At 43.7% G+C, this 1,128,178-nt stretch overlaps 9 protein-coding genes across 25 annotated transcripts; 4 read left to right on the top strand and 5 right to left on the bottom strand.

Annotated features, from left to right (window-relative positions):
- Nucleotides 1-963: 963 nt before the first annotated feature.
- GEMIN5 (gem nuclear organelle associated protein 5) lies at nt 964-34,025 on the bottom strand. 2 transcript variants are annotated; one of them, XM_050961278.1, is made up of 28 exons: nt 33,831-34,024; nt 32,826-32,980; nt 31,184-31,365; nt 28,855-29,006; nt 28,496-28,612; nt 27,765-27,897; nt 27,231-27,393; nt 26,376-26,588; nt 24,432-24,517; nt 23,609-23,703; nt 22,926-23,062; nt 20,702-20,775; nt 19,947-20,128; nt 18,901-19,040; nt 16,166-16,337; nt 15,676-15,894; nt 15,152-15,265; nt 14,523-14,651; nt 13,580-13,675; nt 13,149-13,286; nt 12,480-12,627; nt 11,478-11,597; nt 9,256-9,466; nt 7,844-8,101; nt 6,669-6,831; nt 5,232-5,784; nt 4,653-4,749; nt 964-1,688 (listed from the first exon to the last, which is right to left on the bottom strand). In XM_050961278.1, the coding sequence occupies exons 1-28, from the start codon at nt 33,973-33,975 to the stop codon at nt 1,521-1,523; spliced, it is 4,560 nt and encodes a 1,519-aa protein (XP_050817235.1). In that variant the 5' UTR covers nt 33,976-34,024; the 3' UTR covers nt 964-1,520. The 2 variants fall into 2 exon arrangements, with proteins under 2 accessions (XP_050817235.1, XP_050817233.1); XM_050961276.1 differs by lacking the exons at nt 964-1,688; nt 4,653-4,749 and having other exon boundaries at nt 5,206-5,784; nt 28,496-28,609; nt 33,831-34,025.
- A 93-nt stretch (nt 34,026-34,118) lies between these two features.
- On the top strand, nt 34,119-44,552 carry MRPL22 (mitochondrial ribosomal protein L22). Its single transcript, XM_050961339.1, has 7 exons — nt 34,119-34,197; nt 34,282-34,327; nt 37,268-37,403; nt 40,772-40,837; nt 41,307-41,384; nt 43,260-43,329; nt 44,268-44,552. Exons 1-7 carry the CDS (start codon nt 34,170-34,172, stop codon nt 44,477-44,479), a joined length of 636 nt encoding a protein of 211 aa, XP_050817296.1. The 5' UTR covers nt 34,119-34,169; the 3' UTR covers nt 44,480-44,552.
- Nucleotides 44,553-186,768: 142,216 nt separating this feature from the next.
- SGCD (sarcoglycan delta) lies at nt 186,769-852,276 on the top strand. Of its 8 annotated transcripts, none has more exons than XM_050961320.1 (10): nt 186,769-186,821; nt 201,938-202,079; nt 554,430-554,598; nt 652,918-653,103; nt 735,494-735,595; nt 765,926-766,013; nt 769,156-769,275; nt 792,433-792,505; nt 840,825-840,948; nt 841,847-852,276. In XM_050961320.1, the coding sequence occupies exons 4-10, from the start codon at nt 652,918-652,920 to the stop codon at nt 842,018-842,020; spliced, it is 867 nt and encodes a 288-aa protein (XP_050817277.1). In that variant the 5' UTR covers nt 186,769-186,821; nt 201,938-202,079; nt 554,430-554,598; the 3' UTR covers nt 842,021-852,276. The 8 variants fall into 8 exon arrangements, with proteins under 8 accessions (XP_050817277.1, XP_050817280.1, XP_050817281.1 ...); XM_050961324.1 differs by lacking the exons at nt 186,769-186,821; nt 201,938-202,079 and adding exons at nt 338,952-339,253; nt 601,791-601,984; XM_050961323.1 differs by lacking the exons at nt 186,769-186,821; nt 201,938-202,079 and adding an exon at nt 330,570-330,586.
- A 66,002-nt stretch (nt 852,277-918,278) lies between these two features.
- Nucleotides 918,279-941,934, bottom strand: LOC127054933 (T-cell immunoglobulin and mucin domain-containing protein 4-like). The gene is made up of 9 exons (XM_050961347.1): nt 941,846-941,934; nt 938,437-938,781; nt 934,314-934,535; nt 932,906-932,989; nt 928,665-928,784; nt 923,586-923,641; nt 921,840-921,930; nt 920,172-920,211; nt 918,279-918,879 (listed from the first exon to the last, which is right to left on the bottom strand). The coding sequence occupies exons 1-9, from the start codon at nt 941,892-941,894 to the stop codon at nt 918,747-918,749; spliced, it is 1,140 nt and encodes a 379-aa protein (XP_050817304.1). The 5' UTR covers nt 941,895-941,934; the 3' UTR covers nt 918,279-918,746.
- Nucleotides 941,935-948,412: 6,478 nt separating this feature from the next.
- On the bottom strand, nt 948,413-974,988 carry LOC127054923 (hepatitis A virus cellular receptor 1 homolog). 8 transcript variants are annotated; one of them, XM_050961329.1, is made up of 7 exons: nt 974,869-974,988; nt 969,226-969,570; nt 952,383-952,433; nt 951,036-951,124; nt 950,288-950,414; nt 949,337-949,376; nt 948,413-948,862 (listed from the first exon to the last, which is right to left on the bottom strand). In XM_050961329.1, the coding sequence occupies exons 1-7, from the start codon at nt 974,915-974,917 to the stop codon at nt 948,769-948,771; spliced, it is 795 nt and encodes a 264-aa protein (XP_050817286.1). In that variant the 5' UTR covers nt 974,918-974,988; the 3' UTR covers nt 948,413-948,768. The 8 variants fall into 8 exon arrangements, with proteins under 8 accessions (XP_050817286.1, XP_050817287.1, XP_050817292.1 ...); XM_050961330.1 differs by lacking the exon at nt 969,226-969,570 and adding an exon at nt 953,874-954,218; XM_050961335.1 differs by having other exon boundaries at nt 974,860-974,916.
- Nucleotides 974,989-979,411: 4,423 nt separating this feature from the next.
- Nucleotides 979,412-983,055, bottom strand: MED7 (mediator complex subunit 7). The gene is made up of 2 exons (XM_050961336.1): nt 983,003-983,055; nt 979,412-980,858 (listed from the first exon to the last, which is right to left on the bottom strand). The coding sequence occupies exon 2, from the start codon at nt 980,838-980,840 to the stop codon at nt 980,151-980,153; it is 690 nt and encodes a 229-aa protein (XP_050817293.1). The 5' UTR covers nt 980,841-980,858; nt 983,003-983,055; the 3' UTR covers nt 979,412-980,150.
- A 14,744-nt stretch (nt 983,056-997,799) lies between these two features.
- On the top strand, nt 997,800-1,042,849 carry ITK (IL2 inducible T cell kinase). The gene is made up of 17 exons (XM_050961294.1): nt 997,800-998,004; nt 1,015,476-1,015,580; nt 1,020,151-1,020,232; nt 1,021,902-1,022,030; nt 1,022,761-1,022,801; nt 1,023,435-1,023,586; nt 1,024,809-1,024,874; nt 1,025,891-1,025,945; nt 1,027,868-1,027,947; nt 1,030,176-1,030,312; nt 1,031,498-1,031,572; nt 1,032,451-1,032,622; nt 1,033,644-1,033,860; nt 1,034,971-1,035,035; nt 1,035,126-1,035,244; nt 1,038,798-1,038,955; nt 1,039,537-1,042,849. Exons 1-17 carry the CDS (start codon nt 997,867-997,869, stop codon nt 1,039,606-1,039,608), a joined length of 1,863 nt encoding a protein of 620 aa, XP_050817251.1. The 5' UTR covers nt 997,800-997,866; the 3' UTR covers nt 1,039,609-1,042,849.
- Nucleotides 1,042,850-1,050,748: 7,899 nt separating this feature from the next.
- Nucleotides 1,050,749-1,126,621, top strand: CYFIP2 (cytoplasmic FMR1 interacting protein 2). Of its 2 annotated transcripts, none has more exons than XM_050961280.1 (31): nt 1,050,749-1,050,870; nt 1,062,382-1,062,534; nt 1,065,237-1,065,326; nt 1,065,544-1,065,621; nt 1,069,662-1,069,763; nt 1,071,130-1,071,311; nt 1,073,590-1,073,686; nt 1,074,748-1,074,876; nt 1,077,631-1,077,735; nt 1,079,561-1,079,649; nt 1,082,841-1,082,958; nt 1,083,885-1,084,004; nt 1,084,518-1,084,643; nt 1,085,007-1,085,173; nt 1,085,577-1,085,724; nt 1,086,053-1,086,206; nt 1,086,764-1,086,920; nt 1,087,964-1,088,060; nt 1,088,988-1,089,064; nt 1,090,524-1,090,632; nt 1,091,648-1,091,767; nt 1,092,469-1,092,668; nt 1,092,977-1,093,064; nt 1,106,188-1,106,331; nt 1,108,697-1,108,787; nt 1,110,031-1,110,161; nt 1,117,335-1,117,407; nt 1,117,929-1,118,023; nt 1,123,209-1,123,447; nt 1,125,390-1,125,537; nt 1,126,144-1,126,621. In XM_050961280.1, exons 2-31 carry the CDS (start codon nt 1,062,418-1,062,420, stop codon nt 1,126,309-1,126,311), a joined length of 3,759 nt encoding a protein of 1,252 aa, XP_050817237.1. In that variant the 5' UTR covers nt 1,050,749-1,050,870; nt 1,062,382-1,062,417; the 3' UTR covers nt 1,126,312-1,126,621. The 2 variants fall into 2 exon arrangements, with proteins under 2 accessions (XP_050817237.1, XP_050817236.1); XM_050961279.1 differs by having other exon boundaries at nt 1,079,558-1,079,649.
- Nucleotides 1,093,516-1,097,161, bottom strand: FNDC9 (fibronectin type III domain containing 9). Its single transcript, XM_050961337.1, has 2 exons — nt 1,096,912-1,097,161; nt 1,093,516-1,095,358 (listed from the first exon to the last, which is right to left on the bottom strand). Exon 2 carries the CDS (start codon nt 1,095,349-1,095,351, stop codon nt 1,094,686-1,094,688), a length of 666 nt encoding a protein of 221 aa, XP_050817294.1. The 5' UTR covers nt 1,095,352-1,095,358; nt 1,096,912-1,097,161; the 3' UTR covers nt 1,093,516-1,094,685.
- Nucleotides 1,126,622-1,128,178: the final 1,557 nt, after the last annotated feature.

The raw sequence follows: 1,128,178 nt of genomic DNA, 5'->3' as shown, positions 1-1,128,178 counted from the left end.
TCCCTTGTATCTTTGTCTTATGGTGACGGCAGCAGCTTCCTCCAGGCACAGCTATGCCTGCCTTGGCAGAGGGTGAAGGGTACTTCCTTATGGAGCAATAGCACCCTCTTCTCGTTTCCAGGCATCTTGCCTTGCACACAACCACCATGATTCAAGGGTTACCTGGTTCTCCATGGACCACCTACAAGGGTTCATCAGACCAATATTTGGGATTTCAGGTCTATAAATCATCTTTTCCTTAGCATAATGAATATACTGCTCCCTATCTCTGCTCTGCCAAAGCAGTTTTAATACTCTATTAAACCTTCCCTTCTATCCCTTTAAGTCAAGTTTACATGCTGGACCAGAACAAGTGCTCCAGCGTTACTCATCCTGAATTTCCTTGCCCTTGTATGTAAATTCATCCTTCTGAACACTTGCTGGTCTCCGTTACAGGGGCTATTGGACCTGCATGCTGCACTCTTACTCAGCAAAACATGCTTAGGTAGCTGCTGCTCAGCTTTTTTGTGACAGCAAAGGTCTGGGCTTCAAGGGAAGAATTGACATTTCAAATTAAAACAAGCAAAGCCTTATGTGAATCCTGAGGCTAGTTGTACATGAAATATTAAGGGTCAATAGTTACTTAGTTCACCTCTAACACTTACTGATTACACATACCAAAGGACTTGATTTTTACATCCCACCTGAACTACTGTTAGAGCCAAATACACCATCAATGTAGCAACAAGAGGAACCTACTTTCCTCTTCAGCAAACATTCATAAAAGGCTGCCACTCCTATCTTCCCCTAAGATGAACATGAAGGGACTTCACTTAGTCAGGAAAATTTCTTGTTTGACAGAACTGAACCTAATGTAGCATATGGTACAATGTGAATAAAACCTGTCAGCTCAATACTAATAACCTTCAAAAATAACCTCAGGTTTCTTTCTCCCCACCCACCTTTCAAAATAAATTCAAAAGCTCAAAATGTAAGACTTTTATTTAGAGAGAGAGCAAAACACCCCCAACCCACTCCCCACCAAAATAAACCAAACCAAACCAAACCAAAATCCTCATGTGCCCAAGACAAACTGGGTTTAGTAGGTTGCTTAATATTAAATCAAGTTGCTGGTCTTTAGTTAGATAGCAACTACTACCTTTTTTACTGCCAAAGTGTGGCTGTAGCTCTCTAATTTGGTTACAAATGTGTATGTAAATTCAAGGGCTCCTCTGGCATAATTTCCCCCCACACACATTTTTAGGAAAAAAGTTAATTTAGACAAGATGTATATATTAAAGGCAAAGGGCCCTAGCTTTCCACTTTTACAAGCATAGTATCAAGTATGCAGCTGTAAGGGGTCATTAGTAACTGACAGTGGGAGTCAGTCTGTATACTTGATTTTTGGTACTCCATTTTCTAGAACAAAGCATTCTCCAAAGTATGGTGACCAGAGACAGTTCTTCACTTCAAAAAGAACAGTACAGCCCTGGCTTGGAGCAGCTGCTGGTAACTCAGGCTGCCCAGGCTTGAATATAACTTCACGTTAAGAACTTCCTGCAGATTTTTTCATAAACTTTAGCTCTGCTGTATTTCCTAACCAGGTCCAAGGCCTGTTGCTGCAGTTCTGGACTCAGCTCTGTGGGGCACTGGGATCCAATGTGAAGTAGCACAAGGCCACACTCCAGCACATCTGGGAAAGGGAAGACCTGCAAAGAGAACCATAGATGTTATCTGCTCTTTAAACAGGGGGGTATTAGCATGTAAAGTAATTCAGGGAGAGGGAAACTATCTGTGGAAATATTGCAGACAGTAGCACAAAGCGAAAGAGCACTTGGGAAAAGCAAATCTTTTGCTGCAGTTTTACGCATTCCCTTTTCTAGTACAGAATATATTTGTGTTTAGCCAAGTTTGTTTCCTCCTTCTTGAGCTTGTATTCAGGAACTACAGCCACCTTCTACTTTTACTGCAGAATCCAGAAGGGTAGAGGATGAGGACAGGCACACATGGGTTTATATTGATTTTTCTAAAAAATATCATGTGTTAATTAATCATCTAATTTCAGCTGTTATCATTGCTGAGCTAGTAAGAAGTATTTATTTACACATGGTGAAATGCCTGCCAGGTGCAAAGCTGCAGCCCTCTCGAGACATCTGTACAGACTTGTGTAGTGCTGGGGAGGAGCCACTGGTCAAGATACATGTAGGAACCAGTGACATCAGGCAAAGTTTGGAGAGAGAGGTCCTCGAGGCCGCTGTTCGGTAAGAGATTGAAGACCAGGATGTCCATGGTAGCATTCTCTGAAATGCTTCCAGTTCCATGTGTGGGGGCCAGTTAGATAGGCAGAACTGCAGGGATTCAGGGCATGGATGAGATGATGGTGTTCGGAAGAGGGATTTAGGTTTATTGGGAACGGAGGAGTCTAGATGGAAAGGATGGGCTCCACCTAAACCAAACAGAATGAGAGTGCTGGCATGTAAAATTAAAAAGGTCAGAGGAGTTTTTAAACTAAAGAGTAGGGAAAAGCTCACAGATGTGGAAGACAGACACATCCCTGAGGGGAGGATTTACTAAGGAGGATACTTTATATCCTACAAAAGCAGAGAGGATAGAAGCCGATAAAAGTACAGGTAGGAACTAAGAGGAACAGTGAAATTGAAAGAGTTCCATTCAATTACATCAGACTATTGACAAATTTTATAAGTGCTTGTCTACAAATGCAAGACCTCTAAGTACAAAGATGGGTGAACTCAAGTTCTTTGTATTAAATGAAGATATTAATATAATAGGCATCACAGAGACATGGTAGAATGATGATGATTAATAGACATGGTAATACCAGGGTACCAAATATATAGGAATGAGAATAGGTTGTGCTTGTGGGGAAGTGGCACTATCTGTGAAAGAGTCAAATATAATAATCTTAAATGAATCAAGCAGTACCATAGAATCTCTATGGGTAGAAATTCCTTGGTTGAATAGTAACAGCATAGCTTAAATCAATTTCTGTGCAAGATGACTGGCAGATAGCTAATGTAGTGCTGATTTTTAAAACAGGCAGTCATAGGCCGGTAAGCCCAACTTCAGTACCAGGCAAACTGGTTGAAACTACAGAAGAGAACAGAATTCTCAGACACCCAGATGAACACAGTATTAGCATGGCTTTTGTAAAGGGAAATCATGCCTCATTAGTCTATTAGAATTCTTTGAGGGTGTCAACAAACATGGACAAATGTGATCCAGTAGATACAGTGTACCTGGACTTTCAAAAAGCCTTTGACAAGATCTGTCACCAAAGGCTCTTAAGCAAAGTAAGCAGTCATGGGATGAGAGGAAGGTCCTCTCAGTGGATCAGAAACTGGTTAAAAAGATAAGAAACAATGGGTAGGAATAAATGATCAGTTCTCACAGTGGAGAGAGATAAACAGTGGGGTCCCTAAAGGATCTGAACTGGGACCAGTGCTGTCCAGCATACTCAGAAATGGTCTGGAAAAAGGGGTAAACAGTGAAGTAGCAGAGTTTGCAGATGAAATAAAATTACTCAAGATAGTCAAGTCCAAAGCTGACTGCAAAGACTTAAAAAGGGATGACAAAACGGCAAATGAAATTCAGTGTTGCTAAATGGAAAGTAATGAACATGGGAAAACATAATCCCAACTATACATACAAAACAATGTGCACATTAGCTGTTACCACTCAAGACAAAGATCTTGGACTTATTAGGGATAGTTCTCTGAAACCATCTGTTCAATGTGCAGTGACAGTCAAAAAAGCTAATGGAATGTTAGGAACCACTAGGAAGGGGATAGATAATAGGACAAAAAACATCATAATGCCTCCACATAAATTCATGGTACATCCACACTGTGAATACTGCACATGGTTCTGATCACCCTGTCTGAAAATAGATACATTAGAATTGGGAAAAGTACAGAGAAGGGCAACAAAAAAGATTAGGGGTATGGAACAGCTTCCATGTGAGGAGAGATTAAAAAGACTAGGACTGTTCGTCTTAGTAAAAGACAAATATGGGGGGATATGATAGAGGTCTTAAAATTATGAATGGTGTGGAGAAAGTAAGTGCTGTTTACTCTTTCACATAACACAAGAACTAGGGGTCACCCAATGAAGTCAATAGGCAGCAGCTTTAAAACAAACAAAAGGAAATACTTTTTCACACAGTGCCCAGTCAACCCATGGAACACATTGCCAGGGGATATTGTGAAGGCCAGAAGTATAACTGGGTTCAAAAAACAAACAAACAAACAAACCCCCCACATTTGTGGAGTATCAGCCCATCAAGAACTATTAGCCAACATGGCCAGGGATACAACCCCCCCATGCTTTGGTTGTCCCTAAAACACTGACTGCCAGAAGCTGGGGCTGGACAACAGGGGATGGATCACTTAATTACCCTGTTCTGTTCATTCCCTCAAGCATCGGGCACCGGCCACTGCCAAAGACAGGATACTGAGATAGTGTAGAATGAAACACTTGAGCAAACCTAAATCTAGACTGCTGCTTCCCTGGTGCACAGAAGTCAGAGGCAGTTAACTTGCAGAACTGGAGAGCGCAATAGTAGCATAGCACTTGAAGTGCCAAGAAACTACCTTATGAGCAAGCACCAAAGATTGTCATCTTATTGACCTGTATTATCCCATTTTAAACCTTACCTTTAAACTCTCTGGAAATTCTGCTAATTTCTGGTTTGCCTCTGTGAGCTGTTTCATCAGCTCAGGCAGGGAAACTGGTTCCTTTGCTGCTTCTTTACTGTCAAGAGAATATAACATATGTTACAATAACTGCTTTACCTAAGTGTACTGTCTCCACCTTCAAAGCAGGGGAGACGGGTGAACTAAACCAAACATGGCCACGTACAACTCTTGAATGACAAAGGCCAAAAAAATCATGCACCAATGGAGAGACAGAAATTCTTCCATCTAGCACGCGCTTTCCATTCTCATGCATTGCTTAAGCTAGGCAGCATTAAGGCATTTTGTATTTTAAGGGCATTTACTCATCTACAGTAAGCTCAGGAGTGTGGCAGTTCAGTTCAGAGCTCTCCGACAATCCTTTGCCATCGGGCATGAATTCTCATTTGTTCAAGTTTTTGAAATGGCCTGTGAACAGCTTCAGTGATTATAGTTTCTCAGGATTGCTACAGTGAGTGAATTAAGCTGGACGCCAGAGCAACTGCAAACTGAGAAAGCAGAATCTGATTTCACTCAGCACCTCGCTGTTTTGAAACCTACCACTGGCTGCTTGGGGGCACCAGCCCATCCGATTCGATCTCGGAGCTCACATGCATCTTGCTTTCCTGCACGCCGTCTTTTATGCTTTCCTGGAGGTTATTCCGCTGGTGCTGGCGGATCATGTCTGCCAATGTCTGCTGGACCTCAGATATATCCTTTTGGGTGCTCTGCAAAGCAGCATGCACTTCGGAAAGGAGCATTTTATAGCTATTCAGTTTCAACTGCCTCTCCCCCAAATCACTTAAGCTAGCTGTTCTGTTTCTTTCTGTCCTGCTGTTATGGTCTGTGCTGGGTAGGTTTTCTTCCATCTCAGTTTGATTAGTAGTTTCTTCAGGGGAAGAGACAGCTGTAAGGTAGCTCTGGTCAACAGCTGTCTGCTCACTAGGACATGGCACAGAATCCAGCACAGCCTGTACTGAGACAAGGGAATCCTTGGGTAGGTTCCACCATAGATCATACAGCTGCCCATAAGCCACAAAGCCCTCTAAACTTCTGTAAGCCGCCATGCTCTGAGTGTTTGTGCTGTCCAGATTGTCTCTCAGGTGATCACAGCCTGAAAGGGGATTGGAAAAGAGCTGTGTTAAAAGGGTTTCTCGAAAACTATACACAGAACTGCCCAATACCCATATTTTGCAGAGCTACACAGGGAGCCCAGATTCACTGTGGAGTTAGCTTTGAAGTGCAGTGAGCAGACAGGGACAGTTTCCTAACATTTACAGAGACCCCCACAATTTCCAATGTTTTGGGAGATAAATTATACAATAGGCATTGCAATAGCAGATCACCCCGGTGTCCATTTAGCCAGTATCCTGACTCCGGCAATACCAGATGCTTCAGAGCAAGATGTAAGTAACCCTGCAGAGGACAATTATGGAATAACCGGGTTATAGAGAAAATTTCTTCCTAACCCCAGGCAGTTAGTGGTTGGTTTACATCAGGGGTAGGCAACCTATGGCACGGATGCCAAAGGTAGCCCACAAGCTAATTTTCAGTGGCACTCTCACTGGCCACTGGTCCGGGGGGCTCTGCATTTTAATTTAATTTTAAATGCATCATCAAACATTTTAAAAACCTTTTTTACTTTACATACAACAATAGTTTAGTTATATATTATAGACGTATAGAAAGAGACCTTCTAAAAATGTTAAAATGTATGACTGGCACGCGAAACCTTAAATTAGAGTGAATAAATGAAGATTCGGAACAGCACTTCCAAAAGGTTGCCGACCCCTGGTTTACATCTTGAAGCTGGAGAGTCGATCACCCTTACACAATGTTCTAGCCTAACTAGTGTGAGTGTGGATGTGCTAATGGGAATGTCTCCTTCTTCTGAGTTCTACTAAGACCTAGCAAAGCCCACTGAGGGGACTGGCGTTTATGGAGATCCCGCACTGAAGAACTGCTCACAATCCCAGCAAACTGAAGGAGCAGCTTTACCTTTGGGAAGGAGGAGATTGCAGATTTCTTGCATAAGAATGAAGTTCCCGGCATCATAGCTGCGGGTCACAGCTCCAAGAATAGCCTTCACTGCCTCATTCCATGCAGCTGTCTCATAGCTCAGCACTGCTAGGGTCAGATCGTGGGAGATATGGAACAGGAGCTAGAGAAAGCAGCAGAGTCCTTGTTAAGAGTTTTGTTGCAAGCCACGAAGGGGTCTTCAGGATAACAGAAGTGCAGCCATAGGCAAGGCTTACAGGTTGTTTTCATTGCAAAAGGAACCCAAAAGAGTCCCTCAAAACATCACTTAACCCCAGCCAACCTTAACATATGCCCCACTTAATTCTGCTACAACGTACAGATCCTCTTTCAACTGAGGAGGTCAAAACACTTCAGAGCAGCACGTAGGACTATGGGCTTTACAATGGCAAGCATGCACCCTTTTCAACAGCTGAGGAAATAGAACTACAGAAAAGTTAAGTAACTCCTCCGAAGTCACACAGGGAGTCTGGAGCAGAGCAGGACGCTGGACTGAGATCTCCTGGGTCCCAGTCTAGTACTTCAACGCTAAGGTCTGGTCTACACTAGGGGGGAGGAAGGGGCAGATCGCTCTAAGTTAGGCAACTTCACCTACAATCCTGCGGGTAATGTAGACAGGCCCGAAGAGCACTCTTCCCCTCCTAGCATCTATTTATACACAGTCTTGAACGATCAACCTGATCGTGGGAGCCAATCCAGCCTGCCACACAGTGAATGGTTAGTGCTGTGGTGACCCCAGTCCTATAGTTAAAGTTGCGTTTGCATTACAGTAGAACCCCTATTCTCCCTACTGGAGATTGAGGAGTTCATAAAAATCAAAAACTTATTCAATGGAACATCTCAAAATCACTGTAGGTCTGTTGCACAAGGTGCAGTACGGGGCACTGCCTCGCTTTCTCCTCGCCCTTCACCCCACTGCAATGCAGGAACCAGAACGGGAAGACTTGTTCTTCACAGACGTCATTTTCATTCTGTGATTCTTCCCTCCATCCCTCCCCACCTTGGGAAAAATGGTTCGTATAACAGCTCGATCGTAAGATCGGCATTTGTCAAATCAAAGTTCTATTCTATTACCTCACCCTGTCCCCACTTTCAGAGGCGCAAGTGCTGGTACACACAGATTCTAGATAAATTACCTGTTTGGGATGTGTGTTGCTGGTGGCAGGAGGATACTCAATACTGTGCAGCTGCTCAAAGACAGTCCTGGCTTGTTGAGTGGTATTCACACCAAACACGCTCCACCACACCTCGCTCACCATCTCCAGGAAAGAGCCCTGGTTCCTCACCACCCAGCTGTGGTAACAGGGCAGGGAGCAGCTTTTCCGCTCAGCTGGGTTCCTTTCGCTAAGGCACTTGCACAGCAATTCGTTAAGGCAGAACACTAGTCTTTGTCCCTGCAAGCAAAATGGAAGAATGTGCTGAACCGTTGCAAAATCTGAGGATAAAGAAAAACCTTCAATGATCTGAGAGCAGATTGAATAAAACCCCCTGGCAAGTAAGTTCAGTGAAATCTTGTTTCACAAGCTCCATGCTCCAGGCATCAATACTGTGGGATGATATTTATAGGCCAGAAGGGGACCCTTATGATCATATAGTCGGCCCTCCTCCAGAACTCAGGCCAGAGAATTTCACCCACTAATTGCAAAATTAAGGCTTGGCTGAGCTAGGGGTACTCATGCTTTCCACTGCTGACCTCTGCTTAGGTAGAGTGACCCCACTGAAGCACCTGATCATAGCTGTATATTAAAAAAAGTCACAGGACAATTCAACAATGGTAACTCATTATTTACTCAAAAAAAAAAAAAATGCTCTCCGAGGGTCCAGTTCTCCCCTTCCACGTGTTTTGGTATCTCTCTCCCTTCCACTCCTCCATGTTAGGATATCCTCACTCATATCTGTCTAGCTTAGATTGCAAACCACCCATGACAGGGACCCTTTGCTTATGTCTGCAAAGTATCACACACACACAGTGCTATAGAAATAAACCTCGGGCAAAACCTTTCAGTCAGGAAGAACCCCAAAGGGAGTTTTCAGCAGGATCACTGCAATATCTGGAGGCTGTTCTAATGCAAGGCGAGTGGTTGCTAAGTGGGTCTGTATCTGGAAGGAGCCTGTTGCTATAGCTCAGGGGTGGCCAACCTGTGGCTCCCAAGCCACATGCAGCTCTTCAGAAGTTAATATGCGGCTTCTTGTATAGAAGCCGGTGCCGGAGCTGCCGGCGCCAACTTTCCAATGTGCCGGGGGGTGCTCACAGCTCAGCCCCTGGCTCTGCCACAGGCCCTGCCCCCACTCCTCCCCTTCCCGTGCCCTCGCTCCCCCCCAGAGCCTCCTGCACACCACGAAACAGCTGATCGGGAGGTGCAGGGAGGGAGGGGGAAGCGCTGATCAGTGGGGTGCCGGTGGGTGAGAGGCACTGGGAGCGGGATAGGGGAGCTGATGGGGGGCTGCTGACATATTACTGTGGCTCTTTGGCAATGTACACTGGTAAATTCTGGCTCCTTCTCCGGCTCAGGTTGGCCTCCCCTGCTATAGGGGGAAGCATACTCACCAATAAGCTTTCCTGCTGCTGAAGGACCTCCTGTGCCCCCACCCAATTCCTGGCCGATAGCAGCTCCTGAGCACACCGAAAAGAAAACATTGTCGCCAGATCCTTCTCTCCAACTATTTGAGCCAGCTCTGCAGCCGTTTTAAGGGATGTCACATCCCCTTTTTTTGCCAGCACTTTAACTGCATCATAGGGAGAGGCAGCCCCCAGGTAACTAAAGAGAGAGATGGAAACTAATTAGCAGCAGGTTAATATTAAAATGTCATTTTCCTACAACATACTGCAGCAGCCCCAACCTGCGCTGTAGGAGTAGTCTCTCTCTCTCTCTCTCTCTCTCTCTCCCACTTCTTCATTCCGAGAGCTGTTCTCATCTTCCTTTTTCAAAAGACATATGGCAAACAGGTGGCAGCTGAACTGGTGCAGGACTCCAAGGGGAAAGCCTGCAGTCACATCACCTGCAGATATCTCTGCATACTTTGAAATGAAACGACTGATGGAATGCACACCAGGCATAGGAAATAAGAGATTCTGGGGGAGGAAAGTTATACCTGCCCATTCCAATTTAAGCTGTAGCATATCTTTTCAAAAGACATTCAGTTTTGATTTAAAAAGACTTCAAGTGATGGAGAATCCAGTCCCTTGGTAAGTTGTTTCAATGGTTATTTACCTTCATAGTTAAATATTTGCACCTTGTTTCTAGTCTGAATTTGTCTAGTTTCAGCTTCTGACCACTGGATCTTGTTATGCCTTTTTCTACTAGAGTAAAGAGCCCTCTAGTATCAGAAATCTCTTCCTCATATAGGTACTTGTAGGCCATATCAAGTCACTTCTTAAGCCTCTCCTGGATAAACTAAATAGATTGAACTTCTGAAGTCTTTTGCTACGAGACTTGTTCTTCCAGCTCTCGTAGCTCTTTTCTGAACCCTTTCCAATTTTCACAACATCCTTTATGAAGCATGGACATCAGAACACCACCTAAACTCAGAAGTCAGCATCGGCACCAAATGAGAAAGTTGGCAGGTTGAGGTACAACTATTCAGACAGATTGATCACAGTTTTCAAAAGTGATCAGTGACTTTGGGAGCCTCAGTTGGGAGTTTCAAGCTGGATACAGTTGAGGTGGATGAAGGATGGCCCAGCAGTTGGGATGCCTGCCTGGGATTTGGGAGCTGAGTTCAGTTCCCTGCTCCACCCCAGACATCCTGCATGAAATTCACTCAAGGCAAGTCTACACTACAAAATTAAGTCGACTTAAGTTAAGTCAACATATAACCACGGCAGTAATAGATTTTTCCTGGCTACCCTATGTTCCTTCTGTCAGAGGCATGCATCCTCACCAGGCACACTTTCACCGATTTAACAGACAGTAGGGGCACTGACTGCCCAGAGCTGCCAGCCCCAAGCCGCAGGGCTCTGGGCAGTCAGCCACCAGGGGCTGCAGGAGCAGTCAAAGCAGTGTCTACACTGACATTGCGCTGACCTAACTATATTGACCTAAGCACTATGCTTCTCACAGAGGTAGAGTTATTAAGTCAGTGTAGTGAGCGACTTCGGGAGTGACATTGTAGTGTTGACGCTTGCAGAGTAAGGTTGATTTACGTTGACCTAACTCAGCAGTGTAGAGTTTACATTGACCTAACTCTGTAGTGTACAGCAGGCCTCAGTCTCCGTGTCTCAGTTCCCCATCTGTAAAATGGAGATAACAGCACTTTCCTATCTCAAAGGGGTGTTGTGAAGATACAGACTGAGGTGCTCAGATACTAAGGTAATCAGGGCTGTGTAATTAGAATCACCAGAAATCATGGCCTCAACAGAGACACTGGATTTATGGCTTGTTACAAGTCTGTATCCCGCTTATGTCCTATGACTGCAGAGGTGTTAAACGCCTACTTCATTTAGAATGATCTCCTTATGCTTAACAATCTCTTCCACCTTGTATTTAGCTGTGACTCTCCCAGTACTTTTCCTTGACCTGAAGAAGAGCTCCGTGGAGCTCGAAAGCCTGTCTTTTTCACCAACAGAAGTTGGTCCAATAAAATATATTACCTCACCCACCTTCTCTCTCATTCCTCTCTCTGAAAATCTTAAGATGGGACCACCAAAACGAACACTCAATTTCTCAAAAATCTCAGCCATTAAGTTTAGAATAGTCTCTCAAGAAGAGTGAGGAACGTGCTCTCTTTTAGCCAGTAAGACAATGTTGTTCCCTTCTTGCTGGCACCTACCATTTGGCTGCTGTGGAATAATGACCATCTTTTTCCAATACTGCTGCCCAGCAGGTGTAGAGATCCTTCAGGACTGGATCTTCTGGACGCAATCTGGCCTTGGCAATTACAATCGCTTCCCTGAGGCAAACAAGAGAAACTCTTATGAGAGAATCCAGTTTAAAATAATACCTGCATACAAGATCACACACTTAGGCCCACTCCTTTCACAGCCACAGTCTCCCTGGGGTTTCAAAAGGAAACTGGCTCAACTATTTTAGGCCGAAGATGTAGGAGAGAATTCTCTCAATGGATCAAGCTATTGGTTCAATTAATTATGGGATTCTGCCTCCAGTAGCTGCAAATACCTGATGCTTCTGTGGAAACCAAAAAATGCGAACACATCTGGCTAGACATGCAATGCGGTATGCCTAGGGGAAAGTTCATTTAAAAATACGTATCTTGTTTACAATAACTAATGGCAATGAGAATGTTTCCATGCATTGTTATTTCACTGCACCCTATTTAATTTCAAAAAGGAACACCAATTTGAAATCCAGTGAGCTAAAGTAATAATGAGTTAACAGTAGTTTCACAGACAAAAAACCTGCCTGGGTCCCCTTGCCCACTAAGTATTATGATTTTGTCTATTTCTCTATTTTGTAAAATGTTTCCTCAGTCAAGAAAACAAAAGAAAAAAACTGACTAGCTATACCAAGGAAAAAGTGGGACTGACTGAAAGCAAAGCACTGCCAAATTCACAGAAGAAATAAATTAATGTATCTTTTCTCTAATCTCTTTCAGTTACAGCGATTTTAGGAGTTACCTGTAGCAGCAGTTAAATAAATTCAGACAAAAGTCTGATTTTTAAGTTGTCTAGTTGCTTTTAAATAGTCCCCTGCAACATCTGTGATTCAGGTATTACAGTACCATACTAGTACATCAAAGCCAAGAAGTGAAATTGACAACAGTCAGACCTCTACATTTGTATTAAAAATAGTCAAAATGGTCCAGTGCAGTGACCTGTAAAAATGGTTCGTTTTCAGTAGCTCCACAGCCTCGTACACTTTGTGAATGGAGAGGAGATGGGAGGCAGCCTTGACATACTGCTCCTGAAAGCACAGCTGTTTCGCGAAAACTTCTACTGTCCACACCCAGGCCTGATAGCCAGCTGCAATACAGAAAGTAGCACAGCTAAAAGACAAGGACTTACACTTAGGAAAGATTCCCTGTAAAACTGACTTCTAAACTCAGCGACTTCTGCACATAGCCCTTTTCTGCTCGTTATGTTTTAAACATTCTAAACTGAGTCACCTAAGCAATGGGACAAGGAAAAGGTTTGGAAGTGACCATGGAGCTAGACGGTACCAGGATCAGTTCTTACAAGTTTATTTAAACAAAAATCAAATGACTGAAAGGATCATCACATGTCAGAGGACAATTTGTTTTTGTGCTTGAAAGTAGATGATTGCCCTGTCTGGGAATCCAAAAGGAATTCATTGGTCAACCTTCCCTCCTCCCCTAGTCCCAGAGATTGTCTAGGGGGATTTTTGTCTGTCTGTTCTGTATGCAGGTATTGTTAGCACAGTATTACAGACAATTGTTAATACAGTATTCTGGTCCTGCACAACTAACACTAGGATACCTTAAGAGCTAAATCCATTTGCTTACATGTTAGAAGAACAAACATACCCATGGGTGACATTGCTACCAGCTGGTCTGTCAACTCTCCCCGCTCAGCAGCTGACTGGAGGATGCCCTTCAGATCTCCTTTCCACAACATGAGCTGCTGAAACAACTCCGAGTGCCCATTCTCCAAGTGGTTTTTTCCTATTTGAAACAAACATGCCTCTTGCACTCATGCTGGTACCGAACCAATAGTGCCCTATAATGCACAGGGGAAAGTGAGTTCACCCAGGGCTAAAACAGAGGCTGCAAGTCTGCATTTAAGAGAAGCAATGTCTTCATACAAGCACCATGCCTGGCTCCAACCAGTGCTCTTGCACCCCTGTTTTAATGGACAGTACATTCACAAATTAAACAAGATTCATATCATTCTCCATATTTGGAGGATAATGGAAACAATCAGACATGATTCAAACCTCATTCTTTACCCCACTTACCTTCCACCTCCATCATCCTGTACAGTGCAGCTCTATCTGTAAACATCCCCAAATGAACGTGATCCCCTGAGTCTGGGGCCAAACCCTCATTCAGGCCTATCAGAGAGGAAATAAAGAGAGAGAGAGAGAGAGAGAGAGAGACAGAGACAGAGAGAGAGAGAGAAAAAAAAAAGACCTTCAAATCCATTGTATAATTACACTCCACTTTACCTTCAAAAATACTTATAGCACATGGCTTCTGCTCCTGTGCTGTATACAAAATATCTAATTGGTTCTCATATGCTCACCACTTCTATATCCGATTTAAAGGACCTTCAGGGTGGAGCAAGAATATTTATCCAAACCCAAGTTCAGTTAGTATTTTGATTTGTGCCCTGTTCATCTAAGTAAATCATTGTGTGAACAGAGACATCTCCCTCACAGCCCAATTTCTTCTGCAATGAAGTCATAATCTTTTGCTTGACACTAATCCATTGCTATGAATCAAATATTTGAGTTTGCTGTAAACAATAAAATCTGTAACACAAACACAGAGTAGGCTACTAATGGGGAAAGCCAAAGTCATGAATTTTCACGCCTACAGGTATAAAGTTTTCTCCCACCTGCACTGTTTAGACCACAGATTAGAATGTGCCCAGTACTGGTATTCCAATCCCCCCGTCTCAAAAAAATGGCCACAATGGCAGAAGAATGAAGCATTATAGGAAGGATAAAACAAGATTTGTTCACCCATTCCTATGTAACAGCCAAGATTTTCACAAGGCGATGCCTAAAGTCCATCTCCGAAAGCCATATTTAGGTGCCTTGATATGGATCCAGAAGCCCTATCTTTGACACTCATTTGTGAAAATCTTGGCCAAAATCCTTTTGGGGTGGGGTGAGGGAATGCCCCAGCTGAGCAGGAAGAGGAGGTGCAGCTCTCAGTGCAGCACGTCTCCTGTACCTTTGGATCTTAGACATGTAGCCAGCATCAAGCAGTCCTGATGCAATTCGTCTTTCGACCTCTGGTCCATAGATGTGCTGATGGGTAGGATAGACCGAGGTTTTCTCTTCTTCACAGAGGCATCAGGGACTGGAATTAAGTTAGTCACATTTTAGTCATTGTTGAATAGTTCAGCACTAGTCATAATCATTTCTCTCCCTCCCACAAAAGAAACCAACTCATGAGAGAGTAAGAAATGGAAACTGAGGGTGCTGTAGAAACTAGGCCTAAGCACCCCGACACCTGTTTTAGGGTCTTTCTGCCTTATGAATACTGATCACTATGCACTAACCAAATGTTTTTCTGCCTCCTGGTTTAAACTGAAGACAGCAGCTGTATGCACTGAGACATTCACATATCACACTAAACTTAGCCCTTTTTCCTGCTTGGCTGGTCAGTTAAATCAAAAGTAGTTTGAACTAACCATGATAAATAGTTCTGAAAGCTCTCGCTCCAGACACTGCTTAGCTGATGTAACATTAATACAGGAAGCTGCTCTTTTACAGGAAACAAGCCTCAAAGTGTGGTGGCTCTGTCTGGTCCCTTAAACCCAATCTGTGTCATGACACTTGTGCATGAAATGTACCAACCTGGTTTCTCTTTAGGGTGATCCTTTTTCACGGGAGTGGTTTTATGGTTCATGAAAGGTTTTGGCAGGTCAGACACAGAACAAACACGTGGACACAAAAGGAGCTCCTTCGAAACTGCGGGATTAAATGAATGAAAGAAACAAGAAGCTATGGACAAGCCCAAGACATTAAAAGATGTAGTGTCAAGGTTTAATGTAGCGTCAGTGATGGGTTGAGCATCTTTGTTTCCAATGTAGGTTTAACTTCTTGTAGTTTGAAGTATTAATTGAAATCAGTAATCTATAGGGAATCTGCAAAAGGTGCTCCAAGTTTGGTCAAGTGACAAACCAGAGCCTGGCTGATTACAGGATCATTTGAGAGGGGCACGAATATGGCACAAAGCCACCCTCTCTTCTTCAGCTGTCCCAGGCATATCCGAGGATCTGGCCCATGGGCATGCTATCTCACGACCATGATCTCAGGTTAGCTCTGCAGGCTACTAAGCCTCTTTCATTAACTAAGACAACGTTGGAACGGGTAATTACCTGCCAGAGAGACCTTGTCAGAGAACTCCTGCACTTCCTTTTCTTCCTCAGGGTCCGATATCCCATTCTCATCTAACAAATTGTCTACAATCTCTTCGCCATTCACTGTGTCGCTCACATCCTGCTTTGCTGGAACCTTCCCCATGGGCTTTTTCTTCTTCTTAGCTTTGGGTTTGGGCTGAGAGCTCCTTTTTTTCTCCAAGTCTGTGCTCTTTTTGCCTGGAAAAGATTGCAATAATTATGTCTATGAGAAAGAGCAATCTGTTTAGATATCAGCACGTCACCTCTGGAGAGCAGAGCTCCCATTTTGGCTTAACTTCCTAGACTATAACGCTGGAGGTCCCATCTACAGCTCCACTTGATCTGGGACACTGAGGGTCTGCCTAAGAACTAAAGGGCAAATTTGAATTTAGAACAAATATTACCACTATTTCATTACTCCTGTCCCCTCACCTGCCCACTACAGAATCTTCTGCTCAGGTATACTGACCTTGAGGGGGCCGGGTATACTCCTGCTTTGAGGTTAGCCATTTATGAACACAAAAGTCATCTGCTCCTGTATAAACAGAATCTGGATCCACTGGTGACCACTGAACACAAAGCAGCCGGCCCCGGTGCCCTCGATAATTGCACAGTGGCTCCTCCTTCAGAACATCCCATATCTAAAAACAAAAGCTCTTTTTCAGAGAAACCAAATATCTAATCAAGTTGGATACTCCTCTAATGTTCCGCATCATTATCTTCACCCATCACCAGCAGCTTTATACTGAGAGGTCTCCAAAGTAGTCTACAATGTTTCAAGAACCAGTAACCCAAACCCAACACCCAGAAGGAGATGCTGAATAGTCCCTTTTGTTGCTACTGATAACAACTGTACATTCATGTAACATCTTTCATCCTGAAGGATCCAAAAGTGCTGATGAAAGACCCTGATGAACTGAAGCTGTGAATCAGTTTACCATTACTGAAATGCAGGGCTTTAAACACAGCAACTATTAAGCACTGTCCAGAAACATGGTACAATAGAATATCCCTTAATACATATGAAAAAGACCCCATAAATAACCCTAGAGCTAAGGAGTTCTCTAAAAGGATTAAGTGATTGAGTCTAATAATTCAAAACACATTCATCTGAAAAGTTTCAGTGTCAAAACTGATGATACCTTCAGAAGACCGGATGGCAAATTAAGAGGCCTTTATTTGTTAGCGATGTCTCATGCTATGCAAAGCATTGCAGACTTGAAACTGGATGTGTTTTGAAATAAAAGATCAAAGCTTCTGTTATCCACAGTGTAAACTCAAGACTTCAACTAGATGATCAGACTACGTTGCACATATATTCTTTGAAAACTCGTTCCCTGGCTCTCAGGCCAGGCCAGGATTCTGCACTTTCCTTCTATTGAGAGATGTGATAACTTGCATCTAAAACAGAGATAGTTGTGTGTGTGTCTGACTCTCTTTCCTCTTTAGGTCCAAAATTTGACAAGTAAGTGAAAGGGAGATGACGTTCAAATATTTGACTCTAAAATAGGAATGTCTGTAAACAACTTCTTTTATTCATCACATGGGCACTTAGATGTCTAGTTAATCTTTAGGGCATCGTGGTGGTGATTTTCTTGCTGTAGAATCAGTGCAGTGTGAATATTTTTCCATAAGCGAGTTGCGCAGTACTGATCGATAAGAAGATAGTGCCAAGTTCTGCATTTCCATTGCAGAATTTCTACAGAGCTGGATGGGAACTGTCCAATGAATATTTTTTTTCTAGTGGAAAATACGGTTCCCATTTAGTTAAAATTTTCCATAAAAAAATTCAGGTTTTGCCAGAAATGTTTAAATTTTCAAACACAATATTCAATTTGGGGTCAGGTTGAACAAATCAAAACATTTTGGTTTAACTTTGTTAGACATTTAACACGCAATCCACAGCAGTCTCCCCTCTGCTCAAACCGCCATCATGCATCATGGGAGATGCAGCTCAGCCAGGGAGTGCAGCCCAGAGGAGCTTGGGTGCATGAGGCACTGGAACCACAATTCCCAAAAAGGTACAACAGCAGCTCATGAGAACTAGATTAATATTGATTCAAGACAAAAATAAATGTTTCAATTCGGTTTAACAAACTGAAATAAAATATTCTGATTCTGGAACGTTGAAATGTCTAGTTTCTACATTTCCCAATAAATATTTCTAGAAATTTTCACTTCATGCAACATTTTGATATTTTGACTGTCCCAACTTGTGAAGAAAACAAATTTTAAAATATCAATTTCTAACCAGTTCTAGATGTCTACTTTCTCCAAAATGTTGAGTGCAGTTCTCTGCATTTTCATTCTACACAATTATTTCAGTGCCAGAGGCACCAGCAGGAAGTCCTTACTACTTTTCCTATTTCATTTTCTCCTCCAACCAAAAACACACATAAGAATAGCCAAATTGAGTCAGACCAATGGTCCATTTAGCCCAGTATCCAGCAGTTGCTGGTGCCAGATGCTTCAGAGGAAATGAACAGAAAAGGGCAATTAGCAAATGATCAATTCCCTGTCACCCAGTCCCAGCTTCTGGAAGTCAGAAGTTTACAGATACCCACAGCACAGGTTTGCAGCCATGACTATATCTTGGCTAACAGTCATTGCTGGACTTATCCTCCATGAATGTATCTAATTCTTTTTGAACCCAGTTATAGTTTTGGCCTTCACAACATCCCCTGGCAATGAGTTCCACAGGTTGACTATGAGTTGTGTTAAGAAGTACTTCCTGATGTTTGTTTTAAAATTGCTGCCTATTAAAACTTTTTCATTGGGTGACCATGGTCCTTGTGTTATTTATCCCTTCATATAAGATTTCCTTATCCACTTTCTCCACACCATTCATCTCTGGTGCTGCTAAAGAAGCCAAGAAATCTATCACTTTACAATTTTATCCTGCAGACTCCTGCATTCCCAGTTGCTAGACTTACAGTGATCCCCAGTAATGGTTTCATCTCTCACTCTGCAAAAACAGAAGGTGATTACTGTTTGGAAACAGGCACTAACAGAAAGGTAGGAAAAAATCATGCTGTCCTTTTTGGCAGATTTCTATCACAGAGAAGTTTTCAGCAATACCACAGTTTATCTGGCAAAGGAACCATCCCCAAATATTCTGCTGTCAACTCGGCATTAAAAAACTTGCAGAGGAAGGCAGATTTGAAAGCAAAAGAAATGTAATAATAAGCAGTCCCACAACCATACCTGTGCTGTGCCATCATAGCAAGCAGATACTAATCTCCCCTCGTGATGCGGGCTCCATGACAGACTGGTGATTTTAGCCGTGTGCCCCACCAAAGTTCGAAAAGGCTCTGTTATCGTCACAGGGGTTTTTGAAGAGCTCTCTGAAAGCAAACAATGGAGGTTAGGTAAGGTTGAGAGGACAAGTCACTCCAGTGGAATGGAAATTGTCACATCAGGCCACATATGCAGCTGGCAAGGAGCCCTGGGGCATGGCTTTCTTTGTCTGAGCAAAGCAGTGGACAAAACTGCACGTGCAAATGCAGGTGAACCACTGCACATGCACCTGAACCCTGTGTACTGAAAGCTTGGCTTACAATGTTCAACAATGCAGCCTCGGTCAAGAGTTTTGGGAGAGGGTGCGCACAAAGGACCAAGCAAAAGAAAGTTGCCTTCTATTGGCTGCATTCATACCATAATCACACTAATTCAATTCTCCTCATCATTGCAACTGAAATTTTTCTCGCATCACGTGCACGTTGCAAATTAACAGCACTGTGAAATATGCAAGCTCTTTTTAAGCTGAGATTTCTCACAGTTCAATATGTCACAGATTTCGCTACCTTTTCCTCCCCTTGGATTTCAAGACACAAGCAATAGGCAACTTTTTCAGAGAACCAAAACAAGTGAGCCCCCCCCTACACTCAGAAGGGTGTACTGCACCCCATCAGAGCCTTGCTGCCAGCTCCCTATCAGTTCTGCTCCTTACACAGGCCTGGGAGGGATCCTTGATGAGATACAAGGTGCCTCTCCCCATTCAGGGGTTATGCATACAGTCCTTGCCAACAGTCCCAAGCCCTGCTGCCTGGGGAAGTGAACATGAGAATGGGACCCCAAAACAAATAATTATTGCTAAAAAGGTAAGGAAAAGGACAAAATCAACTCCCTTCAGAGTCAAGTAGTGAAACACAGTCGCAGAGCCCCCCAGGGAGTGTAAGGAAAGGAAAATACTGAATAGAGAAAAAAATCACATTCCTGCAACATCTGAAAGTATAAGCCCAGGCAGTTACCTATGACACTCTTTAGGTTATGCACATAAATGATGGCATTAATTGAGCCTGATGCTACCACGTAGCTCAGCTCTGGCTGGGTCCCATGCTCATGATGCCAGCGAATAGCATTAATCAGTTTATGATGTTGCTGGATGGTGCAGAGCAATCTCAAGTTAGGAGCCTGAAATATTTCAATTGATCTGTAATTAAAACAAAAAATACAACATGAGAAACTCACAGGTTAGTGAAAACTGGGATGTGCTAAAGGATCTATGTTTCAACCCTAATGTGAATATTCTGTTGTTACTGCACATTAACAGGGTATGTGGCAGAATGTGGGTTGCAGTGATTCAAGAAATTAATGAGATTTTCACCTCCATAAACCTGGCTCAAGTCACAGGTGAAAACAAGCATCCTGAACCTTATCAGTCATTTGTAAAAATCAACATACACTGTGGCACGATGGGTCGTGTGTGCTCATGAGAGACCCAGCTCTGGGATGGTAGAGAATATTACCGATCAAGACTGAGATGCATGGGCAGTGCCATGCTGGAAGCACCTGCCTCCAGCATAACTGGTTCTGGGTAGAACTAACTGTTTCACTGACATGAAAACAAGAAACTCCTCCTCCCTCAGATACACTGACAGGGCTGATGGTCAGAGATAAATCAAAGAGGTGGGTTGGACTAGATGACTTCCTGTGGTCTCTTCCAACCCTGATATTCCATGATTCTATGACATTAGCATTAACCTAGGCCTTAAAGAAAACATACCCATCTTCGTTACCAAGAGCCAAGATTTTTCCATCTGGTTTCCAGCTGATTTCAGTGCGTGCAGGCAATTTGTACTAAAGAAAGAAAACATACCCAAGAAAAAACAGAGAACTATTAGCAGTAATTGCTGTAAACCCTAAACTATTTCCTTCCATGAATTCAAGAGAATTAAACCAGTACTCAGATTGGGTGTTTGCAATTAGAAAAAGTCCATAAAGAGAGAATCCCCAATGTCGGATTTCCAGAGCACATTATGTAACAGAGATGAATGCTTGAGTGATGATAAAACAGGTCTTATTTATAGCAGGACTAATTACTGCAGGAAATGGTGACTCAGGGTTATGAATTTAGACTCTAAAAATCTCAGAGGAAGTTTCTCTGGGATCCAGTGGGATCTGGGCATCTAACCCAGGGGGAGTGGTTTGAGCATTGGCCTGCTAAACTCAGGGTTGTGAGTTCAATCCTTGAGGGGGCCATTTAGGGATCTGAGGAAAAAATTTGGGGATTTGGTCCTGCTTTGAGCAGGAGGTTAGACTAGATGACATCCTGAGGTCCCTTCCAACCCTGATATTCTATGAACCCACAGAAAATCCAAGCCTCTGTGAAAGCAGCAAAGAGTCCTGTGGCACCTTATAGACTAACATACGTTTTGGAGCATGAGCTTTCGTGGGTGAATACCCACTTCGTCAGATGCATGTAGTGGAAATCTCCAGGGGCAGGTATATATATGCAGGCAAGCTAGAGATAATGAGGTAGTTCAATCAGGAAGGATGAGGCCCTGTTCTAGCAGTTGAGGTGTGAAAACCAAGGGAGGAGAAACTGGTTCTGTAATTGGCAAGCCATTAACAGTCTGACTACCTCATTATCTCTAGCTTGCCTGCATATATATACCTGCCCCTGGAGATTTCCACTACATGCATCTGACGAAGTGGGTATTCACCCATGAAAGCTCATGCTCCAAAACGTTTGTTAGTCTATAAGGTGCCACAGGACTCTTTGCTGCTTTTACAGATCCAGACTAACACGGCTACCCCTCTGATACTTGAAGCCTCTGTGAACAAACTCCTAACTTCTATTTCAAGTTTATAAAGACTTTAATTATTGTTGTAAATTCCCTCCATCCAGACCTACATTCTCAATTTAAGATGCTTGTTTCCTATTAAGCATGGATTTCCACCCTTTTATCGCTAGTGATGCTTTTGGTCAGAAAGACTAAACCAGAGCCTCAGCTGGCGTATGTCAGCAAAGCTCCAAGTCAGCAATGGAGCTTTGCTGATTTATTCTAAGTGAGGGACTAGCCCGCTATGTTTACTTCTTTGTTTTGCCAAGGCATGATTAACCACCCCTCTTCCTCGATCTGATCACTTACAATAGCCTACTCTGCTCCTGCTGCGGTATGGTTTGAGATGGACTTCTCTGCAGTGCTTAGTAACCTTATTGCAACAGCGCTTCATTTAAAAAAAATTTAGTAAACTGCACTCAGAGAGGTAGTGATCTAATAGGTCCAATGTTCAAAGCAAAGGACTAGGAGCATTTTGAGTTCTCAGGTGGCTGACCCACATTCATTCACTATGTGATCTCAGCCAAGATATTTGGGGGAGATTTTCAGATGTTAGAGTCCTAACTGCCATTTGTACCTCTGCAAATCTCTCCCACTGTGCACAAGGAAGTTGAATGCAAAAATGAGACCGAGGTGTGCTCTGAGTACAGGACCTAGAACTAAAAGCTTCACATTTTAATCGCAGAGCTGTGCTTCAAGTGCTTTGCCTTGGTTTCTTGATCTGTTGAATGGTGTTAAGGACACTTGTTTGCTAGCTTCAGAGGGGCATTATGGATTTTAATTAATGTCTCGAACGCTTTGAAGATGAAAAGCGCTATAAGAACCATGTATTAATTTTAGAAAGGCAAGTATTTCTCTGAAACAAGATAGAAAACTCAGCTGAGTTTTCTTGGGTAAATAAATTACAAAAACAGAAAACAATTGGCGATAGTGAGAAGATCTGCTGTCTTGCCTTAATGAAAGAGAAAGAACTCCTTCAGTGACAAAAGTGGATGTATTTAGATGCTTTACATGTCTCTGAAGTGCATCTAGAAAGACTAAGGATTTCAGATGCTTTATTTTATTTGCTATAGACTCATCAGCAGGACAGAAAAGAAAAAACAGAGATGGAACATTAACATGCAAGTAATTTCTACTCCATGACCCATAAAGAATTATACTCACTTTGACTGAATTAGTGTCTCTGATGACTTTATTGATGTCATTTGCCTCTCCACTAAGCTTCAAAGGATTGTGCTGTAAGACAATACCTTCCCCTGCACAGCTGTATAGTGTTACAGAGGGCCTGTCACCATCGCCTCCTATACGACAGAGATAAAAGCTAAATACAGCCTTTTCCTACACAGGCCTAAGTAGGGCTAATGGCTCCCAGCAAAAATATACCCTCTGATTTATAGAGTCGTATGTGATTTGGCAGTAAGAGATTCTCCTGCTATAACCCATTAAAAGGGCCACTTTCAATATCAGAAGTACACACATCTCTTAACACACTGGTTGTGAATGGGGTTTACCTCCCTCTAGTGGCTGGCCATCAGCAACATTAAGAGCTTGTTATTTAACAAGGGTCAATTCAGTTGCTCATCTAGCTCCAGTGGTATGGGCTGGTGGGTTTGGTGCTAAAGGTCCCAGGTTTGCTCCTCAGTGATGACTGCAGGGTCTATGCATATATGTCACTACTTGCTCATTCCTTCTTGAGAAGGAATCCACTAAAAAATCTGCAAGGGCATAGGCATCATAGCCAATGCACACTGACTCAGCAGGAGGGCTGAGATGCCATCTCCACAGTATCCACATCCTCTACAAGTGAAAGGACTTCCCATTTGCTATAGTATGGTTCCAAGACTCACCAAAAGAGAGAGGGGGAATTGGAGGTCCCCAGGCTAATGTGTACACAGTCTTCTTGTGATAGGTGCTGGAGATCTGAGGAGGCCTATTTTTGATGCTGGATATGGAGAGGAGCAGGGAAGAGCAAAATAAGTCAGATTTCAGAGAGGTGCAGTGAGCATCCCCAGACAAATCTCACATACAGAGAACGCTCAAAGCACAATGGCCATGAGTGGCAGAGGACAAGCAGCAGTTCAACAGGCCAAAAAGCAGAAATGCAGCCAGCAGCATACCTCACAATTGCATCCTCAGGTACACTGCTGGCTACAGTTAAGATTACAGCCGGACTTTTCTTGTATGCCACATTTGCACATGCTCCTAGTTCCCCGGAAAGTTCTTCTGGCTGAAATTTTTGATGCTTGGTCTCCACCCATAGGTGATATTTTGTTGGGCAACTGGAGCAAACTTACATTAGGAGCCACTAGGCACAGCAGGGAAACACTGGCAAGATGGACACACCCCAAATACAACCAACTATGTTCTATGGCTACTTGTAATTTAATCCTACTCTCTGAGCAGTAGCTTGCCTAAGATAAGGACACCACAACAGAGAAAGAGGGATAATGCACATTGAGTTTCAGCCTTGGCAGTGACACTGATTATCTTCATCTAATGCTATTGAATGCATGCAATGGAAAATCATCACTAGAAGCATAACAATAAGCGAGAAGTTGAAGTGTCACTTCAAACTGTCCATGCACTTAAGAAGGTTCCATTATTCCCATTACTGTAGCGACTATAATTTGCTCATCAAAACACCGATCAACTTGAAAACTAGTTTCTTACTTGCTGGAGTAGGTGTCGTACATGCCAACCTTGCCATCGTCTGTTCCAAAGGCTAAGCAGCCTTCCTTAGTCGGATGCCAGGATAGCTGCAAACAAAATAATAATAAAAGGTCAAACAACCATACAGGCATATGGCTAATTCCTATTCCCTAGCGCAATTTTTCCAGGAATTAACTAGAAAATGTGAGGAAAATCTTGAAATTGAGGAGGTACACCATCTTTAATCAGGGGTTGCTCCAGGCACTAGCACGCCAAGCGCATGCTTGGGGCGGCAAGCCACTGGGGGCATTCTGCTGGTCGCCGTGAGGGCGGCAGGCAGGCTGCCTTTGGCGGCTTGCCTACAGAGGGTCCGCTGGTCCCGCAGCTTCGGCAGACCTTGTAGTGCAGCTTCAAAGGACTCTCCCACGTGCGGGAGGTCCGCCGAAGCCGCGGGACCAGCGGACCCTCCGCAGGCAAACTGCCGAAGGCAGCCTGCCTGCCATGCTTGGGGCGGAAAAATGCCTAAAGCCGCCCCGTCCTTAATAGATCAACCCCTTGCTACCAGGCCCTCCAGCTAGGCACTTACACTGATCTCTTGTTGAGAATATCCACAGCTCCCTCTCCATTTATTGTGGGTTGAGAGAAACTGAGCTGGGGGAATTAGAATGCTCAGAGTAGCAAAAGCCATTTCTACTGAAGACAGATACTGTTGTCTTGCCAGCAGTGACCCTAACACTCGCCACAGAGCAGGAACCTTTCGCTAAGCTGTGGTTGAACTATACCTGCAGTCAACTATGCCTTCACAGCAGGGTGCCAAAGGAAAGCCTAGAGACAGAGCTGGAAGATGAGAATGGGGAAAAACAGGCCAGAAATACAACGCTATATAAATGGATCTTTGTCCGTTTTCCCTACGGGTCACACAGGCACCTGTAGCTGCATCAGTGTCTAGAATTCTGTCTCTAGATATGAAGAAATATGCTGCTTGCAAATAAATCCACACATGGGAGAACCTGGGCAATATACTGGCTTTATGTATCTATTAGGTGGATAAGATATTTTCCAGAAGGGAAGGATAAATGAGTAAGTGTGACAGATATGGGCAATTTCCGGCAATAGACTTGAAAGACAGCATTATATTAAATGTATGTATTACTGTGGGCCAGGATTGTATGCAAACTCTCGGCATGGGGGGAGATGTGACAGATATAAACAGACAAGTATGGACTTTTGGGACAGTAAGTGCGAAGTGGATTTCATGGGGAATCCCAGGGAGATGTTAATTCAAATTCCTCAACTCTGGTTATGCAAAACCCCAGCCTTTTGAAGCTATACCCACAGGAGAGGGTAGTTATCTGCTGATTAGCTGTTACAGAAGGCCAAGATCAAAGGCTCCGAGCTGTATAAAGAAAGGGTTGATTTGCCCAGTTTCTCTTCAGGTTCTGGATCTAAAACAGATGAACTTATAACCACAGGGAAAACCCAGTTATGGGTTTTGATGAACTAAAACCTACCAGAGCCCGAGGTTGGAGCTGGGGATGATCTCTGATAAGCTTTCTAGCCAGTGTGTAGGTCCTTTTCCTGTTGTAATATGTTTTCTCTGGAACAGCTTTTACTTACCAATACATGTGCTTGATTAGAAGGAGCTGTAGGGTAAATTATACCTGCAGGCAACACACTAGTCACAGCCCTTGGAAAGAAAGCAAACCACAGACGCTATTCCTTTTATGCTGTCTAGTTTACTGGGGCTATCCCGGTGTAGGCAGGGAGCTATGCAGCCTTAAAATCTCTAATCAGGAGGGAGTGAGATGTGGGTCTCACCTCAAGAGAGGTGATGGCTAGGAGCCGGAAGCTTAAAGTGGTGTCCTTGCTGAACCACAAAGGGCGAATATACGTGCAATTGCCCTGAACTGTGACGAACAACAGGAAACAAAATGCAAGAGAAAAGAGAACTAGAAGTGCACTCACAGCTGTGACCTTGGATTTGATGCCCTGCCAGAATGTTTTCACATCGTAAGTATTGCTCAGAGACAAGGTGTTCCACACCCGGATCATGCTGTCCCCAACACCTATGGCAAGGCAGCCTGTGTCCACGGGGGAGAAGGCCAGGCTGTAGACAAAGCCCCCGAGAGAAGGCAGAGTCCAGCAGCAATCTAAAGTTGTCAGGTCCCAACACTTTACCTGGAGAAAGTTGGGAAACAAGAAACAGCAAGGCTATGAGTTAGTAATGTAATGGCAATAAAAAGAACATGAGAGCAAGACAGATACCGAAAGGGTCAAATTCAAGACTATACCAAGGATGCCTGGTCCCCCGTTCTGAGGAATACACAACATAGGGACGTCTCTGCATCATGTGCGAATGTACCCATTCATTAAAGGTGAGCAGTCCATATGGATAAGTTAACTCAACCTCACGGCCCTTCTCGAAAAATTGCAGATGTCTTAGCTACTTTAAGAAAGGCACTCATCAAGACAGCACTTCAAAATGATCTGGGCTCTACAAGCCACATATTACAGTGCTACTATATGTGATTTTAACAGGGAAATTGGGTCCTGTTAAAACGAAGAGAGAAATGCATATATAAAAAGAAGAAATGGACATGTCCCACTGTTAAACACTTCGCCTTCAAGCCCAGAGGAAGAGCGAGATTCATCAATCTCATTGTAATAAAAGTCTGAGCTCATAAGTCAACAACATAAACACATATAACCTGGCCCAGCTCGACCCAATTCTTAGAAGCAAAATTTGGGATAGTCAGATTTAGCTGAAGTAAACGGTCTCAGATATTGCTATGCTATTGCAAGATGACAAGTGGTCCTTACATCCCTGTCCATTGAAATGGAAAGAAGTAGCTCTCTCCCGTGTGCCTGCACTGAACATAAATTGAACACAATCCTTGTGTGATTTTGCCCTTCTGAAGAAGATCCCAGAAGCGTCCACTTGCGTTTCCCAGATTGGGTCAAATCCCATAGCAGCAGCTCACCTCTGTGAAAGGAAAGTGCACACTTTACTTTCCTCTGCACAAGAAATAGCTCTATGCATATATGTACATCTGTGTCATACCAAAGTGAGAGTGAGTGTCACAGCTTTCTCCCTCAGGGATCTCATGGACAAACATGTATCATTAGCAGTGATATATAGTTAGATCTTTGGACAAGTCCCAGGAAACACAGAAGTTACAGTCTTATAAAAGTTAACCCACATGATAAGGCCAAAATCCTGTCCCCACACTACTTCCAATATCAGAAGTGCCTTCTTCCCCAGCACACAGGAGGTTTCCTACTCAATGCTTTCTTGGCTAGCAACTAAAATGTCCAAAGCTGTAGAACGTGTCCAAGCTGGTAAAACCTGCTCACCCAAAGCAGCTGGATACAATTTCTGTGGGATGGCCACAGGGCCAGTGAACAGTCAGCCAAATGCGCTCTTTAATAGCGGGGTCAACACCTCCACTTCTTCTCTTCAGAGTGGGCAACTTCAGGGTCATCACCCCTATGGAATCAAGAGATTAATTAGAATCTGGCTACTGAGCACAAGACAGTCCTCTGAGAGGCTGCCAGACCTTGCTAACATGAAGCCTCATACTAAAGCCCCAAGTGCATCCCCATGCGTCCTTTCAACTGATTTTTAACAATTTCCCAGTATGCCAGTATCTATCTCTCCGTTTTTAAAATCTACAATGTACTGTGAGGGTTCCCCAGCGTGGAGTCCTCTGCACTCTAGATTCAATTCTTGGAATCCCTTGAATGATGGTCAGAGCCACCACTCCCCAGAATTGGTCAGGATTTCTTTATTTCCAGTAAGACATGTTCTGTGACGTGGAGGAGGGTGCCCCTTCCGACACTTACTCCAGCCCTGGGTGGCCCAGAAAGCTAAGTATCTAGGCTGACAATAAAACGTGGCATTTGGTACACTAGGAGTAGAGCATACTACAGCACAATGGGGCCCTGATCACATTTGAGCATCTAGACACTACTAACATACAAATGAACCATCACATTGCTGAGCTAGCAGGCTAGTAGACAGAGAGTGGACTTATCATTCTACACGCACTGGCATTATTTGCTCTAGAAAGGTTCACTGGACTTACCTCTGCCTCTAGCGCAGCTCCAGATTCGAATGGTCTGATCTTTGCTTCCTGATGCCAGGTAACAGCCTTTCGTTACAGCTGCCTCCTGCATTAGCTCTCCATTTGGAACCTCGCCTTCTTCCAAAGGGAATATTCAGTGGTGTTGAAATGACAGCATAGCATTTGAAAACGTACAGCACTGTACATATTAACAACTGCAATTACACTGTCCCATGTCAGCTAAAGTTTATTTTCAACTCTTTGGCTGCCTTAGATCAGCTAGTGCATTTTTATTAATGAAATAAGGAACTTATCTGGTTACTAGCTGGATAGCCATATGAACTACAAGATACTTTGAAAGCATCTAACCATTTATTTACCTTGAAGCTCTTCTTGCCGACTGTATAACACTTCTTCGCCAGCCACAGGGCACCACGCCAGAGAGTGAATTTCATCATCATGGCCTCTCAGTCTATGAACAACTTCTCTTTTCCTGCTGATGTCGATTATAACCACCATGCCATCTTTATAGCTAAACACAAACATTTAAATTCATGGAGAAATACTTGGATTCTCAAATAAGCACACAGGGCCAGACTCTCAGCTGGTGTAAACCAGCACAGCTCCACTAACTTCAAAGGAGCTACACCAAATGAAGATTTGGCCTCCGGGGCTGATGGTGTTGAGACACTGGCAGACCAGGTGCCAGCTCATGCCAAGGCCCAGGGCATTACTGAACACTGACAAATGCACAGCTGGAAACCAGTCTGGCTCACCTGTGCGTTAGTAGAGTTAAAACAGATATTAGTGTTATAAGAATGTGTTTAGACTTTATGGAACGTTTGTAGTCTGCTACATGTATTAATCCTACTGATAATATCAGTATCCCATGGTATAAAGTTACATTGAATGTTTGCATTGTAAACCTCTGTAATTGTGTCATTCACCAAAGACGAAAACCAGTATTAATGTAAATTGCTCATCATGTACACAAGATGCCCCACTGAAGACAAATGAGGCATTGTGTAGCATCAGAAGACTGAGATCTTGTTGATTGCATGCCTTATTCCCTCCAGGAAGGTGAGGCCTATGCAGGTGTCATAAACAGATAGTTAAGGGTTAATGTCTCTTTTACCTGTAAAGGGTTAACAAACAGTGAACCTGGAACACCTGACCAGAGGACCAATCAGGAGACAAGATACTTTCAAATCTCAGTGGAGGGAAGTCTTTGTTTGTGTGTTTTCTTTGTCTGTTGTTCTCTCTGGGTTCTGAGAGTAACCAGACGTACCTACAGGCTCTTTAATTTTCTGTTCAAATAGTGAGTACAAGTAGAAAGGCGGTTTAGGCTTTTTAATTGTTTTTTTTATTTGCAAATGTGTATTTTGCTGGAATGTTTTTAATGTGTATTTGTGCTGGGGGGAAGGCTCCTCTCTAGTGTTTATAAGCTGAAAGACCCTGTAACATTTACCATCTAAATTACAGTGTCAACTTTTACTTTTTTTCTTTCTTTTATTAAAAGTTTTTCTTTTAAAGACCTGACTGATTTTTTCCCCTTGTTGAGGCTCAAGGGAACTGAGTCTGTACTCACCAGGGAATTGGTGGGAGACAGGGAGAGAGAAGGGAGGAGGGGGAGGTGGAATCCCTCTGTTTTAGATTCATGGAGCTTGAATCTGAGGGAGGGGGAAAGAGGAGGAGGCAAGGTGCACTCTTGGGGAGGGGGAAAGAGGAGGAGGCAAGGTGCACTCCTCTCTGTTTTTAGATTCAAGGAGTTTGAATCACAGTGATCTTCCAGGGTAACCCAGGGACGGAAAGCTTGGGAGAGGCAATGGTGGGGGAAAGGGTTTACTTTCCTTGTGTAAGATCCAGGAGGTCTGGGTCTTGGAGTCCTCTAAGGTGATTTTAGGGGGACCAGAGTGTACCAGGCACTGCAAGTCCTTGTTGGTGGCAGCAGTACAAGATCTAAGCTGGTAATTAAGCTTAGGGGGATTCATGCTGGTACCCCATCTTTTGGACGCTAAGGTTCAGAGTGGGGATTTATACCATGACAACATGAACTCATCATCAGTTTGGATTCTAGACTGAATTGGATACAAAATCCCTGACAAGGAGAAACTAGGTCTTTATGCTGTCTGGACACTGAGAGGCAAAGATTCCTAAACAAAAGCAAGAGATCCCCATGCTGCTTGGCATGGGTCAGCCCTAAAGGACATACAGAGCCGCTTATTATAGAAGCTTATATTACCTTTTTGAATCTAACTAACTCGTGTGTGTGTGCATGTGCGTGTGTGTTTCCCATTTCAACCTCGTAAATAACTCATTTCTTTTCTTAGTTAATAATTTTTTCAGTTATCTTATTACAGCCCACCCACCCCACTAGGCTTCAGAGGCCAAGTTCCAGCCCAAGCCCGAACATCCACACAGCTATTTTTTGCCTCATAGCATGAGCCTGAGTCTGTAGACCTGTGCTCTGAGACTCACTGCCGCAGGATCCTACTTGTTGTGTAGACAGAAGCCACTATGTCATACACCAGGTCAATCAAATACTTAAAAAACAACTAGAACAAAAAAAAAAAATCCTTTACGCCATACTGGCCAAATCCCCAAATTACTGAAACGTTTGGAAGAATAAACTTAAAACTGCATTACAGGCAAAACACACAATATCTACCATGCAAAATAAAAGGGAGACACAATGTTACTAGTACTTACCCAATGGCCACCAAGTTCTCATGATGCGGGGAACAAGCTAGACAGAATATAGTTCTGGGCTCTGGGAAGAACTGCTGGCTGTCATTTCTGTTATACCAGTAACAAATGACTGTCCCTTTCTCATCACCGGACACAACCAAATCTTTCACACGAGATGACCAATGCAAGGCTGAGATCGTATTCTGAAAAAATAGAATGCAAACTGATCAAGGGTGCCTACTGAAGCCTTGTCTCCAGGCTTCTTCTGTAGGCCCTTTGTCTAAAGGAATAATTTACCAACATATACTAGCAGGAAGCACATGGATAAGTCTGTATAAGCAGCTAGAAGTTAGCAGAAGCAGTAGACCAGAGTTTTCAACCTCTGGTCCGCAGACCCTTTGGGGTCCACAGACTATGTCTAAGATTTCCAAAAGGGTCCATACTTCCATTTGAAAATTTTTAGGGGCTTACAAATGAAAAAAGATTGAAAACCACTGACATCAACTATTGTAGACAACATTGTGAGAGGACGATCCTTTCATGGGGCCACCTCCCCTATAGCCCCACTGTTTGGTTCGCAAGTGTTTTGTTTGATAGGTGGCCAGGAAAGACTCCATGAATCAAACTGGAAGGATATATTGAGTGGGGTCCTGCAGGGATCAGTTCTGGGTCCAGATCTCTTCAGTATCTTCATCAATGATTTAGATAATGGCATAGAGAGTATACTTATAAAGTTTGCGGACAATACCAAGCTGGGAAGGGTTCCAAATGCTTTGGAGGATAGGATTAAAATTCAAAATGAACTGGACAAGCTGGAGAAATGGTCTGAAGTAAACACAATGAAATCAATAAGGACAAATGCAAAGTACTCCACTTAGGAACAACAATCAGTTGCACACATACAAAATGGGAAATGAATGCCTAGGAAGGAGCACTGCAGAAAGGGATCTGGGGGTCATAGTGGATCACAAGCTAATTATGAGTCAACAGTGTAACACTGTTGCAAAAAAAAAAACAAAACATCATTCTGGGATGTATTGGTAGGAGTGTTGTAAGAAAGACACCACAAGTAATTCTTCCTCTCTACTCCACAACTCCAGGCGTAATTTGTAAAGTCAAAATGGGAAAGAACTTAAATACTGGATAACAGACTGCAAATCCCAGTGATAATTAAACTAGGTGAAATTCTAAACAAAAAGTGCTTTCAAACATGCTTGTGGCTATTTCATTACTTCAACTGACTCAGCAGATATTCTAGGCTTCAGCATAACACACAAAGTGATAATCCTGGAATCTTACTACTGTACATACATTTTTTTGAAAATCTACCTAGAAATCAGAATTAGAGACACCTCTTGATTTTGGTTTCAGGTAATTTCACAGGCTGAAGTACAATTACAGACACACCAAAACATATAGCTCTTCTACTGCTTCCAGTGGGAAAAGCAAATGATGTTATTTAAATGAGTTTCTAAACGAATGCAGCTTTCAAAGTTCTGTTCTACACTTTCAATTTGCAAATTATTCCATGGACCTCTGCTGGTTTCCAGCTGTCTGACAGGCAGTGAGAAATTGATACAACTTTGTCTATGCCTAAGAAAAGAAAAGATTTTGGAACCTTGTTTTAGAGCTTTTCCACAGGCAGGGTGATAGGCTACTATACCTGATGCAGCATATGCTCAGTCACAACAGTCAGCGTCTGCGTATCCCAGATTTTCACAGTTCCATCATCAGAGCTGCTGGCACAGAGGTTGCTCTGACCAGGATAGTGACAAAACGTGAAACCAGAAACCCTTTCTGTATGGCCTACAAGTTCCCCTAGGATTGCAAAAGCAAAAGACATACACAAAACAAATGCCAGCTTCAGAAACACAAATGTTTTTCTAAATCGAGATAACAATATTTTTGATACAGCTTCTAAATGTCACAAAAGGCAAAACATCATTCATTGCAACATCCACTGACTACTGCTGCAAAAGCTGTTTAAAGCAGGATGATTATGAGAACACTGCAACAGGTCCCACATTTGTTGGAGAGCTCAGAAGTGGGCAGGTTTCTCAAGCCCGGGTGACAGCCAAGGTGCTTTAAAACAGTCCAGGTATGCCTGCATGATTTAAAAACCCATCCCTGGCCCATGCCAGCTGGCTTGTGGGGTGCGACTATTTAACTGCAGGATAGACGTCAGGAGCCCTAGCTCCCCACGAGGTGGGACCCTTGCTGAGTAACTCCATGTGTGGACACTCTCATTCCGGAATAAACCTGGATTAAGTTAAACGGGAACAAGTTACTCCGGATTAAGAGTGTCCACAAAAAGAGCTAGTCAGAAATACTGACTGCGCGTTAAACTCACACCCTAATGAAACCCAATTTAAGTTTCAAGTGCAGACGGGACCTTAGGGTGCATGCCTCTGTCTCCCACGTGCCACGGCCCCGGGCTCTCCGGAGAGCGGGACGCAGCGGCTGCGCGGCTAGTGCCGGAGCCTCCGGGGGGGAGTAGGTCCATGACGGGGGTGACTCCGAGCTCACCCGCACCCGGGGTCCCCCGCGCCCCTACGGCCCCGGGCTGAGGTGCCCAACGCGCTCGGTCTCCGACCCGGGGTGGATTTGTGCGCGCCGCCCTGCGGCGGCTGAGGGAGCGGGGACCGGGTCCCGCGCGGGGCAGAGCTACCGTGGAAGGCGGGCGCGGCGCCGATCTCCAGCAGGCAGACGCTGTTCCTGGCCCCGAAGCCGAAGAGGCGGCCGGCCCCGCAGGTGTCGCAGCAGCGGCTGCAGTACCAGTTAGGGGAGGCGGGCAGCACCCGCTCCGCCGCCATCTCCCCAGGCAGCGCCCGCAGTCACGCTCGCCTCATCCCCCACCGGGCAGCCGTTACCGGGCGCTGCCGCAAAGCGCCGCTCGCACGCTGCCGCAACACGACCCCTGACCTCCCGGCGCACGACAGCCTGCTCGGGGCCACTGGCGGCGCTGCGCATGCGTGGAGAGCAGCTGCTGTAAAGCGAGCCGCAGAAGATGGCGGCGCAGGTGGTCACCGGAGCTGGTGAGTCTGAGGGGATGTGAGACGGGGATGGGGGGAGACGTTTGTCCGCCACTTCCTCACTAACTCCCCGCTTCGCCGTTGTAGGGGCCGCCTGGGCGCGGAACCTTCTCAGCTGGGCCCGGCCGGAGAGGTAAGTCTGACGCCCCCCACCCCTTCTCTCTGAAGGCTGGTTCGGAACTCCCGGGCTGAGCTCTGCCCCTGGGGGTGGGGGACGTGTGTGCTGGGGGGCGGGGGGGCGGTCCCGCTGGTGGGGGGAGCGTGCGTGCTGGGTGGGGGGGGGCGGTCCCGCTGGTGGGGGGAGCGTGCGTGCGTGCTGGGTGGGGGGGGGCGGTCCCGCTGGTGGGGGGAGCGTGCGTGCTGGGTGGGGGGGGGCGGTCCCGCTGGTGGGGGGAGCGTGCGTGCTGGGTGGGGGGGGGCGGTCCCGCTGGTGGGGGGAGCGTGCGTGCTGGGTGGGGGGGGGCGGTCCCGCTGGTGGGGGGAGCGTGCGTGCTGGGTGGGGGGGGGCGGTCCCGCTGGTGGGGGGAGCGTGCGTGCTGGGTGGGGGGGGGCGGTCCCGCTGGTGGGGGGAGCGTGCGTGCTGGGTGGGGGGGGGGGCGGTCCCGCTGGTGGGGGGAGCGTGCGTGCTGGGTGGGGGGGGGGGGCGGTCCCGCTGGTGGGGGGAGCGTGCGTGCTGGGTGGGGGGGGGCGGTCCCGCTGGTGGGGGGAGCGTGCGTGCTGGGTGGGGGGGGGACGGTCCCGCTGGTGGGGGGAGCGTGCGTGCTGGGTGGGGGGGGGACGGTCCCGCTGGTGGGGGGAGCGTGCGTGCTGGGTGGGGGGGGGGACGGTCCCGCTGGGGGGCGTTGGAGGCGGTCCCGCTGGGGGGGCGGCCCGGGTTGGGTTTTGTCTTGTGGCTCAGACCTCAGCCCCAATACCTTAGATCCATTCATTCAAATGGAAAAACCTTGTAACCCAACATAGAATAAGTTTCCTGACTGATTTGGTCACGTGTGGTGTTCATACCGTTATTTCCCATCCTCGTTTGTCAGTTGATACATAGCAATTCCTGCAGTATTCATAATGGTACTAGTAGCTGAAAGTCTGTGCTTTCACAACGAAATTTGTAAATTCATGTGTATAAAAGAAAAACAAAAATGGCCAAAAAGTTAAAAAAATGGATGGTAGCAGACTGTGAAACTCAGTGATGATTTAACCTAGTGATGCTCTAAACAAAAAGAGCTCTGAACTATGCTTGTGGCTTGTTAGTCACTTCACACTGACTCAACAGATGTTCTAGGTTTCAGAGACAGACTGACAATCTTGGAATATTATTATATAGATTACGTATCAGCTCAATTTCTGTTACAGTATATTCATGTTTCTCCTCTTACTCCTCCCTTCTCTGCCTGGCTTGCAATATAATCCCCTTTCTCCTTCTCTCCAGAATGGTCTTTGGGGAGTAGCACAAGATCGCGTTGCTTATCTTACATTGTATTAATCCCTCTGCTGATTATGAAGACACTATTTATTTTTCTGAAGGAGTACCTTTATTTCATCTGATATATATCAAAAGATTGAGACTCTGTCTTACTAGTTTATAAAAAGTTTTAAATGCTTTTCCAGTGTTGTACTCTTCAGTGTTACCATGACTCGTGGGTGGTGAGACAAATTAAAAATTTTTGGTTCTCTTCTGACAAAAATATGTAGAAGTAATGTTTTGGAAATGGCTAGAGTCAGAGTAAAAGAAAACAAAATATCTTGGGGAAAATGTCTTTTTAATGTATAACAAAATGTTAAATCTAAGCACTTGGATAAGAGCTTTTGTTGGTGGTGTATTTTCTTACCTCTTCAGTCTTGCTTTCAGTGACTGTACAAACTGTTTTCCTGGTTGTGAACCTTGTTCCTAAATGGTGCTCATAGTGCTTATTCTGCTTGAGTCATACAAATTTCTTCTTCAGATGTAACTGCTTAGGTATTGCTATACTGATGAAGCCTATAATAGTTTCACTTAAGACTCTAGGATAGATTTGAAAAGTAATTCTGCTTAAAGTGTTACATGACAGTAAATCATCCAGAGATTTAAATACTGTTTATCTTAAGGAATAAGCATGTTGATTAAAATCTCCTAAGACAGCGTATTAGGTAGTCATGCAGTCTAAAAAAAATAACAATCTTGTCTGCTTCCCTTTTTATTCTTGCAATTAGCTTCTCGTTTTCCAGTTTCCATACTGTGGGCTCAACTTCAGTCCCAATGTTCAACAGGGATGGCTGTAAAATATCATTCTGTTGTTTGGCCAGCAGGGGACACCTTTTTACTTAAGAATATTTCTGTCTGGTTCTTAGTTTAGGAAATAACTGATAAACCACAGAAATTTCTCTCTGTAAAATACACATTAGTCTCATTTTGCCTTGTGAACCATCTGATAAAATTTGGCTTCACTGTGTTTTGAAAGTAATTTTAGAATAGTAGCTTTCATTTCAAATTCAGTAGGAAGCACACTTTTTGCTATTAAATTTTACTTTACAACTTCTGGTTCTAAATCAGTAGTCAGCTGTTGAAACGGGCAGAACATTATTACTGCTATAAGGTCAATAGCCAAAAAGCCAATAAGTGGGCAAGAATTAATTAAGTTGCAGAAGTTTAGTGTCTCCTTGCCAGATGATACGATTCTTTCAGATGAGTTCATTTTTATATATAGGGACAAATGAATGGATTAAGTCTTTAAATCTGGAATGAGGTGTACTGGCTGTGTTATTGACCAGGACTGAGTTACTTTGGCAGCATTGATGGGCACTTAAGTTTGGAAAAGCTGTAGAGGAGGGTTCACTGCTCATCTCAGTGAGTCCCAGATTTCTCATATGCACAGGAGAAATGCCCTTGACATAAAGGCATATCTCTTATAACTTTCTTTTGCCAGTTGCCCATGTTAAATATGCATGTAAGTTTACCAAACTAACATTTTTCTTTGCTGTTTAAACTCATCTGGTACATTCAGATGTTTCAGTGACTTAGCCTACAGTCGGTTTCAGTTATCTGCTGCTGGACCTGTGCAGTGTGAGCCTATCTAAACGATTACAATATCGTTTCTTGCAGGTTACTAGCATCTTGCAGTATTTCTCTTCTGTCAAATATCCAAACAAGAACATATCTGCAGAATGCTGGGAGATGGGAGAAGAAGAACAGAATAGTTTACCCTCCACAGCTGCCAGGAGAGCCTCGAAGACCAGCAGTAAGAATTCACCTGTGAAATCTCTCTCTGCCTACTTATATGTAGCAAATAGTTGCTTCCAAACAGACTGCTGCCTATCTCTGGCTAATTCCACAAGGCAATTACATATGATAACTAGTTAGCAGACTCAGTCCAAGATTTGGGTATTTTTGGCATCTCTTATTCATAACTGTATGAGCAAAGGAGGTTCATTTAATCTTAGAATTTAGAGATGGGAAAGAGCAACTGAATCTTCAGATCTCAGCTTGGACCTCTGTTATTGTTTAGTTTGATTGGTCAACTAATGTATGTGTTTTGCATAATACAAAGCTACAAATTAAATAAGCCTTATATTATTGGTCACTCTGCCAAACTAATTAAATGCTGAGCCTTGAACTGACTGAGGAAAGCAACATGAGAATCCTTTCTCTAATTATTTCCTTAATATATCCTTCCTCTGCTGCCCAGTTAAGATAGTGTGGGAAAAACTAGCTTAATTATGTGCATGCTGAGTCAAATTCACTTGGTAAAAAAATAGAATGTTTTATGTAATTGAGTTCACGTAATAGGCTTATTTTTCAAGATTGGAAATTTAATTGTGATTATTCTTACCTTGCTTCCTTTGGCCACTGAAGAGCTGGAAATCAGAGTGGATAAAAATAAATGATTTTAAAAAAATATGAACAAAATTGGAAATTTTTTATTTAAATAGGATTTTTTTGATAAAATGCTTTTTTTGAGGGGAAAAAATCCCATCCAAAGGTAGATACATTATAGCTCAAAGAGATCTCATCATGGAATAGGGATTATAAATTCTCATTCTATAGTATGAGACTATATTCATGTCATGTTTAAGAAGAGTTTTGTAAATGAGTTCCAATAGTTGATGGATTAGGGGCCCAATCTTATGGGATTCCAGGGGTTTCTGTATAGATTATTTAGGTTAATCTTTCTATCTACCCAGTGGAACTCAGTGCGGAAGATACCATCAGAGATGCTTAGCTCTGCAGTTCTCAGACTGGATTTGTGTCTCCAGAGATATGCTTGTTAACAGCAAAATTGTTTTAATAAATACATACATAATATAGAGAGGTGAGAAATAACAGACCTCAACCCTATTGTCCCTCTTCGAATTTGTGTACACAGTCAGTCCCTTACCTCTCCCAAAGTGCAAGGTTTCAAAAAATTCAATGAGTAGAAGACTGTTGGGGGCGGAATAGATCTGGACAAGGAGAAGAAGTCTGGAGATAAATGTGAGAAGGGAGGGACAGGCAGCAGAAACAAAAATGAAACTGTTTGAGCTGCATATTCCAGAAGTCCTGAGGTCTTTGAGTGTAGCCTTCATTGATTTGAGATCTACCATACCATTCTCTCACTAGAAGGGAAAACCTATAGTGGTAGCAGGCCGTAAAAGAGACCCATTCAAGAAATCTGTTTGCTGATGGTGTTTTAAAGAAAGTCACACCAGTGAACTGGTGGAAGTCACTTAAGCACTTGGTTTCAATGACTGTTGAAGTGATGATCTCACTTTTAACAGCAGTAGCTTCTGCCGGTGTAGAAAGTCCAAAAGGAAGAAAATATTCTAATTCATTCCAAAATGAGAAATCGTTTGGGACCTGAAAAAGCAGGAAAGCTTGTTTTTCTTTTCTGGATTATGAACAAACAGGAAAATGAAGGTGAAGATGACTGAGTTAAATTTTAATTTTTTAAAAAATATTTCATTTAACCATTTTAGTTAAAAACAATTTTAACAAAAATAAACCTGATTTAAAAAACTTCAATGTTTAATTGTATTCAAAAAATCATATGTTTGCTGTTGAACCAAAAAATCCAGAATACATAATGTTATTTTATTTAAATAAAACAATTTAAATGTCTATCTAGTGAAGTTCTCCTCCTAATAAAGCATGACAAAAAAATCCTCCAAATATTAATGATTAACCCAGGGGTAGGCAACCTATGGCACGCATGCCGAAGGCAGCACGCTAGCTGATTTTCAGTGGCACTCACACTGTCCAGGTCCTGGCCATTGGTCCAGGGGGCTCTGCCTTTTAATTTAATTTTAAGTTAAACTTCTTAAACACCTTTATTTACTTTACATAATAATAATTGGAGATATACCCATCTCCTAGAACTAGAAGGGACCTTGAAAGGTCATTGAGTCCAGCCCCTTGCCTTCACTAGCAGGACCAAGTACTGATTTTTGCCCCAGATCCCTAAGTGACCCCTCAAGGACTGAACTCACAACCCTGAGTTTAGCAGGCCAATGCTCAAACCACTGAGCTATCCCTTCCCTCGCTCCCCCCCCCCACCCTGTTGCAACAATAGTTTAATTTATATTATAGACTTATAGAAAGAGACCTGCTAAAAACATTCAAATGTATTACCAGCACGCAAAACCTTAAATCAGAGTGAATAAATGAAGGCTTGGCACACCACTTCTGAAAGGTTGACAACTCCTGGATTAACCTATTAAATTGGAGATAGTTCACCTCCCAATGACTTCATAAATATCTGCTTCAATTACCTTTGGTAAATGAAATAACCAATCATTCATTTTCTGATATAGCTGTAAAAAGAATCTGAAAAGTTTTCAAAATAAATCACTTTAAAAATGTATTGTGTGTACCTTCTAAAAATGAAACCTGCATCTATCTATGAGCCGTGAAGAATATGTATTAAAGTTAGAACAACCAACAATAATGCACTTTTATGTAGAAATTCATGATTAAATCAAGTCTTCCTGACTAGTGATTTAAATCATGATTTAAATCAATTTGATTAAAATCAAATCCACCATGTTGGAAATGTAGTTAGATATGCTACTGCTAGAGTTTTTTCTGTCAGCTTGTGTTTTATGTGGAACTAGATAAACTAAATATTGAAAGACTGGGCATTGGAGGAAGGAGTAGTGCTACTTTTAAGATCTCAAAAGAATAGTAGATGTACTTTTTTAAAAAAAAAAAACCACTTTATTTTGTGTGGGACATGAGCCTTTGATCTTAAGCCTTAAGAATATGTGCAGTGAGTAATGAAATGAATGAAACTTTAATTAAAGAATGTCCCTTTAAAATTTTGCACTGATGTCTTAAATTCTACTTGCTGTTTCTAGCCTTTGCTGGTACAGCAGCGGTGCCCAAATGGCTCTTCGGAGGCAGCTTTTCTTAACAATCACTGATTGAGAAACCATCCTGCTTCTGAAGAGTTAATTATAGCACCAGCATGTAGAAGCATTAATAACATGCTTTGACCAGATACGAATGACGTTTGGCTTGCCTTGATCTTGTATAATTATTTTTTGTTCTCGAGACATTATGAACATTCCACCTTCTCACTTTTACAGCCAAATCACCAGTATTATAGCTTTAAAAAAAATTCCTTTTTCCTAGGAAATATTCCACTGTCGAAGGGACATAAAATACAGTAAGGATAAGATGTGGTATTTGGCAAAACTGGTAAGAGAAAACTTGAACTTTGTGCAATGTACTTGGTAAGAAAGTGTAAATTTTTTTTAATTCCTATATTTTTAATTTATTGCTTTGGATAAGCAGAAACCTGAATCAGCAAGTTTGTTCAGCTTTTGCATTGTAAAATCTCTGGAAAAACTCTTCTCATGCTTTTGTATAAGTTTGCTCATCGAGTGCAGATTAACATTTTGCATTTCTGTAGAGTCAACTAACCGCTGTTCAGCAGCAAATGGTGGTAGGAATTTTGGTCAAGGACCATTATTCCCTTATGAAAAATTGTATGGCAATTGGCTTCTGCACTAAAGACTTTTTTTGTGTGGTGGCTGGGATTGGAGGGCTAAAATCTTTGAATTACAATATCAGCATTCTTCCTGGCACTGCAATCTTAAATAACATTTTTTTTTCCTCTTTTTGTTCAGAAGGGTTTAATTTTTCTGTAAACTTTTCCTAATTTCAGGTAAAAGGAATGTCAATTGATCAGGCTCTTGCTCAGCTGGAATTCAGTGACAAGAAGGGGGCAAAGGTGATCAAAGAGGTATATCGTGCAATTCTTCAGCAGTTCGGTGTCCAAACAGACTTTTCAAACTCATACCTGTATCAGAGTTTCCAGAGACGTTCCACTGAGCCCATCTGGAATATTTTGATCCAATTTTATTGGTTACAGTAATTAATTTATTCTGCTCTAATTTGTCCAGGCATTAATGACCTCTGCATACAATATTTTAGTAACTAGTGGTAATACAGTGCATATAAGTGTTCTCTGTTCATAATGACGAGCCTTCAAAAACATTTAAACTCATGTCTCTGAGCTTATATCTTAAAACATGTTTTGAATTTATAAATTGTAGGTTACAAGAAGGGAGAACAGCTGAGTCTTGTATGAAAATCTCTGTTGTGTTTGTTACAAATGTCATAGGCCTCTTAAATAGGTGACCCACTTGCTCACTAGGGGAGGCATCAGTTTTCAGTACAAAAATACTGAAGTAAAGCATTTCCCTTTTCACCTTGAAATAGTGAGCTGCAGCAAGTAATCCTGCATAACCTCAGAAATTGCATTTCTAGTCTACAGTGGGACACTTCATGAAGATGAATATAAGAATAGCCATATTGGGTCAAATCAATGGTCTGTCTAGTCCAGTATCCTGTCTTCAGGCAGTGGCCAGTGACAGGTGTTTAGAGGCAATGAACAGAATAGGGCAATTTTCAAGTGATCCAACCCTGTCTGTCACCCACTCCTTCTGGCAGTTAAAGACTTGGGACACCCGGAGCATCGGGTTGCATCTCAGGTCTATCAATGGCTCTTAGCCAGGATGATCAATCTTCCATGAACTTATCAAATTCTTTTTTGAACCCAGTTATAGCTTTGGCCTTCACAACTTCTCCTGGAAGTTGACTATGTGTTGTGTGAAGAAGTACTTTCTTCTGTTTGTTTTAAATCTGCTGTCTATTAATTTCATTAGGTGATCTCTGGTTCTTGTGTTGTGTGAAGGGGTGTTAAAAAAGAGGGGCAGGCAGGATTTAAAGCTGGCACTTGGTGAAAAAAACTAGAATGAGTGCAGAAAATAAATCTTCAAATCCTTATCTCCATTTAGCATAAAAGTTGGTCACCATCAGTTTGTGCCCCAAATTTAACATCCTTCTAAATTGTTACTTCTAGGGAAAGTGCACAATATTGTAAATATTTAAGTGTTTTTGTGAATCTCTGAAGCCCAGTCTTTTTAAACATTGTAGCCCCTTTTGAAAATGAGATCAAGGCTCCTAAAGCAGTTAGGCTTTGCAGCACTGAGTAGTGCAATGCCTAAGTACCTTTAAAAAAAAAAACTGGGCTTAAATCACTAAGAACTCTTAAATGCTTTTGTGGGCCCCGTATGTTACATCATGCTACAGAGAGGGTTGTTGCTAATGTGTGATCATCCTACTAGTAACAGCATTAGAATGGACAGTGAGAAAGTATCCCATGAAGCAATCTTTAACGTTTAAATTAAATTCCAAACTTTATATCTAAATTTCTTACTGATCTTTCCCATTTAGCTAAAATACTTCTGTGTTTAATTTGTCAAAACTGAATCGGCATCCAAATATGTAGAAAAAGAACCCCCTTCTAGAGTACAGGTCAAATTCATCTGCCATAAGCATGGGCAACTCCACTGATGCTAATGGAGATGACCACTTCCACCAGTGATGAGTTTAGCCCTACATCTGCACCTATATCATAGCTACACCATAGACCATCCCTGCCATTTTCAAAGCTTCTCTGAAAGAGAGAAATAGGCCTCCCTGCTTGTAGACTCATCCTTTTAGAATCAATTTCTACTACTAAATTTAAAAATGAAAACAATTACAGGTGTCTTTACGGAGATGAGAAATTGCATTGCTGTAATTCATGTTCAACATTTTTCTTTCACTATAGGTTCTTCTGGAAGCTCAAGAAATGGCAGTGAGAAAACACAATGTAGAATTCAAATCAAATTTACACATAGGTAAAACTTTTCTTATTTCTTAAATTTTTTTAAAATTGCTTCTGCCACCAGGGGGCGGGCAGAGCAACTGCTGCTGGAGCCTAGAGGAGCACTCAGTGACTGCTCTGGCAAGAGGTACTGGCGGCTTCCCCCTCCCGCATCCTGCCTCACTCAACTCTTCTCCCCCCTGTCCTGCCCCACTCACCACCTGCCCCAGCTCCCAGGGGGTGTGGACTGGGTAAGGAGGGGGTGATTGAAAAAATGTGGGAACCGCTCTGCTACAGGGTTGCGGCCTACTCCAGATGCAGTCCTCCTGCCTCAGGCTCCAGTTAGCTACTGACCATGCTCTGCTCTGAGGTTCTTTTTATATGGGCCTGATGGACTCTTTGGAGCCTATATATGGGCCTATCTGCTGTGCAACGAAGGTCACTTTAAGGTAACATGAGGAAGATCCGATGACATTCCCTCTATGAGTGCATGGTTGGGTGTTCAAATAATGAAAATATCAGGTAAATACATTGAGTGCTGTGGGCAGTGGAGATTCGACAAAATGGAATCTAAGTCTCCACTAAGAATGGAGGAGGCAGGAATCTGTTACCTTATGTTAATTGTTACTAATGAGAAGTTGGAGCAGTCATTAAAGGGACACTGTAAAACCTGGTAGGCCCCAAAATTAGCTTCTCTTTTTTTGGTGTTTTCATTCACTTTGTGCAAAGTGAATAAATTACGTGTGCATGCTTTTTATAATCGACATTAGTGGTCTTAAAGAATTCTCTCAGTCATGAGCTACTCTTTATTTCATGCATAATGAATTGTTATAATGGAAAAAAATGTCTGGAGGGAAAGGAATTTGAGGGTGCTTATAAAAAATACACTTCCCCTCCCAATGTCCAGTTAAAGGTTCCAGTAGCTCCCTCACACTCTGAGACTCTCTCATTTCTTTTCTTTTCCTCTTCTAGCTGACTCCTTTTCTGGAAAAGGCCACTATCTGAAGCGGATTCGCTACCATGGCCGAGGCATGTTTGGTATCATGGAGAAAGTCAAATGCCATTACTTTGTGAAGCTGGTAGAAGGCCCACCTCCCCCTCCAGAAGCACCAAAGACTGGATTTGACCAAGCTAAGGAATATGTGCAGCAGCTCCGAAACAGAACCATTATTCATACACTATGACACACTAATCCAGCTATATGTATATTTTCTTCATAGTTTGAAAATGTGTAAATAAAAATAAGATTGTAAGACAGTTGGCATTGTTTGATTCTCAGTTTGCTGTTGGCTTATGGAAGATCCACTGCATGATGCATGGGGGATCCTAAGCTTATTTTTACTATTTGATTATAGCACCAGAGATGTAACACTTGGAAACGCAGCGAGCATCCCTTCTCCTGAGAAGTTTGCAGTCACACAATGATACTTCCTTTAAACTTGTTTTTGGTATCTCTTACTAATTTTTCTCAGTCTTCAAATTGCCAATTCTGTTCTCTGAATTATGCTGAAAATGGAAGAATTAAGTTAGAAAATTCAGTTGTCCTTAAATTATCCAAGGACCTTGTATAGTAGCTGTTTTTGGCTCTCATTCTGCAAGTACATCTGCAGGAGTGCAAGGAACTGCTGGTGCAGATCTGGTTGTGGGCTCAGGGCCTTAATTAGTAAAATGTACATAAAGTCTTTAGCTGGCATAGGTACAACAATGTGACTAAAGTGTAGAGACAGAATCTGATGAGCTCATAATTTCAGTCTCAGATCTTCCATTTTCTTTACATTTAATATTAACCTCTTCATTTAGTGCTGGTCTATCATAGCAGCTTCTGACACACAGGAAAGCTCTGTAGAGGATAGTCTCAACTATGCACCTTAAGTGCTAGGCTGACTTTGTGGATTGTTGGGTGTCCCTTACTCTGACGCATCTTTGACATTTCCTAAGCACATCTTTAAGATCATTGATGGGATCGTTGTCCCTTCAGTTGTACTGGAAGCTTATGGCCCTGTAAATAATGACCTCTGTCATTAAGTCTCCGAAAGAGATCAGAAAAGGGGGAATGTTGAGATACTTAATCCAGGAGTTCTCTGACAGGGAACTGCGGTTTCATTAGTGCCTCATACACATTATAGAAAGAAGGGATATGATTTTTAAAGCCTGTTTCAGATTAGCTGCCACTGAGTAAAAAATTAAGTCAAACTTCAGCTTGGGAGCTTTAAATTAAGTCAGTAGGTGGCACTGTCTAGTTTGTGAGTGGTAGGATGGCGCTGAAAACTTGTACTATGTTAAAGCTCATTCTTTGGCCGTCATGATGATATTAACTGATACATGCACAGAATTCCAGCTGATCTCACTGGAAGCTTTGTATTGGTAGCAAGAGTACAACATGGAACAAAGTTTTTGTGCTTTGTTAGTCACTAGGAGGAAACTAGTTTTTATATACCATGCTTGAGACCAAATAGTGCCTTTGAGAGTTTTTTGTGATACTAAGGCAAATGAAATGCTCTGACTCTAATGGGGAATGATTTATTATATTATGCAATCCAAAGGGTGGTTGTGCTTTATAGATGGATACCTCCTCCCTACCAGGCAATAGAAGTTTCTCCTCACTACCTGATGCTTTGAACATGAGAGACCAAATACAGTGTTAGTTTCTATGGAGCTTAAGGTTCAATACCTTAACATGAGTCCGGGATGGGGAGAATGATCTGTAGCATGTCATCCACAAATGTCTAGATTCCAGACCTTCTTTCGACCTCTGGAAGCTACCCATTGTGAGTGAAATGGAAGAGATTCATTTTCAGTTCTTATACTGCACCCATCATACTAGATTCTTCCCCTGCCTGGCTTAAGTTTCTATAACAATTGGAAGATAAAGATTGCTATGAGGATACAAACAAGCTGCATCTTTTTATACAACTCCTGGGTAAGTTATTTTTTTATAATCTTAAATATCTCAATCTAAAGCATAGCATCCTTCTGTCATGAGGTGTGGTACATAACATCTGTCTTGGGTGCTAAAACTTGGGCAATACATGGTACTAGCTATTCTGAAGGAATGGGAGATGTATTCCCAAACCAGTACCATCAATGAGTGCTTATTTGTCTACTGGCTAATGCTGTCTTGAATTCATGCAATAGGAGCAGCATATCTGTGAAACGGGTCACTCGCCTAGTGAGTGCCTCCTAATGGCTGGGTGTGGTATTGCAGGCCTTTCCTCCTCCTCCTCCCCTCAACCCCGGTAAGCAGTCAACCTCGCTTGATGGCTCTTCTTTAGTTGAGCCACTTAATCAAAAATAGACAAACTCCTTCCTGGGTAGAAAAGAGTCCAATGCTCTGCCTGACCCTTCACCTAGGCTTCCCAACAGAGCCATATCCTCTTCTCAGGGCTTAGGCCACTTTGCTAGTAGGACAGCAGATGGGAGACCTGGGCCCATCACTACTCTGGGTCCCAACTCAGGGGTCTCTGCACACAACAGCCGTGTACTGCTTCCTTCAGTTTGCTGTTGCTATTCCCGTGTAACCCCTTACTCTTCACCCTGACTTCAGGGCTGAAGTTCTCAAGTCCTCTTCCTTGCTGAATGCAAGTATCACTAGAACCCATCTTCTGGTTCTCTTGTGCTCCTGTGACCAGCAACAACCCCCCTTCCATGCTCTGGTCCCAGACAGGAACTGATCTAGTCATGCCATGCAGCTCCTTTTTAGCTGAGTCTGCTGGTCTCTGATTGGCTGCTTCCATGTCTGGAGGGAGGACCCAACTCTGCTGCTCCTTCCTGTGGTGGGGTGTAGAAGGACCACAGGGCCTCCAGTATGGGGCCTCAAGGGGCCAGGTGCATCCCATCACGGTATCATCAGTGTGATTCGGTTTTAGTTTTTCTTGAGCGGTGCAACCCTAACAAAACAGAAAAGGCATCCTCCTCTGCAAATCTGATGCACATTGGAGAAGCCCTTCCTCAAAGTAGCTATACGCTACTAGCAGCAGGTGCAGTTCACCAATCCAGGTGAAGTGATATTTTTTTTAAAACTCCTGCTGCATTGCATCACATTGAATCTTTAATAAGGTAAGTTATCACACTCAGATGACTTAATCTGTTTGGGGTCACTTTTGTTTGGGGAGGGAATACCATTGAACTACAATGTACACACATCCAAATTAAACACCAATTGTCATTTATTAAGCACTGTAATGTCTGCTCCCAGATATCCTTTCAAGTTAGCTGTCTCTCTCGCACACTAAAGATTGTCCTCAACTGCCCTTCAGATGTACATGTGACCTCCATACAAGGTTGTTTCCTTATAGGAATGTCATTGCTTTACTTAAATGCGATCTGCAACCTGAGGGGCAATGTTTATATTCTTTTTGGCTTTTTTACACTGCAGTACAGCCCAAAAGCTTAAAACAAACCCTCCTTTTTTTATTTCCCATTAGACATGCTGTTTGTGCTTGGCCTGGAATGCTTCTTGATAAATGGGGAACTATTGAAATGGTGACATTGCAAAAGGCAATTCTGAGCAACAGAAAGGAATTCAAAGTCATGGTTTAAAACTCTTAGGTAGGGGTGTTAGCATCAGGAACTAACGTTTTGGATGAACATCTTCATTAGAGTCAATGCACCTGTCCTTTTAATTAAGGTGTGGGCTGCTCACAATGCACGTGCTTTGCAAAGTGCAGCAGACCCAGCAAAGAACAGTTTGTCATTCTCATTTTTCTTCTTAGCAAAAGGAGGCCACGAAAGAAATATCAAGCAGGAAAAACTCTATCAGAAAGAAGCACGAGCCCAGTATCCTAAAATTCCTTCACAGGTCACCTTTAATTTCCATAACACCTCTTTCCTTTGTCACGAGGTCATTGTGCTCTCAGCTGATCATTACAATGTCTACTATGCTCTCTTGATGCATCTGTCCACCTTACAAGGTGATAAACAGGATAATTTGGGGGAAAGAATGAGCCTGGGTTAGTGTGGCTGGCTGGCTATCTTTCCACCAATAATAGGACAGAAATGGCTCTGCAGTGAATTGGTTTTGTTAACTTGGTGCATAAGAGCTTTAATGCAGGAGTTAATCTGAATCAACTGTGGAAAATTCACTACAGCTCTAATGCTACAAAGTTTTATGCTGTCAAGTGCTAATTTATATTATATATATATATATATATATATATATATATATATATATATATAAATATTAAAAAAAAAGTTTTTTGGGTGCTGCTTTTTTTAAACTTTCTACTGTGCTTTCCCAGTCAATAATCTGAATTTCAGTTGACTTGTTTTGAGACAAGTCCAGACAGAAAATCCAGTACTAAGTACTGTAACAAGCCTTTGGCAGAAGGTGATCATTGATGGTGACCTCCAATTAAATAATACTCTTGAGTAGAGTACTATCTTGGGATCAATACATGGGCCTCTATTAATTGTATTAGTGAAGCATAGGACAATATAAACTCAGCATTATGTATATCTGTTGATACAGACAGATCAAGCAAGCATGCATGCACGAAGAGGGACCTGGAGAGATTTAGAATTTAGAGCTGGACTCTGGGATGTGATTTAATGGAAGGAAATTTGATGCACAATGAAACTTTGCTCAAATCCTTCTCCAATAAGCAAACCCTTCAAAGCGTCCCCAGGTTTTCTAGTGCACTGAAAAATTGAAGGTTCTCTACCCTTCAGTAAAACTTAACACCCTTCAGTGTAGATTCAATTTCAGCCAAGCATCTGCTCAGGTAGGTGAGCAGCCTTTTGGTTTTAAATAATCACCATCAAGAGAGCTCACTGAAATAACTGTGGGAAGTCATAATCAGTTTAGATGCAAGGTCAAGGGATCAGGTTGCTATTTTGAAAGATGGAAGACTGAGCAATCTGAAGGTGATGAATGATAAACCAGATATGATCTTGCAATATACCACTGTGATAGTGGCCAATGCCATTCTTAGTCTTGGCTGTATATAAGATACATAGCCACAGAGTTACTCTTGGATGAGTTTGGCAAGCCTGGTGGCAATGCAGATGTTCCTATTTGACTCACCAGCTAGAGCTGTTGCTTGTAGATTCACATAGCAGACACAGTTTGGGGATGAGGTGAGTATGAAATAGTTGCCTTTGGCTGCTCTAGGGGCTGGTCGCTGACTGCCATTAGCCAGCGTTCATGGGCATTGTTCTGCTGGAATGCAGTAGTTTTAGTGTAGATCAAGCATTGCCCATAATTCTATCTGTCTAGTCAGGAGAGCAAAGGCAACTAGAACGGACCTGGTTTTTAATCCTTATTGAGTTGCCCAAGTGGTCTAGGGGTTAATTAGGTACTGGGAGTTGCTACTCCTGAGTTCTATTGCAATCTGGGAGTTAGTCCCCTGATCACTTTTGCTGTATCCGGCACTGACTCACTGCATGATCTTAGTCACTCACTAAACTTCTGAATGCTTCAAATTTACCCACCTCTGTGAAGTACATAATCCCATCTACATCACAGGCATGATGAGATATATTTATAAAGCACTTGGAGATCCTTGGATTAAAGGTGCAAGAGAAATGAAGTGGTGTTTAGGTTCTGCCAACCCCTATGAAAAGCAGCCAGCAGGGATGATGAGAAATTCCTATGCAAGCAGAACTGTCTTTTCAATAGAACTAAGGTTAAGCCTAATATCCTTGATGAACAACAAAAAAAAAGTGTGACGTCCTTTGCCATATGTTCTACAGACCTTGCTGAAAATACCCCTATAATTCTGGCTCTCTAGAGAACAGGCCATTGATTGCTAAGCGACATCTAGCCAGCTGTACTTCAGCCATGTAATTTAAAATAATTACTAATTAAACAAAAATAAGAGAGTCTATAATAACAATAATCAACTCTGCATTGGTCATTACCCAAGTTACTGTTTGCTGGAGTGTTACCTAGGGAAAACAACTTGGAAGGGGAAGAGGGAAATCTCTTAAACGGAAGAGGATAGAGTGATTTCTGGAACTGCAGCCAGAGCCTGACTGACTTGAGCATTAAGGCTTTCGTAAGAAACGGAGGGGATCTCCAGGGTGTGCTCGGCAAGCACAGAGCTAATTTTATATTCTATCGCTAACATCAACATTCTGTTCTTGTTTCAAGAAACGTGTCTATTAACACAGAGGGCAGGCTGCAGTTGAAAAGAGCAGGCCAAGGACAGCTTCATAGTTCTGTTCAGTTGGGCTAACATAGCCCATCTTAGAGTATTAGTTGAGAATTTGACTTGGTGAGAATAGTTCTTTGCCCCTTCTCCCCCCGTTCCCTGCTGATTTCAAGAGCAGAGCATTCTTGCAACCAGTGGGAAGATTGTGTGGCCAATATGTGTAGCTGGACAGTATGAATGTTTATGTATGCCTCTATAGACTGCCAGCTATGTGTGTCAGTATGATGCAAGTTGGCATTTTTATCCAGAGGTTTCTAGTTTGGGGGGAAAAAAACACCATAGCATTAGAAAATTAGGAATTAGGAAAGATAGAAAATGTGGCAAAAGACCACCTTGGCTTACCCTTGAGATCTTGCATGACCTACAAAATAAAAAGGCGTCATATAAAAAATGGAAACTAGGGCAGATCACGAAGGATGAATATAGGCAAATAACACAGGAATGCAGAGGCAAGATTAGAAGAGCAAAGGCACAAAATGAACTCAAACTAGCTATGGGAATAAAGGGAAACAAGAAGACTTTTTATCAATACATTAGAAGCAAGAGGAAGACTAAGGACAGGGTAGGCCCACTGCTCAATGAGGAGGGGGTAACAGTAACGGGAGACTTGGAAATGGCAGAGATGCTTAATGACTTCTTTGTTTCGGTCTTCACTGAGAAGTCTGAAGGAATGTCTAGTATAGTGAATGCTTACGGGAAGAGGGTAGATTTAGAAGAGAAAATAAGCAAAGAGCAAGTAAAAAATCACTTAGAAAAGTTAGATGCCTGCAAGTCACCAGGGCCTGATGAAATGCATCCTAGAATACTGAAGGAGTTAATAGAAGAGGTATCTGAGCCTCTAGCTATTATCTTTGGGAAATCATGGGAGACGGGGGAGATTCCAGAAGACTGGAAGGGGGCAAATATAGTGCCCATCTATAAAAAGGGAAATAAAAACAACCCAGGAAACTACAGACCAGTTAGTTTAACTTCTGTGCCAGGGAAGATAATGGAGCAGGTAATCAAAGAAATCATCTGCAAACACTTGGAAGGTGGTAAGGTGATAGGGAATAGCCAGCATGGATTTGTAAAGAACAAATCGTGTCAAACTAATCTGATAACATTCTTTGATAGGATAACGAGCCTTGTGGATAAGGGAGAAGCGGTGGATGTGATATATCTAGACTTCAGTAAGGCATTTGATACAGTCTCGCATGATATTCTTATAGATAAGCTAGGAAAGTACAATTTAGATAGGGCTACTATAAGGTGGGTGCATAACTGGCTGGATAACCGTACTCAGAGAGTAGTTGTTAATGGCTCCCAATCCTGCTGGAAAGGTATAACAAGTGGGGTTCCGCAGGGTTCTGTTTTGGGACCGGTTCTGTTCAATATCTTCATCAACGATTTAGATGTTGGCATAGAAAGTACGCTTATTAAGTTTGCAGATGATACCAAACTGGGAGGGATTGCAACTGCTTTGGAGGACAGGGTCAAAATTCAAAATGATCTGGACAAGTTGGAGAAATGGTCTGAGGTAAACAGGATGAAGTTCAATAAAGATAAATGCAAAGTGCTCCACTTAGGAAGGAACAATCAGTTTCACACATACAGAATGGGAGGAGACTGTCTAGGAAGGAGTATGGCAGAAAGAGATCTAGGGGTCATAGTGGACCACAAGCTTAATATGAGTCAACAGTGCGATACTGTTGCAAAAAAAGCAAACGTGATTCTGGGATGCATTAACAGGTGTGTTGTAAACAAGACACGAGAAGTCATTCTTCCGCTTTACTCTGCGCTGGTTAGGCCTCAACTGGAGTATTGTGTCCAGTTCTGGGCACCACATTTCAAGAAAGATGTGGAGAAATTGGAGAGGGTCCAGAGAAGAGCAACAAGAATGATTAAAGGTCTTGAGAACATGACCTATGAAGGAAGGCTGAAGGAATTGGGTTTGTTTAGTTTGGAAAAGAGAAGACTGAGAGGGGACATGATAGCAGTTTTCAGGTATCTAAAAGGGTGTCATCAGGAGGAGGGAGAAAACTTGTTCACCTTAGCCTCCAATGATAGAACAAGAAGCAATGGGCTTAAACTGCAGCAAGGGAGATTTAGGTTGGACATTAGGAAAAAGTTCCTAACTGTCAGGGTAGTTAAACACTGGAATAGATTGCCTAGGGAAGTTGTGGAATCTCCATCTCTGGAGATATTTAAGAGTAGGTTAGATAAATGTCTATCAGGGATGGTCTAGACAGTATTTGGTCCTGCCATGAGGGCAGGGGACTGGACTCGATGACCTCTCGAGGTCCCTTCCAGTCCTAGAGTCTGAGTCTGAGTCTGAGTCTATGAGTCTAGAATTGATTTTGTGTTGTTCATATATGATGCTAAAATATAGGTGTGAAATAGACACCATCTGGCTGTAATTTGTTACAGCTGAGTATCAACAGGAAAGGCTTAAAAGTTAATTTCAGAAATACAGATATGTGAAGTATAAATGCTTCGCTGCTGGAATGGAACATAAACAGAAAAGCTGAGAAGTCGCTGTCCTGTCAATAATCCAAGAATGTGGCTCATGTAGATTAAAAGAGTGCCACAGTCAAAAGGTTCTGGTGATTATTATTTTTATACACTTGGACGACTTGTTCAATTTCTTTTAAAGTTCAGCTGAATGTAAATGCATTCGGAAAATAATGGTCTGATTCTCCCTTCGCTTATGCCAGTTTAAAGTGAATTCAGCTCCATTGACTTTCATGAAGTTACTCCAGGGTTATACCAGTGTGAGATCAAAATCAGACCCAAAGAATTTCACAAGAGTGGAATTACTAAGGGACTATTATACCCTGGCACACAGCGTACAATAGTAACAAACTATTGTACCCTATTGTAGAGAGGGACCAGGACAGTGAACTTCAGAGCCAGATGCAGATCTTCTGTTCTCCAGAGCTTCCATCACTGACTTTGGATCCTGCACTGATTCCTTTTTTCAGTGCGATAATTGAGGACCCTTCTGTCACCGCTGAAGTATTGGGTGGCTTGGATTAGCTTCTCCTTTCATTCCTTTGAATGGGAGGGTGCAAAACAGTTTTCTGTCTTGAGATATTAATCAAAACCATAGACTGGCCAAGAGTGGAATGAAGGCATTTGTACATGTTATTAAAGAAAAATTGCATCAGCACGAGCAGCTAATAGGCATCAAAATGAATCCACGTATCACCTATTGATTATCACCTGCAGAAGAAGGCAAATGGAAGCCCTTATTGTATGCTGTCCATGTAAATGAAAGCTTTAATTAGATGAAAACAGAATAGACTGCACCCAGCCATTAAAGGGTTGTTATTCGTAATTAGCTATTTTAGATATCTCCAGTTCTTGGGTCTTTTTTTCCTCCACTTTAAACATTCCCAAGTGTATTAAGATGAACACAGTAGTTAGTAAATTTCCCTGTGTGTTTTACAAGCTCAAGGTTATGAGCTAGTACTGTCATGTCATAAATCAGGTATAATGAAACAGCTTGAGACTGAGCACAGACGAGTCCTGCTTCCCTCATGCTGTGCGTATCCTAAAGCTCTTAAGGTGGAGTCGGCAATGAGACTACTTAAATCGCTAAGGATAAAGGGCCAGATTCTACCACCCCTACTGGCCCAGAGTAGAACTTTATTCCACAGGTGGTTGCAGTGGATACAAGGTACAGTTCATGCTGTGTAAGGGTGGCATAATCTATCCAACTACTTAGAGAGCCCCCTATTATTGTAGTATCTGAGAACCTCACGATCTGTAATGTATGTATCCTCACAACACCCCTGTGAGGCAGAGCAGGGCATTTGTCATTGTACAGATTATGCCAATTTTTAAAAGGCATCCAGAGGTGATCCTGGCAATTACAGGCTGGTAAGCCTGACTTCAGTACCGGGCAAACTGGTTGAAACTGTAAAGAACAAAATTGTCAGATACATAGATGAATCCAATTTGTTGGGGAAGAGTCAATATAGTTTTTGTAAGGAAAATCATGCCTCACCAATCTATTAGAATTCTTTGAGGGGGTCAGCAAGCATGCAGAGAAGGGGGATCTAGTGCACTTAGATTTTCAGAAAGCCTTTGACAAGGTCCCTCACCAAAGGCTCTTAAGCAAAGTAAGCTGTCATGGGATAAGAGGGAAGGTGCTCTCATGGATTGGTAACTGGTTAAAAGATAGGAGACAAAGGGTAGAAATAAATGGTCAGTTTTCAGAATGGAGAAAGGTAAACAATGCTGTTCCTCAGAGGTCTGTGCTGGGACCAGTCCTATTCCAGATCATTTATGAATTTGTTGAAAAAGCGGTAAACAGTGAGGTGGCAAAATTTGCAGATGATACAAAACAACGCAAGATAGTTAACTCCCAAGCAGTCTGCGAAGAGCTACAAAAGGATCTCATAAAACTGAGCGACTGGGCAGCAAAATGGCAGATGAAATTCAATGTTGATAAATGCAAAGTAATGCACATTGGAAAACATAATCGCAACTATACATATAAAATGATGGGGTCTAAATTAGCTGTTACCCCTCAAGAAAGAGACCTTGGAGTCATTGTGGATAGTTCTCTGAAAACATCCACTCAGTGTGCAGCAGCAGTCACAAAAGCAAACAGAATGTTGAGCATCATTAGGAAAGGAATAGATGATAAGACAGAAAATATCATATTGGCTCTATATAAATCCACAGTACACCCACATCTTGAACACTGTGTGCAGATGTGGTCGCTCCGTCTCAAAAAAGATATATCGGAATTGGAAAAGGGTCAGAAAAGGGCAACAAAAATGATGAAGGGTATGGAATGGCTGCCCTATGAGGAGAGATTAATAAGGCTGCGACTTTTCAGCTTAGAAAAGAGATGACTAACAGGGGATATGATTAAGGCCTATAAAATCATGACTGGTGTGGAGAAAGTAGATAAGGCAGTGTTATTTACTTCTCATAACACAAGAACTAGGGGTCACCAAATGAAATTAACAGGCAGCAGGTTTAAAACAAATAAAAAGAAGTATTTTTCACACAACACAGTCAACCTGTGGAACTCTTTGCCAGCAGATATTGTGAAGCAAGACTCTAGCAGGGTTCAAAAAAGAACCAGTAAGTCCATGGAGGATAGGTCTATTAATGGCTATTAGCCAGGATGGGCAGGGATAGTGTCCCTAGCCTCTGTTTGCCAGAAGCTGGGAATGGGCGACAGCCTGGGGATGGATCACTTGATGATTCCCTGTTCTGTTTCATTCCCTCTGGGGCTCCTGGCATTGGCCACTGTTGGCAGACAGGATACTAGGCTAGATGGACCTTTGGTCTGACCCAGAATGGCCGTTCCTATGTTCTTATGACTGAGGCACAGGGAGAGGAAGTGACTTGCCCATGGTCACATAAGCGGTATGTGGCAGAGCAGGGATTGTGCTGGGGCATGCCAAGTCCTCATAGACTCATAGACTCATAGACTCTAGGACTGGAAGGGACCTCGAGAGGTCATCGAGTCCAGTCCCCTGCCCTCATGGCAGGACCAAATACTGTCTAGACCATCCCTAATAGACATTTCTCTAACCTACTCTTAAATATCTCCAGAGATGGAGATTCCACAACTTCCCTAGGCAATCTATTCCAGTGTTTAACTACCCTGACAGTTAGGAACTTTTTCCTAATGTCCAACCTAAATCTCCCTTGCTGCAGTTTAAGCCCATTGCTTCTTGTTCTATCATTGGAGGCTAAGGTGAACAAGTTTACTCCCTCCTCCTGATGACACCCTTTTAGATACCTGAAAACTGCTATCATGTCCCCTCTCAGTCTTCTCTTTTCCAAACTAAACAAACCCAATTCCTTCAGCCTTCCTTCATAGGTCATGTTCTCAAGACCTTTAATCATTCTTGTTGCTCTTCTCTGGACCCTCTCCAATTTCTCCACGTCTTTCTTGAATTGTGGTGCCCAGAACTGGACACAATACTCCAGTTGAGGCCTAACCAGCGCAGAGTAAAGCGGAAGAATGACTTCTCGTGTCTTGTTTACAACACACCTGTTAATGCATCCCAGAATCACGTTTGCTTTTTTTGCAACAGTATCACACTGTTGACTCATATTAAGCTTGTGGTCCACTATGACCCCTAGATCTCTTTCTGCCATACTCCTTCCTAGACAGTCTCTTCCCATTCTGTATGCGTGAAACTGATTGTTCCTTCCTAAGTGGAGCACTTTGCATTTATCTTTATTGAACTTCATCCTGTTTACCTCAGACCATTTCTCCAACTTGTCCAGATCATTTTGAATTTTGACCCTGTCCTCCAAAGCAGTTGCAATCCCTCCCAGTTTGGTATCGTCCGCAAACTTAATAAGCGTACTTTCTATGCCAACATCTAAATCGTTGATGAAGATATTGAACAGAACCGGTCCCAAAACAGAACCCTGCGGAACCCCACTTGTTATACCTTTCCAGCAGGATTGGGAGCCATTAACAACTACTCTCTGAGTACGGTTATCCAGCCAGTTATGCACCCACCTTATAGTAGCCCCATCTAAATTGTACTTTCCTAGCTTATCTATAAGAATATCATGCGAGACTGTATCAAATGCCTTACTGAAGTCTAGATATATCACATCCACCGCTTCTCCCTTATCCACAAGGCTCGTTATCCTATCAAAGAATGTTATCAGATTAGTTTGACACGATTTGTTCTTTACAAATCCATGCTGGCTATTCCCTATCAGTATAGTCCTAGCCTTAACCCTTAACCACTGCACAATCCTTCATGCCCTAACTAAGCAACATGCAATTATAGAGGCTGGGCTCTGTCTCCATTTCTCATGGTGAGCAGCACTTTACTCAGAGAGCGGCTCTAGTGAGATGACTCACGTGAGTAGCAAGAGGTTCACAGCCCAGCCCTAGCGCAGGAGCTGTGGTTATGCTGACCAACCCAAATCCTCTCTCATGAATAACTCAGTGCAAATTTTAATTCTCATGATCAGTCCCATGGAACTGTTCACGTGTGTCTGGAAATCAGAGGTGAGGCATTTTGGGGGATGGAGAAAATCTTCTCTTTAAGGAACTTTGTCACTTCTAGTTGGATATTAGTGCCCTACAAGAACAATCTCAGAGTTGAGACTTTCTTTGATGCAGCTGAAAATTGATATATACGTAGAGGGCCAGATCCTCACCTGGTGTAAGTTGACGTTGCACAAACTGACATCAAAGATGTGGACAAATTGGAGAAAGGTCTAGAAAACATGAGCTATGAGGAAAGATTGAAAAAAAATGGATTTCTTTAGTTTGGAGAAGAGAAATTCAGACAGGACGTGATAACAGTTTTCAAGTGCATAAAAGGTTGTTATGGTGAAAAATTGTTTTCATTAACCTCTGAGGGTAAGACATGAAGCTATGGGCTTAAATTGCAGCAAGAACAGTTTAGGTTGGACATTAGGGAAAACGTCCTAACTATCAGAGTAGTTAAGCACTGGAACAAATTGCCTAGGGAGGTTGTGAAATCTCTGTCATTGAAGATTTTTAAGAGCAGGTTAGACAAACACCGGTCAGGAATAGTCTAATTATCACATCGTCCTGCCTGGAGTGCAGGGGACTGGACTAGATGACTGCAACAAAATTCATCCTCTGCCTCGATGGGTCCTGCGCTTTCTGGCGGACTTGCTCGCCTCAGAAGTTCACAGCAGCCCTCAGTTTGGCTGCTTTTGCTAGCAGCTCAAACCTGCTGTTCACTCAGCTAACCTCATCACAGGCCAGCATGGGGGAAACGGAGAACAATCTCTGCAGTCTCTGTTGTCCCACATAGTGGGTTGGGAACAGGCCAGATCCCTTTCCAAACTAAACCTTCCCCAGTGGTGTGTCTCACAGACCAGGTCAACTCCTCCTGTGTCAGATAGAGAGTTTGGTGGAAACCAGGCCCACCCTCAACACTGGGTTCCAGCCCAAGGCCCTGTGGATAGCAGCTGTCTACAACATCTCCTGTATCAGCTGTGTGACTGCTACAACTCCCTGGGCTACTTCCCCATGGCCTCCCCTCAGCACCTTCTTTATCCTCACCGCAGGACCTTCCTCCTGAAGCCTGTTAATGCTTGTACTCCTTAGTCCTCCAGCAGCACGCCTTATTACTGCTTGCACATATCCATAACTGAAGGGAGGTCTTTCTTTTTAACCAGATGCCCCGATTAGCTTACCTGCTGTTATTGGTTCTAGTAGCTTCCTAAATGGCTCCTGGTGTCCAAATTAGCCTGCTTGGCTTAATTGGTTCTAGCAGGTTCCTTATTGTTTTGGAATAGTCCCTGTTATCTTATCCAGGGAAAAGGGACCTGCTTAATCTGGGGCTAATATATCTACCTTCCACTAGTCTCCTGTAGCCATCTGGTCTGACCCTGTCACAATGACTTATTGAGGTCCCTTCCAGTCCTACACTTCTATGATTCCCATGGAAAAGCCAGTAGAACTGAAGTATGAATAGTAGGATTGCTTGAGAACAGACCTAGAATATGCTATGCTATGTGCTAGAACATGGATCTGCCCCTGTTCCTACCATTTTGGACAGCTCCAAAAGTGGGAAAGGGTTTGCTTACCAGTTCTATTGCCGATACAGCTAAAAACTCATGAGAATAGATGATCATATATCCGCAGATTTCAAGCCAGAAGGAACCATTAGATCATCTAATTTGACTTCCTGCATAATACATACAGTTCATAGAATTTCACCCAGTTACCCCTACCCTGAGCCTAAGGACCTACTTTTGACTACAGCAAATCCTTTCAGAAAGGCATCCAGGCTTGATGTGAAGACTTAAAGAGTTGGAGAATCTCTCACTTCCCTTGGTCATTGTTCCAATGATTAATCAACCTCACTGTTTAAAAAAAGTACCTTCTTTCTAGTTTTAATTTCTCTGGCTTTAACTTTAAGCCATTTATTCTTGTTATGCTTTTCTACTCTAGATTAAAGAGCCTGTTTGGGCCTCATATTTTCTCCTTGTGAAAGTACTAATACACAACAGATCTGCTCTAGTTTGAGCAGGCTAACCGTCTGCCCTTCTGTTATAGCTATTATAGAACTATACTATCCATACTGTATTCTACCTGTGGCTAGTCTGCAGCCTGGATAGAAACATTTCTCTGTCTACATGGCTCAGGAAAGCCATGTCAGTACACTGCTAGTAGCAACCATGTTTAAACACAACTGTGCTAACAGATTTCTCCTTAGTATAGACAGGGCCTTAGGCAAATGTGCAGTTTGACTACAGAAATTTGGACAGGAAAAACGTGGCACCTTCTTGAATACTTTTCCTATTTTGACTGAAACTTACTTGCCAAAATAAAGACCATTCTACCCTATGCAAAACATTTGGGATTGCAGCATTCTTAGAGGGGAAGTGTTTGCCAAAGATAATTTCTAAAGGGCAATGAAGTTTGGGAGTAGGACTAGTGAAAATGACCGAGCTCAGCCCAGCTCAGACTTGGGTGAGTGTGCTACGGGAAAGTATCTGGCACAGCTGCCCTCATCTCAGCTGCATCGGAGTTGCTGACTGAGTCAATACCAGGCTGAACTCCTGGTTTACATAGCCGCAGTTGTCTGCTTTTGTCTTCAAAGTGTTACATTTAAAATTGGGGATTCCCTACCTGTGCCCATCAGTTCTTAGATGTCTATGTTATTTGCTAGTATTCTACTTGTTTTGTGGAGGATATCTGTGTTATTTTGGGCCCGTGCTTGCTGCTTTTGCAGGGATGGATGGTTTTGAACCAATTATTTAGCTTGTCTTTTTCCATCTGTTCTTATGCTGGATATTTGTTTCTTTGGGGGCCTTTTGTGTCTTGTTGGGAATGCATTTCTCTTTGCAATGTTAAGTGAGATTTAGATTTTAATGGGTATTTGTTTTATCTATCACATTCTGGATTTGTTCATTTGATAGTCTTAATCTCTCAGCAATGCATGCAATCTTTCTAGGTCCTGATCTAGCATGCAGGGATTTTATTCATTTAGCAGTTGCGCTTTTCAATCAGATAGCGACTAGGACTTGATCCTGAGCGATGCTGACTGTGTTCGACTCCATAAGGAGTTGGAGGCGCTCAGCAATTTGTGGAAGGCACCTAGCACCTTGCAGTTTTGGGCCCTAAAAAGATTTGTCTGCATACAAATCATCTGCATAAGTTAGCATGCAATACACATCTTTCCAAGCTGGGTCAGACCCTTCATCAAATATTACTGAAGGAGATTTCCCTCTGGTAAATTGGATTGATCCATGAGTGAGGGATTGAAACAAAGAAACAAACAAAAATGTCCCCTTGAGCTGGATTAACCCTTTTTGGGGGCTCTGATTTGAGGCTTGTTTGAGCTTTATATCTATCCCCAGCCTTCTGGGGATCTAAGGAAAGACAGCTTGTTTGGCAGAAAGTCCTCAAATGAGAGCTGGTTGGAAATAGGATTTTTTTCCTGTGGAAATTTTTAGACCAGAGCAAAATAAAAGACGTTTTCATGTCAATTTTCAACTTCAGTTCTGACTTTGTCAGGACAAACTGATAGCTGTTGTCCTTGCAATTTACGTCTGCAGCTCATACACATCTCAATTTCTGCTTAGTTTTCTAGCAGTTTAAATCCCTTTGTCTGAGGCAGCACTATAAACATCTGCATTTTTTTTAAAAAGTAGACCTCCATATGAAATCTGGTTCAGATATTACGTCTACACCTTCAAGGTGAAATGCAGAAGCATCCCACAATTGGTAGTTCCTTTGGCATAGCTACTGTTTTGGAGGACTAGCATAATCCGTAGCATTGACAGCATAAACATTTTGAGGCAGCTTTGCAAAGTTTTGCAGGCAGCCATTTATTTACTAATGGTCTCCATCTCAGGCCTCTCCTCCGCCTTCCTCAGCTCTAGACAGGAAAATGTTTCCATTTTATTTGGTCTTCTTGGACAGTGGACTAGATGGATTCTGGCTTCCAATATGCAATAACAGCAATGCCACCACAGGTATTTTTTTTGGTGTTGAGTCACCCCTATGCTAATCACATTCCTCCTTTTAGTTCCCTCATTACCCAGGCTTCACTTGCAGATCCTGTTCATGTTTACAGTGACCTGAACGGGGGATAATTTACAACTCTGATTACATCCAACCAGGGAAAGCACTCCCCTCAGTAGCTCTCTTCTAACAAAGGAAATAGAAGAGCATGTTCTTCCAGAGCATTTCCAACAATTTGCCTCCCCAGACCCAATTTGTCAGGTGCTTGGACCCTATACAAAAATGCAATGTTCTTCCACTGACTCACTCTGACAGCCAGATCAGGTGGATGCTATCAGCTTCAGCTGACGCATAGAAAAAGTCTGTGTGCCTCTGAGATAGGATAAGGAAAGAAAAGTCTTGCAGGGTGCAAGTCTAGAACCAGCTAAATCCAGGAGGAAGCTTAGGACAATGTTATATTTTGGTTAATGAAAAGACACATTCCAGGAAGGGGTAAGTTTAGAGCAGCTGCATAGTGTGTGTAAGGAGCAGAATGGGAATGCACTTGCTTACAGGTATATGTGTATTCTTGATTTAGTGACTAGATATTTAGCTGCAATTTTCTAAATAGGAGCAGCATGGCTAAAACCCCAAGAACTAACCAGAGACTTTCTTTTTTCATCCCATTCCATAGAGGGCATGCATGTATCTATTTGGCGCATCCTGGAGGCTACAGGTAGGTGTGTAGTGCTGCTTAGCTTAGAGGAAAGCACACGGCTTTTGAACAGGAGCCCTTCCAGAAATACTTCCTGGCTTTTTTAGCAGAGTCCTCTGAAATTTTCCTTCTTAAACAGCAAAGAATCCTGTGGCACCTTATAGACTAACAGACGTTTTGGAGCATGAGCTTTCGTGGGTCTGATGAAGTGGGTATTCACCCATGAAAGCTCATGCTCCAAAACGTCTGTTAGTCTATAAGGTGCCACAGGATTCTTTGCTGCTTTTACAGATCCAGACTAACACGACTACCCCTCTGATACCTTCTTAAACAATGACGGCAGCTCTTTATTGAGAGGCCTTTGAAACCATGACACCACACAGGCATAATTCTCTAGCCTCCATGTGACTTGACTCAGATAATCCATTCTCCCTTCGCTTGGTAAGGAAAGGGGTGTATAGCTTCCTAACTGATGACTATCCTGCAGCTCTGCAGTGCTGTCAGCGACGGAATCCGATCTAGTACTTTCACCCGGTGACAGTGATGAAGTGGTTATTAAATGCAATAGAAATCATTCAGGCCCCTTTTCATTAAAAGCTTCATTCTTATCTCTGGCTATCAACATTCCTAGGAACAGAGGTGGCTAGAATTACATAACTAGTGAGAAAATCCTACATTATCAATATTTTCCCTACACACACACATACACTTTAAGCAGTAGATTGACACATCATCTGCTAAATCTTAATCTTGAAAGCCTGCAGCCCCTCTCTCCAGATCGGTCACTGGGCCTTTGAGCGATGATCGGAGTGGACTAAACTGTGTATAATTTTCATCTTTTGGGTATTCATCATGGAGCAAAGCACCAGGGGTTTGAGCAATAATCATTCCATTTCACAGAGCGCATGCCAGAGAAAGAGAGAGTGGGAAAATGTCAGAGCCCCTTCCATTATCCAGTTCTTTTGAATCTGAACATAAAGTATTAATTTAAATCAACTGAAACACATTAAAAACTTGATGTTTCTCTCTTTGCCCCAGAAGTACGCAGCTGATAAGAAATGAATTAAAAATGCAAGGTTTCCAAACAGCGGAAATGCTCTGTATTTCAAATGAAGCTGGTCTTTTTATGTGTGGACTAAAGAAAATTAAATGCACATAAAAATGATTACAGTAAAGGGTGGAAACATCAAAGTTTGTCCTCAAAGTTAATTGAAAGCGCCTGGAATTCTGTTTATTTGATCTGTGTATAAATAAACTTTAAAGAAAGCAGAGACCCCTTTGTACTGTTAATGCTGGGTAACAAGTCCACACACACACCCCCCCCCCCCAGCATCCCCAAGAGAACTCCTAAATTAGGTTGGATCATCCAAATAAAGTCATTAGTTGGCAACTGAAAACAGGGACTTAAAATGGAAATGCTTTGGTAACCTTAGCTATAGTTGTTGCTACTGCTCCAGCTAGATTGCAAATGGATTATTGTTTGGAATAGCTCAGGGGTCGGCAACCTTTCAGAAGTGCTGTGCCGAGTCTTCATTTATTCACTCTAATTTAAGATTTCGTGTGCCAGTGATACATTTTAACATTTTTAGAAAGTCTCTTTCTATAAGTCTATAATATATAACTAAACTATTGTTGTATGTAAAGTAAATAAGGTTTTTAAAATGTTTAAGAAGCTTCATTTAAAACTAAATTAAAATGCAGAGCCCCCCTGACCGGTGGCCAGGACCTGGGCAGTGTGAGTGCCACTGAAAATCAGCCCACGCGCTGCCTTCGGCACCTGTGCCATAGGTTGCCTACCCTGGAATAGCATTTAGGAAGGGAATGCTGTGCTCTTCTGTCTTATTCTCACAGTGCAGAGAGAGTGCTCTTGCTGCTGCTACTCTGTCATGGTCTTTGTTTCACTGCACTGCAGTTAAACATTCTGTCTCTCAGGGGGACGGGGAGCCTAGGAGAAAGCACATCAGAACTATGCAGAGCAAGAAGGCAATGCCTGTGGTGACAGCTACTTCAAGGCTTCTTCTGGGAGTTCTGGATGAGCTCGCCTCAGGGCAATCGTGGGGGAAGAGTTTTTTGAAAATTCAGCCTCAACTTCAGTGTGCGTACTTGGGATTTACACAGGGCTCTGTTTTTTTCGTCTGAGAAAGCAGAAAATGCTACCTGCTCCTGTCCTCTCCTATCAAACAGTTCCTAGGGTCATTATGCCTGGAAAATAGTTAAAAAAACCACACAAAAATTAAGTTATCATCATGCTCCCTCAGCAAAACACTGTGAGGCAGGATATAAAGATACTAGATCACTTCTGGTTTCCCATTTTCTTCCAGTGAATAGGGATGGAGGGAGGCATGCACGTAATCCAAACTGCTGGCCTTTTAGTTAGACAAAGAACAGTAAGGAAAACACTCCCACTGGGAATGGAAACAAGCAGTCTCCTCGGCCAAGCTCCTGGATTTGGCTCTGGGGAATTGCCCCTGTATTCAGATTTTGAACCAAACTCAACCTTTTCCAGGAATTGGAACTGTTTACACAAATGTTTGTATTGTTTCATTTTCTTGCTTCGCTCTTCCAGCCAGAACTGGAACCCTCAACGCCGCAAGGTGGAGCAGCGGCAGAACAGAAAACCTCAGAAAGAAGTTTGTCTTTGGGGGATCACCAGTGCAGGATGGCTGACTCGTGTAGAGTGTGTGGTAACCTCTAGTTAGCATCTGATTAAAAGAGGTAATGTGGGCTAGTGGACTGGGCACTAGATTGGGAGTCTGGAGACCTGACTTCCATTCCTAGCTCTGCCACTAAATGGCTGGTGTCTTTGGGCAAGTCACTTAGTTTCTGGGTGCCTGTGTTCCCCCTCCCTCCCTCCATCTGTCTTGTCCATTTAGATTGTTGGCTCCTGGTGGCCATGTGTTACCCTTACCATGTATTTGTACAGCACCACACAATGGGTCCCTGATCTCAGCTAGGAACTCCAGACACCTGTTGTAATATGGATCATAATCATTATTAATATTCGGGGTTAAAGCTCATGAAACACCCATTGACATCACTGGGAGCTTTGCCTGAGTAAGGACTGTGCAATAAGAGAGGGCCAAATCTGGCTTGGCTTGCAAGGCTGAGCACTGGGCTGTTAGGCCAGATCGCAGGTAGGAGCATTGTAGGGGGAGAAGCACCCAAGCGTCTGCTACATATCCACCTTGTGCAAGTGGGCAAGAACGGGTATTATAAGGCAGGGAGTGGTCTTCACCCTGCCAATATACCAGCTAGCATAGTAATGCTGGGGGTCTGCACTGCACCACACGAGGCCTGCATGATGCTTCCTCCATGGAGTAGGGAAAAACCAGAAGGCAGGTTGTTTTTCCCAGAGCCGCAGGCTGCTTCCTGAGGTGCTTGTGGGGCAGTAGGACAATCGGCTGTGCCTTGCTTGGGGCTCATGGCAAAGCAACAGCTGAGCTCTGAGCAGAGTAAGAAACTCTGGGTTTGGTCCAGGCTGAAGGGCAGTGACATTGCCGAGAGTCTGCTGGGGTATCAGGATGAGATCGCTGGAGTATTTTCCTCTGGAGATTTAAACCAGGATTTAAAAGTGAGCCCTTTGTGGTAGAAAGGTAATGTGCATCTGAACTCCCATATATATATTAAAATGACTGGATTTTTTTTAATTTTTTGTACCAGCTCCCACATTCTCTGCTGTTTCCATCATGACAGACCCAGACCAGTGGGGTACAGGAATCTGGTAGAGGGCAAATATACTGGTCACTGGCTGAGTAGTTTTCTGTTCCCTGAGTGACCAGAGCAGGGGCTGCACTAGAGTAATCAGGAACCTGCTAGAACCAATTAAGGCAGACAGGCTGATTAGAACACCTGCAGCCAATCAAGGCAGGTTAATCAGGGCACCTGACTTTAAAAAGGAGCTCACTCCAGTCAGGTGGGGGCGGGGGGAGCCAGAGGAGAGGAAGTGCATGTGAGGAGCTGGGAGCAAGAGGCACAAGGAGCTGAGAGTGAGAGGGTGTGCTGCTGGAGGACTAAGGAGTACAAGTGTTATTAGACACCAGGAGGAAGGTCCTGTGGTGAGGATAAAGAAGGTGTTTGGAGGAGGCCATGGGGAAGTAGCCCAGGGAGTTGTAGCTGTCATGCAGCTGGTACAGGAGGCACTATAGACAGCTGCAATCCACAGGGCCCTGGGCTGGAACCGGGACTAAAGGGTGGGCCCGGGTTCCCCCCAAACCTCCCAACTCCTGATCAGACACAGGAGGAGTTGATCCAAACTGTGGGGAAGATCACTGAGGTGAAAAAATCTGCCAATAAGCGCAGGACCCACCAAAGTAGAGGAGGAACTTTGTCACAACATGTAGTGCTAAATTGAACTCCATGTGGGATTGCAAAGCATCCTGAGAAATGAAAGGGGCTGTAGAAATGGAAGACATTGTGTCTCCATATTGTAAATAAAATCTATTTCAGGGAGCCTGGCATTCAGTTACAGTCTATCTGCAGATCAAGTCATCTTTCAGGTATGAAATTAACTTGGAAATTCACATGTTTGTGCTTCACGGACAACAGGTGTATGCAGGAGGGCTGGATGTTGTCATCTACATCGCGAACATGTCCTTGGTCATCTGAAAGAGAGAGAGATGCTATAGATGTGCAATCAATCTCTTTTCCCTGTGTATTTAATAGACTTTTGGAACAATCGCATTTCAATGCCCCTTCATTCTGTAATGGAGTCCAGGCTGAGCTGGTTGCTCTGTAAAAGCTTTTTCAACATATGAATTAAGGATTTATCTCAACTGAATATTCAGTCCAATTAAATCCAGTGTCTTCTGCTAAAGCAAGTGCAAAGGGAGCAATGGTGAATGATTTCATGAAAATCAGACAAACAATAAAAGCGATAGGAGAGCACTGTATTATTCATGCATATTCTTAGAGGTAATGATTGTACTTCCCCCTCCTGAAAAGCCTCTGCTTTTAGAGGAAAGGATTCTAAATACTTGTTTATCAGACTTGCCATAACTGGAGTCCAGTGTGAATTATTAAAATAGATTTGAAGTGTAGGGGGTTTGGTTGGTTTATTTTTCTTTTGACAGCTGTCTGTGAGAAATAGAAGTAAAAGGAGACAATTAAGTGAAGATGGTGATGCAGCGACTGGAGGAAAAGAGCTGGACTCTGGATCAAAGGTTGCGAATGGCTGATGAAGATGATGAGCTACATAATTATGAGACCTGTTGCTTGCATGGGTGGGAACTGGGAAGGAAGGTGTGGCGGTGGGAGGGGATAAGAGTAAGGGAGGGTTGTAGGAAGTGACCACAATGGAGGGAGGGTGAGTGATATGGGGTGGGGGCTGTGGTAGTGGTGGGGGAGTTACGTCTTTATTTACATCTATAGCACTCATCATCATATTTCTAAGTGCTAGATAACAACGGCAAATGTGTGCCTGGGATTTCAGGGTGCACTAGGAATGGGCCAGTGGAGAGGGGGAAATCCAGAGCAGTGAAACCAGATTCAGCTCTGTGCACAGATAATAGTCTAACAAAGTAAAAAGATACAGGAAACGAGATGAGGCCCACGTGACACTTCGACGTGTGTTGGCTGCAATGTAATAAAAGTGAGATTCTTTTGATTTGTCTCAGAGTCTTTTCATGATTTCAATCTTTTCTTCCAAGCCAAGAGGGTTTGATAATTACCTTTCACAAAAACAAAACAGCACACTGAGCTTCTCCCGTCATCACCTGACTCTGAGGTCAGGGGTGAAAAAAAAGTCACCAAAATATTTCAAGTCTTGCAATAAAACCAGGTTTCTCCAGCATGAATTTCTCTCAAGGATTGCAGGACAGATGAGCCCAAGAGATACCATGGAGATTCCTTGACTTCAGCCTGACCTTCTCTTTCATTAAGTCCGCGAATTCAGGGGAAGACCCTGAACCAGCAAAAACAAAAAGTCAGCACCTGTGGTGCTGCATATGTACTCCTGAATGCTCATAATATACCTGAGATCACGCAGGCACACGTGCTACCTTGACCCAAGTCCACACGAGTAGCACTGCTTTCATCGAAGTCCCCTGGTAGAAAAATATGTCTGTGTATTACTGTGTTCAGATGAGCAATTAGAAACTTGAAATGGGCTTCTGTTTCCTTCCCCACTCTCACATCCTTGACATTTATAATTTAATCCTTTTCAAAAAGAAGTAAGAATTTGTCTTCTCCAAAGCAAAGGAAAAAATGACTCTTAATTAATTGTTCTTTCTGAATCACTTGCCTTGTAGCCATATAATAGCATGAGGCTTTTAGTGCCATGGGCTAAAAAAAAAAAAACCAAATAAAGAAACCATCATTGTACTGACTGGTACAATTCCCTGACCAAAAAATTGTGAAAAAGGGGAATGTTTCTGTCTATTTTTATCTGCTCTGAAGTCATTTACAGACGCACTGGGAATTCTAAAAAGCAACAGCTCAGAAAACAAACAGAAGTGCTCAGTGCTGAATATGATTCTTACAACATCTATGCTTTTAAAGCGATGTACAGCTGGAATAATTCAGTCTGGGTTTTTCTCTTTCCCCTCTTGGCTCTCATTTTGGAATATGGTCAGGTCCTGAGAGTTTGGTTTTTGCATAATTGAAGCACCAGAACATATTAAATTGAAGGCTAATGGTGATGGGTTTTTTTCTCTTCCAGTCTGAGTTATCAATTATGCATTAGCAGGCAATGAACGATCAAAGGGATTCTGTTTTCTCAATTGAATTTGAGGATTTTGGAATTGGAATGGATGAAATGTATCTAATGAGTCATTTCAGGAGGGAAGAGACAGGATCCTGGTGCCTTCGGCATACAGCACTGGGCTTGACTGCTTTGCAGAATGTTTTAGAATATCTGCATGATGTACACATGTGTCCCCTCCCGCTTTGAGAGGGGCAAATGAGGGTGGGGAATGGGGAAACTTGTCCAAAGAGTCCTCTGCCCAGCAGTCCCAACATCTTGAAATAATAAGTCAAGCAACTGGAGCTGGCCCCTGCTTCTTAGTACTAAGTTAAGAATAATTACAATGATCAGAAAAAACACAAGACTCTGACATGGGATTTTGCTGCTAGGAAGCACTTCATCTGAACGGGACTGAGTCTATGGCATTTTTTGTTGTGCACATATTGTCAGAGGATAGTTGCCTGGCACTGTTTTGTTATGTGATTGACATGGCGAGCTCCAGTTTCAAGCGAGGCAGCCCGCGTTTCGGCACAAAGTCCCACAGGTTAGTGCTCAGATCAGCAATTAGAAACTTGAAAGGGGCATTTGGGCATCTCATTTCCAATCTACAGCCTCCCTCCCCGAGGTACTTCATCAGGTTCCTAACTACAAGCACGTAGGGAGTGCGACTGGCTTCAGTGCGCTGCTCCCAGGCTTCAAGTTAGGCATGGGCTTAAGTATGCTGCTGAGCAGCGCTTAAGTGCCCAAATGCGCAACTGGGCACCCAAATGAAGGCACCCAAATTTGCAGATTGTATCCTTTGGTCCAGATCTCCAACTAGAGTGTGGCGGATGTGGGGTGGATTTGTCATAATTTTATAAATACTATATATGACGTTGTTACTCAGCGAGACAGTGTAACTATATTTAGGTAAGTGGAATATTTGTTATACACCTATCTTGCTTTAATTCAATCCGGGCTGTCTCCAAGAAGAAGACAAGAGCTCCTAGAGAAGAACATCCCAGCATACTCTTGAAAGACATCAGGGAAAGCTATTAGCCTCAAGGATCCTGCATCCTGTCTCCAATGAAATTGCAAGCCTTATTGTGCCAGTGCTGGAATTTTGCCATTCAAAGGTAAATAGCTAAAATGTGACTTGGACTTTATGAATAGGGATGGTCAAAAGACTGAGCAGGAGTTAAAAACACATTCCCTGAAGCAGCAGGAACTGGTCTGTGAGTTAAGGGAGCAGCTTATGCCAGTCAGGCCCTAGAGGCTTTGGGGTGTTAGTCGGAAGTCTGGGCCTAACAGAATCCGCTTATGGAAGATGGATAGACACCCAGTAAGCTAGACATGCGGATAGAGGGTTTATTGATTTCAGACCTTTTCTCGTAAATGTTCAGTTCTAAATAAACAATACTTTGTTTCAGAAGACTGTCTGGTGACTGAGTACTAGTCATAGCTCCCAGAAGGAAGAGAACTCCAGGTGCTGCGGACCTGCTGAGGTAATCACGATTAGTTCTGGGGGACTGCAGCGCAGGGCCAGGTCTGTGGGAGATTTGCGTGATTCCACTCTGAGGAAGTGACAACTTGAGACTTGAGAGGGGTGCACTCGACTGAGACCAGGTGGGGTCAGACATGCAGTTAGCCCCATAACTGTGACATTGAATAATTAAGTTCTCCTTAAAATGCTTTCAGTATTCTGTCCCATCTATTGCTTTGAATGTAGATAGAAATCTGTCTGTCTAGCACATTCACCATGGTGTCTGGGCTTCTGATAGAAGGAATCTTATTTTACAAATACAGAAAACAGGCAATTATGACACAAAATAAAATCAAACTTTTTGCCTTAAAACCCATCATTTTAATGGGATTTTAAGTGAATTCCATGCTTATTGTTTCTTGTTTTATTTGGATCATGTTTCGTAATAAGCTCTGTGAAATTAATGTGAACCTATTACTAAATTATAATGGAACAATTATGGAAATAATGAATTTATTATCATTAGTGCTAGTAGCATGAATATCGAAGCAAGCTCTAATGACCTGACTCTTTGTAGCCTTTATTAGTATATCTATAGCAGAAAAACTGCTTGGGCTTTACACTAAAGATGGGCTGAGCCAAAGCCCCAGACCCAAATATTTTCAAACTTGGGAGATACTTTGATCTCTAGCAGACCTTTGTTCTAATTCTAACCTCTCATGGCTACTTCCTGTCTGTTACAGAACTTCATTGGCCTATCAAAACAAGTTAAATCTGAAGGTAAAAACAATAGAGTTATTAAAAAACGGCAAAGGGCGTTTTCCAAATATTCGGAAACATTTCTAAATATCGTTTCATTCTCCAGGTTTTGAAACAGCGTAATTTTTAATTTATTTTATTTTTAAATTTATAATTCAAAATGGGGGGAGGGAGTGTTAATTCCCCCTCTTTCTCTCCTTTTTGCCTTTTCCCATTTTGCTAGGTGGGGGGAGGAGAAGGGAGGGAAAAACTGAAAACCAAAAGCTTTTCATCTTAGGGTTTCATCAGTGACAAAAACTGAACCTTTTGAAATTAATTAATTTCTTAACGAAAATTTGAGTTTATGATGTCATCATCCTTCCCAAAGAGACTTTGGTATTGGTATTGCAAAGCGACATGGGGTGAAATGCTCCTTTGTGCAGAGGGGCAGAGCAAGGAGTATATGCCACTTGGGCAAGGACAACTTGTGCTGGTCCTTTGCGTAGGGGCAATTGCTACCCAGGAAGCAGAGCCTTCTCTTTGGAGAACAGGCAGAGGCTGGAACCTGTGCAGTTAATTCTCTTCTGGCAAACCTCGAGGAGTGGGGAAGGCCAGGAGGTATGGAAGTGTCTCAGGGAAAGGCAGGAAGGTGCAGGGAATGGACCTTGACTGCTGTGTAGCAGAGGGTCCTTGAGCTGGAACCCAGGTTCTCTGGCCAGCCACTGTGGGAATGGTACCTGGGACAGTGAAGCGGGAGAGTGTCCAGCAGTCTCAGGCAGCAGGAACTTTGATTACCCCAGAAAGGGAAACCATAGGAGTGACCCGCTGGAGGGCTGAGTTGTGAAGAAGACACTCTGGTTCCTGGAGCAAGGGAGGGGAGAGGAGAAACTAATTCCCAGAACTACATCATCCATCAGTGAGTCCCCCTCAAAGACACCAAGTGGGACATGTAACACACACTCCCCCCCAGACAGTAGATTGCAGGGACATGATCAACTCCTCTGTGGTTAAAATCCTCATCTTAATTCTCCCTGTCCTGGCCCTTTCCCTGTGCTGCTGCAGCACTCAGCAGTGCCATTTCCTGCTCCACGCAGCAGCTACGAGAGATGGAGGGGCCATCTCCTCTGTTTGCCTGGGTTTTGTTTGGTGCATCGTTAACCTTTAGTCAGTGCACTTATTTACTTCCGGTTTTAATAGTGTGAGAAGGTCACAACAAATTTAGACTCAGGCACTTAATAAATCACAGTGTGCAGCACCCCAGCACTGGCTGCCCACAACTAGAGAAATCCAATTTGGTCCCTAATACAAAGGCAAGCTCAGTACCATCGTGAGAAGGCTTTGACGTATGGCTCTGAAAGAACCTACCCATTTCTCCTCTATAAATTAACAGCTTTCACAGAGCTGACAGTAACTCAGATCCTTGGCGCTGGTTTTGTTCTCAATCAGCCCCCATTCCAGCCTCTTGATCTTTCTGAAAATTCACAAGGAGGATATACACACCAGCCCCTAGACTGGGTATTGAAACGCTAGTGATGTCAGCAGAGCTCACGGGTTCAATGAATGTGCTGCTTGTGCACTGAATGCCGGAATCTCAGGCACTTGTCTCAGCAGGCCTTTATTCCTATCCCTTAACACACTGAAAATTCCTTCCTTCCTATCCCTGACCCAGGACACCTTTCCCAGGTAAGGCATCAGCGCATCCTGCAGGTCATCTGGTCATCGGAGCCTGGGTGAGCAGAAATGTAACAACTGCAAGCAAACACTCTACTCCAGTACATGGACAAACCACTGGAGAATATGTCCTAGGAAACTGAACTGCATTGGTTGAGACAGGCTAGCTAACATAACATATATGTCCCTCTTTGAATTCTATGGCCCTGGCTGCATTCCCAAGGTCCAGTTAACTTTTTAACTGCAAACCTCTTTTTGGTCTAGCAAAGTTAGAAGGTGGTTTTTAGGGGGTGGGGATGGGAGATGAGAAAATAGAAGGAATGAGCTAGTTTCAGGCTGTTGTCTTGGAGTTGTGAATCCCGGAAAAGAACCAACAGGGGATTGGTTTTGCTGATGCATGACGCATGACAGCTCCCTGGCATCTTCTCCTTCAACGCTTAGCCAGACAGTTGGTTGTAGTGATCGTTTGCCATTTGGTCAGTTCCTGCGCAACTGCAAAGGCTTGACGGCTGGAGACTCCACCCCTTGGTTGGTGGAATTTTATCCCGGATGTTACAAGCTACCCAGAGAGCAGCGTTCACTGGAACGTCCTTGTGACTTGTCCAAAAAGTGTAAGGCGCAGCCTGCGGACAATGGCCCCTATAGTCTGTAGACCTGAGGGACCATAAACATCTGCATTATAGATGAAATCATTCCACTTTATGGTCAATATACAACATTGACATTTTGTGTGGAAAGCCTCCAGCTTTGTCCAGTCTGCACAGCATAGTGTCCATGTTTCACAGCTGTACAACAGTATGGAGAAGATACAGCTCGAATAAATCCTGAACTTGGTTGTCATACTAAGATGATGTTGATTCCATATCCATTGTAAATGGCCCATGGCAGATGCTGCAATGCCAATCCGATGGAGAACCTCTGTGTGAGAACTGGAGGAGCTGGTAAGTATAGAAGCCAGATAGCAAAAGCTGGAAACTGATTTGATGGTTTCGTTGTTCAAAGAGATTGGAGTCGCAGGTGGACCTGGTCCTAGATTTTGCAGTTTTGTCTTTAACCATGAAACATGGGGACCAATCTTAGCTGACTCCACCTCCATATGCTGGAGTGCCTCACGAAGCCTGTTGGGGCTCTGTACTAGAAGAACAACGTCATCAGCGTAGTCAGGGTCTGTGAGTGAGAAATCGCCAATCTCAATGCCTGTGGACCTGACGGAATGCTGCATTATGAAATCCATTGCCCCACAAAGGAATGCAGGGGCCAGAACACAACCCTGCCTAACACCAGATACTGATTTAAAAGGTGCTGATATCCCCAGACAAACACGGGCAGTAGTTCCATTATGCAGCTCTCTAATCAAGTCCAGCAGAGTGGTAGGGACACCTACACCCTTTAAGGCCTTCCATAATGCGACGTGGTTTACTGAATCAAGTGCAGCCTTGAGATCAACATACGCTATGTGCAGGGTCTTCCTTAACTTGCGATGTATCTCCAACAACAAGTGAAGGGCCAAGATGGCATCCAATGTGAGCCTGTTCCTCGTAAATCCTGGCTGTTGGGGATGAAGCTTCTGATATAGCAAAGGTTTCAGGCGTGCCAGGCCTGTAGCTCTTTCATTCACTGAGCGGTCTCTTGCCCTTATAGAGTGAGACCACAATACTGTTTTTCCAGGCAGTTGGCAGGGTTTCAGTTCTCCACAACACATGAAAGATGGCCAGAAGTGATTCTGCTACAGGAACAATAAAACATTTTAGCAGCTCTGAGGAGATGCCATTAGCACTAGCTGCAAGTCCATTTTTCAGTTTAGAGATGGCACACTTCACTTCATCCACTGTTGGTGCATCTGTACAAATATCTGGATCCGGAACTGCAGTGATTGCCAGATCATCCAGCTCTGAACAAGTGGCAGCTGGAGGATGGTTCAGGACACTGTGATAATGTTCCACCCAGCGTGAGAGAAAGTCATTATCCCATTTACATGGATGGCCTTGGCTGTCATTCAGGATGCCATTTGTAGTGACTACCTCTTGACTGCTGAGGTTGTGAATGGCATGGAATACTGGCTTCAAGTCACCCCTGGCTAAGCCAAATTCGACATCATCCACCACTTGGTTATAATATGCCTCGTGATCGCACAGTGCCTGGGTGTTAAATTTTCGCTTCAGCAGATTATGAGTGTGCTTATCATCACACTGGCAGGCTGCAGCCTTCAGTTTAATTATCTGGAAGGCCTCCTCCAATAGCCATGGTCAACATGCTGGATGCCTGTAGCCAATCGTCTGCTCAGCTGATTGGTTGAGGGTAGAAGTGAACAGGGACCAGGCAACTTCCACATCATCTGGCAGATTAGCTGGAGCAAGAATCTGTTGCTGATGTCAATACAAAACCTGTTGGCTAACCCTGGTACATGGAGTGCATTGATGTCAAACTTCTTTATCATCACAGAAGGCTTACCTGCTCATTGGAGCATCCACACCATACAGGCAACCACTAGATGGTGATGTGTGTTCGCCGCACATTCCACACCATGATATACTCTACAGGAGGCAAAGAGATGCCTATTGCGTGTAACGATATGATCCAACTCCTTCTGAGTGACGCCATCATGAGAGATCCATGACATCTGGTGTATGCGTCACCACTTGAACTATGACCCAAGAATGGAAAGAATCTGGGAGGCACAGAATGTAAGCAAGTGGGGAGAGTTACCATTGAGTGTGCTTGAAGCATAATGACCCATGATCTGTTCAAACCCAGTTCACAGGGAGCCAGTAACTGCATTTAGGTCACCCAGGATCACAAGATTATCATGTGGAGGGACTGTGCATACTAGTATTGGAGCATGAACTTTCGTGGATGAATACCCACTTCGTCGGATGCATCCAACGAAGTGGGTATTCACCCATGAAAGCTCGTGCTCCAATATGTTTATTAATCTATAAGGTGCCACAGAAGTCTCTGCAGCTTTTACAGATCCAGACTAACATGGCGACCCCTCTGATACTTGTGCATACTAGATGTTCCAACTGAGCGCTGAAATGATCTTTAACTGAGTCAACAGGTTCCTCTGTTGGTGCATAGATTACTATGACAGTGAGGTAACCATGTCTAAGACGTGCAGTAAGTAAATGAGGAGACAGGGGCATCCATGTTGTCAGGAAGGACTTGGCCTTGCCTCGCAGTTGTGGTGCTACCCGATATAAATGGTTGGGGCTGCCAGAGTACAGAAGGAAAGAATCTTCCACCTTGTGACATCTGTGATCTATCAGCCTTGCTTCTGTTAGTCCTGCGATTGATATACCAAGACGATCCATTTCGCGTGAGACAGCAACCTGATGATCATGCCTGTGACAATTTTGGTGGACTGTCGGAGATCCCAGATACAACTGGTTGCATGGTCACGATGTACTGCAGACGTGCCTGCCGACATCAGAGGACGCGCGTCCCCAGGGGGCTTTGGCACGAACCCGTCAGGTCTGCACCGAGGGGAGATGGCACCAACAAGACATCTACAACTGAAAGTTAGGCAAGGCTTTAACCCTGGTGCTGAGCACTAGGTTATTTATGGTAAAAAAAAAACAAGAGTGAATGATTATCCCAGGAAATACCTTGTCCTACTGGGATGAGACGGAGGCGCAGTAACACTACCCTTTTCCTGGTCTACCAGTATTGGCTTCACACTGTGTGGCCCGAGCCATTGACTCTTTCTCAGCGACTTTGTTCGCCTCGGGTAGCTAAGTGCAGCTGCTTTCCTGCATCTTTGCCACCGGGGTTAGCCATGATTTTCAGAGTTCATGCTGGATCTGTCCACCTTGTATAATGCCCAAGGCGATATTTTGGACAAGCCTTCGTCACTGATGGCATAGCTCCAACGGGCAATCCCCTACTTCAGATGTTACACCCCCTCCACCATGACGAGGTACAGGTTGGACTTGTGGGGAGTAGAGCCCCCTGGGGTAGAGATGAAAATTTAAAATAAAATGGTGGCCACCTTATTATATTAAAGCAGGTCAAATGAAAAATAGTGTTCCTTAAAAAGAATGCAGGCTAGTTTATACACATTGATGGAGGAGGGAATTCCCCATGGTCAGCCACATTGGCTTGATGCCTGCAGAACTTGAGATAGGCTGGGCTGGCTGTGTCAACAGCACATCTGATGGCTGCTCAAAAGGGGACTATGAGTCTGTGGAAGATTCAGGAGACCTAGATTCAATTCTCAACAATGCCACTGGCTTGGTGGATGACCCTGCACAAGTCTCTCTCCATCTCAGTTTCCTCATCTGTAAAATGGGAATATTGACTTTTGAAGAGCACTTTAAGATCTGTACGATAAGAGCTAAGTATTATTATTATTTTATCAACCATAATGAAAGTCTCAGTAGCTTCCTTGGGCATGTGCTGCCAAGTAGAAAATAACAAAAGCTGGTCAAAATTTGAAGTTTTGACCCATTTTTTCATTGACCGTTTGAATGTTAATGGGGAAAAAAGAGAGGAAAGAAAACATTGGGTTTTTTTGTTCCCCCTCCTCTCCCAATTTTTTGCCCAGCTCCAATTTTGTTTTTTGTTGGCAGTGTGCTGGTCCCACCAGAATTCTCTGAAACTGGACCAATGTGGAATTACCTGTGTCCCACTTGCTTATGCGATTACATTTAACTCTTAGAAAAAGCAACAGTTTGCTAAATCACCCCAAGATTTTTAAATATTTATATGCCATGGGTAGCCAGTGTGGAGAATCTGATTCGCTAGCAAAGGCTGCAGCCTATTATGCTGGATACAAGATATGTACCAAACAGGATTTATTTATCCACATCAGGCTCTTCTAATGAGTCTAATCAAGGAAGGATAGAGAGGAAAAACCTCTCACCATCTGACCTCTCCACAAGGGTGAATTTTCCCCATTACTTTTACTCAAATATCCAACGTTGCCAACTTTAATAGAATCATAGGCCTGGAAGGGACCTTGAGAGGTCATCTAGTCCAGTCCCCTGCACTCGTGGCAGGACTACGGATTATCTAGACCATCCCTGACAGGTGTTTGTCTAACCTGCTCTTAACAATCTCCAATGATGGAGATTCCATAACCTTCCTACACTTAACCACCCTAACAGTTAGGAAGTTTTTCCTAATGTCTAACCTAAACTGCCCTTGCTGCAATTTAAGCCCATTGCTTCTTGTCCTAGCCTCAGAGGTTAAGAACAATTCTTCTCCCTTCTCCTTGTAACAACCTTTTAGGTACTTAAAAACTGTTATAATGTCCCCTCTCAGTCTTCTCTTTTCCAGACTAAACAAACCTAGTTTTTTCAATCTTCCCTCATTGGTCATGTTTTCTAGACCCTTAATCATTTTTGTTACTCTTCTTTGGACTTTCTCCAATTTGTCCACTTCTTCCCTGAAATGTGGTGCCCAGAACTGGACACAATACTCCAGTTGAGGCCTAATCAGCGCAGAGTAGAGCGGAAGAATAACTTCTCGTGTCTTGCTTAGAACACTCCTGCTAATACAACCCAGAATGATGTTTGGGGTTTTTTTGCAACAGTGTTACACTGTTGACTCATATTTAGCTTGTGGTCCACAATGACCCCCAGATCCCTTTCTGCAGTACTCCTTCCTAGGCAGTCATGTCCCATTTTGTATGTGTGCAACTGAATGTTCCTTCCTAAGTGGAGCACTTTGCATTTGTCCTTATTGAATTTCATCCTATTTACTTCAGACCATTTCTCTAGTTTGTCCAGATCAATTTGAATTTTAATCCTATCCTCTAAAGCACTTGCAACCCCTCCCAGCTTGGTATTGTCTGCAAATTTTATAAGCTTTGTGATGTTTCACATGTTTCCTAAAGCTCCAGCTCCATGAGAATCTTGCTTTCATTTTAACACAAAAAAAAAGTTTCTAGTCCCCATGCTTGACCTCGGCCCAGGGCTGCATATCACCTCCCAGTGTTTTGTTTTAAATACCAGAAATGTTACATGTACCAATGACTGGGCACCACTGCCCCAGTATATCTTGCCTGGAGATAGTCTCCTTCAGAATTACAGGAATAGCTGTTTTTTACCATCCTCTTTTTGCTCTCTAAATATGCCCATAATTTTTTCTTTCCAGTGAAAATCTGCTTATTGCATAGCTGTAAAGCCAAGCTCCACTTCCAACAAGCCTGTTCCTAAAAGAGGCATTTGTTCAAAAGGGAAATGGGCTTTGATTTGTGAAACAGAAAATACATTCCTTTAACAGAACCAGTCATGTGACAGGCCAATATTTTACCCGTTTGGTGCAGTAGAAGTTTATTCTTGTAATAGGTTTATCCCTTCTCAGCTGTTCACTTCCCAAGGACTCACCTGACTGCCACGGCTGTGAGCTGGTGCACAGAAAATGAATTCTTTTTATAGCAGTCTATTCCTTTCACAAGCCCTCATCTGAAGTGCAGTTCGACTGTATTACACATAACAGTGTGTGCTCCTAGCAGGAGTGTCCAGACTGTAATTTAATTTTGCACTGGGTGCTTATAACGTCAGCACAGCAGAGCCAAACTTCTGTTCGAGCTCTCCTTTACATCCCAATGGGAATTCTACATGGCTCTGTGTAAAGTACAATGATGGTTGCCACCAATTTGTTACCCACTGTCACAGACTGGGGGCTTCTCTTTCCTCGAGTTTCATATTTTCTGGTATGAGCCTTCATTAATGAAAGCAAATGTCCACAATGAACACTTCACTGTCAGTATGAACTGGGAAAGAATTGACAGCAAAAATCATCAGTGACAGCTGGCGTCTTACACTGAGATATTATGTCCTGTAAAGCACAAAGTTTCATGTGAATATCATAAGCTTCTTTTGCTGACATATAACACACTTACCAGTAATTCCGTTTTGTGGGCCAGATTCTCAGCTGATGTAAATGGGTGCAATTCTGTTGACATCCAGGGAACTCCACTCTATTAGACCAACTGAGAAGCTGGCTCTAAGTCTCAGAAAAGGATCAGTTCTTGGTTCTCAAAGCCAAACCAGGATACAACACAGCCTATGGCGTTCCAGTTCCCAACACTTCCCGTATGGAAAAGTCTTGTAGAATGTAATAGGGATGAAACTGATCTGATTTAAGAGCAATATGATAGGTTTCAATGGAAACTACAAACTCTACAGAATTTAATATAAAATAACCATTCTAGAGGTGGTTTTTTAAAATCTATTCAATAGAATTTGAAGGCTGGAACAGAATTCTCAGTGAATTGCATTCGACAGGGAGGTTCAAAAGACGTAGGGGAAGTCTCTTTATTATATTGTAAAGGTCTGTTCCATATGGCTTTCCTAAATTTACGTGTCTGTAATCTTCCCTGGCTAGATCATCCCTCTCCATACGTGAAATGATGCAACCCGGATCTAGTGCCTCTGTCCAGCAGGGAAAGAAGGTTTCTTGCTTTTGTGATGTAGATTCTAGATACTCCCCTTACCAATGTAAACTAGTCATGGTTTAGAACTCAGTGAATTCTCATAATTTCTGGAAGCTATAAGTTGCTTTGACCCTTGAGGATGGACCTGAGATTTTGAGATTCACCTTTACTGCCTTGTTTCATGTCTTGGGAACTCAAGAGTCAACCAGAGCTTTTCTGGGCTGTAAGAATTAGGTGACATTTTTCATCCGGCTTCAAAACACTGAAAAGGCCCCAGGTATTAGGGGATGACAGGCTCAGTTTTCATTAGTGTTACACTTAAGGCTGCCACCTTTCTAATGGAGGGTAACTGGACCCTGAGGCCCCGCCCCCTGCTCAACCTCTTCCCTTGAGGCCACATCTCCTTTTCTGCCTCTTCCCGCCAGATTGAAAAAAACAAAAGACAACAGGGCTCGTCAAACGTCACTTGGACACACACGTCAAAACCCGGCTGTCTGGGTGAAAACCAGGCAGGGGGCAACTCTAGTTACACTAGTGCCTCAAGGCCCCAACCAAAATCGGAGCCCCATTGTTCTAGGAGCTGCAATACACATAGTAAGCAACAGTCTCCGGCCTGCAGAGCTTGCAATGTAACTATACAAGACAGACTGGGGGTGGGAGAGCAGTGTTGCTACCCCCCTCTTAAAGGTGGGAAGCTGAGGCACAGAGGAGTCAAGGGTCAGATTTTCAAAAGAGCTCAGTGTGGTGGGTATTGAACTCTTCTGAAAATCTGGCCCTAAGTGGTTTGCCCAAGGTCACATAAGAAGTCTGGGGCAGAGCAGAACCTGAACCCAGAACTGCTAAGTGCCAGTCCAGTGCCTTAGCAACAAGTCTGCTTTCTCCTTCTCTTTTTGGGTAACTGAATGTACTTGACTCAATGACACAGGAGCTCACCCACCCCTCATGCTGCATTCTCTGCATCACCCACATAGCAGACAGCTACATTCAGATTCCAGACTCTTTATGGTGCTAGTGAGTGGCAGTAAGTAGACAGAGAATCTTTTCAGATGCTTTTGTTGCTCTTGTGTCGCTGGCATTTAGGGGAACTCTGATCTGATTTCTAAACGGAGCAAACTAGATGTAACACTCACTGCGAAATGATAATCATGTAAATGCAGAATAGGATTCTGCAGTCACTTTTCTGTGACTGTCCTTCCACTCTACAGGGACAGTGCAGAACTCTAGCCTCTCTGATTATGTGGTTGCCTTCACGAGTCCTGTTGTAAAGGGAGCTTGTTTGCCATGGCAAAAATGAGGAAACCAGAATTCTTCAAAACTGTAAATCACTCACAGCTTCCAGTGACAAAAAGGACCCCCTCTCCCAAGGTGACTTTATTAATCTGGGCTTTATCATCTCATACATCACAAAGGGAGGTGGAGAGAAATCACTGACTGTGCGTGGCTCTGTCTGTGGGAGGAACAGGCAGTGGCTGTCTGTGAAATTGAGCACTTTCCATCAAAAATTAATTAAATTAGCTCAGATGCCATCAATAATATAGCTGGATCCCCCTGCACCTCCCAAGAGAAGCTAGCTCTAAACTGAGTGCACCAGGAGACTGTTTGTGGAAATTAGGTAATTATTAGTTTAATTCAGTCATCACATTAATTTTACAGCATCAGAAAATGGCAAACATTAGAGGAGGAGCTGACACGTGTGGCATGTGATATGCTTTGGATTCTCTGAGGCCGGAGCCCGGAAGGGACTGGCAAGACGGTCTGCATTTTGCACTGTTCACAACAAATCTTAGTCACCAGCAGCTGAAATATTTATTTCCCCTTTCTGTTTGATTCTCGATGGACTTTTATACCGCCTCAGCACTGTCGTGTCTGAGTGCCTCCCAGGAGAACCCTGAGCCACACGGCTAACATCTGTCATGCGTGGTTAGTTCTTTCACCTCAGTGGAGTGGTTTGTTTCAGTAGGATTATTATTTTTTTAATGCCCACCCAGCTCTGTGTCTAGAGAAGGCAGGTTGAGGGAGTGCACCTGGCACTTGGGGTGGGAGCGAGTGAGGTTTGTGATGGCCCCTTGTTGCTGGGGGAGTTGGTTCTGCTGCCTGGGACCAGCCCCCGAGAAAGCGCTAGCTCCTGCGCCAAGGAGCTTTTGCCTTGTAGTAGAAAGTTCCTTGTACCTAAAGAGTGGAGTTGTACAGCTTATTTGTTCTTCTTTCCCCCTCCATCATTTTAATTCAGCCTGTCTTAGTTGCTGCACGATTACTCCTTCCCAGGGAGGCCTGTTCATCCACAGAGGTAGAAAAACATTTATCTGACTCTAGAGTATGGGTTGGTGTCTTCAGACAGTTTGCAAATGTACCCCACATACCTTCCGCGTGTGGTGTTCTGTCTCATCTAGTGGCACTGAGAACACGAAGAGAGCACGATTGTCTGCTCTACAGCCTTAGCTGAGAGCCATATCACTTTTAAGTACCAGATCCTGACACCACGCAAGGCGCTGCATTTAGCCATATGGAGTGGATATCATTTTTAATTCATGCAATACAGGCTCATGCCTTTAGCTCCAGAGTTCCCAGGTTCGATCCCACCCACTGACAACTGGGGTCTGTCAGTGTTACACAAATATTCAGGTGCAGTTACTGGGCTAAGGCCCTGATCCTCCTGTGACGCTGTGTGCTCCCTACACTGGTTCTGAGAGGCCTGAATTAGGCCAGGTGGGTCCAATCAGTCAATTAAGCAGCAACTGAAGGAGTTAACTAGGAGGATGCTCACCTGTGAAGGAAAAGGAGGGGCCTATATAAAGCCCAGGAACTCAGAGCAGACAGGGGCTGGGAAAGGGAGCAGTTGTTCACTGGGAGGATGGTGAACCCAGTGATGGGGTAAATGGGCTCAGGGAAAGTAAGGTCTAGAAGGAAATGGGCCTTGGCTGCTGTGAAAAGGGTCTCTGAGCTGGAACCTGGAGTAGAGAGTGGGCCTGGTTTCCCTTGAGCCCTGAGGACATGACACCATGGGGCAGTGAGTGGGAAGCCTGGCTAAGACTGAGGATGAGGTCCATGAGGCAGTGTGTGGGAAGACTGCTGAAGATTTGCTGAGGAAAGACTTTGATACCCTGTGAAGGGGAAAACTCATAGAGTGACCTGGCCAGTGGGCTGAGTCATGAAGCGGCAGCAGAAGCTGTTTGTGGAGTGAGAGAGGAGCTGGAGACTGAGAGAGGGGCAGAGAAATGGTGTGCATGGGAAGGGATGTTGGCATTGTGAAGCTAATCTCCAGAATGGGCAGGAGGAGATACCATCCTAGCGGTGAGTAGAGTTGTTCCATTGACATCACTGGGTCTCCTGACATGCTTAAAAGATAAACATGGGCTGAAGTGCTCTGCAGGATTGAGGCCCAAATCTTTTTCTGGTTGCCAAATATCTCCTTGGTGTCATGATCTTCTCTTCTCTAATTCTATGGGAAGAAAGCCACAGTCATTTTTCTCCTTAGAGCAGTGTGAAAGCACATCTGGAGGGAAGTGCATATCAGCATCTAAAATGAAAACTGGCTCAAAATACAATTTTAAAATGTCAAACAGTGGCACTGCAGGGATTTTGGTTGGTGTCACCCACTTGCTGCAAAGTTACTGTGTTTGTGACCTTGGCAGTAAAAAAAGACCATACAAGAACATACTATCATAATATCAATATTTTTTTCACATTTATAAGAACAATAAGGGGAGGCAAAATTATGACTAATTTCAAGCTCACAAATGCTGTGAGATTCAACTCCAGATCCAGTGTAATTGGGTTTGCATAATTACTTATGTAGTCACAGGCAGGCCCATCAAGTGACATTTGAGGGTCTGGTATATCATGTTTCCTGGGATTGCACCTCCTCCCATTTCTGTCTTTACCAGATGTTTACAGATGTTTTGGGGCCCCTGACCTTGTGGCCATGGTACAATTGTTCCCCCTCTTCCCTCTGGTCAGCCCTGGTTACAGGGCATGTGTGACATAAGACCTGCGCAGCTATCCTTTAGGATCTGTCTCTGTTTACTGAGACACATAAAGCTGCCACTTTATTATTATTATTACGATTTGCATTTTTTCCTGATTTGTTCTAAGAGTCATTTATTTTTAGACATCAGAACTGGGGTTTATATACTCTGTTCCCTTTAAAATAAATACAGCTGGTTCATTTTAATCAGTTATGCTTTTTAAATTTATTTACTTACCATAAATTAACTTGCAGGGCAGAAGTATTTGGAAAAAGGGACTCCCCTTGGTTGAAATTCCCTCTGTGCAGAGGGCAAACCCAAAACTTACACACTACTTAAGCCCTCAAAATGGTGCTTATGTAGGACTTAAGTTGTGCCCAGGCCTTGTGCTGTCTCTCTGTATATAGGGGGGAATTTCATCTTTTTGTTACCTCTTTGACCATGATGTGTCAATGAATTGACACTCTCAATTTTCACTCGAGAAAACCCTCTTTTGTAAATTTGAATACTGCAGCCAAAACAGCTTGTGAGTCTTAGTGATTGGCTAAAGAAGCCATTTTTGCTTCACTGGTGTTTTCCCCAGTTGAAACCATAAAACCACAAGCTTTCCTCCACAATTTCATGCACAGGTTAGATCTGGGAATAGGGTTTGTTCCATAGACAGAGAGAGGACACCATGATCTCAGTGAATTTTGAAACTCTGATTAGGTAACCTTAGTTGCCTGTCACCTCCATCCATGCTTGAAGTGAAATGAGACACAAGGGAGCAGTTGGCAAGTAAATATTTAGTGCAAAATGCAGGGGATTGAGCTATCCACATGACTTCTATTACTGCTAATGATAGTTGTGCAGCTAAATCCTCATGCACGATGTTGCAAAATTACCCCTTTGGGGCAACTTGGGATTCCTTGGAGATTCCCTGCTAACTTCTCTGCCATCAGAAAACTTGCTCCCCTGTGGAATCTGCTTCGAGCTCTCCTGTAACCGCCTTTCATTATCAAGTGGCATTCGGTCAGTGTTTATGGTCAGTCTGTAAATAATCAAATCAACCCTAATTAGGTGCCTGAACCTAGAGAAAACACATATGTAAGGTGAGGTGGTGGTCTCAGGAGGGAGGGCAGGGAATAAGGGATAGGTGGGAGGGGGCATTGGGGTGAGAAGATGAGGTAGGGGGAATTTTGGGATGTGCAGGGCTGTGGCAGCCAGAGAAAGAGGCAACTTTCCCCAGCTTAAGGGCTGTAGCTGCCGGGGAGAGACTCCCCCTCCTTCCCAGCTCAAGGCTGCTGCGGTAGGGGAGAGTGGGAGAGACACCCCCACCTCCTTCCCAGCCCCAGCTCGGGGGCTGCCATGGTGGGGGAGAGAGGGCACATCTATCGCCTTAGAAAGGTAAGACTACTGATATTAAAATATGAGCTGTGTGCTTTTATTTGTAGAACAAAACACATTTTATTAATTTTTTTTGTATATAGCACTTTGGATAAAAGCGCTTTAGAATAGTTAGCTAATGATATAAACAACATTTGGAAACAACATTAAGTGGTCTCCTGAAAGCCTCAGCAATTTTCAGGTGGTCCATGGAAATTTTTTTTTTGAGAACCACTGGTTTAACAGGAAAACCTTTCATAGTAGCTACAACTGAAGAGATATTTAACTCTCACCAGTTCAGACTGTTTTGCTGTTTCAATAGCTGTGGTTAAACAGCAAAATCTAGAGCAACTTGACGAACTTGGAAAACCTGAAACTAGCTTAGAATCAGTAAACCAACACCTGAATGTTTAAAAGTGGTTCCCATTAAACCCCTGAGACCAGGAGAGAGAACTCCCAGCCTAAGGGGGACACATTCCAGCCTGCATGCACCAGGTGTGGAAAAAGTCCTATCCCAAGTGTTGATGCATGTCCAGCCAAGGCACACAGTGTAATATATGGACATTTTGTAGCTGTTGGCTGCACAAAAGCAGTCAGGGAGTTGACTTGTATTACACACAGTCAGGGAGTTAGTTTCTTATGATGCCATGAATACTCAGTTTAACTCTCCAGGCAGGTTCTGTGTCAAGACTACTGACTTTAAAATTCACTTAGGAGCGGGTTAGCGAGACAAGGTGGGTGGGGTAATATCTTTTATTTGACCAACTGCTGTTGGTGAGAGAGACAAGCTTTCAAGCTACACAGAGCTCTTCCTTGGGTCCGGGAAAGTGTGGCAAAGTGACGACTCACTGGCGTGGCGCCTCCTGGGAATTAATTCTTCCAGCCTGGAGCACCCTCTGCAGGCTGGTGTCTTGCTTGTTCCTGGCCCCCATGTCCCTCCTTTGGCAATAACCTACAATCTGAGTCTCCCCACCCAGGGGAACCCCCAACCCTCTATCTCCACCTTGCCTCAGTGGCTACTGCCAGTCATCATCTAGCCCCTGCTCCCTGGGGCAGACAGCAGCCCTTAAACCACTCATCAGCAAGAGGGGGTTGAACCAGCTGCCTCTGCCTATCTCTGGGCTGCCCCTCTGCAGCCCCAGTATCTTTTGTGGGCCCTTAACTCGGCCTGCAGCCTAGGGTTTTGAAAGGCTGGAGCTCCTCAGCTCCCTCTGCCCTTCCCCAGCACTGCTCCACCTCAGGTCCCCTGCTCAGCTCCCAGGCAGCCAGGTCCCTCTCCCTCAAAAGGCTAGAGAGAGAGAGTGTCCTTCCCAGTCTCTGGCCCTCAACCCTCTTACAGGGCCAGCTGCAGTCTGATTGGGGTGTGGCCTCACCTGTAGCTACTTCCCCTAATCAGCCTTTCTTTTCCCAGCTGCAGCCCTCTCCAGGGCTGTTTTAACCCCTCTGGGCAGAAGCGGAGAAAACACCCTGCTACAGAAAGGTACTCAGATTGTCACTGCTAAACATAGGCACTGACTCCATGAGTGCTCCGGGGCTGGAGCACCCATGGGGAAAAATTAGTGGGTGCTCTGCACCCACCGGCAGCCAAGCTTCCCACCACCTCCTCCCCCACCCCAGCATGCCACCTTCCCACTCCTCTGCCTACCTCCCAGCATTTCCTGCCCGGTCGCCACCAAACAGCTGTTTGGCAGCATTAGCATGCTCTGGGAAGGAGGAGGAGGAGCAGGAATGTGGTGTGCTCAGGGGAGGAGGCTGGGAAGAGGTGGGGCCAGGGCGGGAATTTGGGGAAGGGATGGGAAGAGGTGGGGCCTTACGGAAGGGGTGGAGTGGGAGGTGGGGGTGGGGGCAGAGGAGGGGTCACGCACCCATGGGAAGGAGGGGAAGTCGGTGCCTATGCCGCTAAATACATGATTGAACAAATAATTTAGCCATAAGCAGTTAGCACATATTGTAAGGGCCCGTTCAAGTGGCCCATTAAGGGTATGTCTACGCTGCAAAGAAAAAACTGCAGCTGCCGGCTCAGGCTGCGGGGCTGTTTCATTGCTGTGTAGACTTCTAGGCTCTGGGTCCTATGCCTCAGGACAATGGGTCATGCATAAAATATTCTAAACTGGACACATTTTCTTTTGCTTTGTTTTCTATGTGCTTTCTCCCTGTCATGTTGCCCTGCACTATCAATTGGACTCCAATATCCTGGAATATGTCCCAGCAACTGAGGGGCTGATTCTTTGTTGCTCTAGATGCTCCCCTATGCTGGGAACTAAGAAGGTTGTTTTGATATAGGAGTCATTATAAATTGGCCTTAATTCTGCTTTGTGCTGCCAAAGGGACACACAGCAGCCATCACGGACCAGAGGATCTTGAAAGATCTTTGAGCCTTTCAGCAAACCTGAGCTGCATCCAGTGTGGACCAGAACCTGAAAGCAGATGAGTTTCAGGTTCTGCTGCAGACACTTCAGAGCGCCTTGCTTTAGAAATGGTAGGGACATTCTTTCTATACCAAGCACCTCATCCTGCTTTCCAGACCCACAAGACTAGCTTAATATGGACCTGCCCCATTGCAAAGCCTGAAGGCTCAATTATCTTTGGTATAACACCACTGAATTCACCACCATTACAGCACAGATGAATTTAATCCTTAATGCCATTTCCTTACCCACTTAAGCATGTTACATCTCTTTGCCAAAAAGATGCTGTGTGAAAATTGCTTTTATTACCAGAAAGAGAAGTTTGCAACGAAACCTGGTTCCTTGGATGCACTAATACCATTTTACGAAGAAAGAACATATTGTTTTAATTAATCATATGAAAGTAAAATTAGCATGATTATGTGAAAGGTGCTGTAAATCATCCTGATCCACATCACTGAACAAAGAGCATTTGGTTAGTCTAGAGTTGTTTAAGATTTTTATCTACCCAAGTGAAAATTCAATTAGCACAATCCAGTCTCTTATAAAACTAAGGATTCTGACTGCAGGAAAAAATGCCTTGTGTGTGAATACTACTTTGTGCCAGTTTGATAAATTACTGTAATTAACTGTATCCCACGCAAGCTAAACAAAATTTACAGAACTGTTATACAAAAGGAATATCTTCTCTCTTGCTCTTATGGAGATTACTCTAATTTCTACATAATATTGCTCCAAGCGTCATTTTTAAATCAGGGTAAAAAATAAATAAACCCAGATGATTTGAATACACATTATTTTATATCTTCCTCTCCATGCAATGGACACAGCCACAGCACTTAACATGTTTCAATTAAACAACTTGAATTTAATTAGTTAACTCAGGAGACATTCCTAGCGATAGGTACCCACACCCACACAAGAGAAGAGCTCTGTTTCATGCCCATAGACCAGCAGAGAGAGATTCTATCACCCTTACTCATGTGACATTGTATATATATCGACCATTGAAAGGAGGGGCTATTATAAGAGGCCAGGATGGTGGGATCAAACCGTATACTATTCTGCCATGCTCTTGCTTCAGAAGACTAACCCAAAATTGCTTTACAGATTTCTGTATATTCAGGGTAAGAGAGTATTATATCATATAGTGAAATGCAGCTGCCTCTGGGGTGGAATACAGACTGTTTATCAGCTCCAAAAACACAGCACAAGACTTTAGAGCAGGTGATGAAGAAAACAGTATAATTTACAGTAGGCAGCTCAGATGGTAAATATAAAACTTTGCCAGGACACTGGAGATAACTGACCTAATTCTTGTCAAAAGGCATATTGTCCACTTGACTAGGTGTTGGTCTGGCCCTTGCTTCATCATCTCCTCTGAGATAGACCCTCTGGCAACACAATTCCTCCTAATTAATGCCATGAAAAATGTCTGTAATGAAATCCAATACCTGGAAAAATTTAGAGGAGGATAGGAGGTAAGAGCTTCCCAAATATTCAGGTATGGAGTAGTTCTTCTCCCTTCTTGCTAGGCTGTACATGGGCACATGGTAGTTTTGTCTGAGTTTCACATTGAAGTTAGTGGATTTGTTAAACTTGGGCCAGGTCCACACTAAAAAGTTGGGTCAACCAAAGTATATGTCTCAGGGGTGTGAAAAATCCACACTCCGGAGTGACGTAGCTAAGCCGATCTAACCCCCAGTGTAGAGAGCTCTAGGTCAAAGACCAAATTCTTCCATCAACCTCTCCGGGAGGTGGATTAACTAGAGATGGGAGCACCTGTCTCACTATAGCGAATGTCTCTGCTGAAACACTGCAGTGGCGCAGCTGTATTGGTTTAAGTGTAGATATAGCCTCGCAACCAGAGAGAAGCCAGAGCCTTGATTCTCACCCTCATCAAATGTCAAGGGGCTTAGATTTGACTACCTAGATTCAAACCCATCCCTAGGGCTTGGGTTCCAGACAAGCTCCAAACCTAGACAAGAGCTGTTTTCCCTCTGATGACTCTCAAGCTTCTGAAATGTTGCAAGAACAGCTAATCTTGTGACTCTTCAGCCGCTTGGGGTTGAAAACTTCTGAGCTCTCAATGTGGCCAAATCTAAATCCAACCTTGGAGTCAGCCTCAAGCAGTCTGTTTTGGGTTTCCTCCACTACCCTTTCCCCTGCACTCAAGCCTCAAGGCAGATTTGGTAGTGTGAATTCATCTATGTGAAATAAGGGAAATGGTTTGTTGGATCAGATCCCTGTGCATGAAACCCATCACGTTTTGCCTATCTCCATCCTTAACACTGTGCCGAGCATTGGCTCATGATTGATTCAGAGGGAAGAATGATAGCTACTGAATCACTAGCACCATTTTTATGCAGCACCCGGGTGTTTCTCGGAGGTATTACAAGAATGTGTTGACGTGACCCAATCAGGTCATCGCAGCCCAAGTTTTATGGCCAAGCACAAAAAGTTCTGGGGCCAGCTCCTCAGCCAGACTAAAATGAGCATTGCTCCAGCTGAAGTCACTGAAGCTGTGCCACTTTATCCCAGCTTATGATTTTGCTCTTGATGTTTAAAGCAAAACGTAGGCGCATTTTAGTGCTAGCTGAAGGGAGAAGAGGGATGCAATTAGCTGTAGAGAGGGAAGATGAGTATGAGCTTGGCATAAGGAGTGAAGGGGAGAGGTTGATAGCAAACATTTTAAGCAGCTGTCACTGTAATTTAGATGATCTAAGTGAAAATGTTTACCCAGAACAGGAGTAAAAGGTCTGGCTGTGCAGCTGAACATTACATTGGGGGACGTTCACTTGGACAGATGGGAGAGGGAATTCTTTTTCCTATATTTTTTTAATGGTTGGCTGGGGTATTGTTTGTTTTAACTGCTGCCTTGGGTAGTAATGTTCCCTCCAGACCTGCAGTAGTTCCTGAGGTTCTGTTCCAGTGGAAGTTCCCTTTTCTGTCTCAAACTTTCTTCCCCTCCTCATCGTTAATTTTGCATGATGCCACTGTGTGAACTCTGCTGCACTTCTGGTATTCAGTGAACTTAAGGATTCAGCCTTCACATTTCCTTTTCCCTCCCCTGTTACAAAATGGTCACTTGCACTCAAGAGCTGTTATGTAGAAAGCACTACATGTTTTACTGGTGACCAGTCCATCCATACTGAACAAATGCACAATGTGGTTACACTTACTGCCAGATTAGCAACATGATTCCCTGCAGGGCGAGTAAACAAGAGTCACTGGTATTTTCACTTGATTTCTTACTCCCCTAAAAGAGACCCTGAAGCCGCGCTGAGGATTGTGTAGCTCCAAAACACACAGAATTTCTTTGTTGTACCAGATTCCATTTGATACCAGGGTGATTGGTTCCTTAGATCTACCTAAAATGGGTAGATTATACCTATGCAGCTTCTCTTCCGGGCCTTACTCAGGTAAAGTGAATGGGAATTTTGCCTGAATAAGATCTGTAGAATTGAGTTGCTAATCTACTGGTTTTATCACTTCATTTCTTAATTAAGGGCCACAGTTGAACCTTATAGAATGGTTGAAGCTCCCAGCCCCAGACTCAGCCTGCCTTTAAATATTACAAACCTGAGGGGAACCAATTCTGGGGTTTTTGAACATTAATTGGGATAAAATTCCCAATGCTGGCCCTTTATTTTTTTGCCTGCAATTTGCAGACTCAGATAATTACAGCTGAAACTTTATTTGGAGTCACTTAGAGGCTGCATGACAATAAAATCAGATGTTCTTAAATAACCTAAATTTCACATCCTGAATTATGGCTGAAAAAAAATTAGGCTCCGCTAAGGCCCCAGGGCTAATCTGGCTTGTTTAAATTCACCGTTGTCACCATGACTCTTATTTTAAGGCACTTCTTTGGGCTGTTATTACTTATAGCCCCCTATTGCATTAGTCCCAGCCTGTGTATCTGTGCGATGTCCTCATTTGAGCAGGGAGGTGTGTTTCCCAGCTTGCATAGCAGAGTACCTCAGGCAAGCCAGCCATCTACCTGCCTAGGGGGGTTGGGGCAGGTTTGTGCTTGGGCGGCTAGCCCAAGCTACCCTGCTGTTTTGAAGTGCGCCCGCTGGAGCAGAGCTTACATGCATAGCTCTGGGCAAGCCAGGAATCACCTGTCCTAGCGCTGATGCAGACGTAGCCATAGCAAGAATCCCCGCCCCCGAGAGCTTGCAGCCTAACTAGATGCAAGGTGGAAGGGGAAAGAGCAGCCTGGATAAGATCATCCTGAGGCCAGCAGAGGAGCGAGGAACAGAGCCCAGATCTTCTAACGCCCAGGCCAGTGCCCTTTCCACTAGGCCACACTGCCTCATGGGCTACTTCTGCCTAAGAGCTTAAATAGCTTGATCTGAAGAGCTGGAGGGACACTAGGTGGCATCTCCATGACTTTGGCTGCTCTAGTTAGGGTCTCTATGGTTAGGAAGTGTCTAGACCCAACCAAGAGGAATCCAACCACAGAGAGGTAGCCTAGCATATCGTCCCCTACTCCCCCACGGCTGTAGGCTGGGAGCTCTGTAACGTTGGCTAATGGGCTAACAAGCAGGGGGCAGCCAGAGCTCCCGAAAGCCAGGGGGGCGAGAAGCCACGATGGCCTTAGCTAGGGGCTAGCAGCCCAGCCACAGCATCCTTCAGCTGATGACCAGAAACAGTTAGACCCTCTCCCTGCACAGGGCAAGTAGCCAGCAACCCAAACACAGCCCTCCATTCAGCCCAGGATGAGGAATAACCATAGACAGTCTCAGAGATCAGACTAGGAAGATGCTAGAGGCAGCCAGCAGGAGAACGCTTCTTGCATTCTAAAGCCCATTCCATGCAGTCAGGTTTAAGTTCCAGTAAGCTGACATTTGCTCTCACTTGTGCAAACAAGGCAATGTGTCTTTGACCAATGTGCAAATTAGCACATGATCACATTTTGCATAGCAGTTCTAGATTTCTTTACCGTGTGGCTTGGAGCACGCTGAGCTGGATCTGCACTGGCTGTTCAGCAAACAGACCCAAGCTATTTGCAGATCAGTGCTGACATCAGGGGTGATGGTGATGCAGAAAGAAAATGGAAACATTTCAAGCAAACAAACTCCTGCCTTGGTTAGAAGCCAAACATTGCAACAGAGTGTCTGAGACCCTCTGTGTGAAATGAAATGGAACCGGTTACAAACAAAAGCAAAATGGATGTCTGTTTACAATCACACTCTGAGAAATGCAAATACAGACAAACTGCATAAAGAGTGAAACATAAATGGGATTTTTAAAAAAGTTCAGTTTGATTAATCAAATGTGGTGTATGTTCTTTTCTTTTTGTATTGCCTTGGCAGCTCTTGACATATTGTTGATGTTTGTTTGTACCTGTTTAAAGTGAGCATAAAACATGACTATACTGATCTGATAGCATTTCACACCTGCTTTGCACAGATGTAAATGACTCCAGAAGGTGTACTACAGGGCAGAATCAGCTCATATAGCAACATAGCACATGGCAAACTTCTACAGCTAACAGCTGAATTGTATAGCTATTCCTTACATTATCCAGGTGTCTTTTGTGAGATCTTAGCACGACTGGGTTTTTTTTTTAAATGCTCTTTCTGTGTTTCCCAAAAGCATGTCAATTAATCTATTAGGTTCTTTCTTGGTTATGTAATTGAGAATATATAATTACACCTAAAGGACATTTGTTTTCCTAAATACGATTTTTAACCTGAAATTACCCCTTTAACAAGTTTTAATTCCAGTAACTCTACTAGTTTCAGAGACCTCTCTGAAATGCTTCTGATCTGTGAATGAGGTGGCATTGCCTCAAGGGCGGTTTAGGTTAGACATTAGGAAAAACTTCCTAATCGTCAGGATGGTTAAGCACTGGAAATAAACTGCCCAAGGAGGTTCTGGAATCTCCACCATTGGAGATTTTTAAGAGTAGGTTAGACCAACACCTGTCAGGGATGGTCTGATAAGCCTCACTCCTGCTATGAGTGCAGGGGGCTGGACTAGATGATCTTTCAAGGTTCCTTCCAGTCCCACAATTCCAGAATGGAGGATAAGATGGGGATATTTGCTTATTTGTGTGAGGGGAAAAAAAGAATAGGAAAGGACACTTTTGTGATGAGAGAATGTGCAGCAAATCGAGTATAAACAAACAACCTTGGTTTTGCCCAGTTCAGTGGTTTCCTGGATCCAATATACATGCAAACCCTGATTTCCACCTGTGTCTACATGTGTGTGCATCACCACTGGCAGGGGGGCTAGCCGAGCATGTGCAAAACAGTGCACACTTTTCACGGGTATAACACTAACAAAGGTACAGTGCATCTGTCTCTAGTGGCTTGTCCACAAGTTGAGGATTGTGTTATCATATCATGCCTGAGATCATTGGTTCAAACCCTCCTCATGGCTGGGAGAGAGGGGGGTGCTACTTCTTTGCCCATCCCCTGCCAAGCAGTGCCCTGGAGGGAAAAGGGAAATTTGTTGGCTCTTTCTACCCACTTTCCTCCTTGTGTTGACACTTCTGGAAATCAATTATTTATGAAATAGTTTTCATTTCCCATACACACACTGTCTGTTTTCCCAGCTAACATTCACTCGTTTAATTTTACGGGCTGACAGGCTGTTGTGGAATTTGTTTGGCAAGTCACTTTCTGTTTTCCAAAATTAATTAGATAGGGATGTATTTAAGAGGCTGTGGAAGCCAACAATAAAACATTATGTTCTCATTAGCTGAAATAACACTGTTGCCTCTCGCCTCATCTAAACTATCTCAAATATGTAAATGAGATGTGAGAGTTGCAAGAGGAAACTTTTACAGTGGCCTTTCGGCTGAAGGAAAGGAGAGGGGGACAGGCGGCTGTTAGCATGCTACCTTCGTGAAACAGGGCCTCTTTCTCAGCCAGAATTACATCGCCCACCAAGAAGAGGGTTCCCTGCAGGGCTCCGTTCAGTGTTTTTTGAGCAGGCCTCTGAAACATTGGGGAGTGTCTTTTGCCCAACTCTGGCACTGCTTCCTTTGCCACCAGTGTTGCCCTGGCAGCCGAGCCGTTGTGTTTCTGCTGTATAAGGAAGGATGAGGGTTGGGACTGCCCCTGGGTTTGCCACGTTCCAGAACTGTGCACCCGCTGCATTCTGTGGAATCTTGCTCTGAGATGGATCCCTGCAAGGCTGTGTCCAGGCAGGGGCAGGCCCAGAAAAGCCACTACTGCTGGCATCCTTTGTTTTGTTGTAGGCTGAAGTAGTCCCTGTGGTGTGGTCCAGAACCATAGGTGCCAACTCCGTGGGTGCTCCAGCGCTGTTTTGCGCAGCTGGGAGGGAGGGGGGAGGAGGGGAATGCGGTGCACTCGAGGAAGAGGTGGGGCCGGGGCAGGGATTTGGGGAAGGGGTTGGAATGGGGGCAGGGGCAGGGAAAGTGTGAAGTCAGGGAGAAGCCAGGGAGGCACAAGCCCCTCTTGGCGCCAGGGAAAGCTGGTGCCTATGCCCAGAGCCACAGTGCAGCCCAAGGGAAGGATTCCTTCATCTACACAGAATCTAGCGCAGCCAGTTGAGCTTTCACCAGCATGGGGCTTTACTCCTTGTAAGCTGTAGGCATTGCCAGCCCAAGATATATACTGCTTTAGAGGCTGAAAACTTGTCCTCAGCGGCGTATGTTCTAGTGATGAAGGCTTCCACATGTGCTGTCAATTTTCCAATCATATATTTGCCACCTGATCTATATAAATATCCCATGTAACCTTCCAAAAGCCTGATAACCAAACTTCATTGTAACTCCCAGGGCCGGCTCTAGGTTTTTTGCTGCCTCAAGCAAAAATTTTTTTGGCCGCCCCCGACCCCAGCCCTGGGCTCTCACCCCACCTCCATCAGTGCCTTCCCACACCCACAGCCCATGCCGCCCCATCCCTGGGCTCTCTTGCCCCCCACCCTACCTGCACTCCCTGCCATCCCAGCCCTGGGCTCCCCTCAACCAGTGCTGACTTCGCCCACTCCCCCCTCACCTCCAGCCAGTCCAGCACTGGCAGGGTCGGGGTAAGTAGCAGGGCTCCTGGGCTGCGCCTCAGCCCAGGGTCCCTCCAGCCTGGGCTCCAGCCTCCAGGACTGGCCAGGCCCCGGGAAGGCAGAGCCGAGGCATTGCCCTGGCAGGGGGCTGAGGAGATGGGGCAGGGTAGCCCCAGAGGGAGCGGAGCCCCTGAGAGCAGGACACGGACCCCGCACAGCTGCGCCCCACCCTCTATGGCCCCACTGCTCCTGCTGCTGGCCACCCTGCTGCAGTCCCTGGGCAGCTCGGGCTACTTCCCCCAGCCCCTGCTGTGGCCCCGTGGGGTGGCCCCCAGCCCGCGTGTCCCCTGCTTGGAGCCTGCCCGGCCTAGTCACAAGGTGCAGGCACTGCTCCCCCATGGCGCAAACTGCAGCGGCCCCAGGGCGGACCCTGTGCATGACCCTCTGCTACTCCCAGGGCCAGCTCTAGGCTTTTGCCATTGGAAGCAAAAAAAAAAAAAAAAAAAAAAAAAAGATGGCCGGAATGCCACCCCTGAAAATGTGGCACCCCAAGCACATGCTTGGTTTGCTGGTGCCTAGACCTAGCCCTGGTAACTCCAATACTTTGTAAGACTTCACAGGCTTGATTCCCACAAAAAAAGGAAAGTCAATGCATTGAGTAGCACCTAGGTTATTTGCTTTTTGTGGGGAGGGAGGAGACAGCAAACCTATGACAAAGGGAGCAAGTTATCTGGGTATAGCGAGGGGTGAATTTGTTTGTGTGTTCAGCACTGAAGGAGAACATCATGGGTTCAAAAGATCAATGCTAATATGTTGTGTTAGGCGAGGACGTGTAAAAGAAGCAAAGAGAAAGTATTGAAAAAATCAGGTGGAAAAACAGCGGAGAGTGGGCAGAGCAGAACCACCAAATGGAAAAAAACAAAATGTACATGCAGTAAATGGGACAATGGCATGTGCCTGACTTTGGGGTCATGATATCTGCAATACCTAGCACTCACAGCTTCTCAACTGTAAGAATAACACATTATTATTTTTTCAAGTTGAGCTCCTATTGGAGGGGGGGAAAAAAAGGCAACAGTTTAAATGACAAGAAGGGAGAGTTGCAATCTCACACTTGACTGGAGAACCTTGCATAGCTTGAGAGGGTCTCAACAGCCCAGGTTTACTGGTGCCCGGAGGAGCCGCCAAGCTTACCTGTTGCCGCCTACCCAGAGGAGCTGCCAGGCCTACCCGCCGCTAGCTACCCGCAGGACTCCATGGTGCTGGAACCCCCTGAGGACACCACCCAGACCCAGGTACCATACAAGGAGGAGTTAGGAAGTAGCCCGAGGGCAGCCGACCATAGTCTGGCTGCAGCACTGCCAGAGCCTATGTCAGTGTGTTGCGGCCCGGATCCCACGGACACAGCAGCGGGTCTTCTGTAGCTGCTAGGGCCCTGGGCTGGGACACAGTGGAGTGGGTGGGCCTGTGTCCGCCCCTGCCACCCACCTCACAGGTGGCAGCCTCCCGCTGTCCCTGGCCACTCAGAGCCAGGAGCCTGGGGTTTGCTATTGAACTACTTGCTCAGTCCCGGCCTGAAGGTCTGAGCCATAGAGTGGATATTAACCCACCCAGCAAAGAGAGTGCAGCGAGGTGGGGTGGTGCCCCACCACCCTGCTGGCTGGGGGTCGAGTCCCCTACAGTGAGGAGTATGGAAAATGGCAGATGGAGAGTTAACAGGCATTGACAGTGGAATGCATTTGTAGGTAGGGCTCGTTTATCTTGGAGTTCAAGTAACAAGTGACAGCTGACCTGATAAAACATAGAGCACTCCTGGAAAACCAGCCTGCTGCATGAACGATGCAAGTGGGATCACTGGGAAAAATACCTTGTAGAGACACAGATTCAAGAGTATTTCTTCTATTTTATTTAGCACAGCACTAGGTTACAGTGTCACTGGTGTCAGGATGTTGCAAACTCACTTTGATTTGTTCCCTGTGATGTTATGTCTTTGTTCCTCCCAGGTGCAGAGTTTCACTGCAGCCTGCACCTTTTTCCAGGGTATAGAGAGCTGTCCACTGTTCTTGTATATACTCATGGACTTAACTGAAAACCAATAAATTACAAAGGGGGGGAAGGGCACATTCTGCTCATTTGCAGGATGATTGTCACAGTTTTAATTAGTCCTTCTAGTATGGAATCAAGGTATAGAAGACGGTATTCCTCTGGTCCTGAACTCAAGAGAATGGGAGCCAACGGGAAAAGGGATCCTTTTGTCTATTCAATGCAACCCCCATTGACCAAACACCAGTTAACACGAGTCCCAGTTAACCAAGTTTCCCTTATCCTCTCTGTGGTCACACTTTCCCTGTTCCGTGCTGCCTGGCTAAGCCCAGTTGGCTTGGTAGCATTCTCCCTGTGCTGTGGGTTTCCTACAAGCTATACACCAAGCTCCACACTCTAACAACCTGCCAGCATCCCTCACTGCGTCTGGATTCCCTTGCCATAAACACCCAGGTGTCTAGTCAAGCTTGGCATTTGACAAGTTGTTTGGGTAATCAAGACACTGTTGTGCCCTTTTCTGTAGGGGTTATGGGCTCCATTTGGCTCTTCCAGGAACAGCGTGAATCTTCTCATAACATCTTCTTGATACTGGTGCCGAAACAGACCATAAAAAGGGAATTTATTAGGATGAATTCCCAGCAGAAGCTTTAGCAACAAAACACCTTTTAAAAAATACACTGCCCTGACCATGCCACATCAATAAATTGTGTGTTATGCTTCTCGATTTTTAGTGCCTTCTATACTTTATTCCCAGTGGATAACCATTTCAGATGAGCCACTATTGTTTATATCCAGAAAAATAAAAATCCTAAACTTGCATACTTGATCTAGACAAAATAAGTATATCTGTCTGGGGATTTTTTGGGGATGCACTTTACTGTATTGTGTGTTTTATTCATGATTTAACAGCTTGTTGAAAGTTGTCCAGTGCACTAATATTTCATATGGGCAAATAATTTATACTGGTTCATTTATTCAGCACAGTTTGCCTCTCCCAGATTGTGAATGGCTCACAAATGGATCACAATTTTCTTGAATTCATTGCTCTAAATTATTTAATTATGACAAATAAATCTTGGTTTGTGGACTAGACATGAACATTTCTGTGTGAATGTTTAATATTAAAAAGACATTTAGGTCACATGGTATATTTCTGTTCCTTGACTAAAGGAGCATAAAGGTTTGATTATCTCATCATTTCTTATCCTTCTGTGGCCAAATTTATCTGTTATCATTTTTTGAGAAGGGGTGTCCAGAACTGAATACAGTATTCAAGAGAAAGGCATTACAATGTTTTCAGGAGACCTTTTTTAAAATGCCAATTAACACTGTTTGTTTTTCTAACCACTTTTCTGCATCCACCCTACATTTTCATTGCAATGTCAAGAACAATGTATAGGTCTTTCCTTTCCATTCCATGTTATAGTATACATGCAAATCTGATATTTCCCTTCTGCCCAAGAAGTATTTGACTAGAACCCAGTAATTAATGGAAAAATTATCAGAAGTCCCCTTGAGACTAGTTCTGGGTAAATATAAATTTGTAACACCTTTATGCTGAACAAAAAGGGGGTAATTAGCTAATTGAATGGGAAATGAGCAATTCGATCAATTAAAGTATCTATTTGTATTTTGGACTGGCTAGGAATTAAATTTTCCCTATTTATGTCGCCCATTGCCTTGTCTCACTGATCTCTACAATGCTGCTTTTCAAATGTTGTCTATTGATAGGGACACTATTCTCTAATGAAGCCGGACCTTGGCTTTTCAGGTGTGAATTATCGTTCACTTCTGAACTAGCACTTTCTGACACAATTGTGCATTTGACAGAATAAATGAGTTCTACCATGGACTTTGTGGGTGTATGTGTGATCTTTGATAAATTTGCTAAAAAATCAACATAGTTCCTCAAAGATAGATCACTTATTTAGATGTGTTGAGGTAGCACCCAAAATCCCTAGTCCTGGACCAGGACCCAATTGTGCTCAGTGCTGTGCAAACAGAAAACAAAAAGTTTACAATCTGAGTATAAGACAAGAGACAACAGGTGGAGGGAGACAGACAGATGGTGAGGGGGAAACAATGAGACATTTTAAATAAATATTTCATTGAGAGTCTATTGTTTATCTGGTTGGTTTGGCCCTGATTCAGGAAAGAACTTGAGCACATATTTAGCTTTGGCCCCAGAAATTAATGGGATTAAAGTTAAACGTGCACATGGGTGCTGTGTTGAATGAGGGTCTCAGTCGTATCCCCTACCTAGATCCAGGAGCGCACTGCAGAAAGTTACTCGCCAACATGTTTTGGTCAAACTCGCAGCCCATCTTAGTCCCTTTCTGTGACCATTTGTACGAAGAAGCTTGTTTGTAGAAATGCCTTTGGAAAGTGTCAGGAACAATCATGGTGTGTGAATATTCATGGTGTCCGCCTGAAAGCCCTGTGATCAGTCAGGAAGCAGCAGGCTTGGATGGGTCTATGCAGCTGGAGGGGAAACTTCCCAAGAGGCCCCCAAGACACCATCAAGCAGTGGCAGATTAAGCACAAATCCCACTGATGGGTGGATATGAGCCCAGCTGGCAGGGGACCAGGACCAAAAGAATTAAATATATAAATCCATGAGGAGAGGGCATGAGCCACTTCTCCCCAGACCATGCTGGGAGACCTCCCATCTCTTCTTTTCCTGGAGGCCTTTGCTTCCCTAGTCTTATGCAGGAAAGCAGAAATACAATGCGATGTAGATGGCCAACTGTGCAGCATAAATAGCAGATCAAGAATAGCAAATGTGTCACTGTCAACTACCTCCCACACACTCCTTTGTGGTTTTGCATCACCCTGCCTCAGTTTCCCCTCTTGGTTCCTCAGTAAACACAAATAGAGGCTTTCACAAGTCCAATAACAGCCCTTCTTGGGGTCTGGTTTTATTAAGACAAAGTTCAAAACACAAAGGGAAAAAAGTTTTCCACCCAACCAAAAGCTGACCATAGCCGAAAGCTTCCTCGTGAAGGCACTGTCTCTTCCTCTGTGCCACTGGAGAAGACACGAGACCTGACCAGCCTTCTTTGCCTTCTCCCAAAAAGGAAACACAATTTCCAGCTGGATCTCTACCCAACCTCACCAACTTTCTTCAAGGATCACTGCAGGAGACTGTCCCCCCCAGCAGCTTCACACTGCAGTTCCCACCTTTTGGCTGTCCACAGACCTCTGATTTTTCTATCCCCATGCAGAGGCCTGGTGAAGTCACAAGACTGCCTATCACATGACTTGCTGCATATTCTCCACCTTAGGAGGCATATCAGCTGTGTCACAGGTGGGCTGAGACCTATCTCCCTTTGGAAGGGGCAGCAACCCTGTGACAGTCACATGCCCTGCAACTCATCAACATTACAGAGAGTTGCAGGGCCCCCTCGGTGCTAAGCTTTTAACTGAGCTTCGGAATCACCGTTGCACCTTCCTACAACAGATACAACTTCTGCAGCCTGTTACAAATCACCCAGGTGTAACAATGCTGCAACACACCCCTGCCTTTAAATGCACTTGAAAAAACACTTTTTTAAAGTGTGGTTACAGCTAAAATGGTTTCTACTAGTTTGTTTATCTGTTTATAACAACTATGTTAGCTGGACTTAAATTGAGCTAAGGATGCACTATACAAAGATTCTTAGCCATGCAGCTCCCATTAAAATCAGAACTGGATAATTATTTCCCATGTACCTCTTTGAATGTGTCTAAACCATTTTCTAGCTCAATTGTCTGTTTAGCCTTGTTTAAACTCAAGCCAAATGTGGTATTTACAACCTTGGGAGGCAACATATGTCATAGAAATGACTAAATTTTTAGGACCCTCTTGAGCAATTCCCAGGCAGTATAACAGAGGGGAATTGTATTGTCTGGCAAATACAAAGGGAGATTCAGAGTGATTCTGAAAGTCTGTTTAGCTATCCCCAGCTGAGACATTTTAAAAATAGCAGTAATCAAAAGTGGGATTATGAAAAGGGTGCCTATTAAAACGTTCCTTTCCCATCATCTTTGCATATTCAGAAAGAGTATGAATGAATTTTACTTCCCAGAAAGCAGTCTGAAGAAACAGCATGAAAGATTCTGCTCTGTTTCTGCTAAGCAGTTGAGAACATTGATGGGAAAGATCGACGGGCATCAAGTAGAACATTTGAAAATGAGTGTGAGACCAGCTTTGTGGGGGATCCATTTTCCATCTTTAGCACGTTCCATATCAGAGGCGGGTTGGGAGTTTTAAAGGGACAAACCAGAATTTTTGTGGCAGCAGTTTTGGGAAAACGCCAATGAACAGCCCTTACGAAATGGACATCTCTGGATTTTTCTTGCACAGTTCGTGGTTACATGTCTATTGCTGCGAGGACCTGGATGTAGCTGACAGCAAAAGGGGGACAATCAAATGAATGAACAAAAAGGAATTTACTCTAGCATGGGGGCAACAAAGTTGTTCCGAGGTCACGTTGTCACATCAGGGACAGGCTGCTACCTTCACCTCATTTTTATGCCCACGCATAGAGACACTCTAACGGTTGAAATTTATGGAGAAGTCCTACAAGCATTTTAATTATGCACAACATACTGATGCCTGCTTCACTGATCATAATTGCAACTTTGACCTGTTTTGTTTTGTGATGTAGATGCCTTCTCTTAAGCGCTGCTCTGGGGGATGTTTTACAGTGATGGGTAGAAAAAGCAAGAAGACAGCAATTTGCAACGCGGCTTCAGTTGTCAGAGGCTAAAATATGCTCTCTGGCTGTAGATGTAGGATGATGATGGGGGTGGCCCAAAGAGACATCAGATATCCAGGAGACAGTATAGCTTTAAGCTGCCTGTTGTGCTGGGGGGGTTAAGAGGCACTAGAGACCAGTGGGAGTCCCTGGAAAAAACTTGACTGCTTCTGCTCTACCAGCCTTACAGTCCACTGGCCACTCTCCCATCAGCTAGCTTGTTTTTGAGAGCAGTTACCCACCCTACCTAGATTGTGGTTGGTTCCTATGCAGGGGGCAGGCCCAAGAGAGATGTGGAAAGTACCTTATATACCCTCAACACAACCTTCTGCACCATATCACTGGTAAAGCAGTGAAGTTGGAGTCTCTTTCTCCTGTCACATTAAAGATTCAAGAACCAGAAAAATCCATTTCTTGTAAAACAAGGAAATCTGCGGCTGTGGCATGTCACGAACAGCGGCGCTGCCTGCCTGTATCTCATAGCAAAAGCACCTCCAGGGAATGTCTGGCATGATTTAATTTTCTTAATGCCTTGTCATGCCATTATGTCACACTTTCATTTACTTGCAGAGGTGTCTAAAGATGAATCCCATGGGTCTTCTGCCAGGTTTGGCACTGTGGCATTTGTCACCTGTTAATTTTAAGTGGTTATCGAGGGGGAAGCCATGGGTGTCTGACAGAGGAGATGACATGTCTGTTTCTTTAAGAATGCTCTTTCCCTGACAGAGCTTTGCACAGCAGGGTTTTCTACAGATGGAATAAGAGCAAAAGACAGCAAATTATACAGAGAGATGCTCTCCCATGGAGCATTGGTCTACAGAGCTTAATTTCTTCCACTTAATTTCCTCCTGGGTTCCCCTACCAGCCACTGGGAAGTGGCACAGGAGCATTGGAGATGCCAGCAGGACAGCTGATCCCAAGAGGCTTTGTTACCATGGAGGAGAAGGATTATATAAGGACCTGGCTGGAAGGTTGAGTCATGAAGAGGAAGCACCCTGAGTTGTGAAGAGAGGGGGAGGGGTCACAGCTTGAATAATGAAGAGAAGAGGGCACCAGAGAGGGCAAGAGCTGATCTCCAGCGCAGCCACAAGGAGGCACCACCTGCGGTGAGTGAACCCTGTCATAGTCTACCATAATCTGCCTTTCATCTTGGCTCTGGTGAACTTATAGAAAAATATTCCTTCTCCAGACATGCACCCACCATTCCCCAGCCTGCTCTTGGGTTCAGGTCACCATGATCTTATCATAGAAGATTAGGTTGGAAGAGACCTCAGGAGGTCATCTAGTCCAACTCCCTGCTCAAAGCAGGACTAACCCCAACTAAATCATCCCCGCCAGGGCTTTGTCAAGCTGGGCCTTAAAAACCTCTAAGAATGGAGATCCCACCACCTCCCTAGGTAACCCATTCCAGTGCTTCACCACTCTCCTGGTGAAAAAGTTTTTTCCTAATATCCAGTCTAGAGCTCCCGCAATGCAACTTGAGACCATTTCTCCTTGTTCTGTCACTTGCCACCACTGAGAACTAATTAGTTTCATCCTCTTTGGAACCCCCCTTCAGGTAGTTGAAAGCAGCTATCAAATCCCCCCTCACTCTTCTCTTCTGCAGACTAAATAAGCCAAGTTCCCTCAGCCTCTTTGTAAGTGATGTGCCTCAGCCCCCTAATCATTTTCATTGCCCTCCACTGGACTCAGTACTCCAGATGTGGCCTCACCAGTGCCAAACAGAGGGGAATAATCACTTCCCTTGATCTGCTGGCAATGATCCTACTAATGCAGCCCAATATGTCATTAGCCTTCTTGGCAACAAGGGCACACTGTTGACTCGTATCCAGCTTTTCGTCCACTGTAACCTCCAGGTCCTTATCTCCAAAACTGCCTCTTAGCCAGTCAGTCCCCAGCCTGTAGCAGTGCATGGGATTCTTCTGTCCTAAGTGCAGGACTCTGCACTTGTCCTTGTTGAACCTCATCAGATTTCTTTTGGCCCAGTCCTCCAATATGTCTAAGTCACTCTGGACCCTATCCTTCCCTCCAGCTTTTCTACCTCTTTCCCCCCCCCAGCTTAGTGTCATTCACAAACTTGCTGAGGGTGCAATCCATCCCATCATCCAGATAATTAATGAAGATGTTGAACAAAACCAGCCCCAGGACCCAACCTTGGGGCTCTCCGCTTGATTCCAGCTGCCAACTATACGTGGAGCCATTGATCACTACCTGTTGAGCCGGACAATCTAGCCAACTTTCTATTCACCTTATAGTCTATTCATCTAATCCATACTTCTTTAACTTGCTGGCAAGAATACTGTGGAAGACTGTATCAAAATGTTTACTAAAGTCAAGATATATCACATCCACTGCTTTCTCCATATCCACAGAGCCAATTATGTCATCATAGAAGGAAATCCTTGCCCTTGGTGAATCCATGTTGACTGTTCCTGATCACTTTCCTCTCCTCCAAGTGCTTTAAAATGGATTCCTTGAGAACCTGGTCCATGATTTTTTCCAGGGACAGAGGTGAGGCTGACCAGTCTGCAGTTCCCCAGATTCTCCTTCTTCCCTTTTTTAAAGATGGGCACTACATTAGCCTTTTTCCAATCATCCAGGACCTCCCCTGATCACCACGAGTTTTCAAAGATAATGGCCAATGGCTCTGCAATCACATCAGCCAACTTCCTCAGCACCCTTGGATGCAGTGCATCTGGCCCCCTGGACTTGTGCACGTCCAGCTTTTCTAAATAGTCCTTAACTTGCTCTTTCACCGCTGAGGGCTGCTCACCTCCTCCCCATACTGTGCTGCCCAGTGCAGCAGGCTGGGAGCTGTCTGGTTTGTACAGCTGCCCTTTGAATTGTAGTTGTGTCACTGTGGCCTGTCCCACTGAAATCTTTATGAGCTGAACATTTCAGCAAAGCAAAATTGTGCATCTGTGATCCACTGGTTGGTGTACACCCACTGGCGCAACAGAGAACCACAGATCTCCAGGTATGTGCTCACTGCTTGCATGTGGCCAGCAAATATAGAATCTAGCTCATTAGCCATGCTGCAGAGACTTTCTAACATGACTCAAACTATACCATAGAATCTCTAGGGTTTTATAATTCAGGCATGGAATTTCTGAGTATAGAAGTAGGACTATACTACTGACCAGGATGCTGATGGTGATAGCGAAATCCTCAGGGAAATTAGAGAGCTACAAAAATAGAAAACTCCGTAATAATAATAAAGGTTCAGCTGCTAGCTGGATATCCAGAAGATACCATCCAGTTGGAAAGAGTCCAATACTTTTGCATATCTATAAATTTTTCACTAAAATAATAACAAATCAACTGTCGCAATATCTGGATGAACAGCAACCTAGAGAGCAGGCCGGCTTTCAAAGGAATTATAGCATGATAGACCACCTCTTCACTCTAAACCAACTACTAGAGCATTCAAGGAAATATAAGTTCCCTTTGTACATTGCCTTCGTGGACTACAAGAAGGCATTCAACAGTGTAGAGACTAATGCCATTCTTGAAGCTCCTTCAGAACAGGGCATCGGTGCAAAATATATCACATTACTAAAGGAAGCGAACTCTGGCTGCAGCATGGACATATCACTGTTTGATACTCCCCTCCAACTCTCCATCGAGAGAGGTGTGAAACAAGGAGATACAGTTTCACCAAAATTATTCACGGCCTGTCTTGAATCAGTTTTTCGATGAGCAGACTTGAAAGGTGGGATTAATATCAACGGCGAGCAGCTAAACCATCTCAGGTTCTCAGATAATATAGCGCTGATAGCTGAAAATACAGCCTAGCTTGAGAGAATGCTTAAAGAACTGAATGTGAAAAGTAGTCAAGTTGGATTAAAAATGAATTGGTTGAAAATGAAATACAGGAGATCAGATGTTCTGCCAAAAGCCCAAATAACTCTTGGAGGAGAGCAGATCCAAGAGATTGATAAATACATTCATTTGGGCCAGGAAGTCAATATGCGCCACGATCAGAAAGGTGAACTCTCATGCAGAAAAAAAGCTGAATGGTGCGCATTCAATGACATCCTCCAAGGAAAGATCAGCAAGACAACTCATGCAAATCTTTTCAACTTGACCGTGCTTCCAGCGAAGTTATATGGCAGCGAAACATGGTCACTGACAAAGATTGAAGAACAATTGTCTGTCACACAGAGGACGATGGAATGAACATTTTTGGGCATCTCACTCTGTGATCACATCCCCAATGAAATAATCAGGCAGCAGTCTGGAGTGCAAGACGTTGTTGAAAGCAGACTCAAGCAAAATGCGGTGGGTGGGACATGTGGCCCGACTCAGCGACAACAAATGGACCGCAGCTATAGCTGAGTGGTATCCGTGAGAACAGAAATGTCCACGCAGTCGGCCTCCAAAGAGGTGGGATGATTTCCTAACAAGGAGATATGGACAAACATGGCGAAGGATGGCCAGAGCGAGAGAAGACTGGAAGATGTGTTGTGATCGGCTCAGTCTCAACTGATGAAGGACCAACAGTCTACACAGAATAATGAGGTATTTCAACTATCTCCATATTGACTGGAACATGTTGCCTCAGGATGGGATGCAAAGATAAAATTTCTAGACCCCATTAGTGATTGCTTCTTGGAGCATCTAGTCCTGGAATCCACAAGGGGAGAGGCAGTTTGTGATTTAGTTCTAAGTGGCATACAGGATCTGGTCCAAGAGGTGAATATAATTGACCCATTCAGCAATAGCGACCATAAAATAACTACATTTAACATCTTCTGGGGGGGCGGGAAATGCTAGAGAAACCCAGCACAGTAGCATTTCACTTCAAAAAGGGTAATTGCATAAAAATGAGGAAGCTAGTTAAATGGAAATTAACAGGAACAGTCGAAAGAGTGAAATACCTGCAAGGTGCATGGAAACTTTTGGGAAAACACCATAACAGAGACTCAAACTGAAAGTATATCCCAAATTAAAAAAAAAGATAAGAAGGCCACCAAAAAAGTGCCACCGTGGCTAAACAGAGTAAAAGAGAAGCTTAAGTCAAATCCTAGTGAGGAAAATAGAAAGGAGCATAAAACTCTAGGAAGTCAAGAGTAAAAGTATAGTTAGGCAGGTAAAAAAAATAAAACTGAAGAGCAGCTAGCAAAAGACACAAAAATGATTAGGGTTTGTAACAGCTTCCGCACGAGGACAGAATAAAAATAGTGGGAATGGTCAACTTAGAAAAGAGAAGACTACATGGGGATATGATAGTCTATAAAACCATGAATGGTGTGGAGAAAATGAATAAAGAAGTGTTATTTACCCCTAGGTGTAATACAAGAACCAGAGGTCATCCAATGATATTAATAGGCAGCAGGTTTAAAGCTAACATAAGGAAGTTCTTCTTCACACAACGCACAGTCAACCTGTGGAACTCATTGCCAGGGGATGTTGTGAAGGTGAAAAGTATAACTGGGTTCAAAAAAGAACGAGAAGTTCATGGAGGACAGGTCCATCAATGGCTATTAGCCAAGAGAGTCAAGAATGCAACCCCATGTGCTGGGTGTCCCTAAATCTCCAACAGCTAGAAGCTGGGACTGGACAACAGGGGATGGATCACTCGATAATTGCCATGTTCTGTTCATTCCCTCTGAAGCATCTGGTACCGGTTGCTGTTGGGGGAGGCTACCTGGCTAGATGGACCATTGGTCTGACCCAGTATGACCATTCTTATAAGTGTCCCCTGTTGATTTGCCAGGATAAACTCTTCAATCACTCACTATGTTTCATTGCTGGACAGAGCTTGGTATCCACAGCTGGTGGTACCATCCTTAGCTTTGCAGCTCACCTCTCTTGTGTTATGCCTGTGGGCACAGGACATTTACCCTTCATAGCAACAAACCATTACTTATTTTCATTCTCAGCTCCTTTCCAATAGCCTGAGCAATCTTTGACCTAATGTTTCCCTCTTCCCTTTGTATGAAGAGTCTCTATTGTAAAACAAGCCCTGACATGGCTTAAATATTTAAAGCAGAACTACAGGAGAAGCAAATGATGCTTAATAACGTAACACTTTAATTGCGGCAGAAATGTTCAATGAAAGGACCTGTTAGCCCATGAGGGGGTAAAAGGATATGGAACTTCTCACCTCTGAGTCACAGGTTTGATTCACAGAGGGCTGCTGTGAAAATGACTGTGTAATGGGGTGGACAGCCCCATTCCCTGAGAGCGTGGGCTGCAGCAGGCCAGTGCGCCTGTGCAAACGGGCAGCCAATTAGAGAAGGGCTTATTGGGAGCCAATCAGGGCCCAGATTGGAGGCAGCCAATCAGGGCCAGGCTCAGCCCTATGAAAAGGCTGCTCAGGAAGGGAGCAGTCAGTCTGTCCCAGGCCTTTGAGAGGAGAAGGTCTGTCTGCAGAGCTGGGAGACCAGCACCAGCACCAGCACCAGCACCAGCACCAGCACCAGCACCATAGTGCTGGGCAGGCCCAGGGGAGCAGAAGGAAACTCCAGCCTGGTGTCTGCCAGGCTGAAGGCCTTGAGGGGAAGAGCCTAGCCAGTATGAGGGGCCGAAGGGGAAGGGGCCCAAGGACATGGACAGATGCAGGGAGAGAAGGAGGGCAAGATGGCTGCTACTAGAGGGTCCCTGGGTTGGGACCCAGAGTAGTGGATGGGCCTGGGTCTCCTGCCTTCCCCCCTTGCAGTACATGCAGCTATTGGCCGTAGGGAGTGGCCATTATAGACTATGCCAGATCCCTGACAAGAGGAATTAGACTTTGGAGTGCGTGGTTGTACATGGTGGCTGGAGTGCAGAGAGACTACTGAGCAACTCTCCCCCCCTGGAAGGGGGAGTGGATGGACTAAGGGGCACTACCAGAGGGCAGTCGTCCAGAAGAGGATGCTGCAAGCTGGAGAGTGATGCGGGCTCAGACGCCAACTGAGGGTGAGACAACGGGTGGGACACCATGAGGAGAGGGCACTCCACTGGACTGAGCTAATTCCCAGAGTCACCAGCTGGAGACGCTGCGGTGGTGAGTCCCAGCCTTGTCACACTGTGAAGCCACATTGATGGTTGTGACCCCACTTTGGGTAATAAGTTGTAGTAGAACGTGAATTTTTAAGGAATCAGGTGCATACAGGGAAGCATCCTTAATGCTAAAGAACGAGAGAACAGAAATGCAGAAAATATGGCCCCGATCATCTGAATCGGCACCACTTTCTTCAAGATGATATTCCTTCTGCATGGGCAGCAGCAGTTAAACAAGATTCTCTTCTGCCCCATCAAGCTTCTGTCACAACCTAGAGGGGGCACCTTGCTCAGTCTTGGTTTCCCTGGCCCAGTGGGTGCTGGGTGTGACTGAGATGTGGATAATAGAAACTGAACTGGGACCCCTAATTCATTTCTTAGGAGGCCACCAAACTGCCATTGGATCATAACTGTTAGTCATCGCGATTGACCTCACCTGAATGCACATACATAAAGTATAAACAGAAAACTCCATGTCCCCTCATTTATTATCCCACTGAAGGTACCTGCAGGCATCTTGCCCAACCATACAGCTGTTTGGAAATTGCAGTTGCTATAAGTACTGTCAAGGACTGCGGGTCTTGAATGCTTGTTTATAGTGCACTGAGGCACTAGTACAGTCCAACCTGCTACCCCATTACCTGCCAATAATTGTCACAATAGAAGTTGAACTCTGACAGAAGACTCCAGTCTTGGGATCTGATTGGCAGGAAGCAGGAGGTCCTGATTGGGTCCCAGATTCCATTTAAACCAAGCACAGGAACAGGAAGTTGTCCGTGCAATTGGGTAATCATCTGCTTTGGACTGCTTTCTTAGCAATATCTGTGCCTACGACCACCTCTCTTGGTAACCTAGCCCTGCTTGTCTCCTGGTTTGCCCTCTGGCCTTAGTCTCTGATCTCCTGGCATTGCACCTGGTCTGACTCCAGCTCTGACCACTAGGTCAGATGGCCCAACCTCCTGGTCGTGACAAATACCTCAAGCAGCAGCCTTGCCTAGTGGCATACTGAGTAGCCAAACTTTTATTGCAAGGGTGAATTCACAAGGGTGAATTCAAGCACATTACATCTTTTCAAACCAGAATAGATTTCCCCAGTGACTAGTAAAATATCAAAAGTTCTGTGGCATCCTGAAGACTGGAACTTCCATCTCCCTGTGGAAGACATGTCCTGCACTAAATACCTGAGACAGCTGCTTCAAGTGGGCTGCAGCTCCAAATTGTATGTATTCAATTATTTCTTCTCAGAAGCGACTGTTCCTTTTTGGGAGATAGCTCGGGGAACAGCTCTTCCTTCTCTTCTTTCTAGCAGAGTGGCTAGAACTGCTGTTAAAAGGCAGCACTGTAAAACTAAGCCAAGTTTCCAGTGGCCAGACTGTGTACTCAGTGTGACATGAGAGCATTTACATCTTTCTCTTTCTATCCCTCTTTCCTTTTGCCAACCGGCCTCCTCGGCCCATGTGGATGCAACAAGTCCACAGCATCTATTCCCGAAAGCAAACGTGTCACTAAGTGCAGCTGAAATCAAATGATAGCACCAATGGTGGCAGCTTCTTAAAGCAAATGTGACAGTTACAATAGGGCACATCACACAGATGGTGCCATCAAACCAAATGTGACAGTTACAATGCATTCCAGGTCCTAGTAATAAGCGTAAGAGCCCCTGAGAACATCTCGGTGCAAACTAGGTTATGAATGATTGATCAGTAGGTGGATGAATGCTGCACTGATCACTACATGCCAGATTTACTAAGTTCAATTATCTCCCACCTAGCCTACCCTGGATCACGGAATGTGCAGAGGGAGAGGTGCTGCCTGGTGGCTGTGGCCAGAGCAAGACTATTATCAGTTTGATATTGGGGGAGCCAGGGCTGGAGCTCTGCCCACCTACCCTCAGGGTCAGGAGCCTATTTCAGAAGCATTTTCTGCAACACCCGGATGCTGTGTCCAGAGTAAAACCGCTGTTCTCACACTACACAGAATATTGTACCAGGTCCAATATTGTAAAAGGGGTGCTAAAGGCAGACAGTAAATGATTATCCTGGAAATTAAAACCCTTCATAATATGGTATCCATCCCCTCCTTACTCTAGCTACCTTGCTCTCAGGGTATTGGCTGGCAACTGGCATTCATCCTCAACACTCAAAACATCCCTTAGTTTAACTTAAAGCAAGAGATCAAACATCTGAGCAATGATCTTCTGACTGTGTATCTACAATATATAATCATCTCCGTAGGATAGGCCAGAAGTCTGGATAGATATCTCTAGTATGAAGCAGAGTAGAAAGAAGGATGAATCTAATGCACCAATGGGCATTTTCCATCTTGTATCGGCAGGCCTCAGAAGAATCTTGATGGTATGTATATCTCCTGCTTTTTATGAATGCTTCTTTTTCACTCTTATCCTTTGAAGTTAGCCAGTCAAATTAGGTTAGCAAAGTACAGGCAGAAGGCAATTCATTAACTGTGGCACTTTATCACAATACAACTAGTACAGGGTTCTCTGCTGCTATCACCTTAACAACAGTTTCCTGATCTTAAATTCCCTAAAACTTTCAGCCACTCATTGCAAGCAATCATGTATTTAGAGATCATGCCTTCCAGCCCCACTGGCAAATCTTCCTTCTCCTTCTCTAGCATTCACTGTGATTCTCTCACATCTTCCAGAGCTGCAAAGCCACACGGATCCTGGATTTGGCAAACACAAATCCTTGGGGGTTTCCCCAGCTCTGATGTCCTGTTTGCAGGCTCTACATTTAAACCAGTTTCTTGGAAAATCACTCTGATAATACAGCAAAAGAGTGGCAGTAAATGCTGACGGAAGAGCATGTGTTTCCATTCGGACGTAGTTACTTTCATTCCAAGATGCACCAATCTGTTGGCAGCAAGGAAAGCAGTGAACAGTGATGTAATCACTTTATAAAGCTGGGGAGGGCCCGGGGTAAGAATTCATCTGTGTTCCATCTGCCCAGAGGGAGAGATCCCCCCAGTTCATAAACATCTAGGGGCTTGTGTTCCCCCTCATTCCCAGCAGTGGATGCACCTGTGAGCTAAAGAACAGGAGATGTTTGTTGATGATTAACATTACCACTGAGCACTAGATGCTGAATTGAAGCATTAGCACCAGAACAGAGAATTCAGCTTTAGCACCCTGAGACTGGTGTTCCACAAAGCAGCATGCAGGGATATAATAGTCAATGAATTAGGCCATTTCTGTTGCACCACATATCACTGCTAGAGCATGTATATGCTAAAGGGGCTTTGGCCCACCAGCACATCCAGCCAGCAGTCCAGATGCATGATGAATAGTGTTTTGAGTCGTCTGGAAGGTAAAACTCATCGGCCACCAAAGCTGAGGTTTGTGGATTCAGAGTGCAGCACCTTGAGACAGTGGGGGAGGAAGGATAGATCAGTGGTGTGAGCAGTGGCCTACTAAACCCAGGGTTGTGAGCTCAACCCTTGAGGGGGCCATTTAGGGATCTGGGGCCAAAAAAAAAAGTTATGGATTGATTCTGCTTTGAGCAGGGGTTGGACTAGATGACCTCCTGAAGTCCCTTCCAACCCTGATATTCTATGATTTTATAAAGGGGTCAGTCATCCCAAAGACCCCAGACAAGGGCATCATTCTGAATTCACAGCCATTAAGATGGATTAACTCTCTGCCCAAAAGCAGGCTTGGGCTGTAATAATTGTATAACTGTCAGCTAGTGAGAAGTAGGGGAATAGCAGCAGGGGAGAGGAACAAGCCCATTATTTTTGCTCAGCGAGATGTGAGCTGTCCACTGATTAGAATAATCCCCTCAGAATTTGTTTCAGAGCCTTGTGCTTCCCCTGTCAGTTCGGGGCTAGATCTACAGAGGGCGTAAATTGACAGTGGAGGTAAATGAAATCAATGGAGCTATGCTGATTTACAGCAGTTGGGGATCTTGTCCCAAGAGCCTCTCTCTGATTTTGTGTTTGGGTCCTCCTCAGCCTGTGTATCTGATGCGTAACTGTTTGGCTGGTTGTTGCAGGCACAATTGCAAACTCTCAGATCCTCCTGAGTCTGTCCTGAGTGCCATAAGAGCTCTTGATTATGGACTCCATCCAGGCTTGTCCAGTGGTGAAGAAGAAATGGGTGGAGTTGGGGAGGGGGGGCAGGCAAGGACACTGAAGCCCTCATCATTCAGTGTATTTAGATTGCTTAGGTGATCTGCAGCTTAGTACAGTGGCTGGACATGTGTCAGGATGAGTTCCAGACTTAATTAATTTTTATTAGACGCTAAATGTTTTCATTGCTCCTCTGTGGACAAAGTTTGGAGAAATCTGATGAGGAAGCAGAAGGGGAATGTTTGTGGAAGCCTAGTTTGCTTGAGGGGAGCCAACCCCATCTCAGCTAAGGAGAAGTTTTCCTCCTGACCATCGTGCTCTTCAAATATATTTGCTCCCAGCACAAACCGTGGAGATGTAATGACATTCCTTATTGCAGTCACTGGTGCAAAAAGCATCCATAGCTCCCCAACTGAAGCTTATCTCTAACCTGCTCTGTCATGAAATAAGTGGCAACTTGATGTTTTCGAATAACAAGAGTACAAAAATAACAGCTTAAGAGGAAATTAAAAACCAGATCTGAATGTCAACTCTTCCAGTTGAAAAGAAGCCTCTGTTGTGGTGGCATCTGTGAAATATGATTTGGTGCAATATATCCATGGGTACAGTGCTCTCTGCTTAAGTTGGGTAAGATATTTGATTTTCTGACTCCTCATCACTTACCTGGATATAAGAACATCAGAGGGGCCATACTGGGTCAGACCAAAGGTCCATCTAGTCCAGTATCCTGTCTTCCGATAGTGCCCAATCCTCTCATGTGGCTACACAAATGTTCCCCAGCTGGCAATAATGGCTGAATGAGTCACAGGTGAGGCTAGACCCCTTACCTTTTAAAGGGCTAGTCACCCTGTTGTAGTAAGATGAGGCCCTGAAACATAAACTCTTGTATCAAAGGCCCAGCTTGAGGCCTGAAGCCTGAGCCAAAGTACTTCCAGGCATTGCTAAGCAAAAGCTGGGCTGTGAGCCAGTGGCAGGCCCCAGTCACAGAAGTTGGCAAGAAGAGGGCTGTTAGAAGCAGGTATATCCACACATAGGTGCTAATCGGAGGGACTTGTGCCAAGATGGCATCAGAACACTCCACAGAGATAACAAGGAACAGGCAGGTGCATCTTAAAGACAGGGTCAAAAGGACAACGTGATGGATAGATCTGTTTGAACCAACATGATCAAAGGGGGAGACAGCCCCCAATGAGTCAAGGGGCTCTACTTCAATACGTCAGTAGGGATGAGTAATCTGTCCTGTAACTGTATAAAAATAGGTCTCAGAGTGTGCATCTTTGTCCAGCTTAAGGGGCAATGGAGTTCCCGCCACTGACTGAGCTGTGTCCGTTGCCAAGGGACACATATTCATAGTATGTCTTGTAGAGTCTACAGGAAACTATTACTGTGCTTCGTTTGACAATAAACCTGGCTTGGGTTCCTTCATACCTTACTAGAGTCTGTGGTCTTTGGGGGCTCTCTCGAGGTTTGCTGTGTCAGTGATCTGCGCAGAACTGGGGCACCACAAAGAGGGAACGCGCACGCAGCCAACTGTTATCATCATCGAACAAGAGCAGAGCACCACACCGGTAGCTACTGACAACACCTGCAATACTGTCTCACTGTGCGCAGGTGAACAGGCAGCTTAGCATTTTATAATATGGTAACGAACTGGCCAAAGTCGGCAGAGGGCAATGTGATGGGTCTGCTAAGGGTAACTGGGAGGTTCTGTGGCAGTTGGGTAGCTCTTCTTGTGGGGACTGAGCGGGAGTGTTCTGGAGCAGGTTGTGTGTGGCTGAGTCTATCTTGATTTTAGAATAGCAGGACTCCCGTACGTAGCGTAGATTTAAAAAAAAATGACACCCTATCTGACTCAGTGACATTTCCGGAGCCTGGAAGCTAGTCAGCTTCCACTGTTGTTAGCCACCGCTCAGCCCCACAGTCACCCTACTGACAAGCAGAGTAAATCACCTGGAGGATAATGAGAAAATAGGAGAGACGTCCATATTTGTTTTCCATTGCAACCATGAATGGCTTGAGTTTATCTAAAATGGAGTCTCATTGTCAAATCAGCGGGTGTGATGCTGTTGTTGAAAAGCCAGACTGAATTTTCCAAATGCCAGTTGAGTTATAGCAGCAGCGTTGACAGTGGGGCGGGGGAGGGAGAGAGCGTGAGAGTACACAGTGGTCACCCAGGGAGAGGTTGGAATTGTCACTTCACTCTTTAACGGAAACAAGAAAGGTAATTAACAGCCAGTATTGTGTACAGATTTGCATTTCATGGGGGAGATGACTCACTTTGGCTTCAAGCAGACATGAGAACGAAATTAAACCAGTGCCTGGTGTCATGTCAGCAAGCAGCTCTGGCCTGTTAAGAATATCTTCCCCATGGGTCCCAGTAGTAAGAGGGTCATATTTTCAAAATCCCTGCAAGCCACACTTCAGGGGATGGGGAACAGAAGTTCTCTAGGTCCTTCTGTGGGTGAAATAGGAATATAAAGGGTATATTCCCACCTGCAGCCAGCTTAATTTGCATACTAATCTTTCTTGCTCCTTCAGCAGGTAAAAGAGGAGAGCTGAGTGCATGTCTATCTGCCGCCAGGTGTAGTTTGCTAGTGCTTCAGCATAGCTTCATGAAGTGCTTGAAGGTGTACTATTTTGAGTTTCTTTATGGGACACTTTTTGTGGTAAGATTAGGGCCACAGAATGCTCAAGCACTCGGCATTCTGGCTCCCTTCTTTGGTCTGCTCCACCTAAGTTAGGCCTAGTCCACACTTGGAAATTCACTAGAATAACTATTCCAGAATAATAATGTCCATGTCTAGACAAGCTCTGAGAACAGCCTCTTCTGGAGTGGAGGCGTAGGTCAAAGAAAAGCTGTGCTCTACCTCTTCCTCCTCAGGTCTTCACTTGCCTCTTTTCCCCCACTTGGCTCTAGCAGCCACAGAGATGAAGAAAGTGAGTTACAGAGGGACTGCCAGGACTCACCCCGTCCCTTTCCATCTCTCTGCTAAGGGGCCAGAGCAGAGGTTTAGTGGTGGCTGGCCTGGGTCACTGACTCACTGGTCCTGTATTGCAATGGTGTCACTTGATAAATTCTGACCAGTTTGGGCCTGGAACAAAGCCTGCTGAGAAATGCACACACTGGCTTCGGGATGAGAGAGGGGAAAGGGAGGTACAAAACATTTGATCTGTGCAGCAATATGACTGGAATAGACACGCTGTGGTTATCTGTATAAAGGGAATCTATTGATTGAGGAAATGGACAAAAACAAACAAAAAATGCTCTAACAATGTCACCCACACAGTCTTGGCCCAGGAAAACAGGGGCCTATGATCTCTTTATCTGGCAGTAACCCTGACTGCCCACTGAGCTACTCCAGTTTTATACTGGAGTAATGCCTCTGAAATTGATGGAGTTCCACTGGCCCCAGTGATTCCAATACATCCAACAAAGTGCGTATTCACCCAGGAAAGCTCATGCTCCAATACATCTGTTAGTGTATAAGGTGCCACAGGACTCTTCGCTGCTTTTAGTGATTACACTGACATACTCTGGGCCTGAGCAATGTTTACTCCTGCTCCCGCAGGGCACGTCTACACCGCAGCTAGAGCGTGCTTCCCAGACATGACAGACATGGGCTAGCATGCTAGAATAGCAGTGTAGCCAAGGTAGCACGGGCAGCAGCTCAGGCTAATCACCGGCATACAAACTCACCTGGATCCCCTGGCTACATACACAGATGGCTAGCGCCAGCTACCGCCCATGATACCCCCAGCAGTTCTGCTATTTTTAGTGTGGTTACTCAAGCAGAATTACTGCTTATCTGTCTACCTGTGCTGGGAAGCACCGACCCAGCTGCAGTGTAGATGTACTCCACGTCATAGAGTTGCACACTAAAATAGGCAAAAATCACTATCTGATTAGGAGGGGATTTGCTTTCCCCCCACCATAGTTGGTACAACTGGGTCAAAACCAGGGGTCCTGCTTATTGAAATGGCCAGTGTAACAAGAAAAAGGTCTATGCCTATTCTGTAAGCAGGGTGATGCTGTGCTTTTCACAGATAGAACAGTCCCCATGCCTTCTGCTTCTATCATGAAGTAGGGTGACCATAAGAAAAAGACCCAAAAATCGGGACTGTCCCTATAAAATCGGGACATCTGGTCACCCTAATCTTGAAGTGACCTGGTTGCATGGAGCAAAATCCATCTCTGTCAGCATGGCCAGTTGTCATCTTTTCCCACCACCAAAGTCAATGCTGGGAATCATGTTTTATTTCATTGGCTCATGTCAAATTACAGCATGCCCCAAAACACACCAGGCATTTGCAAATAAAAGCCTTTCACCTAGGTGGAAACTCTGTGGATGGCTAACTTTAAATAACATCACAGCAGCTCATTTCACTCATGTCACCAGAACGTGTAGGTTCAGTGACCCTGGGTATTTAGATCCCATGGCAAGAGTCGTCAGAGTTGGGAAAGATGAGGAAGAATAATGTCATTTGTTCCTTATACATTGTGCTTCCTACTTGGATCTTATAGCAATGTTGCCAATAAATTGGTGGTAGCTGTTATTTATAACTTCAGTAGTGCCTAGGAGACCCAACCAAGATCAGGGCCAAATTGTTCCAAGGACTGTACTCCCGCACAGCATGAGACAGTCCCTGCCCCAAATCATTTACAATCTAAATAGGCAAGACAGCGAAGGAAGTGTTGTTATTCCTGTTTCACAGACAGGGAAGTGAAGTGGAAAAATTAAGACATCTCCCTGGGATCACACAGAAAACTGATAGCAGATCAGGGACTTAAACTTGGGTTGTCTAATGCCTAGGCCAAGGTACTAACCATCCTTCCTCTCTAAAGGTAATAGGTTGGCCTTCAGTTTCCCCATGGGTCCTTGGTCTCTATTATGATGTAGCCTCCCAGCTTCAGTTTTTCTCTCTCCATCTGCAAACAGGCTGTACCTATACTAGTGAACAGTGAAATGGCTAGGCTTGGAAGGGTGAGATTTTTACTGGTAAATGTTGATTTTACCACACGCAGAAAACAACAAAAACATATTTCCATCAATAGTTGAAATTTACAGACAGGCAAAATAAGATAAATGCTGCCGGAGAACTTATTACAGTTTGTTCTAAGGATATTTACTTATTGTATATTTTGACATATGACATTGACCATTTGCATTTTAAGGATTGAAAAGCTTTAATGTTTTGAACCTCAATGTCAATGGTCATTAAATAACTGTCTGAGCTCCCCTATTGTCTGCCCCCAGAATTTACTGCAACTGTGAAAATGTAAATCAATAAACATAAAAAATGTATAAACCCCTTAATTTTGCACAAATTAGAATTTAAATAGTTAAATTGAAAAAAATGCTTAAAAATAAACATAGGTGTCAATGATAAAAAAATAAAAATAAAATTCTGCCAAGCCTAGAAATAGCCCAGGAGTCAGTATTTCTAGGCTCTGAGTAAGAAGCTCCAATACACAGAGTATATGTTGGATGGAGATGCCATGAGGGAAAAGAGATTATGACAAAATGAAATATTTAGAGCAACATATTCATTCAGTGACATGAATTTACTCCATTTATTATCCTTGATGGGAAATTACAGCTGACAAAGCTCTCCCCTTAAAACTGCCCTATTCTCAGCTCAAAGCCATTTTTCCACGACTCTGCTCACTCTAAATTCTCTTTCCTTCTTTTCGCTGAACAATACATTTATTCTCTAATCTGCTCTTCTTCCTAACTTTAATGTCTGCCAACTGGCAGCCAGACACTGGAGCCAACATCACCAATTAGCAGAGCTGATAACCGGAAACTCAGCTCGCTAAGTATGCATGCTGTATACCACCACAGCCAAGAATTGAGCTGGGACCCTTTAGCTTGCAGGCTGAGGGAGAGCCAAAAGGGAGTGGCCTTCTGGCTGAGCTGTTAGAAACCTTGGTAAGACTGTCTCAGCTGGAACCCTGCAGCTCTTTGCAGTCCTCCTACTAATGTAGTTCCTAAGGTATTTCCATAGACTTTGCTGTGGTGTAGTTAAATGGAAAGCAGATTCTCCATTGACCTGCACCTAATGCGCTCATTTACACAAGTACAAAGTGGGTTTAAAATACTAGCAAAGCAGAATGGCAGTGTTTTTCCACTTATCTTGCACTGATGTAAATGACTACACAAGGTGCGGGTTAGTGGGAAATCAGGCAAGACACAGTTTTTGAAGCATCATAATATAACCCACCATTATAGTTCCATTGTGAATTCCTAGTAGAAGGCAAGTCCTCATAGGTAGGGAGAAAGTAATCTGATAATGGGAGATGACTTCCATAAATAAACCTTATTGACTAAATGAAAAAAAGAGAGACAGTTTTACTGCAGCAGGAATAGAATTAGGATAATGAGGGCAGAAGGGCAGAAGGGAAAGGTTACAGAACAAAGCTAAGGGAGCTAAATATAGAGAAGGAAGCGCTAACAGGTGGCCAGAGACAAAGAGTGGAGGGAGACTTTTGAGAGATAGTGAATAGAAATATGATTGCATTTGTTAGGAGGTTTTTGTAATAGAGAAAAATGTTGGGCGTAAAACAAATCCTATGAAGAACTATTTAAAATGTATTGTTTGCAGAAAACTGTAATCAATCTAACTGACACTCAGAAAGAGCTATTGAAATTACTGGGCTTTTCTCCCTTACACTCATTGCAAAATCAGTTTTAAGAAATTGGGTAGAGGGTGGCAGCAGATACTGGATTTGGCTTCTGATATGTTAAATGACTTTCAAGTCTTAACTGCATTTTGCTTCCAACTATTTCCTTTATTTTACTACATATTCTGACCTTTCTTTGTCTAATGGTTCATCCTGGGATTACAGCACAGGTATCCAAGTACCTTCCAGAATTCTGCTATCTCCCATGTCTCTAGGGCAGGTTGCTTTTTTTTGCAATAAAGCCAACTCTTATCAAAAGAGCTTTAAGAAAAGAACTGGGGTCTGATGCAGAGGCCTAAAAGTACTTTTTTCACTTGGCATGATTGCAATGTAGCTCATGGAACAAGCAAGAGTTCTTGCTCTACCTCCCATGAACGGCATTAACAGAGCATTTAGGGGATTGACTCTGACTGACACGTTGCCAACGGAGGTGGAAAAGATTGTGCCCAGTTTTGTGGTGTTATATACCTGTGTGCAGCTCTCAGTGAAGTCAGTGGGGGAGTATCATCCATATCACTGAAAGCCACATTTGGTTCACTGTGAGTGATTTATCCTGATGACTAACTGACATTCTTGGTTTCATATAGAGTGGTATTGAGGCTCTCTCTGTATTTTTCTGTACAGGAATCCTGAAGAGAATTCCATATCTTATCCAGAAAATCTACCATGACTGGTCATCCGATAGGAAGGATGGTATTGTGCTTAAGGCACAGATTGGGACTCAGGAGATCAGTGTTCAATTTCTAGCTTGTTAGACTCATGGGTGACCTTGAGCGAATCATTTAATCTCTCTCATTTAATGTCATGGTCATCTTTAGAAAAGAGACTGTGCATAAAGCCCTTGATTTTTTTTATCAGGGGAAACACTTGGATTTTGGACATGAATCTGTGAATCCTCTTATTGCAGAGGCTGACCCTGTCTGAGTTTGCCCTTCCTTCTAATGCTGTATTGCCTTTGATTGATGCTATCTATTTATTTTGTGGAGTGACTAATTAAGGCTGTTCTCCTATCTGAAACAAACAAAGCTATCTTAAGTCTGACATGGATCCGGACAGTCCCATTGTACAACTTCTTCAAGTTGTTTTTAATCAGGGCTACAAATAATCCAGATTAAAGCTACTCTTCTATTGTATTTTGGAATATGTCCCTGATTCACTCTACCGTATATTCAAATTTAATCAGACCACTCTGTTTTCAGGTTATTGCCTTGGTAATTATACTATTGCTAACCTCTTTCTTTCATTTGATTCTTATTAAAGACTTGTTAACTACTGGCTAGAAATCCCTCAGTGAGAGTATCCAAAGAATATCCTTGAGATTACAGTCTGGAATCCGTTACCAGGACATCTTACTTTTGAGGTGTTCTTCTGGGTCATCATAGTTTTGTCAGGAGCAGTTTACTTTTCTGCCATCTTTCACTTTTGTTATTGTTGTGAAGTGTCAAGAGCCTAGAGTGAGTTAATTGTGTCCAGTTTGCTCTTGGTGTATTGTCCCTTATCTCCGGAATGAAGGTACATGATAGCCAGAGTGTACAGAAAATTAAGCTTGCAGTAATGAGTAATTCTTGTGACTAAGATTTTACTGAGCATGGAAAAAGGCCTGAAACACTTTTGTGAACTCAGTCAGAATGATACAGGAAGCTGTGTAAAAGGGAACTCACTTGTGCCAGTTGTGACCTCTTCGTCGGCCTGTCACGTTATGGCCAGATTCTCCGTGGCATGCACTTACATGTGCACAGGACAAAGGGTGTTCAAGAAGCTGCCCCCACTTCCTGGTGCTGCTACTCCTGGGCAGACACAATAGCAGCCCCTGCTCTCTGAAGATCACAAGGACAAAACATGCCTGCATGCCTCCCTCCCCCACCCAGGCAGGAAGGTGGCTGAAAGGGGCTAGGAAGAGACAAGATCATAAAATCATAGAAGATTAGGGCTGGAAGAGACCTCAGGAGGTCATGTAGTCCAACCCCCTGCTCAAAGCAGGACCAACCTCAACTAAATCATCCCAGCCAGGGCTTTGTCAAGCCTGACCTTAAAAACCTCTAAGGAAGGAGATTCCACCCCTTAGAGAAACCATTCCAGTGCTTCACCACCCTCCTAGTGAAAAAGTTTTTCCTAATATCCAACCTAAACCTCCCCCACTGCAACTTGAGACCATTGCTCCTTGTTCTGTCATCTGCCACCTCTGAGAACAGCCGAGCTCCATCCTCTTTGTAACCCCCTTTCAGGTAGTTGAAAGCAGCTATCAAATCCCCCCTCATTCTTCTCTTCTGCAGACTAAACAATCCCTGTTCCCTCAGCCTCTCCTCATAAGTCATGTGCCCCTGCCCTCTAATCATTTTCTTTGCCCTCTGCTGGACTCTCCAATTTTTCCACATCCTTCTTGTAATGTGGGGCCCCAAACTGGACACAGTACTCCAGAAGAGGCCTCACCAATGTCGAACAGAGGGGAATGATCATGTCCCTCGATCTGCTGGCAATGCCCCTACTTATACAGTCCAAAATGCCGTTAGCCTTCTTGGCAACAAGGGCACACTGTTGACTCGTATCCAGCTTCTCATCCACAGTAACTCCTAGGTCCTTTTCTGCAGAACTCCTTCCTAGCCATTCGGTCCCTAGTCTGTAACAGTGAAAAGGTCATTAAAAACCTCTAAGGATGGAGGTTCCACCACCTCGCTAGGTAACCTATTCCGGTGCTTCACCACCCTCCTAGTGCAATAATGTTTCCTAATATCCAACCTAGACCTCCCCCACTGCAACTTGAGACCATTGCTCCTTGTTCTGTCATCTGCCACCACTGAGAACTGCCCAGCCCCATCCTCTTTGGAACTCCTCCTTCAGGTAGTTGAAGGCTGCTATCAAATCTTCCCCCACTGTTCTCTTCTGCAGACTAAATAAGCCCAGTTCCCTCAGCCTCTCCTTGTAAGCCATGTGCCCCAGCCCCCTGATCATTTTCATTGCCCTCTGCTGGACTCTCCAATTTATCCACATCCTTTCTGTAGTGGAGGGCCCAAAACTGGACACAATACTCCAGATGTGGCCTCACCAGTGCCTAATAGAGGGGAATGATCATGTCCCTCGATCTGCTGGCACTTGTCCTACTCATGCATCCCAATATGCTGTTAGCCTTCTTGGCAACAAGGGCACACTGTTAACTCATATCCAGCTTCTTGTCCACTGTAATCTCCAGGTCCTACCCTGGCGGTGGGGTGGGGCAGGGGGAGGGAAGCAAGCATTCTGTGCAGTAACCAGCAGCAGATACATCTCACCAGTTCTTCCCTCAGGGAGACTCAGCTCTGAACTGCCTCCAGCCCTGGATCAGGGCTTGTGGCTAACCGTCCATACTCCACCCCTGTATGACTCATAATGGAATTACGATCTGTCAGGTGTGAGACAGTAAAAGTGATGAGCCCACAGCTAGCTGCTATGAGGCACTGCAGAACTTTAAAGGAGCAATGCAAAAAGGAATCCAAAGATTCTACCCAAAGTACTGTACTAGGCTGTTTATTGTAAGTGGTGCTTAAGATAGGCGTAGCTGTACACAATTAACTACTCATGAAGGGCATTAAAATGATATATTGGTTTGATACAGGGCAAGCAGATGCTGTTGCTGCCCTGTTCCCCCAAAGAAAGGCCCTTCGCTCTGTACAGGAGCAAACCTCACCCTTTCTGGGTTTATTATCAAGGCAGTTCAGAATAAATTCAAACTCCAGCCCAAGGCTTCTCCCCAAGTTTGACTACTCTTAGGGTCCTTTCCCCCACTCCCCCTTAGAACTTCTAAACCCCAGACTCCAACCTTCTTTGACCAAGGGATAAAGGAAATTGGACAGATACAATGTTTTATTTGGTTTGTTTGAAGAACAGCTCATGTATACATAGGAAAGTCAGAATATTATTTTAAGCAGAACAAATTTTCTCAAGTTAGTGTGATGGGGTGTGCTCCCCACACTAGCCCTGCAAGAGCTGAATTAGGCCAGGTGGGCCCAATCAGCTAATTAAGCTGCAAATAGGGGAGCTTTAGGCTGGAGGCAGCTAATTAGAGAGACGCTCACCAGTGAGGGACAGACAGGGCTTCTGCAAAAACCAGGAGGTAGGTAACAGAAGGGGTGGCTGGGAAAGGCTGCAGTCACTTCCTGGGAAGAAGGAGGAGTTTTTGGAGGGCTGCAGAGACAAGTTGCCTAAAGTTACCCCTTGGGAGGGCACAGCGAGAGGAGTTAGGAAGGCCAGGAGGTATGGAAGTGATTCAGGGAAAGGCAGCAAGATGCAGAAAACGGACCCTGGCAGCAGTTTAGAGGGTCCCTGAGCCAGAACCCAGAGTAGAGAGTGGGCCTGGGTTCTCCTGCCAGGTACTGCAGGAGTGGCACTGTGGGGCCATGAAGCAGAAGACTGCTAGAGAGAAGGAACCTTGGTACACTCCCCCGGAAGGGGAAACCACAATAATGACCTGGCCGGAGGGCACAGTCGCAAAGAGGATGCTGTGGCTCCTGAGAGCGAGAGAGGGGCTGCAGAGGAGAAACTGCCAGGGTGTAACTGCTGGAAGGGGCATCTTCCTGACTGAGCTAATCCCCAGAATGGCCAAGAGGTGGCATCGTCTAGCGGTGAGTACAGGGACCCGTCACAGTCCGGACAACCCTAAAAGCACAAGCATTGCAATCAAGCCTTAAAATCTGGCTTTTTGCATTCAGCAGCAGGCAGGACCATGTGTTATTACTGTATTTTGACAGCATGTCACTCTGGATAATACTGACCTGCAGACAAGGATGGCTTTAAAAGCAGCCCCTTGTCTCTCAGTATTTCCTCAACGCATTGATTGTTTGGCTAAGCCCCAAGAACTTTCCAAACACAAACAAGCATTTATGGTAATAAGCCTCTTCGTCAGGTTATGCTCCAACTGAGCCTGCATATGGGCAGCCTTTCTAATACAGTGTATGCAGAATTTGTTAATGGCTTTTCCATCAGCCCTTGTGATACAATAGTGAAATATAAATATTAAATACCACAGCGTTGCTAGGTCTAAATCACCTGAGTGTTCCCAGATACGTTCCAAATACCTAATACTTATCCTGCTCTTTTTATTTTAAGTTTTAAGCACAATGAAAAACCTATTCTTCCCCGCCTCCCTCCCGCCCCCATCCTATCGGGCCAATACATGGATTTTGTGTGTGTGTGGAGAAAAAACGAATTTCATCTTTAAATTGAAATGTAAACTGTGTTGCTCATGACCGATACTGCCATATAAAGCGTTTAACCTCAGGATCAGCAGTTCTACTCCAGCTAGCTGCATAGCAAACAAAAGTCCTAATAGTTGTTTGGAGTCTTATGTCAAGTGAGTTGTTGAACTCGGTCTAGTTTCTAGGTAGCAGATATCGACGTCATCACAACTACCATTGCCGGCTGTGCTGGTAGGCAGTGTGAGCTAGTGGTAGGGCACTGATTTATGACTCGGAAGACAGGACTTGTGTTCTTGGGTCTGCCGCTGACCTGTTATGTGACCTTATGCAAGTCATTTCCCCTCCCTGTGACTGTTTCCTCTCCTGCATTTTGTTGGCTTAGGCCTGGTCAGCATTAGGGGGGGAGATAGATCTAAGTTACGCAACTTCATCTACATGAGTAGCTGAAGTCGACGTACTTAGATCTACTCACCGCATTGTCTTCGCAGCGGTGAGTCAACTGCTGCCGCTCCCCTGTTGACTCTGCCTGCGCCTCGCTCAGGGCTGGAGTACGGGAGTCGATGAGAGAGCACTAGGGGATCGATTTATTGCATCTAGACTAGAGGTGATAATCGATCCCTGCTGGATCTATCGCTGCCGGCTGAACCGTGACTTCTAGAGGTCATTGAGATACAACATTGCCACTAAAAACCAAATATTTGAGTTCAACCATGGTTCATTTCCAAACCTGCAAGGTATGTCGGAGGTCCCTGTTCCTTTCCTTTCAGGAATACTTATTTTTCTCACACATGTGTGGTGTCAGCCCCTGTTGGTGAGCAGCTCTTCCCGTGTTTAAAGATGAGAAAACTGTGTGTGTGTAAAAAGGGGATAAAATCTGTCAGCTGGGAATGAAGCCAGCATTGTCTTCCTCACAAACAACCTTCTTCTTGTGAAGTGTAAGTGCTTAGAAAACAGACCAGATGTTGTGTGTATTCTTTACTCCAACCCAAGAAGGCAGTGGAATGATGAGAATGGCTGTCTTTTTTTTTTATTTGTGGGGGTAGGAGATAAGCAGAAACGAAACATTCCTCTTTATTACGCTTCTCCTAGTGCGGCAGAGAGATGTTTCAGCTGGTTGATCTGTGGGACAGAGAAACTGTGGTTTGTAGACCATGGGTCACATAAAACAGTAATTCCCTTACCTATGCTGTGGACAGTCATCCTTGTTGTAAGGTGTGGGGTGTTAGGTGGGAGTGCCCTTTCTACGTCTTATTGCCTAGGAACATTTGCTGCTGCTGCTGCTTGGGCTAGCTTTAGATCTGCTCTGGGCAGTGTGTCTCTCACAGGAGTGCAGATTTCTACATCCACTGCCTATGAAGAGGAAATAATAATGCTCAGCCAGCTCTTCCCACATCCCAGCACTAGGCTGTGTTGGAGACAGGCAGAAGGTGGGCATCCCAGGACTAGAAGATGGGGTGGCTGGGGCAGGCCTGTGCCCTGTGTGTTCTTTAGCAGCCACAAGGCCCACAGGGGCTGTGGGCAGCTGTGCACAAATTGAGGGCAGTGCTCAGGACTGCCCTAACCTACTCTGGGGGATGAAGTTTCCTCTGCCCAGTAGATAAGAAAGTAAGGGGCTGCCAACACCAGCCACCATGAAACAAAGAATAAATCAAAGCTAGTATTGCTACTGGTTTTCCCCATTCAACTCCACAGGCTGGCACAGTTCTGCATATCTGGCACTCTGCAGGAGGCTATACATTCTCTGGACACCACAGCTTGCTCTTCTAACAAGAACTGCTGCCTTCTACATCCAGAATGCTAAGGCCATCCCTCCCCAGAGATAACAGATCCTATGTCTCTCTGCCACTTTGGCAGTATAAGGGCAGAGGAATGGAGGATGCCTATCCTGTAGTTTTCTTGTTTTCCCTCTCTCACGTTATGGCAGCCCTTATGCCTTGCAAGGATCCCGTGAGCTGGGGCGATTCTCCTATGGTCAGCTAGGCTGGCTGAAGGGCATCTTTGCATCAGCAGAGCCCTAATGCAAGGAAAAGAATTGGCACCTACTTTTATAAAATTGATCCAGGTCACACTGGGACAAGCACTAATGCAAGCTGCTGATATTGCTAGTTTTATAACTGTTGCATTTGTTTCTGGACATGCCGTTTTTGGGGGGTGGGGGGGCTGGGAATAGGCAATGGGGAGAAAGTGGGGGAGGAATATGGGAATAGATCCCTGGTGTACCTGATATCTTCTGAGTCCTCTTTCTAACTCTGATTATGTAATCAAGCTGCTAAGGCCAAAGAAAGAGGCCCTATGATCTGGTGATTACAGAAAAGGGCTAAGGGGCCAATGACATCTTCAAAGGCTTAGTTGCTAATACACTGTGTGACTTTAAGCAAACTTTGTCACTTCTTTTGTGTCAGTAAACAGGCAGGGATCTCCCTGAAAACCATTGCATCTTAGCACGAGCTATCCTGTGCGATGTAAACCAGCTATATCAAATGCTGTTTGCCATTGTATGTTTAATGAAATGTTACCAAGCAATAGCTCTGTTGCAGTTTCCATATACAGAAAAGTAGCCTTCAGTACCAAGATGTTTAGCTTTTTGTTGTTGTTGCCAGCTGCCGAAGGATAAAATGGATCCCTCCACAAAAGCCAGAAAAGCCTCTTTCTCCAGCAGAGCTGGCTGTCATCTGTGATGGCTGGGAGCATCACTCATGGAGCATCTCCGTAATTGGACTTTGCTGGGAAAGAAGTAAATAAAGCTTTCCCAGTGAGGATTGCTCCAATCTCATGGATTTTCACAAATTGAAAACATATTAGCTTCTGACAGCTCAGTTCTTCTATAGACAAAACACCTACATTCCCAGGAGTCCTGTGCTTAAAGGTTAAACCTTTCCCTCTACGATGAATTCTTAATGCATTTCAAGAGGACACAGAGCGTGATGTCCACTGTCTTTCACTTTGGGTCATCATTCACACCTGGGCAAAGTGGGTTTAAAATGCTCCCAGTCTGTCTTCGCAGTGTTTCATACTCACTTAGCATGGTATACATGACTCCTCAAGGGGCAAGGCAATGCGGGATCATGCCCCCAGACAAGATTTCTGACAGAGGAACCCTGAAATGGGAATATTCTCTGGAAATCTACAAAAGAGTTGTTGGTTTCTTCTTTCCCTGCTCTCTGCTGTATCCATCATATTGGCTGCTTGCAGTGACTGTCGGTGATGCTATTACATGCACTGGGCAATACCTGCCTTTGGGTATCCTGAGGACTAAAAATCCCCTGATTGACTGACTTCTCAACAGGTTATTTGTCTGAATCTTGGGCTGAAAGTCACTGACAGGTGGTGGGATCTGTGCTTTGGTTTAGGTAAAAGCAGAGTAGGAGAATTACTTGGTGGTCACTGTCTCTTAACATCACTTTCCATATGAGAGGCAAGACTCATTGCTTTGTGCCACTTGGGCACTTTATAGTTATGCTAAGTTAGAAGGTGATTTGTAGCACATGGTGAATTTGGCTTATGGATTTTCCAGTAAATCACTGGAAAACTATTTATAGCTTGGCTTTCTTTGCATGCCTTCTGCTTCCCCTTTTACCTTACTCTGACTTTTGGCGTAACTAGTGGAAAATGTGACAGCAAGGCAAATCTGTGCTCCCTGTCTTGGTATAAATTGGGTTCTTTTTTTTGGTTAGTAAAGGGTCACAGCCAGCCCCTGCCAGCAATAGCAAGACCTAGGAGTAGCTGCAAGGTCATCCCATCAACGAGCAAGGTTATCAAAGCCGATGGAAAGCAAAAGACAATGTTAGATTAGTAGGCAAGAAAGAGAACGCCTACAAGCTGCTGAATGGAGTAAAAGGATTGGGCTGTTAGTTAAAATTCTTTCTGTATGGATGTCACTTGCACTTCCAGAAGTGTTGCCTAAGAGGAGGTGCCACTTGCGAAGTGAGGTGGAATCAGGCATTGTGCTGAGAATGTAGGGGGCTCTGAAAGACTCATCACGTACTGGACAGAGCCACTTCTGAGACTTGGGAATAATCTGAATCCCCCAAACTCCTCATGTTCAGAGCTTTAACCCAAAGCAGTCTAACTTGTCCTCATTCTGGTTGCCGAAGGACTGGTATGGATGGAATTAGGTACCCAGTAAATAGCTGAGTGATACGGTGAAAATATTTATATCCCTCTAACCTTTCCTACTCAGCCTGTCCTGAAGAGAAGTGGATGCATTCTATGGCTTTAAAAGAACTGCAAGAGGTGGGCCTAGCACAGTGATGCTGTGATGTGATGCTAAATCAGGAATCCAAACTCAGATCCCAGTCTCATCCCTCCCGCTGTAGGTTGGCAGCAGTCTCAGCCTCTGCCAGCTCTATGTTGCTTTTGAGTCCCTTCTCTCTGTCTAACCTATGAAGTAGTGTCAACAAGTTTCCATGCCTGCCATGGCTGGAGGGAGTGTGTTGGGTCTGTAGGGACCAGTAAAGTACAAGGGAAAGAATGGAGGATGCTGGCAGAAGGATTTTGCTTGGCATCAGGCACAGAATTAATTTACATGCGGGCACTGAAGATCACCATTTTTAGGGAAGTCCAGGTAATGACTCTAATGATCGTTTTGATGTCTGGGATGGAGATTGCTGCAGTGTGATATGCAGATGAAAGAACAACCAGGGCTTTCCTCCCCCTCTTAAATGATAGCGCTGGATTCTGAAATTAACTTAAATACCTAGATTGCAATCAGGCAGATTTCAGAAGCTATTGCACATGCATGCACAACAGCTTATCTGTAAAGGTTAGGTCTGCTCCATTCTGCAGGATTTACTGTAGCTCCACACTAGGATGATAGCTCTTAAGAGAGGACACCAGAGGTTCATTGCTCGTGTGTTCTTGGAGTTCTTCTCACTGAATGCACGGGGTGTGCATCCCATCTGGCTTGTTTTTGAAGGCCTGGGCAGCAGAACAGAGTTGTAAAATCCCACCCGTGAGTATCTATTCTCTGAAGTAGCACAGCACCCTACAAGGAAGCTGGATTTGAAAAGCAGTGTGCTGCCATTAGCAGTATTCTGACAAGGAGGGTCCCCTGAGCCTGTGATGAGCATCGCGTTTTTGGGAAGCTTGTGTTGCAGAGTGGAATGGCAAGGGACTGGGAAATTACTGATTTTATTTAGCGTTTTAAGACACCAGTAGGTGACTTTGAAAATCTCCACTATAATTAATTTATTTGACAGATGTTTACGTGCTCATAGTTGCATACAATGGGCCACATGACATGACTGTTTTTAATCTCCATTGCAGGTGCAATCTGGCCCAAACACTGGTGTAAGCAGCCCCTGGAGTGTCACCCAGTGCAAGGACTGCTGACATGCAGCTCCTTAGGGATACTCTTCTTCCTGCGGAGGAAGCAGGCAAAAAGGTTTGTGACCAGAGGAAGGGAGTGGGGCTGGGGTAACTAACACTGTGCTAATGCCAGGCTGCATTTTCAGGCTGTTGTGGCCATCTGTGGCCTGACCTAATTTAGAGAGCAGTTCACGGGCTGCGCTGCCTCAACTCAGAGGCACCAGTCCCATGCAACAGCAGCAGGATCGAGCGAGTACAACGACTCTTCTGCCACCTTTTCTGCCACTCCCATCCCTCTGAGTTGCATTGTGTACAGCTCATCTATTGATGAGGATCTGCAATCAGAAGGTGGTGCTAGAGACAGCAGGAAGATTCTGTGCCGGCAAGAAAGCAGTGTTAGAATCGCTTGATTTCTTCCACACAAGAGACTGTCTATGGGCATTATGAAAGTAAGCATCCAGCTTGACCAGCAGCAATACTGAAGATGCAGGCACCCAGGATAACTTGAGGAGAATGCCTGCTCTCTTGTTTTTTTTTAAACAAGTCTTGTGATAATTGGTCATTTTCTTGGTGTGCAGCCCAAGGAGCCCTGCGGTGGTATAAGAATCTCTGCTTTCATTTAAAAAGAGTGTCTAGCCCTCATGTATTCAGGAAAAAAGCTTCCAAGCATGATCCCTAAAGGCTCCAAAACCAGAGGTGCGTGAAAAGAACCCCATGTGTGTATTGTCCTAAACAAGGTTATGATTTTTAAGCCAATCTCCTGACTGATGATTTTTGAACACTTGGGGTTGGCAGTGTTGGATCCTTAGGGAAAAATTGCAGCGACAAACTTTCAGCTCTACTTTGGTTGGCACCTTTTAGTTGTTTCAAAGCAAACGTCTGCAAGGTAAAGGGCTAGATGCTCTTTTATCTGCAGCAGTTCTAGGCCCTGGGGCTTTGTGGGCACCGAGAGCCGTTTCTGGCTACAACCACAAATTGTGTGTTCACCGTCTTGGGGTCAACTATGTTGCAACTGCATCCCCCAAAATAGACCACCTTGTAGTGTAGAGGAAGACCTGAACCTGGGAGGGTGGTGTTAGGTTTTGAATCCTTTCCTTGGTCCTGCTATTCTCTCTCCCAGCAGTTCTGATTGCTTTGCAAGGATGTAATCTTCAGAGTAGCCAAAAATATTGGTCAAACAAGAGAGGCAAATTGAAATATTAAAGATCTAGGAGAATTTATATGAAGTGCGAATATTTCCCCATTTCCTTCATGTTTTGAACATAAATGTAAAAAAAGAAAAGAGCTTCCAAGGACCAAGCACTTTATTTTTTGCATTTTGATCCCTTAAATGTTGTCTTAAGGGAACATGCGTGTAAATTTTTTTCTGAGATTCAGATTTCAGGAATGGTTGCTGCCGTAAATATTTCTCTGAGAACTCTGCAGTGCTGTGATTTCCTCTTGCTGCAGTCTAATTATTTTGTTGGTGTGGTCAGTCCTGTAAGCACCCCCAGTTTGCAACTGCTCTTTGCTTCCCCTGCAGTTAAAAATTATGAATTCAGAGAGCAACAATTCAAAAAGCAAACAAGGCCTACAAATGGGTTTAAAATAAAGACGCTGTCCTTGTGTTGCTGTGTGGGTATTCTGAAACACAACACTACTCTGAATAATTTTGTGTTTCATTTATAGCCACTTTTGCAGGGTTAGATTCAATTAAATTCCCGTCTGATTTCCTTGAAACTCCAAATAGTCTAGTGACTAGGACTGAGAGTCAGGAGATATGGGTTCTGTTCTTGGCTCTGCCAATGACCAGCTAGGTGAACTTGCACAAGTCACCTCCACTCTCTGTGCCTCTGTTTCCCCTCCCACTCTTTGTCCATTTAAATGGTAAGTTCTTGGGAGAAAGGACTGTCTTTCTGTCTATTTGTATGCTAGCTGGCACAACAGAGCACTTCTGCAATACAAATAAGAACAAAGGCTTTTCACTGGCTTTAGTGGGCATTGGCTTGAGCTCAGCGCATTTGGTGATCACTTTACAATCTCTACTGAAATGAAAATACCCATGTGAGTTATTGCATTCATATTACAGGTGGGTAACTAAGGGCACAGGGAAGTTAAGTCATTTTTTCTGCAGAGTGAGTCAGTGGTGGGAGCTAGAGATAAAAACTAGGAGTCCCGCCTGTCTTTTATGCAGACCACAAAAAGCCACCTCTGTATATAAAATGAAGCTTAGGAAGAAAGAGAGATTACCGGTACTGGGGATGAGATCTGTTGACTTTAACGGGAATATTGTGACCCACAGACCTCGAGCCGGGTCCACAGGGTTTACATGAGCAGCCATTCAGCAACCCTCCACCTGGCAGCCTGCTGACAACTGCTGACCTAGGACCCATGAAGCCCAGGCCTAGTTTGAGGCTCTGTGACATTACCCTAGGTGCAATCTGGACTGTTGAACAGCTGCGTTCCCTCAATTTTCCAACTTGGGGTGCCTTTTACACTGCTTCACTGTGAAAGAAACCACTCCTGGTCTGCTCTCACAGCCTCCAGTGTGTAAATTACTCCCAGCTGTACGGCATGAGTGCTATGGCCTGCTACTCTTGAATTACACTGCAGAGCAACACCAGCAAATTCAAGTCCCAGACTTTCCCCCAGAAATGTATGTCTTGTACTGCCCAGCCCCTCCTGCACAACTCATATAAAGTCCATCCTTTCATTAATAGAAAATGATATGCCCAGATGCTGTTATCGCAAATGGAGTTTCCCAAACGCTGCAATCCAAGCACACTGATTTAGATAAAACAATAAAACAAGTTTATTAACTACAGAAAGATAGTTTTTAAGTGATTACAAGTAATGAGGCATAAACATCAGAATTGTTTGCAAGAAAATAAAAGTAAATGCAACTAATATCTAACTTAACAAGCTAATTGAATTCAAAGCAATCTCTCATCACATGCTTCAGCAGTCTTACTGGCTCAATTCCTTTCTGCAAGGATCCCTCCCTCAGTCCAAGGCTGTTTCTTTGTGCCGCAGGAGTTGTGGCTGCTATGCATAGAGAGAAAAGAAGGGAACACTTGGGGTATCTATTCCCCCTTCTTATACTTTTTGCTCTTCTTTGAGAATCCTTTCCTTTTGGGGTTCAGGAGACAAAGTCTATGGGGATGGGAACTACCAGCTGTTTCTTTGCCAGGAAGTAAATTTCTCACTCACACCCTACAGTGCTGTTGCTCACGACTTAATCCCACAAGAAATACACAGATCTACACAAAAATAATAAACCCTACATGCAGTTCATTGCCTCAGTTTCCCTAACATTTCAGTGCATTCATTGGGCTGGGATCAGAGCCCCTTCAGCATCCTATTGCAGTACATCTGTGGTATGGGGAAAGTGGACTCTTGTCCCCTCAGCCCACCTCCTGTCTCCTGGGCTATCCGTCCCTTTTCCCTCTCCTGCCCAAGCTTCCTATGGGTCTTCTCAGCTGTGGAGCCTTATTTAAACCCCGACTGGTGCCCTGGCTTCCTTGATTCTGCTCCTGATAAATTTCAACTCTCCACTTTTACCAACCGTTCTGAGTGGGAAGGGGCATATTTTGTTTTTCCCCCAGGCCTGAGCTCAACTATTGTTCCAAAATGTTTTCACCTCCATGGGTGATCACTGAGTTCTAATGACCCTCCATTGACCCTGACCTAAGAGGACGTGACGTGTAATGTCAGCTCATGGTGGGTACACATATAAAGAGACATGCATGATACAGCAATTTTCATAGCAACAATTTCATAATAACTTTGTAACCATCGGAATCCATAAGTTGTACATGCCTCAAAATCATCCCACCAATTTAGTGACTTGCTTCTTTTACTAGTTTAATAAGGTGGAGGAGAATTCCATTGAATATTAAGCCAAGGCAAGGTTGTGAGCACCTCGAGCGTGTCTTTGGTGCACTTTCTGCAGTATTAGATTTCAGAATACAGTATTGCCAACCCCAATGTTCAAAAGTCAGGAGTCCAGCTCACCAGAAATCATGACATAATGTGAAAACAATAGATTTGTAGTTCTTTTTAATTTGCCTTCTGCTTTTTGAGCCTTTAGGGTGCACTGGGGTTAGATTTTTTGAAGCTTTCTCCACAGCCACAAGGGCTGGAAACTTTTATTTTTTCTTCAAAAATGAAGGCTGAAATCATCACATATCCACCTGACTCCAGGAGCTGGGGCTTCAATGAAACAATAATTATTGTGAGACTTTTGACAAAATCATGAGAGTTGGCAACACTGGAGTTATGAAAACAGGGATTCGTTTGCAATTATATTTTTAACAAAACAGTCTGCAGATTGATAGTCAAATAGATTTCGTGTTCTTGATGCACATTCTTTCTTGCCAATCCTCTTTGCTTTGTCTAGCTCATCACGTCTTTACCACACTACAAATTCTTCTTTATTAGCAAAAGTTGTTCCTTGACCTGCACCTTCCGATCATTTCAGTTCCTGTTAATTGATTGTGCAAGAAAAAGCTAAATGCTGTTAAACTTGCCATTTATAGTGTCACACTTATAATGTCCCTATTAATGCAATGAAATATAAATGAATTGTGTCCTCATTTGTATTTGAAAGTTGCCATAATAAATAACGAACAGGGAAGCTCACGAGGTAATATGCTGTAGACTTAATTAAAAAAATCAGCTGGGAGTGGGGGAAGTAAGTCATTTGATTGGCTTGTGGTCATACAATAATATTTATAACTACACAGCTCAGAACTTATTTTAGACTCATCTCTCAATTTGCATTCATACACCTTGAGCTTTTAAAACTGCATATGTTCCAAAATGCTATTCGGGCTTTCCCTCAAGTTTAATAGTAAAGATAAAAAATGTTTTAAAAATGAATTTCACTTCAGAATTTGCCAGCTGTAGGAAAATGAGAAACTTGCCTTACAAATCTTTTTGTAGAGAATGCAGAAAGAAATGTTCTCAATAGATACAGAATGCAACGATGGCTTTGAAATCAGGAAAGCAGCAAAGGTAGTTTCTTATGCCTACAACAGCATAAATGCTTCATTTAGAGTAGTCAGTTATTATTCTAGGACGCACAGAGATTCATTTTAAAGTTTAGTTTATGTATGAATTATTTTTTAAAAATGGTCAGAAGATCAGATTAAGAACTATAGCCCTGATCATGCAATGAGCTTCTTTCCGATCCCCTTGACAAGGAAATGTAAGGACGCTGGCATTACTATTGATGTACAACGCAACACTTCCTCCCTTTTTTCCCGGGAGGTGGAAGCTATGTTGATGGGCGAGCATCTCCCACTGACATAGCACGGTGTAGACACCGCGTTAGGTCGATGTAAGGTACGTCACTCTGAAGTGATTTTTTTTCACATCCCTGAACAACGTAACTTACATTGACTTAAGCAGCAGTGCAGACCAGGCCTTAGTGGGGACGCAGAGCTAATAACGGATGACATCAATAAGTGTGAAAAGTTTCTTGCTTGTTTTGCTTCAGTCTTCTCTAAAAAAGTTAATTGTGACCAAATGCTTAATACAATTAATATTAAACACAAAAGGGGAAGGAGCATAAGCCAGAATAGAGAAAGAATAGGTTAAAGAATATGTAAATAATTTAGATATATTTAAGTCAGCAAGGCCTGATTAAATTCACCCTAGGCTACTTAATGAACTAGCTGAAGCATTCTTGGAAACATTAGCAATTATCTTTGAGAACTCATGGAGGATGGGTAAGGTCCCAATGGACTAGTGAAGGGCAAACATAGTACCTATCTTTAAGAAGGGGAACAAAGAAGACCTGGTGAATTATATACCAGTCAGTCTAACTTCAGTATCTGGAAAGATACTGGAACAAATTATTAAACAATCAATTTGTAAGCAACTAGAGGATAATAAAACTATAAGGCATAGTCAACATGGATTTGTCAAGAACAAATCACCAAACCAATCTAATCTCCATCTTTGACACAGTTACTGGCCTAGTGGATTGTGGGGAAACAGCAAATGTGTTTTATGTGGACTTTAGTCAAGCTTTTGACATAGTCCCACGTGACATTCTCATAAGCAAACTAGGGAAATGTGGTCTAGGTTAAATCACTATAAGGTGGATGCACAACTAATTGAAAGACTGAACTCAAAGAGTGGTTATCTGTGGTTCGCTGTCAAACTGGGAGGGCATATCTAGTGAGGATGTGCAAGGGTCAGTCCTCAGTCAAGTACTAGTCAGTATTTTCATTAATGACTTGGTTCATGGAGTGGAGGGTATACAGATAAAATTCATGGACGACACTAAACTGGGAGTGTTTGCAAAAACTTTTGGAAGACAGTATTAGAATTCAAGGTGGCCTTCATAAATGGGAGATTTGGTCTGAAATCAACACGATGAAATTCAATAAAGACAAGTGCAAAATTCTACACTGAGTAAGGAAAAGTGGAAAGCAGTTGTGAAAAAGGCTAATATAATTCTGGAATGTATTAACAGGAGTGTTGTATGTAAGGAATGGAAGGTAATTGTCCTGCTCTATTCAGCAGTGGTGAGGTCTCAGCTGTAGTTTTGTGTCCAATTCTGGGAGCCACAGTTTAAGAAAGATGTGGACAAATTGGAGAGAGCCCAGAAGAGGTGGAAAACGAAAAATGATTTAAGATTTAGAAAACTTGACCTGTGCAGAAAGTTTTTAAAAAGGGATATATTTACTCTTTAGAAAAGAAGAGTGAATGCAGGGATGGACTTCAAATATATTAAGAGGACAGTGATCAGTTGTTCTCCATTTCCACTGTAGTAATGTGCTTAATCTGCAGCAAGGGAGATTGACACTGGATATTAGGAAAACTTTCTAACTATAAGGATACTTAAACTCTGAAATAAGCTCCCAAGGGAGGTTGTAGAATGCCTACAATTGGAAGTTTTTTTTAAAAATAGTCTGTAGCAGAATCACTTCTGGCCATCTTTCATGTATTGTGGAGAACTGAAACCCTGCCAACCGCCTGCAAAGACAGTATTGTGGTCTCACTCTAGACAAACACCTGTCAGGGATGGTCTAGGTATACTTGGTCTTACCTCAGTGACCTCTCAAGGTTCCTTCCTGCCTTATTTTTCTATGATTCTAAGATCTCGAATGCTTATTTTCCAATCAGCCTGTGTAGGGGAGAGAACTTTCTGCACTGGCTTTCTATAGCCTGTCAATAAACAGCACCTCATAAGGTCAGGAGTGCTGCAAGCTCCCTAGAAGTGAGCAGGGCACTGGTGCCTCAACCATGGCCCTGCCCCCACTCCTCCTCTTCCCCTGAGGCCCTGCCCCACTGCTCACTCCTCTTTACTCCCCATCACTCACCCTTAAGGCAGGTAAAAAGTGGAAGGGCATAGACCTCCCACTTTTAAAAGTGATGAGGCCATGGCTCCCAGGCCTCCGCGTTCTGGCACCCCTGCATGAGGTATCCTAAATCACTGAGGTGTGCTGAGACCTGGTCAGATTGCTTGGCAGGGGAAGTCATACTTTCTTCCAAAGGTCCCTCCCCTATGAGCTGTTGGCAGATCGGTCTGTGGCATCAGCCATCACATTATCAGTCTACTGGGCTCTCAGACAAACTGAGCTCAAACCACCTACATTCAGATACATTATTCTTTTGTACATGCGAGATAAACGTCAGCAGTGGCTCAGTGACTTGTTTCTGAAGAGAGGGCCTTGCTTTCAAAGGAGCTGCTTATCGTCCACCCCCCAAATTTGAAAATGCATCTCTTTTGCATGTCCACGTGGAAGGATTGTGCAAGAAAATACATTTATGGGTAAGTATTGTGGGCAACGCTTATTATTCATTCTTCATCACCGACCATTATTATTTATTAAACACATTGGTAAGAATAAAGTATTTATATTGCCATGTATTATTTATGTATGGCTGAAATAGTACTAGGTGCCTTAGGAGACTCATTTGAAAGAGAACAGTTTAGGAAGGAAGAGGGAAAAATGCCCTCGTGGGTAGAAGGACTGGGACTGGAGAGCTCTGGGTTTAATTCCTTCCTCTACCATAGACTCTGTGTATGATCTTGGGAAAATTACTTAAAGCCAGATTTTCAGAAGAACTCTGCTCGCATTTACACAGCTAATGAAGTAGTTAGATTTTCAAAAACCACCGGGCACCTGAGAGCACGTTTGGAAAAGAGCCTAAATAGGAGCTGAGCTGTCTTGAAAATCTGACATTAATCTTTCCAAGCCTCAGTTTCCCATCTGTGAAATGGCGATAATTGTACTTTCTTTCTCCCACCCTTTAGTCTGTCTTGGCACATTCTAACCCCTGCCAGGAAGAGACCATCTCTTTTTTCATGTACTTACAGCACCTAGGGGGAGAAGGGCTGATCTGCTGTCATTCTTCTACCACTATTACAAAGTAATGATAACAGAAGTTCCTTTGAATGTGTAGGGCTCTCAGATCATACATTTGACTCTTTTCACCATCAGATGAATTGTTTGAGTGGACTGTGAGCAGGTTGATTGACCAGAGTTCAGATCACTTGAGAGAGTGATTTTCCTTCTATTACTCACATTTGCTGAGAAACTGGGGGAGAAAAGCACCTTTAGATTTAATTGGAGGGAAGGATTTGCGTATGCAGCCCCAAATAGAAGTTGGCCCTTTTCTTCATTAAACTGTGTTTGATTTGACATTAGTTGATATGCTTGATAATTTCTTCTGGGAACTAAGAAACAAGAAAAGTCCATCCAGGTACCAAATCCCAAGATTTCAATTTGAAACGAGTAATTGTGTGGGCATACCAAGGCTCTGAGTAAACGCCTTACCCTGCTGACTTCTGAAAATGAGCTAGGCTTTCTCAAGAGGCACTGGCCTGATAAAATGTTTTGATAATGCATGCTTTCTCTCTCATTGTTTCATCATTAGGAGTTCATGCAGGCTCTGCGGATCATGACCGCAGGCTGCAGTCCTCTGTGTGCTGTGTCATTAGACTGTGGGATAATAAGCGCTTGGATTGAAAACCCTTCTACTGCCAATTTTTCAATGGCCGGATATTCTCTGAAGAAGAGCAGTCGGAGATGTTTTTTTTCTCTCCTCCTTTCCTCTCCAAAATCAGGTTTGTCAGAAGGATGGTAAGTGAAAGAGACGCAGCCTCAGTCAAGGAACGTCTGCTACTGTCAGCATCCCTGATACTTTTTGTGCTTCTTTTCAATATGAGCTCAGGAATCAGAATCTCAATAGTCCAAACTCTTGGCTTTCCTCCCCCATGTGAAGAGCTACAAACTTCGCATCAGCCTAACCACATTGAGACTAGGGCAGGCTTCTAATGAAGACACGCTGGATCAATCTGAAGATGGGGTGATCCATGTAGTTATGTGGTGCAAATTTTGGGAATGAACGTCAGCCCTCTGAGGGGTGTTGATCTAAACTTCACAATCCTCTTTCTAACTAGAGCTTTAAATGCCTCTGTGAATTTAGCGCTTGTGAAAGTGAGGGGCTGGCTATGCGGTATAAGTGTCCCCTACACAACCTCACAATCTAGACCCTGTCCCGCTCAGACAATGCACCCCCACATAGCTGGCTTTAGGTTCCCAAACATTTCTGTCTCTGCCTTTGAATTCTAGCTTTCCCTTTGTTGTCCCATTTCTGAGTAAGTCCTTTTGGAGTGAATCTGCCCCGCATGGTGGTTTTGCAGTGTGGTTTGTTGTAACAGAGACTGGGCATCTTTGTTGAATGTGTTAAAACATGTTTCTAAGATCAGATTCAAGACCATTATCCTGCCAGGAGCTCTGTGCGGGCAGTGCCCTGGTGAAGTGAAAGGGGCTTCATGCTAGGACAAGGATTCTGCATGGAGCTCATTGCAGGGTCGGAGCCCAAGTTTAGAAATGTCTTGGGTTTTGTCTAATACAAAAGAGTGAGACAGAGTGATCTTCCCATCCCTTCAGAAAAGATACCTTTCCCCCAAGCCCATTACTTCTCGATAGTGGATGTGGGCAATAGCTCTGGTATTATGCTTTCCACCTCCCTTTTAGGTTTCAAAGGTTTAAAAGTAATTTTATTTCATATTGAGCAGAAAGCAACAAATCTACTTTATTTGCTAGTCTATAAAAAGCCACTTGTTTTCTTGCTGCTGTTCAGAATCACTTGCCTCTGTATCATGCCAAATTCAGGCCAGAAGGAATTACCAAATTCAACATGAAACAACTGGCTGACCCAGTGCTTTAGCTGTAGCCCTTGTACTCATGGGAGAAACCTGGGTCTGATCCATTGTCCTGGTCTCTTGCTTCAAGAGACTACATCTTGGGGTGACCAGACAGCAAGTGTGAAAAACTGGGGCAGGAAGTGGGGAATAGTAGGAGCCTATATAAAAAAAAGACCACAAAATCAGGACTGTCCCTATAAAATTGGGACATCTGGTCATCCTACTGCATTTCTCCTCTCCCCGTGTTAAGCCTTCTTCCTAGGCAGTGCTCCTTCCTCTTGGGAGAGGTGTAAGCTAAATGTTGAATGGCATAAAAGAGAGAGAGAGTTGTCCTCGAAATTGAATAAACCCTGAAATCAGTGTACAGAGTGAAGTGCCAGATGAAGCACAGTGAAGGTCAAAGTCCTTGATTTACATCCAAAATAGGCAGTCAGTGAGAATACCCCAGTGCCACCCTGTCAGTGTCTCATCCCTAACCAGGAGGGACAACTGACAGGAATGACAGGGCAGTTCAGACTGCATGCTGGTTCACTATTTGTCCTTGGTGCTCAAAATAGGGCCATGTCTACACTTACTGATTCAGCGGGTGTCGATTTAGCGGGTCTAGTGAAAACCCACTCCATTGATGGCAGAGTGTTCTTCAGTTGACTCTGGAACTCCACCAGAACCAATTTTGATGGGAGAGCGTCTCCCATGGACGCAGCGCAGTGTAGACACCACGGTAAGTCGACCTAAGCTATGTCGACTCCAGTGACGTTATTCATGTAACTGGAGTAGCGTAACTTAGGTTGACTTACTGCGGTAGTGTAGACAAGGCCTTAGTGTTGCTATTTAGTGCCAGTTGTGCTGATGGGTGGTGGTTGTTCTTTTAAGTGATGAGGACAACCATCCACTAAGAAACCGGAAATATGGAGACCTCACTTGCTTATTTAACAGGCAGCAGATGTCAACAGCTTTCCAAACACTATGAAGCCAGGCCAGATTTGAATCAGCGAAGAAGAAGGTTCTCATTGCCAATCCATGAATTCTCCTAGATGGATTTTTAATTTCTACTCTGTGAGCTATATCGACATGGACCTCTCCTGTCTGATTCTTATGTGCTTTCAGAGAGTCTTCCCTTTGAAAAGTCAGACCCTCTGGCTGCTGCCTCTGTTTTTAATATTCTATCCATGTCTACTAGTGGTTTTGTGTCAATGTTGGACCAGCAGCATAGTTAAAGCAGCAGTTTATTTTTGTTCAAAATATGGACATGGGTTCTCCCAAGGAACCAGTTCCCCCCCAAGTGAAATAATTTACTGCTCCAGCTAAAAGGTCAGCAACCCAGTAATTCCTTGGGGTTGTGGTTTTTCAGGTTCTTGCTCATATCCAGATGAACTGTAGACCTATCTGACCTTTTCATGTTTCAAGATAGTATCATCAGTCTTTCCCCTTTCCTTTGGATTCATAACCAAGAGCAAATATAAGACATGAGTGAAACTCTTGGAGAGCCAGCCTGCCATGCAGGAAATGGGGAAAATAAATTCTTTCCCTAGGGGTGTCTGCAGAGGTGACAATGGTATCCTCTGAGAAAGATGCCAATGGAAGAGAAACAGGGTGAGGAGAAGCAACACATAGATATACTATGCTAGAAGGTCCTCACTAAGAAACACCCAGTCTACCCTTCTGACCTCTTGTAAGCATGAGGTGTGGATGAGCAGAGGCTCCTGATTAGAGCCATGCACCACGAATCAAGACACCTGGGTTCTGTCTCTGGATCTGCATCTGACTTGCGTCATGACCTTGGGCAAGCCACTTAAGTTCTATGCTTCAGTTTGACCATCTGTAAAACAAGGCTGCTCATGCTTCCCTCCCAGATATATGTGAGGTTTAAAGGTCAATAAAGCACTTTGAGATCCTTGAATGGAAAGTCCGATGTACGTGCTAAACGTTATTGCTTTATGAGCTTGGCTACTCATTTGGATCAAAAGTAGCTGGTTTACTGGAATGTCCATGGTATCGACGGAAGTCATATTTGGGGTTATGGAATGTCTGCTCCACCAAGCCTCAGCTGAGGCTCCAGGTACCACTTCACTTCAAGAGAAACTGCTGAGCTTCAGTTCATCTGCAAATTTGACACCATCAGCTCAGGATTAAACAAAGACTGTGAATGGCTTGCCAACTACAAAACCAGTTTCTCCTCCCTTGGTTTTCACACCTCAACTTATAGAACAGGGCCTCATCCTCCCTGATTGAACTAAACTCGTTATCTCTAGCTTGCTTGCATATATATACCTGCCCCTGGAAATTTCCACTACATGCATCCGACGAAAGCTCATGCTCCAAAACGTCTGTTAGTCTATAAGGTGCCACAGGATTCTTTGCTGCTTTTACAGGTCTAGACTAACACGGCTACTCCTCTGATACTTGACTTCATACTCTGTAATTAAGCTAAAAGAAAAGCTACTGGGAGGCTTTTCACGAAAATTCTGTTCTCAGCAAAGCAACAAACAGAAAGATTTTGGGAATTTAGTACCATGGTGTATCATCCGATGGATAATTTGTTCTGACAATTTTCATGCACGGAAAAAAAATCTCATCAGCTATGTGCCACATGTCCTGAACCCTTCTCTGTGGTTCATTTGCCTTCCTGAAAAGCTAGCTGGTTTGTGCTTTGTTCCATTACTTGAGGAAGGAATTATTACAATGTCATTAAGTTCTGTCTAGATATATGTTACATATAATTATCCTAGGAATCCACCCTAGACCCAATTTGTGATTCAATTTCAATCAAGAATACTATGGGAGACCATATCAAAAGCTTTGCTAAAGTCAAGATATATCATGTCCACTGCTTTCCCCATATCACAGAGCCAGTTATCTCATCATAGAAGGCAATCAGGTTGGTCAGGCATGACTTGCCCTTGGTGAATCCACGTGGACTGTTCCTGATCACCTTCCTCTTCTCCAAGTGCTTCAAAATGGCTTCCTTGAGAACCTGGTCCATGATCTTTCCAGGGACTGAGGTGAGGCTGACTGGTCTGTAGTTCCCCAGATTCTCCCTCTTACTATTTTTAAAGATGGGCACTATATTTGCCTTTTTCCAATCGTCCGGGACCTCCCTCGATCGCCACTAGTTTTCAAAGATAATGGCTAATGGCTCTGTAATCACATCAGCCAACTCCCTCAGCACCCTCAGATGCATTAGATCCGGACCCACGGACTTGTGCGTGTCCAGCTTTTCTAAATAGTCCTTAACCTGTTCTTTTACCACTGAGGGCTGCTCACTTCCTCCCCATACCGTGCTGCCCAATGCAGCAGTCTGGGAGCTGACCTTGTCTGTGAAGACCGAGGCAAAAAAAGCATTGAGTACTTCAGCTTTTTCCACATCATCTGTCACTAGGTTGCTTCCTCCATTCAGTAAGGGTCCCACACTTTCCCTGACCTTCCTCTTGTTGCTAACGTACATGTAGAAACCCTTCTTGTTACCGTTCACATCCTTTGCTAGCTGCAACTCCAGTTGTGGTTTAGCCTTCCTAATTACATCCCTGCATGCTCGAGCAATAACTTTATACTCGTCTCTAGTCATCTGCCCAAGTTTCCGCTACTTGTAAGCTTCCTTTTTGTGTTTAAGCTCACCAAAGATTTCCCTGTTAAGCCAAGCTGGTTGCCTGCCATATTTGTTATTCTTTCTGCACACCAGGATGGTTTGTTCCTGTGCCTTCAGTAAGGCTTCTTTAAAATACAGCCAGCTCTCCTGGACTCCTTTCCCCCTCATATTAGCCTCCCAAGGGATCCTGCCCATCAGTTCCCTGAGGGAGTCAAAGTCTGCTTTTCTGAACTCCAGGGTCCATATTATGCTGCTCTCCTTTCTTCCTTTTGCCAGGATCCTGAACTCGACCATCTCGTGGTCACTGCTGCCCAGGTTGCCACCCACTTCTACTTCTCTTACCAATTCTTTCCTGTTTGTGAGCAGCCAGTCTAGTTCCTCCAGCACTTGCACAGGAAGCTGTCCCCAACACTCTCTAAAAACTTCCTGGATTGTCTGTGCACTGTTGTATTGCTCTCCCAGCAACTTCTGTTAGTTGTCTGAAGAAAGCCTTGTCTACCTCATCCTCCTGGTCTGGTGGTCTGTAGCAGATGCCCAGTACAACATCACCCATGTTGCTCTTGCCTCTAAACTTAACCCAAAGACTCTCAGCAGGATTTTCTCCAGTTTCATACTGGAGCTCTGAGCAATCATACTTCTCCCTTACATGCAGTGCAACTCCTCTACCTTTTCTCCCCCTCCTGTCCTTCCTGAACAGTTTATACTCATTCATGACATGTGAATTTCCATCAAGTCTCTGTTAGTCCAATCATATCATAGTTTCTTGACTGTGCAAGGACTTCCAATTCTTCTTGCTTGTTTCCCAGGCTTCTTGCATTCGTGTACAGGCACCTAAAATAACTACCAACATGGATGGGCTTCAGCCTAGTCTACACTACAGAGTTAGGTTGACATAAAACTCTGTAAGCGTCCACACTAAAACGTAGCTCCCACTGATGTAACATGCCCACTGCACCAACTTAGTAACTCCACCTCTGTGAGAGGCATAGTGCTTAGGTTGATGTACTTGCTTACATTGACTGTTGCTGCCTTTCAGAAGCTGTCCCAGAATGCCCCACACTGACAGTTAAATTGGTACAAGCGCTCCCGCACCACCCACAGCGGACATGCACGGCTGACAGAGGGAGCGTAGTGTGGACATGCCAAAGCAATTTAATTACGGCAGTGACTGTATGTTGATGTAACTTAGGTCGACTTAATTTCATAGTGTAGACTTGCCCTTATTCAGTGCGTAAATCACAACATTAGCAGCACCAGGGATTTGCCGTCACCCACGTTTCAGTTTTGCAGTTCCTCTGTGGCAAAGAGATGAGTGGAAATATACAAGTGTGTGCAACTGGACAGGCAGATTAGTGTATGTGCATCCTTTTTCATGCTCCGAGACCTTTGCCTACCCGGGTTTTAGGCATCATTTATTGCCTCTTGTGTGGTGAAAGGTCACTGGTATCCCGAGTTCCCCTGAACATCACTTATTGCAGATGGTATTTACACTTGGGTAAACGTCAAACATCTCTGACCTTTATTTATAGATTTATTTATTTCTCATTTTTGGAGTTTAAGAATTTTTTTCAACCCTTCATCGCATTATCCTTAAGGGGGGTGGGTTTGTTTTTGTTTTTGTTAAAGGGCGAGTTATCTCCCACAAGAAATAATTTCCTTAGAAACATGATTATTTAAAACTTCATTTTCTTACTTAAAAACCTGGAGCCTTTCTTCTGTGTGAGTGAGAGGGATGCAGATGTTGGCAGGCACATGGGAACTGTTGAACTGTTAGTTTAAAAATATTTAGCTATTTGCACATTCTGTTCTGAGGTATGTAAAATAAATAGAATCATAAATCACCCCGTAAATATTCTACTCCGTGCTGGCTGACTAAAAATAACAGATGGATGCTTACGGGCGGGATTTAATGTTACCATAAGTTAGAAATGGTTTGAAAATTGGAACACCGAATCTGAGCCCCTTAAAGCTGTGGAGCTATTTGCATCTGTCTTAGATGTGCCTGACTCACAACGTTCCCATCTAAGACAGGTACTATGAACTGTAATCCAGGGTCAGCACCTCATGGAACTTCTAGGGAGTTTGAATAGGGAGGCTCATGTCCATTTCTATTTTAAACAAATCGTCGTGACAGTCTGATCTATTCCTGTAGCAAAGTGTGAATGTTATCTCTGTGCCTCATTTGAAAATTCACAGCGAGCATAAACCACTGGAGGGGGGCAGATCCTTGGCTCTGGCCAAACTGCACAGTGTGTAAATCAGGCAGGAATGGATGCAAAGGAGGCATGAAGCACACCTTTGCGCTGCCCTGATCTTCTTGCTGATGCTGTGGGCAGGCTGTCCCTTTGCACGGAGATATAGCAGCTTGAATGTTGAGCTTCTAATGCCTCAGAGGATGGAAATAGCTCCAGACAGCCACATGATGCAGAAGCCCCATTTAGCAGCCATACTGCTGTGCTACCAGAAGGGAGGTCGGGAGTGGCTTAAGATCTTTGTCAGCAGCTCCATGCCACCTGTGGGGTCACTTTTACACTAGGGTGATTCTCATGGGGACAGGATATCTCTGTCTTAGGGTAAAATCCTTTGCACCAAGCCACAGGTGTAGAGAAAGTAGCCCTGAGTAGGTGTAGGTTAAAGTTAACCTGGAACTGGAATTGTATCCAGCATCCAGCTGTTAATTTTAAATAAAGCTTAATCTGCAGGCAACTAATGGGGACCAGTCTCCCAGGAGCATATTTTGAAGTGAGTAATGAGAACACATCATGCAGGAATTTGAACTGCTGTGCAGGCAGTCGTTCTTCAGTTGACCCTCGTGTATCTGTGGGAGTGTGCTGCTGCTGCTATTTGTTTCTCAAATATATAGACAAACAAAGCACTGTTGATTGGGGCACTAAAATCACCTCATTTTCAAATTTGCAACGTCAATATCACAGAATTTTTCCATTGTACTGGGCATATGCTGGATGTCTTGTGTCCCTCCATGTGTACTGCTCTTAGGACACAGTTTGTGGTACTACTGTAAATATGCAAAACCACAATAAATAGATATATAACTGCCATAGATCCTGGAGATAATCAGAAATTGTGGCTTTAAAGAAATCCACCTACAGGATATGCACCAGAATCAGTTCATTAACTTCTAGTGTTGTTACACTAGAATCATAGAATATCAGGGTTGGATGGGACCTCAGGAGGTCATTTAGTCCAACCCTATGCTCAAAGCAGGACTAATCCCCAGACAGATTTTTGCCCCAGATTGCTAAATGGCCCCTTTAAGGATTGAACTCAGAACCCTGGGTTTAGCAGGCAATGCTCAAACCACTGAGCTATCCCTCTCCCCAGGAATGATTTGACCCAACGTTGTTTGTGAATTCATACTTGTATGGCTTTGACGTGTCATTCCCTTTACAGTTAGGATGACCAGATATCCCTATTTTAGAGGGACAGTCCGAATTTTTGGTCTTTTTCTTATATAGGCTCCTATTACCCCGCATCCCTGTCCTGATTTTTCACACTTACTGTCTGATCACCCTATTTACAGTTAGGGTTGGTATGTTCTATTATGAACTTAACCGTGGCTTTTAAAAAGATCCAAGAGTGGTTGGTTGAGATGTAGATTTGTCACTGGGAAGGAAGGGGTAGGACTGTGCATCTTCTGGGATCTGTGTGTGTGGTGGGGGTAGGGCAGATGCAAAACTCCCATCAGCCAATGGGAAAAGTCATTTACATTGGGCACTGTCATTGGTGTTGGAGTTATTTCTTCTGCAGCATCCAGCCAGTGTGTTGTATTTGGGGCATGCCTTTCAGCCTCAGCTGAGCAGGTTTCCACTAATATATCTGATAACAGCATCATCCGCTAACCCTTTCTTATTCAATTCCCTGTTTTGGTTTTATGTTAGTAATGGGTAGGGCCTGAGACAAGTACAGGTTTAAAAAATATCATGATAGTGTCATGGATAAAGTAGCGAATTTAACAGTGTCGATCTTTACCCCAGCCTGATCTTGGAGGACCACAACTAGGGTCAAACTATAATCTATATCTTAGGAAAAACTAAGTTGTTTAAGGACATAATAATAACAGCCATTAAAGTTATAATGCAAATAGGGGACAATAAGATGTAAAAGTATTTGGAACAGACATTACAATGAGCTTGAGGCCTAACAGAGACTAGCAGTTAGCATAAAATTTGAATAATTAGGCTCGGTGCTTATGATTATAAGATTTAGCAATTGGTATCTTGTAATAAACATAGAAACTACAAAATAGCAGTTGGAGATTAAATTAGATTTACTTTAGAGGCTTTTTGGTACATGGAGCCGTGAAGCAGCGACATTTACATATTGAAATGGTTGGGAACAGTATTGCTGCAAATAGTTTTGTTAGTAATCGGAACCCTAATTATGGTCCCCTGGAATGACAAACGGGGCAAGAGGCTGAGACCTAAGCAGATATGGTCCCAGGGATGTGAGAACGTAAGGAAAAGGGTTGTAATAAAAGCTTGTTAGTGTCTGCGACACGCAAGGTTCGAGTGATTTTTTAATAGGGGAAGAACAACGAGACACAATAAAATAGGATTTAAAGCCAAATGGCTGTGTTTATTTTGCAGGGATAGTTACACTTTGGCTAGGGAGAGCAACGTGTTAACTCTTATCTACACTGCTTCACATAAAAGGAAGAAGCAAGGCCAAAAGATAAGCTATAAAAGAGAAAAAAAACTGCTTTTCTTATACAGAGAATGAAGTAAACGCAGGAAACAGAAGATGGGGGTAGAGACAGGGGAAGAGTTAGGCAAGAGCAGAAATATTTGCAGAAATTACAAAATACATACCGCACTTCAGATACAGCTGACCAGCAGCATAAACACCGATTGCATAGCGAATTAGGGGAGGTGGTCTTGTTTAACACGACACGATACAAGCCGGCGAAATCGGGAGGAAATTCCCTGGCTGAAAGGGTGATCAGACCTTTCAGCTGACACATGGGAACTCCTCCCGATTCTGGCGTGAGACATAGTTTTGTCTGGGGGCTTTTACTCGTGTCAGTCTCAGATTGGTTCCCTTTTACGTGTGTTGATACCGGATTGGCTCCCTAGCTCCTTCGCCTTCCAGGTTCCGGGCAGGAGCCCCCTATGTCAGCAGAAGCTGTACTTGGCAAGCATGCTACTTCTCTGTTTGAGACATGCTTACATGTCTGTATACAGCTCACAGGGTGCACCCGGCACGCTAGGGTTATGCACACGACACCTTGGGGCTTTCCTGTCCTTTAAGGAACAAGAATCTGACCCAAAATGGAGACTGCCTTGTCCTTTTACTAAAACAAAATGGCTATGGACTGACAATTGGCCATAAAGAGGCCGTGTTTAAGCGTGCACTTTAGGGTTGCGACAGTTAGATCAACCCCTAGTTGGGACATTGGGATGACAGGAGAGAGGAAACCTAATCATAATTCCCACTTATGGTGCTTCTCCACTTCATATTCTGCATCTTCTCTTCTGATGGTCTCCGTAAGGTTTTGAGTAGGAGCAATGAGGGAGGTCATTTTGCTGTATTTATTTACCTTTTCTATGGTTTCAGTAGGTGAGTCATGTACATAGAGACATAGTGACTTTATTTACTACCAAAATACAGTCTTCATGTGTCTATGTATGTGACTCACCAATTTCACTCATTTCCTATAACAAATCTCAAGGAGCTGCCTGAGGAAAAGAACCTGATATCAGTGACGTGCATTTTTGCAACCTCAATTAATCAAAGGCTACAATGGGATATGCACGGGATGCAGTTAGCGAAAGGTCACCGCTGCATTCCTTGCATAAAACTGGCTGCTGAGTTGTCTCCCAACTGCAGCAATTTTTCCAACAGCGAAGAGGCAGTGCACTAGTCTCTTGCTTTGCGTGGCTCATAACTCATGGCAGAACCATGTTGGAGCAGCAGTTTTTTTGGCCACGGGGGCGCTACTAGCTGCACTGGATTTGTGTACAGAGATGCCTGTTTCTTCCCCCTCACTGTTGGAAAAATCATCGTATTGGATTAATTTTGCAATTTCTGCTCAGTCTATGAAATGGTGATTTCTCCCCCACCCTCCAAGGGCCCTAGTCATGGGAATCCTGGTGATGTTGCTGCTTATGTTGCAAAATCTGTCACTGATTTCATAGCAGAGGTGGTTTCCTCTCTTATCTTCCCTACCACTGTCCCACCACTGTCCCATTTCAGTACAAATTTTTAGTATTTCTTTTAGCTCAAGGTGAAAGAGCTTCTCTAGTAGTAATCTTGCAGATACAGGAGAGAGGGAATGACATTGCTGATGTCAGTTTACGGACCTAGCGCTCTTGGCTTGATCAGTAAACTGGATTTCTAATAGCACTGATGGTTTCACTTGCATTCCCTGGAGAAAGGTTATTGAACATCCTCAAACTCTCCTGGGGATCAGTTATGAAGAATGGTATTTACAAGTGAGTAAACCATAAATCTTTGACTGTCTTGTAGTTAGAGGCATTTAAAGATGCATTATTTGTTTTTCCTGGAGAGAAGGCTTTGATAAAACTATCAACTAACTTAAATAATCCATGGACAACTGATTCCTTCACCAGAGAAGGGCAAAAATGACTTGGTTGATTTTTTTAAGGTGATTTGAAGATAAATGTACTATTCTGTGAGAGACATTTACCTTGACAGGATGCAGAAGGCCCTTTAGGTTACTGTTGTATTCCTTTCTGATCTTCTTGTCAGACTGGTGATGGTAATGGGACTGTGGAGAGTTAAACAAGGGACTCTGTCTTTCGGCTTGTTATAGGTTTGATATTTGCTGCTATATTTTCACCAGTTTTACATCCCACCTGCACTCAGACCCACAATAGATTATCTCATGGTATTTTGCCAGCTAACTTTGATAGCATCCCTGTTAAATTATTTAAAGAGACATTGTCATCTATTTTAGATTTTTGTTTTTACTTTCCTTTAGTTACCTTTTTAAGTAGCTTGAAAATAACTCTTCGTTCTCCTCTTAAAGTGGTCTTAAACACTGTCTACCAGTTCTTGTCATTTGAGTTTCGTTAGTCCATTAATAATTTTTTTAAACAGCTTTGCTTTTATTTAAATAGCTTCCTTTGAAGAGGCAAGAAAGTGTCTTAAGCCAAAACTTTTATATTGGCCTGGTCTACACACACATTTTATACTGGTATAAAAAACTACCTCAGTGAGGGATGTGATTTTTACCAAAATAGTTGTAGTAGGAAAACTCCTAATGTGGATATAGTTATATCAGCATAAAGATGCCTTATAACTGTATAGTTTGTTCCCCTTTCTGTAAGGGAGTAGCCATGCCCAGATGAAGTACAGCTGGGTGGAAATGTTCTGTCCAAAATTTTATTTTATTTTTTTCAACAAAAAATGCAGATTTGGCTTGACCAAAACATTTAGTGAATTTGTGCGAATTTGAAACAAATCCCTCCTCCCGGTGTGTATCCTGGCCTCAAGCCTATTGGCTGCTCTGGGGTGGGTATTAATAATTGAATAGTCAGGGGAGTAGGTACTGGAACCCAGATGTCCCTCCCCTCCCCCCAGGTGAGCACCCTAGCCAGCAGGCAACAGAGTCATACTCTGTCTCTCTGCGTCTCCCAAAGAATCCATAATTATTTATATAAAGTGGCATCGCTCGAGCAGGAGGGATTGAGAGTGACCCATCCAGAAAAGCCAAAAGCTCAGTGGTTCCGGCACTCACCAAGGCTGAGATGGGGCACCACAACCAACCCCACTTCCATTTTGTGGAGTTAGCCCTTCTCTTCTAAAATGTCCTTTGCTTTTATGTAAAATAAAACAGCAGAACCACATTCCTTTGCCTAGGGTGGAGTAACGTTAGCACTGCCAGACAGACGTGCTTCGATAACAATTTCCAATGTCTGTCATTTTGAATTTGTCCTCCATGTATACATCATGTAATAATATAAATGATCAGTGTTATTAGCTTTCTACAGATATCTTACATGATGCCTTTTAGATTCATGTTATGACATTAGTGAGCTGGGGTACACCTGGTCATAAGTTTCAGCTGGCCTGACATCTGTAAAGCAGCAAAGAGTCCTGTGGCACCTTATAGACTAACAAACGTATTGGAGCATGAGCTTTCGTGTGTGAATACCCACTTCATCGGAAGCATTTTTACAGATCCAGACTAACACAGCTACCCCTCTGATATCTGACATCAGAGATTCTCTTGCACTGGGTTGCAGTTATGGTCACTCTACCATTAACTGATTTTTCATTTCACTGGCAGTCATGAAAAATTTCCCCCCAGCAGTTTATTTTGGGCCAAATGAAATGTTTCGTTTTCAGGCATTTTTAACTTTGGTTTTGTTCTGTTTGCTGAACTGGGGCCAAAATAGGCAAGAGGATCAGTCTCTTTATAGACGACCCCCCCCACGCCAAATAAATAGCTTTCAAGTTACTGTATTAGTGCTGTGACATCTTTTCTCAGATCAAGTACTTATCGTCTGCGCTGTTCTAAATTACCGTAATTAAATGTGAGGCAAGTTTCCTTAGCCCTGACTCAGAGCACTCAGGCTGGGAGAACTGGCCGACTGGTAGTGACATCTCTAAATCACTGGTTCAGTGCTGCCCAAGTAGTGTCTGTTTGTGACCATCTGCAGCCGTTATGTGAGCTGTGTACATCGATCTTAGTCTAGTTCTTAAGGGACAGGTTTCCATATTATACAACTACCCATTTTGATGGCATTCTCCTTTTCTTGGCAGAGAAGGATGGTCCAGTGCTTGGAGCACTGGTCTAGGATATGGGAGATCCGGGAACAATTCCTTGCCCAACCATGGAGTTTGTGTGACCCTGGGCAAGTCGTTTACATTCTCTGAGCCTCAGTTCCCCTGTCTGTGCAATGGGGACAATAACCCTGCCCTGCCCCCAGAGGTGATGAAGATAGATACATTAAAGGTTGCAAAGGGCTTTGAGATCTGCTGGTGAAAAGTTCTATATAACAAATAGATGGTGGTATTATTATTATTTATTATTCTCAGCATAGGGGCCAAGAATTTTATCAGCATGGGGACCCCTTCAGCCCTAGATAGTCTCTTCTAGTACAGCTTGTTGGCTGGCTGTGACTGGGTATGAACATCAGATGGCATTGTTTCTGTTCCAAGACTAGGGCTGTTATTATCAGGAGGAGAGCTTGAGGAAGTCATTGGTGCTTTGAATCTCTCAGAGAGAAGGAGCATTTTAGGGAGAGGCAGCAGATTTAGGAAATCTTAGGAACACAGGAAAAGGTTTATATCTGGGCAACATAGGACATTTATTGTTCCTAACCAAATGAAGCTAATGTCAGATTTATTGGCTGGGTGCAGGGTTTCTCCCACCACAATCACAGGAAGTGCATGTGTGTACGCACGATCCTAGTTGTGAAGGTGTGCTCAGATCCCAATCTGACTTGTCTCTGCTAAGCGAGGAGTTCTGGGAACCCTCTCTCTGTGCAATGTCAACCACTCTTCTATCTTGCACAAATCATGCTCAAATATTTGAGCATGAAAGCTTAACGTTTGCTTTCTGAGAAACATTTATGCAAGAGAAACTCAGTTCCTTTAAAAATGGTGGAAAATACATGCAGCGGGAGGGAGGGATGAACACAGCTGAAACAAAGTCATTGAAGTTCTGACAATACAGTGAAATCAGTACAAGAGGCCCCACTTAGCACGAAACAATCTGGTCATAAGATGCCATGCCAAAGTGTCCCCAGACATACTGTGCCAGCTGTCCAGGGCTGGCCTTCATGTGGATGATATTTTGCATCAGCAAAATGTGGATATACTGTGTGTGTGCGTAATATATACACACTTCGTAAAGGTGTATGTGTGTATGTATATAGATATAGATATGTGTGTGTGTGTGTGTGTGTGTATATGTATGTGTATATATATACACACACACACATTTTGTAAAGGAAAATAAAAGCCTGCAGACAAAAGCTCAGGTAACCTTGGAAATTCTCTCTTCACATGTAAATGTGTGTTTCACATCACGAGGCTGAGAAGTTCGGAACAGTAATTATATTGTGTCACACATTTCAGGAGAAATTTTACATCCATAAATAATTTTTTTTGTCTGATTTTTTTTAAACCTACAATTAATTGTGGCAGCAAATAGTAGTTAGATATCTAAGTACCTGTGCAAATCGAATAATAAGGTTTAACTACTACTAGTTGCTCTAATTACAAGTGCAGATATTTAGGGAGACACAAACAGAGACAGGGTAGAGTCACCTCATCTAGCTCTTTTAGTACAATCCTCCTCCACCTTTATTAGGAAACCCATCTCCAATAAGCAGCAGATTTTTATTGCTCTCTTACATGGTTGCTTAAGGCAGGTTTCTCAATCAGTTTGTAGTGGGACAGAGTCAAGCATTTCAGTGTCCCTGGAGCAGAGATAATTGATCTTTTTCAGGGCTTTGATTGGGTGACTCACCTCTTTGTCCATAGAGGTTTGCATTCTCACAGGCTATCTTCTGCAGAATTCTGTGATGCTGTCATGGTGGCATTCCTACCCTTGCCATGCCAAAAGGCTGCAATAGTGAAAACACAGATTATGACTTCACTGCAGAAACAGCTGGGGTTGAAGGAAAAACACTTATGTGAACAAAACTACCCACTCAAAACACGAGAATGACTATGACACTCAGCGATGTGCTCTTTTTAAAATTTTTTTTATCCAAGTATAAAATTAATTTGCAGGTACCTGAACATTTATTTATAGACCGGAGGCTGGTTTGCAATACCCTCCCTTTTAAAACAGGCCCACAACGCTCCTTATAGAGAGAGGCTCGTTTGGTCACACTCTCCATTGTTTTGCTCGTCACTTTAATGGGAATGCATTTCGGTTTTGTTTTTATTGCATATTTGTATACTAGAGAGTCAGTTTTCCAAAGGGCTGAGGCCCAGCTTCTGTTCTCATTTTTGGATCCACAGAGTGATTTGCATACTTGGAGGCAGAAGTGCTACAATTTATGTATCTGACTTGTACTCTCAGTTGGGTAGTCAGAGACACAGGACTTCACCTACCAGTGCACAGATATTGTAAGTGCAGCTTGCACCAACAAAAGGAGGCTAATTGAAAAATTGGTTCAAAATATCAGGGACACATGCATTCTCTGTCAGTGAGGTAGTTCATATAATTTGGTTTTTACTAGATGGGCAAGTGGATAAGGTTGCTTTATATGCCTGTGCCTAGTGAGGTGAATTAGATATTTTAATCTTCCTTGCACGTCTACTATGAAATGTGTCTATATAAATACACTTTGTAAAGAAAAAGGAAAGCCTGGAGAAGAAAGCTCAGGTAACCTTGGAAATTCTCTCTTGCACATGTAATTGTGTGCCTCACATCATGAGACTGAGATATCTGATGAGTAATTATGTTGTGTGTCACACTTCAGGAACCTAACAGGAGAAACTGTGTGCTATCGCTCCAGTTAGTTGAGATTACCAAAGGGAAGATCCTGCCACCTCCTGGCCATGTGGCAGTCCCTGAATGGAGTGCTCCTGTTGCATGTGGGTTGGTATGATCTCCCCATAACCTTTTAGGAGGCAAGACAAGGATAGGCCAGAGGAGGGATATTATCTGTGGACCCACAATTACGTAGCTCCATCAGCGAATCCTGCCATTGAACTCCAATCTCCAACATATCCCCACTGTAGCTGAATTCTCCTCTTCTTTGTGTGTGCGTAACTAGGCACAGAGCCAACCTAAGCTTTTCATCGCAGCTACTGGTCAGTTGTGGGTTTGCAAATAAAGCTTTCTGGGTTTAAGGAGGAAATATTCTATCAAGATGTTTGCTGTGACACCTGGAATAATCACTTGTGATTCTCAGGCATTGTGCAGGAATATATCAAATCAAAATGGCATGGAGCAAACTACTAATGCTGTTGGTTTAATACTAATGGGTAGGCTGTGGATATAGTTGCTAGGATCTCAAAGCTTTCTCTGCCCTTTACTTTAAAATTAAGAAACAGATGGCCCATTGGAGCTGCTTACTTTATTTTTTCCCCAAGTAAAAGCAGCCATAAGTGCTTATATTATGTTCAAAGCAGCCATCTGCTTGGTATTGCTGATCTATACCTGTTTAAAATAAATACAGTATAGTGGAAACCTACTCGGCATGCAACCTTGATGCTGGGAACATCATGCACCTATGTTGTTTTTATTCTCCTTTTGGCACATGTTTCTGCCGTCACATAGAAATGCATATTTAATAGCCTAACCGTGCAACTAAATGGCCTGGACCGGACGCTGCAATATTACTGCATATATTTTGCTGTAATCTAGGGGAAAGTGCCTGTCTCTAATAGGTGTCTCACTGTGTCACTTTGCACAGTACAGCTGTGTTTCTTTTCTTTAGTTCTCAATATACCTAGCAGTACTCTCTTCAGTTGTGTCTGCCTTCTCCAGGAGTGTAACTGATTTTCCTGAAAATAATTAAATATGAATGGAAGCGCAGTCTCTCACATTTTACTGGGCAATTTGGTCATTTAGAGAAATTCCATGTCATAAGGCTTCAGAGGTCTAAAAGTGACATCTTGTTGTTTCACATAGTTTTCCCTGTCCGAGTCCTGAAGATTTCTCTTGGCTTTTTCACCCTCTTGCATGGCTCTGTGTAATGTATGCCAGGCTTTTGACTCAGGAGTTCTAAACGGGATGCTCTCTGGGGACACTCAGTTTGGTACCATCTCTAAAATACACTAGGCCATGTTGTTAGAATCTCCCTGCCATATTGTGGGGAAAATGTGATCCAACCACAGCTGTGCCCAGACAATTTTTCATGCCCAGTTGTCTCTTGGCCCAATCATTCTGATGGTGAGCACTGGCCCTCTTCGTAAACAGATGCAGCATGTGCTTCTAAATTCAGGCTTTCGCGTGGGCGAAAGCCTGACCTACTCTGTGAGCAAAAACATAGGTGGACAAAATAGAACCCTGAGCATTAGAAGTTGACTTGGGGCCTCTTTGAAAATGGCCTGTTGGGCTAAATTTACCCTAGATGTTAAATCATGGAAGTGAGAACTAAAAAGAGAACTGGATAAATTCATGGAGGTTAAGTCCATTAATGGCTATTAGCCAGGATGGGTAAGGAATGGTGTCCCTAGCCTCTGCTTGTCAGAGGGTGGAAATGGATGGCAGGAGAGAGATCACGTAGGTTCACTCCCTCTGGGACACCTGGCATTGGTCACTGTCGGTAGATAGGATACTGGGCTGGATGGACCTTTGGTCTGGCCCAGTGTGGTCGTTTTTATGAGTGATGAATTTAACTGGCTCTGTTTAACATTTCCAGAGAGATTCTTGAGTAGAATAGATGGGCCCACTGAAGCAGTGTATACTGATTCCCTCACAGAAGTTGGTCCCATTTTTCTGGTGGGAGGGAATAATTGATCAGCACTAGCTTTCTCCACTGCAGAAGACTTTAGTGCACTGACAGACAAATCCCTTCCCCGCCTCCACCCACCGATGTGTGCGCTCTCTCTCTCTCTCTCTCACAATGAAGCTTCTCTGAGTAAAGAGTGACTATAAAATAATGAGGACTGCTGTCCATCAATTCTTAGCAGCAGGTCAGGAGAGAGGTGAGCTTGCAGCATTCAGATAAAATCTTTTCAGAGAGAAATCGTAATGGGGTGAAGTGCAATAAATAAAAAATGAAGGCAGGCAACACAGTGGAAAGGGAGCATGACAAAAAGGGAATAAAATCAACGAGGGGAATATAGCCGAGCCACTCAGTAATAGTAATTAAATTTATCATCCTGGTTCAGGGGGGAGCATACAAAAAACAACCACCACCCCTGCAGTAGCATTTAACTTCAAATAAGGAAACCACACAAAAATGAGGAAGCTAGTTAAACAAAAATTAAAAGGAACAGTCACGAGTGAAAGGCCTGCAAGCTGCATGAAAGCTTTACAAAAAAGTAATAGATGGTGTATATAGGTGTGTGTGTGTCTATATATATATAGGCACACACATACCCCCTGCAAAGAAAACCCAAAAAAAACAGTAAAAGGACCAAACAAAAAAAATTTGCCCCAGGGCTAAAAAACAGTAAAAGAGGCAGATAAGACAAAAAGATATCTTTTAAAAATTGGAAGTCAAACTCTGAGGAAAATAGAAAGGAACATAAACTCTGGCAAGTCAAGTGTAAAAGTACAATTAGGCCAGAAATCAGGCATAATGGATCCTTAAGATATTTGCCCATCTCCTGACTTCTCGCATTTGCTAGCTATAGTGTCCTTCATGAGAGAGGGCTAGCAGTGCACTCCAGAGCTAATGTCACAACTCTCATCTATTCCAATCTTTCTGTGCTGGCAGATGAGTGAAGGGTTTGTGATCTGTGTAGCGCAGAGCTCCAATCCTGGCACTGTAACTGACTCCCTCTGTAGGAGCAGGTAAGTCACTTTCCTGCCTCTGTTTAACCCATCTGCAAAATGGATGTGCTGCTGCTTGTCTGTATGACAGGGTGTATTGTGGGGCTGAATTAATGGCTTTGAAGATGGAATGTGCCGAGTGCTTTTACTATTATTTATTTGGGAGTGGCTATCAGAGTCCAGCAAAAGGCCACTGCAGTGACTGCTGTGTTTGTTTCCTTATAGCAATAAAAACCCAAATATATTTTTAGTGGATGAAGGTGACTTTCACTCCTTGGACCTGATGTGCCATAAATGAAAGCAGTGGAAAAAATTGGGTTATTTTCATTCAGGGCTTACGAAACTCAGTGGGGCAAAAGCAGATTTGTGTTTGCCCTTCATAAAGACCTGGCCCTTCTGTACACATCCACCTATTTCTTATTGTTGGAGTCAGAGCGCTAATAAGCCTAAAACTAGCCCCTCCCATGCTGGCCAGGAATGTTCCAGAACTGGAAGGGAGAAGGTGGTGGTGGGGAAAAGACCCCATGCATTTTATAAATAAAACTTTTGCTTTAGCAAACATAACAATAACAAGATGCAAAGAAAACAATAAACAAAAGCTTAATCAACTTATTTCAGCAGGAGACAGCAGTTTTGTAGGTCAAACAATATAGACCAGTCACCCATGCTACATACATGTATGCACTGCCCCTCCTCCCACCATATCCCCCTCTCGCTTTACATATACCCACATCTCTCTTCTATTTCTCCCTTTTCCATCTGTTCAGGAAAGCAAAACCCACCCATTTAGAACCGTCTTACTGCGAGAGCAACAGGCAGCTCTTTCCCTAGCTAATTTCTTGTGGTAGGGTGGATCTCTGGAGATCACACACTCCAGACCAGATTTTTGGCTCCACTTCTGGCCTGGTGTTGGTACCTCCAACAGGTGGCCCCCAAACACCCTTTTCCAGGACCTTCAAAGGGTGTGTCTTCACTAGGAAAGAGGGTGTTTTCTTAATTCAAGTTAGCTAGCGCAGGTAAAGTCCTAGTGTAGACAAGGCAGTTGCTAGTTTTCATGTGAATTAATAGGTCAAGTTAAAGACTATGATGTAAGCGAAGGTTTACCCTGACCTTGTTAACTCATGGAAAACTACAAACTGCCTTGTCTTCACTAGGATTTTACCTCATACTAGCTAACTTGAGTTAAGAAGACACTACTTTTTCTGGTGAAAACCCTGGCAAAGGCCTGTCATAGTGGCTAATGATGCATCACAAAGGGCTGTTGAAATCAGTTTCTAGGGCACCGAGAATAGCTCCACTCTGACAATGGCAGGTTCAAGCCACTACCACCAGGTTCCCCACCATGTTGGAGGCAAAAGGTGGCCTTCAGGTGGTCATGATGATCTCCCTGCAGTCACATGGGATAGCAAAAATTTCAACTATCTGGACTGTCTCACCACAATCATGTGGTCCCATATGTTGCTCTTAATGTCTGAGCTCAAAGAGTAATACGCTTCTGAGCGTGACTGTTTCAGCTGCTAGGAATCACCTGCAGCAGTAGCAGGCTGCATGAGACACCCTCACATTATCCTGGGTCACATAGACTGTACTGGGAAAATCTGCCACTGCCACCTAAACAGAAGGGAAGGGTTAAAAATACCTGTATTTAATATATCCACATACCCCATTAATAAAGAATGCAGAAAACAATATAATACTCCAGAGGTGAATCTGCATCCTAAAAGATGCAAACTAATCTCAACAAATTAATCACTCTGGAAGATTTAATTAGTGACTGATAAACAGATTAAATCTCTCTGGTGCTGCTTGAGAGAGGCACAAAACATCAGCCTGGAATTTACCTGTGACTGTCGGAGGTGAAAAGGGCTTGCTAATGAATTATTTGAAATGAATTAAACAATGTAAATGTTGGACTATGTGCCTCTCCCTGCCTGTCACTAGCATGGGGTTCTTTAATTCTTTCCTTTGTGACAGAGTGAAGTCCAGGACTGGACTTCTATGACCTCATCCCTGCAGTGGTGATATTCCACTCAGAACCTCCTCCCCCTACATAGACTTCTGAAAGCTACGTTCCTCTGGTGACGAGCGCATGCTGTTTGGCAGTCTGTGTCCATTATCTTGCTGTCCTTGGTTGTCCCTATTGTGTCTTTAGACTGTTTGCTCCTTGGGGCAGGTGCTTGCTGGTTTGCTTTGGCACTGTTCAGATACTGTAAAGAGTCGTGAACGCTGGTAGCACTCTACATAGGTGGCCTAAAGGCACTTACAAAGCCAAAGGACACGGAATCATGCTGCTGGCTTGGTGTGGTGGAGAACTAGCCCCCTCACTGGAGTTATAGCTGCACCATTGTTCTCCTGTAGTGACTTGAGAAACCAGTGAGAATATTTTGTCTATAGTAGAATAATTCTACCACCTTTTTATATGGCCCATGAGTGCGGCCTAATCAACTTCACCATGCAACCTGTCTGTTTTACTCACGTTCTGATTGTGCACTCATCACCCTGGTAGCTCAGTGTCTGTGCCTATTCCTTGTGAGGCTGGGTTTTTGATTATTGGTCAGAAGCCTAAATGTACTTCAAAGTTGGCTGTTTGGGGGGTAAATCTGCCCCCCCTGAACATGGAGTGCTGGCAGTCCTGTGTGAGAGCCACTTCTTGTGTTATTCCAGCCAATATTGCAGGCTTCAGAAGGTTTGGAAACGACCCTACTCATGCAAATTGAACTTCTGAACATTTTGAGGTTTGCCCATCCTTGGTTACAAGTGCTGTGGGGAGCGGATAGGGCATTATGATGCTTTGTTTTTGAAAATGGAGTTGTTTGGTGTGACCTTGTGCACACGGCAACACCCTGAATGGAAAAGCTGTATTTCATGACTGAAGTACCTCCGGCTTACACTCATTTCAGCAGTAGACTGTGTGGCTGCTGTTAAATGGCTTCCAGTTTCCCTTTAAGAAAACAGGCTTTATTTACTGCTGATATTCTATGTACAGCATCATTCACTGCATACCAATTCACGTACATTATTTATAAGATCAGTATTTTAAATGGAAAAATAAATGCTCTGTGTAAACTTCCTTACTTGGTGTATCATGCATAGTGAATTATATCACAGATTACTGGAATCCACTGAGCTAAAAATTCTTCTAGAGGGATCTCATTGACTAACAAATTTGTTTTAGTTTTTAGAGGACAGAAATAAGGAGCTCCATTTATGATGCATTTGGCGCTAACATGCAGAATACCAGATTCCCCATTTCACAAGGTCGCATTGGTCATTTTTGCCTCAGTGGCAGAGAAACTCTTGGTTATTTCAGTTATAAGGACAATTGATCAGATTGTCACAGTTGGGTCAACTTCAGTATAAACAGCCTCATGACATGAACGTACTGATCACAGAAGGCTGAAGAACACCAGCTTGACATCTTTGATTCTCATTATCCTTGTCAGCAGCTCCATATTAAGTAGGAGAACAAGATCAGAAATTAGGATATTCAAAGCTAAACCCAGTAACTGTGTCCATCAGTGCTAGTTCAGTTTCGGCAGCTTTCTTGGTATGGACATAATAATAAAATGGAAGACCTATGAATTGTGAAGCATTTGTACCAAGATGTGCTTCTACATGGCCGGTGATCATGCATCCAGGACCCAAAATTTCAGTGGCACAGTAAAACTGCCACTAATGGACAGAAACTGAATATCCAGTCAGATCACCTTTGGGTGGCACTCGATGTGCAAGAATGCGACATCCCTTTGGGATTTACCATGATGATGATGATCTGTGATGCAATGCTCTGCAGCCCTCTCACCTCTCTGCCATAACTCCTACTGTACCAAAACTTGGCCTGTCCATATGTGGAGCTCCTGAGAAAAGGCTTGAACAGTGTCCTTATCTAGGCATGGTCCCTTCTGCAGGATAGACTAGGAATGAATCGAGCTACCATAGTCAGAAAGAAATGGCTGTCCAGACATGAGCCAATCCTAAGGTGTATCCATACAATATCTGGGTACAAATCAGACAACCTTGCATAGTGGTGCAAGATAGTGCCTTCCAGTGAAGAGGAGCTTTGCATCGCTCCCACTTGCTTGGTTACTTCCCAACCTCTTAGAACTGCTGCCTTTCGATCATGTGGGTCATGGTTCAGCTGCTGTAATGTGCAAGAATATCTGCCTGGCAGCTTAATAGGAGACTCTTGTAATATGTTGTTTGCTCTAGGGGGCAGTTAACAGCTGGGGCATCTCACACATTGGCAGTTCTAGGCCAAGGCACGAGTGAAGTAAGAGAGATCCCTCAGTGCTTTTCCTCTGTCTCAAACTGATACTTGGCTTATTACTTCTCAAATGTCAGCTATCTCTGTGGGAAGTTTTTTGGTTTAATTAAAGAATGAGTCAATCAAGTGTCGTAGCTAGTCCTTGCAGCAACTAGTTGTGATGAGTTCCCCCCCGGGGTGCCACCTGGAACTGGGGTACCACTGAGGCCCCTGACCCACCAGCCTGGGCTCTCTCTCACACTCTGCTGCTGTGTCCTGCAAAGTCCTCCAACCTGCACTTTCATCCGCATACCTGTAGATAGGGACACACCCAGCTGCAGTTACACACAGGCTCTCTGACCTGCTCCTCAGGCATGCACCCCCTCTGGAGAATCAACCCCAAATGATACCATTTTACGCTGCACAGAGAACTGTACAGTGTCAGCTCATAAAATTCACCCCTCCCCCAATGTGGAGAGGAATATGCAACAGCCTTTTGCCCCTGAGCTAAGATTCCCATACACTTCATTCCAACTACTGGTTTAGATAAAACAAAAACAAGTTTATTAACTACAAAAGAGAGATTTTTAGTGATTATAAGTGATAGCAAACAGATCAAAGATTACCTAGCAAATAAACAAAAAACACAAACTAAGATTAATATACTCAATAGACTGTATATGAATAGCAGATTCTCACCCTAAGAGATGATACAAGCGGGCTGCAGATTCTTAAGGGGCAAGCTGCACTTGCTTTATAGATTTATAGCCTAGGTATTTCATTCACAGACTAAAAATCCCTTTAGTCTGGATCCAGCACTTCCCCCAGTTCAGCCTTTGTGCCTCAGGTGTTTCCAGGAGTCGTCTTGTGTGGGGAGTGAAGAACCCCAGATGATTTCACTCCCTGCCTTATATAGCTTTTGCAAATGGTGGGAACCCTTTGTTTCCAAAGCTTGGTCCCCAGACCAGTCTGTGGAAAAATACTGACATCCCAAGATGGAGTCTAGAGACATGTGGTATCATCATGTCCTTGTACAGTCATAGCAGCCTTTACTCATAGGCTGTCTGTAGCATTCTCAAGAAGGCTCCCCAGGTGGAAGATAAGCTTTTCCTAAGGCCTACTGTTTTTTCCTAATGGCCCGTTGCCCTGGATAGGCCCTTCCCCACCCACTATCTAGACTGAAAGCATCTTGTCTAGTGGGCATTACCCAGGTGTAACTACATTTGAAATACAGATACATAGTCAATATTCGTAACTGCAGATACCAAAATGATACATGCATACAAATAGGATAATAATATTCAACAAATAATAATTTTTCCAATGACACCTCATATGACTTATCTTGCATAAAATACATCATTATTATGTCATAGTCATATAATCACATCACTGAGGAATATGGGGTCCAGTGTCACACTAGTCACTGAGCTTCGGGACATTAGTTTTAACTTTGGAGGATCAGCAAATGCTTGTGCAGTCATACATTGTACATTAGCCCAAGCTGATTAAGACTTGAATAAACGGAGAGTGGGCATAATTGACTAAAATATAATTCACTGGGTTCTCTTGTGCTTTCTCTGGGTTCACTGTTTCTCTGAGTCAACCAGCGTTTCCACTTGCTTTATTAAAGCTGGTGGGGGACTTTCTTGTCATGAGGAACATAGTGAACACATTGAAGTAGAATTCATCCCCACTCCACATTACAATCAGAATCTTCCTCCAAAGGAAAGTAGGATATATGGAATTGAATTGGTATGTGTACCGGTCCAAGCTATAGTTAATTCAGGAGGCTTAGGCTGGTTTCACAGTTAACCTGAACCAGATATGAATGGCCGATTTAACATAAAATGGCACTACCTGATCATGGTAACATAAATGGGTGATAGATAATAGCAGCAACACCACTGTGCTCCACTTTGAATGTTCTCTCGGCAATGTGTGTCCATACTTTTGGTATCTGCATTTCCCTAGGCATGTATAAATGGGCACTTGACAGAAAGGGGACGGGGCACTGACTATTTAAAGGATTTGGAGATGGGTTGCAGAGGCTTTCAAACCTAGGCCACAAGCTGGACTTCAGTTGTGATGAGAAGTCTTTTCCAGCTGGCTACACTTTGTTGACACAAAACAGTGTTCACAGTCTTACCTTCGATGAGCAGGTCTCTACATTTAAAAAACCTACACTCCCCCTGTGAGTGCTCAATGGGATGCTTGATACCAATGGCAGCTGAGAGACCGAGGGTAGAATGGGGATGGATACTGAAATAACTGCTTACTGCTTCCAGGGTAGCTCCTACCTAGATGGTTTCTTGATGTCATCTTTTGTTTTCTCAGAGGTTAATCCTCTTAGTTACCCTGTGACATCTGGTCTCCCTCAGCTGAGTCTTGAATGGATGACTTTTAACTGCAGGAGGCAAACATACTACCTGTTGATTTGGCAAATAGAATATCCCTTTGTTTAAATGTTAGCTGGAGTTGTTTTATTGCTCCAGGAGACAATAATCCAGAGGGGAATTAATTTTACAAAGAGGTCTTCTGTCTTGTTAAAGGGACATTGGTTGGATGAGTTACCTGCCTAATACCACTCCTGGTAGTTTATTTCATTTGTTCATTCATCTATTTGATTCTCTTATCTATTCCAAGAACGAGAGTTTGATTCTTTCAACTGTGGTTTGGAAATCCTTGTGTACAATGAATGAAGAGGCTGTTCAGCGTAAGTAGTGCTATATTTATATGCCTGGACCTTTAGGGTATAATGCCAATGAACAGAGCCGATATCAGGAGACAAAGGCTGCTTGTTACTCGGTACCTGCTTCTCCTCTGGTTGCTTGCAGTGGCAGTTTTAGAAGCAAGTTTACTCAACATTATGAACATCACACATTATACCTTCTAGTGGTGGATGGAGCTCTTTGGAACTCGTTTAAAAGCAGGAAGGTCATGTTAGGTAGTGAAATGCTATTTCTTTAGGCTAGATCCACTAACACAGGCTTTATTTATCTATTTTAATTAGGACCCACACATTGACACTGACATAAGAGAAATCTTGAGTGCTTTGTTCTGTTTGTAATCACTGAAGGTTGGCGTGTTAATTTCATTTAGAAATGATTGTGGTAACCTAGGCCTGTTGGAGCTGTATTAGAATACCGATGGAAGATGCTGGTACCTCTGAATTATGCGTGTTGTGAATAAAGTTTAACGATAGATAGACATGTTCTGTTCCCTCCTCCCTCAGATCAAAAATTCCCACAGGAAAACTCTATTAGAAGATACTGCCTACCTGAGCACAAACTATTAGACTTCCAGTAGTCATCTACCTGATTTTTTTTTGTCCATTTCAGCTATGACTAGCATGTTCCATCATGCACTTACAACCTCTGGTGTAGCAAAGATTCCATACATGGAGATAAGAAGAGTCTGGTTTTATTCAATAGTTAGTCTTCTCAGGTTTCTTCCTCCCAAAATATTTTTTATTTTGGTACAAGACAAACTACCTCTTCCTACTGTTTGTAAACTCTAGTGGGATATATTCTGTAGCATTGCCTCGGCAAACCTCACTGTGAAGAGAACTTCTTACAAATCTACCTGTTAGAAATGGTGCACTATATGAATTGGACAGATTAGAGGCCTGATTTGCCCTGGAAAATGATTAATTGAAACCCCTGGCGGGACCTTAAACCCTAACCATAAAAGATTACGCCTTGCTCACCTCAGCAAGGGGCAAGACATTAGGGATAGATTCACTTTGTATGGAGAGTTTTCAGTTATTAGAAATTATACTGCTAAATGTTGCAACAGAAAGAAAATGCTCTGGTAAACTCAAAACTTCTCAATAGCCCCAGGGACTCAATTGTTTCCACCTTTAGAGCAAATGCCTCTCACAGGGCTTGTCATAGTATCCATGTTTTCTTTTAAATCCAAGCTATCATGGTCAATTAAGCAATCGCAATACTTGAACTTCTCTTATTAGTGGCAACAGAAGTTAGAGAAGGATCTAGGGTTTTGTGGGAGGGTTTTTACTTTTGTTAAGAAATTGTGTGATGTGTGTGCTGTTGCAATCCTTTTCCCAGCTCAGAAAAAGCTTAGCATAGCTTTTGCAGGCTCAGCTAGAGGGATGCTTACCTTTATCTTAATGGCAAAGCAGCTGTGTCTGTAGACAAGAAAGATGCCAGTTTGAATGTCAGCTGCTGTGTGGTGTGTTAGTAGTTCGGTTTTGCTAAGCAATATTGTCATAGTATGTCCAGCATGATGGATGGAGAACTTCACCGGTTAGTTAATTCAAGTACACATATCAGTCACTGCCTAGCAAATGCAGCAAAGATGATTTAGCCCTTACTAATCTAGGGTTAATACTGGTGCAGCTAGGGCCGGCTCCAGCTTTTTTGCTGCCCCAAGTGGCTAAGTGGAAAAAAAAAAAAGATAAAGCCACGATCGGTGGCACTTTGGCGGCAGCTCTGCTGCACTGCTTCTTTCTTCGGTGGCAATTCGGTGGCAGATCCTTCACTCCGAGAGGCACTGAGGGACCCACTGCTGAATTTCCACCGAAGACCCGGACATGCCGCCCCTTTCCATTCCCTTGCCCCCTAAGCACCTGCTTTCTTCGCTGGTGCCTGGAGCCAGCCTTGGGTGCAGCTCTATACACAAAATCAATGTCATTATCCAGTCTCCCAACACTACTGCATGCAAAAAGCGTGGGAGTGTTTGCTGGTGTCATCCTGCCAGAAACACTAGCCAATTATTTTTGATGCATTTCGTAATTTAAAAGGAGGCTTCCAAGGTTTAAAAAAAATCAAACCAAAAACATTTGCAAATCATTTCTAAAAGTCAGCTTTTGTCTTTAAATCATCTCTTGGAGGATAGACAAGGCTGAAGTATGGTTTGTAATTTGGATGCCACATTATTGGAGGGATATTGAAGAAATAGTACCCCTCCCGCCAGAAGAGGTTGATAACGATGATAAAGACTAAGTTACAGCTGTCTGGAAAAGTTAGAAAAATTAAGCTGCTTTAATTAGAAGAGAGGAGATGCAGAGAGGCCTGAAATTCCCAGAGAAACTAGATGTCACTCAGACTATCTCACAGAGCAACAGGCTCAGAAGCAAAGAAGTGCACATGGTAGCTAAGAAAACACTGGGCATGAAGCGAGTTTAAAAGAAATAAGTCTGCATAAAGGGTAAGGAACGAGTGGAGCAGACTCCCAAGGGCAAGGTCCGAAAGTGATTGATGCTGACATCTGTCTGTTGGCTACATAGGGATTGCAACGCCGCTCCTGGAAAGATGGGGATCATGGGACTAGAAGTAGTAAGAAAATGTAGTGGCTCATGACCATGAGTGCCAAACCCAGGGCAGACTGTCAAGAAGCAGGGCAGGGACCCCAAACCGATCATATGTTCTATAATTAAGTTTCCCCAACCCAGGAGCAAGTGTGAACTCCTAAAGCACTGTACCAGTCTTACCAGGGAGTCACAGAGAGTCCCTTGGGCACTCCAGTTTCTCTTACTACATAGACAAGCTGGACTTAATGATAGATGGTTGCTATACACCAAAGATCACAAAAAAGTCAGGTTACTCCCAGTCCCAAAGGACCAGTCACTGACCCCAGGCCAATTTGTACCTTGGATCTGACACCAAAGAGAACTCTTGTAGCCAGTCCAATGATAAACTATCTAAGGATTTATTAACTAAGAGAAGAAATGAGACTTATTACAAGGTTAAAGCAGGCGCACACGCACACACACACACACATACACACATACGAGTTAGTCTATGGTTTTAAAAGGTGACAGAGTTGTAATAATGTGTCAGCTCTGAATGTCTTTTAGGGCTAACCCAGGTTGACCCTGGGGGGATCTCTGCTTCTGTTTTGTAGCTCTGGCCCTGTGAAAGTCCAAGCAGCAAAAGAGATGAAAAAAATTCTTCTCAGCTATTTTTATTTCCTTCTTCCAGAATTCAAGCTTATGGGACAAGCCCTTTTGCACGTAGCCTGTGTGTGGGCATAAGGGGGAAATTAACAGTCTTTGTATTGTGATGTCCCACAATTTGATAGATTCGATAGGCCTTCTTGATGGGCAGGAGACAATCCCTCCTGACTGGTTCACTGTTTCAGAGGAAAACATTTTTTATAGTTATAGAGGAAAAATGGAAATATTATCTTATAGGAAGTGATAAAGAAATTATCAGTGAGATTAACTCATGCAGCAATTTACAAGCATTTCGTAAAGTCTAAACACTAACCACATTGTTATAAGTCCAATACCCATCTTAGCCCTATTAGCACATGGGTGAAACAGACTGATTTACTGCAATGAATTTGTCAGTGCTCAGCTGAGGCCTAAAGACTTGGCAAGGGCTGGCACCTGGTCTGCCAGCATCGCAGCCATCACCACCATTAGCCCAGTAGCTATAAGTGGATGTACAAGATGGATTCTCATGGCCTGTATCCTTCCCAAATGCTAGTAACACATCCTGGGGAATCAATCATTGTATTTTGGCTAATATATAGGATTGAATCCTGAGATCCTTCCTCAGCTTTTAGTCAGGCAAAGCTCCCATTGAAGTTGATGAGTTTTGCCTGGATAAGGACTGATTTAAAAACTCAGGATTTGACCCATAACCTTCCTCCACCTAATCCTGATCAAGCAATAAAGACTTAATAATTGAGAAGAATGAAAGGTCTCGCCAGATGGGGATAATCTCTGTGACTGAAAGAAGATGAGGGAAATGGTGAAGCCAAAAGACTCTTGGGTATAGTGTCAAATGAGTGACACCCACTAGCGATAGCAAGATTAATGCCAATATCACAGTGTGAAAATGCAACTACACCACAGCTGTTTGGCTTTTCCTCATCCCAAAGGGCTCGTAAAAGTGAGTTACTTGAGCTATAGATACAATTAGAGTTAGCAAAACATGTCTCTTCGATTTTTGCCCTCTTTTGTTTATGCTCTAGACCAGGCCCGCCAACAGCAATTCCGGGTCCAGGGCTGTCTCTATGGGAGTGCAGGGCCTGGGGTGGAAGTGACAAATCTGTCACTTTCAGGACCGACCACACTGGCCAATTGCACCTGCCTCTGGGGCCAAAGCACGGGGCCTGGAACAGTCACCACTCAGCACGCACCTAGGAGCCGGCAGCTGGGGCCTCCTGGACCCTTTTAAATCACCAGTGGCCCTGAGCAATTGCCCCCTTTGCCCCCCAGGTCTCTGTATCAGTGGACCTGATCTAGGTATTAAGCTCTAGGCAGTCACTAAAATAAGACCTAATCCATTAAACAGCCCAGAGGCCTTGACTGACTATGTTATGTTACGAGGGAAAGGGTGAGCTATCAACACTTTATACCAGGGTAGTCAATAGGCAGACCACGGGACAAATGCAGTCCTCCAGATGCTTTTGAACGGACTGCAAAATCCTTTTCTTTATTTACTATCATTATTGCTATTGTGGTGTGTAAAATGTTTCTCTGGAGTCCAGACCTTGACTATACCTTGTCCAAGAAATTTGGATCTTGACCAAAAATAATTGATGACCCCCTATACTGATGCTTGCTTAGCAGGGATGATGTGCTGATGATACTTGTGCTAGACCCAAAACCTCTTCCATATCTAGAATGAAAGTGAGAGGATTAGAGCCCAGTTTGAACTCAGAGAATGATTGCCCAGAATATATAATAGATTGTACCTGGAGTCTTTAGAGGGCCTGATTTTCCAAAACTTCAAAAGCCCAGACTCATGGATAAAAAAAATCTCTGTATATGCCTAATTTGTATGCACAGTTTTGGTGGGTTGTACGTGCATGCATTGTTTATGTAGTCTTGGGCTTGGGCTATCTTTGGATACAAATTAAATTGTAAAAAATTGTGACCATTTCATGGGGCAAACAAACCCTTCTGTTCTTCAATGGCACGTTCTCAGTCTCCCTGATCCTACTGTATTTGTAGCCCATGTTTTAAACATGGACTCCTCATTTTCAAATGTTTGCCTTTGCTGGTTTACGGTCATATGATTCAGGGTATAATCTTCCCAGGCAGTCCAATCTGCAGCTATGTTTTTTAAAGCTATCTGTTTCCATCTATGCCCACTCACTGACTTAGACTGTAAGACATTAGTTACTGGAGCTTCACAAAGACTGATTTTTCTGGAGCTTCTAATCAGAAATAAAATGTTTCCGATAAAATCTTTCGTTTCCCTTCCATCGCCCGGTGGTGAGCCAGAATCTACCACATGTGCTCACAGTAGGGTGACCAGATGTCCCGATTTTATAGGGACAGCCCTGATTTTTGAGGAGTTTCCGGAGGTCAATTAGTGTGTAATAACGTTACTCCCCGTTTACACTGGCTCTGCAGGGCAGCAGCGGGGGCGCAATAAACTTTACTTCTCTCAGGGAGGTGGAGTACCAGTAGCACTGTAGCCGCGGAGACACAGCGCTGTACGTGCCTTGCCACTGTGGACAGGGAGTGAGGTACAGCACTGTGGTCTGCTTTATTACGATGTAACTCTCAAGTGTAGCCAAGGCCTGGGAGTCAAGATTCCTCTCTTCTAGTCCTAGCTCTGCCACTGGCTTTTGTAACCCTGAGCACATCACGTAGATCAACACTTTAGACTTGGTTGTCTAAAGTTAGACTCCTTATATTCACAGTGAGGCACCTCAATCTCAGGGGCCTGGTTATCAGAGATTATTCCATAGTTGTCCACCTAGGGGTTTCTTAAACCTTCCTCTGACATATCTAGTGTTGGCCATTGTCAGAAACAAGATACTAGACTAAATGGTCCATAGTGGCAACGCGTATGTTCCTATATTGTGGCATGAGGCATTGTAGGGAAGGTTCAGTTGGCCTGTTTAAGTAGCAAGAGTGATGGGTGGGGAGTTCTGTGACGCTCAGAGTTCGCCATCCCCTTCCTCCTGGAGCTCCATACCGGAAGTGTCTGGATCAGCTTCCATCTGGCATCATGTCAAATAGGATCCCATAACAGTTTTGTCCTGTAGCACGTAGATGCCAAGGCATCAGAAATGATACAGCCTAATAAAATGAAATGCAAAGTTGTTGTTTATAACTTATCAGCAGTTCTTTCAGGTGCATTCATGTAAAGAATGAGGTGTCTAATTCTTAACCACTTCATTGAACCTATTAAAGTCCTTCACAGTGAAATGTGCAACCCTGAAAATCAATGCTTGGCTGGTGCCAGGTTCCAGCTCACTGGCAATCTGAACGCAGTGTAAATTATTGATCATGTATCTGGGCATGTCTCTATAGTGTGTTCCATAATGGCAAACACGGGGGACAATTACCTGTCAAGCCTAAGGAGAAGTCTTGAAGCTTTGTGTTTCGGGTGTAATTTAGAACAGGCAGAGTGTGCAATGCATAGTCTGGCCCCTAATGTAAGTACTGTCAGTAGTGTCTGTCTGTTTGAGGTGTCCTCTTAGACCCTCAAATGATCAATTCTGGTTGCTGCTGCCACTACTTACCCGCGTTGTCACTTGCTCTCCTCCCATGGTTCCTCTATTATCTCCCTCCTCTGAGTAGGAATGACATCACAAAAGGAGCTGATTTTCTTTGCTTCCTGGGATGCCCTTACACTTTTAAGGGGCATCCCATTTCTATAGAGATGTTCCTGTGTATGAATCCACTACTCAGAAGCCTCTGTTCAAGATAAACACAGATTATCATAACATTGGGGTCAAGCTGCAGGTCAGATATGAGACTTTAACTGCTAATCCATGAGTAAATAGCTTGTGTGGTAGAAGATACTATTTGGTCAGATTTTCAAAAATGTTCCACACCTAGTGCTCTCATGGTGACATTTACTTTGGAGCCTCATTTGCAGCTGAGCTCTTGAAAACTTGCACCCAGCTGTGGGGTATGAGTTTGTTTTGAAAATCCATAGGGCTCATCCTTCAACCGGTGAGGAGCTAGTCGGAATTCCCAGCTGATCATTCATGCACACATTCAGAACCTTCAGCTGCTCAGTATCTTTGTAGATCCGCACTAGAGTGTGATGGTATTTATCCACCGCAGGAATAATGGAGTTTGCTTGGGATCCAGAACCTGGCCAGCTACCTGTCTCCTTTGTGAGCATGTCTCTCGCCTCTGTGGTGCTGTTGATGAAGTGCTTCCTCCTTAGCCGAATGACTGCTTTGTTTTTCAAGCAGCTTCTCAGTTAGGTTGTCAGGAGGGACCCTCTCCTTCACTCCATCACTGATACCTAGTGAGGACTGTTTGCTTTCCAAGATCACCCATAAATGCATGCATTGTCCCTGCTACCAAGCAAATCAGGAATGGTGCAATAAAATGAACTAACCCATTAAACCAACGAGAGACTTGCAAAGTTAGTAGGACAGAGTCCTACAAATTAAGGGAATGTAATTCAAAATAGTTACAATTCTTTGTGTGTCACTTCTTCCGAATAACTTGTGGTCTTTTAACATTAAAAAGAAAGTAAGTGGCAGTCCCCAAACTCTCCTTCCCAACAATCCCACTGTAACTACATAGTGTGGATGGCCCCGCACTCCTGGGAAAACCTACAATAAAACCAGTGGTATGTTTGAAAGAGAGGAAAATCTGGTTCAGTAAGGAAACAGATTTCAATTTTAGGCTTGCAAGAGATTATTGTAAACCACCTTGAGAAAGAATTTATTTTGTTAAAAAACTCCTTTGAATACATGCTTTCAATGTCCCAAATCACCCTGTCTTTCCCAACATTTCTTGCACTTTGGTTCTGGAATGTGAAGTTTAAATTGTCACAAAATTTCCTTGACTGTTACAAGAAACTTCCCCTTTTCCTGCCTTTTGGTAAGCAGCAGAAGTTCATGTCCCATCTACAATACTGATTTACTCCAAAAGCCTGGAAACTTTTAGTGCTGCTTGAAAACTTCTTCTCTTTTCCATGTGGTCCAAGGAGCTATCTATGGGTTCACAGTTGGTTTTTAATCCTTTCCTGAGTGTCACAAATGATGCATGTTTTTTTTATTATAATATAATCCCTGCCACCCTTCCAAACCACAACTCAACTCCCTCCCTTTCCCCAAGAGACAGGGATTTGGTATAACCCACAGCATTGAATTCTTCTGTTCTGTGGCATTTTCACCCGTTGCTTTTTTGTTACCAGATGCATGTCTCTGATTGACAGAATTACTAATCCATTATAATCATATTTTCATAATTAGTCCCTCCGAGCCTCAGATGAGTGCGCTTGTTCATAAGTAAACTACAGCCTGCTACAATATGTTTTTGCTTTCTGACAGCTCAGTGTAAAGGAGGTGTCTGTCTAGCAGCCACAGCGGTTCTGAGTTGCCTTTGTTTTTCTTTCACTCTTCTTTTTCTTCTTTGTTGCCATTGTGAACTCTTTTTTGACTGAAGTTGCTGTTATCAACTCTTGATCCTCAAGAATACCAGGAAATGCCAAAAAAAATTATACCACTGCTATGGGGGATCAGAAGCGTCAAAGACCCATTTGAATAAAGTAACACAAGGAAGTGCATCAATTATTCACCAGGTAATGCTTGAGCAGACACAGGTGCTGATGCCTGTTTCTGACTGATGGAGGCTGGATTGCCAGAGCATTGGGATTTGACTTTCTACATCTTGCACGTCAGCTCTTTTCAGTGACGCTCTGTGTACTATGAGCCCCTGCATCACATTCAGCCTCGCTCTGGCTTGGATGATGATGAGGCTGGATGGTCCCTCTGATATCACAATGAGATTAAAGATTACATGGGAATCAAAAGGAGAACATTAAAGGCAGAGACACTGTGCTGGGCTCCTCACTCCAGGTTAGTTGCCGCCTTGTTTGGCCTCAGGAGCCCTGAAGGTGGGCTCTGTAGCCAGAGTCCCTGGGAAGAGATCTGGCTGAGGCAGACAGAATTCCTCCCAAGGTCTCCCAGGCAGTGAATGTTGACTCACCTGCTGCACCCTATTGCCACCTCCTTGCTCAGCCTTTTCTCTTGATGGGGGCAAAAAGAGGTGGGCCTATGCGTCAGGAACCAAGGTCTGCAGCAAAGTTAATCTCCAGGCATCCTCATCAGTATAGCTGGCCTGCCGCAGGCTGCCTGATTGACTACCCCAACCTGGCTGGCTGCAGAGGCCAGCAGACCGGCACCCAGCTCTCACGCCGGCAGCAGCTCCGTGGCTTCTCAATGCTCATGCTCACCACTGTGCCTGCTCCTGGCTCCCCTTGTTCCTGCTGCTCCTGCCTTGCACCTACCCTTGCACCCTCTGTCCTGCCCCTGCCTTGCACCCCTTCTTGCCTGCTACTTTGCCTGCTCCAGTTCCTGACCTCTGGCTTCTGTCTGTTGTCTCTGGCTCTCACCCAGTCCTTGGTTCCCAATGCCTGCTCTGATCCGGGTCAGCTGACGCTACGGCCTTGCTTCTCTGTGCACCCTGTCAGGGACCTAGTGTGAGGAAGGAGAAGGAACAACGCTTCCCATTGGGATTCTAGCCACTCTCTGGACAAAGGCACAAGAGCTGGAGTTGTTCCCTTCCATGCCCATATATAGACTGGCCAGGATTTGGCCTTCAGTTTTTCCTCCACTTGCTGAATATGGATTAAGTAAAGCCCTCGGCACTTGGCCCAGGATGATTTGCTTCATTTTCTCTGGTAGCCTCTTTCCATTCGAATACCACTAATCACTTTAATCCTAAAATCAGGGGCTTCAGTTAGGTAGTGCGAGATGGCATACCTAGCTGAAGCAGCAAAGAATCCTTATAGACTAACAGACGTTTTGGAGCATGAGCTTTCGTGGGTGAATACCCACTTCCTCAGATGCATGACATGCATCTGAGGAAGTGGGTATTCACCCACGAAAGCTCATGCTCCAAAACATCTGTTAGTCTATAAGGTGCCACAGGACTCTTTGCTGCTTTTACAGATCCAGACTAACACGGCTACCCCTCTGATACTTGATACCTAGGGGAAAGCGGTCAGTGTCCTGCCTGGGATAGAGTGGTTAGCATAACTAGGAGAGTTTGCACTGGGCTCTTACGAGAAGCAGAGGACTATTATAAATTACCTCCTGTGTCTGCCTGCCTGTGTATCATACCACACTCCTCTCCAAAGCATCTGATTATTATGTGCAGAACTGGCTGAATCCCATCCCAATCATAGCCTGGGGCAGGAGGTTTTAATCCCCAAGGTGACTTTGGGGATTAAAACTGAATAGAGGAGAAAATTGGGGTTTCTGTCACTTACCTGGGACTGGAGTTGGCATTTTGAGAGATCGCCTTTCCCTCTGCAGCCAGGAGCTGGCTGTGGGGAGACAGCGGGAGGTCAGGGTCTCTCCTTGGAGGCTGGTAACGAGAGGTACCTGGGACAGGGCAGAGTTTAAGGCAACCCTGCAAGTATGGGGAAGTGGGCACAGTTTGGGAACAGGCCAGACAACCTCTCTGTTATTTAGGTCCCGGGGCTGGAATTCACAAGGAAGGAGGGTGTGAGGCTGTGTCTCTTAGGGATCCCTGGGGACTGTTGCTGTGAGAACCTGGAAGAAAGCAATGGCCTGACAGATCCCCGAGAGAAGGCAGTGGCCCTGAGAGTTTAGTAAAGAATGGCTATTGGGATTGTCATTACCCTGACAGTTTTTGGTTTGGCCAGAGGGTTAAACTACCCAGGGAGCAAGGGAAACTGAGGCAATGGATGCACTTGATGATGGAAACATAAGCCACAAGTACTGTAATAAGTGGGCTGATTATCAGAGATGCTGAGGACCTCCATGGGAGCTGCAGGGACTCAGCATCTATGAAAATCAGCCATCTTCTTTAGGCACCATCTACCGTTAGACATCCGGGTGTTGATGTTGGTCAAACAGTGAATCAGTGGCACAAGAGCAGCAAAGAGTCCTGTGGCACCTTATAAGCCAGGGGTCGGCAACCTTTCAGAAGCGGTGTGCCGAGTCTTCATTTATTCACTCTAATTTAAGGTTTTGCTTGCCAGCAATACATGTTTTTAGAAGGTCTCTTTCTATAAGTCTATAAAAGAAAACTAAACAATTGTTGTATGTAAAGTAAATAAGGTTTTTAAAATGTTTAAGAAGCTTCATTTAAAATTAAATTAAAATGCAGAGCCCCTCGGACCGGTGGCCAGGACCTGGGCAATGCGAGTGCCACTGAAAACCAGCTCGTGTGCTGCCTTCAGCAACCGTGCCATAGGTTGCCTACCCCTATTATAGACTAACAGACGGATTGGAGCAAGAGCTTTCGTGGGTGAATACCCACTTCATCGTGGCACAGGAGGGAGTATTACTCAGGAGGCCTGATATCTGATCCTGTGTCCAGCTAGCAGACACATTGCCTCTTGGTTGCAGACACAGTTTTCTGTATTGTCTTTTTTAACCTTTTGGTTGTGGGGAGGGAAAAATAGTTTCCATTTTAGTAAGTGTCTTCAGCTTCCTTTGGTATTGACAGTGGTGTTAAAGTGTGCTCCATGAATCCTCTCTAGGAGTGAGGAGGGAGCAGGATGCTAAATTCTCAAATATCTAAAACCAGCTAAGAACTCACAAGGGACGTCGCCTACTGCCACCACTGCTTACGCTGTAGCTGAGCTCAGTTTCTGCAGCAGTAAAACATACACAGATCAAACACACTCAGCAAGATTCACCCGTTGGCTTTTTACACAGGGCTAAGGGAGATTCCACTTTCTGCCCTCTGCCACCTTCTGTTCTATTCTGTAGCACCGGGTATGAAGTCTTCCATTACACATGGCCAAATAAGGAACTTTACGAGCTTTAAAGAGACCAAATGCTGCCGTGGGGTGAAAACCAGACTAGTAAGTGCAATCTTCTGTTGAAGTGAGGAAATCTGCGCACAGTGGAATCCTTGTCGACTCTTGAACTCATTTCCAATAAGACGCAGGGGACTTCAAGTGAGACAAATCCCTCCGTCAAAGACACTTCTGCCGCAGAATCTTCCAATACTAATCCACCAGCCATAGACTGGTGTTTTGGTTTTGGTCTGTTTATTTAAACTGCACTGCTTTGAAACTGGCCTTTTGTCTAGTCACCCAGTGCCCTGTGTGTCTAATTGGGACTATAAGCTGCTTTGAGCACTGGCCGCGGCTGACTCTGTATCTTGTAGAGTGACGAACGCTGCTGGCATTTACTGAGAACAAATAATACCACCTCCTATTGAGCAGCATGGCATTTTCAAGATTTCAGAAACTTTCCCGTTCCACACTGGGATAAAACTGAGACCTCTCGAATTTTTTTGTGGAAAACAAGAGCAAAAGAGACACACATCTCAGACTGTCCAGGTAGTTATAGCGCTCACCTGGGATGTGACCCTTTTCCAAGAAAAGTTGCTGTTTCAACAACAAATGGGTATTTTCCATTTAAAAACCGTTAAAAAAAATCCTGACCAGCTCCACTAGTGGGTTTTCCCCATCTCTACTTTCTAGGACTCTGCAACCTGTAGGCCCAGCAACCTGGTCTCATAGAAACTCTCTTGCTCTTGTTGTCACATCTTGTGCGTATGCCCCTCCCCAGGGACCTAGTGCAACTCTGACCTTACAGTCAACTATACCCATGAGCTTTGCTGACTCAGTGTCCCCAGTTATGGGGTTTGCACCAGTTCCCATGGGGAGATGGATCCGCAGCTGAACTGATCTCACTTATCGTTATTATTTAAGTACCACCAATACGCTAGGCACTGTACTACCAGTCAGTCATCGGTGCTCACACAAAAACATAGGAATTCCCAGATTGGATCAGGCCTTTGGTCCACCTGCTCTAGTGTCCCGTCTCTGACAGTGGTTGGCATGAAGTGCTTCAGAGGAAGGTGCAAGAAGCCTTTTTGTCCCTAGTAGTTAGAGCCCTGGAGTATGAGGTTTAATATCTCTTCCAAAACTTAACATTAACTTTTATAGCTCTGGGTATTCTTGAATACTGAGATGGGCTGAAATACATAAGCTCTTTTGCATCCCACTTAACATACAATAGAGCGTGCATCTCGAAGGGAGAAAAGCCAGACTCTCCTGGAAGTCTGCCAAGGACTTTGCTATTGCCAAGCTAATGAATGGGGAAGATCTGTTTGGATGCTATGCCGGGTGCAGCACAAAACTCTAAGACAGAGAGACAGGAAGAAAGGTGGTTAAGAACGGTAAAGTAGCATTTTGACGTTTCCCATGTAAGTCACAGGTGAGTGGTTAATGAAGCCTGTGCTGGTGTTTGATCGAAAACTCAGCCCTTTAAAATGTTGTTTGAATAATTCATTAGCAAACCCTTTAAAAAGTCGAATTCAATTTTCCTTCCCACTGCCCCCAAAATGGACTCTAGCAGTACCCTTGGATAGCACAAAGCCAGTTATAATGAGTAGGGAGGGCAAATTCTTCTGGCCAGAATCCGTCATTTGCTCTGGATGAGACACCAGGCTGCAGATTCAGCTAAGTCTGTGCTGAGGGATGGTTGCTTCTATATCCGAGGCCCAGGAGAGGAGCATCCTTCCTGCATCAATACTCTTTCTTTCCAGCTCACAGGTTGTACACCCTGGTTCTAGGTGAAGGCACAAAGCAACATCAAGATTCAAGGCTTGTCTTTATAGCAGTCCTGCTCTTCTGTGGCTTGTGTCCTCACTGCCCCTTTCCTCATCAAGTGCTCTAATGCTGACAACATTAATGTGGACAGATGCCAATGGAGGCAGAAGGTTCATCTTGAGAGACACTGTCACACTGTTGTAGGGTGCCTCTGGTGCCCAGGGACAGGAATTTTCAGATACGATGGGCTAGCTTATTTTGTGTGGATGCTTATAATCAAACCTCAGTTTTTTACATGTCCATGGCACTGAAAAACCATTAGGGAAGATTACAGCTTGCAAAAAAAATACTGTACAAGACAACAAATCAGTATGTGATTTGATACACAACTCATTTCTGTGGCTGTGTGTGTATATTTAGTGATGGCTACTCCTTCATCCTACCACGGCAGTAAATCTCTCCATCCACTGTGGAAAACCTCATTGGTGTATGGCAGCCTCATGGATAGGCAGAGAGTTCACTTCCAAGGTTCTATCTGCAGATCTGTTAGATGCTCAGTAATGTACCTGGGCAGCAACACCTCAGCCAAGGACATACACGTGACATTTAAGTGCATCATGTCTCTTCTCATCCGCCTGTCATAGATCAGGAAGGCTGAAAATCCATCTAGTGTTTCGGATGGTTGGTCATTGATTAAATGGTGCCTTTTGGAGGTGAAGTGGCTAAGTCAGTCACATCAAATATTCTCAGAGAAACAAACTGATATTGCGCTTGTATGTCACATGAAGCAATAGAAGGGGGCACATTGGGAGAGAACGCAATGTGGCAGGATAGACACTGGTGTATCACAGGGTTTTGACAAACACCTGTCAGTGCAGAGAAGGTTCTATGTGAAATGGACTTGGGTAGCTGCAGATATAATGGGGTCAGAGATGGGATGTCAAATGCAACAGAGAGAATAGTTTCTACGACTAGTCAATTGACACATTGGCTTTGGGTATGGGGCTAGGGTCCAGAATTTTTGGAGAGATTGAGATGAAGACTTTTGTTCTGAAGGTGGAAATCTCACCTAATAGAAGAAAAATAGCAATAGTCGAAATACAGAAATCTCCCTTGTTCCCTTCCACCGGCAATCAGTGCTTATTAGTTCCTTGAATATTTCCTAGTACTTTGCCTAAGTTATTTGTGCTTTCTCAGTTTAATGAGATTTTTGTGAGCTCGTTGATGAGTCCTGCTCTTGATTAAATACATTCAGAGATCTGGATGTTATAAAAAGGGCAATTTGTTGACCAAAACTGAACAAAAATCTTCTAACAGTCCGCAGATGAACTTCAAGGAATGCTGATTTTCACCAACTTACCATGGCATGGAGGAGTCGAAACCTCTGGTCCAGAGTCTGTGCTTAGACCAAGGGACTCATCCTGCTGAGGTTACCTAGTCTTTGGGTGGCTGTCCATCTCAGCAGTGTGTGTGCCAGGCATCACTTTCCCAATATGGGGATAGATTTCTACAAGAAGAGGTGTCACCCAAATTCTTCACATGGAGTTAGGAGAAATGGAAAGGGGAGCTCCTGCCCATGTAATTATAGTAGGTCTGTTCTCAAGGATCCTTAAATTGCAGCACTAAGACACATTCCCAGCTGCCTGCATCAAACTGACCTCCTGAGAACTTTTCTTTTCGAAGTGGGTATTCACTCACAAAAGCTCATGCTCCAAAATGTCTGTTACTCTATAAGGTGCTACAGGACTCTTTGCTGCTGCTTCCTAAAGTTGTTTCTTTAATTCATCCCTTCAGGAGGGTCTCCAGGAGGGATTAAGTACTCCCCCTTGCACAGTTTCCACCACTTTCTGAAGGAGACCATTTCTCAGTCTACTAGATGTCACTCCTAGACAGTTCGTCCATTCCTCCATTCTCAATTTCATCCCATTAGTCTTCATATTTCCAAGCACCTCTCCCCGCTCCCCTTCTCCTCTATGAGTTGCTAGTGCCTGAACTTCCTCCAGATCATTTGGCAGAATCTCTGGTTTGCAATGGTCACCACTGGAAACATTATTAAGTTCCATTGATTCCTGATAATGGATGGATTCGTTGTGATGGTACCCATTCCCTTCACCTACTAGTTACAGCCCTGAATGAGAATCAGTTCAGCCAACCAGCTCCTCTGGCTGATGTTATTGGCCAAATTCTAAACTGGATCTGTCTTTCAGAAAGGATCATGCATGCTGGGACATTCAGCGCAGTTGCTGGGCAAACCCTACAGGAGAATGCTTTACGTGGGCAGCAGGGGAGTTTTCTCAGTTATTGTATAGAGGTGAATAGCACCAGGGTACTTAGTCAGTCGTGATGGCCGATGCAAAATGAACAATCCACATTCCAACAGCATAGAGGTGATTTTTATTTTTTTTTATCAAGTGAACAGCAGTGTAAATAGGCTTCTGGACACTAAAGAAACCAGCCAGCCACAAGCTTTAAACATCTGTCAAGCCATCGCGCACCCTCCATTTGCAGGAATTATCCAAGTAATGGGAACAGCAAAAGGCACCAAATTAGTTGCTTCAATTCACCCAAATTATCCCTTGAGGGAATATTTTTTATTCGTACCTGTCTGCATTGACACAGGGCTGCTGAAGGAATGGAGCAGCACCATTGTCAGCCTGAGGTAACAGTCACAATCCAAGACTGCAAGGGAGAGTAACAAAGGGGGACCAAACACTTTTGTGTGGAAGAGAGACAGGTCATAGAATTCACGGATTTCAGGACCAGAAGGGACCACTGTGATAGTCTAGTCTGACCTTCTGTAGACCACAGGCCCTGAGACTTCCCCAAAATAATTCCTATGGCAGAGCTTTTAGAAAAACATCCAGTGGTCAGTGATGGAGAATCCTCCATGACGGGCCTCTGGATGCTGTTTTTTAATAGGTTTTGATACTGTATCTGTCTGAGAGGGGTCACCTCTTTGGTGCAGGCTGGTTATTCTATGCCAACTATTGCTGCAGGGACACAAACTAAAGCCTTTCTCTCAGACAGCACCTTACTTCAAAGCATCTCAAAGCGGAAACCACTGGTCATGCAGAACTGTGTGCATTTGTGATGTGGACAAAAGGCCTATAGGATGAAATCACCAAGTGTGTTTTCATCTGTGCCTCAAATTTCAGAGGTGAAAGACTAGTGCATTAACCTATGTGCATATCACATACCTTCTTTAAAAAAAACCCCTTTTCTCCCTTAAAAACACAGAGATGCTCCCTAGACAAATGAAAAAAGATGCAGAACACCAAGTTATAACTGGACAACTCTTCAGAGTGGGGGAAAATACTCACAGTAGCAAATTTCAGAAGGTTTTCTGCCATCCAGTAATTTTCCAAATGATTTCAGTTATATGAAATTACTACCAGAAAAATGTCTCCATGCACAAAGAGTGTGAACTTTCTATTACCAGGTATATTTACAATGAGCTTCTCCTGGGTAGCTTTTAAATGCTTGAATGTTGCACTAGCATCTCCACTTTAAACATTGACATTTTATTGCTTTACTCATCAAAAGGAGCAACATAAATTATTCTTTAATTAAATGGACTTAATGGTGTTGGTTATGCAATGTGTTATCTCACCTAACGAGACAAAACTCAGAGGTCTTTCTGGCCTTGGTGAATAATTTATTTTATCTATTCTCTGAGGGCTCTGGATGTTACCTTGTCATCCACTAAAAGCATGGAAAAAATTGTAACTTGGAGACACTAATGCTGTTTGAGTGACAGGGAGTCCAAAAGAAGAGGAGATTGCAGTATGGTGCAGGCAGGTTAGGTCACGGATGGCAGTTTGGGACATCATTACTGAAAGGGGCGAGAACATGGGAATGAAAAGCATGTCATTATCCAAACACAACAGTGCAACATGAGGAGCTGGAGTAAATTTATCTTTAAGTAACAGGCTGACCTTATTCAGAACTGTAATTTAAATGTAAGGCTAGCCTCTGAAAATAGATCCAGTGGTATAAATTATTAGAGAACAGACATTTGTCAGATAGATGGTCTCTTTTAGTAATTTTATGCATGAATGGTTACCTTCTGAGGTAGAGTTGATATCTGCAGAGAAGAAAGCTGAAGACCCAGGTTATCCTTTGCAGACATAAGTCTGTCTTTTAACCCGTATTTTGCCTATCAAATTCAATGCAGAGACTGAATTCAGGTTTACTGTCTCCCTACCCAATATGGTGCCACAGTTGAAATTCCTTCCCAGCACAGAATCGCTTGTGCTGCTGTTGTTGACATGTGTGAAAAATGCTCCAGCCATTTTAGAGCTTGGCGAGATGGATCGTTTATCTTGTAATGTCAGCTGCTGCTCTTTGTGTACATTACTGAACTGTGGAGAACATCCGTTAAAGAACAGCTGACACCTCCTGGGTAAGCTTGGGCAAAGGTCCCTGGCTGAGGGAGAGCGTCATCTCTTTGTTATGCAGGCTCACAGCTTTGGAGTTCTGTTAAGTTCTAGGCTGCCTCTGGCGAGCTGCAAAGCAGCTGCGGCTGGGAGGAGATTTTTCCCCAGAAAGACGTGAGATCAACTGGTCCAACATGAAATTTATAATTTTGATGGACCTTTTTTATTTTTTTATCAATTTTTGCATTTGGAGATGAAAATGTTGTCTTGTATTTTAACCAGTTCACTTACCTCCTTTTGGATGCAAGCTCCGCATCCAGGCCTCTGTAACGTTGAGCTCACACCATCACAACAAACTCCATGTCAGGGGACCTTTGGGAAGCCAATGTCTGCCTAGACTGCAGCTGCCAGCCCATTGGCCCTGATTCTCCATTGCTTGGTTCCTGCGCTTGGCCTGATTTTGGGGGCAGGAGGGAAAAGTGGATTTCAGCTTTGTATTTACAGCTTGGTCACTAGTGTTGGCTGGAGGAGCTTTGGTCCTCTTCTCTGTTCATCTCTGCCCCCTTTAGGGTATTGTACATGTCCAAGCAGGGACACTGCTTTGTAGTTGGCCTTTGTGTGGGATGGGCGGGGGGGGAGGGGATCCTGGAGCCCTTCCACCCTCCCCTGCACCCAGTCTGAGCCTGTAATATGCCTGGAGATGATCCAGGTGCTATTTATATACACCTGGATTGGCTTCCTTCACTGCTGGTGCTAAATCCAATATCTAAGGTAAAGTTTCTAGCATTTTTCTTTTTCCACCATGGCTCTTAGCCATTTCCCACAAGACCATGGGAGCGAAATGTGCGTTGTACGTGTAGCACAGCCATGCAGTAGCTAATCTCTTCTGACACTTCTATTCACTCGAGAGGCAAGAGGGGAATAATCGACAACATTTGGCCTCTGCAAATTCCCTTCAACCCCAGCAGATAACATAACCAATCACATCAGAGTGTGCAAGGATTTCATCTAAGCAATTCCACAAGCGAGAGCTGGCTTAAAACATTGCCTGAGTGTGTGGACTTGACTGTCCCTCTCAACAGGAACTCTCAATTTCTCCCCCTCCAGATGTCATTCCCAGCCACACTCAATAGTAAGCTTCCCTATGGAATTACTAATTGATGGCTCTGTGGAGGAAATACCAGCAGAGAGAAGATATTTATTCTCCTGTACCTTTCTCCTCTCATGCTTTGTGAAGCGACTGTCAGTGCAGCAGTTGGGAATGCCCACATTGCTCCAGCACCTAGGAATGTTACAAACCTCCCTCGTCCTCCTCTCTTCTTGTCTTCATTCTTCACCTGGTTGAGTTCATGCGAGGACAGATGCATGACTTCTTCTTAGGGCTCTAGAAGGCTGAGTTCAATTCCCAGCTCTGTCACAGATTTCCTGTGTGACCTTTGGCAAGTTATTTAATTTCTTGGTGCCTCAATTCCCCATTTTTGTAAACTGTCCATACAGAGCTTGTCCACACTGAAAAATTCCAGTGACTAGTACCATACAAAACAGCGAGGGCCTGATTCTCATTTACACTCAGGCCCGTTTACACTGCTTTAAATTGCCAACATGGTGTAAAGGAGCCTTGGTGTAAATGAGACTCAGGCTCTGGAGTGTCATGCTGGTCATGGTTAACCCTAGATCCACCCTAAAATTAATACAGCAAATTGACATGATGTTCACTATGACCATCCTTGCCAACACCGAGTGCTGAATCATATTTACCATTGTAGTTAATATGTTCTCACATGCTGTAATTTTCCTGTACAGATAGGACCTTAGATTATTTTCAAGGCAGGAACTGTGTCTTAATGTGCTGTGTAAAATGCCTAGCACATAGGGCCCTGAACTCAGCTGGTATGTTCAACTGCTGCTGGAATCCACAAGAGTAAGCAGTCAAAGCTTCTCCATTCAAAGTCCTATCTGGAATTATAAGTTTCCTGCTAATTAGAATTAGATCAAGACTGGAACGTTTTATTCAGCACCCCCATCCCATTTGGCCCTGAGCCAGCCTTGGCTTTGGTTTTGCAAAACCCAAACCTTGGCCTTCTAGACTCATCTCTAATAATTGTGGTAGCCCTTCCAGAACTCTGTGGGACAGACTTCTCCCTTGTTCTAAATGTTGGTCTCTCTTCTCCCTTTGGGCTGTAATACTGCTTCTTGTCACTCTCTCATCCCCATGCATCAGGGGGAGAACAGACCATATTTCTCGCACCCGGTACTCCTATAGGAGGCTTCTCTTACACAAATGAATTGACTTTGCAAGTTTTACTCTGAAATCAAATCCTTACTCTTCAAAGCAATCCCCAGAGTCTTAGATGCTAGAATCCCATTGAACTTATTTGTAGTTACACAGCTTCATAGAAGTGTTCAAGATATTCCTGTGGCCTTGCTGCCTCCTCTGACTTAGTGACATGTAAGACGTTATGAGCCAAACATTTTAAAGGAACCTCAACCCATCCTCCAGTTTCTATAGGTGCACATTTGTGCCTGCAATTAATTGTGGATGCAGATGTTAGCATTTAGACATCAAGCTACCTTATTTGCATGCCTACTCTAGTTGGTAGACATCAGATTGATAGCATATGTGCTGTCAATTAATTGTGGATGCAAAAACAGAGCCGTTTAACAAAAGATAAAAAACCAGGCCCTGCGGTTTTATGCCCCTTCCTATATTGTTTGCAGTCCTAGCATCTTAAATTTCCTGTGCTGCAGGAAGAGGTGGCATTTTTGTTCACTTGTTTGTGCTAACAGGAATACAGTGTTGTTCTGTGCACTACGGACAATTGGAACTTCAAGGTTCCAGGTCTGCTCCCTCCGTTTGTTGTATCCACTTGCTGTCTCTTGTCTTACCCTGGCAAGGTAAGCTCCTTGGGGCAAGGGCCACTTTTTTGTTACATGTTTGTAGCATAACAGGGCTGTGGCCTCTAAGCACTACCTCAACACAGCTTAATATAGCTATGCATGGTGCTTTACAGGCACATAAGAAGATGGGTATCTGCCCAAAAAGCATCTTGTCCTCTCTGGCCATTTACCCAGAGGATTATGGTCTGGTTTTAGACGCTGGCTCAAATTTATATCCCTGGAAGATTATTTTAAAGCATCTCAGCTTCTGAAATTGGCTTATGTGAGCAGGAGTCAGGACTCATGGATTCTCTTCTTCCTTCTGCTGACTGGCTGGGTGACCGTCATTAGATTAACCTCTCTTTGCTGCTCTCTATCTGTTCCCCTTTCAGAAAAGCGGGCATACTAGGATTAAAAGTGCTTGCCACACTGGGGTAACTTGAAGGAAATGCTGACTTTTTAGTGCCAGTCACCGTAACTGTCTTGCAGGGAATTATTAGGCTTCATGTTTCTGAAATACTTTGAGATCCTCCATGTCTACCTAGCAGTTAAACATCCACGGCTGTGTCAGCTGTCTCAGGTTCCAGGGCTATAAAATTGCAGTGTTGACATTTGGGCTCAGGCAAAGTGCTTGGAAAGGGTACTCTTATGTATCGTGGCTTGTTAGTGTTAGGCATTGCCTTTTGTACGGTGCTTTGTGACGTCTCCGGCATGAATAGACTTCAGAAATACTGCTCCATCCTTCAGCCTGAGAAGGAAGACTTCCTTCCTCAACAAGGTGCTGCCTTTGTATCGTCCTGCCTTTCTCATTTAATGTAGTAAATAATATAATTGTCAGTAGCTGTGCTTAAAATCTTCTCAGTTTTGCCTTGGCAAATGCTGGGGTAAAATTTACTAAGTTCCCTCTATATGATATTGGGAACACCCAGGGAACAATGCAAATTCTAACAAAATTATTTAGCTATCTAAGGCAATTGACAACATCTAAGCTCGATCACTGCGTCTATTTCTGGTTGCTTCTGATCTCACTCCTTGCCATCTGTTTAGATTCCCAATTGTTTTGCATAGATAGACCTGCAGTGTTAATATCCTGCTCTGTTGATATTATTTTTAAGGAATATTAATGAACAGCTTCTGGGTGTGACATCTTTAAAAACGTCCATAGTTTTTTTTTTAAATGGCAAAAGAACAGTGTTGAAGTGCCCCTTGGATAAATACAGCTTAAAGTAATTCATGCATTTTAATTAGCAAAGAAATCCACAGATAAGGACGAAACATTTGTCTTCCTCGAGCAAACCAGAGGAACATCAGGCCCACAGGTAGCATAATTTAACTCCAGAGTGATTCCATTTATATCTCCTAGTCTAAATCTTTAAAATGCCTTCCTGATACAGACAGCACATTTCAAGGCAATGTGCGAGCAGCTCCTCTGTGGGAGCTTTCAGGTTCCTTCTTGCTTCACGGCATTATGGTTTCCAATCAAATAAAACACAGTGGGAAATTGCTGTATAATCTGTGTGTGTATTTATGTGTGTCTTTCTCTCTGTATACTGTGTCTGTGTGTTGTAGTGGGGTGGTCACCCGATCCTGCCTTAAAAAGCTTAAAACAGCCCAGGGGGAGGGCTGAGGCAGGGAAGGAAAAGCGGGGCTGACTGGGGAAAGCAGCCTCAGCTGGGGGGGGTCACACCCCAATCAGGCTGAGGCTGGCTTAATGAGGGTCCAGCTGGTCCTTATAAGAGGGCTGGGGCCAGAAGCTAGAGACAGACTGTCTCCAGCTGTAGAGGGAGATGGACCTGGCTGCAGGGACCTGAGCGGAGCAGAACTGGGGAAAGGCAGAGGAGCTGGGGAGGCTTCAACCTGGAAAGCCCCAGGCTGCAGCCTAGCAGAGGGTCCATGGGTATTGGGGGTTGCAGAGGGTAGCCTAGGGATAGGCAAAGGCAGCAGGTCCAGACCCAACCTTGCCTATGATGAGTGGCTGATACTGTAGTCTACCTACCCAGGGTGTGGGGGTGAGATGGTGACTGGCAGTAGCCTATGACTGAGGGAAGGTGGGGGTTCCCCTGGGTGGGGAGACCCTGAGACTGAGGGGTTACTGCCAGGGGGCAGCACCCCAGATAAAGGGGCACTGGGTCTGGGAGAGAGACATGGGGGCCAAGCAGCAGCAGGACACTGACCTGCAGAGGGTGCTCCAGGGGTTGGATGAGCTAATTCCTGGAAGAGACCAGCATGAGGCTTTGCAGCAGTGAGTCCTGCACCGTTACAGTGTGTGTATAAATAAAATAGAATAAATCACTCATATTGAATAGATTGTTCCTAGTTACTGTAAGTTATGTACTGGAAGATAGACAAAATATATTTGCATGTTGTAGTGCTTAAAAATTAGTCCATTTCTATGCTGTTTCAAGTATAAGATACAGTGACTTTTTTTTTAAATGTGCATAAGCAGGTTCAGCTCCTACTGACTTCAGTGAGACCTGCACCCCCTTATGCCAGGGCCAGGTTTGGTTTCTTAAGCCATTTCAAACAATTAAAAACAGGCAGTTTTGTAATATTGTTGTTCCTTGCAGGGTCCCCAGCTTCCCTTCCATTGAGGAGCCAATCCACCCCCCAACCCCATACAAATTTTATCACCCATCCCTAAGCATTGAAGCCCCCATATCATACAGTGGACTCCCTTTGAAGCGTGTTACTGGTCTAGAATCAACCAGAGAGGAAACTGAGCAAAGGATAGACTATATGTTCTCTCCCTGGGGTTGTGGGGAGAGGGATGTGGGACAAGGATAGGAAGATGGGTGCATGTTGTAGTTGCTAAAGCTGGGTCCTGGAGGCAGGACTCCTGGGTTCCTCACCTCTGCTACTGATAATTGCTGTGTAGCGCAGGAAAGTAATTTACCTGCCTTTGTTTCAGCTCCTCTGTAGGTATCAAGATAATACCTAATGGGCATGTTGTGAGGCTTAAATATGTGGAAATCTTGCCACATCTTCCTCCTCTCCCTTCTGTGGGCACAGAGGTCCAAAGACAGCATACTCATGAGATGCTGCTGCATAGGGTGGTGGCTGATTTACAAGGCCTGCTCGGGGCAGGGGATGTGCACTCCCTGTATGTTATGGAGCCTGTGCATTGTTGCATGGTGTGAGAACTGGGATATGGGGCAAAGGTGGAGGACCTAGTCCTACAAAAATCTGTTGTCTATTGTCCAAGCAGAGTGGCGGTGCTGGAGCTCTGGGTTCTCTGAAGTATCACTGGCATGGTAGCAGCTAAGCAATATAGCCTGGAGCAGAGGATTCTTTCCAGTCAGCCCTCGTAGAATGTCCCAGCCCTCAGCCTGGTTATTTGGGCTATGAACTAGGGGGACTATTTGCCCCCCTGTTGGCATGAATTGCTCTGGGACTGGATGACAGTGCAGTACAAAGTTCTGTTCTATAATGCCATCGTCACAAACCCACCTCTTACAAACCTGTAACGAGTTTATGAAAGTGTAGGGGAGGCGGGGGTTGGGGAGAGGGGTGTTGCTGAAAGCACATGTTGAAGTACTCTGTTCAGTCTAGAGTTGTGTGTCTCTGAAAGCAAGAGCATCTGCTTGTTTTAAAGAGACTATCTGCAAGTTTTGCAGTCATAGGAGAGAGACTGAAAATCACTTGGAGTGGCCACAGGGAGACAAGAAGGGAAGACAATTGATAAACCCAAGAAAGCTCATCTCAGCTGTTGCAGCTTGTTTTCAGAAGCATATCCAGTTTTCTAGCTGGGCTGTTGCCTAAGGCATGAGGAGGTCTGGGTGACTTGCCCAAGGTCAACAAGAGAGCGTATGTCCTGACTGGAAGAACCCAAGATCTTCATGGCTAACGGTGAGATGAGTGAATCGTGAATATAACCATTTCCTCTTCCTTCTGTCCTCAGAACTGCCCTAGAGGCTGTGAAATAGCATGAGAACAGAATGACATCAGGGCCATGGTGGCTGTGTTGGGAAATTTGCAAACTTCATGCAGAGACCACAGTCAAAAACACTTAGCAGGTCTCAGATTAGGGTATGGGCAGCACATGAAATAAACTGGATTACCCCCTCACCTTTGTGTTGTAGGATGGGATGCGAAAAGATGTCCGATCCTGCATTATGATAGACAACAGCTCAACTCAGGAGTCCCCTGTGTCGTGCTCCAAGAGGAGACTGAACACAGCACAAAACCTGGACGGGATCCAGTGTGACACAGGACATTAGAGCAGCCTTGTGTAGATGAGCATGGTTTTATATAATTCAGTAAAGCAAAGCATTCCTGAATGGCACCACATCTAAATGCATGCATGATTTATTTGCTTGTCAGACATTCCCAGTTCCTTGAGTCTGGCTGAGCTGTGCTCAGCACAGGACCTGGGGAGAGAGGGAAAGAGAGAGCTGTTTGTATGCCACCTCTGTCCTCCTCCAATCCCTGGGCCTCCTAAGGCTGACTTGAGGCTGCTCTAACTTATGCCAACTGGTAACAGCCCCCAAAGGGCAGTTACATTAGTTGGGGATTGCCAGAGTGCAGCTGCCCTCTGGCATGTCTTTCTCAGCTGTGTCTTCTGTGTCAGTAGGAGGTGGCATAGGTCTAGTGTTGTCATCTGGGGATTCAACAGTCTGGTGGCATCTGCGCCTGTGTGCTTAGAGCAACTTAAAGCTGGTGCTCCATGGGGGCAGATTAGAGCGGAGGATCTGTCTTGTTTAAGGCTTTAAGGAATAGTGCATCTTCAGGCAGCACCCCAACAATCATCATGCAAGATTATGCACTGTTGCAAGTGGGTGCATTAGAGAATGGATCAGGAATATGGATCCTTTCACCTCTCGAGCTCTTCTCTGGAAATCTTTGTCATCTGGAAGCTCTTCGGTGTGGTCTTATGTGAAAGGAGTTGGTGCTGCCTCCAGCCCAATTCCTACTGCAGTAGATGCTTTTCACTTTACCAAAACCACTAGTTACTCTGCCAGCCCTGGGCTGGCCCCTTCGGGTTAAGACTGAGGTTTATCGGTGGCATGGACTTGCACTGATTTTGAACTTTTAAGTCCAAGATTTTAAAAAAATGAAGTCTTAAATTAAGCACCTGTGTCTACCTTTAAAGGCTTGCCTGATTTTCATAAGTGCTGAATGCTCAACTGTTCCCATTTGAAAATCAGGCAGGTGCTTAAATATAGGTTTAGAAGCTGACCTTTTGGGTTCTCTTTGAAAATCTGAGCCTGATGAGAGAAGTTGTAGTTTTTCCAGTGGCCCGAATCTGGCACTTTTCAACAGAACAAAATTCAATCATGAATAAAGGAAACAAAAACAGAGTTATTGCAGTGATGGAGTAATCTTGGCATCCATTAAAAGCCAGAAAGTCTTGTCTTTCCATCTTCTCTACCCACTCACTCCCTACTGTAGAGACTTTACACTCCACTGCCAACCAGCCAACTCCATATTATATTTTTGTAGATCAAATAACCCGCAGCAAGCGGGGATTAGGTACTGACCATATAAAAAAATATCTAGCCTGTTATGAGTACTCCCACTTCGGTATGGGGAATTAAGCTTCTTTAAAGCAAATGACTTATTTCTAGTTCACAGTATTTCTTATGTAATTAGCAAGTTGGTTATATTAACTCAGTTGACAGATATTACTGATGTCAACTTCCACATGTGTATACAGGGCTTTATTAGTTGCTTGCTTATGACTCTCTGTCAACAGTAAAACTGATGAGTAAATGTGGAACATGCATGTCATGGTATTTCATTGTTTGCTTCACTTATCAGTCAGTAACATACTTGTTGCAAATAAATAAAAGCGATAAGGGACCATATGAGTCTTAGGGCTTTCTTTTGCCACTGTCGCATTTTGTCATGTTGCTAAGTTACAGCAGAGTCAGGCTTCTACTTTAGGGAGCAGATGTTTTAAAATGTAAAATGAACAGATTACCAGGGGCTCCCAAAGCCGTTCTGTGTGTGGCTATAAGATTGTGCATGGACTCAGGAGACCCTCAATGCAAAATGCCAGTGTACTATAAAAACAATTCCCATTGCTGCATCTAATTACAAAGACGAGAAAATCACCAAGAAAAAAAAATCAATCAAGGGTAGTGTCTTTAATGTAACAAACAATCAGATATGATGCTACCATTCTGATAGCCTGACAGAGATTAGCACTGAGAATGTTTGTATGTCTGAGACTGCAGGAACTTTAAAGAATTACCAAGTCTGGTTAAAATTTATCATTTTCAAATTTGCATTCCTGAAACAAAACACACATACAAACAAAAGAACAAGAACAACTTCATCACGAGTTTGAGACTTTGTTTTCCCATTTTAAACACGTTCTGACTCCTCTTCTGCATCTTCAGTCCAGAGCCCCCAGTTGTTATATGGCAGCTTCCACTGACAGATCCATTCCAGTGATGGAGATAATGAAACAGCAACAGGTATTTCTTTTCACTGTTGTGAGAGTTAATTCTTTGAACTGCTAACTAGCACCTCATTAGCTGCAAAATTGGTGGAGTTCTTTGAAATCAGTGTGAAGCATCCCTATGTAAGAGTGCCCATAGTAGGTCAGATCAATAGTCCAGCTAGCCCTATATCCTGTCTACTGACAGTAGCCAGTGCTGGATGCTTCAGAAGGACTGAACAGACTAGGGCAATTATTGAGTGATCCAGTCCCAACTTCTAGCAATCAGAGGTTTAGGGACACTTGGAGCATGGGGTTGCTCCCTGATCATCTTGGGTAACAATCATGGATGAACCTATTACTGCTTCCTTTTGGAGATTACAAAAGAACCTGGGAGCCAGATTCTGCTTTCAGGGACCTCAGTACCCTTACAAGAGTTATACTTGTGCAACAGAAAACAGAACTGGCCTCAAATGTGGAGGTGAAAAACAGGAAAGCACAAAGCAATGATGTTTGTGGTTATTTTTAGTTTGTAACAGAAGAACATCATAGCCAGAAGAATGTGCCTAATGCCATCTATCACAGGGTGAGCTGGCTGTTTGAGCAGGCTGGTGCTCAGCTGCACCTGGGCTAAGCTTAACCCATCTCCCCAGGTGAAGGAAATGAGGCTGGGGTCACATGATGGGAGTCTGTGACTCACACCAAGGTCTGGTCTATGCAGAGAGACTCTCCTTAGCTCCCAGGCAGGTGGGTTGGGCAGCAAGAGAGACCTGCAAGGGATCCAGACTGAATCAGGGAAGAAATCCTCCATACAAGCTGGAAAGAAAGGCCTGGCTGGACCTATCTGCAATGAGGGGCTGGAGGAAAAACCTTTAAGAAGGATGTAATGGATTGCTGAGCCGAAGAGGGGTATAATGGACTGGTGAGGCTGCAGGATACAGCTGAAAACTTCAAGCTTTGAGTTGAGCTGTTTTATATTAATAACCCCCTTCCCAGAAGGGGAAAACAATGCCAAAGCACTGGTGGTTGTTTCATTCTGTTTGGCTGTGGAAGTGGGGAAACTGAGGCAGCATCTGGCTCCAATTCACCAGGAGGTGAGATTCTGCTATGCTATCTCTGGCTCATGATTTATTTTTAAGCATTTTCCACCTGTTTCCCTCTCATTTTCTTAATTGCTATTGCATTTAAATGAGTATGTATTTAGTAAAAGTACTTGGGGATTGGTTGAACTCTGCAGTTGGATTGAATGGGAGGCATATTACCTTTAAAGAACCTTTCTGTAGTAAAGGAGGGAATGTTATTTTTACTCCATGTTGGAGACAGTGTGCTACCTTCACATGGTGTTTGATCTTCTCACCTGCTTGGGAGGAACTTTGTTACCTCCAGGTGTATGTCTTTCACAGGCAGGTGCTGGAGCTGGCTTGTTCCAAGCCCCACTAAATTTCCTACAGTTATTAGTGTGAGAAGTATATGTTGTGTGGATCACAAGTAGCCACATGAATTGAGGCCAGCTTTGGAGTTCCAAAGAGTTACACTGTGTATGTGTGAGGGCATCAGACAGCCATCTGGAAAGATTCAGAAACCCAACCTTATTTTGTGGGGAGTTCTTCAGTTCTCCCTCAAAGTTTGCACGGGGGGACTCCTGAATACCAAAGAAGCAGGAGTGTGAAGCCTAAGAGATGGGGCCAAGGAGAAGTGGTGACTCCCAACCCTTCACAAGTGGGCATGTCCATCTGCACACTTTCTTAAACAGCCAGGATAAACGAGTCGTAAGAGTGATACTAAAATTAAATCTCTTTACAGAAGAATCACGGGTTTAGCCTCAGTGTAATCTGGCCTAACTGTCAAGAGCCCTCTGTAGGCTCTGTTCCCTCCCTTGTCCTTTCATCCATCAGAGCAAGTTAGTTGTGGTGGTGACTGATTTGCCTCCCACAGATGGAGTCAGAATCAATGGGCATTTCTTATAAAGGCTTTTGACAAATGCATCACTTTACTGTGCTGAGATAAATAGGAGGATTTTCTCTAGAAGCACTACCCTTCTGAAAACCTTAAGAATTTCACCAAGGATTTTTTCAAACTCATTGGAATCCAGTTGGATTTGGGGTCCCAACTCCCTCAGGTGTCTTTGAAAATCTCACCCTTAATAGATATATGAAGACTCAAGGTCATCTATGGAAATGTGTTTTTTTTTTCCGTATGTGGTTTTTAAACCCCTAGAGAACATAAAAGAGCAGTGGTTTTCAACCTTTTTTCATTTGCAGACCCCTAAAAATATTGAATGAGAGGTGCGGGCCCCTTTGGAAATCTTAGACATAGTCAGAGGACCTGTAAGGGTCCGTAGACTCCAGGTCAAAAACCACTGTAATAGAGCAAATACTTTCTTAGTCAACTTTAAAGCAGTCCTTTAGAATTCAAGATTACTTCCCTGCTTTAGCATTTTTATAGATTGGATTAAAATTTCTACGGAAAGGTTCTCCTTCTGTGCTAAATTCTGCAGGACTCTTCCCATACAAGGGTAACTGAAAACCTGATTGTTAAGGAATTAGATGGGATTTCCTTAACATCAGCTTAGCATTTGCATGGATGTGCCATAGGAAGGATAATCTAGTAGATGGGGCACTGTCTTGGGAATCGAGAGACTGGGATTTAATTCCAGGCTCAGCCTACAGATTTAGGCAAGTCACCCTCTGCTTCCATATCTAAACTACAAAATGGGAGTGGTCATTTATTCCCATCATACTCCTGTGAGGTAAGAAAATCCATTAGCGATTGAGGTGTGCAGATATTATGGTGATGAGGGCCATAATAGGTACTGTAACAGGGTGGTCTATCCTAAAAATGGATGTGGAGGCCTGGGTCCAACCAGTCCTGTTCCAATACCTGTTCTTTAAGGACAGGTGTTTGAGACTGGTACTTTGAGGAGAGACTATCACCAGATCCAGCCATCACAGGAGCCAGGTGACTGAGTCATGTGACTGTCCACTGGGCATACAAAGGAGTGCTTTTACCTCAAGTGGGAAGCCTGGAAGGAGGAGGGGGTTTCCCCTGGGGTACCACCTGGAACTGGGTACCACTAAGCCCCTGACCCACCAGCCTGGGCTCCCTCTCACACTGTACTGCTGTGACAAGCTGCAAAGCCCTCCAGTTTGCACTTTCACACAGGTAAGGATACATCCAGCTGCAGTTGTGTGGAGGCTCTCTAACTCTGAGCCTAGGACCCCAGAGCAGTACCATCCTGCCCTGGTCAAATCTGACCAGCATATGGATTTAACACCTGGTCTGCCTCTCCCTCGACGTGAAGAGGACCATGCACACTTGTAACTAAGATGAGACTTTACCCAGACACCTTTAGTCAAACACACACACTGGCCTGGATTAAAACATAAAATAAGTTTAACTACAGAAGGATCGATTAAGTGATAGCAAACAGATCAAAGCAAATTACCTAGTAAATAAACAAAACTGCAAACTGAGTTTAACATACTAGATAAGTAGGGTATGAATTAGCAAATTCTCATCCGGGGTGATAGGCTGGCAGATTCTTAAGGCACAAGCTGCCTTGGCTCTTCAGCTTGGGTTTTCCAGGTTTTCATACACAGGCTAGAAATCCCTCATCAGTCCTTGTTCCTCAGGTGTTTCTAAGTGTTGTTGTAGGGACAGAGAAGTAACATCATGATGTCATTTCCCCCTTTTATATCTTCTTCCCACTTGTTGGAAAGCTCTTCTGCTGTAACCTGGGTCAAACAGTTCCCACTGTGCAGTGCTATCTCTGAGAGGTTTCTATTGTACACAGTCCCTGGGGTAATCCTTGTGCTTGTGGGCTTTTCCTCAATGAGTCATTAACATTGTTTGGCCTTTTTACTGTTGTGCCATACATACAGGTAGCCAAATTTCACCTACAATCCAAAGAGATATTAATGTCCAGCAGATCGATACTTTTAGAATGACACCAACAGGCAGACTTTGTACAAACACATCCTAATTACAGGACAGTGGTGAATATTGGGATGCCAGGGTGTGTCAGCGGGGTCTACAGGGAGGTTCTGTAGTGGGAAAGCCTGAGTGTTAGTGGACTGGGAGTAGTGCTAGATGACACTTTTCAGTGACATCTGTGTAAGGCAAATCTGCGGAAAAAGTCTGAATGTCTTGTGTTGATACTTTTGAAACCAAAACACTTCAATATTTTTCTTTTTCAAAGTGACTTTGTGGTTTGAAATTTTCTTCAGCTTTATTTTAAAGAAAGCAAACATTAAAAATCTACTCAAAACTTAAATGAAATTTTTATTTTAGGTTAAACAAAACATTTTTCTTTAACCCAAAGCAATTTATTTTTATTGTTCAATTCATAGAAAAAAATTGGGTTTTGGTTCATTCTGAAACACTTTTCTTGGATTTGCCAGAGAATGGAAAAATCCATCATTCACAGAACTCTAGCTGGGAGGCCGAAAGATGGGAGAAACCCACAGGGAGAAGACCCTGGTTTGCGTGTGAGATGTAAACTAAATTATCGTCTCTAGGTGTGACCGTTAATGCACTGTGAAGAAGAGAGACTGAAATACTGCCACTGCTGAATGTTCTATTGATGCACTATTTAGAATTGGCTTAGAGATGCCTAGGTATGGAGAAAAAGCAAATGAACTTCTGACTCAGAAAATATAAAATTCTCCTAGATAAGGTGGAGCAGGTGTGGAAGGTTGGTTTAGCATCACAATGAGGTTTTTTCATTGCTCGCTTTTAACCTTTGGAGGCTTCATATTTAAATCTGAGCAGTTTTAGAAGAAGAAAGTTCTCTTGAACTTCATTTGTTATCTGCTTAAGGCTAACTTGCTTAACCCTTCCTCACACTGATGAACACAGATTGCCCCATTAAGTTCAGTAGTGCTACTGGTGTGAGAGAGCACAGTCACCAAGTAGGGTGAGGGCTGTTGTAATCCTACAGTCACGCTGCCTGGTATAGGTCATAACTAAGAGCACCAATCTCAGGTCAGACTGCCAAAATACAGGGCGTGTACCCCAAACTGGTGGTAGATCTAGCTTAAGATTTCACCAAGCCAGTAACAAAAGTGAGCTCGTATAGCACTACACTAGTTCAGAGTGCCTCACAACAGTCCCCTGGCACTCCAGCCCCGGTTACCACCCAGACAACTGGGCTACGCGATGGAAGATTATTAAAACCAAAATTCACCACACATTAGGTTCTTCCAGTCTCAAAGGATCAGACACTCACCCCAGGTCAACATGTGCTTTCAGGATCTCATCAGATACCACGCTGCAGCCAATCTTTAGTAAACTAACTCAAGATGTATTTAAAAGGAAAAGAAGAGTTATTAAAGGCTTCAGGGAATCAGATACATTACAAATGATTTCAGAGTCTGTAGATCAGGATAATACCAGTGACTGTAATTCTGCTGGCTTGCAATATGTCTCTCTGGGTCACCCAAAAAGATTGGGGCAATGGTCATGAGTCCTTTCTTCAAAGCTTCCTCCTAGTTAGAAAATCAGTCTGGAGAACTGGAGCAGGAATAAAGATGAGACGATGTTGAAGTCTGCAATTGGCACCTCTTAGCCTAGGTGCATGGAAAGTTACTGGCATAAACATGGAATCTTGGTCACATGTGCCTTGCTGAGTCATGCACTGTTCATTGACTACGTGCAGTCTTCAGGAGGGGTCCACTGGAAGAATTGATTCTCCTTAATGGGCCATCAACAAACACTCAGCCGGCCAGTTTAGATGTAAATCTGCCTTGTGGATGTTACCTAAAAACACAACAAGATTGAGATAAATGCATTGCATATATTCTGAACTTCAGATACAATGATAAATGGATTTAAACACAATACAGTGGTGATACATTAGTGTAATCATGGTCACTGTTCTTTTATATAGCGTCAGACTTACATTTTCATTAAATAATTCTATTGATTGTTCTTCCCTTCATTCCTGCTATCTGCCCCACCACCTTTACTGGCCTCCGTTTTCACACATCTGTCACTAGGGGGGAGGGATAGCTCAGTGGTTTGAGCATTGGCCTGCTAAACCCAGGGTTGTGAGCTCAATCCTTGAGGGGGCCATTTAGGGAACTGGGGTAAAAAAATCTGTCTGGGGATTGGTCCTGCTTTGAGCAGGGTTTGGACTAGATGACCTTCTGAGGTCCCTTCCAACCCTAACCTTCTATGATTCTAAGGCACTTTGCTGAATTGCTATACTATTCTAATCTTTCCTGGAGCACGCTCCCTCTGCCTTTTTGCAACTGTTTGTTCTAGCAGCATATACTCTGCACGTCTGTTCTACTCCCTGTAATGCCTTTGGCATTTGTTTTGAAATACTCTCAAGCCCTAGTGTCAGGATACAGATACTGGCTGACTTTGTTGTTCTTGACCTCTTTTGGATGCACAAAAAAATGAAATTGCTTCCTCTGAAGTACAGCAAGCTGTCCTTACCTATGACATCCTCCTGTAACATGCGAAGCCCAAGCCACGGTTTGCCCATCTTGGGAAGGTGTAGAGGGCAGTGTAGATTGAGCCCTGTTGAGAGTTAATTATTGTTTTGCTAACAATGTATTCAGCTACTCTTATGTGTACAAAATTTAAGACTTATATGCATAATTATCATGTTTATTGCTGCACACAGCTGGATGGATATGAGGAGTGTGCAGTTTTTGAGACATGCTGTAAATCAGAACAACTATAAGGGAAAATGATGGTCTTTTACAGCTCATGCACAGCCATCAATCGGCTGTAGTAGGAGAGCTATCTGAGTTTGAAAAACAAAAATCCCAGAACCAGATTTACTGTTTATATTTACATATTTCTGGGACTACATATCTTTTGCTCCCATATGGAAACAACTCTTAGAATTTAATACAGATAAGCAGTCAAGATTTTCAAAGGTAGTGGGTTCTTTCTTGGATGCCCAACTTGAGATGTCTTAAAGGAGACCAATTTTCAGAGTGGGTGAGGAGCTCAGTATTTTGTGAATGTCAGAGGACTTTATGATTGGGAAGTTTTTGACACAACGGTTTTTCTTTGGAAAACATCAGTTCATCAAAACCAAAATTTTTCCCACAAATCTTTCCCAGTGAACATTTTGTCAAAACAGAAACAGTTCTCATGTTCAGAGTACAATTGAGAGGGAGCGTAACTGATTAACTTGAATCTGGATCTCCCACATGCCAGGTGAGTGCCCTAAGTTCTGGGCTACTGACTGCCCTAGGGTTAGTCTCTCTCTCTTTGGCTCTTGCAAAAGATTTTGCAAGGTCTTGGTTTCGTCCTGATGCAAAACAAGTAATTTTTTTGAAATGAGATTTTCACAGGATGGGAAAGCCATTTTCCATCCTGCTCTACCTCCTAAAGTGTCACACATTGGGCATCTAAAATCACTAATCCCAGTGAAAACCTTAGCCATTTCCAGTAGGGTTCTATTAAATAGGACCTTGCTTGTATGAATAGGAGGATACCAGTATGAAGGTTCTGCAGTCTATAGTATTTAGGCTATAGTTTTTAGCAATGTATAAACCAGGGGTTGGCAACCTTTCAGAAGTGCTGTGCCGAGTCTTCATTTATTCACTCTGATTTAAGGTTTCGCATGCCAGTCATACATGTTAACGTTTTTAGAAGGTCTCTTTTTATAAGTCTATTGTATATAACTAAACTATTGTTGTATGTAAAGTAAATAAGGTTTTTAAAATGTTTAAGAAGCTTCATTTAAAATTAAATTAAAATGCAGAGACCCCCGGACCGGTGGCCAGGACCCAGGCAGTGTGAGTGCCACTGAAAATCAGCTCGCGTGACATAGGTTGCCTACCCCAGTATAAACCCTTTAAAAATTGACTATAGCACGCACCTGTGGGATGACTGCTGACATCTGCCATCCGTTACAGTGGGGTGTCTCTGCAGTAACATCTGAAGCCAGTGGGGTATCCCAGCTCCACATCAGTTCCAGTGAGGGCAGGAGATGGCTCCTCTTGTGTCTCGTACTTGCTAAAAAGGCCACACTTTCACAGAAACAAGGAGTGTTTTGGAAAATTTAGATTCTTGGCATCTGTGCTGTTTCTGACACTGATAACGTGCTCAGTTTAAAGTACTGGCCCCTGGGTTATGGAATGAGAATGGGGAAGAATTAGGGAATGTAATGTTTCAGTTATTAATGCCTTAATCATCGAGAGCAGAACTTCTTAATTTAAATTCCTGATTATAGAATGTTGGGAGTAGTCATCAGCCACTTTGCCATTAGCAGGAGTGGTAATGTATAATAATCGCTTCTCTCTTCCATAGTCAGTACTGTTCATTGATTTCATTATGTGAATGAACCTCTTCACCATTGGTAGCATCAGTGTGAATCATAAATGCTGCAGAGGGGCAGGTCTGATGCAAGGCAACAACATGCCAACTGATGGCAGGTTTTAAAGAGGGGCATCCAGAAACCTATTGGCTGCCACTCCGCTAGTATAGAATGGGAGGCATTCTTGTGGCCTAATGGCCACTGCCCCAAGACATTTATGCACTTTAAAAGCTATCCTGTGTGAGCCCAACCCTGCAGCCATTATGCATGTATAATTCCCTTTCCCAATAATGGCAACTTTTGGGCAACAACTGCAGAGTTGGGTCACCATGTGTCAGTACCAGATACAGAAGCTTGGAAGTGAAGTGAAATGCATGGTGTACTACTTGCATTTCAGTACCCAGAATGCTTTTCCAGCTCAAAGCTATTTCATTGGTGAGCAGGTGTTTGAACTGTTGTTCCCATTTGCAGATCTGCAAACTGAAGCAGAAATGATAAATGACTTGCCCAAGGTCACAGAAGTTGAGGTCAGTATCAAGATAAGTTGGAAGCAGGACTGCTAGCTGAAGACTTCACAGACTGATAAACACAACCCTTCGAAGCAAAGTGAAAGGTAGGGAGGTGTGCTTGTGGTGGTGGTCTGGGCCAACATGTGCTCCCACTTATCCTGGTGTAAATCCAGAGTAACTCCATTGGTTTGAACAGATATAATGGAGAGCAGGGCTGGGCCCATTGAGTCTGTATCCTTTGCAAAAAAAAGACAAAACAGAAGCTTACAGTAAAAGTTTCTTAGCTCCATAACAGTTCAGATGCAAAACCTGTCTGAGTTCAGGGTCATACAGTATTATCAAAGGCTGTCATTCAGACACTTTTTAAAACGAATCTGTCTAATCCATTCTATCTAATGTATGTAATCCGACTAGCTACCTCCCCGATGTTGTTTGAGTGTCACGTGCTCAGACCCTTGTTATGTGAATCTCATCTTAAAATGTTCTAGTGCCCCAGGAAGGGGAGCAGGCAAGTAGATTTTCTGTTTTCCTACCACAGAGCAGCCAGCGTACCTGGACTAGCTACACTTTGCATAAGTGGCTTAGCTGAATGTTTGCTGGAAGAGCTGGGAAGCTGGCTCTCTTAATGCATCTATTGTAATGGACTGAAAATCTATTTATTGATCTCTCTAATACAGTCTATATTGTCTAACAACACAATGTCTCCATCTTCTATATTTATCTAGGTCCAGATTCTGCCACAATTATTCATGTTGAGTGAAATTCACTCTTCCGCAGAGGACCAGCATGAAGTCCCTCCACTGCTTAAAACCTCAAGATAGGAATTAAGTAATATTTAAGCCATGAGCTAGGCTTCTGCAGAGTGACAATTTTGACCCCTTGAGTGATACTTTGCTCCTAACGCAGTCCCAGTGAAATGAATGGAACTGCTTAGTGAACGAGGCACTACTTGCCATGAACAAGGATGGCAGACTCTGTCCCTTAATTACTTGGTGCATTGATTGCTGCAGGCTGTGATAGCCAATGGCAAGAAAACAGTGACAACTTTTAGGCCATATCCTGGAAAGGCCTCCTTCTAAGGTACTGCTGTTGAGATCGGCTCAAATTCTACTTGTGACATTCTTGCAGGATCAAACCCTTTGTTAGTAAAGCACGCCTGCTTTTTTTTGAATCTTTGGTAGTGGGAGAAGAAACTTGGGTGAAAGTAGGGAAATATGGTTAGGCTGGGCAGAGATGGGTATGGGAGATGGTCTGTGGAGGCTCTATAGCAGTGGTTCTCAAACTTTTGTACTAGTGACCCCTTTCATGTAGCAATCCTCTGCGAGTGACCCCCTTCCCCCTTATAAATTCAAAACACTTTTGATATATTTTATATATATATTAACACCAGTATAAATGCTGGAGGCAAAGCAGGATTTGGGGTGAAGGCTGACAGCTCGTGACCCCCCTCATGTATTTACAACCCCCGAGGGGTCCCACCCCACAGTTGAGAACCCCTGCTCTGCAGGTTTCAGATGAATTCAGACTCCTAGTAGTTATCCAAAATAAACTTCTGAAACTCTTAAGCCTGCTCTGCACTAGCTGTATCCATTAGTTATCATCCTTGTTCCTTTTCAAATCCTGTACTAAGATGCCTTTGACATGTTGCATCACATTCAGCAGCACCATGCGGTATTATGTCACGTCATGTTCTATCTCGCCAGTTTCCAGTAACATGACCTAACACAAGTGAGATAACGTGCTTAAAATAGCAGAGATTCTGCAGGCTACCACCTGTATTCAAGTCAAACAGCTGAAGAAAATGCTAAGGAAAAATGTATTATGTTCTGCTGCATTCTTAACAGATACTACTAAGTTCACAATGGGATGCAAGATTTAGGATAGAAAGTAGAGCCGGTTGAAGTATTTGTTGTGAATTTAGCCATTTTTCCTGTTAGTGGGTTTATCACAAAACAAACCTGATTGCTCTGGGTTTAGTTTCCCTAAGTATTTGGCTTCTGCAAATGAACTTCAGCCTATGGAAGGCACGTTTTGATTACTTGCTATTTGTGATAATTACTCAGCTAAGTAACATGAGGGTATTTCTGCTCCTGGATTGGATGACTGAATCTTTAAAGCAGGTGAATGACATATAGTGAATAACACACTTTTAAATGTGAATACTTAGAGAAATAATCATGCATGCTAAAATTAGTGAAATATTCACGATTTGTTTCATGAATCCCCACAATCAAAAACAATCACAACCCCACAAAGAACAACCACTTGAACTTGCTTCTGCTATTACCAAAACTATCTGCTGTTACTGATAATCTCTACAAATCACCCTGTACTACTCCAGCAGCTTTCAGGCACAACTGCCCCTTGAAAAGAGGAGGTATTTTATTACATTTGTGTTGCATGTGACATTCAAGTGAGTCCCTGGACTGCCCTCACAGATAAGAGAGTTTTTCATAAATGTCGTCATTTATTAGCAAAAAATTTCAAGTGCAACATTGGCAGGATTTCTGTCTCACAGGTGTGCCGGTCCTCCACTGTCTTGCACTTCGGTCACTTAAAAACACTGCCAGTTCAGAGCACTTACTCCATACAGGTGTAAACACCTCCACGTTCTCCCTGTCAGGCATGGGAGAATCAGGCCCTGACAAGCAGCCTGGCCTGGGAAGGCTGGATAGCAGATGACTACAAAAACAAACCAGCCTTGTCAAAGCACAAAAGTTGCAAAAGTTTAAAATTGGTCCTTAATGAAGCTAAAATGATTATTAATTACTTGGAGCACGTAGGACCCCCAGTCACGGAGCAGGACCCTGTTGTGCTAGGGGCTGTACAGACAGAGAACTAAAAGCTCACAATCTACAAATAAGACAAGACAACAGGTGGGTACAGACATATGGGGAGTACAAGGAAACAATGAGACAACATAGTCAGTGTGATAGGCTGTGGTCTCCACACACCAGCAGCCTAAATGTTGTCAATATTTTCGTAGGCTTCATGGCAAAGGAGAGCTTTAAGGAGGATAATGAGGTAGTTTTGTGGCCGTTTAGAGGGAGCTCCTCCCAAGCACAAGGAGCTGCATGGGAGAAAGCACAAAGGCGCTTATTTGAAAACTTCACAAGTGCAGATAGAGGCTGACATCACAGGTCAATCAGAGGCAGGAGTCAATCTTTTAATACTGAATGAGACGTGATAGGTAGAGTAGGGGTAGGTCATGAAGGGCCTTGAAAGTGAAGGTTTATGTGTCCACACAGGGATTTGAACCAGTTTAACTAAATTGATTGAAAAACCAGTTTGTTAAACCCAGGCAACTTTTTTTGCCACAGGTTGAGAGGCACTGGTCTGTGGGACCGCTGAAGTGACCCTGATTTGTTCTTGGGCGGGCCCATTGGGTGCATCTCATTTACACTATTCTAGCACTGTAAAGGGATTGGAAAACAACTCTCTCTCCACTGAGTGAGTGTGAAGGGAGATTCCTCAGGACAGGTCTGCACGGCTTTTGCCACTGTATTGCTCCACCCTGCAGTCCCTAGCAGGGAAAGGGGTATATTGGCTATAGTTGCTGATTGAGTTTATAGGCTTGAATAGTGGCCAAGATCCCACCTGAAATGTCAATTCAGGATTTGTAGGAGGTGATTTGTGTCCCCTGTTCTCATTTATTTCCATGTACCAAGTCCACGGAGTTGGAACTTGGTGGGAGGGAAACGTTTCAATCTTAGCATGTTTAGGGCCTCTCCTTCATACTTTGGTGTTTGGTTTTTCTTTCCAGTGCAGGATGAGAGAGTCTTCAGTATGGCAGAGAAAAGAGCTTCTTCAATCTTTAGTACTAATCAAAGGCTCTTGTGGAAGAGTTATAGAAAGGGGGAAGCTGGCATATTTCACTGGGATTTTGAGCCATTCTCATCTCTCGTATAACAATTGTCCATCAAAGCCATAGTCGCCTCAATTTACTTCTGGCACAGCTTCCATGTGCCCGCTCTGCTTGCCTGCCCACCTAATCCAGTTGCATGCATAAATATAGCAGTGGCAAGAGAACAAGGAAATGTTAGGGAACGTGTTATAAAATGTAAAGTTCTGTTGATTTATCACTTGCATGGAGAGAAGACTTAACTCAAGGGTAATTTAATTTCTTTTTTTAAATGTAAGAGTTGCATGTGCCTGGACCTAGAACATTCAGCCAGATGAGTTGCTTCTAAACCTTTTCTAGCATGTCTGTTTGTGTTTTCTTAGTGTTATTTCAGGCAGTGTGGAAAAATACGCATGTACTTACCAAACTATGCAAGGAAGAAGGCAGCATTCATATTTCAGGAGTTTCTGACTTATCTCCAGAAACCCATGAACACTATAATACAAAATCAAAGCACCACCTGTAATTATGCCACTCCACATACTCCAGTGGCCGGTCTCATTCTGTGAGTATTTGTGCTTTCGATAACCACCCACTGTTCCATTTTATACATGGATGAGCTTGGGGTGCATAAATCTATTGGTGATCTGGTGAAACAAAGTTCTTCTAGTACCCAAAGAGTACTGAATATAACTTCTCACCCCACAAACAAGAGCAAGAAAGAAGAAAACTATCCACTGCCCTCAAGAAACTGGAGTAACCCACGTAAAACAGTTGACATGCATGTTCTGTAGAAAGATCAGCATTTTGTTAAAGGGGTTGCCTAAGGGCCAGACCTTGCCCAGCTGCTCCATGGGTGCAGTTGTCCTTACGTCTTGGTACAGTGGCTGGGCTCACTGTAGTTCTTGCTCTTTCCTGAACACAGGGATTGCTTACTTTGTCTCACTACCTAATGGGAATAATGATAGTGGGCAAGGAGGAGGCAGGCCCATGCTTGCCTGCACACCAGCCAGGGAGGAGCATACTGCAGCCCCTGCAGGGGGCATAGTAGCAGGCATGCTCCAGCTGCACGCTAAGGCGCTCTCCGCCTCCCTAGCACAAAGCAGTGCCAAAACAGTGCTTTAGCCAAAGGCACGAGCACTGTCTCACCACCCCTCCTCCAGATCACTCTATTGCTGCCTGATTCTCTACCACTCTCCACTACTGATGGATAATACAGCCATAGCCTAGAGATGTTTGAGCAGTAGATAAAGTGGACTAGAATTTACTTCTCTAAAGCAGCAAAAAGAAAAATGCCAGGTACTAGCACTATCTCGATTTCCAACCAAATATCGAGCATTCAGAACTGAAGTCTGGCTGTCCCTGATCCAGCAAAACACAGGATATGAGTTGTGCCCTAGACTGCATTGGAACTGCTCATACACTTAAAGTTAAGCAGATACTTAGGTGCCTTTTTGGACTATTGGTAAAGTAATCCTTTCATGGATTTGCATCAGTTCTCTTTGTGACAAGTTAGTGTCAAACACGTTCCTGCTTGGACCAAGAGCCCCAGCTTGTCAGCTCTGTGGAAATAGCTGGTCTGAGTTCTTGACTGACAGAAATAGAAATAAACTCTAGGGCCAGAGTACCCATTGGCCACAGTTGACAAGCTGCCTCTAGGAATGGAATAAGAACAGGAGTCTGTAGCATCCCAGGTGTTGGCCAGAACTCTTCACCCTCACTGCCTATGTGATTTCCCTCCTCCCTCCCCCCAGGAAAACACTGCTAGATGCAGCATCTGATTTCCAGCAAGGTCCTGTTAATTTACTAATTTTACAGCTGGGTGTCTGACACATGAAGAAGTCAAGGGACTTGCCCAGGGTCAAACTGACTATATATTCTAGGATCATTTTAGCTCTTGGTACTAGCCTCTAAATCAGTCTCTTCCTTTAAGCTGGAGGTCAATAGAAAATATCTTAATGTCTTCAGAATGACACAAACTAGGTGTCTTATGTACTGAGTGGGGTTGAAGCCGTTATCCTGAGTTGTCATCGACCCCACCAGGATTACTGCAGAACTGCCATCGTTTCCAGCTGCATTATTTCCAGTGCAGCACTTCTCTGGCTATATTCCATTGAGTGTCTCATGAGAATTTAGTACATAACTAGGGCGCTACCAAAGTTGCCATCCATTTTGGTCAATTTCACGGTCATGGGATTTTAAAAACTGTAAATTACTTGATTTCAGCTATTTAAATCTGAAATTTCTTGCTGTTTGTTCAGGCTGGTAGCTCTCCAGGGCAGAGTATTCCTGTGTGTTTGTATAGCATCTAGCGGTATGCATGGTACTGTGTTACACATTCAGACCACTGCACAAACATTAGTCTGGCTTCACAATAACCCCAGTACTTAAACAATTTGCAAGTATTTATCCCCTATTTTTCAAGTTAGATGGCTGAGGCATAGAGGGTGTCTGCACTGAGGATTTTCTGAGATTTTATCTCTAGAGGAGCTCCTCTGCAGTTAACACCCGGAACACTGGTGTGGACCAGGAGCAGGCATTTTTAGCACCCCAGTCAGAGCTGCACTGGTGCTAGACAATTGAGGGAAGAACTTGAAAATTCTCAGTGTTGGCAAGGCCAAGTAAGTCATGCAAGAGCTGGAGTTAGAATGCAGAAGCATGCGGGTCCCAGCCCACTGCTATGCCCACTGGGCCAGGCTGCCATTCTTAATAGCCATACATAGCAGCTTCAGGAAAGAGCATCTGAATCAACTTAGCATTTATTTCATTTAATATAAATGCTCTGATTAACCTTTGCATGACCGCACAAGGCTGCTAGCTTGACGAGGTCCCAGTGGGTCACTAAAACTGTCTGCGTGGGAGAATTCATTTTATAAACTGTGTGGACAGTTTGTTGGGAAAGGGCTTCAATTATTTAGAAATAAAAAGGTACTTACAGTCTTGAGTGCTGCAAATTGATAAGTGGACTTCAAAGAGGTCTCCTGCCATGACTTAACTAATTAGTCAAGAGCCACACCAATGATCTGGTAAAATAGCACATGGAGGCAGTAAGTGCTTTTCAGTGAGTACTCCTGATACAGCCAAGGTGACTTACGAGCAGCAATAGGAGTGCCTGGGAGAGACAGGCCTGACAACATCGACAGGAATTCATTTGTGTTGTGCCTAGCTGTATAGGGCTGGACTGATCACATTCTGTTAGTCAGCCACTAGGGGACCCAAAGTCTCTCACACCTCCACCCCTCAAGCCTATCTAGGCTGTGGTTGATTCAGACAAATGAAGTTCTCATGTACCTCCCAACTCCCTACAGGCTGAATCGCTAATGGTAAATGTGTTGGTTGCAATTGCTCAATGGCCAAATAAACAAGTTGACTATTATAGTGGCCTGACTCTATCCAAGAGTCATTGTTTCCATCAGGAAAACTGAATCATGTAATAATTTCTTTTAACAGAAGGAAATGGTAAAGCAAAGTGCCCAGCGGCCTCCACCAGAATGCAGGCACTAATCTACGGGCAGGTTTAAAATGCCACTTCATAGCGATGTCAAATCACTTCCCCTCCTCTTCCACAGAGGACTTTATCTGTTCATAAATGAAGCTCAGAAGAGCCTTTTTCTCCAAAGCTTAGCTGCCTCTCATTCCTTCCTTTGTGTCTGAATTCACATAAGCAAGCTAAGGCACTGTTGTGATAATTAGGCCTACAAAGTTACCCTAGCTGTGAGCTCCCTAACTAAGAAGTGAGTGACCATTCATAAATTGTCACAATGACTGATAACCATAAATGTTGATGGGAAAAGGTGCACAAGGAAGACAGGAAGGATGAACGAACTCAGACGAAAAGGCCTCTTGGTATACCTTGAGGGCAGTGTTAAGGTTGCCTGGTAAACCAGAAAAGTGAGAGACTGGAAATCAGTGAGCCCAAATTGGTGTGTTGAAAATTAGGACCAATTGGCAGACAATATTAAGAGGGGAAGGGATACTGTTCTGCCTATCACTCCTGTTAAGGGTCCTTTCATAAAAAATAAAGACTTTACAGGGGAAAATGGCTTCTGCAACATTGGCCAATTAAAAATGAGGAAGGAGTGAGCTTCACCATTATGGCTACCACCCCCGCAGTCTCCTAGGATCCTATAAGTTCTTCATCCTAATCCTGAGAGATGTCCTGACCAGACCGGTCAAAGGTTGGGAACCAGATGACATTGCCACCTCCAGTGACTTTGTTGAAACCCGAACACAACATGGGATATGAGACTTCCCCCCCCCACACACACACACACTCCCTCCGAGTAATAGTTTCCTTCCTTATCTTATTTCTTCTATTTCCTGTCACACTCCTTTTTCCTTCTGTCTAATGAGAGTCTGGCTTAGCCAGCCAAGACTGTATATTTTGCAAACCCAAGGTTGCACATTAAGTCTGTTGCAGAATTGGGAATAGAACCCAGGCGTCCTGATTACGAGATCATCCTTTCTTAAATTAAAACATTTGACCTCCACTCCCCCCAAAGTTCATATTTTTTTCTTCCCACCAAAAGTAAATATAATTATCCTTCAAAGCAAAAATTCTAGTACCTCTCAACTAGACCTAATTGCATATAATTGATTGTTGGGTTGCTGGCACTTGCAGAAAGGAAAATTGTTTGAGGTTGAACAAAATGTCTCATTTTGAATTGTTTAAAGCAGTTTTTATTGTGTTGAATAAACTTAAAGGAAATTTTGAAATAGTCTTTTGGAACCAAAAAAACTAAATGCATAAAAATGTCAAAATAAAACTTTTTTTTTTAAAGACATTTGACCAAAACAATTTTGGCAACAGCAACATGAATTCATAAAATCTTTCAATGTCAGCAAATCTGCCTTTCTCCCCCTGCTGGAAAAATAGCTTTGTCTGAAACTTCACCTAGCTCTACTCTCTACTGTCCCTGGTTTTGAGGGGCATCACCCAGTTTAGTCCCAAAGTTACCTGCATTCCACACAAAGTTAGTGTCTCCTTACTTTTATTGTTTAAAAATTATTTAAATCAGAACACAAGCTTATGGAAAGAGTTATTTACATTGTAAGAGGGAGTCCCAGGGTGCTTTAGGTCTTCTGCATGAATAATTCTGTTACTTCGTTTTAGTCACATATTGTGTCCCATGTTTGGACTGTGGCAACTTGAAACATGGCGATGGCACATCATAAGCATGGGCTGTGAAACTGTTTTTAGAAAGAGGGAGGTGCTATACATTACCTGAGCTCTTACTTTACATTGTACCTTATGTGAGATGATCACTAAAGCCTAATTGTGCTTTGCGGATGCTGAAGATCCTACAGCACATTTCATAAAACAAGTATTTCTTCGTAGTTCCTAGTCTTAACTCTGTTCAGTCTGGGAATACAATGCAGAGCTGCCTTGGACACTGGTTAAAATGTGAGATATGTTTAGAAGGAGCCTGGTGTGTGTGTAGATATAGATATAAATCCTTCTGTACCTCGAGAAAATTTCTTTGAAGGGCTCTCAAGTTGAGCACCCAAAAGTTGAGGCTCTCCAAGTGTCTGAATTCTGAAAATCTTGGCCATTCTTGTTTGCTGGTAACACAGTAGCAGCCAGAGGCTCATGTTAAGTTCTGAGCCCTGTTGTGTTAGATACTGTGCATTAGGCTACCGGAGAAGGGATAGGAGGTGGTGGGGAGGAGACACGATGACTACAGTAAGATTATGTAGTTACATAGTCTCTCAAAGTGCATAACGGGATTGTTACAAATGCTGTTTTAAAAATAGAGATCAGCCTCTTTCTATTTTTTAACCTCTGCCAATATCTATTTTTGAGGGTTTAAATGTTTTTGTTAAACCTTTTTTCTCTTTTTAAAAGTTGGCTGGGAGCGATCCAGACCTGGCCCACATGGCGTAACTCAGTTGAGTGTGAACTTTGCCCTCTAGTTGTGTGTTCATCTTTCATGCATCGGGGACCATCATATTCCTAGCACTGCCAGGCAGTATGATGCTGCTACTGATCATTCAAACTGATGATCACCATTATAGCTTAGTAGTTTTCCCAGGTCTCCTCTGAGCAGCTGGTTCCACTGCTCCCAGGATATCTTGACACTAGAAAGAAGTGTCCTGCCAGAAAGGGGGCAAATTATTTAAGACTGACTTGTATGCCCGGCCTCCATTTAGTGAGTGTTTCAGCTAATATTGCTCAGATGGATTGTGGATTCATATGGAAAGCTGACACTGCCTTTAGCATGAACTTAGAGTGTGGCCTAAGAAAAACATTGTCTTTATGGAAGACTGTACAAGGTAGGTCAGACAGAAAAGCCTGAAGTTCTGAAACTCTCTTTGCAAAGATGATCCCCACCAAAAATGCAGTAGACAGTAATGGTAGAAAAGCTTTTGCCCTAGGTTTGAAGGGGGAACCTATTAACCTGGATAGGACAAGGCTGAGATCCCATAAAGGCTCTAGATTGGACACAGTAAGAGAGTAGAACATTTAGAAATCTGACAAACAGTGGAAAAAGATAGAAAAGCCATCCATGGGCAGGTGCACTGCAGAGATTGAAGCCAAGTGTACTCTCACTGAACTAATGGACAGGCCTGACTTCAGATGTAGCAAATTGTCTAGTTTATATGTCTAATCTCTGCGCAAAGAGGCGGTAACTGGTGAGAGGCCATCTGGATTGAATACCTCTTAAACAACTGGTTCAACCAGGAAAGACGGAAGGCATCCGTCATGAAACACGGGTGGCGGCCAGGTCTGGAGAGAGAACCTCCTGCATTTTGCTATTCAGGTTGGGCTTCCCAATAATAACTTGTTTACAACCCATTGGTAGACTATCAGGAGAAGAATGTCTTTCCTGATTGACCATGCATGCTGGTCTCTGAAGATCCCACTGTGTTGCTTATCTCTTGGAGAGGAAAAGCTCATAGCAGCACGTTGTTTCTTATACGGAGATTCCACAAGTGGCTCGTTTCTTGGCACAGCTGAGTGGAGCCAAGCCTGCAGATGTTGGAGGTGAAATCTGGCTTGCACGGCCAAGATTGGTGATTTACTCTTCTTTGTAATTAGTGGCCTGAATATCAGAGCTCTTATCATTCACATCGAAGTTGGTATGACTTCATCTCTGAATATCAAGCCATAGATTGTACAATGATAGCTTTAATATTACACCAGATTAAGATCAATTTTAAGAGCACAGGTGAAGAGGTAGCTTCCAATGCTGAAAAGCACTGAAGTGCACAAAGGATTTTGATGTTAGCTAAACCAAGTGTGTCATCCAATTATTTTCAATTACAATTACGATCCTTCCTTTAATGTTTTCTTATGCTGATACCCATGTTGCTAATGTAGCCAACTCTGGCTTTATGATCCCTGTTGTTGCAACGTGCTGTGCTTAATTGCTTTGTGTCTATAACAAACAGACGTTCTGAACAATTAGACAATAATATGAAAGCAAGATAGGAAAATAGCTTGAGATCCCTTTGTTTTAATTATGCTGATAGTGCACCCTGTGGTTTTGAATCTATGCTGGAACAAAATTATTTTGATAGCCTTCAATAACTTTAAATGAGATATAATACACTTGTATTTTTTTATGTAAAGTTTCAGAGGAAACCGCCCCACGCTGCTTTTCTCTCTTTAACTGAAGTTCTCAAGACCTATGATTCGCTCACTCTGGTCCCAGTTCCACAGTCCATCCCTGTTGAACAAATCGCTTAAGCACCTGAACAGGGATAGACTTGAAGCACATGTTTAATTCTTTGCTGAATTGGGGCCTTCCTTTGGCAATCATCATTTTGTATTTTAGGAATTTTTAAAGGTGTCAATAGTGGCCTTAGATTTTTTTTCATGCGAATTACAGTATGCTGCACTTGATTTTTTCAATTAAAAAAGAAATTGCACTCCTCAGAGCAGGGATGGACTGGTGGTCCCAGAGAATGAAACTGGAGTTAAGGAAAAGCAGCAGTCAGGCTGTTTCAGGTTTTCAAATTAAATGAACACAATACTGGAAAGGCTATTAACTGAGCTGTACTGACACTGATGAATAAGTCTGCTGTTCTGTGCAACACAGCCTCAGATGCATACTTGGCTGCATAAATCTTCTTCACAATTGCCATAATAATAGTATCAAGAGTGTCTTTAACATCCAGCTTTCCAGTATGACATGAGACAAACACACCATCACCACGGCAATCCTCGCTCCCATTAGTACAGTTACATAAAATTACCATAAAGCTTTACAATTTTATTTTAAAAGCATTAGTTTTGACAGCCTCCCTAACATAAACAAACACCTGTGGCACATGGAAAATTCCCTTCCATGAGCTACTCAGTGCAATCTTTTTAAAAATAAATACAATTTAGGAAGTCATTTTTAAACTTCAAAAAAGTTTGAGAAATCAGCTTCCACCACTGAAAAATGTACCGGTTAAGTGGACAGCTGATTGTACTTTGTTTTTTAATCAGAACCTCAGGGTTCATGCTGGTATCCTGCTTATCTTGGGCATATTTGACACATCTCACACTCTCACTTTTCAATGGAAGTCTTTGGCATGAAGGATTGGGCTCCATAATTTGAATGAGGCTCCATGAACCATTTTTCTGGTCCAAACTCTGCTCTGTAGAAGTCAGGAGTAAATCTGACTTCCATGCAAGTAACTGAGAGCAAAATTCATCTTTAAAATCCTTTTTAGTTTTGAGGAATTCTCTTTTAAGTTATTGGACTTGGTAACATTTTGGTGCTGGCGGCTAGAACTGCTTCCTGAAGCTCAGATTTTATTTGTATATTGCAATGTAAGGAAAAAATGCCTTTTATAAGTGTCAGCTGCATGAAAGAAAAGCTGCATCATTAGTGAAGGTAGTGACTCCTGAATGGCATTCTGGCCAAGACCTTTGGCTAACCTCTGGTAGATCGCTCTACAGACACGAGCATGGTTCATATGAACAAGGCATGAATTGATTTATTCTAAAATAAGGTCTAGAGAAATTACTATACAAAGACTTTTTTTTCTTTTTTTCCCCTTAAAATGATTATAAATTAGTTCAGAACACAACCAAAGTAGACAATGCAACACGTAGCGGCAACAGGTGATTGTCGTAGAGGATGGAGAAGGGAAGACGTAAAGACAAGGGGAAGAAAATATCGTTTTGGGGGAAAACACAGTATTGGCTTGAGATAAGCAGCTTACACAGGGCCTGCTCAACCTTTCCATATGCAGCACTACCAATTTAGTGTAAACATAACCTGACATCCTCTGACTATCCCAATGGAGTCACCTTTTAAAGCAGTTGGATGACGTGAATGAATGAGAATTTAGGCTGAGATTGCTGTACTCATTTTTACCTAAACTGAGGTTTGAACCCAGATCTCCAGAAGTGACTGTAGTAATAACAACACTTACACTGTAGTTCATCAAAGTGCTTTTCAAATGTTTGCTAATTAAGCCTCCGCCTTGCTCCACTCACCATGCAGCTGGAAATAGAAACCAGGAGTAGGGTGACCACCTGTGTTGGGTGGAAATAAGGGAAAATCACACAAAAAATAAGTGACAATGCTTTAAGGGACATTTTAAGGAAAATGTGTTTCCTTAGCATATCATGTATTTTTTATCTCACGTGTATATGTCTGCTTCCCTCACGTATACATAAGTTTCAATTTAATGTTTAAAATGGTATGTATCGGTTATAATATATTTCGATACATCTTAAAATAAGGGACAGGTGGTCATTCTGCCCTGAAGTCCTGACTACCAGGTCCCTGCTCTAACTGACAGACATACTTCCTCTCAATAACGCTTTCTGCCTCCATAGACTACCTTCAGAAAAGGACCTAAACCAAAGTCTGGCTTGAATTTATGATGCTAAGTTAGACAAGTGCTTCCATTTTCCAGGTTCCAAGCTGTTTGCTGTTAAGCAGGAGATTTAGCTGTCAGTGGGGAAAATTATTCAATAGTGCCTGAGTTTCTCAACCAAAGCATAAGTGGAGTGCTTCCTGTATTAGAAAACATTTATGGGTAATATTCTTGGGTAATTGCCCTGCAATCACTGTTGTAAAGTCAAAGATTTGTCAGCTGTTATGAATCTTCCAGTAGAAATCCTGTGACTGTGGGGAAAAAGTGAACTGAAGAAAAATCTGTGGGAAATTATATAGTCTGTTAGTTTGATCTGACCTGATGTTGTGTTCTGATGTACTGTCTTAGCTGCACTGAGCGAAATCTCTTCAACTCCACGCATGAAAAATGGAGAGCTACTGAGATAAGTTAGTTGAATGAAAATTTAAGCTGACAGAATTTGCAGCACCTAAAAGCATACAGAAGAGCATGGCAGCCTTCAGATGAGTCTATTCATGTGCCACATATCATTGGTAAAAGAACTGGGATAGATGAAGTCCACAGCCAGAGTTCCTCATTTTTGGAGATACCCAGTGCTGATAATTCTCGTCTTTCCATACAGCGAGCCCTTTGCAATTTGTATTTGAGAAGACTAATAGCCAAAATGCCCTGCTATTGTTGTCATATGTTCTCTTTTTAAAAGGGGCAGGGGGAAAAAAACCTTGCCACCTGCTTGAAAAAAATCCACTCCTTTCATTTCTATCTCTGGAAACTGGATCCCACTGGAAAATCCTAAGCATGCTCTTTCTTGCCAATTTTTCTTTATGATGCCTATTATAAGAAGGTGGCACATTTTGTTTGCGGTCAGCTCTGAGAGTTCACTACCTTCTCCTGCCTCAGGGTAAATATTTACTCTCTGCTGTGCCAGAGCACTGACTTTTCATGCAGGCTGGATGTGTGGTGTATATAATGGTTGTCTAACATGAACACTCCCTCTCCCTTGAAAAGGGGACTAGGAGCAAGGATCTGCTAGGTGTCAGAAGATTTTATGCTTCCTTGTTGCCCCTTTAGGCTGATGATCAGCAGCAGTGTATTCCCCCCCCCCCCCCCCCCCCCCCCCCCCCCCGCTTGCAAGCTGTGTACTTTGCCTGGGTATATTTTGCTGAGTCACCACAAGCAGGCTCTTGCCTTGTAACTCTTGCTGTCCACAGTACTACACTGCATGGTGTTCGTTGTGCTATGTTATTCTGACAATATGGTTCATACTGAACTGGTTGTTTCCCACTAAGGTTCTGCTGCAGAAGCTCAGTTGTTTTAAAAATTTGTCACAAGGTGGCTGCAACTTTCCTGACCTTTTTATGTAATTCTTTTGTTTTTTTTCTTCTCCTGAGTGCAGCAAGTTCTTAAAGTCAGTCAAAGGGCAGGGTACTTGTTGGTGGACTGATTTAATCTGAGAAATCTGTACCAGGGAATAAATTAAATAAGTGGGATTTCTCAGATGGTTTTATTCTTATTTCCCTTGGAAGAACAGGCATTTCTGTGGCATTCACACAGGCAAGTATTACAAAAGATGGCCTATGTGGAATGAGTTAAGGTTCCAAGGGGGCAGATGTCCACATCACAAATAACTTCCCGGCCTACCGCCATCACTACTACAGTTAGCACTACTTGGCATCCTCGTCGTCGCTCTGAGCAGAGAAGCCAAGGACTAAATGGCCAAAGACTGAATTCCCTCTTGCCAAAAGAGGCATCCCCTGCAGGTTAGGCTTGAGGCATGTTGATATGACTGCATCTGGGCAGCTCGCACTGCCACTGCCTGTGCTACACCGATTCTGTGGATAAAAAGAGGTGTTTGACTTCCAGGGCCACCAATTCAGCACCAAACAGCAACTCTAAATACACACTTAAAAATACCCTTAAGCCAGCTAATAAACAGGTAATGAGAAGCAAGCGTTTCAAAGCCAGCTACAGTATGTTTTGAATTTTGGTCCCCCTGATCGACAGAGATGCTCTGTCTGAGACTTTGCCATCATATCTCTGTGGGCCTGACAGCTGGGGCTGGCTGCCCCCAGATCCCACAACCCCAAAGGAGTCTTAGCTTGCTCCCAAACATGAACTGTGTTTTCAGTGCTCCATCCACCAACCCGTTAGGCCAGCTGACAGGGTACTCCTGATGAAATTACATTGAATGCCATCAAAATTGCCTTCTCTGTTAGGTCACCTCCCTCATTTTCTCATTCTATGCCTAAGATAGGTCCAAGATCCCACTTTCTAAACAGAGCCATTTTGGGGTCTTATTGCTTTCCAACAGGTGGAAGGACTTCTGTTTGCCTTAGTTATCCATAGCAGATGTTGTCTTAGAAGACTTATAGCCTGATATCTGAGAACTTAGCCTCCTGTGATCCCAAAAGATAACCTATTTTGATATCGTAGAGTTGACAGGCCAGATCGTCATCTGATGTAAACTGGTATTACTCCACTGAAGTCAATGGAGCTATGCTGATCTATACCAGCTGAGGATCTTGCCCATTGGAGACTGGTACCTCTTGTTTTCCCCTCATTTTCTTTTTTCCTTATCAAGATTCATCATGAAACCAATATTTGAGGTGCAGCAATCTTGACTCTGCAGAAATCTCAAACTAGTCCTGCAGTGTGTCTGTTTTGTGCTTCACTGAGTTGTGGAATGGATTTCCGCTTGTAGTGTAACAATGCTTAACGCACAGATCCTCTGACAGGCAGTGGAAATAATCGAATGGCACCAGCACCTCATTAGCTACTTGTCACTGATCACTTAACACTGGGAAAGGAGAGACTATAAATGTTGACAAAATAGGGCCCCCATTTCATCATGCCCACAGGCACTGGTGAGTTGTTTGCGGGGGCGAGGTCAGTTCGTGTGGAAAGCTAGACATTCATATTCAAAGCAGGAAGACATTTTTGCCTGATATGGCTGCAGAATTTAATTAGAGAAGATGTGGTATCTGTAACATGAACTTGTAGAAATCAATTCTGTGGTTGAGGAGGATTCAATGACCCCAAACAGAGCTAAAAATAAGAGGAGAACTCTTTGAAGGGATCGCTTTGCATTGTTGCTCTAAAGCAAGTATAAACACAGGGGGAAACTGATACAGTTTGCGCCACAAAAAGTCAAACCTAACCACCTTTAATACCTGTGCAATGATTCTTAGTTTTAGATAAGATGCAAGGTATTGTAAATAAATGGCTAAAAGTAATCGGCAAAAGTTTCTACAATATCCCACAGCTGAATAGCTTCAGAGCATACAACATTAAAGCCAAGCTTGCTTGTGAGATTTATTGGAAACATATTAGCTTAAATTTATTGAAAAATATTGATTTTTGACATTCAGAGGTTAAGGAGGTTTGCTCCTTCATTCAGCATTTCTGCTCTTGGGAGAATAATGAAATTGCCTGCAGTTATAAATCATTCAATTAAAATAAACAGATGACTCAAACATCATCAGAGTTGATTTCTGATCTTTTTAACATTTTATTTTGGACATTTTAACTTCACAAGCTTTTTGGTGTTTCAAAATTTGAACTGACTTAAGGAGGTGCAAATCAGAAGTTATTCTTAATTTTCATTGAGTACAGAAGCTAGAAAGATACACAACATCTATCAAGACCTATTGTTTTCAATATATTTAAAGCCTTTATGTCTCATTGATACAAATACATTCAGAAGGCAACAAAATCCCATACCGTAGACTGACCGATCTGGATTGATTAGATATCCACTCTAGAGAGACATGATGGATACAGTAGAGGATAAGACAGACAGACAACTGGTAGGAGATGGTAACCATTTATTGCTCTTAAAACCTATGTTAGTTGGTTTTCTAGTATAGTGGACACTGATCAGAACCTGCTTTCCAGATCATCTGGTCTGACTGTGTGTTTCTTATCTGATCACTTTGTGAATATGTGCAAAAAAACTGAAAGTGATTTTTGTTTAAGAAGACCAACCCAGTAATTTCACTTCTAAAAGTTCCCTGCCTTTCCATTCTGTGCTGGATTGAGTCATAGATTCCAAGGCCAGAAGGGACCATTGTGATCCTCCAACCTGACCTCCCAGTATAACAGCTGGAGAACTTCCCCAAAATAATTCCTAGAGCTGAGCTTTTAGAAAAACATCCAACCTTGATTTTAAAATTTGTCTGTGATGGAGAATCTACAACAACCCTTGGTAAATTGTTCCAATGGTTAATTACTCTCACTGTTTGTTTTAAAAAACACACAAAAAAACCCCCTTGTTTCCAGTCTGAATTTCTCTAGCCTCAACATGCAGCCATTGGATCGTGTTTTATCTTTCTCTGCTAGACTGAACAGCCCATTATTAAATATTTGTTCCCCATCTAAATACTTATAGACTGTAATCAAGTCATCTCTTAACCTTCTCTTTGTTTAGCTAAATAGCTAGAACTCTGTCTGTCACTACAAGGAATGTTTTCTAATCCTTTAATCATTCCCATGGCTCTTCTCTGACCCCCTTCCAATTTATCGCCATTCTTCTTGAATTGTGGGCACCAGAACTGGGCACAGTATTCCGACAGCGGTCGCACCAATGCTAAATACAGAGGTAAAACAACCTCTCTGCCTCTACTCAAGATCCCTCTGTTTTATGCGTCACAGGATTGCATTAGCTCTTTTGGCCACAGCATTGAACTGGGAGCTCATATTCCGCTGATTATCCACCATGACCCCCAAATCTTTTTCAGAGTCACTGCTTCCCACGACTGAGTCCCTCATCCTGAAAGTATGACCTATGTTCTTTGTTTCTAGAGGTATACGTTTACATTTAGCCATATTCAAATGCACATTGTTTGTGCCCAGTTTACCCAATGATCCAGATTGCTCTAAATCAGCAACCTCTGTCCTCTTCATTATTTATCATTCCTCCACCAGTTTATTTGTCCTCTGCAAATTGTGTCTTTCTGAGCACTGGTTAAGTGTAGGTCATGGTGCTAAGGGGACACTAATGCCACTCGCATCTCTGAAATATCTCCCCATCTTCATTATTTCCTCTTCAAATTAGAAAAGACAGAATATGAGACTGTGATGACTATCCTTTTCGCTGAGCCTCTGGAGCTAAAAGCATGAGCTGCAGTAGCTTAGCTAAAGAGCCATGGCTAGGTTGCCATGGGCTGTCATAACTCGTGTATACTGTGAGTTTAAAAAAAATCGCATTAAATTCCCGCCCTGATGATTCTGCGGATCCAGCCAAACTGCTTGGCACAGGAGCCCACACTATGAGAGGTACTCTCCTGATCCTGCCCATTGTAACTGAGAGCAGCTCTGTATGCCAGCTGAAACAATCCCCTAGGGACCATTCTGCTGGCTGGGGATTGCTAGAGGACAGCCTGCTTCAACCATAATATCTCCTGCCACCAGCTATAGTCTGACTAATCCCATACACCAAAGGTGGGGGAGCAGGTGGCATTATATTACCCAGGATTCCCGAATGGTGGGGGAATCTCTAGCTGCCTGTTCAGAGCAGCTTTCTGGCTACTTTGCTCTGCCTGATCAGCTGCATCTGGCCCAAGAATCCTGACAGTCATGATTGCAGTCCATGGGAAACTCTAGGGCACCAGACTGTGCATCTGGTGTAGCTGCTCATCTGCCCAGGAGCAATGTTCTCAGTGATAACATCTATTCAAACCACATGTGGGCATTTTGAGCCCAATTCATCTCTGTGGCACCACTGTAAATATGGAATGACTCTATTTACTTCAGTGTGGCTACACCTGGTGTAAATATGGAGTAGCTGAGAGCAGACATTGTCATACCCTTGTTTTTCAACGAGGCCTCCTAGACACTCCACCAAATAACTAGGGAAGAGAAATTAGTTAATTAGCATAAATCTTTACAGAAACTGGAGCTCCTTTCCTGAAGCAGAGAAGTATTTAACCCAGGTGCAATACAAATTATCCTCTTGCATTTTCCTGTTGTATTAACAGACTAAGAGGATCCCACCCATCTAACCCTAACATGCTGCATCCAAAAGAGTTTGGCTGGAACTCTGTGTCCACCTATGCTGCTTTCCAGATCCCCTGCTAGGTACCAGAAGAATTCCACTAAGGCAGCGGCCCTGCAATAATTTCTGTGCAGGCCTGAGGATCTGCCTACATAGAATTCATTGCAGGTTTAATCGCCACATTGACTACAGAAAAGACAAAAGCATCACCGCAATTATATCACGCACTGTTCTTAAAACAATCCATCCGTTTTAACTTCGCTTCATATTTTCTGGAGAAGAACAAAACAAAAAGGGCATTTTCCCCCCAAGATTATCCTTCTCCTTTCATCAGCCTTTTGGTTAAGGCTGTTTGTAGGCGTCTTTACTTGTATGGAACAGATTGATTGTTTCTTTCTGACTGGACCTGATTCCTACAAAGTGACCGTTTTCTGCTGGATTTCCTTCTATCTTTTTTTGGCCTTTTAGAAGGGCAGGATGCAGTTTGTTGCCTAAATTATGCCTGATTTCAATTCTATCAAACCACTGCTCCGTATAGTTTGTTCACCTTGCTTGCAGGGCTGCGGTCTTTCCGAAGAAATGGCTAGCTGAGACGATGAGAAGGTGGTCAGGAAGTTTAACCTTAAAGTGTGCAAGGTACTGTAGGGCTATTTTTCATTGGCTTGGGATGGCTTTGGAACCAGCTGCTAGAAAATTCTGATGGTTGATTTACTTGTGTTCAATGAAAACGTTAGTAATTGTCTGTTCCATGGTAGCATTTTTTCTGTGAAACACAGAATACGTTTGTGAGTAAATTTATAAAGGTAAATGCTTGTGACTTAAGAACTTTCTTGAGAGCCCATGGGGTCAGTCTCACTTGGTTTGGGAATGCTTTGAAAGGATCATAGAACATGTATTACCCTAAATAGCTTGTTAGGCCCTAGAAATAGTCTAAGGAGTGAGGGAATGACTGTGAAAATGAAGAAGGTGATGAGCATATAGAAATCTCCTGTGCAAAGCAACAGGTGCTGGTTTGGATTTTAAGGAACTTTTACTTTTCCATTTTAGAGCAGGTAGCAACAGTGGCGATAATGGATCAGTTTTAACCACAGAAACTGAGAAGCCTGAGACCACCTCTGGACACTCCACCTGACTTTCCAGGTGGGTTTCACCTGCCCTCTCCCCTCCCCCCTCGTATGACTCATTTTGAGAACTGGGGACTAGATTTTTTTGAAATAGCTCAGCCCTGCCACATGGCCCCTAACTGAAGCAGTGTGTGTGTTCAGCACTATTGAAATTCTGTCCCCAGTTGTGAGTACTGAGGAATAATGCCACCATTTCATTGTTCTCTTTATAAATATTATCATGCGTGCACACACACCATGGAAAGACTCTGTTCAGTGCATAGCATAATGGGGCTCGGATCCTGATTGGATCTTTGCTCACTACTGCAATACAAATAACTAATAATGAGTTTACCTTTCTCGGTCTTGGAGTATAATAGAATGCTGCCCTGGGCATGGTATATATGCCATCTGCAAAGCAATGATACTATGTACTGTAACAGTTCACTGCAAAGTCAGGGCTTGACTGGCAGATGTGGGGCCAGGGGTCACTGCTTTTGCCATAAAGATCATAAAGCCATTATAGATCTGTCTTTGCCTGCCCCTATTAGTTTTTATCCTGCATTCCATGTGTGGCAGAACGCTCTTGCTTTTGTCTCGTACTGAGTTCAGAGAAGCATAGAATCACAGAAGCATAGCGCTAGAAGGGACCTCTAGAGATCATGGTGTCCATTCCCCCTGGGTTGAGGTAGGACCAAGTAAACCTAGATCATTCGTGACAAGTATTTGTCTCACCCATTCTTAAAAACTTCCAGTAATGGGGATTCCACAACCACCCTTGGAAGGCTATTCCAGAGCTTAACCACAAAGTTTTTCCCAATATCTAACTTAAATCTCCCTTGCTGCAGATTAAGCCCATTACTTCTTGTCCTACCTTCAGTGGACATGCAGAACAATTGATCACCATCCTCTTTGACAGCTGTTAACATATATGAAGACTGTTATGAGGGGTCGTCCCCCCATCTTCTTTTCTCAACACTACACACGCCCAATTTTTTAACCTTTCCTCATAGGTCAGGTTCTCTAAACTTTTTATCATTTTTGTTGCTGTTGTCTCAACACTCTCCAATTTTTCCGCATCTTTCCTAAAGTGTGGTGCCCAGAACTGGACACAGGACTTCAGCTCAGGCCATATCAGACCTGAGCAGAGAGGAACAATTCTCTCCTAGGTCTTACATACGATGCTGTTGTTAATACACTCCACAACATGAGCCTTTTTCACAACAGCATCACACTGTTGACTCTCATTCAACTTATGATCCACTATAACCCCCAAATCCTTTCGTCAGTATGACCATCTAACCAGTTATCCCTCAGTTTATACTTGTGCATTTGACCTTTTCCTTCTCAAGTGTAGTACTTTGCACTTGTCTGTCTTCAATTTCTTCTTGATGATTTCAGACCAATTCTCCAATTTGTCAAGGTCATTTTGAATTCTCATCCTGTCCTCCAAAGTTCTTGCAACCCCTCCCGGCTTAAAGCCATCCATGAATTTTATAAGCATACTCTCCATTCCCTTTATTCAAGTCATTAGTGAACATATTGAATACCACTGAACCCAGAACTGACCATTCCAGGACCACAATAATACATGTTCTCAACTTGACAGTGAATCATTGATACATACTGTCTGAGTACTTTCTTCAAGCAGTTCTGTACCCACCTTATACTAATTTCATCTAGAGCACATTTCCTAGTTTTTTTATGAAAATGTCGTGTGGAACTGAATCAAAAACCTTAGTAAAACCAAGATATATCACATCTACTACTTTCCCCTATCCACTAGGCCAGTAACCCTCTCAAAGAAGGAAACTAGGTTAGTTTGGGATGATTTGTCAAGAACAAATCTATGTTGCTTATTACTTATAACCCTATTATCCTCTAGGTGCTTATAAATTGATTATTTAATAATTTGTTCCACTATCTTTCCAGGTAATAAAGTTAGACTGGTCTATAATTCCCTGGATCCTCATTGTACCTATATTTAAAAGGTTTGCCCTTCTCCAGTTCTCTGGGATCTCATCCATCTTCCATGAATTCTTGAAGATAATTGCTAACAGTTCTGAGATTGCTTCAGCTAGCTTCTTAGGTATCCTAGGGTCAATTTCATCAGGCCCTGCCAACTTGAATACATCTATCTTATCTAAATATTGTTTAATCAGTGCTTTCCCTATTCTGGCTTATGTTCCTTCCCCCTTCTTGCTGATATTGATTGTGTTAAATATGTAGTCACAATCAATCTTTGTAGTGAATACTTAAGCAAAATAGTCATTAAACACCTCAATCTTCTCAATATCTGTTGTTAGTTTTCCTTTCCCACTCTGTAGAGAATCTACACTTTCCTTTGTCTTTCTCTTGACTGTAATATATTTATAGAACCTCTTCTTATTGCTTTTTATAACCCTTGCTAGGTGTAACTCATTTGGTGCCTTAGCGTTTCTGATTTTGTCCCTTCATTCTTGTGTTATGCTTTTATACTTTTCTATAGCAATTTGTCCATGTTCCACTTTGTATCAGATTCCTTTTTGATTTTCAGGTAATTAAAGAGTTCCTGATGGAGCCATATTGGCATTTCACTATTCCTCCTAATTTTCCTTCACTTTGGGATAGTTGTCTCTTTGAGAAATTGCCTGCTCTCCTGAACTCTTTTTTCCTTTAGGTTTTCTTCCCCTGGGAAGTTTTTCTTCTGCGTTTGTTAAAGTCTGGAGTTTTTTAAGCCATTTTCCTATTTTGCTGCTCTCACTGCTTCCTTTCCCTAGAATCATTAAATCTATCATTTCACAGTCACTGCCACCCAAATGGCCTTCAAGTTTGCATCCAATTCCTTCCTCTTAGTCTGGATTAAGTCTAAAATGGCAGCGCCCCCTGCTATTTTTTCCCACTTTCCAAAACAAAAATCAGTCCCTAATACATTCCAAGAATTTATTGGACATTCTGTGTTTTGTTGTACTACTGTTCCAACCGATGTCTGGGTAGTTAAAATCCCCCATTACTACCAAACTTTTGTGTTTTGGATATTTGCTTTTTGCTTTAGAAATGCCTCATCCACCTCCTCATACTGATTTATATAAAAAAAGGGGTGTGTGTGTGTGTATATCATCTCATAGAACTTGATGGGACCTGTGAAAGGTCCTTGAGTCCAGCTCCCTGCCTTCACTAGCAGGACCAAGTACTAATTTTTGCCCCAGATCCCTAAATAGCCCCCTCAAGGATTGAACTCACAATCCTGTGTTTAGCAGGCCAATGCGCAAACCACTGAGTTATCCCTCCTCCCTGGTGGTGGGCTGTAGTCCCTTACTACAACATTGCCCTGTTTTCCCCCTCTCCATTTGTCTTCACTCGGAGACTTTCAACTGGTCAGCCTCTCACCTCCTTTGGGACCTCAGAATAAGTTGTATGTATATATTCTTGATGTATAATGCAACACATCCTCCCATTTTTTTTCCTGCCTGTCTTGGTCAAGTGGACCCCATCTCTTCCCAACAATCCTCCTCCTTGGAACAGCATCCCATAGTCAAGAAAGCCAAATTGTCCTGTTGACGCCATCTGTGCAGCCACACATTCACCACCAGCATGCGCATGTCCCTGTCCTACCTCTGTCCCGGTTTGCTCTGTGAACAAGCAGCAGCAGGAACAGGAGTAAATGGGTAGTTGTTTGCACACTGTGGAAAAGCTGCTGCATGTGTGACTTTCTTCTTCTGCACACCGCTGAGTAATGTGCGTGAGGGCTCCAAGGGGTTCTGGGCTGCATTTTAGGTAGCTGTGCTCTGGAATGAGAGCAAAGCTGGAGGCTTTCCCTCTGGCCTCAGGCCAGTTAGCTTCTCTTGAAGGCTTTGATTTTTACATTCGGATTCCATGCTGTATCATGGAAAAGAACAAACATTTGAAGTAATCCACTAACGGTGTGGATGGGAGAAAGTATTGTCTCATGGTTAAAGCAAGGGATGGCACTCAGGACTCTTGGGTTCATTCCCTGTTCTGCCTCTTTTTCACTGAGATCACGGGCAAGTCATTTCATTTCTGTCTCTCTCTCTCAATGATAGTGACCATGTGTCCAGATGGGAGGCAGGCTCAGCTGGCTGATGGTTTTGCAGCATTTTTTACCTTTGGCTGAAAGGTGCTATGGAAGTGTTAGGTATCTGTAACTCATTCTCTCTTCCTTGTGACAGGGAGAGCACAAGGTGTTGCATCCTTCCTAGAGCCTGTCATCTTTACAAAAAGCTGATGGAACACAAAAAAAAAAGTGGGGGGGCACCAGAGCTTTAAAGGTTTAGGACTCCTGCAACATAAGCACAGAAACTTGGCAAACACCCCATGAAGAAACTGTCTTTAAAATGAGTTGAACTGGGCTAGCTGGCACTTTGCCTTTCTTTTGTGGGAGGCAACTGAGTGGTGCTCCATAACCTAAGCTTCCATTTAAAGACATCAAGTCTCTAGTCCTTAGGGGGTGAAGAAAACCTTTATTTGGGAACTGAATCTATATCAGTGCAGGGTGCTCTGCCTGAGTCTGCAGACAGCCTGAAACGATATTTCCCCATTCTGCTCTAAATGTGTCCCATCCATGAATCCTAATGATGATAACCCTAGGGATGACAGCACTGCTTGCAAGAAAGAGAGACTCCTTATGAAGAACTGCACAAACTACTGTGCGTGGCATCCCCTTTTGGCATCTGTCTCATTTGGAGACTGGTTTCTAGGCAGAGCTTGGCTGTATACTAGTTCCCCTCCCCTTGTCCACTCAAATTCCACCCCATCTTTAAAAACACAATGTAGAATTTTTAATTAGAGTAGTAAGTTTAAGCTAGGAGGTGATGTATGAAGGTGCAGAATTCTAATTTCAGAACAGCTTTTACAACTGCTCTCACAAGCAGTTATCTACATATTTTCTGCCAAACCTCCTTTGATTAAAAGATCTTTGATCCTTTGTTCACAATAAAGAGAATCTCAGTCTTTTCCAACAGATGCATGCGTGTGCCTTAAAACTGACTCTTGCTCCTCATGCATCTAGTTCCTGCCAACAGCCCTTCTATTTCAGACATAATATTTACCATTTTCCCTGCAGAAATCTCTCCTAGTCCAAGTTAAAAGAAGTGTCCTGTTGCTCACAGCACACCTCCCTGTTGTGTCTTTCAGATGTTAGCAAGCATGTGCCATGTTGCTTTCAAAAGCATTTTTTTTTGTTTTGGGGGCAGAGAGTTGTCTAATACAATAAACAAATCTGAAAAGAAAATAAGACACCAAGCAAAAAACATAACAATGACTGTATCGAATGGACACATATATATTTCATGTTGGAAAAGCATTGTGCCTCTGTTACAAAAAGCTTTCAAAAGCAGCAGAATATACAGCTGCTATGGTGCCTGGGGAACAGCTGATGGCTTTCTGACTCACTTTAGGTTCAGAAGTGGATTGTTGCTAAAGCAAACATGTTTCCAAACTCACCATTTGTGTGTAGGTTTAATGTTCGCTATTTATTAAAAAAAAAATTGAGCTTAAAAGTGGAAAGCAACGGCTGTCAACCTGTCATATTATTTCACTGAATTCCACATCCGGTATAAAAGGAACTAATTGAAAGGCTCTAAGAGAATCAAGACCCACCGTCTCCAAACACGTTTTGGAATCTGTATGGGTTTAATGCTATGTAAACATATAGCAGAGGCCTGACGGCCTGAGATGATGAACTGAGGCAGCTCCTGACGACTTGATCTGAAGTCGTAGGTGCTCAGCACTTCTGAAAATGCCGCAGCAAAGTGACTAGTGATTTGAGCTGTTTTGGTTTTGGGATGCTCAAATTCAAGACAGCTTTTAAAAGGCCTGACCTTCAGAAAGTGCTGAGTACCTGCATTCTGAAAGTCAAAACCCTTTACATATTGAGAAATCCCCAAATCGTTAGCCATTTTTAAAAAGAGGTCCATTTGTCTAGCAAACCAATACCTATATGAACCTACAGACACACAAGGCTGAATTCATCCTTGGTGGAACTTGGTGCAAGTCAGTGCAGATACATCAAAGACAAGGTTTGTCCAATGGTACTGCATCTAGACAACCTATCACCTTTCTTCTCAAAGCACTCTGCATCCCTCCAATGCTATTCAACCAATACACGGAGATTGCTTGAACACAACAATATACGTAGACAGCAAAGGTCCGTAGTGTCAAACATCCATGACCACATTGTGTAGCTTTATTCCAGGCATCTAAAAGCTCCACAGGATTATTACTGATCTGGTGCAGCCAGGTTAATCACTATCAACTGTGTGGCCATCACCTGTCCATATCCAGGCAATGTCCCCTCCAATCCCAGAGCTCAAGTCCGATCTTCAGGGCTTGATGTGTGGTGACTTACTCTCTGAGGCGGGCTATATGACCAGAAATGGCCAGCTGGCAGAGGCCAATGATGACTTAAATCCTTTTGAGGCTAGTTCTCGATATTACATCCCTATTACTGCTAAAAATCCAAACCATTTTATGCCCATTTGTTGCTGCTGCTATTTGAGGACAATTTACTGCCTAGATAGATGAAATCATCCACCTCTTCCAGGGTTTGTCTGGCAACACAGATATCTTGTATCACAATTTTTGTTCACTCTGGATTTTTGGTTTTGCTCAAGAAACTCGTAACCCAAGAGCAACTGCCTTATGCTAGAAGCTCTCCAGTGCATCTTTAAGATCATTATGCATCCTGGCATCATCCACGTAATCCAGGTTGGTAAAAAGTTGAACTGACTGTTTTACTGGTATTTGCAGAGAGATGTTCGAGGAGCCAATCCAATTGGGGCCAGGGCATATCATTGCTTCACCCCAGATGTCAGACGTATGGGTCCCACATTCCACCTGTGCCCCTGAGTCATTACGTAAATCTTGAATTAACATCAAGAGGGTGTCAGGAATGCCAGTGCCTCATAGGGCATTCCCCAGGGCAGCTCTATTGACTGAATCCAAGCCTGCTTTTAGATCTACATATGCTGTTGTCAAAGGATGATTGCATTCACAACGGATTGCAGATAGAAGATGAAGAGCAAATATAGCATCCATTGCAAATTGCCCAACAGTGAAGCCCATTGCTCAGAGCATCAGTGTATCACAAGAAGCCGGAGCTGGGCATGTAGGATACTTTTCTGGGACAGAAAACAGAGTTATTGGCCTGTACCTCTACATTCAGTCTGTGGGCCTTTTCCCTCTGAAGGTGGGGTGATGATCCTTTCCTTCCACTCTTCTGATACCTTCCCAGTAGTCCAAACAAAAAGTTGACGTATTGCTACAGCGATGGGGTCTGTGTGTGTGAAGTTCAGGTATTATGCCATGGGGTCCAGCAGCATGCCCACATTGCAGTTTCTTTACGACAGGGTGAACCTTTTATGGCACATGGCTTCACCCTCGCTGAAGTGCTGCCAGCTCACACCTGAAACATGGTAACTTCTTGCTCTACTGCAGTTTCACTTGAACCAGTATACTGCCTGATTCCTCCGTGTGCACATCGTGCTTGGGTGTCACACTGTGCAGATCTGCAAGGTGCTCCTTCCATCAAATTAGACATGATTGGGACGGTTAAGAAACAGACAATCGGTCAAATGAGCCCATTCAAAGCGTGGAGTAATGTCTCAGTGCAGAGCTGCATACTGGGATGCTGTTTTGCTTATTTTTGGCCATCTATCTCCTGACTGCCTTCACCAGCAAACTCTCTGATCTCTGCAGTCTGTGAGCTCAGAATGGCCAGGATATTGTACCTGTTTCCCTGCTGATCCTCTTAGTGAAAAATATACCTTGTTGCTGGAGGTAGGAGGGATGGGGGGTAGGGTTAGGAGTAGCCATTCCCCTGCAATACTATCCTTTCTCAGTCTGTCTCCGCCTCTGCTTTAGCCCTTTCCCGTGGACAGGGGAAAAGTGAGAAAGAAGGGGAATAAGTGGCCACTCCCAACACCAGGGAAGTTCTGCTCTGGATCAAGGGCACAGCAGTATATGGCCCTAACTGTGTAGCCCTGAATCACAAAACCTAATTAGGAAACCTAACATGGGAATTGCATTAACACATCTTGCAGACTCTCCACTTATAATTTGGACTCCTGTACCCAATTTAAGATTTATTAAGCTGTGCCCGGTAACTAATAGTCCTTATCCTGAGCTCAACATTACTTCTGCAGTACGAGTAATCATTTGATGGAGTCTTTTTGGTAATATAATTATTACAGTAGTTCCTAGAACTCCCAACTGAGCTCAGGGCCTCCTTGTGCTAGGTACGGTATAAACAACATCAAGAGATAGTCCAACCCCAAATAATTTAGTGTAAATGGGTGAAAGGGAGACTGAAGCACAGAAGAGTGAAGTAAGGTGCTCAGGGTTACACAGCAGATCATTCTCAGAGCCAGAAAGAGAACCCAGATCTCCTGTGTCCTAGTGCAGTGCACTATCCACTAGACAGCCTCCTGTGGTTTAAAGGTGAAAAGTTCTCTTTTCCCATCCATGCTCTTAATTCCAGTAACTGCCTCTCATTTTCATGAATAAGTAAAATCTCTCATTCAGTGAGGGAAGGAAAAAGGCCCGCATGCTGTAACACTGGGACTGACAGCAAACAGCGAAAGCAAAATACTAAACTCCATCAATGAGAAATTCACCGCTGGGCTGAGAGCCAGCAGGGGGCCTCTGTGCCATTTAATTCCCACTTAAACCTTTGTATGAGGACTTAAGTGGTTCCAGGCCTCCTGCTGGCCCTCCGTACAGTCCAGAATTTCATCCCACATGAGTATACCTTCAGTTAAGCTTTGTGGAACTGAACCGATCTTGACACCTATTATTATCAACTAGTATTTTTTCTATGGCAGTCCAGGCATTACACAACAACCAACTGGTGCCACAAATATTGCTGTGCCTCTCCATGCTGGGGTTTGGTGGTGGTGTTTGTTTTTTTTCCCTTCTTCCTACCATAGCCTACAAGAACATTAGTACAACCATCGCACAGTTGGAAAATAATTGGTAGTCTTTGTTTAATCTGATAGCGTTGTTAAACCTGGCCAGGAAAAAAAAAATATTTTTGATTTTCCTCATGTTCGTTGTTTCAGCAACTCTCATTGCAACAGAGCTCTGGCTTGGTACAAACAGAGAATTACATCCTTATGCTAATGAAAAGAGTTTCCAGAGTACAGTTCTCCCACACAAAGGGCAGTCCAGAGATCAGAAACACGACCAGCATTCCATCCCTTGAAATAGGTCAGCTAAACATGGTTTGATTTGTATAGTGCTGGTGCACGTGTCCACACGCACCTCCCCTAGGGTGACCAGATGTTTTTTTGCTCTGCCAGCAGCATTCGGGGTTTTTTTTCTTTGCCAGTGGACCCCCTCTCTTCCCCCCCACCGTGTGTCCCAATATTTTCTCCCTTCCATCTGGTCGCCCTAGTCTCCTCCTCTCATCATTAATAGTGGGAAAACTGCTTTTAATCCATCCCTTAGACATGTCAAAGACCTAGGACAAGTTGCTTGCTTTGTGTCTTTTCTTTCTTTCCTAGGGTGTCCGCGGCAGCAGGGCACCCTAGGAATATCAGCATTCATCCTCCAGCCATCAGTAGTTACCCAGTGTGAATGTTATGAATGCCATTTAATAATCATGGAGATTAACCAAATGAAATAGAAAGGTCAAATACCAAAAAACAATTAAATAAGCATTTCCATCTACTAAAAAAAATCAATGAAGAATGAAATGTGGTTTTCCACTTCCAGTAACCTCAAACATGTGAATTTATATATCCGATGGGCCATAAAGATACATGGGTTTTGGTCTTTTTTTTTTTTTAAAAGACGTCAGGAGGAATCAAGAACCTATGGGGGTTTTTTTCCCAAGAAGTTCTAAGGACCAGCTTCTCCCATTGACTTGAAAATGGGATTCCTGATACCTCTGAATATCAGGCCACTCATGTTGTATTTTTAAAGCATAGTATTTTAATCCTCTTACAGAATTTTACAATTCTTAATTATCTCCCAGCAGATTTATGCAATCTACCACTAAGCTTCACTTCTTGTAAAAATGCTATAGAACTGAATAGAAAATACAAACCTTTCTATAAATTTCTTTGGAACATTCTATAGCAGTACAGCATGGTTCAAAGAACCTATCGAAGGGTTAGCATTTTCCATGTGATTCTTTAGACTGCCATTCTGACTATATTTCTCTAGAATCCTGTCTATTAACATTCCAATACAATTTAATAGAGATTTTCAGTATGGTTCAGAAATAATCAGACACAGCCTTCTCCTAAGCAAGTATATTTTCATATTTTTGGGGGGCGAGGGTGATGGATGTAGTGAGGAAATGAGGTGGTACCTTATGGATACGGTGGTGAAGAAAGATGGCTACATAAAAGCATAGAGAAATGCATCTTTTTCCAGGTGAGGAAAAATGCCAAAATTTGAAAACTCCAAAATTTTCTGCCCATAAAAAGGAGGAGTCCAGTGGCAACTTAAAGACTAACAGATTTATCTGAGCATAAGCTTTCGTGGGTTAAAAAAAAAATCAAGTCTTCAGATGCATCTGAAGAAGTAGCGTTTTTTTATCCACGAAAGGTTATGTCCAAATAAAACTGTTAGTCTTTAAGGTGCCACCAGACTCCTCGCTGTTTTTGTGGATACAGACTAACACAGCTACTCCTCTGATACTTCTGCCCATAAAGTTCATTTCATTTTATTTGATTGATTTTATTTTGCATTTTGTTGCATAGATTTAGGGCCAGAACTTTCTCTCTGAAATCAATTGAACATTTGCCTTTGATTTCAGTGGGAGCAGACACTCAAGTTTGACTGGATTATCAAGCTTTTAATAACAGCTGTTATCAAAATCACATTGCTGAACTAAGACTTCTCTCAGTTGCGTAAAGGTGAGTACATTCATACTGTTCTTTTGAAGTTACATTTAAGAGAGCATCTGCTTCTACCAATAATAGCAGGGATTCATTTCCTGACGTTCAGAGCCCTAGAGGTAACTCTTTCAATTTAGTATTCACTCTGTGGTGAACTTTTGTTAATTCAGACAGATGTTGTTTGTCAGGTATCCTTTTTATTTGTGTAGTTCAGAGTGCCTCACCCTGGAAGCTAGGAAAGCTTTGATCTGAGGTTTTGGCTTGGCCCATTACTGACCAATTGTAGCATTCTGACAGAGGCTCATGCTGAGCCCCTCTCCCCAGTTTTGCAGGGATTGGATACAGAGTTTTGCTCTGCACCAGAGTACCAGGCCAGGTTGACACTGCAAGTGGATTATTGGGTCCAATGTGCTTTTAAGCCAGCAGGCCTGGGTAATGTCTAGTCCAGGGATAGGCAACCTATGCCACGTGTGCAATCTGATTTTCAGTGGCACTCACACCACCCGGGTCCTGGCCACCAGTCCAAAGGGCTCTGCATTTTAATTTAATTTTAAATGAAACTTTTTAAACATTTTAAAAACCTTATTTACTTTACATACAACAATAGTTTAGTTTAGTTATATATTATAGACTTACAGAAAGAGTCCATCTAAAAATGTTAAAATGTATGACTGGCAAGTGAAACCTTAAATGAGAGTGAATAAATGAAGACTTGGCACAGCACTTCTGAAAGGTGCCGACCCCTGTTCTAGTCACTCTTTGTAGTTCTTTGTCTGCAGGGCACATGCCCAGGCTCAGACCTTTTGTCCGGGCTTTTCATCAACGTTAGACTCTGTAGTTCTGACCCCCAAGACCCGCGAAACAATTCCTCAGATCTCCAGAGCTTCCCTTTTGCTTACATGTGCTCCCTGGCGAGACAGACTTCTCCCACTCTGCAACAGCATCCATCTCTTGTACAGAATTTTGTAATTTGCAAAAATGTACTTTTCAGTCTTTTGAACTGAAAATGACAATTCATTGCTACAAGCCCATGCAACATTAAATGGTGCCTGGAAAGCTTTGATTCAAGTATCAGTTTCACAATTGCTCAAACACTGGCGTATCTATGTTAAAACACAGCATTAGCTGTTATGCAGATCCTCCTCCTGGTTTGTTCCAAATGATACAGTCACTGTACAAAGAGTTTTACCCTCCTGGGGCTTATTAATGTGGTGCAGTTTAAGTGTGAGCTGGAGAAAATACCAGCTTGTCTGAAAAACAGATAATTAAGTTCTGGTGACTATGCACTAGTCATACAGCCATAATGTTCAACCAGAAAAGTATTATGGGTACTGCTTACATCATATGGGCTCTATTGAAGTCAATGGGAGTTTTGCCATTCATTTCAGTGGAACTGTGATGTCACCCTTAGGGTGACCAGATAGCAATTGTAAAAAATCAGGACGGGGGTGGGGAGTAATAGGAGCCAATATTAAAAAAAAGCCTCAAATATCTGGACTGTCCCTATAAAATCAGGACCCCTAGTCACCCTAGACATTTAACATTATAGCTAATTAGTAGCATGAACCAACATCATCAATTATTAGTAGGCCAGGAATAAATCTGAGATTCAGTCATACATTAACCCTTTCGAGGTCTCAGAATTGACATCAATTATGTTACTGCATCAAAGGAAGCAAGTTTCAGGGCTTATCTGATTCCCGTAGGTGTAAATGTTCTTCTGTTGGGGTAACAGCTGCAGTACAGCATAGTATGTGCCTGATACTGATCCTGTTTATATTGGTGTAACTCCACTAACTTCAACACACTGACTCCCTATTTAATTTGTTATGAGATCCTGCTTGTTTCCTATGTCCCCACTTATGGCAAAATGTTGTTTGTGATGGCATAGATCAGCAATGGAAACGAAGGCAGTTTAGATTGTGCTTGAAACATTATACCTAGAAAATTGCAAAACATTGCCCATACTTTGTACTCACTTGTAGAGCTCTTTGTCATCCTCCTTCAATTAGAACCATACGTTACAACCTTAGCTATAATATTCATTGTGCATGTTACAGCTGCAACTTTCTTCCAGTGGCTCACCTGATTATATTTTTACACACATGCCAACCTAATTATGTACCATCAGCTTTTAAAATACAGAAGTCAGCACCATCCTATTCTCCCCACACACACACGCACACTCCCATAAGTTGGGGAGTTTTGTGCCATATCATTTTAAATGAAGGTGACACTTCTGGCATTAACTGTGACAGCTGACCTTTCTTTAGATCATTGCACTCCTAATGGCTCTCTTCACATAAGTAGCACTGACATATGACAAAAATCCTTATGCGTTAGAAAGCTTTACACAAGTCAACATGATGTTACAGTCTACTGTCAGCTCCAATCAACTCCCACAACCGCTGCTGGGAACTCTGAGTATTTCTGCAGGTGATGGGAAGAATATGTCATCAAGCCAGTCGCCTGCATGGTGGCCAAAGCTGGGAACACTGTCAAGTGCACTCAGCTAAAAAATCTGTCTTTCTGGATAGGAAGGGACAACTGAATAAGAATGCAGCCTAGGCAAAATGTGAGTTATTCTTGCCCGCTAGCCCTGGAGTTAGAGAGAACTCATAGCATTATATTGCACTATTACCTCTCGGGCACCCCTACTAATTTCGGGGTTCAACCATTATAGTTCAGTAGCATCTGCAAGTGTATAACATAACAGATCATAATGGGGAGTAGGCTTCCAGAAATAAGGTGTACAGCGGGTAGGTAAGAGGACTTGTGTGGAGCATGGTATACTTTTGTAACACCAACAAAATCCACACTGAAATGATCTGTGCTGCTGAAATAAGGTTACCTTTAATAGAAGAAGTCTTGTCTCGTATCATGTCCTCCTCTGCTCTGACGGGGTGCTGGCCTTGAATTCACATTTGTCATCTTCTCCCACAAACCTCTCCATGTCTTCCTCCGTGTGGCCCTTGTGCATAGAGCAGCCTTCTTCCTGAACTAATTCGTAAGGGCACTAATCTCTCCGACTGATGCTGTGATGCCCTGAAAGAGCCAACTGACTAATGAGGGCAAATTGCAGTGGTAGCTAAGTTTTTTTTAAATGTATTTAATTTTAAAAAATACTTTTTCAAATGATTTAGAGCCATCAGATTATACATATGGGGCTGGATTCACCCTGGTGTTTAAGCATGTGTGTAACTTTAAGAATATGACTAGTCCAAGTGAAATCAATGAGACTTCTCATGTTCTGAAAATTCTGCACATGCTTCAGGACCTGCGTGAGTCAGGGCTGTGGTCAACCTATTTAACCATGTGATCTTGTAACTGTTCTCCTTTCATGCCACACACCACCTATTGTTTGTTACACAATACTGACTTCTTAGGTCATGGTTCAAATCAGATTGTAAGCACTTCGGGGCAGAGGGCTGTCTTTTCATGTTTCTTTGTATGGTGCCTACCGCAATGGGGGTCTTTGTGCAAACTTCGTACCAATAAATAACAATGAAGTACTCAGAAGGTGTCTCACTAACTGATCTTATTCGCATGCCTGTTAAAGGAGAGCTCTAGTCTGTAGTGATTTACAATAGCTCAAAACAGATCCTCTGTCATCCATCCCAAGGTCATTGCCCTCCTCAGTGAAGTAACGTTAAACATTCAAGGATTCTCTGGATCATTCATAGTGGATCCTCATTATCTGACTAACCCAAAACACAGCAGTGTTGTGTTTTAATGTAAATGGCATTCCTTGTGCTGCCAATTGCCTCAGATCCTAGTCAAAGCTGCAGTAAATAAGCCCTAGATATTACACTCACCTTTACATAGATCCTGACCACTTTAAGAAGCCCATTGTTGAGTCTCAAATATTACTTATGCCGGAGCAAGGAACCTCTTTCAATACATGAGAGCTGTGTTTCTTGCATGAGAGGCAAACCCAGTTATTGAATCACAGAAGTTGCAAAAAGCCTCAACAAGAAATGAAATTCCAACTGTTGATCTCCACGGCTCTCTAGAATCTGCAGAACATGCACACACAGCATGTGTATTCTATTGGCCCTAGCTGGAGATTGCACATCTGCATTATGTTTTCATGTAAGTGGACTTGGTCTTGTTGCTTACGGCTTTCAGGTACTGTAGGAATGGCAGTGCCTCTTCCAAAAAGGTCTTTTGGGGGACTATCAAATTCATGAGTATTATTTTGGTATCTGGATGTCTCAAGGGACTGGTAACAAGACACGGGCTCTTTCAATTCTGCGTCAAGTGACTGGATGGAATCCAGTCCATGATGCTAGTGACCAAAAAATCATTGCCAGCTGACATCTTTTCACTGGCCAATCTGAAGCAACTTCCTGGTCTTGGTACAGTTTCTCTTTGGTAGGTGTCCAACCTTGTACCACAGGTCAGAAGGCTGGTTTGGATAGCAGGAGTCTGGTGTTGGCAGGTGGTCTGGGCAGCAACAGGCCTAGGAGACTAGCTGCTCAGATGAAGGGTAGAGCAGAAGCAGGAAGCTTTATAACAAGTGGTGTCCAATCAACAGTCTGCTGCTAATCATCTGATCTCACTGCAATTCCCATGTCCAGTGTTGCAGTACAATGGCATAGAGTGTGAGGCTGTCGTTTGGCAGCCCTGCAGACCTGGGTTTGAGATTTGCGGCACTAGGCACTGATCAGATAGTGCGGTGATGGGTGAAGGACAAAACCTTAAGATAGTTAAGCAACTCTAGGATTCATGAGGCTGTGCATGAACGTGAGACGGGGAATACACCCTCTTGTGTTTTGCAATAGCCTTGTGACATGCTTTGGCAAAAGTCCTTAATATAAAAAGAGCAGAGCTGTGTAGACTTCCCTAATACAACTTTAGTGAAAGGTGAACGGGGGACACTTCCCAGAACAGCCTGGAAACAACACAGGCTTGGTTTTTTTCCCTCTGATTCCACCTGTTCTAATAAATTCAGATCAGGTGCTAAGCCCCCCTCCCTCTCCATCCTGTCTGCTGCTTAGGAGTTTAATGGCATTAGGAAGCTTATCTAAATGAAATATCTTCACATCATATCATCTTATAAAGCATCCTGTTGTAAAACAACATGACAGTGTGTCAGGATGTGACAACGGTTGATGCGATGCATAAGCAATGTAAATGAAAATGAGTTTGGACCCCGTTCATGCTATCAGTTGAACGGGCAAGGGCTTGATCTGACACATGTGGATAAGTTAAGTATCCGAGATGAGATGCATAATTTATTTCTAATCACCAACAAGCAGTCTATCCAGATGGGCACTTTATCTCTGGACACAATGCACTTAACTTATTTTAATGACCAAGTTGTTTAATAATACAATATACAATTTTGAGGAAGGGAGGCTGGCAATATATAACTAACATTACCTGCTTTTAAGATGGACTCCAACAGCTTAAAAAAAGAGATGTTCACACGAAAAGAAATCCCACTGCAACTGTTCTGAGCTTTCTTTGCTATTATTGAATGTATTTGTGTTTTCATTTGTCAAGCTTCCCTTCCTACCTGATTTATTTCTGATGTCCTAGAGCTAAATGTTGCCCTTGGTTGTGCTGTGAAAATTTAGAGTAACTACAGGTAATTCAGTGGAATGTCTGCCCATTAATTTGGTTAAAACTGAAAGTAAAAATTTGGCCCATTATCTCCTGCATTTTAGAGACAGGCTTGAACTAATCTTATTATGGAAACTTGGGGCAACTCGCTGTTAACCTTTTACAGTGGTGAAAACAGACAATTATTTTCTATTTGCCTTTTGTCCCTTAGCAAATTTCTAATCCACAACAGAACTTCACTCTTCAGATTGCTTAGTTTCTTAAAGTATTTTCCAAGACATCATGAATCAGAAGCTTTTTGAAAATCCAAATAAGTGATGTCATCTGGTTCTTATGTTTGCATTATTTTGCTGACTCTGTCAGGGAATTCTATTGGTTAGCAAGGCACGATTTTCCTTTACAGAAGCCATCCCAGTGTCTCCTGATTATATAATTTTCCTTTTGGTATTTTTATCATTCCATTTTTAATGATCATTTGAACCAATTATCCTTGGGTTGTTTGGTCCAAAATCACTTTTTGGTGAAACGTTTTGACCATCAGTAGCAGGCAACCAATTTACAACCTTGACAGTCTCTTACAAGAGAGAACCTTGGAAAATGGTTTTAAATATTTTACAATGTTACATGCCTGGAAAGGACAGGGAGAAGAAACACCATAAGTGGAAGGCTTAAAAACAATCGGTCAGCTGGTAGACTTTGTATTTCACAGATAAGATTTCAGAGGCTAGAGAACATATTTTTACATCAAACATAGCAGAGCAACCCCAAGCTACACTGTTTCTTTTTTACTGGTGGAGCTTGGGTGTTTAACATGTTAATGTGCTATATCCACTCCAACAAAAAAGATTTTTATTTATTCGTAATTTGATTGATTGATGGTATTTGGATCTTCGAGCCGAGAGAGCTATAGTTGATGTTTTATATCACTAGAGCGAAGAGCTAAAAACTGACAAAAATTACTTGTAGATCAGCTCCTTCTGCTTGGTAAGAAGAAAAAGGATCCTCCTCCCTCCCATGCTTATCACTTGTAAAACTTTACTGTTAAGTCCTAATGATGGATTTCCAAAGGAGCTTAAGTGAGTTAAGCATGGAGAAGCCCAGTGAAACAGGTGCATATTCAGAGTATTGCAGCCATTGTTGTCAAGAGAGGCCTGAGAAGAGAGACAAGGTGGCTGAGATCATCTCTTTTATTGGACAAACTTGCGTTGGTGAAAGTCAAGCTTTTGAGCTACATGGTATCAGCTCAAAAGCTTGTCTCTCACCAGTGTGGCCTAACAACAACACTGCTGACAAACTGCAGAGATGCAGTCTCTTAATTAGCAGGATAGTCATTTTATTCATAGATTTCAAGGGAGGGAGGGACTGTTGTGATCCTCTAGTCAGACCTCCCATATATCACAGGCCAGAGAACTTCACCAAAATGATTCCCAGAACAGATCATTTAGAAAAACAGCCAGTCTTGGTTTACCCACCATGAGGCTGGGTAAACTGTTCCAGTGGCTCATTACTCTCGCTGCTAAAAAATGATGCCTTATTTCCCGTGTGAATTTGCCTAGCTTCAACTTCCAGCCTTTGCTACACCTTTCTCTGCCAGACTGAAGAGTCCATTATTAAATACTGGCTCCCCATGTAGATACTTCTAAACTGTAATGAAGTCACAGCTTAACCAGTGATGGTCCTTTAAAGTGTCTCAAACACTCTATAATTTCTGCTCTGATGGACTGAGATGTTTTTTATGTTCACTTTTAAAGGTTTTAAAGGTTTGCAATAAATTAAATGAAGATTTAACAAGGCTTTTGGTGCAATTCCTCATCATTAAAATAACAAATGGGTAGAAAGCAGCCTTCTGTCTCATAAAAATCTAATAGTATTAGTGAACCATAATCCAGCTGCCAACTGATGGCTGAACAACCATGAAAGCTGTCATACTTTGTGATGCTATTACTACACACAGTACATCTTTCATGAAGTTTACAGAGTTGCTTATTAAAGGTGATTAAGACACTGAAGCATCTCAGGTTCCATTTGGATAAGCATCCAAAAGTTCAGATACTTATTTTAAGGTTTTTCAGATTTAATTGGGTCCCTCTCACTGGGTCTGGGTACATCTTGGTAATTTCTTTAAGATTTGCAAGATTTCTTATTTCTAGCCTGACTGCTCATCTCTGCGGACTGCACTGTTTTGGTGCTACCCATCTTCAAAGAAGGTTACAGATTTGTGTAACCGCTGCACAGGGTTAATTTTGGTTTGGTTCACTTTTTAGACAAAAGTCTGAGTCACTTTCTATTTCACCCGATGCACATTGCCCATCCCTCTTTCTGACACAATAAGAGAGGTATTTTCAAAGCGTGTGCTTGGGGCGGCAAACTGTGGGGGGCACTCAGCTAGTCACTGCGAGGGTGGCAGGCAGGTTGCCTTTGGCGGCATGTCTGCAGAGGGTCTGCTGGTCCTTCGGCTTAAGCGGACCTCCCACAGGCTGCCGCTGAATCCTTGGGACCAGGGACCTCCTGCAGGCAAGCCGCCGAAGGCAGCCTGCCTGCCGTGCTTGGGGGGCCAAATACCTAGAGCCGCCTCTGATTGGGAGGAGGGAAAATAACAAGTGTTTTAATGAACAAGCAAGTCTAAGAACTCGTACTTTTTTCCTAAGACCTTCGTGTGCATGAAAAGATAGGCAAGAGTGAGTTTTGTTCTCATTTTCAAACTGCTTTCAGGCATTCTTAACTTAGCTCCGACTAAAGGGCCACTTCACCCCTGGAAAGGTTCAGCTGTCAGCTTTTCAAAGGAAAGAGCATCCGTCTTGTCACAGACCAGCGAATGCTCGCTCCGCTTGGGCACTTTATAAAGGCTGTGATTCTGCACAAGGCTGTGATTCTGCACAAGCTAGAGTGTTGTTACCAGCACAATGAACACTTAGGTAACCACATCTGTGTGGGAGCCAGTAACAGGGACGGATTAACCTTTTGTGGGCCCAGTGCCAAACGTATTTGTGTACCCCCATGGAGGAATGGAGCATGGCACGGGGAGGTCAGTCGCCAGAGTGAGGGGCCAGCCAGGGGCAATGGAGCATGGCAGGGGCAGCCCCGCTCCCCCCAGCCCAGGGCGAGGGCACTATTTACAGACAGGCAGTTGCCAGACACACAGTGGCCTGTCTGGCCCTGTGCTGCCAACATGCCCCTTCCCCTCAGAGGCGGGCCCATGCCACGCCACACATATGCCCCCCCAAACCCCCCAGACTCTGTATGGCCTGAGCCCCCCTGGACCCACTATGCCCAGCACCCCCTCCAAATCCTCCCCACAAATGCACAGCACCCTGCACAGCACCACCCGGGCCCAGTGTCCCCCTACCCACAACCCCACCACGACTGCCCGGCACCGCACACACAACTCCCACGCCCTAGTGCCCCAACACAATCTTCCCCACCCCCTCACAGCCCAGCACCCCCCAGACCCTAAGAGACACACTCACTGGCCCTACTGGGAAGTGGTCTGGGGACTCTGAAGGAGGGAAACTGAGGCAGACGTGCCTGTTGTGACACAGCCTGCTGTAGGAAGGGTGCTCCAGGCAGGGAAAATGTATGACAGGGCTACAGGGGGTGGGGAGACCAGAGGGAATGCACTTGGAGAGGCTACTGGTGCATGCCAGTTATTTCTGGTTGTCATAATGGCATGCCGTAGGCAGCTGAGCACACATTAGGGCACCTCTGAGGCTTCCCTAGCTCGCCCCAGGACAAATCAGCCCTGGAATACAAGGTGTGCAAAGGTGGCTTAGATCCTACTTGAACTTACTCTATCTGGTCCTGTGACAAGCTTAGCTCAGTGAGCACTGGGAACGTGATCTTTGACTTTCCCCTCTCTCCTACTGCCTGGGCCGCTCCAGCAGGCAGTTGGCTGGCAGTAATCAGCTCTGCCTGCTGCTCTGCCTCTGGCTGGATTCCCTAACTGACAGCCCAGTTCTCGGGAGTTGGCTTTAATCTTCCCTTATTTACACAAATCAACCCCCTTATCTCCACCCTCGTAGCCTTGGTCCCAACTTTTCCCTATGGAGCACCTTCACATTCTATATTTGAGTATTTTATCTAGTGATCCAACCTTTTGCAGCAGGTTAGCAACAACATAAAATACTTCTGGTACTACCTTTCCCTTCCGGACAAGGTGTGCATGACAGTAAGTCTGATGCATTGTTGGCAATAAAAGTTATGAGATTTCATTTTTTAATTGAAGAGCAGCACCACATAGTTTCCTCTTGTAATTTCAGTTCTCTTGTTTTCTTCTGTCTGTTGATTAATTTGGGCCCTGCCTACATACAAGAGAAAGATCTTCTGAACCAAAGAGCTACAGTGTAAGGGCTTGTCTACCCTGGGAAGTTAAGGCACAGTAAGATAGGGTGTGAGTTGAAAGTACACTAGCTACTTCGGGCTAACTCCCCATATGAACAGTCTTAGAGCACATGGTGAGTGCCCTCAGATGATTCAGTTTAGTGTACTTCAAAGTGCATTAAGCTTATGCGCGCAAAGGCACTCTTAGTGTGCAGTTAGAGTTTGTGACAGATTTTCATTACCAATCTGCCTGGCGCGTCAGGTGATCAGGCTGACGCCGCAGGATCATTTGGGGGAGGAGAAGACGAAACACATCAAGTGTCTAGATTTTAAAGCTTTATTGACAAAATAATAAAATCACAGCAGAGAGTGCTGGGAATGCTCCCACGTCACCCAGGGGAAGAAAGAAAGCATTAGACCCCCAAGCCCTAATCCACTTTCATGCTCACACACGCACTACCCCAAAGCTAGCCAGGCTTGGGTGTAATGAAAGAAGGCAGAGGGGTGGGAGGATGGATGGGAGTGCTGTCCTGGGCCCAGAGCATCCGAGAATCTGCTGTGCTCTCCGAATTGCTCCAGCTCTCAGGAGGGTTTTAAGTCCTGGGCTCCTTTTGGAGTGTTCCATTCCATGACCTCTGTTCCTGGTGCTTTTTGTGTCAATTCAAACCGGCTTTCTGTGATCTCTTCGACTTTTCCTCAAAACACACCAGCTAGACTCTGTTGTCTTTGTTTTCCTCTGTGCTGGCTTTCGCTTGCCTCGCTTGTTACGGGCTGGCTCTGAAGGTCGTATGTGTTCCATTCTGGGCCCCCCTCATTCTTGGCTGGCAGCCGAGAGTCAGATGTGTGCTGTGGCCTTGAGTGTTTTATCTTCGGGCCTACCAGGAGCATGGAGTTAACTCATTCTCTGCTCTTCTTCTTTCTTTCCCCCTCTCTCTTGGCCTCTCGTACTCCTGTAAAGGAATCTTCCATTTGCCACTCACACACCTTTGACCCTCCCCAAAATGCTTTGTGATGCTTGCAACAGCATTAACCACATATGATGCTGATCTGCCTTCCCTGGGGACTCCCTGAGGGAGGGGGCCACTGGGGTGTGACAAATGTCCACATAGGGAATTAGTGTGGAGTAGTGAGTCGTACCAGTGACTGCAGGTTTTCCTCGTGTAGACAAGCCGTAAATCTCCAAAACTGTTCCTTTCCTTCCTGCAATCCATAGTCATTGCCACTGTCTTCAGGTCTCCTGTTTGTATGGTGACGTGTTCTCAAAAGATATAGATGGGTGGAATCCTGGCCCCACCTGAAATCAAAGGGAGCTTTGCCACTGTATTCAATGGAGGCAGGATTTTACCCATAATATTTTAGCATGGACCCATCTTAAACTAATGTGTCCTCTTACATGCAGATTACTGGCTCCACCACAGTCTCATCTATACAGGAATTTCCAAGTTACTTCTCATCTTCAGTCTCTTGTATCAACACATCCTATATCTATACCAGAATCTTCAAGATCCCTTTGTTTTCTAAGGCTCTGACACTGGATCCTGGTTCTTCCAAGACTTGCAAGGCACTATGTCAGCTGGAGTGGTGTAATCCTGGATCTCCATGGGAATGCCCCCAAATCTCTTGAATTTGGTTTTCTTGCATCAAAGTCTTTGGATTGTTAATATACCTCTGAGTGATGGCAGGAAGTAAGGGTGGAAGAACTCAATTTGGGGAAATTTTATATCTAATCAAACTAAAAACATTTCACATTCTCCATCAGAAATGAGGAAATTCTCAATCAGAATCTACTCAGGTTCATCTTTAAGAAATGGTTTTCAGTAAGCTTGGCTGAGGTGGATGGTGAGAAGGAGTTCAGACTGAGCAAAACAGTCCAGTCGTTCTTTCCAATCAGTCAACTGGTCTGTAACTAGTCTGGGAGAATCACTGTAAGCAAAAGGTTCAGAGGGAAGAGGAAGTGATTGGTAAGCATCTATAGCAACAGTGAAGTGAGGTGAGATTAGCAAGCATAACAACATGGGGCTATGCAGAAGCATTAAGAATGGCCTGGTGAGGAGGCTGAGAGTAATGCTGGAGGAAGCGGGAGCTGGTGGGGAAGGAAGGAAGACACCAGAAGATGAGAGCGAGAGAAACAGCATTATTTAAGGGCTCAGCCCTGGGAAGCGTTTCCATTTAAATGGACCATGAGCCCGACTTTATTTATATATTTATTTTTTATTCCTTCAGTACACAGTACTTTGTGTAGCTGTAAAAACACATTTTGATTGCGTCCTGGATAATGGTCCTAGAAAGGCAAATGCTGTGGCGCTCTTTACTTAAACATAAATAGTGCGAGCTATCTAGTGAGTTCTACTTAAGATACTATAAATGTCTTATTAAATCTTCATTAAATTCATGCTTGAAAGCCTTTTACTGTTAAGTGTTACCTAGGGCTTCTTTTTCCACTCTCACAATGAGAGCTGTCCGGATGGTCTCCACTGTACCAAAAATTAATTCCTTTTTGGGAATGTTTCGACACCTGTTTGAGAGAGCCCCATGCAGAAACAAGCTCCAAGGTCGCAGTTCAGGAGATCTACCAAAATTATAAGTGTGGACACTGATTTTTTTTTTTTTTTTTTAGCAGTGGTTCTCAACCTATTGTGGGCCACATATGCAGCTCTGTGTGTTATGTGGGCAGCATACACACAATCTATATACTACCGGTATGGCCCTGAGGATATCGCAGGGGCTGCAACTGTGTGCCAGTTGGGCCACAAGCAGCCTGTGTCCCTGGGTTGAGAACCACTGGTCTACTGTAATTATTCCACTGCTGCAGGATCATCACTCATTATCAGAAGTTCCCTCTGAGTTTCTGCACTGTGCTCTCTGGGCCTTGTACTCTATCTGCCCGCAGGCAATCCTCTAAAGAGAGGGGTCCTTTCACCCCCTCCTCTTGCTTCTATCTCCTACCCCCTCCTCGAAACTAAACTGGGCTTTGTGCATCTCTTCTCCTCCAAAGACTTGAAAGGCCAAGAAGGACACAAGGTCTGAGAGAACAGAGGGATTGTCATCTCTGTTTGGCTCTGTCGGAAGAGGACTTCCCTTGCAGAGGCTTGTGTTGCTCACACGTACAGCTTTGGAGTTCTCTGTACAACTCCATTTCTTTCCATTTAGGGATAAATTTAGTGTTAATGAAGGGTGCAAGATCCGCATGGATTTATTCGTGGACCAGATACAGTACTAGGAGTAGCAGTGCAGGCTTACCTAAGATGCATCACTAACATGCCTAAACCCTAATGTAAAGGGATCGTCACTGGGAGGAAAAGGAAAAGGGTATTTTGGTTTCTCTAAGAACCCATGGCCCTGTTCTGCCCTTGTACAGCATGATGGATTGATTTCAGGAGGAGTTACCACTCTGACCTTAAAGTCTATGAGGACCATCTAAATACCAAACTCTGCCCTCTTTTGGAAAATAACTCACAATCAGCCCCACATTTTCCTAAGCCTGGATATTTACTAAAATGTTTAGAGACCAAACCATCATTTCCCCCTCTTCCAGCCTGACTGGTCTTTTCCCTTGTCCAGCCCAGCCAGGCATACCTCGCTCTGATGCTCTGGGAAGTGGGCTGCGAGTTTACCGGGTGGTGGAGAGAGGAGTGGGACATCCCTGACAGACCGCCACAAATGTGCAGCTGTCCTGAGAGTCCCAGAGCCATTTACAATGTGTGACGTAAGGGCGTGTTGACTCATGCATAACAACTCTGCAGTTATTTGTGCATAGAGAGGAGTTAACTGGCCCAGCATCTTCAAGCAGAGCATGGCATGTTTGTGTTTTCATGGCAAACATATCAGAGTTGATTTCTGAATGGTTGCAGATTCACAGAATAGCCTTAACTATTTGGATCTTATGAGTGCAGGTAAATTTTGTCTGGTTGAGCTAGGAAAGTAGGGAGAATGGAGACAGCCAGCTCTGAGGGTGGTCCTTTTCCCCCTAATGCAGTTTCTACACCACTACCATGCACAGTTTCTAAATTTGAAGACACTCTTCTGTTTAATTGGCTAGTTAGTGCTTGTTTTCCTCCTCTTCTTGCCAGGAGCCTAGCCCTAGGCCAGTAATTACAGACAGGACAGGTCAGCTGTCATGTTTCTACCAGTTCCCTGGCCTTTGTTGCTATCACGTGGTGACAGGCTCATCACATTTTCAGAGCAGTGTGGGGAGGGCTGTGGGGGGGGGTAGTTTTTGTTTCATTTCCCTGAAAGCAGGTCAGTCAGAGTTTCTGCCAAAGATTTAATTGCAGTTGTTTTCATTAAGCCTGGCAGGATCAGCTGTGAGGCTTGCAGTGATAATATGCACTGCTTGTCACTTTGGTTCACGTTTAACACAAATCCCCCACTTACTTCCTACTCCCCATTCGTTTATCCTTCCATTTTCCCTTCTTTTAATGAGGCTATAAGAGTATTGACTTGTGCTTTTAATATTAGTTTCCCTTTGCACGGTCATAGAGTCAGACAGTACAATAGAACCTCAGAGTTACGAACACTTCGGGAATGGAAGTTGTTCGTAACGCTGAACAAAACCCTTTCAGAGTTTACAAGTGAACATTGACTTAATACAGCTTTGAAACTTTACTAAGCAGAAGAAGAATACTGCTTTCCCTTTATTTCTGTAGTAGTTTACATTTAACACAGTACTGTAATCGTGTATTTGCTTTTTGGGGGGTCTCTGCTGCTGCTTAATTGCTTCTTTCTGGTTTCAAATGAGGTTGGTGGTTGACTGGTCGGTTTTAATTCTGGTGTTCATAACTCTGAGGTTATACTGTATAAGGCCAGAAGGGACTGCTAGACCTCCTGTGTATCACCGCTCACTACCACCACCCAGCTACTGGTGCTTGCAGATCACTAGTGATGAGGCATTAAATGAACCAAGTATGGACATAAAGAACTTTCACTTTTCTTTTTCCACTCAACTGCTCTCCTCTCCTCTGAATTCCTGTTGATAGCACAGAGTGATCCCAATATCTCATTCCCAAACACCAAACACTTCTGATCAATGAAATGAATCTCTTAACTACTCATAACTGGCTTTGACATATCCCTTCATGACACAGAGTTGACATGGGCGGGGGAAGCAGTATGGGTGAGATGTAAGAACCATAGTCCATTAAGGCAAGCACTGCAGAGGGAGGCTGGGGGCAGTCGGAGGAAAGGGATTCCTGGAGCAGGCTCGTCTCTCTCCCCATTATGATCTTCTAGTCTGACCTCCTGCACAACGCAGACCACAGAATCTCACCCACCCACTCCTATAACAAACCCCTGACCTATGTCTGAGCTACTGAAGTCCTCAACTTGTGGTTTAAAGACTTCAAGGTGCAGAGAATCCTCCAGCAAGTGACCCATGCCTCACGCAGCAGAGGAAGGCGAAAACCCCCCAGGGCCTCTGCCAATCTGCCCTAGAGGAAAATTCCTTCCCAACCCCAAATATGGCGATCAGCTAAACCCTGAGCATGCGGGCAAGACTCACCAGCCAGATACCCAGGAAAGAATTCTCTGTAGTAACTCAGATCCCACCCTGTCTAGTGTCCCATCACAGGCCATTGGGCATATTTACCACTAATAGTCAAAGATTAATTAATTGCCAAAATTAGGCTATCCCATCAGACCATTCCCACCATAAACTTATCAAGCTTAGTCTAGAAGCCCGATATGTCTTTTGCCCCCACTGCTCCCATTGGCAGGCTGTTCCAGAACTTCACTCATCTGATGGTTAGAAACCTTTGTCTAATTTCAGCTCTAAACTTCCTGATGGCAGTTTATATCCATTTGTTCTTATGTCCACATTGTTCCTGTGACCTCACTGTGCATCCTTGCGGTGCAGAAAGGCAAACTTGGTGACGATCAGGCTGAGACAGGTCAGCTGGTGTAAACCAACATCATTTTATTGACCCTGCCCTACATCTTTGGCTGCTTTGTTCCCTAATGCAGTATCCTGACATCCCAGGTGGGCTGGGTTCCGCTCTTGATTAGAATGACCAATAGCGATGGGGTACATCTCTTCCTTGACCTCAGTACTGTCACCAGGAGTCCACCAAACATGATTCTGACACAATTTGGCAAGACTGGCTGGATCTGCTTAAGAGAAGCACAGGCTGGGAGTGTGATGAACTGCTGTCGCTCAGAACAGGGGTGGTGATAAGAGTGGAGGTTGTGTGCCACAACATGAGATTCACCCAAAATGTGTTAAAATTTAAAAACACCTGTAATATGATCCAGCTGGTACAGTAAGAGAGTCAGTAAAGGCAGAGTTTTTCGTATGGCATTCTCTATTACTCTTCTTCCACTTTCTGTTTAACACCATTCTTGGATGTTGAAGGAGGATTTTTATAATCATGATGTAATTCATAAGGAGGCTGTATGCTGTTGGGAGCTGTCAGAGCCTGCGTTATAACATGGGGACATTCTGGAATGGGTGGAGCCCAGTTACCTGTCAGTTTCCAAGTTTGTGTAGAAAGGTGTGAGCATATAGAAATTCTTAATGGAATTAGTGACGCAGGAACATCATTTCAAGCCTATTTTTGGATACTGATGCTGCTGCAATTTACTGTGCTTGTTATTTTTAGGCATCCAAATTAAGCATTCATTTATTCTGTGTTTGGGATAAATGGAATCAACAACTTGCCTTGTGGTGAAGGAGCCACAGATGCAAACAGAAGCATTCAGAGCTTTCAAGTCTTATGTTTGTTTACGTCAGTGAGTGTGGACTGTTAAAACAACCCCCGCTGCTGATTATTTTCAATTAAAGCTTTAGGGATTTTAAGAGGAAACAGTCAAAATACTGTCATCTATGATATTATAGCCCTTGAATGCAAATCAGTTACCAAATGTAAAAACAGATTTACAGGATGTTTCAGATTAATTACCAGCTTCCAGTTCAAGATATGTGGGCTCCAGTCATATAACTGCTGGTGGAATTAACACTGTGCATTCCCTCCAACCAGCGGGGCTATAGGCTGAGGAGATGGTGCATCTTATCTTGCAGGAGGAAGGAACGAGAACGCTTCTTGTCCTTAGAAGTTACTGCATGTCACTCTGTGCTGTGCAAAACGGGTGCAAACCCAACTCATAGTCCAGCTAACCTGACAGTTTGTATCTGCCCAGAGATAGTCTATGACTTGGAGCATCAGGCATTGATTGGCTTGTGATTGTCACGGGTGCCTATGCCTCACAGAGCCAGAGTTACAAGACAGGAGTCAGCTGGCTCAGGAGATCAGGAGATCAGAAGCAGGAGACAAACTGGAGGTCAGAACCATGAGTCAGGAACCAGAGTCAGGCCAGGTCAGGATATTAGGAGTTCAGAACCACAAATCAGATGCTAGGAGTTGGGTTGCCTGTCAAGCCAGGGGAGCAGGATGCACAAGGCACGCCTCCAAAACAGGGTGGAACCCTGTAGTTCAGACAGCTTCCTGTTCCTTCTGCTAGTGTGAGTAGGGTCAATGGGCCAGTCAGCTGTTTGGGCCTCGGCCAATAGTAAAGCAGGGGCAGAGCCTCAGCTGGGGCTGGGCTTCATGGCTTCTAGGTGAGCAAGCATCAGCAGACTGCCAGATGAAGGGTTGGAGCATGGCTGTTCCAAAAGACCCTGCGGACCCAGGTTTGAGAAATGTGGGTCATGGCAGTGTTGCACTGAGTGAATGGAGCGGGGTGAGTCTGGGTCAATATATGTGAGGTTGCTGGAGCTCAGGACTGAGGTACAATGACATAACTCCATGCACAGAAAGTTTGCATAATGCCTATTTGTGCTAGTTAATGCTATTAACACTAGTGAAAGCTATTGACTCTAGCCAAACTGTTAGTCTTCCTCACATTTAGAAGCACTTAAATTTACTTACAAGCTTTACAGAAAGAGAGAGAGAAAATATTTCTTTTAGCTATCAGTAATGTGTCCTGGTTTTGTGTTTAAACTAATGCGAAGCAGGACCAGAGAGCATTTTTCATTCTCCTTTACTGTTAATTTTTAAAAATTCCCATAAATCTCTGTTAGATCCCTACCACAGAAACTTCAGGCGTTAAATGGTTTGTACATTTATTTTTAAGGCAATAAGACAGAGTCATTTATTCCACAAACTAGTCCTTGTAATTTCCAGTGGATAGCGTTTTTATGCCTCCCGCATATTATTTATTATAGTTACTTAGGGGAATCAAAGTCATTTGCCTAAATAACGTTATCTTTAGTGAATCTAAATAAAAGAAGCTTTCAGGGGCATTTCCCATAGCTCTGGTAGATTTATTCTTTATTGCTATTGTGGTTATTGAATGCAGACATGGAGTTGATGTGGGATTTTTCATACCTTCCCTTTGCCCCCAAGAGAAAACCTGCACAGAGTGGATAATGTTTGCTGATGCACTCCAGTGCTTAAACTCAATATTGTTTAATAATACCACCAGGGAGTAGTCCATGGTAAATACAGACTATTCATGTATCTTCTCAGTCATCAACAGGGCCGCCCAGAGGGGAGATCCACCGGAACCGCCTGTCGCCGACAGCCCCAGGAATCCTCTGGGCGGCCCTGGTCATCAATATATGAAATGGGTAGGGAAGGGATGAATAGTGACTCCCTAGGTACAGACACTTACAATAGAATAGAATTTGGGTCCTGTATAGTACCTGTGGGTACTTCAAAGAATTTTACAAAGAAATGAGTTAGGGATCAGCACTGCAGTGACTATGCAGAGAATTGAAGCAGGCACATGCTCAGTGATGCAATGCTACTAACGGAAAGGAGTGGTGCTTCCATCAGAGTAATTGTGGGGACCCACCGGTTCTACCCCCATCTCCAAGGCTTCATTAGGAGCTTTGCAAGTTGATATTTTTGCTCAGAAAACTTCACTGAACCAAAACAAGACAAGTTTTTGGGCAGGTTTCCAAAGGTGCTAGCCACCTGCAACTCCAACTAAAATCCATCAGATTTGCAGATGTTCAGAAACTCAGATAAACCAGGCCAAAAGTTTCTCAATCAGCTGCAGAGATTCCATACTGCCCAAAGAGAACCCAAGAATTCCACCTTATGGACTGCGTTGAGTCATCACACGCCCTTTTTGAAAAATTGTTACACCTTTGAACTATTTGTGGCATCCAGTGTCTGCTCAGTGGCTTGTGTGAAACTGAGTTGGTCGTCTTAGGAAGTTCTTACCTGGAGACAAGCATCCATATTCTCCAAACTGCAATTACAATTGGTTATAAGTAGAACCACTGTTAGGGGGTGTCACTTTCAGCAAAGAGGTCGAGGGCTTAGTTCAGCCCTGGTGTTAACTCCATGGACTTCAGTGGAGTTGTGCCCACTTATGCCAGGGCTGAATCTGGCTCTGAATGGGCCGTGGAGAGGGAACTCCGCTATGGTCCATATAGGCTGGTGCTGAGACAAATTGGGAGGAACATTTGAGGATTGTGGCTCTGCTATTGGCCAAGCTCCCTTTCTTTGCATAGACAGATTCCTTTGGGGTGCTGTCAATCAGAAACTGTTCCCTAGCACTAAATGTACTTTCTATACGTGTGTCTTATCAAGTCGCACCTAATATCATAGCAGTTTGTCAACTGCAGCATTCACTTTGTGGTGAAGCTGGAGTGTTTTCTGTGTAGGTAAATACAGAGGTGAGTTTCTATCTACAGAGACAGAGATGAAGTGAAGAAGAATAAGCATGATGTAATTGTCTATTGTAGAAAGAGTCGAGAGTCAAAGCTAGCATAAGGTGGTGACATGGTGTGTCTGGTGTATCATTCTGTCCCCCCATGCAAAGTTTCTCACGTTGTGAGGAGGCCACACCTGTGCTAGTCTCTAAGTCAAGCCCTATGTACTGGCTAGTCTCCTTCCACATCCTGCTGGTGAAGAGCAGTGAATGATGTTAATTCACTTTGAAAAGTAGTTTAACTATTTGCTTCTTCTTCTCTCTCTCCTCCCTGAGAACTGTAGCATTTAAATTCTAGGCCATTTTTTTGAACATTATAATGCTGATATGTGTGGACTTGTCAGACACCTGTAAGCTTGGCTTACACTTTTCTTTGAGCCTCATCCAAAGCCCACTTGAGCCAATGGGAGTCTTAAATGGGCTTTGGTTTAGACCCTTTAGACTTAATAAACTCTCTCCTAATCAGGACCCCGATTCAGGAAAGCGCTTAAGCACACACTTCACACTGAAGACATGCTTGATGTTAAGTGTGTGCTTATGTGATGCCTCAATTGCGTTCTTAAGCAGGAAAGTAACATGGTAAATGTGGCCCACCATTTCCATTTGGTCAAACATTGCCTGGCTGTAATGTTTGGTAGACTTGAATCACAACTTAGCTCTGTGTATTGATGATGCCCGACTAGGATCCTTTAGCTGGTGACTGCAGAAGAAGGAGAATTATAGCAGAGTGATGCCCATTATAGTTATGAATCATCAGGTGCAAGCTGAACAGCTTTTAAAAGGGCTTTTCCATCTTTGCTTTGGATTATTAGGCGCACTGACAATAGGATACATGTTACCAGAGCTGGTCACATTGCTTAACGCATCGCTGCGCTGTGCTCAGCTAGCATAATGATGAGTGTGTCCTAAGAACCTGACTAGAATAGTAAATGAACCTACAAAGGTTATGCATGCCCTTTTGCATTCCCTAGTAGGCAATAATCACTAAAAAGATAGTTCTGTTGGTCTATTTGTTCTATGTGGCTCTTTCTTGGGACAAAAATAATGATAAATGAGTTATGCACCAATACATTAAAAAAAATGCCCCAACAGAATAGCAAGGAAAAAAAATGCTGACCATTTGCATTGTTCACAATGAGCTAACTTCATGGCTACGCTATAGCTATTGGTTTTCCTTCAGCATGAACAGAAACAGATTAATTTCTCCAGCTGTGTGGGTTGTCGAGCAATACCAATAGTTTTATGTCCAAAGTTTAACGCAGTATTCAGTCTTTCAAAGGACGATTAGCAATAAACAGCATGCACTATTTGGAAGGACACCCTACCATGACCTATAGTATAGTAGCCATGATAGGCTGGCTTTAACATTGTTGAAATGCTTAATATTTAGTCTGAAAGTTAACAAAGATGTTATCTCATTTAGGGATTAATATCATCCCCACTGAGACCAACTACTTCCATCAGATAGAATGTACTCCTCCAGAATTTTTTAATTTAAAAAAATGACTGTGGGGGAAGGAGAACCATCACAGGTTTTGCACAGGTATAAATGACTATGCAAGGCATTGGACAATCAGGCGTCACCTAGTGTGTGTTTGTTCATCTTGGATAGAACTATAAGAAGGTGGTTAATGTTTAGAACTTCATGAGGTTGTCCCTAGCCGCAGCATTTGCTTATCCAGATGCATGGCTCATGGAAACAACAGTAACATTTCTAACACTACTGCAGAGTGCTACCGTTTTTGGCTGCTTGGATCCAGGTGGAGCAGTGACGTGTGCAACCTGTAGTCTAGACAGGAAGCCCCTCTGTTAAAGGTGACTGAGGATGTGGTCTGTTCTGCTATAAGCTAATTAAATGAGGCCATTGGATTCCTGGCAAGTTGTCTATGCAGCACTCACTGAAGCATGGTTTAGACAGTATTGACCTATAACAATAATATTTTCCATTAATTTTCTGTTAGACTTCCATACGGTGAGAAGGAATTAGGTGGTTTAGTGAATCAGTGCAGCAGCTTTTTGTACTCATGACCTAACCTCAACTTTAACTATAAAAGTTGACTAGACTTATTCATCTATCACTAAAACTCATCTGCATCTGGGGTGGAGTGTAACAGCTAGTACCAGGCAGCTTTTAGAAGAGGAAAGAATACTTTCTCCAACTGACACAATAAGGGAATTGTTAAAGAGGCTGAATGTACCTACCCAAGCTGGAAGGTTTAAGACATCAGTAAATAATGGCTCCGCTTTTGTAAATGGTCCTGATATGAATCTTTATATATTCATAAGTGGTCAGGACTTGTATTTTGAACTGACATTATGTAAAAGGCAGCAACTCTATCTGCACAGTGCTCCCTGACACCATGCTAGGGCTATTGCATAGACTAGCACAGCAACATGTAAATCTGCCATGGTGCCAGCCAGTAAACATCCAGGGTATCGCTAACCATACCCAGGGCTTTGGTTCATTGCTAGAGCTGAGCACAGGATAGGAAAAGGAGTTCTGTTAACATTTGTTTCAATTCCACAGTGAATTTTGATTCAGCTGTATTCATGACCCTTTTATGCTTGCTTTCTGCACACATTTCCTTGCTCGAGAATTACTTGCATAAGTACTTTCCAAACGCGAATATTTATCTAAAATATTCACCAAAATCGAAGTCTGAAAAGTATAGTCCCAACTTGCACTGTTGTTGTGAATTTTACAATAAAATATACACGTCATCCGTGGCATGAAATCACACACTGTCACAAATCAGAATCAAACGTGCTTTTATGCTCGATTGCAACATTCATAATTCAAATAATCTTCCAACCAATAATTATTTGCTGATGACGTGAATAATTCTGAACAATAAATACATCTGAGCCTTCCACCATAAACAATTTATGTACATCAAGAAAAAAAGGCAACATTTGTTGAATAAACTATTTGCTGTATTCTCTTCGCTGTATTCAGCAGCCACTCAACAAAAATGGCATACGACATAGTGAATCAACACCACCAATTCCTAAAGCAAATGGGGTTTTTTGGGGGGGTTTTTTTTTGATGGGTCTTCTACCCAATCCAAACCTGGACTATGCCCAGGTCAACTTGCTGATCAGGTCTGTTGAAATCACAGGCCAAGTTTGCAAGGGTATTAGGAAATACTCTTCTTTATCATTTCCTATATTTTATGACCAGAAGGGACCCTAATGAGCATCTAGTCTGACCTGAATTACACAGATCAGAGAATTTCACCCAGCTGTGCCTGCATCAACCCCATAATTTCTGGTTGAGATGGAGCATATCTTTGGGAAAGATGTCCCATCTTGATATCAAGACTTTGGTCTCATACACAGCTCCAGATATGTATCTAATTTGGAAAAGCTCTTGTTCTATTTATAGTGGAGTGAAAGGGGACTCTTGAATTATGGTCCAAAAAGGGTGAGGGGCTGAGCAATGCAGCTCTGCTTCTTTGTGGCACGAGGAAAAAACACTGTGTTGAGTTTTAAAGCCAGCTCTATGAAGACTGACAGCTCCCTGCTAAAGATGAAAATCAGTCAGGTCTTTACAGTAACCATGGGACCCATTCAGCCTGCCGTGAATCTTATTTTTAGAATATCTCACTGAAAGAATTTATTTTCCTTTTGATGGTGAACACTGACGGAAATGGTACAACACAGTTCTCCGAGCCAGGACAGACAGACAGAAAGCATGAGAAACGTAGTGGGAAGTGTGGGAGCAGACAATGAAGGCAAGCTGCAAGCCAGGCTTTGCAAATGGCCTCACCTTAACTCTTTTATGCATATGTTTTTGAATGCTGGAATATCTGAAAACCAGGCCTGAAAATTCTAATTATGTGGCAGACAAAATTATCCTCAGTCATGAGAATTTCTTGATGTATTTTCACGTTAAGCAGAAGGCCCCAGTTAATTCTGATTTTTGAAGGTAATGAGCAGACATTTCAGAGACTACTGTGGAATAGATTTAGGAAAGAGAGATAATCAATGGGGTTTGACTCATTAGATGCTTTATACTCAGCGGCCATTTTCATTATAACAGCCAGAAGTTTGGTTCTGCTACATTTAGCTACACAAATTATTGGTGTTGCTTATTTATATTAGGGTAGTGCCCAGAGATCCCAAACATGGAGTAGAGCCCAAATGACAAAGGGGACCACCTGCCCCAGAAAATTTACCATCTGGTTTCAAATTTACCTCGATGTTAGGGGATAAAAAACAGAATCATGATTAATGTTTTAAAAGTGTTTCTTAATTAACCATTACTGAGTGACTAATTCACATTGAATAACTGATAAATTTAGTCTTTTTTTTTCTGCTCACAAAATGTTCCTGAACAGATTAGAGTTTTTTAAACTTATGTTGTTACTAGAATGTGCTAGATTCAATTTCTTGGCTTGGTTTCATGGGTTGACTACAAAGAATATGTGAGTAATCAATGCTGGATACTCAAAATTCAAGCTATGTTGGTTAGTTGCAATTGATCTGTTCCCTGATTGTTTGTTTGTATGTATGTATGTAACATAATCAGAAGAATCGGAGCAGCTAAAGTTTGGCTCTCTCAAAGAGGGGCAGTTTAAGGAGCTGTGACAGATAAGTAGGTTTAGCGAATTAAAAAAATTACTTTCTGGGGACACAGACTGCGTTAAGATTGCGCAATGATTGTGTTTGTTTTGACAACGTCAGTGAATAATTGTATTGGTGAAAACTTTTGTTTGGATTTAATCTTTGGTTTAAAGTATTCCGTTGCTCTGTTAGCATTTGCATTTGCACCTATGGCAATGCATGTATTTTACAATTAAATGACTGCATTCCTCAATTGGAATTTCTTCATCTAGATCCTGGCAGGTCCCTTTCTATCCTAAATCTAGTGGCCGTGCTAAATCTAGTGGCCTGTGGCTAAAATAAGTAGACCCTGCCCTCTGTTGTATTATTTTTAAACACTGTTAAATGAGGTTTGGTATACAGAGACCTCAGCCTGCTTAGTACCACAGAAAACGCATGATTAAAAATCTTTTCAAGCTTTTATTAAGGATATGAAAAAGTTAATACTCTACATTTCAAATGCTTTGAATAAGGCTTTCATTTTAACAACATCCCTTGTTCCCTTGCTCTTTAGCTGGAGAGTTTTTAGAAGGAAAAACACCCTGTTTGACAAAGTTTTAGGTGGTATTAAAGATGGTAATAACTGTCCTTTCTCAGGAAAAGAAAAGTTAGTTGGGTTGTTGCTGCTGCTCTTAAAGTCCAATCCCATTTCCTAGAAAACAAACCAAGACAAACACACACAGAAGGGGGAGAGAAACGACCAGTGAAGAGAGAATGCAGCTTCAGTCTCTGACATTAGTTTTTGCTTGCAACCTCATTGCTGGAAAATCACAGACCCGGCACGTGGCCTTATCGGTCACTCCAAGACCTGGCAAACTTGTATCAGCAATGAGAGGTCTAAAGTATGGCATTTAGTTGCCCTCTCTGGTCACAGGCTCACAGCAGTGTTGCAAAATATGCAGCCTTGGCCAGATATGCCAGATGCTTATTAGACAGAAGGAAAAAAGAGGGAGAGAGGAAAGAGAAGAAACAAGGTAAGAAAAGAAAAAGAACATATGGAGGAGGAGATGAAACCTCACAACCCAGATGGTGTTTGGGATTCGGCTAGAGCTGCTGGCAATGTCATCTGACTCTCTCTCTCTGATCAATCTGGTCAGGACATCTCTCGGGATCGGGACGAAGGAGGACTGTGGGCCCAGGAGATGGTGGGCAGCCGTGATGGTGAAGCTCACTCCTTCCTCTTCTTTTGTCTTTTAGCCAGCCAGAATCACAGTCCATTCATTTTTCCCCCAAAGTCTCTTTTTGAGGACTGCGGAAGGGAGTGTTGGATGGAACAGCCCATCCTCTCATTATTTTGTCCACCTGTTAGGCCTAGTTTCCAACACACCAATTTTGATTCATTGATTTCCAATTCCACTCTTGTTTACTCAGCGTGATCTTAACACGGTCCTCGAGTCATATCAGGAGGCCTGTTTATTTGGACGAATTCAGTCTTTGTCTTGCTTTTGCACCATCAACATTTATTGTTACAGGTTATTGTGATGCCTTTTGAACTTTCCCTCCCTTTTCATAGTTGAGCCCACAGTCAGGATAGACTCGTAGGCCCAATTATCACACCACCTCCTTTCTCTTCACCCCTCCATTTTGAGGGGATTTTATTACTCAGTTCAAAATTCCCTACGTGGAACAATGTTATCTTAGAGGTAGTGCACAGAGGGGACAGCTGATGCACTAAGTGGTGCGTTTCATTACAGGGTGAGCTTTGTCACTTTTTAATAGGGATAACACAGCCAAGTTTAGGAAGCAAACACTCTTTTTGGGACTAGGTATATGCTACTGGCTCAACCCATCTGTCTTTGTTACTGTTACTTGTAGCATCAACCAAATACAGAAGCACCTCTTGTTCGCTTATGGCCAGACAGATGCGGTGTGTGTGCACCTGCTGCCTGAAGTATTGCTTTGCATGCATCTGTTTTGGGGTATAATTGCAAACTGGGCCAGTGGGGTAGGCGTAGGAAACTGCTAGTTTGCCTCCTGTGTGGGCAGGCCCATGTACCCTGGCCCGGAGTTTCACCATAGTGGGTGAAATCCTGGCCCATTAAAATCAATGTGTTCTGGTTTTTGTTTTGTTTTTTACTTCAGTGGAGCCAGGATTTCACCAGTGTGGTTATATGAGAGGAAAAGAGATGGGGCTGGGTGGGCTCAGCTCTAGCAAATAGCATTTCATGAGCTGTTGCGGTGTCCTTCCCAGAACTCACCGCCCGGGGCGAGGGGCTGTAGAAGCAGTGTTGAAATACTAGTGCTCGATATGTGGTCAGCCAGCAACTGGCATCTGGAGGTAACAGGTAACAGCTCCTTTGTGCGCTGTGCCGCAGCTGTTAAAGGCAATTGCGTTACTTCCCCATGAGAGACACTTTCATGTTTTGCCACAGGGCTGCAGGCTGCTGCTCAGATGATGATGTAAACTCTGGCTCTGGCCCTTTCCCAGAAGGCTTAACTTTGACAGTTGGAGCGTAAGAGCAAAATGAAAAAAAAGGAGAAAGAAAACCCAAACCCTTGCTTTTTCTTGTCCTCACATTATGCTAATTCGACAAGGGACACAAGACGTTTGCAGGTTCTTTGTACAGTCTAACTGGGGCAGGGCATTTGAACATGCTGCTGTTGGAAATATCTTTGTAGAGTCCTGTTGCTCTTAAGGGAGAAAGACCTGATTGGCTTGGTTAACAAACGTTTTTCCTCACATAGGAAAACCGACAGAAAGCAGCATATGTTCCCCAGGACAAGAGTGCCTGTCAGGTGCTGGAATCCACTGACTTGATCGTGTCCCTTACAAACTGCTTAGCAATAACATTCTAATAGGGAAGAAAGGGGCCATTCTTTTAATGACATTATGGGAATTGCTGCATCAATACTAGGACCCTTGGAGATTTTTATGATGGCCAAGATAAATGCTCTTATAAGTGACCTCCCTCCAACCTTGGTATTGATGAAATATCTTTAATGTTTCAACATCAATACTCTAAGCGGTGCTGCCCAGTGACATTAATCAGATATTGCATAGCATAGGGGAAGCAGAGCCAGAAAATACATGCTGGAACCCATAAAAGTTATGTAATTTTACATCCAGACAGCACTTTTCATGCTTCCCCCGCCAAGTGAAAGCAAGGGCTTGGATACGGGATGATGCAGTAATTTTATCTTTAAATAGTAAAGAAGGAAATCACAGCTGGCTTGGAATGTGCTCCCAGTTTCTAATGGCAAATGTAAATAAAGAAGATTTTTTAAAAAAAGTTGGAGTGCAATGTTTGCTTCTGTCAGTTTACAATCAATTTTCTTTGCTAGCAAATATTTTTGATTACCTAGCATATCTTTTAACATGTAAACAGAGGCCTGGACTCTTGCAGCATAAAAATTGAGGTGTTGCCTGATTTATCATTTTAATCAGGTCAGCCTTTGCTGATATGCAGTGAGAAATAATTAGCTAGCTGTTGTTACAATGCAATTCTGTGTACACAGTCCGGAGGAGACTGGTTTTCCTAGCATTTCAATTCTCCTGCTGACTTCGCTTTCCTAGCCACTTCCTGGTCTCGGGATAGACCCATGCATTTGTTTTCCACCTCATAGATCATTGCTATACATTCATAACTAGTTCTCCTAAGAAACTTCATCTGTGCTGTGTTCCTAGAGTTAAGGGAATAGTTTAGTACGCAATCAGCTAAATACTGAAATGGTAGATTTACAAAAAGTTACAGTGGGGCAAAGGTCATTGTCCAGAAAACTCAGGTTAAGTAACAACGTGGCTGGAACAGATCTCTTGCTAATGAGGATTCATTTTAACTTCATGTTTCATACCATTCCAGCTCACTCAGAGTGCATCCCCCCCAGCGTGAGCACACGTGAGCATCAAAGCTATGGATTTGGGGCTCATCTTTAAAGGAAGTGTACTGCAATCCCAGAGAGAAAAACAGACTCTATCCCCATTACATGTGTGAACAACATTCAGACCCTGTGCCAGTATGTCTGTTGCACAGATCAGGGTTAGGTCCTGTAAAGGAAAGCTTTTGTGGCTGGACCTCCTGTGGAAATAGGATTTCTTCTATCTTGCAGGGTCATCGGTCCAGTACATCATTTGTCTTGTTTTTATGTTGCTCCCAATGCTCACCTTTTTGAGGTATGCATTGATTCACATTGGTCTTTCATAGGCCTAGTTATTCTGATGCATATAGGTTACTACCCTTACCCATGGCTTGTCACCTTCCTTAACATATAAACCCTCGATTTACAACAGGAGTTAAACACCTAACTATCCGCTGAGCTGTTGAAAAGCTCACCCAGTGTGATTAACATTTTTTTCAAAAAGGACAAGGTGTTTCTTGCAGTAGAGACAGGCAAAAATCAAATACTTTTCTAATGTTGTTTTTCTGTGTAAGCAATTGATGTATTTGTCACAGGACAATTAGACAGATGACATAACCCCTGAACCTCACTGTGTGATCAATCACAGCCCATTGTGGATAAGTTGGCATGGGTGTGTCTAAACTAGAGATTTTCCTCCTGTTTTAACTTGATTTGACTGCCAGTTCTCTCAAGTTAACTAACCCATTTGTAAATGCTAGTCTAGAAACTCCACGTCCAGCCTACAATAAAGTAGAAGTGGCTTGTGTTGTATAACACACATTGATAGAGTGTCCAGACCAGCCTCTACAAATCTACTGGCTAACTGAAGTTAAGTGGTAAGCAGCTAGTGAGGTAAAATGAGCAAAAACTGTAATCTAGGCTGTAGTGAGGCAGAGTGGGCTCCCTCCAAACCTGATGGGGAGGAACCATGCCTCCTGGTGGGCGGAGCCAACCCAACCCCATCCCCCACACTGGAAGCACAGGTGCAGGACCAGAGGTGTAAAATGCTCAGTTAGATGGGAACCAGGGAAGGAGGCAAAAACTGGAGCTGAAACTGCGCTGTGCGGCACCTTGCACCCCGAAGAGACCAACGGGGAGAGGAGTTGCCAGGACTATCACCAGCCATGTATCCTGAGGAGACGGAGGACCCTTGGACTACAGAGCTCTACACCCAGACTGGGGTAGAAAGTAGCCCAGACAAGCCAGACATTAGTCTAGTTTTTCTGGTGGAAAGCAAGTCAGCGTATTTCAGTGGGATCACCGCTGACCCAGTGGCGTAACCATCTGCCGTGTAAGGACCTTGAACTGGGACCCATTGGAGTAGGGTGGGCTTGGGTCCCCTTACCACCTGCTATCAATCCCACTCCTAGGGTAGTGGGCTACTCGCCCCTAGGCCAGAAAGTGCCTTGTTTGTGGCTTACCTACAGCCAGGAGGTTTGTGGGCCCTGACTATGGTGCTATTCGCTCCAGCCTGATGGCTTGGGCTAAAGACTGCTCCCTGCTCTGCCCTGCCCAGAGGACCAGAGCCCTAGACTGTAATTGCTGTTTGGTCCAGCCTCAGCAGAAGTTAAAGACTGCTTGGTGAGCTGCCCCGCCCAGAGGGCCAGCACCTGGAGACTGTTAATTATCGTCTGCCCAGCCAAGAAGCCATGGCTATAGACTGTGTGGTACTCTGCCCGCCAAGAGGGCCAGGGTGAGAGACTGGTGAATGACTTCTAGGGCGGGCTGCCACAGTGACCCAGAGTGGCCTTTCCCTTTGAGTGTGCATTTTGTATAACGAGCGCTGTCCCTGAACATCCCTTGCTGTTGAAAGAATTCAGAGCTAGGTTTTTCAGCTCAGGTTCAGCTTGGTGTATCATTTTCTGCCCTCTCAGAATCCTTAATTATTGTAACTGGGAAACTTTCCCACTGGCAGCAGAGCTGAACAGTATTTCTGTCCAATCTTTTACAATATCCAGCTATGAGCGGGTTTAAATTAACCTTGAATTCCGGGCGTTATAACCATCTCCTGAACCCCAGAAAAGAGGGGTCTTTTGGCATGTTGATTTTGACAAGGCCATGTTAACCTGAGTCTCCTTCCTGTGAATCTGGTCACACTGCAGTCAGTGCTGATGTGTCTGCATTAATCCTGGGCTCAGCCCAGGGAGCTGAATTCATCCTGCGAGCAGTGCTAAGATCCTTTGTTAATCATTTCCTCTCTCTCCCCATGAAGCTAAGTTCATGTTGTGAACAATGTTGATGCAACCAGGTTAATAACTATTGCTGTAGCCATGTTAACAACCATCTCATTGCTCATGAAGCGTTCTTCCCCCCTGCAGAAACTCTGGACGTGGCCCACTTAATCATTGTTTTTCTCTGTCCATGGGTCTCAATTTACCATGTGCACTTTTAATCACTCTGAATAGCTAATCACAATAATTTCTCACTGTCCAAGGCTGTAAGTTTGCCCTCTGAGCAGCTCCGGTGTCCTTGTTAATCATTGTAACCTCTTATTGCTCATGAACAGTGAAACGCAATCAGGCCTGTGTTGATCATGCTAATGCCTCATTCTCTGGGGATTCCGGGCTGGAATAGCTCCCCACACATCACAGCAAGGAATGCCCAGGAGTGCCATGATCATCTATTCTGTGTCCCTGAATATCATTTCCCTCAGCAACACAGGTAGCTATTCAGTTTCCTTGGCTGCTTTTCTGCAGCCTGCTCCTCTCTCTCTCTCTCTGTTGTATGTATGTATGTGGCATATTGATTAACAGAGTGCAAAATAGTCTAGATCAGTTGACTTCATGGTGCTTAAGAGAAGGTGAACTCAGAACACAGATCTAGGCATTAACTTGATTAAACATTTCAGTTCATTCTGCTGAAAAACACCATTGCACAGGCCTTGGTTTGATATTGCTGTAAAACTAAATACATGCTGATGTGATGCAGCACACTGTTCTCTTCTGTGGATTCGAGCATGGGGCCCAGTGCTTTTAATGAGCACCTCACTGCTGTTAATGCCTGATCTGATAACATCACAGATCATCCCAGGAACCTGTTGGAGATTGAGAATGAAGCTCAATCAGAACTTTAGGGCTGTAAAAACTCCCTTCTCCCATCCCTCTTCCCCTCCAGCTCTAGAGAATATGGCCCCACCTGAAGCTTTATAAAGGAACATAAGGCTATCCGTTTCAACCAAACATCTCTTGGATAGTCTGTAAGCTCATGTCCCTGATCTTAGATGCAAATACATAGTTGTCATTGAAGCCAGCAGGAGCTGCACATTAGTATCTGAGAGAAGAATCTGGCCCATTATGCATCTGGTTTATAAGAAATGCTGGGCACCTGCAGCTCCTAGCAGCGTCTCCTGGAACGGTGGATGCTCAGTACCTCTGCAAATCAACCCCGAGGTATGCCTTCTACTGCAAGTACAATTGCACAAGCTTGAGATGATTCAGAAGGGTGACTAAACAACAGTGCTGCTTAAAAGGGACTGGTGAGACACACATTAAGAAATAATACTCTGGCGTGAGGTCTAAGAGGAACAACCTTCATCTTTAAAGAGTTGCTGTTTGTGCTCAGACAGCCATTCTACCAATGTACAAATACAGTGTATGACTCCTTGTTGATCAAGGTTCCAGCCTAACCAGTCAGCAGAAATCTCCACTATTAAAAACCATCACCAATAATATTTTGGAGGCAATGGGTAAAGGTCAGCTTCCCAGCGGGGGCCTGATTGATTTCCCAGAGACCTTTTGATTTAGTGGCTCTTGAAATTTTATTAGACAAGTCGGTAAACTTGTTGTTTGGGTTTCCCTGCCACCCCTCAATCCTTAAATTGGTTTGGCAGTTTAGATTAATAAACGGGGAAGCAGTTTGATTAAAAATGGCATATGTTCAGATGTGACAACGAGAAACTCAGGGGTACTGTTTGCCTGCACTTTGAGAGTAAGAAACCACTTTCATTCTCAGGCACAATGGTAAACAATTTTCCAGCTAAATGACAAAAGTATTTTCATGCAGATGATTTTGTGCTTTATAAAAGTCCAAGGGAAGGGAAGACTGGTGTACTGGAAAATTAAATTAAAAAGAAGGGGAGCTGGGGGGAATGGGGAGAGACTTTCATCTTCAGAAAAACAATTTAATATAAAAGAAACCCACTATGAAAAAGGGGAACTACCTGCTGCAAAAGTGTCAAATTCCAAGGTGCAGAGGTCAACAGATGACATTGGCTGAGCCTGCTGTATTTTTAGAAAGGTTGGATTTATCTATACTTCTTCTCATGGGCTTTGATGTGAGGGGCATGGCTACACAAGCAGAACTGGAGGGAGAAACAGATCATCTCAGACTGAGGAACCAAGAAGTAGGATGTGTTTTTCACCTCATTTGTTCTGCCATATTTGTCATTTGGGTTAGGCAGTGTGGTGTGCTGGTTAGGTGGTAGTCTGAGCTGAACTCCCAAGTTCTGTTGTGTGGTGAGGCAGCTACCCCACACAGGTAGACAGGAGGGTTAAAGCAGCCCTCAGGGAGGCTGTACAAAACCCAACCAATTGGAGGAGAGCTTGTAGAGAGCCAATCAGGAGCAGGCTTGTTGGAGCAACCAATCAGGGCCAGGGAGGGCCATATAAGAAGGGCTATTCAACAGAGCAGGGGTAGTCTTGCCATGGAGTGCAAGGGAGAAGGACTAGCTGCTTCAGAGGAGTGCCTTAAAGCAATGCTGAGTAGGCTCAGGGGAGCAATAGGGAGTTCCAGCCTGGGAACTGCCAAATTGAGGCCCCTGATACAAAGGGCCAGGAAGGTGCTAGGACTCTGGGGAAGTGACCCAGGGAAATAGGCTGTGGGAGTTGGAGAAGTGGCAGCATGTGGCTGCTGGCTATGGGATACCCTCCCTTTTCCCCCCACTTGCCAGTATTTGGACTGAAGGTTGTCCCTTAAGGTGAAGGGCTAGACTGAAGGCTGCAGTAGGCCACAATGGCAAGTGGATGAACTAGAGACACCCGGTTCCCCTGGAAGGGGAGAGAAAGCGGAGTGGTGCATAGAAGAGGACGCCAAGGTCTGGGAAACGATGTGGGTCTTAAAGGTGGAGCAGAAGTAATGACGGTAAGACACCACTAGAGGAATCTGCACTGGCAACCAAGAGTTAGTTTCCAGCACAGCCAGCAGGAGGCACCTAGGTGATGACTCTTGCCCAATTACATGTTGACTTACAATGAGACTCAATAGTCTAAGTGCCTGTCACTTTTGAAAATGGGACTTAGGTGCTTTTGAAAATTTTGAAAACCCTGATGTGTCTAGGTTGCTGATTGCATTTATGTTGTATATACTGTGTAAGTATATTGTAAATACAAGTAATTCAAACCAACAGGACTGGCATCTAGCATTAACTCCAAGAAAAACACAAGTTAAAGACAAAGCTGTGAGAACTGGTATTGGCAATGTAAGCTACTTCAACTGAAGTCTTGGGAGACAGAAGTTTGACTCTCTAAAATACCATGTATGAGGTTTTTATGCCGTTCTGCCATGTTATTCTGTCTCAGTAGGATATATACTGGGCACTCATGTAAACATTAAGGGCATCAATGTCTATTGAAGAAAAGAGGCTAAATGATCCTAATTCATTTAGGATGTACTGTGCAGAGTGCAATGTAATTGTTTATGGATAAATATGAGATGTTCTTTATCATACCTGTTTTAGGGTGTAATTACATCTTCTTCAGTGATATTGAGAAATAGGAATCACTGAAATATTGTGAAGGCCATGAATGTAGGGAATCAGTTGAAGGCAAAGATTAATTTAGTTTGGGGCATTCAACTGTAAGAGGTTATGTGTTCTTATACGTGTGGACTCCTTTCTAGCCATGTTCAGCTTGGTGTTTGGCTCTGTGGTTGCTGAAGCTGAATTTGATTCTCATGCTATTTTCTTCAGTGATTCACTCCTGTCAGCCACTGTTTCTGTTGTCCTGTTGATTACAGTAATTCCTATAATCCTCATCTGAAATCGGTGCTAGGTACGATATAGGCACTTAGCAAGAGAGACTGCCCAGAGAGCTTGCAGTCCAAACAATGAAGATGGACAACTGGGAAACAGAGTCACAAAGAAGCAAAGTGACTTGCCTCAGGTCACACAGAAAGTCATTGGTAGAGCCAGGAATAGAAAGAGACTTCCTGAGTTTCAGGCTAGCCCCCTATCCGCCAGACCATGCTCTTCTCTTACAGAGAATCAGTTTCACCTTACTGTAATTATTTAGTTTAGCAGTAGGTAACGTCACCCACGCACAACCTGCAAGCAAAAGACATAAGAATCAGTGCTGCTGCAACCTATGAATGGTGACAGGGCCAATATGAGGGAAATACACACACAACTACCCTTAGACCTTGCATTGATGGGTCTTAATTTAGTTTTTTACCTCTGTGAATCAAATCCAGAGGTGTTGACATCAGCTGGAGCTCAGCAGCTCTCAGGAATTGATCCTAAATATGCAACCCCCTGAATCCCCCTGTAAAAAGTGATAATTGCATGAAGGATATTTTCTGTGATGTACCTTCAGTTGAATGTTTGAGGGTTTCCATTGTATGCAGTATGGATCTGAGGGAAGTATGTGCAGGTATTGGTGCTCAGCATATGCCACTTCTGTGATAGTTCACAAATAGACCTTCTGATACAATGTTTTTAAGATGGTAATACCCCATTTTCTTCTCGCCAGATGGCAAATTATTTCCCAGTCTATTTGACTCATCTGATTCTGGCCCTTTTGCTGGATTCCTCACTCCCCTTCAAGACCAAACCTCCCTTTTTTTTTTTAATGTGAACACGTACTTGTTATCAACAGCTTAAAATTGTAGTTTATCAGCAGTTTGAATAGCAAGTACTTCAACAGGAAAATCTTGATATGCTAATCAATTAATGCCCAAGGTTTAAGTATAAAAGCCAAGCTGCACTTAATCCATTCCCTATCGCCAACTCCAACTGAAACTTGGAACATGCTCAAAGTCAGAGGATAACACAGAGCAGTGGATTTTCTGATTCAAGAGACTGAAGAGATTTTCTCTCTGTAAATGCAACCATTTCTTGAGGCTGCCCCAGGATTTGACACCAAAATACTGTGTTCCAATCTCTGCTTAATACAGAGACTTTTCAGGTATGAAGATTCTGTATCTTAGTTCATCTTCCCTTTCCCCAGCCTTCCTCCATAACAAAGCTGCAAATAAGCTAGCATTAACATGCATGTGCCATTGTCCAATCCCCTCGAGTGAGTTTCCTATGCAAACAGTATTCTGTGACCCATCCCGATAGTTCAGTAAGCAATCCCAGGTACAGTTCTCCGCTGGGCTCTCCCTCCATTAAAAATGTATTTATTTGAATTCTACAGTCCCCTGCGAACTAGTCTGGTGAGTGCCTGGTTCTTATGGGGCTGCTGTTATCTATTTCCAAATCTAAGCCCTCTCGGAAAAAACAGAGATTTTCAACATGAAATAAAGGAAAAATTGCCATCAAATAGATCACCACATTATCCAGTTAATTTTTCCAATGCTGTTTGGTTAAGATTTCGCCAACATATCCAGCTCCTGTAAAGTTGTTACAGAAACTACCCCACAGAGCAAAAACGTCCCCTCCCCGAGATTATGTCTTACCTTTTACCTCACAGTGCCGTTCTAGATTTAATACAACGAATAAACAAATTAGCAGTATTTTGTTCTTGAGGGCAGGTATTATTTTCCTTTTTAACAGCGGAAGCCATACATCCAACTGAGACAGAGTGCATTACATTTTTGAGGTCTCAACTGCCTACTAACCTATTTACAGCTCGTACTGCAGGAATATTTTATAGGCTTTAAGAAAATGGTTTATGGCGTGGGTCGTTTTCTGGAATGGGTCAATTTAAGAAGATTATTATTTTTTACAATCCCTTAAAGTCCTTTATTTCTTTCAGATTCTGGTTGTTTTTGTGTCAGCCAACTGAAGAGGCATAACTTCATTTTACAATACTAATGATAGCCTTTAAAAAACAAACATAACATTTGTACAGCTCTTTAACAAATCTCTTTTTATTGGGTTACAATAGTGCACATCAAATATGTATCCTCCTTAGTTTACTTTAAAACTTTTATAAGCAGAGGGTCTAGCATGCTGTTCTAAACTAATTAACTTTTATAAATATAAGACTTTTAAATACTTAATATTTTATACAAAAGACACAAAAACCCTGATTGAATATAACATTGTATATCAATCAACTAGCCGTGCCAACACAAACAGGACAAGTGTTACCATTTGTCATAATGAACTGAATCTTTATAAGCAAGTTGAATTTAACCATTTATAGAGCAGAGTTAACATTCCCAGATGCTGTCAGGCAGTGAAGCAGCTCCCTGAGAGGTACAGTTGATTTTAGCATCTGGGAGTATTGCCACAAGCTGGTCCTGTAGGAATAGAGAGTTTCCAGAGAGTGAGTGCATGAGAAGGATGTTGAGGGAGAGAGAGGGAAAGAGCGTAGGGATACAAGGAGCAGAAGAAAAGGTTTGCAGAGCACGGACTATTGGAAAGCGAAATATTGAGGCGCTAAGAGCTTTGGCTGAATCTCTTAATAAAAGTGCTTGAGAGATAATTAAAAGGTGTTTTTAACAGCATTAGTGTGTTATGTTAAATGACTCAGGATAACAGGGAGTGAAGTGAGAACTGACATCTTAGCTAATCAACTGCTGCTTTCTTTTTCCTTTTAAAACCAAGAAACAAGCGTATAGTGCTGGAATTTTTGAACAGCCTAATGGAGTTAGGCAAACCCCAGCCATAGTTTACAAACTTTAATCTGAGAGTCTGGGTCATAGGTGCTGGAACTAGGGGTGCTGGGGGTGCAGCAGCACCCCCTGGCTTGAAGTGGTTTCCATCATTTACAGGGTTCATGGTTTTGTCTAATGGCTTTCAGCACCCCCACACTACAAATTGTTTCAGCACCTCTGGTCTAGGTACAGTTCTCTCTCCTTAGAGCAGCAGGGCTTGAGACAATATCTAATGGTTTAAAGCTCTGTGCTTTGCCTTGGGCCTCCCTTTTGTCAAGAATAAGCACTTTTCCAGGGTCCTCGGGCACAGCCATTATTCTAGAGCAGGGGTGCGCAAACTATGGCCCAGGGGCCACATCGGCCCATCAGACCTTTCAATCCAGCCCTCAAGCTCCCGCCAGGGGTTTGCCCTGCTCAGCATGTGCTGTGGTTCCCGGAAGCAGCGGTGTGTCTCCCCTACAGCTCCTAGGCATAGGGGCAGCCAGGGGGCTCCACATGCTGCCCCTGCCCAAGTGCCGGCTCTGCAGCTTCCATTGGCTGGGAACCACAACCAATGGGAGCTGCAGGGGCAGCGCCTGTGGACAGGGCATTGCGCAGAGCCACCTGGCTGCATCTCTGCATAGGAACTGTTTGAAATAAGTGCTGCCTGGAGCCTGCACCTGCACCTGCTCCAGCCCTGATCCCCGTCCTGCCCTTCAAACCCTCAGTCCCAGCCTGGAGCACCCTCCTGCACCCCAGAGCCCTCACCCCCCCTCCACCCCAACCACCTGCCCCCTCTCATACCCTGAACTCCTCATTTCGGGCCCTATCCCAGAGCCTGTACTCCCAGCCAGAGCCCTCACCCCCCCACACACCAAACCCAAATTTCGTGAGCATTCATGGCCCACCATACCATTTTGCTTTCAAAATGCCACTTTGTGCAGTGTGTGTGAGGTCATGCCACACAGAAGATGCCATTTTGTAAAGCAAAATACCATGGGGCCAGATGCATCCTGGGGCCAGACAAAATCATCCCAAGGGCTGGCTCCCCTCTGTGGGTCACCAAGTGCAACCCCCAACTTGCACAAGGGTCACTCAGCAAGTCTGTAGCAGAGCTTGGATAAGAATTGTGGTGGTCTGGATCCCCACTTTGCGTGTTAGCCACAAACCCATCCATTCTTCCCTCAAACCCTGTAAGTTTAGCACAAAAGCTCAGATGCCTAAGCTGTCTTGCTTTCCATTTTAAGAATGATCTTTAAATGATTTCTTAGTTTCTAAGCTGGAAAATCCTGCTAAAATTCATAAATATTTAAATAGTAAACATTGTGGTGATAGAAGTTACTTATGCCTCTTTTATCCCTATATTGTAAATCAGAATATTTAAATCAATCCGTATTTTGGGCCAGATCCTCAGCTAGTATAAATGAGCTTTGACTTCAATGAAGCCACAGTGATTTACAACAGCTGAATGAGGGTCAGGACCTTTACTTCATGAACGAAAAGTATTGTATCTTACTCTGCTAGGCCAGCTGAAAGCTACGACAGAGTTCACGGGTGAATTCGACACTGTCAGCGTTAACAAGCTGCATGCTGGAATAGCACACAGGATGGGGGTAGCAAATTATGGTGCATCTTGTAATGAACACATTAGCACAGGAAGTGTTTTGTCCTTTTAAAACAGAGATGGGGATTTTACTGAATATGTTTCCTCCCTCTCCCTGTGTATCAGATGAATGATAACACTGCCTAGCACGTTTATACGACACCTTTCATCCGAAGATCTTACAGCACTTCCCAAAGATGGGCAGCTAATAGTTCCATTTTATGGATGGGGAAACTGAGGGAGATTAAGTGACATGCCCAAGGGCACACAGTGAGTTAATGGAAGAGCAGGGAATAGGATCAGAGGAGTACTCTGCTGTCCAGAGACCAACAGTAGGCCACCTTGGTTTCTCTTGGATGTCATATACCTGGCAGAGCCAACATCATCTAAAGCAGTGGTTCCCAAACTTGCTCCGCTGCTTGTGCAGGGAAAGCCTCTGGCGGGTTGGGCCGGTTTGTGTACCTGCCGCGTCCGCAGGTCCGGCTGATCGCGGCTCCCACTGGCTGCGGTTCACTGCTCCAGGCCAGTGGGGGCTGCAGGGAGTGGCGCAGGCTGAAAGATGTGCTGGTCGCCGCATCCAGCAGCTCCCATTGGCCTGGAGTGGCGAACCACAGCCAGTGGGAGCCACGATTGGCTGAACCTGCAGACGCGGCAGGTACATAAACCGGTCCAACCCGCCAGGGGCTTTCCCCGCACAAGCGGCGGAACAAGTCTGGGAACCACTGATCTAAAGAGTATGTCTGCACAGCAAATGGAAGGTGTAATGGTAGTGCAGGTACCTGTGCCCTTGCTGCCTTTTATCTAACTAGCACAGGTAACAGCGGTAGCGAAGACATGCTGGCTTGGACTGCAGTGAACACTAGCAACCTGAGTACATAGCCAGGGTTCCTGGCGAGCACATACTGGGGGTGGCTAGCCCATGCAGAAGCCTGTGACACATCATCTTCACCACTATTGTTACCTGTGCCGGTTAGATTAAAGCTAGCATGGGTATGCCTACCTGCACTGCAATCACACCTTCATTTGCTGTGTAGATGCACCCTACCCTAAGTATTCACTGGGCTGCTGTGAGACCTGCATGGAGCGTGGTGTGTGCTTTGACAGGTGGCAGAGCCACTACTCTGAGCTGTTGGCAGGAGCATTGTGGTACTGTGCTGAAAGAACAAATTGACTAGATCTGGTGCAGGTGGAGGTGTTTGCAAGACTTGCTTAGAATTGGAATGGGCATCGTAGCCTTTGGAATGTTAGGAGCACTTTTGTGTGTGGACGTGAAGTGGTTTACAAGGATTACAGGCACCTGAGTCCATGCCAACAATCACTCTTGCAGAGGGACCTATAACATCCCCTTGTTAAAAACCATACTACTGGCTCTTCTACCATTTCCAGCTGACCGGCCACCCCTGACACTGTAAATCTCTGAAGGAGCCACTTAGTTAAGCCGATACACAGTGCTGGCTACACCCTTTTACTTTGTACTGGGATTGCAAGTGAAAAACCTGTTTGATTTGAGAGATGACACAAATTGCTGCTTAATTGCAACACATTGGGGAAAAAAATGGCAGGAAAAGCTCTGAAACGATTATGATTTCTGGGCTTTCAAACCAAAAGAAAGGACTTACTGAAGCAATTTCAGTTCATTACACGTTTTCTAAACCTGCCTCGCCTAAGTGGGTTTAATTTTTTTCACCTGCCACTTATCCGCTTTGAGAAACTTAATTGTAGCATTTGTGCATAATTACCAGGTGATGGAATGTTGAGGGAATTTTTTCTTTGCAGAAAAAAACAACATTTTAGGGAAAGGAGTCTGTTTTTGAGCCAGGATCATTCCACTCTGCCTCCAATACACAGACATTTAGGTTCTCCACCCCCACCCCCTTTTATTGTAATACTTATTATTAAAAAAATCCTCCAGGGGAAGCAAAAAAATTTTTTTTCAAAGAAATGTGTCCGTGGGCTGTAGGGACAGCAGTTCAAACCATTGAAAGACGGACACAGCTGTGCACATCTAATAAATTCACAGCTGGGTAAATAGGAGGAACATTCCTACATCTGCCCTTATAAATTATCTTTCACCTTTCAGATCCTTTGGATTTCTGTTGTCTTGAATCACTTTACTCAGAGGGGAGAGCTGTATTTGCATTTTTCTCCTTCTGTTCACAGTATGTAGGTCAACGCTACCTAAGAGAAGCACAAAAATGCAGTGTTGATTCTTTAGTGTCTTGTGGTGTTTTCTTATCCTTCAAAGCCAAAGATCCTTCAGCAGAAGAAGAAGGGAGTCCTAATGGCTGGTGCATAAGCCAATATATGGCGAAAGGTAATGGAAAACAAGCTATGCTTCTAAAAGAAAAGTTATCACAAGTGTTATTAGCCTCCATGCTACATTCAGGCAATTTAAGACTACCATAACAGAGGCTCAGACTCAATGTACCCCAAATCAGAAAAGACAATAAAATGACCAAAAAATGTCACCATGGCCAAATACCAGAATAATCAAGATCATTCGAGACAAAAAAGTATCCTTTAAAATTTTAGAAGTCAAAACCTAGTGAGAATAATAGGATGGAGCAGAAACTCTGGCGGGTTAAGTGTAAAAGTATAATAAGGCAGGCCAAGAAAGAATTGAGAAGCAACTTGCTAAAAACACAAAAACTAACAATTTGTTTTAGTACATCAGAAGCAGGAAACTTGCCAAACAGGCAGGGGGGCCACTAGACTACAGAGGGGCTAAAGGAGCATTCAGCAAAGATACCCACATGAGACCTAGTCTTTTTGGATGACAGATCTGAAGTGCCATCCCACACTGATGTGTAAATAGCAGAGGTTTTAGTACAAATTGATAAATTAAACAGTAATAAGTCACCAGGACCAAATGGTATTCACCCAAGAGTTCTGAATGAACTCAAATTGCAGAGCTACTAACTGTGGTATGTGACCTATTGCCGAAGCAAGGAAACTTCAAGCTTGCAGCAAGCAAGCTGTACCAGATGTCTGGAAGGTAGCTAATATAACACCAATGTTTAAAAAAAGCTCCAGAGGCAATCCTGGCAATTACAGGCCAGTGAGCTTAACTTCAGTATCTAGGCAAAGTGGTTTAAAAATATGGTAAAGAACAGAATTATCAGTCACATAGACGAACATGCTATGTTGGGGAAGAGTCAACATGGCTTTTGTAAAGGAAAACCATGCCTCATCAATCTATTAGAATTCTTTAAGGGTATCAGCAACCATGTAGATAATGGTGATCCAGGTGATGTAGTGTTCTTGGATTTTCAGAAAGCCTGTTTACAAAATCCCTCACCAAAGGCTCTTAAGGAAACTAAGTAGTCATTGGATAACAGGGAAGGTCCTCTCATGAATCAATAACTGGTTAAAAGTGCCATCAGATTTTTCATGACCACAGATTACACATCTGTGAAAAGTTTTTTCATGACCAGGGCTTTGAAACAAATGAACACTGACCCCAAAGAATCTACACCTTAACTATATGCTGAGAACAGGGCAGAAGATAGGACTCTGGAAATAATTTGATAAATATCCAGACAGTGAAGATATGTCTAATCAAGTTGATAGCTACTTCAGTGTCGAGTGGATGGGTTAAATTAATCCATGGTGTTACTCAAGCGAAGCCACATGGGTTATTCTAGGGATGAATTTTGTTCTTCATGTGTTTAATTAAAGAAGCTCTCAGTAATCTAGGATACCTCAAAGTAGAAAATTAGACCTCCCAGCATGGTGTAGAGTTCTACCCTTCCCATCCCCCCAGCACAGCACTGTAAATAAGAAACACAACGTTCCATCACAGCCAATTGAAATATGGTTTTTTTTCCGCTCCGAAAATGACCATATTTTTTGTTTTGTTTCCCACATTTCTTCTGCGATTCATTGAAGGAAAAAATACCCAAACACAGGTGGAAATGTTTTGTTTCCCTGACAACACCCAGCTGCAAATGCTGACATAGAGTTTAAGGCCAGAAGGAGCCACCAGATCATCCAGTCTGACCACCTGTCTAGCACAGGCCACCAACAACAACCAGCACTCACACACTAAGCACAACAACTGAAATTAGAACAATGCATTGAAGCCTACAGGAGACTAGACTGATTTGCCACAGGCAGAGAATATGAGGGACCGAGGAGCACCCGTGCTGAAGGCCCCTGCAATGTCGAGGAGATGATTAAATGAGAAAAATCCAGACGATCCTGGCAAGTGACCCGCACCCACATGTGGAGGAAGGTGACACCCTTCCCCCCTCACCAACAGGGTCGCTGCCAATCTGATCTAGGGCAAAATGCTGATAAAATTGGACATTTTTCAAGAAAACTTTCGTGTTATGAAAACTGCTTTTGGGAGGAAGAAAAATTCTGCACAACGTTTATGATCAGTTCTTAGCTTTGTAGGTATAAATACCTTACATTTGGCAAATAACATATAACAATCAACAATGTTTGGTTTCTTAAAGTAGCAGCTGGGACAAAACACTCCTAGAGGTGTAATTAAATATCTGCTAACAAATGAAACTCTCTCTAGATGTCAACATCTTACAGATATGACTGGGAAGTAAAAATGGGAATAGCCTGAGCTTGCTTTAGTCTAGATAGGCTAAAACAAAGGGAAGCGTGGTCATTACTGCAACTAGTGGTTGGTTCCCTCCCAGCAGCCTGGTGAGTGCCCAGGAGGAGGCATACACATCTCCCAGTTAACCTCTGCAGGAGGTTGTTCTAGTTGGGCCCTTTCATGCCCCTCCCTCTTCCTGAGTAGAAGTTACAAAATTATTATTTGTATTACTTTAGCACCTAGAGGCCACAACTGAGATTGCAAGCGTTTTGTGCTAGGTGCTGTACAAACACCTAATATAGTAAAGACAGCCCTAGCCCCAGTCTACACAGACAGTACAAACACAGAGTAGGAGGGGAAACAGAGGCACTTGAAGGAACTTGTCCCAGGTCTGCCACTTCTGTGTGACTAGAATGTCCTGAGCCTAGTGGCCTGTTCACTGGACCATGCTGCCTTTCAGATGTGCTGTGACTTTGGATTATGGATATATAGAGACTATAAACTGCTTGAGCCTATTTAAACTTTTTTATTTTGTGACTAACCCCCAGTTCTAAGGTTAGGATTTTAAGCTTAGAAGGAGGACCAGTAAAGTTTGTGCCGTACCATTTCTCCCTCTTCTCAGGATTATTTTCCCCAGCCGCGCATTCACATGGTGCCACTCTGCTCCTCTTGGTACTGAACTCTGGTGTCAGAATTTTAATTCTTCCTCTCTCCTGTGAAAGACAGAGAAGCCGCTCAGTGTGCTGCTGACCTTTTTCCCTTGTATTCTAGCACAATTTACCGGCTGAATCCTTTCTCCCCACTTGCAATGTCAATAACCTGAGCGAAAGATTGGATGGCAAAATGAAATACCCATGGCTGAAAAATATGGGCCAAAGGACTCCCTGCAGAACTCAGAAGTTGCCAGAGGAATTGCACCAGTGCCGGTGCTGCTATGGGTGCTGAGGTATTACCATTGAATTCCCTGTAGGCAGAAAGAGAGGAATCTGATGCTACCTTTGTAAATTTGTGCAAAATCTCCTAGGTTGGGCTGAAGGAATGAAATTATGATGCGTCATTCCTGCCTCAGCCAAGAATAAGAAACAGTATCTGTGTATGATACTCTGGTTACAGTTTGGGTAATTATATAGAGTCTTCCTTCTATGTGTCTCCATGCATCTTGCCGAATTCCTGTCCTGAAAGGGCTTCCTGACTAGGCTGATATGCTGGTGGTTGCTCTAAAGCAGTGGTTTTCAAGTTTTATGAGTTACAATTTTTGGTTGTTCCTCCCCTGCCCCCAACCTACCCCTCCGTTCCCACCGTCAGGGACGTAGGTGGCATTCCCTCCCTGAATCCTGTCATGTGGGGCTGGCCCAAGCTCCCTTAGGGGGGTGCAGCCCACAGTGTGCAAACCTCTGCTGTGAAGTGTATGGCTGTGCTCCATTTCTCTAGCTATGACCCCTGAACTATGGGATGGGAGGGAGGTTAGAGCTAAAAGCTACTACAACAGCTCTATGCAACTGAAGGATTCCTCCATACCAGTGGTTCGTCAAACTTTTTCTTTCTGACCCTCCAACCCCCACCCCCAATGTGCGATAAAAACTCTGTGGCCCACCTGTGCCACAACAATTGTTTTCTGCATATAAAAGCCAGGGCCGGCATAAGAGGGTAGCAAGCAGGGCCTGCCCAAAGCAGCCCTAGTGACTCAGAGAATCTGGCCTTCTAATTTCATGTGCCCAGCCACCAGAGCACTCTCAAAAATCTGTATCTAGCTCTCTCCCATGTGTGTTTAAAATACACACGTCTGCACACTATGCAATTATTGAAGCTCATTACAATGAGAATGAAAATACACATTTTTCAAAAATGTTATTTGCAATACTGATGTTATTTTAGAATGCACGTTGAGTAATTGAATCCATAGTAACTAACAAGAAAACATACTGACTCATAAATAGGCTGATATAGTCCTGTATTTTATTATGTAGTTTACCAACATGACAGCAGCTTTTTCTCCTATTCAGAATAGGAATGCTGACATTTTGTTCTTATTTATTTTTACTGTGAGAAATAAGGAAGCTTTTCATAATGAAATCCAGCAGTTCATTTGTATTCTACTGCACATTGTAACAGCTCTTGGGTGTGGAAGGGTGGGGAGATAAATAAATGGTCAGACTAAAATCTAGTGAGTATTTCACTGATTATTTACTCATTCTGAGCAACCTCACTGTTAAGAGCAGCAGTTGGACCTTAGTTCACTATGCAAAGAGCCAAGTTACACAATGGCACAGAGTAGCGATGCAGCAGGGGTAGACTGGGACTACATGATTTCTGTGTAGACAAGCATAACATACAGTCAAGCAATATACGCTTGTGGATAGCCCTTTAATCACAATATTCTTTGAACCGATATAGATGAATAATACATGAGCTGACACCACTTTATAGCCAAATAGTTACTCTACAGTCATCTACCCTCAATACATAATAGCAAACAAACCACAAAACTTTATACTCTGCCCTCTTGTGGAAACAAGCCAAAGTGGAAGGCGTATCGCAGAATATACAGATAGCTGTAAGGCTTTTTCATTTTTCTAGCAGCCACAGTGCTGTCGTTGCAGGCTGAAGCCAAGTGGCTTTGATAGCTATAATTTAGAGTTATTGAAAGAAAAGAGAAACAAAACGTTCTGAGTGGGCCGATTCCTCCCATTTGTGTCATTCCCTATTATGCAGAAGCACTTCTGAGTTTTAACAACCAGCCTTCAAAGCAGAGATTTAAGGCCCAATAAGGTGATGTGACTGACTTAGTCTAATAACAGTAACACTAGAGACTGTCTTGATAAGAGTAGAAAGCTCATGGTGGTAATTACTGTTTTTTCAAAACAAGCCTATTGTGGGGAAATAGATTGCGCCAACTAGAAAAACTGCTGTTTCTATCACAAAACCAAATTCATCTGGGACAGGGCAGAAAAAGGATCAAGAAATAAGACCCTGATGTAGGCATTAAGGGTGAAAGGAGATTAGATATGTAGGTATCTTGTTTGTGGTGGGTTCTAACCAGCTAGACCTTGCCCATGCCTTGTGGACTGCATGGTTCCAACATGGGGCATGATTAGCCTTGAGGGAATTCAAAGGGCATCTCAAATGGAAAGATAATGCGTATTCCGCTCTTCTCCTATCACTGCTCTGTCCTGAATGAATCGTTTTTGGCTCCTCTGTCCTTTAATTCCCTGCGTGTCTCATGAGCCCTTTGCCTCACTGGAATGTGGAGGTAGAGCAGCTGAAGGCTCTGACATTTTATCCAGAACTGGTTCTTTCCTCTGCTTTATCAACCGAATATAAAGGCAGGAAATGTCGGGGAGATAAAAAATAAAATCAGCTGCTCCTGCTTTTCATCTTTTGTCTTCAAAGAAAAGAAAATAATTGATCTGAGGATGTCAGTATCTGCTTCTGTGAGGTGTCCCAAGGACACACTGGCTGGATAAGCCTTTTTACTCCACTTTAATTACTTGTAATTATGTTGTGTAACTTATGAAGATATGTACTCAGTGTGGGTAGATGCTACTCTTTTGCACAAAGCCTGAGTTAAAGGGCATTGCACAGATGTCCAGTTACCCTCCCTCACAGTATCCACAACAAGGAGGCAGGGTACAGATTTCTGCACACTCAGGTTATAGGCTTTATTACAACACCATTTGATGTTTGTGGCCAGTAGATCTACATACAGACCAAGTCACCATGCCCCCACCCCAGTCCTTCTCAGTGCTCCCAGCAGAGGCAGTGGAGGGGCGTCTGGTTCTCAGGACAGCAGAAACATACGGATCCCACCCTTTCATAGGCACAGGGAATTGGGTGCTGTCTGCTTGAAGAAGTGAAGGACCATTAGCATTTCCACTTGTCTGCATTACCCATTTCATTCCTTAGCCTCATCCCTCTGCAGCTCTCATGCTGTGGTACTTCCAGAGAAAAGGACTAATTCTAGCATCCTAAACCAGACACATTTCTGCCACTCTCAGATGTCTCCTGCTGGCATGGTGTTGTCAGCATACCTGCTTCCTCTAAACCAGAGTCAGACTAATATTAATGCAGCTGGAGATCCATATTGTTGTATATTGGAGTCACACTAAGGCAATAATTGGGAAAAATCCTGAAATCCTTAGCAGGTCTCCCTTGAGCAAAACTCCCACATTGACGTCAATGGGTTGTTTTACACACATAAGGGCTGCAAGATTTCTAGCTGCAAATAACGATCACTCCCTTAAAGCAGAAAGTTTTTGCTTTTTCCTAGCAGACGCTCACTGAAATGCTGTATGTCTTTGGTTAGCCAATCAAGCTCATGGATGGATTTGTTTTAAATTCCCAATTTTCCTGTGAGGCAGCAACATCCGAATAGCGTGTGATGGCTTACTCCATTATCCTGCAAAGAGAGCTCAATGAAAGGTATTGGAGAGGTGAACATGGGTCAAGGTGCATGACGGGTATCACTGCTCCTGACCAACTGAGCTCCGTCAGACATCAGTGGCTATGCTCATGACGTACATCAGCAATGGCATTCTGACCATGGGCAAGAGGGAAATTTGGCTACAGTACTAGGCAAGGCTAATTCCATAGCATCTACACACACAACTGGCAGGATTTCAGTTATCTCTTGATCCAAAGCCCACCAAAGTTAAAGGGGGTTCACTCCGATGAACTTTGGATCATGCCCTTGCTCAGATCTCACTTGAAAGGCTCCCACACAGTGAATCACAGGAAACTCAATTGATCTGTCTTGGAAGGATGAAGAGCTGTGTCCGTCTGCTTGACTTGGAACTTGTGGATTCAGAGAGTCTGTGTAGTTCGATGACCACAATGCTGCCCCCTTCGGCGCTAGAATGAATGCAACGTGGACTTTCAGTGAGGTACAGTTGAGAGGTATGAAGAGTGCTACAGCCTTGCCAGGACTCCGGCTATTTTTCATTCTCTCTAGTGGGACTTTTCTGTGGTAGCTTCCCATTGAGAGATACCTGCAAAAGCCCTTTCCAGTCCTTCCTCCCCACTCTGTCACCAGAGCTCCACTTTGGTGTGGTGTGAGGTACACACGTCCTGCCTCCCAACCAGCCTCCTTCTTTCATACCTAGCGGCCTTCTTCTCACTTCCCTGCTGTGCAGGACTGGCGTTAGTATTTTTAGCACCCTAGGTGCATGGCCATTTCGCTGCCCTGTGCGCTGGTCCCGTGGCTCCGGTGGACCTGCCGCAGTCATGCCTGCGGAGGGTCCCCTGGTCCACGGCTCCGGTGGAGCTGCCACAGTCGTGCCTGCGGCAGCTCCACTGGAGCCGCAGGAGCCAGCAGACCCTCCGCAGGCATGACTGTGGCAGGTCAACCGGAGCCGCCTGCCCCCCCCCCCCAGGCAGAATGCCACCCCCCAATAATTCTGGCACCCTAGGCGATTTGCCTAGGCCGCCTAAATGCAAGTGCCGGCCCTGCTGCTGTGCCAGTCAAAGATCCTGCCACGGGTGGCATGTTTCTCAGCCTGTTTTAGTTTCTGAAACAAGCAGCAATGGGGAATCTAAAAATTCTGTAAAAGAACTTGATTTCCCAGAAGGATTGCTGCCTCCATTTTCCAAAGGGGCTGGAATGAGAGAGGCCTCTGTGTTCAGACCAGGATCCTTCTTGTAAAAACAAGAAAATAAAACAAAGCAAAAAAACTTTAGAAAATCAATGGGAGGAAACCTGAACTTTAAATTAACAGCACTGAATTATGTATGTTCTTAGCTCTGCGTGTAGAAGGCCCAAGCAAGTTGTTTAATCCTGCAGCTGAAGCGTGGAAATGACACACACACACACACACACACACACACACACACACACACACACACACTCACTCTTTTGCTTTTATTTTTTCCTTAAGCTGGATGAGTAGCACATGGTAATGAAGTCTGAATGCATACAGCACTGCCATTCTGCATTAAAGTAGCGCCTCTTAAATCCACACGAGTTATGGGCAGGCGTTCAGAGGACTACTGGATTTTACAGTTTATCAAGTATGGGAAGCCTGAGCAGAGTAGTGGTGCAAAAAGAATGGAAAGCCAGCCACCTCAAGTCTGTCTCTAAATGCATGACTGTGGAGTCCAGAAGCCACATGGGTATAACTCTCCACCATAGAGAGGTAGATATGTCTCAGCTGGAGGAAACTTAGCAGTAAAGCAATGAGTGTTGAGCAGAATCAGATTTGTTATGGGGAATTATACCTTTCCAGCAATCAAAAGCACCACATTATAAAAGGCCTTTTCTAGCCCCTCTCAAAAGCAGGAAGGTTAAAACAGTGTGAAAACCCCACCACTTTCCCCATCTGCCCAGGTAACCTACCTCAGGTTTTTGTTTTTCCCTCTGGCCATCTCAGGTTCTTGTGATCTGAAAAGGGCCTGTAAGGTGAAGATGAGGAGTATTGCCATAAGGTGAGATTTACAGCATTACCCAGTAAAACCTACACTACTTGAGCAAAATAAAGCATTCTTTTTCCAGCCAAGCGCACTGGCTAAGTTGCAGTTTCAGTAAATTAAGCAGAATGCTGATGAAAAATTTAATGTGGTAGTAATCTGGCTATTCTGACAGTCAGCAAAGTCTACAATGACCCTTGAAAAATTCTTCCCTTTGATATCCTTGTATGGCACTGCAATATGGTCACATCTGTTACACTGTATGCTCTGCACTACATATTGATGATTACAATAAAAATGAAACCATTCTCAAATCATCACAACAAAGACATTATTTTTGTCTCAAGGAACTTGCCATGCAAGAAAATGAACCAATGGTAACAGACTATTTCATTTTTTTAAATGAAGACCTATATACTGATCTCCCGTTAGCTGTGGTGTTTGTGACAAAATGAGCTATGAGCAAGCCTGCCAATGCACATTGGGTGCTTTAAGCTACATAATACATAACCACATGACTAATAGCAGAGCGAGGGCTTTCTAGCTATCATGTACTAGAAGAGCATTAGTAATGGCTGAGATTTTCAAAGGTGGGATTTAGATGCCCTGTTCCCATTAAATTTAATGGAAATTACACACCCAGATTCTGCCCATAAGTTTTTTACACGCCATCCATCACACAGAGAGTCAGTTGTATGAAGGATTCTAGATTGGAGGCTAATTAGTTTCTGTAAGTGGTGGCATGAAGGTGGACTTGAAACAGACTACTGGATCCAGATCTCCTCAAACACTGGGGCAGTTTGGATCTGGATTCGATTTCAGCTATCTCTGTAAGATGAGTTAGAATAGTGATGCTGGATCCAAACCCTTTTGAGCTTTGAAAGTTCTAATCCATATTCAGACTTCACGGTACAGGCCCATCTTTAGTTTTTAACGTGAAAGTTAAAGTGAAAGTCAGTTGGAAGGGGGTGAAGTAGATGGGACAGCACTTGTGAAAGCCACCTCCCAACCTCTGGAGAGTTGTGGGGTAGGGACAGAAAGAAGGTCATGAACTAAGAGTTTTTTGTTGCTGGAGTCCATATGGGTCAGTTCTGTAATGTGCGTCTAGGTGGATTCACATCTCCAAGTTAGGAATGCACTGAATAACAGCAGATAGTTTTTTAAGTGTAAACACCGCTAGAGATAACATGCTTCAGCTTTAACTGTGGCTTCCGTTATGTTTTTGTAATCTACCATGATCTTAATGTTTTTTTTTGTTTTGGTGTTTGCACTTACTGTTGAATAGTGATTTTTTTTTTATTTTTTTTTTTCATGAGAGCTGGAACATAGGTTTTGTTTGCTATTTTTCTTATATCATTACTTAGGGTGCTAAAGTGGCTAACAAAGCCAATACTCAGTCAAGTGGCTAAGCAAAATAACCTATAAAGCATTAAGCAGAATTCACATAGGCATTAATCCAAATTTCAGCCAATCCAGAAGTATCTGAAGTTCCTTTTTTCCAAAAAGAAAAGGAACTATGTGAAATGGGTCCCTGTCTTCAAGGCATGTTTGTTAAATCTTTCAGTGCCTCACTTCTCTCTCTGTAAAATGGTATTTCTTCCACCCTTTTTCTGTCTGGTCTACTTAGATTGAAAGTGAGATGGTAGGTTGTGAAGGGAATTCCATGCAGCAAACAAACAAAAGGAAGTATTTCTTTACACAATGCACAGTCAACCTGTGGAACTCTTTGCCAGAGGATGTTGTGAAGGCCAAGACTATAACCGGGGTCAAAAAAGAACTAGATAAGTTCCTGGAGGATAGGTCCATCAATGGCTTTTAGCCAGGATGGCATCCCTAGCCTGTTTGTAACATACTGGGAATGGATCACTTGATCTGTTCATTACTTCTTAAGCACCTGGCATTGGCCACTATCAGAAGACAGGATACTGGGCTAGATGGACCTTTGGTCTAACACAATATGGCTGTTTTTATGCTGCTGTGCGGGGTCTCAAACTGGGAACTGTAGAAGTTGGCAGGAAGAGGGAGCACTGAGATTTCCCCCTTTGACTTGTTCAATAGCAGACCTGTTGCTTGTTTGTGAGTTGTTTTCTTCCCCCCAGCCATACAAAGAGAAGTGTACTTTACGCAGAAAGATGAACTAATGAGCTGAACTCTGTCTGGGCCCTGTGGGGAGGAAAGGAAACATGTTCATAGAATATCAGGGTTGGACGGGACCTCAGGAGATCATCTAGTCCACCCCCTGCTCAAAGCAGGACCAATCCCCGGACAGATTTTTGCCCCAGATCCCTAAGTGGCCCCCTCAAGGATTGAACTCACAATCCTGGGTTTAGCAGGCCAATGCTCAAACAACTGAGCTATCCCAAGTTGCTACTGTTGCTAATCTCCTACATGTATTTTAAGGTTGAAGGAGCACAGAACTGGATCACTACTTTGCAAAACTACGGCTAACCTCAGCTGGTATTTCTCCATTGTGTCACTTTGGGAGACAAATAGTCAACTTGCACTGAATTTTCATGGCAGTTTTTGCTGGAGTATAAGATGCAGCACATAAGATCAGGAGTAGATTTAAGAATGAGAGACCAGTGGGCAAATGAACTAGGTGAGGAGAAGGGTGATCCAAGGCCCTGGGCTAATGAAAATGTGGTCCTTTCAGATAAGATTGTAAAAAAGCAAGGATATGCTTAAGATTGCATCCCCAAGAGGAGAGAGGTTAGAGTGATGCATTTGTCCTTTCTGAGGGGTGGAGTCAGATTAGCTGCAGTAGTTCATCCACCATGAATGGGTGCTGTGCTTTTTAAAATATCAATGGCAGGAGAAGGGAATTGCTTGCAGCAGTTGACAATTTATGGTCTGAATTATGTGCAGTTGTTTCTTCTGCAACATTTTATGTACATAGAATGGAAGCGTATTGCTGAGACTGCTACTACCTAGGGGTAGATTACAATTCCATGTTTAATACTGTTTAATAGACTGAAATGGACACTCAGTAGCAAAGCCTTTTAATGGGATGGTGAAGACGGTGCTTTATTGAAATGCAATTTGCTCAGTTTAATTACAAATTCCCTCCGCATAGCCCAAGCTGTTGCTTTTCCCAAATTTCTGGTAGTTACTCCAACTTTAAAGTCTCAAGAATGTACCATGTCACAAACCCTTGCTGGGAAACACTGACTCAGTGTGTGAATTACCGTCTAATGATCTCAGCTGAGACAGCTGCATCACCATTTAATGGCACTGCAGCTGGGGGAAAGGCCAAGGAAGGGGAAATGGTACCAATCTATTGATTATAAGATGAGTGTAATTAAAGCTTCCCTCCTCTGCTGTATTACTGTGTGATTGACAATGAGTGCATCCTTGGAGCAGTTGATTATTGTGATCATTGTAATAAAGGGGAAAGTGGGACGCTTTGAAAATGAAAAGGGCAGAAATGTTGCATTAGCCCCCAAGGGGTCACATAAATGTGACATGTTTTGCATGGGGTAGAAGATAATTCAGGTGTGCTGGGGTTAATAGCACCAAGTAGAGTCAACAGTAGTTTCATGCATGTATCGTTTCAGAATGTTTCCAACATGGGTTTGTAGCAAGGAAATCCTAGGATGCAGTTGTTGCTGTGGGAAAAATCCTTGTTTAGTGACTGAGTTAGGATAACTCCTAAGAAATACACACCCACTAATAATCATGGTACACGTTAGATTCTGACACACTGTGCTTACTCTAGAAACTCATGTAGATACATCCTGAATTTTGGGATCTAGTGAATCCAACTGGCTCTTTGTGTTTCAGAGAATCTTGGCCAGGGACCAGGCTTTACTGTAGTTTTATGACCATCCAGTCCCTATCCAGGAGATCAAAGAAACAATGTGCTAAATGGGATGATCTGCATTGACAAATCAGACATCCTGCATTCAAGCCTTTCTCCTTGGAGTAATAGGGCAAAAGATCTTGAAGATACCCAACCACACACTGATTCTGGTGATGAGATGTTAATTTTATCTTGTGGACAAGCTACTGGTGTACTTTTTTTGCATTCTTATGTTCCTTAATGCACTCTTCTTTGGAGTTCAACAGAAAGGGAAGGCAGCCACCAGTGAATCTGTAGGGTATAATTGTTTGAATTAAACCAAAGGTGATGTTAGGTATATAAAATAAGTTAATTATATTTTAATAGGAGACTAAGAGGTGCATAGTGTTGCAGACAGGATCTGCGATGTTGCTGTACGGACTGGAACAACCAGGACTGTAAAAACAGTAAATACAACCTTTCTCTCTCTTCTGTTAGAAATGATTCGATAAAACACTTAATCTAGAAGAGAACTTAAAACATAAGAGACTATAGTAGTAATAGTGTTGTCCATAGCTCAGTCTTTTTCTGGCGCCATGTTTGTTGATGGGTTCATGTACAGCTTCTGCCACACAGTCTTCTGGGAATGAACATTTTGTTTTAAATAATCTGTTGACTGAATTCAGCAGATCAGTTGAGGAGGGTTCTGTTCTCAGTTACAACAGTGTTAGGGCCCAATCTGTGTTCGACTGCTTGCAAGAATAAAGACAATGGGTCTGGTCAAAAGTCCATTGAAGTCAATGGAAAGGCTCCCACGGAATTCTTTGAGCTTTGGATCATACCCTTTGCACTTGAATAAAGGTGTCAGTATCAAGCTCTAAATCCAGAGTCATTCACTGAGGCCAAAGGAGGAATTCTGAATTTACACTGATGCGACTGAAAGAAGAGTTTGGCCTGTTACCTTAATTACAGCATGAAGCGGCAATTAACCATTCAGTCTAGTTGAGCAAAGCAGCAGCATACCCTCTCTCCTCACAGTTCTCTCTTTTGTTATTCACGCACATCCGCTGGGTATGAAAAATAGGTTCTTTCAAATGACTCTTATAGTTAGTCTGATTTATAGCAATGATGGGCTAGTGGTTGTAAGAGAGACTGAACAAAAGAGAGAATGGTTGTAAAATTGCTCCCTTTAATTTATTATCCTGGATGGCAATCTAACGGGTTCTCCATGATGTCCTGTAGCACTAATAAAGGAATTCTGCAGTATTATTATAGCAATTTGAAATCGATTCACACAGTGAACGCTGCTATAGCACTGCAGGAGTCAGTTATAGATATTACTTAAAAAAAAAAAGGACACTCAAAACCCAGGCCTGGGTTTTCATCACCATGAAGATGGTAAAATGAAACTGCAGCCAGCAGAATGCACCTTAGGAAACTAGTGGTTGTGTGGAGAGAGGAGAATAACATGAAAGGTGAAGTTTCCACTCCAAGGTTAGCTTTAGGCTCTGGAGCAAAAAACACATTCTTCCTCTTGTTTTGCTTTTCCGGTCACTGCCCAAGTGCCCTCCGGGCCGAAATAGCCAATGTCTACATTTTGCTTTGTAGAACAGGTATTGCTACAGATCATGCCGTCAGTAGAGCATCTGGGAGCCAAGTCTAGCCCTTGAGTGAATTAAAAAACACTGCCTGGGGTTAATGATGCGTTCAGCCTTCACGGCCAACAGAAGCCAAAGTCTGTCATATGTACAGCATATCTCACCATTGAGTTAGAGACCTCTTTTGTTTTCATACTTTGTTCCATTCTCTAGGCCACATAATTTCCAATTCTTTTGATCACTGTGTCCCTTTACTAAAGCAAGACTGCTCCTTGATGCTCATTCCCCTGAAGAGTGTTAAGGTATTTCTGTTATTGGAGCTGAGATCTTCCTGGTGGCTAGTTTTTCAGTCTCAAACATTTCCACGTTTTATTCCTCCTTTGCAGAGATGAAGGGCTTGAAGGATTTCTGCCTCCCAATCTAGGGTGATTGTCTGGGGTCCCCCAAAATGATGACTCTGGAATAACTGAAAGATTTCACTGCTGTCCCAGCACAGTTCTGGCCCCAGCTCAACACAGACATTTTCAGTGATCAGAAATAATAGTTTCAAACATTAGGGAATTATAGTAAAAAACAGCGTATGTTGATAACAAGACTATGCAAAGTGGAGTCAATGAAATTTAGAAATCATGAAAATAAAGGTCTCATTTTGCCTGAAGGCAAGACATTTTTTTTTTTAGTGTAACCCTTCTGCCCCTCTCAGTTGGCAGCAACAAGAGCCGGGTTCAGTATCCAGGGGTTCCGTTTCAATAACACAATGCAAAACCGGCTCAGCCCCCACCCAGTGACCTGGGACAATTACATACCACCCCCCAAGCCTGGGCGCCTCTAGGAGGCAGTACTTCCCCACTTGCAAGCACAGAGTCTGAGTGTAGCAAAATCCTTTTAATAAAGGAGGGAAACAATGCAGTATCACGTTGGAGAAACACCACAAGCAGGATTATAACACAACCCATGGGCAAAAAACCCACCTCCAAGTATGTTTGGCAATGTCCTTTCTGCCCTTAGGGTCTTAAGTCCAATCACCCCAAAGTCCAACAACCCAAAAGTCTCTGGTCAGTGCCACCCCAGAGTTCAAAAGTTTATCTGCAGAGTTTTACCCTCCTAGCCTGGGTGTAAAGTGGGGGCACACACAAGGTGTTAGGGGGCACCTTAGAGGCCAGGGCAACTGCTCTGCCTCTCCATGGAGTTCTGCTGCAGCCTTCACCACGACCAGCTCCACTACACCAGCTGTGCTGCTCCTCCAGCCGACCCGTAAGCCACTCCAGCCATCCTGCAAACTGCTCCACTCCGCTCACTGTTCCATGGGCTTCTCCAACAGGCTGCAAACTGCTCCGCTCTGCCAGCCGCTTAGCAATAGATCTTCAGGCTCCCCTACTAGTTAACACAGCACTCAGTGATCTCAGCTCAGTAAGCTTAGCTCTTTTAGTGATTTCAGCTCTTAGTGATTTCAGCTTGTAGTAGGGGAGCCCCGATGCCAGTGTACCATTGGCCCAACGTGAATTCAGCTCAGCAGCCTCTAGATGGACTCTTAATGGAATCAAAATTAGCTCTACTCTTCAACAATGGAGAGAGGAGGATGTGCAATTGGTGTTCCAGGCCCTCAAAAGGCACCCATGCCATCAGGTACACACACCAATCCCCAACCTCTCTCATTTCAATGGGTTTTGGCACCCATGTCCCTTGTCTAGCAAGTGCTACTTAATTGATATTGAGACATCTCTGTCATAAAGCAGTCTCATAGTTCCTCATTCACATAATCAGGGTGACAACACTTTATTCCTCCTGCACCAATAACAAAGAAATTGGGGATCCCAGAGCTGTCAAATAAACATCCCAGGCTGCCGTGGACTATGCTAGATGGGGTGGGTGTGCCAATGCAAATACCTAAAATTCCTTTCCACAGTCCCCATAATTCATCACCAGATGTCAGGGTAGAGCTCATCCTGACTCTGCTTACATCAGTAAAACCTAATATTTTAATTCCAAAAGGGAGCTCTGATGACTATCAGCTTCCCTATTAAAATATACAGAATTGGGCAAGGTGAAGTCTAATGTGCAAGGCAAATGCTCCTATACCAACAAAATGATGCTAAACTGCCAGGCAGCTCTGGTATATCTTTAAGAATAGGGAGATTATGGGCATAGAGACAAGGAGATGGAATGTGAACTGCGTTGTGCTGTTTGAATCAAGCTAGACACCGAGTCAGCACGTTTTGCTATCACAAGCATGTTGACAGATAACATCTGCAGTAAAAGGTACATTTCAGGCAAGTTCTGAACCCATTGCCCAGTTACTCCTATGTATTCACCTTCTAGCTGACTTATAATCTTTCTGATTATTCTCCATGAGGTCTTGAAGGGTGATGAAATAGATACAAATGCAGAGTCTATAGGCAGCTATGTGGAGGGGAGGGGAAGAACATAAAATATGGTTGCATTCCCCTCTAGATTCCCGCCTAGAGATGGCCTCCTGTGTGCAGGGGGCAGTTCATTGACAGTCTCCATTCATGGGACGGGGTAGAGGGGTGACAGATGGGCTACATTTTACATCAGTAGTGGGAGGAGAAGAGGCTAGTTTTGTGCCAGAACAAGTAAGATCTGTGTTTCTCCTCAAGTAGAATGAACACTTGGTGGGTCCAGGTCAGGAATGAACCAAGTGAGATCCAATACAGGAGATGTAAATTTTAAAAATCACCTGAGATTATTTCTGTTACAGACTAAAGGAAACATCCATTTATGGATAGGGAGGAACCAGGGTAAAAGACTAAAGGACCAGATTCTTAGACAGTGTGAATCCATGCAGGTTCACTGACTTGAGGGTGGCTCAAAGAATGCCACTAGCTTTTGGTTAAGGGGAGTGGGAATGTGCACGAAAGGGAAAGGACCAAGAAGTAAAATGATGACGATGTGAAAATCAGCAGAATAACAAAACTGCTACTAAGAGCTGAAATGATTTTTTTTTACTACTTTTGGGGAGCTTTCCCCCCAGACTTTCACTTTTGAGACACAAATATATGTTGTGTGCACTCAAATATTCTCACATGGACCTATTTCTCCTTTTGCATACATCATTCACCACACCTTAAGCTGCTGTAAATAGCCATACCTCCATGCATGCTACACCAGCTGAGGATTTGCCCATTATATAAAGTGCAATGGAGCTCACCTGATGTAAAATGGATAGCAGAAGAGAATTCGGCTGTATGACTATCACCGTGTGCACCGCTTCCACTTTAGAATGGATTTTTCCATTGTGCAACATGCCGCCTCCTTGAAACCAGGAGAACAATATAATTTTAAACCAAATTCTTCTATATGAAATTAAAAATAGGTTGCCAAATCTGAGAGGCTGTTATTTTCCTTGAGTATTAATCTATTTCTTAAGTATCAGAAGGCTATTTCTTGAGGAGCTGAAGGCACATGAGCCTTGCTCTGAATCATAAGTATGTTAGTGTCCTCATGAAACATGACCTGTTATATCTTATTGAAGTAGTATTTACTGCTAAGCACCTCTAACTACCTTCTTCTGTTGTCAATACTTTGCTTGGATTGTTAGTTGCAATATGCAGATGGGAAAGAGGTGGCGGTTCCCTCTGACAGAATTGCCAGCTTGACTGTATTCTGATCCCTTTCCCCTCACCTGCAGGGCCCATATTTATAGTGGTGCATAAGCTTTACTTTTCTAAAACATTTAGACAGCAAATATAAAACAATAGGCAATTGATTTATAAGCCCATAGTCAACATGAGCATTATCCCACATGCATAATGACATTGCAAGCAGCACATCCTTAACCTGGGATATCACACGCCTGGATTAAAAAAACCCTAAGTATGCATAACTGGGTGTCTTGTCTAAATCTGGCTGTGAAGAATTGAATTAGCATTCCATTAGGAAGGAAAAACAGGTTGTGCATGTAAAGCAAGGCTGTACTACTGTATAACTAGGAATGTGACATTTGTATGACTGCATTTGTATAGCTGGCTTTATAAAGGAGAGATTGCTGAGAAGACCTGCTAGGGGAGCAGAATGGAATAGATTCCCCAGGGTAGGATGATGGCCTATTGATGATGTTTTGCCACGTGAGAGATCTTGGCTTGATTTCTGTTCCTATCCATATGAATTTAGATTTTACAAGCAGTGTATCTGAGGGGCACTTTAAGTTGCATGTGCCGCCTTCTTGTTGAAACGTCAGTAATAATCATATCCTGGGTCAGCAGGGGCCTGGGAGTGTTGCAGACTTTCTCTATCCATTGTCTTTATCTGGTGATTCTGTCTAAAAGCATGAAGCATGCAATCCCCCCAAAGGACAATGTTCTCCTTGATCTTCCCACTACCCTCCTAACAATTTTTCAGCAGAGTTCTGCCTGGAGCCAGCAGTCTTGTGCCTTGTCATTCCAGGGCCTCAGAGCATGTCTGTACCTGATGTTCTCTACCTCTTCTAAACATTTGTGCCAAGGCATTAATAATAATACTTTGTGCTTATACAGATTTCTTCATCTATAGATTGCAAAGCGATTTACATGGGTGGGTAAGAATCATGATTCCCATTGTATCTGTGGGGTTGTTATAGCCATGAAGAAGTGAAGTGACTTGCCTGGGGTCATGTAGTAAGTCAGTAGCAGTCCGGGCTAGAACCCAGCTTTCCAGCCCACAGCTTTGTGTTCAGTCCACTACACCACAGCTTTGATACTTGATCACTGGATACTCCTGTTGCTTCTCCAAGACACTTGCAGGGGTGAGTGGATGCTGCAGTCGCTCAGGTCCTTCTACTCAGACTGCACCCAGAGAGTCGTCACGGGCCTTTGCCTTTATCTCTGCCTTCTGTTGAGTGGTCTGGATGCTGCTTCCATATCAGTCATGCTCTGCTTTCATGCGGTCAAGCATTAACATGGAGGAACTGGAAGATGTGTCCATTTGTGGTGATAGGAAGGTCTCCGAGATCTCCAATGGTCGCTCTGACCCTAAGGCAGACCCCTTACTGAGGAGGGATTTGCATACGAGATGCCAAGAGAAAGTGCGAGGGAGCTGCAAAGGAAGTCTGTAGCATGGGCACCTGGTGTCAACAGTGTGTACGAGATACCTGTCCAGAACGCTCTTTTAGAAACATGGTTCAGCAGAGAGCTAGGTCTGGACAAAAAACAATTGTGATGGAAGAAAAGTTGACGACATTCAATCATGATACCAGTAATTGGTTAAGCTGACTGTGCCTCTAAAGCTTGGTTTAATATCAACTCTTCTGCCACCACAATTGTTTTTCGGAGTGCATTCTGAGCAGGTGTCTCACAGGCTCTTGCTACCAGCTGCCCATGCTCTGGACCTGTATGATTATTACTGACGTTTCTACAAGAAGGCGGCACATGCAACTTAAAGTGCCCCTCAGATACACTGCTTGTAAAAGCTAAATTCATATGGTTTGTTTCAGATCTGTGTCTGAAGTCACCCTGGAGTTAAATTGGTTTTGGATCCAAATAGAAATGCCTTTGCTTCTAGTAATAAAGCAGATCTTTCTTGTGTTCCAAAGCTGTCAGGAAAAGTTTGCACCTGAACCAGACAACTTTACAATATATTTGACCTTAAAGCTGAGCATTTATGTTCTGTTTCCCAAAATAAGCATCAATCAAGTTTGGGAGAATGCCTGAAGGAGTGTGTGAGCCAAATTGTACCAGTCAGGAAGATGGTGTTTTTAAAATCCGCTTTACAGGCAAATCTTCCCATCTCTATTAACGTTTAACGTATCCCCCTAAGCCTGGATGCTCTTTGAAGCAAGTTACCAGCTTAATTGGGACTCTTTAATAAAATTTAATACTATTTTTTTTAATGAAGAAAGATGAAATGTTGCCTAGAGGGGAATCTGAGCTCAAGGTATTTAAAGAAATTATTCTTTGAGAATGCCAATCTCGGTCTCATCCTCCACAATTCATTTAATGAAACAACATTAGCATTTTAATATCACACTTGCTCTTTTTCCCCCTTTCTTCTTCACTCCTCTGTTTTTTCTCCCCTACAAGGAAAATTCAGACATTAAACAGCAACCTCATGCTGTTGAATGAAGATTAATATTCTCTTATTCTTGTAAATGAGGGCTGCTGCTTTTCGCAGACAATTAGGTAGATAGCTTTCTCTTACATTTATTAACACTGAACTCAAGTTTTAACGGGCTAGGCTTTAACAGTTACATAATTAATGCAAACTTGGGCGTTTCCAACTAGGCTCCACATATAAAGCAGCTTTATTGCTGATCTCTTTAGACTATGACCTAAAGCATGGTTGATTTTCTGTTCAGGCAATAGAATAGTGAACGCTTTGCCTCTAGAATAAAAATCTGTTTGAGTGCTGTTGCCAGTGCTCGTGGTTGTCAATGAAAGCATTAGCACCCGCTAGCAGACTGAATGAATGAGAAAATCAAGCTTTAATTTTTCACTATGGTGTCATTAAAAAGCACAGCTCTCTATAGCATGGCAAGTGACTGTCATTTGAGTGTGACTTCTATGTTGAACTGAAACAAAAGAAGAAAGTTTATATTAAAAATTATTTCCTTGGCCAGTCATTTTCTTTGTTTCCCTTGCTGTTAGTTCAGCTATTTGTGTTTGAACAGTTTTCTTCCTCCCCCTTCAGTTTCTTCTGCAGCAAAGCCCTAGTGCTGTGTTTGTGATGCAAATATTGACATGGCAATGGATGAATGATGTCAGAAGGTTAGTAAACCTCACTGAAGGAGGAGGAAGTGGAGAAGGAAGGCGGAAGTCCTGGTTAAACACAGATCTGGCAACAACAACAAAATCATGGAACACAAATGACAGGTGAATGGATTGTGTTTTCCTCTGCAGAAAATAGCTTGCCTCTGCACAGAATCCCCACACATTAGCAAGAGCTTTACTGTTGAAGCCAACAATGTCTTTCCTCTGAATCTGTGTATAAATAATGAAGATTGAACAGAGGAATAGGACAATTTATAGTTGTTTGTTTATTTTAGTGACAAATCTATTTTTCTTTACCTATTTATCAGTATTTTGTCCTTTTCTTAAACCTTTCAGTACTCTCTAGGGAGCATGGCTCTGTCACACTTTTCTGGTTTTTTTTCCCACATGACCTTGAGGTCCTATTGTTTCTGTAACATCATCATACATTCTTTATGGTTCTTAGGATTCAAGACTCAGTGTGCTGTGTTGTTAGAATTCCTTGTGTGATTTTTCTGAAGCTTCATCTTACATACTGTACTTGTGAATTGTACTGATCCTTGGAAAAATTCATAAAAATGAAAGGGGGAAAAATATGGTCCACAATTCTCTCTTCCCTGGGATACCAGTTTAGTCTTCCAGAAGTCAATGGAGGTTAGTCTTATGTTTCAGCAGGGTCGAGAGCAGGCTGTAGCTTGCAATCTGATCTGTGTGATCTCACCCAGCTGGAGCCCTTTTTGACTTCAAGATCTGATTACAAAATTGCAGTCATAATTTGCACTGATTGATAATTGCCCCCAAAGGTGCCCATTTCACAGACAACCCAAGGACAAATGTCTCTCCAGTCACACACCTGAAATGGGGCCAACACATGACCACACACAACCTGACAGGGGATCCATTTGTGTTCACATCTTAAAAATCCGAAGCTCTAGGTGCCCTGCCTTCAATTACAAATAGTCCCTAACTGCATCAGCTCTGACCAATTGTTCCCAAAGTGAGCCCCCCTCCATCTGTCCTATGGAGACTTCCACAAAGGAAGTGATTCACAGTTTTTTCAAGAATGTTCCCTAAAAATTCTCACCACACGGCCATTACATAGAATATCAGGGTTGGAAGGGACCTCAGGAGATCATCTAGTCCAACCCCCTGCTCAAAGCGGGACCAATCCCCAGAAAGATTTTTGCCCTAAGTTGCTAAATGGCCCTCTCAAGGATTGAACTCACAACCCTGGGCTTAGCAGGCCAATGCTCAAAACCACTGAGCTACCCTTTCCCCCTCACAGCCCTTCCCAAACACCTGCTCAAAAGAGGCCTGCACAAGATGCCAAGAAGCTTGTTGATTATTTAAATGACAAAACAAGCACAATTCTTCAAAGCCACTCTTCTGCTTCCTAATGAAGGCTCATCAGAACTGTGCTGGTTTCTCCTCCCCCTCTACCACTAAATTCATCAAGGTCCAGTTTAATTGTAGTAGACACCCACACCCCCAAAAAAACCCAAACTAAAACCAACCAAAATCCCTCAAACTCAAATTGACAGCAAATGCTGGGTGTTTAGCTGCTCTTAGAAATGATTCATGCTTCTGCAATGGGGATAATAATGGCCTAACACCTTGATCATTTTACATAATTGTTCACAGGGGCTACAATTAGTGAGAATGTGAAGTACAAAAGTACAGGAGGGGAAAAAAATCCCCCTAACTGATTTTTCTGTAGTAATTACCATTGGAAAAATAGATATTATAACCTAGCGATACATCACTGAGTTTAGATTTATGGGCTTCCATTGCACTGCCCGTAATAAAACCAAATCAAACCCCTGCTTGAATCCACGTGACAGGTCAGTGGGGTATTATTCTGATGTATGCCAGGTGGTCGTTGTAAAAGAGATGAATTTGATCGCAGTGTTGTGCACTCTAAAGTATGCTGACTGCACCTCTGTTGTAATGAAATTCAGGGCTATCCTTATGGGTGGGTAACCACCCAGGAGGCCAGGGTCAAGAGCAGTTCTTAATTTGTAATGAAAGAGGTGCTCGGGCACAAGCAATATTTTTACATTCATAACTGATGCTGCAAGCCCGAAGGTGCCGGGGCTCGGAACCACCAGGCCCAGAGGTGCTGGGGCTCATCCCTGGCAAGTCCTGGCACAAATTAAGCACTAGTCAAGAGACAAGGAGCAGGGCAGGCCTAGGGTGTGAGGCCACGGAAGGGAGCAGGGGGCAGGGGGAAGGCAGCAGAGCCTGAGGGCCATGGGTGAGGGGAGCCAGGGAAGGCAGCAGGGGCCAAGGGGATTGGTGGAGAGCCCAGGAAGACAGCGGTGACCTGGGCGATGGAGGGTAAGCAGCGGGGGCCTAGGGCAATGTGTGGAGGGCCTGGGGGGATGGGTGGGGAGCCCGGGGAGGCAGTGGGGACCAGGGGGGCAAATACAAGTTTGCCCAGGATGCCATTTTCCCTAAGGCCAGCCCTGCTGACAATGGAAAGGTTGTGGTTGTCTGGATCACTGTGGTGATTACAGCAGAGCTATTGGGATCACTCGTAGATAGACACACACATGCAAATGCACTCACCTGAACAGGCCCCTGACCTGTTAGTGTTTCCGCTGTTTGCCATATTAGCACGATTTTGCTTCCAGGGTTGTGCTGAATGTGCTTTTCTTGCTGCTCACAAGACAGGGATTATTTTGTTGCTTAGCAGTAGCACAGCTCTAAGGTGTTGGTAGATGAAAGTGGTTCTAAAAGGCATGCCATACTTTTCCTCTTTAGAGGTGGGATTTTATCTAGAAACTGTTCAGCTTCTATGCTTTTTCGGGTTCTACTACTGACGCTTAGTAACGAATGGTTTTGGTTATGTAAAACCCTCCCAGTAAGAACCCTAGCGAGACTGTCAATAACTTTTACACTCAGCAAAGAGGGACAGGGCATGGCTCCCACTGTCTGCTCTGGCAGCCCAAAGCAAACGTCAAGCTGGCCAGCTAAAGATTCCCTTCGCACAGGCCAGGGCTGGCCAACCTGTGGCTCTGGAGTCACATGGGGCTCTTCAGAAGTGAATATGCAGCTCCTTGTATAGGCACCAACTCCGGGGCCAGAGCTACCGGCGCCAACTTTCCAATGTGCCGAGGGGTGCTCACTGCTCAACCCCTGGCTCTGCCCCAGGCCCTGCCGCCCCTCCACCCCTTCCCGTGCCCTCCCCTGAGCCTGCCGTGCCCTCGCTCCTCCCCTAAAAAAGACTCCTACATGCCATGAAACCAGGGCTGCCTGGGGGGGGGGCAAGTGGGGCAATTTGCCCCAGGCCCCGGGCTCTGCAGGGGCCCCCAAGAGAATGGGTGAGGCTTCCGCTCCAGCCCCAGCCCGACCCCGCCTCTGCCCCTCTCCCGGAGCCTCAGCGCATCCAGCAGCATCCCGGTCAGCTTCAGCATGGCTCCGGCAGGGCCCCTGCGCTCTGCCCCGCTCAGAGCCGCGTGGTAAGGGGGAGGGACTGCGAGCTCCATGCCGAGCGGAAAGAGCTCAGGCCCCGCTGGAGCTCGCAGTCCCGCCCCCTTACCACGTGGCTGTGAGCAGGGAGGAGCTCAGGAGCCCCGCCAGAGCCACGCTGCAGCTGTCGAGGGAAGCTCCTGGATGCACTGAGGCTCTGGGTGAGGGGGGAGCCGGGGAAAGGGGTCAGGGGGGTTGGATAAGGAGCAGGGAGTCCCAGAGACAGGGAGGGGGCAGAAATGGGGGGAGTGGTCAGGGGACAGAGAATGGGGGGGTTGGATTGTGAGCGTTCTGGGTGTCTGTCAGGATTCAGCAGATCTGGGGGTGGATAGAGGTCGGGGCAGTCAGGGGAGCAGGGAGCAGGGGTGGGGTCCCAGGGTGGTGATGGGGGGTCTCTGGGGGACAGTGAGGGGACAAGGAGCAGGATGGGTTGGGGATTCTGAGAGGGGTGGGCAGTTGGGGGGCAGGAAGTGGAGGGATCAGATAGAGGGCAGGGCCAGGCTGTTTGGGAGGCACAGTCTGCCCTACCCTAAAGCTCATTCAGCAGTTTGAGGCTTGCAGAAGAGCCAAGCTGTTAGCTTTTCCATTAGGGCTACCATCCCCTTCACTTCTCAAATGCCAAATTATAGTCTATATTTAATTTCAGTGCCATAGGGAGATTCATGTCAGGGGAGGGTAGCTTCATTTAAAATTAGCCACTAGGGGAGGGATCACTTGAGAAGAGCAATATCCTACACCACCTACCTCCTTCCAGACCCTACCAAGGGAGACACCCCACCCCAGCATTCCCTGAGGCTTCAGAGGGGTTAATTCAGTGGTTCTCAAACTTTTGTCCTGGTGACCCCTTTCACATAGCAAGCCTCTGAGTGTGACCCTCCCCCCTTATAAATTGAAAACACTTTTTTATATATTTAACACTATATTATAAATGCTGGAGGCAAAGCGGGGTTTGAGGTGGATGCTGACAGCTCGTGACCCCCAGTAATAACCTTGTGACTCCCCCCATAGGGGTCCCGACCCCCCGTTTGAGAACCCCTGGGTTAATTTAATGTTAACACCCTGTGTCCATTCACATGCATGTGCTATTTTGAGCATGTCGGTTTTCACAACATAGGCTCATCCCAGATTCTGGAACAAGCTCAAATGCTCTGTTTGTGGAGTATGTACATAAGCTATACTAAAGACAAACCCACAGTAACCATCTCCAGTTTGTGAGGGACCCCATGGAGCCAGTCTCTAGGAAACAGATACATTCATGAATGTAAGTCCATTAATGACTGTTAGCCAGGATGGGTAAGGAATGGTGTCCCTAACCTCTGTTTGTCAGAGGGTGGAGATGGATGGCAGGGGAGAGATCACTTGATCATTATCTGTTAGGTTCACTCCCTCTGGGGCACTTGGCATTGGCCAGTGTCGGTAGACAGGATACTGGGCTGGATGGACCTTTGGTTTGACCCAGTATGGATGTTCTTATCTTCTAAGAGCTAAACGAACTCAAAGTTATGGAGATAGATATGAGTCAAGGAAGCCAGCAGAGTATCAGAAACCTGGAAAAATCTCTGACTGGATGGGCTCAGACGTTTGGTCACAAGCTGAGGTGGTTCAAAAGTTTTGGATTTTTTTAAGCAGAATTTTTTATTGTTTCTTTAAATAATCAAACGCAGCAAGCAGCAAATATTTGGCCACACACTTCTGAAATCCCAAACCATGTTCAGGTGTGGTAGACTAATTTCAGCTTTTCAATTTAAAAAAACACCACAAATTTTGAAGGAAAGCAGATGTTGTCCGTGATTTTTTTCTGCTTTTTAAAAACCCCTAGTTTTTGATCCAAAAAAAGTTTTGATGGAAAATATTTGTCCAACCTTTTTAATGAGCTTTAGTGCCTTTTAGCACTAGCTGATTCTGAGAACCAGTGATACCTTGTAAAGAAGTTTTCTCAAAACTGGGTTTGTGCCGAGATGCAGAAGGTTTATTTTTCCCAGGGCTGCCCGTTGGGGGGAACAAATGGGACAATTTGCGTGGGCCACGGAGGGACCCCCACGAGAATATAGTATTGCAATTTTTTTATGGAAGGGGCCCCCGAAATTGCTTTGCCCCAGGCCCCCTGAATCCTTTGGGCGGCCCTGCACGAAGCAGCTGATCAGGTGGTGCGGGGAGGGAGGGGTAGGCGCTGATTGGCGGGGCTGCCAGTGGGCAGGAGGCACTGAGAGAGGGGGCGGGGAGCTGATTGGGGGTAGGGGGCTGCTGAAGTATTACTGTGGCTCTTTGGCAATGTACATTAGTAAATTCTGGCTCCTTCTCAGGCTCAAGTTGGCCACCCTGGCATAGGAGAATCCTCCATTAGAGTATCGCTGGCTCTACACCATCCTGCTTGCAGTCCTAGTGGGGCCAGAAGAAGGAGTGTGGCAGGAGTGCCCCAGGACTCCAACAGTCCCTTGCTTCCAGATGGCCCCTTTGGGCTGTAGACAGATGGGCACAAATTAGAGCAGCCCTGACGTGGCTCTGAGTTATATCAGGGGTCAGATTGGTCCCTAGTCAGCCCTAGCATCAGGGTTTACATAAAGTTAGCTTAAAAACCACTTTTGGATCACCTCTTTCCCCCTCCCTCCCTCAGGTCCTGGTGCAGAGCAGATGTCAGGCACAGCTGAGGGATGAGCACTGAGTGTCCCTTCCAGAGAAGCAGAAACCCTCCTCCCTCATATTAAAAAAAAAAAGAATAAAAGCAGGAGTGAGGGAAGCAAGAGATAAGAATGACCCCTGACCTCAGCACAGATGAAATGTCATGCAAAATTCATCCTTGATTTAGCTTTCCCACAATACGTTTTACATATTCACACAGAATTCAGCAACCTGTTCACAACTCTCTCCTAAAGGGAGAGAGGTTATTGTTAATTGGGCGGCACTCGGATATGATAGTGATTCTTCTTTCTTTATCTTCTTGCCTCCACAGGGCATCTACCAGTTTCCATCATTTATTTCAGTCTTGTGCTGGTCTGTTCAGGCTTTTGTGTGTCATGTTGGTGGATCTGGCTTCTTTTTTTTTTTTTCACTGTTCTGCATAATATTCCTTTTTTCTTTCCAAGTGGTGTCCACATTATCACTTGACATGGAAGTTGTGTTGATGTCATCCTTAAAGTGTGCTGTAAATATGTCTCCCATCTTCATTTGACCAGATATGATGCTTCAGATTGGTTTGCACTACTTAGAATTTCAGATGTTGCAAGAAACTCTTTCCTCTGAAGATCTTGCACAGGTATTTACTTTGGAATGGGTCGATCTTCATAGGCATTTCTGTTGTAGATTTCCATGGCTCTGCTCCAGAAAGGAGAAGAGACATGATACTCTGTTAAAATATAGTTGCAATGAAGGTATGTAGGAAAGCAGATAGACAGATAGCCTTGGATGAGATCTCTGATGCAGCTCCGTTTATGGAAGGGTGCCAGCATCCACTTATTTCTTCTCCAGCAGTGAGAGTCAGCCTGGTCATTTTGTGAAACTAGCCGAGAATTAAAGACAGTGAGAAAGAAAGTGTGCATGGCCAAGGGAAGGAAAAAGAACAGAGGGGCATAAAGGGAGAGGAGCGATGAACCAGAGGTACCTAGGAGAGAGGAGAGTGATGGAGTATGGAATCAGATGAGCTGAGCTGGAGCCCCAAACCTATTAGCACTTCAGCGCTGAAGACCACCCAACTTTTTCTCTTCCCTTCTCAGGCAGAAACTTCTTTCTCAGAGCAGCAATAGCAATAATGGTCGTGATAGCAACTGAGGTTGAATGTCACCACTCTGCAGATGGGCCACCATGAGATTTAGGCACCACTTAAGCCCTCAAAATTGTGCAGCGCCCTATTTTGTGGTGTAGGTGGCACTTGAATGCGGGGGTATAGACCTGGTGTGGGCCCTTTGCACGGAGTCAATTTCACCCCAAACAGGAAATGAAGTGCATTAATGAAAAATTGATTGATCTTAAAACACTGACTCTTTGGAGAGAACATCATAAGCAGGGAGATAGAGGCATTCTTAGCGAGGAGATGTTAGAAGTCGGGCCTCCAGCAGACCTATGTGCATCACTTTCTTGGTCAGCATTGTCATGCCTGGTCTTCAGAGCAACCTTCAGTGGGAAAAACCTTTGGTTCAGATCCACCTCCTCTTCTGGTCCAGTAAAGAAGAATCTTCCTCCTGTTTAATTCTTATAGTTGGGCTGGGTAGAGCCAAGGCATCCTGTGCTCCACCCACAGACAACGTTTTAACATCCCAGGGAAACACCACCATCATCTCTGCACCAGTTCATGGCTGAAATTGTGAGATGAGAAAAACCTTGAGATGTGCTTCATGTGTCCAGAAAGAAAGATTTCACCATGCTAGTTTGATGTTCTCCACTGGCCTCTGCAATAATCAGAGGGGAAAAAAGAAGAGTAACGTTTCATAGTGTTTAAGTCCACAAGAGTTCATTATGATAGTTTAGTCTGCCATCCTGCATAATGCAGACCAGGGAATTCCACCCAGTAATTCCTGCACTGAGCCCAGTAATTTGTGGTTGAATTAGAGCAGAGGTTCTCAAACTGGGGGTCAGGACCCCTCAGGGGGTTGCAAGATTATTACATGGGGGGGTTACAAGCTGTGAGCCTCCACCCCCAAGCCTGCTTTGCTTCCAGCATTTATAATAGGCCTACATATATTTTTAAGTATTTTTAATTTATAAGGGGGGGTCTCACGCAGAGGTTTGCTGTGTGAAAGGGGTCACCAATATAAAAGTTTGAGAACCACTGAATTAGAGTATCTCTTTTAGAAAGACATTATTCCTGACTTTATAAAATCCTTTACTATTTTTAAAACCAAGAACTGCCCTACCCTGTACCTTCAGGAATTCTGAAAATCCGCAAAGCAGAAGGGGTGGGAGCAATTCTCCAATAATCTATTTTATCTTGAAGGTAACCAATTTATTTTTCTTGTTTTCCCCTCTCTTGAAGTCAAATATTTATGTCCCCCTCAGCAGAGCGGTTTTCAGGTACAGCAGTTCTGGCAGCTAGGTTGGAAATAGTTGGGTTTTTTGGTTTTTGGTTTTGCTGAGATTACATTAGTCTTGCTCTCTGCAAATTACCTGCAAGGGTTTAAATTGCCTTTATCTGAATTTTTAAAAAAATAGATCAACTTCTTCATCCCTGCTCAATGCTGCCCCTGCAGCAAGTTTCAGGAACCAGCCAATAAGGAAATAGGTTTGACTTGTAGACCTCTAGTAAGACATAAAAGCTTCTTCTCTATAGGTTCTGAAGGTTTTAAAGGCTCTGCCATCCCTGCCTAACTTGGGCTGCTCTTTGCATGTCCTCTGTATTGTAAGGTTCCATAAGTTTTCCTTCTCAGAGTAGTGCTCAAGAGAGGGATTCTTTCCATCTGCATTTATTGTTGTTGCTTATGTCAGTGGAGGATGAATTAACCTTATTTATATAGGGCTAGATCCTTCTCTGTGGACAAGGAATATACAGCACAGTTTTGGGGGTGTGAAGTGTACAAAATTGGGATGAAGCCACCTTTCTGCTCCCCACTCCTGGGCTGACTGTGCAACAGGGTGATTCCCCTGGTGTAATATAGACTGCTGTAATTTATACTGCTGAGCAACCATAAGTTGCTGGGGCACAGTGAATCCTTGGCTACATACAGGAAAATGGGGTGGTATAGGAGGTGCTGTGCCACTGAAGGACCCTTCCTCTATGCTGGCAATTTCTTCTCATGATCAGCTGTGCTGACAGAGCAATGAAAAGCAGCTCAAGTGCAGGAGAGAATCTGTAAAATGCTTTATTTGATTTAATGTATTTATCTGAATTGATAATCTGTTTATAGCAATGTTGTCTCCTGTCCTAGACTCTGGGCTCCTGTCCCAAAGGTGAAAACATACTGAAGAATACAAAGGGATATCCCCACCCCAGCCCTAAGCATCGCAGGTAGTCCAAGCTTTTTTATTATGTGTCTTCGGTATTGACTGGCAAGGTGCATACAAGATGGATTAGTATGAACTGCTTGATGCAGCTGTAAATTGCCCCTCTATTAGCTAAATTCATATCGTGTAATAAAATGCTATGCCCTTTGGTTACACGTAAGTTCTACCTAAGCAGAAAGACCACAAATACACTTGTTTTAAGGTAATATTCTTTATCATCCTTCTCAGTTGTTTCAAAATTGCTATGCCTGGCACACTGTCATCAGTCATTCTGGAGTCACATACAGTAGCGCTGGCTCCAAGCTCCATAGCCAAGGACATCACAGTCACAATGAAGCATAATCACTGTGCTGTTGCCATTTTCTGGACATTGTAGTTTAGCAAAAATGTCTGCATTCAAAGTCCTCTAAAGTTGGAGTGTCTGGACTGAATTTCTCAGCATGCATTCGATCAGGTTCACGGCAAGTGGCCAGCTTTAGAATTAAGGTAGCCACACATTCCTTTACTTGGTGCCATTATGCCTCTGAGTCATGTCACACGTGTTGCATGATACCAGGTGTGACTCATATAAGATCCCTGAAATACCAAGGGATGGCAAGAGAGCTATGGACAGAACAAAAGCCTTAACCTTGAATGAGCTTGATCGTTCTGGTTTCTTATAAGTCACACCTTTTTCGTTACTTTCAGGTCTATGATAAAAGGGCACTACTAAGAAATTCTATTGCATGGAAGTTTTAGGAAGAAGCTTCATATCATATGAATATGTGAGATACTTTCCTTGCCATAAAATCAATGAGAAATGAACCAGTGGATAGGGAATGGGGATCAGGAGTCCTGGGATCTAGACCTGCCTCTGCTGATAGCTTGCTCTTTGACCTAGGGCAAGTCACGTTGCCATTCCATGCCCCGGTTTTCCCAGGGGATAATGATACTTGTCTCCTCTGTAAAGTATTTGAAAAACCACCAATGAAAAATGTTAGATGATGTTGATGCTATTTTTTATTTTATGATGATTGTGACAGTTTTATACAATGAAAATAGTTTAAAGTTAATTTTTAATCTTAAATACTCTTAGAAACTACTTGTAGGTGAGCTGTAGCCACGAAAGCTTATGTTCAAATAAATTTGTTAGTCTCTAAGGTGCCACAAGTACTCCTGTTCTTTTTGCAGATACAGACTAACACGACTGCTACTCTGATACTTGTATTTGGGGCTCAAATAACTGCATGCACAGGGTACAGATAAATTAAAAATATCAGTTTGTAAAACTGGGGGGGGGAATTAAAAGCATTGCATTCTGTTGAGTGGAGAAAGGGTACTCATTTGGGGTTCAGGCTACTTCTGAAATTTATGTTGGATCTTCATCGTTTTTGTTTACCTGTGCTCTGACTTAATTCACCCCCAAACGTTTGTAAGAATTTGGCCATGCATTTAATGCACACAACAGTTTACTTCAGTGTCCTTTGAATACTTGAACATGAAGAGGAAATAAACATAAATGCAGACAGATTTATCACAGTCTAATTTTATAAAAATGTCAATAAATAAGTGCACAGCCAGTTAGAAATAGAAACTGTTCCCTTTAACTAAAGGAGGAGGAAGAACCTATATAAAATGAGTAGCTCTCTCTCGTCAGAAGAAGAGTGACACAGGATTCTGTCTACTCAGTATTGCCAATCTTGTATTCAAAAGTGATGAGTCAGATTCTAAAAATCATGAGAAGATTGGATCAGAATTTTTTTTAGAGTTAGGTCTTTTTACTTGCCTTTTGATATGTGAGTCTTTAGGGAATCACATTTTCAAACTTTTCTCTGCAACCACGAGGGTCAGCAGTAGATCTGGCTGGGAATTTTCAAAGAAATATTTTTTGGTGGAAAATGCAGTTAGTCAAAACTGAAACTCTTCACAGGGAAGCGTGGTTACAATTAATTTCTCATTTCAAAAAATTTTGGAAAAAATTTCAGAATTATTGAAATGTCCCATATGCACATTTTCTAAACAATACATTGTTTTTCTATTTTAAAAGACATATTGTTTCTAAATTTAAGCCAATTATAGTTTAAAAAAAAAAACCAAAAAACTAAAAATGGTGAAAATTAATACACAAGATTTCAATTGACCTGAACTGAATTTTTCTAGGGATTTTTGGTTTATGGAAAATTTTCTAGATTTCAAAACTTTGTCCCAGATTTGGACTGGAATCTTTTTTTTTTTGTAAATCTTGAAAATGTTCATGGGATGGGAAAACTATTTCCTAACCAGCTCTAGTCTAGATGGGGTCCTTACACAGTGGTTGCCGGGGAGATGTTAATGGAAAGTGGTATCTGAAATACCACAATACCCTGTACATAGAATAAGAATGACCAGCAGGATGGCAAATACCATTGCATGGGGACCTTAAATAAATGCTGCCATGTAATGATAACTCTGGGTCTTTTTAATTCTGTGATATTTCATTGTAATGGGCCACTCCTCACTCAGTTAAACTCCTATTAAAATCAATGGGTATTTTGCCTAAGTGAAGCATACTGCTTGATGTGGCACACACATGTATATTTGCCTGATTTCCCTTCTGTAGAATAGTTTGATTTTTCAATCCTGCAATGATCCAGCACCGGTACATTCCCATTGAATCCAAGAGGCTCTGCATGGATACATCACATTGCAGGACTGGGCTCCAAGACTGTAAACTCCCCTGGACAGTCATTTTAATATGTTTGTACAGCACCTACTGTAACAGGGCCCTGGTCTGTGACAGACTTCCAGGCGTTGCTGTCATTGGCCAAGTGAAGTGAGGCCCTACACTCAACTCAAGGACATTTCTCTGTTGGTCTATCAGCTAATGTTTATAGGGCAAAGAACTTCATCGGAGATGGTCTCAACAGGACAAAGACAGACCGGGAAGTGAGCCATGGACGAGGGACTCCATTCATCGGTTAAAGTCCTCTCTAGCATCTGGCCACGAACTGGCAGATGTGATGCATGCAAAAGGATCTAGAAAGGAAGTGGGGGAGACAACCAGCTCTCTCCACTGCTTCAGAGAGTGACTCGTTCTGTCTGACCTGCAAAGAATCTTGGGCACCCTGGTGACAAAACTGGAAGCCTCTTAAACAGGGTGGATTGATCTAAATCAGAACAATTTAAATCACAGATTTTAATCATGATTTAAATCAGCAATTTTAATTGTGCTTTGTATTTGTTGTACTTAGTTATTTTCCTAAAGGTTGATTCTCATATGTTGGTAACCAGTAAAACATGTTTTGCAACTAATTATAGCCTTTATACTCTATCTGGTGCTTTTGCTTTTTTTCCTAACTAGCAGAATATGTTATATCTATACACATTTATTTATTCAATTATAAAGCTTAACTTTTTACTGGATGATTAACTTTTTATTTCTGATTTCTGTCAGGCTCTTGGATGGAAATTCAAATTCAATTAAAAATGCACAAAACATTTTAATAATCATCATTATTATATTAAAGAAAACCACCTTAAATGTGCTAAATACCCCCCAAAAAGTCAAAACATTTTGCATTTAAAACTGATTTGTGAAGCACCCTATTTTGTGGCATAGGTGGCACTTGAATGCGGGGGTATAGACCTGGTGTGGGCCCTTTGCACGGAGTCAATTTCACCCCAAACAGGAAATGAAGTGCATCTTAAATGTGCTAAATACCCCCCCAAAAAAACATTTTGCATTTAAAACTGATTTATTAAACAAATGAAGTATTACCTTTAGCTAGTGAACTAATTGTTTCTAATCATCATCCTTCAAGATTTTAGAACTAATAGCTCTCATCCACTCACATCTAGTTTTGATTCACAGATTAGAAGAAGAGGAAAGCAAAGTTTCCTGCTTTTCCAGCTCCCAATTGTTTTGTTAACTTAGAATGAATCAATATTTGAACTGAACTAGTTGAATAAATTGACATGAAGAAAATATTCTCTCTATATCTGCCAAAGAGGCTACTGCTGTCAAAAGCTGGTGTAGCACTTCACCAGCCACTGGTTCCAGGTGCTTAGCCAGTGACTTCTACCAGTCACTGGAGGTTTGATTTTCTTTAAACTTGGCAGCAAACATATACTGTTTAATATTATTTTTGTATTTAATTTAATTGTATAGATTATAATAAATGTAAGTATTAACATATGTTATCAGTTTCAAATTTAATTTTAAATAGGTTTGTTTGAAACTAAACAAATCTGCATTTATATATATATATTTTTAATTTAAATAATGGATTTTTTAAATCCTCCCTGCACATAGAACACATTAACTTGGACAATCTTGGACCATCTGGTTCCTTTTTAAAGACATGTGACCTAATGGATTGAGTGCTGGAGTGGGAGTCAAGAGATGCAGCTTCTATTTCCAGCTCTGTCACTGACCTGCTGGGTGACTTTGGGCAAGTCACTTGCCTGCTCTGTGCCTCAGTTTTCCCATCTGTAAAATGGGGCAAATGATATTGATGCCTTCTGTAAAGTTTTTTGTAGCTCTCCTGATGAAAAATGTTATATAAGAGCTAGGGTTTATTATAATTATTTTACTGATTTCTTTGTTATATTTATTTTATTAAAGCAACAACAAATGAATATTATTTAATTGTTGTTTTTATCACCTAGGTGCCCCAATCAGGGCACTGTTCAAACCTGCTGTAAAAAGACCTGAGAATTTACAAACTTGGTTTAGGAGCAGAAACAACACATAGATGAAGCAGCAGTAGAACAAGTTTCTGCACAATAGGCAGTAATCACAGCTTGCCACCTATCTAGCCATTGGCATTTTGGCAGTTCACCAGGCACCAGAACATTGGTCTGTGAATAAACAGATGACTTCAGTTTTCAGTGCTATGAGTTCAGCACCTTTTACAGACTTTAATTTAATGTAGACACAACCTTTTATAAAATACACTCGTCCCATTTAAGCATCTGGTACACTCGGATTGGAGGGATTATTGACAGGTTGCATGGTGAGAGGGGGAAGTTCTCTTTCCACAGCAGTTTGCCATCTGGTGCAGTGTGCCTGTAGGCTTGCTGGAGCAAGTATAACTCCTGAGATTCAGCTTTCTGCTTAATCTAGAGGAACGATCACAGCACTCATCTGTTAGATTGTAACATACAAGACCAACAGTGTATTAAGATTGATGTTGAAATATTTAATTTGGAGGTTGTTTTGCTGATATAAGAAACACTGTGCTTCCTCCCCCCCAACATCTGGAGAGTCAATTAGATAACAATCCTTCCTGCCCCAGGTGCTATCGGAATGTTTCATTAGTTGGAGAATGCACAGTTGGCTGTTCTGGCTGCAATTGGAAAGGTTAATGGAGACCATGGATGGGGATGACTTTTGATGAAGACTTCTCTTTTTTAAGATGTGTAAATTGCACTGGGGGAAAAAACCTCATGTGTGAGGGCTAATCCATTCTATTTCCATCATAAACATAATAATACTCAATCCTGCAAAAAGATTTACAATAAAGGAATTTTGGCGGAAAGCACAGCAGAGTCCCACTGAGATGATGAGGTGCTTTGCTGACTACATAGTAGCAAGGAACTTATGGGTCATGTTTCATTAAAAAAACAGGCAAGTCCCCTTATACCAGAAGGCTTGGCCAGTCAATATATGCTTAGTCCATTTGAACCTGCAAATCAGTAGAAGCTGTACAAAGAAGCTAATCAATTACCTGGTCCGTACTAGGAAAACCATTCACAGAAGTATTATTATTTACATTTCCGTAGCACCTACCAGGGCCATAGTCACAGACTCGGACCCCATTGTGCTAGACATTGTACAAACACAGAATAAAAAGACTGTCCCTGCCCCTAAGTGAACGGGCTTTAGGCCAAAAGTCTTACGATGGGCAATGAAATTGTTTAGTTGCCTGGAAAGATTTCTGTATGAGGAGAGGCTGAAAAGACTGGGACTGTTTAATTCAGAAAGGGGTTGAAAAAGGAGATGTTACAGGGTATATAAAATAAATGAGTGTTACAGAGAAGATAAATTGCTCCCATTTATCCTTTTTCAAAAGAAAGGAACAATTCAGAAGGTCATTGAAATTGGCAGGGAGCAAATGTAAAGCTGATCAAAGGAAGTACATTTTTACTGGACACACAATTAACTTGTGGAACTCACTGCTACATGATGTCACTGAGGTCAAGACCTTAGCAGGATTCTAAAAGGGTTAAACTTTTAAACTGATAATGAGAACACTGCGTAACAGGTACCTTAGACCTGAATTCTACAGAAGCATATATATAACTTTACACAAATAATAGTATCATTGCGTACTGTGAATAGCCAGTAGTAGTCAGATTTGACACGAATATATGTGTATGCAAGATTGAGACCTTAGACAGGATAAAAGAATGTTTTTACAAGTGATATGAACCTTCCTATTTCTGGGCATAAACCAGCCACTAACTGATGGGGCTTAGCCTGTAACTTCTCCGATGGACAGGTGTCATAAACAGATGGTTACCTGTAAAGGTTTAAGAAGCTCAGTAAACCTGGCTGATACCTGACCAGAGGACCAATAGGGGGACAAGATACTCTCAAATCTTGGTGAAGGGAAGTCTTTGTGCTTTTTGTTTTGTTCGTTGTTCGCTCTCGGGACTGAGAGGGACAAGACGTACACCCAGACTTTCCCAATTGTTCTGAATCAGTCTTTCATGTTTCAAAATAGTAAGTAATAGCCAGTCAAGGCGGATTAGTCTTATGTTTGTTTTCTTAACTTGTAAATGTGTCTTTCTGCTGGAAGGATTTTTACCTCTGTTTACTGTAGCTTTGAATTTCAGGCTGGGGGGGGGCGATCCCTCTAGTCTATATGAATCTGAGTACCCTGTAAAGCATTTTCCATCCTGATTTTACAGAGATAATTTTTACCTTTTCTTTAATTAAAAGCTTTCTTTTTAAGAACCTGATTGATTTTTCCTTGTTTTAAAATCCAAGGAATTGAGTCTGAACTCACCAGGGATTGGTGGAGGAAAAGGAGAGGGATGGTTAATTCCTCTTTGTTTTAAGATCCAAGGAGTTTGGATCTGTGTAAGCCTCTCAAGGCAACCCAGAGAGGGGAGAGTCTGGGGGGAAAAAGAAGGGGATGGTTAATTTCTCCTTGTTTTAAGACCCAAGGGGTTTGGGTCTTGGGTTCCCCAGGGAAGAGTTTGGGGGAACAGAAAGTGTGCCAGACACAGACTTCTGGCTGGTGGCAGCGTACCAGATCTAAGCTAGGAATTAAGCTTAGAAGGGTCCATGCAGGTCCCCCACATTTGTACTCTAAAGTTCAAAGTGGGGAAAAAACCTTGACAATGAGTTATTTCGTAATTGTTCACTATGGAATATCTTACACCTCCCGTTAAAGTCTCTGGTACATTCCTTAGCTGATCAGCTAATAGGCTCAGTTTGTCCTTTCTCTCCCGTCAGAGTGGGTCTCTCTCTTACATATGTAAAACCCATCACTGCAGGGGTGCTGGAACAATTTGTATAGTAGGGGTGCTTAGAGCCATTGAACCAGACTATAAACCCTGTGTATGATGGAAACAATTTCAAGCCAGGGGGTCTAGGAGCACCGCCAGCATCCTAGTTCCAGCAGTTATGCATCACTGTTATTGAGAAATCAGGGCACAAAACAACAGCCGCTATTTCTGGATGACCCTGCAATATCTTTATTCTTCTGTTGTACAGAAAACACTATATTGGCATCCTAACTTACAGCAACGGAACTTGGAAGAAAAGAAATTATAGTGGCTCCATGATCTATCATAAACAAAAAGTGGGTGAAATATCATTGTTTCCCTCGTGGAAAGGGGCAAAATTAGGAAGATAAACATATTTTTCCCAAGCTTCTAAGAGTGTTACAAACAACAAAATAACCCAGACTCAAACTTCAAATCTATATCAAGGATATGAGAGCAGCTCTTTGAGAATGTCGGGGGATGCAGAATGGCAAGGCACAATTAACTCCTGTATTATTATTATTTATGGAGGCTCTACAAACTACAACAAAGAATCAGGCCCACAATGTGTTTGGAGCTGCGCAGACAAGTAACAAAGACGAAGGTCTCTGCCTCGGATTGCTCAGAGTCAAGGAGTTAAGTAGGATGCGACATGGCGGAAAGAGACGAGCCAGCTGGGGATGAGAGTTTGGAGCTAACTCTGGTTCATTCCCTGCTGATGTCTATTTCTGCACCCTGGCAGAATGTGACCATATTCTTCAGTGCACCCATCGCTCTTTAGTGAGGACATTTCATGTACCTGGCCAGGATTTCGGTTTGCCCTGGTTTCCTCTTACATGAGCCAGTTGTGAAGCGGTTAACAAAAGGCCCTGTTTCCTGCTCCATTTGAAAACAGAGATGTGCCTGAACTATCCCACCCAGATATCCTGGAGCCAGAGGGGTTGTCAGAAAATGAGCCCTGATGAAAACTTCACCTCTAATTTTTCAATCTCTTTAACATGCTGGATCCCAACCCCAGCTCCACACCCTACTGCTCTTTGGGGTGTTTGAAGTCTGGCTCTAAGAATTGTTGCTTGGCTTCATCTTCTTTTTTTAAAGTTCTGTAAAAGCTCAGAAGTAGAAAGATTCCCATTATTCATGCAGTCAGTGATTCACAACATCTTTATACTGATGCCTCTGATCACCTGCCATCCATCGAGTACTCTTGGCTCTGGTTTATATTAGGGAAAAGAGGCGGAAGGATTTTTTTTAATAGAGATGTGTTCAAGAAATGGTGAAACACATTTCTTTAGGGTTCCATTCCCTTGTGCTATCCGAACGCTCTAAATGCCATTGTCTCCTAGTGATGTATGCTAAGACAGACATCACTGCATCAGCTACCAGCTTCCTCACAGCTGCGACCTGTGCTGTTCCTTGCTGATTACATGCACTCAGCTTGAATTCTGCAAAATAGCCGTAAGGGCAACTACCCTCCCTGCTGCTAAAGATTGTGCCTCGCTCCACGATCGCCCCCCACTGCCACTAGGCAAGACCGCTGGGCTGGCCCCAGAGCGGATGTCGAAAACGGGGACTGTTTCAAGTACATTTGTTTGTAGCTGTCATCCGTGTCTTTTCCTTGTTTGTAAACTGGGGACACAAAAAAGATTTAAGCCTGTTGCTTTAGTTCTCCCTTTCCCAGCCCTGAGTTTTTTGTTTTTAATGAGCACAGCAAAAATAAATAGGTCTGGGTAGTTTAATGGAGAGAGCCCTACATAGCCAAACTGCTTTGCGCGCTAGCCTAATTGATGATAGAATGGCTGTGGGAATAACATTTTTTAATTAATTGCTGCTGCAGAGACTGTAAGCGACACAGTTATGTAGGATCTAACCAAATTAGGTCTATTGTGGATTTTTGTTGTTGTTAATCCTTCGTAACCGAGGTGTAAATTAAAAAAAAAATAATGTAGCATCAAGTTATGTAAGCAGCAAAGTAACTTTAAATCTCAAGGATGGTTTGCACCCTCATAACACCTTCCTGCTCTGGAATGGGGGATAGACCCCAGCAGAGATACCACCACTCCTTACTTCTTGATTTCTGCTGGGGAGGAGACAAGTTTAACATCTGCCAAAGCTCTTGAAACCTCTTTTCTGGTGAGCAGCTAGATCCTTAGCAGGATATAATCACCGTGGACAAAAATCTCCTCTCCAAGATGCACTGTCGAGCTGAAGTGACAATTTCTCAAGGATCGCCCATGCAGGCAGAGGGGACCTGCAAGTCTGTGACCTCTAGAGTCACATGGTCAGATCCTGGCAGTGCTGGCTCAGCCCTTCATCCTTGCAAGGCAAATCGGCTGAGTCACCATGCAGCTTATTGGTCAAATAGAGGAACTAGGCACTCACTGAAACCTTGACAATTAGTGGCCTTTTGCTATTTGTTTAAAACTTGAATCACATTAATCACATAACGGAGGAGAAGCATATGACCTCTTTGTGTCAGTCTTAGAAAGATCCCATCTATTAAGAAGCTGTCTGCCAGCAAGGTAGAACCAAAAATGCCCAAGAACCATGAAAAGTTATGACCGTAAAGACTAGAAGTACGGAATTGGGAAACTAGAGTTTTGGACTCTCTCTCACCAATTCAGCAACGTGCAAACATGTCCCTAAATTTAAGCAGATGACTTCAGTGGGGCTGCTCCGAACTCAGTTTTCCACGCTAGCTCCCAGGTCACTCTTTGCAAGAAGCAAAAGTTCCCCAAATGCAAGCATGAAGCTGCAACCTGATACAGACTAGCCATGTGGTAAGTGGTGATCACTGCTCATGACTGGTTAAGAGTTACACACAAACTATTATTTTTACTACCCTGACCCACTTGTTTGTCTCATCCACCTGGTATGTTGTTGTTCTGACAGGAAGCTCTTCGGGGTAGGGACTGTCATTTTGATACATTCAGACTACATAGGAAATTATTCAGTGCCAGTTAAAATTTTGACCAAAAATCATTGTTAGCATTTTGATTGAAACAAAAAATGGAAGAAAATGTTGTGACTGTTTTGCAAACTTTTCTCTTGTGTTTTCGACCAGCTCTAGAAACTGCAGTTCAAGATTTACTGGTAACTTTCACCAAATCTAAAATGGTAGAACCATTTTAAGAAGGAGGAACTTTTCTCCTGTCCTTCCTCAGTGAATATGTCTGAAACCAACAGGTATGTTTTAATGAATTTTCTCTCCACTGCCCCATTTTGCTCCAGGCTTTAAAGCCCTGACACAGTTGAAAAGTATTCACTGAACTGTCAGGAAGAGTTTGATGGGAGAGAATCATGTCACAATGCGGCAATATTTCCTGTTTGTTAGTGAGCCCTTTTCACCTGTGCTAATCAATGATAGAGCCAAGACTGGAGTTTTTTGCCCCTTGTAAATGGATTTTATCTGGCTACTCCCAGAAAGCTCCAAAACAACCCCATAGGCTGTCCAATTAATTTCTTCTACAGCCACTTTGCATCAGGATCCACTAGAGGAGAATGTGAGATGAAGCATAGGCAGATTAAAGCACCAGGCTGGATATAATACTGCATAGCAATATATTGTAACTGAATAGGAAGTGAAATGTGGTAATCCAGGTATGGACTCTACATTTCAGAAGGAAATTATAGGTATATAACATGTACACTTACGCTCATCTGCTATGAATCCAGGCATCCCCTCTTTCCTATCAAATGTAGGTTCCTCTTACATTAACTCAATATACAGGAGTCTATGAAAGGGGAGCTACCAAATATATTTGCTTCCTATTTCCTGTGCTGAGGTGTCTTCCCCCTAAAAACGCTGAAATTAACTGCAAAAACTCAATGGACAGAAATACCTTAAACACAGAAAGATGACAGACCTTGGAGAAAAACAGATTGAGGGTTCCCTAAGATAAACCTCAAATGTCCATTGTGTTGCAGAAAACCTATTTTATAAACCTTGCTGAAGAGTTTCAATGTATGTAGTTTAATTAATGTTATATTTTGTATTGTTCTACCTGCTAAAACCATGTGTCTTAGTTACCATAAATCCAACTTCACAGGTCTCAGAGGGACCCATAAAAACCTTTAAAAATAACCTAAAATAACATTTCTATGATTAAAAATAGCTGTGTAAAATAGCTATATAACAGTAGCTAACTGATGGACCTGGGAATGTAACCGGGGGAGTGTTTCCAGTGGGGTTCTGTTCTTGGCCCAGTGCTTTTCAATATCTTTATCAATGAGCTAGGAGAAAATATAAAATAATTGCTTGTAGAGTTTGCAGATACCACAAAAATTGGTGGTATGATAAATAATATAAGGACAAATCAATTCTCCAAGGTGATTTGGATCTTATGGTCAGCTGGGCTCACTCGAACAACATTTTAATGCAGACAAATGTAAAGTCATACGTTGAGGAATCAAGAATGTCGGTCATACTTGTAGGCTGGGGGGCTATTTTGGAAGAGAACTTGGAGATTGTGGTAGATAACCATCTGAGCATGAGCTTCCAGCACAATGCAGTGACTAAGAAAAAATAAGAACTTTGGATGTATAGTATGGAGCATAGAGGACCCAAAGGAATCTGAAATCAGTAAGTTTCAAAAAATTGGAAACTAAATTAGAGAAAAAAGAGCTGAGTTGTGGAAAGACGCAATGTTTACTGGAAGAGCCATGATGGGGAACGGCGAGCCATTAGGGCCTGCTTCTGTCTTCCAATGGCACAGCATCTTAGGCCCAGGACTAGGGTAGATGGAAAAGGTGACTTCATGCTCCCCTACTTTTATGCTCCCCTGATCCCTGGGGCTGCTGGGGCCCAAGTCAGCCCTGGGAAAAATTTATCACATGGCTGCTGTAATTTAGGGCCACCTGTAATGCCCCCAAACGAATAGTCAGCATAGCATGCCCTGGCCTTTCTCCTTTTCTCCCAACATACCCCCAGCAAAGCTGATTCCACAGACGTTACCAGGCGTAGTGCTTACTACCATGAGCAGTAGTAAGCACAATGCCTAGTGATAGCTCGTAAACTCTTTGGGGCTGGGGCCCGGTTTCTTACCTGTGTAAAGCACCTAGCACCTGGGCACTCTCCAAATAATAATTACTAATGGAATCATTGCTTCTCTTCTAGTTTTATGCTTGTAACAGCTAATCCTGGATTGGGAGTAAATTGGACTTCTCTGCCAGATTTCCTTTGGGGTTATGGAAATTTCACACTCCTGTAATCTCAAAAACAAACAATTGCAAAACCATAGTCAGGACTAGGACCAAACAAACACCACCATGGATGTTTGATGTTTCATTGATCCATTTTTTAACTCTAAATAATTCCCTTGGGTCCTGGTGTCTCAAGAAAATCTGGAATGCTCTCAAAGGTACAATGGCACAGTTGACCCATGAACAAGAAGTTGCTAGCTGCAGAAATAAGACTTGAAGTAGCAATATCAAATTGTTAGATAATATCAATGGCAGTTCTTAATGGTTAAGGGTAGAATTTTCAAAGGCACCTAAATCCCATTTCAGTGGACCTTGAGTTCCTAAGTGATTTAGGAACTTTTGAATATGTTATTCATAAGCTTTTGTAGGGTAATTCCACCAACAATTGGAAAGCAGGTTGGCCTTTTAGCCTGCCGTTCAGCATTACCAACACTTTATGGATGTAGGTAACAGCGCAATTAGTCAGACATAGTGAAATCAGCCTGTGGAATTCACTCTGAAAGGTGGTTATCTTCTGCAGCTGCATTTTAACAAAGGATGGATATTATGACCACTATTATTTGTAGTTTTGCATGCTAAGATAATGGTAATCAAAGCTTATGCTTCAAAGCATAAAATTAGCTCTGCAGGGGTCAGAAAGGAAATTTTCCTCTCTACGCAAAATTGTACTGTCATTACTGGAGGATTATTTTCCTTCCTCCGAAACATCAGGTATTGGCTGCAGCTGGAAACAGGCTACTGGACATGACAGTCCAATGATGTGATCCACTGCAGCAAAAAAGCTGGAGCCGGCCCTGGTGAAGAGAGAGAGACAGTGCCCTCTAATGATGCTAAAGAGGGCCTGAAATTGCCTCCTCACCCAAATATCACATCGCTCACCTGAGCTATCACTACCAACCAAAATGAAGCAATGTGTTTACCACTATTTTTCACACACACAGATGTTACAGTTGAATACAGTTTATCTGGACAGGATTGTTTTTAAAAAACAGATGTTTGGCATCCAATAAATAATGCAATGAAATGTGTAATAAAAGTCAAATAAATGCCAAATAAATGCCAGGTATCTTCTTGAAAGGGTATAATTCAGTATCTCAAAGTCAGCATACATGCTGTGGGTGACCAGTAGCGAATGCTCCCTTTAAACTGAAAAGCAGCCAGACAGTTTAACAAACTCCTGTGTAAGTGGCGAAAGCCCAAAGATCTGCCATGATGACAGGCTTAATATATGAACTGGCTGGTACAATAATGCATTTTAAAAAATCCAGTATGTCCTACTTCTTTTTATGCTGCTAACTACAGCCAAGGAGAGTCTGAAAAAAGTCAAGGAGAGAGGACCCAAATCACGACATCTAGTTTGCATATGTAAATTAAATATTTGCAAATGCCAATTGGAAATGTTGTTTCTTTTATTTGTTTGTTTACATCCAGGGGCAGCTGGCCTTGGAAGCACAGGGATAGCTCTAAATTGGCACCACAATTTAGAATTAAACTCTGTTCCAAGCTACTCCATTGATTTAGCGGGTGTTGCACCATGCTTCACAATGAGTTCAACATAGTGTTCTGCGAATCTTTTTCTTTGCAGCATTGTGAAGGTCTTTGTAGTCTGTTGGCAAAGTGGTTGCATAATGTGTGCTCTTTACTGCTTGGTGATGGCTGGATCCTTGGAAACAATAGACCATGTAGGAGAAGGCTGACACGCCTAAGGCTGGCTCCAGCTTTGTTGCTGCCCCAGTGGCGAAGCAGAAAAAAAAAAAAGATAAAGCCACAATCAGCGGCACTTTGGCAGCAGCTCTACCGTGCCCTTCATTCTTCAGCAAAGACCTGGACATGCCGTCGCTTTCCATTGGCTGCCCCAAGCACCTGCTTCCTTTGCTGGTGCCTGGAGCCGGCCCTGGACACACCATTGGTTCCTTTGGCCAAAGCATTAGGGACTAGAATGCAGTTACCAATGAACAGCAAGGGAACGGGGTCCCAGAAGAGAAAACAATTGACAGTAATGAAATTCATGTATAACCCCATTTGGCCTATGCCCAACTCCCTCTCCCAACTTGCCAACAGCAGAGTCTTTCCAGCTCTGTTTGAAAATGGGAATTGTGCCTCCTTCTGCCTGTAACCTGGTACTCAAGTCATTATCCTACTTGTCAGTCGGCCTCTACAGAGTTCAGTTCTTGTTCTCTGAGATGCCTGTCAGCGACTAACCCAATGAGCCAAATCTAAAACCCAAATCCAGTTTCTTAGGTAAAAGCCTATTTTATTAGCAAATTACAGGAATTGATGGGGGGAAGAACATCATCAAACAAACTGTAGCTACACCCAAATATTGAGCAAGTTTAGTATATGTGGGCAAAAAGATTAAGTAACAGAATACTGAAATCGTAATAATTCAGTGTCTCTTCGCTGCCGTACAGTTCAGTGTAAGTGGACAGGTTAAGGGCTAATTTGAAAAGGGTCTCTGAGTGCTTTTCAGATCTGGTTCCCTAATTTGTGAAGCTTTGTGCTTGTGCACATTTTTATTTTAGACAGTTAGATATTGCTGCACACACAAAAAATGTTATTGCACGAGCAAACTGGATAGGTAGGTGTTCAGCTGCTTTGTTTGAGTCTACAAACACAGCCTGCACATCCCCATTGGCACTTTTGCATGTGAAGAAACAAAGATGAAAAAATATCACTGAGACAGAAACCTTCCGTACCAAAGACAGTGTGCATAAGCTTGTGTGCTGTGGTAGCTGCACAGACTTGGAGACCATCTCTCATAGCTTGGTCCTTCAACATAAGGATCACATGTTAGACCTTTTGGTTGGAACATTCCTCCGGACATGATGAAGACTTCACTGCCTGCACAAGCGTGAGTATGGTGTCCAGCAGGAGAGGATTAGTGAATTAAAGAAACATACAGGAGTCAGTCTGACATTTTCTTCTTATAATGGAGCGACAGTGGAACTTCAGTTTTAATAGCTCTAACTAGAGCTTCTCTTGCAGTATAACCCCCTCCAATGATCACATGCCACCTCTTTACTTAAGCAATTTAAAAGGTACTATTTATTGGGCTAAATCTTCATCTGCAGCTGAGGTACTCTCAATGGAGAGGTAGGGGCAAATATAACTTTATGCCACTTTTGCACCTCCTTGAACTTTGCCAGAGACTATCTTCAAATTATGCCCAGCTGTCTACAGCTCCAAGGGTCTGTTGGTGAAGCCAAGATCACTCTTACACAGGAGGAATATCTGGGGGGGACAGAAACATGAGGGAGTGGACTGCTTTGCATCACTACAGCAGTGTAAAGCAATTGGACTAGGCCCGAGTGTCTGGGCCATTGAGTCTGCCTGACCTAGACACAGCAAAAATGGGAAGTGAATGAAGACAACGGCACTTATTTTTGTTTGATCATAACTTTGCAGAGTGACTTGTAGCAGCAAGTTCTTTGGTCCTCAGTTACACTTGTACTACCAAGTAACGTATGTGAAGTCCAGGCATAACAGAGGGCAGAGTTTGCCTTAAATAGGCTCCAAACGTTTTCAAAGCCCTTCCTATTCTTGGATGCACTGCTTTGATATTGCTGGGCTTGATTATGACCTCACATGCACAAAGATGAATAAGAGCAGACTTGGGCCCTTTGTGCTTAGTAATTTTGACTACTGTTGTTCTGCTTTCAATTACCTAAGCATCAAAGCAATTATACATGATTGTTCTGCAGCACATCTCAGTTGTGTGGTCTTCACTGTAGATAATGGATGACCTCAGACATAGTGAAATACACACACAGAGTGTAGGGTGCTTTCCTTCTCATCACCACCCTTCCATTTCCTCTTGTGACATACCTGCTCCTCAGGGGTCTCTCTCTTTTGATTCCAGGCATAGTGCTCCATGACACATACTCATACAGTTGACCTAGCTTCCATCCAATATCTTGGATCCCACTGTTTATTCTGTTTCTTCACCTTGAAATGTCTTAATTTTTTTTGAAGTGGATTAAGAAGAAAGCTTTTTGGAAGGCTTAAAAGCCTGTACACTAAAGATGATTTCTGAAAACTGATATGGATTACCATTGTTACTCTGTGTATATGGCAGCTTTCCAACTTCTCTGCCAGGAGTGATCTAAAAGCTATTCTTTTATTGTGTCTTGGGGTGGGAGCCTGTCTTAAAAAGCCTTTAGAATTCTAATTTTTATCTCCAATTGGTTGGCATTGAGAGTTCAGTGCTGATTCATCTCTAAACATCTGAGGTCACCGAAAACCTGTACGTGATAGAGTTGGGATCTCTGATGGTGCATGTCTGACCACTTAGCTAATTGAGAACGTGGGGGAGCTGTGGCTCATTGCATCCCTATCATCTCTGTGATCTCTTGCTCTTCAGGCGTTTCCAAGCATATTGTTTTGAGCTTATGATTCACCCTTCTTCATGGAATCTTTGCACCAGCTGTGCCAGATCTGGAGTTAGCAAGAGCAGCAGAATGTAAAGGGCAGTCTCTGGAGTCTTGTTATCTTCTTGTGCACAGGAATATCACAGTCTGCATGCCATTCATAATTTTAATTTAATAGTTACCTGGTGTGTATGTTAGGATTCATTTAAAAATACGTCAGTGAAAAGCAGAGCAGAAAGATGAAGCAAAAATTCTTTCTGAAAACAGACCAATAAAGCCGGTCTTCACCCACTTGCTGCTAAATATTTAGAAGTGTTCTTTTACCACTTAAAATATTTTAAAAAATCACTTCCAAAAAAGGAATCAGCAGGAGTGTTAGATGGTTCATTTCCCGGTGCCAGAGCAACCTGGCTGAAGAAATGAAGTCCTGAGCCACCATGGAATTAATGTTGATCGATGGTTAGTGTTAGACTAGAGACTTGACGTAGAAGATTATACATGGGAAACGTCTTGTATTACAGTTTCTTAGTTCAGCTATGATTAAAAGCCTGAATTGCTTAAAGCATATGCATCTCTTCCTGGGGAATTCGTTTATTTATAGCTTTTCAGTAGTGCTCATCCCTGTAGTGTCAGAGCATCTCACAACACATCTCGGTGACAGGGAAGTATTATTCCAATTATTCCGCCAAGTGTTTTCTTGTTCGGGGTCTCCAGGCAGACTGAGCAGAGGTAGGAGTAAAACCCAGCTCTAGGCACCAGGTCAGTACTCTAACCACAAGACCATCATTCCACCTTGCTTTGCCTCCTGCAGATAACATCAAGAATTGCACAAATCCTCCCTCTTCCTCTGTGCACAGAACTTCTACAGCTTCTATAGTGAATCTTAACCATCTTCAAAAATAAATGAGAGTCATGGGGAACTCAGAACACAAAGAGCACAAAACCAGGCTAAAATGTCCAAATCATTGATGTGGGCCTGAGAGCACTGGAAAGCAAAACAACAAAACGTACTGCACACGTCTCCATTGAAATCAATAGAGTAATTGTCACCTTATCGGATTGGTCAATTGTTGCTCTTTCTCTGCAAGGTTTCGGCACTGCAGTACTCCTGCTGAACACTTTGTTCCTGTGTTAACCGCCCTGCAGCTCCGCCTTTGCCCTGGCATTTCTCAGGTCTCTCAGCAAAGGTGGTTCAGCTGTTTTTTCATCACATCCACCTGGTCCATCCAATTAAATACATTAAAAAAAAAACCTCAAAATGTCAAAAGCCCTAGTTAAATAAAACAACAACAACTGCAGCTGCCCATGAACATCCCAGATCCCTGGACAACCCCGTGACAGCCATGACAAAAATGAAGGCACGGCTATTGTATTTAATAAAATTAGACTCGCTTTCCCCCATTCTATTTTTTTTCTTCTTCTTTTAGCACCAGGTCTAATACCTCTGGCAGGATTCATCACCAAAACACTGTTTATTTTACGAGATATGACAAAGATCATTCAGGAATCAATAGTGTGCTAAAAGCCAAATGATAAATCCAGTAGGTTATAGATCATTTTACTCTTTTTTTAATTATTTTTCCCCTCACTAGGATTTTGAGGTACTGACGGCAGAGGAATGAGGTATGCCTGGTAAAGTATGAGAGTTTCAGTGGTGTGCCTTGCTTTGCTCACTGACTTGGCTTAATCATGCACGACTTCCCGAATGGCAACAGCCATTGTGTTTTATGTGCAAAATCTGCAGTTCTTTTTGCCCACTTGCTGAGTGCCATGTGGTTTAGGTATATTTTTGGCTCTGTGAACTGCTGAGATACGCAGCCACAGAGCTAATTGGAGGATATGCACTTGCTTAAAAGCAATCAGACTGGGAGTAGCCAGAGGGAGCCAGGTGCCCCTATTCCACTGGGAGTTGGGTACCTAATTCCCTTAGGCTCCTTTGAAACAAAAGGCTCCTTCAAAAAAAAAAAGAAAGAGAGAGAAATTCCACAACAGGGAAGTTCTCATCTATGGAGATGGATGCTACACAGAACACAGCTTTAGTATCCTTTGGGCAGCCAGATCCATTTCTAAAGACCTTTGTATGTCAGCCAGTAATAGCTCTGGTGATTGTTTCATACTGCACAAGTACAGAAATATTTGAGCGCCTAACTCAGAATGTAGAAGTTTGTTAACCAAACACACAGCTGTGATCTGCTGCGTTGCCAGGTCTACGCAGCAGCATACTGACAAACCAGACAGAAACATGCTCGTTTCCCAGTCTGGTTAGGAGGGAAGTAGAAGTTTTTCTTGAGCCCTTGTAAAGAAAATTGTGAGGGGTCTCTCTGTCTCGCTCGCTCTTTAAAATAGAAGAAAAAGAGTGAGGGAAGGGGAACAACATTTAAAAAAAGAAAGAGAGAGAACAAAAAGTTACTGTGCCCTCGTTTAGAAAAACAATGTTATAAGTAAGTTTGTCAAACAAAGTTGATATCGTAGTTGATGGGATTAGACATTTGGTTGAAGATGATAATTGTGTTGACTTAATAATATACTTAGACGTGATTAAAAAATTAACACTTATACTAAACCAATGTAGCCCATAGTTAATGGATTATAAGCTACCTAAATGATCGATGTAAAAAAGTAATTGCAAATGGGGAATCATAGCCCAGTGGGGGTATTTCTAGGGAGTCTCTGTGGTGAACTGGTTTTGACCCAATGTTATTCAATATTTTTTTATTAATTATGTGAAAGAAAGTGTAAAATCATTGTGGTAAAGTGTGCAGATGACACAAATAGTGGTGGAGTGGTGAATAAAAAAGACTGGCCGGTTTTACAGAGGGAGAAAAAAGTTGACAAACCGGAAATGGTTCAGAAAAGAGCTATAAGAATCATCTGAGGTTTGGAAAACCCAAACTTCAAATAGAGAATAAAAAACCCAGGCTGATTAATTTATCCAAGAGAAGGGTAAGAGGTGACTTGATCATGGGACATAAGTGCCAACGTGGATAGATGATATCTTGTAGTAGAGGGTTCTTTATTTTCTCAGACAAAAGCATCACAAATGAAATTAATAAGCTGCAGGTTTAAACAATCAAAAGGAAGTATTTTTTCAGACAATGCACAATCAACCTGTGGAACTCCTTGTCAGAGGATGTAATGAAGGCCAAGACTATAACAGGGTTAAAAAAAACTAGATAAATTCCTGGAGGATAGGTCCATCAATGGCTATTAGCCAGGATGGGCAGGGATGATGTTCCAAGCCTGTGTTTTCCAGAAGTTGAAAGTGGGTGACAGCCTGGAGAGGGATCACTTGATGATTCCCTGTTCTGTTCATTCCCTGTGGGGCACCTGACATTGGCCACTGTTGGAAGACAGGATACTGGGCTAGATGGATCACTGGTCTGACCCAGTATGGCCGTTCTTATGCTCTTAAGAGGCAACATCTGAAAGCTGAAGCTGGACTGATTCAGATTAGACATAAGGCATAATATTTTAACAGTGAGGATAACTAACCATTGGAGCAACTTATCAAAGGAATCTGGTGGATTCTCCATCACTTGACACCTTTAAGACGAGATGTCTTCCTGAAAGATATACTCTAGCTCAACCACAAGTTATTGGGTTTAATGCCGGAATAAGAGAGTGAAATTCTATGGTCTGTTCTGCAGGAGGTCTGACTAGATCAGGGGTTGGCAAACTGCAGGCCGGATCCGGCCCCTCAGGGCTTTGGATCCGGCTGCCAGCGCCATGTCCCTGTGTTCCCCGGGCAGGGGGGACCAGGGGGCTCCATGCGTTGCCCTTGCCTCCAGGCACCGCCCCCAGCAGCTCACTCTCTTATTCCGGCGGGGAACGGGGAACCGCAGCCAATGGAAGCTTTGAGGGGGGTACCTGGAGGTGTGGCAAGGGCAGCACACGTGGAGCCCTCTGTCCCCCTCCCCAGGGCCACAGTGCTTCCAGGAATGGCACAGGGCTGGGGACAGGGCAGGCGTGCAGGGAGCCTGCCCTGGCCCCGGTAAGCAGCCCTGGGCTGGAGCCTGAACCCCTCCTGTATCCTGCCCTCCAACTTCCTGCCCTGAGCCCCCTGCCTGCACCTCACACCCCTCCTGTACCCCAATTCCCTGCCCTAAGCCCCTGCCAGCACCTCTCACCCCAAGTCCCTGCCCTGAGCTCCCTTGTACACCCCACACCCCTCCTGCACCCCAACCCCCTGCCCTGAGCTCCCTGCCTGCACCTCACAACCCTCCTGCACCCCAACTCCCTGCCCTAAGCCCCTGCCTGCACCTCTCACCCCAAGTTCCTGCCCTGAGCTCCCTTGTACACCCCATACCCCTCCTGCACCCCAACCCCCTGCCCTGAGCTCCCTGCTGCATCTTGCACCCCAACCCCCTGCCCTGAGCCCTCTCAAGCATCCCACACCCCTCCTGCACCCCAACTCCCTGCCCTGAGCTCCCTGCTGCTTCCTGCACCCCTCCTGCACCCCAGCCCTGAGCCCCCTCCTCCACCTCAACCCCCTGCCCTGGCCCTGCATACAATTTCCCCACCCAGATGTGGTCCTCGGCCCAAAAAGTTTGCCCACCCCCCTGGACTAGATGACCACTGTGATCCCATCTGGCCTTAAAATCTATGAAAGAAAGCTGTAGAACAGAATGTTGTGTAGGAGTTCACTTCTGTCCCAGTTTAGGAAAGCATTCCTGTTCAGGACAACACCTAGACATGTGCTTAAAATCCCTTTGAACATGGCACTTAAGCACATGTTTAATGTTAAAATGCATGTGCATAAATGCTTTCCTGAACCGAGGCCTTTAAGTTTAGAAAAAAATCCTTAATTTTTAATTGTCTGTAATATAAATTCTCCTTTCTACATGTTAATCCTTCTGTTGACTTCTCCAACTTTTTTCTTCATCCCTTGTTTAGACAACACTGTCATGTGGGAGTACAAAATAATAGTAATGATACTTTCCATTTACTACCACCTTCCCTCTGAGGCTCTTCACGCATAAGAGCTCGTGCAAATCAGATGTAATTTTAAAATAGACTTGGAAGGTGTGTGGAGGGAAAACGAAGGGAAGTGTAAGCAAAGTTACATTGGAGAGGGCCTTGTTTCTGACCGGGCCTTTACACTAGTCAGCATTTTGCATTTGAACCAGAGGGCTTTACAAATATGTTTTTTAAAAAATCTGTCCATTTCTGGATTCAGAAGTCCTGATGGATTTTTTTTTTAAATGGATCAATAATGTTAGTAAAATAAACTTACATTTTCATTATGTGCTAAGGCCCGGATTCAGCAAAACACACCAGTACATGCTTAAACCCCACTGGGACTGAAATACGAGGTCTGAGGCATGTACTTAAGTGCTTTGCTGTGTTGGGCTATAAGCATGTGCTTAACTTTAAGCTTGTGCTTAAATCCCATTGAAGTGAGTCTAAGCATTTTTATAAAAGCTTTATTGAATCACGAACTTGTTTTTTTGGCATGACAGGAGATACTGAAAGTGTTTTACTGATTATATTAGAACTCATCATTACTAAGACTGAATTCTCCTCTTTTGGGGAGGATACCTCCACACGTGTTGTTAGCTCCCTTGCATGACAGTTGTTCATACATTTTTAATGTTTTAATCTGGAAAACTCATTGACATTCTGTTTTTAAAGCACGTGGTGCTGTACAGCAAGGGCAGTCCTTTGTTCCTGTAGCCGCACCATCCAGCTGTGTATGGTCATGAGAAAATAATGCCAGCTCAGAGATGCTCTTCTGGATCTAACTACACACAGTTTGTCGGAGGTTTTGTAAAAGGGATGAATAATTCCACGGTCATGAATGCAGTTTGCACTGAGTGACTGAGGCTCAGGACTGTGCTGTGTTTATGTTCTGAGGGCCAAACTTGCAATCTGCTTGCGGAGCTCCAACATAGAGTGAGGAGAAAGGACAAAGGGCAAATCCTCTGGTCTATAATAACCACATGGAGAATCCCCTCTGCACACATCTACCACTTCCTGCATAGAGTGGATGGGGGTACACTGCCTCCCCTCGACTGCCTCCTTTTGAGCCTGGCTTGCTGCCTAAGTGAAGTCTGTGATCCGCAGTTGGGGAGAGATTAGAGGGACAGGCATCATTTCTGCCTCTGCCCTCCAGCCCCCAGAGGGAATCCAGCAAAGAGTCCATGATGGTGGATCTAGTGCTAATGAACAACTTACCATAACACAGCCGTGTGCCCAGCTCCATGTCACCAGCAACCTAATAACAAACCACCAGACACCGCCATGATCGAGGGGAAAATATTTATTAAGCAAACTGATTGCAGCCTCAAGCTTTTAAGAGCCCAAGTAAAAAGAAACCATTACAATTATGAAAAAATACCAAGAACTATTCCCTTGTAAGAAACATGCAATGACATTCCCCCCTCACCCTCACTGTGAAAAGGGTCAGCCTAGGGCCTGTTGGTCCCCCCTTATCTCCTGTTTCAGCCCTAGTTTGAAGGCTTATGTGGTGCACAGACCTTCTCAGCACAGGAGTAGATTTCACCCATTATGCATTCACTAATGGTTCTGAATATGATGGCTTTTCTCACAGAATTCACTGTTTGGCCCTAATTCTATGATTTTCCTTCTCAAAAATCTGCCTGCTGCATCTCCAGTCTCTGTCTGTTACCTTTATGTGCTCTAAATTCACTGCATAGCACTGCTCAAGATAAATCTTACTTTACACATCCTCTCAAACTTGTCTTCCACTAGCACTCCCTTTACAGGTTTTTATCAAGTATGTGTTGTTATAGTCATTATTTTCCACTTACCGTCTAACTAGAAGTCAGAATTCCTATCAACTCCGGCCCATTTCTGGCAATTTACCCACAAAAACATTCAAATGTCACACATCTAGCAATGGCATTACAGGAGCTCAATCATAGCAATTATGAGTGGCAGTAAAAATGCACTCCAAGTCCTTTGTGTTTAAATGGGGGAGGAGGGAACTGTGCAGGGGAGCCCTTAAATTCCAATGCAAGACTATAATTTAGCTGTAATGGTACCCAGAGTAACTTCACTGCTATAATTCTCAGCAGGAAAACAATTATATTGCAACAGTATAACTAGACAGACATGCTGTAAATACAAAACATTCTTTGGAAATATATGCTCCATATATTAAATCCATCTAGAATTAAGGCAAACAATTCTGTGTTAATTGGGATTCAAGGGATTCTTTTCTTTTCTTTTCTTTTTTTTAGCAGAGAGCTGTCATGTTAGCTAATGGTAACGGAATGCTTAGGGTCTGAAAGGAAGCATAGAAATGCTGAATTGACCCTTGCACTGTATTCGTAACTCACCCCGTTGTGCCTGGGTATTACTGGAGTTTGAGATCAATCCAGGTGTAAGGAGATGCTCCTGGGTGGAGACTGAACCCTGGACCTCTGAATCTAAAAGCATGAGCCTCTACTGCTTGAGCTGAAAAGAACCAGCTCTGTTAGCTCAAAGGTTGTAGCTGATTCATAAAGCTCTCTGTAGCCCAGTCATTAGACTGTCACGCTGTATGGGTAGCTTACCCAGGTACAATCTTATCATTTGAACCCAAAATGGTATAGGACCTCTCTGCCTGAGATGCCACCTCTTGTGGTAATAGGCCACAGCTGGAACCAGGCCACAAATGGGACCAACTTAAACTGAAACCTTGTGGGCATAAATGAGAGTGGGCTGCTGGCCAGGCCTCACTGCTGTGGAGTTCTTGTCCCTCCTTGGTCCATAATAGCCCAAATCTGATGACCTTCAGGGCACATGGTGAGGTTCTTCTTTTGTCCCATGCGTTCAAAATGAGGGGAATGTCCTTTTGGGATGGGAAGGGGGATTTGTGGTGGGTTATTTTAAACTGCACTTGAGATGTGTTTCTAGATTAATAGATTCCAAGGCCAGAAGGGACCATTGTGACCATCTAGTCTGACCTCCTATGTAATACGGACCAGAGAACTTCTCCAAAATAATTCCTAGAGCAGATCTTGTTAGAAAAACATCCACTCTTGAGAAAAAACATCCAATCTAAGTTATGTCAAGGTTGACTAGAGTATATGGAGGAGGAGCGGCACCCTTTTAAGCATCTTTATACCTTTATATAATTGCATGTATGTGATCTTGTGCAGGAATGCTGCAGTGAGGGGGAAATCTGGCTAGGAGATACCCCCTTGTCCAGCCCTGCCACTCATTGATGGGGAATTAGGAAGGATCTGGACTGACAAAGAGTTTCTTCCTCTCTCCTTTAGTTCCACAGCTGCGGAGGGATAGTTCTTTAGGGAATAGTCTTGTAGGGATGAAAAGGGTTCTATAGAAATATCTCTGAAAAATTTATGGAATGTAATGAGAAATGCATATCCTTCTATAGGTGTAATGTAATGTAATTTAAACAGAAGCTAAATTCTAGGGTCATCCATAATGTAATTTATGGAATGTAATGAGAAATGCATATCTTTCTATAGGTGTTTTTGAACCATCCTATAGAATTCTAGAGACAGGATTCTCTTTTAGCTTCTCTAGGATGGGTTGAAAAGCCTACAGAAAGGTTCACATTTTCTATTGAATTCTGTAGGATTTTTCCACTCAGGAGTGGAGCCAGGCCTATTCAGTGATGGGCCAGACTCAAAGTTCAGGGATCCAAGCACTCAAATGTATTGCGTGGCCCTAAGGTTCGCCCTGAATGTGAGATGCTACTGTATCTACTGTGAACTGTAGTCAAAGTTGGGAACAGAACCCTTAACTCTGAAATTCATAGCTTTGTGTGGTATATAGATAAGAGCCTTCCCACTAACACCGCCTTTTTCATTACATTAGTGATCCCTATAATCTGCAAATAGTGAATATTCCTTTTATGCACCAGGGAACCCAACCCATCAGTATCAAGTGCAACTGCTAAATTTCTTCTGCTTAAGTACTTGGAGTAAGGCTTAGAGGGGAATATGTCTTTTTATTGTGTATGTTTGTTTACATATAATCAGGCTTTTTTCATTTTTTGCATAGATCTGATTCACTTTTTTATTAGAAAATTGTTACATTAGAGGAAGATCTAAACAGTATGGAGGAAGTGGAGTAAAATAAGCAGTTGCCATTCTGTTTTTTTTAAACCACTCTTTGGACCTATATATACACACTTCTTGCAGCACACAAAACATGACTCACTAACAGCAGGTGTTAGGCAGCTTAGTAACAGTAGGGAGGGGGCTGCTCCCCATATATGGCATCCCAGAGGCAAGCTAAAAATACTTTGCTGACTTCCAGCAAAGTAAAAGTAGTTGGGAGTTGTAGAAGTCTGCTTCTAAAGGTAAGGAATAGAGATGCTCTTTTTAATCCGATTTTTTTTTAAATATGTGAAGTTTGCCTTGGCAACTGGTGGGCAAATGTTAACTGGAACAGGCCTGTAGGTTTGGAATTATAAACAGTAGTTATCTGTTTGTCTCCATGAAACCAGCTTGTGGAATGATCAGTTAATGGAAATCAGTGTAATTCAGGGGCAATTGCTGCTGAAACAGAGACAAACGGAACATGTGCCTCAGTTAGAAATAGGCCCCAGTTTTGCTTTGTTTCAGGGAGCATTTGAAAAATACATAAGCAGCCACAGTATGCAAATCTGCTGTGCACGATAGATAAATCTCTTGCACTTGCACCCTCACGACACAGGGGCCAGCAAACAAAGTTTCTGGAAACTTATAATAGTGGATTATCAAAAGATCTGAATTCTTTGTATGTCTGAGACTTGTGACCTTTTGTTTTTTTTCACCTTTCTCTGCAGCACAGGGTGCAGGTCACTTGCCAGGATTATCTGGCTATATCTCACTTAATAATCTCCCTGGCACTGTGGGGGCCTCAGGCATCAGTGCCCCTCTCTCTCCCTGTGGCACATAACAGTTCAGTCTTTTGTGGGTTGTAACACTTGTTGGTTGGGTTTAGTATGCAGCTGCTGTTGGTGGCCTGTGACATATAGGTCAGAGTAGATGAGCTGGTGGTTCCTTACACTTTATGATTTGTACATTTCAGGAAATAGTATGTGTGTTGTGTGGAGAAGCAGAGAAAGGCGAACATGCAATCATCTTTGTAAAAGCCAGTCTCAATGTATTAATAACTATAGACAGACAAAGAATGGAAAGAATGCAGTTATAAAAAGGAAGCTGGGTACTGTGTGTGCGCACATGGGTGGCTCATGCACCTGCTCTTCCCAGCAAAAAAACTATAAGGACAGTGAATTCTAGCAGAAAGGAAGACAAAGAGAAACAGCTAACCATGGAAACGAAAAGAATGACAGGGATTTGTGGCGCTGTACCCTTGCTCTGACATACAGAAAAAGGCAGTTTCTGTTCATGTTGACATTGATGGCAAAGCTGTCATTGACGTATTGGGACTAGGACTGAAATCCAACTAACATAGGGTTAAATTGTGCATTTTTTTTTTAATCTGGTTGAGCAGGGAAATAAGGCACCTCGTATTTCCCCCTTGCCTGGTGTACTTGGATCAGATCTGGTGCATAGTGCGGCTCCTGATCTTTGGATACATCCTCCTGTGAACAAATGGATGGGGAGGAGCAGAGCGAAGTAGAGAGTGGGTGGAGCCTTGGCCACACCCTCGGCCACACTCCACCCACTTGCTGGCCAGAGCAGGGAAATAAGCTGCACCCTTTCAAGGGTTGCAATAACTTACTCTGCCCCAAAGGAAAAGGGGACTGGGGAGGAAACATGACTGAGTCACACAGCCTTCCTTGGGCTGTTCCTAGGATGTGCTGTCATATACTACCTGTTTCTCATCAAGCAACAGTGGTTTTGTAGAAAGAAAGGTCTTGTGGTTACTTATGGTACAGAGCTAGGATTCAAGAGATCTGGGTTGAGTTCCTAGTTCAGCCACAACTCCTTCTATAACTTTGGGCAAGTCACTTTATTTCTCTGTGCCTCTATTCCCTGTCTGTAAAATGGGGGCAATAGTCCTTTGTGGTCTAGTCTTCCTGGTTAGATTGAAAGCTCTTTGGGGCAGAGGCTGTCTTTTACTGAATGTACCTGTGCACAGCACAACAGGGCCCTGATCTTGGTTGGGACCTCTAGGCCAGTGGTTCTCAAACTTTTTTTTCCCACGGATCCCTTGAAAATTGCTGAGGGTCTCAGCGGACCACTTGATCTTTCCAAATGTTGCTTGTACTATTAGCTAACTATTGTAAAGCACTTTGGATAAAAGCGCTATATAAAAAAAGTAATAGCTTTTTGTTCTACAAATAAAAGCACACAACTCATATTTTAATATCAGTAGTCTTACCTTTCTAATGTGATGGATGTGTCCTCTCTCCCCCACCACAGCAGCCACAGAGCTGAGGCTGGGAAGGAGGGCCATCTCTCCCTGGCAGCAGCAGCCCTGGAACTGGGGAAAGTCGCCTCTTTCTCTGGCCACTGCAGCCCTGCACATCCCAAATTCCCCCACCCCCTCTTCTCACCCCACTGCCCCCTCCCAGCTACCTCCTATTCCTCCCTCCCAGGCTACAACCTTACCTTACATGTGCATCTTCTCCAGGGTACAGGCACCTAATTAGTGGAGCCACTTCTGCCCGGCTCCACTAATTAGGTGGGTGGCCCATCATTGTCTTGTGTACGGCTGCCCAGGCACGCACCTTAGAGGGAACTACCCGCAGACCACTTGGATGGAGCTCGTCCACGGACCACAGTTTGAGAACTTCTGCTCTAGGTACTCTCTTAATACAAAATTACTGACCGCAAAGCCTAAAGACTATCTAGCCCTTGAAAGCAAGGGAAAAGGTAGATGAAATTGCATGAGAAGTGGAGATTCAAGATGAAAAATGTGATTTTTGACATTCTTATTGGAAATGAGTCCTTACCAGTGACAAAGTGAATGGATAATTATTTAAACAGAAGCTAAATTCTAGGGTCATCCATAATGGACCAAATCCTGCTAATTTTTTGCCCACAAATAGTCCCATTTTTTGACTTCAGTGGGATTACACCCTGGAACAAGGGGGATAGGAATTAGCCCAGTGTGGCTATAGAAATATTTTTCATATTGAGTCTAAGGTTTAGAGTGGTAGAATTCAAAATACAAAGCAGTGACCTACCTGGGCACAATCCTGCCCTGCACACCTGCCCTACAACCTCCTAGCTGGGTCACTCACAAACAGCTTTCCAGCATGCCGGTCACACACTGAGAGTCTGTGTGTAATTGCGGCCTGCCAGCTACACCCTTATTCTCACCAGCCTTGGTTATTCTGCAGGGTGACCCCAACGCACTCCATGTCCTGGATCTTCCCCCAGAAATGTATGTCTTGTACTGCCCAGCCCTCTCCTGGATATTACAAATCTATTAAGTCCATGATTCCTTTAAGGGAATAATGTGACAGCTTATTACCTTAAATCATTACCCAGACACTTCAACTTAAAACACCCCGGGATCCAATAATACAGTAAAACAAGTTTGTTAACTACAAAGAGAGAGTTTAAGTGAGTATAAGTAATGATCCATAAGAGACAGACATGGTTACACAAAAAATAAAGATAAAATGCTCACTAGTATCTACTTAAAAAACTAACTTAGCTGCAAAACAAACTTTCTCACCATATGCTCCAGCAAAGTACTGACCAAACTCTCCAGGTCAGGACCTCTCCCCTGGAGTCTAACAGTTCTTTCCTCTTGTCCTCTCAGGTGCAGAGAATGAGAAGGACAGAGGGGTAGGGGGCCCTGCATTGTTTGTCCCTCCTTTTTATAGTTTCAGTTCCCTATCTTGAAAAACATTTCCAGCTGAGTCCCATGAGACAAAGAGCCTATGTGGAAGGATGTTCCAGCTGTTTTTTTTTTCCACCTGTTTGAACTTGCTTTGTTTTCTCTCCCTGCTCGATGACACTTTTTACTGCTTAAATGCAAATTAAGGCAAGCACACATTCCTTGCTTTGCCTAGGTCAGACCTGACTTCTGCATGGACAGGGCGGTAGAACATGTGTGAATAGCATCATACTGGGAAATTTGTACATACAATGTTGCCACAGATATTTTATCAGGACAATGCTGACCAGCAAATTATGGATTTTCAAGGCATACTTTGTACAAAGATTATTTCAGTAGTGTGTAAATACAGGGTCGTATTCTGTTACACAAGCTCTGTGAAAATTGAAATCTATATGATCTCCTCTACATCTGATCTTAAACACTGCATTAGTAGGTATGAAAAAGAAAGGGACTGTATCCTTAGAAGTCCAAAAGAGCATAACAAGCTTAGCGCTGCCTTGTTAGGTGTCAGGGGTTGATGTAAAACAAAGGGAAACCTCAGCCGGCAATGTAGAGCTTCTGCTATGGTTGCCAATCTACATTTTGCTGTGTAATCAGGGGTGGCTCCAGGACCCAGCACGCCAAGTGCGTGCTTGGGGCAGCAAGCTGTGGGGGGTGCTCTGCTGGCGCCGCGAGGGCGGCAGGCAGGCTGCCTTTGGCGGCTTACCTGCGGAAGGTTTGCTGGTCCCATGGCTTCGGTGGACCTCCCTCAGGCATGCCTGCGGAGGGTCCACTGGTCCCGCGGCTTCGGAGGACCTCCTGCAGCCTGCCTGCAGCGCTTGGGGCGGAAAAATCCCTAGAGCAGCCCCTGTGTGTAATAGTTGCTTTCTTCCCCAATAAACCACGTTGCTTAATTCAACTGGCTCCAGTTGATGTACATGTATCTTTCTCTGCTGAGCAAGCAGGAAATGGCAGAAGACAATTTAATTTTTTTCCCCCTTTGTGGAAGCAAATTGCTACAAACACAGTCAGATACGCACCCTTGCAGCTTTGTGCTAGATCCCAAAATATAATTCAAAGCACTTCCATGTGGCCTGACCTGTTCCTGTTTAGCACAGATTTAATCTTGCAATTTCTGACTACAAGCTGTTGACAAAAGAGCATTCCAGTATGTGGAAGCAAGGCTTAAGCAATGAGCGGATATTTTAATGGTGGCATGCTGAATAATCAATTCCACTTGAGCGCATAGATCAATACTATCTCTGAGATGTCTGAATAACCATTTAAAGCAAGCAATATAGGTCCAAGATGGCATGAAAAAAGATGGGGAGAATTATGTTCTTGACCGTAGTGTGCAGGGCGTAATGGCCTAGAATGGCACCACTGAAGTGGAGGCAGAAGTTTGAAATGGAGATGAATTTTCTGACTTGGTTTGCTGGTCATGACAACTCACAGTAAGGACACTGGAACCAAATCCATACACAGTGAGGAAGGCAGGAAGGACTCCCCACATTTTCTTCTTTAAGTAGTGTACCTTTATGGGGTACAGTAATTTACTGGGTTAGTCTAATTTAAGCTGGACATCTGCTTCACAGAGCTGGTCTACACTACTGCTTAAGTCAATGTAACTTATGTTGCATGGGGTGTAAAAAAGACATCCGCCAAGTGACATAAATTACATTGACCTAAGCACTGGCCACACTGGCGCTATGTCAACGGGGGAAGTGCTCTCACCAACACAGCTTCTGCCTCTCACGGAGGTAAAGTAATTGTCAATGGGAGAGTGCTCTCCTGGCACACTCTTTTTCTGTGGTCCTAAGTCATGATTTCTAGTATTTGGGTTTGGCAATACTGAAATAGCTATTGGGAAGTTTTCCTCAAATGTCCACTTCCAAAGGCTGAGGAAAGAGGGAGGTTATCTCTTAGCAGCAAAGGTAGCATCTCTTGGTAAGTTTGGAAAGCCTGCCCCTATGTCTCCTCTGCTTCTGCACCAAAGCTTGTCCGTGGTCAGCTGGTAGCTTAGCAGCAGCAAAATGCAGGACAATTTAACATCCTAATACATCTTTCTAGGCAATCACAGAACAACAGATTGTGTTAAGCAGGACATTGACTCACCTGGGGTTGGTATCACCCACTGCTGTCACTGATCCAGAACTGTAAGGGCTGCATGGCATCTGTGTGCTTATGTGGCACAGTTAAAATGTGACTGGGGCTCGCAGAACTTTTGGGATGGAGGTTAAGTCCCACAGCTCCACTGGATTAGTATTACATTCAGGGGACGAGATTGCTGGATTTGGGAAATGCCTGTCATTTTTATTTTAGCTTGCCTGTTGTAATCATTCATTTCCCCCTTTATTTCTCACTGGGAAAAATTGGTGACATTTAAGACAGTTTTTTAACTAAACGTGCAGAGGGTCAGGATTTTTCATCACTCAGGATTGACATTTATTTGCTCTCATTCCATGCAGCAATTGCATTTCTGGATAACTAATTTGAATAAATAAAAAACAAAAAAAACCTAAACAAACCAACCTGCTAAATCCAGAGTTTAGTGGCATGATCAGCAAGAGGCAGAGACAACTTGTTATGAGTTTCTAGGAGAGAAGAACTCAAATGCAACTAAGAGGGAAATCCAAAAACTCTAGGATTTAAATTCTTTGCTGGCATAACTTCATGGAGGTTAGTGCAAGTATACCACCAGAAATATTGGTCCTTTAGTCCTGTGCAGAAATGCCCCCTGGATCTCTCATAGGGGAGGGAGGAACCAGCAAATATTTATGCAAATATCAGAATTCTCCAGACATTTCTGCATAGCAAATCTGTATGTGACACTACCCTGAAGCTGAGCAAACTTCTGGTTAACATAGAACTAGGAGTAGAACAGGGGATTCATGCCTGAATTAATGGTAAAGGACCTTAGTCTACATTTCTTGCAAAATCGGAGCATTCATTGATGCCAACAGGAATGTTGGGTGTACAAGGAACGAAGGAGTTGGGCTCACTATGTAGTGGATTAGAGGCATTACTCAACTAGGGTGAGGGGCAATAAGGCCTGTGACAAAAAGTTATAGGGCAGGGGCCAACAGGACCCTTTACTGATCAGGGTGGTCCATAAATGTCACAAGGCTCCTAAACAATTCCCACTGAAATCAAAGGAAAGACTCCTATTGACTTAAAGGGGAGTTGGATCAGATCCTAACAACTGTTGTAGGAAAAGAGCAGGACTTGTATTAATCGGGTAGATTTCCCCCTTTAATTTCCCTTCATCCTTTGGTCTCCATTTTGTGAGAGGGAGGGCAGCATTTAAATGAAAATAAAAAACAAAGCTCCCCTAAGAATTCCTGATCAACATTTGTAAGGTGCAATTTCTATGCCCCAAATGGATGTCTCTGCCTCCCAGGTATAGTGGCAGCTGTTTGCTGGATCAAATGGAGAAGTGAAGCAATCCCTTTTATTTGTGTATCCTTTTTTGTTGCAAGCTCCCACTCCTCAAAACAAACAAACCTTCCTCTCTTGGCGGGGAGGGAAAGTAGAAAGATGATCTAAAAAGTGTCATGTCTTCAGCTGAGCATTTTGTTTCTTACATTTTCCCTGTGTAATAACATTGAAGTGGCTTCAGGGGTGGTACTTATCCCCCAGTCCTGCAGGAGCCTCAGCTTTCACTGACTTGACTGGAATGAGGACTCCTGGGTTGTATTGGAACCCAGGCTTTAGAGTTCATATTTCTCTGAGGAGAGTTTACACTTTGACAGTGGATATAAGATTAAAATCTCTTGGCAAATAAAATAATTCTTTGGTGTGTTTTGCACTATTTAGATGTTTGGAGCTAAAGTAATACACTTTCTATTGCCTTAGGAAATGCACCAACTTTGAGCTAGTAGAAAACAAGATGTTTGCATCTAGTGGAAAATTGCTGACTTTTCTTTAGGTGGAAATCAGTGTTTCCACCTACATCCCCCCCACCATTAAAATTTAAAGGCCAATGTTGTCAGCTTTGCTATTTATCCCGGTACTTACATGGCTAGCAGTATAGTAGCCGAGACTGAGTGCCTCTTAACTGCTAATGGATTTTATCTCCCCAGCACTTCCGGCAAATATTACCCCCATTTTACAGGAAGGGGGCAGAGGAACAGGATAGATTAAGTAAATTTCCCAGCATCACACAGGAAGTCTCTGGCTCAGCTGAGAACAAGTCTCCAGAACCTCAGTCCAAGGCCCCAGCCTCTAGAGTTTAATTCTTCTTGTGACCTCCCTCTCTGCCTAGGAGGGACAGTTGAGGCTTGATCCATAGGGAAACCCCAGGGGGTTCCTAGCAGGGCTGTTCACACTAGACCATGTTCTCGATTCGCAAGGGAGAACCAGCCCCCACCCCACCTTTTACAGTCTCTTTCCTGAAACTGGCAGCCTGATTCCCAGCCAGAGCCTCTTTGATTTAAATGCACCTCCCAGGGCGAGATTTGAACAGAACAAGCAACTGAGTCAGGGAGCCCAAGTCGCCCCCGCGGAAGGCTGGTCCCTCCCGCCACCCTTGGGTGCGGGTGTGAGGCGGATGGGTGGGGGTTGGGGAATACACGGAGCCCCTTTCGCTACAGCCAGCCAGGCAGCGGCAGCAGCTACTCGCTCCTGCAGGGTGAAGCGGCGGCGGCGCCAGCGGCTCCACCCTCCCCTCAGCTTGCAAGATTTGCAAAGCTCTTTGCACCCCAGGATTCCTGCAGCTGCAGGGGGGAAATCCTGGCGCCCCCCCAGCCCAGCTGTCTCGCGCGGGCGCACACACACACACACACGCGCGCAGCAGGAGCCGGCACGTGGGCGCTGCTGCTGTTTGCAGCCAGCCTAGCGCCTGTCCTCCCAGTGTGTGCCGGGAGCCCGGCAAGGCAGCACCGGCAGTGAGCGCCCCCGGCAGCGAGAGGGGGGCTCAGTGACCGGGAGAGAGCGGGACCCCCACCCCATGCGTGCACCCCAGAGCGGGCGCGCCTGCAAGGCAAAGCCCCGCTGCCCCCCGGCCTGAATGCATGTAGGCGCCGGCTGCAGGGACGCTCCGGGAAGGATGCTCGGGCTATAGGCAGCTGCCCCTGCTCGCGGCCGGGGCACCAGGCGGAGCTCACCCACCCATGCTGCCCCAGGCATGATCTCCGAACGGGGCTGGCTACGCCTCTCTCGCTCCTGCCCCATGGACTTAGCTGCGGTCGCCGGCCGGAGCTCGTGAGTCTGGGCTGCCCGCCGAGCGGGGCCGGTCCCCGGGGTGAGTACCGCGCCGAGCACCCTGGGGCCCCGGGCAAGAGCCCGCTGGCTGGCTGGGCGCCTCCCTGCTTCCCTTCCCTACCGCCGCCGCCCCCAGCCCGCCGCGGTGCTCGGGCACTTTGGGAAGTTTTCGCCCGCCCGGTGTTAGCTTTGCAGCCTCCCTCCCGGGCGTCCGCGGGCAGCTGCTGCAGCTCCCGGGGGAGGCTCCGCGCCCGGGGGTGCTGCTGGGAGGGAGGCTAGTGGGCAAGGCGCTGTGCGAGGGTGGGCTCGGCATCAGAGCCGCCTCCCGACAGAACATAGTGGGCTGCCCCCCCTGCCCCCAGCAAATCCCAGCCTGGCTGTCCTGGGGTGGCAGCCCTGGGCTGCATTGCCAGGCACCCTGCATCGCAGGCTTCCCTTGGCAAACCCTTCGGATAGCCCAGGTGGGTCTGTGCCATACCGGGGCTCGAGCAGGGCTACACGTACCCCCAGAGACCTTCCAGCAGGGACATCCACTCACCTAGGTGTCTGCCTGGTTTTACAACAGGCTACATAAAAAGCACCAGCGGAGTCAGGACAGACTAACATTTCCTAGACAAATGACTTGTTTATCCTGATCTATATGCTATATACTGAAATGTAAATACAAATATTGATTCATTTTATAATTATGTGGTAAAGATGAGAAAGTCAGCAATTGTTGGGTACTAGTCTGGCTGTGACACTTGTGTATTTTTAGGTCTGATTTTGTAAGCAAATCGTTTTTTAAATGAGGTGAATCTTGGGGGTGTGCAAGACAAATCAGACTCCTGAAAGGGGAGGGTAGTCTGGAAAGGCTGGAGACACTGGAGCATAAGGTGTACTTTGCTAGTGATCAGTGGAAACAGTGCAGGAGAGAAGTAGACTGCAGAATGGCACTCATTAGAGGCAGGTCGTGCCGGCTGAATATTAAAAGTGTGTGTGTGAGTGTCAGTCAGAGAAAGTTGGCAGTGGAGGAGCAGCAGGTGAAATGAGTAAAGGGTGGGGCTGAAGTCACTGCCAATGGGAAAACTTTTCTACAGCAAGGGACGCATGGCTCTGGTTATTCCAGTCACTGCACAGCTTTTGGAGGGATGAAGCAATGGTTCTGGTTGGCTTGGCAGTGACCAACAGGTGGTGTGTTGGCAACTGATCATTCTGTATTCCTCAGTTGGGAGTGCCGGGGAAAGGGTTCCTGATTGACACCTGTCACTGCTTTTATGTAGTACCTTGAATGGATGAGGAGAGAGATGCTTTCCCTTCCAATTGACTTATTCTAGGCTGTGTGCTGTCCAGATGTCATTGTCCTGATGGTGTAACGCGAAACAGCAAACTCCGGGTTGAATCACTTCAGTTGTTTTTGCAAGGATGACATGAACTTCAGAGCTGCTGAGACGCCATTTAGATGAAACAATAGAAGATTGCAGATTAGTGTCTTATAAATGTAATGTGTGTTTTTTTCCTCATATTGCAAAAATGTATCCAATAGATCTAGGGAGAATAATGGACTTTGAATCATGAACCACAGAATTTCAGGAGCTTGTTGGTTGCATTGATATGACACTTAATTTTTTGGTGACTTCTCTGAAAGTGCAACTGCTGTTCTAGCAGATACTCTTGAATCTGTAGCAGTAAGAATGACTAGAGATGTGCCTTTATTTTAATTTCATTTGTAAATTCAAGATCTAAAAGGTAAAAAAGCTCCAATACTGTAATCACGTGGTTATGCAGCCACTAACTCCCTTGAGTCAGTTGTCTTCTATTAAGTCAGCTCTTGAAAACACACCCATTCACATGATGTTATATCAGATTTTTGGAGGGGTCGGAGAGAGGGTTCAAATTCAATTGTCCAGATTAAATCAAAATTAATTGCTTAGTGTTGGGCAAGGTTGATAAATGAAGCACTAAATCAGCACCTACGTGGTTTCTCATTGAAAAGAAAAATGAGCAATTCTGAGCCCTATTTGGGCAGCATAGGTCAGCCACAAATAGCTCTCTGAACTAGATACACATGCTAGCAGGCATGCTTGTTCTGTGATATCATACAGATAAGCATAGAAATCTGCTCACATGACCTGCGCTACAGGAGCATGTTCTGTAAAGGACCCTATATAGTCAGTTGGTGTAAACTGGTATTGCTCCATTAACTTCAATGGAGCTACCCTGCTTTACACCAAATGAGTATCTGGTCCCATATTTCTACTCACCTTGCTTAGAAAGAGCTTTTATTTTGAGTATTTGTAGAAGCAAAATGATGTTGACTTGAGAGAGAGAGAAGAGGTGTCATTTTGGCTCAGTACAATCAAGATTGGGTGTAGTAAAGGAGACTCCTCTGTCAGAAATACATTATAAAAACAGCTTCATTTCTAAACTCTTTAATTAGAGCAGATATAGATGTTACAATATTCTGTTTGCTATTGGGAAGTGGGATTTATCTTAAGTTCTTAAAAATTCTCACAGTGGAATATAAAGAAGAGTTTGACTTTTTATTCACACTTGCTATTTGTAGCTTCCGGTAACTTTTGCTGTTCGGTCTTAAGAATCACGGATTGCATAGTATCAATGTATTCCATTGCAACTGTTATTAATTTCTCTGTTATCTGCATAGACTTTCTTTGCAAAAAAAAATGTTTTTGGGGAAAAAAAGTTATCATGACAATTTTCTTGTTTTGCCAACGAACACTCAGTGTTAGAAATCACGTATAGAGCTGATAAAAAGGTTCCCTGACTTTCAAGGGGAGTGTGACAGTGGTGAAGAACTGCACCTGAACCAGTAATCTGATCACTGCAACTGCAGATGGTTGCCCTGCAGCACACCTAACTCTGAGAATTGTGCCCAGTTGATAGATTGGGATGGGCTGGAGAGAGTTAAAAGGCTAATTAACTCATTAGCCCAAATGGTGCAAAGGATTGAGAGGGAAGTTGGCTCTTAGAGCCAGAGCCCTCCCTTTCTTGCCTTAGGAGCTGAGGGCTCTATGTTACTGCTGGGGTGAGGCTACATAGTGTGTAAAGGCAGTGGAAAAGAACACTGTAAACAAATTGTAGGAGCTGTTGGGCTAGAAGATGGTCTCCCAGCCTTTTGTGGGGCTCCTGGGGAGGGAGGAGTGAGTCTGCTCTGCTATAGGGATGCAAGTGTGTAAGTTCCCTTAGTGATTTAGAAAATCGCAATACCTCAGAATAGAGCAAGAAAGAAATCCTACAAACTTCAGGGAACCAGTGTCTCCAGTTCAGATGTTTAGTTATATGATGTTTGCTTTCCTTATAACAGACCTATAGTGCTGGAGTGACCATGATGTACCTTAAGACAGTGCACATGCGTTTTAAAAGGTGCTTGATGGAGAGAGAGAAAGAGCATATTGTGTGCAGATGGGTTGTGCCTGACCCTCAGAAAGAGGAAGGTTCTGCATATGGAGATGCCTTTATATATCTATAGTATGTGATGGGACCTTGTCCTCTCTTTCTTGTGAGCTAATACATCTCCAAATGTTCTCTGTGCATCAACAAAACCCAATTATAACTAAATAAAAACTAGTCTAATTGCCCTTAAAAATCAGTATAACACTTCCTTAACTGAAAGATTGTTATATGCTTTATACAGTTATGTTGTTGTTGTCTTTCTTGTCATCTTTGAAATCGTAATGCATTCTTTCGCTACTTTGCTACTAGTAAATGGTAACTCTGTGCTGAGCTAATCTGAGAAGGAACTGATATTTCACTGAACTGTTCTGATGATTTTGGAAGAAGTATATTAGGGACTGATGTGCATTGATAAAACCTCTGGGGCACATATCTGGCATTGAAGCTTTTTAGGGGAAGATTACTTTCCAAGCCATCTTCTTCTGCCTTTATTACTCCTGAGGGAATTCTGTGCCAAAGAAATTAAAATTCTGTGTGCAATATTTTAAAATTTTGTCAATAAATACAGGGGCTTGTTGGGGAATTCCAGGTGCAGGGGTCATTGAACTCTGCAGGGGGTGTCCAGGTGAAGGTGGTTGGGACTCAGCAGGGGGATCTAGGTGTACGGAATTTGGCCTGAGGGTTCAGATGTAGCTGGTTGCAGCTTGGTGGGGGTCTGAGTTCCAGGTGCTAATTGGAGTGGGGCTTGTCATGGTGGGGGTTCAATGGGCCTGCTTAATGGGGAAGACCCAGCTGCTGCTTCCGTGTGGATGCCACATGCCAGGCTCCCAATTCCCCAATCCCCTTCTCTTTCCCATCCCATCCCCTTCCCCACTGCTCCATCCTTTCCCCACTGTCCCTCGCTCCATCCCCCTCCCCTCCTATATCCCCCTCCCACTGCATCTTCCACCCCACCCTTTCCCCATTTCCTCTGCCTCCTCTTGCCCTGCCCCACCACGGGCATTCACTGTTGTACAGAAAACGGGATGATTCTCAGCACACAGGAGGGTAGGACGTCTGGCGCTAGGACCCAGGAGGCAGTGTCCAGCTGCAGACTCAGCGAATTGAGCAGCATCCTCCTTCAGCTGTGCAGCTCTGTGCTCACAGAAATGTAAGGGGCAGGGGAAAGGAGGTAGTGGTATGTGATCCTGTGTGGTCCCTATGCCTTACCTCTGCTTCGGGGGCAGTGCTCTCTGCAAACAACACCCATGGGCGTCCCCAGCTCCCCCTTCCTCCCCATGGCTTCCCTTTGCGTCCTTTCCATTTTCTGCGGGGAAGCAAAGAAATATGTGTGGGGACATGAATTCTACGCATGCACAGGGGTGCAGAATTTCCCCAGGAGTACTTTATTTCATGTGTGGGAAGTTTGGGCGCCTTCATCTGGTTTCATTAAATCCAGTAGATGCACTTGAAATGGGAACTATCTTTGCCTAAAAGCTTTCGTGTTATCACCACCATCTGAAATAATTTTTCTTTGACTGCCAGAGGAAGTGCGTTTCTGTTTCAGTCCTCTTGCTTTGTGGACCATCAGCAACTAGAACCTGAAAGAGCAAGAAGTCCAAGTAGGCCCGAGTTAAGCACTAAGAAATGCTTAAATGTGTGATTGGCAAAACAGTAATTGACAGGCTATTCTGATGCTTCATTAGTAGGTTCTGACACCATATTACTTGAGGCATTGTTTGACAAACTTTGATTTACAAAGTAATTGAAAGGGGTTGAATATTTGTATTCAGAATGAATACACAGCAACTTTTGGCATTTAACCCCATAGGTTTTCAAAACTATATGCAGCTAATAACCTGTCTCCCTGTCACTGATTCTGATGGGATAGGTGGTTCTGAAAATGTCTGCTCTTGTTTGAACATTTAATGGTAAATGTTTATGTATGCAGTAAAGTCTATTTTAAGTTTGATATTTTTCAGGCTTTTTTAGACAAGACTATAAATTTTAACTATATGACACTTTATCGAGGATTTAAAATTAATCTGATCTAAAGTTTGCGATATGCTCAATTTGGGACTAATGCAAAAAACCATGGTAATAAATCCCAGGCACTAGTAATGGCTTGATGTTTTAGGAACCAGTGTGATCTCAGCTTCCAAATAGGAGGAAGTATTTGAGCAAAAGTTTCTGCCTAGTATAAACTGGTGCAACGCTATGCAACGGGGCTGCACCAATTTACACCAGCAAAGAATTTGGCCCTTTGTTTCTAGCTCTGGCAGATCTTAAGCTATGAAACCTTGGTGGGCCTGGGCCAGCTCCTAGTAGTAATCAGTTGAAATAATTCAATTGACTAAACTGGGTCAGGCTCAAAATCACAGTTCTGGTGTCAGTCTTGACTTTTTCTCTCTTGGTTTCTGACATAATCCTGTCTATTCAGCAAATCATGCATGAACATTGCAAGTTTCCTGTATGTATGTCAATGTTTGTGAATCTCATGTTGCAAGTATCACAGCTGGAGTTACTGCACCTGTATCCTCCCTTCTGTGGTCCACTACAGAAGTTCCCAGTCAGGTCTCAGGTCCCTGCTGTCACCTGTTTCTGGGTAGGGACCCTTGTCCCACTCCCTTCTGACCTAGGGGTTTTAAGGCTACACAGCTCTATGCCTTACACTATGATATATCCCCTGCAAGCCAGTCTGCCTAAAGGCCAGTGCCTTTGCTTCTTCTCGAAGGGCTACGAACAGTATACTGCCAGCAGTTACAAGTTACTACATAGCCCTTTCTAAGCAAGCACATTTATTCTTAAGGCAAAAGTATTACTGATAATACATATAAAAACAATAAAAGTTCCAACACAAGTTCCTTACCAGAGGTCACCCATCAGTCTTATGGGGCACTAGTTAGTCAAAATCATTCCCTCCTTTAGGCTATGGCTGGGGCCTAACCTTGGGCAGAAGGTCCTATCTGTTTGCTGGATCCAAAAGCAGGCCATGAGTCAGTTCAACTTCATCCTCTCCTAGTCTCTGGAAAACCCAGCTTGAACCAGTATACCTGAATCATTCCGGTGGCAGTACCTCTCTAAAGTTGTTTAGTCTCAGTGATTCACCTTAATCACCACCCACAGTTTTTTCCATTCCTACAGGGGCTGTAGTAACCCTCCCCCATGGAGTAGAACACAATCCTATGTAAACCATTCATAGATTCGATACAGTATGGTCCCCAAAGACATTGCATGCAACTGCAAGATCTGTCACGGCGAGATCTCGTAGAGCTCAGGAATTCCAGCACATTTATAAAGCAGAGTTATGTGGTGGCTTTTTAGAATATTTGATGAGAAGATGAAAAAGATTGCTTCTGTATTACTGAGCTGCCTTTTCAGACGCATCTCCTCCGGGCTATGCTGTTTCAAGGAAGCTTAGAGACGGTGGAAGTGTATCTAAATTTTGTACACTTTAATGCTTCCCTTTGGTGCAACCTCAGAGCACTGTGGTGTGGATCATCAACTGAGCACTAACAATAAGCCATGTTAGTTCCGCTAACAATGTGAAGGTTTTGAAATGTGCATCTTTGATGCATTGCATTCATGTTGGTGGCTCTCTCTCTGCCCCTGGAGGCAATGGGGTGTGTCAGAATGGGCAGTCTAAAAGTTTACACCCGTACTGAAAATGGGAACAGCGATGAGTTCTTAGCACCTGGTATTGTCAGTCTAGATGTGAAATTACAATGTGCTGTTTTTCCAGTTCATTTATGGAGGACACATCATCAACACAGTGCATTGTGGTTACTGTTTTGAAAATATGACCATCAGCATTTTTTTAAATTATACTGTTAACACTGTGCTGTGGCCCTGTGTATGCTGGGGATTTGCCTTGATTATGGTTGCTGTTGACAAGCAGCTGGGGTAGTTGTTCTGGCACATACACTTACTGTAGACAGGTTAAGCTGCCGTTTGCACTAGTGCAGCTAACCTAGTGATTGGCTGCTGCTGATAGCTGGAATCAGGGCAAAACGACTGGGTAGATAAAGCCTTAGTTAAGATAAGGCCTTTCCTGGTGGCAGCCAAGGTAGTAGGGATCCCTCATGGTGGTCCAAGCAAGGTAACTCTATGCCCACCTGCTTCACAGTGTCTGTTTACAGCTGTCCCCCTGCTGCATTTCTTTTTCCCCTCTCCTTTCTGTTTGTCCTGTGTGGCCCCTCCTGGCCATTGTGCTAACTAAAGTCACAGCCCTATTCATAGGAATGGCTTGTACAGACTAACTGGAGCCATTGCTCTGCCTAGGGAGGGGGCTTCTTGCTTCTTTGTTTGGCTCCTTTGTTCAGACCCGGGCTCGGTGTGGGGGGGCGCTGCCCAGAAATGCAAGACCTGAAGTGGCCAACTAATTAAGCATATGAGTCATACCTTTGGCTCAGAACATGCCCACGCATGCCTATGCTTACCTGCAGCCTTTCCCTGCCTTCTCTCCTCCCCTGTATCAAGAGGAGCCAATCAAAAGTACTGGTGGGAAACTGCCTGAGTTTGCCTTTAAAGCCGGACACTTTCTGATCAGACCTCGGAGAAGGTCCTTGCTTTGCCACCTGGTCTGATCAGCTAGGGGTCTTTGGGGGGCCCTCTCCATGCTCTCATTTGTTTTTGAGCGTACCCCCGTTTTTAAACTCCCCTCCCACGAACAACGAATTTGTGCCTGGAGATCTCCTGATTATTGTAAGCGAATCGAGTCCTCTCTCCATCCTCCGATGCTACTGCTGTTCCTGCCTCTGTGCTTGCTGCTGTCCTGGGGATTGGTAAGAACTCCCTCTTGCAGACTCCCCCTGTCCTAGCTGCTGGGCTTGTTTCCCCAGCAGACAGACCCAAGCTAACTCCTTGGTCTGTATCTGTAATCTGTTTCTTGCTCTGCAGCACCTTTGCTGCTAAAAACAAGCCTGTGCCGCTGCTAAGCTGTGCCTTCCTGGACTGTATCCTGGGCCGCTGGCTTGCAGCCGCCCCACTACTGCAGCCACCCCCTCCCCCGGGGCTGTACCCTGGGTACACACCATTCTGCCCTCTGGAACTGCTCCCCCTCCCGATCAAAGAATCGGCATAGTGTAAGGGGCACCTGTTAGAATCAGGTTCTTAGTCTAGATAAGTTGTAATTTCATTTTGCATAGCTGTGGTTAAGTTAGGTTTAAAGAATTGTTTGTATTGTGCTCTGTAAGTTAGGTTTAAAAAAGAATTGTTGCATTGTGTTCTGTTACTTGCTAATTTGTGTAGTCTTGGTTAAGTTAGATCATAAATGAGATTTTGCTGTGTTCTGTATAATTGTGGTTAAGTTTGTCTTCCCGCTGCCCTAACCCCCCCCCCCAAGCTTGCCCATGTCTCCCCCCGAGCTCCCCAGTCACTCGTTGCAGTCTCTCTGCTGTTTAAACTTGCAGCCTGTCTGCTCTCTGTGTCTCCCTGAGTTTAAATCTCCCTCCGCAGCGCCTCTGCCTTTGGTCTCTCTGCTCCACCACGTGCTCCTCTTCCCCCATCCCCCAACCTCATTCCTCTACCACTGCCTTTCTCTCTCTCTCTCTCTCTCTCTCTCTCTCAATCCCTTCCCCCACGTGTTCACCCCGCTCCTACTGCTGCCAAACCTCAATTGTATTACTGAAGTCTAGCATAAAACCCCATTGATTATCCTTTTTCTCTCTGACATACCTCACATTTTACATTTACACCACTGTGACACATTTTTACCTAGAGTTGTTGGTTATTTAACACATTTTACCCATAACTGTTAGTTGGTTATATGCTGCTGTGACACACCCTTTACATAGAAATTGTTAGCTACCTGTTACATTTATACTTCAGTGTTAATTGGTTACCAACTGTATTGTACCCCACTGTATTGTACCCCACTATTGAAACCCCCTATACTATTTACTAAAAGAAACCCCTCCCCAATTGTCTACCTTAACAAACCCCATACCCCTCACTATTGAATTTTCCCTGTTTTTGCATTTTCTTAATAAAGTTTATTTTGCACCCCACCAGTGCAAGTTGTCCCCCAAGATCCGCTACCTGCTGGCAGGGTCACACAGAAGCTGCATTACTTCTCGTAGCGCTTGTATCGCTCAGACGAGGGAGAGTGGATTGCTCTGTATACATGGCTGAGCACTAAAGAGCTCCAGCAGCAAGGTCCATGTCACCCAGACTAGCATCATGGTAAGGAACACCAAGGCGGCCTTTATGGGTTGGATTGTTTCTGTTTTTAAAGCTAATCCCTAAAGCCATTCTCCTTTATTTCACGTCCTGATCAAATGCACTGCCTCACTGTGCCGGCTAATGGGCTTCTGGAGTGGCAGTGCAGAGAGTTGAAACTAAAAAGCCTGGGCCAAAGCCTGGGTGTTACTCTTCTGCAAATCCCCCTCTGGAGCCAACAGAGTACTGAGTGAATAAGAGCTGCAGGATTCTGCCTTTTGTGACTGAAGCTTCGCTGCACACTTGGAATAATCTGTCTTTTTTTTTTTTTTTAAGATTATGAACTGAATTATTTGAAATACAAAAAATGAGCAGCCTGCATTATTGCACTATAGACCATATCCTTAGCTGGCAAAAATCACTGTAGTTCATTTGAACTCAGTGGATCTGCCAGTTCACACCAGATGAAGATCGGGCCTTGAATGTTTTGAAGAGTCCCTTAATTTTTTTTCTTAATTATGGAAGTGGACTAAGTACTTGATTAGAAGAGTAAAATTTATGTATGTGCATTGAGCTATACTTTCTTAGCTCCTCCATAGCACTGGATGCAGAAATACAGGAAAAAACAAAGGTTGTAGAATCTCTGTCATTGGAGGTTTTGAAGAACAGGTTACACAAACACCTGTCAGGCATGGTGTAGATAATACTACTCCTGGAGGAATTCTGTGCCACTGCATGTGCGTAGAATTCATGTCCCCCACAGATTTCACTGCTTCCCCACAGAAAAATGACTTTCTGATGGAAGCAAAGGGAAGCTGCAAGAGCAGTCACACACCACTCCCTAGCAGTGCAGGTACATCATTTCAGGCACACAGAGCAGCTGGTGGAGAGATAAATCGCCGTGGGGCTGGGGACACCCTACCATGAGCCGGGCTCAGCTGCTAGTCCCAGCTGGGCTGGAGGCAGGAGAGGACCAAACTTCCTTTTCCCCTGCAAGGAGTGGCTGTGGCTGTGTCAGCAGGGCTGTCCCTAGCTATTTTGGTGCCCTATGCAGGCCCCCAGCCTCCATGGGTGGGAGCTGGCCCTAGGCCTCTGTGGGGAGAGGGCTGGAGGGAGGGGGGAATCATCCCCCAGCACTCATTGGTGGCGTGACTTGGAACCAGGGGAGTGGAGCAGGCTGCGGCGGGGTTGCTCCACTTACCACGTGGTGAATGCAGGCTTGACCCCTGCAGCAGTCCTCAGGGGAGTGGGGGCAGAACAGGGGCGGAAAGAGGTGGGGTCAGGGCAGAACGGGGGCGGGGACTTGGGGAATGGGTGGAGTGGGGGCAGAGCTTGGACAGAACAAGGGTAGAGGCCATGGGAAAGAGGCAGAACACGGGCTGGAGAAGCACACAGCTGCGCAGGGCACCAGGAAATGTGGTGCCCCAAATTCCCTGGTGCCCTACATAAAGTACGCAGCTGTGTATGGGTAGGGATGTCCCTGTGTGTCAGACCCACCCCCAGACACCTCCTCCAACTGCAGGAAGCTCAGCATCCTTCCCTCCTCTATTTTAGCAGTTGAGCTCATTGCTAGAAATCCACGAGGAGATGTCAGAGAGTGGTGATGATCATTTTTAGATGGGGCCAGAGGCAAAATGCTCACTGCTCTTTGATCAAAGATTGTGGATGGATAGTGTAATATTTTATAAATAAATGAAAGTTTACTTCAAGGTTTGATGGGAGAAATTGCAAAGAATGATGGTGAGGTGACTAAAACCCTCTTGGGGCCTCTTCTTTAGGAGAAACTTATCAGCTTAGTACAATCTAGTGCCTTCCGATGTCAGCGCAAACAGTGTGCTCTCTGGAAGTGTCTGGGAGCCAGGGCTAAAAGTTGCCACCTTGGCAAGGATTGTTCAGCACTGGGTATCGTTTGCTGTAGCCTTCATAAGCACTAATTCAGGCCATAGACACAATTCCTGTCTCCTCCTGTTTTCCACTGTCCACTCCCTTTTTAAAGAAAAAAAAAAAGACTGGGATTTGTTCTTAGGATTAACTCCTGTCTGCAGATAAAACTAGTTCTGTTGCATTGTTAGAAACCAATCTATATCGCTGCTTCTGGCCTGGATGTGCCAGCTCTGTCCCAGTGCACAAGCTTCCTGTATCACATCACATATCAGATGTACTCTGCTAGGAGCAGGCAGTGAGAGCTATCGTATTGAACCGAGGCTATTAACGGCAGCAGAAACACCTCTCTTCTGAGGAAGGTTCATCTCTGCTGGATAATGAGCTGTGTTTCAGGCAGGAATGGAGCTATAGCTATTTGGATCACAAATGAGGAACCACCACTGGACATTTCCTACAGCCTTGCTGACACTTGGCAAAGAGCTAATTAAATGAGAGCTTTTTTCAAGCCACTGGGCCGCTGCTCGCCTCACTTCCTGATAAAAGCATTTCACACGGTTTGTCCCACTCTAATAACTTTTTGAAGTCCATCAAACCTGTGCATAGCAACAGCCCAATATTTTTATTCCAGCTTTTAAGATTCAGTGTGGTCTGCTACAAATGTAAGATCTAAAGAATGGCCTTGCTGACCGAAGCTCTGTCTGCATCTGAGACTATTCCAGGTGTGTCTGACAAATCATCGGCAATGGGTGTAGCTGGGTATGGAAGGCTTGACTTGATTTTTGAAAATAATGTGGAACAGAGATTTTCAGTTTTTTTAGTCTTTGAATTGACTCACCTGTGAGAAGTTTTGTACATGCTAAGAAAGAGGCTCCTGGTACAAAAGGTTAGCATGCATGTCTACACACCTCTTCAGATCTATTTTCTGGGTTTAAGGGGAATGCAAGTGGAAGATAGATCTTGTGCTCTCAAGGGTGAATTTCACTATTCTTAGGACCATGTACAAATTTAACCATGATTTTAGTTATCCAGTATCATCTAGATTCCTAGAACCCTAGCATCTAAACTACATTGCTGCTTATATTTTGTTTCTCAAAATCTAGATTCTGAAGCCAGACTAATATGATGTTTACCTGGACTATACTTTCCACCACATCATTAAAACTGCACATGGGTTGCTGATCTTGTATAGTATGCCTTGATACTCTGATTGCAAAATGGTCCTGAATAGCTTGACTGTTTTTCAGTTTCATTTGCAGAGAGCCTGTGCTAGCAGTTTGTATAAAATCATTAGCTATATTGCTGTTTTGAGGCAGGCACTATTTGCCCTCTGTTCCTGTTTAATAGGATATGTTACAGCAGCTTTGCCTTGCATGAACCAAAAATGTGATTAATGTGGTGGGGGGAGGATGATCAAACAGCAGTGTGATGCTTTGATGAGAAATTGATTGTTTTAGTCTATTATTTTATATGTTGCCAGAAATAGACACTTGAGAGGATGTAGGAGACTAGGTATTCAGGAGCTGGATTTGAACCAGCTAATAGTGAAGGGCCTGATTCTGCTGTGGTTGATGTCAGTGGAAATTGGAGCAAAATCAGGCCTGGAGTCATTAACTACTAAGAGATGATGATTTCTGAAAGTGTGAATACAAGACTTTTCTGCATTGGCTTGGTTGTCTAAGAAACAAATTTGTCATCTGATATTTTTTTTTTGTTTTGTTTAAATCTTCACTGAGAGAGCTTTTTGACTGCTGAGCAAGGACAGCTTCCAGATTCATCTGCCAAAATGGGTCTGTTTTTTATTAATGAGAATCATAGCCCAGATCACTTGCGTAGAATGGAGCCCAGCATACTGTTACACGCTTTAATTTCACACACAGAAAAATCACTTTGAGGTTTAGTCTTTCATTTAGTGTTACAGATAACCTTTCCAAGTCTGTTGGGGGGGGGGGCGGAATGTGTGCATCCTCAGTAAAACTATTGAAAATGAAGGTAATGATGTCATCTTAGATCGATACATTTTCAGAAAGGCCTTTTGTGGAAGTTAGCAGAGTTTAGAGATGAGTGGTTTTAAGCATTATTACCAATTCCTCCAGAAGGTCCTTTCTCAGATGCTGAAATATGTTATTGGTCTTCCTGGTTCATATTGTGAGAGAGAGTCATGTGTGATGATCTCTTAAAGAAGCTTTTGACTTGCCATGACGCTAGCCCCATCTTAAGTTCTTAATTTCACGAAGTTGTCATTGTCTTTGTATTCTCTTGCTAATGGTAAAATAGACAGACAAATAATCTTTCTTTCTATTGTGATAGTCCCTAGAGATCCCAGTTGTGGAGTAGGGTCCCCTTGTGCAAGGCATACAACAATACAAATGTCGATTAGTGGTGAGAGTAATACCAGTCAAATATCGCCCTTTAACAAGGGTAGGTTTTTTATCCTTTGGGGGAAAGGAAATTAATTCTCCCAGCTGGGGGTGCAGTTCTGGGAGGGGGTGACAGGCTGGGGGTGTAGTTGCTTGGGGATGCGTTTGGGGGAGGGAGGCGATAGCTTGGGGGTGTGAAGCTGGTAGATGGGTGCAGAGTTGCTTGAAGTTGTTAGATGACTGTATACCTCTGCCTCGATATAACGCTGTCCTTGGGAGCCAAATAATCTTACCATGTTATAGGTGAAACCGCTTTATATCGAACTTGCTTTGATCCACCGGAGTGCGCAGCCTCGCCCCCCTGGAGCACTGCTTTACCGCGTTATATCTGAATTCGTGTTATATCGGGTCGCATTATATGGGGGTAGAGGTGTATTGATTTCTTCTCGTCTCCCAGTGTATTTGTGTGATATGTATATTTTTTGTCTGTCCATATAAGTGATTGAATGAAAATGGGGGTGGGAGGAAAGAATTATTGGCTGTTGCATTGATTAGGTTCTCTGATCTCAGTAAACAGCCTGGAGTGGATTCTGGGGTTGGTGTTTGGTGGCTGGAAGAAGAGCTCTGTTTCCCCCTGCCTGTTACTCCAGAGTTACGCTGGCAATGAGGTGGTGTGGAGTGGAGGCTAGATGAATCCTGTGGGGGTGTTGGTTACATGCATACTGGCTGTGTCTCTTCAGCCTTTGCTGCCTCTCTGCTCTCAACCACAGGCCGTTCTGTCTCTCTGGCTAGCACCTTTTTATCCAGCACCAGTGGTCCCTCTCATGGTGCCTGCTTAGGCTCTTCAGGAAAGCAAATGCTGGCTCTGTGCACTACCCTGGGCCTAGCTTTTTTGAACAAGGGCATTTGTGGGGACCAAGATACTAAATGGCTGGCTTGTGGAAAGCACTGGTTTAGGTGAGATGTTCATGTAAGTATCAGGCATATGCTGTTGGCTTGTACATTTCTCAACGAACACTATTTCTTAAATTGGTGAGGAAGATGATGGTGAAAATTGAATGATATTTTACTTACCCATAATCCCCCTCTCCCCCAAAGTACAAACTACATTTTGCGAGACTGAAATGCATCAAATTCTAAAACTAGCACATGCAAGCTATTCTATTGACATCTGTCTATCTCATCTTTTTTCCTGAGGAGCCTTTTACTTTGGTATCTAAGTGACAACATATTAAAGATAGATTATGTATGTGCATGAGTTTATTGGTAGCCATGCATATTCTATTTTAACAACTTCATCTGCTTTGTATGAAGTACAGGCTTAAATATGAAACCTGAGACCACTGTTTGGGGAGTGCCAGTGTCCTTGGCAATGTCCTTTTAATTGACTACGGTGTGAAGCTGTATGTGTTCAGTTAAATACCTGGAGGAATGATCCCAAGTAGAAGCATTGTAAATAACAATATCGTTTCTTACGTGATTTAGTGAATTAAGAGGTTCTGTGTAGGAGGACTGTTCTCAATATTGGAAAGTACAGTAAGGGCATTTGTCTTTCCTTTATGTTTGAGTTCATTTGTAGGGAAGAAAACACCTTTACAGAAGCCAAAGATATTCATCAGCTGAAAAATGTCAGATTTTTTTTTGTTTTTTTGCTGAACCTTACATCTTTAGCAACTTTAGCATACCTTGACAGCAGAGTATGCAAGACCATCTGAAAGCTGTAGGGGAAAAGGAGCTTGCAGGGGTAGGACCAGTAACGGGACCAAAGGAGGAACCTGCTATTGGCAATGCAGTGGAGGAGATGCCCTCAGTGACTATCTCTGGACTTCCGAATCACTTGCATTGCCAAGTACAGGACAATAGAGCCTCTGATTGAGGGAGAGCCTGTGTTTGCATTGAATGATCAGAATTCCTGTCATCTGGGTCTGTTAGAACAACTAGGGTCTGGAGATCCATGTGAGAGCATTCTTATAGGGACGAGAGACTGATCTGGACCCTCCTCACTGGAAATATCTACCAGCTGCTGCCCTCACTTGCAGCTTCTGATGCTTCACCTTGTCTAGCTATCCAGGCTTAGCCATTGCATTGGAGGGGCAGTTGTCCGTAATGAGGGAGTCTCCATCACTGACCATTTTTAAAATCAAGATAGGATGGTTCTCGATGATCTGCTCTAGGAATTATTGTGAGGAAATGATCTGGCCTGTGTTATGCAAAGATCAGACCAGATGATCACAATGGTCCCTACTGACCTTGGAATCTGTGAATCTATAAAGCTTCTGGAGGTGGAATGAAAGTGCTTGTGTCCCTCACAGTTTCCGTCCCTTCCTAACTGTGTGTGTTTGTGAGACAGACAGAGAGAGAATTATCAATATAAGTTTGTCTTCGTGTCATTTTAACCCTTCCTGTCTTTTCTTTATAGATCAAAGCTGCCTGAGGTGGCCAGGGCTGCCCCGGGGGGGAGGGGCAAGTAGGGCAATTTGCCCCGGGCCCCGCAGGGACCCCCACGAGAGTTTTTTGGGGTCCCTGGAGCAAGGTCCTTCACTTGCTCCAGAGGCCCCATAAAACTCTTGCGGGGCCCTGGCCCCGGAGCTTCTTCCGCTCCTGATCTTCGCCAGCGCGGGGTCCTTCCGCTCTGGGGCAGAAGGACCCTCAGCTGCCAAATTACCGCTGAAGTGGGACCTGCTGCCGAAGTGCAGCTGGGTCTTCGGCAGTAATTCGGTGGCGGGGGGGCTCCTTCTGCTCCGGGACCCGCCGCCAAAGTTCCCCAAAGACCCACGGCGGGGCTCCCCGCAGCCAAATTACCGTCAAAGACCCGGCTGCACTTTGGCAGCGAGTCCTGCTTCAGTGGTAATTCGGCCGTGGGGGGGCTCCCACCGTAGACCTTCGGGGCACTTCAACGGTGGGTCCCTGAGCGGAAGGAGCCCCCCCGCTGCCGAATTACCGCCGAAGAGATGGCCCCCCGCAACCGAAGACCCCAGGGCCCCGGAATCCTCTGGGCAGCCCTGAAGGTGGCTCCCAGGGCGCTGCTGTACGAAATTTGAGAGTTTTTAAAATTGGAGTGTTTCAAGTTAGATGTGGATTTTGTGAACCATTCACTGAAACATAGTTTGAGGCCCTCAAAATATTGCAAAAAATAAAACACTAGAGACTTGAGAATTGTAAGGAATCAAGTGGTGAAAATGTTCACACGCATGATTTCACCATTTTTGCTCCCATCCCATACATGAGCAACATTTTGTCCTCTAGAATCTGCATTTCTTTGATAGTCTGTTCCCCCCCTCCCCCTGCATCAAGTCAGCCTCAAATGCATGGTAAAACCATCCTGCTGTGACAGGGAGATGGAAAAGTCGTACAAGGTCATCTACTCCATTTCCAACTTCTGTGAAGTGATTTCAGAGGAGTTCTAGCCTATTCCATCATTAGAAACCTTATGCACTATTTCCTGTTCTGTTATCCTGATAAGACTAAAGGTTATTTTTCATTAAGTATTCTTTGATTCCATGCCAGCTAGAAATTAGAGAAATGTCCTTCACGTTGTTATAATTAGACTCTGATTTCCATCTCACATAGGCTGAATCACTCTGATGATACTTCTCAAAACTTTTAAAAAGTTGTTCCTTGCCAGGTCCTTTACTAGGCTATCTCCATTTTCAGCAATGAAACTAGGCAGGCGCACTTAGAATCTCCATGGTTAAAGTTGATGGTTGGTAGGTGTTTCAGGATTTAAAAGTTCCAGAAAGAAAGAATTCTTACTGGATGGGGAGAAAGGGAACCTTAATTTGGTTTGGTACGTCTTTGTTCATTTCTCCTTTAAACTACAACAAAATACAAGGTCTGCAGTGTTCTGATGCCAGCCTGTGTCAGTTGCCTGATGTCATAACGCTATTGTATAGAAACTTTAATGTTAGAAGCTTATCTGTGTTCTCAGTGCAAGAATCTGAAATATATAAAAAATCTGGCAATGAAATCACCCAACACTTGTAAATAACCACCTCATAACAGGCCTGCATTCTCAAGCCCTTCCTTTTGTTTTCATTGTACATCCTTCCCTGAGTAATAGGTAGTCTTTGTTTATAAACTCCTCATGACCTTATACTGTGAGACTAATAGACCTATCAAACCTTTCAGCTATAGCAACACAAAACAATTCCTCACTGAATCATGTCCTTGCTTAGGGGGAGAAAAGTCCTATGCTGGTGACACAAGTCTATCAATGTCAGTGCTGCATCCAAAGTCTTGTTCTATCAAGCACATAGTGACAGTGCTCAATTAAAAAGGTCCGTTCATTTGTTATGAAAGGATATGCTTCCTTTTTTAATGCTAAATCCTGTATCTTTATTCTACCTCTGGGATATTATTAAAAAGACTTGCATAGCGGTTTTTAAATCACATGATTTAATAGAGACAGCTGGGCAGTGGTCTCCTATCATAAAACTAGGTAATAATTTCCACTTTGTTTCCTTGTTCTAACTCCCTTATTTGTTTCTGCTATTTACTGTACCACTATTGCACAGCAGCAGCTAGACGGCAAAACAGATACCCTTCACAGACCATCTGTGATCTCAGAGACATGCGCCATCTTGGTGTATTTAGTGCCACGGAAAATAACATGTCTGTAACTCTAGTTGTTAGGGCCATGGACAATAGGGCTTCAAAGTATGACACAGACGTGACATGGCCTTTAAAGTTGCTGCTCCTGACAGGAATAGAATTTCAAAGTGGACACTGTCTTCTGCTGTCTCTGAGACATAGACACCAAAATCATGTCATGTCGGGATTGATTTGAATGATTAAGTGGAGTTACCTATATGCTGCTATCAATCAAGGGTTAGAGCAGAGTCAGGTCTGCAGGTTCTCTCAAAGGATGCTAGCTCCATTTTCAGTCCTTAACCTAATGTACACCTTCACAGAATGCCCTTTACCATAGGTGTGCATAGCACACTTCATCAGGGTGTGCACCCAGGGAATTTTATTTTATTTTTTTTAAAGGCAAACATTTATTGAATACTCAGTCATAAAGGACATTATTTTTATTCATCAAACTAAAGAAACTAAAACTGACCTAAACTTACTTTTTTTTAAAATTAACAACTAAACTTTACTTATATAGTTCTTAACCGAGGAGTCCAAGGTATTTGCACTACTATCAGCACATTCATTATAATTCAGTTTGTCTGCTCCTTTTCTTATCTTAACAAGGAACCGATCCATATTTTAAAAAATTAAGAGTATCATACGATTGAATTAAAACGTAAGGCGACAGGCTTGTTACGCTATTTCAGTAGAGTACACGCGACAAAGATTACAAACACTGTAGACACTGTGCTTGGCACACCTGACATGGCTGCTTATATAGGTTAAAGAATTTTCTAGAATAGTAGTCAGATGGAGAAGGGGGGGACCAATGGTAATGCGGTGTCGCAGTAGTGGGGAGGCATGCTGCGATCGAACATGGGCTTTCTATACATTTCTACATCTATATTACACAATTTGGCGCTTATTGCATAATACAACAATCCATACTTTAAAACTAAAAGAGCGTATCATACGATTAAATTAAAATGCAAATCCACTTTTTTTTTTTAAGAGACATTAGGGCAGAGGTGGGCAAACTTTTTGGGCCAAGGGCCACGTCGGGGTGGGGAAATTGTATGCAGGGCTGGGACAGTGGGTTGGGGTGCGGGAGGAAGTGCAGGGTGTGGGAAGGGGTGCGATGTGTAGGAACGGGCTCAGGGCAAGGGATTGGGGCAGAGGAGGGGTGTGGAGTGTATGAAGGGACTCAGGGAAGGGAGTTGGGGTGCAGAGTGCGGGCAGGGAGTTGGGGTGCAGGGGGCTCAGGGCAGCGGGTTGGGGTGAGGTGCAGGCAGGGGGCTTAGGGCAGGGAGTTCGGGTGTAGGGTGCAGGCAGGGGTCTCAGGGCAGGGGGTTGAGATGAGAGGTGCAGGAAGTTGGGGTTCGGGCTCCCGGTGGGGTTCGGTTTCCAGCTTGGCGCCGCTTACCTAAAGCAGCTTAGGGGGGCAGCAGTGCACTCCCTGGCTCCACATCGCGTGTCGCGGTTCCCTGTTTCTGGCCAATGGGAGCTGCAGAGGGGGCAATGCCTGGAGCAGCACACAGAGCTCTCTGCCCCCCCCCCCCTCGGAGGCCAGATCCAGAACCCTGAGGGGCTGGATCTGGGCCATACTTTGCCCATCCCTGCATTAGGGTGTGCCTGGGCACACATGGCACACCCAATGCGCACACCTATGCCCTCTACCACCTTTTACTTACTCTAGGAGGATACCAAGCAGTCATCACCTTCTCCCATGCTTGGGTCTCATACTGAGACACCTAACTCCATCCTTGAACGAGCTCTCACACACTCATATTTGTGTGTATAGGCACTCATCCCCTTCTCCAGAATCTTGCAGGAGGTCCTTGATAGATCATAGAAAAATATTCCAGGACCGCCTTGTGGAAAAATTTAATAGATAACCATCCTAAGTCACAACAAGTTCAATCAAACTTCAAAGAACAGATGAATTCACAAGCATTGATGAGCTTCTTTATGGCCTGGGCCAATGAATGTTTGTCTGCTCCATTTGATTGTAGTGCTAATTGCTTGTCCTTATGCTTATAGTTCGTGATCTTCCATACAGCTGCCAGACAGTTTAATGGAAGGAGGAGATTTAAACATGTACATGAAAAAAATATACCTGAAGTGTGATTCTGGAATAGAAATTTGTTTCGGTGGATCACAGATTAGCTATTGTGTGGGGGTGGGAGAAAATGACCACAGGTAATTTGGTTCTGAGTCTTAATAGGTTTCCAGTTGCATTATGCAACCAAAAGCAAAGAGGAATGACCCATTCTCAGTTTATAGAGATTCAAAGAACCCATTTATAATTGCTGCAAATTCATTTGTCCACGTAATTACAACTAAGTTTTGTCCACTCCACTTGACCTTCAATAGCATTGCTGCTAGAGTGACCCTGGAATTAAGGGTGAGTGACTGAGGGTAATACACTACAGGATTATTCCAATTTTACATAAACTGGCTTTGTAAAACAGATTGTATAAAGTCGAGTTCACGTGGCTACACTAAGCACATTAATTCAGCGGTGTGCGTCCATGCACCGAGGCTAGAGTCGATTTCTGGAGCATTGCACTGTGGGTAGCTATCCCATAGTTTCCGCAGTCTTCCCCGCCCATTGGATTTCTGGGTTGAGATTCCAATGCACGATGGTGCAAAAACAGTGTCGCGGGTGATTCTGGGTAAATGTCGTCACTCATTCCTTCCTCCATGAAAGCAACGGCAGACAATCATTTCGCTCCCTTTTTCCCTGGATTGCCCTGGCAGACGCCATAGCATGGCAACCATGGAGCCCATTTTGCCTTTTGTCACTGTCAACGTATGTGTACTGGATGCTGCTGACAGAGGCGGTACTGCAGCGCTACACAGCAGCATTTATTTGCCTTTGCAAGGTAGCAGAAATGGCTACCAGTCGTTCTGTACCGTCTGCTGCTGTCATGGGTGCTCCTGGCTGGCCTTAGCTGAGGTCGGCCGGGGGCGCAAAGACAAAAATGGGAATGACTCCCCGAGTCAATCCCTCCTTTATGGTTTATCTAAAAATAGAGTCAGTCCTGCCTAGAATATGGGGCAAGTGTACTAGAGAACCAGTGTATCAGAGAACCAGAGAGCACAGCTGCTCCGTGTCAGATCCCGCAGAAATGATGAGCTACATGCCATTCACGGGGGGTGCCCCTGCAACAACCCCACCCATTGATTCCCTTCTCCCCCAACCTTTCTGGGCTACCGTGGCAGTGTCCCCCGTTTGTGTGATGAAGTAATAAAGAATGCAGGAATAAGAAACATTGACTTTTAAGTGAGATAAAATAAGGGAGAGGCAGCCTCCAGCTGCTATGATAGTCCAGGCAGTACAGAATCTTTTCTTTAGACATGAAAGGGGGGGAGCTGATGGAACTCAGTCCCCAGTTGCTATGATGAGGATGGTTACCAGCCGTTCTGTACCATCTACCGGGAATGACCGGGAGTCATTCCTATTTTTACCCAGGTGCCCCTGGCCGACCTCACCTGAGGCCAGCCAGGAGCACTCATGGGCTGCTGCTGCTGATGGATAGCAGTCCTATTATATTGTCTGCCACCGGGGAGGAGAGGGGAGGGGAGAGGACGCTGCTATTCATTGCCACAGCACTGCGTCTACCAGCAGCATGCAGTAGACATAGTGTGACATATAAAAAAGTAAAGAAATGATTTTTTTCCCTTTTCTTTCACGGGGGGGAGGGGGGTAAATTGACGACATATACCCTGAACCACCCCGGACAATGTGTTTGACCCTACAGGCATTGGGAGCTCAGCCAAGAATGCAAATGCTTTTCGGAGACTGTGGGGACTTTGGAATAGCTGGAGTCCTCAGTACCCCCTCCCTCCCTCCATGAGCGTCCATTTGATTCTTTGGCTTTCCGTTACGCTTGTCACACAGCACTGTGCTGTGGCCTCTGTCTATCATAGCCTGGAGATTTTTTCAAATGCTTTGTCATTTCGTCTTCTGTAACGGAGCTGTGATAGAACAGATTTGTCTCCCCATACAGCGGTCAGATCCAGTATCTCCCGTATGGTCCATGCTGGAGCTCTTTTTGGATTTGGGACTGCATTGCCACCCATGCTGATCAGAGCTCCACGCTGGGCAAATAGAAATTGAAATTCAAAAGTTTGCGGGGTTTTTCCTGTTTACCTGCCCGTGCATCCGAGTTCGGATTGCTGTCCAGAGCACTCACAATGGTGCACTGTGGGATACCGCCCGGAGGCCAATACCGTCGATTTGCGGCCACACTAACCTTAATCCGATATGGTAATACCGATTTCAGCGCTACTCCTCTCGTTGGGGAGGAGTGCAGAAACCAGTTTAAAAAGCCCTTTATATCGAGATAAAGGGCCTCGTTGTGTGGATGGGTGCAGCGTGAAATCGGTTTAATGCTGCTAAAATCAGTTTAAAAGTGTAGTGTAGACCAGGGCTGAGAGCAGCTGACTGCCGTGTGATGGCACCTCTTTGCATGAGAAAGCTGTTCTCTGTTCACTGCAAACACCTTGTTTTTGTTGTTCCCACTTCTTCAGGAGTTGTTAACAGAGATTTGGGTGTGTACAAAGCAATCAATTAATCACCCCTGTTGAAGAAGCTACAGTAGGGACTCCCCATTGCTCTGAAATAAATTGGTTCAAATGGATTTGAACGTATGTGTTTCACAGTTGCCATGTAAATGTGACTGTGTGTAAGGCTTCAGTAACTAATTGTTGGCAGTTCTGTGAAAGTAGGTCAGCGGATGCCTTGATACATCGCACACAAGATCTAATCTGCTGCTATAATTTTTACTGAGGTGCTGCATGAGTACACAACATGTGCCAGCTGGTGGAAAGTATCATCCATTGCCTCAGGTCTCACTGGGTTTCATTTCACTTGTATACATAAAGAAATCAGTGCATTGGCTTTTCACACAGCAGGACCGACATTGGCAGTGACACCTTGTTAAAATGAAGGACTGTCTATCTTATTACAGATAATGCGAGACAAACTACATTTTCTGCTTTGTGACAATACACTCTGCACAAGATAAAGTCCAGAGAGAGTTATATGTGAGTTTACAGTCACTAGAATGCTGTTTTTCAAGCACTGCTATATTTTAAGATGGTTTCTATTAACAGAGGGGTGGGAGACAGGGAGGCTTTTTTTTCCTTAAAGACATACAATATAGGGAGAGTTATTTCAAAGGATAAATATGCCAAGTACGGAAAAATGCGGTTATGAAAGCTATGTTTGCAAGAAACAGTGACATCAAAGTGATTTGTATTGATATTATCCTTAAAAGCATTTCTTTATTTTGGCTCAAATACAGCCATGTACTCTAGACAGCCCTTTTGGCATAATCTCTGCTGTGTGAATGTCCATTACAAGGACCTGTTTCTCTTTCTGTCTCTCTCTCTCAATTATATTTCAGATGGCAGGATATTTGCTGTAAGTTTGGGATGTAAAAATTCTGATCATATGAATGGGTGACACCTTAAATTGCATATTTGGTTGTGAGAATTTGAATAGCCTGATTATCTGCTCCATTGTAGGTTTTCAAAGGAGATGCTGCAGAGATGAGAGAAGGATCTTGGACTGTAGAGACCTGAATTTAATAGATTTTAAGGGCAGAAGTGACAATTATGATAATCTAGTCTGGCTTTCTGCATGATACAGGACATAGAGTTTAACAATTCCTTCATTGAGCCCAATACACTTCTGTTGTACTAGACTCTGGGGGAGATGTTGAAAGCCACAGAAGGGCTTTGGGTGCCTAACTCCCATTGACTTTTGTGTGAAAAGTTGACACCCAGCTGCCATTTGTGCTTTTGAGAATCCTCTTCCCCATTATATTTTAGAATGGTATCCATGTTGATTTAAAGACTCCAAATGATGGAGAATCTGCCACATCCCTGGGAAAGCTGCTCCAGTGGTTAGTTCCCCTCACTGTTAAAAAAAAATTTGCATCTTGTTTCCTGTTTGAACTTTTCTGACTTGGACTTCCAACCGTTGGATCTGGTTTTTCTGCTAGAACCCTCCAGTCTCAGCTGTTTTCTCTCTGCGTAGGCATGCATCCTAGATTAATCAATTCCAGGGCCAGGAGGGGCCATATTGATCATCTAGCCTGACCTTCTCTCTGACACAGGCCATAGAAACTTTCCCAAATAATTCCTAGATCATTGAGTTATAGTCAGATTCATTCTTTTTGATAGACTTCAGTTCCTTTAGTCTCTCATGTTCAGGTCTGCTTTTTAAATCATTCCTGTAGTTCTTTTCTGAACCTTTTTCCAATTTTTCAGTATCCCTTTAACGTATCTATGGCCACGTAACAGTCTGTTCCTGGGCCCTGTTCCTGCATGGTGCGGCATGCCTTCTATGGTATGCTGAGGTCTTTCAGCTCCTACCTGGGTCAAGTTCATTGGGAGTGGAGGGATCTATGCTGTGCTGGATTGGGCTTTTAAGTCACAGGGATGAGGGTTGGCAGGACAATGAATATCTTCCACTGTATTGTGACAGCGACCATGCAGAGGAGTCTGGAATATAGTAGTGGCCATGGGATGCTAGCTGCCACAGCTCAGAAGAAAACAAAATTCCTGTTGCAATGCTATAGGGCAGGAGTGATATGCAAGCGGGAGCAGGAGTGTTATAGTCAGTCGCCTCCCATCCCTTCTCACCCCACCCACCTCCCCGGGAGGAGAAGGTTGGTGACGGAATGGAAGGAGCTCCTCATGAGGGAGAAATTCTTCTCTATTTACTCCTTTTCCCTTTGATTTATAAAGAGAGCAATAAAGTGTATAGTTCCTGATGTCTTAGTTTACATCAAAGGCAAGTGCCCCCCTGTGTTTGAAAACATGATGTCTAGTTGGCAATATTGCCATTAGTCACCGGGGCAGTGGAGGTGCTGAGAGCCACTGAATCAAACTCTAAACCCTGCATATAATGGAAACCACTTCAAGCCAGGGGGTGCAGCAGCACCCCCTGCACCCCTAGTTCCAGCACCGATGTCAGTTACTCATCCGATCTGAAAGTCATTTGTTTTCTGCTATAACAACCTATTGTCCTAAAAATCTATAAGTTTATTCAGGATGCAGTGCAGTTTAATGCAGACAGTTCTTGCAACCTCTATGCAGTTGCTGACCCAGCTGGGATTCTCTCTGACCATGAACGGTGAACCTGAATGCAGTTTTTGTATTGCCCTAAGCAAGTTTTACATTAAAGAAGAGTCATGATGTTGACTAATAGCATCTGTCGACATTTTTTCCTTTCTTAAAAATGACATGTATGTTTTGTCTGTGTAACATTTGCTTTACTTCCTGAACAAAAATGAACAATAAAAATGACTTTTGCCATTGGATTTGTAGCTTCTTAACTTTACAGTTGGACCGTGGTCAGATCCTGCGATCGTTAGTTAATTTAATCTTTTCTTCTTCAGATAAACGCCTTTACAAAGCCCAGAAAGTCAGTGTTATAAATTCAAGATCACTTAAATGAACTTTAAAATATATGCATTATAGCTCTTACTGGAAAAAGAAATACGTAGTAGTATTCTACAAGCGTTGCTTAGTTCATGGCAGTTTTATTTAAATTCAGTTTGTCACCACTAGTATCAATAGGGTCAAATTTTCAAAGCTGCTTAACCTGACCTCTAAATTTACTCCTATAAACTTTGCACAAATCAGACCTCCATTTGATTTCACAGATAGAAGCTTGTGCACTGAAATTAAGAAATCAGGTGGCTAAATACTGGGTTTATGTATGCAGACAATTGCATGGAGAAAAAAATATGAAAATATAAATGTTTTTGATCATTTGTCCCATCACATACTAGCTAGTTCATATAGATGTGTCATGAACTGGGATGGGTGGAATGTTAGGCTTGTGGTCTAGCATCTGATCAATGTTGGATATATATCTTAATGCTACTCTGCTCATAGAGAGTCATCTTTCAGTACAAATGATAGAAGCAAATATTGAAACCACAAAGATTCTTAATTCTTCCTATGCCCAAGGCTGTACATGTGCAGTCTGTGGTGTCTGTATGTGGCCAGTCATAATTAGGTACTCACAGGAGAAAAATAAACAGAACAGCAGTGTTAGCAACAAAGTTTACTATTGTCTCATGTTCTGAAAGGAGAATGTTTTTGAGAACACCTCATGTAAACTCCTTCTGGCAAATTGGCTTGCTCCATTTCAGAAGGGCCTTGGTTGCTAGAATAATAGGCTGATGTATTGGTGATGCTATTGCCTTATGAAAACCTCCATTAAAACTGAATTTCAGTCTATTCCTGGGTTCATCTTCATCATTCTGAGATGTTCGCAGAGGCGATGTCATCTTTAATTATATTTTATTAAGATTTCAATTAATTAGATATGAAGAAAAAACAGTTATTTCTGTAGCATCACTTCAAAAAGTGTAGTGGTCTGTGCTAGGCTTGGATTGTAACCAGAAGGCCTAGGGCTTGCTTCTCTAGATCATATGATGGCATAATTGCAGTATGCTCAACCACAAGCACTCAAGTAATTTGAGTTGAGACTTCCAAAATCCTGAGATTGACATTAAAATGTTTTAAGTTTGTAGCCTGATCTAAAGATTATATATTAATTATATTGATTGCTTAAGAATTCCCAGTTATCACTTTGAGGATTGACAGTTCTTGTTCCAAGATCAGGACGAGTATTATTCAAATGATTATATAGTTGGGAACCCCGATGTGCACAGTTGCAACACTCCTCTATATTTATAAATAGTTTATTAATATATTTAGTACAGTCACAAACACTCCAACTCAGTAAGATAGCTAGAGAGATGACAAAATGTACAATTGAACAGCCATATGCTCACACCATCCCTTGCAGAACGACCTGAAATGTTCGCCATCGTCTTCCTCATCACCATCCCTCTCATCACCAGTGGCCATCATCCTGGCATCTCTCAAGAGCTACATGTCTCTCTCCTACTGCCCATAAGCTGGGATGTATCTTCTGTAATATGTTGCACCATTTGTTTCCACAGCCCTCTTATGGTTGGGTATCTGCGGATGTAACTCATGTAAAGGTTTTTGTTGTTATGTACATCAGTTTGTTGCTATGACACTCTTGTGGTTGGACTCATGTTCCTGTGGTCAGAAATTCCCCTTAAACAGTATTTTCGGCTCCCCAGTACTTGGGATTTTCCATTGGGCCGTTTATCCGTGCCAAAGTTCATAATCCTCAAGACTTATGCTAAAATTGCTGAAGCTAGTGTTTTACAGGGTACAGGCCTGTAGGTTCCTTGCATCGATGCTGAATATAATAAAGGCAAGTTAGCCCTATGAGCTACAAGTCCTTTTTGCCATCTGCTTTTTGAGCCTTTATGGTTCAACTTTACAAGATTTGTCTTCCATCACCCACCAGGGCTAGAAACTTTTTCAGTTTTAATGAAAGATTAATGTGAGAACTCAGCTAACTCCAGGAACTAGGGCTTTAAGATAAACACCAACAATTATGAGAATTGGCAGTACTGTCGTTGACAGAGTTGCATGGGTTGGAAAGCACATGCAGTAGACTGTTCGCCCCACAGCAGGCTACCCTGCCAAACAGGGCCCTGTTCTCATGATGGGAATACATCTACCCACCATCCTGTTTCTGATAAGTACCAGAGGGACCGTGTTGCTGTTCTGGGCAAGCCAAGGACGCAGGGGTCCCACTCTCTCATATGATCCTTCCTTTTAGTTCTTCATGGCGGGCCAGAGAGGCCTTGTTTGCCCTTTTGGCTCTGCTGGGGCATGGACTATTGTGCCATTTCTGTTCAGGAAAATAGGGTCCAGCCATGGAGGCTGCTGCTCCTCAGGTGGCTGGGAGCCCTTTTTCTCCTCTGCTTCTCTCTATCTTCACCAGGGCTGGGGTGTGGTGTAGAAGAAGGGACGAAGAACTGCTTTCCACAGGTTCAGGACTGAAGTGATTAATAGGGGCAGTGACCATTTGCAAAGGCAGTCTGGGCCTCGCTTTTCCTTTTATTTTCAGGGAATCTAATGACTTACCAGGTGAGATTCTGACCTCTGGGCAAACTTGGCAACTCTGTGAATATGCTGAAAGTTGAAATTAGCCATTTTCACAGAGAAACATCTGTTTCCCAATTTTGGGGTGGAAAGATTGTAGTAGAATGACCCTATTCCACTGGCAAAAACTGCCTTTTGTTTCTGCTAAAAAATTCAGGAGAAAAGTAAGAGTTTTAGCTGGTGTGTGTGTGTGTGTGTGTATGAATCCAAGAGAACATGGATGTTGGCATCTTGACCCAGAGGCTGAATGACAGACAAATATTCATGGGCCAGATCCATGAAAATTATGTAGGATATAATTGGCCACAATCCGTGGGCTGAGGGAAGTTTATGCATCTGCCTATACCCATGTCTGATTCATGACTGCTTTCCTGGTGCTTTGTGTTGTGGAGGGTAGTCAAAACAAAAAGGTTTGCTCCTGGCTTTTGGATAGTTTATTTTTGTCCTGACTGAATAATAATCACTGTCTGGAAACAAAAACAGGAACTCTCCTTTCCCTCTCTAACACTGAAAATTAACTTATTGAATGCAGCCAATTTGCTCTAAAATGATAAACTCCCTATGGACTAGCGTTCTGAAACAGGACAGCTGATAAGCAGGTAGTGGAGATCCCAACATGGTAGAAGCAGCTTACAAAATTTCATCATGGCCTTTTAACACCTTGGGTACTTGTTGCTAGTGTCAAATCTGTGGAAAATGTGCTATTTTTGAGGAGCCAATTAAAATAATGACTCGAGTGGTGTGTTCCTCTTGTTTTCCTCTGTGCTGTAGTTCCCTTCCTGTCAGAGAAGTGGTATTTTAATTAGCTATTTTTCTCTCACTCTTCCTCTCCCCCCGAGTCCTTCGCTGATAGCAACACACCTTAATTAGAAAGGAGTTTTGTGTTTATCTGTGAAATTTCACTTGATCTTTTGTAGATGTTTCAAAGGCGGGTGAGTTTATAGAGAACTAACTCTATATTAGTATAGTTTAATTACTTAAAAACTGAATTCATTGTACATGGACCAAAGGCACAAAGTTCAGATCAGGATGTGTTATCAAACTTTGTGTATGTGCGAATCTTGACTTTGTGTTGGAGATCATCCATAGGATTTTGTCCTTGTTAAAGATGTTGGTTTGACAGCCTGGGAGACTGAAGCCCTTTCTCCGGAGGAGGCTACAGAATCAGTAGTTCTCTAAAGCGTTCTCTCTCCAACCCCACCAGTGTGCCTCAACTCTGTCTTGGAGTAACCACCCTAGGGGTGGCAGGGTTGTGCTGTGTCCATAAATTTAGTCTGTGGCCATTCTGCTGAGTCTTTGCATATGGGAGCATAGGACTAAGTATTCTCTAGACCAGAGGTGGGCAAACTACAGCCCACAGGCCCTATCCAACCCGTGGGACCATCCTGCCTGGCCCTTGAGCTCCCAGCTGGGGAGGCTAGCTCTCGGCCCCTCCCCTGCTGTCCTCCCTCCCCTGTATTTACGCTGCTGCACAGGCAGTGCTTGCTGCCAGACATGCTGTTCTGAGTGGCCTGGTAAGGGGGCCAGAGCTGCGGGGTTGGATATGGGATGGGGGATTCTGGGCAGAAGTCAGGGGACAGGGAACAGGGGGCGGTTGGATGGGATGGAGGTTCTGGGGTGGTGGTCAGGGGCCAGGGGGGTTGGATAAGTGTGGGAATCCTGGGAGGCCTATTGGGGGAGGGAGTGTGGATAGGGGTCAGGGGATGGAGAACGGGGTGGGGGTTGGATAGGCGTGGTGTCCCGGGGGGCCTGTCAGGTGGCGGGGGTATGGATAGGGGTCAGCGCAGTCAGGGGATTGGGACCAGGGGAGTTGGATGGGGGTGGGGTACAGGGGGCAGTTGGGGCGGGGGGTACCAGGAGGGGGCAGTTAGGGGACAAGGAGCAGAGGGGTGTGTTGGATGGATCAGGGATTCTGATGGGGGCAGTGGATGGATAGGGAGTGGGGGCAAAGCTGTTTGGGGAGGCACAGCCTTCCCTACCCGGCCCTCCGTTCAGTTTTGCAACCCCAGTGTGGCCCTCTGGCCAAAAAGTTTGCCCACCCTTGATCTAGACTATCCCTGATAGGAGTTTGACTAACATCTTATAGTCACAGTTAGGGAAAAGGCTGACAGCAATAATTCATTTCTTATAATCCAAGGATTTTATGGCCTTTTCGTGATAAACCCCCTTGTGCACCTCCTCTCTTCCCAATATCCTCATTCCTGGTTCTCAACTCTTTTGTTTCCCCAAGCCACCAAGAAGGGCCTAATTTGCCAGTGATCCACAGATCACAATGTGAAAACTGTTGACAGTGAATCACCGAACAGCTGGCAAATATTTTGGTCATTAATTACTTGCCGGAACCAGTGGCCTAGAGTCAAAAGAGCAGCCTATTAGCAATCCTCTGAGCCATCCAATCTTCCTTTTGAAGACCTGATCCTGGTGAGGTGCTTAACACCTCCCACGTGGGGCTTTGGATAGCCGCAATTCCCATTGAAGTCTGTGGGAGTTGAGGGTGCTCGGTGCTTCACAAGATTGACCTTGAAGGGATTCTCAAAAACTCACATCAGGTGAGGCAATATCCAGCCATTTTGAGTTGATTTTGTGCTCCACGTGTCAGTTTTTTAGCCAGGAGGGCTTTAAGCATACTGTGTATTTTGCTCAGGCTATTATAGGTATATAGCATTGCAAGCAGGAGCTGCAACTGGTATGATAGCTCATACATATTTCATATATCTGTTAAGGGAAAAAATGTTCTAGTATGTTTATTTTAATTATTTTAGCAAATGTTAATGCTTCATTATTAGAACAGTATTACGTAAATGATTATGGAGTGGGATTGCATAATTTCAGCTGCTGTGACATTGTTCTAACCATGAACAAAATAGGAAGTCGCATTTAAAAAAAATGCTCTGAAGGATTAACTCACCAAAGTAGGAAGTCGCATTTAAAAAAAAAAAATGCTCTGTGGGATTAACTCACCAATGCTCTGTCACATCACACTTCCTAGAGTCTCAGCACGAAGTGGAATGTTTTAACTCATAGTTGAGTTTTACAATTTATGGAATTCTGGCAGTGATGAGCAATATGCATGGGTCTGTGACGTGGTACCCAATGGGGGAAAAGAATAAATCGACTCTGGTTAGTGTGTTGGGCCCAGGGAAAGAAGCTGTTGACAGGCTGTCTGGCAGTCTTGGCCGTCCCCCTATCTCCACTTGCTGGACAATTCTTATGAATTTAGGTTATGAAGCTTGTTTTTCCTCTACTTTATACTGCTTTGATTAAGGTGTTCCTGTAAGTGTAGGTTACGTGCCCAGGTCCATCTGAGCTGTGCTTGGCCCGAAACCTAGGCTGTGAAGAAGCAAGGTGACTCTAAGGAAATTGTGCTCTCCGCCGCCTTTCTTCTCCCCCATGCTGGGGCTGCATAATTTAGAGCACCTTAAATTTCATATACTGGTATAGAATTGAGAAGATGCAGTTGTGCATTATTACACCTTTGGTCTGTAATTTTCTCCCAAACAAGAAAAGGCAGAAGGCAACAAGAAGGGCTAATTGTCTGAAAATGTATTTGTTAAAAAAAACCCAAACCCTAATCCATTCTTGAATGATAAAAGCACAAAAATACATTTGGAGTTACTGATCAAATGGATTTTCTGTGTGCTCATTGCCACCTCTGCATTCCTTGTTCATCACTTACACAAGGGCAAATTCAAATCACGAAGATGACCAGCAAAACCATCTTGAGAAAGGTGCTCTGCAAAGTGATGAGAATAAAACAAGTAGGGAAGTGTAGAGTGACTAGAAAGACCTAGGTAATTTCACTCCCCCTTAATCTGCACATGAGCTGAGGGGAGAGGAAAAGGAATACACCTTCATCAGAGAGCAACTCATTTGCTATTAAAAGCCCAGTAACGACTTGTATTCGTTTATGCACATTTGCACTGCTGGATTACTCTATGCCTGGCACTTGGCAAAGCACAGATAACATTTAAATCAGGGAGTAAGTGTAATTAAGTACTACCCTTCAGCGCATCTCTCCTTTTAAGACATTTTTATACACCATGATTTAGAACATGACAGTTGGGTGAGATTAAGGCAGCAAATTGTGCCTATAAAACAAGCACTGAAGATAGCAGGGAACTAAAATTTTATAGAGGGGAATACAGCACATGCCTCTGATCTGATAAAACTTTTGTGAGTTGGTAGATGAACTGTGAAATACAAATAAGGTGATACAGTATGTGTAACGTTCTGATGGTAAATGGCATGTTGTTATAACAGCATATTTCCTCTACCCAAAAGGCTCCTTGTTTAGCATTTTAAAAAAATTCCACCAAGTTCATTAACCACTAGGAATGCAGAGATGAAGTAAGAAATAGAACGGCGGCAGCACTGAACAATATATGAAGCCTAAGGGGAGAGATCCTCTGTACTGAAATATATGCAGTCAGTCTCGTGACTATCTGATTTCTCATTTTTATTTGTTTCATGTAGCTATTTTAAAGAAGGGAAAAAAATCCCTGCCCTATTTCAGATTCCCAACAAGACCCGTTAAAATGTTTGAGGTAAAAGTACCATTTTATGTGAAAAGTTAAAATATTGCTTCCTGTGTTTTGTTCGGTCAGGCTCTGCTGTTGGCCACTTGGTTTCTACCGACATTATAGAGCAGCCGGATTTCTTCTTGTTTACAGTTTGCAGTTTTGCTAATGAAACTCCTGGCCATTCAAATACACGATTGTTCACTTGTCTGCAGCATCTAAACTTTGTGTTGGGAGTTGATGTCGCGCCATTGAAACCAGGCTGAAAACCTGGCCCTGTCTGTGTTTCATGAATGGTTATGATTTCCCGTGCTCTGGGGCCGTTATCTCCTTCTGGGGTGTATACATCCTTATAGAAGGGCCTGGAAGATATACTATCTCAGTGCTGCCAAATTCTGTCATCCTCTTCCTCTGCTCACTTTAATCCTGCCTCGCAGAATCCTGCGGTGCTTTTCAGCCATGCTAGAAGTCTAGACGGTGGAGGAGAACTGCTTTGCTACCCAACTTACTTGTGCCACCTCCGCTGTCAGTCACCAGCTTCTCTTTGCTGTCCAAAGTTTTCCTGCAATGCCACCAGCCTATCCCAGTGCTGCTGATGCTCCCCTTTTCTCACAAATGGCTTCTCTGTGCCTCTGGTTCACATTGTGGTGCGCGTGGATGCTTGGTCTAATGGAATGTGTTCCTCTCTAGAATTACTTTCAATGGAGATAACTTGGAGCAGCTGTTCCAAGACTTATTCCTGTTCACCACTCAATTGGAGGGAAGAAGAAAAAAATATTTTTCTAGAGCTGTCGATTAATGGCACTTTACTCACGCGATTAACTCAAAAAATTAAACATGATTAATCGCAGTGTTAATTGCACTGTTAAATAGTAGTAGAATACCAGTTGAAATTTATTAAATATTTGTGGATTTTTTCTACATTTTAAATCTATTGATTTCAATTACAACACACAATACGTACACTACTCACTTTATATTTTTTATTTCAAATATTTGCACTGTAAAAATGATGAAAAATACTATTTCTTTTGCTTGTCACCTTGTGCAAATACTGTAGTGTGATCTCTTTATTGTGAAAGTGCAATTTACAAATGTAGATTTTCTTGTTACATAACTGAACTCAAAAACAAAACAATGTAAAACTTCAGAGCCTGCAAGTCCATTCAGTCCTACTTCTTGTTTAGCCAATCACTAAGAGAAACGAGTTTCTTTATATTTATAGGAGATAATGCTGCCTGCTTTTTACTTACAGTCTCACCTGAAAGTGAGAACAGGCATTCGCATGGCACTTTTGTAGCCAGCGTTGCGGAGTATTTACGTGCCAGATAAACTGAACATTCATATGCCCCTTCATGCTTTTGCTGCCAGTCCAGAGGACATGCTTCCATGCTGATGATGCTCATTAAAAAAAGTGTTAATTAAATTTGAGACACAATTCTCCCCCAAGGAGTTCAATGGCTCCTGCTCTGTTCTGCCTGCATTCTGCCATGTATATGATGTTATAACAATCTCAGATGATGACCCAGCCCGTTGTTCATTTTAAGAACACTTTCACTGCAGATTTGACAAAATGCGAAGAAGGTACCAATGTGAGATTTCTAAAGATTGCTACAGCACTCAACCCAGGGTTTAAGAATCTGAAGTGCCTTCCAAAATCTGAGAGATGTGAGGTGCAGAGTATACTTTCAGAAGTCTTAAAAGATCAACGCTCTTATGCAGAAACTACAGAACCCAAACCACCAAAAAAGAAAATAAACTTCTGCAGGTGTCATTTAACTGAGATGATGAAAATGAACATGCATCAATCTGCACTGCTTTGGATTGTTATCAAGCAGAACCTGTCATTAGCATGGGTGCATGTCCTCTGGAATGGTGGTTGAAGCGTGAAGGGACATCTGAATCTTCAGCGCATCTGGCACATAAATATCTTGCGCTGCCAGCTACAACAGTGCCATGCGAACATCTGTTCTCACTTTTAGGTGACACTGTAAACAAGAAGAGGGCAGCATTACCTCCTGCATTTGTAAATAAAGTTGTTTGAGCGATTGGCTGAACAAGAAATAGGACTGAGTGGACTTGTAGGGTCTAAAGCAGGGATCGGCAACCTTTCAGAAGTGGTGTGCCGAGTCTTCATTTGTAAAAGTAGCAAAGAATCCTGTGGCACCTTATAGACTAACAGATGTTTTGGAGCATGAGCTTTCGTGGGTGAATACCCACTTCATCGGATGCATGTCTTCATTTATTCACTCTAGTTTAAGATTTCGTGTGCCAGTAGTACATTTTAATGTTTTTAGAAGGTCTCTTTCTATAAGTCTATAATATATAACTTAACTATTGTTGTATGTAAAGTAAATAAGGTTTTAAAAATGTTTAAGAAGCTTAATTTAAAATTAAATTAAAATGCAGAGCCCGCTCCCCCCCCCTGGCCCCCGGACCAGTGGCCAGGACCTGGGCAGTGTGAGTACCATTGAAAATCAGCTTGCGTGCCACCTTTGGCACCTGTGCCATAGGTTGCCTACCCCTGCTCTAAAGTTTTACACTATTTTGTTTTTGAATGCAGTTTTTTTTTGTATATAATTGTACGTTTGTAAGTTCAACTTTCATGATAAAGAAATTGCACTACAGTACTTGTATTAGGAATTGAATTGTATTAGGTGAAATAAAAATACTGTTTCTTTTGTTTTTTACGGTGCAAATATTTGTAATAAAAATAATATAAAGTGAGCACTGTACACTTTGTATTCTGTGTTGTAATTGAAATCCATCTATTTGAAAATGTAGAAAACATCCAAAAATATTTAAATAAATGGTATTCTATTATTTATTTAACAGTGTGATTAATCGTGATTAATTTTTTTAATCGCTTGACAGCCTTATCTTTTTCTCTTTGTATTTGGTTAAAAACATCTCGTAGCAAAGTCAGAATCGAATTAATAATAAGCACTGTGCGTTCAAAGCACTTTACAAAATTTAACAAATTAAATTCATATTTACGTAATATAATAGGGGTGGTGAGCTCATTACATGTCCTTTCTGTAGATGTAACAAGAGGAGCAGAGTTTTTTTAAAAAATTTACCAGATACCTGCTACAAAGGGGACTCAAATTCCTAGCCATCAGCAAATACAAAATGGGAAGGTGATGGGGGAAGGGCAAATGAGGCCCACTGATTAAGTCTAGTGAGAAATCTAGCTTCATATCAGTCCAGCTTCTGGGAAGTGAGAGGGTGCTGAATAGAACTAGTTGGAAAATCTTAGGTGGAATGGTTTTCTTGTAAGTTGCACTGAAATCTAAACATTTTGTGGGAACGTGTTGACTTCAACAACATTTTTGACAGGATGACCTCAAAATGAATTGTTCTGACTTTTTCATTTAGGCCATGGCTACACTGGAGAGTTGCAGTGCTGGTGGTGGGTTTACAGCGCTGCAACTTAGTAACTGTCCACACCTGCAAGGCACATCCAGCGCTGCAACTCCCTGGCTGCAGCGCTGGCTGTACACCTGGTCTGCTTGGGGTATAACGATTGCAGCGCTGGTGATGCAGCGCTGCTTCGCAGGTGTGGCCACCAAAAGCGCTGTAATTGGCCTCCAGGGTATTAGGAGGTATCCCAGAATGCCTGTTCACAACAAACCGGAAGACCGGGCTCCCCGGAGCTGCTTATCTATAAAACAAACACAGCTCCTGTTTGCTCGAGAAGAGGCAGGGGAATTGCTTTGGAATGTTCACAGCTGTTTGCTTGAGTAGAGAAGCCACAGGGCGGAGGGGGAGGGGGGAGTCTGTGTTGGAGCTCAGAGTGCATAATTTGCATTTAGTGAATAAGAGAGGGGTGGGGGAAGGGCTCAAAACTTTTAAATTGATTGCAGGTTGGTGATGTGTACGTTCCAGTCCTTAGAACTTGCAAGGCAGGGAGCTGACGCTCCAAAAATCCACTCTCTCTCTCTCTCTCTCTCTCCCCCACGCTCCCCCTTACCCCCCTCTTTTGAAAAGCATGTTGCAGCCACTTGAACGCTGGGATAGCTGCCCACAATGCACCACTCCCAACAGCGCTGCAAATGCTGCAAATGTGGCCACACTGCAGCACTGGTAGCTGTCAGTGTGGCCACACTGCAGCGCTTTCCCTACACAGCTGTACGAAGACAGCTGTAACTCCCAGCGCTGCAAACCTCCAAGTGTAGCCATACCCTTAGATAATTTTGAAACGTGGGTGAGGTAAAATGTTTTGTTTCCAACTCTTTTGTGTTTTATTTTGTTGACTTTTTAATATACACTATAAATTTAACACTTATATTTTTAAGTTTTCTAACTGTTTGACATTATTGAAATGAAACATTTCAATGTTTCAGAATTGAAATTTTTCAGAATTTTCATTCTCTGAGAAATTTTTGAAATTTTGACTTTTTGATTTGGATTGAAAACAAATTTTGATGTTTTGGAATTTCTTGTGGGATGTAAGTTCCCTTTTCCAGCTATCTCCAGTGCTGGCATTAGTGTCGTCTCTGGACCTTGCTTGGTGTTTCCATTTTTCATATCAGTCTCTGACTAGTTGGGTGTTGTTAAATTTGCGGCTCTGTCCCCTGTAGCTGCTGGAAAAGAGCAAGCTCAGGTCTATCTTCAACCACACCTATTTGTCCCATTGGTTTTACTGGGTTCACAAGAGAATAACTGGGGGCAGAACTTCATGCCAGTATGGTTTCAGTTCTGTAACTTCTGTTGCGTCATATCACAAGTCATGTGACTGTTGATTCATTGGCTCAAACCAGAACAGTTAAAATAATTCAAAACATCTGTAGGAAGCAATTAGCATATAAGAGATTTTTAAACTGAAGTCCTGGAAAATCACTACAATATTATGACAAACTGTCAGTGTATAATGTGCCACATATGGTCTAAATATGAGACAGGCTGCCTCTCATGCCCATTGTGCTACTTGAGACATACAGTCCTCTCCCTGTCAACTTTCAGATATAGTTTCAAGGTACAGTATGTTTGATATTCATTGGTCTCAAACTTCACAGCTGTCACCGTGTACACTTGGGGACACATCCTCCCACTTTGTGACCTGTAAGGTCCAAGGCAGGTGTACAGGTGATGGTCTGCTGTGCAGCAGGAAGCCTGGATGTGGAGAGCGAGTTTCGGAATTTGTCCCTGGTGTGTGTCACGGAGCTACTCCTGTGATGTCAGAGTAGGGCCTTGGGTGTGGGTTGGGTGGAGGTCTGGCTAGTGGATCTTCAACTATGGTTAGGGCACTGCCAGAGTTATAGTCCATTCTGGTCAGTTTCATGGTCATAGGATTTTAAAAATGATAAATTTCATGATTTCAGATATTTAAATTTAAAATTTCGTGGCGTTATAACTGTAGGGGTTAACCTACCTACAGGAGCAGCCCTCAGCCAAGGAGCGGTAGCAGCTCTGGAGTAGCTCCTCTAGTGACACTTTGCAGCCAGGCAAAATGAGACAGATGCTACCTCCAGCTGTGGTGACATCTCCCTGTGCAAAGCTTCTTTGCTCAGGCTTTATGCATGGAAAAGTATTTGGTCCATGGGGTTTTGTTAGGAATATTTTGCCTCTCTTGTTTTTGGCAGGAAGAAATTGTTTAATAGATGCTGGTTTTACAAACCACATGCAAGATTTTCTTAAAGTAGCCTTACTGTCTTCTTTTGAAGCTCTCACCCAGCCAATAAATGTGCACGCTGAAGCTGCATGATTGGAAGGGGAAGCTTTGATCCATTACCAGAGGAGAGAAGCTATAAGAAGCTGTGGAAAATATCGCTGTGTGGAAGAACACCACTTTGGACAATCATTAATAAATACATTACCAAAGACTCTGATTAAAAATTAACCTTGTTTTAAACTGGCCTCCAATGGCCGATTCAGTGACCCAACTCTCTTGCTCTCTCTTTGCCCTTCCTCTAATGGAATAAAAATTGGGCCCATTTCTCCTTATTTACATCTGTGTAACTTGGTTGTCTTCAATGGAATTGTTCCTGGTTTATAGCAGTTTATGTGTGAGGAGAATCTGGTCCAATGACTTAGTGTCTGTGGTTTATATGTAGTTTAACATCTACGTCTCGGATTTTAAAATCATCCCAAGAGAATTAGGCACCCAGTTCGAGGGAATGTTAGTGGAAGTTGTGCATCTAATTCCTTTAGGCTCTGTTGAAAATCGCAGCTTATGGTAGGTGAGTGAGTTAGACCAATTTTTATACCAGTGTAACTTCATTTGACTTGGGTGGAACATACTGGCTCGCTTACTGTCAAAGGAGTGGAACGGGAGGATAAGAACATAAGAATGCCCATATTGTGTCAGACCAAAGGTCCAACTAGCCCAGTATCCAGTCTTCTGACAGTGGCCAGTGTCCGGTGCCCCAGAGGAAATGAACAGAACAGGTAACCATCAAGTGATCCATCCCCTGTCGCCCATTCCCAGCTTCTCGCAAACAGAGGCTAGGGACACTATCCCTGTCCATCCTGGCTAACAGCCATTGATGGACCTATCCTCCATGAACTTACCTAGTTCCTTTTTGAACATCTGTAGGATTTTTCTCTTGGCCCACCTTGTTAGCAGGTGTTGCTGCTGGAAGATGCTAATTGGTTCCTGCCAAGTCACTGCTGTCAATATGGCACCTTACCTCCACTCTGGAAGTAAGGGAGGTGGGAATTGCCAAGCTTAGGGTGGGTAGGTTAAGAGTGAAGTTTGTTTTCATCATTTATTGTTATGCGAGTTGCCAATAAGGCCAAACCCCAGGAAAGGGATAATTTTGGACTCAGCTTTGAACTCCTGATCACCCCCTTTCTCTTATACCAGTATAAATCTGGAGCAATTCTGTTGAAATCAGTGGTGTAAAACTGGTGTAAAGGACATGAAAATCAGGCCCAGAGTGTAGGTTACATTCAGAGTAGAGTGGGAATTCTATCTAGTTACAAAGAGTCTGCAGTATGGGATGCAAATTGTCACTTTTAAAGCTTGGCTTACAAATGTAGGGTAGGATTTTCAAAAGCGCTCAGCATTGGCCTCAGTCTCCTCCCTGGTACCACTGACAGCAATGGGAGTAGAGAGAGGCATAAGCTGAGTGCTTTTGAGAATCTCGCCCATAACACCTAATCCTCAAATCCTTACGTGCTCTAACTTCCCACCGATTTTTAGTGGGAGTTTTGGGTACATGATCTACACTTCATGAACCCCTGGCTTACATTTTGTGTGTGCTGAAAACAGTAAATGTTCAAATCCTTGGCATAATTTTAGGCTTGCATATTTAGAGGCTGCTTTAAAAGGAAATTGACCTATAAAATCTATTAGACAAATCTGCACATACTGGTATTGAGACACTCAATTTCCTTGTTCATGTCAATTTATAGTTGTGTTATTGGGATCAGTATCCGCACTGATAAGAAAGCAAAACAATAACATTTTTTTTTAAAAGAAGAATGCTGATAAGCTTTGATGTTTAAATTTAAAGCTCCTGAGATTAGAAGTATGGGATGGAAAGTGGACAGATGTTTAAAATATAGTAACAGACATTTCCCTGATTATAACTTCAACTAAGTCTACAACAGTGAGAACTACGGTATTCCATCATGTGTAAGGATTTATAAGCCTATCTCTGTTACTGTTAATGGGAGCTACACAAGCAAATCCCCTTCCCATAGATGGAAAATACATCTATTAATTGAAGCTGCTATTTAGCAATTTAAACAGTCATTTTCAGCTACTTCCCGCAAACACACGCACTTTGGTTCTAAAAGATGTATTTTAATATCATTAGGATACCATTGCTGCTGATTAGTGCATAGGCTGTGCTGAAAACATGGGGTGGAAGAAATAAATAACCTAGGGCATGGGTTCTCAACCTGGGGGTCACAACCACCTTGGTATTGCCCTGGGGTCAGGAGGTCATTATCCACCCTGCCCTCTGTTTGTGACCATTGAGCCTATAGGTCTTTGCCTGCTTGGGAATTAACCATAGAAAGTAGGTCAAGTTATTTTTAGGGCCCTACCAAATTCACAGTCATGAAAAACGTGTCACGGACCATGAAATCTGGTCTTTTGTGTACTTTCACCCTGTACTATAGAAGAATACAAAAGTTCACAGTGTTTTTCGAACTGGGGGTTCCGACCCAAGAGGGGGTCCCAAGACCATTGTGGGGGGGTCACAATGTTGCCACCCTTACTTCTGTGCTGTTGCTGGTGGCAATGCTGCCTTCAGAGCTGGGCATGGGGCCAGCAGCCACCGCTCTCCAGCCGCCCAGCTCTGTGAGCAGCGCAGCGATAAGGGTGGCAATACCATGACCCCCTTACAATAGCCTTGTGAACCCCCTTTGGGTCGGGACCCCCAGTTTGAGAAACACTGACTTTTAAGGGCTTCACATGTTTATATTTTGCCATTTCTAAATGCATATTCATGTTTTGTTACAACACTGTGAAATTTAAGATTAAAATATCTGAAATAGTGACATTCAAAAATTTTAAAATGCTATGACAGTGAAATTTACAAAAATGGACCAGAATTTGGTAGGATCCTAGTTATTTTTAATGCAGAGTGTTATAAACAGGTGCAAGAAAAGCAGAATTAGTCCAAACAAAACCCCCTATTGATATATGGGCCCTACCAAATTCACGGACCATTCTGGCCAATTTCATGGTAAAAAATGGTAAACTTCATGAATTCAGAGTTATAAATGTGAAATTTCATGGTGGTGTAACTGTAGGGATCCTGACACAAAAAAGGGTTGTAGAGGGGTCGTGTTATTGCCATCCTTACCTCTGTGCGGCTTTCAGAGCTGGGCCCTTTGCCAGCAGCCACCACTCTCCGGCTGCCCAGCTCTCAAGGCAGCGCAGAAGTAAGGGTGGCATTACTGTGACACCTCCCCCCTACCTCCATAACCTTGCGACCCCCAGTTTGAGAAACGCTGGTTTCCCTCATGATATCTGTATAGTAGAGGGTATAAGTATACATCCAAAGAAGTGAGCTGTAGCCCACAAAAGCTTACGTTGAAATAAAATTTGTTAGTCTCTAAGGTGCCACAAGTACTCCTGTTCTTTTTATGGATGTAGACTGACACGGCTGCTGCTCTGAAACAAAAGACTAGGTTTCATGGGAGAGGCAATCTTTCATGGACCGTGATGTGTTTTTCATGGCCGCGAATTTGGTAGGGGCCCTAACTCAAGGGCAATGTTGAGCTCATGCTAGGTGAACAAGAAAATATGGGTCTGGAAACTAATGAAACAAAATTGAGGTGTCAGAACTAGGCCTAATTGGTGGACAAAATAATGGGGACGGGCTATTCCATCTGTCGCTCCACTTTTGAGTCCTTAAAGAAGGAGACTTTAGTGGGGCAAATAACTGGTGGAGGTTAGTGGAGCAAGCTTCACCGCTATGGCTGCTATCCCCAGCATCTCCTGGGACCTTAGGCCTTCATCCTAATCCTGGGAGAACTCCTGACCAGACTAGCCCAGAGAGGAGGAACTAGATGATGTTGCTACCTCTACCCACTGCAGCTGACACAAATATCACCTGGGATGAAGCGGGATCGGATTGTAAGAGCAGCAGCAATGACAGCTCCATCCCATCTCAACTAACTCTGTTTTCGCCCAAAAGGCCAGTTATTACCATCTTTGATACCATCTAGGAGACTGTCAAATAAGAGGCTTTTTCCTCTTAAAAACTCTCTCCAGCTAAAGAGAAAGGGACCAAGTGATGTGATTAAAGTGAAAGCCTTACTTAACACTTTACATTTCAAATGCTTTAACTGTATTTCCTTTTATTCTTCATCTTGATAAAAAGTTAAAAGGATTTTGATGGTGAGTTTGCCAGGGTACTAAGCCAGGCTGAGGTCTCTATGTACCCAATCCCAGACCTTGTTGAACAGTGACTGGGTTTTATTAACATCTCTGGTCCATATATTCCATCTAAGTTAACACAACGCTTCCCCATAGTACTAAACAGGAAGAGGCTACAGTATGGAGAAGCTGGAGAACCACTGACTTAGGATGGTCAAACTCCTGGAATTTTATCACACCCACATTTGTAATTTTACTTCAAATAACCACTCCTCATTTTTCTGCTGAAAGAAAAGCACTCCTAGTGCTAGTGACCCTCTTGAAATAGGTTGTCTTGCCTTAAGAAGGGGCTTTAGCTCATGACGGAGCAGCTATGGCCTTAAGTAATGCTAGTGTCACGTTAGCTAACAAACTAGTTATTTATTGCTTGTAGCAATGATTTGTCAAGAATTATTGCTTAATTAAAGACTTCACCTAGCGCAAGCACGGCTTGGTTTTTATTTTTATTTTTTTTATTTTTATTTTTTTGCCCAGATGAAGAAGTGACTCCTCAGGCACTCTGACTACCACTGCCCTAGAACACCCGTTGTGAATTTTAATGTTATATTGGGCTCTTCTTGGAATCCTAGCTCATTCTCGGTCTCATTTCAGCCCTTGGTTGAAATTGTACATTTAAGGCAGCATTTTGTCCTTGGAGATCAAAGCATTATTACGTTAAATAATACATAGCATCAAAAGCTGAATGGTTTGCAATGCTTGGCTAATAGTTGACTTGTGGGTTAAGTAAATGTGTACAAAAGGTATATATGAAGCATGATCTAGCGTTAATGTGCTCCCCTTGTGAGGTGCATATTTGAAAGCGTTTTCATGTAAAAAAAAAAAAAAAGATTTGATTTAAAAAGTATCCATCATGTGACTTGTGGGAAAGAAGGATTTTTCTGAGTAATTCCCCTTTACTGTCTGCATTTCTGTGATAAACTCTGTTTAGTGTTAGCCTGTGAGTCCCTAGGAATTGGCAATACATCGTTTTATTTAAAGGTGCCCTTTCCTACTTACTGGTCTAACTAAGACTGAATTCCTGAATGGTATACAAATACATGATCCGTTTCTGGGAAGAACGATTGGCGGCAGATTCCGCTGCCAGATTTTCTACGCTGGATTAAATGTGACTGTGTGATGTGACTGGTTATAGGGGGTGGAAGTTTCTGCTGTGTAGGGCATTTGCATTCTGAACAATGTTTTCTTTTTTCTTTAACTTGCAGCCGTGGGGAGTATTACAGTTCAGAGCCAGCCATTAAAGTGAATCAGCTGTTTCAGAACCTGCTCTTGGAGGAGCAGCATAGGAAATATAAGCATTTACACCTCCCCCCTACCACATCTGGATATTTTTGATCTCTCTTCTCACCAGATGTTACACATCCCCACAGGAAGGTAGAGCTGTCTGGAAGTTGTTGGCTTAGAATCCTATCTTCAGCATGTACAAGTGATGCACATCCATGGCTTTTTATATAGCTAGCCCCATGTCTGCCTGTTCAAATGGCATGGTGCCTCTTTTAAATTGGTAGGAAATTTCTCTATAGCGTGTGTGCCAAGCACCGATACATTTAGGTAGCTAGCCCAACACTGCAAATGCCGTCTCTTCTGCAGAAGGCCCTGCCCTTGTGCCAGCAGTTAGGCATCGGCACCATATGCCTCATTACACCTGATCACATTTGCACAGTCATGAATATTGCAAAATTATAGTACACAGAGGTGCTAAGTTGCTAGGGACTCCTTTGTCTGTTTTGGGAAGCCATGCAGATATTTAGGGAGACAGGAAAGGGAGTGGGGAGAGAGAGAGAGAAGCAAACGGTGTCCTGAATGTACAGCCTGTATGCAGCCTTTTGGCAAAGTCACTGTGGAACTGCAAACTGATCCCACTGACTCTGAAGAAATGAGTCACATATTGTGCCCTTGCCCTCATAAGTGTGTAGCTATGTAAAGAGGCATATGGATGAGTGGTCATCATCTGACCTCTGCTTCATGTGCGGGATCAGATATTTTGCTCATATGCCTGAGAGACAGCTGTTAGATACCACAGATCCAAAATACTACAGCGACAGAGATGCCTTAAATAGATTTATTGCCTGGAGCACTGATAGTGATAAGAGCACAGCAAATTATCTGTTTTGTCCTCAGACCCTAATCACCTCCTGGATAGAAGTAGATTTTGTAAGCCTAGATGAGAATTTTAAGAATAGCTCTGAACCCACAACTGGATCCAAATAAAAGGCTAGACTGTTGTTTTTTAAGCTCAGCATATTGGGTACTGAGCACTTTTGAAAATCTGTCCCCTCTTAAGTGCCTTAAGTGCATTTTAGTTGTTGGATGAGCTGAGGAAGCGCCTGACTGGGAAAGAGAGGGCTGTGAAATAATGGAAGGGGAGGCATCCCTGCCAGAAATTTGTGGCTGTTGATGGATTTGTCTATGTAGTTGGCCCAGGGGGGAAATCCATTAGTGTGGACTAGTGGGTCAGAATTTCACAACTTGAATGACCAGGTAATCTTTTTTTTCTTTACATAAACCGATTTTTACACTAAGCCTTAAACAGCTTGATTTAATTGACTGACAACTGAGTAACGGAAGGGGATAATCCCTGCCAGATTAGTCATGTTCACTACCTGGGTGATGGAAAGAAGAGAGAAGGTAGAATGTGCACTGTGTGTTGGGGAGCGCACACAGCCATACCACTCAACTAGTGTCTCCTCATTTATTTTGGATTATCATTTTGGTTGCCAACCTCCTGGCTGGACGAAAACCCAATGAATTATAATTCGTGCACTCAATGTTTCTTTAAGGTTTCTCATGGAACTAATGGAAAGCGGTGATAGCATGGTGGCCTGGACATGTCATATTGACTGGATGTGGGTTTATTCCTAATTGGTTTGTGATGAAGGAACGATGTCGTACCGTTTAACTCTCGGTTACCATTCCACACCAGATCATTGTTGTGTTCTGGCATCACATAGGTGGGTAAACATTTGAACGAGAGATGACAAGGGTGTACTGCGAGGCGTGATTCAGGCCTTGTCTACGCTACAGGGAGTAGTCAATATGAGCTACGCAATTTCAGTTACCTGAATAGCATAACTCAAGTCGACGTAGCTTAGATCTACTTACTGTGGGGTCCACACTGCGCAATATCTGCAGGAGACGCTCTCCCATTGATTCCCCCTACTCTTCTCGAGCCAGTGGAGTACAGGAGTTGATGGGAGAGCGATCTGCGGTCGATTTAGTGGGTCTCCCGCTAAATCAGCTGCCGATGCATTGATCGCTGCACGTTGATCCCCTGGAAGTGTAGACAAGCCCTTAGAAAACTGAGTCCCACTGGTGATATGAAGTTACAGTAGAACCTCAGAGTTACAAACTGACCGGTCAACCACCCACCTCATTTGCAACCAGAAGTATGTAATCAGGCAGCAGCAAAACCCAACTCCTCTGCCCCCCTGACCAACAAACACAGTACAGTACTGTGTTTAAACATGAACTACTAAAAAAAAAGGGAAAGTTAAAAAAAAAAAGATTTGACGCCATAATGAAACTGTTTTTGGCTTGTTTCATTTAATTTAAGTTTCAGAGCTGTATTATGTCAATGTTCAGTTGCAGACTTTTTTGAAAGAACTGCAACGTTTTGTTCAAAGTTACAAATATTTCAGAGTTACTAATAACTTGTATTCCCAAAGTGTGCGTAACTCTGAGGTTCTACTGTATCCCTATAAAGCAGTGTTTCCCAAACTTGGGGTGCCGCTTGTGTAGGGAAAGCCCCTGGCGGACCAGGCCGGTTTGTTTACCTGCCCCATCTGCAGATTCAGCTGATTGCAGTTCCCACTGGCCGTGGTTCGCCGCTCCAGGCCAATGGGAGCTGCTGGAAGTGGTGGCCAGTACTTCCCTCAGCCTGCGCCACTTCCAGCATCTCCCATTGGCCTGGAGCAGCGAACCACGGCCAGTGGGAGCCGCGATCGGCTGGACCTTTGGGCACGGCAGGTAAACAAACCGTCCCGGCCCGCCAGGGACTTTCCCTACACAAGCGGCATCTGAAGTTTGGGAAACACTGCTATATAACATATATACAAGGGCATATAAAATACATGCATTGACTGGAGATTACAGGCCAGTTTGTTAATAGGCATGATATGCTGTAAGTGCAGAGCATCCTTAATGGGCCAAATCCTGAGCACCTCACAATGCTCTGCTGCCAAAATTCACACTGACTTTACTGGGGCTGATCTCCCAGTGACTTCAGTACGGACTCAGCCATGCAAAGTGCTGAGTGAGCACAGCTTCTGGAGTGGAATGCACTGAGCATCTTGCCTGAATGCTGGGCACCTGGTGGGACTGACTCTTAAGTAACTACCAAGGGCCCAGTCGGGGCAGAATTCCTCTGTGTCAATGGGAACAGGGTTGGGTACTGAGTCAGACTGTCATGGTTTGGCAGGGGCAGCCAGAAATGGGAGCAAGCCACTTGGCGAACACGTGGACGACTCAGAGGGCTTGGCTACACTTGCAGATGTAGAGCGCTGGGAGTAAAACCAGCCTTTGGAAAACGCTGTTTATACTCTCAGCTGCAAGCACGCTGGCGTGGCCACATTAGCAGCTCTTGCAGTGCCACAAAGAGCAGTGCATTCTGGTAGCTATCCCAGCGTGCAAGTGGCTGCAACGTGCTTTTCAACGATGGCGTGGGGTCGGGTGGAGTGTGACAGGGAGTGTGTTGTGTGTATGTGAGGGGGGGGAGAGAGTGGGTTTTTGAGATGCTGAGTGTGTCAGTATGCTGTCTTGTAAGTTCAGACAGCAGCAGACCCCCCCTATCCCTGCCTCTCCCCTCTCTCTCACACTCACAGGAGAAGGGATAGCCCAGTGATTTGAGTATTGATTGGCTTGCTAAACCCAGGGTTCTGAGTTTAATCCTTGAGAGGGCACTTAGGGGTCTGGGGCAAAAATCAGTACTTGGTCCTGCTAGTGGAGGCAGGGGGCTGGACTTGATGACCTTTCAAGGTCCCTTCCAGTTCTAGGAGATAGGTATATCTCCAATTATTTATTATTATTATAAGCAGCATTCCACAGTAATGGGTGCTTTGTCCCGGAGCAGATAAGCATGCCAGATGTCAGAAATGGAGTTTTGAAAGGGCATATCCACATTCCTGCAGCTGATTCCACTTGACTTGAGTGGATTATGGGATGTTTCCAGAGGGCAGTCACAGCGCAGTAATGCAACACCTCGTTCACACTGACACTGGGACGTTTCAGCTGGGGCACAGCAAGTGTTGCGCTTCACGTGGAGGTGAATTACCAGGAGCACTCCAGCTGCAGAGTCCAGGCACTCTACGTGCCTGGCCAGTGTGGACACATGGCGAGTTAGAGCGCCCGGGGATGCTTTAATGTGCTCTAACTTGCAAGTGTAGCCAAGCCCAAAGTGTCCAAAGGCACCAAGAGCTGCACAGCGTTGAAGGCAAGGCAATAAACCGTGAGTGAGGTATGCGGCTTTCATTGGGTAGCCACTGTGTCACCCATGGAGCAGCAGTTCAGTGCAAGACACCTCAGCCCCAGCCAGTATATGTTACCGTCTAGATTGTGGCTGAGTTGATGAAAACGTTGCAGTTTTAAAAGCTTTAGATTATGAGTGCAGCTCTCACACTCACAGCTCTGAAGAGGAAATGTTCTGAAATGTCTATCTGGCTCCTTCAGTATCACAAGGCCTGTAAGAACCATTTTCTCTTCAAGGCTTAAAACTCCTACTCCTATTAGAAGGAGTTTTATTTCAACAAACTATTCTAAAATGTTTGTGACGGTCACTCTCCAAGAGGCGTGCTACTCCGGAGCACTGTGTCCTGTACTTGACGGTGGTGAAAAAGTTACTAGTAACCAACAAAGCCATGTCAAGTCTTATTGCTTCCCTGCACCCCTGCTGTTCAGGTGATGATCAGTGTCACTTGGCATTTCAGGCAAAAGACTCTGCCCACAATGTGAGGTGGAGAAGATGAGAGACGTATGGTAGGGGCAGGCCTCTTCCTGTCACTTAATAATGAGTAATAGCCTCTGAGACTTCACTGTTTTTCCAGATTGCCCTGAAATCTGCTCCTCAGTTCATTTCACTTAGTGAATTTGCTCTCACTGGTATTTTATCAATAACACCGTGAATATGCTGAAGAATACATTGTGGACTGCCTGGCAAAACAGCCTTGAATGTTGTGAGTGAGGTCAGTTATTTCCAGCGTCATACGCGTTTATGCTTCGCCTGCTTTCAGCTAGACAGCATCACCGTCCATATTCTGTTTTCTACTCTAGGAAGGTGTAACTGCTGTGTCTGTCAATGTCTCTGCTGTTGTGTTGGTCAGGGAAGGAATGTACTTGCCAGCTAGTGACCGCAGGGATTTGACAATCCAGCAGGAGGGAAATCTGGCACACAAATTTATTCCAGTATAGTACCTCGCCTAGGGGAATATCTAATACACTGTATGTTCCACTGAAGACTTTCTGTTGTTTCTGCACTTTCATTTCCTGCCTTATGGTGTGCTTAAATCAAATGTAAGATAAGAGCAGAGTTCCAGCTGACTTTTGGTTTAAGTCTGGTCTTTCATCATTTAAAGTCTAAAATGCCCCATGAAGTCAGTGCTTTATGGAGACCAACTGCAGTCCTTTTTGCTACACAGATGATAATAAAGGCTCTCGGGGATTAGGGAAGGTTCCTTTCAGAATTAAAATATCACTTTGGAGGGAAGGTGTCTCTCTTTTCTTGCTGTTCTGGCATAGTCAGTGTTTCTCTCTGCTTGGATTTTTGCCAGAGTTCTGACTGTTCTCTGCCTGAGCCTGGCTGGTTGTTTAAAGGTTGCTTGGGTTGCATGTGGCTGAAGCCATTGTGGGACATCCCGCCCCCCCTTCAGAGAAGAAAAAATAAACTGTAGCTGAAGATAGTTTTGCAGAGATTTGGCTCATCAAAATGAGAGTATTGAGAAACTGAACAGAGCTCATCTGCTTCCATTGCTGATGTGCTTATTTTTAAACATGGCTGTGGAAATTTATAACTTATTTTAAACAGTTGTCGTCATGTTCCCTCCTCTCCCTCAAGGAATAAAAAGTGAAGGTGGGACTTTGTTCTTTACTGAATTTGCTGTCTCTGGCCAGTTCTGAGCTCCCTAAGACAATACGTCTTAGTTTTCACCTTTCTCCCAGTTCCATCAGCCTCAGGAGACGTTGAGTGCCTACATTGTGACATCCTGTTCTACATACAGGTCTTCAGAGCAGCACTCAGAATAGATACCCAAAGACTAGGGTGAAAGAATAGTTTTACTATTTGTTAGATGAATAAATCTAGCTCATCCCTCTGTTTTCCTCCCACCTCTCCCCCTCCCCCCCCCCCGTAATTTAAGCCCACATTACTGTTTTCCGCAGAATTATTCCGTATTTTTTGAGCTAAGAGGAAGCCTATTCAAGACTAGGAGAACCAACCCTTACAAAATATAAGCTAGGGTAGCACAAGTGTATGGTGTACATTGTATATACACTGTATTCACCTGTACATTAGTTACCTTTCCCTCTTCCTCTTTTCACAGTCTCTCTGTATTAGTCCCATACTGCACACACTTCTCTGCTCCATTTTCACCCTGTTGTTTCATTTGGATTTTTTCCCCTGCTAAACAGAATGTAAAGTCCCTAATCTTCAGTTTTCAGTGGACTCTCAAGCCCAGTGCTTGAGTGGCCTCTAAACTTGGTATAACAAGTTTCAGCTTCTCTACCTGGCTCCCTCTGTGCCGCTGAGCAGCACAAAGGGAGCAGAAAGCTGCAAATCTCCCCTGGCGGAGTTTTCAAGCCTGGGGTGTGGAATTGGGGACCACAGCCAGCCAAAGTAAATTAGAGGACCTTGTAGTTGCTCTAATTGACATGAGGGCTGGGGCAGAACTGCCCCAAGGAGCAGGGAACTGTAACTAGCTTCCTTTTTCAACAGCGCTTAGCAGAAGCTGGGTGTTGTGGAGAATCTGGCCAATTGACTTCATTGGAGTTATACCAGTGTAATGAAGTGAAGAACTGGGTCCCTTGAATTGGTTTAATATTTTAACCTTGATATCAGTGACTACATATATGTGACACCAGTCGTGGAGAGAGAAGTGTTAAGCTGAAAATGCGAGAACACATTCCAAGCTTTCATTTCTTCTCTCGCACATCCTATGAGCACAATGAACGCTAATTAATTCAGTTGTCACATCCCCTAAAGAGTGCTTTTTCTCCATAAGATTTCAAGAGACCTCCCTGCAATAACATCCTGGCTGCCTTACTTGATTTAGGGTTTAAAAATAACATTCAAGTCATACATTTAAATGGTGGAAATTTCAAAATCTATAGAGAATGGTAATGGAAGAAGCCCCTAATCTGATAACTCAGTGAATGCACCACATAAAAAGAGAAGATGAGTTAAGAATCAGCTCTTCTTTCTTGTCCCTTGCATCTTCAGGTGTTTCTATGTATCATCCTCTTAATTGCAGGGCAGAGCTGAGGAATGTGGAGTTACATTTGTCATAAAAGCCCATTACCAGAGTCTTTTTAACTTCTTCTGTCACAGAATTCTACTGAAATCATTGCACCCCTACTTCTGAAAGGAAAAGTATAGCCTGCCGTGACTGCAACTGCTGTCAAGTGTTTGATCTGTCCTCTTCCCCGTGCTTATTCAGAACACGTTTTCTGTTCCGTTGGAAAGACTATCGCTAACTGATGAATGCATCTGAATACTGAGCAAGGCGAACAATTAACGTTCTTAAAGTTAATCAGAATTTTTTTTATCCAGAAGATGCTGAGGCTGCTCTGGATTCTTATATGGTATCTAACACCAGCAGTGAGGATTGCTGTACAGTGTCACTTCAAGATGAGTGGCTATAAAATAATGGGAAAAATATGGTTTCCATGACATTATGGCATCACTTAGGTCACCTAGTCTTTCCTGACTGGGAAACTACTAATTAAAGACCCAATCTCACCAATATGGTAGGCTGCATCTGTACTCTTAACTTCGGGTGTGATTCCCAGCTTGTGTGACATACTCCTGTTTGCTCTAATCAAGCTAGCATGCTAAACATAGCAGTGTTGCCTGGGCAGCATATACAGAAGGGAAGGCAGGACTGAGCTTAACAAGTACAGGATTGACATCACTTAAAGGTTTTTCTAATTAAACAAATCAAGATTGGCTCTTCCTAAGAGATGGGCTAGTTGACTACTTTATTTTGTCTTACTTTTGGTAGGTATTTTTGTGGTAGGAGGAATAATGTTGAAAACTGTCATAGCAACAATAGTGGTGTAATAATACTTTGTACATATACTGCACAGCACTTTAAGAATCTCAGAGCGTTTTACAATATTGGAGATTTTCAAAAGCACCTAGGGGATTTAGGAGCATAAATGTTTCAATGAGGCTTGTGCTCCTGAATCCCTTAGGGACTTCTGAAGAGCTCCCCCTTGATTGCTAAAGTCTCTCAACACTGTGAGACAGGCACTATGGAGCTGTGAACATAGGCATAACCACTTCACAATTGCTAAACTGAGCCTATGAGAGCTTACAGGCTGGATTCTGCCATCCTTACTCTCACTGCGTAGTGCCTTACTGCTTTAGTAGACTGCTTGAGGAGCAAGATACTGTGCAAAGTGACAGAATCTGATCATCCGAAGTACCCACAGTGAGTCAGAGGCAAGGTCAAGAGTGGAATCCAGGGGTTCTGACTTCCCTTCCCCTATTTTGCAATGGGATGGACCAATGCTGGGAAGGAGAAAGCCAGTATTTTTGGAACTCCTTGTCAAAATCAAAACAGCTGGTGACAAAACATGCTCTGCTGTGCACTAGAGCTCTCCTAATGTGAAATTTTGGGAGCAGGCTGTGATAGGCTCAGCCCCCCTTTGGGGTGCTGCCTGGAACTGGGGTACCACTGAGCCCCCCCAGCCCACCAACCTGGGCTCCCACTCACCCTGTAATGATGTGACAAGCTGCAGACATGTTCCTGGTCTCACATTTTCACCAGCAGACAGGTAGGGACATAACCAGCTGTAATAACATATAGACAAGCTTTCTGGCCAGCCCCTGCATGGGAAGGCTTCTCACTTAGGGCACTAACCAGCTCCAGAGGTGCACCCCCTTTCTGGAGGGCAAACCCAAAATTTACTGTCTTGTGCTGCACAGAGAACTGTACAGTGTAAACTCATGAAATTTGCCCCTCCCTCAATGTGGAGGAAGATACGTAACAGCTTTCTGCCCCCAGTTATGATTTCCACACACTGGTTTTAGACAAAACAGAAACAAATTTATTAACGACAAAAGAGAGATTTTAAGTGATCATAAGGAATAGTAAATAGATCAAAGCAGATTACCTAGCAAATAAACAAAAACACAGTCTAAGGTTAATATACTAAAGACATTGGATATGAGTAGCAGATTCTCACCCTAAATGTTGTTTTAGGCAATTTGCAGAGATTTTTGAGGGCAAGCTGCACTTGCTTGCAGCTTAAAACCCCAGGTATGCCTTTCACAGGCTAGAAATCCCTCTAGCCTGGGTACGGCCCTTCTCCTCCAGTTCAGTCCTTGTTTCTCAAGTGTTTCCAAGTGTCTCCTTTGGGCGGGGAGTCAGTGAAGAAGAACTATGATGGTGTCACTCCCCTGCCTTAAATGGATTTTGCATATGGTGGGAACCCTTTGTCTTCAACTTTTTAGTTCCCATGCCTTTCAGTGGAAAAACAGTGATATTCTATGATGGAGTCCAGTACCAGGTGATCTGGTCACAGTGGTTCAAGTAGAAATAATTTCTTGCTGGTACTGAACTCATAGGAGGGACACAAGGAGGGGGCACATGATCTTCCCCACGTGACTGTCCATGTGACTCCTCCCTGCCCTGCCCCAGCCCAGGGCCCCCATGCTTTCCCCATCCCCTCTGACACCCCCCTTTGTATATACAAACATCAGCATGCTTAACTACTCACTTTCCCCCAAAATATGTAGTATCCAGTCTGCTCCCCAGTAAGCCAACCTCTTCACGGGCCAGCTCAAGGAAGAATTTCTGGAAAAATGAACCATGAAACCAATGAAATACCTGAGATACATCCATCAATGATATTTTTCATCCTCTGGACAGATGACCTAAATTCTCTCATAGATTTCCACCACAACTTCAAACCCCTCCTCCCCCCTGCTTCCACCACACTCTCTCTAGAACACTCCTGCACCAACATCAACTTCTGGAAACCATGATCAGCTTGGATCTTTACGGACAACTATATACAAGAAACCCATCGTTCACAACATCTGCTTTCACAGATCCAGTAACCACTCCAAAACACAGGAAGAAATTGGTTCTCTACAGACAGGCACTACGATAGCACAGATTATACTTTGAGGAGTCTGGGATACACAGCTTTGATGCCTTCACCAAACAAGGACCCTCCACCAGAGAAGTAGATTGCATCATGGCATGGGCCACCCAAATACCCAAAAGAAGCTGCATCAATATGGGGGAAAAAAGTCCTGCTGACTGCACACCCCCAGTTGTCATCTAGCACCTCACACTGAAACTATATGGAGTACCATCAAACAATTACAATTGATGCAGGACTACATCCTGACAGAAATCTCTCCCAAATCTCCTCTTCTGGCCTTCAAACAACTCCCAACCTCTCCAAACTCATCATCCGAAGCAAACTCTCCACAGACCAGGATACACCAACCCAAAGGAGCACCAGACCCTGACATAACAGATGGAAAACCTACAGACACATCTCCACTGCTACAATGAGCAATATTCCCCATTACACAGCTTACAAGAGCCATGGGTCCTGCACATGCCTATCACAACATGTGGCATTTGATGCACTGGATGTGATATACCACAACTACTACGTTGTGGATGCAAATAAATAATCGCTATGCTTTGAAACGAACTTTTCACAGGAAAATGATAAGACAAAAACTCCCTACCACCTATTGGTAAACACATTTCACAAAGCGAACACTCCATATTTGACCTCTTAGGCCTCATCTTCAAAGGAAACCTGCTCATGCCTTCAAAAGATGAGCCCAGGAGGTAAATTCATAACTTTGCTAGACTCGAAAAATGATGGACTCAACAGACTCACTGGTTTTGTGGATCATTACAACAATTTGTAACCTCTAAGCTTCTTTTGTCCTATGGATGCAGAGGTGTTAATCGCCCACCTCATTTTAAATGGTCCCCGCACCATATGTGAACCTCTTATGTTTAACAATCTGTCCCACCTTGTATTTAGCTGTGACACTGATTACTTTTTCCAGACCTGAAGAAGAGCTCTCGGAAGCTCGAAAGTTTGTCTCTTCCACCAACAGACACTAGTTCAATAAAAGATATGACCTCACCCATCTTGTCTGTCTCATATCTTAGAACCAACACTGCTACAACACTGCAAATTCTCTATAATGCACCTATGCCTTTGCTCAGATATCCGGTACCTGAGTTCTTTGACTTTAGCTGGACTGGTTTCAAGCACTAGTGTGTTTATTAATACAGGTTACCCTAGTCCCTGTCCTTCCATTTCTGCCTTTGAGTTTGGCAGATTTACTGGGAGTGGCTTTACTTAGCAAAAGATCCTTGCCAGTGCTTTCATTGTTCTACTAAGATCAGTGTTACTCACTGGATTAAATGGATCTCTGGGATTGTGAAGTGTTGCTTTACACAGTTTGGCTCCACTAGTCCTGGAGGGGAGGAAGGGGGCAGAGGTGGCTGAAAGGAAGACGGGATTACATTTATACTTGGATAATTTCATAGTTAGTATGTGGTGGGGTGAAAGTGCATCTTCAACTACTTCTGTGACACAGACGCCATTTGGAAACAGAATTGTGATGGATACCAGTTTCCTTCCAGCGAAGCTTTTTCCTTTAATTTTCATTTTGGGGAAACCGAACTATTATGATGAATGATTTCAATAATACCCCTTCTCCAGCGTGGTGTAATCCCGCATTTAACCTTCAACTATACAGATGCTTGAAAAATATTTCATTGTGGTGACTATAGTGATGATAAGCCTTGAGGCTTTTAGGCAACGTTCCAAATGGCTTTTCACATTTCATGCAACCTTCCTCGATGTGGAGGCTAAGGGTCTCTGCAGAAGCTAATACATTATCTGCTGTCCCATTTTTCATGCAGAACTAGTGTTCCCTGAGGATTAGGAAAGGTTCCTATCTGAATTATATTGTCTCTTTTGGGGAATTGTTGCCTCTCTTTTATCCTTGACATTCTTCCACATTCAGAGCTGACTTGACTTGGCTGCTTGCCTATGCTTCTCGGTTTATATCGGCTCCTCATCCCACTGAATATACAAGCACAAAAAGAATAGCTCTGAATTTCTTGTTGGTTAAAAAATTTCTCTCAATGAAACAAGACCCTTTAATCTATTAATATACGATTGTGACTTGCATATTAAACAAAAGTTCCCCTTACAATTACTTCAGATATAAGTGATGGATCAAATTTTGTGGTTCATTGCTGTTCTTAGACCAAGACAATTTAATTTCTAGCTGTATTGTGAAGGCATTGGACATTTAATTACATCATGGTATTTCTGATGGTCAGTTTAGTTTGAGGTTATTACTGTTTTTTTAGAATTTATGAGAAGTTATCGTGCATAATTTTGTGTCACATTATATATAGTTGGAGAATCTACTGATCGCACATTCACAGTGTCAATCATACACATCAGTACAAAAACCAATCAGTTGTACAACCCTGAATAAATTTAGTTGAAGTCTCCAAAACATATTCTGACTTTAAATTTTCTATGCAAATCTTATTCTCTCTTTTCCCCTATTTTTCCCATGCCCACAGGATTTTGTGCAGTCAGAGGTGACAATGAACTGCTTGCTACTTTAGCCTATGTAAAAAATGAACAGAACCACAACATACGCATTGATCATCAGCTAGTGTGTGCATGGATGCTCCGTGTTAGGAATGACACCAGTCTTTGAGCCAAATTAATTCTGAGTGCAGCTTCCCTGGGAGCAGGGAGCTGACACCAGGACTGTTGATACTGTATGTGCAATGTACGTAGAGAGGGCAATGGGGTCACGAGGAAACTAAGCTACAACTCGCAAGAGGTGCCCAGTGAGATAACGGTATTGACATATTATGAGTTTTGTGCATTTGATATTTTGACAAAAAAATCAAAACTTGCTGCAGAAAGTGGCACTTTTCACCAAACCTCCCCCCCCAACCAACCAGCCTACAACAACAAAAGCATTTAGTTGAAAACAGTTTTCCATCAAAAAAATTTTTTTTGACAAAAAATGTGACTAGTCCACACCAGAGTACACCTACATTTTAGTTTTGGAGGCAGGAATTAATCACTTTTTGGCGGCCATAAATGTGGAGGTCGGAAACAAAAGCTTGAATAAGATTCCAAAGGACCAGGTTTGTGAGGATCAAGAACAAGTCTTGAATGACATAAAGGAAATATCTCTTCTGCCTCGCCCCCCTCCAGTTTCTCTTATTGAGTTATGGACAGTTTTTTCTGTGTTTGATTCCACTAAAATCTCAAATAACATATCGCTTTTGTATGTAGAATTCATTAGATCAGAGAATTGCTCGTTATGGCTTTTAGAGAGTCAAAGAAATCCAGAGGCATAAGGGGATCAAAATCTAAAGAGGATGAGTAGATGAAATTGGAATTCAAGCTTTTGGATGGAAAACCTTCCACTGGTCCTATTGACTTTTTCACCTGAAATTCAGTTCACCTGCCACAATGAGCACCACCAGTTATGTTCTTCCATTGGGATCTCTATAGCTCTGAATGTTTTTAGTGAGCTCCTGATGCCACGATTGTATCTCTCTATCTCTTTGTAGGAGACCTTTGGAAAGAAGTCTAGTCTTTCAGAAGTCTAGTTTAAGAGACAACAAAGGGAGCTGTTATCTAGTAGAAAATAAGTTCTCCCCTCAGAAGAGTGCTTCTCTCAGAGGATTCTTAAAAATGCAGACAACTCTGCTGAAGTTTCCAGAGTTAGAGATGGGTGTATCTCATCTCCCAAGCTCTGTGCTCTCTTGCACTGAGACAATACCCTGGGCCAGATTATACATTATTTACAAAAATGCCTTCTGAAGACCTGAGAGAGCTGTCCACACAGCATGGTCAGAATCCTCATGCTATCTTCATAGGTAGCACATATTCTCCTACTAAGGTATTGGGTTTTTTGGTAGGAGAAACCTGCAAGGGGTTTGATAACAGATGCCAGTTTGTCCATCTTATGCTGCATGACAGTACAGGGCAAATGACTGGAGGAGAAGAAATGCAGTGTAAATTTTTTCCCAGCTCAGAGTTGTCAAGTTAGCTCTTCTAACCTTTCAGGAATTCTTTACAAGACATCATGTCTTAATAATGCCAGACAGCATCATGGCCAGAGCTTATATAAACTGGCAGTGGGGTAACAGGCAGTTCAAATCTCCTTCAGGAGGCTCTCAGATGGACAAAGAACAAATGAATTCACACAATTCTCTGAAGCAGACAGGGTCTGTAGGCAGGCAGTCCAGTCACCGGAATGGAGCCTAAATTGGAAAGTGGTATATTTCACTGAAAAGCAGGAATGTAAGGCCATGCCTAAGGATGACCTGTTCACCAGAAGACCCAGCAGCTGGGTCCTAAGTCTGCTTCTCAAGGGATGGGGTCAGCAGGGTGATTGGCGCAGATGTCCTTTCACAGGAGTGGCTGAACAATGACTGTGGACGTTCCCTCCCATTGTACTGATAAATTGAACAATAAAATAATAAAAGAAGTAAGGCACATAACTGATACTAATAAAATCTAAGGTGGTTTTGGCTCTCTGACAGAATAGAGACACCATTATTTTCTCTCCTCGATCTTACATTTAGGCATTATGAGGCCTCTAGCTGCTACCGCAATACAAATAAATAATAGGTATTGAGAGGGCCAGCTTCCAGAAGAGAGGATGGTCCAAGGTAGTCTATTAACTGGGCATAAGGGAAGGAATAGGATGAAAGGGTGTGTTTGAAGATGCAGGAGAGGGATGAGGGTACGAATAGAAGTGAGGGAGATCAGGGTAGAGATGAGGTGGAGCGCACAGGAGGTTAGTGAGCAAAAGAGAGGAAGATAGATGTTTCATTAGAATCGGGGCCAACGCAGGGGAAGAGAATGCAAAGGCGGTGGAGGGAAGACAGAGGCTTAGATCTCAGCAGCTGGCATTGATTTTTCCCTTTGAAGAAGCTGGTAAGATCCTGGGGAGAGAGGTGGGTGGCATTGAAGAGTGAATCAAGGATGGAGAAGAGGCAGTCGGCTGTAGGAGAAGGAATTGGTCAGAGAGGAGAAGGTGACTTCTTAGCAAGGTGGATGGCAAAGCTGATAGAGGAAATAACAAGGCTGTAGCACAAGAAGCACATGAACTTCCTGTACAGTGTGAACTCCTTTCACAGAAGGTGAGTAATAATCTGTCCAGCTTTCCAGGCAATACCAGGCCATGAGAAGGAAGGCAGTGGCACAAGAGAGGCACTGGATCCCTTTAAGGATTTAATATCAAAAGGGAAAAAATAAGAAATTTACAATTTTATTCATGACATTTCGTCTCAAATGTCAACTGTTAAAGCTCTGAAAAAAAACCCTGTTGCAGGTGGATATGATGCTGCATAACAGGAGCTAATGGAGAATTAAGCAAGCCTGTACTTTCTGACCTTTATTTGCGAAAAAATATTAGAAGCACAGTATGTATCACAGAGCACTGCTGCACAATCAGCTAAAAAGGGCAGTAAACTTTAAATTCCTTTTTGAGGAAGGAGTGGGGCTATTCCACTTGAACCATTTCTTAGATGCTGGGGGGACAGACTTTGATGGAAATTACCCCTTCTTATCTTCATTGTCATCTTCTGTGTTCCTGGGCATAAAAAATGTCAACACCTGGAGAAATAAAATACTGAGGTCACATGATCATGGGTCAGAATGTTCAGTGCAGCTTGTAGGGGAAGGTGGGCTGTCTTGTTTCCAGGTTCCTCCTTGGTGTAAATTAGAGCAACCTGAAGGTTGCTCTAATTAATGATGGTTTCCAGTGGCCCCTTATAGCAGCCAGAAATTGCTTGGGAATGGGTGCACCCTGTCAGTACCCTCTTTTTGCACAATTCCTACTCCAGCCAACAGCTCTATTGTACCAAAGTTCTTTCTGTTCTGCAGAAATCTTCCGGGGAATGACTTTTTAGAGTTGCTTTTTTGCAGTTGGTACACTGGAAAGCATCCCAGATGCAATGGAGAGTCAGGCTTGGAATCTTCACTAGGCATTATAAACTAGTCCTAGAATTATCCACGGGCACGTCCTTTAGGAGAAGGGAACCTTTCTTAGTGATTTGTTTTTCTACCTTAATATTAGGAAGAGGATGTTTTTGTTTTTCCTTCATGTATATCCATACAATATTTTTATCTTCAATTTCTTCATTGCTACGAAGACGCACCTGTGACAGATTGATATGGACAGATCCAGACCGACGCACACAAGTGTATGTTTACTCGTTTGCAGTTTTATTGTAACCATGTTGGACCCAGGATATTAGAGAGACAAGGAGGGTGAGGTCATATGTTTTATTGGAAGAGACTAGCTGTTGAGCTTACACCAAGAGCTCTTTCTTGTCTCTTTCACTGACAGAAATTGGTCCAATAAAAGATATTACTTCACTGTAACATATAGGGCTAGCCTGCTTGCTTGCCTATATATCTTTTCTTATAGGTTTCTTAGTTTCTAATGGGTTTGATTACATTATTATTATAATAGGTTTATATTAGAGTATATGTTGGCTGTAACACAAGGGACCTACGGGCCCCATCCTATATGATGAGCTAAGGCAAAGTTAACACGTATGTGTTTGGGACCTTTCACCCAGATAGCAAAGTTAGCATACATATTTCTGGGACCTTTCACCTAGATAGTGGTGATGGGCTAAAGCAGAAGGTCTGTAAATGGCTGTGACCTTTAACATAGATAGATAAAGGATACGCTGAAGGGGGTTGGCATAGGAGGCTTCCTAATTTCATACCCTTTTACACTTAACAGGTGCGCCAAAAGGAAAGAACCGAAATAACCGGTTAGGACAAAAATAACAGATGTGAGAATGAGTTAATGTCATTTATATGTATGAATACATCATCAATACGTACAAACGTGCCAGCCTATGGAGAAAGTGTCCCCTGACATTTTGTGAGTGAGGAAACCAAGTTTGGACATAAAAAGCAGGCCCGAGTGCTCAACCTCTCTAAGAGGGCGACCTTCCAAGGAAGATCTAAGTTTCTAAGGCTGATCCTTCGTTTCTTACTGCCAGGTTATCAAGGAAGGGTGTGAGTATATTAATCAAAAGCTTTATAGTGCATGATATCACATGGCTCTCTAGAATAATACTGCATTTGTAAATCTGATTATTTTACCATTGGATTACTATTTGATGATTATTCCGTTAATCTCAATAAAAGTCTTTAAGGCTACAGTTGTCTTTGTGTGAATGTCCTGTCATATATCCCAAGGGTCCTTGCAAACTCTGTGTAGCCTGATTCTGGGACAAGAACCTTATTATCTTCTGATCAGATTGATTAGCAAGCCTATAACTGTCATCCAGATTAATTATATTAATCTCCTAAAATAAGGCAACACTCATCCACTTTGTATCTCAGTGAGGTTACTTGGCACACAAAAGAATGGACAAGATCGTTACCCCTACCAGGATTTATGCTTAAATATGAATTTAGTGCCAGTGAAAGGTCCTGGGATTTACAAACCTAGAAGTACGTGGGTACCCTTAGAGATGCATAGACAGTGTCAGTTCACACTTCCTCACACTGATTTACCAAGGTGCTTCAGCTTTGACTTGGAGGGAATCAGAGAGTGGTGCAGTCCCCATGGCTGCTAATTGCTTGGTTTGATTGCTATGGCTGCCCAAAAAGGTGCGGATTCTGGTTGTGATTTTTTTTTTCTAAGCCGACATCTGCAAGGTTACTGTATTGAGATGACGCCTTGTGTTATGTGCCACTAAACAGCTACTATCCATTAAGAACATTTGGTCACTGTTGACTTCTGCAGGTTTTGAACTGGTGACTTAGAGATGAATAGCTCTGTACCTTATTTTCATTTTTATTCTTATTCTTACTCCCTTGATCCTTCCAGTCCTCCTAGAAACACGTTAGCATTTCTGTATGTTAGGTTGCATCTTTGGAAGAGCTCAGTCTGGTGGAAGTGTTGATTAAATGTGTTTTTTTCATCCAACACTGAACTGCCCCCATACTTATGCTGCAAGAGGGACATTAGGAACATGAAAACCCAGAAGTTTCTGTGTATTGTCCTCAGCTAATATTGTTTGAAAGAAATATGTGGAAAAGGAAGACATGCATGCCTGATGTTGGAGAAAAGCCTATTTGTGTTTAATGCATTAGAAATATTGTTCAAGAACAGTTCATCCATGTGAAAATGTGCCCCCTATAACGCTACCAAGGTTGATGAGTTCAGGGTTATCTGCTGTGTAAGTGGCTAAAGGCTGTTTGCTTGTCTGGACCAATTCCTCTCCGCTTTGTATAGCTAGTGAGTTTTCCTAACTGTACACCAAACATTCAAAGACAAAATATTGATATTGCATAATTTAAGCAACAGAACAGTTTTCCCACTGTGTACTTTGCATTATGCAAAATCAGAGATAAAACAGGGCGAAAGCACATGTTTCAGGTTTTTTACTTTTGGAAGCTCGACGAATGACCAGGCATGTAGCATGATCTACTATAAGCGCTCCTGGTTGTTTAACCTGATATAGTGCACTGACTGGAAATATAACACAGGGTTGGTTTTTTAGAAACTGTTTTGTGTGATTGCTTTGTTTGTCTAAATTCTAGCTTATCAAAAATTGTTTCCATGTACTAAATAATAGATTCCAATATGCTGTATGTGGCTTGCAAATGTTGCTCTATTTGCCTCGGATCCTATGTGCTCAGGAATCGTCAAAGGGAACAGTGTTTTCTGTTGGTATAACTATACCTATTCTAGTGGTATAGCCGTACCATTTAAGGATCATCTCAAATGTGCATTTAAAATTTTCAAAAGCAAGAAGTTCAAAGACTGCTCCTTATAATCACATTAACAAATTGACATGTGCATTTAACTTTTTTTAAGTTATTTTTTTCTAGTAAGTATTCTAGCACATTTTGTTTAGAAGAAAGATGCAGATTTTGTATTTGTGGTTTATCATGATCTTAAGAGCACCTGAGTAGCATAGATGCAGCAGTCATTGGTAGCTACTTGGAGAGGTATGAAAAATTATGTCATACATAGTTTAAAAATCTCATTTCTGGTGAAATATTTAATAGTTTAAATTAATTTTTTTTCTTTGTTATTTTTTTGTGTCCACAAATTCTGAACTGCTCAGAGGTAAATTCATGTGGAGTCTGTATCTGATGAAATATACCATCACTATCCTCTTTTCCCCAGTGCTGTCCCAAAATAAAACACTTTTTTTTTTTTTGAGTGGCCTTGCACCACGTTCCTTGAGCTAACTTTGTCCTAATGGTCTGATCTGGTGTTTTGCAAAGTGTTTAATCTGGCAACCTTCCTAGGATTTTAAAACCTATACAAATTCCCAGCATTCCCTTGATTTTATGCTTAAACCACTTTGTGTACCCTTGGATCCAGCAACCTATACTGCAGTTATAACAGTATTGTACACTTGCTTCACATCTGCGCTCAGGGCTCTAAAGCGGTTTACTAACCACTACTAAGTATGTAAGTAAGTGGGTATCATTGCACACATTGGACAGGTGAGGACATTATGAAAAAGTAAGTGAACATAAGGTAGCAAGTCTATGGCAGAGTTAGGAATAGAAATCAGATTTCCTGATGTAGAGCCCTCTTGGGTAACCACAAGAGCATACTTCATTGTCTGAATGGATGGCGTAGACCTCTTCTATGGGGAATGACAAGTAGCAGCACCAGTTTCATTTAGTTTGCTGTTGCTGGTCCATTGTGTCCTGACAGAGCCAGAGGTTCAATCTTGCGAATGGTGGTTGCCAGCTTTTGCCAGGGCCTCAGCTGAGCGCAGACAAATTCATTGCTGGAAACCAATCTGTTTCACCTGTGTGTTTTTAGTATGGTTAAAATGAGTATTGGACTTGCTTGTAAGTTGCTACATGTATTAATTTAACTGATTCTGCCTTTATCCCATACCATAGGTAATATTTAAGTATTTGCTACATAAAAATGTTTGCTCTGAACTATGAAACTCACCAGACAAGAATAATCTTTATCTAGTGCTAAATCCTTATGAAAGGTATTACCTCTTGCTCATCAGGAAGGACTGTCCAAACTACATGGGTCGTTGTGGGACATCGCAATACAAGACTTGGCTAATTTCCCTTGCACAACTGTGTGTAAAAGGACTCGTCCCATCAGCTTGAATTCTGGAAGAAGGAAATAAATATTGCTGACATGAACATTGTTTATCTCTTTTCTGTTTGGACTCTCACAGGGCTGGAGCTAGGAAGTAGAAGCAGAGATCCGCAGGGTCAACCTGGGTTAGCCCTAAAAGACGTTCCGTGCTGACAGATTACTACAACTCTGTCATCTTTTAAAACCATAGACTTACTCATTTGTCTGTAGATATTTGCCTGCCTTAACCTGTAAATAACTCTCTCATCTCCTTTTCCTAGTTAGTAAATCCTTAGTTAGTTTACTATAGGATTGGCTACAAGCATTGGCTTTGATGTGAGATCTGAAGTACAAATTGGCCTAGGATAAGTGCCTGGTCTCTTGAGACTGGAAGCAACCAGAATCTTTTGTGATCTTTGGTGTAAGGCAGCCAACTATCACTAAGGTCAGCTGGCCTGGGTGGCAAGATAGACTGGAGAGCCCAAGGGACTCTCAGTGACTCCATGGTAAGACTGGTACAGTGCTTTAGGAACTCGCGCTTGTTACTAGGTTAGTGAAATCTAATGATAGGATGCACCAGCTTGGGATGTCTGCCCTGAAGTTGGCACTTGTGGTTGTGAGCCACTCCAGACTGTGTGACAGAGGCCCACCCAGAGTGCTTAGCCTGGGTGATGACCAGCAAAGAATTCTGGGAAAAGATTAACCTCATTGAGCACAACAGAGTTCCTTTGTACATGTTTTTTATATGCATCTTCCCAAAATTGAAAAGTCTATTTTTTTTCTATTTTTATTGTGGGATTGCTGTGATATTAACCATCATTTGTTGATTTCACAGTGGTTGTGTTCCTATAAAGTGTAAAAAGAAAGCTGACTTACAAGAAGTTCGATGGGTAGATTAATTTACAATGACTCTGCTACAGTGTATAATAATCCAAGCAAAACAAGAAGATTTATATAAAAATACATTTTCATTACATGTGCCTCCAGCATACTAATTTCTTATCCACGGAATGTTTTTAATGGTAACAACTGTATATTTTAATACTGTTTTCCTTTCAGGGCGGCTCCATGTATTTTGCTGCCCCAAGCACAGCAGGCAGGTGGCTTTCGGCAGCGTGCCTGCAGGAGGTCTGCCGGTCCCGCGCCTTCGGCGTACCTGCTGCCGAATTGCCGTAGAAACCGCGGGACCGGCAGACCTCTTGCAGAAACGTTGCCGAAGGCTGCCTGACTGCTGCCCTCACAGTGATCGGGAGGCTGCCCCCCGCGGCTTGCCGCCCCAGCCACGCGGTTGGTGTGCTGATGCCTGGAGCCGCCCCTGTTCCCTGTGGGGATTTTTGAAAGAGTATTGACTAATTAAGATAAATTAATGCTCTGGTTTTTGCACTGAGAGTAGTTCAGAGACTAAAGTATAAATACTGTGGATTTTTTTTAAAAGGCTTCAGATTTTTTTTTGTTAACATAAAGCTGAGAACTAATTGTATCATGTCATGGAATGGAGAATGCTGTAATGAAGGTCTGAGATGCTTTGATAGCAATTTCAGATTCCACCCTTTCCATTCCAGAGTACTTGAAAAAGAGGAAAAATGTAACCGTGAACCCTGGTGCAAAACTGATTTTAGTTTCAGGAAAAGAAAAGTGACTTCGAATGAGGGAACCAAGGTACAGTATATTTCAAAAGAACACAAAATCAGATTTTTAAGCACTCAGCACTCACCATCAAGGTCACACTTTCCAAAATGCTCATCACTCAGCAGCTTCTGAGTGACACATCCAGATTTTCATAAGAATTCTGCACCCAATGTGCACCCAGTGTGCTGAGCTATTCAGAAAATTTGGCAGTTTCCTTTGGTGCCTAAATGGAAGCTGAGCTCTTCTGAGTTTTGCATAGGGCCAGGTTTTGCAGCCCATACTCACATTTCCATTTGCTTGAATGAGAGTTTTGCCTGACCAGTGAGATCAGTATTTATCTCCCTTGTAGGGTCAGGTTCAGAATCCATTCCAGTCCCATTTATTTCAGTCCCAGCAAATTGGTCCATAATGGTTCATGTTCAATGTCATATATAAAGGGGATGGCAGCACAGGTCTGACACAGCACTGGAATATTCGGTATTCTCCGCACTTGCATTGAAGCTATGGGAATAAATGACCACCTGATCTCAGATGTAAATTTTCAGGTTGCTAAAGTGACTATGTTTCTAGTTTTTAAAAGAGAACATTTACCTTGTTCTGATTAATTGGGGTGCTGTATTTTGCATATTCTTGAATTCGGAATTCATGGCTTGTGTGTGCGATTTAGTTGATGGTTTTATTTTCTTCCTTTTGCAGCTCAGCTTTGCTGACTGCACCCATTTAGTCTTTCATGTCTATAGGCTCTGATAAATTGAGACTCTTAGGCAGATTCTTTTTATCCAAGTGCTCTCACTGGGTTAGTAATATTGTTGAGACCTGCCTAGATTGTAAAAGGCTCAGAAAAGGGACAAATATTTCTGCTGGTAGGAAGAAATGAGAGATGTTTTGGTGGTGACCTTAAGGGGTGAGAGGAAGATGAATTGATTGGAATGCTACTGTCATGCTGCGGAAAGATTGCACTGCTGTGTGTCTCCTACTTGGACATGAGGAAGGCAGGGTGGGTTGATACTGATAGGTAAAAGCAGAATTTCAAAATCATGCAGTGTCCTATCAAATCCAGTGTTACCACCTATTGCAATTTCATTACAAGTCTCACAATATTCAATATTTTTAATATTTAACAGCCACTGGAGTCAGGTGGTTATGTGAGAATCTTAGGTAAGTTTCTAGCCCACATGGTTGTGAGAAAAGTTTGAATATATGAACTCGAAAGCTCAAAAAACAGTAGCAAATAATAAAGAACCCCCAAATATATTATTTTTAAAACAATCCTGCAGTTTTAAAACTATTCTCATGAGTTTTTGAGGCCTGATTCTTGATGATTTTTTTTTTTTTTGAGAGAGAGAGCGAGCGAGTGAGCATGCGATTGGCAATACTACAGGATACATGGACGAATCCTGGAACGGGGTCTGAATGTTCAGTGCAGTTTAGCAAAAAATATACCAGCCTGAGATTTCAACTGTGCGTTATTTTGTGAATTGTTTTTCCACGGTTGTCTGTCTGAAAGTATCTGTTCTGTGCTATGTGTTTATTAATTAAACTGAATACATTATACTTACTGCTTCTGACCAACAGGCTGCCTTTGATAAGAGGTTTCTATATTTAATTAAAATCTCTGCTGATTACAATCAGCTTCTTATGTTGCATTCTTTCCTTAGCTTTTATAGTATTTTTAAACATCTAGTGTCTCCGATAATGCCATGGATTTTTTACTGGGCCTCATGGTGATATCCTAACTTGTGTGTCTCAGGTGGGTATCGGAGAATAAAAGAGAGTGAAGGATGAAAAAATGTGTTTAGAGATGGGACTCTGCTTCTGGCTCTACTACAGGCTCTCTCCTGTGATTGTGGGCATGCCACTGAATGGCTCTGTGCCTCAGTTTCCCCATCTGAAAAAAAAATCCAGTGTGTTTGCAAGGGACTGAAGGGTGAGATTTTCAAAGACACAGAAGTAGTTAGGCACTCAATTCCCACTGAAATTCATTGGCCCTGCGGATCACCTAACTTGCATTTGTTACTTTGGAAAATCTCCTGAGAGCAGAACTTGTCTGACTATATGGAGCACATTATCTAGCTCTATCTTTTAGCTTTTATACTGACACCTTTCAGTGCGTATATGAGTCTTGTCCCTAAGACTACTCCGTCCCTCTGTGTTTCTCTGTAGAGCTTCTGCAGAGCTTTCCGCGGGCCTCCTTTGCTTAGCTTTGTGCTACTCTGTTAAAGAAGTAGAAGTGTTCTCACTGAGGCCAAGTCTACACTACAGACTTATATTGATGTTGCTCAGGGGTGTGAAAAATCCATATTCCTGAGCAACTTAGTTATATTGATGTAGACAGCACTATGTTGACAGGAGAGTTTCACCCATTGGCCTAGCTACCACCTCTTGGGGAGGTGGATTAATTACACCAGTGGGAGAAGCTTTCCCGTCAGTGTAGTAGAATCTTCACTGAAGTTCTCCTGCAGAGCAGCGACACCAGTGCAGCTGTACATGGAGACAAGCTCTGAGTCCTCACACTACATGTGCTATGTTGACATATCACCTGTGGCTCCATGGTGACTGGCACAGACCATAGAATTTCACCCTGTATTTCTTGGATCAAGCCTATGGATCTAGCTTTGTGGCTGGTTTTGAGAAATTACCTACAGGGCTGCCACTTCAAATCATGGTGGATAAAAGGATTTTTTTTCTCTCTGTCACTTATATGCATGTTTGCTGTAGTCTTGCCTTTGCAATTCCATTACTAAATTGCAGACCCTGATTAGAAGTCTGCAGACAGCAGTTCTAAACGAGCACACACTGACAGTAGCTCTTTGACAGTGGTTTGTTTTGTTAAATGAGTCATCAGGCTTGGCTTGTAGTTGTTGTGGCAAGAGCCTGTGGCTTGCAAAGGAAAAGGTCTAAGCTGAACAATAATCCTAATATTCTGCTAAAAGCAATTTAAAAAAATAGTGGAGGCTGTGCAGCAAAAACACCTTCACTTGAGAGCATTTAACCTTTTAGTTTTTCCAGGATTTCAGTCGTTTTCAGACAGGACTAATTAGCCAAGGTTTTGTGTGATTACTGTGGTGCTATGTTGATCAGCCATTCATGCAATTTGTATAGTACAAGCTAAATGGAACGGTGGGAGCAATGCTGAGAATGAAAGTGGGATGATTGCTGCATTATTTTATTCTACTTCTAATCCAATTCTTTTCATTACTTATCTCCTACTAACAGTCTTCTTTGGTTTTGCCCACACACAGTCCCTTTGCTGGGCAACTTTCACGTAGTCTACGCTAGAGTGAGCAATGCAGTCGGAGCCACCCCTCTCTTTTCTACAGTTCTCCCACTGTATTTCTTTTCACGCTGTCCCCTATTCCTGTTGTTTTTTAAATCAGATTCTTCTCTTCTCTTTAATTTACAATCTCTTCTCAATGCAAAATTCAAGATTGAGATGAAATTTCAAACCCACACAATTTGGAAACAGACACAATGAGTTTGAGGAAATATTAGGTGCTAACGGTATACTCCGTGCCGAATAAGATGCAGAATATTGGCAATCTCTGCCTCATGGAATTTACAGTCTCAGTGAGATTGACATGGGTAAGAACGGGTGCCTACATTGTGAGCTATCTGGCACAGCGGCCATATTCCTGTTACTTACTTATTTGTACAGCGCCTGTCACCGTGGGACCCTAATCCTGGATTGGGCACTGCTGTAATACAACAATAATAATAATAATGGATGCATTGGGAATCCGAGAGGAGGCAAAACATGGGTTTGTTTACTTACTTATTTTGGGCCAAAATCTGTGGCCATTACTTGAGCAAAATTCCCACTCAGCACAGCTGGAGTTTGGCTTTAAAAAGGACCATGGAATTTGATCCTTATATATTTTAATATTTTCTGTTGATTCGCTTCTTATGAGCATCACAGGAGGAATGAGTCTTGGGGAGCAGCCTGGAGGAGGAAAGAGTAAATGACCTGGACAGGATTCAGTAATGCACTTAAGCGCATGCCTAACTACTAAGCACATAACTAATCCCATTAAAGTCAACAGGGATGACTTGTGTCTTTAAAGTTCTGCCTTGCAGAATTAGAGGCTACGCAGTTTTATCAGCATCACCCAATTAATGTGATACACACACACACACACACGTGTATATGTGTGTGTGCGCACTGTGCTTTGCTGAAGGTCAGTCTACAAAAGAGCAGTGTTGTCAGGGTTAAAAGAACTAAGGTACAGGCTGCAACAGCGCTAAAATAAAGGAGATTTAAGGCTAATAAGAAAATGGAAAAATAATAATAAAGAAGGCTAGGTAGCAAGATCTCCAGTGTGACGGGATTTTAATTCTGGTAGAATAGCAGCGAGCAATGCCCCTTGCATCAGCTCCGTTCTGGCTGCCTTTCTTTGCCTGTCACAGTTGGATGTTTCTCAAGCTGGCATGAAGCAGTAGGCTCCCATTCTATTTGCCCCTTTTCGCCTATTTTTGAAATTGAATTAAATGTGTTCCTGTTCGTGTTGTGTAATGGTTTTTAAGTGGTTTCCCTGCAGGCTAGGCTTAGGGCTTCCCCCATTCCTGACTTGGGTTAGCAAAGCAGAAGATTGCCCAGTAAAAGCAATGTCGGACCAGGATAGGGTAAACAAATCCAGTTTATTGCATAGTAGTTTTCCAGTTCAGCTCTGAGGTATCCTGGTCTGTGACATAATTGCATTCATTCCTGTAAGCATCTACATGTAATTCTACTAATCAGTTACAGAGACAAAGGCACCTCCCACCAATCCCTCCTCTTTACCCTGTAGTCTGCACGTGTAGACCGTGAAAATCTTGCTTATACCTGAGGGGGGCACTATGGAAACTCCCCCATGCTTGAAGTTTATTTTGGCTTCTCCCGGATACCCCTGTTTTGACTTGATGATATACAGACAATAGGAATACGGAGTTTAGTGCCAGCTGAAGAGAGGCCGGGTGACTCTGGGAATAATAATAAAGATAATAATTGGAGATATACCAATCTCCTAGAACTGGAAGGGACCTTGAAAGGTCATCGAGTCCAGCCCCCTGCCTTCACTAGCAGGACCAATTTTTGCCCCAGATCCCTAAGTGGCCCCCTCAAGGATTGAACTCACAATCCTGGGTTTAGCAGGCCAATGCTCAGATCACTGAGCTATCCCTCCCCCTGCAACGGGGAATGTGCTGTTGGACCTACCTTTCCATTCAACGATTGTGTTACTTTGATTTACTTACACATTTTATATTCAGTTAAACAATGCAAATCTAACCAGTGAAAAATTAACAGAACATGATACAGAGGGGCAAAAGGAGATACAGCAGCATGGCAAGAAAACCTGCATTGTCAAAATGGCAATAAAACACAAAGCCAAAAGGCTTTTATACTTAAACAAATAAATAAAGTGCTGCTGTATCACAGGAGGTGAGAAAATTACCGTATCTCAAGTTTAATTTGATAAGACAAATTTTACTTCACTGTTGCACTATCTGAGATTGTTATTCCAGGATTTACTAACATAGCCATATCCATTCCCCATTGCGTAATCTTCTTTTCTTTTGGATGCTGCCGTTTCTTAACTAACCGCCATACTTTAGCGCACAAAGTTAGTCTGTTGAGCTGTACATGCTTACCCCAGGTCTGAATGGAACCCATTCTATTTAGTTATGAGGGAAAAGAACATTTGGAGAAGTTCATTCTGGTTTTTCCTGATAACTGTAACTGTCATCACTTATGAAACCATCCACTTTACATCGTATGACCTCCTAGAAACCTTCTTGTCAGAGTTACCAAGGAGAGCTGGAAAAGCCTGTCTTTTTGAGCTTTGGTTGACATCTCATCTTTGTGGCCAGAATTGCTCTGTTACAGAGCAGTTAAATCGTGTATGTCCAGGAGTCCTAGCATTTGAATTTCAAGACCCACCACAATCTAATGTTATGAGATTTGCCCTTTTCCTTCCTGCTGTTTTTAATAGATTCATAGATTCCAAGACCTGAAGGGACTGTTGTGATCATCTAGTCTGTCCTCCTGTAGAACACAGGCCAGAGAACTGCACCAAAATAATTCCTAGAGCAGATCTTCTAGGAAAAAAAATTCAGTCTTCAATTAAAAATGGTCAGTGATGGAGAATCCCTCAGCCCTTGGTAAGTTGTTCCCTTGGCTAATTACTCTCACTGTTTAAAAATGTACACCTTTAATTCCAGATGGAATTTGTCTAACTTTAGCTTTCAGCCTTTGGATTGTCTTAGACCTTCCTTCCTCTGCTAGATTGAGGAGCTCATTATCAAATATTTGTTCCTCGTGAAGGTACTTATAGACTGTATCCAAGTCACCCCTTAACCTTCCCTTTGTTAAGCTGAATAGACTGAGCTCCTTGTGACTATCACTATAAAGCAGGTTTTCTAATCCTGTAATAATTCTCGCGGCTCTTCTCTGAACCCTCCCCAATTTATCACCATTATTCTTGAATTGTGGGCACCAGAACTGGACACAGGATTCCAGCAGTGGTTACATCCGTGCCAAAGGAAAGATTTTTTACAATGGTAAACAAAACCTTTATTTCCCAGAAATACTGTGACCTACCCGATCTAGAAGGAAAAATGTGTCTGTGTAGACTGCCTTGTTCAGTAATCTGGTCTGATTTAATTGGAATTAGATCAATACAAAATGCAGTTTTGGCTTTGTTTTCTGCTGATATTTTGTAATGAAGTTGTGTGGTCTGGAAAATAGAATGTTCGTTTACATATTATACTAATAGGTTTCTAATTTTGGTTTACTTTTTGCAGTTTTGTACATACTAAAATATTTAATCACTCCTATTAAGCATTAAAAATATAACAAAAGCATTTTAAAAAACCTCTCTCCTCCTACTTGAGGTTCCCCTGTTTATGCATCCCAAAATTGCATTAACCCTCTTGGCCACAGTGTTGAACTGGAAGCTCATGTTCCATTGATTATCCACCATGACTCCCAGATCTTTTTCAGAGTCACTATTTCTCAGGATAAAATTCACCATTGTGTTCAGATTGGTGTGTGGGAGCGTGTCCATGGGACAACAGCCTGAATGATTGCATGAGAGAAGTGCTACTAGATAGGATACCCCTCTCCCCACCTGAAATATTGAGTTTTAATCTATATCAAGCTGCTTTTAATGCCTTCACGCTAATGCCTTCAGTTGCTCCCCATCTAGGAAGGCTCCACAGATTAGATTACAATAACGATGTGACTCAGAGAGTTAGAACCAAATAGAAATACTGTTGCTAGAATTCTGTCAGGAATCCAGAGATATTTCTAAATGCTTAATAGGAGATGAGAGAGGTCATCACAAATGTGAGTTCTATCTTAACTTTAAGTCTTCACAAAATCTTTCCAAGATGCATGGTATTAGCATCTTTGGGCTTCCCATATCTACTAATAAACCTAAAAAGGGGGTACCTAAATTCTTTTTTTTTTTTTTTTTTAATTCTGGGTGTCGTTAAATCTTTAAACACTCCTATTAAGCATTGGGAAATATCTCTGGATTCCTGATAGAAATACCATTGCTAGAATTCTATTTGGTTCTAACTCTCGGAGTCACGTTGTTATTGTAATCTAATCTGTGGATCCGTCCTAGATGGGGAGCAATTGAAGGCATTAGTTTTTCAATCTAAAGGAAGGATTTCTTATAATGGTAAACCCATTATTTCCCCAGAAACCTGGAGACTTACCTGATATAGAAAAAAGTGTCTGTGTAGGCTTTCTTGTTCATAATCTTGTCTGATTTCATTGAAATTTGATTGATACAAAATGTAGTTTTGGCTTTTTCTGCTAGTATTTCATAATGAAATTATTTGGTCTGGAAAATCAAACGTTTATGTTTATATATTATCATATAAAAAGCGGTCTAATTTGTTGGCTTCTCTACAGAATGTATCTGATGAACGTAAAAAGCAGCTATAGCCTATTGTGTTTTTTTTTTTTTATTAAAGCCCTGTGATGTGAAGGGTATGTGTTTTGTATTCTCTTGCCATCTTATTAATGAGTCTGTTTTAATCTTGTGAGTTTTTCAGATTGAATCAGAAGAAATTATGTATCTGGAATTTGATTAAAAAAGTTTCAGCTTAATTCTTTATTACTGTGGTAAATTCTTAAATTCTGAAATGAAAGGCTTTAGTAAATAGCCTTTTAATTTAATAGATCCTTATTACTCAAAGTGATATGAAGGTTTCATGATGAGTTTATATTTATTTTATTCTTCGTTATTGCCTTGACAGTTAGTGGAATATGCTTGTCATATTTTTCATGAATTACTTTATTGATCACAAATTTTGAAATTACAAATAAAATAAAATTGCAAAAAGTCAGTTAAACATCCCAGCATCCTTCTAAAAATAGTTTCCCAGTAAGGATACAAGCTTCTAATAGCCTTAAACACACCTCATTTATGCCTTTCACCTGTACTTACTGGATCAAATCTAGCCCAGGTTGGTAATAAGTGAAAGTGGATGACCTATGATTGATGGTACATGTCTGCATCCAAAACTACCACGGATATCAATAGTTAGCATTCCTCTTGTGAACACTGAGAACAGACTGTCTCATTCTATAGCAGGGGTCGGCAACCTTTCAGAAGTGGTGTGCTGAGTCTTCATTTATTCACTTCATTTATTCACTCATTTATTTTAAGGTTTTGCATGCCAGTGATACATTTTAATGTTTTTAGAAGGTCTCTTTCTGTAAGTCTAGAATATATAACTAAACTATTGTTGTATGTAAAGAAAATAAGGTTTTTAAAATGTTTAAGAAACTTCATTTAAAATTAAATTAAAATGCAGAGCTCCCGGACCAGTGGCCAGGACCCAGGCCGCGTGAATGCCACTGAAAATCAGCTGACGTGCTGCCTTCGGCACGCCCTGTTCTATAGATTAGGGATACTGATTGGTGGCCGGACAGCTTGAGGGAGGGGTTTTTACTCATGCGGTACAGAATCTACCCAGGAAGCTGAGGTGCAAGGACGTGATCCCCGTGAGCGGGACAGAGGTAGGGCAGGAGCGAACGTGGCCAGGACAGATATGTGCCCTTACATCCCTGCAGTGGCCCAAAGTGACCACTACGTTAGGGGCAGAATTTAGGGCAATCTTCAGGCTCCCACAGCTGGTCAGTAGGAGAGGCCGCAAACTGCTTCCTGTCCATCCATGTGCTGGTACCAGAGATGAACCTGCCCTTTTTACTCGGGAAGTCTTTTGCAGCTGGCTCTCCCTGAACCAGTGCATCTGGCTTGCTCTGTAGGGTGACCACCTTTGTTGTGTAGAAATAAGGGAAAACCACAAAACAAGGAACAATGCTTTATCTTAAGGGACCTTTTAGGGAAGCACCACTTCTCTTAGTACAGCATATATTTTTCTCTCAAGTGTACATTTCTACTGCTCTCAAGCATATAATGCAATTATCATACACTTGAATTTAATGTTTAAAATGGTCAAGGAACATCCCTTAAATCAGGGTTGGGGAGGTCACCCTATTGGTCTGTGGCCTGGTGGAGAGGGGATCGGAGCTGGGGCCCCTCCCTGAGGAGTGCACAAGACCTAGGGCTTGCAATTGTTACAAGCACTCGTAAGCTGGAGAAGCTACCTACATGTCCCTCTGCACCTGTGTAAATGCCAGCTACAACCCAGGGTCGCTCTGCATTTCTCTCTTAGAAACCAAAGATCTTTTTAAGGATAAATTCTTATTTCACATATTTTAAAGAGCCACTTTGGGCACTAAGGGCTTGTCTACATCAGAAAGTTGCAGCGCTGGTGAGGGAGTTACAGCGCTGCAACTTTGAAGGTGTACACATCTGCAGGGCACCACCAGCGCTGCAACTCCCTGTTTGCAGCGCTGGCCGTACTCCCGTTTTGTCTCGGGTGTAGAGGATCCAGCGCTGGTGATCCAGCGCTGGTAATCCAATGTAGACACTTACCAGCGCTTTTCTTGACCTCCGTGGAAGGAGGAAGCCTCTGGTAATCAAGCTGGTCTCCTTTCCCGGTTTGCTCTCTCGTTCCCGGAGCCCAGAGCAAGCAGGTCTCCTTCCCTGCGGTTTGCTGGGTGGCTCCGGGAACGAGAGAGCAAACCGCGGCGAAGCGGGTCTCCTTTCCCGGTTTGCTCTCTCGTTCCCGGAGCCCAGAGCAAGCAGGTCTCCTTCCCTGCGGTTTGCTGGGTGGCTCCGGGAACGAGAGAGCAAACCGCGGCGAAGCGGGTCTCCTTTCCCGGTTTGCTCTCTCGTTCCCGGAGCCCAGAGCAAGCAGGTCTCCTTCCCTGCGGTTTGCTGGGTGGCTCCGGGAACGAGAGAGCAAACCGCGGCGAAGCGGGTCTCCTTTCCCGGTTTGCTCTCTCGTTCCCGGAGCCCAGAGCAAGCAGGTCTCCTTCCCTGCGGTTTGCTGGGTGGCTCCGGGAACGCGAGAGCAAACCGCGGCGAAGCGGGTCTCCTTTCCCGGTTTGCTCTCTCGTTCCCGGAGCCCAGAGCAAGCAGGTCTCCTTCCCTGCGGTTTGCTGGGTGGCTCCGGGAACGAGAGAGCAAACCGCGGCGAAGCGGGTCTCCTTTCCCGGTTTGCTCTCTCGTTCCCGGAGCCCAGAGCAAGCAGGTCTCCTTCCCTGCGGTTTGCTGGGTGGCTCCGGGAACGCGAGAGCAAACCGCGGCGAAGCGGGTCTCCTTTCCCGGTTGGCTCTCTCGTTCCCGGAGCCCAGAGCAAGCAGGTCTCCTTCCCTGCGGTTTGCTGGGTGGCTCCGGGAACGAGAGAGCAAACCGCGGCGAAGCGGGTCTCCTTTCCCGGTTTGCTCTCTCGTTCCCGGAGCCCAGAGCAAGCAGGTCTCCTTCCCTGCGGTTTGCTGGGTGGCTCCGGGAACAAGAGAGCAAACCGCGGCGAAGCGGGTCTCCTTTCCCGGTTTGCTCTCTCGTTCCCGGAGCCCAGAGCAAGCAGGTCTCCTTCCCTGCGGTTTGCTGGGTGGCTCCGGGAACGAGAGAGCAAACCGCGGCGAAGCGGGTCTCCTTTCCCGGTTTGCTCTCTCGTTCCCGGAGCCCAGAGCAAGCAGGTCTCCTTCCCTGCGGTTTGCTGGGTGGCTCCGGGAACGAGAGAGCAAACCGCGGCGAAGCGGGTCTCCTTTCCCGGATTGCTCTCTCGTTCCCGGAGCCCAGAGCAAGCAGGTCTCCTTCCCTGCGGTTTGCTGGGTGGCTCCGGGAACGAGAGAGCAAACCGCGGCGAAGCGGGTCTCCTTTCCCGGTTTGCTCTCGCGTTCCCGGAACCCCCCTTGAAGCCGCCCAACAGCGCTGCAGTGTGGCCACATCTAACACCACTTGCAGCGCTGGTTGCTGTAAGTGTGGCCACTCTGCAGCGCTGGCCCTATACAGCTGTACTAATACAGCTGTAACAACCAGCGCTGCAAAACTTTAGATGTAGACATGGCCTAAGTTCCTTTGAAGAGATGGATTTGGTTTATATGCAAGGTTGACGAGTAGATACACCTTTAGGAAAAGAAAATAGGACCATTAATTACATTACCATTAAATTGTCATTGAAATCTCTTTATTAACACAAGGAGCATTTATGAATAGTCACTGAGCTGCTTTATTGGGGGTGATATTTATTTCCCCCACATTGTCACAGAAGCCAGCGCTGAAGGATCTGGTATGGCTCTAGGATGCTGAACTCTCAACGGTGGGACTGTATATCCCATGACCAGTGATAGCTGCAGGGACTGTGCAGAGTACCAAGGTGCCCATAATGCAGCTCCCAGCAATAGCGGGAGCTACAACCATATATCAATTGTAGCGTTTGCTGCCTCCCGGAGCAGGGAGATATGGCCACACCCATCACCTCTTTGAGGCATTCAACCCCAGTAATATCATGAGCTGCCAATGCCCCAGTCTTCCCCCAGGGGAACCCAGCTGACAAATTGTAGCTACATAAGATGCACCTTTGCGCTTCCCAGCACTTACAAATGTTAAGGGTATTTCAAAATCCAACACTTTCTGCAGCCCAAGGTGGGTTTTCTGGGTTAAATTAGGAACTTTTACGGCTGCAGCGATTGCAAAAGACAGATGAGGAGATTTTCACAGAGCATTTGATACGCTGCTTGTCTCCGGGAAGAAGCGTCCCAAGCCGGTTTTACGGATGTTTCTGACTCCGTGTATAACTGTGTTAATTATATCCAGCTCCTAGACATACAACCTCGGATGTTCTAAATGGCTGTAGAAGGAGTCCAGGTTTGGGATCTCTTCCTGGGTTTGGGGGGAGATTTTCAAAGGACAGGCTGGGAAAATCAAAGGCGCACAAGAGAGATGGGCTCTCAGGGCTACTGTATCAAATGAGTTTCGGGCACCTAGCTGCCCTGAAAGCCTCCCCCTTGAGCCATTGTTATGACTAAGCAGTTGCACACTTTGTCACTTCTGTAGGCTGAGATTATTGGATGCAGTAAGGGCTCCATGCTCTCAGCTCCCTATGTGCCATCCTCCCAACCCCCTTTATTTCAGAGACTCACTGCAACTCTCTCCCCTCCCAGAGATTGTGTGTTTGCCCTCTTCCTCACCATTCCAGGGGCTTTGTGTGCCCTCCCAATTCCTGGGTCCCCCATTCTCCTATGCCAGGGACAGCCTCATTCCCTCCTCTGCTCTCCCTGCCAGGGTCCTCCATTCTCCTCCCTGCCAGGGCTTGTGTGTCTCTTTCCCCCCCCCCCCCACCCCCAAATGCCAGAGGCTTTGCATGTGCCCCCTAGCCCCCCACTGTTAGACACAAACTTTCTCTCTTTCAGGGTGTCAGCATTTTAAGCTCAGTTGTAATATGAATAGAACTAAAATGAGAGGTATTGTTATGCTGAAATGCGCTAATTTCTGCCATCACCCAATTCTTTGGTCAATAGACAATTACAAAGGCAGCTGAAGCTGTCTCTATGCTAACTACATGCCAGCAGCTCTCCGTGTGTGTCCCCCATTCCCCTCTTATTTTAATCCAGATCAACAGAGTTCTGCCCATTGATGTCTACAACATTACTTGAAATTTTGGAATTGATCAGTTGCAGCAAGTTTTCACATTCCGTCCCAACAGAGAAATGCTATCAAGTTGCACCAGCTGAGCCTTGCCAGCTCTGCCAGTTGTTTTATTTTGTATATTCCTAGCACATCTGGCAAACCCTAATGTGAACAGATGAAGATGGACTGAAGCAATGGCCTAGCTCTCGATATAACTCCATTTGCTGCTCTGGCAGACTTGACTCGTGCCCAGGGCCGGGGTGGAGTGCTGCTTTATGAGCAGGACAGGGACCCAATCCTGCATTGGGAGCTCAGTGTCAAGGACCCCTCAACGTTAGTTCTGCCTAGTAAGAGAGGCGAGGCCTAGGAAGGGATTGCATAGGTAAGTACCTCATGTGAGTGCTGACAACTGTGCTTATTTCAGTTGATAAAATATGAACCTGTTTGTCCTTGGACACATCCCTTCTCTGCCCATGCTCTTATATCCTGAGTAATACAGTGTAATAATGCACATGGGGCTTGATACTGATAAATGATCAGGGCAGAGGAGTATGCCTGATGCATAAACTTACTGTTGCCTTCCCTTACATTTGTACTTAACCCCACGGAGGTGCAGGTTCAATGCCTGCAGGTCAGATTCTTACTATTGTTCAGGGCTCAACTTGAGTAGCCGCTGGACTGTTGTGTAACAAGATGTTTGCATCCCATGTCAGCTTGAGCTGATTCTCCAACAGTAATTTGAATTCAAGAGAAGAAAAAAAAATTAAAAAAGGTACTTCTGAACAGTTGTTGGGATTCATGGTATAGAAATCCATTAGAAAGATGGGCAGATTGTACCAGCAGCAATGCAAAGTAAAGGGAGCATGCATGCTATGGGAGGAAGGTCAAGGTAGAACAAAACTATTTAAAAATATGGAATACAAAGCAGATTGTCGTCTTAAAAGGGAGCACTTACCACTAGACTGAAAAGCATTGAGTTAATTTAAATTTTAGTAGTCACAAACAAGATTCTCAAAGTCAGGCAAGACATCACCACTTTACTATAGTGTGATGGTTAAACATCAGTAAGTGGTTGCTAGCTAGGTATGTGCAGTAAATATTAATGAAGTGAGATTGCAGACTTTTAAAAAGAGAGTCCTCAAGAGGGGGAAGATTTTCGAAAAAGGCATACTTGAAATGTGTGTTTATAGCGTGTAGTGTAGCTTTGTAAATACTGTCTCTCCTTACATAGATGCAGGATTTGCCATTTCCACAGAGGCCAGTCAGAAAAGTGAATGTTAAAGTTCCTTGGTGTTCTTTAAAAAAAAATGCACAGTGCAGAAAGTTTGTGTCTAGCTAAAAGAAAAAAAAATAGGAGCTAGGAGGGAAGAGAAAGCCTTGTGATAGCCTTGTGGCATAGGATTTAATTTGATTTAGGAGAACCATGAGCATCAGACGGGTCAGACTGTTCATGAAATTGCGATTTTATGAAGATTTTCTAAAATGAAGCAGTTCACTGTACTGTTGAATTTAATTTAATAAAAGATCAGTTTCCTTTCCGTTAAGCAGAAATAATGTTTAAGTAGAACATCCATTATATCATGATAACTGAGTTCCTCTAAAAGCTAAATAATTGATGACAGTAGCTGAAAAACAGCGAATACTTTATACAGTTTCAATGACTGTATCTGCTGAAAGCCACCAAATTGCTTTCTGCGGCAATTAATAATCACTTTAATGGCTTTGCATATTTATGCATATATAAAAATAAATAAGACCTAACGTGCAGAGTAAGGATAAAATGTTGGTTCATAAACTTTATTGCAGAACAGTAATTAAGTGTTCTAATTACAACACTGTGAGTAGAGATAGATGGAACATGACCAAAAAAGTATGAGGTAAAAAACGTGAATGTCAAGGGCTTTATCTTCCACGAATATTTCACAAAGCACCTAGCTGTTTAAAATGAGGAATATGGTTGTGTGTGATTTGTTGCAGTACTGTTTGGTGCATGGCTTGTTGTTGATGTAGACTTGTAACTTGAGTGACAGTGTGTGGGGGCACAGGTTTAAATCCCCTGCAAGTCTTAGGGGTGGCTGGTAATGTTTTCCTTAAAACCCATCAATCTATCAGAAATTACTGGGTGACATTCTCTGGCCTGGGTTACGCAGGAATTGTCCTTTCTAGCCTTTAAAATCTGAGAACCAGATAGGTTTCTGGGCCAAAATCAGCTCTGTTACACTGGTGCAAATCTAAAGTAATGCCACTTAAGTCATTGGCTCAGATTTACATCAGATGAAGTGGATTTACTTTGCACTTGCAGCGATGTAACTGGGAGTTCTGGGGGTTTTCTTTTACCCTGTGTAATGACTGCTGACTCTAATCATGTTTTTTCTTATAACCATTGTGCATTACAAAATGCTCTCTTTGTTTTTACTTGACCTTTCCTATTTGTTAAAAATCAATGGACTTTAATGCATTTATTAAATAACAAGAATTCTTGAGGATTAACATGTGGCGTTGTCAACGGAGGGAGGGGAAAAGAGGAGAAAGGAATATTCTGGTAGAGCTGAGACTGGGACAGGGTGGGTACTATACTACCTTGCCAGTCATACCTTATGGCTGTGTCTTCTGATCTGGCATTCTGAGGCACTGCAGCTTTCTTTTGCTTCTCTGCTTCAGAAGAGGAAACTAGCTCATATCTACACTTTTATAGAAAAACCTGCCTTTTGTAGTGCTTTCGTTGGACTCCTACTGTACTTGCCGTCCGATGGATGGGAACTGATGGGACTTTGAACACAGCTGGATAGCATTTGAGCATCAAAGAAATCCAGATGCTTAATCTGAGCCATATCAGGGGATGCCATGCAGACCTTCGCACCACACTTCCGCATTCATATTCCAGCAGTTACAGAGAATAAAATGTGGCTAATAACAGGAGGATGCTGGAAATTCTGAAGATGTAGAACCCTTAAAAATGAGGGCTCTCATTTAAAAGTATTGCTGTAGGAACTGGCAACTGAAATCATAAAAACAAAATTCTGCTCTTTTTTTTTAAGTGATCCTTTGAAATAAGCTTTACGCATCCCAGTCCCTGCGGAGGGAGATTGTGTTCTGTGACCCAGATGAACATTTATTAGTTAAGCAAAATTTGTTGTCCCCTCCACAATCTTCCAAACTGTCATATCAGCAAATTCTGCATCTTAAATTTATCTTTCCTTCCTTCCTTAATGGCTTGTGCCATCTGTGATCAGCTGAATTTGCATGCAAATCCCCTTTCATGTTCATGGTGCTTGGCTTCCTAAGTTCATTCATTATGTTATACTGACATTAGATTGATTGGTCTGGTCTAGTGCAAAACAAACACATTTACTTATCAGGGCTATCAAATCTTGTAAAGAAGTGTGCTGGCTTAATACAGAACTTCCCTAGACACTGTAGCTTTAATTCTGTGGCTGGCATCCTTATCTAATGATTGCTTCAGGACCACAGAAAAAGTCAAGCTAGTAAAAGTTCAAGGTGCACTGGCTGGATAACCTCACTGGAATAGTGCTAATAGTCAGTCATTATCTGTCATCACAGCATTCATAATATACAGCTAGAACTCGCCATGTTTACAAACCTTGGTTTGGGGGTAATTTTGTTCACAGTTAGCTTGTAAATGGTCCTACTTACCTTCAGGTTGTTTGGCTGTCCCAGTGCCCATATTAACCTCTGCCAATATCCTTATAGCACGATCAGGGTATGGATGTTAACATCTTTGTCATGCTGGAGACTTGGTATTAATGGGCTTATCTACTTCTGTCTCTTTGTCCTCCCCAAGGTGAGATGTCAGCTTATCTCTGAAGCATCCTCCAGCGATCATCCCCAACTGTCTCCAAAATCCAATTCCAGTTGTCTTAAACCAATTATAATGCACATCTTAGACATAAAGGAATAAACAATAATGCAATAAAAGGTTGGGTGATATTTACCCTAGCCTGGGCTGATAAAAGCCCTGCTAAGCAGGCTAACAGCTTCCCCTAGGGGAGTACAGGGAAGAATTCTTTCAGATTCCTGAAAATTGTAAGTTGTAGAACAGAGTTTGATTTGACCAAGAAAAGTCTGTCACTTTCATCACTGAGTGTCATTTATTCAAAAGTAGTGAATGTAAGTGGAGGTCTTTTATAGCTGTCTTCACTTGTCAGTTTATGCTAAGCCAACGTCTCCTTGTTTTCAAACATACACTGACGTTTACAGCCTGATTTTTTTTTTTTTCCTTTTTGCATACCCCTGCGCGATTTGTGTGTGGAACACATCACAGCCGTGCCATGTGCAGATCTGTGCTTGGGCAGATCCCTGACTATCCCTGCTTTGCATGCACAGGTGAGGTGCACGTTCTTGGCATGCGATTGCATGTGCCCAGATCTGATTACGGAAACTCAGGCCAATAAGCATCACAACAGCGTCTGAAACCAGTTTTAGAGCATTCTCATTAGGTTCTTCCTCCTTCCCCAGAAGATACAAATATTAGCCAATATCCTCTTTAAGGGGCCAATCCAAGCCACACTGAGCTCAGCAGGAGCTCAATTTGATCCTTGAGCGCCTGGCATTGCAGACCTACCTTTCAATGCTTAATGATTCCAAATGACAATTTAAGATGAGTCTTTTGTTAAAGTATTATTGAATCATCCCTCATGGACTAACAGCCAGGAAAACGTGCATCCCTCTAACTTTTGCATCCAGATATCATCTGTCACACATTCATTTTACTACTTTTATTTTTATGTGTGTGTGAATGAGAGACATACTGCCCTGCACGTTTCAAGTCAAAGGGTTTCTTATGCCCCTAATGTTGGGTAATGGGCTTTTGGGAAGGTTGTAGATTAGAAGAAAATGATAAACTCTGCTACAACATATTAAAGTTAGAATTCATATGTGTACTGCATTCTTTTCTGCATATGACGGCACTAACACAATGCTCTCTTGACCTGCATTTTGAATCGTCACATATTAGAAATGATTTGTAAAGGAGCAATGTCAAACCATACTGATCAACATCAGTGTTTTAATGCTAAATTACTTGTGATTTTCAGCTGCCATATAGGAACAATACTTGGAGTAGTTTAAAAATAAAGATATGCCATTGAAAAACAAGCTTTTATATTTCATATGCTAAGCAGCATTTAAAAGGAAATGAACAGCATTTTTACCTTTTGAGTACACAATCAGTTGTCTAAACTACAATAAGAGAGGAGATATAGTCATAAGAAGCTGGATTAAGTGATTATTTTCTCCTTAAACAGCAAAATGTTGTATGCCAAAATGTGTTAATATATCCCTTTTTGGGGCTATATGACTTTCTTTTTATCACCAAGTTGTTTAGTTGTCTTTGCTTGTGCAATTATGGTTCATTTGTTTTTCACTATTTTTAATGTCAATTTAAAAAAATGATAAATTTTAAAATATGGTTAGGTTGTTAGAAGGAGGTCGATTTATAGCTTAGCTGAATGAAAACTAAAAAGGCTGGTTAAGAGTCTATACATATTCGAAGGGAGTAAACATCCAGGAGAAAGAGAAACTTAAGCACAATAAATAGGGGTGTAATTGGTGTTCATGAACATGCTTTCACTGATTTAACTAAGGCCTGGTCTACACTTCGGGGGTGGAGGTGGGGAATGATCTGAGATATTCAACTTCAGCTACAAAAGTAGCGTAGCTGAAGTTGACATATCTTAGATCGACTTACCTCCTTGTCCTCATGGCGCGGGATCGATGGCCGCCACTTCCCCATCGACTCCGCTACTGTCTCCCACCCTGGTGGAGTTCAGGAGTCGACAGGGAGTGTGTTTGGGGATTGATTTATCGCATCTAGACAAGACGCAATAAATTGATCCCCGATTGATTGCTACCCGCCGATCCAGCGGATAGTGTGGATGTACCCTAAATGAGTTGAAAATAACACCTTTAGTTAAACCAGTGCAGCTTAGTATGTGGATCATGTAAATGAGAGGGGAATTTTAGGCTGAATATGAGGAAAACCTTCCTGTTATTGACATCTATTAGGCTGTGAGATAATCTTCAAAGGGTAGTATGAAGGTTTCATTGCTTGAGACACTTAGACCTAAGAGGAAAAAATGCCAGGAAAACTGTAATAGGGAATATTCCAGGGTAATGTGGCTTCAGTCTGGGCTGATACTGTGTTCCTCCTGTGCTCTCAAACTGGCAAGGAGTCAGTCTAGATGAGACATTTTTGGCACCCCATTCTCCCCTGTCCTGCAGCTCTGCTCCCTAGTTGTTTTTTTGCCTCACTGCAAAACAGCAAGAAGAGGCTGTCGCTCCTTTCCTTGTTCCTGCCCACCTTGGTTGGTTACTGGCATCAGGGAACAGAAACAGAAGCAGCTGGGCAGGAGAGGACATAGTAGTATTGTCCTTTCTGTTCTGTCAGCATATTTCCCTCTAGCTAAAGAGGTGCTATGGCATTTGCTGGATGTCTGCGGAATTCTGAAGGCTTTTATCTTCTTTGCTCTCCACCTTTTTGGAAATACCCTTTTCTTATTCATCCTCTTTGAGGGTCTCTGTAAAGGGGAGAAACCTCCCGTTATGTCCTATCTTAACTCTTGCATCCAGGTGATTTGGTTTGTTCATTCTTGCAGTATCCTGTCCCCATTCCTGCATTGTAATTTTTTGACCATGTTTGGCATCGTGTGTGACCGTCTTGGGGAAGTTACAGTGTTTTCTCTCCTCTGAGGCAGACTGGATGTTAATAGGCTAAGTGGCTAAAAAACCCTCTGACCAGGGTAGGCAACCTATGGTACGCGTGCCAAAGGTAGCACGCGAGTGGATTTTCAGTGACACTCACACTGCCTGGTCCTGGCCACTGCTCCGGGGGGCTCTGCATTTTAATTTAATTTTAAATGAAGCTTCTTAAACATTTTAAAAACCTTATTTACTTTACATACAGCAATAGCTTAGTTATATATTATAGACTTATAGAAAGAGACCTTCTAAAAACATTAACATGTATGACTGGCACACGAAACCTTAAATTAGAGTGAATAAATGAAGACTCGGCACAGCACTGCTGAAAGGTTCCGGACCCCGTTCTACGATATTCTTACCTGTACAAGAGCTCTGAATAAGAAGTTTGTCCAGCTGTGACTTTATTCCACCCTCCACTGTTTTTTTTGCTCATATTCTTCTTGGTTTCCTTTCTTGGTATCTAGGTTACCTTCCTTCAGCATCAAGTGATGGCGAAAGGGGATTGATTCCTTATCATGGTGATTTGCAGGGCTCTCTCTGTGTGTAGCTGCAAATACATAAGGGTACAGCCTCTCTTTAGAGAGAAGCGACTGCTTTGTCTTAGTAGGAATCCTATGATGTCTAGACTGACCAGTTTTGATTGATGAACTGGCTAATGGGGCTGGAAGTTTTGTTCTGGTTCTAAATAACTAGACCTTCTTGATGCAAGCTACTAAGTAATGCTGGGGAAATACCCTTGTGTTTCCAACCTAACCTGAATATTTTACCCTTTGTGTAAGCCTCAGACTTGTGTAAATCACTAGTGCTATCACTAACATCACAAAATAATTCTTGTGAATATTACTCTTCAGTTACATTTTTTCTCTGTGTAAGCGTATGTCCCCAGCAAGGTATAGCTCGGATAATATAAGAAATGTAACTACAGGCTAGGCAGCTGCAGACTGAAAGGCCGAACTGCTCCAGCTGTGCCATTAAACATCCAGTCAAGTTCAAGAGGCCACATACTCCTGATATGTGAGATTATTCAGTGTGCATGATGATTTACCTGTAATGTTTTTTCCCGTCAATAGAGGTTGCCTTTTGAACCACATCTTTGACTTGATATGATGGGAGATTTTCCTATATGGATTTGTTGCTTGCTGTTAATTGAGCCAGTAGGCATCGGAGATCATCAGGTTAATTTCATTGTGTGTATTCCCAGAGGGAAACCAACAGCTCTGTAGAGTTGTATGAGTGAGCAACTTATGATACTGTAAATTGCACACTGCTTGCCTGTAATGTGCACCCATGGCACATTGCAGTAGCACTTGTGCTACAGTAGTCTGAGTGAAACTTCAGCAAATGGATCTCAGCACTTTAAAAACGCATGTTAGAATTTAGGCTGACCTGACTGATGGATATTTGACATGTCTTAAGTAAAGATGGTATTGAACCAAATTTTCTACATGCGAACATACCTCAATTTTGAGTTTATTTGAATCTAGGTTTGAGCTTTGTGGTTGGGCTCATTGCTACTTAAAACATAGTTTGATTTAAAAAAAAACAAACAAACCACAAACCAAACACAAGCAATGTGCTTTTAGGCGCTAGCTGGTCTATCCAGCCATTTATCCCGGGTAAGGAAGCAGGGATTAAAATAATAGTCTTTATAGAACAGGCTTTCAAAAGTCAGCAGTGATTGCATTTGAAGTCCATACTTCACGGATAAAGGGACTGCCAGTTTGGACCAACAATAATGAAAACAGAATCCTTTGGGACTTTGGGGGTCAAGCAGTACTGCTCTTGGCTCCTGTTAGCTTGTTTGAAGTGAGAGCCTGTACTGTACACGTAGGATTGTTCCTTTTGAACAGCCGAGTGCTAGAGGAAAATTAAATTTTAAAAAGATATTTTTCTTGTTTTGATTTTTTTTCCCATCAGCAAATATTTAGTGATAAAGCCCTTGAGCCCATTCGTATCATTGTTTTATCTCTCAGATGGGGGGGTTGGGGAGGTGTTGAGATACATGCCCAGAGCTAAGCCTCTGGCAATGGCGGATTTAGAGTTAGTGGGGCCCTACTTGAGGACCCAGCCAAGAAAAAGAACATTCTCTCTTATCTTCCCCCCCAGTTTTTCATCCTTTTTTTTTCTTCATCCTCTTCCTATATTGTAAGTAATGGGAAGTAAATGACAATAAAGTGAGATACCTTGATTGGAGCAGGATGGAGGTGCAGGGGTTGAGCTCTGGGGGCAGTTTGGATGCTGGTGAGGGGTGCTGGCTTTGGGAGGAAGTTTGGGTGCAGGGTGTGGGCTGGGGCAGTGGGTTGGGGTGTGGGAGGGGTCAGTGGCGTGGCGCTTATCTGAGGCGGTGCGGCTCCCAAAGCAACCCCCTCCCCCTGCAGCAGCTCCTAGGCGGGAGGGGGCAGGGGAGTCTCCGCACATCACTGCCCGCAGGTGCCACCCCCGCAGCTCCCAGTGGCTTCAGTTCCCAGCCAATGGGAGCTGCAGAGTCAGTGCTTGGGGCGGGGGGCAGCGCACAGAGACACCTTCCCCCGCAGGAGCTGCAGGGACATGCCAGACGCTTCTGGGAGCGGCGTGGTGCGGAGGAAAGGAGGCAGAGTGGGCACCAGCTTAGCCCTGCTGCTGACACATCTCTGCACGCCCCTTGCGGGGAGGGGGCAGCGGCTCTCCATGTGCTGCCTGGCACGAGGGCAGCATGTGGAGCTGCCTTCCCCCTGCCAGGGGCGCGCAAAGATGTGCCAGCAGCCGGCTGCTTCCAGGAGCGGCGTGGGGCCACTGACCACAGCATGCAGGCAGCCTGCCTGCCTGAGCCCTGCTGCGCTGCCTGCCGGGACTCAGGGGCAGGTTGTCAGAGGAGATTTGTCCTGCATTTTGGGGGGCCCATCATTTGGTTTGTTTCATGGAAAATCCACTCCTGGCCAATAGTGCTTGATTAGTCCATATGTTCTCTGGCTAGCATATAAAATGGCAATGGAGTGAACCATATTGGTTAATTCACGGGCAGAAGCTAAACTCAAATATTATGCAAGTGGGAGCTACTGTGGGTTGTTTCCTTACAGAAACTAAATAACACAAATGGAATCGCATTTATAAATCCATGAAAATTTGGTCTTTGCCATGAAAAAGCAGATGAGGTCTTAGCTGTAGTGTAGCACCAAAATCTCTGCTGTCAGATGTTGACTTCCTATAATTAAGAACAGATCAGGATGTCATCCTGACTTATCCCCTCCCCCATTCCTGACGTGATGTGAGATTATGTGGGATCCATATGGTTCACATAGCAGCTTGCTGAAATGTACACAATCATTTAGTGCATATTCAAAAGGAAATGAATCTAGGCTGCACCTTTGGCTGGTCTCCACATGTCATTATTTTGGCAGCTTGCAGTGTTAGTACCAATGACTGTAACAAGGTAATTGAAAATGGCTTGAAAGCAGCTACAGTAAAGCAACACGGGTTGCTGTGGTACCTTTATCTTTGTAGGTGAAGCAGCTGTTCCTGAGGATTCAGTGTTGTCCCTCTTTCTGATGCTGTAATCAGAATAAAAATGTAGAAGAGATATAGGCCCCAATTGCTATCTTCCCGTGTAGCCTTTTATTTTATGTAAAGTGGATTTAGTAACGTTGTATTACACCACCATGGGTTCGGCTCTGGTGCCTACAGTTTGAAGCTCAGCAGAGTGAAATTTACCTCTGCTACTTGCTTCAGATTTAGTGTCTCCAGGAGCACATAAAGACCAAGGATAGTGACCACACAGACATTTACAAGTACGAGGTCTCATCTGTTTTATAAGTTTTATTAAAGTTTTGATTACTCAAGCCTATGGAAAATCTGTACAGATCTATGCACAAGTTACACATATAGTCATACTCACTCACATCCTTAACAATATTCTTAGGGTCTGATGGCTGCCTTGCCAATTGATCATCAATAAAGGAAGGGTTCCTGCTGGAGTTTTCCCATAGGGGAACTCAGGTTTCCCAAACTGGGAGCCCTCTTTTATCTTGTAATTCTGATTGCTCCTACAGTCTGCGTCTGTGCATAAAGATGCCCCCCCTTTCCCTTATTTGTATGGTGTCCCCCAAGAATATTGGGGTCCCCCACTTTTCATAGGTTGGTTATAGCTCCTTTTTATCCTCATTAGGATTTACACATTACTTACTGCACCCTGCGGGTTGGCCATGTGTTAGAACAATGTGACTACTGGGTATTTTGCAGTTAAAATTATTCTTACGGGTAATTTTTCTCAATACACCCACCCACAGGCACATCTTTTCCCATAATCTTGTGGCATAGGGTCGTTCTTAGGTCACTTACTTATGTCAAGCATTTCTTAAGCCTATGACCTAGTACGGCTAAGCTGACTCTTAGAAGCCTTGAATTTCAGCACTACTTACTTAGATACATACTTATCCCTCCTGACTGCTAATCAATCTTATACTTCTATAATCCTACAATTTCAATCAATTTAGCATACAATGATTACATATAACATGACATATTTGTTAATTATGACATCACAAAATAAATGAATAATAAAATGAACCAATTGGCTACACATTCTAACTACACCCAAACCCCAGAGTCCTTTGTCACACTGTTCTACACAACACTGATTTGCGTCTGCCTCTGGCTGAAATGCTGCAAGAGTTAACAAAGCACATCAACAGTATGCAGCAGAAGCCCAGACTAAAGCCATCTGCAGCAGGCCCGCCAATGGGGGGGCAATTGCCCGTGGGCCCTCAGCCGCTGACGGCGGCAGTACAGCAGGGCTAAGGCAGGCTTCCTGCCTGCCCTCGTTCTGCACTGCTCCTGGAAGTGATGGGCGCGGCCCCTGGGGAGGGGGATTCTCCGCCTGCTGTCCCCGCCCCGAGTGCCAACTCTTCAGCTCCCATTGACTGGGAACTGCTGTCAGTGGGAGCTGCTAGGGCAGCGCCTGCAGGCAGCGGCACACGGAGACCCCCTGGTCCCCCCCACCTAGGAGCCGCTACCAGAGGGGTGTGCCAGTCGCTTTCGGGAGCCATCCCAGGTAAGCGCTGCACTCTCCCATATCCCCTCCTGCACCCCAACCCCAGCCTAGAGTCTGTACCCCACACCCAAACTCCCTCCCAGAGCCCGACTTCTCACCCCCTTCCTCATCTAAACTCCCTCCTAGAGCCTGCACCCTGCTTCCCCTCCTGCACTCTAACTCCTTGCTCCAGCCTGGTGAAAGTGAGTGAGGGTGGAGGAGAGCGAGCGACGGAGTGAGTAGGGGGTGTGACCTCTGAGAAGGGGCAGGAGAGGGGTGTGGTCTCAGGGAAGGGATGGGGCAAGGGACTCTGGGTTTGCACGATTAGACAGTTGGCAACCCTACTGGGCGGGCATGTGGAAGCCCTGGCCACACTGGAGGAGCTCACTGGGCACTAGCCAGCACAGGTGCAGCACCACCCAAATGTCAGGCGGATGGTGTCCACGGCTTGAGCGTGTGTGGAGGCCCATTGACTGCTCTGCCCTGGGGCCGGGAACTGCTGTCATTGGGCCTGATCTGCAGCATGAGTTATCAGAGGAGAATGTAGGGAGACAAAATAGACCTACATAGGCTGGAATTTCACCTGGACCCTGGCATTAACACCCCATTTGTGAAAAAGATGATGGGTTCTTTAACAGCCAGAAGTGGACAGGGAAGAGAACTCCCTATTAAATCACTAGTACCACTGCATGCGTTACATATGTGATCCTATGGGACTCCTCCATTGAAATCGCTTGCCCAGAACAACCTCCCTGCTTGGCATGTGAAGTCTGGGACAGGATCCCAGCATACTTTCAGTTCTGAGTTTTCTTTCAGTTGCAGGCAAAGGTCACTTGAATATATACGTGCTATTGCTTGTTTCAGGCCAAGGACATAGGTTTCTTTTTCAGTGTTTGAAATTGGAGGGGGTGGAATGTAAGGCCGGACTATCAGCTAGGGTGAATCAGCAGAGCATCTTTGACTTCTTCATGCCAATTTACACCACTGGAGTAAATGGTCCATGAAGATCTGGTCACTTCATAAACTGATGGTAGCATCATCTCTCTTTTTTTTTTTTTTTAAGTGCTCTTAAATTGTGACATCAATATAGATTGTTTAATTAAAAAGAAATCTGTGTCCGCTTTGGCTTGTTATGGGCTTGTGTAGAACTTAACAAAAATCGCACCCTTGTGAGTGGAGCCATTGAAATTCAGTAACCTGTTGGTGCTGGGTAACTTGGAATTCAAACAGAACTTCCAGAATACGTAGCTGAAAACCGATCGTTCAAGATTCTCCTGAGGAATTTTTAAATTTATGATGGGTGTGTTACAGGCTTAGGCCAGTAAAGTACTGTTAGTTTAGGATTAGATTTTGTTTCACTGCTGAACTCATACCTGCTGTCAAGATGCTCCAATGTGGTGTTTGGCTCTGAGTAGCAGAGACATAAGGAACATCTGATCCTAAATCATGAACTGTTGGATACCCGCCAGGGAAAAATCTCCTCAGTAATCTACCATCATGGATGGGAAGAAATCTCATTTCCAGAGTGATTCTTGTAGGGAAGCCAGTATTGTTTTCTTGCAAACACATACGGTAAAAATTCTCACCACAAATTAAAAGATTAAGTGTGTTCGAAAAGAAAGATTTTAATGACGCTCTTCGTTTCTGAGCCAGCTGTCGATAATGGCCACCTTGCAGAACAGGGATGTCAGACTGAATTGTTTCCTGCCATGGTAAAGCCTGGTGGACCAGCAGGGAGTTGTAATCTATATAGCCCTTGTCTTCTCTCCAGCGTTTGGCTCAGCTGGCCATGTGAGCTGTGACGCCCTCTGGCTATGGCTGCTCAGGGGACCTCCTTAAAAGCGAGCTCCAGTGTGGAGGGAAAAGACAACATGAGCCACTCTGTAGTTTTTCCTTGTGAACTCTGTTGGGTGTAGGGTATGTACCTCTTGGTTGACCCACTTTTTTCCTCTCACTCACCCCATCTCTGCATGATCCCTGGACCCAGAGGAGAGACCTCTGTGTCAGTGGGGAATGGTGCTTTAAAGCCAGCTGAGCCCCCTTCCATGTGGTGTCAGTTATAGGGAAATATCTGTGTGCAGAAGGTCTCCACATGCGTATCTGTGGGGCAGAATGCTCCTCCCATTGTCCATAATGGGGTGTGCAGGGGCCAGTGGGAGTGTCCCTGCACAATCTTTTCCAACTGTCTGTAATGGTGGTTTGTCACTAAAATCTTCCACATCTTAGACATAACTGGTAAGTTTCATTATTAAACATCAGTGTTTAGTCTGGGTTTCCCAGCTAATCTATTAAAATCTGGAACTTTTACTCTGAGATACTTGGTGAGAAATGCTTCCTACTCTCTGACTTAGTTTGTGCGCCTTTGCGCTAGGGTTTCCTATAGCAAGTGAAAGTAGGTGTCCTGGCTGAAGTCCATTTTCAATAGCTTTTAATTAGAACAGAGAGATTTGATCATCAGGATGTACGTCCAGGTTCCCTGAAATAACAAGGAACATATGGTATGCATTGCAGAGAATAGGGTGATGCAGTCAGATATCGCAAGTTTCTGTCGTCTTTGTAACTGCCACAAATCTAGTGGTATGTGAAGCCCTGCATTTGAATAAAGACATTTTTGCTTAATTTCTGGTTTTCATGCTGAAAAATAGCTGTCAGGTTTGAGCTTTAATAATGGATTGATTTTAGTTTTTTGTAGTGGTATGAAAATGTTCAGAATAGCTGACATTTTAGGCACCTTCCCTGTAGGACCTGGAGCCACTTAGATATTATTTTCCATTTGACTTTTATATAAGAAAGCTGGAGTGAGAGGCAGGACAGCAAAGTGTAAAGTGGCCTCTCGGGGCATAATAATATGGTATGTATTGCGGAGAAAAGCAGGAGAGGTAAAGTGTTGAAATCATTGTAATCGGGCTATCATGTCTGAAATAAGAGAACTGCTCTGCTTCTGGTTTTCTGTCGGAACAGCAAAATTCTTCAGGTTTAGCCCATGACTCATGGCCAGCATTCTCTTGAACTAATCTATTTCCTATCCTGGAGGTCAGATCTCAGAAGTGACGGTTAATTCTTACAGAGAACTTCTGAGCAGTGCCGCGAAGGAGGGTGGCCCGCTCAAGGTTCAAGCTTGCTGTTAAGGTCTGCAGGGGAATAAACATGTCTGGGGCCACGTCTAGACTAGAGACCTTGCTGTGCCGATGTAGCTGTACTGCGGTAAGGTCTCTTGTATAGCCACTCTATGCCGACGGGAGAGAGCTCTCCTGTCCACATAATTAATCCACCCCCAACGAGCTGCAGTAGCTCTGTTGGTGAAAGAGCGTCTCCCACCAGCGTGGTGCTGTCCACACTGGTGCTTCTGTCATTGTAACTTATGTCACTCTGGGGTGTGTGTTTTTTTTCACACCCCTGAATGACATAAGTTATACGGACAAAAGGGGTAGTATAGATGTAGGCTGGCAGTCACATTCTTGTCAACATATTCTGGCCAGGCTAGAACAACCTGTGCCTCTACTCACTTGGTTTATCCCCACTCCCTTCCGAAGGGAAAGGCAGCATTTTCCCAGATGATGGAGAGATCCAGTTCCATAATTATCTAACTAATGCATCAAGACTATTCTTAGCGGAGGCACCTCCAACAGTCTAGTTCCAGTAGGCATCTACTAATGTGAAATATTTGTAGAGAGTCCTCATTTCTAGTATGGATGACATCTCAGCTAGGGGGTACTGTTCTGAAGATTGAAACTATTTAATGATGCATGCCTCCACATTTTTGCAACAATTCAACCCAGCTCCTGCCTCGATAAGGATAGCAAAGCTGGTAAAACAATTATTTCCTGCCTGCCCGTGGAGCGATTATTAGTGTCCTGCTGGGCAGTTATGAGTCTGAATGCTTATCTTTACTTCCAAAGTGAATTAAACTAAACTGAATTAAGGCCATTTTAATTTTGAATGAGGGTGTTCACACAGGGGTTTAATACAGTTTAACTAATCCATTTCAAATTCATAGCTTTAGTTAATTCAGATTAATTTTCTTGAGTAATCCCCTATAGGCAAATCCTTTGGATTCCTTTAAAATTAGTTTATAAAAATGTACAAGTGTCTCAAAGGAAATCGAGAGCTGTGAGCCTCTGCTCCTCTGAATTAATTGGTGGCTTCTTGCATTGAGTTCTTCAATAGCACAAGAAGGCAATTGAAACCCCAAGACTTACTACGTACAAACAAAGTGTGTGTGTCTTCATGTGTTAAATCATATAGTAAAGTTTTCAAATTGGTGGCTTCTCAGTTGGGGAGAGCCATTCATTCTACACAGCTCTTAAAATAGCTTTTGGATAAAGTCTCTAAATATAAATCATTGGCTTGTTTTCCAAAAAGCTATTTGGAAACTTCTCTCACATCTGCCAGTCAGCACTGCTGCTTTAGTGGATTGGCTCTGAAGTGTGTTCAATTAGAGCTTCTTGTGTATTCTCTAGATGAGCTTTGTGCCTTTGCCAGTAAAATGCAGATTTTTGTCAGTAAAGTGTTAGATTATTAGCCCTTGGCCTTTCCAGGCCTTAGAGTGTTAGGCAAAGCCCTTTACCAAGTCTCTAAGCAGGCAGAAGATAATACAACTTCTTTCCTCTCTCTGAATCATCTTAAATCAGGCCCTTTTTCCATACAGTCCCAAGAACGTAGATTTTATTTCATTGAGAAGATAGTAAATGTGCATTACCTCTTCTCCATCTCTCCAGTCCCCCAGCCATTTCATTCTACTAGATCCCATTGGCCCTTCCATGACAGGGATAAACAGTCTAGAAGTGTCCCATTCTCCCCCCCCCCGACATTCCGACTGCACAATGTCCCAGGGTATAATAAATCTGCTTCTTATCTCCTGGACTCGGAACAAGTGCGTGCTTATAGTCTTGATGTATAATGCAACGCCTCCTCACTTCTTATCCTGACTTTCTGAACATGCTGTATCCCTCTATACCAATATTCCAGTCATGAGACTTACCCCACCAAGTCTCTGTGACTCCAGTTAAGTCATCATTTGAGTTTATGTACTAATTCCTCCAGTTCTTCCTGTTTATTCGCCGTACACCTTGCACTTGTGTGTAAACATCTAAGTGTTCCCCCACTTTTATATCTTCTGTTGCTTCTATGACCTATTGTAATTTTCCATGTCCCCCCACAACAGCTAGCCCTCTAGTAAGGTTGCCTTTTTTAATGCTTACCTGTGGGCTTTTGTCACCTGCCCCCTTTGAAGCTAGTTTAAAGCCCTTCTCACCAGGTTGGCTAGTTGGTGCATGAAGAAGTTGTTCCCCTTTATTGGTCAGGTGGACCCAAACTCTTCTTAACAGATCTTTTTCCCAGAACAGCATCCCATGGTCAAAGTAGCTGAAGCCATCCAATTGACACCATCTGCACAGCCATGCATTCCTCTCCAGCATGCATATGCACCTGCCTGGATCTTTTACCATCAACTGGGAGGATGGCCAAGAACACAACCTGTGGCCCTCGACAACTCCACCCTCGCTCCAGAGCCCTGTCGTCACTGCTACTTTGCTCATGGTAATATCTGGCAGTAACATTAATGCTTGTGTGGATGAGCAGCATGGGGTCGTCCCAATAAGATCTGGAAATTGACTGCTCTTTGGGAGAAACGACTCCCTATAAGTTTCCTTCCTTTTGTGGCTTTAAATCAAAATGGCAATATTTTAATCTTAAACTCCATTTTAAAAAAATTTAATTTTAAAATGTTTTATCAGCTCAGTAAATTGATCTTGCATGAGTAAAACAAATTGCTTGTACTGCAATATTATAAGTGAAACAACGGTACTTCTCCTAACTGAATTAAAAGGAATCCATGTGGAAATCACATGCATACAAGTGAATAAACAAATTATTTGAGTCAATAATTCACAGTTACTATCAGCTTGTCTACAGATGAGAGCGTTTTCCCTTCTGCAGAGAAAAATGGTAAATGCAGCTAATTTGTGACTCGGATATGTATGTAAAGAGGAAGGAATGAATAAAATAGACAACAAGGAATTCTTTAGTTCTAGCTCTTGTCTAAGGGAATTTTTTGGCTCTGCTCAATTCTGTGTTTTCGCCTGTTTTCGACACAAGTGTTTGGGCTTTATAGCTCAGGGAAGGGGTTAACACATCTTCTGCATAAAAATATATCAAACTGGTTTTGATCTCTTGTGATAGTAGCTAGTTGTATCAGAGATACTTGTTTGATGTTTCTCCCTTTGTAGAAAAAAAGAATAATGATACCAGTTTAAATATTACTGTTTTATTTATCATGCCAAAAAAGATGTTTATGCCGTGTTAAGCCAAAACAATCTACAGTCAGGAAAAGTAGAGTTCAGACTACTTTTCAAACATACTTCAGTCCCCTTGTGCTTTTGCCTTAAAATATGGTCTCTCTTATACTATTGACAATAGTTGACCATGTCATTATGTAAAGACATAGTATATTAAAATAGATTTTCTTATGCAGCCTGATTGAAAGTTAGAATAATATACAGTACATAAAGAGCTCAGATTTGGTCTCTACTCTCAAGGCGATCTACTAAAGCAGCCAAATTTCAGGAGAAAATATCTAATCTTAAGGTTATGAACTTGTAAATTTGAAAGTCCCCGGTTTTGAGAGAGTTCCAAGTTTTAGATGAAATCCAGTTGAAAACAATCCTCTGCTTGAGATGGCTCAGAGTTTGAAGATCATCCTAGCTGGGGACAGTCCTGTGTTCTGATTTGAACTGATCTGGGAGAGGGGGAAAAAAATAGTGTCAGCTTTTTGGCTTTAAACTTTTTAAATTTTTAACTTTAAAACTATTGAGTCAGTTTTCTTGTGATATTTGCTCCTTAAAAGGAGATTGTCTGGTGGCTAGTATACTGATATCTTTGGTGGTTACATTACTTGCCGAGCTTCTGTGTCCACTGTATTTTCTAGATAATGGTACCGTACAGGGATACTAACACATGCACATAGAAAATACATAATGGTGGAACCCAAAATCACTAGTCACATGTGAAAATCTTGGGCTGTCTTTAAATACAGGCACATTGTGTTTGTTTTTTTTGAAAACTGGATATGCTAATATTTGGGGGAAACATTTCACTGAATTAACGATTGCACAGACATCTGAAAGAAGGCATTTGACAGAATTCTTTATCTTCAGTTAAACAGCACCTCCTACATTTTTGCAAGCTCCATATGTGCTCAATCCATATGGGATAGTTTATCTTCCCAAGTATTAAAGGAAAAAAATAAAGCCATATAATTAAAGAAGAAAGCTCTGTTCACTGTTTTTAACAGAATCCTGTCACTACTCACAGCGCTTGCTTGGGAATATATTGCATTAAGATATCTTTTAAAGAAGAGAAAAACTAATGACTTACACCAGGAAAAAGATGCGCAGAAAAAGAAAATAACATTTACTCTATCAACTTTATTCTATTTTTAATCTTTATGTAGGTTTGTGGAAGTGTTAGTGGATTTAGGTCTCTTCAAAAGTGTGGGGCTGATAAAATTAAGCTGTAACCAGGATGGGACATGTATTACTTCCAGCTCTTGTTAGGGCATCTCTTTCTTTACCTGCTACACCTGATGTTATTTGGACTTCTCTGAGACTGTGGTGGGAGGAGAGATCACCACTGTTGTCTGACGAATGCACTGCATAATCAGCAGCGGAATGGGATTTAGAAGTTGGTCCACAAAGATACACAACATGCCAAGATCAAATGTCCATTAAATTGCCTGTTCCTGATGATCAGAGTTTTCCTCCTACTGGTATGTACTCGGTCGCTGCAGCTGTTGAGTGGTAAATCGTTCCAAGACATTTGGAACATGGTAGTCATTGTTATGGAGAAAGGGTGATCTAGAAGAGACAGCTTGTACTGGAAAACCCATCTGTCATAGTAACAGAACTGGCAATAAATGCCACAAAACATCACCATCACTCTCAGTCATACTGTTGAGCTACTGTGAACAATGTCCTTGCTTGTTCTTCAGTGAAGTCTGAAAGATAGTCACTCTGGGGAAAGAGCAAGCACCTTGATTTAGCTGTATTATTTTATCAATTTTGCATAGATTTTTTTTTTTTTTTGGTAAATGAATCAGTTTCAGGTGAAGACAGACGTAAATGTTGCACGAGTGTCTGTCACAGCCCAAAAGTGGTAATAAAATGTCTGCTGTACAGCAAAAATAATATAATTGATTATTAAACGCTAAATCAGGGTCTACAGCAATGAGATGTGAGGCGGGCCTACCTATAAATAAATACATTTTAAAATGTAAACAGTGCCATGAGTGAAATGTTAACTGTGTATTTAAGGGGAGTACTGTTCTGAAAAAGGGATACTGTATCACTAATTTATAGGCACATATAAAATGCCACTTCAGTGATCTGTATTGTCAGCGGGGCTATTCATATGATTAGGGTTCAGAGCTTAACTCTCTTCCCTTTTAAAGGAGGAGAATTAACTACTGTAAAGTCCGATATGAGCTGCTTTAAATGGCGTGTGAGGACACTTCTCAGTCATAGAAATGTTGTAAATTGGGGAAGCATTGTAAAATATCCAGGAAGGCATTGGGTACTGTGTGTGCCTATCCATTAGGCATGCTGTACCCATCACTGGCTCAATTTCTTTCTTCCTCAAGGGGGAATGCATTCGGCAGAACCAATATATAGCTGTCAATAACAGGAAGGCTTCCGTTTCCAATACTATCAATCTATCACAGCCTCTCCTTTTATGAGCACCTACATTATGAAAACCGGGCCTGTTCTGAGTTTTGAGCTTTGCACAGAAGCAGATTTTTAGAATACTGGAAGGCAAGAGGGGCTGAAAAATCCCATTTGTTGCCTTTTTCCTTCTCCTCCTTCCATGTACCCATTTGATAAATACACCTCTACCCCGATATAACGCTGTCCTTGAGAACCAAAAAATCTTACCGTGTTATAGGTGAAAACGTGTTATATCGAACTTGATGTGATCTGCCAGAGCACGCAGGGTTCCCCCCCCAGCGCTGCTTTACCACGTTATATCCGAATTTGTGTTATATCGGGTTGCGTTATAACAGGGTAGAGGTGTAATCAGGTGTCTGAAAGTTCGTTTTTTCCCCTTGCTTTAAGAGGTGGACAGATTAGGGTTCAGGCTGGTCCTGTGCAAACACTAAACATAGTAAGCTGCGGTTTCTGCACCATTTGAGTCCCCAATTGGGATTGTTCTCATTTGTTTTGGAAAAACGTGTCCTTCTAGGGAGGGACTGACTAGGGTCTCGCACACGAGGGGCCCATCCTTAGTTGGTCCTTAGGCACTACTGTAATAAACGTGATTATTAATAATAATAATCACAATAGTACTTTTTTTAAAAAAGCAGCAAAGAATCCTGTGGCACCTTATAGACTAACAGACATTTTGGAGCATGAGCTTTCGTGCGTGGATACATGTCATGCATCTGACGAAGTGGATATTCACCCACGAAAGCTCATGCTCCAAAACGTCTGTTAGTCTATAAGGTGCCACAGGACTCTTTGCTGCTTTTACAGATCCAGACTAACACGGCTACCCCCTGATAGTTTAAAAAAAAAAAATTTCTTGTTGCAGAAGGCACTGGGTTGGCCATCGTAGAAACTTTCCGCTATCCACAAAAGCTACAGCGAAGACAGTGACTTGCAAGATTTCTCACACTACCCGCAACTCAGTGCACCTAGCTCTGTATCAGGCCGGATCTTCAGTTAATGTCAACCAGCATGAATCCATGCATTTCTAAGAATGGAGGAGCTGGTCCACTGTCTCAAGCGGCGGTGAACCCTTAGTTCATTTTCCAGCCCTAGTAACAGAATTCACATTCTAATTCTCTCTTGTGATCAGGGGAGCCATAGAACTAAATTTTCTGGCCATTCCTTCCCATCTTCTAAAGTTCACGGGGAACGCTTATGCTAACTGAGGATCTCAGGACATTATGCCAGGGATGTGCCCTGACCTTGTTGGGATTCAGCCTGAACTGTGTTGAGAAAAAAGAACTAGCAACACACAATGGGGCGTACATTGAGAAATGACTGCAGCAACATTTGGTAAACCTTTCTTTCTTAGTCTCTTGCAGAGATAGTGTTTTACATTGAGTTTCACCGCTTACGGTACCAGTTGCTGACAAATTGATAGCAGATTCAGTAGTGTGCATTGGTATAGAACCACTGTCTCTTTAAATCACTGACTTCACGCTCCTGTACGCTTAGAAAAGAATTGATAACACTACAATATTTTATCCGTGTTTATCAATATAGAAAGCCAAACACAGCAAAACCTGGACTGGAATTTCTGATGATTCATGTTACGTCCACCGGAGACAGCTAAGGTTCAACAATTCATTATGGTTACAGGAGACAGCTAAGGGTTAAGAATACAGAGGAGGTTTCAGGTGTAAGCTGCTGTTGGACTGTAGCAGATCATCAGAAATGTGAGCATGAGCACAAGGTGGCTGGTTAGTCCAGCCCTCATTGCTGGGGGGCATATTAAGCTGCTCCTGGTCCCTGTTCATTTTAACCAGCTGGATCTCTGCAACTTAACAGGAGCATGTTTTGGTCCATCTGGGCAGGATTCACTGAACAGTTTAGAGAAGGGGAGGAGGCTGCACACCAGATTGACCTGCTGCCAATGGGAGACTCGGTGAAGGGGCTAGTGCAGGATTAACAGGTCTCTCTGAAAACTTGTGCTTGAATTCAAAGCTGGATCTGGCCAGCTCCACAGCGTGAGCCTGTAGGATTTGTCCAGGGCACTGTATCTAATGCCCCACATTTTGTGACTTTTTCCAGGTGTGTGATGGTCACAAGGCGGCAGGATCTTGGATTTCTCTTTCAACCCAAATGCGTTAGGGCAGTGGTTCTTAACCAGAGGTATGTGGAAGACAAGGAGGTCTTTCAAGACGGGTTCTCAACCTCCCCCAACATGCTATGAAAACTCCATAGCCCACCTGTGCCACAACTGTTTTTTTCTGCATATAAAAGCCAGGGCAAGCATTAGGGAGTAGCAATCAGGGTAACTGTCCAGTGCCCCATGCCATGGAGGATCCCACGAAGCTAAATTGCTCAGCTTTCGGCTTCAGCCCTGGGTGGCAGGGCTCAGGGCCCTGGGCTCCTATGTGGTGGATCTTTGGCTTTCTGCACTGGGCCCTAGCAAGTCTAATGCTGGCCCTGTTTGGTGGACTCCCTGAAACCTGCTCACGGCCCCCCAGGGGGCCCCGGACCCTGGTTGAGACTCACTGTTCTGGATGGCACATCAACTCACTTAAAGATTTGCCTAGTTTTACGACAGCACATAAAAAGCACTAGCAAAGTCAGTACAACTAAAATTTCATACAGACAATGACTTGTTTATATTGCTCTATGTACCATATACTGAAATGTATGTCTAATATTTATATTCCAATTGATCTATTTTATAATTATACAGTAAAAATGAGAACGTCAGCAATTGTTCAGTACTAGTATGGCTGTGCTCCTTTTGTATTTTTAAGTCTGATTTTTGTAAGCAAGTCGTTTTTAAGTGAGGTGAAACTTGGGGGTGCACAAGACAAATCAGACTCCTGCAGTGAGGACAGTCATCTGGAAAGCTTGAGAAACACTGTTAGGGGACACCATGCTCCTTAGCAGCAGCACCTTATCCCCTCACTGTGCCGGAGCAATCACTAGAGAGGAGAGCATGCTCCTCCCGTGTCCCCTAGCAGTGCTCTGGGATATGAACTCAGAGGGGGAGAGCCATCTGTCGAGTTACTCACACCCCTCTCTCCTGGGTTCTTCCTGGAGATCCCCCACCTGAGTGGAGAACTGAATGTTGTTGGGTGCTTGTCCCCTTCACTTACTGGAAGTGTCGCGTCTGTGTAGACAGCACTTACACGAACATCATTTGCGTAGCATCTGAGCACCTCATAATGTGACCTTCACAATGCCCTGGTGAGGTGAGGAAGCCATTGTTCTAATGGGCAGCTGAGGCACCAAGAGACTGAGTGACTTGCCCAGGGTCATGCAGGAAGTGTGTGGCAGAGCAGGGATGCCGAACTGAGGTCTCCCAAGTCCCAGGCTAGTGGTCTCAATGCTGGGTCATCCTTCCTGTCTATGTCCTTAGACTCAGAGTGCCCATCCATGAGAGCGGCGTCTTCCTCTGTGCTGGAGTTGGTGTGTGTATTGCCATCCTTGTGCTCGTTCCTCTGATCCCTTCCCCTCCTCTTGAGCTCTTTCTTTACCCCACACTCAAGAATCCAGGCCAGGATTTTGCTGCCCTTTAACAAAAAAACAAAGCACCAAGCCTGTCCTTCCCTTATCCCTTCCTGTGAATTATTTTCAAGCCACTCCTTGCTGCCCTCCCCCAGTCCCTAGTGCATTGGGGTCAGTTCTAGGGATGCTTACTGGGGGCCTTATGATCTCGGCTCAATGCACCCGTTCAGAGAGATAGCTTCCTCTTACCGACCGGGCCTGAGTTTGATGCCCCTGCCCTGGCTGTCATGGCTTCACTCCATAATCCAGATGTCCTGTGAGCAGCATTTCTCTGGCCCAGAGGGAGAGGGGCAGCAGCAGCAAGTAAGGGAAGGATGTTCTTGCGCGTCTGTCGCTTTGATAACTGACTGCCGTGTTCGGTCCACTTGGATCCTTGCCTCTCCTCTGAGAATCAAAGGAATGGAGGGCAGAGTGTTGGTTTGCTTCAAAAATAAAATTCCTGATCTGCCCTTATTCCCCCCTCTTAAATGACTCTTAAACCACTAATTCTCCCCAGCCCCAAACTCTCAAATCTTCCTTGGAGGGAAATCTCATTCAGTAGCGAGAACGGGGACGTGTTTCTTCGGGACTCAGCTTTGAGCTCTAGATTCCATACATGTACCTGCTGGGTCATCGACTCCAGTATCCTAGGCAACAAGATTCCCTCTGGCTCCTGTAGCTTCTCTTGGGCTTTTGCTTTGCCCTTATCTTTCTGTGAAGAGTCGTCTTGGCAGGTCCAGTGCCTGAATGGCAGCTGAGAGTCTGGCTTGGCAATTTCACCTGCAGAGATAGGGACCTGCACTGAGATCTTGCCAGCAATGGTGCACTGGTCCCACGGTGCAGGGGTTGTGAGGTGGATGAAGTAGGTGGGAACTGGTAGAGTTTCTCTATTGCTACTTTCTAGGATTCTTTAGCCTGTAGGTCCAGCAACTTGTTCTCATAGAAGCTCTCTCTTTCTCTTATTGTCAGATCGTGTGCATATGCCCCTCCCCACACACACTCCCCAGGGGCCCACTGTGACACTACCTTACAGTCAAGTAAGCTTTGCTGAGTCCCAGATTTCGGTGCTCTCAGGTATAGGGGGTTGCACCTGGGTAAATGATTCTGCGGCCTAACTGATCACACTTACGTTGTAGGCCAGGATCTTATTTAAGTACCATCAATATACTAGGTGCTTTTTGCATGCAACACAAAATTATCTCAAGACAGACCCTGCCCCACAGAGCTGGCGATCTGAGCAGCCGGTACATAGGAGATGGACGCGCTGAAGTCTCCAGGGAATGGTGAGAAGTTGATTTGGAAATTTCCATCCCATCTCTTTAGATAAACTGCTTTCTTGTGGGTTTTTAAAAGAGACTTGAATGAAGAGGTGCTGGGTCTGGGACTGGGAGGGAGGTTTCTGCATAGAGGAAGACCAAGAGGTCTTTTGGATTTTGATTTTTTTGGGGTAGGTGCTTAATCTTCAGGTACTGTAGATGAATGTTTAGGCGAATCCTGTGCTCTTGCTCTGACCTTCAGTATCACTTCCCCAGCTAATATTAAATGCCATACAAACCCTGACACAATTTCCCATGTCCGCTTTAGGCACTGTAGGCAAAGCTCTTATTAATAGAGGAACCACAGGAGATTCTGATTGAGCTGTTACCTCCGATTGTCACACTGGCTTAAAGATAAGGTTATGCTTAGGGTGTACTGTCCATTTCTCCCCATGCGTTTCACTCAGCTATAAAATGCTCCTCATATAGGGACTTTTCCATTACAGAACAGCTTTTAAATGAGCTTTGAAATTAAAAAACTGTCTGTGTAAGATTGACCTCCTAGTGGGGCAGTGCATGAGGCGACAACTACATCGGATATTGGAGAGGGTGGCATTTCAAAATGGAACTTCAGAATGAGCTGCACAAAAATTAAAGTCCCATTCTGTGGGCATAGCATCAGAAAGGAATACTGTATGATGCTTTTGCCAATAGATATAGACACTGGATCCTTATTGTTTTAGGGAACATGTAGGGGTTTAGCATGCAGCTGACACTAATAGTTCTTTTGTTATAAACATTACTTGATTTCAACACCGTCAGAGTGACTGAAACTTTCAAAGAACATGTTCCTCAGGACAAACATTTAAATGGAATAAAAGCCCACTTTTGACATCTGTTTCATCTAATGATTATATTGGCAAAAGAATGCCTCTGTGTTGGCTTGCTCTGTAAAACAACCTTAATATGGAACATCACTCCCTTAACTCTGGCATGATTCTTAGAGTCAGCACAAAACTCCCCTTGGAATGCAAGCTGGTCAGCACAAAAAGAATTAGGGGAAGAAAAAAGAACAACGATATTTGAAAGTATTTCACACAGCTTGAAAATTCAACAGAAGATGGATGGTCCTGCACAGTGGTTCATTTCCATTGCAGTGGCTAACATTAGTATCTCAACATTCACTGCCCTGCGGTATTTATTTTATGTGCTGAATGTGTGACACTTCCATCTCCAGCATGAGGAGTACCCAGGAAGTTTCAGTGGCCTCGCTCCATTCCACATTTGTCTCAAATTTGGATTCTGAAACATCGAGCTTTTTACATATCCTGCTGTCATTAGGAATTTCTCTGTTATTATTGAAACTTCACTGTAAATGGTAGTTTTTAAACAAAAAAAACATCCCCTGAGCCCCAGATATCGCAACACTGGAAATGGACCTCATTGATTCTTATTGTCCATGCAGAAAGGAAACAAACTCTATGAAGAGTGAAAAGTGACAGAGATTCCTGTGCCTTCCCCTGTTGCTTGGGGAGGTGGATCTTGACTGTGGTTGTAGGATTTAAAAGGGGAGTGATGCCTCCCAAGAAAGCTCCTCTGTCCCTGAGCCCTGCACAGGGCTCCATGGTGTTCCATTTCTCTTGATGAGGGATTTGGGAGAGCAGATCTCACTCTTCTAGATTTTCCCATCTTTCACCAAACACCAGGCATAACGACATAAATTTACTTCATGAAGTTGTTCTGTTGCAGGACAGCTGGGAGGCAGGAGGGGGGTTGAAATCTATTGTCTTTGCAGGGCAGAACCCTTCATCCTGTTTCTCGGATTGGGAATCAAATTGTGCCCCCTGCCTGCCATAAAAGAAGTAGGGAGAACTCCCCATGTGCCTTTTGCTCCCTTGTTCGCATGGAGCAGATTTTGGGGTCTTTAGTAACATTGTTACTAAGTAACTAAATACTCTGTAGCAGTGAATCTGGAGTGTTATTAGTAGCAAAGGTAGAGAAATTGGTTTGCAAGAAATTATATTTACAACATGGCTTTTAAGCTGACAGGTCTTTTTAACTGCTATGAGCATTAGATGTCAAGATTTTAATGGCGCTCACTATACATACAAGAAATGCAATTACAATTCCTTGCGAGGCATTTGAAAGACACATGGTAGAATATGTATTTATATGCAGGAAGTGGAGAATGCCATTTCATTTCAATTAGGGCTAGAGTATCAAAGGAGATTTATTTGGGGAGGATCAGGCAGAAATCTTGTTGAAATGTTTCTCACGTCAACCAACAGCCTTTAAATTCGGGAGGAAGGGAGAATGTATGCACTTTGGGGATTTTCAGATCTACTCTGATATATATGGTTTGAAATTTCCTAGCGGTAATTCACCTTTGGGGAAACTCTGTTGACAAGACCTGGAAAGAGAAAGGAGACAGACTCTTGTAGGGGGAAATACCAAAGCCAAGATCCATCACCAAGAAAGCACCGGTAAACTGGCAAATCTCAGCCTTTTGCCTGGTTTCTAAAAGGTCAGTCATCCCCTTCCAGCTCCTCTCCAGCATGTCTCCTGCCAAAGCAGTTGTACACATTTTTGCCACAAGGCAAGCTGCACTGGAAACAAAATGGAAAATTAATATAAAATTACAGAGAAATTGCCAAAGTGATGTCAAATTTCTAGTATGCTCAGTTTTGCTCCACTCTGATTGGAGTGTAGGAAACAGTCGTAGTTGCCTTGGAAATAATTTCCACTGGGATCAAAAAATTATGGGCCAGATCTTCTGCTGGTGTGAGTTGACACAGCTCTTCTGGCTTCAGTGGAGTGAGGCTGATTTTCACTCATTGGATCCACATGTTTCTTTAGAAGTTGGAAAATGATTCACTTGTTTATCTCCCAGGTTTCTCTAAATGACCACAAAGCTCAAGCTTCCTTGGAGTGCTCCCATCTCTGCTGAAGGTTGTGCTAGGTGTGTATGCATGCTTAGAATTTCAGTGCCATAGGCCCAGTTTGGTAACCCTGGCACCTGGCTATGATGCCACAGCTCCTCTTAAGGGCGCAAAGTGGCAGCTGTGCTCAGAGATACCTGGTTGAGCATCCTAGTGGCGGGTTGGAGATCCTGTTAAAGGTGCCCATGTTTGAAGAATTGGGCTTTGTGGTGTGAAAGTAAAATAACTCATGTTTTTCTCTGTCCTCGAGGGGGTGAAGAGGGAGGGAGAGAATATATGGAGAGAGCAAATCTATCATTGAAACAAATTGTCCGTGACTGCTGCCACCGGTGCAGACTGATGCGGACTGTGAACCAAAACCCCTTATGTTAAAGAAGAATTGCAATATGAGTTTCCTCTCTTGCCTAAAAGTCATAATAGGTTCTAAGGGGAAAACCACTTGTGGAATTGAATTTTTGAGCACTGAAAATATGGAAAGGTGAAGCATCACATTTTTTTATTTAAGCCCAGGCCTGTATGTTTGACGCTAGGAAGATGTTTGAAAATAGCTAAACCAGAGCTCTGAAGGATGCTTCAAGCTACGGGAACTGAGCTCTGGGAGCTGGGCTATGAAGTCATTGAAACACAAACAGATGTTTTTGAATAGAGCTTCAAAACTACAGAAGACTATTTTCCCCACACGCCTTTCTGTGTGAGGAGACTTGAGAACCGCTGAATACGTTTTATCATCTCCTTCGCAAAAGTGATACACACATGCAGGAAGCAGACTTCCTTGATCGCGGACTCCGAAGTGAAACAGCACTAGCATATTACAGCCCCAGTTGAACCAAAATTGAGTTGAAATGGGAGAGATGAGTGTCAGCCTGGTTAGAAGTCAGAGGGATCAGAGTTTCTAGATGCTTAAACAACTTCTTCGTGAAGATGTTGAACACAGATAAATAAATATAAGGGAGTCATATTGGCTTCAGCGCCACTACATTAGGTACTCCGTGAAAGCAAGAGGCGTTAACTCTCAGGGAGAACATCTGAGGTTACAGATGTTAGTCATGTCACTTAGTGCACTACTGAAGGCTCTCAGACATTATGGTGATGAGGGAGTTGCTTGTAAATCCTCTATCGACTAGAACAAAATTGGTAAGAAAATACCTTAAATGTCATATATATATTATTCGCCTTCCCCGCCTTGGTGGATGCTCTACCATTCTCACAGATTTTCCTTCTGCCTTGTGGCAGAGTGACCACCATTCTTACTTATCTCTGATTATTTCCTTTGGGTTTGTGTGTTAGGTAAATAATTTGGATGCAGGGGTGAAAAACTAGCTCTTGGGACCAACCTGTTAACTGTATTTATTAGTATTGGTGCCCCATGGTGCTAGGGGCTGTACCAGCACATAGTAATCCCTACCACCAAAGGGCTTCACAAACTAAATAGACAAGAGAAAGGAAGCATTATTATTGTTATTCCCATTTTTACAACTTGGGCAGTAAGTCACAAGAGATGAAGTCCTCGCCTTGTTGAGTGAAAGTTAAATTTTAACTTTGACCTCACTAGGGCTAGGATTTCACCCAAGTGACTTGACTGAGGGCCCACCAAGCAGCTGTGGCAGAACTGTGAATAAATCCTAGTCCAATGTCTAAACTCCAAGACCATTTTCCTTCTTAACCTAGGAGTGTGGGGTAAGGTCCAGCAGTCGCTAGCCCCTGACCAAAGAGAAGAAATGCAAATTGATATTCTGTTTCAAAGAAGTCCCTGGAAGTGGAGGAGTCGACGCTCTTCTTTTGTCTGTCCCAGGGAACTACTAGTGATAGAGAAGGGCATAACACAGCCCCTTCTCATTAGGAATTCTTACCTTTGGCCATAAGGATTCTAGTCTCAGCTTATCACTAGGATAAAATATTTAAATACAAAATATCTATAATGGCCCAATTTTATCTCTTCATTTTGTGCCTGCTTAACTAATGTGGCAAGTGGGATTCATTAGCACAGAGTCATTAACAACTCACCATTTGTTTGTTTGTTTTTTATTCCCCCAGAAAAACCGTAAGGCAGAAATTCATTTATTTTTCAAAAAGATTTGGATGGTGTTTTCTATTCCTATGGCTTTTTTATGATTTTTATCCAGTCTTCAGACTATTCGTGCGTGGTAATAAACCAAGTGACTTGTAATTGCCTAATATTTTTTCCTATTGCCTTTAATTATGCTTGCCTGCGGAACACGATTTCAGTGAACTTGGAGAACATAGGGAGGCTAACGCAAGCATAATTACTATACATGCTTTCCAGCTTCATTTGGTTCTCCCATAAAGCTGCTTCTTCCTCCAGCCATAAGTATTTAATAATGTAGTTACTGATCATCACAAACAATGAGACATCTACTGTAAGAATTAAGGTTGTGATCCTGCAATCTGGCACCATTGGCTTCAGTGGGGTTCTGCACAAGGGTCCGCCTCTACCTATCATATTGCAGGGTCAGTCTCTTAATTCTCCTCCATTTGAGGTTTTCTTTGCCTACTGCCATTAGGGAAAAAAATCAAAGTTTATTTAAAAGATATAGGGTGAGATTTTTAAAAGTGCCTACGGGTACATCTACACTGCAGAAAAGATGTGCGGCAGTGAGTCTGAGCCCAGGTCAACTCACTCTGGCTCACCACATGGCTAAATAAAACAGTGTAGATGTTTAGGTTCAGGGTGGAGCCTCGGCTCTAAAACATGGGAAAGATCATAGTATCATAGAACTGGAAGGTATCTTGAGAGGTCATCTAGTCCAGTCCCCTGCCCTCAAGGCAGGACCAAGTATTATCTGTACCATCCCTGACAGGTGTTTGTCCAACCTGCTCTTAAAAATCTCCAGTGATGGAAATTCCACAACCTCCCTGGGCAATTTGTTCCAGTGCTTAACAACCCTGACAGTTAGGAATTTTTTCCTAATGTCCAACCTAAACCTCCCTTGCTGCAATTTAAGCCCTTTGCTTCTTGTCCTAGCTTCAGAGGTTAAGAAGAACAATTTTTCTCCCTCCTCCTTGTAACAAACTTTTATGTACCTGAAGACTGCTTTCATGTCCCCTCTCAGTCTTCTCTTCTCCAGACTAAACAAACCCAGTTTTTTCAATCTTCCCTCATAGGTCATGTTTTCTAGATCTTTAATCATTTTTGTTGCTCTTCTCTGGACTTTCTCCAGCTTCTCCACATCTTTCCTGAAATGTGGCACCCAGAACTAGAGACAATACTCCAGTTGAGGCCTAATCAGCGTGGAGTAGAGCGGAAGAATGACTTCTCATGTCTTGCTCACAATACTCCTGCTAATACGTCTCAGAATGATGTTTGCTTTTTTTGCAACAGCATTACACTGTTAACTCATATTTAGATTGTGATCCACTACGACCCCTCGATCCCTTTCCGCAGTGCTCCTTCCTAGGCAGTCATTTCCCATTTTGTATGTGTCCAACTGATTGTTCCTTCCTGGGTGGAGTACTTTGCATTTGTCCTTATTGAATTTCATCCTATTTACTTCAGACCATTTCTCTAGGTTTTTCAGATCATTTTGAATTTTAATCCTATCCTCCAAAGCACTTGCAACCCCTCCCAGCTTGGTATCATTCACAGACTTTATAAGTGTACTCTTTATGCCTTATCTAAATCAGTGATGAAGATATTGAACAGAACCAGACCCAGAACCAATCCCTGCAGGACCCACTCATTATACCCTTCCAGCATGACTGTGAACCACTGATAACTAGTCCCTGGGAACGATCTTCTAACTAGTTATGCACCCATCTTATAGTAGCTTCGTCTAGGTTGTATTTCCCTAGTTTGTTTCTGTTTGTTTGTTTGTTTGCTGCAGCCCGAACCCGAATGTCTACGCTACTATTTTAGCCCCATAATGTGAGCCTGGGTCAGTCTGAGATTCAATGCCTCGGGTTTGTTTGGTGTTTTTTTGCTGTGTAGACATATCCATAATGACTTAGGGACTGTCAGTGGGAGTTGTGCTCCTACATCGTTTAGGTGCTTTTGAAAACGTCGCCCTCTTTTAACAATAAAGGAGCAGGATGAGGTTTTTGAGATGGTGAGATCCACTTATCAGGTTCTAGTCCTTCCTGTGACAAAGTGATCATTGTTAAATAACTGTAACAATGTGCTTGGGGCTATCTGAGACCACAAAATAAAGAGTTCTAGTCCCAATGAACTTAGACTAGAAGATATGGCACAGAGGGAAACTCTGAGGAGAGAAACGATTTATTATTCATATTAATTTATTGCTAGCTCACTTCTTGTGGACACCTACAGTTTTCATTAAAGGCCAGGCAGTTCTGAATCAAAAGGGAGTTATCTCTATGGGGTAAAAAACAGAAGCTTTAAAAAAAAAAAAAAAGGCTAGGACATTCTTAACCTTGGAAACATGGCAGCAAAAGTTCCCTCTTACAGAAAACTAAGGAAGATAATGGCCATTCTCTTAATGATCTTCATCTAACATTTACTTTGTCAAGATGGGTAATTCTGGTAACTGCCTAATGTATTTGCTGTCCAGTTAGTTGACGAGTTAAGTAACCCACCTTGCATATCGGAAGTTATTGCAATGTAAGAAACGAGCAGGATAGTGGTTTCTGCTTTAATTCTCTCAGCGTTTTCTCTGTATTGTGCATTTCATCGCCCATTCCTGAAAAAACAGGGGCGCTCTGAAAACTAAGAGACCATCATGTGTGGATGCTGTTTTCCAAACTGTCCATCCTTTCCCAATTGCCTTTGTTTTGTTGGGCTCGCTTGTGTGCCTCTTGCACAGAGGAAGAGTTGAATGTTAATGACAGGCTATATGCCTGTGACATTTAGATCACTTTATCAATCAAATGTGGCATGTTGTGCCAACCCAGCCACCTGTCCCCTTCCATCAGTATCAGAAAGGCTTTCACCGAAGGCCGTGGGTGCCAGCTGTCATCCTGAAATAAGCACTGGGCCTGCCCTAGGATAAGTGTATTTAGAGAATTTCTTTAGATTGAATTTTCCGTCTTGACAGCCGCTTTTGAGTTTCAGTTTAGAAAATAAAAATAATAAACAAACCAGCACACCAATAACAAAGAACCAGGCCTGAGGGTTTGTAGCATTAACCATTCTCGGCCACGCCTGAAAAACTACCATAAATCCCACTGACAGTGTGGATGTTGCACCAATGATGCATTTGGCCCTCTCTCTGGTTTCACTGAAATCTGAAACGTCACAACCCAGTTTGCGGATCATGGAACCATTTGTCTTGGAAATCTTATGTCCCCCTTCTTATCCCAGCAGTGGAGGCTTGGCACAGCATTTTTGTGCACTCTATGATATTTTGTTTGTTTCTATGATGCCTTCAGAAACTCTCACCTTGTCCTAATCACGAAAGCCTCATGAACGGCGAGAGCTGGTGTCTCCCTGCTTCCGTGTAACAAAGATGTTACTTGATCAACAATTTGTTTATCTTCTTGCTAAAATGTTAATACATTTGTGCTCCCCTTCAAGCTTTGGTTAAGCTGGGTTATGAGTGGTGTTTTTAGTTCTACATCATCCAGCAGATTGGATCGCCGTATTGTTCAGGGAAACCACTCTTGTCTCATGCCTTTGTTACTTAGGGTAAATTTTCAGGAGGCTAGAAGCCCAAACTCCATATTTGCACGTGTAATGTGGGACTGCACTGGTCACTGGAGGTTGCAGTATGAGTTGCACTGCTGCATATCCAGGCAGGCCTTTCACTACTGGTGAGTGCATCCCGGGTTCTGCAGGCTTGAGCCAGTAGAATCCAAGAGGTAAGTCTGACCCCGTGCTGTAAAACCCCTGCTGAACTACTAAGTCAGCGAATACATTATCAGCTCCACCAAATACATCTCTAAACAGGCTGACTGAATCTCTTCTATCGTCATTGCTAGGTCACGAAAGCCGATCTTTGAAGCGCGGCCACAAGAAGACTTACATCTATTACAGACACGTTCTTTAGGCCATTCCATAAACAGGCTTGATTTCTTTCCATAATTTCCACAGCAGAAGAGGAATCTATACTCTCCTCTCCACTGTTGTGAGCGACTGAGTGTTAATTTTAGGCATGAATTTTCAAATGCTTATTAAGGGTTTTCATTGCCTCATTTGTGACACTTAATGAAAGATTTGTAGAGTGCTAGTTCTGATTTTTCCTTAAAGATATGGCAATTGGTTCTCCAAGTGAGGGCCCTTTTTTATATACCAATTAGAAAAATCATAGAAGGGCAAATTTTTATCTCCTCAGTCCCCATAGGTGAGATTTGGGTGTAATTTGGATTAAAGCCCTTACGTGCTATTTGTATAGAACTTGTCCATTCAAATTCCTTATTTGTATCCCATGTGGAAATCTGATTTCCAGGAAAAGTCTCCTTTTTTTCCTCCCGGCAGGAGCCTCCCTCACCCAAATTATAAGTGGTATACAGTCAAACCAATATACAGAATGGCTTATACCTCCTGGCTCTGGCATGTAATGCTTTTGGGTGCACCAAATTATCTTATAAGATCATAGTGAGTATTTTTCCACTGTCATTATACCTAGGTCATTCTCCTTATTGCTGCTTTCCAAGCATCTCATTCTCACTCTCCAACACGTCTCTGCTTTCTATTATTTACCCGCTGAATACACTCACTTGCGTTTTTTCCCAAGTTGAAAAGATGAAGTTCCTTTGAAAGGTGCAATGGAATGTTCCCAGGTTGAAACGGGCCCTGAGCACTGCTGATGGCGTGGGGCCTTTAATTTACTAAATGTCAGTCATTTGATGGCAATTCAACATGACTGGTGATTGCACTGCATCATGTTATTGCCATGGCTGAAAAGGCTGTTTACCTTTTGGAACACTGAAAACTCAGCTGAGCACGCTGCAAAACAGACTGTTTGTCTTCTGTGAAACACTCCTGATTTTTCAAAACCTCCCCAATAGCTGAGGTGAACACACAGCTGAAAATAAAAATCTTACGGGTTCATTTGTACACCCAGTAGGGGCATATCTGTACTGCACACTAAACCCTGGTCACTTGTTTCTAGCGCAAGCGTTAGCATCCATTGCATTATAAACCTGGACCTGGGTGTCTCAGCCCTGCTAACATATCCATACTGCGGTATGCAGACCATCTGACTCAGATCTGCTGCTTATCCAGCATCCCCCCTGCAAAATGACAGGGTTTGGACCCAAATCACAGCAGGATGGACCTGTGTCCTGAGTGCGTGTGGACAGAAAAGGGGGTTGGGCTCAAACCGGAGTCAGAGCCCGGGCTCAGTATGCAGTGTAGAAATACCCGAGGTGATCCTCAGAGCATATCTGCAGTTTGGGGATTAACTTAAAACAGAGAACGTTTTGTCAGAAGCAGTTTGCTGTGCTCTGAAGTGACTCTCATTGTGGTGACGGGAGGGCATTTGTCTCAGATTTAAAATTAGTCTTTCAAGTGTTTTTTTCTTTAGTAACCCATCCTCCGCTTTGCTTGAACCGATACTGAAGCTGCAGTCCTGTATTGGTGACCGTGTAGTCAGGTGCTGTGGAAAGCTCTGGTGTCTAAACTCAGCACTGGAATTGCATCATGGAACTGACTAGAAATGGGAGTAGGCCTGTGTGAAGTGGAAAACAGATGTTAAAGCCCTCCGGCTGTTCTCCAGAGTTAGCCAGAATAACAACACCGGTCACGCTGGGGGCAGTAAATGAATCTAACTCTAGATACTGAAGGGTGAATGTTTAGCTGGACTGAGATGCCACATTTGTTTTGAGGGGAACTCAACATGTCCCATAAAATGAACTGGAGCCAAACTGTGAGTACTTCCTCCTTTAACTACCTGGTTCAGCGGCTGCAGTTGTGTAGTGTGAGGTGTTCTCAGATTTGTGTCCACAACTTAATTGTGTATACAAAATGCAGATACAAATTGCGCCTGCAAAAAGGGACATTATCTTCTGAAAAGTGTGTGTGTGTGTTTTTAATGTCCATGAAAAGAGCCAGATTGGCAATCCTGGAAAACAGAGTCCTTCCTTTGTCCGTGTGTAGTGGGCAGTGCAGGTTTAGCCTGTTTACACTGCCACAGTTCTGCTCTTGGAGGAACCAACTTTTTATGGTTAAAAGGAAGTTGAGTCTCCATGAGCATTCGGTCTTGGCATGTTTGAGAGACAAGAGAGTCCAAAAGTGTGTGTGTGTGTGCGTGTGCGCGCGCGATGGTGGACACGTTCACTGGGAACCCAGCTTACATAAACAAATTCATTTAGCAGAGGCTAAGAAGGAGGTTCCCCAGTTTAATAATTGGTGGACTAGAGAAAGAAAGCTCTTTATCCTATTGGTAGTGTAACCCTTCTGCCCCTCTAAGTTGGCAGCAACAAGGGCCGGGTTCAGTATCCAGGGGTTCCGTTTCAGTAACACAATGCATAACCGGCTCGAGCCCCGACCCAGTGACCTGGGACACTCACATACCACACCCCCCTGGGCGCCTCTAGGAGGCAATACTTCCCCTCTCGCAAGCACGGAGTCTGAGTGTAGCGAAATCTTTTTAATAAAGGAAGGAATCAATGCGGCATCCCATTGGAGAAACACCACAAGCAGGGTTATAACACAAACCATAAACAAAAACTCACCTCCAAGTACGTTTGGCACTGTCCTTTTTCCCCTTAGGGTTTTAAGTCCAATCACCCCGAAGTCCAACAACCCAAAAGTCTCTGGTCAGTGCCACCCCAGAGTTCAAGAGTTTATCTGTAGAGGTCCCTCCCCCCAGCCTGGATAGAAAGGGGCACCTTACGTGGTCCGGGGCCAACTGCCCTGCCTCTCCGTGGGTTCTGCTTCCGCCTTCTCCACGAACTGCTCCACTTCACCAGCCGCTCCACTCTGCCCCTCCAGCCGTCCTCAGAAACTGCTCTGCTCCACCAGCTGCTCTGCTCCATGAGCTGCTCTAGTTCTCCTTGTAAACTGCTCAGCTCCGTTCGCTCTGTGGGCCGCTCCACCCGTCCCACAGCTACTCCGCTCTGCCAGCCGCTCCGCTGCCACCAGCTGTCCCATGATTCGCTCCAGCCGTCCACACAACTGCTCCACTCCGCCAGCTGCTCAGTTCCACAGTATAGCTTCAGGCTCCCCTACTAGTTAGCACAGTACTCAGTGCTCTCAGCTCAGTAATTTCAGCTCTTTAGTGATTTCAACTCTCAGTGATCTCAGCTCTTAGTAGGGGAGCCCCAGTGCTAGTGCACCATTAGCCCAAAGTGAGTTCAGCTCAGTAACCTGTATTTAGATTCTTGAGGGAATAAAAAAAATCAACTCTGACATTCCACAGTGGAGAGAGGAGGGGGTGGAACTGGTGCTTCTGGCTCCACTAGGAGACTGCACCACCAGGCACAAATACCTGTCCCCAGCCTCTCTCAATTCACTGGGTTTTGGAACCCATGTCCCTTGTCTAGCAAGTACCACCCAACTGAGGGTGAGTCATTTGTCACCAAGCAGTCCCACAGCTCGGCAGTCTGGGATAGGGTAGGCGTGCCTATGCAAATACATTCTCTGAAATTCTTTCCACCAGATGTCAGGGTAGAGCTTATCCTGACTCTGCTTACAGTAGTAGACATTTTCAAGTTTTCCCTCTTCCCTTTGAAAGTTGGACTTTCAGCCTTATGGGGTTCAACGCATAATTTGCTGAAATACACCAAAGCTAGTCCTTATTAACCCGTCTGCTGCAGTCCTACATGAACCATCTGTCGCTGGTGTGCCAGCGTACTGAACTATTAATGCACATGACTCACATCATTCTTATTGCTTCTGGTAAATCTATAAAAGCGATTAGCAGGCTAGCAAAGATGATTTTATAGACTCTGCATCTGGCTTATTTAAAACTAGATTACTGTCAGCATTAGAAACATTTATCACCAATGGACTAGTGAATAATAAATAATAATAATAAAGCCTAACTAGATTGAATCAGCTTTTGACGATGAGGCTTTAAAATAAAACACAGATTGAGAAGGCTCATATAGCTGGTGAGTGTAACTTGGATGTTTAAACATGTAATATGAGTCATAAAGGTCCTGCATATACCATGGTATTTTCACCAGGTCACTAAAGACCAATATTTTTGTAAAACTTCACAAGAGAAAAAGAAAAGAAATGGATATCAAACTTTTTATTCAGGGTAACTCATCCTTCAGCCATAGGGAAAATAAGAAATTGCTGTGAACTGGAGCTCAAAATACTAAATGTCTGTGAGAGTTGTCTTTTTTTTTTTTTAAATCAGAGTTTGAAAAATTAATGTTAAGGCCATTTGAAAAATGTAGAGGAAAAATCAAAATTCCCCTGAGCCAGTGGCTCATTGGGCTGACGTGGTTAAGGCACGTCCATTTCATAGGCAGCGGTGCACAAGGGAGTGATGTGGCCAGCAAAAAAGGAAATGAAAAGTTCAGGTATAGGTGAAGGATTGTCTTATGGGTAAGGCAATGGACTGGGACTTAGAAAATCAGGGTCACTGGCAGGCTTTGCCATTGACTTAGTGGGTGATCTTGGGCAAGTCACTTAATCTCTCGGGCCCCCAGTTCCATGTTTATAAAAATGCATATAATAACCCTTCCTTCCCTAACCTCTGTTTATCTTGATAACTCTTCAGGGCTTGTGTGTCTGTGTGTTTCACAGCACCTAGCACAATGGAGCCCCATGCTCAGTTGCATTCTGTAGACATGACTGTAATGCAAATAATGAATAACAACAAAGTGTCCTCAGCTACTTGGACTTGCTTTCATTTCTCTGAAAACGAACAGATCCTTTAACCTGGGAGAGGCAGACTGGGTGAGGAAGTGGGAATCTTGTAAATTAACTCAGATACGCGCACATTTGTAGCAGAAGTTTTTCATATCATCTCGTTTACAGATAGATGACCCCTTTGGAGTTTATCTAATACTGATGGTCAAGAAGTTACTTATTTTTTTTTAAAGCTCACAAAATGACCATTTGAGGTTCTCATTTATTCAGTGTGAGCCTGACCCTGCTCTCGCTTCAGTGGGATCAGGATTCCAGTCTGTTTCCTATCGCAAAGGTATTTGTTGTACATATTTATTTCTGCTTAATTATTTGCTCTGTATCTAACTTGAGGGATCATGTTTTCAGACACCTTTGTGCTGTCCTCTGTGGCACCCACCAATCCTGTAATCTGAGCCAGGTTACCAGGCCCCTGCATCTGAGTGGTACCCCGTTGGGTCTCTGTGCAGATCAGCTTGCAGGATTGGGTCCTAAATTTGGGTTCACAATTTTGTATACACTGTTGTTCCTGGAAAAAGCCATCATCTGTGAGCACACATGAGAATTGCATGCGTAAATGCCATTGTTTTGGAGGGTGGGGGTATTATAGGAAGGTTTGATAAGATGTTTACCTCATACACTCTCTGAAATGGTTTTGTGGGTTTGAGAGGCCAGGCACGGCTAGGCTCTGAAGGGAGTGTTGTCCCTCCTTCCTTTGCTACAGGAAAGGCCGTTGTGACATGGTGGAAGTAAAGATAGATTCCCTAGGATCCCTCCCAAAAATTCCAAGTTCTGGGTGTCCCTAATTTAAATTAAAACAAAATGATTCCACCAGAAAATGAACAGTGTGCTTTTTTCCTGCCAGGTTGGTTGCACGCACTCTCTCTCATATATATCTATCTGAGGAGACTTGGTAACTCCCTCCTTGTACAGGAGCACTATGGTGATCTCCCTTACCTCTGTAAAATAGGTTAGCGTTTCTTCTTGTAGGGTGAGACATTAAACACAGTAGAGCCGGAGTCATACAATCAGGTCCTTCCCTGTGTTAGAAAGATGGAATCAGCTCTGTTTTCTGCCGATGCCAAGGTCTACTATGAAAATTAAATACATGGTAGGAGCTAGTTGGAGGTAAACTGGGTCAGGATAAGCATTTTTAACCAGCATTTGGCCTAGCAGTGAAATAACAATCTGAATCATCTGAAAAGGCTGAGAGCACTTGAAAAGTTGAAATGTTTAGTAAACACCAGACTTTGTGTCATTCAGCATCCATTGTTGAAATAGTGTCTTGAGTTATGCTTTGAGCTGGGGATTGGACTAGATGACCTTCTGAGGTCACTTCCAACGCTGCTATTCTGTGATTCTGTGTGGTATATCTGTTGCTGTAATGATGGGGCTGAAAGGTGGCTCTGAAAGACTCTCTCTTTAAGCAGTGGGTTTTACTGCATGGATTTTGACCACCCAGAAGTAAGCCAGCAATTATGATTTTTTGTGTTATGATTGTTCTTAGAGGCCTCAACTGATATTGGGTCGCTATTATGTAGCACTGAGATAGAGATACTTTAAGGGTGAAATTCTAGCCCCAATTAAGTCAATGCAAAACTCCCATTGACTAGAATAGGGACAGGATTTCACTCTAAGGCCTTGTCTACACTGGCAGTGGCATGCACGGTCTGTGTAGCTACACGTCACAGTAAAAGCCAGGCTGTCTTCACTCTGCAGTGCGTAGCTACGCACGACAGTGAAAGACTCTGGCAGAGGAGGAGGCAGTAGCAGATGAGGCCTGAGCTGTTTAGAAGGTGAACTGCTGAAGTGGGCTACAAGATTCCTTCTTCCCTGGAGCTTGCAGGGCAGGAAAGGAGGTTCTAAGCCAGACCGCACAGGCAACATCATAACTGCTAAATGTTTTACGTTTGCGGGGAAATGGAGGTGCCAGTCCCTCCTGTCTCATTTCATTCAGAAAAATGCCTAGAAACAAATCAGTAACACCGAACAGCATTATCGTTGTTGTCAGGTTAAAATGAGGTGTGGAATATCATATTCGGTCAGAGCGCTTGCCCTATACGTGCCTTTGTTGTCTCTGGAGGGCTGGCGAGTCTGCATGCCAAAGTGTAAGTTACTGAGATGCCTGCTGAGTCAGATCTTAGAGGAGCTGTTAAATCCTGAGACTGGTTTCTAGCACAGTAATGGGAGATAAGTCCCTTGCCACCACAGTAAACCTACTTGTCACTGGGTCAGCCAGTGCTGAGGATGATGAGCTACAGCTTGTGAGGGGGACATGTATGCTCCCTTGGGAGTAGGTTCACAGCTGCCCAGATGCGTATCTGTGAAACAGGGACTTCATACAAATGAGCCCCTCACCTCTCTGGGCAGTCTTCTGTGGAGCCCTGAGGCCTCAGTACCAAAGCCTGGGCAGAATGAAGGACCAGAGACTATTTGTTGTATTAGGGCAAAGGGATGTCTGGTGTGTCCCCTTAATGGACTGGCAGGACTAGGAATTCCAAAGGCAGTGGGACTGGAGGCGGGGCCTCATCCGCTTCTGCCTGGTCCTGAAAAGTAGAGCCAGTGTCAGAAGAGCACATCCTGTAACTTGTTAAAGATGTGCTCCCTCTCCACTCCTGTGCTTTCCAAGCGCCCGCTGGGCCAGTGCCCCTACCATATGCTGTGGCTTATTATTTGCATTGCAGGAGCACCCAGAGGCACCCTTTCCAAGCCCCATTGTGCTGGGTTCTCGACACTTACACAGTGAGAGACGGCTCCTCCCCCAACGAGCTTAGAATCTAATTCAAAAACAGAGGTAAGCTCCTTTGCAACAGGGTGTGGGAGATGGAAGAAATGGGGAATGGCAAGGTAGGGTAACAGTGGTAAGCTCCCCTGGTTACATAGGCTGGCTGTGGGCACAGTTAGTAGGTTCTGAATCATTCAAAGTTTTATTGAATATTTTTTATACTGTAAGATTAGAAATAAAATAATAATACACCACAATGGAGCCCTTCACATAGAACATAGTCTGGGTTTATTCATTCTTGCTTTGACATAGGTTAAAAGCTGCAGTGATCAGCCATTCACTATCTTTACGTGTGAAATCATTCTAGCCTGGATTGTCTTTCCTGTGTCCTGCCTTAGGATAAGAGACAAAGTTCCTGCTAATCAGTACATTAATCTGGATCTGTGCAAATTAATATGCCATTACTCATCAGCCTTCTGCATAAACCTTCCTTTATATTTCAGAAGATGAATACAAAATGGCTGTTTTATTGTCTATGAATTTTGGAGCCATCCAGAGACCTCTAATATTCATTTGGAGTCTCTCTCACATTTCTAATAGACAGCCGCCCCACACACAGTAAATTAATAGGTTATGAGAGGAAATCACTGATGGGTACAGACTGAGGATCTTCAGATAAAAAGCTGCTCATTTCCTATTGAGTTAAAAGAACAGTCTTTGCTCAAGCCTGAACGGCCACTGTGACGCTTGACCAGATTACTGTGTGGGGTTTGGAATGAACCAAACTAAGGGTTTCAGGATGAAATGAGTCCAATTGACTTAACCTCCTTTTCATATATTTATCTTCAGAAATTGTTTTAATTATACCACGTTGGTAAGTGATCTAAATATTAAGGAGTTTGATTTTTGTGAGGGAATGGATGCAGCTACTGGTACTATTAGCCTGACTTCTTTCTTGGGAGTTCTCAGCTGTTCCCTGCCCCTCCCTTCTCCCCCCAGCAACCCCTGACCAATCAGTTTGCTCTTGTCTCTATGTCAGTTGACTGTTTTCTTCAGTCATTTGGGAAAATAATGCCCCACGTTGGATGCATGCCTTTAGACTCAGGCCTGTCTTAACTTGCAGTGTATCAGGTAATGATGGTCCATTGGCTCAGGTCTGAGGTAAGAGGGAAGAGTGTCGCCTACGTATTTACAAGCACCAAATTTTGTGTCGCCTAAAGTGGGCTTTCCCACAATGTCTCCACCCAAATACTAATCTTGTCCGATTGCTCAGTATATAGGATCTGAAAAGATCCCACTTGTATGTTTTATGGTTGCAGGTTTTTAATGAAAGAATTAACATTTGAATCCCCCTGTTGGAAGAAGACTTTTGCTTTCTTGACACCCCTTCCCCCTGTCCCACCCGGCAACCGTGGCTACTTGCATTGTCCTTTTCTCCTGCCTTTTTTGGGGGGGTGGGATCTGCAGGTCTCTTATCTTCCTTCCCATGGGCTTTTTTCCCTTGGTGCAAATGTTGACTGATGTTAATAGTGGGGACTTTCCTCAGCCCATAATTTCTCTTCAGGTTGGAGGTTTATGGTGACTCTGACTCTTAGCACTTCCTACAACAGCCTCACAATATACAAATAAACTGAAATGTAAACTGGGGTAAGCAACTAACTAAAGCTTGAGCAGCTGAAAGGTCTGGAACTGAGATGCAAATTGCTCATTGTGTGCAGGTTTTGTTCGTTTAAAGCTGACTTGTCTCTTGAGGGCTGGCTTTCTAAAAGAAGAATTGTTGTATTGGAGAGAAGTTTCTATATCATAACAGTGCTATAGACACATGTTGTGAAACCAGCTGCCATGAAATTGAATTACAGGTGTTGTATTCTTCACTGCTTAAATTGCTCTATTATGTCATGGGCTTTTTTGTTTTGTTTTGAACAAATAACTGCAATTTGCTTGGATCCTAAGAGATGATGGTATAAGTAGGCCGGGGTTGTTTAAGACTTCCATAATGATGGAAAATTACCCTTATCTGTCAAAAGTGAGGTTTCTTTTTCCATCCACTACACGTGAAGTTGGACAGGGAAAACATTTTTAAGCCTTTATTTTTTTAAAATGTGCCTTTTATATTTTTTTAGTTTTTCAAAACACCTGTGCAAGTTTTCTGAATACTCATAACGTTGTAGCCATTCAGATTTATGTATGACATTACGGAATGCATCAAATATTGACTTTGGAGGTAGTCACAGGAATGAATGGACCATTTGCTTTGTTCACTTTTAATTTGCTGAAGCAGATTTAGAGGCCACAAACAGAATTCACAAGCAAATTTCCAAGAGGCCAGGTTTAGAAAGATGTCCTTAAGGAGACTTAAACTACTGTTAGGAGATTTTGCAAGTTATATTAATTGTTTTAGGACAAAAATTCAAACCTGGAGGCTAAGGGTTAGGCTCCTAAATTCTTATCTAGGTACCCCAAAAAGTGGCCTCATTTCCATAGGTGCTGAGCATCCGCTGCTTGGACTGGATACCTCCCATCAGTGCACCCATTTTAGGGGCAGTGTTTTCCCCTATAAGATTGCAGTTTGCAAGCATTTTGAGCTGTTGCAAAATTCTTTCCCATCTCACTCCCCATGCCACCACCACCACACAGACAGACAGCAATCCAAATGGATTTCTGCTGCTGAGGGATCTGAAATACACCAGAAGAAGTCAGCATATCCTAGGGCTCGATTAAGCCTTACATGTCTCCAATTATAATCCTTTTACCCAAAGGCCACTGTCATGAACAATCACCCAGCTCAGCCAAACTCCCAAAGAAACATCAATGGAATGTCCCAAATGCATCAGCGCAGACATTTCAAGACCCTACAAGGCCAATAAAACACTTCGATTTAGTGATGTGGTTTGCTGAATCATCTTTATTTATATAAAGAATGAGGAGTACTTGTGGCACCTTAGAGACTAACAAATTTATTTGAGCATAAGCGTTTGTCGGCTAAAACCCACTTCTTTGGATGCATGCAGTGGAAAATACAGTAGGAAGATGTATATACATGGAGAATATGAAAAAATGAGTGTTGCCATACCAACTATAATGAGAGTGATCAATTAAGGTGGGCTACTATCAGCAGGAGAAAAAAAATTTATAGTGATAATCAGGATGACCCATTTCCAACAGTTGATAAGAAGGTGTGAGTAACAGTAGGGGGACAAATAAACAGGGGGAAATAGTTTTTACTTTGTGTAATGACCCATCCACTCCCAGTCTTTATTCAAGCCTACTTTAATGATGTCCAGTTTGCAAATTAATTCCAATTCTGCAGTTTCTCATTGGAGTTTCTTTTAGAAGTTTTTTTGTTGGAGTATTGTGACTTTGAGGTCTGTAATTGATTGACCAGGGAGGTTGAAGTGCTCCCTGACTGGTTTTTGAATATTACAATTCTTGACATCTGATTTGTGTCCATTTATTCTTTTGCGTAGAGACTATCCGGTTTGGCCAATGTACACGGCAGAGGGGCTTTGCTAGCACATAATAGCATATATCACATTGGTAGATGTGCAGGTGAACGAGCTGATACAGACTAACACAGCTACTGCTCTGAAACCTTTATTTATATGAGTATGCATTTGTTATCTATTAAACTAATGTGCATAAAATAACTAGCTTTTTCAAATGATCGATCTATCACCCACAGGGGTAGCTGTGGGTGAATTGTGATTTGTTAATGGGAACCGCGGTAAAATGTGTGCATCCTTTGATCTGATAGGCATTTCATTGCTAGTTTCATCTTTACTCCATCAGTCTTTGTTTCTGCTGTGCATTGTAATATGTGCTGTTGATGCTGGTGTTGGAATAACATGCGGTGTGTATTTCTTATTTCTCAATTCAGCAAGAATGTTTCAATCCCAAAAGATGGTGATTGATATTCCTACTCTGTGATTGGCTTCCTGAGTGTGAAAGATTAGCTCATGTTTGGTGCTCTAGGATGGGGTTTTCAAAGGAACCTAAGTGACACCATCATAGGACCTAATCACATCAGCCACACCATCCGGAGCTCATTCACCTGCACATCTACCAATGTGATATATGCCATCATGTGCCAGCAATGCCCCTCTGCCATGTATATTGGCCAAACTGGACAGTCTCCACGCGAAAGAATAAATGGACACAAATCCAACATCAGGAATCATAACATTCAAAACCAGTAGGAGAACACCTCAATCTCTCTGGTCACTCAATAACAGACCTAAAAGTGGCAATTCTTCAACAAAAAAATTGCAAAAACACTCTGACATGAAGCTGCAGAACTGGAATTAATTTGCAAACTATATACCATCAGATTAGACCTGAATAAAGACTGGGAGTGCTTGGGTCATTACAAAACCTAAACTTAATTTCCCCAATACTAATTTCTCCTTACTATTACTCACACCTTCTTGTCAACTGTCTGTAATGGGCCACTCTCTTACCACTTCAAAAGTTACTTTTCTTCCCTTGGTATCCTGCTGTTACTTGATTTATCTAGTTAGATTGACCTCACACTTGGTAATGCAACCCCCATCCTTTCATTTATTTATACCTGCTCCTGTATTTTTCACGTCATTCATCTGATGAAGTGGGATCTAGCCCACGAAAGCTTATGCCCAAATAAATTTGTTAGTCTCTAAGGTGCCACAAGGATTCCTCATTGTTTTTGCTGATGCAGACTAACACGACTACCACTCTGAAACCTAGGTGAGTTAGGCAAGCAACCTCCATTGCCCATCTGTGTAATTGGGTGCCTCTAACCCCTTTGAAAATTCCATCCATAATTTACTGTTAAGATGGGGCTAGTGTACAAACCTCACAGCTTTCTCTGCTTTTCATACTGTGTGAGGAATCTGAGCTGGCCCTCTGATTTCTAAATTCCTTAGAAATACCAAAGGTAGATGATTTGATGGATGAACCAATGAAGTGTAGTTGAATTTTCCAAACTCTACATGCTGAAGAACTTGAGAGACGCTGCTGCTATGTGTATTCTGCTCGTTGTCACTAGGTTTTCACCAGTTTGCTTCAGAGCTTCGTTTGTGGAAATCCTAGTGGGACTTCCTGAGTGACCTTATGTTGCCTATTTTCCAGTAACAATTAGGGTCAGCGTGCATGATTGTTTCACATTTGTGTCTGAGCTTTTGCTTATGGGTGTTTTGGATTAGCAATGGTTATGTTTATGGGTTTTTTCTCTCTCCAGTTTTGAAGTGTGAGTTTTCACCACACATAGTAGGCCAATTAGTGCGTCAAACCTCTGCTCTGTCCTCTTTGATCAGCTGTGGTAACCAGGTCCCCCTTTACTTTTGAAGACAAAGTTTCTATTTCATGGAGCCTTTAAAAAGTATTTGCATTACTAAGTGTATTTATTAGAAAGGAAAAGGGACAGGCTTTTAAAGCACATTTTGAATGCAGATTTTCATAGGTACTGTTGTTGTGCCCATTGTTGATGGGTTTGCCAAGCCCTTTTATTTCCTCATTTAAAGTGTGGTGTGAAAAGCTGTAAGAGACTTTCAAGGGTCCCCTTGAAAATTTAATGTATGAAGTAAAACAGAAAAATACTGCAGGAATGCATTTATAATATTGATATATTTTTGTGTGAACTTGGTTTTAAGGGAAACTGTAGCTATGGTAATTACTATTGATTTGCTGTAAATAAGCCCTGCTACTACCAGCAGAACTGAGGAAGAAAAGACAAGTGATGGGTTTGGTGGCCTAGTGGCAGCGCATGATCCTCGTGAGCTACCAGTGAAACTGAGTATGATGGTCCCTGTTTGTGCAACCTACAAAACCTTGATGGAATTCAGATCTGCTCAGCCAGTTCCACTCGGGACAGCCCCAGTAGCAGTTCAGGACTATGATTCACTGGCAAAAACAAGTGAAGCAACCTTTTACTGTTCCTGTGCACATTATGCCTGACTCAAGCCAGTCCTGCAAGCTGAGAGAGAGAGACACACACACGAATTGAGTTCCATGTTGTTTAGTGTAGTCTTCCCACAGATCACTGGTACCCTGTGTTAAGACAGACTCGTGAACCATTTCACAGCTTTCTTGCTGTCTCATCCTCCTCCTTCACGTGCTCAGTACTCTCCTGACCTTTTTCCAGAAGTCACGGGCTCAGCATATGCTCCAGCCATTGGTTATGACCACGTTTGAGCATAGAGGAGATAGGCTTCTCTATCAGCTGTGGCGCAGGGCGTGATTTTGCCACCCTGAAGTTAAGGAACTACCTTATCGGTCAGTTGCTGCATTGATCCCACTCCTGGAGCAAAGTACTACTCAGTATGAATAAGGGTGGGATTGGGGCAAAGAATTTAAGGATAACTAAGGGCTAGGTCACACCTGTGAGGCAGTGTATCACCGCCCCAGCCCAGAGGAGAACCAGGTGGCACTTGCTCTCAGGGAAGCAAAATTCCACGCAGATCTCCCTCATTAACACTTGGTATCGTGTTGCTATGATGGGATGCGGCTTACGTGCCCACTAGAGGCAAGCTGGTGTGTAGGTGAGGACATAATCATCTCCTGTCGTTCCACGGCACATGAACAGAGGGAGCAAGCAGGTAGAAGCCCCTCCCTTCCCAGAGTGAACCTAGAGCGAATCTGGCCCAAACAGTGGCTAGTTGTGTGTTTGTCCAGTGCCTTGTACAATCCCAGCCATGGTGAGATGTTTGGGTGCCAGCGGAATGTACAGATAATAGGGCCATATTCTGTCACCTTTACTCCTGCAGAGTATTGCCATACTCTGTGAGTAGGCCTATTGAAATCAATGGGATGGCTTGTGGGGAAAGTTGCTTCTCAGCTGGAATAAGGGTAGCAGAACTGAGCCCATAATAAATCAATAAATGTGAAACCTAAATAGGGATCTGAAGGGAAGCCCAAGCCAAACTAGGCAGTAGTTAGAAAGACTCTGCTTCAGCTCACGTTCTGGAAAGGACAGATCTCACGTTCACCTGCACGTGGTTGTTCAAAATCAATACGCTGTTGGATGCACTAAAAATATGAAAAAAAACCAAACTCCTAGAATATCACTGGAAAGTGTTTGTGTATGTCAGTGTGCTGGAGATGCTGCCCAAGGTTATTTATCCAAATGAAAGCATTGCCATTGTAATACTCTCAAAGTTGCTGTCAGTTTGTGGTATTTCACGGATAAGTTCTGGTCGTGCAAGTTAGACCTTTCCTGAGGCTAGACTCGCAAAGGAATCTGGTCTGTTTACTCTGAAATCTGTTTCTGGACAGATTGTGCCACCTTCCCCCCTTTACCTTTTTCCCCCTACCTCAGCTGCATAGGCCAGAGATGGAGCAATAGCCCAGATTTTCAAGCTTAACAGAGAAAAATCAAAGCTTTTCTAAGCATGTCTGTTTTTGGAGCTGTGTTTTATATATAGACTCCATGGAAGGCACTTTAATTCAGGATAGGGGGAAGGAGGAGCAGAAAGGCTGAGGATTTAAAAAGAGTCTGCTTTCGAATCTGCTTCGTTTTTATACTCGCTCCCTGAGCATTCAGGGCTGGGTGGGGAAGGCATACGTAGGAGCAGCAGGTGACATATAACTTTTTTAATTTTTTTGACGCTAATAGTGTTTTTGCTTTTTAGAGTGTCATTAGAGTAGCATGTAGTTATGGTCTGAGTTCAAATCAGAATGCAACTGAAATGGTAAGTACAATTGGAGCTGCAAAGCAGAAAGCCGGTGTCATGTGGCTATTCTGGAAATAGGAATTTGTAACCAGTAGCACTGAAAGGGGATTAAATACGGAGCTACCACTTCCCAGACGTTTCCAAACATTCAGAATGTATCTAGATAGAACACTGCAGCTCTTCCCAAATCCCTGAGAAGAGGACAATAACCTTTCAGTAGTTAGACTCCCCATCATCTGCTTCCTATGCGTGTGCTGTTCTTGTCCTGGGGCTCTCTGGGGTGGAGATTAACATTGGCGTTTAAGTGGGGAACACAAGCCATTTCTCACTAAACCGTACTACTGCACAAGGCCACAGAGTCATTCTCACTTGAGACTAAAGCCAATATTCAAACCTGGGGGTGGAGTCCTGGCCTGGATAAAGTGAATGGCAAAAAGTCCCACTGAAGTCAGTGGGGTCAGGATTTCACCCCAGGTCTCTGGGATATGAATGGACTACACGCTGACCTCCTAGCCACTTAATAACTTGCTGCAACTGGGATGCCTCTGAGATGTTCTCCCAAAGCTTCGACTGTATCAATAGTTAATTATCTGTCTTAACACACCGGAGCAATGTCAGTTTGGGACTTTAACTTTTTTCTTCCGGGAGAGGACAAAATGTTTCACACCGAACTCCAGATCAATCAGGATGACAAGATTTCCTAGACAGAGAGTGCAGAGTAAGAATGAGGGGGGAGGTGGAATAATTTTTTTCCATGCTGCCAATGTAATATGGAAGATGCTAATGCAATATGAAATACAAACGATAGGCCAAGTGAAATTCACTGGTAACCACCCCAGAATTCTCATTCTATTGTCAACTTTATATTATCATAGATATGACACTGTTTGAAAGTCACTAGTTGCATTTTATTTTGCATACCTAAATCACTTGCACTGCAAATGAACTAGCCTAGATTAATTCTGATGTGTTTTTCTTTCATTTTTCCCATAAGCAGCAAACCCTGATGTTGAATTACTGCGTGGGGTTGCCTTTTTTTTTAACAATTCAAGAATGGCTGTGCAAGGAGACGTGAGACAAATGGATGTTTTGACAGAAGCTGCCCAGGAACTGGGATTTTAAAAACTAGGTCTCCAGAAGTCAATTAGGGATGTCTGGTCACCTTGGAAAAGTAGCCTTCCAGATTTAAATTTAATGCATTTTTATGCTCGAATGTTGAGCTCATATCTTAGATGTTGTCCATATGAATAGCTGTGAAAGAAGGCTCTCTGTTTATCTGCAACTTGGGGTACAGCTCCAGTGGCTGGAGTCTGTGCTGGGTATGGTTGTGGGAGTTGGGGGTGGAGAATAATTCTTCATCACAGGCTGCAGAGCAGCAGCAGCAAAGCTACTCCATGGCTGCTATTGTAGCTTTAGCCCCAGCAGTGGGTGCCCCTTCCCTTTCTGAGCACTGGATCTGAGCAATCCTAGATCCATTGGCCCTGCTCCTCTCCTCCCCTGCCGAGGGTGACCAGATAGCAAGTGTGAAAAAATCAGGACTCGGTGGGGTGTGTGTGTGGGGGGGGGGGGGGAGTGGCAATAGGGGCCTATATAAGAAAAAGCCTCAAACATTGGGACTGTCCCTATAAAATGGGGATATCTGGTCACCCTACGCCTGCCCCGTTCCCTAGCACCCCTGAATGCTAGTTGTTCCCATAGACAGCAGCCCTGCAGCACATGGCGGCAGTGTGGTCTAATGGATAGGACACAGGACTGGGCATTGGGAGACCTGGATTCTAATCCCAGAAATGAGATAAAACTAAATGATTCATAAAGCTTCTGCGCCAGATTCTCAGCTGGTGTAAACAGTCTAGCTGTTTCTACGCCAAAAAAGCTGTGCTCTTGTACGTAAGCTGAGGATCTGTTCTTGTGACTTAGATATCGTTGCAATATCCGGTGTATATTAGTGTGGTTATTAAATAAATACTTGCATTGTGATAGTACCCAAAGCCTGCTGGATGCTGTGCAAACATAGAAGGGAAATGTTCCCTGCCCTAAAGGGCTTATAGTGCAAAGTGTGCTCTCTCCATGCCACGTGCGAGCTATATATAATCTGGAATGCTCTCTGTGTTGGGCCTGATGAACTGGTAGCTATCCAAAGGGGATATCCTTGGAATCCACATTCTTTTTGCATTAAAAAATGATCCAGCATTTTTAATTCAGATGCAGTCGTGGAAAAGCATGAACATGGTCAAGATGTACATGCTTGATGCCAGGAGAGGTCTGCAATGGGTAGACCCTCACAGTTTAATTGGTCATCTGGGATACCAGTGTAAGGGAGTGCCTTGCTACAGTAGTGCTCCAAACGGTGTGCATACCTACACAGATCTGCTGCCCATGTGGCCGTTTCTCATATTTGACAGTTGTTTCATATAAAAGAGTTTTCTGTTTCTCTGCAGGCCCTTTGTTCAGGGTCAAAAGAAGTTCTAGAAATATCTGCCTGCCCGTGGGGTCTGTGCCAGTCCTCCCCACCCCATTGCTATCACTGCAGTGTAGGTGGATGTTATAGGTCGTCTTTTTTGTGCTCGTTGTACTGTCCGCTAGCCAACATAGTTCTGTACAGCAAAGGGTAATTGCCTTTGAGTAGTGTGTAGGGGGGAAGTTGTGCTTCCAATTTTGTTACAAACTACTTTAAACTGGTGGAGATCAGCTGCTGCATGAGGATTTGCGGGGGGGCTGCCCTGTTGGAAGATGTGCTCCTTGTCCACTCCAGGAAGGCTTGACTTACCCTTACATGGTTCCTCCCATGAACAAATACTGACCAAAGAAGGGGAAACATTCTCCATGACTGTTAGATGGGGAAAGCCTGGGGATTTGGAGGCAGATGTGTGCTGAAGGAGGCTCTGATTCTGTAAGGTGCTAAGAAACTGGGAGTTGAGGATCCTCACTGCCTTGCAGGATAAGGTCCCTGAAGTTCTGCAGTGGATAGTTCTTGAAGTTGAATAGTCCCTTTGACTGCTCTAATCTTAGGGTGACCAGACAGCAAGTGTGAAAAATTGGGACAGAAGATAGGGAGTAATAGGAACCTATATAAGAAAAAAACCCAAATATTGGGACTGTCCCTATAAAATCGGGACATCTGTAACCCTATCTAATCTCCAGTGAGCTGAGAAGGAAGTGAGAATCTAGTGGTCTAGGACTCCTTTTATCCACTGAGGCTGTCTGCTCCTAGTCTCGTCAGTTAGTCTCCTAGCCTGGAAGGACTACCCCTGCTGAGGGCTGAAAAAGAGCTCTGAGCTGCTCAGAGAGTACTACGTAAGGAGTACCCAAGGTCAAGCAACTGTATGAGCATAAAAAAAGACTACTGCGTTGGCAGTGAATATTGTACTTCAGAGACTTCTCCTTTCACCCTTTAAATGTATGGGGTACGTGCCAGTCCTCCTCACCCCTTTGCTATCACTGCAGCTTAGGTGGATGCAATGGGTCGTCTTTTTTGTGCTCGTTTTACTGTCCGCTAGCCAACATGGTATTACGAACATTCTCTGGCTCACATTCTCCCCTCTCCCTCTTCCTCTCCCTCCGCCTTCCCTTCAAAAACTGCTTATCTTTCACTTCCGCCATTCTCCCTATGGGGTTCCTGGGGAGGTCACAAAGGCTGCACCACTTTACACTGCTAGACTTAAGGCAGACAGGAAGGGCGATGCGAGAAAGCTAGGTTCAGTCCCTGCTCTACTACAGAGCTCCTGGGTGATCTCGGGCAAATCATTTCGTCTCTGTGCCTCAGTTCCTCATCTGTACAACGGGGTGTTGTGACGATAAATACATTAAAGACTGTGAGGTGCTCAGATAGTATGGTACCGTGGGCTGTATAAGTACCTCTCTAGATAAATAAGCTTAGCAGTTTCTTTTCTTTGTGATTTAAAAATGAACCCCCTCTTTATGAGGGAGGTAAAGAAACGCTCAGATCTTCCCTGACCTAGAATTGTAAACGCTCATTCAAGCAGAGCTGAGCGTAGCTTCAGAGATGATTTCTCTTTCTGTAGAGAGTAATATTCTGTGTAGATTAAATGTGTTGGTTGTGATGCTGATGTGTCTTTAGAATTCAAAATATAATGAATGAAATCCTCAGCCCATCATATCCGAGTTTGCTTCTGGCTTTAGGGATATGTAAGCCTTTTCCCTGGTGGTGGTTTCTCAGTGGAGAGTAAATATTAAAACCGACTGACGTCTCTGGGGCTAGCCAAGTAAGTAGGCCTTTAAGGTTCAGGCGTTTAAGCACCGTCCAAGACACAGAACTCCATGGCTCAGAAAGAGAAGGTATCTCTGCTCCTTTTCGCAAAGTTAGGAGCCGTAGAGGCCAAGTTGTAAAGTGACACTGCATCCATAGCACACCCAAAGACCCTGCACTGGTGCTGAATTAATCATAAGAACGTAAGAATGGCCGCACTGGGTCAGACCAAAGGTCCATCCAGCCCAGTATCCTGTCTTCCGACAGTGGCCAATGCCAAGTGCCTCAGAGGGATTGAACCTAACAGGTAACAATCAAGTGAGCTCTCTCCTGCCATCCATCTCCACCCTCTGACAAACTGAGGTTAGGGACACCATTCCTTACCCAGCCTGGCTAATAGCCATTAATGGACTTAACCTCCATTAATTTATCTAGTTCCCTTTTAAACCCTGTTATAGTCTTGGCCTTCACAACCTCCTCAGGCAAGGAGTTCCACAAGTTGACTGTGCACTGCTGAGCCTGCTCAGCCCCTGTTAACCCAGAGCAGTGCACTGTTAACCCGGTGCAGGCTGTACAGAGAATACATCAAATTAGTTCAACAAAGCTGTTCTTGGAGTGGCTGAACAGCACCGAGTTGTCTTGTTACTTTCCACCTGTATATCTCAAATGGGTTTGTGGCCTAACATTCATACACATGGTGACCTACATCACAGAGCAGCAGCCCCTCCCTCCTCACACTGCGTGTCTGGATAAAAATCTGCTCTAGACTTTTTTGATCAAACAAATCACTGTAGTCCTTTGTAGGTAATAGAAAAACGTTTTAATTTTCCATGTTCAGAACCACCATAGCAGCTGTTTAAGTGAAAAAATCTGTTCTACAAGAAAAAACATACCAGTAAGTGACAAGTGCTCACAGCATCTGTTGTTTATTTGCAATTTACAGCAAATGAAACAAAGAATATCAGAATCTCGCTTCATTAATTTCATTGTTTTTCTATAATAGTATTTTATTGTTGTTACAACAAAAGTACAAACCAAATTAACGCGCCCATAATTGTATTTCATAAATATATATCCAACTTAACATATCTGTATAATTCTTGCTAAATTGCCTTGAGAGTTCTACATGTTACCTATACAGCTTTATTTCTGTTAATAAAATTATGTAAACAAAGAATTTATATAATTTTAGGTCCATCTGCAGCATTTTCCTTTTGTCTCGTTATGAAGATTCTTTAGGCTAGCGTATGTCCGTTTAAAATGTAATCGTTCAAGATTTGTATATTAAAAAAGGGAAGGGCTTTCATACTAGTCTCCTTGGAGTTATATTCTTTTTCCAGTTTTTTGTTCCTTTATTGTCTTTAGAGAGATTAAGTGGTACAGCATGGACATGTGCCTATGCAAGTTTGTGTTGGTTTGAGTTAATCTGGTCTAAACCCCTGTGTGGACACTGTTATATCCGCGTCAGAGAGATTTATTTGGTGTATCTTAAACGTGTTCTGAACTGACTTAAGCTAAAGCAGAGTAAGTCTGGTTTAAACCAGAATGAGAGTATCCACCCAGCTTTTTGCATTAGTTTAACTAAATTGGTTAAAAATCGCAACTTAAACTGGTGCATCTCTGTATGTAGACAATTGTTGTATCTCCTGGTCCTTAAATCCCACTCCTTCGTTGATCTTTGCTAGCTGTACAAAGCTGCATTGAGGTCAGTTTTTCTGTAGCATCTGTCAAAGCATTGCATGTCACAGTAGTAAAGATTGTGAACCACAGTCAGTCAGATAAAATTGCTGCAAGGGGGTTTGTACGTTAAACCCCCCCCACACACACAGTTTAACTTGAAACCTTTTACCTTCAGCTTACGAGGTGTTCTTTTTTTTTTGCTTTGAGGGGGAGATGCCATGTACCATTGATGCACCTCTGGCTTCCACAGCATAAAGTGAAAGGTCTGTATATAAATGCAGCTAATGAAATTGGGAACTGTGTGGCCTCCAACCATTTACGGTAATGGCATGAGCAATCGCACTCCATTACTTTTGAGTGGTAGCAGTTCATACTAAAGCACTGGTTCCCTGAGGAGCCAAGGAGTTCTGATTGAATCTTATTCACAAAATAGACAGAAGATAAGTGCGTTGCATGGCAGATGACAAGCCTGATTCTACAGCGACTGCAGGGTCGTCTGAGTTTTTGGTTTGATTCTGTAAATCTTTCCCTTTTTTTTCCCTTTCAGCACAGTCTCATTCACTAGCCCTTTGACAAAGGCATTGTCAGGAGACTGTTGTTACCAGAGGTGGTGTCTGGCATCAGTGCATCTCGTGCATTCCTCCCTGGCATCCAGTGGAATGCACTAGAGATGATATTGGACCACGGGATGTTTTGCAGCAGAGTCCTTATGGTTTCATCCTTCTGGAATATTCATTGTTAGAGCTGAGCAAACTGTGAGCAGCAAGCCGTTTATCTGGTGAAGTCTGCCCTGGAGTCAGGTGTCTATGCAGCAGTCCTGGGGCTTAATCCTTGGCCCCTGCTCCAGTGCAGAACAGCCAGCAAACTGGCTTAACCAGCTAGCTGGGGATTCTCTTGGTGTGGTGGAATCCCTGGGTGGCTCCTACACCATAGCCCTTGGTCTAAGATTCATGCTGGGCCATGGCCAGGAGGAAAGGAACGTGACCTGAGTACTACCACTGTGCTTTGGAAATCCCTATCCAGTGTACTGGCACCGAGGCTGCTCTAAAGTGTGTTAGGAACCAGGCTGGCATAGAAACAGCCTCACAGTGGAGGAGCTGCTGATGGCTCCTTCATTGGCGTCTCTTCCCCTGCACTCTGCATATTAGGCACTGCTGAAAATCTAGAACCTATGTGCAGGCCTGTGCCATAATGGCAGAGCCCGGTAATTTATTTCTGAAGGAGCATGGAGGTGAGATTCTGAGGTCTCTACCAGTGAGCAAGGATTAATCTGATAAATACAATAATTTACTGGGTGAGGATCAGTGACAGAAAATTTAATTATTGCCCAGCCCAGGCTGGATGTGAGAGAGACTGAGAGAAATATTCCTATTACTCATCCTGGCTAACGAACATTTCAAACTGCAGGAAGATTTGGAAACCAATGTTACTTAAGTTGTGTTTCTTGCTAGAAGTAGAACTTTTCTGCTGCATTTCGCTGTCGGTCTCCAAACGGGGCAGCTGCACTTGCCTTTAACCAAAAGTGCATGCCGGGGTTTCATCTGAATGTCATGCTTTGTTTAGCAAAGAGACACCGACTGCAGCCAGCGCTGTCCCCGACCTGCGCACGCTACTGCAATCCCAGAGCTTGCTGCTTGGATCTTGCTTTGCACGCCACAGCTAGGCAGGGTGGGATTTGCTATCTTATTTATTTATTAATAATTTATACCTTAAACCCCCCCAGACTATCATCTCTGTTGTGTTAAGTGCACATGGGCTAGTTTAGAGTTTGGTCTGCATTTGCGTCTACACTGGGGGTTTTGTTGATGGAAGAGGGCTGTCACTCTCCTCTTTCCTCTCGCATTCCCTTCATTTGTTTGTTACACCTTCTTGTTACCTCTTGTCCTAACCTGGGTCCACACTGCGCCACCCTTATTCACGCTAGCGAAACTCTACTTCACACGTTGTCCCATTGATGTGGCACCCTGGCCACTTGGCCCCTCCTGCTCCTGGTGCATCTTTCTGCTGGGGGCTTCCCAGGAGAGTGGCACAGGGTTCCCAGCGCTAGTCCTAGCTCACGGCTGTGCTGGGGACCACAGCAGGGAGCAGAATCTGGTCTATTATCTTCAGTTTTTGAGGAGCTTCTGCAGAGCAGCAGGGAGATAGGGATTCCTTCTTACCCATCTGGCTATGAGCAGCTTCTCTTCCTCTCCCTATCAGCTAGGACAGAGGATTACAGAAAGATGATGATCCCTTTGGACTGTAGCATTGAACTCTTGTGTGCCTGATTATAACCAGATTTCTGATGTGATTAGCCCAGTGGGAACCAGTTAGAATGGCGTGGAGGTTCACTCTATAGGAAGTGAAACAACATTGAAATCCACTTAAGCAACTGAAGATGTTCACTCCATTCTACTTCATGATCACTCTAATGTTCACTGTAAAATAGTTCCAGCTACTCATTTTAAATTAATGTGGTTTTTGGTTTTTTTTACCTCCTGGGAGTGATTTTAAAATAAATTATATAGGACCCAGATTTCCAGAGGTGCTGAGCACAAGCAGCTCCACCTGCAATCACTCTGTGCCTTTGGGAATCAGACACATACATAACAGTCAGATGCTCCATGATTGTGGAATATGCCGCTAAATCTACGCTTTGCCACAGAGATGTGCTGCAGAATCTAAAGTGAGACTTAAAAACCAAGCAACCATGTTTGTACACCGTGTGATTGTGGTGAAAACCTTCTGCATTAGTCTGCAGTGAGCCAGAAACAATGGCTGTAGGGGAGACATGTCCTGCCCTGTTCATCTCAATGGGATGTTAAATTGGACACCTTCATTACAACCATTAATGTCAGCATTGTTGTCAATTTCACTGTTAAAATATCCAGCTAAGATTTTAACCTGCAATACTAAATCACTTTTCTCCTGCCAGAAACTTGAGTTTTCCCCTCTCAATTCCTCTGACACACTCAGGGATTTTCGATACAAACTTTTGCAGCATTTTGAAAGTTAAAAATTTAGGACAGCATTAATTCTTCTTCGAGTGATTGCTCATATCCATTCCAGTTAGGTGTGCGCGTGCCACGTGCACGTTTGTTGGAAGACTTTTTACCCTAGCAACACTCGGTGGGTCAACTGGGTGCCCCCTGGAGTGGCACCGCTATGGCACCGGATATATACCCCAGCCGACCCAGCCACCCTTCAGTTCCTTCTTACCGCCCATGTCGGTCGTTGGAACAGTGGAGTGCGGCTTAGCTGACCTCCACTCCCCCAGCTACTCGTAGTTTCTCGTTCGTTATCTTCCTTGATAGTATAGTTAGTTTAGTAATAGTTAGCGGGGCTCGGGGAGTAGCCCCTTCCCCGCACCCAGTGCCGGAGCCCATGCCCGGCTCACCAGGTTTCAAACCATGCTCAGCCTGCCACAGGCCGATGCCGACAGGAGATCCGCACGACTCCTGTTTGAAGTGCCTCGGGGAATCGCACTTAACAGCTAAGTGCCCCATTTGCAAGGCTTTCAAGCCACGAACAAAAAAGGAGCGGGACATCAGGCTTAAACAGCTCCTCATGGAGGCGGCTCTCACCCCGCCACCTTCGGCACCGAGCTCTGGTCAGTCGGTGAGCAGAAGCGCCTCCGCGGCACCGGACTGCACTGGTACACCCAAAGACTCTCGGCACCGGACGTCACTGGCACCGAAATCGGCTCCACGACGCTCCCTCTCCCCGAGATTGAGAGAGGCCAAGACTCCTGCTGCTTTGGCACTGCCCGCACTGCAGCCAGAGAGTACGCCTAGATTGGATCGCCCAGCGCCGATACCCGTCGTGGCACCGGCTAAATCGGCACCATTGATTCTGGTCCCACAAGGGCTGTCGAGTCCAGTGCCTGTTAGCTCCCTGGCATGTGCCATGGTAGAGTTCACTATGCCGTCCACGCCGGAGGTGATCTCAGCAGCGAGGGACCTGATCGCCCTGACAGACTCGGCACTGCCTCTACCCCCGGCACCGCTGGTGAGGGTAATCCAATCCATAGGCAAGCCGACCTTGATTAGACCACCTTCTGTTGGCGCAGCGGACCGGCACCGCTCACGATCGTGGTCCCGCAGACACTCCAGGTCCAGACGGCACTCCCGCTCTTGACGCCGCTCGCAGTCCCGGCACTGTTCTACTACACGGCACCGGTCAGACTCGCAGCACTGGTTGGATTCCCATTCACCAGCTCACTACCCGCGGCTCCGCTCCAGCTCTCAGCACTGCTCCAGGCACCGTGCCTCCCGAAGCCATTCACGATGCCGGGATTCGAGATCTCGGTCGACCTCCCGGCACCGACCTGGTCGCAGGTCCCAATCTCGATCCCGGTACCGATATACGTCCCGGCACCGGTCCCTGATACATAGGGGAGTGAGGTCCATTGGAACATCTGCATAAAGCTTCTCCGCTCCTCCATGGCCATTCAGACATACGTCGGTGTCGTCCCACGCGGACAGCTACTATGACCAAGACTGCGATGCGGATGTGCCTACCGGAGTTTTTCAAGAAGTCCGGTCTCAGGACCCAGGACCTCACCAGTGGTCCTTTTGGACACCTTGGGTGTACCACCAGGCCCAAGGTGCTCCGCTAGTTCCATCCTGCTCCGCTTCATCAGAGCACTGAGCACCAGAGGCCACAGTTAGCTGTCCTCCTCCACCCGGGACTGAGGAGCTGGTAGTCCACCCACCCGGTTCCCCGGTGCCGCTGGAGCAGGAACAGGCCCATGAGCAAGAGGCCATACAGGACCCGCTCGTCCCCGGCATTTCATCTCCTTCCTCTCTAGATGAGGCAGTGCCAGGGACTTCCTCTTCGGGGCCACCTCCAATAGATCTAAGAGCCCATCAGGACCTTCTCAGGAGGATAGCGCGCAATATGAACCTCCAGGTGGAGGAAGTCCCGGAGGTTGAGGACCCTGTAGTGAGCATCCTGTCTGCAGATACCCCCACTAGAGTGGCTTTGCCTTTCATCAGGACCATCCAAGCCAATGCCGACACCTTATGGCAGTCCCCAGCCTCCATTTCCCCTACAGCAAAGGGAGTCGAGCGAAAATACATGGTACCCTCTCGGGGGTACGAGTATCTATATGTCCACCCTCCTCGCTAGTTGTCCAATCGGTCAATGAGAGGGAGCACCATGGCCAACAGGCGCCAGCCCCAAAGTCAAAGGAGGCTAGGCGGATGGACCTGCTCGGCCGCAAGGTGTATTCGGCAGATGCCCTACAGCTCCAGGTAGCAAATCAGCAGGCTCTACTGAGCCGTTATAGCTACAACACCTGGGCGGAGGTGGGTAGATTTACAGAACTACTCCCCCTGGACTCCCGCCAGGCATTCGCTCCATTCCTAGAGGAAGGGAAAAAGGTAGCCAGAACCTCCCTCCAGGTTCTCTAGATGCGGCTGACTCGGCAGCCAGAACTCTGGCCTCCGGTATCACCATGAGACGCATCTCATGGCTACAGGTTTCCAACCTCCCGCCTGAGTTACAATATACCATCCAGGACTTACCCTTTGATGGTAAGGGTCTATTCTCGGAGAATACTGACCCCAGGCTACAAAGCTTGAAAGACAACAGGGTCATCATGCGTTCTTTGGGCATGCATACACCTGTGACCCAACGCAGACCTTTCCGTCCCCAGACTCACTGCCCGTACTTTGTGCCCAGACACAGGCAAGACTTTAGCAGATGGCACGGGCGGGATGGCCGTAGATGCCAGTCCGGACCCCAAGGGGGCCAAAACCACGGCCCCTCAAAACCACCAGCGAGACCTAAGTCTACCTTTTGAAGGTATGCCCGAGGACGGCGTGCCAGTTTCAGGACAGGATCCGTTTCCTCTCTTCTCCAACTGCCTCTCCTACTTCCTCCCGGCGTGGTCCCAATTGACCTCAGACCTCTGGGTCCTACGCACGGTGAAACAAGGATACCACCTCCAATTTGTTTCAACCCCGCCTTCCCACCCTTCCACCCAGTTCCTCTTCAGGGACCCTTCTCATGAGCAATTCCTCCTACAAGAGGTGCAGACGCTTCTCGCTATAGGAGCAGTAGAGGAGGTACACAAGACGAGAAGGGCAAAGGGTTTTACTCCCATTACTTTCTGATCCCCAAGTTGAAAGGAGGCCTCAGGCCTATCCTAGACTTGCGAGGCCTCAACAAGTTCATGATAAAGTTGAAGTTCTGCATGGCCTCCCTGGGGACTATTATCTCATCCTTGGATCCTGGAGACTGGTATGCTGCCCTCGATATGAAGGACGCGTACTTTCACATTGCCATATTTCCTCCACACAGGAGGTATCTTCGCTTTGTAGCCACCCACCAGCACTTCCAATTCACGGTCCTCCCCTCTGGCCTCTCCACGGCCCCAAGGGTGTTTACAAAGTGCATGGCCGTAGTCGCCGCACACCTCCACCGACGTTGGATGCACGTATTCCCGTATCTGGATGACTGGCTCATCAGAGGGACCTCCGAGACACAGGTCAGGCAGCACGTAGGCATTATCAGGGACCTATTCACACGCTTAGGCTTGATGCTCAATACGTAAAAATCCACACTGGTTCCCACACAAAGGCTAGACTTCATAGGAGCTACCCTGGACTCCAATCTAGCCAAGGCCTACCTACCCCAGCCACGATTCCAGGCAATGGCGACGATCATTCGAGGTCTGCAGAACTTCCCGACGACCTCGGCTCGCACCTGTCTTGGTCTCTTAGGTCACATGGCTGCCTGTACTTATGTGACCAAATATGCCAGGCTCCGCCTCCGACCCTTCCAAACGTGGCTCAATTCGGTCTACTGTCCGGTCAGGGACCCAATAGACACAATAGTTATCATTCTCCTGAGCATCCTACGCTCCCTCGACTGGTGGCTTACCCCCTCCCTGGTATGTGCAGGGTTACCGTTCCATCCGCCAAAACCCTCACTGTCCCTGATGACAGACGCGTCATCTCTCGGATGGGGGGGCTCACCTCGGACACCTTCGTATCCAGGGCCTTTGGTCATCACAGGAGCTGGCGCTTCACATAAACGTCCGAGAGCTGAGAGTGGTCCGCCTGGCGTGCCAGACATTCCAGCAGCATCTGCACGGCTGTTGTGTCTCAGTGTTTACAGACAACACAACGGCCATGTATTATATCAATAAACAGGGAGGGACTCGATCTTTCCCCCTATGTCAGGAGACCATCCGACTCTGGGACTTCTGCATAGCCCACTCGATAGACCTGGTAGCATCCTTTCTCCCAGGGGTTCGGAATACTCTGGCGGCTCAGCTGAGCAGATCCTTCCTCTGTCACGAATGGTCGATAAGACCAGATGTTACTCATTCGATCTTCCAGAAGTGGGGCTTTCCCCACATAGACCTGTTCGCCTCTCACACAAACAGGAAATGTCAAGCGTTCTGCTCCTTCCAGAGTCTTTCACCGGGATCGATCTCAGACACATTCCTCATGTCGTGGAAGCACTGGGTGCTCTATGCCTTCCCACCGTTCCCGCTGGTTCACAAGGTCCTGATAAAACTCCGCAGGGACAGAGCGCACATAATCATGATCGCGCCAGCATGGCCCAGACAGCACTAGTACACCACACTGCTCAGCCTGTCCATAGCCAGCCCAATTACCCTGCCACTCCACCCGGACCTCATAACGCAGGACCACGGCAGTCTTTGCCACCCAGACATGCAGGCCCTTCATCTCACGGCGTGGCTCCTGCGTGGCTAAACAGGTCGGAGTTATGCTGCTCCGCTCTGGTATAACATATACTCCTGAGTAGCAGAAAGCCTTCCACTCGGTCAACATATCTGGCCAAGTGGAAACATTTCTCCTGCTGGTGTGAAACGCAGAATGCTACTCCCTCTGAGGTCTCGATCCCCACTATCTTGGATTACCTCTGGTCCCTTAAGCAGCAGCAGGGCCTGGCGATATCTTCTTTGAGGGTGCACTTGGCGGCTATCTCCACATTCCATCCAGGAGAGAGTGGCCACTCCGTGTTTTCTCACCCTTTAGTTATTAGATTTCTCAAGGGCCTGGAGCGCCTCTACCCCCAAGTATGCCGCCCTACCCCTACCAGGGACCTCAACCTAGTCCTAAACAGGCTTATGCTTCCGCCATTCGAGCCGTTGGCAACTTGCTCACTGCTATACCTGTCCTGGAAGACAGTTTTTCTAGTAGCCATTACATTGGCCAGACGGGTCTCCGAACTTCGAGCGCTTACGGTGGACCCACCATATACTCTCTTTCACAAGGACAAAGTACAGTTGTGACCACATCTGGCGTTCCTCCCTAAAGTGGTGTTGGCCTTCCATACCAATCAGGACATCTTCCTTCCGGTCTTCTTCCCGAAGCCTCACTCATCTCGACGGAACAGCAGTTACACTCCTTAGATGTCCGTAGGGCGCTCGCTTTTTTTATCGATTGGACGAAACCCTTCAGAAAATCCCCCCAACTCTTCGTTGCAGTGGCTGACTGGATGAAAGGCCTACCTGCCTCCTCCCAGAGGATCTCCTCTTGGGTGAGGGCATGCATACGCACTTGCTATGACCTGGCTCATGTTCCCTGGGGCCATCTCACTGCACATTCTGCCAGAGCTCAGGCTTCATCAGCCGCCTTCCTGGCCCATGTTCCAATCCAGGAGATATGTCGAACAGCTACCTGGTCATCTGTCCACACCTTTGCTTCACATTTTGCTCTGGTCCAACAGTCTAGAGATGATGCAGCCTTTGGCTCAACGGTTTTGCACTCTGCCACATCTCACTCTGACCCCTCCACCTAGGTAAGGCTTGGGAATCACCTAATTGGAATGGATATGAGCAATCACTCGAAGAAGAAAAGACGATTACTCACCTTTGTAACTGTTGTTCTTCGAGATGTGTTGCTCATATTCATTCCAAACCCACCCTCCTTCCTCACTGTCAGAGTAGTCGGCAAGAAGGAACTGAAGGGTGGCTGGGTTGGCTGGGGTATATATCCGGTGCCATAGGGGCGCCACTCCAGAGGGCGCCCAGCCGACCCACCGAGTGTTTCTAGGGTAAAAAGTCTTCCAATGAATGTGCACGCTGCGCGCGCGCACCTAACTGGAATGGATATGAGCAACACACCTCGAAGAACAACAGTTACAAAGGTGAGTAACCGTCTTTTACTGCAAATATCCCATTAGATAACACAGGGATCAATTGACAGTATTGATTTTACTGTTCATTTTCATGTTCTGCAAGGGCGTCCACCAAAGCCCACTGAAAGCAATTGAAAAATCTCCCACTGGTTTTAGCGGGCTTTTGATCAAGCCTTTAAAATCCTTCCATTTTTAAATTTATCCAAGCCTTGCATGACATTTCCACTCTGCTACACTAGTGCATCATAGAATCCAGGCCCTTTGCTGCAGAATTAAGTCAAGCTTGCTGCAGAGTGCATGGGGTCTTGTATTTAAGTGTGCACATATGCTCTGCTAGTAACAAACTAGTAGTCTGATGTGGTGAAGTTCTGGGGACTAGAGTTAGCTTCACAGTAAGTAGAAAACAGGCTTGCTGGTGCATCATGATTTGTTATATATGACCCAAGTGGCCAGTACGAGTACTCTTCTGATCTTGTGAGCTATGTAAAATAGATTGTATCTGCATCCAGTGCCTAAGATTTGCTCAGAACTGTTCACAGTAGCTTTAAAAATGGTGAACCTGTTCAGTGGTGAGGATACATCTACACAGGGATAAAAGACCCGCAGCATGGCTGCGGCTCGCTTGGGTTGGCTGACTCTAGCTCACAGGGCTAAAAATTGCTCTGTAGGCATTTAGATTCGGGCTGGAGCCCGGGACTCGCTATCCTCGCAGAGCCCCAGAGCTCAGGCTCTAGCCTTAGCCCAAACACCTACACAGTGATTTTTCAGCCCCAGAGCACAAGTCCTGCAAGCCCGGTCCCAGTCCAGCCATGGGTTTCTTATCTCTGTGTAGACGTAACCTCTGAGGAGCTCTGTGTGCCTTTGCCAGGAGTTAAAAACTCTCTTTAAGACCAATAGAGCCTTTTGTAACCTTCCATAACATGTGGGAGGCACTTGCAAGATGGATTTAAAATAATGATTTAAAAAAATAAATAAAAAGAATCAGAGTTGTCAATTTAAATAGGATTATTCTTAAATGTAAATTAAATACAGGTTTTTTTTTTAAAAATAAAGCCTATTTAAAAATAAATTTTAAAATCGACCACCTGTGCTGAGGCCTAAATTTATTAAGATCACTTAAATTTAAAACAAAATTAATATGAAACAGTACACGTTTGCAGTCAAGATTTAAAGGAAGTCATAGCACCAGGGACTGGTGGAAGGCACTGTCTAAGCACCTGGAACCAGAATTTATTGAAGTGTTAAACCAGTTTTTGACATCAGTAGCCTTTTCTGCAGATGCTGAGAGAGTGTTTTCTTCATTTCAGTTTGAGCTTGTTCAATTAAGTGAGTACTTCATTCACAGCTAAGAAACGAATTGGGAGTTGAAAAAATAGGAAAGCTTGTTTTCCTCTTCCAATCTATAAAAAAAAAACTAGATGTAAGAACATGAGATCTACTAGTTCTAAAATCTTGGTGACCAGAAACAATCAGTTCAGTTCCCTATCTTTTCTTTCTTTGTTTAATAAATCAATTAGTTTTAAACATAAAACATGTTTTGATAAACCTTTATATATATCCAGCACACTTAGTTTTATTTAATTAAAAAATGCTTGTTTTGTGCATTTTAATTGAGTTTGAATTTCCATTTAAATAGAGCTTGATTCAAATCGCGAGCAAATATAAATCTAATAAAAAGTTAAACTACATTATTTCTTAAATAAATGTGTATAGATCTTCCTGGTTAGCAAAAAGAAACACCAAATATAATTAGCTGAAAATCAACATTTTAATGGTTACCAACCAATGACAATCAACGTTTCCTTAGGAAAATAACTAAAAAGTACAAATGCAAAACAATATTCAATTATTTAAATCAAAGTTTCCAGCTTGCTGTTTTACATCATCGTTAAAATCAGTGATTTAAATTGGTCCACCTAGTGCACGTGGTTAATTGGTTTGGACATAGGCCGAAGGTATTGGAATAAGGGAAAGAAGTCTGGTACCTTTTTTGCTACAAGCTTCCCATTTGGGCCCTGGTCTACACTGGGCGGGGAGGGTGGGAGGGGGAGGGTAGCTGAAGTCAATATATCTTATGTCAACTTACCTGGCTGTGAGGATGGCGGGAGTTGACTGCTGCCGCTCCCCCGTCGACTCCACTTCCGCCTCTCCTGAGCTGAAGTTCCGGAGTCAACAGGGATCGCATTTGGGGATTGATTTATCTGCATCTAGACGAGACTCGATAAATCGATCCCCGATAGATCGATTTCTACCTGCTGATCTCTACTTGCCTTACCATTGGCAGACTTAAGTTCCTTCCTTAAGGGAGCCTGATCTGTGTGACCTTTGGCAAGTAATGCCAATTCCATCACTACCTCTGATCTGTTTGTACCTGGATAAGAATCCTAAATATATACAAAGGACCTAGACTCCGGGCATGACTGTGCATTTCAAATACAGAGGTCATTTTGTAGTTTTACTCTCCCTCTTGCCTTAAAAAAAGTGACAGTGCAATGCTTCTGCATTCTGGGGATTTAGTATGCACCTTACAGCAATGTAATACATTCCAATTCTTGTGCAAAAAAAAAAAAAGGTAAAAAAATTGCTCTCATCAAAGAACTATAATATTCAAATATAAATACATTTGACAGAAGTGTAACTGCATGCATATTAAGACCGGACAGTTCTTAACTAGAATCAAGACTCAAAATTAAGTAGAATGCTACAGAAATCGACTTTCCTGCTACCAGCCTATATCAAGAAGAAACAGGACTTTTGCAAGACAAATAACAGGCCCCAAATGCTTATCTAGCAAAAACACATTGAACAAAATAAACTTGACTCCTTCCACTGAATGTTTTGGGCTGATGAGAAAACTCAGTGAACTCTGCAGCAGTGGGAAATAAGGGGATAAACAGAAATCAAAAAGGGAGCAGAGATTGCTCAAGGTGCAAAATTGGAAGTGGTGCTATGATTATTAGTGATTCCACAATCTCTCTGCCGCATTGCCCGTTCATTCCACCATTGACTTGGGATGGTGGTCAAGGGTTTGCATGATGTGGGCACCAGCTAGTGCTAGAATATTGGAGATGTAAGGTTTATCCTTGTGCATATGTCCTGAGTCATGCTGCCCTGCATCGGCAGAGCAGCTCTGGGATCCTGTTTCCCTGTATTTTCTATAGTTATACTGAAATGGGAAGCATTCAGCCCTTGGAGACTGTGTATTTGATGTGTGTATTATCTGTGATTCCCAGACAGAACTCTGTGTTAAGCTGGATGTAAAGTTGAGCGTATATAATTTCAGGGTACAAAAACATTACAGGGATTATCAAACCAAATATTTAGAAACCCAAGAAATTCAGAGTTAAGGTTAAATTTAAAAGAAATCCAAACAAGAAGTTGATTTGCTGTATATCTCCAATGTCTTTAGGGGAAGATTTTCAAAGGCACAAAAGGGAGATGAGTGCCTACCTACCCTCTGTGCCTTTGGGTCTAAATGAGCTGTTACCACTCAACAAAGAGATCTTGGAGCCATTATGGATAGTTCTCTGAAAACATCGTTCAATGTGCAGTGGCAGTCAAAAAAACAATGTTAGGACCCATGAGGAAAGAGATTAATAATGCAACTATATAAATCCATGGCATGCCCACACTTTTAATGCTGCGTGCAGTGCTGATTGCTCCATCTCAAAAAAAGATCCATTAGAATTGGAAAAAGTACAAAGGAGGGCCACAAAATTGATTAGGGATATGGAACAGCTTCCCTCTGAGAAGAGATTACAAAGACTAGGATGGTCCATCTTAGAAAAGAGGTGACTAAGAGGGGTATGATAGAGGTCTATAAAATCAGGAATTGTGTGGAGGAAGTGACAGGGGAAATTTATTTATCCCTTTACATAACACAAGAACCAGAGGTCACCCAAGGAAGTTAATAGACAGCACGTTTAAAACAAACATAAGGAAGTACTTCTTCACACAACACACCGTCAACCCATCGAACTCATTGCCAGGGGATATTGTGCAGACCAAAAATATAACTGCTTTCAAAGAAGAATTAGATAAGTTCATGGAGGACAGGTCCATCAATAGCTATCAGCCAGGAAGGTCAGAGATGCAGTCCCATGCTCTGGGTGTCTCTAAATCTCTAATGCCAGGAGCCAGGACTGGATGACAGGGGAAGAATCACAAGATAATTGCTCTGTTCTGTTCGTTCCCTCTGAAACATCTGGCACTGGCCACTCTTGGAAGACAGGGGCCATCTTGCTGTCTTCTGGAGAAATCTTGGGAAGGAATGGCTGTCTCCTCCGCTCTACCTACGCCCTCCAAGAAAACAGCAGAAGATTAACGGATAAAGGGTCTGGTGAGGCAGGAGAGGCTGTGGGTAAATACTTTATATCGGCGGTGAAAACATTTTGTTAGTGCCCTTCACTCTAGCACAAGCTGACTACTCTGAGAGAGAGTTTTGCTGCAGTTAAGGGAAAGATAGAGGAATCTCTGAGCTCGAGAGATTTGTATTGTTTTATAAGAAACAAAGGAACAGGAAGAGGAACTGGCTGATATATTGTCGACCAGGGTTTCCGGGCTGGAAATTGCACTGAATAATACAGTATGTTCTGTAGGGAATAAGAAGTGTCTCTCTTTGATTGACAGTTAAATCCCAGGGATTATAATATTTACTGTATACAGCAGAGAACAAGATGTATCATGCTGATGTTAATTCAGTCTTAGCGATCACACTGCATGTAAAGTACAAGTAACAGCAGTGGCTTCTGAAGGAGAATGTAATTTCTAAGGTGTTATACCACACACTGTGGAGAACAGGAGGTGACTTTGATATTTCAGAGATTACATTGTATACCAAAGGGGAAACAGAGCAGAGTTCATTCGGATGTTTCCCACCAGTTGTCCAGGAAGTTTAAAGGGAGTTTACACTGCTTCCCATTACATATCATTACTATTTTTTAAAGCATTTTAAAACTGAAATATCTCCAGCTTGTGGGAAAGAAAGATGTTTACCTTTTCAGGCCTTTTTACATGCTGCTGTTTGTCTCAAACTGTTGCATAAACTTCTTACAATAAAGGTTTCATGTTCATCCAAACTAAAATGGCTGGCCAAGTGTTCCTACTCTCTGTATCCCACTGGTTAACTAAAGGGTGTAGCACACACAGAATGGCTGGTTCTGGACTGTGTAATCTAGCTAGGTATTCATTATTATTTAATATTGGACCCTGGTTCTGATCTCACTTCAGTTAGAGACCAGTGTGATTCCATTGACTTCAGAAGAGTTACTCTGGATTCACCTGAGTAAAAGTGAGAACAGAATCAGCCATTTGGTTTTCAGTACTACTCATGTTGAGCTCAGCTGTGCTAATTTCGGTGGTAGACCTGAGTATTGGTTAAACAACTGGTTTGTCTTCACTACCACAGGCCAGCTCATGAATTTATCCCATCTCTCTTCCATCTAAAGGATCTAGGCACAGAGAAGACTAGGTCAACTTTTCATTTCAACTGGAATGTTAGAACAAATGGAAGGGGGTGGTATCTCAGCACTGTTAGTCTTTTTGCAGTGGAATTTTTTAAGGGTGGCCAGCAATCTCTCTTCTTTGAATTCCCGATTCAGAAATCTATCTCCGTTTAAGCATGTGCTTAAGCGAATACAGGTGGACTTAAGCACATTCTTAAATGCTTAGCTGAACTGGGGCCCAAGTGTTTTTAATTCAGATGCTTGTATGCTGGGGTTGGTTTTTTAACTTTTTTTATGGGCTAAAATAAAATGTATCCCAAGAAAAAGTGTGTGAAGCATCAAATTGGTATTTGACTGTGATTCAGCAGAACATGCTGAAAAAGATGCATAAAATTAGATACAACAATCACATTTTCATTTTCTTTTTTTTTTTTTTTTAATTATTGGAAAGAAGCAACTGTATAGTTACTTTCTCTATGCTTCCCTGGGCCTGGACCCTTCAAAGCAGAGAGCAATCCTTTCTTTTCTTTTTTGCCTCCTTCCAAATTGACACATGCCTTTGAATTGTAATTTCCATGTTCTCCATGTGAAATATAGAATTTTCTTTTAAAAAAAGCATTTGAATAGTATTTTCATATTAAAATTCATGGAATTAATTTCCTGAAGTCAGAACAAAATCAGGTATAAATAGACCTTCCAAAATGTTGTTTCCTCTCTTCTTCCTGTTATGTATTAAAAAAAAAAATTGTCTCTGGAGCCAGAACTCTGGTATTTGATGCAACAAGGGATACACACTGGCATCTGTAATACAAATGAGTAGGACGACTTTACTTTCAACACAATAAGGTCATTATAAGTCCTCAGCACTTGTGTTGCCTCAGGTGATATGTATTTTGAAATAGCAGTGTGGTTCCTGACTTTTTAATAAGGAGACAATTGTATGAGAACAGTGACAAATTAGCATCACTGATCTTCCAGTGACCTACCTACCGGCACAAAAAAAATCCTGACTGTATAACGATTGATTAACTAAAACATTAGAGCATGAACAAAAAATGGAGTCCAGTCATAGACCTGTCTCAGTCAGTACAGTTCCTTTCTTTAGTTTATTGTGCTAAGTAGTGTAATAAACTGTCCAAAAGTTTGAGACCATTAGCTCAACTCTACTTCTAGTCGAGAAATTCTGTTCTTATCGTGGAAAATACTAAAGATTGACCAGAAGAAGAGCATTCATGTTGATATTTGCTTTCACTCCAAGCAAGGTATCTAATCAGGTTTGATATTTTTTTTCTTTCTTACTTGGGGAACTGCTAGATTGTGCACTGTTTCCATGGCACTTGGCAACTGACCCTGATAACATTCTCTGAGCCATGCCTCTCAAACTTTCCATACAGCGCACTTACACAGGAAGTGCGTTCTGGTGAGTTTAAACCCATACACTGAAGCATCAAGAAGTTTGGGCAACTTGCTTCTAATCCTTCATTCCTATTGTGTGGCATATTGTTTGTAAATCTATTTTTTTGGGGGGGCTAATGGAGATCTTGAGGTTTTTCAGTCTATTATGCTTTATTTTTCACTTAATATTACTATTTGTTGTTTGTAGAAAAACCCCAAAGCCCCACTCAGGATCAGGGCATCTTTGTACTAGACTCTGTAAAAATGCATGATAAGAGGCAACTCTTGCATGGAATGGGTTTACAAGCTAAACATAAAAACACGAGAAGGAAAGGGGAGTTGGTTACCATGTACAAGCAAAATGATTAGGGCAATGATTAGCATGTATGCTCTGTTAACTTACTCTCTCTCTCTGTCCCAGGAGAGCGGAGATGAAATGGGCGGGCTTGTGCAGTATGTGTATACATTATGTATCTCTAAAAGTTCACTCTACCACAGGCATTTTCAAACTAGGGGTCAGGACCCTTCAGGGGGTTGCAAGGTGTCAACCTCCACCCCAAGCCCCGCTTTGCCTCCAGCATTTATAATGGTGTTAAATATATTTAAAAGTGGTTTTAATTTATAAGGAGGGGCTCGCACTCAAGAGGCTTGCTATGTGAAAGGGGTCACCAGTAAAAAAGTTAGAGAGCCACTGGTCTACCATCACCAACTTCCGTTTAAGCATTCTGGTTAGTGAACCTTTCCTATGAGAAGAAAAGTTACCATTAGAACTGCCACTAGAAGAGAATCAAAATGCTATGAGCCAAATTCTGCCCTGACAGACCTTTGAGGGACATAGCTAGCTATGTCAGGTCAGAGGACATCTCTTATTGAAATCAGAATCTGTTTCTAGCCCTTTCCTTGGAAAAATAACCTAAAATAAAAATGCAAAACTGGACAGAAAGGTTGGCAACTTCTCACTGATCTGTTAGGTTTGCACAGGGGTGTGAATCAAGGCACAATTTGACCTTGAGTTTCCATATCATTTCATTACGCCTGTGACTCATGCAATTGTTTTGCACATTACAATACGGAAAAAAACCCACTGTATTTTAAAGGGCCAACTCATGTAACAGGCCATACAACATTATCTCTGATATTGCACCAGAAAACAGATTCCCGCTGCTCTTTTTACTTGTCACTGGGGAGTAGCAGTATAGTAGCATGATCAGGAATTTGTGCTTTTTGGCATTTATTTTCATAGCAAGCCTGGAGAATGTTTTCTGATATATGTTTACATGACCCTGTTCTAAGGCAGCCCTTGATCTGTGACTTCATAATTTGTCATTCTCGTCCACGTGGCAGTGGGAAGCTGACCGGGGGATTGGGATATCTAGAATGGCTAGGTGTCTGAGTAGCTCAGAAGCATCGGAACAAATATGAAGGACTTTTTAGCCTTTGCTTTGCACTTATCTGAACTGATGAAACTTCATGTAGCTAGGTTTTTATTGTCAAATAATGGTTACATCCCCAAATAAGGTTACTATGAGAGATGGTTTATAAATTAGGAAATTGTTGAAAAATAGAGGAATCTGAAAAACGTCACGATTACCTTTTGTTTTTATGAACATTTACTTTGGTGAGTCTATTTACAGACTTAAAGTTAAGCACGTTGTTGAGTGCTTTTCTCTATAAAGGCCTTCTATTTTCTTTTCTTTTTCAGTCCCATATTTTTCCAATGAACTCCAAAATTCCTCTCCTGTTTGCTTCTTTTTTTCATTTCTTTAACCAATTAGAATTCAAAGAGAGAAATAACCAATTAGCATTAGCACCACAGAAGTAATACATTAGACTAGTGGTGTTGATGCTAAGGGAAAAAAGTAGAGCAGACAGAATGATTGATTTAAATCAAATAAACTTAAATCACCAATTTTAATCATGATTTAAATCAGCAAGCAGGCAAGTTTAAATAATTTAATTTAATCTTGTTTTGCATTCGTACTCTTTAGAGAGGCTGACTCTCATTGGTTGGTAACCATTAAAGCATGATTATTTGCAATTAAATATAACCTTTGCAATAAATTTGGTGCTGCTTTTTGCTGACCAGGAAGATGCACTATAGCTATACACATTTGTTTAAGCAATTATATAGTTTAATTTACATTCAGATTCTTAATTTTTATCTTTTTATTATGCTAGAAAAGAATGAATGATGGATTTTTTTATTTACTGCATGATTATTTTTTGCCTGTGCTTTGAGTCAGCTCTGTTTGGATGGAAATTCAGTAAAGAACAAAAACAGCATTTGTTTTGTTTTTAGTAAATAAAACTAAATGTGCTCAATACATAAGAAATAAACTTTTATCAAAAAACATATCAAAAGATGTTTTGCTTTTAAAATTAACTGTTTTATTAAACAAAGGAAGTATTTTCTGTAGTTAGTGGATTGAACTGATAGTTTATGGTCACCATGTCCTTTAGAGTTTTAGAATTAGTAGATCTCATATTCTCACATCTAGTCTTTATTTATAGATTGGAGGAGGAAAACAAGCTTTCCTATTTTTTTCAACTCACAATCCATTTCTTAGCTTTGAATGAAGTACTCATTGAACTGAACAAGCTGAATAAATTGAAATAAAGAAAATATTCTCTCTGTACCTGCAGGTGAGGCAACTTGCTGTCAAAAGCTGGTTTAGCACTTCAGCCAACTCGAGTTCGAGGTGCATACGCCAGCGACTTCCACCAGTCACTGGTGGTTTGACTTTCTTTAAAACTTGGCAACAAACATATAGTGCTTAATATTATTTTTTGTATTTTAATTTAAATGATTTTAATAGGGTATAATAAGTTTGTCATTAATGTAGGTTTTCAATTTAAATTTTAATTAGGCTTATTGTGAAAAACCCAAACAAACTCAAAACCGCCTGTATTTGTATTAATTTTTTAAAAAAAGAGATGTAAATAAAAAAATCTGGTTTTATTTATTTTTGAAAAAAATCATTGCTTTTTATCTACCCTTTGGGCAGAGTAAAAGGCAGAGGCAAAGTTCCTTAGAGTCTGCATCAGACTAAAGAGCAGATCAGAAAACTGGAATAACCCAAATGGTTAATCTACTGAGGAAATGTGACAGAGAATTATAGATGCATCTGCCCCATGTGTGCAATTGATTAATTTTCACTAGGACACTGGGCAGAAGAGCGGCAGTAAACCGGAACACAGAACTCCATCTAACCAGGAGACCAGGCAAGTTGCAAATCACTCAGTATTCTCCACAAAAGATCGCACCAGGTCACAAATAATCCCTGAGCGTAGTGAATAAACAGCCTGCCATTCTGTACAGCATTCAAGGCCCTTCGGAGTCCAAGGTTATAGCTAGCGGGATGCAGCTGAATGGTACGGTAAGATAGCTCACAAATACACCATAAAACTTTTGTAGCATTCACTTGGTAGTTTAAATGTTAGTCTGTGAATATTGTGTATATACACAGAGAGAGAGAGAGCGCAATTTTCAATCTTCAGGACCTGCCTAGTTCACGCCTGCAAGACCCCCCATTTGGGGAACCTAGTGTGGCAAATTGCCGGCACTATTTTGATGGGTCTCGCGCTTTCTCTTCTTTGGGGAGGGTTCAGGGCATCATTTCTTGCCCCTGCAGTGGAATGTTAACTGCCCCACTTGTATCCTAGAGGAGGGGAGAGGAGAGAAAGGGACCTGGGCCCGCCCTCTACTCCAGGTCCCAGCCCAGGGGCCCTGAGGATAGTGGTAAACCACTTGAACTGACACTTCCTTCCCCTGGGCTACTTCCCTTTCCTGCCCTTCAGCTTGTGGGGGGCTTCCTGCCCTCCCTCTGTACAAGCCAAGTGCCCCTTTACCTAGGGTCTTGGACTTCTTAGCTCACCCCAGCACTTCTCCAAACTGTCCTCTGCTTCCCTTCAAACTGTTCTCTGCTCCAGCACCAATTCCTCTCTGCTCCAACTCCTTCAAACTGTTCTCTGCTCCAACTCCCACACTGTCTGATTGAAGCAGGGGTTTTTATCATGTGACTGGCTTCAGGTGCTCTAATTAATCTATAGCAAACTTTCTTCCCCTTACAGGGAATAAGGCTCCCTTCTAACCCTCTCCTGCTGCCCTCTGGCCATGCTGTATCACACTAGGAACACTAGCATTCATTTAAAAATGGTAATATGTTTCTGATAGCCATGTCAAAGTAAACCTGCAGAAACCAACTGCTCGGGGGCTGAATTTGTGTCCTTGATCTTTCCTGAAGATCAGCAGTCCCACCGTCTGTCACTGCCAGGGATAGCCTTTAGGATCTGGGAATCTCATGGCACAGGTCCCCTGATTTTGGGTGGACCAGTTAGTGGTGATGCTTGCAGGTGAAGTGAGACCGCTTCTGAGCAATTGGTGTGACCCCCAGAAGATTAGTATAGTACAAAGCAGTGGATAAAGCATGGAACTGGGAGCAAAGGGACTCCTGAGTTATGATAGATACGGCCGATATATGCGTTGACATGCACAATGCTCACGCTTACATTCTTCTTGCTTGTGCATCCAAATTCCCGATGTACACGAGGACTCACCTACATGGCGACTTACTGTCCAGCAGCACAGAGTATGAATCAACAGCGCACTGGTTTGCTGCACTGATGCATCTGTGTGGATGCTGCTACAGTTCAGCGGAGTTCAGTGGAGTGTCACTGTGCTGTAGCAAGGTCCACATGGGATGTGACTCCATAGCAGGCTGGTGTGTTATAGAGTCATGCTTTGGCTTGGTGCACAGTAATTCAACATGTAGACGTGACCTGAGCAAACCTGGTGTTAGGCTCTCTCAAATGTGTGAATTTAGACAGACACACTGAACTTTAACATTTAGCTGCGTATACTGAAACCACTATAAGAATCTGTGAGCACACTGATTTAAGGTTCATTATAGTAACAAAAAAAGCCCCATAAAATAAAATTCTGGTTCTCCACCAGGGATTCCTAAAAGGTATCTACTTCTGCAGCTTTATGCAGTGCAGAATGTCTATATTTTTTTAGTTGAATTCAGCCCTGAGGGTGAATGTGTGGCAGCCAAATTAACATGATAGTCTCTAAAGACTCTGAATAGATTGCAAATCTTCTTTTCAAAGAGTGCTGCAACAGTATTCATCTGAAGGCTAATAATGGTGACACTGTTTGATTTAAAAAAAAAAGCCTCTTCAATAACAATATTTTTACTAAACTATGTATTCACTCGGTTAGTAAAAGTGGATTAGTTATATAGTCAAGTAGTCTATAAAGAGTAGCACATTCATGCCAAACCTCTAGTAAATGACACAGTAGCTCTTTAAACATGCATAAATACTGTCCCAGATCTGTGAAATAACCCACACAGGGGAGTGGGAAATCTCTGATTTCTAACTCAGTCTGTTGTGCCCTTCCGGAGGGAAGGGTTTGTCCGCTGAGGAAGCAGCTAAGAGTTTCACCGCTTACTCCTGTGGATTTTAGGGATAGATTGAAGCTAACGGGCAGCAGCTCCCTGCCTCTGCTCTGCTGCCTGGTTTGCCCCCACCTTGTTTAATTGCAGCCCCAGGTCAGTGAGGGTCTTGTAGGAATTGTGGTGCCACAGAAATCCACACCTGTCCCTATCTTCAGATCCTTCCTCTCGCAGTCATTGCACTGCACAGAAGTGGGAAACAGCATAGGTTACTTTCAGGTATGACCTGGGGAAGGTCTGCAGAAACCAGCAAACCACCTCTCCCTTCCCAGAGACAGTGCCTGAGCTCAGCAGAGCACCCGTGAAACACTTCCTCTAGGGTAGGGAGAAGGGACCATCCCCCCTCCCCCCATTTCCCTCAACTCCATCAGTGATCTGCCGAGCCGCTTCCCCACACTCACCGGGGGGATGGAAACCAGGGACCCCTGTTGTTTTCTAGTGCTTATGTGCAGAAATGTTTACTTCTATTTTTATAAGTCTTCTAAAGCAGCCAGCTCGTAGATGATGAATTAGAATAATAATTACTCTGCATTTACATAGCCCCTGCTATCCAAGAATCCCTAGGGCCCGCACATATGGTTAACATTGTGTCAGTATTTGAGAGAAACTAATGCTGAGGCATACACCTTATCCAGCGCGCTGCAACGGCTCAGTTTTGCGCACCCTTACTTCACGAGTAACCATGCTGGCGCTGGGAAGAGCAGCCTCCATTGAACTGAAACGCCCCCTTCCTGCACCTGTGGGAGGCAGTGAGTGGCACTCCGTATCTGTCCTTTCCAGTGCACCATCCAGCACCGCTGAACTGGCGCATTAGGGGAAGTAACATGCACCAGATGTAAGGTTGACATAGATGATTCACCCCCTCCTGCCCCAAGCAAGACAGGCACAAAGGAGCAGATGGTGATTCTTAAGGGTCCATCTGCACTGCACAGAAAGACCTGCGGCAGTGAGTCTCCGAGTCTGAGTCAACTGGCTTGGGCCCCCAGGGCTTGTGCTATGGGGCTAACAATAGCAGTATAGACGTTCGGGCTTGGGCGGGAGCCCAGACTCTGCAGCTTGGTGAGGGGAGTGGGTCTCAGAGCTCAAGTCCCAGTGCCTATTTTTAGCCCCACAGCATAAGACCGAGTCAGTTGACCTGGGCTCTGAGACTCACTACTGTGGGGCTATTTTTGCAGTGTAGACGTACCCTCAGAGTCACCATCTGGTTCTTGTTCTGCTCCTGTGGCAGCATAATGGTCCACTGTCATGTGCCAGGGCTTGCGGGTAAGTTACAGCTGAGCCTGAAATAACCAAATCCTCAGCTGGTGTAAACTAGCCTATCTCAATTCCTTGCATTTATGTCTGCTGAGGCCAGTTTACATCAGCTGAAGATCTGGCTTATTTTTATTGTACAATACATAACACAGCTTTAGTTAGTCATAGAATTTTCAAAAAAATCCGTGGCTATTTAGTGCTGCTAATACTGAGCCTGATCCCATTCCTGTGGCAAGTAGTGGCTGGTGGAATCTCTAGTGTCTGCTGTTTGCAAAGGCTGGTTTGCAAATTATACTCCCAGATGTTTAAAGATGTGTGTGCAGATTGCATTGTTTGGTGTCTTTGGATAATACATGGCTCTTCTGAAAAGATGCTGAATAAATTAAGATAAAAGATAGATTATTCTTGACAGAAGAATATACATAGCTCCTGGCAGCTGATTAGGTCAAAAAGCAGCTGTTCAGCCAAATTCCAAATTTCAGGGAAAAAACTTGTCAAAAATGTTTCACCTCCCCTCCTTATCTTTGAATAAAGAAAATGTTGCTTGTTTGTGGGTAAAGTTGGCCAGATTACAGAGTAATCAGTATAAGGATAATTGCTCTGCAAATTTGACAGTGGAGCTGATATTAAATTATCTGTTTCTGGAGCAAAAAGCGATTATTGAAAACAAATAGAAGGACTTGTGTCTCCCTGTCTGGGGAGGTTCCCTCTGAGGTTATGTCTACACAGCAACTAGATACCCACAGCTGGCTCGTGCCAGCTCACTTGGGCTTGGGTTATGGGCCTGTTTAACTGCCGTGTAGACATCTGGGCTCAGGCTGCAGCCCGGGCTCTAGGGCCCAGTGAGGTGGGAGAGTCCCAGAACTTGGGCTGCCGCTGGAGTCCAGACATCTACTTTTCAATTAAACAACCCTGCAGCTCGAGCCCTGCGGATTTTTAATTGCTGCGTAGACACACCCTCAGAGTATCTCTACCTCTTCTTATAAAACCTGATCCAGGACCCATTTATTTATTTTACTTAGCATGTGTATAGTCGTCTAGCCAAGCAATGACCTCTGCAGTGGTGTGATGCAATTCTTCTAGGCCACCGCTGAACCTAGTCAGCAGGCATTCATCAACAATGTGCGTCGTCGTTTGTGTTGCACCACAGCTGCACAAAGGGCTGTCACAAAGGCCCCAGCGATACCGGTTGGCTGCACAAAAACCTTGCCCGGTCTGGAACCTTTTCAACAGGGACCATTGGTGATGGGGCAGGTCAAAGCCAGGCAGGCAAACTGTGGGGTTGGCGACGAGGGACTGGTTGGGGATTATAACGGATCCATTCCTCTCACCAGAGCATTTCTGCCCTAACATCCTGGTGTGGTGGATGAGACCATAATGGGCGATGAGATGGCAAACGTGCAGCTGGTGGTTTAAAAAGGTCATTGCGCAGCAGCAGGCTTGAGTTGGCGCGTACGTTCTCCAGTAATGTACCAGTGGCAACCTCTCCTCTGATAGGAAGAGGAGCAATATTGCTCAGAACTGGGAGCCATGGGAGTGGTATCGAATGCAAGGTGCTGGAGATGATACGCAGGGGGAGCATGTAACTTTGTATCCAGTTTGGTGTGTTATGATTGACTCCAAACTGGTGCACAGTGCTCCGCCACCAAACACGAGGTGGCAAGAGCGACATCCGCAAAGTTGGAGCACGAGCATGATGAACCTGCCAGTTTGCGAAGAAGATTGTTGCACGTCTTAACTTTAGCTGCTGTCTTCTTCAGGTGGGCATGGTAACTCAGTCTAAGGTCACACCTAGATGGTCTGGTTCTACTTCTTGCTTTACCTTCTGACCATACAGATAAACATTCAGTTCTCGGTTTGTGCTGGCCTGATGAAGATGGAACAAACTGGAGACTGTTTTCATGACGCTTGGCTGGAGGCACCAAGTCAGCTAATTTTATCATGTCCCGGTTTAAGGTGGCATCAAGCTCTGGAAAGGTGCGAGCCTGGGTACCACAACAGATATAATCTGTGTAAATGAGCTTTCATGACTCCATTGTTGGCAGGTCATTGATGTAAAGGTTGAACAGGGTTGGAGACAGCACAGAGCTCTGGGGTAACCCATTGCTCTGTCGTCTCCAAGCACTCGTCTTCTCCCCATATGGAGTCTGAACTGCCTGTCATGGAGGAACAGTTCAATGACACTTGTGACCCAGGGTAGCAGGACCCGTGATACTTTCACGAGCAGGCCAGTGTGCCATACCGTATTGTACGCCGCCGTTAGATCGATGAAAACAGTGCCTGTTGTCAAATTTCTCAAATGTGGTCAGCGCGAGTACTTGATCACATGTGCTACAGCCTTGGCAAAAGCCGGCTTGGTCAGGGCTCAAAATTCTCTCCACATTGGGTAATATGCACTGTAGGACCAAGTGCTCCAGTGTCTTGAAGGACACCGACAATAATGATATGGGATGATAGCTTGATGCTCGACTTGGGTCCTTTCAGGGCTTTAGGAGGTCAATGACTTTTGCGGTGCCCCATATTTTTGGTAGCCTCCCTTCACTGATGACCCTGGTGAAGAATTTCACAAGCCAAAGCTGAGCATGGGGGGAGGGGAGGGGCAAGGTTTTTCAGGAATTCTGGAGATATGTTGTCATAACCTACAGCTGTTCCACACTTCATGCTGCCCAGCTCTGTTACAGTGAATGGTTCTGGGCAGCTTCTGATCTGGTGTACACGTTTCAACATACGCCATTCATTGCTCACTTGTCTTCGCACGTGTTTCTCCAAAGGTGCTCTGGCCACTTTAGGTAGGTGTCCGGCTACCTGGTTGGGTGTCACTGAGGGTTGGCAGAGTGTAGGTAGCTGCTGCGCTGCTCCAAGGCGTTGGCGCTGACTCCAGCATTTGTAGCTGGAGTGGGTAAAGCTCATCCTCTCGGTCGTCTCGTCCCATCTGGCTCAGCGACCCGTTTCCGAAGAGTCGATCAAATGGTCAGCGGCATCTGGGTCACCAAAGGCCTCATACTGCTTGAGTAAGGCTGCGCTCTCTTCGTCGAGACAGGGGATGTAGACTGGGCGGCCACTGCATGGGATGGCTCTGCAGGCTGCTTTGTAGATAACACCACAGAAGTGATGGTAGATCTCATTTACCGAGAACCATTGAAAATCCCATTGAAACCCATTGAAATCAATGGAAAGCCTCTTGTTCATTCAGTGGGTTTTGGCTCACACCCTTAATCTCTGTTCTCACAAAACTCCACACCGTCCTGGCAAGTCTCTGATAGAAAGAGGAGATGAAACTCCTTTGAGAATGTGTGACTTATCCTTAAAGCAGCTGATTGAAGCTGCCATTGAAAAATAGTTTTGTGAGAGATTTGCAAAATTAGGTTCAACCCTGCAGTGATTTACGCACATGCACTTTACTAATTTGTGTAATCCTGGTGACATCACTGGGATTAAGTCCTCTGAAGTTATAGAGAGTCAGGGCGCGAGCCGAGGATTTGGGAAAACTAGGTACAATCCCCTGCTCTGCCACGGACTTTTTGTCCAAGGTCACAATGTCCGAGGCATGAGGTTTAAGTGACTCTCTGTCTACAGTTCTCCAACTGTACAGTGGAGTTAGCACTGCCCTACCTCACAGTGGTGATGTGGTGAGGGTAAATCAATTAAAGATTGCTAGGCGCTTAGATGTTCTGGTGACGATGGCCATATAGGTACTTAAAAGAGATGAAGTTAAGCATGCAGAAGGAACACAAACGACGAAGTGGATATATTTTCAGCAAGATGGAGTTCAGCTTCATTGTTGATGAATGGAAATCGGAATCTTTGTACCTCTGAATTGCACCAGCATCTGAGCAACAGGCACTAAAATACAAGCATAAAACCAGATTATACTTCTGAAAATGTAGCCCAGTCTTTCAATTTCAATAAAAAAAATCCGAGGCTTAAAGACTGTTTTATAGACTAGCTCGTTGCAGATGTCGGTGACCTTTGCAGCACTACAGAGGATGTAACGTTTTCACATGAACAATCTTAGTGTGAATAATTTCTCTCAATGTTATGCCTCAGACTCTTCTGTAAATACCAGGCATGCATGTCTTGCCCTAAACAGCAAGTTGTACTGGGAAGTTCTAGCAAAATACCTCATTCACATTTGAGTTTCTCTCTTTCCTTCTTATAGTATCCTCAGGCAGTAGTGTGTCCGGGACAGATTAGTTGCATGCTGTTGTTTTTTTGTGAAGGTGTCTCCAAATTCTATTACACTGCAACAACTGACAGTGTTTATTATTGTGTGCCTTCCTCTCAGGGTTTTCTTTCTTTCATCTTCTGTGAAGACTGAGGCTGATTATCTTTATCATTCCATCCAAAGATCAGTATCTGGCAGCCTAATTTCACTAGCTGAGTATGAATCGTGGAGGCAGCTGTTATCTAAGCTAGGTGCTATAAATAAGTTGGACGGGCCCCTTTAAAGTGTGATGAATAGTGTATTAAGAGGGCAATGGGGTATCTGGCTAATGGAACTGCACATGTGCCACCACTATCACAAGCAGAGCGGATTTGATTTAAATCGTGATTTAAATCACTAGTCAGGAAGACTCAAAATCATTATCTAAACATTTATAGAAAAAAATGATTCATTTAAAACCTGGGTTTTGGTGAATAAAAAAAAAGTAACAATTTTGACATTTTAATAATAATTTCACTGAAAAATGTCATGAAAAGGATGCAGTCTGGAAAAGTCAGGTTATTTGCAAAATTTTTCATTTTAGAGGAAAGCCCATTTTCCAATTTAAAAAGAAAACCAAAAAAGCAGTCTTCAGCTGAAAAATATTGACCAACTCCAGTGAAATTTCTTATGCAGTGACGGTGCCTTATAATGTTATCAGGGATCTTACTGTAGCCCAGACCCCTTGATTTTGGCTACATTGACCGGATTCATCCCTGAGTGACGTACATGAGATCAGTGAACAAATCAGTGTCTTGGAAACAGCATATATAATACCTACATGGATGAAAAGAGAGAATAGAACCAAATAAAGATTCCTTTAGCCTTTACATTCCCATGGGAAAAGATACTTTGTAATATATTTTTGTTTAAATCATTCAAATCAGTAAAGTTTTTTCCTTTTTAACTGTCATTTCTTTCATTCATTCTGAGTCACCAAAGGCCAGATCAGCATAGCTCTGTCTCTTACTCTGTAAATTTTGTTTTATAAATAAAATAGCCCTTTTAAACAACTAACTTTTGGAGAGTTGATTTTTCTGCATGCCAAGATGGGACAGGTAGGTAGTGGTTTTTACAGTACACCTCTGCCTTGATATAACGCTGTCCTTGGGAGCTAAAAAATCTTACTGCGTTATAGGTGAAACCGTATTATATTGAACTTGCTTTGATCTTCCGGAGTGTGCAGCCCTGCCCCCCTGGAGCACTGCTTTACCACATTATATCCAAATTCATGTTATATCGAGTGGGGTTATATCAAGGTAGTGGTGTACTATTCTGGTAATCCATTCATATTATCATTTTATTTGCACTACACCGTATTCATATAAAGTAAAATGTTAAAAGGTGCATTCAACTCTCTTTACTATGTGAAAACATCTGAAACATTTGCAAAGGGTCCTCTTAGGATCTTGGCATGGAAATATTTCCTGTTTCCTACATCCCTCTTCTTTTAATGGAACTGGGATTGATCTCATTTTTCAATCTGCGTAAGGACTGTGTTAGCCAATGCCCCTTTCACTAAGAGCTTTCTAACAAAGTTAGGAATGCTGTAGTGTGGTGAGATCAAATCCCACGAATAAGAAAGTGAATGTGCTTTCATAGCTTGCTTCAGTGTTTTAGATAATATGTCTGGACATAACATACTGTTGTATTAATTTAGATGGAGTGAATAATCCCAAAGAGTTAAAGGTGTTAACATTACTTTGTTACTGTCCAATGTTAAATAGTTTTAAACAAGGTTCAGAGACCGTAGCCTGCTTAGTACCATGGCAAACACACTATAAAATTCACACCAAAGGTTGAAAATTGCTTGAAATACACAAAAGGGAGGGAAAAAAAACTAGCTTGAGTGATTATGCAAAGCAAACTTAATTAAAATATTTTAAAATCCCTTTTTGAATACAGTGAATATTGTTTTTTTTATTTAGTTAAAAAGCCCCTCTGGGTGGTGGTGAAAAGTCTTAGTTTTGTTATTTGATTCTGAGTTGAGAATGATTGTCACTTTTTTTTGCTTTAGACAGAAGAGTCAGACACAGAAGGGAGGGAAGAGAGAGGACAGTAAAGATGGGAGAAATACAGCCGTTGTTGTTGTTATCAGGATACAGGGTGGCTGGTCAGTCACGGACAGATGCTTTGGGTTAACAGGTTGACCAACAGCTTTTGCTCTAGACCCTGGCTAATCTCCCCAGTCAGGGATATTGTTTGGCTGATTTGTGAGGTATGTGTCCTTCGTTGCTCCTTCTCGGGCTGAGCAAAGCTTGATGGGCTGTCTCACCTCATTGTGCCGTTGCGTTGCTGTGCAGTTGATTTCAGGATTAGGAGAAAAGCTGAGAGAGAGGACAGGAAGAAGAAGGATGGATGCAGAAGGGAGCACATGAGAGAGAGAGGAAGACCAATTAGGACCTCCAATGTATAATACTGGGGTACTCGCTAGTGCAGAGACCATGGTCAAGTGTTCCCACTGGAATATCAGTGATCAGGTGCCAGGGCAACAATTCTTCTGCTACAGTTGCGATGATGGCAAAAAAAATTTTTTTCCTCCCCCTGAGGATTTTTTTTTTCAGGCTCCCAGAAGGGCAATGGGTGAAATAATCTGTCCTCTCATTATTCTGTCCATCTATTTGGCCTAATTCTTTACACCAATTTTGGTTCATTGATTTCTCATCCTCTATTCCTCTTGATCACTAGGTATGATTTGAACGCAATCCTTGAGTGGAATTAGTAGATGCTTTCTGTTTAAATCAATTCAATCATTCTATCTCCTCATATCTTATAGACTCATAGACTCATAGACTCTAGGACTGGAAGGGACCTCGAGAGGTCATCGAGTCCAGTCCCCTGCCCTCATGGCAGGACCAAATACTGTCTAAACCATCCCTGATAGACATTTATCTAACCTACTCTTAAATATCTCCAGAGATGGAGATTCCACAACTTCCCTAGGCAATCTATTCCAGTGTTTAACTACCCTGACAGTTAGGAACTTTTTCCTAATGTCCAACCTAAATCTCCCTTGCTGCAGTTTAAGCCCATTGCTTCTTGTTCTATCATTGGAGGCTAAGGTGAACAAGTTTTCTCCCTCCTCCTGATGACACCCTTTTAGATACCTGAAAACTGCTATCATGTCCCCTCTCAGTCTTCTCTTTTCCAAACTAAACAAACCCAATTCCTTCAGCCTTCCTTCATAGGTCATGTTCTCAAGACCTTTAATCATTCTTGTTGCTCTTCTCTGGACCCTCTCCAATTTCTCCACATCTTTCTTGAAATGCGGTGCCCAGAACTGGACACAATACTCCAGTTGAGGCCTAACCAGCGCAGAGTAAAGCGGAAGAATGACTTCTCGTGTCTTGTTTACAACACACCTGTTAATGCATCCCAGAATCACGTTTGCTTTTTTTGCAACAGTATCACACTGTTGACTCATATTAAGCTTGTGGTCCACTATGACCCCTAGATCTCTTTCTGCCATACTCCTTCCTAGACAGTCTCTTCCCATTCTGTATGTGTGAAACTGATTGTTCCTTCCTAAGTGGAGCACTTTGCATTTATCTTTATTGAACTTCATCCTGTTTACCTCAGACCATTTCTCCAACTTGTCCAGATCATTTTGAATTTTGACCCTGTCCTCCAAAGCAGTTGCAATCCCTCCCAGTTTGGTATCGTCCGCAAACTTAATAAGCGTACTTTCTATGCCAACATCTAAATCGTTGATGAAGATATTGAACAGAACCGGTCCCAAAACAGAGCCCTGCGGAACCCCACTTGTTATACCTTTCCAGCAGGATTGGGAGCCATTAACAACTACTCTCTGAGTACGGTTATCCAGCCAGTTATGCACCCACCTTATAGTAGCCCCATCTAAATTGTACTTTCCTAGCTTATCTATAAGAATATCATGTGAGACTGTATCAAATGCCTTACTGAAGTCTAGATATATCACATCCACCGCTTCTCCCTTATCCACAAGGCTCGTTATCCTATCAAAGAATGTTATCAGATTAGTTTGACACGATTTGTTCTTTACAAATCCATGCGGGCTATTCCCTATCACCTTACCACCTTCCAAGTGTTTGCAGATGTTTTCTTTGATTACCTGCTCCATTATCTTCCCTGGCACAGAAGTTAAACTAACTGGTCTGTAGTTTCCTGGGTTGTTTTTATTTCCCTTTTTATAGATGGGCACTATATTTGCCCCCTTCCAGTCTTCTGGAATCTCCCCCGTCTCCCATGATTTCCCAAAGATAATAGCTAGAGGCTCAGATACCTCTTCTATTAACTCCTTGAGTATTCTAGGATGCATTCCATCAGGCCCTGGTGACTTGCAGGCATCTAACTTTTCTAAGTGATTTTTTACTTGCTCTTTCCTTATTTTCTCTTCTAAACCTACCCTCTTCCCGTAAGCATTCACTATACTAGACATTCCTTCAGACTTCTCAGTGAAGACCGAAACAAAGAAGTCATTAAGCATCTCTGCCATTTCCAAGTCTCCCGTTACTGTTACCCCCTCCTCATTGAGCAGTGGGCCTACCCTGTCCTTAGTCTTCCTCTTGCTTCTAATGTATTGATAAAAAGTCTTCTTGTTTCCCTTTATTCCCATAGCTAGTTTGAGTTCATTTTGTGCCTTTGCTTTTCTAATCTTGCCTCTGCATTCCTGTGTTATTTGCCTATATTCATCCTTCGTGATCTGACCTAGTTTCCATTTTTTATATGACGCCTTTTTATTTTGTAGGTCACGCAAGATCTCAAGGGTAAGCCAAGGTGGTCTTTTGCCACATTTTCTATCTTTCCTAACCATCGGAATAACTTGCTTTTGGGCCCTTAATAGCGTCCCTTTGAAAAACTGCCAACTTTCCTCAGTTGTTTTTCCCCTCAGTCTTAATTCCCATGGGACCTTGCCTATCAGCTCTCTGAGCTTACCAAAATCCGCCTTCCTGAAATCCATTGTCTCTATTCTGCTGTACTCCCTTCTACCCTTCCTTAGAATTGCAAATTCTATGATTTCATGATCACTTTCACCCAAGCTTCCTTCTACTTTCAAATTCTCAACAAGTTCCTCCCTATTTGTTAAGATCAAGTCTAGAACAGCTTCCCCCCTAGTAGCTTTTTCAACTTTCTGAAATAAAAAGTTGTCTGCAATGCAGTCCAGGAACTTATTGGCTAGTCTGTGCCCCGCGGTGTTATTTTCCCAACATATATCTGGATAGTTGAAGTCCCCCATCACCACCAAATCTTGGGCTTTGGATGATTTTGTTAGTTGTTTGAAAAAAGCCTCATCCACCTCTTCCGCCTGATTAGGTGGCCTGTAGTAGACTCCCAGCATGACATCACCTGTGTTTTTTACCCCTTTTAGCCTAACCCAGAGACTCTCCAGCCTTCCGTCTCCTATATCCATCTCCACCTCAGTCCAAGTGTGTACATTTTTAATATATAAGGCAACACCTCCTCCCTTTTTCCCCTGTCTATCCTTCCTGAGCAAACTATACCCATCCACACCAACATTCCAGTCGTGTGTATTATCCCACCAAGTTTCAGTAATGCCAATAATGTCATAGTTGTATTTATTTATTAGCACTTCCAGTTCTTCCTGCTTATTACCCATACTTCTCGCATTTGTATAAAGGCATCTAAGATACTGGTTTGATTTTGCCTCCCAGCTTTGCCCTGACCCTCCTTCCTCTCTGCCATTATAGCCCGTGCTCCCTCCTGTTTCCAACTCATCTCCCAGGTCTTGTTCCCCACTTACCTGTGGGCTTTGCTCACCTGTCCCCGTCGAACCTAGTTTAAAGCCCTCCTTACCAGGTTAGCCAGTCTGTGCGCAAATAAGGCCTTTCCCCTCTTCGAAAGGTGAACGCCATCTGTTCCTAGCAGTCCTTCCTCAAGTAGCATCCCGTGGTCGAGGAAACCAAAGCCCTCCTGGCGACACCATCTTCGCAGCCAGGCATTCACCTCCACGATGCATCTGTCTCTGCCCGGACCCCTACCTTCAACAGGAAGAATCGAAGAGAATACCACCTGCGCTCCAAACTCCTTAACCCGTACTCCCAGAGCCCTGTAGTCACTCTTGATCTGCTCAGCGTCACACCTCGCAGTATCATTTGTGCCCACATGGATGAGTAGCATGGGATAGTAGTCAGAAGACCGGATAATCCTCGACAAAGCCTCTGTAACATCTCGGATACGGGCCCCTGGCAGGCAGCATACCTCCCGGGATGAACGGTCAGGGCGACAGATGGGTGTCTCCGTCCCCCTCAGCAGAGAGTCTCCAACCACCACTACCCTACGTTTCTTATCAGTGGTGGCAGCAGACCTCCCAGCCTTAGGGGTACGAGGCTTCACCCCCTTAACTGTTGGGGGTGATTTCTTCTCTCCTGTATTTTTTACCACAACAGGAGGGTTCGCAGCAGCGATGGAGCACTGCCCGCTGCTAGAAGTAACCAGCTGGCTGTGTCTACCCTGAGCCGCCTCCTCCACTGGTGTGTCAGGTACACCCTGAGGCATCTCTTCTTCCACTGGAGTGTCAGTAGTCCTGTCAACTGGGACAGCACCATCAGCTGTCTCCACATGGATACTGTCCAGGAATTGCTCATGGACATGGATGTTCCTCAGCCTGGCCACCTCCTCCTGTAGCTCTCCCACCTGCTGCCTGAGAGATTCCACCAGTAGGCACCTTTCACATTGGATGCCACCCCCAGCCTGGATATCAGTAAGTGGAAATTGCAAATTACAGTCTTTGCAAGCCCACACCAGAATCTGGGTAAAAGCATCCATGCTTTGGTGCTCTGTCTGGCTAGAGGCGCAGGTGGAGGAGACAGAAGCAGTGCTGGCACAGGTGTTGCGGGTCCTCCTCACCATTGTAAGCCTCCCTCTGTCAAACTCTCAAATTCCCGTCTACAGCTCTCTGTCCGCCCCTCTTTGCTGTAAACAGAAAGGTTTTCGATGTGGCTCAGGTTATGGGTTCAAGGGACCAATGGGTCACAGATGAGACCGACAAGGGACCCCTCCTCCCTTCCTACTCCCCTTCCAAACTCCCTTGCAAAACTCCCTGTTAGCAGCTCGTGTTCGCTAAGCTCCCTGGTCGCTTGTGCGCAGCTTTATAAAGCCCTGGCCTGAGTGAATGCCCCGCCCACTGGTTAAGGCTCAGCCAATTACCAGAGGCTTCTAGCTGTCAAACCTTCCTAGTAGCTCCACCTCCAACTGCCAGCTACAGCACACGGTCCCCACAGATGCTGTATGTGCTCCTCCTTCACCTGGAGAACTCCCTTGCAAAACTCCCTGTTAGCAGCTCCTGTTCTTTTCTTAAATATTTTTCTACAACAGATTGTTGTAACAATTCATGAATCTTTACCCACTTTTTACCAACTAGACTAACAAAAAGTAGGCCTGCTATGCCTCAGTTTTAACAACAGTGCTTCAAAATGGATGCTGCTCTGAAATCCGAAGTGAATAGCTTTTAATTTCCATTTCTCTATTTTTTCTTTTATTTAGAACAAAAATAAGTGGTGTTGCTGCAAGTTTTGCAACTCATTGCACTACTGCTATTAACTAGCCAGTTCAACAGAGCGAGGCGGTTCATATTTCCTCCTAAGAGTTCTGCACGCTCATTAATTGCTTTTGTTGAGAGTCTTTTTCTTAAACTCTAGAAATAAGTTTGTGGAACAGACGCTTTCTGGGTGCTCTGTGTTCTTTCTTTCTGCGTGAAATTTATCAAAGGACAACACAAGACCTATGCATCCCATAAATCTTATATAAACTGATAGGAAGATGAAGGGAGTAAGCCCCTATGTGACTTTCCTGTTTCTTCAACCTTATGTCACACTAGGTTTTGGTACAGCAGCAGTCCTAGCATCTAAATGCTAGACAGTCTATCAGTATATGAGCTTAGTTTTACCAGTGGTTGGTGTGTAATGCCGATAACTTTTTCTGTGTCTAACACAAAGACGATTTCTAATCATGCCTGACAGGAGAGCACTGAATGTCGTCCACAAGAGGTTGGAGTGCAACATCAATTTAGGGTTTTCAAACCGATTGCCGTCACTTTCTCTCCTTCTAAACATATTACTTTTGTTGATATTAAAGAACATTTAATACTGAAATAGAATCGTACTTATAAAATAAATGTTATGAGCCAACTTCTCTGCTGATGTAACTAGGATTGACTTCAATGGGATAATTTGCATGCTTAAAATTAAGCACGTGCTTAAGGGTTCAAGAGGAGCTGCAGCCCCGTGCCTGCCGGGGACAGAGTGCACTGGCGCCCGCAGCCCTGGAGTTCTCTGTCCATGGCAAGTGCGAGGCCACGGCTCCTCTTGAAGCCAGAGAGAAGCTGTGGCCCCATGCCTACCGGGGACAGAGAGCACCGGCACCCGCAGCCCTGGAGTTCTCTGTCTCTGGCAGGCGTGGGGCCGCGGCTTTTCTCCCCTACTAGGCAGTAGGTGGTGCACATCAATGCACTGCATTGGGGACCACTGACTTAAACTGACCAGCTTGAAACCCCGCTATACCGCGACCCCGCATTTATCGCAATGGAATTTTTTGGACCCCAAACATCGCGTTATAGCGGGGTTTCACTGTATATCTGTGTTATGTTAATAACTCAAACGTACGTGGTGGTTCTTACAACATTCCAGGGTGGGCAGCATGTGGCCCCAGTCAGACAGAGATAGATGTTAAAGTAGTTCTAGTTGTTATCCAAACCAAACAACTATCCAAAGATAGTTTAAGTGTCATAAAGGAAGTGGAGCATATAAATGTAAGACTAAATTTAAAGGTCATATCAGTGACCTTATTTTTGTTTTCCTTGAAGACAAAATAAACCAGAATGTCAACATGTGTTCCCAGTTCATTTTTTTGATTTGCAAACATTCAAAGATCTCACTCTTTGATACAATTATTAGCCTGATTAGCTACCTTATTAGACCCAGGAATATTATTGTACACCAAGTGATTTAATTAAAATGCTCTACTGTGCAAAATCATGTGTGCATCATTAGTTCCTTAATTCTCACCAGCCATGAATGGAGAGTGCTAATTGGATATGTAACTTTAGTGCTGTTGTGCTGATACTTTCTCTTTTGATTGTGAGTCTGGCTTTTATTCATCTATTCATTTATTTTTAATTCTGCCTTCAGATATGCACACACAGTTCCCATTGAAATTCCTAATCCTTCAGTCCTCACCTGGCATAAATCGGTGTAGTTCCAGTCTCTTCACTGGAGCTGCACCAGTTTATACCAGCTGAGATCTGGCCCTTGTTCCTTAAAATGTTAAACTCTCTAATTTGACTATCACTTACTCGCTAATGACAGATAAATTCAGCATTAGGAAGTGCATAGAAGCTATTTTCATCTCACTTATTCCCACATTTCTGTAATTCAGTCGTTCATGAGTAGGCAGTTCAAAATTAGACCCTTCACCTTGAGCCTTGTTGAAACAGGAAGATATAACTTGTTTAAAAGAAAATACTGAATTATTAATTGGTTTTCTAAATACTCCATGGCTCAGAGTAAAATTAAGTGCAACAGCTGTCTACGTGATTACACTGATGCCTACTTTGTTAGGTGTGCACTAGTTGTGAAATTCACCACTATGTAGGGAAAAGGCACAAGGCCTGTGACCTGCCCAAGTCCCATGTAAGCTGTATTTTGAGCACTCCCAAAACAGGACTTACATGGACAGAATTGCTTTGGTTAGGTTGCTGTTCGGCTGAGACCAGCCTTTCATGCTGACCAATATTGTCTCATGGTTCCTTTGTATTTTCCTGTCTGTCTGTATCCATCTGCTGTCTCTTGTCTTATACTTAGATCGTCAGCACTCTGGGGCAGGAACTATCCACTGCCCAGTACAGTGTGGCCTTGGTCAATGGCTGGGACTCCTAAGTACTATGATAATACAAATAAAAAGTAGTAACAACCTTGTTTGATTGAACCTTCTGCATGGGGCAGGGATGAATTTCAACCTAAGTTGTCCCTGGGGGAACCACACACACAGAAGGGGGTCACAGCTGACAGCTAACTTTATCAATGCAATTCTTTCCTGTCTCTCACCTGACATATTGCCATGGAAGGCTCTTTTGGTATAATTATGTTAGCACATAAAATGCAGGAAACTTGATGGTAAAAATAGCTTTACTGAATTTTATTTTCCCCACCTGGCAGGAGCCCAGGGAAGGCTTGGCATTGTGATGGCAGTCGTTACACACATTTAGTAAAAGCGATTGTTTGTTTGTTAAATGTCAGCTGAATATTAAAATTGTATTATTAGAGATGAATCAGCATGTAATGTGTAGGCAGCTGCTAAATATGTTTTTAATCAGTTTTCTATAAACACACAGTACATGACTTGGTTCTATTAAATATAAATTAATTGAATAATTCAAGTTTAGCATAATTAAAATTGCAGCTTTGGCAGCCTCCCTTTCCATGATTATTGCAGACACTGCAAAGCAGTCAAGCCAGATACCTGAGACTTTGGCTGCTGACCTGTCACTAGTTAGTCTCCCTTTCCTCTCTTTGCGAGGTGGTTGTAGGGAGAGTTAGGAAAGCTACTGCCTCTGTTGATACCGATATTCCATGGTTCAACTGGTATCAGCTGCTGCTACTGTTTATTGAAGTATTGTGTGGACACCCCAGTCCCTGATCAGCGCTAGGCGCTGTACGCTCATATAACCAAAAGATAGGGAAGGGTTTTGGCCACTTTTCTTCAATAGTGCAGCATGGCTTAGGGTATGATGTGTTATGTTTTTAACCCTGATAGGAGGCCAGCATGTGACCTCCACCAGTATCCTCTGATAGACCCGTATCTTTCCTCTTCTCACCTGTGTTACAGGAACACAAAACTGGGATCTGGGAAATCTGATTGGTTTAATCCAAGCTCTGACAATATTGTATGGAACCGTTGGCTAATCATTTAAACTCTGCTGCAGTTTACCCCTCTGTAAAACAGTGACTAATACTGAGGACTATAATACTGACCTTAGCCAAGTAAAATGAGGGAGCTAATACTTCCCTGCCTCACCAGTGTGTTGTCTAGATTAATTAGTTAATGCTTGACAATACTATGCAGTTGAAAAGCTCTGAGAGGTAGTGTCATGTTGTTATGTATGTCCCACAAATGTTGAGGGAATATGTTTGAGAAGCTTCCTACTTAATGAAAGCCAAACAGATACTACTTACAGTGTGTGTAATGAAAATGTAGGCGTTAACATGTGATTTTCAGTATCTTGTAAGGAGTTCCAGATAAACAGGCCAGAAGTGCCGTAAGCTCCCTGGAAGGCAGGGGAGGGGCTCCAGCACCAAAACCATGGCCCTACCCTTCTCCACCATTTCCCCCGAGGCCACAGCCCGGCTTGCTCCTTTCTGCCCCCTTTTCCATGCCTCTCTCCCTTAAGGTAGGGTGACCAGATGTCCCATTTTGAAAGGTACAGTCCCATTTTTGGGGACTTTTTTTCTTATATAGGCTCATATTACCCCCTGTCCTGTTTTTTCACAGTTGCTATCTGGTAACCCTACCTTAAGGCAGATAAAAGGTGATGGGGCCATGGTCCTTTGGCCCCCCCTTTGTTCCGACACTCATGACAAAGGTGCTTTTAACTGTACTCCTCAAAGCTTATCATTATCTAATTAACAAAAGTTGCCTGGCAAACATGCAAATTCATAATGCCCAGAGAGAATGAGAGAGACAACTGCAGGGCTACAAAGGCGAGAGAACTCTTTATTAATTCCATATACTGTTTATCCAGTCCCTTGACTCAATCACCTTTAGACACATCTACTGGAAAATCACTGGATTCTTCTCATATGGACATCCTCTTCTCTAAAGCAATTCAAAAAGCACTTAAAATGCAAGTCGATTCCTTGGTGAGAGACTGAGGCTGTAACTCCATGGGAGGGATTCAGTGAACATTAGAGAAATAGTAGTTTAAATTATGAAGATGGGGCAATAAATCACTGCTCTGTATTAGTCCTGACCTTTGTCTCAGGTCCCTTTTTGTGTTGACAGAATTAAAATATTAATTTGGTTTTCTCTGAATCTCTTTCAGCTTCACTTTATATTTCTCCCTGAAGTTTTTATGGATTTTGTCACTTTAAAAAATGTATTCCTAGCAGCAGAATTTTAATTATCTAATTTCCTTTTCCATTTAAGATTCCAAACTGAATTTCATCTAAAGATAATATCTGCAAGGTATTTGATCCACATCCAATAATCAGTCATCTGAAGATATCTGTAGTGTCTATCACATACATTGGAGAAGGAACTTCAGAAATGAATTGCTGCCCCCATTCATTTTGATGTATTGTGTTTGAATGCAGCAAGTCAGGCAAGCAGATAATATCCAGACACACAACTGAAGCTGTGTCAGCAAGAGATCACAAAAGAGAGATGAGGGAGAGTTGTGCGGGATTGTGGGAGGAAGAAAAGGAGCAGGATTCAGAATTTACGCTCTTGAAACTAAAGTTATAAAACAAGGAGAGCATTTCCAATTTCTGAATCTTTTTAGCTATGTAGAGATTTAAAATCCAGCTGTGCTTAGCCAGTGATTACCCCTATGACTTAAAAAAGACACTTGGGGGTACATGGCTAGTTACTGTGCTCCAAGCTAGGGGGTGAATCTACGATGCACCAGCTTGCCATGCAGTAATGTCCTGTGTGGACACTGAACCACAGCACTGAAAGTCCTGGGGTGCAGCTTGGTTTATTATTTGTGCAAGAGATTAGTGGCATCATGGAAAGATGATAGACAGTATAGCCTTTCCGACTGTGCATGGTATGTGGAGCCCCAGGGAACCCTTGCCAAAATCCTGCATATTTCAGGACATCTCCTTTGAGTGCCTTCCCCTCCATGTGTCATTCTGTCTCCCCTAAAACCCAACATTGGCAGCATGACTATCTCGGTGGCCATGCGTCTTTTGGCTGCTTAACTACTGCTCTGTATTACTTCCCCTACGGAAGCTGTTCCCCAGAAAACGTCAGTAAGAGTCTCCCTGTATTCCTTCTTTCCCAGCCTGCCTGTGGATCTTGATTAGCTTATTGGGGTGCGTGTGTACATGCGCACACACACACCAGTGGATGTGTTGTGTCCATGGGTGAAGAACTTATTGAGGAGATGATATCTTAAGGAGATGAGCTTTGCATTTAGTTGTAAAACCAGCAAGACCCGTGGTCACTCTTATTTCTTGTAGTAGTGGCTTCTGTAGCCTAAATCCAGCCCTTGTGACAATTCTGTCTCCCCCATACGTGAACCTCCCCCTGTTGGCTGTAAGCTTCATTGGCTTAATGGAATGCAGCTGTTGTGAGCGATCGTGGTCAGGAAGAGTGAAGTGATCTCTGGTAATGAGGGCCGGTCCTGTGGAGTCAGGACTGGACTCTGCCTTCACTGGAGAGCCAATACAGTGCATGGAACTCTGGGGTTATGTAATCATGGTAACCTGTGCTGCTGTACAAGAGGCTGCTGCATTTTGTACCAGTTGGAGCTTTTCAAGGTGTCTGGTTTTGTTCCTTGATACAAGTTGCCCAAAGGTCACGGATGTGGGCATCACCATAGCCGTGTCTGTCTTCAGGAGCGCGAGTGTGATCTATCCAGACACAGGTGGAAATGTGTTTTGCTGTCCTGGCTCTTAGGACATCCAGTATGGAGTAATCCACTGGGCTGAGAGATGACAATCTGAGCATAGGTGTCTTTGATAGAGAAAGTGAAATTATAGAGTTGCAGAGGAGGCAAGTTGTTCAGAGACATACTTCGAAGAATCACTTGGAGTGTAATGGGTCCACGTTTGCCTGCAAATTGTACTCCACCAGATGGGGCTGTTACAGTACTGGTTCTGCTGCCAAACTCTTGCATATGTCTTCTGTCAAGGTAGCTATTTTCACAGTGCAAATATAAGCCAGTCTGTTACATTCTAGAGATGGGAATTCCATCCCATCAATATTAAAGTCCTTAAAAAAAAGCCGAGTCCAGTAGCCAAAGACACGTCTATCTGATGCAGGCTTAAGCAGTTGGGCAGTGTGGAGTGGTAAGCAAGTCCCACATCTGGGAATGGCATCAACCAAAGCCCCCAGTTGTATCAGTTAGTGTCTGCTGGTGGGGAGAAACTCTGCAAGTGTATGTTCTCCAAGAAAGACAAGTTGGAAACCTCTCCTTTGCCTTTCTCTCAGCTGTTGTCAGTGCCATTTCTCCAACTCACTGCAGCAATGGAATTATGTCTTTAACAGGAGTTACTCTAGAAGTTGCTGCATGTTTGTAGTGGGTTCTTTGTTTTTTGTTTGTTTTTTTTTAAAAACACAATGTTGGGACTGATCCCCAGGTTTGACAAATATAATACCACCTTCAAGTAAATACATCTAGAGAATGGGATAACAGCGATTTCAGAGTGACAGTAAAAGAATTGCTTTTTAGTTCTAGGCTTATTCATGCCATTTTAATAGACCATAAGGCTTTTATTTCACAATAGATGGAAAATGAAAATATTACCACTCATGTGTGAAATAACAGTTGTTAGTGATCTTCTCCTACCTGCTGTGTGTGATATCAAAGACAGGCGTAGCCTGTGAAAATGGGAAAAAATAAAAAATTAGAGAGAGAAAACAAGGAAGTGAATGAGATGAGATGCAGAGCAATGAAACCATTTTTAGGTTAATATGACTGCACTGGCTGTGAATGCTTCAGTTACCACCAGGCTACTGTGCTGTTGAGGATGCTAGTTTTTATATTCAAGAAAGAGGATCACTTTAGTGGGAAAAAATACATACTTGAGAGATGCTTTCGTATGTACAACGCTCACTAACAAAGGAAAACATCTTCCCCTTGTTACTGAAATGTCGGGTCCACCTAGCTGAGAGCCAATGACAGCCAGACAGGGATAAGGAAAGGTTGCTTTATTCTGCAGAAGAAAGGAGAGTTCTGTACCTTGGTACAAAAAGCTCTACTCCATACAAAAAACAAGAATTTTTTATTACACACTCACACACAGGCTTCGATCTTGTTAGCATTTGATTGGTGATTAGCAGACCCTGCACTTCTACAATCTGCTCAGCAAAAACCGGCTTAGGACCAGCTTCAACTGCCTCAGGACTGATCAGGGAAGACAGTTCAAAGGTTCAGGCTACTGTATCCGTGAGGTGTCCAATTTCCCCTAATGATTGCCAGCTATTATAAGGCTACTAGCTGTTCGGGGGTCGCTGCTGACTGTCACACCCTTTTGCCCACAAGATATCAAGACAAGCATGAAGCTGAAACCCCTGAAAGCCTCCACCAGCTCTCCTCTGCTGCATATTCAAATTCCTTGTCATTAGGTAAAATTTTCTGAAATGTTTTAGGCACTTGGGAGCCTAAATCCCATTGACTTTCAATGAGATTTAGGCCCCGAAGTGCTTAGTTCACTTAGGTGCTTCTGGAATTTGTACCCGTTGTCTTCAGGGCCCCTCGTAGGAGCATAGAAATTCGCAGACTGGATCAGAACCAAAGTTCATCTAGCCCAGCATCCTGTCTGTGAAACAGGACATCACTAGCTACTTAGAGAAAGGTGCAAGAACCACCACAGAAAGCAGATGTGGAATAACCTGCCCCCAATTAAAATCTCATCCTAAACCTCCACAATTCCTTTTTTATTAGCATTAGCTCATAAGTTCCTGTATATCCTTGATAGCTATATAAATGCTCATTCTCTCTTTGAGTTTTGCTAAATTTGTCCAACTGCCTCTCCCGGCTTATGGGACCTTTTTCACTCTGCGTCCCCATCCCCACCTTCTCCATTCCACTAGTGAGGTGAGCCTCAATATCTGCCCACTTTGTCCACAGTCATCTCTTGACTGTTTTCCACAGCACCCTGTGTGGGTGAGGCACTGGTACTCCAGCCCAATAGTCTCTCTTCATTCAAACGTCTGCCATGAGGTGTGGAAGAAATGAGCCAAAGACTTTTTTCTGCATAAATAAATAATATACAATTGTTGTGCCATCCCCCTCCTTACAGCTCATGCCCTCTCGTTACATCATGTCTGAAACTTCACTGGAAGTGCAAGGAGCCCGCCTTCCTGTTCATGCTGTGATGGGCCTGGGGTTCTTGGGGCTCTCCACATGAAGAACAGTCGTTGTCATGCTGTAGCCAGCTAGTGATTTCTTTATATAAAGTAGCATCATGAATGGCATGTAAAAAATGGATCAAAAATGATGGTGTTTCCTCACTGATTTGCATGAGGCCATTTGAAAGCATCAAGGAACTGCCAAGAGTTGCAGACTATTTACAGATGAGTCATTTCTCAGCCCAGTGCTGCAATAAGCAGCCTCTGGTATAGAAAATGGCATCCCTTAGGACAAACCAGATGTTAAGGTTCCAAGTTAAGCTGATGAGAGGAAGGGCATTCTGAGTTAAGGCTTTTGATCTGCTTTGATGCAGCAGTTCTAGAAATGTGCCAGCTGTGCTTCTGGTAGGTTTGTCCCCAGCACTTTGCAACAAGCTCTCCTGTTCCCCCTACTCTAAATGAGTGTGAGAGACTCAGGAGTGCCACATCATCTGCTTATAGGGGTAGCAGCTCAGATCCCAACCCCGCCTTGGAGTTGCAGGTGACACCTCTGTGACTGTCCCAATGCTATCTGTCCTGTGCAGAGCAGGATATCAAGTTTAGGACTCAAACTTGGATCTCTGTGCACAGTGGTGAGGGCAGCTGTTACCATTAATAGTTAATGTGTAGAGAGCACGCTGAATACATAACACCCCATGTAAGTGCTACATGTTATTTTATTATTAGGCTACTCGTCTGATCCATTCTTGGCTCAGATTATCACATCCTCCATGTGGCTTTAGCATATTGGCGCAGTACAGTACTAGGAGCTTAGCCGGAAGTGACTACTATCAGGGCCAATACACGGCACTGAAACAAAGCCATCCAGTGGTTCACACTGTGGAGGTATTGTTCAAATACAGCAGACCTTGCTCAGTCCTTACCCAGAGCTGGATTGATCCCTTGCTTATATCCCGAATAAGAGGATGGAACATAGCTTCATGTCCCAGAGGATCCCAGGGAAGGAATTGTCATTATTCCTTCTCTAGTTCTCCCTTGCTCCCAGTAGGCAGTAAGATGCAATTTACTGGGTGCAGTTTACTTCCTTCTGGCATCAGCTCAGCTCCTGACTGGAGTATTGGGAGGGTGCAGTCATTGCTCCACCCAGTTGCTATCCCTCTCCTTCCACACGCTCATATGGGGAAAGTAGCAGCCCTGAATAGTCTGCTGTCTTGCCCCCCCAAGACTCATGATCTGTCCAGCATCGCCGAGCCTTGGGGTAATGTCATATGCCCCTTTATTCACCTGTGTGGCCATGCTGGGCTGAGGTACAAATGAGCCTTCAGGACAAAACTCTCTGAGTAAGAACTGTTGAATGTCCCCGCTACGGGATAGTGTACTGTGCACTGTAACAGTACCTGAACTGTGCAGTGTTGGTCTAGCCATGTTGGTCCCAGGATAGAAAAAGAGCTCTGTGTAAAAGCTTCTATTTCACTAACAGAAGCAGATATTCTCTCATGCGCCTCGGCTTTTTCCGTCATATGAAGCCATTCCTGGATGATTATAACACAGCATAGGAATCAAATGTTCGGGTGTAAAGAACTCAAGACTTAAAAAAGTCAGTGTCATTAGTAACTTTGCTATTTTACTGTGCATTTGGCTTAAAACAGCAGAATGGAACAATGCAAAGTAAGAAGTTAATGCCATTTTTGTTTCACTGGGGAAAAAAAAAAGCTAGATGCTAAATTGAACCTGACTATAAAAACATTTAGAAGACCCAAAATACTATTCTATTTCTCCAACCAAAAATACAGAAACAAAAAAAGGAGTAGCAGCCATCCAAACAGAACAATGGTCTCAAATAGTTCCGCTCAGATTCAAGGAGGCGAAGCACAGAGTTTAAAATGCAGATGCTGGTGGGGCCCTTTCCCTGAATGCCGCAGCTCTGTGTGAGAGTGTGCTGCATAGTAATGCAGGATCAAACCACGCTGGGTGGCATTTACACAAAGCTTTCCTTTTCTTAGCTTAGAAAACCCTGGCCATAGATAAGCTGAGTGAATGTAGCATGTGAAACATTCCAAATTCTAGTAAGTATAAATGGGGGGAGGGGCTGTTTTCCCATTCCAGGGCCCTTCTCTCCAGTTACGTTCACGTTCATCAAGGGAATGACCTAAAGGCACGTGTTGGGATTATGTCGTCTTGTCTTTGTACAGTGTCTGTATAATGGTTGGTGCAATGTGGCCTTGGCCTTGACCTTGTGGTGGCTTCTTGTTGCCACAATTTCGATGTTTCTGAATATATCCTTATGCTCTGTTTGACCCCACCCTTAAGGAAGAAAAACAAAAGAATATAAGAGATGAGCTCTACATTAGCGTGGCAGTACAGATTCAAGTTTAGGAATGCAGGAGCCTGATCCAGCGTCAGTGGGAGTTCATTGACTACAGACAGTGAGCTTTGGAATAGGGCTCTGGTCCCTGCATGGCTTTGATTCTAACTCCACCTGGTTGTAGTTACTTGATTAGGCAGGAGTGCATATTCTCCACTTTAATTAACACATTATTCGTGTAATCCATTTTTTCTAAGTGGAAGTTTTAATAAAATAATTGGAATGACATGATGGGCATGTTTAGATAACCCTCCTGTTATATAAAGTGAGGTTGTTCAAAGGAAATGTATTGCAAGGTGTTCCTTAAACTTTTCTTTTGTATTACCCTCTGGATTACTCTCATATCTCTGTTCTTTGATATGTAAATGAAATATTTTCCTTGATCAAGACTCAGCGCTTCAGTGCTTAAAAAAAAATTGTTAGGAGTTAATGCCCATCCAGCCCAGTTTTACTACTTCAGAATGGGAATCCCCTTTCCCTAACTGTATTTCTTCCCTTGAATGGAAGCCTCGCGTTTTTATAGTTTTGTTTTTTTTTTGGTGTGTTTAATAGCACTTGTAGCTATATACTAATATTTGTTGAAAATACTTTCCTGTTACTCCTCATTTATCTAAAAACAACTGTAAAACAGGATTTTTTTTACTGTGTTATTAGGTTTGTTTATTTTTGGATTATTTTAGGATTATTTCAGATATGTGAGGATTAATTTTTTTTAGAAATGTATATCAAAGCCCATCAAGGTAAATTGCAATATGCACAACCCTAACCCCACCCTTAGTTAACATTGAAATGACTATCCTCCTTGTCAAAGGCCTGGAGTCAGGAAACCATTGCTATTCAGGAAAACATTTAGGCACATGTTTAATTTTAAGCACGCTCTTAAATGTATGCTTAAGTACTTTTATGGATTGGAGCCTGGGTCAGTGGCATTATCCAGCAAGATTTCAGTAACATCAGTGTAATACGTGCTAGTCTTAATTAAATGGTGGGTAGTAGTGATGATATGCACAGCCATTATTTGAATAGAATGAACTATATCTTCAAATCTCTGCTTGCCATTGTCCCAGAATCAGGAAATCTGCAACAGTTACCTGGACCCAGTCATGCAGTTTTCACAGAGGCAAAATGTTCGTTGAATCCCCTGGACTCGTGTCTGAGGACTGCGGGGCTAGGCTTACGTGGTGCTAAATTACAACAATCTAGCTCTAACCCTTTTCTTATTCAGTACTAGGTGAAATCCCATGCTGTCACGTGGGTGTAATTTGTAGGGTGTAAAAAAGTGAAAAATGTCTGAGAACTTCAACATTGGACAGTAACAGACATCACAAATCCCAATGATGATTGGACCTGGTGATATTTTAAAGACAAAGAGCTCTCAGCCTTGCTTTGCAGCTGTTTTCATTCCTTCACACTGACTCAACAGACATTCGAGGTTCAGAGTGACAATCCTGGAATCTTATTACATAGATCATGCTGCAGGAGCAGTTTTATTTTTGATGCTTTGAAATTATTAAGGAAACAGGTTTAACAGGAGCTTTGGTTATATTTACAATAAAGCTTCAGTCAGCTCTTGTAACTTTTTAAATAACACTGCAAAAAATAAGCTGGCAGCAAAGCGAAAATATTATTGGTCGATGTCTTCAGAGCATACAGTGCCCCTGGGCAGACACACTAATGCAGCAGGGCCTCATAAAAATTAGATGAAAATTAAAACTAATGCCTTGTAAAGAGAAGCACACAGGAGGCCGTAATTTAGTAGTTCTCTGCCATGTGCCCCTTATCTCTGTAATAACACCAGTAATCTGGTATTATTACCAGACTCAGAGTCTCACTGTGAAGGGCTTTCATAGATCTTACGGGTGCACTTTCATTATATCGGCTGGTTGGTGTTCCTCTACACAATATCGTTACAAATGCACCCAGCTCGGCCTCAGAACACGTGGGCAGCAATTAACAGCATGTAGCAAAGTACAACATTTAGGTTAAAGGAGAATGTCTGCATTCCCCTCTCTCATGTTGACCAAGGAGCAAATGAAATTTGACTCTCTTGGGCTACTTCCTCAGTCCAAAGTCCTGAACAGATAGACAGAGGTCTTGCATCATGCCTGAAAAGTCAACAGCCTTGTGCTTGGTCAGGCCAATAGTGGGAGTGAATTCCAGGGTCCAGGAATTTGTGCCCTACTGAAATGAGAGGACAGCTTGGGGATTTGGATTTCAAAGCCAGCTTGAGGATTTGGATGACCAGTTCCAATTCATTTTATTGGAATCAGGTGTCCGAATCCGTTAGGTAGCTTTGAAATTCTCAGCCAAAAATGTCTTTATAGGGATAGGCCCAAACCAAAACCCAGCTCAGAAGACTTCTGACCCTTGAGAAGGTTCTTGGCTTTGCTGGCCCTTATCACTGTGGTGGTCTGAAGCTAACCCCAGCATCCACACGCTCTTGAACATTGAGAAAGTTGAGGTCCAGAGATGAACTTCCTGGCTCCAATCCATCTCCATGGTTTTTCTGTCTCATCCGTGAGCTGTCCTATATTGTTGTGTTGTTGGACTAACTGACAGAGACAGATATTTTGCGATTAGAAGCCCTCCATTGTGTGACATCACTGCTGTGTTCCACACCTACCTGCCATCTACCTCTGGGGGCTCAAAAAACTTCTCTTCTATCATGCTTCATACAGCATTAAAATGTGTAGAAAAAGCTGAACATTGCAGGCCAGATGCTGCTGCTTTCCTTTTATCAGCTCTGAGAGTAGTTTCACCCTGGGATGTCACTTTGCTCCTATTAACTGATGCATGACAGCAAACGCTTCCAGTTCCTTTTCAGTCCTTCTGGCCTCCTGGCACAGACGGCATTGTTTGTAAAGGATTGTTTCTGTATTTTGTTCTCTATGGGTACTTATACTGTGTTCATCACCGTAGTATCTGAGTGCCTTCCAGTGTATTAAGCAACATGATCACATATCTCTCGCGTTTTGTTTGTTCTCAGCCTCTCCCCAGAGGGAGAAGCAGGTGCTTGTGTCTTGTTTTGGTAGGGTTTTTTGTTTTTCCTTTATCTGAATGTACATGTTGCTATATATTCGTGTCAGAGAACGTCAGGTCAAAGAAATGTGTCCTGCACTTCGACCCAAACATGGGAAAGTTCAGTCTCCTGCACAAAGGAGCTTTACCCATAAGCTATAACCTTGTATCCACCTTTTTTGGTTGTTTTTGTTGCGGCTGCAACACAGAAACAGGTAACGTACGTGTGTGTGTGTGTGTGTGTGTGTGTGTGTGTGTGTGTGTGTGTGTGTGTGTGTGTGTGTGTGTGTGTGTGTGTGTGTGTGTGTGTGTGTGTGTGTGTGTGTGTGTGTGTGTGTGTGAGAGGAATCCTCTAAAACCTCCAAGACACTGATATCTCCTTCCTCGGGAACAGCTGCTATGACTGAGGCCTTGCCTACTTGATCTTCATGTAATTAAACGGAGACCCTTATGTTGTCATTTTTCCTGCGGTCTGCAGTAGCCACAAATATTTACAGGGGCTACTTTGGAGCAGAACTCTGCTCACTTTGAGTCTGTTTTCCCATTTCCGTGTTCAGTTGCTGCTCCTTTACTCTCTCCCCTACTCAGAAGGAGGAATTTTTTGAGATTGGAAGGAAGAAGCAGTCCCTTGGGGTCTTGAACACAGGTTACAACTCAGACAATAATTTAGGTCAATTTAGATACCATGTGGTTTAAATAAACAGCATTAACCTTTAGCTGGTTTGTGGAACTGAAACTGGATATGGAATTCGGCACATTGGCAGAGCTGTGTGTGAAATTTGTACTGTTCCTGCCAGTGTTACTGTGGATAAATAGATCTCTTCATTCTTCAGGCTGTCAAGACAGCATCTTTCACAAGTACTAAAAAAAAAAAACCAGAAAAGTTTTATTTTCTACAGCAGCCAGCCAGGTCTGTAAGAAAGGGTTTCCTGTTTTTGCAGATGGCTTTGAATTTGCCAGTCAGCGCCTTGTGCCTTACAATCCGCTTCTATCAACTAGACTTTTGATCTTACTCAGAGGACTTCATGGGTATGTAGTTGCCCAGCTAAAACTGCAGGGAGACTTCACTTAACTGATGACCGCCTAAAATGAAAAATGAAAATACATTTGAGCATCTCTTCATGTGGTATTACCTTGCCCCTTGTTTCAGCCAGAGACAGTAGTCGTGTACTCTTTGAGTCTGTTCTTCCAGTATTTCTGGCTTAGGAGATAATTTCATTAGATTTTCTCTATCAACCCAGTTTACAGGCCAAAGACGTTTTCACATGTTTTAGACAAGCAGCCAAGGCGTGAGTGTGGCCCAGTGGGCAGGGAAGTGGACTGGGTGTGGGCCAGGTCTATCCCCAGTTCTTCCCCTGCCAAGCTGCAAGAATTTAGGCAAATCCCTTCACCTCCTTACTGCTCTGTTTTCTCAGCTATGAAATGGGGATAATGATGCTTACGTTCCTTTGCAAAGTGCCTTGAGACCTACAGGTGAAAAGTACTCCATGAGAGCTTGGTATTTTTCAAACTGGTGACCACACAGCTGAACAGAAGCGTGAAGTTCACCCTCACTTAGCTCTGACCTTGGGGTGGAAATGGCTCTTTTGTCATTCCTGAGCCACATGTACAAGCAAACACCTAGTCTGCTGCAAATTATCTGTAAGACCTAAATCCATGATGTTTAAACCTGAAGCTAAGCTCCTTGCAGAGGACACATTCTGAACCACGTCCTTTCTCTGGGAAATCTTTCTGGATGTATTATTTCATGTTTTGTGCTAGAAGGATTGCCGAGAGAGATCCACTCCATTTCCTTCTCCATAAACATATTGTCCCAATCTCTGGTGTTGAACCAAAAATTAATGTCAGCTTTCCTATCTGCAGACAGATCGTGCTGTCACGTCTCTACCGAAGGAAGTAAGGAAAGACAAGATGATTCTTGCACAGAATAATAGAGATGAAAGACATTTTATGGTATTTGGCACTGCAAACTTGGGGTGTGCTGACCACTGACAGTATAATTATTAGGTGACTGACTCACTCCTAAGTAAAGTAACCCTCGGAGGAAGGCAAATCTCTTATTCCCCATTGAATAGTGATATATATTCCTTATGCAGACTGAGATTGATTCAAAGCCTGTTGACGTCACAGGAAAGACTCTTAATGAATTCATTGACTTTTGGATCAGACTCTATGATCACCCTAATCCTGTTCTAGCAAAGTCAATTGAAGTTTTGCCATTGACTTCAATGGGGACATGATCTGGGCCTTGTGTACTGGTGATTTTTATAAACAATCTTTCCTACTTATTATATTACAGTAAAAGTGTTGTTATCGGGCGTGTCAGGGAATGGTGGGTGCAGGTAAGTGATAAATGCTGGTGGTGTTTAGCTGTGTTGATCCTAGAACATGAGAGAGACAAGGTAGGTGAGGTTAATGCCTTTTATTGGGCCAATTTCTGTTGGTGAAAGAGACAAGCTTTAGATATACACAGAGCTCTTCCTCATGATGTTTTTAATGGAAACTTAATTTTTATATTAAATGAAGTAAATGCAGTGTAAATGTAGTAAAAGCTGGAATTGGATCTTAAAATAGGTGATTTACTAATATATGAGCAAGATTGTCAGGAGTCTCTTAGGTAAACAGACCATTTGATATGTCTGTGAAGACTCTGGGAGTTTCAGTGTAAAAATGGAAATAAACATGGCACAGTTTCTAGCTCTGGAAAGGAATGCTGAGATTTAGTGGAACTTTTAAGTTTTATTAGACTGGGGAACTCATTGCTACAAAGTATCATTGAGCCCAAGTGCTTAATAGGATTCAGTAAGGGATTGGAAACTTAAATGAATCATGAGAACATCCAACTCACGGTAGTAAGAATCCAAAAAAAAAAGTTTGGAAATAGTGTAAATCATCATGCTTCGGGGTGTAAACCTGTTCTCTGAGTAATTGAGGGTCAGCGAGAAGCTTTTCCAATGGTTAGGTTATTCTGTAAGTGCCTGCTACAGAGTTTTTTGAACCTTTCCCTGAAGCATCTGGTTTTGATCACTGTCAGAGACAGGGTACTAGACTAGACAGATCATTGCTTTAATCTGGTGTATGGCATAACCTATAAAGACATACAGCAAGGCACTCCAACTTGTTGATCTCCTATGCCCTGTGCATTTCTTTTCACCTGACTTCTTATCCATAGTAGTCAGGCTGTTACTCTGCCTATCAATGCAGAGTTCAAGATTTTTTATACAAACAGCAGATGTTAGCTGCAATGAGTATTGTAGGCCTATCACAATTGTATCACCTTTCACAGTTTTGTCACCAAGACTTATAAGTTGTCTTACCTGTTCTTAGGATGGTGATCTTATCAGATAAGAGGATCCTACACTTATCTGTCTCTATATATGTATATATAATAAAGAGTATTCAGCTATCAACTGGAGAGGTTCTTGTAGCAAAAATCACTGAGCCCTGAGAATTCTATCTAGTTAAATCATTTGAGAGAAGTCATCCAGATGGCATATAGATAGGGCACTGAGAATCCAGACTGACCCCTTTAAGTCCCGTAGAATGGGGGGTGTAGTCAGGTACCAATTTATATTAAGTAGGCACTTTTTTGTAAATTTCCGTGGATCTTCCAATACAGCGTAATCATGGATACAGCCTTAATAAGCATGAGAGAGGATTTCAGGGGTTATAAACTGTGAGGAGAGGTTATATGTTTATATTCATTAGAAAGGAAGACATTAAGAAGGGTCATTACTGAGGTGTATAAAAATCCAAATGGTACAGAGAAAATTTATGCTACTGGAATATTCAAGAGGGTAAAGGCTCAAAAATGATACGATGGTAGTAGGGAAAACAAGATGGTGGATTGACTGGAAGTTCAGATGCCTGAAAAAGAGGCACCTGATGCAGTTCTCAATGAGGAATGTGGGTTATACTGATTTTTGGGAATACCGTGGGACAGGTTATGAAATAGAGAAGTTATAAGCAAGGGAAAATAGCATATTGCACATGGACAATGTATCACTTAAATATTTCTGAGCAACCTGGATTTGCGCATTTTTTGCCACCACACAAGGAGATCAGAAATTAAAGAAATTAATAAAAGGAGGGAGAGGTATCCTGTCTGAAGTTGAAACTAAGCATGAGATATAAGATGATGGTTTTAAAAAAATCACCCATGTTCTAAATGCCTTTGCATCATTATGGTTGTAATTATTACAGTGGAACCTAAAGGCCATGACTTAGATCAGTACCATTGGGATGAGCACTGGGGACTTCACTTTAACTATAAAGGATACTCTACTGGGATCTAGAAAGAAAGCAACCATTGAACCAAGAGCTGATGGGGGCCTGGTTAGTCATTATCACAGTGAGGAGGCAGTTGAAAATCAGTATGATTCTGATTGATGAGCTTCTGCTCACTGGGGATTGCATTTCGACCCACAGAGAGATGCAGTCAGAGAGCCACAAAATAGCATCTCTCTCTCAGCCTGAACTCAATAACCCTAACCACACCATCCTCACGGTGTGAGGGTTCTACTTGCTCCTATAGAAAGCTACATCTGTTACTCAGCATAATTAAAGGCTGATAACTCAGACTGGTCACTCGCTTCACTTTCTCTGGAGGCATAATGCTCAGTGAACTCTCTCTAAACAATAAGGGCCAGGTTTTTAAAGGTATTTAGGTGCCTAAAGTTGCAGATAGGCACATAGTGGGATCTACAACATTGCCTAGATGCCCAATTCCTTTTAAAACCTGGCCCTAGGAGCCTGATTATCCATTGTTGTGCCTAGTGTGCAGTCATTTATACCAGTGCAAAGAGAGTGCAAAATGCACCAGACTGGAATGGTGGTGCCTTGCATATACATTACTCTCATTTTGCACTGTTATAAATAACTACCCAAGGTGCAGGGCAGTGGAGAATCAGCCCTAGGACCTAGGATAAATCCATTAAATGGTTATTCCTGTAAATATGCTGCTTATTTCTTTGATACATTGTCTGGAAAATGAAAAGAAATCCAGTAAATGAACAAATGCAAATCCTGATGCCAGTGGCATTGTGCTAACGTGTGTTTTCATTTCGGGCCATTGTCTACTTCCCCGGTTTCGTTTAATAAACGTCCTACAGATGTTCATCCAGAATTCATTCAAGATTTAAAGCTGAAGCTTTGCTACTCAACAGAATGATAGTTAGCATTTCAGTCACTTTAGCTGAACACAAAATACGTCACTAGTTTCTGACTGCATTAAGGATTCTAAGTGAGAGACTGCCATCCTAGAGCAGGACGCAATTATTTGTAGATATGTATTGAACTGCAAGATCCGCCATGAAGGAAGTAGCAATAATCATTTAAGAAAATGCATTCAGCTAAAGAGTGGAGAAGTTGACAAACTCCTGGTAAAGTTTTACTGGTACATCAGTGTTAGTGTAAAGGTATCCAAGGGAAATATCACTGTAGGATGCTCTTTTCAAAATTACTTGGACTAGGTTGGGACCCATTCTGTATGTCTATATGGATGAGTAAGGGAGCCTACAGTACCCCATCTGACCCAGTGCTGACTGTCTATACTCTAAATAATTCCATGGGGGTGAAACAGCCTCCATAAGCTGCTATGTCCCTTCCACACAGGGCATCTGAGCGGAAGAGGGTAGTGAGCAGGGGAGAATAGGAAAGTCTTAGCTCCATCCCCACAACGTGTTAGCCAGTACAACTGCACTGATGTGTGGGGGTGTCATACGCTGCTCCAGGGTGTAACACTGGTGTATGGTATGTCCTCCCCTGCACACTGGGAGGCACATGGTAACTTTCTGAGCTGCCTCATACTCCATGTTCGTGGCAAAGCCATTGTTGAGCCCAGTATGATCAGGCCCCAATATTAATGCATCCCTGAGAGGTATTACCGGCCTGGCAGTGGAGCACCTCATGTCATTACGCTGCTTGTTGAGGTTCTGTCGGAATGTTCTTTATCAAACCCTGTTTGTCAGTGGCTTCTGACCGAGCTGCCTTGCCGAGTGGCTGTGCAGCCACTCAGCCAATGTACTTTTCATAATGGCATGGGCTAAAACAAGGGTGTCAGCCCACAAGACAGATTTGTTTTGAATGACTGTACTTTTTGCCTCTTCATGGAAAAATAATCCCTGATTTGATTTCAGGTTGTAGTTCTTTAAATCCATGTTGATTACTGATTACTCTCGCCCCTCGCTCCACCGATATGGTCACAAGGTGCCCGTTATCTACCGGGTAATGAGCGTTGGGATAGGGCGGAGGTTCGATCACTGGATGCCCTTGGGGGGGGTGACAAGTGCCCGAGGGTAGCAATGGGGATAACGCAAACAATCAGTCGTGGGGTTAAAAATTGAGGGTTTATTGAATGAGTCACAGGTGAGGATAAGGAACAACTCAATACTAGTTACAACTTGGGCTTACAATATAATACCAGAACAAATAATAAAAATACTGCAATTACAAACAAAAGCTGACCCTGGTATTTCTCTAGGTCCCAATAGTTATTCAGGTCCCTCCAGGGGTTAGTACGAGTGGTATTGGTGCTATTATTAACCATAAATGCAACAACTCGTCTAAATAAAAGCAAAATGCAATAAGACAACTACAGCTTGCCGTGAGACTCCGGCTTACAACACAATACAGACTCAGTTAGCTAACAACAATAGCAAAATCAATACCCAGGCATACTCACACACACAAACCATGAAAGTTTCAACATCACCGGTAATCGGATAGGCTCCTTAAAAAAAAACAAAAAAACTCGCGGGCTGAGGGAGTCCTCGAGGTGATCAGGCTCGGTTACAAGGTCCAGCTTTTTTCGTTTCTCCCCGTCCACTCTATGCGCACCGGACAATTTATAAAGGTAATGACGTGTTCAATTTTTCGGCTAGGTTTCTCCTAATTAGGAGACTTGCAGGTGCCTCGTTACCACCCTCAGGGGCTGGGGGGGGTGTTTCCTGGAAATGGCTGACCACAAAATTTGCCTAGCATCAAACGGTAACTTTACAGGAAATGTTTTTCGCTTGAAACTGTGTGCTCGTTTCCTGAACATGGAGGCCAGGGCAGAAAGCTGCTTCAAGCTGCAGGACAAAAAAAAACCAGGCACTAACATGCCCCCGTGCCCTGGGCTCCATGTGAACGTTATGCCTATACCTCAGATTCCTCGTCCGACTCCCCGTCCCCTTCTACAAGAGGGCGTGTGTCGGGGGAAGAGGCAATGTAGGCCGACCCGATAATACGATGGACGCAGGCTTTTAAGCAGGCACAGCCAAGGCAGAGCAGGATACACCCGACCAAGAGGGAGATAAGGAGAGATTGGAAATAAGCCTTGTAGGCTCCGAGACCCAACCAATCGAGCCAGGACCAAAATCGGAAGGTCTCCCTGGACTCACGCACGGCGGTTCCTAAAGCCCTGAGGTTATTAATTACTTCCGTTAAATTTCCAGATACAGAAGAAACAGAGACACAACACTTATCCTTAAACTGTGGGTACATAGATATGAGGGTCTCACAAAAATCCCGAGATTGCAACAGAAATTGTATCATTAATCGGTTCTGAAAAGAATAATCTGATAATTCAGTTAGCTGCTGATTAACTAAATTAAAACCTTTTGCAGTGGTATTTGCCAGCGTTTCAATAGCCAGTGATTGAAATAATACTTGCTCACGTAATAACATATATCCAACGGGGTTAAACGAGACCACTGAAGACACTACAGAGGACAGCGCACCCTTTGCCTTTTCCCACCAACCCCAGGAACGTCGAACCCGTCCGGCTGAGTTGGGATGCCAAGTCTTAACATAAATACCACCCCCTTTTATCAGGATAGAGCCAATGGTACATATACCTCTAGGGTTAGGGGGGAGCGCCGTATAGGCTGCCTCGCCACACAGCCAAAAGTGACCGGGTCTGGGGAACCAAGGGGAAAAGGCAGACTTCTGACATGCCGAGCCTCCCTTAAAAACTAACTTCTTAATGTGGCTGTGGGATAGATATGTGTGTTTAAGGGGCTGATAGAATTTTTTGCCGTTATAGGTGATGCTGCCGGACCCAATTTTCCAGCCGCGGTTACTGCATAAAACAGGGGGTGGGGACGTACGATTGAAAATAGGGCTGCTGGCCTTCTCATTTCCATCTACAAGCTGCCACTGGGAACAATTGGGGTAGGCCCCAACCCAAATGGTTTCTGTTCGATTATTTCCCAAAAAGGCCCAACAGTGGGATGCCATGGGCCTTTCCCCAGGTGACAAGGGGAGTGGGCCCATACGACGTACCCTAGTTTCATTAAAAATAGGAAAAACAAGGGGGGAAATGGGGTCAAAAAGATCATTTGTGCAACCTGTCCATTGTACGGTGGGGAGCCACTGAGCAAAGGGGGAAGAGCAATTAAGGGGACCATTAATGCTACTAAAATTAAACACTAAAGGCAATAAATCAAACAAAGGCCTATTTACAGACAGCCTATTGGAACATGCAAGGCAGTTATCAGAGGTCAGTGAGGATAAGTCGATGTTTCCTCCCAGGGCTTCCTGGATCCAATAGGCTGCGAACATAAGCTGATGGGTATTTTCGCCCACAGGATACGGATGTCTTAGGTTCAGCAAATCTGGGCTCTCCTGGTTGTCGTCCCGGCTTCCCGCCGCTATGGCGAGCTGCAAAACAAAGCAGAAGGCGGCCTTATTGGCCCCCGTTAGTTCGCTCCTGACTCAGAACGTTTGCTTATCCAGTTATGGTGGACCAACGTGTGGTTGCCCTGGACATCCACAACCGTATAGGTATTGGGATATTTACCTGCAGTTACAATTTGTGCAGCGTAGGGTTCTCGGTGACCTGAGGCCTGTGGCTCAGCCACCCAGACAAGTTGGTCAGGGTGATATACAGGGGTCCAGGGGCCTCTAGGCCTGGGGCTGATTTCAGGCCAACGAGAATAGTTTGCATTGAGGGAGATAAGAACCTGTGGTAATAGCGCACTCCAACCCTTATAGTCAACGTTGGGATTAACTGAACGTATCATGGTTTTCAGAACCCCGATTTTCCGCTCTACAACGCCATTACTCTCGGGGTGATATTTTAAGTGAATATGGAGGGAGGCCCCCCATCCCAACACCAATGCTTCGAAACGCTTGCTGGTAAAAGGGGGTCCCCCATCTGCTTGAACTTCGGAGGGCACACCCCATGTTGCGGCCACCTGTTGCAGCGCCACAGCCGCAGCCGTGGTGGTATTCAGGGGGATGCAATGAGTTTGACGGGAGCCCAAATCCACCACTACCAGAGCCTTTGGGTGGCGACGGGCTCCAGGTAGGGGTCCCATTAAATCTATTTGCCACACCGCGCCGGGAGGAAAGTACTCTGCAGCGTACGCCCACCGCTCGTAACGCGGGCGGTTTTGGGACTTGATTTGTGCACACTTAAGACAGGACTGCACTATTCTTTCACAGTCCTGCCGCCGTGCCTCGGGTTTTCCCTGAGCACCTAGGGCTAACTGATTGTATAGGCGGCCACTAGGCAAATGCCCCCAATCCTCATGAAGCCATCGGAGGAATGGATCGGTTTTGAGCTGGAGCTGTTGCCCCAGGCACACTTGGGGCGCTTGAATTTCCCTTATTTTTTGGTCCAATTTGGAGTGGAGGGGGTTAGAATCAGGACGATGCGACGGGCAATGGGTTATAAACCAGGGCCGGGAGAACTTACGTACAAGGTTGAAAATAGTGTCCCACAGGGGCGTAAATGCTGTGGGGTTAGCCTCTCCCGTGAGAATGCTGAGACAAAATTGTGAGTCTATGCCCAACACGACTTGAATAGAAACGGAATGGGCCTGGGTAACGTGCTGGGCAGCGAGAAGGACCCCATGGACTTCGCTATGCTGGGCCGATGAACCCGGGGGAAGGAGATCAACCTGGAAGTGGTCGCATTTAGCACAGAGGACTCCTGCCCGGGGGGTCGGGGAAGTGCCCCCGTCGGACACAATCCAGGGGTCATATTTTGTTTCTATACACAAGGGCTCCGAGGCTGCTGGGAATCGGACATCGTTTGGCAGCGATTTAAGCGTCCATTCCCGCCACGTGATTTCCCCCAAATAACACAGCTGTTGCCAAGTTAGGCTGGTCCCGTGAAAACTGGTGGGGGGGCAGCCGCGTGAGCCAAGGAATGAGGTGTACCTCTGGGCCGATCAGAGTTCCTTTACTAGATAGCGGAGCCCAAATGCGTGCCTCGCCTGCGGCTAGCAACATAAGTCCTATGGGTCCATATCGATACTGAGGGCCCTTGAGCCGTCGGGCCCAGTTATAGACCGGTTGCCCGTCTTGTGATACTGAGTACCCATAGTGATGTTGTGTAAAGAAAAGGGTAATGGTAAAAGGTGAGTCCCTTTTATATCGCGCTAGCCGTGGGTTAGAGGCAAACCAGGTGGCTATTCGTTCCAGGCTTTTTTGGGCCTCAGGACTCCATATTTCCCGTTTCCGTTTGGACGAGAGGGGTTCCTGGATCGTTTCCAGGTCTACAAGGTGTTTATCTGGGATGAAGTGTCGGTGATAATTAATTAGGCCTAAAAGTCTCTGTAGTTGCTTTTTATTCTCGGGCGGGTGTTTTACCCAAGGGTCTAGAATTCCTGAGGTGGGTTGGCCACAGTTGTAGGGGTCATAATGTTGGCCTAAGAAGGAAAAGCTTTGAGAGGGCACGAGGTGGCTTTTTGTCTCATTAATTTGCCACCCATTGGCCTTTAGTTCGGCTACCACGGTGTTAGTTACGTGTTGGACTATGTGTTCGTTGGGCCCAATTATGATTATGTCGTCCACATAGGCTAAAATAGTGGTGCCCCCAGTGGCTTCTACCCCATTTAAGGTTTTTGCAAGAGCGGACGTGGCCAAGGCGGGGGAATTACAGAACCCTTGAGGGCACACCTTCCACTGGTACTGTGCGCCCTGGAACGCGAAATTTAGGATTTGGGGTTTGTCCTCTAATGGGATTTGATAAAACATATCCTTTAAATCCAGGGTGCAGGCCCATCTCCCACTGGCATCGCTTAGCTGCTGCCGTATTTCTGGAATGGTGGCTGGGCCTGCAAATGGGAGGTGTCGGACTCGACTATTTGCTTGTCTATAGTCGATGACCAATCGAAATTCAGAGGGGTTGCCAGGCTTGGGGATACCCCAGCCGAGAGATAGATAGTTTGACGCGGTTGCCTGTGCTATCCGTCCCTCCTTTAATAATTGGTTGAGCAGTTGCTTAATGAGGGGGATGCCTTCAGGCTTCGTGGGAATAGGGGAAAATTTCCATGAACTGTTATTAACAAGCTCGGGGCTATAAGGGGGGGGGGCATCGGGCGACAGGGTGACAGGCAGGGCCTGACAGACCTGTTTTTGTAATCGTAGTCGTTTTATATCCCCAACCCCCAGCAAATTTGTTCCTCCCAACAAAGCCTTAACTTTCCGTTTATACACTTTGTGAATCAGAGTAAAGCAGACTACAGGTTTTTCTTCAATGCTGTTAAGACCCTGAATAAACATAGTAGAACTTGTGGGTACATGAGGTACATCGGGTTTAATAACGGAGATTTGAGCTCCGGTGTCCAACAGGAAAGATACAGGGGTGTGAAGGGGTTTGGGACCGGCTACCAATAGGGTGTAATATGGTCGGTCATCCCAAGTCTCTGTGGAGGCCGGGGCGCACCCGGCCTCTACTCGTTTTTTGTTCTCAAATAATCGTCCCAGTCCTTCCATCCTACCTGTTTGCCCAGATCTTGCTGTTGAGAATCAGACATCTTCCGCAGTGCTTCCTTGGGGATCCCCTTATGTAATAGGAACCCAAAAAGCGCCCTTTCAGCCTTGGTACGTTCAGGGTGCTTAGGTTGACCCTTATTAACAGGGCTCTTAGCTGGAAGGGCTGAGATGGGGGTCTTGGGGGCTTGTGGCATTCGAAGACGGGACATAGCCTCATATAAAGTAATAAGAGGTTGCCCAATCCAACCATGCAGCAGCAGGGTTCCCCCTGTGTCAATCGGTGGGGCGCCATCTATGGCTAAATCCACTGCATCCCTGTTGACCGGGATCTGAGTGGGGTCCCCGACATAAATGAGCGGTGTGTTAGATTGGATTTGCTGCGGATTCAAGTTCAAGGGCACTGTCTGTGGGTCCCACATTACGATGGATGCCCCGGCAATAGCCCATATGATTTCATGGGGTGTATTTATGCTGCCGGGAGGTATATACATGCCCTTAAAACTGCCCTTCATGGCTAAAGAGGCTGCGGCTGGTGTAGTAAGTGGCCAGACCCCATTTCTTAAGAGGTTATGGCCTGAAAATCCTCCTGACCAGGTGGACGTTTTGGCCAAGAGACTAGCCTCCTCCCTGTTCACTATCTCTGCCCCGTAATCCAGGGCCAGACGGCCCAGCCAAATGAGGGCAGGCTCGCTCTCCCCACGCCTGGTGTCTACCATAAACTCCTTCAATTCTGCCTTAGTGCGGGTACGATATTCGGTGATAGTAATAATTTGGCCTGTATTAGAGTCCACCTTGCTTTTTGTAATAGCAACAGGCATTGCCTCCATCTGCATCTCCTTCTCAGGTGCAGGTGGGGCTGAGGGGAGAGCAGGATAGATCGAAGGGGGAGGGGGGCCTTCATAGGGGGGTGGGTCTCTGCCAGCCTGACTCCCGTCCTCCTGCTCCTTGTCACTCATCTCGCTTTCTGCGCTATCGGTGCCGTTCGCGGCGGCCTGTTTAGCGGCAAACATAGTGCTTCCATGAAGGACCGCACAGAGGTCCAGCGCTTTGTTTAGTGCGCTGAACAAGACCGTGGACACGTCTTCCGACTTATACTCGTCCGGTCTAAGTTTCTTTGACCGCCTGGTCTGTTCTAATCCCTCCATTAATTGGGTTAGCAACCCGTGGGCTGGGTCACCCGGCTGTACCCGGGGCGGGGGTATGAGTTTAGAAACGGTGGCCCCGGATTTTTTAATGATACGGCTACACTCCTTCCAAATGCCAGACGGTGTCTCGGTCCGACTAGTATCCGCAACCCCTGTGCACTGGGGTTGCAGGGAACTATCGGCCGGCTGACATTTAAAGGTGGGATGGCAATGGAGGAGACATCCTACGGCAGTCAGGGTTAACGAGGTCGTATAGCTTTTTGACCCTGACCCTGACTCTATAACACAAATCCAATCTAGGGTGGGCCTCTCAGATTGTCTGCTGGCCACTTGGTGAAATTGTAGGTGTTGAAATTGCTCGAGCTCAGACTGTTCACGGTCCCCACTACGCCACGGACACTGACCCTCCCGAAGGCATCCTGTTCGTGACGCCATGTTGATTACTGATTACTCTCGCCCCTCGCTCCACCGATATGGTCACAAGGTGCCCGTTATCTACCGGGTAATGAGCGTTGGGATAGGGCGGAGGTTCGATCACTGGATGCCCTTGGGGGGGGGTGACAAGTGCCCGAGGGTAGCAATGGGGATAACGCAAACAATCAGTCGTGGGGTTAAAAATTGAGGGTTTATTGAATGAGTCACAGGTGAGGATAAGGAACAACTCAATACTAGTTACAACTTGGGCTTACAATATAATACCAGAACAAATAATAAAAATACTGCAATTACAAACAAAAGCTGACCCTGGTATTTCTCTAGGTCCCAATAGTTATTCAGGTCCCTCCAGGGGTTAGTACGAGTGGTATTGGTGCTATTATTAACCATAAATGCAACAACTCGTCTAAATAAAAGCAAAATGCAATAAGACAACTACAGCTTGCCGTGAGACTCCGGCTTACAACACAATACAGACTCAGTTAGCTAACAACAATAGCAAAATCAATACCCAGGCATACTCACACACACAAACCATGAAAGTTTCAACATCACCGGTAATCGGATAGGCTCCTTAAAAAAAAACAAAAAAACTCGCGGGCTGAGGGAGTCCTCGAGGTGATCAGGCTCGGTTACAAGGTCCAGCTTTTTTCGTTTCTCCCCGTCCACTCTATGCGCACCGGACAATTTATAAAGGTAATGACGTGTTCAATTTTTCGGCTAGGTTTCTCCTAATTAGGAGACTTGCAGGTGCCTCGTTACTACCCTCAGGGGCTGGGGAAGGGGGGGGGGTTCCTGGAAATGGCTGATCACAAAATTGAAGCAGGACAAAAAAAAACCAGGCACTAACAATCCATAGCAAGGAGTTGGGAACAAACTGTGGCCAAGGTGAGATCCAAACTGTGCTCTGTGAACAGGTGAAATTCATCCCAGTGCTGCGGGCCCTTATTTTGTGGGTGTAAATGCAACTTAAGTGGTGCATGAGCCGTGTGCTGGCTCTCTGCACCATTGTCAATTTCAACCATAGAGTTCTGGATCAGTTAAAGCAGAGAACATGCAAAGAATGGGGTGTGTGCAGGTGGAATGTATCTGTAAACTGCCCCAGTACTGCTTAGTTAACTGGCCTGGGCGGTGTTCAGCTGGAAGATGTGGTAAGCTCAGAAAAACATTGGGGTTTGGATGGTTAGTGAAAGAGAAGTTTGTGGGATGCAACAAAGACTGAGTATTTGAGTGTATCTGCATTGAGTTAATTCTTCCACCTAGGAACTTAATGAAAGTATATAGGGAAATTGAACTTCAGAGCTGCTCAGGAAACTCCCAACTACAGTTAGTTAATTGAGGGGGGTCGACTAATCAAGGTGAGAGGAATTGTTCTTGATACGTTTGAGGATGCTGTGGGGCAGTCCCTTAAAACGGGATGTTGCCTGCGATGTGTGGCCTTCTAAATTGGTTTCAAGGCATGTAAAAACCTAGGGGGGCTGCCTAGACAGTGGGGTCAACATTTTCTAAAAGTGTGTGTGTGTGTGTGTGTGTGTGCGCGCGCGTATGTGCTCATGAACCATAGGGATTTACACAGGTGTATATTTATGCATAGCGTAATTCAGGAAGACACTGAAGCATGTGCTTAACTTTTACTCCAGTGGAACTTAAACCAGTAGATAAGTGCTTTCCTGGATATGTTGTTTTCCTCAAGTGCTATCCATGTGCACCACACATATGTATACACACACAACTGGGGTCTGCATACACTTCAACAGGAACACTTTAAGAAAACCTTGGCCTGTATGTAGAGATTTTTTTATAATAATCTACCTATTTTTGTAAATGTCTTTTTATTTTCAGCTTAAATTGCCAAGTACAGCAGCACACTCCTTTGGCTCCTTTCTTTCTCTCTATCTTCAGTGGATTTACCATAAATCCACTGGAGATAGCTTATACTTCAGTGGAGTATCACATGTGGGAAGCTTATCTAACATCATACAAAAATGTAATAAGTGGGTGGAGGGAAATCCGAGGGTAAGTCTTTAAAAAGTTCTCTGAAAGATATTGTATTTTAACATGTATCAAGCTCTTGGATAAACACTGCAGACTAAACAGTCCAACATTGTGTTACGTGAGCACAAAATTTGTGTTCTGTCGTAAACACATCCATAGAACACACCGAGTTGTTGCAGTGATCTTGAGTTATAGCAAAATTAAAAGAGTTGTAATAACTTAGCTGGAAGAATTTGGCACTGTGTGATAGCGAAATTCTCCTGAATGCTCAATGCGCACTCAAAACCGCTTACAAAGAACATTAAATATAAGTGACTTTTGTGAATCTTGCTGTAGAAAGACAGTGCAGCCCTACTCATAAACAAAAGCCACCAGAGGATTAAGTGGCTGGGTGGCAAACTTAAAGCATTGTGATATATTGTTGCTAAAAATAACACTTGCTAAACAATTATCTTCTGTTTGCTTCCCACTTTTATATTAGTTGTTTGCCATATAGTATCAGCTTGCTTTAATAGAAACGATCCACTTCCAGTTCTTTATTTGTGATGTTAGTTGCTTAATCATATATCACATGTAAGATACATGTGATACACATGATGTTCACTATAGCTGTACACATCTTGACTATATATGCTGCTATGATCAGATTACCTGCCAAACCTATGGGGGGGACATACAGATGTGAGCAAAACCAGGCAAAACACTAGACAGATAACACAGAAAGCAGTAGCAGTGCTTGTGCCTTTTCAACGCACAGGTAGTTTATTGTGGCCATGAGTCAAACAGCAAGCAAGGTAAATTGTTCAATGTGGGCCTGATCCAAATCCCAGTTAAGTCAAAGGAAAGACTCTCATTGACTTTAGTGAGCTTTGGATCAGGTCTACCAGTAGAAGATACAAAATACACATTTGGTGTTTGTGAACCAGTTGCCTTGATTTCTGTCTCATTTAACATGATCATCATTCTACCGCCTTCATTTGTGGGTTACATTTTGTGGGCACTGCGTTGAACTGTCAAGATGGTGAAACCTTAACATCACAAGTTGGCGTTTGTTGTTCAAACTTGCCTTCTGGCTCTTAATAATTTAGCAAAACAAATGGGCCCTTGCGCATAAAGAAATGAACTCATACTGTCTGTTGCCTGAACTCATAGGCATTGTGAGGTTTACTTGTGAGTGTGTGCTGTGCTTCTTTATTATCATTGAATTATTCAGTGCTAAGTGATATAAATATGTCTACCCAGTTGATGTCAGGAACAGTTTCCTGCACAGTTTATAAAGATGTCTGACTTTTGACCTGGAGCACTTGTGCTGTCCATTGTATATAGAGAGGGACTTTCATCAAAACATCAGGTCAAAGAACCACTATACTTTATAAATACATTTTTTGGATTCCATATCTAGATGCAAACTTAGGGCTTGATTCAGATCTCTTACTGGTGAAAATGATCAGTAACTCCACTGATGTCAGTGAAGTTATACCTGTGTAAAGCTGGTGTGAGTTCAGAATCAGGCCCTTACTCCTTTTAATGTTGTTGTTTTAAATCTAATGCCTATATAAACACATTGGGAGCTTTTTAGAAGGGCTGTCCAGAGTGGGAAGTAAGAGATTTTGACTCAGTTTGAGCCCCATGTTTATTTTCAGTGTTTAGCAATTGTTTGTATAAGTTTGGTGGAAGTACCTCATGACTTAGGTGCTTTGGAAGGAAACAGTATAATTATGTCCATTATTTTCTTATCTCCAAGCATATGTAAGGTCACAAGAAATTTGATTCCATTAGAAACACTTTAGGCTAGATTCTGCTGCGTGGTTTATGGGTACTCTTGGGACAAGAGGATGTAGGCAATCGATCCTCCCACAAATGACAGATTCACCTAATCTTCAAGAGATTGCTAGGAGGGAAGGCATGTCTGGAATATCATGGCCCTAGGGGGATGTGGTCTGCCCGTATTCGGTTCTTGTCTTGCCCCCACCTACTAGATGATGTTTGGAGCACTAGAAAATAGGGCATGCACACAGCTCCTTTCCAAAGGCAGCCCACTCTGAGCCATCCCATACAGGACGGCTCTTCTGCTAGACATGCAGAAGTCACTGCCCCAACCCCCTCCTCCATCTACCCCATTTCAAATATAAAGCACGGCATGTGAAACACAGTAACACCCTTTGTTCGGCACCTGAACTGTGTTTCTCTCAATAATCTGTGATCACTGTCCTACTGTACCGCACCTGTTCCTTATTTCATTCTCTTTATCCTGTGTGCTAACGCAGACCTCTTAATGGTCCCCAGTATAATCAGAGTCTTGCCTGGAGACATCAGGGGCTTGTCTACATTTTCAGCGCTGCAGCAGTACAAATGACCCAGTGGAGCTTCGCTGCTGTATCATTCAGTGAAGATGCTGCCTACGCCGATGAGAGAACTTCTCCAGTCAGTGTAGCTACTCCATCTCCCCCAGAGGTGGTAGCTATGTGGACAGAAGCCCTTCTGTAGACAGAGTGCTTTCTACACCGTGGGTTAGGTTGGTATAAATATATTGCTCACCCCTGAGCGATGTAGTTATGCTGACACGCAAATTGGTAGTGTAGACCAAGCCTAGATTAAATGAAGATAGCAGTGTTCCATTCGGTTGTATTATGAGACTGTGGCACTACGTCTTTTTAATTGTCCATTACACCAGGAGATGTATCACAAACATACAAGTGTTGCCAGTAGAAACAAACTGTATCTACCATGAGCCAGACTTAGACATGTGCAAATGGAATTTAAATACTCTTTCAGACAAAGTGCAAATTAGCTTTTCATCACATATTAATGTAACATTAATTGCTCTGTAACCATTATTAACCTAATTTTATTATTTTCAGGATGCATACATAAATAAATATTGAATATTTTAGTTATCTGGAATGAAGCTAAAATATTAATGAGGACATTGCCTCAATCACAGAGACTTTAATTTGAATTTCTGAAATTATATTAAGAGTTAATTAAAAAGCTTTTCTTAATTGTTTCTTGTTATGGTCAGATGTTGATGCTAATCTTTTGCAGGAGTGTATTGAGTTCATTACGTACCCAGAGCATACAGCTTTGTAGTCTCAAGCGTCACCATGAAGGAATATGTTTCCATATTGCAAAATTCCACATTAGATGGGAGCACAACTTTATTATATATTTTTTATTTATTTATTTTTTGCTGCTTTGCCATGCAAGACTCACAGCTTATAGTTCCATTTTAGGTGCTTACAGCTAAAATACTGAATACCATGCTAGCTGTAGAGAGGGAGTCATTTTGGGTGCCTGTCTTTTTGGTGTAGGCCAAAGAGCAGGAAAAACAACATGAGGGGTGGATGGTTTGTGGATCTGGGCCAGATCCCCAACTGGTGTAAATTCAGGTAGCACCACTGACTTCAGTTACAACAAGGAGTCTGGTGGCACCTTAAAGATTAACAGATTTATTTGGGCATGAGATTTCGTGGGTAAAAAACTCACTTCTTAAGACGTATGGAGTGAAAACTACAGATGCAGGCAGTGCTTACGCCCAAGTAAATCTGTTAGTCTTTAAGGTGCCACCGGACTCCTTGCTGTTTTTGTGGATACAGACTAACACGTTTACCCCCCCGATACTGACTTCAATGTATCTATGCCAGTTTACATCAGTTGAGGATCTGCCCCATTTCGCAGCCCACTGGGTATGATTGCCAGGTGTCATGGCTGCAGGGCTAGCTGCATCTCTGGCCCTTCCTATTTTACCCAGGGTTTTCAGAACCCAAAGCAGGGGTAATTTAACTGTTTCACTCCTAGCGGTATCAGGAATAAAACAATGGGAACCCAGCGCTTCCAGCTGATGAAAGATTAATACAAGTAAGCGTGCTCTTATCTAAAACTACTGTTTGTTAGAGTTAAGCACACAGAGACATAAGCAATAGGTTTAGAACATCCCAAATAATTACCTAAAATCTGAGATGGTATTGAGTAATTGGCAGCAGGTCAACGATGGCCTGTCACTTCCCTGCTGGGGACTGTACTGTCAGGAACAAAGTATCTCAGGATAGCTTCAGAGAACTGCTCCAAAATGCACTTTATTACCTCGTCTTTTTATAACTAATTTTTACAAAACACGTAGCTCACAGTCACCCCTATTGGGTCCTCACTTCTAACTCCAATCACCTACTTATCAAGAAAACATGCCTAACAATCTTAGCCCTAATAAGCTTCTATATCAAAGGCGCCCACACTCAAGGTGTCCATCCACTTATTTTCTTTGTCTCATAATTTGTTGACTCTTCTCCCTGCCTCCCATTCTGATTAGCAGAAACTTTAAGCCTGCAGCTAGCATTTGACCTTGCCTCCAAAAGCCCTGCTTGTCCAAATTAACCCATAAATATGTGGTGTTCTATTTTATTAATTCCTGGTGGATGAGTGTACACAATAGGGCTGCAATTAACCTGATCAAATTATGTGGTAACACCCTGAAATTGAGGGGCATAACACCTGGTCTTTCTGAGTGAAGGGGTCAAGCCTCATGCCTTTACCTCTCCAGGAATGGAATTCCATGTCCATGACCTGTTGTCATCTTTCGTATGGCTGGTGTAGAGCAGCAATTACAATTTCACCTGAAGATGGGAGCCAAATGGCTACATAAGGGGTAGCAGAATGTATTGCAGTAAAGTCTCCTTCATATTTATAAATTGAGCAGTAAGTGGTGATATGTTTGATAGTCTGTCATGGGGAGCCACACTCGCATGCTGGGGAGTCGATTTTCCATTTGTGCATTAGATGTCTGTATCTATTATGGTTGGTTTGGATTCAGTTCAGAATTGACCAAAATGACTGTGGAAGGTCAAAACCAGGAACCTTCTGCATCTGATCTGCCACCAGGGGCTTATTTTTTAAATCTTGTTTTGCCCAGTCTGCTTTCCAAGCTTCCTTCTGATCGTAGCCTGATTGCATGACACTAAACAAATGTTCCCAGAAAGGCTTGCGGGACTTGAGTGGAATATGGCAGCCTTCACACGGGCCAGTCTTGTTATGTGAGACTTTTCAGTGAATGCCATCAACTAGGTGACCGAACAATGCTCAGCGATCTCCCAGTCATCAGAGCAGCACCTCTACATGACCGAGCCGTCATATACGGTGACAGCCATCTTAAACCAGTGTATTTTTTGTTTTAATAGTAGGAACAAAGTGTTTAGGAGAAAGGGATTTTAAACAAACAATCCATACCTGTAACCATCCCTTGATGATCGCTTCAGCAGGTCCTATGTCAGCCTGAACAGCTCCCCAGCAACTCCCACTTCTCTGGAAAGAGACTTTAATTGTTTATAGTCCAGTTGGTCTTCCTTTCCCAATGTAACCTGTGTGTGGCAGGTTGTAAAATCTCCTCAGCTAATAGCTTGGGCATTGTCTCTTAACAATCCTAAAGTGTTTATTGTGGGGTGGCTTATCTTGAGCCTCAGTTTCCCCTTCCTCCTTGTTTTCCCAACAGCCTGGTTGATTTAACCCACTGTAGGCATATGTACAGTAAACATCCCAATAACCTGGACAACATACAGTATTGATAAATTATTACAGAGCCGCTCACTCAGTCACAGCCTGTATGGAGTTTTGCATGCATATCTTTCATGATCTGAATGATGCAGGAAACTCACCATCTGTCATGTATGGTACCTTCTTTAAGGAGAAAGGCGACTTTGGGGGACACTCTGTAAATGAAAGAAGCGTTTTACACAGATATCAGTGTAATCCATTGAATACAAGTAACCTGCGGAGAGAGACCATATAAATCAGTTTATAAATTTGTTTTTAATTTTTTTGGCAGACTTAGGAAGCCAATTAGTTCGGTAATATATATTCAACTTTAATGGGTAAGTAAATAATGTTATTGCCTTTGTAAATTTAGCTTTTCAGTTGTAAATTAACATAATTAAAAGAGTAATGTTTCAGTATGCATTTTACCAGCCAAATTTAAATCAAGCAATTAAACTGTAGGTTTTCCACATCAAATGAGCTGAGCTCATAATGATGCAAACTGTAGACATAAATTTGTTTTTCTTGGTCAGATTCGTTACAAAGACAGGAAGGAAAATGTACTGCAGTAAATGCAATCAAATAAATACTCAAAGAACCATGAATTTATATTTGTAACTACTTTCTGTTGTCCATCTACATTAACAAAAAGAAAACCAAAGGGGTCTGACGTACTTTCTGCACATCAAGCTCTTGCATGGAGACAATTGCTAGTGTCTTATTGTAGCGGTCACTGCGAAAGGAACTGGATAAAAGTTATCGGCACGCTCTGTTGGTTTGATCGTGAAGACACAATGTAGTGCTGCTCTTTAGTAGATGTAAATTGCCACAGATCCTTTGACTTAAATGGAGCTGTGCTAATTTGTGCCAGCTGAGGAGGATTTGACCCTGCAGTTTTCCCGTCATGCTGCCTTATCTCTTCTTACTTTATCGGATGTACATATGCCATCCTCCCAAGCCAGTTCTCAAGTTTGGGTTTAGTTGGCAAACACAGCAATCAGGGCTAACTGTGGAAGAAAAGATAAGAGAGATGAATATCTGACTTGCTTTCTCTGTAGCTTGGGCATGAGCTACGGATGGCAACATTTTAGAGGCTATATAGATATCTTAAAGATTTTTTTTTTTATTAGAGCAGGTCATGAGCCTCTAAGTTCAAATCCAGTCTGACCTGTCCAAAACTTGAAAGTTCATATTAGGGGTTTGGATCCACTCACTCTGTAGGTGAGGAGCCATCTACAATGTTCAGATCCAGATGTGAAATTTTCCAAGCTTCAGGGGTACAGTATTAGGATTCGAGGTTGTGCTTTGGATCCCTCTCTAGTTTTTAGCTGTCAGTCAGGAAAGAAACTGGGTGAGATGATTTAAAAAAACCCCAGCCAAACAAAAAAACACCACACGCAACCAAGATAATCTCAGATCAAACAAAATTTGGGAGCCCATATTGGAACATCAGAGCTATAGACATTTTTAATCTTGCAGACTTTGCAGTATGTAATTTATCATAGACTGAATAGTCTATTTTCTAACTATTCAAAATGTTACTAGGAGAGGCATTTTGCAAACTGTCCAAGATCTGCAGAGTTGTAATGAGAAGAGTTTCCTGATGCATAGGCACGTGCAAAATTAAGTTAATTGACATTTCTACAATCTGTGATTTCATTGTAGTTTTAAAGTACCAGATCCCCAGTGGGCACAGTTATCATTGGTGAAAGCCCACAGCAATTAGAGGAGTTACACTGGAGATGAATTTGGGTCAACCAGCTTTCTTTCAGTGTTCAGAACATTTGCAGTGTTATGCAGATACACAGCTGCAGTCACCTTCTATTTTGCAGTATCCAATTTGTTTAATGGTGAATGGATTGAAAACAGTTCTACCTTGGGAGGAATTTGGGCTAATTGATTTAAATACACAAAGGGCTATAGTACAGTTTTGAGATAGAATTTTCTTTTCACAGTGTAATTTCTGATTTTTAAAGTGTCTTTTTCAAAAGGCAAAGCAAATAAGCTCCCCTGAATATTAGGTAATGGGTCATATTTTTAAGAAGTCTCCAATTGTGCAAACACAGTAAATTGCAGGTGCAACAAACTGTGAGTTACAAGTAGAATTTAGACACCTAGTGCCTGATTACAGGCACAGTTGGCTTCTGAGTTCTGTTACCGGTGCATGCAAATGTTCAGGAATAGAGATTGTTTTAATATATTGGGCCCAATGATTGCAAATTTTTTACTGCTGGCAAGGAAGATTTCTTCTCTGCTTCCCAACATCTCCTCTAGAAAGGAGTGAATTCAGGAATGCTTACTTGGTGTTTGATATAACATCAGCCACATTTCGATTTGAATGAGAACACAGTTGAGTTCTACAAACTAGCCACAAAGTTCTCTTTGCAGTGGGCTTTTGTCCTGTCATGTCAAGTTCTACTGGAAGCTAGTGGCGTGTTCTGTGTGTGTACAACTAAGCTGAGACTTCATACAGAGGCCTGCATCTTGAGTTGTGACCAAAGAATGCTCAATGTTTTGTGTGTGTTTTGTACAACAGTAATTTTAAATTCCCCTGATTCTGGTGCTCTCCTCCTTTGCTTTTCTGATTCCCAGCACAAATCAGAACATCCCAAAGAGTGCTCTAATTTAGGCCGGCTACTAACAGCCCTAAGAGATTGATGCTAGCAGCTGGGGCTTGCCATGTGAAGGACAGCCCAGCCATACAGCCGGAAGGGGCTGTTTCTATTGTTCTCCACCACGTGGGCAATTCCAGTGGCTGGCAAAGCCAGCTTTGCCCCACTGAAGAGGTTTGAAGTTGCCCTATTGAATGGGTGAATTGGGCCAAGGGTGTTTCCAATTGCTACCTGCATGTGTTAATCGCGGAGACACTGAAGGTTTATGCAGTGCCGAGGGCTGCAATGCCTTCTGCAGGAATGCCGCTTTGTTACTTTACTATTCACTGAACTTTTTCATTAGGTAACGCATTAAAACTAGATATTCTGGGCTGGAAAGCATGGCATGGAACAGAGTGTGTGGGGGGAAAGCAATTATGGAAAGCCTAATTCTCATGTTCCACCTTTATTTATCAATTGCAAACATATTGGTGCTAATCAGCTGTGAAAAGCTGGTTGTGCATTAAAAACAGCTTCTTCCTGCAGAAGTTCTGAAAGCATGGGCTTCTGTGGCTCACAAAGGCTCTGTTTCTTTCCTCTGTTTCTTTTGGCTCATTCCCAACATTTTCCAAACCCTTTGATATTTCCCCAAGACTTCTCTAATGCTCCCCTTGAATTCCTGGTCCTCTCCCTTGTTCCCCAGGCCACTCATCAAAGCTCTTTTCTGCCGTTGACTATGCCGCCCCAACCCTTATCCATTCTCACTTTCTCATTTTTCCGGTGTTTTGTCAGACTTCTGCAGTTTCCTCTCTCCTGCTCCCCTATCTCTGTTCTTTTATACTAGTGACTGAAATTAATTCACCTAAAGTTCCAAAGGGATAAGGGGCTGATTTTGGTACAAACATTTAAAGCAGCACATAGATTGAGGAACTGCATTACACAAACCTGGTGTGGTATTTGTGCTGGAAGTATGAACTCAGACAGCAGCGGCAGAGAGAGAGAGACACGAAAAAGTAAATACAGTACAGTACTGTGTTAAATGTAAACTACTAACAAAAAAAAAGGAAAAGCAATGTTTTATCTACTGTATAGTAAAGCTGTATTAAGTCAATGTTCAGTTGTAAACTTTTGAAAGGACAACTGTAGCGGGGTGATTACCGGCTCCTGCCCTGTGGGGCTTGAAACAGCCCAGGAGAGGACTGTGGCTGGGGCAAGAAGCCTGGGCTGATTGGAGGAAAGGAGGCCCAACTGGCCGCTATAAAAGGCTGTGAGCCAGAGGCCCAGGCAGTCTCCCTATGCCTGTAGATGGAGAATGGCCTGGCTGCAAGGTGCCAAGAAGGACCCTAGATTGGAGCAGGGCTGGGGAAAGGCCAAGGAAACCGCGGAGCTCTGGCCTAGGAAAGCCCCAGGCTGAAGGCCTAGTAAGGCCCATTAGGCACTGGGTTGCAGGGGGCAGCCCATGAGTAGGCAGAGGCAGCAGGTCCGAGCCTCCATTGCCTATGATGAGTGGCTTACACTGCAGTCTGCCCCAGGGAATGAGGGCTAGATGGGGACTGGCAGTAGCCTAACACTGAGGAGAAGTGGGGATAGTGGGTGCGGGTTCCCCTGGGAGGGGGAGACCCTGAGGCTGAAAGGGGTTATTGCTGGGGGCAGCACCCCAGGTAAACAGGCACTGGGGTCCTGGGAGGGACATGGGGCCACAGGTAAGGCGGATCACTGGCCTGCAGAGGGCGCTCTGGAGCTGGAATGAGCTAATTCCCGGAAGTCACCAGCAGGAGGTGCCGCGGCAGTGAGTCCAGACACTTACAACAACCATAATGGTTTGTTTTTCAGAGTTACGAACAACCTCCATTCCGAGGTGTTCGTAACTCTGAGGTTTTACTGTATCAATCCATTTCAACACATTTTTCAACATAATGGATCAGATTTTTTCATTGTCTGAGACTTCATTCACTGTTCTCAGTTCCCTGTTTTTATAGGCTTGGTTGGCTGTTGCATTATCCCAGTGTTGCACCAGTGTAAAACTGGAGTAATGCACTGGTGAGTCGTGGTCTGTTTTTTTAGAGTAACCCCAAACTGTCTAGAAGTGTAGCTCATTGAATAAAACTTTTGGGAGTTGGGAAAGTAATATTCTTATTTGCCACTATATGACTAAAAATGGCGTAATAGACTGAAACCCTCTTTTGAAAACAGAATCAGAATCCAGGCTTCCAGTTAATGGAGCAAAGCTTTACGCTACATGTGATTTGAAGTGGTTGAGACATTAAAAATAATAATCTGAGTTTATTGTGGAAAAACCTGCTCAGAGAATGTGGTTCTGCGATAATAGCAAGCTGACAATGGTATGTCCCATATATCATAAAGTCCAGTACATTTTTACTTCCTATAGCATTTTTTATACCAACTTACTCTCATATGTTTCTCAGAGATAAAGATTAAAGTTACAGAGTTTTAAAAAAATAAATAACTGGAGAGAGAAATTAAGCAGCATAAATAAGATTTGTTTTGAGGTGACATTTGAAAATCAGGGGAGATGAATGTTTTTCATTTATTTTATCAAACACCAGGAAGAGTTCACTATAACACAGGGACAGAAGCTACTGGGCAGGTAGAGATTTGCCGTGCAGCAAGGCAGCATTTTCATATGAACACTATGAAGGTGCCCTATGATAACACTCTCCCTGATTTCAGTGGGAGGAAAGTTTTGAAAATCTCACCTGAAATGTGAAAAAGGGAATGTCTGTGAACTAGGGGGAAAAATCAAAAGGAAAAAAAAATGGGAGTGGAGGGGAGAGAAGTGTAGCTATGGCAGAAATAAAAATCATTGTCCAGGCTTAGCTAATGAAACACAAATGCCTGAGGACGAGTACGACTATAATGCAGAATGGACAGGATACTAATGCAAAGCTGTGGGAGAGAAGCCACCTATGGTTATGTGAAGGTTACTTATTAAGTCTCAGGTTCTATAATAGGATCCACCTGTGTGGAGTCTGTTGTAGTACCGGTGCCTAAGTGTATTTGAGTCTTCTTCCAGTGGTAAGGAAAGCTGTGACTCATATAGCTATAGATTGGGAAACGTGTCCCCATGTTTATCTTTTAAGACAAGTAAAAGCTTTCCGTAGCAGGGACAAAACATGTCCAGTGAAGCCAGTCCAGCTCCTTCTGTGATGCCAGATCCTGCATCCATTTTAGTCAATGGCAAAGCTCTCATTCACTTTGTAATGCAGGATCCAGCCTTTGATGATTAACTTCTTTTCCAGGAATAAGCGATGACTGTCTTAGCAGCCAGAATGAATAGTCTTGCTATCGTCTTAGTAGGTTACTGTGGTGGTAAAGACCAAGGGGAGAATAAGATCAGGTATTATGAAAAATTGTGTCCCTGGCCCAATAATTAAAAAAAAGAGTGCTGCGGTCTTCTGCAAACCAGCCAATAGGGGCAGATGCATCAGAAATGTAAAAGGGATGCCTTTTAAGAACAACTGTTACAACAAGCTGGAGAGAGGGCAATATTTAGGTTAGTTAATAGGGGGGATAAAGTGAAAGTTGTTGTTTTGGATCTCTTGGCTTGTAAGAGGAGTGAACATATATCATCTAACATTGTTACAATTAGAGTCTGAAAAGTTTGGCCAAATATTCCTTCCCAATATTCAAAATACTTTGTTTCTTTTTTGTTTATTTCTCAAAGATCTGTAGCAGTCAGATAAAACACATTTCATAGACCTTTCACTGAAAAGAATATTTTCTATTATTTTGGAGGCAGAGTGGACAGTGAATCATGTTTCTTCTTTGCTTTGTGAATTTCCAAATATCTCCTTTGGTGGTACAGAAATGAAGAGCCAAGAATGCTCTATGGATTGTAGCTTGTTCTGAATAGATCTAAAGGTGCCAGTTAATAACATATGTAACATACAAAAGAAACCTTTTAATTTAACGTCACCAATTAGCTTAGTTACTTTCATGTTCACTTTCAGTTGGGATGAAGGGGGGCATTTACATGGAGGGAATACACATATGATTATCATTGTCTTAATGCACATTATCTCAGAAAGCATCTTCAGATATGAATGTTGGGCCTTGTTGAGAGAACTAGAATTTTTGTGTGTGGAAGATCTGGCTGGTTAAGTGTATGTTGTTTGATACCCAGGCCCTGGTTCAAGAAGGCACATAAGCACTTGTGTTTAAGTCCGCAAGCCGTCAGTGTGTAACTTGTGAATATATTTTCCCATAATTCCCCTCTTTATTACATTTCCTTTCAGCTGAACTAACAGGACAAACAGTAATGGACCAAAATTCTCAAAGGCTCAAAGCACTGAAGTCTTTTCTCAACAGAGATGGATGTAAATTGTGTACTTAAAGTGCTTTCCTGCCCTGCTGTCCCAGAGACCTTCTGTATTGTCTAGGTAATAACAAGGCTGTAATAATAATATTGGCTAGTGTTAGAAGTTGGGGCAAGGCAAACCTCCTTTTGTCTTTTGAATCTAGACCTTGTAGCGCTGCTAATACAAGCTCTTTTCTTCTGGAGATGCACATTTTTAATTTACATTGCAAATATTTCCACTGATTTTTTTTTTGTTTCTTTTTTGCAGAAGTTATTTATTCTTTGGAAACAGTAACAAATATGCCCGCCACTGCGTCTGAGCAAGTTGTAGCTTTGGAAAGTATTTACAGTGAAGTGATTATTATAAATCAGATAACAAGCATGGTTAACCAGTGTTCTTATTTCATTTTACCCATACACCCTTGGGCTGCACTAAAGAAAAGAGAACAGCAGAATCAGAATATCTCATTAGATTCATATCTCTACATCTTTGCACAATTCTGTCATTACTTTGCAGCAACATCCCTTAACTTAATTAATTTGCCGAATAAGTCAGACTCTAACCTATCAGACCACAGCACCCCACGACACTTTCCAATTATTTGCTACCCATTGTAAGGAGACTTCAATTATCTGCACATCCCTTGGATTACGGTGCTGCTGTTCCACCTGTTTTTCTGCTGCAGAGGAAGAGAAAACACCACAAAACAGCCAAGTCTCGGTATTGCTGGAGACTCTTGTTTTATGTTTTACAACAAGCCATTATAAATGAAAAAATCTGGTTAGGAAACAGTTGTCTGTGGTGTACCAAGTGTTGTAGTTGGAGAGATTCCAGTGCTACCAAGTTTTCGACATTAGTCTTCCGGAATAAAGGGTTCAGAAGTTTCATTTCCCCCCTTCTTTACCAGCACCACCTTTTATACTAAATTCGAGGGAAGTAGAGGGAGAAGATATTGTGAAATGTAAAATTTGGGCTCATTTAATATTTGATCCTGCAGGGTTCTGAGGACTCCTGTGAGGTACTGAGCATCTTCCACTTCTGTTAAGGTCATTGGGTGTTTTAAGGTACTTGATCAAGTGCCTTTCTGAGTGAAGAAATCCCAGAGCACTTTACAAAACAGTGAGCTGGGTACTGGCCGCATGTAACAACCAGTACGCATTCAGCTGTATCTTACACACAGCCTTGATCATTAGACCCTTTTTCAGTTAGAAGAAATATTTGCTGATATAATCTCGATCTACTTCCAGAAAGTGCTTTGCTATCTTCAGTTTCCACCTAGATAGGCAGAAATGACCCTACTAAATGTTTCATGATGCGAATGGAGCCTCTACCAGTTCTGCACCCCTATTGTCCCCTGCCCCACCAGTACTGCTCTGCCATATCAGTCATAGGCGCTTGCCCAAGTCCAGCTATGGTTTAAGAGGAAAATTTATGAGAATGTACGTATGCATACTTGTGTGTGCCATCCCTCTCCCGTGTAGGTGCATGAAGTCCAGACTGGCGGTAAAGAGAGAGAGCTTGAATATTTAGCTGGAGGACATACAGTTCTAGTTATTTTCAAGTCTCCAGATCCCCTAAGTATTTAATCTTTTCCACGCCCTATACAATTTCTTCAACTGCAGTTGAGTAGATTGTAATTAATTTTTTAAGAGACGAGACCAACTGGGACAGGTGTGACTTTGTATACTGTAGAGTGTTCCAGACAAGGTGCGGTGACTGGTAGCTGAGGGAAGGGGTGGAACCAACATGGTTTTTGAGCTGTGTGGATGCTTGAGTTGTGTGGATGTTTTAGTTGTGTTGTATAATAAACTCCTCTTTTAGACGGGCTTTGAGGCCATGATTCATGCAATGGAGACATGTAATCTCTGAGCAGGAAGCATTCACTCTGGAGGAATGTGCACTGAACAAGTTACTCATAAAAATGCTCCTGGACTAAATCCCAGATCTAGATACTGCTAAACTTTGGGGAAATTCAGGCTTGACTCTAGTTACTCAGTGTGCAAGCTCCCAGAGTGAACTATTCTGCCTCTTCTGAGCCAAGAAGAACATGTATGTGCTAGTTTGGGTTTTGTGTTCATGGCCTGGAGACTGAACAAAGGCCATCAGACTCATTACACTTAGGGCCCTTGCATAAAGTTTAATCCAGGGTTTCAGACACTTAATACAAAAGTGTGGACTGATAGGGCAGAAAGTGGTGAATAGCACAGTACGTTTGGGTGATGCATGTTATTTTTTCATGTTGAACAAAGTAGAGTGAGATTTCTGCATGTCATGTAGAACCCTCATGATAGCTGCCATCATATCTCATTAATTTAGACGTACTCAGTGGCCCCTAGAAGTTATAGCTCGTGCATTATTTCCCAGTAACCGATAACATAGAAACATAACCCCAACTATATTGTTGCACAGAAACTAGTTCCTTGCCTGCACCCATGTATATCTGTGTGATAGAAATTCTTCAAATCCAACCCAGGTATTCTGTAACACCAGAGGGGAGAGAATGTGAGAGATTCTCCCAACAGCTGGCTCTGGTGAATGCTTCGTTGAAATCTGCAGCAGCGTTTTCCAGCTCCTTGCCGCTGTGCTCTTATTCCCGTAACGGTAGTGGTTAGGATGAAGGGAAGGTTTCTTCTCTTTGCCAAGAGCTGAAAGCACCTTCCTGCCTGCACCATAATTTATGATCCACCCAGCAGTGCAGGAATTCAGACACTACAGAAACTCTGAGTACATGCATAGCAGTGCATTAAGGCAGTGTGCCAAGTCCTCCTCACCCAAGAGCTTTGCTTAGGATGAGCATTGGCAGACTGCAGTAAACAGAGAGTTTCAAAAAACATATCATTCCCCACTAGAGGCAGGGCTCTCAGACTCAGCTTGCAATGACAGTCCAGTCCCGTTGTCAAGTTTGGTCTTTTGCCTTTCAGCTCCATAATAAGTAAAAAGGGGGAAAATAATGTCTGTTTTCCTTTCTTTTTGCACTTTCATGAGACAAAAGTATTTGCATTTCTGGTCCCCAAAGATAACCATCACCTAAAAGCAGAGGAAATAGGTCTCGCTACTACTCCCAGACCAAGGTCCTGCGGCGTCAGCCATTCCTACACCCACTTCAGTCTCACATTGCCAGACTGGTTCTACAAATGCTGTTGGAGAAGTAGGGCTTTCCGCCTGCCTTGGCAAGGAATATAAGATTTGAAGCTGTTCTACTTTTCTGCCTTCCTACCTGAGCCCGAGGGATGGCAGAAGGGAAGCAGTCTGAAATAAAAATAATGCTTCCCTCTAAAGCCTTTCTTGACACACAAACTGCTGGCAAACGTGAGGTCGGACTCTGCCACCCTAGCTCATGTTGCAGCTCGCACCACGAGCAGCCCTGTTGAAGAAGAAGAAGGGGTTACTTGGGGTGCAGAGCAGATTGCATGCCCCTGGACATGGGTTCCACAGTGGCTCTGGTTACCAAGTGGACTTCCTCTCACTGCCCGGATTGATAAAACTGCTCTGCCTCCAAGCTGCAGTGCGGATGCTTTCATCCCTTCACTCCCCGGCCGCCTTGCTTCGCACCCCCCCGGGGGTTTGCTTTTCCATTGCAGGTTGCCTGAGTCAGTTTTCTACATCTCTTTAGCCCAATGGGGTGTGTGTGTGTTGCAGGAAGCTGTGGGAGGATGTAATGGGTGCTGTGCTCGGGGGCTGCTGATTCAACTTTGACCCCTTTGGAACTGTCTGCACGGAGTATGTTGTTGTTGGTTTTTGTGATCTCTTTTTCTTACTGTTCCTGGCACAAAACTAGCATCTGTACAACTTTCTTGCAGCCGTGTTCAGACTGCGTTACAGATGTGACACAGGTTGTGTTAGCTCAGAAGTACGGTGCTACTGGGAGGCCTGCCTGCTTTTACGGGCCGGGGGGCTGGGGAGCAGCTAGCCCCATTCTGGAAAAGAGCCCAGTAGTTAGGTGCTGGAAATCCTCGGACCCAGCTGGATAGCATCGAGTGCCTGGGGCTGAGGATTCCCAGCCTGGTGATATAACTGAAGGGCTCAGCTCCATGATGAGCCTAGAGGAGAAGCTGTGGGGGAACAGAAGGCTGCAAGAGGGCAGAGAAGCCCTGCAGGCCAGTCTTTGGGCGGGGGGGAAGTTCTGACCATTAAGCTGCCAGAGGTCAGAGCACTCCACAGTGTCGGTGGGGAACAGGACGGTTACTTGATGATGATGTTCTATGGTCCCTTTTGTTTATTGTTTTGAAGAACAAACAGGACCCTAAGGTAAGGGCAACAAACTGACCGGGTGTGGCTGATTCTGTCCCACGCTGATGACCAGTCCACCAGCCTACATGTGGCTTTGGGACGTGTTTATATCAGGCATTTTCTGTCTCTCTTTTCCACTTTGAGCATTGCAGCTGTTGAGGCAAGGGTACCCAGAAATTCAAACCGGGGCAGAGACCACAAGGTCCATCAGAAAAAGCACCAGACTGGGTTTTAGGAAACCTAGGTTCTGTCACCAGCTCTGCCACTCCTTCGCTTTATGGTCTCCTATGCCTTCTATTTCTTGTCTATTTAGATAGTAATTCGTAAGGGCAAGTTCTGTCTCTTACGGTGTGTATGTACAGCGTTGATAGCACAGTGGAGCTCTGATTTCGGTTTGGGCCGTTAACTCCTGTTCTAATAATAATAATAATGAGGGTTAGAATTCCTGACTCCTTTTCCAAGTCCTTCCCCCCACTTGAGATGTGATTGCCAAAAAATTGCTCAGGCTGAAATTCTCAAACCCTGCTGCCTTTGATTAGGCACCTAAATCAAAGTGACCCGATGTTTCAGAAGCGTTGAAAACTCACAGCTGTGTGAGTGGGTGCTGCTGGGTGCCGAGCTTTTTCAACAATCAGATGACTCTGTATGCCTAAGTTGGGAACCCATTTTTGAACATTTTGCCCAACAGTAACTAATTCACAGAGATGCGATAAGTCCTAATTAATTAATGTTTCCTTATGAGCTTTGACATTTGTGAATGAATTGCACTGTACAAGTGCATCCAAGTGTTGTTTGCTTGAGCCTTTGTCAGTGTTTTTAACTTTAAATCCCCTTAATTTGAACATTCTGCTCTCCCAATAACTGTAATGAATAAGAATGTTTTCTAAAGTTATGCAGGAGTGTTACTGTACTTCTGTGAGCGTAGACTGAAATAAAGTGTATCCAGGCTGGCATTCATTTCGTGGTTTAGGGACACATTTAAAACACCATAAAGCAACAATAGTACTGCGCCATAGTTCTTGAATTCAAAGATTTCCCTGAAAAGGTGCCAAACATGATGGATTGTCACAGGCTCTTTGCCCTGGCTTGACCTATCATTGCTATTTGATGTTCTCTTACGTTCTATTCTGAACCTGCCAAATGACTGACCCTCGAATTTAATGCCACACCTTCTTCTCTTTTCTCTTTCTGAATGACATCTTTTCTGCTCCGTCTCCAAAGAACTGGAGGATACTGCAACATCCTTGGGGACATACAGCAGGCTGACCTGGAGCCTGTGTGGGACTTAAAAAGGACTTCCAGTTGGTGGTAGCCTGAGGAACTTCCTTTCACTCCAATGTTGCTCCAAAACTAATTGTCGCCAGAATTCGGAACTATCAGGTTTGCTAAGGTATGTGATTTTTGCCTTTGTTTGCATTCCTATATGTTTTCTAAACATCTGTCTATGGCTCTTGTAACTATGGTTCTGCATATTTATATGTAGGTAAATGCAGCCCACAAACTGCCTCAGTGAATGCCCTGTACTCTTTGATTTGAAGAATACTGTGCAAGGTTAAAGTGCTTTTAAAGTCACTGTCTGGATGAAGAACATGTCAAGTGCCTTTACTGAATAACCTACTCGTTTATGCCTGTGTATGGTGGTTTGTAAAGTAACCTTGTTGAAAGGAACCTGGATTTTGAAAACCACTAATATCTGATGAATAGAAGGTCAGAGATCAAAAATAAATAAAATAAAAACCAGACAAATGTAAAAAACAAAGAAAAGAGAGATCATTCTCCAAAAGCCATACTCTTTTTTGTCACTTGTATTTCAACATTGTTGGCCTAGGATGAAATTTACTATACTAGTTTGTTACATGATAGTCCAGTGGTCCCCAACCTTTTCGTCTAGCGGGCACCAGACGAAGGACCACTGCGGTGTTGGAACACCTGCCGAAATGCTGCCAAATTTTGGCGGCATTTCGGCGGCGACGCCTCTCCATGATGTCACTTGTTGGCGACAAGCGTTGTCATCGAAAGGTGTCCCCACTGAAATTCGGGAGTGACACCTCTCGATGACGTCACTTATCAACGGCAAGCAGCATCATCGAGAGGCATCCCCGCCAAAATTTGAGGGCAACGCCTCTCGATGACATCATTTGTTGGCGACAAGTGTCGTCATCAAGAGGCGTCCCCGCTGAAATGCCACTGAAATTCGGCTGCATTTCGGTGGGTGCTCTCCCAGGGGCCAGGACACGGGCGTATTAAGATGCCCCTGCGGACACCGCATTGGGGACCACTGTGATAGTCTCTTGGATAGGAGGCTCATGTATTTTGTGTGCAGATTCTGATGTCACAGAGCAGAAACTCACATGGCATAGAGCAAACAGCCCAGAGTCGCAGGGGAACACTTAGAATGACACCATCTATGACAACCCATCTCCCTTTGTTTAATCCAAGTTATTTCCAGGAAGGAAATTGGGTTTGTTTATTTATATGTTTGAATCATCAATTGGAAAGATATTTAAAAAGCTTTGGAAGGGTGAATGCAAAACCTTAGTTCCTAGGTCTGCATGGATTTGTATCAAATGATAAAGTGATAAAAAGTACATGTGTTCTATTCTCATTAATAGCTGAATAGGAGAGAGACTCCCTACACACACTGCAGTAGCAATACAGTGTTCAGGCTTAATGTAGGAGTGTTGAAAAATCCAAACAGAAGTTAGAGTTTCATATATTTTTAAAGCCTCCAAGAAAATGTGGAGTTCTGCTCTTACATGAATTCTTTTGGTGTGATCAGACTAATACCACTTGTTCTGTAAATAGTGAAATTTAATTCAGATACCTCACTGGAGTTCCATTTGTAACATTTGCATACAGAGTACATTCAGTTTTGAAATGGCTGCAGTACAGAAATACAACTACAAGACTAGAATGAGTTCAAACCATCTATGCCCACACTATAATCTGTATAGATCATAGTTTGCTTTCTGGATTTGACCATTGGCCTGGCAATAAAAGTACAGATCACAAGAGTGGGTTCCACATAAGACAGTGACGGCTCAGAGCTACGGGAAGCTCCTCTTCTACCTTCAGTGTGGCGAGAAAGAGGAAGGATTGGAGAGGGAAATGAAAGACAATCCCTTCACTCCCAGGGCCTGGGGTAGGGAGAAAGGAACGAGAGAGAAATTATGGGGCGGAATTTATTTTGTAGTTCTCTGCACTGCCATTCAGTGATACATTGTTCTCTGGTTCCTCAAGCATCTGTACTGATATAATCAAATGCAGTGCTCCACGTACTCTGCAGGAGTCTACACTGTTTACAAACAAACTCCCATGGAAATTCCTGCCATTAAATAGTAACTATTGCAAGCTTTTTAATCTGTCTAAATAGTGCCTGGTTATAATGAGAAGAGTCGCTGCTAAACTTGTGAGTACATTGTCTGGAGATGAAGGCTAAAGGTGGAGTATTTTGCAATCAAGGGAACTCTTTCAGTCCTAAAGGGAAATATTTTACACCGCTGTAGCCTGGAAATCAAATCAGTTTGTTTAATTGCACACTTCTCTTTTATATTTGTTAAGTGAAAGCGTGTAAATCTTTCGTGTGTGTATTTTGCTGGCTGCCCTGCTATGGGAAAGCTCAAGGCGCCTGAAGACGGGCAGTGATCTATCGCCAGTGCTTTGAGAACCATTATCTGATTTTCATGCAGCTTCAACAAATCAGAATTGAGGAACTGTCTTTCTAGCTCTGATCCAGGATCTATGCAATAGCATTAATATATGGAGATGTACCTATCTCATAGAGCTGGAAGGGACCTGAAGGGTCATTGAGTCCAGCCCCCCTGCCTTCACTAGCAGGACCAAGTACTGATTTTGCCCCAGATCCCTAAGTGCCCCCTCAAGGACTGAACTCACATCTCTGGGTTTAGCAGGCCAATGCTCAAACCACTGAGCTATCCCTCCCCCCTAATGGCCTTGTGGTATGTTATGACAATTTACCAGCGCATGCATAAGCGCTATCCACTTGTCCATTATCATCACGTTAATGGTGCCTGTCCAAAAATCTTATTCACCCTGGCCATGTGTGCAAGTAGAATTTTGCAATGCCAACAAGAGGTTGCCAGGAGTGAATCATTTTGCATGCTATGACTTGAGTATGATGCTGGTGCAGAATTGGTGGAACTTCACAGGGTCTGCTGCATAGGAGTAAGACTTTTCCTAAACAAGGGTTTCCCCTCTGCAGATTTATTCTGCATTTGCCCTAGGAACTGCTTGTTCTCATTTCAGTATTGCCAGCCTCAAGCATTCCAAAATCATGAGTCAGGTCCCAAAATAATAGTAGGCTTCTGAGCGTTTAGACTGCACTTGGGTCACCTGTTCAAACTTTTCTCTGCAGTCATGAGAGCTGGAAACTTTATTTGCTAACGAAAGCAGAGATTTGCATGGAATCACATGAATCGGGGGTCTGGAGCGTTAAGGAAAACCCCTCATATTGTGAGACTTGTGCTAAAATCATGAGAATTGGCAATGCTGCTATTTTACATCCAGTCCATCCATCTCAGGCACTTATATGCCCCCCCCCTCCTTACTGTAGTCTCAGAATGCCTCACAATCTTGAACATAACCTAGCAACATCCCCAGGAGGGAGGGAAGTGCTGTTGTCTCCCTTTTAGAGATGGGAAACTGAGGCCCAGAAACTTGTCTGAGGTCACACCAGACATTTATGACAGAGAAGAGCATTGAGCCTGGGTCGTCTTAGTCCCAGGCTCCCACTCTAATCACTGTACCATCTTTCCTTCCTGCACCCTTCCTTATACCACTGTCTACATTCCCTGAGCAGCAGTGAAAGGATCACCAGTTAAGGGATTACAGTACCCCTGTGAGACTGCTGTAGAAGCAAAGGAATGAACAGGTGAGAAACAAATTGGGCTGCAAGGCCTTCACCTTTGGTTCCTCCCATAACCCAAAGCAGCTGTTGGCTGCATTTGTGCATTTCTGGAATAAAAACTACTGCAGAATCGGGAAATTGCCTTTTTCATACCTCAGTTCCCATGGAACTGAAGCTACAGCACTCAGGTTCCAACTGTAGCCAGCTCCAAGTCCTGAATATTGCAGCACTTGCTCTGTAACTTTAGTGGAAATGAGACCATATGTCTAAATAACGCTTAGCTGAAGACATTCGTCTTTGCAACACGCTGTTGCTTGCTCATGTGTGACAGGCTGATTTCATTTTAACAACACTTATGTAATTGTGCTGATGATAATCTTGCGTACGGAATTTTTTTTAACTGATCTACAGATAACACACACTAATATTTTGTCTTCAAATTCCTTGTTGTTAGATTAGTAGGGATTATATAACCCTTTAAAATGTCTTTTTTGCTGAAGAAGTGCATTTAATTAATACATAGGAAATTATTTTTTTAAGTGCCCATTAAATGTAGTTATTAAATTTTACCTTGCAAGTATAAGTGGAATAATCTGTGTTCATTTGATGTGTTTTATAGCTCATATAGCAGTTAATTGTCTTTGGAACATTGATTCTTGGAAATGTTCCCCTTTTTCAGGTAAAGTCATTATCTGAGTTTAACCTTCCCTTATATGTTGGATAAAACTCGGTCTTTTAAATGTTTTTAATCGGATTTATTAAATGTAAATACGGGTTTATGTTTAAAAATACACCTTTTGAAAATTAAATTTGAAATCTTGACAACCTACATTAAGATTTAAATTTACTGACATATAATAGAACCATTTACATTAAAGGAAAAGAATAACATTAAGCAGTACCTGTTTGCTGCTGAAGTTTTGAAGACAATTAAATCATTGAACTGGTGGCAGTCACTGGCTAAACACCTCTACCATGTTCGGTGAAGTGCTAAACCAGATTTTGACACCAGTAGCCTCTATTGCACATGCAGAAAGAAGAACATTTTCTTCATTTCAGTTTATTCAATTAGTTCAATATAAGTCAGGGCAGTACCATAACTGCCTCAGATTTCCAGAACAATAGCAAAGGCAAATTAAATACCCCATTTTGAGCTAATGCTTTCCTACGGTTGCTGATCACATTTTAGTAGTTCAAAGACATTGTTCTAGGGAAGTAGGCCTGCAATAGCCTTTCCTGTGTGTGTATCTCACAAATAAAGGTATGCAGCATTTTTATGCAAGTAAAAAATAAGTGAATTTTTTCAAGCACTGTCTGGACTTAGTTTTCTAGGATGTGAAAATAGGATGGCTTTTATATTCTGTGTGACTTCTTGGAAGATGAGCAGCCTTGCTGCTAACATATCAAATCTTCCGATGGCACTTCTGTTGTGGCCCCGTTCACCCAACCTGGCTTTCTCTGACTCTGTTCCACTGATGTATATTGGAGCACATTCTTAATAACAGATATCTCGGTTGAGGGAGAGAGGATATCATCAGTGGAACTAAGTTGAATTTATAAGGAATTCTAAATCTAATGTGGACCTTGCAAGAAATCTGTCAAGAAACAAATGATATCTGGATGACAATATAGTCCTTCGACCTATACTTAAAAATACCATAAAGCATACTCTGTTCTTGGTATGTGGTGTTGGTTACACTGTCAGACAAATAATATATAACAGGATCGGGCCCATCGTACACAGAAGAGACAATCCCTGCCCCGGAGAGCTTACATACAGGACAGCAAAGGTGTGGAGGGGGAGACAGGTTAATTGACTTGCCCCAGGTCAGAGGGCAGAACAGTGACTCTCACAGGAATAGATCTGAGGTTGTCCCCTGACTGCCAGTCCTGTGTCCTCTCTTCAGGACCCTGTGGCTTGCAGATGCAGTGTCGCTTCAGAAAATATAATGAGGCTAGAGTTTATTTTCTCCTATGTGACATGTTTTACGTTACTTTACAAGAATGAGTTGAAAATCTGGTTTTAATTACTTTGTATCCTAGCAGGGGAGAAGTTTGTCTGACGCCTTTTTTACAAATTACAAATACAGAACTTAAAAAAAATGAAATAAGGTTCCTTTCCCATGAATGATGTGCCAGTTCTTTCCACCACCTCAGAACTCTTGTTCTCTGAGTCAGCCACTGAGCAGAGACGACGACAAACTCTCCCTTTTTTTACAGTGGGACCAGAGACATTTTGAAATTACCTGTCTCGACTAACAACCAGTCTGCTTTCAACCTTTAACCATCTGCCTCCCCCACCTGTGTCCTGGCTGGCTTGTTAATCTCTTCCATATGTTATGTCTTGTCTTTAAAATGGTAGACTCATTGGTGCAGGGGCTGCCATAAATCGTGTGTTTTTACAGCACTTTGCACTCTGGGGCCCAACCTGGCGAATATATTCTGTTACCTAACGCGCAGTTAGATGTTAAATAATACTAATAATTTATAGTATGATACTTTGTGCTCTACTGCAAACACATGTTTGGAAATGCATTCAGTGAGTGTCTGAGTGGTGGTTCACTGTTCAGATCATGGCAAAGAAGAGGGCAGCAGATATTCAGAGTGGAAAATTAATTATGCTCTGCCATCCTCCTGCCCTGTGCTCAAGCCAGTTCTGTTATCCAAGTTCTCTGTCCAGTGTTTCCGAAAAAGATGAGACTGTTGTGGATTCATTCCCGAAACAGTGGGAATTTTACCTGAGCAGGACCTGAGGCCAAACTTCAGGAGCGGGACAGGGGTTGATCATTCAGGATGCTTTAGTAAGTTTCTGCGGCATCTGTAGCTGTGGCGATGTCTGGCTTACTCTTAAATTGGGCAGCTATGTCTGCTTTACTGTACATCATAGGCTTTACTGTACATCATAGGCTTTACTGTCTGTAGACATAAGCTCCTGTTGTTGGAGCTCAGTCACCCCTCTGCAATGATTGGTCAGAGGAACATGCCTACCAGAATTCCCACATTCACAAGGACAAATCGGATGCTGCTGCTCCTTAAGAAGACACGATTTGCACTCCTCTCTCTCAGTGGCCGTTTTCATTGCTTCATTAGCCTGCCTCCTCCCTGCCCCCGTTGTGGAGTGGGTAGCTTCAATAGCAGTTGCCTCCCTTCTGCTCAAGGGAATACAAGGATTGCAGCTGTGTCTGGCTTCTGCTCCTTGCACTCTTCCCCAAATTACAGGTCCAGTGTGGTCCTTAATAGACATGAACCCAAGATGCAAAGGTCAGGAGTGTTTGGAACTGAGGTATTTGCATGGGTCTCTCTCTCTCCCTCTCTCTTTCTCTTACAATGCCCATGTGTTTTGTATTACCTTAGTGGTCCAAATAAATAAAGTTACATAGCTGAAGGATACAAGCTCTCAAAATCCTCTCTTTTCTCCCTCTTTTTTCCTCATCTGTGACCTCCCTTTTCTGTCCAGTCTTCTTTATTGTCAATCGGTCAATAAATAACAGGATAAAGTTGCACTTTGGGCTTCTTCACCAAAAAATATAAAAAAAACGGGCGGGTGATGCTACATTACGGCTTGTGCTATCTTAGTAGTTCAAGGTCCTTTCCATTTAAACAGGGAAAACCCTTTGCGGTTTGTAACCTGAAACCCTGAATTAAATTCCATGTTTTCCAGTTGCACTCTGCGCTCAGAGTGAATAGTCCTTGTCTTCCATAATGTTTTTAAAAACTGCTACAAAATCTTCAAGATCCTGTTGGAAAAGCACTCCCAAGGGGCAGCATCAAGGCTAATGCACTATACCAGTTTCACCAGTTCAGTACTCAGGCCTGCACGTTAGGCTGTCCCCTCGTTCCGCAGCCGCCTACTTGATGCTTGTGCATAGGAAGAGCATTGAGAACTGTCCTGTTTGTTCTCATGCAAGAACAGAGAAGGCAAATAGAGCCGAGCGAGGCGGAAGAATGTGCCCACCTGCATCAGCTACCGCAGACCAACCCAGTGATCTCTTTAGTTGCGGGTGGATCATCCAGAGTGTGGGTATCCAGTGACTAGCATAGGAATGTCTATGCTAACATCCCTGCTAAACATCTATGCATGCCCAGTCTGAGAATATCTGATGTATTTCTAGAAGTCTGAGCACACTTAGTCTTCAGGCATGTCTATGCTCCAGGCTGCTGCCAGCTTAGCTCTGTGGTTAGGGGTATGAAGAGGTGTGGTCCCTGCCTGACAGAGCTGTGCTGGCAGAAGCCCCTCATGTAGATAGAATTATACTGACAAAACTACAGTGTTACTGGCAGAGCTTGCTTTGCTTGTGGAGCGTGTGGGGCATTAGTCTGTGGGTACAAAGCACTGCTTTGCTGTTATATGTGGGTCTACACTTGGCATGCTTTCCGGTATAGTATACGGCTATAGTGATACCAGTGAAACACCTTAGTGTAGACCTGGCCTCAGCTGAAGTCTAAAATGCTATGCCTTCTTTCCAACTGGACTCCAGAATATTTACTGTATATTACAGTGGACGATACCTTAACAATGTTGTAGCCCTGATTTGCAGAAGGCTGGTGAGATTATCAGAACTAGAAGGCTGTTTCTTTACAGGTTTCAGAGTGGTAGTTGTGTTAGTCTGTATCAGCAAAAACAATGTGGAGTACTTGTGGCACGTTAGAGACTAATACATTTATTTGGGCATAAGCTTTGGGCTAAATCAGATGCATGGAGTGGAATATATAGTAGGGAGGTATAAATACACAGCATATGAAAAGATGAGAGTTTCCTTACCAATGAGGGGTCAGTGCTAATGAGCTAATTCAATTAAGGTGGAAGTGGGCTATTCTCAACAGCTGACAAGAAGAGGTGGAAATCACTTTTGTAGTGCTAATGAGGCCAATGTAATCAAGGTGGCCCACTTCAAACAGTTGACAAGAAGGTGTGAGTATCAGCAGGGGGAAATTAGTTTTTGTAGTGACCCATCCACTCCCAGTCTTTATTTGATGACCAGTTTTCAAATTAATTCCAGTTCTGCAGTTTCTCATTGGAGTCTGTTTTTGAAATTTTTTTTGTTGAAGAATTGCCACTTTTAAGTCTGTTATTGAGTAACCAGGGAGATTTAAGTGTTTTCCTAGTGTTTTTTGAATGTTATAATTCTTGATGTCAGATTTATGTCCATTTATTCTTTTGCATGGAGACTGTCCGATTTGGCCAGTGTACATGGCAGAGGGTCATTGCTGGCACATGATGGCATATATCACATTTCTGTACAGTAATAGTAATACTTTTTGTATTGTCATTTAACTTTTTGTTTCTAATTATCATCACTGCGGGTGAAGCTAGACAATCTGCTGTTGAAGTTAGACAAATTCAGATGGGAAATAGGGCATACATTTTTAATAGTAAAAGTAGTTAACCATTGGAACAATTTACCAAAGGTCATGGTGGATTCTTCATCACAGATAATTTTTAAATCAAGAATGGATGCTCTTCTAAAAGGTCTGCTCTAGGAATTGTTTTGGAAAAGTTCTATGTTCTGTGTTACAGAGCAGGTCAGTCTAGATGACCACAGTGGTCCTTTCTGGCCATGGAATTTATGACTCTATTAATTTAAGAATAAATAAATAAGTACAATCCAGCTATTCATTCGGTTACTGGAGTGTATGGCATTGTTCTGTACAGTAATGACCGAATATTCAGTGCACTGTGTAGTAACTGTTGGTAAATGTTGACTTTTAAACAGAGGCTACTGTACCGTAGAACATCATATTACTCTTTTGGTCTGAGTGTTTAGCCAATATTTGGGGCCTTGCAGAGTTGTTTGCATTAGCATGAGATATCAGTTATAAGAGTCAGGTGTGCTCTTGGTGTAATCTTGTTTAGTTACAAACAGGGCTGCCCAGAGGATTCAGGGGGCCCGGGGCAAAGCAATTTCGGGGGCCCCTTCCATAAAAAAAAGTTGCAATACTATAGAATACTATATTCTCGTGGGGACCCCTGTGGGGCCCAGGGCAAATTGCCCCACTTGCCCCCCACCCCCTCCAAGCAGCCTTGATTACAAAGAATGGACACAAAGTCCTATTTGCCTGAACACAGTGGAAACAACAAGCAGGCAGTTTCCTTGCTCAGAAATCCCCTGGTCTGCCACTCCAGCAAGCTCTGTGCCCAAGATCCTCCTTCTCACTGCTTCTCAGGGTCACACTCACAACTCTCTCAGGCTTTCTGCCTCTAGCATGCACAGGCTGCAGCCAGTATCCTAACCTCCTAACCCCATTTACAACCTGGGAAACCTCTCAATCCACACAGTTTAGTGCCAGCTTGCCATGTGGTCTGATGCCTCAGGCAGTAACTGCCCAGCTGTTTTAACTATGTAAAGGGGCTTGACTGTGCTCTTTGTGGAACCTGAATGACCGTGCATGGATCAGCCACTGGCATTAACAAGGTCTGTGGGTGTCTTAGGATCGAAGACTCACCTACTGGCATCTGTTAGCATCTTTCAGCATAATGCCGCCACCAGTACAACACACATCGAAGCCAACAGTGATATGATTGCTGCGATACTGAATGGAAACCACGCTTAAAGAGTGCTGTTTGAAAGTGAAATTTTACAGTGAGGGTGGGTCCATCCCATAGGAGTCTGTAAAAACATTGTCCTCCCAAGTGCAACTTTGTGTGTTGCTTTGCTTTATGGTGGTGCCTTTATTATTAGCTAGCACCTCCACAAGCTGATGAGTTATGGGGGGGGTCTTATGAAGCTGTTCACATTTGAGCGTTAATGAGAAAACTCCCATTAGGATGACATGTCATTTGTTTCATAATGAGCCACAAAAGATGGCCAGTAACGGGAAAAAAATAATTAAAATGCTTGACAGACACCATATAGACTGAAATTTAATTACATAAATGAACAGTTGTATCCCAGAATGAACTCGCTGTTTTAAGGATAACAGAAATAATTGCTGAAAGCTTTAACTCTTTTTATGGTCTAGATTCCAGCCAAACTCTCTAATTACCTGTCCTATTCTTGTAGTATTAGTCGAGCTTTGGGGAATTGACACAGTGCATGCAGTCTCTTTGAATGCCAAGGACATACTTTCTTTGGTAGTTATGCATTACGCATAGGAGAGCATAGAGAAGTTTGGGCTTTGGAAAATCCTTGTAGCTGACATCAAAGAAGGTTGCTCTGAACGTTAATTTCTGTGACTCAAAATATTCTAAGGCCCTTCCCAAACAAACAGCTATGCACGTGCTTCACTTTACACATGTGAGCAATTCCGTTGACTTCAGAGCAAGCCAAAAAGATGTCTGAAACGTCTAATAGAAACAACCCTTGTGCAGCTGTGGTGTTAGGGCTGTGCTGAAGAGGCATGGAACCTTCTTTGCTATGTGGAGTCTCTTTTCACAGAGAATGGCACTTAATGCCATTCAGGCTTTCAGCCCAGTGCATACGAAACAGCAGAGCTCCAATCCCCAGTTACTGACTCAGCACTAACCTATCCTGAATGAAACACTACAATAAATACTGAAGCTGTTACTGAATGGGAAAGTGCCACAACCCCAGCTGGGGGAAGTCAGCACAGCTCCATTGTCACCAGTCGGACTAGTCCCATGTGTTAAGTTGGAGTTGCACTGATTTCCTCCAGGTGAGGATCTGGACCACAACTTGAGCTTCCTCCTTGAGCTCATCTGCTGCCCCCAACCTGCTGTTTCCTTGCCTGGACTTCTTCCTAATACTTTGACCCAGATCCTGGCAATTGCTTTGTAGCACTGGGGCCTTGGTTTGGAAGTTCAGACCTGCTGAGCTTAGATTAAGATGTCTATTAAGTTATCACAAAGACCTTTTACTCTTATGGGGAAAAAAGGCAACCCTATTGAAAAGAAATGGGAATGGTAGGGGGATTGTGTATGGCCACAGGAAAAGCAAAATAAATGTTAACTCACAAGCTATTTTCCTTGTTGGCATAATTTTAATAGAAATGCCTACTTTCAAGTCTGTGGTTTGAAAAGAATGTGTTGAAAATAGCACAACCAAAAAGGCTGAATGCCTGGTGGAAAGAGAAATGACCTACTGTCTTTCATATTTGGGAGAAACAAAGGGTTTTGAAGCCAACAGCCCACTGCTGTTCCTTTGTGTAAAGTGCACAGCAGAGCTTCCTGTGGAGTGCTGGGAAGGAAGCCAGTGGAAATCTTGTTGGCCTCTTCTCTATGATGGATGGCACTGGAGTGCATAGACAACAAAGCTTGGTAATTTTTTGTTCATTCCCCACTGGACGCTCAGTCTGACTGAATTCACGGTCAGCATTGTGTGGCTGGAGTGTTATAATTGTATGAGTTTCTTCTTGTCCGGTAACCTGATTATAAAGGGCTGTTTTCAGTTGTCTTTTCCCTCTCTCCATGTTTGGGCCGGGTGGATCAACTTAGCTGCATTTCCTTGAAGCTAATCAATTACAGTGGCTGGTACCTTCAGGGGACTGATGTCACTTTATCCCTGCTGAGGATTTGGCCCATGATTCCTTTGTCACTTCCTTACTTACCCATTTTCTTTATTCCCAGCATTACTTTTCCTCGCAGTTTTAGTGTAGAATTATAAAGAATTATAGTCCCGCATCTAGAGTAATATAATAGGCTTGGCCTGAAGGGAGCAATCTTGTTTGTTTCTGTGCACTCAGGCTGTGTAAAGATGAGACCGTAATCCACATGGATGGAAAAGCCACGAGCCCAAACATTAAGGAAAAGGATTGTAAGGGCAATAAAAACAGCACTGTAAAGCATGCCATGACGTTGGCAGCCTTCTCGCCTTGATCCGTCCTGGAGGCACTCAGCTTTCGGTCTCAGGCCTGGCAATGCCCCTGAGGTTCTGTACACTCTGTTAACATACTGGAATGGAATAAATATAAATAAAACATGTGACTTTGGCAGTGCTCATGAACATTCCCATATCCATTTTTGTACCAGGTTAGGTATGAAAAATAATGCTGACCGCACAGCTTGGTAGCAGACCTCGGAGGATGAAACGTGACTGAGAACTGGTTCCTGAGTGTCGTTTTGTTGATGACGGAAGCAGGGCAATAATAATCTTTCTCTGTACAGCTTTGGTACAACAGTACTGGGCTTCGGTTCTGGTGGCTGCAGGCCTGATCTAGGGTGAAGGGACGCTTTCCTTGGACTTCAGTGGGTTTTGGAGGAGGTCCTATGTTATGAGAGAGACACTGGCATGTTAGAGGTTAGAGAAAAGCAACCAAAGTGATCAAGCTGCTGGAGAGACTGATTTACGAGGAAAGAGTGAAGTTTTTGTAGCAAATAACTAAGCAGTTGTCATTGCTGGGCAGATGTTGAGCTGTGACTATTGCTTTCTGTACAAAACATGTTGGTCTCCCCCTCTGTCTGTCTGTTTGAACCTCTTACCCTAAACCAGGTTTGTAAGCTCTTTGGAGCGAGGACTGTCTTTTGACTTCTTGTCTGTGTGTAGCGCTGCAGGGTATGTGGGCACTGTGGGGACACATATAAATACTAATAATACATGGTAACAGAGTGCGGATCTATGAAGAGCATCACTGTTATGCAGGGAGTGGATTTATTTGGTGTGATACACAGATAGAATCATAGGATTAGGCGGGACTGCAAGGCTCATCTCGTCTAACCCCCTGCCAAGATGCAAGATTTGTTATGTCTAAACCATCCAAAACAGATGGCTACCCAGCCTCCTTTGGAAAACATCCCATGAAGGAGCTTCCATAACCTCCCACGGCAGATGCATAACTAGGAATAGAAGGACAAAGTTAAGAAAGGAAAACTTGACATTCAGATCTATTAGACTGTGAAATAGTCCAAGGGAAATGATGGAAGCTCAGTCGTTTGGTACAATACCACACAACCATGACACAAATGGGAACGCGTCAGTACGTCTTTCATCTCTGCTCAGGAGACTTGCAGGAATCGGAGGAGAGGAGATGCTGTATGTCAGGATGAATTGGCAGAAGTGTCTGGGATAGCACGGGAGCCGCAGGTCGAAGAAGACGCATTGACTGAGTTGGAGAAGGGGACACTGGAACAGGCTTGGTCTTGCCAGTTGAGACTGAAGTACGTTGTGTGGGTGCCAGCATTAGAATAATGAGGAATGCTGCAAATTAGAATTAGGGAGATGAGCAGCGCTGGGTATGAACCTGGGTGCACTATAGCTGATTCAGACTAGTGCTTCTATCTTCTTACTCTCAGGAGTCCCAAACATTTCCCTCACACATGTTTCTTAAAAACAAGGCTTTTTTAAAAGGGTTGGGTTGCTTGTCATTAGCGCTAAGCTGTTTCTCTACTTGCTTGCGGACAAAGTTAAAGGGGCACTGGTTAGCCATGCACTCTTACTGCTTTCGGTCTGGGAAGAATTTCTACTGGTTAATGATTAATTCAAACATTCCTTGTCATGGGTACAGTGCGCATGGACTGATAAATCTGTAAAGGGTTAGAGGTTGAGGTTTCTCAGTGCTGACAATTAGTTTGAGCCACACGCTTTGCTTTCGTTGGCATTTTCACAGCATTAACCCAGACCTTGTCAATTAAAATCCAGACACATTTTGATGAGGGACATCTCCCTCTAATGATCATTGTAATAATATCACTTTTATTCATTTAATATCTGTCAAGCAGGCCATGCTTCCTGGAAGATAACTGCCTTGGTTTCACATTGCCTAAGTGGCCTGGAGGCTGCTTTGCGTTTCTAAGGTGACATTTTGCCAAGCATCAAAAGTATCTAAAAGCAAGTGTCAGTTTGTAGCTACCCATCTTTAAATATTCACCAGCTTCAGTTAATGCAGTTTGCCTGTAACTCAAGGCTACCTGAAACAGGTTTTCAAGCTCTGGAGCTAATAAGCTTTTGATAGTTCTCTAAAGACCATGATGTGGGTTTATTTTATCTATTTGGCTTTCTGTGGTTCTCAGCATCATAGCATTTGAGCACCTCATAAACATGAATCAATATATGCTCACTACTGCCTCTAGCGGCATTTTATCAGGGCGGGAGAGAGAGAGGTGAACCGAGGCACAGATTGGTCAAGTAACTTGCCCAGTGTCACACAGGAGGTCTGCGGCAGAGCCAAAACCCAGTTCACTTGACTCATTCTAATGCACGAACCACAAGACCATTCATCTATATGCATGGATCTAAATGTTGTTTTATTTTGAATCTGTCCTGAGTTGAGGTAGATATTAGATATTTGATCCCATTTGAAAACCCTTTGATTTGCTAACATTGCCACTTTTTTATTTTGCATGTGAACACGTGTACAATTTCTGCTGGGGAAATATATTTCAGTTGTCTATGGTAGAATGTTAATGAGCAGAGTCAATGAATAAACGCTAGAACTGGGGAGTTAACATTCAGGCAGAGATTTTGGATAAGTTAAACACTACACTATAGCCCCCACCTTATACTAAGCATATGTATTGCTGCGCAGTTAGAGGTCTACGCCTCTGCCTAGGAGCCCTAGGCATGGATTTTGGAGGAGGGAACATGGAGGAAAAAGCAGAGCTGAACTGACTGAGGGCCGGAAATGGTCCACTGGTCCATCACTTGTCTTAAAAATAGAGTAAAATCCACATACTTGGATTATAAATCTCTTGGGTCAGGGACCATCTTCTGTGTTTTTACAGTGTCTATTACAATGGAGCCCTGACCTTATGGGGGGAGGGGGAGGGGTGGGTATAGTGCTATTGTAATAGAAATAATAATAATAATAATAGTAACAAAGTTGTATTATTCCTATAGCAACAAGAATAATGGCCCCACCATTAGTACTTCTGAAGCAAGGGCACAAAATACACTGTAAGCAGGAAAGCCAGACACAATATATTGCAGAATGAGAAAGTTCGGGATTAATAATTGAGTACTAAATGGACTTGTGCCTCTCTTGACTGTATTTTGAAAGTTCACGGTTATACTTTTTGGTGAAGAAGAATAATCCAAATTCTTACTACACTGCTACCTTGATATAACGCCACCCGATATAACATGAATTTGGATATAATGCGGTAAAGTAGCGCTCCGGGGGAGGTGGGGCTGCGCACTCCGGTGGATCAAAGCAAGCAGGGGCAGCTCCAGGCACCAGCACACCAACTGCGTGCTTGGGGTGGCAAGCCACAGGGGGTGCTCTGCTGGTCGCCACTAGGGCGGCAGGCAGGTTGCCTTTGGCGGCATGCCTGTGGAGGGTCCACTGGTCCCGCGGCTTTGGCGGACCTCCCACAGGCAAGCCGCCGAATCCGCGGGACAGGGGACCTCCCGCAGGCAAGCCGCCGATGGTAGCCTGCCTGCCATGCTTGGGGCGGCAGAATACCTAGAACTGCACCTGAAAGCAAGTTCAATATAACACGGTTTCACGTATAACATAGTAAGATTTTTTGGCTCCTGAGGACAGCGTTATATTGAGGTAGAGGTGTACCTGTGTTTTTTCCCCCCCCTTTCCACCAGGGAATTACCAAGCAGTTAATCTGAATTTCAGTGGATGGAGAAATGGCATGGAAAACATCACAGCTTGAAAGTAATTAGTAATTGAGCTGTGTATTTACATCTCTTGTTGCTTTTGTTATAGGAGAACGTTTATCAGCATTAGGAATGATCAACAAAACCTGACCTACCCTGGTCAGTTAAACGTGCTTGATTTGAGACTTACAGATTTAAAGGTATTTGAATTGCAAGAGATGATTTACGGGCAAACAGGAGCCATTTCCGTATTGCAGTTTTTTCACCCTCTGGAACTGTTAATGGAAAATCTGGGATATGGCACATTTGAACATGAAGTTGCATTTTGCAATTTATGGTGCATTCCACTGTCTAGGAGCTGACTTTTTTTTTAACCTTGCAATGTATTGTTTTATATTGAAAACACACCACAATTATTTAGACAAACATAAAACAAACACAGTGTAACAGCTGAAAGTAAAGATGCTATACGTAGGATAGGCTTTCCATAAACCTGAATCCAAACCGCACAGTCTTTTGGTCTTCTGTAAGGAAATACAACAGAGGAGGGCACAAGGGAAAAATTGCACAAACAGTTTAAAAACAGTATCAAAGGGGTCGCCGTGTTAGTCTGGATCCGTTAAAGCAGCAAAAAATCCTGTGGCACCTTATAGACTAACAGACGAAGTGGGTATTCACCCACGAAAACTCATGCTCCAAAACGTCTGTTAGTCTATAAGGTGCCACAGGATTCTTTGCTGAATTTAAGAACAATAATAAACATCCAAAATGGAGGACTTCCAGAGGAACAAATTCCAACCAGCGATGCCCATATTCATAGCGTTCCTAGCACTCAAGTGCAAGTGTTCAACAACATCTTTTGTTATACAGACAAAGTAATTTTGAAGAATTTTCCATAAAGACCTCTGTGAAAGGAGTTGAGGGTTTCATAAAGTTAGACCGATAACATGCAGTATAAACTCCCATGTTCCTGTTGGACCCCATATGAAGCCCATCGGAGTCAATGGAAAGAGTGCATGTAACATCAACGCTCACGGAAGGGGCACGTAAACCAGAGCTTCCTCAGTGGCTGAGAAAGAGTCCAGTTGCTTTATTCTCCTTCAGTCAGGAAACGCTGCGGATAGGATGGGGGTGAAGGTGAATGAGGAACTAGGAAGTACCCTGAATCCACACCTGTTTCCAAGGGTTGCGGATATCCCTGTGCAGCCCTTTGCTTCTTACTCCTCAAGCTCATAGCCGACTCCTTGGCCATGGTACGGTTGCTTCCCTGGCAGCAGAGGTGGTCATGGAATCCTCCCTGACAGAGAATGCAGAACACAGGGATGCTGCTGTTCATTGGGCACTCTATGATAGGAAATGGAAAGAGATTAGGAGGGGCCTAATGTGTGTTGCTCCAGTTGAATACAAGACGAGGCTACACTGAAATGGGCATATCCAGTGGAACCCTGACAGTTATATTGGTAAGATGGCCCTGGCAGTGCTTGTGGATGGAAGACAACCAACGGGAAGACCAAGGACTTGGTACATGGACAGGATATCAGCAAACCGTAGAGAGATCAATTTGTATGACCGCTAGACATACAATCATTAGTTTTGGAAGAAGGCTATAAAAGTCACAAGCCCTAAATAAGGAAGTGGCAAGAAAGAAGATGATAGGGTGGGATTTGATGATCTCTTGAGATCCCTTCTAACCCTACATTTTTATGATTCTATAATGAGGATTCTAGAATCTAGATCAAAATGATGGTAATGATGTTCATGCCCATATATAACCTTATCCTTGAGATGCTGCTGCTTGTATATATATATGTCTCTCTGCTGAATAGATTTTATTCTACTAATGTGCACAGGATGTTGGACCAGACCTCTCTTATGTGAGTATACATATTTAAAATAGTGTAGTTCCAACAAATATTCCCCTCTATAACTATGCACGGCATTTTTTTAACACTTGTTGCCATCTTTTCATTTTATATCTATTGACCCTGTGCCCACTGATTGTGAGGTTTGTGTGAACTCTCTTTGTGCACCAACAGATACCTGTATATATTTACCTTCTTTCCCCAAGACCTGAGACTGTTTTCCACTGACCTGCCAACTGAAATTTACCGTTCCTGGCATGAAGCCATAGCCAAGTGCCTTTCAGCAAACTCAGTAATAATCCTGAGCTGATTTCTGGGATGCGGTTCACGGGTACTCTTATATCAAAAGGCTTGATTTGCATTTCTTGCACGTCTCAGAATTGCCTGCCTCTGAGAATGCCAGAGGGGGAAAGTTAATGCAATTTGATAAAATAACTAAAATGAGTCTATTTACAGTCTTGCAGCTTTTAGTGTGAGGGAATTTTAAATGCAGACACACAGCCACTAGTAAATGTAAACTCATATCTACTGTACTTAGGCTGTGCATGAAGAGACTTTTTTTGTCCCGGGAATAAATATGAATATTTTATCTAAAGGCTGAATATTTCGAGGGGTGCGTCCTGTCATTTGTGGGTTTTCTTTATTTCGATTCCTTCTGTTCTCCTCAAAATCTGTTTCTGTCCTCATTATTTCTGTCCACAGTATTTATGTGTATGTATTTTATTTTATTTTCATTTTCATCTGACCCTGGCAGCCACATGGTTCTCGGCAGTTTCCTCTGTAAAATGGCATTGAGCAATCATGCCAGCGTCATTTGTACGATCTGAAGCACTTTCCTTGTGGTATTTTGAGCACGTTCATGCTGGAAATGCCACAAGAATGGCAACTTTGCAGTATTTTCTGCTAATTTGTGTTCAGCTGCTGATATTTGTATGCAAAACCAAGTGTGAATAAGGCCTCATGTTCATTTCCAATATAAGATGATATATAAATACACCTCTACCTCGATATAACGCTGTCCTTGGGAGCCAAAAAATCTTACCGTGTTATATTGAACTTGCTTTGATCCACCAGAGTGCGCAGCTCTGCCCCCCTGGAGCGCTGCTTTACTGCGTTATATACAAATTCGTGTTATATCGGATGGCGTTATATCAAGGTAGCAGTGTACTATGATTTGGGCCAAGTGAATTGAGAACTGACTTGGATAGAAATCCCTAAAGGTGCACAGCACTTAAACACTGATAAGGAATCTTTCAATCTGGGTGCGTATCTCATGTGCAGCACACATTTGCCTTTAAAGAGTGTAGGGATTTCTTTGTTTAGTTTAGGTGATTTGACTGATGATGTTTGGTAGCTCCGAGCCCCTCTCCTGCTTCTAGTCTAACAGATGTTTTATTTACTGTTTTCACAAGGACCTTTTTTCTACTTATTCATTGTACTGCAGCGAGTACAGGAATAAAATGATCATCCTATGAAAACATATTGGGCAGAACTCTCAGATATATCACCATTCATCAATCCCATTTGAGCTTTTGTCCTCCACATTTGCAGCTAGCAAATTTGCAAACATCTATCAATTTTTGTAGGCTCCTCACTGCCTGCTGAGAGCTCTCTGCAGACTTTTACATAATCCCATTTCAGATTTCATGTATATTTGTGACTACAGACCATGTCTCCAAAATTTACTTTCAAAGTCAAAGTGCAGGATTTGTAGAACAGGTGTTGTTGCTTTTCCTTTCTATTTTTTCCTCTTTCTGTTGGATTTTTTTTATCAAAAAGGTTTTTGATTTCTTTAGCTCAACATAGGAAAAATGAATGTGGGTGTGTGCTTATAGATACGTACATTATATACACACACACACACACACACACACACACACACACACACACACACACACACACACACACACACACACACACACACACACACACACACACAATGTGCTTTGAAAACTTGATTAGGTGATATTTAAATTTAGCAAAATCAACAGTGGGGATTGTGTGGGGAAGCCGTAATGAATATTGTTTAAAGAGAGATCAGAGCTTGTATGTCTGACCTTCTCTTCTGTCTGACCTTGAGCATTTCGTGTTGTCGTCTTTGAATCCAGCTTCTCTTTATTATTTTTTTTCCCCCCTTACTGTCTGCTATGATTTACATTGCCTGTTAGGATCATCACACTGCAGTGTTTGAATCTTAATAGAAGCATCCTGGTAAGAGATTGCACTTACCTTTTCAAATTGATGTGTCTCTCTTAATGTATGATTTCCAAAAGAGAAGATCATTTTTAATTTTGGATCCTGGAAGTTAGAAACCAACATTCTTAAACACTGTTTTACCCAGACAAAATGAAAACCGCAGTGGAAGCTAAAGGATCAGTGCTTGCCTAGTACCGTAGTGGAAGTATAGTTATTATGCAGACTATGTTAAAGGGCAGTTTCTTGTATTAACTGATCTGTGATAAAAATGGAGAGTGCCTTGTGCGTCTTGGGTTTTTTTTTTAAAGTCGATTTCCTTAGGGGGTTGTTAATATTCAGGGCTTTTTACCTTGACATTTTGGACAACTGTGTGACAGCACAAGTGCACCTATTAGTCTTCTCCTGGAAACTGACTTCAGCAGAGAGCTTGATAGATGATGGCCACACCCTCCAGCACTGGCTGGTGTTAAATGTCAAAAGAATGCCTAAGTGCCTTATGTATAAAATAAAACGCTGGTGTCAGAGAAATCTGTGTGGAAACACAGGAGAGGAAATGGCATAAACTCCTCGTGCCCTTCCCTTTAAGGCTGCTCTAGGAAGCCCTGCATTTTATGTTTGACCGATAGTACTGGTTGTGATGTGGGAATCTAGAATGTATTTCACTGGAATGGGAGCCAAAGGGCATTAGCGTTGTATCTCAAAGGATGCTTTATAAAAAGCGACCAGCACAGCGGAAGACAGAGCATCATTTCATCTTTGTCTGCTCAAGAAACCTGAGTCTCCCTTGCATTGCGCCTTGGGTTGTCATTTACACCTGTGCCACATGCATGTAAAACAGGACAGGTTAGACCCTCAGCTGTGCAGAGCTTATGTTCAGCTTAACTGAGAGAATGTTAGAAATGTGGCTCCAAGTCACCTTTCCGCTCCCCTCATCGAGGAGCCTAAGCAGTAGTGATATAGGGATTGTTTCACCAGGTGGGGAGCAGCACAGGTGTTGTTTGTAGCCCTCCCCAAAACAATATACCTGCTCCCCACCTCTCCCTGCCCCAACACACCCCTTATGTCCCACCATGGCAGGCACTTTACAGAAACATAGTAAGAGACAATCCCTGAGCCCAAGAGCTTTCTGTCTAAATAGACAAGGCAAAGTGTAGATGAAAGGGAGTATGATTATCCCCATTTCACAGAGGTGAATCCGAGGCACTGGGAGATAAATGGTCAATTTCTGCTCCTCCCTCCCCGTACTCTTATGAGTAGTTACCTTATTCTCTTAAAAGGTGGCAGAATCTAGCCCTATATGACTTGCCAGAGATCGCCTGGGGAATTGGTGGCAGAGCCACAAATCTAACTCAGTTCTGCCGAAACTTCATCTTGTTTAACTGTTGTAGAACACCGTGCTTGGGAGAACACCATGCAAATGACCGGCTCTGATGACTAGTTACTGCTAGACGGTGCGGAAATGGGGATGTTAATGTATTTGGCTTTCGTCTATGATAGTAATGATCATTCTATACATTCGAGCCTAAGCTATGGGCGTCATTCAGAGGAAAAAAGCATTCAAATCAGTTACGCAGGCCGAGATCCTCACAGGTATGTAGGCTTCTAACTTCCCCTGATCTGCGTCTGTGTCCAAGTCTGCGGCGCACAGGTTGTAAGTATCTCTGACTAACCATGGAAGTGAAATTGCACCAGAGCAACAATGATAGAGAGGACAGATGGGCCAGGGGTGAGGGTTCTAGTCTGTGACTCAGAGACCTGGGTTCAGTTCCGTGCTCCGCTGCAGACGTCACGTGACCTTGGGCATGCCACTTAGTCGTTCTGTGCCTCAGTTCCTCACCTGTGGCTAGTTGTCTTCCTCCTCACAGTCCTGGCCAGGGGTCTCTGCTCCACTCACTCACTCCCATGACGGGGGTGAGGGCCTGCAGACGGATACCTGCTCTGCTGGAGGGCTGGTGATACCCGACCGATGCGCGCACAGGGAGTGGAGTGGAGGAGAGGGGAAGGCTGTGGTCTTGGCAGGGCAGAGCCAAGACCCCCATCCAGGGCTCTACTCTGCCCTGCCCCACCAGGCCAGCAGCCTTCCTTGCAGGGATCAGGTGTCTCAGCTCCGCAGCAGCACGGGGAGCCCTCTGCAGCCCCGCTGTCACTGCCCTACTTATTCCCTCCCTGTGCTGGTCGTGGTCGTCGTCCTTCTCCTCTCAGTCCTGGCTGGGCTCTCTGCTCTATTATCTGTACTTCTGCATTATCCGAATCCTTTCCTCCTCCCCCAGCATGGCCTACGTGCTGCAGAGGGTGTGTATCTCACGCTGAGGGACAAGGAGGGGATTTGGATAACGCGGAGTTTCGGCTAAGCAGGAGAACGCGGCAGTAATTAATACTGCTGCTGATTAGGCTTACGAACCCGAGATTTGAAGCCATAAATTTGCAAGCATTTCCTCCTGCAGTCACAAAAACAATATGCCAAAGAAACAGCTCTAAGCCTCATGTCTAATAATTGATCTTTTAGCTAAGGTGTCAGTGGCTGCAGCCAGAGGGCTTACGGACTTTCCCGCTGTCAGATTTTAAACCTAATTGCCCCCAGGTTTCCTGATTGTCTCTAACACAGCTGTCCTGTTTCCCCCATCAGTAATGAGCAGTCATCACACTCATGAACTTGAAGAGGTTTGTTTTCTGGAAATAGGCAAAATTATTGCCAAGTAGCTCCAGCCGGTTTCCTGAACTCATCCGAGTAGCATACCGAAGGGGGCCGCTGTTTTTTTATATGACATTTTAAGCTGTTACTCAGGTTCACTGTTGCACCGTTTCACATTATCACCCTGTAGCTCTGCCAGTATGTTGCGCATCCTTAATCCCGTTATAACAGTTGGATGTGGGAGTCTCCGTTCCGGGATTCTGTCCTTCTGACTCAATGTGTGACGTGGAACAAGTCGCCCAGCCTCTCCGTGGCTTGGTGTGACTCGTGGCAGTGGAGGTAATGGGTACGTCTACACAGCAATTAAAAACCCACAGCTGGCCCATGCCAGCTGCCTGGGGCTTGGGCTAAGGAGTGTGTAACTGGTGTAGACTTCCTGGCTCGGGACGGAGCTCAAGCTCTAAGACCCTGCGAGGTGGGAGGGTCCCAGAATTCAGGCTTCAGTCCGAGCCGGGAAGTCTACATTGCAATTAAACAGCGCTGCAGCCCGAGGCAGCCGCAGGCTTTTAATGACAGCTGTGTTAACAGCCTGAGATTGTCTCTTTTATGTAATGTCAGCAAAGTGCTTGAGACAGGATCACCTGTGGCTCAAAATGGGCAGTAAAAATTTCACAAAATCTGGCAAAATGGCTCATTTTTCAAATTCAAAACAAAGGTGAATACTCCTCCTCTTCCCCACTCAAATCCTGAGTGAGCTCTTCTCTTTAATTGGGAGTATTTGGCATGTTTCTATCTGAGAGAGATCCTTGGAGGAACAGTACTATGGGAGAGACCCTCAAAAATGGCTGAGGGAATTAAGTGCCCCGCTCCCACATTTTCCAATGGGAGTTGGGCACCTAACTGCCCTTTGTGGCTTTGAAAATCTCCACTATGGCCTTGATCCTAAAATTGGATTAACGTGAGCATGACCCCTGCGTATGCGCACACAGTCACATTGATGCCACATGAGGCAAATGATCCTCCCTCCTGGCTCTGATTGCAGGTGCAGAGCCTGCATACGTACAAAGAATTGTTATTGTTTTATTATTGCGATGGAGGGTGTTTGGCTTAAGCATTTTGAGATACAAGTGAAGGAAAAATCGCTCTATATTAGTGGTCAGTTTTTGTTCACCACCACAGGGAGGAAATTATTTGGGAAAAGAATTAAAAAAAACCTTTCAGAATGCTGGGAAACTTTCCCAAAGCAACGTGTTTGATCAGATGTTCCCCATACTAGTTTAGTTGTGGTCCAGTTAGTGCAGCAGTGTAGGGGCATAAGAGGGTGCCCTTGCATGTGCTGTTGACGTGAGGGGTGCCAGCGTTGGAGTGGAAGCAAACTCCGCATAGCCAATTTATCCGTCCTGGCACAGATGGAGGGAAGAGGATTTAAGGGAGTTAGGGAATGACTGGAACCTTGTCTCTGCCCCCTTCCAGGGTGCTAGGTGACAGGGCTATGCTGGTACATCAGGCAGAATACCCCATGCTGGATACAGGCCCAGAGCAGTTAACGTTCCTTCAAGAGCAGTAGGAGATTGTGGGATCACAAGAGATCTACTGCTCCCTTACTCCGGGCAGATCATTATCTCGCAATCTAAACCTCGGGGTGGTGCGTGGGCAAATCGTTTTAGTTTAGTTGAGTTTTTTAAGAAGAAGGGGAAAAAACAAACCTAAAATAAGAGAACAAAAATTGGTAAAAGAAATTAGTTTCAGTCCTCAGTTGCCAAGCAATCATTGTGCACAAGGGTAAGTTAAAAAAATAAAATAGTTGTGAAAAAAACCTTCCACACTCTACTCAGAGCACTGCTGATATTCATGGCAACCAAGGAGAAAAAGGACCGAAGCCACAGAGTATTAATTTGATCTTTCTTCAAAAGACAGTAAAGGAAATGGTTGCTGACTGGCAAGGCTTATAGAAGGGTATTGCTAATAGTCCAAAAGAGGAGTGAAGGAGAGAATTATAAGATATAGCTGTACGTAAAGTATGGTACTAGAGTGGGTTTAGCATTTTAAGCATATAGGACACCATGTGATTTTCTGTAAGTATGGTCTGCGTTTCACAGTCGTTGCTAGTTTGAGTGGAACAGCTGTCACCCTTGTTTTCAAAACCATCTGGGGAATCCTTGTCCCTGGAAAACTTCAAAAATGGTTAGAGAAGGACCACAAAGGAGTTATTTCCTCTGAAGAAAGGTTGGAAAAACTGGGCCGGTTTAGTCTTGAGAAAAGAACAGTGTAGAGAGGGGACCTATTAACTGTCTTCAAACATGTTAAGGGCTATTATAAAGAGGATTGTGATTGGTTGATCACTGTGTCCACTGAAGGTAGGACAAGAAACAATGGGCTTAATCTGCAGCGAGGGACATTTAGGTTTCTAACTATTAAGGGCAGTTAAGCTTTAGAACAGGCTTCCAATGAAGCTTGTGGAATCCCCATCGTTGGAGGTTTTAAAGAACAGGTAGGACAAGCTCCTATTAGGGGTGGTCTAGGGGACTGGACTTGACCTCACGAGGTCCCTTCCAGCAATACCTTTCTATGATTCTCCCTATTTATATGGATGAAATGATGCATTAATGTCACCTGGGGCAAATGGGGGAGTCATGCTTCATTGTTCCACACACAGCTCGCTCCCTTCGTGCACAGAAGGGGGCTCACCTACCTCCATAGCACCAGCAGTAGGGTCAGGATTAGCTCAGGAGAAGGACAAGGATCAGCGAGGCTGGAGGCAGGGAGTGGGCAACCCACACTGCGTGGGGCCAGAGCTAGGAGGAGTCATGCACAGAGGATGCATAAGAAAGATAACACAGGCTGGGGCTCTGTTACCTGTTCTGAGGAGCCACCTATGTAGTGGGGATTCCCCTTTAAGGGGATCGTCACTTCCAAACAGGTGAAGGTTCCAGTTGATACCTAGAAAGCAAGAGGCTCTGTATTCTCTATTAGCTCCTTTAGCACGTCACTCAGGTGTGTGTGAGAAGGGAGGGGGAAGACATTGCTGTTGTGTTAAAATGCAACAATATGACAAGGGGGAGACATTTCATTAGCATGATGAAAATCCTGTAAATGCAAATAATTGTAAGCGAGGAAAGATGAAAGTGTGTATGCATTTATAGGTATCCTTGTTACCATGTTAGCTTGGATCTTTAGGGATGAATCAGCCACTCATGCATGAAGAGTAAACAGACTTACTGTATGTATAAATAATGTTTGAAAGGGTGTCTCATGAACACAATTTCCATCCTTGTTTAAAAAACTGCTACTTAGACAAATTATTGTAATTCAGATGACACTAACTAATCCTCTCTTAATTAGGATGGGAAATAGGAATGTATTCCATGAAAATGGTCTTGATATTTCACTCGTCCAATGATACTTTGCTCATCTCAAAGAATAAATTGTCATTTTGCCCAGAGTTTTTGGAAGGCTATAATTTAGCCGATTAAAAAAAAATAAGAAAAATTCCTTGGAGTTAAGTGCTATGTATTGGTTTGACAGTTTTGCACTAAGAACACCGTGAGCTAAGTTTGGAATAATATAGTTAGTAATACTTTCAATGTTTCTTTATCTTGTCTTAGCGTTGCTGATTATGTAAATAGTGATATTAATCCCATCTTGCGTCAGTATCTGTGCTCGGTGGCCTCCTGTTAACTCAGCCATTCTCAGGTCAATGAAGTCATGTGATCTGAATATTAACATGCATTCTTTTGTTTTTCACTTTTGAGAGCTTCTCGACAGTGAGGCATAACGACGTGCTTCAAAGGTTGAAAATAAGCATGTCTAGGAGATAGCTGGGACTGTGAAAACTAAGGATGAATTTCTGTATACCTATGGGTATTGCTAATTGAATATCAATATACTGCAGGTTTGAATTAGGAGAAAAAAATGAATTAATAATTCCACTTCATTTTCTAAAGGGGCACCATCATGCTGTAAAACATACTTTCATTTCAAAATATTGTAGCTGCTATTGTTACAAGTAACACTTCCGATAAAATCTGGTGATCCCCAGGCAAAACGGTCTTTTGAGGCCACAGGAAGCTGGACACAATGTAGAGTAGTCCTGGAGAATGCTCTGAGTTACAGATCTAGCCCCAAATATGTGTAGCTTGATAAAATGACAACTGAGCAATAAAACCAGCTATGGATAGATTAATATAGACTGACAGGACTTATTTGAGATTGTTCAGAGAGGGATTAACTAGAATTTGCATGAAGAAACTGAGCAAGGTGTAAAATATCCTAAAAATCTGGCCCGTTAGCCTGTGTAGTGGTCTTCCATGACAAGAAGTGGAATTCCAAACCCTGTGGATATTTAGTCCGTGTCCATCTCTCCTGTGCCCTACTCAGAAATGGGCTGTAGGGTGTTACCCATCCTCGGCAGGGGCACATACTTTATGATCCCCGGCCTAGCCTTGTGAGCAGAACTTGACACGCTGGCCAGAGTGTGTGGTGGTTTTGTGATGGAGGCAAATGACTGTTTGAAAATCGGTTGAGACCACCAGACATAATTCACTTGTGACCTAAACCAGATTTGAATTTAGGATCCAAGGAGAAAGTCAAGTGCATTACCCACATTACATCACGTGCCCCTCCTGAAGGTCACTGCCAATGAAAAATTCTCTCACTAACCTTTTGCAAATGGCTTTTCTGTAATTCTACCTCCGCTGAAGGGTAAAACTGTATCCAGTAACTGAATCAGTGGTGCATGCTGACTGAAACTTTGCAGAATGAAATTATGGGACTATAATGAATTGTCTGTGTTTTTCTTTCTTCCTTATCCTCTGTTATCTTCTTTCCCTTCCCTTCTCTTTCTTTTATTGGTGAGTGGTTGGTTTTTTTTTGATGATTGAATTGGCATGCAAATAAAGTTGTGAGTTGTCTAGTAATTAAGGTAAACATGAGGATTAAGGAGGATCCTGACTTTTAATCCATGTAGAGCTGTTGACATATTGTGTTTCTTCATCTCTTAGTGCCCCAGTCAACCCAGCTGGCTAAATTGTGAAAAAGCAGGAATCTCCCTGAACATCAGAGACCAGATTCCCCCCTGATGGTGTAGTCATAAATGACAGGAGCTGTATGGCTGTTCTAACTCAGCACAGGCAGGCAGCAGCTTTACAGAGCTGTACCAGACCATTGGAGCATAAGGAGAAGCTCTAAGCCACCGTGACACAAAACTCCTGAGCTGCACTCTGTGTAAATCAGCCATACTCCAGGGTCTGGCCCTATTTACAGTGTGTCCTTAGCCTCTGTTTGCCAGAAGCTGGGAATGGGTGACAGGGGATGGATCACTTGATGATTCCCTGTTCTGTTCATTCCCTCTGGGGTACCTGGCATTGGCCACTGTCAGAAGACAGAACACTGGGCTAGATGGACCTTTGGTCTGACCCACTGTGGCTGCTCTTGTATTCTTATGTGTATTTCAAGTCAACATATCCTCACTTATGTGAAGGTGTTCATTGTAGTGGTGCCCTCATCAAAGACAAATCCACCTACAGGTGAACTAGGAAGAAGATGATGCACAACGTCTGTGATGTCTTAATCCTCCCCCAGAATCCCACAAATGAAGCTGGTTTTGATGCCTACAGTGGTCTGGATGGAGTTCAATTTCCCATTTTAAAGCACAATCGTTTTTAATCCATCTTCAGAATACAGTATCCATCCCAGCAGCTGTTCTACCTTGCCCAATGAGTTTCAGCTTCATTTCAGAGAGGTTTGCTTGGGGTATCCTAGTGGGGCCAGCGGCAGATATTGTCTCAGTCCGTACCTGTAACTACTGTACAAGATCTTGCTTAAATCTTGTCAGTTTGATCATGGAACATTTCCAGTGTGCCACTCAGCGGTCCCTTGATGGGACTTCAGGTAACATGCCATGGAACAATGAGGCCTGAGCTGCTGGAGTTCCAGAGGGGTAGCTGTGTTAGTCTATGTCAGCAAAAACAACAAGGAGTCCTTGTGGTTTTAGCCCATGAAAGCTTATGCCCAAATATATTTGTTAGTCTCTAAGGTACCACAAGGACCCCTCGTTGACCCTGCAGCTCCTGGGGGAAGGGCAGCTAGGGGGCTTTGTGTGCTGCTTCCGCTACAAGGGTCGGCTCTGCAACTCCTATTGGCTGGGAACTGCAGCCAATGGGAGCTGCAGAGGCGGAGCCTGCAGGCATGGGCAGCTTGCAGAGCCGCCTGGCCCCTCCACTTCAGAGCTGCAGGGACATGCCAGTGGTAGCCAGGGAGCCTCTCCCTCCCCCCTGCCCCAAGATAAGTGCCACCCTGTACTGCAACCCCCTGACTCAGCTCTGAGCTCCCTCCTACACCCAAACTGCTACTGCTGCTGGCCCAGAGGCTGCTCAGGCTGCTGCAGATGTCATGGAAATTCATGGAATCAGTGACTTATATGCAGGGCCGGCTCCAGGCACCAGCTTATCAAGCAGGTGCTTAGGGCGGCAACTCTGGAGAGGGGCGACACTTTCATATATTCGTCGGCAATTCGGCGGAGGGTCCCTCACTCCTGCTTGGAGTGAAGGACCTCCCGCTGAATTGCCGCAGATCGCAATTGCGATCGCGGCTTTTTTATTTTTTTTGGCTGCTTGGGGCGGCCAAACCCCTGGAGCCGGCCCTGCTTATATGACCTCTGTGACAGACATACAGTCTTATCTATAGGCAATCATAAACCACATGGAAGCTGATGAGGCTGCAAACCACTTTCCAGGCTAAAGGAGAGTACAACTACATATTCCCTTGTTTAGTGATAGTTGAAACAATGAAAGCCACTGCTCAAAGAGCAGACTGAATGCAAATATAGGGCCTGGGGATTGATTTGATTGCAGCTGTCTATGTGTGTGCATGAATAAAAAAAAGGAGCCAGGGAGCAGACAGGCAGCAACAAAAAGCCAAGAAAAAGCAGCCTGAAAGAAGACGGCAGGGGAACTACTGATAGCGTGGCTATGAGAGAAAGCCAAGCTTTAAGGGCAGAGTACTGGCTGGAAAAGCGGGCTTGGAATTGTGAACGAGGACATTGCTTCCTCTTGTTTGACCCTCCTGTATTCAGGGAAACGGGCCTGTGTGTACATTCTGTGTAAATAAACAGAATTCCATCAAACACCTCATTCCATGCTAAATTTGTTCTTTTAATGCAAACAACTGAGGACAGACCTGAATATTGGCTAACTGCTCACTCCAAAAGAGGCAACAATACCATTTGCCTTTTTGATCTCCAACAGAACTCAGTGAAAATGCATCTTCTTTTCTTCATCTGGCTTCACAACACCTGCCATGTCTCTTTCTAGACCTTTATTTTCATGCTTTGAAAAGTGTTCTGCAACTGATTTTTTGGCCAGTAGTCCACCTGTGTTCTACTAAATTGAGCCAGCCTATCTAGAGTCATTGCCTTACTGACGCTGATAATATATCCCAGTGTATTGACCGAAGGTGCTGCTGCTTGCACAGAGCTCTGATTCTGCTCCTATTAAAAACAAACCTAACCAAGACCTTTTATATTCTCTGCCAGGCTTTGAGCCCCCTGGGGCAGCCATCTGGTTTCCTGTATATGTTAGTGGACTGAATCACAAATTGTATGGGAAGTTGAAAGGTTTGGATCCAGAGGTCATTGTAAGGTCTCTGACTTTGGGTGTCCTTTTAGTGTTCTGCAGTGCAAAGAGCAGTATATTCAAGGGCTGAAAGGCCAGGGAACTATCCAGGAGTAGATATCCATTTATCAGCCAGATTCCTTTATTTTCACAGATATACTTGGTTTTAGAACATCTGCATCATATGCATATGTCATAGCCTTTTTTCTTAATAATTAATCAACGTGTATCTCTCAGGCAGCTCTGCTTGTCAGCAGGGATTAAAGCCTGGCAGTATTTAATCATCTTGTATTTCATAGAACAGTAACAATCTCCATTTGTTTTCTCGTCCCTCCTCTCCTTTTCTTTCCCTTGTCTTCTCTGAGCACATAACACATCTTATGCTGTGCCTGTTTATGGTCTTTCTATACAGTGACAGGTCTTTTGGGCTTTGTATTCCGTACATCATTACATGGACTGAATGACTGTGATACCATCAAAGGCTGGGAAGGATCCGAGGGCCAGCATTCGAGAAGTTCGTACCCTTGCAGAACATCAGCACTGGAAATAATCCCAGGAGAGAGAGCTAGAGCAGCACATCAGACGGCTTTGTTGATCGTAGGCAAATTGCCTAGTCCAGTGAGTTCGGACTTGGTCTCTCATAGCTGATCAGCACCCTCAGTCCAGCACTTTTGTTAGAGTGGCAGACATCCTTTTGCATGAACAATAACTCATTTGCTGTCGTACTAGCATACGAGAAGAGCCATGTATCTGGTCAGCGCGTGGACTGTGGCCATGTGCATTTTTCCATTCAGTTGAAAACGGAGCAATGCAAAGAAGCCACCGGGGTCCTGAGCTTGTGTCCTCGGTGGTTCTCAAGGGGCGTAATGGAGGATATCGCGACATATTCCCATTTTCACAGAGAGCACAGGTTGCTAATTCTTCAAATTAGATTAAAATAACCGTCACCCTTTTAATCCATGTTGGCACTGTGACAAAGTTCCTCCTCTCCCTTGGTGGGTCCTGCGCTTATTTGGCAGATTTGCTCACCTCAGTGATCTTCCCCACAGTCTGGGTCAGCTTCTCCTGTATCTGATCAGGAGTTGGGAGGTTTGGGGGGAACCCAGGCCCGCCCTTTATTCCAGGTTCCAGCCCAGGGCCCTGTGGATTGCAGCTGTCTATAGTGCCTCTTGTAACAGCTGCATGACAGCTACAACTCCCTGGGCTACTTCCCCATGGTCTCCTCCAAACACCTTCTTTATCCTCACCACAGGACCTTCCTCCTGGTGTCTGATAACACTTGTACTCTTTAGTCCTCCAGCAGCACAGCCTCTCACTCTCAGCTCCTTGCGTCTCTTGCTCCCAGCTCCTCACATGCACTTCCTCTCCTTTGGCTCCCCCTCGCCTGACTGGAGTGAGCTCCTTTTTAAACCCACCTTCCCTGATTAGCCTGCCTTGATTGGCTGCAGGTGTTCTAATCAGCCTGTCTGCCTTAATTGGTTCTAGCAGGTTCCTGATTATTCTAGTGCAGCCCCTGCTCTGGTCACTCTGGGAACAGAAAACTACTCATTCAGTGACCAGTATATTTTCCCTCTACCAGAGTACTGTACCTCACTGGTTTGGATCTGTCACAGCACCCTTATTAACACAGAGAATGCAAAATGAGGAGCCTGAGTTGACAACTTTTTCTTAGTTCTTAAGTAGCAGCCAGGTTTCTGTAGGCAGGGGAACACAGCACACAATGGGCAACATGGCTGCCACGATGTAACAGAGAGTCCGATGTGGTCTGTAAATGACTTACTACATTCAAATACCACTGAGTCCCAGATTTAATGTTGCTAGCCTCTTCTTTTTTTTAAAAAAAAAAATCAGACATTGGGTTTATAGAGCTGATTGCAAAATAGGAATGTTTTAGTTAAATTTTTTGCAAAATACGATTTATTGGGTTTAAAACAGTTACTAAAAATTTGGAGCAAAGCCCTGTGTCCCAAGCAAATTCATGGAAACACACTTGGAAGATGTGAAATGATAATTAGGGAATGTTGAGTGCAAAGATCACTTCATTAAGAAAATGTCTTCCACGAGTAGAGAGATGATGGAGGGGCACATCTCTTACCAAGAAAGGGGTTTTCAGGCACACGATGGATGTCTAACAGAGCAAGTGACCATTAGATGAGTTTCCAAACAGTGAAGGGCAAAATCAAGTAAAAATGTGAGGAAAGGAAAGGAGTCAGGAAGAAGTGAAGCTCAGTCCTTTGTTGGCCTGATTAGCCTTTGTGCTCTTATTAGCATCCAGACATCTCTGAACTGGAATGGTAGTTGGGTCTCTTTATAGTACAATCCTCTGAGCACCACATTAGGGAGAAGGCGATGCTGGCAGAGAGCGCAGAGGGGAGAATGTGGTTTGACAGGCTCCGTAGGGAACCTTAGTCACATGAAGAAAAGTCACTTGTTTTGTCAGAGGAAGGCTAGGCTGGAGGGGGAAGGTGACAGGAAATGCAGAATGGAGTGTGTGTTTCCTCAGCTTTATGGCTCCTTGCAGATTCCTCCAAAATCTGTAAAATAATGAAGTTCAGCAAAGATCGAGGAGTCTCGCAGTTTCATTCCCTTCTGCACTTCCCGCTGAGCTGTTCACCAAGCCTTTCTCTAAAGAGCTAGGCTGTATGTGCTGGAAATAAGGAGACCTATGTTGAAGGTGCAAACGTACACCCCTCTATTGTTGTCACTTTTTTTTTTTTACAGTCAGATTGTGGCAGCTGTAACTGGTGCACAGAGGGACATGGTACATTGAATCGTTTTCTCTTCCTAGCTGCAGGAGGCAATTGTAATTTGGAAGCACAGATGGGGCTGGTTAGTGCAGCTAGAAATTGTAGCAGTCCAGAAAGGGGAGCACCTACGCAGGCAGTCATGGCCCTGCCCCAACCCTTATCCTCTAGAGACAGCTGTCAGGAACCCTGGCCACACCTAGGTAGACGAGCATGGAGCATGGCAGACTGGTGTCTGCAGATGACTCGCTCTTTGTTCCTTGGATCAAAATGGTGAAGCTGTGACTAGGTGCTGCAGACCATGGGCACTGCTCCTCCATGCACTCATTTGTTATCGTTCTCAGGCATGCTGGAACGATTTGTGTAGTGGAGGTGCTGAGAGCCATTGAACCAAACTGTAAACCCTGCATATAATGGAAACTATTTCAAGCCAGGGGTGCGGCAGCACTCCCTGCACCCATAGTTCCAGAACCTATGATTTTATGCCAACCAAGATTCCAAGAATATATGTGTGTGTGTGAGAGCGAGAGACTGATAGGAAAAAATAATTATTTGTCTGGGGGGTTTGTTTGTTTTTTTAACTTTGGCAAATTGGCATATTCCCTTTCCCCCATTCAATAAAAGTGATTGCATTTACATAGAGCCTTCCATTGGAGAGATTTTTCCTCTCCAGAGACAAGCTGGCATTTTTCAGCATTACAAAACCTTCTCCAAAGTCTCTCACCAGCTCTCTGTCACTGCTCACTGATGCTCAGTACAAAGCCATAGGCACGACCACAGACATGATAAGAAATCTTATGCCTGGTATTGTGAAAACAGTTTAACAAAACTCTGATCATTACTCCAGGTTTGTTTAGTTTGGGTGAAATCTAAGCACGCTTGCATGAGTGACACATTTGGGTAATATCTAACCTCCTATGTCATAACTTTGCTGGCTGTGATTTTCACAAGCGCCTAAGGGAATTAGGGACCCAAGGGAATTTCCGTGAGATTCAGGCAACCTCCTTTGAAAATCCCAACCACTGTATTTTGTTTTTTTTTAAAGCTGTAGTTAGCATCTCGCTGGATTTTCTTACTGGGACTACAGAGGCGGGGAAGAGAGGTTGAGAGTGGGGCTGAATTTATCACGTACATAACTTCTTTAGTGAGTTCATAGCACCAAGTGTCTTTCAGTGATGAGACCTACAAGTCAACAGTTTTACCATGGCAGGAGTGTTGGACCCACCCTCTTTCTGTGTCTGCAGTCACTTATCACCTCCTTGCCAGAAAAGGATGGTGTGAGGAATAGTTTATTAAGTAATTCCTGGTGCAGTGATTTGGAATGGCCAGATGCCATATAGTGTACATCAGTGCCAAGGATTGTGTGATCACCGATCTCTCCCAAGCCTCTCCCTCTTCTGTCTACCCTAGAGGGCTGATGAAATCCAGAGAGCTACGCTGAGTCTTCTGCATCCATATGTCCCTATAGAGCCTTTACATCCCTCTTGCTTTGAATCTGACATGCTGCAGTGCTCACCCTGGGGAGAAAGAAAATGTTAATCAGAATTAACCATGTGGGAATATTTGGGTGTTTACTGGGGGCAACCGGGCCTGACAGTGTGGTGTCATCAACAAATTCATTTCATTTCCAGAGTCATTTTGGGCGCCGATTTATATTCTGAGTGCCAAAACCAGAAAGACCGAGAAATAAAAAGGCACTGTGAGAATTTGCCAGCAGTTGTTTTGCATATGCTCGTACCCTAGAGATCTTCTGAATACATTGTTAAAGGAGAGTAATTACAAACAGTGCTCAAGGAGGAGGATTGGAGCTGCCAATCATTCTCACATCTCAGCTGGAATCAGCCAATCAGTCTCACAGCTCAGCTGGAAGAGCACCTGGCTGGGAGATAGAAGCCTACAGCGGTACCAAAAAATCTGAGTGAAGTTCCATCTGCTGTACACTGAAAACAATCAGCCTTTCATGATAAACGAAAATAATTTGTTGTAGATTGAATTTCAGTGTGGGTGAAACGCGTTTGACTATCAGCAGTTGGAACTAGGATACCTGATAATAAGACAGGAAGTAGTAGAAAACTTTACTCAGACTGTGAGATTGATGCCTCAACCCAAGCCTGGAAAGGCCACCTCTAGGGGTGAGAGATGAATAAAGTTTCCATAGCATACTCACTCAGGCCTGTGTCTCTCTGGTGAGATTGCCATCGGAAGTGCCACCTGTAACACTGTTCTTTGTGATTAAGGCAGCTGTTTGCTCCCAGTGACTTGAGTGGGCTTAGGATCAGGCCCTTGATGTTGCTTAGAACACTCAAATTCCTTTTGAGCAGATATTGTCCATAATCATATGATGACAGAGCCTCAACTCAAAGGCATGTTGTTCGTTTGTGTGTTTGTTCTTTAAATTGATCAAAATTGAGTGAACCATTTTTAAATGATTCAGAATGTGAAAAAAAGACAATTTCCCAGAGTTCTGATAAGGTAGCACAAAACCCATTTTTATCTAGAAAACTTGGCTTGTTTTGTAGATTTTTACTGAGGCTAAAAAGCAAGAGAAAGTTAGTTCAGTGCTTTATCATTAAGAAACTTTAAAGTCAGCATTTTTGAGTGTATATGTTAGAACTTACTGATAAGTTTTTTTTCTTTTTTAAATGTATTGTAAGGGTGCATTTGTTAATGCCACACTTGCTCAGAACACCCCACTCAGCTGATAAAACTAACAGAACTAGCTGTGTACCACAAGCCAAATAACTGCAACTTGCTGGGCGTTTGGTTTTTTCAATCCAAATATCTATGGTCTTTTTCTTTTCTTCCCAGTCTATTATTTATATGGCACCCCAAAATACATTAGTTGGGATACATTCTGTACAGTGTAGTCAGCACTCCATTATGTGGTTGCTTTATTCTGTCCAGGTCTTAAGAAGACTCTGTGTGGTGACATCAGGCAGCACAGGGTGTGTTTGATTGGTATTGGAGCTCGAGAACCAGGTAGAACTGCAAGTAGAATCTGCTCAGTGTCCATTAACCTTAATAAGAGATCTCCTTTTTATGATAATTACAGCTGAGTCTTGTCTCTTCTCTGCTACAAAATACACTAGAGGTCCCTGCCTCAAAGCTCTTATAGTCTGGGACCTGATCAAACAATCAAATCCATGCAGAGCCTCACTGAAGTCAATGAGATGATGCATAGGCATAAGCATCCATGTATATAGATCAGATTCCAGGACTGGGGCCAAAATAGAAGAAGTGCAACAAAGGGATAGGAGACATGGAAAAGACTGGAAATTCCAGGTGATGTAGTTGTTTCTACAATGTTAACTTAGCAATTATGCACGTTGGTCATATTGTTGATTCCTCTTTTTTTAATCAGATAAATATAAGCCTTACCAATCTGTATCATAAGAGATACAGGATATGTAATGAGGCTGAGTTAACGTTGAAACGATCTTAACGTTTAGGGGCAGATCCTCAGCTGTTGTAAATTGTCATTGCTGCATTCATATTTCCAGTTTCACATTGCAGTGCATTCTATTTTTCCATGCAGTTGCCTCTAAGACTAATAGTCTTGCTTAATTTTCCAGAATGGTTATAAAATTTACCAGCCAAAATATTGCTAAAATTCCTTATACTGGGAGAAAAACACAGCATAAACCCCATTCAACCCTCCCCAAATCCTAGCTATCCAATGTATCTATAAAAACCACTAGCAAAATAGTATTTCCTCATTAGAAAGATTATTTTGTGGCCTTATGTATTCTAATTGTTGATGTTGCTGTTTGAGAGCTGCTAGCCACTTGGTTAATATTCTGTTTTGATCTTTTATCCTGTTCCCTAGCAAGTGCCAGGTTGTCTGTTTTACAAAGCCATTATCCGTTTCCATACAGAGAGGACTATTCATTACTTCTAGCACATGCTTCCATATGGTGCACATTAATCACTATTTAGCTGTGTAAACAAAACTCACATTTTCTTCTTGATACAGTTACCCAGATTAGGATGAATGAAGGATTCCATTTTAATAAGTCACACAAACACACCTGAGGCTCTAACAACAAAGGGGCAAGAAGCTAGAATACATCACTCTGCTAATTAGAAGTCTTGTTTTCTGCTTAATGTTTGTCAGGGTTTTTTTAATGTGCTGGAATGCTATTCACCAGGTCCACAGTGTTACTTTTTAAAAACTCCTCCCGCCTCATTCCCCTGTTACTTTGTTGAAAAGTTAGTACAATGCTTTTGAGATGTGATTTCCACGTATTAAATCTCCAAACTGTCTGTTTAAAATTGAAGTGTTTTCAATTGTGTATTTCTTGAGCAGCTTGAATTTAATAGCTGAGCTGTGGTGGAAATAAAAATAAATAAATAAAATTAAAGGACCATTGAATCAATAAAAGGGAAGGAAAATTCATCTTCAGAGAGAGAAGTGGCACCAAATGTATGTTAAGTCCCAGTCAGGAAGCCTCAGGTCTGTGCTTTTGTCTAGAGCTGGATGAATAATTGATCTTTTGGTTTGCTGACCAAACTGAAAAATGAGTGTGTGTGTGTGGGGGGGGGGGGCACATTAATTTGGGTCATGTGGACACACTTCTCTTTTTGTTTCCTTAGTGAAACAAAAAACGGAAAATTGTTTCAAGTAAAAAAAAATACTTTGGTTGACCCAAAATGAAACATTTAATTCAGATTCTGGGCATTTTGAACTTTTTAAATTAAAAGCAAGCAAAATTGGAAAAGCCATTTACAAAACTGGAGGAGGAGAAGCAGGGACTGGAACCTGGGTGCCCCGTTTCCAGGAGACCGTCCTAACCACCAAGCTCCGGGGTCATTCTCTCTCCCTGTCTCTGGCCTAGTGACTATTTAATTATTATACAAAGTGGAACAACCTCAGTCGGAGTGATTGAGAGGGACCCATCCCAGAATACTCTATAATTTGATGGTTAGGTCACTCACCTGCAACATGGAAGACCCATATTCAAATCGTGTCTCTACATCAGGAAGAGTGGGGACATGGAAGAGGGTCTCCTACCGCCCACATGAATACTCTAACCAGAGGGCTATAGTTTATAGGGGGGATCACCTCCTCTGTATTTATGAAAGGGCAACTAATTCCTCTTGTGAATTTAGTCCCCAAAACATTTTTTGGGATGAAGCAATTGGATGACTTTGTGACAAATTGTTTTGGTCGACTGGACGCTGCATTTTTTGGTGACTGTTTGTCCAGAAAATTTCACCTAGTTCTTCTTTTGTCTGTGCTCACATGCCCAAGAAGCTAATTCCTTTTGTTTTGCTTTGATTGTCTACATCAGTGTACACGAGGGACCAGACCATGCAAAGTCTTATTCTGGCGAGTAATCCCATTGACTTCAGTAGGGCTATTCACAAGAGTTTGCACAAGATGAAACATCAGTTACAAGGGATTCCTGTATTGTAACATACTTTTTCACCCAATCAGCATGGTCATGAATGGACAGAATGGAACTCATTGCTCTAGAATGTTACTGATGCCAAAAATTTAGCAGGATTCAAAAAGGGATGGGGCATTTATGTGGATTAAAAGAAAATCCAGAGTTACAGCAGTAAGGATTAAGCAAAACAAAACAAGAGTTTGGAAGAGATTTAAACCCTTCTGACTCCAGAACATAAGACACTCTAACTAATGGGGGTTTAGGAAGTGGCTTTCCCTGTGGGCAGATTGTTCTGTAGCTGCCTGCTTCAGTTTCTTGCACTTTCTTCTGACGCATATGTTGCTGGCCAGTATTGAACACAGGATACTTAACTAGGCAGATCCTTGGTCGGATCCAATGTGGCAATTTTTATATTAATGCACTGTGTATTTCTGGCAAAGAGTGTTTGGGTGTATACAGGAAAACACTGAGCCAAACTCTTGTCTGTTACATCAGTGTCAACCTGGAGTAAAGTCAGTAGTTCGGATTTATAATGGTGTGAGAGCAGAATGTGTCTCACTGAATTATTTATTGTTTGTATTGAGGTAGTGCCTACCCCGTTGTGCTTAGGTCTGTGCAAACATATACCAAAAGAGATCGTCTCAGCCCCAAAATAGAAAACTAGATGTTAATGGGCTAGAACAGGGTGATGGAGGGAAGCCTATGGAACCAATGAGGCACACTGATGTGTGTGTGTGTGTGTGTGTGTGTGTGTGTATATATATATATATATATAAATGTACAATAGCTAAGGGATATGCCTCTCTATCTATATCTTCTGTATAATATAAAGTAAGTAAAGGATTCTTATTTCTTCTCTATTTTCAACTTCCTAAATTCAACCCATTTTTTCAGAGCATACTTTTAAAGTTATAGAAGCACCAATAAAAAGCATTGGTATATAGAAAGATGTATCAAACAAGAATGTTTCCTTTATTCTGAGCTTTAGCTCAGAGCAGGCATTTAGAAGGAAAATGCTGACACAATGTCCTTTGCAGCACAGCTAGAGCATTCTGTTCTAATATGCAAAGCAAAGTTGTCTCACATTGACATTTAAGTAAAACCGTAGGAGCTTTTTGGTTGGAAGCCCCAAAAGCCACAAGCGATAGAGAAAGTGCCAGCAGCAGAGATGGGAAGGACTGTAATGATTGCAAATGAGTCTTGTCGAGGACGAAATGTGATTAGTGTTTTCTAAGAGCGAAGAGGGTTGCAGAAATCAGATGAATGCCTTGTGTTTGGGGTGGTGGGAGAGGAAAGAATCCCATAATTCGCCAGATTTTATCTAATAAGAGGTTCATCATTTTCCGTTTTCTCAGCCTGCGCTGGGGGTGTTTGGGACTTATTATGAGATTTGAAAGAATGGTGAGTTTTTGATCTTGTCAGGACTGAAAGTATTTTGTAAATGTCAGAGTGGGTATGTGAAAATCTGGGGCACTGCTCTGCTGCTTAGCTTGAGAGATGGCTAATGAGGCCACCAGAGAACAGCTTGCTGTGCAGCCTAGTGCAATGGCCCTGCCTTGGAGAACAGCACCTTGGAGAAAAAGATGGACTGTTCCTATCTGTATATCTACATAAATAATTGCAAACCAATTGCCAGTCTTGATAACATTGTTCTGTGCGCCATTCTTATTAGCAACGTTTGGGGTGTTTACTATACAAACTAACTTTTGTAGGTGAAGTTTTTGAGTAGGGAGGCATACGGCTTCCTCCTTTCGTTCTAATTCTTAGAACACAATTGGATCTGTGTTGACAGCCAGGTGACTAAGGCAAATGTATTGGTGAGGTGACCCATCTACTGTAGCTGAACCTCATTAAAGCTGGTCAGATAGGAGAGTTGTCTATAAATAATTCTGCTGTGACTGAAGTTTTAGCAAAGGGTCTGTAAAAATTTCCAAAAAATAAGGAGAAGGCGACAGCAGTCAACCCAATGTCAGGTGTATAAAGTTAAATGAGAGACCATTAGTTTCCCTGGCACATCCTTCCAAAGTTTCATAAAGCTGCACATCAGAGTTCTCGCTACACACTGTCCATTTAAAAATAAAAACAGCAATTGCAAATGTTCACAATTTAAACAGACCAGAAGTGCTGTTGTTGCTGATTTTTTTCAACTGTCACTTGTCAGAATGACTGATTTAATAGGGATCCAGCTGTAGCCAAGCTTTGAATCTGCTTTGCAAGTATAATGACTTTCATTTTCAAATCTGCCTGGACGCTCTTGACGCCCATTTCTCATTCATCTTAATGTAAACCTGGTGTCAGCATCCTAGTGGTGGTTTTGGAAAGGGCAGCCATACAGTGCAGGATTTATTAGATTGTAGCAAGGGCAGTTACCAAACCCTGTTCTATCTTGATACCTTTCCACCACTGAAAAGATATAGGTCCCTTTGGTCTTTCCAGGTCTCTCTTGTCTGTAATTTATTAACTCAGGAAAGTTTAGCTGATCTGCAGTATATAAGGTCAGGTCCTTCCTGAATTTATTTTTTAAAACTTAACTACTGGCTGGTTTGACTGAGGCAGACAGTTGCTGAGTGACTTGACTGAGGTCACTGTTTGGTCATTCAGCAGACTTTAGGGCTGGATCTTCTGCCTCAGCTGAGAATCTGGCCCCAAATATCATCTTGACTTCTGTCCTTTGCTCTACTAACTGGACTTCAGTGCTGTATTTAAAGAAGGCTTCTGCATTTGTTGGCTGGGAGCAGAACCTATGTTAGCTTCTTGGAAGACAGCTGTGTTAAACAAGCCATTCTGTGGCAGCACCAATACAATTTCACATTGTTGTGCTGTGCTCCGTAGCCAATTGGGAGTTCAGTGAGTTGGTTTCGGTTGAAAGGAAATCAGTCACCTTATCGTGGTCACCCATGTTTCTCATGGCAAAAGAGCATGCAAAGCAAGGGTTTCACATTTATTCTGACAATAAAATGGATCTTTGACCCATAAGCAGTAGAGGTTAAAAACACACACGCACAAAAAGCCAAGGAATCAAACATCATCATAGTAACCTGTGTTAGAAACAAACCTTGAGACATCTATCGTGAATTTTCATATCCACCCTGTGAAATGCTTTTCAAAAATACAATCTCAGAAGCATTTCATGCCTGAGTTCTGAATTTTCAGTCAAGTTTCCAAATGTGTACATCTGTTGATAAAGGGACTTTTGTTAGGAATGGCTGCATCAAAAGTTTAATTTAATTTACTGAGCCTCATAGTAGTTTGATTGTTTTAAACCTTGCAGTGCCAAAGAAAAACATTTTCTATGCATAGATTTTTCTCAAAGTCAAATCACACTTTTAAGAAAATTATTTTGCAGCATCTTTGAAAAGTTGGAAGATTAGCAAAAAATTCCCGGACTAATTATTTTAATATTGATATACTGTGTCAACTGTAATAACCTTTCTTTTGAGATGGTGTCCTGTAGAATAAGTTAATGGAAGATGCATTTATGGTGCCATTTTGTTAGATTTAGGGCAAAACATTGCACTGCTTTGGAAATGAACCCAAATGAGACCCATTTATCTTACACCTGCTCATTTGGATAAAGCCCTTTCTGCAGTCTTTACACGTGTAAATTCCTATTGTCTTTCCTGGAAGTTTTGGATATATAAAGAATACAGTACGAGTTTCAAGTTAAGCACCTGCTTAAGTATGTTGCTGAACTGGAGTATTCATTTTAAGGAACGATTTCATCTTTGGATCCTAAAACCATCTCTTTATTGAATCCAGGAAATATTAAAATACTCTCGAATTAGAGGATATATAAAAATAAACATTATTAATACCTCCACTTGAGATTGCAAGCATTGCCATTGACAAATGAAGCAAATGTCTGAATCTTACTCGTTCTTTCTAGCCTTATATGTGATTTTTACATCTGACCTTACAATCAGAGCTTGTTTTTAGTTTGTTTCCCCCTCAGACCTTCATGGATGGATTCAGAATATTTTTGTTGTTTCAGCTTTTGTATATGAAACTCGCCAGATGTAAATCTTAGTTGTATAAAGCATAGCATTTTGAAATTCAGTATGAATATTGTCTAGATCACTTCATTTCAAATGGAGTTTAAGACGCATGGACAGTGAGACATGTAGCCCACTGTCACCCTTGAGGTTAACAAACCACTGATGCCCCTATCTATAGTAAAGTGAGCAGACTATACACATTTGGCTCAAATCACATTATACTTCATTCTCTTTGAAATTCTTGTAAGTAGCTACTCCAGAGCTTTGTAAGGGCGGGGGGGAGTAATAGGAGTGTATTGGCTGTGAGGCTTGAGGGAATGAGCTACAGCAGTGAGGTTTGGTTGTTTGTTGGAACCTGTATTAATAGGAAATATCATTTAATATATCCTATTGGCTCTTCCTATTCCAGGTCTCCATAAAAGTCTGGTTTGTTATATTGTATGCTGTGCTTTTTCGAACAGGCCAAAACTCTGGTGCTACTCTTTAGTATCTCATAGACACACTTCTCCCATCCAAGAATGCCTGTAGCCTAAGAAAGGAAAGCTATGCTGGATTTCAAACGAATGAAACCTACGGTTTAGAAGAGACAGGATTTGCATTTTTTCCTCACATCTACCTAGAGTTCTTGTCTATTTGGTCCTTGGCCAGTTGGATCAATATTTCAATTCTCAGATGTGTTTCCAGAGTGATGTCACTGGGTGTCCAGATTCCTCCTGTGACTGACGTGTACGGCAGATGGTGTAAACGGCTAGCGTGTTTGTTGGATCATAGTGAAGGAAAATCAGCTAGTTTGCTGACTTTCTTGGCATTGCATTTTGCAGTCACTTAGGAAAGGGGACCATTTTGTTAAAGCCATCAAAATGTACATCATCTCAGTTTTGGGGCAAATTTACAAAGTAATTTGTCCATTCTGCCCTCACTTTCACTGGTGAATATCACTAAAATCAAATAGGTTATAGGAATGTAAAGCCAGGGCAGACTTTGCCCCACTTTTCCTTTTTTTAAAATTTGTTTGGTTTTTGATTGTTGGCATAAGAATGGTGTCCACAGTCTTGTACTGATTGGAGTCCACAAGCAGTTACATCACACATAGAGAAAGTTTGCATCACAAATACGGACTGTATTCTACTCAAGTCATTGCCTCCACATGCAGTATCTTTATTCTCTGGTTATAAATGAAGAAGTTTTTGCAGATTACAGGCAAAATTTGAATATTGACCCTATACTGCAAGAGCTTGACCTCCAGTGATATTAATTGCTCTCACTTTGAAAATGTCACAGACGGTGGATTATATGTTAATGGAAGAATTTTCTTGATTTATTTGATATGCATTTCTAAGTTAGTAAGCACTTGTCCCTTGGTGTCACTTTTATAATACTGTATTAGATCTCCAACCTTTGGTTCCTGAAATGCTATCTCTGCATATAAAAGTTTCTAAGAAAGGCTTTGTGTGTGTGTGTGTGTGTGTGTGTGTGTGTGTGTGTGTTTGTTTCTGTGTAAATTGGAAACAATCTATAGGAGGAAATACAAGCCAGTGCATCACTACCTTCTGACGGATGGGTAGGGGTTTTTATAAGTGTTGTAATTTCACACACATTGTAGCTGTCACTGTGATTCAAGGCTTTTGGAAAGAGAGCTTCCAGTTTTATTTGTTGTTTGCTTAGCAAAGCTTTGACCTTATGGGTATGTATTTCAGATTTTTTTTATGTCACAGAATTATTTCTCTTCAGGATTCTGATTTATATTTCAGAGAGATGGTAAGGCACCTTGGAGTTTGCTACATGCCTTGATTGTTTTTTAACCTCAGCCCAGTGTGATATGCACTCCAGACAATATGTTCATGTAATCCTGCAGAGAGGAATAATGATAACACAATTGTCTGGCACTAATACTGTAACTCTAAAGCGTGTAATGACAAGTCTGGCAAACGTACTAAAATAATCACAAGACAGGATTGTTTCTAAACAATAAATGCCATTAAGCTTCACTTTTGATTCTGACATCCATCTGCATTCTATGCCCACTGCATTCAATTTACTTTCTTTCTGGGTTTTTTTTCCCTTCAAAGAAGTCATTTAACTTTAATTGTGAGTTGTGTTCCAACTAAAATAAAGGATTCCCAGATGTCTTCCGTGCTTCTCCCTGGTAAACTTGATAAGAAATTAGCTGGATCCTCTCAACACTCAAAACTGAGCCAAGCTGCGTAATGCTTCCAGTGACGTCCTCAGGGTTCAAGGACAGCCAGCATCCATTCATGTGAAGATGTTCATGGATAAGGGCAAAAGGTGGCCCATTTAATATGGCAATAAGCAAGGAAGGTGACATTCACCCCTGTAACACAAAGCCGATGCACCATTTAAAACAGAGCACCAATTGTTAATAGGACTTGTGCTTTCTGTCTTCACATGGATAAGTTTCACTAGGTACCATTGTGGTTATGCTTTCAGAACTGAATTTATCATGGACACAATTATACAATATTCTCCTTGTATGATTAGCAAAGAGGAAAATGCATTATTGATGTACACAGGGAAAAATTTGCTGAGAAATATGCTGGTACAGCATCAGAATGGCTAGATTGAAAGGGAAAAAAAGTCTAATGCAGTCTGTTGTCAGTTTAGAGAGAACATTACCCCTTCGTTTCTGAAGAGATATTGTTCAAAGATTATTTAAAGTTATCTAGGAAGCTTGGCAGAAGCTGCATAGAGAATAAGGGTTAATCATACATAAAATTGTGCCATAACTGCTTTAATGCCAAATGGAGATTCAGCTGAAGGGAACTGTAGCTTCTAGCGACCCTGCTGTGCAATATAAAACCAGCCCTGAGCAACGTATTAAACTGCAAGTCTAACAAAGGCTGCACATGGTCCCGCTATACTGCAGTTGCCCCAAGGAAGCATGATGCACAGATTCAGAACCTAGCCTGGGCATCAGATGGTAGATACCTCAGGGGTTCTGGCTATAGAGGAGCAGACAACATCTGCTTCAAAAAACAGTAGTAAGTATGACAGCCAGGGATTAAGCCATGTCGGGTAGGCAGAAGCTGAAGGGGGGTCGGTTGAGATAGAAAACAGACTGGGAAAATAGCCTACGTTATATCATTTGACGCAGCCCAATTGTCATATTGGCTGAGGAAGTTAGGCGTATAAATAATGTTTCTTACCCTTTCGGTCATTGACATGCCAAGAGCGTTGAAGTGTCGTAAGTCTGTGACTCTTCCCAGACAAAAGAGGGACAAGCGGATGATTTAGTCTTGTGCTGGAAATGATAGTGATGTAGTATTGTCCTTGGAAATAAAACAGTAGATGTGCAATGATAAGCCACAATCGGCTGTAATAAATTACCACATTACGCCTCAAAGGCAGGCTAACTAATCTGACTATGATCCAAATCAACTGGTTCCTCTGAGTGACTATGCCAGAAATGACTGTGTGAAAAGGCACTCACTTCTTTATTTAAACAGCTGGCTTCCCAATCCCTGGAACTAAACCCTGAGCCCCGATCAATGCACTATTGTTAGCAGCTTTGACGTGAGTCAGTCCTATGGGCTCAGGATTCTGGAACTGTAAGGACAAACAGGAGGCCTGAGTTTGTCCTGTTGTGATAATTGGGCCTACAAAGTATCAGAAGGGTCGCCGTGTTCGTCTGGATCTGTGAAAAGCGACAGAGAGTCCTGGGGCACCTTATAGACTGACAGATGTATTGGAGCGTGAGCTTTTGTGGGTGAATAGCCACTTCATTGGATGCATGTAGTGGAAATTTCCTCACCCACAGACAACTCGCCAACCTGAAGCATATTCTCACCAGCAACCACACACCACACCATAGTAACTCTAACTCAGGAACCAATCCACGCAACAACCCTTGATGCCAACTCTGCACACATATCTACACCAGCGACACCATCACAGGACCCAACCAGATCAGCCACAACATCACCGGTTCATTCATCTGCACGTCCACCAATGTAATATACTCGATCATGTGCCAGCAATGCCCCTCTGCTATGTACATCGGCCAAACTGGACAGTCCCTACATAAAAGGATAAATGGACACAAGTCAGATATTAGGAATGGCAATATACAAAAACCTGTAGGAGAACACTTCAACCTCCCTGGACACACAATAGCAGACTTAAAGGTAGCCATCCTACAGCAAAAAAAACTTCAGGAGCAGACTTCAAAGAGAAACTGCTGAGCTTCAGTTCATCTGCAAATTTGACACCTTCAACTCAAGATTAAACAAAGACTGTGAATGGCTAGCCAACTACAAAAGCAGTTTCTCCTCCCTTGGTGTTCTCACCTCAACTGCTAGAACAGGGCCTCATCCTCCCTAATTGAACTAATCTCGTTATCTCTAGACTGATTCTTCCCTCCGTATTTATACCTGCCTCTGGGCCTACAAATTTACCCTAATTGTGTGCTCAACTGTAAAAAGTACTTGAAAGTTTGTAAGATGTCACAATAACCTATAACTTTTTAACCTGCTTGGAAATTGACCATGAAAAGTAGGTCAAGTTATCTTCAATAAAGAATGTTATAAGCAGGTGCATGAAAACCAGACCGAGAAACAGAAAAGGCCTGTGGAAATAACTCAAGGACTGCATTAAAATCATGCTTTGTAAACAGGAAGATAAGACTCTGGAAATTAATGCACCAAAATCAATGTGGTGGCTATTAGGCCTAATTGATGGACAAAATGATGAAGGGATCAACTATGCCGCCCGCTCCCTACTCTCACCATTTGGGGTTCTTAAAAGAGACTTTAAAAAATTATTTATTTGTATGGTGTCCTCCTATCCTACCCTAAAGCATCTCTGCTTAACTTTTCTCATCCCAACACAGCTTGTCTTGTGTGATCTTCCCCAGTCCCAAGACAGAAGGACTAGACCAGACCAATGGGGTTTCCTCCTGAGAGGAGGTCGTCAGGCCTTGCTCTTGTTTAAGGAACTTTTTCACCTGAAAGGCATTACATCATCATGACACCCAGCCCTCAGCTCGGCGGTGAGGATACCTGATTGTCAGCCCTGCAGAAGCATGTAAGATCCTGTTCTGCCTCCCTTCCCTTTTGCGATACTTTCTGCCCCACTGTTTTTCATTCTCTCCTATCTCTCTCTCTCAGCTTTTCAATGGATCCTGATATCAACTGTACTGCACACATAATCACAGTGAGATAAAATGGCCCATCCTGAGGAGAAAGGATCCAACGAGATGACATCTCTGACTGGAACGTGAGCCAGGGTCCATTCAACAGTTGTTGTGGCTGACCTGCCAGCCGAAGCATCCATTTGTGATTGGCCAGCTACCCAGTGTTCAAAGAACCTCAACAAAAGCCCTATTTCCACCCACTTTTTCTATCCTCTCTCTCCTCTCCCTTGCGTCTGTCTGTTGCAAAGAGGGGGAGTGAATACCCTTCGCACACTAGGACTGAGAGTAGAATGAACCCTTTCCTTTTCATCAAAGAAAGGTTGTTGGTGAAAATAAGAGACTGAAATTTTGCTGCCAACAGGAAAAATACTTTAATAGGTTTTGATTGTTTTGCATAATTAAATAATGTCTGTTTCAATGTAAATACAGGGTTTGATTTCTGCTTCCTTATGTTTAATAATAAACGTTCAACTTTAGAATGAATGCTTTGGGGGGTTTTCTCAGTATCCGAGTAAACCAAGGTCTCTGTAGGAAATCCCCCGAACCTTTGTAATACCCGTTCAGTGTTGGACAGTGGAAGAGTTTATAACACCTTTAACTCTTTTGGCCCTTGAGATCAACACAACAGTCCCGTAACTCTGATTTGTGCTGTTTTTATTTTTATTCAGGTTACTTTGAAATAGAACATGAAGGGTGGGTTATGCTGATCTACCTGGGAAAGATGATAGAAAGTACCAAATGCTGAACAGCTTCCATTCACACAGCTGCACTTGGAAAGGCTCCTGGCCCGACAAAACTCTTCATGGGGTGGAAGTAAGGGACTGGCTTTAATTACCGTCTTGTGCTGATGACTCATAGACTCACCTCTCCATCCTATGTCCTCTTCCTCTCTCATCAGATTTACGTTTCCTCCGGGGTATCCTGTTGACAGCTCAGACACTTAACTCTTTATCTTGCCTTCAAAATTCTCCTGACACCCTCCTTTTCCCATTAATGTTAACAGCTCCTCCACCTTCCCTGTCCCACAGAATCACAACTCTGGTGTCATTTTTTACTCTTCCCCACATGTTGATATTGCTACTAAATCCCTGCCAGTTTTCTCTGCACATCACCTGCCGAGTGCATGCATCGTTCTCCAATGCCACCAGTAAAATATTTTCCAGCCCCTTATCTTGTGCCTCTTCTACAGCATCTTCCTTCTCTTTGGCTTCTCTGACTGCCCCCTACTGTATGTATAACTTGGGGAGAGTCTACAGCATCATGCTCTTCCATTGTTTTTTCCTTTTCGTTTCTTTCTGTTACATACATACGCATGGGTGAGATCATGGGAAGCCAGTTTTAAATTCTGAATTTTACAGGCTCATGCTTCCTTGTCATTATTCCCAAAGGAATGTACCTTTTAATTGTCAGTGATACTTGAGATTTCTTGGGCACATCATGCTTGTGTTTGATTTCTGTGGCAGGTGCCACTAATGTTACACAAGAAAGGGTGTAAACTAACAATGACCCCTGTTTCTCAGAATCACACAAACAGGCATTACTGATGGGCTGTTTCTCTGAACGACCTCATTCGGGTGCAGTGAGGTTTTTTAATTATTTAAGTGAATAGTTGTAAAGAGCTTTGAGATCCTGAGGTGCAAGGGTATAGGGGGCTGTGTTTGCCCTCAGTTACACTCGTGCTGCTCCACTGAAGTTAATAGTGCTGCAGGGATACAACCGAGGTCAGTATTTGGCCACCTAACAGCAGTTTTCCTGTTAATAATTTGTATAATTTGCATTGTTCAGTTTGTGGGACGTCCTTAGGCAGTTGATCTCCCTCAAACGTTAGAGGTGCAGTGCTGGCCATAGTTAGTATATACGTTCACAGGTCATTCTGAAGCAGAATAAAGCTGAGGTGTGAATGGTTATTTGGGTATGTTATTGTCAGACTTTGAATCTGCCATTTCAGCGTCAACTATTGGAATAAATAGACTGCTCATCTGCTTACTTTTAGTTCTTGATTATTGTGGTTATTACTTTGCAGTTTGATTTTGATGGTTCCACTTCAGTTAGCCTGGGTGAGTCAATCTACTGGGATGAGACAGTGAACATTTGCATTGCTACCTAAGTAATAGTATTGAATGCTCTTGGTGTGATTTGACTTGGTTATTGTCAGAGACTGGGATTTTAAAGGCAGCTTATGGGAGTTAGGTGCCTAAATTCCACTGAAATTCAATGAGGTTTGGCACCTAACTCTTCTAGGCTCCTTTGAAACTCTAAACCACAAATCCTATTGAAAGGTGAGATGACTTCTGCAAACTCACCTAGATGCTTTTGGAAATTCCACTCTTAAATCCAATTGACATTCAAAAGGAGTTGGGCACCTAACTCCCTCAGGTTCCTTCGGAAATATCAGCCAGAGTTTTTGACAATTAATAGATCATGTCCCTGTAGCAGTTCATAACCTCATAGGCTAGAAGGGACCTCGTGATCATCTAGTCCAGTGGTTCTCAACCCCCAAATGGGTCACAACCCCATTTTAATGGGGTCGCCAGGGCTGGCATTAGACTTGCTGGGGTCCGGGGCTGGAGCTGAAGCCCAAGCCCCACCACCCAAGGGCAAAGCCAAAGTCTGAGCTCCAGGGCCAAAGCCCAAGGGCTTCCACTCTGGGTGGTGGGGCTCAAGTTACAGGCCCCCTCATCTGGGGCTGAAATCCTTGGGCTTTGGCTTTGGTCTCCCTGCCTGGGGTCATACAGTAATTTTTATTGTCAAAAAAGAGTCATGGTGCAATGAAGTTTGAGAACCTCTGACCTAGTCTGATCTCCTGCACATTGTGGGCCACAGAACCTCACCCACCCACTCATGAAACAGGCCCAGAACTTCTGGCTGAGTTACTGAAGTTCTCAAATCTTGATTCAAGGACTTCAAATTACAGAGACTCCACCATTTACTCTTATTCAAAGCAGGGAGTGACCCATGCTCCACGTTTCAGAGGAAGGTGAAAGGGGGCTTTGTAGAGATAGTGAACTCATTTTGCTTTATGCATACTTGGTTGATAGTTTTATCATTTAAATTCTTTCTGATATTCTCCCTAATCCCAGAATCACGTAGATGTTTTCCCTAAGAGAAAGGCTCTTGCAAGACTCAGGCCAAAATCCATAATTTGTGGCTTTTTCTGTTTACTTGCATTGGTTAGATCAGCTGTAACTTGGGGAGAGGGTTTGTATTACACTGTTCTGTTGATTTTTCTTTAGCTACCAGGTGTTGTTCATTTGGAAGTGCATAAAGAAATGTCCTTCAATTAAAAGAAACCACAGGAAACTTGCTAATAACTGTTCTCTTTGCCATTCACAGTGTTGCCAGGGTAGCAGTGTAGCAAAATATAGCAAAACAGCAGTAAGATGTGCAAGACTGTTATAGGCTTGTACCCAGAGGCAATAGATGGCACCGTGACACATTTCAGGCTTTATCAGGAGTAAGGCAAACTTTTGCACTGCCCTGGAAGAGCTTGTGCCTTCCCAATATATTTCAATAAAATGGAGTAATGAAAAGGTACATTCTATATGAGCTTCTATTTTAACATTCAGTAATCAAACGTCATAACAAGAACAAAGCACAGCATGTTTATCCTGCCATCCAGTGTAAAAGGTGCATTGCTTTGCTGACTGTATCTCAATTCGCCGACTGATGAGAGCTCACATAAGAGGCTGGCACGATCAGCTAGGGGCAAACTGAGATCTAGTAGGCATGAGGAGAGCATATCCCACTGTCATACCAGAGATGCAGACAGGTCAGGGGATACTGACATGGCCAAAGCCCAGTAACAGAGCAGTGACAGCAAATCAGATTTCTTTTAATTAAATTAGCAGCATAATTTCCCCTTATGATCAAAATGGCCTAGATTTACATCCCCCTTTTAATTATTGTTTTAACTGGAGGGGCAGACTGCGATGCCCTAACTCAACTAAATAGCATCCCAGCTCCATACGACTTCAGTGGCACTGCTGAAGGAGGTCAGCTGGTGAAATCCTGGACCCATTAAAGTCACTGAGAGCTTAGCCATCAACTTCAGTGGGGCCAGAATGAATAGTGATTAAAGGTATCACCACCTAGCCCTAAAGAAGCCAATTCATCCTCCTGCTCCAAGCAGTTTCTTTGATAACTTACAGCACAGTGAGCATTGCCCAGGAGCGAGGGGACATGGCTATGCCTCAGGATGCTAGCCCTATTACATATCCTCCATTCCCCCTGGGGTGGGGGGAGTCTGCATAGCCCATTGGCCACATACAGAATGTGGGTGGGGCCAGGGATGAAGGAAGGGCCTGTATAAATTGTATGCTTGTCTTTCCCAAGACTTGCAAGAGATCTGCAGTTCAACCAGTGGAAAATGAGTAGTGCTTGAAACAGCGCTGGTGCTTAGTGGATGCTCTGTGACTAGTTTTCAGAGCTATCGGTGAGGGCAGCAATGAGCCTGCAGTTATGACAGTGCTGTTGCTGGTCCTCATATGCTGCCATGGATGGGGACACGAGGCTGAAGTGGACCATGGGGGGGGGCATTTTTCACTGAATGGCTAGTAGCTGAGGGTGTGGAGTCCCAGGTACTCACATATCCCATATCTGTACTTCATTTTCTAGCCCCAGCCTTGGGTGGCGCTCTAGTCTCTGGGGCCTTGGATTGGAGAGTGAATGCAGAGGCTGCATGCCTGTGTATGTCTTTGTTCTCCTTCGCATGCTTTTTTTGCCTTAAGGGAATTGACAAATAGAACGTAATCACCTGCATGTTTTGCAAAAGGCAGGCCTGCTTTGTTGTTCACATCATCCTCTGTTTATCTGACAGTTCAGCACTACATTTTCCAATATAGTGCATAGGAGAAATTTCAGATCAGTGCATGGAACCATGCAAACTGTGACAGGTCTGCCGATGGCCATGAGGAAATACACCTTTCTGGGCCACTAGAATAATTCAGAGTATCTGACATAGACAGATTGATTTTCCTTTCATTGATTGTGAACTGACTTCATGCTTTAATGTCTCTTCCCCCACTTTCTCCTCTCGCTCCCCCCACCCCAAAAAAAATTAAGGTTAAAGCTTTAAGTTGAAATAATTTTGTCTCTATGTGAAACACTCTTTGGAAAATACCCTGGAGTGTTTAACATGTTCCCTAACCTAATGTGAGATTTTGATTAATTAATATGATCATTCCACTATAAAACATAGTGAGGTCCAAATACTGTGACTAGTGAGGCCAGACAGCAGTAAATGGCTGCATTCTGTGTAGATTATGACATCATAGTGCCCCTCCAAATATCCACCTTTCTCAGGTGAACTAGAATAATTGGCAACTTGAGGAAAGAAGCTTCCCTTCTGCGTGGATTGTTGATGACCTATTAAGCACGCTGTGATGAAACAGACATCAAATCATTTACATTTCTTTAGATGGTCTGATTAAAGTCAGAGTTTAGCCATCGACTTCAGTGGGCCCAGATTGCCCCTTTCTCAAATAAATTGCACTTTTAATGGTGTACACAGCAGTGGAAATATCGTTGATGGAACATTAACACCGCATAGGAGGCCTATAATTCTTCCCACATGAAAAATGGTGGGCTCAGTCACATTCCTCTGAGCAGAGTTCTCCATCCCAGCCTCGGCCCCACAGAAGGCTGTATGTGGTCAGATTTTGGGGGGGCAAAGTTGACACTTTTCCAAGTTGTGGCCACATACCAGACACTGCTTACTCCTCCTGGCACAAAATCGACATGCCACTCACGGTAGATTGTGCAGATCTCCGTGATAAAATTGCCCTCCTCTTCCCTACATGATTTGATCAGCAGTGAAATAGTTGACAATGACGACATTGAATTTAGCATGGTTAGTCTTAAAAGCTGCCACCAGAACTGTCTGGGAATGGAATTTTGTTCCTCTGTTTGTACTGAGAGTGTTTGCTGTTGAAACAGGCTGCCTCCTGCAACCATTTCTATTTTGTTAAAAAAATCTGAAATAAAAAGAAAAAATGTCAACCAGCTCTAATCAGCACCACGCTCAGATGTGAGGGGCAGCTCATGCCTTCGCCCATCAGAACTACTGTTCCAGATGCCACTGCGGCAGATGTTCTTAGGTCACACTGTGGAAGGATCCATGTGGGAGCCTGGACTGGCTCAAGGTAGGGCAGTCACCCTTGAAGGGGGTCCATGGGATTCACTGGCTGGAAAAGGAGCTGCACTGCTAGAGAGCAAGGTAGAGAGGGATACTGAGCTTCTATGCAGACGAGCCCCGCTGCTCCGTGACATTTCTCGGCAGGCTCTGCAGGAAGACAAATCCTTTCCCCGTTGCACAGATGCCACTGACACACACCTGGGTTGTGCTTCAGGAGGGACGATTAATTGGGTCTGGTTTGATCTAGCATGTGCTGGAAATGTAGGAAAATATAGGACATAGTACAGATATAAGTCAACTGGAAAGTTTTTTATAAAGGCCATCTCTGTAGGTGACAGTAAGCTGATCAAGTTTTATTTAATATGCCCATCTGTGGGATTTAATGTCAATAATTTAATCTCTAAGGATTTGGTCAGGTGCAAAACGTGATGTTTATTTTCTAGATTAAGAACAAAACTCACTCTTTTGGCCATTTACCCTGATTTTAAAATAAAAGTTCAGTTCAGGAATTCATTATTCAAATCCACAGCTTTCTTGATGAATTGAGCTCTACTGAATTAAAAAAAAAGTTAAGATAACACGCCAGATCTGCAGCGGCTGTAAATCAATATAGCTCCATTCACTTCACTTTTCACCAGCTGCGGTTCTGGCCCAGCGTATGAACTTGTCCATCACCCTTTTCTCTCTCGTGTGCTTTAGCTTATGGCAGTGGTGTCCAACCTTTTCAGATCTGAAAGCAAAATATATCATATCAGAAAAGTCAAGGGGCCACTTTAACTAAAACTGGTCAAAAACATTTTTTCCCTGCTGGAAACATCAACATTTTGGCCAAAAATTAAAAAACAAAATCTTTCAGCTGAAAACTTTTTATTCAAAAATGCCATCACAGTGCTCCATGGGAATACTAGTTCAGGTGCCTCATACTTTATTTTCATTGATGGGTGGGGCTCCTGGGCCAGACTACATTTCCCATGATGCACCACCAGTTCCCCTCTAACTCAACCTTTGTGATGTGTCATCGAAATCACATGCCGCAGTAAATAAGGAGAGATGTCCAGCTAGGGTTATCAGACAGCAAGCGTGAAAAATCGGGACAGGTGGGGGTTAATAGGAGTCAATATAAGAAAAAGACCCAAAAATCGTGACTGTCCCTATAAAATCGGGACATCTGGTCACCCTATGTCCAATGGGGGAGTCTGGCCCATAGTGGAGAATGAGGACAAGAGGCATCAGAACTACAAATCCCATAAGGCACCACATCTACATTTTCCAAATTGAAGGTTTCGGTGGAAACCTTTTGGTTTTCGGGTGTTTAGCTTTTTGACAAAAAGTCATAATTTTCTGAGGAAAACAGACACTTTTTGCAAAGAAAAAAATCTGTATGTCAGAAACCCAATTTTCAATCGCAGAACCAGTTTAGATGGAAGATGTTGAACCAAGCCTAGCTGTAACTAATGCCCTGGGCTGAGGCAGAGCAAGTCAAGCTTCTACCCTGCTCTCCCTGGAGCTCTCACAAGGGAGCAGGGAAGCAAGTATTTGTGCAGACAAAATCTGCTTTGTCTTCCGTCCTCCGTAATGCAGCAGGGAAAGGAGAGCAACTACTCAGAGCACCGCCCTGGTTCACACCAGAGCGGCTTCTGAAGCCAGAGGGATGAGAGAGAGTTAGGGAGGTGGGACCCCAATCCTGCCATAGGAATGAGCCTGGTTCAGACACTTCTGTTTCAGGAATGCAGGGAGGACAATTTCAATTTGTTTGTCAAAGACACAGTTTATTAGCCTTTAAGGGCCACAAATGGCCACTGGCCACAGATTGGACACTGCTGATTTAAGTGAATCCACCAAAGCATCAAGGAAGTGACCAAAAGTTGTAACATTTTAATTTACCACTTGGTGCTTGCCAGCTAAGAAGCTTCCTAAATCAATATGGAGCTGGATCTCCAGGATTGATTGTTTGGCACATGGCAATCCTTAGGTGGGGTTGAAAGAAGGTGTGTGGTGGCTGTGGCACCATCTTGATTCTCAGGCCATCTGGAGTGTGCCAAGATTGAGGGGGATGGGTGTGCCCCTCCCCTTGCTGGGCATGTATTCTCTGCACCCCAATGCTCAGACTGTGCTGTCATAAGTTAGCCCGAGGTTTGCAAAACAAACTCATTAAAGCAATTTTTTTTCTCTAACTTGTTAAAAACCAACACCACAAAATCTGTGTGCGCTGAGCAAATCCCCTCCAAGCTGCACTGCGGTGATTGAGCAGAGAATCTTGTTTCAACCTCTTCCAAAGGAAATCTAACAAACCCTGATATCTGTTAGAATCAGGCTTTTGTGTTGAAGGGACTAAATCAATGAAATGCAGCTCTAACAGGAACTTTTTTCTCCTGCTGCTGATAGCTCATCTCAGTTGATTGGCCTCTTTCAGTTGGTATGGCTACTTCCACCTTTTCATGTTCTCTGTATGTATAAATATCTTCTTGCTGTATGTTCCAGTCTGTGCATCCGAAGAAGTGGGCTGTAGCCCAGGAAAGCTTTCGCTCAAATAAATTTGTTAGTCTCTAAGGTGCCACAAGTACTCCTGTTCTTTTTGCTGATACAGACTAACATGGCTGCTACTCTGAAACAGTTCTAATAAGGCTCCTTACCAGGAAATCCAAATCCACGCAATGCCACTGGCTGTTAAAAAAGTTGCTTAGCACTTTTACAATAGGAACAGTTTTTTCCCACAGCACTCATTCATCAAATATGGCTGAGGTTGTTACTTAGTTGAAATTATATTAGAAAAAAAAATCAGCTGCAAGCAAAGATCAGTTACAACTATATTAGGAGAGTTGTGGGTCTTTCCCCCTCTCTAGTGTCTGATCCCCCAAACAGAATAAGAGCCTGCTACAGCTGTCGGCTAAAGGCTCTTTTCCTCTAGGTCATGGAATAGAGGCGTATGATTTTAGGCCCTCAGTTCAACGAAGTATTTAAGCACTCAGTTGAATACATCCCAGTTCAGCAAAGCACTTAAGCATGTCCTTAACTTTAGGCACATTATTGGGATTTCAGTGAGGAGTCAATAGGGCTTAAGCATGCTCTAATGTTAATTACATGCTTAAGTGCTCTGCTGAATTGGGGCCTTAGTGGTAACTGTCCTGGGTTGAAATCTTCTCATCAACACAAGCAGGGGTGTTTATAGGAGCATGGGAAACGTCTGTTAACAGGGCCGGTGCAGCCATTTAGGCGACCTAGGCGGTCACCTAGGGTGCTAGGATTTGGGGGGCACCATTTTCTTTGGCAGCGACCGTGGTGGCCGGATCTTCGTCCGTCCCGGTCACTGCCAGCATTTAGGCGGAGGGAGCTGGGGCAGGGAGAGCGGGGAGGGCTGCCTGCAGCAAGTAAGGGGGTGGGGGGGGCAGCACGCAGGGGAACACCCCTGCCCCCGCTCACCCCGCCCCGTCTTCACCCCGAGCATGCTGTGGCTGCTTCACTTCCCTCGCCTACCAGGCTTGCAGCGCAAAACATCCTTGCACTGGCCCTGTCTGTTAATGATGGAGTTTATTGGATACAATAGTTGTATTTTTCATCTGCTGAATTTGTTCCTGTTTTCTGAATACTCACAGATATGAGGGTCTGAGCACAGTTTTGAAAGATACAGATGCTTACCATCCACTTGTACTAGAGTCCACTGTATTCTGTTGGTGACAGTCTGTATTTAGGATCCTCTATATCATCTACCATACCTTATAGTATTAGGATCCGTTTTTGCCTGTAGAACATATCACCATATAAAGTGCTTATATCCTTATTACCTTATATTATGTATCAATGCTACTGTAGCGAGGGGGTGTGGCCTTCCTTCGAGATTGACAGGAAGGGATGGCCATGCACTCTTACAGCTACTCCGTCGTTAGAGTAGAAACAGCCCAGTGGCAGGACCAAACCAACATTTTAAGCACTTAAAAAGTCTTTATTTTTATCCATTTCTCTATCAAATATTTTAATTGGGGCCACCTTGGAGAACTCTGTTTGGAGGGGGAGGGGAGGAGAGAGACATCCTGCTTTCCGATTTTTTCCCCTAGCCTCCATCAGTTTTACTTATAATAATTTCATTGCAAATCTTATTTTTCAATAAAATAATTTGAAACATGCATCCAGCCTAGTGTAAGTGAAACCTGAGCTGTGCAAGCCACCAGCTGATTCCGTGCATTCATTTCTAATATCAGATGTGGCCAGGTTTCATTAAAACAGAGGATGATTTACATAGAAACTGCCATTAAATTTGGGGTACAAATTACTCTGAGACTCATCCTCAATTGACCGAGTCAAAGGCCACTTGTCAGAGCATCAGAGATCAGACTTTCAGTTCAGATATAACTATCAATCATTTCTATGAATGTGATAACTGCTTTCACCAATATTTCAATCTGCCATAAAAATCTGACACATTAGCAGCAGCTTGAAGTTACGAAGAGGAGCTACTAAGCATAATTTACATATATAATATATACAGTACAAGCCGCACAAGCATCTCTGGATGTTTTCCTGTGATATCAATATTTGATGATGTTTGTATTTCTTCCCTTCTCTTTTATAGAGCATACTCTCTAGTCAGCTGGAGTTGCATGAACTAAACACATGTTCCTCTTAGCTTTATAGCAGGATCATAGAAACAAATCAAGTAGCTGAGGAAGAACAGATTTTAAATATATGTAATACACATATATTTATTGAACATAGCAGTGGGAACATTTTCTGTGAGGGAAAAATATTATATATATAATTTTAAATTACCAAATACTTATGTGGACCATTAACCTTTGTGAGAAGGCAAATAAAATTCTTAAGGAGTTTATTATTCTGATACTGTTTAGGCGATTGATGCAGCTAACTTTCACTCATACTAATTGGTGGCAAGCATGAAAAGCCCCTGCACAGTGATGGGAGAATTGCCCTCTTAGTCTTTCAGATCATCATGTCATAGCTTTTATGAACCTTTCCAAGACTGACAGCAGTCTGGTGCTGGATTCTCAGCTACTGTAAAATGGCATCGCTTAATTGAAATCTGCGATGCTCACTGACTTATGGTAGCTGAAGATCTGGTCACCTGTGCACTTTTGCAGAAGCATCATCACTGACATTTTTTAGGGCCCAACTATGATTTACTCAGACATCTGCTATACTCAGGTAAACCATCCAGTGGGCCTGATTCTGATTTCACTCATGCCAGTGTAAAGCAGGAAAAAATCAATCAAAGTCAAATGCATTATACATCAGCATGAGTCGGATCAGAATCAGACCCACTGTGAGTTAGGCCTTTGGCCCCAAATCCTAATGGCCTTGTTCAGGAGAGTAGAATGGGACTACTCATGTGAGTAAAGTAGAGAGGATTTGGCCTGCCTTTCTCACTACCATCTGCCAGTAGTGCATTGTCTGACGGTAACCCCAACATCCTCTGGTCACATTCATAATTGAATTAGGTCTTTGACTCTGTAACAAGAATGGCTAGCACTTGGAAGATACATGCTCGTAGATGCAAAATGTAGTGGAAAATCAGCTGTACAACACACTGCAGTTGACGTTAGCAGAAGTTTCTACATGTTCTGGCAGTTTTCCAGTTCCAGACTTCAGATAAAATTGCTGTGAAAAAGAAGGCACCCATACCATGAATATCTACCACTTATATCTTAGTAATAACCATTCTAGACATGAAACACATAATTAATCTTCCAGCACTGAGCATTTCCACTAAGGAATGTTACTGAGTAACATTTCAACAGCATTCTTAATTAGCATACCCAACAGAGAATCACCAATCAGAGCCACTGTTCAGTTGCTGTATAACATGATTTTTTTTCATTTACAGCATTTCATCATTAATTTTAGAAAGTGGATCTGATGGTGATAATAATTACACCACCGCTGTATTGCACTTAATGACTGCTTTCAGAATAAAAATTAGCCTGTTACCAAATGATCCCTTAAAGCTCGCCGTGTATAGCCACCTACACTAATAATAATACTTGATAAGTACGTAGCAGTTTTCATCCAAGCAACTAAAAGCACTTTAATTATTTAATTAAGCCTCACAGTGCTCCTGTGAGATCACTCAGGATTATTATACCTATTTTAGATGTGGAAACTGAAGCACACAGAGATTGAATGATTTGGCCAACGTCTGAGAAGAGATGGTAAATTCACCATGTGACAACCAATAGATAAAATTGCCTCCTTGGGAAGCAGAATGCTGTTTATTTTTTAACTGTATAAATAGACCTCAAAGTAATTGTTATATCCCACAGATAAGCTGTGTTACAGCACTTCGATAATGGTGCATCTCATTATTAGGAGCTATGTATTAATAGGCGCATAAGCAGAGTATACATGCTATAGTACGTAAAGCTGACAGTGACACCAAGACTGTACAAAACTTAGGTCTTTTAACAATCGCATTGTGTTTGATATTGACATTCACTTTACTGAATACAGTCATAAAAATCTGTAAACTCTGGCTATTCTTTAGATAGCCGCAACTTCCCGGTCTCCAAGGTCTTGTCCGCAGTAAGATTTGAAACTATCCTAGCACTTTTCTAGCGAATGGAGCAGGGGTGGGCAAACTACAGCCCAGGGGCTGCATCCAACCATTCAGATGTTTTAATCTGGCCCTTGAGTTTCAGCTGGGGAGCGGGGTCAGAGGTTTGCCCCACTCCACGTGTGCCATGGCTTCGCATGGCTCCCGGAAGCAGCGGCATGTCCCTCCTCCAGGTCGTATGCGTAGGGGGAGCCAGGGGGCTCCACTCCACATGCTGCTCCCACCCCAAGCGCTGCCCTCGCAACTCCCATTGGCCAGGAACCGCAGCCAATGGGAGCTACAGGGGCAGCGCCTGCGGACAGGGCAGTGCACAGAGCCGCCTGGCTGCGCCTTCATGAAGGAGCTGGAGAGGGGACATGCTGCTGCTTCCAGTAGCTGCTTGAGCTCTTCATAATCGATACCTATAGATCATGATCCAATCACCTCTTAACTGTCTACTGTTACTTCCAAGAGACTGCTAAGCACACCTGAGAGGAAGTCTCTGAGATGGATGAGTCACTGAGGGGCTGTCTAGTTTCAGGGCTACGCTGAGGAAGTCCCTTGTGGGCCTCATAGGAGTAAGAGGTGGTGGCAGCTTTATATCATTGCAGCCTCCTTTTCTGGTGCACGTTCTGCCCCAGAGGTTATATAGCGGGATCTGTGCCATCATAAAAATGACACAAATCTCAGCTGAAACTGGCCCATAAAGTTTAAAAAATTCTAACAAAATGGAAAAGATGAGTTTAATACCAGATGAAATCCATATTTTATGAAATGATCTCTGGCACAGGAATGATGTTTTAAAAATGTGTTAAGATGGGGCCATATTGCACAATGAATTTTTCAAGCTAACTTGCCTTTGGTTTCAGTGGGGAGTTCTACTGCAGCACTTGATGTCCAATAAGGCACGTGGAGAGTAGCATATTTTTGTGTTATCAGAGTTTTAACTGAAAATAAAGTGAACAAAAAACATTTTACAGGGTTTTGGTTTTTTTTGTGAGGGGGTATTTTAAAAGTGGCAGCTGCCCATTCGGGATTCTGCTGCTTAGTTTATAATTACACTCCTGCGCTTAGAGACTAACAAATTTATTTGAGCATAAGCGTTCCATGGGCTAGAACCCACTTCATCGGATGCATCCGATGAAGGGGTTTTAACCCACGAAAGCTTATGCTTAAATAAATTTGTTAGTCTCTAAGGTGCCACAAGTACTCCTTTTTGCTCATACAGACTAACACGGCTACCACTCTGATTCCTGAGCTTGGAAATTTCATGAGTTTCACCTGCAACGTGAAAATTGGTATCTTGCTTGCCATTCTGTACAAGACGCAGAAAATAATATTTCAGGTGCATTTGGGCTGGGATATTTAGAAGTGTTAAGTGCGTAAAGTCTTGCCAACTTTCCTGATTTGATTGCAGCTCTGTTTTTCTTAAAACCTTACTGGCTGGTATCAAAAGATTGCATGGAAATCTCAACCTTCTTTTAAAAATAATTAATTCTCTAGCCCTCATGGTTATGGAGAAAAGCTTGAAAAATGCAGAGTGAGTGCATCCCAAAAGCCAAGAAACCTGGAGGCAAGTAAAAACAATCCCACATTTATTTATTATTTTAATATCTCACGATTTTTACTTCAGTCTCATGATTTTGGGGGAGGGTGTCTTTACTCGTGGTTTTTGAGTGCTTGGGATAGACAGCTGTCGTAAATGTCTGAAAAATTAAGACACTGAGGATTCAGCTAGTGCAGAGTAGAGCTGCCTGAACTGATTAGTGGAGCAAGTTGACCTAAGCAGTCTATCCCTGAAACTTGTGGACTGCAGTGGTTTCACATTTGCTTCTGGGTGCAATTCTAAGTGTGAATTTTAGTCTATACTAAAGCAACCGATGTTTGGAGCTTGGCTGTATACCGAGACTGTGCTCTCTCCTATGCATCACCGTGACTGCTGAGATCAGCTGGGATGCATCTGTGGACCATCCCCAGATCCGCACCCTAACGATGGAATTTGCTCCCGCTAATGGCAGCGTAGTGGGCTGCGAGCAGGTTTCAGGGGGGTCGCCAAGCAGAGCCAGTGTTAGACTCGCTGGGGCCGAGGGCAGAAAGCCAAAGCCCCACTGCATGGGGCTGAAGCCTGTGGTCCTGAGCCCCACTACCTGGGGCTGAAGCCAAAGCCTGAGCAATGGAGCTTCATGGGAGCCCCTGTGGTGTGGGGCCCCTGGCGATTGCCCTGTTTGCTTCCTAACGCCAGCCCAGGCTTTTATATGCCGAAACCCAGTTATTGTGGCCAGGGAGTTTTTATCATATGTTGGGCACGCTCAGAAAGAAAAGGTTGAGAACCCCTGGCCCAGCAGACTGTGTTAACATGTTGTCCTTAACGGATACATAAGAGGCCTGGGCACTGGGTAGCCACGCATGTTATTACATAATAAGGCTCTATTGAAAAGGAAATATGTCTGCCATTTTGTCTGCAGCACCTGCTAATTTTTCCCTGTGGTTGCTCCAGTCCCAGAGAACCCACGGAATTGGCGCCTATGCTCACTGCCCGTGTTGCTCACCCAGGTGTGCACATGAGACACAAGCACGGGATCAAATGTCCTCAGATGTAGTTCAATTATCTCCTATTATTACACAGTCACTTTTCTTTAATGAGCAGCTTTCACCCAGCAAGCAGTGTCAAGCCCACCAGCCACGTACCAATTACCTTCCAGCCATCTGCTCTTCCACATTCTATTTTCCCTTGCCTAGAAGCTCAGATTTTTTTTCTGAAGAGAAGAGGGGAAAAAAATCAACCTTAAATGTGATGCCATGTATCTAGTTTGACAGTATTTACACAGTCAGTTAAATGGTGCGTTACAATCACTGCAGATGGAAAGCCTCTTGTGGAGGTTTTAAAGTAGATTGTGACGGGTGTTTCTGAGAGTGCCTGGGGGAGGGGTAGAGTGCAAGCAGTTCCCGCTCCCTCCCATGATACACATTTGTGGCTTGTCAGTGCAACCCAAGTGTAGTCCAAACATTCAAAAGTCAGAAGACGGACAAAAATAACTCCAGTTTTGGCTTAAAAATCATGAGATTTTAAAATGGCCAATCTCGTGATTTTCTTGTGACTTGACTCATGATTTTTTGAATTTCTGAGGTGAGCAGCCCTGTGACTCTGGCCAAGATTTTCAAAAATGACAAGTGATTTTCTATTCCCAATTTGAGACACCTTAAAGGGACTTGATTTTCAAAGGATTGTTGCTCAGGCTCCTTTAAGCTGTATCTTGGGGCATACAGTAACTTCTGACTGGCCTGTATTAGGAAAATATTTGATGATGTTTTTCACTGTTCAGTTATAACTTACTGCCAGTTTTCTACCTTAAAGAAATAGGCCACTTCACTTTGAATGGCCTCTTAGAATATTTGATAAGAACTTATGCTAAACTATCTGTTCGAGCTTTTAGCTGCGACAGGCTGAATACCTTTCCCAGGCCTGACGAAGAGCTCTGTGTAGCTCGAAAGCTTGTCTCTTTCACCAGCTGAAAGATATTACCCCACCCAGCTTGTCTACCTTAAAGTAATGCTGTTAGGTTACATTTGGCCTCAAATTTAGGATTTGCAATAACAAACTTTTGGAAATCTAAGCTGACTGGATATATTCCCAGTAAAGAAAGAAAAATTCCAGTGGGAACTTTTCCCCCCGCAAACCTAAAAAATTCCCCTGCCCTTTTGAAAGTGCCTGCTAATCTGAAAGTGAAATTGACTAGAAACAGACTATAAACAATGGGAATGGGAATCTGTTTGATCTACATTTGTTTCCCAAGCTGTCAGATGAATTAAAAAAAAAACACCAAAAAACAATGAGCATAGAGCAGATAGAGAAATATAAATTTTACTTTTAGAATCCTGTCAGTTTTTATAATCTAAAGTGTTTAACATAGGTAAGGCAATTCATTTGTGGATGTGATTTTAACCTGACAAGTATCTCTTTAATTTCCTCTTGCACTGCTGTGAAAATTCAAGGACTGAATAATTTGTGGCCAGTAGATGTTTTTTCTTCTTCTGGAATTAGAATGATTCAGACATAACCTTGTCATAAACAGATAGCTAAGGGTTAATGTCTCTTTCACCTGTAAAGGGTTAACAAACAGTGACCTGCAACACCTGACCAGAGGACCAATCAGGAGACAATATACTTTCAAATCTCGGTGGAGGGAAGCCTTTGTGTGTGTTTTTGGGTTTTGCTTTGTTCTCTCTGAACTCTGACCGCACGTACCTACAGGCTCTCTAATCTTCTATTCCCATTTTGTGAGTAAAAAGGTTCAGATTTGGGAATTATACTATGACAAACCTCTACTTTCGTCTAAGCTTTTGTATGTAGTTACTGAGCCATTTTATTCTGTGCAATAACGGCAGCAGCAGCTGGAGGGCTAAGTTTTAGGGAATGGAAGCTTCAGGAGTAGTTCATAACACACAAAATCAGGCAAACTCTGAAGAACATTACGTGATGGCTGGAAGTCTGTGGAGATCGTCTGTGGAAGCCTGTGTAGGTTGCCCAAGGATTCGAGTGCTCCTCTGAGTTATCCATGAATGCATTTTCCTGTGTCTGTGAAAGAGAAGAAACATGAGTGAAACCTTTTCAGCTGGAAAACCTCTTTCCTCCTCGTGTGAGTAGTGTCAGACAGGTGTATTTGTCAATAGTGTACTAATTCTGGTTTCTGTATGCAGAAAGTAGAAGATTATAAGAGGTTGCTGTGGTTAGAATAAACTAGAATATATGGCATTTCAGGCTTTGAAAACAAATTCTGCAGCGTAATAAAGAGAATGTTTTATCTTTTTTTCATTCCCCTGCTGTTTTCCATGTACTGCCTAGCTGATTTCTTTGTTGTGCTTTGCAAGTTATAGTAAAACATTTCCTTTTAGTAATCAGTTGAGATTACACAAATGTGTAAGAAAACATAGCAACAGTCACAATTTTACTTAGGATACATTTATAAATAATTTTTAAAGGGTTAACAATGATTAACAGATGTTTTACTACATGGTTAATTGATCGTGTTAAGAGTCCAACAGGTCAATGTGTTGCTTACAATCACCTTAGTACATGTGCTCATAACCTATTATCATGCATACTAGTCATATCTTTAATATGCTTGTAACCTCTATTAACCCTTTGTAAGTGTTTCATAAGTGGAGCCTAAATACAAAGTGTATCCAAAATAATTGTAGGCAGACATGCATTACAATCTTACTTCGTCACGCATAACGGCCTTCCTCCCAAACTAAAGCTAGGGGGTAAATGTATTTTATGCCAACTCTCTTACTTCAAATTCTAGGAATGCAAGGGTCATTCCCCTGCCTTCTGCTTGCTTGTTGTGAAATATATCGATCATATGCTATATACTGTTATAAATCTAGTTAAAGGAAACAAATTAATCCTTGTTCCTGGAACCCCAGCTCCTTGTTTTAATTTCCCTTGCTCCGATGTTTTTTACGCTCCTCCTTTCTCTCTTCTCTGTTGTCCTCTTGAACCTTTCCTCCGGTGCTTTTGTCTTCCCTCTGCCCATCGCCCTTACTTTGTCTTCCAATGATTCCTCCTGTCTCTCTCTCTTTCTCTGTATTTTCTTTCCTGTTTCTATCCCCTTCCCTAGCTCTCAGGCTTGGTTCGACTGTCAAAGTTCTGCTGTAATGCAAATGATATTAGTAATTAAGGTTGTCATGGGAGCCTTTGTATTATCTCACTTTTTGCGTGTTTAAAAATACCACGCCGTGTCTTGCCTCGATGTACTTTTTTGCATTTGTGTTTTGAAAACATGAAGAATATTAAACAAAGATCAGAAGCTCTGGGGAAAATCCATCTTAGTTACACTGGTGTATCCCAGTTAACTTCAATGTGCAAGTGTAACCAAGGGGAGAATTTCACCCTGTGTGAGTATGAAACCCAGCTGTTAAGACTGTGAATGGCTATAGGATGTGGGCTTGAGCCAGCAAAGAGTCTGTTTTCCAGCCTGAGCTATTGGTGGCAGCAGAGAAAAATAATAATATTGTGCTGTTATTTTCACAGAAAAGGCAACTCTTGAAGGATGGACTAGCTATGGTAGTATCATTCTTTGTCATTCGCCTTAAGTCTTCAAGGGAACACTGCCCTGAATTTAAAATATAACGTAGCATTTCTATTTCCTCTGAGTTGCTTGCTGCAGGGGAAATTACACGGACTTCCTTCTTCAGTTTGCTGGCATATGGAAGTACTGTGTGTTGCAGGATCCCAGTCTGAGTGACAGAGAGCAGAGCAGTTATTTGAATTTGATGGGACCTGTGGTCAAACTTATGAACTTTTGAGATATTTGAAAAAGGAGCTGGCATTGTTATCTTGACAGAGGACCAGTTTTGTTTCCTGTGGAAGCATTGTCCAGACTGAATTAGAACAGGAGTCGTGGCCAAGGCTGCAATTATCCATTATACATTACAGTATAAGTTTCTCAGTGTTTTAGTTACTGAGTGCTTAACTCTGACACTGTTTAGCTGGCCTCATTTTCCCACAGACTGAAGTTTCCACTGAGATGGCACACTGATATTTTCAGTGTTTTTGTGGGAAGTGGCTGATGATGCTTCAGCAGAGAGAGACATTCTTGAGACTTCCAGTAGAGATTTGTTTGTCCTTTCCTTCAGTTAATTAATGGGTGTTTTTCAGTGCCACTAGTTTTCCTTAGGGTACGTCTATACTTCCCGCTGGATCGGTGGGTAGTGTTCGATGTATCGGGGATCGATTTATCACGTCTCGCCTGGATGCGATAAATCGATCTGCTAATCGACGCTCGTACTCCACCTCGGCAGGAGGAGTAAGCGAGGTCGACGGGGGCACTGCAGCAGTTGACTTGCTGCCGTGAGAATGGCTGGGTAAGTCGAACTAAAATACTTTGACTTCAGCTACGCAAATAGCATAGCTGAAGTTACATATCTTAGTTCGAACCCCACCCCTAGTGCAGACCAGCCCTTAGTATAGATTAATAGATTTTAAGGCTAGAAGGCACCATTGTGATTATCTAATCTGACTCTATACAGCACAGACCATAGAACATCCTTAAAATAATTCCTAGAACAGATCTTTTAGAGATTTTAAAATTGCCTGTGATGGAGAATCCACCACAACCCTTGGTAAATTGTTCCAATTACTAATTACTTTCACCGTTAAAAATGTATGCCTAATTTTCAGCCTGAATTTGCCTAGCTTCAAATTCCAGCCATTGGACCACGTTATTCCTTTCTCTGCTAGACTGAAAAGCCCGTTATTAAATATATGTTCCCCATGTAGGTACTTATAGACTGTAACCAAGTCACCCCTTAACCTTCTTTTTATTAAGCTAGATAGATTGAGCTCCTTTAATCTGTCACTATAAGGCAGGTTCTCCAATCCTTTAAACATTCTCATGGCTCTTCTCTGAATCCTCTCTAAATGGGGCCCTGATATGTTTGAACAGCACATACCGCAATGGGGTCCAAACTGGATTAGGTGTCTTGGTGCTACCACTCTATAAATATAAAATAATAATGATAAAATTACATCTTAAAAAACGAATGATTCCTGCGGTGTTACAGTTTTGAAAAACGTTCTTCTTTTCCAGCAAATTTAGACTGAAGTATGCGGCAGACACAGTTGTAGATTGCTTAATCTCATTTGCTGTGCCATCGATTTTGCCAGCCTCGAATTTTCAAAGCAGCAAAATAAAGATACAAATCATTGGAAAGCAGAGAACTCTGTGCATTTTGCACATGTCCCAGTCCCACATACTCTTGTGATATGAAGCCATGATTTTCCCATGGGGCAAAGAGTGAAAAATGTGAGATTCTTTCAAGTGTTCATGCTGTTATTTTAATGCTTGGGATTTAATGCAATTTTTAGCATGGTTCAATTTAGTTAAGGCAGTTAAGGTGTATTACCACCTCTGCTTCCATGCCCATTGTAGCCAACTGGCGTCTCATTGCACAGTACTTAATCCCAGCTCAGGCATGCCTGTATTTCAGACTTTTTGGAGAGACTGAAGAATAATGTCTCTCAGTTATACTACTAAGCTCCTTTTGTTGTGCAGTGGGAAAAAGACAAAGTTGAGTTTGTTAATCATGTGATTCTAATCCCACATTCAATCATAAGCATAATAGTAGCATTATGTATTTTATGTTCTCCTGGCTTCACCTTAATCAGTCTTCTTCTTGGTGCTTGATTGGCAATTTTGTGATATCAAATGAAATCCCAGTGAGTTAGGGAAAAGAGCTCTGAAACTAATGTTTGTTCAGTTTAAAAGCACCTTTACTGTGGTGTGTACCTTTTGTATCTATTCATCTCTGCATGACCTACTTGCTTTTGATATACTGTCTGCAAGGTCAGTTTTTTCAAGCAAAAGCAATGGTTAGATGTAGAATTAATTTCTACTTTTGTTTTAATTAATACTGATTTTAGCTATTCCTACATTTTTAATTATCCGAGCATGAACTCCTGCAGAAACTGAGCTCTAAAATGAAAAATCTATTGGTTAAATTTAATATCACAAATCTATGTTTACACACACCCCGTTTGTTATTACATTTAAGTAATTAAAATTCAAAGATGTGAACTAGAGATGCCACATCAAATATGATGACATGTCAACTGAGGTATGCTATGAGAATGATGCAGTTGAAAGAAGATTATATTCAGAGCTGCTTTATAATACTGGGAATGATTAAGAAGTTATAGGGCTGGATATTTGAAAGTGCTCATCATTTCACGACTGGAGCTAGATTTTCAAATGTGATGTTCACGGTTGCAGGGCTAGCTTTTCCTCTGTCCCTTTTCTCTGAATGATCCCAGCCCCCTCAGGTGTCAGGCCTTGTGCCTTTATCTATCCCAGGGTAAAATTCTGCAATTCTCCATTCTTAGACCAGGACCTGGCTGCAGTACCCCATGTATAGTTGACGATTATCACCCTGCAGGTCTGACTGAGTTTTGGGCATCGGCGTTTCCTCCTTTCATACCTTTGACCGGTGATAGTGACCAACAGCCTCCTTAAAACAATAATTGGGCATGAAAGAAACAAGCGAACTAAACATCATGAATACAGCAGCTGAACAGATAGGGGAAACTGTAGCCATACACCTATTAAGTTGGTTGTACCCCTGAAAAGAATGGGGCATGGGGTGAGGTTCTTTGCTCTGTGTTATGCAGGAGGCCAAGATGGATGTTCACAGTGGTCCCTTCTGGCTTTAAAAATCTGTGGCACTAAGGAAGGTTGGAAGGCAGACACAATCTCCCTGCTTCCAAGGAGCAGCCACTTTAAGGATAGAAATGATTTTGTCAAATACTAAAATAAAACCCTCAGCAAAATATACACAATATGGGAAAAGGCTGCATTCATCCCTGCAGTACCCTCACCTACTTGAGTGACGTTACAGTGGAGATGAATTTGCACTCAGGTCTGTGTGGGGCTTCAAAGCAACATTTTGACTTCAGTTTATAGGTAACCCATTGATAACTTCATGGGATGCACCCACACCCCGTGCCAAATTCTCTCTGGCCGGATTCTTACTCTGTCTCCCCTTGAAATCAAAGTTCGTCGTGGCTGTGGCCTTGTAGAACTGCCTCTGCTATTCCAGAGTGCACCGTGTGTGGGAAAATGTGCCAACTCTGACCCCACCCAGTGCACAAGTGCTGCAAATTCTGCCTTAAGTGCAGTACTAAGGATGGGCAGCAACATACTGAGGCGTCTGCAGACTTTACCCAGGAAGGGTGCTATTGTGATTAAAGTGCTGAACTGGGTCTCTGGAGATTTGGGCTCAGTTCCCAGCTTTGACACAGACTCTCTGGGTAACTGTGGGCAAATCACTTAGAAGCCCAATTTTTAAAGGTATTTAGGTGTCTAAAAGTGAAGATGGGCCCCTCATGGAAATTCCTCAGCACCTAATTTCCATGGAAGGCAATGGGAGTTAGGCACCCAAGTGCTTTTGGAAATGCTGCTTGCGTTGCAGCGGGGTGGTGCGGTAGGGGTTTTTGCCTACCTGGGAGGAGGTTCTTGGGACTTCAGCCCTGCGGGGCACATCTGCCAGGGCTTGGGGCTTCAGCAGGAGCAGGGATGAAGTCCCAACCCACGATTCCAACAGGTGTGCTCCAGCTCTTGGACGTCTGAAGTGTGTCATATGTGGCTCGGAAGGCCAGTAAGTTTGGCTAGCCCTGGTCCAAAGGATGTGTCGCCTGGGGGGAGGGGCGCGTCGGGGTGGCCAGGAGAAGGGGGTTGTGGATGTAACGCACTTCACTCCAGTGATTCCCTGGTGGTTGTATTATGTCCTTCGGGCCACAGCCTGCTAGTGTAGTAGACCATTTGGCTTGGGGAACCCTTCCACAGCAGTGTTCAATGCAAACCAGGTGAAGCTGAGAACCTGGCCCAGTGAGAGGGTGGTATGGGGTGGTGTAGCAGCTGAGGATGTGAGTCAGAGAGCTAATAGCTTCTTAATGTGCATCCTGTTGTGCCTTGCTGGTAGCAAAAGGTAAAGGGGGAAAAAATGAAAACTCATTGCTGTAAGGGAGGCTTTGCTTCCAGCTTCCACTACCAAACCCTTACTACCTGCAGTCCTTTTTTGAAATAGACAGAAAATAAATTGCTGCTGTCAAACATTTTATATGCACTTGCAGAATATTCATCTAAGAAGCAACAAAAGGCATCAGAGGAATATGATCAGAGCTCATTTTTCTTATCAAGTCAAGAGGAAGTAATGCCGAGATCAGTGATAGCAAAGGATTTTTGACATCATGGAAATTCTTCTCAAAGCACTTTGCCAGCTAACTCAAACCCAGTGTGATTTCTCTCACTTTGAATCAATAGCAACTTTTTGCACTGCTGCAGTTTCTTTATTAGTGACTCTTCAGAACAGCTTCATCATTTGAATCTTTGCATTGAAGACGCAGACAGAGTGCTAGCTAAATTTATTTCATGTCTGTCCTTCTGAAGCATCAGCTCAGGAGGAAGAAACGTATTTTGCCAATGCATTCATGTCTAGATTCTTTGCTAAGATATTTGGTGTGCATAGTTACTTTGGGGAGTTTCCTAACAAGTGCTTAAAAAACTGATAACCTATTTTAAAACTTAACTATTCACCTGGATGAAATCTCATTGGATTGAAATTCCCTCTGAGGAACACAGGTTCCAGTGTCCAATGCTGCGTATGGAATATTACTGAAGGCATCATGGCTGCTACATTCTTCTACACATTTTGGCACTGATCCTGCACAGACTTAAGCTTATGTGTAACTTTACACACGCAAGCAGTCCTATTGACTTAATCTTCCTCTCTGCGTCGCTGTCAAGGATGAGAACTCAGCAACAATCATAGAGCATCTTTTATCATTTAATTATTATGAAATTATAGTCTTATGTCAAAAATAGTATGGATGTGTTGGCTGATGTGATAAACTTCAGGTAAATATGTGGGCATGCAACGCCTGGGCATAAATATACAGCTTGATAGTATTTTGGAAACAGCAGATCCTTTTTATGTTCCATAAAGAGACAATCCTTGCCTTCTAATTAGTTTATCTTGAAATTAGTTAAATTTACTTAATGATATTTTTTGTTTGGTCATAAACACTATTTGTTGTTCAAAAGTACAGGTGTGGATTTTTTTTTTCAGCTAATCATGCAAATTTGTAGGTAGGAAGCTGGGAGGATTTGTGCAGTTATTTTTTCGAGTGTTAATAAATTCAAACAGGATGGTTATTAAAAACGGATCACTGAGGCACATATTTAGCTTATATCTTTAGGGTATGAAATAGAACCAATAGATGTCAATGTACTAATGAAGTTTTAGTGTCAGCTCATCAGCTGGGGTAAATGGCTATAGTCCCACTGAAATCAACACAGCGTCACACCAGCTGAGGATTTGACCTTGTGATTTGGTTTAGCAAAATACCTTAAACAAATAGACTGGGGGTTTATGGGTAATTTTGGCAGCAGCATGGCCTGGTGGATAGAGCTGGACTCAGAGTCTAGAGACGTGGATTTTAATTCTGCTTCTGCTGTTGTGACTTTGGGCAAGTCACTTCACATCGCTTGCCCCTCTCACCCTTTCTCTGTCTTGTCTATTTAGACCGGGGTAGGACCTATGGCATCGGTGCTGAAGGCGGCACACAAGCTGATTTTCAGTGGCACTCCCGCTGCCCGGGTCCTGGCCACTGGTCCGGGGGGCTCTGCATTTTAATTTAGTTTTAAATGAATCTTCTTCAACATTTTAAAAACCTTATTTACTTTACATACAACAATAGTTCAGTTATATATTATAGATTTATAGAAAGAGACCTACTAAAAACGTTAAAATGTATGACTGGCATACGAAACCTTAAATTAGAGTTAATAAGTGAAGACTCGGCACAGCACTTCCAAAAGGTTGCTGACCCCTGATTTAGACTGTAAATAGGGACAGGAATTCTCTTTCACTTCGGCCATGTCTTCACTATACAGTTAACTTGGGCTCTTACAGGGACTCTTAAAGCCATCCACACACACCATCCTCTGACATGGGGTTAGCGGTGCTTTAAACCTGGGCTAGCTGACCCAACTGGAGTGTTGATTAGAGCCCCAGCGCTGCTTTCTCTCGCACTGGAACTTGCCCATTTTGCAGTGAGAATGCTGCTGAAATCACTTGAGTACTGATAATCCTCCCATGTCTTTCCCCAATCCCACACCCCGCCCCGCCCCCCCCAAAGGACCTGTGCAGTGATGGCTTACTCTGTGTTTGTACAGCACCTAGCATGCTGGGGCTTTGATCTTGGTTGGAGCATCTAGTCTCTACTATTCTGTAGTAATAATTGTAAGAATGAACAGCTTTCAAATCAAAATGATTCCAAAGTTGTTATGTGGGCAAAGATACATGATTCTAAATATCCCTGAAGAGGAATGTATCTGTTTATGGAAGATTTCCCACCCTCCACATTTAAAAGTACTTGATAGCTGCGTGCTCAATTTAACAGCTATATGAGGTTAATTCCATATCAGGAGTGTACACATGCCAAACATGTTAAACATCAGAGAGCTTTAGGGTGAGTTTCACTACTGTGGAATTGGTGTGAGATCAGAATCAGGCCCGGAGATGGTACCTCCTTGCAAAGTGCTTAGGAATCCATAGATGACAGGCCCACGAGGATGAAATATTCGTTTTACTATGTGCTCTGATGCTATGAATAAGGAGACAGCTCAAGTTTCTTGTTAATTGCCTATTCAAAGTAATTATTGCTTTGAAGCATGTAGGTTTCTCCTGCTGTTTCTGGGACATGTCATGACATATTAAATAAATCCTGAGCCCACAAAGGCACGTCTAATGTATGTGTGTGTTTCTATTGATTTGTTTTTGGAGTCTTCAGGCACTATAACTTTTAATGTAAACGTACCAGCCCCAGTCATATCGTACACAGTTACTGGGATGCTGGTGATAGCAGGCTGCTAACCGTTACAGAAATAACACACTTATGGTAATACAGGGCATGGAAATTCTGACTAGCAAGGCTGGTTCTTATGCTTTCTGGAAAGACCTGTTACCCTTTGAAAGGTTTGCAGTGGAGTTTCTGCAGTAAAATAATAAAAACAGGTAAGTGAACAGGGGCACAAGCCTGGGAGATAGTTTGTATCAGATGAAAAACCGGCAAAACTCTGGCAGTGTTCCAGAAAATACTCAATGTAGTGTTCCCTGCACCCGCCACTTCCTTTCTTTTGAAGGCCTAACAGCCTGTGTGGTTTCTGTGAAGGCAGCGGAACTCTTCGCTGTTTTGTTGCAGTGATTTAACCTCTCTGTGGCTGTGCGGACGGGAGTTCTACAGTCAATGCAGTGCTGTTTTGGTTTTTTTTATTTCTGTGATGATGAATAGCCAGAGTGATAGTTAAGTGAGAATGTTCAGTGAGGCTGATGTGAGAACAGGCCAGTAGTTCAGATACTCATTTACTACTCTATTGAGAAACTCTCAACCTCTGGCCTTCTCAAGCAGTAAGTGCTGCTGCAGACTTTACATGGCATCGTGGTGGCACAGTAGGTTACCTGTTACTTAAATTTCAGCGTCCTTTAAAAAATGTTTCATAAGCTATAGTGAATAAATGCCCCATGTTGAGTTCATCTATGCATCTCTTCTGTAAGGCAGAATGATGCCAAACCATTAAGCCATTCATTAGATTAACTTTGAATTTGGCAAGTGGTTTAATGGGAAAGGGATTTAGTTTAACACTTTGGAATATAACTGCATCTTACTCCCAAGCCACCGTACCATTAAGCAATGTGACCTGAGATGGACATTTCTGAACGATTAGAGGATGCCATGCAGGACTTTTAATTACCAGGGTACAAATGCAATATTTCTATGGGCTAGATTGTGATTTTAGGTACAGAGCTGCTCCAAGAGGTGGTATGTCAGTGGCACCAGCCCAGGGGAAGCCCGAGGAGACATTGCTCCTTGTTATATTGCAGGTAATGTTAACTCTTGAAAAGGAACGGCTTACTTGCCTTTGTGCCTGCTACTCTGCCCAATGAGTGCTTGGGTGGAGGAGCCAGTGCTTCATAGAATATCAGGGTTGGAAGGGACCTCAGGAGGTCATCTAGTCCAACCCCCAACTATCCCACAGCCCTACTTGCCTTCTCCTCACCTATTTCTCCCATTGGAGAGTATCTGGAGCACATGGGGGTTATTTTTAGCATTAAGGGTGGGGCATGACATGCGTCACTGCTGTTCACAGTGGTTGGCAGCGATGAAAATTGCAAAGCAGCCAAACCTGGAGAGGTTTCCACCTGTATTGTGCATTTGGTTACAGTAGGAATAAAGTCCGGATGTAAAGATGAACTTGGTATTTATCCACAGAAGTTTGTTAAGGAGTTAAAGTGCATCTGTTCTTCCAGAGCCATAATAAAGATTTCTGCAGTCTCGTGTAGGAGAAGGTTGCTGGAGTGTGAACCGCTGTGGTCTTAGACAATCCATGATTATAACTGTAGGCTTTCCTACGAGAAAGAAGCTTAGAAGAAAAAGAAAATTGCAAGGACTGAATAGTGAATTGAATATTAAATCTTCAGAGGAAGAGAAGGAAATACACACATCCCACTTCAACTATTGGCTTGAAACCATATATTCTTCTTCATATTCAGATCCATTGATTCTTCCCAGGGGTTTTTAGTTAACACAAAGATTTGGGGGAAGTACCAGGCCTGTCCATCACTGGAGTGAAGACTAAGGGTCGAATTTTTAAAGATCTTTAGGTGCTTAACTCCCATTGATTTCAATGGCAGTCAGGTGCCAGAATACCTTTTAAAAATCTGGCCATAAGCCCCTCCCGCTGATGAGAGAGACAGTTTTTTTTTTTTCCCCTCCACCTCTGCCTGGGAAGGGTCTGGAACTCATTGCCGTAACACTACATCTGCAAGACCCTGTGTAACGTGTGTCACACTGGAGCTACAGTTTGCAGCAGTCTGGCGCGGTGGGCTGGAAGAGCTGTGGCAGCTTTATTTATAACTTTTAAACAAGAAAGATACTGTCTTTGAATTAAAACAGAGAGTCGGGTTGCTGTGGTAGATCTCCTTAGGCAGGGAGGGTCCTGGTTGATCCTCCACTCCAGGAAAGCTCAATCCCCTCCCCAGCTTGGTAGAGGGAGAAAGCTTCCATCCCTACACGCCCTCTACTTCAAGGGCAAACTCAGCGGCAGCAAAGTGGAGCCTCAATCCAATAGCATCATCCCTCTTAACAGAAAGATATGGATAACTGAAGACAGACCCTCTTTGAACCCCCAGATCATTCACAAGACGCGCATCTTCTTTGCCTGTCTCAAGGGTCTCTGTTCCTAGCAAACCCAAAAGGCTGCCATTCTGACTCTTCTCCTAACTGACAGAACTGCTAAGGTTCTGCCACACAGAAAAGATCCCCTAACTCGGGGGCCAGTAGGTCATCCAGAACCTGGAAGGCAAAATTTATCTACCTGGAGTTTGAGAAGCAACAGTTACAGCAGAAGAGAAAAGGATTCTCCATTCCAGTGATTTCCATGCTATGGGACATTGTGCTAGTGGAAAACACTCCTCCATTTGGTTGGATTTTAAACACAGATTCAGGGATCAACAGAGCTGATGCAGATCTGTAAGGATTGGTGAGATTCTGGAATTTTTGCCCAGTGGTGTCTTCGTGACCTTCAAGGTAAACACCCTGAGAATATATGCCTTGCCCCTATTGAGAGTTCTGGAATCATCGAGACCAGGCAAGATTTCCCCTGAGCCAGTCATCGAGAGGTTTCTTAGAACATTGCCTTTGTTCTCCACTGGTCTCCAGGGGACATTGGTCTAGTTTCATGATCCTGTCAAGTGCCCTTTTAAGGCTTTCTTCTCAGTCTCTTTTTACTGAGACTTGATATATTATCTTGAGAGGCACCACAGTATCCACCCTTTCTTCTATACCTGTATAGAGCCATGAGATGTGCTATGTACCACTGCAGGTGTCTAATCTCCTCTTACTGACGAGTTGCAGGGTGGCGGCAGAGAGGAAGAATCTGCAACATTTGGCCAAAGGGTGCGTATAACTCAGTGGCACTGTTGTCTCCTTACCGCAGGGTCTGGATTACAAACCCCACACCTGGCAGGGTACTGACCTCATGGCCAGTGGCTGACACTGCAGCGGGAAGTGGGTTTGGGGGATGCCGATGCTCATTTAGCAGAGTGTTCCCCTTTCCACTAGACACACTGCACCACAGTCAGTTCTGCTCATCTCAAGTAGCTGTCAAGAAGGCAGTGAAAGATTGCATGGTATTATCTGCAAGTCGTGACATCCAAGATGATGTACCCGAGCTCATTAAGCTAGATGGCAGTGTCTGAGTCAGTTTGTGGGCTAACAGATTGTCTAGTTACTGTTCTACCAATATCTCACTAATTGCTTTGTAAAAATACAGAGATGCTGCTTACGAAGGGTGCTCTGTAGAACCAAATTCTCTTGCATCAGATGGTCTCCTATCCCATGATATAATAAAAGTACAGCGAGTAACAGAAACAAGCGGAGCTTTCTTTCCCAACAGAATAAAAATAATGAGGAGTGGAAGGGAAATGATTGTGCTATATACAGACTGCGAGTTTGATCAGCGACTGTACCTGCATTACTTTTAGGTAGCATGACATGTCTGTACTCAGAAAGAGGAGCATGATGGAACCAGCAAGGAAACCGAACCTTTCACCCCTGGAAGACGATTATTCCAGGCCAAGCTGGAGATTTTTCCTCGTCAGGGTAGTATATCAAAATGAAGCTTGTAGAGCAGCTGCATGCATTTAACCTGATTTCTGAATGAAGAAAGGCCAGGGCTGCTCAGATAATGTTTCCCATACTTGTTACCCTTAAGACTTTAATAGAAGAATAATTATTGTCCTGGCCAACAGAATATTTGCTCATACATCTGTATAATATTAATCTTGAAGGTTTCTTTTTTTGCATTTCTCGTGACAGCCCTGCTAAGAATAGAGGAAGGGGTGAGTAAGGTTGTGTGTCTGTGTATGGGGACATGCCTTCTGTTTAAAAATGTAAATGAAGACATTTCTTACTATTGATGTAATCTAGAATGTAAGAAAGTCCCATGCCATCTCACAGAACAGGACTCTCTAATGGTAATATTGCCTCGAAAATTACAGCCTACATAGTCTGAGAATGATTCAGGGTAATTACATTAGTGTTGCCGGAGAAATGAAAAGGAACACTTTCCATATTACCTAATAACAAGCTCTGCTGGTCTGTATGCCTTAAATTATTTCCATGAAGAACTGCAAATGATAGAAATCATCAGACTAATTAGCAGGTGTCAGTTGGTGAAGGCGGAGTGTATTGCATGACAATCCATGTTTGGCTGAAGGGGCAGTCAGCTGCTGGGGAAATAGCCTTGGTGTGACATGATGCAGAGGTTTTCTGATTAGTGAAGCTATGATCTATAAATGAGTTCAGGGAATTCACAGGTCCTGGGCCTGGAGAATCGCCTAACACAAGTACTTTGGGTCAGCATGTATAACACTGAACATTGTCCATGTTATTGGCAGGTTACACTTGGGAAGCTGAGTCAGAAATCTCCCCTGCCTCCAGCCCTTCTCCGCGCAGGAAATGAAAACTCTGTGGGTGTGTCTACATTGCAATAAAACAAGCGTGACTGGGCCATGTCAGCTGGCTCAGGCAGCAGAGTGATCACATTGCAGTATAGACATTTGGGCTCAGGCTGGAGCCTGGGCTCTGGGACCCTCCTGCATGTGGCGTCCCATAACCCAGACTCCAGCCCAAACCCAAACATTTACACTGCAATTTTATAGCCCCGCGAGCCCAAGTCAGCTGATATGGGCCAGCCGTGGCTTTATATTGCAATGTAGACATACCTCGCCATACCCACTGCCTCCTCTCGTGGCTTCTAATTCACCTCGGGTGCCTGTCTGACAGTGGGAGCAGGAGTGCAGAAGGGTCCTCTGTCAGATCCAGGCATTTGGCAGCAAGTGTGCAGTAATGGCAAGGACCTGATAATTCTCCAAAGGCTGAGTGCCAACACACTAAATCTCTGTCTGCCTAACACCTGGGAACGTGATGCTTGTTTTGTGTCAGCAGGGTGTGATGCTTCATCACAGATCAGAGATGGGAGGATTTGTACCTTTCAGATCCACTTTCACTGGGTTGTCCCCAGCCCTTAGGGCAAACCATGCCGTTCAGAGCCTCACCTCTCCACATACTGGGCCAGCTTCCATCTAAATCTGGGGGAAATCCATTGGCTCTAGTAACAAAGTTGAGGTCATTGGAGTTACTCTGGAGGTGTAACCGAGGGCAGAATCTGCCACAAAGTCTTCTTTTAAGATTTCAGTTTTCGTTCCTCTCAGAATGTCTCTGTTGGAGTGTCTGTTATTTTAACAGTATTATAGAAGCCGCTCAGACCACTGGACGAACTCAGCATTACTGTCAGCACTGCTTTTAAGATGTCTAAGTCTGTGGACCTGTTTTTACCCTGTCTCGCTTTAGCTGTCAGCCTGCTGCTGTGTTAACTACAGATGGGGACAAATTGCAAAAATCAGATCCAGATCCGGAATGCTTTGAAGTTGGGGGATAGGTAAGACTGGGATTGTCACATATTCCTTGTACACAGCAGGTTGCAGGGCTGCTACTTACAGGTGAGGCTTCTTTACCAGTTATGGTCTGGTAACAGAGCTTCCTTCCAGGAGAGAGAGAGAGAGAGACACCATAAGGCGGGGAGGGTCTCAGAGCCTGGGCTCCACCTGGAGCCCAAACATCTACACTGAAGGTGTCAGTTATCAGAGGGGTAGCCCTGTTAGTCTGGATCTGTAAAAGCAGCAGAGAGTCCTGTGGCACCTTATAGACTAACAGACGTTTTGGAGCATGAGCTTTCGTGGGTGAATACCCACTTCATCGGATGCATGTAGTGGAAATTTTCAGCAGCAGGTATAAATATATGCATATGAAATTTCCACTACATGCATCCGACGAAGTGGGTATTCACCCACGAAAGCTCATGCTCCAAAACATCTGTTAGTCTATAAGGTACCACAGGACTCTTTGCTGCTTTTACACTGAAGGTGTTAGCCTCAGTCCCCAAGCCAGCTGACCAGGGCTCTGAGACTCAGTGCCAGGGTTTTTATCTCAGTGTAGAGGTACCCCAAGGTGCTTAAACACTAAGGTGTGTTACCCACACCACCGCCTAGAGGCTGAATAGTATAATACAGTTTAGCATTCTGCTGCAGGGATCTTCTGTCACCTGCATATCCAGGTTCAGTGGGCTGGCCATGCGCTGAAAGTAAAGCACATACTTGAATGCTTTGCTGGCTATCGCAGGGCCAGAAAGCTCCGCACCTCCCAGGATCGAGCCCCTGTGTATCTTCCCCTGGGGTTCAGTTACAGGGAATAAACAATACCTCAGATTTCTAGAGAGTGTTTTCTCCTTTTCTCCCCTCGGACCCTTTTGGCCATCCAGCCAGGCAGAGTCAAATCCCCGGTTTTGGTTCCCTGGTGACCTGTGCCCTCACTTAATTATAGCCTGTGATCCCTTGGATCTCACAGGAGTCACTTTACTCGTTATAAAATCGCATCCTTTCCCTCCTCCTTCGTCCCCCGACCCCCATCACACATACAGGTTTTTCTCCGATGAGGTTCTCTCTATCTCCTATGAAATATCCACTGGATATTGTACAGACTTCTGCCCATTGGTCATGCTGACCAATATTGTCTTATATTCCCCCTTCTGGTCTGTGTGTAACCATCTGTTGTCTCTTGTCTTGTACTTAGATCGGAAGCTTTTTGGGGCAGGGACTGCCATCTCAATGGTCTCCAGTTGCAGTGAGGAAGGTTTAGGTTGGACTGTAGGAAAAACTTTTTCACTAGCAGGGTGGTGAAGCACTGGAATGGGTTCCCTAGGGAGGTGATGGAATCTCCTTCCTTTAGAGGTTTTTAAGGTCAGGCTTGACAGAGCCCTGGCTGGGATGATTTAGTTGGAGATTGGTCCTGTTTTGAGCAGGGGTTGGACTAGATACCTCCTGAGGTCCCTTCCAACCCTGATATTCGATGATTCTATGATCTCTTTTGTTCTGTTTGTACAGCATCTAGCGCAGCAGAGTCCCAGACCATGAGTAGCACTCCTAAGTGCTATGGTAATACAAATAATAAAACATACTAATGAAGGCCTGCTATTGTAATAATTGCCATTGATTAAACAAGGATGGGGACACTGTATTTTTTTCTGATTACATCCCTCCTCAGCACTGCTGGGAGAAGTCCTTTCACGGAGCCAATCTAACCTCCCTTCTTTTGGTTGCTATCCCTGACCAAAAGAGTTGACTTATCAGAGAGCTCATTATCTACATTACCTCTGAATTTAAAGAGACCGTCAATCCTAGACTTTTATCTTACATGAATTCATATATCAAGTATGAATAATTGTCACACATCTGTAACTAAGGTCCAAGCCTGCAACTGCTTATGAACACATTAAAACCGGGATAAAAATGTATGAAAAATTAACTTTTCTCCTCATTTTCATATTTTGAAATAGTTAACGGGTTAATACTTATGAATAGTCAGAGGATGGGAAAAAACTAGAGATTTCGGAATTAGACAATTCAGCATTTAAAAATGCTGTGCTGATTTCTTCCTCCACCTCAGGTGCATACACACTGTAGCTCAGCTGGCAGGTGCTTTCTGTCTGATTTGTTGTGGTTTTTATATGAAAACTTTTGGAATGTGTCAATGAGACATTGGAAACCTCACTCCTTGAAACTGTCAGAGCACAAGAGCTGTGTGTAGGGGGCACGGTAGTGGTGGTGATATGCAAATAGGTATTATCCATTAAGCTGAATTAATTGTGTACTTATATCAATGGCAAGTATTGAAGAATGTGGTTTCAGCTACCACTGGATAACACTGTGAGCCTGACTACAGGTCAAGCTTAAATGCAACAAACTTTAAGTAAAAGTTTCCTATTTCCTTTCCCCTTTTACGAGTATTCTAAACCTGTTGTGTTCTGCTTCCAGTCAATTTTGTGCCTGATTTTGGCCTTACACTGAGGAACATCTTAATACACAAATGGTTCCATTGAAGACAAAGGTGCCACTTGTGGAGCAAGGTGCTACCCAGTATGAATAAGGGAGGCATAATCTTGCCTCCTGTCAGTAACACACAGTATTGTGGACCTTACATGGATAACTTCAGTGCAGCAGCCAGAGCTTCTGTGAATTGCCAGGTAGCAAAGCTGTGCCATAAAAAATGGAAATCCTGACGCATTTTGATCTCTGATTTCTAGGATATTGGAGCTTTGATATTATTTATTTATTTCTGACATTTCAAAGATCTCCAGTGTTCTTTGAGTCCTCCAAGCCCTGTCAGCACTGAGAAATAATGGTAGGTATGTAGATAATTATGTCAATATAATCTCAAGTTTATGCTTCACAGTTCATAGAGCTTAGGTAGCATTGGAGGCAACACAAAGGACGGCTCAATAATTATAAACCTAAGTGCCTATAAGCCGCAGTACTGAGGCTTGAAAACATTTGAACATAATGTGTACAAATGAGAAGGGATGAAAACAACTCTGGCAAAATGGCTGGGCTCCAAGGATCTTTTTATGTGTTTCTTGATGTCAAAATAGTTAGACGGAAACGCAATTCACATTCAGATGCCCGTAAGTACCAGTGAGGTTTGTGTGATGCCTCACAGCTTTCATGTCAATATTTATACATTTGGCCTACTAATTATACCATTGGAAAAAAAAAGAGACAATATTAATGCCGTCAACCCTCCATGTCTATACTTGCCATCATGCCATTAACGCAGAAAATATGCTATAATTAGGAATTATGGTGTGAAAGGCTGACCGTATCCTGGACTAACCTTTCAAAATTAAGATAAGCTTTACAGAATTATTGTGTTTGGTTTAACACCTTTGGTGTCCAGTGTATTAAAAATGCAATTGCTTCTGTGTTATTGTAGGATGATCTATACATTTTCTAGGGATTTGATTAATGTAAATGTTAGGAATTTGCAAGAAATGGGACAATATGTGGGAAGTGGGTTTCTTGGGAGGTGCTTGGAAGGCCTTTGGAAACTATGTTTTGTGGAGAGACTCATTGTCTGCTAATTATGTACTCCTGGAAACTTCAGATCAGAGATCTTGGAACTATATAAAGGGTGGACTAAACTTTTCATGTGTGTGCTAGTTCTCAGCTGAGACGGTTATGAGCTTATGACCACAAAAGAAACCTCTTAGGGTGTATGAGGGACTTGCCTGCCAGAGCCCATGCTGAAGACAGTTTGGGGGGAATTTCCAGTAAGCTTAGTAGCATGCGTGTAGGTTCTTTTATTGTTTTTATATGTTTTCTCTGTAGTGCGTATACCCTAAGAATAAATATAATGGCATAGGAAGTGCTATGTGGTAACTTATAACCACTGACTATTACTCTGCTGTTAGTCTCTGAAGAGAAGGAAAGAGAAGCCTGCTTAGGCAGCCTGTCTTTAGCTGGGAAAATCACAGTATACTCAAGGAACTGTGCAGCATGGAGATATCCTGATCAGGAGGGAGCACAACACATGTCTCTAGAACATAAAAATGGCCAGACTGGGACAGACCAAAGGTCCATCTAGCCCAGTATCCTGTCTTCCAGCAGTGACCAATGCCAGGTGCCCCAGAGGGAGTGAACAGAACAGGGAATCATCAAGTGATCCATCCTGTGTCGCTCATTCCCAGCTTCTGGCAAACAGAGGCTAGGGACACCATCCCTGCCCATCCTGGCTAATAGCCATCGATGGACCTATCTTTCATCAACTTATCTAATTCTTTTTTGAACCCTGTTATAGTCTTGGCCTTCACAACATCCTCTGGCAAGGAGTTCCACAGGCTGACTGTGCCTTGTGTGAAGAAATACTTCCTTTTGTTTGTTTCAGCCTGCTGCCTGTTAATGTCATTTGGTGACCCCTAGTTCTTGTTTTATGAGGAGTAAATAATGCTTCCTTATTTACTATTATATCAATATCCTCATTTAATATAAGGCACTCTAGTTCATCCATGTTATTATTCAGACTGCATTCTCTTTTTACTCCTGCAGCTCGTTGCTTTGTTGATGTTTTGTTTTTAATCGGGGGGGGGGTGTTTATGGCTTTAAAGAATGTTAGTGTATCTTCTCCACACACACACACTCCCTCTCAAAACTCCCGTTAATTGTTCCTGTTCACTGGCTCCTCTCGTTGCTTTGGGGCTGGGGGAGTGTGGGGATGGGGCGCAGGCTCTGGGAGGGAGTTTGGGGGCTGGGAGAGTATGGGAATGGGGTGCAGGCTTTGGGAGGCAGTTTCAGGGCTGAGGGAGTATGGGGATGGGATGCAGGCTCTGGGAGGGAGTTTGGGGGCAGGAGGGGGTGTGTGGGAAGGGGAGGGGGTGAAGGCTCTGGGAGGGAGTTTGGGGGATGGGGGAGTGTGGGGATGGGATGCAGGCTCAGGGAGGGAGTTTGGGGGCAGGAGAGGGTGTGTGGGAAGGGGAGGGGGTGAAGGCTCTGGGAGGGAGTTTGGGGGATGGGGGAGTGTGGGGAGGGGATGCAGGCTCGGGGAGGGTGTTCGGAGGCAGGAAGGGGGTCTGTGTGGGGGTGCTGTCTCTGTGAGGGAGTTTGGGGGCTAGGGGAGTGTGGCAATGGGGCATAGGCTCTGGAGGGGAGTTTGGGGGCTGAGGAGTGTGGGGACAGGGTGCAGGCTCTGGGAGGGCGTTTGGGGGCAGGAAGGGGTCTGTGCAGGCTCTGGGAGGGCGTTGGAGGTGCAGTACTTACCTGGGGCTCCAAAGTGAGGTGGGCCTCCACACGCTTCTGCCCCTAGGCACTGCCCCCGGAGTGTCCCATTGGCGCAGAGGCACAGCCCCACCCCGCCCTGCCCCTGGGCTGCAGAGGGGGGCCGGCAGCCACTGGAACGAGCAAGGAGACATCACTCAGCTTTGCTGTGCTGCCGAGGCCCCTGAGGGGGATGGCAAGTGCCTAGGGGTGGCAGGCGGGCCCAAGGGAGAGACCCAGCCCCAAAACTGCTGGAGCCCCGCAGGCCACATTGGGGAGGCTTGCGGGCCGGGAGTTCAAGACCTCTGTGCTAGAGCCTTGCTATTCACTGAGGCCCGGATCCAGCAAAGCACTTAAGCGCATGCTTAAATTTAAGCACATAAGTCCCATTGAAAGTTAGTCACCATGTTTAAGTATGTTGTTTACTGGGGGTCCAGGTGAGATAGGATAGAAGGCAATGGAGTGGTTTAGTCTGGCAATCGCTTTTTCAGGTGCCTGATATTCCAGTATAACAAAATATCTACATTATCTGAATCTGCAGTTCATTTTATTCTGTTTTAGTTTGTTTATGCTGACAGATACCTGGGGTTTTACAGCGGTGGTGATGTTTTGTTATTGGCTGGAGGCCCTGAAAGAGGATATCATTGTGTCCATTGCAGAAAGTTATAGGAGACTCTCCTTTGGCTGGAATGATAGTGCTTTCTATTTTGGATTGAAGAGACTGTGATTCATACTCTGTCAGGAGTTGAATCCTTACAAGCTGTGCAAATAAGAATGAAATGCTATTGCTATCGGTAACACTTAGGATAGCTGTATCCCTTTTGCTCAGCTTAGTGTTGTGCAAGGTCATGCAGACTGAATGATTTTTTTCAGTTTGAGCCAGAACCTGCTGGTCTTACTCATGCTAAGAGGCAAGTGGTGCTGTTGAAATCAGTGGGATTAAGGTACTGTGGGTTGCAGAATCTGTTCTATGTATGTAGACTGCACAGTGCATTTGAAAATACAATATCTGGTTTAAACTGCTTTGTTTGGAGAAGTTACTTAATGGGAATGTTGGAGCCAAATGATGCCATCTTGCAGAAAGTGACAGCATGGGCCCAGTCCCACTTTCACTCAAGACACCGGGAGCAGGCCCGGTTATTGTAACGTCAGCGGTCTTTTAAAGCACTGCGGACAGATGTGATCCTGCAGGTAACTCCCAGGGAGGTTTTTCAAGATCCTACTTACGGGGTGTGAATGGCAGGTCTCCTTCCTGAATGATGAACAAGTCCTTACTGTGGACCTGATCCAAAGCCCACTGAAGTCAGTGGACTTTCCAGTGTCTGCAGTGGGCGTTGGATCAGACCATATACAAACCTCTCGCTTACAAGGTTTGTATACTTTTGACTCCTGACTGTGTTTAAGTCTCATATAAACACTCCAGCCGGACTACACGCCTCAGTAACTCACAGAAAAGAATAAACTGATGAAACTGGTGTACATGGTTTTGAAAGAGAACGTGAAGGGAAAAAATATTACTCTCTCTCTTTAACTGTCTCTTTTCTGTATTGTTACCTTGACAACTCTGCTGTTGTTTTTCATCTTTGGTGGGACTTAACTGTGGTGAAAGAGGGGGACATCCATGTATGTTTCCACATCTACTCCAGCCTCCTTCACAGGCACGTGTCAATTACAGGGCATCTGAAGCAACAGAAAGCTATGTTCATTATGGTGACCTATGGTGTCATCTGGAAATTATTACAGATACTAAAAACTGGGACCCATTCTGATTAAAGGTACAACATTATGTTTGTTGTTTAAGCCAAGACCACAGTAATGTTAATTTCCTGGAAGAAGAGATTCAAAGTGCTTTAAATATTTTTCAGGGGTTAGCACAGCTCGAGAGCGGGGAGAAATTAAAGTGCTTGAAAAATAATTGTATAATTTTTGGTATAAGCAGCTATCGGAGTGTATGTCAAGATTAGGGTACAGCTCTGATGTGCTGAGCTGAGTCTAGAGGGGATAAAAATGTCCTTTCTTTTCTTGCAATTGAAATTTCACTAGAGGCAGAGGCAAAGGTAAGGGGAATGTGGTGGTGAATTAAAATTTGAATCCCTATCTTACTTTGCTTTTATTAGGGCTGGAAAAGCTGCCTGCTAACCCAGGTCAGCCCTAGAGCGTTGATACTGGCAAAATGTTAAGAAACAGTAGAGATATTAGCTGCAAAACCTACCACTCTCAAGAAAAGTTGGTGAAGAAATTGAATCTCAGTGCAGGGGTGTGTCAGGGGGAAGGGTTCTTGAATGCAAAACACATGTGTTTTCAATTGATGTCTGGAGCCAGACCAGTAGCTGTAACTTGGCCTGACAAAGCCTTATTGAAGTACAGACAGAGTGTAGTTTCAAAGCAGTTAGAAAAAGAACGGGAATGCTGTGCAGGAAATTCTTCAGGCATGGGCAGGGGCTTGGCTACAATTCTGCTGGTGGAAAATCTGACAGGGGCAGCTTCTGAACACAGGCACGGGCTAGGCCTCGTGCTGTTCTGAAAGCAACACGGCATCTTCTTGTGTACCCCCAGCACACGCCATGATTGTATATTTTGCATCTGGGAACTGAAAGAGAGGTAAGAGGGCTTTTGTTCTTTCTCTGTACAATTGGTTTGATTTGCTGTTCTTTTGTTCTGGTGCAGGAGAGGCTGTTTCCTTTCAGCAAATTGTTTAGAGAGGAAGAATTTGGGAATATGCGGTTGTGGCATGTTTGCTAAAGAATACCACTAGTTTTAGGTTGGGTGGCAGTTTCTTTCTCACTTTTCTTTCACGCTAATCCTGCAGCCAGTTCAACTCTTGCCTCTGAGTGTGCAGATATTTGCAGACACATTGACCAAATGATTCCCAACTTTTTGTTTTTCTAACACAAGTCTAAGTGCAACCAAAGAGCATTTTAAGGGCATCAGTATGTGTCTGTGTAACAAAAAGACAAGACAAAAAGTACTGTAGTCAAGATGCAGTCAGTGGATATTATACACAGCACATTGTCTGCAGTGGTAATAAATGCATATGTAAAGTAGCATTTTTGATGGGCTTGGGGAGTGTAATAAAGCACATTTGACAACACAAAACCCAGTCTAGGAGATTAGAACTAAAGACTTTAATTTAACTTGTGTTTCTTTTCTAGTTGCACATTTTCTTAGGATTAAGCTTCTTTCCAAGAATAACTAAGACACATTAGTGACAAATAATTTCCCTGGTTAGCAGACTGCCAGATTTGCGCTTTACTCTCTCATCCTCTCCGTCGCAGCATTAAAGCTGGAGGCTTTCCTCTGCCGTGAGAGCATCTCCTCCTATGCAGTGTTAGTGTCTGGAAGTTAGGGGATGGCGTGTTTGCCAGGGCCAATGAAAATGTCAGACGGGCAGGCTCTTTTCTAGCTTCAGCCTGCCTCGCCTCAGACACTCGCCAAGCTGACGTTTGATGTGCCAAGGTTGCTTTTGAGCCAGGCTATGTGGGTAGGGTTAAAAACAGAAGGTAAGATGGTGCTGCATTACTTAAAGGGATGGTGCAAACGTGGGGCTGAGTCAACTGCTGTTCAGGAAAAGAGACCCAGAGCCTGCTTTTCCTGTTGGCCAGCAGGACCCAACATACAGTAGCCGAGTGGCCATTCCCTTTGGTGACCCAAAATGTTCTCAGTGACAAAATGAGCTGATCGAGCCCAGTGTGGGATTGGCCGGAGCCTCGCTCTGTGTCATCAGTGAAGGACTGCTTTATAGGCTAAGCCAGAGCTAGGCTGAATAGTCAGGAACCTGTGGATAGATGCAATGGTGTAAAGTAGATTTGTTCCTTGAATGAATTTTGGGCAACTTTGGTGCGGAGCCCTGGGGGGGTGCATCGCACCATGAGAGAGCCAGTCTCACAGGGAGGTAACCAACACACCCATGTACCTTCCTAGCTTCAGAATGGGGCAGGGAGGGACAGATTTATGGGGGAGATGTGGCAGCTTCCTCACTGGCTATATTGGCTGCTGCTGCTTTCTTTGCTGGAGGCTGTCTGCAGACTCAGGCAGACGTCAGTGCGTAAATTATGTCCAGGTCACATTTTCAAGATATCCTTTGCCACCAGGAGGGCTTGAAACATATTTTGTAAAGTAAAACTCCTGCGGCATCTGAGGATAAAATATTGCATTTGCTGTAGGTGACATCCCAGGATAGAAGGAAATGCAGCAAACTGCTCCATTAGCAACAGCTGTGTCCAACATGGATTCTGGCGTAGCAGCTGGAGAGCAAAGATTCATGTGGCCTTGTTCAGATTTTCATTTGGTCCATTAGCAGCTAGACATTGGTTTAAAATAAAGGCTTGTGCAGTTCACTGAGCAAAGAGAGCACATCTTTAAAGGGTGGGGTCACCTATAGTTACTATGGAAATTACATTAACACTCAGGATTTTAGAATAAGATGGCTGGAAGGGAGGAGGAACTGGATTCCAGAGACGGTCAAGAGATAAATCTGTGTTAAGTGAGACCATTTACATCAAGAGTTTTCAAAATAGAGCTTGGAGGGCTTTGAAAATTTTTGAGGTATCAAAAAATATTCCTGTTCCGAATTGGGTCAAAGAGTCGACCTCTTGGAATTTTTGAAAAATTCCCTCCTCCACCACTCCCCACAAAAAAACTCATGGTTTGCGTCATTCAAAAAGTTTCTTTTGATAATTTTGAAACCTGTTGTTTTGATTTTGACCATTTTAATTTTTTTAAACTTTTTAAAAATTCTCGTAAGCTTAGTTTTTGAACCAAAAAGTAATTTTGAACAGACTGTATTCTTCATTCTGAAAATTTCAAAATGTTCTGTTTTGACAATTTCAAACGTTTTAAAATGTTTTTTTTCTGAGTTGACAAATTCATTGAAACTGACCTCCTCCCATGAAAAGTTTTGGTTTTGACAAATTGGAATATTTTGACCCCCCCAAAAAAAAAAAGTTGTGACAAAAAATTCCTGACCAGTTTCATTTCACAGGATTGTGGAGGAAGAGAGGTTAATGTACAAAGTAGATCAGAGATTAAGTTTTCTGACTGTGGAGACAGAAAACGGATTAGTAATACCCTTACACTTGCCAGAATCAGGGTGGGTATTTGAAAGAGCATAATGTCCTTTGTTCACAGTGAAACTCACCGATAAGGGTTACTGAAAAAGAAAAAAAAGGTTCCCATAAGAATCAGTTGTTTCACCAAACCACTCCGTGAACCTCACAGTTATGTGTAAAAGCAGATGTCTGATAAGCAGAGAATGGACTAGACAGTGTTGTAGAAAACAGACATAGGAGTAAAATATCTTGGTATATATTTCACGCTCATATCTGCTTCTTGTTGTTCAGGCTTTGTTAGGCAAGCTGGAGGCTGGAACTTATTGCTGCTTTCTAGATTCTTTGTGGAGGAGGCTTGTGCTGTGGTTAGTCCCAGGTATAAATAATGTATGTTAATTGGAATGGGTTTTGTAAATGGTTTTGGCTAATGATGCTAATGGGTTAATGAGCTGAGGGGAGGGGGGCAGGTGAGAGGGAGAGTGTTTCATGGCTAGAGAGATACCACTGATTGAGAAAACATGGTTTCTTGGTAGCTCAAAACTGAACCAAATTCTGTTCTCAGCTGTGCATAGGAAATTTGCATTGCTTTGAACACTGGTGATGAGCACTATCTGAAAGCCTGGACCACATGTATTTAGGACAGAAATTGGTTTTAAAGCCTCCTCCCTCTGAATAGAACCTTTGGGGACAAGTGAAAACAGCTACATTATGGCCTGGTGTCTTAATGTAAAGTCCCAAAGAGGTCTTCATTGCACTCATAATAATGTTGGAGGTCCGAGTGCTCTGAGGGACCATTGGCATAGTATACCTTTTGCCAGTGCATAGTTCTGTTGTGGCGAATGTGCCAAATTCATCCGTTTAACTTATTTGAGCAGCTTTGCTGGAATTACACCTGAGAGGCATTTGATCCAGAGTGTTTGGAACTGTATTTTTTTGTCTGTGAAAATCCATTAAAGGTTTGTGGGGAAAAGAGAACAGCTTTGAAACTGCTCTGTTGTGACTCATCCTTCTTCTCTCTTTTGGTCTCATTCTTTCTCTAGCACTCTCTCCGACCCCTTTATTTGTCCTCTTATTTCTTCTCATTCTGTCCCCTACTTTTCTCTCCCCATTCTCTCTCCCTTCTCTTTGTCCCCTATGCCCGTCTCTCTCTTCCCATGTATAGTTGGTGTGCACCAACGTATGACGTCCGGACTCCTGTACTCACTGCTTTTCTTGGGGCACCTGTTTCATTCACAGAGAGTGAAGCTGAATGTAGGTTAGGCTGAACAAGTGGAACTTTATTAAATACTGTGCATGGCTCCTTCCATGTGGCTGAGTTGCTTCCAGAGTCACTCCCCACATTCTCTATTCTGCTGGTGTCCCGCAATAACAGTCACTCCAGCAAACACGGGCCCTCTGACTCCATTTCCACCGATCATGGTGCAGCACTTGCAGCTGTAGGAAATTAACTAAACCTGTACTTGTGTACAGTTTGCACGATTGCAGGTATCACTTGGGGAGAACAAGAAGGAAGTAGTTGTGTTTAGAAATGTAACCACACGCTCTCACACAGATAAGGAATGTGGTTTGATGCCATAATTTGCTCCCTTTCCAAGTTGCTTAAGACTTTCTTAGGTCAGACCATAAACTTCCTCCAACCATAAGACACACATGCCTGGATGGGTCACTGTGTTTGAATGCAGCAGTGGCATAAAGGGGAAGGAGTGGAGGCCCAGTTTTTATACCTGTGGAACTCACAAGATTTTTAAAAAAAGGATTAGATGTTTCTGTGGATGCTGCGGGTGTTTGTCCCTGCCTGCTGTATGGTTTGGAAATGGTGGATCATGCAGAGATAGAAGAAAAGAAGATACAGGTAGTAGCAAATAATATACGGAGGTGATTGGGAGGCAAGTGGAGGGTAAACAGAGTAGGCATGGGAAAAATTAGCAGGAAGATGAACTTGGGATTCCCAGTGGGAGGCTGGAGAGCACGCGTTTAAGGTGGGTTGGACGTTTGAGAAGAATGGCCAGCAAAGAAAGCATGGGAGGAAAAAGATCAGAAGAAAGGACGTAGAAGACTGCGGATATGATGGAAAGACTCTGCCAAGAGAAGTTTGAAGAGAAAAGGACTGGAACGCTTAAGACCTATAAACCAGGGCCATGGGCAGGAAAAGGAATAGAAAAGTGAAAAAAAGTGATTAGACATTTGTATAGACAATGAGAGTATCCATAGTTACATAAGATAGGTTGAACTATAAAAGAGGTATAAATCCTCATGCTTCAGGATATATACCCTCCATTAGTTGTCTGGGGTCAGAAAGGAACTTCCCCTATGGGCATTTATGCAATAATTATCTATTACCGGGATTTTTCCACCATCCTCTGATAATGGTCTTGTGGATGGTAGTTCCCATGTCCCTGTGCCCAAGCCTGTTGTGTGAATCAGTAGAACGGCTGGGGATTAGAATTTAAAAGTTTCTTGATCAGTCCACTAGCTCATGCAAACTCAGGCAAATAAATAAATATTCTGCAAAAGTATTGAGCCATTTTTGTAGCTCCAGCCTCTGAGTCATATGTCTTTGTTTTGTGCGAACGAACTACCTGTAAGCTCAAATGGCTGTTTTGCCCACTTTGATTGTTGCAGGGAAACTGCAGGGACAAACGCTGCCTCTCTCAAATCCCATGAAGTTCCAGATCAGGAGCCCCTCCTGTAGATGAGTGTGGAAGTGCACTTCTGGGGCACTGCTTAGGGGTCTAAGACAGTCAGCACCTTTTAGCACGGATTCTTGTAACGAGTTCCCCCCTGGTGCCACTTCCAACTGGGATACCACTGAGCCTGCCTGCCCCACCAGCCGGAGTTCCCCTTACTCTGTGCTGCTGTGACAGTGTTTCGAGCCCCCTTCCAGCACCACACAGACAGAGACTCACCCAGCTGCACTGTATTCACACAGATGCTGAGATGAGCTCTGCATAGGAGAGCTCAATTAGGAATAGCCCAGCACTGAAGTGCACACCTCCTCTGGAGAGTAAACCCAAAATTGTATTTCTTGCGCTGTGGAGAGAGAGATGTACAGCTTACACACACACACACACAACACACAGTAGAATGAAGTCAGTATATTAGATTAAAGCTTCGGCTGGGGTCTGACTTCATTGGGTAAGAAGAGAACTGCGTCTGCCTCAGTTCTTCACTTCAGCAAGCAGCTCTTTGCAGCTCCAAACAGATGAGTGGGTCAGAATCGGAGCAGGTCATTTCCAAGAACTCTGGGACATTGCAGTGACAAAAGATGCAGGCCTCCCAATGGAGGCAGAACTCCCCTGCCTCCAGTGTATTTCCCTTCAGTTTGAAATCATTTTGGTGCAAAACATTAATCATTTAGATAAAAGAAAAACTCCCAGGCACAGGAATGGCATTGATTCCTCCTCTTGGGACTCACTCTGTTCTGAGCCCTGATTTAGCCAACACAGCTTTGCCCACCTGTAAATCTGCAGGAGATCTGATGACACTGGTGTTTCCAACGGAAATGTGTGCTTATTAGATTATTTTTTAAAAAATCCTTCTCTGTAAAGATAAAACAACTCCTGTTCAATAAATTGATAATGCAGATACTGCAGCCTGAGCAAGACGAGCTCCAGCTGCATGAAACAGGAAATCAACAATCTGCTATTTCCACGCAAGCAGGGCTTGATAAAAGCGAGAAGGCGCATGTGAGACTGTAACTAATGAGACATGGTGTGATTTATTAAAAGTGGTTTCTATTAATTTTTTTATTTGTGATCCCTTTTGTCCGAGTCTGCTTTCGGCGATCCTCAGCCCATAACAACTGTTACAAAGGCTTCTGCAGATACTGAGGCCTTGCTGCAAAAAAGTTGCAGGGAGAAATCTGTGTGGCACTCGCCTAGTGGCCTCTAAAGGTATGTCTATCCCCTGCTCCTGTGTGCATCCTCCCACTAGCTCTCAGCGAGCCAGCTAGAGTGACCAGATGTCCCGATTTTATAGGGACAGTCCTGATATTTGGGGCTTTTTCTTATATAGGTTCCTATTACCCCTCACCCTGTCCCAATTTTTCACACTTACTGTCTGGTCACCCTAGAGCCAGCAGAAGTATAAATAGAGATGAGAGCTGACATGAGCTGCAGGGTCACACCCCTAGCTTGTAGAGTAAACTTAGCCTGAGAAGTAAATAAAGCTGTCTCCTTCTGGGCCTGATTTTCAGCCCATTAAGTCAGTGGAAAAGCTCCCATGGCTTCAATGGACTTTAGAGCAGGCCCTGTGTGTGGTATCTGGTATAAGGAGTTTCTAGGGTATACAGCTAATATTGGGGGTGAGGCTGCCGGGGGCAAAACTGGAAAGTTGTAAAGGGCAACCTCTGCAGTTCTGGATTTTGAGCAGGGTTGTAAGTGTGGCAGTGACTCCATGCAAGTGTCTTGAAACCCAGCGTGTGGAAAGGTGGGACACTTTAATGCTGACATATTCAGTGGCTATGTTACTTCTCTGTTTTTACCGCTTCTGTTAGAATATAAATTTTTCACACGCTAACGTACAGTCAGACAATAGGCATGTCTATCCTTTCTTGAAACAAAAACCTAAAAGCTCAACAAATAACCCCTCCTCTGAATTTTCCTTTACAAACCAGTATTATCTATTTTTAAAGGAAGAATCCTTGCAAAACAAAACACTCTTTCCAGATAATATTCTCTTCGTGGTGCTTAGTTTGCTGCTTCATGTTTAAGTTGGGAGAAATTGCCAAGATGTAAACTATAACTAGCATATTTTTCTCTCTCACATAGAGTAGAATATTGATAGCAGATGCTTTTTGCTTCTTTTGCAGTTGCCTTGCAAAGCTTTTCATTCTACTCATTTGTTTAATATCCCTCAGCACTGTAAGTTCATCAGTTTTTCTTTTCCTCTAGATAATGGACAATCTGAGCATTCTCTTTTGTTGTCAGTGCAGTACGTTCCTTCTCTGTGAATCCTATGTTATATTCTTGTTATAAACATGGGGTGGCCCCATATATGCTGCAGTACTGTACATGATACATCACTGTTCAGAAGAGAGCTTCACAAAATGTTTGATGTGAACCACAGGAATACTCACAATCAGCCTGTTTCTGTGGCTACATGCTGTTCCCACAGAAATCTTTTGGTGTCTGCACATTTACCAGAGTTGGACATGACATTTTCCCCACTCTCTGAATCACAGGGTGGAAAAAAAAAGAGGAAACTTTTTTGCGATGTACACAGAGTTTGGAGCTGGATTGAAGTCACGTGTTGAAGTCATGTGGTACTTGTGTTTGGTTCATTGACTGGCTGAGCCTGCAGCATGATTCAATAGATTAGAGAGACAGTTCAGTCTTTCCAAGGGAGAGGTTGCATTTAGTGTGTGCTTTCCAGGATACCCTGCTTAGGGTTGCCAACTTTCTATTTGCACAGAACCGAACACCCTTGCCCTGCTCCCCTGCCCTGTCCCTCCGCTGAGGCCCCGCTCACTCCATCCCTGCTCCCTCTGTCGCTTGCTTTCCCCACCCTCCTTCACTCGCTCATTTTCACTGGGCTGGCTCGGAGTGGGAGCGCAGGAGGGGGTGAGGCCTCCGGCTAGGGGTGTGGGCTCTGAGGTGGGGCCAGGGTTGAGGAGTTTGGGGTGCAGTAGGGGTCTCCAGGCTCGGGGGTGGAGCCGAGGGATTTGGAGTATGGGAGGGGGCTCTGGGCTGAGGCAGGGATGTGGTGTGGGAAGAGGTAAGGGTTCTGGGCTGGGAGTGCGAGTTCTGGGATGGGGCCAGAAATGAGGAGTTCAGGGTGCTGGAGGGGGCTCCGGGATGGGGCAGGAGGTTGGAGTGTGGGGAAAGGGGGTGAGGGCTCTGATGTGGGGCTGGGGATGAGGGGTTTGGGGTGCAGGAGGAGGCTCCTCACACTATATTTAAGTGTATTTTTGCAAGGGAAATCCCAGGCCCTTTGTCTCTGGGTTTATCTCTAGAGACATAGATTCCAGCTTCTGGATTGCTCTTAGATATCCGTGCTTGGGAATGGCTATTTTTACAGACTGACATTTCTGTGCCTCACATGATTCTAGGCTTAGTTTTGCAAGGAAATACAGTCCCTCGTGTCTGAAAGATAGTAAACTCAATCTTGCTGCTGAGCAGGGCTCAAAAGTAGGCAGAGGAGATTGTATTGTGTTGCCTGGTGGAGTCTCATGATAGTTGGTGTCTTACATAAAGCCCTACCTCCTGGAGTCATGTTATTACTTGAGAATCAGCTCTCTTTGGTGTTTTGTATTTTTTTTAAGCAAATGTCTAGCCCTCCAGGTTGTGGAGAAAAGTTTTTGAAAATGTGACCCAAGTGTACTCTTGGCTTAAAAACTAGAAGGCAAATAAACACCTCCCCCACCCCCCACCAACATTTATTATTTTCAAAATCTTGTGATTTTTAAACCAATCTCACATTTTGGGGGGCCTGACTTGTGAATTTTGAATGCTTGATTTGTCAGTGCAGACACTAAGCCACCTTACCAGAGCCAGGGGCTGAACCTGTCTCTGGTATGAGTTGGAGGGGCACAAAATGGATGATTATAGTTACTCAGAGCCCAGGTGTGAGGTGTAGTGAAGGAGGAGGGAAAGCCTGCTGACCCCTCAGTCTGTGAATGAAAAGCTCCCATTTAGCCATCCTGTTTCCCATCCCAGCACACACATTGTACCAAAAGTTGGCACAAAGGCCAGAGAGTGGTAGTGATTCCTAAACTAGACTCTTTCAGACTGCCTCCTAGACATGCCATCACCTGTGTCCTGTGCTGTGGTGGATAGCACAAAATGGCCAAAGAGCTCCAGCATTAGAGCAATGAGTTGTTCCGTTGCCAAAGATGCGACATGAACTTCAGCCCTGAAGCAAATGGAGTTACACGAAGGAGGAATTTGCCCCACAGGGACTCATGATGGGCTCTGCACCAGTATCTCTCGAGGACTATGCCTTAATAGCACAGTCTGGCCCAGGGAAGACAAAAGCTCTGACAAAACTCCTCCTAAAAGCCAGCAGATACCCTAATAGTGGTAATAAAGATGTTGCTACCAAATGACTTCTCATTTCCATTAAGTTTTTGTTCTCACCATCTTGTATGGAGGAGGACGTATGTCACTTCATCCTCTGTTGCAGCTTTTGTAATTCATGTAAAACAAAGACAGATGGAAGATGTAGTGAGCAAGGAGGCAGTGTGGCCTTGAGTCTGTAGCTCCAGAGAGCTCCCTGTAACCTCTTAATCTGTCTCTAGCAGGCTAATTGCAAAACATTCAGCAAACTACTTGGTATTAGGAATTTTCAGTTATCCAGGGATGGTTATAATTCTTAGTCCTGCCTCAGTGCAGGGCAATAGACCTGATGAGTCCCTTTCATTCCAACATTTTCATGATTCTATGATCTTCAGCTTGTCCCTTCAGGCCTGCAAAGGTAAGAAGCAGTTCCCTGGGGAAATCCTATGAAATCGTTGCAAAATGAGTCAGGAGCCTTTTATACAGCAGTAGTTTAGTTCAGCAGGTAGTGCTCACGCTGTGGTTAGGATGTTAAGGGCCAGATTGTGACCACCTTTATATTGGGTGCACAGGGGAGAAGGGGTGTACAAGGAGTGTGCACGCACACACACTCAAGCTTTCTCTTACACCCGAAGAGCTGTGCCAGCGCCTCGTACAGCCCCTGTGATTTGGAAGTGCAGAAGTGGCTCCTTCTTCTCTTGGGAGCAAGATGCCAGAAAGAAGGTGCAAAGAGGCACAGGAAGCCAGCGTGTTGGAGTGGACAATGACTAATGCAACATGCCCACCTCCTCTGTGCCCAGGAAAGCACCAAAAGAGATCATGCCTCAGGCAAACGTAAACTCCTTGGTGCTCCGGCTGAAGGGGTGCAGCTCTGCGTGGTTCCCTGCTCAGGACTATGGCATATATGCTACCATCTATTCCTGTGACCAGAATTGTGCACCCCTTACAAATCGGAGCCTTTACTCATGCTAGAAGTCCCACTGAAATCCAGGGGAGAGTTTGCATGAGTAAGACACTAAGGGTTGCACAACCAGGCTGTTGTTGGTGGAATTAAAAAAATCTGTGCATTTTGCAGGAACACCACAGAGCTGGTGTTTGGAGACACCTGGTTCCTTTCCTCTCTCTTCTCTTTTACCTCCAAGACCCTTGCATGACTTTCCCAGTGCACTGCCACAGACACGCAGTGCCTCCCTGTTCAGCAAAGCAAGTGTAAGTGGCAGAGCCAGCAATAACAGAAACATCCGTTCGGTGTAAATCTTTCAGCAGTAATTTGATTTGGGATGCGCAGCTGGAGAACTTGACATTTTAAGTTTACCTGGGGCAGCGGGTAGGGATGAGGAGAGAGAAATAAAGAAGCCAAACTCCTCTCCCCTTCTCCTTTTTCTTGGCCACCAAGAATAATTCTGTTTGAGGTGATTTTTTTTTTTAATGAAAGCCTTTGAGAAGTAATATTGCATCTTCAAACCAAACTGCTGAACTCAACTTCTTTTGCCAAGCGCATGCAAAAATTTTACTCTCCGGATTTCAAGAGGGCCCGGAGTGCCTGCCTTGCAAAAAACAGAGCTGCTGAGAGTCACTGGAGAGTGGTCTCTGTGGGAAGCCCTTACACAGTGCGTGCGCCTCTATAAAAACTGTGTTATGATGTATATAAAATGAGCTGTGAGAGGAACACAGAAACAAGCCACAGGGAGAGTCACTGTCCAGCTGGTAATTTCCGAATTTAAAAATGCTCTAATCAGCATAGATCCATGTCTCAAGACAAATTGTTCTCACAAGACATTTCTCACCATTTGATTGATCCTACAGCGTAACGGTCATGCTTATTTTTCTGTGCTTGTTTCAGATGCCTCAGGAACAGTACGCACACAGGAGTGCCATGCAGAGCTCAGAAGGCCCGCAGGTATACAAAGTGGGGATTTACGGCTGGAGGAAGAGATGCCTCTATTTCTTTGTGCTACTCCTAATGATTTTAATCCTGGTGAACCTTGCCATGACCATCTGGATTCTCAAGGTTATGAATTTCACAATTGTAAGTAGGGGTTTTCAAAAGGGGGGGTGAATCCTGGGGAAGGCCAATTAAATTTCCTTCAGGCATCATTTAAGATACAGCTTCATGGTGTTTGGGTTCCCAGATATTATGGGCCAAGTGTGAAGGTCTTCAGTAATCTGCTTAATCTCCTGGAGAAGGATTCTCAAGGCTGTATGCAGTTTTAACAAACCTAGGCATTCAAAAATCATGTGTTAGGTCCCCCAAAATAATGAAATTGGCTGAAAAGTCATATTTGAAAACATGTTCAATTTGGGATGTTTTTTCACTTATTATTTGTCTCTGTTTTTGAGCCTTTTTGCTTTACATTTTTCAGCTTTTCTTCATGAGGGCTAGAAGCTTTTTAAAAAAATGAAAGATGCGATTCAAATGTAATGTCATGTCTTCAGAAACTGAGGCTTTATGAAAAACACCCACAAAATTGTGTAACTTCTGATAAAATCATAAGAGCTGGCCACATTGCGTATCTTATTTAGATGAAAATTAGTAGAGCGTAGTCTGTCCTCTGGATGCAGAAGTTTCCATCTGGTTCTCCTGTTAATACTTTAAGCAGGAGTTACCTGCTGACTGGGACCCAGATACAGGGCCCAATCCAACTCCCACCGAAGGTCAATGGATTAACTCCTGTCCAACCTAATGGGAGATAGACTACAAAGGAATCCATTTCAGCCTCTGGAGCCAATTCTATTTACACTCTTTTGTGAGGAGTTAAATTGTGCATAGACCTTTAGTTGGCCCTCCGTACGGGAGTGAGTTTCACCTATAATATACATGGAAATAAACTAAAAGTCAGCATACAGTGAAACATCACACCATGACACACTAAATCCACATGTTGGAAAGTTCTGCTGTAAAGCCACTCACCAGACTCCAGTTTTTAAGCGAGCTGAGCAGAGTAATAATGATAGGATTACTTCCTGAGGAGGGGAGAACTTTGTCAAGCTGGTCAGGTAGAAATTACTTAGGAGCATCAGGTCTTTAAATGGTGCTAACTTTGAAAATGTAACCACAGAGCTATCTCATGAGAGAGCTGTAAGATCAGATTCCACCTGGTCAGTTTCTTAGATCTGTGGGACCTGATGTGATTACCACTTTTGAAGCATCTCATCTTTGTTTTTCCCCTTTCTTCACTTGATTCTGCCCAAACTCTGATCAGACCTAACCTACGTTATCTCTTTGACAATCAGTGAGAGGTTGAGTAAATTTATTGTATCCAACAGACTAACTGCTATGCCATTTATCACAGGGGTAGCTGTGTTAGTCTCAATCTGTAAAAAGCGACAGAGTCCTGTGGCACCTTCTGTTAGTCTATGAGGTGCCACAGGACTCTTTGTCGTTTTTTACTATGCCATTATAATTTGTGGCGCTCTAAGAATTGTACTTTCAAGACATACAGTAAATGGCAATGCAGCTGTACTGCATGTGTGCTTTGGGAGGAAAACCTTTTAAAGCAGTAATCTAGAAGAAATTAGCTATTACCCATAGTTAACTAAGGGGTGAGTGAAAATTAGGAATGATTAAAGCTTTACCAAACCAGTTATTTACTCTGATGGGATTAGTGCCCTTATTAAGAAAAACTTGTGTCTTCTTATAGTAATACATTTTAGAAAATAGCTGCTGGGACATGAATATTGCTGCAGTGTTGGAAAACTGCTCTTATCCCAGCTATTAATACCTGGTTGTAAGCCAGTGTTCTAACTCACCAGCTTATGCACCAAAGAACACTCGCCAGCCACTGGATTTCAGTTCCGTTTTCTTGAGAGACTCAGCTTTATTTCTGCAAAATAACATACGTTCAACACATCAATCGTATCCTTTTTCCCTGGCCAAAGTCGTCTTCAGGGGCCTATCTATGCCCTACAGGATTATGTTTCTGTGAATCCAGGTGAGCCTCTACTTCCTTCTTGATTGTACTCTGCTTGAGTGATATGTAAACTGGGTTCTTCCTCCTGACCCAGGGACTCTTGCAGGAGCCTGCCTGGCAGTGCCTGCAGCTGTTCAGCTCAACTGTGCTACTTGCTGGCTTATATGAAGAAGAGGTGACCTTCAAGCGATCACCTGATCCCTGGCCTTAAAGCATCCACTAATTGGTCACAGATACGGCTGGGCCCAGTTCCCCTTAAAGGTCTGGCCACTCTGTGACACTGGTTTTGTACCAGTCCCAGGGTAAAATAGATTCCAATAGGTGTTTGTTTAATCCATTTTCATAACGTGTAAGTTTAGTAGGCAGTGAACAGTTTGTGGTGATAATAATAAAGGCTCTAAATCCTGAAGCCTGAAAGGGGATCTGTTTTGTAGGGATTTGTAAAACCTATGCTCAGGTATAAGCCAATAAGTTTGAATCACATCGTGAAATGAAATGCACATATACATATACACCAATATCCAAACTGTGTCACAGACACAGAGCCACAAAACCCAGGGGAATTTTGTGTTTCAGTGGGCGCAGTACTTTCAGTTTTTACTTTTGTTCCCAAGCATTGCAATCCCTTATAGGCGTGTGTAACTGAATCAGTCCCCAAGAAGGAGTTCAGTACTGTTAGGTATCCGTGTAGAATCAGTTCTGTTACCCAACTGTCCGAGATGGGCCAGAAACACACATTTTTAGAGCGCTTCCCCCTTGCCCCCCATGCTCTTTTCCTCCTGATCTCTGAATGGGTGGGACGGTGAGTCATGTTTCATGTGCCAAGTGCTGGGTAATAACATGAGGTTTCCATTTTTATTCAGTTAAACTGGCTCACTGTTGAATCAGTTATGTATGGAACTGTGCAAACTGCTGTTTAATTCCCCCCCCCCCCCACACACACACACTTCCCTTGTCATATGTATGAAGCGCAGAATGCCTGATGTCTTTTCCAGACATTTCCCTCCTGCAACCCATGATCTTCCTTCCAAGTTCCCTGAAGGTTGCTGCAAGTCAGGAAGTGTGTTTTAGAGATGGTGGAGGTTTGAAGTCCTGCCTGGATCTTTCTCCTCTGGTGTACCTGTTCCAGTTCTCTCCGCTGAATGTAGAATGATGATAACATGTCTGGAATCCCCAAAAGGACTGTGTGCTTCTGTTGTAAAGACAAAACTCTTTGTTGAAGGAGGAGATTTGTCATCTGCAGCGAAGGAAGAAGCGCTGCTGAGTGGGGAGGAGGTTTTCTGGCCTTTGGCTGGTAGGCAGTGAATGAGGATATCGATCTGAGCAGGATTGGCCCCTGAGAAAGACATTGCTGTGGCAGAAGCTTTTAACGCTGCAGAGGAATTCTCATAGTGTCCCTGAGGGAGAACTTAATCCTTCTGTGTGCAAGCTCGTTTGATAGGTGTTGGTGTCCCCAAGCTGGAGCAGACTTCCACGATGAACAGCTCTTGCTCCAGATTGGAGCTGGTGAGAAGTACCTATGGGAGAGGATAGCTGAACCTGATGGCGATGAGGCATTAAAGCAGCTGGCATGGCTGTCGTGGCAAATTCATGTGGATGGGTTACTGAGGGAAGTTCTGGCTCTGCTTGGTGTTGTCCTTATGCTGGAACAGAGAGAGGTGGGTGAAGCCAAGGAGTCAGCACTGAAAACAGGCAAGGCACAAACAGACATGGTAGATCAAGGCTCTGCACCACTGCCTTGCAGCGCGTAACAGGCTGTGTGTGTCTGAGGGCAGAGCTGCATCTGAGTTGCCCCTGATGGGAAGTCCTCCTTTTCAGAAAAACCCTTTAAGGGCCCCTGCATTAAAGAAACTTAGGGTCAATTTTAATTTTTAAATAATGAATGGAGTAAAATTCTCCAGCTAATGGCTGCAAATAGGCAAAAGCCTTAATTTCCCCCTGCTCTGGTACAAGGAGGAGAGGGCCATTCTAGGGAGGCAAAACAATTCTGGCAGGACGTTAGCCACAGCGCCTGACAGGTCTGAGCTACCTGCAGCAAGGAGGGACATCCCTTTGGCAGGCTGCAAGCCCTTCCAGAAGTAGGAGAAAGTTCTTCAAGTGCTTGCTCATGTCGATTCCATTCTAGGTGTGTGTGCACCCAGGTACGCCGAAGTCTGAATGTTTTGCCTTAGCAGTATCGTGTCAGGCTGGCTCTGGCGCCCTCTGGAGTCCTGTGTTCATGCGCTGGTACACAAGGTGCCGCTGGTCTACGCCCTCTCGGTTCCTTCTTACCATCCGTGATGTTTGGTCGGAGTGCCTTCCTCTTGCTTTGCAAGTGTGTTAGTGGTTCTGTTGCCTATTAGTGATTCTCTTGTATATAGTTGATAGATAGATAGTTAATAATTAAGTGTCAAGTGTAAGAAGTTGTTAGTTTGTTGGAGTTCCAGTAGGGACTTTGCCCTCGGGTAGGGCATGCCAGTCCCCAGGCTTCAAACCATGCTACACTTGCAGTAAGCCAATGTCAGTTAGTGATGGTCTAGACAGTATTTGGTAGTGCCATGAGGGCAGGGGACTGGACTCGATGACCTCTCGAGGTCCCTTCCAGTCCTAGAATCTATGAATCCATGAACCTCACAGCAGTTGCCTAAAGTGTTTAGGGGAGTCGCACACAAAAGAAAAGTGCAAAATCTGCAAGAACTTCAGGCCAAGGACGCAGAAGGCAAAGGACATTCGCCTAAGAGCCCTCCTCATGGAGGTCAAACTTTGCCCCCTGTCCTCTTCCCACCCCCCAGCTCTCCCCATAAAGCTCCAGTGAGTTGAGCTCCACAGGGAGGTCCTTGCTATACAAGGGCACATTATATCCAGTAGGTGTACTCATTGCATGTTAGTAAGCACAGCAAACCTTCTGCTGGGGAAACCTCAGGACTGTAATGAATGCTGATAATGGAGACCGGGGAAATGAGGAGGAAAGGACAGTGTTGGGGGTGGGGAACCCTTCCCAAAGCAGAGCTGTTCTTATGGAGATAACCATAGGCGCCAGCTTCTCCCAGCGCCGGTGGGTGCTCGCCCCCTCCCACCCCTGTCCCATCCCAACCCCTTCCCCAAAATCTCTGCCCCACTCCTTCTCCAAATCCCTGCCTCGGCCCTGCCTCTTCCCCTGAGCGTGCCGCATTCCCGCTCCTCTCCCTTCCTCCCACAGCAAGCTGCGGCAAGCACTAGGAGGAGAAGCGGGGATGCGGTGCGCTCAGGGGAGGAGGCGGAGGTGAGCTGGGGCGGGGCAGGGAGCTGCCAGTGGGTGCAGAGCACCCACCAGTTTTTCCCTGTAAATGTTCCAGCCCCGGAGTCAGCGCCTATGGAGATAACAATCTTCTCCATTTGCACCAAATCAAGTGAAATACCTTTGCACCTCTTTAATTCCACCCTACTCCTTTCCACCATTCAGGCTTGCAGAGGCATTCTTCCCAGTGCAACCCTTTATCAAATCAGAGTCTTAGCTGAGGGACATTTGAACACCAGTGCTATTGAATGAAGAATGCCTAACTCATGTAATTTGGTATTTCGTAAGTTAAATGTTTGAAGGTTTAAAACAGAAACGAAGTATCTGCGCGTCTCTTTTTGCAGACTGATTTAAGCAGCCTTGCCTTGCATCTCTATTGCCTTGCATCTGGGGAAGTCATTCACGCCTGTGTGTAGGATTTGGCACCCAGTTTGCACAGCAATGAATGGCTGCACAAGATGCAAAGCAGAGGATAATTAGACCCATGGTGTCCAGTGGGCCCATATTCTTATGCCTGTGCAGAGCCGCATGATGTCAGTGGGATCGGCAAAGATTCATTCTTGGAGCTCCAATTGCAGGATTGTAGCGCAAGTTCCTAATTGTCTTCCTATTTGAGTTCCGCTTTTCATAATGTCTAATAAGGTAGTTCTTTAGCAATGGACCTTGCTGTTAACTGCCTTTTAATGAATACGCACATACCTATGGACATATATGCTTGGTAGTTAGATGCTAAGGACCTGTGTTTTGACAATTACTGTAATCAGTTTAGACCATCTTTAAATAGTGTTCTGTTGTATAGATTTTCAAATATAACAATAAAAGATGTACTTATTTAAGCACATAAGAAAACAGGATCCTAATTTCAAATAACATGAGGCCAGGTAGGCTCATAGAATGAGGAATGACAAACCATTGGCCGCCTTCCACAAGGCTAGAATCAGGTGCCTTTTATTGCAAATAATGTACCAGTTTAAAACATTTCCCATGGGGCCCATCTGTGGAGACTCTTGGATAACAGCAAGACAGCTAAATAGTGTTGATAAGAGAATAATGGCCAATAAGCTTCATTAAATGCCAAATGCCAAACGGCACTTCTGCTCATAAAGCTAATCAGGATTGGCTCACTGCTCCCTGTTCTTCTATTTGTTATAGCTGCAGTCAGTTATTTCATCCTATCTGAGGATTGTAAGCTCTTTGGTTAGGGGCTGTCTTGTCATATTTGTGTACAGTGTCTAGTGGCCCTGATCCCTGATTGAGGCCTCTAGACATTATCGTAATACATGTATTTGTTCCTAAGTCATCTTGCAATATGACAATTCCTGCAAAGTGCAGATCCTATAAAATCATTTTCAAGGAAACTATTTTGTAACTTCCAAGTTCCGCTGGCCCTTCAGATCAGCACCATAGGGTAGAGCCAGTGTCTCCTTCCAAACGCATGTGTGCCAGCATCTCTCATTCACATGGGTAGGAGAACCCAAATATAGGGAGATTAGGTTCCCCGGCCACGTTACCGCTTCATCCACACCCTGCCTCCATTTCCCGCAGCACAGGAGGGTGTGACTTTGTCACATGCAGAGAGCAGAGAGGGAGTTCGAGTGTTGTGTGGAGATTTCTGCAAGTCCAGGCTGACCTGATTTCTGCAAATCTATCCCTGCCGTGTTACATCCTGTGTTCTTCACCTTCTGGGAAATGGAACATAGGAATGGCCCAGACTGCATCAGACCAGTGGTCCATCTAGTCCCATAGCCTATCTCCAACAACAACGAGAATCCTGCTGTAGGAAATTGAAGTAATCTGCCCATACAAAAGATTCTTGCTAACCCCTGTCAGTCCGAGATTTACCCTAATCATAGCCCACAGAAACTCCCCATTCTCCTTCCTGTGCCACTCAAGGATTTGGGGTCTTTAATTCCAGCGTCTGGCATCTCTTAAAGTTAAACGTTGCAGAGGAACAGACCAATGCCTCTGTTATGTTTTTTGTTTAAATAAATAAAGTCTCGTTTAAAGCTGAAAATGTGTATTTAAATATTGCAAGTGAATTGTTAACAACATAAAGAGGCTAAATGTTGCTGCTGTATGCAGTATAAAGGCTGAGTAGTGATACTATCCTGATTTCTTTATTCAAACACCATAAAAAAAAAGAGCTTTGTAAAGTTGGTTATAAAGAGTTATTTTAATACAATTAATCCCCCTGGTGTGTAAAGTACCTGCCACATTTTAATTACATGAAAACAGTGGAGTAATAACAGCAGTGAAGATGGATTAGAGTTAGGAAAACTCATCTCAGCTAATAGGCGGGCTTCTCTTACTAATGGTTTAAAGTAATAGGGTTTGTTTTAATTATTTTTTTCATTAAAAATTTCTTCTGAATAAAATATGATCCCACAGTCTGGGCTCGCTTGTTGCTGGTTTCTCTGGGGTCTCCCTAGAGGTAAGAAGATATTTTGCTCTGCCAGCATTAGAAGTAAAAATACCCAGCCTTGCGGCTTAAAGTTCTCCTCTATATTTTACAGCTACTGTAATCAATCAGCTAAAAGTGGTTAAGTTTGGAATTAGATTTAAAGTTGCATCAGCTTTATTGCTGCAGGGGCCACGTTTCTCCCTCTCTCACAAAAATTGTACATTTCCCCCCTCTTAATTCATTTTGTTCTTTTTATAAGATGAGTAATACATTTTTTGAGATTTTCTACTCGACTCAAGCACTTTGTATATTTCACCTTGTTTCAAGTTCACCTCTCTCCAGGTTCTACAGAACTGCTTCTCTAGATGTAAAGGCTCTAATCTTTATAAGGCTCCAACCACGACTACAATGCAATGTATGATTCTCTAGTGCAGTGGTTCTCAAACTGTGGGTCAGGACCCCATTTTTACGGGGTTGCCGGGGCCAGCATTAGACCTGCTGGGACCCAGGACTGAAGCTGAAGCCCGAGCTGCACTCCAGGGTGGCAGCGCCCGAGCTGTGGCTCCCTCTTCCCCCACCCAGGGCAGTGGGGCTCAGTCTCCACTCTCTTCCCGGGGTCATGTTGTAACTTTGTTGTCAGAAGGGGGTTGTGGTGCAGTGACATCTGTGAGCCCCTGCTCTAGTGCTATGCAACAAAAGAGTCCATGGCTGAAAGCCAGACCCCATTGAAGTCAATGAGCGTTTTGTCGGATTTCACCCCATGGATTTTTCCTCGGAATTCTGCACACCAAGTTTTCATTTACGCCCTGGTAGAATGAGAAATGATTTCCCCTCCCCCCCATTATCAGAGATCAAATCTCCTTGTACCACATATGAAAAAGAGGCTTTTTAAGGGTAAATCCAATACTTGTTAGCCTCTAGTCATTTGGTATCTGGTGTAGTAGGGGATTTGAGTGCATATTTTTGTTAGTAGCTCAACCTTTTCATTACGAAGTTTCTGCCATCCCCTGGTGTGTATACCATCCAGTCGTGAGGACCTGCTGCTCTTCAATTCATCTGTTTCATTTGGCACCTCAATCTCTGACATTGTCTCATCTTTATTACCAAAAAAGCCTGTCTTCTGGGATTCACATCTCCCCAACTTCCTCTCTTGTGATGATTACTGCAAAGAAATAATTTAGTTTGTCAGCAATGTCCTTATCCTCCTCAATTGTCCCCTTTATCCCTGATGGTCCAGTGGACCTATTGATTCATTGGCAGCCTTCTTACTTCCAATATACTTAGATAATGACTTCTTGTTTGTTTTCCTGCCTTTGGCTATTTGCTTTTCAAATCTCCTGTTAGGGCTCCTAATTTCCTTCTTACACTTCACTTGCCATAGTTTATGCTCTTTTTATTGCTTTTGTGGGCTAAACTGCTCTCCTCTGAAGAGTACCTCATTGATTTGAATAGCTCCTTGAACCTTGCTTCTAGGCTGAATTTGGTTTTCTCTTTAAATGTACAAGAGATGGGGGTTTTGACTGATTGTTATTTGTGTTTGTTAATTTAACAGGATTTCTTTATTTTACTCTCACTAATGACTACATCAAAAGCCAACTCCCCTTCAGTTCATACTCCTCTATGCTGTCTGTCAGTGCCTCTTTCTCATTCTGTCTAGAGCTTCTCTGGACTTTATATGGGTAGGCCGCTGATTTAATTACGTAGGTGCAACTTTGTGACTGGATGGTCTTAAATCAGTACAAGAGCTTCTTAAATCATTTCAGCTTAAATCGATTACAGGCTTAAAATAGAGTGATTTAAGACACTCCTAAAACCATTAAGGATTGTCCACACACAGACTTGCTCCCATGTTTCTAAATTGGTTTGAAATCACTCCTTTTAGTTAAAGTCGTGCAGTTTTGTGTGTAGAGCAGGCCTCAGAGAACAAGATTAGGGACCTCTCTAGCCAGCTCTGTGTTTATACATTTCCAGCATGACGCACAAGGACTTTGCTCCTTCCAGCCACTCAGTTACAATCTTTCCTGTTTGATTTGGCAGCACTGATATAAATAAGGCAAAGTATAAGGCCAGAGAGATTCAGGCCCACAGACTTCAGAAAGTTGAGTTTTATTAATCCCAAAATTAACTCCCTGAATTAAATTTAAAAGTTTCAGACTGAAAGAAAAATTTCTCATTCACTAAAGGGAGATTTTGTGATGGGAGCTGCACTGATCAACCTATTGATTGAAAACGGTCAGTTTAATGATAGAGTAGATTACGCCCGTGCTGAGATGTGAAGGGCACGGGAGCTAATACAAAGGAGATCAGTAATCAAATATGTGGAACTTTATCCTGTGCTTTAAAGAGATTACAAGGACAGATATACTGCCCCCAACTCAGTATATTTTCATATGAGAGAATGCAAAGTATCACAAACCTGCAACATGTGGTGCTTTCAACATGTGCTTGCAGTTCAGTGCATGCGTACAGACTTAACGTCTTCTGGCAGATCTGGTGTCTAGTCCCAGCGATCGAGTTAGAACAGCCAGGTTCCTGCACATCTATGCAGCAAGGAAATACATCACCACATTAAAAATACATTACTGCTTTGTTTAGTTTCTCCAAAAACAGGGACAAAAATAGAGTGGGAAGGGAGGTGCAGAGCAGGAGATTTGTAATGTGATATGGAGCATTTGGACTCTGACTTGAAAGTTCATTTCCAGCCAGGTCAGGAGTGACCAAAAGTTGTTGTTCTCCAATAACTATCCTGCGGCCTGCAGTAGATGAAGGGATCTGATGAGCTGGGGACAGTTCCTAGTGAGATGTGTCCACATCACAACTGTCATCCCTTTTTGCAACCTTCACCAGAGGAATACTGATGGGGTAAAAACGAGGAGTCCTTGTGGCACCTTAGAGACTAACAAATTTATTTGGGCATAAGCTTTTGTGGGCTAGAACCCACTTCATCAGATGCATGGAGTGGAAAATACAGTAGCACGTATAAATACATGAAAAGATGGGAGTTGCCATACCAAGTGGGAGGTCAGTCTAACGAGACAATTCAATTAACAGTAGGATACCAAAGGAGGAAAAATCACTTTTGTGGTGGTAATGAGAATGGCCCATTGCAGACAGTTGACAAGAAGATGTGAGTAACAGTAGGAGGAAATTAGTATGAGGGAAATTAGGTTTAGATTTTGTAGTGACCCAGCCACTCCCAGTCTTTATTCAGGCCTAATGTGACGGTGTCCAGTTTGCAAATTAATTCCCATTCTGCAGTTTCACATTGGAGTCTGTTTGTGAAGTTTTTGTTGTTGAAGAATTGCCACTTTTGGGTCTGTTATTGAGTGACCAGGGAGATGGGGTGGCATGCCATGTCACCTCCTTCAGGAACACAGACTGATCTGAGACCTCTTTGTTTGTAAACACCACCATCTTGCAGATTTAGTGTTTTAATCCCTCCACCAATACATAGCAGTGTCCCCACACCTTTATGCTGTAGCTCAACTTTCTAACCCCTTCTCTAAAAGATGTGGGGTGGGGTGGGAGGTTAAGTTGTTCCTACCGGAGCCAGCTGCCCCGAGCAGCTCAAGGGGCCCCCTATTTGCTTTTTATTATGTGTTGGGGGAACAAAAATATTCCTGTTTAGGGCCCCAGTGGGCTAGCACCATCTCAGGTTCCTACTCCGAGAACTCCCTTTGTGAGGCTCTACTAGCCTTCTGTTTCTCTCCTTCTCCCCGCCCTGCCAAGCATGCTTTCCTGTGCCCTTTTGCACAGTTTCCCTGTTAATGGGCTTACTGGCTCATTGACTCACTAGCCTGAATCTGGCACACCTCTCTCCAGTTAGGCCTCCTCCAGGGGGACCGAGTTAGTACTACTAGTGACCAGAGAGCTGGCTCACATTCTAGCCCTCTGGATTCCATCACAAAGGCCAAGTATTAAACTGGCATGAACATTGGACTTCTCACCCCTTCAGAACAGTGCCAGGATCCTGCACATTGACCATTTCTTGGGCCCCGTTCACCCTTGCCTTACAGTAATTCTTGTGCTTTGGGAGCATCGTTCCTGCTTGTGACATGCAGGCCCCGTACTCCTCTAATTGGTGCCCTCCTCTGTGGTGTGCCCTCAAGTCACAGGCAGAGAGTGCCGGCTAATGAGTACTCCTGTCTATGTAAGGAAGGTCCTTTGGTGCTTCACTCCCTGCTGCACTTCAGTGGGGCGAGGAGCTGAGTGGAGCATGGTCAGAAGGGGAGGAGATATATCTGCAGTAGCATTGGAACACAAGGCTAAAAGGCAAGGAAGGAGACAAGGAATCATCTTGCTCTATATTTGTGTACAGCACCCATCACAATGGGCTCCTGATCCGTCCCTAGGGTTCCTAGGTGTGAGAGTAATCTAAGTAATTAGAAGGGTAGAGAAAGAGAGACGTAAAGAAAGGGAACATAAGAGGGGGGGAATGAAAAAATGTGTGGAATCATTATGCCAGTTCTGAAAGACCACAGTTTGCCACTTTGAATCAATACCATTGCTACGAATGGGCCAAGAATGCAAACGTTCATTTCCTCCAAAGTTTCAAGAGTCTTGGTTCAGCCCATTTTTACAGAGAGGGATGAGGCATGAACTTCCAGTTCCAAATCCCCCTTTGCCAAACTCCTGGGGTCTTGTTCTGGACTTCTCTCTCATCATAAGAAATAAGAGACTTCACAGTCGCATTCTTCTAAGTGTCAGCAAAAGACAATCTTCAGGCTAGAATGTCTGAAGCAGAGATAGATCTGTAGCTAAGGCCTTGGCTACACTGGCGCTTTACAGCGCTGCAACTTTCTCGCTCAGGGGTGTGAAAAAACACCCGCTGAGCGCAGCAAGTTACAGCACTGTAAAGAGCCAGTGTGAACAGTGCCCCAGCGCTGGGAGCGCAGCTGTAAGCTAATCCCCACGGGGAGGTGGAGTACCTGCAGCACTGGGAGAGCTCTCTCCCAGCTCTGGCTCCGCGACCACACTTGCACTTCAAAGCGCTGCCACGGGAGCGCTCCCATGGCAGCACTGTACAGCTGCAAGTGTAGCTATACCCTACAAGAACCTCTGAAAGGTGTATAGCACTGGTAAAATGCTGGCAATGGGCTTGTTCTGTGAATCATGTATAATCTGATTTTCCTCATATTCTTGCCTTCTAGTATAAGAAATGACTTAATTTAGAAATGTGTAGATGAACTGCTTAACAGAATTGATCATCTGGATAGTTAGTTTTGATAATCTCTGTTGTTTTGATACTTCTGGTCTATCTGGTGCTTTCTGATGTCCCTCCGATATCTTGTTTGTTTTTAGGATGAATCACCTAACAGGCATTGCTATAAGCAGAATTTAGTTGTTCTGGAGTACCTTTTCTATGTGGCTTTCCTAAAGGCTAACCTGCCGGTTGGGTCAATTAGCATTCCCCTCTCAGTGTCCATGTGCCCAGAAGTACTGAGCCATCTTGTAAAGAACGCTACTGAAAAAAAGCAAAAATTGTCCATTTGCAACAGGCCTTCAGTGCCTGTTGACTGGAAGAGTTGAGCATGAAGTGGGTTTGGGTGTAATAGGCCTCTATTTGGTTGAAACAATTCTTTGTTTTGAAATTTAAATTAATTTACAGTAAACTTTTTTTAAAAGTTGAAAACAAAGCATTTAGAAATGATCAAAATGAAGCATTTTGGTTGACCTGATTTTTATTTTTTACAAGAGTTTTTGAGATTTTGACTTTCTGTCCTGATGCGGAATGGGAAATTTTTCTGAAATTTCAAATTCTTGTGGGACAGGAAAACTGTTTTCCTTCCAGCTCTGCTGCCCCATTCCATCTGGGTACAGTGAACTCAGTATTAAGTGAATGGCATGGAATTTAGGGAAGTCTGCTTAACATTGTCTGGGCTTTGGAGATCACAAAGAAAGATGAGAGAAAAGGAGAACTGGAACCAGATTCATATCTCAGAATGGTGTAAATGGGGACTAACTCCATTTAATTACACTTGTATAAAAGAGCGAAGATTCATGTCTTAGACATGTGGACCCTATTCCTTGCATGCTGTATAGTCATATACAGCTGGCCAAAGGGGATGGAAAACACTACCATTTTGTATGTCTAAATTATTACATGAGATGCAGGGAGGTAGGCAGTGAAGAACCAGGCCACCTGTCTCAAAGCTCTGATTTATGTACCCTACTGTTGCAGACTAGCTGCTTTTAGATTTCAGTTGTCTAAATAAAAGGAGTGGGAGGCCAGGAAAGAGATGTTAATATCACAAGTAGACTTTGACTCAAATAACGCACTAAAAGATCATCTCTGTTGAAATATGTACCTGGCTTGAAACTCGGGCAGCAAAATATTAATTAAAAATAATCTGGTCTGTCTGCTTCTAGAGACAGATGAGTTCCTACCCCCTGTTAGAGTTCCTTTTTTCAGAGCTGCGAGATCACACTCCATTGCAGTGGCATGAAGGGACAACTTGGTTGGTTAACAGCAAAATGAGGTGAGCACTGACAGATTTATAAAAGAGGAACAGATTCAAGTATGTCCACCCTAGCAGGGATTTGAGCCTTTTCCTTTTGGATTCCCACCATGTTCTCATCCACCCAACAGCACTGCCTTCATCTTTTCCTTTTTAAATGAGATACTGTAGTAACTACTTGTGAAATTACAGCAATCTCCTGGATGGAATTTGTGATTATTTGCATTTAATTAAAGGCTGCTCCTGAGAAAATGAAGGGCAGCTTAACCTAAGTGTAAGCCTCTACATCTCCAGTAATTCCTTCTAAATGAAGTCTTTTCAGTTCCCCCCAAACCAGTTTACTCCTTCAGATGGATCCCTGAAAACTCTTCTATTAGAAATGACCAGAGGATTTTGATAAAAGATTCTTTAGCATAGCTTTAACCAGTTAATTTAAAGTTTAATTAGTCAAAAGCCAGGGCAGTGGTGTGTTTCTGAAATGTGCATATTTAATCTTCTTTAATTGCCCAAATGGTTATTCCATTTACATAGCAGCCCATTCAGGGACCTCCTGTTGTACAGTATTACAAATGTATCTTTTTCCGCAGCTATGTTCAGGGCTTCATTTCCTTTATAAATGTACACAGTTTTGTGCAGTTGTTGCTGACTCTGCCAGCTGATTTTTCTCTCCTAGGAGTAATTGCAGAAACAACCGGAGCTTAATTTTGTAAAAACAACAAAATGGATGGAATCCTTTGCTTGGAAAATCAGTCTATCTCCACTGATGCTGATTTACACCATCTGAGGATTACTGTATTAATTTTGACAGAATATAAGCATCCAGAGAGTCAACATTGTTAATGTGACTCTAGAACTCTGCAACATGAAACAATTTTAAACAAGGTTTGGGGTTTGTTATCCAGAGAGCTCAGGCTGCTTAGTCCCATGCCAAACACACAATTTAAAATCCTTTAAACCTTTTATTAAAGATACAGAAAACAATGAAAAACACTTAAAGCAATTGAGAAGTGAAGTATTAAGTTGGGTTTTCATTTTAACAGCATCCCTTGTTCCCTTTAGCTGGAGAGAACCTTTAGAAGAAAAAAAATTCCTTGTTTGACAGTCTCTTAGTGGGTATTAAAGATGGTAGTAAGCTGTTCTTTTGAGGAAAAGAAAAGAGGTTAGTTGAGATGGGCTGGATCTGTTGTTAAAATCCTGCTTCCTTTAAGACAAAACAAAATGAACATGCACAAAAGTGTGGGGGAGAGAGAAAAGAATAACAGAGAAAATACAGCTTTTGTCTCTGGTGTTGACCCTGACTTGCAGCTTTACAGCCGGAAAAGCACAAGGCCTCGTCAGCCACACAAGACCTGGCAAACTTGTACCAGGGTCAGGCTGTTCTGCACATTGCTTTTAGCAGAGTTTCTGGTCACAGGCTTACAGCAGTCTCAAAATATGCAGCCTGGGCTGGCTAAGTCAGACTTGTGTTTGGCAGAAGGCAAAAGCAGAGGGATAGGAAAGAGAAGAAATAAAGTGAGGAAGAAAAAGGAGCGAGCGAGAGACAGATTCGCACATCTCAAGTGGTGACTCGGATGTAGCCTGTAGAGGTGGAGGTGGCAGTATCATTGCAGTCCCTCTTTGGCCTGGTATGGTCAGGACATCTCTTAGAATTAGGACAAAGAAGGTCTGGAGTCCTAGGGGATAGTGGGGGTGACAGCTGTGATGGTGAAGTGCTCTCCTTTCCTTGTCTCTTAGTCAACCAGCGTTGGCATTGGTCAGACCATATTTTCCCCCAAAATCTTTTTTTGAGGACACCAGAGGGGTGTGTTGGGCAGAATAGCCTGTCCCCTCTGTCACGGTTCAGGGCAGCTGTACCTGTATTCCCCCTCTGTGGTCCAGCAAGGATTCCTCAGCTCTTGCTTCTCTTGGGGGCAGACAAGTGTCTCTCTCCGTTCTGACTGAGGTATTTAGATTCCAAAAGGAACCACTGTGAACATCTAGTCTGACTTCTTGTATAGCACCAGCCAGAGAACCTCCCCAGAATAATTCCTAGAACAGATCTATTTCCAGGCAGCACAGTTCCCTGACTATGCAGTGATATTCCCAGCAAAAGACAGGATGCCTAAGCAGGCTTCTTATGCCTTCTCTTCGGAGACGGTACACAATGTCGCTGCCATAATTATAAGTTACCACAGAGCTCTTTCTAAGCAAGAACATTTTATGCTTAAAATAAAAGTATTACATAGAACACGTATTGAAAAGAATAAAAGAACTTACATGCATGCTAATAAGCTTACTAGACATCACTGTAACTCTAGCGTGATCTCCGGCAGATGAGCAGTCTGTCAAACCCTCACACAGAGGTTTTCCTGTGGTTTCAGGCTCATAACATGCTTTGGCCCAGAACAAGAACACACTTGAAGAGTGTAGGTCATCCTTTCTACAGTTCAGGGTCCTTGAGCTGGAGTTCCAGGAGCAGGTAATCAGCAGACAATGGGTTTTTCTCCCCAGGGTGTAGCTTTGAAAGATCTCCTTGGAAATCCTCTTCACGTGGATTGTCCCAAACAGATCTCCGATGTTTATAACGCTGCCCAGAGATAAGATTAATCATGTCTTCCTCCTTCTAAAGAAATTCCATACAATCCCAGAACAATGTATAAACGTTTGTAATACAATGAACTCCTAAAGTACTTAAACTTAATTCAGTAAGATTTAATTTAATTCAGTATGGTTGATCCAGGATACTGTCATGTTCGTTGCACCCTCATTATTTTGTCCACCAATTAAGCCTAACTTCCGACATGCCCAGTTTTCAGTCCTGCACTTCTCTTGTTTACCAGACATGATCTAAACACGTCTTTGAATTACATCAGTAGGCCTCTTTGTTTGGACTAATTCAGACTTCTGACTCCCGTCTGCACCTTTTCCCATCAATATTTATTGCTATAGACTATTATAACACTTTTTATAAATAAGCGAGGTACACATGTGGGCCCAATTCTTACAACACCCCCAGGCCTGCATGTGGAGATGCTAGGAGCCGCATTAGCTTCCTTTATGACTCCAGGATGCACTGGGTGGTGAAGGAAGTGTGCTGCACAGAGCAGCTGGTCCCCACCCTTGTCAATCTCAACTGCAAATCCACTGGATCTTTAACCTGACAGAGTGGATGGAAGCTGCTGCAGTGGGGGAGCGTGCTGGGCTGGGCCCATTGCTTCTTTCCATGGCCCTGGAGAACATAGCCATAAATTTCTTTCTTCTTTCATCAGAACCTGATCCAGTAACCAACTTTCATCCCAATCCATTTGCTGCAAAAGGCTGTGGAGAAGCATCCTGGGGGAAAAAAAACAACAAAATCCTCCTAGGATGCACTAAGTTTGGGAAAGATTCTCAGATACTTTGGTGATGGGAGCCACGTACATCCCTACGTTGGGCTAGATAGATAGAGCCATGGAAACCCTACAGAGCACACACCTAATATAGACCCTCTTTGAGCTTTTGTAGAGCACGCCTCTATCTCACCCTGCTATTATGAAGTCTCCGCCAGTGAGCATATGATTAGGACACCCATCTGAGACATGCTTCTGGTAGAGGAGGCACAGAATAGTGTTCCAAGTTAATGCTAACAGCTGGCAGTTCCCTTCCCATATAATGTCCTGAATTCGGGAATCGGTGTCAGCAAGGCTCACATGGATGTGGGTGACCAGCCCCCTGCCACCCTACTTGTTACCTTTTTTGATACTTCCTATTGTCCTGTGCTGCTACATCTCCACATAGCGAGTGTGCTATGTTGCCAACCATACCATATGCGAAGTCACTGTGTGCAATTCCCATCTGCGGCACATAATAGAGGGGAATGCCTGGATTTTAAACTTTAGTTTCATTTGTCTCCGAGATTATAGACCATCTACTTGGCATTATGAAAGGAGCAATGCCTCTTGCTTTGAGAGGGTTTGATTTCACTTTGAAAGTCACTATATATGGGAAAGACGTCATCACAGTACATCACACACAAAACCACCGACTTAGTCCCAGGCGTGTCTCACTTGAATTACAACTTTCACCTACTTACATCTGCTGTCGCTTTCATATGACCATTGGCTGCTTCCATTGGAGGCACAGCAGCTGTAAACAAGGCCTTTGACTATATTAGAATCCTTTCCTGTACTATACAGCTAAAGACAGATACTAGACAAATAAAAATGGAAAAAATCCATAAATTAAAGCAGTATAAATGACCTTTTCCCATTGTTTATTCTCTGTCAGATATGTATGAATATTGAAAAGCCTTCTGCATGACTGTATTCTTGCAGGGTTCATTAACATACAATGTAATATAATTCAACAGGAACATGCTTCCTGTGCCTGTCTTATTATTAGCCTGAGGGATACAATTTTGTTAAATGTATAATGAAATACATGAAATATTTAGCAGGAATGAGTTCTCCTTTCAGAATCAGCTTAGTGTGCAGCAGTTGGCTCAGACATGGAGTTTCATTGCTTGCCAATTGCATACATAGAAAATCCTAGGGGATCTCTTGATCCTGCTGTTATGGGTTAACAGTTGAAAAGGGATGTGACCTTTCAGTGTTCTTGCTTAAGAAGCAGGCGCACTTCATGGTAAAAAGGCTGCTTTTCTTAAGAGGCCTTTTAAAAATACCTTTAGTCCTGCATAGTTGTGGGTGAGGTCAGTTTTGCTAATTCTAGTTCAGATGACTTAGCAGGAAGGTTTGGTGTCTGGAAACAAATAGTCTTTCAAAACAGAATATTAAAGCACTCTGTTTTGGGAAGCCTAAAAGAATAAACGCCTTTTACATTCTGAATTTCTTCCATGTGCTAAAGAGGGAATTTGTGCCTTATATATTTGCTGAATTAAGGGTTTCTTTTATGTCCAGTTTTCACCAAATACGAAAAAGACACAGTAAATTGTGCAGAATAACTCAACTTCTTGCAAAAAAAGCAAAAACTTAGCTTGAGCTGAGTGGCTGGGATACAGAAAGGATGGGAATGAAATGTCTGTGTTTCATATGTGCTGGCTGTTCCCCTAACACAGTGAATGAGGCATAGTCAGGAAAGCAGAACAGTGTAATGGGGTTGGCAACTTTCATCTTAATTTGAAGGCAATTGTCAACAAGCATTGAAGACAGATATTTGTCTTAGTTAGTAAGTGACCTAAGGTCACTCAGTATAGTGCATTGACCGAGGGAAATATAGATGGTAGAGGTCAACTGAAACTGAAGGCAGTGCTGGATAATTCATCTCTTATTTACAGAAGGGTTGCATTTATTCTTAAATTCTCTATTTCAGTAGGAAACTCTGAGGAAAAGTCGTACTGGTTTACCATTTCCTTTATTTAAACAAGAGCAGTATGCAAGACTTAAACAACAGAAGGGTAGCTGTGTTAGTTCCCTTCTCTTCACGTACCAGTATATTTATGCCTGCATCTATAATTTTCACTCCATGCATCTGAAGAAGTGGGTTTTTTACCCACAAAATCTCTTGCCCAAATAAACCTGTTAGTCTTTAAGGTGCCACCGGACTCCTCGTTGTTTAAGTCTTCAACAGTTAGGGCCAGTTGTGTTCCTACCTAACACTGCACCAGTAATAAAGAGTAAGAATCCCACTACGACCTATGCTGCTGCATTATCTCTTCCCACATTGCAGCTAGAGCAGTGGGAAGAGGAAAGGAGCCGTGCACCCAATACAGTACTGTCTTCCCCCAAGCAGATAGGTGGGGCGGGGTTAGAACCTAGGATTTCTTCCCCACCCACTAGAGCACTATCCAGCATAGCTGGCTGTGCAACCAGGCAGAATGTATCTGTACCTACTAAAAAGGGCTGCAGTAAGTGACTTGCCCCTGGGAGCAAAGGATGAGTGAGAAGCATAGGCATAGTTTGACTTCTGTATTTGGTGGAGAGAGGGGGTTGGCTCCAGTCAGGCCAATGGCAACGCATGTGTTTGAGGAAAAGTTCCGTGCCTGCCCAAGGCTTGCAGTTTGGGGGGCAATGCCCCTCCACCCCCCCAGCTATCTCCAAACTATGCTCATGGTGAGATGGTGAGGTTCAGTTTTTGTAAAAATGTATGCAGTGTACACAGGGTCAGTATGTGAAGCACACGGATCTCTTATTTCTCTTTTTCCCTGTATAGTGTGTGAAATGGTTATTTAACAACCATTCCTCTGACGCATGACTTAGTTCTCCTCCCAGGCTGATGTAAATCAATGGAGTTGCTCTTGATTCTCATCTCACTTAAACTGATGTAAATCAAGCTGATCCAGTGAGATAATGAACAACTTCCAGAAGCTGAGGCAAATTCCAGAGGAAAGGGTTTTATGCCTTGAAAGGTATACAGCATATATGCCATTGAAAAGAAAAACCTCTGCTGTTTTACCATAAGGAACAGAAGTTATTGCTGCTTTGGGTCAGCAATAAATCATGTGGCAACATGTTAAGCACCTGTTAACTTTGCCAGTCTAAAAGAAATACAGATGTGTTGCGGGAATCTCTGCAGCATATAGCACATACCAGGGTTCAGCATGAAGTCTTCTGTGCATGGGACAACTGCTGAAGTCAACCACAGATATATGCACAAAAAGCTTGTAGGAAAAGGTTCCCAGCACACTGTTTTGGAGAACATATATCATGGCAATGTGCCATCGATGGAGCAATAACATATGAATTCTAGTAAATGGAAGTAAATCATTGTTGTAATCATTTTCTTTTTTTACCTATATCATTTCCTCTTCTTTTTTAAATGGACTCCTTTTAATAAGAGATGTGAAGTTAAAAGCTAATTCACTGCTCGGTCTTACAATTATCATTGATGTACGTATAAAGGATAATCTGGCTAAAAACATTATTGAAAACAAATTTGTATAGATGATGAAATGCATCGCGGTTTGATCTTTAAAATTTATTCAAAGCCTTTGCATTTAAATTGTTGGCAAGATATATCGAAATTTATACTGTGGCAAAACCTGCAGGATGCTCTGGCTTAATCTTTAGATCTTTCTATTGTTTTAACAAGAGTCTGTAATGAGGCATGTGAAAAATCTGTTTCACCATGGAGAATCCCACTAAAACAGTTCAATTTCACTTCTTGTGTTACTATATATAGAGTAGAAAGCAGATCTCCCGGTGTGACTCATTCTGACTCCTTAGAAGCTGTGTGAACTGTCTTGGTAATACACACTAATCAACTTACTGAAGCTGCCAGCCTCCTGTGCCAATTTCTAAAATAATCCACTAAAATGTAAACAGTCAGTAGTGTAGCCTTTGTCTTGCACCAGATTTCAGTGCTATGATGCTACCTGCAAGCACCCCATGTAGATCTGAGAGGGCTCACAAACGGCCCTCTAGTGAATGGCAAGTAATCTTCATCTCTGTGTCCTAATGGCCGAATCAGGGTTTTCTTGCACCTCCCTTTTTTATTCTGGGTCTGATCAAGAATTATAAGCAATCCCTTCATAGATGTCTCCATCCCTTTGCAGTGACTCAGCAAAGTAAAAGTTTAAGGGACTTATAATTGTCTCTAGAATCAGCACATTCCTGTATTCCCTTTGTCTTCATAATTCATCTGTGTTTGAGTGTAAGATAACAGGTCTTCCAATGTTTATATTTTTAATAAGATTCCGTCTTTACTGAGGTTTCCCTCATTACAAAAAGACACAGACATAACAAGTGAGGTGCTGAAACACTCTCTTGTTATAATCAAATAAATTAACTTTTTGCTACTTGAATACATTTTTCCCCATTGGCATCCATCAACCTAATTGGACTGTAGTCATCTGGAATCAAAGTGCAGTGCTGATCCATATGCTTTATTAAAAAAAGACATTGTGTCAAGTATGTTTATAAGGTTTTTTTGTTTTTTTCAATATACTCTTCAGTGTTTGCAGCATCCCATCAGAACACTGGGAATGTCTAATTCAGAAACGTTATTCCCTTCCTGTTTTGCCATATGTCTTCATCCCTGTTTTGCCATATGGAAAAGTCTTATAAACGTAAATAGGAATAAAACCAATAAGGCTCTAGAACAGGGGTGGGCAAACTTTTTGGCCTGAGGGCCACATTGGGGTTACGCAATTATATGGCTGGCCAGGTAGGAAGGCTGTGCCACTCCAAACAGCCTGGCCCCCTCCCCCTCCCAATTCCTGCCCCCTGACTCCACCCCTCAGAACCCCCAACCCATCCAATGCCCCCTGCTCCTTGTCCTCTGACTGCCCCTTCCCAGGACCCCTGCCCCCTATCCAACACCCCTGCTCCCTGTCCCCTGACTGCCCCGCCCCCTGTCCACACCCCCGCCCCCTGACAGTGCCCCCAGGACTCCCACACCCTATCCAACCGCCTTCTGCTCCTCGTCCCCTGGCTGCCCCCTTCCTGGGATCCCACCCCCTCATCCAACCTCCCCTGCTCCCTGTCCGCTGACTGCCCTTCCGACCCCTATCCACAGCCCCCACCCCAGGATTCCCAATCCCAACCCTCCCTGTTCCCCATCCCCTGACCACCCCCTAGAATTTCCACCCTATCCAACCAACCCCTGCTCCCTGACTGCCCCCCAGGACCCTCTGCTCCTCACCCCCTTACCAGCAGCAGGAGCTCACAGCCGTGCCACCCGGCCAGAGCCAGCTGTACTCTCCACGCTGCCAAGCAGGAGTCGCGGGCCAGAGTGTGGCCCACGCAGCGGTGTGGCTGCGGGAGCAGGGGGACAGCGAGGGAGGGGCTCAGGACTAGGCTCCCCGGCCGGGAGCTCAGGGGCCGGGCAAGGTTGTCCAGTGGGCTGGATGTGGCCCGCGAGCCATAGTTTGTCCATGTCTGCTCTAGAAGTAACACTAAAAAATCTACAGAATTTAATAAATATATGCCTTGTGTAGACTTTTTTTTTTAAAACTTCCTACCCAGTTCTATGGCAGGGGTATAATTTTCCATGATTTTACAAGAAGGCCATTAGAAAGGATATCATTTTCTATTCATTTGTATAGGACTTTCCCACAGAGGTGTTTTTTGGGCAAACACTGGCCCTAATCCTGAAGACACTTATGCATATACTTAACTTGTTCAATGGGACTTATTCAAAGGATTAAAGTAGAGCTGGTCAAAAAAAATTTGGTGGAAGATCAGAAAATGTTGTTTACTTAAAATCAGAACACTCACAAGAGCTTGTCGATTTTGAAACAATTTAAAATTGAAATGGAGAATTTCATTTTGACTTTCTCATTATTGAAATAGTTTATTTCAATAAGATAATTTAGCTGTTTCTGAGTCAAAATGTTTCAGAATTTCTGTCCCACTAAATATTGAGACAATTTGTTTTAAAAAAAAATTGATACCAATTCAGGACAAAAACAAATTTTGAAATTTCCTTTAGGATGGAAGTTCTTTTTTTGACTAGCTCTAGCTTAAAGTTTAAAAGATGTATGAGTTGATTTCAGGATCGAGACCATTGTTGGTGTCTTCATGGAATGGAATTTACATAGCTGTTTTTTGTTTAAATCAAACAATATGTTTAATGCCAGACCAGCAAAATCATTCATAGGTGCCAAAAGGACTCATTATATAGCTTCATGTGTAATTTTTTATCATGTATATAAATAAGACTCTCTGTTCACATGCTGTAATGATCTAAGATTACTTGGAGATGCCACTCCAGAGATTCTGGTTCAGATTCTTAGCTCATGAAGTCAGTGGAGCTGTGCAACCGCTGAGGATCTGGCCCGTTATGCTAATTAACTGTCGAGTTAAAAATGGAAAGAGAAGACGTCTGCGCTAATTTAACGTGATTTCAGCAGGCTTTTACCTACCAGGGATTGGAATATAAAATCATTGCTTTTGCTCTCTGCCCTGTATTTATCCTTAGGAGGGTTCTGATGGGTTTTAGCTAGTTAAGGCAGCAGTAAATGTCTAACTGGAAGCCATCTGGCATTCATAACCTCAAACTATTTAGGAAATCTGAAAATCTGCATGGATATTTCAAAAAACTGGAGAAAAGAGCAGAAGCAACTGCCTACTTTTCAGGTGAATTCCACTCAGGGTGAAAAATTATGTCTGAATTGAACGAAAATGTTCCTGATGGCCCTAGTCAAAAGGCCTGTTACAAGATGTCTAACCCAGTTAAATTTCTTTCTGCTTTAAATCATTAGTGATTAAGTATTTTATGTCTAAAGTGATATGCACTTAAAGGGTATTTTTCTTAAAGGTTAGACAGACTTAAAATGGGTGCCTGAACTGAGGAATGCTAATTTTCAAGTGACCTTGTGCTGTTGAGCTGGTAAAACCAGTACACTGTCTCTGCAGGAGACTAAATGTTATGGAGATGTGCCGACAGTACTCCTGGCAAAATTTAAGAGCAAGGAAATGCAGTAAAGTGATGGACCTGAGAGAGGAGAGAATTAGCCTGATGTAGTTTATGAAGCAGTGTGATTTACAGAAAAGTTACACAAATCATTTGTTATGCAGTTTGGAAAAATAGGCCTGTTTAGTATACATAAGGTGACATGGGGACTTCTTCACCGAAGAGATGGTATGTTACAGTGTAAGGCCCCACTCCTGCAAAGATGTCTGCATGTGCTTGATTTTAAACACTTGCATAAGTGTTTGCAGGAATGGAGACCAATGGGTGTTGGATAAGCCAAATGCAGTTAAATTAAAGCCATTTTATAGTAGTAGTTGGGTATACAACTAAAAAAATGATGGTATTACTGGAGTCATAACTGCACAAATATAAAAGTAGAATTAACCCATAAGCAGATGTAATTGGAAGCTGAGATGATAGAATTTTATTTTGGCAGTAAAGCAGCCTGTAGTTAGAGGCTCAGCTGTGATGTAGTGAGTGAAGCTTGGAGCTGAGAGTCAGCAGATCTGAGGCTTGTTCTCTGCTATACCATTAACTTGTGTGTGAACTTGTACTCTCTACCTCAGTTTTCTCATTGCTTTAAAAACAGAAAGGGGATGATACTTACCCATCTCTGCAGCTATTGGACTTGAAGCAGCATTAATTCAGGGAAGTCCTATGGCCTGTGTTATGCAGGAAGTCAGACTGGATTATCACAATGGTCCCTTCTGGTCTGAAAAGTCTAAGGATCTATGTACAGTATCATAGGACCAAGAGTAACTTTGCCTCCAGTTCAGAGGAGTTTGTTGGAAACCGATGTTTTTTGACTTTTTTTTTCCATCCGCAAATTCCATAATGCAGAGGATTCATGCAGTAGAGTTTGCCATAGGAACTAGCCATTAATATTATAACACAGGGGACCCACGTTTTGAAAGTCAGCCTCTCCGTTTGTATGTCTTAAATTACATGCATTTTTTAAAGTGCACTTTTCCATGCACATGCAGCATTGCAGATGAGTATTTATTTACCCAGCTACATGCTTGGCACATGCAAATACAAATTTTGGACAACTAATTTTGGTACATAGCTCAAACTGTGAGGTAGATCAGAGGCCAATTTGAAATGTGACCCAGATTCTTCATTGAATTTTTTCTCCCTTTTAATTACAAAATATGGGCCTGATCCAAAGGCCATTGAAATTGATGGAAAACACTTGTTGACTCCAACGGGCCTTGGATCAGTCTGTGTGTTCGTAGGTTCTTTTGATATTGCTTACCTTTTATCATTTTGATAGAAGATAGAATATTTCTCAAATTTCAGTGTTTACAAATTCTTTGGAGGAAGATGGACAATAATGACTCATAATAAATTGGTACAATTGTATAATGCGCAAATAGCAATCTCAGCTTGGATTTGCATGTTAATATTTAAGTCTTCTACTGTGATGCATTCTTGCATTTTATGAAATGCAGTTCAGGGAATTTCAGTCTCAGACAGTGGCACAGTTGTATGGTATCAGAACATGATGCAAAGTTAGGGAGTTTTGCTTTGTTGTCTTTTTCCCTGTCTTACTAGAACGTAACCAGCTACTATAAAGTCATGAAGCCACTAGTTTAGTGTGTCCCAAATCCGCACCCTGCAAGATTAGGTTGGGATTGTCAAAGGAGCAGAAGAGTGTTAGCGAGAATAGACTTCTTTGGAAATCCCACACTTAATCTGTATGAGTGTTCATGTAGCAATCCTGATCTAATCATATCATGTTCATCATCATGGCAGCTGAGCAATTACAAACATTACCCTTTGTTCAGGCAAGATCATTGTTATGCCCATAAAACCCAATATCTGTTGGCAAGTGCACATCTCTCTTCAGCTAATGATGGCTAACATGCAGTGCAAAGAGAGAAACCACTCTTTCAGCCCTATCCAGGATTCCTTCCTCCAGGCATTGGAGAGTTTGGCTAGAGTGGGAAATGTTAGGGTCAGTCCCATAATGAAATAAGGTAACTGAAATGCTTGTCTGATGCATACATACATCCAGAGGCAAGAAAACTTGCACAGAAGGCTGCAGGAAATGAACATTCCTTTTCCTACGTATGCCAGAGAGCTACATCATCCTTTATTTGCAGGTTCTCTGTAGCTGGGACCACCAGACATCTGACATAAGTGCTCCCTCTCCCACCCTTTCTGTTGTATCTTTACTTAAAAAAACAAACCAACTTTCTCTCCTTTTCTGACAGTATAGGCCGATGTCCTGGAAATAGAAGTTCTCAGTGGGTATTTTACACATACGTTGTCCCAGGTTTGTTTGGGATGACATTAACGTGCATTCCTGGATTCGCGTATTGCGGATGTCCAGCGTCAGAATGCTCATATTCCTTACTGGGTCACTTCCCCTTTGGTGTCTGATTAGTCAGCAGGCCTTTAATTGCATATTCCTCTTAGCTGGGTGTTCACTGTCCATGTGTTAAATATTTGATTTCCCTGACTTTTCAGGTACAGCAGGGCCCAATCTTAGATGAATTATGGGCCTGATCCAAAGTCTGTTGAAATCAGTGGAAAGCAGAATGTGGATTTCAGTGCTAGACGCTTCAACCTCAGTGAGCTGCAACAAGTCAGCAGTTTGTGTAGACTTTTACCTCTCCCAAACAATCACACTGATTTAAATTCTGTCTTTCTCTGGGTCAAGAAGGGGGCTACATAGCTTCTTCACCATGAGCCAGTTCGTGTGTTGTGCTTGTAATGTGTCCTCCACTGGAACTCAGGCTTCTTCGCCAGGCTACCGTTTGCTGAGCGGCAGCCTCAGGATTTAAGCAGATAACCTGGATCTACTAGAACCTTGTGGGGACATACTCCAGGAGGAAGGGTCTGGTTCCTGATTAATGTTCTTGTGGTACCTGCACCCATGAAATAGTATTCACCCCAGGAGTTTTGGCTTTAGAGACCCTTCCCAAGTAGCATACATCATAACAGCTCCTAGGGTATTCTGTTCTATGCCAAGAACAGCACATGTACACTATGAGAATCCGGGAGTTTTAACAAATTCCCTGACAACTCCTTGTCCTTGACTGAGCAGTTCTAAACCACAGTAGAGAATTTGGGCTAAAACACACTGTGACAAAGTTCCTCCTCTACCTTGGTGGGTCTTGCGCTTATTGGCAGATTTGCTCACCTCAGTGATCTTCCCCACAGTCTGGATCAACTCCTCCTGTGTCTGATCAGGAGTTGGGAGGTTTGAGGGGGAACCCAGGCCTACCCTTTAGTCCCGGTTCCAGCCCAGGGCCCTGTGGATTGCAGCTGTCTATAGTGCCTCTTGTAACAGCTGCATGACAGCTACAACTCCCTGGGCTACTTCCCCATGGCCTCCTCCAAACACCTTCTTTATCCTCACCACAGGACCTTCCTCCTGGTGTCTGATAACGCTTGTACTCCTTAGTCCTCCAGCAGCACACCCTCTCACTCTCAGCTCCTTGTGCCTCTTGCTCCCAGCTCCTCACACGCACTTCCTCTCCTCTAGCTCCCCACCCCTCCCCACCCCACCCCCGTGACTGTTGTGAGCTCCTTTTTAAACCCGGGTGCCCTGATTAGCCTGCCTTGATTGGCTGCAGGTGTTCTAATAGGCTTGTCTGTCTGAATTGGTTCTAGCAGGTTCCTGATTACTCTAGTGCAGCCTCTGCTCTGGTCACTCAGGGAACAGAAAACTACTCAGCCAGTGACCAGCATATTTGCCCTCTACCAGACTCCTGTACCTCACTGGCTTGGGTCCGTCACAATACTGATAGGTTTTGTTCTGTGACTTGTGTCCAAGTATCCATAGTATTTAGTGGTTTATTATACCTTTGTGTTTACCGTTTTGTCTTAACATGCCTTAGAAATGATTCCCACCTATGATTTATATATTCCTCTTTTCCATAAGAAGCAACTTCTGTTAGAGCTATTCTTTTTTATCAATAATTTATTTTAATTTTAATGTTTCCTGAACTGATAGAAGAAAAGGAGTTAAGTAGCAGAAACCAGATCGCTTTTCATTATCTACTCACCCTAAAGTATTCCTACTTTTCTTGTAGCAAGCTGAATTTGGAACATGACCACTTAATGTTTTAGAGTTAATAAGGCTTGGCTCTCGAAATCTGCCTATAAAAACCACGCCTGTCGAACTGTGTGAAAGGAGAGAGCTATGTGACCTCATCTGAAAATAACAAGACCGTTTTGAACTAACAGGGCAAAAAAACCAAACATCAGTTGCCATTGATTGGCATGGTCCTGCCTGCTACAGTTGTTACTGAAAATAAATCTGTTTCTTTCTTCTCCACCCATCATCGGAAATTCTGATAAATTACAATTGTTTAGTTATGCTCAAGAGAATTTTTCAGGGACAGAAAGGGTAAGTTAGCTGTCCAGCAACCATTGCCTGGATGTCTAACTGCCTTGTGCCTTTAAAAAACTCCCCCTAGATGTGTTAAGGAATACTGCAGGGCAGGCCTTGATACAACATATACATCCTCCTGTGCTGAGACTCTTCAGCAAGGCAGGATTGTGACAACAACTAGACTCTATTCCGTGGAGAAGACTGTCTGAAATATGCTTCTGTGCATCGGCCTGTGGACATCATTTGTCTGAAGCTTCATTGTATCGATATTTCTAGTAAGAGCATGGGTTCCTTTATAGTAACTACCATATAAAAGAACAGCAGGAGCCATAATGACCAGTGAATGTTTTGCAACTTGTTGCTGTTGGATCACCTGTGGGCAGTGCTTGGGCAAGAAGCACATGATTAGATTAATAAGGAAAGGATGGTAAAACAGCTGCATATCTTCACCTGGTTAATGTTACAAATCTTGTCACTTCTAATGCATGAGAAACTGTTGCGCATGTGCTCTCTTAGACAATAGCATGAGATGATCCAGAAGGTGCCCTCCCACAGAGATGAAAATAAGCAATCTCACTCCTATCAAAAGGATAAAAGAAATGGAGCTGCTGCTGAAGCAGAGCAGTGCACACCAGAACTGTCAGTTTGGTGGAACTGGTCTCAGAAATAGACTTTCAGATTTCTTTTTTTATAAAAGGTTCAGAACAAAATCCTGGCCTGAAGCACCCTCCAGCAGTACTGCAAAAGAGAGACAGCAGAAGCCGTGTGAATAGATGAGCAGAGGTGTCTTTGCATTGCTCGAAATACCCCTTGCTAAAGAATTGGAGCCGGAAGACATGAAAGCCTGAGAAATTGTTGGAGACTAGTTAGTCCATATGGAAGTTTGATCCTGTGATAACCATGAGGGTTAGGGACTTCTAAGCTGTTCTGCGTGAATGCCACACAGGCAAGGTAGAGTTGCCTATCTTCAGCTGGAATGTACATAACTACGTTTTCCAACACAGACTAGGCCTGATTCATGGCCCTATTCCACTGCCAGTCAGGAGTAATTCTCAGCATAAGTTCCCAGTGTAACTGAGACTTGGGGCCCAATGTCTGCAACTTGATTCATTGAACTTGTTTGTCTTGTAGTTGTTTTTTTTTCTCCTCACTTCTTGACATGTTTCTTTGCTCTGCAAGTTTCCAGTTTCCCCAAGGGAAGCATGGCATTATTTGCAGAGAGAATGCCAAAATGAGAGCTTTGGGTCGCATCATCTTTGCATTTAAATGATGCAAACGTTGCATAAAATACGTTGCAGTGCATCATCATCATTTCTTTTAACATTCAGACTCAGCAGATGCATCATAACTTCTGCATGTTCTATGCTATCTTGTTGCCTTATTTTCATAAACATGCCAGTCTCGGTTCTGGTGAATGGATATGCACATACAAACGCTGCTAAATAGTTCACCTCTGTCCATGTTAGTGTATAGACCAAGTTGAGAGGAAGAAAGAGCTTGTTAACCAAAGTACTTAAGCGGAGGACAATAATATATACAGTGTTTCAACTTCAAAATTAAATATCATCCTCATTCTAGAGATCCTGTAAAAATGAACCTTTAAATTTCACAGCCACTACTTTGGCTTCAATCAGCATTTTCTTCAGATAGTCTATTAGAACATTAAATAACATGGGTGAGACAATGCATGCCTGGTATACTCCTGGTTCTACTGAAATCTAGTCTGTAATGTTGGCCCTCACACAGCTAAACGTATTGCAGTACAGTTCCTCCACTAGGCACTCTAGTTCCTCAGGCACCCCATACCCTGTGGTACCATCTACAGTGCTGAACAAGGTGCTGAGTTAAAAGTGGCTGCAGAATCTATAAATGCAGTGTTAGCTCTAGACTTTTTTAAATAACATTCTGCAGAGCATGTATAGCCTGGATTGTAGATCAACATGTGCAGGAACCACACTGGTTATATCTCATTTTTGGGATGAGACAGCATTTCACATTCGTACAAATACTCTGTTCTAGATTAGGTGATAAGGGAGTTTGTTGTTGTATCCAAGCATCTTAACTCCAGAGAATGATTTTGTAATGAAAGTGGCTTCTGGTTACCAAAACCCAGTGCACATGTCAGTGCAGATTTTTAAAGAGCCAGCTTACCTGTCTTCTGTTGATAACAATAATTGGAATTATTGGACCTTCAAAGCTGTGGCGAAAGTAATGGATGACCAGCTGCACCACAAATGAAACAGTAATCTATAGAGTAATTACTGCCAGTCAACCTGAGCCCAGCTGTGAAATATTAATGGGTTGCTTGATCGGTCCATACAGAGTTCTCAGTCATTCTCCTAGAGAGCAACATAAATCCAGCAAAGGGTTCAGGATCCTTGGTCGGCCCACTTATGACAGGAGCAGAATAAGATGTGGCATAATATTCAGTAATGAAAAATAAAAGTTATTGGCTTCTATCGCACAGCTGTTTTTTAAATATATTTAGAAGTTTGAGGTGGTCTGTCGTAACAAATTCCTTTGCTCTTTTGTTTAAACAAACAGTATAACACGTCTTGCCAAAAATGAGGAATGGCAGCCCTGCTCAATAGCACTCTATAAGACACTGTTACAAAACGTAGCAAGGAGTGACTCTGTTGTGTTCCTGTCAGAGAACCATTAAATACGCAACATTCTGTTCTTAAAACCAAGCCATGTGCCTTAGAAAACTGAATTGAATTGAAAGTTTTAGAGCCAGGAAAGACCAAAAAGATGCGTTTTAGGGCCTGGATCCAGCAAATCACTGAAATACGTGCTTTACTTTGGCCAAATGAGTATTCCCATTTGCTTCAGTGACGCTGTGCGTATGCTTAACCATTTTGCTGGACTGATGCCTGTTAGAGTAGAAATCCACCTGCTCCACAGGATATACAGAAGAAACAGGTCTGCACCAGATTCAACCTCCCCATCCCTCAAACACTGGGGAAGTTCAGGTGCAGCTCCAAACATTGCAATTCATCCCTGCCCCTCAAAGAGAACTCACTTGGTTTTGGTAAACCAAACACCGTCAAGCTTTTGGTAAGTTCACATTCAGTTCTGGTGGCTGTGCATACTTTATGACTCGGGCCCTTCTCCAGTGTATAATGTAGCTGAATAAATGAGAGGAATGAATCTGAGCAACCAGCTGGGTCATCAGGGAATCCAGATACCATGAGGAAGAGGTCTCCGATTGCTTCTCTATCCAAGTGCATTAGCATGTTGGAGAATCAAGACAAAAGGCGCTCTGTGTTTGCTTTTTGCTGTGCACGCCCACTAGGACCAGGGACAATCTGTCTTTAGGGTTTGTTTTCTGAAAAGGTTGATGGTTAAGATACTATTACAAAATGTAGCAAGGTGTGCCTTTGCTATGTTACTCTTCTCGTGCATCCAGAGATTTTATTCTTAATGCTTTTTCCTGGGTAGTGGTTTTCCATATCTGGGCAGTTCAAAAAGCAGCACATACATGTGTCAGATATGGAATAATGAAAACTGAGCCACACCTAGCCAGTAGGGAACAAAAAACAGTCTCTGGGCTGCTAGAATCCAGCAGTTAGGGCTCAAAACCTGGACCTGCAGAAATCCAACGAACAAGAAAAAAAAAGTTATGCCAAATATTGGGGACGGAGGATTGTTTCCTAATTCAAGAAGTCAGGGAAGCTGCCTCTCCTTGGTAAGATGGAGCACCAAAGTCATCCCTGGTGCATCTCCGCTCTATTCAATGGGATGAAATTGGCCTACAATTGGTTTTTGACTAGTGGAGAGGTATCATGGTCCCACTGATAGAATGTTGGTCTAGTGCTTAGGAGGCCTGCGTTATATTCCCGGCTGTGCCACTGACCTGTTGTGTGACCGTGGGCAAATCACTTCATCTTTCTGTGCCTCTGTTTCCCCCCTAAATCTTTGTTTTGAGCAGGGACGGCTTGCCATTACGTGTTTGTACGGCATCCAATGGACCAGGGCCCAGACCTCAGTTGGGGCCTCTAGTTGTGACCCTAATAGTAGCTAATAATAATAGTAGAGTTAGAGCAAAATTCTCAGCTGATGTAAATTGGAATGGAGAACTCCACAGAAGTCAGTGCAGCCATGCTGGTTTACACCAGCTGCACACTTGGCCCTTAGTCAGCAAATCGTCTAAATCTGATCAAATTACAATTAGATGTAGAGTTTCCTCCTGGAAGAGAGTATTAAAGTCCATCTGCTTTGCCAGACTTTTGCCTGGTGTCAGACTTTATTGCTGCTAGAGTTTTTAGGTCATGTTTGTAAAATTCATGAATGTTGTTATTGGATATTTTGTTCTTCTCTCTTTTCTGTTTACTTCAATTATTTAAACCTTAACTCCCCAAAAAGACAAGTTTGCAAAATCATCCAGGTCCTTGGTTAGCATTCTCAAGTTGTTGGCAGAAATTTTAAAGCAATAGAGACTCTGAAATTGTGCCCTTTAATTTCAGTTCAAAATGCAAACGGACGCTGAAAACATCTGTTCACAATCTCACTTGAGTGGTCTGTGACCTCAGTATTTGTTTTCTGTTACTCTTCATAAAACACTGTAGTTTTTATCAAGTTAATGTGTAACGTGACTGCTTCTAATACAGAAGTCTAAAAACTCTTCTTGAAACTAACCAAGTCAAGATCCAAGCATAACATTAGTGGTGGTCAGTTCTCTTTTTGGTCCCTTGTTACTCATCTGTGTGTACAGAATTGTATTTCAGCAATCCCTAACAGAAGGGCTCACAAAGAACCTACACCAACATGGCAGCCTAGCTCACCAAGAGGATTATTTGAGATAAATTTATTCAGTTAATCCTCAGTTTGCTTTCTTCAAAATGTATCAACTGTGATGGGGCAATGCCAGATGGCTACAGTAAAGTACTGAGTAACAGGTATGTTAGCCCCAGGCTAAACAAATCCCTATTACCTTGGTAACCAAATGGCAGTTGCTCCAGGTTAATGAAGGCACCTGGGGCCAATTAAGATCTTTCTATAAGGCAGTGGCAATAGCTACATTGATTAGAACACCGGCAGCCAATCAAGGCAGGCTAATCAGGGCACCTGGGTTTAAAAAGGAGCTCACTCCAGTCAGGCGGGGAGGAGCCAGAGGAGAGGAAGCGCATGTGAGGAGCTTGGAGCAAGAGGTGCAAGGAGCTGAGACTGAGAGGGTGTGCTACTGGAGGATTGAGGAATTATCAGACAATCAAGCGTTATCAGACACCAGGAGAAAGGTCCTGTGGTGAGGATAAAGAAGGTGTTTGGAGGAGGCCATGGGGAAGTAGCCCAGGGAGTTGTAGCTGTCATGCAGCTGTTACAGGAGGCACTATAGACAGCTGCAATCCACAGGGCCCTGGGCTGGAACCCGGAGTAGAGGGCGGGCCCGGGTTCCTCCCAAACCTCCCAACTCCTGATCAGACACAGGAGGAGTTGACCCAGACTGTGGGTTCCACCAGAGGGGAAGATCACCAAGGTGAGCAAATCCGCCAATAAGCGCAGGACCCACCAAGGTAGAGGAGGAACTCTGTCACACAACCTAACACAATGCTACCAAATTCAGTACTGTCCCCAATTACCAGTACCTCCAAACCAAGGCAAGATGACTTGAAATATAAAAGCAGCAATGCAAAACCTTCCCAGAAAGTAGGAAGATTGGAAGCAGTGTAGGGCAGAATCCCCCAAGAAGTTAGTGTCCTTTCAGCCAGAAGTAAGAATGCTGACATCTCTGAAAGTCTCCTGTCACTTGAATCCATGCTATCAGATAAATTTGGTACAACTTTTGACAGTTTAGAGTCAGTCTCCAAAGATGTTTGTATGGTGTAAAACTATGGAGATGCTCTTGAGAACAGAAGTGAAGTTCAGCCTCTAGAGTCAAGACTTCACTAAACTAGAAGCTAAATGAGATTCCCTAAGATGGGCCGCTATTCCATAAGAGGCAGAGGGCCCTGGTCTGATATGATACTCCCAAAACATTATTCCCACAATTGTTAATCATACTGATATAGAAAGAGTCCACCACCAAACTAGTCAACGTGATGCAGAGTACACCCATCCTAGAGCCTTTATTTTTAACTTACTGTGATGATTTGGGGAACCTATGTCTGACTTGTGAATTTGGGTTGATGTTGCGACATTATTAAGAAGTTACTATGAAAGTCAGTGCCTTTCTGAATGCCCCTGTGGAAATGTGGATGCCTCTGTTTGGGGGCTGGATTACGTCTCTGCCAGACCAGGGACAATGGTGGGTCATTAGAACTCAACAACCATCTATTGAGGACAAAGCACATTGGGACAATGGGTTTGCTCATGGTAGGAGAAGATACATTCTCCTCTTGTCTGTAGAGAGGGGGGAGTGGAAAGAATAGAAACTTTCCAATTAGGACCAAGCAGGAAGTTGTAAAGGGACTTTACTGGAGGAAGAGAAACAGGAAGTTTGGGCAGGAGGGATGGGAAGGGGGAGGACTGGCCAAGGTCAAAGGAGGTGAGCTTGGGGCTAAGGCTCCATCTGTTAGAACCCAAGCATTGCACTGCAGCAGAATACTGGATGGCCCCGGACAACCCTGATCCTAACCCAAAGAATGCTCCGGCATGGGGCAGGAACTGAGCCAGGGAAATGTATGTGGGGCTGATGATTTCTGTATGGATCTGTGTATTTCTCATGCTATCAAAGAAAGAGCAGCTGGTGATTTAGGATCTCGTGCAAAGTCTGTATGTGCAGCACCTTGCCATGTGCCCCTAAGACAGTGAAACTAGCCAGAATGCCCATACAGCTGGAGTTCTGAGAGTGGGTGTGGTTAAGCAACAAGGAGAGTCTGAGGGGGTCAGCGCTGGCAATAGGGACTGGGCAGTGGTCTGTGTGGTGTAAATACTCAGGAGGGTGTTTTCAATAGAGGATCTGCATTCCAAGAGTGTACCTAGGGACTCATGCCAGGGGCAGTGACTGGACTCTGTGCAGACCCCGGAGGCTTAAAACACACAGGATCCAAGAAACCTGATCCCATCACCGCAGTCTGATGAGTATCCAAGAGGGGACCTGTGACATTGATAAAATAGAAATCCTCAGTGTTGTTTGGAAAAGGAAAAACGCAGTCTGACTCACACAGAAACCTTTTCCTCATGTTACCACTGAGCTCAGAAAGATCTAACTTAAACTGTTGAAATAGTGTTCAAGGAATATAGGTTCTCCTATGGCTTAAAACTGTCCTGCCACCCTCAGCATGTACTGCCAAAAATTGAAACTTCTTCCCTCTCCTGGAATGGATATGCTAACAGATGGAGCAGATTGCTCATACTCGTGTGCAAAGAGCAGTCCCTTGAGGGACTGTCTATCACAGAGAGAGTCTCTCTGATGCATCCTCCTGGGGTTGTACAGGTCCATGTCACCACCTAAGCACAGCTGTGACTAAAATCTAGCTCAGCATTTGCTGCAGGTTACCCTTTGCTTCAGTTTCAAAGCAACATATTTTTACCAAAGCCATATAGTATGGTGAGAATTGTGTTCTGCTGTATAAGAGTCGCAAGTGAATCAGTAGTAAACAACAATAAAATATTTGTTTAGAATAGCAAAATACATGTGCAGGTCCAGTGAAGAATGAGCTGAGCAGGTATCCTTGGAAACTGTGAAATACTTAGGGCCTCTTTCACATAAATAGGCTTGTTGACTAAAATATGCTGGCTCTTGGCACTGAAGCCCAGTGACTTACTTTGCATGAGTAAAATCTGCTGGATTTGGATGATACTGTAAGAGTTGAAGGAAAGTAATTTACTTGGTATGTGCCTGTAACTTTCAAACAATTCTGGGAGGCTCTAGATAAGGTGATGAGTGCTGTTCAGTGAACAAAATGTTACCTATCTGCAAGTAAACTGCAACTCTACACTCTACTTGTCATTTAATCTGTCCTGAGGAATAAGACAGATAAAAGGATACTCTAGTCCCAAAATGTAGCAAACCGATATCCACAGTGAATCATCATCAAGCTAAGGCTTCATTTTTGCCTCCCCCAACCCTATTTCTCAGGCAACAAAAGTAGTTATCAGCCTTTACATGGAATAATAAACTCTGTTTTCTTTGAGCAAAAATTCTCTTAAATAATTTGGATTTTGTTTTAAATGTTTAGGACTTTTCTTTTCGGTATGTATTGTTGTTTTCTGTTTAACAAAGCTGTAGTACAACTATCACTTAGTATTAATTAGAGATGGTTCAGTGCTGTGTCACTGATGCGATTCTTATTAGGATAAGCCTGGCACTCCTCCTTCTGTCGGAGAAAAAAAGATTTCTGTGTAATTAAGTAAATATGGAGAATAGACTCACGACTTCTGATGCCTTCCTGAAAAAAGGAGGTAAATAGTAGATCAGGACAAACATTTTCAGATGAAATTTTTTCGGGATTTTTTGCCCAAAAATGTAGATTCAGGGCAACCAAAACATTGTGCACATTTGTGTTACATTTGCCTAATGGTTCTGGCTGGAAAAAAAACCTCTCCATCTCTCTCACGCATCATACATGTACACACAATTTCTGGGAAAAAAATCAAAATGCTTCATTTCAAAAGTTTCAAAACAAAAGATTTGTATTTTTCGACATAAAAAGTATTTGTTTTGAGTTTTGTTTTATTTACAGGTGGAAAAAAATCTCAAAAATGAAGCAAAAAGTTTTGTTTGATATGAAACAATGTTTTGGACTTTTTAGTTCAGCTGAAAATTCAGAATATTTTCAATTCAGGTCAACCTGAAATGATTTCCCTCCCACCCACCCCCAACTCCAGGTTAGGTCATCAAACTGAAAAATCCGTTATTTGAAGAGCCCTAAAAAAATCATCTTTTTTTCTTTTTACTCCAGGAGAGGTACAGTAGTTTTGTGACCCTCCATCAGAAAGGCTTAAAAAGATAAAGCCCTGCATGGACACAAAATTTGTATCCACATCTGATCCGCAAATATGGTCCACAGAATCTGCATCCTTATCCATGGATGTGAATATCCGTGGATTTGCAGGGCTCTGTAAATTGATAGTTTGAGTTTCATCTCTTTGTCTGTTGACTTATCCACCCACCATGAACAGACAACATCTGACTTCCTTTTACGTTTGTTTTGGACTCCAAGACGCTTTCCAGAGAGGCGGGCTAATAGGCTTTAGCTGTGTCTAGTCCCTGCCCAGTAGCCCTTGCCTCCCATCCCACAGGTCTAGCCCTGAATGCCCAGGTTTCCTGATCCATGCCCTACCCTAATAAAATCCCCCCATCACAGAGACTTAAAAGAATTTTCATTTTCCCCTCTTTGGTTGAAAAAATATTTATTAATTTTTCCAGGGCAAAGACAAAAATATATACACGACACAAAACATACTCAATCTGGCTTTGATTTGCTGTGGAAAAGCAATAAAAGTAAGATCAGTCCATAAATTCAGATTTGGATGGAATGCCACAGATTTAAAATATATTAAAAAGCCTGTAAATGAAATATCTTTATTTTATCTGAGTTATGATGTCAAGAGGAAGGTAATTTACATAAGAGGTTTGATAGACTATCAGAGAGTACTATACTATTAGGGAGAAAAGCCTATTAGATCTTAATCCAGTTGATAGAGCATATTTCTTGTACTAAAACTCCTTTAGTATTCTGTATAAATAATTCTGTTTAGTGTAACTGATTATTTTACAGGATGAACAAAGATAGATATAGTTGGAGAAATCAGTTTCTAGACATATCTTAGAGATTGTTCTGCAGAAGATAGACTTTCATGAGTGCCACCTAGCCCAAACAAAGACTGCAGATTACTAACCAAGTTCTTACTGTACAGCTCCCGTTAGGAAATCAGTTTTACTTGGAGTGATGGAATTCAGTACAGTATGAGAATGGTATCTGCATGTCAGATCACTACAGAATGATATTGTAACTAAGGAAAGTGTTAAGAGCTCCATGCAAAGAGCTGCACAAAGGAAGCTGTTTGCAGTTCACAAGATGTTTTTGGCCCTACAAAACCCAGGAACTACTATACTATATTTTCATCAGTGCCAGCTACTGGCATCTTACCTATTAACTAAATATTTACACATGTACAAACACAGACCATTCCTGTAACCGAGCTATTCATTTGCTGTCTTGCACAGTAGCTGGAGTTTAACCAGAATATGGCATTTACTGCTCTACCAAACAGGTTCGCTTTTATCCATGTGCTATTTTAGCAGGTATCCAAGTGGAAATTTTGGTAAGAATTAATAGATCAGCTTTCTCCTGGTGCCATACCCTCTCTTCCAGTTAAGGCAATGATGTAGTGCCGGGTCACCCCCACTAACATTCCCCATGGAAGGGAAGGAAGGAGTGGAAAATAGGTTTCTTTTGGCAATTATTTGTTGAAAGAAAGAGGATTGAGGCCATCAGATATTATGGAGATGGGAACAGTATGAGATATATAGGATAGATAGCAGTATTTGTTCAGACCTTGGAAGAAGGCCTTTTTGCAAATGCTATGGGGTTGGGCTTCTGCAGATTCTATAGGAGAGTTGCTGGGAGTGGAGGATGGGGGTGGAGCCAGGGCACAGTCATTTTCCCCTGAAAGTCAACAAAGATTTTCCTAAGTTAATACTGAAGTGTATATGAATAGCTGCTCCAAAACCTCAAATTTCCCTGAGAAGAGGTGTTTGGGCCAAGTGTGAAGGTTGTGAGGTCCTGATATTACTGCAGATACCATACAGATACCCAGATCTCCAAAATTCATGCAAGATCTGCAGGAATCCTCATGGCCTCTGGGCATCGCATGGGTTTGGAGGATCAGAAACCCTGCCTCTCTGACCAGTGGCAAAGGCTGATCCCTACTCTGCCAACTGCATGGTGGAATGGAAGCTCTGTACTTTCCTAACCATTGAGTATTTGTGCCAGACTTTGGCTCTCCAGTAAGCTTTTCTCTGACAGAGCTACGATCTGGGCCATACTTACCATGTTTACTTTTCTCAGTTTAATTTGGATTTGCTGTATTTTTTGGCAATTGTTATATTAGGGTGTAATTTATGTACAGTAGCTTCTGGAATCCTAATCTATCTAAAAACTGTTTTGAGACAAGTTTGTGGATTTTTTTTTAAAAAGATGCCTGCGTTTTATGAATAGATCAGGTAGATTTGAAATTGAAAATTTTCCTTTGAAACATATTTTTCAATCTATTTTTGATTAAGTGGAAGTTTTCACCAAAATAAATGATTTTCACTTTAAATGATTTGCTTCTCATCAAAATAGCAAAAAATGGCTTTTTGATGAAAACCAAAAGAGTACCCGTTTTCTTTTTTAAAATGATCAGTTTTCAGATGCTGAAAAAAGAAACAAACGCTTGCACGGTTTTTGCAAGGGTGGGGCATATTTTACCAACAAAACAAACAAACAAACAAAAAAGGTAATAAAAATAAACAAAAGCAACAACAATAACAACAATTATCATTTTAATTAAAACAATTTGTAGGTCAAAATGGTTTCCTGGGCAGCTCTAAAATTAGACTTCTAAAGCATGTAGTTTCCTGGAGATGAGAGAGTCAAAGTTAAAATACCAGCAGATAATGGCGTTCCTTGACACACATGGAGAAAGTTCAGGTCCAGACTTCACTATAATGTTTATTTGTAGGGTGCAAAACCGTTTGTCTGTCCATCATTCTCTGTTTTCATTACTCTCTTTCATACTCCAGTTTCATCTCTGTTTCTAGACGAAATTTTACCACTATTATTTTTTGCAAGCTTTATGATTCCCCTTTCTCCTCTTGTTTATTTCCCGTAGCAAATGGCTTCACACATTTCATTGTGAAATGTAATACAGCCAAAGTGTACAAAAAGATGTATTTTTATGTATGAAGACTTCTAAAGGTTCTGTTTAAAGGAGCATGCTGTGTTAAAGCAAAAGTATAATCAATGTGCGGTGACATTCATATTCAGTCTCTACACTCAGAATTTAAATGTTAGATACAGAAACAACTGTTGTCTTTGTGGTGCTGCACATGGAAGAAGATTAATGCACCCTGAGCTAAAATAATTGGGGAGGTGCTGCCTGAGGAAATACTAAAGATATTTTTAATTGCAATATAGATATCATCCCTTTTTAATTCAAGTTATACATGGGAGGTTACTTTAATGCCAAAGGGCCTGCAGTCATGATATATTACACTTTTGAGCAGAGCCAAAGTATAGGAACAGCCCAGCTTAAACTAAAATATTCTTTGCGAACTCTGTTTTAGATGTTGATGCATGGCGTATCCCCTTATCAAATCAGAAATATCATTTGCATAAATGGCTTGCTGAGCAGCATGAAGGAAATACAACATAATTAGGATCTTTTTTAAATAGGCAAAATATCTCAAGAAAATTGTAGTTGAGGGATTTTGGTATTTGGGTTTTGCACAGTTCCCAGTACAAGGGCACTAAGCGGATGTTTTTTGCTTAACTACTCTCAAGTATGGGGAAGACATTTTACAAACTTCATTTGCAACTACACCTATAGCAACAACTCTGCCATTCTTAGGACTGTATTAACATTCTGGGGAAATTCTGCGGAGCCATAGTAACAGGGACTTGTTTGAATTCTGATGAGGTGCTTAGTTCATGATCAACCCATTGGCTGAAGCATCCATGCATAAAGTGTTTGTCAAACAACTACATTTGCAAATGACAATTACTTTATTAAAACATGAAGTGTGATGGTTCATGACATGTGAACAAGAAACAATGGCTATGTTTGCCAGTTAAATTGCTTGCAGTGAGTACAGGTGGTCCTTGGAATTATGACACAATTGGTTCCTTACAATTGTGTCGTAAATCAGAACGTTGTAACTCGGAACTACAATCTATTCCATTGCAGGATGAGCGTCATAAACTCAAAACCTATAGTCATATGTTGAATCAGGGTGTCAATCTAGAAGCATCATTAGTGTCATTCGACTTAAGTCGAACGTCAGAAGTGCAAGGACTGCCTGTTCTTCACCCAGTTCTCCTTGGGATGAAGTTAGGTCTCCATTCTTACACAGTGCAGGAATAAATTTTTCAACTTTTGAAATCATGACAACTGTTGTGTTGTGACAGTTGCATTTTCTGTTGATGGTGTGGATTATTCCCCACCAGCAACACAGCTGCACTACTAAACTAGTGTCTTACAAGCCCTCAGTTTGGACTCAAATCTTAATTGTAAATGTTAAGAGTGATTGCTGAGTCCATAATACCAGCTTGCCTGATACCTCTGAAATGCATTTGTGCTTGAATTTGTTTTCTTTCTGAAGAGAGAGAGAGTGAAGAATCTGGAATTAAAAACCAAATCCTCAACTAATGTAAATCAGTTAAACTGCCCTGATTTACTCCAGCTGAGGATCTGCTTCATAATAGTTACGGTACACTTAACATAATTACAAAAAGCATTCTTGAGTGAGGACAGATGCAGTATTTGTGGCCTATATTTTTTTCCAAACAACTTTATTAGAAAATACACCCATATCATGGTAATTTAGCCAACATTCATATGCTGAGAAAGACGGTGAAATTCCTTCTGTGCAGAAGGCTATTGTATGGCTTCTGAACTACTTAAGTCCCACTTAAGTCCCAGAAAGTGGTGATGTATATCAGTCTGGGGCTCGCCTCTGTGCAAGGTGAATGTGACCCACACAGTGCACAACTGAATATGTAGTCACTACCATTTGATTTGCATGTGCCACTGTGGTTATGGCATGGGGAAATTCAGCAGATGCTGTTGTGTGTATCTGTTCTTGAAACACAAACCCTTAATCCCCTGACACAGTCTGCGTGCAAAATTAACTGGCTTCATTTAGGTGGGAGTTATGTCTGGCTGGTTCAACCACATGTGAACTAAGGAATGACAATTTTTCCTTGAAATGTTTGTGTACTGGATGGTGGAAGAGACTGAGGAAACTATGAAGTGTATTTGATTGGCAGTTGTATTATATGAGAACACCTAAAGGATATTAATTTGATTCAGTGGGGAAAATGGAATCAGAAATCAATTAATGACTGATGAGTGTTTCTTTTGTAAACTGAATTCAGATTTTGGCAGCCTTGAGGAAGAAGGTCTGCCAGAATCAATGAGCTTACGATGTTAAAATGCAGACAAGAACATGTGTCCGTTAATTACTCCTGATCTCTTAATTTATCCTGAAATGCTCAAGGAGTGAACAAAAGAGAAAAAACAAACAAACAGGAAACCCTGGCAACCTTTTGTGTGCTTTCATTTTTATTTATATATTATTACATTTATTTTCATTCTTTCAGTGTGCTTTCTTCTAAATAATTGTTAAGTAGGCGGTTTGGGGTTTGGCTTATAATGCTCTCCTCATACATATTGTATGTCCGACTAGCCTGCTTAATTACTCATTCCACTGTGAAAGTTAAAAAGGATTTTTTACAGGAGTCCACAAATATACAGGGCCTAATGATGAAACCCACAGTCATGCTGATGAGCACTTACCAGAGTAGCTCAATTGAATTCAATTTAAACACATACTTCAGCGCTTTGCTAAGTAAGAATGGATTTACTCGTGCTTAAATTTAAACATGGGCTTAAATGTTTTGCTGAATTGTGGCTTGGATTTGCACCAATGGTAGTAACTTTTCCTGGTAGCTGTAACAGGAAGAAGTCCTCCAGGAGGGTGCCTGGGAATGGACTGTCTAAAGAAACAGAAGTTCTAATGGTGTTTGTTTTTTCATGAAGAGCAGCCCTGTAGTCTAAGGGTCAGATCCTGATAAGTGCTGAATGTCTCTTTTGTAAGGGGCTGAACACTTTTTTGAATTGCCTTGACTTCAGTGCCAAGTTGAAGACGATCAGCCTTTTGCAGGATGAGGCCCTGAAAACTGTGAGTAGTAAATACATTCCAAGCTAATGAATTCAATGTGCTAATGACAAAGAAAGTAGCAATGAAAGTAACAATATTTATTCCTGTACATTTGGAGACTTGAAAGTGACATCAAGAAAAAAGTAAAGTTCACCAGAGGATAAATGCTATAGTGAGAGCTGAGAACGTCTAAGTATTATCCAGCATTTTATAAAGTAAGGAAGGTAAAAGATTCCTGTGGCAGTTCGAAATACTCTGTATTGCTTAATGAGAACTATTGAAGAAAAGAGAAATGTTCTCTTGGAAGGAAAGGGCCTTCCTATATCTTGTGATCTAAGCACAGAAATGGAGGGAGGAAACCTGCTCCCAACAATTGCCTAAAAGCAAAGATTATTGGCTAAAGATTTTATCTCATATCATGTACAGTGTTGAAGAAGTTTTCTCTCTTATGACATGCAATACAAGATTTAACGTGTCAAAAACATTGGTCTAAATGAAAATATTTAGGGCCAAATTTAATGCACTTGCAAAATTTTCAGCAGCAAGTCACTGCTTTTCAAATGCAAGCATGCACAGACGTATGCAGAGGCATTAATGCATGGGAATACAGCCATTTAATTTACATATTGTATGTAAATATGGAGTTTTGCTTGCACCCTCCATTTTTATGAGTCTATTAATATTAATAGTGAAATTAATGGGAATTAAGAGCTGGGCACTTTTGAAAATTTTATGTGGCATCTATCTGCAAATTTTGGTGCCCAAATAATTTCATGAATCTGGCCCTCGGATCCTACATATTGAGAGATAGAACTGGTTGATACTGCGACTCCAGATACTTGTGGCTGAGCTCCATGGGTGCAAAATCAGACTAATTACTGCTGTGGGGTGTTTTGTTTTAGCTTTTTCCATCAATGTGATTGAAACAATAAATATAGAGGTGAAGTATATTTAAGAAATTGTGAAAGTAGATGAGGAGGTATGAGCTTGAGTAAACATAATTACACAATGTAAGTCACATGATCACCATCCGTGATTTAGGCCTGGATGATACTTAGGCATCCCTCCAATATTTGTAGACTTTGACAGGATATTGGGTAGAAAGGTGTTTGTTTCTTTCAGCACCAAAAATATGAGTCAGATGCCATTTGTGACCATAGGTAAAGTTCCAAACATTCTCCAAGACATGACTGTGCTTGGCGAAGTAAACACATTCACTAAGCCAAACCATTACTTCTCCTCTCCCGTAATTTAAACCAGAGGGGTCTCAACCTTTTTCTTTCTGAGCTATTGATTGCCAAGTGATAATAATAGTAAGTTTGTTGGGACAGGGGCTGTCCTTTTGTTCTGTATTTGTACAGCACCTGGCACCAGGGGCTCCTGCTCCATTCCTGGGATTTCTGGGCACTACCACAATGCAAATACTACTACTACTAATAATAATAATGATTAATAATGTCCTAACACATTAGCCGAGAACCTTAGATGACACAAGATACGCATTTTTTTCTGTTTAAACTGGTAACTGAAGTACTTGGTTTTACACGGTGGAGACACCATTAGTGCAATTGGCATCTCTACCTGTCACACTCTAGTTTTTATTTTCAAAGTGGCATTCACCTTGAGCAACCCATGAGTAAGTGACTAAAGAAGAGACTCAGGGAAGCAGAATCTAATTTAAAAATAACTAAACCTGAACTATTGTTGCTGTTTTGACCCCAAGGTTTTATTGCACTTCAAAGGCCTCACTCTTATTATTTCATAAATTCTGAAGGTAAAACCTCATTAACACTATATTAAGACAAAGTTTGGAATATTAATTTTAAGGATATTCTGCTCCAGAAGCTGATTTTTCAGTAATGCTTGTCATAAAGTAACTACATTACACCGATAGAGAATGAAAGTTTTTGCCCTGTGGCAATGGGATATTACTTTTGATATTGTCTTCAGAAGTCATACACTGGTACTATAGTGCAGGGAAAAATTATTATCCGTCTGGTGGATCAGCCAAAATAATATTTAATTTATTCTTTAGCATTATCTTTCTGATAGGTGTTATGATACAATGAAACACATGCCTCAGCAGGCCACATGGTTTGGCCTTGTTGATCCTGTACCCTATCATTTATCGTGTATAAGTAACTGTATCTAAGGCTTTCAGGGTTCCCTCCCCACTTTGAACTCTAGGGTACAGATGTGGGGACCCGCATGAAAGACCCCCTAAGTTTATTTCTACCAGCTTAGGTTAAAACTTCCCCAAGGCGCAAATTCTTCCTTGTCCTTGGACAGTATGCTACCACCACCAAGTGAGCTAGACAAAGATTCAGGAAAAGGGCCACTTGGAGTTTCTGTTTTCCCAAAATATCCCCCCAAGCCTCTTCACCCGCTTTCCTGGGGAAGCTTGAGAATAATATACCAACCAAATAGGTAAACAAGGTGAGCACAGAGCAGACCCTTGGGTTTTAGGACACTAAAAACCAATCAGGTTCTTAAAAGCAGAACTTTATTATAAAGAAAAAAAGTAAAAGAAGCACCTCTATAAAATCAGGATGGAAGGTAATTTTACAGGGTAATAAGATTTAAAACACAGAGGATTCCCCTCTAGGCAAAACCTTAAAGTTACAAAAAACAGTAATAAACCTCCCCCTTAGCTTTGGGACAATTCACAAGCTAAAACAAAAGATAACCTAATGCATTTCCTTGCTATTACTTTCAATTTGTAATCTTAGTTGCTTATTTCAGATATGGCTTTAGGAGATGTATTTTTCCTGCCCAAGTCCCTCTCTGTCCCGGAGAGAACAACAAAGAGAGCACAAAACAAAAAACTTCCCCCACAGATCTGAAAACATCTTCTCCCCTTATTGGTCCCTTTGGTCAAGTGCCAACCAAGTTATTTGAGCTTCTTAACCCTTTATAGGTAAAGGAGGGATTTTATGCTACTCTTAGCTGTATGTTCATGACAAAGGCTGTGAGAAAAGTATTTCTGGGAATTTGGGGCCAGATACTGAAAGGTCAATAGGAGTTGCAGTTGCTTGCCATCTCTGAGTTTGACTCTTAGACCCCCATCTAGCCAAGCACTTAAGACATGATCCAATTTAAGTGTATGCTTAATTTAAGCATGTGCATAGTCCCACTGAAATCAGTGGGACAAAGTTAAAGTGAAGCATGTGTTGAAGTGCTTTGCTCTATCAGGGACTTGAGGAATATTTCTACTGACAGCCCAAATGGAAAAAGAGTGTTACAACCTTATGTTCTTGCTGAACTTACAATAGTTTTATGTGTAATATTTCAGCTACATACCATATGCTTTTCAGGTAACCCATCGTCCCTTCTAGTCCTTATGTAAATTTTAAGAGGAAGATTATACAATTTCTCCTTTTGTCCCCTGTCATTGGATATGTTAGCTTTGTCTGCCTCTAATAGGCTTGCTAAGCTAACTGCTTTGGGCCAGGAATGTTTAGTTGGGCTATCCACGCAGGATTTAGGTAGCTTTTATTCCTTGGCTGCATCTTCTTCTGATGAATGTCAGTGGCAGGTTTGGCATTTGTAAGTGTGTGACTGAGGAGAAGACGTCCACGTGCAGAAGTTAGGAATTCTGCCAGCAACTTGCCTTGAATGCAAGCAGTGGCACAAAACCTGAGAGAACCCAATCTGTCAAATCCCTCCCTACAAATAGGACTATTTAGTCACTACAGCTGACAAGGTCACAATCAGTGTGTGACAACAAGTTTCCTTTCTCCAACTTGAAATGTAAAAGCTCAGGCTTCTCCTCTGTGTTCCAAGAACCACCCCGTCAAGTTACTGTTCTTTTTTAGGAGTAGCAAACAGTATTTGCTGTCAGATAATCTTGGTACATCTCTGATGGGGATAAGTAGATTTTGGCCATCTTTCCACTGTTCCTGCATGATCCTTGGGGCTGCTCTAACTTTGTGTTATGCCCCTCTTGTCTCCAGAACACCACTCGCAGGTAGGATGTAGACTGGCTGTGCTCCCTTCCATCGCCCAATGGATCCTACCTTTAGGATAGCGTTACATCTCCACGGTGCTGCCAGAGTAGTGTAGAGGGGATGTAGCACAGGGCAAAATCTGATCCGGTGTTTGTAAGTTATTTGATCATTATAAACTGCATCTCTGCTCATCAGATGTCCCTTAGTCAATGTTATATTTCTCTCTTCTCTTGGCTTCTCTGATTGCTGTCTTGTTTCTCCACCTCCTTTGCTGACTACTCTTTCAGTATCTCCTTTAATGGCTCCTCATCCACTCCTCCTCCTCTCTTATCTGTTGGTGTCCCTCCTTTTCCCTCTTTCTGCTCTCTCACTCATTGACTCTGTTTCCTCCCATGGCCTAACCCACTCCATTCACCGTGGTGGGATGACCTAATTCATGACTCAAGATACAGGTGTGTGGTTCATTTCTTCCTGTTACACTGCTAACTTGGTTAGGTTACCTTTCATTGTATGAAACTGATTTCCTTCCTTATTTGCTGGGTAGCTGTAGCCGTGTTTTTCCCAAGATATGAGAGAAACAAGGTGGCTGAGGTAATATCTTTTATTGGGCTAACTTCTGGTAGTGAAAGAAAAATAGGTTGTCTCTTTCACAAACAGAAGTTAGTACAGTAAAAGATATTACCTCGCTAATCATTTCTTCCTTAAATTGATTGATGCTAAATTCTCCTCTTTTCCTGTTTTAATGTTAGGTGTAGATACCAGCAAATATTAAATAAAAGATTTTCCCCACTTCCAATGAATACTTTGTTCTAACAGGTGCAACACCAGCATATTGTCTTAAGAGGCTTTTATAAAATCTCATTGAGACCATTGGCTGATGACTTCAACTTTGGGAGAATGCTTCATTGCCATGCAAATGCAGGCAATCTATTGTAACATAATTTCAGAACACTACATTGTAAAATCACCACCATTCATATAGTTTGTGCAGCCCAGCTCATGCAAGCCAGACCCCATCTGCTACATGTTTAGCAAGCCATCACCTCTCCTTTTGACTCAGAGATGCATTTAGGGTCCAATCCAGCTCCCATTAACATCAGTGGAAAGATTCCCGTTTTGTACAGCAGACTTAGTGCAAGTACCTTTGACCACTTTAGACCAGTAAATAGTATAATTAAAACATATGTCCCATAGGGCTTACAACCAAGATTTTAAGGAAGAGTGGGTGTCTGGCTGACAAATGCCTGAGAATCTGTTTAGGGGAGATCTATTGTAAGTTTGAAAACTTAAAGAAAATAGATACAGCTATAGAGTGTAGTGGGGTTAGCATCCTGGGAATGCTAGGGTCCTGGAAAACATTGATTAAGCCTGTAGCTTCATTTTAAAAAGTCAGCAATTCTCCATATCTGGTCCATGAGGCCAAGAGATTTCACAGCATAGTATGAAAAGAACAAGGAACCCCATGAGAACATCTGTGTTGGAGTTATTACGTAAAGTGCAATCAGGACCAAGTGCAGAGACCAACCCAACTTGGGTACAAGTGTAAATATATTGCATGAGTATTTCATCAATTATCCAATGATAACTAAGGTGCTATTAAGAGCAGGGATACTACTGTTCTAATCAACCTGGCCTGATTTGTATTTCTTAGCTGAGATGTTGCAATTGTCATGAAAAATCAGGGGCTATTCAAGTGTCCACATTTTTGTGTATGCACAGTTGGTCCATGGAGGTAAAGGCTTTCATTACGGATGGCCTGAGCCATGAAGTTCAGATATAAATCTTAGCCAAATCTCTGTGTAATGGGACACACGCCGTGCCCCTCCAGGTCAGCTCTTCTCCTCCTCTTGTCAGAGAATCAGGGACACTTCAGGCTGGCACAACACCTGTGCTCTTTATTTGTGATCAAATCCCCACCACCAGTCTCCAACTATATACAGGCTTTTTACAGCAGGTTGGCTTACCACAAGCCTGGTCAGCAACAGACTAAGAGATCTCCCATTACATGGAATGGAAATACTGCCATTGACTTTAATGGGTATGAGATCAGATCCTACGTTGTTCACTGGGATATTGTAGAGAGATCATTGTTCACAGATATCATTGTACAGATAAAGGCAGCAAAGAATCCTGTGGCACCTTATAGACTAACAGACGTTTTGGAGCATGAGCTTTCGTGGGTGAATACCCACTTCCTCAGATGCATCAGCTCATGCTCCAAAACGTCTGTTAGTCTATAAGGTGCCACAGGATTCTTTGCTGCTTTTACAGATCCAGACTAACACGGCTACCCTCTGATATTGTACAGATATTGTCCGTATGCAACTGACAAAACAATTAGCTGTTGGCTATAAATTTGTGACACCAAAAAGTGAAATACAGTATGGCCAGAATTATTGGAGACTGCAGGAACAGTGAAATGAAAAGAGTCATTTGACTATTTGAAGGCAGGAACTATTGGTTTATAAGTGGTTATTATTCTGTTCTAGCTGGCTGATGTTTGTGGCATTTAGGATTTAGACTGGGGGTTTCAGTTCAGTTCAATCAGATGTCGATGAATAAGCATCTGTTATGCTTAAGTTTCCCAGTGCTTTTCCTTATTTTCTCTAAATCAAATGCTTAGTTCAGCAGAGCCTGAAAATGAAAACAAACTCCAGATGGTCTCACTGGGACATTTTGGAGACAACGCTGTGAAAAGATGTGAACAAATAAATGGGATAAAATGGAGATATGCATATTTATCTAGAAGATTGTAAAAGTTCATTAATAAGCACAGGTGATGAAAGTTTGCTTGCTTATGATACAGAGGGCTTGAAAACAGGTGCAAATTCTTCTAAAGACGAGAGAAGTGGAGATTTAAGACCACACCACTGAGCTCATTAGGGGACATCACATTATAATTTTTCTGGTGGGAAGATGCAAAATCCCTGCTTTTGAAATGGGCATAATATGGACAGACCCCCGCAAGCTCAGGTGCGCTGACACAGAAGTCCTCCAACAGAGATCGCCTATGTCTGTGGGGATTATCAACACTCTGGGTACTTCCATTATGTTTGGTGCTGTATATCTCCATCATGGGAAGGACTCTCAAAAGAACTCCGGGGACTTAGGTGCTCAGCTCCCACTGAAAGACAGCAGAGGTTGAACATCTAATTCATTCATGCACTTTTGAGAACCCCACCATATGTTATTAAGCACCTATTTGTACTGCAATAGCTTTTTGGGGATCAATAGTAATACCTCCAAGGAAAAGGTCTTCCATTCATGGGGGCATTTAAAAAAAGTTATCCTTAAAAAAAGAAAAAAATGGTTATGCTGTCTGGCCAGAGACTAGCTCTTGCCCATGCTGCAGGCATAAGCTAAGAACTAATAAACTCATAGCTGGAGACCAGACCAGTTCACCTGTGTGTTAGTTTTGTTCAAAATAGGTGTTAATCTTGTAAGAATGTATTTAGTGTTTAGACTATATGAAGTGCTTGTCAGTTGCTGTGTGCATTTAATCTCACTTATAATGTCAGTATTCCATGCTGTAAGAAAATACATATGTTTTGCTTTATAACTTTGAGAATGTTGCTCTGAACTTGTGAACCCAGGCATGGGAATTGTCCTCCCTCTTCCCTCCCCATCCAGAACGACTGACTAAATCAGATGGGCCATCAAGGAACATCACAATACATGGTTATAGGTGTTCTTTGGTGCAAGATCCTTTTTTTTTTTTTTAATTTAAATATGGAGCTATACCTGTCTCTTAGAGCTGGAAGGGACCTTGAAAGGTCATCAAATCCAGTCCTCTGCCGTCACAGCAGGGCCACATACCATCCTTGATGGATTTTTTTTAACCCAGATCCCTAAATGGCCCCCTCAAGGATTGAACTCACAACCCTGGGTTTAGCAGGCTAGTGCTCAAACCACTGAGCTATCCCCCCAGCACCAATTGATCTGGGATAAGTGATTGGTCTCTTGGGATTGGAAGCAACCTGTTCTCTTGGGATTGGAAGCAACCTGAATGTGATGTGATTTTTGGCATAAGTGACCATTTATCACTAAGTCCAATTTGTCTGGGTGGCAAGATAGACTGGAGAGTCTAAGTGGACTGTCGGTGACTCTATGATAAGACTGTTACAGTGAACCAGGAGTTCCCATTTGTTACTGCCTTGTTGAAATATAATTATGGAACAGCCCCCCAGTTTGGAGCATCTGCCCTGTTTTTGACACTCTGCCCTGAGACAGGCATTGACAGTCGTAAGCCACTCCAGACAGTGTGACAAAAGTGTCGTCATTTCCTTGGAAATTTGTATTATTTGTGTGACCATGGCATCTAGGGGCCACCACCAAGATCAGGTCTCATTGTGCTAGGTGCTGTACAAACACATCAGAGATAATCCCAACTTCGAATACTCTAAATGAACAAACAAGAGTGTGAGAGGGGAACAGAGAGGTGAAGTGACTTGCCCAAAGTCATACAGCTGGTCATTGTCAGAGCCAGGAATGGAACCCAACTCTTCTGACTCCTAGTTCTGCACCCTATGCTCGTTAATGCTGCTTTTCTGTATAGATTTTTTTTCTCTGAGCCACGGTATACAGAACTCTAACTGGCCAGTGCACATCCATCTCTTGAAAATGAAGCCAACTTAATAAATTCTCCATGTTTTTCTAAGGCACGTGACCTCTTATTCTGCAAGAGAATCATTGTCCTTCTGTAAAAGCAGCAAAGAGTCCTGTGGCACCTTATAGACTAACAGATGTTTTGGAGCATGAGCTTTCGTGGGTGAATACCCACTTCGTCGGATGCTCCAAAACGTCTGTTAGTCTATAAGGTGCCACAGGACTCTTTGCTGCTTTTACAGACCCAGACTAACACGGCTACCCCTCTGATATTATCCTTCTGTGAGATCACTTTTTCACAAAGGCATCCTGCAAACTCATAGACTTTTCAGGTCAGAAGGGACCATATTGGTCATTTAGTCTGACCTCCCGCACATTGCAGGCCACCACACCTCACTCACCCATTCCTGTTATGGACCCATAACATTTGGCTGTGTCTGAAGTCCTCGAATCATGATTTAAAGACTGCAAATTACAGAGAATCCACCATTTACACTGGTTTAAACCTGCAAGTGACCTGTGCCCCATGCTGCAGAGGAAGGCGAAAAACCTGAGTCTCTGCCAATCTGACCCAGGGGAAAATTCCTTCCTGACCTAAAATATGGCGATCAGATAGAATCATAGCCTATCAGGGTTGGAAGGGACCTCAGGAGGTCATCTAGTCCAACCCAGTGCTCAGAGCAGGACTAATCCCCAACTAAATCATCCCAGCCAGGGCTTTGTCAAGCCTGACCTTAAAAACCTTTAAGGAAGGAGATTCCACCACCTCCCTAGGTAACCCATTCCAGTGCTTCACCACCCTCCTGGTGAAAAAGTTTTTCCTAATATCCAGCCTAAACCTCCCCCACTGCAACTTGAGACCATTACTCCTTGTTCTGTCATCTGCCACCACTGAGAACAGTCTAGATCCATCCTCTTTGGAACCCCCTTTCAAGTAGAAGAAAGCAGCTATCAAATCCCCCCTCATTCTTTGCTGCTGCAGACCAAACAGTCCCAGTTCCCTCAGCCTCTCCTCATATGTCGTGAGCTCCAGCCCCCTAATCATTTTTGTTGCCCTCCACTGGACTCTTTCCAATTTTTCTACATCCTTCTTGTAGTGTGCAGCCCAAAACTGGACACAGTACTCCAGATGAGGCCTCACCAATGTTGAACAGAGGGGAATAATCATGTCCCTCAATCTGCTGGCTATGCCCCTACTTATGCATCCAAGAATGCCGTTAGCTCTCTTGGCAGCAAGGGCACACTGTCAACTTGCATCCAGCTTCTCGTCCACTGTAACCCCTAGGTCCTTTTCTGCACAACTGCTGCTTAGCCATTTGGTCCCTAGTCTGTAGCAGTGCATGGGATTCTTCCATCCTAAGTGCAAAACTCTGCACTTGTCCTTGTTGAATCTCATCAGATTTCTTTTGGCCCAATCCTCTAATTTCTCTAGGTCTGTCTGTTTCGTATCCCTACCCTCCAGCGTATCTACTACTCCTCCCAGTTTAGTGTCATCAGCAACCTTGCTGAGGGTGCAGTCCACACCATTCTGTAGATCATCTAGATAAACCCTGAACATGTGGCAAGACCTGCCAGCCAACTCAGTCCATTCCTCTTCATGGCAAAATAATATTTAATGATTCAAGAGGTTAAGATATCTGGCTTTCGACGAGCAAATCAAACCACAAAACCAAAACAGCCAGAGTGGTGCAATGAATATAATCACTCAACAACCTCATTGAGACAATGTGTTCATGCCTGTTGTACCAAATTTGTATCATACACTAGAAAGCTTATCAGCACAACATGGGCTTTCTTTATCCCCATGTGCACATGCAACTGTCTCTAACACAAATAGCAATATTTGTTAAATCGAGGGGAGTCTGTATCACTGCATGTTTTGTGCAATTCCAGTAGATTTACAGAGGTTTAAAGGAGTATCTAGATAGCGAACTGCTCAGAGTAGTGCAACTAGCACACTGATGGCACCATGCAAATAATGTAAATAATATTCACAATAAATAGCTTAGTCTATTCAGTTGTCTTAAAGGGCCTTTCCAATTGTCTCTGCAAAATGAATGAGCAAGGTGGTTCTAGTAACTTTTTTATAAGTGGCAGCTGTCTACCCAGTTGTACATATTCTTTAGCTGTGGTATGATTTCATTAGCCAATGTACATTAATTGCATATTAAGCAACTCGTGCTTTTGTTCTTAAACAAGCAGCTTCTTGTGACTGTATTTATTAACTTATCAGTCTAGATAGACTGTTCTTTATTTATATTTTGAATTGTCATTACCCCTGAACTGAACCAGTCAAAGGATGAATTTGAAAAGGTAATTAGGAAGGTTACATTTAATTAGTTTTTGTTTCAAATCGTACTCTGTGCCACAAACCTGGCCAACCAGCCTGATGAGTGCTAATGAATGAAACCACATGATTAAACCATCTGTCACTGTCCTAAAGGGTCGATTCAGTGCTTGGATTGGCTGCTCAGTCAGAGTATGAAGACTGCCATGGAAAGCCAAATTGGCCAGACTTAATGTTCTTCTAATCATTAGCCGATTGACTTGACAGTGATGGGTAGCAAATATGCACCAATAAGCAGTGATGAAGTCACTTCTAGATCAATTCTGCATAGGTTTATCGGGCTAATTAGGTAGTCAAAAATGTTAATTTAATCAAAGAAACACGTATTCATTAGAGAAGGTTTATAGGAGAGCTGAAGTAGAAAATTAACTAAGTCAAGAAGTAAAAAAAAAATACAGCTTCTGATTAAATTGTCCAGATTTAAAAAGTAACCACATTTGTGTGCCATATTTTCTAAAAAAAAAAAAAAAAAAAAAAAACCAACCCAAAATTTAGTGCAAATATATCCCTAGTGTGAGTCTGAGAAGGTCACTGGGGCTTTCCCGAGGATGAATTTGAGCCATCTGATCCTATTGATACATGTTTTCTGTTCTCTTTTTAAATACTTAGTAAGAAGCAAGGAGTAAATTAGATGTTCAGTCTACATTCCAGATGGTGTAAACCACTGTACTGCATTATTTTTCAGCTGGGTTTATTAGTTTCCTACTTCATGGAACTTTATTTAGCACTGTTATAATGTGGTTGTGCTTGTGTGATTTCATGCAATGTAATTAGAACATGACTGGTGTGTGAATCACAACTGGAACCGTTTTGTTAGTGTTGTTGTTACAATAGAAGTATAAAGATGCTTCTTCTGAAGTGGATTTAGAAAAAGAAAAAACAGATTTGCAACCAGTAACGGAGCAAAAAATATAGTGCAATCTCATCTAAGTCTGATGAAAAAAATGTAAGATGGTTTTCTAAGATTTTCATGGTAATCATGGGCTCCTAAGTGCTACTGCAGTACTATAAATAAATAATAGTAATTAATTACAATAGAGGATCCTTTTCACACAAGCTACATTGGTTTTGAAGAGATTTGTTTTGCAGACTTAAGGGCTGACATTCTGGCAATATTCACAAATACTGACCTTACTTTGAATAGGAAACCTCATCCTTAGCAAGAAAATCCTTCTTCAAGCCCTTTCAAAAACATAAATACTTTCTCACATATGTATTAAGGCCATTTCCAAATGTGGAATCATGATGGGTCTTTGTGCATGTTTCCGCATATTGTGAAGAAGTACCAACAGCAAAACAGGAATGCTAACTTTTATTCTGATTATGCAGATTTGCATTCATTGAGTAGCTGTGTGTTACTTCTTTTTGGAAATTGTTTGGTGTTCTGAGCCAGGGCTTTGCTTTCCTACAGTTTTCCATAAGATGTTTTTCTTCTTTGATTTACTGTTACTGGGAATATAGGAATCACCATACTGGTCCAGCCAGACGATACTTAAGTACCTTACAAATACATAAGACAGATATTTAATTCTTGGGCATGGCTAGAACCTGATGCTTCAGAAGAAAGCAAAATTAAAATAATACACGTAGCAAAATGTGCAGATCTCTACATAGGAGAAAAAAATATACTCCACTTCAAAAAGTCACCCCGTAATATTGGTCTTAATGACCACTTGTAGCAGCACTCAGTCCCAGGTCCCCAATGATATTTAGGATTTTAACATTAGGAAGAGAGCATGCTCCACTAGGTATCATTGGTTCAAGCCAACAAGAAATGTTCCGTAAGTTTCTGATTCTTTATTTGGAAGATGATTGGAGAGGAGGAATATTGGCATGTGTTATCATATGTGGATTTAGTTGCCTTTATAACATAATTTTCATTGTAATGGTTCATGGACTCATTTTAATTCTTTTAATGTTAGCTGGGTTATGAAAGGAAGTTGACGGTTATCCTTGTTTGTTTGTTTGTTTTAAAGTCTATGATTTCTTGGTTGGATCTTGTAGGGTGGCAGATGGTAGAAGGGATATTGAGGAAGAAATTAAGGTTTCTTATTATAACAGTTTTTATGGTTTGAAATAGAGGCCTCATTTCTGTGGTTAAACTGTAAATAGTTTTCATTAACATCTGAATATAACATAATTTTCAGGAAGATGCGAGTTCTGATAACTGGAGGAGGTGATTGCTATTGATTTAACAACTAAAGAAGAAACCATTAAAATGTGAATGTTAAATTGGGGGGAGAGAGATAAAGATGGAGTCTTCTAATCTGGGGTAAATGAATGGATGACGTGCGTGACTTTTCTTGGGAATGTGTGATCTTGTTAAAAAAAAAAATATGAGTCAATTCCTGTGCAGCTGTATCATAAGTAGTCAAGAAATTCAATATAATTGGAACACATGAGCAGAACAGTTATAGAGAAAGGTCTAAAACAACATTTCAAGGGGATTCTTGCTCAATATCCTGAAAGATTTAGATTTTAAAAATGGATTAGCAGTTTCAAGTGCCTGGATACATTAAAGGGACCTAATTTTCTGAATGTGGGTGCTCAGCTATTTCTGAAAATCAGTCTCAAAATGGGCACCCAAAAAAGTGGCATACCCCAAATCCCTAGCCACCTTTGAAAATCTTGACAGACTGTCTGAGAGGCAGAAAGTTTGCTGTTTTGAGGAAAGGAGAATTAAAGGGAGATTGAAGTCTTATCTACATGTGTTACGTTCAGGATCTGATTCTGCATTCTTTGGGCAAACCTGCCACTGAACATAGCAAACAACACCACAGTTCATTTGTACTGAGGAAAAATATGTGTCCTGTGTGGCTACTGTACAGTCAGGGAAAGGATTTTTCTTCTTCTGGGAATAATAGATATCGATGGATGTAGATTTTCAAAAACAAATGTTAGGTAAGTATCTAACTCTCCGTTGAAACTCATTGGGTGTTAGATGCCTTGCAGCTATTTATGCCTTTAAAAATGTCCCCTGCTGTTAAGATTGGCTGTGAATTGATCCTGACAGGAGGCCTATATAAACCTCATTGTAAATTGCTCTTGCCTTTTTGGTTACTTGAACAGTGCTAACAATATTACAGCCAATCTTAGCTATGATGTGGACTCTCTAGGGAATCTCATAGAATCATAGGGCTTGAAGGGATCTGGAAAGGTCATCTGTCCAGTCCCCTGCACTAATGGCAGGACTCAGTATTATCTAGATCATCCCTGACCATTTGCTTGCCTGAAGAGGAGGCGGAGGAAGGGAAAAAATATTTCAGTGTAAGCAGAGTGCTGTGCCAAGATGATTGAATGCTAAGATGCAAAATGGTATGTGTGGACCAACCACATAAAGGTGAATGGCTAGATCCCTTGCTCCAGTATGGCAGCTCACAGGGGTTTTGGAGTTGCCCTAACTGGGTAGCTAAGAATTCCCCCGCAGTGTGGAACCCCCAGGTAGTGAAGAGCCAAAGTAGCGATCTCTGTTATTCCTCATTGTAGCCTCCAGCAATGTGAGTGGGGGACAGGGCAGGGTCAAGCAGTGCTGTGCTTGGGTGAGTTCTGGCCTGTCCCCAGTGGTTCAAGTTAGCACCATTGAAAGGGACGACAATGGAGCTACACTGATTTACAGAAGCTAATTTGGCCCTTTATTTATATACATTTCTTGTTTTGTATATAGCTAGCTGAGCTAGACCGTCCATTTTTGATGCTCTGCATGCTGAGGATTCCTTCCCTTCATTTGAGTCCCTTCGTATTTCTTACATTCCTGCTGTCTGTCAGGCAATCATTATTACTCGGATGTGCATTCATATCGGAGATTGCCCAACTTTGCCTTTTATTATTTTTTTTACAACATAGAACAGTCCAAAAATAGGATGGTTTTCCTTTTTGATGGACAAGTACTATATCTGGGAACTTTGAAGGCTGCTCTGGCAGAAGTTGGATAGGCTTCCAGACAGACCCAAAAGACAGTTTCCTTTTTTAGAGTAGGTTCATTAACAAGTTTGCAATGGAGCTCAGCTGTTTTAGAGTGGATGGAATAAGAATATTAGTGAATGGCTGTTTTCAGTGCCTTTCCTGTGATCACAGTAGGGTGAAATTCACCCCTGTGCAGAGGGACAGAACAAAGCCCCTCTGAATTGTTACACCTCTACCCCAATATAACGCGACCCGATATAACACAAATTTGGATGTAATGCGGTAAAGCAGTGCTCGGGGGAGGGGAGGCGGGACACTCCGGTGGATCAAAGCAAGTTCGATATAACGCAGTTTCACCTATAACACGGTAAGATTTTTTTGGCTCCCAAGGACAGCGTTATATCAAGGTAGAGGTGTATTTGGGGAAATATCATCTATATTTGCATTAAAGGATTCCACACCTATGCCCCCCATCCATGTGGATAGGAACTTTAAAGTGTGTTAGTTTGATACAATCACATTGAAAGTTCTTAGGTGTTAATTATTTTTAAGTTACCTATTTAACATCAGTAACCAAGGAGGGTTCCATGTGTTTCACAGGAACGTATTCATGTTATGCATGAAATAGAAATAATTAGTTAAATAGTCTTTGTACCAGCTTTATATAAAGCTATTGTTACTGCTTTGTCTTAATTTGTAGTGAAGGACGTCCCCATATTAATTTTTATTGCAGTTATTTTTGTGAACTGTAGTAAATTGAAAGCAACCTATTTTTGTTCCTTTTTTGAGCAGTTGTTTTCTAAAGAGTTACTGTGGTAGCTCTGTGTGCCTTTTTCCCTACTGTTAACTTACTGACCCCCTTTTATTCTCAGATCAGAAGGGTTTAAATAAGATTTGAACAATCCAGATGGAGGCAGTGAATTACCAGTTCTTCTGTGTGCTTTTCTGTTAAAATACTTTTGCTCCTTGCCGTGATGACAGTCTCAGATATTTGACAATTGTTCCTAGCTATTGTTTAACAAAATTGCTGTACTTTGCAAAAAAGATAGGCTTTAGCCATGCTGCTTTTTTAGTCAAGTGGGAATCATAAAATCAAAGCAGATATGAAATAGGAAAGGGGTTTTTTTTCTTTTGCTCCTTAGATAAGGATGGCTCTGGATAAACATTAGAAAACATAAAATATTACCCTTTTGAAAGGAGGAGAAAAGAAGACTTAAGTTTACAGAGCATCTGCAATAATGCTGGCTTCAAGCTTGCTTAATCAGAGGCACACAAATTTCACAGAATGAGTTGTATGAAAACAGTCTGACAGGAAAAGGCTTGGGGTGAACCCTGCAACAGTAATAACAAAAACTGAAGAGGTGCTCTGCAATTCAAATTGCCTATCAAAGCAGAATTTTAAAAAATTCCTTATATAAAGAAACGTAATCATAGGTGAAGTTCTTATTTTACATCTGGAAAACACAGTTACTAGCAGTATACTACATGGTTTAATTGACTGGTTGAAATTAACTCTCTGGGGGGTTGTCTACACTAGAGTTTTTGGTCTATTCTATTCTATTTAGGTTCTTATACTATGCTAGTAACTGCGTGCCTTCCAATAGTGCATTAGACAACGTGACTAACATCTGTCCTGTGTTGTTCTCTCATCCTCTCCTCAAGGGGAGTGGCATGTGCCGTGCAGGCTCTTGGTTGTGCTGTAAATCAAGCTGAGTACCAATTAACTAGTGTTAATGAACATGACTAAATTCTTGTGTAGATGCTCTGAAAGCATATCTTAATGGCTCAGCATAGGGTGAACCACAACCAGGAACACGTTTGTTTCCGGGAACAAACCTTTGTAGAGTCTTCACACTAGTGTATTCAGTCATGTTTGCTTGTCCACTAACATGAGTTAACTGTTAGCTTGAATTACAGCATAACTAGAAACCATAGTGTAGATAAGCTCTAGGCCAGCTAAGTTGCTGTTGGCGTGTATGACAAGCATATTCAGAGACACTACCGATATTAACTAAGGCCATGTCTAGACTACATGCACCTACATCAACATAGCTACTGCTACACCGCTGTAGTGTTGGCACTTACTAAAGCCACAGAAAGTGTTATTCCATCACTGTAGTAAATCCACCCTCTCGAGAGGCAGTAGCTAGGTTGACAGAAGAATTCTTCCGTTGACCTAGTTGCATCTAGAGTGGGCGTTAGGTCGACCTAACTAAGTTGCACAGATTGAAATTTTTTTCACAGCCCTGAGTAGTGTAGCGGGGTTGACCTAATTTTAGATGTGGACCAGGCTTTAGGTAACAAGCTTGTGTCACCTATGGACCTGAGAGACTTTTAAAACAATATAAGCAAAGGAGTGAAGAAGAACTTAATATTACATAAGTGAACTGATGTGGAAAGCAGTCTTGAATAATAATTCAGAAAATCCAGTACTTCGGTTGGAACTTGCATGAGTTCCTCTACTACCAGGTCTCCGTGTGCTAGATGGGGAAAGTCTGTAATGCATGCTATAACTAAAATGTCAGTTGAAGTCTAGATTTATAAGCTGGAGAAGAGCCTGTCAAATGTCTTCTGCTGAATTCTTCCAAAAGGCTGATTCAGTATACACAAGGCAGTTTGGTGCCAAAACTCCTCCTTGATTGATTCTAGGGACAGATAAAATGGTACTTGGAGCTTGAATAATAAGGACATTTGAAATGTCCCAAACATTGCTAGGAGCCAGAACTTGGAAAGCTTAAAGTTCAGAATAACCGGTTTTGAAAATCAACAGCAAACTTTACAAGTAGTTAATAATGTAGGAAAATAGGCTTCTCCAAATGTACTGCCAGAGATGCGCAGCAGAGACTTTAAATAACTTATTGTATAACATTGCAGTTCGGGCTGATCAACAATTAAAATAATTAAACGAGATTATTTTTTTTTTAGCCGTTGGAAAATCTCTTCCTTTCCAGCAAACAAACAACATGACTGGTTGAGTATTTTTAATATTTTGGGAAAATATGCTTTTGATTCAGCAGAAATATCAATCATTTAAAAATAGCTGCTATGCATGGATAGCAATTACTTTTAATGGTGTAGCAAACTTAGGTTCAGCTCATTATCTGTGAAAGAGGAACTGTTGCAAGATTTCTGTAAACTTCATTGATGTACCAGAAGTTCCAAGCACATGCTGAAGTTTGGCAGTGTTTGTTCTTTTTATGATTTTTTTAAATGTACAGTTTCATAGGATAATAATGATAATAATAAACCCATAATAAAACCATGGTGATAAGAGAACTGCAGGGGAAGAAACAGCCAAAGGGTCAAAATGACTTCAGAAGAGAATATGCAATCAGTGGAGCCTAATACAAGTGCATTCACGTTGAGGAGAAAATAAGTATATTTAGGGCTGTCACGGCTGAATCCTCACTCTGGCACTTCAAGTGCAGAAGGTGGGGCCCACAGGATTCTAAAAATTAATACTGGCCACTCCAGGCTTGTATTAAACTCCCAAGATTACAGCTGTTTTCTGACCTTAGCTTGGTAAACACTGCCACCACCCAAATGCAAAAAAGCCTCCTTGGATCCAGGAAGGAGCACTTGGGAATTCCTCTCTTTGTGGTACCCTGAAGCCCTTCTGGATGCCCATAAAAGGGAGCTTCCCCCCTCCGTCATTTATCACAAGGGCTAAACTTGGAAATGCGTACGTCCCGGAGAATGGTTATTCTTACAGATAATTCAGTTCAGAGGTGTAAGTAAGGGTTTTGCATGTCCTTTTAAGGAGCAAAGCTTCCTTTGCTAGCATTTGTGGTCCCCACCCACGCACTCTAATTAGCAATTATGTTGTCATTGTCCTTCTGTGATTCCTCCTTTGGAAGGAAAAGTCCTAGCCATGCAATAGTAAACACCAGTCTGATGGCTAAGGTTCCACTGCAGATCATTCTCAGATCATTTCCATTTAGAGACCTAGTTCTGACAGTCCTTGGAGTGGTTTCACACGAGTGGATTAACACTCCTGTCAAAGTACAGCAAGACTTTCTTCAGCCAAACGGGAACTTTAAGGAGTTTCAGTTCAGAAGAAAGTCAGAAACGAGAAAGAAGAACACTCATCATGGCTGTTCTTCCTGACGGGCCCAAACTTTCCCAGACAAGGTTGGCCAGTCTCACCATCTCCCTGCATTTGCTTTTGAAACTTAGAAATCATTTACCCCCTGTTTCAGGCTATTAATGGTCTTTGATCCCTCCATTGGGTCAGGTCTGACTTCTTAAAGCATCTGTGGAGCTTTGTCTAAAACACCAGTCTTGCTGAGAAGACAGCGGATGCACACATATATATTTTGTCCAGTTTGACTGGATTTCACCTCCTGTGTATATTAGCCTACGTAAATCCAGCAAATGAGATTTCCTTCACTTTAATGTGCTGTATGCTGTGGAGTTAAACAAGATTATCCTGAGTCTTCAGCCTACTGGTTTTAGACCTGATTTCTGACTTCCATTGTTCATGAAAGGTTATTTCCAGTTCCTCAGCCCAGTTTTAACTCGCACAGCTAATCTTTCTTTAGCTACTGACAATCTCACACTATGTTTCAGATCTGCTATGAATACTCCAGTTCTGAAGAAGCAGAATTTACCAAGGGACATTATTGCCAATTATCATCGCAACCTTCCTTACCTACCTGAGATCACTAGAAACAGCAATGACCATTCAGCCTCAAGAACGTCTGAAGCACCAAGGCTTTAATAACTCATCTCAGTGAGAGTTTCAGCTCTTCTGTAGTGCAGACACTGCTTGAGGTTTGGAACGATTTGCTCTGCTTTAGGGAGCACTCTTTTCTGACGTCTTTTTAGTTTATATACCACTCCATTCAATTCTTTGGATCACAGAATGTTATTAAGGAAACCCAGGATTCCCTTAAGCTTCTTTCTTTGTATTTGAAGTTGTATAATTAGATGCTTTTATATTAAGGTTCTATTTACAAATAATTAAAAGTGTAAATAAGAGGAGGTGACTGCCTATCATATGGTCTAAGATTGTCTCGTTGCTTCCTCTACACTCCATACACCCATCAGACCATCTCTATCTGCCTGTTGTCTCTTGTCTTACTCTTATTGTAAGCTCTTTAGGATAGGGATCATCCTTTTGTTCTGAGCTTGTCCATCACCTTGCACAATTGGGCCATGACTAGGGATCTGAGGTGCTACATTAATACAAATAATAAACAATAACGATAGGTTATAGATGATTATAAGCCCATCAGCAGAATGCATTATTAATGTTTATAAGCCACAGTAATAATCAACCTCTTGACCTCACTCTGTAACAATTGACTGCTATTAAAACATCCATTAAGCATTTATTCCCCTTTTATAAGCTACGATCACTTTAATATAAGTATGACTGGTTGGACTCGAATCACCTTTTGTTCCCTTCTATATTGAGCCTATTGCTTTTTGGAGATATTTATTACCTTTAACAGCCATAGTTAAGTTAATCAAAGCATTGTGCAGCCGTTGTGCCTTGAAAAGCTGGTCTTTGAATACACAGGCAGCATTCAGAGAAACAATGCATATGTAAAATGGGTGCAAATCTCTATGTACAAATCCTCTTAAAAAACGTAAGCATCAGGGCTATTCCAGTCAGGCAACTTTAGGTGAACGAAACCCACAACTAATATAGCATAATATGCTGAAGTAAGAATTGCTTGGTTCATGCAAACTAGTTACTAAGTCACCTTAAAAATGTTTAAAAATCTGGCGCTACGTCACTTTTGAAAATGGGATTTAGCCGTCTAAATTGCTTAAACCTTGCAAGGCTGAGAACAACAAAATGTCATACCTTTAAAAATCTTGGCCTAACTGCCTCTAGACAATAAGATTAGGAGAATGACCCTTCTCAAAAAACCAAAGATGGGGAAATCCACCTAGTCATTGTCTTTTTCTGACCTTCTGGAGGATCAAAACTAAAGAAATGTATAAACAAGCAACCGTGTAGGATCTCAGTAAGGAGATTTGAGGGGTTGAGCACACATACAGGTATACACAGTGTAGGTTTTTCTGAAGTATTCATTATTATTATCAATCACTGAACTGTGATAGCACTTTGAGTATGTCTGCGATCCAGCGGGGATCGATTTATCGCGTCTAGTCTATGCAGAAATGTGCTATTTTAGGGGCAGATTCAGGTTAAAAAAAGAAAAACCAAAACAAAATGTCTCTCTCCAGCTACCACTTTCCAGAATCTTTGAAAAAGTGACTAAGAAAGGGAGCGATGTGCAGCCCAGGCCTACTGTACAATAGGAACTCAATCCTCCTGTACATTTTTGCATTTGGTTCTTGTATGTTTCATATAACAGCCTGATTTTCATGCATGTAACATTGTACTCCTGACTGTCAGGCGTGTGTGTCAGCTTGCTATGACTCGGTAAGCACCCTTGCTATAAATTATCTGAAATTAAAAATAGCGTAGAGATGGCTTGCTGGTATGAAAAGAGGTGACTCTTTGCCTTCCTTTTTCTCAGAAAATAAACAGTAGGAAAAATTCCTTATCTCATGACTTATATTTGCTTCACAGTTCTAGGAAGTGTGAACTACTATGATAATATTGGAAATTATATTAGGAGGCAGCATCTTGCAGTATGGGCCTGGACTCCAGCTCTTGATGACTATTAGTGCACCTGTTTCCTTGCTGTGTAATTTATCCCTATTTATCACTCTCTGACCAAATACTTTTTAGAGCTCACTTTAATAAAGAGACAGAAAATAAGCATTATACAAATTTCAAAGATGCAAATCAAGGTTTAAGCAAATAATAATACCTGACTCTTGTCTAGCGCTGTTCACCCAAGATCTCAAAGCGCTCTGCAAAAGCCGTCTGTATCATTATCCCCATTTTACAGGTGGGGAAACTGGGGCATGACTAATTGGAGGGACTTGCCTAAGGTCACCCAGTAGCAGGGCGGGAATAGAACCCAGGTGTCCTGTGTGCCAGTCTAGTGCTCTCTGCACTCTATCACGTTTGAAAGTTATTAATTTCTTCCTTTGTTCCTCACAAATGGGAATCCCAGAGTTTCCCAGCTGTAGCACTGTAAGAGAGGAAGGATGATGCAGCGATTACGGCACTAGCTTTGGGCGTGAGAGACCTGGGTTCAAGTTCCTGTTCTGCCACTGAATTCCTTTATGACCTTGGAGAAATCTCTTAGCCTCTTTATACCTCTTTATACTGAATCACAGAAGTTTCCACATCTAATATGTCAGTACTCAGCGGTCTCTTTTCATTTCATTTAACTCCCACTAACTAGGCTCCTTGATTTGGTTTCTCACTGAACTAAGGGCCAGGTCCTTGACTGATGTAAATTGGTGTAGCTCCATTGAAATCAAATCAGTGGAGCTCCCCCATCTTATGCCAGCTAAGGATCTGGTCTGTTGCTCTGCTACCACAAATAGTGACAGCGGACTCCAAATATGTGTAATATACTTTTCCTGGTTCAGTAATTCTTTGTTGGCATTTGTACATAAAGAAATAGAAATCAGTGTACTCTTTGGGACAGTCTTTTACAGCTCCCTCATTTCTATGCTTTCCCCAGAGCCTTCCTGCTAACAATATCATACACACACTATAGATAACGGTGGGAGACTGTTTAAATTATTTTTTGCTTTACTCTGATAGTGAAAGAGCAAAACTGTATATTTTTCGTGACAAATACAGCTATAAAAATTCTGTGGTGGTTCCTTAGCCAAGAAGGTAGCTTCTTAATCAAGGAGCTAAGGTTGCTTCTCAACACAGGGAATCTGATTTTAAGGCAAGTTCCTTCCTACCGATCACACACAAATAAACTGTTAATTCTACCCATTAAGGCTTATTGAATAGGGTGGGGCCTATTAAATTAATAAAATTAATTAATCAATTCCTGAAATGATTGAGGTGGAACAATTTTTATAGTTGGGGTGCTGAGAGCCATTGAACCAAACTGTAAACCCTGGATATGATGGAAACCACTTCAAGCCAGAGGGTGCTGCAACACCTCCACACCCGTAGTTCCAGCACCTGTGGAGACTACAAAGTAATTGAGAGTTTGGATTCTAGCATGTTTTAAAACTCAAGATCTTGACGATCACAGCCTATTCAAATTAAATAATTTTTCACAGGATTGGAAATGTATCTGGATACCTGCATCCATGTCTCTTGTAGCATCATCAAGCACTGCTGCATAGAAGAGATTGAACAAGAGTGGACCAGTTACGCATTCCTGCTTAATGTTATTAGTGATAGGAAATGGGTCAAACAGAATTCTATCTATGCAGGCTCATTTGAGCACTCCATCATGGAATAGCCTCAGAATGTTGTCCAAGCTTACCCAATAATAGCCAAAGCCTAGGTCTGCTGTCAGTGTCAAATCCTTTAGCCCCAGGTCTGTACAGACAGTGTAGAGGTTCTATTGTTGTTCTCTGCATTTCTTCTACATCTGACAGGCTACAAATATCAGGACTGGCATTCCTTGTGTTGGTCTAAAACCACATTGTGATTCTGGTAGCAGGTGGTTAGCAATGTTGTGTAGCAGATGATCAGAGAGTACTCTGGTCAGAACCTTTCTGGAGATGGAGAGTAACAAGATACCATGATAGTTACCATGATTGGATTTTTCGCCTTTCCTCTTGTATATGGTGACAATGGTGGTGTCTTTGAAGTCTTGCATTACATCTTCAGTACTCCGTATATTGAGAAATAGTCTGTGCAGTCACCTTACCTGGATCTCACCTCCGTACTTAAATATTTCTGCAGGAATGCCATCAGATCCAGGAGCCCTGAAGTTCATGGCACTGATTGTGGTGCTGACTTCGTCAAGGGTCGGGGCTGCATCCATGTTGTCATTACATGTTGGCTGATCCACTACTCATATTAGTCTCTCATCTATGATGTTGGATGGTGTCAAATGTTGTCGCCACCTCTGAAGGACTTTTCCTTTGCCAGTGTTAGGCCGACCTCACTTTTGAAACGCGCTGTAGGGGATGTGTAGGACAATATACAGCATAGAAGTCTTTGGTCTCATGACAATCGGTCTAGCCCTGGATTTCATCTGCCTTGGCATTCCACCATTGATCCTGAATATATCTAAGCTTCGATTGGATGTCATGACACAAATTCCTGTATGTTCTAATTGTGTGTTATAACTATGCCTACAGGAATACGGGAGACAAGAATTTGATGATGCGTCTCAGGTTTTTTATTGAGTAGCTATCAAATTCCTGCCTCATTCTTGTCAAACCAATCTTGATGATGTCATTTTGCTGTACCCACGGTGGTGAGAGCAGTCTGATATACAGTGTCACAAAAAGTGCCCACTCACTGTTTACATTAGCACCAGTAGCCAAGCCAGCAGCATGAGACAAATCAGCTGTAATGCTACTACAGAGCTGTGCTTGGGTAGCTTCATCTTATCATCACTTTCCGATGAACTGTCTGATTGATTTAGTTGGTGACTGGCAACATACTGGCCAAATTACAAATAAGAGTTTAGGGCGAATCATGTGGTGGTTCATCCAGCAGTTTGGCCCGTGCATAGCTGTATATCCTGTAGATCTCGCTGCTGGTCGATGATGTCATCGATAAGATACCATCATTTGGATCTTCGGTGCATCCATGACATTTGCTTATTGTCTGGTAGGCGGGAAAAGGTATTTGTGATCGCCAGTTGCTGCTTGATCCACCCGTTAAGTAGGAGAGTTCCATTGCTATTCTCTTTCCCAGTCCCAGGCTGTCTGATGGCAGGCTGCCAGATTACCACATTACTTCCAACCCCTGCATTAAAGTCGACCATGATAATCAGTATTTCTGACACCGATGTAGACACAAGGAGTTTGTCTAAGTCACTAAAGAACTTTTCTTTCTCATCATCGGCATTTGTCATGGTAGGAGCATAAGCACTGATGATGGTTAACGTGTTGCTTATGTTTCAGTGGCAACCACAGAACCATAACTTGTGTCTTTGGGTAGACTTTCAAGCTTGGAAGCAATGGGGTAGCTAATGGCAAAACCAACACCTAGTTGTGGCTCTGAGGATGGACAACATCACCAGAAGAACATAGACCCTGCAGCAATCTCTGTGAGTTGCCCTTTGTTAGGGAGTCTGGTTTCACTGGGTGCAGGAGTGTCAATCTTATACATGGCCAGTTCTCTTGCAACAAGTGCTGTGCCTCTCTCAGGTCAGCTGGTGGCAGGGTTGCTGCATAAAGTCTTCACATTTCACAAAGCTAACTGGTGTCGTGAGCCTGTTATATGCAGATCTGCAACTGTGACTGCCAGGGTCACCGTGCCTTTTGCTTTGCCTCTTTCCCAACACTGTGAGACTTTCTTCCATAATCAGAGCACACTCATGGATTGTTTTTAGTGTGATGGTTTATGTTGCGCCATCCATGCTGTCTTGCCTGTTCATCTGTGCTTCAGTGAGCTGCATTCAAAAGACGACTGGCAGGGGTTATGGTGTAGTCTCTGCCTGCATCCACTTGCTATGCCATTGTAGAGTGTATTGCCCTTGTCTGCCATAGAAACCATTGAGGTCTTCACTGTCAACCCAGTAGCTAGGAGCATGGATTAATGAGTGTCAGGGCATGTCCACGCATTGGTCGGCCTGTTCACTACACTTCTAGGGCCCCATTCTGCTCTGAGATCCCTTGCAGAATTTGCCTGGGCACACAAGGACATAGTTACTGGTTGGTACCGCTCAGGAGGTACTGCAAGGGGCTATGTACCATCAGGGAGGATTTATGCACCCTCCTTTTTACTAAAACGAGGCTAGCTGGTGGCCAGTGATGATGGTAGTAGGATCACTACATTGATCACTGGCAGTAGACGTTACACACAGACTGTGCCACTAACCCTGTGCAAGCCCCTTGCAGTACCTCCTGAGCAGTACCAACCAGTAACTATGTCCTTGTGCGCCCAGGCAAATTCTGCAAGGGATCTCGGAGTAGAATGGGGCCCTAGAAGTGTAGTGAACCATTCATTGCTCAGGTAGGTAGGCAGATTTACCCTCAAAAAAACCTGTTATTTGTCTTCTTCTTACAAACACACATGCACTATTTACAGCCCATGGTTTTTGGCTACAGTAAAAATCCACTTATGGAGAAGTTCTAGTAGAATTAAAGTTCCAGGTTGTTTCCGTGTGCCACAGTGGGCAAATTACAGTTCCAACCCTCTGCTGACAGTGAAGTTGTTCTGTTAAAAAAAAAAAAAATGAGAAGAAAAAAAAGTCCACTATATGAGGATTGTACTGTATTCCTTTCATTTCATATTCCTTGATCTTGTAGCAGCATGCCCTGGAAAAGGTCACAGCATCCTGGGGGACATCTCCTATCCAGATTAGTGACGGGAAGAGGGCACTGCCCTAGCACACATTAGAAAACTACCGTGTATTATATGTCTCAATTGTTTCATCTTTACTCACAAGCGGTCTAGGGACTAGAACACCTGGCAAGTACGATGTCAGGACTGCCACCTTTTGGCAAAATTACTTGTGTTGGGGAGTGGGAGCCAGGGGAGTTTTACACCACATCTACTAGCACTGTGCCTATCTTCAGTTAAAAGAATGAGGAGTACTCCTCGTTCTTTTTGCTGATACAGACTAACACAGCTACAACTCTGAAACCTGTCTTCAGGTAGTGCAAAGAGCTCTGCAGCATGGGAAATGCTAATGGTCCGATCTAACCGATGGAAAGGCTCCCATTGATTTCAAAGGCAGTTGGATCAAACCACAAATGCATCCACAAAAAGAAAGAAAGAGGATCATGATTTAAAACAATATGCGCTAAATTTATTGCTGGCGTTAAGCTATTGACTTCTGAGGACTCACACCAGGAATGAGTTTGGCCCAATATATTCACATTTTTAAAAAAATGTGTTTACTCTTTCCTTCACTCCGTGATTGACAGTGGCTGTAATTCCTGATTATAAGAACATAATGTCTCAAATTTGTCTTTGAGATGCCTAGTGCATTAGGGGCAAATTTATGTGCTAGTAGTTTTGTTATTAAACTGCTGCACAGTAAGTACAGTGCACGTTCCTGCTAGTAATAGAATTTTTTTTTCCCTCAGAGATCGAATTTCTGTAGGGTGGAAATTTCTTCCTTCTAATTAGCATGAGCACGGTAATAAATCAGACTGAAAAGTTGGAGAATTTAATGGACGTGTTTGGAATTAATGTTGAATTTAGAATATGAAACCTCAATATCAGCTGTTGGAGAAAAAAAGCAAAAAAACGCTTAAGAGAAAATGGGTCATTTTATAATGCTTTGCTGGCAAAATGTTCCATAGCAGGGAATTGGGATGCATGACTGACAAATTTTGAACTATTTGCTACAGTATTAGTGGAAAGGAAGTTATTACCCTAGAGAGAAATTCTGCATAGGTTTTCTGTTGTAGCAGCAATGTTGGGATTTATAATCAGTTTTCCAGCATGTCAACTAATCCTTTTCACTGTAAAAACTTACACTCAAATTGGGTGGCATATTTGATAGAAGTAATGGTTTTACTATACAATACATTGTAGCCCTGTGATCTCACTAGGGATCTGATTTTAAAAGACACACATTATGCCCTAGAATAGCTCTAGTAAGATGCAGTGTGTTTCTGAACTGATTGTTCCTCAAGCACTGGGAGAGTGATTTATTTCAAAATTATTCTGGTATTAATTTGGGAAATTTTTAATTGCTTTTGTCAATGGTGAATTAATTGAAAAAGTAATTGGAAGTACATTTGGTGTTTTTCTTCTCTTTGCTTAAGGAATTGTTTCAAATCCCTTCCATTCTAACTCCCACTAAAGTCAGTGCAAACAATGTTTCCGTTTCACACAATACTCTTTGGTTTACTAACAGCCACCTTAAGTCCATTGCATTATCCCAATAACTTCATAGCATATAAAGCTTCACCAGTAGCTTGTATGGATCATTTTTGGGTGGGTAAGTGGATAACTAATACAGCTGGTGCTGGCTCATTAACTCAGTTCTGAGCCTTCCTGTGACTGATTGCCTCAGCTGCAGAGATTATTCAGAGGGCTCTCTCACAGGTTGGCAACAGCTTATGGAGAAAAACCTTCTGTGAGTCAGTTTCTCCTATTTGCATGTTAGTGTTGTAGTTACGATTCATAAGAGTAACCATACTGCGTCAGACTTAAGATCCATCTATCTCAGTATCCTGTCTTCCAGCAGTGACCAGTGCCACGTGCCCCAGAGGGAATTAACAGAACAGATAATCGTCAAGTGATCCATTCCCAGCTTCTGGCAAACAGAGGCTAGGGACACCATCCCTGCCCATCCTGGCTAACAGCCATTGATGTATGGTATTGTTTTACTCCGTTGATTTGGTGCTAGCATTCTGGACGTGTCATGTCTGAATCTCCTCCTTCCCCCAAACATGGGACATGTGCCTCCTCGCAGTCCGGTTAAGTATTTTGGAAAGCTTCCTCCCTTCCCGTGCTTTCGCCCAAGAGGTGTGACCCTATCCTACACCACATTAATTGCCATTAATTAGAAGTTCTACCTTTTTATCTGTGATGCATTTGAATCAGAAACCCAGGGGCAGTGAACAGAAGGGATCTCTCTCTTTCCTCACAGTGTTCAGTCTGTCCTGGCATTTAAAACCACCGTGCATGCCCTGACTTTTCAAAGTTCAACAACTATTATTCATTGTTTCTGGGAGTTTCTGGTTAACCCAGAGTATAACTGATACAATGTGCAGCACCCCTTATTCTAACATGCACCGAACTATTCAACTGCATCACTTTTGTTTTAAGATCATACTACTTCAGAGGTGCTTTATATGACATTGTCAGTTCAGATGGCACCTGCCAGACTATTTAGCCACTATATTGCGCTCGCTTGACTTACATTTGCAATTCCCAGTGCACGTGTGTGCAAGTTGAGGATTTGCACATGCTCATATAGACACACAATTCTGATGTGTGATTGTACAGAGTCAAGAAAGGTGAATACTTTTGAAGATATGGGTCCAAACCATATGTCCCTATCTGCTTATAGAGGTTGGGTTGGAATTAATGGGCCATTTGACTGTCCCTGATTGGCAGAGAGATACAACAGCCTTAGAAATACCATAGGTTAGGTTAGATTAAATTGAGTTACAGTAAAGCAGAGAGTGGAACTGTTACTAATCACAGTGTCCAATCTGTCTCCACATTTGAAACCAAATTAAATAAATAATTGGTTGCCATTGCTTCAGTTAGCTTCAGAAATTTCAGGATATGGCAATTTATTGCAAAGCATCCTGCAGTTCCTCTGCGATGAACACTGTGAACGTGCATTTTGTTTTAGTTAAAACAAAGCAGCTGGTAGTTTTCCATATGACACGTCTCTAGCATTTAAAGGAGTAAATTGTTTTTTATTTGACTTTGCCGTTGAGTCTTGTTTTCTTTAATTAGCACTTAAAAAGCTACTCTGGTCTGGGCATTGGATGTGAGTGTGCTGGCCAAAACAAAAGCTGAGTGGCCAGAACTCAACTGTACTCAAAAGAAAAAGACCATATGTACGCGGATCCATAAGATTAGTGTGACTATGATATTCATGCTGGCTTAGCTCTTCTCTAAACTGCACTCGATCATCAAAGACAAGTCCAGAAGTGGCTAGCTCTGAAAATAAGGTGCCACCTAGATCTATCAAAGAGGAAGAAGCAATCACAGAGACTTCTGCTTATTTTGGAGATGCCTGTGTTTTAGGCCCTTCAATTTAAACATCTGGGGTTTCAGATGCTGCTTAGGCCTTCTTGATCCCAATGGTAAAATCATACTGCAGATGAGTAGCCAGATACTTGCACTGCATTTGATTCTGAAATTATGTGAGAGTAATGGGGGTAGGCAGGTAGAGGAAGAAGAGGATTAGATACAATGTAGAGCAGCTGAATTGATTATGGAGGCTTTAAATCTCAGATCTAAGATACAGGGGGAGCACAGGAATCCTCCAATGGAAAAACTGTTCTGCATTAACTTATGTGTAAACTTTGGTTTTATTGAGCTGTATGATAATTGTACATATCTGCAAGCAATGCCAAACACAACGATCAATAATACAAGCCATGATAATCAGAAGTTACAGCAGTCTGACATGAACACAGCTTCCAAAGATAATTCTGTCCCACAAGACATTACCCAGCTTAACTTCAGCTCATTCCTGTGAAAAACTAAAGCCACTTTACCATGCAGAGGAAAACCTTGTAGATAGTTTTACTTCTGCAAGCCGACCAAGAGGAGTAGATAATGGTAAAAGGCAACCCGCCCCCTTTTCAGGAAGGGCTTGTAGGAGGTAACACTGTCTGAAAAGTGGATGGGGCTGCCTGAGGAGGGGCATAGACAAGGCAGACATGATTCAGGGCATTTCCTTGTGACGATATCCACTGTTAGAGTCCTTATAGAGCGCCAAGCAAAAAGGAAAGGTGCCCTCCATGTGTGGAAACCCCAGGACAGCAGTGGAAGCACAGAGGAGGCTTAATTAATTAATTTTCTAAGTCCTTTTGGATCCTTGCATGAAGAACTCCATGTAATAATAATAATACCTAGCTCTTCTATAGGACTTTTCATTAATAGATTTCGAAGCGCTTTGCTAAAGTGGTATGTATCATTATCCCCATTCTACAGATGGGAAAACTGAGGCACAAAGAAAGTAAGTGACTTGCCCAAATTACCCAGCATTCCAGTGTCAGAGCTAGGAATAGAACCTGGGTCTCTTGAGTCCCAGTCCAGTGCTCCGTCCAGTGCATCGTTGTAATTACTGCTTTGATTTTATATTTGGAAAAAACCTGTTGGGGGAATAATCAGTAAAATTCTAAGAGTTAAAGTCAATATAAAGCGATGGGAGGAATCATAGAATCCTGGAACTGGAAGGGACCACAAGAGGTCATCTAGTCCAGTCCCCTGCACTCTTGGCAGGACAGATGGTCCTATGGCTTAATCAGAAGACCTGGGTTCTCTTTCTGTCTCTACCAACAGGGGAAGTCACCTACCCTCCCTATACCTCATCTGTAGAATCGGAACAGTAATAGTAATAAATCCCTGTCTCGCAGGGGGGTTGTGAGAATTAGTTCATTCATAAGTGCTTGGAGATCTGCAAAGGGAAGATACTATAGAAGAAAAAGTCATCTTTATTTATTTTGTTGAGGCGAGATTTTACAAAGGCCTCTAGCTCCCCTTGGAAGTCTATGTTCGCTGGGCACCAAAGTCCAGTTTGAAAATAACCTTTTTATTGTGAAAATAGCTGTCCAGGTTAGAGTGTCTAAAGCAACTTCCAAATTTCTACTGCAGAAAAATATCTGTCTTTGCCGAGTGTCCGGTGGATAGGAAGTTCCATTGACTAAATCCCTCAGCTAAAAAAGATAACATTAAAAACAAAGTATAAAAAAATGCATAGCCTTAGAAAATAAAAAACAACAACAGAACTTAAGACTTTAACTAGAAATTCAGCCCTCTCTTTCCAAACAAGGCCCACAAGAAACTTAACGTTCAGATAGATATCAGCAATATAGAGCCTTTCTCCTACACTAATACCATCATCTTGTAATTGGTTGTTAAACTGAGCTCCTTTCAAGCTAATAAAAACCCTTTCTCATTCAGCAACATTGAATTGACATTTTTGTAATTCAGGATTTTACCATCACCATCCCATTTTACTACATAGCAGTCAGCAGCAGCACATAATTTTTTATGCCTGCCCATTAGAGGGCATCATATAAAAAGAAATGTGGTTTAGATGATAACGTTGATGTGAAAGTTTTCACTGTACCCTACTGAAGAACTGAACAATCTAAAGCAGGTGGTGTTGAAAACATCATAGAATCATAGAACATCAGGGTTGGAAGGGACCTCAGGAGGTCATCTAGTCCAACCCCCTGCTCAAAGCAGGACCAATCCCCACCTAAATCATCCCAGCCAGGGCTTTGTCAAGCCTGACCTTGAAAACCTCTAAGGAAGGAGATTCCACCACCTCCCTAGGTAACCCAAGATCTAATGCCTCGTTTTTGCCAAGGGTCAGCATGGTGAAATGAGATTTCAATACAAAGCCATTGTTCTAGGCAACTTTTGTACAAGTGCCAGCAGCATAGTGTCATTCATACTGAAAATTAGGAAATATTATGAAAACCAAAAAAACCCAAAACTATAACTGAAACTGCCCAAGCAGTTTCTTTTTCCTGCAGTTTTCCAGATAGCTGTGTACGTTTATGTCTGTATCTTAGACCTCAGTTCAGCAAAGTAACCCTGTACAGGACAGCACTTAAATATGTGCTTAACTTTAAGCTCATACTTAAGTCCCATTGACTTCAGTGTCACTTAAGCACTTGCTTAAGTGCTATCCTATATCATGATGCTTTCTTGAACTGAAGTCTCATAGGTACAGCTACTACATTTTTTTACTTTAATGGACCTTTAAGCTCTGATCCAGCAAAGCACTTCTGCATGTGTTTAGCTTTAAGCATCTGAATATTCCCTTTGAGGTCAGTTATACTATATCTGTGCTTTGGTAATTTAGTTGATCAGGACCTTGCACTCCTGGCTCATTACAAAATTTGACATAAGACACAATTGCAGTAAGTATACCGAACAGGCACCCCAGGGTTACATCTGAAAATCTTCAAAGAAAACTTATACATAATCATCACTGCCAGCCAATCTAGCACGTGTCTGGGGTGACCACCTTTTCGAAATGCTAAAACAGGACACATGCAGGAGCCCCGGCCCTCTGTGGCCCTGCCTCCTGCTCCTCCTCTTCCCCCTGAGGCCCTGCCCCTGGCCAGGCCAGAAGCCAGAGCCAGGCAAGTGGTAAGAGCCACCCAGGGAACTCGGACCCCTGTGAGGAGCCCTGGATCCTCCACCTGCGCTAGGGTGCTCAAGAGCAGCCCTGGGCCACATACCTGCCCCCAGGGTGTATCACCCAGGGCAGATGGAGAGTCTGGGACTCTGGCGCTCCTCACAGCAGCCCAGGCTCTCTGGGAAGTGCTTACTACTGCCTGGCTCTGGCTTCTGGCCTGGGGTGAAGAGGAGGAACAGGGGGCAGGTAGGGCCTCATGGTCAGCCCCCACCCACCCACTGGGAAGAGGCTGGTGCTGCCCCTGAGCCTTGGGCAGGGTCAGAGCGGTGCCTCAAGGAATCCAGAACAAATGCTTTCCTGGAGTCATTCAGACTGGGACTTGAAATGTATGTTTCGGGACTGCCCCGGCCACTCACTGTCACTCAGTGTTACACTGTTTGTATCCCCCAAGGGAAAGGAAGTCAGGCTGTCTCATGGAGGGCAAATAAGGATATATATTTGTTACAGACATAACTTTTAATGGAGAAGTCAAGGTCTTTTTCATCCTGGCCAGCTTGCTACTGAGCCAGGGACCATGAATTTTTATAGGTTTGGTTCTATATATCTTCAGTATAGTGGAGTATGGATTTTAAGTGTCTTTTAAACCAGGATTAACATGCTTATTAAAAACATGTCACACTAGCCAATCTTTCACAAAAAACATTTAACTATATTTTACATGTATTTTGGTGTCTTTATATGATTGTCACAGTTATTTAATTCTTTTCTAATGGAACATAAACTTGACTTTATATCAGTTAAGCTACTGCCTGCCAGGACTTGCTTTTTTTATTTGAAACTGATATGATGACATTTGTATTTTTAGCCATAACCCATGACTTCACCATGAGAAGGAGCCAGCCTTTATTGGGAGTGCTGCCTTTAGAGTTAAACACTAACGGCTGGGTCCAAAGGCCAATGACGTTAACAGATGTCTTTCCATTGGCTTCAATGGAGTTGGATCAGATCCTAGACCACCTGGGGTATGTCTACACTGCAGTGTAAGCCAGGGGTTCAAATACAACCTCAAGCCTAACCCACCTTCTGCCTACACACAAATCACAGTCACCCAGGGCTCGAACCCAGTGTCCCAGGACCCCACTGGGGGTGGAAGGCTCGAGCCTGAGTCAAACCAGGACCCCAGGATTCAAGCCCTATTGCTTAGCAGTGTAGATTCAGCCCCAATGGACTCTTGCTCTGTCAAAAATCCCACAAAAGTATCCCACAATCCCATAGGCCAGCTTTTTTGACAGTCAGGTGTGGTGGACAGTCAGGTTTTCCCATACTGCACCACAAACAAAGAGCAGGAGCAGCTACATTTTGGGATGGTGTGAGGAAGTCTGGTATATTGGTGGTTGGACTGGGGCCTGCATAAAGCCGTGTAGACACTGGAGCCACAGGCTGGGACTTGGTCCAACAATTCCTAACCTGGGGTTACAAATGAGTGTAGACGCTCTAGCCATAGGTCAGCAAACCCAGGGTCTGCTCATTTGAGTTCTACTAACCCAGGGTTTACATTGCAGTGTATCTATGTGCAGGGGTTTTGAGTTGGGCGGAGCTGGGAGCAAGGAGAGGGGGAGATGCAGAGAGGAAGAGTGGCATGGCATTGGCGATGAGCGTTGCTTGGTGGGAACTCGGGTGAAAAAGGCCGAGAGAAACATAGCAGGGAGAGAAACGGAGACAAGAGGACAGAGACGTAAGAAAACGTATCCCATGGGAGTGAGCGTCACTGTCAATGCCTGTAGAATAACCATGTCAGGCACTAGACAGCGGAGTTCAGGATTATGTCTCGTTGGAGATGGCTGACCTCACAGCACTAAGCTAGAAAGCTCATGGAAGATACCAGCTTCCATGTCCTGCAGCTTTTCCAAATGAAAACAGAGGAGGCTGCACTGTGAAACTCCTGAGAGCATGTAACCTCACTGAAATACCTGTTTCAGGAATGTTTTGTAGAGCCTTTTTAGCCTTACAAAGGGCAGTTCTCTCTCAAGGCTGGGTCCGCTCATTCTTAGAGTGGGTTATCATCTGTCTGTAACTATAGGGGGCTTCCCCCCAACCCCCTCTCGACTGCTCAGATGACAGGTTCTGAGGCTGGCGGAGAAAGGTCCAAAGAAGAAGCCACGGCTGTGTTCCTCCTGCTCTGTGTCCCCACCAGAGGCTGCAGAAGGAGAAGTTTGTGCTTCGTGCTCTGCAGCTGCCTCATCCATCAGGTCTGAAAGGTTTCGCTTGGGCCGCCTGACCCCAACTGAGGGGCTGGTTCCCCACCTGTGGTGAGTCTGACAACCAGGCTGCAAATGTCTCAAAGGACAGCAGGAAAATGAAGAGGGCCCTTGGTTACATCAATGGGCAGCAGTCTAGCGCAGGGAAACCATAAAGAGGACTGGCCGAGTCTGCCACAGGCAGAGCAAGAAGTGGCTGGTAAGACCCGACCGTACACCTTCATGCAGCCCAGGTCTCATAAGCACCCCGCTTCCGTTGTTAGGGATTTTTAGGGGAGAAACCACAAATTCTCCCGGTCTTGAACACAGCAGATTCTGCAGACAGCCATAATAATTCCTGCTTACTCAGAACAGCAGAGCATGCCACTATCGAAATTTAATCTGAATTCTTCAGTGCAAACCTAATCATATTTCACTCATTTTCCTTTATATTTCTGCTTAAGATAAATGTATTCCCTTGTGCATCAACAACAACTCAGAATCCATAAGCCAGCATTTTTCACCTGGGACAAGGAATGTAGGAACTTGCACTTTATTACATATCTCATTCCCCTCCCTTCAAACAATCAATACAGTTCTCAGCGTATGGCTCTTTTCAAAGGCTGTGTACAGTTTCCATTTCTAAATGATATGCTAGCATTAATTTTCACAGCCCTGAGCCTGGCTTTGTTCTGAAGAAATCTTATTCTGGTAAAGAGTCTCTTTCTTCATTCCACTGCAAAAGCCAGCAGCTATGTGAAAAACCTCTAATCGCCACCTCAGTGAAATACAGAAACACCTGGCAAATGGCAGCCTTGGTTTATGCCGTTCCAAACAGCATTGCTGGGACATTTACGCGCTTGTACTATATGTTTGATATTATCCCTCTAAAATCATGTCTCCTTCTGCACCTTGCACTAATAGTTCATACAAATCTGTTTGGATTTTGCATTATTCCTTCTTCTTTGGTTGCAATCACCCCTTTTGGGCTGTCAGATGAATACACAATCCGTTGCTGGGGAGGAAGATGGCTAGGAGTTGCGGGAGAAGGGAGAAATGGACAGCAGTGTTCCGTTTCATGCAGTTTAATTGAAAGACACTATTCAGCTCAGAGTAGATGTTGCCTGCTTGGATTGTCTAAGTCTTCTCTCCTGGAGGAGTTGCTTAGCAGGGTTCAGAGATCAGCTCCACACCCCAAGAGACCTAAAGATGCCATGGGAATTCCAGGGGGACCCATGACAATGGATATATTTGAAGATCAGTATAGTTCTTCCACCCTTGCTGATCCCCAAAGTCCTGAGGCCAGACTCACCTGTAACCCTCAGGACCCTCCGCTTCAACGTCTGTCATGGCCTCTCTCCCCACACCAAAATGCCACCACCTTCCCCGTTCTTGTCCCCAGCTGTTCTCTCCCAGCCCTCTCCTTACACCGAGCAGTAAATGACATCCCTAGGCAGAGCAACTTTAGGCTCTGTTCCATTCTGCCCCTAGCCTGAAAGCCCAGTGGAATGCCACCATCCCTTTGCTGTTACTGTCTTGCGTAGGGAAAAACAACATGAGATGGAGGTGAGATCGATTGGAAACTCGTTCCCAATGAGAGCACTCAACTGGACACAAAAAGAAACCTTCCCTTCCATTGGAGTACATGTATGTACACACACACATACACACAGAGTCTTTTAAATTAAACATCTGGAGACAGATCCTCTGCTAGTGTAAATTGTCATAGCCTGCTGACTTCAATGGAGCTAGAACAGTTTATACCAGTTGAGGACCTGGGGAACAGTCTTAAGGAACTGTAGAGCCTTCAGAACTTGGCTTCAGCAACATAAACCTACATGCCTTGCACTTTGCAAACTTGAGAATCGTTCTGAATTTTCGAAATTGCATTTAAATGTGGTATTTGATTATACATTTATATTTACAATCCTCCCACACACATCTTTTTTCTTCAAGTAATTACAGCTTAAATGAGCCTAAAAAGCCTGTCTTAATAAAAGATCTGACTTTCTCTCCCAAGCTATGATGAAATGTTTTTAACTTGGGCCATTTCTGCTGTGTTGTGATGCATCTGTGTACCTGTCTCATTGTATAAAAGCCGTAAGAAAAACCTCATACAGAATTTTGACATATATTTTGTTTGCTATTATAGTTTGTCAGACATTTCATTACATCTTGGAAATACACAACTAAACAATTTCTAAGGGAAATAGACTATTTGTAGTCGTCTGCTGGAGGCCTTCAGCCAATAATTCACACCATTTGTCAAAAAAGATTTTTCACATCTAAGCACAAGGAGCTTTGGGGACGGTGTGCAGCTATCATGTGAGCAGGCCTGGAGCCTGGGAGCGCATTACAATGCTATGCTGGAGAGAAGATGAGGACTGATAGCTATGAAGATCAAATCTGAATGGGCAGAGGGTGCAATGTGCATTACTTCAGTATTTTATTGCCTTATCAGTGGGATTTTGTGATGTTCGTGGAAAAGGCAGGAGCCTCCTAAAGACCATATAACAAATCTGAATATGTTGAAACAGAGGTTCAGATTATTGGCATTTTTTTCCCTATGGAAGGAATTTGGTTGGTCTTATTATCCCTTGCAAGACCCAGGGCCAGGTTTGCAAAAACAGAGGTGAGCTCCATCTGCAAAAAATTGCCTCTCCCAGTTCAGTACAACGCTGGGCCGTATATCACCCTGCTGGTCCCAGCCAGGTGGAAGGAACCGAAAGGATGCCACCATCCCTCTGTTGTGCCTCATCTGAGGGAGGAGGCGGAGGCAGAACCAGCACCAGCCAGAGGTGGGATCAGTGGAGAACATATGCCAGGCAAGAGTCTTCACCTGGCAATACCTCCCAGCAGCCAGAAACTCTTCTTTCTAGCAGTAGAGCAACCCCCGGAATTCCCCACCATCACCACCTTTTATCTACCCCAGGAAACTGCCAGTTCCCAATTGGCTTAAACACCTGGGGACTAACCAATGGTGAGATATTGCAAACTTTCTAGATCTCCTAAATTAAGATTTTCAAGGCCACTTAGGAGCTTTGGACAGCAATTTCCATGACTTTTAAAAAGGAGTTAATCATTCAAATCTCTTACATACCTTTGCAAATCTCAGCCATATGCTTTATCTCAGCAACCAAAGCCGCTACTTGCTAACTTAAGTATTGTTCTGAATATTGAAAATGACATTCAGCGTTTGTGTATTTTCTTAGCTGATACACTTATCTTTGCAATTCGAACTCCCACACCCACACATACTTTTTTCAGGTAATTACATCTTAAACTAAACTAGAACACCTCTCTGAACAAATGACACGACTTTCAAAGGTAAAGGTAAAATATTGTTAATGTAAACCTATTCTACTTTCTTTTGATGCATCTGTATTCCTGTTGTACAATATAAAAGGTATGAGAAAAACTCATACAAAATTTGACACTGTTAAAGTACTTTCCATAACTTTTTAAATAGCTTTCTTTCTCACTATTGTTTATAACTTCAGGGAAAAGCCAAAGAATTGCATTGCCTTTGCTGAACCATATATAAAATAAAAGAGAGAGATTAAATTACATAGTGCACATAATTACAGTGCTGTGACAAAAGTAACATAAGCACATAACTACAACTACTGCAATGTGAAATTGTTTTTTATAAAGTTAAACCTCATTTTTACTAGTCTGATAACTGAAGAATTAATGTCTTTTTGTTCTGTATGTGAATTCATCATGAGTGGAAAGATAGTATCAACATACGGACGCATTACAATGAGCAGTTTCATGTTAACACAGAATGTCACCTTATCATCTCTCTGTCTCTGAGCAGAGATGACTAGCCTAAAAGGGCATCTTTCATCTGTGTAAACGGTTTACCAGGGGGCATTGCAGATTGCTTGGAATAGAATTTTCTCACAGAAATGGAGCTAAAAGGATAATACAAGTAATTGCATTATGCAATGCCTCCCAGTGTTTTACATGTTCTTCTGCCCAGGAAAAAAACAAGAACCATAACTTTGTTTCAGTTTTTGACAGCCTCACTCGGGTATTTAGAAATCATAGCTAATAGGGTTTTTTTGTGTGTGCGTGTGTGTGTATTTCAGGATGGAATGGGGAACCTGAGAATCACAGAGAAAGGTCTGAAGCTAGAAGGAGATTCAGAATTCTTGAAACCTCTCTACGCCAAAGAAATCCGGTCCAGACCAGTAAGTTATCCAGAAAAGCGAAAGAATGATAATGTCTGTACTCTAAACACTAGAAAATATATCTGTAACAATGGCACCCAGCCACTTCACATCTATACATTAGCTTAGCTACACTATGCAAGGCTAATTTGGGAAATGAGCCAGTAGCATGTCTGTTGTGTAGTTACATGTATTTTTGCATGAGGAGAAGGCAGTGTTGTTTGAAGAGCAGTTAAAGTGCTTCCAGGACATCAAAGATTTCAGATAGGCTTTTCTTCTCGTTTTGATGTAGGACACATGTTAATAAGTCCTCATTGCAGAATTCCTCACTTTTCATGGGTAGAGAAATGGCAGATAGTTGTGAAATCCACCCTGCAGTTTATCAATACTGCCTGAGACCATAGATGTGTGATCAATGCATATGGGTCTGATTCAGCCATGATTAATCACCGTAAACGCTTTCTTACCGTGGGTCCAATTCTGCAAGGTGCTGAGGACTCAGCAATTTTTGTAATTACATGCAGCTAAAACTAACAGCAAATGTGGGAAAATTAATAAAAGTCTAAATCCAGAGGAGCTCGTGTGATTAAAATAGCAGCATCTTTATGGTAAAATTTAATTTACTGTCAGCTCTTTCTGACCATCCTCATGCAACTTTGTTTGGCAAAAGCAGCTTTGAAAGACTGAATAGGTTATATTCAACTTCTGTTTCCTATTGATATTTTATGGAAGGCATCATACATCCCATTTCCTGTTCAAAAATGTTAATTTGAATTGGATAGCAACTTCCCACTTGATGACAGTGGCAGATAGTTAATTAAATATTAACATTGCTTTAGCTCTACATTTCAGTGGTCTTGTAGCAATTGGAACTTTTTGGAGTAATCAGTGCAACATCCAATACAATATTCAATGTATTACTGAAGGTTGTGACCCCTTTAGAATGGCCGTTGATTGATTTGTGCAATGGTTCTAGTTTAGGAAGAGAAGCGAATGAAAAAATATTGATATCTATAAATGTTTTCATGTGAGATTTAAAGGAGAGCCTTAGAACCCTATATATGTATATTCATTCACTTAGCATGGAGTACATGAAGAAATGCATCATATAAATACATTTATTTTGTTATATTTTGGAAATAATATTTGATTTTAAGAAAACAAAGAGCAAGCTGCATTTATTGCTACTGGGAAGTTTATTCTTTAGTCCTCATCATCTTAATCCACATATCAGTATGGTGGATGGACAAAAGATATCTTCTCGTGCTAGTTGAGGCTATAATACCAGACTGCAAGCTATGATTGGTGGTTTTATGAAGGCCAGATGGGAGGTAATACAAATCCTGTGGAAGTGTTACTTCCATAGAGGACTTTTCCCTCCTTCCATTATATCGCTGTTCTGAGAAGACTTTAGCTGTGAATCCAAAGGGCCTGATCAGAAACCCAGTGACGTCAATGAGCATCTTTCCACTGACTTCAGTGAGCAGTGGATCAGCCTAACAATCTGTATGGAACTTTCCCACATGAACAGCTCCACTGACTTCCCAGTGGAGTTGCATGTGCGGGAGCCTGCGCAAAAATTACCCAGATCTTTCCAACTCTCAGACCACATTCAGACCTGGTGTTCAGCAGGTGCAACTCTGGTTTCAGTGAAATTGTGCTTTCTTATACCAGGGTTCTGAATTTGATTCGCCATGTCCAAGTGAGACTTTGCTGCACAAGGTGATCCTTTTGGAATATATGAAAGTACTTCTAAATTACCAGAACTCTAATCTTATACTGGCAATAGCTTGTTTCTGATCTAACCAGAGCATTCTTTCAAAATGAAATGCATTACCAATGACTGAGCTTGAAGGATATAGTAAAAACTAAGTGCTAAACTCAGTTCTCAGTTGCATCTCTGAAAATCAATAATAACTCCATTACCATTGAGTTACTTAGGATTTTTGCTAGTGCAAAATGTGGTTTTAAAAACACAAAGTGTAAGAGACAAGAACTTTAAATAATGGTAAATAATAAAACATGCCAGGACTATGTTCATGTATAATATTTTCATGTGTTTTAGTAAACAGTCTAAGAGTGCAGTCTGCTAGCTTAGCTAATGGTGTTATTTATTGCTCAACAGACTTGCAAATTCTGGTTATTTATAGTAGATGAAGTACAGCAGAAGATAGAGAATGATATTTCAGTGTAATTTCGTCTAGTAGCATAGTTACACAATCAATCCAGTGTTATCTGTATGTAGTAGAGATCATGGGGCCAGACTTGTGATGAGAGTAGGTGCACTCCCATGATCTCAGTGAAGTCGTGCCAGTTCTCCACTTGACCACATGGGTGAATCATAGAGAACTTCCTCTCCTTATGAATCTCTCTCTCTCTGTGGATAGAACGGGGCAATCCCTGTGGAAATTTCTTAGGAATGCATCTCAATAACCGATGGTAGCCTCAGTTCATGCTTTGAGAAGGGCTGGACTAGATGATCTCCTGAGGTCCCTTCCAACCCTGATATTCTATGGTTCTATGATTCTATTATTCATCAGCCACTCCTTTCCTTGTCAGATGCATCTTTAATTCCATCATAGATCATGATTAAAAGCATCTACATTTTCCTTAGAAATCAGAGCCTCAGGCCTAAAGATAGCAGAAGTTCTCCATTAAAAGATGCATTTAATTTTCACTGTGGGGCCAGATTGCCCCCTCTTGGGGAAAAACCATGGGTTAGGAAGAAGGAAAACCCCAAAGGCATACAGGAACCCTTTGGCTGCTCTAATTTACCCTGAAGCTGAAGCAGCTGTGATGGTTTCAGGATAAGGGAACTGTAACTGGCTACCTGCTGCCCCTCTCCCTTTGTGCTGAGTGGTTGAGTTCAGTCTGATCGCCTCTGGAAAGGTGTCCCACAATTGAGGTCATGCTACTGAAATTGCACCCTAGCATAGTCCATAGAATACATGTAGCATTGATGCATGTGATTTATCATGATCAAAGGGAAACACATTTGTGGGATAGCCTTTTATGAAATACTGTCAGGATATTACTGGGCATCAGAGCATCACGGGCAGTTTCGTGAAGACTGAGGCTGTTCTAGTAGTAATTTTGAGAAACCAGTACTAATTTTGCTACAGTGATGGATGCATCCTTGAGCCTTGTTTTAAAGGGAAATGACAGATGCCCCAGGTTCTCCAGAAGTGAGCAGAGCATCTTCAACTCCCTGCTGAACATACTGTACACTAAACAGTCTTTTCCATGCCACTTGCATGCAACATGAGCATCTTGCTGCCTTTAATTAAGAAGTTAACTGGACCATGAAGTACTGCCTGAGTAAATAAAAGTGATCTGTACTTCACATTAGGTATCTTTTCATTTATTTACTTGCACATAAATTATGGAGGCACATTAGGTATCTTTTTTCATTTATTTACTTGCACATAAATTATGGAGATTATTAAAAATTGGAAGGGTCATCTATAAGGCCATCTGCAGCCTAGATTCATTGTTGCTCTCAAAATGTTACTGTCTTTCCAACAGTTGTAATTTATTGTGAACAATTGTGTGAACCATCTGCTTACCTTTTAAAATAAGACAAATAAACTTCTAGTGAAAGTTGCACATAAGATCATGAGTGTTAATTTTATGTACTGGAAAGCAGTGATAACAGTTTTTTTGTTTTGTTTTGTTTTTTGTTTTTTTGTGGTCTCAGTCTGCTGCTGTTTTGATTTGACTAGAATTTTAAAAAGTGAAAATTTCATACCTCTTTTAAGAAGAGCTGTTAATAGGCAGGTTCCTTGAAACTTTCTTTAAGCTAAGCTTTAGCCCTCTTCAATGCAAATTATTTGTTTTGTTTTGAGGTTTCCTACTTCCATGTCTATAGGCAATATATAAGGGAGTTTGGTATGCAATGTGGTTTATATTCTGCCTGATAATAACAGAAATAAAATAGTGTGCTGAGGTTACACAATACAAGTATAGACTTGGCTGAGTAACCATGTGACAACTAGAGAGATGATAATCAGCACTAGGAAACGGGAAAAGATCTTCCCGTGTCCTGAATTTAGGATTCACAAATCCTCATTCAAGAGGTAAAGACAATTCAGCTTATGTTATTTAAGACAAGTGATGATTTTGTCTTTTACAGTAATCATTTCTATTTAATATGTAGAAAATTAGATGCCAGCCCTGCAAATATTTATGCATGTGCATAACTCTCCTTACACGAGTAATACCCTTGAATACAACAGGAGTACTCATATGAGCAAAGTGTGTGTTTGCAGGGTCAGGACTTATGCATTATAAAAATATTGGCCCTGACCCTGCAATCATATCCATATAGACCGACTCTCATACCCTCCCGGAGCCCCACGGGCTTCGCTGCGACTCTGTGCAGGTGGATCGGACCTGGCAAGAGGTTGGATTACAGGATTGAGCCCTCACAGAGGGAAAAAAAAAAGTGTCCATTTGTCTCCCCTGAGTGACACCCAGGCAACCCTAAGACGTAACAATGTTGCACTCGTGTAAATGATGGCAGAATTTGATTGGTATTATGAAGTATTTAACAGATTCTGTTTTATCTGTTCCATCGCTGCCCTGGGAACACAGTTCTTTTCTTTCCCTTTTTTTTTTTTTTTTAACAATCTTTAAAACTGTTTTAAACTATTCCTAAAAAGTTAATTGCAGATTTTGAAAGCAAAAGGGTTAGTGCTGCCATCTTGATTCTTATTTTCAGAGGATGCTATGGGCCCTAATCCTGCAAGCTGCTTAGTGGGGGAGGCTTGCTCTACCTGTGCATAGTCCTGTTCATGTCAGTGGAAGTCCGCCCGTTCAGAGGAGCTTGCAGGGTCAGGGCCATGGAAGATAACACTGTCAAAACTCTCACTGCCTTCAGTGGGACCAAGATGAGACCCAATATTAACATCTGGGCCTGATCCGGCAATAGGAATCTGCATGGTATGGGAGTCCACAATGGCAGATCCAGTTGTAGGATTGGAACTGACAAAGGTTATCTTTTTTGCTAGAGTTCAATCCGTTGTTGTCAATACAATATCTTAAATAGCAGCTGCATCCAATGTGATTTCATGCATTTTCCATTGCCATTAATGATTCTGTTTTCATTAGTAAACACTCTTCCCTAGGCCAACATTTCAGTGATACAAACCATAAAGCAAGCTTTTCAGGCTGATAAATCATTATTTTGCACATGACTTGTCTCATAGTGTACATGTTTGGAATGGGGAGGTGGTTTAAGCTCCATAATCCTGACATTGACTAATATTATTTGCTCTGCAGTCAGACCTGCTCCAAAGTTAAAATTGCACATTCTTAAACAGTAAAATATACATGTGGAACTAAACTGTGACATGCACCCACAGTGAGACATACCTGCCTCAGAGCCAAAAATACATATTTATGAGCACTAAAATACTAATTTGAGTTAAAACAGTGTCCACCCACAATGAGAGGCAAGTGCAGATGGCAAGATAATTGCAACTTTCTGCAGTCAAGCTGTGGAGTTAGAATTTAGCCTTTCAGTTAAGGCTCAGATAGCTCACACAAAAGGAGCGTGTTTGCAGAAAATGTATCATCTTCCTTTCTTAGTATTTACAGGACAAGAAAAAGATATTGATCTAGTTTCCTAATGATTAAAGCCTTGATCCCACAAAGTATTTAAACACATGAACAGTCCAATGAAGTCAATGCAAGGCAAAAAAAAAGGTTAATTTCTCCCCCTTAAATCATCAGTTCTCGCACCACTTCCAGTCCCTGAACTCCTCCTCCACCCAGCCAACACTAAAGCGAGCAATTGCTCCAGTGTGGCCATGGGAAGCAAACTCTTAAGAGAACAAATGAAACTTGCATTGTACTCTGACAGGTGAGTCATAAGTGCTGAGGGCCCTCTTGACAGTGCTTTCATGTCAGATGCTTGATCTTTAAATCTCGGGGCCATCAGCAGAAGCGCCTCAGCAGCCATTGTGGCTTATGAGAAGCAATACATTCTCTTAGGTAGTCAGGACTCTCATGATGAATCCCAAAGCCATGGAACTGAGTCTGAAGTACAGTATCCCCTGCAATGACACAGTCTGCCGACTGCTGCCTGTCTCAGTAGAAGAAGTCAGGTAGCAGAAGTTACCAGAATATTATTTAGAAACCTTGACAGACAAAATGGCGAATTACCGATTCTAACAAAGTGAGCCCTTCTCACAGCTGCTCCCCTGACTGAGGCTATCAAACATACGCAGCATCCTCAGTTGCGTGTGTGTTTGCTTCAAGGCCACTCTGTCTCTTCCTGTTCAGTCATTTCAGAGTCCTGCTTGCCCACTAGCTATCAGCGAGGAGAGCAGGCAACCAGAAGCACAAACAAGACAGACGGAAACATTTAATGCAGCAGCAATGTGAATTGCAAGAAGTGTTGGCTCAGCACAAGCACCAGCAGTTGATGCTGACTCCTCATTGCTATGATGTGTGGAGCACGTTCAGCTGTGCAGAAGACAGCTCAGCCATCAGCTGTATATGCCCCCCACACCCCCACCCCCATTTCCATTCTTAAGTAGTGAAGTCCGCAAAATGGAACTTCAGTCTGTTTGGGGCCAGAACAGAGTCAGCGGCACAGGGACACCCTGCCTGCTGCAGAGCTGGATGATTAAGATGGCGTTCACAGCTACAGTGAAAACAGTGTCCTCAATGGATACCAGAGCTGGTCAAAACATTCCAAAATTTGATTTTTCAAGAGAATTGTCGATGTTGGCTGAAGGAATGCTGAACGTGGCATTGGACTTACTTTGTTTTGCAGATTCCCCTTTCTTCATGTATTCAACTGCTGCAGTGACTCAGCCATCCCTGGCAGTTACATGCGTGTGCTAAGGGAAAAATGGACTTCTTACATGGCTTTGTCCCTCTTTTTAATGCTGCGCAAGTCCCCAAAAAAGACACAGAGAAGAAGCTCTTCCATAAAATCCTTTTCTGAAATGATTCCATGGGTTACATTTCGAAGTAAAGTCTCACTGAAGCATTTTGAAAAGAATTTCATTAAATGTTGCTAACATGTCATAAGCTCCCTTAAATGGAAGGGTAATGGCTCATAACATTTGTAAGCTTTTTAATTTCATGCAATATGAGCAGCATAATCAGCACCTATTAAAGTCAACCAAGTGTGCCAAGTTGGGCTATCTACCTTGGCATTTGTCTGTATTTTCATAGTGGGCACACCTCTAAACAAACACTTGGAACAATGTGTTTGTACTTCCGTTGTGTTAATGCTAGTGTGTTGTACAGCAAGGAAACACCTGCTGTGACCACTGCAGAAGTATCTGCATTCATAAGTTGAATAGACCACTTTTAGTCTCTTCTTTCCATTGAAGAGAGTTAATTAACATCCGCAAAAGTCAAGCATCAGGGAGGAGGAGACAGAAGAAAAACTTCTTAAACAACTCCCAGAATTTTGCGGATTCATATTCTTCTAGTATAGTGAAATATAACAACCTTGGGTTTGGGTTTTGTTTCCCTTTTGGGCTGAACTTTGTGGTTATAAAATTAAGGACTTTCAGCACATCCTAAGGGCCAGCTGCTAAGTTAGGACTAGGTGCTAACTACTTCATGGATTTTTGCATTGCGTCTCAACCTCGACCCACTGAACTTCTCAGCAGTTCTGCTACTGAGCCTCTACTGGGGAGAGGCCATTAGCTGTGTGGAAGTGTGTGATGGTATTATGTTTCCTCTGGAACTAAGTTGAAAACTAGGTAGTCTCATGTTGCCATTTGAGTTGTGTGTCCTGAGACACAGTAGGGATCCTGAAAAGTAAATACATATTTGATTTAATTTATGCGTACAAAAAAAGGACATAAAATATTTCTTTTTAAGCAAATGAGAATGTTGCTGAACAGAATGAATCCTATTTCAGTGACTGGTTTGGACTTGGATTGGACTTTATTTTAATGCCTGCTATTTATTTTAATACTAGATATTCGTGTCTAGTGTCTGGCAATCATGTGTTAACCCCTTTGTAAATTAACAGGGGTGGTGCCATGCCTATCACTTTTCTATGTTATCTTTTCATTCCTTTTCCTTAGCAAATTTGTAGAGGCAATACATCATTCCTAGCTCTGTCTATTTTCTCTCTTCAGTTTCCTATCAAAAGCTATTTATTTCTCTTAGACGATATGATTTGTCTGTAGATAGGACAGATGAGTATTTGGGCTACCTAATGCTTAGTTAGTAGCACTGGGTGGAGTGACTGTTAAGAGAGAAATTGGATTGGATGTTGGGTAGAGACAGAATGGGACCAAACCCTTGAATCTTATACTTTGAGATGAAGTCTTGAATTTTGTAGCTTGGGTGCATCTCACCAAATCATAGAGTCGCAGAGAAGCAACCCTTAGAAAGAGTTGAGTCAGACTCAGAGCTGCTCAGAGGACAACCTGTGTTGCTGCAATATGCTTCATTTCTTTCTCTCAAGGGCAAAAACTGAGAGTTTAAGGAATTATTAAGTCTAGACATCTACATTGACAAACAGGACGCTGGTTGCTTTGGATATACTTGAATATAAAAATAGCCGCTGTATTACTTAACATTAAAGAGTGATGGAGCTTAGAGGAATGTGAAGAGATGGAAGTTAGACACGTAGACAAATGGAAATTTGGACAAATAGAAATAGGGATGGAGATTAGATAGAAATATAATCATATTTTCTATGGATTTTCCTTAGGCTATGATATTTTTGAAAGCTGTCATAGCAAAATCTTCTGCTCTCCTTTCAGAGGACAAAGACTGCTCCCCCAGCAGTTCTTTCTGTCAAAACTGTCTCAATAGCAGAGTTGCACATATTACAAAACAAGAGTTATCAGATTCATCAAACTGCACTGTCATCACCAGACTTAGCTAGATGTGGCCAGATTCACCGATAGTTCAGTGCTTTACTTTGTAACAGGAAAAGAGAGTCAGACTTTTTCTGGCACTCATTATCAACTGTTTGCCAGCAGTAAAAATTACACAGGTCTTGCAGATCCCTGAGGGATAGAAATCAGAGCTCAGAAATGAGGGGCGCAATTAGGATAAAATAAGAACCATCCTGAACTCACTCCTTTGAACAAAACCTTTTGAGATACTTGGAAAAGTTTGATTAGCTGTCCTTGAAAGAAAAAGCACCTTGTGTGTTCCTTTGTGCTTCCTAGTCCTGGCTGGAGTAAAGTTATTTACAGTGTCAGCAAATGGTCTGAATCTCAGAGTCTCTAGAAATCTTACTGAATATTCCTGGCCACTCTGTCCTTGTATCTCTAAACACATCTCAGGAAAAAACATTGTTTGTTCTGGTTTTAGAGGAACAGTGCTGTAATGCAAATGCACAGTATCCGGACACTGTTTATATGTTATATGGTACTGTGGTCAAAAGACAAGACTGTGGGTCCAGGTGGAACAGGAGAGGGGCATAGACTCTGGTCTGCAAGTGAATCAGTGAGTTAAGTCTCTCTGTAGTTACACACTTAAGCACGTGCATAATTTAAGGATATGAGTAGCTTCACTGAAGTCAATGAGACTACTTACATGCATAGTTAGGCACAGGTATAAGTGTTTTGCTGGATCAGGCAATATTATTATTACTTACGTTAAAGCTGCACCCAGAAGCCACAACCAAGACTGAGGCCCCATTGTGTGGGGCTCAGTATGAAAATGCAGTAAGAGAGATTCCTGCCCCAAAGAGCTTACGGTCTAGTAGGCAGATAAGACTGACAAAAATGGAAGGGGAAACAGAGGCACAGATAGGTGAGGTGGTTTGCCCCGGGTTACATGGCAGATCAGTGCTCCATCTGCTGGACCACACTGCTTCACATGGGAAGCAGCATTAGTGTAAAACTGATTTAAAATAATACATTAAAAAGTGTTCAAGTCAAAGAATGTCTCTTTTGGAAAATGACAGTTTTCATTGAACCATTTTTTGTTTGTTTCATTCTTGATCTTCATATGCAAACTTTTGAGGCAAAATATAGCCTATTAATTTGTTTTGACTAGTTTACAATCCTATATCTGGTTATATTTGATTTTGCTTGTAACCTTTATACTTAAAGGGCTAGTTGATTTTCCATGACTGGAAATACAAATAACTATACTTAGCAGTGAGATAAGGCCCCATTTCTCTTCTGCATGGGCATAACCTACACAGGGGAGAGAAAAGTCTACATGTTTCAACTCACATTCTTCCATCAGGACAGGGACACAGTTTGCCTTGCATGAAGAAGATGGAGGCGCCAACCCAAGTATCTTGAGTTTCGTCTGCCACCAGATCCCTCCCCTGGGCTCCCCAAGGTAGCACGGCATGTGCAGACTACCTCTACCCTTGTCCCCAGAACTTCTCCTCCTCCAAAGAGACCAGAAAGGAAGCATCAGAAAGGGAAGGATGGTGCAGTGGTTAGAATACTTGGAGGTCCCTGGGGTCCATTCCCCACTCTGCCACAGATGCCTCAAGTGACCTTCGGGCAAGTCACTTCATCCCTCAGGATATCAGTTCCCATCTGTGACATGGAGATAACAGCACTTCCCTACCTCACAGGATGTTGTGATGATAAATATAAAGAGCTCTTGTGAGGCACTCAGATACTACAGCTGTGGATGCCATATAGGTACCATAGATCGTTTGGGGGACCATAGCGCATAGAAGAAGGCAGCCTTGGGCTGAATTCATTTGCATTTCTTTCCCCTGGGGATTGGGGGCAAGAATCCAAAGGAGCCGGCCAGACCGCCCTAGAGGGGTTTGGTGAAGCCAGGGAGCATGCCAGAGTGGTAGAATCCAGGGGCGGCTCCAAACATCAGCACGCCAAGTGCGTGCCTAGGGCGGCAAGCCACGGGGGATGCTCTGCCGGTCGCCGCGAGGGCAGCAGGCAGGTTGCCTTCTGCAGCATGCCTGCGGAGGGTCCACTGGTCCCGCGGCTTTGGCAGACCTCCTGCAGGTGTGCCGCCGAATCCATGGGACCGAGGACCTCTTGCAGGCAAGCTACCTTAGGCAACCTACCTGCTGTGCTTGGGGCGGCAAAATGCCTAGAGCCACCCCTGGTAGAACCCCTTCTCTAGGCTTCCCTTACCAACCCCCTTTCCAAACGTTGGGTTTCTTTGTATGTCTAGAACTTTGCTGTGTAAAATAAGCCACCATAATTTAATTATCAACAGATTAGAGATAATGCGACAAGAGACCCACAAGTTGTGACAACTCCATAACCGGACTGTGTGGAAACAATTCAACAATAGAGAGGAAGAAAGGGACTCATACCAAGGCCCAGGGCATTAGGGCCTAAATCTACAAGGTTGGGTACAGAGAACCCAAAAAGGACAAGAGAAGAAAAGTAACAGAACAGATCAGAGGGCAAACAAGCCTGGTTCTGAATTACAAAAGGCTGCCGGCACTTAATACGTCGAGGAGATTTTAATCCTGTTCATTTGGGAGGGGAAATAGATGCAGAAAAGAAGACAATGCAAATAGAGTAATAAAGAGAGGAGCTGAATAATAAAGAGAATCCAGCAGAAGAGATTCTTCCCACAGATTTCAAAAGAGGCCTCTCTCCAGAGACACCAGTGCTAGCCGTCAAAAGCAATCTTTCCCTGTTGTATCATTAAATGTTGCCTAAATACTATTGCAAACCTTAAAATCACTGTGTGGAAACCTTCCTCAGAACATTCTTTGTTATGCTGTCCCATCAACAGGGTTGACTGAAAGCATTTATTTCAGACACTGACTTCTTAAAATTGGCTTTTAACATGACAGATAAATCCATTTGCAAGAGTCTTCAGGTCTGTAGAGTAAAACTGTGAGAGTGAAAATGACCTTCCATTTCAAAGGATCCCAGAAAGCTTTCTTTCTTTCTTTCTTAGGCACCTACAGCTTTGATATTGTGCCTGCAGTTCTTTTACTCCCTGGGTGAGAATAGAGCACCCCACTGGATACCCTGTTTTAAATGACAGTGGGTGTGTCATCATATATTTAATAAGCGCAAGCGGTTAGGATCTCAGTTCTGTACTCGGCTGAAAGACAGGAGCACTGACAGAACAGAGACCCCTTGTATTTAAAAAGGAGAACTGGTTAGCAACTGATCCAGAGGGAAAAGTGTCCCTCTCTGAATCCCCAGATCTCTCTTTTCAGCACTTGGCTTTTCCTTGCAAATCTCCTACCCAAATACTAAGCAGGCTGAGCCCTTTCTAGTTGATGAAATGTGACAGGATCACAGCCTGAGGTGGTACGCCTGAAGATTGAGATGTGTGTTTTGTAAAGAGGAGCCTTGTAAAACATCAGTACCTTAAGGGAGAGAAATAAATAAAATTACTGACAATCAAATTGATTGGGGAATAAGATAGTGGCATTTGTCTGAGGCAAGAGGCATAACTCCCTGCCTGGGACTCCGAGTTCTTTTTCTGTTTTCCTTCCCTTTGATTGTCTACTCAGGGGTCTGTTGTCCGTTTATTGTTCTTGTGAAAGTTAATATTTCAGGTTTGGGGGGTTTTGTGGTGTTTTAGAAGTGTGAGTGTATAATTGTTCAGGGCCTAGAACTGCAAATAATATAGCTTCTCTTTATAGTAAAATCGTTGCTCTCTTGTAAACTTAAGTGAAACCACCTGTGGGTGGCCAAATAATACACTTAAAAAAAATAGTTGCTTTAAATACCAAGACATCCTGGCTGACTCCAAAAGGGCTAAGCAGGGATCAGCATCTGGCACTATAGAACTAAGACAGCCGCTGGTGTCCAGGCAATTTTTTTTAGTAGGCAGTTTGAGAGGGGGCTGTCGTCATACTGTAAATAAAGGCAAGAAAAGTGAAGTTCTTACTACTTTAGTTTAATATAGTGGCTTGTTTGAGCTGTTTTGTTGTTGATGTGTCCTGAATTGAAACCTGTGTTGATTTCATCCTTGGCAGTTTGTAAGATGAAATGACCTCAGTCTTCATAAAACTTTGCTAGCTTATAACAATATGGCATTTCATCAACCCTCTGAGTTGTCTCTTACATGCAGTCTCCAGGAGTGGCTGCAAGGTGGTGCAGGTGTTCAGATAGCACAGAAATGGCATAGATTCTACTCTTGGGAGATTGTTTGCGATCTCTTCTCAAGACCACTGAGCACAGAGCTTGCGGGGATTTATTCTGATATCTTGGTGTCCTGAGATATCGATACATTGCGCTCCTGGTCTAGATGTATTCAGAATGCAGCTCCTGTGATCAGTTTGTCAGACTATCAGTCGTAGCTTTGTGTCAGAGCCAGCAGGAATCTAACCTTCAGGTATTTTAGGCCAATGGTTACTCTGCGAGTCAGGTTTGGACAAAGAATCTGTCTTAATGTTTTCCAACTGTACCTTCTCGGCGGTCAAAATTCAATCCTCAGCTCATCAGAAGATTTCATAATCATTTCTTCCTGGCTTACAAAGATTATTGTTAAACAGGCTCCCATTAGTTTTGTCCATTTCACTTCTCATCTTTGCAGGGCATCCTTTGCTGCTACACTGAAGTAAACGCCAGTGAGACACCATATGCTGCAAGGGCACTTATATTGTCAATGCTGTTTCATTTCATGTTTACTTTCATTTAAAGCCAGGATATTGCATCTACTCTTCTAATTCAGTAGGCTACTGATCTTGTTCCATGCTGCAGACCTAAGATGCTTAACTCTCTTTTGCCCACATGCTCCAACTTGCTGACTGTTAAGTGACCATCGCTACATGTTTCCTTAAGAGCTGGCTGTTTTTATAACTTACTGGCCTGGATGTCAGTACTCAGATTTCCCCTTAGTTATGCAGCATACTGTAGACATATAAGGAGGATGAAGCAGAGGAGGCTGGTGAGGATATGCAACACTCCCCCCCCCCCCCCAAAAAAAAAAAAAAAACCCTCCCAAATCCCACTATCCTCTCTCTGTGATCCCTTCCCAGGCCTGATCTTAGCTGGTGATGCAGCCCCCTGCTCCCAAATCACCGGCCCATCATCTCACGCTCAGCCTTGGCAGCTCGCACTTTCCTCCTCTGCTGTGCATGGCCAGGAACAGCTGCAGCTCTTCTTCTAAGCCAGATGCATGCCCCCTCCCTCCCCCCACCCCTAAAAAAACCGACCAAACAAACACAAAAAAAAATCACCACTCCAACCCCAATGCCTTGTTGGCCTGTTGGTGAATATTTTGTGTTCATTCCTCGGCCATGCAATATCAGGAACATCCTGCTTCCATTTCCTTTCCTTCCCCACAGCAGCTCAGATATCTGTGAGAAGAGTGAGAGTATGTTGAATGGCAGTAGCTACGTGCAACTTCTAATCTCCCCAGAGTTCCCCCTGTACTGCTTAACTGCTTGTTTCTCTGCACGTGCATCATACTATTTGCTTTCAGAATATTTCTGCAGGTAACTTTGGGATTTCTGGGTCAGAATGCCCAGCACGATTTCGCCACTGTATCCTGGATAAATCCACTGGTTAAAGTGCTACAGCCAGTTGTTGAGGCTACAGGACCCTTTCCACACTCTCGGAGTGCATCCCCTCTAGTGTTAGGGGTGGGATTTTGCAAGTCATCCACTCTTAGACGGGCCCCAAGGCTACCATCCTCTGTATATTAATCATTATTATTCTGCAGGTCTGACTGACTTCGGACCTGCATTTCTTCCTTTCTGGAACTGTGGCCAAGTGGTAAATAGAATGACAAAACGGCCTTCTTAAACCAAAGTAGTGTTTGTTGTAACGATAGCCACAAAGCATTTAGAGAAAAATGGTTTTAAAGCAGTAATCAACCTGCATAGTTATCTTATATAAGGCTCTTGAGAGAAGGTTCCTTTTAACATTCTCCCCCCCCCCCGAATTATATTGTTCTCCTGTGTTTGTAGGTCTTTTCCTCTCCTCGTCAAAAACGTTTTTGTAGGTTGTCTGGAGAGGAGGCAACATCATCAAAGCTGGTAGTTTTGGTACTGTTCCTTAATTCTTAAATGTTTGCCAGGAGGTGACGTGTCTTGACCCATTCTTTTCCTTTCTGCCTGCTTTCCCACATAGCCTACTATTGAGTTAACCCGAAACATGAATACAATAAGCATCCCAATAACCAGTATTTATAATACAGGTCAACATACGGTATTTATAAATTATTTCTGCGCAGCACCACGTCTGTTAGATCAGCATATACCAGTTACAGATGCTCAGCACCACTAATAAAAGCTAGAAATTGCGTGAAGACCAGAGTTTTAGGTCATTGGGTGAGCTCCTGGCAGGAGCGTGATGGAAAAATGGAAAAGGGAAGTACTTTGAGCCCTTCAAACCTGTTTTCCAGTTAGAGGCCCATACTCTGCTCGTTGTTTGCTGAATCTGATGGGGGGGATGTGAAGGAGTATGATCGGAATTACCATCAGGTTTACTGTCAATGGACGTTCAGAAGCAATAGAGCCTTAACATTATGGAAGCAACAGGTAGAGGTGAGAATTCCAGTAGATAATCATAAAAGGGAAGATGGCCATACTTACCTCTGTGTCTTCCTGCTTTCCAGGCTTAATATAGTTACTTGTGCAATGTAATTGCTTTCTTTGCAGGGCTTCTTCCTATTGATTCTACTTGTGGATTTAAACCATTTGGGTATTGGAACAAGACTGCAGGCTGGGTCTGCATCTTAGTCTTTTTTGGGGTTGATTATGCACACAATAGTTCCATCCTAGAGACATTAAAGGTATATAGATACCATCCCTGCAAAGCTAGTGCGTATATTTGATGTAAGCATGCAGGTTGGATCATATAAATTCAAAACGTAAATAATAATGTTTTTCCTTTGGCAGCACACATTTAATTTGGATCTCTCCCCTAGGAAGCAGGTTGAATGCTGACCGTCTTCAGCATGCTTCATAAATGCTGTACATCTGCAACTGTTGAGGATGATACAATCCCATAGCAACACCATCTGCTTTTTCACAGAAAACTTCGTGTAGTTGAAAAACGTGAGGTGTTAGTCATTATTAGGCAAGTTGCATGCTGTGATCAGTGATTGATTTGTTTTCTGTTACCGGCTAAGCCACATATGTCTGTGTGTCCATAAGTATTGTATGCATAGCAGCATATTGATGCAGATGAATCAGACATTATGAATTCCCTTGCCAAATCTAACCATATGGAAATGTTTTCTGTTCTTATTAGTAGCAGCAGTAGTTATATTTCAGTGGCATTTGAGAGGGATTGGGTGGGGATAGTCTTGTTATGCGTGTGAATGGTACCTAGTGCAGTGGGATACTGATCCCTCTCTGGGGCCTCAAGATGCTATCATCATGCAAACAATAACTAATACTAATCATCATGATAGTGAAGCGTTACTAGTTCCGTGTAGTCTTAATAGTGTCTTTAAATATATTTGAAAGAGAGAGAGAGAGAGTTGGGTATGTTTTATTAATAGCTTTAGAGATGTTTAAGAAGGGAAATGACTGTGCCTAAAGACCATAAAATGAAAACAAATGAACACCAGTCTGCACACATACCTTGAGTAAAAGTTCTAAGCACTGTAGAAGCTATAGAAATAGCTATTTGGAATATTTGAAAAGCTTAGCGCGCTCTCTCTCTCTCTGATGCACATTGATAGTGCCTTCGTTTCATTGGGAGATCTGTCACCATTAGATTCAGAATGTAGCTAGCATTGCCTCAGGCAGTGGATAGGTTATATCTGAGTAGTACAAATCCCTGGTCCTCATCGTGTAAGCCCCATATCCATAGTGGAATAAAACCATGTCTTAGAGTAGCCATTGCAATTAGTTATTCCTGAGGGAGAATTCAATTTAATCAGCGTGTTTAGGGAATTCTTGGTTGGTTTCTGCTACACAGTGATGGTTGCCTAAAAGTGTTACCATGCTCTGGAGAATGTGGAAGCACTACCCTTCTGAAGTGAGTTTTAGCCCATGAAAGCTTATGCCCAAATACATTTGTTAGTCTCTAAGGTGCCACAAGTACTCCTCGTTCTCTTTGGGTTTGTTTTGTTCAATTTGTGTCAAAAAAAGAAAAAATCCTCAGTGATGCAGTCATGGGTTTAATTAGTCATCAGTGTATATTTGAACCATTTCCTTGTAATGTCCCCAGGTGAGTTCTGAATGATGTACGTGTTTGAAGTATATTCGGAATGACTTGGTCATTCTACAGATCACATCACAGCCTGACTCAGTTTCAGAGGTGCTGCTGTCTCCAGAGCATGTATTGTCTGTGAGTGGCTTGCTTGTTGGAACCCTGGCTTCAAGCATGCTTACGTGCCTACAGCTTTGGATTCCAGTCCAGGAAACCCACCAGTTACAGTTTAGTTTTTACCAATAAAGGAAATTTTGTGAACTGTGCAGCAGTCTTCAAAAGTTAAAAATGCAGATCCTCAACAACGCGGTTACTGAACTAGAACTACAAAATGAGCAGTTACATTGTATTTTTGTTTATATTTCTATCCATTGTAGCTTGTCAGCTGTGGTTTTCTTCAAATTACAGACTAATTCAGTTAAGAATTTGGCAAAGAAATTGAGCCAGATATAACAGGGCTTTTTAGTTTTGTTTTTAACATCTGCAGACAAAATATAATTAATTTTTAGCAAATCTCAGCTAGAAAGCAGCTGATCAGGCATCTTGAAGAAGAAGCAGACTCCTCCTCTAAGCACTGTGTTCAAGATTTAGAAATATTATAGCCACCGTTGTAAACAGGGAAACCCCAAGGCTGCAGAAATAAATCTTTTCTGCGGATACAAAGCCCCTCTGGTTGCCAGCCAAAAGCATGGCCCAGTCATTTAGATTTCACATCACAAACTTGCCTTCTTTGAGTTTAAAAAAAAAAGTCATTGATTATAATTGCTTTTAATGTATCTTTTATTTCTGCCATTATTAAAAAAACCCTCAAGAAATGTAATAAAAAAGAGCTGATTTTTAGTAGATATAAAATTTCAATATCTGTAATATCTAGGAAGCAATAATACATGTCAAATGTCATTACCTAACTCAGTCTTAACTAATTCCTGGAATCTCTCTCTTTCTGTTAGAACTTACAAGTGAAAGATTTAATACAAATATTTCTGAGAATAGAAATTCCATTTCCTTGTACGTGTGTCATTCCAACTAAAAGGAACGTATCATTTTTGCGTAGGAGGTATTGCATTAATTTCCTCAGTCATTAGTACAACTGATCAAAAGTTTGGGTGACTCTGCAAGTATCTGCTGAGGTGTAGGTGTGCCGATGTAGACCTCCAGCCGCTATCTGTGGTATTTCTATATGCAGATACCGCTGTCCTTCCCTGCCTTTTTATTCCATTCAGTGTCTCTGGACCAGTTAACCCAGGTTGTTCTTTCTTCCTGTCTGGAGGGATGAGATTATCCCGTCTACCTGGACATCCAGTCAGCATAGTACCCGCATAATGCCAGACATGTGCCAATGATGGCCTTAATTATACTTCATAGCCATCATCCACATCCTGCTCCCTGAGGCGCAAGGTGAGCACACTTGTTGTGTTATGTACTCTCCTTCCCAGTCTTCCAGACCTGCTGGCCAGTGCAGAGTGGGGGCTGGGCCAAAGGCCCATTTTGGGATGGCTAGCACTCATCCCAGTGCTGTTCTCACACAAGGGCAGCAGTTGTGACAGTCCCCTGCTTGAAGGGATTTGGGGTCAGGGAGGCTATTTGCCCCCGTTCCCTTCCTTGCACAGCTGCTTAAGGGTCGGGCACGGCCTGGCCCAAATGTTGCAATTATAGAATCATAGAATATCAGGGTTGGAGGGGACCTCAGGAGGTATCTAGTCCAAGAGCAGGACCTATCCCCGGACAGATTTTTGCCCCAGATCCCTAAGTAGCCCCCTCAAGGATTGAACTCACAGCCCTGGGTTTAGCAGGCCAATACTCAAACCACTAAGCTTTCCCTCCTCCCCCCCAGTTGCTGTTGATTTAAGAACTCAGGAGAAGACACCCATAAAATCAATGAAATACATTAAACTAACCCCCCTTAGTCATGGGCTGCCAACAGCCACACTGGCACAGGTTATGAAATTAGTCACAAGGGTCAAAAACTGGTAGCTGGCCCCTATGTGTTAGTAGCACGCTCTTGTTCTCTCAGCCCAAAGAGCTCACTGCTTCCGTTAATTCTCACCTCTGGACCTAACAGCCTGTTGCAGCCACTTAGCTCGAGACCGGATGGTAATGACACCCCGGCCCCTTTCCTCTATATCAGTCTTGCTGTGGGTGATAGAAGTGAAATGTCCTCATTAGTATGCTTAGATTCTGCCTTCTTCAGTCCACATATAATACACAGCTACAATTGCACCCCATTTCCCCCACTCCCAATTTAAAAAGTATTTGCTAAATCTGTTGTCTCTGGATATGCTTGCTTTTCCCTTTCCTTCCTGTATGTTCATTGCAGAGGAGTATGGGTTTGTTTCGCACCTTTGTACTGTCTATATTTTTCTGCAGGCTATGGTAAACATATTTCCCAGATCCATGAGGTTTTTTGTTCTATGAAAATGTTATGTTGAAGCTTCTCTGAAAAACTCCACTTTAAAATCTGCAATGCATTCATAAAAAGACATTTACATTGAGATTTTTCAAAGAAGCTTAAGAGAGTTAGGTACATAACTCCTAGACACTGTTGAAATCCTAGCCTTCAAAAATAGTTATTGTTTCTGCGTTATCTGTCAGCGTCTAATCGCAGTACCATGTAGGAGTAAGACAGTAACAGAGAAGTGAGTTAAAGACAGCTGAAATATTAGATAGTTGTAATATTTTTCCAGAGAAAAATCATCTCATTCTTTTTACTAACATTTAAATCATCGTAATAAAATACTTGTCTTCTCCAGTCCTTTCAGGGCAGTTGGTTCCATTGCTGTCAGGTGAGGTACACAGAATGCATCATCTCCATTGTAGAGAAGATGTTGTCCTCTCTTTTAACCATGATAAAGAGAGCCTGGTTATCACAGTGGTAGGGACATTGGTACAAATCAGCATTGTCATCTCAATGATGCAAAAAATATATACACAATGACCTAGTCTCACCTTCCATTAGCAACATACACATGGCCATAATGATTTCACCGCAGAATATTGAATTATAATTCAGGTTTCCAAGAGCTGGAAACATACAGCTGTTAGACCAAGCAATAAGGAAGGAACTGAGAAAGATTTGTCCTAAACCTCAAGAATGCAATTAGATACTTTCAGGATTAACACTACTGTACTCCAGGAAAATTAAATTGCCATTCTGCTCTGAAAAGTGACTGTAAAAATGGCATCTGGTGGTTGCATGTTTAGGGCCTTTCAATAACTTTCAGAACAAATATGTTCAGTTTATAAGTAAAATTTTTTTTTATTTTCCATCTGCCAACCCTGCAAACTCTTCTTAGGATGTGACAGTCAAGCTGTGTTCTTTCTGGATCTAGCACCAGCAACAGTAATAAAGACCATACTAGCTAAATGCTCCTGGTGTAATCTCTTTGGGGTTTCACAGATATAACTAAAGGCAGAATCTGGCTCTGCATTTGAAACTAAGGGTCAACACCTACATGGATATGCTAGAATAATGGTGATTTGTACTGTAATAGTGTCCAAAGGTTCCAATCAAGGTTGAGGTACAATGGTTCTAGTTGCTGCTCAAACATATGGGAAGCCCCAAAGACTGATGTGGCAAACCACCCTTGTGTATGTAAGAGAAAATTGTGCTTCTCTAATCTACTAGGATTTCTTAAGCATGTCAGCAAGGTATGAATAAAGGAGGACTGGTTGACCTGATGTATTTGGTCTTTCACAAAGCCTTTGACCAGCAAGAAGCTATCAAGGAAACTAAGTAGTCGTGGATTGAGAGGTAAAGTGCTGCCATGGACCAGAAAACGGGCTATAGAAGTAACAGGTAGTATATAATTTGTTTTTGTCACTAAAATAAAGTAAGCAGCTATAAACAAATGAATTGGTTCTATTTTCTAATACGATGTTATTTTTACATAATAATTTTTCTGACCATAACTCTACTTTAAAATGTATCTTCCTGTAAAAATTACTGTATCTTTTGTGTATACACTTTTCTTGTCTGGGGAAGAGGGAATTGTGTTTTTTTAAAACATTGAAATACCTGATGGGTGGGGGGGAAGAAAAGAAAAGAAAAGAATGAAGCTATCATGCTGCATGTTGAGTCAGCTCATAACAGATACTTCACATAGAAAAGGCTCATAATTTCTTAGACGTAACAGTGGCAATTGCAGCTCCACACTGATCCCAGCTACATGGTATGGATGTGTTTCACTTCTGAAAAAGATTTGTTTATGGTAGGAAAAGGTTAGAGAATACATTTTATTACCTCTATGCTAAACCTATTGCTTCCTTCCTAAAAGCAACCATCTTCAGACATAAATATGGCATGTACTGGGGCATTGTATAGCATTTGTTTTAATCTGCCGGCATTATCAATTCAGGTCACAGATCATGTTCATTCTTCTTTGAAAAGTTTACATTGTCAAGTTGGAAATTTTGCTAAGAAAACGCATTTAGTTACATGAACATCATGTTCAGCTGTTTGAAGGACAAAGTCAAGAACAGAAGAGGCTCAGTGATGAAGTAACAAAATATGTGTTCAAGTAGCTACATGATTAATTTGTTCACCAAAGGTATTATGGGCAAACTCCCACCCGTGCTGTTTGGCATCATGGCAGGAGGGAGGTGAGAAATTGACCACAATCAGGTTCCAAAGCCAGCCTTCCACTGTGGGTCAGAATGGCTATGGGGGAGTGGGGAATCCAAAAAGAAGTAGCGAGCGCTCTTCTGCTAATGTACGCTGTGCGCCATAGTGCACCCACCAGTGGACTTGGTTGCACTCAGAGCAGTGAACAGAGGTGACGTTTTTGTGAGATTTCACTGGAAAAGGTTCCCCTTCTTGTTGCAGGTGAAAGTGTTTCTAAAAATGCTGCTTTTGCACTCCATTTAGAGGCAGTGGTAATTTGCCTCTTCAGAATAGGCAGAAGTGTGAACAATCACCCCTCACTCAGAATGGCATTAATACTCATCACATTTTGCATGGAATTGGAACAGTAGCTATCTAGGGCATTGTTCTTTTGCGTGCCCAGGCAAGGCAAGAAGTTGGTAGATAGAGAGACAGCAGCATATACCGTACATGGGAGTATGGCATATATTACCTATCCTGTGTTTCTTCCACGCAGTACTGACTCAGTGGATGCTCACACACGTCATTGATCCGACCATTGGTTCATAGGAACATTATTAGCTGTGATGTGCTGCCAAAATTACAACATATGGCTCCTTCAAGAACTTTCTGCCTCAGTCAGTGATGTGTGCAATATTTCCTGAGTAAAATGCTCTTCTCCTGTAAAGTGCTATGAGATGTCTGGATTAAAAGCTATATATAAGAGTGAGGTGGTATCACCATTCTCTCTTGCATGCTCACCCAGCAGTGCTGCGTTCTGCCCTGCCATGACTACCACCAAAAAAGCCATCAATTCCACACTCCCCACACATCCAAAACCATCAGTCCTTCCACTTCCCCCAACCTTAGCTAGATACCTCTTTACCCTTCATGTTCCTGCTCCCCGTCATAGAATAGAAGGATAGAATATTAGGGTTGGAAAAGACCTCAGGAGGTCATCTAGTCCAACCCCCTGCTCAAAGCAGGACCAGTCCCCAACTATATCATCCCAGCCAGCGCTTTGTCAAGCTGGGCCTTAAAAACCTCTAAGGATGGAGATTCCACCACCTCCCTAGGTAACCCATTCCAGTGCTTCACCACCCTCCTAGTGCAATAGTGTTTCCTAATATCCAACCTAGACCTCCCCCACTGCAACTTGAGACCATTGCTCCTTGTTCTGTCATCTGCCACCACTGAGAACAGCCTAGCTCCATCCTCTTTGGAACCCCCCTTCAGGTGGTTGAAGGCAGTTATCAAATCCCTCCTCATTCTTCTCTTCTGCAGACTAAATAAGCCCAGTTCCCTCAGCCTCTCCTCATGAGTCATGTGCTCCAGCCCCCTAATCATTTATGTTGCCCTCCACTGGACTCTCTCCAATTTTTCCACATCCCTTCTGTAGTGGGGGGACCAAAACTGGACACAATACTCCAGGTGTGGCCTCACCAGGGCCAAATAGAGGGGAATAATCGCTTCCCTTGATCTGCTGGCAATGCTCCTACTAATGCAACCCAGTATGTTGTTGGCCTTGGCAACAAGGGCACACTGCTGACTCTCATCCAGCTTCTCGTTCACTGTAATCCTCAGGTCCTTTTCTGCAGGACTGTCTGTCAACTGTTCCCCACAGCGGTAGCAATGGGGACAGGTAGGTCACCCTGTGGGGGTGGTTGGGTCATATGCACCACTCTGGTGATGGTCTGGGTGGTATGTTTGTGAATGGATCCCCCTCCCCTTTGGATCTAGAGCAGGACCAGTCTTCCTGACTTCTAGAGCTCTCCCCTTGCAGGTGGGGGAGTGGATCGCTCCAGGCAGGTGGGAGGCTATTGAAATGAGCTTTTCCCGTCCAGTAATCCTGTTGCGGTTTTTCATAGCAGGATATTTCCTTTCTCTGCTTCAGCAGGAGGTATGGTAGTGACACAGGCACTGCTTACAGGCTGCCAGCTGCCCCTATGGTTCATGGCTTTGTGTTGGACTTTTCTCATGAGTTCTACAAGACTGGAGGTAACAACAGCTCTCTCTCCTCTTGACGCTCACTTGTTCCAGAACTTTGTTTTCAGATTTGTGGGCGCCACTGGATCCAGTTTAAACTACAGATGCTCCCCGGCTTACGCAAACCCGATTTATGGAAATCTGCACTTATGGGAAAAGTTCTGCAAGCCTTTTTTGCATAATTGTTGGAGATACGTTCCCGACTTATGCAAAATTCAACTTACGCAAGGCGTTCTGGAACGGAACGCCTTGCGTAAGTTGGTGAGCTTCTGTACTCCTTTTTGACCTTCCTGACTGTAAAAATATTGATGCTGATGTTGATATTTGATACTTTTAAATTACCTCTTAAAATAAAATAATAAGATTCCCTGCTTATTTTTATAATCCCCCAAAACTAATCCAAGGAAATTTCTATAAAATATCTAATTCCCTTAAAGAGAGCATAGGTTTGGATTGCATGGGCTGTGCATCAAGGCTGTCAGTCAAGGTGGTGTAATCTTTGATCAAGGAGCTTTTAGCATCTGGTATGAAATGAGTCAGCGAAAGGCACCTGGCAAAATGTTATGATTCATTTTGCCATGTATTGAGCCTTCTGAACGATCAGTCGATACCCTTTGCAAAATCTCATATATTCTAGTGGATAGCTCACTGATTAGTTAGGAAACAAACTATATTGTATTGGCATATTTGCTGCACCTTTCAAATACTATATCCTGTAGCATGTGTCCCCATAGTTTAATAAATTGAGTATCTGTGGCATATACTAATACATGAACATTTGCGTTAGTGCTACGCCACTGGGGAGGGGTAATGCAGAGCAGGAGTCAGAGATGGAGTTTTTATGTTTGCTAGAGAAAAGGATTAGAGCTAGGGGTTTCAAAGGGTTTAAGGAATTAAGTACCTAGTTTCCATTAAAATGGGTAGGTGGGTAGCCTGCTTCCGTAGTTGGCTTTGAAAATCCCATCCGAGACTTGCCGCCTGAAATGGAACTGAAGCATCCTGTCATGGAACCTTCATTAAATGTTTTATAAGGAGAATACTTGAAATACGTCAGGAGCAGACATGAAAACCTGCATAGGGGAAGCCCGTGCCTTCAATTCTCCAGTTGTCTGATTGAATTAATCACGTAAAAGAAACAAAAATGTAAAATAGTGCTGCTAGGGAGATGAATGCTGATTTAACGGGCAAAGAAAGTTAAATCAAAGGCTATTGTTCAATCCAGTGAGTGCTGCGGGATAATTAGGATACGAACGATTTTCAGCTTTTGGCAGCATCTTCACAATAACCCAAGTGAACTGACAGTAGGTAGAAGGAGACAAAAGTTAGAGTGCCCAGGTCTTGGCATACAGACAGGGCTAATGTTGGCAAATGGACTGACTGTCAAGGCATAGTGTTGTTCTGGGGCCTGGGTGATAACTTTCATTACCTGTTGGATTGTGTGTAGGAAGAACAAATGGGGGAAATGCTGGAGATTTCATAGTCTCTCAGACATTATGCAGGAAGCTAAAGTGGAAAGCCAGAGACTGAAATCGTGTAGATCATAATGCTACGGGAATGGCAACACCAGGTGTATTTTACCTTTAATTTGACTGCTCCGAAAAAACTAGATGAAGCATCTTGGAGATGCAGAGAGACCTTTTTTCCTCACTGTTTTTTCCCAACACACGAAAGAGATGTGGAGCCCATTGAAGTCAATGAGAACCTTTCCATTTACTTCAGTTTTCTTTGGATCAGGCCCTCGTCTCTTTATTAGTATTCACCTGGGAAGAACAGAACTAGGCTGTGACATGAAATACACATTTCCAGAGCTGCTTCATACTGTATTTTAGAGATTCAGTGTGTCTCATACTTACGTTGTTATGACTATAGTCAGACTTGGCCCCTGTACTCTAAATTTACATTCAGTAGGTTACAAAACCATGTATGAGAGCATTATTCTAGTGTGGACTGAAGCTCTGAAGCCCAAACTATGTATAATTATTTTTACTGAGGTGATGATACTGTATCAATCTATATTTCCTGGTGCTCTAATGCATCGGAGGAATTAACATTGGACTATGTTATCAAGAAAAAGTAATAAAAATGTAAGAATTTTTCCCTAATCCCATTTCCTGATTAATTACTTGTTTTAAGAATGGGAAAAAAGTAAGTCACTAACATTTGATTTTACTTTGGTTAATGAAGGAGCTGGGGGATCCTACCTGAATTTCTGAAAGGGGACAAGAAGTTTTTAAAGGGCCTTGTGTAAGAGATGATTGAGTTATTGTGTGTGTAAGTAAAAGACGCAGGATGCAAAGTGTGCACAGTTTCCAGCAGCAGGGAATATTTTTCTAGTCTTTTATTCATTTCCAAATGGAAAGAGTTGTGGAAATGTGAGCAGGCATTACATTAAGTGCTTGAAATATTCCTTCCCTGTAGACTGATAAAGGCATGCTTCTTCCAACAAGCAAATTTAGTTTTCTGAAAGCCACATGAAGAGAGATCTGAATCAGTGAACTACACAGCTGCAGTAGGATCAGCATTTGTATTCTCTAATGGACTCTGGTGAGGGTGGGCATAACCTCTTAGCTTATCTAGTTGTGTTCTCTACAGCATCTTATTAGGCAAATCAGTAACGGAGTTTGAAATCAAGCCTATCATGTAGTTTTTCTGTCTATTTTCCTACCTTAATGGAGACTGAAAGGCATGCTAACCTTTTCAAAACGCTTAGTCTATTTGCATCCCTTCAGTAACAACAGTCAAGTGGGACAGGTCAAAAAGTGACCCGCCTTGTTTATAATGTGGTTATAATGGTTAAGATGTCATCGATGGCTATAATTTCGTATGGATTCTAGACATCTATCTTTTTAAAAACTCCAACCTTCAGTCAGTGTGAAATTTAAATTTGCAATAGTAATAAACGCTATTTCAGGAGCTGTTTGGGTCAGGTTCCTGCTGAGGTCACTGAGGATGCTAATGCATAAACAAAGAAATAATAAAGTGGCGCTGAGTTTTTCTGTTCCATTAAAAATACAGGCGAAAGAATCAATATTTCTTTGAAAGCCCTTGGTAGTGGAACATAAATAATTCAGGGTAAAATGGGAAAAAATAATAAAAAGGAATTGGCAGTGCTCTTTTACTCTTTTCCTTTCTCGGATAGTTTAGCTGAAGATGCTCTGTTGTTTAAACTTTCAGACGTTCCCTGGTTTTCGTTCAGTTGCTCTCTTTTGTATCGGGTCCATGTTTCAGACCTGCTGTCTTAGAAATAAAATATAATACTTGGTACTTACATACTTTGCACGTTTCATCTAAGGATCTGTAAGCATGATGAGTAAGTGGATGAGAATGATTTGTCCTCATCTGACAGATGAGTGAAATGAGACACAGTGAACTTAAATGCTTTGTCCAAGGTCAGACAGTAAAGACTGGAATCAGCTCAAGTCTCCAGATTATTATTATACTTCATTTGTTTTCTGTAATTCTTCTTACCATGTTTGCTCATTTACAAAGTTATGGGCCAACCCAGAAGCCCTTTACTCTGGGAAAACGATTTAACTGGGAGTTATGCCTGAGGAAGAACTTCAGGATCTGGCCCTTTGAGTTTTATTAAGGGCTTATTCCTTTACAAGCCTTCTTCTTTCTACGTGAGGCAGAAGGGAAGCTACTATACTGAATTTGTGACATCACATTTACTTCTGTAGCTATTTCTTCATCATTTATATAGAATTATGGCCACTACTAGGTCAAGCAAAATGAGACTCTGGGTTAGAAGAAAGTGAATAATTCACAATTCATTCAAAAAAGGTAACCTCTTTTAATGCTTGTGGAATATCCATTAATCAAATCAGAATTTCTTCCAGTTCATGCATTTTTCAAGTTTATTTCATTAATACTTTTGCATTTTTTTTATTCTATAGCTGAATTGGGAATTTTCAAAATTTAACCTGGGTGTCTTCATTAGGATCAGTCAGATAAATCACATGGTATTCTTTTCTATTCCATTTGTGCATTGGTTGAGTACATAGGTACAAGTAGCACCAGTACTTGTGTCTGTAAAGTTAATTTTGGGGTTCTATGAATATTTGGTCACATGAGTTTGGCATTGGCTCTCTGCAGACGTTGTCGGGAAAAGTGGACCACTCCAGCGTTCACAAAAAGTGCACGTTAACACCCCAGTCCTGCACAGAGCTCCATAGGTAGATCCCTGCACCCAGACGAAGACCCGTTCTCCACACAAGCATTGCCTGCAGCAGGTGCTCTTTGCAGAATGGGAATGGAAAGCGATGCAAAGACAGCCAGAGTGTCTTCTGTAATGCTAATGGCAATATTTGTTGCATTGCCAATTCAGTGCTAGCCTGGGTGGTGAAGGAGAAAGCTGTTATGCAGCATAGATGCATGCAATAAGAGTGAAAGAAACACAAATTGTGTCTTGCAAAATAAATTACTTTTCATATAATGATGTGCTTTCTTTACCTAAGTTTCCGCCAGTCTGAAAGTTTCTCTGACACATCTCTTAAGCTCCTGGACAAAACACTTAGTGGTTCTGATCCACAAAATGATCCTGCACAGAGATGAGCTGCACATCTTTTGTACATTATCACTTATCTCTCCCATGCCCAGTCATACACAACTCTGTTCATGTCACCTCCTGAATCCTTTCATGAGCTTCCCAGTTTTCCACTGCACCAAATAAAAGGGGGAGTAGTGTGGCCTAGTGCGTAGATGCTGGATAGATAGTAAGGAGTTCTGGGTTCTACACCCAACTCTGCCCCAGCGCCATGGTTTTTTTAATCGGATCATGGCCAAAGAGAGCCCTTCTTCCTCCTGAGCTTGGCACATTGGGCCAGAACTCATCTGGTGTATGTTGGTGTAGCTTTGATGACACCAGCTGGGGATCTGTCCGCTTGAGTTTCATGCAGAGTGGCTGTTCCCAGATATGACATTGATAACAGGTTTGCAGTCTGCTCCACATAGACATTAGAAGTCCCATGGCAATATTTTTAAGGAAGGGGGCTGGCCCGAGTGCCCTCATCTCCCATTGCCGTGCAGAATGCTGGATTCCAATAATGCAGGGGGCTGCAGCCTGCCACTCAAGATGTGACTGCATTTCAGTGGTTGATTAAGTGATCTCTGTGGGTGGGATTTCCATGAGCTGTTTGACATTGACAAGAAGAGAGTAAAATCAAAGTCACTGCTAAAAGTCCCACTGATTTCAGTGGGAACAGAGCCAGAGCGCTGTTGAAAGTTCCATCCCGTATGTTCATTGTAGCATGATTTGGGTGCCTTATGGATGAAAGGTGCTAACTAAATGTCAGGTATGCTACAGACTGCAAGGTCAGCGACAAGGAAATATATGGCGATGGGCAGGGTCCTTGTTCTGCTCCCATTAAAGTCAAGGAAGCCTTTGAAACATTCTTCAGTGGGAAAAGATTTGGGGATCTAAGGAAATACATTAGATAAAAGGAATCACAGAACTGTTGTTACTGTTATTGCTCTTGTGCAAATTTTAACTGTTTGTGGTTTAGGCAGTTGATGAATTTCCCCCTTACACTCTTCTGGAAATAGTAGCCCTGCACAGTTACCTAGGTTAGACACTCTGCAGCTGAATACTGGTTGCGCATCTGGAGAGATCATTTCCACCATGTGCATTAAGTTCAGATATGGTCACCCTGTTGGCGCCTTTGGTACCAGCAACCACTGAGAAATCAAGACTGTGTGATTTGTGGCTGCTGTTAGTGAGAAGCTGCTGGAGAACTCTGGCTAGTGTGCACCCTGCATATGCTTTTAGACAGATGGAGCCAGCTGATTTCCACTGGCTTCCTTCTGTGGGTGGGGTACCTGGAAAGGCCCATGCCGGGGAGCCATAGGGTTCCCACATTGCAGTGGCTACTCTTATGTATTTATTTATTTATTTATTTATCCCTCTGATGAATTGAAAATGGAATATTTAAGAATGGCCAAAAGCCTGTGAGGTAAAGCAGTAGGGTCAAATCCAGCTGTGTAACTCCATTGAAATCAATCCGTTGAATCTGGCTCAGGGTGCTCAGCACTGTGGGATGTATTTAAATGCTATGTAATAGTATGCATGGCACGCTTCATAAGTGGATTGAGAACAAAAGCGGTTTTAAAATGTTATCAAAAATCTGTCTCATTCAGGTTCCCCCTTACCCACTCACACAACACACATACCCCGCTCACAAAATGACACCTCATTTAATCTGGAGTTTTATGCAGATGTTATAGCTTTGATTACCAAATATGCTGCAGTAACTAAGGAGAGGACCAACCCAAACCCCAGATCCAAACACCCTAAAACATTGGGAAGTTCAAATCAGACTCACCTTGCACAAATGTTTTTAAACAACAGGTTGGTCAGATTACACCAGTAGTAAACATGACAGTTCCTAAATCACGATTAGACATCAGTGCACTATCCAGGGTAAAGAGGGAGTGGGATTAATCATTTAGGCCTGTGCAAAGTGCATGCACTGTGGGTGTGAAACGCTGTCAGATCAGAATTCTCCTGTCCCTGGACACTGGCGAGGATATGCAACACCCACTGCGCGGTCACTGCATTGGTGCATGTTCTGATGCAGGGTGCAATCCGAACACAAACTAACAGACACGAGTATCTTACCTGCACTTCAAACAGGCTTCTAATTTTATGACCATTTTTCAAAGATCAGGAGAAACTAGAATCACCATGGCCGAGTGCACACATCCTACAGGCTTTCTCGAGTGTCCTTCTTTAAGCTTCCTTCTTATTTGCTTTCTCTTGTGCTCTTATTATAGGGCAATCCATTGTACTTCCAATCTGCCAGAAATGTTACAGTGAACATTCTCAATGAGAAGACAAAAGTCCTTACTCGTCTTGTAACAGGTAAGGAAGAGAAAACACCCGAGGAAAGAATTAAGAAGATGTAAATGACTCTGTGCTGTGGGATAATTTACTATCATTAAACAGTAGAGGAGAGGGTAGCGAAGGCTTCTAGTAAAGTACAAGTTAAAAGTTAGCTCTGCTTTGTAGAAACAAAAGTTAAGAAGGTTAGAGCTGTGCTGGAAAAGAAGCTGGCTGCACATATCTAACAGGGAAGCAGAAAATCATTGTCATTTGAAAGTCAATCCAGAGACAAAAGGTTAGTTGTATGACTTCAGGGTCAGGAAGAAAATATTCACCCTGACATTTCGCACAGGATTGTCCCATGATACTTTCAACTTGCCTAAGACCTCTAGAACTCTGTTGGTTAGCAGCAGCTGTGCACAGATGCTCTGCAATTGAGTGCTTTCCAAACCCAAAGCTGCTAAAGAACCCTTATTCTCACGAGCATTAGCACTTCATGTTTGATGGGGAAACCAGTGTTTCAGAAACCCACAGCACGGGTGTGTCTTTGAGAGCATGTGTGATTTGTGTCAAGAGAGCGGCATGTAAAATGCTTAATATATAAATAGAGCAGTCTATGGCCAGGGAGAGGTATTGCTGTGTGGTGGAGCCAGTAATCCATAGACATGTTGTTTCTACATGAGTTTGGATTGTCTGGCTGACTTATGTAACACCTGACCTCCAGTCACAGTGCTAAATAATTAACCAGCTTCAGTAACCAATGCTTTAAGGCGCATGTGAAAATTGCCTTGAGGAGGGAAATAAATTCAATCCTGAGCTCCCAGATTCTGCCCTTCAAAAGGAACTTGTTTACTTTGTTGGTCATTTGCCATTTATTTCCCATGGAATCTTTGTTTCACTGTTTTGATAGAGCTTGGAAGTGTCTAGAGGGCTGTTAGTAGAAGTTACAGCAGCTCTGTAACACACACACGTGCACACACAAAGCACACACCATGCCAACGCTGAAATGAGACCCAACGCAGCAAACTGGCTAGTAGAGATGCATGCCCCAGTGAAGGCATTGGAGGCTGACTTTTGGAAAAGATCATAAACTTACTGCTGCCTGCCTCTGTGGCTTGGAATGTCAGATGCGTATTCACCACAGGGATCAGTGCAACATAAATACCCAAATACTTTTATTTTGATATATAAAGGCTGCAATCAACACCCATCATGTGCTCTGGGTATCTTTGCACTTCAAAGTCATGGTAAATTGTATACCACATAATATAACTGAACCTAAATGTAACTACTCTAAAAATCTCCTGCTCCATAGGTTAGAAACCAACTCCTGATGACAGCAGTAATCATAATCCAATATAGTAGCACCCTGTGTGTCCATCAGCCCACATCCCCCTTACATGCTTCAGAAGAAGGCTGGGATCACACAGCAGGTCTCAAACACAAGTTCTTTAATGAGGAGTGGGAAAGAGAATTCCACAATTGCGAGGCCTTCATAGAAAATACCCTGCCAGCTGCTCCCATCTCTTTAAATTGAGGGATTTCCAGTTTAAGCAACTCTGCTGATCTCAACTGAGGTGGAGTGGCGTGCAGAGTGAGGCTGTCTTCTCAGGGAACCAGTTTCCAGATAGGGCTTTACCAGTTAAAACCAACATCGGGAACTCCACACAGAGAACTCCCAGGCTGCCAGCTCATGGAAAGCTGATGATGTGAGATCTCAGCGTGACACTCTGATTAGCAAGCAGGGGTGCTGCATTCTGCACCAGTCAGTTTCCAAGTGATCTTAAGATGTAGTCCCATATTGAGCACATTACAGTTGTGGGTAGGTAGAGAGAGAAATTTGAGCCTAAAAGCTGCCAAAAATTGAGATTTTCTCAAAATAGTTTGCAGGATCCTTTAGCGTTCCCACAGAATTAAACAGTTTCTACCTTCTGTGCCTACCATTGTGCACACCATCAAGAGTTTGTGCGCTCAGGCAGCATTGGCGTGCATAAATGCTAGTGCACACAACTGCATGGGCAAGCAATTGTGATCCCACGTTTAAAAACCTTGGCCCTTCAAGAGTCATTTCTTTTCTCTTCTGAGAAGTGAGACCAGTCAGGGAGACAGTGAGAGAAACATTTGGGTCTGATCATCTGCCATGAGCAGTGGCAAATCCACGAGGTTTTGTTGTGCGTGGTGTGGGATAGGTAGGAGAGGAATGTGAAGTGGTGATTTTTACAAGTCAAATCCAGGTCAGGTAGCAGAAGGGTCAGCTCTTTGCACTGCTGAGCCACAGACCAGCACGGAATGGCCACGAGGGCAGGGAATGTTTGTCAGGCTTTGGAACGAAAAGCATTACCAGAGACTTTTCAGCATTAGATGCAGAGCATATCAAGAAACAGCAGTAGGATTAAGAAAAGAGCTAAATACTGGGGAAGCATTATGCCTATAAAACTTTCTGAAATGTTAAAGGTGACTGCCCTTCATTTTGTCATGTACACGCTTGAAAGCCAGTCACCTGGGGCCTCATCCTGAAGGATGCTCATTTGAAAATGCTCATCACTTCTCAGGAGCAGACTTAGTTCTGTACCTCATCTGCCCCTGTTGATTTCAGTGGAACAGGCCATTAGTCTAACAGTTCAGAATGAAGCACTTGTTCCTGATTTTTATATTCTTTTTGGATTGGAGCGTGTCAGATATCAGCATCAGTTTATTCAGGGTAAATTTGATTTACATGGAAGTGAGAGCCAAGCAAGGAAAGGGCAGATGTTGGACTTGCTTCCTTTCCTCCTTTTCATACACTCGCGCCTTGCAAAAATCTTGGTACCTGGTACAGCTGTGCCAATGCACTTAAATCAGAGCTGATAACATTCTCTGTTATTTCATGCCTGGGTCTGTCTTTAGCAGAAACTCCCAGTTGTGACAAGTTGCTTGGTGGTTTTGTAATGTCAGCAAACGTTCATTAAGGCGTAGGAAGAAATCATGGTAACTTTTAAAGGGCGGGTTAAACATCATGTTATTACCCTTTCCTAAGGACAAGTCACACTCTTAAGAGGAGAAATCTCCCTGTGGTCTATCAAATTGTCGATCATACATGCAGAGTTACTGGGATAATCTCAACAATCAGTTTATTGCATTCATAAAAGTACCGTATGATTTTCTTCAGAAAACATGGGCTAAATCTTTTCTCCCATTCTAGGTCCCCAAGCAGTGGAAGCACACAGCCAAAAATTCGAGGTGAAATCCCTCTCTGGAAAATTACTGTTTTCTGCAGATGACAATGAAGTGGTCGTGGGAGCAGAGAGACTGAGAGTTTTAGGTAACAGCTCTTAGACAAATCAACTGTTTTAAAACTGATCTAAACTTCCTGAAAGTTTTCTAAGAGTTCGGTCGAGCTCGGTTTGAAATCAACACCAAAACTCTTGTTGACATCCGTGGGAGTTGTTGGATCAGGCCTTGGGAGACTGGGCTGCTCATGGGATTGGTAATGGGACTCACTGCCTTGTACCTACATCTTTGCTTTCAGTGTGCCTCAAGCTGATGGCGACCATTGCTGCCAGCTGATGGCTGTTGGCTAGCCTTCATGATAAGTTACAGGTGGTTTCAATCCAGTTTCACTGGAGAAGTAAATAACTGGTTTTGGCAGTCTTAGCAGAGAGGCCAAACACTGGATGATTTTGGAGGCTGAACTACCCGCTCAATCCTTTGGGTCCAAGATGAAGGATGACGATGGGGCGGTGTGGGGGAGCTTTCACAGCCACAGTCACTGTCCTGGGAATAAATAGAGGGCTCCGGTCCTGTTGATCTGGTCCCTTTCACCAACCCTACACTCATTCTAAAACAATACGATTTTTAGAAGAACTGCTGCCCACATCGCATTTTTAGTCTCCTTACTAATTTCCTTGATATTCTATGAGCCTTTATCTTATATTCCCTAATTTTTCCTTAATATCCATATGAGAGTTTGGTGTGTCTTGGAGCCCGGTACAGCTTTTTTTTTTTGGCATGGCTTAATCTGCTAGACCCAATAAGGGATTCACCTCCTTGGCAGGCAGCCAGACTCTCCACTGTTGTCGTCCCCTGGAGTTCTTCAGTAATTCCAGGTAGAACGGGGTAACTTGAACTCCCACCAGACTCTATAGGAGTCCTACTGGCAGGATTCCCTGTTGGAAGCCACAGAATTGGTGCATCCCTCTGCTGCTGCTCCTTTTTGACCAGCTTCGTTTACTTTGAGGGCTGTGCTTGTCCTGAAAAACCCCTCCCCTATAAACCAGGGGTTTGTCTCTTTATACCACTGCAGCCTGGATCAGCTTGCTCTCCAGAGTTCCCTGCACCAGGTCCTTGTGTCAAAGTTTACACTGGCATTAGCTTGTGAGTACGAGTGGTGGAATGTATGAGCAGCCTTTGTGTTTATTTCAGTTAGGTGGAAGAGAGACAGTTGAGGTGTTTTTAATAATTTTTCAACATTTTTCTCTCGTAGTTCTATATCGTAACCCCTTTAGAAGCGTGAAGGTTTTTCACCTTCCTCTGCAGCAAAGGAGTGTTGGGTGGAGGATGTTTTTAACTGAGAAAAAAGAGCATTTAAGTGTTCGTTTAAAAAATAAAACGACCAGGGCTGGTGCTACCATTAAGGCGAACTAGGCGGTTGCCTAGGGCACCAAAATTTGAGGGTGCCAAAAAGCGGTGCCCCCAATTTTTTTTTACAGCAATTCCTCCCCGAGCGCGTAGTCGCTGCTGCACTTCTCCCGTCTTCCAGGCTTGCAGCACTAATCAGCTGTTTGGCGCCGCAAGCCTGGGAGGAGAATTAGAGTGGGGGCGGCATGCTCAGGGAGGATGTGGAGCAGAGGTGAGCTAGGGTGGGGAGGTGCCGCGGGGGTGCCTCAGGGCAGGGAGAGGAGCTGACACAGGACTCCCCACCCCAGCTCACCTCTGCTCCACGTCCTCCCTGAGTACGCCGCCCTTGCTCTAATTCTCCCGCCTTCCAGGCTTGCGGCACCAAACAGCTGTTTGGCACTGCAAGCCTGGGAGGGGAGGAGAATTAGAGAGGGGCCGGCGTGCTCGAGGAGGACACAGAGCAGAGGTGAGCTGGGGTGGGGAGGTACTGCACTGCTCCTGGGGGGGCGGAGTTGCCACGGCGGGGGTGCCTCAGGGTGGAGGAGGGGACGGGGAGCTGCCACAGGGCTGGAGGGGGCTCTAGGTGGAAGTTTCGGCTAGGGCTCGAAACTTCCTTGCACCAGCCCTGAAAACAACCTACATATCTCTGTAATATACCTATCTATATCTATTACTTTCTGTATGGAATGAATATATATATAAAATATGGATTTTGTAATTTGAGGCTTTCTGGACTTCATGGTGTGTCTTTTTTATAAGAAAATTTAAAAATTGATGATTAAAGCAAACGTGCAGTTTTAGAGCCGTAGAATATATCCCACAAAACTAGGCTCTGAACACAAGACTCCTATCCTCCACTGCATTTTTCAGAGACATTTGATCAAATCAATTCTTATGAATTCAGGAGATGATCAGTCTAAGAATTCTCCTGGAGATCTCAGAGTAGAAGGATATTTTAGACCATTTTTCTTGGTCAAACAAAGTGATAATTAGCTGATAAAAAGTATTCCACAGGTTGCAAATACTCCTTTTCAGATGACATTGCTTGAAAAATATTTGTCTATTATTTACTTGAATTGCTCTGGAGGAACCAGCAGTAGTTTTAGATATATCAGTTTGATTTTATGCCTCATTTTAGTCACTGGAACGTAAGGAGTGGGGAGCTTGCTAATGCTAGAGTGCATTTTTATTTATGTTTGCAGCAAAATCTCTCTCAAGGTTTTATCAGGCTTAGGCAGACACATGAAAGAAGAAAAGATATTGTGACAGGAGAATTGAGGTTATACTGTACAGTATTTCAGTAACCTTGAACTACAACATTTTCAGAGTTTGTGTTGGGCTTTGTTTTTTTTCTCCTTCATTTCTATAAGCTAACTGTCTCAAATAGTGGTTGCCACCGCTGCTTACCATACCAGGAGATGTTACACTGTATGTTCATATTCCTTCCAATATTCTTGTCAGGACCTGAGGGTCAGGATCCTGGGTGAAGATAGGCAGGAGTAGTGTCAGGAGCAGAAGCCAGGGGTCAGAGCTGGCTTTGGAGTCAAGCGGAGGGTCAAAGTCGGAGTCTGAGTTGGGAGTCAAGCTGAGGGACAGAACTAGAGACAGAATCAAGAGTTGGGCTGGGAGTCAATACCAGGGATCAGGATCAGTGCTGGGGCTCCGAGGATCGATGGAAGTTAGCACCTAAGTCAGAGCCAAGGTCAATTCCAGGAGTTCAAAGACAGAGAAGCAGGACAGTCATGGCAGCTGAGTAGGAGAGGGATAGCTCAGTGGTTTGAGCATTGGCCTGCTAAACCCAGGGTTGTGAGTTCAATCCTTGAGAGGGCCATTTAGGGATCTGGGGCAAAAATCTATCTGAGAATTGGTCCTGCATTGAGCACGGGGTTGGGCTAGATGATCTCCTGAGGTCCCTTCCAACCCTGACATTCTATGATTCTATGAATCCACATTGTTGCCTGGACACTTCTAGGTGCCAATCAGAGATCACTAAGACCACTGGCAGTCGGATCTTTTGAGGCAGAACTTAACATAGTAGTCCCTTACCGCAGCCTCTGAGGATTGTAGGTCACAGGGGAGTGGCAGTGTGTGAATATTGGTTACCTATCAGCCCTGCTGACCCAGGTGCAAGTCCCAGTGATCCTTACTTCACCCTCATCTTTTCGGGGTGCCCCCACAAAGCTGGTTTTGTCTGGCTGGGCTGCATGGAAGGCTGCCACGCAGTTGGGTGCACATACCTGGGACGCCGGCTCCCAGGATTGCTCCTTGGGACCGTTGCCTTCCCAGTCAGTAAGATACAAGAGGGAGCCATGTTTTATTTTAAGGTCCAGTATTTCATGGACTGCATGTTCACCATGACCCTGGACCTGAACTACAGGTGTGGGAAAGCAGTTGGATTCAGTTCACAAACGGGTTGTCCACATCTGGCTTCCGTAGAGATAAGTGGAACACTGGGTGTACCCTGAAGGATCTGGGCAGAACGGTCCCAAGATTGATCACTTGCCTGATCAGGGATGGGCCAAGTCACTGGTAGTCCAGTTTGCAAAAGAACCAGTATCTTGGTCCGAGGTTGCAGCTCAGACAGATGGTCTTAGTTGAGGTGTGTTGGTAGGCCATCTGCGTTCTTCTCAAAAGCATCCATGTAGTCATGGTACTTGGCGTTGGGAAGAGCAGGAATCAGCCCCTGACAGTGGTCTCTGCTGGGCCCGAGTACAGGTGACCTGGACTTGAGCTAGAGTGTGGTGTTTTGAAACCAGGACTCATCCAGTGGTGCACACAAGCAAACTGGCTCACAGAATTCGGAGTGGAAACTGACCTTCCACTCATGCCAAAGGACGTGTGGGTCATGAGTGGCCAGCCACGAGACACCAAGCATCACGGGGGGAAGTGGGCCAAATGGATCTCTCCGAGCCATAAGATTTCTCTATGGTGTGGATAACAACTTCCAGGGGCACTGTTCCCCAGCCCGAGGACAGGAGCGAGCCATCTGTAGTCTCCACATGGCTGGTTTTTGCTGCATAGGGATAGCCAACATCTGTGCCATATCAACATCTATAAAACTGTCCTCAGCCCTGGAGATCATGAGCAACCAATGCATAGGGATTTGTTGGGGCTTCCCTGGGACATGCGGGCAAATCGGGATTTGTGATGCAGTTTGGGATTGCTGTGCGTTGGACATGCTTCAGTGAGAAGTAGGGACAGCCAGCAGGATGGATACCCTGGGACCTGCCCAAGCCAGCCCTCCTTACTGGGACTGGGCTTGGTGATATCCTGACTTTTTCGGTGTGAGAGCCTCGAAGGAGAGACGGTGGGGGCATAGCCAGATAGCACAGTAGAAACAGAAGCCGTGGTGTTGGTGGCGCTCCCTTTCCTTGCGGTTCACGTGACAATGGGCTGCGTCGATTTGCATGGGTTGTGGGACTGGAATGGAGACGGGCATTGAGGAATGCCAGCTAAGGGGGCAGCACAATCCCCTTCCTCCTTTCGCTCGCACAACCTTTGTCAATGCGTATGGTGCGGCTGAGGAAGGCTACTAGGTTGGTCGGGGCTTCCACATGAGCTAGCTCATCGCTGTCATCTTCATGTAATTCCCCACCAGAATTGGTAGAGCTGGGCTGCTTTTTTCCATTCATTCTGTATTGGAGATGAGATACGTAGAGTGGGAGGCATTGGAGGTGGCTGTTCCCAGTCCTTGCCATGGTTTTCGCAGGGCTGCTTTGGCCAAAAAAGCCTGATGGAAGTCATTGAAGACATGGAGGAAGGTGTCTCAGTCTGATAGTGTTGGGCTCTGTCGTTCTAACAGGGTGAAGCCCAATCTAGTACCTCTGTCATCAGGAGACTAATTATGAGTCCCACTTTGGCCTGGTCAGTGAGGTAGAACCGGGAGCAGAGCAGGAACAGCTGGCGACGCTGGTTGAGGAACCCCCTAAACTTTTGGTAATTTCAGTTGAAATGCTCCAGGAGGGGGACTGTTTGCCTGGGGTCCAGGTGCATCTGGAGCGCAGTGTTCTCGTCCCACACACAGGTGCGCTGCTCTCACACTGCCCGGTTCTCGGTGGTGCACTTCACCACCCATCACGTGCAACGTTTCTGCTGTGTATCCAGGTGAGCTGCATCGACGGGGCCTGGTTCTCAGACAGCAGCTGCACCTCTTGTGTTTGCAATGTCTGAAGTTATTCCTGGGGGCTGTCAACTTGTTCAGGCATGTCTAATATATTTTGGGACATGCTGGATAAGGGAAGGCCCTCTGCCTCTATGTCCCCCCAGAGCCAGCCTTCTCCACAGGTTTTTGGGAGGTCCAGGCAAATTGTCAGGACTCTGGGCAAAGATAGGCAGAACTAGTGGCAGACGCTTGGGAGCCAGGAACTGAAGCTGAGGTCCAAAGTGGGATCCGGGTCAAGAGTCAATCTGAGGGTTAAAGCTAGAATCTGAGTCAGGAGTCAAACCAAAAGTAAGAGACAGGATCAGGAATCAAGCTGAGGGTCAGTGTTGGGATTCTGGGGGTTGATTGGGAATCAGGATCCAAGTTGGAGCTGAGGTCAATACCAGAAGTTCAGAGGCAGAGAAGCAGGAATCCACACTGTTGCCTGAACACATCCTGCTATGCCACATGGTCTTATATAGGATCAAGGAGCCAATCAGGGATCGCTAAGACAACTATCAGTTGGATCACTTGAGATGGGACTTTCTGTGGTGTGGAACCTCTGCAAATTGCAAGTGGCAGGAAGTGGCCAGGTGACAGAAGCAACTGGGTGGTAGCATGAGGATGTTGGTTACCTGGTACCACTGCAGGCCTGGGTTCCAGTGCCGCCGGTCGTTACATGAAGCTAGTCCAACTTGTGTAGAGGCAAAGTCCTCTAATCACTGTGAGATATCAGGGGCTGTTGGTGTGTCTCTGTTGACACTTATCTACTCTATGTAAATAATCTTGACATGTTCTTGTTGCTGTACATGTCCTTGGTACTGCAGGACGTGTAGGACTGCAGTCTGGCATGAAAGTCGTTTTGGAGAGGTTAGCACAGCGGTTATTGGACACGTAATCTTATTATTTATAATTAGTGTCTTCGTTTGTACTTTCTTCCATGTTGGTTTTGAAAAACAGTGCTAAGGCTGGAAATGACAAGAGTGATGTGTTTTCTTTTGAGACTGGCTTTCTGCTTTGAATTCTTAAAGACATCTTCAATATTAGCAAAGCATTAAAAATCCGATCGAAGATCTGAAATACAGAACTTTATAACACGTACCAGGAGGGCATATGTTGCATTTGAGGTGGTATTTGGACTTCTACAATTTGTGTTTGCAGATTACAAAACGAAAGCTGCTACTTTTATTTTATGGACTTTTTAAACCCTTCAAAACACACAGGACCAGATTCATTCCCCTCCTCCTCCTGGTTCCATTTCTCACACTTAACAGGACTACTCCAAAGAAAGTACTATTCATTTTTTTAAATAATCCCAAACGTTTTTTTGAAACCTCTCTATTTGAGAGAGTTCCCTCTCCTGTTGAGAACAATAAGAGCTGCTGGCTGTTGAGCGCTTTGACTACTTCATTTAGTTGCCAAAATGAGAGCTGAGCTCATTTGAAAATCTGGCCCATAATTTCAGGGGAACATTTTTAATGGACCAACCACCTTTTTCCATCAGCAAGATAGTGTATCTGAACTGCACGCCACTGAGGGCTAGATTGTGGATTGGAGTGCATGCCTGCACAGAGGTGAAAAGGAAATAAGAAACCATCCCCCTTAGGTCACCTGGACCTTGTATTAAAGTATGAAGGGCTCAGAGATGCTGCCCACCTGCTGCGCCCCATGCTCAGAACAGGTGGACAGGCAGGAGCAGGGAATGGGCAGAACCTTGGTTCTGGCCCACCAACACATCAGCCAGGACAGCTTAGCTGGTGCCAGGATGGGGAGTAGTAATTGGTTGCTGCTATAGCCCAGAAATATCTTACTACCCTTCTGGAGCGATGAAGGAAGTGTATCTCCTTGAGCCACCATTCCTTCCCTGGAATGGCCCAGCCATACACTGCTCTAGTCTGTCTTTGCCTTAGGTATTTATATGGCCCTCACTACCATAATATTTGAGCACCTCACGATCTGTAATGCATTTATCCTCACGCACCCCCGTGAGGCTGTGCCGGGCTGTTACCCCATTTTACAAATGGGGAACCAAGGCACAGTGAGATGAAGTGACTTGCCGAAGGTCACACAGGGAGTCTGTGGCAGAGTGGACAATTTAACCTGGTTACTGGGCTGGTGCCCTAACCACTGGATCGTCCTCTCTACTACCAGGCTATGGCTTAGCTTCACAATCCAGTCATAAGAAGCAGAATCTGCCACCGTTATTCCCACTGAGTAGAACTTCACTCCTCGTTGGGTCCCACATGGCAGAAATCACTGAGGAGGACAGCTTAGGGTTACCTATATCATCCCCTACACCATGCACCAAAAAGACAATCTGTAGCTGATTTGGGTCTCTCCCAAGGGCTGATAAACTCTCACACTCTGAACAGTGGAAGGAGAAACAAACTGGCCCTAACTAAATTCACATATTGTGCTGTAACCAGTTCCCCTGTCTCACATCCCCCTTCCCCCCCTTTGAAATAAAACAAATTATGATAATCTAAAAAATGTTGCATCTGAGAGATGCTTCAATAAAAGAATATTGAAAAATAACTTTGATAGACATTAATTACCAATTTCGTTTTGCAACACATTGAACATTATAGCATTTATAAACAAAGGATAATCATACAGCATTATTCTAACTGTTAATTAGCTCTATTTATTCTCCAGATTAGTTTTTAAATATGCCCTCTAGATGCCACTTGATACTAATTACCAGAGTTACATTATTATCTCTATACAAAAGCATTTTTAATTAAATCTAAAGCAATTTAAATTAGTGTGAGTTTTTACAGAAATTAAACTGTGGTCAGATGCTTAATTTAGCCTTTTAAAACAACATCAGATGACATGCTAGAATCGGTTCTCCCAAAGGCCTTGACATCTTTTTGGACGTTAGATTTCAAAGTTTGTTTTCAGGAAAGCTTGCCAACAAACTCTGGTGATTAATAATTATGCTGGAAAGTGAATTGATGTTTTTCTTTTACTGACTATTGCTGAAAATCCAGCTGAATTGCGATGATCTTAAAACGAGACAATATGGAGTGTGCTTATGCAGTATACTGGCTGTTTTGGTCTCTGGTTTTGAATTGTAGAGGAAGTGCCAATATAGATCTGTGGGAGTCGGGATGAGGTGCAGTGGGATGTAGTCACTGTACACATGTGCCATTTTGATGGTTCTTGTGGTTTGACAAAGATCACTAATAAGGCATCTAGAGTTTCCTTTTATTTCAGTGGGCTTTGCATAAGACTCCTATTGTATAAAACATACAAATTCCAGGGCAGAGATTGTCCTCAGGCCAATGGAGTCCCAAATATGACTACCATAATATAGTTACTATTGCTACTACTTCTAAACACTGTGTCAAACCCTCTCCTCATGGCACAGCCCAGCTAAAGCGGCTGTGTTTTCCTGAGGTTATGTTGGGATGGAACCCAACTCTCAGTCTGCCCACAGTACATCCCTACACACCAAAAAGTCAGAGCCCCCTTGGAGCTGAGCTGACCCCTTTCATTGTCTCCTCTCCTGTAGCCATGTCTGTGTAGCAAAACTGCAATGATTCTACGGTTCTCACATCCTTCTGTGGCCCTAAGTGGGGGACCCATGGTAAATTCCATGTGGACCATGAAGTGCAGCATCAGTATACAGAATTTGGAGGTGTTGCTAGCCACACTTGCTTTCTGGACCATTCTGTATTTTGAGATCATTGTTCTTAGGAGCAGTTTGTCCTGCAGGTTTGATTTCACTAATGTGTCTAGTAACGCAGGTGGAGTCTCAGATGCTGAAATGTAATTACCAATTTGTTAATAGGTCTGTAATCGTTTGTTCCAAAAGCACATTTCTACTTCGTTATTTACAGGAGAAATGTATTAATACCATAAAGGTTTTAGTCAATAAGCAATACAAATGGAAAGCAACATAACCTAGCATGCCTATGGTTAAAGAACTCTCTGTGTAATGGCCTTACAGAACTATCACTTGAAACCAAACGTTTGTTTTTGGTTTAATCTGTTTTGGATTTGCAACCTTGTGCTCAGAAATATTGGACTGTCACTACCCAAGAGAGGATGAAAAAGGAATTTGCATTGGCCTCAGCACTTTTCAGTTTGGTCAGGAAGAGGACATGATTTAATATGAATGTGATGAACTAATATCTCTGTGTAAACCATCCCAGCTGTCTCAACAGCTTTGCATCCTCAAACATTTTCAGTAGGTCTTGTGTTGCCGTGATCTGAGAGGAACAAAGGAGGTGCTACAGTACTGTCCAAGCCTGATAGAGAACCAGTAAGTTTCCTGATTCTTTTAACGTTGCACTTTTAGTAAATTCTTGGCATATCCTTTACATAGTGGGCTGGTTGAGATTTGTACAGCAGAGTGAGTATAATTGTACAGCTGAGTTGTTATGAATACTAGTCACAAATTTATTCGCTTGTCAGTTACTTTTGTAGTAGAGGTAAATGATAAACTCAGGACCTTTCAGGTGGAGATGGAAAATGATGGAGAATCTTATGAGTTATAGTAATTTTTTATCTTGTACACTTCTCTGAGGGCTGTTTACTTCTATGTAAAATGTTTGGGTCAAGGCCTCTGCTTAACTCTCCTGAGGTCCCTTCCAACCCTGATATTCTACAATTAACCTTTGCAGTGGTAACTGTGCTTTCAGAACGGCTTTTGGCTGGAGTCTGCATGGCACTATGAGCAGTCGCACTGGTTTCCCACCTTTGGAGGCAAAGCTTCAAGTCTGGTACGAGTCAAAATGAAATGGACCATGTGCTCTCGCCATTACGTCCACTGAAATGCTGTGTGTGTGGACAAATAGCAATTCTGAGTCCCAGTGCTGAAATAGAGATGATTGTGCATGTGTATTCCTGAGGTGAAGCATTCCGGCCGCAGTTCCAGTGGCTAGCTCTAACAATGATTGTGTCTGATTAAAACAAGGCACTGTGCTGTAGATGGTGGAAGACCACTTCTTTAGGAGGCAGCTGTGAGCCTGCAACGCTCATTCTCAGTTTCTGTCCAGTTCTGACTGAGCTCTTCAGGACATTAAGTAGTACTAATAATGTCACCTTGGAGTGAGAGCCACATTCTGCCATCAGTGCGATGACGAATGGACAAAGAGAAAAATTAGGGTACTGATGAAACCTTATGGCAAGTGTAGATTACAGATTTTAGCCTTGGCAGCACTATGGCTGGAAATAGTGTTCATTTCCTTTGTTCATCAGACAAAGCTGTGTGACTGGAGCCTTATCAAAGCTCTAATGTGTTTTCTTTGCATCACTAGGGTGCAAAAAACTCACATTTAACAAAGCAAAAAGGGATGCAATGAGAAATCAATACACTGTCCGCCAGTAACTAGAGGCATGAGAAAAGGTGATCCACTTGCGCTGTTTGGCTATGAATTGCAGTGGAGTTGAGGGAGGAAATGAGGTTTCTTCCTCACCTTCAAATCCTTCTAGCTGTTTGTTGGGCGGGAGGGTGTTATGTTTTGGTTTTTTTGTTAGCCAGCATTCCAAGAGCGTTGGCATTTTGTTCGTGCATTTAAAAACAGCTAACGTAGACTTGAGTAAGAGAATTCTCCTGCATTGTACGTCCTTCTGAGTCTCCACTCTCACAAGTGGGCATTCCTTTTTTGGAAATTACATCCTCGTACTGCCATTTAGGAACTGTCCAGCCTCCATCAGCAAACACAATGACATGATGTTTCAGAGCATTTGAAAATGGCAAATGTGGAGGCTAGGGCACAAAGAAAGAGCCAGATCCTGCAACACTTATACACAAACATATTCCCTATTCATGCAAGTACTCCTATTGGCTTCAGTGAGACTACTCATACAGAGCCTGATCTAAACCCAGTTGACATCTGTGGAGTCTATCCATTGACTTCAGTGGACTTTGGATCTGGCCCATATGGGGTAGTCACGTGAGTACAGGTATGACGGACCTGGCCCTAATTTGCAATTAAGGCAAAATTACACATTGTCCTATTAATGGTACTGGTAGAATAGTCCGGGTCTCACACTAGAATGGTAGGCAGATGTAAGACACCTGGGAGAAACACCATATGTAGATGGAAGAGGTGGTTAAGGGACAAATTTAAATGCCCAGAGGTGATTAAGAGACAAATTTATATGCCCAGAGGTAGTTAAAGGACAAATTGGAATGCCCGCTCCAATGGGTTTTGGTCTAGATCCATGACCTAACAATTCAGCCACCGTTTGAAAGCAGGGTGCTTTCCCCTGCTAAATAGCTGCTTAATTGATCAGCATAAACTCAAAGCAACAAAAGACATGGCTGTCTGAAAATTTTAGACTAAGGCAAAGCCAAGAATAGGATATGCTGAAGGTTTTCATCTTTCCCTCTATCCCTTCCCAAATATTTTCACATACAGATCTGCAGCACAAATTACAGTAATAAGCATAATGACATAAACATAGATGGTGTTTTAGAGAATGTATGAAAGACACAGTGGTTCCTGTCCTGAATACCTTTGCTGTTATTAGCTTTCTGACAAATGTGTCTCAGCCGAACTAGGGCAGTCAATGTCCTTTATGCTAATGGAATAGTTATATCCAACAGGGAGCAGTCAGAACTTCAGGTACCAGACTGTCAGGGCATAGCTTCCAGACGGGAACAGTAGTTCTAGGTCCTTTTTTTTTTCAATGTTACCACCGCTTACTTCTTCCCTTCCTACACACGCAAATTCACACAACACAACTTCTCAAGCTTGTGTTCTGCAGATGTGCCATTATTCTCGAGTGGACATCCACCTGTCATATAGGTATTAAAGATACAGTGTCTGACTCCTGTCACACTGTAACACTGAAATACAGCAGCTCAGTGTCTCGGTCCTCGGTGTTACAGCAAGTGCTTTTGTGACTTAAGACTTCTTGTGGTGATATGTTTAGTAAATGTCCCTGGACACCATAGGTGGTAATGCTATGTATATTTTAATGTCTCTTTTCTGCTTCCACCATTGTGTAGAAACAATCTAGTTACTTGAATCACTTGCATTATTTAGATTTGTTCTGTAGAGGCAAACACCAAGACATTGCCAGCAGATCGAGGGACATGATCATTCCCCTCTATTCGACGTTGGTGAGGCCTCGTCTGGAGTACTGTGTCCAGTTTTGGGCCTCACACTACAAATGTGGAAAAATTGGAAAGAGTCCAGCGGACAGCAACAAAAATTATTAGGGGACTGGAGCACATGACTTATGAGGAGAGGCTATGGGAACTGGGATTGTTTAGTCTCCAGAAGAGAAGAATGAGGGGGGATTTGATAGCTGCTTTCAACTACCTGAAAGGGGGTTCCAAAGAGGATGAAGCTAGGCTGTTCTCAGTGGTGGCAGATGACAGAACAAGGAGTAATGGTCTCAAGTTGCAGTGGGGGAGGTTTAGTTTGGATATTAGGAAAAAATTTTTCACTAGGAGGGTGGTGAAGCACTGGAATGGCTTACCTGGCGGGGAGTGGAATCTCTTTCCTTAGAGGTTTTTAAGGTCAGGCTTGACAAAGCCCTGACTGGGATGATTTAGTTGGGGATTGGTCCTGCTTTGAGCAGGGGGTTGGACTAGATACCTCCTGAGGTCCCTTCCAACCCTGATATTCTATGATTCTATGATCGATAAACTGTGACAAGTTAGGAACTAGCAAACCAGATATTGCTCTGCTCTTTCATAGATAAAATGGGCCACATCCCGAAGTGGTGTAAATTATCATAGTTCACTTACATCAGCTGCAGATCTGGCCTATAATATCTACTCTGTTGTTCATTATAAAGACTATTCCTATGTTCCCTTTGCCGATCTCTAGGGGCTTGATCCTATGCTCACTGAAATCAATGGCAAAGGTTGCATTGACTTGAATGGGACAGCTTTCAGCTTTCCACATTTTCACATGAAAATCAGCTTAATTTCTGAGCACTAGGGTTGCCAGTGCTAGAGAAGAAGTGGTAGGAACAGGTTCACAGGAATCAAGTAGAGTTTGTAAAGTTTATTAATGACAAGGAAAATACATCTTTCTAAATACACCGATCTAACTACAATGTTTCAATCAACTAAAAATGCTCAGGTCCATTCATTTAAAATTATTGAATAAATGCTTTAATATTCTCAACATCATAAATTCTTGAAGACATTTGTATCAAAGCAAAAGTCAGGTGTGAAAATCAGTAAATCTGGAATCAGTAAGAGACAACACGTTGAAAGAAACTAGTTTTTTGTTTTCCAAACTCAGACTGTATCTAGTTTTATTAGGCAGGAAATTCAAATGATCAATGATGAATAGCTTAAACTGTCTTTTTGTTCTTGAAGAAATACTTCTTCATCTGCTTTGAATATATATATATATATAAAATCACAGGAGACTATTTTCAGTGCACTTTATCGGAGAGTTGGCCTCATAACTATTTATTGGACAAAATAATGTCCGAGGGGAGAATGCTAAAGTTTCTCTTGTATTTGCTTTCACATTGTGCTACATTCCAGACAAAAAGGGTAATATTTAGGTAATACATATATAGGCGTACGTACTGTCCAGGCTGAAATATGTTACCTTAACCGTGTTCAAATAAATAAAAGGTTCAACCGGCATTAGATTAATATTGATTAAAGGTCATCAGGATTAATAAAGAAACTTACCGTGCATTTACCAAATACTGAAATCAAGAATAAAAGCATTGCAGATGCATATTACATTCCTTTAGTTCCCTTATCCTTTATAACATAATCTGTTCCAAGACAGAAGAACTTTCTCCTTGATAAAATTTGCACTGAATATTCCTCCTGTGTAGGCACACTCCTTAGTTTCTCTCTGACATTGGCACTTTAGACAAGAACACCAAGAATAGCTTCAAAAGAACTCAGTGACAACATTGCTGTTGTTGAACTGCAGAGAAGTTGTCGAAGGAGCCCAAGCTGGAAATAACCTGAGGTCAGGATAAGTTGAAGTTTTTACACCTGTTCTTTTCAGTTCCAATGTTCCTCTTATGGTTCATAGGAGGCTTCTAACTATTCAGCAAGGCTGTTGAACCTGAAGAACACCACACAATGATAATGGGCTGTGTTCACAGGTGTTCAAGCCTTTCAGTGTCTCACTGTGTTTCTTAAAAGGGTAAACTAGGTAACTGGCCTCCCCATTCCCTCACTTGCAGAGTCAACAAAATTGAGATCCTTGGATGTTCCATTACTCAGCTAACCTTACTCAAACGGTACCTAGATGTGTTAAAATTTAACTCCTCCATATGTGCCATGCGCCTGTAAAGACAGATTAAGGACCAAATCCTGAAGTCCTGATGTTTGCTCAGACAAACTCCAACTGACACTCAGAAATTTTGCCTGAGTAAGCACTGAATACAAACCTAGGGTCCAGTCATGCCATGAGATCCATGCATGGAGAGGACCCTGAGCCACTTTTGCAACAGCGTTCCTTGATGCTACAGGGACTTCTCACAGGAGGAGGTGGGCTGCAGGAAGAAGGTGCATCCTCTCCCCTCTACCCCATGGAGCTCACAGCACAAAGGTAATATAGTCAGGCCAGCTTTCCTATCATTGGCACCCCTTTCTGCAGTGAGGATCCTCCTTTAATGGTGTGCCCTAGGGGCTGCAGAAGTCCTGAGACAGTGCACTGCATGGGCCTGCTGAGAGCACAGATCTCCTGGCCTCCTGCTGCTGATACCCTGACATCAGTGGGGACCTCAGGGCATCACTGGCTTTGTGATTGGGAAAGTGGTGAGGAAGCAGATCCTGCCTTCCAGTACAATGACTGGAATGGCTCACAGCGATCTATCCTTTCTCTCCTTCCCATAGGTTTTCCCATGAAGGCATAGTCTGCCCATGGCTAAGGACTTTAGGATCTGGGCCTCAGTAGTTTGAACAGAATTAGTAAGAATTGTCCCTCAATGGCCATCTTTGTCCTTCACCCCTAAGCCTGGAGCTGACAACAGCAAGAAAACAGCTGCCTTAAGCCAGAATGTTAAAACAAAATCCATGGCCCAAGAGACTTTCCCATAGAAAGGGCAGTCTGGTATAACTTACTGATATGTAAATCGCATTGTTTTATTTGCACTATCTGTTTTATTGGTGCCAGATAAGAAAATTGATTTGTCTGATTTGTAAAAAAATTCTGTATAATCAGGCCCATGAGATTTTTGGCATTTTTCCCTTTAAAGAGAATTAATACAGACTGTTATTAATTAACAACTAATTCATTATTCGGTACCAAGATAATCATCCTGAATTTTGGTTTGTTTAATGATTTTGTGGCCTTTCAAAATATTTCATTTTATGTTTTTATTAAAAATAAACACAATTGTCAAGAGTGCTAATAATTTTCTTACACAAGTCTTAAAAAGATGGTGACAAAGCAAAGGGAACAAAGCAGAGTTGAAGCAATATTGGTTATGGCAAAACAATGGGTAGTCTGCAAAAGAAAGAAAGGAAGATTTATGACTTTTTTCCACTACCTTGGCTGAACCTAACCATTTTATATTGGTGAGCCATAGAATGGAACTTCTATTGATTTCAGATTTGATGGGATTACACGGGGAGCAATCACTATTACTGTGTTCACCCATTTAAGAACATAGATTAAGGATGAATAAGGCTTTTAAAGTAGCTTTGAATTAAAAGAAGCAGGCACAGATCATTACTGACTATATTGTATTGGATTTACTTCCCTTGGATCTGTTGGCACTGCTGTTAACTTTCTAAAGAGTCTCGCATATTGACCTGCTGGGACCCACAGAGGAGAACCTAGTTACATGGTATTTTAATGAGTGAGTTGCTGAATGCACCCTGATCGATCATAGTGACCACAGAAGCTTTTTGGAAATCACCCTCGTGCACATTTTCCTCTGACTATCTGAAAAAAAAATAATTTCAGATTACATGAAACTACAGGGAGTTTTTTAAAGAGAAGTTCAAACAAGCTTAAAGTAATTAAGAATCTCTTCATAGAACAATTTGACTCCTATTTTATTGTAAAGCAGGGATGTACAATACTAAAAATGCTCCATGGATTTAGGGTTATTAATAGAAGAGCAAATGGAACAAGAAAGAAATGTTGACCACGAAAAAGAAAAGGGTGGAAAATAACTTGGAAATGCACCCTGGTTATTTTAATCTGGGCTGTGACCTTGTTTCTCTTTGTACACGTGCAGTTTGCCCCTACCAATTGACCTGTAGTCACAACTTTGAGTTCTCATAGCCAAGATTTTCAAAACTGGTCTAAAGTTAGGCTCTTAACTCTGTATTTAGCCTCACTGCAAATAATTGGTCTCATCTTCAAAAGTGCTGAGCACCCTGCTGCTCCTACTGGCTTTTCAAAACTAGGCTACTTTTTAAGATGTCTAAGGGCTGGTTTACGCTAGAATCGCCGAAGCAATGCAGCTGCAGCACAGTTACTGCAGACACTCTATGCTGACGGGAGAGAGCTCTCACGTCGGCATGATGAATCCACCTGTGAGAGGCAGTAGGTATGTCAGCAGCAGATGCTCTCCCACTGACCTAGCGCTGTCCACACTGGCGCTTAGGTCGGTGTAACTTACGTCACTCAGGGGTGTGCCTTTTTCAAACCACTGAGCAACATAAGTTACACGGATGTAAGTGCTAGTGTATACAGGCCCAAGTGTAGATGTAGAGGTCCAACTTTAGTCATTCATTTTTGAAAATCTTGGCCTTGTCTGCTGGTGAGCTGATTGCCAGTAAGCAGTGTCAGCAGAATAATCCACCAGTTGCCTACCAGTGCAGCATCTTCAATTATCCATCTTTGCACATGCAAATTAATAAAGGTGGAAATCTGGTTTCACCATTTTTGTATGGAGGAAGAAATGCATGAGCATTGACTCTCACCCAATAAAGGTGCCAACTGCCAACTCTGAAATGAAGGATCAGGGATAGAGCCTTCTTTTATAGTCTATGAGGGTACAATATAAGATGTCACACAGCATGGTGCTGAGCAAAAAAGAAGCAGCCCCATTGTGTGCAGGAGACAGGATTCATGTCATAGTGGGCAGGTCAACTGCCAGAGCATCAGCATGTTGGGTGGTTTGCTGCTTCCACTTCTGAAGTGTAAGAGCAAATTCTGGGTCCACCGCCTACCTCCATCGGTGGGATAAAGGGCCCTCTCTTTGATTCCACCTGCAACAGATGAAGCTATTCAGAAAGGATAGAAACTGACAGTGGCACTCAATTCTTGAACGGGATTAATGGGATCTGGAAGCCCGATTTAAACTCAAGAAGCTGCCTCTTTAAAGTGTGCTGTTGAGATTATTCTCACCCCAGCTTGTTTTGCCTGTAGGGGAGTGAAGGGTAGGGAGAAAACCAGTGCAGCAGCAGATGTAACGAGGTAGCCAACAGAGCTGGTATTAGGAAGTCGGCCCTTGATACAGTGTGGGAATAAGGTCAGTCACCCCATAGAATACAGCAGGGGTCGGCAACCTTTCAGAAGTGGTGTGCTGAGTCTTCGTTTATTCACTCTAATTTAAGGTCTCACGTGCCAGTAATACAGTTTAACGTTTTTAGAAGGTCTCTTTCTATGTATAATAGATAACTAAACTATTGTTGTATGTAAAGTAAGCAAGGTTTTAAAAATGTTTAAGAAGCTTCATTTAAAATTAAATTAAATTGCAGGGGCTCCCCCAGACCGGTGACCAGGACCCAGGCAGCATGAGTGCCACTGAAAATCAGCTCATGTGCTGCCTTCGGCACCCATGCCATAGGTTGCCTACCCCTGGAATACCATCTCAAATGGAAGAAAAAAATACCTGAAGTTGAACAGCAATCATTCCCTTAACATCAAAGTCTTGCGGCTTGCTAATGCAGTAGCTCAACATATGCGAAATATTTTGCCAGGTTTTACCCCCACCAACTTATACCAGTTCAGAGAAAAAATAACTCCTGGGTGGATCTTCACGGTCATTCAAAACACTTTAGATAGATCCTGTCACATGCTGTATAAGCACCTGATTGATTATGTGGAATTAAGTTATTGGACAGAGAACCAGCTAATGGAAACACATTGATGAAGTCATTTTTGAGGGATATTAAATGGAATTTAAAATAAAGCTGAAATGGGTTTATAGATTTTTCACTCAAGCTGTTTATGAACATTTATCGCTGGTAAATTACATAGTGTCGAAAGAAAGAATTGGTAGGCATGGATTTTAATAGAAGTGTTTCTGAAATAATAATAATACAATAATTTATTATCTAGGGACATACAGTACGTGCGGATACAAATTATATGATTTTTGTCTGCTTAACTGTATCTGGCTGTTTGTAGACAAATGAGGTTGTGCTATGTTAAATAGTCTTATAAGGTGAAAAAATACTTCCAATACTTTAAAATGAAACAGCATTCGATATTATAAATCTTTCACAGTAGATGTGAGCTGTTTTAATAACATCAGCCAGGAGACAAAAACAATTTAGTAGTAAATTTCACTTAACTTTGCTTTTGCTTTATGTACAATAAAAGTGAAGGAAGACTGAGATACCTCTAACTGGGGAGAGAGGTGATGGATGCATGTGAAAATTTTCAGATTGTACATTTGCCACGTTTGCCAAAAATCTGCTTTCCTCCACTTAAACAAAATGAAAACAAGAACTGAGAGGTTTGCAAAGCTGATGTTATTGAATTCTAACAACAGAATTCCAAAGCAGCTAATAGGCCAGAGTTTTACAGGAATACCAGTCTGATTAAATGTATCAGCAGAAACGAGGAGTCCTTGTGGTTAAATGTATCAAAAGTTGCAGTGTTATTAGGATATCTTGCAGGAGGGAGTAATGGAGAATGATACTCTCACAACAGGAAGGCACAAAATGTATGGAATAGAAGTATGTGCAGTAAGTGTTTTGTTTTGTTTTTTTCTTTTCAGTTTGTAACCATAACTGAGATTAAGGAACAGAAGCAAAGAGAAACAAACTGGTTGTGGCTGGGCATAAACTTCTGAATACTACCCACCTTTTGCCCAGTTGTTCTGGGCCATCTCTATTCCCACGTTACTCACTTTCCAGCATAGCCTGCCCATGGCCCAGTCAGGGGTAGCAGGCTCTGCCAGAGTTCTAGGCAGAGTGCATGTCTCATAGGACTGGTTATGAGATACAGGATTTTCCACATTTAGTGAGAGTCATCTGTTCCCAACTCACTCGGATCAGGAATTAACTCCAGTTTGTAACGATGTGAGACCAGGCCAGTGGCCTTTGTGACATGGCTTGATTTGCTCATTCCAGTTCCCACTGTATAAGTGTCTGTATCATTACTGAGGAAAAGTGGGGCTTAAGGTATCACAGCAACGACTATCAGAGAAAGAAGGCAAGGAGGTGGCTGGTTTTCTGAAAGGACGTCTGCTCAAGTGTGATAGATATTCTTAGTTTGAGCCTTTCCAAAATCTCCTTGGATTAGAAACTTCCCTGGTTGTTTTTCAAAAATTGCTTCCCCCTCCCAAATTAAATAACAAATTCCTGGTAAACTCCAGGCCATTATAAAAGTCCACAATTTAGCCACCATGCCCAAGTCATCACTGGCCATTCATAGGTCTTCATGACTTTGACTAGTGTAGTTTACTTATTATAAAAAAAACCCAAAACTAGTGAAAATGATAACTGAAAACAACAGTCACATTGCGAGCATAAACACAATAATACAAGTGAAAAATAACCAAGAATATTTATGTGCACCACTGTCAAGCCCCCAAATATACCCACTCACTCCCCACCCCAAAAATCTTCATTTTATTATTCAGTTATGTGCAGGCTTCTGTTTTTACTAAGTTTCATTGCAAAGTTAATAACTTGTACCATTGTGTAGGGTAAACTGAAACGTACATTAGTTGGAAACAGTTTGGAGAGGACAAATCAGATAATAGTAACCTTCAGGGTTCACAAGTTACAGATACTTTTGGCAACTTCTAGCAATAAAGATCAATTTTAATTCTCAATGCTTCAAACTTTAGACTCCTCTTTATCATCTCTGAGTTTACAGTGTTTTAAAAAGCAGGAGTCTGGTTTTGTAGTGTTAATAATAGAAAACTTGTTTTAATTTTCACTTTTCCTTAAGGTAGTGAGTGGGATATACTGGTGTAAACCAAATGTAACTCTATTGAAGCCAGTGGAATTTTTCCACTATCAGCTGGTTTCAATGCAAGGAGCATCATATTGTTTTTTCTGAGGGGAAAGCAGGGGATAGTAACCTTGAAGTGTTTGCGTGCTGGTCCCTGTAGTATTCACTGCGGGGGCACATGCACTTCTTCAGCAGCAGTGTCCATTGGTCCCCACCTGTGCCCTCCTAGTGCTGTGACTGACCACCCCTTCAGGTCCTTTCTACCACTGGCACAGACCACTCCTGGATCTGTAGCCTTCTAGGTAGCTTGATCTTTAACTTGTGACTATTGCAAATAGTTTTTATTCTCATACGACTCTATTAGATAATTAGTAGTTTTGTATCTAGTTAGCAGAGAATGCTCCCACCTGCCTTTTATTGCTCCAGCATTCAGAATAGTCATGCCCAAGATCCCAGGCTTCAAGCCTTGCCTTGTCTGCTCCCAGGTCTTCCCGGTAAGCAGTCCACACTAGAGCTTCCTCCACTGTCTTTGGGGAATCACACATACCATCAGCGTGTGAAACCTGCTGCTCCTTTCCCACTCACGCTAGGCAGTCCCAGGAGTTCAGACTCTGCAGACATCTGGTGCAGCTATCCATGGCTCTCCCACTCACTAACAGGTCAACCAGAGCCTCCGGCTAGTGCTCTTACAACACTTACAGAATCCTCCAGCTGGCCCAAGGACTCAACTAAGGGAAAGTAAGAAGAGAGTAGAGAGAAACCTCCTTATAAGAAGACAGATACTCTCACAAGTTCTTGAAGAACAGGGTGCCTTCCTCCCTTCCCTCCTGCCCCAAAGTTGGTGCACCTGGAGCTCATGGGGAACACAGTATGTAGCACGCATGAATTAAAAACCAGCTAACGGATAGATCTCACAAAGTAATCGGAAAGGGATTTGTTTCTAGTCATGGCCCCTAGGAGTCTGTTCATGGCACAATGCCATTCAATATCTTTTTTATCATTCATCTGGAAGAAAATATGAAATCATTGTTGGTAACGTTTGCAAGATGCCATTAAAACTGGTGATGAATAGTGATAGGTATGCAGGATTGTTACGCAAAGTTCTCTGGATTTTTTGCTAAGCTGAATTCATTTGGACATGTGTGTTAATACAGTCAAATACAGGGTCGTGGATCTAGAAACAAAGAATATAGGTCACACTTAGGGTTTGTATATTGGAAAGCAGTGACTCTGAAAAGGACTTAGGCCCAGATTTTTAAAGGTTTTTAGGCATTGCAGTGCTCGGCCTTGCAACACCTAACTGATTTAAGAGCCTAAATCTCATTTTCCTAAGGGATTTAGGCACTTGTGGATTTTGGCTTGTAAGTGTGTACATCGCTTTTTAAAATCCCACAATGCCTAAATACCTTTACAAATCAGGGCCTTAAAGACCATGATTGATAACCAGCTGCACATAAACTCCCAATATGATGCTGTGGGTAAATGGGCCAATGTGATTCTTGGATATATAAGCTTTACCTCTATAAAGCCTTGGTGACACCATTACTGAAATCCGTGTCTAGTGCTGGTGTTTTCACTTCAGAAGGATGTTGGAAACTGGAGAGGGCTCAGAAAAGAGCATGAATGATTTGAAGTCTCGTAAACTGACCTCAGTGAAAGATTTAGTAAACTCAGTCTATTTAGCTTACCAAAGAGAAGATTAAGAGGTGACTTGATCCCACTCTGTAAGTACCTACAAAGGGAGAAGGTTTCTGATGGTAGAGGGCTTTTAATTTAGCAAACAAAGACATAACATGGAAATGGAAGCTAGATAAAGGCAGACTTAAAGTGCAAATTTTTAAGTGAAGGTATTTCTGCATCATTAAGTACTTAAATCAAGATTCTATATCTTCCTAAAAGATATGCTATAGTATAGTTCAACCATAAAATATCGATTTGATGCAGAGATTACTGGATGGAATTATATGGTCTGTATTATACAGGAGGTCATATTAATTTATCGTAATGGTCTTTTCTGGCCTTAATATTTGTAAATCTATGACTCATAGTTGGTACTGGGCAGCTGGGGATCTGAAAAAGGTAAGTAAATCATTATCATCTCCATTGTATAGATGGGAATGTGAAACAGAGAGAGATCAGATGACTTGTGTAAGGTCACACAACAAAATCAGTGGCAGAACTATAACTAAATCCCAGGTCTCCTGCCTTGTTCTGTAGCTTATTCACTGAACAGCACCACCTCTTTATTCAGCATGCAAGTCACTGCAAACCTTTTGGATTAACGCAGAATTTTGTTCTCTCCTTTAAGTCCCTCGCAGCAAGAAAACATAAATCATTTCATGATATGCATCTGTATTAGCTAATGAAGTGTGCATCTGTACTAGAGACATTTATGCATAATGAGGGATCATATTTTCCAAACTGGCTGTCTGAATCTTTCCATCCTCAGAACAGAAGCGATTGCATTGTGCAGAGTGCATCCGGGTTCTGGGGGCAAACGAGGCAGCCAGTTTTGAAAATTCAGCGCAGCATTCTGAACCCAGCTACTTGTGAGGATGGAGTGGGGGCATGCAGGGGGGTCAGATAACCTGTAAATTGTGCCAAGTGTGATTTGAGAGTCACTCCCCTGCTTACAGTTTGTAACATCTACAACTTGTGTTCTGTTTTGTTATTTCAGGAGCAGAAGGCACAGTGTTCCCTAAATCTATAGAAACTCCCAGTGTCAGGGCAGACCCCTTCAAGGAACTAAGGTAAACTTTGGAATATGGTTTAAACATAACTCAGTGGCGCCTTGTTGGAATTCTGCATCCTGAGTGGCGGCATTTCTAGCCCTGCACAAGCAGTCAAGGAATTCCCTTTGGACTGCACTGCGCTGAGGTTACAGCTGCTAACATCACAGAGTGAATGCCATGGAATAGATGAAAGGCCACTGTAAAGCAAATCTCTGACTGAGCCAAAGAAAACATGGGTCACGAAAGCTTCCTTTCTCCTCTGTAACACCCTCTGCTTAGCCACGCTTTAAAAAAGAAAATAGAAATATTTCCTTGGCTGTAGCAGCTAAAGGTACTGGAGGCCACATTCAATCAGGGAGAGTGACTGCAGGCAAAAGGATGATGCACTAGTAGAATTTTCTCCCTTACAGAGAAGTGAACCGCTTCTCTGACCTGGTAACTGCGACTAGCTGCACACGCATGCCACTATCCCGGACATGCACGGAAATAGCACCCACAGAAAACAACATTTATAGGGAATAAATAGCACTGCTCTAGGCAATGGCTCTCAAACTTTTTTTTACTGGTGACCCCTTTCACATACCAAATCTCTTAGTGTGACACCCCCCCTTTCCAATTAAAAACACTTTTTAAATATATTTAACACCATTATAAATGCTGGAGGGAAAGTGGGGTTCAGGATGGAGGTTGGCAGCTCCTGACCCTCAGTTTGAAAACCCCTGCTCTAGAGAATCACCTTTTCCCTCACTTGAATGCAGGACTTTATGTATTTCATCATGATAAATCCTAGCTCTTACGTAGCACTTTTCTTCAGTACATCTCAGAGCACCTCACAATCTTAAATGTATTTATTCTCACCACACCTCTGAAAAGCAAGGCAATTATCCCTACTTCACAGATAGGGAGCTAAGGCACCAAGTGACTTGCCCTAGGTCACACAGGTAGTCAGTGGCAGAGAAGGGACTTGAACAAAGGTCTCCCAAGTTCTAGGCTAGTGCCTTACTCACTGGACCATCCTTGCTACTTACTCTAACAATGGGCAGACCTCCAGGCTTGGTGTGAAGGTTCAGTCTGGATGAGCAGCCTCTGGAAGGGAGAGATTTGGGTGTGTGGGCTGGTTTTTGGAACAAACGAACTCTTCCAACAGTATTTGGTTCTTTTGATGAATATAGGGGTGCAGCTGGAAAGGTGTACTTGGCCAACACTGAGAATGCAGAAGGCAACAAACACCACTTCACAGTCTGGATTTCATTCTGTTTCAGTCACTGAGGTTTTAGGTGCACTGGGGAGAGCTTTGCTCCACTTGTCAGCTAGATCCCTGCCCTTTGTCATAACTGCAGAAAACCTCTAAGTCTGTTCTTGACTAGGTATTGTTAATGTCTCCACCAAGAGCATACAAAGTCAGCCAACCGATAATGAACCCCTGCTCAGGAAGAAAGTCTCTAGAGATAGAAACTTCAGTTCATCTGCAGATTTGACACCATCAGCTCAGGATTAAACAAAGACTGTGAATGGCTTGCCAATTACAAAATCAGTTTCTCCTCCCTTGGTTTTCACACCTCAACTGCTAGAACAGGGCCTCATCCTCCCTGATTGAACTACCTCATTATCTCTAGCTTGCCTGCATATATATACCTGCCCCTGGAAATTTCCACTACATGCATCTGACGAAGTGGGTATTCACCCACAAAAGCTCATGCTCCAAAACGTCTGTTAGTCTATAAGGTGCCACAGGACTCTTTGCTGCTTTTACAGATCCAGACTAACACGGCTACCCCTCTGATACTTGATGAGGCAGTGTTAGAACAGCTGCAGCCTGGTTTCATTTGGTGGCATAGCACCAATGTGGGATTGGTGTCTATTGTTAGCTCTCTCCATCCTGATGTTGGAAGTAGTAGTTATGCCCACCTAGATCACCATGGATGCTAAAAAACGTCTTTGTTTCCTTCCCTTTGGTATCTTACTACCTTTTACTTTCTCTCAGGAATTCCTCTAGTTCTGTTTAACACACCAGCCGCCAACTTGTTAGATAAAAAAATATAACCGGGTTTTGGTTCAGTTCATTATGAACGTTCACCATGTTGCCACCTGCTCTGATGTAAAACCTGCTTCCTTCCTCTCAATATATTACTATTTTTCTTAAAAGCTGTGGGTCAACCCAGAGAGTGGCAGCTTCAGCCAGTGTAAATCCAGGTGCAGAGTCTCCAGGGGCAGAAAGGGAGTGATGATGTGGGAGCGCAAAGCAGACGCTGCCTTCCTTCTAGTGGGCTCTGCAGGCAGCCTACATGGACAAGATGTGGAAAAAGCAGGAAAAGGGTCAGCTGAACAGAAGATGCACTGGTACAGCACATCCCCGACACAGCCTTCATAGAAAAGATCAGAGGGGTAGTCGTGTTAGTCTAGATCTGTAAAAGCAGCACATGTATGCCCGTTACAATGGACCAGATCAGTTAATAGCGGGACTTTCCGTTCCCCCCTCAAGGCCAGACAAAAACACTCCCTCTGAGATATCATTTTATACACCAATACAAACAAGTTATGTATTTCCCCTGGCATATCTGGGTACCTCCCTCTGACGTATCTGAGTGTCACCCTTTGCCTTGTACCTGTTGGTTCAATCAAAATATCGCTATCCATCATGCTGTCATCCTAATCCTATCTTTAGGATGGGTCAGCATGTTCCTAGTCTCTTTCTGGGATGGGTTGGTATCGAGGAGTTCTGATACCACCTTTCTGGAATGCATTTGTGTGTGTATTCTTGTGACTAACACTACTTAGGAATGTGCGTTTCTGCAATATCAGCCATGTTCTTGTCAGATTCTGTGAGCAGGGCCTGCCTTTTGCTCACAACCTGACTTTGCTTCATATCAGCAAAGCTTTGCCCACTACTTTAGTTCAGGCCTCACACCAGGCCTTATGTCTCAGGCTCTCTTTCTTCTACAACTACCTTCTAGAGATAGGCTCAAGGAGCTCAGTCTATTTAGCTTAACAAAGAGAAGATTGAGGGGTGACTTTATTACAGTGTGTAGGTACCTACATGAGGAGCAAATATTTAATAACAGGCTCTTCAATCTAACAGAGAAAGACATAACACGAGCCAATGGCGGGAAAATGAAACTAGACAAATTTAGGCTGGAAATATAGCACAAATATTTAACGGTGAGAGTAATTAGCCATTGTAACAACTTTCCAAGGGTTCTGGTGGATCCACCATCACTCACCATTTTCAAATCAAGACTGGATGTTTTTCTAAAAGCTCAGCTCTAGGAATTATTTTGGGGCAGTTCTCTGGCCTGTGTTCTACAGGAGGTCAGACAAGATTATCACAATGGTTCCTTCTGGCCTTGGAATCTATGATTCTGTTGTTGGCCTATCTTTTGGCATCCAGGTACCATGTGCTTTGTTTACTCTTCACAGACCAAATGACTAAAAGTCACTGTCTAGTACATCAATTTGCTATTTTTGATTTTATATCGATTTCACTACTTTTCCTGTAGGAGACTTCAAAATAATGTGACAGCTACTGTCATTACCAAAAAGAGAGGAGACCACCTGCTCTTGTCACCACTGGGGAGTAAGACCATCTGTGTTTTTCTCCTCTGCTTCAAATACAAAACAATTTCTCTCCTTAAAACAGGCAACACTCCATAATGTCAGTCTCCTTCACTCTCTCTTTCCTTCTTTTTCTCTACCCATCCCCCAAGCTACCTTTATTAGTATTTGTCTGTCTCTCAGTGTCATAAACAGATAGCTAAGGGTTAATGTCTCTTTCACCTGAAGCGTCTGACCAGAGGACCAATCAGGAAACCGGATTTTTTTCAACTTTGGGTGGAGGGAATTGTGTGTCTGGGGTCTTTGTTGTCTGGCTGCTTTCTCTGAGCTTTGGAGAAGTAGTTCTGTTTTCTAATCTTCTGTTTCTAAGTGTAAGGACCAAGAGATCAGATAGTAAGTTCTATGGTTTCTTTTCTTTGGTATTTGCATGAATATAAGTGCTGGAGTGCTTTGATTTGTATTCTTTTTGAATAAGGCTGTTTATTCAATATTCTTTTAAGAAATTGCCCTGTATTGTGTCATCTTAATACAGAGAGACCATTTGTATTTTTTCTTTCTTTTTTATATAAAGCTTTCTTTTAAGACCTGTTGGAGTTTTTCTTTACTTCAGGGAAATTGAGTCTGTACTCACCAGGGAATTGGTGGGAGGAAGAAATCAGGGGAGATCGGTGTGTGTTGAATTGGCTAGCCTGATTTTGCATTCCCTCTGGGGGAATAGGAAAGTCCTTTTTGTTCCAGGACCGGGAACGGAAAGGGGGAGTCACTCTGTTTGGATTCACAGAGCTTGTGTCTGTGTATCTCTCCAGGAGCACCTGGAGGGGGGAAGGGAAAAAGGATTATTTCCCTTTGTTGTGAGACTCAAGGGATTTGGGTCTTGGGGTCCCCAGGGAAGGTTTTTTCAGTGGGACCAGAGTGCCCCAAAACACTCTAAATTTTTGGGTGGTGGCAGCAAGTACCAGGTTCAAGCTGGTAACTAAGCTTGGAGGTTTTCATGCTAACCCCCATATTTTGGACGCTAAGGTCCAAATCTGGGAATAAGGTTATGATACTCAGAATGATATGTTCCAGATGATTACATAAGCATCATTTTCAACAGACTTTCTGCCGCCTTCTTGTTGCTGAAAAGTCTTGGTTCATACAGAGTTTTTCACTTATTAGTCACTGGTGGCTTTACAAGTAGTTGGTCACCTTTCCAGAGATAGACAAGATAGCTGTTCTTTGCTGATCAACGTTAGCTTCTGCTTGGTCGTCTTTTACTCTCATCTTACGATGTTTTTGGCCTGGGATGGCTTAGATGGAGAGAGATTGTTTCATAGCATCCCGCTTAAACATAAGACACATGGGTGTGGCATTTTGTCATTTCATGTGCGGCAGATCCATACGGTCATAAGAATTGGTGTTGTACTGTACACGTAGATACATCTGAGATATTGCTATTTTTTTATCTATTTGCATGAGTTGCAATTAATCTCTCCCATGCTGCAAAAAAGCTTATGCTCCATCAGCCAACAGAAATCCTGATGGGTCCATTATCAGTTTTGATTTTGCTGAGAATGCCAAAGGTCATAAATGCTTTGTCTAACGCAAGGATGATTGTTGTTAATGCTACATATTCTGCTAAATGGGGCCAAGTGAACAAAGTCAGTAGCCCCTGGCTTTCCGGGCTGGGACCGACAACGACAGTTGGAGTTCTGGCTTTCTGGGTAGGACGGAACAATGGTCAGTCTGTAGCCTCCCGACGGGGTTGGGCAAACAAATAGTCTGTGGCCCCCACTCCTCCTGGCTGGAGCTGGCAGTAGTAGTTGGGGTTCCGGGTGGGCCAGAACAACAATCAGTCTATGGTTCCTGAGCCTCTGGGTGGGGACTCAGAGCAAACAGCAGCCACCTGGTAGGGTGTGGTAGGGGAACCCGGCCCCTCCTGCTGAGGGTTTAGGCATCAGCTTCTATTACATCCCATACCACAGATTGCATCCCAGGGATCTCCTCGGCTGGCAGTGGCTTGGCATCTGTCAGTCTGCGCAGTCGGCGAGTCACCCACAGCGTAGTCCAGGTCCACGGGCTCTACCTCTTGGAGCATCACCGGCCCCTCTGGAGGAGCCAGTAGTACCCGTCCTCCGCAGCCAGCCCCGACTGAGCTGGGCTGTCTCCTTTTATCCAGCTCTTCCAGCTGGAGCATGCGCAGCAGGGGAATCGGGGCGTGGCCTCCTGGGCCCACACTGATTGGTCTGCCCCCTTTGGCTGAGTGCGGGGTTGGTACACCCCGTCACAGCTGATTACAGGAAACACCTTTCTCTGTGGAGCTGTTGTCTTTAAACCATTCCCAAATGATTGACATTTGCTCTATTAGTGATCCTTTTCTTGAGAGCTACAGCTATCACCTCACTTTCCTTTAGCTTTTGTTTCTTTGCCTGAAGTTGCATATATCTTGAAATGGTCATTCAAAGTGGTCTGGAAGTCATAAGTTCAGAAGTCTCAGTGGAGGCACATGCCATTCATTTACTGTTAGGGCTTATCTACACTTATACTTACAGGTGGAGCTGCGCCACTATACTGCTTCATGAAGACTCTATCTATGCTGACAGGAGAACTTGTCCCATTGGCATAGCTACTTCATCTCTCTGAGAGGTGGTAGCTATTTTGACAGGAGATACCTGTCTACAGCGCTGTCTATGCCGGGGTGAAGTCGGTATAACTATGTTATAAATCACACCCCTGAGTGACGTAGTTATACTGACATAAATTGGTAGTGTAGACCAAGCCTTAGGAGCGTAGGAATGAGGAAGAAGAAATGAGGGGGGAAAGAGGCAACAGAAAATGGATAAACCTGAATGGGAAGAGACTTGGTGGGGCACTGTTTGTCTCACAATCATGATGTCGTAAATTAAGTACTGCTGTTGCCATTCCTTAGCATACACGTACCACCCTCCCCAATAGAAACAAAATTTGTTTTGAGACCCTTCACACATGATTGCCTCCAAAAACATGTCTTGTGGCAACCTACAACCTCTATCTATGCCTCACCCCTCAAAAGTGCTGTTCACCTCATCCTTGCATTGCAGTATGAGTTCCTCATATACTGGGTTGAATTTAATTATCAGCCATTGATGATACTAAGAACAAAGTGGGTCTTGTCTTAGAACAAAACCACACCAAAATACCATAGTTTAATTAGCCATGTTGATGCCACACACAGTTTTATGTTGTATAACACAAAAACTTTCTGCTAGGCAAAGACACGTGAGTTTAAGGTACTTCAGTGCTAAGAGCAAAGTATGAAAAAGTCATACAGCGTGAAATCCAATCCACGCAGTGGGCAGTAAAGGAACTTAAATGGGACTTAACAGTTGTATAAGCCTTCTGGTGGTCCCCTGTACAGGACTGAATTTCATCCACAATTGCTGTAGCATAAAAACATCCAGCAAAAGCCAACCAAACCTAGGCGACTGCTCTTTCTTTAATATGCAAACGCAGTTAAGGGAAAATTAATCCCTTGGTGTCTGAAGAGGTAATTTTAATCAAAGTTAATTATGAACCCCTAAAAATACCAAATGGCAGATGAAATGTGCTTACAGTATGATTTTATTAGTACAATTCTCCTGTACCATATAAAGTACTAAGCTATCTAAATAGTCCAAGTGAGACCTATTGTGCCAAAGAACAATTTAAATACATTGTTCAGCTAATGTGGCAATATTCATTTTGTAAAATAATCATTCTCAATGAATTAAGGATTCTTTTCATCTGTGTTTCACTAGGCAGCATAGGTATTTTCAATAAATGGGAACACAAATAATATCTCAGTCTAAAATCCATCACATTCATAAAGATTAACAGGTCAAAACCAAGAGGAAATGTGATTAAGAAATGGTACTAAAAGGTGAAATAATTGGTGGGAAGTGGAAGCACTTCATTAGGGTGTAATACTAAGCCATATTTTAGAAGTGTTCAGTAAACACATGAGGCTAAATCTTCAGCTCATGTCAATGGAGGTAGGGTGATTGACACCAAGTATGAGTCTGGCCCTTGCAGATTTTAATACATTTAGCACGAAGGGCCAGATTCTGTTCTCAGTTACACTAGGCAACCCTGACGATGATAGTGGAATTGCAGTAATTTAACTGAGAGCAGAATTTGGACCATGAGAGACTTTTACTTCTGTCATCATAACCTATGTTGGCGCCTTATTCCCCTGTCACTTACATGGCTATAAATCAGCCATTAACATCATTGAAGATCCACTGGTGCCAAACTGGTGTAAAGGCAGAGGAGAATCAAGCCCCTGGTTTGTTAAGTGCAAGACCAATCAAATGATGAATTCCTTTGGAATCCTCCCTGTTATCTGGTCATTTATATCAGTACCATAGCTTAGTGTATAGTTCTTAAGTTTCTTTCCCATTCCAGTGCACTCTCCAGGCTCAAGAGACAAGTTATCATCACAGGGGGAACAAGGCTGTCTAAACTGCATGTAATGTGAGCTGTTTTCTCAGTTATATACAGTATTTCAGTAAGTCATTGTTAACAATGGGACATCTCCAGCCTCTCAACACATTAGCCTAATATATGGCTAGCATGAGAAAGGAATTGATTTTTACCTTTTAGGCTCTTAAGTTTAAAAACAATCTAGGATGTTACATTATATTAGTTGATGTGAGGAAAGATGTGCCATTACTCTTACATTTAAAACAATACCATCAGAGGATCACTGTATATTTCTCTGCCAGCTCCAGCGAGAGTGGGGCAGGCTTTTGTAAGCATGTTGTACCTTTCCTCAAACCTCTGCATGGCTAGCCATTTTCTTTGGTATTGTTGGTTATAATCTTCAAAGCTGTTACGGCTTTTGCCCCTCGCACAACTGTCACAACAGGAAGAAGCCACATGGGCACAGCTGGGTTCCAGATACTCATATTTTCTAAATAGACACAATCATGTCAGGCTGTGCTAGACACACTCTGGTGTCTGGAAGCTTCTAGACCACAGAACACAGGGATCACCACTACAGGACTCTCAAACTATTTAAAGGGATGCTAACCTATTCTTAGGCCCAGTTATCTAGGAGACCACACCTTGCTTAGTAGTCACCTCATGACAGCTTAGATTAGCTGAGATGCTCTTGTAGTTTGACTGTCTTGCAGTTGGACTGCGCTTTCCAGGACCAGCATGCAGTGAGGTTTCTCAGTGGAAGCTCCTTGCCTTGAACTCACTCCCGGTGGCTCTCCAAAGCCAACTATCAGTGTGCTGTGGGATCCGGTCCAAAGCCCAGAGATGTCATTGGGCTCTGTATCAGGTCCACTGTATAAGGTGCACATCTTCGGTCAGGCTTTTGAATATGAAAGTGATCTAGTTGCTGAGGTATTCGTGTTTCTCTTAACCTCTTCCCATTGCATGGGAAAGCATTGTGTTCCCTTCAGCAGGTAGCTATAGGGAATCCTGTCCTGGCTGACAATCACCTACATCCCCCCTCTCCCTCTAAGGACTGGCGAGGGCAGGATTTAGCCTATGAATGAGTTTTCTTCTCTATTTTTAGCAGTGGAAAAACATAACTGGGTCAGATTTTCCCATGGTGTAAACCAGTGATGCGCCGCTGAAGTCAATTGAAAAGAAACTGGCCCCATCATGTTTAAATCAGAGCACTGGCCTCATTCGCAAAGTCTGCACATAAAAGGTCAGATCCTCCTGTAAGAACTTTCCAGCGCATCTATAAATAGTGAAAGCGACACTGCAGGAAGAGGTGTTTGGAGCAAATGTGTCTCAAGTACGTTTCTGAGATAAAATGTGATAAGCTCTAATGAGAAAAATACAGTGACCCGACCTTACAAGAGCTTGAGTGAGTCATTCTAGATGGATTGCTAGTAGGATAGCCCCAGCACCTCTAAGTGTAAAAGCTCATTGGGACTGTGCAGATAAAATTGCTCAGATGATAGGCCTCTAGACATGGGCTCAAAGCGAAGCATAATCACAGCATCTATCTGGGATACTGGCTTCCATCACATAACTAGGGTATTAGTGCTTTGTAATGCTGACTCAGGTCACGTGACTGGAGGCTGGAAATAATGCAGAAGTGGTTCTTGCCAGCTCTCCTGTGACTCACATTTTTATGCCGTTTTGTGCTGCATCACTAGAGTAAGCCGGCATTGCATTTTCTGGAAGATGTGCTTTAATTAAACACAAGTTACTGGGCTCAAAGAAAGGATAAGTGGGTGAAATGCTAAAGCCTGTGTTATACAGGAAGTCAGGTGAGATGTTCCAATGGTCCCTTCTGCCCTTAAAATCTATCAGTCCAATGAAAGGGTGATCCATAGAGCCAATTTGGTAGCTCTTACACCACATTCCCTTCTTGAAGCTAAGTAGCAGGAGAAAAGCAGACAGGGTCAGGATACTCCTGGGCTGTGTTTTAGCCACACCAAATTAAGGGCCCTGTAATCTTAAAGTTAAAGATACTTAATCAATAGTCAAAGATTTTGACCCATTGCAGAGGGCTTCCCTCGTGTTTCAGTACTTTTCTGCTTTGCTCTGTTACTTTGTTTTGTTTACCCCGAACCCTAGTAGACGTGACATGATTCCTTACCGGTGTAATTTATGAGACCAACTTAGGTTAAAGGTTAGTGACCTGTCTATTTATCGATCAAGAATTGTGTTAATTCCTTTATAAGGGCACAAGTTTAAAAGATTTGTTGCTTTTTGCTGCTGTAATTTTACTTCACTGCTCACCCCTACAGCTGTAATCACACAAGTGGAGCCCTGAATTTTTAATGATAATCCTTCCTAGATCAGAGATAAACACATGCTAAAGCCGATTGATTCTCTAATCAATGCGGTATGTACAGTGTATAAGTAGACGGCTTTTGGAGCTACAAGATGATGTTTTTATCTGGAGATTTGAGCCCTAAAATACCACAGCAAAGTAGGAGAAAGGGTGGTTCCATAAGGTGTATTAACCCGTTGAATGTGCTGTGTAGGGTGTGCAGAGTTGCTGTCTGTCATCACCATCCCCATGTTGATTTAAATTGGTAGTAACACATCTGTATCAAGGAGAAAGGCTAAACCTCAGGCTGTTATAAGTAGATGATGAAGCCCTGGTGCTAGCTTGAACCTAGTTAAGCGTATTGAATAAAGGACAGGGAACACCTGCAACCATGCGAGTGTAGTGAGAGTTTGCATTTAAGAAGCTCTTGTCAGACTGGCCTCAACTGAGCTGCCTTTAGATTTACTTGTTTCCTCAGCAAAATCGTGTCCGTGTGTTCTTGGTGGGGGGAGGGACAGGCCTGCTTCGCCATAGCTATGGGAGCATCCTATTGAATATAGTGTGGAGTGAGAATAAGGAAATAAGAGAGGCAGGCAATTTTGTTTAACTAGAGGTTTTCCATATCAAACTGGTGCCAAATGATATGGCAGATATGATGCGGTGCGCAAAGGAAATCGGTCTCTGCTTTGGTAATTGGTCATGAAATGCACCAGCCACTGTCCTCACATGTCCAGTCATGCAGCATAATCACAGTAGAGTTATACTTAACCTATGACGTTGCCCCAGAGATGCTGCACCATAAAAAAATACTTCATAACCGTGTCTGTGCAGTCATTCTATAGTGAAGACACGTTTCCAATAAGCCAAAAAAGCCTGTTTCTGTGGAGATATTCATTCCTGCTCTCTCTCTCAGATTGAGCATTTGTTTAGATTCACAAGATTGAGCAGTGGATCCTTTGGGATATAAGAAAAACTTATTCATATGCATCAGTAGAATCTAATGCAGTTCTTCCTTCTCTCATTCCCACCTCTGTACAGATGGGAAGGGGTGTGTGCACACACCCGTTCTCTACAGAAGTAGGCTAGATTTTTTTTTAAACTATTGGGGCTGCACACCACTAACCTTGAGTAGAAAATAGATGCTAATAAATGCAAGCCGTTTTACACTTCATGGCAGACTCATACTGGTGAAATGGTTTAATACTTAATTACCATGCTTGTCCTTCCCTCAAGTGCAGATGACATTCCTCAGATAGATTTTTCAATAACAACTGGGGAAGTAAATCGAGAAACTAATTAGTTATTCATATAATCCAGAATATTGACGATGCATTGATTAAAAGGATGTGGTGACACCCATTCTAACATGCTGGATATGTCTATTCATTTAGTCTACTCCCTGCTGTGGTGTTTTTTGGAAGGTTCTATGGAAATGATAAAAATGCCCTCCAGCTTCTGCAAGGCAAATGTTTATAGAAAGCATTTCTTTTCATTTACATTTTGTTGATCATTAAAGCGTGGCAGTAGAATAGTTTGACTCATGCTCCAGGGGCAATATCTGATCTGTGGTGTCTTAGGACCATTTTTGTGGCATCAAGCTATAATGAGATCTGTAGGTTATTGACTAATCCAAACCATAAACATTCTACGAGCATGTAAGGGGATCCAGAGGACTAGAACCCAGGTGAACAGGACACTGGATGACCAATTCTTCCACACTACTAATCATTAGCCATGGCAGAATTGTGATCCATACACTAGAAACCCTAGGGGACTAAGCCTCACAGAAGTCCTGTGATCTCTGATTTGTCCTGATGCACTATTTTAACATGGAGGAAGTTCCAGGAAGCTTGGCAATACTTGCCTGTTCCTCCAAGGCTCCCTCTCGTTGACAGCTTTGGATTCCAGCTCCGTTCTTTGGCTCTGATTCCTGGCTTGACCCCTGACCCCAGCTTGCATACCTGGCTGGACTCCTGCTTCCTGACTTTGGCTCTGACGTGACTCCTGGTTTCTGATTTATGGCTTGACTCCCATCTCCAACACCTGCTCTGACGACTAGGCCTGACTCCTGGTCCTGTCTGCTAGGCCAGAGAGCCCACATCCCAGTTGTGACAAAGCAATCATTAGACAACTGCCTAGAGTGGAGGGCAGGCAAGCCAGCTTGTTTGTTTCAGTAAAGTTCTGTGATGTGTGCCTCGTTCCCCTTTGCAATGGAGCATTTGTAGTGAAGTATTTACGTTGGGTAGCCCAAAGGTAACGTAAGGTATCAGTTCCTCTACCTGTATGAGATGTGACAATTTTAATAAACTGTGAGATTCCCAATCACTATCATTAGCACTACGAGATTTATGTTTAAATTATAGCTGCCTGCACAAAGAGTAGAACTATTCCTCGAATAGAACAGTAAGGGTGGAAAATAGCGTGCACACATCTCAGTTCCATGATGACAATCGCAGCACATCCTTTGATTTCTTTGTATTTTGTTTGGGACTGAAATATTCTCAAACACATGTCAGGGCACCTGTAGGGAAGAGGAAATTTTACTTTGAGTGCACCTTTCAGCTAGAAGTTAAACCCGAGGAATGAAAAGCACCAAGCGTTTTGTGTAGAAAAACACACTATTTAGTTGATAATTGGTGAGAATGGCAGTCCTGTTTTTATTAACTGAATCTTCGCTCCCTGGAGGAGTGTGTCATATAGACTCACGCTAATATATTTGAGAGGCAACTCCATGGGTCAGAGGCTCAGACCTGCTCACTTCCTTTTGCACTGGGGATTCGATTTGCATGGAGGAATTGCTGAGTGGCATAAATGGCTCTACAACAGCTGCTCCTGATCACTTCCTGTGTAGGGGGTGGGGTAAAGATGGGCCTGGCCAGACTACCTGGCTGTCCGGTGATCTTGGATTGGAGGGGAGGGATTGTACCTTTCAGCCCAAGATAGAGCAGCCCTGGGGCTTCTCTAACTTCTATGGGGAATGAATTGGGTACACTCTTCCCTCAACCGTCAGAGGTGCTTAGAAGTATGTGTCTTATCTCATCTGGAAGGATCCTGTAAAGGCCAGTTTCAAAATGTGGAAGAAAACAGGTATAATAAATGTCTTGGGCTTACCTGACATGGTTCCTGGGGTTTAAAAGATCATGTTCAGAAAGATCTGAAAATATAGGGCCCAGTCTTGCAATCTTTAATCAGGCAAAACTCTCATTGACTTTCACACACAGTTCAGTGAAAACACTTCCACATTCACCTGAGTAAGGGCAGCAGTCGTGGTCCTTAAAACCAACTCTTTAAAACTGACTTCTAATGAACCTGGCACAAAACTGCAAAAGGCAACTCAAAGATGTGTTGCTGATCAAGCCAGCAGTGCTCACAATGTCCTCTCTTAATTTTTTTCCCATTCATAATTTGTTTTAGACTCTATCAAATCAAAAATACTTAATAATTGAGCATGTTTCTTTGCGTTGTACCCAGTCCATTCTTATTACGTTAAAGAGAACTATTTTATAGAGATTTTATTTGCTCTGTAAATTGCAGCCAGGAAACAATAGCCGTTTCATAACCATGTGATATCTTGAAGAAAAATGTACATGTTAAACTATAGTGAGATTTTATTTTATTTTCAACTGGCATATTTTGTATATTCATGCCAAAGGATCATAAATATGTGTTCAAAGTCTTTATCTTCAGTTAAATTGTACATAGCATGAATTATTGTTGTTTTCCTCCCAAATCAAGCAGGAATAACTACATATTTTTCACCTGGTTTGAATTGATTTTGTCTTTTAAGAACAGGTTGCTGCCCCTGAGCTGTTCTTCTCGGATATATTCCTGTGCAGATTTAACCCACAGGATACTGTGGAAGCCCTGGCCTTTTTCATCATGTTAATTTTCTAGCATCTCTGTTAAGATAGGGACACGTATGGTCATGTAAGAGCAATCCCATTCTGTAATTTTCAAAGCACTTTTGGTGGGTCTACCTAGCAGCACAGAGAGAGCACAGCTAATGAGGACCCATTTCTAAATCTGGCTCAGACTATGTCCATCAGGCTCAGGGACAGTGGCTTGTTTATTTTTCCGCCCTGCGCCACAGGAGCTCAGTGTCAGAAATGACTGTCTTATCGCCATGGTGTTTCAATACGCTCGAGCGAAGCACGTTAACCAGGAAGCTGTCATTTCAAAATGTATATAGAGTGGGTTCTTTACACACATCAGAACAAATCGCATGGGCACGGATTATAAATGTATAAGCAGATATGGGCAGGGAAGATGGATCCTTTCACTCTCCACAGGTATATTGGAGAGCTGGAACTAAACCAGAAACCCTGGACCCAAACACACTTCCTCCTTGGGACCTTCAGACCCAAAGCCAAATGTGGTAGCGTTGGCCCATCCCGAAGTGGGCGTTTGTTTTCACATCACAGGGTAGCAAAGCAAAATTTGAGCCTTAAAAATAGTGAAACCTCAGAGCTGAATCTTATGGTTTCCAATGTGAATGTGCTTGGGATTCCTGGCATTCAGGAAGGTTTGTTTAAGGGCTGGATGGTGCCTTTAGGTACAGACCTGAGCAAGGTGCAGCGGTTGCATTGCCTCAGCAATGAGCCGGGTAGGCATTGTGCCTCTAAGTCACAATTCCTCCCCTGCTCTCGGGTGGGGGGCATGTAGCATTTCACTGCTGGCCTATGCCAGTAACACATTACGTCACTCCCTGCCCCGAGGTGGCTTAGCTGCATGGGCCAGGAAGAAAGGGAAGGGGAGCCAATAGCCCTTTCCTGCTCCATGGAGGAGCCTGCAGCTGCGGCAAGGGAAGTCCCGACTCCTTTCTTGAGAGAGAGGGTCACATAGTATGTGACAGTATGACCCCACCTCTGAAGAGTCAACAGTCTTATTTCCAAACTCTGCTAACAGTCCGGTTACTAAACTGACATGCCCCTGCCATCCGTATCCGGAGGTGCCAGTTTAGTGACAACTACTTGAGAAGAGCGACCAGCTTCTCTCTGGTCAGACGAGTGTAAGCAATAGTTAAATGCTGAGCTTCATTAGCTTCAAACGTAAAGTGGCAGCAGCTGCTTCTCCCATTAGCCAAAGTGGCCGTTACAAATACATATCTAAGTACACATACACTGCCTCGTTGGCAATGCATTTCATTTTAGCTACACAAGGACAATGTCTCCTTGGATGGAAGAAGCCAAGTGACTATTATAGCCGTGTATTTCGGATAGCATCATGTAGCTTCAGGGCCACGCAGAAGATGTGAAAGCTGAAATTTGATTATAACCCAGTAATAGGCGGAAAGTGGACAAGTGACTCCAAGAAAGTCTGAAAAACATGCTCTGAAATGCAGCTAGATTCACTGTGGACAGGGGTGGACTGCAGCTTCAGAAGGCGAAAGAGGTCTCCCTCACTTGCTTAGAGTAATTCAGAGTATGAGCTACCCCATGAAAAGGTGTCAGGTCTATGAGAACTGACAGCTAGTTTACTTGCTAAAGTTCTCTCATATGGTGCCTTATTTTCTTGTTTATTGAATGTGTGACCCACTTATCAAAGCTAGTCAGACAATGGCAGAGACCATCAAATACAAAAGGTTGGGCTGGGTTCACTCCTGGGTCTCTGCCAGCGTCTGCTAGTGGGAGTCCTGTGGCAGAAGGATCATGGTGGATTTCTCCATTAGTGGCAATTCTTAAATCTAGACTGGAAATTTTTTCCCTAAAAGATCAGGTGGCTGGGCTGGTGGGGCCAGCAGCTCACAGACTCTAGTTTGTGCTAGTTGGGATGTGAGAAGCACAGCTGTGCAACAAAGGATATTGCCAGTTCAGCACGCACACACAAGCTCCACTCACTGGCCCTAAACCAAAGCTGCCTGCCCTAGGCAGAAACACAGAGGGTGGAAGGGGGTGGAAGTGCCCTGGCTATTCTGCAGTATGTTCACGTTCATATATAGCAGAGTGCCTGGGATGCAGGGGCACCAGGCTTGTTCAGGGCGGTGTAATTTACACCTCTGCATGACAAGCTCTGAATCTGGGCCATCGAGTTGGTTTGTCTGGGCAGACTTCTTCAATTACCATGATGTTTCTAAGGTCCTGTGAGGATGCAGAGTTAGCCGCAAATAGGGAAGATTTGAAAAAATATTAAAGGGAACAAGGCTTGACTGCTTGGCTTCCAGAGACTGCGCTCTGTCCTGCGGCGTACAGGTGGAGGTAGTGCTGAGCCATCGACGGGGGGGCTGAGCAGCATGCCATCAGATGAGGTGAGCAGGCTCTGCATCAGTGAGGTGTCCAGGATGCTGCACCCAGCGTAGGTCATGAAGTGCTGAGGATGCTGCTACCTGGGAGCCCTTGGCAGCATTGCTGGAGCTGGCGCCCACGTCCGTCTCACTTCCTTTTAAGAGCAGCTCTTCCATGCCCAAACAGGATCTTGCTGAGTTAATAAAAAGAGCTGCCGTGGGCATCACCTTGATGCCTAGCATTGCATTTAAGCAGTTGTGCCCTGTCCACTCCCTGACATGCCCACTTCCTTCCCTCCTCACCCGTGCCCATTAGACATGGTAGATGTACGGCTTTTAAACACATAACTGAGCACTGAGCGTTTCTCTGTGCAATACTGAAGCCTCTGAGCGAACACTTAGTGCCTGCTCTTTGCCCCCCCCACCTTTCTACATCAGCACCCAGCAGGATCAAGCCCAGAAGTCAGCTGTGCCCTAGTGTTCACCCCTTCCCGCACTCCCACCATAGAAGGCAAATGGCAGCAAGCGCTGAAATGTAATGTTATTGTTTTTTCAGCCAGGCGTGCTCAGCTGAAAGGAGAAGAGAAAAAAACTACGTAAAACACTAGTTATAGTTATGTCGAGGTAAATAACAGACTGTAGTCCAAGCAGAACAGGGAAATACAGCATGGCAGATAATTGGAACTCCTGGTTTACCATAAATATGAATTGTGTGGGTACTGCCTGTGCCACACTTAGGATATTTTATGAAGATAGCCCTCAAAACTAGTCACAGCATGTTGGAAAGCTGTGATTGCCTTTCTCATGACTGAACATTGAACCATCTGCAGTGACACAGATCTTTTTTCATGTGTTACAACTAACTCAAAACCTATTAAAGTGAATGTGCGACGGACAGTATTCTTTCCAAAATGCTTCACCTTGCATTTGTCTCCAGTAATTTTTACTTCCTGGGTGGTTATTATGGCTGCCCCCATTTTTAATTGCTCATAATTTATTAATCACCATTTGGATAGTAATATTCCATTTCAAAAGTCTGATTTTTAAAAAAAAATTGATTTTGAAAATTTCAACCAAACTGAGTCAGCATTTTCTAACAAGATTAAAGTACATTGTTCTGCTCACATTAAAAAATTCTGGTGACTGTTCCTTCAAGAAGCTCTTGCTTTGGAGCAGGGACTTGACCTTTGGCAGAGAGGGTGGCCTTTTGACAGCCACGTGAAAATCGGCACAAATTCGGCCAAGTTATAAGCCATTGAAAACAATCACAGTTCACTCATGCTCATCAGAGACACAGTAGATTTTTGTAGCTAAAAGCTGCAAAGATTCCAGCTTCACTGCACATATTTCAGCCCAAAGTTGAGGAGAACTTTCCCCGCAATTGCAACTCTGAGCTGCTGCTCCAGAACTGAGAGCAGGGAAACCATCATCTCTTCTGTGTGCTCATCTGTGCCTCAGTTTACCACCCCTCACCTGGAAGGGTGCAGAGGGGATTAATAAATGTCTGAAACACTCAGATACTATAGCGATGAGCTCCATAGAAAAGCCAATAATTATTCTGTCTTTGGAGCAGTGTTTGAATAGTGTACAGTGAATAGGGCCCACAGCCACCCATTGACCAATGAGGCAAAAACAAAATTAAGAACCATACTGAGTCAGACCAATGGTCCATCTAGCCCAGTATCCTGTCTTTCAGCAGTGGCCAATGCCAGGTGCCCCAGAGGGAATGAACAGAACAGGTAATAGTCAAGTGATCCATCCACTGTTGCCCATACCAGCTTCTGGCAAAGAGAGGGTAGGGACACCATCCCTGTCCATCCTGGCTAACAGCCATTGATGAACCCATCCTCCATGAACTTATCTACTTCCTTTTTGAACCCTATTATTGTCTTGGCCTTCACAAAATCCTCTGGCAAGGAGTTCCGCAGGTTGACTGTGCATTGGGTGAGGAAATACTTCCTTTTGTTTGTTTTAAACCAACTGCCTATTAATTTCACTTGGTGACCCCTAGTTCTTGTGTTATGAGGAGTAAATAACTCTTCCTTCACACAAGGCCTGATTTTATAGACTTCTATCATATCCCCCCCTTTGTCATCTCTTTTCCAAGCTGAAAGGTCTCAGTCTTATTCATATTGAATAATTGCTCATCTCCTGCGCACCATCCATCCTATGCACTGAGGGAGGCAGGGGGCTACGTGGCAAAGCAGCTCTGTCATCGTGTAATAAAAGACAGTATCACAGTGCGTACGCATAAGGGGCTGAATGAATGCCTAAGTCTGGTATTTCCTAATGTTTCTGTGTTTGACTTTGCAACCTTAATAATGTTCTTTGAATGTCGAGTTTTGCATGCATGTATTTATATTGCCATAGCCGACTGGTGCCCAAGTGTGCTGGGTATTGTGCAGTCACGTGGGGCTTGGTCATTACTGCTCCTACTTGACTAGGCCGGGGACTGGCTCAACTTGTGGCTGTAGCCCCAGTGGGGCATGCAGAGGCTACTCACCCAGTACTCTGTGCTATCTGCAAATAGATGAGCCCTGAGCGTGCCCCTGCCCACCACACGTGCCTGTCCCGCGGGTGATGGGTGGGGGATCCGCTGCTCCATGGAAAGAGATAAGGTAAGCCATTCCTCCCTCCGTGCAGGAGGGGAGCAGGGGAAGAATTGTGACTTTGTCTGCACTGCAGTCAGAGGTGTGACAGCAGCACCTCTTAACCCAACTAGCTCCGATCTCGCTAGCTCAAACACCACTAGCAACGAAGCCACGGTAGCACTGGCTAGCAGGGCTCTGGCTGGGGTTGTACAGTCCGTCATGCTGCCCATGGTGTCACAGCTTCACTGCTGGTGTTATTGGAGCTAGTTAGATCAAACCTAGCTCGGCTGTGGCTGTGGGTGCTGCAGTCACATTGCTGTTGGCAGTGTAGACATACATGCTGTCGTTTGTGCCTCAGTTTACCACTCCCTCACCTGCAGGGGTGTTGAGAGGATTAACAAATGTTCATCCTCTGCTGGGTGGAAGCAGCTATCTGATGCCCCTTATTCATATCAGATGGTAGCTGGAGTCTAGTAAAAGTTTCCAACCTCAGGCGCAGAGTCTGCCTCCATTACTGTCACACTGAGTCGACTTTAACTTGTGAATAGTCTCCTCTCCTCCACCAAAAAAGTTCACTTATAATGAATGGAGGTGGTGGGGAAGGCTCAGTCTGACAGGTCAGAAAAGTAAGGAGTAAGTTAAGAAAGTAAACAAAAAAGTCTTCGGTCATCAAGCCGAGTACTTAATTAGGTCGTAAAGCAGGGAAGGCATGTCCCCAGCCATACGACAAAGGGGCTCGGGTAATGAAGGGATACTACAGCTAGAATTAAATGTTCTCTGCCAGTGAACTTAATGAACAGCGGCTTACATTTGATATAATAAGGCCAAAAAGTAAGAGGTAAAATTTTATGCCTGTAGCTCTGGACTTTGCTTGGCAAGGATAAAATTGTGGCATGTCCTGCGTCGTTCCTTAAGCAACAACATTTTAAGAGACAGAGAAAGAAATAACATAAAATGTTTTTATTATTATTATTATTAAGGATTTGGTGTCCTAGCTGTAATGAAGGCGTAATAAATATAAATGGATGTTAATGGTATGTTACTAGAACTGTTCATTTTGATAGATGAAATGGAGTATCTTCTCAAAAGATGTCAGAGGTTAAAGATTATTACTGCATCATAAGGCTTCTGAAGTGAAATTCTTTGTATTATGACTCACAAGACATTAGAGAGATAGTGTGTGTGGAATAATTTGTAATGTATTCAAATTGCTGTAAAAGTCTCTTTCTGAACACAGGTTCTCTTACCAGAATCTGTTTATATCATATAGAGTATAGATAACTCCTAAAGACGGCAGTTTTTTTTCAAGAACCCGAATATTTTACATGCGGAATCCTTAGATGTGTGCTAGAAGGAACACCCAGAGGTGGTACTAGCCCATGGGGAGCCCTAAGCTGGAATAATTTGGTGGGACCCCCACACATAACATCATAAAAAGCAAATAGGGGACCCCCTTGAGTCAGTTGAGGCCCTAAGCAGTTGCTAGCACCAGCTCTGGGAACATCTGACAAAGTTCTGAAACACTAAGGTCCTGATCCAGAAACCAATTGTAGATTTCCCTGGGTAACATCTACTTGCATGAACAGGCGCCAAGGTCTTATGTGGTTTAAACCCTTCTAATGAATTAAAAATGACATTTCTGACTGCCCCTTTGGGCTAAAAATTTGAGTTCCCTCATAATTGCTGTGCATTTCTATTTGCTAAAGCCTCTATTTGCTAAAGCAAGTTATCCAACTCTTGCTCCTATAAGGCACCAAGAACTGTGCAGGGAACATCATGGAAGAAGTTAATCCTGGAAGTGGTGTTCTAGGCTAATTCATGTAGTCTGTATTTATTCACAACGAAACCCGAAACATCAGAACTGTATAATACAGGAGATAATAAATTTACTCCAGAGGGAATTCTGCGCCACTGTGTGCACAGAATTCATGTCCCCCGCAGATTTCTTTGTTTCCTTGCAGAAAAATGACTTTCTGATGGGAAAGCAAAAGAAAATTGCAAGAGCAGTCATGCACCACTCCCTAGCAGCGCAGGTACATTGTTTCAGGCAGCCAGCAGAGAGGTAAATCACCACGGGGTTGGGGACACCCCAGCCAATGGCTCCTACCCTGAGCCGGGATCATCTTCCAGTTGTGGCTGGGCTGGAGGCAGGAGAGAATGAGACTTCCTCTTCCCCTGCAAGGAGTGGCTGGGCTGTGTCAGACCCACCCTCGGAAACCTCCCCCAGTTGCAGGAAGCTCAGCATCCTCCCCTGCTTCCTGCCCCCATTGCTCCCTCAGCTAGAGGGAGGGTTCACTGTGTGGGGAGCTGCTCCACCATCCCCCCAAGCCCCATGCATCCTGGACTTCCCATACCGAGACACTCCCACCAAGCCTCACCCCATAGACCCAAAACCCCCCAGCCCTCCATACCCGAAGCCAACCAAATCTCACCCCTGCATCTGGAGCCCCCTTGCAGCCAGACCACCTGCCACTGAGCTCCCTTCACTCAAACCCCCACCCTGATGAGCCCACCCCCTACACCCCCCTGAGTCCCCACACCAGTGACCCCCAACTAGTTGGACCCAGACTCCCCCACTGAGACCCAACCACCTTCACCTGGAAGCCCCTGCAGAGTCCCATTGCCCCTGCACCTGGAACCCCCCCCAACAAACCTCTGTGCATCCAGATCCCCCCACCCCTAACCCCCAAGGTACTTGCACCCAGATTGTCCCACACAGAATCCTCTAACCCCACACCTGGATCCTCCCACACTGAGGCCCTCCACAGTTGGAACCTGCCTGCCCCACACCTGGTGTACCTGGCACAGAGGGGCAGGACGTTTCTGTGGCAGGTCCAGGCTTTGTGCTGTGTCACGGTCGGATGCAGCCTCACCTCTGAGCCAGTGTACTGGGGTGAGGGGGTGGCAGGGTGATCTCCTACGTTTGTTGGGCCAGTGGCCTGTGCTCTCCACTGCCACATGCTGGAACCTCTGCGTTTTAGTTACTGACAAATAAAACTTGCAGAATTTTAAAATATTGTGCACAGAATTTTTAATTTTTTGGCTCAGAATTCCCTCAGGAGTATACATTAATTAATTGGCACTTTCTCATGCCTCATTTTCATTGGTAATGTTGAATTATCTGCACATTCTTAGTATTATTGGCCCAAGTCCTGTAGTCTTTAATCCTTACTCAAGAAAAGATCCCATTTGAAGTCATAACATCATAATCCTTAGCACTTATGAAACCCAGCTCTGAGGTGTGTCTGCAGCCTTCTCCTTTTTCTCCTTAGGGATATGGGTCCTGGGCTCATCTATAAAGATGCCTGGTGCCTCCCCCCAAAGAAACCCCTGCTGGTGCAGAGAACACAGAGGGCCTGTCCCTTTGGAAATATTCAACACCCAGTCTCATACAGATGAGTATCAGAGCATACAAAAATAAAATAGTTATCACAGTTCCTAGAATAACAGAACAGTAACTGGGGCTATATTCGGTATGGGTAGCTCAGGATAGGGGACAATGGAAAAAGAGATTAAAGTAATGAAAGAGAAAATTAACAATGCATAAACTCTTCCCCTTCCCAGCCAATGCATACCAGCCTGCTCCCTCCCAGCACCTGCCTAGGCAAGTAGCGAGTTTAGGTTCAGTCTCTGATGGGTGATGCAGCATTAAAATGGGTGGCTAGCGTAGAACACAATATCAAAATAAACAAACAAGGGTGTTCTTGCAAAGTAAAGGATGGTCGGATTGTCCTTGTGGCTCTGCGGTCTGGATTCACATGTGACATTAGGCTCGCTTTTGGTAGCCTGACCTTGACTCTCATCTCAGGCTCCTTGTTTCTTGTCTTTTCTGAGCTGACATTGTTTAATGTACCAGAAATCCCAAAAGGATCTTCCCTCGGGCAGGAATGTGGAGTAAAAGGTTCCTCCCTGGCTATACTCCAAACACAGCCAACAGAAAGTAAAGTCAGGCCCTTTTCTCTGAGTCCTGGCTTATCATTGGTCCCAATAGTGTTGCTATCCCATTCTCTCTCTGCCATGGACCGCAGGCAGTCTGGGAAGCAGAGTCCTGAACCTCTGCCACAATCATGGGTATAGTCCAGAGGTGAGTCCCCTAGAAGCCCAGTGTGGTATTTCAAGAGCACCCCCTCCAGAGGGGTTACACTTGTAAGCACAGTTGCAGACACTACATGATTAATCCTCATAAGATCCCTATGGAATAGACCAGTATATATTATTGTTACCCCATTTTACAGAAGGGAAAACTGAGGTTTGTGGATTATTGTTGATCCGTATAAACTTCATTGCAAGAAACCAGGTTAAACACACTCTACACATTTGTGCAGGAACTGTTCATCCAGAAGAGACAGGTACAAATTTGGTCCTGGAATTCAGGCCTGCAGTTCCCATACTTATACCAGGGCATGATTTGGACTCGTGCATGCAGTGCACACTTCCACAAACACTCAGCCTCCATTGTCACAGGAACCAGATGGGTTCTGGGCAACAGCGTTAGCACTGATCTTCATACGTCTCCATCTTCTCGCTTCCTCACAAGACAGAAAAGGAGACTGTTCAAGCCTAATCCATAGCAAGCAGTGTTCCTTGTGCAAATACCAAAGAAGGAGCTGCTAATGGCAGCTAAACGGATACTCTGTTGGCTTTCTACTCCCTGTACCAGGTCTTTCACACTACAGTGCACCTGCCAACTTTTCTAGAACGCCCACAGATGTGTTGACTTTATATATTCTCAGATACTACGGTGATGAGCACCAGCATAAAAACCTGGATGGATGGATGGATTTAAATAAGGGAATTGAATCAAACCATGATTTCATTAGTACCTTCTGCAAGACCAGAGGATGCCTATTCAAGTGACACCCAAAAAGAATCTAAATCTACAAGAGTCCAAAGATTAGTTACAACTGGAAAGAATAAATCAAGAAATAAAGGATGCCTATTAGAAGGGATGCCACCTTTGAAATGAAGACACTTTGGAGTTCATCAGAAACCTCTGGCACACATCCAGTCACTCTGCCTTCCATCCCCCTGAAATATATTTCCAAGACACTCCCATATTTTATGCAGTAGCTTCTAATAGATACATGCAACAATAGTACATCATATACCCTGTCAACTGCTGTGATGGGAGAGGACCCTTGGTGTCAATGTGAAGGGAGTTTTGCATGTAGGAGTGAAGACCTACCACAGTGAACATTATAACTTCCTCTGCGATTCATGCCATATGTTACAGCATTTGTGCGATACCGAAGAATGTCATTCTTTTCCTCAGTCATCTCGTCAAGGAACCATTCCCTTAGATGGATGGTTGCTCTCCAGCTATGAGCAAAGAGTCAAGTAAACACAATATCATTTTGTGAGTGTTTGGCCTTTCTCTAAGAAACCTTGTAGACACTATTACAGGTTTCAGCATTTACTGATTTGTAGGCATGTATACAAACATACAGCAAATATTACTCTGTGTTTGACATTTTCAAAGGAAACTCAATTTTTAAAAAATTCCTTTTTTTGTCACATCTTTTACGTAGGATAATAAATAGCAAAATAAAGGCCACAGAACAGCTGTCAGTTGTGATGACTTTCATTCATTACCCACCTTATCTGGATTCAGAACTCGTGACCTAGAAACGAAAGGCTTCTGTATCACATTAGCAATTCCCTGAGCCATAACGAGTCCTCCCACCCACGCTGTTAGATATGTGTGCCATATATGGAGTGGATGGCTCAGGGGGCTGGTAATGGGATACAGAACCTTTCATCTCCAGCTCCCCACTTTGAATCCAAACCAAGTGGGTAGTGACCAAAAGTAATTACCACTCGACAGCTGTTCAGTGGTCTCGGTGAAATGGCTGGATGGTTTCAGTCCCGTTCATAGTGGGCAGGTATCCACATTGCACAGAAAACCACCATTGCAATTACTACTGATTCCTGCCCCTACCTGGCAGTCCCAGCAACTATGCCAAGAGCTAAAAAGAGATGCAGAGTGAACTATTCTTTCACACCCAGAGCTGACCCATACCAGTGTGCATGTTCTTCTGCCCGTTTACCTGCTGGATAGAGAAGGTGATGTTTTTAAGCTTTCAGTGCTGTCAGACTAGACATTTTCATGAGCATAAAATTAATTTAAAAATATACAACCTGTTAAGGTAGACTGTGTGTATGTGAGCGGGAGGGGTGTTTGTAACCCTTTGAACAATCCCTTTGACTAGTTATGGCAACCAACTAGAATTTATCATCAAGTCTTGCAGGAGAGAAATTTCTATAGCTGAAGTTTATCCCACTTGAGAAAGTTTGATTATGAGGTGTGTGCAGGGCCAGTCCTTAAAACTGATCCTTTCCTCCCTTGATTGCAAGTAACTGTCATGAATTAACAACTGGGACAGTGATTTATTAATGTATCCAGACCACTGCTGCTCTGTGTTCTGTTTTTCAGAGATAAATGTCCTGAAGCTCTTAGCACACAGGCTATCCATCAGAGCCACTCTAGCTATGTTTCATTGCCATCAGAAAATGCAAAATTCCCCTGAAAACTGACATAAACTGGAATAATGGAGTTAAAGAAGTGCCCTGTGATAAAGTATGAAGACAGATTACAAACAAAGCAGAGCAGGCAAAAAGCAGTGTAATCTAGAGTCACATCAGTAAACGAGTCAGCTCTGGATCCAGTATTACTTATTATTAGTGAGGGTGTTTATTTGGCTAGTGGTTTTTGGGTGTCTAATTCAAGACATCTAAAAATCAGGCCTCTTTAAGAAGCTGGGTGGCTCAGCACTTTCTAAATATTTGGGATCTCAAGGTGGGCCCTCAAAATCACTTGTCGCTTTTCAAAATCACAGCCGGCTCAGGCATTTTATACTGACAAATGCTGAAGTGAGCCAAGGGAGTCTAGAAGAGGCTCTGGAAGGGACTTGGTTTTAGTCTTCGGGTAATCTAGAAGCTTGCAAAACTATGGCATATCTGTTAGCATAAGGAATAATTGTCACTCAAGTACCTTTGCTTAAGAGTGTTTTAAGCAAGTCCAGTCCTTGCAATTGTCACTCAGTAAGGAGAGAAATGATGAAGTTTTTCTGAGTGAAGGGATGGAGCTGCGCCCAGCCCCACAGGACAGGAGCTGCTGCTGCAGGATGTGTAAGGTGAGCTCACTCTACCTCCCTCTGGGGCCTCCCCTCTGCACCAGGTCAGGATGAGGGTTGCGGTGCTGGGGCAGAGAGTGCTGCTGCAGGTGGTGGGTGTCCCATCAGCAGGCATTTTTCTCTTGGACTTCATTAGAAATACCAACGTCTGGTGTGTTTAATGTCTGTGAATTCGAGACTTGGAGCAGCATGACAGTCAAGTGAAATATTCAATGCATTTAAAGCTGGTGACTGATCATCTGAGCGGTCACCATTTCATTCTGGAGGCGTAAATTAGAGCAACCCCTGTGACATACCGTCTTCTCAATTTCAGACTTTTATACCCCCAGGGAGACGGTGACAATGTATTATATAACAAAGTGATAGTAGCTTGGAGTGATCTGTAGGAATTGATAGGATTGAACAATGGAAAAGTTACATTCATAGACTCATAGACTCATAGGTCAGAAGGGACCAATCTGATCATCTAGTCTGACCTCCTGCACAAGGCAGGCCACAGAACCCCACCCATCCAATTTTGTAACAACCCCTATCCCAGGACCGAGTTATTGAAATCCTCAAAAATGGTTTGAAGACCTCAAGCTGCAGAGAAACCACCAGCAAGCAACCCCTGCCCCACGCTGCAGGGGAAGGCGTAAAACCTCCAGGGCACTTGCCAATCCGCCCTGGAGGAAAATTCCTTCCCGACCCCAAATATGGCGATCAGCTAAACCCTGAGCATGTGGGCAAGACTCACCAGCTAGCACTCAAGAAGGAATTCTCTGCAGCAACTCAGTACCCATTGCATCCAACATCTCCCCGCAGACCATTGAGCAGACCTGTCTGGTGGCAATTCAAGATGAATTCCATGGCCGATGGGTATTGATGGCCATATAGTCAGTGAAGCTATAGAATGCAACTAAGCGTCATGTCCGCAGCTGGCCCACTAGTGTCCCACCCTCTGCTACAAGGGAAATGGCCCAGAGACATGCTGGCAGCTTTGCTGTTAGCACTGTTGAGCCATTCCTGTTTCTCAGAGATAAATAGTCTGAGCTGCTCTAATATGCACTCGGCCCATCAGCACAGAAATTTAACTGAACCTCCATCTCTTTTTTTTTTTTTTGCACTGGGATTAGTTATTTTAGAGCCACTGACGCTTACTCCCATAACCCCGATGCAACACATGATAAGAACACCACGAATGGGCCATCACAGTCACAGGGCTAGCTGCACCTTCATGCCCCCTTTTGGGGTCTCTGTGTGCCTGCCCTTGGGTGTCAGGCCTTGTAGCTTTCCCTTTCTCAGGGTGAAATCCTGTCTAATGCAGAGATTGTGTGCTTTGCAGAGATTGTGGACTTTCTGTCATTTAGCATGAGGGAGACATGACTGTACATTTTCAATGTAGAACGAAGGTGGTGGTCCAACTTCCAGCAGACGGGTGTTTTATCACAGAAATCACCAGCATAACTGGTGCCTGATTGGCATCCTTAGTAGAGAAGTCATGGTTGGGACTGGTAAGATACCCACTCGGCGCTAAGAGTGCATGGCGTTATTTGCCATGTCCATTGCCCCTCCAGACTTGAGTCCCTTCCCTGTGCCCTGCCCCTCGTAGCAGAGAGCAAAGGTAAATATTTTGCTGAGTGCTCAGCTATGTTTATTCTCCATGCCACCCAGCCTGCAGCGCTCAGCCTGCAGCGCCATTAATGTCCTCAGAGTTTCTGAACTGAATTACATTCCAGGTGCTGCTTGCCTGCCTTTCTCCTGTCAGTCACAGTGGGAACAGCACAGCTTTTGGGGTGCGAGCTCCAGCGGGGCCTGAGCTCCCTCTGCTCGGCCTGGAGCTCACAGCCCAACCCCCTTACCATGCGGCTCTGAGCAGGGTGGAGCTCAGGCCCCCCCGGAGCCAGGCTGCAGCTGTCCAGGGATGCTCCTGTATGCACTGAGGCTCCAGGAGAGGGTCGGAGGCAGGGTCAGACCAGGGCCGGGGCAGGAGCCTCAACCGTTCTTTTGGGGGCCCCTGCAGAGTGCAGAGCCCAGGACCTGGGGCAAATTGCCCCATTTGCCCCCCTCTCTGGGCAGCCCTGGTCTATGATTCCATGCCTGACCGCAACCTGCTTGTCACTGTCTGCTGATCTGTCTTAACTTACATTCTGTAATAATACAGTTTTCAGTATAGATACATAAATTTTAAATAACATACTTACATACATTTTGCAGTTACCATGTCCACCAGTGGTCTACACGTTCTCCATAGAGATCTTACTTGTCACGCTTTGGGTAACTATTATGTAGATATCAGCCCCAGAGGATCCCTGAAAATCCCTATGCACCCCAGTTGGCACCAAGGGATCTCTGGGTCACAGAAGGGTAGAAGCAAAGGGTACAAACCTATATCCAATGGGTTAGAATAATAATTCTAACTAGGGACTGTCCATTTCTCCGAGGAGGTGGGCCTTCTCGGCCAGCATCCAATTATATTGACAAAGCAGTACTGCAAAATTCATATTCCTAATGTCTGTGCTTTACCGAGTCTGTAGCTAAAAGAGCTTCCTTCTCTTGTGCTGTTAATCTTATACAAGAACTAAATTCATTAGGACAACAGGCTGTGTTAAAACAAGACATTGGGATTATTTCCATTTGGAATGGGCACGGAGAGACTCCGGTCTTACTAATGGTTCAAAATAGGTTGAGTAAATGACTTCAACTATGGTCCTATCTAAATCAGCATCCAACTCCTTTGTCCGACGAGAGTGGAGTTGGCCAGATTGTGCTGTTATGAATTATATTATATTCCACTGGAGGTCCTAGCTGAGATCAGGGTCCCATTGTGCCAGGTGCTTTACACATACATTGTAAGAGACAAACCTTGCCCCACAGACCTTGCATCTAAACAGACCAAGACAGATGAAGGGTAAGAGGGGAACTTAGGCAGAAAGAGGTGAATTGACGTGTCTGAAGTAACAGAGGTGGACCAAAAATAGAATGCAGGTTTCCTTAACCCCAGTCCAGTGTCTTATCGATTGGCCTACACTGCTTCTTGGCTGTTTCTGAATATGATTCTAAACTGTATTACAAACCTGGTTCCCTGCCTGCCATCATAAAATATGGCCTGTGGACATTGTGTTGACTGAGAACAGCAGCCAAATTTTCACAGCAAAAAAAAGTTTCATTTTTGAAGCCTTCACAGTTTGCAGGAGCAAAGAATGCCAGGCTGTCACAACGCATCTTACAAGAGCCTCTGCTATTGCTCCAAACTTCCATGCAGCAGTTGCTGGAATGCTGTCTTCTAGTTATGTTGGTAAGGAGCGGATTATGAGAGACCTCAGTGAATTACAGCTGCCCAGGACCAGGGAGAGGAGGTTGGCTGACGAGGTTTCCTGCGACTTAGGGGCCTATTTCTGATCCTCTGTCTGCTCCCACATCTGGGCGGAGTTCCTCTGGGCACTGGCTCCCTTGACACCTTCGAGGAGCAGTCGGTGCTGTCTGGGGTTCTCTGCTCAGTGTCCCCATCACGTTCCCTTCATTTAGCCCTGTGACCTTGCTCCTATCCCTGTTATATCTTTAGTTGTCCCCTGTAATTAACTGAGATCCCGGACCTTGTGGATCCTCCCCTTAGGCTGGCATGTCCTTTAACAGTGGGTGGGCTTCCACCTGCCCACTTCCTGGATCCCAGCAGGATCAGCCTGTTTGCAAAGCTGCCTGCCAAACTGTTCAGTCGTCTCTCAGTGGCATTGTACAGTTCAGTGCTGCTTTTCGTTTAATTAAAAGGGGGAGCAATGCAAACTACTGCCCTTAGATAAAGTAGAAGAATCCAGAATACATCCCTGGATGTATGGATTAGGATGGGACATTGCATAAATGGTGAAATGTAACCTTTACAGAGCACAAGGAATAGGCACCTCCTGGGAGCCACCTAATCCCAGCTTTGTACTGGCCTTCTGTACAGTGTGAATTTCTCCCAGAGAGACCGTCCAAAATGTTCATTTGGTAGTGGGTGAGAATTGATGTGGATAATCGTAAACAGCTGATAGTGTGAGAAGGCCCTGTTACCTATTATGTTACCAGCTAGGGCCAGATTTTCAAAGATATTTAGGCACCTAGCAAATTAGATACCCATTGGAATCAGTGAGAGTTTGGCTCCTAACTTACTTCGGTGCTTTTGAAAAGCCATTAGGCACCTATCTATATCTTTAGATGCTTAAATACCTTTGAAAAACTGGCCTGTAGTCCAACATAAAACTGTTCTGTTGACTTCATGATAGGCATTACATTCTGACTGCAGCTTAAATTTTACGTTTCTTTCAGTAACATTTGTGATTGTCTAAGACAATCTCATCCATGCAATGCAACACCACAAGGGTCCTTCTATGACCAGTCATGGAAAAGAACTGTTAGCACAGATGAAAGATTTTCAGACTTACTGTTACATTGTAATCATGAAAAACACCAGTCTAGGTGCTTGCATTTAGCAGGCAAAGAAGTAAGTGAAGGTAACACTCTACGTACAAGGGTCCTGAACCACTGCCTTTTACATGAAGAAATCAGTGTGAGTGCCTCTACACAGCTTGCTCAAGACAGGCTGCTAAGTAGAGAAAAATGTACTTTGAGAAGATGGTACGCTGTTTACAGGAAATCAAGGCTTTTAACTGTTTCCTTCATGGTCTATAATTCAATACTCAGACCATATAGTGAAGTGGCTGCTAGAACTTCACTGTCTCCCTTTTGCTAAAGCCTGTCTGCATGGCTCAATGTCAAAGTCAGGAACTAACCCTCCCCCCCCCCCCAAAAAAAAAAAAAATAACCACCAACCAGACTGGAAAGAAGCCATCACTCTTCAAACAGCAGCTTTGAGATTAGAGATTCCAGCACTTCCCTGACATAAGATGTATTTTTTAACTTTATAAACAGCATCCAAATCTGGATGCATAATGTGATGCTGGTAGCACTTTAAAACTTTTGTTTAGGCATTTGGGAAACATTGATGCTTAATCCCAAAAATGAAAGGAAACACTGGGAAAATGTGTGATTGATCCATGTTAGGGAAGGTCATTATCTATTTTAGAGTGATTCAGAGAACAAAGGCAGAATTGGAATTAATTGGTTCCAGCACTGCACTGTTCCTAGAGAAACCACCTGCAAAAAGACTGCTAGCTCTTCTACCAGTTCTGTTACGCTGGGTTCCTCCATAGCCAGGGCAATCACTACCCGAACTTACACTAACCCTGAGGTAAGCCAACCTGTCTGGTTTTTCCTAATGTCCAGCCCTCTGCCAGATTCTGAGGTGGTGTAAATATTTCAGTTGACCCAAAATAAATTTTGGAATTTTGCTTTATGAAAAAAAAAAGCCTGTTCTTCCTGATTCGGGACAATTTTTCCCTCCCCAAAATCTCAGTGTTGTTCACAGGATGGAAATGTGTGTTTTCTGGCTGGTTCTAAACATAACCCTCCTTAAGTTTTCTCTTGCAGTATTTCTCCACTGATTTGTGGAGGAGTGGAGGGCACCAGCCAAAGGAAGGATTCAGGTTGACTCTAAAGACTAGATTCCAATCCCAGTTACAATATGCAGTGTGGCCACTCATAGTCCTGCTCTCCCCCTGAAGTCAGTACGGCTTTCATCTGCACCTGCACGTGAGGGTATCCCCCCACACCCTACAGCTTCCTTCCCGTTCAGTTCCATTGTGGGTTACTGACTTGGGGCTCCAAAGTACCACACAGTACAGCTCTACAATGGTGGCAGTGTGGAACGGCACCGTCCCTGAATGGGAGGCACATGGCCATTTTGTCTTGATGATATCAGGTCTGTTGTGTGTTCTCTAGTCAGGTATTTAGGGTCCAATTTTGACTGGCTCTGAAAGGGTTGCAGGGAGAGGGCAGAACAGTAGCACACCACAATGGCAGTCCTTCCCAGGCTCTTGTGCCTGTGAGCAGCAGCCACCCCAAAGAACACCAGGAGGAAAAGGATGAGGGCATTGGGATAGAAGAGGTGGACGAGCACCGGCTCCCACTGTGCGCCGCTCCAGAGCCCCAGGTAGAATTCTGGCTGAGTGGGTGAGAATGCCTCTTGGGAGTCTGAGCACTACGGCATTTCATGCTTCCCTCAACACTGGGTGTAAGTCACAAACTGGCTATTACTAACAGTTGTTACAGACTGAATTCTCCTGCCCCGGTAAGCATCCATGTCGTTGAAGGATATAAGTGTTGAGCATTGCCCACTGTGGGGGAAGGTCATGAGCATTGTAGAAAGTATGACTGAAATAGCATTCCCTCCTCTGTCCAGCTGGCACCTACCAGGTTTTGAACTATTTAATTATTTGTCTTTTTGGTCACATCTCCCTGCTCATGAAAATAAGTCACTGATGGGGTTTGAGGCTGGCAACGGGGCTGGAAGCGTCAGAAACATAATCTGCCACCTCCCTGGCCAATCTTCCCAATCCTCCAGCAAACAGAGACTGGTGCCAAATCATTCAGTTGCTCTGTGATGTGGATAAATATATAAAAGACACACACAACATTCAAGACAAGAAGAAGACAAACCATAGGAGAAAGGAAGCCTTATTATTATCAACCCATTTTACAGAGGGAGAGATTAATCAGTGTGCCCACAGTCACACAGGAAATTAAACTCAGATTGCCAGTTCCTTAACTACATGACCATCCTTCTTATCTAATTGATTGTTTTTTAAAATACAAGTAAAATGGAAACCTAGCTAAAGCCCCATGCTGGCAGTTGTGTTTCTCTCACTGCCTGGTCTACACTGGGGTGGGGGGTGGAAATTGATCTAAGATATGCAACTTCAGCTATGAGAATAGTATAGCTGAAGTCGATGTATCTTAGATGGAATTAAAATTACTTACTTCACTTCCTCACGGCGCTGCGGCTCCCCCGTCGACTTTTCCTCCACCTCTCACCGAACTGGAGTTCGGCAGTCGATGGGAGAGTGATCGGGAAATCGATTTATTGCATCGACACTACACGCAACAAATCGATCCCCGATAGACCTATTACTACACACCAATCCGACGGGTAGTGTAGATGTACCCTGAGAGTTGCTGGAATGTAGTGACACCAGTTCCATTTTTTTTACATCACTTCCATGAATGGCAGGTAAATGAGCCGTCGGGGGATGCTTCCCTCCCTCCCCCTCTACCTGAGACCCCACCCCTCTGCTCCCAGCCCCCCTACCCCCACACCCACTCTCCCACACGGCCACCAGCCCCCCCGCGCGCCCCCAGCCTGAGTGCACCGGGCGGGCAGTGCGGCCAGAGCACCCCCTGCCCCAGCAGGTGGGCGGTGTGGCTGGAGTGCCTTCAGCCCCAGGCGAGCTGCATGGACGGAGCACTCCATCGCCCGGCCCCCAGGCCCAGAGTGCTGGGTGGGCAGCGTGATCCCAGCGTGCTCAGCACCAGGCGGACTGACAGGTGGCACACCGTGGCCTCAGCCCCAGCACCCCAGCCTCAGGCCTTGTGTGCACTGGCTCCACCCTGCCTGCCCCAGCCTCTGGGCCACAGAAGCACAGAAAGCAGGCAGGAGGCGGCCTGTGGGCGGAGGGCACGCCAGGCTGTTGGGGGAGGCACAGCCTCCCCCTGCCGATGCTACCCACTGCCCGTGGTCACATCAGTGTGCCCAGCCCCCTGCCCGGGGCTGCTTTAATTGCATCATTTCACTACCCGCTGAGAAATCACTGAATGGAGTTCTTTAGAAACCGAAAAATGGCTTTGCTTGAATAGGGCGGTCTGGGGGAACAACATGGAGCTGGAGGAACTGGTGAACATTACACAATGGTTTTTTATGTTGTCAGAAGTGATTGGAGCTGGAAAACAGATTTTCTTATACTTTAAAAAAGCACAAAGTTTATTCAAGAGTGAGTGCATGTAAAAATAAAGCCAAGTTAGTCCAATCAGGGTGCCTTATATACATGTTTTTTTGTATCCCTTTGTTGGCTTCATTGATCCTCAAAATCCCTCTGTTTTCTTCTCTGCTGCATTATCTACCTTATTTTGCCATCCGATTTTTCTCTGTATCTTTCCTTATTTCCACAATAACTCCTGAGTGAAATACAATACAGTTAAAATCTGAGAAGAATTGACAAACCCATGATAGTTAACTGGGTTGATGATGAGAAAAAAACAAGTTTGATTTCCCTAGCTCATAGCTACTGTTTTCAACACTGAATTGTTTTACATTTTATCAGGGTCTCTGTTTCAATACGCAGTCATAGAACCTGCATGTGTCATTGGAAGATACCCAACTATGACACTGATAGGCAATTTAATGGTCTAATTCACTTGGCCTGTGAAACAGATTTTTAAAAAATATATAAGAATATTGAGATTTTTCTTTAACATGTTTTTGTTTTATAAAATGAATTTTGAGCTAAATTCTAACCACAACTACACTCAGGTAACCCTTTTGTGAAGTATAATATGGATAGCAAATGACATTTTCTTCCATGAAAATATGTGTCCTTTAAGTTACAGAACGGATGCAGTTACAGACCCTTTGTGCAGTATAGCGAGGCTTACAAGGATTAGATTTTTATTGGTAAATGTTGATAAAAGCTTATTTCACTGTACACACACAAACTGACAAAAATATTTCTCATCTATAAATAATCAAAATGTACGTATAGGCAAAGTAAGAAAAATACTGCTTGAGAACTTACTAGAATTTGATTTAAAGATATTTAATTTGTTTATTTTGACGTGATGGTGACAATTTGTGTTTTAAGAGTTATAAAACTTGAACTTTTTGACTCTCAACATCTGCTGTCATTAAATAATTGTCTGCCCTTCACTGATAATTTTCTGCAGCTGTGAAAATTTAAATGGACAAAAATTGAAAAAATGCTTAAAAATAGACATCTAGATTATCTGTCAAAATAATGAAAGAATAGAAATAAAATTGTGGCAAGCCTGAGTGCAGTATGGTTAGAACATGGCATTTCCTTCTGCATAAAAATGAAAATTAACTGAAAAGCTGTTATAGCCTCTGTACACTTCTGATCAAAGGTAAAAAAGTGACTTCACTCCTACAGAGTCATTCTTGACAAGCTTCAGAAAAGGTCCAGTGAAGTGTAAAAATTGACATTTAGCAAATAACAATTCAACCTTCATTTTCGTAAAGTTGCATGAAATAAACAACAGGCCTCTAACAAAAGATCTGCTCACTCATGGTACTAGATGGTGCTTGGCTCATTACTGAAGTTGATTAAGAGGGGGACAGAAAAATCTAAGGTCAAAATGAGTAAGATTGTTCATACAGATTTAATTCAGTGCTATCGTTGTAAACGATTGTGCAGTCAATGTATATACACCACAGGAGTATCCCCACGCTGTAAGGTCTGTAAGTGCATTTGCAGAAATAGTCATCATGCTGTAGGCATTTGGTCATGCTAAATAAGCTCTTCAAATCAAGTTTTCCGGGTTGCTATATGGATATCACCCCCAAACATGTGGTACATGCACAGTCACACACAACCCTTTTCTGTAACGGTTTTGCAGCCTAAAATTTCTAAGCTTTCAGAAGAGTATTTTCTCCATTCTGGTTTTGGTATCTCTTTGCTTGTTGTTCGTGATTTCTTATTAATTGTCATCTCTTTAAAAGTAACAAAACAGAAGAAAATGAAAAATACACACACTGTCCCAGAAATATTATAGAGTACTCTGAAATTCTAGATCAGTGGTTTGCAACCTGCGGCCACAGACCCCTGGGGGTCCGCAGACTATATCTAAGGGGACCGCAAAAGGTTGTTACCATAGAACTGGTTTTCAACCCAGGGTCTGCAGACTGATTTCCAAGGGGGTCCACACTTCCATTTGAAATTTTTTCAAGGTCCCCAAATGAAAAAAACATTGAAAAATCACTGTTCTGTATCATCCGCATGAGATTTAACTTAAATGACTCTCCTCTGTGAGGCAAGGTGGATGAGGTAATATAAAAGGTATTACCTCACCCATGTCATGTCTCTAATATCCTGGGACCAACACAGCTCTAGCTACACCCTATACCTCCTCCATTGCATCTGTCCAAATGGCAGCTAAAAATCCATGATTATTTTCAAAAAGAGAACCTGGTTATTTGGGTCAACATTCCCTCTCTTGATGCAACAGTTCTGATGTTGAAGTCTGCATGCAGACGGTTGTGGCTAATGGCTGCTGTATTTGCTAAGCACTGCACATCTAGCATTTAATTCAGTACTTCGGAAGTACTGGATTATTTGGGTTAGAGCTTTGCGAATACCTGGTTTTTCTGTATGGTGACCAAACTGTAAAATTGGGGGGAAATCATTGGTGAGTGATCTGAAACAAAAAATGTTTCAATTTTTTTGGCAAAATGAAATGTCAAAAAGGTTTTGTTTTGATTTTAAGTGGTTTTGGTTTTTCTGATGTTTTATAAACAAAATGGATGGAAATTCCAAAATAAAAAGTTGAAACATTTCATTCTGATTTTTTTCCCTCAGCCAAAACCATGTCCACAAATTGACCTGAATTTGCTGATTGTTTCAGTTGACCCAAATCTGCCCTTTTTGGGCAAAAAAAAGTTTTTCCTAGAAAAATGTCACCCACTAGCTCTACTTTGGGACGTTGAGTATAAATAACTCTATAAATAACAAAATTCTAGTTTGGTCAGCAAGATTACTTGGCGCTCTCTAACAAGGAACTGTATGACAAACGTGGAAGATGCATCATGTATTCCACTATGGAAAGGGACTAGAAAGTAATAAAACAATAGTAGGTTGGTCCAAGTTAGCGTACTAGGCCAATCCTTGGCGATCACGTAGAGGCGCTTCCAAGTTGAAACCAGGGTATTCTGCATGATATACCCAGGACCATCCTGCCATGGATGGCTCAGTAACTGCAATTCACCTGTAACGAGGGATAGTGAGTGCAATTCACCCCTACACAAAATGCTCACACAAAGCCAGCCTCAAAATAGGGCTTAAGTGGAACTTAAGTAGCACGGAATCTGTGTGTGGTGCCTTCACATGGAGGTGAATTTCTCCCAGGTTCTAGAAGGACAAGCCCACTTGGAGAGTGCTATTTAGTGCTAGCCTCCTCATACCCACTATATGTTCTCATAGCTGCGATGAAATGTGTTGCCTCCCCGTTGGGTCTGCAGTACCCATTGTGATGTACTCACTTCTGCTGTACCATGGTACAGCTAGTTGTGAATGGGGGGGGGGGGCATTTAAGATCTAGAATGTGTTATACCCTCCTTTGTTTCCTTCCTAGCTTGACAACATCCCACAAAAATAATACCCAGCCACAGTAGCTTCTTCCCGAATTCAGGCTGACATGGTCTCTTCCCATTTATTCTTTTCAGTGAAAAGCTTTCCAAGTTTGATTAGCAACTTACACAAGCCCGACCTTTCTTTCTAAGACTGCGTTTGGGGTTTGGTGTGGTAATGTAGCATTTAATAAATTGATTTTCTTAATGTGTGAAATCAGTGCACTCACATACCAGAAAGGGTGAATTTTTTTTTAATTTGTATTATCAAGGTACAGTAGATAAGCTGGACAGGAACTATTCAGTGACCCTTAACCAAAATAAGTCATTGGTAAGTGAAGGCAGCAAGTACAGTGTGTGATTCTGAGAGCATATGGGAAAATTAAGTAGCAAAACGGGCATCTGTAAAAACACACAGTAACTGAAGTCAGTGGGAGTTGAGGGGGCAGAACAGGTCACAGCATCAAATCTCTTGATTAGCACACACACAAAGTAACCAGGAGGCTGAGACCTTCCATGACAAATTTTGGCCTGGACTACAATTTTAGTCCAAGTTAGAGACACTTGACGATAAGGAATTATAATCAGAACACTTACAGGCTCTTAACTTCTGTACAGCAGTATCAACGACAGGGCTGCGGTTTAGTTGGCAGCTACTATTGTACTTGCTATGTGTCAGTGTCAGTTAGCATCTGTCAAATCTACATGTGCCAGCAGTCCACACGTCCATTCCCAGCTCATAAGCTCTTCAGAGCAGGGATTCCTCTTACTGTGCGTTCATGTTCTGTCACACGGTACCTTCTGCTATTTATAATCTGGCACGTTTTTCTCTCCAAGCCCTCCCTCTCTGTCCCGTGGGGAATTGCTATGGTATTTTACATCATCTTCCTCTGTTCTCAAAACTGCTGTTTTGTCAGCCGGTAAAGACTTGGGGCCAGGTCATTAGCTGGTGTAAAGTGGCATAGCTCAGTCAAAGTTAACTGAGTTACACCAGCTGAAGTTTTGGGCCGTGAGAGTCAGCCTCCTCTCACTGCTCCAGCTGGGTCCTGTGAAATAAAGGCTCCCCAATATTTCTGATGAAAGTGCAGTGCAAAATGTGGCTGTTAGAGCTTTAAGAGACAGACAGAATTAACACCACAGAATGGAACTAATCTGTCTTTTAAACTCTCTGCTCAGGTCCATGAGGCACGGTAGGGATTCTAAACAAGACCAATGTGCAGACATTCCACTGGGCAAAGAGGAAGTGGAATTGCCATCATCTTTACATTTAAAAAAAAAACAACAACAAAGTCACTCTGTGGCTCTGAAATCCCTTCCTATCCATTTGAACAGACCATCTTTTCAACCCACATCAGTATGTATCACACATCACTTTAGACTTATCTCCCAGTTTCTATGGTAATTTCCTTTCTTCCTTGATTTACAGTCAAGATTTTTAATTATCTGGATGATTTTAATTTTCACATCCATATCTCCTCTTCATTAAACATTAATTTCATACTTTCTTTCTCAGACAATCTCTATCCTTCTGCCAGTCCTCCAGTTTACAATAAAACTATATCTCAGTAGTTTTTTTAAGTATTTCCTCCCTAGCTACATTTGGTATCTTCTGTCTGATCCTGATTACTGTCTTTTTAGGTACGGTATATCCCTTCATGTAAACCACCCTAGAGGTTATTAAAAATTTCAAAAAACCCTAAAACATTTTGGACAACTTTGCATGATTCCATCTTTTTCAGCAATTCCCCTAACACAGTGTATTAGTCCATCACAAGGAGGGCTGTGGAAGTAAATTCTGTACATTTCTGTTCCTGTATACTCTGTTGCTTGTAGCACTTTATGGTCACTCTGAGTAAGTCACTGCAACATTACGAATGTGTAAACTGTGCCTAGAGGATAAAAATCATGACATGTATTTAGGTTTGGGGACATAACATGAACTATATATAAAGAACTTCTTCCTTACGGTGAGGGGTGGATGAGGCGTCACTCAAAATAGGGCAGGTCCTTGTGAGTTGCCAGAATAGGTTTAATAAAAGGTTTCCTCTTTTTTAAAATGAAAGCGGAGACCCTCCTGCCTAGCACAGCCAGCAAAGGGCTCCTCCAGCTCATTAGTGCACACGGGGCGCGTTCCTGCTAGCAGGATGCGAATCCAGTCTCTCATTAGTTTAGAACCGCCCAGGCCTTGGATCAATTTCAACTAAGCATTATTCTAATCATGATTTATAACCTGTGTTATAATGGTTTATAACTGTTAACCGCCAGGCAATTACCACTTCTCTCATATATTTACTCTCCGCAGTAGTTTAAGTTGTTTCCCAGGTATGGGAAACATGGTCAGGCATGGGAAGGCATGGTCAGGAGAGTTTTATTTTAACATGAGCTATGTTTGGGGAAAATACACTAGAAACAGCAAAGAATCCTGTGGCACCTTATAGACTAACAGACGTTTTGTTAGTCTATAAGGTGCCACAGGATTCTTTGCTGCTTTTACAGATCCAGACTAACACGGCTACCCTCTGATACTTTACACTAGAAACAGTGGCTGAAATTCAAGGTAAGAAATAACATAAAATTGACTCCATCAACATTAAGATAAAGTTAGCAAAAACAGTAGCAAATGTATAATACTTCCTTGGGATGAAATACATTTTGCTTTTGCTTTGCATCTGCAGTTTGTGACATCTCTGTGGCGAAAGACAATGGTGAGTGAAAGAGAAAAGGATGATTTTAGAGTGAGATTGAAGACCATGAAATGAGATTGACTTAGTGGCACAGAAGCAGGGGGAAGTGATTGACATTTATGACAGATGCGGCAGCACTTACGCACAGTCTGGCACCTTGTTCCATATGCACTCTACGGAGAGGTCAGCGGTTGGGAACAGAAAGAAGGCTAAAATTAGAGGACGCTGGGGTAAGAAAGATGGCTGGACAGGTGGGGTGAAGAGACTACAGTGAGAATGTTGAACAGAGCAATAAGCCATGACAGGCCATGTATTGCTACATAACTCAGGTGCGGTCTGAGACATGAGGTTTTATTCCTTTTACCACCTAAGGAGTGCAGCAGGCCCCCAATCCAGCAAAGCACCTACACACATGTGACTTTCAGCACATGAGCAGATTCATATTCCTTTATCAATTCTTGGTCTCTTTCTGTTGGCTCAGTTTGATACAAAATCCTTTAGGTTCTGCACTGTCCCAGGACAGAAGTAGCAGAGTTTTTGCAGCCTTCCCAGTTTGAGTTAGACTTATTCCACAATATTAATGCTTCCAAGCAAATATAATTAGACATATAGCCTTTAGCATGTATTGAGAGGTAAACTAGCAACCTTCACTGGGTTTTTCCTGGAAATTAGCCAACGATTTGCAGATTACATCTGAAAGAATTTTCATTTGCAGTGTCCTCTACAGATTACCCTAAGAATTAAATGTAGCTTCAGTAAACAGTACAGAATAACCTGCTTCAGAATGCAGCTGCATCTGAGTTGTCACTTGCATAATGGATTTGCAGCATAACTGTTGGAAATTGAATGATGATTAATGCTGCCAAACAGAAGAATATGTTACAATAATATTGTTGAATGCAAAGATAATCTATCTTTGTTTACATCAGCAATTAATGTAGTTCAAGAAACTTTGCATATATAACATTTATCTCTACTGAATCAGATTACAATTGTACGTCGCTACTCATACAGTAATTGATGCATTTCATTAGAACATAATTGAAAACAAAATTTGTATCAATGCCATGCAAAAAGTAACATTGATAAATATTTTTTATTATTAGCCATGATGTCAGCTGTGAGCTTCTAAAGTACTTACTGTGTTTGTGTTGTGCTGAGTACTGTACATCATATGCACTGGAAGTCACAATATCATGATTAGGGATAAGAAACTGCTAGAATTTCTTCCCTTATACAACTCGCCGTCAGCTTTAAAACCACCTTCTCCAGTCCCAATATCACTTACTCTTCCCCGTCTCTGTCCCCATTTACGCTTGGGATCTTTTCTCTCTCCTCCGTTCTCTCTCCCTATCCCAAATACGTGTTATGTTTTTAGTTAGTTTCATTTTTACGACTCACCAATGCAGATGCACTGCTAGACAGCCAGAGGCAGAAGCCAATGAAGTGGCCCAGCCCTGAGCTTCTGGGAAGTTGAGAGGTTTTCGACTGAACCAGCTGCTTTTTCCATACTGGCGAGAAGTGTGGGGCATAAACCCTGCCCTTAGCCTCATTTTTGCTGCAAGAATTAGGTGGAAACTCCATAAGGAAGAGTCTGTGAAGTCTTCCTCACAGTCAGTCATAGTTTGTCCCATGGAAGGATCTCTTAACCCCCATTCCTTAGTTGGGATGCTTTTAACTGTTCTGTGCCATTACCCAGCAGAACTAAAACAATACAATTTAGAAAAAAAAAAAGATGTAACCTTCTACAAACTGAAATTAACCATAGGTTGCTTACTGTTTCAGCAAAAACTAATAACTTCTAATCTAATCAATGGAAAAAATCTTGTGTTTTCTTTTGAGGGAAAAAATAGGTCCTTTGGAAGACAGCTCTTAAGTAACGGTACAAGTCATTATGAATGGGTGATCCCATTGTTTCACTAAAAATCAAACAAATCAAAACAGAGAAACTCTCATCCTAAAATACTGGTTCATTACTGGCAAATGGATGTGACTCTTCATTTATTTACTAGCATAATTTATCAATTGTATGAGACATAAGCAAGTACAATATTAACATTGGCTAATTTTATGCCCAGCATGAAGTCTTATAACTGGTCAGAAGGTTACTAAAAAAGTAATTAGAACCATTGGAAATAATGACCCACAGTTTCAGTAATACATGGGCTAGTTTCAATCCGCAGTTTTCTCAATTAAATTAAATGAACTCATGTTGCTACAGCACTGTATCATATACCGATGACCTATTAAAAGTAAAGTATCAGAGGGGTAGCCGTGTTCGTCTGTATCTGTAAAAGCAGCAAAGAGTCCTGTGGCACCTTATAGACTAACAGATGTTTTGGAGCATGAGCTTTTGTGGGTGAATACCCACTTCATCATGCATCTAACGAAGTGGGTATTCACCCACGAAAGCTCATGCTCCAAAACGTCTGTTAGTCTATAAGGTGCCACAGGACTCTTTGCTGCTTTTATTAAAAGTAAATAAATCCTTTTTCCATATAGAGAGCTGGGATTGTTCCCTATGCAGGAAAGTCACATGTGGGGAACAGGAAATTGCGTTCCCATCCATGGAGTTTCTGCTGGTTCATTTCTTTTGGGGAGAGGGCTCAAAGAATAGGTCAGGGGTTGCCCCTGAACCACATGTATTCCCTAAAATTCATTCAAGTCGCGTGCTAGGTCCTCCAAACACTTCCTGGATCCCCTATTCACGGTGACAGCCCTGTTTCTACAGGAGCCGGGCTCTCCCCAGAACTCCCTCCGATGAGGAAGGGAGAGTGCTAGTAAAATGAAGCTCTCGCTGTCACCATTATCTTTCTGGGTGATTTCCTGCTCAGATCCCTCTGTGCAACTGGGTGAGGGGCTTCTGTGTGATAAGGAGGGGAAAGGTGCCACAGAGTTGCACCCTTGAACTTGGTGTCTATCTGGAACATAACAGATCTGAGTTTCCTTGTTTCAGCAGTAACGGGGAGTCTGTTGCTCAGAGTGATGAGCAGTACCTTTCCCTTGCACTGTCAGCGAATCACCGGTACTGTATTTATCCAACACCTGCCCGCATGCCAGTACATTCCCCAGGCAGTAGTTACTTCAGGCATTCTTCTAGGGAACAGCATCCATTGCATTAAAAGCACTGCTAGTCTGTAGCAGGGTAGCCTCCAACTGCTGCAGAACAGGCCTCAGCATCAGCAACAAATTCTTCTTGCTCACCGAATACAGAAGGTTGCTCATAACAGTAAGAAAAGCAGCACTTCATTCGGTAGGGGATGCTGGGGATAAGGGAAGAAAATAAGATCCAAGCTGCTGAAGTGATTAATGTGGCTGCTTATGATGAAGGAAATGAAAAGTAGAAATCTGGGTAAGCAATGACCACTCAGGAGAACGAATTTCACTGGAACTACAGAACAAATAGATATGCTGACCTCTCATCGATTACTGCTGGAGTTTTAAGGCAAGCCCTGGGATAGCGTTTAAAGTTTTGCTCTCTCGTTGATTGACGGCTGCACAGAGTTTACAGCACCAACATAAGAAGGCTTTGCTGAGAGACGCACAACTGCCGCCACCTGTTCATTTTTAATGCTGAGACATCTTAGAGATAAATTTGAATGAAGGGGTTTCAGTAGCACATTTAGCACTGCCCATTAAGCATGAGTGAGACAGAGAAGGATGGAGTTCATCGATATACATGCTGACGTGCATTTCTGTGCAGGCAGAGTATGTTCTGTTTCTGCATAACAAGACCTCGACAGTACTGCTGATTAGAGTAACAGCTGTTTTCAGAAAGATTGGTGTATCCCAACACCCAGCTTCTATCCATGGCACTTACCTGGGCCCCATTATTGCAGTGTCTGAGTGCATCTCACTTGTTACTGTATTTATTCTCACAACATCCCTGAGCAGCTGGGAAGCACTGTTATCCCAGGTGGGGAACTGAGACCAGGGCCAGAATGTTTAAAGTCTTTAGGTACCTAAAGATGCAGAAGATGCTTCGTGGGGTTTTCAAAGACCCCATAGGCACCTAATTCCCACTGAAAGCCCTTGAGGAGAGGTCTTGCAGAATGGGAAGGGGGTTGCCCTTTAAGGCCATATGCTCTAGGGCAGTGGTTTTCAAACTTTTTGTATTGTGACCCCTTTCACACAGCAAGCCTCTGACTGTGAGCCCCCTTTATAATTAAAAATGGAGGAATTCATTTAATTTAATAGAGGCTCAGGGATATCAGCCCCACTGAGCTGACAGTTCACGACCCCCTGGCAACCCCCAGTTTGAGAAGCCCTGCATTAGGCAAAAGCAGCTCCAGTGAAGTGGTGTCTGGGAAAAGCAGTAGAGTCTCCAGGCCTGCTTCCGATCTTGCTTTTACACCAGGATGACGGCATTAACTTCAGTGAATCACATTAGGGTAAGCAGGATCAGAATCAGGCCCTCAAGAGCCCTCAGCACAAAAGCAAAAGAAAAAAAAAGGTGTAACTGCCAGTCACTAGGATGGAAAACGTAAGCGCAAGAGCACACAATGAAGAGATCTAGTGTCTCCAGTGCTGTAAATGCAGGCTTACCCACAGCCTGGCAGGTTGGAATCCTACAGAAAGCTCCACAGAGCCACTCTGGAAAACAATTGTTGATTCTGAATGATCCGCTCATCGCTAAATTATTTCCTATCATTATTAGCCTCCAAATTGGTTCTGCTCTGGGAGACTGAATAAGGTTTTAACTCAGAGGAAAGCAGTGTGTGTCTTAAATAATTGCTTCAAATGAAAGTATTCTGTAAACATTACTCAGACCCCTTCTCGTGCATAAATCCCCAGCTGCCCTGCTTGGCTTTGCATAGATTTTCTGCTGCTGGTTTAAAGACAGGTGTCTGAGGGATTCATTCAGGAGATCTAAAATAAATCATAGAATAAACCTCCTGCAATCCTGAGTGCCAAAAATTAGCAGGGTGATTCTTTTCTCACTTCCACCAGCATAAAGTCCTCTGAGGGCAGGATGACTAGAGAGCAAGTGTGAAAAATCAGAACTTTTTTTTTCGGGGGAGGGGGTATAGCTGCATATATAAGACAAAGCCTCTAATATCAGGACGGTCCCAATCATATCAAATGGGTGCGAGAGAAGAATTGGACCCAGAGACCAGACTATAAATACAAACGTGTATTCGTTAAGCAGAGTCTTCTTTTCACTGAAAGAGTCACAGTTTGTAATGACATCACTCACATTCATTTACGCAGATTTAAGAGTCTCCGATATCTTTGGCTTAAGTCTGATTTTTAAAAAAAAAAGTTAAATGGATGTGTCTCAGTTCACAGAGCAGCTGGAATAAGATGGTCACAGTCTCTACTAATGATTAAGAGGACATGGGGTCTATCTGCACTGTAATGAAATACCCTCGGCTGTTTAATTGCACTGTAGACATTCAGGCTCAGGCTGGAGCCTGGGCTCTGGGACTCTCCCTCATCCCAGGGTCCCAGAGCCTGGGCACCAGCCTGAGCCTGAAAATCTACACTGCAGTTAAACAGCCCCAGAGCCCCAGTACTGCAAGCCCGGGTTGGGTGACCTGGGCCAGTTGCGGCTGTTTAATTGCAGTACAGTAACTCCTCACTTACAGTCATCCCAGTTAACGTTGTTTCGTTGCTGATCATTTTTGTTGCCCTCCGCTGCACTCTTTCCAGTTTTTCCACATCCTTCTTGTAGTGTGGGGCCCAAAACTGGACACAGTACTCCAGATGAGGCCTCACCAATGCCGAATAGAGGGGCATGATCACATCCCTCGATATACTGGCAATGCTCCTACTTATACAGCCCAAAATGCTGTTAGCCTTCTTGGCAACAAGGGCACACTGTTGACTCATATCCAGCTTCTCGTCCACTGTAACCCCTAGGTCCTTTTCTGCAGTGTCCCCCTCCCACCTGGTCCTGCACTCCGCATCTTCCATAGAGCAGGAGGGACACACCAGGGCTCAGGATGGAGGGAACTTGCAGTAGCTGGATGTGATGCAGTAGGGACTGTCTGTGTGGGGAGTGGGAGAGCAGGGGAGGACTTTAGGGGATGGACGATGCCAGGGCCTGTAACCTGAGCTAGGTAAGGGAGGGGAAAGGTCAAACACCTTTGCCCGGGAAGGGAAACAAAGGAAGGGAGCGGCAGGAGGGAAGCAGTTGGAGTTTGGGCTTGGGGCTGTGTGGGCGGAATTCAGGGTATCCTAGCTAGGATCCAAGCACCCTGAAAGCCCAGAAGGACTCGGTGGAGGGGTCCTGACTGTGCCTGCAAGCTCTGCTGTAACCTGTGTTCCTGTTGTCCAATAAACCTTCTGTTTTACTGGCTGGCCAAGAGTCACTGTGGGTCCCAGGAAGAGGGGTGCAGGGCCGGACTCCCCCACACTCCGTGACACTGGGGTCTCAGCAAGCTGATCTAATTAACAAGGCAGTGTACTTAAAGGGGAAATGCACATATCTCCCTCCATTCCTGCTGCCTTCCAGAGTGAGAGAGTTAACCATTGAGGGCTCAGCCAATTGCTAGTTCATCATTTAGCAGTAAAGGAAATATCCCACCCTCTGACTCCTCCACCTCAACCAGGCTTCGCAATTATCATCACTGTGTACCAGTATTAAATTGTTTGTTTAAAACTTATATATATGTGTGTGTGTGTGTATATATATATATATAGTCTTTTATCTGGTGAAAAAAAATTCCCTGGACCCTAACCCCCTCATTTACATTAATTCTTATGGGGAAATTGGATTTGCTTAAAGTCGCATTTTTCAGGAACAGAACTACAACGTTAAGTGAGGAGTTACTGTATAGACAGACCCATAGTAACTGCCTTAGGGCAGCATTGCAGGGAGCACAAGAGCAGAAAGAACCCATGGAAAAGCAGACCAGCCTGTTGGGAAGAAGGAACAACTGTTTTTTTGCAGACCTGCCCATGGCAGCATCTCCTTGTTAACAGCATTGCTGGGTGGGGTGGGGGGAGAGGGGGCTCCACAGGGCTTTGGGGTGAATCAGAGCCAGGGGACAGCCGTTTTGGGTTGCTTTCTTCCTGGCACTGCAGCAGCATTAATGTCTGTGCCTTCACACCCGCTTGGGGAGGCAGGTGAAACTAACAGCAAGAAGACTGCTGAGCCTATGGCTTCACTGACAAAAGAGGTGTATTTGTACTGTAGGTAACTAACCCATGGTAGGTATCACAGTGTAAACACAGTTCAGACAAAGCTCTTTAGTTTTACTGGGCAAAACTAGGCAAGGTCCACCCCAGGCTTAGGGTGGGCTGGGATAGTGCCAACCTCGCCTAGCTCTCTGACTGAACACTAGGATTTTACAGTGAGATAACTAGCACCGGTTTGTTAGCTCGCTGTAAAAGATACACCTTTGCATCAATGGAGACAGAGCCTTAGTGAGTCAGGTGAAAACCAGCAGCCTGAGGAGCAGGAGAGGGGCCCCTCACCACAGTTCTCCAGAGAGCCTGGAGCACCATGCAAGACTGAAGTGTATGCCCTGTACCCACTGTGCAAGGCAGCGGACTCGCGTCTGCGATAGGATGCTTCTGAACCTGCAGGAGCTTTCATCGATTGGGCAGTTAAAGCACTAGGCCCGCCCATCCCTGTGGGGTTTTGACAAGTGGGGCAAGCAGCCCTTAATCTCTTCCTAGCTCCGAACAGCTGAACTTTCCCCAAGGGTTTTCATTTCAAGGACCTTCTGATTTCTAATCCTTGTTCACAGCCTCTGGCAAGTCATTTAGAGCTTTCTACTGCAGTATTCCCATTACTTAAATAAGCATAACACTTCCCTGCCTCACAGAGATGTCATGAGGATTGGCTTGTTCATGTTTGTGTGGCGATTTGAGGATGTAAAGTGCTATGTAAGTGATAAGAATTAGAATTATAACATTTTGCTAGTATGCCCAGGTTGTGGTACTGATTATTTAACAGATGTCTGAACTTGTTAGAACAGCGAGCAAACTGATCAGCCTGCGAAGCTGAATTGCCAGTGCCTTGCACCTTGTTCCTTCATCTGGGCAAAGTAGGTGCGAAATGCTACTACATTAGAATAATAAAGTTTTATACCCACTTTGTATATGGAGTCTTGCCACTAACCTCAGTGGGCTTTGGATTGGGCCCTCAATGAGTACCTAAGGTGCAAGGCATTGGGGAACTGAGCGGGGTGAGAAGAAACACTCAGATTGAACATCAAAGTGCAGCTAGTGATATAATCCCGTCTTTACTGCATTACAGACTTGAGTCACCCACACGCTCTTTGGTGATGGAGGCTCCAAAGGGAATTGAAATTAACGCAGAGGCTGGCAACGTGGAAGCCACATGCAGGACGGAGCTGAGGCTGGAATCAAAAGATGGAGAGGTAGGAAATGGAAAAGGAACCCTAAACCAAAACCAACTGTCACCTGTAGATTTATAACTGCCTCATCTACTTAGCAACTCCCTTTCACACAGTGGTTTAAAAACAATGGTGAAGCTGGCCCAGATACGATAGCAGTGACTGAACACATTGTGTGCAAACTAGATTCCTTCCATGGAGAATGCTCAGCTGATTTATTATTTTTAAAGTGCTTGGATAATAGCATCTATTGTACTAGGAGATTTATGCAGCTGTAAAATTGCACTATACTCCTAAATTCTCTGTTTGGTTGTCAGTTTAAAATGAGATTTACTTGGCTAACATAATTCAATCTTAGATCATGAATTCTGCAATGAGAGGAGCTTAATTCACCTGTATAGGTCTGCAAAACTTCTGTAACTGGCTGTTTTGATTTTTGAGGGAATAGTGTCAGGAAAAGTTAGAGAGCTACATCAGTTAACTACCAGAAGGAAAAAAGAGGGTTAAAAAAATGGGAAAAACTAGAATTGGGTGGAATATTTCAGATTAATAGTTTATTTTCCCCCCAAAATGCACTTTTGGGTAAATTGAAACTGCAAAATCAGGTTGAACTTGGCAAATACTTTTGCTGCCCCCCCAAAAAAAAAATTTTTTTGAAAGAGCTGAAACATTTTGTTTCAACATTTTCTAAATGAAACATTTCAATTTCTCATTTTGAAATGATGTTTCCTTTTGAAGTAAGCTAGATTTATTTTTTAAAATGTATAATTACAGCTGCTACTGCTTCCACCCTGGACTCATCTGCATGAAAAATTCTATTGCTCACATCTCGGTTTTGTAGTGAACGTTATTTAGCAATTAAAAATTACAACTCATCACTAATTCTCTCTCTGTCTCTCTCTCCCCCCACACCCCACTTCAGATTACGCTGAATGCTGCAAATATCAAACTACCTAGATTGCCTCTAGCATCCCAGTCCTCTACCGGATCCAGGCAAAAAATCTACGAACTGTGTGTGTGTTCCAATGGGAGGTTATTCCTGTCTCAGGCAGGAGCTAGCTCCACCTGCCAGATAAACACAAGCATCTGTTCTTAAGAGACGGTTCGCAGCAGGCATTGCAGGCAGCACAGAGGCCCTGTTCTGGTCTCACAGATAGCAGCTGCCAACTATTTTTGCTAGAACCCAGAAAGCCTATCAAAGACTTTTTTGTGTGTGTGCGCGTGTGTGAATATATATATATGAATATATATATATAAAAATATATATATATCCTCTGTGTAAAATGATGTTTCAGTACAATGAATCCCAGGGTGACCCTATTACATTCTGTTAAATTGGACTCACTACTCCCTGAACTCTTCTGTATTAATATAGTCTAATGATCCTCCCTTATTACTCACTGTCTCCTCCTAGCAATGGGAACAATGTCTGATTCAGTACACGAACTGACGTACTCCTAGCACCATGCAAGAGGAGAACAACAACTCTGATCATTTTTGCACCATTAAAAATCAGTGGCAACAGAATGGCCGGCAAGACAGAGCAAATGGCCTCAAGAACTCTGAGACGCTTGTCTCTAAATTACACTCTACTTTAAATCTAAAGCAGAGCAGGCTAATCAGGAGACTCTACACTGTCCACCAAGAAAACTGGGTTTGATTCCCAGTGCTGGTCTCCACTCCCTTAGCCTTGGGAAGCAGGGAATATAGGCCCCAATTCTGTTCTCAGCGGAGTAAATGGCAAAACTCCCATTGACTTAAGTGGTGCTGGATCAGGCCCAGAGAAGGTAGAGAATGGCATGCATCATTCAGCTGCAATGCATTCAGCCAGTGAAGGGGCGATGTTTAATGGGCTCTGAAGGGAGCCCCTTTCATTCCTCCTTGGCAGATAGAGGTATAAAAGATCAGGGAATTTGACATATACATGGAGGTCACTGCCTCTGGGAGAAAATTCAAACTCAGGCTAATTCTGTTTTCCTGTGGTTTACAATAGTAACCCCTATTTGTGTAACTGACATTTTATTACGTTACTTTGCATCAACAGGAAAACTAACTGTGCAAATGCCACATCCCCTGTTAACAAAAAAAAATGCTTTATTTAAAAAAAAAAGAGAGAGAGAAAAAAATGTTGCAATTACAAAAATACCAGGTCTACATAGCCATCAGGTGTTCTAGTTCATCCTGGAGCTTTCAATCCTACACTCTAGGAGTCTGGGGTAATTCTGCTTTTAAAATAAACCACCTGTCTCACTGTCTCTCTCTCTCTCTCTCTCTCTCTCTCTCTCTCTCACACACACACACACACACACACACACACACACACACACACACACACGTCTGAGAGACAGTGAAACTCACACAAAAGAGAAGCATTATTCAAATTCTCTGCAGGAATTTTGTTTTTTTTAAACAGGGAGGACAGTCTGAGGTCACTCACTTTTTATGGAGATTGCAAATATCAGAGATGCTGATTATGAAACAGGACTTTTAAAAATGTTTTATAAAGATTATGACCAAATAAGGTCATGGAAAAGTAAGGCTTTGGGCTCTGGGTCATCTTGAACTTCAACCCAAATAACTCAGTATTTGAATCTGTTTTTCATGAGTGGAGATTTTTCCCTCCATGAGGCATTTATGGGAAAGGAAAAATGTGAGATCTGATCTTGTCACACTGTTTCCATTATCCAAAAATGGGAATACCATGGGCAGTGTGGAGATCTCATAGTTACTGGGTTTCAACTCCATCAGTGGCTCCACCAGGCATTTCAGAAGCCTGTGAAAAACATACATGGTAAATTTTTCAAAAATGTCTAATTCCTATTAACTTGCAATGAGACCTGAGTTACTAAGTTATTTAAGTGCTTTTGAAAACTTTACCCCTATACAAATACTCAAACCTGTGCATACCTCTGGTCATATTGAAAGTACATTGATTTCACTCAAACAATTTTCACGATTAAATATCACAAAAACAAAATGTTTAGAAACAGTTTGGCCAATTTCTACATGAATCACTTGTATTTTCTTGGGGGCTCGAGAGTGCTAGGTTTCTGGGTTTTTTAAATGTGCATATAGGGCATAATCCAAAGCCAGTTGAAGTCAATGGAAAGACTCCCACTGACTTGTATGGAACTTGGATCAGGCTGTTAGAAAAAAACCCTATCCTTCTGGTTGTTTTTGCTCGCTAACAAAGCACACTTGAGGACATCCATAAAATTTTACACTTGACAGAGGTTGAAAATGATTAGTTCTACAATTTTCTTAGTGATGCAGTTAGGTTAATTATCAAGTTCAAACTATTTGTTAATTAATGCAAAGGGTCACCCAGGATAACAATTGTATTGGGACATAGGACTATACCATCTCTGTTCAAAGAGGGAAATTGTGCCTATGCTTTAAGTCAATGCACTCAGCAAGGAGAAGCACATCATATTTATCTTGTTATTAAAACTACTTTATTTTATGGGGGTACAGTTGGAAGGGAGGGAGGCGGCTGTCAACAGATGTCATGGGAGCCGATGGTGCAACATGGAGCAGACTTAAGTGAAATCCATAAAGGCTGTGAGGGCTGCTGGAGTGAGTATAGACTTTTACCATATTAAATATAACGAAAGACAATGTATGTTACCTCCGGACCATAGCTGAAGTCCCACTCATAGCCCCATGTGGAATACATTTACTGTAGTATTTTTTTCTCATTTCATTTTGTATTGGATAGTAATTCACATCATATGCAAGGGCCGATTCATAAAAAAAATTATATTTCAAAGGTGCACAAGGTTATAATGAAGTTTGCGCTGAGGTAAAATCTTTTACTGGCCCAACTTCTGTTGATGAAAGAAACACGCTTTCGAGCTACACAGAGCTCTTCTTCTCACTAATTTCAAAGATTTCCACTCAGCAACGCACACATCACGGTATAACTGGCCAGAATGCCCGGGTTGCTGCTTTGTTCTCTCAAGTCATATAATAATAAGAGTGTATTGTGCAAAGATCTGCTTTTATTTCACTTTTCTCCCCCAATGACTGATTCTCGTGCTGGTGAAAGATGCTGGGTAGAGCACCAGAACTGGCACAGGAAGGGCTGGGGTAGTGTGTAGTTTCCTGTACTGCATTGCCAATATTCCTCAACCTGGCCTAGCAGGTCCCACCCCTGTGTTGGAGGGAAGCTCAGTCTTTACCTTCATTCAGTCTTTACCCTCCCTGCTTTATAGTTTAGTGCCATGTGTAATGATAATTCTAGTGATGTAGATGCTTATCTACCGGAAACTGAACTGAGATCGTCATGCTCATTTCACAAAGGCCATGAGAGAGCCTTGAGGCCATTCTGTCATTTACCAGTCTGGGCTGGATTTGAACTGGTGACTGAAGTACCTGTCCCTATCACCATGATAGCTTGTTGGTAGTGTAGGTCCTCTTCGTCAGGTAAAAAGAGTACCTTAGTTTTGCATAAATGAGGAGAGCCCAACTTTGTATGAGTACATAGAAAAGAGTGAGTTTCTAGCTTTTAAAATGTTAAATTACGTGCTGTTAAAGAAAAAAAAATCTCTTTGCTCTATTGGGTGAAATTCACCCCTGTGCAGACTTACACACCTCTTAACTTCCACTTTAAATCCTCACATTGGGGCTTAAATGGTCTCCTACACCTTATGTTGTCCCCCTGCATGGTAGTCAGTTCCACCCAGTTAGAGAAAAGGTCTTCACTAAACAGAGAGTGTAAGTTCCTGCAGCTTCTGAGGAGCAATCGCTTTGCTTGGCAAAGATTGAGGTACAGTTTCATAGATCCATAGATTCTAGGACTGGAAGGGACCTCGAGAGGTCATCGAGTCCAGTCCCCAGCCCTCATGGCAGGACCAAATACAGTCTAGACCATTCCTGATAGACATTTATCTAATCTATTCTTAAATATCTCCAGAGATGGAGATTCCACAACCTCCCTAGGCACACACTTAAGTTCAACAAAAGTGATGTACTGAACTAAAGCATCCCCATTTTGGGGGGGTCATTTTTAGCACAGCTATGTTGCCAAGCAGCTCCTGTATTAATGGGAGTCACGTGATTAAAAGAACCCTTGTGCAGTGACTTAAATTTTACTATTTCAATGCTGATGGGAAGACAGGTCACAAAAAATTACCTATTTCATTTCTTCACTCTCTTCATCTCCTAGAAAAGGATCCCCTTCCCACTCCCCTGGAGGATTGTTGTTCGCTTGAAAACAATGAAAACCTTTGCTTAGAAAGGGAAGGAATGTTGCATGACACAAAACTCTGAGAGTGCCCGTTGGTTATTGTTAGGAGACAACAGTACACTGTGGCCGGTAGTTCTTTAGTAAATGGAGATCTAGTCAGTGCTGCAGTTGTTGACCATACAACACTGTGTGTCATTTGGTGGGTTTAGTTTGCATATTTCTTTGAATAATTATTTTCACTGTATAAGATTGTTTCTGCCCATAGCCCACTCATCTCCTAGGAGATCGCTACTCAAGGCTTGCTTAGTTTCAACTTCATACACACAAACTGTCCACAGAAGTTAAAAGAAAATTGCCAGCCAGCGAACTGATATTTCTTTATGAATCGGACTCACAATTTGGTTCAGTTGTCATCATTTGCCCATGAAGGGCTGGTAGTTATCTCAAGGGTTCCTTTTATCTCTCACAACTTAGGACAGGCTGCGAGGGATAGGGAGTCGGCTTCTATTGAATGGGTTATATACCATTGACTTCAGTGCCTGCGAGATCCAGCCCAGGGTCTTTCTGGGTTCAGATTTAGGCCACTGAAGTCAATGGAAACATTGCCGTCTATGTCAGTTGTAGCAGGATTGAGGCCAGACTCAGAATTGTGCACAATTCTGCACTGACGCTATGTGCATTCAAAATACTTGCTAATCAAGGGACTGTGTTATTGTCAATATACCTTAGGCAACCATGAATACTAAAGCTAAAGATAAATGCTTTTATGTAGTGTAACTCTTGACTTTAATAGAGCTTCAGTAACATGCTATATTTGCTTTAAATGCCACCGTTACTAAGTAGTAGAGAAAATGACTATTAGTGCTTGCCTTTACACAATACCTTATCTGTATTTACTGTATGAACTCCCTACCATAACAGGTATGTCACGACGGTCTTTAAAAACAAAAAGACTTTGCCATTAGTAACAGAGTTCCTAAAACTGGATGATATATCCGCATCCACTCTCCAAATTTCATTTGTTTAAAGTATGTATTATCCAGCAGTCAGCATAATTACTACCCTGAGAGTTCAAATGAGATGTTAGCACTACAGGAACTGTCCTGCAAAAGGAAAGCCAGGGAGTAGTAAGTGATATATTACAACTCCCCTAGAAATTTTTAGAAAGGTTAAAGTACTGCAACTGTGGTCTACATTTGTTTCCTTTAATCATGTGTTTTCAGTTCAATTTTTTTAAACTTCAATACCAACATGGTACAAAAAAATAAAAATTATGAACTTAAATGACCACCTACAACATTCAGCATAGCAAAATGATGTCTAAAGCAGGCTAAGCCTCCATTCGGTCGAGACTGCTCCATTGTTAAAGAGGAAGATTCCTATGGTTCTTGGGAAGAGGTCAGGTTCGTCTGAGCCCCATAGTCATGCAAAAGCTGAATGAACCGGTCTGTAATTCTTGCACTCCTTGAATGCGCAGGCTCTTAAGTGAAATTGGCTTTTGTCTGAAATGGGGGTTAGGGATGTTTTTTAAAAATATTTGTTGTTACGGCTTTAAGTTTCGTATCATAAAGGGGAGTGAGTCACAGATCAAAGACTGTTAGAAGTGCTGCCCCACACCCACTGTGTTAATTTTATGGTGCTTATTGGAACTGGGCAGGAAACCCGGAGTTCATTGCATAGCTTCAGTGCACTAGACTAGAACAGAGGAAAACAAACTCAGTTAATAGGGGAAAGAAAGTGTCATATTCTGTGCTGTGTACAAAAGGCAAAGAGTGGTCTAAAAACTGAAAGAAGAAAAATTTAGTGTTGAAGAAGGTTGTTAATATGACAACATTTCTGGTGCAGAGGGATAAATAAGCTAAATGTTGTTAGCTGCTCATGTGCATTCTCGCCTTGATGTGTGTGGAACTCCGACTGCGCTGGTGAGATTTTCCTGTGTAGATCAAGGAGAGCCCTAAGCTTATGCTTCAGCGATAGCCCTGTTTTAAGTGATTGGCTTGCTGCCAAAAGGCCATCTGAAAGTTGGACCTACGAACACCTAATTGTACCTGCGGTGCAGAAGAATAACTACACCGTGACTGCTCAATCTTTAACACATGTACAGTTAAACAGAATTATTGTTGGACTACAATTTTGTTGACTTTTAAGTTTGAAATTTATAATTCAAAAAACAAATGGGAAAAAAGCTGGTAATAGATTTGTGAAGCATTTTCAACCAGCTGGTTGGAAATTTTCAAATCTGGAAATTTCAAAATATTTTAAAAATTTTGCAAAACAGAACATTTTTAAATCTTAATTTCCCTCCCTCCCTTCCCGGCTGCCCATCTCTAAACAATGACCACTGAATATTTAAGCAGGCAAAAAGCGCTATTGGTGTGTGATTCAAACTCAGTTCTTCCTTCCTCTCTGCACTCTATGTTTCTATAGAAACCCATCTACATAGGACTCATTGTTTTTACAGCTGATCTAACAGAGCTTATGGTTGAGACAGGGGGAAGGTTAGAAATTGACATGGCATTAATACCATAGATTGGCCTACCCAGACAGCGATGAAGTAAGCAAGGGGAAAGCATGTTTATAGATATCTCCTTAGTGATACTGATAAAGTGATTCTCTTTTGTCTGTTTACACTATTACCTTTGAATTAACAACAAATTTTGGATGGATCTGATTGTGATTATATTCATTCCTTGTTTGGACCAACCTGGGATAATGCTACTGATCCCATTTAAAGGCTGTTGTCTGACCCATTCTTGTCAGAATGTTGGGGAGTTTGTTTAATGAGGGTGACAAATTTCCATCCACATTAAACACAATGGTTTGGGATTGGGTTAGAAAAATGGGATTAACTGGTATTTAAACAAACATTGTCATATTTGAAAAGCATGTGGCAATATATATATACACAGCCCTGAAGCTTTCTAAAGCTAAGAATTTCCTAATCTGCAAATTGCATTTTATTGAGTCTTGTTTAAAAAAAAAATAAAAAAGCCACTCTTTTTTGCAGGAAAGGTAGATATTTATATAACTACAGAGAAAGGGGGAAAATCTTCAATCATAATTCCACTGAGATTTCCCAGGCACCTCACTTTAAACTAGAAGTGTGAGCCCCTGAAAAATTAATTTTGCTACAGGTGTACTTCCTGTGTGAAAGTCAGCATCATTGTCACTTTTAGGAAATGTCTCATCTTATTGTTGCCACTCAGAGTCATCCAATGCCTATGATTTTCTGTCACAAGCCTTCTGTTAAGTTAATAGCATCATGCTACCTATTCAGAGGAGATTGGGATTTCCTCTGAAGCATCTCATCTCTTTTTGAAAAGATGAGATTGTTAGTTTTAATCAGGATAAAAATAAATAAGAGGAAAGGACCCCTAAGGAGCTATATATAAGTTTTTGTCTTACAGTTAGTTCCACTTTGTCTTTCCACCATTGATCGTGGGCGTAGGAAGGAGAGATTTGTGCAAAAAAACATTACATTTGCATTGTGCTCTGCTCCCAAATACTTAGGATAGAGATATAGTCCCTTAGAAAACAGGTCCTTTATCAGAATGATTTTTAAAAAGGCACTTTGGGACCTTTCATCAGCTTCTCCTGGAACAGAAATGGTGACACTTTCCAGTACATTAGCCATCATAGGAATAAGGCCACCGCAAATCACGTCTCACGTGCATCTTTGCTTGTCATAGGAATTTAAAATTGCATTGTGCTCTTGCATCTCCCTCACCCCGCTCCAAAAGGCTTAACCACTAATAAGAAAGAAAGCATTTTGAAGCCTGCTGCTGCTTGCTAAACGCATTATCACTTTCTAAAGAAATGTGATTTCTGTATTCCTTCAAAAGATCTCTCATAATGGAACCCTTGAAGTCTCTTGAAGCAGGCTTGAATTGGAGAGCAAGAAAACTAGTTATTTATGGGTGGTCCCGTTTTTATGTATGATTGGATTACAGGAACTGAAAAATCAAATGTTGCTGTTCTGGTGCCGCCCACATCTTGTTAGCTACAGATATTTTTTCTCCTAAACTTTTTAACTAGATTTCTTATACAGTAGTGCCTACAGAGTAGGGAAATTAGCATCTTATTTTGAAAGAGAGTGGGCACGCCTGCTAATCATCCTTATCGGGGTCCTTTTCAGTTCTAGATATGGACATTATTGTTATTATTATTATTTGACTTTTTGGCAGTATTAATGATGTTGGCAGTATTAATAATGGGGGTGAGACCAGATGACCCTTGTGGTCCCTTTTAACCCTATGATTCTATGTTACAGATTCTATGTATACACAGCCTAAATGGTATAAATAGCAACAAGAAATACTATACCCTAGTCTTGCTAGCCATCTTGCACCCCTCTATGGTGACCAGATAGCAAGTGGGGAAAATCTTGACAGGGGTAGGGGCTAAAGGAGCCTATATAAGAAAAAGACCCCAAAATCGGGACTATCCTTATGAAATCAGGACATCTGGTCATCCTACACCCCTCAAGCATCTGTAGTAATGCCAGAAGACCCAGCCCATTCTTAAAACTAACTCTGCTTTCTGCTCTAATTATACTTCTATTTGGACAAACAGAAAAGTGCAGAAAGCTCAGGAAAAGGGAAAGATGACATGTTTCAAATACTCATCTACGAACATGAACCCTGTGAAGTTTTGGGTTTTGTTTTGTTTTGTTTTGTTTTTTTTACTTGCCTCATCATGAACTAGCTGGACAAGCAGTCTGAGAGGAAAATAAGAATGAGGGTGATATGGGGTGACTAGGTTCTAGCTTGGTAGCAGTTTACCAAGTCCTGCCCCATGCAGAGGGTCAGATTCTTAGCTGGAGCTAATGCCATCTTCCACCGTTACTTCAGAGCTGTGCTGATTTGCAGTAGCTGAGGATCTGGCCCAAAAAGCCTGTCACCTTTGATGACGTTGAAAAGGAGATTTTTGCCACCTACTCTAAACTACAGCCTGCTAATCCACGTGTGGAAATGAAAAAAAAAATCAGATTAAACCAAAGTGGCAGAATGGTAGCCTATATTCCTTCTCCATCAGTGAGTCCCCACTATCATGTTGGGCCAATTAAAGAGGAATGGCAAGCTTTTCTCTCAACTGCTACCTCAACCCCCTATCTGAAAATCAAGGCATGTTCATTCTGCTTTCCACCTTATCAGAGTTTAGCTGGCATTTGAGTAGATAACGTATGAGGCACGGGAGGATACCGCTTGATCTTCTGCATCTATTTAGGCTCTGCTGTGCTGACTATGGTAAGAACTCGATTTAGGGCCAGTTCTGCAGCATTTACCATGAAGAGCTCTTACTCACATGAGCAGCTGCACTGATTTTGGTCGTTGTCCAGTGAACTATCTAGTCCAGTCACATCTCGGGGGCTACTCAAGAGGTCATATGCTACTCAGCATAAAGGAGGATTAATTCATTTACTAACAACAGAATGAATCTAGGATTCGGAAGACACAAAAGAACAGCGGTCGGTCTCCAACGTTCATATCCAGATATGGATCCATATCTGGAGTTTGCAGAAGTTTGAGGGCTTGGATCCAATGTTCTAGTTCAGATGCATATTTTTATTTTTAGTCATTTTTTCTGACCTTGCCCGCCCTTTATTTTAAAAACTTGCCTCATGCAAATTCTAGTGTTTGACAGCCCATAAAATTGTTTATGTTACCCCAGTAAAATGCTTTTCATAGGGAGAATTGACTGCAGGACATAGCCTCTGGTAGTTTAAACAATGACATTTATCCTGTCAAAACCCCATTCATCTATGTCATCAGAAAGCATGTCGATATCCTATAGCAGTTTTTCATCTATGATAGTAAAATGCTTTCTCTGACCTCTATCCCAATACTCACCAATGACCTTGATAGTGTAAACATGACAAAATGAGTGTAAACTCTTATCACGGTTATCATTAAGAAATTCATATTTGGCGCTTTTTTTAAATTTAGGTATGTGTGTGGTGTGAGAAAATAAAAAGCTTTTTTTTAATCAAATAACATCAATCCTTGCACACTCTATGCAAAATTTTGTAAGCATTGCAATAATGCTATGATTACACAAGGAACTATTTTAACTTTATTACACTTTCTGTATAAAAAAGATTTGTATTTAAATGATTTCAATTGCAAACTTGTAAAATATATTAATAAAATAATGATTGTTAAGAAGGGAAGAAATGTTCTTTTTTTGCTGGGGGAAAGTGGGTGGGGGTATGTCACCAGTGAGCCTAAACTTCTATAGGTACCTAAGGTTTGCCAAACAGGATGAGACCAGTGGTCCATCGCAGCCAATATCTTGTCTCTGATAGTGGCCAATACCAGATGCATCAGAGGAAGTTAAAAACTGCAATAGGTAATTATGGAAAAACCTGTCTCCAGAGAAAGTTTCCTCCTGACCCCCTTTATCTGGGCTTGGCTTATGACCTGAAGCAAGAGAGTTTATCTTCCTTCTAAAACTCTAGGTGTCTTTAAATCCTTACTATTATAAAAGTCTGGATGTTCTTGTTATCAATATAAATGTCCAGTCCTGTTCTGAGTCTTGCTAATTGTATTAGGAGGCAACATATTCCACATGCCAACTACGCATTATGTGAAAAAAAAAATTCCTTTTGAGTGTGCTTTCTCCCCCCCCACAAAAAAAATCCCCTTTTTTTGGACTACGAGAAATAACTTCGCCTGCTCTAGGAATCTTACATGTTGTAAGAAATTGCCTGAGCTTTCCCGAGTCATTTCTTAGCCTGGTCACAGAGAAATGATGGACTCATCCAATGGTTTTAACGATCCAGCCAGTCATGTTAAATGACTAATTAATCAGTTGTTCATGGGTGACTCCATTCCAGGCAAACACTTGTGAGAGAAATCATCCTGCTTGGGATTACATTTTAAATGTAAATTTGTTTTCAATACATTTCACCATTAAATGAAAGGATTGGTTGGTGTTCGTTATCCAAACCAATAGCTAGAATTCAGCCCATCTGACGAATCATGCATTCCTACCAGTCTAAAAGTAAATGCGAGCTCTAATAATCACAACTTCCAGATGTCCAAAATTCATAAGCTATCACAGTTTATTAACCAAATTGTATTGGCTTCTGCAGGCGTCTATCAGTGGCGTTCCCTACTCCCATTCATGTGCTGTCTTTAGTTAACAGTGGTTGAGTTTATTTTTCCACTTCAGCAGCTGCAGCTACAAGTCTTGCCCTCAGCTTAGAATTTTCAGCAAGCTGGCAAAGGAGTAATTTCTAGGTTCACTTTGACTCAAGACTGTGCTCCCAGTGACTTCATAGGAATGACATATGTGAGGAAGATCTGATAGGCTGACTGCCTCAGGCCCAATCCTGCCAGATGCGGAGTGCCCACAACTTCAATTGAAGTCAGTGGACCTGCTCCCTCTCCCACTGAAAAATCAACACAGCAAATTAATCCGGGGGCAAATAGGACTTGTCACGGCCCTCAGCACAGGGGTGAATTTCACCCCTAACAGTAGCATAGTTCAGTGCAGTTGTTACAATGCCATACTAGCAGAAAGAGTCTGTCACAGACTCAGTAACAGCAAAATGCCTCATTGAAAATAAACCATTTTTTAAAAAAATAATAAACCAAACATTTTGAGTAACTCCTGCAGTATATTCTGGATACTAGACAAAAGAGGGCAGCATGATACCAGGGAATATCAATATCTGATTGTCCACCAGACATAATAGGATTCATACAACAATAAAGCACATGCCAGCAAAAGAAATTCAAGTCCCAGTCCTGCAGTTCTTAATCAGGCCAACCTCCACTGGCGTAAAGAGGAGACTGGGTGAAAAAGCCACACGATCAGGCCCTGCAGCAGCTCAAGAACTAAGGAAAATTTGTCAGCAACTTTGTCAGTTCAGGGTAGGCTCAGCGGTGGCCTAACTCTGCTGCTATGGAAGTCAGTGGGAGTTTTAGTATTGACTTGCATAGCAGCAGAGTTGGACCAATGCTGAAACTCTTATCCATAATCTTCCCTTCCAAGGAGTCAGGAAGTCGTCCAGCCAAATTTTAGACAAACGTATTTGCAGATTTTTGTCTCCACCCCCCACAAATAAACATATTCCACCATACAAAATCCCATGATTGGCCTGTCAAACACTCTTGTCTGGATAGTGGCTCTCTCATTTGCTCAGTTGTTTTTCCCCCTTTTAAATTATTTCCCCCTGAACTGTCAGCCCAGTAAAAGGAAAAGTCTATTTTAACCCCTTCAAATTCCAGCTTGGGTTACATGATCTTTTCCACAGACCTCCCTCCCCACAATTGCTGGGAAAGTAAGTGGCCAGTTCTGGGGGTGAGGCTTTTACCAGAGGAAGGGAAACCCTGCCCCACCACAAGAGATTGAGGGAGGAGGGGGAATATGAAAGGGGATCTTTGTAGAGAGTCCCCTGCCCATCTCTCTCTCTGATGGGTTTTTAATGGGATGGGATGCTACAGGCTACCTCGGCCTGAAACCTCAACATGATCCAATATCTTATGATAATTACTAGTTAGTAGAGACTATGGCACGTCAACATTTCTTCAGTGCAAAGGGGGCTGTTTGCTCAAAAAAATCCTGACTTCTCCGAAAATCAGTGCTTCTAGATGAGGTTCCCCCTATATGTGATACCAGATAGCTCCCTGTATGAAATCTGCCACAGAAAATACACACCCTCATTTAACGTCCTTCATAACAGCTCAGAGCTGCTGAAGGATACAGCAGGCAGCGAATGAGAGCGTGAGGATAACCAATTGAGGAAAATCTTGCATTTGGCTCCTCCTGCTTTATCCAGCAACCTCCAAACCCCACAGCACTCGCCAGCTGAGTTGTGCAGCTCAGCCAGTAAGATTCCTGGGTTAGGCAAAGCTTCCCTGTCTCCTATCAAGAGAGCTTTGTGTTTTTTGGCAGGTGCAGGCCAAGGACACTGCAGATTTATGTGCATGTGCATCTTGAATCACGAGAGAATGTAAAATAACATTAAGACAGAGTGAGAGCTGGTGGGGCACATTAGTCTCAGGAGCGAGAAAGGCAGCATATATTTGGGACACGGCCACCTACTTTCAGCAATGATTAACAGCCCTTCTCCCTGGCTGGCTATTTCCGCGTACAAATAAAGGCCTCTATGACATCTAACAAGTGTCTTAATTTGGTTTGGCACCATTTCCTGTTGCTAAAGCCATGAGCTATGGCCACTGACATTGGCCACATCCATGACCTTGCAAAGCTGGAATGATTTTGCTACAAATTTTTCATTTCATAGTACCCCTTTCATTGGGGAAATACTCCTTTACTAGCCCTTGAGTCCTTGGGTACGGAGAAGTACAACTATTAAGGACTTCTTAATATTTTTCTTTTAAATCTGTTTTCCAGACTTCCATTGCCCCTGCTGCCCCTACCTGAGTGCACTACTTCCCTTATTTAGATTTTTGGATCTCTATAAAGTGGCTCACAAGGGAAAGTCCAATTTGGAATCCAGAAGCAAACGTGCAGAATGAACTCCCTCACCCATATGTCAATCAAGCTGGAGTCAAGTTTGCTGCCCTTGCCCCTCCCTTGTATGAAGCAGGGAGTGGGGCCTAGAAGGGTACATGAACGGCTGGCTGAGCCACTGGGGGAAGATACAGAGGAGCAGAGGTAGAGAGAGTTTAACCCCAGTTCATCCCCAGTTTCAGTATGTGCTGCTCTCATTGAGGTCCAGAGGAGCTGGGCCTGGGCCCACCTCTGAATTTCCCCTCCAATGTTTATAGGAGTGAGAAGCCAACTTACTGTGAAAGACCCAATGTCGACGCGAGCCTGAGCTGCACAGCTGGGATCCAAATTCTTTCAAGTTTGTTTGGAACTAGAGGTTGGGTTTGGGTCTGTCTCAGTGTCTTTGCAGTTCAGGCCTAGGACCAGAACAAAAATAAGGACCATCTCGGTTTAAGGGCAGGACTAGGCTAAACATAAAGCTGCACTCCTGAAAGATCAGAAACAGCCTTTTACTCTAGGTGTTTGCATGCAGGGATGCTAGCTCAGTGCAACTGACAAATCCCACTCTGTGTGGCTCTCTCTAAGATGACCTGCTTTTGCAGAGGGCAGTAGCGTTCTGCCACTCACACGCTTTCCACTCAGTGTTTCGGAGAATCCGAATCCCTGGGGAAACAGCCCAGCTGGGGGCAGAGGGGAAAGTCTTGTGAGCATGGTTAACTAGACGAATAAGCTCTGAGTCACTCACTGTGCTGCCACGCTCATAAAAGTATTTACCTCCCTGCTTTGAATAGGGACTGCAAGAAGGACTTTAAGATAAGCATTGGTAGGATTATAAGAAGACAGGCAGGCTATTTAAGATAAAAAAAAGCATTCAATAGGTTATAATGAATTATTTGCAATTAAATAATATTTATGATCTGTTAAATGCAGTTAATGTTGCAGAGCTGTATGAAATAACCCTAATTGCATATTAAAGAAGTGCTTTTTTTTTCTTCAGTGCATAAAAACTAATTAGCTGAAGAGTGAGTCACTCAGACTGGACCATCATTTGGGCAACAGACAGTGAGCTGAGAATCATACATACACTGTGGTGCTTTTGATGTCAACAGTTGTGCTAGCCAATGTTGCTGAAAATGTATCCAGGCAGACTAAAAATGCAACTTGCTAGGAACCTCTTCATATAACATTTCCATGGGTCAGCTTTCCTCCACCCCCGCCCCCCTTTTCGATCTGCCTAAACTCTAAAATGGTATATCAGCCATATGTGTTGCAGACATTTGCTTTTGCTGACAAGCAGCTGTGAAGTTAAATGGACTCTAGAAAACAATTCTATCTGATCTAAATGTAATTATGCTGATAATTCAGCAGTGCAGTTTGCATTCAATGATATTGCTCCTTCGCTTTCTACAGGGAAAGCAGCACTGGTGAAAGGTGACCAAATGACAAGTGAAAACAAAGCCCTCTCTTTACCCACAGGGAAAGATACCTCGCAAGGAGAGGGGAGTAGCAGCATCTTCACATATCACCCCTCACTCCTGACCTAGAGCGTACCCCACATGTAGGGATGAAAGGTCAGTTCATACCCACATACTAGGAAATGGACCACAGCCAGCTACTGATTGCACATAAGTCAAATGCCCATTGGTTGGAAACTATGTCTGATCACCAGGTTTTGAATGCGAACCCCTACAGTAGATGCTGAAGTTTGAGGATCCCAGCTTCCCCTACATGCTGTGTCAGGATATTTTGGCAAAGTTTTTCACAGCACTGGTAGCCTGTCCAGCGAGACTCCCTCCCCGCAGCTCAGCTAGTTCGGGGGAGCGGGATCTGATGTTAGTTCTGCTTTGCAGGGACGCAGACTTTCCCCTCTGCGTGGCAGCTAAGCAGTCACAGAGATTTAGTCACATTATTGTCCAGGCTGCCTGGAAGCTGCCTGTTGCCAGTAAGTCCTGCTTAATGCAAAGCTTTCCTTGCAAGAGGAGATCATTTGCAATCTCCCAAGGGGATTTTGCTTAAAGAAGGAAAAACTTAATACCTGTCAGTTTTCACTTAAAAAAAAAACCAAAAAAACCCCACTCTCCCGTAAAGCTAAGCACAGAATTCAGACAAACTAATTTTCGTGCATACATAAGGAATCCAAACTCACACTGGCATTACAGTCAGACTATAGCACTGAATATTCAATTGTTCTGTACCAAAATATGGAGTGGGCAAAATTTTCACCTAGGGTAAACTGGCAATGCTCCATTGATGTCAATAGAGCCATGGCAAGTCACACCTGGCCCACGATTAAATGCGATAGGCACTCTGAGAAGCTGCATGGGATACAGTTTAGAAAGCAAAGCACATGCCTTAAAAATGTTTAGCCTCAAATATACATTAGCCATCTTGCTAGTTGATGTATTATGGTAGGCACCACAGCATAAAACAGGATCAGCTTCTCTCTAAGGACCAGCTGCTTTCTAAATAGCTAGGGTCAGATCCTCAGATGGTGTAAATGACCACAGCTCCATTGAAGATCCTGACTATTGACTCAGTGGACTTACACCAATTGATACCTTCTGGTGATTTGGCCCTTGCATCTCAGTGACTACGTGCGCAAACTGTTGAGGGTATGGAATAACTCATGCATATCAATCAGAAAGGGGATGTAAATCTCCCCATTTGAGGGGCTGGATTTCAGAAGGCTACTCTCAGTGCTCCTCCCCCACCCAGTTTTGGTTCACTTTTATCCTGCCATCTTTGCACATCTCTCCCAGTGTCACGTGAGAGGTCTTACGTGGGTTACACAGTGGCATGTAATGTACCATGACACTTCAGAATTGCAGAAAAACTGATTTATTGAGAGGATCAGAAGCATATTGTACCTGCTCTCAGGCAGCGGACTTGAAATACAATTGGAGCTGTGAAGCAGACAGGTGAGTGATGGGCTGAGAAATTGCAATGCCACTTGGAATTTGTCTGCCAAAGCGTGGAGTTCTTGGTTGGGTTGGCAACATCCAACTTGAATTCACTTTAGCTAGTAATGAGCATGGCTCTGATCTGCTGCCACAGAAGACACTGGGAAAATGACCATTGCCCTCAGTAGGACAGAGGCTGCCACTATATAAGAATGCAGGGAAGTATGCGTGATTGTAGGGGCCACCCCTTTGACAAGAACAGCCTGGGTTTTCCAACCAAAAAGCTGTGTGCTGTACTGATCACTTGGTGTCATCCCCCACTGGAGGGATGCAGATGTTACAATTTTCTTGTCCTCTCTTGACTGGAAGCAGGTAAACTAACCTAAATGAAACTCCATATTCCCCAAATGAGAACTCTGTTTACCCTTGCCTCATATCACAGCCACCTAGAAGGATCTTCCATTAGCTCAAGGGGTAACATCCTGTGCTAATGGGGATGGCATGTAACAAGCGCTGCATGTTTGTGGTTTAGCTGATAAAGCACACTGTCGTTTGTGCCATATAACTGCAAAAGCCAGCCCATGCTGTCAAGGGGAGACTGTTCCCGCATCTTAGTCCTCTGGGAAACCACAGTTCAGCTGCAGAACCTGTTAACAGAGGAAGTTCCTGCTACAGTCACTCCCTTCTGCCAGGATGGCTGAGAACAGCACACCATATTTGTGAAAGGGATGCCCCAGAGTGACCAGAGGGTGAGCAGATATCAAGTGGGAAAGATCAGGACACTTTTCCCAGGGGTTGTAGTTGTGTATATAAGACAAAGCCCCTAATATCAGGACGTCTGCTCACGCTCATGATGCACAGTGGGCCAATTGTATCAGCCAGGATTACAGTCCAGAATCTTCTGTTCTAACCATTAACCCTCTTCAGTCAGTGGAGAAATTAAAAGCAGGGGGAAGCAATCAAAAATGAAAAGTATGAAAGATTGATTCTGCTGCGGCCCTGATTCAGCAAGTTCCTTAAGCCTACGTCTGAGCAGGCAAGTGCCTGTGATCGCACTGACTTCAGTGGGCTGCTTCTATACTTCCAGCGAAGCACAGGTTTGAGAGCCAGCAATTAGCATGCTGGATGGGCTGGGGGGTGGATCATAGTGAGAAATGGATACAGCTGTGCCTTCCTTGCACATGTTTTCTAGTTAACCAGCAACAGGCAGATTTGGGAGCATATATTTTTGTTGCACCCGGAGCTTCCAGTGGAATTAAAATCCCTCACTAAGTGGTGCCTGAGCCTGCGTGCTCTCTCAGTAATAGGTCTGGCATTGTTTTGGCTGGAATGAGAAGTTAAAGGCTTTTTTTTTTCCTGGTATGAGGTCCAATAAAAGACGTATCAATTTAAATACGCGCAGGCATACTGGACTCAGGGGGCAAAAAACTAGCTCCTTGAATAGCCTAGGAAGATCCATAAAAGCCAGAGCTAGCCCCTTCTCTCATCAAAGATCAGTGGTTCAAAGCCACTCTTTGGCACTTTGATGATTTAGTTAGAACAGGGCTTGCAAATCGAGGAGATGGTGTTGGCACTTTGTTCGCTGCAGCAGCAGCAGCGCTGCCAATGACTTCATGTGGCTGTTTAAAGTGATTGGCTCTAATTGCAGTGTGGCCATGCTTGAACAAACATTGCTAGGATGACAGTCCTTTTGGAAAATAGGATGGATCTTGTCCCAGTCTCTGAGAGGAAGCAGGGACAGTCTCAGTAGGAAGGGGGGCTTGGGATCTTGACACCTCCCCACTGGGATTTCCCTCACAGCGAAAGAGCTGATGGGGAAAAGAGCCAGGCTAGAGCAGCGGGAAGCAGCTTTCACACAGGGGCTGTTTCAGCCTGGCTGAGTGTAGTGTGAACTGGAAGAGTAGCAGCCAGGCCAGCAGTCAAACCTGGAGAGGATAGAAGATCAAGGGCAAATAGTGTCCCCTCTGGAACTGACCAAGAGTCCAGGGCATTATGCACAGCCAGCGAGTCTCAGTTTTACAGGAATAGTTTTAAGTCCTGATAGGAAGCATGGTCTTGTGGTTTAAGGCATAGGATAGTGAATCAAGAAACCTGCGTAATACAGCCCTACCTCTGGCAAAAACTTTGTATGGGACTTTAAGCAAGTCACTTAACATCTCTCTGCCTTAGCAGCAAAGAATCCTGTGGCACCTTATAGACTAACAGACGTTTTGGAGCATGAGCTTTCGTGGGTGAATACCCACTTCCTCAGATGCATGTAATGGAAATTTCCAGGGGCAGGTATATATATGCTAGCAAGCAAGCTAGAGATAACGAGGTCAGTTCAATCAGGGAGGATGAGGCCCTGTCGTTATCTCTAGCTTGCTTGCTAGCATATATATACCTGCCCCTGGAAATTTCCATTACATGCATCTGAGGAAGTGGGTATTCACCCACGAAAGCTCATGCTCCAAAATGTCTGTTAGTCTATAAGGTGCCACAGGATTCTTTGCTGCTTTTACAGATCCAGACTAACACGGCTACCCCTCTGATACTCTCTGCCTTAGTTATCTTCAAAATGGATTCAGTAATCCTTACCTAACTCCTACAGGTATTCTTAGCTATTTGAAAGTGCTTTGAGAAGTCTTTATAGCAAGCTATGAGGACTTCCTTAACAGCCAGAAATTATGGACCTTTCACTGGACTCGGGAGGTGAGGTTCTGTGGCCCACCATGTGCAGGAGATGATCATGATGGTCGCTTCTGACCTTAAACCTAGGAGTCTATGAGTTCCCCCAGAAGGAAGGTGCTACAGAAGAGCCAAATAATATTATGGCATCACTAGATAGTGCTGTTGAACATGGTCTTTCAAGTTCTTTTGCTCAGCATGCAAGTTTTGACTTATAGGGAGATGTGATGTGTTTGTTAGTTTAGGAGTATGCAAAGTATTTGTGGAGAGTATTCAGCTTGGGGAGCAGCAGGAGAGTTTGATCTCTGCCTTGGCCTCTGAGTGGATCAATTCTGGAGGCAGAGTTGTTCCCAGCAAAGCAGACATTGATGTCAGGCTTAGATTCCTGGGAGAAGGAATCGTCCTGCAGGCAGGTTGACCATCTCATTTCCAGATTGGTGCACAGGTGTAAATAAAGCAAGTTACGCTTATAATTTACCTAGACTCCACATCACTGATTTCTCCTGCACCAGGAAACTGACCTGATGGCCTTGGCCATCTGCTACCACTCTGCAGAGGAGAGAACCTGAAGTCAGACAGAGCGCCAACACTACTCTGATAATAGGATCTGGCACTTGTACATTGGGTAAATAGCACCACATCCTGGGGAGAGGCTGCTGGCTCTTTTCTGGACACCGACATTAGCTTTGCAGCTGCTGCTACAACCCCCACTGCCCAAACCCCACACAGATTACTAATCAGCTGTATTAAGAATCCACAGTGTGCCACAGTGCTGCGGGTGGTAAGTGTGGACAGTGGCAAATCACATCAGTGCAAACAAGTCTGTACGAAGCAGAGTTGAACAGCAGGTCGCCTGTTCCCCTCCTTCCTCCCCACACACTTTGCGCAGAGGTTTGGAAACGTTCCGGCCGAGTGTGTTATTTGCTCATTTAGGAAGCCGCACTGCTGGGAAATCATAAAAATTGTGTAACAAACCTATGAGCAGCCAAGCACAGCGTGGATTCCACAAACTTGCTGTCGATGACACTGTCCTTACAGTTCCTGTTCCAGAGAGCACACCTGCGTGCCACCAGAGCAGGGAGGGCCCACTCAAGGTTAAATAAGGTGCCTGCGAATGTTCTTAAGCACATGCCTAATTTCAAGTCCTTGAAGGCTCGGAGGAACCAATGCAATGCAGGCAATGGAACTATTCACAGTGGGCTTCTCCAAGTCCTTGGCAGAATTGAAGGTGTAAATGCCCATTCCAATAAACTTGCATAGCATGCAAATCACTATGTAAAGTCAAACGCCCACCTCCCTCCAATTATGTTTGCTGCTAGCCCTCACAGTCTGGACCAGTACACAGTTTGTGAGGGAGAAATGCAGGCTGATCAGGAATAATTCTGCAAAACATCCAGAAAAGGCAGCTTTGAGAATCATAAACAATAAATTCAACAGAATGGAACAGCTGTAGAACAAAGCTAACCAGTGCACTGGTATCGTGCAGGTTTACTATTGCCGTTTGTGGTTAGATGTTTGACTGAGTGTGTGTGTTCTCCCTGTGTGCTGCCCCAGCTCTGTGCAGACAGCCGACACAGCAGACCTCAAGCGAACCGCACAATGATCACAGGATCCGTTAAGGTATGAAGGCACCAGGCCAGGTTTATTGTTGACAAAGCATGGTAATAGCCCCTGGCAGACTCTACGAGGATACTAAGGCATGTAGGCCCGTGACAATGAAACAGCTCAGTGAATGGCAGGACTTTCCATTCCCCACCATCGTCTGGACCAAGAAGCGCTCTCAGAGATACCTCTGTATACCCTGATACAAACAAGTTACGTACTGCCCCTCTGATATAGTTAGTCACGGTCCCCTGACATGGCTAGTTATTACCCTTTTTCTTGTACATGTTGGTTCGATCAAAATATTAATTTCAAAATAAATGAAAATATTCATTATGCTGTCATCCTGACCTTATCTTTTAGGAGGGGTCAGTATGTTCCTGTTATCCTTGGGGAATGTTTGTGTGTGAGTGAGAGAGAGAGAGAGAGAACTCTCTGCCATGTGCTTCTGCAATATTGGCCCTTCAGGAACTGTACTTTCACAGGACTCATGCAGGTGCCTGATACAGCCCTGCTACTCACCACATGTCTATGCAGTATAATCTCTTTACAACAGACATAGATCATTTCAAATTTCCAAAGAGTCAAAAAAAGAAGCAAGGAAGAAGAGGAAGCAACAGAGCCCGATAGGGCAGAGGCAATTAGTTCTGGCTTCTTTCAAAAGGAAAATGTCATAAATTGTAATTTCTTGCTGAAAATCAATATACCTTGAATCAAGCCTGAAGTCCCTTCCAAGGATAAAAGACACTGACCAACATTTATTGCCCCCTTTGAATTGAGATCCTGAATACAATTTCTGATTGGAATCTTAGCCTCCCTTGTTCAATCTGGTAACTGCAACTCGAGGACATAGGTGATTTATAGCCTGTAGAGGAACCAGGTGTGCATGGGAGGAATGATCTAATGACATTAAAATGTCAGCTTCTCTAAATATGGAAGTGCTATCAGAACACCCTGTTTTAGCTGCCAGAGATAGCCTGTCAAGCAATGACCTTATCCTTTAATAATGGATTGTGGGGTTAATAATCCTTTTATAAGTCTACAATTCTACTTTAAAAAATATTCATGCATGCCGCTATTGTACCAATAGTCTCATTTTGTTGCCGAACATCACTGTATCTTTGCACTGAAAGGAGCTTTGATATAATATATGGCTAAATGAAATCAATGCATCTCAGTGCTGGAGGTTTCCAGATTAAAGTGGTGACTAAAGATCATTATAATTCTATGCACTTTCCTGCTTCAATGCAAATGATATGTTAATACTACAACTGAGACTACAGGCAAGTGTAAACAAATTCATGCTCTCAGGCGTCAGTTTTTTAGGCACTGCTTTTAAATTAATCTGTGTGAGTTAAATCTGCAAATCCTTGCAAGTGGGTAAGTACATGCCAGTACATAACGTATGTGATATTTAATCAGCAAGACAAGGGTTTGCAAGATTGTCTTTTAGATGTCTGTATAACGCCATCCATCCCTGTGGGACTCCATAAGTTATTAACAATGGTCCAGATATTCAGATATGCACTGTGCAATTGCATATGTAAAAATACATGTACATAACTTGGGTGTCCAGCTGCTGCTGTCGTACCTGCAGTCAGTCTGGATGAACAAACTACCGTGACTGCAGGTACAACCGCAGCTGTTGAACATCAAAATTATGTGATGTATTAAGAAAATACTTTTCTCTCTGTAGCCTGATGAATTTATTGGGAGATTCACCAAGAGTATCATCCTTCTTTAGGAAACATTGAGCTTAATTATTACTTTTCTTTTGCTTAAGGAAGGCCCAATCCAGTTCCCATTGGTTTAAATGGGAGTTGGATCAGGCTATCAGTACTCTAGATTTTGGCAGATGCTCTAGGGCAGGGATCGGCAACCTTTGGCACACGGCTCGCCAGGGTAAACCCCCTGGTGGACCGGGCCGGTTTGTTTACCTGCCGTGTCCGTGGGTTCGGCTGATCGCAGCTCCCACTGGCCGTGGTTCGCTGCTCCAGGCCAATGGGGGCTGCGGGAAGCAGCATGGGGCAAGGAATGTGCTGGCCGCCCTTCCTGCTTTTTTTGATGCATAAATCAGGTTTCTTTTTGAGAATGCCAGACTACCTAGATATGAGGCACAGCAACTCACCTGCTGGGATTGTATGTGCAATTCATTTGAATTAACAGAAAAAAAAACTATAGCAACTGTGGCCCATTAGAGAACAGTGAATTTAGTCAGTCATTTTAAACTCCCAGATAGCCGCTTCCAAATGGCACTCTGTTATACACAAAGAAGGGAGGGAAACACCACAACACAAGCAGAGTTTTGTTAAGCCTATTTGAGTTTCAGCTGTTAGCTGGAGAAAAATATAAAAAGGTAATTTTGAAGGAGAATGAATGAATATGTGTTTTATAGTGACATTGTCTGGGGAACAGATCTTCAGCAGACATTCCCAGGAGTGAGCCATACACACATGCTAGTTAGTTTTACCTACAGCATTTTTATCCATGCTTCAAATCCTGGCAGCCAGGTGCCATTAATTGAATTTTCAAATTCATTTCCTACCCTACACTTCTTAAAGGCATTACATTAAAAAAAATATTCTTCATGTTGATATAGCAGCTATGGTGTTTTCAAATGATAGGCTGTATACAGTCTAGGTTTTTTTGTAATAAGTGAGATAGAATAAATGAGACCACAACTGATAATTGCAAAGCTTCCACTGACTTCCGAGAAAACAGGATTTTTCAGCAAAATTGAAATTCTTCAAACAATAAAAACAGCTAGATAAAGATTATTTGTTTGAGTGACTGATCTGGAAAAGAGCCACAGGTGATAATCTCCCCAGAAGGTTTAAAATGCACTTATTTGAGCCAATCCCTGTCCTCTGTGTATCTATCCAGGTTCCTATACTGTAACTCATCACCATGGTATCCAAGCTCCTTCTGCCATAAAGGTGCAATTCCAATTAGTTTGGTAGGATTGCAGACATGTAACCAAGAACAGACCGTGAGCCACTGTGCTAGAAAATAATGCTGCAATTAGTTGTTCACTCTCTCGTCTAACAATGTATAAAGTCACATTGTGAGGCATTATTTTCAGGAATTTGCTGTCTGCAGTTGTCACTCTATCCTCTTCTTTTATTCTCCCCACCAGAATATTGACATCATGACTTGGCAGCCTCTCATCTGCATTATACATTGGCACTTAAGCCATTTATAATACTCAGTAAAAATCAAGCACTGCTTATGTGCATTATCCATCACAAAATTGAATTTCCGTGCGTTTACTGTGCTGACCCAAAGTGAGGGAGGGGCACAGGCTGTAATTTTCCTATGTGTGGCTGTTCAAAACGGAGTATCCATCAGCTCAAACTTCTTGTGGCATGTTCTGAGAGCATAGAGGCCATTGTGAGTTAACAAGCTGCCATGTTGTCGTGAGCTGCAAACAGATTTTTTTCTCCGCTTGGTCCATGAAGTATAAACAAACACAACTAGATTTCTTCATGGCTGACAAGATGGCTGACGACCCAGTCACAGCACAGAGGATCAGAAAAACTGAGGCAACTTTGGAGATAATTCTCACCCTTAGAAAGTCCCTTTATTTTGACAGACAAAAATCAGACATTCCTGATGAAGAATGCAGCACTCAAGAGTTCAATTCTTTTTCCATTGTGTCCCTCCTATTCCATTAGAGTAATTATAATTATTAGTTAGGTTTATAAGACTATTCCCAAGCACCTTCTTCCAAAGAATAATCAGGTCTTTTACTTCTACCTTGCAGACCCATAAACCAAAGAATGAGAAAGACGGGGCAGGGGAGGGGACTAATGTCTCTAGCAATACCTTAAACAACTACTACTCTGCAAATTAATCTGAGGAGATAAATCAATGTTATAGACAGAGGTAAACACCACTCCCTTTCTTAACCTGCTCAAACAAAAGCCAAGATTTTTCAGAAGAAACTAGTGATTTTGGATGCCTCAGATTTTGGGATGCTTAACTTGAGATGCCTTAAAAGTCCCGATTTTCAAAGAGCTCAGCACCTTCTTAAAAAAAAAAATCAGACCCCTTAAATGACCTCAACTTAAGCACTGAAACTGAAGCGCACAAAATCCTAGTCATTTTTCAAGATCTAGACCACAAGGCATGGAATTTTGTATCTCCTGTTGTCATGTGATGCAATTACAAAGAGGCAGGGCACAGACTATCCAATAAGTTCCTGGACTGCATTGCAGACAACTTTTTATTTCAGAAAGTTGAAAAAGCTACTAGGGGGGAAGCTGTTCTGGACTTGATTTTGACAAATAGGGAGAAACTTGTTGAGAATTTGAAAGTAGAAGGAAGCTTGGGTGAAAGTGATCATGAAATCATAGAATTTGCAATTCTAAGGAAGGGTAGAAGGGAGTACAGCAGAATAGAGACAATGGATTTCAGGAAGGCGGATTTTGGTAAGCTCAGAGAGCTGATAGGCAAGGTCCCATGGGAATTAAGACTGAGGGGAAAAACAACTGAGGAAAATTGGCAGTTTTTCAAAGGGACGCTATTAAGGGCCCAAAAGCAAGTTATTCCGATGGTTAGGAAAGGTAGAAAATGTGGCAAAAGACCACCTTGGCTTACCCTTGAGATCTTGCGTGACCTACAAAATAAAAAGGCATCATATAAAAAATGGAAACTAGGTCAGATCACGAAGGATGAATATAGGCAAATAACACAGGAATGCAGAGGCAAGATTAGAAAAGCAAAGGCACAAAATGAACTCAAACTAGCTATGGGAATAAAGGGAAACAAGAAGACTTTTTATCAATACATTAGAAGCAAGAGGAAGACTAAGGACAGGGTAGGCCCACTGCTCAATGAGGAGGGGGTAACAGTAACGGGAGACTTGGAAATGGCAGAGATGCTTAATGACTTCTTTGTTTCGGTCTTCACTGAGAAGTCTGAAGGAATGTCTAGTATAGTGAATGCTTACGGGAAGAGGGTAGAGTTAGAAGAGAAAATAAGGAAAGAGCAAGTAAAAAATCACTTAGAAAAGTTAGATGCCTGCAAGTCACCAGGGCCTGATGAAATGCATCCTAGAATACTCAGGGAGTTAATAGAAGAGGTATCTGAGCCTCTAGCTATTATCTTTGGGAAATCATGGGAGACGGGGGAGATTCCAGAAGACTGGAAGGGGGCAAATATAGTGCCCATCTATAAAAAGGGAAATAAAAACAACCCAGGAAACTACAGACCAGTTAGTTTAACTTCTGTGCCAGGGAAGATAATGGAGCAGGTAATCAAAGAAATCATCTGCAAACACTTGGAAGGTGGTAAGGTGATAGGGAATAGCCAGCATGGATTTGTAAAGAACAAATCGTGTCAAACTAATCTGATAACATTCTTTGATAGGATAACGAGCCTTGTGGATAAGGGAGAAGCGGTGGATGTGATATATCTAGACTTCAGTAAGGCATTTGATACAGTCTCGCATGATATTCTTATAGATAAGCTAGGAAAGTACAATTTAGATGGGGCTACTATAAGGTGGGTGCATAACTGGCTGGATAACCGTACTCAGAGAGTAGTTGTTAATGGCTCCCAATCCTGCTGGAAAGGTATAACAAGTGGGGTTCCGCAGGGTTCTGTTTTGGGACCGGTTCTGTTCAATATCTTCATCAACGATTTAGATGTTGGCATAGAAAGTACGCTTATTAAGTTTGCGGACGATACCAAACTGGGAGGGATTGCAACTGCTTTGGAGGACAGGGTCAAAATTCAAAATGATCTGGACAAGTTGGAGAAATGGTCTGAGGTAAACAGGATGAAGTTCAATAAAGATAAATGCAAAGTGCTCCACTTAGGAAGGAACAATCAGTTTCACACATACAGAATGGGAAGAGACTGTCTAGGAAGGAGTATGGCAGAAAGAGATCTAGGAGTCATAGTGGACCACAAGCTTAATATGAGTCAACAGTGTGATACTGTTGCAAAAAAAGCAAACGTGATTCTGGGATGCATTAACAGGTGTGTTGTAAACAAGACACGAGAAGTCATTCTTCCGCTTTACTCTGCGCTGGTTAGGCCTCAACTGGAGTATTGTGTCCAGTTCTGGGCACCGCATTTCAAGAAAGATGTGGAGAAATTGGAGAGGGTCCAGAGAAGAGCAACAAGAATGATTAAAGGTCTTGAGAACATGACCTATGAAGGAAGGCTGAAGGAATTGGGTTTGTTTAGTTTGGAAAAGAGAAGACTGAGAGGGGACATGATAGCAGTTTTCAGGTATCTAAAAGGGTGTCATCAGGAGGAGGGAGAAAACTTGTTCACCTTAGCCTCCAATGATAGAACAAGAAGCAATGGGCTTAAACTGCAGCAAGGGAGATTTAGGTTGGACATTAGGAAAAAGTTCCTAACTGTCAGGGTAGTTAAACACTGGAATAGATTGCCTAGGGAAGTTGTGGAATCTCCATCTCTGGAGATATTTAAGAGTAGGTTAGATAAATGTCTATTAGGGATGGTCTAGACAGTATTTGGTCCTGCCATGAGGGCAGGGGACTGGACTCGATGACCTCTCGAGGTCCCTTCCAGTCCTAGAGTCTATGAGTCTATGAGTCTATTAATGCTAGACTCTTCTGGCATTTTTAGCCATGTATAAATCAGTACTCTAGATCTGTCAAAACACAAGAGTCATTGGGATATTTCCAGCCTTGTAGGAATGGAGTACATGGTCCTCAAAGCAGACAGAAAATGTTTAAGGAGCTATGGCCCGATTTAGTGACCATTGAAGTCAGAGAGTATCTTTTCATCTCCATTAGTGTGGTCTCTACAAAGCATCAAAGAGCTGGTTTGATACTAGGGAAAATCTATGAAGGAAATAAGTTCTTCTAAAAATGGTACCATTGCACATTAGTTGAATATTGCAGGAGCAGAACCATAGACACTTGAGGAAACAGGTTTGAAATCTCATCTACCAATTTCTAGTAATGATTCAACATACATTCAGTACCTTGATTTGTTGAGGCAAGGATCCATTTCCCATCAAAAAAGTTTCTCAGACAAAGTTATCTCACAAACCCCTTGACCTGATGGCACGCACATGGAGAACACAGTATGGGACTCACATCCCAAATGTACTCCATAAAATAAAAACACAACTGTACATAGTTTTTTAATTGGTGGGGTCAGTTTCTCTGGCATAAATAGTGTGGGCATTATTAATTTTTTAAAATATTATATGAAAGTGGTGCCTAAAAACGCCAAGGTTGTGTCCCATGGTGCTCAGTGCTGTACAAATGGATAGCAATAGGCAGTCTCAGTCTGAAAGAGCTTACAATATAAATAGACAAGAAAAGGGAGGTGGCCTACAGAGCCCTGGTGTTCCGACGCCCCAGCCAGTGCTCTTTCCACTAGGCTACGCTACCTACCTTGTTATTCTGCTTCAGCAGTTCTGAAGTGGACAGTTTCAATAATGAAATTGAGCTGCCCAATACATGTGTTACATAAAGCCAAATTTGGGACTAAAATGAGGGACATGTCATCTCAAGCAACCCTATATATTTGAATTTATCAGTGTCCATATAATTATTGATAATTATTCACCATGTGTGAAAGAAAGCATAGAATCAAATGAAGTAAAAACCTTAAATGAACCAAACTGTACCATGGAATCTGTATGGATAGTCATTCTGTGCTCAAATAATAAGAATATAACAGTATGGATATATAACCAACCACCTGATCAGGATGGTGATAGTGACTGTGAAATGCTCAGGGAGATTAGAGAGGCTATGAAAATTAAAAACTCAGTAATAATTGGGGACCTCAACTATCCCCATATTGACTGGGCACATGTCACCTCAAGATGGGATGCAAAGATAAAATTAATTGACACCTTAAATACCTGCTTCTTGGAGCAGCTGGTACAGGAACGCACAAGAGGAGAGACAATTCTTGGTTTGGTCCTAAGTGGAGCACAGGATCAGGTCCAAGAGGTGAATATAGCTGGACCACTTGGCAATAGAGACTATAATATAATTAAATTTAACATCCCTGTGGCGGGAAAAAATACCACAGCAGCCCAACACAGGAGCATTTAATTTCAGAAAGGGGAAATACACAAAAATGAGGGGATTAGTTAAAACAGAAATTCAAAAGGTACAGCACCAAAAGTAAAATCACCACAAGCTGTGTGGAAACTTTTTTAAAACACCATAATAGAGGCTCCACTTAAATGCATACCCCCAAATTAAAAAGCATAGTAAGAGAACCAAAAAAGAGCCACCATGGCTAAACAACAAAGTAAGAGAAGCAGTGAGAGGCAAAAAGGGATCCTTTAAAAAGTGGAAGTTAAATCCTAGTGAGGAAAATAGACAGGCGCGTAAACTCTGGCAAATGAAGTGTAAAAATATAATTAGGAAGCCCAAAAAAGAATTTGAAGAACAGCTAGACTCAAAACTCAAAAAGTAATAGCAAAAAAAATTTTAAGTACCTCAGAAGCAGGAAGCCTGCTAAACAACCGGTGAGGCCGCTGGACAATCGAGATGCTAAAGGAGCAGTGATGGTGTAGCAGGATGGTCCCCTGCTCATGCCCTGAAGGGCTTGAAACAGCCCAGGAGAGGGCTGTGGCTGGGGCAAGAAGCCTGAGCTGATTGGGGAAAGTAGGCTCAGCGGAGCCATGCCCCAGTTAGGCCCAGCTCGCCCCTATAAGAGGCTGTGAGCCAGAAGCCCAGTCTCTCTCTGGCTGTAGAGGGAGACGGGCCTGGCTGCAGAGAGCTAGACACAGAGTACCTGGGTGGAGCAGGGCTGGGGAAAGGCAGAGGAGCTGTGGAGCTCCTGCCTGGAAAGCCCCAGGCTGTGACCTAGCAGAGGCCAAGGGGTACTGGGGATTGCAGGGGGCAGCCCAGGGGTAGGCCAAGGCAGCAGGTCCAAACCCTCCTGGCCAGTGATGAGTAGGCTGATACTGCAGTCTGCCCCAGGGCGTGGGGCTAGACAATGACTGGCAGTAGCAGTATACTGAGGGAAGGTGGGGATAATGGGTGGGGGTTCCCCGGGGAAGAGGAGACCCTAAGACTGAGGGGTTACTGCCAGGGGGCAGCACCCCAGATAACAGGGCACCGGGTCCTGGGAGGGACGCAGAGGTTAAGAGACAAGTGGATCACCAGCCTGTGGGGGGCGCTCCGGAGCTGGAACGAGCTAATTCCCGGAAGTCACCAACAGGATGTGCCGCAGGGGTGAGTCCATTCGTCTACACAAGGACAATAAGGCCATTGCAGAGAAACTAAATGAATTCTTTGCATCTGTCTTCACAGTTGAGAATGTGAGGAAGATTCCCAAACCTGCGCCATTCTTTTTAGGCAACAAATCTGAGGAGCTGTCCCAGATTGAGGTGTCAGAGGAAGTTTTGGAACAAAATGATGAAACTAAACAGTAAAAAGTCACCAGCACCAGGTAGTATCACCCAAGCGTTCTGAAGGAACTCAGATGTGAAATTGCAGGACTACTAACTAGTCTGTAACGTATCATTTAAATCAGCTTCTGTATGAAATGACTGGAGGAGAGCTAATGTGACACCAATTTTTAAAACGGGCTCCAGAATTGATCCTGGCAATTACAGGCCAGTAAGCCTGACTTCAGTACCGGGCAAAACTGGTTGAAACTATAGTAAAGAACACAATTGTCATCTGCAGCAGTGAAGGCTGGTGCTACTTCACTTTTACATTTTCAGAGTTAGACATCACATGGCTGGCACTCTGCTTATTAGCTGTAATGGCAGTCACATGGCAAACACTTCACGCAGTGCTTTGGAGCTGTAATGGTTTGATTGAAGTGCTACAAAGTGGAACTGTTTGGTTTGAGAGAAATTTATAAACACTCTGAGTGACTGTCAAAATGGCATCTCAGTGCTCTGTATTTATTCTCCATCTACCTCCTTCCTTGCTGAGTTTGCCTGGTTTACAATTTCACAGAAAAACTGTGTCTTGCTGCCCACCGCACAGCCAGCGCAGTTTAATGCAGTAGCTGGAAATTAAGCTGTATTCTTTCAGCTTTGTGCAGCATCACCACCAGCAGCAATCAGGATTAGCCTATAATTGGTTGGTGTGAAGTAGGAGACAGGCTAGAGTACAGCTTTTACATGTCAGCAACGAGCCTGCCTCTTTGGGACCAACAATAATACAAATGTTTTTCAACAGACTAAGCAGACGCTATTTGGAATGCAGCAGGGCTGAATCTGGGTTCCACTGAAGTCAGTAGTAAAGCTCCGATTGATTTCAATCAGACCAGGATTTGATGCACAAGGAACAGATCAGTGAGATGTCATGATGGTGCTATTTTACTCATCAGTCAATATCACTCTGCTCTTTGTTTATGGGGGAATCCTAACCCTTTGCTGAGAACAGTAAGAGGAGGGGATATACAATCCCATAACATACAAGACCCCTAGGTCTATTTAATCTATTTAAAAGATTGCACATAAAGGTTGTAGTTTTCTCTGGGTACCATTCATTCAGAGAAAAGGCAAGCTACACAGTCTGTCAAAATTAATCATAATACTGATCAAATGGAAGAATAATATATTTTCTATATAGCTGTGAGATGTCTCATTAAACTCTGTTGCCCATATTGCATTGCATATAAAGTATCGGGGGAGAGGCAAGGGAAGAGAGTTTTGACTTCCAGAGCCATGTTAGTTTTGATGAATTGTCATTAAACTCTCAAGGCTGTTAAGGAAATTGCATATTTCATGGGACCATGGACTGTGGTCAGTTTTTACACACACACACACACACACACACACACACACACACACACACACACACACACACCAGTCAAGACAAATGCTCAGTTTATTGATGGCAGATAGTTTGTCCCTTTAAAAGGAGTTATAGAAAACATATGTGCCAGAGGAAGCCTTTTAAAAATGACCACATGACATGAAGGATCTTCATAATTCCTCAAAAGAATAATGTACATGATAAAATGAGACTAAACATCTGATTTCCACTGAGAATCCTTAAAACAAAAATAAAGAATCAGGAGTGACTCCATTTAAGTCAAGGAATTAGATCAGCGTAAACCAGTGCAACAGAAATGAGAATCAGAATGAATGGACAAGCCAGCCATGTTATTAAAAAAGTATCGGTGTCCAGTTTTTGCACTCTGGTTCACTAGTCACGCTTTTGGAAACCTTGGCCCGCAGGCCTGGCATAACACACCTCTTCCTTCTGTACCACAGAAAGAGAATTGCTGATTGGTGAACGTCAGCTTGGTCATCTCACCCTAACAGGTGAGCAAAGCAACAGCATCCGAAGGGGAGGACACCTTGGGTGAAATCAGCAGAAGAATGAAGAGGTCAGTATTAGAGTCCATCCCTGTCCACCTTGGCAGTTGGACTAAAATAGGGAACGGGGCTACCAACAGGGGTTTGCTATCCTGGATATATAGCAAATGGACAGGCTCACCACATCTCCCCCAAGAACCAGGCATGTCCCAGTTTCCAGGGTCTGTCGATTTGACGTAAGCCTGGCATTTTGTCACCATTTTTCCTTTTACTGCTTCAGGTGCTGGCTAGCTGCAAGCTAGATTGAGACTGAGGCTCTCTCTCCATGCAATGGAGTGAGAGGGAGTAAGAATCCTTCCTTGCAGACTACCCAGACCATAGGTGCAGGTGCACAGGGGTAGGCAGAGCTACTTGTCTGTTTACTTCCTCCTTCTAGCAGGTGGACTGCGAGAAGGGCAGTAATAGGATGGAGACTTGGCCCCCCACTCACTGGCCAGAGTAGATGCTGCAGCACAAGGCTGAGAGGAATAATAATTTGCGCTGTGGTAAATTACCATCTCCCCACCCCCATCCACTCTTGAAAGACTCAGAGGGGTGTCTCAAGTTAGATTGCCTCCTGAGATGGTTCCATAACATTCCCTTGCCTAAAGGCACAGAGAGAATACACAAATCGAGCAGTAATGTCTATTACTTGCAAAGCTTTTCATGTCACCACTGACATACACGACACAAAACAGAAAAGAGACCTGGAGAAACTTCTGTTATGTTCCTTCCCCTTCACTGGGCTCAGCCTTGTCCGATTTGGCTGGGCTGAAACGTCCCAATCTTCTTCCTCTTTGTTCGCCTTTCCCCCGTCTCATCCTGTATGGTAGTACCACAGATTAAACAAAGGGTCAAGCCAGAGAGTGGTGAAGGTTAATCACTGTTCACCCCTGGCCTTAACATTGTACATGCTTCACCTCTACTCAGGCTTATCGTTCCCTGAGAGATGACAAAAATGAGACAACATTTCAGCCTGAAAAATGTTGTGTTGCCAATGGGAGCTCTGAAGTAGGACACTTTCAGACAAAGGCAATTTAGCACCACAGCGTCTCATGGACGTCTGAGTCACATCTGATTTTCTCTGTCCACTTAGCCAGGGCTTCCCAGCTACTCTAGTGCCTTATTCCTCCAGGAGGGACAGTGGGCACTGATTGTGGCTGGCTGATTGTCAGCAGCCCTGAGCCTTAGTCAGCTGATAAGAGCGCTGACTACAGCGAGGCTTACACTCTAGCAACTCAGCCATACTCCTTAGCAACTGGAGCAGTGGCTCTCCATCTTTCCAGACTACCTTGCCCCTTTGAGGAGTCTGATTTGTCTCACCCACCCCCAAGTTTCACCTCACTTAACTACTTGCTTACAAAATCAGACAAATACAGAAGTGTCACAGCCTCACTAGCACTGAAAATATAAAAATTGTACTTACATTTCAGCGTATAATATAGAGCAGTATAAACAAGTCGTATGAAATTTTAGTTTGTACTGACTTTGCTAGTGCTTTTTTTTTTAAAGTAGACTGTTGTAAAACTAAACAACTTATCTAGATATTTTGATGCATGCCCTGGCAGACCTCTGTTTACCCCCAGGAGCACACATACCCCTGGTTGAGAACCACTGAACTAAGGGACTTAATTACTGACTTTTGCATTCTCTTCTACGGGGCACACTGTGCGACATAAGGCATCCCTAAACACCAATCACATTCACTGATCAACAAAAGTGTTAAACATCGTTGTCAGGAGGGAAACAAGGGAGCTAACATGCTGCTAACCCCTGTACCTTGGTTGGGTTATGGCTGTTTTCCTTTAGCTTTCATGCTTGGCATATTTGCAGTGCTTTCTGTTGATAACAATCCAAATATTTTGCATAATTACATGGTTATTAACACTCCCAGTGCCTCTGGCATCAGTTCTAATTTAATAAAGTGAATTTGTTTTTATTCCTAATAATTCTTCAGCGTGTTGTGCCAAGGCAAATGGCTATGCCATGGTATCCTGGCAGTTCCGCTATGTGAACATTAGCAATTCTAATTGTGAAACTCCTTAAAGTGTTACTCTATTAGAAAAAAAACCCACAATGTTCTCTCTCTCTCTTTTTTTTTTAATAGTTAGGCAAATGGCCATGTTCTAAATCTCCAGACACAGCCCAGCTGTTCACTTACAAGTTTACAGTGGGAAAAAATAACACCCTCAAGGTATCCAGAAAGTGTCATGATAACACTTGAAATGAAGTGTTTGAAACAAGCATTTCATTTAGAATTAATAAGGTGGCAATTGTTAAATAAATGTACTCAATTTATTGTTAAAACATGCTGTGGCTGCAGTTTTACTACTTCTGTTTGTATCGGATGCTCCATGACAGGTCTTTCTGAACATAGAATCCTTGGGGAAGATCCAATTTCTCCCTCACACCAAGGGTAATTTGGGAATAGTGACTGAAAGCATGCAATTAGAGTGTTCTGTTTAGGATGTTTCTAAATTAGGGGGAAGGTTCATGGACTGGGCACTGTTTGATCTCAATAAATCTGTACAGCTGCCACCTTTTCCTCCGTCATGTGCCTCCTCAAAACACCCCTCTGGTGTAATGCTTACTGAAAATTTCCATCATGGTTAGACAGGTAGTGAGTTGTGATCAGGGCTTCCTGGTTGGTTAAACAGTGCATGCAACCTTTATTTTTGTTACCTTCTCCCCCACTTCCTACCCCATTTGTTTACCTCCTGTATTGAGTAGGAAAGGTTCAATTTATCAAGTGGAACTCCTTGCCTGAGGAGGTTGTGAAGGCTAGGACTATAAAAGCGTTTAAAGAGAACTGGATACATTCATGGAGGTTAAGTCCATGAATTGCTATTAGCCAGGATGGGTAAGGAATGGTGTCCCTAGCCTCTGTTTGTAAGAGGGTGGTGATGGATGACAGGGGAGAGATCACTTGGTCATTACCTGTTAGGTTCACTACCTCTGGGCATTGGCCGCTGTCGGTAGACAGAGTACTGGGCTGGATGGACCTTTGGTCTGACCCAGTACAGCCATTCTTATGTTACCTAGTCACCATTTTGGATTGGTAAAAGGACAACCTGTCCTCCATCTTGGCACGCCTTCTCCTTCCGCTCTTTGGCGCACTTTTTCAAGTCTGGTGCCAAAAGCCAGGAAAAGGTGCGAAAGGTGATGCCTTGTGGCAGTAGAATCTGCCTAGCAACAGAGAACTCATACAAGAGAGTGCCACCCTTTGAGGGGCACTCTGTGTCTCGGGATTCTGTGGAAGTAGGTCATCCCATTTTTAAGTATTTGTTCTTCATTTTGGATATTTTCAGAGGGTAATCAAGCCACCCCTTAATCTTTTCTTTATTAAGGAGCTTAATCTATTTATCTTGAGTCTCTCGCTCTAACGCATGTTTTCTAATCCTTTTCATGGCTCTTCTCTGAACCCTCTCCAATTTATCCACATGCTTCCTGAATTGTAGGAGCCAGAACTGGATACAGGATTCCAGCAATGACTGCACCAGGGCCAACTAAAGAGGCAAAATAACCTCTAATCCTACCTGGGCCACCTGGGGGTGGGGGAGCAAGTGGGACAATTTGCCCCAGACCCTGCAGGGGCCCTGCAAGCCACGAGGGGTTTTCTGCGGCACTTCGGCGGCGGGCCCTTCACTCGCTCCAGGTCTTCAGTGGCGGGTCCTTCAATGCAGCGGAAGACTCAGAGCGAGTGAAGGACCTGCCATTGAAGTGCTGCCGAAGCCTCGGAGCGCCGCCTGGTGAGTACAAGCACCGCCGCAAGCGGCAGGAAAAAAAAAGAAAAGAAAAAAGCCGCGATTGGCGGCCGCTCTACCGCCGCCACTTCATTCTTTGGCAGCAATTCGGCAGCGGGTCCTTCCTTCCGAGAGGGACCCGCTGCTGAATTGCCGCCGAAGACCCAGCCCTGCCCCAGGCCCCCTGAATCCTCTGGGCAGCCCTGAATCCTAGTCAAGATCCCCTGTTTATGCATCCCAGGATCACATCAGGCAGCTGTTTTGGCCACAGTATCACATCTGGAGCTCACATTCAGCGTAACGGCTCTTGTGTTTCTCCTGTCTTTTGAGCTAGATAATCCACATGTGCTACCCAGAGTTAGGTTCTCCCAAACCAGATATTTTAAATGAAATCCCAGCCTTTTGGCAGCTAATCCGAATCATACTTGCTACCTCATGGTGCTAGATAACTTGCACCTTCACTAATACAGTTAAAATTCCCCATCATCATTATTTTTGTCAGTGCTAATTGAAAGAGGCATTTTAGCATGCACCGCTCCCTCTTTTGAATGCCACTGTTACAAGTGTACACTGCTTAGAGATCCTGGAATAAAAGCACCGGTGATGTAAGAGTAACTGTATAGCATTGTGGAAAGTATTACCAGAATGAGGTCCCTTCCAACCCTGATAGTCTATGATTCTATGTTCCGGGCCTGCCTTCTTCATGGAGATTTTTAAAGTAAAAGCAGGGGGAAAAGTCTGGTTTTGACCCATGGCCCAAATGCAGATCCACGGTTGAGGTCCATAATAACTTCTAGAAATATACAATGAGGCTCAGTGTGTCACCATTTTGTTGTCACAAAATAAAGTTATGTTGCTTATTGAAAAGCTGCTAAACGCTGCAAAATACAACTGTCTGAATGTATACCCCTCTCAGATCAATGGTGGGATTTGAAACATGGAACCTACTGAGCTAAAGGCATGAGCTTGTACAGCTTGGGCTAAATCAGGGTTTCCTAGGACCCAAAATTGAGTCACTAGAATATTTCAAAGGATTGTGTGGCAGCTCCCGTCCCATATGGCTGGCTGGACTCCAGGCACTGCAACCTCTTGGGTCCCAGCACCACTCAGATGTGGCCCAGCCGGCATGACAGGATCTGACTAAAACCACCCCAGGGCCTCCACCTCAGACTATTTCCTGGGTCATGCCAGGCCATAAACATTTACAAATAGCTCCTGAGCCCAAAAAGTTTGAGAACCACTGGGCTAACTGACCAAGCCCACCAACTGGAAGCAGTAGTAGACTCAAACAGCTTAGGTGAGTTGTATAGCATGCCAGGAACACAGTAAAAGACCCAATATTTAATTCTCTGCATGACACAGCCACCCACTGGCTTTGATGGGAGAGTTTCTGGAACTCAGCATTGGGTCCAAAATATAGGGGCTCTGTCCTTTAATATGCAGAGCAGTCGCAACTCCCATTTTGAAGGCATTCAGCACCTTGCGGAGTGGGCCTATGGTGAGGGCAAGGGTATATTCAGGCCCCATTAAAGTCAGTGGAAGTTCTGCCATTGACTTCAAGAAGGCCAAGATCTTTCACCCTAATACAGTATTTGATGGAAACACCTGTTCCTTACGAAGTTGAGTGCGACCAGCAAACCAGTTTGTTGAGCAACCTCAAGAGGGTGGAAGTAGTTACTCATTACCAAGTCAGGCTTCACTTAAACCAGCTTCTGAGAGTCTCTCTAGCTCATTGTCAATCCCGCCAAGCTCTCTGGTACCCTCAACATTTGTGAGCAGGTAAGCTATTCTTACATGGTGCTAGTGGGGGATGTGCTCAGGAAAGAAGACATAAGAGCCATAAGTCTCCAACACATGTACATGTGCCCTAGTTAGATATTCCCCTAAGTATGGCATGTCCTTTCTTGTCTCTTGGTATGACACCTCCAGTGTGGAAGCAATCATAGAGGAGTATGATTGTCATAATATTGTAAGGATGCCAACAGTGACTGTAAAAATGTGCAGGCACTGATAAAATTCCCTGGGGTCAGAAAGGCATGAAGAAAATAGCCATCTAGTCTGAGTGAATTGCAACTGCAGCAGACCTTGGATAGATGGTATCTGCAAAACATTTGTTAATTTTCTGCTGTAAAACATAAGGAAGTAAAGCAAAGTCCTGATAAATGGCCATTCGGAGAAGGAGAACATATAGCTGCTTAAGCAGTATTTGTTGCTGCTTAAATGAAATTCATTCAAGACTCCCTTATGGTTGCTCAGGGAGAAGAACAAAGACCCACTCATCAGAATATATCCTTTATGGGAGAGTTGGTCCCATTCTTAAAGAAGTTTCATTGCATTATGCAGTTAAACCAATTCTAAATAAATAACACCAGCAGACAAGAATCCTTAGGAAGCCTGGATGAGCATTAGTCTCCAGAGCTGAGTGCAGCCTGAGCACATGCAGATTTACTCTGGGCTGCTGCACAACTGACAAAACTAGCAATTAAACAACAGTGCTGGCAAGTTCCAGGAGGTACAGCAATTCAGTTCAGTGGCTTTTCTGAACATGGAGAGGGTTTGTCTGTCCTTCCCTCCATTCTCTGTCTCTCCTCTGTCTCATTCCTCACCCAACCCATCCTCTCTCTCCCACCTCCCCCCATGCCTCTTTCCCTGACATTTTCCCAAGAGGATTCCCAGGCTCCCTCTGGACTGCCCTGCTCTGGATGAAGATATTTGCCGGGTCCAGCAAGTTCTCCAACTGCTGCAGCACTGAGGTGCCCTGGTCAGAGGTGCACAATAAACTGAGAAATGCTCCTAGCCAGGGAGACGACAGAGCTAACGTTGCCAGGATTGTGGAAGTCTGTGAGGATCCCCAAAAATTAGGGGAAGCTCAGGGGCAGGGTGTTCTGGTGGAGAAGGTGCACTGGGGGAATCCAAGTGGTTGCCAAAGAAGGCATGTTGTGAAAAGTATGAGAGAAAAAGGCCCTGGTGGAGATTCAGACAGCGCATGGGCCCCTTGCTGAGAGGATACCCAGACAGGGTAATGTCAGGGGGGCACGTTCACAGCTGCCTCACCTGGGAAGCTGATTGAGGACCCCATGGAGGGAGGAAGACAAGAGTAGCTAGCATGGATAGTCTATTCCAGGGGTCAGCAACCTTTCAGAAGTGGTGTGCCAAGTCTTCATTTATTCACTCTAATTTAAGGTTTCGCACGCCAGTCATACATTTTAACGTTTTTAGAAGGTCTCATTCTATAAGTCTATAATATATAACTAAACTGTTGTTGTAGTATGTAAAGTAAATAAGGTTTTTTAAATGTTTAAGAAACTTAATTTAAAATTAAATTAAAATGCAGAGCCTCCCAGACCGGTGGCCAGGACCCAGGCAGTGTGAGTGCCACTGAAAATCCACTCGCATGCCGCCTTTGGCACATGTGCCTTAGGTTGTCTATCCTTGGTCTATTCCATGGAGGACTGGGAAGAAGAGCATCTCCTGGGTGTTCAAAAGGCATCTTTTTTGGGGGAAAACCATCCTTCTGGTTGAGCTGGGCCCCACTTACTAGCCCTGGAGGTGAAGAACCATTTGGATGCTGAAATGATGGAGTGGGAAGCTGGGAACTCCCTAGAGAAAGAAGAGGGGCCTGCCTGAGGATAGGACCATTATTTCTAAAGGAGCCTTCTAAATGGCACTCACAAATTGTGTCTCTGCCAGCAAACTGTGTGCACAGACAGGACACCACCATCAAGATGGAACACCAGTACCAAACCCCCCACATTCTGAACTTCGGATTCATATATCACCCAGCTCCAGGCAGGATGACTCAGGCATCATGGACCAAACCAGACCAGGAAATCCAAGCAACTCCAAAATCCATGGCTCGGGTACATCTCTTCTAACTGCATCCCAACCCCAGCTCACAAACGCTGACAACCCCTGTTGCAATTTTGTACGTGCCCCAGCAGCAGCTTGAAACTCTGTCACAAACAATTCTAAAATCCAGGGGCAAGAGGCCTAGAAAACAGGTTTTGGCAGATCGGAGCTTACCGCACAGAGCGTATTGACCCCCACGAAGATCTTATTGCCTAAAGAGTACACAGAAAATATCGAGCTAGCAAAGGCAGCTTTATTCATATGCTAGGGAAATGCTCTCAGGTCATTCCTTTCCAAACAGAAGGTATAATTCAGACTAACCTAGCCCTGCAGTGAGATTTCTAATATAACTCGAAGTCAGCAATATTTGATGTTATCAGTCAGAAGGAGGGTTCTTTGGTTTGTTTATACATAACCATAAAGAGAAATGGGTTTTTCAGGGCTGTATTGGCCAAAAGAAAACAGCTCAGCCTCTCCACTTGGGAAATGCAACAGCCCAGCTGCCTCACACTGCTGGGATGTTCTTTCAGAGATGGGACTCCCAGTGTGAGCAAAGGAACTGCCTGTATGAGCTGCCCAAGAACTGGATTCTCTGGGCTAGTGGGTGCGGTGGGAGGGTGCTCCAGCATAGGACTGCAGAGGATGGCACAGATGCTTTATACCACCTTTACATTCCTGTGCCTCTGAGGCCACACTGAAGCGGGTTGGTGCAACTTGGGGCAGCCTCAAGGCTGCTCTAACAGGCCACTCCAGCAGTGGGGAATTGTCAGCACACACTAGCATCCTGGCCACACTACCTTTTTTCAGCCCTTGCACCTGATGTCCGGGTCTGAGGGGAGTGTTGTGTAGAGCCATTACAGCAGCTCCTCACCACTGGTGATCCTCCCCGACACTAGAGAAATACCTGGGGAGCTGGGTAAAACATTTTTACAGTCCCTTTGCAGAGCAACAGGAAAGGGCAAAGGTTTTTTTCCCTGCAAATTTTTTAAGCAAATCTGACAGCGATCACTGAGAAGTCCGTAGATGGAGCACACAGGGTGACATTAAGCCATTCAGGATGAAGTAGTCTAATGCCCTGTATTTAAAAAAAGCATTTATTTTTTTACCTACATTGATGCTGGCTACTTACTGTTTCCATGGATACTGCTGGTCATGGCAGCTTTACAGCTCACTTCTCTCCTTCTATATAATATAGGCTAGGTTTCCACCACCCAAAGCTGTGTGATCTAGTGAGTAGAGCACTAGATTAGCACTCAGGAGATCTGAGATCTTTGCCACTGATCTGCTCTGTGACATTAGGCAAATCACTTCTCGCTATGCCTCAGTTTCCCCATCATGAAATGAGGATAATATCTGATTGTTTGTAAAGTGCTTTGAGAGTTACTTGTGAAAAATGCTATACAAGATACAGGCACTATTATTTTTATTACTCATACCTGCAGCCTAATGATATGGGTAGCTCCTATCAAAGCCAATGGGAGCTTCTTGTATCTTGCGACTGGATAATTGTGTTACCGTGGTTTTGTTCCTAGGTTTTATGCTATGTGATGCACATGACTTTGATGTTATGCTTTCTAAAGTGATGTCCTGCCTAGCTATTTTTTCTGAGTATTAATATACTTGTAATTCATGTGTGGGTATGAGAAATAAGCCTTTTATTAATAGTTGTTTCATATCCAGCTCTTTTATAGGAAAAAAATTAACAATTGGAAGATTTACCATCTAAGAACAATCCATCTGCTTTGCATCACTTGCGCTTCAATCTAAACTAAACTTCCATCAGCTCAGTCCATAGACTTTGACCATACTGCATGCAGCCACAGTAAGCTGCAGAGGGATTGTTAATGGAAAACTGGCCTCGCACACGTGTTACAGATTCCTGTTCTGTACACTGAGTCGGAGGCATGTCTGATTCTGAGGAGAATCTTATTTGCCTCTAGTGATATTCTCCAAATAAAAAACAGGAAGCCAGCTCCTGGATATATAGGCTGCTCCAGATCCTTCGCTATACATCTTTTATTGTTTATATTGCAGTAGTGCCTATGGGCTGCAATCAGGGCCCCCTTGTGCAAGGCGCTGTACAGACAGCCCATACCCAAAAAAGCTCACGCTGGGTTAGGCAGTGGCCTCAAGGTGCAGGGCAAACTGGGCACAAGACTGCCCTAAGAAAGCCAAACAGCCAGGGCATGACTATGAGAAGGTTAAAGAATTCTGGAAGATCCTGCCTTCTGCAATAGGCCACTCACCCTCTCAGATCTGCACCGACTCCCAGAGTGGGTTATTCAGCAGTGCAATAGCAAGCCAGGAGCGGTGATCTCTCCTCTCCTACTGCACCACATATTTTTCCCTGCTTAGCCATCCAAAGATAACATTCATTCCTTCGGCTACCAATTGGGTTTTTCCGTCACCTTTGCTTAAATAAAGGAAAAACTTCAACTAGATAGTTACTTTTTAAAAAATGTATGTGAATGTCATCCAACTTGGATGCCCAAAGTTAGACTGAGGCAATCTGGACTTAGCCATCGCAAGGAGCTTATCCTGATCTTCTGGCAGGCACAGAGGCTCTTATGCCATGCACTTGCCAGCTGCCAGCATAGCAGAGGAACAGGAGCATAGCTGGAGAAAAGGCAGCAGTGCTGGGGTGACTTTCTGCCATGCTCATCATCAGCTGCCTTTTCATCAGTCTTGCCCAGCATGAGTTGGCGCAAATCCCAGGCTTGTCAAATACATTGGGGGGGAAGAGAACCTGACAAAGAGCAGGATCGATGGACTGTAAGGAGGAGCTTCAAACCACCTTTGCAAACACCTCTGTCTTGTGGTCTGTACAACTCAGGTACCCGCCAAGATCTGGCCCCAGATACTGAAGTATGTGCCAATGAGCAGTGTCACAGATGCTAGGCCTGTTCTGGAGTCACATGTCAAATTCATGCACAGAATATTTGTACAGATAATCCGGGATTCATGTTCTTTTCCAGACGAGGCTCACAGTCTTGGCCTCTGAACCTTTGATTCCCCTACACATCTACCCCACATCCATTACTTGCCAGTTATTTGCTCTCCATAATTGACAAGGGGTGGGCAGGGCAAATAAGCCACTCACCGCTTGTTCAAAATCCCTTTTGTGCCCTTCTGTTTAGTTAAATTTGGTCAGACCTTTCTGCTGCCCTTTGGACCACGAGAGACACCCGTGACATCAGTCTTGGTGTGGTTCAGAGAAAAGGAATTGTAGTGCCATCTCCAGCCCAAAAACAATAACGTACATTAGCCCCTTCATTCATCTGCCTTTATATCTGCATGTTGTTACCTCTGTGGATGGCTAGACCTGGCATGCATTCAGGCACAGCTTGCATGAGTAGAGATGGTCCCCTGCAGATAAGCCCCTGCTTCAGTTTCCCCTCACCCAGGGTATAAACTAATTCTATAGAGGTCTTCTTGGACTTGTGTACCCTCTTCAGAGGGTCTCATTTATTTAACAGAAAAGGACATTGTGAAGCAACTTCAGGCTGAATTCCCTGCCTGGAACTCAGGCCACTGCTGGGCATTTAGCCAGATGCCACTCTTCCCATGACTGCACGTCATTCTCTGCTGAGCCAGACCCTAGTAACCCCCAGGAGGTTTGACCCAGTTCGGTCCCCTGGGCTACTCTGGTCCCTTGCCTGGGAGGATTCTTTCTCTGGACACTTCTCTGTGAGCCCCTGCTCTCCAGCAGACACCACTGGGAGCGGCTTCCTAACTAGCTCCCCTGTGGAGTTCCTCTCCTCCAGAGTTTCCTCTGCTCTACGGCTTCCTGACTGAGCCCTCAAAAGCCTGTATTAGGCCCAGGTGCTCCTTACTTAATTAACCGCTGCCCAGCTACTTAGGCCATTAACAGGCGGGTTCATCCTCGGAGCCTGTCATCCTTGGAGCCAGGTAAGTTGGTTGCCTGATCCTCTCAGGGGCCAGCTACCCTGTGCCACCTGGGAAGTCAGCTATTTCAACTCAGCTGATACACATGCTGTTCTTCTGCCCATAACCTGGTTGCACGTAAGCACCATATCTACTGTCCACTCAAGTCATAGGAAAATTCCTGTCCTTTGAAATATATTGGTTCATTTTCTACAGCACCCACTGGGCTATTCAGTGGCTTTGTGTGGGCTAAATACAGACAAACGAGAAGATGGCGGTGACGACATGCTAGCTTCCAGTGTTCACTCGAGTCCCTTTTAGGGCGTGGGCCTGCCAAGTGATGGGCTCCCTCTTGTCTGCGAGCTCAAGGAGTCAAGGGCACAAAGAACCTTACCGGATCCAAGCTCTTGCTTCCATGTTTCTGTGTAAAGCCCCCTTGCCTTGTAGTCACTCCTCAAAACAGGCAGGACACAAGTTCCATCCGAATCCTGCCAGCACTGATTTGGTGGTTTATTTATTTTGAGATATTGCAGCCAATAAGCCCCCAGCCACAGCTCGGGCCAGGTACCCTGGGTATCCTGTTTCAGACATACAGTTATACCGAGCAACAGCCTCCCCGCTCACTCTCTGACTCACCACAGCTCAGCAATAAACAACGGCATGAAGGGTTACACCCCCTCAGCCCTCACTTTCTCCCCTCCCCAATCGCCAGAGAGAAAAGATGGGGTTTGTCGCCTGCCCTTAAGGTTCACCAGATTTAATTGATTTCAGTCTGGGGTGGGAAATGAACCTGTTTTTGGCTGGGGTTCAGCTAGACCAGGGTTTCTAAAAACAGGGGTCGCCACTTGTGTAGGGAAAGCCCCTGGCAGGCTGGGCCGGTTTGTTTACCTGCCTTGTCCGCAGGTCTGGCCGATCGCGGCTCCCACTAGCCGCGATTCATCACTGCAGGCCAATGGGAGCTGCTGGAAGCGACGGCCAGTAAGTCCCTCAGCCCATGCCGCTTCCAGCAGCTCCCATTGGCCTGGAGCAGTGAACTGCGGCCAGTGGGAGCCGCAATCAGCCGGATCTGTGGACAGGGCAGGTAAACACTCTGGCACGGCCTGCCAGAGGCTTTCCCTACACAAGCGGCACCCTCAGTTTGAGAAACACGGAGCTAGACAGCAGCATGAGATGCTCCATTCCTCCTCCCACAAGGTCTCTGAGCTCCGTGGAAGCAGCATGCGCTTCCCTGTCCATCTGAAGAGATACTAAGCGCAAAACACCCAACTCTGATCCTGCCACTACAGCCACATCTTCTCTTGCCTCAAACACATGGCACAGTCTCTGTAGCATAAGCTCAGAGGAACAGACAAGGGTTACATTTAGATTTCATAAAGGCATTTACTGCTGTATGTTAAATACCAGTTTACAAATGTAGTCATTATTCATTGCAATTTAACAGCTATATAATAGATATATAAATTACATTGTTAAAACATAGCTCAGGATTAACTACATTTAATGTACAATAACAGCCTTAATAAATCTAGAGCAATGGATAACCGCACAATACATAATGGGCCTGATATAATGCCCATTGCAGTCAATGGAAAGACTCCCGTTGACTTCAGTGGGCTTTGGATGATGCCTAAGATGGCCATGTGCTACATAAACATACAAATACTATCCAGGTACCTTTGTTCCAGTTTTTCAGTTGCGCAGAGTATTTCTAAACTACAGTAGAACCTCCCAGTTATGAACTGATTGGTCAAACACACACTTCATTTGGAACCGGGAGTATGCAATCAGGCAGCACCAAATACAGTACAGTACTGCGTTAAATGTAAACTGCTAAAAAAATAAAGGGAAAGCTTTGAAAAGATTTGACAAGGTAAGGAAACTGTTTCTGTGCTTGTGTCATTTGAATTAAGATGGTTAAAAGCAGCATTTTTCTTCTGCATAGAAAAGTGTGAAAGCTGTATTAAGTCAATGTTCAGTTGTAAACTTTTGAAAGAACAACCATAATGTTTTGTTCAGAGTTACGAACATTTCAGAGTTATGAACATTTCAGAGTCACGAACAGCCTCCATTCCCAAGATGTTTGTAACTCTGATGTTCTACTGTATCATGTGCTCCAACTATCTCCATGTTTTGGAGCAATGTTTCTGTGGGCACTCTTCACTTAGATCTGGATAGTGTCACAGAACCCATCTACACCACTACATGCATATTCCATAGGAAAATGACTCCTGGAATTCCCCTCCTGGTCCTAACACCTGAACTTGGAACCTGCTCTCGGCCAGGCCTCTATTAACATTTATGTTCCCGTAGGCCCTGTTTACACTAGAGATACAAATGCACAGTTGTTATAACTGGGTCCTTTGCAACATAGCTATTTCTGAATCAGTGCGCCTTTGGGAAATTTGGACGGCTACTCCATAGTGTCGCAGGAAATCACAGAGCGTATGGAGGATGTGCATATAGCAACAGTAGAAGCATGTGGGACAATGACCTTTGGGAGCCCACAGTGGACAGAGAGCTGGGAAGAAGGAACACGGACCAAGCCTCACAGGCTTGGTTAGGAGGATACCATCTACTGCACAGAAACGGTGTGCTGATATAATGTAAGAAACCATTAGAGCTGGAGGAAAAGTTTGAGATGGAACGTTTTTCCATCGGAAAATGTTTCATATGAATTGATATTTTTCCACTGGAATGTGTCCATTTTGACAATTTAAAAACAAAATGCACACTCACACACACACACACAAATACACACCAAAAGACACAACACAAAGCATTTTGAAATCAGTAGTTTCAGAAGGGAACATTCCTTTTTTTTTTTTGGTTTGAAACAACTTGAAATGAACAAATTGAAATGAAATGTTGCAATTGATCCAAAACATTTGTTTAAACTTAGCATTTAACATGAAATTTCAAAATTCTTTGGTTTCATTCCAATATTCTGAAACTTTTGAATTCTCCACTAAACAAATTCTGATTCCCACACAGCTCTAGCCACCTATGCTATTTGCAGGGAGAAAGCCCTGCTAACAGCCAGAGTGGTAGCAAAGACTACCATGTATGATGATTCTAAATGCGCTTTGTGGACACACCCAGCACATTTAGAATCAACCACACCAGTAACTTGTTACAAATTCAGCTGAAGGTTTAGAGCTCGAACCTCAGCTAATATAAGTTATCATAGCTCTGTTGACTTCAATGGGCCAATCATGGAATTTACACCAACTAAAAGTCTTGCTAGTTGCATAGATGGGTCCTGAGATGACCCTTTAGGTCATTATTCATGCACACCTCTCCCCCAATCTTTCAGGTATGTCCACTTTCTTAAAGACACCCAAAAGGAATCCACCAAACAAAGGCAACCGCTAAAAAAAAGGATTCTTCTTTACAAAATAGCTGCAGTATTTCACTTTAAATGTGGAACTTGCAGAGGAGAAGTGAAAAAACCCACCTAGATTCCTGCCAAAAAAAATGAACATGAATGTCCTGATTGTGTGGAAAATCCATAAAAAGTAATAGTATCTTTGTGGTGTTGAATTTCAAAGCTTCAGAAATTCATAGATGGATGTGTGGGTGTCTTAACACAAGAATGTGGAGCTGTGTTTTCTCTTCTGAGTCAATGTGGTTAAACAGTATCACTGACTTATCTTTGATAGAAGGGACTTGATACTAGAACAGAAGAGAGGCTAGAGCTGTTGTGATTCATAAATTCATGGATATTTTCATATGGTCTTTCTTGAACCTCATTGCAGAATTAAGGGCACGCTAGGAACCATGTGTAAACCTTATCTCCCTTCTCATGTAACCAATAATATTGATATAAAGCAAAAATAAAGGGCAGGAGGATTCAGTTTTTCCTCAACGAATAACTACATTTATGAATGCCAAGCACATGGCCCACTACTGGAAAGAAATCATAGGATAAGACAGTTATATACGAGAGAGATTGGCGTGAGCACAACGATACAGCGGTCTGCCACTCTTACGCACATTGAATAGCACCTTCCTCCATGAGTAAGGACTACACAGAGTAAGTTACACCAGAGTAAGAATAGCAGAATCCAGCCTCGGCTCTGAAAAAGTTGAGAGGAACAGAAAAATCCTCCCAGCAGAAACTAGATCTATATGCCTCAGCTCTGTCTGGTTTAATTATTTTGAAGGTATTAAGAAGAGAGAAACGTTGGGATGGGGTCCAACAGCTTCCCACTGGAGTCTGTGGTTAATTTATCCCTTGTTCGCTTCTTACTGAGTGTAAATTGCTGCAAGAACAATAATGTTATCACACGTGCTGGACCCCTGACTCTCTGCACCAGGCTCCGAGTGCCACACTTCAGCAGTTTGAAGTTGATTAAAGCATTGAACTCTGGCTGCTTTCTGAACTAATTGAAGCGGGTTCCTGGGCCCATGAGTGCTTGTGCATGATTCACGAAGATAGGTGGGCTTCAAAGTAAACAAATACAGGAATAAATAAGTGACCTCCAGCAAATGTACTCAGTCAGCAGGGAAGAGGGTCACCACAGGGCGCAATGTCCTTTAGACGTAGATATTAAAAGGGAATGTATAATGTCTTTCCCTCTAGGCTCTCTCACTACTTATGTTTACAATTTTCTTCCCAGCAAGGTACAATGCAGAAAGATGAGATTTTCCATTTGCTGACTCCAGCAACTAACAAAACCTTAATAAGCATTGACAAAGATAAGACCCCCCTCCCCCATCGAATGTGTTTCTTAAAATGTAAAATATATTCTTTAATTAGTGCTAATCTAGTTAATTCCCTGGAACAGAGATGTGAATTTGCTACAAATCTTGCAAATGCTGCAGAAGAATTTAATGCTACTGCCACTTGCATGTAAATCATAATTTTCAATTGTGTGATTATGATGTGGATGTAATCTGAGAAGCTACAGCAGCTCTTTGGTGGAACAGCCAACCATGTATTATAAGTTGTAAGAGAGAATGTTGAAAACTGGTTGGAGTGTAAGGGTACGTCTTCACTACCCGCCGTATCGGTGGGTAGCAATCGATTGCTCGGGGATCGATATATCACATCTCATCTAGACGCAATATATCGATCCCCGAACGCGCTTGTATCGATTCCGTAACTCCACCAACCCGAACAGAGTTGTGGAATCGACAGGGGGAGCCGCAGACATCGATCCCGCGCCGTGAGGACGGTGAGTAATTCTGTCTTAGATACTTCGACTTCAGCTATGTTATTCACAAATTGTCCCATATTACCATTGCAAACAAACTGCTTCTTTCTGTGTCTTGGGGTTTTTTTGGATTCCACTGTACTCTAAGATTTTTATTTCAACTGTTATCTGGAAAAGTTTCCTGGAGACAATGAGCTATGTACATGTATTGCAGTGCTACTACTGCACCTCATTACTGTGATCAAGTCTTTTTTAGAATGCATCTCTTGGGTGGAACTAAGGGTGCACATCACAGCTTGCATGGCCCAGGGTGGTACCTGTTTATTATAAATTACAGTAGCACCAAACTGGAAACCCCATGCGCTAGGCCCTATACATACACACATAGCAGGAGAGTCCCTGCTCCAAAGACCTTACAGATTAAACAGACAAGGCAGAGGAAAGGCGGGAGGGGAAACAGAACCACAGAGAAGTGAAGTAACTTGCCCAAGGTCACAGAACAGATCAGTGGCAGAATAAGGACTCTGAATTAAAAGGTGGTTTTTTGTTGGATTATTTATTTATTTTTTGGGGAGTGGTTACAATCTTTAGTTACTCATCCAATTTTCTTGTGCTCTTTGAGTTCAAAAATTTAGCCTTCCTTTCAAATTCAATCATAACCATCTAGAACCAATAACTGAATTATCGTGGAATACCTGCATAAAGATATCAAAACTGATGGGAATAAATTGGCAGTTGTATTATTTTTAATACAAATTATCTGGTTTATGAGGTTTTGAGCAAATTAACCCATGACAGAATTAAGTGGAAAGCTCTTAGTGTTAAATTTCTTGTGAAGTCCCAATGTACATAAAAGCACAAGGAAGTATTTATCCATGGTTTACTCAAGGTAAACAATGCTGTGTGTGTCTGGTTAGAAAAATATTTTACTCTAAGTTCTGTAAGTGTTTTTCTCCTCAAAGCTACGGAGAAAAGATGGAGTTCATTTTATTGGCATTATCTCTGTCCACAAAACCATTCTGCTATGATGAGAACACTGTTGCACCCCAGAAAAATGAGGAAGTGGTAATGAACAAAATGAAGCAAGACCCTGCATCTGCTGTTTGAAATATTAGAAAATAGTGGCACCTAATGGCCAAATGAATACTATATTTCCAAGGAACGTCTCTATCTTTCTACTTATTATTATTAATTTAACACTTTGTATTGTAGTTCTGATCAGAATTAAGGTCCTACTGTCCTAGGCCTTGCACACACACACACACGCAAACAACAGCCCTTACCTCAGAGACCCCCAACTTTTCTTTCACTCGATAAAGATGGTGGCAATGGTTTTTCTAACCTTCTCATGCTTCTCATTCCTGAGAAAAATAAGAATGTATACTGTGTAAATACTGTCTACATGCATTCATAGCACGGGGTTTGGTAACCCTGCTACTAGATATTTTGTTATGGGTGGTTAGCCTAGTAGTGACATTTCACATGTGAAGATAGAATCGGTCTTCACATCTCTGACACCTCCTTGGAGAGCCCCCTTGTGGTGTGACATGGCATTGTAGCAACCCAACCTTGCTCTCCTCTTTGGGACTTCAGCGTACTGCGGTGAGGTGGCCCTCTGGCCAGATTACACAATAGTTTGACCCCTTTTAGGGTATCAACATCAACATCCAACAAAATAATGGCAGATACCACTATGTCTTCCCCTCATCCACCCCAAGTTTCACTCTTCTTCCAGGACAGTGGCTCAGGGATTCTGCTAGGGTGACCAGACAGCAAGTATGAAAAAAATCGGACCAGGAGGTGGGGGGTAATAGATACCTGTATAACACAAAGCCCCAAATATCGGGACTACCCCTATATAATAGGGACATCTGGTCACCCTAGATTCTGCTCAGAGTCCCTCAGCAAAATCCAACCACCAGGCAAAAATACAAATTAAGCAACTGCCACCCATCCCAGGCTAGAACTTTGAGTCCATCTTAAGTTCTCCTCAGTGCTCCACCCTTCTGTCAAACGCCAGTCCACAGGAATACCCACTACAGGAGCTAACTCCACTCCTGTACTTTTCCTATGGTTCCCCCTCCACCAGGTTCCTGTCAGGTCAGCTCCACAGAGGGGAACTCAAGATCCCCTCTCTTCTAGGTCTCCTTCTCTAAACTGAACTTCTTTTTAACTCCTCCTTGAGCCTGACTCCCCCTCTTATTGGAACAAGTGGGGCTAAAAATGCTCTCAAATGGAACTTACCCCCTTCTCAGCCAGTGTAGAGTTTGCCCATCAAACCACTTTAAAGTGACAAAAAACAAAATAAAAAAACAGGATAGCATTTAAGTGATAACAATGTGAAATGTGTTGCTGGTCTCATTCTGATTTTCTAGTGGTCAAAAAGGTCTAGAGAAAACTTTCTAGCATTTGTGTGTATAACTGTATGCCCACTTTGCACGTGCACCTACAGATGGACATGTGATTTGTGTGCATGCACCTAATTTGATAGATACCTGTTGAGTCAGATGTGCTTGCAAATTGATCATTATTCAATAACTGTACGGGGGCTTGTGTAACTGAGAACCCAAAATTGCCATTCTTGATCAGACAGTAATCCAGCAACCAAGGGCGGCCCCAGGCACCAGCACGCCAAGCACGTGCTTGGGGCGGCAAACCACAGTGGGCGCTCTGCCGGTCGCCACGAGGGCGGCAGGCAGGTTGCCCTGGGCAGCATGCCTGCAGAGGGTCTGCTGGTCGCCTGGCTTTGGCGGACCTCCCACAGGCCTGCCGCTGAATCCGCGGGACCGGGGACCTCCTGCAGGCAAGCTGCCAAAGGCAGCCTGCCTGCTGTGCTTGGGGCAGCAAAATACCTAGAGCCGCCCCTGCCAGCGACCTCTCTCTGACAGAAGCCAGTACAAGAAACCATGCAGTAGGCAGTTTGGGGATAACTTTCCTAGGGGCAGGTTTTCTTCCTAACCTCCACTAGTTAGAGGTAGTTTAAGGCCTGAAGCATGAGATCTGGTCCCTTCATATATGAAAAACACTACAGAAAACCAAATTATATTGCACCATACAACTGTAGTCAAAAGCTAAATGCATCTCCATAACTCAATGTAATGCTTATTGCATAAGGTAAACTCAGAATAAACTGTTTGCTTTGCATGCCTTAGGCTGAACAATTAAGCTGTTCCACAAAACCCCACCTGTGATTAACATACCCTCAGTATTTAGGGGGAGAGTCTTATTAATTATTTTTTCTCGCTCTCTCACTCACGAACACACAATTATGTCTACACTGCAGTGTAAGCCCAGGGTTAATAAAACTCAAGTTAGCAGACCCAGGGTCTGCTAACCTAGGGCTTGAGCATCTACACTCGTTTGTAACTGCAGATTAGGAATTGTTGACCCCATGGGTCCTAACCTGGAGCTTCTCTGCATTGTGTGGGCCCAAATCCAAACCACTCATATCCCAGACTTCCTAGCGGCCTTCCAAAATGTGGCTGCTCTAGGCCTTGTTCATGGTGCAGTGTGGAAAACGTGACTGTCCAGTGGACAAAGAAAGTTAGTCCATAAGATTGTGGGATACTTTCAACAGACTCCCGGAGCGTGAGTCTATTCATGTTGTGTCTACATTGCAAAGCAAAAAGGTTGAACCCTGAGTCCCACCTTGACTCAGGCTCAGATCCTCCATCCTTGTTGGATCTGGGTTAGTGCAATTTGTGTGTAGACAGAAACTTGGGTTAAGCTTGAGCCTGACTTTGAACCCTGGGCGTACACTTCCATGGAGACATATCCAGAGATAAAAATACAGTTAGTTAGTTATCCTTCAGCAGCCCTCCACAAAGAGGAAAAAAAAATTAGTTCCAGAAGGGGCGGAAACATTACTTTTTATTGTATAAATATTTCATAGCAGAAAGACTTGCAGATGTACATTCTAACCTTCTGGAAAATGGGTATAAACAATGTTGCTATAGTGCCCAGAAAAAGTGAATGACTAACTCAAGTGCAGAGTGTCTCATTTCCACAGAAAGCTCTTAGTTTTTTTTTTAAACGAAAACCACACATACGCCACACAGCAAGAGGCATTTTTTGTCCTTGCTCAGAGGTTGCTTAAAATCAGGGGACTCTCTCAGCCGCACCAGAAAAACCCAGTCTCCTAAAAGTTAAGGGGTAGGTTGCACTACCTTTACTCAGCCACATAAAGCCCTGTTGAGTAAGCTCACTCACATGAATGAGAGTTCATACAAATGAGTGCCAAATAGCTGCCATTTCAGACAAGCAGATTTACTTCAGTTTTAAGTTCTTGGGTGTAAAGGACCATCTTTTTGTTACACTTGTGCATATCTGTGTTACACCTGGTAAAAGGTCATGACTGTGGTCCTTTGGTTCTAGTGCAATAAAACAGCCAAGCTTGCTGGGAGCTGTGAGTGAGGAAGAGACCTGGGAGTGGGTTAAAAAATTCAGATTTCATTTTGGGTGCAAACCTAGTGATCTGCTGTCATTTCCAGGAAAGTCCTTTCTGGTAGGTTATTCACAATGGCTCTCTATTCCCATCGCCCCAGGACTGTTTAGTGCTATGTCTCAAAAAAAACCTTTTTAATCAGTTACTTTGGTGCCATTTTCCAGCACAATTATTTCATGAATGATGAACTGTATTTGTAAAGCTGTATATGAAAGGAAACCCCTTTGCACAGATTAGGGCTGCTAAGTTAAGGTTCTTTTCCTCTGCACCCCAACTCTTCAGAGTCCATGGTCAGTCAAGCTTCCCATATAAATCGAAGTGATATGCTCTTCTAAAACTTTAATTAAATGTATTTCTATGGCATCTCAATTTGATCATAAAAATTTAATGTTTAAGGTAGTTTAATGTTCACCTGCCTTTCTGTGAAGGAGATAGATGAAATAGTTTTGATTAATTTTTCCATTAGTTGCCTGTTAATTTGAATCATGAAGACAGAGGAGAAGGAAACATACTTAACGTACCCATCCTGAAAAGATGAAGGCTGGATTCTAGTTCCCTTGCTGGTCCCTTCCCTTCCTCCAGCAAATCTATTTTCTGATATCAGAAACTGGGCCAACAATTTAAATACTTGCTTGTTACTGCTCCCTCAACTACGGATACTCATGAAGTACAACTGGGCATAGCCATCAACATCCTTCTTCCAGAAAACCTGCCTTAGAGAGACTGACAGACAGAAACACTAAAGCAGCAAAATCTGTTTAGTTTAGCCAAGAGAAGGTTAAGAGGTGACTCTAAGTATCCACAAGGGCAAAAGACTTCTATTAGTTGAGTGCTCTTTAAAATTTAGCAGGGAAAACAAAAAACAAAGATGACCCAATGGCTGGAAGATGAAGCTAAACAAATTCAGACTAGAGATAAGATGTGATTATTTTTTTAAATAAAGAGGACAATTAACCATCCAAACAACTTCCTTAGGAAAGGAATTTTTCTTCATCCGTTGAAGTCTTTAAATCAAGAGAGGCTCCAGCACAGCTAGAAGTTATGAGTTTGATTCAAGAGTCATTGGTTGAAATTCTATGGCCTGTGTTACACGGTAGGTCAGATTAGACCATCAGAACAGTCCCTTCTGGTTTTAAAAATGTCTGAATGGAGTGATACCACTAACTGTATTACACTGACAATTTGTGTATCCAATACAGCTGCTTTATTTCAAGTGGCATAGTTTTCACACCACATCATCTGGAAATGACATTTAAAATTTGCTATGGACAACCGTCATCAGAAATTCAGGAAGCCTAGGAATTCCTTGCACTTAAGTTCAGAGGTGCCAGAGTATTTTTGGATCCATTTAGTCCAGTTTCAGATTCTGATATGCTGCTGGTAATGGTGAACTGGGAGGTGTATTGTGGTTCTACTTGAACATATTTGAATAGAAAGTGTCACATAGGAAAATTAGTAGCTGGAAAGCTTTATTTTTAAACCGTCATAAAAGCAATAATTACTAATTACAAGGCAAGGTAGAGAAGCACAGTGAAAGCATCACAGCGGAAATGATTGCAAGTCCAGAGTAAGAACAGAGATACCGCAGATGAAAACTGAAATGCAAGAAATTAGCGTGTTATCTTCCAGGACTTTAGAACTGGCGCACAAAACACCCAACAGGAAATAAACATGCCTTCTGAAATGGTGCTATCTTTACACCTAGAGTGGAAGCGGCAGAATTCTGAATGGCAAAGTCAGAGGATACTGTTTCAGGACATCGTGACCTCATTTCCAGCCCAAATAAGGATAATAAAGACCTGACCAGTATGCTTGATGCGCTGGAAAACAATTAAAAACTGGAGGGTTCTTGGTGCTCCTAAAAAGGATAAAGAGGATTATCTGCGAGGCTTTTGTGCTCACTCATTACCAGATTTACAAAGCCCATCAAGGTGTCTAGGGAAAAGACTTATTTACAGCTGCCAGCAGACTCATTGCTGAACCAAACCAAGACATCCTTCCACTATTTCACTCTTTTTTGTCCTGTGGCAGAATTCAGGAAGCTGCTGGAGTGGTTGCATTATTAGGATCCTGGGTTTTGATAGAAATACTCCCACAAACTAAACCTGATCCCGCAGTAGCGAAGGCTGTTTTGCCACAGTGTAGAAGGTGCTGTGTAACAGCTCCTTTACTTTTATTATTAGGTGTACAGAGAAAGGGAGAGAAACAGTGGGGGAGGAAGAAGGGGTCATTTGCCACCATCTAAGGTTTAAGGAGAGCCAGACAAGAGGATATGTGTCTACTGTTGCCCAGTGAATCCAGCCAAGGAAGGTTTTGGTTTAGCGAGCATGCTTGGTAGATGTCTGAAAGTAGAATGAGAAATGCCAGTGTAGGGCAGTCATTCTGCAGTATCCTTGCATGTCTAGTCCAGGAAGATGAAATAGGAGGAAAGGCATCCTGAAAGGAGATGCACCTGAGACCAGGGAGACGGCTGGCAAAATGGGTCTCCATGTCAGTGCTACTTTGACTTCAAAAGAGCATGTATCCCAGCTGTTCTCTGATGGGAAACCGTGCAAAAATAATCCACCTGCTAATGCAGCACCATTTATTGGACCTGAAGTAAGCATTGGCCAGGGAAGATTGTGTCATACTCTGATATGAAAGACATCCCAGTGTTAAGCATTTTAACATATCGGGGATCCAGCTCAGCTTTGAGGGGAAGCAATGGGTAAAACAAAATCCTCATCTCCCTGGGTTTATTCCTTACCTGATTGAGCTGGTCTACTGAGAAAGACTAAGGCCTTATAAGAGGCACCCTGCTGAAAACCAAGAGATCTCTGACTGCTTCATTTGTTTGAGTCTCAATTCTTGCCTATACCAGTAATACCTGTCATCATACCATGCAATTCTGATTCAACCCATCTGGAACTAGGGCATGACTAGGAAAGTGAGGTCTTTCCTTTTTCCACTTGGGTAGAGACTCTTGAGGATTGTGTCTCCAAGTACCCAAGTCAGCTGTTGGGGCAGCGGCTTTGTCCCTCTTAGACTATACACAGTCATGGGTGAGTTCAACAATTTCACTATTTGGCTTTGCTCCCATACCAGCGCAGGCCACATACGTGGAAGGTTCCATAGTCAATAGGAAATCATCCCCAATTAAGGCTAGAAAAGGAGGAGTGTACTATTATTCATTGGCATTAAAATAATGCCTAAAGACCCCAACCAAGATAAAGGCCCCATTGTGCAAGGCACTGTACCAGGTAAGAGATAATCTCTGCCCTGAAGAGCTTACAATCAAATGGAGAGCAGTTCAGAGTGTAGGCCAAGTACTGTACACCTGGAAGTGACTCAGTGTGGTCCCCCCTCTTGAAAATTCCTTAGACCTCACTGAAGTTTGGCTGATGGTCAGGAAAGGTAACATAATAGAAGAGGAGAAAAGAGTATTTATCCTCAGCTTTCCCAGATCCAGCCACCTGGGACGGCACTTTTTACCCTGCAAATGTATTTCTTGTGAATGGAAATCCAGAGTAGATAATGGCGTTTGCATTTGATGAGAACAAGAGCGAGGGAACATACAGAAAAAAGTCTATTTCAGGTTCGGACAGAATGTGACTGCTTAATGGATGAGTGGGATGCAAGACCTACTAAGGGACAGTAGAGCTATCACCACTACATCAGCAGACAGAGAGTAGATGACTGTGCTAATGGACACAATGGAATACCAAAAGGTGATATGAGACAAGTGAGTAATGTATTGTGTTATCAGAAATGCACAGGTGACCCAACATTGCAGTATAAAATGGAAATGAAATAATATGATAATGGGAATTTATAATTTGCATTGGTGAGGACAAAGGCATGTTTCATACACAGGAGTAATCTCTTCCCTTCCCCGTCCCCCCACAAAAAAGGCTGCTGTACTCCATAAGTATAAATCTTTAATCAGCTCACCAGAGCGAGCCCTGTCATTCCTGTATAGATTCACTAGCACAGCCTGCTTCTTGTTTTATGAACTATTTCACTCGTTAAGAGATTTACATCCTATTTCCAGGATACAGACTTCTTGAAGAGCAGATCTTATCAGATCAATACAATATTTCAAATCTAGTTCCACACCGATATTCCCTAGAATGAAGTTGAAGAGCCACTTACAAATATTTTAATTAGGTCTGTCAAGCAATTTAAAAAATAATCCCAATTAATTGCATTGTTAACAATAGAATATCATTTACTTAAATATTTTTGTATGTTTTCTACATTTTCAAATATATTGATTTCAATTATAACACAAAATACAAAGTGTACAATGCCCACTTTATATTTTGACAAGTATTTGCTCTGTAAAAAACAGAAAAAATAGTATTTCAGTTCACCTAATACAAGTACTGTACTGCAATTTCTATCATGAAAGTTTAACTTACAAATGTAGAATTATGTACAGAAAACTGCATTAAAAATAAACCAATGTACAATTTTAGAGCCTGCAAGTCCACTCAGTCCTACTTCTAGCTCAGCCAATCGCTCAGACAAGCAAGTTTGTTTACATTTACAGGAGAGAATGCTGCCCGCTTCTTGTTTACAATCTCAATTTCAGGTGGCAACAGGCATTCTCATGGGACTATTGGAGCCAGTGTCACAAGATATTTACGTGCCAGATTCGCTAAAGAGTCATATGTCCCTTCATGCTTCAACCACCCTTCCAGGGGATATGCGTCCATGCTGATGACAGGTTCTGCTCAATAACAATCTAAAGCAGTGTGGACCCATGCATGCGCATGTTCATTATCTGAGTCAGATGCCACCAGCAGAAAGTTAATTTTCTTTTCTGGTGGGTTGCATTCTGTAGTTTCCACATCAGAGTGTTGATCTTTTAAGACATCTGAAAGCATGCTCCATACCTCTTCCCTCTCAGATTTTAGAAGGCATTCAGATTCTCAAACCTTGGGTCTAGTGCTGTAGCTATTGTTAGAAATCTCACATTGGTACCTTCTTTGCTTTTTGTTCAACCTGCAGTAAAAGTGTTCTTAAAATTAACAAGATGTGCTGGATCATCATCTCAGAGTGCTATAACATGAAACATATTGCAGAATGCAGGTAAAACAGAGCAGGAGACATACAATTATCCCCCCAAGGAGTTCAGACACAAATTTAATTAACACTTCTTTTTTTAAAAAATGAGCATCATTAGCATGGAAGCATGTCGTCTTGAATGGTGGCCGAAGCATGAATGGGCATACGAATATTTAGCATATCTGGCACATAAATACCTTGTAATGCTGGCTACAAAAGTGTCATGCAAATGCTGTTCTCACTTTCTGTTGACAATGTATATAAAAAGAGGGCAGCATTATCTCCTGTAAATGCAAACAAACTTGTTTCTTTTAGCGATTGGCTGAACAAGAAGCAGGACTGAGTGGATTTGTAGGCTCTGAAGTTTTACATTGTTTGTTTGAGTGAAGTTATATAACAAAAAAATTCTACATTTGTAAGTTGCACTTTCACAACAAAGATTGCACTATAGTACTTATATGAGGTGAACTTAGAAATACTATTTTATCATTTTTACAGTGTAAATATTTGTAATAAAAATATACACTTTGTTGTAATTGAAATCACAGAATATAAGATATATGAAAATGTAAAAAAAATCCAAAATATTTAATAGAATACCAATTGGTATTCTATTGTTTAACAGTGTGATTAAAATCACGATTAATTTGAGTTAATCGCATGAGTTAACTGCAATTAATCAACAGCCCTAATTTTAATCACTCTGATAAATTTTCAATACCACCCAATGTGATCCCAAACTTTCCTTGTGGTGGTGAAAAGAAAAGGACCACAGTAACAACTGTCTCTTTATGCAGAAAGTCTCTGAAGAAATGGTGGATTCACACCATACTTTACTGTCACAGAGGCTATGATTAATGAGAATTAACAGCTAATTATACACTTGGATGTTACAGTTTGTAAGAGAAATTAACAGATGTACTGAGTACGTTTCATAAATATTTGTCCAATAACCATTTGAGGAATGTTGCTACTTACGGAGTATATTATTCTGTATGTATAATTACATACATATTTTATATCTGTCTATCATGGGATGTGAAAGCACTTATAAACCTAAACAGATATCAACTATATAATGAGATCACTAAATCCATCACCAAAATGCAGACACCTTTGAGGAGAAAGGCAGCAGCTGTTTAACAGCACTGAGCAACATTACATAACCGTTCATTCTGTTGTAACCACATAGAGAATTAAAGTAGCTCCTGAAGGTAGAATGTGGTGAAGAGAACTGGAATTAATACCTTTCCTTTCCTCTCCTCATATCAAGAGTGCCAGACAGGCCGGCTCCAGGGTTTTTGCCACCCCAAGCAGCGAAAAGAAAAGAAAAGGGAGAGGAGAAAAAAAAAGCCGTGATGTGCAGATCTACCGCCACTGCTTCAGTCTTTGGCGGCAATTCACCGGCTGGTCCTTCGCTCCAAGAGGGAGGGAGGGACCCATCGCCGAATTGCCGAAGACCCGGACGTGCCACCCCTCACTGCTGACCGCCCCAAGCAGCTGCTTGCTGGGCTGGTGCCTGTAGCCGGCCCTGGTGCCAGAGCATCCTTAATGACCACAGGTGGTCAGAACTCCACTTTTACAGGTGACACCAGAAGATATTATTATCAACATAACACTACTGAAAAGAGGACTGAGGAAGTTATATATGAGATTCTCTGGTCTGTGTTATGCAGGAGGTCAGATTAGATGGATCATTATGGTCTTTTCTGGCCTTAAAATTCTATGGAGTTATACAGGAATCTATTGTAGTGTTGACTTTCTAGAATGAATAGCAAATACAGGGCAAAAGAGCATTTAAGTATGCTAGTGCATATTTGGGAAAGATGAAAAATTAGTAATACATTTAAAGAGCTGCCTCTAATTTCACAGACAACAGGAGAAAAATTATTTTGAGTTATTTGGTAGAGAAGCCCCAGTATGTCCTCTACAAGTCATTTGTATTCCACCACTCCACCAACCTTTGTGTTTTATAAGCTGCTTATTTATTAACAGGTAACCAGAATCCAACAAACACGATGTAACAATCCTAAATTTCATGATTTGAATCTACATGTAGCCCCTGAGCACCCAAAGGCAGCATTGATTGCAATGGGAGTTAGGCACCTAAATACCATTGAGGATCTGGACCTTTAAACTGTTCCCTTCCAGGGCTAACTGACTGCAGGGAGCTTTGACGTAAGAGTTTCCACATGGGGGAAAAGAAGCAAATCAGTTGGTGCAATCAGCAATAGTGGTCCCAGCCCATTTGTTTGATGGGGAAGGTAGTCCCATTCCTCTGGGCTTTTTGTCAGGCAGCGAGAACAACTTTTGCTTAATATTGGCGTTTGAGTGAATGTGGCTTTCTTCAGGCTAAATTAACTTGGTGGTGAGGGTGGACCTACCACCCTTCTCTCTGTTCTGTTGTAAACAAGATGATCAAGGAGAGTTTATGTTCAAATGTAGATACCAATGAACAATTTCTCATCTATTAGGAGCAGAAGAAAGCTGATCTTCTCTGGGCTACGTAAAGGTGAACTGAAAAGCATTAAAAATATGGATTAAAAAAATTCAACAGAATTCAAGCATAGCATGACTATGATGTGTTTTAAATGGGAGAGTTGAAAGTTAAGTCTCTAACCTATCAAGCTCTGGCCTGGAAGAGCAGTGCCAATAATGAGGTAGTTAGTAGGCTAACTTTTTAAGGGTGACCACTGTATTTACTGTTTTTAAATTCTGCTCGTATATTCTGCTGGTGATTGAGGGGAGAAGTGTCAGATGGCTGGTTTGTATTTTACATTTTTTATAAAGCATTTTATTTCACCTTCATCGGTCTTAAAAGGCCCTTCAGAGTGTACCCTTGTGATGGAAGTAAAAATTAAACAGCGAACAACAATAGCTGCAGAATCACTTAGCCAGATGAGTTAGTGGGTTACAGTGAGAGAATAAAGTTAACCAAATAAACCAGCGGCAGATGCAGCCTCCAAAATTTGCCAAATGAAGCTACCCATTTGGATCACAATCCCATCTGAAAACCACCAAAAGGAAACAGAGTGGATTGAGTCTTGCATCCTGATTCTTGCTTTTTCATTTATCTTATCTCAGGCAGACTATTTATGCAATGGCTTGGTTCTACTGGACGTGTTGAAGGCAAAGATTAGTGAGGGGAGGTGGTGGACTAGGGAACAGGTTGCCTGAGATGCACCACTCTGCACAGCTGTATATGAAAAGTACTGTTCATATCAATAAAGGCTGGGTTTTTCAAAGGAACCAAAGGGAGTTAGGTGCTTAAGTCTAATTGAAAATCAATGCAAGTTGGGTGCGTTGTTTCCAGTTATACTTTTGAAAAAATCTCCCCCATTAATATTTTCCTCATTCCCCCGTTAAAAAACCCACATGGCAATTACGGTCTCTCAGTTGGCCTGGAATCAGCGAAACATGCAAATTTGAAGGCTGTGGTAAGTAGGGGAGGAGTTTGTGGTTTTAAAGGCTTGTGTTTTGTAGTCTCAACTACTTCCCTTCCAGAAGAAGGAAAACAAGGAGGACATCACCTCGAGAGGGAACAAACCCCTCTGCCCAACGTTCTGCAACCGAACTTAAATGCCAAATGGCAACTGCCTCAGGAATAAATGCCCCTTCCCCAGAGAGGCTGACTCCCCTGCATTTAAAGGTGAAAACAGTCTGGAGACGAACCCTTTCCACATGGGCTTTAATGTGGGTAGAAATGGCTCTCTAAGTCCCAGAGGCAGGGCCGGCTCCAGGGTTTTTGCTGCCCCAAGCAGCAAAAAGAAAAAAAAAAAGCCTGATCACGATCTGCAGCTCTACTGCTGCCACTTCAGTCTTCGGCGGCTGGTCCTTCACTCCAAGAGGGACTGAGGGACCCACCTCCAAATTGCCATGGAAGACCCGGATGTGCTGCCTCTCACTGTTGACAGCCCCAAGCAGCTGCTTGCTGGGCTGGTGCCTGGAGCTGGCCCTGCCCAGAGGGGACCTCCCCCTCCCCCAGCCAGTGCAGAGTTGGCTCCAGGGTTCTCCACTGACCATACTCCCAGCCCCAAGCTTACAGGCAAGCTGAGGACTCATCCATGTGCGCCCAGCGTGTACTACATTACAGCTCTTCTCTGCATCCCGGGGCCCATGGAAGCAAAGCATAAATTTATTAGAGCAACCTCAGCGCTGTTCTAACTTGGGTCTAGGCACAGACCCAGAATACAGAGAGCTCAAAAGTGGCTTTGCCCTGTCATTGCATGTGACAAGATGGGATAGCTGAAAACCAGGCCCACTGACTGTCCCTAGGAAACCACCACAGATGTTCTCTGACGAGCATTACCTTTCTTTTCAGCATGTCTCTTGGCTGCCGTAAATGGAGCAGCTAGGATTTCTTGCCAGCCCCATTTTTTGGTAGGTTTATCCCAACATGCATTTCACCAAGTGCCATGGAGACTTTCAGGCTGACAAGGAAGAACCAACCCCATTGGGTAAACAGCAGTAGCTGTCAGGGGCTTGTCTGGCAGTTCCCCCCAACCTGGAGAGCTCTTCATGTTAGTTGTAGTTGTTTAGTATTTAGTATTCGTTGCAATCTTCATGAATTCCTCCACTGTTCATGGGGCTCTCGCATCCTTTTCTATCAGTATCCTATCTCTGTAATTTATTAGTTAAGAATTAATAGACACTTGGAAGTATGTTACTTTTCCCCCTTATCTTCTGGTGCTCAAAGGCATTTCCTGCAGCAGATCAGGCATTAAATCTGTCATGTAAACACATTATTTTGTCATGTAATGCATTATGATCATATGCTACCAGGAAAATGAACAGCTCTTAACAGCTTGTGTTTGATGTGTACTGTCACCAAAACCCAGGAAGAATTTATAAGGTGTTGCAGTTTAATGTGTACCTGTTTAATAGGGTTCTGTGTATAATTCAAAATGTGGTTCTTACAAGAGGTATGAGATACAATGAATTTCAATGTGAATTATAAAGCTTAATCTAAATCTCCATACTCTCATGCTGCTGATAATAAGATACAAGGAGTTGTATATATGGAAATAAATAGTGACTCTCATTTTTGTCTCAGAACGTTCCTCTCTTCATCAAGATTTGTGAAAGTATAGCTATCACACTGAAAAGTGCCACACAGTATCATTACTGCATGAAAGTTCAATTGTACTGGGGAAATAGATGAAAAACTGGAGTCGGGAAGTTAATTGGTGAATGCTGCCCCTATGGAATAATATTCAGCCAATCAAGCTTGGCAAAGTGCAGAGGAAAGGAGTTAATTAAGGGCTTGGAGAAGCTTTGGTGAGTGGGTTGTGTGGGGGCAGAATCTCCCTGCATTGTATTCACATGTGCTTCCTACAGGATTTATCATACGGCAAGTGATAGATTTTTTTTCCATAAAAAGGCTTCCTTGGCTGAGTCCAAGAACCAAAAATGGTATCTGGGCATCTAACTCCTCTTGAAGTCAATGGGAATTAGGAACCTAAATACCTTTGAAGGTCTGGGCCTGAGAGCCAATATGAAATACTAATATGGTCATCATTAGCACCTGAGAGATGCAAAGGAGAAGTATTTTCTTCTTTTAATATTATATAGACACATCCACGGGAGACATCCAAAGGTGAGCCAGGGATTTTTGCCCTACATGAGCTTGGAGTCACTGTCACAACCACCACCCTCAGAAGGTCTTATTAGCTAGTCCTTATCCACTTGCAACCCTCACTTGGTAGAAGGTAAAGCAAGATCTAATTTTCTGTTTGCCTTCTCCAGCTAATGGGCCACATGGTTTTATTGACTTAATGAATTCACAGATTTGACACCACTCAGATATGAGAAAGTATATCCTTCACAGACTCTGAAAGTGGTCTACTCCTTCCCAGGTTCTACATTCATCACTATGTCCCTCTTGTGAGAACTGCTCAAACCTTATAAGCCAGTTCCATTGATCTCACTGGCACTGGAGAGTCCAGTCTCCAAAGCGATGGAAGGGACAACTCCATGGATCACAAGTTGCTGCAATAGGCACTGTTGTGAGTCACTATAGAACTAATGGCCCAGCACGGTGTAAGATGGGCAGTGGGAATTGGTTTGTTGGCGGTGCTCTCTCCCTCTCTCTCTCTCTCGCTCTCAAATTCCTGACTACATTAAGCTCCCATATCCTTTTTTGGAACAGAATTGAACTGAAGTAATGTCCCAGTCTCTCCTAGCATGCAATAGCCATGGGCCCCACACAAGACCACGAGTGGGGAGTGTTCTCTTCCACCCATGGAGAGAGGGGCAGCTGGAAGTATAAGTTGTCTGGGAAAATAGAAATGAAAACATTGTAGCCTGCCAAGGTATATTCCCTTGGCACCTAGAAACAAAGAGACTGGGACAACACATGTGATCACTTACAATTAGTAAGGGAGGAAAACGCCTAAATATAAGAGCAAGAGCCTCTGATAAATACATGCCGTTAACAGCTGCTTTAAGGATTTGCACACAAGGAACAATTTGCAGTGCACACAACAAGATGTTTTATTGGTCCTACAAAACCTAGGAACAATGCTGCATGTGTTTGAGCACTATTTCAAGATACACAAATCTCCCTATACATCACTCCTGTGACAAGGGCCAGGCTTCAACACTCAAGTCTGCACGAATTTGCACCCCCCCCGCCACGCAATTAACACATCTCTAGCCTTCACATTCTCCACTGCCAGAGAAAAGGACAAGTTTAGTAGTACCCCGCTCAATAAATCTCAAACACCGGAGACCAGACTCCTCATAATCCGCCCCCACTTTAGGCTTTAAATTAGATACTGGCTAACCTGGAGAAAGGAGAGGAGACATGAAGTAGTGGTCAGGGCTGGATTCCTGGGTTCTCCTGCTAGTTTGACCATTTGTTATTCAGTGATAAACAGGTTGCCCAAAGTCAGAGAAGCTAGGGCTCTGAGAGATCTGTAAAATACTGAAAGTGCTTTAATTTACAATAATTCATTAGTGTCTCAACACTCTTGAGAAACTTCAATGGATGATTGTAAAGCACTTTAAGATACTCAGATGACAGATGCTACCAAGAATACTTGGGAATTCTTCAGCATCTTGGAATAAAGTGTGAATGACCTTAACATGAACATTTGGAGGCCAAGAGAGTGGTGTGGATTTACATCAGCTGGGCAGCTGGCCCTGATTGGCAGACTAATCTTTTACCAAAGATAAAGAAACAGTTAAAACAGCACAGTGCTATATGATGTACAGTGCAGTCTTACACATTATTAAAGAGGTTTTATTTTTAAATAGAGTTGCCAGTTTTGGTTGAACGCGTTCCTGGAGGTTTCATCAACTGGCATTAATCTTTAATGAAAGATTAATCTTTAATTCCTGGAGACTCCAGGTCAATCCTTGAAGGTTGGCAACCCTATTTTTAAAACTGAGATGCCATAACTGATGGAGTATCTAGTCCAAGTGCTAAAACAGGGAGTCCTACCACCAAAGAGAACTGCAGAATTACCAACAAGGTCAGTGTTAGCGGGATCAGATCTGAGGAGGTAGCTGGAGCAGATTGTGTTTCTAACAATGATTTTAGAAGCTTTATCAGTGGGAACAAGAACCCCAGCAATCAGGGGGGCTGGAACAATTTGTATATTGGGGGTGCTGAAAGCCATTGAACTAAACTGCAAGCCCGGTATATGATGGAAACCACTTCAAGCCAGGAGGTACGGCATCACCCCGAGTTCCAGCAAGGATATTTTATTTTCAAATCAGTTGCTAAATGGAAGGCCTCATACTATTAGCCCTGATTCATATGCAACCCCCCTTTGACCTTTTGGGTTTGTAGGATGCGGTCCTAAAACCCTCTTCCAAGCCCTTGGGTTAGAATTCAGCCCAGCTTGAGGCAATTCTAGATGTATAACAAAGTTCACGTTTAACTGCTCCCCACATGACAAATTAATTGTGCTTATGTATTCTCAGAACATGGATCACTATGAATCTCTTTGGTATTCAGGAGGCTGGGATTTGTGCATTTCTCTAATTACCTCCTCAGCTTCTACATTAGATAGATAATGGACCAAGGACAAAAACATTGAGTGGATGCTGCTTGAATTCCACTCCCAGCTCAGCTGAGAGAGAGATTCCCCATTTCCTGGAAGTGGATTTAACAGGGCGAGGGGGCACTAGCTTAGCTTAGCTTTCATCTCTGGGCCGATGAGCTCAATGTCAGAAGGGCAAATGGTTGAGACCCTGCCAGTGAGAGTTTGTACATTTAAGAAGTGAATCCAGTCCTCAACTGGTGTAAACTGGTACAGTAGTGGAGCTCGATCAATTCATGTAAATTGACAATCTGGCCCAGCAGTCTTTACCCTTCAGATTCTACAGTTTTAGAAGTAGGTAAAAAACAAAACAACCAAAAAATAAAAATCGAGGCTTAGACAATTCACAAGTGCTCCTTTAGCACTAAGCAAGGTGGAGTGCCAGGTCTGCTATGCAAAAATGTCAGGCACATGGGTTTTGTTTCACTAAACAAAAACTTGACATGATGCAAGGCTAGGTCAGCCTGAACCCCATGAATAATTCAATGGAAGATTTTTTTTTGTTAAAAAGGGATGATTTCATGTACACAAAATCCTTATGTATTTAGGAATGAATTTGAACAGATTTAAAATTAAACAGCTTAATTCACTGCCAGGCGAGTGATCCAAAAGTCCAGTAAATAATTCATCCTGGCAACAGACATCATTACTCAGCCAGGCCTATGACGCAGATCATGTCGGGGGGGGCACGGGGGGGCTTGTTTTGTCTAAGAAAGACAACTTAATTCAGTGCAAAGTGAATAACCCAAAATCCCATAAATGATTCATCACTGGATTAAAAGCTATGGATTTTGCCATAGAAATTCTCTGCCTTGCATTAAATATGTATATGCGTGTGTGATGGGTATTATCTACTGTACAGCTTGGCTAAGATTGATACCAGCTCCAGAGTTCTTGGGAGTAATTTTGAAGCCATTAATCCTGATTTGATGTATATCGAGGTATGAAAAGGGGTTACCTTCAGGGAGCTGAGCTCCAGTATTAGCAGCAAATGGGGGGGAAGGGTGCATGAAGAGAAACACTAGGCTAATTTCAAGGCATACCACAAAAGTTACTCAGTGAAAGAGATATTGAGCTTGATTCTCTTTTCCTTCCAACTATACACCGGTGTAACTCCGTTGTTTTCAAGGGAATTACTTCCAGTTTGCACCAGCATGTGCAAGAGAAGAATCAGGCCCCCTAAGTTTTAATTTCATAGAACTGACTATACAGGATTTTTTAACTGGTTCTGCTGTATAGTGCCCTTCATGTGTGCAATGTGCTTCACGTGGCTGGAAGATACTGTTATGTACCTGCCACAAGGGCCTGATCCAGAGCGGTGCTGAGGTTGCTCAGAATTCAAGATCCAGCAGCCTGCTTGTTAAGCAGCATAACTTGCCATGAGTACATTAAGCCTGTGCTCCATGATCGCTTCTGACTGCCTCTTGCTTTCCAGGCTGACTTTAAGGTGTAGTGGGGGGCTGGGGGTTGGGAGGGGGGAGAAGGAGAAAGGGGTGCAGAGAGAAGGGATTGTTACTGATCATGACCTAACTGGTCCTGGACTTGAGTTGGCCTGACAATAGGAATATTCCCTCTGGGAAATACTGGTTTTACTGTGGTAAAATTAAAAATACTAAAAAAGAAGACAGGTTTCAGTGGTAGCCGTGTTAGTCTGTATCAAAAAAAAGAGGGAAAGAGAGGAGTCCTTGTGGCACCTTAGAGACTAACAAATTGATTTGGGCATAAGCTTTAAATAAATCTGTTAGTTTCAAAGGTGCCACAAGGACTCTTTTTTTTTTTTTTAAAGAAAGAAGGAAACCCAAAGGCTACTCCTCCCATGCCCACCACCCCTTTGACTGTTTTCCAACTGGAGGGAAAGAAAACAAAAACAACGCTAAGGGAAAAAAATGAGACACAGAAATTTGTCATGTTACCACCATTTCAGGATCCCCCCCCCCCGCCCCTGAAAAAAATCTATATTAATTTTCACTCTTTGCTCAGCAGTTTCTGGTATTTTGGAAAGATTTAAAATACAAAGCGAGTTTTTTTGGAGAAAAGTCTCATTGACAATACCCCTGTTGCATTTTAAAAACTACGGCAAATTTTTGAGTAACTCTTCCTGGGACTAATCTTCCCGAGAGACCCCCTCTCTCTGTGTGCCATGATGATGTAGCTATAATCAGCAAGGACCCTTCAGCTGGAGTGCTCTTTGAAGGAGAGAGAACACCCCCTCCCAAAGCACTCCCTTGGGGGAGGCAGAGCTGGGTGAAAACTCTTAGACTAAGATTTTATTTGCAAAAGCATTTTCAGGTTAATCAACTATTGTGAATTTGGGTCAAACTGGGTAAGTGGTTTTGACTTATAAAAGGGGAACTATGTCCGAAGTCCAGGTGGGTGAGGTATTCGCTTTTATTGGACCAACATCTTCATTCAGAAATATCAGAACTTACCTCCCACATCTTGTCTCTCTAATATCCTGGGACTGACATGGCTACAACACTGTACATGAAAGAGTCTTTTGTTTAGACATTTTCTAAAAGAAGTGATTTTACTTTAGTTTCAAAGTCACGTTGTTTAGAAATGTAGCTAGATTCCATTTTATTTATTTATTTAAAACAAACGCATGGAAACTAAACAAAATGAAAGACATTTTGGGTGGAACACAACTGTTCTTTGGTTCAGCCACCGAACTGGAAAAAATTTTTTTTCTTTTGCTCAAATCTCCTTTAAAGGCCTCAGCTCTGTAACTCACTCTTCCCCTGGATCTGAATTGGCCCAAATATTAAAGGTATGGTGATAAGGCCACTCTTTCTCCTGGTTTTTACAAAGTGAGGAGATCCTGAGGCTGGCTATTGGATGGGAATCTAGCTACTGGATGGTTAAAGGTTCATTTCTTCCAGACACTATTGGATTATTCCTAGCTGGGAAATGATTTCACCTGTGTAGAAGAATGGACTAATTGCTGGTGCGCCCCCAGTGGTTAGGCCTGGCATAACAGCTCTTTCCTCATTGCCCCTTGCCAAGAGCAGCTCTGGCCTCTTTCCCCACTCCCTCTCCCCCCAACGCTCCGCCCCTCTGGCCAGATAATTTTAACATCTCTCCCTTCTGGGGTATCTGTGTCCCAACAGGGTCCCACGCAACACTGATCATTGGTAGGATGGTCCACCCTAGTAGGGCTCTCTTCCATCCCAATCTGTCAGAACAGTGGCCCCAAGGCTTTCCCTGCAGCCTTTCAACCAAACTCAAATGTGAGGAAGGGGTAGAAATTGCTTTTGTTTTGCTTTTAAGATTTTAATCCCTCCTGGGTCTTCTTCTAGCAGTTTTTCTGCAGAACACTGACTCAAGAGTTGTCAAGCTACAGTACAAGGTGAGAGGGCTAGCTCAGTGGTTTGAGCATTAGCCTGCTAAGCCCAGGGTTATGAGTTCAATCCTTGAGGGAGCCATTTAGGGATGGGGGGGAAGAATAGTTGGGGATTGGTCCTGCTTTCATCAGGAGGTTAGACTAGATGATCTCCTGAGATCCCTTCCAAGCCTGATAGTCTATGATAAGAGTTACCTCCCTGTAGTCTTCCTTCTACTCTGGATCCTCCACTGCTGTCTATCTTCTATGGACTCAACTTCACCCCTCCTATAGGCCCTGATGGGAGAGAAAACTCCCTCCCAAAGCTCCTCTTCAGTTGAACACCCTTCATGAGTTTCTTCTCTGAAGGTCCAGCTCATTGTCAGGGCTCACCACTGGAGCATGCTCCACCAGGTACCTTCTCTGATCTCTTCAGTACTTACAGGAACTGCAGCATTCTTTCCCTGTAGCACCTTCTATTCTGGGCTTCCTTCCTTTATGGAAGCCACTCAGGTCCAGTTGGGATTCATCTTTGACTTGGGCAAGCCCCACCCTCCAGGTGTGTTAACTGGCCTGTCAGTTCCCATTAATCTTTTCACCTCCTATGTGGGGAGTAGACACCCTGTCACAATGAGATGCTGAATCATTACTCTTTTTAATTAGTCCAGGGCAGCCAGAGCCATGAATGGTGCTGCTCTTCAAGGAGGTTAGAAATCAGGAGAAATAAAATGAATAATGCAATGCATCGCTAATCCCAAGGGCATAGCCAGGAGCTCCAGGAAGAAATTGCATCACTGAGATGTGCAGGTGCAGGAACATATTTAATTATAAGTATCTGTAGAACTAAGACAGCCAAAGGAGCAGGCCCCTGAACAAGTCAGTTGAAAAGATTCACAATTAATTCAATGGGCTTTGAATCAGGCTGTGATTTCTATGACCCATTCATGGCACCTCATCAACCCTAAGCAGTGTCACAATCTAACTTGGGCAAGTCCACATTTCTTGTGCTCAATCACAGTGAATTCCTAATGCACAGTAGCAGCCTCCTCCACCCTAGTCATCCTTGCTGCTCCACAGTGAAGTTTATACGGCTCATTTGTGCCACCTGCTGTCACTTGTGAAAACATCCTCCAACTACTAATTTCAAGGAGGGTTGAAATAGTCCACTTTCTTGCATGCATTTGTTTGTTCCTTCCCCACCTCCTGGGATGGTGTTTATTTTTACTCCTAATTCCCTATGCCCTCACCCTCAGCAACATAATTGTGTTGTTGTTTCTTAACCTGCAATTATAGACCATGCTTTGAAACACAGATTTATTTAAGCATCTAGAAGTGAACATTAAGGTCAGGAACCAAGCATAGGGAAGTAATGAAATACACCACTAAGATGGAAAGGGACCATAAGTCTATTACGAGAGGTCTCTTATTAATCTTAAAATAATCTTTTCATTGGTTCCTCTGGTTTCCTCTTGGGGGATTCTTAGTCCTATCTTAAAATGCAGAAAAGCCAGGCAGTGGTTCTTTCCTGTTTTCCGATTACCCAGTCCTATCCCTAAATATACTTCCTCCATACTAATTGGTATAGTTCAGACATTATCTTCTCATTTCAGACTTCCTTAAGCCAACTTCAAAATTGGTCATTTTGCTACAGCCAATCACCCGCAAGTGCTGAGTCCATGTAAGATTACTATGGTAAATCCTTGAGTAATTAATCACATCACTTCATGGAGCAGAGCCATCCTCCCTTTAGGCTTCCCAGATATAAATACTATTTAGTCTGGACATTGAATCTAAACAAATCAAAACCCACTTAGCTCCATCTGCACCTTCCCAGTGTAATGCCACCATTATTGCAATAAATTTAGCAATGCAGATTGGTTGGGGAGCATTAAAGCTGGAGGATACTTTTCTAATTTAAAACGGTGATGGTGCAGAAAGTCTTGTGGCTCCGTGGTAGACACATGCCAATGTTGCAGCAAACCGCTTGGCTTGCTGGCAAGTTGAGATGAAAGAGTCTCTTAAAGCTTCCAGGCTTCTACTTTTCCTTCCACTAGATTAGGCTCACCTGGGAGTAAGCAGAAAGCACAATGAGGGTTGTGCATGCTGATGCCTTGGGAGGTGCAGAGATGGAAGATGACGTGCTCAGAAGACCAAACCACAGTGGCTGGCATCACAGCAGGACTGTTCTTTGTTAAAGCAGAAAGTGGGTGTGTTGGTTGGTTGACTTTTGGGAAGCAGAAGGAGCAGGAAGGGGCATGGAATGAATAAGCATCATTGCCACCTCCAGTGGCCCTGCAGCAGCTGCTGCAGAGTAGAGGTGATCAAATATTTTTGATGAACTAGTTTTCTTTGAAAAATGCAGTTTACTCTAAAATAAAGCCTCCTGCAGGAATGGGTTGTTTTTGATGAAAAGAAGCCTAAAATGTTCTATATCAACAGGGTTATGTTCCATTTTGTTCAACTATTCTATTAAATATTAGTTTTTAATATAAAATTATATACAGACCACCATATGGGCTGCGTGTTGCAGGTTGGAACAAGGCGTTGTAAGTGTCCGAGTCCCCATGGAACAGAAATTCCAGTTCCTGAACAGCTCTACTGTTGAGGACTGACTGGCTGCCCCTCCTCATTGTCTGCCTAGTCAAGGGTGGGAGATGGGGAGAAGCGCTGATCACCAGGGACCCAGCTGCCAAGTCTCCTTCACTGCAAGAGTTTTCCCACTGCTGTCAAAGTAGGAAAATGCACCTGGCTGCTCCTCTGAATCTGACAGCTCATCTGCATGTTTTTGGCCCCCAGTTCCTGTGAGAGTCCATGGAACAGTTATAGAAGCAAGGTGTTTGGCCAGGCTGGCACATGCATGCCCATGGGAGAAATAAGGAGCCCCATTTTTGCCAGGCACCAGCAGAAGTGGCAAGTGGGCAGAGACCCTGGAGGGTTGGGTGTGGAAAGGCCGAGAGACACCTTAGAAGGAGCAGGAGATTGAAAGGGAGTGATGCTATGGACTAGTGGGATCTCTCCAGCAGAATATCACAGGAAGACCCTTATTCAATGAAAAGAAATTAGATTAATGCTCCATCGCTACCCCCATCAGTTTACAGAGTTTCTGACCTCAGAAATCTACCTTTTCCAAGTTGACTCCTTAATGGCAATCTCAAATATTGGACAGTGTAAATAGTGTTTCCTACTGCATCACATAGGATTTTAAAGCACCACCTTAAGTTAACTCTGCCAGCAGGAGCAGCGCCAGGGTTTTTGGCGACTTAGGCAAGGGTGTTTCCGCGCTCCTGGTTGTTGGCGGCAATTCTGTGGCGGGGGGTCCTTCCGCAGCTCCCGGTCTTTGGGGCACTTTGGCGGTGGGTCCCGGAGTGAGTGAAGGACCCGCTGCAGAATTGCCACTGAAGACCTGGAGCGCGGAAGGACCCCCCGCCGCCAAATTGCCGCTGAGGGTGGCAAAATGCCGCCACCCCAAATTCTAGCATCCTAGGCAACCGCCTAGGTTGCCTAAATGGAAGTGCCGGCCCTGTCTGCCAGCAATGCTTTGTATTACCGTCATGCCTAATTCTCCTTCCTTTGATCTTGTTGCTTCTCCTAGGCTTTCTTAGAAAAAAAAAAAGTTTCCAGATGCTTATGGCTCATTTTTTAAACACTTTCCTTTCTGAAAGCTGCTGCTTTGATCTGATTTTTCCCCCTATTCTACTCTGGGATTGAATTCCTCAGGTCTCTGTTTTCTTTAGAGAAAAGCACTGCTTCCTTAGTCATCTCTCAAAAGATCCCCTTTAACTTTTCATTAAATGCACAGACAACTGGTATCAGCACCTCATGAATTAGTTCAACACTTTTCCATTTAAATATGTCCCACCTGACTTCATTAAAATTCCAGCCAGGTTCCTTTCTGTCTTATCATTTCCTTTGTACATTTAAATCTGAGTAAAGAATGGGGGAGGGTGGGAGGAACAATTGTTAGAAACCCAAGTTATTTATAGCTTCTCAGTTACATTTTTGGGATTTGCTTCCACATGGGAAGATTAGATCAAACTGAGTTTGCTGGCTGTTAAATCCCTCAATTCTAGTGCTGTGCCCAAAAATGTTATAAATGCAACAGTCATCACAGACATGTGCCAGATCCTCAGCTAGTATACACTGGTCTCACTCCACAGACATGAGTGCTCCACTGAAATGAGAGATTCTGATTTATATCAGCTGAGGACCTGATCAAACCCTTAATTGGTAGACTCTGGTTGAAATGAAAGATTGACTGACTTCATCATCAGAGACTGACGAAGTGGGTATTCACCCACAAAAGCTTATGCTCCAAAACATCTGTTAGTCTATAAGGTGCCACCGGACTCTTTGTCAGTTTTTCCTAAATTTTTGTTGTTTAAGGAATTGCTTCAAAACCAGGAGCACCTTCTTATCCTTTAAACATATGACAGTGTGTCATACTCAGTAACTCTTTCTGGAGCCAGGCATATCATGACAGGGCTGTGCAAACTCCCCAGGAACAGCTCAGCTGCAATATCCCAGCTGTTCTAGTCCAGGGCACAAAAATGGTTTCCATGAGGACTGACTCAGAATAGAGGCTTTTGATCCAAGAGTCAGGCACCTAAATAGCTTTTGAGACTCATTCCCCATGCTGTTACTACAGTTCTACCTCGCTGTCCTGCCCCTGAAGGTGGAACACAGAGCAATGAAACTGGCATAAACAACTGGGGGGGAAATCAGGCCCTGTCAATTCAAGTAAGTCATTTCCTCCACTCAAATCATTTCCAGGAAAATAACTTGCCATTAAAACAGTTGCCACTGGAAGCTTAAAAAAAAACCCCCACCCCCACACATGTAACTTTTCACACAACCAAGAACTTATCACTGTACCAGCCTCAATTCATGGTCCTTCCTTTGAGTGCCAGCCATTTCATTGACTAATCTATTGTTCTGCACCTGCATTTCCACACAACCATGCTACTTACATCATAGTCAAAGGCAGAACCTTCCTATCTACTGCAGACCTGCTTTCACTTCCAAGCTGAGAGTATAAAATGGATCCCAATGTATCCGCCACCCGACCAAGTTGATTATGACAGTACGTACAAATTTAGCTGAAGATGAATTCTAGTTGAAAGATGGACAGGCAAAAGCACCATGTGAAGAGAGGTTCTCTGCCTGGTGATTATTGTAGAAAAATGACGCACTTCATTCTACAGCAATGTATCAACCAGACGGCCCTGGAGCGATACAGGGGCTACACTTGCAATGAGTTGACTGGAAGAGAGGTTTAACAGTGCACCGCTTCCATTATAGTCCAGGGAGAGACAGCATTTTCAGGGAGTTACACAAAGGAGAATTTAACTTTATCCCGATACTGACCATGTCATGATACAGTGCAATGTTGTCCTAGTCCTATAATGTAATACCACAGGGAGCGGATACCAGTGCAATACGGTAAGTGTGTGTTTCATTCTTTAGCACTGTAGATGTCTAGTACTTGTGTGAGGCACCTAATGGCAAACAGTCATCCCCTGGCTTTTCATACACAGGAGACTAAGTCTGGAAATTAGTCCCCCAGCTCAACTTCAGAGAGCAGATCTGAGTTTGAGTGGCATTAAAAGGGCCCAATCGGCATGCCTGTCCCCTGGGAACACCTACAAAGGGCAACAGCGTGATATGCACAAGGGACTTGCAAAATCTTACTAGTTGTTTCACCCTGTATAAGGGTTGACTCACCATGGATGCACCCCCCTCATGGCAAGGCACAGCGTAGCAGCCCTTTCTGCTCTCGTTCCCACTGTCAACAGTCACTCTCATGGCCTCTTCTTGCTGCTCAGCCCTCCAGCCGGGTCAGGTTTTAATCCCACTCTTTCCAGGACAATGGCGCATTCAACAAATAATCATGTGTCAGGCCTGTGGAGCAGGGTTTGGGGGAGGAACATGGATGGGGTAAGGGGGCCACAGCTGGGGGTGGGGCTGGGAGTAGGGACAGAGCTGGAGCCATAGCCAGGGGCTGAGGCTTTGGGCAGGGCTGGATCCAGGCACCAGTGGAGAAAGCCTGGGAGTGGGACCAGCAGCAGGTGTGAAGCTGCGGCCAGGACACGGTCACCAGGGGCTGAGGCTGGGGGCTGAGCCACAGCCAGGACATGGTCAGGGGTGGAGCTGGGTGCGAGGCCACAGCCAGGACACAGTCAGAGCCTGGGGTCGGGGCTAGGCGTGGTGCTGGGAGTCAGGGCAGCAGCTGGAGGTGGGGTTGGCGCAGAACTGGCCTCCCTCCTGACCCGCTGTGGGGGCTGGTCCATACCCTGCTGTGCCCCCCCAAATGTTCCTCAATGCCCCCGTCAGGGGGTGCGCCCCACAGTTTGGAGACCTCTGGTGTAACTGATTCACCCACTTCAGTTTTAAAGTCTCACGGTGCGGCCCAGGGAACACAGTTTCAATTTGTAATCAAATACAAATTGTTATTAACCCAGGCACATTTAATGCCATGACGTCCAGCCCAAGGAACACAAGTGGCCCCGATCCACAGTTTGGTCACATCTGATTTAGACCATGAGCCACCTCATCTCTTAATTTTTCTTTGATTCTACAAAAGGAATGAGAGTTAATGGTTTGGGTTTTTGACATTGCAAAACTATTAATCATCCAGGTTAGTTCTTCTCTTTATTATTGCTCATGCCACAGCATGTATTCAGGCAGTCGGGTTAGGAGAATATAAAGAAAGGTAAAATCTATTCCAGTGGTAACACAGCACCCCTGGCTTCAAGTGGTTTCCATCACATACAGGGTTTACAGCTTGGTTCAATGGCTCTGAGCACCCTCACGATACAAATTGTTCCTGCGCTCCTGCTGTTATTGATAAATAAGGCTCAGATCTTAAGGATATGTGTAGTCCAGTTGACTTCAGCAAGATTACTTATGTGCTTTGAAGTTACTCATAAGCAAGCAGTTCCAGGGTTGGGGTTTAAGAGACTAAGAATTCTGCGATGCAAGCAATGGGTAAAATATCTTCTAACAGAGGCCACTTTAGACAGAAGTTTTACACATGGCTCAAGAGGAAAAGGCCCAGATCCTCAGGGGATCCCCTGGAAGTTAAATGCTTAAAAACCTTTGCGTAAAATCTGCTTCTAGTTTTTAAACTCCCCACAGTTCAGGTGTTTGGATCTGGGTTTTGGTTTGTACCCATCATTATTTCCAGGGTTAGCAAGGAATTAATCCTTATTTTCCAGCCTAGCATGAAAGAGCCTCGTTTAGATGCTGGATTCCACAGGATCGTGACATGTTCCCTGTGATACTGAATGGCTGTCAGGTATCTGCTGCAGAGTGAAAAGGGTATTCTCTTCTTCCACTCCATTGGGAATTTGTTCTCCAGATAAGTCTGAGCTGTAACAAGAAGTGCAGATTATTATTGGGATAGCAAACAAATACATGGGCCCATCCTGGGGGGCCAGATCCTGAGATCCTAACTTAAACTTTGCCTAGGCAAATTCCTATTGAAGTTTGAGGAAGAGAAAACCATTGGGCCAGATCTTCAGCTAATGTTAATTGGCATCTCTGCATTGTCTTTAATGGAGTAATGACGATTTACACCTGCTGGACCATTTGCATTAAAGTTCAGGGCTTGAAGTCTCAAGTGTAAACTGATCTCCATAGGGAATCGGAAAAGAATTTCCCCTTCTTCCATGTTCAGCACAGTAGAATTGGTTATGTGCACGATAAGACAGATGGCTGGGGGCCATCTTCCACTGAAAATTCAGCTACTCACTACTGGTAAACATCTGCACCTGATGTGCTAGTGGTCAAATTGTTTACAGACCATCCTCTATTCTGACTAAGCAACAAAACATTTCAGAGTATGGTGAAACAATCAGAAATCTCAGCTCCTAAAATGCAAAGAAAGGAATCAATTATTTGCATCAATGGGATCCAAAGAGGATGCTAAACTGTACAGTAGCCATATGTTGGCTGTGAGATAAACCTGTTACGAAGAAAGAATTCGAGTTGCCTCACTCCTCTATTGAGACCTTCATCACGCATATTATCCTCTTTTGCCTACTTGGCATGAACACCTCTTCACTGTGGACTGAACATGAAACTCTTACATTGTCAAGTGTCAGCAGAAAAAACTGCTTTCCTGGCTGGGCATAATAATGGGCCAGATTCTGCCTTCACTTGCTCTGGTGTAAATCATAACTTACCCCATTGAAGTAGATGGAGTTATACTAGTGTAAAAGTTGTGCAAGTCAGAGGAGAACCAGGCCAGTTGTGCACACCAGATTCTCTTCTCTCTCCAGTTTACCCCAGTGTAACACCAAAGGGATTATTCCTTATTTACACCCACATGGCAGGTAAGTCAGGGCCTTGTGTGCCATTTCCTCAAGGCTTTTGATCAAATCCTGAAGTGGGCTATTTAGTTCACTGAACTGAAGTCACTACATGACATCAAGCACCACCATTAGCAGTTCTTCAGTGTTCAGGTTGTCTATTTGTTACTCCATTATGTGCAATTTCTAAGCAACAATGCTTGATTGTCTGGAGTAAAGTGGTCTGGAGGTCAGTGTTCTAACACAGCATGTGCAATCTGTCCTGCTCCCATTGCAATCAATGCAAATCCCATATGCCCTTCAGTAGGAGCAAGCTTCGACCCTTTCTTGGGAAATGACAAAACAGATTACCTTTTTATCATATGCAGTTGATACTTCCCTGAGCGTTTATCTAAAAACAAAGCAGTGCTCATTAGAATCTGACAAGGAAAAACAAACCCATAATTCTAATGAAATTCTAATGCACTCAGATACAAAGACAATATTGCAAAATTTATAGCAGCTGAGCAGGGACCAGTGCCCTGATCTAAGGGTGAGTCTACACAGCAAACAAAGACCCAGGGTGGCAAGCCTCAGAGCTGCGTCAACTGACTCAGGGTCGCCAGGCTTGCTCTGTAGGGCTAAAAATATCAGTGTAGACATTCAGGCTTGGGCTGGACCCGCACTCTGAAATCCGGAGGGGATGAGGGTCTTGGAGCCTGGATCCAGCCCCAGCCTGAACAGCTACACTGCTCTTTTTAATCCCACAGTGCGAGCCTCATGAGCCTAAGTCAGTTTATCCCAAGGTCTGAGACTCATTGCTGCTGGTGTTTGTGCTGTGTAGACCTACCTGCAGTTACACCAAAGTAACTCAGGAGTAAAGTCAGGAGTAAAGTAAAGTCAGGAGTAACTCCAGTAAACTCAATGTATTTTCACAAATGCTAAACCTGTGTCAGTCAGATCAGAATCAAGCCAGTTACATGCATGTGTGATGAAAGGGCTTTGGCTCCTTAGAGGTTGCTTCCTACCACATCATGGCCAGCAGTGAATTCCTCCTAAACTCTTCCAGTCCTGCCTGTCAGGAAAGGAAAGCTCCACCAAACGAACAGGGTGATATGATCTCCAGGGGAATAAAGTACACTGAAGTGGTTAAAAACATCTTAAACAGAGTGAACTCACATGGATACGTGTAACCAGTAATGTTCTGGAGTGAAATAGGTTCACTGCACTTGTAAAGAAAAACTTCACCAGTGCTGGTTTTACTGGCTGTCAGTTCATCAGGATTCTCCTCACTCGTGGAATCAAGGTAACACCGGGATAAGGTTAATTCCCCTAGCCACTTGCAGGAGAGATCATCCTTTTGAAAAGCAATAAGTACTGTGAGCCTGATTCTCTTTGCACATTGCTTTTCCATTACACAGGTGTTACTCCATTAACACCGCTGGGAGAAACAGGCTCTGTATAGTCACCAAACTCTGCTTCAGTTGAGTCACTCCAGATTTAAACCACTGTAACGGAGAGCAGAATTTGCCCATTGTACATATCTATATATTGAACTGCTTCCAAGAACAAATTCTGCAGTTTTGTAGTGCTGTTACTTATGTATTAAGCATAAGTTTTTAAGCATCAGTTTCCCCATATCTGGATTTGCAATTCAACATCTGCCTTCTGTTATGCAGCTCCAAATACCTTCAACCTGATTCTCCTCTTTTAATGTCAGTGGTGTTACATCGGTGTAAAACTAGCATGAGGTTAGAATCAAGCTCCTTCTCTATAGTGGGTTGTTTATGACCAGGCCCCACTTTTGACCCAGTCTTCACTAAATAAGAGCAAACTGTTTTCACATATTTCCAGGAAGCAAGAATCGAAAGCATTCAGGCAATGAACAGCAAGATGTAATGCATAGTTCACATCTGCCTTGTGTCAGCAATTCAATATTTCAATTCAATATCTGGAGGACAGAAAGATGCAAAAGGGATCCACATCAGACCAGTAGCCAATGCAGAACATTAAGATGGACACCTACCCTCAAATACTTACATGTCAAGAACATTATGAGCAGGAATGTGAAGAGAAGAATGACTGTCACTACCACACTGATGATTACTGTTGGAATTTCATTCTGTAGGTGCTAATGGGGGGGAAGAAAGCAGAAAAGATTTTTAAACCATGCTTTTTCTCTGGTAAGTTTAATTGAAGTCTGGTTGGTCTAACCGATGAGTACTCTGAAGTGTCTGCATTCAGCTGGAGTTTGCAGTGTAAATTTCAGGATGGATTTTCGGAGCCTTCCTCATGAATACTGAAGAAAAATCAGGAATTCTACATGCAACTTTGTGGTATGTTTTGAAGGTAGTTGGAGTGTGTATTCTGGTAATTCCAAGCTTATTTTTCTTTTGCATAAATTGGAGATTTGGCAAAACCACAGGTTGCTTTTGCAAAATCTCCTTGAGTGGGTTTTGGTTAAGCAGAAACCAAACTCAAACTAGGCCCCAGTTTATCTGAACCCACAGGGCCAGATCAAAATGGTTGTCTCTCCCAACCAACAATATGCATTGTTGTAGCCATGTCAGTATCAGGGTATTAGCGAGACAAGGTGGTGAAGTAATAGCTTTTATGGAACCAGCTTCTGTTGCTGAGAGAAACATGCTTTCGAGCTACACAGAGCTCTTCTGCAGGCCTGGGAAGGTATAGATCTGTGTAGCTTGGAAGCTTGTCTCTCTCACCAACAGAAGTTGGGCTCATAAAAGATATGACCTCAACCAACTATAGATTTTTAGACTTCACTAGCCAAGAAAGGAAAATGTCCGATTCACAGGTTTTGGCACAAAGCCATCTGTGAACACCACTGGCTGAACCTCAAAGATGGGTTACCTAATGTTTGTCCCTCTCAAACAGTGCCCTGTTCCCACGGCAGCAGACAGCGTGGTTTGAATCTGAGGAATTTTATCTGCAAAGTACATGAATATTTTATGCAGTGAGAAAAACTTAATTCTGGAACTGAGGGGAGGCAGCAAAGAATCACCATGCCCAGCACATCTGGAACAGTTTCGGGGTGTGAGACCAGGGAAGCATAGGAACTTTTCCTTGCCACTCACGCAGCCATTGGCACCCGATCTTATAAAAATGGGTATGTTGTAGTTGGTCAGACTCAGCATGACACATCTAAAAGTCACTCTAGCCCTCTTGACATGAAAAATGGCACAACACATCAGCCAATGTTTCTTGCACCTTCCTTGGAACCATCTGGTGCTGGCCACTGTCAAAGACAGCATACTGGACTGATCCAGTCTGGGAATTCCTATGTTCCCACGTAAAAATTTTAAATCACCTACCATGCTACTTTGCAGACAGTGTGAACTTAACATAAAATGCTATTTAAATGACTGACAGGTCAGGCAGGCTGTTAGCTAATCAGACATTTCTGAGCAGGGCTGGGCTAATGGCAGATATTTGAGTTCTGTGGTTGAGCTGAAAGATAACAATAGAAGAAATAATTTTGTTCAACTCAAAATACATTTTGGAAGGTTTTGTTTTGTTTGCCAGGGTTTTAAAATTTTCTGTTTTTTACATTCTGGCACAATATGTCTTTCTGAAACTAACGGCAAAATGTTTTTGACATTTCCAAAATATAGATTTTAAACTTTTTTTTTTCAGCTCAAACGCTTCATCGAATGTGGCCTAAATTCACAAATGGTTTCAGTCAAACCAAATTTGCATTTGGTGGAAAAACTATTTGCATGACAATTTTTGCCCAGCTCTGCTTCTCAGACTTAGAATAGTTTTTACCTGTGTTGGATTATCTACACTTTTCTCTGACCAGAGTTTTGAATCTGTTGAAGTCTCTGACAACAGAAAAAGCAGAGAATAAAATTAGTATGGGCCAAAGTCTGATACCCTTGTCGAACAGAACCTAAATATATGAAGTCAAATTTGTGAAGGTCCTACTCAGTGTGAGTAAGCATGTCAGAATCTGGCCCCAAATAAAAATGAAGCTTTAAATTGTAGGATGAATCTCATTTGTAGCTAAGGAATGGCAGGTATTCATCAGGAAATGTGTCAATATTCTTCAGGAAAGGGTGAAGTCACAAGAGCTAACAGTGAAGAAAAGCAGAAAGAAACTTACCTTCCTGTGACGAAATTTTCACTCCAGTGAGCGTGCCCATAAATCAGATGTAGTGAATAAGGCATAAGACCACTCAGTTTACTTTCTGTTAGGATTATATGTTATCACGGTAACTTGAACATGCTAATAGGATTTAAAAATATCACAGGAAAAATCTGTATAGTCAAGTGTTTTCCCACAAATGCCCCTGCAATTATGTTGCAGCTTGATCTGTCTATCTGAGGTGTCTATCTGGTTTTCATTACTGGGGTATCTGAGCATCTCACAATCTTGAATGCATTTATGCCTACATAAGCCCTGTGAGATAGGAATGAGGTATTATCCCCATCTGTAAAACTGAGGCATGGGCAGACTCAGTGACTTGCCCAAGGTCCCACAGAAGTTTTGGTGGAGTATGGAATTGAACCCTGGATTCCTGAGTCATAAGTTAGTATCCCAAGCACTGGGTGGGCTTTCTTCTCTTGCTCTTAAGCAACATAGAACCAAACAACGTTAAGAGGGCTTAACAAGAAAGTGCAAAGTGCTGTAAAATGTAAAAAGTGAACAATTTTAGGAACCATTAAGAAAGGGATAGGTAAAAAGAGAGAAAATATCATGTTGTCTCTATATAAATCCATGGTGCGCCCACACCTTGAATACTGTGCACAGCTCTGGTCACCTCATCTCAAAAAAGATATACTAGAAATGAAAAACGTACAGAAAAGGGCAATAAAAATGACTGAGGGCATGGAATAGCTTTCATATGAGGAGAGATTAAAGACTGGGACTGTTCAGTTTAGAAAAGAGACAAATGAGGGGGGATATGATGGAGGTCTATAAAATCATGACTGGTGTGGAGAAAGTGAATAAGGACATGTTATTTACCACTTCCCAAAACACAAGAACCAGGGGTCACCCAATGAAGTTAATAGGCAGCAGGCTTAAAAGAAAACAAAAGGAAGTGCTTCTTTATACAACACACAATCAACCTGTGAAACTCATTGCCAGGGGACGTTGCGAAGGCCAAACCTATAACTGGGTGGAAAAAATTAGATAAGTTCCACCAATAACTGTTAGCCAACATGGTCAGGGACGCAACCTCATGTTCCGGGTGTCCCTAAACCTCTAACTGCCAGAAGCCGGGACTGGACAACAGGGGATGGATCACTTGATAATCACCCTGTTCTATTTATTCTCCTGAAGCATCTTGCATGGGCCACTGTCAGAAAATAGGTTTCTGGGTTAGATGGACCCTTCATCTGACCCAATATGGCTGTTCTTATGTATGTTCTTTAACTTGTAAAATAAGGAAGCTGTGGTCCCAACACAGTGAATTTCTGATGCATCACAAGGTGCAGTGCTCTGCAAAGCTTGGTTTGCTAATTTCTTATTTAAGCCATGATCACAGTGAACTTTAAATCATGCCCTGGTGATATAGTGCTAGCGATGGACTGGCCTTAGTTTATAATGGACCCCCTTCTGCAAGATGCTAATGTCTTAGAGTTGAGAGCAGTAAGCTCCTCACAGGAGGCACTTAAATGCCTCACAGGATTGGGACCCTTGTGATTAAAGAGCGGCCCACTGAACTCGGTGTACTGGGTTGGGCATGTTAATATTCAAACTGACTGCTGCAGTGACATTACAGATCATGCTCTGAAGGCAAATGTGTGATATAAAAGTAACCACATAACCTATACTGGCAAAAACATTCTGGTGCCTGACTGAGTCATATGCACATTCACCCGTACGTAGAAAAAGACTTCCTAAGCCCACAGGTGTGATAAGTGGTTTGAGCGTGGGACTTCACTAGTGGTAAATTAACTGACTACCATTCTAGACTCAGGCCAATCAATGTGGTGAACAAGATACCAGTATTTCGATTTATAATGAAGATTTAGATGGATGTGAGGGAAAGTTTGTTATTTAGAATATCATTACTGTGCTAAATAGAATTAAATTTGTTATATTAAAAAATGAAGCTGTGTTTTTATGTATATTAAATCCCCCATTGTGGACAACAGTTTTCCTTGTACTTCTGATATAATATTCTGTCGTCTTTGCTCCCCCTGGAGCTGTTTCTCTTTTTATTTATCTTGAATGGCACAAAAATAAAATTTTTAAAAAGATGTGAGTGGAGCAGTGGAAAGGTAGCTAATAAAAGGGGGCCTGAGTCTGACGACTTACAACTCCACTGCTTTATAAATAAAATAAAATAAATAATTGGAGATATACCAATTGCCTAGAACTGGAAGGGACCTTGAAAGGTCATTGAGTCCAGCCCCCTGCCTTCACTAGCAGGACCAAATACTGATTTTTGCCCCAGATCCCTAAGTGGCCCCCTCAAGGATTGAACTCACAACTGTGGGTTTAGCAGGCCCATACTCAAACCACTGAGCTCTTCCTCCCACTCCAGATTAGGCACCTCCTAATATAGAAGGTTTTATCAGTTGAGGCCTGCGTCTGGCATTCTTCTGATCCAGCTCCAGGCTAACGCATTCTACCACCTTGGAGTTCATTAACTCCAGAAGCACATTCCTCCAGGTGCTGCTTTTGCAGGGATATACAACAGTGAATGAAATGATGTGTGATGCTTGTCATTAAAATAGTAGGGAGCAGTTTGCCAAACTGGCCTCCTAAATTACATATGCCAATTTAGCCTGCTTATGTGGGAATTTAGGTGCTCAATTAGATGGGGATATTGGACTTGTGCATGCAGGTCAACTGGCTAGGTTTGAGCATTTAGCCCACAGAATTTAAAATTTTTGTTTAGACAGAGAGGTCAATTTCAATCCTCGCTTTCACTGCAAGATTTCACTAGCAAAGTACTAGCCTTAACTTATACCATGCTTAAAGGGCAGTTTGCTTTTGATCAATGTATTGCGTTGAACACATTTGTTCACAAAGGACCTGATGCAATGGCCTGAGAAATGGAATTCAAGTCAGGGGCAAAAATTGGCCTCTCTTTTTTTATTTGATATCATTCAGCTGCTCTTCAGTGTTTTGTCACTTACATCTACTTCACTCTGTTCTTGGGAGAGGCAAGTCATAATCCCTTTGAATGGGTGTGTGAGAGTGTGGCATTTAAACAGTGGTATGTTGTTTGCTGGTTCGGGCTCTGTGGTTGCTCTTGATACCACACTGTTCCATTTAGAGTTCTAGCTAGACCATCAGCAGGGCAGCTCTTTTGTAAAATGATGTACTCAACATAATAACACATTCACTGCATTTCCTCCTGGGCTGGGTCAGGTCCATCTGTGCTGGATTCTCATCCCGATCAAAAAGCAATAGTCATCTGATTTCTGGCATAAATTCCTCCTTAGCTATACTAAAGAGGCTGCTCTAACAAAACATGTTAGAGTTTTGCCTTCAGCAAAGGACCAATTATCCAAGGACCTGCTAAAGTAAATGAGAACCATCAGGAGACATAGTACCCCAGTAGGCTGAATACTGCAGGTATCAATTCCAGCAGTCCTGCTGCACGATAAACACCAGTAGTAGTCATGAGAATGGCTTGGATCGCTGCATTTAATTTCAATAATGTTCTCCCTACCCATAGAGCGATCTTTTTTGGGTATATAAGGAATAGATGCACTTTTATTCAATCCTTCTGACTAGCAGGTGGAAAAAATATGGTCACTGAAACAAAACAGAAATTTTAAAAAAATACAAAATGTGCCACCAAAAGCTAGAACTACATTCAAATATTCCATTTTCATAACACCAACAAGACAATTCAAAGAGCAGGCACTATGGGTGTTCACTAAACCAGAGAGATCCAAATTAGCTGTCGGGCTGAGTCTCTAAATTTTGGGCAGGCACTAATTAAGTCTCTATAGTTAAGTTAGGAATAGCCTCACGGTATGAAATAAGAGATTACTGTACTGGCCAAGCAAAGAGGGGAGTGGGGGCACACGGAGCCCCTGGCATGGGAGGGAGGATGTAGATTCTGGTATGAAGGGAGGGGGAAATGGAGGGCACATATAGCCCTTGGCATTAGGGGTAGGGGGTGCAGAGAGTCCCTGAAATAGAGAGGGATGGGAGTGTGGCATGCAGGAAACTTGTGGAGGTGGGCATGGGGGGTGGGGTACAAGGGGCCCCTGGCGTGTGGGCAATGCACAGCCTACAGAAGCAACAATCCCACTTCTCCTTTCTACAGGATGTAGCAACACACTCAGGGACAAACGATCCTTCACTGGAGTCGTGGGGGGTGGAGGGAGACTTGCCACCAACTTCAGTGCAATCAGGCCTTTGCCCTAAATGAATGGCTTGTGAATTTAAAACTGCAACAATAACATAGATAGAATAAATGTGCCTCTGAACTGCTCAGCAGCCACCTGCAGAACCATGCTGTGCTCCACAGATTAGGCTGTGGAGTGCAGAGATGAACTATTTAACCAGCAGATGGTACAGGCCATGCATATATATTGGATTTCCTGCCCCAGCCACAGGCTGCCCTTATGAGGAATAAAGCAATGTGCTTTTCCTAAGGGCAGTAGAAAGATTTGAATTCCCTGGGTCATATTCTGCTCTCAGTCAGTGGAGTTACCCCGCATGTACACCTGAGAGCAGGATCCTCTCCTCATGTCCCTGTTCTCTATTGTCTGTGCAGGATAATATAAAAAAATGGAACTTCTCAGCTTTCTTCCTAAACTGCATGTCCATCCCACTTAATTAATCTCCGCTGACAACGCCACTGTCCTCCGCAAACCCGTACACACCTACAAGGCTACAGCAAATATAAAAATTAATTATACTCTCCAGACCTTCATCGAGTCCCTCTTTCACAGAGCCTCCTGCAGATGTCAAGGGAAATGTAGCGTCAGAAATAGCATTCACTTCACTCCCCTCAGGGGTTGTCTGGACTGTAACCGGGGGAACTGTCCCTGGAATTAAAACAAACAGAAACTTCTAACAGTCCCAGAACTCCTGGGATTCACCCCAGATTTCAGAGTTTTCACAAGACAGTAGACCTGTCCTGTTATTTTGCTGAAATGAGCCATGCTACATTTTATCAATATGCATGTGTAGCATACTGAAGTCAGAGCCACTGTAACGAAGAGGTCCAAATACTGTCAGGACACATTTCCACAATGTATTGTTTCCAGCCACTGATTCCCCCTAGAGCAGACCTCACCCAGATCAAATCTAGCCACTTTACAGGATACTTTGGCTCATTCCCTGGAAGGTGGGCACTAGTATATAAACACAGAATATTTGCAAATGGTGACATTCTCTCTCCCTGTAGCAAATGGATTGTCTGTGGATGTGTGACCATCATCAGTCCTCACAGTAGATTTTTGGACAGTGGCAACTGCAGTCACTGAAACAAAGCCGAAGAAGACAAGAAGCTAAAATCAGTTCCTCGAGTAAACATTGCTTGGGAATGCAGAAGCTCAGAAGAGGAAGGACAGCAACACGTGATTTCATCAGTCCTGTTGCTGCCTTTCTCAGACATGGAATGCAGAAGGAAACAGACAGAGGGTAGGTCTACACTGCATGAAAAGATCCACAGCATTGAGTCTCAGAGCCGAGGTCAACTGACTTGGGCTCGCAGGACTCAGACTGAGGGGCTAAAATAGCCATGCAGACTGACCTGGGCTCTGGAACTTGGCACCACCAGTTTTTATTGCAGTGTAGTCATACACGGAGTGACCTGATTATGGAGTTCAAGCTGCAATGTTTTACTATGTTTTTCTACTCCATCAGTGTGCTTTGCAGACCATTTAGAACATGAGTTACCACTTACAGAGTAAGCATTTTCACATGTTCTTTGCACTGGATCAGATAAATCACTTCAGGCTACAGCATGTGAGAAGATATCGTTCAGTGGTTCCTCCAGGTACCTAATCAATGTTTCAGCAGTCAGCTTACAAGTGATTTTTTTACTCCAGTAATGTCCCTGCAGATGGAGCACAAGGAAGGAGAGTGGAAGGGACGGGATGTAGGCCTGGGCCCAAAGTGCGAAATGTGGAGCTGAATATGGAGCCAGCCCTGGATTTCAGTCTAGCCACAAAATTCAGATCAGGGTTAGATTCAAACACCTCATCCCCTCACCCTGCTACCTCTGACCCCTGAGGAGCCTACTACCAAAGGCTGTGCAGAATACACCTATGGTGCTTTGCCTCTGTCACCGGAGTCCCCGGGCGATGCTCTGGAACTGCTCCCCACCAGGCCAGTCAGGACTTTGGGGAGCCTCCTCTCCCTTGGAGCAGACTTGTTCAGGGCAAGAAGCTCACACGGCTTCACCTCCTGGGTCTCTCCTTGGGGCATTTAGCATCCTCTGCCCCTCCGTGCGCTTCCCACAGCGAGTCTGCCCAGGCGGGGTCCTGGGGAAGCCACCGGGTTCTGCACCCCCACTTTGCAGTCAGACGTGACTCTCAGCCAGCCAGTAAAACAGAGGTTTATTCGATGACAGGAACAGGGTCTAAAACAGAGCTTGTAGATACAGTGAACCGGACCCCTCGGCTGGGTCCATTCTGGGGGGGGTAGTGAGCCAGACCCCCAGGTCTGCCCTCCACCCTTGACCCCAGCCAGCTCCAGACTAACAACCCCTCCCAGCCCCTCCTCTCTCCTCAGCCCCTTTCCCGGGCCAGGAGGTCACCTGATCCCTTTGTCTCCAACACCTTCAGCTGGCACCTTGCTGGGGAGGGGCCCAGGCCATCAGTTGCTAGGAGACAGAGTGCCAGGCATTTAGGTGCACTGGCCCTTGGCTCTGCCAGATACTTAAGAACTGCCATGGGGACACTGAGGCACCAACACAGTACTCAGAGAAAACATTAAGAACTTTCCCAGTTCGTCACAGCCTCCACTTCGGACGCTGAAAGAATGAGGGGCTGAAAGTTCAGTGTAATGCTTGGAACTGTGTGGGCTGACTTTGTGGGTAAGCTTCTCCCACACAGCTCTACCCATCGCTACTCAGTCCTGATTGGCAACACCTCCTGCTGCTCGAGTTCTTAGTCTTTCCCCAACAAAGCCTGCCAGTGGGGGCTAATGGGCTTGAATGAATATTCACAAGGGCCAGCAAACTCCTATTCACTTGTGTCTTAACCAGGGAGGGAGCTACAAGGCCGGAACAAATGTTTCCCTCAAAAAGTGAGACAGCGTTTTTAGAAAGCCCAGGTTCTCCTCACGCATCAGCTGTTTCTGAAAAAACAGGAAAGCAAATGTGCCTACAAGAAGTGAATGAACCAAGAGAATTTCTCAGCTTTGTTGTTCTTGGGGCCTTAGGAGACAGTATGGCGCTAGCCGAAGACCACAGCTATGGCTTTCCCAAGGTCAGATTTCCTCTTTTTTAAGGCCTTATTTGCTGACATTTCCACAAGTGGGCTATTGACATTGGGGAAAAAACACAGGGCACTTTTCTAAGTGTCACTCTTCTAATTTGACCTTTTCTAGCAGCTTGTAAATTTTAACTGTTCTGTGAAAAAAAAAAATCCAGTGTTTGAATTTCTTTCATCATTTGTTTCAAATCAGTTTAACTGCGAAACTGTGGTGTTGCAGGACTGAAATCGCAGCCTCTATGTTATAATATGCAGTAGAGGAAAGAGTTGATAGTGCCTCATGAGAAAGTAATGAGCTCATATGCAAATAAACGTAGCAGTGAGAGCTCCCATTGAAGCATGATTGGCCAGGGTGAAGGAAGCATCCAGCGTGGTCAGACTTAACATGGCCTCGTTTGTTCAATTATGAGACAAAGGGTCTATTTTGCATCCCAATTATTTCTGCTTTGAAGGAGGACTGGAGGTGACATTATTAGAGGGTTGTTGTAATTCCCTGTTGCTTTCCGTAATCATAAGGAGTTAAATAATTTAGATAGGAGGGGACTGGTGTTGCCTACTGCCACTGAATGTTCTGTGCTAGATCCAGTGTCAATGGGTGTTTTTCTTTTGACTTCAGTGGGCTTTCGGTAAGATGCTCCATGAGCCTGCACAACCCACTGGTGAGTGTGTGGTACCCTTTGGGCCGATCCATGCAAGCAGTGGCAGCTCCCACTTACAGAGGCTTGGCTCTTTAACTCAGGCTGTAGCAGCTCATGCCTTTAGCTCTGGAGGTCCCTGGTGTGCTGCCACTTTTGAACGGATGTCAGATCAAATCTCGGAAAGCAGTACCTTGGACCAGGACAAGACTCAGGAACAAACAAGGCCCGTTCCAGTTAGTGAAGTGGGGAAATGTTACAGCCTGACAGAGATCGACATGCATTAGAGACCCTGTGGTAGAGAACTACTGGTCTCCAATTTCCATTGGGATACTAGAAACTATGTGTAATGGTGCGTCGTCACTTCAAGAGTGTCCCTTGTGTCAGGGTGCGGTGTTGCAGAAGTTTGCATCTCCAGCACTGCCTGCAGGCCATCTGTCTTTGTGCATCACTCAGTCCGCTGGCTGAGAAGTGGCTAGTTCAAACCCTTCCAGACTAACAAAATGTGCAAGTGTAGTCCAAATTCCCAGAGAATCAACCTATCCTCTGAGCCCCCTGTTCAACCCCTCCCAGGGGTTTCCCCACCTCTCCTGGCCCAGGTATCAAGCACTGCCCCACCCAACCCAAGTTTTCCTGAGGCCTTTAGTCTCTGGCACTTTTCCCCTTCACAGAAACCAGCCAGCCTTCAGGTTCTCCCTCCATACTGAACTCCCTCAGCCTATCTATAAGGCCCAGGTGTCTGTTGAGTTCATCAGCTGATCGTCCTTTAGTCCCACCCTCTCTGGCTGACAAGTAACAATCTAATTACTGCGCCGGTGGAGTGAATGTGCCTAACTGGCCTTTACCCCTTTCTCGCCCTTGATGTGGATTCACCCATCACACTGTGATTTCCTTATCAGCTGTAGCATTTTTATCTGAGTCAGCATCCACAGGGACATGTGAGACAAATTGTTTCCAGATGATTAAATAACTATAAATGAATCTTTGATACACATTCAAGAACAGCCAGCACTTCTGGTTATGATGACTTGTCAGAGCTCTGAGCCCAGTAATCAAATATCTTCTGCACCTGTATCTTATCACACATACCTGTACTGAGAACAACACCTTCTGTAATGAAAGCAGAATCGACATTTTCAGTCCTCTCGGAGATCAGAACTGTAGTTGGTGATTCTGTAGTCATGGAGACAAAATCAGATGCTTAAAAAGACCATTTTTTAAAAACATAGTCTTCCAAATTGCTAGTGCAATTTTGAGTTGCTAGCTAAATGTGGGTGAAAATTTGTAGACATTTATATCTGCAGTTCAGGTGCCTAACTATGATAAAGCAGCAAAGAGTCCTGTGGCACCTTATAGACTAACAGACGTTTTGGAGCATGAGCTTTCGTGGGTGAATACCCACTTCGTCAGATGCATGACTATGATAACTTACTTCACTGGCAATTCTGCTGCATAGCCATCAAAATGCATTCAGTTGTGGGCATAATGAATTGTGCCTGTCTTTAACTGTGGGCACAAAGTTATGGGTGCAGTACTGGAGGCCATTTGTGAAAATCTGTCCCAAAATGTTCATGTCACAATGAGTATCAAACAAGATAAAAACTGGAAAGAGTTGCAAGCAGCACTGTGTGCAAACATCATTCTGGGGAAATTAAGTCATTGACACAGATAAAATTGAAGATAAACAAGACCTACCTCAGCATTAAGAAAATGAATGAAAGGGCAAGTAGTTCATCAGTGCTGTCTACTAATTAATAATAAAGTCCTGACACAGGAAAGCCCTGAAGAATGTGCTTCATTTTAAGTATGTTTGTGAGTCCCATTGACTTCATCAAGCACAGCAGGTGCTTAAGCAACCTTCTTCAACAGGAGTGTTTTCCTGAATTGGGGCCCAAATGGATCTTTGATTCTTCACCCTGTTGTCCCACCATCACTCACTACCAGCCTCAGAGACCCTCTAACCAAAAGGCTCTAGTCTCTGGAGAGTCTCTAAGTGGCATGGGTGTTCACATTGCAAAGGTGCTTGAGGAAAACAAGAAAGAGCAGAAGGGAAGTGGAACTGGACTTTGTCTTGTGGAGCAGGGAAGTGGAGATAGCACAGAGAGAGATGTATGAATGCAACAGGGATAAGCGTATATGACACAGAAGAGTCAGCACTACCTCTGGGCACAGTGAAACCTACAACGTTAATTCTTGAAGTGCCTTCCAGGAGAGGATTGAAGCTGATGGAGTTACTGTAAATTTATACCAGTATTAGTGAAAGGACATGACTCAATAGCATAAAACGAAACAAAGTTACATGAAAGCATTCAGTCTAAAATAGGTGGCAAAGTAGACTGAAAGCATCCCTCCCTTAATAGATAAAAGAATGGATAATTCATCAGCTTGTGCTGGGGGAACAGGAATGCTCATAGTAAGGTATGTTTTTCTGCCATTTTTGTGCCAACCTCGCCATGGCACAGTGAGAGAGATGCTCAGAGATGTCTGCTTTTCATACCTGCAGTAGGGAGAACATGTTCTGTTGTGAAAAAATTGGAATCGTCATCTTCAATGCACACTGTTTGGAAAATGGTTGTCAGGGAAGGAAAGGTTGTTGGGAGTGCAGTTATGGTTGTCGTTGCGGGAGTAGTGGGTGTTGGGAGTGCAACAGTGGTTATCAGGGGAGGAGTAGTGGGTGTTGGGAGGGCAGTTGTGGTTGTCTTTGTGGGAGTAGTGGGTGCTGAAATGAAATAAAGAGAAGCCAGATCAGAACATCTTCAATAGAACTTAAGTAAAACAAAGCCAAACCATAACTGAATTTAAACAATGTATTTGCCAAAACTCTGAGGAGAGGCTGATGAACAGGTACTTTAAAAGACCAGTTAACTAGGTAAGAAATGAGTCCCAAATAGAGCTGGTTGGAAAACTTTTTTTTTGCATGGCCAATGTCGATTTTTTTTGGTCCAAAAATGGACAATCCAAAACCTGAAAATTTACAGCCAAAATCCCTAAAGCCGAACATTTCTGGGTTTGGAATTTTCGTTTTTTTGATGAAAAATCAATTTTTTTCAAGTAAAGCAGACACTTTCTGTGCAAATTTTTGTTAAGTTTAAAAAGAATTGTCAAAAAAAATTTTGAGAAATAATATTTGACCAGCCATCATCCCGAACTGAGCTGTGACTTCACTAGTTCCTCCCCATGATTAGAGGCAGCTGTGAATTTTTTAATAATTTTTTTGTTGAAAAATGCTGATTCATGAACATCAAAACTGTTCACGAAACAGGATTGGGTTTGATGAATTTCCTGACTCAGAAAAAAAAAAGGGTTGAGAAAAGAACATTTCAAGAGTCAAAAGGAAACATTTTGATTTTTTTTTCCAAAATGAAAAATTTCAATCTTCCAGTTCAGAATGACTCTTCATTTTGAAATTTAGACTAATTAGACTGAAAAAGGTTTTAAAAGGTCAAAACCAAAAAGAAACATTTTAAAATTTGCATAGCAAAATGTTTTGATTGACCTGAAATGAAAAAAAAAAAGAACAGTTCTTTGGTTTGTGAATTTTTCGGTTTGGCCTATTTTCAAGATTTTGACTTTTTGTCCTGATTCAAGACAAGAAAAAAATTCATTCTTGAAAATATTCATGGGATGAGAATCCGTTTTCCCACCGAACTCTTGCATGATATGGTAGGATTGTTCGCTCCTGTATGCCTACATGTGTCAGGTCATAGTTTAGAGCACTGCGGAGATCACTGGCCTTGAATGTTCAGTAATAGTCACCAAGCACACCTCTGTTTCTCTATAAAGAGAGACAAGGAGGGTGAAGTAACATATTTTATTGGACCATGAGAGAGACATGCTTCTGAGCTACATGGAGCTCTTTGTCAAGTCTGGGAAAGGCACTCAGAGTGTCACAGCTAGATACAAGGTGGAGCAAGAACAGGAGTACTTGTGGCACCGTAGAGACTAACAAATTTATTTGATGATTCCGATAAAGTGGGCTGTAGCCCAGGAAAGCTTTCGCTCAAATACATTTGTTAGTCTCTAAGATGCCACAAGTACTCCTGTTCTTTTTGCGGATACAGACTAACACGGCTGCTGCTCTGAAACCTGTCAAGGTGGAACAGATTATTTAACATAAGTACTTAGCACATACTCTAAGGGACTATTCAAGATGAAATGCCCCATTAACACTTCTGAAGTCACGGGACAAAAAGGGGGGTGAGTGGGTTACAGATTGTTGTAATAAGCCATAAATCCAGTGTCTCTATGAAGATCATGATTTTTAGTGTCTATCAAAGTTATGAATTTATTCTCCCAGACTTGTCTTTTGAAAGTGCTGTGCAGGTTCCTTTGAGGATGAAGACTGAGAGGTTAGATATGGAGTGATCTCTTTGTGAAAAGTTTCAGAGTGGTAGCTGTGTTAGTCTGTAGCAGCAAAAACAACAAGGAGTCCTTGTGGCACCTTAGAGACTAACAAATCTATTTGGGCATAAGCTAGAACAATGGTCTCCAACGTTATTTGATCGCGCACCCCATCAGTAAAAAATTTTTGAGCATGCACCCCCTGCTGCGCCGAAGAAAAAAATAATCAGACTCCTGCCTGAACTGCCGAAGCAAAAAAAAAGAAGCTCCTCCTCCCGTGCACCACCACGGATTCCTCTTGTGCACCCCTTCGGGTGCGCGCACCCCACTTTGGAGACCACTGGGCGAGAACTCACTTCTTCAGATGTGGAAATACAGGAGCAGGTATAAATACTTGAAAAGATGGGTGTTGCCTTACCAAGTGCGAGGTCAGTTTACGAGACAATTCAACTGACAGCTGGATACCAAGGGAGGAAAAATAACTTTTGAAGTGGTAATGAAAGTGGCCCATTTCAGAGGGTTGACAAGAAGACATCACCTACAGCCCCCAACTAAAACCTCTTCAGCACATCATCAGGAATCTACAGCCTATCCCTCATTCTCACAGACCTTGGATGACAGGCCAGGCCTTGCTTACAGACAGCCACCCAACCTGAAGCAAATACTCACCACCAACTACACACCACATACCAAAAACACCAACCCAGGAACCAAACCCTGCAACAAACCCCAGCGCCAACTCTGTCCACATATCTATTCAAGGGACACCTGATAGCACCTTACCACATCAACCACATCTTCAGGAGCTCATTCACCTGCACATCTGCCAATGTGATATATGCCGTCATGTGCCAGCAATGCCCCTCTGCCATGTACATTGGCCAAACTGGACAGTCTCTACGCGAAAGAATAAATGGACACAAATCTGACATCAGGAATTATAACATTCAAAAACCAGCAGGAGAACACTTCAACCTCCCTGGTCACTCAATAACAGACCTAAAAGTGGCAATTCTTCAACAAAAAAACTTCAAAAACAGACTCCAGTGTGAAACTGCAGAACTGGAATTAATTTGCAAACTGGACACCATCACATTAGGCCTCAATAAAGACTGGGAGTGGTTGGGTCATTATAAAACCTAAACCTAATTTCCCCAATACTATTTTCCTCCTACTATTACTCACACCTTCTTGTCAACTGTCTGTAATGGGCCACTCTCTTACCACTTCAAAAGTTATTTTTCCTCACTTGGTATCCTGCTGTCAATTGAATTGTCTCATTAGACTAACCTCACACTTAGTAAGGCAATTCACATCTTTTCATGTATTTATACCTGCTCCTGTATTTTCCACTCCATGAGTCTGATGAAGTGGGTTCTAGCCCACGAAAACTTATCCCTAAATAAATTTGTTTGTGAAAAGTGGTCACGCACAGGTGATACAGAGTTTTTGTTTTTTTATCATTTTTCTAAGAACATAAGAACAGCCGTACTGGTTCAGACCAATGGTCCATCTAGCCAAGTATCTGTCTACTGACAGTGGCCAATGCCAGGTGCCCCAGAGGGAGTGAAGCTAACAGGCAGTGATCAGGTGATCTCTCTCCTGCCATCCATCTCCATCCTCTGATGAACAGAGGCTAGGGACACCATTCTTTACCCTTCCTGGCTCATAGCCATTTATGGACTTAGCCACCATGAATTTATCCAGTTCCCTTTTAAACATTGTTATAGTCCCAGCCTTCACAACCTCCTCAGGTAAGGAGTTCCACAAGTTGACTGTGCGCTGTGTGAAGAAGAACTTCCTTTGATTTGTTTTAAACCTGCTACCTATTAATTTCATTTGGTGACCCCTAGTTCTTGTATTATGGGAATAAGTAAATAACTTTTCCTTGTCCACTTTCTCCACATCACTCATGATTTTATATACCTCTATCATATCCCCCCTTAGTCTCCTCTTTTCCAAGCTGAAGAGGCCTAGCCTCTTTAATCTTTCCTCGTACGGGACCCTTTCCAAACACCTAATCATTTTAGTTGCCCTTTTCTGAACCTTTTCTAGTGCTTTTCTGTGTGAGTTCCTTCAAGAGCACAGTGATTGGCTGGTGTCACCCACATAGTTGTTACTGGGGCATGTCTCTATAAAGCGACAGGTGGGTCCATATGTTTTTTTCTAGGCTTTGGAAGTCTTTTCACCTTCCTACCACTCTCTAAGGTATATAGTCAAAGCCTAAATGGCAGAAGAATGGATTTCTCTCTACAGTCAGAGAAGAGAGTTTTGCTCACCTCTGTAAATCTGCAAATGCAAGTTTCGTTTTATATCGTTGAACCATCCAGGGATCTCTATGCGGCAGCAGTAATCCCCTCTGTCTTTGTGGTCCACATTGCTTATAGTCAGAGACACATCCCCTCTGGTGATAGGACCCTTTAGTTGGTATCTGCCAGACTGTTTAGATATCACCTTCTGCCCATCAGTGCGAACAATTTCACTGCTGCATTTAGATGACGGACAGATCCCCCGGCCCCAGCACATGACATTGAGGTCACGCTCTTGACTAACGCTGTAGGTGCAGGGTAGCTTGACGGACTGCCCCACGTTCGCTCTCACTATCATGTCAGACACACTGTGTGCTGGGGAGGAAGAGCAGGGAAAGCAATGTCAAGACCTTTTACTTCATGGATACACAGCTCTACTCCTCAATCTCTCGCAGTACCATATTCCGAGAACAGGACAGTCAGTGAAATATTTAAGTAAGAAGGGAGAATACTCCTTTTGCCTTTCTGCCACTCACTTTGCATTAGTTACTTTGTTTTAATAGTGGAATAGTGACCCCTCTGGGTCATCCCCGTCTGAGCCCTGCCTGAGAGACCTTCTAAGATACCCTGGGAAAGGACATTTAAGTGCTATTAGCAAAGAAGATGGCAGCCTTCCCAGTATTGACCAGAGGCCTGCATCTTGTAGTATATTAGTCTTTGCTCTCATTGTCCTGCAGCCGTGCAGTGCAGTGGAACGAGCCGACTTGCTCCCTACTCAACCAACAAGGTGAGGAACACTGAACCAATGGCACCAATGTGGGAGGAGAAGGAGTTACAAGGTGATGGGAGGTCAATACTCACCTACCCTGAGGGAAGGGAGGGAGATAAAGATAGGGAATGCTCCCATCTCTCCTGAGCTCTGGAGAGTACTATTATCAATTATTATTATTTATTTTTTTCCAGGCATCCTGTCAAAGGAGATGCCTGAGGAGGGAGTATACAGCAACCATCTTTTAGAACCGTGGGTTGACCAACTGGCATGTCTATTGAAATGGAGACAATTTTACTTGTACTTGGGCACCGCAGATTCCACAGGGAAGCTGAGAAAATGGGACCCAGGTTACTCAGGAAAAAGTCTTTCACCTTGTGGTCACCATTTCAATCCCAGCCCAAATTGGTCTGAAACTGGTTGCCATCTATTTGGTGAGCTGATGTGAAATGAATTTGGCAGTCTCACTCCATCCCAATCCCTGCCCCACAAAATAACTAACGAACTAACTAAATAACGTTACAATTGGATCTAAATGCCTGTCTCAGCAGTAAGGCCAAAAATCACCCACGTGTGTCTAGAGGTTGTCTCCTCACTCAGGGTTGAGGTACATTGGCAGGCCAGTGCTGGAAGCTTGCCCTGCCATTGCTTAAGCTGTGCCTGCTCTGAGAATAAATAAAGGTAGGTCTTCATTTTGCAGAGCTGGCTCCACCCCCCAGTTATCAAATGGGCCAGCACCTTTCCCGGGCACTGCATTCCCCTGAGTACCAAGCATACTGAACCTGATGCTCTTCATGGAGCCCACTGTAAACCTTGAGTAACTCCACTGGAGCTACATTGCAAGAGCAGGCTCAGGCTATCAGTGTGTTCAGCTTTACTTTGCATTTATAGACAAACCCGTCTCATTTAGCCCCGGGTTTGTCTCCCTGCCACACAGCACCCCCGGCTGGAGAGCTGTGGGTGTGATTCTGAAATCAGAGTTAACAGGGATGGTTCTGCCAGGGATGGTTCTTTTAGCTAAGAGCACTATAATAAAAAAGAAGAGTTCACATATTGGGGCAAATTCTCTGCTGGCCTAAGTCCATTGACTTGAAGGGACATTAGCCAGTGGAGGATTTACCCGCTCTTGTCTACTTCAGGCTGTATGATCTGCCCCATGTCCCCTGAAGTTTTAATTGTTATTTCTACCTTCTTTGTATTCTGTCCCTGGTCATTTCTAGCATCGTGCTGAACAAGGGCCATGAGGAGGAGCATGTCTCCCTGTGCTTGCCTTGCTGCAGCCCAGACCCTGCCCTGCACCTGGCCTTGTTCCTAGCCTGAGTACTAACCCACCTGAACCCCGAGTATGCATTCGGGAGGGTAGCCTGAACAACCGCCCATGCTATCCCCAGCTTCATGGGGGCCTCCTAGTTAAGTCAATAATGGACATGGTAATGGGTTAGAAATATTTTGTGGCTGTGTCAAATCCCAGTGTGATTCTGGCTCCACAGAAAGCATCAGACACCCTGTGCTATGTTATCTTGCCTGATGAATCTCAATGGGATTAGTGAAGGGGCAGAATCAATTCTGATCTCTCACTGTTTTCTGCCAATATCCAAATCTTTCCCTGGTTGTCAGATAGTGGTTTAAGAATACTGCAGTTACTGTAAGTGTTAGAATGGCTACTTCATCCTATTTGGCATTTTAACACCTCTATACACCATGGACAAAATTTCCAAACCTGGGTGACTAAGGTTAGGTTACTTGGTCCATATTTAGGCACCTAGGACAGAATTTTCAGGAGTGCCTAAGTGATTTAGGAGCACAAAGCCCACTGAAAGTTAGACTTGTGCTCCTAAGGCACATGGGCTCTTCTGAAAATTCCCCCTAGATGCCCAAATATGGATTTAGGAGCCTAACTCTAGACACCCAGGTTTGGAAATTGTGGCCAGTATCCCACCCAGTCTCTCGAGTTCTTCTAATTCTCCTTGTAACATGCATCTCTTGTAGTACTTCTGCACCAGATTTTACAGGGAAGATAATTAAACATTTTGGGTGGGATTTCTGAACATGCTCCTTGTTGCTATAACTCTGCTCCCACTTTACTTCCATTGGGAGTTTTACTGTTGACATTCATCTGAACAGAGTGCAGCCAAGGCAGAGAGCTTTACCAAATCCCATGCTTTGTCTCATTTTATAAAAGCATTACTCCATTAATATTTAAACCTGGGGCTGGCAGCTCAGCTCAGAGCAAGCAGGAAAAGTTAGATTTACCAAAAAAAAAAATTACTTCTGTGTTGTTGTTATAGTTATACAAAGCTATCTTAGTAACCAACAGAACCTACACACAACTTTTGCGTATAAAGGGGAACCAAATAGTACATCTGAATAATTAATAAACAAATTAACTAATACATTCTTCTGCATTGGCACTAATTCAAATAATTTGTACAGTCTTCTAAGAGGTCACATATATATTTACAATCTTATATGCATATAGGGATATATTGTATATACACATACAGAAACAATGAATGCAAGTCACGTACATGTTTACAACCTTATACGTGGATAGAGGTGTATATACAAATAGAAACAATGAATATCATTTTTTCTGTAACATTCCAAAAGGAAAATGAATCTCACTTTGTCTTCTGAAGACATACACTGGTAAAGCAAGCAAACACTCACCTATATACAGATGTAGCACGATCCAGCGAAGCAACAGGGAAAGGGTCATTTAGGCTGATTAGAAACTCCAGGAATGTACCAGAACTGACAGACGACCAGCCCGTATACTTTTCAGAAATGCTGAGTGAGCCTGGCTGTAGTGTAATTTCTCTTTTTTTAGGCTTTACATACTGCAACCTCCTCTTCTCCAGTAGGAAGTAACCCTCCTTTTCAAGTCCTTCCACTAGCTCCCCTTTGCACAGGGTATGAAGAACAGAGCTCCCTGTCCTTGCATTCACGACTCCTCAACCCAGTCTATGCCTCTGACCTTGTCTCTTTCTGAGTTTCCCAGTCCCCTACATTGTGCCAACGCTGCCTTCTGCTTGATGACCCTCTCATTTCCTCCTTCTGACCCCATGTTTCTTCCATGGCATTCTCAATGCCTGGAGGGCCTCTCAAAACCTGTTTAGCAAGACACTTCCTCACCTGATTCAAATCCCTCCTCAAAACTCTTGCCAGGTTGTATATGAAAAGAAACATTTTTGCTCTTTTTTTTTGACCAGGTGACAGAGCTCTGGTTTTTGGGCCTTATTCTCAGAGATTCACTTACCTCAGAACTTGTCTCACAAGAGGGTGTATGGTGTGGCCTTCCTGTTTAATACTACAGGCTAGGATTTTCAAAGCCTCCAAAGTTTCATAGCCCCCCAACTCCCATTAACTTTCAATGGGATGTGGGTGCCTAAATCCCTTAAGCTATTTTGCAAATCTCAACCACAGACTGTTAAAAGCACAGCAGACATATTTCTGTCAACCCTGGTGTGCTGGAAATTATTGCTCTGCCACGGCTTGGGTGAAACCTCATTGTGTCTAGTGGGCGGAGCAGCTGCTCTTCATTCAGGATAAATGTAAAAAAGGCACTTAAGCTCCTTTCTGGAATATAGAGCTGTCACAGTAGGACCCACCACCCAAAATACTGGCTACAGGAAAGACCTGTCAGGAATCTTAGCTATGTGGGTGGAGGGCTGAATACAAATGCAGGGGACTGGCTGTTGTTTGAGGGAGTTGTGTGAGATAGAGCAGCAGATAGATGATAGATGCAGACAGAGAAGGCAGCAAGGAAGACCAAGACACAGCCAGAGAAGCACTTGTAGGATGACCCTGAGAAAGCAGCCAAGGCCATGTTTACACTAGGAGGGAGGCATGTGCTGCCTTGCTTGGGGACACGCAGTCATGCTAGCCCTCACCGACAGTGTCGCTATGGTAGCACATGTAGCAGCCACAAGTACAAACCTGTCTCAAACAAGTGGGTCTGTATTCAGCACAGCCCCACCGTGCCTCTGCTGACACAACCCATTCTACCTTGGCTACCCAATGTGAATCAGCCTGTGTACACAACCAGGGGAATCACACACCTAGCTCGTAATGTAGATGTAGCCAAAGAGAGAGCTTCTGGGTAGAGTGCTGGCTGAAGAGAGACTTGGAACTGTGAGCAAACTGCCTCCTGCTGTTTGATTCATACTGTAGTGGAAAGAGAGAGCATGAGAAATCAGGCCTTGTATAAGAGGCCTGGTATGAGGCCTAAGGTAGTGGTCAAGCCCTGCTAATATAAAGCAAAGTTAGCAAAAGTCAGGCTGTAGGCAGAGCACAAGCTCACAGAAACTGTCAAGAACAGGGCTGATATTGCAAAATAAGACACATTCCTGAGAAGTGCAGGACACTCATGCAAGCACATTCCAGAAGGGTGGTACCAGCACACCCTGCTACTAAGTATGATAGAAACACACTCTCCAAAGGTGATACAAGGGCACACTCTTACAGATAAGGCCGGATGACAGCGTGATGGATAGAGATGTTTTGATTAGGATGACCAGATAGCAAATATGAAAAATTTGGGACAGGGGGTAGGGGGGTAATAGAGCCTGTATAAGAAAAAGACCCCAAAATCGGGACTGTCCCTATAAAATTGGGACATCTGGTCACCCTAGTTTTGATAAAATCAATATGTACAAGGTAAAGGGTGGTAACTAACCATGTCAGAGAGGCAACATGTAACTTGTTTGTATTGGTGTATAAAATGGAGCCTCAGAGGGAGGTCTTTGGTCAGCCGAGTTGGTAATGAAAAGTCCTGCCATTCACTGAGCTCGGTCCATTGCAATGGACATACATGTGCTAGCATAACTGTAGACATTGATCCGGAGAGCTAGGACTGTGTTCGTCAACAATAAACCTGGCCAGGTGGCTTTGCTACTAAATCACGTCTTGTGGTCTTGTTGGGCAATTCGATCAAGTCTGCTGTACGGGCTACCTGGTCAGAACCAGTGCAGCTCCTAGAGAGGACACCCCCGGAACCAATGACTAACGGAACATGCTGTGTTCAGGGAAACAGAACCTTTATGTACATTCTTTGCAAATAAATCAGATTGCATCAAAGAATACCTGACTCCATCATCAATTTCTCCCCCTAAGAGAAAGAAGCCACAAGACCCTGAATACTGGTTAACTGCTTGGGTCAAAGGGGGGTAACATTATGTTACTAATTTGTAGTCAAATCCCTAGGGAAATAACTGGCTTCGCCATTCTTTCATCTAGCTTTCCTTGGACAGTGGGATGCTTTGTAAATTATTCTCTTTTGGTCCTAAGGTAAGAGCTTTTTTGTCCAGCTGAAATGAGAATTGTGTCTAGCAAAGTATGTGGTTTGAGATCTAAAAAGACCTCTGAAAAAAAGCATTTAATCAGTCTGTCAATTCCTGACCTGCTCATTCACATTTCATTTCAAGTGAGTTGCTTTGTAGTTGGTAATTACAGACAGACCCAAGGTGGGAAGGGGGAAGCAGAGCGAACAATATGAACACAGCACACGTCAGGTTAGTCCCAGGGTTGTTCTGGCGGGTGGTTTGAGTTGGGGCAGGTGGGGGAGGGGCGGTTAAATGGAAAGAAAAGGGGGATGAAAGGGACAGGGCAAGGGAGAAAAGGAAAAGAAGGGCAGGAGTGTAGTGAAACATAGGTGACGGGACTGTGAAGGAGGAGAGGAGGGTTGGAGCAAACAGCCAGTCAGCGCAGGGCAGAGAAAGCCCAGTCAAAACCATTGGATCCTTCTCCAAGTATTCAAAGGGTCCTGCTTTGGCCACCAGCTGGAGTCTCAGATCTTTAATGCACTGCAGTACAGAGTAAATGGGGATTTGCAGGGCTGGGCAGACTGCATTCTGTTCCTGTCTGCCTTATAGCAAACAGCCAACAGTTACTCATCAGTAACTGTATATGGTGGGATTGAGCAAAACAAATACAGGATGTAGTTCAGCACAGTGTTTTGTACCAGCACTGAGAAACTGTCGGAATGAGGGAGAGCCGCTGTGCAGACTGGAAACTGACAATCTGGTAGGAGCTCTGGGAAGAGCTAACCCTACACTGCTGCATTGTGTTCTGCCTCCACACTGCTGCCTAGTGGGGGCTTCTCACAGATGGACAAGGAAATGCCAGCTTCCCCGAGGATCAGTTCCCAATGCTTCTTGCTCACTGCCACCGTGTCTGTTTTTTAGAGCTTCCCACAGAGATTTGGACATCTCTGTTGTTGATCACTAAGGGTACGTCTACACCACAAAAAACCAGCCTCGGAGCTTACGCTCGGAGACCCAGCCCCCTCACCCAAACATAGACTGCTATTTTTAGTCCTGCAGTTTGAGCCCCGCAATCCTGAGTCAGTTGACTGGGGCTCTGAGACTCAGCGCTGTAGGGTTTGGGGTGTTTTTGCTGTGGAGACATGCCCTAAGGGGCTGATCCAGAGTCCACTGAAATCAGTTGAAAGATTTGCAATGACTACAGGGGGATTGGAATCAGGGCCTTCCTTTCTGTATATTTATAATGTTTTATTATTCCAAATACAAATATATCCAAATACCAGATTCATCATAATACACAGGGTAAGCAAAGAGGGGTAGGATAAAAGAAGAGGAGAGGAAGTGATAGCTCTATGTTCAGGGTCTACATTAATCATAGACCTCTAAAAAGCCAGCCCATATTGCTTTAAATTTTCCAGGCATTCCTCTTCAGCGGAATGCCAGTCATTTGTTAGCTGTGAGTTCCAGCTGTATCATGGAGCCGAGCATCTGTGTTTGATGGGGCGTGATTTAAGTTTTTGCAGCATTAATAGTTTACTGACCAATGTTGGATCCACCCTGTCTAGTTATCAGGTAACTTCCAGGTATTGGGGGGTTCAGAGACTTCCTGCAGTTGGCATGCAAAGGCAGAAGGAACCATGAACTCTGTGCACATTTTTATAAGCGTACTATACAATCTCAAACATTAACAGAGATCCATTTTAGAGATACAGGTGTGGAGTAAACAAACAGGAAGGATGCTGTAACCATAACTTTTATCATCATCTAACCTATATATAATTTTGTACAAAGATCCTCGAAGGTGCTTCTCAAAGAAAATTTTGTAATTTTGATTTAAAACAATCAAACACAAAGATTTCAGGTAGTCAGGGTGATTTCTGGTAAGCGATGAGCAGACTCGATTGTTAAACTATTGGAAGAGTGACTGGTTAGGACTTGGTCTGGTACAACACACAGCTGATCCGAAGTGCTACTGTAAGACCTGCTGTCAGACTACGGATGGGATCTCACTTTTTGACTTTCAGAGACAGATTCTGACCTCACTTGCATCAGTGTAATGCAGGAGCAATGCAGGCGTGAGACCAGAAGCTCATTCTAATGTTTCAGTAAAATACATACTGGTTTTCTGACAATCCCAGTGACATAGCAAAATAATTAGGTATTACAATAATAATCACTAGGAAGGTGAAGTTTCTCTAAATCTCAGTCTCGTGCTGTGTTTTGTTTCTCATTGACAGATAATGCTTCTCTCTTAACCCAGAGTTTAGGGAGACGGACTCCAGACCCAATTTCCTTTTTATTCTAAACACGTTCTCTGAGCCAGCAAATCTCACATACAAGATGTGATTAAAATCAACACTGTCACCATAATATTTATTGCTCAGCATTATTGTCTCTCTATGGCTTGGTGGACAATAAGAGTGAATGAAGGTCATGCCTAGTATAACTCCACTGAAAGCAAGGACTGAGGATGGAAAGTTTGCTTACTTCAATTTTCCTAATCATTCCTTTAAAAGTACTCCCCACATTGGCTTTTCTGCATCACCAGCTCATCTAACTCTAATAAGTTTATCTTGACTGATACGAATGGGCTTAAACTGCAGCAAGAGAGGTTTAGGTTGGACATTAGGGAAAAGTTCCTAACTGTCAGGGTGGTTAAACGCTGGAATAAATTACCTAGGGAGGCGTGGCATCTCCATCTCTGGAGATATTTAAGAGTAGGTTAGATAAATGTCTATCAGGGATGGTCTAGACAGTATTTGGTCATGCCACGAGGGCAGGGGACTGGATTTGATGACCTCTCGAGGTCCCTTCCAGCCCTAGAATCTATGAATCTATATCAGGAGATATTTGTCTCTCTCTTACACATACTAGGTCTTTGCAGTCGCACGAAATCTGTTCTAGTTTTCTAGAGATAGCTGGTGAAAAAGTGGGTTTTAAAAAACAGCTGAGCAAAATTCTTCTTCCCACCAGAACTACCTGAATTTGTACCAGTTAGGTTGTGTTCTATTGCATAACCGTACAAAATGAAATATACTGGCTCATCCCAATCCAGCTCATTATGGGACATCCTCTTTCTTTGTTTTGCAGTGTCCCTCGACCAAAAAGCATGGGGGCCACAAGTCCAAAACCAGTTCCATGAACTGGGGTGCCAGTTACAGCCGTGTATGCGGGAAGCAGAATTTGTCTCAGCCTGCTATCCCCTTACACGGCTTAAATCCAATTCAAATTTCAGTTCAGTTAGTGGAGTTATTTTGGATTTATACTGATGTAAGTGGAGAGCAGGATTTAGCCCAACATTTGTTGCGTTACCAAGTTCTCTGACATACCCTTCCAACATGACTCAGTTTCCTCTTGGTAACAGCAGTGAGAGGAATTTATTATTCATTCTTCAGGGTAGCTAGTGTTTTTTCTAGTTTCCTAGAGTTCTGGAAATGGGAGAGCCTGTCACCAATGTGGTTCATGGGATGAATCATATCAGTTTTTTAAAAAGCACAGAGGAAGAACCGGATGTCTTGTTTCCAAAGTAAAATGTGCTTAGTCATAATTAACTGAGCCAACAAAATGTACGTATTCTATGTATTAAGAGCCTGACCTGCCAAGGTGCTGAGTGCCTTCTGAGAAGTGCTGAGTGTTCTCCATTCCGATTGACTACTCAGAAGTTGAGGAGTTTCAGCATCTTCCTGGAAGCACTTAGGACCCAGCAGGATTGAACCCTCACTGGTAACCAAGAATGAATATATTTTGCCTTAGCAGAAATGCAGTTAACTTTTGTTGCTTGAAACATTCACATAAACAAATCCCTCTTTACTTCTACATCATCACAACTGCCACAGCCTGCTCATCCTTGCAGATGGCACAGCATGGTTCCTGGCTGTGCCATCCTGCCCCAGGAAATCCAGCATCAAGGGAGAGACAACAATGCTGGAGATACAGGTAAATAGGAAAGTGGACTGTAGCTTCTCTCTTCACTATCAGAAGTGGCAATTTGCATCTGATAACAAATGTAATATGCATATCGTTCCCATTTGGTGAATGGATTCTGAGAATGACACTAAACGGTGGGAGTCTTGGGTCTGCAATAGACTGGCAAAGTCTTAGCCTCGAATTTGTAGACACTTCTTGCTTTACTGGAGTGATGCCACTAACAGTTTGTAAGTCCATGTGCCCTCCACCAGGAGCACCCCTCTTCAGTGTCCTCAGTTGTATCAAACAAGGGTTAGAAGTGGTTAGTAGAACATATCGTTCTGAGTTCTGTATAAACTGTGCTAGTTTTTTAGTAACTGGCGAAAGCCACAGAGTTGCTACAGGGAAGCATCCAATCATTCCTTAGCTCATCGTATAAATATTCTCTTCTGCATGGTCCCCAGCTTCCAACGTGCTCTGGAGGCCTCCATGTTCTGGGTTGGAAAATGAGACTGAGCTGCAGAGAGAGTAACAGACCCTGACCATTAAAACATAAATAACAAAACAGAAACACAAGAAACTCGATATCCAAAGCAGACGGTGTACTGGAAAAATATGAACCATAGTAGCATTTACTATTAGACACCTGTAATAATTAATCATTATGTATTTATAAGGCACCACAGGCCTGAGATCTCTTCTTGCTTAATGTGATATCAAGATATACAAGCCACGAGTCAGATCAGCTGTTGCGCTCATTTTCGTTTACTAAGCAAATGAGGAATAACGATGATAATGAATTTCTCTTTTTGCATTGTTGTGTCCTGATATGGCAAAGCCAATCAAAACAAAAGCAGCTCTGGAAATGTCAGCATGTGTCCAGGAGTGTCTGTTTGGCACATTTCTTTCTGTCCTACCAATGGTGCAGACATTTTGGAACGTAGTTTTTGATTACGGCTACAGCAGAAATAGCATAGCGAATAGCATTTACCTTGCCAAAGTCTTCAGCTTCTGTCTGTTGGGGAAATACCCTGAGGATCATCCACAATGGGAAAAGGGGAAGGGGGAGAAATGAAATTTAAAATCATTTTTTAAAAAAGCAGCAGGTTCAATGAGAAAAAGTCAAGTGAAAAACTGAAATAAGGGAGCTTTAAAGTGAGTCCTTTAAATATGTGAAACACCCATTGTTTACATGAGGCCAAATTCATGCCGGGGCTACCCACATGTATTCCCTGACCGAGAGCCTCCATGAGAGAAAGTCTGCAAAAGGGAACATCATGGCTGTGGTCACACAAAGCAGCTGCAGTTTCCCTTGTGATGAGGTAAGGCCAGGAGAGCACAGTGTACCAACTGGGCAGCACTGACTAGGGTGTCGGCAGGGCCAATGCAGCATGGAGATGGGTTGACACAGGGCAGGGGGGGCCAAACTTACTGACACTCTGATACGATCACAAGTTTGAGAGCCAGGCATAACTGCTGGGGCTTGGGGCTTCAGCCCTGTGGGGCACGCCTGCCAGCGCTCCTGCCCTGCAGCGGGGTGGTGGGCTTGAAATCCTGCCCCAGGGGAGGTGCCTGCAGGGGTTTGGGGCTGAGGCCCCAACAGGTGCCTCTGGTGGAGCAGAAACTTCGAGACCCGGCAGGCACCTCTGGTGGAACTGAAGTCCTGAGACTCCCATCCCCGTTGGGCAGAAGCCCCCATCGACTCCACCCAGCCACAGGGCAGAAGCCCCAAGCTCCCCCTCCATTCTGGTAGGCAGAGAATGAAGGCAGCTCTGGGAGCTGCATTTTAACTGTAAAAGAGCCGCATGCGGCTAAGGAACTGCAGTCTGGCCACCCCAATATAGGGCATCCTCTGCATAGCTCTGATTATCTTAGGTCCTAGGGAAGCAGAGAAATAAAACTATCCATGTCCTTGGATTATCATCGCTCTCAAATCACTTACTTTTGGATATAATTAGGGCCAAAACCAGGATGACTAGAAGTACCACAAAAATGCTGATTCCAACATGCACCCCTGCCCGTGTGGATTCTGGCTCCATTTGCTGATGGATTGATGTCAGCATAGTCTGCTGAAACACAAAACACGAGGGTATGAGGGGCAGGAATAGAAATCATATACACAGCTTGAAAAATCATTCGGCTGCATGGTAAATGGTAAACACACACTTGAGATAATGCACTCAACTTGAGACAGTGCCTGATTTCCACGGAGAGACTGCCAAGATTCCATACACTGGACATTGATTACGGTTGGGATTTTCAAAGGTGCCTAAACAAAGTGAGGTGTCCAAATCCCATTCATTTACGTAAAATGGGTGCATATTATTTTTATTTATAGTTTAAAGCAGCAGCTCTTCATTCCAAGAGCCTGCATTTAGCGCCAAAAACTGCATTTCTTATTCAAACCTTGATCCTGAGAAGTGATGCGTGCCTTCAATTCCTATTGACTTCAGTCTTTAATTAGACAAAACTCCCTTTCAGCTCAGTAAGGAGTGAGTAATGACTCCAAGATTAGCCCTTTCTGCATGTCACTGGAGTTTGTTTGCATTTTGGTAACAAACGCATCAGCTCTATTTCCCAGGCACCAAAAGGACAAACTCATTATAAGTATTTCTCTGTTCCAACCAGAAGAGAGCATGGAACGTGATCTGCAGAGACAATATAGTCACCATTCCGATCTGACCACTTACTACTGAAACATCCTCAGGGGCTTCTGAACTCAAAACCAATGGCCATTGTGGGGTGATGGCGGAAGATGTGTCACTGGCATTCGCAGCAGCTGAGCAACGATAAGATAAATCAACATATCACTTAGCACAGCTAATAATTCTTTCCTTTTTCATAGCTACACAATGCCTACTTCTCTGACTGATATCTCCTGAGAACCGATGGGCTTTCAATGACACTGTAAAGGGCAAGTGGTGTTGCATGCAAGACTTCACAAAGCCGAGAACACATTTATGTAGCACTGAGGCTGGCCACAGTGTGACAAACTTGCAAAAGCCACAGCTAGAGCATCTTGGTATGTTGCCTGTTTCCTGGCTTAAGGCACCATAAAATGTTTAAAACACGGGGCTACAAAATGCAATATCTTTACATTGAATATGGTTCAATGAATTTGACATTTGATTACTGAATAACCCCACAAGCAGTAACACCAACCCACCAATCCCAAGACTGAAAAGGTGCTATCTGAGGATCTACAATTAGTGAAAACGGAGTCCCCTCATGTTTAAATTACAGGGACACTAGAGTCAAGTGCCGCCTCTGTTGGAATTGAAATCCATTCCCACATGCTTTGATTCTAAATGCTTCAGCTGCTGTCTCTGCTTGGGAAAGGGTGGCATTTCCTGACATCAAAGTAACACAACTGTCTGTCTCTTTTTGAGGCTCCTTCATGGATGTATTCAGTATACAAGCCTCTCTGCAGCTAGAGATACATCACATGCTGAGAAAGGGTTCCACTTCCTCTTCTGAGAGGGCAACAGAACTATGTGGAAATGTGTTAAAGTTGCTGAACTCACAAAATCCAGATGAAGGAAGCTGGCATTTCTGATTTCAAGTTCAAGCTGAGCTCAGAAGGCTCAAAAGCAAAATATAAAGAAAAATATTAAAACATAAAACAGTTTTAGTGGGCTGCAAATTGTTTAAAAGACCCTGCAGATCTTCCCATCTTCGCTTGGGGCTTATTGTTATCATTATTGTTAGATCACAGAGGATCAGATTTTATAATATACAAGTCCAAGGGAATAATATTTTCAACACCAATGAAAATAGATTTTTAATATTAAAACAAAGTTTTGCAATTTATGAGCAAAGCGATGTGTGTGTGTGTGTGTGTGTGTGTGTGTGTGTGTGTGTGTGTGTTTGCAGAATGGGACCTTATTTCATAATTTTCAGTTAGTATTTACAGGCCTGGTTCTGATCTCAGTAGCATATCTGTTCAGCTACTATTTGTTATTTAGTTCCTCTTCTGGGATCCCATTACAAAGGGACTCACACACACCAGAGAGGTGGAATACTTGGCTAACCATTACCTGAGGTGTGTTTTGGTGTGTAAGGGTGAGGGTCTGCAGTGGAGGTCCTAGCTGATGTTAAAAACAAAACAAAAAACAAGAGTCAGCAAGATGCGTCCAACAAACTGAAAGAAATAAAATGTTTTAGCAACATATCACCAGCAATAAAACCATATTCCATTATCCATCTGGTCTCTTGCAAGAAGAAAATTACTTTGTAACTTTTAGTTGCAGGATAATTCAGTGCAGCAAAAGGAGAGAGAATGAAAATCACAGTTACACTATCTACGTATCTGTCTTGAGGTTTATTCTGCCACCTGTCACCATCCCCTCTGAGCACCTTCCATGTAAAATCAATAATGAAAGGCCTAGCAGATTTCCTGGAGTGTCTGGACTTCTGCCTTTTCTGGGGAAAAAAATCAGCTTGGGGTAAAGTTTGAGGTTTTGATTTTGCTTGTTGCCACAACTGGAGTTGTACATTTTAAAATGTATTATTTGCCAGACAACAGAGCTGTAGGGGAGCCCTTGTTGAGATTAAACTTCCGTGTATAAAAATCAGTCATTACTTAAGACTGGATTGTACAAACTTGACTTCTGTTGATGAGCTCTGGCTCCAACAGAAATCCTTTCATGAGTGCTCCTCGGGGCTGGAATTCACCTATATCTGGAGAGCCAGCGCCAGGCCCTGGCACCACATAACTCCTTCTCAGCCAAGAGAGAGGGCTAGATTCATACCTGGTGCAAGACTACAACTCTGAGTTCAGTGGAGCTGCCCCTGCTGATGCCAGGTCTGAATTTGGCCCCACAAGTATGAAAGGAAACATGGCTTTGTAGGGGAAGATATAGAGGTTCTATGGTATGGCGAACAGATTACTTTAGGTTTCTAGGGGCAGGAACAAAAGTCAGGCAAGGCCTGCACCAGGTAGGTTTCCTGGCACCAACGTGAGGATTTATAACATTGGAATCCCAGAAATCAGAGAGGACCAGGCTTTCCAAGGAGAACATGTCACCAAGGGCTCGGGAGCCCTGCAGAAAAGTCTGATGTCTGTCACAGCAAGCACGATAGTATCCTTTTATTTTCATGAGTTAGAGTGTGACCCAGAACCCATTAGGGTTGATGGAAACCTTCCATTCATTTAAATGGGAGCTGGATCTGCCCAAGAACCTGAACACATGTACCCACCAGAGGAGATTATTGTGCCTAACTAATGAGAGAAGCATATTGTACTGTCCACTCTTCTGGATGCTACATACCATATTGCTAAGATTGCTAGTAAGAGCGGTAAGCCATGGCACAAGGGAACAAAACCACCATTCCCGTGCACTGGCTCTGCTGGGGTTACCCCGATGGCAGAGGCTGCTTCCTTTCAGCAATGGTAACAGTACAGCTTCAGTGCCATAGTGGATAACACTGCAGGACATTATTACATTGTTTCTGTCATAAGCTGCAAAAGTCAGCCAGATGGCAGGAGTTTTACCCTTCAAGGACACTCATACAAAAGCTCTGCTCACCTTTCTCAATCACAACTTCCAGATTGGTCAGCTGATCATTGAACCAACCAGGGATCTCCACACGGCAGCAGTACATCCCTCCGTCTGCTTCTGCTGCATTCACTATGGTGAGGGACACATCCCCCTGAGCGAGATTCCCTTCTAACCAGTATCTGCTGGACTGACGCTCTGTTACCCTCCGTCCATCTGTCCAGAGAATTGTCTGAGAACACAGAGAAGGAGGACAGCTGCCCCGGCCCCAGCACATTGTTGTGACGTCATTTTGGTCATTAACTCGGTATTTACAGGGCAAAGTGACATTCTGACCCACCACTCCTCTCACTGGAGAGCCTGATACTGAGAGACCTGCAGACAAAGATACAACAGTAATTGAAACGGGACTAGGATACAATGCACAGGCTAATGGGACCTGCCTGGCATCTCAGTCACAACACCGACTCTGTAAGCTCGCCATGTATCTCCATTGCAGGTGGGTCTACTTGTGTGTGTGTTTCCCCTCCTCTTCCCAACAGGGGAGGATGACAGCAGGACACACAGCGCGGCCATGGTGCGTTTGGCCATGATGTGGTTCTGTCCAAGCCCAGGGAGCACTGATGTGCCCAGCCACTGCACCGCCTCACCCTCCTGACCATGGCCAGGATGATGCAGGGAGAACAGTTCTTGGATCCGCCCCACCGACATAGGGGCAATTCTCTCAACAGCTGTGTGTGCGGCTCCCTGACTTAATGGGAGGTCAGTTGTCAGGACCCAGGACAGTTTGGAACCCGTGCAAAGGCATACACGTCCATCTTCATGTTGGTTTGTGAGGGAAGCTATCCTGCTAATCCTCCTGACAGTGAGTCACATGACTCACGACCCCTATTGTGTCCCTGAATGGTTCCCACAGGCAACTGTTACAGATCCCCTGACAGCGGTGACTATAGCCGCCTCAGCTATAATTCGGCTTTTGCGCGTATGCAGTTCTCCAGACCCCCTCTTGACTCCTCACTCACAGGGGTTCAGGAGAGTCTGAGCCTCACCAGGACCCGTGCAAGCCTTGTTCCTGCAGTACCTGGAACTGATAACTCAGACCCTGTAGTTCTTAATGGGAAGATCTGGTTGGGTTTTACTCAGTGCATGATCCTCTCCTTCCTCCTTTCCGAGCCAGATCCCGGAGACCGTGTGAGGTGGGAGCCTGTTGCTGCTGCAGGGTCACAAGCCAGATTACTGTGTCTGTTTGTCTCTGGCTGAGGGGGTAAGGGGTTTAGTCTAATGAGCCAGCATAGGGCAGCTGGAAAGGGCTGGTCTCCTGGTGGAGGCAATACTAGGAGAAACTGGTGAGACAGACTTCGATGGCTGAATTCCACTTGCAAGAAGATGCTGTAGCTTGAAAATTCCCTAGTGGGCACATATTCTGGGCTAGACTCTCAAGATAGGCCTGGGGGCATGTGAAATTCACCCCAATGCACAGATGCAGCACAAAGCAGACCTCTACCCCGATATAATGCTGTCCCCAAGAGCCAAAAAATCATACTGCGTTATAGGTGAAATCACGTTCTATTGAACTCGCTTTGATCCACCGGAGTGCACAGCCCTCTCCCCTGGAGCACTGCTTTACTGTGTTATATCCAAATTCATGTTATATCAGGTCACGTTATATCGGGGTAGAGGTGTATATGCACCATTTACATCCTGCTCACTTTGAATCACATTTCTCATGGAAGAGCAGACTTGTGCTAGTCCTCTGCACAAGGCCGATCTTCACCATGGATCTTCAGTTCCACCTTCCTTAAAAAATGCTGGGCAGGTGAACTTGCATGTGCACCTGATATTGTGTTTGCAAGTAGCCCGTTAAGTAGCAGAAACCCTTGGAAAATATCCTTTTAATGAGCTAGCTTTCGCTCTTTTTCCTCGGTAGTGGATGTGCTCATGCACATGCTCAATGGCTCAATAGAACGACGAATAAAATACAGATCTACCTTTTAAAATGCTGCGGAAATCCTCCATGCACCTTAAAACTCCGTCTTCCTCGTTGGACACATGGTATCAGGCTGCATTTCCTTTTAGAATTATCATAAATCTAACATCCTCCCCACCAGATTACAAACTTTCCCATTCATACGAATAGGGATTTCAAAGCTTTTCTGTCCTGCTTTTCAACTTCTACATTTAATTCACATACTCTGTGTATGGGGAAGTTTTGTCTTGTCACCTAATTCAGTAGTAAAAATCCCTTTGGTTTCCCTATAAATCGAATGTACTCAAAACCAGCACATAAGAGCTGTAGGAAGCAGCAGTATTCTGTGCCAGCTAGACTGTTTCTCTCTCTAACAGTTCCAGGATACTGTGTATTTACAGCACCTCCAATGCATTAAATCTTTTGTGTTAAAAGTGTTAATCAAAGTCATTCCTGGTGGTTGATCCAGATGTCAATCAAAGCCAGCCCTTAACTGAGCACACAAAAGGAGAACTCTGAATACTTATTCTATCTCCTCACATTTCAAAGGAAGCTCTGCTTTTGATAGAACAGGCATTATAAACTTCCTATCAAATGGATTAGTAAGGTACCAATAGCCTTAATTCCTCAATCAAGTAACTCCTAATGCTACCAGGGTAGAATGCTCTGCAGTGGGTGTTAATACTTTCCAATGCAATTTTTCCAAACCGGTCCAATACAAATGAGGGTTTGTATGTTAAATGAGATCAATATTAGAAAGGGGTTAATTAAGCTAATCCTGTCCTTTTTCCAGTGAAAACACAGTCGAACACCTTTAACCTTGACTTAGGTGGGCAAGGTTGATAACGTTAGTTAATCAACCTCTTTTCTGAAAAAAGACAGACCTTTTCAGTAATAACTCTGCTTCCTATTGCAACTTTGTGACAGTAACCTGTGAGAAACTCAGCTCTGACAACAAACTGTATTAGTACTTAATAAACACACATTTTTTAATCCCACCTCTTATTTTTTTTAAAATGTTTTAAAATAAAAAATGGAAGGAGACAGAATGTGTAATCTCACTTTACAGCACATGAACCATATCCTGCCATTTCTTATTTTTAAATTTAAAGCAGATCTCCCTGTACTGACGGCATTACGTGGCCCATTATCTTCACAACTGTTTCCATCACAGTATAGAAAGACAAATAAATTTTATGCAAATGTAGTTTGCCAGTAGGTATTTCAGACCCACTGCTCATGGTTCACATTTGGATGATTATTTTTGCAACCGTAATGCCCAGAAATTTCCTTTTTATAAAACAAAATGGAAGCTAGAGATGCTCCAGAGCAGGCTATTGAGCAGCTCTGGCTTATTATTTACATTGCACAAATTGCAGAGTCTGTGGCAAACTACAACACTGTGACACATGACCGGCCTTATTGAGGAGACATCAAGTTTAGTCCATATTTACTCTCTCTCCAGGAAAATTCAGTAACTATTATGCATGAATTGCCCGTCAAAGCCCCATCCACTATCAGTTAATCTCTTATTCACCTTAGTTACCTGTAAATAGGACCATTAGGATCCACTGCAAGATGAAATAAGGAGCCATCGTGCTAACTGAAGAGAAGGCAGAGAACAGTCTTCTTTAAACTTCTCAAGTGCAGGAGGGGGAAAAAAATGTTCTTTTCTGACACGATCTTTTATTTTCACTTCCCTAATGTCACAAATGATGTCACACTTAACACACTGAATATTGCTCATAGGCCTAATCAGGGTTGACTTTTCCTGTGGTTAGCCTTTTGCTCTCTTTCTCCGTGTCCACACTAGCAATTAGCTGTTGAGGCCAATGGCTGCACATGGTTTAACTGCAAGAGCAAACTGCTCAGAAGCATTTCAATAAGCCCTGGTTACAACCTGCGTGACCACAGTTTCTGAAATAGCATTGAGCTGATTGTCCTTATTGCCACTTGCAGTTAAACTCTGTTCAGCTGCACCTGTTTCTTACACCCGGGCTGTGGTGAAGTACAGAATATTTTTGATGTTTCTCCCTGCCCCCCATTGTCCCCCTTTGTTTAGCCACATTGCATAGACATAGCAAAAGAGTTCACATGAATGTGTACTGCAGAGAGATGGATGAAAAGGAGACACAGAGAAGGGAGCTCCTAGGAGAAACATTGGTATTAATGAATTCCCAAGTGTTTACAATTCAGACTACCCTCACACTTGTTCATTCTTTGGAGTAATGTATTTCTTACTGTTTCCATCTGGCTGACTGATGTTGCAAAAATACTCTTGACCATTCAGATTATTAACCACCCGGATAAGACTGTGGGACCCACCACCAAAAAATATTGGAAGACCCACACTGTCCCACTGTTGTAGCCTACAGGGGATTGCAGCATGTTGTCATTAAAAACACTACAGTGATGGGAAAAGAGACTGGCCTATTGGATGACTTCTCAGGACCACTGCTTGCCTACTTTCCCCTTCAGCCAGATACAGGGAGTGCACGATTCCCAGAAAACATCTTTAAAAGTGTCTTTGAGGCCAAGACTTTAACAGATTTCCTTTTCTCATTCTTCAGTGGGATCTTGGAGGCAGATGCTGCTTTTTTCTACTCTCTCTCCTCACAGGCTCAGTAATGGCATACAGAGTTGCTGTTACCGGATGATCAGTAGAGAAGTGTTATTGCATGATCTTAATTAAAAATACCTACATCTAGCACCTATTAGCTCCCCTCCCCCATTTTCCAGTAATCAGTTAGATGACTCTGCAACAAATTGCATATAATTAAATTAAACCCTGACCATGGATTTAAACGAACAAAAAACATATTTCTGAACCATCTTCCTCAACATTTCTGTAGTTGAGGTGTGAGTGTGGTGCAAAATTCTGCTATGTACAACCCACTTTGAAACCACTATGTAGGGAGGGGCTGTGAATCCCATCACTGGTGTCAGGCATTGTGATAAACGAGCCAGAATGATTAGACACACGCCATTTGGTTTTGAAGCTTAAATGTCAAAGATCAGGCTCGAGTTATTCTTGTTAGCTGTGACCACAAACTGATCCAGGGGTTAAAAACAGGGGTGAAAGTAATGTAAATGACTTACTGGTACACAGGGCAGCTGGGGTCCTGAGCAATGTGGGGGGCTTCACCTCAGGGAGAAGGGGCGGGGCTGCAGCCAGACTCCCCCAGCCAGCCCTTCGGCGCTGCCCGGCCCACGCCGCTTGGGACTCCGGTGGTGATTTAAAGGGCCCGGGACTCTGGCCGCTGCCGGGCCCCGGGGCAGCTGCCTTGCCAACTCCTCCACCCCCCCCACTCCTAACAGCAGTCCTGCCAGTATGGTCGGCGGTGTACCGGCAGCCAATTTCTTACCGGTAGACCGGCTCGGATCAGCTTACTTTCACCTCTGGTTAAAAACCAAATAAAGGGCCTATCCAGACATTAGTTTTCTACCAAAAGCACAAGTTAATAGATTCCCCAGTTAAGTGACCTTTATTTAATTCTGTTTGCTACCAGATATTGGCAACACACCAATAAAAACCTTTGTTTCACTTTAGCAGCTATTCACCACATAAAGATCACTGTGGCGACTGACCACTCTACCGGCAGTAGCAGCAGAGCTGGGCACCGGCCTAGAAAGACTTAATTCTACAGCAGTCTGTCAACCCGGAAGTTTTCTGCACCCACTAGAATTCACTTTAATATTTTAAATTATAAACAATGTCATTGAAATGATCCAAGTCCTTCAGTAAGCCCAAGATATAGTGGGTGACATTTTTAAAAATTAAATATTGTTAGATTTTTCACAAGAATTAAGTATTTAATCAGAGACAGTTCTCAAGGAGCCTTGAAGTCTGACATGTCTTTTAATCTGCTTGCAAATGTAAATTGTTGGATTTTGGAACCTTCCTGCGTCTCTTGGCTGCCTGGTAATGGAGGATAGATTGTTATGAGGTGGGTGGAGCACAGAGCAGAACCACTGATGCTGGATGCTTCTCTAGTCTCAGCTGGGTAATAGCACTCAGGCCAGTTTCATTGAGAAAGGCCATAGGGATATTGCACTGAAGTTAACCCCTGAAAAATCTATGATGCCTCAGAGATGTGAGAAAACTACATAGGGACACATACAGATTCAAAGGCAGAGTCCAGTGGGTGAGAGGAAGAAAGGGTCCCTGGGACATTCTGGGAAATAGCTGCAGAAAGGGTCTGTAGGTTTTGCTCAACAATTGTCACTGTCTGACAGGGTCTGATCCAACTCCCATTTACTTTGATAGGAATTAGATGAGACCCTTAGTCAAGAGAACATAACAATCTTTGTGCACAATCTTTGTGTATTTGTTTTTTGTTGGCGTTGGGATGATGACAAAGTGCTATGTAAATACTAGGTATTATTGCATTAAAGCTTGCCATCCTTGCACACAGCTTGATTCTGTATCTAGGGAAAGAGTCATGTCGCCATCGGGAGGGATGCTGGAAACCCAGAGTCCTACGGAGATTCAGAGCTTCCGTGCAGACTGGCTTGACTTCTACAGGGCTCCCCATGGTTCTCTGTGGGGACACATGAGCATTGTGGCGCCCTCTTCTCAGCTGCTCAGTCACTGTGGCACTTGTTCTCAGTCAAAGAAAAGAAGGAACCGTTTACCTCTGATAATACTCTTGTGTTCCATGACTGAATGAACGAATTCTGAGAAAGATGGTTTGGTTTCTTACACTCAGAGCCTGGAGCCTGGGCTAGACTGGTGAAGTTTTAGCCTAGAACGCATAGACGCTTGTAGCTTGACTGGAGGGAATACCTGTAACTATTTGGCAGTCAGTCAATTTCCCCAGCACAGGGAGTATCCCTCTTAATTTATCTGCTTGACAGAACTAAGAATATGTATAAACAATGACTAACACTGATCAGTGGAACATACAGTTCAGGGAGCAGCATAAAATGTGCTCTCTTTGTCTTTAGGGGCTAATAGTGCAGTTTATCAGCCAGGACGGCTCTCTAACCTCACACCCTCTCTATGTACAGTTTTCTGCCAGCGGTGTTGGCCTCACGCTTCCATGCCCACTGCGTCTGAGCAGAGTCACGGCAGTGTCTGGGTTTGGCCTGTCAGGAACCCCCATTTTGGGATGTTGAATGCAGCTGTCGTAGGCCCCATGACCTCTGCTGAACCCCCCAAGTGTCCCTGGTAATTTATGCACACTACCGCAAATTCCACCCTTGTGGCACTCCAGTTTATGGTTTAACTCTTCAGAGACCATGTGACAGTTAAATCAAGGAACAATTTACAAAGGAATTTCATATGCGCACCTCTTCTACTGCACAAGAGATTTACAGAGCTACAGAAAAAACAAACACCTGCATGCAACGGCCCCACCCCGCAGATGATCTCTTCCTTCCGTTTGGGTCTGAGGTCTGCCTGGTCGGGGAGGTGGAGACTCCCTTGTCCCTCTTGCTGTTGGCGATGGGTAGCTCCCTCTACACAGAAGCCCCCCGTTTATATACACAAACTTGGTCTTGAATCCCAGTGTGACACCTCGTGTCCCAGCCGTGGTTTGGAGGGGCTGAAGCTGGTAAGAATCATAAGCAAGTCAATAATTCTTTGCTGACATCCGAGTGATCCATCCTGTGTTAGTTCTGCGTAAGGTGAGAACCACCACCTCTTCGCTGATCACCAGCTCACCCCAGTCCAAACCTGCTCTCCATCCAGGACACACTGTAGGATGATTCACAAAATGGAGGTTATAACCCAGAATGCAGATTTACAACCATAAATGATAGTCACAAAACAAAATGAGGAGCATAAACTGACAGACATCCCCAGAACAGTCACAGACAGTATCTATCTATCCATCCTGTACCTATTTTCCTCTGCACTGATCCCAGCTTCCAGTGTGCTTCAGATCCCTCCATGTTCTGTGCCAGAAAAGGAGATTGGGCTGGAGCAAGAGTAATAAACCCAGACCTTGAAACAATAATATCTTGTGAGTAACACAACAGGCTGGGTAGCAGAATCAATCAACTCACTAGGGAAATGGGAATCAGAGCCAAACAATACTTATAATTAATATGTGGGCATTTATAAAGAACTCCAAACCTAAAGCTCTACTTCTTAATACAATGCAAGCAAAAAGTTATGCTCAGATTTTGTTTACTGGTTAACAACACATAGCAATGATCGTACTTCGTTGAATGAAATTTCAGATAACAATGCAAGAAATCTTATCTATCTTGATATGAAAAAGCCACTCAGATTAAAAGAATGCACATGTGAGAAGTCATTGTTTTATTTTTCATTGTATGTGTGAGCCAGTTTTAATTTTCAGTGCTGTTATTTTTCATACATAATTCTACGTTTGTAAATTCAACTTTCATGATAAAGAGTTTGTGTTACAGTACTTGTATGATGTGAATAGAAAAATACTATTTCTTTTGTATTTTACAGTGCAAATATTTGTAAGAAGAATAAATATAAAGTGAGCACTGTACACATTGTATTCTGTGTTGTAATTGAAATTAATATATTTGAAAATGTAGAAAAATCCAAAAATATTTAAATAAATGCTATTCCATGACTATTTAGCAATGCAATTAATTGTGCAATTAATTTTTTATTCAAGCAATTAATCACAATTTTTAAATCACTTTACAGCCCTATTAACAACAAATAGCAGTGATTATGCCTCATTGAATGAAATTGCAGATAACAATGCAAGAAAGCTTATCTATCCTGATATGAAAAAGCCACTCAAATTAAATGAATGCATGTGTGAGAAGCCAGCATTCGTGCGGGACTATTTGTTCTGAACACCCGCGTCCTAACAAAGGTATAACAATATTGTCTTCTTCTTATAGCTACAGAAGAGACAAAGTGAATAGCACTTACCTGGCCAAATTCTCTAGCTATCATGTATTGTGCAAACACCCTGGGGAGGGGGGTGAGGGAAAGCACATGGTTATTAGAACAAAATTTTTAAAAAATCAGCAGGGACAAGACAAAGAGCCAAGTGAGAGAAATTCAATAAGGGAGATTTAAACTCAGGTCTTCAAAGCATAAGGGGACAAATGCACCCAAGATTGACTCTGCTGTACACCCTGATGGGGAGATCCCAGGGAAGGTAGTGTCCCGAGCTACAGAAAGCAGCTCCAACTTCCCTTATGACCGGGTTGGCCCCGTAGTACGATGTGAAAAGTGGGCAGCAGTGACTGGGGAAGGGCCATTTCCAGGGCATATGGGGAAGAGTTGATTCAATGCATCCCCCGACAAGTCGCTGTTGGTTGAGTTAGAGAAATAAAACTATTAATGCCCTTGAGTTGTTCTTTCTCTGATTTACTTACATGTGAAGATTAACAGGGACAAAATTAGGAGGACTAGAAGTGACAGAATGACGCCAATTTTAATATACATCCCTGTCCCCCTGGATTCAGCCTCCAGTGGATGAACTGATGTAGACACATTCAACTGAAACACAGACATGCGGGTATTAGTGGGTATTAATTATATACGTGATTCAAAAGCCATTTGGGCATCTTGGGAAAAATATAGTAGAGACACGCTTGAGGTGATACACCCAACTGGAGATAATGCTCTTTTCCATTGAGTTGCTATATTAGGTTATATGAACCATGAATCAGAGTTATATATTTATTTTAATTTTAGACTTGAAATCTGAGATTTTTGCCTTTGTAAGGATGAAATAAGAACTGCAGGATTAGTCCCTTAGATTTGTTATTGAAGTTGGTTTGTCTTTTGACAATTAAACCATTAGGACTATTTCCAAGGCAGCAAATGGACAGACTAAATATGTGGATTGAAGTGTGTTGCTCCTGTGCTGGTCCCAGGCTATTAGATAGGCAAGGTGGGTGAGATAATATCGTTCATTGGACCAAGAGACAAGCTTTCAAGGTCCGGTGACTTAAAGAACAGCTCTGTGTATCTCAAAAGCCTGTCTCTTTCCCCAACAGAAGTTGATCCAATGGACTACTTATGAACATGTCTCTGTTCCGATCAAAATAGAGTATTGCGGATAGTGGCCCGTAGGGAAGATATATGCACTATTTAACTGACAACAGAGAAGCTTACAGCCCAAGGGGCTTCTGGACTGGAAATCGATAGCCATCTTGGTGTGACAGAAGAGGATACCTGGGTGGCACGTGCAGCAACTACACAAATAAAAAAATAAACACTCAATACAGAAGACAGTTCTTCCTCTGTTTGCAGCTAGTCATCCGCTACTTCCCTGAGCATCTAAAGCAAATGAACATCTCCTAAGGATACACAAAGAGATGGACAACACAATTTAAATTGATTTGAGCCTTATCCAATACCCGTCTAAGTCAAAGGGGAGTCTGCCCAATGCCTTCAATGTGTTTTGGGTCAGACCCTTAAAAAAGTAAACAGTGCAGTACTGTCCAGGACAAGGGAGGCTGCATAATTTATGCAAGCAGGATGTCATACAGCCCAGAGCACATTTGTGTGACATTTAGGCAGGATTCAGTGTGAAAAAACTTGCAGAAGTCACAGTTGCAGCATCTTGATCCAGTGCATAGCCCTGGCTCAAGGCACCTCACAACATTTAATCTCTGGGGCTACAAAATGCAGTATCTTTAGTACAATGGTTCAACGGCTCTGCTGTTTGATAATTGGATAACCCCACAAGAAATGAAACTAACCCACTAATCTCAAGACTCAAAATGTGCTGCCCAAAGATATACAACTAATGAAAATGGAGCCTCCTCTTGTATAAATTAAGGGGATTCCAGGATCAGATGCCTCATCTGTTGCAACTGTGCCAATTTTCACTTCTTCTTCTGAAAGGGAAATGTATAAGTTGTGTGGTTACACTTTAAAGTTACTGAGCTGATGAAACTGAGAGCAATTACAATCTGTAAATGGCATTTCTGGTATTAAGATAAAACCGGCAAAGCATCTTAAGTCTCCAAAGCTAAATATCAAGAATTAGATTTTATTAAAACACAATCATGTAATTTTTTTTGAGTGTTGGAAATTGTTTGCAGAGATACCTGGGAGAACCGTACAGACCTCCCCTCTGTTGCCAGGAGCTTATCCTCGAGTCAGAGGAGATAATTTTCTAAGCCATTTAAAATAAATTGCCTTAACTTGATTACCAATAAAACATATTTTAATCCTGCGATTTGTGAGTAAAATTACTCGTGTGTGTATGTTTGCAATGTTTATGGTAGGCACGAATTTGACCCAGAAGGTTGAAAGGAAAATTCTGCTTTAGAGCGCAAAAGGTGGAGATTGTGTGACATAGCTCAGACACTAGTCTAGGTTGTTATGTGCAGGCAAGAAAGTCAGATAGGGGTTTGATGAGGCAGGTTTCCAGATAACAGGGAGAAGATTTTGTAAAAGGCACATTTGGTAAAGTTTAGCTACGGCATTTGTCTCATATGTAATTTTGTTCCCTTTCCATACAAAGAGGCTCACACACACCAGCGAGGTTGAATACTTGGATAAACATTACCTGAGGTTATGTTCAAATGTAGAAGTGTGAGGGGCTGTGGTGGAGATCCTAGCTGATGTTAAAAACAAAACAAAAACCACATATACTACAACAGTCTGCAAGATATGCCCCACAAACTGAAAGAAATAAAATGTTTTATTAATAATAGAAAGGTATAAAAAGCAGCAAAAAAGGTGTCCTGTTAACCACCTGGAATATTTTCAAGTAAAACAAAAATTCTAACATCTGTATTTTCAGGAAAATACAATGCAAAGGAAGAGGATGAAAATCACAGCTACAATATCTATCCACTCATCCATATTAGGGTTTTATCCTGCCAGAGCATCTGAGCAGCTTCCACAGAAAATCAGGAGTGATACTAGATTCCTACTGGGCTTCCTGGAGTCTCTGGATTTCTGCCTTTTGGGATAAAGAACCCAGGTGGGGTAGAGTTTTATTTTAGATTTGACTGATTTCCATACCTGGGGTTGTGCCTTTTAGATCTGCAGCTTGCCAGATGTTAAGAGATCCCCTGCTGAGATAAAACTTCCAGCATGAAAATGTGTCATTACTTAAGGCCAGGTTGTGCAAATGTAGCTCCCCTTGGTGAGCCATGGCTCCAGCGGGACTATTTGCATGAGTAAGGAGTCACCATGGGGTGGAATTTGCCCCTGTGAAGAACCAGCTCCATGCACCACTGAAGTGCTCAGCCAAGACAGGGCTAAACTCAGACTTGATGAAAGTGGGGCTGCACCTATTTATGCTAGGTCTGAATTTGGCGCAGTGAGTTTGAAAGGAAATGATGCTCGATAGGATACGATACAGAGGTTCAGTGAAATGGAGTAGAGACTAAGCGAGGTTTCCAGGTGCCAGCAGGTAAGTCAGGCAGGTTTCCCAGGACCAGGGTAAGGATTTATCATCTTTGATCCCTGGGATTCCAAGATGGGCAGATTTTGCAAGGAGGACCTCTCTCTCAAATGGTTTAGGGGGCCAGGAGTCATGTCTTGTGACACTAGGCAGCATCTTTGTCATTTGTATGAATTAGGACCTGATCCAGAATCATTAAAGCCCATGGGAATCCTTCCACTAACTTTAATGTAGACTGGATCAGCCCTAGCTGTGTTACCTGAGATTCCCTAAACCCAAAGCTCTTGCTAACTTTACTCTCTGCGAGGCAGTATCAGGAAACAAACCCAGGGAGATACAGCACCTCCATTTGCTACATGGATGGCACAAACTAATCAAGATCAAGTGCTTTTACTTAAAGCCTTCACTTTACTATTTTCCAGCACTCTCACCAGAATGCCTCTACCCAGAGTCTCTGCTTCAGTTAGTTTCAAGCACATACAAACACAACAGATTATAGATCACTCCCAAACACTAGTTACCCACGGTCTGGAAGGGTCGCGAGTGGTCAAATGACACTGTTCAACTGGCCAGCTATTCGCCTGTCTTGGGGATTCCAAGAGATGTCCAGAAGGTCAAATCCAAATGCCTCAGATCTGTCTACCCCTTTTATGTTAGTAACTGCTACGATTACCTCAACAGCATGTCAATCATTGAAAAACCATTAAGGAAGCACTTCTTAATCCATTAGGTAGACAGATGTGTTTTTGCAGAGTCTGCAATCTCATGGGCCCCAACACACGCACACCAAAAGTCAAATATAGACAGACTTCCAGTTTTCCCACAGACACTTACCCTAGCATATCAGAGAGGAGACAGAGTCAGGTTTACTCCATGGGATTGCTGTTAGTCCCTGCCCAGCTTGCCTTAGTTAAGTTCTTGCAAAGACCTGCTACATAGCTGCTCTTAGCAATAAGCAAAATAATCAATATTCTAGGACTGGCAGTTGGCAGTGGTTTGGACACCTGGACGGTTGCTAAAAATGCCCTGCATCAGTGGGAAGATTACTGTGCACAAGCCATGAAAGAAAAACACTCCATGGCCCACTCTCTTGGATACTATATATGGAGCAGCTAAGGGTATGTCTACACTACGAGCTAAGGGTATCTCTACACTATGAAATTAGGTCGATTTTATAGAAGTTGATTTTTAGAAATGGATTTTATACAGTCGATTGCGTATGTCCACACTACGTGCATTAAGTCGGCGGAGTGCGTCCTTGCTACCGTGGCTAGCATTGACTTACGGAGCGGTGCTCTGTAGGAAGCTATCCCACAGTTCCCACAGTCTCCGCTGCCCGTTGGAATTCTGGGTTAAGCTCCCAATGCCTTCCAATCCCAATCCCATTTTTTTGTTTTGGCTGCTTGGGGCATCAAAACCCCTGGAGCCGGCTCTGTGTGCTGCGTATCCAAAAGGCTTTGAAAACCAGTTTCATGACTGGCCAGGCTTCAGTGTGACAGTTGTGTGTGTTTCTCCTTGATGCAAACCTGTCCCCTTGGTTGATTTTAATTCCCTGTAAGCCAACCACCCTCCCCGCTTTGAAATAAAATAACTGTTGTTTTGAAACAATACTTTTTTTTTTAAATAAAGACAAACATAACGGACAAGGTAGCCCGAGTGAGGTGAGGGAGGAGGGAAGGACAAGGACACATTGCTTATTTGTAGCCATACTAAAAATCAAACTGTTTGAATGACAGCCGCCAGTTGCTTGGGCCATCCTCTGCAGTGGAGTGGTTGGGTGCCCAAAGCCGCCCCTTCCCGGGTTCTTGGGTGTCTGGGTGAGGCGGCTGTGGAACATGGGGAGGTGGTTATACAGTGGATGCAGGTGGAGTCTGTGCTCTTGTTGGCTTTCCTGCAGCTCCAACAGATGCTTCATCGTGTCCGTTTGCTCCCCAAATAGCCTCAGCAGCAGGTCCTGCCTCTGCTCTTCACGCTCAGGTCCAGCTCTAGGCACCAGCAAAACAAGCAGGTGCTTGGGGTAGCACATTTGCAGGGGCGGCATTCAGGCCGTCCTTTTTTTCCCTTTTTTAACTCACTTCCTCCCCTCTCACAACCCTGCAAAAGCAGAGCCACGGAGCAGCTGGGGATCCAGCAAGGGAGCTGAGAACCCACGGGACCCTGGGAGCTATAGTTCCTTACCTAGCTCCCTGCCTACAGAGACAGCCCTGGAGCAGGGAAAGAACTATATTTCCCAGCACTCCTTTGGCAGCTATCAACCAGAAAGGGGGCAGCAAAAAACCTGTTCACGCTCACTTAATTCTTTCCTGGCCTCTGCCACTGAATGCCTCCATGCATTAAGCTGTGCCCCATCAGTGCAGGAGGACTACATGAGCTTGGAAAACAGTCATTGTGAGAGTTTTTTTCACCTTCTAATCTGCGAGAACCTCAGGGATGGAGATGATAGGGGGAACATAGAAACATCCTACGCTCTATGATTCTGGGGGGACTGCATGGTCACCTGTGCTGCTGAGTTTGCAATGCTGACCAAACAGGAAATGGAAATCAAAAGTTTCCAGGGCTTTTCCTGTGTACCTGGCTAGTGCATCGGAATTCAAAGTGCTGTACAGAGCAGTCACAATGGAGCACTATGGGATAGATCCCGGAGGACAATACCGTCAATTTGCACCTGCACTACCCCAAATTCGACCCATCGAAGTCAATTTTAGTGCTACTCCCCTCACCGGGGAGGAGTACAGAAGTTATTTTAAGAGCCCTTTAGGTCAGTGGAACGGGGTTGGTTGTGTGGACGCAGTCATTTTTAAATCAACGTAACACTGCTAAATTCAACCTAACTCCATAGTGTAGACCAGGGCTAAGAATGCTGATGAGTCATGTGCCATGACTCAAAAGACCGAAGTCTCCATTCCCATGCACTGGCTCTGCTGGGGTTACCCCGATGGCAGAGGCTGCTTCCTTTCAGCAGCAGGAACAGTACAGCTTCAGTGCCGTAATGGATAACACTGCAGGACATTATTACATTGTTTCTGTCACAAGCTGCAAAAGTCAGCCAGATGGCAGGAGTTTTACTCTTCAAGGACACGCATACAAAAGCTCTGCTCACCTTTCTCAATCACAACTTCCAGATTGTTCAGCTGATCATTGAACCAACCAGGGATCTCCACACGGCAGCAGTACGTCCCTCCATCTGCTTCTGCCACATTCACTATGGTGAGGGACACATCCCCCTGAGCGAGATTCCCTTCTAACCGGTATCTGCTGGACTGACACTCTGTTACCCTCCGTCCATCTGTCCAGAGAATTGTCTGAGAACACAGAGAAGGAGGACAGCTGCCCCGGCCCCAGCACATTGTTGTGACGTCATTTTGGTGATTAACTCGGTATTTACAGGGCAAAGTGACATTCTGACCCACCACTCCTCTCACTGGAGAGCCTGATACTGAGAGACCTGCAGACAAAGATACAACAGTAATTGAAACGGGGCTAGGATACAATGTACTGGCTAATGGGACCTGCCTGGCATCTCAGTCACAACACTGACTCTGTAAGCTCGCCATGTATCTCCATTGCAGGTGGGTCCACTTGTGTGTGTGTTTTCCGTCCTCCTCCAACAGGGGAGGATGACAGCAGGACACACAGCGCGGCCATGGTGCTTTTGGCCATGATGTGGTTCTGTCCAAGTCCAGGGAGCACTGATGTGCCCAGCTGCTGCGCTGCCTCAACACCGACCCTGTAAGCTCTCCACATATCTCCACTGCAGGTGGGTCCACTGAGATGAGTGTTTCCCCTCTTCCCCCATCTCCTTTCTACAGGGGAGGATGACAGCAGGACACACAGTGCGGCCATGGTGCTTTTGCCCATCTTGTGGTTCTGTCCAAGCACAGGAAGCACTCAGGTATGCTGCCGCTTCACAGCCTCACCCTCCTGATCCTAACCAGGAAGCTGCAAGGAGAACAGTTCTTTGATCTTCCCAGCCTACAGATGGGTGATTCTCTCAGCAACTCCCTGACCTAACGGGAGTCCCATTGTCAGAACCCAGGACAGTTCGGGTACCACACAAAGGCACACAGGTCTGTTCTGATGTTGGTGTTGCTTGTTTGTGAGGGAAGCTATCCTGACTAATCCTCCTGACAGTGGCTCTCAAACTGCTCCAAGCTAATGGAAGGGATGAGGCACAGTGGCTTACGAGACCTGTGGTGTCCCTGGATGGTTCCCACAGACAACTATTACAGATCACCTGGCAGCAGTGACTATAGCCACTTCAGCTATAATACGACTTCTGTGCTTATGCAGTTCTCCTGAACCTCGTGTGTCTCCTCACTCACAGGGGTTCAGTGTAGTAACATGGGCCTCACCAGTGCCTTTGGAAGACATGTTCCTGCAGTTCTAGGTACTGCAAACTCATACCTTGTAGTTCTTGATGAGTGGATCTGGTTGGCTTTTACTCAGTCCATGATCCTCCCCTCCCTTTCCCTGTCCTTTCTGAGCCAGAATCTGGATGCACTGTGAGGTGGGAGCATGTTACTGCTGCAGGATCACAAACCAGATTAGTGCCTGTCTGTCTCTGGCTGCAGAAGGTAACACGGGTGGTCTAATGAGCCAGCATAGGGCAGCTGGCATGCGCTGGTCTCCCGATGGAGGCAATATTAGGAGAAACTGGTGAAACAGACTTCAACGGCTGAATTCCACTTGCATGAAGATGCTGTGATTTGAAAATTCCCTAGTGGGCACATATTCTGCGCTAGACTCTCAAGATAGCCCTCGGGGCATGAGAAATTCACCCCAATGCAGAGATCCAGCACAAAGTATATGCACCACTTGCATCCTGCTCAGTTTGAATCTCCTCTCTCATTTAAGAGCCGACTTGTGCTGGACCTAAGAAGCACTGAAGGAAGCGGAGAAGCTAAATGAATTCTTTGCAGTGGTGTTCACTAAAGAGGAGGTGCCACCGATTCCCACACCTGAGCCATTCTTTTTAGGTGACAAATCTGAAGAACTGTCCCAGGTTGAGTTGTAAATAGAGGTGGTTTTGGAACAAAGTGGTAAAACTAAACTGTAATAAGTCACCAGGATCAGATGGTATCACCCAATAGTTCTGAAGGAACGCAGATAGGAAATTGCAGAACTGTGGTATGTAACCTAGCATTTAAATCAGCTTCTCTGCCAGATGACTAGACGGTAGATAATGTAACACCAACTTTTACACAAAGGCTCCAGAGGCACTTCTGGCCATAACAGGCTGGTAAGAAGAGAGAAAATAAATATAATGCCACTATATAAATCCATGGTACTCCCACATCCTGAATACTGTGTGCAGTTCTGGTCACATCATCTCAGAAAGGTACATTAGAATTGGAAAAGGTACTGAGAAGGTCAACAAAAATGATTAGGGGTATATAACAGCTTCTGTATGAGAAGAGATTAAAAAGACTGGGACTGTTCAGCATGGAAAAAAGACGACTAAGGGGGGATATGACTGAGGTCTATAAAACCATGACTGGTGTGGAGGAAGCGACTAAGGAAGTGTTATTTACTCCTTCACCCAAAGAAATTAATAGGCAGCAGGTTTAAAAGGAAGTATTTCTTCACACAGTACACAGTCAACCTGTGGAACTTGTTGCCAAGCGATGTTGTGCAGGCCAAAACTATAACTGGGTTCAAAAAATCAGGAGGGGTAGCCGTGTTAGTCTGGATCTGTAAAAGCAGCAAAGAGTCCTGTGGCACCCTATAGACTAACAGACATATTGGAGCTTGAGCTTTTGTGGGTGAATATCCACTTTGTCGGATGCATGGATGACACACATCCGACGAAGCGGGTATTCACCCACGAAAGCTCATGCTCCAATACGTCTGTTAGTCTATAAGGTGCTACAGGACTCTTTGCTGGGTTCAAAAAAGAATGAGATGTTTATGGAGGATAGATCCATCAATGGCTATTAACCAAGATGGTCAGGGATGCAACTGCATGCTCTGGGTGTCCCTAGCCTCTGCCAGAAGCTGGGATTGGGAGACGGGATGGATCACATAATGATTACGTGTTCCATTCATTCCTTCTGAAGCACCTGGCATTGGCCGCTGTTGGAAGACAGGATACTGAGCTAGATGGACCATTGGTCTGACCCATTTTTATGTTTTATGTACAGGGAGCAGATTCATCCTAGATCTTCAGTTCCAGTTCCACCTTCCTTGAAAAATGCCGGGCAGGTGAACTTGCACCTTAGACTGGATATGGTGTTTGCAAGTGGCCAGTTAAGTGGCATAAACCCTTTGAAAATGTAACAGACCTTTCAGTGAGCCAGCTCTCTCTCTTTCCTTACTTGACTGAGCACGAACATATGCGTACCCACCATGAGACAATAGAACAGTGGAAAAAGTACAGAACTCACTTTAAAAATGCTGTGGAAATCCCCAGTGCTCCTTATAACCGTCTTCCTCTTTGAATACGTGGCATCAGGCTGCATTTAATTTTAGAATTAGCATGATTAACATTCTGTACTCCCTCCAGATTACACAACTTCCCCATTCACTTCTATATTTAATTCACATTCTGTGTATAAGAAGTTTTGTCTAATTGCCTGATTCAGTAGTAAAAATCTTTTCGGTTTCCCTGCAAGTTTAGTGTACTTACAAATAAAACTAGCATACGAGAGCTGTAGGAAGCAGCAGTATTTCTGTGCCAGCTAGACTGTTTCTCTCTCTAACAGTTCCAAGATACTGTGTATTTACTGCACCTCCAATGCATTAAATCTTTTGCACGAAGGGTGTTAATCAAAGTCATTCCTGATCACATGATCCAGATGTCAATCAAAGCCAGCCCTTAAGCAGGCACACAAAAGGGGAGCTTTGAATACTCATTCTAACTCCTCACATTTCAAAGGAAACTTCCTATCAAATAAAATAGAAGGCTATTGGTACCCTAAATTCCTCACTGAAGCACCTGGCTAATGCTACAGGAGTAGAATGCTCTGCAGTGGGTGTTAATACTTTCCAATGCAATTTTTCCAAACTGGACCAATATAAATGAGGGTTTGTATGGGAAAGGAGATCAATATTAGGTAGAGGTTAGTTAAGCTAAACCTGACCTTTTCTCAGCGAAAACAAAGTCTAACATCTTTAACCTTGATTTAGCTGGGCAATATTGATGTGTTAGCTAATCAATCTCTTTTCTTTTTTCAGGAAAAGACCTTTTCAGTTATAAATCTGTTTCCTACTACAACTTTGCCACAGTAACCTATGAGAAACTCAGCTCTGACAACATACTCTATTAGTAGTTAATAAAGAAACATTTTTGAATCCAACCTCTTATTTAGCAAAAAGAAATGCTTTGAAACAAAATCTCACTTTACAGCATATGGACCACATCCTACCATTTTGATTTTTAAATTTAAAGCAGATCTCCCTGGACTGATGGCATTATGTGGCTCACTATCTTCACAACTGATGTCATCACTGGTTTCCCTATGACTAAGGCAAGGTGGCTGAGGTAGTATCTTTTATTGGACCAAGTTCTGTTGGTGAGAAAGACAAGCTTTTCATCTACAGAGAGCTCATCCACCATGACTCCACCACCACTTACGTCGGCGAAACTTGTGTCACTCAGGGGTGTGAAAAAACCACCTCGTTGAGCGACATAAGCTTCACCAACATAAGTGCTCGTGTGCACAGCGCTATGTTGGCAGGAGAGCTTCTCCCACTGACACAGCTACCGTTGCTCGTTGAGGTGGGTTTACTATGTCATTAGGAGAGCTCTCTCCCATTGGCATAGAGCGGCTACACGAGCGATCTTATAGTGGCGGAATTGCTTCACTACAGCTGTGCTGCCTAAGTTCCCTAGTGTAGACCTGGCCAGGAGACATTTTTGTCCGCTGACTATTCGGTGTTAACAGGCCACTTCACCTTGACTAATCCCCTAGAATGTGCGCTAACTACTTATGCTAAATTGTAAGCATCTTTCCCAGACCTGAGGAAGAGCACTGTGTAGCTCAAAAACTCGTCTTCCACATGAACAGAAGCTGGTCTAATAAAAGCTATTACCTCAGCCACTTTGTCTCTCTAATATCCTGGGACCAACACAACTACACCAGCACCCCCGAGTAAGGCTCATTGTTTATTGTAGTGTAGAATTGCAGAAATCGTAGCTTTGTCATGACAGATACAGAAAACGTTACTATTTTGGCTCCACACCCAAAGTTGCAGTGCACATTTTTTCCCTAACATATTAATTGTAAATTTTTAAAAGGCACTCGAATGTTAAAGTCATTCCAATAGGAATAATGCAGACAGAATATTGATGAAACCTTTACAAAAGTGAAATCAGGTCTTTAAATACATTTCTAAGTGACATGGCTATACAGATCTCAGAAACGTCTCAACAGTATATAAAGAAAAAGGTTCTGTGCAGATGCAGTTTGTCAGTCGGATTTTCAGACCCTGCTGCTCTTGGTTCACATTTGGATGATTATTTCTGCAATCATAATGCCCAGAAATTTATTTTTTATAAAACAAAATGGAAGCTAGAGGAGCTCCACAGAAGGCTATTGAGCATCTCTGGCTTATTATTTACACTGCAGAAGACTGCAGAGTCTATGGCAAACTACAACACTGTGAGACATCACCAGCCTTATTTAGGCGACAGCAAGTTTAGTCCATATTTAGTTCTCTATAGGAAAATTCAGTAACTATTATGCAGTAGTTACCTATCGAAGCCCCATCCACTAGCAGTTATTCTCTTATTCACCTTAGTTACTTGTAAATAGGACCATTAGGATCCTCTTCAGGATGAAGCAAGGAGCCATAGTGATAGTTGAAAAAGTGGCAGAGAACGGTCTACTTCAAACTTTTCAAGGGCTTGAAGAAAAAATGTTCATTTCTGAAGAAAAAAAAAAACTTAGGATTTTCACTTCCCAAATTATGTCAGTTATACTTAACCATACTGAATACTTTTGCGGAGTCCTAATGAGGGTTGGCTTTTCCTGTAGTTAGCCCTTTACCCATTTCTCCTTTTCCACATTAGCAATGGCTGCAGCCGAAATGGGTTAGCTTCAAAAGCAAACTGTTCAGCAGTATTTCAGAAACCCTAGTTAAAACCTGCTTGACCGCAGGAGATTTTAATCCAGGTCCTCAAAGCTTCAGGTGACAAATTCACCCAAGAGTTACTAAAGCATATACCTTGATGGGGAACTTTCAACTGAAAGTAGCATCTGCAACTGCAGAAGGCAACTATAGCTTCCCTTATGATTGGGTAAGTACATTGTTGTGATGTTATTTTTGTTATCAATGTGGTATTTACAGGGCAGAAAGACATCCTGACCCACCACTACTCTCAGTGGAGATCCTGATACTGCAGGACCTGCAGACAAAGATACAACAGTTATTGAAATGAACATACTATAACTGCTGTAGCAGACTCCACTTCAAACTTATTACCATTCTTTATACAGAAAATTTAATAAGTCATTGGTAGTCAGATGATCCAAAGCCACCCTTCACTGGACACCATCAGCATATGGGGAGCTTTGGAAACTCATTCTAACTACTTTTGGCATAATTGGTACTATAAACATCCTATGAAATGAAATATGTTTCAATTGCTTAAACTCCTCACTCAATCACCTACTGATGCCACAGAGGTAGAATGCTCTGTCTGTAGTGCACTTCCCAATAAAAAATTTTCCCACCCATTTTCCATATAAATTAGAGTTTGTCTAACCTGGAAAAGGAGATCAAGATTAAGTAGAAAGCTAACATAGATTGGGTAATCCTGACCTAACCATGACCTCTCTTCCTAAAATAGACAAACCTCACACCCAACAACAACGGACAATTTTCCAAAATTAAGAAAAGGCAACAGTTTGTTAAATTAAGTGAGGACATGAAAATTTTGTCCAGCAGGAGAAACTCCTTTTTCCATCTCTGTCATCCCAATAAATGACTATTTTTAATTTCCCATTCTGACAAATAAGAAGGAAACTGAATTCACAAGAAAACATAACTACATTACATCAAATAATACAAAGGAGACACCACTGGCTCCAAAACAATGGCGGATGGTAAAATATTTTTGATAGTTCTCTGCCTAATTTCCCTTTGCTTAGCTGCATTGCATAGATATCAAAAAAGAGATTATCCTAATATGTACTGCAGAATGGAAGAGGGAAAGGAGACAGGAGAAAAATCAGTATTTATTAAGCGATTCCCTAGTTTTTATAAATTAAATTACTCCCAAACGTACCTCAAATTATTCATTTTTTGATCAAATGTAATTTTGGCTACTTCCACATGGTAGAACATAGATTGGTCACAGTATTTTTGCAGCAGATTATTAATCATCCAGGTAAGTCTACACGTCACCAGAAAATACTGGAAAACTCCACCTGCTAAACTGCTGTAGCCTAAAGGGAGATGCAGTATGTTATTAAACAAACACTCAAGTAATGGGTAAGGTGACTGTCCTACTGGACAACTTCACAGGACCATTGCTAGTGCACCTTTCCCTTCAGCAGGGTACAAGGAGTCCATATTTCCAGAATGCATTTTTAAATGTATTTGAGCCCAAGACTTTAAAAGGTTTTTGTTTTTTTTTAATCAAGAATGGGTAGGGGGCAGTGACCAATGTACACCATCCCATAAATCTGTTGACTCTAACCATCAATACTGTTCGATGTCCATATAAAGATCTGATAGCGTATTATGTGATCATAGGAGTGGTGTTATATTTTTAGAAATGTTAGGACTCAGGCAGAGTAACTGGAAGTGTTTCCCACTAGCACTTTAGAAGGCACATCATTAAAAAAGTTAAGTTACACAGCATAAGATGAAAGCCATCTTGACCTCAGATAAGAACAGTAGTTTTCAATTATTGCTTAATTGTTTCATTTTGTACAGCCAAATACGGCTAGGGGGCCAGATTTTGAAAGATTTTTCGATAGGACTTAAACACATATCCTGCTTAGGAGGTGCTTTTGAAATTCCTACTAGCTGCCTGTCTGGATCTTTATGCACCTGAATACCTTTGTAAAGCTGGCCCAAGGTTTACTTTTTTCATTCTTCTGGTGGAATCTTGATGGGAAATGCTGCTTTCTGCTAATCTCTCCTCAAAGGTTCAGTAGTGGCCATATAAAATTTGTTACTAGATGAGAAGCTTTATTGTATGATCTTAAAATGATACACATCACTTTTTATCCCCCCCAAATTTCAGTAATCATGTTACGATTGCGTACTAGATTCCTTAGAATTAAATTAAACCTTGACCATAGATTTAAATTAACAAATCATATTTCTGAACCACTCATCTTAACATTTTCTTAGCTAAGGAGTTAGAGTAGTGCAAAATTGTTATTTACAGCTTCCTTGAAACCACAAAGCATAGGAGACCTCTGAAACCCAAAAGAGATATTGGACACTTTAATAAATGTGCAAGTATGATTAGACATACGCCATTTGGTTTTGAACCTTAAATGTCAAAGTTCAGGATCTAGTCATTCTTGTTAGCTATGACCAAACACTTCCAGACCTCTCTAATCAGGGTTAAGAAGTAAATAAAGAGCTTACCCAGACATTCATTTTATACAGAAAGCACAGCTTAATAGATTCTTCAGTTGAATGACTTTTATTTCAACACTATCTGCTACAAACTTATTAAAAGCATTGTTTAATTTCAGCAACTGTCCAAGATAAAGATTGCCATGGTGACTGGCAGAGGTGGGCATGGGCCTCAACTCACTACAGCAATTGAGGCACTTCATCACTGCTAACCGTGTACTTTTGTGATTGAAGTGTGTGATCCTGCTCCTACTGAATTTGGTGTCAACATTTCTCATGGATTCCAACGGGAGCAGGATCATGGTTGAAGGTCTTCATTTTACAATAGTCTGTCAACCTAGGAAGTTTTTGCATCCACTAGAATTTGCATGAAAAATATTTTATGACTTGAATCTGTCATTAAGCCCAAGATAAGGTGGGTGAAATTTTTAAAAACAGAGCATTTAATCAGAGACAAGTCTCAAGGGGTTTTGAAGTTTGAAAAGTCTTTTAATCTGTTTGCAAAAGTAAGTTTTGATTTTAGATCCTTCCTGTTTTTCCTACCTGCATGTTATTAGAGGATAGGTGGGAAAGAGTAACATGTATGCTTCTCTAGTTTCAGTTAGGAAATAGTACTCAATGATGTTTCATTTCAAAGGGCATGGATTTTGCACTGACATTACTCCCTGAAAGTCTATGATTTTCTACAAGGAACAAGGAAAAAAAAAAGTTGGTCATCGATATACTGGTGCACACACAGAATCTAGCATGTGAGAGGGATAAAGGGCAGGGGTGCCCAGAAGATTCCGGGGGCCTGGGGCCGGCGGCAGTAGGCGGCTCCGGTGGACCTCCCGCAAGCGTGCCTGCGGAGGGTCCGCTGGTTCCGCAGCTCCGGTGGAGCATCCGCAGGCGTGCCTGCGGGAGGTCTACCGGAGCCGCGGGACCGGCAAGCGGCAGGGCGCCCCCTGTGTGGCGAAATGTCTAGAGCAGGCACTGTTTGGCGGCAGGGGGGCCCCCACCCTGGGTCTTCGGGGCACTTCGGCAGTGGGTCCCGGAACGGAAGGGCCCCCTGCCGCCGAATTACCGCCGAAGACCGGGTTGCACTTCAGCGGCAGGTCCCGCTTCGGCGGTAATTCACTGGTGGGGGATCCTTCCGCCCTGGAGCAGAAGGACCCCCCCGCCAGTAAAGACCGGGAGCGGAAGAAGCTCCAGGGCCTGGCCCCGCAAGAGTTTTCCAGGCCCCCTGGAGCGAGTGAAGGACCTTGCTCCAAGCGCCCCGAAAAACTCGTGGGGGCCCCTGCGGAGCCCGGAGCAAATTGCCCCTCTTGCCTCCCCCTCTGGGTGGCCCTGATAAAGGAAGGCTGCAACATTCTGATAGCTGCACAAAAAGGTTTTTTGTTGTTGAACAATTGTACTGTACCATGGCCTGACTCACCTCTCAGTCACTGAAAGGAATTAGATTAAGTTTCATTCAAAACAGGCTGTAAAGTCTTTGTACAAAATGGAATTTTTGCTGGGATTAATTTGTTAGTGTTCTCAAGATGAAAATAATGAATACTAACAAATATTGGTTAAATCCTCCTGTCTTTACACAGGGCTTGATTCTGTGTCTTGATCCTGGCAAAGAGGGAAGTGGCGAGTACTCTCACTTCAGGTATTTTCACTGAACATGCACATTTAATAAAAAGTTAGCATTTAAAGAATATTTCCTGTTATGTTTAAAGGAGTAAGTATCTAGGTATCTCCTGTTTTAAAAGAATTACTGCTCATTAGTCCTTGGAAAACATAAATCTATTTTGTTATAAGATTGTCTCCTGCACAGAGAGTTTATTGTAGAGTTACTTCTGAGTGTTAGGCTACCAAAACTGAATTTTTAAGCCACTAAAGTGAGCATTCCTTTAGACAATTATATTGACTTTACAAAACTAAAAAGGAAAGAATTAAATTGACCTACCAACACTGTCAGTAATAATAATAAACCCATCTTTCATACCATAATATAGTTTTTATAGTTATTTACCATAACATTTGTACAAGGTACCTTTAACTTATTTGAAATTGTCAAAACCAGATTCCCTGCAGACACTGATCTTTTCTCAATCCCATATTTCATGGAAATTAATAAAATAAGTGTATCTATAAAACCAGGAAATGAGTGACTGAAAATATAATAAAGCCACAGAATAAAGCTTACTTCAACTGAGGTGATGCACTTGTTTCAACAAAATAGTATAAGACATTCTTTTCTGTTCTGAACAGCACACCACACAAATTGCATCTAAAAAATATCAAGCAATGCTTCTGTTTGTTTGATCACCTGCAAAATCCTTACCTAGGACTACAAAAATAAGACTTCTGGGTTTATATACACTGAATTCCGTGATTATTTATTTACATATACACCAAAAGGAGGAAAAAAAAACACCAAAACACCCCACAGCATATGACCTCTAGTATCAAGTCCACTTCTTGCCCCCAAGAACTTTATTCAATTACAAAAGTGTCTTTTCATGTCATTTCATCAATAATGCTACACATAGCAGCATCTTTGTCTAAAACCTGATCTTTCTTGCAACCAGAGCTCGCTCTCTGCTGTTCATTCTGTCCCATACAATTCTGTCCATCAATATCCATGGGCTCAGTTTTTAACCTCATCCCTCCCTCTGAATGAGGCAAATCGTCAGGTAAGGAGGCCAGGCAGTTCTGGATCATTTCTACAACTCGTTCTAAATGCTTCTGAAACCTCTCAGCAGTCTCCAAGCGCTGACGTTTCTGCACCTCCATCATAACCCTTAGCGTCTCCCTGGCTTGGTGGGGTCGATATTCATTTATAAGATGATGGACATGGACAAAAAGCAGTTTTAAGTCTTCCAGTTTCTCCTCCCGTTTTATGCTGCCTGGGCTCCTTATCAAGATATCCAAGAGGTCCAAAAAGTTTATCAGGATAGACATATTGAGTTTCCTTAGTTCCTTCTTGTGGTCAAACTGCATGGGATGCAATCGTTCAATGCCTTGGCTTTCCAAGGGTCGAATAATGAGATCATCACACTGGAATTGGTTACCAAACATCATGTAGCTGTCTTTCACAGGTGGTGGAGGCTTAGGGGCTAGACCTTTCCGAATATTTTCATCTGTATATTCCTTTATATATTGCATTGGAGGTGGAGGGAGAGCACTCACTTGCTGAGGTTCCCCCATTGGGGCAGATGAAAGTATCTGTGGAATAACCCATAAAAATGTAGGATTAGGTTAGTTATACATTAGTTTTACAGCATGTTTAAATATAGTGCGCTACCCCTTTCAGCAAATGTAATGTAAGGTCACTGCTAGAACGATACCACCTGCCCCATCAAGATCTCTTGGTTTTCAATATTAACAGTGATTTCTTTAATAATTTCTTATGCTGGCAACTACAGGAAAATGGACTACTATAAATGCTACAAGATATATTTTTAAAACAAGGGATGTTCTTTAGATCCAAATTTAGTATTTACCAATCATGGTAGAGACTGGTCTATCAAAATTACAATCTGAAGTTCTCTGTTAATCCACAGAACAAGTATAGCAACATTAGAAACAGAGCAAGCTTTTCTCCCACTAGTTAATGTACCCCAGTCTCAAAGGCTTCTTGAGATGAAAGTAGGGTTCAGGTTTGACGCTCATTCAGTGCTTGGGATCTCTGCTCGGACTGTAGATGAGGGTGTTTATGTTTGGTGCCTTTTGAGAGTCAGACACTTGTCCACCACAAACGAGGCAGAAACCTTCCTAAATTTCACACAGGCCAGTAAGCAGCTATCAGATGTAGGCGCTTTCCATCCCTGCCACCTTAAGCCACATCAGACTGGTCACAAAGATAAAAGGCTCCATCACGTCCATTACCAGCCCCCTGAACACACAGCCCCCAGCTTTGAAGGAATCACTCCAAGGATCAATTAAAAAAAAAAATCAGACTTAAATAAACAAACTTTAAACACTCTCCTTTATAAGGATCCTAAATAGGGGAGTATCCCCAACTCTCATCCTTGCGAGTGAGGCTGGGGCACTGAGTCGACAACATACCACCCTGAAATGGTCACCCCTGGGCAGTGACAGGCCGCACCCATCCCCAAAGAGCATCCCCCAGCCCGTCAGCAGGGAGCAAGGTCCGAGCCCAGGGGAAGGGTGGTGCAGGGGTTAGGGCACTCGCCTGGCACCAAGAACACTCGGGTGTAATCGCCACCTCTCCACTTATTTCCTGCCTGACCTGAGGCAAGTCACTACCCCCTGCTCTGTGCCCCTGGCTGCATGTGGAGAGTGAGGAGAAACCACTAGGGGCTGCGAGCTGCAGTGCTTCAGGTGCCAGGCCCTGTACATCTTAGGTGGGCCCCAGACACAGCTGCCATGTATCTGACTGGGGCCAGGGGTAGGTGGGGGCGGCTGAGCTCTGTGGTGCAGACGGGAGGGGGCGGGCTCTAGGGTGCCCATAGGCTGGGGTGGAGGGAGCCAGGGCGGGAGGGGGCTCTGTGGTGCAGGGAGACCAGGAGGGGACAGGGCTCTAGGGTGCCCAGGCGCGGGGGGGGGGGGGGGCGGGGGACTGTGGTGCCCGACGGGAGCGGGGGGTGGAAGGCGGCTGGGCTCTGTGGCGCACGGGGAGAGCCGGGGGGGGGGGGGGGAGCGGGCTCTGTGGTCCGGGGGGGGGGCGGCCGGGGGGTTGGGTTCTGCGGTGCGGGGGGAGTCGGGGGTGGAGGGGGGGGCTACAGGGTGCCCATAGGGAGCGGCGGGGGGGAGATGGCGGCTGGGCTCTGCGGTGCGGGGGGAGCCAGGGGTGGAGGTTGCGGGCTCCAGGGCGCCCATGGGGAGCGGGGTGGGGGGGAGAAGGTGGGGGGGCTCTGCGGTGCCCGGCGGGGGGCTCTGCGGTGCGGGGGGAGCCGGGGGTGGAGGGGGGGCTCCAGGGCGCCCATGGGGAGCGGCGGGGGGAGAAGGCGGCTGGGCTCTGCGCTGCCCGGCGGGGGGGCTCTGCGGTGCGGGGGGAGCCGGGGGTGGAGGGGGGGCTCCAGGGCGCCCATGGGGAGCGGGGTGGGGGGGAGAAGGCGGCTGGGCTCTGCGGTGCCCGGCGGGGGGGCTCTGCGGTGCGGGGGGAGCCGGGGGTGGAGGGGGGGCTCCAGGGCGCCCATGGGGAGCGGGGGGGGAGAAGGCGGGGGGGGCTCTGCAGTGCCAGGCGGGGGGGCTCTGCGGTGCGGGGGGAGCCGGGGGTGGAGGGGGGGCTCCAGGGCGCCCATGGGGAGCGGCGGGGGGAGAAGGCGGCTGGGCTCTGCGCTGCCCGGCGGGGGGGCTCTGCGGTGCCCCTCTCCATGTGCAGGCCCCTCGGACGCAGCGCTCACCTGGTGCCTCGGCGGCTGCTCCCCGCCCCGGCCACAGAGCCTCTCGCCAACCCCCACCGCTCCGTCCCGTTCTCACTTCCGGCGACCGCGGCGCCCTCCCTGCTCCCATTGGCTCGCAGGGACCGCCGTGGGCGGAGACATCGCCGTTTGACTGGCTCGTCCCAACGTCAGTAACAGACCTGCCCCGCCCCTTGGCCGTAGCAGGCTCCGCCAAGGCAGCGCGGAGCATGCTGGGAGTGGATGCCAACAGGGGTGGGAGGGATGGAGGGAGCTGTGCTTGGCGCGCATGCGCACGGTGTCTATGGCTCAGTGTCCCCCTTTGGGGCCATCTCCCCAGGGCAAAGGCAGCGTCAGGGGGGGTGTGTGTGGTTAGCCCTCCCTCCAGCCCTGCCCCCCATTGCACCCCCAAAGCCCCCTTACCTGCACTTGCACCCCAGGAGCCCTAGCAGCTTCCTACAGCTGGGCACCCTCCTGCTCCTGGCCGGCAGGGGGTGAATGCGTGTGGCCCGCGAGGGGCGCCCGGCGGTGCGGGGCCAGGAGCTCCCACCTCAGGCCAAAGCAGGTCCCCCCACTTGTTTTCATCTCTGCTCCACAGTGCGTTGGCGGAGCAGCTGCTGTTTGCCCAGACGCCAGGGCCAGCGGGGACCAGATCATTTGGTCTGACCCCATGTGAGACCTGCTCCCAAAGAATTCCTAGGCCAGATCTTGTAGGAAAACATCCAGTTTTGATTGTAAAATGGTCAGTGATGGAGAACCCACCTCGACCCCCAGTGAATTGTTCCACTGGTTAATTGTTCACCTAGGGTTGCCAGTTTTGGTTGGATAAAACCTGGAGGTTTCATCACATGACATAAGCTTTAATTAAAGGTTAATCTTTAGTTCCTGGAGACTCCAGGACAATCCTGGAGGCTTGGCAACCCTACTCTCGCCATTAAAAATTTACACCTTATTTCCAGTCTGAATTTGGCTAGCTTCAGCTCCCAGCTATTGGATTGTGTTAGGCCTTTCTCTGCCAGATGGAAGAGCCCGTTATTAAATATTTGTTCCCCATGCAGATACTTATAGACTGTAATCAAGCCACACCTAAACCTTCATGGGTTCCATTCCATTGTGGTAGAATCTGTTCTGCAGGACCGCTACGGGTATGTCTACACTGCAATGACACCCCTGGCTGGCTCGTGTTGGCCTCACAGGGCTCAAGCCTCAGGGCGATAAAACAGTAATATAGCTATTTGGGCCCAGGCTCTGGGACCAGCCCCCTCCTGGTGTTCCAGAGCCCAGGCTCCAGCCCAAACCTGAACATCTACTGTGCAGTTTTATAGCCCCACAGCCCAAGCCCCAGGAGCCTGAATCAGCTGACAAGGGCCAGCCACAGGTCAGCTGTTTTATTGTGGTATAGACATACCCTATGAAATGATTTTTGGTGCACTGATATTTGTGCTATGTTCCCTTTGTGGCAGCAGAGGGCAGCAATGTTACTGGAATGACAGGAGTGAACCCTCCTATGTTTGTGACTTGCAGTTTTGTACAGTTTGTGGCTTGCAGTTTTGTAGCCATGTTAAGCCCAGGATATTAGAGACACAAGGTGGGTGAGGTAATAGCTTTTATTGGACCAAATTTTGCTGGTGAAAGAGAAGTTGGTCTAATAAAATATATTACCTCATCTGCCTCTAATACATTTGTGGCATCATTTAGTGACAGTCCCTTTTCAGGATTAGTCATATTGAAAACAATTCAGTAAGAGAATTTCTTTTGTTAATGTAGCAGCACCACCATCTCCAGAGCACCTCTTCATAGCATGGGGTTACGCTACAGCACCTCCTTCAATTCCCTCCTGCGTGTTCCACTAAATTTCCACTATCCAAAGTATTTAGAACAAGATTCCCTTTCTGGGGTATAATTGATTCAGTATTCACAGTTTCTAGTGGCCTTCCAGGCTCAGAGCCTTCCCCCTTTGCTAAGGGGATTTCATACCCTTTCTTACAGGCTTGTGCTGTGCTTCTCCCTCACCTTTTTAAACTACCCTCCATCCGTTCCACCCCTTCCCACTTCGTAACAAAGGGTAGGGATACTCTCCAATGAAAGACCTGCGGCATGGCGGAGGCTGGCCTTGCTCAGCTAAGTCAGGTTCTCAGGGATGATGCTGAGGGGCTAAAAATTGCAGTGTAGCTGTTCAGACTCAGGCTGGAGCCCAAGCTCTGAAACCGCGGGAGGGGATGGGTCTCAGAGCCCAGGCTCCAGCCTGAGTGTCTACACTGCCGTTTTTAGCTCTGCCGCCTGAGTCAACTGACCCTGGGCTCTGAGGTTTGGTGACGTGTATTTTTTATTGTACCGTAGAAGTACCAAAAGGCTTTCAAGAAACAAACCCTCCTAACAATAGTCCTTCTTCTGAGGTATCTGTGGTGAGGGGCCATCTGCCAGCTTTTTCTATGGCTTGGAGACCAGGTCCCACCAACAAGCAAATAGACTTCCCTGCTAGAGTCTCCTCTGCCATCTCAGGGGCTTCTGCAGACCCCATTCCCATTCCTCTGACTCAGGGCTTGTCTACACTTACAAAGCTCTAACGCTTCAGTGAAGACAATACCTACGCCCACAAGAACAGTTATCCCGTTGGAACAGGTAATCCATCTCCTCAAGAGGCAGCAACTAGATCAACGGGAGAATTTTCCTGTCAACCTAGCGCTGTTTACACCCGGGGTTTAGTTGGTTTAACTGCGTCACTCAGGGATGTGGATTTTTCACACCTCTGAGCGATGTAGTTATACTGACCTAATTTCCTACTGTAAATCAGGCCGTAGATTTCTGATTAATCCCCTCCGTGCCCTCCCCCCCCCCACATTTCCCTTATCTACCCCTGAAGCATGATTTGGTCACATGAGCCACCTGTCAAACGACATTAATTTTCCCCACCTAGGGAGGAGAGTTGGCTGTCACAGGTGGGGCTGAGACCCATCTTCCCTTAAAGGGCCAGCCACTCTGCGGCAGTTAATTATCTCACTTATATTGTTATTGCCCAGAAATAATGCAGTATTTGTGACATCAGTCTCAATGACTAGACAAATTCATTTGAATGGAAACCTGCAGAAAATTTGTTTTACACATGACATTGCATGATGTTTAATGCTTATATATGCCAGATCAAACAATTTATATTTGAGACAAGGTCAGTGGTGACTGTGACTCTGTGGCAGCATCATAAACGTTGACCTTTTTCCATTTGTATGGTGGGAACATTTTAAAATCTTATCTTGATGCCCTCCGTGACTTCAGGTGCTCAGTTAATACAACAGGTACTATAAAATAACCAAGGTAGCGCCCCAGTAAGAGGGTTACAGCCCTTAACTGTAGGAAAGTTGCCAAGGAGTTGACTCCTCATGCTTTTTAAAGAAGCACGGTCACACTTAAACATTTCAAACAATGTCACTGACGGCTCAATATACAACTGTAATGGGAATAATTCTGTGTAGTTCCTGTCCCATCAGTGCTTGTTTCAAAACGTTTATTGTCAAAACAGAGGCTTGTGCTGCCAGTGCTACCTTTTCGTGCTGCTTGATTTAGTCGATTATAAGCGCTTTTTGTTCTGTGTTTGTACCACACCTAGCACAATGGGGCCCAATCTATGACTAGGGATTCTAGGAACTGCAATAATACAAATAAAATAAAATAATAATAAATAATAATAGATGCTACTGTAACCCACACACTTCCTGGGTGTGGGGTTCTGTCCCATCTACTGGCACCGTGACCACTTAGAGAGAGAGTTAAATGAGTCTGCCCTACAGCCTTAGCTAACTGCCAGTTGGCTTTTAGCTCCTGCAGTAGAGGATCATGCACTAAGCTCCAAAGGTCCCCCTTTTGATGCCTCCCGCTGACGACCGGGGTCTGTCGGGTTGCACTATCAAATGTAGATAGACTACGGGGTTTCCTTTTCTGGTACAATAACAAGCACCAGTTTGCACATTATCTTCTCTCAAAGCAGGTTTCTTTGCCATTTGGTAGTGATTGGTTACTTCTGATTCAAGGGCTGCTGGTGGACAGCTTACTTCAGCACAGTCTTTCTATGGTCATTTTCACATTTTCTTCTTCTGGTGCCAATACCTCTACTGACAAAACTGGACAAAGGGCCTGACATTCTGGATCTGGTAAGTCCACAAGTGTGAATTAATCCAGTGTTTCTGACATCAGACACACTTCCATGGCAATACTGATGTCACAAACAGGGGATTGTATAATTACTGAATGGATTATTCAGGCAAATGAGGGTGGGTGTAGAAAGTTCCTATTCTTTGCACACAGAGAGCTTGATGAGCAGCCAAGGTGAGCAAGGCAGTGCAGAAAAAGCACATGACAGGATAATGGTGGTTTGATGATGGTTTTGTAAGCATTTCCCCACCCCCACCTTCCCTTGGCTGCGTGTATTAATGTTGTTAACTATTTACCATGGCTTGGGGCAAATAGTTACACTGTGTTGGTATGGAGGAGTGATTTTTAACTGTAAAAAGTCCATGAGACATTAAAAATGGTTTTCAGATGTGTTAATTTTGATACGACTAGAACACACAAGGAGTAAGTGAACTCCAGCAAACAATACATCCTTTAACTTGCCCAACAATCTAAATGTTTTAAAAATTGAAAGAAATAACAACAGCATTTAAAAGTTTCTGACATTTTCCCCATCCTACATTTGTATACCAAAAGCTTGGGGCTTCAGTTCATTTGAGGATGATCTTGGAGTTGCGGCACTGGGCTAGACACAGGACATCTGGGTTCAATGTCCAGCTCTCCCACAGATTCACTGCCTGACCTTGGGCAAATAATTTAATCTCTCTGGATTCAATTCAAGCACCAATAGGATCAATGAAGATTCCCATGGCTCTTGTGTCTCAGTTCTCCATCCGTGAAATGAGCATAATAATACTTCCTTTCTTCAACCAGAGTTGGACTGTAAACTTTTGTGACAGGAATAGCTGTTTGCTATGTTCATATAATGATGGTGTCTCAAGTGGCCTATCACAATGGTGCCCTGATTGCTGCAGGGGGGTGGAGGGGTCTCTACACTGCAAACAAACACCCACAGCTGGCCAGGGTTAGGTGACTGAGGTTCATGGGGTTCAGGCTGTGGGGATAAAAATTGCTGTTTAGACATTTGGGCTTGGTCTAGAGCCTGAGCTCTAGAACCCTGCAAGTGGGGAGGGTCCCAGAGCCCAGACTCCAGCCCGAGCATAAACATCTATATAGCTTTTTGAGCCCCACGGCCCAAGCCCCTGAGCCTGAGTTAGCTGATCCAGACCAGCCACCACCATCCTGTGGGTCTTTTTTTCCAGTGTAGAGATACCCTACATGCTACTGTAATACAAGTAAATAATAATTTCAGAAAGGAAATAATTGGTCTACTGTAACATACTCCTCCATAGAAGAACACATCCCATCAGCACATACAGGAATAAGAAGACAATTTGTAAGTCACAAACTGAAAGAAAGATGGAAAATGGAATTAAAAATACTCTTTGGCATGACAAATGGGAAAACATCTGTCAGGGAATGCTAACCGTATCAGGCAACCTTTTTGGATTTAGTGGTTTTATATTCCTGTAACAAAAACTGGGCTTAATTATCACTGCCTTGTATTCTGTGTGGTCATTTACAAAGAGGAAGAAAACTGCAAAATGTAGAAGTCAGTGAAAAATCAAGCCTTTTTCTCCTTTTGAATGCTCACCTTGGTCTTCTTGAGTCACGCCCCCAGTTTGCGTCTACTGGTCAAGATAGATGAGATAAAGCTGTCAAGTAATGAGTTAAAAAGTGTTTCAGTCTCATTCCTGGAAGCAAGATGGGTGATTTTCATAAGGTGAAAAGGGGAATCCACTCAGCATATACTGAATGGCCAAAGGATCTTTCTACCATGGTTCTAAAGGAGAAACTAACATCAGCTAAAAGCAATGGGGTAAACTATGGCTTTCAAGCAATCAAAACAATTAATCATGATTAATCACACTGTTAAACAATAATAGAATACCATTTATTTAAATATTTTTGGATATTTTCTACATTTTCAAATATATTGGATTTCAATTACAGCACAGAATACGAAGTGTACAGTGCTCACTTTCTATTTATTTTTAATACAAATACTTGCACTGTAAAAACCAAAAGAAATAGTATATTTCAATTCATCTCACACAAGTACTGTCGTGCAATCTCTTTATCATGAAAGTTGAACTTACAAATGTCGAATTATATGCCAAAAAAACCTGCATTCAAAAATAAAACATTGTAAAACTTTGGAGCCTACAAGTCCACTCAATTCTACTTCAGCCAATTGCTCAGACAAACAAGTTTGTTTGCATTTGCAGGAGATAATGGTGCCTGCTTCTTGTTTACAGTGTCAGCTGAAAGTGAGAATGGGTGTTCGCATGGCACTGTTGTAGCCCGCGTCGCAAGATATTTACCTGCCAGATGTGCTAAAGATTCATATGTCCTCTCGTGCTTCAACCACCATTCCAGAGGATGTGCATCCATGCTGATGATGGGTTCTGCTCAATAACAATCCAAAGCAGAGCAGACCGATGCATGTTCATTTTCATCATCTGAGTCAGATGCCACCAGCAGAAGGCTGATTTTTTTTTTTTTTGGTGGTTCGGGTTCTGTAGTTTCCACATCTGAGTGTTGCTCTTTTAAGACTTCTGAAAGCATGTTCCACACCTTGTCCCTCTCAGATTTTGGATAATACTTCAGATTCTTAAACCTTGGGTCCAGTGGTATAGCTATTTTTAGAAATCTCACATTGGTGCCTTCTTTGCATTTTGTCAAATTTGCAGTGACAGTGTTTGTAAATCAAACAACATGTGCTGGATCATCATCTGAGACTGCTATAACATGAAATATATGGCAGAATGCAGGTAAAACAGTGCAGGGGACATACAGTTCTCCTCCAAGGAGTTCACTCACAAATTTAATTAACACACTTTTTTTAACGAGCCTCATCAGCATGGAAGCATGTCCTCTGGAATGGTGGCTGAATCATGAAGGGGCATACAACTAGCATATCTGGCACATAAATACTTTGCAACGCTGGCTACAAAAGTGCCTTGTGAACACCTTTTCTCACTTTCAGGTGACATTGCAAATAAGAAGCAGGCTGCAGTATGTCTTGTAAATGTAAACAAACTTGTTTGTCTCTGGTATGTCTATACTACCCCGCCGAAACGGCAGGCAGCGATCGAACCAACGGGGATCGATTTATCACGTCTAGTCTAGATGTAATAAATCGACCCCCGAGTGCTCTCCTGTCGACTTCTGTATTCCAGCGCCACGAGAGGTACAGGCAGAGTCGACGGGGGAGCGGCAGCAGTCGACTCACTGCAGTAAAGACACCACGGTGAGTAGATCTAAGTACATCGACTTTAGCTGCAGTTGCATTACTTAGATCAAAACACCCCTCCCCCCAGCGTAGACCAGGCCTTAGTGATTGGCTGAACAAGAAGTAGGACTGAGTGGACTTGTAGGCTCTAAAGTTTTACATTGTTTTGGTTTTGAGTACAGTTATGTAACAAACAAAAATCTACATTTGTAAGTTACTTTCACGATAGAGATCACACTACAGTACTTGTATGAGGTGAATTGAAAAATACTATTTCTTTTGTTTATCATTTTTACAGTGCAAATATTGGTAATAAAAATAATATAAAGTGAGCACTGTACACTTTGTATTCTGTGTTGTAATAGAAATCAATATATTTGAAAATGTAGAAATACCTCCAAAAATATGTCATAAATTTCAATTGATATTCTATTGTTTAACAGTGAGGTTAATAGTGATTAATTTTTTTAATCGCAGTTAATTTTTTTGAGTTAATTGCGTGAGTTAACTGCAATTAATCAACAGCCTTAGGGTAAACATAATATCTGAAGCCAGATGAAGAAATCTCACTCTCCCCTACATTCTAGCCCCCTTGTTTTCCAGATTCTCTGAGTTCCCTTCAGAAATATGCATTGTGTGGGTTGCTTGCAAGAGGTCCCTTGAAGCCAGGTCCTTAATTTACCTCTTTGGTTACACTTATTCAGTTATTCTACATCACTGGATGCCTGTACAGTTTTGTATATTTCACTGTCTTGCACTTGAACGGGATCAGGCTGTCTATTTTTATTAATCCCATATATACTGTACACTTATTATATCTATTGCAGTAGTTCATAGGGACCCCAATTCAGGGATCAGGTCCCCATTGTGCTAGTCACAGTACAAACACATGTGCGCATCCCAATTTTTTCCAGCTATGGCAATAACTGTGCCATCTTCCGTTTTGGAACATACTTCTCACATTTTGAGTGTTACCACAATCTAAATAATTAAGAATAGTAAGAAGGTTCTACTCAAGTTGTCTGAAGAACAACAAAAACACGAAGCCCAAGCCAAGACTCTTGGATGAGTTCGCCCAAAGTAGTATGTAGTTGCAGCTTAAAGTGATCAGCTCAGGAAGTTTTAGTGATCACCAAAGCTTATATTCTCAGAAGGTGTTTAGCTGCCTATATACTTTTTGGGGGATCTGGGTTTGTGTCATAAGTTTTTCCACAAGGCCCATAATCACTTCCATACACTTTTACAAAACACTCTTTTAACATTATTGTGCCACAAAGATGGTTTGTTTTTCTCCTCATTGGGTCATGTGCTGACACTGCTTGGATTCACAGGCAATTATAGATAGAATTCTTCAGCTTAGTTTTCTCATGCTGATAGTTTTAAGGCTGCTTCTGGACCCAACAGCCCTTCTTTAGCAGCAAGCAGGAGGTCAATGTCAATATTTACATGATAATGAATGGAGGGTAAATTACCCACTCTAACATTCTAATAAAAAATTATTTGGAAAAAAAGATAAAGATAAAACTTAAGCACTCACATTTTTTCCACAGCACTGAAGTCTTAATGGAATTACATTAAGGAGGAATGCTAATCGGCTTTACCTCTTTACCTCGGATTTGTCTGCACTATGGGTTTGCTTTAAATTCAGCCACTGATAGCCAGCAACCAGTCATAGCTGCACAGGCATAAACCCCCGACTGTAGTCAGGGTAAACTACCATAAGAAGTGGTTTGCAGCAGTTCAATTTACCTGGGTTGCTCCACCAGTGCAAATAGTGGCTTTGCCTGTCTACATTAAGGGTGCAGCTATACCGGTGACTGGGATTGAGGCAAATCCCCAGTTTAGATAGGACCTCAAAAAGTTATGTTTTCCTTTCAGTATTTTTGTTGAAGAGGAAATCATCATAAACAGAATAGGTGCTCTTGCAAGCTATTGAGGAAGGTTCTGTTTGTTCCTACAGCACTGAAGAATCTGTACTGTTGAAGTGCAGTTAATCCATGTGAAAATCTGTCCTCTGTGATACTGCCAAGGTCAGTGAGCCCTGGGGTGATATGCTCCAGGCTTATAAATCATGGATAATTTACTGTACCTAGCCGACGCCTTGATCCATGCATCCAATTTTTCCAAGATTCCCAAAATATTCAGGGTCAAATCCTCCCTTTAGACCCATGAGATCATCTTCCACTGACAGCGAGAGGAGCTGGGCAAGTGCATTGAATTGGGAGTTGTGAGCCCTAGAGAGAAGAGGAGGTGTAACCAGTTCATTTGGACCAGCCTAATTGATTACTGTTTTTACTTTTTAAATAGTCCTTTGGTCTCTTTCCCTGTCTCCTCCTCTTTCCATGAGTGTACAGCAGTAGGCACATTGTCTGAAGTGACCATACATTGCAGAAGGAAGAAACTGAGTGACTTCAACAGAGCCTTTGGCATGCCCTTTAAGAAAAATAGCATGAAAATGCTTGACTGAGATGGGAAAGCAAGAAGATAAGGCATTGACGTTAAGTGAATACCAAATGACAAGAGGGTATTACAAGAGCTGGCTGTACTGTAACACTATAGATGTTTTAAACCACTATCAATACTAGCTTTCTGTAAATTGTCCAATGACATTAAAATTGAGGGTCTTTCATTCATTTCAGGGAATCAATCCCAGTGACACACAAAAGTCTCTAAAATGACTGTAAATGATACAGTAATAGAGAGATAACACATTGCCTTCTAAGTACAAGATTCTTCTGATACCCTTCCTCCAGCTTAGTAGCACCTCACTCCATGAGTAGTCTCACTAGTCACCAGTCCTAGAGGAAGGTACTAGTCCATGTATGTAAGGACAGCAACATTTGGATCAAAGATTATATACGGTGAAAGCCTGCACGTATTTTATCGAGATTGTAAACATATTTGCTGCCTTGTTGTCTGTTTTTTTAAAACCTCCAATCTAGCTATATTTAACTTTTAAATTTCTCTGCCGCCTTCAGGACACCAGCACGGGTACCTGAGCAGGATGTGCGGGTGGGGAGTTTTCCACTGAGCCTACAGTAATAACGTGTGAACTGCTGACCCTGGGAAAATCCCCTGACAAAAATCCAATTTGCAAAATGCCACTTTTCAAAGCAGAAATGGGGCAGTCTACAAAAGGAGAAAGGAAGAGATGAAAGTGAAAAAAGAATCAGTGTGATTGGGGCTGTAAGTAGTAAAATAAACTGATCTGAGACCTGGGCTTGCCAACCAGAAATGAATGTCCTGTGCATACACAGCCCAATCCCTTCCCTGTGAGAGTTATTCTTTCCTTTTTCAAAGATATTTTAATTTGCATTCAAGTTTATATGAAAATGTACAACAGTGTTAAAGAGACATAGGGTAAAATTTTCAAAAGCACTGGAGATTTAGGTAAGATATTAGGAAAAACTTTCTAACTCTAAAGGTAGTTAAGCCCTGGAACAGGCTTCCAAGGAAGGTTGTGGAATTCCTGTCATTGGTGGTTTTTAAGAACAGGTTGGACAAATACCTGTCAGAGATAGTCTAGGTTTGCTTGGTCCTGCCTTGACACAGGGAGATGAACTTGATGACTCTCCAGCCTCTCCTTTCAGTGATTCTATATATTACTTACACCCAGATCTTCAGAGGTATTAGGCACCTAATTCCCACTGAAATGAATGTTAGGTGCCTAGATATCTTTAAGAATCTGGCCCTTTGCCGTCTAAGTCTCATTGGCTTTCAGTGACACTCGGGTTCCTAAGTGCCTTAGCCATTTTCAGCACGGGACTTTCGCTCTCAGTCACTGAGATGTTTAGCGAGGGCCATATAAAGTATGAGCAAAGTTTAGATTTGGTTAGAGAACAACTTTAAAAGATGAATATTTGATAGAGATACACATGATCCCTGTAGGTTCTTTCCCGGCAGTTTAGGAAGCCTAGACAACTAGCGCATGGAAACCAGAAACGGAAAGTCTGAAAGTGACCAGCCTAATTTCACTACATGGACTAAATGAAGTGAACAAAATAAAATAAAGTACAACCCACTAATTAGATTTTTTTATATTCAATTTTAAATCAAAGGTGTTGTTACTCCACGTGTAAGAACAGGGTTAAATACATATATGTGGGTCAAGATGGCCAAAAATAGGTGCCTAAATTTAGGCTCCAAATTCCATATTAAAGCCCCTAAGCAAGTGACCTAATTTTCCAAGATGACAAACAGCCATCAGCTCCCACTGAAACCAACTACCATCTCTATTGAGAATACTCATGAATCAAGCTGCCCACCCCAACTTGTCCCTTGTCTCCCTTCTTCCACCGCATCCAGCGTTTTGAGCTGTCTCACCATCTGCTTAAATGTAATGTGGACAAAGCCAAATGACTCAGCTTTCCTCCCAAATCCTCTCCATTTTGCTCCCTCTCTGCTAGTCTTGACAAAGCTACCATTTTCCGTCAGTCAGGCCCACATTATTGGGGTTATTTTGGACTCCTTTTTCTCCCTTGCCCCTCAGATCCAGGCATTATTGAAATCTGGCATAGATCATAGAATAGCAGGGTTGGAAGGGATCTCAGGAGGTCATCTAGTCCAACCCCCTGCTCAAAGCAGGACCAGTCCCCAGATTTTTATCCCAGTTCCCTAAATGGCCCCCTCAAGGATTGAGCTCCTAACCCTGGGTTTAGCAGGCCAATCCTCAAACCACTGAGCTATTCCTCCCCACACATCTTCCTCCTCAGCATCTCCAAGAACCATCTTTTTTCTTCCATCCCCCTGGCCCCATCACTAGTTCAGGCCCCACCTTGACTATTGTAACATCTCCTTCTTTGGCCTCCCAAACACAGGCATCGCACCCTATTTACACCATGCAAATAGCAGCTGCTAAACTCCCTGCTTGTCGATCTGATCAAATTGCTCCTTTCTTCGAATCTCTCTGCTGACTCCCCATCTCTTATCGCATGAAAATCAAGCTTCATATCACCACCTTCTAAGCTCAAAATAATTCTGCCCTCCCTATCTAGTACCCTTGTCAAGCTTCTCTTCTCCCCCCACATCCTCTCCGCTCCACCAGGGTTACTACCCTCAACTGCTTTTTTTTTCAGCTTCTCACTTCTTTGCCTCATCTCATGCCATCCCTTATGCATGACCTTATCTGCCAGGCCTCTACTCTATCCACATTTAAGTCCCTCTTGAAGACCCATTTCGGCCATGCTGTCAACACTGAATCTAGCTGTCCCATACAGTAATTTTTAAAGGGATATATGATTTCTGCTTCCTGCTAATCTCTCTCTGCTGTTAAATTATGGAGCTCTTCATGGCATAGGATGTTCCTACTTGCCTTTTCGTACAGCATCTAGCACACAGTGGCCATGACCATAAATAAATTAGAAATAACACTAACAAGTAAGTAATCATAGCTAGCCATGTTATGTCATATGAAGACATGAGGCCTGACTCTGATCTCATTTACACCAGTGTAACTCAGGAGACATTCCAGTGAGGTTATTGGAGCTAAAACTCACAAGAGATCAGAACCAGGCTCAAAGTCACTAATCGTTAACAAGTGGTCATAACAAATCCTAATTCTTTTAATTGTCCTTTTTTTTATTCCCTAGCAACATACTTCTATAGTGGTTATTATAGTACCCTAATGTCTACATTTTTCCCTCCTGCCTGCATGACCAATAATCCTTGGGGGTCCATTTCAGACTCTACCCTTCACGTGTGTGTATGATAAATGATGTGCACCCATATATGTGCATATACTCTGCAGGCACAAACACTAAAATAAGTGAATAGTTTGAACCCTTGCCTTTGCACAAGTGTTACAGCTCTGAAACACTCATGCAGGTATTTGCACCTATAAAGCATGTGTGCCTGTATCTGAGATGCGCTGCTTTGCAGATCAAACTGAAAATTTGGCCCATGATTTCTGTTTTCATCTCCAGATGAGGAATTCCCCTTTACATCGATGATGATTCTGTGCATTCGTTAAACAGCATTGCCTCTGGAGTTTGCAGACAGCCTAAAAGGATAGATCAAAGAAAGCTATGGACTGTCCCCATTCAGCTCAATTTGGCGTTAACTCTGTAATCTAGTGGTGCCATTTAAAAAGTCAGCATTACTAAAATGATCTGCCATGGAATAATGATCAGAAACACCCAGCAGAGTGCTTACCCCACAGTCCTAATTCAGAGACAGAGTAAAATTCCAGGGCAGAGTAAAATTAATTGCAATTAATATCAAATAAAACAATGAATGCTGTACTGATTGTATTAGTCACTTTCAGATTACTGTAATAAAAAGCTCCACTTTTTTTTTAATTCACCTGAAATTGCCACAGATTTTCCAGTCCAGCCCCAGTGGAGCGTTACAGTAATGAGCAGCTCTTGGTACAGTATTTTGGTTTACCTTGCCACAGATTACATGGGACTCGATTGCACCTAGAGCATGCAGCATATATATTCTGCCTAAACTTTCTTGGAACATTCAGCAGCAGATTAACTGCCTTCCACCAGGTCACATCTGGAACATTCAGCAATCGGTAAGTGGTTAAGCCATTTCAACGCCCCGTGCCTCAGTTTTCCCCAAAGCACTTTGAGATCTATGGATGAAAAGCACTCTGTGTTATTATTATTAGTAATCATCCATGATAATATTTCCTTTTTACAGCAGCCCAACATATAGAATGAGTGGAACTTCATTTATACAGCATGGTTTAATAGCTGGGATCTGCAAGTCCCTTCTGCTCACATGCCAGAGGCTTTGTAGTTTCATACAGAATGTCTTTGAAATACTTCAAATGTGTAGGCATCAAGCACTGTGCATGAGGTAACAGACAGGCTGTAAGCGGGGCAGTCCTGATGGGGGCAGGGCCTGGAACAACCCCGCCTCTCTGGCCCAGGCCCCACCCCTTTCACCAAGACTCCACCCCTCCTCAATCCCACCAAGTGCCCAGAGCGCGAGGACCGGTGTGGTTGCCCTGGTAGGTCCATTGGACCGGACGGCTCTGGCTGTAAGTAGCACAGACCGCTCCATCCATCTGGATCAGGAACGTGGATGTGTGAAATACTCCCAATGTCACAGAGAAGATGCTGTTTCAGTCTAAACCAATTTACCCTAAGCAGGTACCACTGTCTATACTAAGTGAGGCCAAGTAGACCAGGTATCTAATCATGCCCCATCTTTTTATTGATCCCTGATCCTTAAAGATCACGTTTGTCAAGCGTGCCCATCAGATATTTATTTTTTTCCACAACATTCACTTTAGACTATCTGTCAGCATGTGCTGCTCACTGATGGCTTTGGAGAGGATGTGGTTGTGGCTTTGACAGAAAGGAAGCTTTACAACGCTGCCTAGATGACAGATGGAAAGATAAGGCCTGAAGCACCTACGCTGCCTTTCGAACACCTTTTTTTGTGAAAAAATCAACTACCCTCCTTCTTGTTACTCTTTCCTGGACTTGTGCTGGGTGTGCGGCAGGTCTGGGACCGGTGTACTGGGTCCTGGAAGAGAACAGTGCCCTGCCGAACAATGAATAATTGTGTTCTCCTGGAAGAGCAGCTGATCAAAAAATCCCAGCAGAAGAGAAGGACCTCTCCCTCCAACTTTAAAGTGCGCTTCTTTGTTTTAACCAAATCCAAGCTCGCTTACTTTGAGCATCGCCATGGGGTACGTGAGCCATTTTCTCTCTCATTTTAGACTGCGTCTGAGTAAGAGTGTTGAAAGGAAGGGGGAAACTGCATGTGTTGTTAAATCCCATTAACCCAGTACTTCTGGTCCTGTTACAGCAATGTCTACTCAAACCAGCTACTAGCTGAGGGCCCAACACTGCATTCCTTGTCTATCCAAAACTTCCACATCGGTCACTGGTGGTTTGGTGTGTAGAAGGAATGGAGGCTCAAACCTGGTTTTATCAAAGAAATCTACAGAAATCTGACCTAACTGCCATCATACAAGATGTCTAACAGATGCTATACTGGGCAATTCAGTTAGATACTGCTGTTGGTGGGTGGCGTATTCTGATCAAGGTTATAAAATCGGATAAAAGTGATTCATGCTATACATTTCAATTTCATTCGGAAAATAAGAAAAAACCCTTTTTTCACTGACTATTCATATTCAGCAAAAGGTTGATTCTCTATGAGGAGACCATTCTAGTGCTTGTTCATGAAATCTCTCACTGTCAGGTTCTAACAGGTTCTTTTGTTTTAGGGAGTAGGCTTTAAGAAGGGATATGATACTCTCGAACTAAGCACACTTCCCTCTGTCTGTCTAGACCTGATTTGTTAAATAGAACTATGAAAAGAATTAGAACTAATGTGCATTAGTGACCTTTATGAGTGCTTTTATCAAAGCAAAAAGCCCACTCCTTCTCTTTAGTACATACAAGGGTATACGATGGGCTCCTTCATCTGCTATTTGTAACCATATTCAATTTGTTTGCCATGGTCATTAAACATGGATACCAATATGTTACTTTACATTACAGTTAACATTTATTGCTGCTTATAAGTGTCGTTTCTCTCCAGTTTGCAGGACCATATTTCTTTTGAATTTGTAAGAATATGTTAAGGCAACATATTATGCAGGTGTTTTTAAAAATACAATATTTAAATTATAAAAAACCATTATTGCTGTTTAAGATATATATTTCAGTTTGTCTGAGACTATCTGTGCTGTGGTCCAAATGTTGTCATTTGAAGAGTTAGGATGTTATTATAACTACTTAGCATGGTGAGACCAGATACAATTTTCACATGTGTCTAAGTGATTTAGGAGCATCAGTCTCTCTGGGTCTGATTTTCAAAAGCATTTAGTTGCCTAAAGATGCAGATAGGTGATTTTCAAAATTCCCCTACATGCCTTCCATTAAAAGGCACCTAACCTGGTTTGACACTTGAAAATTCCATTAGGCATCTATCTGCATCTTTAGACACCTAAATGCCTTTGAAAATCAGACCCATTGACTTTCAGTAGGACAAAAGCGTAGTCACTGAAGTGCTTTTGAAAATTTTACCCCCTGGCATCCAAAACTCTGATGAGGCAAGAATGGGACAACGTACAGGGTCCCTTACAATAAACATATTGAAGCAAAATTTTCAAATATATGTCTTGTTTACAAAAATCTGAGTATATCAAGATAACTACAGCATATTTGGCATGAAGAGCTGAGGTACTTACCTTACCTCAAATTTAAATATACTAAACCTGATCTTCAGTGGGTGTAACTCGACATAGTTCCATTCAAGTCAATAATATTATCTCTGAAGTCAGTGGAGCGATGCTGAGTTAGACCAGCTGAGGAGTTGGCCTTGTCTATCACTAGATTTATCTGCTGAGGCATGTATATACAATATGCACATGACTATTCATATATACATCTATGTACATATCGATAAATGTAGGGCCTGATGCTCCACTGTGTTACACTGGTTTTGTGCCAGTGTAAACCATCATATCAGGTCCATTCTGTTAATAAAACCCCTTGGTGCAAAATGGACAAGAAGTTAGTGCAAATAAGGACTAATAGCTCTGAAGATTGAAATCCTCTGCTTATCTACCACAGAGCAGATAATCCTGTACAGGCTTCAGCATTGCCCCGCGGCCTCCATTCCAGAGAGACTAGTTCTAGGGCTGAAGCCTAAGCTACGCACCCTTTCAGCCTTCACTTGTCTGTTCAGTCTTCCAAGGACTAGACTGACAGCACCAATTCCTTTCATAGGCAGTGAGCCAATTTAGAATTAAAATACCTGCCTGACATAATGGTTTACCAAACGTCTGAAATCAATGAACAGATGCCTCAATGTGAGGGTCTCTTCAGATACTCACTGTAATCCTTTGGCAATGAATATGAAGAGAGATTTTTCTAGAATGTCTCTACAAGCGTGACTGTGTTTGTTTACTCCTCTCTTTGGGCTCAACACTGAAAGGTACTGTGCATCCTGGTCCCAATCCAGCCAGGAATAAGCACATGCTTAACCTCAAGCAAAGCACTTAAGCACATATTTAACTTTAAGCACATAAATAGTCCCACAGATTTCAATGGGACTGCGTACACTTACTGTTAAGCATGCCCTTAAATGTTTTGCTGAGCTGAGACCACAGCAACCAGCCCCTAGCAGTATCAAGCCCCTTTTTGTGACTATGATGCTCACAAATATAAAAGGACATTGAGCAAAGTTGTGACAGTTAAAGGGACAAAAGTAACTATATCAAGGAAATATTCAGGGAGAAGTCAGCAGTATCCAATGTTATGGGCACCACAAAGGCAATTTTTAAAAATAATTGTAATGACTTTTTCTATTATAAGACAACATTCCAGAGACAGAAAGCTCTATTCTCCCCTTGCTTGGCGTGCGCAATTGCCATCAATGCTAATGGAAGATATTTACATATATCAGCCGGAGAATGAACCCCAAAATAACTTGCAACAATAAGAAGCTGTGTTTTCTGAAATTGGTTATACAGTGCACAATGCATGGCTGTCTTTGCATAAAGCAGAGCCCTGATAATAGATGCATGAAGTCCATCACAAGCTCTCTTATTATAGTACGCAAATCACTTCTAAAGGCAAATTTTTTTGTTGCTAAGGGCCAATCCTACAACTACTTATGCACGTCAGTAGCTGTACAGATGGGAGTAGTCCTATTGCATGCATTGTAACAACTTCTGTGAGTTAGGTTACTCGTGTTAGGGACCAATCCTGCAAACACATGTAAGTAACTTTATTCCTAACAAGTCTGATGAGACTACTCCATGGTAAAAGTTACTCACGTGAGCAAATGTTTGCATGGCTGGGCCCTAGGTCTGCATTATTGAGAGGGAAGCAAACAAGTGAATCCCTTGAGAAATTTTCCCTTAAGGTCAGATTTTCAAAGGTATTTAGGGGCTTGTAGACATGGACTAGAGTGGGATTTTCAAAAGCATCTAAGCAGATTAGGCACCTGTCTAGAGCATAGGTGCTGGACCTACGGTGCAGGGGGTGCTGCTGCACCCCCTGGCTTGAAGTGATTACCATTAAACACAGGGTTTACAGTTTGGTTTAATGGCTTTCAGCCCCCCACTATACTAACTGTTCCAGCACCCCCGGTCTAGAGGCAGATAGAGCAGAAGGATGGTGCAGTAGTTGGAGCACAAGCCTGGGACCCAGAAGACATGGCCGTAAGTCCCTGCTGTGCCACAGACTCCCTGTGTGACCTCGGATGAGTTGCTCTGTGCCTCAGTTTCCCAGATGTAAAAATGGGGACACGAGCACTGCCTCCCAGGAATGTTCCAACAAACAATGTCCATGTAGCAAGCACTCATGGAAGAACCTGGATCTCTGCCTCATTTGCTGATGCCTTGCTGGTAGAATTGTAGGACTGGAAGGGACTCTGGGAGGTCATCTTATCCAGTCGCCTGCACTTATCTAGACCATCCCTGACAGATGTTTGTCTAACCTGTTCTAAAAACTCCATTGATAGAGATTCCACAACCTCCCTAGGCAATTTATTCCAGTGCTTAACCACCCTGACAGGTAGGAAGTTTTTCCTAATGTCCAACCTCAGCCACCCTTGCTGCAATTTACACCCATTGCTTCTTGTCCTATCTTCAGAGGTTAAAGAGAACAATATTTCTGCCTCCTTATAAGAACCTTTTATGTACTTGAAAACTGGTATCATCACATTCCCTCTCGGTCTTCTCTTTTCCAGACTAAACAAATCCAGTTTTTTCCATCTTCTCTCATAGTTCATGTTTTCTAGACCCTTAATCATTTTCGTTGCTCTTCTCTGAACTTTCTCCAATTTCTCCACCTTGTTCCTGAAATGTGACGCCCAGAACTGGATGAATACTCCAGTTGAGGCCTTATAAGCACGAAGTCAAGCAGAAGAATTACACCTTTACCTCAATATAACACTGTTCTCGGGAGCCCAAAAATCTTACCTTGTTATAGGTGAAACCATGTTATATCGAACTAGCTTTGATCCACCGGAGTGCGCAGCCCTATCCCCCCGGAGCACTGCTTTACTGTGTTATAGCCGAATTCGTGTTATATCGGGTTACGTTATATCGGGGTAGAGGTGTACTTCTAGCATTTTGCTTACAACACTCCTGCTAATCCATCCCAGAATAATGTTTGCTTTTTTTTTTTTGCAGTAGTGTTACACAGTTGATTCATATTTAGCTTGCGGTCTACAATGACCCCCAGATCCCTTTCTGCCATACTCCTTCCTAGGCAGTCATTGCCCAGTTTGTATGTGTGCAACTGATTGTTCCTCCCTAAGTGGGGTACTGTGCATTTGTCCTTTATTGAATTTCATCCTAGAATCATAGAACTGAAAGAGACCTCAAGATGCCATCTAGTCCAGTCCCTGCACTCAAGGCAGAATTACATAATAACTAGACAGGGGTTCCCAAACTTGGTTTACGGCTTGTTCAGGGTAAGCCCTGGTGGGCCGCAAGATGCTTTGTTTACCTGAGTGTCCGCAGGTATGGCCACTCGCAGCTCCCAGCAGCCACAATTTGCTCTTCCTGGCCAATGGGAGCTGCGGGAAGCAGTGCAGCCTGCCAGGGACTTGCCCTGAACAAGCCGTGAACCAAGTTTGGGAACCCCTGAACTAGGTCATTCCTGACAGATTTGTCTAACCTGTTCTTAAAAACCTTCAGTGACAGGAGATTCCACAATCTCCTATTCTACCACCTGTTCCCAGTCAACAAATCTCCATGTATTTACAGGAACTTGTGCTTTCATAACAGTTTGTATTTGCCATGGACGAGATCAGAGATAATGTGGACATCAGTAAGAGGAGCTGAACAATGTTTTATCAGGCGTTAGATAGAAACATGAATCCATACCAGGTCATCAGTTTTTAAGAAGAGGGCATGATCTGACCCAGGCAAAAATGTGAAGATGAATGGTTATTTTATGAAGTAGCTATCAAATGGACAAAGCACCCTTATATTAGAAACAAAAGTATGAGAATGGGGAAAGCGGCTGTTTCTATGGCATAAAGCCTGCCTTTGCATTGGATTGCTTACTTTCAATGTCAAAAAGCCAACATACCTTTGCAAGGGAGGTTATGGGTCTGGTTCACTGCTGCATTAGTCCTGTTTTAGGCCTGCGTAACTCCAAATCTGATTGAGACCATTGCAAAACTGGAGTAACGCAGCGGTGAATCAGCCCATTGTTTGCTAAGTGCGCAGAGTTGCAGGCTCAGATCTGGTGTAAATCAGCAGAACTCTGTTGACTTCCCTGGCCCCTTTAAAAAAAATATCGTAGTTCGTCCTGATTTATATTACTTCAGTGGAGCTCTGCTGGTTTGTGCCAGCCGAGGGTCTGGCGCACAGGATTTAAACTAAAAAAACCCGCCTTTTCTGTAATGGGGATGCTTACCAGCAAGCCGACCACATTAATCCTCAGTGAAAATTTCAGCAAGTAACTACGCAACGGTGGGAGATCTTTAGATGGAATTTGTTTTGATTAAAGACTTCATTGTCCCCTGAGAAATGACATTTAACATTGGAAGGAAAATTGCACAAAGGTCTAGTTTATAGAGACGAGCCCAATGAAACATATATCATAGCACAATAGGGCTCTGATCCTGTGGGGCCTGAAGGTGCTGCTGTAACTCATTTTTGCTCTGATAGTTATTTATTATTATTCCAAAGGGCGTTTTCTAATCTGCATTCAGATTAAACGTTTCAATTCTGATAGAGGATGCTACCCTGATTCAATGTCTTCATTGAGCTCAGCAAACAGCGTGTGTGCGTCTTTCCTAAGGGAGAACTGCTCCTGCTCCCTCCACTCCCAGGGTGGGTATTTCATGGTGTGGTGCACTAAAGTAATTCTCTGCAGATTCCTGGAGGGACAAGCTAGCAAAGGGCGGCTAGTACCCTGCCACCCTGCTCCACAACCACAGAGCCCAGTGTCTGCAGAGCAATTGCAGAGAGGCGTCCAATAGTCTGTGGGGAGCAGAGATAAAGCAGCAGAGGCAATGCTCCCCTTTTCTTCCCCAATTGCCCAGCTCCATGTACCCAACCCTGCCACTTACACCAGGGGATGGGATCTGGTGCCAAGGGATGTTGATACATTGACACGCGCTGTACGGTTTGAAGCACTCTGTGTACAGAATACCTCCAAGTCCCACACACATCAGAATACAAAACAGAACAGTAAAGAAAAAATGAAGGATGCTGTCGTTCAAGCAGAAAAGCAGAGGACAAAATAGCAGCTAAGACAATTGATCCCAACGTTAAGTAGAACTATTGAAGATCCAATAACAAATTTATTGAAAGTTCTGCTATACGGAATATTTCCTATGACAGATTATATGTCTCAGCACTGGCACACACTGTCCATGTTACTATCTTTTCACGTGTCAAGTAAATAGCCATATAAGAGTATTAAAAAGCTAAATGTATCACGCAAATCAAAGCATAGGCACAATAACCCAGAGTCTCATGCAAAATCTCAGTAACATCTCTGATATGTCTTCCATCCTCCTCTGAAGCATTTGTACTGGCCACTGTCAGAAACAGGATACTAAACTATCAGATCTGATCAAACAATCCCTACATGCCTCATAAAAAAACGTTGTTTCCAAGACACTGCAAAATATTTAATCCAGGGCAAATATAATCTGTCAGCGACATCGGTCCAGCTTTCAGCACTTCTTAATTCCCTAATAATAATATAATGAAAACCCTGCATGTAGCGGTGCTACTAGATGGAAAGTAACCACATAAATGGAATATTCAAGGATATAAATTTCATCCAAAACTCTCAGTGATAAAATGTATTGACAGGATTGTTGTCATTGAAGTCACTGCGGTTTTTAATAATTATTTACAGTGTCCTTCTCCGCTGTAATGTTACATTTCTGACATGGTTACTGACAGAGAAGGTCGATCTAAGCAGCAGTGGCCATATTGTACCATCAATTTTTAAGCAGAATTTGCTCAGGCCAGCTCCCAGTGAAATCTTTCCATTGAGTTTAATGGCAATTGGATCAGGCCCAAAGCATGTGACACCTGCAGGACAAAAACATTCCAGTAATTAACAAACGTGCTGTTTGCCAGGCATGCTTAGAACAACATTGTGCTTTTTCTCTGTTGTTATTCCTCTCCATCTGGATCCCTTTCGTGGGCTGGATTTCCAGTAGCCCCACTGGCATCGAGGGGACTATTCACATGCATGAAGTTAGCTGCATGTTTAAGTTCCTTGCTGAATTGAGGCCTTTTCCCCATTTTCTTCACTCCATACTCAAAGGACTTGGTGCCGCTTTCCTTCTGGCCGTGCAGAATTTGCCGTTGTTCCCAAGGCAGCCGGCTAGCCAGAGCTGCTTCTTCATGTGACCAGAGTGGCCCTTAGAACTCAGGTCCCAACTTCCTTTTGCTGTCACTACAGCACTGTCTTCTGATGCTAATTTTAACAGGAAAGGAACTGGAACTGAAGCCCCAGACCTGAGAAATCCAGGTCTGAGATGGTGGCTTGGGATTTTATTTTGTCACTTGACTTGCAGAAAGAACTTCGTGTAACTAGGGTGACCAGACAGCAAATGTGAAAAGTCGGGATGAGGTGGGGGGCAATAGAGCCTATATAAGAAAAAGACCCAAAAATCGGGACTGTCCCTATAAAATCAGGACATTGGATCACCCTACGTGTAACTGAAAAGAACATTGAAATATTGTGTCTGAGTTTGCTCATGAGGGGCATTTGTTTGCTTCTGTCCTTGACTAAAATTACATGTCTGTATGGGATGCTCCCTTAACTAATATCCTGAAGGCTAAATTCAATTGTTCCTCAGTGCCCTGTGTATGGAGTGACCTGCATTGCAACATCCCAGGAAAATCCCCGGGAAGGAATTCTGACTCAGAGTGCTGCAATTCCTTCTTTTGTTCCCGTCTTGCTCTCTGGGGTCCCCACTCCATACCCCTTCATTTATAATCCAGGTTTGTGCTCTATTTTGCAGGTCACCAATCCAGGTCTCTGATGTCACTCATTTCTAAATCTTCTTGAACCCATGAGATCACTCATCTTTCCCTTCTCTTTGTCTCCCATCCTGTTTACCTCTCGTTACTTTCCCCTTTCCCACCATTTTTTAGTTTTGGGAGAGAATTTCTGAAACATTAAATAAGTACTATAGTTTTTAATGAGACAACTTTATAAAGTCCTCGGGCAAGCATTAGATGCTTTTCCTTTGCTTTTCATGTTCGAAATCCTCACTTGAAGGGGAAGATGAATTGGGTCCCAGGCCATCAAAGCACTAAAGCATATGCTTATCCTAAAACCATGTGTGCAGTTTCATAGACGTCAGTGGAGCTGCTCACGTGCGTAACGATAAGCACATGTTTAAGTGATTTGCTGCATCAGACCCTACGTTATTTTTGAAGGCTTAAGCGTTTCATCCTAAAATAACAATGTAATAACTTAGATCAGGTCTTAGTAAAGTTATTGAAAATGAGGTGAAAGATCTCTGCTCTTGTTCAACATAAACCTGGTTTCAGAGAACAACTAGACCCATTAACATGTTCTATCTATTGCCCTAACTACTTAGTAATAATGTTTTAGCACTTCACGAATGACTAATATCTTGAAAACTGTGCACGTACATTACCTGTCTCTACATCATTATAATATCTACACTATATCTTACAAATATTTACCATGGGCATAGAATGTTACTAACTTTTTCTTTTGGGCTTAAGCATACGCATATACTGTTGTAGACAGAGCAATAAGAACAAGGGATGTATACAATATATATTTCTGTATCATTTCTAGAGGTGAGTTTGGATTCCTGTCTTCCCTCTGTGGGTTCAGAAAGAAAGGCAGCTCTACTTCAAATCACTTATCAAGTGTTTTCAAAACTGGTACAAATACATCCGTAGACATGATTTTTAATTCCAGCCTTTGCTTCCTGCTATCACAGACCAAACATGCCCCCAGGAACAACACATGTTGTTGTACTGTTGTGACTGGCTAACCTTGATGCACATGGATCATGAATAATTTAAAGTGTGGTTGTGCTCTGAGAAGTGACTATGTAAAAATGTCACCTTCTTACTGCTCCCTGTGTGCATTCAGAGTCACGTCTGCTTACTTTGCTGACAAAAATAATTGTTTTCTGCTTTTCACTCCCGTTAGCCCTGCAGAGCCAACTGAGCTAGGAGAGAAAGAGGTGACTTCTGTTCCTTCTTGTGCATCAAGGACAGAGTTGTTTACCAAGTTCCATTTGTTAACACAATGGGGTCACATAGGTGTAACTAGAATTATACAACTATAGTTTGGCCTGCAGAAACTTGCTTTCAGGGGACGATGCATTTGAAGGAAAGAGCCCAACTTGACTGTTAGGGTCCCCGGTTGAGCTTACAGCATTGACAGTTAGAAAATGTGCTTGAAAACTGACACCACTGAGAAGCAATGAACAGGGAAGCCCACAATTCCATTTTTAAAAATTCCCTTGGAGTAGAATTGCACTTTACCACTAACAACTTATGGGTGAAGTCCTGGCCGTATTGAAGTCCATGGCAAAGCTTCCATGGACCGGAGCACAAAGCACTCCTTCATTAGTTCAATCGGCGCTCTAGATACACTGGATGAGTTCATTCCAACCAGTCAGAGAACTGATTCCCTGACTTATTGTTCGTACAGCCCAGCTAACACAGGAAGGGGAACATGTAGAGCCGTATGTTACATGTAACATGGAGAGGTAAGTTTTAGTAGTCAATTGGATCAACAGGGGACTGCACAACGAGCTCTGCCCTCTCTTTGAGGCAGACGTGTTATTAACATGACCATTAATAAGAGAGAGAGACGTAAATCAAAAGACTATGCCATCTCCAATTCCACACTCTTTAGCGGGGTGAGGGAATCTAAACAAATCTGCAGTGGATGCTGAGTGTCACAGCCTGCTGCTATTGTGAATATTCTACTATTAATTGCAGCTCTAAAATGTATTTCATGCACAGTCTGTGCTAGCTGCATACAGGTGTCACGTGTTTATTTCTTTTTCTTGTCTCACAATAGCTGCATGCTGCCTCACAGAAAGAACGAGTTGTTTTGGTCCCACCACTAGAAACCCACAATGTGGGAGACTCTAGCTTCTGCTGCTGCTGCGGCTACATGCTGAGAACAGCCAGAGCAGCTGGGTGGGATAAGGAGGGAGAGGTGACAGGGCAGGTGTGGACTGGGAGAATGTCTTGGCATTCCCCAGCCTGGTTGGATCTCAGTGGAGAATCCCAATCACTTCTTCATCAGAACGGTTAATTAAGTATGACTGACTTTCATGCAGTGTCTTTACTGATCATTTGAACCCAGAATCAAATTCACATCTTTAATTAAATTTATCTACCAACGTGATATATGCCATCATGTGCCTGCAATGCCTCTCTGCCATGTACATTGGCCAAACTGGACAGTCTCTATACAAAAGAATAAATGGACACAAATCTGACGTCAAAGATCAGTTGGAGAACACTTCAGTCTCCCTGGACACTCAATAACAGACTTAAAAGTGGCAATGCTTCAACAAAAAAACTTCAGAAACAGATTCTGTCGTGAAACTGGAGAACTGGAATTAATTTGAAAACTGGACGCCATCAAATTAGGCCTGAATAAAGACTGGGAGTGGATGGGTCACTAAAAAACTAATTTCCCCCTGCTGATAATCAACCTTCTTGTCAACTGTTGAGAATAGCCCATTCCCACCTTAATAGGATTGGCTTGTTAGCACTGACCCCCTCAACTTGGTAAGGCAACTCCTATTTTTTCATATGCTGTGTATTTATACCTCCCTGCTGTATTTTCCTCTCCATGCATCTGATGAAGTGGTTTTTAGCTCATGAAAACTTATGTCCAAATAAATGTGTTAGTCTCTAAAGTGCCACAAGGACTCCCCATTGTTTTTGCTGATACAGACTAACACGGCTACCACTCTGAAACCTAAATATAGACAGTGACCGTTGAGGGAAAGGGGGAGTTAAAATCTTTACGCAAGGGAAACATTTTGGAAGTCAGTGTTGAGAAATAATTTCTGTATCTTTATCTACAGGCAGCAGTAAATTAACATTCCCCTTAATCAATCACTCATGCGCTCAGAGTAGTGCCTCAAGTGCCCAGCCAGGATTGGGGCCCCACTGTGTTAGATGCTGTACAAGCAGAACGGCAGGCAGTCCTTCCCCCAAAGAACTTACAGTCTAAACAGACACAGCCATGGACAGGGGCAAGGAATGTAAGATACAAGCTGAGCGATCGGCTTAATGGCGGCAAACAGCATGTTAGTGCCATGGTTTTTATTGTGGGGGGCTGGGGTTTAGTCAGGCTAGGGTAGCTAACAGAAAAGGCGAGGGAAGGAAGCAGGGCGAGGGGACAGAAGGAGACTGGGCAGAAGGGGTCTGGAGCAAACAGCCAATCAGCCCACAGCAGAGAAAGTCCAGTCAGAACCTCAGGAAATATTATCAGTGTCTGGTGGTCCCTGCTTAAACGGCTCCTGCAGCTTCAGTCTCTGGCTGACTCCTGCCTGCAGTTTCTTTCCCCAAGGCCACATGGCAGTGTGGAAAGGAGGCCCTGCCAGGGTCCTAGTGCACCTCCTTCACAGTTCTGGGACCAGGGATGCTGGTGGGCTGGGTTGCTCTGGCTGGGCGCCTTTCTGGGAACCAGGCAGGAGTGCTGTGCCCTCAGCATTGCAGCCGTTGCAGATGAATTGGCAAGGGCTGGGTCAACCCACTGGTCTCCATTCGCCTCAGTGAATCTTATGGGGGTGTCCAGTTCATGTGGTTTTCAAACCCATCACCCACAGCTTCTGCTTCTCAAGGCAACGGTTCTGATAGAACCATTTGAACCAGGTGAGTGCCATGAAATAGCCTCTAGTGCCCCCTCTGCCTCCCAGCAGGCCCTGAGCTCCCACCTGAACTTTGTCTACACCACTTGCGACGTGTCCATGCAGACTCTGCCCCACCTCCCCTTGTCATCTTCGTGTCTTTCCCCTCTGTCGCTGTCCCCACCCAACCTCCAGTTTCAGTGGCCCTTTACCTTCACAGGGTGTCTCGCTGGACTACTCCCCACCCCATTTCCTCTTTTGGGAGGCTGTCCAGGAAGCCTTCTTCTCCCAGACCCCAGGCATCTTCTGGAGAGAAGGCAACCCAGCCACTTTCATTCTTCAGCAGCAGGTATGGGAATCCCTTCCTCAGTGTTGCTGCTGCTGCTGCTTAGCTAGATCTTTAGCCAGACTCTAAGGATACATCTACAATGCAATGAAAGACCCTCAGCACAGCCGCAGCTAGCATGGGTCAGCTGACTTGGTTCTCGGGACTCAAACTGCAGGGCAGTAAAATTTCAGTGTAGACATTTGGGCTTGGCTGGAGCCCAGGATCTGAGACACCACAAGGTGGGTGGGTCCCAGAGCCCCGGCTCCAGCCCTAGCCGAAACATCTGCGCTGTTACTGTTAGCCCTCTAACCTGAACCCCAAGAGCCCGAGTCAGCTGACCCGGACTCTGAGACTGGGTGCCCTGGGGTTTTTATTGCAGTGTAGACGTACCCTAAAGGTCAAGGATTCCTAACAACACTTCAGAATAGGTTTACATAGCCTCCAAGAGAACTTAAAGGGCCCATCATCCAACAGCAACGAGAATGTTTTCTGATTCTATCACCACTTACCTGAGTTGTGTGAGGGATGATGCTCAAAGAGGTGGGCAGAGGGAACCGGTCAGGTGGGCAGAGGGAGCTGAGTAGCCGGCCAGTCTCTTTAGCTGACAGACTTGCAGAGCTAAAAGCCCTCTGGCCCTTCCTCTCAGAGAGTGACTAGCAGCAAAGAAGCCCTGTGGGAAGGCTGATTTTCTGATGGAAGTGGAACCACCAAACCAAGTCAGCCAGGTACCACAGGGCCCCAGATGCAGCATGAGGAGCCTGGCATGGGATCTGCACGCTTTGCATGCATCCCTCTCAGTCCCAAAGTACAGGGGGCTGGAAGCAGGGCAGGAACAGGGGTGGGCTGGTAGCAGTGCAGATCCAGGGCCCAGGGGAATATTCTGGCTCCCCACCAATGCTGCAAGACCCTACTCTGACCATTCAGGGTAAGCCCAGCAGGGAGGGTTCATCCCTTTGAGAGTGACACCAGTGACACTTTCCTTCACACAAGCAAATTTCACACTCTCCACAAAACTCCAAAGGGAGCTGAGAGACGCTTGGCTTTGGGTTTCTTTACAAAACTTTCTCACCTCTATTTCTGGACTCTTGTGTCGCTGAAGTGACACAGGCCCAGGTTCAGCAAACTCTGAACTTTAAGCACCTGCCTCATGTTCTTGACTCCAGTGGGACTTTGTAGCAAAGGGGGCCTCCACCTCAAAGCACCCCCCACTAACAAACTGGACAGTTGCCTCAGTTTCCCCTTCATTCCCCCTTAGAAAGGAATAATGTCTCTCCGTGTCCAACTTAAAGAGCCACCTCTGGGCAGAGTTAATTCATGGGCACGTTCAGTAAGCTGCAGAACCCTCAGGATCAAACTGTTCTCTCAAAACCCCAAAGCAGAACAGGGACAGTCACAACAGTTAGCTGTGCCCCCTCCAGGGAGATCATTGCCAGGTTCCCCACCCGAGAGCCGGTTTCCACTCTGCTCACTGTTTCTTTGCCCTTGTTCCAGGGCTCCACTCTCCAGGCCACCCAATTGTGAGTTACCAACAACTTGCTACCACTGCCACCGAGTCAGGAGAGCTCCCCACAGTGTTCCACTCCCCAGGTTCCCTTGCCTGTGAGTCCTACCCCTGCTCCTGGGATCTCATCTGCAGCATCATCCCTCTTGTTTCCAGGCTCGGCTTCCCCGGACCAAGCCAGTTCCTCCCCTTTGCCCAGGGAACTCCTCATGAGCCTGCCTGCAGCTCAGCAGGATTCCTCACCTGGCTGGTCCGCACCAACAACTTAAAACTCTCTGCACTGTCGCTCATCAGCGGGAGTGCACTGCCTCCTGGAGCTCACTCCCCATAGTGCTCACCAGCTGCTCCCGTATGCCTCTCCTTTCCTTCTGTGCTCTCACCGGCCCTTCCTAGCCCTCTCCATGGCCTAGATACCCTCTCTTAAGCCCCTTTGGGAGACAGTTGCAGTGGACCCAGCTCCCTCCTAAATGGGGCCAGTCACCCTGTAACAGACAAACACAGGTTTAAAGTTAAGCACATGCTTAAATGCTTTGCTGGATTGGGGCCATAGCTTGAAACCCCAAAGAGTGAGCTAGAGCTCAACACACTTCTACTTGGCAACAACCACAGAATCCTGTGAAATCAGTGGAGATGGGGTTACCTAGGGAGGTGGTGGAATCTCCTTCCTTTGAGGTTTTTAAGGTCAGGCTTGACAAAGCCCTGGCTGGGATGATTTAGGTGAGGATTGGTCCTGCTTTGACCAGGGGGTTGGACCAAATGACCTCCTGAGGTCCCTTCCAACCCTGATATTCTATGATTCTATGATCTGGGAGTAGCTGGAATAATTCAGATTAGGAGCGTGGTGCATGGAAGCTTTGTGCTGTCCTTGATCCTGTGCAGTGTTGTTAGTCCCTGATTTTCATGAGCACCCTTCAGCCAGTAATTAAATAAAATCAATAAAGCTGTAAATGTTAATTTGCAACATGTTATACTTCACCTTAGTATGTGGCAGCGGTGTACTATTGTCCCTGGGTAAGTATTGAGGATACACGATGAAGAGTGTGCAGTAGACGCTGAAGTATTTAGCTAAAATAAGTAAAAGGAACTGACGACCCTGAAAGATGCTGCCCATGTATTTAATTATAACATAGGCAAGCTGAGAATAGCAAACAGAAAGCTATGGACATATTTAACTTCAGCTGTCTGGCCCCTTTTTGGAAGGAAACACTGAGGTTTTCTGAGACCACTTTAAAGAGGCTTTTTATTTTTTTTTTTCAAAATGGCACCGTTGCTTTTGTGAGATTAGTGTGCAATCGGGCATCAGCGCGTCAGGGCTGTGTTTAGCTTCCAACCCTGTTGTTCGATCATGCATGGTTTGTGAGCAGTCGTTCCAGTGGTTTATGTGTGGCAGGACTGTAATTGCCTTCTTCAGTCAAATTCCTGGTCTGTTTGTGGAATCCTTGGACACTTAGTTGTTGAAATGCATATGACAAGTGATGACAGGGACATGTTAGACAGGGACATAGCTCATCACAAAGGCTTCACTCTCCCTATTCCCCTCAGCTAGGAAAGGTATCAACAAAAATCAATTTGCTGTTCCTCTGAGAAACAAAAGGCAGAGAACATGACCAGAAAACACTGGCTCCAAAAGCCTTGTGGTTATAGCCTCAGATGTCAACATAGTAAGGTGAGGGAGGACTTAGTGTTGGCTATGGGCTAAAATAAAATGAAAGGTTTTTACAGGCTATAAGTAATGTAATGGCTCCTGGGAGGGGGATAAGGTCCCAGGGGCAGCATGAAGGAAAGAATGATCTGAGCTGTGGAGGGGAGACTGAGACAGAGGAATAAATAGGTGAGAAAGAAAGGAAAGAGGCGGCAGGTGAGAGAAGTGGGGTGAAGTGAGCCCATGTGAAGTTTAGAGTTATCCATGTCCTGCGTGAGGCTGTGTCTACACTGGAAGGCTTTGCTGGTTTAGTAACGTTGGCAAAGCGCTCCCTTTGGGAATATAGCAAAATACCAAGTATAGCTCAGCCCAGAGCCTCCCGCCCCCGTGAGCGAAGAAACCATCGGCAAAAGGGCAGTTTTGTCAGTATAACTGCACCTTTGCTGGAGGCTTTTGCAGGCACAGCTCTGTGGGTCAGGGATCACACCTCTTCACACTCCTGACCCACAGAGCTAGACTGGAAAAAGCCAGCTAGTGTAACCGCAGGCTGAGTTACATTGTAAGTAGTGTCTATATTAGCTCTGCTGGCCATGATAAAGGTCTCAGCAAAGCCAGGGAGGGTGGTACTGATCTTCTCTTCTCGTTCGTCATGACTGTGAATGAATGGCTGAAATTTACCCTTGAGCAGCGGGGCCAGAGTGGGGCCTTGTGCACAGGATGAACCTCACCCTTTGTGATCAGCTGCACTATCTGCTTCGCTGAAATTATACACAGGTAGGCAGCTGAAAGGTAGCAATGTAACAAAAGATACAAAATAGTCTCCAAAGCCCATCTGTCAGCACGTTGATCAAAGCTACAGATTGCTTTAGAAAAGCAAAAATCCTTTGCACCATGGTGTTCTTGAAGCACTGCAGGTTTTTGTCATCGCAGATCTAAGCTGGAAGACAGCTACAACGTTTAATCCTGGCTGAAGAAGAATCAAAACAGGAAACGAGTTTTGCTTCCAATGAGCAAATGTTTTTGTACTGAATCCTTCAGAAAAATGCACTAGATAACAGGCATCTGATTAGGTCCTGTCTAGTGGACACTGATGTTTTTCTAATCAGTCTCACTTGTGAAGCTGCTGACAACTTGATTATGAATGCTGAGTGGTGACTAGGGGAAAAGAAATTAACAGAGCTGTTGAAATGCAACCATTTTGCTTTTAGGGGTTCGAGCAAACATTTTCTTGGGGATCCCTTTTTCTTACCCATTCCAAGCCTATTTATCCATCTAGTGTTTTACAATGAACAATAGTACACTGGAGCTGGTCAGAAAAATTAGTTTTTAAAGGAAATTTTGAAAAACAATGTTTATTTCAAGATTTCTTGTAAAAAAAGCATTGTTTAATTTTTACAAAAACTGAAAACCCAAATGGAAAAATGTTTGGTTTTTGAAAACCAATTTCATTAAAATATTCCATTTTTGGTAAATATGTTCAGTTTTTGAAAAACAACCCCCTAAAATTTCTACCAGAAGCAGAACTGAAATCCAACATTTTTACTGAAAATTTTTCCAGTTTTTCTTTTTCAGTGTAAAATTAGAAAATTTCTAGCGCAATGAAAATTTTCATTAACATATTTTGGTTTGGTAAAAAAGCCATTTTTTCTAGAAAAAATGTTTCAGCAAAAAAAGTTTGACCAGCTCTATAATGAACTACCTGCTGTGTTCAGCCCTTTACTTTTTTAATGTACTTTGCATACAAAAGGTTTTGATCCTACTCCTTTAAAGTAAATGCCTTGGACTTCGCAATCAGCCTTTGCCTAATTGCTCAATTAATCTTAATTAGCCAAATCAGAATTCTTAACCGAATACTTTCCTTTCTCTCAGAAAAAAAGAACTTTGAAGGGCTCCATTGAACTGTCCAGGATCAAATGTGTTGAAATTGTGAAAAGTGACATCACAATTCCCTGTAACTATAAATATCCTTTCCAGGTAAGTCTGCCTATACCAGTAATATTGCTTTCACAGAAACTATCTCAAAATGTATGTAGAGGTAAACCAACAGCGTGGCAGTGATATATAATAGCAAAGGGAGAATGTAAGGGGGAAAAGACATGCTTTCAGCTAAGATGTGAAGAGAAATAGAGAACTGAAGACCAAGTCTTTCCATTGACTGCACCAGTAGTTTTCAACCTGTGGTCTGCAGACTCCTGGAGTGCTGCAGATCATGTCTAAGGGGTTTGTGAAAGTTTTTTGTTACTCAAAGAACAATGGTTTTCAACCTGTGGTCTGCAGATTTGTGGGGAGCTTTCTCTAAGAGTTCCAAAGGAGTCCGCACCGCCATCTGAAATTTTTTAGGGGTCTGCAAATGAAAAAAGGTTGAAAACCGTTGGACTACACAAATACATAGACTTTATGGTGAGAAGGGACCATTAGATCATCTAGTCTGACCTCCTGTATAACACAGGACACAAGATTTAATCCAGTTATAGACTCATAGACTCATAGACTCATAGGTCAGAAGGGACCAATCTGATCATCTAGTCTGACCTCCTGCACAAGGCAGGCCACAGAACCCCACCCATCCAATTTTTTAACAACCCCCATCCCAGGACCGAGTTATTGAAATCCTCAAAAATGGTTTGAAGATCTCAAGCTGCAGAGAAACCACCAGCAAGCGACCCGTGCCCCACGCTGCAGGGGAAGGCGAAAAACCTCCAGGGCACCTGCCAATCCGCCCTGGAGGAAAATTCCTTCCCAACCCCAAATATGGCGATCAGCTAAACCCTGAGCATGTGGGCAAGAGTCACCAGCTAGCACCCAAGAAGGAATTCTCTGCAGCAACTCAGTACCCATCGCATCCAACATCTCCCCGCAGACCATTGAGCAGACCTGTCTGGTGGTAATTCAAGATCAATTGCCCAAATTAACGATCCTATCATAACATCCCCTCCATATACTTATCAAGCTTTGTCTTAAAGCCAGGAAAGTCTTTTGCCCCTACTACTTCCCTCGGAAGGCTATTCCAGAACTTCACTCCCCTAATGGTCAGAAACCTTCATCTAATTTCAAGTCTAAACTTCCTAATATCCAGTTTATACCCATTCGTCCTCGTGCCTGCATTAGTACTAAACTTAAATAATTCCTCTCCCTCCCTAACGTTAACCCCCTTGATATATTTATATAGAGCGAGCATATCCCCCCTCAGCCTTCTTTTGGCCAGGCTAAACAAAAGTTGTTCCTGGATTGAGCCTAATCACTTGTGTTTGACTAAAGCTTCTTCCAGAAAAGCATCCAATCTTGATTTGAAGATGACAAGTGTTGGGGGAGTAGAAGGGGGAATCCATGTCCCTTGGTAGTTTGTTTCAGTGGTTAATCACCCTCACCAGTAGTGAATCACCCCACTTTCAGTGGTTTTTAGATCAGGCCCTTAGTGAATAGGAGACATGCAGGAAGGCTATTCCGAATGGGAGGAGCACTAATGGAGAAGGCTTTTAGGTAAACAGTGGTGAGGTTGTAGAAGGACCAAGAGGAGACAGTGCGAGGGAAGAGAATGGAGAAAACATATTCTCTAGTCTACAAAGAATAAATGCAAATGTGACACATTTACTTTTCCATCAAACTGAAATTTCATAGTATTAGGTGGCTATTACATTTAAAATTCCCATATGGCTCTGTTACCCAAGTTGCCAACTCATGCAATTTTATCACAAATCTCACTATATTTGGCCTTTTTCTTAAGGCCACAGCTTCTGGAGGCAAGTGAATACAGGAAAAACTCATCTGATTCATTTATTAAGGATATTTCTAGGCCTCACAGTTGCAGAGAAAAGCTTGAAAATGTGACCCCCTCCCCCAATGCATCCTACAGAAAGAAAAGAAAAAGAACCCAAAATTTCTTATTACATAAAAGCTCATGATTTGGGGGGCTGGCTCATGAGTTTGAACATTTGGGGTTGACAATATTGTATTCCTAATGTGGATTATAGATCAATTTCTAGCACATTAATCTAAACACTAAGAATGCACATTTATTATATGCCTTATTGACCAATAATTGCATAGAGGACTCTGTTCACAGTAGGTGAAATGCCCCTGTTTTGAGCTGTGGAGTACACCAGCTGATAGGAATATAATAACGGGGAGCAATTAACTTCCAGCACATGACTGAGATCAGAAGATCCCAGCTGTGCCACAGACTCACTTTGCGACAGTAGAGAAGTTACACAGCTCACATCTCCAATAGTGGCTTCATTTTATAGGTGCCCACCCTTAGGCACTGGGGGCTTTATCTTCAGAGGGGCTGAGTACCTGCAGCTCAGATTGAAATCAGTGGGAGACGAGTGTATGTCCAACACCCACAAATCAAGGCCCCACTGGAATGCTAAGCCCCTTTCCACCAACGAGGGCCACCGTGCTGAGAACTGTTGAGGGATGGCTGTTACAGGAGTGCTCTACATACGAGCTATCTTTACATAGACCAGTGGTTCCCAAACTTGTTCTGCCGCTGGTGCAGGGAAAGCCCCTGGCAGGTTGGGCTGGTTCGTTTACGTGCCGCATCCTCAGGTTGGGCCGATTGCATCCCCCAGTGGCTGCGTCTCACTGCTCCGGGCCAAGGGGAGCTGCTGGAAATGGCAGTCAGTATGTCCCTCAGCCTGTGCTGTTTCCAGCAGCTCCCATTGGCCTGGAGCAGTGAACCACAGCCAGTGGGAGCCGCTATCAGCCGAACCTGCAGATACGGCAGGTAAACAAACCAGCCCAGCCCGCCAGGGACTTTCCCTGCACGAGCGGCAGAACAAGTTTGGGAACCACTGACATAGACAGTTATCAGATAAAGCGCCAGGTTCTCAGAAAGATACAGCCGTGTTCAGATATTTTCTAGACCAAGAGAAGTTGGTGTTGTGCACAGCAAACGACTTCTGGTGTGCAGCTCTTTACCTGGAGCGCTTAACAACAGCTACACCAGCTCTGTGCCAGCTGGGAGCTGCCACAGGCTGAGGAGAGGTTTGGCTGGGTATATGCACCAGCTTCCAGTTTCTTTGTGTCACTGGAGCATGGCCAAGATTTAAACCCTTGTTTCCTGGAAACACCAATATTTAAAAAGAAACAAACCCTTCGATCTGTTTCTTTCATCTGAATTCTTGTATGTGGCTATATTGCTTAAAAAATAAAATAAAGCTGGGGTAGAAAGCTAGGTTCACTCTGCAGAGAAAACCGGTGAACTCCTTTTGCGATATCTGACAAACTTCATATGTGATGTGAACGACACATGGAAGTTGCACCTGCTAATAGCATGTCTGAATTTTGCCCTGGAGATAGTTCTGTACTGTTCTGTAAGAGCACGTTAAAAAAAAAAAGTCAGCTGTATCCTGCTGTAGATCTGCTATGGAACCATCAAGGGTTTTTTATCTTCATGTGGCTTGTTACATGAGGCAGCACAGTGCAATATGGCCTGTATTGTACAGGATGATTCTTTTTTTTTGCACACTTCAGAAGTTTGCTGCAGGTTTGAAAAAGTGACGTATAAATAACTGTACAAGATAGATCAGCACCCATCAACAGAACAATACTTCAGAGGGAGCAAGAGATATGCCTTTTTTTCTTAGAAAGGTTATAATTTATCAATGTAAACGGAATAATCCAGGGTTTCCACAGCTGCACAGCACTTGGGTGTGTATGTGTGTACGCATGTATGTGCTAAAAAGCGTCAGGACAAAGGGATTGATTCTTTAAAATAACAGTCATAAACTCTCACCTTTCCTCCCATACGACTGGGGATAGTGTGTGAGGACCAGCTGACATCTCACAGAAGTCTCTATTTAGAGACTATGAGCCTAAATCCCTTGGCTGCTTTGGAAAATTTTACCCCATTTGCTTAAATGTCATGAATGCTCAGCATTTCTCTTCCCACATTGGTTCAGAAGTAGGGACAACTTTATGAAAACAGCATCTTTGTTTCCTAGTAGTTATCTTGCATCTGCAGCTTATTTCCCATCTAAAATCCTAGAGCCAAAGTCCGCTCAATTACACTGGAGTAAATCCCGAGTAGACCCGTTGAAATCAACGGATTTGCTCAGAATATACACTGGTACAAGTCAGAGCAGAATAGGGGTCTAGGATTTCAGGTGAAGAGAAACTGCATGAACCAACACACTGCTAAAAACCAAGGATGCTGCTTCCATACAAATGTTAGTAATAGTAGAAGTTGAAAATAGAAAATGTGGGGCCAAATTGTCTGCTGGTGGAAGTGGCTGGATCTACATTAATTTCACTAGTGTTTCCTCCACAGCAGAGAACTTGACCCCAAAGAATGTCTGAGCTGGATTCTTTTCTGGCCAGTATTCCCTATCAATTTTAGATAACCAAACCAAGGTGCTAGATTCCCTGGGGGTTACGAGCCATTTCTGAGAACATGTTGGCTGTCGCATTTGCCTACATAGTCACTGCACTACTGGTATGTAACTCTTTGATATGTGAGGTGCTTCGAGTTCCCCTGGATATGAAAGATAGGAGGAGCCATTTCTAATCATTGGCTTGCTTCTCTCTCTGGTCCCCTCACCAGGTTCTTCATGACAACTACCTGCTGTATGTGTTTGCACCCGATCGAGAGAGCCGGCAAAGATGGGTGTTTACACTGAAAGAAGGTAACCTTAGACCTGTGTGCAATCAAATCAAATCTTCAAAGTCACCTATTCCAACCCTGCTTTCTCAGTAGCCATAGACTAGAAAAAAATGACAGCTCAGAGGTAGTCAAATGCCTTATATTTGCACATGCAGAACAGCACTTGTGCAGGTGGTTATACAGCATGGTGGCAAATTTTAGGATATAGTTTCAGCAGTCTTTGGAAAAGTTGGTGCACAGGAAAGTTTTGGTTGGATCTCACTGGCAACATTAGTTAATTAATACATTGTCCTAACCTTGATTCTTCTTATGCTGGGGGAGAGGGGGTATTTCACTTGATTGATTATTATTATTTTTTTTGGTATATATAAAGAGAGTTTTTGGTGTGTAGAAAATCTTTCAACCACAGTTAGGACTACTTGTTTGGATAACAATCTTCCTAAAGTATCAGAGGGGCAGCCATGTTAGTCTGGATCTGTAAAAGCAGCAAAGAGTCCTGTGGTACCTTATAGACTAACATGCATGCATCCGACGAAGTGGGTATTCACCCTCGAAAGCTCATGCTCCAAAACGTCTGTTAGTCTATAAGGTGCCACAGGACTCTTTGCTAATCTTCCTAAAGAAGTAATTATTGGGAGGTTTATTTGTGAATGTTTTATATTTCCCTCTCCTTTTGTATTTATTTCCTTCCCTCTTATATTTGTTGGGATCATTGTGTTGATTATGCAGTGAAAGTGTGGTGAGCCCTGCAATGTGAAAGGACCACAGCGCTTGAGATAAGGCAGGTCTTGTTTAGTAACACGGATTGCCAGCCTCCCCCCCCCTCCTTAACCTGTTCCTGGTTTATAAGACGGGCTGTTGCAATGTGAGGGGAGTGTTCCATTTACTGGGGAAACATTGGCCTTGCTATGAAGTGCATTGTTCCTGCATTTACTCTGCAACCATTTACTTTGCAAGAGGCTGCTATTGCTAGCTCTCCGCTTTAGCACTTCCTTTAGTTAAACGTTTCATAACTTCATCTTCACAGGGCAATTTAACAGGCCCGGGTGGTGCAGGCCTGCAGATATTTTTTTAAATAGTAAGAAGGTTTTTACACAGAGAGCACTAATTTCAAACATGGGACCTTTAATCCCTCACGAGGACAGTCAGATGGGTATTTAAGCGTGTGAAAGCTAAATGTTAAATGCCAATTTTGAGCCATACAGCTAATACTGTAACTGAGCCGACAGTAGTAACTGACTGTGTCCTACACATGCGGTACAGTTGTGGTCTCTTATAAGCGTCTTTGCTACATGCTAAGTCAGGTTTTCTATTTTTTATGAGTGCTTTTTTTTTTTGGCCTTTGTTGTTAAGAATTTAAAGAGAAACACTTTGCTACGGTTCTAGTCTTCACCTGTGCAATTGCATAACTTCCATTTATGTTCATCAGGGTTATTTGTGTCCACTGATGGGAGAATACACTCCTTACACGAGAAAGTAGAACATTTCAATACAGCTGGCTGAAGATACTCACAAAAAGAGGGTTGTCATCAGCGTTCAGACCCTTTGACTGAGGGAAAACAATTTTCCTTGAAATTCAGATGATTTTCACTCACGTCCACTGGTGGTTATCAGAGCTCGCGTCAGTGCCACACACCTCGGTTTGTGGTATAAATCCTTTTTAAAACAAAACATTTCCTGACTTCTTTCAGAAACCAGGAACAACAACAATTTGGTGCCAAAGTATCATCCAAATTTTTGGATAGATGGGAGATGGAGATGCTGTGCCCAGACAGAGAAGCTGGCAGCCGGGTGTATAGAATATGACCCCACCAAGGACGGTACGGGATTCATTACAGATATTCTCAGTCTTCGATATGTCTGTGCCAAGCAACAGTAAGATTCATCCCACCTTGTAGAAAGCGCTGAAGAATATTGTGCTACATTTCCAGGGAAGAGAAATGGTGCCACCTTCCCGGGATGTGCCTTATCCTCGTCTTCTTATCATCCTTTTTAAACTGTACTCTTTCCTCTGAATTAAAACTGACCCAGTTACCTCACCAGGGTGTTAGGTGCTGTCCTTTGAATGAGGTGTAAAACCAAGGTGCTGACCACTTGTGATCAGGAAACGACCCTGGACAATTCTCTCAGGCGAAGGGAGTTTGCTCCTGTGTCATGGCAAAATTATATTTTACTTTGTTCTACCTCCATTAGCCCTGTGGTTTCAGCTGAGAAAGTTATTCTCCACTTCCTCTTCTGAATTGGCTGTATGGTGCTGCTAGAGGGAAACAAACGTTGCCTTCTACCAACAGCTGCTTTCCGCTAGTGCCTCAGCAACCCCCATACAACACCTTCAGGTCTAGTTCTTCTGGCTGAAAGATGCTATGCAAGTGTGAGGGTCTTTTTTTACTTCTTATTCCAACAGCAATAAGGAGCCAAGCCTTCTTATTCTTAAATTAGGTTGTCTTCTCTATACCTCAGCCATTTCGATGCCACTTACATGGCTCCCTGATATTCTTCTCTGGTTTTGTCTAGATTGGTTCCAAATTAATTTACTTCATTTCATTTCAGCCTCCAAGAAGCCTCTTCCTCCCACTCCTGAAGATAACTGGGTGAGTGCAGCGAGGCAGGAGAAGCCTCAGCAGTGTCTTGTCTGATTAACTTGCACTGGAGGAAATGCCCCATTTAGGGTTCATTGCTGTTCAGTGCACTATTCTGTGCAAAGAGATTAGCACACCCCTGATTCTTCCTGGATTCTGTGCTTCTCTTGGATTTTCACCTTTGTCTTTCTCAAACTGTGTATGAGCAGCACCATGTTAGGAGCTAAGTTTGCTCATTAAGATGCAGTTTAGTTTAACAAACGCAGCAACTTTGCAATATTTTACTTTGTTGTGAGAGAAGCAGGAGCGCTGCTCTGCTGAATCACCACCACACCGAAACACTTCACACTTGTTCCAAGTCAAAGTTGGCAAGCCTAGGAGCACTGATAACCTGTCCTCCTGTTGCTCCTTCCCCAGGCAGCCGGGGTTGCTGTTGTTCAAAAGGGCTGGGAATTTCTCAGTGATCCCATCATCCCCCACCAGGGGCCTAGAAACCCAATCATTTTCCATGTAAATTTCCCAGCATCAAGGATATGGGATCCACTATGGAGGGTACATTGCACCGACTTAGCAGTTAATAGCTACTTGCCCTTTATTTTTGTGGCTATAAATTCTGAGCCTGGCTATTGGTTTCCTTTTTTGCAGAGGTTGTTGCTAGACCCCAAGGATGCTTTAGTAATGGCCATATATGACTACAAGGCTCAGAATCCCCAGGAGCTGACCTTACAGCGTGGTGAGGAGTACTACGTTATCGACAACTCTGAGGATCATTGGTGGATGGTTCAGGATAAGAATGGGTAGGTACCTTTGTCCTAGCAGCGCCTAAGTTATTTGTAAATCTGCTGTGTGTGTCCATCACAAAACACACTCTATAAAAAATGGCTGAGGGCCAAATTCTGGTACCCTTACTCACCGTGAGTAGCACCTTCCTCGAGGAAGGGTCCCATTGACTTCAGTGGAACTGCTAATGGAAAAAGTAGCATGAGGAAATGCTTATGTATATGGAATCTGGCCTTTTAATTAAAACACATTCCATTTTCATACCAACCCCCAGCTGGCAACACAGCCCTACAGCTTTGGAAACCAGAATTCTGCAAAGCCTGCAGAGAATGAAGCCCAAGCAGGAAGCAGAAGCCACTTAGCTCCAGTGTTTTCAGGATAATATTCAGCAGGTTACAGCACAGACCAGTTTTAAACTGGCTGAATTAATCATATTAACACTGCAGCTCCCAAGCAGCCTGGTTCCATAACACTTGCTGAAAATGAGTAATTCCACTGTGTGGGATTAAGAACTAGCACGCAGCCCTGAGCACAGAGCAATGTGTAACTGCATGGCCCTGGGTGAAGCACTGTGCCTACAGCTGGATGGGAAACAGTTTTCCTGTCTCATGGGAATTTGTGAGGTTTTGAAACTTTTTCCCATCCCAAATCAGGATGAAAAGTCAAAATCTCAAAAATTTTCATGAACCCAAAACAGTCAGATTGGGCCAGTTGAATAGTTTTGTTTTGATGATGTCAAAACATTTCATTTTTTTTACTATCAGTTAAAAATCAGTTTTACATTTTGCAATGAAAAGTCCTACCCCAATCTGGAACTTTTTCTCTTTGGAACAACGTTGAAATGGAACTTTCTGACAGTTTTGAAACTTCTTTCAAATTGTTTTTAAAACGGGAAATTTATTAAAAACCAACTCTTTCCCATAAAGAGTTTCTGTTTCAACAAATCGGTGTTTTCCAAAAAACCAATGTTTTGTTGGAAGATTTCTCAAACAATTCTAACTGTGCCATAGGTACACAAATCCTCCTTTTCAGCTGGGGTGGAGGGAATATGCTACATCAGCTCCTTACAAATTAATTTTTGTCTGGATTAATTTTTGGCTGGCATCCCTTAAAAACAACAAGCAAATACAGAGCATGGAGTGAGGTTTCCTACAGACTAAAGTTTTCAAAGCTGACAGTACATGTACAAAGAAACTCCTGGCTTTCTGATATATTGACATCCTAATCTCCTTTTAACAGTCACGAAGGATATGTACCAAGCAGTTACCTGGTGGAAAAATCACCAGACAACCTGCAAATATATGAGTAAGTATATTGTTTCATGGGCCTTGACGGTTCCAGTGGCATTGATACTAATCTCTTTCGTAAGGTGCGTTGAGATCTAGTGATGAGAAGTGCTATATAAGAACTAGGTAGTATTAATATTACAGCTACCACTGAGTCAGTGAGCCTGAAGTCCCACTGTCTTGCACGTTGCGTAGTCATTATGACACTTGTTTGGGTAATGTTTGACGGCCACACAGAACAGACGTATATGATCATATTAGTTAGAAGACAGAGGAATCAGGTCCTGTGAACCTGTCTTGTAACATCACACAGATGAACAGGGAACTGCAGCATTCTCACCTTACCCTTGATGTTATTCTTGGACAGTCTCATTTTATACTTCTGACGCAGTGAGAATGTTAGTTCAAGTCAGTAACTTTTCCCTATTACTAATAAAACAAGGGCTGGTTAAAAAAATGGGAATTTTCTTCCATGAACAAATTTTGCACAAAACCAAATATTTTTGTTTTGGGGGAAAATTTCCCCTACATTTTAGATTGTTATCAATGAAATGAATTGAGATTAAAAAAGGGAGTGGGCGGAGGGGAAGGGGAAAAATCCCACAAAACCCAAAACACACCTTCTTTGTTTCTGTTCAAATCAAAAGGAAACTAATTGTTCAAACCGATTCATTGAAAACCATCAGGAAAATATGAATGATGGAAATATTTTCTTGAAAGTTTTCATATAATTCAAAGATATTTTTCCATCAAAAATACTTTTCCATGAAACAGTTTTGACTGGCCCTACTTTGTAGGCTTGATATTAGCCTTTACAAAATGTATTACATCCCTTGAGTTAACTGGTAATCTAGAGACATGAATATTAATTCATAGCATATATTGGCAGTTCTATGGTATATTTTCTTCATTGTTAAGCTGCAAGTTGCTCATTGACTTTTTAAAAATGGCTTTGTTTATGCAAGCTAAACAAGGCAATATATGATTGGTCCAAATAGCCTGGAATTGCTGACTGAGACTTTTTGATGCTTTCAGATGGTACAATAAGAATATCAGCAGAAGCAAAGCAGAAGTACTCCTCAAAGATGAGGTAAAGTGATGTTACTTTTTGAATGAGTTTGTTTAGACTCCAATTTGCTTGAAGATATTGCATAGGAGGAAGGAAGTTGGGTGACTCCCAGTGGGTTAAGGAATTTAGTCCCCACAAAAAGTTTGTCTCTCCATATACCCCATAATTGAGCTTGGCTGGCCATCTCCACTTGTCATGGGGCCCTGGACTGGAATTGCAAGGAGTGGCCTGCAGGTCAGGAGTGAGGTGCCAGGGCAAAGCTCTGCAGGGGAAATTTATACAGCACCTGCCAGCTCTACAGCCCTAACCCTGAAAAGGGGTCCTCGTTAGTGAACCCCTCCACCTATGCAGATCCCCAATGGGGCTTCCTGCAAGTGCCTGCCAAAGTCAGCTGGCAACCTAAAACTAGTGTCTATAAACAACTCATACCGCTCATTCTCATGAGCACATTTGCCCACTTCTCTGTATTCTGAGTATGGTTTTTGTTATTCCAAGTTTTCCATGGTTGATGGGAAGGGAGGTGGCTTAGCTATACCACAATGACTCTGCACAGCCCATGCAGAAAGAGTTCAGGTGATATCTCCCCCTTGAAAACACCCACAGACATATCCAGAATAGCACCACCAGCACCACAGAGAGAATGTCCCTCTGCATTTTCCAGGGGAACAGTATGGTGTCAAATGAAGAACAACGTTTAATTAATGCATGCAGCATAGTTGTAGCTGTAACGGTCCCAGGATATTAGAGAGTCAGGGCAGGTGAGGTAATATCTTTTATTGGACCAACTTCTGTTGGTGAGAATGACACGTTTTGGGCCACACACAGCACTCAACCTGCAGAACAGCTCTGTGTGGCTCGAAAGCTTGCCTCTCTCGCCAACAGAACTTAGTCCAATAAAAGACCTCACCCACCTTGTCTCTAATATTTAAAAGATCCTGTGGGCTGTCCGGGCTATAAGAGAGTTGAATCCTAAGTTCCTCCTGTATTTCTGTGCCTGCTGTCACCCACAGTGTGGTATAAGAAAAGGGCCAAACACATTTCAAAATAATAAAAAAAACTTTCCTTGCCTCTGCACAGCTTTTGTGTGAGCACCTTCCCTTTCCAAACAGATGCTCCATAATAACGAGGACTGGTCAAACATTTTCCTTCATAACTGTTAGTGAAAGGAAAACTGGGGTTTCAACTAAACAGAAGAATTTTGTAAAAAGTTTCTGCTTTCCACAGAAATTTTTGCTGTTTCACCAAGACACTGAATGCCCCAAAACTGAAATGTTTTGGCTGAACACTGGAAAATTTCAATTTCTGATATTTCACCAAAGTAAAATTCAGTGAAAAGAGGAAAAAATAGTTTGTCAGAATTTTCTCCATTAAACCAAACCCCATTTTATGACCAGTTCTAGTAACAGCAGAGCAAAAGAGCAAGATTTTGTTTCTCTGAAAAAATTGCATTTCGGTGGAAATAAAAACCTGTGTGAGCTGGGTTTGTGTTTTGAAAATTTCCTATAAACTCCTACTGGAGGTGTCCACGCGCTGCTCAGGGAGCTGATTTCTCCTGTCTCTCACACCAGCGTGACTGCACTGTGGGTTGTATCTGAAGCATATTTGTCTCAACGACTGTTAGCTGCTCGAGGTCCTCCAGAACGTGTGGCTCTGCATGTGGGCGAGTTTTGGCCAGCATTTCCCATCATGAATGGTGAGAGGGAGGGGCAAGAAGTGTTTAGAGCAACTCATGCCAGATACATGCTCCAAATTTCAGGGCCTCATTGATCAAAGGAGTTATTATTATTAATCAGTTATATCACAGTAGCACCTGGAGGCCTAGTCAAGGACAGAGCACCATTGTGTTCGGTGCTGCAAGACAGGTAGTAAAGTGACATACCCCCAACCTATTTCTATTCACACCGTGCATCTAACCTCCCTTCTTCCTTCTACTCTTGGCTCAGGGTAAGGAAGGTGCCTTCATGGTGAGAGATTCGAGGCAGCCTGGCATGTACACAGTCTCCGTTTTCACCAAGGCATTAAGGTACAGTTGAGCTCAGCAGGTTTCTGCATTGATTAAGTGGCTTCAGCCAGCAATTTATGTGGGAGTCTGAACATCCAGAGTCACTTCTGCTCATAAAGGAAGAACTCGGGGAGAACCATAGTGCTTCTGAAAAAGAGGGATGAACACCTGCCGGGCGTAGAGGTCTGGCAAACTGCCCTACACAGATCAAAATACATTGGGGAAAACACAAATGTGGCTGTGCTCTTGCAAACACATACGCATATTGCTTTACGCATATCGATTGTCTCATTGATCCCAGGGGTAGTACACATGTGCGAAGCTAGTCCCATAAGTGTTTACAGGATTATACAGAATACACACAACATGCCACTAGCAGAAAAGGTTTTGGTAATGAAGTAGAAAGCCTAGTTTCAAAAAGCAGAAGTAGTGATAATTATGCTCACAGCCTATTCTCTAAGAGCTCCTGGCTGTGGTGTTCTGTAGAGTGCAGTGCTTCTTCATCCTTCTCGAGTTGGTTTCCACGTTTCCAGAGTTTCAGCTCTGGCTTCTAGCTACCGCATTCTTCCACGCAGGGTATCTTCTTAGTTCCTCTTCATTACTGGAACTAGATGGTGGTTCAGCGATCACTCAGTGCTTAAGGTGCTTGCACTATAGGCTCTGTCCAGGTGCAACTGGCCATGCATAGGAAAAAGAGCTCTTTGTCTGGGAAGCTCAGCCTTTAAAGAGTGTTGCCAAGAAGGGTGATTTTTCACCAGCTGGGCTAGTTTTTGAAGGACTCCATGACAAAATACCTGGAATTGGCAACAGGTAACTTTTGGGGCTGCAAATTGTTCCCTGTGCTGAAATCTGGGTGAAGTTACTAGGGCTTGTAGCCTTGTCTAGGTGATGGTGGTGGTGTGGACGCGAAGCACCAGTGCATTAGAGGGGTGTGCGTGCAGAGTACACCAGCAGCAGCTGCTAGACTCTCAGAGGCAAGGCTCCATGCTGGAGCCAGCCCCTGCCACTCATTCTGTCGGGCTCTCCTCTCTCAGGTTCTTGGAGGGAGAGCTTCCCATTAGGGCCAGCCCCATGCCTCACACGGTCCTATCCCCAAGGGATGAAGCTCCATAGTGAGGCTCCCCTGTGGCTGTGTGGACATAGTGATGCTGTGCCGTAACTGTCCTGCAGGGACCCTGCTGGGGTGCTATAAAGGCTATTTGAGGCTACTTGTCTCAGGCGATTGGCTAAAATTCCAGCTTTGAGGATGGCAACATTGCGTCCCCAATACCACAAGGGAGACTTCTCTGTCTGTACAGGTGAGGCCATCGGGGAAGTGAGAGAGTGAATAAGCAAGCAAGTGGTTTTTGTTGATTTTTGTAGCTCATCCCTCTTGTTACTCTTTCAATATAATGGCTGTCTGCCTCATTGGTAGGCTTAAAATTAACCCACTATTTCAGCAGCTGGAGGTTCTTCCTTTTGTGTGCAGGGGAACATCTTAGTTAGACCCAAAGGCAGAGTTTCTCCACACTCTGTTTGTGAGCTCCAGGTTTCAGCTTAGTTTTGTGTTTCACTCTTAAAGGTGAACCTCTTCTTCATACAGTCAAAGGGCAGGTCTCCATCCTAGGGAGTAACAGAACACGACATTTACAATTCTAATACATTACAGCACACCCCTGGGACTCACAAACATACTTTTCCATATTGTTGGATTCTGCTCTGGATATTTGTAATCTTGACTCCAGGAAGAAGAGCAGAAAGAAGGTTTAAGCAACACATTGCTTATGTCATGCTATGTAGATGCAAAGCTCTCTTGACACCAGGGCCGGCGCTTCCATTTAGGCGACCTAGGCAATCGCCTAGGATGCCAGGATTATTGGGGGGCGGCATTTTGCCGCGGGGGAGGCAGGCGGCTCCGGTTGACCTGTGGCAGTCGTGCCTGCGGAGGGTCCGCTGGTCCTGCGGCTCCGGTGGACCTCCCGCAGGGCACACCTGCGGCAGCTCCACCGGAGCCGTGGGAGCAGCGCATGGGGCGGCGAAATGGCCATGTGCCTAGAGCGCCAAAAACACTGGCGCCGGTCCTGCTTGATACCTTGTATTCTGTGGACCGTTTTCCCTCGGGTGCCGCCAAATGTTACAGAAATTCAGGCGCAGAACAATTAGGAAAATCTTTGCAGTGTGAGACTGCTCTTGCCTCTTCCCTTCATTTCCCCTATTTCTGGGCTTTTGTTGCTGCCTATTATTCTTACAGAATATGTCTTCTTTTTCAGCAACGACAACAACCCAGTTATCAAGCATTATCACATCAAAGAGACTGATGAGAACCCCAAGCGGTATTACTTGGCAGAAAAGCACGTGTTTGACTCCATCCCCGAACTCATCAACTACCACCAGCACAACGCAGCAGGTGAGTACTGTTTTCCCATGCAGTTGGGGAGAGTGAAGGCTCTCAGGACTTCTGCTCGTAAGATGAAATGCTCAACTGAGTGAGTCCCTTTCTGTCTCATTTCTGGCAGCTGTTTAGCTGGAGGTTAAAGATCCCATGGCACTTTCTGATGACAGTAAAGGATTAATCTCAACATAGTTTCTAACATTACCTCTCAACTGCAGCAGGTTCTAATGTCTAAGACGGTGTGTGATCTACTGTAGATTTCATAGGGTCTGCACTAGCATACATTACACAGCCCGCGTACTGCCTGTATCCACCCTTTGACATTATAAAGCTCACAGAGATGCCTTGTGCATGAAAGATGGCCTCTAAATATCAGGTACCACATGATATTGCAGCAGAATCAAACATCAGATAATGGAGACGTCTAATTTACGTAGCTCTTGTTTAGTGACTGAGCAAAAATGAAGGTTCTGGCTGATGTAGATCGGAATTGCTTCCTTTGAGCAGACAGGAAGTCACAACCCTTGACCTGAACAGAGATTCGGCTGCCACCAAGTGGGATTTAGCAGTTGCTGCAATGCACTGACAACATCTAATGCCCTCAGAGCAGGACTTCTCAATTCGTGCTTCTCTTAGAATAAAAAGTTATTTCTAGACAACACTAGGGTTAGAAATAAAAGACCAGCTTGGGTCACCAGTTGGGTCATTCAATCTGCTTTTTACAGAACTATTCATTATAGGTACAGTACCAAATTGTACCAAATCCCTTCTTGAGGAGCCAAAGTGGAGCACTTGGAGCACCTTTTGTGGTTGTAAATTTCATAATTGCTCCTGCTGTTAAGAATATTTCCCTAACACCTGCCCCAAACTTTTCCAGTGACTTTAATGAAGGAGACTATGCAAACCCTTCCACATTCTGCTCTAGTAAAGACCATATACACATTCTCTGATTCAGCAACCCTGACTGAGGACACAATGACAAGTGTCCCCAGTACCTTTTAATCCAGTACAAAATACCAAAACACCTACCGCTGACCTCCCAAAGGCAGCTTTTGCATGGGCTGGCACACATTTACTTTCATTCATTTCTTTACCAGTTTCCAATGATCAGACATTGCTATGGTGGTATGTGACCTTTGCACTTTTTCACCGTTAGTCAGCTGCGTTAACCTGGGGCCCATATTTTCCTCCGTGATCCAGGTCTCGTCACTCGTTTGCGGTACGCTGTTTGCTCCTGGAGAGAAAAGGCCCCTATCACTGCAGGACTGAGCTATGGTAAGGAGTTATTCCATGCCTATACTTCTCTTGAGATAGCATGTTCATCTCCGGAGCGTAGGTTGGCTCTGTGAGCCTGAATCTCCTTATGGAGACCTCCCAGCAGTAACTGGCAGGTTCCAAGTCTTTACACTCAGACATTTCCAAGAGAGATGACAAGACTTTGAAAGACCCCAGGGAACTTGTAGGCACTGCACCATGCACACTGTTGAGTAAAGGAGCCTTCTGGGAGAAACTGAATAGCTTCCAGTCCTGTTTAAGTCAATGTTAAATACTGAAGTTAATACTGAAGCTTGCCATTCATCTTCCCAAGTAACCTGTGATGCTGCCATTTGTGAGAGTTGGGGGCCGTGTGATGGGCCCATTGTTGTTGTACATTGTTTCCTACAGTAATATTATTGTTATCGTCATCATTGTAATTCCTAGAGACTCCAACTGACGTCAAAGCCCAGTTATGGTAGGTGCTGCATATATTCATATGCAGAGATAGTCCCTGCCCTGAAGAAGTTACAGTCTAAATAGACAAGACAGACACAGGGTGGGAAAAAGGAATAATTATTATCCCAGGCTTTCAGATGGCAAACTGGAGTATAGAGAGCTTAAGTAATTTGACTATAACAGTGTTTAAAAGAAAACTGGATAAATTCATGGAGGTTAAGTCCATGAATGGCTATTAGCCAGTGTGGGTAAGGAATGGTGTCCCTAGCCCCTGTTTGTCAGAGGGTGGAGATGAATGGCAGGAGAGAGATCACTTGCCCAGAATTACTCAAGCAGAAGCAGATCCCCCGAATCCTAGTTCAGTGCCTTACCTGCAAGTCCATTCTTCCTCAGGTGTTACTGGTAGATCTTTACTCCTTTTGTCCCCTTACTGTTAACAGGAAAATGGGTCATAAATCCTTGGGAGCTAACATTTGTGCAGGAGATTGGCAGCGGTCAGTTTGGGCTGGTCCATCTTGGCTACTGGCTTGAGCAGACTAAAGTCGCTATAAAGACCATTCGGGAAGGAGCAATGTCAGAAGAAGACTTTATTGAGGAGGCCCAAGTCATGATGTAAGTGGCCACTCTGTATTCTCAGCTGGTATATTGTGGGCATGCTCAGTAGGACAGAAAAAATAAACCCAACCAAGGTTCAGAGCACCCTATTGAAACATCAAAATAATATCATGTAAACGAAACTGTGCTTAGATGCTGGCTTGTTTATTAGAAAGATGTGTATAAACGCATGTGCTGTAGCAGTTACTGGCCAGGGGAAGTTTTAGTGTGAGAGAATGTGTCTATACTTTTATTAATACCCCAGAGGTCCTGCTAGATCACTATTTCTTCATAACGGGGATGTGGGGTTCTGGACAAAAACTGCCACAAGAAGAAATTTCATTTGAACTTTTTTGGCTTTTGTTGGGAAAAAAAAACAAAACAATTATTTTTTTGGCAATCCAAATGTTTGTTTTGTGCTTTTTTGACAAAAAAATGGAACAAAATCCATTTTATTTGAACATGTTCATGAAAAAACATCACCTTTTTTGACCAGTTGTTCCTGGGGGTGTTTTGGGTGCACAGAATTTGTCAGCATGTCTTGTGCAATACTTTTCTGACCATAAACCTGTATACCCATGTTGAATGTGAGTGCGGCCACATTTAAAAGACAAATGCATTAGGTAATTGTAAAGTGAGTATGTAAAAGGAAGGGCAGGAAGATTGAGTGTAGAGGCCGGGATGCCTTGATTCGCACCCCTAGACTTTTGTCACATACACTGACTCTTCAATAGCCTGGTTCTGATCTCACTTAGGTTGGTGTAAATGCAGAATAACTCCTTTGAAGTCAATGTTGATATATCAGTGCTGAACTAGTGTGATGTTAGAATCTGCCCCAACTTCCCTCTTTTATGTTCACACTTGTCCATCTCACAGCAAGAGCTGCTTATGCTTAGATAGGGAAGGTTGCAGTGGCACTAACAAGGTTTGTTACTGTATAGTGTTTGGGGCATATATTTATGGTAACTTCTGTGAGTGATTGCAGATCCTATGAGCCCACCTCACTCTCCTCTCCTGCACATGCTTTTGTTCCTTGCAGGAAACTCTCTCATCCCAAGTTAGTCCAGCTGTATGGTGTGTGCATGGAACAGGCTCCCATATGCCTGGTGTTTGAGTTCATGGAGCATGGCTGTTTGTCGGATTACCTCCGAAACCAGCGGGGCAGCTTCTCCAAGGAAACCCTCTTGGGGATGTGCCAAGATGTGTGTGAAGGGATGGCTTATCTGGAGCAGAATTCTGTCATTCACAGAGACCTGGTATGTCCCCCATAAACTGTCCTGTTCTCCGAGGCAGCCAGGATTGATTAATGTCTTGGGATTTCCCTCTTGCCTCATTTCAGCTCCCTCACCCTCCCATGTATCTGTTGGAGGAGGATCTGCCGTCTCTCCTCATTGCAGAGCAGTCTGGATTAGCCTATACAGGGCATTTTCACCCCAGTTGTTCCCTGCATCGGCCCAGTGGCTTTTGGCTGAGCCTGAGTGCGTGCTAAGCCCAAAGGAGCCTATGAAATAGCAGGGAGTGAGGGAAGCACTCTAGTGGAAGAGGCATCCTCTGGAGCCCTATCTACTCTCCTTTGCTGGAGTCCTTGAATTGCATTGAGGGGAGGAGGCAGGGGGCAAAGCCCCGCCCTCTCCTGTGCTGCTTCTCCCCTCACTACTAACTCCAGCTCCGTCGGTTTGGTGGTGCTGGCAACTCTGAGAAGAACAAAGTGTTCATGGCTAAGATCAGTGAAGAAGTCAAAGCTCTGTCATCTTCCAGGGTGCGCTGTTACTAACGCCCCTCCTCTGGTATATCCCTTTAATTAACCAGTGGTCCCGTGGCCAGCCATGGATTTCTGCTGTGTATAATTCCATTGCTCCATACAAATGTTGCAGCTGCTGTTTCATGTTATGTCAGGCCACATCAGTCGCTTTTAAGAAGCTGCGTTTGAGACATGTATTTGTTGTTGTAGAAGAAGGACTGGATTACTCAGCTCAGATTGCTCCTGATTCCCAGAGAGGGGGGGAGTAGTTATCAATTGTTTGGCTAACCTGAGCTTAGACAGCGTGTGGGTCAGTGGGTAGTTGCCTGAATTTTTAACGGATGGAGAAATATAAGAGCTGAGCAAACTACAAGTCAAACTACCCCATGTAGGACTTTCTTAACAACAGGGAAGCACTGAGGTTAAACTGAACTGGAAATTATAGCACTTAAATTGTCTGACCCCATCTCACTATACTCTCCACATTGCTCAGCTAGACAACATTTCTATGGGGCAATTAAGCAGTTCTTTAAATATTGTTTGTCTATCAGAGGACAAGGGAATGATTCATAGTGGAGAAAACTTAAGTGCTAATGATCTTCCTGTATTTCTCCTTTTTTTGCAGGCAGCTCGGAATTGTTTGGTAGGAGAATCCCAAGTCGTCAAAGTGTCGGATTTTGGAATGTCAAGGTAATGTGGCATGTGTGTGGCCTATGCAATGTGACACCTCAGCATTACAGTGCGTGTCACTGAGCATGCTCTGCTCTTTGTCTGTTCCAGGTATGTCCTGGATGATCAGTACACTAGCTCCACAGGCACCAAATTCCCAGTCAAATGGTCTGCCCCAGAGGTTTTCTCCTACTCCAACTACAGCACCAAGTCTGATGTCTGGTCATTTGGTAAGAACCTTTTATCAGAAAGGGGGAAATTCAGTAAGCTGCTAATCAGACAGTCACCGGGAGCTTGGTCCTGAAGGGAAGCCCTTATTCCGGCAGAACGCTTGCTGGATTCTGCGGGTATTTGTCTGCATAAAGACTGCTGGGGCACTAAATCCTTTGTTCTCAGGACAAAGGAAAAAGAACAATACATTAGTTAGGCTTTGTGGGGTACTGCAAATCCAACCTGCTGCACCTTTGCAGTACTGCAGCTCCAGGTACTGTCTGTGGTTCAGGAGGCCCGGGGCTGCTACACATGGAGTGTCCAAGATCAGAATGGAGGTGCACTGGCAGGGAACTGTGAGGGAACAGGAGTGGAGCCTATGCTATGTCAGCCTTGGACAATGATGTGTTATTCAGAACTCACCACCGCCTGCGATTTACGCTGCTCACGCCATTTGCTTTATGAACATCTAAAACGTTACTTCTCCCTTCATGCTCTTTTCTCACCTGACCTGCTCTCAGGTTTCCTGGACCCTCAGCTGTATCGCTCTGTGACTCTCCTTTCTGAACCCTCACCCCTAAGAAAACCACTGGACAGTTTTTCAAAGTGCTAATGGCAATGACCTCAGTCCTAACAAAGGCTAATCCATGGCATGTCACTTAAGTGTTTGGCAGATTCCCAGCCAGCATGCGAATCCCGGCTCTGCAAAATGACTCAGTGCAGCGTGCTGTCCATGGCTTGAAGTCAGTGAGGCTACTCACAACACTAACCATTGTGCCCAGGCCTACATGTTGCAGGAGTAGGCCTCAAACTATTGTGTGCTCAAGAATCTCCTCCCTTACTTTGTCCTTCTACATAGTTTGAAGTAATTTTGCTTATGAAGCCCCGTTGGATGGTTATTAGACTGCAGTGGGAGTTCGGTGCCAAATCAGTCTCTTAGCAAAGAGTCCTGTGGTACCGTATAGACTAACAGACGTATTGGAGCATAAGCTTTGGTGGGTGAATACCCACTTTGTCAGATGCATGTATTCACCCACGAAAGCTCATGCTCCAATACGTCTGTTAGTTTATAAGGTGCCACAGGACTCTTTGCTGCTTTTACAGATCCAGACTAACACGGCTACCCCTCTGATACTCAGTCTCTTAGACAGCTTTGAAAATCCAAGCTGGAGATTTTTGGGATGGGGCTATGTCTTCCGTGTTCACTACAGTGCTGAGCATTCTGTCATCTCTCATTAAACACCCTACAGATTAACAGTTGATAATAGAACTGACCATGACATCCCACAGCATCCTGGCTATTTTAGAGCTGTGACACAGGGAGAAATGTGCTCTGAAGGACAGGTTTGGTTTATGTTCTTCTACTCAACCATTCAGAAATTAGTGTGGACAATAAGTTAGAGGAGGATTTTCTATCTAAAACTGCCCCTTTCAGGGCCATACAGCTCCCACCAGCTTTTGCGTAGTTTGACATTATTTGCAGTATTTTGTAGACCCAAGCTAGGGAAAGTTGATTTAGCTTTATCTAAAGACAGAAAGACACATTTGTGGGGCTTGTTTGCATTGCACGGTTCTCCTCTGTGAAATTCGCAGACACCACTGTTGAATGTCCGTCTGACTTATTATCTCCCCTGCAGCAGGGTTTGCATAAGAGGATTCCTCTGTCATGTCATGGCATCATGTCCCTGGGAGTCTTTCTGCTCTATTACCCACAGACCATTAATCTGCTCTGCTGGGATTGAAACCATCCTGCTAAGACCAGGCTAAAAGAACTGGACATGAGTACTGGCTTCTCAACTCTAGGAACCAGCACATTGTGGGAGTTCAGATATCTAGGCTATTCCACAATAAATCCAGTCTGATAGGCCAGGCCCAGTATCCCCTCTGCTAAAGAGTGGTCTGGCGTGGTTGAAATACTGACGCCCTTCTCCCTGTTTAAGAATCAACAATGCAGGGAACTGGACCTTGTTGAGCAAAAATGAGGCTGTAGGTGACATGTATCTATTCCAGATGTATCCTTCTGTCTGGCTACATCTGTACCTCCCTTTTATAACTTCCTTGGCAGCCCAAGACAAGGTGCACATGTACTGCCAAATAGGCATATCAGGCGACTGCCCGAATCAACCCTCACAAGAATCAAAATAACTTTTGTTCATTGTATTTATAAGGTCCCCCTACACGACTGCAACATACTTTGTAGTCATTTTCCTATGCTTGTCTCTCTTCCACCCCACTCCTCCTATACCTTTGTGTATCTTTGTTTCTTTCTCCAAGAGAGAAGCGACCATACCTTTCCTGCCATCCTTTCTGCTGACTCCCTCTGATATTCTGTCCCAGTGAATTCCTTTGGTATTCATGAGGTAAAATATGCACCATAATCCCTTAGAAATTCCATCGCAATTTCACATGCATTCATCACAGTTCATGACAACTTGCCATCTCTTCTGGTGAGCAGTTCCTATAGCTGAGGCTTGGGTGGCTAATTTGGCCTATTCACATTTTATTTCATAGTTTTGCTCCTGTTCATTTGTCAAAATACAAACTAAATCATGCTTGGGAGGCATCTGGTACCGCAGTCATGGCCGCCGTAGATGTGCCTCTCCTAGATGCAGTTCATTAAAGGCAAAAACATCACACAAACTAAACTAGCAATGAAGAGTGAGCTCTCTGTTACCCCTCCACCTCTCAGGATGAATATATACCTCCACTTCCTCTGTCAACCCTATATGCACCTTTGGCTAACTCACCTTCATCTCCAAAGCCTGGGAGAGCAGGTGAATGCTGTAGTGTTCCTTAAAAGTGAATAAGCCCAGGCTCCATCTGATCAAGTGGGGAAGGCAGTCCTGGAGTCTCACCTTCCAGCACATGGCTACAGATGCAGACACTGAGTTGCAGAAAGACTAAGGGTCAGACTGTTAAATGTATTTAGGTGCCTAACCCCTACAGCCCTCAATGGGAGTCAGGCATCTAAATAACATTACGAATCTGGCCCTAAGAGACTTGCCTAAGGTCACGAGATTAGTCAAAGAGTGAGCTGGGAGCAGAATTGCAATACTAATACCTAGCTCTGTCAGTAGATCTCATCTCATAGTACTTTACAATCCTAACTTCCATTTCTTTAAGCTGCTTTAAACACTAGATAGTCCCCCCGCCCCCTTCCTGTCACCATAATCTGCTAGCATATGGAAGGGAACAGGTACAATAATCTCTCAAAGTGGAGCAGTTCAGCCTCGTTCTTCTTCACTGAACTCCTGTAGACAGAGCATGCTTGGTTCCTGTGTGTGGGGGGGTGGGGGACGAGGAAAGGCTTGTGTCTCAATGACTTTTCGGGCTGGTGAGGGAGAGAGATGTGGGTGTGATCTGGAGGGGAGTCCGATCTAGTGCTCCTCAGCTGGAAGAATGGTGGCCACAGCCTGGGCTCTTCAAGGATGGGGATTTAAAGCAGATAAAAATGGTGGGCTTTGGGGGGCTGATTGGGGTGCCAAGGACCCTTCAAACCAGCTGTTGGGGAGGGATGTTTTGGGCAGGTCACTGTTGCTCCTTTACTACCATTTCCTTTTTTGTTTGTTTCAGGAGTGTTGATGTGGGAGGTCTTCAGCGAAGGCAAAATCCCTTACGAAAACCGGACCAATGCAGAGGTGGTGGAAGAAATCAACGCAGGACTCCGGCTCTATAAACCCAAGCTGGCCTCCAAGGCCATCTATGAGCTCATGAGCAGCTGCTGGAAAGCGGTTAGTACTGTAGCATACGCAGGCAAGATATTATGATCCCTTCCCCCTTGTCTTCACTAGGAAAAACGGTGTGTTCTTAACTTGAGTTAGCTAACATGAGGCAAAATCTTCGGGACAAAGCAGTGTGTAGTTTTCACACAAGTTAACAGGTTATGGTAAACCATAGGCTCCACTATGGTCTTTAACTTGACTTACTAACACATGTGACAGCTGCAAGCTGCCTTGTCTTCGCTAGGCTTTGAACTCATGCTACTAACTCCAGGTTAAAACACATCCTGCTGGTCCCGCTTTAGAGGGCAGAAGTCAAAGTCAGTGATTCGTAAGCAAGTCAGCCATTATTGGGCCAACTTCTCTGCTGACAGAAAGGAAACATAAATCAAAGGGAGAAAAGCCCTGAACACACGAGGTCACATTTGCTTCCTATGACAATTTCAGTCACATTTTCACTTTTATTTTTTCCCTTTAAGAATTGATTCTACCTGTGTTACCATTCAGTCTCTGGCCTGTTACAAGGTTCTCTCTCGTACCCTGTAACACTTTTCAAGTTGGAGTTTAATGCTGTTCTTTTCTTTCTCCCTCAGAGGAAAGAAGACCGACCTCCCTTCTCCACCCTGCTCTATCAGTTGAGTGAGATCTCTGAACTTGATCTTTAATCAGGACACCGGCTCACTGAGTGAAGCCGACCAAGACGCTGGAGTGGGCAGACTACAGCGTTTTCCCTACACAAAGCATTAACAAAATCCCTCCTGCCAGAGATAATGATACTAGCCAGGTTGGGGCAGATGCCTGAACTTCCAGCCAAGCCAATCTTTTTCAAGAGCTCCATGTTGAGAAGATGGAGACAGCCGTTTGGTTTAAGGCTTTCACAAACCAGCCCAGCGATTTAGCTAAGATCCCAGAGCCAGACGACCCAACACGCCAATTTCTCATGAGAATAATAAGGATTGGTGTGTGGCCTCAGAGCTTAGGTATCTGGCATTGTGATTTTAACCCTGGAAGCACCCAAATGAAAGGAAAGGTTAGCCTGCCCTGAGAAATGTGTCTCTTCACTGACAAGGAGAGATCTATGTAAGATATTACCTCATCCACCTTCTCTCTGTAAGAACCATTCAGATGCTTCCAAACTTGCCTGTGTCATAGCTGGTCTGGAGCAGGAAGGGATGGATGGATTAACTGGGTACCAGGACACACAGATCTGACAGGTGTTCTGGCTGGGCTTTGCCATTGCATCCTGTACGCTGAAGGGTTAAGACAGTGTCATCTCTTAGCATGATTCTCTCTGCCGCTCTGGAGTAAGGGGTGTGGGATTCTGGAGAGTTTAAAGTAGAAGTGAGTGTCCAAGTAATAGGAACATAGTACCTGAGAAAACTGTGAAAGAAACTGAAAGGTCTTTCAAATGTTATATTGTTAGTGGAGGAAAAATACAAATAAAACCACACATGCAGACTTTCTGGTGCAGTTGGGGAAGTCTATGGGGGACAAACAAAGCTGAAGAATGTTTGTGTCAAAATTCTCATCAAGACTTCTACATAAGAAGAAAAAATTGGCCTCCAAAGATCTCTTTCAGCTTGAACACCAAAGGACAACTTGGCAAGGTACTGGGCAGATCACGTCTGGGGCAGGCATGGGGCAGGAGCTCAGGGTCTCGTCATCCAAGGTGAAAGGCTCCTTTCTAGAGCTACACAGGACCTGGTGTGTTTTCTGAAGAGAGGTGGACAGCAAAAGAGAAAGCGCTGGGTGGGAATTCAACAGACATGTTCTCAGCTGGGTGACAAGGTTCTGTAGAGAAGGCAGGGAGGCACATGCAGAGAGATGAAACACTGCAGAGAAGTACAAGTGCTCAGTGCACTTGTGATAATAAAATGAGACCTACCCTCCTCCTCACTCAGAAAACCGATGGATCCACCCCCAGAAAAAGACTTCTTTACCTCTTCTGTGAACAAAATTATTGAGCCTTCTGGACACTGAAAATCAGTGGATTTACACAGGTGTAACTGAGACCAGACTCTGTCCCATACAGCATATACAGCCACCACCTAGTAGTGTGGAAAACGCTGGCCTGTATTTTATAATCCAAGCTCCTACATGAATTGGATGGACCAAGTATTTCATATTGTGTTGGTCACTGTGCGGTAGTATTAGAAGAAGCTATGTACCATGTACCCAGCATATTTTAATTTAACTAATATTCTAGGAAAACCCAGGGACATTCTTTTTTATGTAACCAATCTCAAAAACAGAGTGCAAGCTTTGTTAATCCCCAGGGTTGCTAAATAAGATCTGGGACTTTTTGCTAAGCATTAGGAATAACAGGAAGAGTCTTGAAGGAGCAGTATATAATGTGTATATATCTGTATTTTTAATGTTATTCTGTTCAGTTCTTTGTTAGCCACTAGGTCCTGGAATCTCTTCCAGCTCTACAAGTCTATGCTAGACACTGCTCCTAGCTTATTCATCTCCCACATTTGATTTTGTTCTGCATTAATTTCCTAGCTATATGCATGTGAAACTTCATCATGAAACATTTTCGCAGGCAGGCCATCCTCACGTACAAACCAGAGATGAGTCCGACCCAGCACCTTGGATCCGAACACCACCAAAAGGTGGGGATGTTTGGCCCCAGATCCAAACTCCACTACTGCCCCTGTCTGATAGTCTGAACCAAAACCTGGGGTATGACCAGCCACAAATAGAATTCTGCGCTGGCTCGAGTTCCATCTGATTTCTCTTTGTTCCTCCCCAGTAGTTTCAGTTCACCCACTGCCATGTTCTTGTGGCACCAAATCTGGCCTATAGTTACTGCCCTGAACAGGGCGCCATGTGGAACTGCACCCTGGGGAGCTCAGAGGGGAATTGTGAGCAGCCCAGGCCACATGGGATTGCAGCATTTGTGAATGATGTGGGGGGGACTTGGCCATGACTCTGCCTCTTCCCCTCCCCCACCCTTTACCCACAGTGGGGCACCGAAGGGGTTCTTTCCCAAGCACAAGGACTGTAATTGTGTCAGACCCTTGTGCAGGATGTGCAAAGGTAAGTGCCTTGCACACGCTGGAGCAAGGCAACCAGGAGGCTTTGGTTGACCTCCCGTCTGTTCCCGAGGGCATTGGCCTCGCCCCCGCCGGCCTCACCAGCAGGGGCAGAGAGGGAAGAAGAGGAGACAGCGGGAGAGGAAGAAACAGCCATGGACGAAGACAGAGATCTGGAGCTCGGCACTGTGACGGTGGAACTGAAGGCTAAGAACAAAGCAGCTGCTGCCGTGGAGAAACCTGTTCCCAGAGCCTCCAGCCTGGAGGAGATCTCAGCCCTAGACCCCCTGCAGCAAGGGCAGGGGCTGCGGGCAGCTAGCAGGTGGCAGAAGAAGCAGCAGAAAATAGCAGAGAAAATCGCCAGCAAACTCTCCGCCACGTTGACGGCCGCCATGAACTTTGGCACGGCGGGTGACTAGGCACAGCAGCTCCCCGTGAGCTCCCTCAGGATCCTCCAGCTCCCTCAGGATCAATTCCCTCTCCTGGCTGGCGGGGGGTGGCCCGTGGAGATGAGACCAGAGCTGCCGCTACCAAAAAGTCAGGCTCCTTTTATTACCAGCTAAAAGCCCTGGCACGGCCCATCTCCAATAAAACAGTAGCCCTGCATGTAAGGGACCATCAGAGTGTCACACCCCCTCCCCCAAAGTCCTGAGTAGGGTGCTAATGTGCTTGTAACTGCAATATTGCCCCACTGGGTAATGCCTTTAAGACAGTATTTATTCTTGGATGAGGTAAAGGAAATATTTATTAGTTACAATTGATTGCACTAAATAATACTGTTAAATGTAATGTTCAGATCTTCTTGCATAGGAATTCTTTGTGTACAGAGTATATTTTTTTTTACAGTTAATAAAGTGGTCATATAACAGCTGTGGTTTTTATTTTTCACACTGGTGCCCCACCCAGAAACAGTGGGGAATGTCTCTGGCTATTACCACCGCCAAAACATACTGTTTTAAAGACAGACTTTCGTACAAGATCTTAAAGGCCAAATTCTGTGCTCAGATGGGGGCTGTAGAAGAGTGACTCGCCCCCTTGTGGCTGGGCCTGGTGGAGCAGGCTATCCTGCTCTGGTGCCCCCTGCTGGCAGCTGCTCTGGCCCCATGGTCCGCTTCCTCTTGTGACTTGGCCCGTCAGGAAGGTCACATTCAGTCCCACGGTCAAAGATCCAATGATCCTACCCCAAGTCTCCTGCCTCTAACTCTAGGCCCAGAGGTCCTTACACACCTTGTTCCAGGGTTTTTAATAGTAGTAACCCCTTGAATCAGGTTTCACTCCACCTTCCTCAGTAGCTAGTAGGGGAACCCAGACCCCCAACTCTAGTCTAGGGTCCACTCTGGGGACCCAATAGTGAGCAGCCAAGGTCTTCTCACTCAGCCTCCAGACTTCTTCCTATCTTGCCCTGCCTTTTTCCAGAGACCCTTTCCAGGTTCTGCAGACACCTTTCAGCTCCTGTAGTGAGCATCAGCTCCCAGGGTTTTCTCCCTAAAGTTCAGTTCCTGCCCTTTTATTCAGGTTCAAAGAGGTGCTCACTCCACCCTGTAGCTGCCTTCCTGGCCTTCTATCAGAGTTCCCTTCCCTGGAGAGGCTCTCAAAACCTACTCTCCCCTGAGGTGTCCTGCCTCTCTGCTGGATCCCTCCTGCTGGGCACAGCTCTTTGTGACCCAGCAGATAACCAACTGATTCTCTACACCTCCAGGTGTAAGCCAGTGAGCTGACAGAGCCCTCAGGTTCCCAGTGTGGGGTGGTAATCCCATCACAGGTGCGCTGGTACCCCAGACTTTGACAGGGGTAGGGAGTGTCACGGAGTCCCCGGGCGATGCTCTGGAACTGCTCCCCACCAAGCCAGTCAGGACTTTGGGGAGCCTCCTCTCCCGTGGAGCAGACTTGTTCAGGGCAAGAAGCTCACACAGCTTCACCTCCTGGGTCTCTCCATGGAGCATTCAGCATCCTCTGCCCCTCCGTGCGCTTCCCACAGCGAGTCCACCCCAGCGGGGTCCTGGGGAAGCCACCGGGTCCTGCACCCCCACTTTGCAGTCAGACGTGACTCTCAGCTAGCCAGTAAAACAGAGGTTTATTCGCTGACAGGAACAGGGTCTAAAACAGAGCTTGTAGATACAGCGAACCGGACCCCTCGGCCGGGTCCATTCTGGGGGGCAGTGAGCCCGACCCCCAGGTCTGCCCTCCACCCTTGACCCCAGCCAGCTCCAGACTAACAACCACTCCCAGCCCCTCCTCTCTCCTCAGCCCCTTTCCGGGGCCAGGAGGTCACCTGATCCCTTTGTCTCCAACACCTTCAGCTGGCACCTTTGCAGGGGAGGGGCCCAGGCCATCAGTTGCTAGGAGACAGAGTGCCAGGCATTTAGGTGCACTGGCCCTTTGCTCTGCCAGATACTTAAGAACTGCCATGGGGACACTGAGGCACCAACACAGTATTCAGAGAAAACATTAAGAACTTTCCCAGTTCGTCACAGGGAGTGCTCAACACTGCTGGAAATCAGGCTACCTACTTAAGTGCCAGCCTATGTATTTAGGTGCCTATCTTTAGACATCCAGTGCTAAATATTTTAGCCTCAGCCATTCTGTGCCTTAGCTTCCTTATCTTTAAAATGGGGGCAATACTATTTATATGCCTCAAAGAGGGTGTTTGCTTACTCATATTTATACAGTGCTTTGAGATCCTCAGAGGGAAACTGCCAGATGTCAGTAAGTGCATATTGTTCATACAATTCTTTCCTAGGCTGGCTCCTTGTCTGAGCAATTTTAGTCTGGGGCAACTTTATATGGTCCAGTTATAGAAACCCCCAGCAAAGAAGAGGTGAGAATACTGGCAGGCCTGTAACTGGACTGCACTCACAGCCACTCCCATGAGATATAGGAACCCTTCTGTGGAGTGGTTATAGCCAGCACATTTATAACATTCTGAGAACAAAAACCATTTCCACTGCAACATCTGCCCGGGGATCCTGATGGCAGATGGATAGTCAGTGTGCACATCCACTTCTGCCTGTTTTTCATCACAGGTAAGAGACACAATTGCCTTTTGTTTGCCTGTTTCACTCAAACAGCTTTAGGAACACTGGGAAAGCTGTGAGCTGGCTTCATTTGGTCCCCTTAGGAGCATAAGCTCCCCTTTTGACCACCCAGACTTCTGCCTCACTGCTTTAGCTGCTCATTAGCTCCCAGGAGACAATCACACGTTCTCTGAGAGTCAGACCACATCTACGGGATTCTCTGTGGCGTTACATGAGGTGGAGCAACTTTGTGGGTCTGTGGCACTGACTCTGTATGTGATGAAATCCAGTCTCTTCGATTTCTGCCCTCTCTGTTTATCTGACAGCTCCTAGAAATGAGTCACCAACCAGCACTGCAAACTACCAAGTCACAAGTGGATTCCCAAACATCATGGATGCTTGACTTCATGTCATTGTCTTTGAGAGATTTTTATCACCTCTGGATTAGCTTTTCCATAGCCAATGTTCAAATGGTGTGATCAACCGTCAGGTGAAGAATCAGCCTCAAATCAGCTCCTTACCCAAAGAGGTTTTTTTAAAGGACACTTTATTGAGCTTTACCTTTTTTAAAACTCTGAGGATCAGAGATTCATAGATTTTAAGCCCAGAGCGGACCACTGGTGATCATCTAGTCTGTACTCCTGTATAACACAGGCCACAAAACTTCCTTAATTTATTGTTGTTTCAAGTCCACTGGCTGTGATGGAACTAGAGCAGATCTTTTAGAAAAACATCCACATTACATTTAAACATTTCCAATGAGGGAGAATCCACAACCACCCTTGGAGAATTGTTCTAGTAGATAAATACCCACTGTTAAAAACTTGCACCTTATTTCTTGCGCTAAGTTGTCTAGCTTCAACTTCTAGTCATTGGACTTTGTTATACTTCTGCTAGATTGAAGAGCCCTCTATTACTACATTTCTTTTCTGCCAGTGGGATCTGTGATCATAGGCACGGGAACTAGAGGTCCGGGGGGTTCTGTAACTCTGCTCCCTGCCCCATGCCTGCCCCCAGCTGTGGTCCCAGCTTCGGCTCCCTTACCCCTGTCCATGTCCCACCTCCCAGAGATATGGCCATGCTCCCGGCCCCATCTCGGGGTGGGGAGCACAGCAGGGGTGAGAGGGCTGGCTTTCAGCACCTCAATACTAAAAATGTTCCAGCATCACTGTCTGTGATAAAGTCTATCCTGAACTTTCTCAGCACAGCTAGTACAAACCTGGAGCAGGCCGTGGGTATGTACTCTGCTTGCTAGCCAGTTCTGAAGCCCACACTGTGCTGACTTTACTACAATTATTAGCCACATGCCATCTGGATTCAAGCTAGCTTGGGTAGGCTAGACCGTGCACAGCTTTGGCTGTGTGGACATACTCATAGTCTCTTCATCTCACCACAGCGTCATGATCTTTCTCTCACTGTCACTGTGTCTCATCACACCTGTACACCGATGGCACATACACACATGTATGTGGCCTGCTCATCCCTTGGATTCTTCCCATTGTGCAAAGAGATCTCCAGAAGGAAAACAGTCTATTCCTCAGTGATTTAAGATGTTAAAAGCAATAAATAAAAACGTGGTCACGAAATCACCATAATGTTACAATGGCTAAATTGCTGGTGTGCAGAAAAGGCTGTCTATCGTGCTACACAATATTGTTCTATTGTTTCCTTGCAGTCTCCCTTTCCCTGTCTGTATCCATTGGCTGTCTTTTGTCTTATACTTAGATTATTAACTCCTTGGGACAGGGATGGTCTTTTTGTTCTGTTTCTGTACAGCACCTAGCACAATGGGGTCCTGATTCATGATTTGGGCTACAAGGCACTGTGGAAATACAAATAAGAAATAAAGTAGCACTGTGATTATTGTTAGAGTGGGTCAATACGTGGGGGGAAATCCACAGGAATTTTCACTGTCAATTTTTTCCATGTTTCAGTGAGATTTTCCTATCAGCGCTGCATTAACAGGATAATGATGGGGCACATATAAATAGTGACGTGTCAATAGTGGGAATAGGAAGCACATATAGCCAGGGCATCCCCGGTGCTTATCCTCTGAAACAAATCAGTCTTTTTTTGTTCTGCGTCTCGTAAGCAGCACAAGGGGGTCCTGGTCCATTACAGGAGCTCCAGGGCACTACTGCAATACAAATACATACAACTAAAGACCTTTTCCTTTTTAACTAGCGCCTTGTTAAAAAAACTGGGTACCTTCTTTCTTAGATATTTCAGCCACTGTGTCCCCAGTTATTTTGAATTGTTGCTATAGTTCTTTACATCACAGTAATACTACAGGTATGTCTACACTGCTCACTAAGCCCAGACTCTGACTTGCGTTTGAGCCCAAGCTCTTGTTCCATGCACACAAATCAGCCTGGCATGGGTTAGCAAGCCCTCAGGACCTGAATGCTAGGACCTTGTTTGTAGGGTGGGTCAGAGGCTGAGCCCTGGAGCAACTCAGGTCCAAATGCTGTCACTTTGCAGAGTGGACACAAGTCAAGTTTCAGACCTGAGTCAGAAGTTCTACGCAGTGCACTGTGGATGTGTGAGCACTGCAGAGAGACTGGGGGCAGGAGCTGTAAACCCAGGTTTACAATGCAGCGTGAGTGCTCAAGAGCAGGCTTGCCAAAACTGAGTCCTAAAGCCCAGGTCCCACAGACCCAAGCTTAGTGCGCAGTGGAAGATTCATAGACTCTAAGGCCAGAGGGACCATTATGATAATCTAGTCTGACCTCCTGCACGTTGCAGGCCACAGAACTCCACCTACCCACCCCTGCAATAGACCCTTAACCTCTGGCTGAATTACTGAAGTCTTCAAATCTTCATTTAAAGGCTTCACGTCACAGAGAATCCACCATTTACACTAGTTCAAACTTCCAAGTGACCCGTGCCCCATGCTGCAGAGAAAGGCGAAACCCCCCCAGGGTCTCTGTCAATCTGATGTGGGGGAAAATTCCTTTCCAGCCCCCAATATGGCTATCAGTTAGACCCTGAGCATGTGGGAAACACCCACCAGCCAGGGAATTCTCTGTAGTAACTCAGAGCCCCCCATCTCGTGTCCCATCACTGGCCATTGGGGATATTTGCTGCTAGCCGTCACAGATGGGCTACATGCCATTGTAGGCAGTCCAGCATTCCATCCCCTCCATAAACTTATCAAGCTCAGTCTTTAAGCCAATTAGGTTTTTTGCCCCCATTGCTCCCCTTGGGAGGCTGTTCCAGAACTTCACTCCTCTTGTGGTTAGAAACCTTCGCCTAATTTCAAGCCTAGACTTGTTGATGGCTAGTTTATATCCATTTGTTCTTGTGTCCACATCGGCACTTAACTTAAATATCTCCTTTCCCTCCCTAGTACTTATCCCTCTGATGTATTTATAGAGGTCAATCATCTCCCCTCAGCCTTCTTTTGGTTAGGCTAAACAAGCAGAGCTATTTGAGTCTGCTCTCGTAAGTTTTCCATTTCTCGGATCATCCTAGTAGCCCTTCATAGAATCATAGAATATCAGAGTTGGAAGGGACCTCAGGTCATCTAGTCCAAACCCCTGCTCAAGGCAGGACCAACCCCAACTAAATCATCCCAGCCAGGGCATTGTCAAGCCTAATCTTAAAAACCTCTAAGGAAGGAGATTGCACCACCTCCCTAGGTAACCCATTCCAGTGCTTCACTACCCTGCTAGTGAAAAAGTTTTCCCTAATATCCAGCCTAAACCTCCCCCACTGCAACTTGAGACCATTACTCCTTGTTCTGTCATCTGGTACCCCTGAGAACAGTCTAGATCCATCCTCTATGAAACCCCCTTTCAGGTAGTTGAAAGCAGCTATCAAATCCCCCCTCATTCTTCTCTTCTGCAGACTGAACAATCCCAGTTCCCTCAGCCTCTCCTCATAAGTCATGTGCTCCAGCCCCCTAATCATTTTTGTTGCCCTCCACTGGACTCCCTCCAATTTTTCCATATCCTTCTTGTAGTGTGCGGCCCAAAACTGGACACAGTACTCCAGTACTCTTTCTCTGCACCTGTTCCAGTTTGAATTCATCTTTCTTAAACACGGAAAAGCAGAACTGCACACAGCATTCCAGATGAGGTCTCCCCAGTATCTTGCATAATGGTGTTAACACTTCCTTGTTTTTACTGGAAATCTATCTCCTGATCCATCCTAGGACTAGGTTAGCCTTTTTTCACAGCTGCATTACATTGCCAGCTCATAGTCTTCTTGAAATCAACCAATACATTCGGATAGTACTCCTTCTCTGTCACTTCCAACTGATATGTCCCCAACTTATAGCAAAAATTCTTGTTGTTAGTCCTTAAATTAATTACCTTGCACTTTGTACTATTAAATTTCATTCTATTTCTATTGCTCCAGTTTACAAGGTCGTCCAGATCTTCTTGTATGATATTCTGGTCCTCATCTGTATTGGGAATATCTCCCAACTTTGTATCATTCACAAATTTTATTAGCACACTCCCACTCCTTGCCGCAAGGTCAGTAATAAAAATGTTAAATAAGATTTGTCCCAAGACTGATCCCTGAGGAACTGTACTAGTAACCTCCCTGCAGCCTGACAGGTCACCTACATACCCAAGGAGGTCCCAATCAGGCAGCAGGGCCCTAGGATGCTATGACATGGGGGCCTTATGAAAGGTGACCAGGTTGATCCAACCTGCTCAAGGACAGGGTGGGGACAGTCTCACCCCTTCTTGTCCCCCGTCCCTCTTCCTACTCCGTTTTACCCCAGAGGAAGGAGTTGCTCTTTTCTTGTTCCTCCTGAGGGGATGACAGGACCTTGCATTTGTAAATGAAAAGGGGAGTGGGGAGGGGGCGTGTATATGTGTGTGTGTGTGCAGTGTGTGGCTGTGGGTGCTGGTGGGTGTGTGCTGGGCGTGTGTGGGTGTGCTGGGGGGAAGATGTGGGTGTGTTTGGGGAGGTGGGGGTGCTGTATGTAGAGGGGTGCGCGCTTGGGGAGGTGGGTGCGCGCTGGGGGGGATCAGCCTGTCAATCCCCGAGCGCCGCGGGGCCGGCCTGAGCATCCCCCGTGCAGCAGGCGGCGGGCGGGAGCCCGAGCTGGAGCATCCCCCGTGCAGTCGGCGGGGGGCAGGGGGCCGGAGCCGGAGCATCCCCAGTGCAGCGGGCGGGCTGGGGCCGGAGCATCCCCCGTGGAGCCGGCGGGCAGGAGCCGGAGCCGGAGCATCCCCAGTGCAGCGGGCGGGGGTCGGGAGCCGGAGCATCCCCCGTGCAGCCGGCGGGGGGCGGGGGCCGGAGCATCCCCCGTGCAGCGGGCGGGAGCCGGAGCCGGAGCATCCCCCGTGCAGCGGGCGGGGGCCGGGAGCCGGAGCATCCCCCGTGCAGCCGGCGGGGGCCGGAGCCGGAGCATCCCCCGTGCAGCCGGCGGGGGGCGGGGGCCGGAGCATCCCCCGTGCAGCCGGCGGGGGGCGGGGGCCGGAGCATCCCCCGTGCAGCCGGCGGGAGCCGGAGCCGGAGCATCCCCCGTGCAGCGGGCGGGGGCCGGAGCCGGAGCATCCCCCGTGGAGCCGGCGAGCGAGAGCCGGAGCCGGAGCATCCCCCGTGCAGCCGGCGGGAGCCGGAGCATCCCCCGTGCAGCGGGCGGGGGCCGGAGCCGGAGCCGGAGCATCCCCCGTGCAGCCGGCGGGGGGCGGGGGCCGGAGCCGGAGCATCCCCCGTGCAGCCGGCGGGGGCCGGAGCCGGAGCCGGAGCATCCCCCGTGCAGCCGGCGGGGGGGGGGGGCGGTCCCCGGGCGCGCAGCGGGGAGCTCAGGAAGTGCACTTGCTGCAACCGTTTCCTGCTCTTTGTGTGTGACACCGAGACAGGCGGCGGCAGCGAGAGGCGGCGGCTCCGGAGCATCCCTCCCCGGCGGCCGGTGAGCGGGGGGAGCCTGCCGGGGAGACCCCCCCAGCCGGGGGATGCGGGAGGGGGGCCCCGGGCGGCGCCCCACGGGAGCCGGCTCTGCAGAGGGGCGAGCCCCGGCCGGGAGCGGCGAGGCGCCCCTCGCGGGGAAGGGACAGGGGCCAGCCCGGCGCACGCTGCCCGCTTGCGGGGCTCCGGGCAGGAGCGGGGCTGCAGCCCCCTGCCCCCGAGACCTCCCTGCAGCCGGCTGCGAGCCCTGCCGCGGGCTCTGCCGGGGATGCCCGGCGGGCGGCCCCTGGGCTGCGCGGGTTGGGTTTATTTTTCATGCCACCGTCGGGGGGATTTGGGTCCCCCCCATGCAAAGCACAAGAGGCAGGTGCTGCCGTTCCCCGGGGGGAGAGAGCCAGGGCCCAGATTAGCCGTGCAGCAGCTATTGCAAGATGATGTATCCCAGAATGCTTCGGGTACCTGCAATAGTCAGCGCCTCCCTGTTTATTCTAGTGCACACACTAGGCAGGCAAAAAAGCCTAATTTCCCCCCCTTTTCACTCTGCACGGGAAATGTGATGAGCCAGAATTAGAGGTTGGAAGGAAATGCTGCAATCTGGGGGAGCAAAGGCCTCCTGACTCAAACCATAGCTGCCCCCTCCCCAGTTGCTCGTGGGTTAGTAATAATGGCAGCTTTTAATTAGAGAATTTGAGCAGCGAGATGCTGCAGGGACCCTGTGATTTGGGTGTATGCGAATAATGGGAGTGCTCAAGGGGAAATCGGATGAGATGCACAGTGGCTAGCAGAGGTGAACGCACAAGCAATCAATGGAACATCATAAAAAGTATTGCCCTGGTCATAGTGTTCCCCTGGCTCTGCTGAAAGAGAGCAGGCAGAAGAGGTTGCAGTTTGAGTTGAGGGTGGAAATTATGGACATGAACTTTGTGGAATATGTGGTCTTGCAGACTGTATTTTTGGTTCATCACTAAACCAGCCAGAGTTTGCAGACCTTTCCTCCCCCCTTCCCATTGTTTAAACTCACGGTCACTTTTCAGCCATGAGGCGTTTTCAAAACAAGTTGTGCACCCAGTAATGTCTGAGTCGAACTTTCCAAAGCCGTGATGTTTGAATGGGCTGGTGCCAGTCAGGTCCCGAGTGAAAAGAAGTGAATGGCTTTTCCAGGAAATTTCTGAAGGGATCAGGAATGAACAGTGAGAGGCAAACTGAAATCTTTGTGCTTGCTTTGTATTTTTGCTGTGGTTTGGGGGCAGGCGGTGGTGTCTAGAGATGAACATTTATACTTCGGCAAGGAAGAGGATATTGCATAGCTTGGCCCACCTAGCCATCCATTGCTTTCAGCATGGGGGTTTGTAGCTGTGTTTTTTTGGATCACAAGTATCTCACTTAATTGTGTCGGGTCACTAAACCACCCAAGCCTTCCTGCTCTACATAGGAAACTAACCCCCATCCCCCACCCCCATGCTCACGTTATAGATTATGAGGATTGCCAGATGTTAGTCACCTTGACAATTCCTGGGGCCAAATTCTGCTGTCTGCTATACCAGCGTAAATCCAGAGCAATTCCTCAGTGAAAGGAATTTAGCCCTGGTGTGTACAGTTGATTTTTGTTAGCAAAGTTTATGTAATCAGGTGATGCCTTTTGTTCTCAGACCAGGGTCCATGCAACAAACATGACCACTAAGGAGCCCAAGGCAGAATATAATAATAAATAATAATAATAGTCATAATTAATAAATTTATCAACTTGCATATATCCAAGAAAAAGAGGAAGTTACTTTTTAAATGATTGACTAACAAACAATGACATTTCTTTGTCTACGTGTGACATTTAATTTATACTCCACCTATTTCTTGCCATCTACTGGCAATCAAGATTATTCTTAGACTAAGGCCATGTCTACACCTACAGCGCTGCAGCTGTACCGATGCAGCTGCGCCCCTGTAGCGCGTCTGGTGAAGACACTCAGTGCCCATGGGAGAGAGCTCTCCTATCGGCATAATAAAACCACCTCTGCGAACGGCAGAAGCTCTGTCGGTGGGAGAAGCTCTCCCACTGACATAGTGCTGTGCGCATGAGTGCTTAAGTCTGTGTAACGTATCTCGCTCAAGGGGGTGGTTTATTCATACCCCGAGCGACATAAATTATGCCGACATAGGCTGTAGTGTTGACATAGCCTACTCTAATGTGCTCACCCATACTAGCAACATCTCTTCTTCCCAAAATAGCACTCGACTGACTTACTTTTGTGCCTCCTGCATACATTTTTTGGTCAGATGAGTATCTCCGTACCAGCACCAGAGTATCTGAGCACTTCACAAACATTGATGAGCTATTCTTCTAAAGCCCTTGTACAGGAGGGAAGCATTATCCCCATTTTACAGCTAGCAAATGGAGGTACAGAGAAATTAAGTGCCTTATGCAGGGAGCCTTCAGCATTGCTGGGAATCAAATGCAGGTCTTTTAAGTATCAGACAAGTGCCTTAACCACGAGTTCATCTTTCTTCCCCGCAGCTGTGCTCTCTCTCATATATGGCCCATTTTGCCACCCCTCTCTCTGCATGTTTCCCCATGACACTGCAGCCTGGTCTCCATGCTATTACAGGCAGCAGGACTAAAGGTGTGACGCTCTGTCTAGAGTAGCCCTTGCTGTTTCTTTCCCTGTCCCCTACCCTTACAGCTGTTTTGGCACCAGCACGAGTCTCATCTGCTGGATCAGGGCAAGCTGACTCGATCAAACAACATAACTCACTTCCTCCCTGTCTCTCCTCCACTGCAACTTCTGGGTAAGCAAATAGCTGGTTCACTGTTGCTGGCTGGCCGGCTGCTTGTGGATATAGTGCACGAGCTATTTGGAATCCTGTCCCGAGCGTGAGTGAGGGGTCCTTCTTCATTCCCCCCAAAGTTATATTAATCTGAAGAATCAAGACTTGTCTGTAGGTCATAGCCAGGAATGTAGCTAAAAGAGACTCTGTGGCCTAAAGACATTTCATGGCAAATACTTCAAGCCTGTTTTAAGCTTTAGGCATAAAATAGAGGACAGGACCTACACTTGAATCCCAAGTTCAAATACCATGTGGGTTGAGTCACCCATTTATCATTTGGAAGAAGATCTATCCAGTTCCATGCAGGGATTTTTGATGAGAGATGCCTTAAAATTCCTAAAGTTTGGCATCCTTTGAAAAGCTTTGCCCTGTCATCCTTGGCCATTGTTGTGCAAAGTGCTGGATGTCACTTGCTGGCTGCATTTTAGCTGTGCTGTGTTTATGTGAATAGATTTATTATTACTATAGAGCAGGGGTCCCCAACATGGTGCCTGTGGGCACCATGGCACCCGCCGGGGCGTCTAAGTGTGCCCGTGTACTGGCCGGCGGATGAGCATCCGCCGAAATGCCGCCAACAAGCAGCGTCATCCAGAGGCGTCGCCGCCGAAAATCGGCTGCATTTCAGCAGCGACACCTTTGGACGCTGCTGCGTGTCGGGGTATTTCAGCGGTGATGCCTATTGACATTGCTGCTCGTCTGCCACCACAGTCCTCTGTGGCTTATCATCTGGCGCCTGCCAGATGAAAAAGGTTGGGGACCACAGCTATAGAGTCTATAGGCCCTGGTTCCTTTGTGTTAGGCATTCAGCATCATTATAACAAAGAGACAGTCCCTGCCCCAAAGAGCTTGCAATATTAGTAGATGAGAGACAGCAGGTTTAGAGATGGAGAGCACAAAGTTATAGTGAGCTGCTACTGATCAGCATGAGAAGCAACAATCACAGCACACCAGCTGCTTACCCATTGTTCAGAGGGTTGGGTTTTTTTGTAGATATCATGGCAGAGGAGGGTTTTAAGGAGGACAATGTGGTGATTTAGTGGAATTTTGTGAGGAGTTCCTCCCATGCATAAGGGGCAGCATAGGAGAAAGCATGGAGGTGCTTGCTGGAGAATTTGAGAAATTGGTGATCGAGATATAAGTTGCTTTGAGGATCCTTTGGGATGAAAGGTGCAATTATATGAAAAAAAAAACCTCTTAATAGCTTGGGTTGGATCCTGTAATGCTAATGGTTGGCTGCCACTCAAAAGTTATTGAATCAGCTGTGAGGCTTTTAGGTGTGATGCCATTTGGTAAAGTTGCCTCTCTGGTCTGCGTGTGAGTGTGGGGAAGAGAATCATCGCATGATAAATACCAAAAAAGATAGTTGTAAGTGATTATTTCTTGCTCCCTGGCGCTTGAGTCTGCGACAGATATGGCAGGATATATTTCCCGTCTGAAAGATAAAGATCCACCTTGCGTACATATTAATGAAGCGCAAAAGTCCCATATTCATGGGTGATGTAATCTACCCCGGGTGTGTGTGCTGTTGTGCTTTCAGCTGACTGCATTTCTGTTGCAAGGATGATCTCTCAGGCATGACAACACAGGAAGCACCTCAGTGAACCACAAATAGAGCTCAAACCGTTTTTACACTGCTCAATCATCTCTTTGAACGCGGAATGTAAGAGACCCTGCCCAGGAGGCACAGATGGCTGCTGCTGGTTAATGCTCGACGTTGGCTTTTTGATCACTGACCTAGTGACCCCACTGCCATATTCTTGGAAAAAGACAACCTCTCCTTAGTTTGATTTGGTCGTTAGACTACAGTGGCATTAACTAGCTGAAGACTGCACCAGATGAATTCACCATTCCAGCCTCAGCATTACTGTTCAAAAACCTTGCATTGAAAAGACAAGGAGGGAAATTTTGCTTTGCATCATGGTCACTGCCTAATTTTCTCTCAAATGTATAGTCTCTCCTTATGGCTTGGTATTTGCATGTAAAATTCCACAGATTAAAAGAAAATATTGCATGGATTACAGCCCTTTGTTTCATCTTCAGAGCAGCCATGGGCAGGTTCCCCAGAGTACAGTACCATAAAGGGGAAGAAAGAAAAACCCCTTCCTCAAATAAAATGGTTAAAAAGGATGTGTTCCTGGCTTTTCAGAGCTATGTATGAATCTACAATACTAAAACAAAGACAGTTCAGCAGAAGAGAAGCATCAATCCTAACCCCTAAATCTCATCAAGCAAGAATTTCTCCCCTGGATGCAAGGATGGGTCCCTTGAGTATCCATCCTGAAGACTTTTCAGCTTCTCATTATTGCTATTATTATGCTTGTTCTAGTAGCACCTAGGGCAGGGGTGGGCAAACTTTTTGGACCGAGGGCCACATCTGGGTATGGAAATTGTATGGTGGGCCATGAATGCTCACAAAATTGGGGGTTGGGTGCGGGAGGGGTGAGGGCTCCGGCTGAGGGTGTGGGCTCTGGGGTGGGGCCAGAAATGAGTTCAGGGTGTGGGAGGGGGATCAGGGCTGGGGAGGGGGTTGGGGTACTGGAGGGGGGCAGGCTCCAAGTGGCACTTGCAGCTCTTGGAAGCAGCAGCATGTCCCCTCTCTAGCTCCTATGCGGAGGCGTGGCCAGGCGACTCTGTGCGCTGCCCCATCCGCAGGCGCCGCCACTGCAGCTCTCATTGGCCATGGTTGCTGGCCTGCAGGGGCGGCGCTTGGGGCGGCGGCAGTGTGCAGAGCCCCCTGGCTGCCCCTACACGTAGGAGCTGCAGAGGGGACATGCTGCTGCTTCTGGGAGCCATGCGGTGCCATGGCATGCTTGGAGCGGGGCAACCTCTGGACCCCGCTCCCTGGAAGGAGCTCAAGGGCCAGATTAAAATGTCTGAAGGGCCGGATGAGGCCCCTGGGCTATAGTTTGCCTGCCCCTGACCTAGACACCACCCCCCATCCAAGATCAGGGCTGCATCATGCTACAGACACAGTGAGAGATGGTCCCTGCCCCACAGAATTTATAATCTAAACTGGCAAGACAGACAGAGTGGGAGGAGAAAGAGCGGCACAGAGCAGGGACGTGCTGTGCTAAGGTCACCCAGCAGGTCAGTGCCAGAGGTGGGGTTAGAGTCCAGCGCTCCAAACACCCAGTGCAGCACCCCCTCCACGAGACCCTGCTGCTGCCCTACAAACAGACAGCACTGCAAATTCTTTTGTTCTTTTGCAGATGTGTGGCTGGCTGCAATGGCAATCAGGAACGAGACTGTCTGATTTTACTTTTCTCTCTGAGGATACTTTGTTGTGCTTTATTGTGCGTAGGGAACATTTAAATTAGCACTTGGACGCTGAGTCTCCAGTGACAGGCAAGAGCTTAATTTAATCCTTCTTAATTAAACCCAGAAGGCCACTACGTCCTCCTCCTTTAAATCCATCTATGCCATGATGCCTGCCAAACACTTGACAACAGCTAAACCGCTGATGGGCTGTGTCCACTGCTTGTTACTTTAATCTTAATGGTCTCACTATTACCATGCGCTCTCCTCATCCATTCGTTTTTCCTTTCTGCTCCCTCTTTTCCTATACGTAGCCTGTAAGGTATCTGGGGCAGGGACTATCTTTGCATTATGAGCGTGTACAGTGCCAGACACAATGGGGCCCTGAACCTTTATTGGGGGCTGCAGGTGCTACTGCAATACAAATAATAATTTCATCTTTCCAGCTGCTCAGTTTGTCATAAGTAACCAGCTCATCATGGCAACGTTTTCAGTTGTTGGTAAACTCCCAGCAAGTGGCACATACAATGACACATCTTGGTATTTTCTGTCTTAATCAGGCCACTTCAGAGTTCATGCTTTTGCTAACATGGCTTGCTTGCCCTCAAAAACTTCAGTAAAGATGTTTGATTAAATACAAAGAAATGTCCCAAGGACACCTGAATGGATTTGAGACGTTTCACAGTGTGTTATCACTGAACAATTAATGTAAAGGAATATAGGAATTGGGTAATTAACCATTGGAACCATTTACCAAGGGACTTTGCTTGAAGTCAAAATTGGAAGTCTTTCTCAAGAACATGCTAAAGCTCGGCCAGGACTTATTTGCCTTGATGCAGGAATTACAGGGTGAAATTCAATCACCTGTGTTATGCAGGAGGCATGAATGGTCTTTTCTGGCTTTAAAATCTGTGACTCTATAAATTGTCAGACAGGATCAGACCACTGGTCCATCTAGTCCAATATTCCATCCCTGACTATGGTCAGCACCAGATGCTCCAGAAGAAGGGGGGAAATCCCATGATTGGCAGATCTGGGGTAATTTATCCCCCAGTGAAGGTCTCATCCTAACACCGAATAGTTAGAATTTGCCTTATAGCTTGAGAAATAACAAGACTACAATAAAGCTGGGATACATGGCTATATACAATGGTATAAAATGGTCTGCTCCTTTCTTTGTCCTACCAACGTCCCCAATCCTGCAACTACTTACGGATGTGAGAAGCAGAGGTGGGTACAGAGCTGGGTTTGGGAACCTGGAAAAGGAGACGCTGAAGGCAATGGAGAATGAGGTTTGGAAAGAGACTGGAGGGGAGCAGGCTGGGAAGAACACCGCCACTGGGAAAGGTTCATAGCTTCCTAGATTCCAAGGCCAGAAGGGACTATTGTGATCGTCTAGTCTGACCTTCTGTAGAGCACAAGCCACAGAACTGCCCCACGATAATGGCTAGAGCAGAGCTTTCAGAAAAACATCCAGACTTGATTTAACAATGGTCAGTGATGGAGAATCCACCTTGATCCTGGGTAAATTGCTGCAATGGTTAATTATTCTTACTACTAAAATTTATGCCTTATTTCCTGTCTGAACTTGTCTAGCTCCAGCTTCCAGCCATTCCTTTCTCTGCTAGACGGAAGAGCACATTATTAAATATGTGTTCCCTATGTAATCAAGACACTCGTTAACATTCCCCCTTTGTTACGCTAAATAGATTGAGTTCCTTGAGTCTATCACTAGAAGGCAGGTTTTCTAATCATTTGATCATTCTCATGGCTCTTCTCTGAACCCTCTCCAATTTATCAACATCCTTCTTGAATTGTGGACACCAGAATTGGACACAGGATTCCAGCAGTGGTCACACGAGTGTCAAATATAGAGGTAAAATAACCTCTCTACTCCTACCCGAGATTCCCCTGTTTATGCATCCCAGGATCACATTAGCTTTTTTGGCCACAGAGTCACACCGGGAGCTCAGGTTCCACCACCATCCCCAAATATTTTTCAGAGTCTCTGCTTCCCAGCATATAGTCCCCCATCCTGCAAATATGGCCTACCCCTCTGTGATCATAGAATCATAGAGTATCAGAGTTGGAAGGGACCTCAGGAAATCATCTAGTCCAACCCCCTGCTCAAAACAGGACCAATCCCCACCTAAATCATCCCAGCCAGAGCTTTGTCAAGCCTGACCTTAAAAACCTTTAAGGAAGGAGATTCCACCACCTCCCTAGGTAACCATTCCAGTGCTTCGCCACCCTCATAGTGAAAAAGTTTTTCCTAATATCCAACCTAAACCTCCCCCACTGCAACTTGAGACCATTACTCCTTGTTCTGTCATCTGGTACCACTGAGAACAGTCTAGATCCATCCTCTTTGGAACCCCCTTTCAGGTAGTTGAAAGCAGCTATCAAATCCCCCCTCATTCTTCTCTTCTGCAGACTAAACAATCCCAGTTCCCTCAGCCTCTCCTCATAAGTCATGTGCTCCAGCCCCCTAAGCATTTTTGTTTATCAGCAGGTGCAGTGCCCATTAGTTCACTCTGGGGCAAAGAGGAAGCTGTTTCTGACTGCAGCATATCAGGGTGGGAAGAGGGTTTTGACTGTTGCTGAGCTTTGCAACAGTAATTTTAGCAGAAGGAGATGGAGGACGAAAGAGAAATTAGAGTCAGTCAGTAGGGTGGGATAGTTTCGTTCTCAGCGGATGGCTTGCTGTACATGGCAACCACTACCTTTCACTTTGTGTCGTCATCCATGCTGGTGCAAAGTGGGTGCAAAATGCTACCAGACAGATTGGTAGCGCTCTACCCCTCTTCTGCATTCAGTTTGCACAGGCAGTACTGAAGACACAAGGTACAGGGTAGTGGAGCATCAGGATCAGTATTTTAGCAACACATGATATCTGAGCACTGTACACACACTGCACAGACCCCTCAGCTGTATTCATCTTGGTGTGAGGTGCTCGTATCATGTTTTGGACACACATTTTCTTTTGTCCTTCTCAGATCTGAGATGTAAGTCCTCCTACTTCACTCGTAGTGCTGAAATCTAAAGGGAAACCTCAGTTCTGAAAGGAGAACTGTAGAGGAAAGATTGAAAATTGAGATTCATCTCTGGATTCCCCACTAGCCAAGCTGTGGAGGAGTGGGTGGTAATTCGGCAGAAAATTCAGCTCCCGATGAGACTTTTAAAAAGTATTGCTTCCCTTTGTGAAATCATCTTCGTAGAGTATGGATGGCTGATGCAGGGGTTGCAATGAGTCTTCTGATACTTGCATTTTCACATTCTGAGGAGTCTTCAGTGAACCAGAAAACACCGGAAGGGAGAAGATATTACCTCACGAAGGCTCTCCAAGAATCATAAGAATCATAAGAGGGAAAAGCATTTTTAAAGGGTTGCAACTTATCTCTTTGCTGCATTCCACCCAAGCGCATAACTTGATTTTCCCTTTGGCTTCCTTTGAGATTCATTTGAAACTTCAAAGTTTCAAGCTTCATTCAGTGTGCCTGTTCCTCAGTTTGGTGGTTCTCATTTTACAGAGCTGTTCTAAAAATACCTTTTTGGAGTGCATGCTTCCACCTAACTCAGTTACAGTGTGTGCTTTCCCCTGTGTTGCTGTATCAAACTGTTTTGCACAGAAGAATTAAAATGGCAAAGGATTTCAGTAAGCATGGGATTGTCTTCTCCTTCATTCCTACTACAGGCACTGAAGCTTAAAAGAGAGGCAGAAAATATGGTAGTTTAAATTGGATGTATGCGTCTCTTCCCTTAGCATGTAGTAACCCCACAAGTGTCAGTGAGAGCTCTGCGTATGTACTGAGAGGAGAATTAAACATCACATGCAGACTATTTGGGGCGGGGCGGAGGGAGAACGGTGTCTTGCAAGTTTGAGGTTGACCAGTGCCAGCTCAGCTAGTTGGCTTTTGTTTGACAGGCTCAGATGTTTTAGAACCTGGAAGCTAGCTGAATAATAAAAGATATAGGCCCTGATTCTCAGTGAGTTCCTCCCTGGGCTGAGCGCAGGAACAGAGGGGGCTATGCAAAGGTGACTCTTGTTATGTTGATGGTTTGCAATGAAAAGTTAAGAGTGTTTTATGTTTTTATCTTTTCTGGCCAGTTGCAATGTAACATGAATTTGTTTCTTAAAATCCAGAACCTTAAACACACAAGAATTGAAAACAGAGAGAGAGAGAAAGAGAAAGCAGGTTGCTCCCTCAAGTAGAGAGGCACAACTCACCCCACCTTGCTTTAAGGCTGGCTCTTTGCAGACTGACTGCTGTGGACAAAGATTGCCTGCTTCCTGCAGTTTGTAGCCTGCAAGCAGGACCAGGAATCCTTTTAGGATTTAAAGTGACAGTTTGTAATTTTTACAGTTTGCAATACACCCCAAATTTAAGCCACCATTAAGCTTCCCATATTCTGCAGCTCTGTGGGGAGAAACACAATGATGCCTTGTGGATCCCAAAGGATAAGCAATAAAAACACAGCAAAGGGTTAAATATTTGTGGGAAATCCAGCTCTCACGGCCTCATCATCTGCCTACATCAGTCTTTGGCACAGTCAACAAAAAAAGATGAAACATGCAGTGTCATTCAGGACTCAGCCAAAAGCCCACTGAATTAAAGGGCAAGTCTTCTGCTGACTTCAGTGGGCTTTCGATCAGGGCTTTAGTGCAGCAGTATATAACTAAATCGAAATAATTAGCTGCTACATAGCTTCAGATCAGGCTCTGGGTTGTCAGTCCAGGTACTCAGATCGGCTTATCCTTGTTGCACTTGGAGGGCACTAACCAGAGAAGAGATACATGTGCACAGGATTCAGGGAAAACTACAGAGACAATCTAACTATGGGGCTCCCATGGGCTTTAAGAGGCGTTAAAGCCCCATGCACCACTTGGCAGATAATGAACCCTTTCCCATTTTGCACTGCATTTTTTCAAAGATACAACGGTGAGAGAAATCCTTTTTATCCACTTTGAACATTCAGAGGGCTGAATCGGGTTTGTGGGGATTTGACCCCGTGGTTCCAAGGTCTGATGGTATTTTAAAACCTGAGGCATAGTGCCCTAAGGGATTGTCTGCATTAGGGATTTTTGCACCATTGTCACTATGCTGGTGCACACTCTTAGTGTCGATATGTTGCACTGGTGTAAAATGGGGCTTACACCAGTTTCATACCAGACTAAACGAGAGCAAGCCCCAGTTCACACCAGTGCAGTGCATTTACACTCAGGATTTTGACCTGGTGCAAAAATCTCTAATGGAGATAAATTCTAAGCCATCGTCTCTGACAATATCTTTTCATTTAAATACTGGAAACATTTTGATACCTATTAGCTTGCTGTTTGAACACGGCACCTGAGATGGTGCTTGAAATGCAAGTCAGAGGAGGAATGGGTTTGTTCTGCTGGGTCATTTCCCTTCACTCCCTTTTTATGAATTTTTAGCGACTGTCTCCTAACATTGCCTGAAAATCCAGAGCCATGACCACTCACGTCACGCTGGAAGATGCCTTGTCCAATGTGGACCTGCTGGAGGAGCTACCGCTGCCAGACCAGCAGCCATGCATCGAGCCACCTCCCTCTTCCATCATGTACCAGGTACGTACCAGCTCCCATTTTTTGGCTCGGTAAGGCGAGGTTTAGAATGGTAACTCCTAATAGGTTTGAATGCAGGTCTGCAGACCAGTCAAAAGGATCTTCTAGTGTGAGTAAGGGACCAGGACCAAAGTATAGGAGAAAATATGGGACAGAGGAAAGTCATTGCAACAGTAAAAGATCACAAGATGTGCTTTGCTGTGTACAGGTCCTGTGGGTTCCTCTTTCTACGTAGTGCATATATCTTATAATATATATACCAGGTTATATATAGTGTGTGGATATTTACTCCTCCATCCCCACCACACTCCTGCCTCCTCGATTGGCTTGATCCCCATGTTAATGTGTAACTATATGTGCAGTGATTGCCTTGTCATGCACGTAGGATTGCAAAATTTGTTTCACTAGGTCAGATCGGGCACTTGTGCTGTTGCAATTAGCATCTAGTACAAGTTATCAGCTCCACAGGTACTTGTGGGTCAAATTCCAGCCCTCCCGAGGCAACCCTGCCATGGTTTTTAATTTGTCTACTTCTCAAGTATTTTCACTCCTTCCTAGCCAGTTTCTTGTGAGCACACTGGCGGGCAGAACGAAGTCGGTTCAGGACAACCCCATTTCAGGGAGCCCACGCAGGCATGAATAAGGTTGAGTCTAAAATAACTGGGCTAACCTGAGTCTGGAAAATCTGGTCAAGCCTGTTTCCATATCATAATTAACCCAGGGGGTTGGTTGCTAGCCTTCACCACTGCCCTCCACCCTGCCACTCCAGTCCTCAGACTGGCTCTCCCTGGCTACATTATCCCAGAAATGCATGTGCTGTGTAGATATCTAGTCTCACGACAGTTATGCTACAGATGCCCTTGTAACTCTACTCTTAGGGCTGGTCCAGACTAGGGGAGGAAAATCGATCTTAGATACGCAACTTCAGCTACGTGAATAACGTAGCTGAAGTCGAATATCTAAGATCGAATTACTCACCCATCCAGATGGCGCGGGATCGATGTCCGCGGCTCTCCGTGTCGATTCCGGAACTGCGTTGGGGTTGATGGAGTTCCGGAATCGATATAAGCGCGCTCGGGGATCGATATATCACGTCTACATTAGACGCGATATATCGATCCCCGAGCAATCGATTTTAACCCGCCGATACGGCAGGGTAGTCTGGACGTGGGCTCTATCCAGGATCTGGGAGGAATCAGTTACTGAAGTGAATACAAGTTCACCAAAGGCAGTTTTGTTGTCAGTGTTGGAGAGGAGCAGCATCATGCATTTGTATCCTAGATTAGGTCACATCCAAGTCTGCCTGGAATCAGGGGACTGAGAGTCAGGACTCCTGGGTTCTTGATCTTCCCCTGACTCTCTATGGGGTCCCTGGTCTTTTCTGTGCCTTGTTTTCCTCTCTCTAAGATGGTTCTATAAAACTTACCCTACAGTGGCAGAGGGAAGCTCAGCTGTTTATTATTTGTGACGTGCTTTAAGGTCCTCATTGGAGCAGATTATTCTCGCTGTCAGTAGGGTCAGCCTTTAAGTAAGGAGTTCTTCCAGCAGGCGTTCGTGGCTGTGGTAGCTGCCACTTCATATTACTAGGTTCTTGTTATGCATCTCGCTGTCCCGGAGCATCTCCTCACAGCAAGACCTGGCATCGCAGCACTTCCACCTCACTTTCCCCACAATGATCTTCAGCCTGCTCCCACCATAGCCTCCAGCCCACTTCTGGGGTAGCACAGTCCCTGAGTGGAAACCCCTTGGTTACAGGCAGGCTCCCAGTGGCAACAGCGTGTCTGACTGACTAGTCTCCATCATCCAGGTCAGGTCCACCTTCCTACCAATGGCTCTTCGCAGGTCACAGCCCTCAGCCAGGTCCTAGCTGGAGCCCAGCTTCTTCCCTCACATCAGAGCAGCTTGTCCACCCTCCACCCCCAGTCAGTGCTCAGCTGCTGGGCTTTTCTCCTCCCGCACGCCTCCTGCTCTCCTCCCCAGACAGCCCTCCACTGCTGGGGTCTCCTGGGGGGTTTTAAGTCCCACACCCAGCACAGGTGTGGGGCTGACTGAACAGGGCAGGCTGACCCCAGACCTCTGGTCTCTTAAAGGGGCAGGCTGCCCTCTGACAGCTCTAGATCCCTTTTCTCCCTTTGGCCCCAATCTATTGCCATTCACATCAGTGGGAGCAGGCCGGAGCCCTGTGTCAGTTGGTCTGAGCAGCGGCAAGGGCCTTAAAGCCAGAAGCCAGTGCCCTTCATTTCTTCTTCTCTCGGCACATCTATGTACAAGAGCAACCATTAGGACGTGGCTGTTAGTTTTCAGCTCTGGTGCCTCAGACACATTCTCACCTTCGGGGCGGTCTGACTTGTAAATGTGTATATTTTCCTGCCCTTTATCACCATTTATTCTTGGTAACCCCTGTTAACAAAGCGTGGCTCTCTGTCCCCCTCAAGAGGCTGGAGCATGAACAGCGGTTAATGAGCCTGCATCTGCCTCTGACTGAACGGACCTGACTATGAGCTCCAGAATGAGCGCTAGAGACTTGTTCTTTTAGACCCAAGGGTGCTGGGATCAATCCATGCAGATGACCTGACCAGAGGAGTCATTACGTGTTTTTATGGGATCTTAATGAATTACTCAACCCCTTTTGACCATCTGGAGCAGCTGAACCATAACAAATATCCAGCACTGCTTTAACTCTTGACCATTTGTTGTGTCTGCAGGCTAATTTTGACACAAATTTCGAAGACAGAAATGCCTTTGTGACCGGCATTGCCAGGTACATCGAACAGGCTACAGTGCATTCTAGCATGGTGAGTCTCCAAGCCCACCCAGGAACCTTGCATTTCTAACCCCTTCCAGGATCTGCGCCACCACATCTTCATGGCTGTTTTTAGCTTAATTGAAGCTAGTGTGGGTATGTCAGCCCACGCTGCAGTCACCCCTCCGATTGCAGGGTAGACACAGTAGTGCTGGTCCATAGTTCTTTCTCGTGGGCATTCCACAGCCATGCGTTTCTGTATGTTTCAGAATGAAATGCTGGAGGAAGGACATGAGTACGCAGTGATGCTTTACACATGGAGGAGCTGCTCTCGGGCCATTCCCCAGGTAAGAGGTAGCATTGGATCCCTTCCCAGAAGGGACATGCTAGAGCAGCCAGCTGGCTGTCACTTACAGATGCCTCCATCTGTGCTGGGGAAATCAACCAGAAGGAGAGAAGACTCTTATTGGGGTGTGCTGAGAAGCTGGCATGAGACTACACTGACCCCCCAGACCAACCAGCCCACTGCTGGGAAGGAGCGGGGCATGGGCTGCAGTACCAACAGCACTAGATAGCTGCTTTAGTAGCTGCAGAGCTCTGGGGTACATGCTTTGAGTACTTGTGTTGTGCCCAGGGCATGACCCATCCCTGTCTATTATGAGGAGTGCAGGTAGCACCTGCTGTCATTAAAGCTGTGTTGTAGATTCCATTCTAACCCCTCTTCTTTGGATGCTCCTCACTTTCTCACATTCCTTTGGAGCTAGAAATTGTTTCAGCCCAAAGTTTATTTGCTTTTGAGAAGTTAGGCCCAGATGATTTCAATGGGAGTTAGATGCCTAAATACCTTTAGGATCTGGGCTTTAGAGTGAAAACAACAGAGCAGTATTTGGAACACACTTTCCCCCTTTTTCTATTGGAAAAGTGAGAAGCAGTGGATGTGGTATACCTAGACTTTAGTAAGGCATTTGATACAATCTCGCACGATATCCTTATCGATAAACTAGGCAAATACAATTTAGATGGGGCTACTATAAGGTGAGTGCATAACTGGCTGGATAACCATACTCAGAGAGTAGTTATTAATGGCTCCCAATCCTGCTGGAAAGGTATAACAAGTGGGTTCCGCAGGGGTCTGTTTTGGGACCGGCTCTGTTCAATATCTTCATCAACGACTTAGATGTTGGCATAGAAAGTACGCTTATTAAGTTTGCAGACGATACCAAACTGGGAGGGATTGCAACTGCTTTGGAGGACAGGGTCAAAATTCAAAATGATCTGGACAAATTGGAGAAATGGTCTGAGGTAAACCGGATGAAGTTCAATAAAGGCAAATGCAAAGTGCTCCACTTAGGAAGGAACCATCAGTTTCACACATACAGAATGGGAAGAGACTGTCTAGGAAGGAGTATGGCAGAAAGAGATCTAGAGGTCGTAGTGGACCACAAGCTAAATAAGAGTCAACAGTGTGATACTGTTGCAAAAAAAGCAAACGTGATTCTGGGATGCATTAACAGGTGTGTTGTAAACAAGACACGAGAAGTTATTCTTCTGCTCTACTCTGCGCTGGTTAGGCCTCAACTGGAGTATTGTGTCCAGTTCTGGGCACCGCATTTCAAAAAAGATGTGGAGAAATTGGAGAGGTCCAGAGAAGAGCAACAAGAATGATTCAAGGTCTTGAGAACATAACCTGTGAAGGAAGGCTGAAAGAATTGGGTTTATTTAGTTTGGAAAAGAGAAGACCGAGAGGGGACATGATAGCAGTTTTCAGGTATCTAAAACGGTGTCATCAGGAGGAGGGAGAAAACTTGTTCACCTTAGCCTCTAATGATAGAACAAGAAGCAATGGGCTTAAACTGCAGTAAGGGAGATTTAGGTTGGACATTAGGAAAAAGTTCCTAACTGTCAGGGTAGTTAAACCCTGGAATAAATTGCCTAGGGAGGTTGTGGAATCTCCATCTCTGGAGATATTTAAGAGTAGGTTAGATAAATGTCTATCAGGGATGGTCTAGACAGTATTTGGTCCTGCCATGAGGGCAGGGGACTGGACTCAATGACCTCTCGAGGTTCCTTCCAGTCCTAGAGTCTATGAATATATGAATCTGTTCCACAGGTTACATTGGGATGATTTCAAACTTGACTTGTTTGGGGGCTTCCACTGAGATTTAAACATCATGTTAAGTTTGAAAAAAAATCACTTCATTATCTTTAGTGTTAAACTTGTTACAAGCCTGTTGCTTGATTCTGTCCATCTTGAACTTGAGACCAGTGCAAACTGGAGTGAAATTCCACATTTGGGAGGAGTGGGGAATTTTTTTAGGCATTTGTGTTGAGTGGCGGTTAATTGAAGCTGCTTGGGGCAGTGGCTCTGCAGTGTTGGATAGGTAGCAATGCAGGCTGAGATGCAAGAGAAATGCGAGGTATCCCATGGTTCCACCGTTTAACACACACACATACATCACTGCTGTATGTGTAGATCGGTAGGATATAGACATTGTGCACATATACAAAGTAGATCTCCTGGCTCACAGTTCAACCTTGCCAAAGGCTGGATGAACACACATTTTTTGGCTGCTGGTACATTTAAGTATTTGATCCAGCCATGTTTTTTGACACCTTTTCTAGCCAAATTTGGATATTTTTCTAGCCCCACGAGCTACAACAAGACCCTAAATGTTGAAGGGCCCAATCCTGCAAACACTCACACACAAATTTGCTCGTCTGTGGTCCTCTTGAGTGATTGATTGCAGGACCAGGCTCAAGACCTGTATGCTGTAATGTGAGCCCATGTTATGTCATTGTGGTAGATGCTCTTGGCAGGGCAGATACAACATGCTTTTATTATCCACTGACACCAGGGTTTCTCAATAGTGCAATGCAGCCAGAAACCTATGTCCACATGGCTGACAAGGCTGATGGTTATGCCTCTGTGGCACCCCAGCAAAGGTCAAAATGCAGTTCTTGTGGAGCTGTCCTTTGTTGATGGTTTCATGAGTCACAGCCTCCAGGGGCTTTTCAGAGACTGAATATTTGCTTATTCCCAATGATTTTCTGTTGCTGTGCTATAATTGCCTCTTTTGATCACTGAAACTTGCTGCAGGCAGAGTTTGAATGGTTGGAGAGAGAGAGAGGGATTGCCAGGGCATGGAGACAGGGGATTAAATGCCCCAGAAGATTTGTTTTTTTGGTAGATTAAAATCTTTACCTTCCTGGTGCTGTTACTCTGCCTATCTGAGTCGCATGCTGTGCTGCCTCTGCGCTGCCTGAATGCATCTCTTACATGGATTCTTAAGGGCAAAGGTGCTTTTATGGCCAGATGTTTTATAGCAGATTCAGCCCCAAACACATGATAGTGCAGCTGCACTGCTGCTCTAAATTGTGCCAGTTTGTATCGGCCCAACAGGAGCTGTCACATCTGTGAGAACTGCTGAAGCAGAGTGCACTCTGGCCATGCCCTCAACGTGCCCCTTACGCTAGGGAGGCTGTGCTTGGGTGGCATGGAGCTGGCCATTTGGGGATTTGCTTATACAGGGATGCTGTTAAGGCAGCTTTCCTGTAGTGCAAATTCATTGGAATAGGGGTTGAGGATCTTCCCTTACATCATAGTGCCCACACAAAAGAGAGGGGAGGTAAAGTTGAGAGAGGCCTCAGAGCTGAATTTCAAATGAATTCAGAGAAGCATGAAATTTGGCAATGTTGGATTTGGATCAATGTGTATAACTCTTACCAGGGTGTCCATTAAAAAGACAGGGTTTGGAATTAAAACAGGTGAAATTCGGATAAGCCTCTCCCTGTATCCAGCTTTCCCTGACTTGGATGTAGGTGACCTATCAAGATATTTTTAACTTGAAAATGAAATAATAATAATAATAATAATAATAATAATAATAATAATAATAAAAAAGCCCCCACAATACTTTGTAGTAGGGTCACAACACATTCAAAAAACCCATGACTTGCTATTGACTGTAACTGGCCTGTTCCAGAGCTGCAAGAACATTAAAACCTCAAATGTACTTAGAGTTTTGTGACTTTGCAACATGAGGCACCAGTGCAACTTTACGGCATGATGACCTTCCATCTTCATGTGATGACATCAGGCCAGGACTTACGTCCTGTATGATAGCCAGGCAAAAAATGTGTCAGAAGACTTTGCTTCTCAGAGCAATGCTGCGGGCTACCATCCTTGTTTATAATATCGGAAAGGAATCCCAGGTCTGAGAATTGTTTCCTTAACAGCAAACCTTGTCTTCAACTCGACTGTCGTCCTTAACCCAGGCTGGGCTTCACCTTGTCATGTTGACCTTGAAATCAGCAGATAATGGGGGCCGGTGCAAACCAGAGATGTTGTTAGAAATGCTAACGATGACCATTTGTTGCCATTGTTCAGGTGAAATGTAACGAACAGCCAAACCGGGTAGAAATTTATGAGAAGACTGTGGAAGTTCTGGAGCCAGAGGTCACCAAGCTGATGAAGTTCATGTATTTCCAGGTAAGTGGTGAAGGAGGGAGGCAGGAGCTCTGTTCCCAGTTCAGTATCTGTGGCTCTCTGATCTCATTTCCCTGCCAATCCAGCCTGGAGGACACCTTCCCAACTCCTCTTGGTAGAACTGAGACACCCTTTAGCTTTGTAGCTGCCAGTAGGCATGTGGGATATCTCACAGCAAAATCTCTAAGGCATACAACTCTTGCCTAGCCTCAGATTTAATTATAAACTCAAAATTCAGGCCTGGGTCATAAACCTTTGGGCCTGGAAGCTTATGAAGGTCCAGATGGCTTCAGCCCTGCTGGAGGTATTTGCTCTGCAATGTATTTCTATAAGGCAGCCACCCCACTGGTATTTAGAGACAACAACTAATGCTTCTATTGCTCTGCAAAATGAAATGAAGGATTAGGAGGGAACCGTCACTCTCCAGAGCCTGAATGGTGGGTGTCGAGGAAGACACAGAGGCACTTACGCCACCATTTTTTTGTTGGCATTTCTGCAGCAGGGGGAAATATTTGAGTTCAGTGCTACTTGTGGTAGAAGATAACAAGCATAAAGTTGCTAGACCACCTGCCTCTTTTATTTTGCTCAGTTTAATATTTTTTGTCAGCCACTTCCACAGCTGCCCATATTCAATTTGCTTTGATGTGACAGTGTTTTTGGAGAGGTTTCCCATTCTGTCTGGATGCAAAGCCGGGCCCAGTCCAGGCCACCCAGTTGTAAGAGAATGTGCCCCCGGATAATGAAAGTCTTCTGAGGCTTGGAACCTTTCCTCTGCAATTACCACTGTAACTGTCCAACGTCAATAAGGGCCCAGAGACTTAAATTTAGCAGTGCTCAGACTTGAGGCGTCCCAAAGCACTTAACAAAATAACACGGTGGGTTCTGGCAGAGCACGTAGACTGACAGCTGGGCTGTGCTCCAGAAGCCCACGCAGAACCTGGGGCCAGGTTTCTCCCTTGCTCTTTTTCGGTGCCATGAGATCTTTAACTCCACCTGAAAAAGCTGCGCAGAAGGACTCTTGGCGTAACGCCTCATTTGATCTGACAGAGCTCCCCACACTATGTGACATCGTCAGCCCAAGGCCCCATACAGGGTTTGAACCTGCATTCCTCTGGCCAGCAGTGAGAGTACTTTCAGTTGAGCTGGGATATTTGTAACAAAGCCTCTTCATCTGTCATCAGTGGGGTTTGAATGTGGAACCTTGGGCACTGCAACAGTGTGCACGCTCTGCTGGCAGTTTTCCATCTGGTGGGCCGGTCGTTAGGTGGGGATGTCACACACACGTGCACACCGAGCCACTGGATTACGTAGTTCCTATAAGCACAGACGGGGCACCCGCTCAGTATGTTCCCCTCCCGTTGTTTTCCAGCGCAAGGCTATCGAGCGGTTCTGCAATGAGGTGAAGCGCTTGTGCCACGCTGAGAGAAGGAAGGATTTTGTCTCCGAGGCCTATCTCCTGACGCTGGGGAAGTTCATTAACATGTTCGCCGTGCTGGATGAGCTGAAGAACATGAAGTGCAGCGTCAAAAATGACCACTCTGCCTACAAAAGGTGGGAGGGGAACCACCTGCCTTGCACATTTCTCTGGTGTGTGGGGAGGAAGCGCAGGGTGGCCAGGACCAGGGCTGTGTCACATTTGCTTCTGACTCAGGACAGGAGGAGGAAAGATGACCCAGTGGTTAGGATGCTAGCCAGAGCCTGGGGGTTTAGTTCCTCCTTCATCGCAGACTTTCTGTATGACCCTGTGCATCAGTTCCCCATTTGCGTAATGGGGACAGTAGCACTGCCCTACCTCACAGGGATGTTATGAGGATAGAGTAAAGATTGTGAGTTGCTCAGATACTACTGTAATAAGGGTCAGATAAATAGCTTAGATAGAGAGAGCTAATGAGATTATTTTGCAGGTGATTAATGATTTCTGCTAAAATGCTGTGCAGTGCCAGATGGCTGCTAAACTAAACAGCAATGCAAAGCATCAGCCTAGGAGTTGCATGAATGTAGTAAGAGTTTTAGCGGCATAAGTTTCCAAAAAGGATTTTGCTTTTTGGGGCATTTTCCGCTTAAAACTATAGAATGTATTCAATGCAAACCAGTCATCAATCTAGCAAAATAGAGGAGACCAGGCTGCAGGAAAGAACAAACCTGCAAGGCAACCATGTCAGGTTAAAGAGCCTGGATTACACAAAGCATTCTTTACTTGTGTTACTAATGACAGGTAGGGATATTAAAGGTGTAACATTTTAAAAAGCTAACCTCAGTTTCACTATCTGTAACATGGGGATAATGTTACTGAATTCCTCTGTAAAGCACTTTGAGAGCAATGGATACAAAGTGCTAAAGAGCTAGCTATTATTATTTTCACCATTTATGTTGTTTGCTCATTAATAGAGCTTTGCTCACTTTGGACAGTAAAACTAATCTAGGCTGTTCATGGTCACCTTCACATGCCGGTTCTCAAGCACTAGCAAAGTGTTACAATGTCTGCACTGCAAAGATCCCAGAGTAATAGCTGCATCTCCTGATGGAGTTGGTGTCGAGGACAAACACTAAGCTGTGAGTCAGGAGGTCTGAGATCTCGTTCGGGCTCCCCCCTTGGCTTGCATTACAATGTAAATGGGTAAATATCCACTTAACCTCTCTGTGTCACAGTCTCCTTGTCTGCAAAGCAGGGAGAATGGACCATTCTCAGAACTGTGAAGTGTTTTATAGATAAGAGGAGCAAAGAATCCTGTGGCACCTTATAGACTAACAGACGTTTTGGAGCATGAGCTTTCGTGGGTGAATACCCACTTCTTCAGATGCATGTGGTGGAAATATCCAGGGGCAGGTATATATATGCTAGCAAGCAAGCTAGAGATAACGAGGTCAGTTCAATCAGGGAGGATGAGGCCCTGTTCTAGTAGTTGAGGTGTGAAAACCGAGAGAGGAGAAACTGGTTCTGTAGTTGGCAAGCCATTCACAGTCTTTGTTCAATCCTGAGCTGATGGTGTCAAATTTGCAGATGAACTGAAGCTCAGCAGTTTCTCTTTGAAGTCTGGTCCTGAAGTTTTTTTGCTGCAGGATGGCCACCACTACAGGTTTTTGTATATTGCCATTCCTAATTAGGAATGGCAATATACAAAAACCTGTAGGAGAGCACTTCAACCTCCCTGGCCACACTATAGCAGACCTTAAGGTGGCCATCCTGCAGCAAAAAAACTTCAGGACCAGACTTTAAAGAGAAACTGCTGAGCTTCAGTTCATCTGCAAATTTGACACCATCAGCTCAGGATTGAACAAAGACTGTGAATGGCTTGCCAACTACAGAACCAGTTTCTCCTCTCTTGGTTTTCACACCTCAACCACTAGAACAGGGCCTCATCCTCCCTGATTGAACTGACCTCGTTATCTCTAGCTTGCTTGCTAGCATATATATACCTGCCCCTGGATATTTCCACCACATGCATCTGAAGAAGTGGGTATTCACCCATGAAAGCTCATGCTCCAAAACATCTGTTAGTCTATAAGGTGCCACAGGATTCTTTGCTGCTTTTACAGATCCAGACTAACACGGCTACCCCTCTGATACATAGATAAGAGGGACACTGTAAGGGCTAAGTATTATTCTGATAAAGGCTGTTTTCATTTAAAATTAAAAGAATATCATGAAAATGTTTCTATCATTACAGTATTAAATTGTATAAAACTTGTTTTTTTTTTTTAACCCATCCTGCATATTGGGGTAAAATGACCTGAGTGCTGTATTAACATGGCATCAACATTGTGACTCCACCGAAAGAGTTAACATGATACAAAGAGCCCTGGATAACACAGGATCTCCTCCTTTCAGAGCTGCCCAGTTTTTGAGGAAAATGGCTGACCCGCAGTCTATTCAGGAATCCCAGAACCTCTCCATGTTCCTGGCGAACCACAACCGGATCACACAGGTGGATCGCTTTCCTTCACTCTCTCTCCCACCACTTGCTCAGCAAAGTTACCAGTTAGTTTTGCTCAGATGGGGTCACCTTCCCATGCAGGGAAGGGGAGACATGATTGCATTGGCAGGGCTAAGAGTGCTGCAGGTTTGACTCTTGAGATGGCTATGTTGTTCATTATGCCCCTGATCTAAAGCCCAGTGAAGCCAATTGGAGTCTTTCCATTGACTTCTGTGGGCTTTGGATCAGGCCTTAACTCCAGCTAACAGAACATCTGGGATGACTTCAGAGTTCTCAGGGTATCAGCTTTCAGTGATAAAGAGAAGGTGTGGGGATCAAAAAGACACAAGATGAGTGGGATGAGGTTGTCCTTTTGGTAGAAGATTTACCCTTCAATCTCTCACACCGAGGTTCCTGTTTTCACCTACTGGCTGCATCTAGACCTTGAGTCTTTTCCGGCTGAGACATGCACAATGTAAAATACAGATGGAGCTGGGAAGGGTCACACTCCACACTTCCACTCCATCTCGGGGATTGCAGATCAGAAAAGGGCTTTGAAAAATGCTCCTTCCTGATCCCATGGTTTGTGCCGATGAGGTAGAACATGACACAAAGACAAGAGAAGACACTAGCAGAGTAGAAAGTCTCCTCTTGAGCAGATCATTTCTCTTCCTCCTGTCACGTCACAGTGTTATGTTTGGCTGTTACCCCTGGTTCTCTGGTGACCACACTGGAAGAATCAATCTAAGGAGGGAGTGTTGTTCCTGAGGGCCTGAGCGCTGGAGAAAAGGGGTTTGTTTCTCAGACCCAATGCCCTGGCAAAGATAACATTTCCTATACAGCCTCAGGTGAGGCTAGCAAGTGACATTCTCCTCCTGCGCCTGGTTCTGAAACCTTGGACACAGGCTCAGGATGGCTAAGAACACTAACTGTTTAACTAAACACAAATGACCCGGTCAGTCTGCAAGCTGCAGGGTAAAAATCATGCTCCTCAATCCTCCAAATGTTTCCTCCACCTTCCTCTCATTAGCCCTTCCACTGTGGGATTAATGTGGGGCCTGTTGGTGTTTCAGTGTCTGCATCAGCAGCTGGAAGTTATCCCTGGTTACGAGGAGCTGCTGGCAGATATTGTCAACATCTGTGTGGACTACTATGAAAACAAGATGTACTTGACGCCCAGTGAGAAGCACATGCTCTTAAAGGTAAATTCCTCTTGCATGTGCTCTCGCAGTCTTTGGCTTTTATTCCATTTCTTAGGGTGAAATCCCTTGGTGCTCCCACATGTTTTTTCTCTCCCTTTTTCTTTCCTTTGTTCCCTTCCTCCCTTATGGTGTCAGATTTGCAGAGGGTCTCTCGATGCACGCAGAGCCAGATTCTCCTCGAGACAAGGGCTAGAATGACAAGGATGCAGCCTCTCTAAGGAATATCAAAGCTCCTGCCAAGCTATCTTGCTCCCTGAGCCCATTCTCCATCTTCCTTCCCTTAATCTTTTGCTCCTTCCTTCAGCTGGGAATCCATAATCTCCACTGTCTCCCCCACTTCTAACCTTTACTTCTCCCCCTCCAGGGCCCCATGACGTTCCGTCCAGCTGAGCAGAGCTGGGCACAGCTCTAAGCATGGGTCACTCAGGCATGTTCAGAAGCAATACCTCTGCCCAGGGGCTGAGCGTGCTGCCTTCATGGCATTTCCAGCTGCCAGAGCAGTAACTCATCCCTGTATAAAGAACAGGAGTACTTGTGGCACCTTAGAGACTAAAATTTATTTCAGCATAAGCTTTCGTGGGCTACAGCTCACCTGTATGACACTTTCAGTAGATTACTGGGCTGGCTTCTCTCAGTCTGTTCTCTCTCCTCTCCTCTTTTTTCTTCCTGTCCTTCTGCTATCCTTCCACAGACCCTTTTCCCCCTTCTTCCTTTCTCTCTTTCCTCTGCTCCCCGTCTCTCCTTGCCACCAGCTTTCTCCTTCTGGACCCTTTACAAGGTTGGTGACCCTGCCCGGCACACCTAGAGGATACTTAATGGCTGTTCTATGCATTCAGCCAGCAGGTGGAGCCTCTCACTCGTGAATGGGAAAGCTCTGTGCACAGCAGTCAGGTGGTGCTTCTGTTGTCACGCACAAGTGTTTAGAAGCCACTCTTTGTGTGTGGGGGCCAAAATCAGCATCATGTGGCAAACCAAACCCTGGATCTGAATCCCGCACCCCAGACTTAGGAGCCCCTGAATGTTGCTGCTCAGGCCTCTGGCTAGCAGTGATGGAACCGATCGTTGGATTGTTTGGGCTCCTTCCAGCATTTGTGCCGTAACCCCAAAGAGGCCACAAAGTGAACGTGTCAGGATCTCGGGCGAAGGTAGAGGGGATGAGTGGCAGGAGCTCCATAGGCAGGAATGACCGCAGGGGTTCAGAGTCCGTATCAGGGTCAATAGTCAGGCCAAGGGTCAAGCCAAAGACTGGCTGGGGATCAGGCCGAGGGTCAATGCAAGGTGTCAGGGTCCGTGTGAGTGTTCCGTCATTCAAGCAGGAGTCATGGTCCTAGTCAGAGCTGAGGTCAACAGTGGGAGTTCACAAACAGAGAATGCAGGGTGATCATGGCAGCTAGCTAGTGATTCACACTGTTACCTGCTGAACACTCCCTGGCCTGCCCCTTGTGTTTATATAAGTACAAAGTAATGCACATCGGAAAACATCATCCCAACTATACACAGAAAATGATGGGGTCTAAATTTAGCTGTTACCACTCAAGAAAGAGATCTTGGAGTCATCGGGGATAGTTCTCTGAAAACATCTGCTCAATGTGCAGTGGCAATCAAAAAATGTTAGGAATCATCAGGAAAGGGATAGAGAATATCATAGAAAATATCATAAATGCCACTGTATAAATCCATGGTATACCCACACCTTGAATAATGTTTGCAGTTCTGGTCTCCACATCTCAAAAAGCATAAATTAGAGTTGGAAAAGGTGCAGAGAAGGGGTCTGGAACAGCTTCCATATGAGAGAAGATTAAAAAGACAGGGACTGCTCATCTTAGAAAGGAGATGACTAACGGGGGATATGTTAGAGAAGTCTATAAAATCATGAATGGCATGGAGAGAATGAATAGGGAAGTGTTGTTTACCCCTTCACATACCAAAAGAACTGTGGGGAACCCTGTGAAATTAATAGACATCCAATTTAAAACAAGCAAAAGAAAGTTCTTCTTCACACAATGCACAGTTAGCCTGTAGAACTCATTGCCATGGAATGCTGCGAAGCTGGAAAGTATAACTGGATTAAAAAAAGAACTAGATAAGTTCATGGAGGTTCGGGTCCATCAATGGCTATTAGCCAAGATGGTGAGGGACACAAGACATGCTCCATGTGTCCCTAAACGTCCGACTGCCACAAGCTAGAACTGGATGACAGAAGATGGATCACTCTAAATTACCCTGTTCAGTTAATTCCCTCTGAAGTATTTAGCACTGGCCACTGTCAGAAGATAGGATATTGGCTAGATGGACCATTCGTCAGACCCAGTATTGTCATTCTTATGAGATTGTCCTCAAAATTTGTGAGTTTAATCTGGAGCAGAATGTTGAACTTTCCACAAGTGAACATGGCTTTTCATTACAAACAGGTTGAAATTTCACCAGTGGAAAAATTATGAATTTTTTCAAATTTGCTCTGGGATGAAATTTTTCCATTTTTGTTTTAACATTTTATGGCAGCAGAAACCACTTTTTGTTCTTGAAAAAACAAATAAAGCAAAAGATCAAGGCAAATGTGTTATGTATCCACAAATATTTGATTTTCCCCATCCTAACCATCACCAATTTCACATGGCTGGAGCTGTGATACAGGACCCTGAAATAATGCCTTCTCATGCCCCATAAAAAGGAGTTCCCTTCTGACCTATGCTATCTATTTATCATTTCATCACAATGACTCTAGCCTCTCCTGTTGTCTCCATGTCCTTCCAGGTAATGGGCTTTGGTCTGTATCTGATGGATGGGAATGTCAGCAACATTTACAAACTGGACACCAAGAAGAGAATCAATCTTAGCAAAATAGACAAGTTCTTCAAGGTCAGTGGCCTGTGCAGGTCGGGTTTGAGATTGTTGTAAATTAATGATCCACATGGCTTGGGTGTGATTTTTAAAGCAAACAACAAACGTATTTTAAGTTCAGAAAAAGGCCTAAGGATCCTGAGGCTGATCCAGATCCTTCTTGAGATGGCGGAGACGGTTAGATTGCCATGAATCTGGGTGAGCAGGTAGTCGTTTGTACTAGCTTGAGAAATACAGGGTTTTCCAGCCCTATTGAAATTCTAGTCCAATTCGTTATGGTCTCTGAGGTTAATGATTGGCTTTTCTTTTCTCTTTACCCCACCATTGACCTGACACACCATGAAGGAGCCAAACAACCCTTTGCCTTGCTTTGTGCATTCTCATTTCATCTGTAAACCAGAGCCCCTGTAGGATAAAAATATGAATTGGAAGCTTGTGTCCGCCTCAAAATGCTCAAGAGGTTCCATAGAGAATTAATGCTAAGCTTTGCTGGAACAATTTCACTTCCTTCGTTCTGGGCAGGACTGTCGCTGTGTGCCATGCTGTGCTCAGGGAGTGGGTTGCAAGGGGTCTGTGCAGGACTGGGAACACAGGACAAATTTTCCACCTGATTCCACCTAGTTTCCTTCTGGGACTCTGCGTGTATGCCAGGTTATCTACCCATACCAGCCCAGCTCCACTGGCTGCTGCAGAAAATGCAAAGGGCCAAGTCCCTGTCCTAATTCTGCCTCTCTTTTCCCTCTTTGGATAGTCCAGTGCTCTGCTACGGGCTAGGTGCCTGCAACCCCTGGCTTGGATTGCAGCTGTTCCCTGCATAGGAGAGTGTCTTCTCCCTTTCATTGCTCACATGCACAGGGCCAGACGTAAATTGGCCCTGTAGCTTTGGGTCACATCAGCACTAGCAGACACGGCATTGAGTAGTTGTGGCTGCTGCAATGAATAGGAGAATAAAGCAGGTTTTCCTTGTGAAATGTATTGTATCCTATTAACTTTCAATTAGCTATGCTAATACTTGCCGTTAGCTTTCCTTCTACTGAGTCCTTTTGCCAGTAACTTTCCTTTCATCAAGTCCCGTTAACTTAATTTTCCTCCTAAAACGGGGTGGTGGTGGGAAAATCCCTGTACTATTAACGATTTCTGCCTCATTCGAGTGAAAATGAAAGCCAACCTTGTACTTAAATGGATGAATATTGCTAAACCACAAAAGGATTTTGTCACTCTCATCACTTCTTGTGATGTCAGTGTAGGAGATGCATTGAGCCCAGGAACTTGGGTTAGACTAAAGCATTTAGGTCCTCAGGAGACTAAACTGTTGTGTGCCACGGGCAGAGAAGAGGAGAGACCAAGGTGCCACCAATGCCCGAGGCCATTTTTGAAGCAGCAGGAACCCCGAATGCTAGCGTGCTGCTTTATTTTTCTTTGAGGGTGAGGGGAGGGACGGGGTGAGCTGTTCAGCATTATGTATGTTTCTTTTCTATAAATACACTCTTCTCTCTCCAGCAGCTGCCAGCGCTTGTGCCTGGCCCATTGCCTAGGGACTCCCGGGGGCTGGAGATACGGCCCTGTACATTACTGAGCAATAAATGGGGTATCACCAAAACCAGGGGCCCGGAGGTCTATGACAGGATGATCCTCCCTATGTAAAAAGTCTGGCATTAGTTTTCAGTCATTTTCATGATCTGGGATGCCTGTGCATCTAGGTGTGCACCTCTCCCCTCGACTGGCAGGCCCGATCCAGCACCTGAGGGGCACAGGATGCCTTCTCATGTCCTTTTGTGTTGCTCTCCAGCCAAAGGAAAACCTCTACCATATTTCAACCGTCTTATGTTTTCTTTTCCAGCAGCTGCAGGTGGTTCCTTTATTCGGCGATATGCAGATAGAACTGGCCAGATACATTAAGACCAGTGCTCACTATGAGGAGAACAAATCCAAGTGAGTGCCTGCCGTAATGTCTCTTGGCTTCCATGTGTCCGGACAGGGGAGGGAGTTGTGACACTCCTTCTCTAGTGTGTGAGGTCTGTGCGTGGCTGCTCCGGGTGCCCAAGTGTGCCCAAGGGTGCTTGGGCAGGAATGCACAGGAGCAAGTGAGCCAGAATGTGAGGTCAGTTGTCTGTGCAGGCGTATACACGTGTGTGTGAGAGACGGGTCATTCCTGCAGGCACGAGTGTGTGTGTGTGTGTGTGTGTGTAGGAAAGTGAGCATGTGGACACAGAAGTGTGCCTATATGTAGGGTGCACTGGGTGATTGTGAGTATGCATCCATGTGAGTGTGCTTAGGTGGCTGTGAGTTTAGGCACATGAGTGTCATATGGCTCCGTGCCCATGCTGGTGTACTTGCATGGGGGAGGAGGGGGTAGCTGTGAATGCAGGTCTGAGTGTGCATGGGATGGGTGTGTGGGCATTCGGGTGCACAGGCTGTGTGAATGTGAGTGATGTGTGCCTGCTCTGGGCAGATTTTAATCCACATTTTTGATCCGGGGTACAAAATCCTCCAGAGCATGAACACAGCACTGGATTCGATCCGAGCAATAGTAGGGCACCTTTCCCACTAGAAGCAGTTACAGTGAAGCCACCCCACGGCCCTTCCCGGGCAGGAGGTTTTCATACGGGACACAAGGAATGAAACATGCACCTACCAGTCAGATCCATTTGACATGAATTTCTCAATAGTGGTGACTCCACTTTTCTCAAACAGTTTCTTTCCCAGGGGCTCAGTGGTGCTGTGGGTTTGTGGAATAGTCTAGGATCTTGATTCAAATCCAGTTTAGCTCTCGTGTGAAATGAGTGTGAAACTGTCAATTTTAGATCACATCACATACACCCAAAACACCCCTCTCCGCACAATTTGGCACAGTGGTCAGTTACTGCTCCAAAGAAAGTTGGAGATGGGTATGGATATCCCTGTAATAGGTTGGGATTAAGGTGCATTTGCAACTTTGCACATGGCTGACTGAGATAAGCTTGGCTATTGTCCCAGATATCCATCTGGCTTTCCATGCGCATTCATCTGTGGGACTAAATAACAGAAAAGCCATACAAAAACGTGCTGCTTTCGTGTCTCTGCTGTTCCAAGGAGCCTCTGAGGCATTGATTGGTTCAGTCTTTGATTGTTCCTAAACCAACGTTGTCGGCTGTGTTAAACTGCCACTGCTGGTTTTTGTGAAGTGGATTCAAGTCCACATAAAGTGAGCTAAATGCTTCAAACTCAGTTCGCGTCTCTCCTCAAAGTTAGCTTGAAATGGAGCCTCAAAAGTCATTAGTTCACTGATCCATCCACTCTAGCTATCCAGATTCTTCTTCAGTGGCCTCATTAGGGGAGCAGTCTCCAGTCAAACTCTCTTTTCACTGGGCTAGGAAATGACACACAGTGTTTAAGCACCAGACCTTCATTTCTATTCCAATTTCACAATTGGTTGGTTGGTCCAAGTTTTCAGTTTCCGAAAATCAAAACTCAGAATTTTTTAACAAAATGTGTCAATATAAAAATGGAAATTTTTGGCCAAAATGAAAATGTTTGTTTTGGTCAAAAAGCCATTTGTTGATTTAAAAAAAATGTTTCAATGAAAACTTTCTCCTCATTTTGCCATCCTAGAGTCTAATTAGCTGTCTACCTGTCTAATCACATTGCTTATGTGCCATCATCACAGTACGCAGGCACCACATATCTCTCCTCGCCCTGCCTTGCCTTCTTCACACGCTTCCTAACTGAAGTTGCATGGGACTTTGGTGACGAAACTGCTCCAAGTGTATGTTTGTGGGGTGACATTTATTCCCTGCACTCCTTTAGACTTGCATTTTCATCATTTTCCCCCTTTCTGTCCCTTCCTCCCACCTCCCTCGCTCCAGATAGAATTAATTGATTTTTCTTGCACGGGATTTTATTTCTTCACTATGGACTACATTATATGTGGCAGGCCAGGCTGGTGCAGCATTGGCCATCCCTGTTAACCTGCCGATTCCTTTGTGGGAAGCACAGGACACTGAAACGGGTAAGAGCCGAGTAATGGGATTCTGGGTTAGCACCATCAAGCACATAACAGAACTTCAGCCATCACAAGTACCTGCGCCAGGAGCTTGTGCGGATATAGTCTTGTGGGAATGTTCACACCACAAGCAACTTATTCATGTCCCTCTCCTGTGCACAAAGGTGTCAGGCAGCATCCAGCCACGGAGCAGAAACAACACCTTGTGTCTTACCATGGCCTGTCACGCGGCACGATGAGCCAGTTTCGAATACTCGAAGCAGTTGTCATGACGATAGTTCATGAGAATCCCATGGGCTGACATTTGTGTGCAGAAAATATTTTTGCGATAAGGCCAAGTTCCAAGTGTGGATAGTTCATGATCAGGAATTCGCGGGCTAAATTCATTGACTAGACCTAGTTCTTATCTACACTAATACTCTTTTATACTGGCCATGTAAAGGAGCCAGGACCATCGCTTTAAGGTCCCTTAAAGCTGCCTCTCTGCAAAAGAGAATCCAGCCCAATCAATTGTTCTCTGCATATTTAATTATATACAGGGTTTTTGCTGGGGTGGGAATATAATCCAGGACCAAAAGAAGAGTAGGAAGGAAGCACCTTTCCTTGCTGTCCGCTGCACTGGTACTTCCCCTATTGTGGTAGAAAGCACAAACCAGACCTTCAAGGCTGGAATCACAGAGGATGATATTGTCCAGAGATGGTTATCCTGAGGATTGGGAGGTGGGGATTGACGATGCACAGCCTGCGTTGCTCTTATTCATTTCCTGAGGACGCCCCATACAGCAGCATGGATAGCAGCCTAGAGATGGCTGTTCGCCTCTCTCCAGGGCTGGAAGGTAAGTACAGCATGCCCAGCTGCATTAAAAGAGTGGAATTGAAGGAGGGTTGTCCTGGCAGACGAGGTAGATGAGAACCCTGTGTAACACCATGTGAACCAGCCTCTGGACAGAGAGAGACCCTGCATCACACACACACTTTGTTCAGTGTCTCAGGGTGGGACGCAGGAGAGGACTGCTGTATGCTGAGTCCTGATGCTCTGAAGGTGGCAGGCTTTCAGAGCGCCCAGGGAAGGAGGCAGCTGAGCGGAAAGTCATGTTCCGCCAGGTGCCCTTGCAGTTAAAGAGGTCGCTTTTCTGCCCAGGTGGACGTGCACTCAGAGCAGCATCAGTCCCCAGTACAACATCTGTGAGCAGATGGTCCAGATCCGAGACGACCACATCCGCTTCATCTCAGAGCTCGCTCGCTACAGCAACAGTGAGGTATGTTTGGGCAGTGGCTGCCTCAGGCTGCCACCTGAGATGGCGGACGTCACCCGGGGTGAGGGAAAAGGAGTCCAGTGAGTGGTGCAGCACATCACATCCATGTTCCATGGGGACGAGAGAGACATGAGTGGTGCAAACTACTGCTAAAGTCGTTAGTAATGTAAACTGGATGAGCTTCTAGGCATGCTGCAAAAGCCACTTATCTCTTTGTTACAATACATAATTATTGACAATATAGTTCATATGAATACTGTTGCAACAAAACATGTATAATTCATTATGTGTCACAGCAGCTAGAGCTTTGCACAGGTGTCTTTTTATTATTTAAACTGAAATAAATAAAATACCTGCCAGGGCTTTGGAGGAAGTTTCGTGAGAGAGACTAAAGGACCTGTCTTGCTGTTTTGATGCATTGGCTGACTGAGTCCTTTCATATTTCCCTGTGATTATTATTTGCTGCTGGGTCATCATTAGTCATTATTAGCTAATTGGCAGGGTGCCTAGACCTTCGTGTATGGGCGTTTTTCTGCTGTTATTTAAATCAGAATAAAGGGGTTCACAAAGAGCTGTCTTATATTTGGGGCATCTCAGGGAAATCTCTGAGACACTGGTTGATAAGAAAGGAGTTGTCTTTTTCCTTATGTTATAGGAGAGACACCACTGAGTCCCAGGGCTGTAGGAAATACGCTACTTGTGCACTTACTAAGAGTCATGTTGAGCTAGGATTATAACAATAGTTTGCTGTTCCTGTGGGGGACACATTGCCTGCTGCATTTCTGGCTCGGATTATCAAACCACATGAAATTGATTTCATCTGGGAATCAGGGGAGCTAGACCTCTCATTCCGTAGCTTGCAGGCATGGCTGAAGAGCATGGCTTTGGGGTTATGACTCTAATTTTGCCACTGTGTGGGGAATCTCCAGGTGGTCACCGGCTCGGGCCTGGACAGCCAGAAGTCAGATGAGGAATACAGGGAGCTCTTTGACTTGGCTTTACGGGGGCTGCAGCTGCTCTCCAAGTGGAGCGCCCATGTCATGGAAGTGGTGAGTACCAACAAGAGTAACATCCCCACCAGGGGCTTACCGTGATGGCTGGGAATTTTCCCGGTCAACGAGAAATGTGAAAATTTAGTCAACTGTTTTGAAAACAATTTTCACTGAAATGTGAAATTTTTCATTGAAATTTCAAAATTTGGCTTTTTTTTGGTCACCTTTTCTAAAACGGGGGTGATGCTGACAGCTGTTTTATTGAGAATTCTAGGAATAAATATTAAGGGTCAGCTTGATGTTAGAAAAGTACAAGAACTTAATGCCAGTGGCCCAGAACTCACTAGCAACCCTACAATAAATAAAGCCAAGTGCTCGCACACCACAGCGGAATAAGATGTAGAAATAGCTTGTTTTTAAGCTTCCCAAAGGAATTATTATCTATAAACAGTAGTGGAGGCGAGGGAGTGTTTTTCTAAAAGGATGGAAAGCTCTCTTTGTGTGATGCACATTTCACTTTGCTCAGCTGTGCTTCTTACTAGTTGCACTGGTTTTGTTTTCTCCTGCCAGTATTCTTGGAAGCTGGTACATCCCACCGATAAGTTCTGTAACAAAGATTGCCCAGGCACCGCTGAGGAGTACGAAAGAGCCACTCGGTACAACTACACCAGCGAGGAGAAATTTGCCTTTGTGGAGGTAGGTGCTAAGAGTGGCTCGTTTTGTCCAAAGGGCTGGGCAGCCCTCAGAAGGACGGATGGTCTGATGGCTAAGGCAGTAAGCTGGTAGATCTGAGTTCAATTCTCTGCTCTGCCATAGATTCCCTGTGTGACCTTGGGCAAATCACTTAGTCTGGGATTTTCAAAGCAGTCTAGGGGAGTGACACACCCCATCCCCCACTGACATTGAATAGGAGTTGTTGAGCACTTAATTCCCTTCACAGTCCCATGGTTCATGTCTCAGTTCCCCAGCTGCAAAATGGCAATAATGCTCTTTCCTTTGCCACCAGAGTTACCTCTGCAAACGCAAGGAAACTTATCTAGTTTTGTTCCTTTTACCCAGGTAATTGCCATGATCAAGGGTCTACAAGTGCTGATGGGCCGGATGGAGAGTGTCTTTAACCAGGCCATCAGAAACACTATCTATGCAGCCCTGCAAGACTTTGCCCAGGTGACCCTCCGGGAGCCATTGAGACAAGCAGTCAGGAAGAAGAAGAACGTCCTGATCAGGTGGGGTCCAAAATGTAACTTAAAGCATATCTCTATGTAGTGTGCTCCTGTCCGCAGCCCAACCCCCATGGGCGACCCTCTGTGTGGGCAGCCCTCCCACAGCTATAACCAGCCATACACAACATCCAGAGTCTACTGGTGCACCTTGCTCAGCACTCGTGAGCAACAGACCCATAACAAACCAAGGTGAATTGCTCTTCCTCGTGTGACCAATGCACCTGTAACCATCCGGTGGGTACAGTCCAACCCTGGTGAGCCACCCTCCCAAAACTAGCTGGTGCGAGTAGGCATCCCACCATGTGTCCATTCACAATGTGTTTTCCCTTTTCTTATGAGCATGGCGTTGGGCATTTTCTCCTTACATTAAGAGGCAAGTTTTAAAGTTTTGCTTTCACCATCCCAGTGTCCTTCAGGCAATCCGGAAGACGATCTGTGACTGGGAGGGAGGTCGGGAGCCCCCTAATGACCCCTGCCTGAGAGGCGAGAAGGACCCCAAAGGTGGATTTGATATTAAGGTCCCTCGACGAGCAGTGGGTCCATCGAGCACACAGGTACGCAAACCGTCTCCACTTCCCCAGGGAGTCCTGGGGCCATAAAGTCATCCAGCGGTGGCCCATTCTGGGGATTAGCTGTTGGTCCATATAGTCTCTTTTCCAAAGTCTTTGCTTATGTCTTATGCAGGTAGCTCCCATTGTTGCTTTTGGTGCATTGCTTGTCCTACAATACATAGGGCCGTCTTCTTTGTGGGTCTCTAATTAATAATGGAAGCAGCATACAGGATCCAGCCATTGGGTGGAAACTCCCTGGGACGTGGGGGGGCTTTCCTGTAGAGCACCATGTATTGCTGTATCAGTCAGGATGCTGCTGGTGTTTTTAAAGCTTTACATGGTGCGGACCATGCTGGAGTCACTCATCGCAGACAAGAGCGGCTCGAAGAAGACTCTGAGGAGCAGCTTGGATGGGCCGATAGTCCTGGCCATTGAGGAGTTCCACAAGCAGTCCTTCTTCTTCACTCATCTTCTCAACATCAGCGGTGAGGCTATAGCAGAGGTGGACTTGCACCTGGCCCTGGCCGGCTGCGCTGCACAGGCAGGACAAGCATAGGCAGCCTGGTGCAACAGGTTGTCTTGCTCAAGAGTGGCCTCGCCAGCAGATTTTACTTTGAAACAAGGGTTTGCACTTCAGTCTGATTTCAGGCGTGTTACCAGACCCTGGCCACCTCTTCAGTGAGGATGAATACTACAGCAAATGAGGAGTGGTCTTGTGGGTAGGCTTTGGGCTCTTTTCCTGGCTCTGCCACAAATTCCCTGTGTGACCTTGGCCAAGTCACTTGATCTCCCTGAGCCTCGATGCCCCAGTTTTAAAGTGAGGGTCATAATCCTTTCTTTCTCCTACCCTACGGTGCTCAGGTACCATCTCGATGGGTGTGGTTTAAGAATTGTGATAGAATAGAATAGTTAAACCGCATTTAAAATAAACGCTATGCCTGGCCTACGGGACCTGCCCTTTGCTGTGGGTTTCCCCTTGTTCTCTTGCAGACAGTAAACTCTGTGCCCTCCTGGTGTGGGGGGAAATCCTGTCTGTTTCCAGAAGCCCTGCAACAGTGCTGTGATCTATCCCAGCTCTGGTTCCGAGAATTCTTTCTGGAACTGACCATGGGCCGCCGGATCCAGTTCCCCATTGAGATGTCCATGCCCTGGATTCTCACGGACCACATCCTGGAAACCAAGGAACCCTCCATGATGGAGTAAGAGCCTAAGGGTGTCTGTGGGTGGGTTCATTAGCTGGACCTCGAGGCACTAAGGAGCCTATCCTAGGGGACAGAATTTTATAAGAGGATTATGATAAGTATTCGAGTGCATATGTGACTTTGTGATACAGTTGTGCGCGTCCGGTATGATAAGTATTCGAGTGCATATGTGACTTTGTGATACAGTTGTGCGCGACCAGTCCTTTTGTTCTGTTTGTAGAACGCCTAGCACGGTGGGGCCCTGGTCCTTGGCTGGGGCTCCCAGGCACTGCAATAATACAAGTAATAAATAATACTAACTCTTACGCCATTTGTTATGCATTATAACTGCTTCCTTGTGAAAGAAATTGTTTTCCACTCAAAGGGCAGGTACTGCAGACACTAAGGTTCCTTTGCAAAGCTAGAGAAGCACAGAAGTTTCTTAAAGGGCAGACAGTGAATTTCTTGGCATGGACGGGGATGTGGAGTATCCTCAGCTAGCAGAAAGCCAGCTCTCCTCTAGCTACTTCCAGCAACTGTGATCTAGGGACTGTGGGGGGAGTTTCAGGAGCTGGAGCAGGTGGAGCTGAATGGCACAAGATTGGAGAATTCTCCATTCCAACAGCCTTACCTGGGCTGGAGTGGTTGCAAATGGGCTATATGCCTTGTACTGGTGCTCGGTGCATCATCGCCATATGTGGGGTCGGGAAGGAATTTCCCCCCAGGTCTGATTCACAGTGACCTTGGGGGTTTTACGCTTTCCTCTGCAGCATGTGGGTTTCTTGCAAGGATTATCTGAGTATATCTCTCTTCATCCTCCCCCTGCCACTGCGGGAGCCTTGGACACCAGCGCACTTTGGTCCCTCCTGTTCTCTGCCTGTGGCACATTGTAGTCAAGTCTCCTGTGGGCCTCAATACTCTGGTCTCATTGCGATTGTTAGGTTGAGTGTGTGGGTGATGGTGTTGCCTTGTGGCTTATAGGAGTTGAGACTAGATGATCAGATGGTCCCTTCTGATCATAAACTCTATGACTCTAACATGAACTGTTTTCTGCCCCTCAGGTACGTGCTGTATCCCTTGGACCTATACAACGACAGCGCATATTATGCCTTAACCAAGTTTAAAAAGCAGTTCCTATACGATGAAATTGAAGCTGAAGTAAGCTCTGTTCTTCATTTGTCCCACTGTGCTATGAATGAAACGCTCCCTCTTGCTTCACAAATGTGTCCTGTTTGACTGAACAGACCAATTTTTCAGTGAATTAATTAGAGGCATTCCCTAAAAAAAAAAAATACTGAGAAATATTCAAGAGAACGCCACAAATTTCCAAAGGAGCCTTTGTGCACCTGCTGACCAATGGCCCAATCAGCAGTCAGCTCCATGTGGATCCAGTAAAAGCAAAATATTCACGTCCGGGGTTTGTAAGGTGTAACTGATGGCCAAAAAGTCATGAGACGTCAGTGGGGAAAAAGGCAAGAAAGGACATGGAGAGCAGAGCTGGGCAATTATTTTCAGCAGATAGTAAATTTGCCAAAAAATGCATTTTTCTTAGCATCAAAACTATTTGCAAATTTGAATTCGATTGTGTCACGACGTTTTCTTTCCGTAGCTGTCAAAGCTTTCATTTTGACATTTTTGAAACAGGCTGTTTTGATGTTTCATTTTGAATTGACGTCTCATTTCGAAATGCCATTCAAAAGGGTTCGTTCAGCTCGTTTCGTTTCATCAAGAAAAAACAAAACATTCTGTTTCAGTTCAAATCAACATTGTTTTCCAGATTTTCCACTCAGCTCAAACTGAGAGATAAAGGAAACAGGGGATGAGAGAGGATGGCTTTTATGGTAGGATTCATAACAGGCAAGAAACATAAATGCTCAGTGGTCTGCATTCCTTTATCATGAAAACGTGGAAACCCCTCTGCTGGGTGACAGAAAATGTAGGGTAAAGTGCTTTGTTAGTGATGGTGTTTTATTAAAACAATGTTTTTCTCTCTCACACACACACATACATGCTCACACTTGTTCTAAGAACCTATTTCTTCGATGTTGTTTACACCCTTGTGATGTATATTTTTTTCTCTGGCAGGTAAACTTATGTTTTGACCAGTTTGTGTACAAGTTGGCAGATCAGATCTTTGCCTATTATAAAGCAATGGCTGGCAGGTATGAGAATTTGTTATTACTGTTTGCTCTGCGGTATCCTCTAGAAGCAGGGCTCAAGGATGTGTTGTGCTTGGTGCTGCAGGCACACAAGAAAAGAGACAATCCCTGCCCCAGAGTGCCTACAGTTAGTACCTGTGACCAGACCACAGTAGATGGATCCAAGAAATAAATGGAGGGGTGGGAGAGACAAAGCTAAAAGCAAAACAAAAATTAGCATAATAAGAAGCAGTCTGAGCACATTGTTGTGATTGCTAACGCTGCAGCCTGAGCCCATGGAAGACTGATAGTCTCCCGCCAATGAAGTCATTCCCTGAAGCAGAAGAGTCCCAGTGTCAGCTGCCCAGTACCTGCCACCACCTACACGTGTCAGAACCAGCCATGCAGTCACTGGGCTTGTCTAGACAGAGAGTTAGCATCAATGGTGGTAGGTCAGTGTGCACTTGGGAACTTTTAGTGTGTGGTAGCAGGGCCCAGGCAGGCCGTTAGGTCAGGGCACACTGCTGCTCTATAGATGTACGCCCCGCCTTGCCGCACACCCACTCTCCATTTACACAAGCCGTTGGTGGTGTGTCCGTGAACGATGGACAACAGGGCGGCAGCCCTGGGATAGTGACGGCAGCTGTGAGTTTGACTAGGTAGAGATGTCAAAGAGTGACTCACCGGCCAGCGCGCCGGCTCGTGGCTGGGAGCTGCCTGTCAGGACCTGCCCCTCAGACGCCGCCTGCCAACAACCATTCGGCCCCTGTGGCCATCTGTCTCTTCTAATGACTCGGTGCTCCAGCCAGGTCACATTCAGTCTCACTCCTTCTGGGGTATCAGGTGTCCACTACATCCTCCACCCCTCCTGGGCTGCTCTTTAACCCCACTCTTCTTTCAGAGTAGCGGGTTCCCAGGCGTCTCCCTACCATCCCCAGGCAGACTCCAAGCCAAGCCACTGCTGCCTGCCCAGGGCCTCCATCTCCCTGTTCCTCTTCTGGAAGACTGACCCAAGAGGCTACCCTGCTGGAGTCTAGATCCTGTTTCAGCACCCATGGGGTGGGCGGAGGGGGCTGGCTCTACCCCTATGAGTTCCTTTCCCAGAGAGAGGGAACTCTACCCCCATTCTGCTGAGCCTCCTCTCCCTCGGTCTCTCTCCTCACTGGCTTGAGCTCCTTCCTTGAGGAACACCCGGCTCCTCCCCAGCTGAGACCGATAATAAACTGCGCCTAGCACGCCCTCTTGTTACAGCCAAATGGCTGCCTGAATACTACCAATGTGGGGTTATACACCCTCATGACATAGGGATATCAAAATATGGTTAAAGAGAGGGAGGAGGGGTTGGGAGAACTCTCCCTGCTCATAAAGGGGATGACTCAGAGAAGGCAGGACTCAGACGGAGATTTACTTGCCCTTGGAAAAGATTAAGAGAAAGGAGAAGGGATGATGGGGCAAACGTACTGATAATATTTTCCTTTTCCAGTGTCCTACTGGATAAACGTTTCCGGGCTGAATGTAAGAATTATGGAGTGATTATCCCTTACCCACCGTCCAATCGCTACGAGACATTACTCAAACAGAGACACGTCCAGGTACAACAGACGCAGCAGCCTCAGACATTTCCTGAAGGTCTCTTGATCTCTAGGGGATTTAGCCAGGTCCTACTGTCAACTGAAAATGTCAGTGTCTAGGGCATGTTCTTTTGCTGGGTACAGTCACGATTAATGACAACAGATTTCCTATATTTAAGTAGTAACCGGAAAACTGAGTCAAAAGCATTTATTATTATGCTGACAAGGCATATTTAGGTCCAGTGAGTAAGGAAAGATTGGTTATTTACCTTCCAGGTTCTGAACCCCCCTTTAGATAGAGATAGACTCACACAGTGAAGTTTTGATCCACTGGCATTAGAAAAGGTTCAGAGAAGGCAACTAAAATGATTAGGGGGTTTGGAACACGTCCCGTATGAGGAGAGATTAAAGAGGCTAGGACTTTTCAGCTTGGAAAAGAGGAGACTAAGGGGGCATATGATAGAGGTCTATAAAATCATGAGTGATGTGGAGAAAATTAATAAGGAAAAGTTATTTACTTGTTCCCATAATATAAGAACTAGGGGCCACCAAATGAAAGTAATGGGCATCAGGTTTAAAACAAATCAAAGGAAGTTCTTCTTCATGCAGCGCACAGTCAACTTGTGGAACTCCTTGCCTGAGGAGGTTGTGAAGGCTAGGACTATAATGGGGTTTAAAAGAGAACTGGATAAATTCATAGAGGTTAAGTCCATGAATGGCTACTAGCCAGGATGGGTAAGGAATGGTGTCCCTAGCCTCTGTTTGTCAGAAGGTGGTGGTGGACGGCAGGAGAGAGATCACTTGATTATTGCCTGTTAGGTTCACTCCCTCTGGAGCACCTGGCACTGGCCACTGTCAGTAGACAGGATACTGGATACTGGGCTGGATGGACCTTTGGTCTGACCCAATGTGGCCATTCTTACGTTCTTATACTCTTATCAGAACTTTCTCCACCTTGCAGCTGGTTTGGCTCTGGGGCGCTAGTTTGGATCCATCTCCCCCTTTTCCGACTAGTATCTTTTCCTGTTGTCCACAGCTGCTGGGTAGATCAATTGACCTGAACAGGCTCATAACTCAGCGTATTTCAGCTGCGATGTACAAATCATTAGACCAGGCCATTAGCCGCTTTGAGAGTGAAGACCTGACCTCCATTGTGGTAAGCTCAGTGATTGTTTGAAAGGGCTGTAGAATCAGAGAGAATGATACCCTGACATGGTATGTATATACACCATTGTCCACGACTGCACTGAAATCACATATACAATAGTTTTCTACCCATCTGTGAATTCTTTTCTTTCTGTCCTATCTTTGGTATTTCTAGGGCTCCCATCATCCACAAAGGGACTATATTTGGGAGTTTCATAGTGGAGGATCTTCATAGAGCACAGATGGTAGAGTCCTGTGATTTGGGAGAAGAAAGTCCTGAGCTTAATTCCTCCCATTGCATCCATGTGGCTAAACTCTGGATTGACGTGCCTGTGTGCATATGGTTCACAGCCACTGATACATTGCAGGGCCATCAGGGTCAAGTAGAGTATAATTATCAGTTTCCACGTCAGGGATTCTGAAGTGAAAGGTGTTATTCTAGCAAGGACGTGCTCCGTGAGGAACAACTGCATTTCATCACCTTTAGGAAGGGAAATGGTAGATTGGGACCCCTGGAGTGCAAGTGCAAATGCCCTTGGCCTTTTGAGTTCAACCAATGTCTTTAATATTTGATACATCCTAACTTGGAAGACCATGTGTGTATGTGTGTGTATTTGTGTTTGTATAATCATCTCTGTGTTGATTGAATAAGACTTCTGTTATGATCCTGATAACACATAAAATCTGCTGCTGTTGCTTTGCCTGGTGCAGGAGCTGGAGTGGCTCTTGGAGATAAATCGTCTGACACACCGGCTGCTGTGTAAGCACATGACTTTGGACAGTTTTGATGCCATGTTCCGAGAGGCCAATCATAACGTCTCTGCGCCTTATGGACGCATCACCCTGCACGTCTTCTGGGAGCTAAACTTTGACTTTCTACCTAACTACTGCTACAATGGCTCCACCAACCGGTAAGAAAAAACAACAAGAGAGGGCATCTGGAGGCCCTGTTTCAAAACTGGACGTAACTCACCGCCCCCACACCCACCACACAAAACGCACACGATCCACACTGACAACAGCAGGTTTCCATTCTGCACCAGGGCAGTGGTGTTTTCATTTCCCATGTGATGCACCATTGTGTTTTAGAGATAAGCTTTAACCTCTCTGCTCTGCTAAGCTTCAAAAGAACAATTCAGAGTTTGCATGTAACAGACAGTGTGGCTGGACTGAAATGCAATTAACAGGCACCATCCTTTCCTCCCCACACTCATCACAGGTTTGTACGGACAGCGATTCCATTCACCCAGGAACCACAGAGAGACAAGCCAGCCAATGTCCAGCCCTATTACCTCTACGGATCAAAGGTCAGTAACGAGCCACATCAGCCAGGAAGAAAGACTTTATTTAGGGAGGATGAACAATGAGGAAAGCAAATTGTACACAGAAATCAGTCACAGGGTGGGAAATGCCAGGAAAGGTTCATTAGCAGAATGGCAGAAACACACAAGTTGGCTTGGCTTTGCTGAGACTGAAAAGCTTGGCGAGGGAACCAGTACATTACAGCTTTGTCAGTTCTTTTTTCCTCCTTAAAGCACCGGTGTCAGAGTGAGGCAACAGGCCACAGCCCTGTGTTGGTGACCGACACTGGGACAGAGCCACTGAACAGCCTCTCTCTAGAGATGCGGAGATTAGAATGGATTGGTGACACTCAGCGAGAGGCTCTCCTCCCACCCAGTTATACGGTACCACAATCCCTGTAGTTTGAAAGGTGAATGATTGGAATGATGGTGTCATCAGTGTTAGGCAATCTGTCAATCAGATGTATATGGCAGCCTTGTTCACACAGAACTAGGGGCCTGGGAGATAATGGTAGTGACTTTTATTACCAGGGAAAGGTGACTGAAGGCCCTGTGAGATGACTGCACAGCACAGATACAACACGTGCAGTGGCATTGCAGGCTTGTCTAGTGACCTAGAAGTAGATGACTCAATATTCCTTTCCTAGAGCCTCAAGCTACCCATAACCCCACCTAAAAAGGCTGATTGGTTTTCCCTTTAAGCAATTCTGTAGGTGAAAGGTGCCCTGAAGACTGAAGTCCCCTAACCAGGGCCAACCCTGTGAGGTGACTGTAGAGCTAGCGAAGTCCATGAGAGTTGCAGGTACTGAGGCCTTCTCAGGATTTGGTCCCCAGTGACTAAGTACAGCACAGGCAGCTGCACTGCAGGGCATGACTGTAACAGTCCCAGGACTTGTGCTGTCTCCCATTAAAGTCTAGGGAAGTTTTACCTTTGACATCAAAGTAAGCAGGATCAGGCCTGCAGTTTAGTTCCATCTCTTGAGTCCATGTAAACCTGGCCCTTTCTGCAGGGAGTGCCTGCTGTCAAGGGGTGCCAGTTGTGGTGGTGATTTGGGGATGTGGATAGCTGCCCAGCTGGAAATGGACTGTGAGCCTGTCAGGAATGGTGTGTTTTCAATGTGATGGCATCCCGAGAGCCTGTTGTGTGACTTGGTCTTAGTGTGCAGATCACTGACTGTCCTGTTGTGTAGCCAATGTGCTCAAATGTCAGTGATCCTCAACTAGGCAGAAAGGGTTGTTTCTAAACAAGTTAACTCCAGTGTCTTTATTCCACTCTGTACCTCCCCAAATACATATCATGTCTGCTACTCTGGTGTAAACTGGGAGTCACTCCACTGAAGGGAAGTTTACTGAGAGTTGAATTTGGCCTTAATTTCCTAGGGGCTTGATTTTTACTGATTTCTTAAACTTACTCTCAAGTATAGAATGGAACTGATTTTTTTTTTCTAATTTGGCAAAAATTGTCGCCCGTGGCTGCCATTTTCCACCCCAAGTTCCATCCCAGGGCACTGTAGTAAGAACACCGATGCATGTCAGGTCAACATCTGCAGCATGAGAGCAGCCTCACTGAAATGAAAAAACAAATTGCTAGGCATTCCCCATGCTGGGAGCTCCTTTTATTTCCCTTTCATTTGTACCCGTGCTGAGGTAGGATGGCCCTTTTGTCATCACTGCTTTGGATGGGAAAGAAGCAATGGGGGGACCTATACGGGCTCTCTGTTGTGAAACTGGAACTCCTCATTAGGACAGCCGTCATGGGGACTTCCAACAGCTTCTCCTTCATTCTGGTGCTCCGAGTCCCCTCAGGCGAACTTGTCTGTTCACCCGCTTCCCTCTCTGGGTTGGCACTGTACTGCCCCAGCCTTGATACTTTTTGGCACCTTGAGGACCAGAACTGCAAGCAGCCATAGACCAAGAAGGCCGTAAAGCAGAGGAGCAATAGGCTGCTCACGATCCACATGGAAGTGGCAGATTCCTGCTTCAAGCCACGCAAAGCCAGCGGGTGCTGGTCGAGGGTGTGGAAGATTGTGCAATGGTTGCTGGAGGGGTAGGAGTTTTTACATGTGATGCACAGGATGTAGACGGTGGAGGGAGTGAGTCTGTGAAGGACCAGGGAGCTATGGGAGTGGGGGACCCTCTCCTCACGCTGGAAGTTCTGGCGCAAGTAGCCTGCGAAGATGCTGTTCCAGTTGGGACTGTACATGATATGGTAATAATTCTCGGGGCAGGGGTTGTTTGTGGACCAGGAGACGGTGGCTCTTGTGTCAGAGATGTTGCAGACTTCAATGTTCATTGTGGCTCTGAAAGCAAAAGCAAGGAAATGCTTAATATACTGGGCCTGAGCCAAAGCCTACTGAATCAGCTGGGCTCTTTCCACTGACTACCAGGCGCATTCTGTCAGGCCCATATGGTCTTCAGATGTAAAAGGGAATTCTTAATAGCTAAAGCTAGGTGGAAAATGCAGAGACATGTTTGTGAAAAACGTTCAAAGCTTTACGGGAAGATTTATTACTGACATTTTGTATTTTTAAAATTTGCTGGCCAAAAAAAAACAGAGAAAAAAAGTTTTGTGGGAAAAAAAAGGCAAACCTTTTCATAGAAATGTCAAAAATTCAATAGCTTTCTATCAGTCCCAGTATTATCGGTGGGACTGTGCAGTTCAGTGGCAATGGTTATTCCCCATCATCCTGGTACACTAGAATAGAACTGATAAATTCAGCATTTGCACGTATCAGTACAGTTCTGCCAATAGCACTCTCACCTCTGTCTTAGATAATTATATAGTACCTATCACCTCACAGTCTTCAATATATTTGCCTTCCCAACAGCCCTGTACAGTAAGACAGTGCTATTGTCCCCATTCTACAGATGGGGAAACTGAGACAGAGAGAGGCTAAGTGACTTTCTCAAGGTCAGACACGAAGTACGTAGCAAAGCAAGGAATTGAACGTGAGTCTCCCAAGTCTCAGGCTGATACCCGAACCATTAGACCATCCCACCTCATGACCAGAAAGTCCCCTGTCCGAAATAACAAATGGGTCGTGGGTTTTTCCCTGGTGCTCAGATCAGACATTAAACCTCTGCACCTCGTTGCTCGGTTTCTAGCCAGAAGTTTATGCTCCCCTAGGAATGTAAAGAACATTGCAAATTTGGTTAACTTTAACTAGTAGTTAGTTCAACACAAGTGTTTCTCTTGCTTGATCTTCCAGTAAACATTTGGACTGTAAATCAAAGTTCCTTAGCACTCACTGGAAGAGTGCACGGGGACTGTCGGATTTGCCTAAGCACTCACTGCATTTTTAGTCGCTAACTTGTTGCTTTAGAAAGCACCAGGTCTGCCGATATGCCACATGTTGTGCCAATCAGGGAACCTGATTGGGGAACTTGCTTGCTACTGAAATACAAATAAATTAAATAACAGTAGTCAAAATAATAAAATTTAGTCAGAAATAGACTTTTACCACCATGCTTTTTCACCAAGTGAATTTTATTGAAATCTACCGTTTAGCTTCAGTCAGGGATTATTTTGGGAGGGCCCCTCTAGTGGGTCACGTAGTCCCTGTCCTAACTTCACTGCAGGATCAATTCATCTGTACAAATTCATTTCTATAAAGCAGAAATGTTCAGCTCTTCTCTCCCTGCTGTAGGCAATATTTACTTCTTTGCTAACCAGACTAAAGCTATCCATCTGGATTTTCTCTCTTTTAATTTGCTTTTTCTCTTTTCCCACGTTCTTCTTTCATTCAAGAAACATCTCATCTTAACAACTGCTCTGTATCCAACTTTCCTCTCATGAACAGCTAAACACATGCACACATAACAGAGTAGCCACAGTCATAAAAAAGCTATTTACCTTTCTCGGCATTTATCTTAAGCAGTGGCCAGTAAATGTTCAGTCTTGAGGCATGAATCAGCTCGCGATGCCTTGCCTTCCTCTCCACAGCCAGAATCCCTGGATAACTCCCTTGCTTGTGGGCTGATTAAATCCATCACCACTCCATAGTCTTGTATTATACCCTTCTTTGATTGCATCATCACTCACCATAGCAACCAATAGGAAACTGTATTCAAGCCTCTTTCAGTGAATTGGTGAGTGCTGTCCCTAAAAGCTTTTGTCTGGGAGAAGGATTTGTCCGTGAAGCTGAAAGAACCAGACGTGGTAGCTATGTTTTCTGGCTTTTTTTTTTTTTTAAATGGGGGCTAATTAGCAGGAAAGCGACTGCAGCCAGCCAGCTCCCTGCCTCCTTTTGTCTCAGCACCATTCTTGGTTCTCTAAATGGCATTCATAGGTTCATAGATTCCAAGGCCAGAAGGGACCATTGTGAGCATTGCATTAGACTTTTTGCTGCTAGATTAAAGAGCCCTTTATTAAATATTTGTTCCCCTTTGAACAAATCTGTCCTATCAAGGTCCCTTCCAGTCCTACATTTCTGTGATTCTGATTCTACGGAGGTACTTATGCCATGTAGGTCAAGTAAACCCTTAACTGTCTCTCTGTTAAGTGAACTCAACTGCACTCCTTGAGTCTATCACGATAAGGCAGATTTTCTAATCTTTTAATCCTCTCTTAATCCTCTCTGATTTATTAACACCCTTCTTGCATTGTGGACACTGGAACTGGACACAGCATTTCAGCAGCAGCCGCACCAGAATCTAAAAGAAAAGGGTTTTGATTCAGGCTGAGGAAATATACCTGCACATACAGGCGTTTGCTTTTTCTACTTCCAGGTTCAAATCCCAAGAACGACACATTGGGTTCCATGCAGGACACTTTCAGATGAGATGCTGAGGTTCCCAATGTGCTTTTTAGTAAGAGGATGGGGATTGGTGCAGTGCCTTATCCCAGCTCTATAGCGAGGTAAGGTACTGCCACCCGCTCACTCTGAGGTGCCAACCTTTCTGGGGTGCTCTGGGAAGTATTTGGGGATTCTTCAGGGTCAGAGATGCTGCCGTATGTAAATGTAAAATACTATTTCCAGTAAAGCAAAGTGTCACCTGTTAAAACTCTATCACTTAGTGACTTGTCTTTCACCTTAAGATCTCGGTGACTTTTAAACTGTCAGGAAAATCTAGCTGACGCTCTGTCCTTCGCCCAGGCTACAGTGGCATCAGCTGATCTTTTCTCCAGGTACTGCGCTCTGACTGGAAACAGCTCTGGCTGCGATTTTCAAAAGCATCCAACTTCTATTGAATTTTAATGGGATCTAGGCAGGCTCCTTTCAGAAATCATAGCCACAGGGGCCTAGAAATGACTGCATCCCATCTGGTTAGAGGAAAAGAGGGGAAGGCAAATGTAAGATGTGCACAGTGTAAGCTGTCTGAGTCACTGGTGATAAATAGGTTTGGAAGCATTCGATTTTTATCGGTAAATGTAGGTAAACGTCAATTTCGCCATACACACATGCAAGTGGACAAAATAATACTTCCATCGATAATAATTGAAATGTACAGACAGGCAAAGTAAGAAAAATGCTGCTTGAGAACTTGTTAGATTTTGATTTAAGGATATTCACTTTGTATATTTTGCCATGTGGTATTGACAACTTATGTTTTAACTGTTATAAAGCTTTAACTTTTGTAATCTCGATGTCTACCATCATTAAATCATTATTGTCTGACACCCTCCAGTGTCCGACCATCCGCATAATTTCCCACAACTGTGAAAATTTCAGTAGATCAAAATAAAAACATGTATAAAAATAAATATGGATTTATCTGTCAAAGTGATAACAAAATAAAAATCAAATTCTGCCTAGCCTAAAGATAAAGGGGGGAAGAAGAAACCTGCATAATGGACCCAGCACTTCCAGGCAGTGTCTCAATGCTGTCTGAAGCAGAGCGGTAAAGGAGCTTGCTCTGAATTAGAACTTTCCTCCTCAAACATTGTGATCCAGTGTCTGGAGTTCTCAGTCCCTGGAACTGAGTCTGCAGTCTGTGAGCACGCCTTCAAGTGTCAGCAGCGAGTGAACACACCAGGCAATGTGGAGAGTAAAGAACTATTTTATATCAGGAAAAATCTGCAGCCCCTGCTCTCCACTTAGTCATCCCATTGCTTGACATTTTAGCTTTATCTTCCAAGGTCAAGCAGCCTCCCTTCTGTGTCCATCAAACAGCCATTGCCAGAGCAGGGAGGGAAGTACTCACTGACTAGATGAAAGTGAAAGAGCTCTCACCTGGCTTCAGGCCCTCCCTTCAGGGGCAGAGGTGGAAAAGGTACTTCTCTGGCTTCATGCTGCCAGCCAAGCACAGTCCTGCCTGCAGGGAGGAAAGCTGGCAAGAAGAACACAGGGTACAGAGGGATGGTGCAATGCAAAGGGACTCTGTCACCACGGCTCCTGCAAGGCTGAGTTCAACTGGCTTCCCTGCCTGCAGTCATGTCAGAATTATACTTTGGTTGTTCATCAATAGCCTTTGTTCTAGAAACAGGAGACAATGAAAAGTTTAGTTTCTCTATCTTATATAGGAGCATAGGAATAGCCCCACTGATCAAACAAGGTCCCATCTAATCCAGGATGGCGTCTCCGCCAGTGGCCAGTACCAACTGTTTCTAGCGAAGGGGCAAGAAGCAGTGATGTGATAACCTGCTGCCTGCCCTTTCCCCTCCCGAAATTTCTCTTGGACCCCCAGAAGTAAGAGGTCAGCCCATGCCTTAGAGCAGGAGAGTCTCTAACCCTGCCAAAGCTCTTCCTTAGTTTGCTGATCTCCCTTGTTATAGTTAAATAAGAACTCGGGTTGTGAATGTGTGGGGGTGTCTCTGAGTCAGAATTCTTTTGTTGCTGTTTTATACCCAAGCAGGGATGTGGCTTCTCAAAGGAGGCCCTGCTAATTTGTGGTAAATATATGTATTAATATATGTATAACCTCACCGTGCTGCTGTAATGAGTCACTTGTCAGAGTCAACCTACCCTCGAGAAAGTCCATGGTCCGAATGCATCAGTTAGAATTCCATGGATTGGTGCAGAGGTGGGCAAAGTGTGGCCTGCGGGCCACATCCAGCCCACGGGATCATCCTGCCCGGCCCTTGAGCTGCTGGCCAGGGAGGCTAGTTCTCGGCCCCTACCCTGCTGTCCGCCCTCTCTTGCAGCCTCAGCTTGCCATGCCGTCCGCACTCTGGACGGCGGGACAGGGAGCAGGGGGGGTTCAATACGGGGTGGGGTCCCGGGGGGCGGTTAGGGGCAGGTGATCCTGGGAGGGGGCGGTCAGGGGACAAAGAGCAGGGGTGGGGCAGATAGTGGGCAGGAGCCAGGCTGTTTGGGGAGGCACAGCCTTCCCTACCCGGTCCTCTATACAGTTTTGGAATCCCGATGTGACCCTCAGGCCAAAAAGTTTGCCCACCCCTGAATTGGTGGGTTGCATTAAAGTTCAGTCGGGTGACTATGTTCCAACACACATCAAAGACAGGTACTATGGAGATCCACTCTGCGACAGAAAGTGGGGAGGAACTCAGACAACCATATCCCATGAGCGATAGTCAGTTCTTAGACCTGGGCACCCAGGGAAGGAGGAAAGAGTTTCATTATTTTTCCAGAAGTAGGAAACAGAATAAAAGACATGTTGTAAAAGGGATTTAGGCACCTGACACCTGACTATGGGAGTTAGGCACCTACATACCTTTAACAATCTGGCTCCAAGTGTTTAGTAGAAATCAAGCCATTCTCCACTGTTTAGCCTGTTATAAAATTCAGCTGTATTCAGGCTGCAGCAATGGGTTCCCAAGGCTCCTACACAGAGCAGGTAAAATTACCAACAGCTCACTTCTCTGCTTGTTAACTGCTGCTTAGCTTTATTAACGCTTCTGATCATGCATCGTTCATGTATATTAATGTGCTCCTGTCCTCCTCTCAGCACCTCCAGAATCAGGATCATGATAGGTTCAGTGGAAATCATTAGCTTTTTTGCATGATCTGACCCACTCGCCTGAGTTAATTAACCTGTCTTGCAGATGCCTTCAAAGAGCTCTGTGTGCCTGTGATGCTATAGATTATATAAATAGTAATTGTACCCAAATGCTGTTAGTCACAATGTTTTCTGGTTGTATATATTCAGCAGCTGTACAAGGGCTTCTGGATTGTGGGTCCAGCAAGTGGCGCTAGCAGCTGGAGCTGTTTATCCTCCAGGGCTTGCTATGTGTGTTTCAGGAGGTGGTACCTGGTCTGTCACTCCAAAGCCCAGATTGGGCAGCAGGGAACAGGAAAATAGTGTTTTCAGTGAGAAGTCGGCCATTGGCAGCACATTTTCCATAGTGGAAGCTCCAATGGTGACACATTGATCACAATTTCTGCTCAGCTGGGCTTGCGATCACCTCAGATGAAAGGAACGTTCTTGTGCTATCCAGAGTGCATCACAGCCAGTGCTAGGAAAACTCCAGGTGTGTTCCCCACTATCCTTCTGTACTGAGAACTCCATTCCCGATAAATAACAACAGCAGCCTATAGCATTGTCACATTAAGATAAAACCATCTGGGCACATCCCTTCACAAAGGACCTATTTTCTGTGCTGTGTATGTGCCGTGGATACCAAATGGGACTGGGCATTTATGTTTTCTGGAGGAGAGTTTTTGGCCCTTTGGCTGAGAAACAGGATAGTATCAGTTCAATGTGATGAATCTCCTACAGGAAGGGACTGGGCTCTCCTATTGCAGGAGGTGAACTCGGTTGCCTAGCAAGGTTTTTCGTTAGAAGTTCATTTTCAAGAGGGTTCGGGTGTGTGGCATTTTTTTTTCTGTCTACAGCTTGAGGCCTGATAGAATTCTTTCACTCGAAGGCGAGCTGTCAAGCACAGACTGGGACTCGTGACAACAAGCAGTGGGCCTGCAGACTTGCAAATGACCTACTACACCTGCTGCTAACTCGTGTGCTCAGGAATCCCAGCAATAGTTGATCACCTCGGCAGTTCCTAAGGTGGAATGGGGATTTTCCCACCACGCTCTCTCAGGCGCATGGCAAAGGGAGACCGACTGCTATTTCCTTTGGATTCTGAGACTGTGGGAACAAGACCCATCTCTGCACATCTCAGTCTGTCTGCATTCCCAGCCTCCTGGCCCAAACACCTGTACCATGCAAGCAGCCTGGCTACGTGCCCTGTTCTGCTGCTGTTGGCTGGCCCCCAAGCCAAAGGCTCCTCGGCTTGGAACAGCAGAGCTTTATGATGCGTGTTTGATCATGAGCTGCATCACCCCGGGGGAGGAGCAGGCTGCCACTCACCTGGCACACAGAGCTCAGAGGGGCTGCAGGCCGAGGGCCTGTGTGAGGGAATGGATGGTACTATGAAGCCAGCTTGCATGTTCAGCTGTCTTGTCTTAAAATACACTTACCTCCTATATTCTTTAACCGAAGCTGTGCATTTCACCCTAAATGGAGTTATGTTTTAATTGCTCAAAGCCATGGTATTATTAGTAGATGCACACCTTTTATGACAGCACCGCTTTGCAGAAAGCTTGGTGGAACTTACGTCATCTTTCAAACAGAAAGGAATGAATCATCCTGTTTTGCTGGCAGGCAACACACGTTATAAAATAGATTTTCTCGAAGTGTCCAATTAAATGGGGATTGAGGTTGCAGCTTCAGTGCTAGTGCCCCCTTCCCTTTTAAGGAAAAGTAAACTTTAAAAGCTTCTTTCCAGCTCTGTTAGTCACTGGTCACCGGAAGCAATGTGGAAGTGGGATGACAGCTGGAGAGGTGGGAGGCTATTGGAATGCTAATGCTGCACGTGAAGAGAACAGGTCTCCATCCCAGGGAGGGGGCCATCAATGGAATTGCTCTTTGATGGCAGTGCTGCCCCATCACAGGAATCATCATGTTCCCAAAGAGCCATCTTGAGCTCCTGTTAGCAAGAAGTGTGAATAGGTGTCTTCATGGGAGGAAACAGGAACGACATTGGTATCCCACTGCCTATGCTGCAGTTAAACCAAGAGTCTGAGCTCTGCAGTTTCATAGCCCCTGAAGCCCATGCCCCGTGAGCCCAAGTCAGCTGCCACGCGGGCCAACTGCAGGTGTATAATTTTAGGGCAGACAGACCCTTGATGGGGAGCTGTGCGACAAGAGCAGTGGGATCCACTCCGGCAAAGCAAAGGCCCATCACGAGACATGGAGTGGGATGTTTAAAACACTCAGCATTGTCCCAGCTCCATTCCCGTTGAAGTCAGCTCTCACTGATGTTACTGGAAGCAGAGTTAGGCTTTGGAAAATCCACCATTGTTGACAAGCTCACATGACACTGCAGTCTTATCTGTCAGCTGTCAGGGGGGACAGCTCAGGTTCTCGCCATTGCTCCCCAGGACCCTCAGACTCCCAGCACCGCTTGGCCTGGACTGGACCCCAAGTCCCCATGCTAGTAGCTAGTGCTAGAAAGACATGGAAAATGCAGGGCACACAATGCCTCTGTGTGCAGATAAATCTATAGGGAAAGCATGGCAGTGAGCTGGGGCTTCCCTTCTCCCTGTTCACGTACCCGGTCTGCACAGCAGTATGTTTCACACATGTCCAACATGGCTGTCATGATATGTTGCAAAAGCTACAGCAACAGGATGCTACTATAATTAGCTGTGACCTGGCATAACAGGTTTATTGGCAGGACTTTGGGATGATTGCATCACTCCTGCATGTCAGATAAAATGTAGTGCTGCAGCAGTCACACATCATGCTTCTGCTACTTTAAAGAGTTTATGAAAACGTTTACTGGTACTATTTTTGTCATTGAAGTCAATGGCTGCCTTTTCATTTACTTCAATAGGCTATGGACCAGTCTCCTAATTACCATGTGTCCTGCTATACAGGCCTTGGTAAAAGAGAAAAATGTTGATGGATGCAGTTTAGACACTTCTATAAGTTACCTACAATAACTTTTCCATACATAATTCTCTGGGTATGGCATCTTGCAAGCTAACTGGGCCTTATCCCATAGGAAGAGGGGAATTCCTGGATTCCAAATGACATAGCCCTTTTCACCTAGTTCTTAATAGTTCCAATTGGCAAGTGGGTTTTGGAACAGAGACAGGAGTCTGTTGGTCTAAACAAAATGATGAGGATGGTTAATTTGTTGATTAAGTAATTGACAAGTGAGCAAATGAGTATTGTGTTGGGGAGTAGAAATTCTGCCTTTGGGAGAGAAAGGGGGAAATGGTGTTTTTTTTAAAAATGCCACGCTTTTGTAGCTGCTCAGAGATTTGTAATGTTAGAATTAGTCTGTGAGAGATGGCTCAGTGGGCTGAGGGCATGTAAGACCACCAGAGCTGCAGGATAACTGTATTTATCTCCTGGCTAGCACCAGCACGTGTGTGGCAGATGGTGGAAGCAGTGACTTCTGAGAGTATTCTTGATTTGTCCTGTTCTGCCACTTCTGCACACTCTTCTTCTCTTGCTGGCAGGCAGGGCATCACTTCTCGCCCTCTTGTAGCATAGCCAAAGGTGGATAAGATGTGCTCCATTACTGGAACGGCAGGGAATCCCATTAGAGTACAGTATATACCTGACCCTTTGTCATGTCTGCAGAAAAATGTCCTCCCCTCTGCTTTCTCATCTCTTTGGTTAACCAAAGACAGGCAGGGGGCTCATTGGCATTTCACTGGGAGAGACACTTTGTGCCAGATGTTGTTTGCTGCATCAGTAAGCAGAGCCAAATATATTCTCCAATTATTGTAATGGGAAGGGGGGCAGAGGAAGTGAGAACACAGTCCTTTTCTTATGGTGCCAAACCCTGATGCAAACGTGTCTTTTTCAGAGCAAGCCCCTGGCACGCACAGCATTCTGCTGATTCAGTTAAACTGACTTGGTGTCCTTTTCAGATTGCACAATTGAATTAATTTCCTCTTCCTCTTCCTTCGGCTTCTCTCGATGCTGCTTAGATCCAACCAATATTCTAGAGACAAAAAGCTCTGCAGCACGCTCCATGTTTCCAAGGCTATTCTAAGACCAAATGGAAATTCATTTTGTGCCAGGAGCCAGACTAAACCGCACGTTCCATTTTGAGACATCAACCCACCCACAGGGCCAAATTCAGACATTAGCCCACAATCACACATGGATAAATACCAAGAAAACTACAGAGTCCTACATTGACACCTACAGGACACAGAGAGAGACTGGTTCATGTCCTTTCCCATGCTGTTTGCTTACCAGTAGTTCCTCCTCTCCTACGTTATAGTTGTTTAGTGAGGCACATGCCAAGCAAAGACTTCTGTTCATTTGCTAAATGCTGTTCATTTTGCAACCGCCTCCTCCCATCTTCCTTCACCCTATTTGTCTGTTTTGTCCATTTGTCACATCCCGTCCAACACTCAGACTGGGGCAGGGACTTTGTTACCTGTCTGTACAGCACCTGTGGGGGCCTGAGCCTTGCTTGGAGTTCCTAGGTGCTACCGTAATTAACAATAATTGTCAGAGATTGGCTGGAGCCAGATGCACTTAGGAGCACTGTCCATGGTTGCAGCAGGGGTAGCCTGAAGTAGAGAACAAGCAGAGCACAAGAACCTCGGCAGTGGGAAGAGGGTACAGGAATAGTGCATAAAGGGAAGTGAAGGCAAGACAAGCTCTGCAGGGCTGATGGCACATTACCCCACCTCCTTTGTTCCTGTGTCCTTTCCTCTGCCCCCTGTTCCTCATCAAGAATATCTAACAGTTATAGTGATAGCAGCGCTCAGAAGTTCCAGTCAGGATTTAGATGCAGACCTCTTGCTAACACAGAAAAGAGACAAGTGGGCTTTCGACTGAAGGACACAGTGAGACAAAGGGATGGGGAGATAGTGTGCAATAATAGCTACTCGTCTGTTGCCAAGTATTTTTCAATAGACAACCGTTCTTCTTTTTATGGTATGTAGACAAAAGCCAAGGCTGTTGCTCTTGTGCGGCCAACAAACTCTTCAGCCAGAATTGCACAGCTATCATTGAGGATGTTATTCAACGAAAAGGTGTCAGTTTCAAATGCTCTTCTAAACGGAGGCATAAAATAAAAATTCATGGTGACCCCTCCCAAAAAAGAGAAGTGTGCCATGGAGTATATTCATTCCCTATGTCTTCTGTAAAAGGTATCAGAACAGGTGGGACATAAAACACCACCTGGAAAAGAGTACTAGGCATCACCCTTGCAAATGCGCCTGTCCCCATAATTGTCTTTGTGCCTCTCATTTTTCAGCCACTGAACATTGCCTACAGTCACATCTACAGCTCCTACCGCAACTTCGTGGGGCCTCCTCATTTCAAGACAATCTGCCGGCTCCTAGGCTATCAAGGGATCGCAGTGGTGATGGAGGAGCTGCTGAAGATCGTCAAAAGCTTGGTAATTATGCACCTGGGACAAGTGATAGGCAAACCTCACTGCTTTGGGAGCCTTGGGTCAGATAATCAGCCTAGGCTTTGGATACTTTGGCCAAAATGTTCCCATTAAGGTATGTACATCCATCCGTAGTTAGACACCCTGTATGCATAGCCTGATTTTCAGAGGTGCTAGGGAATCCCATTCACTTCAAAGATAGTTTTGGATGTTGGCTACAGTATTTACATGAAGCAGATCCAAGTTCCGCCGAGCCTTTTTTGCCCGGCAACACGGCTATAAGCCTCATGAAAAGAGGCTCTTCTTGCGCATTATCGGCACTTCCTGAGCATGGCCAAGGAGGAAGAGCATTGGACTGGGACTCGAGACCTGGGTTCAAACACCAGTTCAACCACAGACTCCTTGGGTGACCTTGAGCAAAGGATTTAACCTAGCCTGTCTTTCAGTTCCCCATCTGTAAATGGGGACAGGATTTCCTTACCTCACAGGGATGTTCTGAAGGTAAAATCCATCAATGACTGTGCTCAGATTCTACACAGATGAGGCCCACATAAATACCTAGATAGATCTTGATGAACAGGAGCAATCTCATTTGTGCTATTTTGGGTCTTCTGGTCCTAGATAACTAAAGGAAGGGAAGAGATTAAAGAAAATTAAAAAGAAACGAGCCATAATTTTTTTTTTAATTTCTAAAAAGATTCCTATTTTGTGTGACAGTTTGGATGAGTTCCTGTCAATGCCAGTTTGTCCATCACTACCTGATACTCTTAACACTGGCTGAAAGAGACACAACTTTCTTCTTGTCTTCTCTGCTTTCTCTCAGAAGATAAATCTGATGTTCAGAAGAAATGTTATCTGTGCAGTTCCCGGGCCTTAATTCACGGCATATAAAATTATTTCTGATCATGTTGTTCCACCAGAGAAGCTTTTGTTGAGGAGATTTTTTGATCAGCAAAGAGTATTCGTTGCAAATGCTTCAGTTCATTTTTGGCTCTAATATTAATGCATCATCTTGATCTTGTCTAATGGAGAAGTGTGAAGCTGAGGATCTCAAAGTGTTTTCACTTAACTTTCATAAGACACAGTAGTGATTGGAGGGGTCTGCTGTGTTTGCTTAGTGTGCAAAACTCTGGCTAGCGTCTGAAATTGATAGTGGTCAGAGCAAAGATAAGGGCCTTGGGACTGGCTAAGTTATGCTCAGTGCAGAATCCTGTATAAAATATCTACAGGATACAGTTATATAACTCAATTACAGCACATACTTTTATCATCAAATCTGGTTGCTCTTATCCATTTTAATTCACAACTTCAGAGCTCCAGTGGCTAATTAACCCCCCCCTCCTCCCCCCCCGTGCAATTCCATTTTTCTGTAGCATGCTCTCTGTCAAATGTCAATAGCATACATCCTGTCATCAGTATTTTAGCAGAAGGAATCTTTCCTGTGCTGAAGAATGATTTTTGTAGCCACTGTGAGCGAGATTTTTTTTATGCTATTTTTGATCTATCTGGATTCTCACCTCCAAATGCTGCTTGCGATTCAGGTTCAAACAAACAAAATGCTCAGAGCTGAGCTTTCAGATGGAAACTACAGAAGATCATGAGTTGGTTTCAGGGTGAAACCATAAAAGAGCCCCAGGCTTGTGGGCTAAGTTTTATGTGTATAATGAAAGCAAAAAGCAGGCGAGTTTTGCATGGTTTGAGGTTTTTGTAATCACAACTGCATTCTGCTCTGGTAGCCACCAGCCAGTCCACAAAAGTTGCCCCTTTAAAATGAACGCGCTCTGAGTAGAGACTCATTGGTGAGGCCTCATCTGGAGTACTGTGTCCAGTCTGGGCCCCAAACGACAAGAAGGATGTGGAAAAATTGCAAAGAGTCCTGCAGAGGGCAACAAAAATGATTAGGGGGCTGGAGTACATGACTTATGAGGAGAGGCTGAGGGAACTGAGATTGTTTAGTCTGCAGAAGAGAAGAATGAGGAGGGATTTGATCGCAGCTTTCAACTACCTGAAAGGGGGTTCCAAAGAGGATGGATCTAGACTGTTCTCAGTGGTACCAGATGACAGAAAAAGGAGTAATGGTCTCAAGCTGCAGTGGGGGAGGTTTAGGTTGGATATTAGGAAAAACTTTTTCACTAAGAGGGTGGTGAAGCACTGGAATGGGTTCCCTAGGGAGGTGGTGGAATCTCCTTCCTTAGAGGTTTTTAAGGTCAGGCTTGACAAAGCCCTGGCTGGGATGATTTAGTTGGTGATTGGTCCTGCTTTGAGCAGAGGGTTGGACTAGATGACCTCTTGAGGTCCCTTCCAACCCTGATATTCCATGATTCTATAGTTCATCCTTTCAAGTTAATTTATCTCCTTTTCTCTCCGACAGTTACAGGGCACCATTCTGCAGTATGTGAAAACATTGATAGAGGTGATGCCCAAGATATGCCGCTTGCCAAGACATGAATATGGATCTCCAGGTCAGTGTTAGGATAGGTAATGTAGCATGCCTCCCCACCCATGCATGCAGCATTAATCCAAACACAAGGTATTAACAAAACAATGATTGGCTTATTCTCCAAGTCCCTAAAATGATGTATTATAAGACTGTCTAGATCAAAGGCTCTCAAGCTGGGGGTCGGGATCCCTCAGGGGGTCGCGAGGTTATTACGTGGGGGGTCATGAGCTGTCAACCTCCACCCCAAACCCCGCTTTGCCTTCAGCATTTATAATGGTGTTAAGTATATTTAAAAAGTGTTTTTAATTTATAAGAGGGGTTCGCATTCAGAGGCTTGCTGTGTGAAAGGGGTCACCAGTAAAAAAGTTTGAGAGCTGCTGGTCTAGACATTAGAGTGAAGAACATGTTAGGAACGTATAAATATATAGTATTCTCATAAAATTAAACATCACGAGGCTTATCACATTAGATTTCCTAGCTCTCTTGTCTGGTGCAATCTCAAACTCTCCCCAAAGCTTGTGTTGCTAGAATGTGCACATGCAGCATTTGAAGGGAAGCCTGCTTGTGAAAGCTGGGAATGGGATTGCAATCTGGCCTTTAAAGAAAAATGTCTTACAACTTTAATTATGGAGCAGCTACTGTGGCTCCATAATGCATCTTTTTTAGCTGTGGAAATGAGAGCCTGCATCAGATGTTTTGTGACCGATGACAGGAAGTACTGTATGTCGAAAGACCCTACACATTGCAAGTAATTGAAAGTTTCTATATGGAAACATGGATCACTGATCTGGAACATTTAAAAAAGTATTTTGTTTTGCTTTCAAGGTTTTTTTAAGTACATTATTATAGGTTTGTTGCTGCTGACCCAAAAGCTGCACTAATTCCAGGAATACATGTAAAGTTTATTTTCAATACCACTAACTTTTTGCAGATGGGGTGGGTAGGAAAATTTGCTTGGTCCAGGTAGCTTTGGAAGATAGGAGAATCAGAACCGTTCTGAATGCCTGTCTATCATTTTGACACCTATGCAACTCCTTTGACCTCAAGTGAGTTCTTCCTTATTTACTCAGGTGTGAGAGGAGAATCAGGCTCATTGGTTGCAGACCTTTCATAAAGAAGGTGGTTATTTATAATTAGTAATCCAGGATCACAGTTAGTGGTCAGGAAACATTAGGCATTGACTGGCTCTTTGCACAAGCCACTGGTTAGCTTGATTCTGCTGCTCTTCCTTTCCCGATCGTCTTACCCTCCTTGTGTCTATTTAGGAATCTTGGAGTTTTTCCATCACCAGCTGAAGGACATCATTGAGTATGCAGAGCTGAAGACTGATGTATTCCAGAGCCTCAGAGAAGTGGGCAATGCTATTCTGTTCTGCCTCCTCATAGAGCAGGCCCTGGTAAGGCAAAACCTCCAATTTCAGCAGGTTACACTCTACACCTTCACCTGTACTCACCATCTCACTGGGGTTGGGTTATTTTTGTGTGTGGGTGTCATCTAAAGGTGTATGAGCAACACTACACAGACTGGTTCTGTGGCCCTGACAGCCAGGGCAGCCTGCGAGGAAAGAACTCACTGATATTTAAGTTAGAAATGGCCCTGAAGTGGAACCTGAGCTCTGAATTCTGGAAGATTTACTTTCAGATCCAAGATCCAGAGATACCTAAGGTGGTTTAGATTTCAGCTCAGACCCAGAATCAGGAGTTGACTGTTTCCTGGATCCAGTTCTAGGGACCATCTTTTTATTCTATGGTGCTGAGCACCAAAGGGCCCTGATCTCCCTCTTGACCACCTAGGCACCACTGCAATATAAATAAATAATAATAAAGAAGCAGCCGCAAACAGAGGGACTCTCACAAGAACTGCTGATCTGATGAGATTTCTTGGGGCTTGTCTCCACTGGAGAGTTAATTCGAGTTACAGCTTGAGCATTTCCCTGACTCAAGCCCCATCCCCATACAAAACCCCTTATCCCAAGTGCAGTAGAACATTTAACTGGAGTGAGCTCTCTCAGCTGCTAACAACCCTGTGATGCGGCTCGAGTGGTATTCTGCACTATGGCCACTGGGCTAACGCAGGAGGCATTAACTCCAGTGTGGTTAACTCTGGCTAACTGCAGTGGAGACACACCCTTTGTGGGTCGAGCCTGTTGGGCAGAGCTGTGGGGGGGGCCACATGAGCTGTCTGTGCTGTTTTGCCCTAGATACACAGCGAGTATACACTAGATACACAGTCAGTCTCTCGTACCGTCCATCCAGCACCTCCCAGGAGCACTACATTACATTTTGCTAAGAAAACTAGAGAAACACAAAGGTGCCTCTGATAGTCTGGCTTGATTTTTGTATAATGACAGCAGCCAAATGTATCCTGCCCTCCTCCTCCCGTGCTCTGCTGGAGCTCTGATCCCTCCTCCCTGTCAGATCCCCATGCTGGATGTGCTGCTTTTGCCCTTGAAATGGCCTTCTAAAGTGCACATTATGGTGTCTTGTAGCAATAAGCTCCATTGGTGTGAAAAAGCACCCTTGTGTTGCCGTGGAGACTGAGAGTGTATCAGCAGCATGCGGGCAGTCCAGGAAACAAAAGTAAGATTCCGAGGTCCCGTTTGGGAAGGTTACCATCAAAGTCCATATTGGTGGGGTTTCCATAACCAGCCTGTATCATGTCTGTCTGATCTTTAAGTTCTTCAGTAAGGCATTTCATTCAGAATTTAATGCCGTTCTGTACTCGGAAGGCATCAGTTTCCACCCACCATGAAAACATGAGGCTATAGGGCCCTTCTGTGCTGAAAAGCTTCGAAGCTTAGTGGCACGGGAGGTGGACACTCTGGCTTTTCCTCTCTGGGAAGCTAGGTTTTAAATCTCCATCCAGGCCCAAGTGAAATCATTTGGATGGGCTCAGCCTGCTGGATGTGTCTACATCCAAAGAGCTCCAGGTAGCCAAGCGTGATTGACAGTCGAAAAAAGCCCAGGACTGAAGCTGAAAGGAGGATTGTGGGACATAATGGAGGTGGCCTGGCAGAGTGGGCCAAGGAGGGTGCCACAGTACTTACTCCCACTCACGCCTGGCTCTCTCTTATGCCACTAGTGCCTAATCCAGAGTCATCTGAAGTCAATGGAGAGACTCCCATGTCCTCATGAGCATCAAAAATTCACACACATTTTAATTAGGAACTTCCTTTTTTTGTGAGAGGATGTGGGAAACTTCCTTTTTTGTCCAGTGACAAAGTCATTGATATATTAAGGAGAATCTAATCCCATGTTTGAGATGCAGACTGGCAAAGACAACCATTTTCCAGGTTCATCCATGACAAAGCACGAGGTGTCATGCTTTGCGTGAGATGCTGTTCCAGAGGACATCTTAGGATATCTTCTTTTCCTGCCCACATCATAAAAGGAACCATCTGATCAGAGTTACAGAGTATGGGGAGGGTTCAATCAGATTAGATCGGATTGGATAACATCCCTAACTGCTTTGTAATCTTCCCTATAGTGGAGGTCTAATGGCATGGATGTAATTGCTCTTACTGTTGTTTATGGTAGCTGTTGAACTATTATATTGCATTAGACTATTGGCTGATAGTGAATGCTACAATTAAGGTGGAGAAGTAGCTTCCATTCCCCCACCACCACACACACACATTTTTGTTGTTCCTTATCAATACCATTCTCAAATTCCTGTTGTAAGGCAGGGAGCCTTGGTTGGAGGGAGGAGAAGGGTGTTATTGACATTCCTAATTCTTGCTCAGGAAATGGGTAAATACAGGCAGCAGCTGGAGAAAATAATTTCCCTGCCGGGACATGTTTCAGAGTTGAAGTAGCAGGACAGAATTTGCATCGGAACAAGAGGATGCTTCTGCCCACATGGTAGCAAGACACCATGCCATCCATGCCCATGCCATGCTCCTGTGCCCACTCCCGAAACTCTCCATGCCACAAACCGCAGGGTCTGTACAGGACCCCTGATGCCATCCCCTTCCCTCCACTTCCCGTGCTTACTACAGCACACCCTGCACTCTCACAAACACGCTACGGCATTCACGGCTCTGTTCCCACCATGGTCCATGCCCCAGACTCTTACCAGCGTATTGTCAGGGTTATGGACCCTCCACCAAGGCATCCCAAACAGGAAGATCTACTTGCACAATACAATAGACCTAACTGAGTCTTTCCCTCCAGCCCCATGATCATTTTCACAGCTCTGTCCTGGCTAAATTTATGGCATGGCTAGCACCAAATGCATGTCCTACCCCGAGTTGCACAGAAACAGACCGAAACCTCTTTGTGCAGCGATGCCTCTATCTATGCAGCCCAAAATAAGTTTGTTCTTCTTTGAGTTATTGTCTCTATGGGTGCGCCACATGAGGTGCCCGTGTGCCTTTGATCAGAGATTTTTTTCAGCAGTGTCCATGGGTCCTCACCTGCATCCTGCGCATCCTTGTGCTCCAGACAAGGGTATGTAGGGAAGGGCAGACCCACCACGACTTGTTCTTTTTCAGCTTTCTGTGGCTAGAGATTGAGTATTGTGCTGTCTGGTAGATTAACCTTCTAGCTATCCGTTACCTCATTTTGTTTACTTAATTTATTTAGATTTCTTACTTTTATTTGAGTATTCTTGGGGTTTTCTCCCCCGGCACAAATTTGTGCCTTTGGCACCTGCCACCCCCATTCTTCGTTGGACATGGCTAGGGCATCTGCTACCCTCAGCCTCTTTGCCTGCGGTCTCCCTTCTGCAAGTCAGGCCCAAAACCTGGGCTTCAAACCATGCCAGACCCGCCACAGGTCTTTTCCTCTCAGAGACAGGCAACTCAACTGCCTCTGCTGCCTTGGAGAGTCCCACATCTCATCAAAGCGCAGGGTCTGCTCAAGAGTAGCTCAAGGAAGCTGAAGGAGAACAGACTTACAATGCTCCTTACGGAGTGCTCCCTAAGGATCAATTCCCCCCGTCTGCATTGGCTTTAGCCAAATACTCTGGCAATGTCTTTGGCTTTAGCTGCAGTGAGTGAAGATTAAGGGACAACTTCTGAGGCGTCCAAACATTCTAAGAAGAGACTTGAGTCCCCTGTTAAGCATTCTAAGCACAGGGGAAAAGTCAGCCTAGGCACCAGTGACTACAGAGCTCTCGTGTCCACTCCGGATACCACTGAAGCTCCTGCTTCCAGCACAAGAGTCCAGTACTGCCAGAAAGGGTTTCTAGCGCTCTGCGTCCCGAGAAGTCTCTTGGGAAGCGGCTCTGCTTTGCAGCAACCTCAATACCTTCGGAGACCTCCAGACACAGAGACTCCTTAGAGAAACCACCAGCCCCAAATCTGGCACCTTTTGAGGGCCGCGGGCATAAGGAACATGCAAGCTGCTCATCTGAGTCATCTCTGGTACTCCTTGACTCACTTCAGCTCGAGGAGTACTACACCCAGGCCATCCTCATTCCGCTCCCAACAGAACCTCCGTGTGACAGAGGGGCCTGCATCGTCTTTACTAAGACGCAAGGGAAGGATGTCCCTGTTGGGACCGACATACCCGCCTGTTCCGACCTATAAGTCAATCCAGCACATCCTCCCACAAAAGCTCGGCCACTGGTACTGACTCCAATGCCAGCACCTACTTGACTGCTGGTATCAACACCCGTAGCCCCTCCAATGGAGGCACTGGATGGCACATCTTCAGAATCAGAATTTTCACAATGTATTGAACATCTGCCACAGGATCGGAAGGACCAATTTCAAGCCCTCATCTCTGAAGGACAGACCATTGCCAAAGCGTCTAGTACGTGTAACGCCGACAGACCCTGGTTGTCGGTGGGCGGGATCGAACCTGGGACCTTTGGAGCTTAGTGCATGAGCCTCTACCGCATGAGCTAAAAGCCAACTGACTCTTAGCTAAGGCAGTAGAGCAGACTCAATCTCTCCCTCTCCCTCTCAGTGCCACTGGATGGGACAGAACCCCACACCCAGAACATGTGTGGGTTCCACACGCATCTCTCGGTGTGGCTGACAAAGCAGCTTGCTCTCTGGCTGCTGCCCTAGTCATGCTGTGAGCTTCCTGTCTGCAGTGCTCCAGTCTCCCCGTGAGGAGTGCAGAATGCTGTAGAAGACCTTCCGTTTGAAGGGCCCAAGCTCTTCAGTGATGCAACTGACAAGTCCCTACATGCTCTCAAGGATTCCTGGGTGATCCTGTGATCCCAGGATACTTACATTACTGCAACCAAAAGAAAATGCAGCAAGTTGCAGATGGCCCACTGGTCTCACTTGGTTTAGTTTTTCACCTTCCAGAAACCAACTGAACCACATAAAAAGAGGCCCAGGTATCACGAGGAGGGGCCATCTGCTACTACCGTCCAGTAGACGACCTAGGCTGCTTTGAACCTTTGGTCGAGGGCACGAACCTCCCCCACTCTGTGGAAACTGTTCCCCACCCTATAGGGAGTGTCTCTCCCATTTCACATCTTCCTGGAAGCTCATCACATTGGACAGATGGATGCTGGAAGTAATTTCATCAGGCTACAACATCCCTTTCAACTCCTCCTCCCCTTTCTTGTCCTTTTTCAGGGATCCTTTTCACAAGGGTCTCTTGAGGCAGGAAGTGCAATCCCTCCTGCTACTATGGATTTCTGCTCAAGGAGAGGATTTAGTTGCAACTCCGTGGGAGATGCCTTCCTCACTCATTCTCTTCGAGTGCTGTTATATCCCTATCCTCCAACACCTTTGCTCCTCAGAGTCTTGAACAAGCTGAAACAAGAGAAATCAGTCGTTATCCTTATAGGCCCAACATGGCTACAAGATAAGTATGGTTCCTCTGGCTCTGATGCCACCTCTTCTCCTCCCTCTGGTGACAGACCCCCTGGCTCAGAAGTCAGGCTGTGACCCATTCCAATCTCGCCTTGTTACACCTCCATGCACGGCTCCTCAATGGCTCTTAAGCCCGGAGCAGAATTGTCCTCTTGAGGGACAGTCGGAAGTGGAACTGCAGATGATACTGCGGAACAGTCGGAAGCCAAGAATGACAACAGCCGTCTTGTAAAAGTGGAAGTGTTTCCAGCTTTAGTGTGCACAGCAGCCATCCCCATCCAAGACGGACCTCCCTATCGGGCTTGACTACCTGTTCCATATAAAAACCCGAGGCTTCTCATTCAGTTCTATTAAAGTCCACCGAGCTGCCATTAGAGCCTTTCACCAGCCAATTGAAGGGATTTCAGTTTGTGCTCCTCCTACCACCACAAGATTCCTGAAGAAATCGACCAACGTCTTTCCTCACGTCAGTCAGCTCACTCCACCTTGGGAGGTTAATTAATTCGCAGTGCCTTGAGAGCCCTCCTCCCTCTTTGAACTCTGGGGAGTTGTTTCCTTTTCCACGTATCTTTCAAAACCACATACTTCATGGCCATGTCTCCAGATCAGACGCAGCCTTTGGTAAGGCCACTCTCCGAACTGTTCTGAACTTGTCTCCTCAGCATCCTCCTCCATAATAGGTGAACTCTTTTGGAGATACCTAGTGTGAGCACCCGTAAGGACAATAACTCAAAGAAGGAGAGGTTGCTTACCTTGTACAGGAACTGGAGTTCTTTCAGAGGTTTTATCCCTATGGGTGCTCCACTGCCCACCCTTCTTTCCCCTCTGCGTCGGAGTTCTTGCCTTTGGACTTGTTGAGAAGAAAGTGGCGTGGCGGCAGATCCACCTCTCCCTGTATAACTCGGTCCAGAGCATGAGGATGTGTAGGGTGCAGGTGCAGACCCATGGACACTGCTGAAGAAAAATCTCCACTCAAAGGCGCACGGGTGCACGCGGAACTCCCAAGGGACAAAACATCTCAGAGAACTCCAGCTACTGGGTAAGTAACCTCTCCTTTTTCCTTGCTGCCCTCTCCCATTGCAAACTCATACAATTTGTTGTCGGCCATCACTCTTTCAGTATTACTCTTTCCAGATTTCTCGTCTTGTATGTCTGTGTTTTGGATTAATTTCCCCAAGTGTGCTGGCATGTGTTTTTCCAAGTGGCATCTCATTTTGTTATTCCTTTCTAGCCCTTTTTGTATGACTTCTCCAGTGTGCCTGGGGTGCACCACACCTTTGGTCTGATAGTATTGGCTGTAAAGGCCTATCCAAATGAACTAAATCCAAACAAACATACTATGTAAGGTTCGGTAACAGTCTCTAGGATTCATATATGTATGTACATACACGCCTTGCAGCAATTCAGACAAGAAGTTCTTCCTGTCAAGAGAATGTCTTGAGGATCCTTAGAAAATAAATGATAGGAAGTCATCAAGTTAGAGTAAAACAGAAATCATTTCCTTCCTGTGCTTCTAGACTCGGAGTCAGTGAGTGCTCAGTATAGCCTTCTGGAAGTTATTTAATAGAGCTATACAAACCTTTCGGGTTTAGGTTTAAAGGGCTTTGGGCAAGTACTTTTTTCCAGTTTCACTTCACAGTGGTTCAGACCTCTTACGTTACTACGGGGCTGGATTTGAATGCGCGCCCTAGAGGTGAACAGGTCCATGTGCTCTTGCCAACCCCCTGAGCCATATACTCAGTCCCTTAAGGAATTTTTTAACTTATTTTATTTTTCTTCCTCCTGCCTCAGTCCCAGGAAGAAGTTTGTGATTTGCTGCATGCTGCTCCCTTCCAAAATATTTTGCCCAGGGTCTACATCAAAGGTAAGAAGTCAAGAGGGAAGCAGAGACCAGTGCTTATTCCCCTACCTAGAATGCCCCCCTTAATGTTGCAGATTTGTTTCTTACACTGCGTTCTGCCCTTTCACAGACAGTGATGCAGTAGAAAGTCAGGTGGAGGCAAGTGCCAGCCAGGATGTTTATGGTCTAGTTACCCAGGTTGAAGCACTCGTTAGCCATTCCATTTCTTTCAGTTTTAAAAGCCATTTAGCAATGTGCAAGCGGGCCTGGAGAAGGACAGCATGAAATGTGCCACAGCTGATTGATAACAGTAATATGTGTGCTTTTAAAACAGGGCCCTTTTACAAACTTACAATGAAGCTGCTAGTGCGGAGACTGTAATCACACCCCCTTCCGCCGCACGTCGCCCGATTCTCTTTCCCGCTGGTGTTCTGACCCCCTGAGCCAGAGCAGACAATGGTGGGGAGGCAGCTCCAGGCAACTCTGTGGAAATGCCGGCTTGTCACTGCCTAGTCTTATGTCACTGTTTGCTGCTCGCTTGACAGAAGGAGAACGCTTGGAAGTACGCATGAAGCGTCTCGAAGCCAAATATGCCCCACTTCACCTGGTTCCCTTAATAGAGAGGCTGGGAACTCCTCAGGTAAGGATTCCTTTGCAACCCCCAGGAGATGGCTACTGAAAATTCCCAGCAGTCCCCCGATTGCCCATTCGGCCTTAGGAAAGTGCTCCAATTTTTATTCCAAAATGCTGCACAGCTCCTCCCTTCCCCTGAGAAGAGGGTTCTCTCTGGGCAGGTGCTTTATTGAATTACCCACACCCATTGGCTTCCCCACACTTCTCAGGGAAGTCTGATTTATTTTTATTCCGGACTGCCATTTTTCTGCTGATCAGACAAATTTAAACCCTTGTCTCTAGCAGCTGATGAGGTCTGTCAGGGAGATTTAGGAGCTGGTGTAAAGTTGCCATCTTAGGGCTGCCTTTCAGGAAGGCAGGATGCTAACCATGCTGCAATAGGGGTGGTGGGGTGAATGCTCAGAAGCCAGCTCTGAACATTAACAACTTTGAAAACTGCCACCTACTGCCATAGGTATTTTCACAGGAGGGAATGCTGTGGGGGGATGTGTGGGGGTTGTTACTGACCTTGGGGATCACCATCAATTCTTTAAACCCCCAGTTCAGGAAAGTACACACTTAAGTCACACACTTAAGTCCATCCATATTCAAGAAATCATATAAGCGCTTGTTTAACTTTAAACATGTGCTTGGGGCTTAAGCATGTGTTTAAAGTTAAGCATGCATTTAAATCACTGTTTCTCAAACTGGGGTCGCCACTTGTGTAGGGAAAGCCCCTGGCAGGCTGGGCCGGTTTGTTTACCTGCCCCGTCTGCAGGTCTGGCCGATCGCGGCTCCCACTAGCCGCGGTTCACCGCTGCAGGTCAATGGGAGCTGCTGGAAGCGACGGCCAGTAAGTCCCTCGGCCCGTGCCGCATCCAGCAGCTCCCATTGGCCTGGAGCAGCAAACCGTGGCCAGTGAGAGCTGTGATCAGCCAGACCTGTGGACAGGGTAGGTAAACAAACCATCCCGGCCCCCCACGGGCTTTCCTTACACAAGCGGCACCCCAGTTTGAGAAACACTGATTTAAATGCTTTCCTGCATAGGGATGCTTTCATGAATCGGGGCCTTAATGGAAAGATCTATATTTTATGCTGAAGTTATGACACCATTTTAAAATCTCTCACCAAAATAAACAAACATAATGGTTGAAATCCTGGCTCCACTGAAGTCAATGGCTGAACCCGCAGTGATTTCCGTGCGGCCAGGATTTCACCCAGTGTCACTATCAAAATGCTGCTTTCTTTTAGTTAATAGAATAAGATGTATTTGAGACACTGAATTAGATTAACTTCCTCACACAGTAATTTTCTGTAGCTGGAATGAGCATCCAGCAATAAAAAGTGACAGATCTGTGGACAGGATCCAGGCAATTAACTTCCCTATTTTCCAGTGGATCATATTTATAATTCAAGGTCATGTGGAACTTTGCATCTCTGGGAATAATATGAAACAAAAAACCAGAAAGTGTAGCAGAGGATTCTGTTCTGATTTGTGGGCACTTCTCATCTCTCATATAGTTCCCTTTGTAAAGGGGCATTGTTGAGATATAAATCACCACTGTGCTTTTGTGTGTGTGTGTCTATCCTTCCTTGCAAAATCATCCTTAAATTCTACTGTATAAAGTCCACTTGCTGCTTTTCTTCACCATATTTATTATGATCAAACAAAAGGTATTTCATTTTCCCCACTAAAATTAACTCACTCTAGTGTGCTCCCAAGTTCTTCACGTACGTACTTTTGGGAATCAAAGTTATGAGAACTCAGAAACTCAGATGTAAATAGACATAACTGTATTTGTTGATAGTGCCCCACTGCTCCTGGCAATGCAGTTTTGGACACAAACATCCACGTTTTTGTGCACCTGAAAGCATAGGCACCCAAAAGCAGGTGTCTGGAAACTTAGGAGCACATTTCAGCTCTTCGGGTTTGGATGCTGTTAATGAAAATTTGGTCCTGTGCAGTTTACATAATAAACGCTGTGGTCTAAGGGCCTCATCCAATGCCGACTGATGTCAGTGAGAGTCTTTCCATGGCTTTGGCCCAGGCTGTAGATGGTTTGTGCATTAAAAAGGGAGCTCTGTGTAGGCTGTATTTATACAATGACAAGCAAACAGGCAGTGAGCAGGACATAAATCATCATTTGAATGTGAGATTAATGCAGAATCCGAGGTGCCATAATGGCTCATTGAGTAAACTCCCCAACAAGAATGAGAAAATGTACATTTAGCAGAGTGAGCCTAACTGCTCCCTCTCCCCCCACATGCAGTGGGAGGTTAACCATGGAGCTCAGTGGGACTAGAGCTGGGCCCTCCTGCAAAGCCCACCCTTAGTTGCTACAGCTTGTGAGTCGTATGCTGCCCTCACCCTCCCACCTTAAAGCTGGTCACGAGAGTTTAGTATCTCAGACACGACACAGGCGTGTTTCTTACAACTGGGACATGATGACGGGACTTCAGACTCTAGGTCTGGCTTTGATATACGAGTATTGCCCTCCAGCTGCTGTTACCCCAATGGGCAGCCACACGGCAGTAGTAGCCTTATATTAAGGCTTTCTGATGATCAGCCATAGGACCAAAGTCTGCCCTTGAATGCGTGGGGATCCTGCTTCATCCCTGGTAGCCCTGTGTGTGCAGCTGAGGGCAGAATTGGTCCTTTTACAGTTTCTTCAAAAATCATACATTGAGATTATTGGACTAGTTCATTCCAGACAATCTGACCCCACTGAAACGGGTGTGCATGGCTTATGGATCCCACAAACAATAACACTGTTAATAAATAATTCAATCGCTCAGCCTGCTGAGCAGACACTAAAGTCAGGTTGGTTTCTGTGCCCACCAGCCCATGTGCATGCAGATTTAGTAGGCAAGTTGGTGTGGGCCCATTCAGTATTTTAGCTTTGAAATTCTAGCCAAGCGGCCATGCTACAGGCATGCTGCAGTTGTGAGGAATCACGCTACTGACCTATCCGCAAAGGCGTATCTGCCTGCCACCACTACCAGCTTGGTGTCTGAGCACCGGGGAAGTGAAGCAGTTAGGTGAAACCAACATTCTGCCGTTTAACAGATTTAGAGCTGGCGCTGCTGCCTTGCAGAATCTGTACTATCCCTTGACTTTCTCTGTATATTTGCTCATCGTTGAATATTAATTGCCTTGTGCTTTTATGCTACCAGGCTGTCCTTGTAACTGCAGCAGACGGTAATTGTAGAACTTCCAGTTTCAAAATTTACCAAACAAAAAGGCTTTAGGCTACTGCCTGCATAAACCACTTCTAATGAAGTGGGGTGTCAAGGCACGGCCAGGGCTTTTTAAACATCTGGTGGAGACGAGTTTCAGGAGCTCCTGGATTTCAGTTAATGGGGACCTGTGGTTTAGGGCAGCAAAAGGGACAAAGTGGATGGTTGGATCCACTGCCACTAGATTTGTCTCTGTAGGTGGCTAAAATGTTACTTATTAGGGCAATCAGCTAAGCAGAATGAGCCCCAGATGTTTCCAAAACCAGATCCCCACAATTGGACATTAATTTGGATGCACTGTCTTGTAAGTAATTTGAGGAAACACTCACATTCTCACTGTCTACCTAGGCCACACCCCTTCCCTTTCCATCTGCGACCCGCATCCCTGGAACCCCAATATTGATCCTGATCAGATAAAAATGTATTTGTTATAGAAGCTCCTGGGATATTCAGAAATATAGCAACTGCTTAAAGCCACAGGAAACCCCCTAGCATGGGCAGTAGGGCTAGAAAGTGCCACATCTGCTGTGCATGCAGGTGCCATGTAACACCAAGAGCAAAGTGCTCTGTCCATGGGAATACAACGCCTTGACAAACACTCAGACGAGAGTGATGTTTTGGGACCACAGCAGACCCAACACATTTTGACTCCCCGGCCAGGCAGACATGGTAACGAAGCTATGCTTCCATTTACCTTGTTACGCTTGGCAAATGTAATTGTAACTCAATGCACCATTTTCCTAACTGACTGCACGGGCCCTGGGAGTCAACAATGCAGGTGGAAATGGCATGAAACAACAATTACAAGAGCTAAAGGAAAGTCAACTAATGATACTCTTCAAACTAGCACAACTCACTGCTGCTACAGACAATAACCAGAGCTGCTTTGCTAGGGCAAAGGACAGTTGCTTTTATGCCCTAAATCACCTTTTTTTCTAGGTTTAGTGACTGTCACTGTGGTACGAAATGAGGCCAGATTCTGCTCTGTTACACGGTGTGCATCTGGATAACTCTGTTAATGTCAATGGAACTATTCCAGATTTGCACGGGTGTATCTGAGAGTAGGTATTATTCAGTTCTCAGTACGGCTATATATTTCATCCCCATCCTCCCAAAAGTTCATGAAGTTGGTTACCTCAAACTTCTTCTAAAATATACCTTTACCCCCTCCACTACTAAGTTTTAGGTGCCTTCAAATATTTTTCAGAGCTTTTTTTAAATCCTACCTAGAAAACGAGCCAAGAATTTTACAGCATTCCTGCTTTTTAAAGAGATCATGGCAAGGCTTGGAGAACCAAAACGTACCCGACATCCTCTCAAAGTCTGCATAAACCCGTTTTTCAAAGCTAAGCATGCACAGTTGCATACCAATATTTGCATATGTCTAACTGGGTGTGCCTATTAGGTATTTGCACACACCATGTTGGATCAGTTGCTATGAACAACCCTATCATAGCAAACAAGTGTCTACAGGGAGCATCCCTATAATAAGAAACTAGTGTCCACAGCTCAGGTCTCACCAATCACCCTACAGTAACAGAGCAGGCTTCATTGTCTACTATCCATGAGTGGTATGACAGAAACAACCCAGTACATGCAGTCCAGCAGTCATGAGCAGTCCCACAGTATCGTAGCAGTGTGCAGGCAGGATTAAGGATAAATGCTTCTGGATGAAAACAGACTTCAGCTTCTAACTTCCAAGGTATTCAGTTATTTCCAAAGGATAAAAATGTTTAGATTTATGAAAAATTTTTGAGGACTGTGTCCTTTATATTCTTCTGCCCTATCCTAAGTGGGATGGCTGTTCTCAGGAGGGGCGTACCACGGGAACATGTCAGAGGTAAGGTCTGGTCTTGCATGGAATATGATATGAAATACGAAAGAACTGAGAGAGGCAGGATGGAGATCAGTGCAGAATTCCAAAAGGGAGGTCATTACACATCCACTTTTGTTTCTGTGGTTATCTTCCTTCTCAGCAAATAGCCATTGCTCGGGAGGGTGACTTGCTGACCAAGGAGCGGCTGTGCTGTGGGCTCTCCATGTTCGAGGTGATCCTGACACGCATTCGCAGCTACCTGCAGGACCCAATCTGGCGTGGGCCTCCCCCTACCAACGGAGTCATGCACGTGGATGAGTGTGTCGAGTTCCACCGGCTCTGGAGTGCCATGCAGTTCGTGTACTGCATCCCCGTGGGGACAAACGAGTTCACTGCTGAGTGAGTTTGCCTGCACTGGTGCTGGCCTCAGCGCTGTTTGTGGGTTAGCGTGTGCCAGCCGGGCATGCCTGGGATTGTGAGGGATACCCAGGCTCTTGGTCAGAGAAGCGTGTTGTGATAATGTGGAACCCTAGGTAACAACCAAGCAGTAATGTAATACAGAGCCTTTTACCTCTACTACCAGTTCAAAGCCCGCTGCAGCTGGGCACAACTGTCTAATGGCAGCCCGTATGAAATACTTTTGGCACTGCCAGGGAACTGATATCCCAGTCACAAAAGCCAGCCCCACAAAGAGAGGCCAGGCATACAATGGGCTGAGACACAGAACTATAATAATAATAATAATGCCTTGTTCTTGTGTAGTAACTGTCAGTAGATCAGAATCATTTTCCCCTTTATAGATGAGGGCACAGATTTGCCCAAAGTCACCCCACAGGCTGGGGCAGGAATAGAATCCAGGTCTCCTGAGTCCCAGTGCAGTGTGCTGGCCACTAGACCGCGTTGCCTACCCCTCAGGGCTGCAGTGGAGCTGGGGAGATTGGGCTGGGCCTGTTCTGTGGCTGAGCAGAGGACTCCAGTCTCCAGGGCTGTTGATCTGGCGCCATTCACAAGTAGTAACATTCACAGAAAGTGTAAAAACCAGGATAGAGCATGATGTGAGGACAGGCACTGAGATGAAAACGCAGGCAAATGGGGCCACCGGCAGGTACATTTTCCGCAGCCTGAGGCAATAGAGAGAGCGGGAGCGCTGTGTAAGATACCGGGGTTATCCCTAGTGTAAAGGAAGATCTCACAACAACTCTTCCACTTACACCAAGCGCGTTGGTATTTTTCCTTCATTTCTGCACAGCCACGATAAGGGTGGTGACGAAACACCCCCTTGTTGATGAAGTGAGATTGTACTGCGTTAGCCTAGCCCAGCAGTTCTCACACTGTGGGTCGGGACCCCAGAGTGGGTCGGGACCCCATGTTCATGGGGTCGCTAGGGCTGGCTTAGACTTGCTGGGGCTCGGGGATGAAGCCTGAGCCACACCGCCCGGGACCGAAGCTGAAGTCTGAGGGATTCAGCTCTGGGTGGCGAGGCTCAGGTTACAGGCTTCCTGGCTGGGACTGAAGCCCTTGGGCTGTGGCTTTGACCCCTTCCACACCCAGGGCAGGGGGCTCAGGCTTTGGCTTTGACTCCCACACCCGGGGCAGTGGGAATCAGGCTTTGGTCCCGCCCCAATCCTGGGATCGTGTTGCAGTTTTTGTTGTCAGAAGGGGGTGGCGGTGCAACGAAGTGTGAGAACCCCTGACCTAGCTGCAACCTTCTGTTCTGTTTAGTTTTTGAGGGGAGGAAAGTTTGTTTTAACTTTTTCTCCCAATTTGCATCCTGTTGTGGTTTATTTCTATTACTGGGGCCCCTAAGGAACCCAGCGAAGATCACGGCCTCATAGTGCTGTACAAACACAGCGAAACAGAAACAACAAGGAGTCCGGTGGCACCTTGAAGACTAACAAGATGCCACCGGACTCCTTGTTGTTTTTGTGGATACAAACTAACACTGCTACCTCCTGATACTTGACAACAAAACAGACTTTGCCCCAATGAGTTTTCAAGCTAAATAGGAAGATAAAAGATGGGAAGAGAAACTGAGGCACAGCAAGAGGAAGGGACTTGCTTTAGGTCACCGAGCGGCATATTGTCAATGATGGGAATAGAAACCAGGTCTTCTAAGTTCTGTTTGCTAGGCCATGCTGCCTGCTTTGAGTTCTGAGAAGACAGGCTGGCTCCACTGGGGTTCTGCATGGCTGCTTTTTAGTTCATTTGCTGTCATGCACATCTACACAGTAGCTGTATGAAAGAGTCAAGATAGCAGAAATTCAGTGAGGAAGGTGACTTGTATCATGTGGGACAGCCCTTCTCTAAATAGCTCCTCTCATGTCTCTCTGGCCCTCTCCAGGCAATGCTTTGGAGATGGTTTGAATTGGGCAGGCTGCTCCATCATTGTTCTCCTCGGGCAGCAGCGGCGCTTCGACCTCTTTGACTTCTGTTACCATCTGCTGAAGGTGCAGAGACAGGATGGGAAGGATGAAATCATCAAGAACGTGGTAAGGCCAGGGACAGCCACCTCCCACCCCCTTTTGAAGGGTCAGAAACGCAAAACTACCCTCTCCCTGTTCTGGCACCTTAAGAGGGTCTCGCTGTTATTCACAGATGGAGAACAAGGTGCTGAATCCCCAACGGGGGACCCAGCGTGTCTTTAAACAATGCTAAGATTGGGCTAGAGCCATCCACGGTGGGATTCCTACCTGGAGTTGCAGCAGAGAGACCAAGGCTTTAACGGGGCATGGGAACAGAAACCTTTTGCTCTTAAAAGTGGGGACCTTCAGCTTGGCCATGGGGCACTGCATACAAATAATAATGCCCATTAGCCATATTGTCATTGCATCGCCTTTAGCAATAAGTAAGTCGGGGAGTGGGGGAGTTGGGTTCTTCTGACTACAGCCTACTGGCTCTTTCGTGCTTTGGCATGACTCATGGGCCCACAGAATGGAGATGACTCGCTGTTCACTGTGGGGAGCGAGGTGGAAATGTAACAGGGGTTGTAACTGCCCCACTTAGGTTTCCTACTAGTGGACTCGTGGTACTGTTGATGCTTTCCAGCTGACCAAGAAGGACTGCTTCATCTCTCTGTCTTCTTTTCCCCTCTCCAGCCCCTGAAGAAGATGGCTGATCGCATCAGGAAGTATCAGATTCTGAACAACGAGATTTTCGCCATCCTGAACAAGTACATGAAGTCTGTGGAAACAGACAGCTCCACAGTTGAGCATGTACGCTGCTTCCAGCCCCCCATCCACCAGTCCCTGGCTACCACTTGCTAAGCAGCAAGTGCTAGTGTGGATATTAAACCCCTTTGGGATTAGGGAGGAAGAGTGACTGGATCAGAACAAGAACTGGGAAGGGGAAACTTGACAGTGTGGCTCTGGCAACAAGAGAGATTGGGTACACCCGATACACACATCTTCCTATCTGGCCCTGTTTGAGTGCATGTGCTGTAGCTTCCCTGTGGTCGGCTTTACCTGTAGCTTTGAGACTGGGTGTGGGAGTGGGGCAGGATGTGCTTTTCTTCCATGCTGTGGGTTGGGTTTTTTTGGTTTTGTTTTTCTGTGTTACGTCTAGTCGAACCCAAAACTCTGAAGCCATATTAGAGTCCTCAGTGTCAGGTTCCAGTCACGAGCTGATTGTTTCAGAGTGCCAGAAGCCATCTCCCACTGCCACAAGTGGAACTTCCCTTGTGATGCATGACAGCGGCAGGAGGGTTTGAAGACATCTCTTATTTCGTGAGGCACAATAGCAGCACTTCTCACTTGGCAGCCCACAGAGGAAGAAGTCATCTGACCAGAGAAAGGAAACCAAGTTGATTCAGAGTCTGAGTCTAGTGTCACTGCCTACATGGGGTTGGCAATTTCTCCACTCTTTTCACCATGCCTGCGTTTCAGAGAGCTGGGAGACAAGATACCATCCTGGTGGTTTCCCACTACATGCCATAGCCCCACTACTAATTCGAAAGAGGTGCCTCCTGAAGCTATATCTACTAGGGAGTAAACAATGAAATTGCCTGATGAATGCTGTGTGCTGTATTTACCTGAAAATTCCACTCACTATATTCCTGGGGTGGGAGGAGGAATCAGCAATCCTGGCAGCCCGGCTTACCTCCAGAATGTACGTGTACTTTGGTTTTTAGCCAAGGATCAAACATCCACATTCGACAATGAGCTGGAAGGTACAATTTGTGTCCATTCTTGAATGATGGTTTTCTTTGTTTCAAATGAGTTCCTCCAGTACATATGCCTACAGGGCATGGAGAGTTCCAGTCAGGGTGAACGGAAACCCTATTACACAGAAACAGCAGGATCCTTTAGAGCAGAGGAAATGAAATAAGCATCAGAAAGGAGATGACTATAGTACTCAGAGGATTCTACAAAGGAAATACAGGATTCTGTTTCCTTCTGACTCTTAAACATTGTCCAAGATCCTGTGAGATTAAAAGAACCTAGTTGAATCATCAAGGAAAATTTCAGAACTCATTGTCTTCCCTTCTTCCCCACATCAGCTTATTTGAAGTGAGATGAAGGGTCTTGTTTGATGTGGCAAAAGCTACGGGGCCAGATCTGTATCTCATCTATACGGGGTAAACCTGGAGTAACCCCATGGACTTCAGTGAAGTCACTCCAGATTTAGACAGATATAGATGAGATCAGAACCTGCTCTCTCCTCACCTCTCTTAATCCACCCTGGCCTCAACCCTGAGAAAGTTTTAATTTTTTGGTTTTATTTAGGTTAAATCAGACCGTTGCCATTATGTAATGGAGCCATGTTAATGCACTGTATCTCAACATAACCCAGACACTCTGTTCAGCTTATTTAGGACAATGCAGTGCTCTCAGAAATGCTGGGAAGCCAGAGACAGTGGGTAATTACTCTGTCTGAGGGAACAGAACATAGATCAGTTCAAGAGGTGTCCCGACTGGAACATTCTGTCTTTTTTCAGAGTAGCAGCCTGTGATGCAGTAGGGACTGTCTGTGTGGGGAGTGGGAGAGCAGGGGAGGACTTTAAGGGATGGACGATGCCAGGGCCTGTAACCTGAGCTAGGTAAGGGAGGGGAAAGGTCAAACACCTTGGCCCGGGAAGGGGAACAAAGGAAGGGAGCGGCAGGAGGGAAGCAGTTGGAGTTTGGGCTTGGGGCT

The sequence above is a fragment of the Gopherus flavomarginatus genome, chromosome 7 (genome assembly GCF_025201925.1).
Source record: "Gopherus flavomarginatus isolate rGopFla2 chromosome 7, rGopFla2.mat.asm, whole genome shotgun sequence".
NCBI lineage: Eukaryota > Metazoa > Chordata > Testudines > Testudinidae > Gopherus > Gopherus flavomarginatus.
Note: the sequence above shows the minus strand (reverse complement) of the source record. Positions and strands in the feature narration are given on the sequence as shown.

Bases quoted from the DNA above. Each gene is read 5' to 3' on its own strand.
- FNDC9 (XM_050961337.1), bottom strand. From the start codon at position 1,095,351: ATGAACATTGAAGTCTGCAACATCTCTGACACAAGAGCCACCGTCTCC.
- MRPL22 (XM_050961339.1), top strand. From the start codon at position 34,170: ATGGCGGCGCAGGTGGTCACCGGAGCTG. The intron at 37,404-40,771 runs GTAAGAATTCAC...CCTTTTTCCTAG, and splicing joins GAGAGCCTCGAAGACCAGCA to GAAATATTCCACTGTCGAAG. The intron at 41,385-43,259 runs GTATATCGTGCA...CTTTCACTATAG, and splicing joins GGGCAAAGGTGATCAAAGAG to GTTCTTCTGGAAGCTCAAGA.
- LOC127054923 (XM_050961329.1), bottom strand. From the start codon at position 974,917: ATGGCTCCTTGCTTCATCCTGAAGAGGATCCTAATGGTCCTATTTACA. The intron at 951,125-952,382 runs GTAATGGTTAGC...ATCGTTGCTCAG, and splicing joins CACACCAAAACACACCTCAG to CTGCTGCGAATGCCAGTGAC. The intron at 948,863-949,336 runs GTAAATGCTATT...CTCTCTCTGCAG, and splicing joins AAGCTGAAGACTTTGGCAAG to CTCAGTCTCATTTTCCAACC.
- ITK (XM_050961294.1), top strand. From the start codon at position 997,867: ATGAATAATTGTGTTCTCCTGGAAGAGCAGCTGATCAAAAAATCCCAG. The intron at 1,015,581-1,020,150 runs GTAAGTCTGCCT...TCCCCTCACCAG, and splicing joins ACTATAAATATCCTTTCCAG to GTTCTTCATGACAACTACCT. The intron at 1,025,946-1,027,867 runs GTAAAGTGATGT...CTCTTGGCTCAG, and splicing joins AAGTACTCCTCAAAGATGAG to GGTAAGGAAGGTGCCTTCAT.
- LOC127054933 (XM_050961347.1), bottom strand. From the start codon at position 941,894: ATGACCCTTTCCCTGTTGCTTCGCTGGATCGTGCTACATCTGTATATA. The intron at 923,642-928,664 runs GTCTGGAGAGTA...TTCTGTTGTCAG, and splicing joins GAAAGAGGGACTCGATGAAG to AGACTTCAACAGATTCAAAA. The intron at 918,880-920,171 runs GTAATCTGTTTT...TTCTTGTTACAG, and splicing joins CAACTGCATATGATAAAAAG to CTCAGACTTATCTGGAGAAC.
- MED7 (XM_050961336.1), bottom strand. From the start codon at position 980,840: ATGGGGGAACCTCAGCAAGTGAGTGCTCTCCCTCCACCTCCAATGCAA.
- SGCD (XM_050961320.1), top strand. From the start codon at position 652,918: ATGCCTCAGGAACAGTACGCACACAGGAGTGCCATGCAGAGCTCAGAA. The intron at 653,104-735,493 runs GTAAGTAGGGGT...TGTGTATTTCAG, and splicing joins AGGTTATGAATTTCACAATT to GATGGAATGGGGAACCTGAG. The intron at 840,949-841,846 runs GTAGGAAATGGA...ACCCCACTTCAG, and splicing joins TGGAATCAAAAGATGGAGAG to ATTACGCTGAATGCTGCAAA.
- GEMIN5 (XM_050961278.1), bottom strand. From the start codon at position 33,975: ATGGCGGCGGAGCGGGTGCTGCCCGCCTCCCCTAACTGGTACTGCAGC. The intron at 32,981-33,830 runs GTAGCTCTGCCC...TTGCAATCCTAG, and splicing joins CGCCGCGCCCGCCTTCCACG to GGGAACTTGTAGGCCATACA. The intron at 27,394-27,764 runs GTGAGCAGGTTT...TTCCTTTCACAG, and splicing joins ATTGTATCCAGCTGCTTTGG to AGGTGAGCTGCTGCTATGGG.
- CYFIP2 (XM_050961279.1), top strand. From the start codon at position 1,062,418: ATGACCACTCACGTCACGCTGGAAGATGCCTTGTCCAATGTGGACCTG. The intron at 1,062,535-1,065,236 runs GTACGTACCAGC...TTGTGTCTGCAG, and splicing joins CCTCTTCCATCATGTACCAG to GCTAATTTTGACACAAATTT. The intron at 1,069,764-1,071,129 runs GTAAGTGGTGAA...GTTGTTTTCCAG, and splicing joins TGAAGTTCATGTATTTCCAG to CGCAAGGCTATCGAGCGGTT.